The sequence below is a fragment of the Stegostoma tigrinum genome, chromosome 4 (assembly GCF_030684315.1).
Source record: "Stegostoma tigrinum isolate sSteTig4 chromosome 4, sSteTig4.hap1, whole genome shotgun sequence".
Classification (NCBI taxonomy): domain Eukaryota; kingdom Metazoa; phylum Chordata; class Chondrichthyes; order Orectolobiformes; family Stegostomatidae; genus Stegostoma; species Stegostoma tigrinum.
The window spans coordinates 57,133,395-58,286,827 of record NC_081357.1 but is presented as its reverse complement, the minus strand read 5'-3'; the positions used below and the strand labels follow the sequence as shown (position 1 = coordinate 58,286,827).

The 1,153,433-nt window shown below is 41.0% G+C and overlaps 9 protein-coding genes, 1 long non-coding RNA gene and 1 pseudogene across 22 annotated transcripts; 3 read left to right on the top strand and 8 right to left on the bottom strand.

Moving 5' to 3' along the window:
- Positions 1-268,988: 268,988 nt before the first annotated feature.
- Positions 268,989-370,723, bottom strand: frk (fyn-related Src family tyrosine kinase). The gene is made up of 8 exons (XM_048531475.2): positions 369,991-370,723; positions 315,708-315,829; positions 296,024-296,187; positions 292,163-292,331; positions 286,113-286,271; positions 278,465-278,646; positions 275,019-275,184; positions 268,989-274,620 (listed from the first exon to the last, which is right to left on the bottom strand). Exons 1-8 carry the CDS (start codon positions 370,317-370,319, stop codon positions 274,406-274,408), a joined length of 1,506 nt encoding a protein of 501 aa, XP_048387432.1. The 5' UTR covers positions 370,320-370,723; the 3' UTR covers positions 268,989-274,405.
- A 26,207-nt stretch (positions 370,724-396,930) lies between these two features.
- LOC125452469 (collagen alpha-1(X) chain-like) lies at positions 396,931-453,137 on the bottom strand. Of its 3 annotated transcripts, none has more exons than XM_048530926.1 (3): positions 453,001-453,137; positions 414,214-414,303; positions 396,931-398,923 (listed from the first exon to the last, which is right to left on the bottom strand). In XM_048530926.1, the coding sequence occupies exons 2-3, from the start codon at positions 414,284-414,286 to the stop codon at positions 397,113-397,115; spliced, it is 1,884 nt and encodes a 627-aa protein (XP_048386883.1). In that variant the 5' UTR covers positions 414,287-414,303; positions 453,001-453,137; the 3' UTR covers positions 396,931-397,112. The 3 variants fall into 3 exon arrangements, with proteins under 3 accessions (XP_048386883.1, XP_048386884.1, XP_048386886.1); XM_048530927.1 differs by lacking the exon at positions 453,001-453,137 and adding an exon at positions 420,863-421,586; XM_048530929.1 differs by lacking the exons at positions 414,214-414,303; positions 453,001-453,137 and adding an exon at positions 442,823-442,882.
- Positions 429,001-943,716, top strand: nt5dc1 (5'-nucleotidase domain containing 1). The gene is made up of 12 exons (XM_048530930.2): positions 429,001-429,169; positions 435,249-435,340; positions 467,106-467,177; positions 471,306-471,415; positions 471,759-471,838; positions 480,667-480,748; positions 796,493-796,667; positions 835,657-835,754; positions 884,625-884,743; positions 898,053-898,217; positions 911,220-911,388; positions 942,336-943,716. Exons 1-12 carry the CDS (start codon positions 429,053-429,055, stop codon positions 942,455-942,457), a joined length of 1,401 nt encoding a protein of 466 aa, XP_048386887.1. The 5' UTR covers positions 429,001-429,052; the 3' UTR covers positions 942,458-943,716.
- Positions 462,438-462,556, bottom strand: LOC125452980 (5S ribosomal RNA; annotated as a pseudogene).
- Positions 486,273-550,064, bottom strand: LOC125452311 (uncharacterized). Its single transcript, XM_059645059.1, has 10 exons — positions 549,953-550,064; positions 543,674-543,745; positions 537,003-537,065; positions 521,729-521,806; positions 521,250-521,327; positions 520,729-520,821; positions 517,434-519,257; positions 512,134-512,328; positions 491,128-491,166; positions 486,273-488,089 (listed from the first exon to the last, which is right to left on the bottom strand). The coding sequence occupies exons 1-10, from the start codon at positions 550,062-550,064 to the stop codon at positions 486,324-486,326; spliced, it is 4,320 nt and encodes a 1,439-aa protein (XP_059501042.1). The 3' UTR covers positions 486,273-486,323.
- On the bottom strand, positions 565,402-575,192 carry LOC132209544 (collagen alpha-1(X) chain-like). The gene is made up of 4 exons (XM_059645368.1): positions 575,130-575,192; positions 574,627-574,753; positions 567,530-567,601; positions 565,402-567,242 (listed from the first exon to the last, which is right to left on the bottom strand). Exons 2-4 carry the CDS (start codon positions 574,736-574,738, stop codon positions 565,402-565,404), a joined length of 2,025 nt encoding a protein of 674 aa, XP_059501351.1. The 5' UTR covers positions 574,739-574,753; positions 575,130-575,192.
- On the bottom strand, positions 595,406-793,268 carry LOC125452309 (uncharacterized). Its single transcript, XM_059645058.1, has 13 exons — positions 793,210-793,268; positions 791,339-791,430; positions 783,930-784,023; positions 776,392-776,500; positions 736,132-736,235; positions 648,986-649,169; positions 647,512-647,626; positions 640,920-640,991; positions 634,609-636,439; positions 608,741-608,861; positions 607,747-607,870; positions 605,629-605,688; positions 595,406-597,307 (listed from the first exon to the last, which is right to left on the bottom strand). The coding sequence occupies exons 7-13, from the start codon at positions 647,609-647,611 to the stop codon at positions 595,476-595,478; spliced, it is 4,140 nt and encodes a 1,379-aa protein (XP_059501041.1). The 5' UTR covers positions 647,612-647,626; positions 648,986-649,169; positions 736,132-736,235; positions 776,392-776,500; positions 783,930-784,023; positions 791,339-791,430; positions 793,210-793,268; the 3' UTR covers positions 595,406-595,475.
- On the bottom strand, positions 837,063-874,084 carry LOC125452472 (uncharacterized). Of its 3 annotated transcripts, none has more exons than XR_009445684.1 (8): positions 873,986-874,084; positions 870,398-870,506; positions 869,884-870,047; positions 868,852-868,992; positions 864,185-864,370; positions 854,390-854,450; positions 846,881-847,000; positions 837,063-840,383 (listed from the first exon to the last, which is right to left on the bottom strand). It is a non-coding gene; the product is annotated as an uncharacterized LOC125452472 (long non-coding RNA). The 3 variants fall into 3 exon arrangements; XR_009445685.1 differs by lacking the exon at positions 837,063-840,383 and adding an exon at positions 843,068-844,516; XR_007247554.2 differs by lacking the exon at positions 854,390-854,450.
- Positions 943,717-982,707: 38,991 nt separating the features above from the next.
- Positions 982,708-1,071,122, top strand: dse (dermatan sulfate epimerase). Of its 4 annotated transcripts, XM_048531890.2 has the most exons (7): positions 982,708-982,934; positions 985,356-985,428; positions 1,018,637-1,019,104; positions 1,042,548-1,042,801; positions 1,054,727-1,054,966; positions 1,057,582-1,057,789; positions 1,064,120-1,071,122. In XM_048531890.2, exons 3-7 carry the CDS (start codon positions 1,018,689-1,018,691, stop codon positions 1,065,873-1,065,875), a joined length of 2,874 nt encoding a protein of 957 aa, XP_048387847.1. In that variant the 5' UTR covers positions 982,708-982,934; positions 985,356-985,428; positions 1,018,637-1,018,688; the 3' UTR covers positions 1,065,876-1,071,122. The 4 variants fall into 4 exon arrangements, with proteins under 4 accessions (XP_048387847.1, XP_048387846.1, XP_048387848.1 ...); XM_048531889.2 differs by lacking the exon at positions 985,356-985,428; XM_048531891.2 differs by lacking the exons at positions 982,708-982,934; positions 985,356-985,428 and having other exon boundaries at positions 1,018,986-1,019,100.
- A 110-nt stretch (positions 1,071,123-1,071,232) lies between these two features.
- LOC125452920 (calcium homeostasis modulator protein 6-like) lies at positions 1,071,233-1,079,195 on the top strand. Its single transcript, XM_048531899.2, has 2 exons — positions 1,071,233-1,074,350; positions 1,076,208-1,079,195. Exons 1-2 carry the CDS (start codon positions 1,073,811-1,073,813, stop codon positions 1,076,631-1,076,633), a joined length of 966 nt encoding a protein of 321 aa, XP_048387856.2. The 5' UTR covers positions 1,071,233-1,073,810; the 3' UTR covers positions 1,076,634-1,079,195.
- On the bottom strand, positions 1,072,755-1,145,423 carry LOC125452918 (trafficking protein particle complex subunit 3-like). 6 transcript variants are annotated; one of them, XM_048531893.2, is made up of 6 exons: positions 1,144,797-1,145,423; positions 1,108,496-1,108,593; positions 1,099,210-1,099,309; positions 1,093,275-1,093,457; positions 1,086,124-1,086,177; positions 1,072,755-1,074,696 (listed from the first exon to the last, which is right to left on the bottom strand). In XM_048531893.2, exons 1-6 carry the CDS (start codon positions 1,145,343-1,145,345, stop codon positions 1,074,646-1,074,648), a joined length of 1,035 nt encoding a protein of 344 aa, XP_048387850.2. In that variant the 5' UTR covers positions 1,145,346-1,145,423; the 3' UTR covers positions 1,072,755-1,074,645. The 6 variants fall into 6 exon arrangements, with proteins under 6 accessions (XP_048387850.2, XP_048387853.2, XP_048387849.2 ...); XM_048531896.2 differs by lacking the exons at positions 1,072,755-1,074,696; positions 1,144,797-1,145,423 and adding exons at positions 1,110,327-1,110,374; positions 1,125,378-1,125,526 and having other exon boundaries at positions 1,085,508-1,086,177; XM_048531892.2 differs by lacking the exon at positions 1,072,755-1,074,696 and having other exon boundaries at positions 1,085,508-1,086,177.
- Between the last annotated feature and the right edge of the window lie 8,010 nt (positions 1,145,424-1,153,433).

Here is a 1,153,433-nt window from a genome sequence, read left to right as displayed (position 1 = left end):
GTTTTCTCAGCAATAGTGAAATTTTAAGAATTCCGGAGTTATCAGTTATTGGTTATTGTCCCCAGTCGTCTATTTTTACCGGGCTTTGTTATCAGAAGTTCAGAAAAATAGAGAGTGTATGAGAGAGAGAGAGACAGAGAGAGAGAGAGAGACAGAGAGGGAGGGAGAAAAAGACATAGACAGACAGACAGACAGAGAGAGGCAGAGAGAGAGACAGAGACACAGACAGGCAGAGAGAGAGAGAGAGAGAGAGAAAGAGAGAGAGAGAGAAAATGGTTCTTTCTGGTTCTGTTGTTATGAATCTACATTCTTCTCTTTCTACTCAACCAAGCTAGCTGAACAAGCTAAGACATAGTTTGCTTGTATATGTCCAAGTCTAGCTCCATTGTCTTTGCAAGTTGAATCATCTGTAAGTATCCATTCATTTCCCAAAATGTGAATTTATCATGCTAGTGTTAATTAGCCAGGAGATGGAAGTTTCTTGACACCAATTTAATTGTTCGTTTGCACAGTCTTTGGAATGAGATGTTAATTTCTGTGCAGCTGATTTTGTGTTTTACATCTGGATCCCCTGGATTTAGTAATTGTATTCTGTAGAACCAATTTAGTCCTTGAAGCCTCGGGTATTAATTTCAGATTACGCAAGTGGAATATCAATTGTCCACATTTAGCATTATCGTAATGCTATTTTTGACAACAAGGCAGAATTTACTTGAGTATTGTCAATGAGAATCAAGAATAAACTGTCCACTAGTCAGAGTCATACCTAACACAGTGAAAGATTACTGTAGATGTTGGAACTCCAATACATCGCAACCAGGTTTCTTCAGGGTGATGTTTTATATCCTAGCATCTTCAGCTGCTTCATCAATTATAGTCTTTACATTATAAGGTCAGAAGGGAGAATGTTTGTTGATGTTTGCTCAATTTTTAGCACTAATCATGACTCTTCAAATTCTGAAGAAGCCATATGCACATATAACTTCCAAGTTTGGACTCTTTTTGCCAGGTAAAATTCATAGCACACTAGTGCCAGGCAATGACTGTTCCCAACAAGACAAAGTGTAACCAACTTCTCTTGATATTCAATGGCATTAGCATCATTGGTTCTCTCTTGCACCCCATCAACATCCTGCAGGTCATGAAACTGAATTACAACAACCAGATAAATACTGTGACCTTAAGGGCAGGTCAGAGGCTGGGAATTCTGTGACAAGTAACTCACCTCTTCTCTCCCCAATGTCTTTACACCAGCTACAAGGCATATTTCAGGAGCATGATAAAATACCCCGCACTTGTCTGGATGAATACAGCACTAAGAACATTCATGATGTTTGACACCATCCACAAGAAAGCAACCTATTTTATCAACACCCCATCTACCATCTTCAATATTTATTCCCTCCACCACTAATGTACCGTAGCAGCACTATGTTCCATCTATAAGACACCAGCAGAAATTCACCAAGATTCTGTTACCATCACTTGCCAAACCCATGACCTCTGTCATGTCGAAGAACAAGGGCAACAAATCCAAAGAAGCACCACCATCCACAAGTTACATTGCAAGCTACACGCTGTCATAACTTGAAACTACATTTCCATTCCTTCACTGTCGCTCAATAAAAATGCTGGAGTGGATGTATCAACCTCCACCAGGATATGCAGGAGTTCACAAAGGCAAATCATCACCATCTTCTCAAGGCCAGTTAGGGATGGGCAATAAATGCAGACCTAACCAACAATGCTCATATCCCATGAAAAAAAACAGCAACTCTGTCATGGAATTAACGTTCATTTGTGTTATGAAATTTGCTTCATATTCAAGCACAGAAATCAATTTAATACCATTTCTAGGTATTCATCTATTTTAATTTACAAGAACTGTCAATCTGAACAAAATGTTTGTCCTTTTTATATTTTTATTTTAAACATTCTGAATAAATTACACTTCCTAATTCAATCACATCTGTCTCTTTACTCCAGTCACTGGTTCAGGGTGGATTGAAAGGCATGATGATGAATTTGTCACTTAGACAATAAAATCAAGCCTTAATGGACAGAAGGGTCAATGCTACAGAGGTAACAAGAGTGATCTACTTGTATTCTTGAATGTTTAGATTTCAATAACACTGTCGCTGGAAGAATCACAACAGTTTGAAGGTGGAATCAGATGATGTCTTTCACTGATGTCGCAATTTGTTCATCATTTTAGTGTGAAATCACATTCAAAGAACGAGACGACAAGGATCAGTGAGTGGCAAAAATAGCCTCTTTATTGTACATTTACATTAGCACGATGCAAGGAGAAATAGAATCCCAAAATCAAAAGCAGCTGTTTTTATACAGAATTCAAGCATACATTAACATTCGAACTCTTCAGTGCTAAGCAGTAGGTATTGTTAAAAAAAAACTGTTTTGCAGGAAATTGGAGATGGTTTAAACATGTACTAAATGCTAGCGGTCATTGTTGGGTGTTAATGGTTATTTTAATGAGATTAGACTGTCTGTCTGGTCTGTTCTTGCATAATTCAAAATGCGTTAGTCTTGTCATTTTCAAGGTTAGACTTTTAAAGTTAGGAAAAGGAATCTTGTTTTCTTTAAATAAAAGTCTGAGTTCCCATCAGTTTTGATTGTTTGTGGTTTTTATTTACTATCGCTTGTTTAGTTAGTTTCATGATTGCATCCATCTATGGGTTCTATTTACTATCATTCATTCATTCATTCAGTTTCGTGGTCACACCTGTTGTAGTAGTGCTATCAGTTTCATTTATTCATTCATTCATGCATTTCAAGGTCACCTGGGTCTGGACATAACACTGTTAGTTTTGTTAGTAGGTTAAAGGTTGCTTACATACACTGCATAGCTTTTGTTAGTTTTATTCATGGGGTAAAGTTTTATACACATGTTGAATAAAAACTTGGGACAAGTACCTGGTTATACAATATACGGGGAAAGTCTGCAGGGAAGTCACATTTTACCATAAAGGAAGATGGTTAATCCAATTATCACCTTTGATTGATACTAAGAGCTATTCTACTTGGAGGGATATAGATGAAAAAGCTTGGTAATAGCATCATTTTCTGGAGACGGATTCAGACCCTCTGATGAAGGGTTTTGACCCGAAACGTCAGCTTTTGTGCTCCTGAGATGTTGCTTGGCCTGCTGTGTTCATCCAGCTCCACACTTTGTTATCTTGGATTCTCCAGCATCTGCAGTTCCCATTATCACTTCAGACCTGAAACGTCAGCTTTCCTGCTCCTCTGATGCTGCCTGGCCTGCTGTGTTCATCCAACTCTACACCTTGTTATATCAGCATTTATTCACAGTTGGATTTAACATCAAACACTGCTTTTGGTGTGGGTGTGCAAAAAGATTTCATCCTGTAGTGTCTGTGCAGTTGTGTTAGCCATCACACTTGACTGCACCTTTGAATGGATTGTCGGTCTGGTTAAATGGGGTTGTTTACATAGCGCGTTATGGATGGCTGCACTTTCAAGTGGAGTGTAACCATGAATTGAAGTGGTTGAAGAGGTAGCAAGCCCCTGAATTAGTTTGAAATAGGCTGGCTAGTACACGGAAACCTGCAGCTCGTATTATAACCACAAATTAATGGGTTAATGGATTAATAGACATGATTTATAGAGTTATATTAAAAGTTGTTAATAGACATGAATTCTGATATACCATTAGCATGCAGCTTCAGTAAATATGCCTTAGAGCATTTGGCATCAACATTTCTTGATCTTAATTGTATTTTTTTTTATATTACAGGCTATAATTTGCAATGAAAAGTAACCTGTTGGTATCTTTATTACATTTATCTGATATGATGGAGTTTTAATCCAGTAATTATTCTGTTCTCCAATTTTATTGTTGGAGATATTCACTATGTTCCGTCAGACAGTCAACTTGCAGAGTTCTAGCTATACTATTTAAAAGTATTGAAAAGCACCTAAGTTGCCTTACACTGTCCCTTTACATTCGATCTGTGGGTAAAATAATCTCAGGCAGAGGTTGACCTATGCCTAATTTTGAGACCAGAATTGTTACCGTGCAAGACAGTGTGAGCCCTGAAGAGAAGGTGCAGTCAAGCCACCTATGCCATGCTCCTATTCTGTAGTGCAACCATGAGTGCTATTTTCCAAGAATCAGATGCAGCCAACAGTCAAAACGATTTTCTATCCACCACACAATGCAGAAACACCAAGGGCAGAATCTTCCTTACTCCTCAATGATATGGCTTTGGCCAGAAATTTGTGAAAATTGGGGTTAGTTTGACAGCAAAAAGACACTTGATATTGAGAGCAAGAAGTCTGTTTTCAAACAACTGTTGAACAACAGCAAGACAGCATTCTCGCTAATGAGTGGAAAAAGTCCTATTTTTATACTTTTCTATTCACTTGGGACATGGGGTGGTTAGAATTTATTGCCCAATCCCAGATGCCCTTGAGAAGGCGGTTGTCATTTTCTTTCTTGAACCATTGAAGTCCATGTGCTGTAGGTAGGCCCACACACCTTTTGGGAGGGAATACCAAGATTTTTACTGAGCAAAAGTGAAGGAACGGTGATATATTTCCAAGTGTGTTTAGTGAGTGGCTTGCAGAAGGAGTTGTAGGTGGAAGTGGTTCCCATGTTTCTTCCATTCCTTGTCCTTTTAGGTAGAAGTCGTTGTGGGTTTGGAAGGGGCTGTCTATTGATCTTTGGTAAATTTCTGTAGTGCCGCTATTGAGTCTCAATGGTGAAGGGAGTCAATGTTTATGGATATGATGTCAATCAATGGGCTGCTTTGCTCTGGATGGTATCAAACTTCTTGAGCGTTTGTTGAATTGCACCCATCCAGGCAAGCAGGGAATATTCCATTACACTCCTGACTTGTGGTTTGTAGATGGTCAATAGGGAGTCAGAAGGTGAGTTAATCGCTGCAGAATCCCTAGCCTCTAACCTGTTCTTGTAGCTACTGTGTTTATTTGGCAAATCCAGTTGACATTCTGGTCAATGGTAACCCAAAGGATGTTGATAGTAGTGGATTCAGTGACCACTGAATGAGAATGGATCTTGAAGATTGGCATTGCCTGGCACTTATGTGAATATTATTTGTCAGCCCAAGCCTAGATGTTGCCCAGATCTAAATCTATTTGTTTGAGTTAACATCTCGTTATCAGCTTATCCTGCATCATTAATATGCAGTTTCCCATTATTCCACTGCTGAAAAAAACAACTAGAAAGCCATTGTAGCTATCTGGTGACTGTATATTAATGCTTGCTTCTGTAGCCGTCCATTTTGGACAGTATTTGCCAACATTTCAGGGTACACTTCATTGGCAGTGATTGTAGGCACACACCCCATTCATAGGCTTCACATTGGAAACATAACCTCAACACCAACATTATTCCTGTGAGTCATTTTAGCTTCCTTTCCAAAAACTTTGCATTTCTTTCTCAAGAATGGTGCCCAGAATTTGACATGATGCTGTCATTCAGACCAATCCTCTGTTTATTCACAAGGGTTCATCATAATTTGCTTGCTCTTATAGTCGATGCCTCTGTTTATGCCTCTGTCTATGCCTCAAAGCCGTTGCCTTTCTAGCTATTCCATCAACTTGCCGTCAACTTGCCGTTAGACTGTCAGAAGTTTGGAAATATTCACCTGCTGGGTTTCTCTATTCCTGTACTCCTATTAAAATTGTACCACTGAGTGTATATTGCCTGTCCTCACTCAACCTATCAGAATTTATCCCTTCACACTTCTCAGCATCAAATGTTATCTGCTACATGTTTGTTCATTTCTAACTATGCCCTCCTGAGGTCTGTGACTGTACTCCTGTTGACAGTAAATTTCCAAGTTCACGTCATCTACGAACTTTGGAATTATTTCCTTCATTTCCAAGTCCGGGTCATTAACTTACAACAAAAAGACTGGGGTCTTGAAAAATATTACAATATACTTACCTCAGATTCAAAACATAACCCTTCATCTCTCATGTCTTCATTCTGTTCCTTGGGACCATCCTGACCCCACCAGAAGCAACATAACTGCATAAATAATAACCATTTCAGGATTTCTAACCCACAACCATTTCAATGTTGAGGCTACAGTTGTATGTGCTGCAATATCAACCCAGCTTGTGGCTGGGGTCATTTGCTGCCACCATTCTCTTTGCTTGACTGGATATGAGGTTTGCCTAGGTTTATAGTGGTACAGATAAACTGCTGGTGAGTCATATGATATGCTCTTCTTCTGAACAAGTTGTAGTTTAGTGCATGACAGCAATGAACTATAAGTTATATTTGGAAGATTGACAAAGAGTTTGAGGAGGCCCAGTATAACAGAGATTCTAAAATGTTTTGCCATTCCTCACCAAAGTCCATATATCATTATGAGATCCACGATTAATTCAGTCTTCAACAACATTAATCCTTTCAAAACCATGAACTTAAACAACAGCTGGCATGGTTTCAAGTGAAGGGGAAGTTAAGCAATTCAACTTACTCAGATCTTGGAAAGAATGCAGAGTCACTTCCATCAATGGTCTCCTTTCAAGGCTAAGCCCCCCTCCCCTCCAACGAGCTTTACACCTATAGCTACTCCCTCCCCAGTGGCTTCCCCTTGACCAAGCCACCAACTTGTGCTCCCCCACTTCTGTCCAGACATTCAGATCTCAGCATGCACGTAATCCCCCAATTTTGCTAAGGCCCCAACATTTACTTGGTGTTGATCTATGAGACTTAGAATCTGGGGACTGTTTGTACATCCTGAACTGTGTACTGTTGCAGCTCTCTGAGATGGAATGTCCTCCCAAATGAGTCAATGAGCAGTAGTTATGTAGGCAGGCTTGCATTCACCACTGATTCTTTGGGTGATGAGTTGTTACATTCCACCAAAGAGAACATCCTGGACTTGAACAATTTTGCACGCACACTGCCCCTATTGCCCCGTTAGTTCAATGGACATTAATTTTAGAAATAAGTCTATCAAGTAACACTTTGTCAAACACTGTATGAAAGTTCATGCTCACAACAGCCAGCACCATCACTCCTCCAATACTTCAATCAAGGTGAAAGAACAAAAGTTATCTTCAACAAATCTCTGCTGACTTTCACTTATTTATATACTAGCTTATTGGTTTCCCATCACCAACACAAAGCGTTTTGGTCTTTAATTAATGGGCGGCATAGTGGCTCAGTGGTTAGCACTGCAGCCTCACAGCACCAGGGACCTGGGTTCGATTCCCACCTCAGGCGACTGTGTGTGTGGAGTTTGCACATTCTCCCCGTGTCTGTGTGGGTTTCCTCCAGGTGCTCCAGTTTCCTCCCACAGTCCAAAGATGTGCAGGTTAGGTGGATTGACCACGCTAAATTGCCCGTAGTGTTCAGGGGTGTGTGTGGAACATAGGGGGATGGGTCTGGGTGGGATGATTCAAGGGGTGGTGCGGACTTGTTGGGCCAAAGGGCCTGTATCCACACTGTAGCAAATCTAATCTCATTGTTGGGTTTATCATTATCACTTTTTAATGAACTAATTTTCCTGCAGATTTTGGGATATTTAGACTGAGAATTATCAAAAACTGTGGGCATCCTTGATGAACCAAATAGTGTTTTCCTGCTTGACAATTTTAAATGTTCCAATGCCATCCAGAGTACTTGCAAATGTTACAGCCAAAATCAAAATCAGCACCAAGGCGACAAAGGGAACTACTCAGTCATCAGAATTGGTCTTTACAAAATAAGTAAAGACAATTTAATTGGCGGAGTGGTGCATGATTATTGCAAACGCTAAGGAAATACAAATGCATTATTTTTAGGAATCATGTTATGTAAGAACTAGGAGCAGGAATAGGGAATACAGCCCCTCAAATCTGCTACACTATTTTGTCTCATCATGGCTGATCTCACCTGTGCCCCTACTCCACTTTCCTGCCCACTGTCCATTACCTTTCAAACCATTTCCCATTAAAAATCTCCTCCTTAAATTTATTCAATATCCTGACACCCAATATGTTCTGGAGTAGTGAATTCCACAAATTCATGACTCGTTGAGACAAGTAACCAACTCTTCACCACCCCCAACATCCGTGCTTTAAATCTATCATCCCTCAGCCTAAAACTATGATGTCTCATTCTAGAATTCCTCGCAAAATGAAACATCCACTCTACATGCATTTTACCAATCTCCTTTGGCACCTTGTATGCCTCAATGAGATCTCTTCTCATTCTTCAGAGATCTACCAAGTGCAGGTCTAAACTGCTCAAATTATCTTCATAAATCAAACCTTTCATCGCCAGAATTAATCATGTCTGAACTGCAGCCATTGCAATTATGTCCTTCCTCAAGTGTGGGAACTAAAACTGTATGCAATACATTAGATGCATAGTTGCAATTTTGTCCAATTGCGACAACATTTCCCTACTTTTACACTTGGTTCCTTTAGCAACAAATGCCAATCTTTCATTTTCCTTCCTTATAGCCTGTTGTACCTGCATACTCACATTTAATATTCACAAATATTAGGCATCATCAATGCCTAAAGAATGGGTCACTTTTAAAAATCCTTTGCCTGATTTTACTTTTGCAACTTATAGTTACAAGGCTGAAATCTAACCCTGTTGTCTTTCCTCTAGCAAACAGTCGATGGGAAACCTTGAAAATAAAGCCAATAACTCTATGATCAAACTTAGCAGCTTTGCTTGTTATTTCAAATGCATCTATATTTTCAGGCACAAATATTTTATCACTTTTTTTATTTTCATGACAAGCTCCATATACACATACAAAAACCTTTACCAATTAACCAACCCCTTTTATGAACAGCACAGGGACATTATTGTTCCATAATCAGAGAAATGTCCTCACATATACAAATACTTTCCACAGAATTTTCATTTGGAATAATATTCGTCAAAATTGAAAAGATTTATTGGAATCTGATCTAATAATTGAAGAATTACAATGTTTCAAGGAAATCTATTCTAGACCGTGTTTGAAATGAATCTACAAACTAAGCTCCACTACAATTAAGAATATTATGCCCTTTGCAGTGCCTAAAACGTAATTAGTAATATTTAATAATTGATGCTCTGATGAAAGAGTATCGCAAACTGAAATGTTAATTCAATTTCTTGCCAGGTACGTTGGCTGACCTGTTGAGTTTGAGGTTTTTTTGTGTTTTTTTTCAGATTTCGAACATCTACCATGTTTTGTTTCAATAATTCATTTTCTTTTGTTGACTGCCCTTGGCTCATAATTTTTCAATCAGTCATTCTTAATGCTTTTCTCGTAAAATTGTATTTGTTGTGGATAGTTATAAAGATTTTCATTATTTATTATTTTTCCTTTTTCTTTCCTTGGTTTAACTGAAATTGAGGAAGTTTTATTTCACATACTAATTAACTTCACATTGAATTGTGCACAGTCAACATCAGAAGAACATATGCTTCACATTGTGCTCCATATTAGCCCTTTATTGAGAAAATTACAGTGCACATTTTATCTTATTTAGGAAATAACAGCAAACTACTAAAAGTTTTTGGCAGGCTTGATGAACCAGCTGGACTCTCCTGCTCATCAATTTTGTATGTAATCAAAGAATATGTACAGTTATGCTGTTTTTGTTCTGTGGCTTCAAATTTGTAATATATCATCCAATCATTGGGGAAAATTATAAAAATGTGTTTCTATTAAGCAGCTGTGATTTCCAACTGGGAGGCATCAAGTACCTAAAATTGCACCAGGGAAGCAATAGAAGATTGTAATTTAAGTGATCCTGGACATTAAGCAAATCGTGTTCAGCTGATTGAGTGTTGTCTGGTCCAATGCAAAGCCCCAGGAAGAGGAGATACACATCGAGAAAGCTGATGACTTGTCCCCTTTGTAGAAGCACATGCTGCATCAGAGAATGAAATGGGAGAAAGCAGTTTGATTTTATTCATTCCTCGGATGTGTGTATCACTTGCTAAACCAACAATTAGCCTTGATTGCCCTTGAGCTGCCTTTTTGAAATTCCACAGTCTATTAAGTGCAGGTATTCCCAGAATTCTGTTTGGGAGGGAATTCAAGGATTTAACCCAGTGATAGTGAAGGAACAGCAATATATTTCCAAGTCAGGATGGTGAGTAGCTTAGAGAGAACGTGCGGGCGGTAGTATTCCCATATTCTTGTCTTTCTGGATGGTAGTCTTTATGAGTTCAGAAGATGCTAAGGAGTATTGGTGAATTTCTGCGTGCATTTTCTAAATGGGACACAATGTAGTTACGGTTTTAGTGGGACTGAGTGTTTTAAGTGTGGGATGCCATTCAAGTTGGTTGCTTTGTCCTGGATAGTGGCAAGAATCTTGAGTGTTTTTGGAGCTGCACTTATTCAGGCAAGTGGGAACTGTACCATCACAATTGAGACGTATAGCTTGTGACAAGCTTTAGAGAGTCAGGTAATGAGATATGTCCTGCAAGGTTCCAAGCCTCTGAAAAAATCTTGTAGCCATTGCATAACTATGGCTAGTCATGTAGCAATTAGTGACAGCGAGCCAACATGGGACCAGATAACATTATTTTACAGGATATAGTCCAAGTAGATCTAGGGCCATCAGGATTCTAACACAATTAAATATTGCAGATGACAGAACTGAAAAGAATTCATGGGTATGATAAACTAGCTGTCACACATCAAACAAAGGAATACTGAGCACTGAACAACTGAGGAAACAACGGGTAGAAACTTGATCTGAGTATTTATTTATGATCAATCCAGCATAAAATGCCAACAGACAACAGTTGAGAATGTTCTACACATTCAATATGGCTATTAGTTGATTCCTGTGACATTCTGTGCTCTGAGCACAAGTTCAAAAACTTTACCTTTGTATGTCAAGAAAATGATGCACAACTAACAGAAGAATGAGGATGTGGAGTTGGCAGTTGTGTCATTAGAAATAGCTGGCTGCAAGGCTAGTGCTGGAGTTCTAGTTTTAGAACAAGCAAGTGCAACCTCCGAGGGCCTCCTGTCAATATGTGTTCTTTGATCAGTAGAACCACCTATCCACCTTTTACATAATATGCACAATACATTCTTCGGAGTATCAAGAGATGTTTAGAAGTGCAGTACACTAATGCCAAAGGAATATAAGTTTATAAGAAGTGCACAATGCTGTGGCATGCCTGACAAATAATAAGGTATTGGAAATGGATTTCTTACTGGTAGAAGGCCATCACCATCATAATCACCATCATTTACCTCCATAATAATGGTGTACTTGCCTGACGCTGTAGAGAGCTGTTATACTAATTTCAAGAGGAAATTCTGTACTCATTCAACAAACTAAGGAGATTTTATTTAGAGAATCTTAACAACTGTCCAGTGATCTGAAAGCATCTGTTCCCATACAGTTGTCTGGGCAGGCATTGTAGCTGGTGTGGCTTCCTCTACATTGGGGAAACCAAGCGGAGGCTCGGGGACCGCTTTGCAGAACACCTCCGCTCGGTTCGCAATAAACAGCTGCACCTCCCAGTCGCGAATCATTTCAACTCCCCCTCCCATTCGTCAGATGACATATCCATCATGGGCTTCCTGCAGTGCCACAATGATGCCACCCAAAGGTTGCAGGAACAGCAACTCATATTCTGCTTGGGAACCCTGTACCCCAATGGTATCAATGTGGACTTCACAAGCTTCAAAATCTCCCCTTCCCCCACTGCATCCCAAAACCCAGCCCAGCCTGTCTCTGCTTCCCCAACCTGTTCTTCCTCTCACCCATCCCTTCCTCCCACCTCAAGCCGCACCTCTATTTCCTACCTACCACCTCATCCCGCCTCCTTGACCTGTCCATCTTCCCTGGACTGACCTATCCCCTCCCTACCTCCTCTCCTATACTCTCCTCTCTACCTATCTTGTTTTCTCTCCATCTTCGGTCCACCTCCCCCTCTCTCCCTATTTATTCCAGTTCCTTCTACCCATCCCCCTCTCTGATGAAGGGCCTAGGCCCGAAACGTCAGCTTTTGTGCTCCTGAGATGCTGCTTGGCCTGCTGTGTTCATCCAGCTCCACACTTTGTTATCTTGGATTCTCCAGCATCTGCAGTTCCCATTATCACTTATGGCTGAAGGAGAGGTCAGGCCAATAGGGCAATGAGAGAGAATTCATGGGCCATATTCCACTATTACATATTTTGTCTACTGAGATAGCACTTATAAAAAGTGCAGAATTAGAATTCTAAGGTTTCCCCAGATGCCAATCATTAAGGGGATCACTAGAGCACTAACTTTAGATGCCCATATACAAGTTATTATCAGGGACACCAAGAGGCAACACATGACCTGTATGTAACTATGAACTTCTGTTTAACCAGAACCAGATTAGATTTACAGCAGATGGAAGGATGGAAATTCCCATGTTGAATTACTTGGCTGCTGCAAGTTACATAGCAGCTGACTGTATGACTGCTATGTGAAAATCAATTGCAAGTAATTATCCCTAATCAGCACAGTAACTGATGTTAAAAAAAAGACATTCATTTATCCAGCCTCTTCCAATGCCCTCAGGATAGCACTTTACACCCATTATTTTAATGTAAGGAACACAACATAAAGGTTCAATATGTACATACTACAGTCCAAAAACAAGAGTATGATAGTAACAGACAGGTAAATATTTACCAAACCACTAAGGTAACTTCCAGTGCTTTTCATCAAATAATGTCAAGGGTTCACTTACGTCCACAGAAGAGGGAAATAATTCCTCTGTGTAGCTCTTTATTCATAGGGAGCTAAATATAACAACATTATAATGAGAGAAAAATGTACAATAAACTAAAAGATCAATAAAATAGCACCAGAATAGTACAATCCCATTTTAAGACATATTCTTAAATATCAAAGAGATGACTTTACAGCATATCCATTTAATATTGTTGAGCAGCTCCGGCTGGGAAAGGCACGTTTCTCGTTCCATAAATTTGTGAGTAATAATAAACCTTACATTATCTCTTTGCAGGACACAAACACACTGCCTTCTCTTTAAATCAAAGAAAGATAGGTCATGGCCTGATTCAGGAATGCTATCTTGGTTGAGCAATCCCATTTACAATGAGGAGAGTTTTATGCTCTCACAGGAGAAAATATCTCTTGAATGTGAAAAGACTGCATCATAATAATATGTAAAAACAAGTGACAGTATTCCACAGGTTTGGATGATGAAAATATGCTTCTCAAAGTTTGTACTGTTTCCTTTTATGTTACGTTCTTCCATCGTTGGCCTGAAGTGGAATTTTATGTTGCAGATTCCAGTCATTATTTGTACAGTGTTGTAAAGCAGAGGTCAACCCCCGCCAAAAACCAAAACTCCCAGAGAGGTTTGACTCGCTCTATAACCTATTAAAAGAAGTGTGAAAAGTGGTATAGCCTGCCTCTCACACCCAATCTGTTATATTAGAGAAGAATATTTTCATCATCCACACCTATGTAACACTGTTACTTATTGTTACATGTTATTATGATGCAGCCTTTTCACATTCAGTCTAAGCAGGGATTAGAAATCATGCTTGGCAAATCTGTTGGAATTCTATGAAGTTGTAACTAGTAGAGTGGACAAGGGAGACCCAGTTGATATAGTATATTTGGACTTTTAGAAAGTATTTGACAAAGTCCCACATAAGCACTTAACGTGCAAAATTAAAGCACGTGGGATTGGGGAAGTGTATTGAGATGGATTGGAAACAAGTTGGCAGAGAGGGAACAAAGAGGAGGAATTATTGTGTCCTTTTCAAATTGGCAGACATTAACTAGTCGGGTGCCACAGGGATCAAAGTTGGGACCCCAGCTACTCACAATATATGTTAATGAGTTGGGTGAGGGAACAAAATGTTTCCAAGTTTGCAGATGAGACCAAGTTGGACGGGATGGTGAACTGTGATGAGGATGCAGAGATTCTTCAGCATGATCACGACAGGTTGGGCGAGTAGGCAAATCAATGGCGGATGCAGTATAATTTAGATAAATGTGAGGTTATTCACTTTGGAAGTAAAAACAAGAAGGCAGATTACTAACTGAATGGCTGTACATTGGGAGAGGGGAGTGTACGGCAGGAAATGGGTATTCTTGTGTACAAGTTGCTTAAGGTAAGTGTGCAAGTGCAGCAGGTGGGAAAGAAGGCCAATGATAAGTTGGCTTTCATTGTCAGAGGTTTTGAGTATAGGAACAGGGATGTATTATGACAGTTGTACGGGGCCTTGGTGAGATCACACTTGGAATATTTTGTATAATTTTGCTATCCTTTTCTAAGGAATGATGCTCTTGCTCTTGAGGGAGTGCAGCAAAGGTTTACCAGGCTGATTCCATGGATGATGGGTCTGACGTTTGAGGAGAGATTGACGAGGTTGGGATTGTTTTCACTGGAGTTCAGACAAATAAGGGGACATCTCATAGAGATATATAAAATTCTAACAGGATTGGACAGGGTAGATGCAGAGAGGATGTTCCCAATGGTGGATGTGTCCAGAACCAGGGGTTACAGTCTGAGGATACGGGGTAGGCCATTTAGTACGGAGATGAGGACACATTTCTTCACCCAACGAGTGGTGAGCTTGTGCAATTCAATACCACGGGAAGTAGTTGATGCCAAAACATTGAATGTATTCAAGAGGGAGCTAGGTATAGCATCTCGGGTAAATGGTGTCAAAGGTTATTGGGAGAAAGAAGGATTAGTCTATTGAGTTGGATGATCATCCATGATCATGAAGAATGGCAGAACAGATTAGAAGGTCTGAATGGGCTCCTCTTGCTCCTCTCTTCTATGGTTCTATGAAGAATTGGACAAATGAAATAGACTATTGATATTCACTCTATAATCAACAAGTAACAATTTATTTATCTTATGCTAACAGCGAAGAAATTAACTGAACTATTAACAAACTGAACAATTCACATCTAGCTACTAACTATTCCAAAATAAAACAAAAATTCTAATGGTATGCTGCTCCAATAAATACAATTCCCACGTATATAAACCAAAATTTTAACAAAAGTTTTTAGTCCTTAGAAATTACAGCCAGGCTATAACTTTCAGAATGTTCTGCGTCTTCTCCATCAATTTTCTGCCAGGAATATTAACTGAGCACCACGGTACTTTTCTTTTGATGATACTTTCTCTCACAGCTGAGAGAGCCGATCTCTTAGCAGACGGCAATTTGCTCCCTGCCAATTTTGCAAATGTCTGTGTCATTTATACCCTTGATGGCATAACAATTTCTTACAACTGGATTGGTCCTATGTTGTCCAAATCATCAGATTTAAATTGCATTGTTTTTTAGTATGTAAGTGCCTGGTTTAAATTTATTGGCTAATTTCAGACTTATTATCTTGATAACAAAACAAAGCTGCAGCTTGCACTGCTAATGATATAGTTACAAATGTTACAATTTAGATGCTCTGTACACCTGCAAACCTATGCGCTACCCACAGATTTATTTTCTCCAAGCCAAGAAAAAAACACTTCATCTTTTACAGGGACCACACACTGCTCCCCCCTTATCATATTACAAACATCAATGTTTTAAAAACATTTTATTTTGATGTCCTGCCTTCCAATTTGCAAGTACTCTACCCCACTTCACAATAACTCCCCCTTAAGAGAAAAAGAACCGTTATTATGAAAAAAAGGCTTTCTTTTTCTTAAACCTTAATGCCATTATTACTAGATCCATACTCATTAATCTAAAGTTACGCATTTCATACTAATTCTATATACGTATAACATTGAACACTACCGTTTCTATCTTATATACGCATTTTTCTTTTAACACTGCGATAAAACATTTGCAGTATTATTTTCACAACCCGCAACATGTACAATCTGTAAATTAAATGCTGGAACATAAGATTCCAATGAAATAATCTGGTGTTCTGGTCCTTAAATCTTTCCACAAATGTCAAAGGACTGTGATACACAACCATATCTGATGCATTGTTTGCAATGTGAATATTGAGATGTTGTAGGATCATTACCAAACTCAATAACTCTTTTTCAATGGTTGAATTTTTTTTTCTGGTGTATACTGAATTCCTTTGAAAAATGATCAATTGGCCTTTCGGTTCCACATTCATCCTCCTGTAACAACAAACCTCCGACCCTTACATTGCTTATGTCAATGGCAATGTTAAAAGGGTTTCAGAAATTTGGTGTGGCTAAAACTGGTATGGTGGTTAATACTGTTTTAAAATTTTGAAATGCCTCCTGATATTCATCTGTCCACTGACATTTCATTTTCTTTTTTTAACAAATCCATCAGCGATGCCATCATGCTACTAAAGTTTAGTACAAATTTCATGTAGAATCCACTCAGTCTGAAAAGTTATAGCACTTCCTCCTTTGAGAATGGTCTTGGAAATTCCTTAATGGCCTTTATCTTCATATTCCTCAGTGTTACCTGATGTTGTCTGATGTTGTGCCCTCAGCATGTCACTTCCGCCTTTGCAAATTCTGTCTTTGCCAAGTTTATGACAACTTTGCCTCCTGTAAACTCTCAAAGAGCCCTGCCAAATGCTTCATGTGATCTTTCCATGAATGGTTAAAGATCACTAAGCCACCTATATAGATGGCACAATTAGTCAATTCTGCTACAAGTCTGTTCATAAGTCTTTAAAAAGTGTCTGGTGCATTTTTCATTCCAAAGGGCATTACTTTAAATTGATAGGCCCATTTGGGGTTCCAAAAAAGACAAAGGTACTTGCCAGTAACAATGAACTGAGTCTAATTTTGTGATGTAAGTGGCTTGTCCAACTTTTTCCACACAGTTCTCCAGCCTCGGAATTGGGTATGTTTCTGATTCAGTCACAGCATTAACCTTCGGATAATTTACGGAGAATCGATGAGTACCATCAGGTTTGGGAACCAACACAGTTGGTGAACTCTACTCACTTTGCATCGGATCTGTGATGTCTTCTTGGAGCATTTCCAAGATTCATTCATTCTGAATATGTGTTGTTTTAAAACAATTAAGCCTGTAGGGATGTTGTTTTATAAGAACAGCATTCCTTACGTCAACCTCATGTATGATGGTATTAGTCCTCCCGATTCTATTTCTATATATGTCCTCATAGCACTATAATAAGTTTTTCAATTCACTTCTTTGTTCCTGGGACAGGTAACTCACTACTCTAACCCATTCTGTAATGACTTACTCATTATTCAATATATTCTGAGGCAAACCATCTGGATTTGATTTCTCACTCTGGGCAGTAGTAACTAATACCTGTTACCCCTGTTCCCTTTCCCTGTCAAAATAAGGTTTCAGCTTGTTCTCAAGACATAACCAATAATTTTTTTCCTATCTGGCATCTTAATCAGATAATTCACCTGATGTAACTTCTTCTCAATTTGATTGGGCCAACTAAGCCGTTCTTTGAAGGTATCCCCACAGGCAAACATACCAATTTTAAATTTCTCATCTACTTCTTGGTTCATTAGCTGTTGTGACACCTTCAAATATTGTTTAGCTAATTTACCTCCTCTGTTTAATCTCTCTCTCACCTCAGATGCATAAATCCAACTGTAAGATCATTGATTTCGGGTCAATCAACTTTTCCTTAGTTAATTTTAAGGCCCCTCTTACTTTGTGTCCAAATATCAATTCAAATGGAGTAAACTGAATCGATTCATTAGGACCATCGCTAATAGCAAATAAATAGCATTTGGGTAATCCTGGCAATAAGCCCTCAGAATTGTCTTTAGGATCTGATGCCACTTTTACAATGCTCCCTCATATCCCGGATGGAAAGCACTGGATTTAGAGTGTTTGATGCCTATATTATCCTTGACCTCCTAAATTAATTTGGCAGTAAAACTAAACACTTCTTGGTCTGACTGAATCTCTGTGGGTATTTCATAATGGGTAAAGAAAGCAAGCAACCCCTTCACAACCTTTTGTGCTTGACATCCCATAATGGAATTGTCTCTGGAATTCTGATAAACACATCCATTATGGTTAGCAAACATTAGTTCCTACTTTTTGGTTTCAGTGAGAGAACCTACACAATCAATTATAACCTGAATGACATATTCTTCAAATTCAGGAAGTAGCATCAAAGGTGTTGGTTTTATTACTGCCTATGGCATTCATACCACCTGACACGTATGACAGGTACAGAAAACTTCAACCACATCTGTATGTAATCCAGGCCAATTGAAATGCTTCTATATCTTAGCCTGCGTCTTCCTCACTCTTAGATGACCTCCTCCAGACAATTAGTGTGCTAACCACAATATATCCTGAGTTACTGTCAACACAATCTGTTGAAGTTCTGCCCATTTCTCATCTGCACTAACCTGCCAAGGTCTACATTTCCACCTCAGGATTCCATCTTTAAGGTAATACCATTCTGGAAAATATTCTGACTCCTTTTCTGATTTGGTTTTATGATATAAATCTTTTATTGTCTCATCTTTTGGTTGTAACTTTTAGAACTAATACTGGTCCTCGACCTGCTTACGTTTTACCTTTGCCATTTCATCAAACAGTGTGCCAGCTAAATGGACCTCAACTCCTTCATTTTTCTCTTCTGTTTTCCCTTCTTATTTTAACTAATGACTGTGGGATCTTGTTGCCACACAGTCTGAAAAAAATCAAGGGTATTTTCTTTTTAACTCCTCAGTTCCCTAGTTTTCTTTTGCCCTCTCTACTACAATGGGCTTCACTCCCACTTTTATTCGGCTGTATCGTTTCCAGGAATAAACTATATTCCTGGAATAGCCACTCTTTCAATCACTCCCACTCTCACTTCACCAGTCTTGATTGGATTTTCTAGCCTTATGTTAAACAGGGGAACACTAATTCTGTCTCCATATATTCCACAGACTATCACTCTCTCAGACAACTTTTCAGAAGGAGTGCAAATATTTTCATCTCTTACTATTAGACACTGACCAGGAAACCCTACCTCTAAATTAGTTAACTTATTTATCTACCCCCCCCCCCCACCCCCGTTCAACCTGAGTACACATTACCCACACAGGTGAAATCTTTGAAAAGATCAGGCACGATATGATGTTCCAGTAATTTCTCTTGGGATTTCCTTCACAACCTCAAATTAATTCCACAGGTTTAACATCCTTACCACATCCTTTTTCCCAGCATGCCCCTTAAACCAGTGTGACTTTGCGTGTCCCACCTTATTGTAGTGAAAACACTTGAAGTCTTTCACCTGTTTTCCATCCTCTTGGGTTTCTTTTTCACATGGTAAACTGCTCCCAGTGTGACCTATTTTTTTTTCTTCCTTTGAACAATCCCCCTCTTTCCCAAATTCTGTCTCTCACAGAATGAAATTGCTGTCGGAAGCTAGATTTTGATTTATGCGCTAATACATATTCATACTCCATCTCTGCAGTTCTTCTTGCTGTTTTAACTTTCTGTTCCTCAACATGAGTTCTTATCACTTCTGAAAGTGAATTTTTATACACCTCCAGCAGAATAGTATCTCTAAGATTCTCATGTATCTTTTCTATCTTTAATGCTCTCATTCATCTGTCGAAGTAGCTCTGTTTAATTCTTTTAAACTTGATAGAAGCTTGACCTGGTCCCTTTCTTATATTGATGAACCGTTGTCTATAGGTACCAATTCGTAGGCACTGTTTTACTCCTTCATATTCTCTTAACATCTCCTCTAACAGCGCTGCAAACACCTCACAAGCCAACTTGGTCAGAATTAACATTACCCACATACTCTCTGGCTAATACATATTCATACTCCATCTCTGCAGTTCTTCTTGCTGTTTTAACTTTCTGTTCCTCAACATGAGTTCTTATCACTTCTGAAAGTGAAGTTTTATACACCTCCAGCAGAATAGCATCTCTAAGATTCTCATGTATCTTTTCTATCTTTAATGCTCTCATTCATCTGTCGAAGTAGCTCTGTTTAATTCTTTTAAACTTGATAGAAGCTTGACCTGGTCCCTTTCTTATATTGATGAACCGTTGTCTATAGGTACCAATTTGTAGGCACTGTTTTACTCCTTCATATTCTCTTAACATCTCCTCTAACAGCGCTGCAAACACCTCACAAGCCAACTTGGTCAGAATTAACATTACCCACATACTCTCTGGCTAATACATATTCATACTCCATCTCTGCAGTTCTTCTTGCTGTTTTAACTTTCTGTTCCTCAACATGAGTTCTTATCACTTCTGAAAGTGAATTTTTATACACCTCCAGCAGAATAGCATCTCTAAGATTCTCATGTATCTTTTCTATCTTTAATGCTCTCATTCATCTGTCGAAGTAGCTCTGTTTAATTCTTTTAAACTTGATAGAAGCTTGACCTGGTCCCTTTCTTATATTGATGAACCGTTGTCTATAGGTACCAATTCGTAGGCACTGTTTTACTCCTTCATATTCTCTTAAAATCTCCTCTAACAGTGCTGCAAACACCTCACAAGCCAACTTGGTCAGAATTAACATTACCCACATACTCTCTGGCCAGTTCATCTGTTTAGCCAATTTCTCAAAGAAATGAAAAAAAAAAGCCTCATACATCCTTTTCATCAAACTTTAGTAATGTTTTGAACTATTCGTATATATTCCTACCAGGTCTTTGGCTACGATGGGTCTGCTCATCATAATTCTCCTCCTCACTAAGTTTACCTTCTACCTTCATCTCCATACTTTTAAATTGACTGTCCTGTCTAATTGTCAACTTCCAATGTTCAATCTCTCTCTCTTCTTCTTTTTCGTGTTTAAGCTGATTCATTTTCTTTTCCAACTCAAACGTTCTTTCCCTTTCTTTATATTCCAATTCCAATTGTCTCATTTGTAATTTTATTTTTTCTAACTCCATTGTATTTACCTGTTTCTAGTATGCCTAAATGCTTGACTAACCCATTTACAATTTCAGGTTTCCTCTTCTTCCTAGTTAAACGCAATTCTAGTCTGTCTGCTATTTCTAAAAGTTTCACTGTTTTCTGTCTTCTGGGCAATGTTAACAGCCATTCCCCACTTTATGATTTAACCAACAACAAGCAACCAAAATTAAACAGATTTTCCAATTCTCACCTAATATTTATTTAAAGATCTAGGACACTAATCCTCAAGTCTATTTAAATCTGCTGGGACCTTTTGTACTGTAATCCCATCCAGATCCATCCAAATTTGTTCAATTCCCAGACCAACCTGTCCCAACCTGTCCAAATCCTGGGCCCGAGCAGCCAGATGCTGGACAAGAGTTCACAATCTATTATAAAGGGGAGATCAACACCCCTCTGATAACAAACTGAAAATGACCAGAGAGGCTTGCCTCACTCTATAACCTGTCAAAAGAAGTGTGAAAAGTGATATACACTGCCTCTCACTCTTATTAGGGAATGGTTAAATTGAATAAACTCCTGACGCTCACTCTATAATCAACAAGTAACAATGTACTTATCTGACTCTAACAGTGAGCAAATTAACTGAACTGCTAACAAACTGAACAATTCCCCTCAAACTACTAACTATTCCAAATAAAACAAAATTCTGACAGTCTGCTGTTTGAATAAATACAAGTCTCACTTATATAAACCAAAACAAAAAAAACTTAATCCCTCAAATTTACAACCAGGCTACGTCTTCTGGAATGTTCTGAGTCTTCTCCATTGATCTTCTATCAGGAACATAAAGTAAGAGTACCACAGAACCTTTATTTACAGGATACTTTCTCTAAGAGCCAAGAGAGCTGGTCTCTGAGCAGATGGCAGTTCATTCTCCATCAATTTTGCAACTGTTCTAGTCTTTTATCACCTTAATGGCCTATCAACTTCTTACAACAGGGTTGGTCCTATGCTGTCAAAACCATCAGACATAAATTTAATTGTTTTTTGGCTAATTGGCTAAACTCAAACTTGTCTCAATAACAAAACAAAACTGCAGCTTGGACCATTAACTACACAGCCTTTGATACAAATGTTACAATTCAGATGCTCTGTGAACCTGCAAACCCATACGCTGCCCATAGGTGTTTTGTATCTCTCACCAAGTCTAGAAAAAGCACATCATATTTTAAAGGGACCACACACTGCTTTTCCCTCTATCATTGTACAAATATCAATAATTTAAAAACACCAAATTTTAACATCCTGCTACAAGTACTATATCTAACTTCACAACAATTGGTTAAGATAACCAAGTTGCAAATAAATCGTGTTTCTTAAATACTGTCACAAATAACTGACATGGACTGGGGTTTATATTTCAAATTTCCATGTGTTCCAATCCCTACATCCTTCTATCTCAGTGCTACTGAAAAATTTGAAGAGATGATGTTGTGCCAACAATATATCATAATACCTGCCTTGCAAATTACAGAAGGCCAGCACACACCAATATTGGCAGTCTGCCTGCCATTTTGAAATCATTAATGAACAACCTATTACGCTTGTTAACAACTCAATCATCTGCAAATTTCCATTGCCTGCTGCATTTGTCAGGTGCCACAACAAAAAGTAAGTTTGGAATTCTTTCAGGGAATTTATAACAAGGCATCTCAAGGGCATTGGAAAAGGTCTGCAGCAGCATTATGTCTGGTCCAGCAGATTCTGCTGGTGAAGGTAGCCAGGACTGCCTATCTTTTAATAACCTTTTCTGAGCCTTCATTGCAAAATAAAGACTGATTCTTGAGAGTAGGATCTCTTTTTAATTCTAGCTGTGACTAACATCATTTTTGGAAACTTCCCTTTCTTCTTCAAATAAAGTCTGGTCATGCTGAATGGACACTGACTGGCCATCTGAAGCTTAATTGAAAAGCAGTGATGACAGATATGGGAGTGAGGTGAAAATTCAATTTCCTCCAATTCATTTACCCTGGCAACATGCATTCAATCTGCCTTCATGGAACCCATCATATTATCTTGGATCTTGATCTGGTTCTGGATCTACCAGTGTCAAAGTCACACACCAACTATTCCCTGGCACCGATGAATTAAATCTATGTGTATTTTCCCAGTTGTGACAATTCTTTATTGAGAGTTTTCCATCTGATACATCAAGAAAGCACTGTTTAAATACAATCTCCCTTCATAGCTACCTGGGCCTAGTACGTAGGGGTTGATCAGCTCACCTGTTCTGTCTCAGTTCTGGTTATAGTGGTCTTCTAGGTCTGGATTTAAGCCCTAACTGCAAACATCAATGGCTGTTTTGTCATAACATATAGAAACTCACTTAGCGTGCCACTTAAATCCAACCCAGTATGCCACTATAAAAACAATTCCTGTTTAATTTCAGTATTGACTATGTTTGTATAAACTGTCTGTTTTATAATATCAATTTCTAATGACGACCAGTGTTCTTTTCTCATCTCTTTAATAGATATATTAAACTAAATGTAAACAAAATATTTTGTTTTAAAGTCTGATGCTTGCGAAACAAAAATAAACATATATGAAAATGAATTACATCCTTGCAATTTCCCTACTTGAAATAACTCGAGTGTGATCTTGTTTCTCGGCCTCTCCTTCCCCTTCCCAATTATTTTGTCCATGTATCATTATGGTTGTTTGTCTTCTTGCCAGTCCAATTCAGCTCAATTGTTTCAGGTCCTACCAATGACTGAATCTCAGTGACAACTCTTTCACCTCACCACATTAGGTTAGCAGTCAGTAGTGTCTTCAAAGATTGTATCCTTTTTGACAGTTTTCGGCTTGCAAGACCTAGATTTGCTCACTACAGATGTGCCAAAGCGCACAGGCCAAATAACACTGCAAATCATACCACACCCTATGAATACTAATTTATTGAGCGCTTGGTAGAAAACAAATGCATTTCACCATTCAATATCTGCAATAAAAATAACACATTCAAAGAGTAACACATCATGAGAATCATTGATTGTTGTAACACATTTTGCTACTTAACAAAATATAATGAACAGTTTTAAAAGCAGCAAAAATGTTCTAAAACAAGTTTCAACACCATGAATCACTGGATATTTTATTCCCACATGTTTCGTTTGATATCGATTCACCCATGCCCTTGGATAGGAGAAAGATAAGAACAAAATATTGTGGATACTAGAAATCTGAAATAAAACAGAATGTGATAAAGAGATTCAGCAGGTCTGGAGCACCAGTGGAGAAAGAAAAACAGAGTTAATGTTTCAAGTCCAGTATGACTCTTCAGATATACGATGAAAATGGCTTGGAAAGTTGTAAAGAAAACCTCTTAGGACTTATAAAATAAATCAGTACACTTAAAAACATGTAAACTAACATGTATTTCAACATATAAACTAATTCCTTCAGAGAAAGTTTGGTGTAAAGATGAAAACAGGTGCCAAATGCATGCTGTTATAATAATACATGTCTGCTGGAAATCTAGATTTAGCACAAAATTTTGGTCATAATTGTTGTTTACTATAATTTGAACTTTCCTGCAGATGCTAAACCAGACACCTGCTGATTCAATACAGAAGTGCTGATTTAATGCAATTTTCATAGACCAGTATTTATGAGCTTCACTTGTTCGCTTTGACGGACTGGCACACAGTATCAAATTGTAGCATGGCTCTGGGATTGAGAGAAAGGCTGCACAGCTGGGGATGGCACTGGAAGGTCTGGTGGCCAAGGTCCAGATGAAAAGGATTTTTTTTAATCTTAGGAGGGGGAACTAGCTGGCGTACCTCAAAACAAAATAGTGCAGAACCAAAACCCTAAAATAGAACCAGTTAATGTTGGAGGAGCTGCTGGACTTCTTAAAATGCATAATTTGGACAAATCCCCAGGACCTGAGTTGTACCCTAGAACTCTGTGTGAAGTTAGAGAAGTGATTACTGGGCCCCTTGTTGAGATATTTGTATCATTGATAGCCACAGGTGAGGTGCTGGAAGATTGGAGGTTGGTTTAGGTGATGTCACTTTTTACGAAAGATGGTAAGGAAAATCAGGGAACTATGCACTGGTGAGCCTGATATCAGTGGTGGGCAAGTTCTTGGAGGGGGTCCTGAGGGGCAGAACTTGCATGTATTTGGAAAGGCAAGGGCTGGTTAGGGAGAGTCAACATGGCTATGTGCATGGGAAATCATATCTCAATAACTTGGCTGAGGTTTTGAAGAAGCAATGAAGAGAATTGATGAGAGCAGGGCAGTGAACATGTTCTATATGGAAATTAATAAGGTGTTTGACAAGGTTCCTCATGGTTGACTGGTGAGCAAGGTTAGTTCTCAATGAATACAGGGAGAACTAGCCATTTGGATACAGAACTGGCTTGAAGGTAGAAGATGGAGGGTATGGTAGAGGCCTACTTTCAGGCTGGAGGCCTGTGACTAGTAGTGTGCCACAATAATCAGTGCTGGGTCCCACTGCTTTTTGTCATTTATAAAAATGATTTGGATGTGAAAGTAGGAGGTATGGTTAGTAGGTTTGCAGATCGCACCAAGTTTGCAGGTGTAGTGGACAGCCAAGAAGATTATCTTGGAGTACAACAGGATCTTAATCAGGTGGGCCAATGAGCCGAGGAGTGGTAGATGGAGTTTAATTTAGATAAATGTGAAATGCTGCATTTAGGAAAGGTAGGTCAGGGCAGGACTTATACACTTAATGGTAAGGCCCTGGGCAGTGTTGCTGAACAACGAGACTTTGCAGAGCAGGGTCATAGTTCCTTGAAAGTGGAGTCACAGACAGACAGGATAGTGAAGAAGGCATCTGGTATGCTTGCCTTTATTGATTAGTACGTTGAGTATAAGAGTTGGGAGGACATGTTATAGCTGTACAGGACATTGGTTAGGCCACTTTTGGAATTCTGTGTGCAATTCTAGTCTCCCTGCTTTAGGATGGATGTTGTGAAACTTGAAAGGGTCAGAAAAAATTTACAAGGTTGTTGCCAGGGTTGGAGAGTTTGAACTATAGAGAAAGGCAGAATAGATTGGGGCTGTTTTTCCTGAAATGTCAGAGGCTGAGGGGTGAACTTACAAAGGTTTTTAAAATCATGCGGGACATGGATAGGGTGAACAGACAAGATCTTCTTCTCAAGATGGAGAATCCAAAACTAGAGTGCACAGGTTTAAGCTGAGAGGGGAAAGATTTAAAAGGGGCTGAAGGGTTGATTTTTTCACAGCGATGATTGGTGTGTGTATGGACTGAGCTTCCAGAAGAAGTGGTGGAGGCTGGTTCAATTAAAATTTAAAGGCATCTGGATGGGTACATGAATAGGAGGGGTTTAGAGGGATATGGGCCAAATGCTGGAAAATGGGATTAGATTTATTTGGGATATCTGGTCACATGGATGAGTTGGATTAAAATGTCTGTTTCCATGCGATACATTTCTACGTACCTTACAATTCTATGTAAGGAAGCATCAATGAAGCTAGATATAGAGGTAATTTTTTTTGACTTTTTGTTTGAATGTCATCTGAAGCATATCAGCATAAAATGGGCTTATGGGAAGTTATCCCATTATGTTTTAAGTCTAATATTTGTCTCTGAGGCTAACCACAAAATATTGGTTATATTGCTAACTTCCAAACAATTATCAAAGGTTCTGGCAAGGGTACGGAGATTTCATTTGAGATTGATGAGATCTGATGCTACAACCAAGTATGTCCAAGAAAAACATCAAACTACAGCAAACATATTGTCTTACAGTCCAGTTTGGAAACATTTTCTCATAGAATCATATGTTTTATTGATCACAAAATATCTACCAGCGACACAAATGAGGTGAAATGACATCCAAGAAATTCAAAAAGCAGATGAAGAAAGTGCTGAAATTGATGGGTAATGCACAACCAGATGGTCAAATAACTCCCAAATTATCCCATCTTGAGACAATTTTTTTAAGCATTGAAGACATTTCTGCATCATGCAGGGTCTGCAGCTTCATGATCATACCTAGAAACCCAGATGCAAAGTATTTCAAAGGTTTGCACTAGGTTCCCTTGAGTTTACAGTACATTGATGCCAGGTAGGAAAAGTATGTTTGAGAGCCAGGAAACACAAAACCACTGCAAAAAATGCTTACACACTGCATCACTTGTATGATCAACCACCAAGAAAAATGAAAACTGTAGGTGAGATCTTTGTTTCTATCCAAACATGGAAAAGTACAAAAGAAAGATTTTTGCAGTAGTAGCTGTCATGAGTAAGGTAGTGGCAGGTTGATAATTTAAATAGACACCCAGATGAATTTCCTGGAGATAGAGTTTCAATGTGTTCCGCTGGTGGGTTTTAATTAGTATAGACAAGAATGTAAATCTAGTTTCAATAACGGTGACCGTGAACCTCTCATGTACTCCGCAAAGCCTAATAAGCCATTCAAATCAAGAGTACATAAGGACGCCTGGGATGCCCACGTTCCAATAAAAGTATAAAAGAAAGACTATCACTGCAGACATATTGAGGGTAAATATTGTTGCAATTCTACTTTACACGCTATCATTGTATATCAGACCTATCTCAAGCTGATGAGTTAGACAACAAAAGACATTTAGAGATCTACAAGTGTTTTATTGTAAATCAGTAGTTCAGCATAAATACCAGTTCCCATCTCTCCCTTCTGGACCTTTCCCCTGCCGAGAAACATATCCTCACTGGGGAAGAAACTAGTGTTTTTCTCTTTCCTTTTCCGTGCAATGGAAGTGCACGGAAATGGGGGAGGGTGGGTACTAAATTAAGATACTTTCCAATCAACCTGCTCAGAGCCATTATTGTAAATAGCTGACGTAAGTGGAGCTTGAACCTGGTCCCCCTAGCTCAGAGATAGAAACATTACTACTGCAGCACAAGACTCCAAGGGAGCTAAATTAAGTTTACAAAGTCAAATAGGTATTGCTTCATCTCAATTAACTCCAGAGCTGTTCTGGGAGCTTAAGGAGGGGTTCTTGTGGTGCAGTGTTAATGTTCCTATCTCTGAGTCAGGAGGCCCAGTTCAAGTCTAATCTACTTCATAAGTGTGTAACAACATCACTGAACTGGTTGATTCAAAAATACCTTCTGGGAGCTTAAACGGCTCTGCATTTGTTACATTGATAGTCATTATGTTGCTTAAAGGCACGGTTGCAACATCTGGCATTCTAAACCTATTCCTTTCAGACATGATTCCACACTTTGCCAATGCAGTTTTCAGAATCCTATGGATTTTTGTACAGCACTAGCTCACCCAGGGACCTAACAATTTAATGCTGTGGGTGGAATGATAATATAGGATTCATTTAAGAATATATGACACAGGATCAAGAGTGGACCATTACATTTCCTGGGCTATAAAAGGAGGAGTCAGTATGGCTCAGATCATGAAAGCCAAGTTATTGATACAGTATTCCATGTATGTTCAATTCTCAAGGAAAGAGAAGATGCAATCATCAGGAGAAGTGGTAACTTATGAATTTCCACCAGAAGCAGACCTTTTCCGGAATCGTCCAGTTATCCAGGGAGAGTGCCTGAGTGGTGAGCTGCTGTTGTCTGATTATTTGTATACTACTCTGCCAAGCTCAAGAGAAAACAGGGAGAACCGAAATCCCCAGCTTCTGTAAGAGAGAGCTGAGAACAATATCTGGTAGATTCTGCAGAGGCAGGAAGATGTTGGATATGCAAGTAATGGTGTAAATAGTGGCAGAGACTAGTTTGAAGGTATAGTGTAAAAAGTCAATGCTAAGACTGTAAATACACATTCTCCATCGCCAGTTACAAATGGCATGTGGCCTGTGCCAAACCTTGCCCTGAAAAGGGCTCACAGGCAGTGTTTAATAAAAGGTAAAATATACCAACAGCCCAATCTCCATCATCTCGATCAATCCCATTCAACCCCTGCTTGATATCTATGCCCTCAATCAAGCACTGATTGTCTTTTATCGAAGACTCTCTCAATCGCCTGCAGCCAATAAATGGCCCCAATCTTTTTGCTCCTGCGGAGGTGACATGCCCACTTGCTGCTAACCTTATCCCAGTAGTGGTCGGGTTAAGGGTCTTTAGGTAGTGCTTAAGTAGCCATGTGAGAACTGTGAGACTGGCCAAGTATATATTTCAGCAGGATTGCCAATACTACGGAAAAGCAGCTATCAAAGTAAAAGGCAACGAGAAATTACTTTTCTAGCATCATAATTAAGTATTCCTAAGTAAGCATTCATATTTCGGTGACTGTACAGATGATGTTAGATTGCAGCCTCAATTGAAGATCTGTGACAGTGACATAATGAATATAAGATTAAACAATGATTCATCTGCACATGTTTGATCATAGATTGTGTAAATTTGAGGGCATATTTGGAACTTAAGTGTAGAGTCAACTGTCTGCAGCTCTAGCAACCCCAATATCAAGGGACTGGCCATGAAGCAACAGAAGTATCTTGCAGGAGGTGATCAGCATGTGGGGAGATCTGGTTTTAATGGGGAAGGGTGGGTTGGTTTTGTGGAGTTCAGAGAATCACTGGTGCTCCTTCCACAGTCACAAGTAATATGGTATAACACAGGTTAGGACTTCACTTCAGTTGGACTACCAGCTCATATAGGACGACGAGTGTGACTCAAACTCCACAAACATGCTGATGTTAGGCGTGTCATGAGAGCCCATTTTCATTATGAAACTGTTCACTGCCTGATTCACATGAGCTAATTTTTTTAAACCTGTGATCAGCCTGGAAAATAATTGTGGAAACCGCCACGAAAGTAGGATGAGATGGTCAGGCATTTTCCATTATTTTTGTGACTCATTTTCCATGATGTCACTGGACAAGGGTCTTAAAACTTCTTTTGAAGAGTTTGTGGTTCAGCCCTATAACCAGTGAAGCAAAAAAAAGAGTATTCAAAAACATCAACTTAACTTAAATACATTCAAGAGCTTTTATTTTAGGAGCAGATGAAATGAAGCATTAACACTTGAATTTTAGACAAGGATGCTTTTAATAATGTAGCAGTTCATAAAAATTCATAGAATAGGGAGTGCAACAAGTCTTGGAATAATAGGACATTTTGAACCCAGTTGGAAATATAAAGTAACTCACATGGAAAATATGCAAACATCTAACACATTCCCAAAGCTATCCACTTTTAAATGGTATATCCAACTTTTCCTCAACATAAGACATTATAGACCTTCTTATGTCTGTTGAATAGATATGCTGCTATCCCACCACTGGCAATAAATCTCACTAACTGGCTAAACTATAACCATTTTAAATTGTGGAAGGATTTCTCTTGATTGTTTTCTATGACACCACATATTAGTTCCTGGGGTTTCCCTGACATTTTGCTAAAATTACACTTTTGAACATTAGAACTCCTGTGAACCTTGCAAATGGGTAACTTTTACATTGTAATCAGAAGCTGTAGACATGTGAAGATTTATCCTTCTTAAATTTGCTGTAAATAAGGATTTGACAGAATGCACCAAGGATAATTGAGCTAGAGAATTATACACATGCACAATGATTATTCCATATGTCATCCACTTCGGGTGTCTTCCATTGTCTAGGGCACAGACCAAGAACCACAGAAAAATCAACTCTAAAGTCTCCTATGTGTATCTAGATGTTTGTCTGGATTGTTTGAAGATTAAACAAAACTGACAGCTTCCAGAGAACCTCAGTATCTGCCTGAAAATAAGTTGACACGATGCTCCATTAACAGCAAAACTGCCCCTAATCGTTAGGGTAAGCCCATGACCAAGAAATTGGTGTACCCATTTTCTGCAACCACAGCACAAAACTCAGATTTCCTGAAGATTCCTTCACATCAGAAGTAAGCAATAATGTCTACTTACCTAACATGTTTTTAATTGAAGCAAGACTAATGAATCCTTTGACAAGAGATAAATGCCGGTCCTGTGATTCTCAGCAAATATTGTATTACTGTCTTGCTCTGCTCCATACTCTGCCAAGAATTATCACATCTGGGTCAGTTATGACTAATAAGAGTTAGCTAAGAGAAAGGCCAAGTAATGCCAGGACATAATTCTTTGCTTAAATGGATATATCCACTTATAATTGGTTTTCTTGGCATTTTCAGGGGATCAATAGTGCAAGAACTTGCACATGTGCCATTTCTAAGTTGGACAGCCCAGTGTGAAGGAGCTAGAAAAATGAAGGCTTTGGTATTAAAATTAATCTGAGCAAAGGATGGATGGGAAGCAAAGGAAGTCAGTGTTAAGCAAGGATAAGCATTTTCATATTGGGCTTTTGAGATTTCAGAAGATCAGAAGACATTTAAAACATGATTTTTAAAATTTACTCATGGGATGTGGGTGTCGCTTGTTGGCCAGCATTTGTTGCCCATCCCTAGTAGTCCTTGAGAAGGCAGAGGTGAGCTGCCTTCTTCAACTGTTGCAGACCACATGCTGTGGGTTGATCCACAATGACATGAGAGAGATAATGCCCAGATTTTGATCCAGAAACTGCGATATACTTCCAAGTCAGAATGATAAGTGACTTGAAGGGAAGCCCGTGGGTTGTGGTGTGCCGATATATCTGCTGCCCTTATCCTTCTAAATGGAAGTGCTCATCGGTTTGGAAGGTGCTGTCTAAGGACCTTTGGTGAATTTCTGCAATGCACCTTTCAGACAGTACAAACTGCTGCTACTGCCCCTCAGTGGTGGATGATATGGCTGCTTGTGGGTGTAGTGCCAATTAAGTGAGTTGCTTCTTCCTGGATGATGTCAAGAGAGCCGTTGCAGCTGCATCCATCCAAGCAAATGGAGAGTATTCCACAATGCACGTGACTCGTGTCTTGTAGGTGATGGACAGGCTTTGGGGAGTCAGGAGGTAAATAACTTGCTGCACTATTCCTAGCCTGTATTTATAAGGCATGTCCAAGTGAGCTTCTGGTCAATGGTAGCCCCAAGAATGTTAATAATAGGGGATTCAGTGATAGTAACACCATCGAATATCAAAGGCTGCTGGTTAGAGAGTTTCTTTCTGAAGATGGACATTGCCTGGCAATTGTGTGGTGCAAATGTTACTTGCCAGGTCAGTCCAAGCCTGGATGTTGCCCAGGTCTTGTTGCATTTGAATATGAACTGCTTCAGTATCTGAGGAGCCACGAATGGTGCCGAACATTATGCAATCATCAGCGAACTTCCCCACTTCTGACCTTATGATGGGGGGAAAGTCATTAATGAAGTAGCCAAAAATGGTTGGGCTGAGTACACCATCCCAAGGACCTCCTGCAGAGATGTCCTTTAGCTGAGATGACTGACCCTAACAACAACAATCATCAGCCTATATGTCAGGTATGACTCCGACTAGCAGAGAATTTGCCCTAATACCGATTGATTCCAGTTTTCCTGGAGCTCCTTGATGCCACATACAGTTGAATGAGGCCTTAATGTCAGTGGCTGTTACTCTCTCCTCACCTCTGGAATCAGCTCTCTTGTCTACGTTTGAACAAAGACAGTAATGAGATCAGGAGCTTAGTGGCCCTGGCGGAACCCAGGGACATCACTGAACAGTTTATTGCTGATTCTCTGAGGACATGTGTTTACTTCTACATGAAAAGCTCCCTTTCTACACTGAAATGTCTTGATTTTGTGGAAAGGAGCACATATACTTTCAAAGCACTAGAATGGCTCTCCTTGTTTATTAACTGCTTAGGTATCTTAATGGATCTGAGAAAACTCTTTAAACCTACTTTGATACTAGTTTGGTGTCATTTCACACCTGGTGTCTAGCCCAAGTGCTGCAGGATGAGTCCTTTGAACCACACAAATCATTCAGATCAGTTTATATGTTGGAATTCTGTTAGCAGCTGATTAGTGACCAAGAAAAACTTGACTCTGGAGTGATCCCAAACCATTCTTTAGTTCATGGCAAGTTACTATATATTTCCATGGCCAAGGTGTCCTAACTTTCCTGTACATGACATAGAAGACCCTGTAATAATAGTAAGTTCAAGGCCTCCGAAGATATCTTGAGTATTTGAACTATATAGAAAGGGATTTTTTCCCAGGCCATCGCTCTCTATTGAAAGTGCACAGGATCTTCTTGCCACTTCTATCAGCCTACTGTCAGTTTTTCCCTGGTGCTCTTGAGTGGAACTAAGAAGGATAGCTGGCTATATAATCTGACAGGAAACGATGTCCTGCCTCCCATTGGAATTTACATGTGCTAGAGAAGAACATTGGCTGACAGCAACCCCAGTAAAACTCAGAGAAGGGAAATCCAGGTTAGAACAGATGGAATAGGCTTATACACCCACCTTATATCTCCCATATTTTGCTATTATTTTCAGACAAGACGAGAAAGGAAACTGCAGGCAAAAACACAACTTCAGAGTGAATTGGAAATTGTTTACCAGTTCCACATATCTGCATCCATATACTCCTAAACTGATTCATTTGCATATGATCCTAATTCACTCAAACATTATGCAATTGCAAATGCTTCTAAGCAAGTTCAATAAGTGACACTGCAGGGGGTTTCAATAAAGTTGCTGTAGTAGAAATTTTGCTGAAAGGTTTTAATGACTGGGCATTTGTTCTTGAATGTTAATTGCAGTCCCAAATGCTAAATTGTAATTTAATCATGAAATGCTATTTAACCTGAAAAAATTGCAAAGAAGCAAGTGTAACATAAGACAGCTTCATTAAAAATTATGGATCAATCTAATCTGAATCTAATGAGCCTGAGAAGGTACAGTACACTATCCTTTTGACATATGATGCCATTGAAAATTCTCTATATACTGCACCCTGGGGTTTAACTACTGTAGCATTGTTCTTGGAGTTTGTAATATTAGGAAGGTTTTGCCAACAGCTCATGAGCTTATGAAATGCTGGGTGGAATCTTGCAAGAGTCTGAGCGACATGGTGAGAAATATCGCAGAACTACATGAGTAGCCTGAGATATATCTTGATGTCTGGAACATGGGATTAATTTAGGATATCTGATCAGCATGGACGAGTTGGATGGAAGGGTCTGCTTCTGTACTGTACAGCTTTATTACTCAATGACTCTATAACTCGTTGCATTTTCCATCTAAGTCCTGGCCACTAAGTCGAGATTCTCATGAGGAAGTGGTAAGATGTCTATTAACAGAATTATTATTTGTTATTGGCCTCATTTACAATGAATCTTGCCTCATTAATATGCAGCTTGGAGCCATTGTAACGATGCAGCATAGAAAGGGGCCATTTGGCTCATCTTATCCATGCCGACCTAAAGACACCCAGCTGCCCTGTCTAATGGTGGCATGGTGGCTCAGTGGTTAGCACTACAGCCTCACAACACCAGGGACCCAGATTCGATTCCAGCCTTGGGTGACTATTTGTGCGGAGTTTGCACATTCTCCCCATGTCTGTGTGGGTTTCCTTCGGGTGCTCCGTTTTCCTCCCACAGTCCAAAGATGTGCAGGCTAGGTGGAATGGCCATGCTAAATTGCTAGGAGCGTTCAGGGGTGTGTGGACTATAGGGGGATGGGTCTGGGTGGGATGCTGCAGGGAGTGGTGTGGACTTGTTAGGCCGAAGGGTCTGTTTCCACACTGTAGGGAATCTAATCTAATCTATCTTAGCTTCCTATTCTAAAACAAGGAAACGAGACACCAACAGTTTCCAAATGAAAGTCAGAGTAGATACCTCGTTGCTTACTCCTCAGTATACCCAGTAACAACATCTCAGCAGGCTCTAGGGCACCAACTGCTTACTCAACCAACATCTATGGGTGCTGACATACCACACCTGCCAGCCTCTCAAAATGCTTATGACACTAATTGGTTCAACTTACAACATGTTTCCCCACTTTAAAACTGTAAGTCAGCCCACAGCAGCAATCAGCTTTGAATTGCACTTTACGGGGATAGTCACCCAAATCCCTTTGCTTTCACGCACTTAGCACTGACCTGGTTGCTCACAGCATCCCTGCCTTGCGTTATCTTGCTAGCCTTTCATGTCATGCCTTGCCATGCCTTATGTTTCAGCATATTGGCACTTCAGACAGAGCCAAAAGGTTCACAGTGCTGTCATTTTGACTTGCTGTTTATTGCAGATACAGAATACTCGTCATGTTTGTCAGCAGTGATCAGTGCAGGGCATGGATATCTTACTGTATGACGAACTGAGACATCAATCTCGCACCTACTGCACAAACGAGCTGCCTGTGTGCCAAACGCACTATATGATTTTTTTAACCAAATGTCCATGCCTGAAAGCATGGCAGGCAGCAGTCCTTTGTCAACTCAAGGAGGGCTGCTGTCAATCATGCTGCCTCGGTACCATCAGCGCAGGGCAGAGCCCACACACAGTCCAGAGGCTTGGCTATGGTCAGCCTTCCACTTGGGCTGGTCACAGTCAGGGTTATGTCCCGTTACTGTCCAGTGTGTGGCCTATGATCAGCAGTCAAGGGAAGTTGCAATCTGTCACATGGGAATCTGCAAGGTCAGCGGACAGGAGACCAACCAGTCCTTTAATTGGGCTGTCCCTCAAAGTCAGTCAGGAGACTGGAGAGCAGTCACTCCGAGGTGCCTGTACATCAACCAGTGCAAGGGGAGAAAAGAGGGCTGGGGACGAGGTGGTTGGGAAGGGAGATCTGTGGTGCAAGAGGGTGGGGCATTCAAAGTGGGTCGAGAGAATGGCAGAAGCAAGTGTTGAGACAGGGACAAGGATAGTGATGGGATAAATTTGAGCTATAACAAACATGTAAACAATACAGATGAGAGGAAACAGATGATTAATGGAGGCAGTGGCCAACACTAGGCCTTTCACAGGGGAAGCATTTTGGCCGACAGTGGGCATCTTTAAACTGTCATGATAGATGCAAGGAGGAAATTTGGAAGTGGTGATCGAAGTGGTGGGTCTGCAAATGGTGGCGATCAGTGGAAATGGGCTGCCTAGGTAAAACAAGGTAAAAGGATGCTTTGAAACATTGGGGGCTACCTAGCAGCCAAGTGGAGCCTGGTGCTAAGGATGCCCACTATGAGCTGAATTCCCTGGCATCACTCATCAAGTGCTACAAGTGACAATGTGCTGGCAGGGCAGAGTCAACATCCTTTTTGATAGGCAAAAGCATGAGGTCCACAGTTGCTGGATGGGCGACAGCAAGAAGCATCTAGCTCAGGAAGACATCACAACAGCAGGATCCCTCAGGGTGCATCAGGAGCCACAGGAAGGCCAGAGTCTTGTACCCATAAATTCAGAGAGTGATGAGTACCCTGGGTGGGCTCTCTCAGTCAATGGCATTGGGATAGTAACTGATGCCATCTGGGCAAGGCCACATCAATCAGTTCAAACGCTCACTAAAAGGTCAATGTTACAGCCTGAGCAGTAGGATTCAGAAATACAGCTGGCTTCCCACAGGTATAGGGAGCCATTGACTGCGTATATAATACACTGAAAGGGTCATATCACAACAACACTGCAGATTTCATCTATACGAACAATTCCATTTTATTAATGTTCCAATCTGTGATAACTGGTTCCACTTCTTGATGGTGTACCATGACGTCCTGGAGTATTCTCATGCATCCCCTGCATTTTGTGGTCCAGGCACCTTACAAAGCTGGTCACTGGGTGACAAGAGCTAGCTCACTGCAACCTTTGCTTATGACATGATTGCATAATCCCCTGACTGATGTGCAGCAGAGGTTTAACGATGCCTGTACTGCAGCCAGGGCCATGAAGGAATAGGCTCTAGGGCTAGGGATGATACGGGTCTGCTACTTAGTGTGATCTTGGAGGGGCATCCTTCAGTATAGTCCAGGCAGAGAACATGCATCATCCTGGTATCCTTTGTTCTGGACAATTGGAGCAGGCAGCGAGACAATGTGATCAATGCCAAGGAGCTGAGGTAGCAGGAACAGTCTTCTGAGGAGGAGGATGAGAATATTGAGGAGAAATTTCTCCTTGTGCATGACAGAGTTGAGGCATTGCAGCCCAGATAGGAATTAACTTCCTGCTAATTCCAATGGAGGAGACCAAGGAGCGGCAGACAATTGTAAACTGTAAAATAATTATCGGACATCATGCTAGCATTTTGTTTGTGTTGTGGGGTCAGTGTGAAACCACTATTCATTCATTCTTCATTTTCCAAACTCATCTTTGGAAATTTATGAATGCCTGCCTGTGTGTGATTATTCCCTACAGGGCAATGGTAAGCTGCAGGTTTGCAGTGAGCACAGGGGACAGAATAACAGTGACTTGGAGGGGGTGGTCGCATGGGATGTGGTTAAAGACAGGTAAGCTGTGTGGCCTGGTGATTACACAGCCACTGGGGCCGAAGAAACTTAATGGTCTATGTGAGGAAGTGTCAATCATCAGGCTATGTACTGTAAGCAGTATCTGAGACTAAAAGCAAAATACGACAGTTTCTGGATGCCTGACACAAACACAGAGAATGCTGGAGAGACTCAGCAGGTCTGGCAGCATTTGTGGGCAGAGAAACATAATGTCTCAAGTCTGGTATAATTCTTCTTCAGGACACATCTTGTTTGGGACTGCCCATGTTACTATGTTGCTGGTGAAGGACAGCTCCAAGGTCCCAACACTTTGCTTGGCTTGGGTTTATAGATGCCATGGCCTCCAGGGAAGGCAATCCATTCCAGGATATCCAGCAATCTGCTTACAGCAAAACGGAAGGTTGGGCTGGCCCTTGACAAGAGGGACACCACTGGGGCACAGTAGGTTGTTCACGAGGTGTGTGCTAGGTCTCACGGCAATAAAAAATCCGTGAAACGCTATGAAATTAGCACAGCCAAATCAGCGTTTAAGATTCAGGCCACTGAGTGAGACAAGACAAGACATTTACAGATGTTTCCTTCTTCCCATATTGAATTGCAGTTAAAACAGCACTGTGAGCAATTGTAGATCTAATCATCGTGACAGTTCACGATGTAAAAGGAATGGTATGACTCAGATGCTTTCTGGGATTATATAGCAATTTGATTTAAGTTAAGTACTGCCATTGCTACACATGGAACTGCTCCATGGTTTATACATTTGGCACCCACCTGACCTACACCAATAAAATTCTACTTGGTTCTGATCTAGGATTTTAAATTAAAAGAGAATTAAATGTCTTTTCTTGAGCTTTGGGCAACTTGCCATTCATATGCCAGTCCACAATGAATCTCGAGACTGGAAGGGAAGAGAATGGATGACGGAACACTTGTAAACTAGAAACTCTGCAAAATATCAGAAACCTCCATCCACCTCTTCCTCATTTCCTTTCACTGATCTTCCTTGAAGCTGGAACAGGAGACCAGCAGAATCGTAGGATCTATGTACAGACATTCACAAGAGCAGTGACTATAAACCCTTGGACTAAAATACAACTCACAGCAACACAGCTACACACCAAACCCTTATATAAGCATAGTATTATTTATACCATGTTGTGACAATTTTGCCAAATATTATTGGGTGTTCAAAAGCTGATCATATTCCTATTCTTATTAAAGTTAGTGGAATTATTTTGTGTGACAATATAATTGCAGTCATTTGTAAGCATCAGAAATAATGTAATTATGCTGTCAAATGCAGAATAATAATTAAGTTTATTGTGTTAAAATGGGAAGAAAGAGTAACTGACATATTAATTTTAGCTTTATGAGTCACTTCTGTATTGCGCCAAAGAACCTTGTTAAAAATGAATCAAGGGGCTGACATTTTTTGTGGCTTATTTCCAAACAAGGACAACAAGATCAATGCTTGCCTGACAGAAATGGATGTTACAAACATGTCAAAAACAATCTAAACTTAATGCCAAATTCGACAAAGACTGTTCATGCTCTGAGCTTGTAATGAAAGAAATTTTGTTGTTTAGAATGTATTTTTCTAAAAATCAAAAACAAAAACCTTTTAATTGTACATGAATGTTGGCGACTGTAATTGCACAAAACAACAGCTGCAGTGAAGTTTCCTGCCAAAGTAACAATTCACATTCATTGATAGATGATTATAGCCCAGATGGAGTCTATTTGGCCCATCAGGTCTGTGCTGGCTGTTGGGGCAATTCAGCCAGTAAAAAAACCCAACATTGCCTCATGGCACTGTACATGTTTCCTCTTCAGATTATGACGCAATTTCCTGTTAAATACTTCAATTAAATCGGCTTCCACCACACTCCCAAGCAACATCACTGGGAATTAAACACTTGCAGCCTGAACCTGTTATTCCTCACCTTGCCATTCCTTCTTTTTCCTGTTACCTCAAGTCTGTGCCCTTAGTTTCTCAATCCTTCCACTAGTAGGTACATTATTTCCTTACTTCATGGATACGACGCAGGTATTAAAACAAATCTCTCTCTCTCGCTATTCTCACAAGCTGTCCATAAGCAGATTGTTAGTTTGTAGTTCTTTTTTTCCTTCTGTGGGGGTGCCACTCACTCAGTTGTGAGCTGCAAGGTCATAGGGGTATATAGGGATATACAACATATCGGGAACACTGATGATGACAGCATCGTTTCCACAAATGGGCATTGCATCATCAGCCAGCTCACCTCATTTATATGCCACTGCCAATTCTACTTTCCTTCCCTGAGAATCTACATCATTGCCAATTCCCAATTTTAAAGTTAGAGCAGTTAGCTGGCATCCACAGTTTGTCCAGGGCTTCGTTAGGCTCTGCCTTCACCACTGCCTCTCTATGGTCTCTCACACAAGGCAACATTGGCAAAACTTCAGCCTCACCACATTATCTTGCCAGCCTTCTGAGAAACTCTCACGCCATTTCAGTCCTTCAGGATCTGACTTTGGAGTTGAAGGATGTATGAATTATCTGCTTCTGCCAAGTTGCTTTACACACAGGGATACCCATACATTTCATGTATCTACACAGGAAGCTTCTCATGGCTTCATTTCATAGCATTCACTCACTTTGTGCTTACTTGGAGAATGCTAGCCTCTAGGATTTGTATTGTTGTTGAGTTCACAGGTGCTTCAGTGCTAGGTTATAGATGTCAGCCTCTGTAGCTTACATTACAAGGCAGCCTCTCCTCATTAAGAGCACTGAACATTCAATGGGAGTGGAAATGTTGCTGTATGATGCAGTTCTTCATCAATGAGACATCTACTGCATGAACCAACATGTTCCTTTGGCAATATATGTGCTTCAATGAAATGTCATGTGTGAAAGTCAAAGGGGTACAGTCCCTAGTGAGGTCAGGGACTACAGCAATTCAAGGTGTTCCACACATTCCTTCAAGAGGCTTGTCTACTTCAATTCTGGGGTGAGGGTTGGTTGACCATGATCAGCCACATATACTGGGTATCCATGTCTTTGCATTCCTGCAAGTCATGAGAAGGCTGTTTGGGGATTATTGGTACATTAGTTGGGCTGTTGTGGAGATATCAATCTGTGGGCTGAACCATACACAGTCAGGGCTGTCCTCACAAGTCAGTCTGTGGAGGGAGTAACAGTGCAGTGGGACATAGCCAGTTCTCACAGTTTGGGCGTTAATGTTGAGAAGGTTTAGTAGGGGCATTCCCGATTCAAGAAAATCAAAATGTTGCTGTTGTGTGCAAAATCAGTGGATTAAGGAATTTTTTTTCTCTTCATGGCAGAGTAAAATTGCTTGAATTTGAGATCCTGTTGCGCAAAATTGCATTACAACTCATCTTCACCTATCTGCCTATCATAGGTGTATTTGTCAATTAAAATTCACAACACATTTCTTACAGAGACAAAGTCTCATCTTCACACTGAGAGTACCCTACATCATATCATATGACACTGTCTCTACCCTAATGGCTTAAACTTGAAACAGATTTAGCAATTAGAGACTGGCCATCTATGAGTAGCTGTGGGACATCAGCAACAACTGAATTGTACTCCAACACAATCTGCAACCTCATGATTTGTCACATATATCTTTCTCTAATAGCTATGAAATTGTGGTTCAGAAAGGCAAAGCCCAGGTGACAATTTTAAGTTAGCTGTTGATTATATATGCTTCACGGTTGTGACAGGAAAGCAGATAGTGTGAAAAATGTAATGGTTGTGATTGCTTGAGGCCAGAATTTGTAATGTCCACTCTTGCATAATAAATGACTTGCTCATGAAGAGATTTGATATCAGATAGTTAGTAGAACTGAATGTTTATTTTATTCATTAATGGGAAGTAGGAATTGTGACTGTGCCAGCATATATTGTCCATCTTTAATTGCCCTGAGAAAGGCAGTGGACTACTTTCTTGAATCATTGCATTCCATTTACTGTAGACAGACCCACAATGCCATTAGAATGAGTTCCAGGGTTTTGACCCAGCGAAGCTGAAGGAGCAACGATATATTTCTAAGTCAGAATGGTCTTGGCATTAAGGGAAGCTTGTAGGTGAATGACATTTCTATGTAGCTGCTGTATGTGTGCTTCTAGATGCCACATATTGTGGGTTTGGAAGGTGTTATCCAGGGAGCATTGGAGAATTTCTGCAATGTATCTATCTGATGTTACACTAGATGATGTTACATTAGATTACAAGGTGTAGAGCTGGATGAACACAGCAGGCCAAACAGCATCAGAGGAGCAGGAAAGCCAACGTTTCTCCATTAGACTTTTAATTCTACAAATGTTTTTCTTGAATCAAATGCCATCATCTGCCATAATATGAACCAGGACCCTAGAACATTACCCGGGTCTCTGGTTTAATAGCCTAGCAGTAATACTATTTGGCCACTATATTCCCCAAGCTATGTAGCTACAGATTGAGTGGAAGTACCATTGTGCTGCCCACGGCACTTCACAGATGCTTAGTCTTGAGGTGCTAGATCTGTTCAAAATTTTATTTCATTTAGCACAGTGGCACGCAACACGTTATAAGGTACCCTCAATGTGAATACAGGATTATGAGGTGATCACTCTTAAAGATACTGACGTGGGGAGCTACATCTACTTCAGGCAGATTGGTAGTCTTGGAAGCATATTTTTCCCTCTTTCGCTGTCAAAGATTCTAACCAGCAATTATATCCTTTAGACTCAATTAGTTTGGTCAGTAATAATGATGCCATAATACAATTGAAATGTCCCATTTAAGTATATAGTGGTTTCTTGCCACCGTCAGTGCCTCCTCCAAGTAGCATTCAAAATGGAGGACTACTGATTTATCTGCTGAGGGAGGACAGTACATGGTAATCAGCCAAAGGTTCCTTGCATGTGTTTGACCATTGTCATGAGACAGTATGTGGTCCAGAGTCGAGTTGAGGTCTCCCAATCAGTTCCTTCCTCAAGGCATACCACTGTGCCTTTGGGACAGGAAATACACAGGAATGGTGATGACAGTGTCTGGGACACTCTCTGCAACATACAATTCTACAAGTATGACTATGTCAGGCTGTTGCTTGAATAGTCTGTGAGACAGCTCCCATGAACTCACCTAATCACTATTTCCAATTCTAGTGCTCTTTGTTACTCTATGCATTCAGTAACCTTTGTATTTCTCTCAAGTATTACTTCCTGACTGAACAACTTTGCTTGGGTTCTTTATTGCTGAACACCCAGAGGGGAAAACAAAATGTTTTAACCTGCCCAGTTTAAACTTTTGGCAAATCCCCCGCAAAAGGCATTGTGGATCTATCTACACCAACAGGACTGCAGTGGTTCAAGAAGGCTACCTTCTCAAGCAAATAGGGATCTGCATTAAATGCTGGTCCAGTCAGAAACACCAACATCTCATGAGCAAATCAAGATAATTCTATGTTTTGGCACCAGTTAAATCAGTTGATCCTTGTTGTTGGGCAGTTTGTTGTTCTCAAGTGAAACCAGTTGGGATTGGTTGTTGAGAGATAATGGGAACTGCAGATGCTGGAGATTTCCAAGATAATAAAATGTGAGGCTGGATGAACACAGCAGGCCAAGCAGCATCTCAGGAGCACAAAAGCTGACGTTTCAGGCCTAAACCCTTCATCAGAGAGGGGGATGGGGAGAGGGAACTGGAATAAATAGGGAGAGAGGGGGAGGCGGACCGAAGATGGAGAGTAAAGAAGATAGGTGGAGAGAGTATAGGTGGGGAGGTAGGGAGGGGATAGGTCAGTCCAGGGAAGATGGACAGGTCAAGGAGGTGGGATGAAGTTAGTAGGTAGATGGGGGTGCGGCTTGGGGTGGGGCCAGACGCCAACTCTCCGACACCACCTCCTACCGCCCCCTCGATCATGAAACCCCACACCCGAGCACCAAACCATCATCTCCAACACCATTCACGACCTCATCGCCTCAGGGGACCTCCCACCCACAGCCTCCAACCTCATTGTTCCCCAACGCCGCACGGCCCGTTTCTATCTCCTTCCCAAAATCCACAAACCTGCCTGCCCTGGTCGACCCATCGTCTCAGCCTGCTCCTGCCCCACCGAACTCATCTCCACCTATCTGGACTCCATTTTCTCCACTTTGGTCCAGGAACTCCCCACCTACGTCCGTGACACCACCCACGGCCTCCACCTCCTCCAGGACTTCCAATTCCCTGGCCGCCAACACCTCATATTCACCATGGACGTCCAGTCCCTATACACCTGCATTCCGCATGCAGATGGCCTCAAGGCCCTCCGCTTCTTCCTGTCCCGCAGGCCCGACCAGTCCCCCTCCACCGACACTCTCATCCGCCTAGCTGAACTCGTCCTCACCCTCAACAACTTCTCTTTTGACTCCTCCCACTTCCTACAGACTAAGGGGGTGGCCATGGGCACCCGCATGGGCCCCAGCTATGCCTGCCTCTTTGTAGGTTACGTGGAACAGTCCCTCTTCCGCACCTACACAGGCCCCAAACCCCACCTCTTCCTCCGGTACATTGATGACTGTATCGGCGCCGTCTCTTGCTCCCCAGAGGAGCTCGAACAGTTCATCCACTTCACCAACACCTTCCACTCCAACCTTCAGTTCACCTGGGCCATCTCCAGCACATCCCTCACCTTCCTGGACCTCTCAGTCTCCATCTCAGGCAACCAGCTTGTAACTGATGTCCATTTCACGCCCACCGACTCCCACAGCTACCTAGAATACACCTCCTCCCACCCACCCTCCTGCAAAAATTCCATCCCCTATTCCCAATTCCGCCGCCTCCGCCGCATCTGCTCCCACGATAAGACATTCCACTCCCGCACATCCCAGATGTCCAAGTTCTTTAAGGACCGCAACTTTCCCCCCAGAGTCATCGAGAACGCCCTTGACCGCGTCTCCCGTATTTCCCGCAACACATCCCTCACACCCCGCCCCCGCCACAACCGCCCTAAGAGGATCCCCCTCGTTCTCACACACCACCCTACCAACCTCCGGATACAACGCATCATCCTCCGACACTTTCGCCATTTACAATCCGACACCACCACTCAAGACATTTTTTCATCCCCACCCCTGTCTGCTTTCCGGAGAGACCACTCTCTCCGTGACTCCCTTGTTCGCTCCACACTGCCCTCCAACCCCACCACACCCGGCACCTTCCCCTGCAACCGCAGGAAATGCTACACTTGCCCCCACACCTCCTCCCTCACCCCTATCCCAGGCCCCAAGATGACATTCCACATTAAGCAGAGGTTCACCTGCACATCTGCCAATGTGGTATACTGCATCCACTGTACCCGGTGCGGCTTCCTCTACATTGGGGAAAAACAAGCGGAGGCTTGGAGACCGCTTTGCAGAACACCTCCGCTCAGTTCGCAACAAACAACTGCATCTCCCAGTCGCAAACCATTTCCACTCCCCCTCCCATTCTTTAGATGACATGTCCGTCATGGGCCTCCTGCACTGCCACTATGATGCCACCCGAAGGTTGCAGGAACAGCAACTCATATTCCGCCTGGGAACCCTGCAGCCTAATGGTATCAATGTGGACTTCACCAGTTTCAAAATCTCCCCTTCCCCCACCGCATCCCAAAACCAGCCCAGTTTGTCCCCTCCCCCCACTGCACCACACAACCAGCCCAGCTCTTCCCCCACACCCACTGCATCCCAAAACCAGTCCAACCTGTCTCTGCCTCCCTAACCGGTTCTTCCTCTCACCCATCCCTTCCTCCCACCCCAAGCCGCACCCCCATCTACCTACTAACCTCATCCCACCTCCTTGACCTGTCCGTCTTCCCTGGACTGACCTATCCCCTCCCTACCTCCCCACCTACACTCTCTCCACCTATCTTCTTTTCTCTCCATCTTCGGTCCGCCTCTCCCTCTCTCCCTATTTATTCCAGAACCCTCACCCCATCCCCCTCTCTGATGAAGGGTCTAGGCCCGAAACGTCAGCTTTTGTGCTCCTGAGATGCTGCTGGGCCTGCTGTGTTCATCCAGCCTCACATTTTATTATCTTGGGATTGGTTGTTGGTCAGTTGGCAGGCATCAGTTGGAAATGGCTGTTCCTGGTTACTGGACAGTTTTTTTTTCCCAGATGAAAACAGCTGACACTGGTTATTGGGCCCTCGGCTGTTAAAATTTAAAACAGTCATCATTGGTCAGCTTTCTCATCCGGAAAAATCAATGTCAAGAATCATTCTTGCTTCTCCAAGTTGAACCCAATGATATAAAAATAAATTAGCGAACCCACCTTTAACAAATTAAGGCTTTATGAATCAACAGGATGGCTGTCTAACCGTGGAAACTAATAAAGAAACTTAAAGAGTCAGTGGCCATAACTAGATTTAAAACCTATATTTTGAAAGCACAATTAATTTAGATGTTCAGTGCATCTCATTAATAAACATTTCCTTTCCAAAATATATATAAAACTTAATTCATCTCCAGGAAGCATTATTTCTTGTAAAATTTTCTGGTTAATTAGACTTTCATTATCATTATTCTCTGCTACATCTTCCAGGCTGAAACTTTGGATGCGAGATTGACAGTTAAAACACGTGTATAAAGAGAAGAGGATTTAAGTGTGTATTTTCACTAAATTTGTCTATCAAAGCAAAACTATCCAAATAAAATTGCAGTATAACTTCACAGCAAAACCAAACTTCTCTCCTAGATTAGCCAATTTTTGTAGTTCCTCTCTATTTCTCCAAAAAATCCACAAAATATTAGACAATTGAAAAAATCCATAACTGCAACAGTATGTCTACATAATTGAATGGATTGTTGATTGCAGGCAGAAATCTCTTGCTCTCCCTTCCACAGACCAGGCCACACTACATACAAGATAACGGGACAGCTCTAGACACACACATTCTGTTAGGAAATGAACACTGGTCCAATATTGTGTCACATATTACCTTGTATCACTTCCTGGATGTTGATGTATTTTAACTCTATGCATAGTGAACAGTATGCTAATCAGAACACTGCATTACATTCATTAAAATAATATTAAAACAATGATCGTAGTAGTTAATGATTTTTAAAAAAATAAATGAAATAAAACCAAAAGACCACTGATGTTGGATACCTGCAATAAAATCTATTTCTTTTAAAAAAGTAAATTTTGTTGTGCACTTTTGTTAGATATTAACAAGAGATATGAATAATGTGTCAACATAAATTCAAAGGCAAATGGTGTGCCATAAATTTTTGAGTGTAGGTTTAAAGAGAAATTAAATATTTAAGTACTTTGGCACACAGCTTTAAGCGACTCCTTTCAGCTGCTTTTCTATTGTTTAAGGAATTTCATAAATATGATTCTGAGATTTATTTCAAGAAATGATTATGATAGTTTAAGTTGATGGAAAGTGGTCCATTTCGCTAACTAATGATTTCTTTTTCTGTTTCATTATTTCCGGCTCAGTTGCCTTCCCCTATCCATTTTGAAAACATATTTAAATATATTGCAAAGAAAAAGATGAGAAAAAGCAATTTTGACTTTAGGTCATATCAAGAATATCTAACAGAATGTCCAATGAAATGTTCAATCTCCCTACTAGTTTCCAATATATCACCTGACAGGAAGAACATGCAAAAAAGAAAGGGTACACACTGAATAAAAAAACCTTTACATTTACATCTTAAGATAGGGTAGAGTTTTAGCTTATTCAATCTTTTTCTCACTTTCATGCATGGAATGATTTTTGTGGATCTTTAAACAGACTCTCCAGTAAATGCAGAATCACTTTTGATCCACCCAGTACATTTTAAGGAATTAGCAAATTGACTTTAGACTTATATGTGAAATTCATCCACCCAAATATATGCTTGGCTAATTGTAGAAAGGGAAAAAAAATGAATTGTCAGTTATTTAGGTCTACAATCCTTTCTCTACTGCTTGCTTCTTCTTCCATGATCTTATAATGAAATGACAATGGAAGGTGAGGCTCAGGCTTTTGACCACCAAAGATTCCCCAGTGGCATTGCTGGATTGGAGAAGCTAAGCTGGAAGGTTCTCCACGCTATCCTGTAGTCAGGAACAAAAGCAACAGGTGAGGTATCCATGGTGTTATTGAAAACAGGCTGACATGAGGCTCACTGATGGGGCCAATCTAAGGTTTTCTTCTGGCCAGGTGTAGGTCAGGACCACTGAGGATCAGGGCATCATTTATTTTTTTTAATTGGGACATCTGAAAGGGCAGCATTTTTACTGTGAACAGCATTCAGCCCTTTTCCATGAGGAGCTCTTTAATCAGTATTCTCACTCTTAGCGAAGGTGTTAGAGAGGTGGGACTTGTAGGGAGTTGCTGCAGAAGTATCCACTGAACATCCATTCCCCTGGCCCTTTGACTGACCTCATATACACTGGCAGAGTCAACAACAAGATGTCAGCATCAAGATCCTAATAAATGCACACACTCAACTTCTCTTGGCTAATGGTAGCTCTAGGAAGTAACTTCAAGAGTCAGCAAAAATAATGAAGCCAACGCCCTCCGTAAATTGTCAGTTCAGAAAAAAACATGTGCGGAATTCTAAGTACTCATCTGTTAAACCTTGTCTGAAGTGCTTCTAACGTAATTAAATTCTGTTTTTAGATAAGTTGTCCAGTTCTATACACAGTACACCAGATATGTACAAGGACTTCAATCTAAATATTAAGTGCCAGAGACAGATCAATTTTAAGTACCAAATGATTTTTGGAGGACTTATTCATATCATAGAGAGTGGCAGCTTCAGAAGTGCTCAGAATTGTAATCCCTCTTCAAAAAAAAGCCTTAATCCCTCTTTTATAAATGTGCCCAAAAACCATAATCCATCTTTATCAGTTATATAATTTCAGGGTTGAAAAGTTTTATATTTCCAAAACCAAATGACTGACCCAAGACTGTGTTCATTGAAGCAGGAAGACAATATTTGTCACTTTCTGGCATTCAAGATCATCTAGGTGTCTTTCTTACAACTGATTTACCCACAGCCCAATTTCTTTAAATGATAAAAATTTTGTTTTCTTTATTGAGTTACAGAAATTGTTTAAACCTCCATAGGATACCTTTACTAGATTTCTACTGATTCTGAAATTTATGGATTTTTTGGAACTTAATAACCTTATATCAAGTGGGACTTTTTAATACGCTTTCATTGTTCCTAATCACCACTGGCAACCACACAATGATATCAGATTGAATGCAAATATTTCCAGGGAGGCCTAGGATAAGATCGTTACCCATTAACCATGGGCTGTCAAGTATCAATTTTTCTAAGTAGCCCAAATTTTATTCTATTTGTTTTTAAATTTATATTTTATTTATATTTTGAAATTAAAATTTTGTTGGCATTAAAATGAATATTAGTAAGACCACATTTGATCTTTTACAGAGCTGTTATATTTTTCCCTCCTAAGTGAATTATTGGGAACTTCTCTCTGTCTACATGGTAATTTCTGTTCTAGATTAAAGCAAACTGTTCTATCTGATTCTTCCCCGAATGCCGTCATTTTCTTCCTACTTTCTTCCAGATCAGTCCCAACCAAAAGTGGTGAAATGTAAACGTTTCGCTGTACTCATGTGAGCACGTGACAACAAAGCGAATTCTAATTCTAATTGTTATTGTATAAAGCTTCTTTCATCTGTTCCTACCCCTTTCTCAACTACTCTTGTCCTTGAAACTGAACTGTGTTCCCTCCACCCACAATCTACGGCGAAGAAGATTATCTATGATTACAAAGGGATCTTGATCAATTGGATCAATCATCTGAGGAATGGCAGATTCAGTTTAATTTGGATAAATGTGAAGTATTGCATTTTGGTAAAGCAAACAAGGGCAGGATTTATACAGCTAATGGTGGGCCCTGGATGGTGTTGTCAAACTGAGACACCTGAGGATTCACATAAATAGTTGTTTCAAAGTTGTGTCACAGGTAGACAGAGTGGTTAAGACGGTGTTTATCATGCTTGCCTTCATTGCTGAGACCATTGAGTAAAGGAGTTGAGACGCCGTGTTGAGGTTATACAGGATATTGAGGAGTCTACTTTTGGAGTAATGTGTACAGTTACAGTTGCCATGCTATAAGAAGGATATTATTAAATTGGAGAGGGTTCAGAAAAGATTTACCAGAATGTTGTTGGAACTGGAGAGATGAATTAAAAGGAAAAGCTGGATAGGCTGGTACTTTTTGTACTGGAGCGTAGGAGGTTGAGGAGTGATCTTATGAAGGCCTATAAAATCATGGGGGGGGGCGCATGGATAAGTTAAAAACAAAGGTCTTTCCCCTAGGTTGGGGGAGTTCAAAACTTTGGGTGATAATATTAATCTTGGTGAAACTGAACGTTAATGCCAGCACATGTGATAAAGCACATACTGGGAAAGATGGGAATGGATAAATAGCAGTTTAGATATTGGCTCAGAATTATGACAACATTCACAGAAGATCGTTGGAATGCTAAGATAAACAATAGAAATAGCCATTTGTTTTTCTTTCTTCTTTACTTTTCTTCTTACATCTGGGTTTGTCATATGCCTCTTTTCAAGTCTAATACTAATGTCTCTATGCCTTCAAATGAGTCTAGCTTTTTTTGCACTATCATTCTTATTTTGTGGGAATATTTCTAATTTTCTACTTTGATCATTGTCCACTGAATGATTTGTCAAAATTTAGTTGAACTTGCTCTCCAGTATCTTAAGAAATCGATTTTTGTTCAAAATGCTCATGAGCTCCAACATTTTTGGAAATATGAATGACAAATCACAAGTGAAACAATTGCATGTAATATTATCTTTTCTCATTATTTTTGGCAACTCTGCTGTACTAAGGCTATTGTGTCATTACTGCTTCATTTAGATATACCCATCTGTCCTGTGGCAGGAGCTTCTGGCAATGGCCAGACATGACAATAGGTTAGCCAGATGAAGAAATGAGTGGTGATTGGGCATTACAGATTCTCACCCAAATTTTCATCCCTCTGAACATAAGAAAATCCTGCCAGCTGTCACCAAAGGCATACCTTGTAAAATCAACTATCCACCACTCATATACTGGATTGCACGAGATCAGGAGTGTGGTTGCATTGAAGCGCTGCACAAAAGGTTTGCAAGTATTTTTTATTAAACTGACAGTGAGGTGTTATGTGTCAATTGACTGGAAGATTAAAGATGTTGAGGTACAGGGATATTGGCATAGTTCGATAGGCATGTGTAAGCAGGATTATTAAACACAGGGCCAAATTTGTGAGATAACTTTTAAATGGTCTTTAAGCTGTCAGGAGTTTCTGTACTGTTTTCTCTTTCTGGAAAGCTCCTTTGATATATCTGGAGACGTTCCTACTTCAGGCCCTCCACAACAATCTACTGAAGTCAATGATGGAAAACTCAGACAGGGTATAGAACAGTCAACCAATCTACAACTATCCATTTCTTGCTGCTGCCAAAGATGAAAGTTTAACTGGCTATTTCAAATGTTTTGTTTAAATGGTATAATTAACAGATGAGTTCTATACATTCAACTCCACAGCTGGATTCTTCTTCAAGTTGCTAACACAACTGTCCAAATGATGATATCGCCAGATGTGAAAGTACTTATCCATTTGACAAGTTCTCTCATTAAATATTCTTACAAAATTTATCAAGTCTATCATTCACCATTTTGTCATCTGTATTTAACAATACTGTTAATTATTCCACTTAATTCTTACACTGAATGCAGCATGACATAGCAGGCAAAACAAAAGAATTGGGAATTTATGGAGGGTTGTAAAGTAGTTATTTTGTTGTCAGCACTTTCTTTGTTTTAAATTGATTTTTCAGCTTCTAATAAGATCCCCTGGCACTTCTAACGTACTTGATACATTGTCTTTACAGAGGATAGTACTGCCCAAATGAATGATATTTTACCTGACTTTGTAATATTTCATTTATCTAAAAGTGTTCAACCCTGTGCTTATTTATTTATTACTGGACTTGATGGAGTACCCTATTGGTGCATATACTTCAGTACAAGCTGAAATGAATGATCTTGAAGCATAGAGAAATTAATCAAATTAAAAATATAGCCAGCTACTCAATATTTTACAGTGATGTGGTTTGAACTAGCCCAGAGCATAGACTGGTTCTGTGAACAATTAGAGGGTCTGGGCAAGCTTTCAGATGAAAATGTCACTCTTTTCTTTGAATTGTATGCAAAACTAGTAGGGTAGTATGCCTCATATTTCCAGAGAAGCTGAAAGGTCTGATATTAATGTTTTTCTATCCATTGCAGCCAAATAAATGCATTAATACTGCTGTATAAGGTGCAAGGGTCTGAAAGGGTCAATTCCGAAGAGTACCGAGCACCACCCACTTTGATGATGACGTAGAGCCTTATTGGGAGAATTGCTAAAGATCATGAAGATGTAAAACTTTGCATCAGAATCTTCCCCATAGTCTCTGTGACAATGACTGTCACATCACTATAACTTGGTTACTTACTATATAAGAAACCATTATTAGCTATACTATAGCAAGCAGGCCCTGAGGATACTTGAAAGATGAGGATGGCAGAAAATGTTCCAAATGGAGCTCGCATCACGATGGGCAGCATTGAGCATTCATCATACAACATGTTGGTAAGTGATAAAGACACCATTTACCTGTCTCCTAGATGCTGGCAACATCGTGGAAGTTTGAAAATTCTCCAGACGCAGCTTTAATATGGCTGCTAAAGCAAAAAACAAACTGGACGAGTTGAATTCCCTTCCCCGACAAGAGAATCCTGTGACATGATTCAACAAGGCAAGATTGACAGTCAATGGTAAAATACATCCAATCTGAAGAAGAGCTCGAACAATTCCTCCACTTCACCGACACCTTCCACCCCAACCTTAAGTTCACCTGGACCATCTCTAACACCTCCCTCAACTTCCTGGACCTCTCTGTCTCCATCTCAGGCAACCACCTAGAAACCGATATCCATTTCAAGCCCACCGACTCCCACAGCTACCTAAAATACACCTCCTCCCACCCACCTTCCTGCAAAAATTCCATCTTCTATTCCCAAATCCTTCGCCTCCGCCGCATCTGCTCCCAGGATGAGGCATTCCACTTCTGTACATCTCAGATGCCCTCGTTTTTCAAGGACATCAACATTCCCCCCACAGTGGTCTAGAATGCCCTCGACCATGTCTCTCACATTTCCCTCAGCTAATCCCTCACACCCCTTCACTGCAATAACCACCAAAAGAGAATTGCCCTCATCCTCACACACCACCCCACCAACATCCGGATCCAATGCATCATCCTCCGACACTTCCGCCATCTGCAATCCAACCCCACCACCAAAGACATTTTCCATCCCCACCCTTGTCTGCCTTCCGGAGCGACCACTCTCTTCGTGACTCCCTTGTTCACTCCACACTGCCCTCCAACCCCACCACACCCGGCATTTTCCCCTGCAAACGCAGGAAGTGTTACACCTACCCCCACACCTCCTCCCTCACCCCCATCCCAGGCCCCAAGAAGACTTTCCACATCAAGCAGATGTTCACCTGCACATCTGCCAATGTAGTAAACAGCATCCGCTGCACCCATTGTGTCCTCCTCTACATCGGGGAAACCAAGTGGAGGTTTGGGAACACCTCCACTCGGTTCACAGTAAACAACTGCACCTCCCAGTTGTGAACTATTTCAACTCCCCCTCCCATTCCTTAGATGACATGTCCATCCTGGGCTTCCTGCAGCGCCACAACGATGCCACCCGAAGGTTGCAGGAACAGCGTCTCATATTCCGCTTGGGAACCCTGCAGCCCAATGGTATCAAAGTGTATTTCACAAGCTTCAAAATCTCCCCTCCCCCCACGGCATCCCAAAACCAGCCCAGCTTGTCCCTGCCTCCCTAACCTGTTCTACCTCTCACCTTTCCCCTCCTCCCACCTCAAGCCTCATCCCCATTTCCTACCTACTAACTTCATCCTGCCCCCTTGATCTGTATGTCCTCCCCAGTCTAACCTATCCCCTCCCTTCCTCCCCACCTACTCTCGCCTCTACTGGCTCCATCCCCGCCTCTTTAACTTGTCTGTCTCCTCTCCACCTATCTTCTCCTCTGTCCATCTTTGAATCACCTCCCTCTCTCTCCCTATTTATTTCAGAACCCTCTCCCCCTCCCCATTTTCTGATGAAGGGTCCAGGCCCAAAACGTCAGCTTTTGTGCTCCTAAGAAGCTGCTTGGCCTGCAGTGTTCATCCAGCTCCACACTTTGTTATCCTAGAAAGAAGTGTCCATCAGCAAAAGCAAGCCAGGAAATCCATGGAGCTGGAATACAAACCACTAGCTGGTCAGAGTTTGTACTGGGTACAGATAATTGAGAAGAATGATCCTGAGACATGGTTCAGCCAGTGGACAAACATGTATTGGAGACACTCTGAGTAAATTTGCCATGTCAGGTGGATAATGGGAAAACTTAACGGCAGTGCAGTTTACAGGCTAGGATAGTGAGAAGCCAGCAAAGTACTTACAGATCAGATCAGTGTCTCCACTAGACAGTTCCAGTACAGTTACAGTAGGAGTAGTCAAGAGCCACAGGAACAATTTAAAATGAGACCCAGGAAAATTACAAGCCCAAGGTGACATGACAAAGGGCAATTTTAAAAACCCGTAAACAGGCAAGTTCTAACAGAAGATGGAATTTGCTATCCTGTAATTAACTACATATTGTTTAAGACAAGAGCATTTTCTTAGTTGACTATGAAATTTTCTTACCTCTACCACTCTCGACCAAGCAGGCCTTGAAGATCCAAACCAGAAGAGAGGGTGATGGCAGCAAATCTAACAGCACGCGGAATGTGGGGCTGGATGAACACAGCAGGCCAAGCAGCATCTCAGGAGCACAAAAGCTGACGTTTCGGGCCTAGAACCTTTATCAGAGCTCTTGGCCTGCTGTGTTCATCCAGCTCCACACTTTATTATCTTGGATTCTCCAGCATCTGCAGTTCCCATTATCTCTCTCAGCATGCAGAATGTGATGAGCAGTGGGGCTGATTCACCTAAGAACAAATAACACTCACATAAGTGAGCCTTTATGAAGACAAGCATTTCTTTTCAAAGCCTTGAAATAAAATGAGCCAGCATCTTTAGAAACCATCTGAAAACAACAACTGGGAAAGCAACAAAAACAACAGGCTTTACGCATTGTTCCGGATGTGCCCAGATAGTGGCATCCTCGGAATTGCAGACACATCGCTCATATCTTTGGCAGAGCTGGCAAGCTTATCTGAGGCTGTACAGCTTCATCTTCTTTTCTGTCAATGACAGGATATTCATTTTCAGAGGCACCAGATGAAGTGAGCTTTCAGCACTGACCCAGTCACTCCCTGATTGGGAGAAAATTCAGAAATATTCAAAAAGGATTTTTGGGTCTGCAAATCAAGTTTTGGATGTGTTGAGCAAGCATTCCTTTCTGTTGCTGCTGATCTCCGGGATGTTATATCTGAATTTGTTTGCAAGCGGTTTTATGACTGAACTACAAGGGACTAAATAGATGTCAAAGTTGGGGGGCCAAAAATGTCCAGAGAGAGGTTTGAACTGGAGAAATACATTGCAAATTAAATGCGTGTGTGGCAAGCAGGCAGCTATGTATCCAATTCTCATTGAGGAGAGGAGCTTAATGAGGTCCCTGGGTGGGGCATACCTGCCAGTCAGGGGTCGCTGGCAGAGTAAGTCAAGAGCAACCTCCCATACCAGCTCAGGGAATGGGCCACAGTCAGGAATACGGTCAGGGTGGTCAAGGGCAGCGGGCCTGTACCTTGACAATCAAAGTTCATGGTCAGTACATTGGTCTGTAGCAGCAAATCAGGAGTTAGGGCTAACACAGTCGGGCAATGTATAGATGCAAGCATGTGATGTAGCATGTCTTACCTGGGTTTATATGGTCGTGTTGGTTGAGAGGGGGGACAAGGGTCAGCCTGTCAGATCCATCAGCAGAAACTAAGTAGTGATGTTGATGGGGAGATGTGCGGCAGTTACTGGAAGATTAAACCTTGACAGCTGGCTATACAGGACTAGGGGATGCAGGCTCTAGGTGGGAGCACTGTATAGTTGTGAAGGGGTGCAGCAGAATTTGCAAATGGGGAATATGGTAAAGCACGGCTCGGAAGAATATAAAACAGGGCAAGTGATCGGTCTTTCATTGTCACAAGCACGATGGCTTCAAGCGAGGCAGCAAATGACCGCAGATGTGTAGGTTCAAGTAAAAATCCCCATCACCTGAAATACTGAATCAAAACCCTGGATTTTTCAAAACTTTTAAGACTAATAAAAAAAGGCAGCTGGGTTGAGCCCTGGGAGAAATACACAGTCACAGAGGTGGCTGCGAAAACTCTTCAACTCGAGGAGATCAATCAAACAAACCTGACACTCTAGAATGAAATCAGAGATAATAGGAACTGCAAATGCTGGAGTCAGAGATAACACAGTGTAGAGCTGGATGAACACAGCAGGCCAGGCAGCATCAGAGGAGCAGGAAAGTTGACGCTTCAGGTTGGGGCCCTTCTTCTGTTGTGCTCCTCCAGCTCCACACTGCGTTAACTCTAGAATGAAGCGAACTTTTTCCACCCAGGGCTACACATCCCAAACATCTTGGAACCTCTACAGATATTGGACATTTAACTTCAATCAATATTCATTCATGGAGATATCGGGCGTTCGACTTCAATCAAAATACCTTCACACATACTCTTAACTGTCAGGAAGCTCTTGGACCTCAGAGGAAACACCAGTAACACAATGGCAAGTGCAGATTTGGCTTGTAGGTAACAGGTCCACAATTAGTATAATTGCAGACCCCCATCTCATCTGAAGGAGCTACCACCTCGAAAACTATCCCCACAAGCATCTCCGGAAGAGGGATCCCACAAGTAGCTATCTTCCTGAGGGCTATCTGCACAGCTATGTCCAGAAGAGGGATCCTGACAGCAATTCCAAGACCTACAGAAACAGGCCTTTTCTGTACCAGGAGAACCAACAGCAACCAACCACGACCAGCTGACCTGAGAACTGACAACCTTCTATGAATCACCGGCCTAACTGACACTGCAAGGCCCTGAGCTGAAAACTGGCCCACAAAAACCACCTGAAAGTAAGGAAAACCAACTATTCACTTGATAAATCCAATGTGTGTCCTACTGCATCAGCGGACTCGACCCGCACTAAAGGCATACGCCATTTGAAGTCTTCGTTGAGGCCCCAGGTACAGCAAGCAGGAACCGCCAATTGTACTTCAAAATCGCTTTTATCTCCACTGGTGAGCTTAAACCGCTGAGACTCCAAAGTATCCAACCAACTAGCAAGGAGGGAAAGGCGGTTGATGTCAGTGTGGGGAACACCAAGGGTAGGAAGCCTGATTAAACTGTCTGTGATTAAAATTGCATTTCTGAAGAGGGGCCTAGTCCCGAAATGTCGGCTTTTCTGCTCCTCTGATGCTGCTTGATCTGCTGTGTTCATCCAGCTTTACACCTTGTTATCTCAGATTCTCCAGCATCTGCAGTTCCTACTATCTCTGAAGCATTAAAATTAGTGTTTAGTTTCTAATAGCGTTTAACCTGTTTTCAATTTGATTGTGTAATTTGAAAGTAATTACTGTCTTCTGTACAATTGTATTAGTTTCACAGTTCTATTATACTTAGATTCTTTGGCCTATAACACCTGTCAACTGCCTTCTCCATTTCACATTCCTAAATAAGTCCAGTGTCAGAACCAAGGATCGGGGGGTGATTTGTACCTCCTAAAAATCAACAAATTACTGATCCCAAACCGGAACGCTACAGATGGCATGGGAAAGATTGGCTGATGCAGGCACATGGACACAGGCCTGGTAAGAATTAGGGAAGCATAATGCATTACTAGGTTGGGCTCCTAGGAAGGGGATTCCGGATATTCAGGAGCTCGGCAATGCTTCTGTGGGGAGCTGGAAATTTCTCCACAGAGACTGAGGGCAGGCTAGCAGAACCTGTAAGACAAAAGAGAGAAGGCTTTGTGGCCACTGGGTAAAAGTGGTGCACAGTGAATGACACTGGCAATAGGTACGGTGAGATGTGCAGTGGAATGAAGACTGGTTCTTACTCTATTGACAGGTCACAGATGTTTCTGCAATCCTACAGGAGCAGTCCTGCTCTTCTTTTGTGAGGATCAGAATTCTCTTCCCCTGAGGTGAGTATACAAATGTCAGGCACCCCCCCACCTGTTCACATCTGTCTCCCCTGTTATGGATTCTCTAAGCCTGTAATGAGAAAATGAAGAAGTAATGAGTGAGATGCCAGTGAGTGAAATGGCTTTTCCTGTTTGATGCATGTTGGGAAAAGGTCGAGCAGTGTGTTGGAGGGCTAAAGAAGCAGTACTGAAAGGGTATGCCGGGTTTTTATTTTAGCTGATTGCAAGAGATGAGGAAAGATGTTGCATGCAATTGTGAGAGTGGCAGAGAATAAGCGGTACTGACAGGCAGGTGCAGTAGTAGAATTGGAGTGAGCATGATGTAGGAGGGAGAATGGTGTGGCACTTCTCCTGGTGGAGCATGGGCAGCGATTGACCTCCTTCCTGTATTCCTGGCCACTCCTCTGCATCCCAGAGATGGCACTGACCTGGAAGTGACATCATACCAGTTAGGCAGATTCTGGTGGCACAGCCTACTCTGCCAGCCTTCTGGAAAGAGGATGGCCCTTCCCCAGACCACCATGCCCACCAGGACCTCCAGGTCGCTGGCAGACAAACAGAGTGCCATGATCCCCTTCTCTGTCTTGTTTCAACTCTGTAAATGAGCAGGAGCCTCTTCAGAATGCCAATGCTCCTCCGGGTGCAAAATGGACTCTTAAAGATGGTATGTTGCAATGGATGCTGATATTTCAGCTGCCTGTTGAGTTGTTGGAATAGCATGTGGTAGAAATCAGACTTGAGAAGCATCATATGGGGGTGATAGCAAGTTTGGTAAGATAAGGCTACGCCTCACGAGAAAATCCTCCAAAAAACTCAGAGTGACTTTCATTCAGCCAATAAAAGTAAGATTCAGCTAAATGTTGAATTTATTAATTTATTTTGCACGTGAATGCTCTTTAGCAATAAACTTTATCTTGTTGAAATCAGAGATTGTTGGAACTGCAGATGCTGGAGAATCTGAGATAACAAGGTGTAGAATTGGATGAACACAGCAGGCCAAGCAGCATCAGAGGAGCAGGAAGGCTGACATTTCAGGCCTAGGCCCTTAAGAAGGGTCTAGCAGCAAAACGTCAGTCTTCCTGCTCCTCTGATGCTGCTTGGTGTTCATCCATCTCTACACTTGTTATCTTGTTGAAATCAAACGTGTCTTCACATGAAGACCCATTAATATTTTTCTCCTGCCCCATAAACCAAGCAGACCCCTTGAACAAATAAAAAAGAAAGGACGTTGGCAGCAATCTACTCAAACAAAAGTTGGCAGTGATTAACATCACATCAGAGTAAACTGGATAGGATCTGATTCCCCCTCAGTGGACCTAAATGCCCCACCCACTGTCCCTGTCATAACACTAAGAAACCAATGCCAAATCTGATGACATTACCAAATCTGACTGGACTTGCCCCTCCCACCTGCTCCTGCTGCCCAATTTGAACTCCCACCAGATTTGACACCCACCCTCCCACTGCCCACATTCGCCAATTCCTCCCATCCAGCTTAACCTACTTTAAATACTGCATCACTTAGCTGGCCCCTTGCCCCCACCTTGCAGCCTGAACTCTACCCACTTGGCCAACTACCACTTTCCGACTTGGAATCCTCTTCACCTGGCACGCTTTCCCCTACCCAAAGGGTACTCTATCCCCCAGCAATCAACTTACTTGACATCCTACTCTGTACTCACCTGACATCCTACTCCTTGCATTCTTAACCTCTCCCAGCTGACACCCTACAAACCAGGCACCCTAAATTCTTACCAAGTTGGCATCTTACTTACCTGGCACTTTATTTGTCTCTTAGCCTACTCATCTGACATCATAGGCATTCACACCCCATGTCTATCCACCAGGCACCCTACCCAACTAGCACATTACTGAACCTGATACAATGGAGCCCTATTCAACTGGCACAATGTTGGCCTGGCACCCTAAACCTACCCATCTGGTATCCTATTCTCTAGGCCCAAACATCATAAGTACCTTACAAATTGACAGTTTGACAACTACACCAGGAAATAACTGTCAGAATAGAATCAAATCTCTGAATTTTGAGAGTTGTCTGAGCAGAATCGCATCTCAGACATGTGGAATGTCCTGTGTTTCATAAAAAGAAGGACCAAAGTATCAATCTGCATGAGATTTCCAGTCCTTGGAAAATCTGGCCCATTGCCTTTGAGGTATGATTCCACGAGTAAGACCATGTCAGGCCATTCCTTCCCTAGTCTATGGGACACGTCTCCCAATTTTCACTCAAGTCCCCATATGTTAGTAAGGACTTTGCAGAGTCAACAGGGTTGTGTGTATCCTTGTTGTTTCTGGCGCCTAGGCCTGTTGGTTCTTCCATTTTCAGTTAGAATCTTGGAGACCTACGGCACAGTAAAAGGCCCTTCTATGTCCATGCAGATCAAAAACGACCACCTAGTCATTCTAATACCAATTTCCAGCAGTTGGGTCATAGCCTTGTATGTCTTGGCATCTCAAGTGCACATCTAAATACTTGTTGAATGTTATGTGCGTTTCTCCATCTATTGCTATTAAGGGCAGTTAGTTCCAGATTCCCACTACCTTCTGTGTGAAATTTTCTCCCCTACATCTCCTCTAAACATTCTGCTCGTTACCTTGAATTGACACTCCTTTGTCATTGATCCCTCCATTAAAGGGAAAAGTTTCTTCCTGTCTACCCTATTTGTACTCCTCATAATTTTATGCATTTCTATCACGGCTCTTCTCAATCTCCTCTGCTCCAAGGAAAACAACCCCAGTCTGTCTAATTTCTCGTCATCACGGAAGTTCCCCTGCCCAGCTTGGTAAATCTCCTCTGTACCTTCTCCAATACTATAACATCCCTCCTACAACGTGGGTTCCAGAAGTTCACACAATACTCTAGTTATGGCCTAACCAACGTTTTATATATTTCCAGCATAACGTCTCTGCTCTTAAATGCTCTGTCTCAGCTAACAAAGGCATAAATTCATTCTTTAAATGTCACTATGGTTTGATTTGACTGAATACCAGGACATTACTGTAGGAATTCCTCAGGGTAGTGTCCTAATCTCACAATCTTCATCTTTTTTTTCCTTCTGTTCATTCTTTCATGAAGTAGTCACCATAGGCAATATAAACACTTATTACCTATCCCTAGTTGCTCTTAAACTGAGTCGCATGCTAGAGTTGCATTTCAGAGAACTGTTAGGAGTCAACCACATTGCTGTTGGACTGGAATCACTTTTGGTCAGACCAGAAATTGCTGGAGAAAGCTGAACCGATCTGGCAGCAAATGTGTAGAGAAAGCAGAGTTAATGTTTTGGGTCCATAACCCTTCTTCAGAACTAATTTCAGTTAGGAAAAAGTATACGTACACAATCATTTTTTTATGATAATGTTTTCATGATTGCCATTAGGTTAGCTTCATTATTCCACATTTTACAGAATTCAAATGTACCATTTAGTGTGACAAGCACTCATATCCCAAGAGCATTAATTTGGCCTCTGGAACATCAGTGCAATGACATTACCGCCATGCCACTACCTCCCCCTGTTACAGCACGGAAGAACGCCTTTCAGTCCATCATGTCTGTGTTGGATCTCTTTACTCGCAATTTACCTAGCGCCACTCCTTCACTTCCTCCTTGCAAACACTGCAAATTCTTCCTTTACAGATTCCCTTAAACACTTGGTGATACTGTCTCTACCACATTCTCAGGCAGTGCACTTCAGATCCTATTCACTCACTACATCTCCAATTTGCATTATTGAAATTCCTTATGCTTGGACTCACTCCTGTAAATCTTGCCTGCACTCTTTCCAATGTCTTCACTTCTTTGCTAAAATGTGACAGCCAGAACTTGACTTCAACACCCCCGTTGAGGCTGGACTAATGATTAATTAGAGATTAATATCATGCTTTGTGCTGTCTGCCCTTAGTAATAAAGCCTAAGGTGCATTTGCTTTGTTATCATCATTCTCAAGCTGTCCTGCCACCTTCGACTATTTATGCATATGTCCACATAAGTCCCTTTGCTTTTACATCTGCTTTAGAATTATAACTTTTGTTTTAAACTGTGTCTCTGCTGTCTTCCTAACAAAATGAAAATCTTCACACTTCGATGTATTATATTCCATCTGTCATTTGTACACTCAATACTTTCCTATGTCCTTTTAAAGTTTCACATTAACCTCCTCGAAATTCACAATGTTTCAAGTCTTGAAGCATCCTCAGACTTTGAAAACTGTGCCCTATACAACAAGGCCTAGATCACTGATAGATTTTAGGAAGAGCAAGAAATCCAAATGCCCCCTGAGGAATTCCATGTCATAGCTTCCTTCAGACCAAACAATATCCATTAACTAATCACCTTGTTTCCTGCCACTCAGTCAATTTTGTACCTATATTGCTGCTGCCCCTTTCAATCCAAGGACTAACACATGTGTGCAAGGTGGCTATGTGGCACTTTCTGAAATGCCTCTTGATATCAGAATGTTCCTGTATATCACAACAACAACATTACCTTCACTGATTATGTCTGTGACCATATTAAAAATTATGAGAAAGTTAAAACACAATTAATCCATAACGCAGATAACAAAAATGTGGAGCTGGATGAACACAGCAGACCAAGCAGCACCTCAGGAGCACAAAAGCTGACGTTTCGGGCCTAGACCCTTCATCAGAGAGGAGGATGGGGTGAAGGTTCTAGAATAAATAGGTAGAGAGGAGAGTATAGGTGAGGAGAGGTAGGGAGGGGATAGGTCAGTCCAGGGAAGATGGACAAGTCAAGGAGGTGGGATGAGGTGGTAGGTAGGAAATGGAGGTGCGGCTGAGGGGGGAGGAAGGGATGGGTGAGAGGGAGAACAGGTTAGGGAAGCAGAGACAGGCTGGGCTGGTCGTGTGATGCAGTGTGGGGAGTGGACGAACTGGGCTGGTTTTGGGATGCGGTGGGGGAAGGGGAGATTTTGAAGCTTGCGAAGTCCACATTGATAGCATTGGGCTACAGGGTTCCCAAGCGGAATATGAGTTGTTGTTCCTGCAACCTTCGGGTGGCATCGTTGTGGCACTGCAGGAGGCCCATGATGGGCATGTCGTCTGAGGAATTGGGGAGGGAGTTGAAACGGATCGCGATTGGGAGGTGCAGTTGTTTGTTGCAAACCGAGCGGAGGTGTTCTGCAATCTGAGGAATGGGAGGGGGAGTTGAAATGGTTCGTGACTGTCTGAGGCATGAGAGGGGGAGTGCACCCGAAGGTTGCAGGAACAGCAACTCATATTCCGCTTGGGAACCCTGCAGCCCAATGGTATCAATGTGGACTTCACAAGCTTCAAAATCCCCCCTTCCCCCACTGCATCACAAAATCAGCCCAGCTCATCCCCTCCCCCCACTGCATCCCAAAACCAGCCCAGCCTGTCTCTGCTTCCCTAATCTGTTCTTCCTCTCACCCATCCCTTCCTCCCATCTCAAGCCACACCTCCATTTCCTACCTACCACCTCATCCCACCTCCTTGACCTGTCCATCTTCCCTGGACTGGCCTATCCCCTCCCTACCTCCTCACCTATACTCTCCTCTCTACCTATCTTGTTTTCTCTCCATCTTCGGTCCGCCTCCCCCTCTCTCCCTATTTATTCCAGTTCCCTCTCCCCATCCCCCTCTCTGATGAAGGGTCTAGGCCCGAAACATCAGCTTTTGTGCTCCTAAGATGCTGCTTGGCCTGCTGTGTTCATCCAGCTCCACACTTTGGTTATCTTGGCTTCTCCAGCTTCTGTAGTTCCCATTATCACTACTCCATAACACATCCATGTTGCCTTCCTTTAACTGACCAATTACTTTAGTCACAAGTTATAATTTCTAAATGTTTCCTCACTATTGAGGTTAAATGACTTGTCTACAGTTGTTAGGCTTATCTGTAACATTTTCAAGAAAGAGATAGATAGACCTCCAAAAGATTATGGAATCAAGGGTTATGGGGATAAGGCAGGAACAGAATACTGATTGTGGATGATCAGCCACGATCATAATGAATAGTGGTGCCGGCTCAAAGGGCCGTATGGCCTACTCCTGCACCTATTGTCTATTGTCTATGAATAATTCTTCAAAACTCTGGAAATCTGGCATTATCCCTGAGTTTGAAGAAGACTGGAAAATGATGGTGAATGCCTCTAAAATTTCCAATCTTACAACTCTCCGCATCTCTGGATGGGTCCATCAGTTCTAGACCTTTATCATCCTCCAGTACAGACAGTCTATGCAATACCTCTTCCTTGTCCTTTCCTGAACATAATGATATATAGAGAGGCCATTTGTTTGGAGCCTCCAGTCACATTTGAAACGACAACACTATGACCTAAGTGGTTTTGCACGTGCTTAGTAATATTTGGAGTAAAAATACAAGTGCCTTCACTTATCAGTGTGCATTTTTTATTTGCTCCAACTTGTCAAATTCAGTGAAAGATTTTCCATCTTTGGCAAAAGCAATGGAAGCGATGGTGACAGTGGTATTAAATTATCAGGGAAACATGCATTCTCCTGTGCTTTTTGTAAGAGAAAGTCAACAGAATCTGCTGTGCCTGTGACACATCCTAATGTTACACACGTCCAAACTGCTCAGATTGAAAGAAAACAGAAACTTGTGCTGCAAGTACACTGGGGTTTTTAACAACAGTAATGCAAAAATGCTCTTTTCTTCACAAAGCTTGAAACTCTATAAAGAAGAATTCACATTTATGTACAAACTAAGTTTGAAAACTTGTTTATTCTTTCATCATTCAGTTTCAGAACTGTCTTCCATCACCACAGTCAAGGCAATCTGGGCAGCTTGAGGTTTGACTAAATTCGATGTTCAATATTTCAGTTTGGAAAGGTATCCATGTAACTGATACCTAACTGATGATACCTACACGTAATCCAATGACAGTAATGTGAGAATGGTGACATGGCTGTGTTTTGATTTTGATTTTAATTCAGTTCCTCGTTTAATGTCTTTTCCACCAGATCCCTGGTGCCTTGTGAATTCATTTGTCTGTTTTGGTTATGACATAAATGCTATACTTTTCCAAGCTTTTAAATTTTACATAGGTTAATAATGAATACGATGGATTTTGTTAATGAAAGTTATGCTACAATTTAACCTTTGGATTACAAATGTGTTCCTGGAATAAGACTCTGTTATTAAACACCTGTGGATGATGTTGAGAGAATCAATTGCCTAGGAAAAGTATATATGCCCCATAAACAGCTTAACTGTACTATTTTATTGCTAACTAAAATCCTAAGTGAGCTGTGATTGTGGCCCAAGGCAAAGATCTGGCATCAGCTCAGCACTTATTTTGGCAATGTCTTTGCAATCAAGAAAAACACAAAATATATGTATCAGTATTTTCATTTGCAATGTTTATGTTGGCACAAATACTTCAATCGCAATATTAACATGCATGTTATGATTCTGTTGCTTCGCACCATAATTCTCCCACTTGCTGATGTTCCAGTTGAAGGTTAAAGGCAAAGCAGACATAAGCCTTTATTTATTTGCCCTTCTGTGAGCCATGCAGGTGAGCAAATGACAGAAGAGTAAAAGAATGAGCAAAAGGCAGCTCGTAACTAGCATAGGCCCAGACTCTCCCAATCACGAACAGAAGTTTTATGTTCTTTAAGGTAGAGCAGCTGAACTATAATATCTTCACTTATTTCAAGTTTGGCACTTCAGAAATGTAAGACTCTAAAAGAGTTACTCAGCATCATCCAGGTTACCTGGCCTGAAAAGAAAACATCATGTCGTGTTCATCTGAAAAGAGGTGAGTGTGGTTCTGAAGTCAAATAATTCAGTTTGACCCAAGAGTAATTAATCTATGTCAGTGTTTATGTGAGGGACCCAAACACTTTGCCTGGCCCTCAAACTTACTTGTCTCTCTGCTTTTAAAATCAAATCAATCAAGATTCCCCATGCAGGACAATTGTGGAATGAAGAGACAATGGAGTGGAATGGAGAGAAGCAGGATTGATAGTTTCAGTGTATTTTTTGACAGGTTTCTGCAGTATTCTGTGTGTGACTCATAAAATCTCTAAGCTTCATTAAAAAAAAGGATCGTTGCTGAAGTCAGACCTCTCTTCAAGCTGCATGTCCTGCACCCCAGCCCCAAATGGTTTGCTATGTACAACAGAATGAATATTAATGAGAAAGAAACCATCACAGACAAGGGCAAGAAATACACCAGTAAAATCATCCATAGATCAACTTCAGGTGAATATTATTGTTTTGTAATGCAAATGTGCAGTGACAAATTAAGTCTTGTGGCTGGGAAAGCTGACTAGTGAACATGTGAAATAGTGCTGAACAAAATATCAGCTCATGGCAGAAGAATTTTCTCCCCCGCAAATTGTCTAATTTATGCAGAAAACTTCGGTAAGCTTATGACTAAGGGATGCATGCATGAACATGTGGAGAGTTAGACATAGAAACCACCTGTAGGTAATATTTGAATCCACAGTAGAACAATAAACCACTAAACACTGAGCAAAAGAGATAAGAGGCCTGCAGTGAAGCCTGAAGCTGAGAAACAATGTAGTAACAAATAACCATGGGTAAAACTGGAGAGAGGATTAAAAGGAAACTGGATGCTGTTGATGCACATAAGAGAGCATGCAAGTAAACAGGCCAATAAAATAGCCTGGTGATAATAGATAATTCAGCAGTAGCAACTCTAGCTTTTGTGTCCTAAGAGAGTTCCTCATTGAAAAGCATTACTTGAACTGCAAAACATCAATTAAATTTGATTGGGAGAACAGCAGTAAAGCTGGTAGAAGTATATGTGACATTGATGTCAGCTTGTTGACTAACCTCAGGCACTAAATAAAGAATGCTATAATTACTATTCAAAAATTGTTACTGGTAGCCTGAAGTTTTGTATTACAGCATGGATTAACAGTGTGGCATTTGCTGGTAATCCTACATTAGTAGAAGTCATCATTAGAAATGATGCAGCCAGAATCCGGTGCCAGAACCTTCAGTGTGTTTCGCGTCATATGTGTCACAGTCATTACCGATTTCAGATCAGAGTAACAATAAAGATCTGGGCTTGAATTGTGACAGATTTTCCCCAAGGTTTTCGGGGGAGATTATAAAAACGGAAACCAACAGCATTACTAAACCAGCCCAGCTTGCAGCTAATCTAGATGTTTGTTCAATTTCAATATTAATTGGTGCCCCCTTATTATCTGGCCAAGGCATGCTGTTTCCGCTAGCTGATAGAAGTGAGCCACGCTCATTTTTGGGCCCCTCTTGTGGTGTAGTGGTAGTGTCCACACCCCTGAACAAGGAGGCCTAGGTTCAAGTTCTGCCTGCTCCAGAGGTGTTTATCTGAACATCTCTGAACAGTTTGATTAGGAAAGATAAGCTAAATATATGTGTTCATCAATCAGCATAATGATTCTAATGGCCCTTAATTTTCCATGGCCAAATAGTTGTGTCTGAAATGAACAAAGAACTGCAGATGCTGGAGATCTGAAAGATAAACAGTAATTGCTGCATAAACTCAGCCAGACAGGCACCATTTTTGGACAGAAACTGCACTTAATGTGCCGAATTAACAATTGGGAAAAAGAACTTGGAAGTGTTAACTCTATTGTCTCTCTTCAGATGCAGCCAAACCTGTTGAGTTTCTCTCGCAATTTCCATTTTTGTTAGAAATTTTTAAGCTAATATGAGAGTTGTGGTTGGGGACTCCCAATTATAGCAGACTCTGAAAAGAATTGTCTGGGGAATTGAAAATTCTGCTGGACAATTCCCCTGTACCTGGAGCACCCCAAAAGTATCCATTTAAATCAAAGGATTTGGAGGGTTGCACTGAAGTTAAGTATTTAATTACTCTGGAAAAAGTCTAAGCAGAAAGCCTAACTCTGACTATAAAACAGAAACCCCCCAACTTCTCCTGCACATCACCCGCATAAGCACCTTCCCCAGAGACTGAGCTGACAGCACTTTCCACCAGGGACCCGACAGCATTGTCACCGGAGCCACAGTCTCTTCTGCCCAGGACCCAACAACCCCTCAGGAAACTGATTCCCCCCATTCCACCCAATTTTCCAAGCCCAGCACAACTTCCACCAGCTCCAGACCAACCCCACGCCCCCACCGCCCCAGCCCATTCCCACAATCAGACCCATTTCCACCTCCTCAATTCCAGACTCAACTCCGCTCCTACCCTTCTGCTGGACCCAACTACCCTCCTTCCCCCGCTCCAGACCAGACTCATGCTGCCTGATACCACTGCCCCTCCAGGACCCTAGATCCACTCCTATTTGCATAGCGACTGAACATGCCCACTTGCCCCCACGCTGACAGACCCAATATCTCCCACCCATCTGGGCACTCCATCAATTACCAATTCACCTTCCACTTTTGGCATCCTACCATCTGGAAAAGTACCTACATGGCATCCTACCATCTGGAAAAGTACCTACATGGTATCCTACACCCCTGACATCCTGGCCATTATCTACTTGACATTCTACCTAATTGCCATCCTAGCTCCCTGCTCTCCGGGCACCTTACCCGTCCTTCAGCTGTCAAAGTGGCTTTCTGTGATTTTTGACCGTTGGCTTTAAGAATATAGCCACCGATTGCTGTGAAAACAGGTCATGGTTCATCTTTCTCCGATGCGCTACCAAACTGCTGGCAGAATGGATTCATGTCTCTACATTTCCGAAGGAGTCCTGATCAGAATCTCCTGTCAGAAATGTGGACCTCTTTAGTGTTGTTCATAAAAAGAGTAGAATAGCAATCTTCAGGAGATTTCTCCTTCTTTAAAATATGTTGTGTAATCACAAATGAATATCCTGGTATTTAATGCCAAACCAAACAAAGAATTTGAGTTGGGAAATTTCAGTTGGAGGCAGCCATGAAAACTGATTAAAAGGCCCACCTCACCCTTCTGGTACTCAGTACATGATTGAAAGGTTCAACTTCTGGAATGGGGACTGTCTAGCAGCCCTGCCCTTACTGTTGTCACAATGAGATGCTTCCAATGATCCATTGGCCTCCTCCTGTGCTGTAAAATTCTATTTTGCGATGATACATTATCTAAATTTATCAGAGTGCTGATTGAACACATTCATATTGCCTGCAAGAAGCATGAACAATTATAAATGCAATTTTATCTCTATCTAATGACACATTTCTATATTTTTTCTGACATACACCATCATAGCGCCAATTTATGTTACAATAAACTTCATACGAGCTGTTAAGACAGTCTGGTATCATTTTAGTATTCTAATCTGTCATATCATGAGCACTGGTATGAATTGGGCTGCTGGTGAGGGGATGAATAAATAGAAATTAAGACTTCTTTTGCAACAGGAATAAAATCAACACCAGTGAGGGTAGTGAAATCTCACATGGCTCAGTATCATTTGAATAATTTGGACATAGTTACTGAAATTCTCATCTGTTATACTGTATTTTTAGCTGAACTTATCATTCTTTTGATTAGAATCAGAGAAGTCTAATTATTGTCTGTCTTGCTTTGGCCCATGATTGTTTGATTAATTGCTTACGTAAATGGCATGATTGGCTGTTCGATGTTTGACAGAGCAGCTAGTATGGCATGTCAGACTAGTTAGAGCATTGACAGTATTTGGGTTTTGCTTTAGGGATTAATCTTTCACCAAATGATCAAATGGAGTGCAAAAGTCCAGCAGGAATTCTGCCTTAGAACCCAAGATCGTTTTTAGTTCTATCTTCAAATATGGAATGAGTTGCCAGAGGAGGTGGCGGAGTCTGGTACAATTATAGATAAAATAAAAGGCATCTGATTAGTTACATGAATAGGGAAGGTTTAGATGTGTATAGTCCAAATGCTGGCAAATAGGACTAGATTAATTTAGGATATCTGGTCAGCATGGATAAATTGGACCAAAGGTCTATTTCCAAGCTATACATCTCTCTGACTCTATGATAAACCAAGTCCAAACAATCCATACTGGATTTTATTAAACATTTTTTTAAAGAGTTAAGTTGTTTCAGAGAGATGGCTGAAGACTATAGTATTGTAATGCATATATAATATAGGAGATCTTGGGAGCTTTCTGTTTCTGTAATGGCAGCAAGTGTCTGTTTTCTTGCAGATGTGCTCAAAGTTTATGAACTTGAGGAAATTTGACACAATTATGTCAAATTCTAGTAGCTAAAGGATTGTTAGAATACACAATCAGGAAATAGTCAATGAACCAGAATGGAAAAGCAATATTGGTAACTATCTACTGGGATATGACAAGTAGACAGGAAGCAGTGTAGAAGTCCTGAGACTGTTGAAGAAACAAAATACACTGAAAATAGAAGGGAATAAGAACAGAATAAGATAGGAAAAAGCCTGGAAAATGGACTTGTGGTAGATAATGAGGACAGAGGAAGAGGGTCATTAATGGCTACACCATATGTTGAATAAAATAAATGCTCACTCAGAAGAGCATAAGCTAATTCAGGATAGTCAGCATGGTTTTATAAAAGGCAAACTATTTATGAAAATTTTGATTGTGATTTTTAAAGTGAGAGTAAAGTGCATTAAGAAAGGAAATGCAGAAATTATCCAGAGATGGCAGGAACTGCAGATGCTGGAGAATCTGAGCTAACAAGTTGTAGAGCTGACGGACACAGCAGGCCAAGCAGCATCAGAGGAGCAGGAAGGCTGACGTGTGGCCTGCTGTGTTCATCCAGCTCTAAACTTTGTTATCACAGAAATTATCCAAGTTGATTTGCAAAAGATGTTCTGTAAGGACTGCATCGGAAGCTTATTAATAAAATTTAGGAATTTGACACTATGAAAAGGTGGCAGCATAGACAGGAAGATGTTTAAAGGACTTTAAATGAAGATTAATGGCCAATGAAGTTTGTGGCTGGAAGAATGTAAATTGCATTTGGCAGGTATCAGCATGTGACTATTTATTCTACTTGATATTTATCGACTTGAATTTTTGATTAGTGGGAACATAGTATGGGAATTTTTAAAAAGTGGACTAATATAAAAGACATGGTTTGTTATGAAAATAATTTCCTGCAATGAAATCAATGTGAACTATGTCAGAATAAATTTAATTTCCAGGTATGGTAGTGCATTTACTTGTCGGAAAAGTTGATTACAGATCTAAAAGCTATCTGTTGATGTATTTTTTTTATTGGTGAGTTATATGCATAGCATTTTTGGCACTAAATACCATCTTCCAACAGTTCTGCTATTTTCGCAATTCCAGAAGATCTTCATGAAGTGAATTGATTTGATCTTGATTTCTCCCTAAGAATAAACAATACAATCATCTGCAGTAATTTCGCTCTGTTTCTTAATTTATAGGGAATGTTGTTTATGTATGTCAAGCAGATCAAAGCTCCCAACGCAGGTAGCTCAATGGTTAGCACTGCTGCCTCACAGCTTAGGGGACCTGGGTTCAATTCCAGGCCTCAGGCTGTATCTGTGTGGAGTTTGCACATTTTCCCTGTGTCTATGTGGGTTTTCTCCACGTGCTCCAGTTTCCTCTCACAGTCCAAAGATGTGCATGCTCAGTTGATTGGCCATGCTAAATTGCCCATAGTGTTCAGGGATGTGTAGATTAGGTGGATTATAGGGGTGTAAGTCTGGGTGGGATGCTCTGACTGTCAGTGTGGACTTGTTGGGCCAAAGGGCCTGTTTCCAAGATTCAATGAGCTATGATGAATGGTTCCCCGGTGCATTGTGGAGAGGACAGTTTGAGAAGAACATGATTCCCTATCACACACAACTCTTTACCTTCTGTTGGTATTGAAATGATGAATCTATTTTAAAAATGCACACTTCGTGCACCCCCACCCTGGATTCCATAGCCATGGACTCTTGGAAAAGAACTTTCCATAAGGAAATTTGTCAACGGCATTTTAGAAATCCAGTATTGACATGTGAGCAGTTTTCTCTTTTAAAACTTGAAGATAGGTTAACAAGCCTGTAAAAGTTGTATTTCAGTTGATCTTTCTTGCACAGAAACTTTGCCTCCTACCAGATATCATGAGCTTAAAAGTGTTTCATAATATGACAATGAATGATATGTCCAAACAATTCACAAATGTTGTCAATAAGTCTATAAAACCTAAGCTCCAATGTTCTATCATTCACCACATGACTATTTGAATTCTGATAATGTCTGCCATCACTCTGAATATGTGATGCTGTCCTCTAAGATAGTAAGATATAGCTTTATGCAGAAAATTAGCAGAATTGAAATTATGTTCAGATATTTTTAGCCCAGATGTGAATTTATTATCCTGAATTTTCCCATTTACAGGCAAAGTGTATTGTGAGTGAGATTCAAGGTGCTTGATCCACAATGCCTTGTGGAGACTTTTCTCTCACAATCTTCCATTCATCTTCCCATTCATTATATGTCTGACTCCAGAGCACTCATCTTGTGGAATCACATTACAGGAGAAGTAGAATTGTGTATTTGCACTAGACCCATTCAATGTTTACACCACTGACACTCTATTAAAAGCTCAGCTATGCACTATTTCAAATTGTACCAAATTCTAAGGAAATGGCCAAGGGGGCTATGAAGCTGGATTAAAGTTTAAAGAAGTTCACCATTGATATCAGCACTCTGCTATTTCTGGCCAGTGTGCTTCTAACTGTTTTCCTAGTAAGATTGGTGAGCAGTGAGGAAAGCCAGCTCCAGCACAGTACATGTCTGCTGGATGTATGCATAGACCTGTATGCCATCACTGTAAATATAGGTGTTCAGCATTGATAGCTAGGTGGGATGGGATGAGCGAGCTCAACCTCACTCTATATGCCCGTTCTCCTTAGGGAGACAGTTTGGTGTTAACAGGCACCCGCAGGCAGCAGTCCCTGCACACAGGATGCTGAGAAGCTTCTTCTGCTCAGGCACTGTAAATGTGCTTAGCCCCTTCACCAGTCCAATCTAAAAAGTTATGGACTGAAAACATAACCAGGTTCATGTGACATTTTCACTAAGCCTTGGCTACTTGTAATATAACCAACAGAAAGTTACACACTTAAACAAAGTCAAAGTCTAGTTGATTCATCTTGGGAGCAGGTTTCAATTTCTTTCTTTTTGGGTCCTTGGATTGGGACGCATTGATCCATCTGGCATGGCCCAGCCAGACAATGTCCTGATCTTCACCTTCACCTTCAGCTTCAGATGTTTTCTGGCCATCCCCCATATCCTGAACATCTAAAACAGCTCCTGTTGACATTTCTTATTGTGAAGGGCACAGCATGTTACAATGTTGAGCACCCTTTCTCAATTACACTGCAAGGCTCTTCTAGAGGGGTCCCGGCATCAAAACCCATCTTAAAGTGGTTGACGGTCTGCTCTACTATGATCCAGAACAAAAACAAAGTTGCTGGAAAAGCTCAGCAGGTCTGGCAGTATATGTGAAGGAGAAAACAAAGTTAACGTTTTGCGTCCAGTGACCCTTCCTCAGAACTGATGGTGGCTGGGAAAACATCAGTTTATATGCAGAAAATAGGGAGGTGAGTGGGGTGGGGAGTAAAGGATAGGATAGAGCCCAAAGAGAGAGAAAGACAGTTGGACAGACAAAGGAGTTGCTCACGATCAGGCCAGGAGGGTGATTAGTTGTTAGTGGGGACTGTTAGTGAATAACAACAGGGAGTGCGTAATGGCAGGCTGTGTGGTAACAAGGCCTGGTGTGTGGGGTGGGGCTGATACATGGGAACGTTTAAGCCCTAAAATTATTGAACTCGATATTGAGTCCGGAGGGCTGTAGGGTCCCCAAGCAGAAAACGAGGTGTTGTTTCTCCAGCTTGTGTTGAGCTTCGCTGGAACACTATAGCAAGCCTGAGACAGAGATGTTGGCCAGAGAGCAAGGTGGTGCATTGAAGTGGCAGGCAACAGGTAGTTCAGGGTCTTTTTTGCAAGCAGAACAAGACGGTCTGCAAAGTGGACACACAGTCTATGCTTCATTTCCCCAATGTAGAGAAGACCACATTGTGAGCAGCGAATGCAGTAGACTAGATTCTGGGAAGTGCAGGTGAAGTGTTGCTTCACCTGGAGGGTATGTTTGGGCCCTTGATACTGGGGAGGGAGGAGGTAAATGGGCAGGTGTTGCTCCTTCACCAGTTACAGGGGAAGGTGCTATAGGGCTGTGGGGTGGTGTTGGGGGGAAGGAAGTATGGACCAGGGTGTCCAGAAGGTAACAGTCCCTGTGGAAGGCAGACAAGGGTGGGAAGGGGAATATGTGTCTGGCGATGGCATCTTGTTGGAGGTGGTGGAAATAGCATCTAATGATCTTCTAGATGTGGATGCTGGTGGGATGGTAGGTGAGGGTAAGGGGAACCCTATCGCTGTTGCAGGAGGGAAGAGAAGGGGTGAAGACAGAAGCGTGGGAGATGGGTCGGACGTGGTTGAGAGCCCTGTCGAAAATGGAGCTGCGGAATCCTCGGTTGAGGAAGAAAGTGGACATTTCGGAGGCTCCCTTGTCAAAGTTGGCCTCATCTGAACATATGTGATGGAGATGGAGGGACTGAGAGAATGGGATGGAGTCTTCACAGGAAGTAGGGTGTGAAGATGTTTAGTCTAGATAGCTGTGAGAGTCAGTGGGTTTGTAATGGATATTAGTGGCCAGTCTATCCCCAGAAATGGAAATAGAAATGTTGAGGAAGGGAAGGGAGGAGTCAGAGATAGACCAGGTGAAAGTGAGGGCAGGGTGGAAATTGGAGGCGAAATTGATGAAGTTTTCCAATTCCAGATGAGAGAGGGAAGCAGCACCAGTGGTATCATCGATATGTCAGAAGAAGAGTTGTGAATGGGGGTTGGATTAGGACTAGTACAATGAGTGTTCCATATACCCCACGAAGAGACAGGCATAACAAGGGCCCATGCAGGTACCCATGGCAACCCCTCTTACCTGAAGAAAATGAGAGGAGTTGAAAGAGATTTTGTTGAGGGTGTGAACAACCTCGACCAAGTGGACGAGTGTGTGGTGGGTGGGGATGGTTCAGGTCTTTGCTCCAGGAAGAAGCAGAGACCTCGAAGACCCTCCTTTTGGGGCATGGACATGTAAATGGATTGCACATCCCCAGTAAAGAAAAGGTAGCTGAAACTGGTAAACTGGAAGTTTTGAAACCAGCATAAGGTGCCAGATGAAGCATGGGTGTATGTGGGTAGGGATTGGACGGGGGGGGGGGGGGGTGGGGTGGTGTAGAAGAATGAGTCAAGGTAGGAGGAGATAAGTTCTGTGGGGTAGGAGCAGGCTGAAACAATGGTTCTACCTGGACAGTCCTATTTGTGGATTTTTGGCAGGAGATAGAAACGAGTTGTGCGGGGTTGGGGGTCTATTGGCTTGAAGGCGGAATGGGGGAGATCACTGGATGAAATGAGATCCATAACTATAGTGAATAGAATGGCCTGAAGTGTCATGGTGGGGTCATGGCCCGGGGAAGGTAGGAGGAGGTATCTGAGAGTTGGCGCTCAACCTATGCAAGGTAGAGGTCAGTACGCCAGACTACAACAGCACCACCCTTATCGGCAGGCTTTTCACTTGGATCAAGCTGTGATGCTGGGGAATCCCACTGCCCAAGCTGCTTGACAATTCTCACCAGAGGGAAGGTAAAGACAATGTATCAGTGGGGATGCATTTATTGATCAAGAATTGTGAGATATCACACAGATGTCTATATGCTCCTTGACACACCAGAATAAGCACAGGTCCAGCTCCACCAGGCGATGCTAGACCTAGAGATCTTTACTGTGAGCTAGCACTGGGCTTCTGAGCTCTGTAGATAATGCGGTAAGGCCCGTAGATACAGGATCATGTCATCTATCTTCAGCAGTTGCTTCACCTTCTGGAGACTTTGCATTAGCTGCTGTGGGCTCCTTTTCATGCTGGGCTTGCTGATGATATTGAAAGTGATCTCTCCCTTGATCAGGAAAAGACACCTGTGCCCATAAGAGACCATTTCCTTTCATACTTACAGGTCAGTGTGTGAATATGGTAGCTCCACAGCGTTGTCTTCAAGTGATGGCTATGGAATGTCTTTGAAAAATACCAAGCTCAGGTGACACTTTCAGTTAATGTCTGGGCACATTTGCTTATCAGACATGACAAGGAGGAAATTAGGATAAACAATGTAATGATCACAATTGCTTGAAACCATAATTTGTAATGTGTATTCTTGTACAATCATTAAGCTGCTAAATAAGTGCAATTTGATGTCAGATGGACAGCAGCATTGAGTCAGTGGAAGCATTGTTAATTTGCCCCTAGAATTGCCTCAAAATCAAAACAATTGATTGTCCACCCTCAAAGAGAAAGCAGTAACTTACTCAACCCAATCTGTATGGGATAGCAACTATTTTGTATTGTTAATGCGCACTTTCCCCTGGACACCATGGACTGCCCTGATAAACTCACTAACCATTAATACCTAGACCCTCAGGACTGACTGTGGACCAGCTCTGGGCTGACTTTTCAGAACTGCGCAATGTTTGACCATATTGATTGTTGGCAAAAAAAAATCTGGTTCACTAATGTCCTTCAGAGAAGAAAACTGCCATCCTTACCTGGTCTGGCCTAAATGTGACTCCAGGGCCATAGCAATATGGGTGACTCAAGTGCTCTCTGGGCAGTTGGGAATGGATAATGAATGCTGGCCTAGCCAGTGATGCTGTCTTCCCATGAATGAATTTTAAAAAAGCTGTTTGCCTCTCTGAAATAAGTGGAGCCAGCTTGACTTCATTGACTATGAGGTTCTTTATTAGAGTTGGTAGACTGGGCCAATCAGGAAAGCACTGGCTGACCAATATGACCAGGGGAGTAGAATTCTCTCAGTGTACTGGGCCCAAGTAAATATAGGATGACTAGGTGGCACAGAAGCTTGTAAGTAATAGGTGTCCCTGAGCTGCAAAGTGATGTGTAGCAGTGTTGAAGTTGTGATTCTAATGGTAGGTATGGTGATGCAAAGGGTCTGGTACTTTAGTCAATGCTAACATGCACCATTGAAGAGTGGAGAGGAGATTGGTATCCATGGAGCATGCAGGGACAGTGTGGTGAAGACAGAGTTGGGGGAAGGGCTGGAGAAGCAAGCACTGCCACTAATAGGGTACTGCTCTGACGTTCATGTTGGGAATAGAAGCTGTCTAGGAGAATTCAAAGTGGTGGCACTTGGGCGAATGATGAGATGCAAATAAAGGAAATCAGATACTTACCACTTAATATTAAGATTCTGAACTTGTCACATATTTTTATGGGAATATCAGGAAATCTTTTCTCCATGACACAATTGTAATTTATTTTTGCTGTACTTTCTCCAACTTCCCCTGCTTGCCCATGCTGCCGGAGAACTGAAAATTTAGTCCATTATTAAAATCAGGCTTTTTTTCCCTATTCCATGTAATGTTAGTCACAATATAAAAGCAGTCATTTCTGACTGAGGCTTGGAGCAGTGAGACATGAGCAGCATTCCGTACAGCTAACTGAAACATGTTGCCATTTTCTCTTTCTTCAGGCACATTTTCTGGGAGATAATGTCTGCTCTAGCGTTGATGTATTTCCCATTAGTAACAAAGTGTTTTATTTGTTTTAAATGACTAGCTTTATTTACTTTTAATAGAGTTTTTTTTTCCATGTGAAGTAAGCTTTGGTCCAGAACTGCCATGCAGTATATCTGTCTGTGTTTTGTTCAGGTTTATATATGACCTTTTAGGAGTTATTGTAAATGTCTGAAAAGAACATGAATTCTATTGCCAGAAACTGTGGCTGTGCAAATCAAAAATCCATCAAGGCTGTTAGGAAACAAGTGAAAGAACAAAGTTTTATCCTTTGTTTAAAGTTCATTTTCAGGATAAAAACTAAGGAAGGACAGGGCCTTCCGGAGAGACCACTCTCTCCGTGACTCCCTTGTTCGCTCCACACTGCCCTCCAACCCCACCACACCCGGCACCTTCCCCTGCAACCGCAGGAAATGCTACACTTGCCCCCACACGTCCTCCCTCACCCCCATCCCAGGCCCCAAGATGACTTTCCATATTAAGCAGAGGTTCACCTGCACATCTGCCAATGTGGTATACTGTATGCATTGTGCCCGGTGTGGCTTCCTCTACATTGGGGAAACCAAGCGGAGGCTTGGGGACCGCTTTGCAGAACACCTCCGCTCGGTTCGCAATAAACAACTGCACCTCCCAGTCGCAAACCATTTCCACTCCCCCTCCCATTCTTCAGACGACATGTCCATCATGGGCCTCCTGCAGTGTCACAAGGATGCCACCCGAAGGTTGCAGGAACAGCAACTCATATTCCGCTTGGGAACCCTGCAGCCCAATGGTATCAATGTGGACTTCACAAGCTTCAAAATCTCCCCATCCCCCACCGCATCCCAAAACCAGCCCAGTTTGTCTCCTCCCCCCACTGCATCACACAACCAGCCCAGCTCATCTCCTCCCCCCACTGCATCCCAGAACCAGTCCAACCTGTCTCTGCCTCCATAACCTGTTCTTCCTCTCACCCATCCCTTCCTCCCACCTCAAGCCGCACCTCCATTTCCTACCTACTAACCTCATCCCACCTCCTTGACCTGTCCATCTTCCCTGGACTGACCTATCCCCTCCCTACCTCCCCACCTATACTCTCCTCTCCACCTATCTTCTTTTCTCTCCATCTTCGGTCCGCCTCCCCCTCTCTCCCTATTTATTCCAGAACCCTCACCCCATCCCCCTCTCTGATGAAGGGTCTAGGCCCGAAACGTCAGCTTTTGTGCTCCTGAGATGTTGCTTGGCCTGCTGCGTTCATCCAGCTCCACACTTTCTTATCTAAGGAAGGAAAGGCCTTTGTTTTATCATTATCTGCCTAAATTTGTTATACCCTTCTTGGAAAATGATCAATCTATTTTAAAATAAACATATACTATGCCTTTATATTTTACCAGCATGGGATCCACTGTCAAATTTGATTTTCTGTTTCCTCATTGACAAATGCAGAGCTTAGTTTAGGATACTCAAGCACAGAATGAGAAATAAATAGCAGGCAGGCAATGCAGAAAATTTCCAGTAGTTTGTTGCTTATTTATACCTTAAAACTAGGTATGTCGCAACGTTCCCAATAATTAACTATGTGTTTACTTTTTGGTTGCACAAAGATTTGTATATTTTTGAAGAAGCTGCATTTTGATCCATTTACAGGACATCTGGCAATAGGTGTCAATGAAAACAAAATACTTCCTGTAATGGGATTTGAACTGGTTCATTGTAGTGCTTTGACATTGAACTAAGAGTGGAGAAAGCAACTGACACATAGACCACCAGAAAATTTGCAGGCAGTGAAATCATGCTCACACAGTTTTTGATTTTATATTTGATGGACACAGCGTGAAACCAAAATAGAAAGCCAGCTCTTATTTTCTCTGAAGCTTCCACTAACATTGACAGTTTCTCTTCACTGGCTGCAAAATCTTGCATCCTGACCTCAGTGTATGTATAACATTGGGTTTGAACATGTGAATGGCCCAAAGATCATAAAACAAAGATTCTTCATTTCTGTAGCATCAGCTCATTACAAACGGGAAGGGAAGTAAATGATAAACAAGAGACTATTTATACTGTGTATATAACATGACCTTGTGGGTTACATTGTCTATATGGTTCCTTTGCATGACTCCTCTCCCTTTCCGTCAGTCCTCTCCAATACTATCACCATTAGGTAGCAGTAATAAAGTGGGGCAGATATAGCAGTTGAATGGACTCTTGCTGGAAGGTTCCAAACAGGCATATAGTGTACCTTCAGAATAGTTATCTCAGTAGGTCTTCATTAGTGACCCATTTATTTGTGGTGTTTGGGATATTGAGAATTATGCCTCATTGGCTGACAAGATATTTAGTTTGTATAGATCTCAGACTCCTTTGGAAGAGAGAAATCCATTCAACTTATTAAATTAGGACAGTTATTTCCATTTCCTCAAACTTATATCCTGACCTACTATGCTGTTGGCATCTTTCCACTGAACAATGGAAAATTGTGTTGAAGGCAAGCACATGGCAGAAACCCAAATTCCATTTAATGGTTCAAAATGTTCTTCTCAATCAATTGAAATTACATTTATTTCCTTGCATCAAGAATTTCTGTCAGAAAGAGGCATCAATATTGTTGGTGAATAGAAATAAAAAAAACTGAGAAAGATTTCAAAATGCATCTTAAGAACATTAAAAACATATAAATGCTTTTACAGTACCTTTTGAAGTGTCTTTAGCAGCAGAGAATAGTTTACAGTAGAAACAAAACAAGGGGACTAGGTAGGACTAAACTGTAGCTGCATGCCATAGAAGTGCCCGGCAATGACCATCACCAACATGAGATGATCTCAGGCAGTTCACCAACACCTTCCCAAGGGCAAATAGGAAGGAGAAACAAATTAGCCAGCGACACCTAAATCCATTGAAAGAAAGGCAAAAAAGACAATATTTTCAGTACGAGGGCCAGGACGTAAACTTGATGTTTTCTGGTTGTAAGAATCTTTGATTATATTTATTTGTTTAAAATCATTTTATGTTCTGATGGACATGGATGACAGTATTAATCAGCCATTAATCTCCCTATTGCATCAGAATATCTCTGTTGTTTGTGAAAATGGTCTATAATATAAAAATTAAGCCATTATGTTACCCTTGTAATTGAGTTCCTGTATATCTCATTTATCTCCGAGTAACGTGGAGATAGTTCAAATTTTGAACTGTTTATTTACCTGATTTAAAACATCATAGAACTTTACACAACTTCTAATATATACACAGTCATTGCTAAAAGCAGCATGTTTAAGCACCTTGGTTCCAAGTCTGATGTTAGCAACAAACTGAAATCCTCCAAAGCCACATGGCTAAATTGCAGACTAAATATACACACCCTGCCGGAATGCTGATGCCAAAACAATCTGACTCCCCTTTGGTGTTTTCCAACTGATCTGACTGCTTTTGCAACCTGTAATGCTCATCTTTCTGTAGCATACAGATCATGTTCAGAGGGATTCCCATTGGGAACCCCATTGTGTAAACTTCAGCTCATAGCTCAGTATCTCTTTTGAAATGAGAGATTTGCCAAGAGCAGTGCAAAATCTAGGTGAAGATTTCCTGAATCTAAGAGTGAAAACATTTTGTAATACCTGCATTCAGTTCCCTGCAGCCCAAAAGCACTCTTAAATTCAGCTCTATCACTCAAGCAATACTATCATAGTGAACAGGCCCTGATACATTTTAAACAATATTTGGTATTCTCAAGCGCAAATAGGAAGGCAGTAGTTGTAATATTTTGGGCAGTCAACATCATTTACCATTTTCAGCCTGCCAGTGTGCAGGTCATGCTTTTTGTGAAATAGAACAGAATTTGTCCAAAGGTATAACTCTAGATGAAACATTGGCAAAAATTGTTCAGTCAAAAACTGCTGGGTCCACAAAGGTTAAGTTGGCAATTTAATAATATTAGTGTCTCTTCAAACCCAGAGGTTTTATGCTGTAATTTTTACCATGGCTTTTGTTATTGATCATGAAATTCATTGTGTGGAACCTATGGTAAATGTAGATATTTCACGGTGTCTATATTGAAACATTTCACTGCACAGTCCATAACCACATAATTGAATGGAACAATATTACCACCAGTTTATAATAAAATTCTCAGCAATAATCTGTAATTATAATGTGAAAGCATACATTGATGTTCCTTTTTGGTATGTAACAGAGTAATTGCTTGAACAATCAGTATCTGAAAATATGGTAATTAAACAATTGAGTAGATCCCAGATTTGCTGGATAGGATTACAGAAAAAGCAAGAAATAAAACCATAGATACAGGCAGTATTATGACCAACTAGAATAGTGTGCTGTAAATCAAGCCCTACAATTCCGGGAGCCATAACAAATACTAAAGTTTTATTTTTAAGTTACTCACTATACCCTCATTTTACCGGGCTTTCAGAAAAAGGCTGATAGAAAGCACAAGATAATAAAATGTGAGGCTGGATGAACACAGCAGGCCAAGCAGCATCTCAGGAGCACCTGTGCTCCTGAGATGCTGCTTGGCCTGCTGTGTTCATCCAGCCTCACATTTTATTATCTTGGAATCTCCAGCATCTGCAGTTCCCATTATCTCTGATAGAAAGCACAAACCATGTTTCTATACTCAACAATAATTATTATTTACTACGGGTAATTAGTATATAGCTATAAGTAAACAGATATAAACCACTGGTGTACAGAACTACAACTACAACGAAAACTCTAGTCCCCTTATAAGCTTCCCATTTTCCACACATACAGGGAAAATAGATTCTTGGTAGAGATCGACAAAAACTGCAAAGTCAGTTCAGCTGCCTTTGCTTCCCATTTCCAACATTGAGATTATTCTATTTGGCTACTCAGGCTTTGTATTCAACTGTCTTTTTTTCTGAATATTTCCATTGGCTTGTAAAAAGTACAGTGGACTGATTCACTTGGAAAATGTTGCTAATTTATCAATTCAAAAGACACAGCTCACAGTAGCTGCACAAGGAAAGGCAACTAGTTTTCTTCGAGTTTTAAGTGAGGTTTAGTTTACTGCAGAGAACAGGCTATCTATCAGTTTCTTACCTTCTCGTCATGTGTTTGGAAGCCCTCTATTCCCTAAAAATAGACTTCCATCCTCCTTTTCGCTTCATCCATGAAAATTTCAGTGACAGCATCTGAAAGCTTGGGGACACATGGCTTCCCATCGTGAACTATTATTCTCCACTTCCTAGGTCAAATTCCATTGCAAAGCAATTTTCAATACCAGCTGCAGCCACAATGCACCCCCTTTTATAAAAGAAGCAGCCTAGTTTTTAGCATAGCATGCCTCTGAAAAGTGCAAATTGGTACCAACACCCACGCTGTTGGTGTTTACTTGAAGCAATTTGGGAAATCCAGATTACATTCAGAAATTATAGTAATTAAGCAGTAGCATGGAGTTGATGCACTGCCTGCATTCCACTCAATGGGCACATATCAGTCATGCATCATGATCACTGTTTCAGAGATAGTAGGAACTGCAGATGCTGGAGAATCTGAGATAACAAGGTGTCGAGCTGGATGAACATAGCAAGCCAAGCAGCATCAGAAGAGCAAGAAAAGCTGCTTCTTCTTTCTGAAGAAGGGTCTGGGCCCGAAACATCAGCCTTCCTGCTCCTCTGCTGCTTAGCCTGCTGTGTTCATCCAGCTCTACACCTTGTTATCATGATCACTGTACTTGTTTTGGGGAACTATTGATCTGACTACTACAAACAGTTGATAAATAGCAATAGCTCATGAATGTGAAATGTTTAGAGTGATTGGATGTTGAATGTAAAGGCAAGGTATTTGCTTTTTCAATAATTTGAATTATGAACAATTACATGACTTCAAATCAAGGCTGCCATCCTGATTTCACATTGGATCACTTGAAACTGTGACCAGTATTGACATTGGCAGATTGACTTTTTGAGTTGGCTTCATTTGGTTTGTTATTGTCACATGTACCTAGGTACAGTGAAAAGTTTTGTTTTGCGTTCAGTACAGACAAATCATTCCATACAAAGTGCGTTAGGGTAATCAAAGAGAGCAAACAATACAATGTTATAGCTGCAGAGAAAGTACACAAAGAGCGAGACCAACATCAAGTTTAAAATTTGTGAGGTCCCTCATGTTGCAACATATTTTATTAATAAACAATACTCTAATGGTTTTGCATCTAAAAGCGCATTTCTGGATGTACTAACATCAAAGGCGAATTATCCATATTTGATCTCTGCTTCATGAAAAATTTATCTTCTTTGAGTGCAAAGCCATTGCGTGCCTTGAGAGAGGCAGAGGAATATTCAGCAAATTCCTATTCCGAAATGATTTATGTGAATTGCTGCTACAGCCCACTTCATATCAAGCCCTGATTATCAATCAACAATCCATTTCTCAACTTGAGAACTCTTTGGAATCCCTTTCCCTTCACCCCAACATGAGTGATAGAATTTTCAACTGCCTTACCCAGACTTCCTGGAATTATTTCCTTGAACTTCTCTAAGTCTCTACATGGTGGGTGTCACTAGCCAGGCCAGTGTTTGTTGTCCAAAGGGCAGGAAGAAGTCAACCATATTTCTGTGGGCCTGGAGTCACATGTAGGCTGGACCTGGTAAGGACAGCAGTTTCCCTCCCTAAAATGCAATAGCGAGCCGTATGGGTTTTTCTGATTATCAGCAACAATTCTTCATCATCATTAGCCTCCTAATTCCAGATTTTAAAAATTAAATTCTAATTCCACCATTTGGATCCCCGCAACATTACCTGAGTCTCTGTAAAAATAGTCCACAGTAACACCGCTGGCCTATCATTATTTGGACAAATTTCAATCATGTTCACAAATGTAGCCTTCTTGGTTTGGTATCTATTTTTATGCCAATTTGTAAAATGCCTTGGAACATCTCTTTAGTTTAACAGTATTATTTAAATATAAACCATTATTCATGTTGCTGCCATAGGTGTGTTCACAGCTGTTGGTTCATTTGACTGTGTTAAATATCCTGGGATTATTGAAGGACATTAGAAAAACGTGGAAGAACCCCAGGCAAATTGTAGAATTGGTTCAGTAAAACCCCAGGCATATTTTGAAGATATGGGTATCACAACCTTAAACAAAAACCTGTAATCTTCCTTGGTTGAATAAATTGTATGTCGTCAAAATTATACTGCGTACAAATTGTTCTAGAATATTTGAATGACAGCAATGATTTGGCCCAATACTTTTAATCTAATGCTTTTTCATATTTTAGGGTTTTCTTTAGCATTTCAAGAGGCAGTTTCCTTGAGAAGCAAAAACTATGTGGCATTTTGTAGGTAAAATGCTACTGAGCCACTGACAGATTTGTTGCAGTAATGAATGAAATGTGCTCTGAAATTCTAAGTATCTGACAAGATGTCAGTGGCATTGCTGCAAGCCATTGAATTAGAAAATAAAAGATTGATTGTTGTAACGGATAATTCTTTCAGCACCAATAATTCTGTGTCAGCTGAACAATGGAACTAAATATGTTAAATAATATTTGTCTAATGGTATTGCAGAAAGCAACAAATATTAGGCGATTGGTTAAGCGGGGCTAACCTTTGCCCTTTGTCTTTCTCATTTTATTAACTGTTAGGCAGGTTTTCAAGGCTGATTATCTTAGGAGGTCAGGGTAATGATCCCCAACAGCCTTGATAAGCTTTCTCACTGAGTGGATCCCTTCTAAACTTAACATGCTAAAGTGTCATGTCCTGCACAGTTAGATGCTTCTACAATTAATGGTGTCCCTCCATTGAATAGGACAAGGCCTCAAGTTATTTGCAACTAGCTTTTGTTATTCAAAAATTAATTTAGAAGACCAGTATGATGTTCGAAAGGACCCCAGCTTTCTTTCAGTCAGTATCCAAGTGAGAGTCTTTCTTTAGTGGCCTAACATAATGAATATCAGACAAAACTTCATTTTCTAAACATACACAAAAATAATTGCAGATAACTTAGATCACCTTTATTAGATAGCAGAAAATTGTTTTTTTTGATTGGTACAATGTAATGATATCCATTTTTAACTAGTCCCTCAACCAAAAAGCCACACTCCATATTAATGTCAGATGCAGTGCTTCAAATGAAGCTGTTTCAGAATAGGCTGGTCAAATTGGTCAAAATCCTTGAGGTTACTACATAGTATCAAAATAAGCTAAACAGGAACCTTTGAAGATATGTCAGATGGTATTATTTTTCATTGCTAGTTGAATGATTCACAAATTATAAATTACTTGTATTTCTAAATACACTGTGTGATGTACCATAAATGCCAACTGATTAGGAGTGATGTTCTATTTTGGCTAATTTCTGCTTCTGATAAATTGCTGTCATTTTTGAGGCCACATCACAAGTGAGGAAAGTGTGCGATTTGCAAATGCAGATCTCACGTAGATTGCAACTCTCACCTTCTTTTTCACCAAAGGCGGGAGTCGTGCATTTCTGAGAGGGGATTCCAATTCAGGTTCCTTCATAAATGTGGAGCATTATCTCCATTCTGACAGTTCTCTTGTAGCACTGAGCTGTTGCAGTACGGGAAATTACATCCCCTTATTACAGCCATCAAGTACCATATTCCAAAATGTAAAGATTCTGAAAATCACTTCAGCAGCTGCTGTCAAACAGTAAATACATAAAGGTAAGTGTAATGTTAGGGGGCTTGCAGGGTAGGATGATAGTTGAATGGTGGTGTTCGGTATTAGGTAGGTCAAGTGTCAGGTAGATAGAGTAACTGGTGCCAGGTAAGTTTGGTACCAATTGGTTACAGGTAGGAAGCCTGGTAAGTAGCATTTCAGATGGATAGGGTGCCAGTGTTCCAGTTTGCCAGGTAAGCAGGGTGCCAGCAAGGTAGAATGGAAGAAATGGTGCCAAATGGGTGGGCTGCCAGGATGCAATGTGTCAAGGGGGCAAGGTAGGTCATTGCATTCTACCAAGTGAAAATGGTTAGATATAGTTATTTTAGACTGGATTGAGTTAAGTGGGAAATATTGGGTCTGGTGGAGTAATCGCTGGAGTAATTTAGTACAAAGCTAAGGATCCACGCTGTTCCCATTGTCAGAATCTATATTACAAAGATTTATCCAATTTTCTATTAAAAATTTATATTTTTGTACTTTACCCAGTTCACTTAGTAAAAGATCCTTGATTTAACAAAGCTTTGAGTCACCTAACCCCTTTCCCTCTTCTATTGACAAATTTTAAATCGATGACCTAATTTGTCAGCAGGCAATATAGTTCTATGTTCATTTGATTAAATTTGGCAATTGCAAAAAGATATTAAATCTGCTTTTAGCTTGCTATTTTTGTCACGTGTTCCTTAACACATTCTATAGACAACTGGAACCACATTGGCATAGCAGCAAAGCCATTGACACTGCATTAAAAATGTAAAGTAGTGAAGCACATGCTTCAATTGACCTGCGCTTGAGTACTCACAAGGATACAAGGAAAACATGTCATAATGCATTGTGAAAAGTAATTGTAAAATTAAACAAATGATCAAGCTAAAGTTTTGTGATTTTATTCTATAAGTGTTCTATTTACAAAAAAAAGTTCTTCTTACATCTAATGTATATGTGAAGTAGAGGGCTTAAGGTGTTATGATCATAATGAAAATGGACTATCGATAGTCAACTTTTGTCATTTGACTTTAACACCTGAAACAGTTATAAACTAAAAAATGCAGATAACACAGGAACATAGCAGGCCGGGCAGCATCAGAGCAGCAGGAAATTTGATTTTCAGGTTGGGACCCTTCTTCAGAAATGGGCATGAAATGGCTGCCATGATCACCTGAGAAGCCCAGGAGTCCACTTGGAATATACCAAACCAGCTGCAATGCAAGTATGAGTCTAATCAAGAAGCTCAAAAACTCAATGAGGTGTCAAGAAATTAGCATCTCCTGCGTAACTTGCACCTGCATGTCAAATTCACAGATTGAGAGGTGAAATGATTCCTCATTTGAAAAAGACCAATCAAACTAGGCTTGGAATAAATAAACAATGCAGCAGGGTTTGAGTGAAGATTTGTAGCTTGGGTGCTGGTTGTAGATATTAGTACGATTGCCAAGCTGAGAGGTTTGATAGCAGATGTTTTGTCCCCTGACTAGGTGACATCCTCAGTGCTGTAGATCCTCCTTGAACACAAGACAACAGCGCTTCATAGGAGGTTCCACACCAAACAATTTGCACTGAGCATCAAAAATGAGAAACCAACATATATTGATAATGTATTTACTGAGGGCTCCTCTCACCCTCATTTTTTAATCTCAGAAACCAATGTCAGTGAAAAGCAACTTGGAACAACTATACCATTAATTGAGAACTCCAAGTTATCTACAAATATTGTCCTGTTTCCTCTGAAATGGCAACAGCTAAACCACTGGGACTCAGTTTTCAGTCTCACAGCTCAAGGCCTCGAAAGGCTTCCAATTACAATCAGGTATACCTATCAGTCTGTGTAGACATCTTCACCTCCAATTATTTTAAACCTTTATTATCATGCTTGTGAGTATGTTGATGTCATGCTTTCTTATTTTCTGTTCAAGAAAGCTTTGCAATTAGACTCTGATATTTTAATCTAGTTAATTATGTTTTTAATTCAAGCGTGATAGCTACATTCTAAAGGTTGTGACTGCCTGAAGGCATTAAAAGGAGAGAAGCTGATCACCATTCCTCATGATCATAACAGAGCTACAGAAATATTAACAGTCTCCGATTATTTCAAAATAGGAAGGGGAGCTTAATATTTCTTAAAGTACGTGATCAATAGTTGCTGGTTGTAATTGCACAAGGACTGCTGAAGTAACCATTGTGAAGTATATTAATCAAAGGTCACCAGACAAAGGCTTATCCCAAACACTTCCATCAAGGATTTTGAACAATTTATCCATAGGAAGGACAATACTCTTCTGGCCTATCTTTCTACACTATCTCCCACAAACTTAAGGCCATCCAAAATTTTGTTGCCTGCACCTGATATCTGCAAGGTCTTATGCATCCGCTAAGAGTGTGCTCACTGATCTATATTGATCCCCAGTTCAGCATCACTTTGAAGATTTTCATCCTTATTTTCAAAACCCTCACCAGACTTACTCCTCCCTCCCTCTGCCAACTCCTCGAGCCTTACATCTCTCTGAGGTGTCTGTGGTCCTTTAGTTTTGGCCCTTCATGTGTCCTTGATTTTAATCAGTTCAAACTGAATCAGCAGTTCAAGTATATCACACTATTTAAGTAACTTGAATTCTACTAACAATAAGATGGCACTGTATTCAAATCTCTATCTTTCTTTGTTATCTCACTCAAATTCAGGTGATACAGGAGAGGTCTGGCACTCCCTTCAGCCTAGGTTGTTTTTGGCACTGACACCATTAACGCAACTCACTGCATGAGAATAGACTAATTGTCCCAATTACATTGTTAAAAAAATCTGTGTTTAGGCTACTTCTGAGATGGTAAGATTCTTAGCAGTGTAGATGAACAGAGAGATCTCAGTGTCCATGTACACAGATCCTTGAAAGTTGCCACCCAAGTTGACAGGGCTGTTAAGAAGACATACAGTGTTTTAGCTTTTATTAATAGAGGGATCGAATTCCGGAACGAAGAGGTTGTGCTGCAGCTGTACAAAACTCTGGTGTGGCCGCACTTGGAGTATTGTGTACAGTTCTGGTCACTTCATTATAAGAAGGATGTGGAAGCTTTGGAAAGGGTGCAGAGGAGATTTACTAGGATATTGCCTGGTATGGAGGGAAGGTCTTACGAGGGAAGGCTGAGGGACTTGAAGCTGTTTTCATTAGAGAGAAGAAGGTTGACAGGTGACTTAATTGAAACATATAAAATAATCAGAAGGTTAGATAGGGTGGATAGTGAGAGCCTTTTTGTTAGGATGGTGACGGCGAGCACGAGGGGGCATAGCTTTAAATTGAGGGGTGAAAGATATAGGACAGATGTCAGAGGTAGTTTCTTTACTCAGAGAGTAGTAAGGGAATGGAACGCTTTGCCTGCAATGGTAGTAGACTCGCCAACTTTAGGTACATTTAAGTTGTAATTGGATAAGCATATGGACATACATGGAATATTGTAGGTTAGATGGGCTTTAGATCGGTCCGACAGGTCGGCACAACATCGAGGGCCGAAGGGCCTGTACTGTGCAGTAATGTTCTATGTTCTATGTTCTATGTTTAACAGTTGTAATTGTCAATCTGGGGAAAAAAACGTTGAATAATTCTTAGAACCATAAGCCTTTAAAATAATTAATAGGTGGAGGGTAAATTGAGGGGAAGGTTAAAAATTGAAAAGAAAGGAGAGAGCAGAGGTGCATGGTGTAAAAGAATAATAACAATAAACCAAAGAGTGAAGGATTTTTCAAGTGTAAAGAACATTGATGCCAGAGTAATTATTACATTAAATAAAATATGATAGTCATGGTAGAATGGATGCATGTAGCAGCTGTTGAGCATGAAGATGATCCAGAGCAAACACATAAGTAGTAAGTGTTTACAGCTTAAGGAAATTCAGAACCGAGTTGAGGAACTGAGTTGAATTAGCTGGAATGGACTGGAAAGGTGTTCAGCAAAATAGTTGATGAACTATGGCTACTAATTAAGAATATAGTTCCTGGTTTACAACAAAGATAGATCCCAATGAGAAAAATAAACCAACCGTGCAAATTAAGAATAGTAACAGATTGGAACAAAAAAATAATGTGGCAAAGATGAGAAGTAAGTTAAAGGATTAGGAAAGCTTCAAAAACCAAAAAAAAGATGGAGAGCGAAATAAACTTTGGGGGTAAACTAATCAGCAATACAAAACAGATGGTAAGTGCTTTTGTAAATTGATAGAAAAGAAAAGAGATATCAAAGTGAACATTTATCACTAAGACTGATAAGTTTCTTGCACCTGATGGGCTGCAGCTGAGCTTAATAAAGAAGGTAGCTCCCGAAACAGAGATGCACCAGTAGTAATCTTCCAAGAATTTGGGATGGTGGAAAAGTACCAGAAGATTGGAAAAGTGCTAATGTTATACTCTTGTTCAAATAGTGAGGGAGAAAAAATATAGGGAACTATAGGCCAGTTAGCTTAATATGTCATTGGAAATGTGTTAGTGTCAATTATAAACAATGTAATAGAGAGCATTTAGAAATACATAATATAATCAAACAGCCAGCATGGCTTCATAAGGTGGAAATCATGCCTGACAAACTTATTAAAACTCTTTGAGGAAGTAAAAAGCAAAATTGATAAAGGGAAACAGTAGATGTAATGTTGCTGGATTTCCAAAAGGCATTTGCTAAAGGTACCAGACACAAGTCTATTTAATGAGACAAGAACCATGATGCTAGTGGTAGCATATTAGCATGGGTAGAGGATTGGGTAACAAACAGAAGGCAGAAATTTTAGCCAATGAAGGCATTTTCAGCTTGGCAAGCTGAAACTAATGAATTGCCATGGGTATCATGTGGTTCAAGTGTATCACACTATTTAGATAACTTGAATTCTACTATCCATAAGATGGCACTATATTGAAATCTCTATCTTTCTTTGTTATCTCACTCAAATTCAGATGATACAGGAGAGGTCTGGCACTCTAGTCAGCCTGCTGGAACCACAATGTACTGTATATGTTTGCAATATAAATTAAAGATTTTGATGAATTAAGTGAATGTACTATCACTAAGTTCATGGATAACACAAAAATGTGGGAGAGAAGGTCAAGCGGATGGAGCAAGAGTCTATAGAAGGATATAGGCAGATTAAGCAAGTGGGTAAAAATCTTGGCAGTTGAAACATAAAAGGTAAGAAATTGTGAATCTTCACACTTTGCCAGGAAGAATAAAGGAGCTGAATATTATTTAAAATGAAGAAAGACTGCAGAAATCTGTAGCATAGAGTGATTCGTCAATGCTTGTACAAGAATCACAAAATCACATTTAAGTTCAGCTGGTAGTGGGGAAATATTGGTCGCTACTTCAAAGGAAGTGGAGTATAAGAGTAGAAAAATCTTGCTAAAACAATACAAGGCACCAGTTAAACCACACTTAGAATACTGTTGAACAGTTTTGGGCCGTTCATATGAGAAAATATATATTGGCATTGGAAGCAACCCAGAGAAAGTTCAATAGGTTTTATCCAGGATATGGAGTGTTTTGCTTATGAGGAGAAGTTGAATAGTTTAGTTGTGCATTTGTTGCAGTTTAAAAGAGGAAGAAAGTGAGACAACCTTATTAAAACATACAAGATTCTTGAGGGATTGACAAGCTACATGCTGAGAGGTTGTTTCCCTTTGTTGGAGAGTCTAGGACAACAGAGCATAGCCTCAGTATAAAGGCTCACTGTTTAAGACAGAGATGAAGAATTACATCTCACAGATGATAGTAAATGTGTGGATTTTTTTTACCGCAAAGGGCTGTCAAAGCTACGTTGTTAAGTATATTTGAGGCTAAGATAGAAGGGATTTGGATCTCAAAGGTGATAGACCTATCATCTGGGTCACCTCATAGCCCTTGTAACATTGCTTATCATATCACTGTATCTTTTACCTGATTGTTACCATACAATATTGCTACATCTTGTTCAGGGAATTTAAGCCTAAATGATTAATCTCAAAACTATTCGAGTGTGAAATTGGTCTCGCTTGCAACACATGTTTTAACATTAGAGAAGCTGGACACCCTGCCAATGCAGTGTACAAAGCGTGTCATTGCTTCTTGCTCAGTCATGGGGTTCCCATATTGGGAAGAGTACATACATAGGCATCCTATACTTGTACATAAATAACCCAGTTAGCCAGAGGGTGTTGCCAGATCTCTTCATTACCAAATTGGTGCAAAATTAGACATTGCTTTTGTTTATCAATCCTGATATAACATTCATGCAACTGAAGAACAGCCCAACACTAGCATCATTCAAAAGTCCAGCCACTCAACCTGTGAGCCATCTGTTAGAGATAGGATAACAAAGTGTGGAGCTGGATGAACACAGCAGGCCAAGCAGCATCTCAGGAGCACAAAAGCTGACGTTTCGGGCCTAGACCCTTCATCATACCCTCTCTGATGAAGGGTCTAGGCCCGAAACATCAGCTTTTGTGCTCCTGAGACACTGCTTGGCCTGCTGTGTTCATCCAGCTCCACACTTTGTTATCTTGGATTCTCCAGCATCTGCAGTTCCCATTATCTCTGTTAGAGATAGGATATGTTTGAGGACGGAATTTACAGTAGCCAAGTTGTAGGGTAAGGATAGCTCATGTAGCAGTTTCATGAAGTGAAAGCCCACAGTCATGTTCTGCTTCAGAGGGCTCTGGTGAAGACTTAATTGGAGCTCTATGGAAGAAAATTAAAATGCAAATGCTAATTGAGATACTAATGGCATTGGCAGTCTGCCTATCGATGTTCACTGTAAGGGAACAGAGAGTCATTGGATGCAAGCTAGCAGAAGGCATCATAGATTATCCCACCTCTCAGCCCCGTTCCAATTTCCCGTCACTGTAAATCCAAAAGTACTGTCACTGCTCTCCAAACCTGCAGCAGTCTTTGTGTGGATAGGTCAGCTAGTCCCCTAGTCTACCTGCCACAACACTCCATGGCAAATATAACAGTGCATCACTGCTACCGAATCTCTCCAAAGAATTTCCACAAACTTTTGAATGGCAGACATTTGGCCTAAATCTCCTTACTTTGAGATAAAGTGAAGAGTGAGCAATAAGCATTGCAACATGATTGGCTTAATGCTGCCTAATGCCTGGGGCCATGATGGGAGCCAGAGAGTTGTACCATGCCACTGGGGGAATGAGAGTCAGGCCACCTGGAGAACAAGAATTAGGTAGCTGTAAGTGGACTGGGTCGCCATGGAGGTTAGGGGAATGGTGTCTGTATGAAAAGAGTCACTCAAGACAGCTGGAGTGTCAGAGTGATGTGTGTTCATAGCTTCATAGCCAATTCTTTCTCAGCAGAGTTATTCAGTAATTCCCAGGCCTGGGTGAATGAGTGGGTGTGGATGGTCGATGATGAAATAAGTAGGGGTAGGTTGTGTGTGAGCAAGTGAGATGTCAATGGGTTTGGTTGGATTGGTAAAGGTGTAAGAGGATGTGTGGAGGAAGTTGCGGCTTGTGTGTGAGAATGCTTGGCTGCATGTGAAGAGATGGATGTTTGAGATATTCACACACCCAGCCCTACTCTCTTCCTCCTCTACCACCAAAGGCCTACTTAAATGCCTAACGGGAGATGAGGAAAATCCAGACTGAAAGGCGAGCTATTTCTGGTTCCCAAGTTCATAAGAACCTCAACTGTGGCTAGTTTAGAATGCACCCCAGAAGCAAACCAAGAATTAAACCTGCAGTGATTAGAACCAGGTAGATCTTGATGACTATGAAGTACTTGACTGGGAATATTAACCTGGACCAATCAGGAAGCACTGGCTGACCAATATAAACAGGGAGTCCTGGCCAATCTGGCCATTAATAGGCCCAGGCAGCAGGCCATGGAGGGGCATCTTATTGTCAACAGCCTGCCCCTCTTTAGTGGCTACATGCGAGCCTGTGTGTCCCTGGAAAACGTTATGCACTGTTGCTCTGATGCCTTTAGGGAGAGGTGGACATCGTGAGGCATGGAATGCTTTATTTCCTGCTCAAATTCCATTTTAACTTTGCTCCCTACCCTCCCCTTCACCTTTTCATTCACATAAGCATTGCCCTCAGAGGGGTCTGCTTGCTTTTGGTTCTTTGTTCACATGGGTGTTTTTCCTGGTGGTGGGCTATCAATAAAGTTATTTACACATCTGGTGGTTTTACTGTGTCTTGCACTTCTACAAAAAAAACCCCAAAAACTATATAAACAGGGGATTCAGAATGTCTCCTTAGTTCAGGCAATTGACTCGAGCTGGCTGGTCACAGCCGGTGTATTGCGTACAAGTAAATAATGGGTGACTTGGTGACAGAATGTCAGTCTCTGTTCAGTTATTTCAGTGGTAACGGGGAAAACGGGATGTGCCTGAAGAACGTTCATCACAACAGTCACCTTGGAGTTGGGGTAAGCATTTATGGCATAATGCCTTTGTTTGGGAAGCTTGACTCATTTGATCCTGCCATTGAAGACTGGGCCCAGTATGTGGAAAGAACATGATTTTTTTTCCAGGCAAGTGACACTGGGACTGATGCAAAACAACAACTAATCTGTCTGGCTGTATGTGGACCCACAGCCTTTTCAGTTATAAGGGGCTTAACTTTCTCAGAGGCACCAGACACTAAAACCTCCCAAGAGTTGTCAGGCTTGGTACAGGAATATAATGAACCCAAATTTCCTCTAATTCTGAGACACTATTGGACATATTCGGCTGTTAGGCAATGGAAGGATTCCATATTGGGATTTTTGGTGAGTTTGAGATGACTGGCAGAGGCATGTGATTTTGGGGTAACCCTGAATGAGATGCTGAGAGACAGTTTGGTACGTGGGATTAATGATACAACCATGCAAAAGCATCTCCGAGCTGAAACCCAACTGGACTTCAAACAGGCACTACAACTGTCTTTGTAATTAGGTCTCTGATGAAGGGTCTAGGCCCGAAACGTCAGCTTTTGTGCTCCTGAGATGCTGCTTGGCCTGCTGTGTTCATCCAGCCTCACATTTTATTATCTTGGAATCTCCAGCATCTGCAGTTCCCATTATCTCTTGTAATTAGGTCTGTTGGGGGAGAATTGGATTGAGAAAGATTTACCTGGATTGGCTCAACATTTTTCAATTTGAAAATGGCTACCTCCATGTAGTCCTAATGAAATACCCAAGAGATTTTCATGACGGGCTTGGGGCTATCAAAGTGGCAACAGCCACTTTACATGTTGGCCAGGAAGCAATTCAATGATTTTGCAAGGCCCACCCAGCAACATTTGCCCTGAGTGCAAAAGTAGAGGCAGAAATCAGAGGGTTGGAGAGCGAAGGATCCATCAAACTAATGCAGTTTGCGGAATGGGCAGCACCGGCCTTACCTGTTGTGGAGCCTGACAGCTTAGATCACTTTTGTGGGGATTTAAGCAAATGGTAAATCGCTTCTCACAGCTGGGTAAATGCCCAATCCCTCATATAGAGGATTTGTACACAGAGTAGGCAGGGAGGCTGTCCTTTATGAAGCTGGTCATGTGCCACGCCTACCTGCAATTGTGATGGAACGAGGAGTCCCAGAAATATGCCACAAGAAACATCCATTAAGGTTTATATCAATATACAAGACTTCCATTTGAGGTATTATTAGACTGTGCCTTTTTCTAGGGGACCATGGAGAACATTTTACAAGGTCTCCCCCAGGTTGGCATTTATCTGGATGACATGATAATAACTGGGAATACTGATAAAGAGCACTTGGAGAACTTGGACATAGCGCTTAAATGTTTCTCCCAGGCAGGCATATACCTTAGAAGGGAAAGATGTGTGTTACAGGTAATGTCAGTGATCTACTTGGGTTAGAGCTGACAAAACTGGTTCACAACTGAAAGTGAGGGTAATCAAAGGACTCCTGGCTCCCATGTCTGTCCCAGAGCTTACATCTTTTCTTGGGTTAGTGAATTATGACAGAAAATTCATATGTAACTGGCCTCCATCTTGGCACCTTTACACTTCCTATTGAAAAAGTGTCAGCCTTGGAAATGGTTGCAAAGCCAAGAGGTATCCTTTAGGGAAGTGAGAAAGCAGTGATTGTCATCTAATTTGTTGGCCCACTACGATCCAAAACGAGACGTAGTGCTGACATGCGATGCCTCTCTGTACGGTATTGGGGTAGTATTGGCTCATTGGTGGTCCAATGAAGAGGAATGCTCGAAGGCTAGATAGCAAAGTGTGGGGCTGGATGAACACAGCAGGCCAAGCAGCATCTCAGGAGCACAAAAGCTGACGTTTCGGGCCTAGACCCTTCATCAGAGAGGGGGTTGGGCAGAGGGTTCTGGAATAAATAGGGAGAGGGGGAGGTGGACTGAAGATGGAGAGAAAAGAAGATAGGTGGAGAGGAGAGTATAGGTGGGGAGGTAGGGAGGGTGTAGATCAGTCCAGGGAGGACGGACAGGTCAAGGAGGTGGGATCAGGTTAGTAGGTAGGAAATGGAGGTGAGGCTTGGGGTGGGAGGAAGGGATGGGTGAAAGGAAGAACAGGGTAGGGAGGCGGGGACAAGCTGGGCTGGTTTTGGGTTGCAGTGGGGGGAGGGGATGAGCTGGGCTGGTTTTGGGATGCAGTGGGGGAAGGGGAGATTTTGAAGCTGGTGAAGTCCACATTGATACCATTGGGCTGCAGGGTTCCCAAGTGGAATATGAGTTACTGTTCCTGCAACCTTCAGGTGGCATCATTGTGGAACTTCAGGAGGCCCATGATGGACATGTCGTCTAAGGAATGGGAGGGGGAGTTAAAATGGTTCGCGACTGGGAGGTGCAGTTGTTTATTGCGAACCGAGCGGAGGTGTTCTGCAAAGCGGTCCCCAAGCCTCCGCTTGGTTTCCCCAATGTAGAGGAAGCCACACCAGGTACAGTGGATACAGTATACCACATTGGCAGATGTGCAGGTGAACCTCTGCTTAATACGGAAAGTCATCCTGGGGCCTAGGATGGGGGTGAGGGAGGAGGTGTGTGGGCAAGTGTAACACTTCCTGCGGTTGCAGGGGAAGGTGCCAGGTGTGGTGGGGTTGGAGGGCTGTGTGGAGCGGACAAGGGAGTCACGGAGAGAGTGTTCTCTCCGGAAGGCAGACAAGGGTGGGGATGGAAAAATGTCTTGGGTGGTGGGGTCAGATTGTAGACGGTAGAAGCTTTGGAGGATGATGCATTGTATCCTGAAGTTGGTGGGGTGGTATGTGAGGACGAGAAGGATCCTCTTAGGGTGGTTGTTGCGGGGGCGGGATGTGAGGGATGTGTTGCAAGAAATGCGGGAGACGCAGCCAAGGGCGTTCTCAACCACTGCGGGGGGAATGTTGTGGTCCTTGAAGAACGTGGACATCTGGGATGTGCAGGAGTGGAATGCCTCATCCTGGGAGCAGATGCGGCGGAGGCAAAGGAATTGGGAATAGGGGATGGAATTTTTGCAGGATGGTGGATGGGACGAGGTGTATTCTAGGTAGCTGTGGGAGTCGGTGGGCTTGAAATGGACATCAGTTTTGAGCAGGTTACCTGAGGTGGAGACTGAGGGGTCCAGGAAGTTGAGGGATGTGTTGGAGATGGCCCAGGTGAACTTGAGGTCTGGGTGGAAGGTGTTGGTGAAGTGGATGAACCGTTCGAGCTCCTCTTGGGAGCAAGAGGCGGTGCTGATACAGCCATCAATGTAACGGAGGAAGAGGTGGGGTTTGGAGACTGTGTAGGTGCGGAAGAGGGACTGTTCCACGTGACCTACAAAGAGGCAGGTATAGCTTGGACCCATGTGGGTACCCATGGCCACCCCCTTTGTCTGTAGGAAGTGGGTGGAAGCGAAAGAGAAGTTGTTGAGGGTGAGGACGAGTTCGGCCAGGTGGATGAGAGGGGTCAGTGGAGGGGCGGCTGGTCAGGCCTGTGGGACAGGAAGAAGCAGAGGGCCTTGAGGCCATCTGCATGAGGAATACAGGTGTACAGAGACTGGACGTCCATGGTGAAAATGAGGTGTTTGGGGCCAGGGAATTGGAAGTTCTGGAGGAGGTGGAGGGCGTGGGAGTCACGAACGTAGGTGGGGAGTATATCCTTTCCAGACTTCGGCTGATGCTAGACACAAATATGCCCAGATAGAGAAAGAAGATTTGACTGTCACTTTTGGTGTGAGGAAATTCCACCAGTACCTTTATGGATGGGAATTTGTCATAGTAACAGATTACACATCCCTGCTGAGGCTACTGAAGGAAAACAAGGCAGTCCTGCACATAGCTTCTGATAGAATTGTGTTCGCCCCTTATTCTCAGCGCATACAACTTCGAACACCGCCCAGGAAGCCAAGTGGCTAATGTCGCTGCATTGAGTCACTTCCCACTAGCAAATACTCCACCAACAGTGCCACCCTGGAAGGGACTGTTCTGGTTTTAAACCTCCTGGACACCATTCCAGTCACCGCTGATAACATGTGACTGTGGACATACAAAGATCCTGTCCTAGTAAAACAAAAACAGCTGGAGATAATGGGGGAGACGGAAGGGCCATCGCAGCCACGACTCAAACCTCTCTGCACCAAATGAAACCAGATCACCGTAGAGGATGGCACATTACTGTGGTGAGTAGTAGTGATTGTCCTTGAGTAAAGGTCACTGCCAGATAGTGGCCGAACTCCACCAGGGTCATCCAGGGGCTTCCACGATGAAGATGCTAGCAAGGGCTGGGTGCCAAAATAGCTGCATTGGTGGGGCAGTGCCCAGAGTATTAACAAGGACAAAAGTTGCCACCAACGGTGGCACATTTGTGGGAATGTCCAGGAAAACCCTGGATTCAGTTACATTTCAACTGTGCTGGTCTTTTCATGGGCTCAATGATCTTGGTCATTGTGGATGCCTATTCCAAGTGGTTTGACATGCATAAAGTTAATTCAGCAAACTCAGGGATGACCATTGAGAAGCTGCAAGCATCGTTCACAATACACAGGCTCCTGAAAGTATTGGTCACAGACACTGGGACATGATTTGCCTACAGGGGATTTGAGTATTTCATGAAGTTAAATAGCATTTGGCACATGTGGATGACTCCATCCCATCCATCATGCAATGGTCTGGCAGAAAGCGTGGTCCAAACATTCAAGGCAGGTTTAAAGAAGCAGCTTCCAGTGTCAATCGATACTAACAATCCCTATTCCTGTTGGATTATAGGACCACTACTCACGCAACAACAGGAATAGCTCCAGCAGATTTGCTGATGGGGAGAAGACTTCACACCAGGTTAAACCTGATATTCTCGGACCCTGGGGTGGGGAACGAGAGAGAAATAACCACAGGAACATGAATGCCGGTCACATGCCTCCTCTAAGTGAGAGAGAGTTTAATTCAGGGGATGAAGTTTGGTGCTGAAACCATGGAAATGGACCCATTTGAGTATGAGGTGAGGTTGATACGAGGTCAGATCCTGTGAATGACAAAGTTTGGGTAGGTGAGGCGGTCCTGAACAAACACATGGACCACCTGAAAGCTGTTACCTCGCAAATGGGGCAGGAGCAAAACATACCTGGCCCCTAAGAGCAGCCAGAAAGCCTGTCAGAAATGGTAGGTTCTCCCCCTCCATCTAGTGTCAAGGGAACTTCAGAGTCCGAGATGGATGCAGCCTTGATGCCGTTACCGCCAGAAGAAGGGGAGGAAATAGTCCTGAGATGCTCTGGGTGCAAGAGACAGGCCTTGGACCCATACACACCTCCCATGTCATAGTCCGAATCTGAGGGTGAGGACTTGGGGCAAAATCGTCACAGGAACTGCTACAAGAGAAAGACCAGGCTTACAACCCTGCTCTTACCGGGGGCAAGATGCAATGCTTGGAATCAGGTTGATCTTGTTGACTATGAGATCCTTAGCAGCCAACCACTGCTGCTGACCTCCATCGAGCACACTTGGCTTCTCCTCCGCTCCCAAGGCTTCGGCCCCAACCACTGCTGCCACCATCTTTCACCGTTGCCGCCTCATCACTGACTGCCTTGCCACCGCCATCCGGGCTTGCACTGAGCCCCAGATGTTGCCAAGCTCTGTTGCCACATTAGCCACCTCACTGCAGTGTCCTGCTCTAGTACGGCTCCGGACATTGATGAAGCCATGATGTTGCATCTGTGACCAACTCCATGGCCATACCTCAAAGATCCCCAGCTGCTGCCATCACCGTTACTGCATCCATGATCGAGCTCCCTCCAGAAGGTAAGTAGAGATAGAAAAAGAAACTAAAGGACTTAAATGAAGAAAAAAGAGCAAGAAAGAGAAAACAAGAAAGAAGAAAGTAAAATTGTTGGAGCGGACAAGCTTCGGTGAAGAAATCTACTCTGGCACCAGCTTTCCCATTCCAACAAATCATGCCAAGCCATGGTAGGTGTGATTACTCTCAAGTCTGTGAAGAAGGGAGGGTGAATTGGGAGACTTTATAAACGCGTTAAGTAGAATTTAAAGACCAAATGGGAAGTTACTGTTGTGACGTTTAAACTAGCGACAGCTGCCAGGCCTTTCTTGGTAGTCGGGCCCCGATCAGCAGCTGACATCTTTACGTTCGGTCAAATGCTGGCTTGAAGTCAAGTGCCATCACTTTCACCTCACTTCTGGAATTCAGATCCTTTGCTTGTGTCTGGACCAAGGCTGTAATCAAGCCAAGAGCTGAGCAGACCTAGTGAAAAAAAGCTCAAGCTAAATCTCATTGAGCAGCTTATTGGTGAGCAGATGTTTGATCACACTGAGAAGAATCTCTTTCATCAATTCACTGTTATTTGAAAGTAGACTGATTTGACAGTCAATAGCTGGTTGGATTCTTCTTATCTTTTGTGGATGGAGCTTGTTAAAACAAGTTTCAACATTGCTGGGAGGATATCATTAAGTTCATAGACAACTCAGGATCGGCAAGAGATGCCAGATTCCCAAAAGGTGATAATTGAATTAATTTTATTTAACTTAGTTCTGTAAACTTTCTGTCAACTGTTTCATTTTTTTTTACAATGCCCAACTAGCAGCTGTATGACTTGTGTATGGTTTAATTAAAAGAGTAGAAAGAAGATTGGTGCAGTAAACTATCCAAAACAGAATAGCAAATACTAGTGGCATGCTTTCTGAAATTACAAACATCTCCAGTGTTTTAGCTCTTTTGGCTATTTCTGAAATTGTCCATCTTATCAATAAGGCCATGTTGAAAAAGGCAGTCAGCAGTGGTTCCCTTCCACTGAGCGTAGTTTCCCTTTTAGAAGGACAGACTACCTTTAAAAGCAGGAGCTGCTTAACTCCCCACTGAGTATTCAGACAGGCAGCAGCAAAGGTCCCATCTGATCCAATAGTTCAATCAGGTACATGGGAACACTGCAACAAATTTAAATTCTGCCTAGCTCAAAATCGTTCAGAAAGAATGATTCCCTAGAAATTGAAGGAAATGTTATCTGAAAGATACATAATTATTGCACTTTCCTGAGGATATTCCAAAGAGCTATGGAGAAAGAACAGGAGAGTGAGACTAATTCAAAGTCACTTTTAAAGAATAGCACAAGGGTGATGATCCAAAAGGCCTCCTTCTGTTTTGTAACATTCTACAATTTTATGTGAAAGTCGTTTGAACTAAACTACTGATCTACTTGTAGCTTGTGCTTGTAATGTCATTAAATTAAAAAATTGCTCTCTGGATTTGTGCCTGTAATTATCTCATTGACTGGGCATTGAAAAGTTAATTAGCTACCTGATTGAAAAGAATCCCATCTGATGTGTAGGTATATGACACAACTATAGACCTTGATGTAATGTTGGACTGACTAATAAAAGATGAAACTCAGTTTTCATTGACACTTTTCCCCTGGTACATGAGTGCATGGGTGATTGAACTTTTTGATATCAACATGTAAGATCCCATTAAACTTGTCATTTCTGACCACTCAGTACTCAGTTGATTGTTTATTGTAATGGAAATGACATTTGATATAGATATATGAAAATATGAGTTTTAACGTACACAAGACCATTTTCCAAATCCTGTTTACTTTCACTAACTTGACATGTATGGCTTAGAATGGTAAACACTTCAACAGTTGATGTGTTCTGTACAAAGATTTTAACGATGTGGCTCTAAATTTCAGTTGCTTCCCTTTTTGTTATGCAATGTGCTTTAATAATTTGGTTATTCATAACTCTGAATTAGAATAAAAGCCACTGTATAATATTGGAAACCTAGAATCTCCTCGAACTTTGGCAATAGACTGGAAGTGAGGCAGTGTGGGACATCATACCTTCCATTGCCTTGATTGAGTTACAATGATCATCTTAAATTTTAGGGATACGGACACGGAATAGGAATGGATGAACTGCACCTGTGGAAGTGCAACAGAAATATATGACCTACTCTGGCAATCTGAACTCAGAACAGCACTGAGAAACAGGCTGCCAGTAGCTGAGAATTGCCCCCAAGCTATCTTATAATTAAAACTTGAAATGATGCTGTGGGATGTCAGTCTGTGAAACCTTATTAACTAATTCTTCACTCCACTACTTTAACAAAAGCATTAAACAGCAACCCTGCCCCCACCCATTTTCCCAGTTTAAAATAAATGGATTGACTTTTAAGCTCAAGTAGTGGCGAGAGGTATTTCTGTGTTAAGTGTTTTTATCCAAGTATCCCAAAGTGCAATGTCAGGGCTGTGGAATGTGATTGATATTGTAATCACAAGCCTATCATAATTTTTCTGTCCATTCATTGTGCTGCAGACCCTCTACTGGTGGTGAAGAAGCAATCTCCCTCTTCATCAATGAAACAAACAAATGGATTCCATTTCTGAAAGCCATTTTTACTGCTAGAATTTTTGAAGCCCTATTCCATTTTAGGGTTTTGCAGGTCTCTGAATAGATTTGACAACTGGTAACATAACATTTAAAGTAGCTGATTAAAAGTGCTTGCAGTTTCACTGCTGCAATAAAATAATGAGCAGTTCATTACGGGCAGATTCTGTGCTTGTTATACATTCCGTGTTGATATTACACAATGTATGTATGTTCCCCTACATTATACTGGATAATAATGTAAAATCTAAATCATTAGTGGATGTAGAGACTCTGCGCAGGTCAAGGGTTGCAAAATGAAATTACTTGACACTTACTGCTGTTCTGCATTGATGAGGGACAAGGAAAAGAGTTGAATTCATATTAGCTTCAGAATATTTCTGATATTTCTCTAATGACATTTTGATCTAATGTACCACAAGCTTGTTTGATATAATCTTGCTTCTAACTTTCATTAAGCTATTTATAGAGCATAGAAGTAATTGACAGAATAACTTGAATATTTATAAAACCAGTAATCAAGTTTCCAGTATATTAAAAAAAGTAGTGATGGCCATCTTAGAAATGGAGGATTTCACTTCATGTGTCAGCAAACATTCTTTCTATTTTTCCATACTGTAGTAGAGGTACCAATGAAGCGTTGAGGTTGGTTGGCTCGCCGAGCTGGTTTCTTGTTTTGCAGACGTTTCGTTACCATGCTGGGTAATATCCACAGTGCAGCCTCCGATGAAGCATCAGTGTGTTTTCCAACCTGGTTTTTAAACTCTGGAGTCCATTGAGTTGGATTGCCTCACTTCTGGTTTTCCTCCGTAGTGGAATGTATATGGCGTCGAGTTCAATGTGTTTATTAATAGCATGCTTTGTGGAGTGCCAGGCTTCCAGGAATTCTCATGCTTGTCTCTGCCTAGCCTGTCCCAGAATTTTGGTGTTGTCCCAGTTGTACTGGTGGTTCTGCTTGTCCATGTGGATTGAGATGAGTGAGTATTGGTCATGTCTTTTTGTAGCCAGTTGGTGCTCATGTACCCTTATTGTTAGTTTCTTTCTTGTTTGCCCAATGTAGTGTTTCTCACAGTCTCTGCAGGGGATCTTGTAGATGACATTCGCCCTGTTCATGGTGGGGAATGGGTCTTTAGTTCAGGTGAGCAGTTGTCACAGGGTTGACTTGAGCTTGTGTGCCAATCTGATGTCCAGCGGCCTTAGGAGTCTTGTGGTTAGTTCCAATGTGTTCCTGATGTAGGGTAGTGTGATGAGTGTGTCGGGGTGTGTGGTTTCTTCCTGATGTTGTTCGTGTAGGCATTTTCTGACCCAGTTTTTTGGATATCCATTATCCCTGAAAACCTGGAAGAGGTATTCTTCCTCTCGGCGTAGTTCCGTGTTGCTGCAGTGTGTTGTTGCCCGTTTAAACAGTGTTCGCACACAGCTTCGTTTGTGTATGCTGGAGTGGTTACTGTCGAAGTTCAGTACATGGTCTGTATGCGTGTGGCTTTTCTGTGTACTTTCGTTTGGAGTTCCCCATTTGTCTTGTGCTTTACCATGACATCCAGGAATGGGAGCTGCTTGTTCTTCTCCTCCTCTCTGGTGAATTTTATTCCAGTGAGGGTGTTGTTTATAATTTTGTGTGTTTCCTGTGCACACAACAGGCTCCACAAATATAACAGAGAAATTACGCGCCAAAAAACGTTATTCCTGGAAGCTACTAATCTAGACTGGACAGCGGACATGGAACGAGCCATTAACCTCAGCCGACAGACCACAAGAGCCAAGAAAAGACAGACCCTTCAAGACAAGCTAGCCACACTTACCCACAAAAACAACAACAGCAGAACAGACACATGGATAAGAAACCTCTCTGACAGGAAACTGACAGACATGGAAAAAGCCATTCTCTCCCGAGGACTGAACTACAATTAGAGGGATGCCAACAAAACAGAATTCCTAGCCACACTGGAAGCCACACTAAAGACCAGCAATATCAATGGAGAAACACAACAAACGGTAAGACAGACAGCAATCCCAACACTAACTGGAAGGAGCGAAATCAACACCCTCAACACACGGGAAAGACAGGCCCTGGACAAATTAAGGGACAAGAACATCCCTACGCCACCCACAGACAAAGGGCGCATAACAGTGAAACTGAATAAAAGGGACTATATCTCCATGCCATAAGCACTGCTCGCCGACAAGAACACATACTGGCCAGTACAAACTAAAGACCTGCCATGGACATGGCCAATGCCATCTACAAGATCCCCTGCAGAGATTGTGAGAAACACTACATTGGGCAAACAGGAAGGAAACTAACAATAAGGGTACATGACACCAACTGGCTACAAAAAGAAGCGACCAATACTCACTCATCTCAATCCACATGGACAAGGAGAACCATTTTGAAATGGACAACATCAAAATCCTGGGACAAGCTAGGCAGACACATGCACAAGAATTCCTAGAAGCCTGGCATTCCACGAAGCATGCTATTAATAAACTCAGCCCCATATACATTCCATTATGAAGGAAAACCAAAAGTGAGGCAATCCAGCTCAATGGACTCCAGAGTTTAAAAGCCAGGCAGGAAAACACACCAACGCTTCATCGAGGCTGCACTGAGGATATTAACCAGCATGGTAACAAAACGTCTGCGATACAGGAAGCCAGCTCGATGAGACGACCGACCTCAACACCCACAATCCGAGCTACAAACCTACTACAAAACCTTAGTACCAATGAAGTCTTCACATCAGTAATGCTACCATTGCATGAATCACAGTTTCAATTCCATACAGCTAGGGAACTGTTAAACTTGGAATACACATTGATATAATGTTGTAAGAAATATTATTTAATCATCATATTCCAGTTCCCTATATAATTTGATAATTGATGGATATAAATTGTAACTGCATCAAATACAGGCAAGAAGTTAATCAAAATAGCTCCTCAAATTACCAAAACATATAAATAACATCCTAGACTTTCCAGTTAGGATCAGAAACCCTATTGCCAATTCTAATCAAACAAGAAGAGACAAACTTACATTTAAATCAGTTTAGCCCTCAAATGTCCTGTTCAAGAGAGAGACCAATCCAGGAATTCTCACTGCTAGAAATGAAGTCTGTCAGCATGGAAACGCGTTTGCAGCAATTTGTTTTTTTTTATATTTGTTCATGTGATGTGGGCCAGCAATTGCTGCCCTTCCGTAAGTTGTTTTCTTGAACTGTGGCAGACAGTTTGGTTTAAATACACCCACATGCCATTAGGGAATGAGTTCCAGGATTTTGATCCAACAACACTAGGCGAATAGCAGCAACGCGTTTCCAAGTCAGAATGGTGAGTAGCTTGGATAGAAACTTACAGCCGGTGATGTTCCCACGTATCTGCTGCTTTTGTCCTTCTACAGTAGTCATGGATTACAAAAGTGCTGTTGAAGGAACATTAGTGAATTTCTGTGCTACATCATGTAGATTGTACACATAGATGTTACTAAGTGTCAGAGAGGAAGGGAGTGGATGTTTGTGGATATGGTGTGAATCAAGTGGGACAGCTTTGCCCTGGATTGGGACAAGCTTCTTGATTGTTTTTGGGCTACACTCATCCAGGCAAATGAAGATTATTTTATCACACTCCTGATTTGTCGATGAGGGGTCAAGAGGTGCATTACTCACTGCAGGATTTCTAGCCTCTGCCCTACTCTTGTATCTATAGTAATCATATGGTGAGTCCAGTTCAGCTTCTGATCTATGATAACCTCTGGGGAGTTGATAATGCAAATTCAGTGCAGATAATATCATTGTATGTCAAATAAATATTATTCTCTTATTGGCAATGTTAGAGTACCATCGCATGGCACTTGTGTGACATAAGTGTTAGTTGCCATTTGTGAGCTCAAACCTGGATATTGATCAGGCATTTAGGCATGGACTGCTTCTGAAGGTGCCATAAATGGTGCTGAACTTTGTGCAGTTAGTGAATTGCCTCAGTTCTGACGTTATGATGGAGAGAAAGTCATTTGTCAGGCAGCCGAACATGGTTGAGCCTAGGATACAACCCTGATGAGATCCTGCAGAGATACCTTGAGGCTGAGATGACTGACCTTAGAGTGATAGAATCATACAGCACAGAAGATACCCTTTGGCTCATCAAGTCTGCACTGGCCGATCTACACTATTTCCAATTTCCAGCACTTGGCCCATAGCCTTGCATATTATGACATTTCAAGTGCTCATGTACATACATTTTCAGGGTTGTACAGTTCTCCCCTCTACTACCCTCCCAGGCAGTGTCTTACAGATTCCCACCACCTCCAGATGAAAAATAATCACCTCAAATCCGTTCTAAACATCTCTCCCTTCACCTTAAAACTATGCTCCTTGTTATTGACCCTACAACTAAGGGGAACAGATGGTTCTTATCCATGCTGTCCATTCCCCTCATGATCTTATATACCTCAATCAGGACCACTCTTAAATTCCCCTGCTCTAAAGAAAACAACCTGAGCTCATCCAGCCTCTTGTCATTAACTAAAATGCTCCATTCCCAGTCGACATTCCGATGAATCTCCTCTGCACCCCCTACAGTACAATCACGTCTTCCTTCTAGTCAGGTCGTGGGAACTGCACACAATACTCCAGCTGTGGCCCAACCAAAGTTTTGCACCACTCCAACATAATCTCCCTGCTCTTACAAAATATACCACAACAGATAAAGGTGAATGTCCCTTATGCCTTCTTAACCACCCCATTAACCTGTCTTGCCACCTTCATAGATTTGTGAACAAGCACCCCAAGATCCCTCAGTTCTTCTGAGTTTCCTTGTCTCCTTCTATCCATTCAGTAATCCCTTGTCTTGCATTGTTAATTCTTGCAAAGTACACTTTTCTAGACTACATTCTGTCTGCCACTGATCTGCCCATCAATGCCTTCATGACTCCATAACCATCGACGTTCCCAACCATCTGCCTGTGTGCCAGGTATTATCCCAATCAGCAAAGAGTTTTCTCCCGATTCCCATTGGCTGCTTAATATTTAACTTGGTCACATGCAGTCTTAATGTCAAGAGCGCGCAGTAGTCCCTCAGCTCCAGAATTCAACTTGTTTGCCCATGTTTAACCCTGAGACTGAAATGAGATTAGGAGCTGAGTGACCATGACAGAACCCAAACTGAGCATCAGTGAGCAGGCTATTACTGAGAAAGTACTGCTTAATGACCACCCTTCACTTTACAGATGAGTGTAAAGTAATGGGGTGGTAATTGGTTTGGAACTGTCCTGCTTTTTAGGTACAGGACATACTTGGACAAATTTTCGCAATATCAGGTAAATTCTGTACTGGAACTGCTTGGCTAGGGGAGCAGTAAGTTCAGGTGCAAGAGTCCTTCAGTATTATTGCAGAGTGTTGTCAGGGTCTACAGCCTTTGTAATGCCTCCAACTGTTTCTTGATATCACGTGGAGTGAATCAAATTGTCTGAAGACTGGCATCAGTGATGCTGGGGACCTCTAGAGGAGGCTACGTTGAATTATTCACTCAGTATTTCTAGCTAAAAATATTTGCAAATGCTTCAGCCTTATCTGTTGCCCTCTATTGTTAAGCTTGTTTATGGACCCTCCTCCTTCAGTGAGTTGTTTAATAGCGCTCTACCATTCACGACTCTACTGTACTCTAGAGTCAAAAATCACATGACACCAGGTGGTTTAAATGCCCTGCAGCTACTTTGGAAGCTACTGAGAAAAAAAATGGGGGTGGGATGTTGGCAGTGTTGGGTGAAAAAGTAGGTGGAGTTGGTACAGGGTAGAAGACAATTGGGTGAGGTGATAGGGTGACAGGTGGGTGAGACCGTACAAGGTACAAGCTAAAGGGATGAGTGCTTAGGGTTGAACGAGGGATCAAGCCAGTGTGCTTTGTTGCAAGAGGACTATTGTTTCCTGGTCTGATTAAGCACATTAATCACTCATAACTTAATAACAACACAATTTTATCGAAGCCCACAAATATGTATATAAATGCATGCACTTCATTGACTGGGCTAGCATGAAGCCATTTATTGCAAGCTGTTTATTTCCATCTTTGACCTAAAATATGGTTGCAAGCCAACTGTAATGGTTGGCAGTTCAGTGACAGCACCATATTGTAGTCATGTGATCACTCTTGTACATTTCTTAGTACCTGTTTTCCACAGGCCTCTGTCTGTACTAATGCTCGCCTAGTGCCTGCAGCATGATTAGAAGATTGTTTCCGCATTTCTGGACGAGGTATTGGGTTGATTTGCGGAACTTCCTCTTTAAAGGCTTTCTGCCCTAGAAAACTATTGATTGTACTGCTGTAAGGAGGAACAGCTGTGCAGAATGTTTCTTAAACAGTAGGAAGTTGAAGTGTAGATGTGCAAAAGGACCTAAGTGTCCTTGTTGATAAGTCACTGAAAGCTACCGTGCAGATGCAGCAAACTATTAGGAAGGCTAATGGAGTGTTAGCCTTTATTGCAGAGACTTGAGTACAGAAGTAGCAAAGTCTTGCTTCTGTTGAATGAATAATAAATAAAAATATATTGAAGTTTGATTAGACTGTGCCTGGAATAATGTGTGCAATTTTGGTCGCCTTATTGCAGGAAAGATATTGTTGCCAAAGAGCGGGTGGAATAAAGGTTCACCAGACTTGTTCCCAAGTTGGTGGGACTATCCAATGAAAAGAGATTGTACAAACTAAGTCTGTATTCTCCCACATTTAAAGAATGAGAGGAGATCTCATTAAAACCTGCAAAATACCCAAAGGGATATACAAATAAGATGTTTCCCCCGGGTTGGGGAAAGCCTGCAATAGAAACAGAGGACACAATTTAAAAATAAAGGGGATGCCATTTAGGATTGGATTAAGGGATTTTATTTTCCCCCAAAAGGTTGTGAATCCTTGGAATTCAGATCATTGAATAGCAGAACAGGCTCAAGGGGCTGAATAGTCTACACCTAATCCGATGTCCCTATGAATTCTCAACCCCTGATGGTTGTGGAGGCTCAGACTTTCTGTATTTAAAGATAATGATTGTTCAATTTCTGATTACCCACATCATACAGGGTAATGCAGAGGGCGTGGTTGAAAGGCATTGAGGTGTTTAGTCAATGACGATTGCATTAAATGGCAGAACAGACTCAATGGGTTGAATGGCCCACTCCTATCCCTGTGTTTCTAACACAGCTTGAGCAGCTGCAGGCTGATGGACAAGTAGCAACAAGGGCTCTGGCGGAGTTACAATGTGAGAGGATGAATGTTTGATTTTGAGAGAGGAAAGCAGGACCTTGTCACAAAACTACTTCTCTGAAATTACAAAGCCTGAGCAATATCACTGATCTGTTTGAGGACAGGCTACTAGGCTGCTGAGATACTCTTACAAACTCTTTTGGGTATTGTAAGGTACAGTCACGAAGGGAGTATGATCCCACTGCAGCATTTGGACTTCTGGTGGACGCTGTTTCAGTGCCAAGGGAAACTGAGACAAAGGCCATCAGTGATAGTAACATATTTGATCAATATAATAAAATGTGAGGCTGGATGAACACAGCAGGCCAAGCAGCATCTCAGGAGCACAAAAGCTGACATTTCGGGCCTTGACCCTTCATCAGAGAGGGGGATGGGGAGAGGGAACTGGAATAAATAGGGAGAGAGGGGGAGGCGGACCGAAGATGGAGAGAAAAGAAGATAGGTGGAGAGAGTTTAGGTGGGGAGGTAGGGAGGGAATAGGTCAGTCCAGGGAAGATGGACAGGTCAAGGAGGTGGGATGAGGTTAGTAGGTAGATGGGGGTGAGGCTTGGGGTGGGAGGAAGGGATGGGTGAGAGGAAGAACCGGTTAGGGAGGCAGAGACAGGTTGGACTGGTTTTGGGATGCAGTGGGTGGGGGGGAAGAGCTGGGCTGGTTGTGTGGTGCAGTGGGAGGAGGGGACGAACTGGGCTGGTTTAGGGATGCAGTAGGGGAAGGGGAGATTTTGAAACTGGTGAAGTCCACATTGATACCATTAGGCTGCAGGGTTCCCAGGCGGAATATGAGTTGCTGTTCCTGCAACCTTCAGGTGGCATCATTGTGGCACTGCAGGAGGCCCATGATGGACATGTCATCTAGAGAATGGGCGGGGTAGTGGAAATGGTTTGCGACTGGGAGGTGCAGTTGTTTGTTGCGAACTGAGCAGAGGTGTTATGCAAAGCGGTCTCCAAGCCTCCGCTTGGTTTCCCCAATGTAGAGGAAGCCGCACCGGGTACAGTGGATGCAGTATACCACATTGGCAGATGTGCAGGTGAACCTCTGCTTAATGTGGAATGTCATCTTGGGGCCTGGGATAGGGGTGAGGGAGGAGGTGTGGGGGCAAGTGTAGCATTTCCTGCGGTTGCAGTGGAAGGTGCCTGGTGTGGTGGGGTTGGAGGGCAGTGTGGAGCGAACAAGGGAGTCACGGAGAGAGTGGTCTCTCCGGAAAGCAGACAGGGGTGGGGATGGAAAAATGTCTTCGGTGGTGGGGTCGGATTGTAAATGGCGAAAGTGTCGGAGGATGATGCGTTGTATCCGGAGGTTGGTGGGGTGGTGTGTGAGAACGAGGGGGATCCTCTGTGGGAGGTTGTGGCGGGGGCGGGGTGTGAGGGATGTGTTGCAGGAAATACGGGAGACGCGGTCAAGGGCGTTCTCGATCACTGTGGGGGGAAAGTTGCGGTCCTTGAAGAACTAGGACATCTGGGATGTGCGGGAGTGGAATGTCTTATCGTGGGAGCAGATGCGGTGGAGGCGGAGGAATTGGGAATGGGGGATAGAATTTTTGCAGGAGGGTGGGTGGGAGGAGGTGTATTCTAGGTAGCTGTGGGAGTCGGTGGGCATGAAATGGACATCAGTTACAAGCTGGTTGCCTGAGATGGAGACTGAGAGGTCCAGGAAGGTGAGGGATGTGCTGGAGATGGCCCAGGCGAACTGAAGGTTGGGGTGGAAGGTGTTGGTGAAGTGGATGAACTGTTCAAGCTCCTCTGGGGAGCAAGAGGCGGCGCTGATACAGTCATCAATATTTGATCAATACTTGCTTTTAGGGAGTCCACTCCCACAGCCAAACTAGAAATAAAAATTGGTTCCAAGATCTGCACAAAACCCTTCAATATTGACTGCAGGCTTTCTGACCAACATTCCAACATAGCAAGGATTTAGTCGGACATATGCATCACCCTTCTAAAATAGGCAGTCCAATCAAAGTGCTGACTTTAATTGTCTACAGGAGAACCTGTGTGAAACTTAGCCAACCACCGAGATGCAATCTCTCCAATCTTGATTCTTACCCTTGGTCCAGGCCACTCATATTCAGTGACTCAGCACATGTAGGTCCAATCTCATGCTATCATAGAGTCATACAGCTCAGAAACAGACCATTCAGTCCAACTAGTCTGCACCAGCCAGATATGCCAGTTAGACCTACAAGCAATTTCAGTATCTCAGCTGCAGGTACCAGTATGAAATTAAGTGAAGGCACTTTGTCATGATCAATGAGTCCTTTGTTGTATTTCCACTATTACTTAACCATATAGTACTTCCTGCATCCAGAAAGGAGATAAGTAAAAGTATTGTGGTGAGGGAGGGACAGTGCACTGCAGTGGAGTTCCACGGGGGGTGGGGGGGGGTGGTGGTCGTCATGCAAGGGATAATTTTGAAGTTTGCAGATGACATTAAGCTTGGAAGAGTTTTAAACTGTGAAGAGGACATTTGGACCTCCAAAAGGACATTGATAAGTTAGTGGTGTGCGCAGACAGGTGGCAGGTATGTTTCAATACAGAGATGTATGAGGTGATGCATTTTGGTCAGAAGAACTTTGAAAGAGGATGTAAAATAGGGATCCAATTCTAAAGGGGTGCAGGAGCAGAGGGACCTGAGCATATATATGCAGATCATTGAAGGTGACAGGACAGGTGGATTGACAAGTTAAAAAAAACAATGTTTTCAGCTTTATTCATAGGGGCATAGAGTACAAGAGCAAGGTGGTGATATTGAATTTATACAAGACAGTTTTTAGATCTCCGTTGAAGTATTGTGTACACCTGCAGGTGCCACAGTATAGGAAATGTGCAAATGCATTACAGATTGTGCAGAAATAATTTGTAAGACAGGTTTCTGGAATGAGAAACTTCAGCTTTGAGGATAAATTGAAGAAGTTGGGGCTGTTATTCTTGGAGAGAAGAAAGCTGAGAAGAGATTTCGTAGAGGTTTTAAAATCATGAACAGGCTGGGTACAATAGTTAGGGAAAAGGTATTCCCACTTGTCAGATTAAAACAAAGTGAGATTTAGAGTGATGTCAAAGGAAACAAGGTTAATGTTGGAAAAAAATGTTCACACAGAGAGTAGGTAAGAATGGGATGCAATGCTTGGAAATATGGTGGAGACTATCAGTTGAGGCATTCTTGAAGGCATTGGATGTTTTTTTTGGGATAGAAATTGTGTGCAAGGTTATGAGGGACAGCGTGAGATGGATAATAGAACCAGTGCAGGCATGAAGGTCAAATGGTCTCCTTCTGCATGAGAACAATTCTGCGATTCTGGGTGAGGAGAAAGTAATGAAGAAGTGCTTATACCACCTGAACCTTATAAATCAGAGAAGAATGTACAATGGGCAAAATGAGTTGAGAGAAGGATGATTAGCTATGAGAATGCTGTCATCCTCAATGGTTTCAGTCTCACCTCCAACAACAGCCTCAGCAACAGTTACGCTGATAATGTGCAGCACCGAGTCCATGCAGTAATGCACCTGACACCCTCTTCTTGTGTGTCACATTTGCCTGCAAGGGAGAAAGAAGATTCTCAGAGAGTGTCAAACAATCTAGTTAGTAAATATATCTGTCATCACTGAACAGCTGGCATTGCATATGATCTGTGATGTGTAGGTTTGACATTTGCTTTGGCCCAAATTGCATGTACATGGAGCGGAGCGTATATTTGTCAGTTGTAACGCTGATTGATGGTGATTGTTGCTTGCTGTCTGATGGAAATGTGATGAATTGAGAAGTGTCCGATGCTATTGGTGTGACTTGAATATGAAAGTTAAAAAGATTTCCATTTGTTGCAGCACCTTCTGTCTACACAGAAGGTCGACCACATTTCAAAAAGGTGGCTCACGTTCTGAGGACTGATTAGTCATGAGCAACAACATCTGGAATTGCCAATGATACCTAAATCAGATTAAGGCATTTAAAAAAGAAACAAGGCTTTCACCTCTCATGAGGTCTTGTGACATTTAAGAGCATTGACCTCCATTGCTATGTGCTACCACTATTCTCAGAGCATATTTCCGGAATGCCTCCATAACCGCACAGGTACAGGTTATCTTGTTGACTTTTATCTTTTTCACTAAAACTTCCAATGCTGCCAAACATTTTGAAGCTCACTCTCTCCCATATTTTTCCTATAATATTTCCCAGGTCAGCTACAGATGATAAGAGTCACTTCTTCCAGCCATGTTATACCTCCCTTTAAGAGATGCAGGGTGCCTTTAAAGCAGTGCAGGCAAGCTTTAAATGCTGTTCATCACTCGTGCTACTTGTGCATTGCTCAGGTGCCCAACCAATCAATAGAGTAGTTAGTGGATGCTGCATTGATGTTAAACATTAGACAGTATGAAGTTGATCAGCTAGCTCCATTACAGTCAATAGCCATAGGTTAATTATGCATCACAGTTGTTAAGCCTGACTTCAAAGGCTGTTGAGTAGAAATCTAATGTCTCTTCTAGACAAATCCAATGATAGCTACAGTCAAATCCAAATGTTTAACAATTCTTCTTCAGACTTTTAAATTCATCATTACCTGAATCTGTCCGCCCCCTCTTATTAGTTTAATGCCTTGTCTAGCATACTAATTATTCAACTGCCAAGACACTGGCACTAGTTTAATGTAAGTGGAGTCTGCTCCAGCTGATCAGCACCCTCTTTCGTAGAATCCCTACAGTGTGGAAACAGGCCCTTTGGCCCAAAAAGTCCACACTGACCCTCAGAGTATCCCAGCCAGACCGTCCCCCTATAATCGACCTAATTGACACATCCCTGGATGCTGTGGGCAATTTAGCTTGGCCAATCCACCTAACCTGCACATCTTTGGGCTGTGGGAAGAAACCAAAGCACCCAATGCAGGCATGGGCCACCCCCCCCCCCGCCCCCCGCCCCCCGCCCCCCGCCCCCAGTACTTGTATCAGTGACCCCATGAATTGAAATACTTGACTCAAACTGCCTTGCTTTAGTGATGTATTGAAACCTTCAATATGTATGTCTTTATGCCAATTTACACTTAGCTCAGTTACAAACTCTGTAACCTAATCTGAGGTCCTACTTCTTACTTTGTATTCTGGCCCCAAACTTGAGTTGTACCTCAAGTTCCATCCATATCATCAGCTCCAAAGTAGATGATTGGATCCTCTCCTTGCTGCTCCAAGTCCCTCTCTGGCCATGAGGAGATGTCCTTAACTTCAGAACCATGTAGGTACTACTGCTTTTGGGCCTCTGATTCATGGCTATACTTGTTGCATTACAATATAGCAAGATTTTATTAATCTAAACAAAACCAAACCAAATTTTTGACATCCTTATCTTGATTATCAAAAGTTATTACTTACTCATAGAATCCCTACAGTGTGGAAACAGGCCTTTCGGCCCAACAAGTCCACACTGACCCTCCAAAGAGTATTCACTCCTAGACCTGTCCCTAACCGTTTCCCTTAATGACTGCTCATCACTCATGCTACTTGTGTATTGCTCAGGTCTCCAGACAATTAATAGAGCTGTTAATGGATGCTGCACTGATGTTAAACAGTAGACAGCATGAAGTCGACCAGCCAGCTCCATTGCACCTAATCTACACATCCCTGAACACTAACGGCAATTTACCATGGCCAATCAACCTAAACTGCACATCTTTGGAGTGTGGAGTCCACAGCCCCCAGCAGAAATGGGGAAAACGTGCAAACTACAGGCAGACAGTCACCAAAGGTGGGAATCAAACCTGGGTCCCTGGCGCTGTGAGGTGGCAGCACTAAACGCTGAGCCACCGTACCACACTGTTATTCTTTTATTGTTATGTTAAATGAAGAAAATGAAACCAACTTATCATATTTACCAATTTTACCATATTTTCCAATGGTATAAACTTATAAAATGAAATAATCACAACAAGATCTGCAACAAATGTGTCTAATCAGTTATATCGGTCCAACAAAAAGGAGATTAGTTCAACTAATGTGCATTTCTTTTAATGCCATGTCTTCATTTGTATGAGAAAATGTTTTTGAGAAGCATCCTTATTTAAATACATTTTGTGCTTTAAATGTAATGATGCCATTTGCAAGCAAAGCTTTGGAACGATTTAGTCATGGTACTCAATGCACTATTAGATGTACAGGCAGAAATGTGATTCATGACTGGATGGGCCAGTGAGATATCATGTCAGGAGGGTAAAGAATGAAACCACATTTGACAGTCTGGAGAAAATTTCACTCTTAGAATAGTTGGTCTATTGCTCGTAAGATGAGTGTTTTGAATATGAAAGTTGCATTATGGTGTTAAAAAGATAGTTACTCCCAAAAATATGCTGGTCAATTTCAGAACAAACTGACACAGTTAACAGTCTAACTAACAATTATCTGTTTAACTGATAAAATCTTCATGGACTACATCCAAATTAATGATATTAGTTTTTTATTATTTTTCTCTTTCTGCTCTGAAATAATAGTCATCTGGTATTTTGTCAAGGCAACTCTTACTCAGTTTTGAGACCAGACAATATCAAAGGATACCTATAATATGACTTTCACATTATTGCTCTTACCTGATTTTCAGACAAAAATGCACTGTCCAACTGGAAAATCTAGATAGCAGAAATCAGAAAACTCAATTGTTTCCTCTATCTCCTAATCAGTCTAACCATAGTGACTCTACCTCGTGCAAAGTCAGAGATCTGCTAACTCAGATTCAGGGAGGAATTTTGTTTTTGTTCATTCATGTGATGCAGGTGACTCTGACTGGGCCAACATTTATTGCCCATACCTAGTTGCATTTGAGAAGGTGGTGGTGAGCTCCTTCATGAAGAATTGCACCATGTTTGATGTAGATACATCCAAACTGCTATTAGGAAGGGAATTCCAGAATGTTAACCCAGCAACACTGAAGAAACTGAGATAAACTTTGAAATCAGGATGGTAATGGGTTGGAGAGTAACTTGTAGCTGGTGGTGTTCCCCTGTATCTGCTGCCTGTGTTCTTCTAGATGGTAATGGTGATGATTTGCAATGTAGTATGTAAAGGCAAGTTTCTGAAGTGCAACTTGTAGATGGTACACATTGCTGCTATGATGCAGCAGTGTCCTTGGGGTGACACTTGATAGAGTAGTTGGGGAGGGTTTCTACAAGTATGGCGGGGGATGGGAATCAGAGGATTAGGGTGGTAGTTGTAGAAATTTAGGGAGAAGTAGAAACCAATGCAAACATTACTGAGAACAAGATCAGGCAGGAGAATGTTGCTGAAAAGAGCAGAGGAGATGGTCTGCAATGCATGTGTTTCAATGCAAGAAGTATAATAGGCAAGGTAGCTGAAATTAGAGCTTTGGTTAGTACTTGGAACCATGGCATTATTGCAATTACACAGACTTGGCAGAAAGAGGTACAGGACTGGCAGCTGAATGTCCCAGGATTTAGATTTTACTGGTATAATAGAAAGGGAGGTAAAAGGGATGAGGAAGTTGCATTAGTATCTCACAGCTGTACTGAGGAAGGATATATCTGAGGATGCATGCAGTGAGGCAATATGGGTGGAACTCGGAATAGGAAATGTAAAATCACAATGCTGGAGGCATTCTACAGGCCTCCCAAAAACCAGCAGCTGGGTGATTTTAATTTCCCCTATATTGACTAGAACTCACTGCTGGGGGCTTGGATGGGGCCGAATTTGTAAGTTCCATTCAGGGGGGATTCTTGACACAATATGCAAGCAGTCCAACTTGGAAAGGGACTATACTGGGCCTGGTTTTGGCAAATGAGTTCGGCCAGGGGAGTGAAGTTTCAGCGGGGGAGCATGTCAGGAGTAGTGACCATAATACCGTGAGTTTTAAGATACTCATGGATAGGGATAACAGCAGTCTTTGGGTGAAAGTGTTAAACTGGGGGAAGACAAACTTCACTACAACAATATTAGGCAGGAACTGGAGAACTTTGATTGGAGCTAGCTGTTTCAGGGTAAATCTACATCAACATACAGGAGCATTTCAAACAGCAGTTGATAAGAGCTCAGGAGCAGCATGTTCCTACAAGAATGAAAGATAGGTATGGCACGCTACATGAGCCGTGGATGAACAGGGATGTTATGACCTTGGTCAGAAAGAAAAAGGAAGCATATATAAGATATATCTTGAAGTATGTAAGGAAAGTAGGAAAGAACTTAAACAAAGAATTAGAAAGGCTAAAAGGGGTCATGAAAATTCATTGGCAAACAAGATTAAGGAGAATTCCAAGGCTTTTTACGCATATATAAGAAGCAGGAGAGTAGCCAGGGAAAGGGTTGGCCCACTCAAGGACAAAGGAGGAAAACTATGTGTGCAGGCAAAAGAGGTAGGTGAGGACCTAAGTGAATACATGGTGTTGGTATTCATCAGAGAGAAGGAATTGGTGCAGAATAATCGCAGGGAAGGCAATGTCGAGTTTCTAAGACAAGTTGCTATTAAAAAGGAAGAGGTGTTGTGTGTCTTAAAAAGTATTGAGATAGATAAGTCCATGGATCCTGATGGGTTCTATCCCAGGACTTTGAGAACAAATTGCTGGAGCATTGCCAGGCATCTTTGTCTCCTTTTCTTGCCACAGGTAAGGTTCCCAGAGAATTGGAGAATAGCCAATGTTGTCCCATTCTTTAAGAAGGGTAGTAGGGATAATTCTGGAAATTATAAGGCAGTGAGTCTTACTTTAATTGTAGCAAAATTATTGGAAAAGATTCTCAGGGACTTTGTGCTCAGAAGCAAATGGGCTTATTAGCAATAGACAGCATGGTTTTGTGTGGGGAAATTGTGTCTCTCTGACTTGATCAAGCTTTCTGAGGAGGTAACAAAGATGATTGATGAGGGAATAGCGGTTGTCTAGATGGACTTCAGTAAAGCCTTTGACAAGGTCCCTTATAGCAGACTGGTACAAAAGCTAAAGTATGACATGGTATCACGGTGAGCTGGCAAAATGGATACAGAACGGGTCTAGTCATAGGAAACAAAAAGGTAGTGGTGGAAGGGTACTTTTTGGAATTGAGGCCCGTGACTAGTGGTGTTCTACAGAGATCAGTGCTGAGATCTCTGCTTTTCATGATCGACCTAAATAGTTTGGTGGAAAATGTAGCTGGTCTAATTAATAAGTTTTTGGACAACACAAAGTTTGGTGGAGTTGCAGATAGTGAGGAGAATTGTCAGAGGATACCGTGGGATATAGACCAGTTCAAGACCTTTCAGAAGGTCAAGTACAGGTGGAAATTATACAGTGAATGGCAAAATCTTTAGGAGCATTGCTATGCAGAGGGATCTGGGTGTACAGGTCCACACATCACTGAAGATGGCAGTGCAGATCAAAAGGGTATTAAAAAAGGCTTATGGCATGCTTGCCTTCATTAGGACGGGCATTGAGTATAAATGTAGACACATCATGCTGCAACTTTATAGAACTTTAATTTGGCCACGTTTGGAATATTGCATACTATCCTGGTCATCACACTACCAGAAAAATGTGGATGCTTTGGAGTGGGTAGAGAAAAGATTTACCAGGATGTTGCCTTGTATGTGAGGTTTTAGCTAAGAAGATAGGTTCTCTAGACTGTGTTTGTTTTCACTGGAATGCAGGATGTTGAGGGATGACCTAATAGAAGTTTACAAGATTGTGAATGGCTTGGATAGAGTGGAAACTTTGAGCCTTTTTCCCAGGGTGGAGGCATTAATTACTAGGGGTCACTGGTTCAAGGTGTGAGGAGGTAAATTTAAAACTTGCAAGGCAAGTTTTTCACACAAAGGGTGGTGCGTGCCTGGAATATGTTGCCAGAGGAGGTGGTGGAAGCAGACAAAATCGCTGCATTCAAGAAGCACCCGGACAAATAGAAAAGTAATAGAGTGATGCGGATCCTGTAAGTGAAGACAGCTTTAGTACAGAAGGGAAAAATGTAGTGGTGCAGGCATGGACGGCTGAAGGGCCTGTTTCTGGTCTGCACTGCTCTTTGTTCTTTGTTCTGCAGTAGCGGAGTTGGATGTTTGTGGATGTGATGCCAATCAAACAAATTGCTTTGCTATGGGTGGATACAAGCTTTTTTGAATGTTGATGGAGCTACATATATTCTGCCAAATGGGATGTATTCCATCACATTCCTGACTTGTGCCTTGGAGATGAGGATAGGTTGTGGAGAGTCAGGTGGTGAGTTATTCAGTGTAGGATTCAAAGCTTCCAACCTACTAAGTTGGTTAGTATTTACATGGTCAATTCAGTCGCTGGTTAACAGTAACTCACAAGATGTTGACAGTGGGGATTCAGTGATGGTAATGCCATTGATTGTCAAGATGTGATGGTTTGATTCTCTCTTGTTGGAGATGGTCATTGTCTGGCGCTTTTGTGGTATAAATGTTACTTGCCACTTGGCTGCCCAAACTTAGCTATTGTCAAGGTCAAGCTTTCATAGAATTCCTAAAGTGTGGGAGCAGGCCCTTTGGCCCAACAAGCCCACACCGACCCTCAAGGCATTGCACCCAGACCAATCCCCCTAATCCATGCATCCCTGAACACTACAGGCAATTTAGCATGGCCAATCCACATTACCTGCACATCTTTGGACTGTGGGAGGAAACTGGAGCACCCGGAGGAATCTCACACAGGCTCTGGGAGAATATGCAAACTCCACACAGACAGTCACCCGAGGATGGAATCAAACCCCGATTCCTGGCACTGCGAGGCAGCAGTGCTCACCACTGGGCTACCATGCCGCCCAAAATAATTTTTTGGACATGGACTGCTTCAGTGTCTGAGGACTAACCAGTGCTGAACATTGTTCAATCAGTGAACATCACCACTTCTGAGCTGGCAATGGAAGGAACTGCTTCAACTGAAGCAGTTGAAGATGGTTCCAAGGATGTCATCCAGATAAACCCCTCTAGAAACATCTTGGGGCTGGTATGACCGACCACCAGTAACCATAACCATTTTCCTTTGTGCCAGGTATGACTCCAACCTTTGGAGAGATTGCCCTCAATACACATTGACTTTAACTTTGCTCAGGTTCCTTAATGCTCCATTCAATCAAATGTATACTTGAAGTCAAGGCAGTGTCATTCTAAGTTCACCACTAGAATACAGCTTTTTTGCTGTATTGAACAACTGATTGAATTAGAGCTGTAATGAACTTAGGAGCTGAGTGGCTGTGGCAGAGAAGAAACTGAGTGTCAGTGAGCTGGTTATTGCTGAGCAAGTGCTGCTTGATAGCACTGTTAATGATGCCATTCATCAATTTATTGATGATTAAGACTTGACTAAAGGGGCAATAATTGGACAGATTGAATTTGTTCTGCATTCTATGTATAGGGTACACCTGAAAAATAAATTGGTGTAGTGATAATATCCCTACTCTCTGAACTACAAAGGGCATCAAGTCCCACCTGCTCAAAAGTTGTGTAATAATATCTCTGAACAAGTTGATCAGGAAAAATATCAAGAATACTTTACAAATCCTGGATATTGCTACCTTAATTATTTGATAAAATACAACAACTAGGAATTTTGTGGCACAGTGTAGTGTCCCTACCTCTAACATCAAAAAATAAGGGTTCAAATCCCACCTGCTTCTGAGGTGTGCCATTACACATCTGAACAGTTGATAAAAAATATTTTTACCTGTACAATTTTCTACATTGTCAGGTAAATGCCAGTGCTGTAGCTGAAATGGAACAGCTTGGCGAAGGGCACAGCAAGCTCTGGAGTACATATTTCCAGTACTATTGCCGTAATGTTGTCATAGTGCATTGCCTTTGCAATATCTAGTGCTTTCAGCCATTTCTTGATATCACTTGGAGTGAACTGTAGTGGCTAAGAACTGCCACCTGTGAGTATTTCTATGATAACGGGGTATTTCATGATGAAGACAAGCTGAATCATTCACTTGGTATTTCTGCCTAAAGATTGCTGCAAATGTTTCAACCTTATGGTTTGCAATGATGTGCTGGGCTCTCCCCATTATTTAGAACAGGAATATTTGGAGAGCCTGTTCTTCCAACAAGTTGCTTAATTGTCTATCAGCATTCACAACTGGATGTGGCAGGACTACCGAGATCTAATATGTTCATTCTGGAATCACTTAGCCTTGTTTATCACTTGTTGCTTATCATTAACAGAACACAAATAGTGCTGTGTCATAGCTTCACAGGGTTGACATTTCATTCTTTCAGGTAGGCCTGGTGCTGCTCCTGGTATTTCCTCCTGCACACTTGAATGAACTATGATTGATCCCTTGATGTGGTAGACCAGTAGAGCAGGAGTGTGAGGGATATGCTGTATCATGAGTTGGCAGATTGTGTTGAAGTATGATTCTGTTGCCGCTGATGGATTCCCACACTTGAGATGTTCTGTGTGATCAAAGTCTATCCCATTTAGCACTGTGATAGAGCCACTCAACATGGCATTGGGTATTCTCAACCTAACATGCCCTTCCACCAATTTTTGTATCATCATTTAATTTGGATACATTACACTTTACCCCCTTTTCGAAGTCATGAATATAGATAGCAAAGAACTAAGGTCCTAGGTCCGATCCTTGTGGCACTCTACTAGTTATGCATTTGCAACCCAAAGAAGGCTACCACTCCCAACTCCTGTTTTCTTTGTGTTAACCAATCCTCAAACTAAGCGGATACATTGTCCCCAATACTGCAAGCTCCTATTTTGAGCAAGAACTTTTCATGTGGTATCTTATTGAACTGTTAGTAGAAATTCAAAAACACTATATCCATCTTTGTTAAATCTGCTTTTTATGTAATCAAACCACTGTAACAAACATTACATCCCTTCCTCCAAACCATGCTGTCTCTGACCATGTTAGGCTTTTCTAAATGTCCTTCTCTGTGTTGCTTTCTATGTCTTACACCCTCCCTTCTTGAACAAGGGTATCATGTTAGCTACCTGGAAGCCAATCACATAGTTGTGGGCAGACAGAAGGTGTTTACAATAGACAACTGGTTACCATTCCGTAGACCAATTAACAACTTGTTACTGGTCAAATCTCCCTTTATACACGCCCTCTGACTCCAGCACATCTATTGTAACCTCCCCCTTGTTTTAAAAAAAAGTCATCAATGTTAGCAGCACTAATAATGACTGATAGGTAGCTTGTTTTTAAAATGTGCAGCAATCTTTTCCACAACTTTGACCTATAAACCAGTCTTTCTTCACATTTCTCTCCACAATCAACATACCTACATATTAGAAGATGCATGTTTACAATATAATGCACAATATTGGTTTACGTAATCTACAATTTCCCTGTTATCCATGATTAATTACCAAGTTGTATCCTCCAGAGACTGACTCTTACTTTAACTATTCAGTTTCTTTTTATATACCAGTAGGAGCTCTCGCTGTTTGATTTTATATTTCTAACCAATTTGCTCCTTAATCAAGAGGGAAAAAAATTGATAAGTTTTTATTGCTTTTGCCATTAGTATTTTTTCCACTTTGTATGCCTTTGTTTTGATTGGATAGTCTATTTGATTGCCCTCATTAACCACGGTTGCTTCATACCTCCCACTGAGTCCTTCATTTTGACCAGAAAAAATCATTGCTGAATACTTTGAAAGATCTGCATAAAACCCTGCAATTATTCATTACCAGACCTTTCTTTTAGTCTATTTTCCCCAGTGTAACTTAGACAGCTTTTTTAATAATATCTTTGTAAATGCCACAATATAAATTAAGGACATTGTTTTGAGACCTGAGTTGTTCTTCTGCAAACTAATTTTGAAATCCTACAATGTTGTGCTAGCTAACCCCTTGAAAATCTCTTATTAGTTCTGCCTTGTGACATACTAGATGTAAAATAGCCTGTTCCCAGGTATGTTATTCAAATTATTGCTCTAAGAAACAATCCCTGCAACTTTAGTTTTGACTTTTTATTAATATTACACACTCTATTTATAATTACATCTGAACTCTCCTGTGTATGTTTGCTACCCCTTCCTCTCACACTTGGATTATCATTCACTGCTTCACCACATTGCACATCTGCTCTCTTGTTTCTTTTTACATTTAAAAATTTCTGTTCAAATGCACCTTCCACTTCACCATCACACGCATACAAGTACAGGCTAATTAGGTTAAAACCCTAACTACAACTCTAGTAATATGATTTGCCAGGACACTGGTCCCAGCATGGTTCAAATGAAGCTATCCACCATAACATCTTTCTCTTTCCCCAGTATTGATACCAATACCCCATGAATTGGAACCTACTTCCCTAACCCTTGAATCATATACTTATCCCTGCAAATTTATGCCAATTAATGTGGCTCAGGTAATAATCCAGAGATTATTACCTTTGTTATTCTACATTTCAACTTAGCTGCAAGTTACCCGTAACGATTCAGCAGAATCTCATTCCTAGTCCTACTGATATCATTCGTACTTTTGAGGACCATGAAAAACTCTATTCCAGCCGAAATGAGAGGTCCTTAACATTGGTGCCAGAAAGGCAATGCACACTTTGGGATTCTCTGTCTTTGCTGCAAAGACCAGTATCTATTCTCCTAATTCTAACCGCCCCTATTACTACCACATTTCTCATTTCTCCCTCCACTATAATGGTGTTCTGGACCATGTTTCTGTGGTCAGTTTGCTCATCCTCCCTGTATTCTATGCCATCATCCACATTGGGAGTAACAACCACACGCTTGTTGGACAAGGGCACTGGCTGAAGCTCCTCTAAAACCAAATTCTGGACACTTACACCTACCTCACTCATAGCCACTCACTCCTATCCCTGACCACAGACCAAATGTGGTATAATTAATCTAAGGGGTGTGTTTTTTTATTAAGAACAGTGCGTAAGTATCTCTGCCCGTCTCTGATGCGTCACTGCATTGTAAATCAGACTCCAGTTCATTAACCCTGAGCCAGAATTGCTTGAGCAGCTAACATTTGCTTTAGATGTGGTCACTGTGGATCATGACCGTGTTCACCACTCCTACATACTACAGATACAATACATCGCCTGCCCAGCCAGCTCCATTCTACTTAATTAATTAATTTGGATTGTAAGTATCTTAAGAGTGATTTTGTTTTTAACTGAGCTCTTCAGTTGTAAAGATGTCTCCTGATTTAAACCAGTATTAAAAAGCGAAATATTCCACCAGACACCTACATATTTTCCTGTGATGTCGTATTTCACCTCTGACAGGCAGAAACAGATTGAAGTGATTTTCTTGTGGCCAGTTTTTCCATTTGTATTGCTGTTCCCATTCTCTGCTGTTCTTTATTAAACTGTTGTGCATTTGTGCACTGTTCTAGAAGCTGCTGCACCTACTCTCTCCCTTTCCTTATGATGCTACTGTCTCCATGTTCTCTGCTCTTTACGAGACTGCTGCCCCCACACTCTCTAGTGCTGAATCAGAAGTTCCTGTTCCTAGTTTCAACTGTTCTTTATGAAGCTGCCGTCCCTTCACTCTCACAGACTCTTTCAGAAGCTCCTGTGCACAACTTTATATCATAAAACTATACCAGTGGTCTATATTCTGAGGAAATCTCCTATTATCTGAGTATTGCTGAGGTTCAAAATGATAATCAATTCCCCAGGAAGGAGATAGGACCGCTCGTCCTTATCAGGCAAACCTAGAGATGGAGACGATATTAATGGAGATTTTGACAAGGTGCAGTCAGGGTGCGATGGAAAGAAAAGGCTGAATTTGTCAGTGCAATGTCTGTTGTATCCTTCAGGTGCTTTTCATGGTGTCAAGACATGCCACAGCATTTCACTGGCAATGAGATGTTTGCACTGTTATCGCAGGCTGTTAAACAACAACAAAAGAAGTTACCAAATAATTGACGTTTTTATAATGTTGGTTGAGGAATAAATGTTTGACAATATTACTTAAAAAAATCTCCTGATCTTCTTCAAATCGTGGCTTGGATTTTTTTGTATCCAGTTGAGATGGAAGGTAATCGTGTGTGTAAGTTAACTTTAGCAAGGCTTATTCTGTATTGCGCTTAGGTGATAGCCTGCATTTTTTGATTGAATCTCTGGAAGGGGACCTGAACTCAAAGCCTTCCAACTGAAAGGCAAGCAGGGATACCACTGATCTACAATTAATACTTGAAATTGTAACAAAGAACAAGACTGTACAGGAACAGGCCCTTCAGCCCAACAAACCTGCACGAATTCCTAGTCCTTATTTTGAACCGCTTCTTATTGTTTATATGCAGTTTTTATCCCTCTGTTCATCTTCCATTCACGTGTCCATCAATATACACCTTAAACGTTGCTAACATACGTGCTTCCACCACCTACAGTGGCAGAACGTTCCAGGCACCCACCACTCTCTAGATGGAAAACTTTCGCCACACTTCTCCCCTACTCACCTTGAACCTGTGCCATCCTGCGGTTGAACTTTTCACCCTGAGAAAATACTTATGACTCTCCACCCTATCCAAGCCTCTTGTAATTTTGTAGGCCTCTATCAGGCCGCCCTTCAGCCTTCGTCTTTCCAGTGAAAACAATCCGAGTTTATTCACTCTCAAAGTTTTATTGCCGTCTGAACAACACTTCAAATTACTTAAATCAGAGATTTGAAGGACAGGTCAATATTGCAATGAAATATTTTCCCTTATACAGAGAAGAATTACCAATGGATGAATAGCATCAGTCTGTTCTTAACTAAGTAACATCATCTCCCAGTTGAGGTGCTATTGGCAGACAATAACAAACAAACTAGCATCCATGCATTCTTGCAGTTACATCAGTGCAAGAAACTTCAGCAAGTGTTACCTGTTCAGGATGTGCAACCAGATTAATTAAATCCCTGATCTATGTGAAGCTAATAGGGATAAAGAAAGTCCAAAAATTTTACCTAAAGTTTTCTAAATGTTTTCAGCAGCTTTCCTCCCACACCTATTATTAAAGAAGAAGCAAGCCAGACTTGGGAGTGGAATGGGAGAGAAAGAACGAAGTGTCCAGTAAATGTTACAAAAAAAAAATCTAAGTAATTTATTTTAGAATGTATAAAATGTTAATCAATGTTTATGATGGGGGAGGTGGTGGACAAACTTGGGGAGGGACCCTGTGTAAGTGGTTTAAGATGGTACAGGAATCTTACAATGATGTTACAGAGCTGGCTTTCCACAGGGTATAGATAGTGCAGGATTGCTGCAGATAGACAAATAACAGAGAGTCTGTCATTGAGTATGAAGCAAAAAGGCGAGAAATCACTAAGATTTGCTGACTATGTCTGCCTAATTTACATTAAAATCTTCGACCTTTTCAGATTATTTGTGGAAACTGACTTCCTCTTATTTGCCCAGAAAAATATTCTGTTCAATATTTTCCTGCAAAGAGACAAAGAAAAATAAATTAAAGGAATTTTCCCAGCAAATCAACTGCTCAATGTTAGTAGAATCATTTCAAGTCAATAACCAACAATGTTTTCCATCAGTGAGAATGACAGTCATTTTATATTAGCTTCTGTAGCCCACATATTCAAATAACCAGTTATCAGAGCGCCATAGACTGGAGCGATATTTGAAGATCACATGGAATTCCTGGCACAGCTGACTGAGGCAATTGCTGGAGATATTAAAAATTTTGAAGGGCAATGATCTGAGAAAGTTCTGTAAAGTCAGAGATTTCGATGGTTCTGACTTATTGAGTTAGTCAGGAAAAGCTAGAGAACTATAAAGTGTCTCTAATGCCTGTGTAGCTATTCAGCAGACACCCCAACTCAACAGTGAATCACTGACTACACGCCCCTGATCCCTGACACTCCTACACTCTGATCTGACGCCTTCCCTAATCCAGCTGCCCTGACTGGACCATCACCAGAACCAACTTCAACAAACTCCCAGTGATGTAACCCTACTCAGCCCATCCCGGCAGACTTGACTCCCATCCCAAGCCAAAATTTCCCAACCCAAAACCTCCCCCACCCAATACGACAGCCCAACGGATGAATCTTACTCCCTCTGCTGGACCCAAGACACTCTCCACACCCAAAAGCCTGTGCCCACGGTTCTTCCCTAAGCACTCACCCACTTACCTAGAACTCCCCCACTTCTCCCATTGGCTTTTCAACATTCTATCCACTCACCCAGCTGACACAGCTCACTGATCTGTCAGTGTGGTACCCTCAGTACCTGGCAACGCTACCCATTTCACTCTGATACCACTATTCCCTTTCCTTCCAGCTCCATCCTATCCCCTCATTGGCCTTATAGCTACTTCTTCACTGGACCCAACCACTGTCAGCTGCTCCATCAATGACCTTCCCTCCATAATAGGTCAAAAGCAGGGAAGTTTGCTGATGCCTGCACAATATGCAGCACCACTCACAATTTCTCAGATAGTGAGGCAATCCACATCGAGGTGAGTAAGACCTTAACAATATCAGTACTGCACAACTGCTGGGCCAGCTCCAACAAGAGAAACTAACCAACACTCTTTGAAAATTCAGTCATATTATCATGGCAGAATTCCTCACTATCAACATCCTGAGGGTTGTCATTGACCAGGAACAGAACTAAATTAATCACCTGTATACTGTGCCTTAGAAAGCAGCTCAGAGGCCAGAAATCCTGCAACAAGCAACTCACCTCCTGAGCCTTTAAAGCCTGTCCAATATATGCAAGGCACAATTCAGGGGTGTGATGGAATATTCCCTTTGACCACGGGTAAGTTAGAATAACACTCAACCAATTTCACACCATGCAGGACAAATTGTTGGGTTGGTTGCCACCCCATCCACAAACATTCAGTCTCTCCATCATTGGTGCTCAGTAGCAGCAGTGCATACAATCTACGAGATGCACTGTAGATATTCACCAAGGCTCCTCATTAGCACCTTCCAAACCCGTGACCACTAGCGTCCAGAAGGACAAAGATAGCACGTATGTGGAAATACGACTACCTGCATGTTTCTTTCCAAGCTATCACCATCCTTTCTTGGAAATTATCACCAATCCTTCAGTGTCACTAGATCAAAATCCTGGAATTCCCTCCCAAACAGCATGTGGAATAAACTACACCAAATGGACTACAGTAATTCAAGGAAGCAGCTAACCACCATCTTCTTAAGAGTAACTAGGAATGAGCAATAATTGTTGTCAAAGGTTCTCCATTCCACGTTAAATTGAATTGGGGTCTATTCTGTTATCAGACCCTTCTAGTGCCTCAAATGCATGTAAATATAGTCTTGTATATGTAAGACATGCCATAGATTTGTTTGTTGGGTACAATCTCCAATCTTTGTTTGTTTTCTTCATATGCTATTGTGTAGAATCAAATGGTATTTGTGACTATACATGTATATGTTATAGTATACACAAATGCAAATGGCAGATGCAACCGAGGTTTGAAGTCACGTTCAGACTTGCTCAGAAAACCTGGCAAACATTTGCCGTATATTTTTCAAATATTTGCATTCAACCTGGTTAGAAATTAACATAGGAATGGGAGATGGAATTAAAGTGACAAGCCACAGAAAAGTCAGTGTTGCAGAAAGAATGAAGGTGCTCAACACAATGATCATATCATCATAATGCGGTCCTTAGATCATAGAGGAGGCTACTAATTCAGTATACCAAATAAGGCAAATGCATGTAATTTGTAGCCTCAAATTGAATGAATATACATGGCCATGGAATTCTTCCTTAGATGCTTAAGCCTTTGAGTACAATTTCACTGTCTTAATTAACATCCTTGCTTTATCTCATGCAAGGATAGTTCAAGCATTTCACACCAACAGGAATTAAAACATGTCAGATTACCATGGACTACGTGCACTCACACTCCATGGGTCATTTGGCCTGTACAACTATACTTCCAGTGATACCCTTTCCTGGTAGTAATTTTCAATCAGGTGATAAACACAAAATCCTAACTGCAGGTGAGAGAAACTGTGCACTTTTCCTAGGATCCTAGGCCCAACCACCTTCAGCTGCCTCAACAATAATCTTCCTTACCTCATGAAGTCAGAAACAGAATGTTTGATAATGATTGTACAATGACCAGTGCCATTTTCAACTTCTCAGATACTGAAGACTATTTATCGTCACAAATGCAGTTTGATCTAAATACTCCTAGATATGGATCATGAAAAGTCACAAGTAAATTTTCAGTTCAGAGACAATTCACAAGGATAACCATACTATGGAGGGATTGTCTTATTAGCAAAGGTAGAACAATTTGGAACTCTACTCTCAGGAGTTTAGAAAAATGAGAGGTGATCTCATTGAAACATGCAGGATTATTTAGGGGCTTCACAGAGTAAATGCTGAGAAGACGTTTCCCCTCACGGGAGAGCCTAGGACCAGAGGACGTTGTCTCAAATTGAAAGGGTGACATTTAAGACCAAGAGGAGGAGGAGTTTCTTCTCTCAGATGGTTGCAAGTCCTTGAAACTCCTTGCTGCAGACAGCTATCCAAGCAGAGTCCTTGTGTACATTTAAGGCTGAAATAGATCCTTCTGAGGAAGGATCACCAGACCAGAAACATTAATTCTGATTTTTTTCTTCACAGATGCTGCCAAACCTGCCGAGCTTTACCAGCAATTTCTGTTTTTGTTCCTGATTTACAGCATCGGCAGTTCGTTTGGCGTTTATAGATGTATTCTTGATCAGTACAGGGATCAATGGTTACAGGGAAATGGCAGGAAAGTGGACGTGAGGAATATCAGGTCAGCCATGATCCTATTGAATAGTGGAGCAGGCTCACACTGATTTGCCTACTCCTGTTCCTATTTCTGACTTCTGCCATCACAATTGTGAGGCAATGAGTATTTTTTGATAAGAAAATCTAAACATTTCCTGTTAACATTCAATAACATTACAACCACTGAATTCCCAACTATCAACACCATGGGAGATTCAATTGACCAGAAACTGAACTGGACAGCCATCTAAATGCTGAAGCTACACAGGGAGGTCAGGGACAAGAAATCCTGTGGCAAATTACTCACCTCCTGGCTCCCAGAATCTGTCCATCGTCTACAAAGCACAAGTCAGAAGTATGATGGACTACTTCCCACTTGCCTGGATAAGTGCATCTCCAACAATACTCAAGATGTTAATTGCCATCCAGGAGAAAGCACTCCCTTGATTGGCACCACATTCTCAAACTCTACACCACCTACAAGATGAACTGTAGAAATCCACAAGCTTCCTTAGACAGCGCCTTTCAAAGCCATGACCATTACCTTCTAGAATAACAGAAGATACACGGGAACACCACCACCTATGAATTCCATTCCAAAACACTCACTTCCTTAGTTGAAAATATATTGCCATCCCTTCACTATTGCTGGGTCAAATTCCTGGAACTCTCCCTGCAATGGCATTATAAGTGTATCTAAACCAAATGGACAGCAGTGGTTCAAGAGGCCAGCTCACAACACCTTCTCAGGAGCAGCTGGAGATGGATAATAAATTCTGGCCCAGCTGGCAACACCCACATGTCATGCATGAATTAATAAAAAGATGCTCAATCCTAATAATGGCAATATTCAGTTGCTACACAAATATATATTAAAAAAATCAAGAAATGGAGAAATCAAGAAAACAAAACAATAAAGAAAGACAATGAAAAATAAACAAGAAATGCTAAACAGACGAAGGAAAACATTCTTCCTTTCCTTACACTGGCAATGTCATCTTTCTTGTCTAATCTGCAGGAGTGAACTAAGGGGAGCAAGGGTTTACCTAGGGCCACAGGTGAATTGGAGACAGAATGGCAAGTTGCCTGGAGCCACATTATAATTACAACGGATAAGACAGTTAAACATATTTCATGTTTGATAGAAAATAAATATTCATTTTAGAAACAAGGGAGGTAAAAAATGATGAAAAGCCCATTGTTTGATCGCAAAATCTTGCAGTCATTAGTTGAGGTTTGTAATGCAATGATTTTGTCAAGTTTTTAAATAGGACGTGTAACAGATTACCAGCATTGTTTGACTGAGTAATTATTACACATTTACATTATCATTGTTAGAAATAATAAAAATCTCAAAATGATATATTGAGGACAGAAATATTAAATGAAGGGAGCATAAATTGTTTCAGTATCAGTTAATTGCAACAACAGAATTACCTGACAAAAAATTTTGCACAAAGCTAGTAGTATAGCCAATTACTTCTGAATAAATTAGCAAATACTACTGCCAGATCTATGCAAATGATTTGTCAGCATTCAGCTTTTTAACACTGAATTTGTTAGCAGGTTGCAGTATAAGCTATTTCCAACACATGGTGAATCTTATCGAATAGTAGCCACTTACTTTTGAACTGACATTTGTTTACAATATTCTTGCTATCTGAAGCATTAAATGACCTATGATTTACAGATATGCAAACAAAAACATGGAAACTGAACATTTTTTAATTCAGGTTAAGAGCCATGCTGCCATGGCTCCTCCTTGAACTAAAGACCAGAGCTTTCCATGAATACAATAAGTGCGGCTACTTTGTGATCTTCCAGCAGTGGAAGGCATTATTTTGTTGAGCAGAACTGGTTCTGCCAGGATAAAAAGAACAAAGTTTCCTTTCAGTGCACAGTTATGCTGTGAACACCCTGGCTGACACACTATAGCAATCAGCTCTAATCTCAGTTTACTTTTCCTGGATAATAAAATGTGAGGCTGGATGAACACAGCAGGCCAAGCAGCATCTCAGGAGCACAAAAGCTGACGTTTCGGGCCTAGACCCTTCATCAGAGAGTTGAAGAGAGAGTTCAAGAGGGCGTGAAACCGTTAAGAGGTAAACGGGTGGGGTCCGCGCAGTCCGCCCGGAGGATTCAACTCGGCGGCTCCGGTCGGTCGCGTCGGGGTCCGGCGGATCTCCTCTTCTGGGACCGCCCCCCGCGCGGGCACGGCTGTCGCCGGGCGCATTTCCTCCGCCGGCGGTGCGCCGCGACCGGCTTCGGGTCGGCTGGGAAGGCCGGTGGCTTCGGAAGGTGGCTCGCCGCCCCCGCGCGGCGAGTGTTATAGCCCCCCGGCAGGAGCCTTCGCCGTACCCCCGGAGTCGAGGGAAGTGACCGCTGCCGCGCCCTCCCGCCGCGCCACGCGCGCGGCGGCGAGCGGGCTCGCCGCGCTCCCGGTGGGACTGCCGACCGGGGCGGACTGTCCTCAGTGCGCCCCAACCGCGTTCCGCCGCCGCTTTACTTTTCCTGTTTATGGTTGACTTAGATAAAGAAAGTGCCTGAAGTCTTTAAGCACATGGGGCCCAGCATTGTTGCAAAGACCAGACTCTATTATTTTTCTTTACTTCTCCAAGCACTATCACCTTAAATTATTGCTGCAAAACATCAAATAAAAAATACATTAATTCTTAAAAAATAGGTTTCGCCTATTATTTTAAAAATATTGCCTAATGATTAATCTGAACCGAAATTGCATAATCAGAAGCTGTTTTATGAGGATCAAAAATTTTCAAAGCCCCTTTGGTTGAGATTATTCACTTATTTTTAAGCAGGTCCGATCTATTTAACAACTTAGTACAAGATACAGATTGTTAACACAGGTGCTTAGCATGAAGTTTTTTAAAAGCACAACTGCTGCAATATGTGACATATTAATACTGAAATACAATTACTGCCCTTGATAGCTATATTGCAGTACTTTTGCATGAGGAAGCAGAGACTGTACGTTAATGTATTACTTGCCAGTTGAATCCAAATAACAGGAATTAGAGATTACTAAAGATAAATAGCTAGTATCGTGTTAATCTTAAAACACAGGTTGTACTATGTGTCATTGAAAATTCCTTGCACAATGATGGAGTTTACAAATTAGATATCTGCTCAGATGGAAGAAATAACCCATGACACTGGCGAGAAAAATTAAATTACAGTCACTAATAGCGGGTCAGGAGAACCTGAGCAGAGCTAATGAAAGTGACCACAAGATAAGCAGACCAAGCTTCACTGCAATAACTGCCTTCAAGTAACTGTGGCAGACATTCATCTATTCGACAATCAATTCAGAAGCGAGACACAAACATGTTTACGGCGCAATATAATGAGCAAAGCAGGACTGAATCTATCAGTTCTGGCAGGAAGCTACCCTGATTCTCTGGTGAAAGCCATTAGAAAGATCCAAGACTGTATTGCTGTGCTTCAACAGAATCATTCCATCATTCAGCGTCCATACTTCTCTATTGCACTTTGAATGCCTTTTTGAACCCTTTAGTGACCTTTGCCTTCAGAATGTTTGCATTTTGCGGGTTAGAAGAATAATCTATATCTTGGGAAACTGAAGCAAGTGACAGCATCTGAAGGGTAAAGCCATCTTCTATGCATTTTTATAAAATATTTCTGTTTGTAGCTGATGCTGATAACTGTAAAAACTGTCACTTGTCCAGTGATTTGATGCTGACATTCTTGTCAAAGTTGCCAATTACTTCAATACTTTGAAGTTCTGCACTCACCCACTATTTTGATCTATTACAACATGTGAAGCACAAATATTCAAGCAGCAATGAGATGTTTTAAGCCAAAGTATTTTTTATATGGAACTATTTTGAAATAATAGAAACAAATCAATGAAATTACCTATTTAATATACTTTTAGTTCTGTTATCAATAGCATGTGAGTTGCACATATTTTATACACAGCAGCTGCTGTTAATATTTGTACAATTGTTTTTTGCTGTTTGCAAGTCATGTGGACGGACTGGCATAAAATCAATTGATTCATACTCTGCAGTAGATTAACCAGGCCATAGATTTGGCAGTGTGACAGTTTGATTTGATATGTTAACTTTCTATTAAATCACTAACATTACCAGTGCTATATCCGTTAATGATGCTAGCTTAGACTATTGACAGCTTAAAGAAAACTCTAAATCTAAAGAGGGCTTCTTGTCACAAAAGTACCCCAAGGATAGTCCTTATAAGATATAGATACTTAAGCACCTTCAACACATTTTCTTCTCATAATTTGCAAATTACAGTGGACAAGAATTTACTGAAAGTTACCCCCTGGAGGCATCACAGGATCTGTCCTTAGTTGCCTGCTCATCTTCACTTGCATACCACCTTTTTGCAGACATGGGGTTAATTTCCACATACACAATGATGACATACATGATCCCTGTGTTAACTCTCTCAGCACATCAGTTAGCTATGCATTGTCAAACTGTTATCTGATATTCATGGATCAGCCATGATTTATTTTAGTTACGCATATGGCTCCTCCCAGAACCTCAAATTTAAAATTCTCATGCTCAAGTTTATGTCACTCAATGTGTATACCCCCCCTATCTCTATGCCTACTTCCAGTCCTGTAATATCCCTTACCTAACTACATTTCCTTTGACTCTGGTTCTCTGTGTTATTGTCACACCTCACAAATAGACCACAAACTGTTCTAGCTCCCACAAAAGCCTTTAAGACCCTACTTAGAATCCAAGGGGTGGATTTTAAGTGGAGAAAAAAGTGGATTTTGTTCAGGTGGGTGATTAACGTATCAAAAATCAGTTTCCCAACCTAAACTAGTCTCGAACCTATCCAATCCTATCTTTAAATGAATGTTAAATTTGACAAGCAGCCAACCAGAATCCAGGGAGGTAGTTAAACTTTACATATCGTTATGATCGTCCTGGAGCAAAATAAGCAAACTTACTGAATGGCTACACTCCCCAATTCCCTAACCCACTCCATTCCCCTCCACACACGCAAATTAAAATCATATACAAGCTTTCCTTTTACTCTAACATGAGTTGGAGCATACATAAATTAATAGGCGCATAGAGTACGTTGATGTTGATCCTGTACAGGACACTTGTCAGCTGGAGTATGGTATACAGTTCCAGATGCCACATTATAGGGAGGCTGTGAAATTAAGAGAGTGTAGAATTTGTTTACAAAAATGGCTCAAGTGAGAATTGTCAGATATGAGGATAAACTGAAGAAGGTGGTAAGAAAAAGCGAAGTAGAAATCTGGTAGAGGTTTTCGAAATCATGAGTGGACTTGGTAGCATTGATAGGGAGAAACTATTTCTGCTCATAAGTGGATCAAGGTTCTAAGCAAGATCTGAAAGGCTTTCAAGGGAGCCGAAATAGTTTGTGGTATATTTGTGAGGAGTGACTATGACACAAAATGCCAAAGGCCCTATTAATAAAGCTGAGGATACTGTATACTTTATTTATTGCTCTCTCAATCTGACTTACAATCAATGATATATGCACATATATATCCAGGTCCATCTCTTTCTGCATCCCCTTTTGAATTGTAAGCCCCCATTTTATATTATCTTTCAGTGTTCATCCTACCAAAGTGCAATGAACCCTATCTGTTACCCATCCGCCCAGCTTTCTGAGTCCTTTTGGGATTCTATACTCTCGGTCTCTAAGTTTGCAATGTTTCCATATTTCGTGTCATTAGCAAACTCTGAAATTGTCATTTGCACATCAACATTGATATCATTAATATATATCAGGAAAGTAATGGGTCTCAAAATCAAACCCTGGGGAACCCAATCACAAACCTTTCTCCAGCCTGAAAACCAAACAACCACAAAAAATCGCATCATGCCCTAAAGACATTTGGCTCTGAAGTTCTCCAATTTATCTTCTAGCACATGAGCTCTCTTGCAGAGAGAAATACAGCATGGAAACAAACCCTTCTGTCAAACTCGTTCATGCTGACCAGATATCCCAAGTAAATCTAGTCCCATTTGCCAACATTTGGCCCATATCCTCTAAACTCTTCCTATTCATACACCCATCCTGCTGCTCTTTAAATGTTGTAATTGTACCAGCCTCAACCACTTACTCTGGCACGTCATTCCATTCATGCACCACACTCAGGTCCCTTTTTGAATCTTTTTCCTCTCACCTTAAATCTGTGCCCTCTAGTTTTGGACACTTTGATCCCAGGGAAAAGACCTAGCCTATTTACCTTATCCATGCTCTTTACGATTTCATGAACATCTCTCAATTGAGCCCTCAGTTTCTGATGCTTGTAAAATTGAGCAAAATCTTCCATATTCTGAAATACCAGACCAAAATACTGGACTTTTGAAATAAGTTAAAACAAAAGACAACTGGGCCATGCTCTGGGAAAGTTACACAGACACAGGGATAGCTGCTTGGAACCATTATTCAGCCCAAAAATCCAATTCACACATCCACTCTAAAACAAACAATCAACCAGCCTAGACTCCTCCTAACTCAGACTGAATGGAGCCTTCGCAGACACCAGACATTCAACTTCGACAATTTCCATGCACAGAGATACCCAGAATTCCATTTAATCAAAATATATTCATACCTGCTCTTAACTGTAAGGAAGCCAATTGCCTCAAGGGATCCCGATTCACATTGCCCTCCAACCCCACCACACCCGGCACCTTCCCCTGCAACCGCAGGAAATGCTACACTTGCCCCTACACCTCCTCCCTCACTCCTATCCCAGTCCCCGAGATGACTTTCCATATTAAGCAGAGGTTCACCTGCACATCTGCCAATGTGGCATACTGCATCCATTGTACATGGTGTGGCTTCCTCTACATTGGGGAAACCAAGCGGAGGCTTGGGGACCGCTTTGCAGAACGCCTCCGCTCGGTTCGCAATAAACAACTGCACCTCCCAGTCGCAAACCATTTCCACTCCCCCTCCCATTCTTTAGATGACATGTCCATCATGGGCCTCCTGCAGTGCCACAATGATGCCACCCGAAGGTTGCAAGAACAGCAACTCATATTCCGCCTGGGAACCCTGCAGCCTAATGGTATCAATGTGGACTTCACCAGTTTCAAAATCTCCCCTTCCCCCACCGCATCCCAAAACCAGCACAGTTCGTCCCCTCCCCCCACTGCACCACACAACCAGCCCAGCTCTTCCCCTCCACCCACTGCATCCCAAAACCAGTCCAGCCTGTCTCTGCCTCCCTAACCTGTTCCTCCTCTCACCCATCCCTTCCTCCCACCCCAAGCCACACCTCCATCTCCTACCTACTAACCTCATCCCACCTCCTTGACCTGTCCGTCTTCCCTGGACTGACCTATCCCCTCCCTACCTCCCCACCTATACTCTCCTCTCCACCTATCTTCTTTTCTCTCCATCTTTGGTCCGTGTCCCCCTCTCTCCCTATTTATTCCAGAACTCTCACCCCATCCCCCTCTCTGATGAAGGGTCTAGGCCCGAAACGTCAGCTTTTGTGCTCCTGAGATGCTGCTTGGCCTGCTGTGTTCATCCAGCTTCACACTCTATTATCATGTCAACTTTCCTGCTCCTCAGAAGCTGCTGGCCTGCTGTGTTTCTCCAGCTCCACACTGTGTTGAGTCCACCAGTAACACACTGGCAAGCACAGATTTGGCATGAAGATAAGAGATCTGCAATTGGTATAATTGCAGGCCCCGAACTCACCTGAGAGAGCTATCCCTGCAGCCACCCCATGGAGAGGGAACTGACAGAGCTATTCTCCTCTAGAATGATCTGCACAACTATCTCCAGAAGAGGGATCCTGATAGCAATCCTGAAACCTACCAACACAGGCCTGATCCATACCAGGATAACTAATGATGACCGACCACGAATAGCAGATCTGACAACAACCTCCGAAATTCCCTGACCCAATCGACACCACAAGGTCTCAGACACATCCTGAGGTGAAAACCAGCTCACAAAAACCACCATAAAATCAAAAAAACCAAGTCCTCACCTGATAAATTCAGTATGCGCCCTACCACATCAGCAGATTCAGCCCAGACTGAAGGTCCACTCCGTTCAAAGTTTTTATGCAGGCCCCAGGTACTACAAGCAGGAATGGTCAGTCGTACTTGAAAATCGTGTTTATCACCAGCAGTGAGCTTAAACTCCCAAGACCTCAAAGTATCCAACCAACTAGCAGGGAGGGGAAGATGGTTGGTGACATTGGAGACATCCCAATGATAGGAGGCTTGACTAAAAGTTTCTATGATCAAAACCCTGTTGTTCAGTTCCAGTGGAGTTTAAACTGTATTTGATTTTACAGTGTATTTATTCTTCAGTACTGTCAATTTCACTCTGTTGTATTTGCCTTCATTACTTGTAAATATATTTACCCTTTTGTATTTAATAAATGCTGAGACTTTTTTGCCCCTGAAACACCTGTGTCCTGCCTTCTTCATTTCACATTCCTAAACAACTTTAGTTTCAGGACCGGAGATCTGGCACGGATTCAAGCCAAATACAGTTCAGCTGAGATAACAAAGTGTGGAGCTGGATGAACACAGCAGGCCAAGCAGCATCTCAGGAGCACAAAAGCTGACAATTCGGGCCGAGACCCTTCATCAGAGAGGGGGATGGGGTGAGGGTTCTGAAATAAATAGGGAGAGGGGGGACGTGGACTGAAGATGGATAGAGGCGAAGATAAGTGGAGAGGAGAGTATAGGTGGGGAGGTAGGGAGGGGATAGGTCAGTCTGGGAAGGACGGACAGGTCAAGGAGGTGGGATGAGGTTAGTAGGTAGGAAATGGAGGCGTGGCTTGAGGTGGGAGGAGGGGATAGGTGAGAGGAAGAACAGGTTAGGGAGGCGGGGACGAGCTGGGCTGGTTTTGGGATGCAGTGGGGGAAGGGGAGATTTTGAAGCTGGTGAAGTCCACATTGATACCATTGGGCTGCAGGGTTCCCAAGCGGCATATGAGTTGCTGTTCCTGCAACATTCGGGTGACGTCATTATGGCACTGCAGGAGGCCCAGAATGGACATGTCGTCTAAGGAATGGGAGGGGGAGTTAAAATGGTTTGCGACTGGGAGGTGCAGCTGATTATTGCGAACCAAGCAGAGGTGTTCTGCAAAGCGGTCCCCAAGCTTCCACTTGGTTCCCCCAGTGTAGAGGAAGCCACAACGGGTACAGTGGATGCAGTATACCACATTGGCAGATGTGCAGGTGAACATCTGCTGGTTATGGAAAGTCATCTTGGGGCCTGGAATGGGGGTGAGGCAGGAGGTGTGGGGGCAAGCGTAGCACTTCCTGCGGTTGTAGGGGGAGGTGCCAGGTGTGATGGAGTTGGACGCGAGTGTGGAGTGGACAAGGGAATCCCGGAGAGAGTAATCTGTCCAGAAGGCAGACAAGGGTGCGATCTGCAACCGCAGGAAGTGCTACGCTTGCCCCCACACCTCCTCCCTCAACCCCATCCCAGGCCCCAAGATGACTTTCCACATCAAGCAGATGTTCACCTGCACATCCGCCAATGTGGTATACTGCATCCGCTGTACCCATTGTGGCTTCCTCTACATTGGGGGAACCAAGTGGAGGCTTGGGGACCGCTTTGCAGAACACCTCCACTCAGTTCGCAATAAAAAACTGCACCTCCCAGTCGCGAACCATTTTAACTCCCCCTCCCATTCCTTAGACGACATGTGCATCATGGGCCTCCTGCAGTGCCATTATGACTCCACCCGAAGGTTGCAGGAACAGCAACTCATATTCCGCTTGGGAACCATGCAGCCCAATGGTATCAATGTGGACTTCACAAGTTTCAAAATCTCCCCTTCTCCCACTGCATCCCAAAACCAGCCCAGCTCGTCCCCGCCTCCCTAACCTGTTGTTCCTCTCATTATACCCTCCTCCCACCTCAAGCCACGCCTCCATTTCCTACCTACTAACCTCATCGTGCCTCCTTGACCTGTCCATCCTCCCCGACTGACCTATCCCCTCCCTACCTCCCCACCTATACTCTCTTCTCCACCTATCTTCTCCTCTATCTATCTTACCATTAAGTGTATAAGCCCTGCCCTCCTCTGCCTCCCCAAAATGCAGCTCCTCACATTTATTTTCAGCCTTGAATTGTGTTCATTGACAGCTGTAATATATTTGAGGTCATCGGACTCACTTGCCACCCAAACACTCCTGCAGAGCCTCCTTGTCTAGCTTCATTTCAGACTTGATGGCACAAGTTTTCCAAAGACTCCTTTATCATTCCCTTGAATCAACTCTGTTAATGGTTTGTCCAGCTCCAGCAAAACTCAGCAGCAACAATAAAAGGTCCAGTTCACAAACACATCTCTCACCTTGTCTTTGGATTTCTATCCTGTTTAACTGTATCACATATACACACATCCTCATAAATGTGAAAAACAAAGAAAGAACTCAGGAACGTGGAAATCTGAAACAAAAACAGAAATTGCTGGAAAATCTCAGCAGGTCTGACAGCATCCACAGAAAGAAATTTGGGATATCATTTCAGGTTGAGTAATCCTTCTTCAGTTCTGAAGTTTTGATTCAATTCTAAAGAATTGCTGAGACTTTCCAGCAATTTCTGTTTTTATTCCTTATAATGTGCCTTTTTTTGTTCCCTCTCCGAAATTCTCCTTTGTCTATAGCTCTCTTTTGCATCTATATCCGTGCATTGATCAATTTCACACTTGCAGCTCACTGCTTATGGCTTTGCTTTGTCTACCAGCCACAGTTCTTTTTTAACTTCTCTCCTGTTGGTGCTGAATCCAGGTCAAGGGCCATCAAGTCACATGAAGAAGTTTTTTTTCACTGTACAAGGAGACTACAATGACCTTTCTATGATATCACATTCTGAAAATGCCTTTTAACAGATGTTTTTAAATTGTTACAGGTTCCACAAAGCTTTCCATAGAAGTAACTTCTTTTAACCGTCCTGTTTCTGAGTTCAAAGATTGTGACAATATGATAATTAATTGGCAAGATTTGCAGTTATTCCACTTTTAACAATTTAAAAGGCACTGGCTTTACTTTCTAAAAACCTGACAACTTCTTTGAGACAAATAACATCACATCTATTGTGGATGTAGTTTCCTGCTTGAAGAGCCTCCATGATCTGAACTGTCTTTATTGACTTTCCACATGAAGCGTATAATCTCCACAACTGAAAACCCTACAACCAGGCTCCAATTCATTGCACATCTCCAACAAGGTGTCTTTGATTATCTCACTGTTCAGATGCCAACCATCCACTTGGAATCAGCAGACCCTTACCATACTCCTTCCCTAACTTGGTTGAAACCTATTACCCTTACACAAACTCAGTTAGTTCCTACTTCTGTTTGAAAATCTCCTCTAACTGCTACAACATCCAGCTGCAACCCTTCACTGCCCTCAAACATAGAAATAGAAGCAAGAACAGGTCATTCCCTCTTTTAAGCCTGCTTCATTATTCAATATGATCATGGCTGATCATCCAACTCTGTGCCCTTCCCCACTTTCTCCTCATACCTTTTGATCCATTTAACCCCAAGAACTATATCTAAATTCTTCTTGACTCATTGGACAATTGGCCTCAATCACTTTCTGTGACTGAGAATTCTACAGGCTCCCCCTTCTCTAGCTGAAGAAATTTCTCCTTATCTCAGTCCTAAATGGCCTATCCTGAATCCTTAGTCTGTGACCCCTGATCCTAGACTTTCTGATAATTGAAATATCCTTTCTGTTAGAATTTCATAGGTTGCTATGAAATTGTCCCTCTCATTCTTCTAAATTCCATTGAAGACTCCTAACCAATCTAATCTCTCTCACATGTCAGTCCTGCCATCCCCACCAAATTCCTGCCAATTTTCCGATGTTTCCAATTACCCTTTCCTCTTACGCTATGTCCACTTTGAAGCAGGCCCTCCTCAGTGTGAACTGACCACTGATGTGAGTCGTTTGTCCCAACCTGCCTTTTCAGCTAACAGATTTCCTGCAAGACAGGTAAGTAAAAAAAAATCTGAGATAACAAGGTGTAGGGCTGGATGAACTCAACGGGCCAAGCAGCATCATAGGAGCAGGAAAGCTGACATTTTGGGCCGAAGGGTCTAGGCCCGAAACATCAGCTTTCCTGGCCCTATGATGCTGCTTGGCCTGCTGTGTTCATCCAGTTCTACACCTTGTTATCTCAGATTCTCCAGCATCTTCAGTTCCTACTATCTTTGAATTGTTTCGGTCTTATTTATATCTCTCACCTTATAGGAATCCAACAAACAATTTATGTATCCCAAAATGGGATGAACAGATATTTGGTAAACTATAGAAAGATTTATCTTCAGAAATACAAGAACACTGTTTGCTTTTGAAGTTATCTGATGATTGGGAAATCCCCTTGAAGATTGTTTCTAGGTTACACAACCATGCTGAGAGGTTCATCTCTCTGTTGAAGAATTTGATTAGAGAACCAAAGCTAACTGTTCGTGTATCTTTATTGTTGGTGATAAGCAAGACAAGGCATTTTCTGGCATTTGATTGTCATCTCCTCTTGGTCTTGCCATGTTTTCAAATCCAGAGGCTCACTTTCATATGACCTTGTGTTTCTTCTTGCCCGGTGAGTAAACCACATGTCATCTGCAAATAGTCACACCCCTGTGTCTTTTTTAACATCTTGGGGAGTTAGTTTGAGTCTGGGAGTAAAGGTCCAGCATGATTCTTGGGACACTCCAGAGAAGACTTATGTGGCGCTGGGGTGTGTGGTATATGGTGGTGGGATGGAGTTGACTCCCAATCACACACCTGTCTGCCTTCTGTTGATAAATAGGTGCCTAATCCATTTTAATAATATCCCCCGATTCCATTGTAATGGAGATCGGGCAAGAGATTTTCATAAATAATATTGTCAAAGGTTTCTGAGATCGTGATGTAACTAGTTTACTCTCTTTCAAGATTTGAAACCAATCTGCTAAAATTGTGTTTTGGTAGTTTTTTCTTCCCTAAAACCATGCTATCTCTAAGTAAAAGTTCTGTCTGAGTATTTAAGCTTCTTACTTTCATTCTGCTGTATCTTTTTTCTTTGTTCTGTGAAGTGCCTTGTGATTGCTTCTAACATTAAAGGTGTTACAAAACAGCAGGTTGGTGTTGAAGTTAAATGGCCGTTCACTGGCATGATGTGGTGAGCCAGATGGATGTAGTAAAAGAGCTGTCAAGAACTTCAAACAGTTTATTTAGCAGCCCTATTTTATGGCTGATTGTTGTCCAATTACTTCTTACAACAAATATGTAAGCTGCTATGTTACATTGGCTCACTATTATCTCTGTGGGACAAAAAAAAATGAGAGTCAACTACAACATGCATTATTGCGATTGACGTTAACCTGAAGGGGTTTTTAAGTACAAAGAGAAACAGAAATTGCTGGTCTGGCAGCATCTGTGAAGAGAATTCAGAGTTAACATTTTGGGCCCAGTGACCCTTCCTGAGAACAGGGTTTTTAGGCGGGTGACTGCAAAGTATGTTTTTTGATCAGATTTCAGACTAGAGCGGTTTAGCAACTTGGCTTCCTCAACTTTTGGTTAGTAGGTTTCCCACCCAACTTACTTGGCATCAGGATGCAGCCCGTTTTCTGGAGAAATATGAAATAGGAAGTTATAGTTAATACTCAAAGACTGCCACACAGTGATTAAGTTAAACCCAAATGAATCTGAAGAAATAAAAACAGAAGCAGTTGGAGAAACTCAGCAGATCGGACAACATCTGTGGAGAGAAACAGAGTTAAAGTTTTAAGATCGATATGGCTCTTCTTCAGAACAGTTTCTCATCTTCGCAGATGCAGACAGACTTGCTGTATTTCTCCAGCACTTTCTGTTTTTATTTCAGATCTCTGGCATCTGCAGTACTTCGATTTTAGTCAAATCTGGAGCAATTTGTCAAGTTCTCTGAGGCCTCTCTGAAGGCATTGGTTGCAGGGGTGAGCAGAAGGATGATGTTCTCTTTGGTACAAATGGGAGAAAATTTCACAACAATGTTATCCATCAAGGATGAAGCCAGTCTGCTGAGACTGTCAGTTCTATAAGTAACAGACAATGCAGGAAACACTTCAAAAACCAAACAAGAGCAACAATTTAAGTATTGGTATTCATTTTGCCATGTCTCTCAATGATATTGAACACTTCCTTTCCAAACTGTCCGCCAGCACCCGAAACAACTCCCTCTCCCGTACTACATCCTTCACCACCCACAGCAATTGAGCATAGTACCACCTTTCTTTCCTATTCCAAAAGCATCTTCATCTCTTCCTTGTTCCTTTTATATAATTCGCTCAGAGTGGATTTAGTCTACCCAAATAGCCTCCTTTCCACAGTTACTAACTTTTCTTTTGACTGTTTTCTCACTTCACACACTCTAGTCTCTGTTTTCCAATGAACGCATCTCTATTTTGTTTGCATTTAGCTTCTTACTTTGAACATGATCTCTGACTTCCACTTGTATCATGTTATCTACATCTGAAAAAGTCACTGTCAGTGGACTTTATTATCTCTCTGTTCGGATAAGCCACGAGTAATTCACTAAATTCGTATTTCTCTGGAGAAACATGTCATCCTGTGTAGGAGATGATTACCTGTGAATAGAAGTTCCTAAACTCACAGCGATGTTTCCTTGATCAAGAAATACTCTCTGCAATAGATGGGTGTTTGACAGGTGAACATAAGAATATAAATTAGTTAGTTCAGATAATTTAGGCTCTTGAGCCTATTGAGTACAATGATGGCTTATCTGCAGCCTCAACTTCACTTTTTTGCTTGTTCTTTACATTTCTTGACTCCGAGAGAAATTGGAAGTCTATCTATCTCAGCCTTTTCAAAACTGTAAAATCCACGACTTTCTTGGGTGGAGAATTCCAAAGATTCACAATCCTTTGAGTGAAGGAATTTCTCATTTCTGATTGAATGCCTCTTTATCCCCACACTGTGCCCTTATGGTCTAGATTGCCTAGTCAGGGGAAGTAACTTTTTAGTGTTCACAATATCATACCCTTTTGAATCTTCAAATGTCAATTAGATCACCAGTACCTCACCATTCTTCTAAGGAGGGTTAAACCAAATATTATTATAACACTTCATTATAACACAATATTCTCATGCCAGAAGCCAATCTAGGGGACATTTGCCAGACCACTTTCAAAGCAGATGAATCTTTCTGTCAATACGGAGACTGAAACTGCATACTGCAGACGTAGTCTCACTAGACTGTACCTCTATACAACTGTAACTTGACTTCCTTATTTCTGTGCTGGAATCCCCAGAGAATAAAGGCCAAAAAGGTGACCAAATAGGTAGATGAGAGTAAACCGGTTGATGTGGTGTACATGGATTTCAGCAAGGCGTTCGATAAGGTTCCCCACAATAGCCTATTGTACAAAATGCGGAGGAATGAAATTGTGGGAGATATAGCAGTTTGGATCGGAAATTGGCTTGCTGAAAGAAGACAGAGGGTGGTAGTTGATGGGAAATGTTCATCCTGGAGACCAGTTACTAGTGGTGTACCGCAAGGGTCGGTGTTGGGTCCACTGCTGTTTGTCATTTTTATAAATGACCTGGATGAGGGCGTAGAAGGATGGATTAGTAAATTTGCAGATGACACTAAGGTCGGTGGAGTTGTGGATAGTGACGAAGGATGCTGTAGGTTGCAGAGAGACATAGATAAGCTGCAGAGCTGGGCTGAGAGGTGGCAAATGGAGTTTAATGCAGACAAGTGTGAGGTGATGCACTTTGGGAGGAGTAACCGGAAGGCAAAGCACAGGGCTAATGGTAAGATTCTTAGCAGTGTAGATGAGCAGAGAGATCTCGGTGTCCATATACACAGATCCTTGAAAGTTGCCACCCAGGTTGACAGGGCTGTTAAGAAGGCATACAGTGTTTTAGATTTTATTAATAGAGGGATCGAGTTCCATGCCAAGAGGTTATGGTGAAGCTGTACAAAACTCTGGTGCAGCCGCACTTGGAGTATTACGTACAGTTCTGGTCACCGCATTATAAGAAGGATGTGGAAGCTTTGGAAAGGGTGCAGAGGAGATTTTCTAGGATGTTGCCTGGCATGGAGGGAAGGTCTTATGAGGAAAGGCTGAGGGACTAGAAGCTGTTTTCATTAGAGAGAAGAAGGTTGAGAGGTGATTTAATTGAAACATATAAAATAATCAGAGGGTTAGATAGGGTGGATAGGAAGAGCCTTTTTCCTAGGATGGTGACAGCAAGCACAAGGGGGCATAGCTTTAAATTGAGGGGTGAAAGATATAGGACAGATGTCAGAGGTAGTTTTTTTACTCAGAGAGTAGTAAGGGAATGGAACGCTTTGCCTGCAACGGTAGTAGATTCGCCAACTTTAGGTACATTTAAGTCATCATTGGACAAGCACATGGACATACATGGAATAGTGTAGGTTAGATGGGCTTGAGATCGGTATGACAGGTCGGCACAACATTGAGGGCCGAAGGGCCTGTACTGTGCTGTAATGTTCTATGTTCTATGTTCTAATTAAAGTTAATGAAAGCATCCTCTGCAGCTAAGAACAAAACTCCAGAAGGGCACTTTTCCAGGAAGGGCTACTGCAGAGTAGCTGGGGAGGAATCTGGAATGGGATGGCACAAATACAGTTGGCATGGTCCATGTGGGAAAAGAAACAGATTAAGGAACAGGGAGGATATCCTGATGAAGTGTATTAGGAATTCAGCTTGAGCTCAAGGAAAATAATCTCCAGATTATTGTCCAAGCTATGTGCAAATTGTTGTAGGAGCATTGACACATGCCTAAAAAGCTGGTATGAAACAGAAGGTTCCATTTTATAAGAGATTAACACGAGTTCTGGAACAAGATGCTGTACAATGGGATGGGCACTCCTGAAATGGGAATGAGACCTGTATCATAGCTGCAAGGGTACGTTGGTATGTGAAAAAAAACCATTAACCAAGTAAGAAGCAGGGAGAGATCGACAAGATAAACAGCCTAAATGTAAATAAAATAGGGCAGGAAAGTGTAGGAAAGAATCAAGTAAGGAAGGCAATTGATAGCAAAAGAATAAAGGAAGTTGCAGGACAGGAATCAAAAGAAAATTGTTAAATTTACAATGTGAGGAAATCTTGTTAACATGCATAAAAATGTCTGCAGTAATGCACAATAAAACAGGAGAGTTTAATACAATTCATGCATTGAGAGCAATCAGGCATGTTAGTGGTTGCTGGGACATGGCGACAGGAAAAAAATAAGACTGGAAGTGAAACATTGCAAGATATAATATATTTAGAAAAGATAGAAAGTGAAAAAGAAGAGACAGACTTACCGTACTTGTGAAGAGAGAAGCAGACATTGACAAGATGATGGATGTAGTTTAGCTAAAGTTTCAAAAGACTTTTGATAACATGCCTCACCATAATCTAATGAATATGATCACAGAATAACAGAGACCTGGCTGCAAGGGGATCAGGATTGGGAACTGAATATCCAAGGATGTACATCAGATCAAAAAGGCAGCTGGACCAAAAGGGTGGGGTTGCATTCTTAGTGAGAAATGAAATTAAATCAGTAGGAAGAAACAAAGTAGGGTCAGATGGAATCGACAAACTGCAATGTTGAAAAAACATAGTTGGAGTTGTGTACAAGCCTCCAAACAGTAGTCAGGAGTTGGTGTGCAAGGAAGACCAGGAGATAGGAAAGGTCACAGCGATCGTGGGGGATTTCAATAATCAGGTGAACTGGGAAAATCATGTTGGTAGTGAATTGCAAGAAAAGGAGTTTGTGGAATGTCTAAGAGATGGCTTTTTGGAGCAGATTGTGGTGGAGCCCACAAGGGAACAGACAATACTGGATTTAGTGTTGAGGAATGAGGCAGAGTTGATAAGGGAGCGAAAGGTAAAGGAACCCTTAGGAGGCAGTGATCTAAGATGATAGAATTTACTCTGCAATTTGAGAGGGAAAAGATAGAATCACTGGAAGAGGAGCCTTGCAGGAAAAACAGTGGAACAGCAATTGCAGGAGTTTCTGGGAGTAATTTAGGAGACGCAACAAAAATTCATCCCTAGGAAAAAGAAGCATGGTACAGGGAGGATGAGGCAACCATGGCTGACTAAGGAAGTCAGGAATAGCATCAAAGCAAAAGAGAAAGCATATAATGTGGCGAGGGGCAGTGGGAAACCAGAGGAGTGGAAAGTTTACAAAGACCAACAGAGGGCAACAAAAAAAGAAATAAGGAAGGAGAAGATTAAATATGAGGATAAGCTAGCCAGTAATGTAAATGAAGACTGTAAGAGTTTCTTTAGATATATAAAGGGCAAAAGAGAGACAAAAGTGGACATTGCACTGCTGGAAAATGATGGTGGAGAGATAGTAGTGGGGAACAGGGAAATGGCTATGGAATTGAATAATTAGTTCGCATCAGTCTTCATGGTGGAAAACATGAGTAATATCCCAAAGCATCAGGGAGCAGAGCTGAGTATGGAGGCCATCACCAAGGAAAATGTGCTAGTAAGACTGATTGTCCTGATAGTGAACAAATAAGCCTGGATCAGATGGACGACACCCCAGAGTTCTAAATGAGATAGCTGAAGAGATAGTGGAAGCATTAGTGGTGATCTTTCAGGAATCACTGGAGTCAGGCAGAATCCCAAAGGACTGGAAAATGGCTAACATGACACCCCTGTTTAAAAAGGAAGTAAGGCAAAAGACAGAAAATTACAGGCCAATTAGCCTGCACAAATCTCAGTCATGGGTAAGATTTTGGAGACCATTGTAAAGGATGAAATTGCTGAATATTTGGAAGTGTACAGTAAAATAGGGCAAAGTCAGCATGGTTTTATCAAGGGGAGGTCGTGCCTGACAAATCTGCTAGAATTCTTTGAGGAAATAATGAGCAGGGTAGACCAAGGAAAGCCAATAAATGCTACTTACCTGGACTTCAAGAAGGCCTTTGATAAGGTGCTACACAGCAGGCTGTTGAGTGAGATAAGGGCCTATGGTGTTAGAGGCAAGGCTCTAGCATGGATAGAAGACTGGCTGTTTGGCAGAAAGCAGAGAGTAGGAATAAAGGGGTCTTTCTCAGGATGGCAGCTGGTGACAAGTGGAGTTCTGCAGGGGTCAGTGTTGGAACCACAACTTTTCACTTTGTATATTAATGATCTAGATGAAGGAACAGAGGGCATTCTGGCTAAGTTTGCAGATGATGCAAAGATAGGTGGAGGGACAGGTAGTATTGAGAAGGTGGGAAGGCTGCAGAAGGACGTGGACAGGTTAGCAGAGTGGGCAAAGAAGTGTCAGATGAAGTATTATGTGGGAAAGTGTGAGGATATTGCACTTTGGTAAGAAGAATAAAAGTATGGAATATTTTCTAAATGGGGTAAAAATTCAGAAGTCTGAAGTGCAAAGAGACTTGGGAGTTCTAGTCCAGGATTCTCTCAAGGTAAATTTGCAGGTTAAGTCAATAGTTAGGAAGGCAAATGCAATGTTGCATTTATTTTGAGAGGACTTGAATATTAAAGCAGGGATGTACTACTGAGGCTTTATAAGGCTCTTGTCAGGCCACATTTGGCGTTTTGTGTGCCATTTTGGGCCCCATAACTCAGGAAGGATGTCCTGGCCCTGGATTGGGTTCAGAGGAGGTTCACAAGAATGGTCGCAGGAATGGAAAGCTTAACATATGATGAATGTTTGAGGACTCTGGGACTATACTTGTCGGAGTTTAGGAGGAAGAGGGGGGATCTAATTGAAACTTACAGAATACTGAATGACCTGGACGGGGTGGAAGTTTGGAAGATCCTTCCATTGGTAGGACAGTCTAGGACCCGAGGTCACAGCCTTAGAGTAAAGGGAAGGCCTTTTAGAACAGGGATAAGGAGAAACTTCTTCAGCCATAGAGTGTTGAATCAATGGATTCACTGTCACAGAAGGCTGTGGAGCCCAGGTCATTGAGTACATTTAAGACTGAGGTATATGGGTTCTTGATCATCAACGGGATCAAGGGTTACGGGGAGAAAACAGGAGAATGGGGTTGAGGAACTTATCAGCCATAATTGAATGGCAGAGCAGACTTGATGGGCCGCGTGGCCTAATTCCTGCTGCTACATCTCCTGGTCTTATGATATAATATGTGGTGAAGGGTGAAGTGGGAGCATGGATTGCTGGCTGACCTCAAAATAGAAAGCAGAGAGTGAGAAGCTGGTGATTCACAGTGGCAGAAGCTAGGGAGTTGTCATTTGACAAGGATCAGTGTTAAGACCAGAACTATTCAAAATTTTAATAACGAAAAAATCGGCATCAAAGACACAATTATTAAATTTGTGATTTGAGGGTACAGTCAATGCTGAGGATTACAGCAAATTACCGGAGGACTATAATTAACCGCAGAATATGCAAATAATTGGTAAGTGATGTTTGACATAGATATATGCAGGAATGCATTTTTCTAGAATGAATGGAGATGTCAGTTGTTACTTGGAATGTGCAAGTACCTATGGAGAAGAGGAGCAAAGGGATCTCAGAATATAAATATGCTAATGACGAAACGTTGTGCCATTTGTTTGCTAGGCCCTGAAAAAGCATACAAACATTCGCCTTTACTTCAACAGCAATAGAATTAAAAAGTAGAGAAGTTATGCTCACTCTACATTGAACCTTCGTTACGCTACACTGAGAACATTTGGTGAAGTTCTGATTAACATATTACTAAAAGGATATAAAGGCATTGGAGAAAGTACAGAAAGGTTTACAAGGATCATCCCAGAAATGAATGGGTATAATTATGATGAAAGGATTGAAAAGCTGACTCTCTTTCTGGCTTAAGTAGGAAGAACAGCAAGTGCCCTCATGAAAGCGTTTAAAATTGTGAAATATTTCAATGGAGTGGATATAGACCAAATGTTGTCTCATGTGAAAAAGAACATAACTACAGGCCAAGAGTATAATATAGTCACCAGGTATTCCAATTGATAGTTCAGAAGATAACAAGAACTGCAGATGCAGAGATAACACAGTGTGGAGCTGGAGGAACACAGTAGACCAGGCAATATCAGCGGAGCAGGAAAGTTGATGTTTCGGATTGGGACCCTTCTTCATTCTGCTTTCCTCCAGCTCCACACTGCATTGTCAATAATTCAGAACAAATTTCTTTACCTAAAGAATGATGAATGTGTAAGTCAGTGCCACATATTGTAATTGAAATAGCTAGTATGGGTGTATGTAAGGGAATGCTGAACAAGCATTTGATGGAGAAATGAATAGAGGATTATGATGATAGATTGAGAAAAGAAACAATGGGAAGAAGCTTATGTGGAGCATAAGCATTGACATGGATAACGAAGTGTGGAGCTGGATGAACTCAGCAGGCCAAGCAGCATCTTAGGAGCACAAAAGCTGACATTGCGTGCCTAGACCCTTCATTCTGATGTCAGCTTTTGTGCTCCTAAGATGCTGCTTGGCCTACTGTGTGCATCCAGCTCCACACTCTGTTATCTCGGATTATCCAGCATCTGCAGTTCCCATCATCTCTGATCACCATTGATATGAAAAGCTGTGTTGAATGACCTTAGGATTTCTGGGTGCTATATCTCATACAATCCTACAGAATTCAACTGCACTACAAACATATGAGTAAATGCCTTTCTCTTTACATGGCCACAGCCCTCCTGCTGTGGAGAAATTGCTGTTCTACTCCTTTGTTTTGGACATGCAGCTTTAACAATTTATAGATGAAATATTTCATTTTTTAATATAATTTTTTGTCAATTATCAAGTCTTTCTCCTCTCCTCTTGAAACTGAGGACTTTCATGAGGTAGGTTTCCAAAGATCCCATAACTACTTGAGTATCACAGGTTTCCATCACCGCTGACCTGTACTGTCACTGTAACTTGGGCTAAGTAACTGTTCAAATATTAGCGCCGAAAGATTAAAGCTTATGTTAATTTCTGTGCATTTGCATTTTTTTTCATACATCTAGCTGCTCGAATTTGCTAATTAAGGACTTGACATCTGTTTTAGAACCATTCTGGAGATTCCTTTACCCAGAATAGTGTAGCTCCTTTCAAGACTATTTGATTTACATGATGTGGAGATGCTGGTGTTGCCACTGAGGTGGACAAAGTCAAAAATCACACAATGCCAGGTTATACTCCAACAGGGTTATTTGAAAACACAAGCTTTTGGAGCCTCAGTCCTTTTTCAGGTATTGGTTTACAGATAACCTAACCAATGGTCTTTAAAGGAGCTTTAAGCTACGCATCAAAAGTTTACAGTTAGTTTACAAACACATCATTTTAAAGTGGAGCCTGGAGATGCAAGAATGCTTCTTCCTACTCAAGCATGATTGTACACTGCTGTCAGACTCTTCCTGGCCTTCTCAAATCCTCCCAGGATCTGAGTTGCATAGCTGGCTTGCTGCCTTAATTGGGGCACAAGGTAAACAGTTCACCACGTCTTGTTGAAATAAGAGCTGTGAGCTGAGATCCAATAACAAGGCTTACCTGTTCCTGTGGAAAGATCGTTCGCTTGAAAGATATCGCAGTGGTGGCCTGACACAAATTTATTTTGACTCTAAAGAATCTAATTTTGAGATCTTTGACTTTACATGACAGTATGCTGTAGTTACCTGCTGTACCAGTAGGGGAGATTGTTGGTACTTTCTAATGATTAAGTACTGGGGAATAAAAGTGTGTTTTACATGCCCATAATGTTCATAATAAGCCATGAAAACTACTTTACATGTTTTTTGCTTCCACTTGTCATTTTACTATTTCATTACACTGTTAGTTTTGAGATTTATAACTGTGCAACTGGCTTTTGATATAATTGTTTTTTTTGGAAATATTCCCGAGGATAAATACTTCCAGACTCTGCAGCTAATTGGGTGATTGTGCATGAGCAAATGCCATTAAAGTGAGCTATGTGTGAGCAATTGTCATTAAGCCGAGTGATTGCCCATGCTTCAGCCAGAAGCAGTAGTGTGATTTTATCCCCGCATCTTTAATTGTTTTTGCCACTCAATGTCATTTTGTCCTCCTTCTAACAGGCCTATTGTGTCACCATGCTTTGGAAGAAATAACAGATGTCAAATCATTCACAAATTTTCTTGTCTTATATCGTGCTCCTGTTTAATCTAGGAATATAATAACATATAGGAACCTGTGCCATGTCAAATTGTTCATCAAGCTGGATTCCGTGTCCCCAAAAATCCTTAGTAACTAGCATAATATTCTGTTCTCCTGTATTTTTAAAACTGCCTTACTACTTGTTGCAAAAAACACTCAGAATTTTTGACAGGTTTTGTTTATCAGATGCAAATAGTAACAGGTAAAGGCACTGAAATACTTGGTAGATTTTAAAACATCCGTGATCAGCAACTGGTAAGTCTTTTGCTCTACTTGACTCCACTTCTTTCCATACTTTTGATTGTACTGCTCTTGCAAACAGCAGGGTTACAGCTCTGAAATAGATTTGAATAAAGAAGGCAGCAGCATGGGAGCCACTCCTGAGAGCAGAGACAATATTACCATCAAATGACAATAAAGCAAGGCATGGAGTAGTCAAAGAGAAATAGACTTTTTAGAGAGTCAGCTGTCATCACCGGAGTCTCCATTGTCAAGCACACTAATGTAATACTGTGCAGAGTTTCATCTTTGTCCCATATGGTTGATTCTAGAAACCAAAGTTAATTATCTTAATAACAGAATGTATGGGCTCATGAACAATGTAAAATATTGAACTAATATGTTGTACATCCCATTTTAAAGATAGCTTGCTATTGTTGTTGCACTAAGAAAGGCAGGGAGGGCTTCTAGATATATGCAATCAATCTGTTCCAGGATGTTATGCGACACCTCAGGTGAAAGTGGGACTTGGAACCGCGGTCTCCTGGCTCAGAGGTAGGGACACTACCATTGCACCACAAGAGTTGAGGGAGGGCTTCTATGCATTGTTGGCAACGCTCACTGGCATTTTACTGGAGCTAGGATCTCTCCAGACATCTAAAAAAAACCCTATTGCCTGACTGAGCCTGGAGGCCAACAGAAAAATCCCAATTAGTTTCAATACATCTTAACGCAGCAGATTATGCGTATCTGCCAAATGCAGGATCATCACTTTTAAATCCATCCTGTCTCTGAGAAAGTGACCCTGGTGGCGGATTTTGAAATGGGGAACTGGCGTGCAACAATATTTGTTTGTAACCTTGGTGGAAAAACAAGCCCTGTGACAGATCCGAACCTACTCCTAACCTGATATTCACTGTCTCACATCTGTTGCCATTTGTGATTTTGCCTGACAATTGTGTGGAGATTTCTGAAAAATCTGAGGCCCTCATCTTTACATGATACCCTCTGGTGCTAGATTCTGCCAAGTAGCAGAAATAGAGCCATTCTACCTACCTTCCCTGTCCCCTTTTATATCTTGAAAACATTGTCAAAAATCACAAATTTCTACATTTCATAGAATACGAAACTAGTTGGTTTCACTCCCTCCTCTTGGCTTAGTACTCGTTCTCTTGATATCATTCCAGTAAATCTATGCTGTAATTCCTCCAATGGTAATGTGAGGTTGCAAGTTGCCTCAGAATGGAGAGGGTTAAGAAGTGATTTGTTGGAAGTAATAATTCTCTAAATTAATTCCTGGAATTAAATTTTTCCCTGGAAGGATAGATTGAGTCAATTTCGAGGCCAGATTTTTATCCTTGTGGTAGGCTGCAGAAGCTGGGAAGTTTTCCAGTTTTGCATAGCATCCTCTGGAAACGCTAACTCCTGAGAAACAACTCAATTTTCGAGGGGTGAGTGGCAGCTGAGACCAGACCAGCTGACTCTAGAAAATAATAAAATGTGAGGCTGGATGAACACAGCAGGCCAAACAGCATCTCAGGAGCACAAAAGCTGACGTTTCGGGCCTAGACCCTTCATCAGAGAGGGGGATGGGGGGAGGGAACTGGAATAAATAGGGAGAGAGGGGGAGGCGGACCGAAGATGGAGAGTAAAGAAGATAGGTGGAGAGGGTGTAGGTGGGGAGGTAGGGAGGGGATAGGTCAGTCCAGGGAAGACGGACAGGTCAAGGAGGTGGGATGAGGTTAGTAGGTAGCTGGGGGTGCGGCTTGGGGTGGGAGGAAGGGATGGGTGAGAGGAAGAACCGGTTAGGGAGGCAGAGACAGGTTGGACTGGTTTTGGGATGCAGTGGGTGGGGGGGAAGAGCTGGGCTGGTTGTGTGGTGCAGTGGGGGGAGGGGATGAACTGGGCTGGTTTAGGGATGGCATCATTGTGGCAGTGCAGGAGGCCCATGATGGACATGTCATCAAGAGAATGGGAGGGGGAGTGGAAATGGTTTGCGACTGGGAGGTGCAGTTGTTTGTTGCGAACTGAGCGGAGGTGTTCTGCAAAGCGGTCCCCAAGCCTCCGCTTGGTTTCCCCAATGTAGAGAAAGCCGCACCGGGTACAGTGGATGCAGTATACCACAATGATGCCACCCGAAGGTTGCAGGAACAGCAACTCATATTCCGCCTGGGAACCCTGCAGCCATATGGTATCAATGTGGACTTCACCAGTTTCAAAATCTCCCCTTCCCCCACTGCATCCCTAAACCAGCCCAGTTCATCCCCTCCCCCCACTGCACCACACAACCAGCCCAGCTCTTCCCCCCCACCCACTGCATCCCAAAACCAGTCCAACCTGTCTCTGCCTCCCTAACCGGTTCTTCCTCTCACCCATCCCTTCCTCCCACCCCAAGCCGCACCCCCAGCTACCTACTAACCTCATCCCACCTCCTTGACCTGTCCGTCTTCCCTGGACTGACCTATCCCCTCCCTACCTCCCCACCTACACCCTCTCCACCTATCTTCTTTACTCTCCATCTTCGGTCCGCCTCCCCCTCTCTCCCTATTTATTCCAGTTCCCTCCCCCCATCCCCCTCTCTGATGAAGGGTCTAGGCCCGAAACGTCAGCTTTTGTGCTCCTGAGATGCTGTTTGGCCTGCTGTGTTCATCCAGCCTCACATTTTATTATCTTGGAATCTCCAGCATCTGCAGTTCCCATTATCTCTGACTCTAGAAAATGTCTGGTTGTGACCAAGCAGTTATAGACAGACAGGGGTCATCTGATTTAAAAGCCCTAGCTCAGTGAGACTTCATCACCACTGAAATAATAAACAGACAAGCCTTATAGCACCCCTCCAAGAACCTTTTCACACCTCAGACATGTTCCAAACCCGATTGATGCCTCTTCTACATCTCTCATGCCCTTATGCCCCTTCTCTGACTACCCCCAGCTTCCCGTGACACCAAGACACAATATACACTTCTTTCCAAAGCCCATGATACATCATGCTGTCCATGCCAAGGTATGCCCAAAATGCCCCTGAACCTTTATTGATAGCTGGCAACCATTAGATTGTTGAAACAGCTGAGCCCCTGATTTATTGACAGCACTGGCTGCCTGATCTCTATACAACTTTTTTGACAGAAGGTGGTTTCATATGTTTTCTGGTTTCGGTTCCTGAATTGTTAAACATTTGGATCATTGACACTTCCCATGTCATTTAGGTGAAAGGATTCTTTTAAGAAATTGGAATGGTATGAGTAAATCATTTTCTAACACTTGTTCATACAAATCTATCAGGCTCTATGGTTTATTTCTTCTATACAGTGCATAGTGGGTGAATGGCATGAAAGCATTATACCTTGCCAATGGTAGAATGAGGGATCACAGGAATGGGAGGGCTTAAGACCTTGGCACATAAAGTATCAGGAGGACCTTAAATGCTTCCCTTTAAAAAGGTTCCTCATTCAAATCATGGTTCATGACATCTCTGAGGTTAAGTAAGAGCAGGGAGGTTATGCTGGAATTAAACAGGACATTGGGAAAACAGCATCTGGAGAATTGTGTACCAATTGTCATTTTATTTACAGATGGATGTTAATTAATTGTAAGCAGTTCAGAGAAGGTTTAACTGTACTAATATCTGTGTTGAGGAGATTGCTTTTTGAAAAGGTCTTGAGGGGATTTTATTGGTTGGACGTTGAAAGGGTATTTCTTCTTGAGGGCAAGTCTAAAGCCAGAAGTCCTAGTTTTAAAAACAATGGGTGCACATATAAAATAGAGATGAGGAAACATTTTATCTCTCAGATAGTTGTGAACCTTTGGAATTCCCTTCCTCCAATGGCAGTGGGTGCAGGACTTTAAATATTTTTAGACTAGAGATAGATACGTCGGTAATGGAAGATTGTTGGGGATACACTGAAATGTAGAGTTGAAGTTAAAATCAGATGAGTCATGACCTTATTGAATGGTGGAGCAAGTTTGAAATGCCAAGTGCCCAAATTTTGTTCCTTGTTGAGATGTTTGTACGCTGAGGAGTTTTTTCCTCTAGCTGAAGAGACCAGAACTTGGGGGTGAGGACCTAGCTTCAGGTTAAGGTGAGAGCTATTTTGGACTCAAATAAGGAGATTATTTTTTCACTCAGAAGGTTGTAAATCTTTGACACTCACTATCCCAAAGATGGATGATCAGTCATTGAATATTATCAAAGCCACGGTCAATAGATTTTTAAACTTTCTAGGAAAGCAGTGGAGTAGTAGTAATGTCACTACAATGGCAATTCAGAATCAAAGATTAATATTCAACGGCTTCATGGTAGCTCAGTGATTAGCGCTGCTGCCTCACAACGCCAGGGTCTTGGGTTCAATTCAAGCCTTGGGCAACTGTCTGTGTGGAGTTTGCACATAAGAACATAAGAACTAGGAGCAGGAGTAGGCCATCTGGTGCCTTGAACCTGCCTCCATTTGATATGCTCATGGCTGATCTTTGAGACTCAGGTCCACTTACCCGCCCATTCACCATAACCCTTAATTCCTTTTCTGTTTAAAAATTTATCTAGCCTTGCCTTAAAAACATTCAGTGAGGTAGCTTCAACCATTTCACTGGGCAGGGAATTCCACAGATTCACAACCCTTCAGGTGAAGAAGTTCCTCTTGACCTCAGTCCTACATCTGCTTCCCTTTATTTTGAGGCAATGCCCTCTAGTCCTAGTATCACCTGCTAGCAAAAATAACCTCACTGCCTCCACCTTATCTATTCCCTTCATAATCTTATATGTTTCTAGAAGATCTCCCCTCATTCTTCTGAATTCCAATGAGTATAATCCCAGCCTACTTAGTCGCTCCTCATAATCCAACCCTCTCAACTCTGGAATCAACTGAGTGAATCTCCTCTGCACTCCCTCCAGTGCTAGTATATCTCTTCTCAAGTAAGGAGGCCAAAACGTCTCATAGTACTCCACGTGTGGTCTCACCAGGACCCTATACAGCTGCAGTACAGCCTCCCTGTTTTTAAATTCCATCCCTCGAGCAATGGCAGACAAAATTTCATTTGCCTTTCTAATCACCTGCTGCGCCTGCAATCCCACCTTCAGTGATTCATGCACAAGGACACCCAAGTCCCTTTGCACAGCAACATGCTGCAATTTTCTACCATTTAAAACATAGTCCATTTTGCTGTTATTCTTACCAAAGTGGACGGCCTCACTCTTATCAACATTGTACTCCATCTGCCAGACCTTTGCTCACTCACTCAGACTATCTATGTTCCTCTGCAGATTTTCAGTGTCTTCTGCACACTTTGCTCTACCACTCACCTTAGTGTCATCTGCAAATTTTGATACACCACACTTACTCCCCAACTCCACATCATCTATGTAAATTGTAAACAATTGAGGTCCCAACACTGATCCCTGAGGCACACCACTAGCCACTGACCACCAACCAGAAAAACAGCCATTTACCCCTACTCTATGCTTTCTACTGGTCAAGCAATCCTCTATCTATGCCAATACATTACCTGTAATACCATGCAACTTTATCTTATGTAGCATTCTCCCCATGTCTGTGTGGGTTTCCTCTGGGTGCTCCAGTTACCTCCCACAGTTCAAAGATTTGCAGGTTAGGTGGACTGGCCATGATAAATCGTCCATTGTGTCCAGCGATTTGCAGGCTAGGTGGATGCAGAGTTACAAGGATAGGATAGGTAGTGGGCCTGGGTGTGATGCTCTTCAGAGGGTCAGTGTAGACTCAATTGGCTGAATGGCCTGCTTCCACACTAGGAATTCTATGATTCTGTGTACATCAATTCCAATTCTACCACAGCAGATAATGAATATAAAATTCAATAAAAACCTGGATTGAACAGAAACTATTCTTATGGTAACTGTTGTCGATTGCCATAAAACTTACCTGGGGAAGAAAATTAGTAACTTTTAGGAAATGAGCAAGGGAGTGGACAGCTCTGTCTAAAAGCCAGCAAACACAATAAGCTAAGTGGCCTCCTTGTGTATTATTATTAATTTACACTTCTAATATTAGTCCTTATGATTAGATTAACATCATAGGAGTTTTTAGAGAAAATTGAATGAGTACCATATCAAAAAAAGTTTGGGATTTGGAGTGCACCCCTTTTAAAGAATTTAGTCTCCTTTGTAGCTAATACAAAGAGAGTTAGATTATTTCTTTTACAGGGTAAGCCTGATAGTATTTGCTGTGCTTGGGCATTTCAGTTTGCCTGGGCACATGCCTAGGGAAATCTTCACTCTCCCGCTTGAAATAAATGTTTACTATTTGCATCAGAATGACAAGGATTGCACTGCAACAGTTTGAATGAATTAAAACAATCCATGAAGAATGGCAGTGGCAAAAATCCACTTGTTACTGTTCCACCAGAGAGATTCTTCCAGACAATGTCTGAACTCTATCCATCTATACTATGATTTAGTGCAGATTTGCTACATTTACTGACATAGAATTATGGAAACCTATCAAACTGAAAAAGATATGACATGTTCATTTGTATTAAAAGAATGTTTTTAAATAACAATGCTCCCAGTTTATGGACAATCTATCCTTTATGTATTTGTCTTTAATTTCATGTTGTTAAAAATAAATTTATAAAAATGCAGCTTTAATGACAAATATATAAATCATATGTAACTCATACCTGTTGTTTAATGTTTGTAAAACAGAGTGGAAAGGAATTGTACACAATCAACACAAATGGTAATATTTAAGCCATTGACAAAATATTGGTTGAACAATAACTAGATATATTAATTATTGGCATCTTAACGGATGATAGTTTTCTCTTTTGAATAATTGGAGGTGGTGTAATTCTGCAGCAGAATGAGTGACCTTCTTATAATAGTCGAAGAACAATCTTTACGAGCAATATTTTAAAGTTATTGGATGTACTCATTGTACTGGGGAAAGCCACAATGATTTATAATCCTCAGTATGTTGGCTAGCGTGTCAATTTGAGAATGCAACACACTTTTTGGTGTCTGACTGAGATAAAACATTGACTGCAAATAGAGTAAAACATTTTTTTCACCAGCTAAAGAAACTCGTGTTTGCTAATCCATGCACTAAGATATTTAGCACATTGTTTCCAAGCATGCATTCTTTCAATTTTTCAGCAGAAAATCGGTAAGCATCCGCTTGACTAATTAACATAAGTAATCCTTAATTATTTGGTTGTTATTCATAACTAAACACATATTTCAATGTACCTAATGTAATATTACCTAGATCTACTTAATATTAATAGCACTATTACAATGAATAATCTATTAATTGTTAAGGTTATAAACCTTATAACTGTGAAGAACTGAAAATTAAAGTAAGAGAAATTTCCTTCCATTTTTTGGTCATTTACTTTATTTGTCATTCACAGGATCATTAAAGCTTCATGTTCCTCTTATTGAGTCCTGGACAGAATATACACCCCAAAAATCAAATTAATGTTGTATGTGAGTCTTTATAACCAAAATTAGCCTGCCTAAATTATCAATGGCTTTGCTTCTTTTCTTCCCAATCGGTTTATGTAATTATAAATACTGCACAATTTTTAAATACTCTTCATAAGTTTTGTTTCATTCCCAGCATCTACTACAATGTTATTTTGTAGCTAAGCCATTAAGAGGTACAAGTCTAGCAAATATGTATTCATATAAATGAGTTCCTATCAAAGGGGACACCATACATGACAAGCTACTTGAAACCTACCAAACCACATCAGTAATAAAGTGTGTAGCTGGATGAACACAGCAGGCCAAGCAGCATCTCAGGAGCACAAAAGCTGACATTTCAGGCCTAGACCCTTCATCAGAGAGGCCCAAAACATCAGCTTTTGTGCTCCTGAGATGCTGCTTGGCCTGCTGTGTTCATCCAGCTACATACTTTGTTATCTTGGATTCTCCAGCATCTGCAGCTCCCATTATCTCAAACCGCATCAGTAAACCGGCCCTCAAAATTAATAGGATAACAGCTACTGTACATAACCCCACATTCATGAAGTTTAGATCCATTGATTCATACAGCGCAGAAAAGGCCCTTTGGTTTATAGAGACTGCACTGACATAACTCCCAGTAAAACTGCACTAATCCCAATCCCATATCCTCGAAAATTATGATATTTGAAGTACTCGTCCAAATAATTTTTAAACATCGTAAGGTTTCCAACCTCCTCTACTTTCCCAGGCAGGGCATTCCAGATTCCCACCACCCTCAAAGTATAAATCTCTACCGTCCCAGGCAGTGCATTCCAGATTCCCATCTCCGCAGAGTGAAAAAGTTCTTTTTCCCAAATCCCTTCTGAATCTCTTGCCCCTTATTAAAACTATGCCCTCTCATGATTGACCTCTCAGCCAAGGGAACAGCTGCTCTCTATTCATCCTGTCCATACCCTTAATTATATTATACATCTCAGTCTTGCCATCGCTTAGCCTGTTCTAGTGAAAACAATCGAAGCCTATCTGGTCTCTCCTTAAAGCTCAATTGTTCCATTCCAGTCAAAATCTGGTGAGCCTCCTTTATCCGCCCTCTAGTGCCATCACATCTTTGCCATAGTAAGTTGAGTAGAACTACACACAGTACTCCAGTTGTGGCCTGATCAGTGCTCTGTACAACTCCAACACGACATCCTTGCTCTTATACTCTTATGCCACAAGTACCCCATGTGCCTTCTTAACTATCCTGTTCATGTGCTCTGCTGACTTCAGCGATCTTTGATGATTACCCCAAGATCCCTCTGTTCTTTTAAGCTACCAGTGTCCTGTTATTCATTAAATACTCGCTCATCTTTTTCCTTCTTCCAAAGCATATCACCTTGCACTTATCAGGCTTAAATACCAAATGCCACGAGTGTGCCCATCTGACCTACCTGTAATCCCTCTGTAATTTTTAATACCCTTCCTCACTATCAATTATACCACATAATTTTGAATCATCTGCAAACTCACTGATCATGGCTTGTGCATTAACATCCAGATCATTTAAGTAAATAACAAATAATAAAAGTCCCAGCACCAAACCCAGTGGCACACCATTAATCATAGGCTTCCAATCTGAGAAACAACCTTCAACAATCAGCCTCTGCTTTCCACCGTCAAACCAATGAGCTCGGTCTCCCTGGATCCCATGTAACCCAACCTTTATGAGTAGCCTGCTGTGTGCACCTCGTCAAAGTGTCAAAGATCTTATTACAGTCCATACAGACAACATCCACTGCCCTAGCCTCATCTATTCCCTTGAGTGCCTGTTCGGAAAACTGAAAATGATTTGTCAGACATGAATTTCCGTGCACAAGTCCATGCTGACTATCCCTAATCAGACCTTGACTATCCAAATGTTGATTGAGTCAATAGCATGTGGAGCTTGAGGAGTACAGCAGATCAAGCAGCATCAGAGCAGCAAGAAAGTCAATGTTTCATCAGGCCTGATCGTCTCCCTCAGTATCCTCTCTGATAACTTGGCTTGCCTACCACTGATGTCAGGCCCACTGGCCTGTAGTTCCCTGGCCTGTCCATTTACAACTAGCCTGAGGGTTGTACATTGCAGAACTGTTGATTAGACATTCTGGCATCTTGACTGCCTGAGCATGTGCATTTTGCGCCATCCAGCATGGTAACAGTGAAGGGTTTTGGTGTGACTTCATTGAAATGAAGACAGCTCACGACCTCCTTGCCAAACACTACAGCATATTCCGGAAGATCAGGGCCAAGGGAGGATAAGAGTACACACTTGGATGCCTCTGCCTCAGTACAGACTCAGCAAAGCCTTGATGAAGACTCCACCTGATCCAGCAATGGATCTCCAACCATCTGGACCGAGAGAGAGAAGATCCTCTCTGACCTTCAAGAACCGTCTTCATGGAAGAGAGCCAGGCCAATGCCAGAGATGGTGAGCATTGTGGGTTATGTTCTTTTTCAGACGCATAGATCCAGTATAGAATGAATATTATGAGAATTTGAGAAATGTTCACATGGTGCTTTTAATAAGAACTATTTTGTTAATAAGATTAACTTGAACTGGACATCAAATTCTGTGTCCTATTGTCTACTTCATAGAAAAGTGCGCTTGAGTTAAGTGTCTTTAATGCACAAACTGGTCAAAGTGTCCAAAGCACGGACAATAATATGAAATAAATATGGATAGATATGGAGTGATTACTGAAATAATTACATATAGTTTGGCATGATTTCACTCTTGTGTAACACATGAAATTGAGGGAAACTTGATGAGATGAATCAAGTTGCTTAGAAATAAGACACAAAGGGTAGTGGTAAAAGGCTGTATGAGTGACTGGAAGCCAGTGTTTAGTCGTGTACTAGAAGGATCAGTACTGGGATCCTCATTGTTATACGTATGGGTGAAAATGTGGGGGGATATTAAGCAAATTTGTGGATGACACCAAAATTGGCAGAGTGGTTAATAGTGAAGAAGATAGTTGTAGGTGACAGGAGGATATAGATGGATCTTCATTAGATGGGGAAGTGGGCTGAGGATTGGCAAATGCAATGCAACACAGACAAGTGTGAGGTGTTACACATTAGAAAGGCAAACCAAGATTGGGCTTATACAGTAAATAGTAAGGTGCTGGAGGAGTGTTGTGGAACAGAGGGATTTCATAGTACAAATACATAGTTTGTTGAAAGCGGCCTCACAGGTGGACAGGGTGGAAAAGAAGGTGTTTAGCATGCTGGCTTTCTTCGGTCAAGGCACTGAGTATAGGAGTTGGGACATTATGTTATAGTTGTATAAGTCATTGATGAGGCTGCATTTGGAGTATTATGTACAGTTTTGGTCACCCTTTAACAGGAAAGACATAGTTAAACTAGAAAGTGTACTGTATTACTCTATGACTCTATAAATGAAGGGAGGAATGAGATCAGATGAGAGACCAAAAAGACATATGTGACAGGTATTGGGGATCAAAAATGGAGATGAGAGAGAGAACTTGAGGCAGAAAAAGAGCCATTAGAAGAAATAGAAGATAATAAAATGTGAGGCTGGATGAACACAGCAGGCCAAGCAGCATCTCAGGAGCACAAAAGCTGACGTTTCGGGCCTAGACCCTTCATCAGACCCTCTCTGATGAAGGGTCTAGGCCCGAAACGTCAGCTTTTGTGCTCCTGAGATGCTGCTTGGCCTGCTGTGTTCATCCAGCCTCACATTTTATTATCTTGGAATTCTCCAGCATCTGCAGTTCTCATTATCTCTCATTAGAGGAATTAGTTTGTTTTGAATTAGTATCACATCAACTTTCAGAATACATCAGTTGTGTTTTGAACCATGTAATTATCTCTGGTTTGAACTATCTGTACTGGTATAAACCTTATATGATTTTTCTTTTACTCACTTATGGGATGTGGGCATCACACACTGGGCCAGCAAACGTTGCCCATCCCTGATTGCCCTTGAGAAGGTGGTGGCGAGCTGCCTTCTTAACCAGCTGCAGTCCATGTGTTGGGAGGAATTTCAGGATTTTGATACAGCAACACTAAAGGATCAGAGATATACTTCCAAGTCAAAACAATGAGTAACTTGGTGGGATCACCACCACCATCTGCAAGTTCCCCATGTATCTGCTGTCCTGGTCCTTCCAGATGGAAGTGGCCATCTGTTTGGAAGGTATCATTTAAGCATCTTTGGTGAGTTTCTGCAGCAGCTTATAGATTGTACGCATTGATTTCCCTGAGTGTTGATGGCGAAGGGAGTGGATGTAGTGCCAATCAAATGGGCTGCTTTGTCCCAGAAAGTGTTGAGTTTTTTTTAGTGTTGTGGGAGCTGCATGCATCCAGGCAAGTTGGGAATATTCCATGACTCTCCTGACTTGTGCCTAGAAGATGGTGGATAAGTGTTGCGGAGACTCACTGCAGGATTCCTAGCCTTTGACCCGCTCTTGTAACCACCATGAAGAGTCCAGTGCACTTTCTGGTCAATAGTTACCCTAGGCACGTTGATAGTGGGGAATTCGGTGATGATAATCAAGTCATCAAGGTGAGGTGGTTGAATTGTCTCTGATTGGAGATGGTCAGTGCCTGGCACTCATGTGACATAAATGTTACTTGTCTTCAACATTATTCATCCTCATAGGTTGTTTTGCCATGAGGTCTGGGACTCAGGGGTTATGCACTGCACCACTGAAAGATTGATCCCCGAGTTAATACTGTCTCAACTCTTAGTGTGCTAAATTATATCTTTGCCTTACCTATGAGTGACTGGTATATATCTGTCTGGAGTTCCAACAACACTCGTATATAGAATATTGACCTGTGTAACACACCTCTTGAGTACAGCTTATTTCATCTTGTCATCCCAAAATCTTGATGTCATGTGGCTACTAATGTAGGTGTTGCATCATCTTGTACATCATTCTGTCATGAACGAATGTTCTCCCATTGTATTATGATCTGTACTTCCAATTTGTTGATAGTGCCACGGACAGAATTTATGTGCCTGTTTTAGAATCAATAATCAATACTTTGTAAGAGGCATTTGGAATACTTACTCTGCGAGTCAGAAAACAATCAAAAAATCCTTTTACGGAGTTTTAAAACGGTTTTGTTATTATTACAAACCTGCCCAGATTTTAAAACACGATATGTCATTCATTGTCTCCCAGAATTTTTCTGCCACAAACAAACAATAAAAATAGCTGAAGGCAGACAAAAATATTATAGCTTATATCAATTCAGTCTCTTTTGTGACAGACCTTTACTTTCTCAGGATGCTTGTAGTCAATTTTCCAGGAGGTTGATTTTCAGGTGAATTAGAAGTCTTGTCCAGGTTAGTGGAAATGCTTCTTCCCCTAGGGTCTCCACTTTTTAGAAATCACTGTTCATTATCTTGGCTGCTCGGATGACTTGCAGCTATTTCAATGCCTTTCATGATTTTAAAAGCAGTCAACAAAGATCATATCATGTGAATTCAACAAGATCAAAGCATTTTTACCCAAAAGCAACGATGCATCTATTGACTCCATTTATGCTGTGTTGACACCTTAAGTGTTTAAAACAGCCAATGTGTTTGGGTTTAAATGACTCATTCAAATTGAAATTCACCATTTGAATTAAGTGCAGGAAAAGAATCAGCAGTCTAAAATGTAATTTTAATTTCCCGCTTGAGGCAGGGGAATGGTTTCAATCAATAAAAGAAGCCAGGTGAGTCTCTTTTGCAGCTTATGCTCAATTTTTTAAAAAGTTATAATGTAGAATCATAGAATCATACGGAACAAAAGAGGCCCGATAGCCTATCAAGTCTACACACTGGAAAAAGCATACTACTACCGACACTGGTCCCACTTTACTGCACTAGGTACATATCCTTGAATGTTATGACACTTCAAGGGCTCATTCAGTTACTTATAGAGTCATGGAGTCACACAGCACAGGAACAGTGCGACTTCTCCATACCAACCAAGTTTCCCAAAATAAATTAATCCTATTTCCCTGCATTTGGCCCTCTAAATCTTTCCTATCCATGCATGTACCAAATGATTTTTAAATGCTGTAACTGTATCGGCATCTACCGCTTCCTTTGCCAGTTCATTCCACATATAAACGATCCTTTGTGTGAAAAGTTTGCCCCTCAGGTCCCTTTCAAATCTTTTTCCTCTCACCTTAAAAAGATGTCGTCTAGTTTTGAAATTTTTAAAGCTTGTGAATTTTCTATCTTCAACTACCCTCCCAGGCAGTGTATTCAAGAACTCCACTGTTCTCTGGCTGAATTTATTTCCCTCAAATCCTCTCTAAATCTGCTGCCTTTCACTTTAAAATTATGCTCCACTGTTACTGACCCTTCCAGCTCAATAAGGGAAACAGCTAATTTCTATTCATCCTGTCTATGTCCCTCATAATCTTATGACCCTGTATCAGATCCCCACTCACTATTCTCTGCTCTGAAGAAAATAAATTGAGCCTATCCAGCCTCTCTTCTCAGTTGAAATGTTCCAGCCCAGGCAACATTCTGGTGAATCTCCTTTGCACATCCTTCAGTGCAATCATGTCCTTCTTATAACATAACCAGAACTGCACCAAATATTCCAACTATGGCCTAACCAAAGTTCTCCAACATGATTTCCCTGCTCTTATAAATCTATGCCAAAACTGATAAAGGTGAGTGTTTCATACGCCTCCTTATCTATCCAATGAACCTGCTCTGCCACCTTCAACTATTGTGGATAAGTACCCTGAGATCCCTCTGTTCCTCTGTGCTTCCAATGTCTTGCTATTCATTGAATACTCCCTTGTCTCGTTCCCTCTTCCAAAGTGCATCACATCCATTTACCATTGATCTGCCCATCTCACCAATCCGTTTATATCTTCCTGCAACCTAACAACTTCCACCTCACTTTCAAGCATCTTCCTCCTCATTGTCACTGTCACCGTCATCTTCCTCATCACCTGTTGACTGAAAGTCCAGAATACACTGGAACATGACAAGTTTTCCAAAAATTAGTCTCAGCCAAATGTTGTCTACTTCTGACTCAAAGAAGAAGCCTGAGGCCAGAGACACATCTGGAATTGGGCATTCTACCTTGACTACATAATCCTCGTCAGTTGTCAATAGTTGTCATATCTCTGGCAAAGGAACAATACACCAAACTACAAAGCTAACCTCGGGCAGGCTTTGCTGCTGTCAGCACTGTTAAGGAAAGTCTGGTGATGGGGAGTGGAGAATAGTCCAAGGCGTGGCATTTCTGTTTCCTCTGGCTCCACAGAAGATAAGCTAAAAGTGATTTATTCATCTTTTGGTGGTAGTCTCTCTCATCTTCTTCTTTGTAGGCAACCCCTTGAGTCAGTAAATGTCATTCTTCCACTCTAGAGTTGTGTGTCTTGAGGTATTTAAGCCACCCAATGCTTGATCCACACAATATGCCACGTGTGGATAGGTGGGTGGAGGTACTAGGAATTGCAGATGCTGGAAAATCTGAGATAACAAGATGTAGAGCTGGATGAACACAGCAGGCAAAGTTGCATCAGAGGAACAGGAAGTCTGATGTTTCAGACCTAGGCCCTTCCTGCTCCTCTGATGCTGCTTGGCCTGCTGTGTTCATCCAGCTCTACAACTTGTTATCTCAAGTGGGTGGAGGTGATGCTCAGATTTCCAGATACTTCTTCAAACATTTGTGTTTAGCCTACACTTGGGCCTGTTTATTGAGATGATTAACATGGATAGTACCTTCACAGATGCTCCTTCTCCAGATTAGCTAGTCTTAGGCATAGATTCATTTGAGACCAAACAAAGTTGTCAGCAGCTTTCAGGAATTCACTCTGATTTTCTTCAGTATTCCTGGTGCTCACCTACATCTTAGATTTCTTGCAAATTTTATACTAGCATCCAGCCAAGCAAAACCTCCAACTCGCCTCATAATTATAGACTCATCAGCTTCACATGGGTGGCACTGTATTTTTAACCCCAAATTAGAAATAACTAGGGTCTGAATCTCAGATAATAATATCAGAGATAATGGGAACTATAGATGCTGGAGATTCCAAGATAATAAAATGTGAGGCTGGATGAACACAGCAGGCCAAGCAGCATCTCAGGAGCACAAAAGCTGACGTTTCGGGCCTAGACCCTTCATCAGAGAGCATCAGAGAGCTCTCTGATGAAGGGTCTAGGCCCGAAACGTCAGCTTTTGTGCTCCTGAGATGCTGCTTGGCCTGCTGTGTTCATCTAGCCTCACATTTTATTATCAGGGTCTGAATCTCACCCAGTTTTTGGCTAAATGATAGTTTCATCAAGTTTCATGGAGGATTCTCTCCAGCAAGATCTCTAACTATAAGTTACCAAACTGTTTACCCTACCCCATGCTACCCCCTTGCCCAATTCTGGCCCAGTCCTACCAGCTGCAGTTCCCTGAAGAACTTGCCAGTCACTGAATGTCTCCCAATTGATGTGTATCATCTGCACTCAAGCTATCTCAAAAAGGCTGCTTTGCACCTTAACAAGTCTTGGGAATCCATCGTTGCCTTTCTCTATCAATGTCATGGCACAGCAACCACAAAGCCATGCTGTTCACAGCACATAACCATGGCTGACTCTCCCTCACACATTCTCTCACCTTAGTCACTGTTTAACATTCAGGTCACACAGATACCTATCCTCAGCCAGGTCCTGTCCAATCACAAGGGAGAACAAAAATCTACGAGAAAACATAACAGGTCAGGCAGCATCCAGGGAGAGACAGCAAATTAACATTTCAAGTCTAGATGACTCTTCATCAGACCTGAAATGAAATGTGGAGGAGGTAGCATTTGTGCAATATTGGGGGCTGGAGTGCTGGAGGAGAAAAGGTGCTAATAGTTCAGATTAATTGATCAGAATGTGAGAATGGCAAAACAAGGGTGCGTCTAATGGCCAAACTGGAAAGAACAGACAGAACCATTGGAGTGGGAAGATGGGGGAGGACATGGTGAGCAGAGAATGCAAAAAGTAAAGCTAAAAGAAGGGAAAGAAATGGGGGTGGATTCACAGTCTGAAGGTGTTGGAACTCAATATTGAACGCAGAAGGTTGTAAATTGCCTAGACTGAAGATGAGATGTTGTTCAAAATAAAAACTAAAAGAATTGCAGATGCTGTAAATCAGAAACAAAAACAAAGTTGTTGAGAAAGCTCAGCAGGTCTGGCAACATCTGTGAAGGAGAAAACAGAGTTAACATTTCGGGTCCGGTGACTCTTCCTCAGAAGGAAGGGTCACCAGACCCGAAACATTAACTCCGTTTTCTCCATCATGTGATGTTGTTCCTCCAGTTTTTGCTCTGATTCACCACAGCACTGTAGCCTGCCGAGGACAGACAACCGCGCATTTGAGCAAGACACTGTGTTAAAGGGACCAGCTACAGGGAGGAGAGGGCTATGTTTGTGCACAGACAGGAGGTGTTCTGCAAAGCAGTCACCTAGATTTCTGAGAAAGGGTCTAGGCCCGAAACGTCAGCCTTCCTACTCCTCTGTTGCTCCTTGGCCTGCTCTGTTCATCCAGCTCTACACCTTGTTACCTTGTCTGTGTTTGATTTCTCCAATGTAGAGTAGGCCACGTTGGATGCAGCGAATACAATACACAAGATTGGAGAAAGTACAGATGAAATGCTGCTTCACCTGGAAAAATTGTTTCCACCCTTGGATGGTAAGCAGAGAAGAAGTGAAGGGGCAGGTATTGCACCTTTTGCAGTTACATGGGAAGGTGCCATGCAAAGAGGGGGGTGGTGTTGTTAGTCAAGGAATGGACAGGAGTGTCCCAGAGGGAATGATCCCTGCGAAATGCAGACTGGGGAAGATGTGTTTAGTGGTGGTGTTCTGCTGGAGTTATCAAGTCATAGAGTAATGCAGTAAGGAAGCAGGCCCTTTGGCCCAAACTGGTCCAGACTGACCCTGGTGCCCACTCAGCAAGTTCCAATTGCCCACATTTGGCCCAGATTTGTCTAACCCACCCCATCCACGTACCTATCCAAATGTTTTTAAAATGTTGCTATTATACCTGCCTCAACCTCTTTTTCTGGCAGCCCATTCTGTATATGCACCACTCTCTGAATGAAGAAGTTGCTCCTCAAGTCCTTCTTAAATCTTTCCCCTCTCACCTTAAACCTATGCCCTCTATTTTCAATTCCCCGTCCCTGGGAAAACGACTATATGCATTCACCCTATCTATGCCCCTCATGGTTTTATCTACCTCAATAAAGTCATGGCTCATTCTCCTTTATTCTAAAGAATAAAATTTTATCCTGGCCAACCTCTCCCTATAACTCAGGCTTACTAGTCCTGGCAACATGCTCGTAAACCTTCTTTGCACATCTTCCAGTTTAATTATGTCTTTCCTATAACAAGGTGACCAAAACTGTACACAATATTCCAAGTGCAGACTCACCAACAACTTATACAACTGTAGCATGACACCCAAACTCCTATCCTCAATGCCTTAACTGATGAAGGCCAGCATGCTAAATGCCTTCTTCACTGCCCAGACTGCATGTGATGCCACTTTCAAAAAACTATGTACTTGTATTCCTAGGTCACTCTGTTCCACAACACTCCCCAAGACCTTACCACTTACTGTATAAGCTCTCTCCTTGGTTTGACTTTCCAAGTGCAACACCTCACACTTATCTGTATTGAATTGCATTTGCCAATCCTCAGCCAACTTCCCCAGAAAGGTAGCAAAGATAAGCCAGGGAACTGCACACCAGTGAACCTGACACCAGCGGTAGGCAAGTTATTGGAGGAGATACTGAGGGACAGGATCAACCAACATTTAGATAGTCAAGGTTAGATTAGAGATAGTCAACATGGCTTTGTGTGAGGGAAGTCATGTCTGACAAATCGTTTAGAGTTTTTCAAAGAGGTAACTAAGAGGATAGATGAGGGTAGGGCAGTGGATATTGTCTATATGGACTTTATTAAGGCATTTGACATGGCATGGTAGTCATGAAACTTAGATCGCATGGAACCCAGGCAAAGAAGCTAATTGGATTCAAATTTGGCTCGATGGCAGAAAGCAGAGGGTGATGGTTAAAGATAATAAATGATGAGGCTGGATGAACACAGCAGGCCCAGCAGCATCTCCTGAGATGCTGCTTGGCCTGATGTGTTCATCCAGCCTCACATTTTATTATCTTGGATTCTCCAGCATCTGCAGTTCCCATTATCACGGGTGATGGTTAAAGGTTGTTTCTCGGGCTGCAAGCCTGTGACTAGTGGTGTGTCACAGGGGGTGTTGCTGGGATCTTTATTTGTTATTTACATAAATTATCTGGATGTGAATGTCCAGGGCATGATTAGAAAGTTTACAGATGATACAAAATTACAAAGTTTTGTTGACAGTGAGGAACGTTATCAAAAATTGATCTTAACCACAGAATGCGGGGGTGGGGGGGGGGGGGTGGTGGTGGGTAGGGGTCGAATGTTTAGGACAATGAAGAAAATGAATTTCTTCCCACAGAGGGTCATGGCTCTGTGGAAATCTGTACCTCAAAGAGCTGTAGGTGATAGGCTATTAAATATATGCAAGGCTGAGCTAGACAGGTAAGGGAATCAAGGTCTATAGAGAAAAGGCAGGAAAGTGGAATTGAGGATTCACAGAACACGTGTGAATTCATTGAATGGCCGAGCAGACCTGCTGGGCTGTACGGCCTAATTCTACTGCTCTGTGTTATGGAATGTATGTATATTGACATGAGCAGCGCAGAACTGTGTGAGGAAAGTCGTCAGGGCTGGCAGAAGGAAGGCCTCCATGAAATTCTCCAAAGTTATCACGAAACAGAAACACAGGAAATTTCGGGCCTACGATTCTGTGTGCATTTCAAAAGGAGATCAAGAAATCTTTCTATGAAGGATATACTGGATGAGCAATAGCTCAACCAAATGCTCAAACCGTTCTCCTTATGTAAATATTAACTGGAGCTTTGCAATAAATAAAGAAAATTAAATTAGCGCTTTTACAGTAGATATTAATATGAAATGTAACTACGTTATGTCTGCAGATTAGAACATAGAACATAGAACAATACAGATGGATGTAAACAGCGATGATTGGAATTCTTAGCGTAATGCCAAAGCCTGCATTCTTTAGGCACTAAACAATTATAGGTTAAATAAGGCACCCACAGCTTGAATATCAGAAGGCTCCTGACGCATAAGTTAAAATCTGTTTCAATGAACAGGTTGTAGTTTACCTCTGGAAAACAAATTAATCCAAGCATAATGTACTATAATGTGTCTTTTCTTAACCAATAAGTCACATCTGTCAGATTGAGTCAATAAAGTTAACTAATTATTTAATGAACCAATTGGAAAGTATTAGAAGTATCTTGTATCATATAACACAAGCTTTTGATTTCATAAAAACCGTTCTACTTATGAGAAGAAATAATAATCATGAGGCTCAAATGTTTAGCTACATTGAAGGATTTTAAGGAACATTTTAAAGCACAAAGTCATTACCATACTTCCAAATGAAATCACAGTGTAAGTGGCACAAGATGGAACCTTAGTCAGATCTTCAAATGATGGAATGGCAACGGGAAAATAAGTCATTGATGGAGATCCTTTGGCTACAACTAAATAGTTAAGAGTGAACTCATGCCAATCATGCCAGGAATATAGGAAGGAAGTTGTGGCTGTTGGAGGTCAGCGTCACAGCTCCAGGACATTGCTGCAGGAGTTCTTCAGGCCCAACCATCTTCAGCTGCTTCATCAATGATCTTCCCTCCATTGTAAGGTCAGAAGTGAGAACGTTTGCCAATGATTGCACATTGGCCAGAACCATTCGTAAATCCTCAGATACTGAAGCAATCCATGCCTAAATGCAGCAAAACCCAGGCAGCATCCAAAAACAAAAAACAGAGCGTGCTAGATAAACTCAGCAGGTCAGGCAGCATCTGCGGAGAGAAAAATAAAGTTAACATTTAAGTTCAATGACCCTTCATCAGAACTGAAAATAGCTGGAAAAGGCTGGTATTTATGCTGATGACAGGTTGCAGGGAGGCGAATCAAGGACATGGAGATAGAGCCTAGAGACTGAGAGAGGGAAGAAAGAAAATTAATAAGCAACAAAGAGATAGCTAATGATAGATGAGAGATAAGTGCCAGGCAGGGTGCTATTGAGAAGTATAAATGGTTGAAAATATATTGACTGCGCTGAGTGCAACTTATGCAAAACAGGACCTAGAGTTGGAGGGGTAAGTGACTGACATGGAGGAAGTGTTCATGTTCTGAAATTGTCAAGTTCAATGTTGAGTCCTGAAGACTGTAAGGTGCTTCGATGGAAAAAGAGAGGTTGTTCCTCCCAGACAATACCATTTTTTTGAGCTGACAAATGGCAAGAAACAGCTGACAACTGCTGCCATTTTAAACCACCAGCTATGAGTGATTCAAAAGTATATAGCCTATACAAAGAGATATTCAATCTTGAATCACCTGGAGGAAAGTACTTCTCCATGTGGAGAGAGAGTGAAGAAGGGAGAGAGAGTGACATGCTGAAACAGCCATTCATCTGCCCTAAGGTAACCAAGCAGCTAAATGTGTCATGGCTGCACCAGAAGTTAGGAATCTCTCTTTCTTTCTCAAGATCTCCTGGAGTGTAGATCTATCTGTATCAGGAAACATCAACAATTGAATTTCAGAAGCCGTTACGTCTGCTGGATCTGACTTCAAATGTTAACCAATTCACTTCAATAATAATATTAATTACAGGGTCTAATAGTATATCGTTGAAACTTACTGTAATTTTCTCCTTAAAGGTTTTTTTTGTCTTATTGGAATTATTTTAAACTTGATAACTGTAATGTCTTGTGAATGAATTTATCTCTATTCCAAAGGAGCCTTACAAGTAATAAGCTAACCTTTAACCTGGTTTAAACCAAGTACTTGAACAGTTGTCAACTTGAACTTGAATTATTACAAATGAAAAACAAGCACTATTAATTCAGAGATAGTAGGAACTGCAGATGCTTGAGAATCTGAGAAAACAAGGTGTAGAGCTGGGTGAACACAGCAGGCCAAGCAGCATCTTAGGAGCAGGAAAGCTGACATTTCAGGCCTGGACCCTTCATTTCTGATGAAGGGTCTAGGCCCGAAATGTCAGCTTTCCTGCTCCTAAGATGCCGTTAGGCCTGCTGTGTTCATCCAGCTCTACACTATGAATTCAGTTCATTGACCAAGCTGGAAAGGTCCCTCACTAACCCAGCATTCTGTGCCCATGGGACGATGTGGCAATGGTTCAGGGATGACCACTGAAAGCCGACCACTGTGTTCGCTTCCTTTGATGAAGCAGTAACTCTTGGCAAGTGGAATCTGCTTTCCTAGGGACCTCACTCACAGGCAAGGCCCAACAGTGCCCACTTAAATGCCTGAAAGGCATTTGATTCTGATGGGCCTCCCTCCGGGAAATGATGGTTCCTTGCTGGTTTTCTGACTGATGGGAAACCAAGAAATGGAGGTGCTGATACATCACTGGGTGGATAAGGTCAGAAATCACACACAATAGGTTATAGTCCAACAGGTTTATTTGCAAACACAAGCTTTTGGAGTGTAGTCCCTTTGTCAGGTAAAGTGAGAAAGAAGCACATAGAACACAGAATTTATAAACATACACACTCTCACACAGTCCTCTCTCATACACACACTGTCTCTCAAGTACACGCACATGCACACAGATCTCTCTCTCTCCCTGTCTCACACACACACACTCTTTCTATCTCTCCTCCACCCCACACACACACATATATAAATCTATGTGGTGAATTTGTATTTGCAGATACATTCAATTTTGTTCAAAAAGCTCGAATTTATAGACAGTTAGTCAATGTGGTATTTTATAAATTCCTACTTTAGAGATAAAACCAGTCAGACTCCAAACCAAAACACAGATTCTTACACTGATAAAACCTATAGTTCTCCCACGGCAGTGACTTGAAAGGAATTTGGAGATTTACATATACATATTAATCAATTAAACTTTCTAACTGATTAAAGATTTAACAGTATCTTAGATTTGTTTAGTATATCCTCATCAGTGGTGTGACCCTTTGATATTTTACTTACAAACTCTGAGTTCTGTGTGCTTCTTTCTCGCATCACCTGACAAAGAGGCTACTCTCCAAAAACTTGTGTTTTCAAAAAAACCTGTTGGACTATAACCTGGTATCATGTGATTTCTGATCTTGATGGGAAAGACATTCATTGGCCTGTCAACTGGTAATCCCGACTATTAATGCTGTTGATAACGAAATGTGAGGCTGGATGAACACAGCAGGCCAAGCAGCATCTCAGGAGCACAAAAGCTGACGTTTCCGGCCTAGACTCTTCATCAGAGAGGGGGATGGGGAGAGGGTTCTGGAATAAATAGGGAGAGAGGGGGAGGCGGACCAAAGATGGAGAGAAAAGAAGATAGGTGGAAAGGAGAGTATAGGTGGGGAGGTAGGGAGGGGATAGGTCAGTCCAGGGAAGACGGACAGGTCAAGGAGGTGGGATGAGGTTAGTAGGTAGGAGATGGAGGTGCGGCTTGGGGTGGGAGGAAGGGATGGGTGAGAGGAAGAACAGGTTAGGGAGGCAGAGACAGGTTGGACTGGTTTTGGGATGCAGTGGGTGGAGGGGAAGAGCTGGGCTGGTTGTGTGGTGCAGTGGGGGGAGGGGACGAACTGGGCTGGTTTTGGGATGCGGTGGGGGAAGGGGAGATTTTGAAGCTGGTGAAGTCCACATTGATACCATTGGGCTGCAGGGTTCCCAAGCGGAATATGAGTTGCTGTTCCTGCAGCCTTCGGGTGGCATCATTGTGGCACTGCAGGAGGCCCATGATGGACATGTCATCTAAAGAATGGGAGGGGGAGTGGAAATGGTTTACGACTGGGAGGTGCAGTTCTTTATTGCGAACCGAGCGGAGGTGTTCTGCAAAGCGGTCTCCAAGCCTCCGCTTGGTTTCCCCAATGTAGAGGAAGCCACACCGGGTACAGTGGATGCAGTATCCCACATTGGCAGATGTGCAGGTGAACCTCTGCATAATGTGGAAAGTCATCTTGGGGCCTGGGATAGGGGTGAGGGAGGAGGTGTGGGGGCAAGTGTAGCATTTCCTGCGGTTGCAGGGGAAGGTGCCAGGTGTGGTGGGGTTGGAGGGCAGTGTGGAGCAAACAAGGGAGTCATGGAGAGAGTGGTCTCTCCGGAAAGCAGACAGGGGTGGGGATGGAAAAATGTCTTGGGTGGTGGGGTCGGATTGTAGATGGCGGAAGTGTCGGAGGATGATGCGTTGTATCCGAAGGTTGGTGGGGTGGTGTGTGAGAACGAGGGGGATCCTCTTTGGGAGGTTGTGGCGGGGGCGGGGTGTGAGGGATGTGTTGCGGGAAATGCGGGAGACGCGGTCAAGGGCGTTCTCGACCACTGTGGGGGGAAAGTTGCGGTCCTTAAAGAACAGTTTTTCTCTTCATAGAAGCTGCCAGGTCTGCTGGCCGTTTGTAGCATTTTCATGCTTTTATTTTAGTTTTTGGACAAAGCAGTTTTATTCAGTTTTCTATGGGTTAAATTGTTTCAAAACTCTCCAAATGAAAAATGACTTCTGTCCAAAGCATTTGATGAGGCATAGCCATTAAACAGTGGAATGTGCTTGTACTCTCAGCAGTTTAACTAAAGGGGAATGAAGCATTTTTGCTTTTGAGCAAATTCTTCTTTGTATTGCGCCGCTTCTTCATAAATTATTTGTGCAAATTAATTTCAAGGTTTCTGTATTATCATATAATGATTGCTGAGTAACTTAAACATCCACGAGATTTATGGATATCCAGGAACTAATTAGATGATGGTAACCTAATCACAAATTAAAGATAGAATAATTAACAATAGAATTAAAGCTTAGGGCAGAATATTACCGGGGTCTGAGCCATATAGCAAAATGTGTTGCAGAATTGGGCTATGAGTGCAGCGGGGCCCATCTTGTCGTCAGGAGCAACTCATTCCATCTTTTGTGCTTTTGAGAAGTGAATTGACAAGCATCTCAAAAGACAGCACAAGTCGCCAGTTGACAGGGATTAATACTTGTTAACTACCTGACTCGGCTCATTAATATTCAGTGTCCCCATCCTCCCAAATCTCAACACTGAAACCAAACCATGCACCCAGCAGATTCAGCTTATCTTTTCCTTGAACAACATCCATTTGGGAAACCAGGCAGCATCAGCTCAAGGCACTCTCCACGGGCACCAGCCACATACACCCCACATCATGATAGGCATTGACGTTCAGTATGTTCCAGCCTTTAAAATTCCTTACGGCATATCTCTGATTCATTTATATCTCCACTTCCATGCTGCATTTCAGGGTGTGCCAAAAGCAATCGTTGCAATGCTCTTCCACTGAGGGACACAGATGCAGCTCATGGACTGGGTCAGGTTCCATCTCCAGGCTCTTTGCTAGCTCTCAAAGCACTCGCTTACTTTGAGCCTACCCAGCTGCTCACTATATTCCTGTCTTGCCTTTTTATGCATTATTTTCCTCTCAGCCAGAGGTACCAGGTTCATATTACTGTTGTTTTGCTGAGCTCTTGTATCCCAACTGAAAGGCAGGAAGTTTTTTTCATAGTTTACCACAGGCCTCAGTCATGTCAAGGGCATAGCTTTCATTCAGGGGGTCACAGCACAGTCATCAAGGGTAGTCTCTGAAACCTGTCAAAGCCCAGGTTGGGTGGTCAGAATCAAGATCTTCTCTTCATAAGGGACAAGGAACAAACTGACTTGCAGCCCACAACCAGTCTTGATTCCTTTCACCCTGTTGTAGACTGTTTTCCTCATGGAACGAGGAAATTACATGCAAGGATAGTGGGTGTCGCAGCTATTACTGTTGGCGCAGGTGCGGAGGACTTACACGGATAGCGGTGGTGGTGTTTAGAGTGGGTGAAAACAAGTGGCTGAGATGAAGTAGGAAATAGAGTAGCAAAAAAAGAGGTAGGTACAGTATTAGAAACAGAGTGACTGTGAGGTATTAGAGCGAAGGTGATGCCCCTTATCTTCATTGGGTAAGGAAGGTCATTGAGCTTCTTCCTACCGTGCTGGCCGTTCCTCCTGGGATTGCTTTAACCTGGACCAGGACCAGGCTGTGATGTCTGCTGTGATCATTGGAGAGGAGGAAGTCCCACTTCTGCCCCACTTCTTCCAGCAGGACCTCCGAGACCCTGCCTGCAAAGCAGGCTGCCAAATTCCCCTCAGGCTGTCATGTTCAAGGTGAATGTCAGTAATCAAGCAGGGCCGCGCCAAATAGAGAGATTTGTCTGGGGTCACAACGGACTTAGAGTCACAGAACCATAGAGATATACAGCACAGAAACAGGCCCTTTGGCCTAACCCGACAATGCCAACCAAATATCATATAAATCTAGTTCCACTTGCCATCATTTGGTCCATTTCTCTCTAAACCCTTCCTATTCATATGCCCATTCAAGTACCTTTTAAATGTTGCAATCATATCAACCTCCACCACTTTCTCTGGCAGCTCATTCCATACACACACCACCCTCTGCATGAATATATTGCCCCTTTTATACCTTTGCCCTCTCACCTTAAACCTATACCTTGTAGTTTTGGACTCCCCCACAACCAGGGAAAATACCATTCATATTACCCTATCCATGACCTTCATGATTTTATAAACCTCTCTAAGGTCACCCCTCAGCCTCCATGCTCCTGGGAAACTAGACCCAGCCTACTCAGCTTCTCCCTACGGCTCAAATCATCCAACCCTGGCAACACCATTGATAATCTTTTCTGAACCCTTTCTAGTTTCACAACATCCTTCCTATAGGAGGGAGACCAGAATTGCTCGCAATACTCCAATGACCTGTACAGCTGCAACTTGACCTCCCAACTCTGACCAATAAAGGCAAACCTACCAAACGCCTTCTTCACTATTCTATCTACTTGCGACTTCACTATCAAGGGACTGTGAATCTGCACTCCAAGGTCTTTTTGTTCAGCAACACTCTGCAGGACCTTACCATTAAGTGTTTAAGTGTGGCCCTAATTTGCCTTTTCAAAATGTAGTACCTTTTTACACAGTGAAAATAGAAGGAACACTGGTCTTTCGGAAGTAATGCAGTGACAGGCTATTTGTTCTTGGGATAGCATGTAATAAGATGGGGCGGAAATCAAATGTGAAGTGCGCCATTGAGGCATGGGAAGTAATTACTAGGTTGAGTTCAGCAAAATATAGTGAGAGAACTAGTTAGCCCTTTCAGTGACAAACCTTCCAGAAAGTCAGCATTATACGAATCCAGCCAAAATAATGAGATTCAGCCCTTAGACATTTTATGAATAGTATTTTTGTATTAAAATTGGATGTGTGTCTCCATCTCAAATAACAACTTAATATTGTTTATAGTAGGTGCTTCTGCTGTTTTTAGGTGTACAAACCTAAACCTGAAGATGTTCATAATATCATTGGAAGAGAAGAGAATAGTGGCCATTTCTTTGATATCAGAGTGGCAGACCTGATAGCAAAGATTCAAGTAAACTGCTTGTAATAGAGCATGAGATATTTTAGAAGATAGTGACACGGAACATAGGGTACTGCTGCCAGCAGTGATGTAGAGCCTGTCAATTTGCAAGGTTATTTCTGCAGTAGATTACAGGCCAATGCACTTGTTGATATATAAGCTGTAGGATGGAGTTGGGAGGTGTTGGGGGGTGGGGGGTGGGGAGAATGTGGTGGGGGTGGAGAGAGAGATAGATAGATAGATAGATAGATAGAGAGAGAGAGAGAGAGAGAGAGAGACAGGGTGAGAGGGAGAGAGAGAGAGAGAGTGAGAGAAAGAAGAAGGATAGTTAAGACTAACTTGACATTAAAATAAAAGATACCATGAAGTAGTGTGCTCCGAGCTAAAATAAATGACTCTGATTTTTGCAAAATTCTGCAGATGTAAGAAATCTGGAGCAAAAAAAGCAAGTGCTGGAGAAAGTGAGCAGGTCTGGTAGCACCTGTAGAGAGAGAAACAAAGTTAACGCTCCTAAACCAAAGATTCCAAAGACTAGGATTTTATGCTCAGCCAGAAAGCAGACCCCTGGCATAAATGGTGAGTTCACCTCCATTTGGTTGCCCTGTGCCATAGTCACTAACTAGCCAGTAAGCTATTAATTAACTCATGGTGAGACACCTTCTGACATCTTGGGGCAGAGGGTCTGAAAGACTTGCCTTTCCAAGAAGACAGCTAATGAAATGCCTGGCAGCTCTTCAGTCCCAGCAGCAGCACCAGAAGCATAGGAGGGAGCTCCGGCCTCTCTAATGGCTCGTATCAGAGGCCATAATGAAGCGAGGGCAGCTTTACTCCCAGCCTCTAGCTGCTGAGGTGTGAAGAGGCCCTTAAACTCCTAGTAATGCGCCACTTGGGAGCCTCAAGTCATTTGTGGGGGAGATGGCTGTCAAAACCACCCTCATTGTGTGTAAAATAGTAGTGAGATAAGTGAGCTTAGGAATGGTGGCCTGAGAATTGTGTTCAAAATTACATATCTGCCCTCCACCAGAAAATGTAGTTATTCAGCATAAAACACAGCTGCATATATTGACATAGCTTTACGACTGGATCTTGAAATTCTACCAATGGAAAGATCCAGAGATGAAGAATGAGATCAATTGGTATTTGATGTTTCAATCAGCATAACATAGAAATGCTGATTCCTCACGGACCAGACCATGCACAGTTTGTAGCTATGCCCTTTATTGGTATCATTGAAGGAGCCCATGTGGACTGTGTGCTTCACAAAGGTATCAGCCTGCACTTGAAGTACTATTTTGTGATTGAACATTTCATTCAGTTTGGTTAAAAACCAGGAAGACTACAATGGCAGCTGTAATTATATCATGAGTAACACCTTTAAAACACAGCACACAGATGGTGGTATTCATGATCAAATGCAGCACAGACACTGGGGACTTAGACAGGCAAATTTAGTCAAATTACTTCACAAGAAATGCCATTTAAGGGAATGTGCAGGAAAGAGACTGTTAGAGGAGGGATGGTAAAATCCCAACTTGCAATGTAAGAAGCAGGGATACAAGCAGTATTTTCTTTCTTTTGGTACGTACAGTGGGACATTGTGTACTGATATTTCATTCTGTCTGTGTACACAATGGCTGGTACTTCCCTTGCCCCTGTCTGACACAATCCTAACTCCAGGACAGTTTCCCAGGACAAGTTGCACATTAATTGACAAATCAGTTCAAGGATGCAGGCAGACAGGCAACTTATGGGCCATTTTCCAAAGATAATGATATTTTCTCAGCCCCAATGCTGGGAGAAACTGTGAGACAACATGCTAGCGAGTGATTGATGCTTCCTCTCACTGAGCCAGTGAATGAGCCATAAATAATGAAAAGCCTCAGCCAAAAAAACATACCCAACAGGTACTACATTTTAAATTTTTCAGCAGGCTTTTGAGAGTGGCCCTGAGTTGGGTTAGTCTTGAGCTTTACTGCCTGCCTCAGCAATGTCCAGCCTCTCTGTGGCCTGTGCTGTAGGCCATTTCACTGGTTCTCCCACATCAGGAATCTTCCCAAATGCAGTGTTTGCTGAGTCAGCCAGTTAGGAGGCTATCTTATGCATAGTTTCATTCATGAGTGCCTTGACAATAAATGCAGGCTTGGGACCTACATATTGTGCCTACATTATTTTCTGGACATCCAAAAGAAAAGTCAACACGATGTCTCCCAAGAGCCTAAGCACCATCTACAAGGCACAGTAATTACATTCATGTAATTAGGATTTATTCACTAATGGAGTATAAATTTGCACTGGCTGCTTTGCTTTAAGGCAAAAATGGAGTTGAGAGGTCAAGTGGTATTTTCTTTCTGTCAATGTACCGGGAACTAAATAATGCCCAAACTAACCAGCACGCCTGGACAAGTCATTAAAATACACATGAGCTTTCAAGACATATCATTGAGAAGTAATTAAAATGCAACAGATCCTTCCTGTAGTTAATAGCCGTCCATCTCCAAAAAGCTAGATTAGCTGTATTTCACAATACTGCTTGCTTACCTTTCAAATAGATGGTTGAAATTTGGAGAATGAGTGTGAAAAATCTATCACAAGGATATGTGAATGAATGACATTCAGATCCCATTGTTTTACACAGATTTAGTTGTCAGAGGTTATTTGTGAAGGCAATGGGCAAAATCACTGAGGTCACATGACAGGATCTAGGTTTAGGACATTTAATAAGACACATTTTCAGAGCAACAAAAAAGCAAGGTCCAGACCAGCAAAGGGTCAAAATTCGACCTGGGCAGGCAGGAGATCCCCGCTGGCCCTCACCTCTGTCTGAGGAACTTAGCAAAAGTTTCACCACAGGGATTCCACTGCATCTCAACAGGAATGGAAGAAGAGAAAACTGCTCCTGCAAGCAATAAATCACAGTGTATTCATCTTCCTAAAGCACTAGGCTCTATTCTTCAATATACCTAAAAGGAATTATAGGCCTTCAACATTTCAAGTCTTCATCTCAGGGAAAGAAACAGACAACTTTCATATCTTTAAGATCTAAGTGCATGCTACCCTGTAATATCACACTCTTTCCTCAAATGTGCACATATGCTTGTATGAGTATGTAATGGGTAAGTTATGTATGCATTTGGGTGTTAAATAATCAAAATTTGACTCCTAATTTTGTCATGAATGCTTCATGTTTACCAGGCATTTTTAGGTTTGATTTTGAAGGATTGTGCATAATTAGATTTCTTCTTTTTCAGAGGCCAATGAGAGGACTGTGAAACATTTCTTCTAATGAGGCATTTCTAGGTAGTTGGTCACATGTCTTCCGATAGCTGCTTGTTCACTGGAGTCAGGCCTCAGCTCCTGTTTTTTTCCTGCTTCTATTGTTTGATACAGCTGGAGAGATGCCTACGAAAGAATGAAGCTTTCAAGCTGAGCTCTCCTCCTTCAGTAAAAAGATTGTTCTCGTGTGTCCAGTTGCTATCTGGAGCTGAGGTCCACGTTCTGTTGTATGAGACGATTGATGTTTCCTGAATGACTGCATCTGCAGATAGCCCCAGAGCCAACTATTACAGACAGTGGACATCCTTCTTTATTTGCTGGAGCATCAAACTGGCAGCCATCTAAGCATCTCAAAAGTCATCCTGTCTGTATTCAAGAAGGAAGATTTATCAGTACAATATTTGTTCCCTATTGTGAATCTCTACAAAGAAATCCTTTCTTTTTCTCCCATTACTTCTTAGACAGTGTGTGTACATGTGGAGCTGGAGGAACACAGCAGGTCAGGCAGCATCAGAGGAGCAGTTTCGGTTTACACCCTTCATCAGTCCTGTGTAAACTGGAAACATTGACTTTCCTACTCCTCTGATGCTGCCTGACCAGCTGTGTTCCTGCAGCTCCACACTGCATTGACTCTGACTTCAGCATCTACAGTTCTTGCTATCTCTGTGTGTATGTGTGTGTTTGAGATGTATTTTGGGTTACTTAAAGGAGTAAATGTTTCTTTTTCACATGACATACCGAGAATGTTAGCTCGTTTCACATCTTCATTGAATGAGTTATTTTATAATACATCAATAATTTTGATTATTCAAGAAAATAGGTTGATGGACAATTTTATTCTAAGGCTAATATAGAAAAGCATACGATTGGCCTTATCAGGAACCAGTGAAAAGAATGCATTTATGTTGTAACACATAGAGTAGTGGGACAAGGACTCCTCTTTTTTTGGTCGTAATGTATTTTAAACTTCTGAGAAAACTTGTCACCCATCTGTTCTTGAATGCTTCAAAGGTTAAAACATTTTTTTTCAAAATTTTTATATCTGTCTTGCCATCAGTCAAGAGGTGGATATACAGGGAGCCGAATTTATCATTTCTCCCCTGTCCTTACACAAGTTCTGAGTATAATTGAATACTCTTCACTTGGCTGGATGGGTGCAACTCCAGCAAGATTCAAGAAGCTTAACACCATCAGGACAAAGCAGCCCACTTGAACATGAGCCCAGCCACCACCTTTAACATTTACTCTCACCACCACTGGCACACAGTGGTATCTATGCGTACTGCCTTTAAGACGCACTGCAGCAATTCACTAAGACTCCTCCACCTGCAGCATTCATCCACAAATTCCACCATTGAAAACAAGGGCAGCAGGCACATGGACTCACCATCAGGCTCTCCAAATCACTCTGATCTCAAAGTTTGTGACCATTCTTTCAGTGCTTTTAGGCTAACTCTCAATAAACCCCTCTCCGATTGCAATGTGAAGGTACCTTCACTGTATATTACAACTGTTCAAGGAAACTGTTCAGCTGTCATGTTGGTAAGAGCAGTTAGGTGATGGTGATAAACATTCCCCTTACCAGCAATGTTCATTTCCTATAAATGAATAGAAGAAAGAAAATGTCAAGCATCATGTTTTATAATATCAGGCTTAAAAGTGGCGATATACAAAAATAGAGTGAGCTCTTCTTACACTTTCATCTACTGGAAATTGTCCACTATACTAGACTATTATCCACAATAACCAACTTCTTGTTTATATTTGCTTTTCTGTGAAACCTTCTTCTGAGCATCAATACATTCTCACTGTTTTCCTCAATAGATTGTGCTTTAAAATTAAGAAATAAATCATTCCTATTGACATCCGAAAGTACTGTTAATGTCAGCTGTTCAGAATTATATCGCTATGACTGTAAGGTTTTTTTAAAATAATGAAGCAGTATTTACTTTGCATGGTATGACTGATATTATTTCTATGCAACCGAGACAACTCAGCAGGCACATTTGAGCACACAACTCAAGAAGTTGATATTAAAAGTGCACAGTTTCTCTAGAAAATTCATGAGAACAGAATTTCATCATAGTTTCAACAATCGTATACAAAGTGAAGCATTTGTGATTATGTGGTAGATATGGGCTAAATCCACCTAAATAATTCTGATATAAGGAATCGGATTTCAAACATTAGCTGTACTTATCGCTCCACAAACGTTACCTGATTTACTGGGTTTTCCCAGCATTATCTGTCAGACAAAGTGTTTGGGCTTGTCCTGTCCAGTCCTGCTATCTATTTAACAGAATTTTTTTGTTGATAATAATTTTCTATTTTCTAATTTCAAACATACGATGCACTGCAAGTTAATTTTTCCAAATGCAGAATTTCATGCCTACAGCTTTTAATTGGCATTTGAGATTTGGTAAAAATAAACTTTCTTTTTGTCTTAGTCCAACTTTCCTGTTCCTCTTTTTATATTGCCTACTGCGTCTGACTTTTTTTTGTTAATTGAGTATTTTAGCTTACACTTCCTGGCACAGACTCTGTGCTGTCCATGAAACACTGGGAGATGTACAATCACTTAACCTTTTTACATGGTCTAGACTAATGCGAGTGTAGGCATGTCCGGGATTTATGGGGGCAGCTCGAATCTCAGGTGCCAGCCACAGAGCAAACAAAATGCCTGCATTTCATTCTTAGGGAAAGCGGGCTAAAATGTGATCCAAGCAATCAATTGACAGGTTATTAACAGGCCTTCCATGTGATCAAGGACCTGGGAGCAAGAAGTCTCAGCTGGTAAAGAGTTGCGGCCAATCCAAGGCTTCAAGTCATTTCTGACTTCCCCAGTTACAATGTGTCAACCATTGCACCCGTGCAGCCATCAAGTTTCACAGAAACCAGCCAATGATCTTCTCCAGCAGGAAAGGCTTCCATCCAATCAATGTATGATTAGCGTGTGACCATTGAAGGAACATCCATCAGGTGTGAGCATGTGACCAACAAAACAGCCATGGCACATGCGTAACTCAACAGTCTGAGATGCTAGACCTGTTTAGGTCCTTTGTGCACCCTCACATTCAGTGTCCCAGGACAAGGACTGTTATTTGAAGAGAGGACCATTCTAGGATTGTACAGAACCTTTGCACTGCAATGTAGGAGAAGAGCAGTCCCTATCGTAGCCCCGTCTAAGTGACTACTGCGCAGGCCATTTGCTCCTGGAAATGATAGATCATGCCTTTCATATCATACACACACATGCACACACAAACATACACACACACACACACACACACACACACACACACACACACACACACACACACACATACACACACACACACACACACACACACACAATCTGCAGTTTGAATTAGCACATGTGTGAAGCAGTACATGCCCAGTTTGGCTCCAAACTTGGTGCAGCTGTGAAGACTGAGGAGGGAAGAAGAGAAAATGAAGAGGTAAGGGGGAAGACGGAAGAGAGGGGGAGGACGGGAGAGGTAAGAGGAGAAAGGGAAAGGGGGATATGAAAGGAGGGGTAGTTGTGAAGAGGGGGAGGAGGCTGTGAAAAGCAGACAGGTCTATAAGGAGGGGAGGGGAAATGTGAAGAGGATAGTGGAGAAAAGGGAGGGAGTAGCTGTGAAGAGGGCAGAGCGTGACTGTAAAAAGAGGACAATAGCTGTGAGGGGGAGTGAGGGGGACGGATGTCACCTCTGCCCCATCTGCCCTTCTCCGTCAATGCCTAGATGGCTAAATGGTGGACAATGTTTCATCTTTTGGTGAGAATCTAGAACCAGGGATCATTGTTTAAAATATTAGGATCCATTGTTTAAAGCAGAGGTGGGCAAAAACCTTTTCTCTCAGAGGGTTGTGAGTCTTTGGAATTCTCTCTCCTTAAAAACTGAGTGCTTGTTGTTAAGGAGGAGGCAGCTGGATTCTCGTTAAGCAAGAGATTGAACGAGTTATCAAGAGAGCTAGGACTCAAGTTGATAAAGTCATAGAATTCTTTAGGACTTGACCAGCTCAGTCTGTAGTAGTGCTGCCGAGCCACTTTCTGTGGTGAACATTGAAGCATCGCCACCCAGTGCACATTCTCCAACCTTGCCACCTTCAGCACTTCTTCCAAGTGATGTTTGACATGGAGGAGCACTGATTCATCAGCTAAAGAGTGAGCAGGACATGGTAATCAACAGGATGTTTCCTTTTCTATGTCTGATCTGATTCTTTGAGACTTCATGGTATCTGGAGCCAATGTTGAGCACTTCCAGGGCAACTCTGTCCTGGCTGTATACCACTGTGCCACCACCTCTTCTGGATCTACATGCCTGTATGACAGGACAAGATGGTATTGCACAGGTCTTACAATTTTTATAATAAAACTGAACGTCTTCCTCAAAGTAGATTTTAAGCTTACTGGCCTGTGAGCTAAGTCTAATCTAATAGTGTGTAAATAAGAGTTTGCTGCATGTCATGAAAGCCAGACAACATTCATTCTTAGATAGTCAGAAATCAAGATGCAGTGCAGAGCGGAGAGAGTGCAGTCCAAGGGAGTCTCTCTCAGAGCTACAGGATAGAATCTTGAGCCCTATCAAGGTAACTGCAAGGACTGATCAACCAAAAGTTGTATTAGTGAAGACGGATCAAATCAATGCCACTGCCTGTCCTGACCCACTCAACATTGTCTGAGCAGTCAATCTCTTGTCACCAGGCATTCTGTGTCGCATTTCTACTTGCAAGCCCCAAAGAAGTTAAAAATGGAGGACAGACACTGGCAAAGAATTTTGGTCTGTTTTCAGCACTGCAGCCATGTTTACCACAAATGATGACCTCCTCTACAAACTCCAGCCAGGCTGGTGTCTTCATCTGTAGCTAAGGTAGAATGCTTCCCACTCCCTTGCAGTCTGGAGTAGAATTTCTAGGAAGGCATGGTTAGACTGTGGAATCATCCCTAGTCTACATTTCTGAGGTGGTGTCAACAGGCTTCCTGTCAGCACCTTGGGTATTGAGTATTGGTGGTCAGGTTGTGAGACCATCTATGAGATGACAATGTTACTTCGACAATGGATTCAAATATAGGCAGAACCTCACGCAAAATCGGGAACATTGTAAACAGGATTCTGGTACCTGGTTTTACATCAGTCAGCACCAACATTGGAAGGAACTGCGGATGCTGTAAATCAAGAACAAAAACAGAAATTGCTGGAAAAGTTCAGCAGGCCTGGATGCATTGTGAAAAAAAAAAATCAGAGTTAACATTTTAGGCCTGATGACCCTTCCTCAGTTCTGAGCTGAAACATTAACTCTGATCTTTTTCTTCACAGTTGCTGCCAGACCTGCTGAGCTTTTCCAGCAACTTCTGTTTCCGCACCATTATTAGTATTTCTTTGCTCATGTTTACTTTAGCCAGAGGTATGTTCTTCAGCTTATTACTGGCTTCACTGTGATCATGTTTGGCTAGCCTCACAATTATCAAACAGAAGCAGTAGCAGTACCAGCACCAGGACCCACAGTCTCTCAATCTTAGCCCACTAAGATCTAGAATTTCTACATTTGAAACTCTGAAGCACCGATTAGAATGCCCATGCCTGATGGGGATGAATTGGAGATGATTAAAAGCCCTGCAGCCACATATATACTCAACTTCGCACAATTAAATAAGCATGTTCACACCAACCATCAATGGTGTCACACCAAGGAGGCAAGGATCTCATTGAAATTCAAAAGGTGCCTTAACTAAAAGGCAGAAGAATAATGTGTTAGAACATAGAACATAGAACATAGAACAGTACAGCACAGAACAGGCCCTTCAGCCCACAATGTTGTGCCGACCATTGATCCTCATGTATGCACCCTCAAATTTCTGTGACCATATGCATGTCCAGCAGTCTCTTAAATGACCCCAATGACCTTGCTTCCACAACTGCTGCTGGCAACGCATTCCATGCTCTCACAACTCTCTGCGTAAAGAACCTGCCTCTGACATCGTGTTGAAGATCATTCTTTTAAATAGGCATTTGGTTTCCTTGCATAAAGGATTTAAGGGACATTTTATTGAAATGGCAAATCCCGTAGAATTACTCTAAAAGCAGACTGCAGGAACATAGCAGGAAGCAACAATTAACTCGCATGGGACTTCAAATTGCTCCAGCCTGCTCAAAAATGATTTTAATGCTATAAGTTTGAATTGACTGCATTCTCCATGACAGGTAATCACTCTGTATTAGATTGCATTAGTCTGGCAAGATTAAACCTGTTCCACACATGCATACTTTGCAGTAGAGAAGGATGAAGCTTAAACTTGTAGGAATTCTGGCTGTTGAATTCATTCCATCAGTTCTGTTTTATGAATAGATGGTCACCCTAAATTCTGGCAAAATTTGAAAGCATTGTAGAAGTGGAGTTTTATACAAGGTGCTAGGCCGTGGAAGTGTTAATAGTGGGGAGTGCATTCAACCCCATCCAACATGATGATGTCATACTGACTTGGATGGGAATACAACTATGCATCTCAAAGGAGATGGCCTTCTTCCCATTCAGTTGCCATCCAATTTCCTTTCAAAATCATTAATTGTTTCTGTTTCCACCTTTCTTGTCACCAGCGAGTTCCAGGTCTTCACCATTTGCTATGCAAAAAAGCTTCTTCCTTGCAATCCATCTCATGCCCAAAATCACAAATCCATGTCCTTCAATCCTTAACAATCAGAACAGATTTTTCTTTGCCCACCCAATCTAAATCTATCAGATTCTTGTATCTATTGTCCCTTCCAGTTTCTCCAACTTAAACTTCATCGCTAAGATACCCCATCATTAGAATCTTTCCTAATCCTCAAAGTATTTGAATATTTGTGTTGGAAACATTGATTGAAATTGAAATCAAGGTGTGTAGGAATGTAAGAATTCCCACCGGCTGGGTTTGCAGAAGTAGCAGGACCACTTTTGTATTTTTTTTGTGATCAAAGTGGAGTTTCAGACCAATATTAATGATCAGTCAACACTAATCCCATGTATCCACTGAGGCACTTGACCTGCTCCTCTAGATAGTAGTGGCATTATCAATTGTTATAACATGAATGCACCATGGCTGTTAATGGGGCATCTAGCTATCAACTGCATTATTAGCTATGGTAACCTGAACACCTGCTCACAACTGGATAAAATCATTTTTGAGTCATACAGGCTAAGGAGATTTTGTTTGATCTCCTGATGATAATATGGTGGCACTTCTTGGAACCCAGATGATTGTATGTGAGTCTTAGCAAATACCACATTGATTGCAGCAGTTCTCAAAGGCAGTTCAATACCACCTCCTCAAGGGCAATTAAAAAGTGGCAATAGAATGTGAGAAAGCCAGCGATAGCCACATCCAATAAACTTAGAGAAACTACAGCAAAGAAAAAAGCTATTCAGCCCATTGCATCTGCAGCCACTAAATAAACTTGTCACCAATTTCAATTTTCCTAGCCCATAAGCTTACAGGCTATAGGCCCATATTCATATGAAATGAATTGAAGATTTATGCCTCGTCCAACAAAGTAGGCCAGTTGACCTCTCCACTAGGGGAAACTTATCTTTCCTTTCTGCTCTATCCCAGCTACTCATTATTTTATACATCTCAATTAAGTTACCTTCAGTCTCTTCTGCCCTAGGGCACATAACTCTAGTCTATCTAGTCCTTCACCATAGCTACAACGTTAAGCCCTAGAAACATTCTTGTAAATTTTCTCTGTACTTTCCCTCAAGCAATTATGTTCTTCATGTGATGACTCCAGCTCCAGATGTGGCTGATCTAATATCTTATAGAGCTCCAGCATTATAGCTGCTTTTGTTCTTAATATCTCATTCAGTAAGGTTAGCTTCCAATATGCCTTCTTTATCTGCAACCATGGTCAATCTGACTTATGTACAATTATTTGCCAAGCCCTTGCACCTTCTTTGAAGGATGATACAATATCACCCCACTCCAATTCTCCAGTATCTGGTGGGAATTGGAAAATGATTCTACAGTATTTCTTCCTTGGCTTCCCATGACACCATCAGATACAGTTAAACTAGACTCAGTGATTTATCCACTTTCAAGAAGGTCAATCCTGCCAGCACTTCTCTTCTTATTATAATGATTTTATCTTATATTTCACACTCCTCCTCTTTAACTAGAATGTCTGCATCATTGCTCTCCTTTTTGAAGACAGAGACAAAATACTAACTAAGAACTCTGCCCACATCTCCTGCACTCATGTGCAACTTACCATGTACATCTCTGAAAAGCCCATTCCCTTGTTTAGTCCTCTCTTTCCTAATAAGATATTGATAAAAAAAACTTTAGATTACCCTTAATTTTAGCACCCAAAATCTTTTTCTCTTCTATCTTTGCTTTCCTAATTTCCTTTTTAACTTCCCACCACTACACTTTCTATACTCCTTCAAAATTCCTGAAGTTATCCTTTTTGAGATTGACAGAAGGTTTATTGTCTACTTTCTCTTACCCTGTAGCCTTCTGGAAAACTAGGCACTTTTGATTTGGCATTGCCAGTCTTTTTCATTGTGGAGATATTTGTGTTTTTCATTGTGGAGCAATGTACTTTGAGTTCCTCCCATTGATTTGCCACTGACTATCCTTCAAGTAGTTATCCGCTTCTCCCCAGATCATTTCTAAGCATTTTTCTAAGGCTACAATGTCTTATTTAATGCATTGACACACAGGTGACACTCTAATCTCTCAAATATCATGGTTACTGGCCTGAAAAAAGCCTAAGGCTTATTATATGTAAGTGCTATTAATGACAACAGGGAGGATAAATATGGAATATCACCTGAAAGTCAGGCACCATCCTATTGCATTTCACTGCCTGCCTTCCAGTTAAATTATACATGGTTCCATGCTATTGTAGTTATGCCTGGCTTTTATGGCATGACCAGGCCACCAATGTATGGGTGCCGGGCAAATGTAGCACCAGTGCATCTGCTTCTCTTTTCTCTGTGGGAATGCCTCCTCTAAATTCAGTATAGCCCAATGGAACGTCCATGGTCAGCAGTGCAAAGGTGAACTGGTAACAGCAGGAGTGCTGCTGCAGGAAGTCTGGAACAAACTGATTGCTGAATTGAAGTTAAACAGACACAAGCAGCAAAGTGATGGAGCAAAAGGAACAAAATCCAATCCACTAATACACAGCAGTACAACAAGGCAATAGGATTTCAGGCATACCAGTTTTACGCATTGGATCCCTTCAATAAAGAACTGATAGACCTCTGATGTCAGTATAGGGACTCAGAGCTTCAACGTGCATCAAATTGGGAATTCAACAGTGACCGTGACATTTAAGAGGCTGATGTACAAGAACACGTGCACAGAACAGATTCAGAATTTTTTAAAAATGTTCTAATAGATTCAGAGGCACGGACTGAGGAATGGCACCAAACCCAGAATGGCTGTATCTATTTTATTTTGTTCTGGAGTCACTGCCCGAGTGCATCATTGTGAAATCAATCCTGGAGTCTTTGAAATTCACTGGAAGAACATGATACATTGATCCATGCCAAACACTGTAAGTACTTGCAATAGAGAGCAATTAATAGATTGCCTCGTCAGCTACTGGAGCCTATAATCCACAGAATAACATCAATGAGTCTACATTCTGCTGTCATTACCATATTAAACACCACTTTGTTTGACAGATACCAAAACATAAATGCATATTAATTGACTTGATCTGCCTGCCTGAAGTGTGCATTGCTGGACTGGACAGAAATAGCTAATAGAAATGAGTGCTAACATTGGCTCTGAAATTCTGAAGGGCCAGGGCACAGAGGATGCTAGTTGTTTATCTGCAACTGAACACTTTCTCCAACTAGGTATTTACCAATGGAAGGGGAAATAGATGCTTCTTCCATCTATGGCCCAATGTCAAAAGAGCAAATTTGTACAAATTCCTCTTCCCACTTCAGCTTGATAAATATTCAGGAGACTCTTATCATTTCATGCCCAGATATGATCTACTGAAGTCCTGACTAAGTTCAAAGATGTCTGAAATACAACTAATCACAGAATGAATCATCCAGCTTCGTACAAGAGGTCCATCGGTTCGGGTAAGGTCAGAACATTTTTACTGGGCTATTCCAAGGCCTCTTCTATATTTGGAAAACAAGACTCAATACTTTTTTTTAAATTATTCATTCAGGGGATGTGAGCTTCAATGGCTGAGACAGTGTTTCAATGGCTGAGACATTCCTGGCCGCTATGGAGAAGGTGAGCTGTTTCCTTGAACTGCTATAGTGCATTTGTTGTAGGTAAGCCTACAATGCCGTTTGGGAAGAAGCTCCAGGATTTTGACAAAGTCAACACTGAAGGAACAGTAATATATTCCCATGTCTTTGAATTCTGTACCTTAAACGTGTAGATGTAGATAGTATACTCTTCTACTAATGAGTACCAATGGTAAAACAAGTAAATATTTGTGGATGTACTGCCAATAAAGCAGATTGCTTTACTCTCAATGATATTTGAAAAAGCCTTTGAACCACCATTTGTTTAGGAGCGCTTTCCTTCTCTGTTCTCTGCAGCAAGCCACTTTAAATCTGAAGAAAACCAGTTTAACTTTCTCTCAGCAGTCACTGTATTCTGTGATTTTGAACTGATAAGTCTGAGATCTTTTATAAGTGAACCAGTTACTCCTGGTCTCTTGAGACCCAGTAGAAACATCTGGAGAAGGATGACTGAGAAGCAATGTTCTGACCATCAGAAGAATCAAGAAACACTGAATTGGTGTCCCAGATTTTTCTTTCAGTCATAACAAATTATAAAAGAACAGTCATATTTAACTCAGAACATTAATTCTGTTTTCCTCTCCATAGATGCCGCCACATGTGCTGAGTTTCTCCAGCACTTGCTCTTTTTATTTTAATCCATTTATGTTGGCTGCATTCTGTATCATCACATTTTCTGATTAAAATGTCACTGAATCGTATTTTGATTTCTTCTGTGTTTGTCTTGGCTCCTGGTACCTTATTGAATATTTCGTGAAGAATGCTAGTATTCTCGATCAGAGATTGGGCATCACACTGGGACCTCTTGATTTCAGCTTGAGCTTCCGCAGTGATGCCCAAACTTCTGGTTGTGTGGCAAATTGAAATTCAGATGCTGAACCAACTCACAGTTGGGTTTGTGCAAGTGCTGGCATGACGTTGGGCCCTATTTTCATGGTGGAATGAATGGTCTCCATCCTTACACAGAGCTCTACGCCAAATTGGAACTGGGCTCCTTCATGCTCTTGAAAGTAACATTTGTGACAGGTCTACCAATGCATCGATCATCTCTTTGTGCATGCCTGTTACCCTTTCACTATATGCCTCTGAATGAAATCCTGATCAAAACTTGCTGCAAAACGTGCCTATGAGCATGTCCTTGGGGATGTGGTGCATATGTAATTCCTCCCCCTGGCCTTGAATTTACTTAATTTTACCTCCTTTATCCTGTTCTAATCTGAAGTTTATATTACTCTCTGAAGCACAAATAGTGTCAATATCTGTGTTGGTGGCAGCAACAGTCAAATCAAAAGGATCTGCCCTTGTCCTTGATTTTCATATGAGACTTCACTGGCCAGACAGCCAATTTTTGGATATCTGAAAGTGGAAAAGCAAAGGTAAAGGTTAGGGTCCAGGATGGTGGGAAATTGTGGTGGGAGTAGGGGGCGGAGGTGTGAATATGAGGTGCTTGATCGTACAATTTGAAACAAGGACTTTGTATCAGGTTGCAGGACAAAGGTGATGTGGTTCTGTGAAGTTGTATACTGTGAAGATGGACCATCATCCTGAATGGCTTAGATGACACTGGCCGCAGCAAGCTCCTTCATTGCCATAATAATTATTCTGTGCACCATTTTCAACTGCTTCAGAAGAGATAGGACCTTAGCTAGTTCTTTGCTGCTCCTTCCCATTATGTGTGATCCTGTCATGCAAGAGTTAGGGAAGACACGTAGTGGATGCAATTCAATGTGTTTGGTGGATTCATAGCAGAATTTATGAAGGCAAGTGGAAGCTGCAAAATGTGATGTTACGGCAGGCTACATTCATTAGTGTATGAGGTTGAGTTAGAGCAAATGAGTGTTAGATATAAGTCCTGAAGTTGCTGATGGATGAATAATGAGGCAGTGGTACATTGAGATATGTATGATGCTTCTTGTAGTGGGCCAAAGATGGTACTTTAAATGCATTCACTGATCTTAACCATTCATGCAGGATCGTTGAACTTCTTATGGTACTGAACATTGTCTTCAGGACCAGATTCTTTGCATTGTTCTGTATAGTTGCAAATTCCCATTCCCTTTGCAGTGTATCCACTGCAGAAACCTGATATTTTTCTCCTTCTAGATCCTGGACTAATATCTCCAGCATGGCATCAGAAGACGTAGAAAGTCTCTCTCTGCCCTGCTACTCCATTAGTCCTCCCCATTCCCTGTGAGTAATCATTCTTTTTTTTTTGTTTTTTTATTCATTCATGTGTTGTGGAGGATCACTGGTCAAACCAACATTTATTGCCCATCCCTAATTGCCCATAGGGCAGTTAAGGGTCAACCACAGTGTATGGGTCTGCTGCCACATGTAGGCCAGACCAGGTAAGGGTCGCAGCTTCCTTTCCTGAAGGAAATGGTGAATCAGATGGGTTTTTCCAACAGTCAACTTAATCGAGTTGATACAGTGTGGAGCTGGAGGAACACAGCAGGTCAGGCAGCATCAGATGAGTAGGAAAGTTGGCATTTTGGGCCTAGACCCTTCATAATAACTATCAGACTCTTAATTCCAGATTTTATTGATTATCTATTTATTTATTAAATTCAAATTCCACCATCTGCCACAATGGGATTCAAATCCAGGTCCCCAGAACATTACCTAGATCTCTGGATTAATAGTCCAATGGGAATACCACTAGCCATTGCCTCCCTCAAAATAGTTCCCAACACTTGCTGCTGCCAGAATATATACTTCATTTAAACAACCTGTTTGTGAATTGATGATATCAAACTTATAATCCATTTTTCCTTCAAATTAACCAAAATATTAACAAGACTTCTAATCAATGCACATTACTAAATGAACTCTTGAAAGAGTAAAGTGCTAACAAGCCATGAACCTGAAAATTCCATGCATTCCATTGGATCAGTGTAGGTCAGATAAGGTATTCATCTGCTCTAGCTACAAGCTGGAGACTCTATGGTAAACCCTAGGGAATAAGATTGGTTGCACAACAATAGTGATCCATCTATATCTGCAAAACACACCAGTGGAAGATTCATCAATCCAACCAGTTCCACCCTTGTAGAGCACATGGCCTTTGGCAATACTCCTGAAATTTCTGCAAGGTTCACTGAACTACTTGGAATATTGTGTCCAGTTCTGGTCGCCCTATTATAGGAAAGATGTGGAGGCTTTGGAGAGGGTGCAAAGGAGGTTTACCAGGATGCTGCCTGGACTGGAGGGCTTGTCTTATGAGGAGAGGTTGACTGAGCTCAGACTTTTCTCTCTGGAGAGAAGGAGGAAGAGAGGTGACCTGATCGAGGTGTACAAGGTAATGAGAAACATGAATAGAGTCGATAGCCAGAGACTTTTCCCCAGGGCAGGATTGACTGCCATGAGGGGTCATAGTTTTAAGGTGTTAGGAGGAAGATATAAAGGAGACGTCAGAGGGAGGTTCTTCACCCAGAGAGTTGTGAGCACATGGAATAGTTTGCCAGTGGTAGTCGTGGAAGCAGAGTCATTAGTGAAATTTAAGCGACTGCTGGACATGCACATGGACAGCAGTGAATTGAGGGGAATGTAGGTTAGGTTATTTTATTTTTGGATTAGGATTATTCCACGGCACAACATCGTGGGCCGAAGGGCCTGTACTGTGCTGTGCTTTTCTACGTTTTCTATGTTTTCTAAAGAAAAATGTATTTTTTTTATTGAACCTTTGGCTTCCACTGGCACTATTTTGACAAGAGAAGTTAATCAATCAACTCCTGGATGAATTATCTTATTCTAAGGTACCAGGGGACTATAGAAAGTTCAAAAGGAGACTGTGGCATGAATTCCACTGAAACCTTACAGGAATACAAAGCAAGGAAGTTCTCTACAAATCCCAGGAACTTGTTCTAAAATATCCCCAATTTATGAGCTGAAAATCTTTGCCAATCTCCCAAATGAAATTGAAGCCTCTTGTCTATATCAATGCAATTCCAGGTGACCTAAGTTTGCTGTCATAATCCTTGTTCCCCCTGAACAGAAGACAAAGTTACTGTGTCTCCCAGTAAAATAATTTTGAATGAACTTCTTTTCTGCAAAGAGAATTAAGTACAACCCTGTCATATTGTAGAATTGCATTTTAATTATGAGTTGCTGATCTATTTTAAAGTGTACATTTTCTAGATTAAGATAATGCTAGTTTGAACTTTGCCATTAATACATTTTAGGATATTAATTTTAGGATTCTTAAAGATAGCCTCAGGTTGGTAATTATATACCAAATTAATTTGGTTCAGTAAGTATACTTTATTGAAAACTAATACATTTTAAATAGACTTTAAAAATCAGTAAATCATTTTCGCTCTTTTGTAAGTGACCTTTACCAGCACAAGGATGTATGATGTAGGCATTTAAAAATGTTGGAAGCTTACAGTCTCAAATCATTGTGCACCATTCATTCCAAAAGTTAGCAACAGTCCACAATGAGCTCTGGGAAACCACAGAAAAGACCCTAGTTACAGTCAAAATCGGGATGATATAAAAATTGCAAATAATTCTGCTCAACAAAATTTAAGAAGTGAGAATATACTTATGCAGTGGGTTGAATTGCAGATCTCTTCCATCTAATAAGGGAATACTCAAATATCGTACACTCAGTAGACAGAAAGAGATTGATTATCGAAGAAGGCATTCAATCAGAATGCATAATTGTATATTTCAGAATAGAAGAACATGGAAAAAATAGGAGCAGAATAAACCCTTCAAACCTATCCATTGGTTCAATACAATCACGGCTGAATTTTTGGATGAACATTGCTGATCTCTATATCCTTTGGCTCTTTTAATACCCAAAAGTTTACTGAGCTCAGGCATGAATATACTCATTAATAAATATCCACAGCCTTTTAGGATAGGACATTTCAAAAACTTGAAAGCTTGAAACTACAGTTTTTTTTTAACCTCAGTCCTAAATATTTGAAAGTTATTCTGAGATATTGCTTTGAGTTCTAGACTTCAGAACCAGAATAAACAATGTCTAACAATTATCCTGTCAAAACTTTCAGGAATTTTGTACATTTCAATGAGATCACTTCTAAACTTCAGAGGATATAGGCCCATCCTGCTATATCTTTCCTCATAGGGTCAAGCTCTCATCCATGGAATCAATCAACTGAACTATTGTTGCACCTTATCTAAAGCAAGGACACTTCCCTCTCCAACTAGCACTACATCCCATTTGTGGTCTCATCACAGTCCTGTGCAATACAATTGCAGCAAGATTTTCTTAATATCATACCTCAATCTCATGCAATAATATTAATGCACAATTCACCTTACAAATTGCTGTCCTTGCAAGATAAATATCAGTGACCATGATGACCATTCAAGTGGAGTTATTTATTATAATAATGTTATGATCCCAGTCAATTGTCATGCTGGAGAAGTCCGATACCAGAGGAAACCTGGCTCAATAGATCATAATTTTATATTTTGAAATTGGTCACCACGGAGGTTAGTCAACATGAGGTTGCTGATATTTTTAACAACAGAACATTTGTTATTAGACAAAAGAAAAACTAAGTAACAAACAGTTAGAAGAATTTTAACGGAGACACCAAACAAGATTTCATCCTGTTTCCAGACACTATCCTTTCTACAGGGAAATTTCATTCTAATCTTAACTCATTGAGTTTTTACTTTACTTATTTCTCCAGTTTCATTTCCTTGAACTGCAAAGTCAAATCTGTGATTTCTTTCCATCTCCTCTGGAATAAATCTTCCATTAATAATTCTGAGGCCTAAATTTTCCCTGTACTAGTAACTTGAAGAGTTGTATTTAATCTCTCCCAGCTTGGAAACTTCATGAACTGATAACATTTCTGCTCGGGTGACTGGTTCCCCTGAAATAAAACTTGATTGTCTTGATTTCTCCCTTCTGAATTGAACTTCTGATTCTTCTGAACTGAGATCTTGAGCCTTCTATTCTGAAGTCAAAACTAGTAGCTTTCTGGTTTGCTGTAAACTCAGTGGTACAAATACATTTCATGGTGAACATGACCCATGCACTTGATTGCAGTCACATGCATTTTGGTTTTGAAGCACTTTACGACATTTCTGAAAATCATTTTCTGCCTTATTTTACAGAAAACACTTTGAAGAACTGTCTCACATCCTTCTGTCTCTAATTTGAAGCTAAATCCCATCTATCCTAACAGATGTAATCAGCCAAACACAAAGGACGATAACTCAACAAATGCAACCAACATTTTCAAGACATTCTAGAACAAAGAACAAAGAATAAAGAACAATACAGCATAGAAACAGGCCCTTCAGCCCTCCAAGCCTGCACCACCATATTTTGCCCTTTCATACTAAAACTGTCTTCACCTACAGGGTCCGTATCCCTCAATTCACTTCCTATTCACGTATTCGTCCAAGTGCTTCTTGAATATTGCTATTGCATCTGCTTCCACCACCTCCTCTGGCAATGCGTTCCAGACACTCACCACACTTTGTGTGAAAAACTTGCCTCGCACATCTCTTTTAAACTTCCCCCTTCACACCTTGAACCTGTGTCACCGAGTAATTGACCCCTACACCCTTGGAAAAAAAGCCTCATAATTTCCACTCTATCCATGCTATTTACAATCTTGTGAATTTGTACCAGGTTTTCCCTCAACCTCCTGTGTTCCAGTGAAAACAAACCCTGTCTATTCAACTTTTCTTCATAGCTAAAATCTCCCATACCAAGCAACAGCCTGGTAAACCTTCTATGTGCCCTGTCCAAAGCATCCACATCCTTCTGGTAGTGTGGTGACCAGAATTGTACACAATATTCCAAAAGCAGCCTAACCTAAAGTTTCAGAGATAACAAAGTGTAGAGCTGGATGAACACAGCAGGCCAAGCAGTGTCTTAGGAACACAAAAGCTGACGTTTCAGGCTTCGACCCTTAATTAGAAATGGGGAAGGGGGAGAGGGTTCTGAAATAAATAGGGAGAGAGGGGGAGACGGACCAAGGATGGATAGAGGACAAGATAGGTGGAGAGAAGACAGACAAGGTAAAGAGGCGGGGATGGAGCCAGTAGAGGTGAGTGTAGGTGAGGAGGTAGGGAGGGGATAGGTCAGTCCAGGAAGGAGAGACAGGTCAAGGGATGAGGTTAGTAGGTAGGAAATGGGGCCACAGCTTGAGGTGGGAGGAGGGGATAGGTGAGAGGAAGAACAGGTTAGGGAGGCAGGGACAAGCTGGGCTGGTTTTGGGATGCAGTGGGGGAGGGGAATTTTGAAGTCTGCGAAATCCACATTGATACCATTGGACTGCAGGGTTCCCAAGCGGAATACGAGTTGCTGTTCCTGCAACCTTTAGGTGGCATCGTTGTGGCACTGCAGGAGGCCCATGATGGACATGTCATCTAAGGAATGGGAGGGGGTATTGAAATGGTTCGCGACTGGGAGGTGCAGTTGTTTATTGCGAACCGAGCATAGGTGTTCTGCAAAGCGACCCTCAAGCCTCCGCTTGGTTTCCCCGATGTAGAGGAAGCCACACTGGGTACAATGGATACAGCACACCACATTGGCAAATGTGCAGATGAACATATGCTTGATGTGGAAAGTCTTCTTGGGGCCTAGGATGGGAGTAGGGGAGGAGGTGTGGGGGAAAATGTAACACTTCCTGCGGTTGCAGGGGAAAGTGCTGGGTGTGGTGGGGTTGATGGGAAGTGTGGAGCGGACAAGGGAGCCACGGAGAGAGTGGTCCCCCCGGAAAGTAGACAAGGGTGGGGATGGAAAAATGTCTTTTGTGGTGGGGTCGGATTTCAGATGGCGTAAGTGTCGGAGGATGATGCGTTGGATCAGGAGGTTGGTGGGGTGGTACGTGAGGACGAGGGGGATTCTCTTTTGGTGGTTATTGCGGGGACGGGGTGTGAGGGATGAGTTGCAGGAAATGCAGGAGACACAGTAGTGGGCACTCTCGACCACTGCAGGGGGGATGTTGCAGTCCTTGAAAAACGAAAACATCTGAGACGTACGGGAGCGGAATGCCTCATCCTGGGAGCAGATACGGCAGAGGCAAAGGAATTGGGAATAGGGTACAGCATTTTTGCAGGAAAGTAGGTGGGACGAGGTGTATTCTAGGTATCTGTGGGAGTCGGTGGGCTTGAAATGGATATCGATTTCTAGGTGGTTGCCTGCGATGGAGACAGAGAGGTCCAGGAAGGTGAGGGAAGTGTTAGAGATCTATAAAGCTGCAGCATAACTTTTCTATCCTTAAACTCAATGCCCCTTCCATAGACCTTTTTAACTAGCTTATCTAACTACACTGCCACCTTCAGTGATCTGTGGATCTGCACACCCAGATTCCTCAGCATACCAATGTTCCCAAGGCTTCTGCCATTCACTGTATAATTTCTACCTGTACTTGATCTTTCAAAATGCATCATCTCACATTTGTCCAGGTTAAACTCCATCTACCATTTTCTTCCTATGCCTCCAACTGATCTATATTCTGCTGTATCAGCTGATATTACTCCTCAATATCCACAACTCCACCTATCTTTGTATCATCCTCAAATTTACTAAATAGACCTTTTCCCTTGAATCACTTATTTCGATCTTGAGCAGCAGAAGTCCCAGCACTGATCTGTGTGGAATACCACTAGTAACAACCCTCCATTCCAAAAAAAAGTCCTTCAATCACAACCCTCTGTCTCCTACAACTAAGCCAGTTCAGTATCTATCATGCCAATCCACCCGTCACACCATATGACTTCACCTTTTCCACCAGACTGCCTGAGGGACCTTGTCAAAGGCCTTACTGAAGCCCATATAGACATGAACTGTTTTTTGCTCATCAATCATCTTCATCAACTCCTCAAAAAACTGAATCAAGTTAGTGAGGCTCAACCTCCCCCATACAAAACCATGCTGTCTATCACTAATAAGCCCATTTGGTTCAAAAAGCCTAACAATCTTGTCCCAGAGAATCTTTTCCAATAACTTTCCTAACATTTGTTTCATTTATTACAGTTACTTTTGGACCTGCTGATTATCTCTGGAACTTTCTCTTTTCCACTTAAGATTTTCTGTATCCTTCAAAGAAACAACAATTATTTGCAGATGTTGAAAATCTGAAAATCTGAATTAAAAACAGAAAGTACTGGCAACCCAGCAAGTATGGTAGCATGTGTGGGGAGAAACAAAGTTAACATGATGCGTCTGATCTGATTCTTCTTCATTCTGAATGAATCCTTCAGCATGAGGACAGCATCATCAACTTTAAGACATTGTCTAACTAGTACATGCTGCCTTGGCTTTCAGGCTTCATGGTTGAGAAGTTTTGTTTTGACTTTCTATATGCTGCAGACAGAGATTTTAAAAAGAATTTTAACTCTGCAGCTGTTACCTTCAAAATAGCAGATAAATTATCTACCACATCTTTAACCTGACTGCTCACCAAATTCAGCACGATTGCTGAGTTCAGCCAATTTGCCACATTTGGGAACTATAAACACTTTTACTTTATTGAATTTTGAATAGCTTAATTTATTCTCATACTTTGCAATCTATTAGCATATGTGAACTTTGAATGCGTGTGTGTATAAGTTTGAATATATTTTATTATTTTGCTTATTCTGTGTTAATTACAAGAAATATTTTACTTTGTTTTATTCATTCATGGGGTGTGGGCATCGCTAGCTAGGTTTCCATTTATTGCCCATCGCAGATTGTTCTTGAGAAGGTGGTAGTAGGCTGTCTTCTTGAACCACTGCTGTCCTTGGGGTGTAGGAGCATCAGCAGTGCTAAATGGAAGGGAAATCCAGGATTTTGACTGAGAGGCAGTGAAGAAAAGTACCAAGTCACAATGGTGTATGGTTTGGAGGGGAACTAGCAGGTGGCGGTGTTCTACATATCTGATGCCCTTGCCCTTCTAAGTGGTAGAGGTCATGGTTTGAATGGTTCTATCAGAGGACCGGTGATGAGTTTCTGCAATACACCTTGTAGATGGTACACAATGCTCCCACTGCTCATTGGTGATGAAAGGAGTGAATGCTGAGGGTGGTGGACGCAAAGCCAATCATTTGCATTGCTCTGACTTCACCTATGGTAAATTTTTGAGTGTTGGTGAGATTGCATTCTCCCAGACAAGTGGAGAATATTCCATGGCACACGTGACATATGTCTTTTAGATGTTGGTAGTGAAGGCAAGGGCCTAGTGGTCTTTTCGCTGGACTGTTAATCCAGAGACCCAGGTAATGTTTGGGGGACCCGGGTTTCAATCCCACAACAAGTGGTAGAATTTGACTTCAATAAATATCTGGAATTAAGAATCTAATGATGACTGTGAATCCATTGTCGATTGTCATAAAAACGCACCTGGTTCACTAATGTTCTTTAGGGAAGGAAACTGCCATCCTTACCTGCATCCTGCCCACATGCGACTCCAGACCCACAGCAATGTGGCTGACTCTTAACTCCCCTCTGGGAAATTAAGGCTGGGCAGCAAATGCTGCTGAGCCAGTCAGACCATGAATGAATAAAAATAAATTAGGGATTCAGGAGGTAAGTTACTTGCTGCAGATTTCTGAGCGTCTGACCTGCTCTTATAGCTATAGTATTAACATGGTTGATCCAGTTCAGTTTCAGGTCAATGCAACTCCCAGGATGTTAATACTAAAGGAATCAGGAATGGTCGTGCCTTTGGATGTCAAGAAATGAAGGCTATATTGTCTCCATTACCCAGCATTACTGAGAAGTGAATGTTACCTGCCCAAACATAGTTATTTTCCATGTTATGCAGCAAATGGACAAGGACTGTTTCATCATCTCAGGAGTCACAGATGGTGCTGAACATCATGCAATCATTGGTGAATATCTCTACTTCTGACCTTATGATCGAGCGAAGGTCATCAGTAATGCACCTGAAAATGGTTGGGTTTTGGACACTACTCTGAAGAGCTCTGGCAGAAATGGTTCTGAACTGAAATGATTCACCTTCAATAACCACAACCATCTTCCATTGTTGGGTATGACTCCAATCAGCAGAGAGTTTTCTGCCTAATTCTATTGACTTAAGTTTTTCTATGGCTCTTCGATACCACACTTGGTTGCCTTGACATCACTGTTACTTTGCCTCAGGAAATCTGTTCTTTTCAACTTGTTTGGAACAACACTGTAATAAGATTAGCAGCTGAGTGGCCGTAGCAGAACCCAAAGAGACTGTCAGTGAGTACACTATTCCTGAGCAAGACCTGTTTAATCACACTGTCAATGGCCTGTTCCAACACATTACTCATTATCCAGAGGAGGCTGATGGTATGATACTTGGTTCCGTCCTGCTTTTTGTGGACCGAACATGCCTGAGCAGTTTTCCATATTGAAGGTATACACAAAAATGTGCTGCTGGAAAAGCTTAGCTTGGTGCATGGCTAGTTCTGGAACCTAAGTTTTCAGCACTATTGCTGGAATGTTGTTAGGGCCAATAGAGTCCCCAGCGTCTAGTCTCTTCAGCTATTTCTTGGGATCACATGAAATGCTCCCAATTGGATGAAGACAGGCATCCGTGATGCTGGAGACCTCAGGAAGAGATAAGGACAGATCATACATTCAGAATTTCTAACTGCAGATGGATGTGAATGCTTCCTATGTGGATTTTGCACAAATGACATTCACATCATTTTGAGAACAGATATTTGTGAAGCCTTCTCTTTGCGATTTATTGTTTAATTTACCACCAACATACATGGCTGAATATTGCTCAAGGAAACCTGTTCCAAAACTCATGAAAACCTATTTCTGTGTGTCTTTTGCTCTCACAGCATTTAAGCAGTCAAAACAATTATCGAATTTGCAGGTATATCTTTTAAAATAAAGCTTCTTGTAGGCAAACAAGGAATGGATAAGGAGCGAAGCAAGCCAACTCTCGACAACAAGGTGTGGAGCTGGATGAACACAGCAGGCCAAGCAGCATCTTAGGATCACAAAAGCTGACGTTTTGGGCCTAGACCCTTCATCAGAAAAGGGGGATGGGGAGAGGGTTCTGAAATAAATAGGGAGAGAGGGCGAGGCGGACTGAAGATGGATAGAGGAGAAGATAGGTGGAGAGGAGAGTATGGATGGGGAGCTAGGGAGGGGATAGGTCAGTCGGGGAGGATGGGCAGGTCAAGGGGGAAGGATGAGGTTAGTAGGTAGGAAATGGAGATGTGGCTTGAAGTGGGAGGAGGGATTAGGTGAGAGGAAGAACACGTTAGGCAGGCTGCGACGAGCTGGGCTGGTTCAAAATCACCACTCCCCCCACTGCATCCCAAAACCAGCCCAGCTCGTCCCAGCCTGCCTAACCTGTTCTTCCTCTCTCCTCTGCCACCTCAAGCTGCACCTCCATTTCCTACCTACTAACCTCATCCCACCCCCTTGACCTGTCCGTCCTCCCCGGGCTGACCTACCCCTCCCTACCTCCCCACCCATACTCTCCTCTCCACCTATCTTCTCCTCTGTCCACCTTCGGTCCGCCTCCCCCTCTCTCCCTATTTATTTCACAATCCTCTCCCCATCCCCCTTTTCTGATGAAGGGCCTAGGCCAGAAATGTCAGCTTTTGTGCTTCTCAGATGCTGCTTGGCCTGCTGTGTTCATCCAGACCCACACTTTGTTATCTTGGATTCTCCAGCATCTGCATCTCCCATTATCTCTCTCATGGCAACTCTTCCTTCAGGTTAAATGAATACAAACATAATTTATATTTATTAACCCATTCTGGGGATAATTTGCTCTTATACTTAAAGTACTAGCTATTTTGATGTGAATTGCCTTCAAAAGGACGGGATTAAAATATTTCACCTGCCACTTGCATATTTTTATAAAATAAGCTTCCATTTGCCATAAACTTGAATGTATTTCCAGTCAGTGCTACTGTAGTTACAGGGTGCAGAAATAAATTAAATGTAGAATTTTGCTGCAATTTCTGAAAAGGGATGAAAATGTCTTTTGGGGGACAATCTGCTGAGTGGAGAACTGGTCTGGTTGCAAAAGGTGGTTGGAACATACTGTTCCAGAAATTGAATAAAGATTTGTCTGGTTAAATGGAAGAATGGACATGGTGTCAATGCTTCTATCTCATGTGCAATAACGCTGAGATATTAGGAATAATTAACAGGCAGGAGTGTTTAAAATAAATTGCATTTAATTCAAAACAATGATGGAGAGACATCCTTGTTTCCTTTCTACACACAGATCTCCTTTTGAAAACATGCCTATCCCTTGATAGTGTTTCACGTGCTATGAAAAAGGGCCGTGATATAATTGTAGAAGCTAAACAGCAACAAAGCTGCACTGTTGAGATATGTGTGATCCTAGTAGAAATAGTGTTAATTTACTATATGAGTAAAATCTATGTTATAAATGGCATGACTAGCCTGTGGTTATGCTGTCCTCCTGCATGTTACAATGTTCTATATAATATTTCAAGTCTCAGCCTATCATTCCAAAGAAACTGAAGGAAAGTAGTGTACAAAGTTTGCAGAAACTGTGTTAGGACACTTGTTTTTGGGTTCAGCAATCCCCATCTGGAGTTTCTGTTGAGTATGTGGAAGGTAAGAAGAGATTATTATAGCCCACAAGTACAGGAGAGTTCCAGATTTTAACCAACATTCTGTGAAAAATGTTCCTGATTTAAATAATGTACATCTACTTTTTAAGATTATTACTTTTATACTGAATTCTAAACACTGAAGTATGTACTCTATCAAAAACTATAATCATTGAACACTTGAGTTAAATAATTTATGAACCTTGTAAATTCAAGAACACAAAGGCCAAGTTTATGCAGCCTATTTTCATAAATGAATCCTTTCAATCCAACTATAACTAAATATATGTACTTCGAGACCAGAATACCTTTCCTAAGATGCATTACCCCTATCCAAAGATATTACTCCACACAGGGACTGAGCAATGCTTTGTACTATTTTTCACTTTTATATTCCAATTCCCTTGAGTCAAAAGCCAACACTTCAATAGCCTATACATTGTCTCAGCTTTTAACGGGTTGTATGCATAAATCTCCTTGCTCTTCCAGATCTTGTGTTTTCTCACTCTTAAGAAATGTTTCAAACCATTCCTGTTTGGCCTTGTCTTTTCCAACAAGATTCCGTATGTCATTTACTCTTTTTATGTAACTAACTTATTGTTCCTATCATTACAATTTACCAAACCTTTTAAGTTAATTTCCTCTTCTATTGCTTGCTTTTTCTTTTTCCATATCATTAATACACATGATGGAAAGCCGCCACCCAAGTAGTGAATTCTGGGGAAACCAATTTTCACATAGTGTGAAATAAAAATGTTCCGTGATGCTTATTTTCTGTCTCCTAACAATTACCAATCTGTGTCATCAATTTTTCCAAATCACCTGAATTAATATCTCTGAGTGCCAGGGAAAATACTGGTCAAGAAATTGTCACCATTGGTAAAATGATGCACACCAGCCCATCTTAGTGGGCCCAAATTGCAACACAACTGAAAATCAAATTTACTCATTGTGAATGATGTTTTATCAGTTGAATTAGAGGAGCAGTGGGGATGATAAAGCCAGCACAGGATTAGGTTAAGTGATGAGCCATAGGAATATCAAGGTCATTCTTGGAAATGATATTGATCGAAGCAACTTCCTAACTTGCAATTAATCTTCTTGTGAAGAAACTATTTCATGAACAATTAAAACGGGAGATTAAAATGTAGGAAGACATGCATGCTGCTTAACAGCAACATTTGACACAAAATGGCTGGAGCTGTTCTCCTTTCACCCCTATAATTTCATAACTCTGCTTCCACACATACCTGGATTTCTGCTGCATATCTGCCAAATTATAGGAGAAAAGGAGCAGCTCCCAAGGAATTTCCTAGTCATTGTGTTGATACACTCCATATACAATAACTGGTGTAGTTGATTATCTGTTATTCATAAACGCTTAAACATGCCACAAACCAGAAAATGTAATATGATGTGAAATATTCTGTTCAATATGACATGATTCAATTTAGTCCATGAACTTGTTCAAAAGCATATCGAATTGCTGGTGGCATACTGGTAATTTTAACAGGGTGCAAAATATTCTCTTTAGCCCAATAGAGCTCAATCACCAAGGTCACTTGTGGAGAAGTGGTAGTGTCACTACCTTTGAGCTAGGAAGCCTGGGCTCAAGTCACACCTGCTCCAGAGGTATGTAATAACTTTGCTAAACAGATTGATTTTCAAATTTCTACAGCTAAGTCATTGTTAATTGTAACACTAAACTATTTGCTGAATGGATTAATTAAAATTAGTTGGGCTAGATCCTGCGCTGAGTTAGGAGAATTAAATGAGACATGAAATAATGGGCCAGTCTTGATCACATTCAAAACCCCATCCACTTAAGTTAAAATAAGCCCCATCATTCTGTGCCTTAGTTAGTCCTCTTAAGAAAAAAAAATAATCTTGAATGAAGTTTGAAGCAGGTATTGAAATTCTTAAGTAGTTGCCGGATGATCATTGTCAAAAATTTTAACTCTTTTAAAATACGAGATTGTTGCTATGGTGCTGCAAAGATCAGATCGTCGTAATCTTCTAACTGTACCCACCATGTGTTGCTACTCTACACATCAAGTGCATTAGGCACAATGGAACTTCTTTTCAGAGTGGGGTCAGTGAGATAAGAATTTCTTTCACAGGAGAGGAACTGTTAACAGATAGCATACTACAACTCACCTAACTCATATTACGACCTGCCACCCAACTCCAAGCCATCATTACTAAGATTGTTGCTCATGTAGAGACTTTCTCCCCATACCCTCAAACCTCAATATACCCTAACCCTACACAGCCCATTTCTATCCATTTTCATGATGAACAATCTTAAAGATCCAGTCCACGTTGCTGCCCATTTAAACTGATTTTTTCCTATTTCTAATCAATTTATCCTCTTTTAGTCCAATCTATTCCGGTGTGCAACCATGATTTCTTCCAACCCTCTGTCAATACTGCAATGTCCATTTCTTGATCCTAAACATCTCCTTATCTGCAGAGATAGAAGGAACTGCAAATGCTGGACAATCTGAGATAACAAGGTGTAGAGCTGGATGAACACAACAAGCCAAGCAGCATCAGAGGAGCAGGAAAACTGACATTTCGGGTCTGGACCCTTCTTCATTTCTGAGTCCAGACCCGAAATGTCAGATTTCCTGCTCCTCTGATGCTGCTTGGCCTGCTGTGTTCATCAAATTCTACACCTTGTTATCTCCTTATCAGCAGAGGTGTTTAATTTATCCAAGCCTTCATCCCTCAGCAGGATGGCCAGCTTGCTCTCATACTAAGTAATTAAGTAGCCCCTGTTGATCCTGCAAAGTCCACCTTACAAAAATCTGGGGCCTCGTGCCAAAATCTGGAGAGATTTCCGACAGACTATTGAAGAAAAAATCCCGACATAGACCAACTCATGGAATCAAATCTTACAAACTCCCACACACCACCATCACCATCTTTGGATATGTCCTGTTCCACCAACAGGGCATATTCAGCAGAGGTGGCAGCACAGTGATATATAGTCAGGAGGATCTTGCCCTGGGAGTCCTCAACTTTGATTCCAGATTCCATGAAGTTTCATGGCTTCAAATTAGACATGGGCAAGGAAACCTCCTGCTGATTACCATGTACTGCCCTCCCTCTGCTGATGAAACTCCTTCATGTTGAACAACACTTGGAGGAAGCACTGACGGTGGCAAAGGCACAAAATGTACTCTGGATGGGGGCTTCCATTGCCCACGACCAAACGTTGCTCAGCAGCAGTCCTACTGATCAAGCTGGTTGGGTCCTAAAGGTCACAGCTGTTAGATTGGGGTTGTGGCAGGTGGTGAGGGAGCCAACAAGAGGTGTTAAATGGGTCGAACATTGAATAGATCAAGCAACTCAAGACTGGGTAACCATGAGATACTGTGGGCCACCAACAGCAGTAGAATGGTATTCCAGCACAATCTGCAACCTCATGGCCCGGCATATCCCTCACTCAACCATTACTATCAAACCAGTGGATCAACTGGCTCGATGAAAAGCTCAGGGGGGGCATGCCAGGAACAGCACCAGGCATACCTGAAAATTGAGGCATCAATCTGGTGAAGTTAACATGCGTGCCAAACAGCATAAGCAGCAAATGATAGACTGAGCTTACTGATCCTACGATCTTAAGTCCTGCAGTCCTGCCACATCCAGTTGTGAGTGTGTTGTGGTGAACAATGTAAAAACTAACTGGAGGAAGAAGCTCCACAAATATGCCTATCCTCAATAAGAGCCCAACACACCAGTGTAAAAGATAAGGAAGTGAAGTACTGAGAGGAGGAAGCTAGTGGGAGCCCCATGGGGGTGGGCAACCCTGTTTTCAGCGTATATACTTCCTTTTCCTAGCTGCGGTCAGTTCTGAAGAATGATCACCGGACTTGAAAAATGGACGCTGCTTTCTGTCCACAGATGCTGCCAGAGCTGCTGAGTTTCTTTAGCAATTTCTACTTTTGTTTTGACTAATCCATCTTTTGGCGGTCCTTCTGATTATACGATTTGGCATCTGCATTTTGATTACTCTTCTGTGGAACACATTGAGACAATTTCCTCTGTCAAGTACATTATGTAAATATAATAGAAAGCTCCTAATTTGAAGTATTCTTTTCAGCAGCAGCAAAACTAAATTGTTTATAACTTGACATAAGGTTGACTGCATCTGGCCTCTGGCTAATGAATCCTTCTGACTTCCCGACAAACAAACTCATTGTAAATCTGGCACTGTTCTTATTCATTCTCAGGCTGTGAGTGATACTGGCAAGGTCAAATTTATTGCTCATCCCTGGTTATCTTGAGACGGTGTTTGATTAGCAATTTTACTTGTACTTCTTCTAATGTGGAAAAATTCCCCAGGAAGACATTCATAAAAACAGAGGCAAGCCGGTCCTTAAGCTGACGTTAAACAACAAATGAGTGATGAAAATTCCATTACATGCTGAGTAAAAATATGGATGTGTACTTGATCTATTTCGTCTCAAGACTCGGATGGCATTGAAATGTGAGTCATATATTCCACAAGCAACAAGCTGAACCAAAGCAGTCACAGGAGACTGAATTTCACTGAAAAAAAAACACAACAATAGAGAGTCAATTTTGCTCTTTCAAATATGTCAAAGTTAAGTATCAGTTACTGCCGAGGATTTGTATAAATACTAGTTAGGTGCACACTGGAATGTTAACTCATCCCTCCCCTGTTGAGTTGACCTTGAGTATTTTACTGTAGATGTGATGGATACTGTGCCCCTCTTCGTTTTACATTAAACTGTTTTAAGGCTCAGTTGTCTTTCTTTGACATTTATTGTTCACTTCCCAAGGAAAAAATCGTGAGACAAGTTTGCTTCTTTGTATCCAGATGTCTGCATCCACTTTGTGGTAATCGTGTTTTCAAGAGCTGGCTGTCTTTCAACATTTCTTCTTCATATTAACTCTTTACAGCAGACAATCATTGTGAATTTGAGCAAATATAAGGTTATAAAGGCAGTACTACTGTTAGCGTCCTCTTCAACTAGTATAAGTTTCCTTTCATTTAGTTAATGGTGCTGAGAGGAAGTTGAGAGGTCATGGCAAAGTTACTGATAGTGCCTGGGGAGTACTGCCTAACCTTGGCGAACCTTGTGGGGTTCTCTTTCTGTACTCTGCAGCAGATCCTGAGGTGGCTGCTATTACACTGCCTGTGTCAACAATTCCGCTTCACAGATGTGATGTTCAAAAAAGCACAGCATAACCTTTACTTTCTCAGGAGGCTGAGAAAATGCCACATGTCTGCAAAGACTGATGTTGCCAGGTATTGAAGGCTTGAGATCTATAAAACAGCTGGAAAGACTGGGACTTTATTCACTGGATCATAAGACGTTGAGAGGTGGCCTTACAGGAGCTTATAAAATCATGAGGGGTGTAAATAGGGTTAATGGTCATTGTCTTTTCCCTCGGATAGGACATTTTAAGACTATGTGCCACATTTTTAAGGTAAAAGGAGAGAGATTTAAAAAAGACATGAGGGGCAAGTTTTTTACACGGAGGATGGTTCACACTTGGAATGAACTTTCTGAGGAAGTGGCGGATGTGGGCACAATTACAATGTTTAAAAGCCATCTAGATAAGTACATGAGTAGGAAAGGCTTGGAGGGATGTGGGCCAGGAGCTTGAAGGTAGGACTAGTTTAGTCTAGGATTATGTTCAGCATGGACTGGTTGGACCAAAGGGTCTATTTCCATGGTGTATGACAGTAATACTCTATGACGCTTAACAATTTTTATAGATGCGCGATAGAAAGCATCCTATCTGGATGCATCACAGCATGGTATGATAGTCATGGACACAAATCAGCCAATCACACAAACCATCCAATGACTCCAACTGCATTCCTGCTGCATCAAGGAAGCAACCAACATATTCAAAGACCCCTCCCAAACCAGTTATACTCTCTTTTACCTTTTTCCATAAGATAGAAAATGTAAAGTATTGAATACATGTACAAACAGATTCAAGAACAGCTTCTTCCCTGCTGTAATCAGGCTTTTGAATGGACTCTCAAATGTTAATGTTGATCTCTCCCTCTCTGCTCCTTCTCTGGCTGTAACACTGTATTCTGTGCTCTGTTCTGCTTCCCTGATGCACTTTGTATGGCACAAACTGCCTGTATAGCAACACTTTTCACTGTATCTCAGTACACATGACAACAATGAATCAAACTTCAAGTCCGGTCTTCACAATAAGGTTACTCTCCTGCATTTCATGTCGAATTCCCCATGCTAAAGAAGATTGACTTCAAAGATGTCTCAAGTTCAAAACTGGGCACTGCAGGCCATCAGCAGAATCAGGAATGTATTCAACCTCTATCAGCAATCACAAGGCCCAGCATAGCCTCACTCCTCCATTTCTAACAAACTAGGGGATAAGCCCCTGTTTAATGAAAAATGCAGGAGAACATTTCTGGAGCAGCACCAGGCAGTAAGTGCCACCCTGGTAAAGCTACCACAGAAGACTGGTTATGCCAAACAGCAAAAGCAGCAAGTGATGGACAGGGCTATGTGATTCCACAACCAATGGATCAAACATAAGCTCTGCAGTCCTGCTGGATCCAATTGTGAATGATGGTGGACAGTTAAACAACTCACTAGAGGAGGAGGCTCCACAAATATGCCCATCCTCAATGATAGGGCCAACAAGCACAATAGTGCAAAAGATAAAGCTGAAGCAATCTTCAGCCAAAAGTGCCAAGTGAAAGATCCATCTAGGCCTCCTCCCAAATTCCCTAGTGTTACAAATCCCTGCCTTCAGCCAATTTGATTCACTTCACATGATATCAAAACTGGATGACATCATGGATGGAGGCTTGGGTACTGCAAAAGCACCAACAATTTTTCAGTAATAGCATAGAAGACTGCTCTTCTGGACCTTGCCACATTCCCGTTGACAAGCTCTTCCAGAGCAACTTAAACATTAGTAACTACATGTAGAAAATTGTCTTGGTATATCTATGCACAAACTCAGGTGAAATCCAACCAGATCAATTATTGCCTCATCAGTCTACATTCAATCGTCAGTAAAGTGAGAGAATGTTATTGAACCAATCTTGCTCAGCAATAACCTGCTCATTGACACCCAGTTTGGGTTCCACCAGGACAGTTCTAATCCTGAGCTCATCACAGCCTTGGTTCAAACATGGAAAAAAGAGCTGAATTCCAGAGGTGAGGTGACATTGACTGATCTTGACTCTGGATTCTTCAGAACCCATTGCGAGATGCCTTTTCCAAAATTGAATTGTGCTGCTGTCACATTTTCTTTCTTGCTGTCAGAGAAGCTTTGAAAGGGAGTTTCACTGAGACTGACTGCCATTTGAAAATGATGCCAGTGACTGCACATTCCACCAGCAATTCCAACCTGGCTCCAAGATATGGTTGCATAGGATTGATTCTGTCCATTAATTGGCCTACAGTCACATTATTGTGATTGACCAGCCATTACCACCCCACATGACGATGCCAAGCTTTTGTGGATCGACCTATAGGATCTGCATTGTAATGATTAATTCCAGCTTTTTAACTTATCATATTATTATATTTAAAAGGTATCTGGATGGGTGTTTGAATAGGGAGGGTTTAGAGAGAATGGGCTAAATGCTGACAAATGAGACTGAGTTAATTTAGAAAATCTGATTAGCATGGACAGTTTAGATCAAAGACTCTGTTTCTATGCTGTTCATCTCCATGCCTCTATGACATTATCTGTCATTCACCCTTTCTCTCCCATCAGTGTGAATTTGATAAATAATTCTGGCTGGTTTCAGAGAAAATCATATTGAGCTGCCTACTGTAATAGACATTTCAGATTTGAAAAATTGATTATTATAATTCAGAAAAATGTAGTTTATCAAATTTGAGATTTCGCCTTGATTTTAATTTACTTGACCTTACTAGATTCAGGTAGACCCCTTGCTCAGTGGGAGTTCCTGTAATTGAATGTTGCATTTTTTAAAACATTATTGTAACTTTGCTTCTGATACTAAGCTAAAGATACATTTTAATCAAAAATGTTTACCATGGAAACTGGAAATTATGATCTATGCATATTATCAGAGTTGGAGTAACATAGATGGCCAAGTTAGAGAAGTATTTATTAGGTTTTATAATCAATGAAACCTTTCGAGTGTTTTAAATATGTGTTTCTCCAGTGAAGACTACACTGTTGGATACTGTATAAGCATACATGTCCAAATTGAAACTAAGAGACATGATCCCTTGTTTTGGACTTCCCCCAAACCAAGGGCAGCATCATCTTTGCTTCTAGCTTGTCTTAGCCTGCCAGAATTTTATTTGTTTTTGTAATATCCACTCTCCTTCTAAACACCATTGAGTGCAGGACCAATCAATACAATCTCTACTATATGACAAACTTGCCAGAATTGCACGCAGGTACGGTAAGACTTCCTCAGTCCTTCAGGTGAATCCTCTTCTCGTGAAAGCCAATGTACCATTTGCCTTCCCAACTGCTTCATCTACCTGCCTGCTTGCTTCCATCATCATTTACTGATCTATCACAACATAAATAATATCCTGTCATTCTTCTTTTCTTACCAAAGTGAACAATTTCGCACCTGCCATCCTGCATCTGCATTCACTCACTCAAATTATCTAACTTGCCCTGAAGTCTTTTTACACTCTCCCCTCACCACTCACACTCACACTCACACCTTGTTTTGCATCAATGGCAAACTTGACCATATTACATTTGATTGCTTCAACTAAATCATAGCTATATATTGCAAATAATTGGGCCCAAGCATTGATCCTGCAGTACCCAATTTGTCACAATCTTCTATTTTGAAAACCAACCAACTTATTTCTACTCTGTTTCCTGTCTGCTAACTAATGCACAATCCATGCCAGTTGCCACCACCAAACCCATATTCTTTGATTTTGCATGTTAAACTCTTATCAAAAACTTTCTGAAAATCCAAATCCAAATATCCGTAGGCAAGGCTTTCCCCTCATCGACACTGCTAGCGATGCCCTGAAAAATCTCTAGTAGATGTGACAAACACGATTTCCCCTCTATAAATCCATGTGGGTTTTGTATAATCCTGTTGGTATTTTCTGGGTATCCTGACATCATGTCCTTTATATTAGACCCAACATTTTCTACTACTGATATTGTAGTTCCTGGTTTTCTCACTCACTCCTTTTTTAAACTGTGGGGCTACATTTGTCACCCTCCAATACAATATGGTAAATACAACACAGGAACAGACCCTTTGGTCCACCAAGCCTGTGCCGATTCCTAATCCTCATTTAGCCCCATATTGCCCATATGCAATTTCTGTCCCTCTGTTTGCATCCCATTCATGTGTCTATCAAGATGCACCTTAAATGTTGCTAATATGACTGCTTCCACTACCTCCATTGGCAGTGCATTCCAGGCACCCACCAGCTTTGGTGTGAAAACTTTCCCGCACACTTCTCTCCTAAACTTTCCCCCTCTCACCTTGAGCCTGCGCCTTCTTGTGGTTGACCTTTTCACCCTGGAAAAAAAAACTTCTTGACCCTCCACCCTATCTATGCTTTCATAATTTTATAGAACTCTATCAGGTCACCCCTCAGCCTCTCTCTTTCCAAATGAAAACAATCCAAGTTTGTCCAACCTCTGCTTATAACTAAAATCCTTCAGGCCAGGTAACATTCTGGTAAACTTTCTCGGCACTCTGTCCAAACCATCTAATGTGCTGGAACTATCCCAGAATCTCTATAATTTTGGAAGATAACAACCAATGCATTCAATATTTCCACAACCACCTCTTGTAGTATCTTGGGATGTAGATAATCAGGAACTAGGGATTTATCAGCTTTCAGTCACATTAAATCCTCCAGCACTTTGTTTTAATAATATTAATCCTTCAATTCCTCTTTTCCAATACACCATTGTGTCCCTCACATTTATGGGAATTAATTTATGTCTTCTTCTGTAAAGACATAAACCAAAGAAATTGTTTAATTTCTGTTCCAGTCCCTTGTTCTCCATTATTATTTTTCCCATTTCAGATTGAAATAGCCTTAATTTGTCTTCACTAATGTTATTCTTTTTAGATACTCACACTTCATTTTTATGTCTCTATGAGTATGAGTTTATTCTCTATTTTTCTTCTTCAATCTTTTGGTCCCCCTTTGTTGAATTCAAAACTGGTCCCCATTATCAGGTCAATTACATTTTCTACCAAATTTTATACACCTCTTCGGATCTAATACAAAATTAGTTTTCATTGTTAATGGTGTTAGCGCCGCTTTTCACCTGAAAGGATCATATAAACATTGCAAAGCAATCATTTCTTAAATTTTAATTATTGCCTATCTACTGTAATAACCTTTAATGATCTGTCAGTCTAAGAATAAATCTTAGCCAAGTCACACCTCATGCCTTCATAGTTTCCTCATAGTACATTTAGTTTCCCTTATTTGGAGTTACTTGTGTCATTTACAGTGCAAATTAATGTGCAGCTTAAGAGGGCAGAACGTACCACCCCCTGCCTTTCACTTCTGGAATTAAGTTCTGGACATAAGTACCGAAGGTCAAACTTCTTGCCCATTGCTAATTTTAATGAGTAATAAACGGTCTCCTCTTGCTTCGTAATTCTCGCAGAAAGCCTGCCTGATGTGCTCCGGACCAAGGTAGCCAGTGGATTTCTCTCACTTAGTCTGAAAATACCAACCTGCACCTTTTTCAATAATTTCATGGATTTAGCATCCTTATCATCATTGGCAGACCCTTGTAGATGAGAATAGCTCTCTTTCACTCTCAGGATTAGTCCGTAGGTGGTCATAGAGTCCAATACGCTGCCACAGGCTCTGTTATACTTGGTGCAAAAGGTGGTCATGGGAAGAGGTGTTGGTGTGGCAGCACATTCCTTATGCTGTTTTCATCTGGCTTCCACTTTTTCCCCGATAGCAAGTCTCGAGACGCTCAACACCTTCCCAGATGGTCCTCCTCCGCTTTGGATAGTGTTGGAACAGTGATTTCCAGGTGTCTGTGGGAATGCCACACTTCACCAGTGTGGCTTTGAGGTATCACCAAAACACTTCCTCTGTAAGTTTACAGTTCCACAAACCATGATCTTGGTGTCACGTCTGATGGTGTTGTTCTCAAGCACCCTTTTCCTCAGGTGGCTGAAGGCTACACTAGCACACCGGAGGCAATATCAGATATCTTCATCAATAGCTGCTCTGGCCGACAGGACACTTTGAGGTACTAAATGCTGTCAACATTCTCTAATGACTACCCACGGGTTTGCTCCACTGCAACAGGTCAGCAATCACTGAAAGATTAACTGATGAGATATAGTTTGATATGGAACTACAGTAGCAACATTTTCTTAGATCTGTGTAACTTCACCCTATATAAACCAAGATACAAAGTGTAGAGCTGGGTGAACACAGCAGGCCAAGCAGCATCTCAGGAGCAGAAAAGCTAACGTTTCGGGACTGATGAAGGTTCTAGGCCCGAAACATTGGCTTTTCTGCTCCTAAGATGCTGCTTGGCCTGCTGTGTTCATCCAGCTCTACGCTTTGTATCTCGGATTCTCCAGCATCTGCTGTTCCTATTATCGCTGATTCAATTTTAACCCCTATATAAACCATATGGGTCTTCATTAGATGGCAGGTACTTGGTTGGCAACGCACTCAGCCAACGCACTACTTTTCCGTAGGCTATAATCTTCTGGCAGAAAATCAACATTAAAATCACCTTATTTCAAAATCTTCTTCATTTATCTCTTAAACAGTGCAGGTGCTTTGTCAATTACAGAGACAGCAATGTTTGTTGACCTGTAAGGATTACCATCTTCGTGTTTCTACAAAAAAAGTAAAAAGTGATGTACCTAAATCACAAAAGGTTATGAAGTGAGCCACACTGGGAGTCCAGTAAGTGAATTAAAAAGCATTGGACAATCAAATAAGAAAATAGCTAGTTGTCAATTTAAAAGCAAGAGCTAAAATGTTTAAGACGTGCTTTATTTATTCATTTCTCTACTTGGAAGAACTGGATTGTAACATGAAATCAATGATTTGATTCTAAATATTACGTAAATGGTCAATGATGCAAGATTGCAATTAAAAATTAAATGTTTTTCTTTTAATTGAAAATCAAATTTTATATGCTTTTCTGTCTTTCTAAGGTCACTCAGTAATTAAACCATTGCTGCTATCACATGGTCAACAATGTTTTGTCTAAATGATCTGTTTAAGATGATTTTCCAGTAACTATTCATGATGCAGGTCATTTTATTCAATACATGGTAAACTTAAAGCAAGTAGGCAAGCCACCAGGCCATTCCAAATTTATTGCCTATGGGGATGATGTTAGCCTAAAGGACATTCATGACAAAGTGACCTTGAAGGAATTCTTTGAAGTACATTATTTTTAAAGTTTGATATTTATCTTTATTGGATTTGATTCCTGAGGTCACAACGATGCAAGTTGTATTAAAAATGAGTGAATGGCATTATACCTGTCCAATCAGCAGACTGTGAATGTTCCCATTTCAATTGATTTGGAGTCAGAATCGTAAACGTGTCTGGTCACAAAAGGACTGCCTGATGCAGGCTTGCCATCTGTCTGCTCCCATGGCAAATGGCATGCTCAGAACAGCTGCACAAACAGCCCTAAGTGCTTGGAATGTGTGATGCAGATGTAAAACATTTCAATGATGGACTTACCCCAGGCAGGGCAGATGTTCCTCATCACAATATCTGTTACCTTTTTATTAATGGATGTGGATTAATTGCTCTTACATCATCAAGTAGGTGAGAAATGGAATATAAAGCAGCTAAAATCGCAGTCTGTAAATTGCTACTGGAATCATAGCATGTGCTTGGAGCAATAATTAATTTCCAAGTGAACTTAGATGTTGAAGACTTAACCATAAGGGCAATTGAATAATTTTAGTCACATTTTTTAAAAAAGAAAGTTGAAGAAAATAATATGCCTGCAAGGATGAAACATACTAAATGGACTAGCAGAAGCATAGTTTAGGAAATTCTGATTTTTCAGGAATAATTGCTGAACACTTTGGTTCCAGAAGATATCAAGTGGTAGATTTTCCAATTTAACAGTAGGTTTGTAAGTAACAAAGGCAGGCATTAGAATTTTGGGTGTGGGGTAGGGCGTCACTGAGTGCAATTCACTGCTCACTTAATTTCCCATCCATTACGACGAATAGAAAATTATGAGCAACAGAAACAATATATTGACCTCTGGCCCAAAATTGGTAATAGTAGGTGCTATTATTACGGAAACAATGTGCCAAGCATACTAAATGGTCAAATTTAGCCAGGAAACTTCCAAATAATTGAACACATTTAATGACTTTCTGACCACAGCATTGCCATCATAGGAAAATAATTATACAGACCCAGGCACCACCAAAATCACTGGTGACATGTGTAAGCAGTTATCAAGTTACAACTCTACACATTTAAAAGAGTTAAACTAATTCAAAGTGTTTATAACTTTTATAGCGGACAATGGAAGAATTTTGCCATTGGTTCGTTGAAGGCTGGGGTGCTTGTAAGATTCACAACGTGGCCATACAGCCACTTACTGGCTTAACTGCCCAATCTCTGCACAAATTTACGGTGGGGAGAGACAGGGTAGTACGTGCAGACTGTGTGCCTTTGGGTCTTTTCAGACCTTTCAGTGGCCAGTTAATAGCCATTTAGTTGCCCCATTCTACCTCATCGCATAGGGAGGCCCATGCCTGGTGGAACCTTTCGCTGTGAGGGCTGGTGTCAGCATATGGTGTAAGAAGAATTTTCTCTGCAGGGCCCAGACCTCATTTAAGTAGCCACACCACCCTCCCCACAACAAAGATTGCACTCACCCTTGCACCCCACCCCCACCTTTATCCTCCCACTCCTGGCTTCTCAAGCCAATCGCTCCATTGCCCTCACCAGTGGCTGGTAGTTTGATCCAAAATGGCAAAGTTTACCTCCCTCCACCATCCAGGGACAATCTCCACTCATCAGGGCCTGTAGTGCCAGCAGTGCCCATCACTGTCAACTGGCACTGTTGGCACCAAGAGGCTTCCAGGCTTTTGATTGGTCAACAGCTCGCTGAGGTGGGACTTCCTGTCCCTGAGGGACAGAGTTCCTGTTGTCAGCCCAGTAATGGTCAATTGGCTGTTCAGCGACAGTGAGGCAGCCATTTCCATGGGCACACTCTAGGCCTCCTTGTTAGCTGAGGGGAAATCAGGGTATCCTGCTAAATCCAGTCCAATATACTTTCTCCTTTGGCTGTGTACAAACTACTATCAGTAGCACAGGCTGTTATATTCACGTTACAAGCGATAAGATGGATATAAAAGGTCAAAGAATAACCTTTTATCTCTAATGACCTGTAAAAGCAATGTAGTCAGCTGCAGAATCTCATAGGACGCTCCCCCCCCCCCCCACCCACCATCTACAGATACATGAGCAGAGGGACCATAAGACCTCATCGCTTCAGTTTGTTTTAATCAATAGTAGTGTTTGCAGCATGTCTCTGCAGGACAGTTATTTTATCAGCTATCCGAGTTGACTCAATGCCGGAAGTAGATGCAATAATACAATGTATTCTAAAATTCCACAAGATTGATATAATTTGTCAGTTATTAAGAGCAAGGTTATTCAATGCAGTGACAAGGAGAGAGAAAATTCAAAAGTTTTGATGTATATTCTTCCATGAAACCAGAAAAAAAACAGCAATGTAGAAATACGTTTGATTTTAAGGGCATATATTTCCACAACTTGTTTTTCCCAAAGGTCTACTGTAATTGGTAGAAAAGCTACAGAATCGGCAGGAAAAAATGCTCAAATCCAGGGCCTCTGCAACACTTTGACTGGGTTTATGGCAGTCTGGACACACCTCCAAAACCTAAGATCCTTTCATTACTCGAAATCAGTCTTTCAACTGTCTTTGTGTGCATGAAGATTTCTCTTTGTCTTCAACGCATTTAATTTAGAGGAGCATGCATGATACATGGTGAGGAAATTCTCCACAGGAAACTAATCTTACAAACTGTCAATTTGAAGAAAGAGAAAGAATATTACCAAAATCACACAGGGCCAGAGTGAAACCCTGCCTTTACAGTTCTACTTGATTCTGCAACAATTGAGAGTTTCACTGAGTATGTAGGACTGATCTTGATGTCTTCAGACATCAGCTAAATAGAAAAGGATGTCTCTCAATGAATATCAGCTAATCTTTTACCACGGAAATAATGTCATACAGGTCAGACCAGATAACTTCTGCATTGCTTTTACATTCAGACTCTCTACCATGCAGTGGTAGATCAAGTGAGAAACATAACAACACAGGTATTGCAGAGCCAGGGGGAGCATCTGCATGACCAAGTCAATAAAATCTCTTCACAACCCTATTAACTCCAAGCAGCAGAGATAGATAAAGTCAGGAACCATTCAGATTTATGTAGAACACATTTTGGGAATGCTCCAGCAGACTTTGAGGATTTAGGTGTCAAGAAACACATCCAAAATAGACTGCCATACACCACTGTGACATCCTACATCAATACTTAGTCCATTCCAATATTTTATTAGAGTATTTCATTCCTCTTATAATTTCAGAAAAGCTTTTAAAGTTCAGCTTGGCGCTTAGCGATAAACCTTTGTTTTTCTTTATCAATTTTACAGTTGACAGCATTCTCCCACAGGTCAGATAAACATGGGATTGAATTTCATACTGGTACTTCAGAATCTTGTATGAACGTCAATTCAATATAATGCTGGCTGAGTGCTTTATTATTGGAAATTCTGGATGGGGTTGATTAATTACTTTTTAGAATCACTGGAATTGTGTAAGCAATTGGGCTAAACAAAATATGAGATAGCATATTACACTCAATTAAAAAGAAAGGATTAAAGTATGGAATGAAAAGTACAGAATGATCCAGCAGTAACCTAACCAGGGGACTGCATCCTGATCGAATATGAGCTAATGTCTGCCCTAGAATCTACAGTAATTCTAATCTTAGAGAGAGAACAAAAAACTGGATTAAATCATAGAATCCCTACAGTGTGGAAACAGTCCCTTTAGCCCAACAAGTCCACACTCCCACTCAGAGCATCCCACCCAGGCCCACACCCCAAATCAACACATGCCTGGACACTGTGGGCAATTTAGCATGGTCAATCCACCTAGCCTGCAAATTTTTGGATTGTGGGAGGAAACCAGAGCACCTGGAGGAAACACATGCAGACACGGGGAGAATGTGTAAACTCCACACAGACTGTTGCCCGAGGCTGGAATCAAACCCGGGTCCCTGGCACTTGAAGCAGCAATGCTAACCACTGAGCCACAGTGCTGCCCTGGATTGGCAAATATGACTCAGATCTCAAAGGCAGTCCTCAATCAAACCAAAATAAGGAAAGTGATTGGAGAAAGAGCCACTAAGATGAAGAATCTTTAAGGTTTGCAGAAGACACTGCATGTAGACAGTCATTTCCCAAGCACAGTCAGCATTCAGAGTAGCTGAAGTTTGCATAGGAGACTATGCTTATACACCATGGCCTCTATTTGCATGGACAAAAATAGTCCAGATTGTGTGGTGAATGATGACATAAAGGTGCTCATTTCTGATTGTGGAATAAGTCTCACAGATGAAACAAGCGATCTCTCTGTGCAGTGGTAATACAACTGGTAGTCCAGTGGTTAGGATTCAGTGCTTTCACCACTTCAGCCTGGGTTTGATTCCCACCCAAGGAATCAGGATGTAAAAAATGGGGTGGCATGCTCAGTGGTTACGCCGCTGCCCACAGAGCCAGGGACCCAGGTTCAATTCCACTCTTGAGCAACTGTCTGTGTGGGCTTTGCACATTCTTCCTGTGTCTGCATTGGTTTGCTCCAGGTGCTCCAGCTTCCTCCCCCATTCCAAAGATGTGCAAGTTAGGTGGATTGGCTATGCTCAATTGCCCATCGTGGCCAGGGATATGTAGTTTAGATGTATTAGCCATGGAAAATATTAAGTGGGAGAATGGGTCTGTGTCTGATGCTTCAGAGGGCTGGTGTGGATTGTTGGGCTGCATAGTCTGTTTCCACACTGCAGGGATTCTATGATGATTCTATCAGTGATAATGGGAACTGCAGATGCTGGAGAATCCCAGATAATAAAATGTGAGGCTGATGAACACAGCAGGCCCAGCGGCATCTCAGGAGCACAAAAGCTGACGTTTCGGGCCTAGACCCTTCATCAGAGAGGGGGATGGGGTGAGGGTTCTGGAATAAATAGGGAGAGAGGGGGAGGCGGACCCCTCTCTCCCCATTTATTACAGAACCCTCACACCATCCCCCTCTCTGATGAAGGGTCTAGGCCCGAAACGTCAGCTTTTGTGCTCCTGAGATGCTGCTGGGCCTGCTGTGTTCATCCAGCCTCACATTTTATTATCTATGATGATTCTATAGCTGGTTTCAGTGTTCTTTACTGAACATGCCCAGTCTGAAGCAGCCAATCACATTAAAGGGATTTTGAAAACAGGAAACCAAAATGCCAAAGCAAAATCACTTCTTTTTTTAATCTGCTAATTTATTATTTAACAGCATTATACAATCATAAAATTTTCAATGTCATTCATTTCATTTTTCATCAAATTTTATGAATTACCATCATCATTAATACCCAAGTTATACCTTACTGCTAACAGTATAACACTTAAAGAAATTTCAAACAGTAATATAGGGACAGTACAGTTGAGATTCTCAAGTATTTTAGTGATTGCTGATTATGTGATGGGAGGGCTACTCTCGATCACTAGCAAAGCATTGCAAGGGGTCATCGACAGTGTTATCAAGTGACACTTGCAAAGGACTAACCTGCTCACTGACATTCAGTCTGAATTCCACAAGCCTATTCCTTCCTGACCTCATTACAACCTTTCTTCAAACATGGAGAGAAGACCTGAACTCCAGATGTGAGGTGAAAATGGCTGCATCAGGTGGCAGTCAACTGTCTGGCATCAAGGATCCCTAAAATCAATGAGAAATGGGGGGGGAAACTCTCCACTGGTTGGAGTCATACTTAGCATAATGGAAAATAGCTGTGATATTTGACAATCAATTATCTTAGCACCAAGCCATCAATCCAGGATTTCTTCATATGTTCAGCTGCTTCATCAGTGGCCTTTTCCTGATTGTAAGGTTAGATATGTGGATGATCGCTGGTGATTGTACAATTTTCAGCATGATTCATGACTTCTTAAAGGGCAATAAAATCTGTGTGCAAATGCAACATCGAAATTGGACTGACAAGTGTCCAACACATACTAGATTAAGACCAACTCTGATAAGAGATAATCTAACCATTCACCTTTGACTGTCACTGGCACTATCATTACTGAATCCCCCACTATCGGCATGCTGCTGTTTACCATTGACCGGAAACTAAACTTGAACAGGCAGGTAAATACTATGGCTGCAACAGCATGTCAAAGGCTTGAAATTCTGCAGCAAGTACCTTACCTCCTGACTCCCAAAAGTCTGTCCACCACTTACAAGGCTGCAGTCAGGTATATTATAGAACATTGTCTAATTATCTGGTTGTATGTGGCTCCAACAACATTAAATTTGCTTAACGTCATCCAAGACAAAGCAACCCAGTTCACTGACTCTCTATCTAACACTATCAATATTCACTCCCTTTCCCACTAATGCACCGTGATAGAAGTGTGTAATAGTGCACAAAATATTCCTTCAAAGCACATTCGAAGCCCACGACTTCTAACGACTAGAAAGATAAGGGCAGCAGATGCATGGGAATAACAAGTTCACTCCCAAGTCACATACCACCCTGACTGAGAAATATATCAACAGTCCTTCACTGGGAAATATATATTGGTTTAACCATTGGCACCCACATCACATGAATGATTTCGAAGAGTACCATTGAATTTCTAGGGCTGTATTTTCTGAGGTACAATCAATTAGTGTTTGGGTGGAGGGTGAAGAAACAAAGGAAATACCCATCAAGAAGAGAAAAAAAACATGAACTAATTAGCCCCAAGAAAGGACAAAAGTGATGACTGAATTTTCAAGGACCTGGGTTTCTCATAGGAAAGCAAGCCAAAGTTCATTGGTAACATTGCAAGCTTTCAAAATGAATAAGTGTGTTTTATAATATTGTTGTATAGTGATTAATAAACTCCTTCAACAATACTTTCTAAACTTGCAAATTCTCCCACTTTGTACAATACCAGCAAGTATACAGGAACGCCACCAGCTTCAAGTTCCCCTCCAAGTCACACAGAATCCTGACTTAGAAATATGTTATTTTTCCTTCACCATCGCTAGGTCAATGTCACAGAGCTCTTTCTGAATAGTACTGTCAGTGTACGTATCCAGACAAACTGCAATGGTTCAAGGATGTCGCTCACTCCATCTCCTCAAGGAAATTTGGGGCATGACAATAAATGCTGACCTTAGGATGGCTCCAATCAGCAATGGTAGCATTGTTAAGCAAAGTCATACATGACTGCTCAAAAATACAGGTTACCATCAGGGCATGGCAGCAGCAACATCATGTAGGAGGTACAGCTATCTCGCATTTAAACCTTCCCCACCCACCAGAAGAGTGGAAATCGGGGGTATATTCTCTATCCCCTTCTGTTTTTGCATACTAAATTGAGACAGGCCAACTAAATTGGCTGTGCAAATAGGAAACCAACATAATTTTTGTCATACAGGAAGAGATGAAAATTTCATTGCTGTTCCTAACACAGCGATGCTGGCATTTGAACATGTCTCTATCTGTCAGGAGCACCATCAGGTGTTAAGAATTCTACAGTAGATTTTAGTCAACAGTTAATTCTCGCAAAATCTTCCTCCTTTAACTAAAGTCATGTAATTCATGGCATTACCATTTGTAGAATCATACAACATTGAAAATAGCTACTGCATTCGTATCTTCCTCAGACTATAGATAATGCCAGCAAGGCTGAATTTATTGGCCATCCCTGACTGATTGAACTGATGGCCAGAGAAAGAGTTTCTTCCAACCTCTGCAGCTTTTGTTTCTTTGATGCTCTGACAACTGCATTTATACTGGACCTCCATGTCTCTTGCCTGTGAGGTAACCGGAATTATTTCTATGAAATACAGCATGTGACCTTTGTCAATCTTCTTTTTTTTCCCAACTTGGTCATTTTATGAATGATAAGTCTCAACATGAAGGCATGAAAAGTGCAATCACGCTCACTTTGTCCTACTTTCCTAATGATGAAATGACGATGGAAATGTTTTTACCATTATGCTAAAGTCTTCTCAAAACTGGTTTAATATATGCTTATTAGTATCTTTCAAATCACAAATTTAAAATAGTATCCTCACCATCCCCTCAATATAAAATGTGAAAAGCAGGTATTTATTATTTCAGAAGTTGAGACAAAAGGAACAAAAGAAAATAAGTGGAAAATTTGAAAGCAGAATACAGTTTGATAAATGACATTGGCGGCAGAAGGTCATTACGATTTGTAAGTCCATTGATATTTCTGATAATTAACTTTTAGTAACTGGGTAACAAAAAGTAATTGTCAGTGTCAGAAAACATACAATAAGCTTCATCTAGGAAGAATAGAAATTTAGAAAGAATTTCAACATTTCAGGGTAAGGCAATTGGATGCCTTTGAGACCCTGCATTTTCTAGTTGGAAAAGGTTAAAAGGGGTCTCAGAATACGATAATAACTTGAAGAAGATATTATTAGGTTCAGCATTTCAGGAATTGAAAGCTGTAATAAATGTTGTCCTTGAATGCAAGAGGTCATAATGTTGTAAATGTGCTGATATTGACGACAGCCAGCTCTAAGCTTTTGCTAACGGTATTAACACAAGTTAATTGCCTTAATTAGAAAACCAAACTGTTACAAGTGTACAATGACAGCTGAAGTCACAGGCAAAGACATAATAAGTTAAGTCTTCAGTTTATCTGGAGGTAGAACCACATTCATTACAACAAACAGGCAGCTGCCAACTTATTTTATCCTGTTTACAACCTTCAAACTGGTTGCGATTTTGAGGTAATTCAGATAGAATCTATCCAGTGCTGCCATCTTTCTTTAAATATGCAGTTCAACCTCCAATGGCATCTTTGTGGACTGACAGCAATTCTAATCTGTCATGGCTCTCTTGCCATTAATCCAGGTGGCAAATCATAGAAGAGGCCCAAAAAAACTAATTTTGAATTTAAGATAAAACGGTGTGAAGCTGGATGAACACAGTGGGCCAAGCCGCATCAGAGGAGCAGGAAAGCTTGACGTTTCGGGTTGGGACCTTCTTCAGAAATGGAATTTTGAATTCATTGTTGTTTCTCTGTGAGCTAAGAAGAACAGAAGTACTCCTACACTTCTAATAAGAAATCTTGGGCAACTCTTCTTCACCTGTCCCCTCCTCTTATTAACCTCCAACTAGTCCAAAATCACTCTCCCATATACGTGATTGTTGATGATAATTCCTTTGTGTGTCCTTCTGCTGACTCACCCTTCACGTCTACACTTCGCCCAGCTGGGGTTTCCCTATTGCAGGATGGATGGTTGCAAGGAACAGAACGGACAGTGAGCTTGCCATATATATCCTACTGATTTGTAGGATATCAAAATTATGTAAATTCACCTGTGATTACAAGTGTTATAATTCCAGGTATTGCTGTCAGCATGCATGTTTCACTCACAGTGCTACATTCACCTACCTAAGCTGTCTTACTTTCTCCCCATCTGTCCTTGGCTATTGGGAAAATTCACTGAAGCTCTAATGAGAGCCTTTCCATGCACTCACCTACCCTTTGTTTCTCATTCAACTCAATGCCTAGCACAAGAGCTAGCTTTTAAACGCATTCATAAATTTTTTTAAAAATGCCAAATTTCATTTGGGACAGAACTTCATGTCACTCACATGACTTCTCTTAAATTGTTTATTCCCCATTCACTGAGTAGTGTACAAAACCAACACCACATAAAATAAACCAGAATATGAACACCAGAACACAAAGCCCAGAGTATCCTGGAAAAGGAGATATTAGATTCAGTAGATAATTGGATATCAAAGTTTGTAGGACAGGGGGGTTTTAGAGGTTAACTAACAGGCGAAAGTTGCTACAGGCTAGGCAAGTCTCATTATATGCTATTTCATTTCATTACGCTTTCTGAAATCATTGCAATGCTCTTATGCTTGACTGCCATTTCTTAAAAATCAAATATCAGTGTGAACTGAAAACCAAGTTTTCCTATCCTGTATAACACAACTGATTATTGTCCAGACCTATTTACAGCTGCAGCCACAATCTACTCAGCTCCATTTCATCATTTGACATGGATAAGCATAAGCAGATGTTACATTTGCAAAGAAGTAATTTAGCAAAAAGAAATATTGAGCCGAATTTGACTTTTATAACAAGGTGAATCATTAAGCACTATTGAGAAGGAGGAACTGAGTGGGTGGTGATGAGTTAGACAGTGCCAATTCCCCACAAAATGGTGAGAAATTATGGTGCTAACTAAAGATTTGAGAAACCCAGGTCTCAGTGACCCAGTCTTCAGAAAAACAACAGATGATTCAGGGGCACCAATCCAACATGTTTATCCAGTTAATGTTGAGACGTTGGATAAGTGAAAGGAGTCAAATGCCCACTTCTGTAACACATTTCAGCAGGTTTTTGATATCCTACAGAATGCATTAATGGCTGTGACAGCTGAGGACACTGCAGTAATATCAGAATGTCAAGAAAGACTCCAAATGGCATTGATGGCTCCCAGAATGACAGTTACCAATGCTTCAATGGAAGTAATGAATGTAGATGTCACTGTCTTTCTGGGATCACCTGTTTCTTTAAGAATCCTGCAATGTTTTCACATGAGAAAGCCATCAGTTGTGCTTTCTCTGCTCTGACACTTGACTCCTAGCTTTCTCTATTTTTTTAACCCTCTTCATATGTCAAGGATAAGTGGATAGAACTATTTTTGGTTAATAGGCTGAGCACGTAAACTAGCTTTTTAAACAGTCGCCCCAAGAGCCTCCAACTTAAACTTTTCAACATGTTCATGCTCCTCCTCATCTTCAAAGAATCCAGAAAGGGATTGAAATTGTGAAATCCAGATTTACAGAGCAAAGCAGCAGATAGTATGGTAGCTTTGAAGCAGTGATCTTTAAGATTGAATTTTTTGTCTGTTCTTTCCTCAAAATGGAGAAGAAATAACAGCAAAATGCGAAAAGGAATCAAGATCATGTGTTATAGTCCAGCTTACAAAAGATTAGAGGGCAGAGCACAAATAACGGAAAAATGGAACGATGCCAAATGGAGCGAAGAAGATAGGAGCAGGAGAAGATTTGGACAAATAGAAGAGACAAAGGAGTAGAGAGGAAGGGAGAGAGGTGAGAGTGCAAACTTTGAGGATGTCAGAAGAGGACTGGTAAATTCACAGGATGATACAGTGGCAATTAAAGGTAGAGACAAAGAAGATCAGGAGGACAAATCATGAGCAATGGAAATGAGTAAAAGGGAAGAGACAGGAGAGTAAGGAGAAGCTAGGGAGAAAAGGGATGCTAAATGAGAGTTAACCATATATTCTCTCTGATCCCCACAGCTAGCCAGTTAACCAAACTGTAAATATAGTGTAGAAAGGAAAATCAGAGGGTGAACTGATTACGAATACTTTCCGTTTATCTGTCCTTTTGGGTGGAGGCAGGGGATGCAAAGTAATAGGAATGTTCAGTCCAAAATCACTGCTCAGTTTGGGTAATGCATTGGGTCTTGAGACTTAAAGCCATATAGGGCAGATTTGGGTGGTATATGCCCTGTAAGCGCAACAGATGTGGGGCGGAGGGTGTGAAGGGGATCCAGCGAGGGCGGTGCTCCATTTGCACTATTTGTGGCCAATATGCGATTAGCTGTTCTATCCTAGAGTTTCTTCACAAGGCTGGGCTGAAGTGGGTGATGGTGGTTGCTTCAATTTGAAGTCTGATTTCAGAATTTCTGATCATTGAGAGTGAAAAGTATAAGCAATTGAGGTTTGGGTGGGCAGAGGTGATAGCAGGAGATGTGACTAGGGCGAGGAACAGGGTCTTTCCTTAATATTTTTGTTCAGTTAACAGATAGAAAGTTAAAAGTTCATTCAAAATCTGACCTTAGAATTTTATTCATCTCTGGGATGGACCATGATATCCGCATACCATGAACAAGTTACCGAAAAAAAGGAGCCAACGTTACAAAGAGTTGTTGGAGCACCACCTAGTGATAAAAAATGGGAAACATCCAGAAGTATCACAAACAACAAGAAGTTACATTTATACAGCACCTTAACAGAATTAAATATTTCAAGGCACCTCAAAAGAGCATTATAATAGAAACTGTGCCACTGAATCACATCAGAGACGTTAGATCACACTGCCAAAAACACAGTCAAAAAAGTAGGTATGAAGGAGCATCTTTAAAAAAAATGTAATGAGCTTAGGGCCAAAGTAATTGAAGACACAGACAACAATAGTGGATCAATTAAAATTAGAAATGCACAGGAGACAAGGCTTGGAGAAGAATAGATGTCCCAGTGTATGATAGATTTAGAGGAGATTACACAGATAGGGAGGAAAAAGGCCATGGAGGAGATTTGAAAGCATAAAGTCAAGGCATTGTTTTATATGAAGTCAATTTCGGTGAGCAAGCACATGGATGATAGGGGAAAAGAGTTACAGTCAGTTAGAACAGAAGAGCTTTATATAACATTGAAGGGTAAAATGGAGGAGACCAGGCAGATGTAAATGGGATGAGTCAAGTCAAGGGGACTAAGACATGAATGAGGATTTCACCAGCATATCAGCAGATCAAGAAGCAAAGTCAGGTAGTACTAAGTAGATGGAAATCAGCAGTCTGGAAGATGGCACAAATATCAGCTTGGAAATAGGTCTTGAGGGGTGAGGAATTCATGTTAGACTATGCTTGGCCGAGGCAAGGTTTGCGTGAAGGTTGTAGGCACCTGAGGTAGGCACTTAAACTGACTGCCTGCCCACTTCCGTGGCTACTTTTCTGACAAGGTTCCCCTGGAGAAGGGGCATGCTGCGTTCAGCAGGAGGGTTGGGGCCTTCAGTGGCTGATTGGGCACTGCCGGAGCTGGATTACATTATTAACCCTAGTAATATTATTTTAATTTGATGTTTTCCTTTAGAGCTTGTTTTTGTCACAATTCCTCTGTAAGGAGTTGCTAGTTCATTTGCTTGATTACACAAAATATTGCAAGTTTAGAAACTCACCATGGGATTAAATGCTACACAAAGGCTATGATCAGACTTAGTTACAGGCTGTCACAGGGAATGGGATAGAGTCAGAAGTTAAGGGATAGAGTTTGAGTGGGGTTTGAAAACAATAGAGATAATGGGAGCTGCAGATGCTGGAGAACCCGAGATAACAGAGTGTGGGGCTGGATGAACACAGCAGGCCAAGCAGCACCTTCGGAGCACCAAAGCTGATGTTTCAGGCCTAGACCCTTCATTAGAAAAAGGGTCTAGGCCCGAAACGTCAGCTTTTGTGCTCCTGAGATGCTGCTTGGCCTGCTGTGTTCATCCAGCTTCACACTTTGTTATCTTGAAAACAACACATTTGGTTTTCTGAATATTTAATTAAGCAAATTTCTGTTTGTCCCATATTGAACATTGTATTAGCAGTCTCTTAATTTAGCAAAAGTGAAACATTTGAGAGGCATGGTCATGAGGGAAACCAAGACATCATTATCATCCATATTTTTGGGTGATTTTGTTGATCGACTGAATGTAGGTGAGAAATAGAGAGAAGCCAAGGGTAGATCTGTGGAGGACATGAGAAATAACAGTGTCAGAGCAGGAAGAATAGTCATTAAAATTGTTCGCTGACTAGTATTGAGAGTGAAATTAGATTGAAAGATGGTCTGGTTAACTGTGTCAAAGGCTGCAGATAGCTCAAGAGGGACTAGGAAGGAAGGTTTTCATGTGTCAAATTCACACATGATAGATTTGTGACTTTAATAACAGCTACTGTACCAAGGCAGCAATCTGATTGAAGGGATTCAAAACAGAGTTCTGAGAAAGATCGGAACAAATTTGAAAGTAGCAAAGTACAATCATGTTTCATTCATCATAAGGCAGTTTTCCCTGAAGTCCTTATTCCAGCAAAGCTGTCAGGACTCATGTGGATTACTTGGTGGTAGGAAAGTGGATGAGAAGTGTAATGGAAGTAGAAACATTGGTACTAGTTCGAAATTAGAGTAGCTGAAGTTAAGAATCATGGCTCTTACTTTTACATTTCTGGTGAGATCATTAAACCTTTGAGGTCATTACAGTCAGATATTCGGGGCTAACCTCCTCAAACTGGTCTTCTCAGCCATCAATTCGTGTGGCACTTTTCCCAATTTGAGGACAGGATCCTTCCTCCAATCTACTATCTTGGCAATGCCTATAAAGTAGTACCTGAGAACCTAAGGGAAAAATCTACAGTTAGGTCAACCATATCCAGCTTCATAAGAACATTCACCTGTTAACAATCACAATGCAGTTAAAGAGACTTTGGCTGCATTTAACAGACATCAGAGATGTCCAATTTCCCATCATCCCAAAAAGCTAGTACCAGGTGCACATTCCAGAAATCCATTGAATTCTTCCAGGACTTGTCAGAGTAAACACAGGAAACACAGGTTATGTTCCCCATAACTAGGGAGACCTGAACCGGAGTTTGCCATTTAAGGATGCAGGATAGGCAATTAGGACTGAGGTGAAGAGAAATTTCTCCACCCAGAGAGTGGTGAGCCTTTTCAGTTCTCTGCAACAGAGAGCAGTGAAGGCCAAAAGTTCAAGAAAGCATTAGATATGGTTTTTAAAACTGGTGAGATTCAAGGACATGGAGAGAAAGCCTCGAACAGGATATTGAGTTGAATGATAAGCCATGATCATATTGAATAGTAGAGCAGCATCGAAGGCTCCTATTTTCTATGTTTCTATATAAATAGCTATGAACATGCAATAAGCCCATAGACAGAAACTTCACAGCCCTGAATGACATGAGCATTAATGAGTCAGTTGTGAAAATCTGGTGAAATCAGTAGAAACTAGATCCTCGATGTTGAGCAAAAATGTCTGACACTGCAACAAAACTGTGAAAGGCAAGATGAGAACGTCACTAGTGGGCAGCAAGGACTATTTGCATCCATCGACCTGAATGAGCATGACAGTAGTAAGTAACCATGCCTCATTGATATTCATTTTTCAATTGCCCCACACTTATGTGCAACTCGTAACAATGCCTAACATGAATGCCGTTGCAGAGACCTGAAGACTCCAGCTTGCCGCGTGCACCTCCGGCCTCCATCATATCTCTGGGTACACAAAGCAGAACTCAACACTCCAGCTGCCACTCCCTTCCCCAGGTGCAGACATGCCCCAGCAGCAACACACCCTCATGGCATATCTCCAACCCACTAACAGTTCCATAGTTCAATGCTGCAGTTTGGAGTGCATTGGCACCTTTCCCAACAAAGCTGCTGCCAGCACTGCTTGCAGGAACAGGCAATCTCACATAATCTCACATCTCTAACCATTGTCAATTGACATTCAACAGCATTACCATCACAGATTCCCTCTGGCGATTCCATTGACCAAGAACTGATCTGAGCTAGCCATATAAATACAGTGACTACAAGAGCAGGTCAGAGGTTAAGAATACTGTAGTGAATAACTCAGCTCATGATTCCCCAAGTTGTATCCACCTCTACAAGACACAAGTCAGGAGTGCGATGAATTATTTTCCACTCAGATGGATGAGTGCCGATCCAACAACACTCAACAACACAAGAGGTTTGACATCATCCAGGACAAAGCAGCCCCTTGAATGGTACTGCATCTACAAGCATCTACTCCCTCCACCAACAATCCTCAGTTGTAATAGTTTAGACCATCTGCAAATTCCACTACAGAAATTCATAAAGGTTCCTGAAACAGCACCTTCCATTTCCTTAACCAGGTCATCAGGAAGGAAAAAGGCAGCAGATACATTTGAGCATCACCACCTGCGAGTTCATCTTCAAGCTATCCACCATCCTGTTTTGGAAATATATCACCCTTTCCTTCAATATTGATGGTATGGGCTATAAACGCTGATCCAGCCAGTGGAACCCACACCTCTGAATGAGTAATAAAAATCAGGCATCTATCACAAGGATTGGAGCAGAGTCCATTACAGGGCTCCTCTATTAGGGCTCACTCACTTCGCAGCTACTCAGATGTTCACGGCATCTCTGCATTGTCTTTTCATTTTGTATTTTGCTGCCTGACTCAGAGTTGAATGCCTCATGGTACTTCTAACTTGCCTTGTCTTGTTGCACAGCTACAAAGCCAACAGCATGGCATGGTTGAGATGCTGGCTGCATCTGAGTGATATCAGGGAAGTCCAATTTCCTGTCTTCCCAAAAAGGTAGCACCAGGAGCACTTACCCAGTTACAATAAAACCAGGAACTAGTAGTCAAATGTTGCTGTGGCACGGTGTTCTATCAATGTTACCCTTACATCATGTGCCAGCAGTTTACTTGGCAAACACACTAGATGTGCTTCAAAGAAATAACCATCTTTCAAAATCTAAGGGGAGCAATCTACTGAAGGGAGAGAGTTGTCACTTAGGGGATCCATGCTCAGTAAGCCAAGGGCATTGACCACTATTGGGTGAGGGTTTGAACACAGTGAATTGGCCACTTGGAGCAATCCAATGAGCCATATTGTTACAGTTTGGGAGGTGGGCCATGTACGTCTTACAGGTCTAGATCACTCATTCTGGGGAGTGATGTTAATCTACTTGGGGAGCTGTACAGAGATCAGTAAGAGATCATGTCAGTCATTATTTAGGAATATCTACTCAAGTTGGTCAAGGTTGGACTACTGTAGTCATAGAGTCAGCTGCATGAAATTCAAGGGGGCTATCAGGAACCATTGCTTTGGTATGAAAGTTGGGAAAATCAATTCTAAAAACTGGAGGCAACATACTGGGATGTAAAGGGGACAGCACTTGTGATGGGGGGAAAGCTCGTCGTATAAGGAGTGGGAGATGATAGTAGATGGGAGGGCATGGGCTATTGTGGAACAGTCACCGACCGTCTCTGTGGCCTTATGAAGGGGTGTGCTGAATTGTCATTTGTGATATATTTGAAATACTTAAGAACAATATATGCTAGTTTTAATACATGCTATTTACATAAATATGACATTTTTCAACCTTGAAACACAACAATCCAAATATAAAATTCACAGCCATTATTCAAGAGTAATAAACATGACACTGAACTAATCATGTTTTCTTGTTCACAGAAATGATTATATTTTGACTTGTGATGCAATTTTATAGTAATGAGAAAGAGAAGGTAGGCAAATGAGGAGTTCAAGATCTTTAAACTGTGGAACAAAAAATTACTGTTCAAAAATGTACAATTAAAATTACTTGACTGAGCACAGTTCAGAGAGGGAGTGCAACTACGTATAAATCCACCAGAAAGGGCAGCGTAATTAAGTCTGTCAGCTTTCAGGAAGTCCTTGGCTCAGGTGGCTTAATAAAAAAACTCTGTCCTATTTTGAACCTTTGCTCTAACCACTTATAATGAGCTATTAGATAAAGGATACTTTTCCGAATCAGTGTCTTGTTATTATTTTAGCATAAGTTGCCAATATACTCTGTCCATACAGAAAGCAATGATTAATTGTGCTTATTGTTATATATTACGGTGAAGTATTGATAAACTATTTTGCCTCTGGGCTCAAAAATAGTAAATGCATATTTTGATAGAAAAGCTTAAACAGCTTATACTAAAAATTGTGAGGCACATAACAAGCAGCAAATTATTAAAATGGCAACAGAATGCAATGAATTCATCAACTTTGCAGATGTTTTCTTTGAGTTTGAAAAAATATTCAACAGGGTTGAATGAATATGTTTGCTCTTTATTTTCATGGAGAATGTATTTCACCCTTTGTACAACTCAGTAACTCTTACAGTCCATTTGATGAGCATAATCTTCCCAAGCCCTGAATGATACATGTGTATGTTGTTCAATGAGACTTCAAGTCACATTTTGCAACAGAGTGCTAGACACCGAAATGAGACTCTCACAAGTGGACAGTGAGAATTAACAGAAATTATCTCTCATTATTCCCCTTATTACCACCAATTTTTGCCTCATTAATGTATGGGTTTCTATCCTGTGCCAGAAAGAAACTAGGTACCAAGGATTTTTGACATGCAAGCCAGAGTCCGTACCTGGAGACACCAGCTCTCTTGCAATCTCAAATTGACATCTTGGAGATCAAGGTTTGCAGGGGATGCTCCATGGGCAGAAATCACATGCCAGCATCTTTGCAGCATCATGACATATTGCTGATCTACCTATTGTGCACTTCTGCATTGTTAAGCTTCACTTTACAGCACACTGGCAACTATGGTTGAAAAACAGGCACACTGTGCATGCAGAACCAGGCTCCCAGCTCATGGAATGGACTAGTTCAGGTTTCAGGACTGTTTGCTTGCTCTCTCTCGTGCTCACTCACTTGGCCCCTACCTGGGATGTTGTTAGCAGTCCTGATTTGGCTTGCCTTGCCTTTGTTTTTTGTATTTTTCCTGCTCAGCCAGAGCTTAAAACTCACAGGATTGATACATTGTCTTGCCTCTTAGCTAAGGCACAACAGAAGGTAGTTCACAATTCTTGCCAGCAGTCATCAGTCAAGACAATGCTGTGTGGCTCATTTTTGCATCAATCTCACACTTGATCTATATGCCAGCAGCTTACATGGCAAACACATTGCACAAGCTACAAAAGACACACGCCCTTCAGAATTTAAGGGGATTAGTCCTCACTGAAAGTTCAGAAGGCACACATCTGTTCAGGTGTTTGGGCATGGTCAGGTGTTCAAATGGGGCAGTTGTACCAAAGAGCCCATACCTCCATATTCTGGACAGTGGGCTATGCTCAGCCCTGTAGATCCATTGTAGGAGCATAGTCAGGGAGCTGTACAGGTATGTCAGGGATCAGGTCACCCATCACTCAGAACAGTTCAGCTCCATCAGTGGACTACAGACATTCCCAGAAGTCCATCCACTAAAGTCAAATAGAGTCTTCCAGAAATCAGTGCTGTCAGACAGAGGCTGGGTCACATAATCATAGGGATTAGAGTTCAGAATATTGGGATGCATGTGGACTGACAATCCTGAAACGGGAAACCCACTATGTGAGAGGGTGGCTGTGGTAGAGCATGATGAAGACACAGGTCGCGTGGGAGAGGAGGGACATCAACAGTAAGTAATGGGGCTTTCAGTGGGGATAGTGTATTACCACTTGTGTGATGGAATACTCGCCTCTTCCAGGAAAACTTCACATCTTCCAGGACATGGCGGCCCACTTGATCGGTAAATCCACAATCATCCATTCTCTCCACCACTGGCACTCGGCAGCAGCAGTGTGTACTATCTATAAGATACAGCAGAAAACCACCAAGGACCCTTAGATAGCACTTAAAAACCCTTGAACACTTCATCTAGATGGACAAGGGCTGCAGATACATGGGAACACCACTTCCTGCAAGCTCCTCTCCAAGCTACTTAATATCCTGACTTGAAAACATATTACCATTCCTTCACTGTCACTGAGACAAAATCCTGGAATTCCCTCCCTGAAGACATTGTGTGTCAAACTACTGCACTTGGATTGCTGAGGTTCAAGAAGACAGTGCATTACTGTCTTCTCAAGGATAACTAGGGATAGGCAATAAATGCTGGCCAATCAATGACACCCAGTCACACAACAGAACAAAGAACAACAATTGCAAATTAAATATGACATCAATGTCAGTGATACTGGTAGGTGCCAGAATATCCACACAGAGGAAAATACTTCCAGCTACAATAAATGGGAGAACTGGGCTGCCGTTAGATGTGTGGGGCACAACAGGGACCGAGTAGATTGTGAGTAGCACGAGTTTGGGATGATCACATGAAAAAACTTCTTAATCCTTGTGAAGAGAAACCCTCCATGAAACTCGACGATAATGACACTGAGACAAAAATCATTAAGATTAAGCCCATTAATGTTTTTGTCTAGACAGCTGCTCAATATATCTTGTACAATCACGTACTGTCACCTGTATCCTTTAGTGATTGTCCTAACACTATGAAAATCTGTGGAAGGCGATCAAATTGCCTTGCACATTCCCATATATTTACTACGTTGTCAATACCACATTTAAAATTAATTGCAGCCAATCATCATGCTCTGAATTCAATTACAGTCGTAGCTTCTTGAATAATTTGGAGCTGAGTTCTACACTTTAGAACCAGTTGGATTCCCCCTACTCTCCCACATAAAGTCACTTTTCCCCTTTACCCTCAGACTGAAGAATGGTATCTGCCATAATCATTTATTGCATTACATTTTTCTAGCCGGACTTTTAATATTAAAATCAATTGAGCTTGATAGAGAGCAATTAACTGAAACATTAAACCCATTTCATTGAGCAAAACTTATTCAAATGATAGTTTCTTTTTCAGAGAACGTCTGAGCTACAGTAAATGGCCAGATGAAATTTAGGTCATGTAATATGTAACATTAATATGAACAGGAGAGGGGTTTACTGTTCCAGCTCCAGGAATCATTGCACCAAATTGTCGATTTCTATTTATAAAAAATTGAATAAAAAGTATATTTATCAACTTATAATTTTAAAATTTATTGTAAAATACATATTCACATCTGAATAAAATCTCTGTTAATCATAACCAATAAAAATAGTATCCAAATTTTACTAAATTCTTGATTTAGTGAATTGTTCTTGCCAAGCTAAAACCCATTAGCTGAGGATGTACTAAACACAGTCTTAATCAATTAATGTATTGTTAGAGCTGATCATTTATTATGTAGGTCCCCATTTGTAAGATGTACAGGAAGGCTGGCTTTCAATTGTTCATAACAACTATTCACAACATATTCAAAAAACAAACCTTTTGTTGTGGGCTTTTCATTTTAACTCTCTCATAGGATAGGACAGTGGCTGATAAAGCCAACATTTGTTGCCCATCCTTAAGGCGATTGTGGTGAGCTGCTTTCTTGAATCAACACAGTCTGTCGGTTGTAGGTGTGCACGTCATCTCATGCAAATTATGCTCGGGGGCCTTCTTTTTAATTAAAGGAGGGATCTCCACAGTTCCGAGAGGCAATTCCTATTAGAATTTCTTCAGAAGTGCAAAGCCAGACTTCCCAACTGAGGAAGGCAAACCAAGCCCATTTTTCGCAACCATCAGCTGCCCTATTCTGGAATTTAAATCATATCTCAGACTGCTGTCAACTAGCAAGTACATATGGTAAGGGTGAAGTTACAGTCCGGGAGAGTAGGGAGCCTGATGGGGAGAGGAAATGGTGCCCGGTAAGTAGAATGCCAAGTTGATAGGATGCCAGGGTATCAGTTAAGTGTGTTTCCAGTTCATGAGGGAGCCAGATGGTTCGGGGATTGCTGCTATCAGTATGGGGTCAGGTGCTAGGTAAGAAGGGAGCCAGTTAGGTATGGGCCAGGTATGTAGAGTGCCAACTGTGATGTAATGTGCTGGGGTTGGATGCCAGGTCAGTAGAGGTGTAAGGTGCCGCATAGAAGCTCGGGTGCCAGGAAGGAAGGGAATTGTGTATGATGTAGGCAGGGTGGTGACGTACAAGGTGACAAGGGACCATGTATGTGGTAGATCAGGAAACATGGAAGAAGTTGAATCCAATGGGGACTTGTTCCGGTCTGATAGCAGGTAGTCAGTTTGGGTGAGGTCAGGAGGAAGAGATGAAGGGCCAATGTTCTGTCCAGTGGGAGGGATGTTGGTTGAGTCTAAAGTGGGGATGGGGTTCTGGCAGAGTACAGGGTATCAGGTCAGGGACTGGGGGATGTCAGGAGTCTGTAGTTGAGATTGTGTGAGGCATGAATGGCATCCACTGAATCATTACTCAGGTGAAAGACGATGCAATTGATCCTGAGGGCTCCAGATATTAGGCAAACACTGAGCACAATCTTCAATTTCTGAGGCAAGTCCTTCGGATTCGGCCGTAATGGGGATGCTATCGTGTTCCATGATAACTCCCATGTATGCTGGAATTATGATTGAATGTTGCCATTGAAAAATCCAAGCCATAATTCCAAGACAGGATGGCTTGTAACATGCAAAAGAGCTTTGATGGGGTAGTGTTTCAGTGCATCAACAGCCCTTGTCCATCAAGGTGGTGATTCTCTCAGCTCTAATTTTGACATCACATTGACTTCCAAACATAATTGCCTCAGTTGTACATTCAGTTAATTTAACCCCAAGATCTCAAATTTCTTCCCTACATCTCTCTGCCTTGTTTCCCTTAACAGAGAATAAAGTTAGTCATTCTTGTACTCAAAAAAGTTTATAATTTTGCTCCTTTATTTTAATCTAGTGAATTATATGTTAATTGAAATGTGATCATGTTTAAGTTGAGGTGCCAATCAAGTGGACAGCTCTGTCCTGAAATGTGTTCAACCTTTGGGGCCACGCTTATCCATTCCTGCCTTGTTCCTCGTAGACAGGCTTTGGCGAGTCAGGAAGTGAGTTATGTAAAAGTGAATTGCCAACCTCTGATCTGCTTTTGTAGCCATTGTATTTATCTGGCTGGTCCAGTTCAATTTCTGGTCAACAGAGACTTCCCAAGGATGTTGGTAGGGGACTATTTACAGATAGTAATGTGATTGGACATCATGAGACAAGGGTTCGATTCTCTCTTTTTGGAGATGCTAATTACCTGGCAATTGTATGGCATGAATGTTATTTGCCATTCGCCAGTCCAAGCCTACCTATTGTCTAGGTCTTGCCTCATTTGGACAGGTACTGTTTCAGTATCAGAGGAGTAACAATAGTACTGAAACCTGTGCAATCATCAGCAAATGTTTCTACTTCTAACTTTTTGATTAGAGAGGAATTAATTACAAAGTAGTGAAGGGTTTTTTTTGTCCTAGAACACTACGCTGAGAAACTCTTGCTGAATGGCCCATTACTATCCCATATGTTATTTTTAAATGACCTGACTAAGACATACAGGGTATAATTTCAAAGTTTGCCGATGATTCCAATTGTGAAAATGTGATAAACAATTCAGAGAATAGCAATTAGCTTTCGAAAGATATGGATGTGGTAGACACAATTCAATGAAATGTAAAGCGCTGTATCGTAGAATCCCTACAGTGTGGAAACAGGCCCTTCAGCCTAACATGTCCACACTGACACTCAGAACATCCCACCCAGGCCCATTCCCCCTAATCCACACTTCTCTGAACACTACAGCAATTTAGCATGGCCAATCCACCTAGCCTGCACATCTTTGGACTGTGGGAGGAAACCAAAGCACCCGGAGGAAACGCACACAGACATGGGGAGAATGTACAAACTCCACACAGACAGTCACCCAAGGGTGGAATTGAACCCAGGTCTCTGACATTGCGAGGCAGCATTGCTAACCACTGAGCCACCATGCTGCCCCTAATCATTGGCTTGAAAGTCCAGGAGAAGAATATAAATTAAATGGTCTGATTTCAGAGGTGTGCAGGTGCTACAAAGCCTAGGAGTGTGCACATACTAAACTTTAATGTTAGGACAAACTAAAAAGACAGTTCAATAAAATCACCATTTTTGGCTTTTTAAACAATGATGTAAGACTGGGTTTTATGTTGGTATTGTGGACCTCAATGTCTGGCTAGAAAACCAGTGAAAGATATGTGCAGCCTCCTCCAGGATGGCCCATCAATACTAATGTCATGGACACTCCTTTCCTGAAATCAAGGCTCCCTCATCCCCGGAAGCAGGATGAATGCCCTGCCTTCTGAGAGCAGCAGTGTTTACCACCTACAGAAATTCAATGCAGAAATTCACCAAGGCTTCTTAGGCAGTACCTTCTAAATACAGGACCGCCACCATCCAGAAAGAAAAGGTCAGCACATACAAGGAAATACCATCACCTGCAAGTTCCCCTCCAAGACATTCATCATCTTGACTTGGAAATATATCACCATTCCCTTGCTGACGCTGGTTCAAAATCCTCGATCTCCCTCCCTAAGGGCATTGTGGACATAAACTGCAATGGTTCAATAAGGCAGCTCACCACTACCTTCTCAAGGGCAATTTAGGATGGGTAATAAATGCTGGCCCAGCCAGTAATGCCCTCTTCAATGAGTAGGTTAATACAAGGAGAGATATAGCTTCCAGTGGTTATAGATCCAGTAACTAGACAGACTTTGATAAAAGAAGGAAAGAAAAAAAAAGAACTTGCTGTACACAAAGGGTTGTTGTGTGCATGCCTGAAGCAGATTCAATCATAACATTGAGAAAAGCATGAGATATAAAGGGGAGAAGCCTGCAGGGGATTGGGTTAAGGGTGAGAGGTTGGGCTAATGCAGAACAGTGCTCAATGGAGTTAATTGGAAATGTCTATTAATGAACCAGTAATAACAAACAGGCTAAAATTGCTTTTTTCTGTCATGTATTCTAAGATTGTACGTACTTTTTTACACATCTCCAAGTCAAAATCCTTTCTAGATGGTGCAATCCATTTTCTAAACTTAGTTACCTCTATTTACAAAAGCTTCTGTTGAATTGGAAGCAGTGAAAATAAGCATGGCTGGAGAAAACAATTTTGCCCCAGGAATTAAGGTGGTTGTACTAACGTGCTCTGCTGTTGTTAAGTCCAAGCCCAGTTGGAGTGAACACAAATACCTAAATGATATAGTTACTCTAACAGCAGCTACTGACATAATTTGAAAAGACTTAAATGGAAGTGTACAGTTCATACACACATTTCCTGGTCAGCCTCTTGAGCAACATTTTAGATGTAAGTTTTGAAACAATTAAAGAACAGATCATCAGTGAAACCAAAATCCTGTGCACGTACGTAGAGCTTAAAGAGTGAGGAATGATTTGTTGCAATTGTGAAACAAAAGCCTGAAGGCATCGAAAGATATCTCAACTCATTAAAGACATTTCCAAAGCTGAAGTCACAGGATCTAAAATAAGGCAAACGAAAATGTCAGGAAACAACTCTCAAGGTGCAGACGTGTGTCAACAACCTTAAACTGCTTGACAGCAACTGAAATAAAGATGATATTGTGTGAACCGGACGCTCCTTCTGCTCTATTGGCTCCACCAATCACATTTTCATGCAGGTTGAACCAGAGGCCGGATTTTCTAAATGAGCCATATTCCCCTTTTCTATACTCCTGCCCAACTAAAGGTGTTGGTTAGATACACCAGCTAAGAGGCCGGATATCCCCTAGCCATTTTACTCTGAAAACTGCATTCATTATTTAAGATCAAAGCTTCCTGTATGGGAGGAAGTCCTTCACCTTCAAAAGCTGCCTTCCAATTAGATTCTAGTATGTAGTCCCAGTAGAGCCAGATTTGAGTGATGACCACTGCTGGGAGTACAGATACCTCCTGTAGGGGTTATTGAGCCACACTCAAGGCAATCAGCAAGTCTTATTAAGTTGGTTTGGGGTGTTGTAAAAGCTAGCCATTATCTGAAATGGTAAGTTATATTACATGGTAAGTTTCACACATCAGGATATAAAGGGCTGTTCCTTAAAAGAATTAAATACTTGTTACCTTGTGTTAAGTTCCATGTAGCAGCTTAGTCTCACCTGTAACCTGGGGTTTCACAAGACAGTGTCATGTAATGTAATGTCAGATGTAATGCAATAAGCTATTATGTAGGATGTAATAAACCTACTGTTTATTAAGGCTGAGCCTACCTTCGCTAACGCCATCATATGGACATCCTTCCCAACTTGGTATCAGTAACTATTACCAAATGTACCAAAGGCATTTCAGACAGTTCCAGCAGATATATTCACAGAAATACCATTGTGGGTAAATGCTGTTGGGTTACCCACTTAACACTGGCCTCCTCTGTCATGTATAAGAAAGCAGTGGAGGCAGTATCAGGTATTAAAGGGGTTTAAGGCTTTCAATAGTGAAGGCAAGCCATCTCCCTATTCATTGTAAAATGGGAGACAGATTGAAGATGGATAGGAAGGCCATGTATTTTAGTGCCCACTTTGTTGTGTGATTGCTTTAAGAGCTGCATATGCTAATGGCCCAAGTGCGAGGACGACACCACGTGAACAGTGCCATGATAACTCCAGGGAACAGCAAGCTGGAGGAAAAGTATATAAACAGATTGCTTTGAAATTGTAAGCTACTAGTTGACTACTTTCCTGTTCAACAAATCTGACTGAGATTTTTCAGTAAATAGAGCAACTGTCACTTACCAATCACATATGAGATTTTAGGGAAACAGCACAAGAAAATTCTGCCTCAATGAGAGTGCTATAAAACCCAGTCCCAAGTTTCGGGACGCGGCTGTTCTTTTTAGTCACTGGATGAAAACTACCAATTTCCTGACAGTAAATAACTCTGTCAGCTAACCCATGAGAAAGCAGTTTCCTCGCACACGTTACCAGGTAAAGGTGGCAGGGCCTCAAAATATGAATGCAGCCATATTGGAGGGTGTGGCTAATTAGACTAATTATCAGAGGTATGTATTTATATCAGACGTGACTCATACTGTGATTGGGGAAGTTAGGAGTGAACATCATTGTTATTCACACATTCACTATTCTAATGACGTAATGACATTTACTGTCCAATCTTCTGTTTCCAGCAGCACTATTTATCTTCTAAGATGAGGTTTTCCTGGGTAACTGGCAACCAGGCTGCATTCATCTCTCATGAAGTCTGAGTTGATGGTCATTTTCTGTAGGCTCTTTTCTACTTCCAAACTGGTTGGCATGCAACAGGTCTTTCAGGGAAAACCATTGGCCTCTAGGAGGAAAGCAAATCAAAATAAAAAAAATTTGTATCACAATGGACACAATCTCGTGAACAAAACGCAAATGTAAATATTAAGTAACTTGCAGTTTGCTTCTGATTTATTCACTCATGGAATGTGGGATTTGCTGGGTGCACCAGCGTTTTATGCCCATCCCTTGTTGCCCTTGAATAGGTGGTAAAGGTAAGCTGCCATCTTGAACCACTGCAGTCTATTTTTTGATGGAGGTTAACAGCAATGCAGTTAGTGTGGTAGGTCCAGAATATTCACAAAGTAATACTGAAGGAATGAAAATATATTTCCAAGTCAGGATGGTGAGTGGCTTGGAGGTACACTTCCAAATGGTGATATTTCCCTGTATTAGCTGCCCTTGTCCTTCCAGATGGTTTAGAAGGTTCTTCAGCAAATACCTGCAGTGTGTGCATTGTAGATAGTCTGTACTGCTGCTTTGCTTTGATTTTGGCGGTTTTGGTGGATGTGGTGTCAATCAAGCAAGCTGCTTTGTCCTAGATGGTTTCAAGCTTCTTAACTGTTATTGGAGCTGCACCCATCTAAGGAAATGGGGAATATTTCATCATGCTCCCGAGTTGTGCCTTGTAGATGGCAGGTAGACTTTGGTGAGTCAAGAAGTAAATTATTTACTGTAGGATTCCTAACCACTGAACTGCTTTGTCGTCACAGATACAGTTCAATTCCTGGCCAATGGTAACCATCAGGATGTTGATTGTGGGAGTTCAGTGACTGTAACACCGTTTAATGTTGTTTGACATTAGGAACAAAGATTGTTTCTTATTGGAGGTGGTCATTGCCAAGCACTTGCGTGGTGTGAATGTTATATACCACTTGCCAGCTCAAGCCTAGATGTTGTCTAGGTCTTGCTGCATTTGGACCTGGATGGCTTCAATATCTGAGAAATTGCGAATGGTGCTGAACATTGTGCAGACATCAGCAAACATTCCCACTTCTGACCTTATGTCGGAGGTAAAGTCATTGATGAAGCAGCTAAAGATAGTTGGGCAGAGGACACAGCTGTAAGGATCTCCTGCAGGAATGTCCCAGAACTGACTGACTTCAATAAACACAACCACCCTCCTGTGTGCTAGGTGTGACTCCAATCAACAGAAAGTAATTTTCCCTCAGTTACTACTGAAGCTAGTATTACAGAAGTTCCTTGATGCCACACTCGATCAAATGCAGGTGTTCTGATTACCCATCTGGATTTCAGCTATCTTGTCCATGTTTGAACTAAGGTTGTGTTGAAATATGGAGCCGAATGGCCTTTATGGACCCTAAGTTGAGTGCCAGTGAACGGGTTATAGCTAAGCAAGTACTGCTTGATAGCATTGTGAATCAAGGGTAGTCTGTTGGGATAATAATTGACCAGGTTGTTGTCCTACTTTTTGTGTATAAGACACACCTACATAATTTTCCAAACTGTCAGATAAATGCTAGCATTGTAATTGTACTGAAACAGCTTGGCTAGGGGTGCAGAACATTGTTGGGTCAAAGGTTTTTGCAATATCCAATCTGTTCAGCCGTTTCTTGAAATCACATGGACTGAATCAAATTAGCTGAAGACTGACTTTGTGTGGCTAGTGACCTCTACAGGTGGCAAAGATTGATTATCCACTTGGCACTTCTGGTTGAAGATTGCCACTAATGCTTCAGCCTTATCTTTTGCACTGATGTGCTGGACACTCCCATCATTGAATATAGGGATATTTGAGAATTCTCCTCCTCCAGTATCCATCATCATCCACGAATGAGCTACCAGATGAAGTGGATGCTGGTAGAATTACGTGTGAAAGACATCTGGATGCGTATATGAATAGGAAAGGTTTAGAGAGATAAGGGCTGGCAAATGGGACTAGATTGATTTAGGATATCTGGCTGACATGGAAAAGTTGGACTGAAGGGTCTATTTCTGCGCTGTACTGTTCTATGACTCATTATGACTGGATATAGCAAGGCCGCAAATGTTGGCATCTATATTTGAGTATGCCTGGTGTTGGTCTTGGCATGTCCTCCTGCACTCTACGTTCACCCAGGATTGATTCCTTGGCTTCAACGTAATGTAAGAGTGGGCAATATGATAGGTCATTGGTTGCAGATCTTGTTTGATCCTTTTGCTGATGATCCACAGTATCTCATGGATGGCCACTCCTGGGTTATGAGATCTGTTTAAACTACATGCCATTCAGCACGGTGGATCTATTATGCAACATGGCAGAAGGCATTCTCAGTATGAAATTTATCTCCACAAAGACAGTATGATGGTCATGCTTACCAGTGCTGTCGTGACAGATGTATCTGTGGCAGGTGGATAAGGTCCAGTATGTTTTTCCCCTCTTGTTAGTTCCCTCACTATTTGCCTCAGACCCAGTCTAGCAGCTATGATCTTTAGAAATCAGCTAGTTTGGTCGGTATAGGTGCATCTAAGCCACTCTTGGTGACGGACATTAAAACCCATTCCCACCACCAAGTATATTCTACAGTGTCACATCTACTGTGTGAGATTTGTATCTCTATGTCCAGAGCATTCCCTGTTTCCCCAGATTGCTTGAACATTGAAAATACCATTACACCTCAGCCTCCCCAGTGTTGAATATTTCCTGATATCTGGTCCAGATTGAAATTGCAATGGTCTTCTATTCTAGTGGCACTGAATTTAAGGTTGACTAAAATTAATAAAATATTTCTGCAGTGGTTCACGATTGAATATAAAATTTAATATGACTCCATGTTTAGTTTAACAGTATAAAAACCAAAAGATCTGTGGATGCTGTAAATCAGGAACAATAACAAAGTTGCTGGAAAAGCTCAGCAGGTCTGGCAGCACCCGTGGAGGAGAAAACAGAGTTAATGTTTCGGGTCCAGTGACCCTTCCTCAGAACTGATGGTGGCTGGGAAAATGTCACTTTATATGCAGAAAATAGGGAGGTGAGTGGGGTAGGGAGTAAATGATAGGATAGAGCCCAAAGAGAGAGAAAGGCAGTTGGACAGACAAAGGAGTTGCTAATGATCAGGCTGGGAGGGCGAATAGTTGTTAATGGGGACTGTTAGTGACTAACAACAGCGGGTGTGTAATGGCAGGATATGTGGTAACAAGGCCTGGTGTGTGGGGTGGGGGCTGGGACAAGGGAGAGCTCAGGCCCTAAAAGTATTGAACTCAATATTGAGTCCGGAGGGCTGTCGGGTCCCCAAGCGGAAAATGAGGTGCTGTTACCACAGACCCTGCCGCTACACACTCCCCGTTGTTAGCCACTAACTGCCTCCATTAACGACTATTCACAATCTCAGTCTGATCACTAGCAACTTGTCTGTCTGTCCAACTGTCTTCCTCTCTCTTTGGGCTCTATCTTATCGTTTACTCCCTACCCCACCCCCACCACACCCCACTGCTATTTTCTGCACATAAACTGATGTTCTCCTAGCCACCATCAGTTCTGAGGAAGGGTCACCGGACCCAAAATGTTAACTCTGTTTTCTCCTCCACAGATGCTGCCAGACCTGCTGAGCTTTTCCAGCAACTTTGTTTTTGTTCCTGATATACAGCACCCGCAGTTCTTTTGGCCTTTATTTAGTGTTAACTCACTGCCACATCTCTTCTAGACATGTCCACCTTGAAGAAGTCCTGCTCCTCTCTCCGACGGGATTTCAGTTCCAATCTCTCTGCTTGTCCACCAACTTTAATTTTATGTCACTCCTGGTGTTTGACCAGGTATTTGCTAAAACTCATTTCCACAGCCATATCACATTCCTCAGTGACTGCCTCCAGCTCAGACTCACTCCACGTGGATTCCAACTGAAGTTTCACCCCTCATGTTTTGAATCCCCCAGGACCGTAAATACCTCCATGATGTTCAATGTTCCACAGAGAGCTGCTCTCGCCGCATCCTGAGATCCACACTCAGTGCCATGCAGCACCACATGCACACCCTCAACCGTTCTCTCCAACAGCGTTGCAATGTGCTGGCTCAGCACAGCACCACTCCGCAGCTCCACTCCATCCTCCGGCTCATTCGTCGTGCTAACAAGAAACTTTTTTCTTTTCCTTTCAGGTATCAAGGCCCACAAGATGAACCAACTCAAAAACACCCATGGCCCTCTGGAACTTACCTCTCCTCCCCTTCCCTCTGACTCTATCCCCTCCCTCAAACCCCCCGCCCCCGACCAACCTCCTGTCAGGTATTCACCATCCCTCCTAACCGTCCGCTCTCCGATGCTAAATGCTTTGTACTCAGCAAAGGCCTCAGCTTTATCCCTCTGCGTCCCCATCTTAATGAATTTTGGGCACGACATGGCGTCAAATTGTTCTTCCGCCGTCTTCGCCTCCATGCTCATTTCTTTGGACAAGAGTCCTCTCCCCGTCCCACAGACACCTTTTCCCAACTCCAACACTCTCCCTCCACCTGGACCCCTCCCTCCGGCCTTTTACCAGCACTCGATCTTTTCATTGAGAACTGTCGAAGTGGCATCAGTCGCCTTAATTTCACTGACCCTCTCAACAAATCCAACCTATCTCCCTCCGAATTGATTGCACTCCATGCACTCAGAGCTAACACTAACTTTGTCATCAAGCCTGCCAATAAGGCTGGTGCTGTTGTTGTCTGGTGCATTGACCTCTACCTTGCAGAGGCAGAGCGCCAGTTCTCAGATACCTCCTCCTAACTTCCCCAGACCATGATCCCACCATGGTACATCAGGCCATTGTATCAACCACCATTACAGATCTCGTTTCATTAGGTGATCTCCCCATCTCTGTTTCCATGCTAATAGTCCCCCAACCCCACACAGCTCGTTTCTACCTCCCACCAAAAATCCACAAACAGGGCTGTCCTGCTACACCCATGTTTCAGCCTGTTCATGCCCCGCAGAACTCATCTCTTCCTACCTTGACTCAATCTTCCACACCGCCCCCCCCCGCCCCCGGTCTAATCCCTACCCACATACATCTATAATTCATCTGACACCTTACACTGGTTTCAAAGCTTCCAGTTTACCAGCTCCAGCCACCTCCTCTTTACCATGGACGTGCAATCCCTTTCCACATCCACTCCCCACCAGGAGGGTCCTAGGGCTCTCCACTTCTTCCTGGAGCACAGACTTGAACCATCCCCACACACCACCACCCTCTTCCACTTGGCCGAGCTTGTCCTCACCCTCAACAACTTCTCTTTCAACTCCTCTCATTTTCTTCAGGTAAGAGGGGTTGCCATGGGTACCCGCATGGGCACTAGTTATGCCTGTCTCTTCGTGGGGTACGTGGAACATTCCTTGTTCCAGTCCTATTCTGGTTCCCACCCACAAATCTTTCTCTGATACATCGATGATATCATCGGTGCTACTTCCTACTCTGATCGAGAATTGAAAAACTTCATCAATTTCGCCTCCAATTTCCACCCTGCTCTCACTATCACCTGGTCTATCCCTGACTCCTCCCTTCCCTTCCTTGACATTTCGGTTTCCATTTCTGGGGATAGACTGGCCACGAATATCCATTACAAACCCACCGACTCCCACAGCTACCTGGATTATACATCCTCACACCCCATTTCCTATAAAAACTCCATCCCATCCTCTCAGTTCCTCAGTCTCCATCGCATATGTTCACTTGAGGCCAACTTCGACAAAGGAGCCTCTGAAATGTCCACATTCTTCCTCAATCAAGGATTTTCCAGCTCTGTTGTTGACAGGACCCCAATCGGGTTCAACCCATCTTCTGCACTTCTGTCCTTACCCCTTCTCTTCCCTCCCGCAACAGTGATAGGTTTCACCTTGTCCTCACCTACCATCCCACCAGCATCCACATCCAGAAGATCATCAGCCGCCATTTCCGCCACCTCCGGCAAGATGCCACCACCAGACACATATTCCCCTCCCCACCCTTGTCTGCTTTCCGCAGAGACTGTTTCCTCTGGGACACCCTGGTCCATACTTCCTTCATCACCAACACCTCGCCACAACCCTACAGCACCTTGCCCCGTAACCAGCGAAGGCCAACACCTGCCCAGTTACCTCCTCTCTCCCCAGTATCCAAGAGCCCAAACATACCTTCCGGGAGAAGCAACACTTCACCTGCACTTCCAAGCATCTAGTCTCCTGCATTTGCTGTTGACAGTGTGGTCTCCTCTACATTGGGGAAATGAACGGTAGACTTGGCGACCGCTTCACAGAGCATCTACCTTCTGCTTGCAAAATTGTCTCTGAACTACCTGTTGCCTGCCAATTCATTGCACCACCTTGCTCCCTGGCCAACATCTCTGTCTCTGGCTTGCTACAGTGTTCCAGTGAAGCCCAGCGCAAGCTGGAGGAACAACACCTCATTTTCCACTTGGTGACCCTACAGCCCTCCGAATTCATTATTGAGTTCACTAATTTTAGGGCCTAAACTCTCCCATGTCCCAGCCCCCCATCCCACACACCAGGCCTTGTTGCCACATAGCCTGCCACAACAAGCCCCCCTGTTGTTAGTCACTAACAGTCCCCATTAACAACTATTCACGCTCCCAGTCTGACCGTTAGCAACTCCTGTGTCTGTCCAACAATGGAAGCTGTATATGTGGAAACTGCAGCCTTTGCAAGAAAGAACAAGAAAAATTAGCCGAATAAAAGTGAACATATTAAAGGCAAGCAAAAAACCTGAAGGAGAAGCACTTAGTTTCCGTAGTAATCAATATCTCCCACTCTAACAGAGTCTTTATAAATAAATGAGCATTTTGTTCGATCTAACATTCAATAAATCTGATGTTGAGGTATTGAAATATAACTTAATAATGTATATTTATGCTATGTGTTATCTGTACATTTTGTCAAAATTCAACTATTCTGACAGTGCAGCAAGTGAAAAGAGTAAGCTATTGGCTGACACATTCTGGGACAGTTAGGGGTCAAATTGTGATTGGTTCTTGTTGGTGAAAATCAATGACAATAACAAGGTTGACAAACAATACTGGAGAAGATTTAATCTTACGTTGTTTTGCATGTTATAACGCAACTGTGGGAATACTCCTTGGAGCTATGACATGACAACTGCAGAGCCAGTCCCAGCAGAACCAGAATTGCAGGTAATTTTATTTATATACTAATCTTGAGATGTGTTAGTTTTATGTTCACCCTTATTTAGTTTTCTTTTTAATGTGTAAAGTACAACATAGTCTCATCATTTTCTAAACACCAGAGATTCCTGGTTATTGTGATCTGTAGCACCATCCAATGGTACAGTCTGAAACAGCAGTATTGCCCATCACCAGTGAAGAGCACACCTAATGACTGCATGTAAAATTAGAACTCTCCTTCACTTCCCAGCATGGAGACCCAAATTGGAAAATGAGTATCCAAAATTAAGCTGATCATACCGTCATTTTTACACCTGTTCTCTGGGTTTGAAACCAATTAAGGTTAAGAGTGAAAATCTTCCCACATGAATGGTAGCAAAAGTAAAATTAATTTGATCTGATCTCAAATCAGATTTTAGTATATTCGATTTTGCAATGCAAATCTGCCTTATCTGACACTAAATTAACAGCCTCATTTAGAAGTGGTACTACAGTGTTGGTAATTTATATACCAACTTACCACATCCAAGTCACTCAACAAGGAGGGCTTCATTGCTTTGAACAGTTGTGGCAAGATTTTGGAGCATAAAAGCGTTAAACTTATTTTGCATTCAAATTATGTTATGCTGCCTGGATGACTGGATTTGTTAGGGTCGACTTTTCATATTTGTGAACAATGTTCGATGCTTCAGAGTTCAGGAGTGCATATTGAGAAAATCCACACAACTACTGCTCCCCTATAACCATCATTATCCTCTCCTCATGCATCTATTCACTGCAATTCACCTAGCACCTCAATCCAAATGTCAGCAACTGTATTCTCTGAAATGTGTAGCTGTGGTGGAGTTTGCAAATGTTGGTGAGCTGGGCTTAGCAAGATGTGAGTCCCTGTCTTTCCCTGATGTCAGCAGTCCTAGATTGTTCTTCCAGGCCTGCAGTCTCCGAGAACGAACAAATTTTAGAATGCCAGCTGTAAGAGATACCTTCAAATAGAGTTTTCCTTCCAATATACAATACACAAAATGATTGTGTCAGGGCTTGGCACGGAATTGATGCAAGTTAGCAGACAATGTTGTATAGTTTATATTGCTGATTTGTAGTGCTGCTAGTTTTACTAAAGTGTGTATATCCCCAGGTCCAATCAGGAAACATTGAACCCAGCCATCACATTTTACGGACTAGAATTTACTGCCAACTTTTTGAAGAGAATGCCCTGGAATGCCAAACTTGAAGCTATTGATATGCGCTTTGATTCTACCATCATAAAACAGAGGAGCCAATACTGTGGGACAATGATCAACTTCTACAATAAAGATAAAATATTGTGGATGCCGGAAATCTGAAACAAACACAGAGCATCCTAGAGAAGCTCAGCAGGTTTGGGAGTAACAGTGGAGAGAGAAACAAAGTTAACTACAATGTCCAATATGATTCTTTATCAATTCTGAAGAATTGCCATATCAGACTCGAAATGTTCACTCTGTTTCTGTCTCCATTGATGCTGCCAGACTAAGATTCTCCTTCATTTTCCATATATCTATCAACTCTCAGGAGCCCAGTTCTTTATTGAAAAATGGGCAAATGCTCTCAAACATTAAAGGAACAAGTGTCACTTTTGTCATATGGAGCATCGCACAATTTGCTTGTTCCACTTATTGAAGAGGTCTCTAAGTGGGCAGACTGTATTCCTGCCTGCTCCAATCAGGAAGCTGTTTGCAGATGCCAACAACTGTTCTTTGTAATTTACACTAAATTATATCTATGCCCTTTAGGAGTCTAATCAAAGAGCACTTTTTTCACACAAAAGGTTGGAGAAATCTTGGACCAGGAATCCAAATTGAACTTTTCAGGACTAAATTTGGTATAACTTTGTTTGGTACAATCTAAAAAGGGATGTGGAGTTAAGGTACTTAGAGGTGAGGTATGGATTTGCCAACTGAATGACAACTCAGGATCAAACGTTGAATGATTTAACTCTGTGACCATTTTGTCCAAGAGACCTATAAGAAATAAAAATAGGAGTAGTTCATTTGGTCCCCTTGAGGCCTGTTTCGACATTCAATGGGATCATGGCTGATCTAGTATTCCACATGTCCACCTTTCTGTCTTTTCCCCATAATCCTTGTTTCTCCTATTGATCAAGAAACTATCAATCTCAGCCTTACATATACACAAGGGCTCTGCCCCTACAGCTGTCTGTGGAAGGAAGTTCCAAAGGCTCATAACTCTCTGAGAGAAGAAATTCTTCTTTTCTGATTCTTATATAGGTGCCCCCATATTCTGAGACTGTGCCCTCTGGTCCTAGACTCTCCCATGAGGGGAAACATCATCTCAGCAAATACACTGTCAAGCCCCTTAAGAATCCTAGATAACAAAGTGTGACTCTGAATGAACACAGCAGGCCAAACAGCATCGAAGGAGCACAAAAGCTGACGTTTCATGCCTAGGCCCTTTATCAGAGAGGAAGAATCCTACATGTTTCTATGAGATCACTTCTCATTCTTCCAAACCCTGGTGAGAAGAGTGCCAACCTATTTAGCCTTTGCTCATAAGACAATCCCTCCATATCGAGGATCATCCTTGTGAGCATTCTCTGAACTATACCAATGAAATGACATCTTTCCTTAAAGCTAAATAAGGGGAACAAAACTGCACACAGTACTCCAGCTGTCATCTCTTCAGCAACTTGCAAAGTTGCTATAAGATTTCTCTGCTCTTACACTCCAACACGCTTGAAATGAGGGCCAACGATCCATGAGCCTTCCTGATTACTAGCTGCACCTGTGTGCTCGGCCTCATCTGTTTGAAATTTCTCAACAATTCTAATAGCTTCAATTTCACATGATTTTCTGTACCCTGCCCACTTTAGCAAACTTCAATTTAAGGGCATAAATTAGGATAACATTTACAACAGACAGAATATCCTGAAAGCACCACTCACAACAGTTCCCTACTGTGCACTCCCAGTTTACAGCAGAGCATGGCCTTCTAAGCTGCCTTTCCTGACTTCAACGCATCTCAAGTATTTTGTAATCAATTAAGTCCTGCTGAAGTGTTGTCTCATCTGTAATACTCCAATAACAACTTGTCTAAAGCATAGCACGTTATCATCTAATTGGCATAGATTGAGTCATGTCTCCAAGCTTCTGACTCATTGGCAAGGAACAAACTAATCCGAACAAACCCTATTGTTTTAATGATTTACTGATATAGAAAAAAAAAGGCGAGGTTAGAAAGTTGCAGCAGGGTCAAACTCTTTTATAATCTGACAGGGAGGAGGAATCATTACATGTACTGTGGCATTTACAGATTTCAGCCGATTAGTAAACTCCTGCTAACGGTAGGATAAAGATTGCATTAAAGCAGACAGTCAGTTACAAGCTTTGGTTAAATACTTTGTGATGAACAGTGAGAAGTGAATGTAAGGCAGCAGTCTACTAATAGAGTTTAGATGATGTCACAAGCACGACAGCCAAGCTTCAGTGGTTCATGCCCATTATCAAAAGCCACAGATGAGATTATAGTCTTGAAGTTCTTCAAGCGTATCTATTTTTTTTAAATTACATACTATGGGGCCCACAGCTTCATTTCTATACTCAGTGCTTCACAGCAGAGGCTGGCACAAGCATCTAAGTTCCATGTAACAAAAAAAATGATTGTGATTGTAATGATTGTCAGGATTTCAAGCGATGATTCTTAGTTGATGACTGTAAAAAATGCACTCTGTGAGTATTCTACAGTAACTTAATAAAGCTAATATTTATGCAATTGAAATTATTAAATGTTTGATTTCTGCTGCACATGCCAGATCCCAGGAAGTGCATTTTCAGAAAGAAAACTGTCAGGTAAAAGCGATTTAAGTGATTTCATGCAGTTAGCATAAACTCTACTGAAACATTTTAACGTTGTTCATCCAACAAGTACTTGTGTTTGAAAGGCAGTCCAAGTTTGCTATAACTGATCTCCCGCATGACTGAAGTCACAATATTACCTTTGATTTATGAAATAGTACATTCATATGTGATATCTTTCAGGTAATCTGAAAAATGAACCCGAGGCAATTAAAAATAATGCAGATGTTGTGTTCAAATTTAATTTCAATGACATTTGATTCGGCAGGATCTGGGGAATGTAGATTGGGAGAAACTGTTTGAAGGTAAATCCACATTTGATATGTGGGAGGCTTTTAAAGAGAGGCTGATTAGTGTGCAGGAGAGACATGTTCCTGTGAAAATGAGGAGTAGAAAAGGCAAGTTTAGGGAGCCATGGATGACAGGTGAAATTGTGAGATGAGCCAAGAGGAAAAAGGAAGCATACATGAGGTCTCGGCAACTGAAGACAGGTGAAGCTTTGGAAGAATATGGGGAATGTAGAGCGAATCTGAAATGAAGGATTTAGGGGGCTAAGAGAGGACATGAGATATTGCTGGCAAACATGGTTAAGGAAAATCCCAAAGCCTTTTATTCATATATAAAGAGCAAGAGGGTAACTAGAGAAAGGATTGACCCACTTAAGGACAAAGAAGGAAAGTTATGAACTGAGTCAGAGAAAATGGGCGACATTCTTAACGAGTACTTTACATCGGTATTCACCAAGGAGTGAGACATGACGGATGTTGAGGTTGGGGATAGATGTTTGTTTACTCTAGGTCAAGTTGACATAAGGAAGGAGGAAGTGTTGGGTATCCTAAAAGACATTAAGGTGGACAAGTCCCCTGGTCCAGATGGGATCTATCCCAGGTTTGTGAGAGAAGTGAGAGAGGAAATAGCCGGGGCCTTAACAGATATCTTTGCAGTATCCTTAGACATGGGTAAGGTTCTGGAGGACTGGAGACTTGCTAATGTTGTCCCCTTGTTTAAGAAGGGCAGCAAGGATAATCCAGGTAATTATCGACCGGTGAGCCTGACATGAGTGGTTGGGAAGCTACTGGAAAAGATACTGAGGGATAGGATCTATTCACATTTGGAAGAAAATGGGCTTATCAGTGATAGGCAACATGGTTTTGTGCAGGGAAGGTCATGTCTTACCAACTTAATAGAATTCTTTGAGGACGTGACAAAGTTGATTGATGAGGGAAAGGCTGTAGCTGTCATATACATAGACTTCAGTAAGGTGTTTGATAAGGTTCCCCATGGCAGGCTGATGGAGAAAGTGAAGTCACTTGGGGTCCAGGGTGCACTAGCTAGATGGATAAAACACTGGCTAGGCAACAGGAGACAGAGAGTTGTAGTAGAAGGGGGTTTGTCAAATTGGAGACCTGTGACCAGTAGTGTTCCACAGGGATCTGTGCAGGGATCACTGTTGTTTGTGACATACATAAATGATTTGGAGGAAGGTGTAGGTGGTCTGATCAGCAAGTTTGCAGATGACACTAAGATTGGTGGAGTAGCAGATAGTGAAGGAGGCTGTCAGAAATTACAACAGAATACAGATAGACTGGAGAGTTGGGCAGATAAATGGCAGATGGATTTCAATCCGGGCAAATGCGCGGTGATGCATTTTGGAAGATCTAATTCAATGGCGAACTATATAGTAAATGGAAAAGTCCTAGGGAAAATTGATGAACAGAGAGATCTGGGTGTTGAGGTCCATTGTTCCCTGAAGGTGGCAACACTGGTCAATAGGGTGGGCAAGAAAGCATACAGCATGCTTTCCTTCATCAGACAGGGTGTTGAGTACAAGAGTTGGCAGGTCATGTTACAGTTATATAGGACTTTGGATCAGCCACATTTGGAGTACTGTGTACAGTTCTGGTTGCCACATTACCAAAAGGGTATGGACGCTTTGGAGAGGGTGCAAAGGAGGTTCACAGGATGTTGGCTGGTATGGGGGTGCTAGCTATGAAGAGAGGTTGAGTAGATTAGGATTATTTTCATTAGAAAGACAGAGATTGAGGGGGGACCTGATTGAGGTCTACAAAATCATGATGGGTATAGACAGGGTGGATAGCAAGAAGGTTTTTCCCAGAGTGGGGGACTCAATTACTAGGGGTCATGAGTTGAAAGTGAGGGGAGGAAAGTTTAAGGGAGATATGCGTGGAAAGTTCTTTACGCAGAGGATAGTAGGTGCCTGGAACGCGCTACCAGCGGAAGTGGCAGGGGCAGACACATTAGCGTCTTTTCAGATATAGCTGGACAGATACTTGGATGGGCAGGGAACAAATGGACACAGACCCTTAGAAAATAGACAACAGGTTTGAAAGAAGATCTCGATCAGCGCAGGCTTGGAGGGCTGAAGGGCCTGTTTCTGTGCTGTAATTTTCTTTGTTCTTCGTTCTTTGACATTCACTAACAAAAATGTTTACAGAAGGCATCAGCATATTTCAACAGTATGGAGCGAGGCAGTAGCCTATCTGTTTTATCATTAGGCTATTAACCCAGAGACCCAGGTAATCTTCCGGGGACCTGGGTTTGAATTCCACCATTACACACCACTGAATTTCAATTCAATACAAACTGCTTTTAAGAGTCTCATGATAACCATGAGACAACTGTCATAAAGCCCATCAGGTCCTCTAATTTTCTTTAGGGAAGGAAAATGTCTTTGTTATCTGGTATGTTTCTGCATGAGACTCCAGACCCACAACAATGTGTCTGAAGAAAGGTCTAGGCCCGAAACGTTAGCCTTCCTGCTCCTCTGATGCTGCTTGGCCTGCTGTGTTCATCCAGCTCTATACCTTGTATATCCCACAACAGTATGGTTGGCTTGTAATTGCAGTCTGGGTAACTAGGGATGGGCAATAAAAACTAAAATAGCAGTGATGCCAACATCCTGTGAATGAATTTTTAAAAATTAACAGTTAAATATTTTACACCATCTCTAAGAGATTTTGGATTCATCAAACGGGCAATGTCAACCAGACATTAAAATTAATTTGTCACCACATGAAGGTAGATTCAGTTCCTAATTTAATAAACATCTTGCACTGCCTGCCATGTATCTTGTTTTTTTTCAACCAGCAGCAATTGAAAATATTTCTGGTATTGACATGGTTGAGAGAGGATGGCATATTGAACTATTTCCCGTAAATGTTTTAGTTGTCTTGAATATGTCTATTGATTTGCCATCATGCTACATAAAGACATATTGAAGTGAATCATTCACTCATGTGTTTCACAATAGAGGGGCTGCTCTTCACATCAGTCTGTCAGATAGTTCCATTAGGGACATAGTTAAATTTTCATCTAACTTGATAAAACAGCATTTTCTTAAATGGGGAGGAGAAACAGGCCCTACATTGTTTGAGAATAACTTTACAGCTTAGAGAGTTGTAATATCAAGACTGGAGGAGGGCAAAGAAGAAATGAATAAAATAATTCTAAAATCTGGAAATAGGTGTGTATATGAAGGTGTAAATTGGATAAACTTTGCACTAGTTATTAAAAATAGTTGCTAATAATAAATCATTGTTGGCAATCTAAGTGGAGTTTGTAGTCCCACCCCTCCTGTATCTGAAACATCAGGGATGAGTCATCCCAGCTTGGATAGGTGACACAAGGCAATTTCTTTGTCATCATCTAGCTTAGGAAATGATTTCCATTCTGATCTAGGAGTAAGTCCTTCCTCTGAAAGGTTACAGCCAATGCCATGGTACCTGGGGAGTGAATGTTTTCAAGGAGTTCAAAAGTTCTTAGATTTAAAGGGATGAAAGGATATGGGGACAAAACAGGAAAAGTTTTGTGCTGGACGATCAGCCCTGGTCATATTGAATAGGGAGCAGGCTCAAAGGGTCAAACGGCCTTTTTGTGCCTCTGTATTCTGTGTTTCTATGTTAGTCAAGACATTGAATATAAGAGGAAGGAGGTTTTGATGGGGCTGGATATCATTTTATTGAGGCCAAGCTGGAGGATTCTGTGCAGTTCTGGTCACTGCACTATAGAAAGGATATGATTGCATGAGAAAGGGTGCAGAAGAGATTCACCAGGATATTGCTTGGGTTGGAGTGATTCAGCTTTGAAGAAAGCCTACATAGACTGGGATAGTAGGAACTGCTGATGCTGGAGAATCTGAGATAACAAGGTGTCAATTAACACAGCAGACCAAGCAGCATCAGAGGAGCAGGAAAGCTGATGTTTCAGGTCGAGACCTAAAGCAGTGTCTCAGCCTGAAACGTCAGCTTTCCTGCTCCTCTGATGCTGCTTGGCCTTGATAGACTGGGGTTGTTTTCATAAGAACATGAAGAATATCCCAGGAAAAGACTGAGGGAAAAATTTGATTGAGGGGTGCTAAGTTCTGACGGCAAAGACAGGTTAGAAAAGGGAACTTTTCACTAACTAGAGGCATCAAAAGCCAGGGCTAGAGCTTTGAGGTAAGGAGCAAATGGTTTAGAGGGGATTTAAGGGAGTTCTTTCTAAATTTCCCTCAGAGGGTCGTGGATATCTGGAACTTACTGCCCAAAAGGGTAGTAGAGGTAGGAACCCCGAAAATATTTAAGATCTATTTAGATGAAAATTTGAAGCACCAGAAAATATAGGTTATAGGCCAAGTGCTGGAATAGAATAGACTGACATTTGATGACTTGCATGGAGATAATGGGCCAAAGGATAGCCATTCATGTTGTAATAGCTCTATGGCTCTGATTTCATAGAATCCCTACAGTTTCGAAACAAGCCCACACCAATTGTCAGAACATGCAACTGAGACCTATCCCCCTATAACCCACCTAATCTACACATCCCTGAACACTATGGGCAATTTAGTATGGCCAATCCACCTAGTCTGCACATCTTTGCACTGTGGTTGGAAACTGGAGCACCCAGAGGAAACCCTTGCAGATACAGAGAGAGTGTGCAAACTCCACACAGACAGTAACCTGAGGGTGGGATCAACCCTGGTCCCTCATGCTGTGAGGCAACAGTGCTAACCACTGTACCACCGTGCTGCCCTATTGTTGCCATTTTTGTAGCTTTCAGAACAAATGGGCTTTTGTTTTTATTACATAAGCTTACCACCCAGTAAGGGAAACAATTGTGCTTCAAGTTTCTGTTAGAAAGTCCTGGAAATTTTTTAAGCTTATGGGGAATACCCATAGCTTGGGGATTTTGTTTTCAATATTTGGGGCAATGCTGGAGAAGTCCTTGGAAGAAGATCGATCTATAAAGCAATGCTCCTAGAAAGGGAGATGATAATTAAAAATATATTACCTTAGAGTAAGGAGTTTAGTAATTGTTCCAGATCAGAAATGTTTTAATAAAACCAGAAGAGCTGATTTGAAGCTGAGAACATTTAGACTCAGGTGTACGGAAGCTTTAGAAAAAGGCCATCAGATTTTTTAGACTAGGAGTTAGCCCTAATGAAATGTTGGAGTTAGAGATTCTTGTTTGGTGTAAGTACTGTATATGGATGGTTTTTAATGTTTTGAGGATTTGTAAAGAAATGTTGCGGATCAATGAGATTAGTTTTAGTTTTAAAATCACTGAACTTGTGTTCTGAGTAAGTAGTCTATTTTATGTTCATTTCTTTCATGAAGTAACTTGTTTTTATTTTGTTGAAAGCAAGCCTACAACATTCTGTGCTTATGTTTCAGTGAGCAACCATCTCATTCAAGACAAAACACACAAGCTGTGATCTACCAAGCCAGATTTCAGCCTGGAAATGAATTGACCAGTAAAAACATCAGCTGAGATCATGGCCAAAACAATTTGCGCCCATTTTAGCACCATAGGCCTTCATATATTTTTATTTTGTCCAGAGCAGACTGCAAGCAGAATACTCCTCTCTCTGTCAGTCTTTGCTGGAATGTGGACACAATGCATGGGATTTAGAAGCTTTTTAAAATACAATCATCTGGTCCATCTCAGATATTTTATGTACATTTTTAAAGAAACTAAATATAAATACAAAAGTACAGACATGGATACAGTTTCCTTGGAAGTCTCAACCTAGATGTGGCCTGGAGGCAAAGGGAGGATTTGGAATGGAGGGAACAGCAGTTAGTGGTGATGTGTGAGCAGGAGATGTGGTGCAATTTCCCAGTGAGGGGTAGGGAGTGGAGAGGGTTGGAAGGATGAGTAATTTTTTGAGGATGAGGTAGGTGAGAGCTATTGAATACACATGTTGCATGTTATGGTGACAGTTGTAGTCCAGGCCTTGATGAGATCTGAAATGAGAAGCGACGCTTCCTTTCCATTGGGGCATGTCTTCATTGTTAAGGCACACTCTCTATTGGGGATGGGGGTGCGTGGTGCAACTGTCATTCCTGGCTTGAATTGTGTGCATTTGGGCTTTAGGTATGATGCTACAAGTGTGAAAGTTAGAAGATTCCACTCATGGTGAACACTTGTGCCTCTCCTGCTTTGTGATTCAGCTTAGAGCCCAATGCATAACTAATAAGGCAAAGAGCTGACCATTACACGAGCAAAGTCGCATGTGCCACAGCAAATCAGGGCCCACAAATCCTACCTAACAGAGAAAATAGGAAAGCTCCACCTACAGTATGATAATTCCTTTAAAAATAGGGCTAACAACATCAGAACACTCATAATATTAACAATGAAATTCTACAACTCAGCAGCTCTTTGAAAGTTACTATTCTTAATAAGAAGGTTGATGCATTCAGAAAGCTTTACTGAAAAGAACTGAACTAAAGCAGCAATATTACAAGAACTGATTTCTTCAATTCTTTCACCTTAGATTTGTCTTCAACATATTTCACATGTTGCTAATAATGAATGTTTCTCGTCAGTACAAACTTCCTTGTTTTATTTTTCCCATCAGACTCTGTTTGTAAAATTTCTGAGAAAGGGTCCAGACCCGAAACATCAGCTTTCCTACTCCTCTGATGTTGCCTGGCCTGCTGTGTTCATCCAGCTCTACACCTTGTTGTCTGTTCCTAATATTGTAGTAAACACTATATCCTCTTGTTCAGCATGAGAAATGCTACCGTCATGCTGGCTTCTTTACTTACCTCAAAATTCTGCTTGTGGCATGACTTCTCACAGGTTACTCATTCAATAGGCAATAGCTCAAAACGTGGAATGAAAACTTGGAATTACCTTGAATGAACAGGACATTTTTTAGCATATTCTGGATAGCCTACCATACACAGGTCCTTGAGGGGGCTGCAGTCAGACTGGTCATGTTTCTGTTCCTTTAATCATGGGAATGGCCGTTGATTCAGTGACTAGATGTGGCAAATCCTATTTTTTTTTAAAAATAGGATTCATTGGTGTATTAAGCATTGAATTCCATGATCATAACAAGATAATGTATTTGCTCTGCAAATTTGAATCACCAAAATTAAATGTCGTCCAATGGAGTTTTTAACCCGTAGAGTTGCATATCACTATTGAGTATGTCTTAATTTTTGAAGTACAAATATTTGAAACCAACAGAGAATCCAATTAATTCTCACTTTTGTCAGTCCCAAGGCTCAATGGTGTACTTCTGCTTCCCTCCCTTGTCATAGAGATATCAACAAGAAAAACTACTACCTCATATGCCACTGCACAAAATCAGTTGTAATGTGCCATCTTTAAACAAACTATGCAGTGTTCTTGATTCAAGATTCTTGTGCTGTACTGACTTCATCTTGAAGGCAATGTAGGACTTAAGATCTAATAAATTCTTATTTTTTAAATGTAAAAACCCTTTCTTGAGTTTAGATTTAGTCCTAATCATTACCAATCTTCATAATTTGTGTGTATTGACACTCTATTAGGATCTTTAGTAATATTTACTCGATTGCAGGTGTCACTGGACATGCTGCAAAGACGGACAAAACAAGTGGCTTAAGAAAGGAAGGTAACAAGACCAAAGACCTAAATAAAAGCAAAATACCATGAATGCTGGGGATTTCAAATATAAACAGAATGTTTTGGAGGGATTCAGCTTGTCTTGAGATGATTGATGGAGTTGATTGACGACTTCACCACACAATGCCATGATTAAGACTGAGTGCAGATACAATGCTCCTCATTCTTCTACCTGGACTACATGGAGCAGATGATAACCCTCCTCAAGATGAAGTTACAACCATTAGATTGATCTGGAGGTGCTGTGCAGTGCACTCAAGAGTGTGTCATTCGCCACTGCATGTTGTGTGTTACGTACAACTGGAGTAGACAGACACTGAACAGATGAGAGAGCAGCAGTCCTCTCAGGTCATTGAGCAGAATGAACATCACCTTCACCACAATAGATCAGTGAGTATTGAATGCAACAACCAGGTAGGACTTAACTGACACCATAAGAGTTGAATGAAGCCATCATTCATTGACTGTGGAGATATCAGAACTGCCGATGCTGGAGTCAAAGATAACACAGTGTGGAGCTGGAGAAACACAACAGGCCAGACAGCATCAGAGGAGGAGGAAAGCTGACATTTCGGGTCAGGGCCTTTCTTCAGAAATAGGGAAGGGGGAAGGGACCTGGGAAATAAATAGAGAGAGGAGGGGTAAGGCTGGGGAAGGTAGGTGGGATGGTGATAGGTGAGTGCAGGTATGGATTGGTGGGGATTGGTCAGTGAGGTGGGGGGATGCGGATAGGTGGGAGAGAAGATGGACAGGTTGTGTCAGGTCAAGGAGCAGGGATGAGAGGGAGGTTGGACATGGGATGAGGCCGGGGAAAAGAGTTTGAAACTGGTGAAGTGTACATTTAGGCCATTGGGCTGTAGGTTCCCAAGGTGGAATATGAGGTGCTGCTCCTCCAGTTTCTGGGTGGCATCATTGTGACACTGGAGGAGGTCCAGGATGGACATGTCACTCAGGAAGTGGGAGGTGGAGTTGAAATGGCTCACGATCGGAAGGTGTTGTCATTTGCCATGAACAGAGTGCAAGTGTTCTACAAAGACGTTTCTGAGCTTCTGTAGAGGAGGCCACAGTGGGAGCAGCGAATACAATAGACCACATTGGCAAATGTGCAGTTGAACATCTGTTTTATGTGAAAGGTTTGTTTGATGCCTGGTTTGGAGGTGAGGGGGCAGGTGTAGCACTTCCTGCAGTTGCAAGAAAAAGTGCCAGGGGGTGGTGGGGCTATTGGGGAGTGTGGAGCAGATGAGAGACTCATGAACTGAGCGGTCCCTATGAAAGACAGACAGGGTAGGGAGGGAAATATATCCTTAGAAGTGGGGTCAGATTGCAGGGGGCGGAAATGGCAGAGAATGATGCGTTGAATCTGAAAGTTAGTGGGGTGATGCGTGAGGACAAGGGCGCATCCGTCTCTGTTTTTGTTTGGGGGAGGGATTGTGAGGGCAGAGGTGTGGGAAACACAAAAGATGCAGTCAAGAGAATTGTCAGCCACAAATGGGGGATGATGCAGTCCTTGATGTACGAGGATATCTGGGATGTCCGGGAGTGGAATGCCCCTATCTTGGGTGCAGATGTGGCAGAGGTAGAGGAATTGGGAGTAGGGGATTGCATTCTTGCAGGAAGGTGGGTGAGAGGAGGTGTAGTCTAGATAGCTGTGGGAGTCGGTGGGCTTGATGTTTCAGTTTTGAGGCGGTCATCAGAGATGGAGGCAGACAGGTCCAGGAAGGAGAGAGAGGTATCAGAGAAAGTCCAGGTGAACTTGAAGTTGGGGTGAAAGGTATTAGTAAAGTTGGTGAACTGTTCAAGCTCCTCGTGGGAGCACAAGGCAGCACCGATATTCACTGACGTAAATCTATTGTTACTCAAAAGGAAATCAGGCCCTTTTTAGCCACCCTGGTGGTGGGTGCCTGGAACGCATTGCCAGCAGAGGTGGTAGAGGTGGGCATGATTGCATCATTTAAGATGTATCTAGGCAGATACAAGAATGGGTAGGGAGCAGGGTACAAATCCTTGGAAAATAGGCAACAGGTTTAAATAGAGGACCTGGATTGGCGCAGGCTTGGAGGGCCGAAGAGCCTATTCCTGTGCTGTAATTTTATTTGTTCTTCTTTGCTCTTTGTTTACTCACTGCAATAAATGCAACTTTTTTTTGGCTTTGTAATTTTGTCCCATTCCTTTCCACGGATTGTCACCTTACTGCAGTGAAGAGGCTTGTGTGTTCAGTTGATCCCTAGAGCAATGTCATCAGGAGTTCTCAACTCCCAACAAGGCCACACATGACAGTAAAGTCAAAGGGGAGAAACCAGACAGCGCACAATCCAAAACAAGTCCTCAACAGTGATCCAAGCAGAAGATATTCCTGCAATATCGATGGCTGCCATAGTGGATGAAGACTGCAGCAGTACGGAGATTTGAGGTTTCTTGCCACTGGAAGTAGATCTACCTTCCATTGAGAACTGAGCACCTGCTGATGTGCAGCAGTATTTCCATGTCATAAGATGCCCCGCACAAGCTGTCTACCGAGCGTTATTCAAAAAATCTTTCACTTTACCTGTTCTTAGAAAAAATGCATTTTGCAATTTTTTGAAGGCTTTGCAATATGTGATGGTTCTACATTAACCGATGACAAAATGTTACGCTGTACTGTTAGGAAGAGTATCACTCCTTCAGACAGTTGCAACAAGAGACAGTACTCAGGGTCGGTGGGTTTGTGTCTTCATTTTCATAGGGTCAGTTACCATGATAGTCAATCAACCTGTAATGATGGAAGGTGGTACTACTATTATAAATATGAGATTCTATTTCCAATGAAGTGTCTCACAGCTAATCTTTGGTTAAAAAAATACCATGAGACCATAAGGTATAGGAGTAGATTAGGCTATTCAGCCCAATGAATCTGCTCCACCATTCGATCATGGCTGATGTGTCTCTCAATCCTCATTCTCTTGCCTACTTCCCATAATCCTTGAGCCCCTTAGAAATAAAGACCAATCTATCTCTGTCTTAAATACACTTAATGACTCGGCCTCCACTGCCTTCCGCAGCAATGAGCTTCACATTTTAACCATCTTCTGGCTTAAGAAATTCCTCATCTTATTTCTAAAGGGTTGTTCCTTCACTCTGAGGCTGTGATCTCGGGTCCTGGTCTCTACTACTTGTGGAAACATATTCTCCACATCCACTCCATCCAGGCTTGTCAGTATTCTGTAAGTTTCAATGAGAACCCCCTCCTTGCACCCTCCCCCCGCACACCCACCCTCCTCATCCTTCTAAATTCGTTCAAATCCAGATCTCTCCTCGTACATCAAGCCCGATATCCCCAGGAGTATTCTTGGAAACCTCCTCTGGACCACCTCCAAGGCCAGCACATCCTTCCTTAAATACAGGACCAAAACTGCTGTCAATATTCCAGACGGACATGGCCTTGTCTCGCCTCAGTATATTTCTATTCTTGTAATCTAGCCTGTTGAAATGAAATGAAAATTGAGCCATGCTGCGGAAAGAAAGAAATAAATATATGAATCACTGAATGAAATGTGCATGGAGTGTGCTGACACACAAGTTAAAACCTGTTGAAATTTTTGCATTAAAATGAGATGCGTAGTTAAGATTTTCCATCTTGCATTCATCAGCACAAATACAAGAATGCTAAATTTCAAGGGAACACAACAATTTATACCATAGGAGAAAAAGATGCTGATTTGCCAGTTTGCACAATACACAGTAAGCAATGACCCTTAAAAATAATTTTTAAAACAACCTCTTTCTTAAAAAAGCCCTTTTTATTAATATCAACAAGAAAAAAAATCTACATTGTTTTCCAATTAAAGATATTCAGTTCCAGCATGTAATAATCTACTCCAGACGTTTTAAAAAAATGTAATTTTGAGCAGCCATTATTCAAGTACAAAGTTTGTTGGCAAACTGTCTGCAGAAATATAAACCAAAAAAATGTAAAATCATAGACTTAAATGTAACACCTACACGAGAAAACAAATATTATTACATCTTTCTTTAACACAGTGGTCTGGATTTTAACATGGAGGTCCGTCAGGTCACTTCTGTGCAGTTGTACAATTGGGAGGCTCTCAAAGACTAGCTTCCCTGAATATCCTGCAGAATTTAACTGTAGCATTGCTTTAGCTTTTTTTTCTGAGTTTGCCATCCACAGGCCATTTGATCCAACAGGTTGGAGACTGCCTACGGATAGAGAACCTACAAAAGCATGTAAAGGTATTGGAAAAACGTGAATGATTTGGGAAAGCCATTGGGTTGCTGGAGAGTCAGTGTTTCTCAGTTACAGGGGTAGAGGATTTCAACAATCATGAACGTTGATGATCAACTGGTGGATGGTTCTCACTGTTAGGAGCAAACGGAAAACTGGTATATCAGAAGGGCATTTGCTGGGTAACCGAATAGGCCAGGACAGGCAGTCTAACTGCTTTCAGGTCACAGCCAGTGGTTCGACAGGATTATTGAAAAGATTCAGCCTTTCTTGCAAAATCCAAACAGCTGTAGTTAAAAATGCTTGTTAAAATGCAGATGTTAGCTCATTATAATATTTAAGTATCAAACATGTTTCCCATGAGGACCTTGATCATTAAAACCAGACGTGTGTGTGTTTGGATCCTGTTCCAGATTTTTAACGTTTTGACTTCCAATCCAATCTCAATATAGCCATTTTTGGAAATCAAAATTCTGACCAGATGATCCACAGAGCAAGTAAAGAAAAAAAATAATTTGTTATATAGTTGGGCAATGTAAATAAATCATTAAACTTCTAAATAATACAACTATGATGTCAATGTTTACCAAAACAGTCTACATTTATTGAGGAATTTTTTTAAAATGTAGAAACGCAGCCTTTATAAGTACAATATCCATATGTTTGTTCGTTTTCTTATTTAAGTGTATAACATTAACACATTTAAATTGTACAGCTCTGAGAAAGAGAATTTCAGTTAAAGATATTAAGCTTTCATACACAACAAACATACAGGATAATCATGGAGCTCTAATTAATTTCAGAACAGATCCTTATGGTAAAATTTAATCATGTAATATTATAACTACCATGTGGTACAAATCATGTACACAATTACTGTTTAAATATAAAATCCTACCAGCAATAAAATAATTTTGTATTCATAGCACAAATAGCCAATTTAACAATTTTCTTGCTTCACACCAACCCCCCCGATGAAAGTATTACTGGTAATTTTCATGCAAAATTCCTGATATTATATCATGAGAAAATAGACTAATGCATTATTCAAGGAACTTTGGCACATGAGAGTACAGTCTTGCTCAACTAATTAGAGGCAGGATAAGTGAAGAATAAGACTGAAGGTCAAGGCCATCAATCATGAAGCGGATCCTCAGATGGCAAAACAGAATATGTAGAGTCCATTACCTCTGTTATCATGCAAGGAGGAGACTTATTTTTCAGTTAATATTGCAACAACTAAAAATAAACTAAGAACTCTTTACACAGTTCTGTCACAACAACAAATCAATATAAAATTATACCACTTAACAACATTAATTTCACATCACTTGTTTGGCGTAACAATTTAACATTATTTTAAATTAGACTGAAGCCTTCAAATTCCATCAGTATTTTGCTCCAGTGGATGATTTCACTTTATTATTAAGAGTTACATAAACATTGAAAGATGAAGCTGCCATCAGCCAGAAAATATTTTAAGATATGAATTAAACACAGGATGAAATTGATGATGTGGTAAATTTAACTTCTTTTAGTTACAAAACTTGTACTTTTAAAATCTTTTTTTTTTGACATCAGATAACCAAGCAATTTATATTCAGCAAAGGCACTTGAGCAAACATTAGTCCAAATTTTGCTGGAATGGGCATCTGAAGGTTTAACCCAGTGGTGAACTTACAAATGGTAAACAATTGTTTAACCCAATTGGTGAACCCAATGATGAAGCATATATGGATTTCACACATATTTTCTCAAAATTTTGTTGAGACAGCTGATAACACGTTAAATGAGGTAGATAAAGAAGAACTAGTGAATAAAATGTATTTGGGTTTCCAAGTGACATTTAATTACATGCTACATGAAACGTTACTTTACAAGATAAGAGCTCATGGTTTTGGCACAATGTATTAGTTCAGAGAGACTAATGGCAGGCTAACAGAAAATGAGAAGATAAATAGATCACTTTCAGGTTGACAAACAGTAATTAAAGTACAGTAAGGTGATAGGGACTCAACCATATATAGTTTATGTTGATGACTTGGATGAAAAAATCTTTGTACTGTAGCTAAATTCACTGACAATAACACAGACAGATAGGGAAGTCAACTGTAAGGATGACACTGGAAGCCTGCAGACAGATGTACTTAGGTTGAGACATTATTGGCAGATTTGGCATCATTTGGAAAAAATGTGAAGTTATCCACCATTACAGGAAGAAAATGAAAACAAAATATTTTTTAAAGGAGATAACGTACAGAAAGCTGTGATAGAGTTTTGAGTGCCCTCCTATAAGAAATGAAGGCACAGAAAAAATTTAGGAAGGCATTGGGAAAGTTGACTTTCATTAAAAGAAGAGTGGAGCATGACGGGTAGGAGAGTTTTGTTTCGATTTTACAAGGCACTTGTGAGACCACAGCTAGTTTACAGCATACTATTTTGGTCTCATGACTTAAGGCTAAATATCAGTATCGGAGATTATTCAGAACATTTTTCAAGGTTGATTCCAGGGGTAAACAGATTGTCTCATGAAGAAAGTTGCACAAGTCGTGTCTATACCAATTGGATTTTGGAGGAAAGAGAATCTTATTGAATAGTTAAGTTTTGAGCGGGCTTAAAAAGATGTTAATTGAATGTTTCTCTTGAAGGAGAATCTGGACACGGGGGGCACAGTTTCAGAATTACCCATTTAAGATTGAGATGAGGAAGTATTAATTATCATGCTAATAACTGAAATTCTCTACTGCAGAGAGGTGTATAGGCTGAGGTATTGACAATATTCAAGAATGAGATTAATAGATTCTTGAACCACAGGGAAGTAAAGGACTATGGCACTGGCGGAAAGTGGAGTTCAGGTCACGATCAAATCAGCTGAATGGTGGAGACATCTGAAGAAGCTCTGTGGCCTACTCCTGTACCAATTTTTTAATGTCATAATAAATAAAGTGAAGATGGGATAGAGAGTAAATTAGAGTGTGTGAAGTCAATGTCAAATCAGACTCATGAAGATCAGAGAAAAGAGGGAAAGTGAATGTTTTTCTTCAAAACACAGACAAAAGTAAGAAAACATGCACACAGTTAAATTGGACTTTTCTTAAATCTCCAGCAACAATTTGCAATTTAATGATGTGAAACTCCATGCTTGTACAATCATTTTCTTCCTGGAAACAGAATTGTTGGCAATCAGTACCCAATAAATATCATAATTAACTTTTATCCTGTTAGTTACTGGAGTTAACCTTGCATTAAAAATGTGAATTGGTAAAGAATACACAATTCCATGCATTTCATGCAGGGGTTAAAGGTGAATGAACTTTCACAAAACCAATGGTACAGTGCAGATAAAATGTCCAGTAACCTATGGTGAGTCCTAATTCACGTGGTCTCTCTTTCTCTCTGCACCTTTTGTGCATTAATTACATTGAACATTTTTCATACTTTTTTCTGCAATAGTTTCTTCTAAAATTCAGTAAAAATTTCTACTGTACATTTGTTGGAAGATTGACAATACTGCTATTTGGTTTTAAATACTTAAATCAGTCTCCAAACATCAAGTCTTATGGAAGTAATATCCTCAGTAAGTCACTTTGAAAAAGGTAGACAATTAAAAATGAAACAACTGAATATTCCCTTTCACCTGTTATATGTCAGATAAAGATTTACGAAACATTTCCTAGATCAGTCAATCTTGTACCTACATGAATCTAAGCCAAACTTTATAAATTGGAATCAGTGTGGATTAGAATATCTCTACAATTTAATGCCCCAAATTCAGTACAAAAGCATAAAACTGGAATAGTTCAGGATTCAAGTAATTTTCTTTGTCACAATTTACAAAACATATGATTAGTTGCAGTTTAATTTTTAAATGTAATTAGCTTATATACATTGCGATTTCTTGCAGCTCTACAAAATAAATTTAAATCTGTATGTGGACATAAAATTATATACAAATTGTGAAAGTACCATTAAGACTGTGTGTCATGTAGTATCGTGTGATTGAATTTTCCGAAACAATGTAGGTTGCTGAGAATGTTCACCAATGCTTTGTCCTGAAGGCATACTATAGTCATTTAGTTGTAGATTCCATTGTTCATTGAAAGAGACACATTCTTTTACCAAATTTAAAAAAATATATTGAATCAGTGAGAAATCTTTGCAAAAAGGATGATGTTATGTTTTATGGCAACCATTCATCTAGTCAGAAATAATGTGTGCATTTCTATGATTACTCAGGGGGACAGGAAAATCAAAAAATTCAACTGCTGTTTGAATACAGTTTGGCATAAACAGTGAAATATATTATACATAATCCGTATAATGAAATATCACACAAGCAAGCACTATACTGTACCTTTCTGTATAAACTGAAGTTAATGGAAATAAAGGTAAACTTCCTCAGGGGTACAAAATGGGCAATAGTGGATTGAACTCCTACTATGTATCACACTCAACTTTGTTCTATATTCTTCTCATTTAGACACAGAAGACAGAACAGAATTCTGCAGGCATATTTCATCCCCAGCAATAACACAACGGACAACTAATGTATTTATCTATCCTGTGCCCCTCTTCAAAAGGTACTGCCTCACATAAAAATACAGCAGCTTCCTGGCCAAGTGTCACTTTCTGGTTGCTTTTCCACTTGGTTATTGTCTATTATTGCTCTCATACAAAACCTGCTGTTTTGAGGGATGCTAAATGTTTCTGAATAGCAATGATCCCTTCATTTACATAATCTAACGGCAAGAATGCCACATCAGCCATTTCTGATCCGTATAGTTCATATAAAATAATATATAGATCAATTGCATGGAATTTGATTCGACCTTTACACTTGTGTGTGAACTTCTGACTGCACAGCCAGGGTAAATTATATTCATAGATGTCTAGTATGTGTATGCAATAGCCCCAAATTGATTTATGACTGAATGGGTATGCATATGATTGAACTGCTTTCACAAATTATAAGTATCAAGTTGTGAGTATTGAATCAGATTTGATCACAGCAGATAAATGTTAACATTTGTTATGTGCATTAGCTAATAAAAACACTAGCATCTGTATAGGCTGAAAGATCAGTCTCAAAGAAGTCCTCAAGCTTCCACTGTAATGTTTCAAATGTTGGTCTTTCAAAATCTTTATCTTTCCAGCAATCTATCATGATTTCATACAATGCTGGGGGACATTCTGAAGGGCATGGCATTCTGTATCCTCTTCCCAATTCCTGGATAACTTGGTAATTTGACATTCCTAAAGGAAAGAATATAAACATTTACCAATTTTTACATAAATAAAGTTTAAAATATAAAATGTTATTGTTCTTAAAATTTCAAAGGTTACACTTTAGTCCTTTCACAACCAAGATGTGAAAGAAATCACTCTGAAAATAACTCCTTAATAACTAAAATTGGTTGATCACTAAATTCCTAATTGAACCAGTTCCCAAATATTTCTGCTTTTTATATTCAGTCTGTTCTCAACAATGTTTTATAATTTTCATGAAACTCATCATTTGTTTGAACTACAAAGATGTACTTGTAGATGAACTGTACCTTTGAGTTTTATTGACCATCTTTTCCACACAGCTTAAATAAAAATGAAATATCACTATCAGAAATCACAAATATGTCTAAATGTGTTAAACTAACCTGGATAAGGCATCTTTCCAAAAGTGATTATTTCATACAATAGTATTCCAAAGGACCAAACATCAGATTTGATGCTGAACTTATTGGAATGGATAGCTTCCGGTGCAGTCCATTTTACGGGAAACCTTGTTCCTTCTCTAGCTTCGTAAACATTTTCATCTCCTGTCTAATGGAGTTAAAACAGCTTTAATTAAAGATGATTTAAGTGATGTAGTTAAAATTACTCCAGTAAAATTGTATTCACTTAAATGGAAACTGCTTATAAAACAAACAGAGCCTTAAATATGAATAAAACCAGAACAGTGCATAAGCACTGAGCAAGTGGTAACTTTCCAAGTTTTACTTTTATATGGATCTCCTTAATTTCCACATATTGCACTAGGTAGCCTAACAATTTCTTTTCAATTTTGTGAAGGGCTTTTTGATAAGATTCAGGTTCCTTGAACTATAGGTCTCTGTTCAATACTTCATTTACATCAATTACCTCAGTCTGGGTACACAGAGAAGCAACTCAATCATGAAATATTTTAAAACAACTTCTGAAAATCATTGCTGTCACAGGTTAAAGCCCAACAGACACCTCTCATCGATATTAGCTCTTAAAGAAAGATCATTCATTTTATTTGCTTTAACTTCATTGTTACTACAGGGAAATGTTTGAGGTGGGTCATCTTGTTTAAGTGGGAAATAAGGATTTTTTTAAAATCTGAACTACTAATTATCTTTGTTAGATTTGTGTTGAAAACTGACTATTAATATCCAACTTCCATCATTTGATTTGAATTGACTAAAAGTGGTTTAAAAAGGACACCGCTGACTTTAAATGACAACTGTGGTTAGCAGAAAAATCCAGGGAACTCATGCAGAACATACATGACCAACTGCATCAGAATTGTTTTTTTAAATAACGAGGCACAAACTCAGTGAGGTGTCAAGAAATTTATATATCTTGTTGTACTCTCACATGGTAACTGCATATATTGGGAAATAAAAGGTTACCTTCAGAGTATTAAGTCTGAAAAAGACAATAAAGCTATACTTCAAATATACAAATGAACCATATTTCAGTAGGCTGCCCTTGAGCAACAACAGAGAGAGAAGGCAGTATGGGTTGATAACAACAAGGATAGTGAAAGTGCTTCTCTTCCTCACTACCTCACTCTATCAATCTCCATCTCAGTCTCAGGCGTCAACACCAGTATAAAGCAAATTGGAAAATCCATTATTTATTAAGAAGTCAAGGTTATCTGCAAGCTTTGTCACTTTGAAGGAAATAGGACAACAGCTAAACATTTGTGACTCAGGCTTCATTCTTGTAACTCAAGGACTCAAAAACACTTTAAATTACAACTCTCTGTACCTTTCTATCTGTTTCGACAGTCTCCTTTCCCCATCCTTTGACATTTTTAGACTTATTACCTGTTTTGCGTGTATGTGTTAGATGTCTCGTCTTAATATATTTTCTCAGGTCTAATAGATAATAAAAATTCTCTTTCATTCACTCAAGAAAAGCTCAGAAACTGGGTCTCTTTCATTTTTGATCTATTTAACTTTGGTTTTATTTTGCTTCAATTGAACTAAGTCCTGCGGAATCTCAGCATATCCAGCAGCATATGTGGAGGGAGAAACAGTTAACGTTTCAAGCTATTAAGGCTCTTCTTTAGAACTGAAAGTGGTGGAAACACTATCAGGCTCATGGCATTGTAAAGGGGAAGGGACGAGTGTCGTGTTGCAGGTCAGGGAAAAGTTAAGGAAGATTCAGGCTGTCTCAAAACAAAAGACAAAGTGAAGGGTAGCAGTTGTAGTGATCACTGGGAATAGATTCACAATAAGTGCTAATAACAGAACAAAATGAACTCTTCCTGAAAGCAAAACCATAAAAAGTAACAGAAAGACACAGGGGAGGAGGGGAAGAAGAGGGAGGAAAGTTTTAAAATGGCAGACAGAGCTTATGCTCTGATATTGCTGAACTAATATTGAGTTCTGAAGGCTATAAAGTACCTAAGTGGAAAATGAGGTGCTGTTCCTCCAGCATACATTGGGTTTTTCTGGAGCACACCAGCAGGCACAGGTCAGAAATATAAGCATGAAAGTAGCATGTTGTTTCAATATACCAAGTTACCAAAGGTCTTGACAGCCATTAGCACAGTCTTTGCTCTATGACATCTTGGATCTCCAATCTCCCACAACCTTCCCTGGACCAGCCCATCTGTTCCACTTGCCCCTCCTTTCTTTTCCATAGCACAAAACCCATGACGTTTACAGCGTTCTTCAGTTCTGAAGACTAGACTTGGAAGGCTAACTCTGTTTCTCTCTTCACAGATGGTGCTAGCCCTGTTGGGCTTTTCAGCACTTTATAAACAAGAACTGTAGATGCTGGTGATCTGAAACACATTAAAACAGAAACTGTTGGAGAAACTCAGCAGGTCTGGTTACATCTGAGTTATTCTTTCAAATCGTGTTTCTTCAGCACTTTGTTTTGGTTTCAGATCTCCAACATGTGCAGTATTTTGATTATATTTAATTAAATATGGTAGCTATGTGCTTAAAAAAGAAATTAATGTGTCCTGTTGGACTCATGGACAGGAGATTTTAAAAAGTGGAAAGCCTTCACTTCTTAGAATTGATCAGGAAGTGGATCTTTCCACCCCCACCAACCACAAGGCACGTCCCAACCCAGCATCCCCTCACCTTATTGTAACAACTTAAAAAATTGCTTTTACGCCAGAGAAACATTACAAAATCGACACTGGACAATGTCTGCTTCAAGCCATCATTAAATTGTATCACAGCTATTGTGGGAAAGGAATAAGTAATTAGTCACAACCTTCAAAGGATCACATGCACATCTCTCACAGAGGAGAGAGAGAGACAATTGTTTCTCTGTAGTGTGAGTGGTAGCATTCCACATTCCTGGGCAAGGTGAGGAGACTGGCTTCCATGAATTATCACAGCCCTGTACGGGAATTGAACATGCTCCTTTGCCATAACATAACATTCTAGGCATTCAGCCAATGCAGCTAACCAACCCCATTTGGTCAAGTGAACATGCCAAAACAAAGTTTGGGAACCCAGAAATTGCCAGGAAATAAAGATAACAAAACAATAAAGTTGTATTTAATACTTCAGAAACAAAAGCAGATAACTTAATTTGTTGTCAAAAACAAAACCAAAACAAAGTACAGTAATGATTTTGACTTTAACACAATTTGTCACATTTTATCACTTTCATGTTTTGCCAAAATGTGTATACAGGTCATGGATATTTTGCTATCTCATACTAATCTAACTAAATTGATTTTTAATGTTGGTCACAGCTTTCCTGGTGATAAACAACACAATATTATTATTCAAGAAGTACTTAGGTGACTAAATTCACAACAGGCTATGTCTCTTCAATTCTTTAAGATAAACATTATACAAATGGAAAACAATCATCAGTATACCATAAAGACTCGAGCAAGTCCAAAATCAGCAACTTTACAGATGTTGTTTTCTCCAACCAGCACATTCCGTGCAGCTAAATCCCGATGGATGTAATTCTGAGCTTCCAGGTACGCCATTCCCGAAGCCACCTGCGCAGACATTTCTAGCAGATCATTTATGGTCAAAGTCATCCCCTGGTTTTCTGTTGAAATCAATACATATTGCAAACATTAAATTTCAGAAGCTACTTCCATTACTCTAAAGCTTGTAAGCTCTCAAAATAGAAAGAAAGGAAATAAAACTGAAGTCTAACTGAAGCAGAAATGGTCACAGTAAGCTTCAATGCAAGAGTTACTTAAAATGAAAAGCAACACACAGTCTTTGCTAGAATTCAGAATATTTATTTTGCTAAACTAAAAATGAAAGAAGAGAATTGCATTTGTTATCCAGACTTTTTTACATGTGATAACACATCTAAGTTGTGAAATCTATTATGGCACGCACATCTCAGTCAATTTAGCTTATAGCTTCCAGAGACTTTCGCATTGTTTTGTTGAACAGCTGGTCAAGGCAGTTGAAGGTTAATTTAGTATAAATCATAACTGATGAAAAAAATACATTTCTATCATCAATGTCGCTTAAATTATCAAAAAAAGTACAGATGAGCTCCGGGCATTTAGCATAACCACATTCTCAATATGTCAGTGTCAGACTGATCACCACCTATCTAAGTTGCTTAGAGACACTGTGCCATCAGCCTACTTAAAACAAACTCTCCAACTGAGATGGCATTCCAATTGCACCTTCTACCAGCATTACCTACAGCATAGCAGTTAAACTCTCAGTTCTCTCACACAGGAATAAGGAAGATCTTGGGCAGTTTGCACTTGAAATGCCCATCCAGTCACTTAAATTAACCAACTCAGATGCCACGTCCATTTTACAGTTTCGGCCCAAATTGAGGATTTACTATATTGATAAAAAAGTACTGCTCAATTACTGAATTAAGTTTACAAATGTACAACAAGGTGTCAATAAACGTTTAAGAAATTCATCTTGAATACTACACAATGTATGATTACAACATAGATGAAATGGAATGTGCAATATCACAATCCTAACGTATACAGAATCAATGAGAATAATTGATATCAGTTTGTCATTATCCCACATAAGCAAGATCAAGGTGCATCATGTAAATACTTCAAGGATCAGCTGAAAAGATAGCTCTCAGAGTGACATTGCCCAATGTACGCGGGAACAGCAATCTGCTGCACAATCAGTCTGCCCAACACAACCAGGAAATCAGTGTGAAAATTTGAAACAGACATGACGCTGCTGAAAGAAAGCACAGATCATGGAAGTCGTCTACTTATACAAGGGCCTTTCTAAGTCAGAAGTATATGCGCACCATCTGTTCAAGAGCCTGTAGGCTATGTATCTGCCTCTTTAGTCAGAAGTGATGGAAACGGCTGCCAAAGAGATCTACTGATTTTTGTTTGGGAAAAAAACTGCCTCATCATCATCTCAGCTTTTCAACAAACAAAAAAAGTGTTTTTTTTTCAATCATTCCAAAGTTACCAGCATTAAATATCATTGATTGACCTAAACATGGCACTTTGGGACAGGCTTTCTATTTTGGGTTTCATGGCAACCTAAACATGTTGTCATGATTACATTTAATATGCTATGTAATGATGAAATTTAAGCACAAGACTGTTTTAAAATGAAGTAAAAATATGAAACTTTTTATGGAGCCCAGGCCTCAGAGTAAGCCCTTTCATGTTGACAAATCAACAGCTGTTTGAGTTATCTTGCGCTTTAATCAATACTGTGACCAGTAAATTGAGATATTGGCATTGAGTATCTTGGGTCATAGCTGTCTGCATATATACGGTCCCTGATGTTACTTGCTCCTTATCATTGAGGAAGGGACTTCAAACCTTTATGTAAAGTAGCACACCTTTATTTATATCTGTGTCTCGTAGCTGGTCAAATATAGCTTTCAAGTGTAATGTTCTTCAGTCATTCACGGTACATGGGTATAGCTGCTTGACTAGCATTTATTGACCACCTTTAATTTAACTGGTGAAGGTGATGGTGAATTGTCTTCTTGAACTTGCCAGTCATCAGAATATAGCGATACCTACAATTTAGTTAGCAAGGGAATTCCATGACTTTGACCTAGCAACAATGAAGGAATAGTGATTCACTTTGAAATCAAGATGTTATGTGGCTAGGAGGAGTACTTGCAGATGACAGTATTCCCATGCATCTTCTACATTTGTCCTTTTGGGAAATCAAGGCCATTGGTTTGTAAGGAGCTTTTGAGGGAGCCGGTGCGAATTTTTGCAGTGATCTTGGGACAATATGCACTGCTCTCACTGTGTGTTGGTGGCAAAGGGAGAGAATGTTGATCGATGTGGATGGGGTTGCTTAGTGCAGCATAGTGACAACCTTCTTCAGTGTTATTGGAGCTGCACTCATCCAGGCAAGTGGACATAATTCCAATACATTCCAGGCTTGTGCCTTGCAAATGATGAACAGGCTTTTAGGATACAGAATATCAGATATTAGTCTCTGAATTCCCAAGATGAACGTGCTCCTGTTGCCACAGTATTTATATGACTGGTCTAGTTAAGGTTCTGGCAATGATAACCTGATGATATTCTGATTCCTCAGTACATATAAGGTTTCAATAACAGCTTATCTGCTGTGAGTAAGCTTTGAGATGATTTGCCTGAGCATCAGAAAATTTATGCCTCCTGGAACTGTGTTTTCCGGTCTGACTCTGACAAACCTCATCCATGACAAACTGCTAGTATTGAAACAGCTGCTCCTGTGTCCAGTTTAGATATTGTTTCAAATTTCAAAAACATGTTCCTTTTTCAGGACATTTTCTTTGCTTTTAAGGTGATGAGCACGTTGTTAGCTTACAATATTTTATAAAGTGTTTAAACCGGCTAAGTTGATAGTGCTTAACTCTGCTAGCTAGACATTCATTGCACTAATGCATCCACTTGGAACCACATCTTGTACAACCTAATACAATCAATCATGTTCATTTCTGCACTTTGAAGTTTGTCGGGCTTCCGTGTGTATGACAATGTGATTTTGGGGCCTATCCATTCAAATGTGTCAGAAGAATCCCTGATGTTTCCTCACAATGCTGTCAAATCTTCAGGCCTGATTTCTGCATGAGAAGTGAACTGAATTCCATTATGCAATCCTCCCTGGATTGAAGAAGTTCTGGAACTTCTCATCCCTACCAGCAACTGCAAAATGATTTCTAATTATTAATTCCTTCACAGCCCTGCACCCAAAATATCCCACTGACTGATGTAAATCCATTAAAAAGGTGTCTTATTATTCTGTGAAATGCTGATATTGTTGATTCAATCTTTTCAGAGTTAGTTGGAACTGCCAATGCTGGAGAATCTGCGATAACAAGGTGTAGAGCTGGATGAACACAGCAGGCCAAATAGCATCAGAGGAGCAGGAAGGCTGACGTTTTGGGCCTAGACCCTTCTTCAGAATATGTCAGCCTTCCTGCTCCTCTGATGCTGCTTGACTTGCTGTTTTCATCCAGCTCTACACATTGATTAAATCTTGCCTGCTTTATCTTCTTCTTAGGATCAAAGCATAGCTGAAATGCTTAAATAAATGTAGCATACTCCATTGTAACTTCTTAAACATATTGGTTTACCAGATCATTATTGGTCCCTCAAGGATTCAATAGGACCATGGCTGATCTTAAATAAGGGACCAAGGCTGCTCACAGTACTCCAGATATGGTCTTACCAGCACCCAGTACAGTTGCAGTAAAATTTCCCTACTCTTATACTCAAATCCCTTAAAAATGAGGGCCAACATAAGCTCCTGCCACTCCTCATGCTTACTTTCATGGCCTTTCCTCAAAACCTTGATTCTCCAATGTATTATCTCAGCCAGCTTTTAATGTACGTAAGGATTCCCACAGCTCTTTGCGGCAAGGAGTTCCAAAGAATCTTAACCCACTGAGAGAAGAAATTTCTCCCCATATCAGTCTTAAGCTGGCACCCCTTTAATCTAAGATTATGATGAGATCTCACCAGCACCCTGTACAATTGCAGTAAGGCTTCCCTACTCTTATACTCCAATCCCTTGAAATAAGAGCCAACATAAGCTCTGTAGTTCTGCCACATCTTTGTTGTGAATGGTGGTGGACAATTAACAACTCACTGGAAGAAGTGTCTCCACAAATATCCCCATCCTCGATGATAAGGGAGCTCAGCACATAATGTAAAGAATAAGGATGAAGCATTTACAGCAATCTTCAGTAGGAAGTGCTGAGTGGGTGATACATCGTGGCCTCCTCCAGCTGCTTCCAGATTCACAGTGACCAGAATTCAGCCAATTCAATTCAGTCCTCGCGATATAAATAAAGGCTGAAGATACTAAATGCTGTAAAATGTTACTGGGCCTGATAATATTCTTGCAATAGTACTGAAGGCACGTCCTCCAAAAGGAACTGCATACCTAGCTAATCTGTTCGAGTAGAGTTTGAACACTGGCATCTGCTCGATGATACAGAAATGTGCTCAGGTATGTGATGTATACAAAAGCTAGGGCAAAACCAACAAAAATTGCCCCATCAGTTTATTCTTTATATCAGTAAAGTGATGGAAGAGGTTGTCAACAGTACCATCAAGTGGCATTTCCTTAGCAATAACTTGCTTACAGTCAGTTTGGGATCCACCAGGGCTGCTCAGCTCCTGACAGTGTAACAACCATGGTTCAAAGGTAGACAAAAGAACTGAATTCCAGAAGTGAGGTGAGAGTGACTGCCCTTGACATCAAGGTTACATTTGTCTGTGTGTGGCATCGAGAAGGCCTAGCAAAACTGCAATCAACAGGAATAGAAGGAATCATCTCTACTGGTTGGAGTCATATCTGGCACAAAGAAGATGGTGCTGGTGGTTGGAGGAGGTCAATCATGTCAGCTCCAAGAAATCTCTGCAGGAGTTCCACAGGACCAGCAATCCTCAGCTGCTTCATCAAAGAACTTTCCTCCACAGTAAGGTCAGAATGTGGATGTTTGCCTACATTTGCACAAACTTCAACACCATTTAAAACTGCGCAGAAAATGAAACAGTCTATGTTCGAACACAGTATCTGTACTTGGGATGACAAGTGTCAAGTAACATTTGCACTACACAAATGCCAGACAATAAACATCTCCAGCAAGATAAACTAACCATCACAACTTAATGTTCAATGACATTACCATCACCGAATCCCCTACTATCGACACCCTGGGGTTACCGGAAACTGAACTGAATAATCCAAATATATACTATAACTAAAGATCAGGTTAGAAGCTAGAAATCCATCACCTAATTCTCTAAAGCTTGTCCACCATCAAAAAAGAACAAATCAAGAGTTGATGGATTATGATCCATTTGTCTGAATGAGTGCAGGTTCAGTAACCATGAAGACGCTTACTCCTATTAGACAAAGTAGCTTACTTGACTGGTACTCATTTATAAACATTCACTCTCTCCACCCCTAATGCACAGTAGCAGCAGGGTGTACCATCTGTAAAATGCACAGCAGAAATTCACCACGGCTGCTTAGATAGTACATTCCAAACCCATGACCACTAGAAGGATATGGGCAGCAGATATATCGGAATGCCATTACATGCAAGTTCACCTCCAAGCTACTCACCATCCTGTCTTGGAAATATATCACTGTTTCTTCACTGTCACTGAATCAAAATCCTGGACCTAACAACATTGTGGGTACACCTACACCAAATGGTCTGCAGCAGTTCAAAAAGAGAACTTGCCATGACCTTTTCAAGGGAAAAGGCAATGAATACTTGCTCAACAGCAAACCCCACATCACCTGAGTGAATAAAAAAAAGTCCAACATACTTTCATTCGGCCTCTCGTATTCAGTAACCTAGAGACAATCCAAGCCACTGATACATGTATACTTTTATGCAACATGCCCTGTTCATTTGTCACATTTGTGATTCCCTGACCTACACTAGCTCCAGCTTGAGCAATGCTGGATTGCAAATGTCTTTTCCCCGTTTTGACTTCTCTCTATTACTCTTCCCTACTTTTGTAATTGCCTTCAGTCCAACAATCCTCGAAGTTGTCTGAATTCATTTAACTCATTTTGGCCTCGAGGATCCCTGATTTTAATTCCCCTATTAATAGCGATCGTGGTTTAAATTGCCCAGATTGTAAGTCCTTGAATTCCCTCCCTCAACCTGATTTCTTTTCTTAATGCATTAAGATATCTATCTTTTCTTAGGATTTTGGGTATCCCCCTAATACTTTATGGGACTTAGGATCTAATTTGCTTTATTTTGTACCTATAAAGAATTTGGGAATATTTTATTATGTTAAAAGTACTCTTTAGTGATAGTTTTGTGGTTTTTTTTGTAAGTCTGTAGTAGTTACAGAGATAGATTTAAGGCACTAAATGTGATAAACCTGGAATCTTCTACATTGGCAATGCTAATCACATATTCATTGCATATAGATGTCAGGCATTAACTGCAATAGTTAGGTTAGGAGGTGAATTTTTGTTATATATATATCTCTGCATACTTTTATCAGCATTTATTTGTAAATAAAAAATAATGGTCCAGTCTAGTCTTTAGTTACTTGGCTTTCTGGAATGTAACAGCTACACAATGCAGTTATCTACCAAGTCATCTGTGGACAGCAGCTATTATACTTTTGAAATCACTCAACAGTCATCAAGCAATTTGTACTGTGATTTACAGGGACAAATGTTGCTCTAAAATGAAATCGTAGTGTGACAGGTCCAGACATCAGTGCTTCCTGAATTGAGCACTAAGTCATAGTAAAATTTCACTCAGCAAACAGTAACTTCAAGCACTTTGTGTCATTAAAAGTAATTGAGGGGAAAAAAAAATCTGCGATGGTTCAAACATAAATGTGGAAGTCAGATAATTTGTGCATTATGAGTATTCAACATCTTGGCCAATTCTGGAAAATACAGTATACTCGATAGGGCGTCAAAATAAAATACAAATTCTCATAATTTGCTATACTATCAGGTAACTCTCAGTGTCATACACATGTTTTTTGAGAGACGTTCCTAGAATCTGCCCTCACCTGATGAGTAGGTACTGTATACAAAACATATAGGCTACTTTCATTACAATTATCTTATATCATCACCTACAGATGTTGTCTCAACAATTTAGAAACGTCTCAAAAGTGAAGTAAATTGTAGCTTCCCTGATTGTAGGTTTGGGGGCTTTAGTGAAAGTATTTTTCTTATATTCATTTTAAAAACATCAGGAAAAGCGATTTCCAACATCATATCAACCGAATGCAAAAAAGCTTCAAGTTATTCTTGTAATGAAAGAAAGTGGCAACATCCAGGGACATATTTGTGACAGTGGAACCAAATTGTACAACCCCACTTCTCGTTCAGAACTGCCAGCTGGATAGGCCATCTCTCAGATAAATATCAAGGGAATAGGAAAAAGTGCTCATTTCCTACAGTTTAGTTCCTTTTGGAATTAATTGACTATTCCTTACCTTCTTGATAAATTATTGTTGTATAATGTTGCATTTTACTTTAAATCTCTTGGTATGAGCTGAAGGCAAATTGATTGTGGAAAGTCATTATACTTACTGTGTAGGTAGTCAAGCAAGCTCCCATTTTTCATTAATTCAGTAATAATGTAAATTGGTTCTTCTACAGTGCAGACAGCATACAGCTGGATAAGCTTGGGATGTCGCAGTTTCTTCATTATTTGCGCCTCTCTCAGAAAGTCTTCTTTAGCCATCGTACCTCAAGATAGACACAGAAAAGAAATTTAAGCATGCATCCTTATCCAATTACATTACGATAAAAGCCAATGGAGTGATTATAATTCATCTATTTAATGGACTTTTAGCATTAATTTTATGCAGCCCATAGGCATCAGCTTGGTCTGGTGTTCACACCCTCAATATTGAGTCAAAATGCTATGGGTTCAAGTCCCGTTCAAGAACTTGACCCCAGAATCTAGGCTAACACAATGTTCAGTACTGAGGTATTGCTCATGCTGTCTGAATGTATACGGCACAAGCAAGCTCACTCACAACACTGCTAGGTCTCACATGGTAGAGAAAAACCACTTCCTGGTCTAACTAGAGGAGTCTCTTGCAGTTAACAAGATACTGTTTATTGAATATTAGCAACTAGCCACAGATTACTTCAATAAAACAAACACTGTTACAGAAACCTGTTACAGAGTAGGTCTAGACGTTAGGTCTCTCTTTTGAAAAGTAATTTGTGCTACCCACAAGATTACATGACATCAGCATGGTGGGTAGTGCTTCAGGCATTCCCCCTCAGTTATTAACCCTTTCAGACCAATATTCAACAGTATACAGAGAATAACAGGAACTGCAGATGCTGGAGAATTCGAGATAGCAAGGTGTGGACTGGATGAACACAGCAGGCCAAGCCGCATCTTAAGAGCAGGAAAGCTGACGTTTCAGGCCTAGATTCTTTTTTCAGCTTTCCTGCTTTGTAGATTCAACAGTATACAATCAGTTAACTCTAGAGGGTAACCTCTGGATCAGAACAATACATGCATTCTGCGCTTTCTTTCATTTGCCCTTCTCCAAAATATTGAAGGCAAACCCAGAAATATAATTATGGGCTGACACAGTCTATGTTGGCTCTCTGAAATAATATTTTACAGAGGTTTACTCCCAGACCCATTTCACACAGCCATGCCAATATTTTTCACTTGACATGTTTATCCAATTCATTCTTGAAAGCTATGATTGCTCCTGACATACTCTCAGGAAGCCCACTTGCATCCTAAAAAATTATTTCCTTATAGCGTCCTTAGCTCTTTTGTCAATCACTTTAAAGCTGGTCATCTTGTTCTCAATTCAGTTACCAATTGGAATGGTTTGTGTCTGTCTTTCTTCTCCATCTCATTGTTGAAGACTCATACAGCACAGAAACACATCCTTCAGTCCAACCAGTCTGTGTTGACCATAATTCCAAACAAAACTAGACTCACCTGCCTGCACTTGGCCCATATCTGTCCAAACATTTCTTATTCATGCACTTATCCAAATGCCTTTTAAATGTTATACTATACCCACATCCTTCTCTTCCTCTGGAAGTTCATTCCACACACAAAACAATCTCTAAGTGAAAAAATTGCCTCTCATGTCTTTTTAAAATCTTTCTCCTCTCACCTTAAAAAATATGCCCCCTTGTTTTGAAATCCTTACCTCAGGGAAAAGACACCTGTCATTCACCTTATCTATACCCCTCATGATTTTATAAATAACTACAAGGTCACCTCTCAACCGCCTATGCTCAATCCCAGCCTATCCAGCCTTCATTTATATCTCAAACCCTCCATTCCCAGCAATGTTCTGGTAAATATTTTCTGAATCCTCTCCAGCTTAATAATATCCTTCCTGTAATAGGGGAAACAGAAATGAACACAGTACTGAACACTTTTAGCAAATAGTCTTCCAAACTTTTCACAAAGGGGAACAATTTCAACTTTTCCAATCGATCCACATAACCAAATTCTCTCAACCCTGGAACATTCTCACGCATCTTTCCTACACCTTTTCATGATAAAATATGGCCAGGTGTAAATTGGTAAGGTGCCTGTTTCCCAAACAGCGCATGTACAAAGATGCAGTCAAAAAGAAATTCACTTACTTAACGCCGTCACTTTTCTTTCCTCATGAACAGGGGAACAAACAACTTATCTGTCTTGTACCTGTCACTTTTGACAGCTGGTTTTCTTGTTTTTTCATTCCCTTTCTTCCTGAAAACTAATGCTTGTGCCTGGAATAAACTGATTTGTCCCAAGGACATGAAATCTGAATATCTATTGGTCATCTAGGATAATGTGATCCATGGTCTTGCTGGTCACTGTAGCTTGGGATTAATTAAGAGGATATAGATATGTCACCTTCCTATACCGGGATGATCAAAATGTATATGCAATGCATCAACTACAGCCTAACAAAATCAAAGATGACTTACTATTCATTTTGTTATGATCTCAGCTGACGTTAGTCAGACCCCAGATTGAAATCTGGCTTGATAGATCATATTTAGTTTTGTCTTGGTTTTATAAAGTGGTCTCTCGCTGAAACATATGCAATATTGCAAATTTTGCTTTAATTATAAAATAGAAACTTATCCACAAAAGAAATTATGATAAAACAGATTAAACTAAACTACATAAAACACAAATTCAAAGATTTCTGAACACAGTAAATGTATAATCTCATAATCTCAATGTACATATTTATGAATTGAACAGAAAAAACAGCTTTCATATAATACCCAAAACAAATTCAAATGTACCTAAAAGCACATCTTGTATTGCACATCACACAGTACAGCATGTTATAACTGACAGAATCCATGTATCTAACATCTTGATATGTTTAACTGTGACTTTAACTTCTAGATTGGAAATGCTGTTAGGTGCTTCCTGAAGCTGTTATATACCTGAGCTTAAACAGAAACTCAGGTTTAAGTAACCTCTTCAGGGTTTTAAATCAATGCTTTTGGTTTGGGACTACCATGAACTTTTTCTGGAAAGTAATCTCATTTCACTACATCCCTTCTCAAGAGCTGGTCTACACAGTTAACTTCAACTACGTTGTAGGAGAGATATGATAGCACTGGACAGGGTACAGAAGAGATTTATCAGGATATTGCCTGGACTGGAGGGCTTCAGATATGGAGACAGATTGGACAGACTGGTGTTGTTTTCCTTAGAGCAGAGGAGATTGAGAGGAGACATGACTGAGATGTATAAAATTATGAGATACATACATATAGGACAAACAGGAAGAAATATTTCCCCTTGATGGTGGGATCACTTATGAGGGGGCATAGATTTAAGATAAGAAGCTGAACATTTAAAGGAGATGTGAGGAAAAATGGTTTCAGCCAGAGGTTGGAGGGAATCACCAACTCACTGCTTATTAAAGATGGTCGAGGCTGAAACTATCATCATGTTTAAGAAATATTTAGATGTGTACTTACGATGCCAAAGTGTACAAGGCTATGAGTCAAGTGCTGAAAAATGGGATTTGAATAGTTAGATAACAAAGTGTGAAGCTGGATGAACACAGCAGGCCAAGCAGCATCTCAGGAGCACAAAAGCTGACGTTTCGAGCCTAGACCCTTCATCAGAGATCAGGGTCCAGGACCGAAACGTCAGCTTTTGTGCTCCTGAGATGCTGCTTGGCCTGCTGTGTTCATCCAGCTTCACACTTTGTTATCTTGGATTCTCCAGCATCTGCAGTTCCCATTATCACTGGTACAATTTGAATAGTTAGATGTTTGTTTTTGACTGGCATTGATGCAACAGAACCTTCATGCTGTAGATCCATATGACTCGTAGGACTTCACAGTACTGCTCACAACTCAAACTAAAACGAATTCTCTCTCTCTGAGCTATAGATGATTAGTGTAAGTTTAAAAGAAACTCTCTTGACCTTCCAAACTGGAGCTTAATAGTCTTCTTTGGTTTTAAAATCTGACCACAAAAAGCCATTGATTCTAAAACTAGGCCTCAAAAGCAGTTTCAAAAGAAATGATCATGCTACATAAATACTTGTGAGTTAATTATTAACTAGAGACACATTGAAGGCCCACTAACACAGAATCCAAAAGCCTAACTTGTAATAAATGATATAAAAATGTATATAAATCATACAGCTTACATCACAATTTGCATATAAGCACTGAGATAACAGCAAGAAAAGGTCACCCATTAAGAATTTATTGTTGAGTTGAGTGGAATCCAATAGCTTGTCCTCACAAATAAGTTCACTGAACTTAAATGAAGTCAGGCCTAAGTATAACAGGTTAAGGAGAAGAAGGTAGCAGTGGGGAAAACAGTTAGGAAATGATAAGAATCCTTAGGAAATCACCGGTGAGGCACAAAAAGAACACTGATGCCCAACTTGCTGTCAAAAAATCCTCACTTAAATAAATACATTTTTTTCAGGAGTCCAAGCACAATCTACTGCATATGCCTTTTTAAAGGTTTCTGTTAATGGTTGCTTTTGGATAATTGGGAACAAACATGCCTTTCACAGCCAGGGAGCCATTCATTCCCAAACAAAATGGCTTTGGGTGTTACCTACGTCAAAATAATCAGACTTGGATTGTGATAATCAAACTGGCATGCCCATATTGAACTTGGCTGGAAGTTGACAATGGACAAGCTTCAGGTAGACACATTGCAAATAAAGCATTACTTTGCAATTTTGATCTCTCTATTGCTCTATTCCTGGTAGAAAGTAGGGGTATAGATCAAAATTGGGATCCTCTAGTCAAAATGAAGAAATGGGTTTGCTTTCTAAATTAAATTGTGTCATCGATTTTTAAAGAGCGAATTTCCTCACCTGTGCATCAAGAACATTCTACTTCTTTATTTAGTTTAAAATCTGACCATTTAAGATGTATTTCCTTTTCTGCTCCTGTTTGTAGATGTATTCATTTTCACAGTTCGGAACTAAACAACGTAAGTCACCCATCTGCCCATATTGCTCACCTACTTTTTGAAATTTTAGAATCTACAGAACTTTTCATACCCTCCCAATTTATTACCTCACATTATATAAAGGTGTGAAGTGATTCATTTTGGACAGTCAAATCTGAATGCAGAATACAGGGCTAATGGCAAGATTCTCGGCAGTGTGGAGGAACAGAGGGATCTTGGGGTCCATATCCATAGATCCCTTAAAGTTGGTACCCAAGTTGATAGGGTTGTTCAGAAGGCATATGTTGTGTCAGCTTTCAATGGCAGGGGAATTGAGTTTAAGAACAGTGAGGTTATTCTGCGGCTCCATAAAACTCTGGTTTGACCACACTTAGAATACTGTGTTCAGTTCTGGTCACCTCACTATAGGAAAGATGTGGACGTTTTAGAGAGGGTACAGAGGAGACTTACCAGGATGCTGCCTGGACTGGAGGGCAGATCTTATGAGGAAAGGTTGAGGGAGCTAGGGCTTTTTTCATTGGAGTGAAGAAGGATGAGAGGTGACTTGATAGAGGTGTACAAGAAGATGAGAGGCATAGATAGAGTGAATAGTCAGAGACTTTTTGCCAGGGTGGAAATTAATATTATGAGGGGGCATAATTTTAAGGTGATTGGAGGAAGGTATAGGAGAGATGTCAGAGGTAGGTTCTTCACATGGAGAGTGGTGGGTGTGTGGAATGCACTGCCAGCAGTGGTAGTGGAGTCAGATATTTTAGAGACTTTTAAGTGACTCTTGGATAGGCACATGGAGGATAGTAAAATGTAGGGTATGCAGGGTAGATTGATCTTAGTAGGATAATAGGTCGGCACAACATCGTGGGCCAAAGGGCCTGAACTGTGCTGTACTGTTCTATGTTCTATATATTTCCAAGATCTCAATTTTTTTAAACTTTTGATGTCTAACCTTCAAACATTTTAACAGCTGTATTCCAAGTGCCATCTAAAATCCCAATAAATCCCAATCTTCACGAAGTATTTTCTCGGTCTTTTCACATCTGTACGCATCTATTACATGTTTTTATCTTTTCCTTACTATTTTCTCACTTAACTAGCCCTCCACTTAATTTCAACTCATGAGTAACAGTTTTTTATTTTTATTAATCTTAGGCACTGCATTGTCCAAAGGCCAGATAAACGATCTTACCAGTTTTCAGGGTTTTTATTGCAACTTGAGTTCTGTCATTCCAAACTCCTTGCCATACTTCTCCAAATGTTCCAGCACCCAATTTCTTTATCAGTTTCAGAGAGTCACGTGCAATTTCCCAATGATCCACAGTGTTGTAGGATAACCCAACAGTAACTGGAGTTTCCAGCTAATGATTTAAAACAAAGAGTTAAACATCTTGCATGTTTCAATATTGCATACAGAGTCAACAAATAGAATCTACAAGACTATGCATAAATTTAATTGAAGATTAATATCAAATCTACAAGAAACAAATGTTTCAACTGCATCATGAAGAATGTAAAAATATCCAATTTCAAAAACAACAATTTACAGTACAGGATGAAAGAAGAATTGATTGGTTAGCAGGTTGACTCTGATAGCCTGAGATATTGTTTGGTAGAAACCAAGATGGAAATACGTGCTTTCTGTGCGTAGGTGCAATTCAAACTAAGTGGGTTACTTGAGCATATTTCTTTTGTCTGCAAAGCAATAATCCTTACAAATGTTTCCAGATCTCTTCTAGCATGATTAAAAGAGCCACGTTATGAGGTTGAGTAATTATCTCAAATTGATTGCTTGCATAGCAATTAGCACACTCAAAATTATAGGTCATGTTCTGTCCAATCACAGATATTAGCTTTGGAGTTTTGCAAATACAGACAGATTTACCATGGTCACAAGGTCACGGAATTATACAACACAGAAACAGACCGTTTGGTCCAACTCATCCATGCTGACCAGATACCCTAAATTAATCTAGTCCCATTTACCAGCATTTGGCCCATATCCCTCGCAACCCTTCCTATTCATTTAATTATCCAGATGCTTTTAAATGTTGCTATTGTAAAAGCCTCCTCCACTTCCTCTGGCAGCTCATTCCATACATGCACCACCCTCTGCATGAAAAAAAGTTGCCCCTTAGGTCCCTTTTAAATCTTTCTCCTTTCATTTTAAAACTATGCTTTCCAGTTTTGGACTCATCTACCCTGGGAAAAATATCTGGGCTATTCATCCTATCCATGCCCCTCAAAATGTTGTAAATCCCTTAGCCTCCAAGCTCCAGGGAAAATGGCCCCAGCCTATTCAGCCTCTCCCAAAAGCTCAAAGCCTCCAACTCTGGCAACATTCTTGTAAATTTCTGAACCCTTTCAGGTTTCACAACATCCTTCTTATAGCAGAGAGACCAGAATTGAATGCAGTATTCTAAAAACGGTCTAACCAGTGTCCTATACAGCCAGAGCATGACATCTCACCTCCTATATTCAATGCACTGACCAATAAAGGCAAGCGTACCAAATGCCTTCTTCAGTACCCTGTCTACCTGGGACTCTACATTCAAGGAACTATGAATGTGGATCCCAAGGTGTCTGAATTCAGTAACACTCCCAGGACTCTACCATTAAGTGTATAAGTCCTGCCCTGATTTGCCTTTCCAAAATGCATCACCTCACATTTATCTAAGTTGAACTCCATCTGCCGCTCATCGGTTCATCTGGTCAAGGTCCTATTGAACTCTGAGATAATCCTCTTTGCTGTCCAATACACCACCAATTTTGGTGTCATCTTCAAACTTACTAACCATTCATCCAATGCCGAAAAGAAGTGGATCCAGCACCAATCCTTGTGGCACACCACTGGTCACATGCCTCCAGTCCAAAAAACAATCCTCCACCACCACCCTCTGTCTCCTACCTTAAGCCTACCTTCATGTGATCTAACCTTGTTAACCAGTCTGCCATGTGGAACCTTGTTGAACACCTTGCTGAAGTCCATATAGACACATCCACTACACTGCCATCAGCAACCTTCTTTGTTACTTCTTCAAAAAAAAATTCAATCAAGTCTGTGAGACAAGATTGCCCACGCACAAAGCCATGTTGAATATTCCTAATCAGTCTTTGCCTTTCCAAATATATGTAAACCCTATCCCTCAGAATCCCACCGCATCCCTCCCCAACACCCCCAAAACATACTATCACTGATGTCAGGCTCAGTCTATACTTCCCTGGCTTTTCCTTACCACCTTTCTTAAATAATGGCACCAGATTAACCAACGTCCAGTCTTCCAGCACTTCACCTGTGGATATTGATGATACAAGTATCTCAGCACGGGGCCTAGCGTTCTCTTCCTTAGCTTCCCACTGGGTTCTAGGGCACACCTGATCAAGTCCCAAGGATTTATCCACCTTAATGCTTTTTACAATGTTCAGCACCTCCTCTTCTGTAATATGGACACTTTTTAAGTTATTTTCCCAAGTTCTCCAGCTTCCATATCCTTCTGCAGTAAAAATACTGACATGAAATATCCATTTAGTGTCTGAGCCATTCCCTCTGGCTCTACACATAGCCAGCCTTGTTGTGCTTTAAGGGGTCCTATTCTCTCCCTAATTAGACTTTTATCCTTAACATATTTGTAGAATCTCTTTGGATTCTTCTTAATCATACATGCCAAAGGTATCTCATGTGCCCTTTTTGCCCTCCTAAGTGTACTCCTATTGCCGTGATACTCCTTTAGGGACTCACTTGATCCTAGCCATCTGTACCTGACATTGGCCTCTTTCTTTTTCTCGACCAGAGCATTAATTTGTCTAGTCATCCAGCATTCTCTACATCTACCATTTATTCATTCATGGGATGAGGGTGTCGTTGGCTGGGCAGCGTTTATTGCCCATCCCTAATTTCCCAGAGGGCAGTTAAGAGTCAACCACACTGCTATGGGCCTAGAGTCACATGTTGGCCAGACCAGGTGACAATGGCAGTTTCCTTCCCTAAAGGATATTAGTGAACCAGATGGTTTTTTCTGACAATCGACAATGGATTCACAGTCAACATTAGATTGTGAATTCCAGGCAGTTATTGAATTCAAATTCCACCATCTGCCATGAATGGATTTGAACCCAGGTGCCCACATTATCTGGGTTTCTGGATTAACAGTACAGCGATAATACCACTAGGCCATCCGCACCCCTGCCCCTGATAGCCTAGCCTTTTGCACTAACAGGAACATACTGTCTCTGAACATTTGTTATCTCATTTTTAAAGACCTCCCAATCTTCAACCTTCCAAATAGCCACTCCCAATCAACTTTTGTAAGTCCTTGCCGATTACCATCGAAATTGGCCTTTCTCCAATTTAGAACTTTAACTTTTAGGTCAGGTCTATTTTTTTCCGTAACTATTTGAAAACTAATAGAATTATGATCACTGGCCTCAAAGTACTCCCTTACTGATGCCTGAGTCAGGTGCTCTGCCTTATTTTCCGAGAGAAGGTCCAGTTTTGTTCTCGCTCCAGTAGGTACATCCACATATTGAATAAGAAAATGTTCGTATATACACTTTACAAATTCCTTTCCATTTAAGCCCTTAACACTGGATGTTCCATTCTATTTTTGGAAATTTAAAATCCTGCTACCATTACAACCCTATTACTCTTACAGATATCTGAGATCTCCTTACTCATTTGCTTCTCAATTTCCCAATGACTAGTGGCGGGGGGGGGGGGGGGGGGTGCTGTAGAACAATCCCAGTGAAGTGATCATCCCTTTCCTATTTCTCAGTTCCATCCACATAATTTCACTGGATATCATTTCAAACTTTTCATTATTGTGTTTGTTCTGCAAACCAACAAACAGAATAAGCTCTTTGGGAGAATACTTTGTTTATTCGAATGGCTTTAAGTAGTCTTTACAATTCAGTAACTATTCTACTAATCACTGTTTCCAGAAAACAATCTCTTAGTCCTGTTTTCTGTGGGCAAACATTTTATTGAAAAATCAATGAGTAAAGGACTTGATAAAGTAAAATAAAGTCTTTTGATCAAAGTAAACATTTGCTTCACCTTCCGGCATGGAGCTCTAAGTTGCGTGCACAAGCCATCTTGATTTTGCAAATAGTGGTTGACAAGCTCTGTCAATGTTAGAAAGGTTGCTCTTTTTGTGATAAAAAATCCGCCTTCATCCAACCGCCTGATTTTATAATGTTTCACAATGTCTTCATCACGAACTGTAACATATGAAATAAATACAGCGCTCAAAACACAATTCGGTCAAAGCAGTAACAATATTAATAGTTAGTGATTGCTTGGGGAACAGCAAAGTGAAAGGCCTAGCATGGAACCTAAGCCAGAGTTCAATTGTCTTGGTCAGCTTGATTGAACAAAGCCATTATGAATCGCATGCATCAGTTAACAACGAACCAACCAACACAGAAGTTAACAAAAAAAAATTGCAAGAGAGATGATGGATGTGCTTGTGAGATAAATATATGCTTTTAGTAAGACTCCGCACTACCCTCATCAAACTAATCCACTTTGGACTTTGTGCTTGACTTTAAATTGGGTAGATTAAAACTGGTTCTACAGCATTCTTAAACCTTACAAAATAAGGACAGCTAATTTAAGGTGAATTTTTACTTGGATTCTTGGACACTGAATGAGTGTTTGATGTTATTTTTCACCTAATAAATGATTTGTCCCTCATTCCAATGTAATAGCTGAAGTATAACCACAGCAACATTAATTCTTAGCATATTCTCTGTATTGGTGGTGTGAATTCACCAACATACCGTTTAAAGGAACATGCACTTCCTTTTGGAGGTGATGCACTTGCTTCTGTGCTGTAAATGAGGCACAATGCAAAGATCCAAAGGTTTTTGTACAGTCCTTATGGAGAAGAAGGACCTCCTACCACCCTAATTTCCCAACACCTGGTGCTTCTTTCTTTCCCTATCTGATGATATTTTCCCCATATGCACATTTTCAAAATATTACACATCAGCAGGCGAAGTACAACTGTGAACCATTTCCTCTCTTGCAAACACCAGTTCAAAAATCAACACAACATTTTACAATAGAGTGACAATGGGAACTGCAGATGCTGGAGAATCCAAGATAATAAAATGTGAGGCTGGATGAACACAGCAGGCCCAGCAGCATCTCAGGAGCACAAAAGCTGACGTGGATGAAGGGTCTAGGCCCGAAACGTCAGCTTTTGTGCTCCTGAGATGCTGCTGGGCCTGCTGTGTTCATCCAGCCTCACATTTTATTATTTTACAATAGAGAGTTAGTTAAAGGAAGCTATGCTGGATGAATTACAGATCACAAGTTAGCTGCAGCAAGGACAGCAGGGAAAGATGGCCCATGAACTAGCACTCTTGCAGATCAATTCTCCAACAGATGTCACAAATGAACAATTCATGTTCATCTGCCATGCACCAGCAATTGCTTGCTGCATTGATCAGTCGGAGAGTTTCAGATGAAGGGGTTTGCCTTCAATTGGTATCAGGTCTTCACATGATACAGTCAGCAAGGAAGCACATTCTCATTTCTATGCATAGGACACTGCAATATAGACATTATGATGAAAATTCTGTAATCTTCAGTGGAAAGTGACACTGATGCTATTCAGGTTGTGGATTCTAGCACCTCATACAACACAATATGCTTGAGGGAACTCATGGAAAAAGACTTGAACATCATCAAGTCATTCTTATGTATGATTCTTACAAAGGAAAGTGAGAACGTCGAGGTGCAGCCCTCTGTTAGTGCAGTGACATCACTGGTTAGTAACACTCTGTCCATTCATTTGGCTTATTTCACCCAGCAGCCTTCAACCAGAAATCTGTCCCAGTACAGAAATCAATTACCCTAACAAAAACCAAGACGCTAATGTCTGCAGCCGGACCCTCTCATAAGAAATTTTTTAGAAGCCATGTAACAATGGCTATCTCAATTCTCCTCACTGGCTTCCATTTCACACACAATGGATAGCACCATACTGGAAAATAGGATAGGTCAAAGTGGACTTAAGACAGCCGTTAAAGAATTGTAGTGTGGTGGTGCCATCTGGTATTTGTGCAACTTCACTACAATTAGAAAGACAACTGTTTGGGAGAACTCTTTTTGGATAAACGGTGTTGGCATAGCTTAAAAGGATACGGTATAACTCCAATCAGTAGAGAGTTTGTCCCAATATCAGTTTTTTTCTCGGGCTCCTTGGCACCAAACTCAATCCAATGTGGCCTTGAAGTTAAAAGCTGTCTTTCTCACCTCACCTTTGGAGTTCAACTTTTTTGAACCCAGGATGTGATGAATAGTCCTGGCAAAACCCAAACTGAGCAATACTGATCAGGTTACTGCGAAGCAAGAACTGTTGGTGGCACTGCTGTTGATCGAGTATAGATGAATGGGACTGGGTTGGCTGGGTTGGATTTTACACTTTTTGTGTACAGGACACACCTGAGCAATTTTTCACCATGTCAGGTAGATGCCGAAAATGTGGCTACACTAGAACAGCTTGGTTATGTATGTGGCAAGTTCTGAAACACACGCCTTCAATATTACCGTCTCTCAATTCACATTACTAAGGCAGGCTCTTATATTTATTTTATACTATTGTTATTTGTGGCCTCTTGCTGTCTTCAAGTTCACTGCAACACGCACCAATGCTACCCCAGTGACTAGATTTCAAAGGTCTTCCATCGGCCCAACTATATAAAACATATTTTGAGACCTTGAAAGGCACTAAATTAATGCAAATTATTTAGTTATATTGTAACTATAACATTTGTGATTTCTTTCTGTTTTGTCTTGCGTCGAGAATGCCCACAAAAGATAAAGGTTCTGTGCAATGTTCACCCGATGTCAATCCTGAAATTATGATCCTTTGATAAAACCATCTGCTTTGTTTTATTGGATACATTAGGCAATACTTCTGAAGGACATAAAGGAGGTGAGACTTTAAGGTTAGCACTGTCTATGTTTATAGATGAGTTGTTGCAAATAAAACCATGGCCTATCAACAGTTGTTCTTATAGTGTCAGATGTTGAAAAGAAACATATAATACAGACATAAGAAAAGTAAGAATCGTTTCATAAGTGTGATTAGTGTTCAAGTGAACAAAACCACTGTGTCTTACGCAAAGGAAATGTATTTCCCCATCATTTATTTTTGTTCTCCAAGCTATCACTGTGAATATTGTTACTTCGTCATTTCATTGCTATCCATTTTCTGGCTTACTTTCTCCACATAGCAAAAACATTATATATTACCACATTACTTGTATATTTGAAAAGAATCACAATATCATCAACAATGCATTTATATGTATGGATAATTCATGTCTAATGCATTTGGGAACTGTGTACAAGGCAGACAAATGTGCACATAGAAGGACATATTTATGATGTTGCCTTTCATGCTACACATAAATGATCTAAGCTTGATTTAATAGGAATGCAATATTGAAGTTTGTGGATGATATCAAACTCAGCAGCATTGTAAATAGTGAGTTCAATAGCTGCAGACTTCAGGGGGACATAAACAGAATAAACATGTGAAATGGGCAGATGCAAAATAAATACAACTTAATGTAAATAAGTGTGGTGATGTATTTTTGAAGAAACAATCTTGAGAAACAGCTTCATAGAGCTAGTACATTTTCTTGGAATGGAAGGCAATAAATGAATGCGAATTATTTATCAAGATGTCAAACAGATTGTGGTTGCTTTCTACTGTGATGTGTGTCAAGCATCCATAGGGATAGAGGAATAGAGTTACAAGTTCACCATAAAGCTATAATCCTCGTATGAAGTTTCTGCTCTGTCTCATTGGAATCAGTAGGGAAATATCCCAGTGACAGGGATGCATGTTCACAAATTCTTCGAAGTGACAGGAATTCTCTGTATAATTCTACTCACTAGGTTAGGAGAAAGTTAAGCTCTTGGTGAGGCCTTTGGAGCAAAATTACTAAAATAACAGCAGGGATGAGGAAGTTCATCTCTCTAGAGAGACTGAAAACACTGTGTTTGTTTCCTGAGTCCAGATAAAGTTAAGAGAACATCAAATAGATGTAGAGGTATTCAAAAGAATCAAGGCTTTTCATAAAGCAGGCAAAGGGATTTTGTTTCTTCTGGCGAATGAGAGCGTAATAATAGATCATAACTGTAAATTTAAAGGCGTCAGCACTAGAAGATACATGAAGAGGAATTTCTACACTCAGATATTTGTAATACTCTGAAACACGTTACCTGAAAGTGAGGTGGAATCAGACCCCATAGGAAATTTGAAAAAGCCAGCAGATATTTATTTAAGAAGGACTATTTTACAGGGTTAGGACTGACACCTATGTGTGTGTGTGGCAAAATTGGAGAGCACTTTCAAAAAGCTGGTGTAGGAAGGTTAGGTTGCATGTTCCCTTCTGGCTGGGAGATTCTATGAAATTTTCCCTTTGCCAATATTAATGACTCTCCATATAAAATAAATCTCTCAAAAATATCCAAATAAATAAAATGCTGAAATTTTGAAGTATGCCAGAAACTAGTTTTGAAAGAGAGGGTTAAGCATTTTTAGCAGGCACATCTTTGCTCGAACAGTAAAATAATGCAGAGCTTTGATATTATACACAAATACAACATTCCATACTACGTTGTGAGACCTTACTAAATATAAGCAATGCAGTGGAATTTCAGATTCATGTGACGAACATAATGAATTTCAAACATTCACTTCCCACATGACCCATGAGGAAAACATTTGTGGGCCAAGTGGGTAGTAGAAAGGAGACCTTGTGGCACAGTGGGTAGGATTTTTACCTCTGAGCCAAAGGCTTTGAGTTTGAGCCCCAATCCAGGAATAGATGGCCAAGTGATATATTTTCATAATGCAGGCAAACAGATTGAATATCAATCTGGAATTCCTTCCAACAAATGCCACATGGTAAGAGAAGGAGAGATTCCTGGTCAGCCATGTAATGGAAAGAAAATTGGAGTCTCTTCCATCACTGTTCATAGCTCCAGATTACAACAGGCATTTACAACTCAGCCTGACTTACGACTCCGACTGACTTGGGGGGTTGGTTCATTTGGCTGGACAGCTACCATAGATCAGATTAGTGCTAAAGACACAGGGTTTCAGGGATCCCTGCTCCAGATGGGTGAGATTTCAGATCTTGCTTGCTTATTCTATCCATGGAAGAGCTATAGGTTGGATCTGCCTTTGGACAGTGAACTGAACTTAAAAATAAGACAATAAAACAAGAGCAGAATAAAAATATCACGGAGTATTTATGAGAAAGGACCAACTAATCATTGTATCTTCTTAAAATCTGTGCCTAATATCATCTAGCAACCAAACTCAGTCAGCGAACTACTAAATACAAAAAAAAGTCGAATCCTCTTCGTCATTCATTTGGACAAATAGCATAGCACTAAAATCTCAATAGAAATGATAATTCCAGGAAAACAGGCACACAGCGACTACTGAAGTGTCACTGAACCTAAATCTTGCTTCAGTAACCAGTATGAGCCAGTTGAAAAACACAGGTATCTACCTAACTAACTGCAACAGAAACCCATCTGGTTGTGGGTCTTCTGATTGGATATCTTGAACATGAAATCCTGCTTTGGCCTTCCAAGTATGTTGAATCATTTCAGCGTATCAATCAGCGTGTGTGAAAAAGCTAAAGAGCAGAAACAGCAGGCAACAGACAGTGTTAAGCAAATCCTCCCAGTCGCGAACCATTTCAACTCCCCCTCCCATTTCTTAGATGACATGTCCATCCTGGGCCTCCTGCAGTACCACAACGAAGCCAACCGAAGGTTGTAGGAACAGCAACTCATATTCCGCTTGGGAACCTTGCAGCCCAAAGGTATCAATGTGGATTTCACAAGCTTCAAAATCTGTCCTGCCCCCACTGCATCCCAAAACCAGCTCAGTTCATCCCCGCCTCCCTGACCTGTTCTTCCTCTCACCTATCCTCTCCTCCCACCTCAAGCCGCACCTCCATTTCCTATCCCACCCCCTTAACCTGTCTGTCTTCCCCAGACTGACCTAGCCCCTCCCTTCCTCCCCACCTATACTCACCTCTACTGGGTCCATCTCTGCCCCTTTAACTTGCCTGTCTCCCCCCATCTATCTTCTCCTCTATCCATCTTTGATCCACCTCCCCCTCTCTCCCTATTTATTTCAGAACCCTCTCCCCATCCCCCTTTTCTGATGAAGGGTCTAGGCCCGAAACGTCAGCTTTTGTGCTCCTAAGATGCTGCTTGGCCTGTGTGTTCATCCAGCTCTACACATTGTTATCCCACAAACAACAGTACTGCACTCCCATCAAATCCAGTCATGAATGATGGTGGGCAGGAGGACAAGGAGATGTCGCAACACTGGTGGATGAACTGTACTATTAATCAAGCCGTACAGGCTTTCCAAAGTATAAACATTTTACTTAATCATCAAAATGGTCAGCATATTTCCCTTTATTTCTTATCTAGATCAAAAGAGGTTTTTTTTCAGTAAACTCAAAAATAACTTGTTTATTGTAAGCAATCTTATTTCTGCAAGAAGTGGCTAAACTGGTCATCACCAGTTGCTGCTGCTTGGCCTGCTGTGTTCATCCAGCCTCACATTTTATTATCCTGGAATTCTCCAGCATCTGCAGTTCCCATTATCTCTGGTCATCACCTAAACTACCACAAGGAATTAAACTACATTTCCTTAATCTCAAATAGGTACATAATGACACAATAGATAAGATAATACAATTGTATGGGTGGAAAACACCGTGGAGGCGCCAAGAGTCCAAACTCAAAGAATAAAGGAAAGACTGTTCATGGTCCAATTGAGTTTTTCTCATCAAGACTGCAATACTACGTAAATCAATGACATCTGCAAATAAGACTTTAGTTTAGATGATGTCAGTTAGAAATCCTGATATTTGACTTGAGCAGGTTTTTTACAATATACATACGAACAAGCAAAGCAAGTAGGCCATTTGGTCCTTCAAATCTGCTTCACCATTCAATAAGGTCATGGCTGACCTGATTTTACCCTCAACCTTACATTCCTGCAACACAGAATAATCTTGCATCCCCTTCATATTCCCCTATCTACTTCTGCCATAAAAAATATTTTAAGGTTCTGCACTCACTGCCATTTCAGACAGGGAATTCCAAAAACTCTTAACACTTGAAGAAAAAAAGTTCTCACCTGTTTTATATGGGCAACCACTTATTTTTAAACTATGACCTGTAATTGTTGATTCTCCGACAGGACGAAACTTCCCTGCCACATCCACCCAGTCAAGTTGCATCAGGATTTATAAGTTTTATTTAAGTCACTTCCGACGCTTCTAAACTCCAGAGGATATCGGCCCATTTCGACTAGCCTTTCATCACAATGCAATCCATTCATTCCAAGTTTTACTCTAGGAAACATTCTCTGAATTGCTTCTAACATCTTATCATCCTCATCAAGTAAGTGACCAGTACCGAACAGTATTGTGGTCTCACCAATGCCCTGTATAACGGAAACATTGCATTCAATTCCTCTCAAAATAAAACATAACATTCTATTAACTTTCCAGATTACTTGTTGTACCTACATACTAACTTACTATGACTCACGCACTAGGACACCTAGATCTCTCTCTGCATCTCATGGCACTCCACTTCTCACCATTTAGATAATACACTTCTCTTTCATTCTTTCAACAAAATGGTCAGTGTCACAATTTCCCACATTATATTGTATTTGCCAGATATTTGCACGCTCAACCAGCTATATTTGTAGCTCCTTTTGTGCTCGTCACAATTCACTTTTCTTCCTATCCTTGTGTCATCAATATTTAAGCCAAGAGAGCTCCTTGCTTAGTGGAAAGTGACAGTGGAAAGCCAGTATACCTATACACAAGACTGGCATGAAATATTCAGAACCATTGTCACCCAAAAGTGCAAAGTGGTTGGTCAGTCTCAGCTTCCTCCGGAGGTCATAGCTGCCAGCCAATTCTATTCAGGCCACCAGACAGTCCAGAAGGAACAGGCAAATCATGCAGGAGTCTCCTGAGGTCCTGCTCACTATCGGTATTAATTTTAAAAGCTGATGATTGTGCTGAAACCATGGAGAGGTGCAGTTAGAGTCAAGTTTCTGGCACCACAAGTGCCTGATTGTGTGAGGGTGAGACGAAAGAAGTAAGAACAATAGTGACAGGGGGGTCTCATGTCAGTGGAAGGGAAACTGTTGGAGAATATTCTGAAGGAGATAATGAATATCTGTTTGGAATAGCATGGGTTAATTAGGGAGAGTCAGCATGGCTTTGTCAAAGGGAGGTCATGCCTAACAAATTTGTTAGAATTTTTCAAAAATGTGATCAAGTATGTGGATGAAGGAAGTTTGCTTGATGTGGTTTAAATGGATTTTAGTAAAGTTGTTGACAAGTTGCCATGTGGGAGACTGATTAAGAAGATTAAAACACATGGAATTCAGGGAAACTTGGCAAGATGGATCAAAAACGAGCTTAGCAAAAGGACATGAAGGGTAGTGGTAGAAGGCTGTTCAGGTGACAGGAGGCTGGTGTTCAGTACTTGGCCTGTTATTGTGTCTCATATACATGAATGATATAAATGGAAATGTAGGGGCAATGTTAAGCAACTTTGCCGATAAACACTAAGATTGGTAGGATGGTTAATAGTGAAGAAGATGGTTGTGTATCATAGGATAACAATGGTTGAGTTGGTTAGATGGACAGAGCAGTGGTGAATAGTATTTACCCATGATAAGTGCAACGTGACGCATTTTGAAAGATGAAGCAAGGTGAAGGAGTATTTAATGAACACCAGGACGCTAGGTAGCTCAGTACAACAGAGGAGTCTTTGGCTAATTATCCCTGAAGTCAGTAGAGAATGTGAATAGAATAGTTAAGGGAGCATATGGACACTTGAGGTACAGAGTAAAAGAGCAAGAGGCAACACTGGAGTTCTACAGACCATTGGTCAGGCCTCAGCTAGAGTACTGTATACAGTTCTGGTAATCCTACTAGACGAAGGATGTGATACCATTAGAAGGAGTACAGAGGAGGTTCACCAGGATGTTGCCTGGGAAAGAGTAATTGAGCTATAAGGAGAGATCAGACCGACTTGGAGATAATCAGGTGTAGAACTGCATGAACACAGCAGGCCAAGCAGAATCTTAGAAGCAGGGAAGCTGACATTTCAGGCCTAGACCCTCCATCAGAAAATTTCTGATGGAGGGTCTAGGCCCGAAACATCAGCTTTCCTGCTCCTAAGATGCTGCTTGCCCTGCTGTGTTCATCCAGCTCTACAACTTGTTATCTCGGATTCTCCAGCATCTGCAGTTCCTAGTATCTCTGATCAAATAAGACTCGAATTGTTTTCTCTAGAACTAAGAAGGTTGAGGGGGGACATGATTGAAGTGTATAAGATTATGAGGGGTATGAACAGGGTGAATATGAACAGCTGTTCCCCTTGGTTGAGGGGGTCAATCACTAGGGGGTATAGTTTTAGGGTAAGGGGCAGAAAATTCAGAGGGTTTTTGAGAAAAAAAAATATTTTTTTCACTCTGAAGGTGGTAGAAATCTGGAATGCACTGCCTGGGAAGGGAGTGGAGGCTGGAAACCTTACAACCTTTAAAACATACTTGGATAACACTTGAAATATCATAGCATTCTTGGATACAGGACAAGTGCAGGAAACTGGGATTAGCGCACCATTAGAAGTAGTTATTGTTGATGCAGGTTTGAAGGGGAGACTCAGGGCAGGTGATGTGCTGCAGCTGCAGTATGTGGGAGCTGGTGGACATTAGTGTGAATAAGCACAACTGAATCAAGACTTGGCCGCTCGAAGAATGACTGATAAGCTGAAGTACAAGCTGCAGAAATGGTGAAACATCAGAATGGGTGAGAGGTATCTGGGCACTGACAGTACCCAAGGTTACCCTCATCCTGATGGCCACCTTTGTGTGTATGGCTGTATCAAGCTGTGCATAGGCCCTCAGTATCCAAACACCAATTGTCACAACACACTGAGATTCTACCCTTCCCAGTGTTGCAAAGGACTGGCCTTGTTGCTGCAGAATGGTCCAAGCAATTGGAGATTCCATATCATGTGTCCTTCATGGAGAAATGTGTAAAGAAAAACACCTTTGACCACTAGTCCCTCAGGAAGTGGTCAGCATGTAGCATCCTCGAGATCCCACAAGAAAAGCAGAGGGTGAATCCTGTCATACTGTCACGGAGTCATTGGGACATACAGTACAGTCCAACTTATCCACGCTAACCAGATATCCCATATAAATCTTGTCCCATTTGCCCGCATGTGGCCAACATCCCTCTAAACCCTTTCTATATATATACCTATCCAGATACCTTTTAAATGTTATAAACGTTCCAACCTCCACCACTTCCTCTGGCAGCTCATTCTATATACGCACCGCCCTCTGCATGAAAGGCTACCCTTTATGTCTCTTTTATATCTTGCCCCTCTCACCCTAAACCTACTAGAGAGCTTTGGAGTTCCCCACCCCGGGGAAAAAACCTTGATTATATATTCTATCCATGCCCCTCATGATTTCATAAACCTCTATAAGGTCATCCCTCGGCCTCCGACGTTCCAGGAAAACAGCCCCAGCCTATTCAGCCTCTCCATATAGCCGTCCTGAAGCATCCAGTTTATGCTTTCTTTCCCCAATGTAGAGGAGACACATTGTGAGCGGTGAGTGCAGTAGACTAGATTGTGGGAAGTGCACATAAAATGCTGCTTCACCTGGAAGGTATGTTTGGACTGTTGAATACCGAGATGGGAGGAAGTAAATGGGCAGGCGTTACACCTTCACTGGTTGCAGAGGAAGATGCCGTGAGGCTGTGGCGGGTGAAGGAAATGTTGACCAGGGTGTCCCTGAGGGAGCGGTCCCTGTGGAAGGCGGGCAAGGGAGGAGAATATGTGTCTGGTGGTGACATCTCGCTGGATGTGGTGGAAATAGCACCTTTGATCTTCTAGATGTGGATGCTGGTGGGATGGTAGGTAAGGACAAGGGGACCCTATTGCTCTTTTGGGAGGGAAGAGAGGCGGTGAGGGGGAAGTGAGGAAGATAGATCAGACCCAGTTGAGGGCCCTGTCAACAACGTGCTGAGGAATCCTCATTTGAGGGAGAAGGTGGACATTTTACATGCTCCCTTGTCGAAGTTGGCCTCATTGGAACATATGCAACGGAGGCAGAGGAACTGAGAGAATGGAATGGGGTCTTTACAGGAAGGTGGGTGCAAGAATCTATAATGCAGGTAGCTTTTCCAGTAACTTCTGTTTATGTTTCTGATAAGGAGGATAGTATCAATCTTTAAAAGAATGTGAGTTAGTGGCATGGACTAATAAGGTGCAGATTAAATTTAATGCTGAGTTCTGTAAATGAAAATACAGAGTGCTGGAGAAACTCAACATGACTGTCAGCACCTGTGCAGAAAGAAACATGAATGTTTCTCATTCAAAAATGACTTCACTTCATCATGAGTCATAAGTTGATTTATCTTTACAAAAGCTCCATGACATGAATATGCATGGAATGAGCCCTCCCTCAATTTTAGGGTGACTAAATACATTCTTGTTACCTCATGCTCACTCAAATGCACACGAATTATAAATTTCAATGAAGATCCTGATCTGTTTTTTTTTTGCCAGCCTCTTGCAACACTATTGTGACAGTCCAGGAAGGAAAGTGGGCAGGTGCTCTGTGTACAAAAGGCTGAGTTTTCATTTCTGATTTGGCTCCAAAATGCCTTACAGCAAGTAGAATACTTATAATATGTTGGTATCGTTATCCCCAAACCTGGGGTTTCCTGTAAAACTAACTGCAGTATAACCCAACAATCTCATCTCAACTTTCACTCCCTGAAAGTCAGAGTCCTGCATCATTGAAATAGGATCTTCAATCTACCTTATTTATGCTGATAAACAGACACTAAACTAGACTAAATAAAAACCGAAAGAACGACAGATGCTGTAAATCAGGAACAAAAATAAAGTTGCTGGAAAAGCTCAGCAGGTCTGGCAGCTTCTGCGAAGGAGAAACCAGAGTTAATGTTTCAAGTCCAGTGACTGAAATATTAATTCTAACTTTTCCCTTACAGATGCTGTCAGACTTGCTGAGCTTTTCCAGCAACTTTGTTTTTGATGCTAAACTAAACTAAACTAATCCTGTTTAGCTGCATTTGGTCCATAGCTCACTACGGCCTGGTATTTTAAGTGCTTATCCAGTTGTTTCTTAAATATGGTGGGAGTACCTGGCTCTACCACATTCTCAGGTACCATGTTTCACGCTACTATCAGCCTCTGGGTGATTAAAGTTTTTTCTCACATGCCCTCCAAACCACTTACTTCTCACCTTAAACTTATGACACATCCACCATCGGGCAAAGATTCTCATGATCTATCCTATCTATGCCTCTTATAATCTTGTACATCTAACTTAGCCTACTCTGCTCCAGGGAAAACAAACCCAGCCTACCCAGTCTCTCCATACAATTGAGACTTTCCATCCAAGGTAACATCTTGGTGAATCTCTTCTCCCCTCAAGCCTGTAAGGAAAATATAAATTCCCAAAAGCTGAATATTTGAATAAACCATCCCATTTTGTAGAATTGCAACTGAAAAAACAGAACGCAGAATATCAAACTAATTTAGCATCACAAAAGAACTATGGATGTGCGAAATCAGGGACAAAAAGTCAAGTTGCTGGAAATGCTCGGTAGGTCTGGCAGCATCTGCTAAGGAAAACCAGAGTTAACATTTAGGGTCTGACGACCCTTCCTCAGGACCCTAAACATTAACCTTGATTTTTTTTCACAGATGTTGCCAGACTTGTGGAGCTTTTCTAGCAACTTCTGTTTTTGTTCCTAATTTAGCATCCCAGTTTGGTCGCAGTGTGCAGTAACTAGAAGTGAAAATAAGATGATTTTAGTATTTGGAGGCAAGGAAGGACTTGCGTTTGGGTGGGTAGGATGGAGTGTTTTCCCCAGATCCTTTTGATTTAAGCCAGGATTGAAAGGTTTGAGATCAGTCTTTCCAACAAAAGACTATGTGGGGCCTTCGTAGGACCAGTTGAGACCCCATCTTGCCAACACATTCTTGTGAACCAGAAGTAGGTAGAGGCCATGTCACATAGGCCAATCTCCAGAAATACCATTGATATCCTAGAGTGTAGGATTAGGACCTGGGTGGAAAGGTGCCATGCCTCGTCCAATGGAGGTAATCACTACTCTTCAGAGGCTACACACCTCATTCAGCATTTTCCTCAGGTGGCAAAGTCGTATCCTGATGTAGGCCACAATGTAGTACTGATGGTATTATGGCAATAGAAACATTTGCCCTGCACTAGGACATCCTAGAGGAAGGTGATGTCAGTTGAGTTGGGAAATCGAACAGTGGGCAGACCCGTACCTGAATATGGATTGAGTCCCAGCAGACCTCCTGAAGCTGGCAGCACTGGGTTTGCCACCAGTTTCCAGCCAGTAGACAGAATACTCCTGCATACACAAACCACCCACAAGTATAGTCCATTATTAAATTCTACACAAGGCCTCCACTAAGAAACAAACGTGTCATAATTTGACCATTTTTAAAAGGGCTTGTCAGAGCATATTAAAGGACACACATAATGAACAACTGTCAAGCAAAACAAGAGAGATCCTCATCTCCAAGATGAAGAAACAGACAGGAAAGCAAAATCAAGGAGTAATGAGAGATAATGGGAACTACAGATGCTGGAGAATCCGAGATAATAAAGTGTGGAGCTGGATGAACACAGCAGGCCAAGCAGCACCTTAGGAACACAAAAGCTGACGTTTCGGGCCTACACCCTTCATCAGAAAAGGGGGAGGGGGAGAGGGTTCTGAAAGAAATAGGGAGAGAGGGGGAGGTGGATCGAAGATGGATAGAGGAGACGATAGGTGGAGAGGAGACAGACAAGTTAAAGAGGCGGGATGGAGCCAGTAGTGGTGAGTGTAGCTTTCTGAAGGGAGCACTCTCTCCGTGACTCCCTTGTCCGATCCACACTCCCCTCCAACCCCACCACACACGGCATTTTCCCCTGCAACTGCAGGAAGTGTTACACTTGCCCCCACACCTCCCCCCTCACCCCCATCCCAGGCCCCAAGAAGACTTTCCACATCAAGCAGATGTTCACCTGCACATCTGCCAATGTGGTATACCCATTGTGTCCTCCTCTACATCGGGGAAACCAAGCGGAGGTTTGGGGACTGCTTTGCAGAACACCTCCACTTGGTTCGTAATAAACAACTGCACCTCCCAGTTGTGAACCATTTCAACTCCCCCTCCCATTCCTCAGACGACATGTCCATCCTGGGCCTCCTGCAGTGCCACAACGATGCCACCCGAAGGTTGCAGGAACAGCAACTTATATTCCGCTTGGGAACCCTGCAGCCCAATGGTTTCAATGTGGATTTCACAAGCTTCAAAATCTCCCCTCCCCCTACTGCATCCCAAAACCAGCCCAGCTTGTCCCGGCCTCCCTAACCTGTTCTTCCTCTCACCTATCCTCTCCTCCCACCTCAAACCGCACCTCCATTTCCTATCTACTAACGTCATCCCACCCCCTTGACCTGTCCGATCTCCCTGGACTGACCTATCCCTCCCTACCTCCCCACCTACACTCACCTCTACAGGCTCCATCCTCGCCCCTTTAACTTGTCTGTCTCCTCTCCACCTAACTTCTCCTCTATCCATCTTCGAGCCGCCTCCCCCACTCCCTATTTATTTCAGAACCCTCTCCCCTTCCCCCTTTTCTGATGAAGGGTCTAGGCCCAAAATGTCAGCTTTTGTGCTCCTAAGATGCTGCTTGGCCTGCTGTGTTCATCCAGCTCCACACTTCGTTATCAAGGAGTAATGAACTGTGCAAGTCTAGAGTTAGGATAAAGTTTAATCCTTGGAGATAAACATAAATGTGGATAATTATGCATTCCAAAGGGCATCTGTTCCAGTGATCACAAAAGAACAGGGATCAGCAACTATGCAACAGTGGCCAGCAAAACGAGAATCGTGAGGATGTGGACCCGGTTATTTTCAGGAGATGTTATCAGTTCCTTTGGCGTCACAACTTTGTTTTAGGAGATTAAATAGATGCAAGTAAATATTTTGCGTGACCTGTGCAAAATGCTGGTTGAATATTATTTCCTCATTCTGAGCCAATTGATTATGCATTGTCACATCAAACGGTTATGCAGGAACCTATTTATTTCCTTGTTCTTTACTCCATTGTAATACCAACCTTTGATCTTAATCAGGCAAATTAATTGAAGAGCAGCATCAACAACAAATAAAATCAGGGTAAACTTAAAGCACATCAAGTTGTGGTGTTGTGATTATGGAGTTAAATATCTTGCTATCGTAGGCCTGTCTAAATTATTCAACATGCTTTCTATAAAAAAGTCAAAATTCAGCAGACTTGCTATTGGTGGCTCAACAAGGGATCAAATACAGACACACTTACCAATACAAATTTAAAAGTAAAATGTCGGAAAGATTGAATGACTTGAAATTATGGACCTGATTTTCATTTCCAAGTCCAGAAACTGTGATGAAATAGTAGTACTTTCACTGGACTCATAAGCCAAAAACACAGGTAATTCTCTGGGGATCCAGGTTTAACTTGTCAAATGGTAGATTGTGAATTCAAAAAATATATGGAATTATAAGTCTAATGATGGTCAAGTAACCATTATCAATTGTCCTCAAAATCCATCTGGTTCACTAATGCCCTTCAGGAAAGGAAATCTATTGACCTTACCAGATGTGGCCTACACATAACTCCATACCTACCGCTAAGTTATTGAATCTCAATTGCCTTCAGAATTGGCCAAACAATCCATTCACTTGTATTAAATGAAATCTGATGGTCAAGCTAGCACTAACCGAGACACAACAAACTTCAATGATGAACGCAATGCTGTCAAACTTGCAATGTCCTCATTACTAAGACCTGGAGGTCTAATGTCAAAATAGGTAGAATTCTCTCCCAGACTGGTCAAGAAATGGCTTGACTTTTCTATTCATACAATTATACCTCACAGACCATGTACTAGATAATGCCAATATCATACCTAAGTATGTTCTGTCCCTTCTGCATGGCACCCAGCTAATGTGCTGGCCCTGTGATATACAGATCAGATAGAGTTGTCCTGCAAGTACTCAACATAAACCTCAGATCCCAAGAAGCCCACTGCATCAGGTTAAACATGGGCATGGAAACCTCCTGCCGGTAACCAAGTACCCAACAAACTTCGAAAAAATCTAAAGCACTGCTGTAAATCAGGGCAAAAAGCAGAAGTTGCTGGAAAAGCTCAGACCTGAGGGAGGGTCACCGGACCCAAAACATTAACTCTGATTCTTTTCTTCACAGATGCTGCCAGACCTGCTGGGCTTTACCAGCTACTGCTGTTTTTGTACCCCATAAAACTCAGCTGATGTATCAGTACAGCTCCATATTGAACACCACTTGGGGGATGCATTGAGACGTAAAAGCATAATACTCAATCCTGGTGGGGGACTTCACCAGCAGCACTGAGTTGGTCAAATCTTAAAAGACTTTGCTGCTCAACTAGGTCTGCAGCAGGTAGTGATGGGGAATCAACACGATTAAAAAAGTACACAAACTCGTACTCGCCTGCCACAGATGTATCTGTCCATGACACTATCAACTTGAGTAACCACCATATAGTCCGTGTGCAGAAGAATCTTTCACATTGAGGTTACTTTCCATTGTGTTGTGTGACCCCCAGTGTTGTGCTAAATAGGATGGATTTCATAACATCTAGAAACGCAAGACTGGGCATCTATGAGGGGCTGTGGACCATCAGAGCAGCTGATTGTATTCCAAACAAGTATGCAATCTCATGGTTTGGCAAATTCCCCAATGGAATATTATCATTAGGTCACGGAAATCAACCCTAGTTCAATGGAGAGTACAGTTTGGCATGCCAGGAGGTGCACCATGTATACCTAAAAAGGACGGGTCAACCTGACGAAGCAATCAAACAGGACTTCTTGTGCACCAAACAACGTAAGCAGCAAGAGATAAATATAACAAAATTATTTCACAACCAACGATCAGATATAAGCCCTACAGTCCTGTCACATCCAGTCATCAATGATGGGAGACAATTCCACAATTCACTGGAAGCTGCGGTTCCACAATCATCTCCATTCTCAGTGGTGGGATAGCCCAGCATATCAGTGCAAAGAGAACACTGAAGCATTTGATACAACCTTCAATCAGAACTGCTGAATGGATGACAGCAAGAACTGCAGATGCTGAAGTCAGAGTGTGGAGTTGGAGGAACACAGCAGGCCAGGCAGCATTGGAGAAGCAGGAAAGTCAATGTTTTGGGTTGAGAGCCTTCTTCAGCACTGGGGAGGGCAATGAGAGCTGGGAAATAAATACAGGGAGGAGCAGTGAGGCTGGAGGTAGGTAGGTGGGATGATGATAGGTGGATGCAGGTAGAGGGTGGTAGGGATTGGTCAGTGGGAAGATGAGGCGGATAAGTGGGAGAGAAGATGAACAAGCAATGTCAGGTCAAGGAGGTGGGGACAAGAAGGAGGTTTGGGCATGGGATGAGGCTGGGGGTGGGAAGATTTTAAAGCTGGTGAATTCCATGTTCAGGCCATCGGGCTGTAGGCTCCTGAGGTGGAATATGAGGTGCTGCTCCTCCAGTTTCCAGGTGGTGCCATTGTGACACTAGAAAGGCCGAGGGTGGACATGTCACCTAAGAAATGGGAGGGGGAAGTTAAAGTTGTTGGCGACCAGAAGGTGTTGCCAATTATCATGGACAGAGGCAGATGTTCCACGAAATGGACCCTGAGTCTGCGCTTGGTCTCACCGATGTAGAGGGACCCACCCCTCCTCCCTCTATGTATTTCCCAGCTCCCTTTCCCCTCCCCACTTCTGAAGAAGAGTCCCAACCCAAAATATCAACTTCTCTGCTCCTCTGATGCTGCCTGACCTTCTGTGTTCCTCCAGCTCCACACTGTGCTGAATGGTTGATCCATCTTGGCCTCCTCCCGCAGCCCCTAGCATTACAGACGCCAGTCTTTAGTTAATTTGATTCACTATCTGTAATATCATGAAACAACTGAAGTCACTGGACACTACAAACACTATGGGAATTGACAATATTCCAGCAATTGGACTGAAAACGTATGCTCCAGACTTGTCGTGCCCTTAGCCAATTTGTTCCAAGATAGTTACAACACTGGCCAGTCCCCGAACATGTGGAAAATTTCCCAGGTATGTTCTGTGTATCAAAAAAAAGGACAAATTCAAACAGCTAACTACCATCCATCATACTACATTCAATCATTACTAAAGTGATGAAAGAAATTGAAAATAACAACTCTTGACATCAATGCTGCATTTAACCAAATGTGATATCAAGGAGCACAAGCAAAACTAAGCAGTGAGAAAGCGCTCAGCAGGCAATCCTCAGGGTAGTGCTCTAGGCCCAATATCATTCAGCTGCTTGAATCAGAAGTGAAGATGTTGGCCAATGATTGATCAGTGTTCAGTACCATTCGTATCTCCTCAGATACTGATGGAGTCCACATCAAAATGGAGCAAGGCCTGCAGGATATCAAGGCCTGTGCTGGCAAATGGCAAGTCACGTTCATACTGCTCAATGTCCAGGCAATAACCATCTCTCACAGGACAGACAATATCTAACTATCTTGCTCTGACATTTGATTGTACTATCATCACTGAATTCCCCACTATCAACATCCTTCGGGTTACTGTTGACCAGAAACAGAACTGGACTAGCCACATAAATACTGTTGCTTCAAGTACAGGCCAGAAGCTAGGAGTCCTACAGTGAGTAACACACTTCCTGATTCCCCAAACCCTGCCTAGCAACCACAAGCCACAAGCTAGGAAGATGATAGAATATTCCCCACTTGTCTGGATGAGTTCAGCTCCAACAACACTCAAGAAACTTGGCACCATCCAGGAGAAAGCAGCCTGCTTGATTGGCACCACATCCACAAGCATCCGTTCCCTCTTCCACCACTGCACAAGAATGGTATTGGCACCCAATTAATGTTTCCAGAGGATAAGATGCACCTGCAGAGCACAAGCAGCAAAAGTGACCGGCAGCCATAATGACATACACCACTGGATTGTGTAACAGCACCATGGTCTGCCAGCAGCTTAACTAAATACAAAAGTGCCGAATGAAACATAAAGTGCCTGATCCAGTGCAAGACTATCATCACCTCTGCCTGTACTAAGCCCATTAGCTGCACAGACAATTGAGGCTCAGCAAATTATAAATTGAGAATCCCATTCCTGTCCTATGCAATCCATTAGTAAGCTCCTCTAAGAGATCACCACATCATTAACTGGAGTGAACTGACTACTGGCTTAGCCCATTCACCTCCCCCTTTCCACACCTTCCATATACCAGCCTCTATTTGAAAACTCCAGCATATTCAAGAGGCATCAGGACACTGGTGCTATGTTCAAAGCATCGCCAGTCCTAGTCTCACCATCTTTGGTGTTAGAATGTCCTGACTTACTTGTAAACAAAGGACCACTTCCCGTATGATTCAAACGACAAGGCAGAAAATTCATGAAGACTCTGTTCAGGCTACAGATACAGACTAGAACGGAATTTTTTAGCATCACGGATTAATAGCAAAAGATTTTATTAAGTCACCAAATAACACAGGAGTATACCTGAGAGTGAATAGTCACCCAACTTGCTTTCACTTTCTCGGACTATAAAGGAGCCGTTACCATTTCCAGTCATTAACAATTGTTTCTCTGCATCTATGCGTTTGATCCCACCAAAGAAATATCTGCAATAAAGGAGAGAAACATTTTTAATGTGAGCTGTAGTTTGAAAAAGATTTGGAGAAAGGTTAAGTAAGATTGAAACACCATAAAGAGAAATTGAAGCATTTCGATATTTTAAACTTTCATTGGACCAAAGTTCTGCTGGCTGGGTCAGCAATTATTTCCCATTTCTAGCTGCCCTCGAGAAGGTGGTGGTGAGCCACTCTCTTGAACACTGCAGTCCATTTAGTCTGGCTACCTCCATGATGCTGTTTGGTGGGCAATTTCATAAGTTTGACCCCCATGACAGTGATGGAGCATTCATGTATTTCCAAGTCAAGATGGTGACAGGTTTGAAATGGAGCTTGCAGATGATGGTGTTCCAATCTATCTGCTGCTCTTGTACTACTGGACGGAAGTGGTCATAGTTTTAGAAGGTGCTGTCTTTAAGAGGTTTGGTGAATTTCTGAAGTACATATTGTAGATGGCACACACTGCTGCTCCTGAGTATGGGTGATGGAGAGAATGCATGTTTGTTGATGTAGTGCATAATAGTAGTTCCCATGATGTTGATAATGAGGGAATTCAGCAATTGTCATGCCATTGAATGTCAAGGAGAAATAGTCGTGTTGGAAACAGTCCTTGCTTAACACTGACATTGCAGGAATGTTACTTGCCTCATCAGCCTAAACATGCATACTGTACAGGTCTTGCTGTATTTGGACTGAACTGCTTCATTTTGAGAAGTCCTGCATGATGCTGATCATTGGTGATTGCACTACAAACATTCCCACTTCTTATTTTTATGATGGAGGGATAAACATTGATGAAGCAGCTAAATATTCTTACGCCTAAGACACTACCCTAATGAATTTCTCCAGAGATATCCTGAATCTGAGGTGCTGGCTTCAATAACCACCATGATTTTTCTTTGTGCTAGGTATGGCTCCAACCAGTGGAGAGATTTTCCCTGACTCCCACCAAATTCAATTTTGCTCGAGCTCCTTGATACACCTCACGTCATCAACTCAGTTTTTTTGTCCACTGTTGAAACAGGGCTATAATGAGGTCAGTAGCTGAGTGGACTTTGTGGAACCCAAAGTGAGCATCAATAAGCAGATTATTGCTAACCACATGTTTTTGATGGTAACCACAAGCCAGTTAGTTTAACATGTCATTGGGAAAGTGTTAGAATTTATCACAAAGAATGTAATATTGGAGCATTTAGAAAAACATAATTAATCAAGCAGAGTCAACATAACTTCATGAAGGGGATATTATGCCTGAAAAATGTACTTACTAGACTTCTTTAAGGGATTAACAAACAGAATAGTTACAGAGGAACCACTAGATGCAATATATTTGGATTTCTATTTTTCCATAAAACCCCATCTGGTTCACTCACATAGTCTAGGGAAAGAAACCTACCTTGCTTGCCCATTCTGGCCCACATGTTACACCAGACCCACAGTAATGTAGTTGACTGTTAACTATCATCTGAAAACGGACTAGCAAGCCACTCAAGTCAAGGGTAAGTAGGAATTGACAACAAATGCGAGCCTTACCAGCGATAACCACACCACATTAAAGAAAATGTTTGACTTACGCTCCAAACTGACAAGAAATTAAGATACTGGAGAAATAAGCAATTATCAAGTGTACAGGATCGTGCAGCTTCTCTCATCAGAAGAAGTTTTGAAGCAGATTATTGTATTTTTCTGATACTACAAAAATGGGTTACTCTTGCACAGACTCAACAGAATTAAAGGAACTGTAATTGCAATTTTTCACCAGTGCTAGCAAGTTACAGCAGAAAGGATCAATATTCATTATTGCATTTTACAGGTCCCTTGCAAAATTGAAAGGGTTTTCAAACCATCTTGTAAAAGTCACTGCTCAATTGATCATATGGACATGACAGCAACAATATTTCCCGTCTGTGAAAAGTCAATTAAGGCTACATATTTTTGAACTGATGTATTCATCAGTATAAAACTAATGCACTAAGTAACATGGATCGCAATGAAAGCGCTGATGCTTTTCATTGCTTTCTCAGTTACAACATTGATAGTTTATATGACAGTTAAACAGCAGCCCTGAAGATTCTCATACAGCACACAGAATATGGAATTCCATGGCCACCAACCACTACATTTGCATAATGATTTTTCTACACAAAGTTAACCACCTGTATTGAAATGTTATCTAAAAAACTTAAATTCAAATTTATTGAGAATAATTGCTTTCAACGCTGCTTAGTCGCTAGTTTTCTATTCCAGCTACTTTACTCAGTTATAGGGACTATTGGAGAACTGTGTAAAATAAACGGCACAAATGGATACCACCAGATAACAGAAGGGGCTTTGTTTTTTATTGTCAAGAACAAATTAGACACAGGTCTGTGAGGTAACTGTAGTGGTGCAGCTTAGCCTTTGGTGAATTATAACATAATGCATAAATACTAAATTAAAATATCAAATTAATATAACATTGCATGAACAACGTTCCAAGACTATAGAAGCGTTATAAAATTAGACTATATTACCTTCTTTAAAGTACTCATTAAAACCTCTGTGTCTGACAATGTTTCTCATCACCTAATATTTCTAAGTAGCTGGTGTCAAATTTTGTTTGGTAACTTCCCTAATTTAGGTTAAGTATGTCAAAAATGCCATAGTGATACTAGTTTTATTACTTTATTCTTCATGAGTCTATTTTTCTCTTAGAAACATCTATGCTCTTCCCTCCATTGCTTTTTGTGGTAGTGGGTTCCACATTCTAATTATTCTCTAGCTATCTTTCTTTCCTGAATTTCTATTGTATTCTTTAGTGACTCATGTATATAAATGGTTACTAATTCTTCTCCCCTGCATGTGGAAGCAACTCTACATCGACATTATTAAAACTTTATATTTGTGTTAAAGAACTGCCAGATCACTTACAGAAGTTCTACTGTAGAGTCAGCAGGCTCAAAACATTAATTCTGCTTTCTGCCTATGGATACTCCCAGACCTACTGAGTTGCACCAGCAATTTCTCCTTTTGTTTTAGATTTTCAGCATCCACAGTTCTTTGTTTTATTTTACTTTGCTAGATTGCCCAACAGCCTTGTGTTTTCTTGAAAAAAAAGTCTGAACCTATCAGTCTCTCTTGATAGCTAAGCCCACACCCCCAATCACACTTTCAGAATCATTTTAACTAAATAATTTTGACACTTTCTCTAGTGCCTCTCTCCTTTTTATAAAGTGGAAACTAAACTGTGTAAAATGATCAAAGTTATCTATCCAAGGTTCAAGGAAAGTTTAAAATGAATTCTTTGCTTATTCTACTCCACTGGAAATGAAATTCTTGGGCAATGTTTGCTTTCTTAACATCTTAATAGGCTGAGTCACTTATGGCGATTTTGTGTATTTTGCTGTGATCCCAGCTGATGGTAATACTGGATTAGTCAGATATTAGAGTGAGCAGAGTTTGACAGACCAAATATTTATACTTCCCTGTTCAGTTGGCACAGTTTCTTTCCAGAAAATTTCTGCATTCATTTGATGCTACTTCTTAAATTCACGCATCCACCCGAGGCCATTAACAAAGCTCACTTTCTTATCCATGGGTTCCTTCAGCTTCACTTCCATAGCCTTCTGTTTCCTGAACTAATCTCTTCCTAATATTTAAACAATTCTGGACTTGTTTTCTTCTGTCCTGATTGCTCAGGCGTCTGCAAAATAGCACAAGTTATTCCCTCATGGATAGTTGCAACTGCCGAAGCTGGAGTCTAAGTGTGGAGCTGGATGAACACAGGAGGCCAGCCAGCATCAGAGGAGCAGGAAAGCTGACGTTTCAGGTCTCATATCTCATAACAGCATCTCATGTTTCGCTTGGGAACTCTGCAGCCCAAGGGTATCAATGTGGGCTTCACAAGCTTCAAAATCTCCCCTCCCCCGACCACATGCCAAAACCAGCCCAGCTCGTCCCCGCCTCCCTAACCATTCCTCCCACCTCAAACCCCACCCCCATCCGCTACCCACTAACCACATCCCACACCCCTGACCTGTCCGTCCTCCCTGGACTGGCCTATCCCCTCCCTAAATCCCCACCTACACTCATCTTTACTGGCTCTAACCCCTCCTCTTTGGCCTGTCTGTCTCCTCTCACTCCATCTTCTCTTGTATCCATCTTCTATCCGCCTCCCACGTCTCCCGATTTATTTCAGAATCCCCTTCCCCTCCCCCATTTCTGAAGAAGGGTTCCGACCCGAAACGTCAAACTATCCTGCTCCTCTGATGCTGCTTGGCCCACTGTGTTCATCCAGCTCCACATCATGTTATCTCAGATTCTCCAGCATCGGCAGTTCCTCCTATCTCCATTAATAGAGTTTTCTTATTGTGGTGGAAAATAACTAACGATTGTTGAGCAACAAGAAGAGAATGTCAGAGAAATGAGCAATTATGTTTTCACTGTTGTCAGCTTGAGTATTATTTGCTGTGCAGTACTTACAGGAGAAACTTAAAGGTGTGCTCTAAGTGTAATAAGGAATCACCTATTCAGCGGCTGCAAGGTATTGCATGTAGCAGCAGTAAGAAGCCTTCATTAAAGCTTTGTTAAATCTTAATTAAAGACTAATCAATGGCAATGAATATTGTCCTTTGGAACTGGAGATGTGATGTTGGCAATGAGGGCAAATATAAAGAAATTAAGTCATTTACTGGCGATGATACATCAGCACTCTGGGAAATTGAAACATTTGTTTCAACAGGTGAAGCCAGCATGAAATAGGAAGCATGGCCCTGAGAAATTTGAAATGTATGTCAATAGTTCCAGTTTATTTTTAGACGGGACCAACAGTAGTACAGAAAGCATAGTGACAGTCTTTCACGTTATTCAATGTGGGTGCTTTGTTAAGGGAAACTTTCATGACATCGCCTGACAAGGAACAAAAGGTGGATTAAAAATATGCAACAAAAGCTCTTAAAGGCCTTTACACGGTGACACCAAATGAAATCGGAAAGGTGGGAAACAGTAGCTCAAACTGAGAGTCATTTGACGCAGGCATTGATTAAGTTGCTAAGAATCTGAACTACTAGACAATCGATCGATTGGCCCAACATTACAAGGTGAAAGCTGTTGGAACGGGGTGACTTAACTGATACTCTGAAAATATCAGCTACATGGGAAGTAGAAGGGCAAGGGCATGAAACTTTGTTGTATCTCTACCATCAAGATCATGTAACCAGTCAAAGGGTAAAATCTGTGGGGGAGCTCTATTGTAGCCACGCCAAAACTAAAAGCTGACAATAGACTCTCTGTTGAGATGAAGAATGAAGCAGAAGTGAGAGAATGTCAACCAATTCCCACCATATCAACAAGTGTTGTCAATAAGCAAGGTATTTGCCAAATTAGACTGAAAATGGGAATACCACAAGCTGGAGGTTCACCCTGATTCAAGTACAGGTCCAACTTCTGTCACTCATTGTGTCATCCACTGATACTGGACACTGTATTTGGCATCAGTGCAGCGCAAGCAATTTACTAATACAAAATCCATAAGGTGATAAAAGGGATCCCAGCAACAGAGAATATCTCAGATGAAATGATTTATTATGGAACTAAAGGAGACAAGCATAGATATATTTAAATCTACCTGTTCACACATATAATGACACACACCTGGAGAAAGTGAGACCTGAACGTGGCCCATTGGTAGGGTCACTCCCACTACACCACAAGAGATCCAAAGAGAAGAGCACAACAAAAGGCTAACATTTGTATTGGCTAGACTGCAATCAACAGGACTTGTGGTGAATGTAGACAAGGGCTTGCTGGGCATGATGGAACTCACATTCATGGGGCGTAAACTCATGGGTGGCAGAATCAATCTAGCTAGGGAATGTGGGAGCAATAACAGAGGTTCATGAAACGAATTGGGAAGTTTTTTGTGACATTTTGTACAAGGTGTAACCCAAAGGTCCAGGCTGACCCATTGAGGAAGTTGATCAGAAAAAAAAAATGGTTTGGATGTGATGAAGAGCAGAGATGTGCATTTAAAGAAAGTTTGACATCTGCTTAAACGCTGGGATACTATGATCTGATCCAATACGCCAACAGACATCATAGCAGATGCCAGTCCAGTAGAATTAGGAGCACTGTGACTGCACATTCAGTGCCCAAGAAATAATGCTGATGTTTTGTGACAGGATTCAAATATGTATGTCTGCCAGCACTTGTGAAGAGAGAAACAGCTCTGAAGGGAGACACATCAGAACTTGAAACATTCATTCTGTTTGTTTCTCCACATGCGATGAGCTTTCCCAATGCATTCTGTTTTTCTATCAGAGGTGGAGAGGAGACATTCTCAGACATAATGACATGCCCAAGGATTGGCCTGGGCATGCAAAATACACCAGGCATACTAATTCAGCATCAAGTTATCACAGGTCACTGGCCATTAGAGATGATTTACGCTCCCAGATCCAAAGAAGTGCCAGAGTTGAAAGATGGATTTTAAGCCTGCACAATTACAAGCATAAGGTTGCTCATATCACTGGCAGCGTGCACATCATTGACCTGGTGTCACAATTACTGAGGGAGGCTCAAAGTTAGAGATCTTCACTTGAGAAGGAAGATGAATTGCTTGCACTGTCTGTAGCAGCTCATGCTGTATCCAGAGCAATGACAGACAGAGGGACTGGAACAAAAATCTAAACAGACAGGTGTGATGTCAGGCAAAGTACTACTATTCATTTCAGAGAGTCCAAATAAGATAGACATAACCTATTACCCCAAGCCATACACACTTGTCATCTCCAAGAGGAGAAACAGTGAGATTAAGCAGTCACCAGAGGAGTATTATATAACATAAATCCTTCATGTGTCAAGTAGCATCACAGTAATAAAGATACTGCCACAAATATACAAGATGTAAAAGCTGAGGCAAAACTAATATCAAGTAATCTGGAAATCGAAGCCAAAGATGTGATGGCAGACAAAGGGGAAGCGATTGATTCCAGAAGGGATAATACCAGTTCCTTATTCTGCTGCAGTAACTCGAGGTCTTGAGGCAAAAAGCAGACCACATCATGAAAAGAGACCAGCAAATCAATATAAACATTGAGAGACCCACTAACAAAACATGAAACTGGAAGTCAGGTTGGAACAACAATTAATATTGTGTAATGTCAAGTTGAGATACAGTATATCTTGACATAAAGCATGTGCCTAGATGTGAGGTTTGAAGTATTGTCAATAAGTTCAGAACAAAATGGTGCACAATCTATGCTGCTCTCGAGAGCAACAAAGAAAGGAAGCAAAAGACTGAAGAGAAGACTGAAACTATAATTGAATTGGATGCACTAACTTACCCCACCTTGGAAACTGAATGCTTGAGTAATTACAAATTCCAAAGCATTGCTGCATTGTTCATTAAGTACAGATAAATATTTATTTAAAGATGATTTCCTCTCCTGTAACAAAGCCATGTCTTTTTATTTTTCTTTGTTTTGGACTGTAGACCAAAATTGGAAAAGGGCTGCTGTAAACCAAGGACTACGGGAAGAGTTACGCAACTTTTAAAAACAAATTACTAGAACTCATTATAGGTCGCATTTAAACTGTTGCTTTGTTTAAACAGTGGGGGAAGATGTCTAAACTGCCACAGCATCTTGGTCTTAGTTTTAGCTTTCCTGTTCTTCTGATGCTGTTTGGCCTGCTGTGTTCATCCAGCTCCACACCATGTTATCACAGCATCTTGGTGTGTGGTTTTTACAATCAGGACCAGTTCTGGAAGCTAAATGTCATGCAAGGCAATTACTTTCTGACTGGGACTTTGGCAGCAATCAGGGTGTGATCATTCTCTCCCAGCATTTACGATAAGCTAATACTTCGAACCAATACCTGAAAGGCTGAACAATTAACAAGTTAGCCACTCTGTGTTAGTTTCAGCAAACAACTGCAATAATTTGGAATTAACGAATCGCTAAACAAAAATACTTTGGCAGAAGCAAAAAGAGACATGTCATCAAATCCTGTGGACTGGTAGATAAATGATTATATGTGGATTAATTCATTTTTTTCTGCCTGTGGAAACCTGATCAGTGTTTCCATTAACCTGAGTTCATCAGACAGTAAAATTAGGGACTTTGAGTAATTTGATAACATTTTTAACTTTGTTACAACCATGGCAGTTGTTGGGCTTGAGTATCAGTATTCTTTACCAAATGAATTACGACACCTGTAAAACCTCTCTTTGCAGGAAGTGTACCAAAACACTTGCTGCAAAAATATCAGGGACTAGAAAGCTTATAAATTCTCAGGTTAGGCTCCACCAAATAAATTGCAAATGGTGGTTAACAAAGAAACATTACAAGATAGCAAACGAGAGGATTTTTCACACTTTATGTTTTCTACCCTGTATTTACACCAGTATTATACAAATGCAAGTTAATTTGATTTTCACCAATAGCCAATCATTTCAAGCAAGGATAACAGGGATTTCAGAAAAGGATGTTGCTGTTTTTATACTGGGTCATATTATGTCTCAACATGCAGTGCTTATAAAACTGGGAATGATTTGAATGAAGGATGCTGCCCTCAGAGAAGGCAACGATTGTGCAAGGGACACAAAACAGCAGTTAATGACACTGGTATACTTTCTCACACAATATCCAACTAGCTACCGCATTCCAGGTTGTAAAATATCCACGCTGTCTCAATCTGAATAAAAATGAAATATCTGGCAATATCATGAATGCTGCAAAACTCTAAATAAGGAAAGAAAGGAAAATGCTGAGAAAACACTCATTAGGATCACCATTACACAAAACAGAACAGGTGATCGGATACTTTGCCCTTTGGATGAAGAACCAGAATTCAATTGACCCTTCAATTAGCAACGAAAAGTGGAAGACAAGATCCAGTGTTATTTCCCTCTTCAAACTGGATGTTCCTCCCACTGTCTGGACTGCTGCTGCTGCTGATTGGTACTTTCTCTATCCACTCCCCACATGTAAATACAGGTCAGACAAAGTTTCAACAGGAAGGAAAATGAGATATTGTGTACAATGTTCAGCTAATGACCATAAATGTATGAGCCTCTGCTATGCTTGTTTAAAGAAGCATCACACAAGCTTCAAGAGGGTACATTTGGCCCCGCTCCAAAAAACAAAATATAATAAAATGGAATGCAGAGGTGGCATTGACTACCAGCTTCCTGGTTGGTTTACTTTCTCATAAGCCATTCTTCTACCTCCCTTGTTTGTCAAAGCTCGACAAGCAAGCATGTCCTTCTTGGCACATGCTGTAGTCACATGATCATAAAATAATACAGACTCTATTCTGGGAGTACAAGTAGATCATATCTCATCCAAAATGATTCATCATGAATTGAAAACATGCTTTAGCTACATAATGGCACCTTCAACATGCTATTACAATGTGACACACACTCGACAGAGAACCGAGCGTATATGGAGACACAACAGGAATAAGGTAAGGCAGAAAGGAACATGGAAATTTGGAGCAGATGTAGGCCATGTGGTCCTTCAAGTCTACTCCACCATTCCAGAACATCATGACTGATTTTGTTGGCCAATAAGTTTCAATTCACCTGTCCGAACCACATAACTTTCAACTCCCTTGTCTATCAATATTTTGTCCAAGTCAGTCTTGAATAAATTTAAAGACTGAGCCTTCACTATTTTCTAGACAATAACAACATAACAACCAGAAGGGAATGCAGGAGTTGTGGCTACATTGTAGAATTCTACTAAAGAATAATGTGATTCATTTGGCAAACCAATGGTTGCTTAAGCACCTGTATCCAAATTATCAGTTAAGTAAATGGTGGTACTACTCAAAATTGATAAATTTCACGATAAGGTTTCAAGTGCAAGAGTAAACAACTTTAATACATTAAAGATTAAGAGCAAGTAGTAGCTGAAAAATTTTCACCAGTGACATTATAACAAAGTAAAATAGCAGTTACATTCAAATCATTCCTTCCAGTCTAACACAAATTGCAAGCTTGTTTCAGGAATAAACAAGGAAATAAAAAGAAAATGCCTAAACTATGCCTATGTTCAGCATTGCAAATTTTAGTCATCATTTACCATTTGTGACTAAATTGCAAAATATTTTATCCAGGTTGAGAGACACAAAGATAATGGTAAATTTGAGATTGTGTGTTTGTGTGCATGTGCGAGAGAGAAAAATATCAACTGCTCACTATAGACCCCACTTAAAATAAAATTCCCTTCTGTATGACTTCCAAAAATAGACAATAGTTGGTCTCACTGATTAATTTTAACAAGCTCATTGCTGTCTCTAATATGACCAGAGCCATGGAAATCAAGTTGACAACTGGCTTTAGAAACAAATGGGAATTGTGCTTCCCATCCACCACTAAACAAAGTGGAATTACAAACAGTTTACAGAAGTTGGTATCTGAATCAGGCACGCAGCATCAAAAATTTTTGGGAGTCTGTAATTCCAAATTGAGAGAAATTAGCTGAAACAGCAGGATGTATTCGATACTCTATTCAGAGTGCTGCAGTTAGCTGTATTACGAAGGTCCTGCAAAGAAAACTCAGTGAGGATGTAGGGCAGGTGGATCTGTCAGTGCTGTCAGAACTCTGACAGATGTTTTAGATATTAGTAGACAGCTAAGCATTGGAGTTAACACTCAGAAGAAGTACTGGGGAGCTGAGAAATTGGGAAAGTCACTGACTGTGTTGGGGAGATCAGTGAAGGACTTAGAAGAAGCCTGCAAGCATTAATAATATCTCAGTGCAGCTGGGAGTATGGGGGAAAAAATATAACAGGAGTAAGAGTGGATCTATAAAGCTGTTAGTAAAAAGACAGTGTTATGTTCGTGAATGAGTATTGAAGTTAAAGTTTTACAGCCTAAAGCTAAAGTTTAGAGAGTGTGAGCCTGGGAAATGAAAGTGAGGAGAACAGCTGCAGTTGTTGAAGAAATCCATGATGGAATAGGTGTGGCAGAAGTGAAACATTGTCATCCCTAAGAAAATTTGATGAGATTTGATTAACCACTGTGTCAGTAATGCCTGTGGGGAATTGCTGAGGAATCCGTGAGTCCTGACTAGATTACCTTTGCTCTTTGAAGTGCATTGTGTGTAATTTGATCATAGTCCATTACCCAAAATTACCACATAGTTATTCCAGGCGTTAGAGATGATTTGTTCATGTACTGTATTTTGTATTACTGTTTAAATCCTGGAAAGTTTGTTGTTGTTTGTGAAAACTGTGAAAATCTAGTGGCTTTGTTCCCTTAATAGATCCTTTGGATCTTTCACTTCACCAACATTAAAAATAAAGATTACTGGTCCTTTGCCAACTTCCAATATAAATTTGCGTGGCCTGGTCCAGAATCATAACAGATTAAGGTTGAGGTTAATTTAAGATCTCAAAATAACCAAACCACAAGGCAAGAGTGATCATAACATGATAAAAATTCATATTCAGTGTGACAACGAGAAATGTGGATCTAAAAGCACTGTCTTTACCCTGGGCAAATGAAATTACAAGGAGGAAAGCCTTGAATGTCAGATTAATATAGAAGGGCTAGTCAGATGGACTGAACAATACCAAATAGAATTTTGTCCAAAAACTATGAGGTGATGTGTTTTAGGTGGACTAACAAGGTGTAAACAATAAATGGTAAGACCGTCAGGAGCATTTTGGTAGCCATAACAACAGATCCTGAGGACAATAGGACGACAGGTGGATAAGGTGGTTAAAGGCATATGGGATACTCATCTATTAATTGAGGCACTGAATACAGGGTCCTAGGAGCTATGATAGAGCTGAATGAAATACTAGCCAGGCCACTCAACAGGACATCCCCCGGCAGGAGTGATTCAGCTCTGAAGAGAGACCCAATAGGCTGGGACTGTTCTCCGTACAACAGAGAAGGCTGAGGGGGTGCCTGACTGAAGTATATACAATTATGAGAGGGTATTGTCTGGGTAGATACGGAGAAAGCTCTCCCATAGTAGAAGGATTGATTGAAAAAAAGGAGCCAAGTATTTAAGGGTAGGAAGTTCACAGGAATTTCAGGTAGAATTTTTTCATTCAGAATGTGATGGGTATCGAGAACATACTGCCTGAAAACAAGGTAGAGGCTGGAGCTATCATAGCATTTAAGATGATCACTTGAAGCACCATAACATACAAGGCTATAGGCCAAGTGCCGGAACATGGAACTAGAGTAGATGGGTATTTGATATCTGGCACATACAAAATGAGCTGAAGGAGTTCCTTCTGTGCTGAAAAACTCCACGATTCCATTCTTGTTTAGGGGGTGAAGGTTGGCGGATGAGTACTGGACTCAGGCCATCTGACTCACAAACAGTGCAGATATGGCACAAGCACTGAAAAGTTCCAAGGCAAGCTATTAAAAAGATCCACACCTGTGCTCTGGGATTTTCTCCCAGTTATAGTGAAATCCTTAAAGCTGCTAGCTTTCACCATAACTCACCACCACCTCCGTGATGAATCTGGGCCTTTGTCTCTCTAATTATAATATCACACATTTCCCAACAGACAGATACACAGGTTAAGGCTGCAACTCCACACAGAACCAAAATGATTTACATTTCAGATATGCTCATATTACCCAATGCCTATCCCTAAGTACTATAAAGTAGCAATGTAACATTCAGAGCCCTTTTTTTGACAAGTAACAATTAAGTTGCTTGCAAGTGCCCTCTCCAAACTTTCCAAAGAAAAGTTTTTGTGGTGTAAAGCCAGAAAGAGAAAAATTAAATATAAATTTATTTAGGACAAAGTTAAAGAAATGCATGCAGGAGAAAATAATTTAAAGTGGTAGGATCAAATGTACTCTGAGGTATGATGAGGCTTATTCAGAACAATAATGTAGGCGTGAACAGTTGGTGTAAACCCATATGCAGTTTTTTTAAATTCATTAACAGGATGTGGGCTTTGCTGGCTGGACCAGCATTTATTTCCTTCCTAACTGGCTAGAGAATATTAAGATTCAACCGTACTGATATAGGTCTGGAGTTACATGCAGGCCAGACCAGGTAAGGATGGCAGTTTTCTTCCCTGAAGGACATGAGTGAACAACAGCATTCCTTATTTAAAAGACATTAAGTGAATGGCCACATTTGTCGTAAATAAATCTACCTTGAAACAACTACCAAGATATTTTTTTTCTGGAGAAGAGGAAAATGTATAAAATGAAGCACATAATCTGTTCTAATTTGCCTGCTTAACATCTTTGTGTCAACATTCTTCTTGTAACCAGCTTGGGGTCTGGCCAAGTGAATGAATTTCCAGTCAAGGGGGCCGACTTGGCTGGTTGACTACAGCTCTCCTCTTTGATCATCACCTTCCAAAGCCAATATCGACCTCAGCGTGGCACAGAGTCATGGAAAATATTACTTCTCTTAATCAAAGTGAATCGCTGTCATCCCAATTCAATGGGTCCAGCACTGACAGCGGTACATCTAGATTTTTCTAGTTTTAACACACAACTCTCCTGTAAGCAGCTTTATAAACAGCCTTGTTGATATTACATGATTTGAAACAGAATGCTTAGGCTTTCCGCGGTTTCAAACCCATGAAGGAATCAAATAACAAGAGTCCCAAAAGGTTGGAGAGAAAGAATGAAAATATTTACCTTGCAAAGCCTGTTGGTTTCCCTGCACAAATACATCATTTGAACCATGTATGTGCATTCAATAGGCAATGTCTTGACATGCATCCAGCACCCAGAGTGATAACTTGAAAGAAAACCAGCAAGGGTCTTGGCCACTGAAGCATTCAATCCTTAAGCCTAGTGTCTGAAGTAAATCTATATTTCTTAGAAACTAAACACAAGTGGTTGAATCAGCAAAAGCTGCCTGTCTCCAAGCTTGACACTATAGACATGGGAATTGAACAGCGACAGGTACCAGGCAAGGGAGGGCAAGGTCACTTCAGGCTCCAGAACCATGTTGCATGTTGCCATGAACGATGACCTTGGCCTGAAACTGCTTTGCATTTTCTGAAGCTGGAATCAGAGCCTGCCCAAGCTCAGCGTCTCCAAACCTTTTACATTACTCGTGTAGCCTGGAGGGACGCAGCTGCGAGACCTGCACAATTTCCAACTGGTACATTCATGCCACACAGAGTAGCTGCAACATGCTCATAAATTTAAACGGTGTGTTGAACTATTTGTTAGGCCACTTCTAAACAGCTCTAACAGTTCTGTTACCTAATAAGTATAAAAAGGCCTCAAATCCCAAGTTTTCCATTCTCAAACAAGTGGGTTCTCTCTTTTAGAAGAAGGGATGGGGGAAGAAAATGACCTAAGTGTTTAAGCAATGTCTTTTCAAGCTTAACGTAACTCCAGTATAACACATCTTGTGTTAGAAATTCAGGGCCAACCAATCACTGAGAGGTGGATACAGTTAGGCTGGGCCATGGGGAATGTGGGCTTCCCTCATTTAAAGACCGTCAGTGCTTGATCAAAGTGCAGAAGAAATACTGACTCTCTTGTGGAACCTCCTGCCCCTGGATGCTGATCCCATAAAGAGCTCCCTGTTAACTGTTAATTATCTGATTTGTAACGGCCAGCCTTGCACAGAGGGGGCAGCACAGGTCTCTAACCAGCTCGTCAGCCAACAAAACCTTCATTGTTTCCATCAACTTCCCACTCCCCCCAAACTCATAGTTGCTCAAATTACAGGTTAACAAAGTGTGGGGTTACAGGAACACAGCAGGTCAGGCAGCATCAGAGGAACAGGAAAGGTAATGTTTCAGGTATGGCCTGTTGTGTTCCTCTAGCTCCACACTTTGATATCTCTGATTCTAGAGTCTGCATTTCTTGCTGTCTCAAATTACAGGTTTACATCTCTACTCCATGTTGGAGAGCTACTACAGATCCTTACATTCAGTGATGAATGGACTTTTAAAAATGTTTAGCTATATCTTAATGAGCAAAAAACACATGATTCATCTTAGTCAATGTGCACTGCACTAATCTAGGTCACATTAAGAGCAGAAATGAGGAACTTCAATGGTAATCTGTTCAAATCTATCAATTACATTCAGGGCCATCTAATTACACTAATGGTAGTTCAAATCAGATTTAGATATTAAAACTGAATCTTACGTTTGAGTGATTGATCCACAGTGATAACAATGACTTCCTTATTCTATCCTTCAAATTAATTGAGATTTTTTAATTCATTCTTTGGATGCCAGCTTCACTGGCAGGACATCGTTTCCTGACCATCTCAATAGCTCTTGCGATGGTGGTGATTAATTGCCTCCTTGTATCACTGCAGTTCATTTGGTGTAGGTACAAGCACAATGCCATTCAAGGCATGTTTTAGGAAACTGAGCTGGTGACACTAAAGGAATGGTATATGTTTCCAAGACAGGATGATGAGCACATTCAAGGGCTACTTGTGGGTGATGGTGTTCCTAAGTATCTGCTTCCACAGTCCTCCTAGATGGTAGTAATTGTGGTTGGAAGATACTGCCTTAGAAGCTTTGGTGTATTTCTGCAGTTCATCTTGCAGATGATACACGCTGCTGCTACTACTCATTAGTAGTGGAGGGAGTGAATATTTGTGGATGTGGTGCCAGTCAAGCAGACTGTTTTGTATGGATGGTGACAAGATTATTGATTGTCACTTGTGGTGCACTCATCCAGACAAGCGGAGTGCATATCATCAGACCATCAGACACCTGAGTGCCAACTTCAAAAACGTGTGTGTGTGTGTGTGTGTGTGTGTGTGTGTGTGTGTGTGTGTGTGTGTGTGTGTGTGTGTGTTTCTGTTTGCTAAAATGACCATTCCAACCGTGAAAGTCACAATGTCTTAACGACTAAATGCCCTTCAAACTTACTGGCAATGGAATTACCAAATTACCCAACCACCGAATTTAAAACCCTCTCAACACAGGAATACTATGTTAATAGTGAAACAACCAGGCCAATATTACAAAACCTTTAGCGAACATTAAATGTCAGTGGTCTGGCAAGTATTTCTCTGAATACTTCTTCTTGCAGTAAACAGAAAATGAAGGAAAGACTCAGTAAATGTAGATGGAACAGTCTAAGTCTGAGATACAAAAAGATGCCTAAACTACTACATGACTACATTTAGATTCCTTCACATTTTGTTGTTTACTGTATTTTAATATGCCCATTAGATTTTGAAGAACTGTAGATGCACTAAAACATTAATTTTGTTCAAAAATCGCAAATGGCTACACTATACGATGGTAAAGGAGAATCAACCTCATACAAATTCACAGTTAATACTGAAAATTAAACTTTATTTATTGAGTAGGCTGAAAACATTAGTTGGGTTTTTTTGAAAAAAACTGAACACCAGTGACTTTACCCACCATTTCCCAGAATTATAGGCCTAGCATTTGTACAGTTCTATCTCCACAGATTTCAAAGCCATGAAAATGGATTGAAAATATATAGAAGTAGCAAACTGTACCTACTCACCCCAAAGCTGAGTATGAATGACCTTATCACCTGAACCATTCACAAAACATTCAGACAACCTGCGTATTCAACTGGGCATGGACCAAGCCATTAGGTAAAATGACATTGGACAATGGATACTGATCGAGAAAGGGAATTCCTTCAGCCATAGAGCAAACACGTTCAAACCCTGAGGTGGTGGTGCTGGCATTGGACTTGGGTGGACAAGGTCAGAAATCACACCACACCAGGTTATAGTCTCATAGGTTTATTTGAAAACACAAACTTTCTAAACACTGCTCCTGCTTCAGGTGATGTGACTTCACCTGACGAGGGGGCAGTCGTCCAAAAGCTTGTGATTTCAAATAAACCTGTTGGACTATAACTTGGTGTCATGTGGCTGCTGATCATGTCCGAACAATGGAAGTGAAATCAACTCATGACCTTGCCTGGGTCATGGCTCAGTTGATGAGAAGACCACATGATGAGTCAATTAAGCCTCTTTGTGTTTTAAGAAACTCTTTTTCTCCAAGACAGAAAATGAAAGAAGAGACACAAAATGGGAAGGACCCAGAGTGCGCAATCTTTCTCTCTTTCTCTCTCCACCTCCGTATCCATTCATCCTGCAAGTGTGAGCACTGCCTGTTGTTCAACCAGCTACATGTCGACAACACATCTATAGGTCAACCTAACAGCTGCTGACTCCAGAAAATCAAATAATCATCATGTGCAACATATTTAAATCATGCTGAAACAGAAATCTGAAACCATTCAAGGCACCAAACTACTCAATATGTACACAACTGACTTTGTTTTAGACTCCATTTTTAACCTATCATCCCCCTGTGCAATTTACTAACACAGGCATATGTGTGTATGAAATTCAGAGTATTTTTATTACTATCTTTAGATTGCACGTTAAGTACAACAATTCCCATCGTTCATTTCGGTTTCTTTCATATTTTAACAATTGAACACACACTATTTCACAAGTGAAACTTTTCTAAACAAAATTGGTGCAGCTCAACAAAGGATATGTCAAGAGGAAAGCCATTCAACCACTTCTCAATAGTTCAAAACATGACAGAGAAATTCAACTCAAATACAACAAAACCACGTGCTATGAAGTAGCAAAAGGAACTGCACTTGATTTTGACAAAATACAAAATTGAGTTAAGTATTAAGAATTAATTTGTTCCAAGAATATAATCCTAACATTACTCAATTTTGTCCCTACATCAGCTTTATCTGTACGCCTAACAATGTCATTCACAAAACTGGCTGTATATTAGCTACAAAATGTGAAATAGAATGTGCCAAGTACAATAGGTCGTTTGACAACACTGCAGTCACCATTGTATACACCACCACCAGTGCACAACTGAGAACAATAAATCAATCATAACTATGGATTCTAAGTGTAAAGTAGAAATTATTACATACAACCCTGTTTGTTCAGATTTAGCTATGTGGAATAGTGAGTTTTCTTTCCATTATAAAATACGTATCAATTATATATGAAATTACTGAAATGACTTCCACTTTAGTGTCATTTTCAATTGACGAGCTGAAATTTCAAGATAGTTTATGAAACTGAATTTGTATTAAATATTTTCTCATTTTGTACAAGGTAATCAATAACAAAGTGCAGTTACTAAGTTTTAACAAAAAGCGAAATTAAGTTTTGGGATAAGAGTAGAAGACCAGGGAGTACATTAAACTTCACTTCCTGAAAGATCTGAACTCCACAAGTTCTCCATCAATCCAATGACACATTTGTTATGCCTTGGAGAAAAGGCTTTTGAAGTAAGTTCCCTACCCGGTCCAAACTTGCTACTTTTACCTTGTGTTTTTCAATCCAACAACAGCATCATAAGTTGTTTCAACAGTGGCAGAAAGGAAGTACACTCCAAAACAGAAAGAGAGATGGACGATTTAACCGAAAATTTTCTGAAAAGATGGAATTTCCAAAATAATAAAATGTGAGGCTGGATGAACACAGCAGGCCAAGCAGCATCTCAGGAGCACAAAAGCTGACGTTTCGGGCCTAGACCCTTCATCAGAGAGGGGGATGGGGTGAGGGTTCTGGAATAAATAGGGAGAGAGGGGGAGGCGGACCGAAGATGGAGAGAAAAGAAGATAGGTGGAGAGAGTATAGGTGGGGAGGCAGGGAGGGGATAGGTCAGTCCAGGGAAGACGGACAGGTCAAGGAGGTGGGATGAGGTTAGTAGGTAGGAGATGGAGGTGCAGCTTGGGGTGGGAGGAAGGGATGGGTGAGAGGAAGAACCGGTTAGGGAGGCAGAGACAGGTTGGACTGGTTTTGGGATGCAGTGGGTGGAGGGGAAGAGCTGGGCTGGTTGTGTGGTGCAGTGGGGGGAGGGGGCGAACTGGGCAGGTTTAGGGATGCGGTGGGGGAAGGGGAGATTTTGAAGCTGGTGAAGTCCACATTGATACCATTAGGCTGCAGGGTTCCCAAGCGGAATATGAGTTGCTGTTCCTGCAACCTTCGGGTGGCATCATTGTGGCACTGCAGGAGGCCCATGATGGACATGTCATCTAAAGAATGGGAGGGGGAGTGGAAATGGTTTGCGACTGGAAGGTGCAGTTGTTTGTTGCGACCCGAGCGGAGGTGTTCTGCAAAGCGGTCCCCAAGCCTCCGCTTGGTTTCCCCAATGTAGAGGGAGCCACATCGGGTACAGTGGATGCAGTATACCACATTGGCGGATGTGCAGGTGAACCTCTGCTTAATGTGGAATGTCATCTTGGGGCCTGGGATAGGGGTGAGGGAGGAGGTGTGGGGGCAAGTGTAGCATTTCCTGCGGTTGCAGGGGAAGGTGCCGGGTGTGGTGGGGTTGGAGGGCAGTGTGGAGCGAACAAGGGAATCACAGAGAGAGTGGTCTCTCTGGAAAGCAGACAGGGGTGGGGATGGAAAAATGTCTTGGGTGGTGGGGTCGGATTGTAGATGGCGGAAGTGTCGGAGGATGATGCGTTGTATCCGGAGGTTGGTGGGGTGGTGTGTGAGAACGAGGGGGATCCTCTTTGGGCGGTTGTGGCGGGGGCGGGGTGTGAGGGATGTGTTGCGGGAAATGCGGGAGACGCGGTCAAGGGCGTTCTCGATCACTGTGGGGGGAAAGTTGCGGTCCTTAAAGAACTAGGACATCTGGGATGTGCGGGAGTGGAATGCCTCATCGTGGGAGCAGATGTGGCGGAGGCGGAGGAATTTGGAATAGGGGATGGAATTTTTGCAGGAGGGTGGGTGGGAGGAGGTGTATTCTAGGTAGCTGTGGGAGTCGGTGGGCTTGAAATGGACATCAGTTACAAGCTGGTTGCCTGAGATGGAGACTGAGAGATCCAGGAAGGTGAGGGATGTGCTGGAGATGGCCCAGGTGAACTGAAGGTTGGGGTGGAAGGTGTTGGTGAAGTGGATGAACTGTTCGAGCTTGACTGCACTTTCTTGTCTACCCGGTCTCCATTTATCCTTTGAGTGGTGCAAGAGGCCTGAGCTACTATTTCCCACTGTTTCTCTCTGAATAATTCTTTCCTTTTATCTTTCTCTCACTTGTTCTTTATTTAAAAAAAACTTCGGAAATTCCAAAGGTTTTTTTTAAATAAAGAACAAGTGAGAAAAAGATAAAAGGAAAGAATTATTCAGAGAGAAACAGTGGGAAATAGTAGCTCAGGCCTCTTGCACCACTCAAAGGATAAATGGAGAACGGGTAGACAAGAAAGTGCAGTCAAAACCCAGTGTTTGGGTGAGGATACAAGGTGAAAGAGATCTCAAAGATAAATGGGACACGGTTAGGAAAGGAGAGATACACAGAATGAGTTTTGAATGCAGAAAATTAATATTACACATGTTTTGTGACACTATCATTTCTCCCTTGGACTTCTTATGTAGTGCGTTTCAGAAGACTGGCAGCTGTGAAACATCTTAGGTGAATACACTACGACCTAACATTATCTGGAGTTGAACCTTAAGCTGCAGACAAATAACAGCAGGAATTTGAATTCTTTGATATATTCACCACATTCACTGGAGTCCAAAATTACTTTTCTTTAAAAAAAAGATGAATTTAATCATCTATGATGATTATCAAAATTAAAACTGAATAAGGCCTTTTGAAAGCTTCAACTCTCAGTTAATTAACTGCTTCAAATCCTTTCTAAAAAGTTCAGGCGAACAAAGGGATAATGCTCCTACAGGATTGCTGCATCAGCACTGTGCATGCTAATCTCAGTGCAAACTGAACAATGAGATAAGTGCTGAAATGTTATAATTGGTTGTGAAAAGCTTATTACAATGTAAATGTTTAATGGCACACAGATAAAAATGGCTGTTCCCATTTAAAGTATGCTAATAGAACTTCCACTACTGCATATAACATTGGACCATTGATTTATTTTCTGCGAAAATAGTCATTTGCACAAATGGTTGACAAAAAAGATGAATTGTTAGCATGCTTAGTTCTTGTATGTCATTTAAAATATTTTAATTCTAATCGCTCTTCAAACTATTAACCAAAAAGTTCTCAGAACGTTTGGTGGGGCTCGTGCTCCACCAGCTGGATAGCAACATGTGATGTTGCGGAATGGAATCATTACAAAGTTCTGTCATGTGACTGGAAAAAAACATGAGGGACTGGATTATAAAAGGCGTCCGACAGAATACACAGTTAGGGGTATTGGCATGTAAGATATGACAGGCAGCTAGACCACCATGTTTCTGCCACGCACTCCACCATAGTCCCAATAATATGGTAAACAGGGTAGCACTGCCATTGGCAGCCTGTGTGCCATCTCTAGAAAATCATTTAACAGTTAATTGATTATTTTAACAAGCTAACCAACCAAATAATACACTTCCCATGCCATAGTACATTTGGCATAGCTGGAAGTGGGATGAGTGTTTTTAAATTAACTGTGGAAAAAAGTTGGATAAATAAAGCAGGTGCATCTGTTAGGGCTGCCCTGAATCAGGAACACAGAAACCCATACCCCAACCAAATTATTACCCGAACCCCAAACTTGTTCCTCCCCAGCTCGTCTTCAAAACCTGCCCTTTTGCCTCCATCCTGGCCTCCACAATCCCTCACCACCAAAACCTCAGGACTTATCTGGATCTGGAAGCCATTCCAGGGCCTGCTTACAATCCCGGCAGGGCCCATTACAGCAGTCAAGCACTTGTAGGATTACTACAGCTTTGGGTCAATCAGACTGGCAGCAGCTTTTGACAGCAGGATTTCTACCAACTGAGGAGAGGAGATCCAACCTTCAACCCTCTCAAGGTCATCCACAGCCTGTTATTTCTATCAAGGGCCTTATTCACTGTTATCATGTACCCTGCACCTCACATCCCCAATGCTATAAAATTCAGTCCGTGAAGATGGTAGATGGAAGAGGTGATTTGCTGATGAACATTTATGAAAATGCTGAACTCCTTTTGAAACCACACCAATACTCAGCAATTTCAGACCATAGATCAGTCAGCAAACATGAAGAGGAGAGCCTGAAATCTCTAAGAGAAAGGTCTAAACATTATTAAAATTGACTTTTGGGACAGGTGTTTCAAATATTGGAAGCAAGTGGCTAGAGATGTCTCGATACATGAGCCAGGAGCATGTACAAGAAAGTGACATAGATAATGAGTAACAACACCATAGCCTTTTTCTCATGCAGGGCAAAATTTAAAAACATCAAGGTTGGAAAAGTGAAATGCGATAGTTGAACTTGCTGCGGTAGGAGGTTTTGTGCATTTCAGATAGCAGATTTATATCTGCCCTAAAATGTTTTCACCAATTTAACAATGCTACCTGTGCAGCAAATAATTGGTCATACCACTGTACAGGGAATGTTTCAATTCAGTAGATACAGCAGTCTACAACACACAGATGCCCACTGAAGTCTCACCATTTTGCTTAGAATCGCGTGAGAAGGGGTGATGAGATTTCTCAACTTATTGTGAAATTCACCAGTCTTTAATTGACAAGATAAAGAATTCTTTCAACTTAGGGGGAAAGAGTGCACCTCACCTCTGAGACAGTCTGCAGAAATAGAAAACAAAAAAAAGTCCTGGTGTAGGGAACAGAAAGACAGAATAAACCATTTGAGTACATATGACAATTAAGCTAACTCAATTCAATTCAGTTACTATTCACTCTTTCCCATTACTTATGCATCCTTGTCTTTGCTGTGATCCTCCTCATTTAACTTTCCGTTCACTTTTTCTCCTTTCTCCCCCTTATGTTAGAATCCCCACAGAAACAATTAGCCTACCGAGCAGAGTAACCCTTGAGTAAATTAACTGGAGTGTCAAAGCACCATGGAATCACAGCACACCCCAATATACCTGACTTGGTCCCCGTCCCTAGCAATGTTCACCACCTCCCCTTGGCACACCCCATGACAATAATCACCAACCCATATCCTGTCTATGCCACCCTACTTTGCTGCACCCACCCCTCCCAGCCCCCCATTGAGGCTTAAAGCAGAACATAAAATAAAAGTTTGATTTGAATCATACAACCTCGAAGCCATTTCTTCTATCCACCTTATAATTCTTGAAAACTTGTGAAACTACCATGCCTTCTTATCTTCAGTCATTTCTAAAAGACAGATGAGGCAAGAAGTACAGGTAAATGCTGCACATGGTTCTGAAAGAGTTAGTACTGAGGAGTGCCATTAACATTATCCAATATTATAATGAAATATGATTTTTTTGGGCACTACAGCTTATTAAGACCTAACATCCAAGTTCTCCTCATGGAGATATATCAATGTAACCTGTACCTAGTGCTAGAACCCTTGCTGACTTTTTCATTATTTTTATTTTTAATCAATTTCAGTTCAGACCTGTGAACTGCGAACTCTGAGCTGAAAATGACCTTTGGACTGTGGGCAGCAGCTTGTGCTAAAATGAAACCAAGTTGTTCTTTATTTGTGAGGTCAAGCTGAAAGTTAATTGCAGGTTGGCTCTTGACCAAGAGGTTCTACAGATGCTTCAATACTTGGACACTAACATTAGCTGGGAGATAGTAACAGCTACCGATGCTGGAGTCAGAGATAACACAGTGTGGGGCTGGATGAACACAGCAGGCCAGGTAGCATCAGAGGAGCAGGAAAGCTGACATTTCAGGTCAGGACCCTTCCTCAGAAATGGGGGAGGGGAAAGGGAGATCTGAAGTAAATAGAGAAGAGAGATTGGGCTGGGGAAGGTAGGTGGGATGGTGATAGGTAAGCACAGATAGGCAGTCAGATTGGTCAGTGTGGTGGTGGGAGTGGATAAGTGGAAGAGAAGATGGACAGATCAAGGAGGCAGGGATGACAGGGAGGGTTGGTCATGAGATGAGGCGGAGGGGGGAGGAGGCGAGAGTTTGAAATTAGTAAAGTCCACATTGAGACCATTGGACTGTAGGTTCCCAAGGCGCTATCTGCCTTCTGTAGGGGCCGCTATCTCCACAACTCCCTTGCCCGGTCCACATTCCCCACTAGCCCAACCCCTGGCACCTTTCTCTGCAACTGCAGGAAGTGCAACACCTGCCCCTCCAACTCCTCCCTCACCTCCAAAAAAATCTTTGGGTCCCGACCTGAAATGTTAACTTTCCCTCTTCTCTGATGCTGCCTGGCTTACTGTGTTCCTGCAGCTTCACACAACATTAGCTGGGGGCTGTTTCCAACTAAACTAGAACAGCCCTTAAGCTCAAGCAGATGACAGGCATTGAATGGTAATTATGAACTTGTGGGAAGATAGTCAGTCTGACAGGCAGAGGCCAGAATTTTAAACTGGATTTTGGACAGTGTTTCTTGGACTGTGTTTTCTGGGGGAATGGGTTTGGCTATTGGTGCTACAGCATGAATATTTGAAAGCTCCCTTCACCTCACATTGTCAGCTACTGGAAATTCAGAGAACAGAAACTAAATTATAACTATTTTCTGAATCTTCTGAAAAAGTGTCTGGGCCCAAAACGTCAGCCTTCCTGCTCCTCTGATGCTGCTTGGCCTGCTGCGTTCATCCAGCTCTACACCTTGGTATCTCAGATTCTCCAGCATCTACAGTTCCTACTATCTCTATAACTACTACTGACTTGCTCTGAGTCAGCTCAAAAGGTGCTCCCAATCAACATCTTCAGAAAAGCAAACAAAAAACAATCATCTTTGCCAATGGAACAATACATCATCAAAATCACTGAAGTAGTCTGACCAGTTCCAATAGTATTTTTTATTTATTCTTCAACCATATCTATTGTCTGCCTGTCTTTTGTGTAAACGGAGCCAAAAGCAAAAGGTCGTTGAATTAAAATCACAGACATCAATTACATAACTTTGTGGTTTAAGTTTGGTCTACTAAAGTTACTGTATTGTTAATAAATTGTGAAGTCATTTGCTTAAGCTACAACACCAGTAATGAGAAGTGGTCATTCTCAGGATATGGGATTAGTCATGCAAAAAAGTCTGGTAAGGAACGATGGGGGTCAACTTGTAGGGTCTTGGAAAGTTTTAATTTTACTGTGTTATGAACACAGAGGTAGGGAAGGCTGTTTTGGTTTGGCTGCCTACCCTAGTGTAGTAACACTGCTTACGAGCATGGCGTAAACTATTTCTTGCTCAGTAAAAAAGAGTTTCTTCTAGCTAGACCATTAAATGGATTCCTCAACCACACTAGACAAAGCAGGCCCTCTAGAATCCCTAGAGAGGAAGATGACAGCAAGCCTAACACATAGTGAGATGCAGCTTTAGTTTAACTGTACACAGAACTCCATGTTCATGTTCTTTTGACTTAAATTGAAACTTCCAGGTTGACAAAATGGGATATTTTGTCTGCAAAGCAAAACTGATGAGATGAGATTCCCAAAAACCTGAAGAATTTATGTAGTTATTTCATATTGTTGCAGCTGGTCTTAGGGCTTTAGGTTTCTTGAGCAAAAAGTAACCAAAATAAAACATTGAGAATGTTGATAAAAGCAATGGGTTATGATGCAAACACTACAGATGTGGAAGCAAAAGGATTGTTCAGCAATCTAACTACAGAAAACATTACACATTGTAGTGTTATTGATACAATGAACTATAAGCATGGCTCTCAATATTTCTTAAAAGTTAGTTTTTTTGTGTCATTTATTCCATATTTAGAGTCATAGAGCAGTACAATATGGATACAGACCCTTCAGTCCATTTCGTCCATGCTAACTGGATAACAAATTAATCTAATGTCATTTGCCAGCATTTGGCCCATATCTCTCTGAACGTTTCCTATTCATATACCCACCCAGCTGTCTTTTAAATGTTGTGATTGTACCAGCCTCCACCACTTCATTCCACACACACACCAACCTTTGCATGAAAAAGTTGCCTCTTAGGTACCTTTAATATCTTTCTCTTCTCACCTTAAAACCAGGGGAAAAGACTTTGGCTGTTAACCCTATTTAGGCACCTAATGATTTTATAAACTTCTATAAGGTCACCCTCCGCCTCCGATGCTCTAGGGAAAACAACCCCAGCCTATTCAGCCTCTCCCTACAGCTCAAACTCTCCAACCCCAGCAACACCATTTTAAATCTTTTCTGAACCTATTCAAGTTTCATGACATCCTTCCAAGGCAGAGGCACTGGAATTGTTCACAGTATTCCAGAAGTGGCCTATCCAATGTCCTGTACAACTGCAACATGACCTCCCAACTCCTACACCGAAATCACTGACCAATAAAGGCAAGCATTATAAATGCCTTCTTCACAGCCCTATCTATCTGCAACTCCACTTTCAAGAAACTATGAACCTGCACTCCAAGGTCTACTTGTTCAGCAGCACCCCCCAGGACCTTACCATTAAGTGTATAAGTCCTCTCCTGATTTGCCTTTCCAAAATGCAACACCTCACATTTATCTAAATTAAACTCCACCTGCCACTTCTTGGCCCACCTGCCCATCTGTCCAAGGTCCCCTTGTACTAGGAGGTAACCTTCTTCACACTACACCACCAATTTTGGTATCACCTACAAACTTACTAACCGTACCTCCTATTTTCACATCCAAATTGTTTATATAGATGACAAAAAGCAGTGGACCCAGCACAGATTCTTGCAGTACACTGCTACAGGCCTTTAGCCTGAAAAGCAACCCTGTACCACCCTCTGTCTCCTACCTTCAGGCCAGTTCTGTATCCAAATGGCTATTTCATCTTGTAATCCATGTGATTTAACCTTACGAACCAGTCTACTATGTCTTATCAAATGATTCACTGAAGTCCATATAGATCATATCCATTGCTCTGCCTTCATCAGTCTTCTTCATTACTTCTTCAGAAAACACAATTAAGTTAGTGAGATACAATTTTCCACACACAAAGCCATGTTGACTATCCCTAATTAGTCCTTGCCTTTCCAAATACATGTAAACCCTGTTCTTCAGGATTCCTTCCAACAACTTGCCTACCACTGAAGTCGGGCTGACCTCAGGTCTTTAACTCCCTGGCTTTTCCCTACCGCCTTTCCTAAATAGTGGCACCATATTAGATACCTTCAGTCTTCCAGCACCTTACTTGTGGCTATTGATGATAGCAAATATCTCAGCAAGAGGCCCAGCAATCACTTCCCTAGCTTCCCACAAAGTTCTAGGGTACACTTGATCAGATCCTGTGGCACTACCAGTTATCAGCAGATTGCAAATGCATACTGCAACAATGAATGGGTTTGGTTTATAACAGGCCAGTGTTTCGATAAACATTAGTATGTCTAATTGTTTTGTAGGTCTGTTGTCAGTACATGACCCAGTGCCAAGCTTGGTCCTATTCAGCATTTGCCATAATGATGTATGCCATGGATATAAAAACTTGCACAACTGGTTAACATGCCCACATAGCATTGAATTTTGTTGGCAATGAGCGGCAATGAAATATTCTTCATGGCCTCAATTCTTTGGGAATCCATCTTAACTCCAGATACAATGGCAATATGGCCAAATTTTTTGATGGCAGGCTTTGAGAATTCATACTTGTGTTTGAGTGCGAGACCTGTAGCCTATTAACATTGGGGAACTGACCGCACGCTTGTAACATGTTTCCCATGTGGTGAACAGCACACAGCATCCTGCGGCATATGAATCTGTTAAGGCACTCTATGATGCCAGCCATGATGCATTGCAAGATTTCAAAACTAATTCTAAACTGCAGATAATTAAAGCATTATCTTCTAAAAACCACTGTTTCTATCTAATTTCATAGACACCAGGTTTCCCACAGCACTCATGAATTTATGATACAAATAATTGATGCAAATAGTTATTGAATGAGCTTTTCCAGAAACTGAAATATTAAATGTTCATCAGTTTGCACTTTATGGTCTCCAGTCCTCATCTGTCAAAAACATCCGGAACCCAGTCATGGTGCAGATCCACACAGTCACAGTAACTGAATCTTCCTGAGTTATGTACCTGTGCAGCTGAATCAAATTTTCATACAATTTGGAATACAACCTGTTTCTGCTGCACAGATCAGGCTTTTTACCTAGTGCTGTGTGTTTAAGTCTACATGCGTATCCACAATCTGAAACGAGACTTCTAGCATAATACTTCAAATATTCTCATTATCAACTTGAAACTATCTTCAAAGCTAATAAAATTGACTTTTTAAATAAGCTGCAACCAAGCAGAACGCCAGCTTTCATTAATGAAAATTACACATCAGGGGAATGAAAGAACAACTAAGCATGGTCCTAGCAAAGTGGAAGATGAAGAAAACTGCTAATCACTTCAAATGTTGTCATGGTGTTGTAGCCTACAGAATTTGAAAAAAAATACATTGACTAGTGCACTTTTGGGAACTCTGCATCATTGTGACTAAAGCATAGCATTACAAGGCATCCTGATTAAGCTCAAATCCAATCCATAGACACTGCTGCAATTTACAATATGACATTGATGTAAAAGAAATTACTGGAGATAATGACATTCATGCAGGAATTTCGTTGATATTTTTGAGGCTGTTCCCATGATCCATTTATCATGAGAACAGCCAAAGGTAGGAAACATTATTAAGCACTTTTAGAATGGTAACTATTGTACATTAGCAGAGAAAGTAATTACAACAGATGCAGTTTTGGATCCCATTTGGAACACACCAGCTAACTGAAGAAACCTCTGAGAGCATGAATTCTGCTTTGTAATGATCATAAATATGTGTCTACTGTTGGTAATTTCCAGATTATTAGAATCATACAATGGCTACATTAGAAGACCATTCAGCCCGACATGTTTGCAATGGTTCTCTCTAAGACCTGTGCAGCCAACTCTTTGTCCTTTAATTGCCAATCACTTTGGGTTTTTTTTAATACTTCTTCCAACAGGAACTATGTCTGTCATTATACTCTGTCAAAACCCTTCGGATGTTTAAGCACTTGATTCAGCACAGTGACAGGAACCTGGGTTCGATACCAGCCATGGGCGACTGTGTGGACTTTGCATGTTCTCCCTGTGTCTGCATGGGTTTCCTCTGGGTGCTCTGATTTCCTCCCACAACCCAAGCCATGGGAAATTCAGGGTTACAGGGATAGGGTGGGAGGGTGAATCTGGGTGTGATGCTCTTCACAGAGTCAATGTGGACTTGTTGGGCTGAATGGCCTAGTTCCACACTGTGGGGAATCTATTCTGTTCTGTCTCCTCACAGCTATCTCCTCTGATTGACATGGATATTGCTGATGAAGTTAAGTGGGGGATATCACAGTTAACAATGGTGGGATAAGAGGATTAAACGAAAAGAGCTGCTATAGGTAGAAAACATTCCACAACATAACCAGCACATCCAATTGCTGAAAAAAATGATTGGTAAATATTCCAATTAAACTTTTCTCTGAACTGTACAGTCATGTAGTGTCATGTAGATACACTATATGGATTTGTAATCTTTAATTCAATTCATCTGTTTAGAAATTGACACATTTGTTAATTCAGCCAGGACACTGTTTAAAATAGCTACAGAAGATCAGCAAGCTTTCCAAATTCCACTAAGATCAAGGTTTCACTAAGATTTATAAAATGGATATCAAAATAACGTTGCTAAGAAACTGACAGATATCAAGAACTGCAGATGCTGGAGTCAGAGATAACAAAGTAAGGAGCTGGAAGAACACAGCAAGCCAGGCAACGTCAGAGGAGCAGGAAAGTTGACATTTCAGTCAGGACCCTTATTCAGAAATGGGAAAGAGAGAAGGGAACTCAGAAATAAATGGGGCGGGGGGTGGGACTGGGGAAGGTAGGGGGGATGGTGATAGATGAGTGTAGGTAGGGAGTGATGAGGATGGGTCAGTGAAGAAGCCAAGTATAGACATGTCACCCAGGACTTGGGAGTGGGAGGTAAAAAGACCAAGTTGATGGATGTGCAGGTGCACCCCTGTCTAATGTGGAAGGTTTGTTTTGTGCCTTGAATGGAGGTGAGGGGTGAGGTGTAGGGGCAGGTGTAGCACTTTCTGTAGTTGCAGGGAAAGGTACCAGGGTGGTGGGTTAGTGGGGAGTGTGGAGTTGGTGAGGGAGTCACAGAGAGAGCGGCCCCTATGAAAGGCAGATCGGGGTGGAAAGGGAAATATATCTTTGGTTGTAGGGTCGGATTGTGGGTGGCTGAAGTGACGGCGAATGATATGTTGAATCTGGAGGTTGGTGGGGTGATATTGAAGACAAGGGAGATTCTGTCTTTATTTTTATTAGGAGGAGGCGATGTGAAGGCAGGGGTGCGGGAAATGCAAGACTTGCATTTGCGGGCATTTTTGATCAGCACAGGGGGCAAATTATGGTCCTTGAAATAGGAGGACATCTGGGGCATGCGGGAGTGGAACACCCCATCTTGGGAGCAGGCGCGGCGGAGGTGGAGGAATTGGGAATAGGGGATCACATTCTTGCAGTACTATGGTGAGAGGAGGTGTAGTCTAGGTAGCTGTGGGAGTCAGCGTGCTTGAAATAGATATCAGTTGGGCCCATGCGGATTGCCATGGCCACCCCTTAGCCTGTAGGAGGTGGGAGGAATTGAAGGAGAAGTTGTAAAGCATAAGGACCAGTTGGGTTAAGTGAATGAAGGTGTTGGTGGAGGGGGACTGGTTGGGCCTGCACGAGAGGAAGAAACGGAGAGCTTTTAGGCCATCCATGTGGGGGATGCTAGTGTAGATAGTAGATATTAGATGTCCATAGTGAAGATGAGGTGTTGGGTGCCAGGTAATTGAAAATCTTGGAGGAGCTGGAGGGCGTAGGTGGTATCCCGAACATAGGCAGGGAGTTCCCAGGGCAGGGGGGAGAAAAAAAAGAGTCAAGGTAAGCAGAGATAAGTTCCGTGGGGCATAGGCAGGCAGAGACAATGGGTCAGCAGGGGCAGTCAGGTTGGTCCACTGCATCTGCTGCTCCTGATGTGGCCTCCTCTACATTGGTGAGACCAAGCAGAGACTCAGAGACAATTCTGTAGAGCATCTACGCTCTGTACGTGACGAACGACAAAACCTTCCAGCCATGAACCATTTTAAACACCCCCTCTCACTCCCTGGGTGACATGTCCATCCTGGGCCTCCTCCAGTGTCACATGATGCCACCCAGAAACTGGAGGAGCAGCACTTCATATTCTGCCTCAAGGGTGTATAGCCCGATGGCCTGAATGTGGAATTCATCGGCTTGAATATCTCCACACCCTGGGCCTCATCCCATGTCTAACTCTCCCTCTCATCCCCGCCTCCTCAGCCTGACACATCCTGTCCATTTTTTTCCTACCTATCCACTCTTCCCACCTCACTGATCAATCCCCACCACTCCCTACCTGCACTCACCTATCACCATCCCACCTTTCCCAGCCCCACCTCCCCTCTCTATTTATTTCCCAGCTCCCTTACCCCTGCTCCTCCGATGCTGCCTGGCCTGCTGTGTTCCTCCAGTTCCACACTTTGTTACTGCTAAGGAATTGATTTGCATTAAGAACATTGAAAAAAAATCAAAATAGTGTGTAAATGCACAGAACCTGTGTACAGAAAAGCATTTTCGGAATTGTGCAGAAGGTGTTGCAAAAATTTACACAAATGATTCCAAGGATAAGAATAACTTACAAAAATTGGGAGTGTTTTCCTAAAAAGAAAAATAGGAAGGAGATTAAATAGAAGTATTCAAAATCATGGACAATCTGGATAGAGCAGAGAGGAAGAAACTTTTCCCATTGATAGGACAATTGAGAACCAGATGGCGCAGATTAAGAATTTTAGAATACAGGCATTGTTGAAACGAAGGAAAGCATTCACATAATCAGCAGTCAGGATTCGGAATGCATTGCTGAGGAGGCAGGTTCAATTAAGACAATCAAGGAATTGGATTATTGTCTGAAAACAAAAAAATTCACAGAGCTACGAGGAAATCACTGAGTTCCTCCTTCAGGGGGTCAACATAAACACAAATAGTGTCCTCTATGTCATTAATATTTGAAGACTCTGGCTACATGTAGCAGTTATTTGGTTTGGCAGTGAAGTGTATAAGTTAATTTTCAAAAATGTTACAGTTAATATGACCAAGAAGGTGACCCCTACACTGTCACAGATAGGCAAACGTCCGATCAGCACATTGTTTTGAAGGTATACATTCTCATTTTTACTATGATTCAAAATTAACTGCAATTCTGGTTTTTGAGAAATGATGATACAATTTGCAATGAAATCTTATATGCTACAATTCAAAATGCTAAAATCTGTGGTTCCATTTTTTCATTTTTATTTGGAGTGAAATATAGATTGGCAGATGCAACATCATGAACACATAGGATAATTCAAAATTCTGCAACATCTCTCATTATCCTGACAGCACAAACACAATGAATAAAATCTTCACATCATTCTTAATGAAACTTTTCTGACCAAATGGCAGAATGAGAAAATAAGACTTGGGGTAATTTAAGGTTGATTCAACCTTGCAATTAACAGAAATGTCAAGTCATTGAGCATGCAAAAAAATCAATCCAAGCTAGGTGCTGAAATGCACTTTGTTAAAACAAACACAGAAGATATGTTTCTGCTTTTCACTTCATCATCTCCACAGCTGATGTAATAACATTCACCAAAATGCACAATTCACACAAATTAGAGTTTCATTAAGTAAACTGCCAAGCAACTAAAGTGAATGATGTCACCAAGATAGGTTTAAGCAAGGAGACAATTTCCTTGATAGGTTAGCTATAAAGTATTTGAAGGTTCAACTACTTTTTTTTAAATTTAACAGTGTTGAATTAGCAAAATTTAGCTTGCAATAATAGAACAAAAATAACAGAAGATAGTTTATAGATTGTAATATGATTTGCCATTTGAAAATTTAGTGTGAACTGAACTGCAGCATTAAAATTGAAGAGCATTTTACTCATTTCCACTGGGATGTGAATGAACTGATCTGAAGATGTTGCTGTGGTGTGTGAACATATTACAAACTACTTTGAAATCTAAATCACATTGCTACTCTGCTGGTTTTCTGGCGTAGCTTAGATGGGAGATAGCTGGTGAGACAATGTAATCACTCCCAACGTCATGCTTCCATCTCATAAAGAGGCAGACAGTTGTGAAATGTTTCCATCGCTTTGGACACACAGTCACCAGTACGGACCCAAGATGGCACTAATAGAATCATAGGCCCATTGAGTTAGTACTGCTAAAAGTACACTACCTCCTACACTAGTTCCACTTTCCTATACCAGGCCCATGGCCTTGAATGTTATCATTCTTCAAGTGCTCATCCAAGTACTTTTTGAATATTGTGGTGGTTACCAGCCTTAACTACACTCCCAAGCAATGTATTCCAAACTCCCATCACCCACTGGGTTAAACGTTTGCCCCCTTGTTCTTGACTCTTTGACTAAAGCTGCCTTGTCCCAGGCCCTCATAATCTCATACACCTCAATCAGGTCCACTTGTGCCCTGCAGTTCCATTCAATTGAACTGCCCTCCCATTAAAATCACAAACTGCAGCTGATTGGCGTTGGTTTACATCGATAAAAATCACATCCTGAAGAATTTCAGAACCTATATTTCAGGTTCCAAGTGGATCAGCTTTAGCACAATTTATTTATATTTTCCAAATCAGCACCTCCCAGGACAATTACTAGTAGTCATCCATGTTATATTCTTTGTCAAACACATCAGTGAGTACCAATCTTAAAGATCATGTAAGAACTGTGATCTGTTTTTAATTCAAAAATTATAAGTCTGAATTCCTACATGATACATCTTTATCAAACACTCAACCTTGTGCACAAAAAAATGGCTTTTTAAACATTTGTTTATGGGATGTGGTGTTGCTGGCCAAGATTTAATGCCCAATCATATTTGCCTTTGAGAAGGTTGCAGTGAGCTGCCTTCTTGAACAGCTGCAGTCCTTGGGGTTAGGGCTACTCACAGGCTATTAGGAAGGGAGTGTGTGGATTTTGATCCAGGTGACAGTGAAGGAACAGCGAAATATTTCCAAGTCAAGATGTTGAGTGGCTTGGAAGGGAACTTGCAGCTGGTGGTGTTCCCATGCACCTGCTACGGTTGTCCTTCTAGGTGTAGGGTTAGTAAGTTTAAAAGGTGCTGTGGGAGGAACCATGGTGAGTTACTGCAGTACATCTCATATAGATGGTACATATTGCTATCACTGTGCCTCTGGGTGAATGCTGAAGCTGCTGGATGAGATGCAAATCAAGTAGGCTGTTTTGGCTAACACCATTGGTCTTTGGCAAGCTATTTCAAGACTAAACTCTGACAAAGTCTGCAACTCACTATAAATAGACTGATTCAATACATCCCACAACATGTTCGCTTGAAATTTTTCCAAACTGGCAGGGAATAACAACTTTTTTCAAAAACTGCCATTTCCTCTCATGTTCTGAAATGATAGCTTACTGCAATCCAAAAAGTGTTTTGATTATAGTGCTGCTCAAATTGAATTGAAGTGTCCAAAAGGATTATGTCTTTTGATTTTGCTATCCTGAGCAAATATCTGGGTGCCTCGTACACTTCTGAGCCCTCTTGCATAAAAATGATTATCTTTCCCTATCTCTCATTGGCTCAGCTGCACCAGATTAGCAGTCATCTAAGACTTCAGCCACAGGAAACATCTCTACACACTTCACACATGCATCAAGAGACTCATGATCAATATTTTCTTGGTTGCCCAACAGATTCACGGCCATCTTTAAATGTCAGTTTACCTCCATGCACAAACATACTACTTTGTAGAACACATTTTTAAGCCTATTTCTATCAGTCTTGAGGCTATTTTCTACTTTTTTGTCATCATTTTTGGTTCAGAACTGTCAGCGCATTTGAGAGCTGAAGTTAAGAAGTTCCACCATTGATTACAGGAAAGTCAAAATCGCTCATATGAACACTGTTATGTGCTCGAAAGGCAACAGTTTATCTCTCTCGTGACTTAATTGAAACTGGTAGCAAATGGCATCCGTGAACCTGTGCTCAGTGGCAGTGGTCACATAACTGCAGCAAGCTCGTAGGTACATTAGTAGGTTGCATTTCCAATCCCTTTCATACAAAATCTCCAAAGTTTACATGCATTTTGTATATTTTTAGTTACCCAACTAACCCCTGTACAGAAAAATGCTCATGTTAGCAGTTTATTATTCTAATGAGACTCCAAATACACGCAGTTTTGAAGTCAAGCCCTTCTTTTAATGGTATGTATGCCCATTGTCACTCGTTGATGTTCCCGCCCCAGGGAGCATCATTTCCATTTCTGTTTCATTTGTTGTTGCTTTTGTGTCTGTTGATATGCCATTTGTGTTGATGAGGTGTTGTGGATCTGTGTGTCTAACTACTGATCTGTGCACTGTGCAGGTGGTGAGTTAATATCCTGTTCAGCTTTACTCAGGTCCCCAAGTTTGCATTGGATCTTGTTCAGAGCACTAAATGATTGTACCAGCTCCCCAGTGCTCAACTCTGCCAATAATTTGGCAATCTTTAAAATCACATTTGACAATTTGCGATTTTAACTTGATTTTGTCACTCATACCTATTACAACTTTGGCTGCAATAGATTTTTTTGCTATGGGAAGAGGGGTTATGGTGAAACATCACATTGCTCTTTGTACTGGACTGATTTATCCATGTCTGTTTCTCCACTTGCGGATTGTCTTGTTCCTATATCTGTGCTGGGATTGCTAGATTTCTTTTTGGTTCCTGTGGTGATTTCACTGCCATCATTGCCTTTCCATTTGGCTGGGGATAATGTGAAGATGATTACAGTGTTGAATTTCACAATCCTTTATGAAGTGGTTGAATTCTTCATTCAAGGATTGACGGCCATTGTCATTCATCACAATGTTGGGATTGCTGTACCAGTGAACTTTCAGGCATTCAACAATCACAACAGTAGACATTGCAGTCAGCTGGCCTATCTCCCATTAATTACAATTGGTAACAAGATCATCAGTTTTTGCTAATGTGAAGGATTTTATTCCCAGCTTCATTCATGGGCTGTCTGGGATGTTCAGCAGCTCTCTAGTGGGTTGGGTTTGAGGCTCATTATAAACACTGCATTAACCGATACAACAAGGTGTAGAGCTGGACGAACACAGCAAGCCAAGCAGCATTATAGGAGCAGGAAAGCAGGTGTTTTGGGCCTAGACCTTTCTTCAAAAAATGATGTTGCCCTTGACTTTGTTGGTCAGGTTTGGCAAACAGGGCGCATCTTTTGCTTTCTTCAAATGTAACTCAGTTCCTTGTTGTCTTGCACAGATGTGTTTAAGTGCCTCACCACTTAACTCTTTTAAGATAACTAATCTGTTTCCTTTGAACAATATGTCATCTTGGACTGTCAATTCATTTCTGTATGTCCAATACAACCTTACAACAACAAGCACGTCCTTAGTGTTTTCTGCCCATTATTTAGTCATTATTTATTGTCACCCTTGGAGAGTTTCACCTCGTTGGGTCATTTGTGTGGTCAGACTGAAGGTTCTGTTGCCACGTTCCAAACTAAACTAGCTCCATCTGCCTGCTCTTGGCCCATATCCCTCCAAACCTTTCCTTTTCATTAACATATCCAAATGTCTTTTAAACATTGTAACTGTACCTGCATCCACCACTTCCTCTAGCAGTTCATTCCACATACAAATCACTCTCTGTGTAAAAACGTTACCCCTCATGTCCCTTTTAAAACTTTCTCCTCTTACCTTAAAAGTATGCCCCACCCCCATCCCCAGTTATGAACTCCACCCTAGGGAAGAGACCCTTGCTATTCACCTTATCTATGCACCTCATGATTTTATAAACCTCCTGCCTTAAGCTAGATCATCTTTTATTTTAACAGTATTTACAGTATATACAGCAAATTTACAGTATTCTGCAGGTTGAGTTAATTAATCAATAAATTGATCAATGCACTCTCTTTGCACCACAATATTGAATACATATTATCCACAAAGTACATTTACTGAGAAATTCCAGCATGCCTTCAAGGTTTTCACTATCTATGAAGTTTGTTTCTCTTTGTTTTGTTTGTTAGAAAGCACGTTTTGAAATAGTCTCTTGCCAATAGTGAAAGAAATCTAGATACAAGTCACTGTTCAGATTTGACAAAGCAGATCTGTCACAATTTCATCAATTTCCAATTACACATGGAAAAAGCCCAGTTCTGCTTTATATCACCTTTCATTTCGACTTTTCATTAATGAGTCTAACTTAGTGTGTCAGCTGCGTCGTGTTTCTTGGCTCTTTTTCCGTTTCTTCCAATTGCTTGTGGAACCTTCCACAGCTCAAGTAGGCCACCGTCAGCTATTTTTCAATTCATTCAGGTGTATGGGCTTTGATGACCGGACTAGTATTTATTGCCCACCTTAATTGCCCTTGACAAGGAGGTTGTGGCCTTGAAGTGCTGAAGTCACTTGGCCTGGTTATGCCCTAATGACAATGAAGGAATGGTAACATATGTCCAAGTCACAACGGTTCCCTTGTGTCAGCTGCTTTTACCATTGAGATGATAATTGTCATGGGTGTGGAAGGTCCTGTCTCAGGATCCTCGGTGAATTTTTACAGTGTAGCTTGTATACTCTGCTGCTCTGAGCATCAGCATGGAGGGAATGAAGAGCATTGCATCCAGAAACAATCAAATCTGCTGTTTTTTTTTCATTTTTTTTGAGTATTCTTGAAAAAGCCCTCATCCAGGCAAATGGGGAGTATTCTATCACATTCCTGACTTGTGCCTTGTAGCTGGTGGACAGGCTTTGGGAATTCAGGAGGTTTGTTTACTTGTTGCAGGATTCCTAGTTTCTGACCTGACCTTGCAGCCATTGTATTTATACAGCTCATCCAGTTCTGTTTCTGGCTAGTTTTAAACCCCGGCATGATGATAACAGGGAACCAGCAATGATAATGCCAGGAGACAATTGTTTGGCTCTCTTTGAGTGAAGGTGATCAAAATCTGGCTTGACCACAATCAAACTTATATGGCACAAATGTCACTTGTCACATGTTGCGATATTACCCAGGTCTTGCTCCATTGCACAATGACTATTTCACTAGCTGAAGAGTCAAGAATGGTACTAAACACTGTGCTATCATCAGCAAACATCCCCCATTTTGACCTTATGTTAGAGGGAAGGTCATTGATGAAGCAGCTGAAGATGATTGGGCCTAGGACACTACCCTAAGGAGTTCCTGCAGAGATGTCCTGGAGCTGAGCTGACTGACATCCCACAACCACAACCATCTTCCTATGAGCAGGTATGACTCAACTATTTAACACTCCTCCCCATCCCCAATTACAAATTGTTTTTCAATTCATTTATGGGATGTGGGTGTCACTGGCTGGTCAGCATTTCTTGCCATCCCTAGTTGCCCTTGAGAAGGTGGTGGTGAGCTGCCTTCTTGAACTGCAGCAGTCCACCTGCTGTGGGTTGACCCACAATGCCATAAGGAAGGAATTTGCAGGATTTTGACCCAGCGACAGAAAAGTAATGGAGATATATTTACAAGTCAGGATGGCAAGTGGCTTGGAGGGGAACTTGAAGGTGGTGGTGTTCCCATATATCTGCTGCCCTTCTCCTTCTAGATGGAAGTGGTTGTGGGCTTGGAAGGTGCTGTCTGAGGATGTTTGGTGAATTTGTGCAGTGCTACTGAAAATCAGAGGTGGAGGGAATGGATGCTTGTGGATTTAGTGCCAATTAAGTAGTCTACTTTGTCCTGAATTGTGTCAAGCTTCTTGAGTGATTTTGGGACCGCATTCATCCAGGCAAGTGGGGAGTATTCCATCACACTCCTGACTTGCGCCTTGTAGATGGTGGACAGGCTTTGAGGAGTCAGGAGGTGAGTTACTCACTGTAGTATTCCTAGCTTCTGACCAGATCTTGTAGCCACTGTGTTAGTGTGGTGTGTCCATTTGAGATTCTGGTCAATAATAACATCCCAGGATGTTGAAACTGGGGCATTCAGTAATGGTAACATCATTGAATGTCAAAGGATGATGGTTTGATTGTTTCTGATTGGTGATAGCCATTGCCTAGCATTTGTGTGGCACAAATGTCACTTGCCACTTGTCAGCCCAAATTGCATTTGAACATGGACTGCTTCCGTATCTGAGGAATCATGAATGGTGCTGAACATTGTACAATTATTGGCGAACGTTCCCACTTCTGACCTTATGATAGAGGGAAGGTCACTGGTTAAGCAACTAAGGTGGTTGGGCCTAGGACACTACCCTGAGGAACTCCTGCAGAGATGTCCTGGAGCCGAGATGATTGACCATCTTCCTATGTCAGGTATGACTCCAACCATCGGAGCGTTTGCCCCCTGATATCCACTTATTCTGGTTTTGCTAGGGCTCCTTGATGCCACACTCAGTCAAATGCAGTCTTGATATCAAGGGCTGTCACTTTCATCTCACCTCTGGAATTCAGCTCTTTTGTCCGTGTTTGAACGAAGGCTGTAATAAGGTCAAGAGCTGAGTGGCCCTGGTGGAACCCAAACAGGGCGTCACTGAGCAGGTTATTGCTGATAACACTGTTGATGACACCTTCCATCACTTTACTGATGATCGCGAGCAGACTGATACAATGGGAATTGGCCGGGTTGGATTTGTCCTGCTTTTTAAGTACAGGGCATAACTGGGTAATTTTCCACATTGTCGGATAGATACCAGTGTTGTAACTGTACTGAGACAGCTTGGCTAGGGGAGCAGCAAATTCAGGAGCATAAGTCTTCAGTACTATTGCCAGAATATTGTCAGGGCCAAAGCCTTTGCAGTATCCAGTGTCTTCAACCATTTATTGATATCACGAGGAGTGAATCGAATTGGCTGAAGACTGGTATGTGTAATGCTGAGGACCAAAGGAGGAGGCCGAGATGTATCATCCACCCAGCACTTCTGGCTGAAGATTGCTGCGAATGCTTCAGCCTTGTCTTTTGCACTGATGTGCTGGGCTATTCCTTCATTGAGGATGGGGATATTTGTGGAGCCTCCTACTGCGGTGTGTTGTTTAATTGTCCACCACCATTCACACCTGGATGTAGCAGGTCTGCAGAACGTAGATCTGATCTGTTGGTTTTGGGATCACTTAGCTCCGTCTGTCAGTTGCTGCTTTCATAGTTTGGAGTGCAAGTGTTTGGTGGCTTCATTAGGATAACGCCTCATCTTCAGGTTTGCCTGGTGCTGCTCCTGGCATGCCCTCCTGCACTCTCCGTTGAACAATGGTTGATCCCCTGGCTTGATGGTAATGGATGCATGGGGGATATTCTGGGTCATGAGGTTACAGATTGTGCTGGAGTACAATTCTGCTGCTGTTAACGATCGACAGCGCCTCATGGATACCCAGTCTTGAATTGCTAGATCTGTGTAAAGTCTGTCCCATTTAGCACAGTGATAGTGCCACACAACACGATGGAAGTCATTCTCAATGTGAACGCAGGACTTCATCTCCACAAGGACTGTGTGATGGCCACTTTTACCAATACTGTCATGGATAGGTGCAACTGCAGCTGGCAACTTAGTGAGGATGAGGTCAAGTATGTTTTTCCCTCTTGTTGGTTTCCTCACCAACTGCCACAGACCCAGTCTAGCAGCTACGTCATTTAGGACCTGACCAGCTCGATCAGTAGTACTGCTGGGACTGTAGGACTTTGAAATCCCCCACCCAGAGTACTGTTTGTGCCCTTGCCATCCTCAGTGCTTCCTCTAAGTGTTGTTCAACATGGAAGAGTACTGATTCATCAGCTGAGGGAGGACGGTATGTGGTAATCAGTAGGAGATTTCTTTGCCCATGTTTAACCTGAAATCATGAGACTTCATGGGGTCCGGAGTCAATGTTGAGGCCTCCCAGAGCAACACTCTCACAATTGATTACCACCACTGCCTCTGCTGGTTCTGTCCTGCCGGTGGGACAGGACATATCCAGGGATGGTGATCATGTTGTCAGGGACATTGTCTGTTAGGTGTGATTCTTTGAGTATGACTATGTCAGGCTGTTGCTTAACCAGACTGTGAGATCTCTCTCCCAGTTTTGGCACTAACCCTCAAATGTTAGTGAGGAGGACTTTGCAGGGTAGACAGGGCTGTTTCTGCCATTGTCTTTTCCAGTGCCTAGGTCAATATCGGATGATCTGTCTGGTTTCATTTCTTTGAGACTTTGTAGCGATTGGTACAACTGTGTGGCTTGCTAGGGCATTTCAGAGGGCAATTGAGAGGCATCCACAGTACCACACTGCTGTGGGCCTAGTGTCACATGTAGGCCTGACCAGGTGAGGGTGTCAGATTTTCTTGAGTTCCTTCATGCCACACTTACTTCAAATGCAAATTTAATGTCAAGGGATGTCAAATTCACCTCATCTGGAGTTCAGCTCTTTTGTCCATGTTTATAGCAAGGCGATAATGTTTTCGGGAGCTAAGTGGTCCTAGCAGAATCTAAGCAGTGCATCTGCGAGCGGCCTTTTGCTAAGTAAGCCTAGTTATAAGACACTTGTTGACACCTTTCATCATTTACTGATGATCAAAAGTGGGCTGATGGGGCAGGACCTGGCAGAGTTCCAATGGTCCTGCCTTTCACGGGCAGGTCAAACCTGGGCAATTTTCTACAATGTTATACATTTACCAATATTGTAGTTATACCAGAACGGCCTCATTTATTTCTTGATATCACATGTATTGAATTAAATGGCTGAAGATTGGCATTTTTGAAGAAAGCGGCCTCTGTAGCTCTTTTAATCCTCATCAGCACTCAATCTCAGTTCTGCTTCTGTCAGCACGTTACATGCTGTTCAGACAATCTTGTCAATATTGAAACTTTATTGAAACTGGCTGCAAAATGGTAACCAACAGTTACTGCCTCACAGTAACAATCACATGATTATGTAAACCAAGGTTACATTGGTGCAGTTGTATCCCTCTCCCAAACATGGCCATAAGTAATAAAGGACTAGATTAGTCCAGTTTTGTCGAGATACACAGAAATGGCCACAAAGGAGTGCTATTAAAATCATGACTCTGCTTGTTACATTAGTTAAGGGATAAATGTTTGACTGGACTCCTCTACAGTTCTGCAAAATACTGAAATGGTCTTATGTATCACTAGAGTGAGCAGATGGAGCTTTTGTTTCATGTGTCATTTGAAAGGCACCACCCCTGTCATTAAATATAGCAACTGGCATTGTGTGAGAAACTGTCTGGAATTGGACTTGCACCTAAAAGCTTCTAACTTGGTAACGAGAGTGATACAAACTGAGCCATGACTGACACTTATACCACTTTAAATGTCTCTACTAGTTTACAGTTTAACAATTGAGAAACAGAGCAAGCTTATATTTTCAGGTAAAATCATAGCTCATAGTAAGATGAATTCCATGCACTTTAGTCAGGGTTAGTTTCACCACGTCATATACATTTAACCTCCTCAAAACTAATTATATTTTGGTCACTGCCATTGATATAATGTCAGCAACAGTACTGAAGACATGTGCTCAAGAACTTGGCACACCCGTAGGCAAGCTGCTCCAGTGCAGCAACAAGGCTGGCACGTACCCACCAATGTGTAAAATTACCCAGATGTGGCCTATGGCAAGTAACATTCATGCTACACAAGTGCTAGGCAATGACAATCCCCACAACACAGAATCTAATCATCACCCCTTGATATTTAATTGCATCATCATCGCTGAATTCACCACCCCCACCCCGGCTATCAGTTTACTATAGTTTACCATTAGCCAGAATTAACTAAAGGAGCCATATAAATATTATGGCTATAAGCACAATTTAGAAACTAGAATCCTGCAATGTGTAACTCACCTCTTGACTCACAAGGTCTGCCCACCATCTACAAGACACAAGTCAGGACTGTGATGGAATGCCCTTCAGTTGTCTTGAAGAGTACAGCTGCAACAACATTTCAAGAAGATTGACACCACCAGCAAAAGAAAACACTAAATAGGCACCACATCCACAAATACTTACTCGCTCCACCATCAACATTCAGTAGCAGCAGGGTGCAACATATACAGAATCCATTGCCAAAATTCACCAAGGCTCCTGAGTCAGTGCTTTCCAAATGTGAGAGCACTACCATTTGGAAAGACAGGGGGAGTAGTTCCCTTCCAAGCCACTCATCATCCTGACTTGGAAACATATTGTCGTTCCTTCAGTATCACAGGGTCAAAATCATGGAACTGTCTCCCGAACAGCAAGGTGAGTTTACCTACTTCAAAATGACTTCAGCAGACCATGAACGCAGTTCACCACCACCTTCTCAAGGGCACGTAGGGATAGGCAATAAGTGTTGGCCCAGCCAATAATGCCACATCCCACAAATAATAAAAATAAAAGCTGTGGTCATCAGTGCCAGTGACACTGATATTCGTTGAGTTTCAACTTGTAGCTGCCAAGGGGAGATCCACTCCACACATGCTCATTCTTTTGTCAGTGTTCCTGATTATTTTTCAGTAATCCTGGGCATGTTTCCTTTCTGTTCACTGTTTTAATCCCCTGCTGAGATCAACTAAGAGATTGATTATCCTTCCCACATTCAATATGCTGACTTGTAACAACAGCCCCATCTGTAGGTATGTCAGGAACAAAAGAATGACGAGAGTGAGATTAGGGCCAATCAAGGACAGTAGTGGGAAGTTGTGCGTGGAGTCCGAAGAGATAGAAGAGGCACTAAATAAATATTTTTTGTCAGTATTCACACAGGAAAAAGACAATGTTATCAAGGAGAATACTGAGATACAGGCTATTAGCCTAGACGGGAATGTGGTTCACAAGGAGGAGGTGTTAGCGATTCTGGAAGGTGTGAAAATAGATAAGTCACCTGGGCTGGATGGGGTGTATCCTAGGATTCTCTGGGAAGCTAGGGAGGAGATTGCAGAGCCTTTGGCTTTGATCTTTATGTCGTCATTATCTTCAGGAATGGTGGCAGAAGACTGGAGGGTAGCGAATGTTGTCCCCTTGTTCAAGAAGGGGAGGAGGGACAATCCTGGTAATTACAAACCAGTGAGACTTACTTCCGTTGTGGGTAAATTGTTTGAAAGGATTATAAGAGATGGGATTTATAATCATCTGGAAAGGAATAATTTGATTAGGGATAGTGAACACGGTTTTGTGAAGGGTAGGTCGTACCTCACAAAAATTATTGAGTTCTTTGAGAAGATGACCAAACAGGTGGATGAGGGTAAAGCAGCTGATGCAGTGTATATGGATTGCAGTAAAGTGTTTGAGAAGGTTCCCCACGGTACACTATTGCGTAAAGTACAGAGTCACGGAATTGAGGGTGATTTAGCAGTTTGTATCAAAAATTGGCTAGTTGTAAGAAGACAGAGGGTGGTGGTTGATGGGAAATGTTCATCCTGGAGTTCAGTTACTAATGGTGTACCGCAAGGATCTGTTTTGGGGTCACTGCTGTTTGTCATTTTTATAAATGACCTGGATGAGGGCATAGAAGGATGGGTTAGTAAATTTGCAGATGACACTAAAGTCAGTGGAGTTATGGATAGTGCGGAAGGATATTGCAAGTTACAGAGGGACGTAGGTAAGCTGCAGAGCTAGACTGTGGGGTAGCAAATGGAGTTTAATGCGGAAAAGTGTGAGGTGATTCACTTTGGAAGGAGTAACCGGAATACAGAGTACTGGGCTAATGGTAAAATTCTTGGTAGTGCGGATGAGCAGAGAGACCTTGGTGTCCATGTAAATAGATCCCTGAAAGTTGCCACCCAGGTTGACAGGGTTGTTAAGAAGGCATACGGTGTGTTAGGTTTTATTGGTAGAGGGATTGAGTTTCGGAGCCATTAGGTCATGTTGCAGCTGTACAAAACTCTGGTGCGGCCACACTTGGAGTATTGCGTACAGTTCTGGTCACCGCATTATAGGAAGGAAGTGGAAGCATTGGAAAGGGTGCAGAGGAGATTTACCAGGATGTTGCCTGGTATGGAGGGAAGATCTTATGAGGAAAGGCTGAGGGATTTGAGGCTGTTCTTGTTAGAGAGAAAGTTAAGAGGTGACCTAATAGACACATACAAGGTGATTAGAGGATTAGATAGGGTGGACAGTGACAGCTTTTTTCCTCAGATGGAGATGGCTAGCATGAGGGGACATAGTTTTAAATTGAGGGGTGATAGATATAGGATAGATGTCAGAGATAGGTTCTTTACTCAGACAGTAGTAAGGGCTTGGAATGCCCTGCGTGCAACAGTAGTAGATTCGCCAAGTTTAAGGGCATTTAAATGGTCATTGGATAAACATATGGATAATAATGGAATAGAGGAATAGTGTAGGAAAGATGGGCTTCAGTTTGGTTTCACAAGTCGGCGCAACATTGAGGGCCGAAGGGCCTGTACTGCGCTGTTGTGTTCTATGTTCTATGTTCCATGAATTGATAAATGCATTCAGTGGGCGATATAATTACATTTTAGTAATTTCTGCTACAAGTCTTAGAGTTTAAGATCAAACACTCGTGCCAGTTACTAGCCTAATGGGCTGTGGAAACTCTTATATTTACGCACATATGCTCTTTACAGGCTCAAGAGGGAGAATTTTGCACATTGCTTTTCACATTTACAACTGCAGTGGAAAATTGATTTGGATAACTAGCTTTGACTTTTTCGACAAAACTTCACCAAGTAGGATGTGATAGGCTGGATCTTTTATTTTCCATCTTTAAAATACATTTTCTTATTCCAATGGCAGCATTATAGTTTCATATTTTGCTTCTTTAAATATCTTCAAGCTCCTCTGTAGGAAGTAATCCTTTAGAACATGGTACAGAAGGAGCCAGTGTTCTACATTAGCAGAGTAACAGAAAATTGGAAAACAAAAGAAACTACTAACTACAATTTAAATAAAAGTGTTGTCATAATAGTTCTAAATAAAGTTCTGGATTTTACTATATAGAATAAAATGGTCATTGGCTTAAAAGCAACAATTGTCAATAGAACTATCCCGCACATAAAATTGGTTCTTTGCTGTTTTAACTTAAGTTGAATAAAATTTTCCCTGCAGTTTTTTGCAGATTGCCTTACAAGAATGCTCTAAGCTATTGCCAATTGTACAGAAGAAGCTTCTTAATGGGAACACCCAGTGTTAAGCAACATGTTCTCTTTACTTAAACATTGCTTTCAGCAAACACTGGCTGAATGATTGTTTGCTTTTACAGCCTGCTAATCAAACAGCCTGCGCTGTGTTCTCCATAACATACAAGTTGTAGTCGTCTATTAATTTAACATTACAATACATGAATTGGTAATTCAGAATGAGAAACTTGAGGAAAGAGAAGTTACATATTTTAATAAAAGTTTTGCTGAACACAGATGAAACTTTTAACTGTGGAAACATATGTATTACACAGCACATAGTAAATGTACAGGAATATGCCAACACAAAGGATGCAGCTGGCATAAGTAAATTTAAGATTGAAGTGACGTCACTTAATATTCTAGCATTATTAAACATATTGAGAATCATAGCTGATACACATACACATTCTTGTACTTAAAATTCTGGACAAAGAATATTTGGGCTTTGAAGAGCTTTCTTCTTACCATGTCGAAAACATGCCTCCCCTTTTTCAGAATTACAAATCAATTACAATAAGCGAAGTAACAATGTTTCAAACATGGATTAGACATGACATTTGAAAAGCATGGTAGATAACTCTACATGCGTTGACATTTTGGGCAAGTTTATAAAATTGTTTTGCTGAAATATTGCTGAATCCTGGGTTGAAACTAATGCCAAATACATGCAAGTGAAGAGATGATTAAAATGTCAAAATTGTGGCAAGATGTGTAGTACTTATCATATATTTTACAATACATGACCAAGGTTTGCTAAAACTTGCAACTAGAATAACATGGTTAGAATCTGAGGGTGGTTGCTTATGTTTTCAGTGTTCCAAACCATTTAAAACTCCTCCAAAACTGAAAACGTTTGGGTTTGCATGCAATAATCATCTGAACAACATTTAGTTTTGGATTGAAAAATATCAAGTAATATTTATACCACAGATGTGCCAGGGAAATCCCCACTATCAGCATCAAGTAATAATTATACCACAGACATGCCAGGCAAATCCCCACTATCAGCATTCCAGAGCTCAACTTTGACCAGCAGTTTAACTGGACCATACTATGCATGCAGAAAGAAGAGTCCAAAATGGTTGGGAATTCCGTGGTGAGCAGTGTATCTTCCAATTCTCAAAAGACTGTCCACAAGGCACAAGTCAGGGTGTAATGGAATAGTCATCACTTGCCGAGATGAATGCAGCTCCAATATCATTTGACTATCTCAACAATATCGAGAACAAAGACTTATCAATGCCTATTCACCACCTTCACCATTCAGTTCCTTCATTGTTGTTGCAGAGTGATAGTAGAATGCACCACTGCGAGACGCACTGCAACAATTTGCCAAGGCGCTACCACTTAAAAGATCAAGGGCAAGAGATACATACAAACGCAAACAATTGCAAGTTCCTGATCGATCTATACACTATCCTTACTTAGAATTACGCCACCATTTCTTGACAGTTGCCAAGTCAGCATCCTGAAGGTCCCTCGTAAGTATGTAGTCCTCATGGAACACTGGTTTAAATACTGCTCACCACTCACATTCTCAAAGTCAGTTAGCGACTGACAATAAATTCTGGCCTCGCTAATAAAAACTATAAATGAATCAGAAAAAGCTTTTCACACAATGCATCCATCTCACAATCATTATTTATATTAGCTTTTCTACCTGAGCTACCTTTCACAATTTATTAAAGTCGTTATGCCTGACTATCCTTTTTGATAGAATAAACCCAATGATACAATTTATTACTTTCCCAGTGCCAGTGCCTTATGGAATAGAATTATTATTCTCATCCCACACTTTTAACCACATGTTTATCTCTATAACCTACTTATCATACCACCAATTCACTTAAATAATTATCTTTAGATTACAACTCTTGTGGTTCCGTACTTTAGTTGAGCTTCTCGTTCTCTCCAAACAGGGCCAAGTCTACCTCAGGTTGTGAACTCCAATATGGGTGACAACAACTGGATATCCCCCACTCCAACAGCCTTTGAATCAATTTCAGATGTCCCATATTCTGTCTCCTGATAGACAACATATCAAATTCCTGACAAATAACTCATTTCATTTCCCCTCTCTACACTCTTCCTTTCAAAACCTTTCTGCTTCAATGTGTGAAGGTCAATAGCCCGGTTGTCATTCCAACAGTCTTTATCCCCATTCTTATATGTGGCAAGTAACTTGTAGTTGTCAGATAGCATCAGTTTCTATTGGGCTAAAACTTACTCTCTATGCTATTGGTCAAACCAAGCACATTCTGACTGTACAGCTCTCCAAAATGTAACTGCGTTCGAAAATAAACTCTACAAATACTCCTTTATGTATTGAGGAATCTCGAACTCACATGCCAATTTAATAATTCTAAACTATATGTATCTACTGCAAATGTGCTTGATTTGGACAGACTTTTGACCAAAATCTTCTACATACTATAGTCTAGGCACAGTGTCTGTTCTGACATAACTTAAACTGGATACTTTATAACTACATTTTAAGCTTTTCCATGAAACATGAATTCATAATTTTACCGGCTACTTGTATAGATGTTGAACTATTTTCAATAAATAATTTTTTTTAAGGACCATTGACCTAAAAGTGGTTGGTAATGAGCAAATGAGAGCATATTCCATTCTATGGAGTGCAATTAAGCCCATGAAGACCCCAGCAATGGCAATGTGGCGACAATGCACCCTGAAGATTTGAACACCATGTTCCTATCTCATTAAGACAAACAATAACAGCATGTAGGCATGTAGGATTGGGATATTAAAGTAAATTACTTTAATAATGTACATTGGCAAAGAAAAGCTGTACCAATTCATAAGCTAATCAAAGGTACCCTTTTGCAATATACTTTTTGAACTAGAGAGGAATCACATGACCCAGATCTTTGGGTGCAAATTGGAATCCAGCAGAGATTGATGACTGGACAGCAGAATTAACAGCTTTACCCTCTCTCCTTCTCACTCCAGAATGTCTTGCAAAGCTTGGAGCCCTGTTTGTGGGTTGAGTACCTGACAGAAAGCCTCTTGCTGCAAACAGAGGATTTTGAAGGAAGCTTTCAACCCAGCAAAGTGATTCCAGGAGAAGGCTACCCACCAGCCATTACTTTACTATTAAATCAATGCTTTGATAATGAAGTAAAATGCAGTCAAACAGAAAATTGTTATTGACTTTACTTCTTCATCTTTACATAGCCATGTTTAAACACCTGATAATCTGCAAAGTTTTGTTTCTTTTTTGCATGCCCTGGGGTGTATCTGTTTGTGCATTAGTAGGGAGATAGGACATGTGTTTCATTTTTTGTTTAAATCCAAATGGGCTTTAGCAATAAAATTGACTTTTTGCTTGTTTAACTCAACTAACCTGCATGGCTTATTTCTTCATACAGACGTGCAAACAGGCAAATAGGCATTGAATGTGTAACACAATATCCTTTTAAAAGAACCTAAACCATGGTTACACTTAAGGGAGGAATGGAAAAAGAAAAACAGTTGAACCCTCACCAGGTCATAACAAGCAAAAACATTCCCTATGCACCATGTTAGGCATCTTCTCAAAAATTAGTCACACATGATATATTCTTCATAAATTCTGGAGCTGTATCCATTCTGAATTGATCAGTCTCAAATCTCCTTCCAAATTATTTCAAGGAAATTATGCTCAATTATTGGATATCTTTATGATTATTGCTTTTCTCATGGTACCTGATCTTTTTTATTTACTGCTTCACAGGATGTGAGCACTGCCTGTGTGTGTGTGTGTGTGTGTGTGTGTGTGTGTGTGTGTGTGTGTATTTCTGTAGGTGGTACACAATGGCCACTACACATTGGTGACAGATGGAGTGAATGTTGAAAATGGATGGGGTTCTAATCAAGGGGGCTGCTTCGTGTTAAGCTTCTTGAGTGATGTTGGAGCTGTATTCATCTATCCAAGGGAGAGATATTCCATCACATTCCTGACTTGTGCATTGTAGATGGTGGACAGGCTTTAGAGATATAGAAAGTGAGTTACTTCCCACAATATTTCTAGCCTCTGACCCGCTCTTGTAGTCACAGTATTTACATGGCTAGTCCAGTTCATTTTTAGTCAATGGTAACACCCAAGATGGGGGAATTATTCAATGGTGGTGCCACTGAATGTGAGCAACCAGGAAAATGGGACAGTTGGATTGTCTAAAGTTGGAAACGACATCATGTTTGTTCCACTGTTTGGTGAGATCATGGCTAGTCTGAACATCTGCAACTCCACTCTCCTGTCTTTTCCCCAATACCCTTGATTTTCTTATTGATTAAAAATCTGTGACTCACAGCCTTGAATATATTTAATGACCTAGTCTTTGCAGCCTTGTGCAGTAAAGAATTCCACAGATTCACTACTGTCCAAGGGAAGAAATTCTTCTTTATTTCTCTATTAAACAGGTTAACCCTTATTCTGGGATTATGCCTGAGTTTCTAGACTCTCCCACAAGGGGTAACAATCTCTCCACAACCACCCCAATAAATCCCCAAAGAATTTTGGAATCTTGTCTGTTTCAATAACTTTCTCGCTTTTCTGAGCTCCAATGTGTATAGGCCTAACCTGTTAACCTCTCCTCATAAAAAAAACCCCTCCAAACCCAGGATCAACCTAGTGAATATTCTCAGGGCTCCCTCCAAAGCCAGTGTAATTTTCCTTAAATAAGGAGTTCAAAACAGTTCACAGTGTTCCAAGTGTCATCTAACCCGTGCCTTATGAAGTTTCAGCAAGACCTCCCTACTTTTATACTCCATTCCCATTAAAACAAAAGCCAACAATTCATTTACCACGTTATTGCTAGTTTTTTTGACCCCCAAATCCCTCTGTGCTGCACCTTTTTCCTGTCTTTCCCAATTCAAATAATATTCAGCTCTTCTATTCTTCCTGAAACGTGTATAACCACACATTTCCCCATTTTATATTCCACTGTCAAGTTTTTTACCAGCTCATTTGACCTATCTACACTGTTGCAGTTTTTTGCTGTGGCATGTCGGAACTGGCGATCAATGCATTAAGCATTGTATCCCATTCGTAAGAGGGAGTCTTTCAAACTTTTCAGATATCTGTCGCATTCCTCTTCATTTGAGCAGATCCTGTGTATACACATGTACACACTCACTCTCTCTCATACACACACATCCATGCAGATTCTCTCTCACACACAAACACGCACACACACACACACACACACACACACACACACACACACACACACACACACACACACACACACACACACACACACTCCCCCCCCCCCACCTCTCTCTGTCTCACATAAACACACATATACATATAAATCTATGGGGTGAATCGTTCCATCCAAGATGTTTGTTTAGCAGATATTTTCTAATTTGTTCAAAAAACACACAATTTGTAGACACACACAAGTGTGGCATCTTATAAATTCCAGCTTTCAGAATAAAACCAGCCTGATTCCAGGTTAAGTCCTGAGACAGATTCTGAATACAGCCTCTCAGCTACAATTCAGTGTCTGGCCTGAGATGTTACCTTTTGCATATTCCTGTGGCTCTGTCTAATTGTTGTGATGGCACAGCACTAACGTTGATTTTATACTTTGCACACTGTCTAACACACTTAGTCAGCTGCAGATACTTATCATCTGACACTCCACTCACACAAGTTGTACGATCTTTTGAAATGTCTGCCCTCAATCTCTCTGTGTATAAACTCTGTGTCTGTGTGCCTTGCTCCCCCACTGCACCTGACAATTGGGCTGTGCTATGAAAGCTTGTGTGATTCCAAATAAACATGTTGGACTGTAACCTGGTGTTGTGTGACTTCTGGCTCTGTACATGCTGCTAGTACTAATTTTACTGGTCATGTGGGAACTAGCAAAAAGCAAAAGAGCAGAAGTGCTGTCAACTTGATGTTCCACCACCTAGAATGGAATACCACTGTGAAAATTGCACACACCAAGCATTAATAATGGTTACTTATTGTAACTTGGAATTTTTATTTGTCTCTATTTCACCTTTTTACGTTAAGTGGCCCCAAGTATCCAAAGTAGCATATCACAAAGACACACAAACTTCTTTCTGAGTTCAACCATTGCTATAATTTACATTGGGATATGAAACCACCAAAGATAGGAGAAAAAATTAGTGTCTGGACATTGTGATTCCAAAAAAACAGTTCAAAACTATACTTTAAAAGGTGCACATATCATTTGCAGCCTAACACAACTGAGGGCCTTGATGGAGAAATTTCTAAAAGAGATAGTGGGGTTCTATTTCTATCAGGATTTATAGAAGTTCATGCACTGGGGTGTGAAAAAGATTTTAAAACTTCCGAAGACAAAACACCCTATGATCTGTATGTCGTTGTTTGCTATGATCTGCCTACACTCCTTACAGACAAAGCTTTTCACTGTACTTAGGTACATGTGACTACTATAGATCAAATTAAATCAAATCAATATCAGAACAGCTACCCTGGGAAAGAAAATTGTAATTTCCACTATCACTATCTTTAGCTCCAGACTGAAACATGCACATTATAACAGCAGCATGGATCCTCCCAGTGAACTGTAACAAACTACCTACACAGAAGGTCACACCAGGTACCTTATAGGGTGAAAAGTAATGAACCTAAATGTACTATTACCTTTATTATAGTATGATCAGCCTTATTAAAATAGTTGAAAGCATGATACTATTCCTATCAGCAGTGATCGAATGTTGGCAATGCATTTCAAATTGCTACACACTGTCGCGGAAATATTTATCAATTGCTTATGAGTCATCAGTGCAAGTTGTGCTTAAAACGGCTGAACCCCTGTAAACTTAAGACTTTACTCTCATATACAATCATATACAAAGAGCAATTAGGAATGACAAAATGGGACATTGAAACAACCTCATAATAACCAAATCTCTGTTAAGTAGACAGACATCTTTACAATTAGAAGTGGAGGACAGAATAGGAAAAGGCTTAGAATTTCTTTTCAATGTATGTAAATCATTTCAGATCATTAAGAAATCCATAATTATCCTTTTACAACTTCTTTTACATAATGCAACAAATAAAAACAGGTAAATCTCAGTCTGTAATTGACTCAAGGACTTTGTGTGGTATATATAACAACTTAAAAGACTTAACCAAATACAAGACAGCTATCAGCTTTATGATTTTACAATATTTATACCATGCAAATTACCTCTCAAGTGACAGCTAGATATGTTTTCCAACACAGTTGGAACATTTAGCCACTTGGAGGTTAATAGTTTAAAATGTATCCTCCCACTTGTTTTTGATCATTGCTTAAGCCTTGTTGTTTTCTTTTGCGCACCTTCATAATTATTTTTCCAGTTTCACAACCATTCTCCAGAGCCTTTCACAACCTCCTTTTCACTTTGTGGAGCATTGGAAATTGAAGACAGAGCCTTAACAACAAATCCCAAGGTACATTTTCTCCTAATCAGGCAGACCTGTTAACCTACAGGACTATGTAATATTTGCAGTAAAACACCACAGAAATTCTTATAAATATTCATGAAATTGTGTATTGTTTGATAAGCCTAAGTGCCAGTCACTATTTATTGAACTCCAATAGACTGTAACAGGTTTCTCAATCCACCAATTAGTTTGTTTATATGAAGCGCAATGCAATTCAGCACGAAACCATGCAAGTACATTTCTTCTGAAGTTCAAATATATCTTAGAAAACGTACCCTGTAACAGTTGTTAAATAGATAATATCCCCGTTGCATGGAAGTGACCAAACGGATTCATGACTAGGTCAACCAACAAGTTTATTTTTTTTTCAAAACCACAATTTCTTCAAATGTAAGTCCGAAAGCAATGACAAAAATTAAATTCGATCAGATCAAGTTTTGCGTAAATACTCCCGCACCAATTTCATGGTGGATTTCACAGATATGAAGATGAAAGGAGAGAATTCGGACAGGGTTATTTATTCCACCGCGGGAGCTCAGAACAACCTAAGTCAAGCATAAATAGTTACTAGGGGGCTTGATAAGATCCTGCTCACTCTCCAACCATTGCCCAAGTCAGCTTGAATATTCCTAACTACCCACTTGGCAGAGATCCACTGATTCGTAACAGCTGTAGAGATCAATCGATGGGATCCCACGGTGGGTGAAACTCAGTGCCCTACGCTGACGTATTTTTGCCTTAACTGAATGTAAATATTGTCTACTTACGGCTGTGCTTCTATACTGCAGTCAGGAGCAACGTAATTGCTGGGAATGTAGCCTTGTCTGCTGTCCTCTCGCCACAGTGACCGAGCCAGCCACCAATTGTCCAGGGACTGGTCGGTAACTTCCAGCCTTTCCCCGGCTTCGAAGCTCAGGTCCTCGGGAGTGCGAGCCGAGTAGTCGTACAAAGCTACATAGATCTTGAGCTGCAAGGGGGGAACGGCCGGGGGGTGCGGCTGGGGCTGGATGTTCTCTTCTTTGGGCTTATCAGTGTTGAAGACACAGGGGCAGACACACCTGAGACATGTACAGTGAGTCCGTATGAAATTCCCCATGTTGCTACTTCTGCTATGGATCCGCTCTATTCCGTCTCCGAAAGGGAAGACATTCGTAGAAGGAATCAATGAACAAACTCCCTTAACGACTTCAGACAAAACAGGAATCGAATCTAGACCCACTTCTATATATTGCCTTCGTTGCTTCACGGCGCAATCCTTTCTCGACTTGGAGCTTGAACCAGGAAGTGTTTGTCTCGGTAACAAGTGCCAATGATCTGCTCTGAAACTTTGCTACAATATCGACATACCGAACACGTATCGGGCAGCTACGGCCCCGGATAAACATGAACTTTGTTTATTTCCTGGTCGGGTATTTCCCCCGAAAGCGCAAATCAGCGAGGGAAAGATCATTTAAAGCAGTGATCTGATTCAAACCATTCCTATTCCATTTTGGGTGTTTCTTTGTTATATGCTTACGCCTTCTGAGTTGGGATTGGAGCTGATTGTGGAAAATTCGGGGAGCAGATTATTAAAGAACATAACTTATGTTTCTGTATGGGATATGATCAGCAACCCAATGGCAGCGCACTCCTGAGGTAGTCTCACAATAAGACACAATGAGAAGAATAATTCAATGCTAATAGAGTTTAGATAAAATATTGGCATACTGACAATTAATGTTTAAAACACCGACGAACGCCTCAGTTCTAAGGAATGGTCACCGGATCCGAAACGTTAACTCTGATTTCCCTGCCCAGATGCTGCCAGACCTACTGAGCTTTTCCAGCAACGTCTGTTTTTTCGTTGTTGTGAATGCTATAGTTTCGCCTTTGAGGATTGCTCCACGCCAGGCTGAGGCATTCCACTCCCGTACATCCCAGATATCCTCGTTCTTCAAGGACTGCAACTCCCCTCCGCTCCCCCCCCCCCACCCCCGTAGGGGTCGAGAACGCCCTCGATTCTGTCTCCCGCATTTCCCGCACCTCATCCCTCACACCCTGTCCCCGTAATAACCAGCAAAAGAGAATCCCCCTCATCCTCACATACCACCCACCAAGCTCTGGTTCCAATGCATCATCCTCCGACACTTCCGCCATCTGCAATCCGACCCTCCCCACCAAAGACATTTTTCCATCCCCACCCTTGTCTACCTTCCAGAGGGGCCACTCTCTCCATGACTCCCTTGTCCACTCCACACTCCCTTCCAACCCCACCACACTTGGCACTTTCCCCTGCAACCGCAGGAAGTGCTACACTTGCCCCCACACCTCCTCCCTCAACCCCCTCCCAGGCCCCAAGAAGACTTTCCACATCATGCAGAGGTTCACCTGCACATCTGCCAATGTGGTATATTGCAACCGCTGTACCCGGTGTGGCTTCCTCTACATTGGGGAAACCAAGCGGAGGCTTTGGGACCGATTTGCAGAACACCTACGCTCGGTTCGCAACAAACAACTGCACCTCCCGATTGCGAACATTTCAACTCCCCCTCCTATTCCTCAGACATGTCCATCCTGGGCCTCCTGCAGTGGCACAATGATGCCACCCAAAGGTTGCAGGAACAGCAACTCATATTCTGCCTGGGAACCCTGCAGTCCAATGGTATCAATGTGGATTTCACAAGCTTCAAAATCTCCCCTCCTCCTACTGGATCCCAAAACCAGCCCAGCTTGTCCCCGCCTCCCTAACCTGTTCTTGCTCCCACCTATCCCCTCCTCCCACCTCAAGCCGCACCTCCATTTCCTACCTACTAACCTCATCCCACACCCTTAACTTGTCTGTCCTCCCCGGACTGACTGATCCTCTCCCTACCTCCCCACCTACACTCACCTCTACAGACTCCATCCCCGCCTCTTTAACTTGTCTGTTTCCTTTCCACCTGACTTCTCCTCTATCCACCTTCAATCCGCCTCCCCCCTCTCTCCCTATTTATTTCAGAACCCTCTCCCCCTCCATCTTTTCTCATGAAGGTTCTAGGCCCGAAATGTTAGCTTTTGTGCTCCTGAGATGCTGCTTGGCCTGCTGTGTTCATCCAGCTCTACACTTTGTTATCTTGAAACTTTGTAAGGATTGTGGGAGTTTGGTAAATCTAAACAGATTTTTATGGAAATTCGTAACCTTCATTCCTGAGTAGGAAAGCTGATTGGCCTAAATTGCTGCAGAACATATTGCCAGTCAAATACTGAATTCTGACAGTGACTAGAAATTTGGCCCTCCGCTCCCCCATCACACTCTTGCAAAAGGTATCCTTTTAAGATCAGCCATAGAATCCCAACCGTGTGGGAGCAACATTCAGCCCTTCGAGTAGCATTGATGCTCTGAAGTGCATCCCACCCAGTTCCACACCCTATCCCTGTAGTTTTGTATTTCCCACACCTAACCCACCCATCCTGCATATCCCCCGGTGCTCTAGGAAATTTTAGCATGACCAATTCACCCAACCTGCACATCTTTGGACTGTGAGAGTCGCCCAGAGGAAACCAGGCTGACACGGGGAGGCTAGAATCAAACCCAGGTCCTTGGTGGTGTGAGGCAATGTCACTAACCATTGGAGTCATCAAAACATGTTACTTAATACTGAAGTCTTTGGCTTAGCTCTTGATCACCTAACCAACATCTCTTTTCGTGGCTCCCTGTCAAGTTTTGCCCCTGTGAAGAATCCCTTAATTTTTCCATGTTACAGGCTATGTCTAAAAAATCAAACCATCGTTTTTGTGAATGTTATTGCAAAGGCAGTTCCTGTCTGGACAATCTAACTAGCATGTGTAAGGGTGAGAATGTATCCAGAAACATAAGATACTGTGCAGTAAAAGACCATTTGGCCCATCAGGTCTGCATCACTGACAGAAAAGCATTCCTCCCTAGCCCCAGATTTGCCATGGTTAGGTTACCTAGCCTACAAATTCATTGACTCTACAAGACAATTTGCCACGGTCAATCCATCTAACCTGCATTTCTTTGGCCTCTGAGATGAAACTAGAGCACCTGGCAGAAATGCACATAGATATGGGGAGAATGTGCAAACTCCACGCAGTTATCCGAGGGTGGAATTGAGCCAAGGTCCCTAGCAGAATGAGGCGTCAGCGCTGGCCACTGTGCCACCCATCACCTTAATGCCTTTTTTCTAACAAGGTTTAATTTCAGCAAGTGTCCATATAGCAAGCCCATAATTTATTACTAACCGTTATTGTTCATGAGAAGTTGGTGAGAAGCCAGCAATCTGAAGCTTTTTGTAACAAATTGGGATTTTCTGGATTTTTTTTAAGCTGGGGGAGAAATCTGGGACAGTTTTAAAGTCTTAAAACCAATTTGTTTATCTTGATGATAGTTACAGCTGATCACCTGGACTAACTTTTAGGTGATTTTTACTCTGAAATGATGAATCGTCCAAGTATTGTGGGCAAACAAGGGCATCTGTTAAACTTTGAATTAAAAAAAGTTTAGAAAATCCTTTTTAATAATGGAAGAATTGGAAGCAATCTCATTGGTGTGCATTAAAATTATCCTGAATGAAGAATAGACAATTGTGCAAGCTGTGTAATGTTGCCTCTACACGTGGAAAAATAATGCAACCAGAGCTTCAGCCCTGTCAAAAAAGGTGAAGTATAAGACGAAAGTAATGTTCGAACTGTGCAATCAAGTGCATTATCATAAATAAGTAGAATAAATTGTTTTGTAGTGCATATTCTCCATTTTCATTCAGGCGATACATAATATGCTTCTTGGTGAATGACAATTTGGAAACTAGAATATGTGAACTTTTTTAAATCATTGCATTTATTTTGCTTTTATGCTCACTGCTGAAATAATATATAAAACCAATGAAAATGTTAAAAATGTTGAAATTGAGTATCATAGTCACACCGACAACACTGCAGTCAACTTCATCAAACAGGGACAAACACTCCAGATATCAGACGCAAGGGAACCCACCCAATAGTATGCAGTTCCAACAGATTCAATCATTACAAAGAAGAAGAAGCATCCAACTGTACATTAAATAGAGTAGAGACAAGTCTAGGAGATCTCATTCTGCAAGTTAGCAATCTCAACCATTATTTTCGAAGTCAAAGAACCTCTTGCAGCTGTTGGGTAAAGACATGGAAAGTTACATGATGATTTGGTAAAGCTAACTGGTTCATGCCAAAATTCAAAACTTTGACAGGATGTTCTGCTGAGTTCCAGATTGAATGGTAGTAGCTTTGTGTACTGCAGTGTAATGTTATGGACTAGTAATCTAGAGAACTGGGCTAATAATCCAGAGGATATGGGCAAACCTTCTCCAGGCTGTCAGGGATGGATTGGAAGGTGAGCAGGGCAGGAAAGTCAGAATGCCAATGTGATCTCACTGTCGACTTTTAGCGTGGCAGAATTGAATGCAAGTGGAGATGGTCCTTGGAAATGTAGGGGAAGTAATGACAATTTTTGAGATTTGTTGGTGTAATTTGGTTTCTTTTGGCCTTAAATCCTAGAATTCCCAGCCGTGGGATTTGTCACTTGACCTTTCAATACCTACCAAAGTCTCAGAGATATGTGTGCCATAGAAAGAGCTCCTTCAGTGAACATGAAAGACTGCAATCTTTTCCATTTAAGACTTCCAGCCATGGCTAATGCAAGACTGATGTTCAAAGCATCTGCTCTCCCAGAGACTGCTTTCACTATTTGACAGGCACTTGGGATGGACATTGGGATCCAGTTGGAAGAAGGCAAAACTCCTAACACAGGGCCTACAAGCAGAGGATTAGCTCTCTCGACATCTTTTGCATATGCGCTCAGCTTCATACTAGAATAGTGCTGATGCCTGCAGTAGCAAGAACAAGACCTGCTTTCCACTGAAGCAGGCGAGCACATTTTGCAAATGGCAGACACAATGCCTGTCATTGGAGTATCACTGTGAACATTCCCTATGTCTCTGCTTCTCACTAACTGATGTTTATATTTATTTATTTATTTAAACAGTATGGGCATCATTAGCTCACCCAGTGTGTATTGTCCATTCCCAATTAGCCTTGACAAGCTACCAGATAGCTGCATTCTTTAATTGTTGCAGCTGTAGGGGCACCCACTGTGCTAATAGAAAAGATGTTCCAGGATTTTATCCCCACAATGCTGAAGGAACAACAAGTAAGGATGGTGCATGGCACAGAGGTGAAGTTGCAGGTGGTTCTTCCAAGTATCTGTTGACCTTGTCCTTCTACGTTGTGAAGTTCACACTCCCTCATCCTGTGAATTAATAAAAAGGGAAAAAAACATTTTCTTGCCCGATCCCTATATCTCTTGATGATTTTACTTTGTAGAAATCTATCAGTCTTGAAAGTACGCAATGACTAAGTCTCCACTGCCCCCTGAGCTGGAGATCTTCAAAGATGTAAAGGTCACAGTTTGAAATGGGATATCTAAAGAGCCTTTGTGAGTTTTTGTAATGCATGTAGATAGTATACACTGCTACCAATGTGTATCAGGTATATTTTTTTCTGCAAGAAGAGAAAACCGAAAGATCTGAAAGTCGATAATGACTTTGGTGGAGTGGAGCTGCAGGCACCATTTGTGAAGGGTGACTATAAGGCATGGGTGCAAAAGGGTAATAGGGTAAGACGGAGTGGTGTTTATTCAGTCAGGATGTGGTAATAGGTTAAACAGGAGTGTTGTTTTGTCAATTGGGATGTGATGTGCCCAAGAAAAAAAGAGGAATGAGTAAAGGTGCAAGGTGCGTTACCTTTGAGTGTGCTGTGTAGCAGGATGCTGGGAAAATCAGGAAAATTGGAGCATGAACTTGGCTCACCAGTCCCCTTGAGTTCCTATGTTCTCTCCAAGTTGAGGGAATCAAATGTTTGCTGTAAACTTAACCACATGCTTATCTGCAATCCTGTTTGGTTAAAGAGATGAAATAACACGGTGTGAAGCTGGATGAGCTCAGCAGGCCAAGCAGCATCAGAGGAGCAGGAAAGCTTGACGTTTCAGGTCGAGACCCTTCTTCAGAAAATGAAGAAGGGTCTCAACCCGAAACTTCAAACTCCCCTGCTCCTCTGATGCTGCTTGGCCTGCTGTATTCTTCCAGCTTCGCGCCGTGTTTTCTCAGATTCTCCAACATCAGCAGTTCCTACCATCTCTGGTTAAAGAAATGATTCTTTATTCCATCGTTTGGAGAGCTCCCCTCACTACAGCTTCTCAGAATCCCTAACAGGATTTCTAGAGTAAAATTCAGAGTTGTGACCTAGAAGGGGGTGGTGCGATGCGGATGTAAAATTCAAATATTGGTGAACATCCCTTATGCATGCATGATTTCTTCAATAGAAATCCTTCTTTCAACAGAATAGATTGCTATGATTGAATTGGGAAACATGCACTGATCATTGTGCCCCACTGTTCCATGGACTGCTGAGCAGCACCAAAGGACTTCATGCGAGGTTTTGTCAGTAGCAGAAAAAATACTCTTGTAACACACATAGCTTCAACCAAAAGGAGATTACAAATTTAGTATGATATAACTTAAACTATACTCCTCCAAAAATGCCAAATACACTACACATTTATGATTAAGACAGAAAAGTTATAAATGCTAGTCATTATACAATGAATAAAATAAGGATATAGATAGGATTAGCAAAATTATGAAAATCAAAATCTGAATTTCAAAATTATGCTAACTTGCCTCACACAATCTTTTACTTTTACAACTGTTGATATGCTGCTTTCTGTAAGGAGATGGCATTCTTTCAATCAGTCATTTATTGGTTGGACCTAGATCTTGTTAGAATTCTTTCTTGGATTTTCTGTGCTTTTTCCCACTTGGGGATAGAGAGAGAGGTGGTGGGGAGAGAGAGTGAAAAATGTATGCTTTCAGTTTGCAGAATTTCGATATCTTCTCATTACTGACTTGGCATTCACAGCTTTTAACACTCAGCTGCTCAACCAATCAGAGGGCTGTCATCAGGAAGAATTTCCTTAACTCAGAAGGACCTTGGTGCCACTCCATTTCAAATTCTCTGCCTCACTGCTTCAAAAAGCATCATTGTACTGCACAGTTTAAAACTGCTCTCTCACAGGATGCATCATCCTGCTTGCTCAGAGGTCAGTAAACAATTCATTTGCTTTGCAAATAACAGTTGCCAAGTATGATAGTCACAGAGGAGGGTATCTTCTCGAATGTAGGTAGGTGGATTACATGAGTTCAAATCCCACCATGACAATTTAAAAATTGGAAATCAATTTTTTGCAAATCTGGGAATCAAAAGCTGCTCTCAGTGGAAGTAATTATAAAGCTTTCATACTGCCAGAAATCCCATTGATGCATTACTGTCCTTTAGGAAATAAAATCTATTCTTCCTCAGTCTGGCCTATGTGTGACTCCCTTACAGACCAACATGCATGCCTTTTAATTGTCTTTGAAAGTAGCTGAGCAAAACCTCCCAGTAGTATCAAACTGCTCCAGCGAAGATTCAAGAAGAAGGATCACCAACCCTTCAAAGCAATAAATATGAACCTTGTCAGTGAGGCCCACAGCACCAAATTAATATACAAACTGTTGGCTATAAATGCATCATTTCACCATCTTTCCTCCTGTTTTCTGTGCAAGATGATGGATACACTCTAACTAATCAGTTCCTGATTGTTGTCTTCAAATGACACACTTTCCCTAATGGCTAAACTGGCCAAATCTTGAGAGGTGTGTCCAGTCACAAGTTCTAGTCTTGTTATTTGTTGCCAAGACGCTGCAATCAGCAGTTGTCATAATGATGCATACCAGTCCATAGGCATTGTCACCACGTTTCTCTATCATCAAATAATACCTCCCAGGTGTAGTAACCCATGTCTAGAAAGCTCATGGCACACTTGCAAATATCCCAAAATCAGAGCTCCAGGCTTCCTATGGGTGATCTGACTCATGCTACCGCACTATACAGCAAGCTTTTTGATATGCAGCCATCTTTCACCCTGAAAATGTGCCTAAGCCAATGAGCTGCCTCTGTTTGATGAATACTATAAAATTGGGAGCTCTGACTTTGAAAGGACTGCTGCGTTCATGATTTTGCCCAGCCAAGTAGAACAGCCTGCTACTCATCACCGTCCCTTGCACAAGTAATTGTGACCTTATACTGCACTTTATACTGTCACTGTGATGATTTATACCCTCTATATGTTTACCCAGAAAATACCAATGCTGGTTCAGATGAAGCTTGATAGTTGCTGTCTGAATCATGAATCTGCAACAAGAATTGGTTTGAGGTGAATTTACGCATGGAAAGCATTTACATTATTGGTTTCAACACAACCGCACTTTTTAGATTGATCACTTTTAACTATTGAGTATTATGTTAGAATTTGACGATTGTCACACAACTACAGAATGATAGGAGCATACAATCAGTAGCATTATGCTATTCTAAAATAAATGGCACAAACTGTCTATTGAATTAGTTCAGAAAGTAATTACAAAAGGGAATTTTACACAGTTGTACAGGATGTTGTTGAGATCACATCTAAAGTATTGTCTACGGTTTTGATCTCCTTATTTTAGAAGGAGTATAAATGCAATAGAAACAGTTTTAAAATGTTCCTTCTTCTTACCTTATGAAGAAAATTTGAACAGACTGGACCTGTATCCTTTGAAGTTTAGAGATGAAGAGGTGATCTTATTGAGGCATGTGCGATCCTGAAAGGCTCGATGAAAAGCTGTTTCCCCCATGGGAAAGACTAGATCCAGGGGACACATACAACAATCGGGCGCTTCAGTTGAAACTGGAGCTGAGGAGGACTTTGTTTTTCTAAGGCTTGTGAACCTGTGAAACTCCCCTCCCCAGAGAGCAGTGAAGTTACACAAACTAATCCTTGTTTGTCAACAATCTGTAAGGAGTAGGCAGGAATGTGGATTTGAAACAGATCAGCTATGGTCTTATTGAATGGCATTGTAGCTTCAAGAATTGCCCCTTCTGCTCAATTCTGTAAGTTAATAAATACATACATACACATACACACACACATGCGCACATACACATACACCTCTATAAGTCCATGCATTAATTCCTCTTTTGTTAATCACCTTGAGCCATGTAACCACACTGTTATTTTTTAATCTTTAATGAATGTAAACCGGTTGTGGTGATGTTCTGTGTGTGTGGTTTATTTCATGGTTGCCATTGACCATGCCTGTCTTAGTTAAATATTATGGAAAGTTAAGTTGTAGATCTATTATACTTTATGTGGAAGCTTACATGCTTCCTTTTTTTGGGATAAATGAGGTAACATGATTCTTGGGCATTAATCTTGTTGCATTTCAGAAGTTTGAAGAAAAGACAATAATCTTGTAACAAGAATAATAAAGTAAACGTTTCAAGGAATGAGCCCTGGAATCATAGTTACTATCCAGAATGACCATTTCAGGATATTCTGATAAAGCTGTGGGGTATTTTAATCTAGTTAACATATGCATAAAATTTTAGAACATTTGAAAATATAATTTGGATGTTTGAAGTGATTATGATTAATCCTGAGTTATAGAGTCATTGATATATGCAGCATATAAACTGACCCTTCAGTCTAAGTCATCCATGCCCACCAGATATCCCAAATTAATATAGCCCCGTAAGCCAGCATTTGGTCCATATCCCTCTAAACCCTTCCTATTTATGTACCCATCCAGATGCCTTTTAAATTGTACCAATCTCCACCAATTGCTCTGGCAGCTCATTCTGGACACACACCACCCTCTGTGGGAAAACGTTGCTCCTCAGGTCCCTTTTAAATCCTCCCCCTCTCACCTTAAACCTATGCCCCCGAGTTTTGGATCGCTAAACCCTAGAAAAAAGACCTTGACTATTTACCCTATCCATGTCCGTCGTGATTTTATAAGCCTCTATAAGGTCACCCCTCAGCCTCCAATGCTCCATGGAAAATGGCTGGATTAATCCTATGTTAGAAATCTTGTCAAGACTAAAGATTTGAGGATTTTGATCCTGATACTGTTCTATGAAAGGAAAGTGAATTTTAAACCTGGGCTTTGACAATTGGAAGTGCAAACAAATGATCTGAGTTTGATACAATGATTTAAATTGTGAATATTAACAACGTTTAATAAAGATTGGTTTAAGAAAGAAGCTAAGACAGAATTTTGGAAGTATTTGAGTCAATCTAAAAGTCTGTGGACTTTTTAACAAAACAAAATAAAGCTGTGAAACCTATAGTTTATTTCATGAAATGTTCAACAGAAGAATTTTTCTAAAAACGACTGAGATAGAGTCTTGCTCACCATGGTTAAGGACTTGTTTAAATGACGCAAGTTTGTCAACTCCAGAGAAAAAAATAACGAACAACTCCAGATGCTGGAAATCAGAAGCAAAAACAGGAAGTGCTGGGAAAAATCCACAGATCTGGCAGAATCCGTAGAGAGAAAGCAGAGTTAATGTTTCAGGTTCCGCGACTCTACAGAAAGCTGAAGAAGTTCTAAAGAAGAGTCACTGGATCCAAAACATTAATTTTTATCAACTATAGAATATGTTGTTCCGCCCCTTGGGGAAACAAACAAAGAGCAATGCACTCTTCCAGCTAGCAGGTTATGATTTCTCGTCAATGAATTAATTCATTCTTGCCTCAAGCAAAATAGGCCTTTTATTCTTTTTGTTTACAGGTGTAACAAGATTCCTGGCAACTCCAAGAATTTGTAAGGAATCAGAATTAATTAACTAAATTAAGCAACTAAATTGAGATTTTATGAACACAATAAAAGGCATAGATACACAGTTTTGATGGTTTCAGTGGAAATGACAATTTTGAAGGTGAAGTACATATGAAGTAGAATCTATTAGACACTAACCAAATCTGCTGTGCAACAATTATAAACTGAATTACTGAAAAAGTTGTTTTTGAGAAAATGAAAAATTAAAACAGAGGTGCAGTTGTGCAGATGCCTAGAGCCAGTTGAAATGTTTGATTTCTGTTTTAGCGTGAGAATATTCTATTGGACTTGAAAATTTCTCTAGAGTTTGTGAAAGAGATATGCCAGTGTCTATTGGGATTTGTATAAAATGGTACAAGGAAGAGACTGAGGGCAGGAGACTGTTTTAGGGGGGAAATGGGTTACACCAAGAGTGAATGAAAATAAGGCACCTTAAGTGAAATTCAGTTGAGTGCATCATTTGGTACGAGCTTTTGTGCTCCTAAGATGCTGCTTGGCCTGCTGTGTTCATCCAGCTCCACACTTTATTATTTTGGTATTCATGTGCCTTCTGATGAAAGAGTGGAAAATTTGAAATTGAACAACTAAGGGCTTGGGAATAAGAACCAGAATATTTGGTAAGAATGATCTACCAGATAATGATAGGTGACAGAAGGACTAGATAATGACTAGACGGATAAGTGTTTACAGCACAGAAGGAGGCCATTCTACCACTGTTCCACTGTCAATGAAGCTCTGATTACACTAACAACAAAGAAATGCTGGAAATCACAGCGGGTCAGGCAGCATCCATACAGAGAGAGAGCAAGCTAACATTTTGAGTCTAGGTGACTCTTGATCAGAGCTGACAAAGCCATCTAGATTGGAAATGTTAGCTTGCTCTGTCTGTACGAATTGTGCTTGACCCACTGTGATCACCAGTACTTTTTATTTTCAGTATAGATTCCAGGGTCCACAGTAACATGCTCCTACATTGTGTCTAATTACACTAATCCCATTTTCCAGCTTTCAGCATGTAAAATCTAATGTTATGAATGTTTCTGACTCAACCACACTGTCAGACAGTGGGCTGAAGATTCACATAACTTTCTGGGTGGAAAAAATTCTGAACTCTTCTCTTGCACTTCTATCTGTATTAATAAAAAGAAGTGCCTTTTCGTATCTGCCCTATCAATGCCCCTCATACTCTTTTATAATTCTATCAGGTCCTTTCTCAACCTTCTCTGTTCCAGGAACATAAACTCCAGCCTAATCTATCTTTCTTCATTGCTCAGCCCCCTCCAGCCAAGGCAGCAAAGTGCTAAAAATCCTACACACCCTCTCTAGTGCATTCTTCTGATAGTGTAATGACTAAGATTGCATGCAGTTCTCCAGTTGTAAGCGATCTGTCATTTTATACAGTTCCAGAACAACCTTCTTACTCTTGTATTCTATGCTTTGGCTACAAAGATAGGTATGCCTGCTTAACCACCTTAACTTGCCCTGCGACCTTCAGGGATCTGTGGATATTCACACCTAGGTCCCTTTGATCTTCAGTACTTTCCAAGATCCTATCATTAAAACCTTGCCTTGTTAATTCACCCCAAGAGCATCACCTCACACTTTTCCAAACTGAATTCGATTTATCACTGCTCTACCCACCTGACCAGTGTGTTAATAGTCTACTGCAGTTTATGGCCATCGTCCTATCTATTTACTATCTACCAGCTTTCGTGTCATTTGCAAAATTCTTCACCATAGCCCTTACATTTAATTCCAGATTATTGACATACACCACAAACAGCAAGGATCCTAGCACTGAGCCCTATCGAACCCATTGGAAATATGCTTCCAGTCACAGAAATCTCCCTCTAGTATCCTCCTCTGTTTCCTGCCTATCAGCCTGCTTAGATCTAGTATGCCACCATGCCTTGGGTGCCATTGCTATTATGTTGTTACCCAGTCTTCTGAAAGACTCCTTACCAAAAGCCTTGTTAAAATCCATGCAAATCGCATAAAATGCATTATGCTCATCAACATTCCTGGTTACCTCCTCATCAAGCATAATCAAATTTGTCAAACACACCTTCTTTAACAAATCAATGCTGACTATATGCTTGTTTCTCCAAGTACAAATATAGCCCTCAGAATTATTGTCAGTAACTTCCACAGCACTAAAGTGAGACTGATGGGCATGTAATTTCCTGGAATACTCATTCTTCTTTTTTTAAATAACGACATCAGCATTAGAGGCCCTGTAGTCCAGAAAGTAGTAGCCAGAAAGGATAGAAAATTACTGCCAGCTTATTATAAAATTACACTCTTGGAAGCTCCACACTTGCCTCCCTTAAAAACCACCTCACGTGTCTCATCTACATCTGCAGTTTTATATACTTTTATAGCCGCTAATCCCGCTCACATCTCCCCTTTCTTTCTATGTTAATTTCTTCTATATTTCACAGTGATCCACCCTGATGTCTATACCTAACCATCCTTTTACATTTTGAAGACCAATGCAAAGTATTCATCGAGGGCTCTATCCTTGTCTTCTGGGTCCACACACAGATTAGCTCTATGATCTCAAATAGGCCCTATTCTTTCCTAAATTATTCCATTGCTCGTTATACATTTTTTAAAAAAACTTTTGGGTTTTTCCTCATTTTACTCTGCTAATACTTTCTCATGTTCTCCTGTAGCTTTCTTAATTTCATTGTTAAGAACTTGCCTCATGCACTTTTCATACTCCTAGGCACTCTGCCATACTTACCCCTGACTATCTGCCATAAAGTTATTTTCTATTATCTTAATCTTAGCCTTTTGGTCCCTTGATATCCATACTTCTGGGGCCTTAGTCCTACCCTTTATCTTCATGGGAACATCTGTGCCCTGTACTCTTGCTATTTCTTACTTGAAAACCTTCCACTTCTCTGGACTTACTTTCAGACTTATCGAAAAATAGTTGGTCCCAATCTACTTGGACCAAATTGTATCACTCCCCAGTAAAATTATTCCTTCCTTAGTTGAGGAATGCTCTTTTTTTCCCTGCCCATCCTTTCTATTTTCCATAACTATCTCAAAATTAATCAATTGTTCAGTACATTCCACATGGAATGGAACTGTCTCAAAATTGTTGTGTGCCATTGATAGAGCCAGACCTTTGGATATCAAAGTTTTTTTTTGTGATTCATATGTTTGTACTGAGTATCAGATGAAGATGATTAGATTCTCTCCTGTTAAAGAAGATCATGGCCTGGAACTTATGTGACAAAATGTTCCTTGCCACTAATTACTTCAAAGCTGTCCAGCTCTTGCTCAATATAGATTTAGATTGCTTTTGTACTGGTAGAATTGTGAATGGTTCTGAACATGATTTAGTCATCGTTGAATATTCCCACTGCTGCCATTATGATGGAGGAAAGGTCATTGATGAAACAACTAAAGATCGTTGTGCCTAGGATTAACATCCCCTCCAAGATATATGGCTGTGCAGTCACTCAAAGATTCTGTGCAAGCCAATTGGTGTGTCAGCACCATTCCCAGTATTGCCTTGCCCAAGTCTGTGCACTAGAAAAAATAATTCGAGGAAATATTGGATGCTACTCTGAGAATAGACTGAACTGAAGGCACAAATTTTAATACCTGTAACTGACAATCATACATTATTCTTCCCATTTATCTGGACATACTTACTGCCTTCAGCACAATTTCCTCTTTTGGCCAATCTCCACTGTTCTGCACTCTGAACCTGGAACTACAATTTACATTTGAGTCCCTCATCTAAGTTGTAGTAATATATTGTGAGTAGCTAGGGAATAAATATAGATCCCTGTGGTACCTACATGGTACCGCTATTCACTTTGAAAATGACCTATTTATTTCTCCACACTGTGACCTGCCTGATAAGCCATTTTCTATCTATGTCAGTACATTACCAGTGTCTATAATACTCAGCTCTCATGGGGAACTTCAACAAAAGTTTTCTGAAAACCCAAAAACGCCACAGCTACTTGTTCTCACTCATTGATTTTTCTTGGCATATTCTCAAAAGTCTCCAATAGGTTTATCAAACACAATTTCTCGTTGATAAATCTATGTTGATTTTGTGTAATCCAACTATCATTTTCTAAGTGATAGCAAGAACTACAAATGCTGGGTCAGGGGCAACACAGAGGAGCCCCTCCTGATGCTGCCTGACCTGCTGTGTTCCTCAGCTTCATGCTGTGTTATCATTTTCTAAGTGTGCTTTTACCATATCCTTTATTATAGACTTCAGCATTTTCCCAGCTTCTGACCTTGGGCTAACAGCTCTGATATTTCTGGTTTTCTCCCTCCCTCTGTTTTCAAATAGTGTGGTTAAATTTTTCATTCCCCCAGTCTGCCAGGACTGTTCCAGAAGCTACTGGGTATTGGAAGATAACAACCAACACATCCCTAATGCCACAATGATATCTTTTAATACTCCGAGATATATAGATTTTCAGGCCCCGGACATTTATCAGCTTTCTGCCTCAATTTCTCTAGCACTTTTAATTTTAATTAATACTAATTTTCTTCAAATCTTCTTTCCCAAGTGAGCCTTGCTTCCCTAGCAGTTCCGGAAAATAGTTGTGTCTTCTTCTGTGAAGACAGAATTAAAGTAATTGCTCTGCCATGAACTTGTTCTCCATTTCAGTGCTCCTGTTTCATACTGTAAGGGACTTACATTTGGCTGCACTAATCCTTTTCTTCCGATGTAAATATAAATGCTCTTACCTGTTTTCATTGCAAGTTTACTTCTGTAATATTTTTGCTCTCCTAATCAACCTCTTCCTCTTCCTTTCCTGAATTCTAAACCACTTCCAGTCATCAAACTTGCAACTTTTCTAGCAACTTCAAACTACTCCTTCTTGGATTTAGTGATATCCTTAGTTTTGCTAGCCGTGTTTCAGCCAGTTTTTTTTGTTATTATCTTTTTCCAAAAAGAAACTATAACCATTTCAATGTGTATATTTTGCTCTTTAAATGTTAACAATTGCTTATCTAGTATCATGCCTTTTAATTGTTACCTGGTTTATGATAGCTAACTCACCAATCGTACATTTGTATGTTTCTTTGGGACCCTAGTTTTGCTCTAATTCACTTTCTATCCCAATGAAGAATTCTATCATATTATTGGCACTTTTCCCTAAAGGACCCCCCACAACAGATTTTTAATTAACCCCCTTCCATTGCACAAAACCACACCTAGGATAGCCTGTTCCCTAGTTGGTTCTTCAATGCATTAGGCTAATAAAATGTTGAACATATCTCCAGAATTAATCTGCCACTATTATCGTTCATGTTGTTTGCCTAGTCTCCTCGTAGATTAAAGTTACCTATAATGGTTATCCCTGTTTCCTCTGACTTCCACTTTTGCATTCTATTTGCCTATTTGTCATTACCATCTTTCTTCCCCCTCAGTCTTGTCTCCTCACTCAGGTTCCTATTCTCCTGGATCTCCTGATGCCATGGAGTAGGCTGTAAAATATTCCCCAGAGAAACTATCTCCACCAGAAGCACTCAGAAAGAAAATCTGTTCAAGACGAAGATGTCCCCAGGAGCCTCCTGCACCAACTTAAAAGTGCAGCAGTGGATACATGTATGGATCCCAGTAATGCCAGTATTTTTTGCTAGGTACTAGAACATTTCTTCTCTTTGTCCTTCTCAGGACCTACCTACGAGACTTTTCCCATCAATGCTGCTTCCTACTCTGATCCAGAAATGGAAAACTGTAGCAATATTGTTTCCAATTTCCATCCTTCTCTCACCTTCACCTGCTCCATCTCTGACTCTTCCCCTCCCTTCCTTGACCAGTCCTGAGGATAGACTGCCCATTAATATCCATTACAAACATGCCAACTCCCACATTTACATTGACTGAATCTCCTCAAACCCTCTTTCCTATACCGAATCTATTCCATTTTCCCAGTTTCTATGGGCCCATTGCATCTATGCCAAAAGTGAGTCTATGATTTGTCCTCCTTTTCTGTCAACCAAGGATTTTGTCACTGTAGCATAGTGTTCTGGGGTGGCAATGGTCTAGTGATATTATCGCTAGACTGTTAATCCAGAGACCCAGATAACTTTCTCGGGATCCAGGTTTGATCCTGCCATGGGAGATGATATAATTTGAATTCAATAAAATTATCTGGAATTAAGAATCTAAAGTTGACCACAAATTCATCGTTGATTATCGGAAAAACCCATCTGGCTCACTCATGTCTTTTCGGGAAGCAAACTGTCATTCTTACCTGGTCTGGCCTACATGTGACTCCAGACCCGCAGCAATGTGGCTGGCTCTAAGCTGCCCTCTGGGCAGTCAGGGATGTGCAATAAATGCTGTTTAGCCAGTGATGCCCTCATCCTGTTAACGAATAAAGGAAAGATAACCTTCAGCCATGTCTGACTTATTACCAGCACATTTGCTTAAAAGCCAAAATTTCCAGCCCTTTTCCATTCTGAAGAAGTGTCATTGGAATCAATACATTAAATCTGTTTTTCTCTCCACACATACTGAGTTTCTCCAGCATTTTATTTGCAAGTTTGACATCCCAGTGGCTTCCTTCTATTTGATTGTTTAAGTCACTGTCACTTCTCTTCCAGACATTTCCACCATGAAAACATTTTGCCCTACTCCCTGACAGGATTTAAATTTGAATGTTTCAGAAGAAGTCATGCCTGACAAATTTATTAGGATTCTTTGAGGGGGTGACAAGTAGGATCGATAACGGAGGAGTGGATTCAATAAATTTGGATTTGTAGAGGGCATTGATTAGATACCGCATATTAGGCTACTTTGTGAAATAATATTGAACTAAATTAGCTTTATTGTCATATGTACTCAAATGAGTACTGTAAAATGTTTAGAAGTCACCATTGAGATGTCTAGGTATGGATTCAAGAGGCTGTGGTGTTGGAGGCAGTATATTAATATGGGTAGAATTTGGCTAACAAATGGAGGACAGAGAATTAGGATCAGCAAGGCATTTTCAAAATGATAATTTTAATCAGGAATATTAATTGTCCAATGCTATTCAAACATAAGTCATGTTTCTACTTTAGCTAAATGATGATATCTCTCAATTATTATTTATACTACTCACTCTTCAATTTTGTTTTGATGCTTTGTGTATTCACATAAGCATCAATCAATCTTGACTCCAATATTTGGAATATTTCCAACGCATAAGACATATTATAGATTAGGAAATACAGAGCAGGAGGAAACTTCAGGTGCACAGAACATCATAGTGCAAATTGGAGCAAATTGAGCAGAATACCATGTATTTTTACATCTTTTCAATAGGATTAGAAAAAAAGTTTGAAAGAATAGTACTCTAACTGAAAATGCAATAAACCTGTACAATAGAAAAGTAATATTTAAGCGTTTTGAACAGATGAAGCTGTGTTTTATATTTTCCAGTTCTGGTTCAAATTTGCTGAAATGTAAACACGATGTGAGTGGGATTTTAGAAATGAAGCTCTTCTTGATGGAGCAGTGAGTCTATCCCTCAATCGTGATTAGAACAATCCAAAGTATCATATGAAATACCATGCAATGAAAGTGATTGATAAACAATACAAGTGAAAAGTGCATTGTTTTAGAAATATGTAGAAGTTAGATTTTTTTTATGTAGCATGAAAGTCAGCACTGGATAGTGTGTTCTAAGTAGTGAATGATCTTATGAGTGAGGAGACATTGATAAATGACACAAATTAGCCTTTTGTGGTGCATGGTCCTACTTCAACCATTTGCTCTCTCACAACATTAGAATATTTAAGATTTTATGATTTTAAAGTATGTATACTTGATTGATAATAGGAGGAAAGGATGAAGGTTGGTAGATGGAAAATTGAACCAAAGACGGAAAAAATCTTAACAGGAAAATTTTCATATGAACAAAAATGAGCAATGCAATAGTGTGTTGGGGAATAGAAGATGGAAGAGGATTTAGTTAAACCTTTCCAAACACTATAATGCGTATGATACCAGAAGTCATATCTGGTCAAATAATGGAACAGCCTCCAGTAGTTGAGCAGCCAACTTATAGAAGGGTGTTTGAACTTCAATACCTTTCACCAACAGTCTAGAAAAATGTTTTGATGGAAAGTTTATTCACATTGGTGAGTGGGTGTGGGTGGTTTGTGTCCAGGAAATACAACCATTCTCTCAATCACCCTTCCCATCATCGCATCATCAGCAACTGAGTATTTTGCTTTGTAGAAATAGGATGTTGCACATTGTCAACACCATCAAAAGCCAACATTTTGTCCAACTAAAGATGCTGTTGAAGGTGTCAGCTTCACTCTATGCTATCATAAGGAGTCTATTTCACCAGATGGCTGAGATGCGTTGACAAGATGGAAGAGAGATTGACTTGTCTAAAAAGCATTTTGCCAAGATAAAGGACCAAATTCAGCTCATTTGCACCCAGAGCAGCAAGCCTTTAGCATTTGAGATGTGAAATTATTTCTATGACAGAAAATCTCCCATTTTCTGTGAAGCAGCCACATTCACGTCAGACATTTGCAGTCGACAGAGCACGAGGAAGTCAATAGCAACAACTTGCATTTATCCCTTTGTTTTAAATCAGAGAGAAAAAACTTTCCAGGGTCCTAACATACAAAAAAAAATGACTAAAATGTTATGACGTGCCAGAGAGGGAATTCGAGAGATTGAAGCCTAAGTGGCTGTAGGTACAGTTACCATTGTTGAGGCCAAGGGAATAGGGTTTAAAAGTATTTATCTTCCCTATTCTAGATGGAATGTTGTAATGCAAAGGGCAGAGTGAGAATATTACGTTCTTGGAGATAGGTTGGCAAAAGTCACAGAGATAGTGAACAGCAAGGCTATGAATGAATTTGAACATGAGGATAAAAAAAATTAAGCTTAAAGCATGTGGGTCTTCTAGGTCAGTGATTACAGGGATGATTGATAAGTGGGGCTGGATGCAGGACCTAGATACAGGTAGCAGAACTTTTGATGAGCTAAAGTTAATAGAAGAACTTTTAAGAGAATATTGGAACCACAAAGGGAGCAATGAGGGATTCTTCAGCAAATGAGCCAAATGGCAGAGGCAACACATGTCGTGAGATGGAATCATGATGGCAAATACATGGAGTTGGAAGCTCAGAGTAAGAACATATTGAATGCCTATTCTGCAAGCAGCGGCCTTGGGGATTGAATGGGGACCAAAGGTACAGATGGTTTGGCAGGAAATAAGTACATTGATTTCCCACGGGGGATCTCATGGCTCAACCAGAACTAAATATTGCACAAAACGGAGACAGTGGCTGGGCAGAGACAGGCAAAGCTGAATATCATTGACAAAACATGTGGAATCTGATCCTGTGTAAATAATGAACAATTAACTTACACTAATTGGAATGATTTTACTGTAGCCAATGATTGTTAAGTGGGGATTCTAGTTTGTAAGCTAATTGGAGATTGTTTTTAGAGACTCGTGTTTGCAATCACAGAAACAACTAACTGAAATGTTTCTCCCTTTTGATCCGTCTTTCACTCTAGAGAAACAAACTCTGTTTAAATGCCTATCACTTCGATTCCACATGTTGTGTAGGGAAGAAGAGATGGAAAAAAAAATTCACATCTTTTGGCTTTCCAAACACCAACAGTAAAGAAATATTTGGCTTTGAAATGGGAAAACTAGAAAATTTTAGCAGAATATGGTCCAGATGCAGTTATCATGTACTTCGCAAACAGTTGAGGAATGATTAAACTAAATGAAGTAAATAGTTACTCGGCAGAGGTCAGGATACTAAAAACATTGTCTAAATCCTAAAAAATTATCCAAGGAATTCCATCCCTACCTTAAGAATTCCCAACACCAACCACACACATACACAGAAAAAGCTCCACCCCCATATCTGCACATCCCATGGGGTCCCACCATTTCACTTTCACCAGATCTGACATGCCTGAAACCCAACTGACCCTACTTCCCCTCTACACCCACCACTCCACCCTATCCCAGGTCCCAATACCAATCCTACTCCAATCCTATCAGACCCATTGTTCCCACCCACCCAAGACACTGATTCATTTACCTGCCCACCCCAACCCCACCACCACTTTGTTCTTGGCATCCTATCCACCTGATTCACTGTGTCTACCCACTTGGCATCTACCCATTTGCTACCCATCCCTAGCAACCCATCCTCTTACCTATTTCAATTCTATGCGTTTGGCATCCAACACACTTTTTCACTTGGTACTCTGCCGACTCCCATTTTCCATCCTACCCACCTTGCAATTTAACTGTTATCACCCTACCCAGCAAACCCCCAGTCCCTGACCCTCACAACTCCCTCACCCTCCGCTTACCTTGTGTACTTACCGTGTACCAACTGCTGACAGAGTGGCTGCCTGTGGTTCTGGACATTTCAATTTTGGAATCTGGCAGCTGACTAACTCCTGTGGAAACAGGGATGATTTGGCATCTCCCAACAGCTCTGCATGGCAGAAAATAAAACTGTCAGAATGAAAGTACAGCTCCGCATTTCTGAAACAGACCTGATCAGAATCTCTTCTCAGAATCTTGGAGCTCCCTACGTTGTAAATAAAGAAGGGGCAAGATAGCAATCTGCTTGAGATTGCCCCCCGCCCCCGGGAAAAATCCTACCCTCCATTTCTGACAATGAGAAATCAACTAATATTCATTGTAAATGCTCTGACTCCCAGAACTATTACAACTAAACGTCCTCCTAACCTTTCCATCTTTCAAGTCCGGGGCGGCACGGTGGCTCAGTGGTTAGTACTGCAGCCTCACAGTGCCAGGGACCTGCGTTCAATTCCAGCCTCAGGTAGCTGCCTGTGTGGAGTTTGCACGTTCTCCCTGTGTCTGCGTGAGTTTCCTCCGGGTGCTCCAGTTTCCTCCCGCAGTCCAAAGATGTGCAGGCTAAGTGGATTGGCCATGCTAAATTGCCCATAGTGTTCAGGGGTGTGTCGGTTATATGGGAGATGGGTCTGGGTGGGATGCTTCAAGGGGCATTGTGGACTTGTTGGGCCGAAGGGCCTGTTTCCACACTGTGGATAATCTAATCTGATCTCCTTCATATAATTCTGCCAATATTAACTTTCACTGCACTGCTTCAGAGGTATATATTTTTTATCGTTAACCAAGGATTTTACTGCTCACTTGGTTGACAGGGATCTTGACAATGTCTGCCATATTTCTGTTCTTACACTGTCTCCTCCCTCCAGGAACCATGATAGGGTTCCCTTTGTCATCATATTCTACCCCACCATCTCTGTATTCAACAAATCATTTTCTGCACACTCCGTATGATCCCACACCAAACACATTTTCTCCCCCCGCTTCAGAATTCCTTTCAGTCCACTCATTAAAACCCTTGTCCATTTCTGATTCAGCTAACACCCCATTCCTTTCCCACACCTATTTTCTGAGCAAATGCAGGACACCTGCCCCTTAACTCTTCTCTCCTCACCATCCAAGGCCTGAAACACTTTTTCAGAACAATGCCAATTTACATGCACTTCTTACAAACTAGTTTATTGTATTTGTTATTCAAAATATGATTTCCTCTACATTGGGAGAACAAACACTGATCAATCACCCACTTTGCAGAATACCAGTGGCTTGTATTTTAACTCTGCATCTTGCTTTCACACTGACATCTCTTCTTTAGCCCTATTCCAGTGAGCTTCAGCAATTTCAAGAATTCTGTGACATATTTTGTTTCCTTTTCCTCACTTGTTTCAGTTTTGTTTCATTTTCAGCCAACATCACAGCTGCTGTTGTTTTGTTTCCTTGTTTATTCTTGTTCCTTCTCCATTTCCTTTATTCCTGAAAGACTAACCATTCAATCTCTCCTGTCTTCCACCCTATCATGGCCCCTCCTTTTGAGGTCACCTCACTCCTGACCCAACCCCTATTACATCTTGAACATTTCCAGTTTTGTCAAAAGATCACATCTGAAATTTTAACTTTGTTTTTCTCTCTCTGTACAGATGCTGCCAAAACCTGCTGAGTTTTTCCAACATTTTCTGTTTTTATTTCAGCATATCTTTATTAGCTTGAGATCGACGAGGATTGACTGTAATTCTTAATGATTTCTACAAAGCGAGACAAAAACTGTAACGAGGTTCCAATGTCGGGACTGAATACTAATGTTTGGATAAAAGGAAAACTGTGGCTGTTGGAGATCAGGGTTATGCGACTCGAAACATTAACTTTTGTTTTCTCTGAACAGATGCTGACTTTCTCAGGCAATTTCTCTTTTTGTTTGACTCAATAGCATTTGTATATAGAAATACTAATTTGGAGACAGTGCTCAGAATTTATCTGTACAATTAATACTGTTGGCATTGTAGTCTCCATTTTCTTTTTCTCAACAATTCAACACAAATGCAGGATTGGATTACAGCCCCATCTGGTGGTATGCACAATGTCACTCCTTGGCTTCAAATTTGCTTGCTAAAATATAAAAAGCTTAAGTGACTATATTCTGCTGTTAGCAGTTACTCTTAACACATACTCTGGATCTAGCTCCCATCTCTACAGCCATCACTACTCCCTTTGCCTTTTATTCTGTGACACTTGCAATCTCTAATCTCACTCACCCTCTAACCTTCCACTGATGTTCTCTTCAGTTTGACTTGTTATCCCCACTGTTTTGAACAGTATAAAAACAATGACATCTCTGCCTTTCTTCAGTTCCAAAGAAGACTTGTATTGAACTCGAAACATTAACTTCATTTCTCTCTCCACATCCAGACCTGCTGAGTCTTTATGCACTTTGTTAACATTAGACTTTTCCAGCATCTGTGGTATTCTGTTTTTTTTTGAGGTAGACTTGGGCTGAGATAAAATAGAATGAACCAAGCTATTTACATGTGACAAAATGTGAAAAAGCGCAACACATAATAAAACCTACAGTATCCCATCTGTCCCAAAACACCCTTTTACAGTACTCACATATCAGCGACAATTCCTTCCCATGTCACATCCATGGATTTGACTTAACTATTTCTTTTTATGTCTGGTTTTGAGAGTTTGACTATTTCAAGCTATTTCGTAGAGTATTCACACAACCAAATTTACATTTTCTCAACTTTGAAAAATTCCTACACACATCTACCCAAATAAATATGATCTGAAGTTTTCAACTAAAACCTTTACATTGAGGTAATCTATTTCCTAACTATTTCTGAACTAGCTCCTTTCCCCAGGTGAATTTTTTTCATACATTTAATTTAAAAAAACTTCCTTGAAATGAGAAAAATAAACATTTTCCAAGCTGTGTGGTTTTCCCCAGGCCAAAAAATAAGATTAATTTGTCTCGTTCTTACTCAGTTGTGTTTGGATTGAAGATGGTAAGACATCATCTTTGTGTTCTTGTAAATAACTTGCAAGCTGTGACCGAGATGTAGAATGGACACCTCACCACCACCGCATCCTTCATGTTTATCTGCTGTCCCTGTGTCCTCAGCTGTCTTTCAGCCTCCGCCCCTGCCCCCACCATTACTATTCATTCCCTTTACATAGCTGATAATGTTCTCTGTTTACCTCCTCAGCCCATGGCTTTGTGAATTGCCAGGCCCTTGTTGGTCAAACTGCCTCCCTGTGTTGAGACCAGAGTAATTGTCACTTGCCAACCACCACACGGGCCCACAGCTCCTCATCCCTCCTTGAGGATATGAGATCTCACCCTTCTACCTTCAATTGAGTCATAGGCACACAACCTCTGACAGCACCAAAGGGGGCCATTCGGTCCCTTGTATTTACACCCATCAATGATGATCTGACAACACGAGTCGCATTTTCTAGCTTTTGGCATGTAACCCTGGAGACTATAGCAAGACAAGTTAATATCAAAATGCTATCTTAACTGTGAATATCCTTAATTTATCTCCTCAGCCAGGGATTGCTGAGTTAGTAACATTTGTGCTGCACAAATGCCAGTCAATGGCCACTTCCAATAAAGGACAATCTAACCACTGCACCTTTACATTCAATGGCATTCAAATGAATCCCACACTATCAACACCTTGGAGATAGTTTGGTGAGTCATGGGGATTCACCATTTAAATATTTTAGCTAAAATAATAGGTCAGAAGCTGAGGATCCTGCAGTTAGTAACCTACCTCCTGACTCCTAAAGCCTGTCTACCATCTGCAAGGGACAAGTTAAGTCCCCACTTAGCTGATGAGTGCAGGTCCAGCAACAGTCAAGAGGCTTGACCCAATTCAGGAAAAAGCAGCCCACTTGATTGGCACCACATTCACAAGAATCCATTCCCTCCACAACCAATGTCCAGTAGCAGCAGTGTGTACAATCTACAAGATGCATTGCAGAAATTCATAGATCTTCGGACAGCACCTTCCAAACTTACAACTATTTCATAGAATCATAGAATAGAATCTCTAGAGCGCAGAAAGAGGCCATGAGGCCCACTGAGTACACACTACCCGTCCAAAGAGCATCACACCCAGGCCCAGCCTCCTACCATATCCCTGTAACCCCACATTTTACCATGGTTAATCCTAGCCTGCACATCCTTGAACACAATGGGGAAGTTTAGCGTGGCCAATCCACCTAAACAGCACATCTTTGGACTGTAGGAGGAAACCTTTGCAGACCCGGGAGAATGTGCAAACTCCACACAGTTGCCCATGGCTGGAATCGAGCCTGAGTCCCTGGCACAATGAGGCAGCAGGGCTAGCCACTGAGCCACCGTTCACTCCAATATAGTAGGACTAAGGCAGCAGATACATAGGGACACCATCGTGTGTAAGTTTCCATCCAACCCGCTCACTATCCTGACTTGGAAATATGCTGCCATTTCTCCAGTATCTCTGGATCAAATTTTTGGAATTCTCTTCCAAATAGCATTATGGGTGTACCACATGGATTGTAGTGGTTCAAGAAGGCAGTTCATAACCACCTTTTCAAGGACAATTGATCAAGGGCAATAAATACTTCCCAACCAGCAATATCCATTTCCCCTGAGTGAATTTAAAAAAAACCTTTCAAGTTGTGAGTTCTAGCCTTCCTCTGCCCTCTGGTGAAAAGCAGTTCTCCTCAGCTCTCCTCTTAGCCTTCTATTTCTTACGTTAAATCTATTACCCTTGGTTATTGACCATTCTATTAATAGACAAAGTGCCATTCTATCTAACTATTTATGCCCCTGACAATCTTGTACACATATTTCAGGTCTCATTCTCAATTTCATTTCTCTAAAGAAAGCAACTCTGGCCTCTTCAGGTATTCTTCATAGCTCAGAGAGATTTTTTGGTGTTCCTTCTCCCTCATACCTCTGCCATGGCACTTTGCTGCTATTTTCAAATCAAAGGGCTTTCTTTGTGAACCCAGTTGCCATCTTGTTTTTGTCCTCTAATTGGCCACTATTTGGCTAATTCTAGGAAATTCAAGATGATTGATTGTTTCCCACTTTGTATATGTTTCAGATCCCCATTTCAGCCTGGCAGTGATCCCCCAAAAGTTGCAGAAAATTGCTGTTTTTGGTGTAAAAAATGACTGGATAGATTTGAATTGATATAACCACATGCTATCAGTGAACCTGACTTTAGGAACCATGAAATTTTATTTGTGTTGTAATATTAATTTTCAAAAGGGAAGTAGAAACCCATTTTGTTCTGAATATAGTATTATTGAGACACTCAATGAAATTTTTGGATAAAAATAGAAACCTCTCATAACGAAGCTGTAGACATTAAAAGCATATTCAATATTTGTAATAACAGAGAATAATATTCACATGTTAAGAATGCAATAAAATGCAAATATATTTTCTTGCATTGGTATGAGTTCTAGTATGGAATTTAGCTTTCACAGGAACCCCATGACACCCTCTCAGAAGTGACTGAAGTTTTGCTTTTGACAGCTTTCTGATGAATATCTTTAATGCATGAAATAGCGTGCAAATGAGCATAAATACAGACTGCAGACAGACATTTATTCAAAATCAATGCATTTACTAGTAGCTCCAGTGAAAAGGCATAAGGTGATTAGATACACAAGCTGCTTGTTAAATGGCATTTTGATGATTTATTGATATGTCCATTCTTGCATTCCTGCATACTTTTAAAGTATATTTTATTCCAAGATCAAAAATCTGTTGTTATTTTTCAAAATGATTTACAATGAAATATCTTTTATCATTAGCTGATAGTCTCCCTACTTCGATAAATTTGTTTGGTGAACCAGGAATCCTGAGAAGGATGATTGCATTTTATCAGAGGAGTATAATCCATTAAACTGCTGGAAGGGCAACTGTAAGTATATTTTATCTATTTCCTGTAACTGTAACACAACACTGCCTGAGGCTTGATCAATCTTCTTTTCATTGTAGTCATCATACGTGTATAGAATTGGTTCACCATTTTTATACAGTGCAACCTGAACACTTTTGCCTTTGACATGGATGTGATAGGAGAAATAGTAGATGCCTGGTACTTGGCATGTAAAAACTCCTGTTGCTGGATCATAGACATGGGCTTGATTGTATAGTAGTCGGTCAAAAACTATTGGCATTCCTGTTGTAGAATATGGTGTAGTGAGAATGGCTTTAAAACCTTGATCAGGATTTGGCATTGATTGGATTACAGTTTCTCCTGGTGGGCCCGGGGGACCCAGTAAACCTGGTGGGCCTGATGGGCCAGGGATGCCTGGTGGTCCTTGCAGTTTTGCATCACTGGATGTTTCCATACCTTCTCCCAAAAGGGTTCCTGATATGAAAGGGCTGGAAAGGCCTGGTGGACCTCGCTTTCCTGGATCTCCTCTCATACCTTTCTGACCTGGAGGACCTCGAGACCCATTTAGACCTTGTTCCCCTATTTTGCCAGCAGGTCCCATTTCTCCATAATTACCTTGAATCCCCACTGGTCCATGGAAACCAGGAATGCCTTGTATACCAACTTCACCAGGTCCACCTATGGGTCCTTTATCACCTTGTGGGCCAGGTGGCCCTTCTTTTCCTTGTAATCCTGGGATACCTTCTTCTCCTGGAATTCCTGATTTTCCTGGAGCACCTGTTAGTCCTTCATCACCTCGTAAGCCAGGAATTCCTGGCAGGCCTATATTGCCAGGTTCTCCTGGTGGTCCTGGATTACCGTCTTCACCTGGAGTACCTGGCATACCTGCTGGTCCTGTTGGCCCTGATACCCCTGTGGATCCTGCAATACCAGATTCTCCATCTATTCCTTGAACACCCTTCTCACCAGCAAAGCCATCCATACCTCTGGGACCAGGTTCACCTTTAAGGCCTGGCAAACCTGCTTTTCCAATAGCTGGTGGTCCAGGAATACCTGGTATACCTTGTGGACCTGGAGAACCCTTGCTTCCAGGAAGCCCTGGAAGTCCTGGTTTCCCATCTGCTCCTGGTATTGAAATTGATATACCAGGTGGCCCCTCTGAGCCTCTTTCACCAGGTAAACCAGCAGCTCCGGGTCTACCAGGTTCTCCACTTTCACCTTTTTCTCCTGAAATACCATGAATACCAGGAACGCCCGGTAGACCTGCAAATATTTTGCCAGGAGTTCCTGGCTCACCTTGAGGCCCTGGATATCCCTTTGGTCCTGTAAGGCCAGGAGGGCCAAATCCAACATCACCCTTTTCTCCGCACAGACCTGGATATCCTGGTTCCCCAAAAATTCCATGTTCACCTCTTGATCCTGCAGATCCTGGAGGTCCTTGTGGACCTGCCTCACCATCCACAGCTTTTATTGTACCTCCAGGAGAACCTACAGGTCCAGGAGACCCTTGATGTCCTGGTTGTCCTTGAGGTCCTATGTCACCAGTTGGCCCACAGATTCCTGTTTCGCCCTTTCTTCCTGGTGTTCCAGATATGCCTGGATGTCCTGCACAGGATGGTCCTGGCATTCCTGTCTGACCAGGTGGTCCACATATGCCCGGAGGTCCTATAGTTGCAGCACCTTTTGCACCAGGTGGACCTCTTGGTCCAGGTAAACCTGGTGGACCTCTGATGCCTGTAAAAAGGAAAAATAGGCATAATTTAAAATCCATATTTTGTCACTTTATTTTCTTTAAATTGCCTAATTAATCTCCCACAGTGTTAAATCTAAAAGTAATTTGAGAGGACTGGTTTGAATGTAGAACTTGCTCCTTTGTGGAGATTTTGAGGATATTTAAATTCATTCATAAAATATGAGCATCACAAGCAAGAATACATTTTCTGGTTTATGGAAACACAGTAGTTAGCCAATATAATTTGGAGGCCCTGATTAATCTTCCAATTTCCACAATCCATCATGACAGCTGCAGAATTTATGTTAATTATATAAATCCAATATAAAGGTCTAGTTTGATAATGATAACTAAAAAGATGACTACATTTCTACCTGGAAGGAAATCTGTTGTCCTTACCTGATCTAATCAAACTGTGAATCTCAAGTATTTCACTGCATCCTTTATAAAGGCTATTTGAGGGTTATTTGTATGCTCACAACTCATGAATGAATAACTTGAAAAACAGATGGGTACACATCTCATAAGTAGAAGACAAGAGGTTGGTGGTAGAGAGTTGCTTTTCAAACTGGAGGCCTGTGACCAGTGGCATACCACAAGGATCGTTGCTGGGTCCACTGCTTTTTGACATTTATACAAGTGATTTGGATGTGAATCTAGAAAGTATGGCTAGTAAGTTTGCAGATGGCACCAAAATTGGTGGGGTAGTGGATAGTGAAGAAGGTTGTTTTCAGAGTACAATGGGATCTTAATCTATATAAATATGAGGTGCTATATTTTGGAAAGGCAAATCAGGGCGATCCTTATACACATTATGTTAGGGTCCTGGGGAGTGCTGCCGAAAAAGAGACTTTGGAGTGCAGGTGCATAGTTCCATGAAAGTAGAGTTGCAGGTGGACAGAATAGTGAAGAAGGTGTTTGAAATGCTTGCCTTTATTAAGTCAGTCCGTTGAGTTTTGGAGTTGGGAGGTCATTTGCAGCTGTGCAAGACATTGGTTAGGCCACATTTGGACTATGGTGTTCAAATCTGGTCTCCCTGCTATAGGAGAGATGTTGTTAAATTTGAAAAGGTTCAGGGAGATTTACAAGGATATTGCCAGGGTTGGAGGGTTTGAGCTATAGGGAAAGGCTGAACAGGCTGGGGCTATTTTCCCTGGAGCATTTGAGGCTGAGGGGCGACACTATACAGATTTATAAAATCATGATGTACACCTGTAGGGTGAATAATCAAGGTGTTTTCCCCAAGTTGTGGGGTCGAAAACTAGAGGGTATAGGTTTAAGTCAAGGGGGGTAAGATTTAAAAGGGACCTAAGGAGCAAATTTTTCACATAGTGGGTGGTGTGTGTATGGAATAAGCTGCCAGAGGAACTGATGGAGGCTGGTACAATTACAACACTTAAAAGGCATCCAGATACGTGTATGAATAGGAAGGGTTTAGAAGAATATAGATGAAATGCTGGCAAATGAGTTTAGATTAATTTAGGTTAGCTGGTCAGTATGGACAAGTGGGACCAAAGTAATAAAATGTGAGGCTGGATGAACACAGCAGGCCAAGCAGCATCTCAGGAGCACAAAAGCTGACGTTTCGGGCCTAGACCCTTCATCAGAGAGGGGGATGGGGGGAGGGAACTGGAATAAATAGGGAGAGAGGGGGAGGCGGACCGAAGATGGAGAGTAAAGAAGATAGGTGGAGAGAGTGTAGGTGGGGAGGTAGGGAGGGGATAGGTCAGTCCAGGGAAGACGGACAGGTCAAGGAGGTGGGATGAGGTTAGTAGGTAGCTGGGGGTGCGGCTTGGGGTGGGAGGAAGGGATGGGTGAGAGGAAGAACCGGTTAGGGAGGCAGAGACAGGTTGGACTGGTTTTGGGATGCAGTGGGTGGGGGGGAAGAGCTGGGCTGGTTGTGTGGTGCAGTGGGGGGAGGGGATGAACTGGGCTGGTTTAGGGATGCAGTGGGGGAAGGGGAGATTTTGAAACTGGTGAAGTCCACATTGATACCATATGGCTGCAGGGTTCCCAGGCGGAATATGAGTTGCTGTTCCTGCAACCTTCGGGTGGCATCATTGTGGCAGTGCAGGAGGCCCATGATGGACATGTCATCAAGAGAATGGGAGGGGGAGTGGAAATGGTTTGCGACTGGGAGGTGCAGTTGTTTGTTGCGAACTGAGCGGAGGTGTTCTGCAAAGCGGTCCCCAAGCTGATAAATAAGGTTGATAAATAAGGTGAGAATCCACAGTCTCCAGGGCATTTTGGCAAATTAGATCCAATTGCTGGGTGGCAGGAAGCAGAGGGTGATTTTCCAAGGTTGTTTTTGCAGTTGGAAGCCTTTGTCCAATGACCTATCACAGGGTTCAGTGTTCAGTCCCTTGCTATTTGTAGCGAACATTAACAATTTAGACGTGAATGTAGGAAGTTTGATCAGTAAATTCATAGATGATGCAAAAATTGGCAATGTGTTAAATAGTGGCAAAATAAGCCATAGACTTCAGAATGACATAGACAGGCTGAACATTGGTAAATGGCATTTAATCCTGAAAAGTGTGAGGAGATGCATTTTGTGAGGACTAACAAAGATCCTTAAAGGCAACAGGACAGATAGATTGGATGGTTAAGAAGGCATAAGGGACACTTGCCTTTATTAGTCCAGGTGTTGAATACAAGATCAAAGAGGTTATAATAGAAATGTACCAGAAATCAATGTGGACACAACTGTAGTACTACGTGCAGTTCTGGTCACTGTATTAAGAGAGACATAACTGCACTGGAGAGTGTCTAGAAGAGATTCGCCAGAATGTTGCCTGGGCTGGCAAATTTCAGCTATGAGAGAGACCAGATAGATCGGGGTTATTTTCCTTTGCGCAGAGAAGCTGATGGGGACATAACTAAAATATAAAGGGCAAAGAGACAGGGTATATTGTAAAACCTCTCCTTTTGAAGCAGATAGGAATGAATGTTACAAATGTTCACCTAAGTAACAGTTGAAGCATTAATTGAAATTATGGAAGAAACAATTGGACTTGATGGTTGATCAAAGAAATAGCCCACTTTTCAATTTGCCTTGTGAATTTAGAAGACAATTCTCCTGTATAGTGAAAACTCTGTCCTCCACAACACAGCAAGTAGAAACCAAACTACTAACAGCACTACTAATGACACAAACCTGGGGTATTTTGTTTTACTTCCATACATGTAAATGCAATTCAAAATATCCCACTGGATTAGAAAGGAGTTATTAGAGTTTGGAAGAATAGGACATATGGGACACTGGAGACCATGATTGTTTTGTACAAGGGTCCTTAATCTATGTTATTTGTTCTTTCTGGGCTTTTGAATGACTTCGGACTAAATTATCAAGTGAGACATTTTAAAATCAAACACCCAGTAAATCATTAGTCATTCATCACAAAGAACATAGAACATTGAACATAGAAAAGTACAGCACAGTACAGGCCCTTCGGCCCATGATGTTGTGCCGTGGAATATCCCTAATCCAAAAATAAAATACCCTAACCTGCATTCCCCTCAATTCACTGCTGTCCATGTGCATGTCCAGCAGTCGCTTAAATGTCACTAATGACTCCGCCTCCACGACTACCACTGGCAAACTATTCCATGCGCTCACAACTCTCTGGGTGAACAACCTCCCTCTGACGTCTCCTCTATACCTTCCTCCTAACACCTTAAAACTATGACCCCTCGTGGCACTCAATCCTGCCCTGGGGAAAAGAAAAAATAAGAACATAAAAATATAACTAGACATAAAAAAGAATGAAAGGTCTAAAACTAGAAAAAAAGGCAGAAAGATGTTCAAGTAAACAAGAACATTGGAACAATAAGTAAAACCAGCTTTGTACCAGTAGATGATGCTATTGTTATTTTATGACGCATAAGCATACAAGTTCGAACAGGAGTAGGCCATTTGGCTCCTTGAGCCTGCTCTGATTGTAACCTCAGCTTCATTTCAAACTCTTCCCAAGAATCTAGCTAACTCTCCATTAAAAATCTTTAAATATTCTGTTTCCACTGTCTTTTGAGGTAGGGTGTTTCAAAAACGAATGTCTATCTTAAAGAGAAAATATCAACTTGCGTCACTCTTAAATGGGTAACCCATGATTTTTAAACAGTAGTCCCTCGTTCTCCCATAAATGGAAACATCCTCAAACTGCATTCATCATGTCAAGACCTCTCAGGATCTTTATACCACTTACTGACAATTTCTTGCATGTGAGGTTAAAATAGCAGTAAATCTCCACTGACATAATAACAGCCTGATCAACTACCTTTAAGAAAGAGGTTAATAAAACAATAAAATAAAATTTATAAGTAAAGGAAGATATATTCTTCATTACTTTGATGCACAAAGAGCAATGTAAGTTTCAGTATTGAATACAAAATATTTTCCATATTTAAATTGTAAACAATGATTTACACAATTGATGGTTGTACACAAGAGCCATAGAGTCACTGAGTTATACAGCATGGAAACAGACCCTTGTTCCAACTCGTCCATGTGGACCAAGTTTTCCAAATGAAACTTCCCACTCACATCCATTTGGCCTATATCCCTCTAAACCTCTCCTATTCATGTATCTATCCAAGTGTCTTTTAAATGTTGTAACTGTACCTACATCTACAACTTCCTCTGGCAATTCATTCCACATATGAACCATCTTCTGTGTGAAAAAAATGCTTCTAAGGTCCCTTTTAAATCTTGGCCAAACATAATATTTTGTTCCATGTTTTCAGGACTTGTTACAAGATATAATTCCCACATATTAACCAATCAAACTTGAGTCTGTTGAATCAGGATGAATTAAGACCATTTCCGAGCTGGCTCTATCAATCTCATTTTGGCAGCAATAGAACAACATTGACAGAAATCTCCTAATGAAGAGAGAAATATTTACGAAAATGCTGAATATTATTTAGAAGAAAGGGATTCATAAAGTGAAATATTGTATTTTTTTATTTTCTCAGCTTTTTCTGATCAATTTTGCCAAGCAATTATCTTCTTTTTCTGAAGACATTGAGTCATTTGTATGATTTTACAACTGCTTCTTTTACCTCAACAAACTGAACAGTTAGCAGTTTGAAACAAAAACAGAAATTGCTGGAAAAGCTCTGCAGGTCTGGCAGCATCTGTGGAGAGAAATCAGAGTTAGCATTTTAGCTCAAGTGACCCTTCTTCATTCTGAAGGGTCCATTCTGAGGAATGGTCACTCAACCTGAAACATGAATTCTGATTTCCGTCCTTGGATGCTGCCAGACCTGCTGAGCTTTTCTAGCAATTTCTGTTTTTGTTTCTGATTTACAGCAGCTGCAGTTCTTTTGGTTTTCATTCAGCAGCTTTGATCATTCTTAAAGTTCTAGCTGGTTATTTGGAACATTATAGCTGCTCCTGATACTATTCTGCCTTACATTCTTATACTTTAGAATTAAAAGGTGTAAATGCAATACACTGGGACCATCCTAATTGTTCTCGAGGGGATGAGGTCATTTTGAAGCAAAGACAATGATAATGCAGGGAAAGACCCCAGTTGTGTACGATTAACTTGAACCCAACACCTTTTTTGGAAGAGAGATGTGGTGAGCCACATGTTACTTTTCAATTTTAAAAATATTAAATTATACAGAATGCCACAAGCAGCAGAAAGACAGTTAAGTTAAAGCTGTAGTCTCCCACCTGTCCCTTTCATATTCATCAGTACGGAAATTTGATGTCCTGGTAAGAAAACCACTCTTGACATGCTATACATCCATTTCATTGAAAGAATCCTGCAATAATTTTAATATACAACTACTGAATCAGTTTTGACCAGCATTTCAAAAGTGAAAATGCCTCCTTTAATTGGCCCATAACACATGCTCCTTTTCTTAAGATGAGCTAAACACATGAACTACAAACTTTTCCTTTCATCTTTATTAGTAAACGTGCTATCGTGTGTAACTACTTTTTTGTCTTGAGTAAATGATATATCAAGAAACTTCTGGGTGAATGCATGACTAAACAATCTTTATTTGAAGCGAAGAAACGTTTGCGGGTGATTAATCCACTTGTTCCTCCCTGACAAAAGCATACACTGATCACAGGCGGTAAGGAAAGAGAATTTGAATTTCTGTCCTCTCTGATCCTTTTCCATAACATTATGATTCTATAAGATTTTTGTTTAGGTAAGAGCACTGGAATAGGAATAAGCCATTTCATCTTTCTTGTGCCATTCTTATCTTGGCTGAATGATTTTGAGCCTATTTACCCATCTCTGCTTCAAATTTCTCAACACCTGTATGTAAAAAAAAACAAACCCAATCTTAAACAACTTAATTGCTGCAATATCTTTTTGGGAAGCAATGTCAAAGTTAGAGAAAACTATACTTGGATAGTACCAGAATTGAGAGATTTTACTTATCAGGATAAATTTTGTTCTCTAAAACAGAGAATACTGAAACCAATAAAGGGCCTCAAAATTATGAAGGAGCTTGGTAAGGTTGAATTTAGAGAAGATAGTCACACTTGTAGGTAAGATCAAAACCAGAAGGTATGTTTATCATCGCTAAGAAAGCAAAGAATAAATTATGGAGAAATATTTTCCTCGCGCAAGTAGCGCAAAAGTGAACGTTGCTGCCACCAGTAATTAATCGAGACAAATAGCATTGACTATTCAAGGGGAAAAGCAGATGAATACATGAAAACTAGATAAAGGCCACACAGAGTTTTGCCTTACATTTAGCATGTCAGTATATCTTCAGGTGATGTGCTCCCGTTATAGTAAGTCTATCACAGCACCTGACCTGAGGGCATAAAAGTTGCAAACTCCATCTAAACTTGGGCCACTGTTGCTGGAAGTATGCTACTGCTTGTAACCAAATAGCCTAATGTCTGCACAAACATAGGAATGCCTATGAATGTAATATTTGTATATATTAGTGAGCTGTAATAAGAATTTGTTGGATCTTTCAATACCATGTTACCTGCACAGACTGTAACTACTTTGAAATGAGATGTAAGTAGTTGTATCTTCATGCAAGCAGATTACCCAAAACACACAAATATCTTTTCTGATGAAGGGTCTAGGCCCGAAACGTCAGCTTTTGTGCTCCTAAGATGCTTCTTGGCCTGCTGTGTTCATCCAGCTCCACACTTTGTTATCTCAAATATCAAGAGGTACTTTTGAATCTACACATTGCTGCTCTAAGCTGCAAAGTTGAAGGCATTGTAAAGTTTGATCTGTTGCACTTTGACCAGAGCCATCGTGAATTTACACTCAACAACTGCTGAAAATAAGTAACTACAGGTTTTGCAAAACATCATTATCTAGGGATAATTTGACACTCGCTGTTAAAGAAGTACTGAGAAAATGTATTCATTTTAGCCATATAGAGAATAACTTGATGTATTACAACAAGTCATTTTCAAAGCTACATAAGTTCGAATGTCAAAAGCATTACACTATGATATAATGTTCATGTTACATCAGGGACCATGGATATTGAATTCACAAGTAGGACAGCACATGAATCACTTTATTAGCCGGGGATGAATTAGGATATTCAGTGACTCATGAATGTATATGGGGCAAGCCAAACATACCAATCCCAGCATCTTTACTTCCACACGATGTTCCATTCGTTCATGTGCTAGAAGGTAGCAACAGATGTATTCACAGTACATGGGGAAGATTGCATCCTTGTGATGGACTACTTCTTCAAATTGCCAACTGTTCAACATCTTAAAAACACAATACATGTGGCTGTTGCTGACATGATGACCAGAATTTTCAGTATATTTGGCATATCAGAATAGGCATTAGCTGATAGTAAACCACAATTTACTGGCAAACCATTTTAAGCTTTGCACTTAATAGAGAATGACCCATATATCATTTCCCACTAACCGCACTGAAAAAGTCCAGCAGAACAAATGATACGTGATATCAAATCAATGACCATCAAGTGTTGAGCGACAATCTTTTTGCATTTTGTTGTTACAAAAGCAGAGGAAAATTAAAGTAATATATGACAAGTGACCAGGTAGAGAACTACAAAATCTGCAAACTGGGCAGAGAAATACAAATACCAGCAATGGTTTCTAAAATATGCAACTAAACTAAATCCTACAAAGTCATCATCAATCATGGTGCTTCATTGCAAAGGATGAGAAGCCAACTCGGATTGACATACCAATCATGTACAAACAGAAATGAGAAAGAAAATATTGACAATAATAGTACAATAGTGTTGAATGACAGCAATCAGCTGCAAGATAATCAACTTGTTAAACAAGTACAACAAAGAATAATACCAGATTGGTAAATGATCACCAGACTAGGATGAGTTGTCAAACCTCCAAAGTATTATATTAAAGTTTGAGCTGTAATTCTGTTTTTACATTTATCAAGTTAATATATGCTAATGTACAATCTTATACTGTATATCTGTTTGAATTTTTAAATTTTTTTTGGTAAAGTGGAAGCAGTAGTATAGTGGTAATATCACTAGACTTACTAATTGCCCAACTTTGGAACTATTTTGATTTGAGCACACATGAAGCTAAGGTGCCAGAAAGTAAAAGCATTTTTAATAAAGGGATCGATGTCAATGGAGATCAACAATGCTTCATGGACTGGAAATCTGAAATGGATGAGCGATCTGAGAACAAACATCCATTTGTTTGCATTGCCTAGCACATCGGCTTAACCTAGCATCTTGAATGTCCATAACCAAGATTTTCAGGTTTTTATTTCTGCCAGGATATAATTTCCTAATTTTATGTCAAGGTCTATTTTATGCTGTTGTCTGCTGAAGTGCACTTGCAAAGTATTACAAATATAGTGGCATACAGTATTCCCTGCACTGTTTGCTAAGAACATTGAAAGATTCCTGAACTTTATTGACTGCGCCCAAACTCCCCCTCCCATTCTTTAGATGACGTGTCCATCATGGGCCTCCTGCAGTGCCACAATGACGCCACACGAAGGTTGCAGGAACAGCAACTCATATTCCGCTTGAGAACCCTGCAGCCCAAAGGAATCAATGTGGACTTCACCAGCTTCAAAATCTCCCCTTCCCCACCGCATCCCAAAACCAGCCCAGTTCGTCCCCTCCCCCCACTGCACCACACAACCAGCCCAGCTCTTTCCCTCCACCCACTGCATCCCAAAACCAGCCCAGCCTGTCTCTGCCTCCCTAACCTGTTCCTCCTCTCACCCATCCCTTCCTCCCACCCCAAGCCGCACCTCCATTTCCTACCTACTAACCTCATCCCACCTCCTTGACCTGTCCGTCTTCCCTGGACTGACCTATCCCCTCCCTACCTTCCCACCTATCCTCTCCTCTCCACCTATCTTCTTTTCTCTCCATCTTTGGTCCACCTCCCCCTCTCTCCCTATTTATTCCAGAACCCTCACCCGATCCCCCTCTCTGATGAAGGGTCTAGGCCCGAAATGTCAGCTTTTGTGCTCCTGAGATGCTGCTTGGCCTGCTGTGTTCATCCAGCTTCACACTTTATTACCCTAGATTCCATGCCTGTCATACTATCCACCTATTTCCATTACTTCGAGGCAAAAAGAGATTGGCCCTAACCATATGATCTGAAACGATATGCAAGGTAAAAAGTCATTGGGGAACACATTGTCACATTCCATCAATCAGAAAATATTAGCATTACTCTTATTCACTGTCTCCCTACATCTAATCACTTACCAACCCATGTCACAAGGTTACCAAAAATATGGTGCACTTTTATTTTCACAATGATTATGCAAAAATACACACGAGATTCATAACATTTCCCTTGATATTTATGTACACTGATGATCATTAGTAACATGCAATTTCCCATCACTTACTTAGTTTGGAATACTAGAACACAGAACTTAGAGCTGTACAGCACAGGAATGGACCCACGATGTTGTACCAAACATAATGCCAAATTAAACTAATTTATTCTGCCTGTCCTTGGTCCATATCCGCCTCTTCCTTGTATATCCATGTGCTTATCTAAAAGTCTCTTAAACAGCCCTATAGTATCTTCCTCCACTACTACCTCAGCAGCGCATTCCAGACTCCTACCACTTTCTGTGTAAAAAAAAACTTGCCACTCATATGATAATAAAATGTGAGGCTGGATGAACACAGCAGGCCAAGCAGCATCTCAGGAGCACAAAAGCTGACGTTTCGGGCCTAGACCCTTCATCAGACGGGTCTAGGCCCGAAACGTCAGCTTTTGTGCTCCTGAGATGCTGCTTGGCCTGCTGTGTTCATCCAGCCTCACATTTTATTATCTTGGAATTCTCCAGCATCTGCAGTTCCCATTATCTCTTGCCACTCATATCTCCTTTTTAACTTTTTACCCTGGCCATAAATGCATACCACATAGTATTTGACATTTCAACACTGGGACAAAGATTCTGACCATCAACATTATCTACGCATCTCTTAATTTTACAACTTATTCAGAATTAGTAAGAACTGCCAATGCTGGAGCCAGAGATAACACAGTGTGGAGCTGGAGGAGCACAGCAGGTCGGGTAGCAATAGAGGAGCAGGAAAGTTGACATTTTGGGTCGGGACCCTTCTTCAGAAATGGGGATCTTTGGGGGATTCCCACTTTGAGGAAGTCATCCTCCTCCCTCCAGAAAGACCTCACCTGTTTCTAAAGAAGGGTCCCGACCTGAAATGTCAAATTTCCTGCTCCTCTGATGCTGCCTGACTTGTTGTGTTCCTTCAGCTCCACACTGTGTTATCTCAATAATTTTATAGACTTCTTTCAAGTCTCCTCTCAGCCTCTGCTGCTCCAGAGAAAAGAACCCGAGTTTTTCTAGCCTCTCCTTGTGGTTCATAACATCTAATCCAGGCAGCATTCTGATAAACCTTGTCTGCACCCTTCCCAAAGCCTTCACATCCTTGTTGAAATGTGGCGACCAGAATTGAATGCAATACTCTAAATGTGACTCAACCAAAGTTTTAAAAAGCTGCAACATTACATCCTGACTCTTGTACTCAGTTCCCTGAACAATAAAGGCAAGCATGCCGTATGCCTTCTTTACCATCCTATTTAATTATGTGGCCACTTTCAGGGAGCTATGGACATGAACTCAAGATCTGTCTGTACATCAATGCTGTTCAGGGTCCTACCATTAACTGTATACTTTTCTTTAACATTTAATCTCCCAAAGTGCAGCATCTTACACTTATCTGAATTAAACTTCATCTGCCATTTCTCCGCCAATATCTGCAACTGAGCTAAAACCCACTGTATCCCCTGACAACCTTCTACACTATCCACAGCTCCACTGATCTTAATACCATCTGCAAACTTACTAACCCACACATCTATATTTTAATCCTAGTCATTTAAATGGATCACAAACAGCAGAGGTCCCAGTATGGATCCACGCAGAACACCACTAGTCACGGACCTCCAGCCTGAAGACCACCCTTCCACCCTATCCTCTGCCTTCGATGGGCAAGCTAATTCTGAATCCATGTGGCCAAGCCACCGTGGATCCCATGCATCCCAATCTTCTGGATGAGACTACCATGAGTCTCTTTGCCAAAAGCCTGACTAAAATCTATTTAGATAACATCCATTGCTTCACCCTTATCGATCACCTTTATCACCTCCTCGAAAAATTCAATTATATTAGTAAGACATCACTTGCCCTGCACAAAGCCATGCCAACTGTCCCTAATTAGGTCATGCTTTTCCAAATGTGTGTAAATCTATTCCTAAGAATTCTCTCCAATAGCTTCCCAATCACCAATGAGAGACTCACTGGTGTATGGTTTCCTGGATTATCCCTATTTCCCTTCTTGAACAGAGGGAAACATTAGCACTCAACAGTCCTCTGGGACCTCTCCAGTGGCTAATCAGGATATAAAGATCTTGGTCAAGGCCTCAGCAATCTCCTCCCTTACCTCTCTCAAAATCCTGGTTTAGACACTATCAGGCCATGGGGACTTATCCACCTTAATGCTCTGCAAGAGACCCAATTTCGTTCTTGACATCAAAATGCCATAGCATTTTAGCAAGCTCCATAAAAATCTCACTATCCTCCATGTCCTTCTCCTGGATGAATACTAACGTAAAGTATTCATTAAGGATCTTACCCACATTCTCTGCCTCCAAGCACAAGTTCCCTCCTTTATCTTTGAGTGGTCTTACCTTCTCCCTAGTTAACCTCCTGTCTTTACTATATGCCTTGGGATTCTCTTTAAACCTACTTGCCAAGGCCAATTCATGGCCCCTTCTTGTTCTCCTAATTCCCTGCTTGAGTTCTTTCATTCTTTCTTCATATTTCTCGTGGGCCCTGTCCGATTTTAGCTTCCTGAACATTTTATAAGCTTCTTTTCTTCTTGTGACCAAATTTACAACCTCTCTCGTTATTCAAGGGTCCTTTACCTGGCCATCCTTGTACTTTGTCTGTACCAGAACATTTTGGTCCTGAACTCTCACCAGTAGATCTTTAAACAATTTCCACATGTCAAATGTGGCCTTGCCTGATAACCGGTCCTCCCAATTAACACTCAATAGTTCTTATTAGTACCAACCTAATTTGCTTTCCCCCAATTTAGTACCTTCCCAAAAGGTCCTGATCTATCCTTATTCATAACTATCTTAAAACAGAAGGAGTTATGATGACTGTTGCCAAAATGCTCTCCCACTGAAAGGTCAGTCACCTGGCCAGGTTCATTAGCCAGTACAAGGTCCAGTATGGCCCCTCTTCTAGTTGGACTATCCACATAATCTTTCAAGAAACCCTCTTGGATGCACTCAACAAATTCTGTCACATCTGAGCCTCTTGCTCTAAAGGAGTCCCGGTCAATACTGGGGAAGTTAAAGTCACCCACTACGACAACTCTGTTTTTATTGCATCTTTCCATAATCTGCCTTCATACTTGTTCCTCAATGTCTCGGTGGCTGTTGGTGGTCAACAGTATAATCCTATGAGAGTGATTGCACCCATCTTATTTTTGAGTTCTACCCACATTGCCTCCCTGGATGAAACCTCCAGCATGTCCTCTTTGAGTGCACATATAAGATTCTCCCTGATTAGAAATGTAACTCTTGCACCTCTTTTACCTTCCTCTCTATCTCATAAAAAAACAATGAAATTGTGGAACGTTGAGCAGCCAGTCCTGTCCATCTCTCAACCAAGTCTCTGCAGTGGCCATAACATTGTAGTCCTATGTACTGATCCAGACTCTACGCTCACCTGCCTTTCTGATTACACTTCTTGCATTGAAATAAACACAGTTCAGCCCATTAGTACCATCATGTTCATCTACCTGTCTCTGCCTGTCCTTTCTTTCTGATTTACTGGTCCAAATGTGTACATTTCCTCAATTCCTCCACTCGCTGACCAGCTGCTCTGGTTCCCAGCCCCCTGCCATTCTAGTTTTGCCACTCTATTAAAAAAACTTGAACAGAATTGTAATATATTTATAGGCTGCATTCACATTGTAACTGTCTTTACAACACCAGTCAATTATAGAATCAATTGTATCCTGGCTAAATCTGTTTATCACTATTAGCTGTATGCCAATTTGTGTATTGAGACTGGAAAGGGAGTAGCCATCTTTCAGAAATTTTTCATAGGTTGAAAACAACAACAAAGTTATGGAGTGTTCAAGGGATCTCCTAAGTAGCTTCAAAACAAAAGTTAACACCCATTGAAGAGCCCTATTCCATGTGATGTCACAGCCAAGCGATAGAAGACACCTCCCACAAATCATCCACTCTACCCACTCTCTTTCTCTCACACACACACACACACACACACACACACACACAAACACACAAAGAATAATTCCACACCTTTGCTCCAAGAAATGGATTAGTGCCAGGCTTGTGAATCTCATTAAAAGGTGTAGAGCTGGATGAACACAGCAGGCCTAGCAGTATCAGAGGAGGAGGAAAGCTGCTGTTGCGGGCCTAGATCTTTCTTCAGGAAAAAGAGGAAAAAAAAAAATTATCTTTTTTTCTGAAGAAGCGTTATAGCCCGGAACGTCAGCTTTCCTGCTCCTCTGATACTGCTTGGCCTGCTGTGTACATCCAGCTCTGCGCCTTGTTATCTCAGATTCTCCAGCATCAGCAGTTCCTACTATCTATGAATCTCATTGTTAGTTTTATTTTACTGCAAAGCAGAAATGTTCATTTCATGGGAAGAGTTGGCTGTCAGATGGAGTAGAATAGAATGAAATTAAGTAACTTTCTCATCTCCTATCCAGAGCAAGGGTTGGGATAGATGGAAAAGATGAGCATGAAACAAAATAAAAGCATAAGGAAGCAAAGTGCTGATAGACAACTTACAGTGATAGGGGCCATTTCACTATGTCCCTGCAGCATGAGGCAATTCTGAATCACCTAAGAGTGACAAATACATGAAAACTGCTAGGGGGTGCAGAGTGAGAGGGGGCAGTGATGGAGGTGGGGAGATTGGGTCAAGCACAAGTTTTAAAAGGAAGCTAGAGAACAGTTCTCCAGAGGTCTCCCTGGTGTCTGTGTACTCACCAAAGATAATTTCGATTATACTTAAAAGGCAATTGTTTAAACATCTCAGAGAGCAGAAAATTTTCCTTAAGATTTGTGAAGCATATTCTAGAGGGATATGATCATTTTCACTTCTGGTACAGTGTTCTTAAATACTTTAAGTTGCTTAATATCTTCCTCATTATACGTTCCCTTTCAGCACCATCAGAGTTTGTTATGATCTGTATCTTCAATTGTCTCATGTTCCCTCTAACCTCTAAATATTGCTCTTTCTTTGTCAGAATTTTGCAGTCTCAGTCTCTTCTGAAATTGTAACAGGCCCAGATTATAAAATTTAAAGTTGGCTTATAATTGCACAGCCAAGTGTTGTCTATTATTTGGGGAATCGCATCTTTTCAGAATAACTATACTCCTTTAGCTAAACAGGTAATTGAAATAGAGATTGACGTTGTGGAAGGATATTTTTTGATTATGAGTTTGTACTTAATTAAATAGTTACATTCATTCAATATTGTATTCTCATTACTGTTCAATCTACATTCGAAATTTCAGAGTTCAAATTCTGTATAAAAATGACTTGTTCCCAGAACGTATGTACCTCAAAAAAAAACTTTCTTTTGATTTTTTGAAAGTATTATTTATGTATAATTTTCAGTACTTTCAATGTATTAGAATCATTAGGAGCATACAGTTGTATGATATTAGGAATGGGTAACAAATGCTGCCCTTGCCAGTGACACCCACATACCATGAAAAAAAACTTCTTAAAAGAGAACAAAATATTAATTTGAAGCTATAACATACCACAATAATTTGTTCCAGAGATGATGTTCACAGAAAGCAGCAGTAAAAGGGGACTGAGTTCTCCTCGGGCCATGTTTACAAGATGACCTCCTTAAAGAATTAATGGAAATGGTCACAACGCACTTAAAAATACTTAAAAGTACAAATAAGAACTTGGCGATTACTCCAAATATTTCAGAAGGTTAATGTTGTATGAATATAAAAGAATTCCTGGTTCAGTAATACCTGTGTCAGAATGAAACAGACTACTTCGCACTTCAGGCAGAGAACCACACAGCTCATGCAGCAGAAATATTGTGGCTGACGGAATGGCAGTCTATTGCATTTATGTGTAGTGCATTCAGCAAGTAATTTTCAAAATAAATTACAAAGCATCTTCTTTACCATGTAATTATGAATGTGCTGAATGTGTTGCTTTTATGAACAAGTCAGGTCAAGTGAGTATACATTGTGCAAACTCCTGCCTGATGAATCTGTCTTCATTACAACTATGTCTGGCTGCACCCTGTTGCAAGCAATTTAGTGTATTGAGGCATTGCTCAAGAACACATGAACTACAAGCAGTTGTTGGCATTTCAGCCCCTCAGGTGTGCTCCAACATGTAATATGATCGTGTCTGATCTTACCTTGGTCTCAACTTCTCTTTGCTGCCTGTACTCCAAAGCCCTTAACCCAAGACGAATTAAAAATCTGTCTATCTCCTCTTTAAATTTATTCAGTGTCCTGGCATCCACTTTCTGTTTTAAACATGCTACCCCTTATCCTAAAACTAATGGACAACCAGGTTGAGTGCCCATTTCAGACGGGAGCCCACATTTTGAGGAGTTGAGGAACATATGATTTTGCGACAGGCTTTGCATGGTGAAATGGAAGGATTTGGCGTTAATATCATAAAATTGGAGCTAACAAAGCAATTTCAGCTAAGGAAGGACATGGAAAGCTTCCAGCCCAGATCATATTTGTGGAAGACTTCTTATTGAATGTATCCATTAGTTTGTAACTCCCTTGTCTCTGATCTTCCAGGAGTCGTTTGATATGCATACAGCTCCTTGCTGTTGGAGGTTGGTCACCTCATTCCAGTTGCTAAGAGATCCTGAATTAGAATCAGAATTAGCTTTATTGTTAAATGCACTCAAATGAGTACAGTGAAAAGTTTGCAATGTTGCCTCTCATGGAGTCTTCTTAGGTACAAGAGGCAAAGGTACTTAAAAGTATTTGGTACAAAATTTAAAGAATAATAAATAAAAGTTCAGCATAACAACAAAAAGAGAAAAAAAAGTCCTTGGATTATAGTCCTTTTCACTTAAGTCCATGTCAGAACCTAGCCTCCAGACTGCACCAAGCCAAGTCTTCAGAGCACACTGGGCTTCGAAATTCAAGGCTTCACCTCCAATCCACAAGGGCTTCACCTCTGTGTGCTGGCCTCCAGTCCTGGACTCACCTCTCTATGACAGCCTCCTGTCTCAGACCCATCTCCCTGTGATGGCCTCCTGTCCTGGACCCACCTCCTTGTGATGGCCTCTAGTCCCAGACCTACCTTCCTATGATGGCCTCTAGTCCCGCACCCACCTCCCTGTGATGGCATCTAGTACAGGACTCATGGCCCCCGTGTCGGCATCCAGTCGGGACTCATCTTCAGTTGGCCTCTGGTATGGGACTTGCCTCCCATGCCGCCAATTTGCCAATTGTTCTTCAACCAGAGACTTTCTGTAGGCATCCTTCCCTACATGCAATCAGTGGCATAAACTAAAATGAACAGAAAAGCTCAGCGAGTGGTGAATTTACCCAAAACACCCCATCTAATTGCAGTTGATAAGACCACAACATCAAATATAAAGAATATATTTTGTTTTATTATTCATTCAGGGGATGTGTATTCAATGGCGTAGCCAAGATGCTCATCGTAGATGTCCTGGAGAAGAAGATGATGAGTTGCCACCTTGAACTGTCACAGTCCATTTGGAGATGATACACAATGCCGTTAAGGAGGGAATTGCAGGATATTGACCCAATAGCACTGAAGAAAATGCAATTAATTCCAAATCAGATGGTGAGTGGTTTGGAAGGGAAATTGCAAATGGTGTTTTTTTTTCATGTAACTGCTCCTTTGTCCTTCTATAAGCTAATAGTTGGAAGGAGCTTTGGTAAACTTCTGCAGTGCACTTTGTAGATGGTACACTCTGCTGATTCTAAATGTTGATGCTGGACAGAGTGAATGTTTGAAGTTGTGGTGTCATGCAAGCAGGCTGCTTTGTGCTAGTGCCCTTGTTGCAAGAAGCAAAGAAATTCTTTTCTTTAAACCTTTGTCAATGGGAGGGTGATTCCTTCTAAAGAGATAATAAAAACTTCGTGGTTATTTCCAGTTGAATTAAGGACCTCTTGAAGATTCAAAACTTCTTCTTCTACCAAATCATTAACATCAGTTTTCTTCCACTCTTACCTGAAACATGTTTCTAATGTCTACAATGTCCTCTATGGGGCAATTCATGTTCATCCTCGGTACTTTTTCTACACACTTATTTCTGTTTTAAATAAGAGATTCCTTATTTTGAAACAGTGATCTTTATTTTTGGACTATTCCTTGGGAGGAAAAGTCTATGCTGATTGCACCCTGTCAAAACCCCTCAATAAATCTTCACTTGCAACATTTATAATTTTCTGAGCAACTTCGACTTTTTTTTGTTGCTCAACTAGTTCCTAATAGTTCCTAATTTTCTGATGAAGGGTCTAGGCCCGAAACGTCAGCTTTTCTGCTCCTAAGATGCTACTTGGCCTTCTGTGTTCATCCAGCTCTATACTTTGTTATCGCGGATTCTCCAAGGTCTGCAGTTCCTATTATCTCTAGTTCCTAATTGGTCTGCCTCCTGTCATTGTATGATGTTCCGTTGTACTGATTGGTAAGATCTGGGACAGAAGAGTTCATCAGGCCCCATTAACTGAGCGCTGGGCTTCTAGGAGTCCCATTGTTCTCTGATCAGAAGTCAAGGTCGGGTCCAACACCTTGGCCTGCAATTTCTGTCCCTGTTGGCCAGACCAAGCTTCTGCCATTGGAGTCCTTTAATGACATTGATCATATCCTGTTTCTTCCCATATTTTCAGCTGGTGAACTGTGAGGGCCTTTTCAAATTCTGGCCCTTTAATTGCCTCCAATCTGCATTCACAAAACACTTATTGTACAGCTGACTGTTTCTGTAGCTTGCCACGTTACATGCTGTCAGCTTTTTATCTAGCTTTCACACCCGGAGCGCTCTGTCAACCTTGCTGAATGCCTTTTCCAGGCTTCCTTTATGTGGCCAATTGATCCCGGTGTTGTGGCCTATGCACCCCTCATCTGGGTGACTGATTTTGGAGCTTTTCTCTCCAAGCCGACTGTGAGGTCTTCCTGTCTATTGGTTGTGAGTTCTTCCATGGTGTTGCTATTTTTGTTTCTTATTGTATCTCTAACTCTCAATTAGTAATCTTGAGTCTGACTGCTGTCAGCCTGTACTCTGTCAGGTAAGTGAACATTAGCGAGCTTTATTAAATATAACAACAGATGAGAGAGAGCTTTTCTGAGACCCTACACACTTCAGACCGAGTTTCATCTTGTTCTGACATCATTATCATATTTCTTATGCAAATAAGGATTAGTTATGCTTAGAATAACACATCATAGGACACATCATTGATTAAAAAATACAATAAAGATACGGTTAACACTTTACTCCACAAACACAAGCACATATTGTGATTGAGACTGGGAAGAACTTGGAATGGAATGAAACCACACTGCATTCAACATGGAGTGTGTTGCTGGAGTTTTGGAGTGGGCAGGTTGCATCAAAATGCTGAGTTTGATAGCCAAACTAATATTTGTCAAGGAACAAGGCAAATCCTCAAAACCTTTGCCTTAACTCTACAATGAGGATCTGTCTGAGGATTACTTCCAAGTCTGTATTTAGAAATGAATAATGCCTATATTTGGTTATGAAACTCTCTTCCATTCGACAGTTTGGATTGTATTCACTTTTACCTGACGATCAACCAATTAAGAGACTCACATATGGCTGAGTAAATGAATTAACATTTTCTTGTGAAATCATCAAGAAAGTCAGACAGTCTTAAGTTGACAATTGTTGATTAATATTAAAATTGTGATTAATAAAAATTAAACGTTGAGTGCACAACTAGTCATTAGACAGTATGAAGTAACAAAATGAATTTCTGGTTTTACTAAATTAGTGGTTTCACTGTCTGTACCATAATGATTTGGAAATTTTGTGAATGAACAGTTCACTTCTCTTCACATCAGTCATCTCAAATAGCCTTGTTAGTCATCCTATTAATCCTCAGGATACTGCTGATCACAGAACCTGGCATTGTAAGGTGATATATCACTCCATAACATCTTAGTCCTTCAGTACACCCTCAGATGAGGGTATTATTTAGAAACAAGTTGCCAAGAGTAGGAGGCTATGAAAGCCTTAAGTTTGTTCTGTCATTCAGTTAGACCATTGTTGTACTGCACTTCAAGCCTAATTATCTGCCTTGATTTTCTTTTCATGAATCTAATTTTCCTAATCAATCTGTTCAAAGATATTATTGTACATCTCTAGAGCAGGTAGGATGTGAACCTAGGCCTCCCTAGTCCAGAGAAGGGAACACTAGCGCTGCACCACAAGAGGGCCATGCACTTTTTTTGATACTCATTAATAACTGATTTCACTATTGAACTGTTCAGTTAAATCAGTTTCTATTTAATTTAGGAAATAGAGTTTCAGATTTCTACTGATAGTTGTGTAAAGTAAAATCCTAATTACTCTCCTGAAAAACTGATTGCTAATTGTATGATTGTATCCCAAATTGCTGAACCCCCTCATCAGAAGTAATTGCTTCTATGCATCTACTTTATTAGAGTCAAACCTGCATTTGTTTTAAATATGGCAATTAGATCACTCTTCAACCAGCTAAACTCACGCTAAGTTTACACAACCTCTACCACATTGACACTTAAGGCTTCAGCATCATTCTGGTTAATCTGTACTGTGACCTTCTTGAGTTCAATGCCTCTCTCCTGAGATTTAGAGCCCAAAGCTAACTACAATACTTCACACAAGCTCTGCACAGAAGAAGCTTAATTCCTCCCCTTTTGTACTCCTGCAGTTTGATAAGAAAGCCAAATGTTCTATAAGTTTTCAGCTTTGCACTAGCTTTGATGATTTGGATAGGTGGGATACACTAATCCTTTTGATCCTACATAGTTCCCAGTTTCAAAAACAAAGTTGCTGGAAAAGCTGAGCAGGTCTGGCAGCATCTGTGAAGGAAAAAACAGAGTTACTGTTTTGGTTTGGAGACCCCTCCTCAGAACTGCAGAAGTCCTGAGGAAGGGTCACCAGACCCGAAACGTTCGGAGTAATTTGGTTTTTACAGCATCCACAGTTCTTTTGGTTTTTATATAGTTCCCAGTATGACAGTTACATGCCTAGTAAACTAGCTCTGGGCTCTCTAGACATACTTTACCGTTCTATTTAGTTACTGATTCCAATTTGAGGAGAGGCTTAAGCTTAAATTTCAGACAAATGTGCTTTCAATGTGCAGCCTGAAAACACCATTTATTTTCTTTGGAATATTTCATCAGAACACTGTGTTCAGTTTTGCTGTCCTTATTTGAGAAAGGAGGGTGTTCATGAGTTTGACACCTGGAATGAGCAGGTTGTTTAATGAGGACAGGTTGGACAGACAGGACTTGTTTCCACTGAGTATATATAGATTAGATTAGATTCCCTATAGTGTGGAAACAGGCCCTTTGGCCCAACAATTCCATACCGCCCCTTGAAGTGTCCCACCCAGAGCTATCCCCCAATAACCCACACACCCCTGAACACTATGAGCAATTTTGCATGGCTGATCTACCTAGCCTGCACATCTTTGGACTGTGGGAGGAAACCGGAGCACCCGGAGGAAACCCACGCAGATAGGGGCAGAATGTGCAAACTCCACACAGACAGTTGCCTGAGGTTGGAATTGAACCCGGGTTCCTGGTGCTGTGAGGCTGCAGTGCTAACCACTGAGCCACCGTGCCCCCTTATAATTCTGAATGGTCTTGCCAAGGTGGATATGGAAATGATTCTTCCTCTTCTGGATGAATTTGAACTCGGCTCCACACTTTTAAAATTAGGGGTCACCCTTTTAGGATTGAGACAAAGAGCTTTGTTTCCCTCAGAGAGAGTTGTCTACCCTTGAAATTCTCTGCCTATGGAGACGGTGGAAATCAGGTTATTGAGTATTTTTTAGGCAGAGCTAGATAGATTCTTGTAAGGCAAAGAAATCAAAGTTTAGACACCAATGTGGAAGACAAACAGATCATCTTTGATCTTACTGAATGGCACAGCAGGCTTCAGGGTCAAAGAGTTTACTATAATAGAAGAGAGGGTAACAGCTCTTAAAAGCTCAGTGGATTGTGAGAATGAAAAGACTGGAGTCCAAATGTTTAAATGTTGTCCTGTTTCTTTAACAGAAGTGAAGCTTACAGGTTTTGAGTGCTCAGGAAGCTGTGATTTTTTTTTCCAGTCTCCAGCTTCCAGTGTGCTCGCTATCATCAGTCTACATTCTCGCTCTCTTTTTCTCAAAATATTGTTATAGATTCACAATTTTGTAAAATTTTGTTTACCTTTGTTGACTTGGTGTCTGTGTCTTCATTTCCAGTTGCCAAATTGTAGGCAACCTTTCCGTCAATCGTGTGAATGCGATTAAAACAAGAAATGTAAATTTCTTAATGCCTCACTGATTTTCGGTCCCACTTAATTAAAATGATAATTGCAATGCAGCCAATTTTGTATGTTACATGTTTTTGCCTGGGATGATAGGTGATGACAGCAGCCACTCTAGGTCAGTAGTGACCTTTTTAAAATTGTTTTTACCCCATGAAAATCTCAAGTATGCAAGCCAGGTGATGAAAACTGAAAATTGATATCTGTAGTCCATTTCACTGACTGGTTCCTGGGCAAGGGTTCACCAATCATTTCATTCTGATCGGGACATCCCTAAATGGTTACATTCCCATGTGAGGAGAGGGGAAATAGTTCCACTTCTTTATTCAACCCACTCCTCGTATCTGTTGGGAATTGATCAGTTCAGTTGGCTGAACAGCTGGTTTGCAATGTAAAGTGGTAACAGTATTGGTTTAATTTCCACATCAGTTGAAGTTACCAAGAAGGACTCTCTTTCTCAACTTCTGTCCTCGCCTGAGATGTGGTGATCCTCAGCTTAAACCATTACCAGCCGTCATTCTTTCTAATGAGAGAGCAGTGTTAAGATCTGCTAGGACTACAATGCCTTTATCTTTTACCATTGGATGATTGAACATAACATAAAAACACGGATTAGAAATGAGCAGTGAGGACTCACAAAATAGTTAGAAGAAAAGATATACAAATCAATTATAGGCTTATTAAACAGCAGTAGATGCCAAAACGTTACAGCAATTAAGTTACATGGTTTGGCAGCGCTGACCCCAGCAGCCGAGCTGTAGATCTGGAGATTCTTGCTTCTGCAAGCTCGCCAAAGAGTAATGTTGTGTTTCCTTGCTGATGGTGATTTTGTTGACTTGTGACCAACTTCCAATAATCAATGAAAGACAGAGATTACTTATTTTATCATTCAGCACGGCGATTTCAAGTGGATGTTCCTTACCCATGACCTTTGGAGCAGTCACGGGTCCCTTAAGTCCAGATGAAGTGGAAGATGGCTCAAGGAACTGCAGCAGTGCAGGTCGAGGGAATGGGCCAGGCCTGCGCCATGTGCAGCAACAAGAGTTCCTCACACCCGATGACCAGATTTTTACCTGCAATGGAGAGGGTGCTGTGTCTGTAAAGGCCCAGTTTCTACCTCACCAGGATGACACGCTCCATCAAATTTTGGCACATGCCTCGGTGCCTCTGAACCATATTCTCAGCATTGTCAGGCAATCTGCCCTGACGGTGAAGAGGATAAAGGATCGGTCAGGCCAGCTCCCAAAGAACATGGTGTCACTGATGCCTCAATTTACCTGAGCTCCCAAAGCCAGTTCGAACTTGTTGCAGATGCTCAGATCCAAGCAGAAAACTGTAACATCATTCATGTACAGAAGGGATTTGATCTGCAGGCCTCCATTGCAATGAGTTAATCACCCCTCTCAGGTTTTCATCCTTTCCGATGGACTCAGCAAAAGGATCGATTCAACATAAACAAGGCAGCAGAGACTGTGGGCAGCCCCACCTGACTCTAGATCTAATCGAGAAGCTTTGACTCCTCCCCGTTGATTCAGACTACACTACTGATGTTGGTGTAGAGCAGTCAGATCCAATGTCAGATTTCCTTCCCAGAACTCATTTTGGACACCACATTCCACGTGTAGTTGTGTGATATCCTGTCAAAGGCCTTCTCATGGTCCAGTTTAATGTGGCAGGCATTCACATCCCTGTCTTGCATATCAGTGATAGTCACCCTGAGGAGTGCGAGGCTCTCAGAGATCGTCCTGTCTGGTACAGCACAGGTTTGGTTGGGGTGAATCACTGATTCTACAGTAAACCTGACCCGGTTGGAGATCACCTTAGACAGAATTTTGTGATCTACTTTCAGCATTGAAATTAGTCGCCAATTTCAAATTTCCTCCCTCTCCCCCTTCCACTTGTAGGTGAGGGTGATGACACCTTTCCTCATGGATTTGTACGTGTTATCTACTGGAGCATACACCTCCTTTTTGCTGGCCTTTCACCTCCTGGAGATCCTCCGTTACATCAATCCCCAGCGTCTGCAGCAGGAATAGATACTGCACACTTTTAAGGAGTTTTGACAATTTTACGTTTGAGGTTTTTCCTCACTATCCCCCGCACTTGTTCACTGTCTCCTCCTCCATTGACTCTGGATTCTCAAGTTGAGGTTCAATTTATCACACTCTGGAGTCTTTCCCTTTCTTTTTCTGCAAGTCTTAACTTTCTTCTGACTGTCCCTTTTCTCAGTTGTCTTATTGGAGGGTGGAACCTTACTGTCCTTTTGGGGTTCTCTGCTTGTGTTGCCCACCTCTGGCCATTTTTGCCTATTTGACCCCTCTCGTCTTGGGCAGGCCTTGTACAGGTGGCCTGCTTCCCCACACAGGTTACAGTTTTTGTCCTCATTACAGTCCTTAGTTAGGTGCCCTTTCTGTTTGCAGTTTCTACAGAGGATCACTTTGCAGTCCGTTGCTATGTGCCCCGACCGCCCTCAGGTTTGGCACACTCTAGGTTGCTCCATTTATGTCAGGTATGCATAAGGGGAAGCAATGGACTAGTGGTATTATCGCTGGAGATAGTAGGAACTGCCGATGCTGGAGTCTGAGAAGAACAAGGTGTGGAGCTGGAGGAACACAGCAGGCCAGGCAGCATCAGAGGAACAGGATAGCTGACATTTCGGGTCTAGACCCTTCTACAAAAACAGGGAAGGGGAAGGGGGGGTCTGAAATAAATAGAGGGGTGGGGTGGTGAGAGAGGTGAGTAGTTGAGTGATAGGTAGGAGAAAAGATGGACAGGACAAGGAGGCAGGGATGGGAAGGGGTACTGGTCTTGGGATGAGGTCAAGAGTGGGGAGATTTTGAAGCTAGTAAAGTCCATATTAAGACCATTAGATTGTAGGCTTCCAAGGTGGAATATGATGAGCTGTTCCTCCAGCCTTTGGGCGACACCGTTATGGCACTGGAGGAGGCCCAGGATGGACAAGTCATCCAGGAAGTGGGACGGGGTGTTGAAGCGGTTTGTAACTGGGAGGTGTTGTTGCGAATGAGCTCCACAAAGCGGTCTCCGAGCCTCCACTTGGTCTCCCTGATGTACAGGAGGCCACATCAGGAACAGCAAATATAGTCCACATTAGCGGATGTGCAGGTGAACATCTGTTTAAGGGAAGGTTTTCTTGGGGCCTGGGATGGAGGTGAGGGGAGAGGTGTAGTGGCATGTGTAGCACCTCCTGAGGTTACAGAGAAATGTGCTAGGGCTGGTGGGGCATTTGGGGCAGACAAGGGAGTCGTAGAGAGAGCGGTCCCTCCAGAAGGCAGATAAGGATGGGAAGGGAAATATATCCTTCATAGTGGGTTCAGAGGGACTGTTAATCCAGAGATGCAGATAATGTTATAGGGACCCAGGTTCAAATCCCATCATGGTAGAAGGTGGAATTTGAATTCAATATCTGGAATTAAGAATCTAATGAAATTGTGAATCCATTGACAATTGTCAGAAAAACCCATCTTGTTCACTAGTGTCCTTTAGGGAAGGAAACTGCCATCCTCACCTGGTCTGGCCTACGTGCGACTCCAGACCCACAGCAATGTGGTTGACTCATTACTCTCTGGGTAATTAGGGCTAAGCAATAAATGCTGCCTGGCCAGCAACACCCTCATCCCCTGAATGAATAAAGGAAAAACGGTAGCCTTAGCTCCTTGTAATCACGAAGCTGGACGGTGGATGGAAGATGCTCCCACTGCCTTCAGAATCGTCTTGATCCAGCACCTGCTGGTCCAGATTCCAAAGGGATCCACGACATCTGCAGTTCCTACCATCTCTGAAACAATTTTAACCCCACCACGAAGCCTCTTCTAAGGATGCCTACCTTGAAGAAGTTACCCTCCTCCCTCTGGAAAGACCTCAGTGGATCTCTCTCCCACTGCAACTCTCTCATAATCTCTTCGGCTCTGAAACTGCTCGACCACATCCTAAAGCAAACCAGGTACTATAGCCACATTACCTTTCTTAGTACCTGCCTATGGAACCGGACCATCCCCAATGGACTACAATCCACATTTAGGCCTTCCTAATTAGGTCCCAACCGTGATAACTGCTACATTCAGAACATTAAGACCCTACAAAAACGTTTCTCCCTGTGCCTCCTGAAACACACACTAGCAGCAATGCGCCAGCATCTCCTGGTGCGACAATCAAATCTACCTCAGCTCACGGCCTCCCTTTCCCAGACCAGCAAAGGACCTCTCCTGTTTTTTATTCTTCATAGGATCCATAACCTGAGCTCACAATTCTACTCGGCTTTATTGGACACTAAAAATTGTAAGTATTGTAAACTTACTGGTGCTTGCCACCCAAGACAGGCATCCTCCACACCCCCAAATCCCCAACCAGGCCCTTCCCCACAATGTGCCCGCCGCCATTGGCCATGTGGCCACTATCGGAGCACCCACAGATGACGTCACATCTGCTGCTGCATACGCTACTTCCGGTGCAGCAAATGGCATCAACGCCGCCGCCTCCGTTTACGAGGCCAACCCCAAAGACATCAAAGACACACCTGCTGCCGCCGCAGCCAACATCCAGCTGCCCACTGCCGACGCTGCACGGCCCACCGCCAACGCCGCACAACCATAAAACCCGCGGACAAGGGAGGCACAGTTGTAGTATGGCGCACTGACCTCTACGTTGCCAAGATAAGACGCCAGCTCTCTGAAACCTCCTCCTATCACTCACTCAATCATGACCTTACCCCCGACCACCAAAACATCATCTCCCAAACCATCCATAACCTCATCACTTCAGGTGACCTCCCACCCACAGCCTCCAACCTCGTCATTCCCCAAACCTGCACCACCCGTTTCTATCTCCTTCACAAAATCCACAAACCTGACTGCCCTGGTTGACCCATTGTCTCCGCCTGCTCCTGCCCCACTGAACTTATCTCTACCTATCTCGACCCCATTTTCTCCCCTTTGGCCCAGCCCCACCTACGTCCGTGAACCACCCATGCCCACCACCTCCACCAAATCTTCTGACTCCCTGGCCCCCAACACCTCATCTTTACCATGGACATTCAGTCCCTACACACCTGCGTACCCCATGCAGATGGCCTAAAGGCCCTCCGCGTCTTCCTGTCCTGCAGGCCCAACCAGTCCCCCTGTACTGACATCCTTATCTGTTTAGCTGAACTTGTCCTCACCCTTAACAACTTCTCTTTCAATTCCTCCTAGTTCCTACAGGCAAGTGGGTGGCCATGGATACCTGCATGGTCCCAAGCTATGCCTGCCTCTTTGTAGGTTATGTGGAACAATCCCTCTTCTGAAGCTACACTGGCTCTGAACCCCACCTCTTCATCCGTTACTTTGATGACTGTATTGGCGCTGCCTCTTGCTCCCACGAAGAGCTCGAACAGTTCATCCACTTTACTAACACCTTCCACCCCAACCTGAAGTTCACCTGGACAATCTCTGACACCTCTCTCCCCTTCCTGGACCTCTCTGTCTCCATCTCTGGCAACCAGCTGGAAACTGAGATCAATTTCAAGCCTACTGACTCCCACAGCTACCTTGAATACAGCTCCTCCCACCCACCTTCCTGCAAAAATGCCATCCCCTATTCCCAATTCCTTCACATATGCCGCATCTACTCCCAGGTTGAGGCATTCCATTCCCATACATCTCAGATGTCCTCGTTTTTCAAGGACCGCATCTTCCCCCACTCAGTGGTCAAGAGCGCCCTCGACCGTGTCTCCCGCATTTCCTGCAACTCATCCCCTACTCGCAATAACAACCGAAACAGAATCCCCCTCGTCCTCATATACAAACCCACCAACTTCCGGATCCAGCGCATCATCCTCCGACACTTCCTCCATCTGCAATCCGACCCCAGCACCAAAGACATTTTTCCTTCCCCACCCTTGTCTGCCTTCGCTCTTCGGAATTCCCTTGTCTGCTCCAAACTCCCCTCCAGCCCATAGCACCTGGCACTTTTCCCTGCAAATGAATTCGAGGGCCTGTTCTGCACTGTATTGTTCAATTGCAGGTAGTGCTATACCTGCCCCTACACCTTCCCCCTCAGCCCCATCCCAGACCCCAAGATAATCTTCTACATCAAGCAGATGTTCACCGGCACATCTGCCTATGTTGTATACTGTATCCGCTGTTCCTGATATGGCCTCCTCTACACTGGGAAAACCAAGTAGCAGATTGGGGACTGCTTTGCGGAACACCTATGCTTGGTTCGCAACAAACAAATGCACCTCCCAGTCGCGATTTCAACTCCCTCTCCCATTCCTCAGACGACATGTCCATCCTGGGCCTCCTGCAGTGCCACAACAATGCCACCCGAAGGTTGCAGGAACAGCACCTCACATTTCTCTTGGGAACCCTGCAGCCCAATGGTATCAATGTGGACTTCACAAGGTTCAAAATCTCCCCTCCCCCAACTGCATCCCAAAACCAGCCCAGCTTGTCCCTGCCTCCCTAACCTGTCCTTCCTCCCACCTATCCCCTCCTCCCACCTCAAGCCCCACACCCATCTCCTACCTACTCTTCTTATCCCGCCTCTTTGACGTGTCTGTCATGCCTGGACTGACCTATCCCCTCCCTAACTCCCCACCTATACTCACCTCTACTGGCTCCACCTCCGCCTCTTTGACCTGTCTGTCTCCTCTCCATCTATCTTCTCCTTTCACCATCTTCTGTCCGCCTCCCCTCTCTCTCTATTTATTTCTGAACCCCCTTCCCCTCCCCCATTTCTGAAGAAGGGTCTAGGCCCGGAACGTCATCTTTCCTGCTCCTCTGATGCTGCTTGGCCTGCTGTGTTCATCCAGCTCTACACTTTGTTAACACACTGCATCTGTGTTGCCTCTTTCTAGGAAGTTGCTGCTGGCATGTGTAGGTTGTCCTTATGGATTGTAGCAAACTAGCTTCTGTGCATTAGGAAGACAAAAAATAGTGCTGCAGGCAGGACAGAGAGGACTCCTTTGTTTCTTTTCTTTACAAATACTTTCAGGAAATATTCACATTGTTTCACCATAAGGAAGGTCACGTTGATATAGAGATAATGGGAACTGCAGATGCTGGAGAATCCGAGATAACAAAGTGTGAAGCTGGATGAACACAGCAGGCCACGCAGCATCTTCGGAGCACAAAAGCTGACGTTTCGGGCCTAGACCCTTCATCTGATTTCCCATTTCCCCATCTTCACAGTCCCACCCCAACTTCATCTGATGATGGGTCTAGGCCCAAAATGTCAGCTTTTGTGCTCCTAAGATGCATCTTGGGCTGCTGTGTTCATCCAGCTTCACACTTTGTTATCACCTTGATATACTGCCTGTTTGGCTAATCCTGCATACATGAGGTATCTTCAACTTGAAGGCTGCAGCAATCCAGCAGGATCCACTTCAGAAAAAGTGAACCAGCATTCTTTCCTTCATCTTCTTCACAGTCACCCTGACTGGGTTTCAGACACCTTTACCTGGGACTCCTGTAATTGCAGGGGCTAGAGTTCTGGTTGGCTGGACACTGAATTGACGTTAGGCCAAAGCCAGCAAGCATCCACTCATAGCAGCTCAGCTCAACTGACAACCTGCCGATGACAATTCGATCCAGTGATGATCTCAAATTCTTCTGATGACTCGCGATTTACACTTGATTTCAGCCAAAAGGCCGAGGAATCAGGTGTCTAGTCCCCTAACCTGAGGCCCTGACCGAGGTGTTCAGGTTCAGTTTTAACACTCTACCCCAAGGTATCCGAAACCTTGGATTCCAGATGTATTCTGGACCTGGCTATTCCCCCAGAGCTCAGGCCTTCACTCGGGTGTCCACATCCTTACCCAATTTTCCAGACCCCTTCCCTGCTCCCTAACTCCGCCTCCAAACTTCGAGCACCAGCCCGTTGTCCCGCCCGCGGGCCATAGGTTCCGCCCTGCCAACGCCCCCTTGGACCAACGCTCCACCCCTTCATCGCAGGTTCCACCCCTACCAACATCAGGTCCCGCCCCGGCGTCCCTTGACCACACCCAGGTGTCCCCAGGCTCCTCCCCCTTGTCCCCAAGCTCCTCCCCATGTTGACGCTATTCTGCGGCAGAGGCGGACGGCAGCAGTTGGCTGATGTCTTGTCCTTGTCCGGGCGCCATGGCTGAACACTTCTCGCTGTCAGATTGTGATGTTATCGGTTTCGATTTGGATCATACCCTGTGCCGGTACAACGTGAGCGACACCTTCGCGGTAAGTGTGGTGCGGGACGAGGGCCGTCGCTGTTTTTTCTTCCTGACTCCATCGCCCCCAGCCTGCAGGGAGCGACAGGTTGATGCCCCGGGTCGCCCTGAGCATGGAAGCATCAGGATCAGCAGTAGCAGCATCAGGGGAGTGGGCCCGAAGCCCGGCTCATCATCGAGCTGTGCCGCCAACGAAACACTGGAGACAAACCTGTGGCTTGGCTTCCCCATTCACCTGCTGTTCGCTCCACATTCTCCCCTCCACGTCCCCTGCATCTCCCCTACACCATTTTCGCACCCCACACCATCATTCTTCACCCCCCCAACTCCACCATTCTTCCCCCCCCACAATTCCACCATTCTCCCCCGCCAACGCCACCATTCTTCCCTCCATTCCACTATTCCCCCCCCGCACTGCCATTCTTCTCCCCCCCACACTGCCATTCTTCTCCCCCCCACTCTGCCGTTCTCCCCCTCCCCACTCTGCCGTTCTCCCCCCCCCCACTCCGCCGTTCTTCCCCCCCCACTCCGCCGTTCTTCCCCCCCCCCACTCCGCCGTTCTTCCCCCCCCCCACTCCGCCGTTCTTCCCCCCCCCCACTCCGCCGTTCTTCCCCCCCCCCACTCCGCCGTTCTTCCCCCCCCCACTCCGCCGTTCTTCCCCCCCCCACTCCGCCGTTCTTCCCCCCCCCACTCCGCCGTTCTTCCCCCCCCCACTCCGCCGTTCTTCCCCCCGCCACTCCGCCGTTCTTCCCCCCCCACTCCGCCGTTCTTCCCCCCCCCACTCCGCCGTTCTTCCCCCCCACTCCGCCGTTCTTCCCCCCCACTCCGCCGTTCTTCCCCCCCCCACTCCGCCGTTCTTCCCCCCCCCACTCCGCCGTTCTTCCCCCCCCCACTCCGCCGTTCTTCCCCCCCCCACTCCGCCGTTCTTCCCCCCCCCACTCCGCCGTTCTTCCCCCCCCACTCCGCCGTTCTTCCCCCCCCACTCCGCCGTTCTTCCCCCCCCACTCCGCCGTTCTTCCCCCCCCCCACTCCGCCGTTCTTCCCCCCCCCCACTCCGCCGTTCTTCCCCCCCCCCACTCCGCCGTTCTTCCCCCCCCCCACTCCGCCGTTCTTCCCCCCCCCCCACTCCGCCGTTCTTCCCCCCCTCCACTCCGCCGTTCTTCTCCCCCCCCCACTCCGCCGTTCTTCCCCCCCCCCACTCCGCCGTTCTTCCCCCCCCACTCCGCCGTTCTTCCCCCCCCCCACTCCGCCGTTCTTCCCCCCCCCCACTCCGCCGTTCTTCCCCCCCCCCACTCCGCCGTTCTTCCACCCCCCCACTCCGCCGTTCTTCCACCCCCCCACTCCGCCGTTCTTCCCCCCCCCCACTCCGCCGTTCTTCCCCCCCCCACTCCGCCGTTCTTCCCCCCCCCACTCCGCCGTTCTTCCCCCCCCCCACTCCGCCGTTCTTCCCCCCCCCCACTCCGCCGTTCTTCCCCCCCCCACTCCGCCGTTCTTCTCCCCCCCCCCCCCCCCCACCGTTCTCCCCCGGCCCACCCTGTTGGCCCCCCCCACTATTTTCTCTGCTTCCCCCCACCCATCCCATTTCCCCCATTTCCCCATCTTCATATTCCCCAACCCCCCCCCTTGCAACCCCAGTGCCTGTTCGCGGCCCACTCTTTCCCCTGTTCGCGGCCCACTCTTTCCCCTGTTCGCGGCCCACTCTTTCCCCTGTTCGCGGCCCACTCTTTCCCCTGTTCGCGGCCCACTCTTTCCCCTGTTCGCGCCACTGGCTCCCCAGCCTTTGGTAGCATCTTTGTCTTCCCTGTTCATTTTGAACAATCTTTTGAGCGATTGTGGATGTCAACATGGACTGGGTGTTAGGCATTTTAAAATTCCATCCCCTATTCCCAATTCCTCCGCCTCCGCCGCATCTGCTCCCACGATGAGGCATTCCACTCCCGCACATCCCAGATGTCCAGTTCTTCAAGGACCGCAACTTTCCCCCCACAATGGTCGAGAACGCCCTTGACCGCGTCTCCCGCATTTCCCGCAACACATCCCTAACACCCCGCCCTCGCCACAACCACCCAAAGAGGATCCCCCTCGTTCTCACACACCACCCCACCAACCTCCAGATACAACGCATCATCCTCCGACACTTCTGCCATCTACAATCCGACCCCACCACCTATGACATTTTCCATCCCCACCCCTGTCTGCTTTCCAGGGAGACCACTCTCTCCGTGACTCCCTTGTTCGCTCCACACTCCCCTCCAACCCCACCACACCCGGCACCTTCCCCTGCAACTGCAGGAAATGCTACACTTGCCCCCACACCTCCTCCCTCACCCCTATCCCAGGCCCCAAGATGACTTTCCACATTTTGCAGAGGTTGACCTGCACATCTGCCAATGTGGTACACTGCATCCACTGTACCCGGTGTGGCTTCCTCTACATTGGGGAAACCAAGCGGAGGCTTGGGGACCGCTTTGCAGAACACCTCCGCTCGGTTCGCAATAAACAACTGCACCTCCCAGTCGCAAACCATTTCCACTCCCCCTCCCATTCTTTAGATGACAGGTCCATCATGGGCCTCCTGCAGTGCCACAATGATGCCACCCGAAGGTTGCAGGAACAGCAACTCATATTCCGCTTGGGAACCCTGCAGCCCAATGGTATCAATGTGGACTTCACCAGCTTCAAAATCTCCCCTTCCCCCACCGCATCCCAAAACCAGCCCAGTTCATCCCCTCCCCCCACTGCACCACACAACCAGCCCAGCTCTTCCCCTCCACCCACTGCATCCCAAAACCAGTCCGACCTGTCTCTGCCCCCCTAACCTGTTCTTCCTCTCACCCACCCCTTCCTCCCACTCCAAGCCGCACCTCCATTTCCTACCTACTAACCTCATCCCACCTCCTTGACCTGTCCGTCTTCCCTGGACTGACCTATCCCCACCCCACCTATACTCTCTCCATCTATCTTCTTTTCTCTCCATCTTCGGTCTGCCTCCCCCTCTCTCCCTATTTATTCCAGAACCCTCACCCCATCCCCCTCTCTGATGAAGGGTCTAGGCCCGAAACGTCAGCTTTTGTGCTCCTGAGATGCTGCTTGGCCTGCTGTGTTCATCCAGCCTCACATTTCATTATCTTGGATTTTCCAGCATCTGCAGTTCCCATTATCACTTGTTCTAATTACAGGCTGGTGCAAATGAATGTTTAGCATAAAGAACCGTATGGCATAGGAGTGGGTCCTTTGGCCCGCGATGTTGTTCCGAACGTGACTCTATAATTAAACTAATCCCTTCTCCCTACCTAGGGTTCATATCCCTCCATTCTTTGCATTTCATGTGCTTATCTAAAAGCCTCTTAAATGCCTCTCATATATCTGCCTCCTCCACTACCAACCCAAGCAATGCATTCCTTTTATTTAGAACTATGTCTCACAAGCTATGTGAAAGCATGGATACATATCTTCACGATAATAATTATGATACTTTATATTCCTGCATATCAGAGGTTTCCTTGCATGAAATGTACAATGTATCATTAAGAGTTACAAATTTTTACACCCCTGTGATGTTACTGAGGAATAACCTTGAATAGGATTTTGTGGTAGGAATGCAAGCAGCACTCATTGCAATCGACCTGACAATAGCAGCATCTGGTATTGTAAAGCGGACCTAATGTAATCACATATCAGACAAAGTTTCACAGGACCATAATGGAACAAAACGTGACATTGAACCACATCAGGTGATATGTGGCCAGATGGCTGGAACCTTATTCAAAGGGGCAGGAATTAGTGCCGTAAATGAAGGAGGTGAGTTATAAAGTACAGAGGCAATGGAAGGAAATCTACGACTTAGGGCCTAGGCAAGTGAAAGTACAGCTACCATACTCTTGTCGTTAAAATCAGGTATCTTAGAGATTCTAGAATTAGAGAAGTCTGGGAACTGGATATAATTCTGAGGTCTAAAGGGATCAAAGGATATGGGGAGAAAGTAGAAGGATGCTACTGAGTTAGACGATCAGCTATGGAGTCTCAAAAGTCAAATGGCCTACTCCCGTTTTGTATGTTTCTATGTTGCAAATGTCACTGGTAAGTTTTCATTCTATGGTACTGTAATAAAGTTGTTTGCTGTCCTGACTTTGAGTGAAATATACCTTCAATTAGATGTAAAAGATGTTTAGGATTGTAGTAATATCAATTTAAAACATATGTGCAGTGAAAATGTACACCATTGATGCATTGGGTACACTTTGTTTAAATTAGTATTTTTTATAACTTTTGCTTGCATTTATCAGGATGTCAGTGCCTGATCTTTGTTGGCCTGAGTGTATGAATTGAGTGCCCCCTTGTTTAATCTGATATCCCTATATTCTACTGTAGCAATATCGTAATATTTATCTTAGTAGATTATTTATTCACTGAGAAGTTTGAACATTGTTATCCAATGCATCACTCCGATAAAGTTTTATAGCGAGATTGCCGTTCATTCAGTTGAATATATTGGAATGGAAGTACGCCATCCAGCCTTTTGAGGCTGTTCCATTATTCAGCGAGATCATAGCTGATGTGTGGCCTACCTCCAGACATCTGCCTAAGGCCCGATGCACTGCTTAAAAATTAATTCATTCTCTTGGCAATAGACAGGCTACTTTCATTCAAGCTCCTGATCATTAAATATTACAGTGAAAGTGTGAATCACAAAATCCCACCAGTCTTGAAAGCAGGACAGTTGGCCCATTGAGTCCACACCACATTAAACTTCCAAAGAGCATCCCATCCACTCATCCAGACCTACCCCCTATTCTGTTGCTGTAGCCCTACATTTCCCATGGCCTGCACATCCCTGGACACTGGGAAAATTTAGCATGGCCAATCCACCTAACTTGCACGTTTTTTGGAAACTGCTGGGAGGAAGCTGGAGAAAACCCACGTAAATATGGGGAAAACATTTCAAACTACATACAGTCACTCAAGATTGGAATCGAACCCGCGTCCCTGGTGCAGTGAGGCAGCAGGGTTAACCAGTGAGCCACGTACTGTCCCACAGTTGTGGAAGGGAATTGTAAAAAAACCTTTTAAAATGTAAGGATACCCAGGTTTGATGCTTCTAATAGGTTTGCAGGTTAGTGTTAGTAAAGAACAATTAATGCTTGACTGAAGAATTTTGAAATAATAGTCAGTTGTGTCCAACTTTGGGAATATGTGAAGCACTGAATGTGATATTTTATTAGCATTGTGTGCGGAGTCATAGAGATGTACACTGTGGAGACAGACCCTTTGGTCCAACCCTTCCATGCTGACCAGATCTCCTAAATTAATCTAGTTCCATTTGGCCCATATTCCTGTAATAACTTCCTATTCATATACCCATCCAAATGCCTTTTAATGTCGTAATTCCTCCACTGCCTCTGGCAGCTCATTCTAAACACACACACACCACCCTCTGTCTGAAGAAGTTGCCCTTAGATCACTTTTAAATCTCTCACGTTAAACCTATGCCCTATAGCTTTGGACTCCCCCACCCTGGGGAAAAGATCTTGGATGTTCATCCTACCCATGCCCCAAATGATTTTATAAACCTGGATAGTCACCCCTTAGCCTCCGATTTTCCAGGGAATATCGCCCCAGTCTATTAAACCTCTTCCAGTAACATCTTGTAAATCTGTTCTGAATCCTTTCAAGTTTTACAATATCTTTCCGATAACAAGGAGACCAGAATTGAACACAGTATTCTAAAAGTGACGTAGCAAATGTTCTGTACAGCAGCAGCATGACATTTGTGCACAGATCAACAAATGTCACTCAAAATTCTGTATGGGTAAATGAGAACTGCAAACTAATTCACAAACATATTAACAAAAGTTGTTCACATCTTGCTGAGCTTTACATATTAATTGCCACAATCTGAGATACTGTAGCTACATAAAGCTCATCAGTAGAGTTGCTGCAAATAGAAAATAAAGTATTCTCATTGTAATTCAAATTAATACTTCCTCCGAAGAACCTCTGCACTCTGCTCTTCGCTTTGTAGTAGAGGAAACATACTATTTCTGATATTTATTGTAAACCGATGTTGTGTTTTTTTTTAATTTTTCAGCTGATATATGACAGCTTTGCTCAGTTCTTAGTTGAACAGAGAGGCTATGATCGGGAACTTATGACTTTGACTCCTGACTGTTGGGACTTCTGGTAAGTTCTTTATTTTTCATTATTTCTTGTTGCAAAAAATGGATGTTTTTGTTCCATGTCATTAACATTGAATTCTAAAAATAATCAGGGCCCAATTCAACTGTTCACCCTCGCCCTTCAGCTTGACAATCTTTTGGGCCTTAAACTTCCAGAAGTGTGAGCTGATAACAGTGAGGATCTGAAAGGCATCGGGAACTTTGACCAAGAGTCTGAGTGTTTAACCAATGCAGCAGCAGAAATTGGAGAGTGAAATGAGTGTGAGATTTGAAGGAACAGAACAGAAAAAAAAATGGGAGAAGGAAAGATTGAGAGATAAAATAGCAAAATGAAAAGTAAGATAAAATATTAAAACTTTTTTAAGTCCTCTCAACCATTATCTGAAGTGGATTGGTACAACTGAGTGACCATTTCAGAAAATTGGCCACACATTGTGTGGGAGTCTGAAGTCATACGTAGGCCAGAGCAGGTATGGATGGCATATTTCCTTCCCAGATGAGCAGTGTTGAATGAAGCTGGGAACTCCTGAACTTTGGCCTGAGCACTTAGGTGCATTGCTACCAGATGTAAAGTAGTAGAAAGCAAAGAATCCTCAAGATAGAAGGATGGAAAAGCATTGATAATTGTTTAGGTAGAGAAGATAGTGGAAATTACAGGAATAGAAAGGAGTAGTCCATGTAGAAGTTTGTAAACAAGCATGAGAATTTTAAAGTTGAAGCATTTCCGTGCCGGAAACTTAATATAGGTCAGCAAACAGAGGATGGTTGGGGTAATACATCTCGTTGTGACTTGGGAATGGGAGCCAGAATTGCTGAATGCAAATTTACAGGAGCTGGAATATAAGAAGCCAAGTAGAATATTACGAAGGCATGAATGAGGCGTTCCACAGATAGCTGAGATGGCACTGGAGTTGGAGAAAGCAGTGGAGCAAATATTATTTGTGAACTCATTTGGGGTCCAGAATGGCACTCTGTTTCAGAATGAAACATAGAAACATAGGAAAGAAGTGCAACAGTAGGCCGTTGGACCCTTTAAGCCTGACCTGCCATTCAGTATAAACTTGGCTGCCCAATTCAGTATCTTGTTTCTGCTGTGTCCCTTCGATCCGTTTCGCACTAAGAACCATATCTAACTCCTTTGTGAAACCATTCAGTGTTTTGGCTTATTGAGGTTTTTTGTGGTAGAGAATTCTACAGGCTCAATTTTGTGGTTGAATAAATTTCCCCTCATCTCAATTCTATATCCTTAGACTGTGACCCCTGGTTCTGCATTCCTCAGTCATCAGGAACATACTTACTGCATTTACCCTTTCTAGTTTTTTATAAAAGTGTCTGTAAAATATATCCTCATTTTCCTGCAGTGAGTATAGGCCTAACTGATCTAGTTTCTCATTCATACATTCGTTTTGCCATACCAGGAATCAATCTGGTGAGCCTTGTTTGTATTCCTTCCATAATCAAAACATCCATCCTTGGATTAGGAGACCAAAACTGCCCACGACATTCCAAGTTTGGTCTCGTGAAGTACCTCTGTAATTACAGCAAGACATCCCTGCTTCTGTAGTCGAATCCTCTCACTGTGAAAGTCTACATACTGTTTGCCTTCTCCACTGCTTGCACCCTTACTTTCAGTGACTGGTATTCAAGAACATCAGTGTCTTGTAGTGCATCTCCCTTTCCCAACCTATTGCCTTTCTATTTTGACTTCCAAAATGGATAACCTCCTATTTATCCACATTATATTTCATCTTCTGTGCATTTGTTCACTCACTTAACTTATCCAAATAACAAAAATGAAACAAAGATCTGCAGATGCTAGAAATCTGAAACAAAATTGGAAGTCGTTGGAGAAACTCAGCAGGTCAGGCAGCATCTGTGGAGAAAAAGGAGAGTTAATGTTTCCACTTTGATGAAGGGTCACTTGATACTTTCTGTTTCTGCTGTCCAAATCACACTTATGCATCTCTGCTTCCTCCTCACTGCTCACCTTCTCCCCCTGCCAGATGTGTGTTGGCTGCAAATTTCGAGATATTGTGTTTAGTTCTGTCACCTAAGTTATTAATATATGTTATCAATAGCTAAGATCAAAGGATAGATCCCTGCGGTATCCAACTAGTCACTGGCTGCCACTTGTAAAGAGACCTATTTAGTCCTATTCTTTGTTTCCTCTCTGCCAACCAGTCAGTACACTACTCCTTATTGTGTGCACTTTAATTTTACACACTAATCGCATTGATAGGACCTTATTTAACATCTCCTGAAAGTCGAAGTTAAACCAAATTCACTGGCTCTGCCTTATCAACTGTACTAATTCCATCCTTGAATGATTCCAGTAGATATGTCAAGCATAATTTCCCTTTTAAATCCATCCTGACTCCACATGATGTTGTCAACAATTTCAAAGTTCTTCGCTATTATGTTTTTATAACAAACGCTATCATTTTCCCTATTACTGATGTCAGGCCAACTGATCTGTAATTTTCTGTTTGCTGTCTGCTTCCTTTTCTTTCAATAGTGCAGTTGTGTTACAACTTTGTAATCCTGAGGAACTGTTCCAGAGTGTGCAGAATCTTGAAAGTTGACTAATGCAGCCACTACCTCTAGGACAAGTATTCTGCAAATTATTGGGCCCTGGGGATTTATCATCCTTTAATCCCATCAAGATTATTCTGCTGTGATAATGGGAACTGCAAATGCTGGAGAATCCAAGATAAAAAAATGTGAGGCTGGATGAACACAGCAGGCCCAGCAGCATCTCAGGAGCACAAAAGTGCTACTAGCTACTAGCACTGCTTTCCTTAAGTCCCTCCCTGTTCCCCAACACTTTTGGGACATGATTTTGTCCTCCTTTGTAAAGCCAGAACAGAACAGAAGCTCTCCTCCTCCTCCGGAACTTCCAATTCCCCGGTCCCCAGCCCCTCATTTTTACTAGTCCCTATACACCTGCACTCCCCATGCAGATGGCCTAAAAGCCCTCCGCTGCTTCCTGTCCCGCAGGCCCAACTAGTCCTCCTCCATTGACACCCTCATCCACTTATCCGAACTCGTCTTCACCCTCAACAACTTCTCTTTTGATTCCTCCCTCTTCCTACAGACAAAGGGGGTGGCTATGGGTACCCTCATGGGCCCAAGCTATGCCTGCCTCTTTTTAGTGTATGTGGGACAATCCCTCTTCCAAAGCTACTCTGGCCCTATCCCTCATCTCTTCCTCCATTACATTGATGACTGTTTTGGTGCCGCTCGTGTTCCCACAAAGAGCTCGAACAGTTCGTCCACTTCACAAACACCTTCCACCCCAACCTTAAGTTTGCCTGGACCATCTATGACACCTCTCTCTCCTTCCAGGACCTCTCTGTCTCCATCTCTGGCATCCACCTGGAAACCGATATCCATTTTAAGTCTACTGACTCCCTCAACTACTTAGAATATTCCTCCTGTCACCCACCTTCCTATAAAAAAGCCATCCCCTGTTCCCAATTCTTACGCCTCCACCGCATCTGCTCTCAAGATGAGGCATTCCACTCCCGAACATCCCAGATATCCTCTTTTTTTTCAAGAACCGCTACTTACCCTCCACAGTGACCAAAAATGCCTTCAACTGTGTCTCCCGCATTTCCCGCAACTCATCCCTCACGCCCCTATCTGCAATAATAACCAAAACAGAATCCCCCTCGTCCTCAAGTACCACCCCACCAACCTCCAAATCCAACGCATCATCGTCTAACATTTCCGCCATCTGCAATCTGACCCCACTACCAAAGGCATTTTACCCTCGCCACCCTTATGTGCTTTCCAGAGGGACCACTCTCTCTGTGACTCCCTTGTCCGCTCCACATTCCCTTCCAGCCCCGCTACCCCTGGCACCTTTCCCTGCAATCGAAGCCGTTGCTCCATCTACCCCTATACCTCCCCCATCACCTCCATCCGAGGCCCTAAGAAGACTTTTCACATCAAACAGATGTTCACTTGCACATCTGTTTGATGTGATATACTGTATCCGCTGCTCCCATTGTGGCCTCCTCTACATCAGGAAAACCAAGCGGAAGCTTGGGAACCACTTTGCGGAACACCTACACTCAGTTCGCAACAAACCTCCCAGTTGCGAACTATTTCAACTCCCCCCACCACCAATCCCACTCTCTCCCCACCACCAATCCCACTCTCTCCTCCTCCCCCCCCCCCCCCCCCCCCCACCTCAGACGACATGTCCATCCTGGGACCCCTGCATCGCCACAATGAGGCCACCTGAAGAATGAAGGAACAGCGTCTCATATTTTGCTTGGGACCCCTGCAGCCCAAGGGTATCAATGTGGACTTCACAAGCTTCAAAATCTCCCCTTCCCCGACCATATCCCAAAACTAGCCCAGCTAGTCCCCACCTCCCTAACCATTCCTCCACCTCAAGTCCCATCCCCATCTCCTACCCATTAACCTCATCCCACTTCCTTGACCTGCCAGTCCTCCCTGGACTGACCTACCCCTCCCTCCATTCACCTTCACTTGCTCTTTGACCTGTCTGTCTCCTCTCACCCTACCTTCTCCTTTATCCATCTTCTATCTGCCTCCCACATCTCCTGCTTTATTTCAGAATCCCCTTCCCCTCCCCATTTCTGAAGAAGGGTCTCGACCCGAAATGTCAAACTTTCCTGCTGCTCTGATGCTGCTTGGCCTGCTTTGTTCATCCAGCTTCAGATCGTGTTATCGCAGAAGTATATATTTAATCAGTTTAGCATCCCTTAGCTCCCCATAGTAACCTCCTCTGGTTCTGATTGTTAGGGACTCGTAGTTGTCTTCACAAATCTATTTCTCTTTGTATACCTAAATCTTTTGCATTCAATTTGTATGCTCCCTGCAAGCTAACTCTATGATCCTGCAATACTCAATAACCTTTCATGAAGTTGTAGAGGAATGGAAAACTGCCGAATGATACCCTCTTAATTAAAAGAGAGGGAGACAATAAACAGGTAATTAAAGGGCTGTCATTTTGAAACTGTTAAAGCCTATTATGAAGGACGTAATAGTGCATTTATTAATGTATAACATGATCAAACGGAGTCTGCTTCATGAAGGGGAGGGCATGCGTGGCAAATTTATTAGATTCCTTTGAAAAGGTAACAAGCAGAATAGGTAAAGAGAAGCAGTGGATCAATTTTGGATTGGCTAAGCATTATATGCACATTTTTTGATTAGTTTCTTCAGAATTGGACATCTTACTGTTATATCTTCCTTTTATCTTCTGGCTTATTCCTTAAAATAGCAATCACTTGTAGGATCATTCTTTTTATGACAGTGAGGTGAGAAAGAAAACTAACTTTACAAGTCTCTATCAAGGTAATGTGGCACCAGCAAATTGTCTGATTTGAGAATATCTCACATCACATCTTGTGTTTCATGATAAGCTAAATATCCCAACTGATGTGACTAAGTGTCTTAGAAAATTTCAAACCCTATTAGTTATTTTTATTGAAAAGTTCTATGTGACTCCATTATAACTGCATGTTTCAGAAACAAGTTAACTCATGGCATTTTCAAAAAGCGAAACTGGCTTATGTTCTCCAGATGAAATGAAAGTCACACTAGCAAGAATCACACCATCTCACCAATGCACCGAGTAAGGTTTTTGCAGCTGCACAGATATTGGAGGTCAGTGCACAGCAGCAGCTTCCAGAAGCAAAAGCCGTTCATTAACATGTCAGTCAATATGTGCAAAACTTCCCAGTGGCTGTGTGTCTGTGCTAGATAACAAAGTGTGGAGCTGGATGAACACAGCAGGCCAAGCAGCATCTTAGGAGCACAAAAGCTGATGTTTCGGGCCTAGACCCTTCATCAGAAAAGGGGGAGGGGGAGAGGGTTCTGAAATAAATAGGGAGAGAGGGGGAGGCAGATCGAAGATGGATAGAGGAGAAGATAGATGGAGAGGAGACAGACAAGTTTAAGGGGCGGGGGCTGGAGCCTGCAGAGGTGAGTGTAGATGGGGAGGTAGGGAGGGGACAGGTCAGTCCGGGGAGGATGGACAGGTCAAGGGGGCGGAATGAGGTTAGTAGGTAGGAAGTGGATGTGCAGCTTGAGTGGGAGGCGGGGATAGGTGAAAGGAAGAACAGGTTAGGGAGGCAGGAATGAGCTGGGCTGGCTTTGGGATCCAGTAGGGGGAGGGGAGATTTTGAAGCTTGAGAAATCCACATTGATACCAATGGGCTGCAGGGTTCCCAAGCGGAATATGAGTTGCTGTTGCTGCAACCTTCGTTTGGCATCATTGTGGCACTGCAGGAGGCCCAGGACGGACATGTCGTCTAAGGAATGGGAGGGGTTCTCGAAATGGGTCGTGGCTGGGAGGTGCAGTTGTTTATTGTGAACCGAGCGTGGATGTTCTGCAACATGGTCCCCAAGCCTCCGCTTGGTTTCCCCGATGTAGAGGAGGCCACGATGGATGCAGATCATGCGGTATACCACAATGGCAGATGTGCAGGTGTTGCTTAGAATGAATGTTGCATGTCATCATCTTGAAGTATGTTAAAACCAAGGTTCAAACTACTATTGCAATATACGGTAAAATGCACAAAGCTCAAAATAAGCTTACAAACCTAATATCAATTGGCCTGTTACATTCTTGAAGTTATAACAAGCATATCATTTTAAAAAATACACCTGTCTCTTTTGAGGAAATTGTTTTGCTTTAGAGGACTTGGCATTTGTTAGGTTTGAATTAGCTTGTGTTAAAGCTGAGGATGAAAATATTCCCTTCTTTTACTTCATGGGGCACGTCATAAAAGTAGATTTCTGAGTTACCGAGATGGCCAACTAAATACCCTTAACTATATCAGCTTCTAAGCAACAAGATCAATCAACCAGGCTTCTTGATGGACATTCAAACAGAGCAAAGTTCTGCATATGCTGGAAAACTGGGATAGAAACAAACTGTTTGAAAAAGGTGTGTGGAGAGAGAAATAGTTAACATTTTGAATCCGATATGTTGCTTTCTTGGAAGAAGAGACTTATTGTACTGTAAACGCTCTTTCTCCAGCGATGCTGCCAGAACGGCTGAGGACAGTTTTTATCCTCAAATATAATTATTATTTTACTATTAAAACACTTGTTCAATAAAAATGCAATACTTGATTAGCAGTTGGTAAGCAATGCTTATTCCTCTGTGTTATAACGTGAAGACAGGCAGCTGAACCAAATCAGCATTTCTACCTCTGTTTCTGCAACAGTGAAATTAAACTGTCGAAGACCCCAAATAATCACTCCAATGGTTCCTGACCAGACTTTTGAATGACTAATTTCCAGATACTGGCTTGCATCTCAAGCAAAAGACTGAACTGTTTTTTAATACACAATAACTTTAGCAGAGGAATAATTAAGCAACAATCTAAGCTGAGGTTTATGCTTTGAGCCTGAAACATTTGTTTTCTGTCCCCATTCACACAAAGATAGACAAATAAACGTAGCTAAGGAGCAAATAAAATGGTAAAATTGGCAAAATTACCTAATGGCTTTTACATTGCGTAGTTTCACAGGAATAAAGTGGACTTCTTACTTGCTTTCCTGAAACATTGATCAGGGTCACCTTCACAGTTCACCCAGACAAGGATTGCAACACTTCTAACTCAGGTTTTAACTCTTTGGGCTTCCGGAAGCTGATGTAGCAGATTAAACAGGGAGTTTTCAAATCTTCATCCTGTTCTCAGCAGCAGCCAAGACCTATCTCCTCAGAAAACATAGTTCAAATAAGCAACTTTACTTCCTGCTCTGCCCTGATAGACTGATCGACTCTTTCCAAGGTCTCACTTACCATTCTGTGACTGCCATCAGCATGAACATAGGGTTTCTTCTGGACTTGCTAGAATCAATTTCCAGGTTCTGTCCTTATTAACAGCAAAGTTCTGCTATCTGTCTAAACACAGTACTGTTCTGTGGGTTGCTGTGTTTGTTGGAACCTCTTTAATCAAAAATCAGCCAACAATTTCACTCCAGTCCAGCCAACAATTTCACTCCAGTCCTGGCCTCACAAATAAACAAAAGCTTGTTTAGTTTGTTTTTTCCTTTTACCATCAACTCTGTCAAAGTCCACAAGTCATTTGCAGCTCAAAATTAATAGTTGATTGCAGAATAATAATAATAATGAAAAATTATTGCGGGCTCTAATAAATACCTGCAAACACAGAAGCTATAACAAAAGAGAAAAGGTAAGTTATTTTTCAGGGAGTGTCTTTTTGAGAAAACTCTCTTCTGCCGATGGATAATTCTTGAAGGCAATACGATGTTCCCGCACTGGTGGTCAAGTCACTAATTATACATAGTTGATTCAAAAGTCTTGTGGATATAGATTGCTTAAAAAATACAGTTTTGTAATTCAACAACAGTGTTTTCAGAAATTGGAAAGATTTGCTTTGCAGCCACTATTACAGAATGTAAAAGATATCTGGATGGGAAGAGTTTAGAGAGGTATGGGCCGAATGCTGGCAAATAGGGCTATATTTATCTGGAATATCTGGTCAGCATGGACGAGTTGGACCAAAAGGCTTGTTTCAGTGCTGTACATCTCTATGATCTTATTCTTCTCAGGCTTTCCACCGACTGTAGCAGATTAACACGGATCTCTGTAAGCCAGTTGGTGTTTAGAAATAGCCCCTACAGCCACCTAGAGTAAAGCAATCTGTTATCAACAGTCACTTGTTTTACAGGAAAGCTTGTTTTTAAAACAAAAGGCATCAAAGCCATGGTGGATTTTCCCAGTGTCTTCTAAAGAAACCACTTCAGACATTTCCAGAAGATTTGAAACGAGCCCATTTTCCGCAATCCTTCAAAAGTTAACTCCTAAAAGCAATATTAAATATCAAGTGTATTTGTAATGCCTTTACCTTGCACAAATGAAAGCTATTTTTAAATGTCTTTTATTGTCAAGTACAAACTGAGTAAACATGAAAAAGACATGCTTTCACACACACTTTCATTCACTTTTTACATGTAAGCTATACAGCTACACCTGGAACCTTATTACTTAGACAAATCAAACACCCTCATAATCTGAATATTTTTTTACCAGGTAAGGCTACAATAGAAAGCACTATCAAAATCTACATTTCAATTTTGTCCTTCTTTTCCACAAGAGTTCACGAGGTTATTAGCTGCATATAACACTATTTCTCTGTAGCCATGATGTATATATGCTGCAAAATGTTTAAGAACCAGTGATTCCTGACTTGTTTCTTCCAGCGTTGGGCATTCCCTTTGATTTCGTGTTCTGGAGAGTATTGCATTGGCTTCTCAATGCCCCATCCAAACTTTTTTGAACAGATCTGCACTTTTCCTAAACCGCTAGCATTCGTATTTCCCTTGAAAGGCTAAATGAGACTGATTCATTGATCAAAACATGTTGAGCACACTCCTGATCTCACAACCTTGTTTTTTTTTGGAGCAAATGTCAATGAAGCGGCTGTTGAAATTCAGTACAGACTTACAATCAATATAACAGATGCTCAAAAGTCTCATAATTTAATTTTAGGAGTGGGGAAACTCCTTTAATGCTCGTATGTCTGTTCGTGACAACACTTGTCTTTGCCCTGCTAAATGACTACAAGAGATTAATCGGGCTATTTAAAATCCACTTTAGCAAGGTTTATTACCAAATCAGAAGAGTATAATTTTTCAAATGAACCTTTCACTTGTTCCAAGTGGTCCTCCCAAGTGTCACTCTCTACACTTGTACGTTATCAAGTTGATGGTAGGAGGCTGAGTGTGGTGGTAGAGAGCTGTTGTTCAGTCTGGAGGCCTGTGATCAACAGTGTGCTGCAAGGATCAGAGTTGAATGGACCACTGCTTGGCACTTATAGAAACAATTTGGATGAAAATATAAGAGGCAAGTTTAGTAAGCTTGCAGATGACACTGAAATTGGTAGCATAGTGGACAGTGAAAAAGGTTATCTAAGTGTGCAATGGGATTTTGATGAATTATGTCAGTGGGACGAGAAATGGCAGATGAAGTTTAATTCAGATAAATGTGAGGTGTTGCATTTTGGTAAGACAAACCAGGGCAGAACTTAGACGGTTCATGATAGGGCCTCAGGAAGTGTTGTTGAACAGTGAGGCCCTGGGTGTGCAGCCACATAGTTCCTTGAAAGTAATACCACAGGTAGACAGAGGTGGTGAAGAAGGCATTTGATACGCTTGTCTTCATTGGCCAGGGCATTAAGTACAGAAGTTGAACACGCCATGTTATAGCTGTGCCTGCTGTTGGTGACGCTACATTTAGAGTATTGTGAACAATTCTGGCAGCTCTGCTGTAGGAAAGATGTTATTAAACTGGAAAAGGTGCAAAAACAATTTCCAAAGATGTTACCAACACTGGAAGATTTGAGTTCTGAGGAAGGGTCACCGGACCTGAAACGTTAACTCTGTTTTCTCCTGCACGGATGCAGCCAGACCTGCTGAGCTTTTCCATCCGCCTTGGTATGGTTCTTGATTGACAGCATCTGCAGTTCTTACTGGAAGATTTGAGTTAAAACAAAAGGTAGACAGGCTGGGACTTTTTCCCCTGGAGCGTAGGAGGTTGAGGGGTTACCTTTCTAAAGGTTTATAAAGTCATGAGGGGCAGAGTTATGGTTAATTGTCAAAGTCTTTTGCCAAGGGTAGGGGAGCCGTAAACAAGAGGGCATCAGTTAAAGGTGAGAGGAGAAATATTTAAAAGGGAGACGGGCATCTTTTTCCCACATGGGATGTTGCGTATAAGAAATGAGCTGCCAGAGAAAGTGGTAGAAGTGGGTACAGTTACAACATTTAAAAGACATTTTCATTGGTACATAGATAGGAAACGTTTAGAGACATGTTGGCCAAATGTATGCAAACGGGACTAGTTAAATTTAGGACCTGGTTGGCATGGATAGGTTGGGTCATGATTCTGACTCCACAACGTAAGGAACACTGGCTAACATGTAGTTCATTGACCTCTGGAAGGTTGCCAGAATTTTTCAGCTTCATGGCAAGACTCATCACTGCAAAAAACAGTCTAGTGTGATGAAAGCTGATACCTCCTTAGCTATAGGTGTCAAAGGAATTTGTCAGCATAGCCTTAACAAATCTATTTCGATTATGTACTAATGCACTACCAATCCTATCTATAGAGTCTTCTAAGCAAAGTAATTAGGTTAGAATTTCCCTTTGTTACTTCATTAACCTTTTGGTCATTAATGGAGATTCTGGTTGAACTCTCAGGCTCTGGTACTAACATGACTGGGGAACTTAAGCTGCTTTGAATGGGTTGAATTAGGTGGTTTTCTAGCATGAGATTTCATGTGGGCCTGTGCATTAAAGGATGCTGTTTGTTCCAAGAAGATTCTCTCTCATTCATTGCTTGGAAGGAGGTTCATTGGCCTATCATGCCTGCTCTGGTTACCAGGACCTACCTACTGTAGGCCCATTTTCCAGCTCTTGGCCCATAGCCCTTTATGCTTTGGTGCTTTGAGTGATCATCTAAATACTTCTGAAATGTTGTAGTGGTTTCACCTCTACCACCTTTTTAGGCAGTGAGTTCCAAGTTGCCAGCATGCACTAGATGAAATTTCTTTTCCTTTTAAATCCTGTGTAAATGTCCTGCCCTTTACATTGAATCAGTATCCCCTAGTTATTGATCACTCTACTAAGCGGGAAAACTTCTTCCAATCTGCCCTATCTATGCCCTTATAATTTTCTATATTTCATTCAGATCCCTCCTCTGCCTTTCTTGCTTAAAGGCAAATAACCCGACCTAACTACTCTCTCACTATAGCTTATAGGTTATAGTCTAACAGGTTTATTTGAAATTACAAGCATTCAGAATGGTGCTGCTTCATCAGGTAAAGTCTGTACTGGTGCTTTCAAATAAGCCTGTTAGACAATAAGCTGGCATTGTGTGACTTCTGACTTTGTTCAGCCTAGCCAAAGACACTTGCACATTATCTCTTTTGCAGCTGAATTGCTCCAGCCCTGACAACATCCTGGTGAATATCTTGTGTACCCTGTCATACAATCACATAGCGTGACAAGCAAAACAGCACACAGTACTCTAGCTAACATCATCTATACTTCCATCATAGTCTTTCTGCACTTGTCGTTATTAAAGGCGAATTTTCATTGATTAATGAAGGCGTGTCCTTTTTAAAATTTATTTGTGGGACATGGGCATTGCTGGCTGACCAACATTTATTGCCTGACCCTAGTTGAGGAGGTGGTGGTGAGTTGCCCTCCTAAATGTTGCAGTCCATGTGCTGTAGGTTGACCCACAATACCCTTCTGGAAGTAATTCCTGGATTTTTACCCAGCAGCAATGAAGGAACAGAAATATATTTCCAAGTCAAGACAGTGAGTGGCTTGGAGGAGAACGTGCGTTTCATGTGGTATTCCTGTGTAGCTGCTGCTCTTGGACTTCTAGATGAAAGTGGATGTAGGTTTAGAAGGTGCTGTCTAAAGATCTTTGAATTTCTGCAGTTGACTTGTAAATAGTACATGTTGCTGCTACTGAGTGTCAGTGGTGGAGGGAGTGTATGTTTATGGATGTGGTGCTAGTCACATGGGCTGCTTTATGTTGGGTGGTGTCAAGTGTCTTGAGTGTTGCGGCTGCACCTATCCAAGCAAGTGGGGAGCATTCTTGACACTGAACTTGTGCCTTGTAGATGGTGAACAGGCTCTGGGGAGTCAGGAAATGAGTTGCTTACCACAGTATTTCTAGCCTCTGACCTAGTTTAGTAGCCGTTGTGTTTGTGATAAATCCAGTTGATTATCTGGTCAATAGTAATACCCAGGATGTTGATAGTGCGGGATTCAGTGATGGTAACATGATTGAATGCCAAGGGGTGGTGATTAAATTATCTGATATTGGAGATTATTGTTGCCGAGTATTTGAGTGGCGTGAATGTTACTCGCCACTTGTTAGCCGAAGACTGGATATTGTCCAGATCTTTTTTTGCGTTTGAACATGGACTGCTTCCGTACATGAGGAGTCACAAATGGATGCTGATGATTGTGAATTATCGACGACCATCCCCACTTCTAACCTTATAATGGAGGGAAGGTCATTGTTGAACTAGCTGAAGATGGTTGGGTCTAGGATATCCTGCAGAGAAGTCCAGGAGCTGAGGTGACTCACTTCCAACAACTACAACTACCTTCTGAGGAAGGGTCGTCAGACCTGAAAGGTTAACTCTTGCTTTCTCCCTCACAGATGCTGCCAGACCTGCTGAGCTTTTCCAGCAATTTTGTTTTTGATTTACAGCATCTGCAGTTCCTTTTGGTTTTTATTCAGTCACAACTACCTTCTTACGTGACAAGTGTGACACCAGCCAGTGGAGAGCTTGCTCCGATTCCTGCTGATTATAAGTTTTGCAATGGCTCCTTGATGCCACAGTCAGTTAAATTCTGCCTTGATATCCAGGGCTCTCACCGTCACCTCAACTGACCAGGTGCTTCTCTAACATTTTTGATAACTGTAATGATGATCAGGAGTAGACTGAGGGGTTAGTAATTGGCCGGGTTGCATTTGTCTTGCTTTTTATGTACGTGACATATCTGGATAATTTTCTGCATGGTTTGATAGATGCCAGTGTTGTAACTATACTGGAACAGCTTGGCTAGGGAGTCGCAAGTTCTGGAGCACAAGTCGTCAGTACTATTGTTAGAATGTTGTCACGTCCCATAGCCTTTGCAGTATCTAGTGCCTCCAAGTGGTCCTTGATATCACATGGAGTGAATCAAATTGCCTGAAAATCCCATGTGTTGTTCATTGTCCACCACCATTCGTGACTGGATGTGGCAGGATTGCTGAGGTAGGATCTTGTCCATTGGTTATGGGATTGCATAGCTCAGGCTATCACTTGCTGCAAATGCTGTTTGGCATTCAAGTAGTCCTGTTAGCTTCACCAGGTTGACACATCATTTTCAGGTATGCCTGATGCAGATCTTGGCATGGCCTCTTGACTATTTCATCGAACGCTTGGTTAGTGGTAATGGTTGAGTTGGAGGTATGTTGGGGCATAAAGTCACGGATTGTGCTGGGGTGTAGTTCTGCTGGTGCTGATGAACTGTACTGCCTCATGGATGCCCAGTCTTGACTTTTGAGATCTGTTTGAAGTATGTCCTATTTAGCCCAGTGACAGTGCCACCCAACACGATGAAGGGTATTCTCAATGTGAAGGTGGCCTTTGTCTCCACAAGGACTGTGGGGTAGTCACTCTTCCTGATGGTGTCGTAGGTACATATATCTGCAGCTGGCAGATTGGTAAGGATGAGGTCAAGTGTTTTTTTCCCTCGTGTTGGTTCCCTCAACACTTAACGCAGACCCAGTCCTAAACAACCCAACCAGCTTGATCAGTAATGTTGCTGCCGAGTCACTTTTGATAGATGTAGGGATGACCTGTACCCGGCTATGTCAGGTGGTTTGTACCTGATCATACTAAGCAGCCCATGCCTGCTTACAAGATGGCAGACGAAAGCTAGGGAAAACTAAGCAGCAGTAAAAGAATGCTGTCTGTTCCCATCTGAGACAGTTCTGATAAAAGGATGCCTTAAGGCAGATAAATAACCAATTCCACCCTTATTAATGAAAGGATGATTGTCCCAGTAAATGAATAACATCAGATGCTAGATTAAATCCTTAAGCAGCTACAAAGATGACAATTAAGTTATTTTGTAGTAAATAGTTGCCTCTTTGAAACTACCAGCACTATTAAATAGTTTCTACCTAAAAATACTCTAAACATAAAGTTTGGTTTCCATATATAACCAAGATATTGAACAAGCCTTAAAAACAATTAATCTTAGATTTGAAGGTTAACCAGCCTTAGGAGACACCTTCTCTAATGCCCTGAACAAGATAGATTGTCCACAACCCATAAATTACAAAATGTTAACCATAGACGTAGTTGTAAAACATTGCACTTTATAAGTTAATCAGATAGCAATTAGTTAAAATGAACTGACTTTTTATTTTAACTTTATGTAATTGGGACAATGGGGAAATGAAAGGAGTAACTGAATTTGATAAAAGACAATACCAAAATACAGTGGGTAATAGAATTCGAGCTGTCCTTACAGATAAACAAGCCTGAGAAAGACCCAAAGAAGTATAGCCATTAAACTTTTGAAATGTGAATGAATAGGATGTATAGAAAGATCCCAAGGCCTGGAGGTTACGATGTCCAGCTAATACAATAAGATCATGGGACCCTGGGCCTGTTTGTAGAAGTGCTCATCACTGATTAGGTGTCCCATGGGATTAGGTGTTTGGATTAAGGGGAAGGACTGTGAATATGTTGCATTTGCATATTGTAATACATATTGTATAAAAGTGCTGTATTCCTTTGTAAAAGCAGAGAGTGTGTCATTGATCTATCTTCCGAAGTCAGATTTGAGGAAGATCCTTTGGCCCTATCCCTGCATAAATTGGTTCCCGCTTGAAAAAACATCTTCCACTTGGCTGAATCCTGCCTGCCTCCTGAGTCTTTGTCCTGGGTCAGGAAAATGCTCCTACAAATTGGCATTGCAACCAGGTTGCCCTGCCTGAAGCTGGCACACCTTGAGCCACAATCTGGGTGACAGTTTATTTACCACTCTCTCTAGCTAGAGTTGCACTTGGTGAGGGGGGCTTCTGTAAGGACACAAAATGAACTTTAGGGAATAAACCAGAAATCTCTAGCACAGGAGAGGTACGAGGTAGGAAAAGAACAAGGGTCCAAGAAATAATAAAAAAGTAAAATACAAGCAGACGCAGTTGGGAGAGAGTGTGGGGAAATGGCAGGGAAGGACTGTGGAAAAACTGACTGGGTCCAGACTGGCCCATTCTACACAGTGTATATAAAAACTAGGTGCAGAAACATAACTACAGTGTTCGTATGTAAGAAAGAGAGAGCGTGAGTCAGCTCTCTGTGCTAGTTCACTGAATCATAGAGGTGTTAACTCTTTGTGGTCTGGATTGAATGTACCTTTGTTGAGTGCTAAATGTTGTCTTGTGCAATTTGTGTGTTTTTGTTCCTTAGAGCTCAAGATCTGGGGATGCTTTGAAGTTCATGCTGGCTCTCAATATAGTTTACTAATCACACCTTCTTTAAGCCTTTGATACTTTGGGTTTGAGTTAATATTGGGTAACTTCAAATCCCGTACTGTATTCTACTATGTACTGTATCATTTTCATACTTCTCTGAAACTTGTCTCCATGTTTGCCCTTCTGTCTCTCCTGTGGATCAATAGTTCATTCTAAGCCCCATTTTTGTTTTTAAGTTCCAACCATATGGCCAAAATAAGGCCACCTGTTTTTTTTTAAGTATCAACCCTCCTTACTGTAGGAGTTAATTCCTAGACCAATATTGTGACATCTCTTTTACACCCGCCCCTGTCTCGTCTGAAGTTTCTATACACAAAATATAGAGCTGTTAGCCCAATGGCTCTTGCAATCATCTCTTTATGTTAAGAATGATATCATATCCCCTAACGCTAATCAGCACCCTCAATTTCTCTGCTTTACTCACGAGACTCTTTGAATTATAGTATCATCCAATCATCCTCAGCTCCCTTTCGTCTTCACTATATATGCTCTGTGTGCAAGTGCGTCTAGGCTTCTCCTCTACATTTGTTTGTGCATCACCCACCACTGCGCCTGCAGACCATTTTGCATTCCACTGTCAAATTAGTTTAGCTCCTTCACCAAGAGCATCAGCACCACCTCACCCCTCCTTGGAAAGAATGTTGTTTCTAGTGTGGTTAAGGTGCAACTAGAAATGGATCCTGTATTTCAGGATTTGAAAGCCCATCCTCCTGCTCCAACTGTTTAGCCAAATTTTCATCTGCTCTATCTCCCCACTCTTCTACTCAATTGCAAGTGACATTGAGAATAATCCAGAGATGACATCGTCCGAGGTCATGCCTTTCAACCTGCTCTCTAGCTTCCTAAATTCTCGTTTCAAGACCATGTCCTCCTTTTAACTCTGTTGGAACCATGACCCTTAGTTGTTTGCCCGCCTCCTTCAGAATTACCTGCAGCAATTCAATGACCTTCTTAATCCTGGCCTCCTTGGCCCCAGTGAATTAACTCACCATCCTGGCTTCGTATATTCAGCCACAAAACACAATTGTTGATGTTTTTAACATACCCCCACAAACGAAGTATTCCCTGGAGGAACTGTCACTCTCTCCACTTATCAGCAAAGAAAGTCTGTCCTGAAATGAGATGTGCTCTGGAGATTTCGTGACTGCTTCCCTTCCAATTGATAGTCACCCATTCTTTCTCTGATTGTGTTTCTTTAACCTGCAAGGTGATTGTCTAAAAACAAGTTTATATACTTGACGCTGTCTCGCAAGTGCAGTCAAGTGCCTTCAGCCAACTTTCGAGCTCCCAAAACCTGGTACTCGAGCCAATAAACTGATGGTGCTTCCTGCAGATGTTGTGATTAAAACTGCCAGGTGCATCCAAGGTTTCCCATATTCTGCATGCCATGCAACACATAGGACTAAGCTCCTCTCCCATTCCTTAATTTAAAAAAAACTAAATTTAAGCCAAGTAGAAAATTAATTACATTTCCTATTAAAATAAAGAAGCTTGAACTTTGCATTTTCATTAATGCAGATTTAAATTGGACAAAACAGCACGTCCACGGCCTACTGATCAGTTCACTGCTTTGCACTGCTGTGACTTTTGCCTACCTGTTTGAATTGTGGCAAGGTCCCTGTTAGGGTTTAGCTGCTGCTCCAACTGAGCTTGATCTAGGCCTGGTCTGTTCTGGTCTCGCCCCTCAGGTTTTCGTGAGCAAGTTCCACTGCTTCAATTCACCACAGGTTTGTTTTGTTGCGACGTCAACTAGCTCCCCTTTGAGTCAGAGTGGACTATGGACTGAAAAATGTTATCATTTGTGTCTGCTTCACGACAATGGTGACCTGCTGCACACTCACTCTCTGCTTCACATTAATGCTGAATGCTGCACTTCAATTCATCGCTCAGTTGTACATTCTGGTGGGCTCCAACAGTGTCCTTTAAACCCTGTGAATAATCTTGTTAACTCTTTTCATTCTCTCCTCTAAACACAAAAAGTATGATGCCCAAGCTCTGAATCCTTTCAGTATTAGCTAACTAGATAATAGGTGATTCAATTTAGGACTTGTCTCGTAATCCTCCTGCCTCATCCACATTATCCCTTCCACTAACCATGCTACTGACACATTTGTAATTGACCTCCTCCCAACAGTGATAATGCTTCAACACAGCAATGAGAGAGCTAATTCTTTTCCTGGCAACTTGGGGCTCCATTAGACAACACTCTTTACCAACTCTTTTTGACTACTCTATATGGATCACTGAATCATGCTTTTAGTGGTCCATTCCCAGTAAAGGTGGTGATTATGAATATCTTATTCCCAGGTTGAAATGTTGAGGATTGCGCATGCTTGATGGTTCGTTGTTCCATTATTATTTGTAATGCATTATCTTTGAGCTACTTTGGCTCCTGCTGACTGTTCTGGAGTGCGGTAACTTAGTCTGACCTGGAAGGTTTATCTTTCAGTCCTAAAAACATTCCTTTGATTAGTTTCACAGATTCTCATAACCCATTATCACAAACTAATTCAAAAGGACCTAAACAAGTAGACTGATTTGGTGACTATGTGTGCAAACGAAACAAACGTATCGTTAGTTTGAAGTACTGATACCTATCTCAAACTTGGTGGTTCTGTGGATAGTGAGCAGAAAACTTGAGCTTTGAGATATCCAGACGACTGATAAGTTCCTGAAAAGTTTGCGGCATGAAAATAGAAACTTGATCCGTATGGTCCTTTATGAGCAATTCATATCGTGAGAAGAACTGGATTCACTTTTCCATCACTGGTGCTGATTGTCATTAAGAGTAAATGCATGTAGTATTCAGAAAAGGAAATAATTAATGTAAGTTAGTGAATATGATCTTATAGCCATTTAGGAGACTTGGTTATAAGGTGGTCAATATTAATTAGCTAAATATTCAGGTTGTTTTTATTTTGACACAACAGGCAGGAAAGAAAAGATGGCGACGTGGCTTTATTGGTATAAGTATGACAGCACCAAGATGATCTTGGATAGGAAAGTATAGGATCCATGTGGATTGAGACGAACAAATATAAAGGGTTGCGGAGACGCTGGCGGGTTTGAATCATTTATTGGACCCCCAACAGTGGCTATACCATAGGACAGAGAATAAATTAGGAAATATTGGAAGACATTAAAAAAAAAATGGTCTGCGCTTTAATCATGGATGTCTTCAATGTTCGTGTAGATTGGGAAAATCAAGTTGGCAGAGATAGCCATAACAAAGAATTTAGAAATCATATTTGGAATAGTTTCATGAAAAAAAATGTGGATCCGATCAGGAATTAGATTCATTCAGATGTGATAATGTGTAATGAGGGGGCTAATAAATGAAAGCATGGTAATGTTTAGTGTTCAGTCTAGGTGTGAGCAAATTGTCTTGTACATAACTGTGCTGAACTTAAATAAGAATTATTACAAAGGAATGAGAGCAGAGTTAGCTAAAGTAGATGGAGGAAGGAATAATGGAAGACATTTATGAAAATAGTTCATGATAGACATAGCCCAGTGAGGTGGAAGGATTCCAGGATGGGGATAAACCGACCACGGTTAACAAAGAATAGAAATGACGATATTACCAAATTGTGGGAAAATTAAACTTTTAAGGGTAAATTAGCAAGTAATATAAAATAAGGACAGCAAATGTTTCTTTAAATATTGGTATAAGAATAGCGAGACCAAAGTGAATGTAAGTCTCTGGGAAATGATAATAAGAATATCAGGAAACGGCAGAAGAATTGAAAAAATAATTTGCATCAGTCGGTTCTGTCATAATATGTGTTTCTTCAGCACAAATTGGCTTTAACACAATTGAAGAATTTAGATTGCCATTTGTAGAGCGTGAACTTTCCTTACCTTTATTGGCTATAAGGTGATTCTTGCCACATGAGTTTAAATGGCACAGCTATTGCACAATCTTCTTATGTGAGATCGCACAAGAATGGAACTACGCATTATGTTAGAGCTGACTGTCGAAGACTGTCAAAGCATCCCAAAAATGTAAAACAATCAAGGTGCTAAAGGGTGAGGAGATAAATACAATAATACAGTACCTCTAAAGGCAAAGTACCAGGGAACAATTGAGGCTGAAGTCCGATAGGTCCCCTGAGGTTAAAGCATTGCACCTTAGGAAATGACTTTGTAAAGGATATGAAGTCGCTGCAGAGAAGGTTCACAGGGTTGATTCTGGGTTTGGAGAGATTTTCTTATCTGGTGGGCTTGAATAGTTTGGGCCTGTACTCATTGAAATTTAGAAGAAGGAGCAGAGACCTTGTTTTAACGTATTAGATTCTTAAGGGGATATGACAAGCTGGATCCCGGGAGTTGTTTCCCCTTATGGGATTGTCTAGGACCAGAGAGTATAATGAGTATAATCATGATCTCATTGAATGGTGGAACCATCTCAAAATGACTGTTTGGCTTACTTCTCCTTATGTTTCTTATGCTCTTACAGTATGGCCTCTGGGAATTGAGTAATCTCATTGCAAGGATGCACTGGTTTCATGCTTTTGTTTTAGGGAAAGGTCTTACAAAGTAATATGTTACAAAAAATGCTGGCATGGGAATTCAGGTTGCTAGTTTGATTGTATGTTTTAATTTTCCCACAATGTGGCACTATGGCATATTTTAAAAATCTGAATCGGATCTTTGTTTGAAGACCTAGTTAGTAAAAATGCCACCTTATTTGTTCTAGGTCTTCCAGATACTGGTAAGTCCTGCCCCAGGAATTGCTTCAGCTATCCTTTGTTTCTTGTCGATATTTTGAGTTTGGGTTTGACTATGTAAGGAGGCACTTTTCCTTTGGATAAGAACTTCTAGTAACTGAAACAAAGTTGTTGGAAAAGCTCAGCAGGTCTGGCAGCATCTTTTGGCTCCGGTGACCCTTCATCCGTTAACTGTTTTTTTCCTTCACAGATGCTGCCAGACCTGCTGAGCTTTTCTAGCAACTTTGACTTTGTTCCTGCTTTATAGCACCTGCGGTTCTTTTGGTTTTAATTTGCAGTAACTCCTGTTTCCTTCCCTGCACTCATGGTAGTGTTTATACTTGATATCACGGCTGCAGTCAGAGCCGGAACGTGTTTTGTTGCATTCTTGGTCCTTTTCTCACTGATCTTTTGTATTATGAATAAGTTTGAAATGAACAATAGGGAAGTCTTACTGCAATTGTCCAAAGTGCTGTTGAGATCACATCTGGAGTATCGTGAGCAGTTTTGGACCCCTTGTTTAAGGAAAGATATCATTTTATTGGAAGCAGTTCAGGCCAGGATAATAGGATGATCTCTGGTATAGAGGAGTGTCTTATGAGCAAAGATTAAACAGGTTGGGACTGTACTCACCGGAGTTTAGAAAAATGTGAGGATATTTCATTGAAACATAGAGGATTCTCCAGAGGCTTAACAGGGTCTCAGAATAGAGAAACATCATTTTAAGACTGAGATAAGAAATTTCTTCTGAGGTTTGGGTCTTTGGAACTCTCTACCTCAGGGGGCACTGTGTTTGTGAATAATTAAGTCTGAGAGAGATCCTTGCTCAGTAAGGGATTTGAAAGATACAGGGAAAAGACAGGAAAATGGATGTGGATGGAGGTTGGATCAGCTGTGATCCTATTGAATGGTGAAACAGGCTAACGGGCTTAACAACCTACTGATGTTGCTATTTCTTATGGTTTAAGTCCCATGGATTTACCTTGCAACTTCTAGTAATCCACGCTCAGGAGTCTTGCCTTGTGTCATGAGAACATTTGTACCTCTGAACATTATTTCCACTCATGGGCTTCCTTTTTGGCCTGAGGAGATTCTGGCATCTTCACTTCTTATCACTGGATACTTAACCTTCCTTGCACCTTCCCATTTCATACCCTTCTCAGATTTGTGGGGTCATGGAAAAAAAAAATTTGAGATTTGTAGGTCAGCTTGTCATTTTCTTGGGTTTATGTTTAGATTTGGGTTTAGACTTTATTGTCACATACTCAAGTACAAAAGTGGGAGTACAGTGAAAAGTTTTCCATGTTGCCACACTTGGTGTTATCTTAAGTTTTTGTACCTAGATACTTGTACCTAAGAACAAGTTAAAAAGAAATAAGGAACAAAGTTAAAAGTTAAACATTAAAGTTACTCCCAGTCCAACACACAAACAAAGTTTAAAAATTATGATTAAAAATTATTGCCCTTCTTGGTATTAAGCCAGAAAATAAAGAAATAAAGCTAAAAGTTCAACCATTATAGTCTATCTTACGTGCATAGCCGTGTTGGGGCCGCACATCCTATGAAGGCTCAATTTCCTCAATTTGGCGCACTTTTCATGAACTAGCTTGACCTGTCCTGCTCTCGTGATTGCTGCAGATGTTGGGGGAAACCTCCATCGCTGTGTTGACAGTCTGTGATTCCAGGAGTGAGCCCAAAGTCCTGATCTGGGCCTTTAGCTGCTGTCACACACCGGACAAGCAAAGCCCTGATCCAGGCACTGGGTCATGGCCTCTCCTTTGGCCCAGGCACTGGGCATTGTGAACTCACCAACAGTCCCAGGTCTGCTCGCCCACTGCCATGTCCCCGCAATGGGCCTTTTTGCTGTGATTGAGCTCTTCAACAAGAGGTAAGTAAAATGAGACAAAAAAACGAGCCAAAAAAGATGAAAAGAAACGCAAAGAAAAGCAGATGGAGCGGATGATTCTCGTGCTCAGAAGTTTGACTCTACCACTATCTTACCGGAAATATTCTACTGCTTGTTTTGCTGTTGCAAACATTGGATTTCTTTCTAAGTTTGTATGAATTCATAAAATCAGTTTTTTACAGTTTTATTTTTAATGTCTCCATCTAACAAAGTTGTTTGCATTTACCCCCTCAAATTCTATTTGTCGTCTCAGGTTGCTTCCCGATATCTTGAATTATCTGCCTTAAAAACTTTAGCGCTCACCTTGTATGATGATAACCTTTATTGCTACCTCATAATCTTGAGAAGCTTCCTCAGAAACCAAGGCACAAAGCTCATGAATTCTTCTCATCAGTCTGCTTCACATGAAGCAATGTCCAATTTTCTTTGGACTATCTCATCTGCTTAGCTATCTCTCAATAGAAGTGAAAAAATGTCTAGATATACTTTCACCAAATTATGGGAGAGCTTGCATACATTTAACCAGCTCCCTAATGGGTCTTTGCTTAGAGCTCAATTTTTTTCTTGATCAAACTGTTTAGCTCCCAGAGTTGGAAGTATTCTGTTTTTAATTCCAGCCTTCTAAACTGGTCTTCCCTTTCCCTCTGCTTTTCTCTTGGCAAAAATAATCTTTGCTCTCATGTTTTAGGATGCTTTTCTTTCATGTTCTGGTTTCTTAATTTCTCTTTGCTGTTCTGTGTCTTATTGCAGTTTGTCGTATCTGTGCTTAATCTCTCTTCTCCTTTAACTGGCCAATCTTGATACCAGTATGTTACTACACAACAAACTTTTATTTTCTGTAATAATCTTTGTGGCACCTTATCAAATGCCTTCTTGAAATGTAAATATAGTAAATTCACTGGCTCCCCTTTACAACAGTGTGTGTTAGTCCCCAAAGAATTCCAAAAAAATTAGTTAAAACATGTTTCTTTCACCAAATCATGTTGAGTCTGATAGATCACCTTCAATTTTTCTTCATTCCCTGCTGTAACCTCTTTCATGACAGGTGTTAAGCTAATTGACCAGTAGTTTCCTGATTTCTGTCTCCTCTTTTTGAATAAAGAAATTATATTTGCTCTTTTCAAATGCAATGAATCCTTCCCCAAAGCTAGGATAGTCTGTAGAATTAAAACCAATGCATCAACAGTATGAGGAGGCTATAAAATGTGAGGCTGGATGAACACAGCAGGCCAAGCAGCATCTCAGGAGCACAAAAGCTGACGTTTCGGGCCTAGACCCCTCTGATGAAGGGTCTAGGCCCGAAACGTCAGCTTTTGTGCTCCTGAGATGCTGCTTGGCCTGCTGTGTTCGTCCAGCCTCACATTTTATTGTCTTGGATTCTCCAGCATCGGCAGTTCCCTTTATCTCTGATACAAGTATGACGAGGCTGTTCATTTATCCATCTAGGATAAGGAAACTGGGGACTTGTCAGCTTGCAGCTCCAACAATTTGCTCAAAGCCTCCTCCCTGGTGATTTTAAATGTCTTGAGTTCTACCCCTTCAAGATTTGTGCTACTTCTGGAATGTTACATGCATTTTCTATAGTGAAGAGCGATGAAATGTACCTTTTCAATTTACCTGCCATTTCCTGCATATCCCATAATCAGTTTCTTCTGGGTGGCACGGTAGTTCAGTAGTTAGCACTCCTGCTTCACAGCACCAGGGACCTGGGTTTAACTCCACCGTTAGATGATTTTCAGTGTGGAGTTTGTGTATTCTCTCTCTGTCTGCGTGGTTTTCTTCTGGGTGCTCCAGCTTCTTCCCAGAATCCAAAGATGAGCACGTTAGATGGGTTGGCTGTGCTAAATTGCCTTGTAGTGTTCAGGGATGTTCAGGCTAAGTGGGTTAACCATGGGAAATGTGGGCTTACAGGGATGGGGCGGGTCTGGGTTGGATGCTGTTTGGAGGATCAGCATTGATGGGCTGAATGGCCTGCTTCCATGCTGTGGGGAATCTGATTATATGATCAAATTCAATTTTCAATATACACTGTAACTTATGCAAGCTTTTCACTATTTAAAGCTTGGATATTTGAATTAAGAATTAATTTTGAATAGGTTTTGTGTTTCTAAAGAGTTAGTTAACAAGGTAACCAGTGAAGTTGTCGATGGACAGTGTAATTATATTGTTTACATTGTTTTGGCTGTTTTCGTCCAAACCTGCAAATGAACATTCATGTCATTTGACTGAACAGTTTGATCAGTCACAAAAAGCCTATTTGGTTATAAAATTGACTAAGTGTGAAAGTTCCACAGCAAAGGTGACTTATTTAGGGCATGTTATGGGACAAAGTCAAGTTACACCTTGAGAAGTAAGAGCATGGGCAAATTGGATTCCCCTCTGTCAAGGATAAAACAAGAAATGTTAGTCTACATTGACAAGTGTGGTGTGAACTTTAGCACTTGGTGCATCGTTAACACGTTGTAAAAAGTCAGACAATTTGAACAGTCAGCAGTGCTAAAGCACCTTGAAAATGTAGAAGCTCTGCTGACAACTGCAGTGGTTTCAACCACGCTGAATTGAGCAAAACCATTAAAGCTGCCTGGTGTGGTTGCTGTTTTATTGTGAAATGACAAAGAGCATGTCAGCAAAAATATTCATCTGTTGAACAAGAGATGTTGAGTCTTGTGCGTCATTACATCATTTAAAAATATACATCTGAAATAACCTGGAAGAAAACTGTTGCTTATACAGACCACAATTCTCTGATATTAGAATTGATTTCAGGACAAGAGCTTACAATTGTTTCGATAGAGCTTATTTCTCCAATCATGTAATTTGAAAATCATTTGCGTGCTTGGAAGGTAAAACTATTAGAACCGTTTGTTAAGAGCACGTGTGCAGGTCTTTGGATGATGTCGTGCTGATGGACTTGTGTAAAATTACACTATGTAAATTATTATACATTAATGCAAAAAACGTTGTTACTGTTGCTATGACGTAGTAATGGAGTTAAGAAGTGGATAATTAAAACACATCTTAAAGATGCATTTCATTCTCCTTTGAAGGGTGGTATGATATAAGCTGTAATTTATTTTTTAAATGTAAAATTAAGCTAAAAGATGATTTTCAAGTTTCGAATTTGAGACCTGTGGGTGTTTCTGCAAGTTTGACGAGTTAATTATGAACTTATCAATATTCCTGTAGCTGTCATTGTTTGTTTTACATTAGCTTGAAGAAGCTCTTTTTGAAACCAATGGGTTTTTATTACAAGGAGGGTTTGTGCCTGAACAAGATTTGCACTGTTAGAAAATAGTGGATTTTATTTTATTTTAAGGGATGCATCGATGACTTGGTGGAGTGTGGACAGAAATGTCCTGTTTTTTTTTCAGTTTTTGGGCAGTTTTGAAGAAATCCTTAAATGAAGAGAGATGTGATGTGTGTGTGTATATATGTATCTGCCAATGGAACCTCTGTTTCGCTAGTTCATGTTGCTTTCATGCCTTCGTAATTGCCTTTTATAAGTTTAAAATACCAGTCATCAACCCACACCTCTCTTCCTCAAACTCGTTGTGAAATTCAATAAACTCAAAAAGTTCAAATGCAAACTCAAACTCAAAACTCAATGAGGAAAGGAATGAAGGAAATTAATGAACACTTTGCCAGAGAGGGACAAAGCTAGAATTTTCTGGATTTTAACAATATTACAGTGGTATCTTGAATACATAGGTCAGCTAATTTTGTTGTATTAGATAGGCAGAATGCAATCAATTGATTTACTGCGTTTATATTTATTTAGATTTTTTGTGTGGTGTGTGCAACATTAATCATTACCCTGGGAGGGCTGGGAAGAAGTAATGCATTGCTATCAATTAAAAATCCATAAGACTTGGGAAATGCAATCAGGCAACAATCTGTGATAGAATTTAAAGGTGAAATAATAATGAAAATGTAGGGAAGGGTCATCAAATGTTTCCAAAGTAGAAGATGTGCAGTTCCCCTAGAAATTTAAACAAAAAGTATCTGCAATCATCCATGTAAGAGGCAATAAAGGTAAATTAATAGAACCAAGTGGAAAATTAAAGTACTCTTCAATTTTTGCATTTTACCATTCTGAATACCTTTCCTGCTACGTAGTTGTTCTTCATAGAATCCCAACAGTGTGGAAACAGGCCCTTCGGCCCAATAAGTCCACCCCGACCCTCAGAGCATCCCACCCAGATCCATCCCCCACGACCCACCTAATCTACAATAGGGACAATTTACCTAACCTGCACATCATCAGACTGTGAGTGGAAACTGGAGCACCCGGAGAAATCCGCGCAGACACGGGGAGAATGTGCAAACTCCTCACAGTCACCCAAGGGTGGAATTGAATCTGGGTCCCTGGTGCTGTGGGGCAACAGTGCTAACCACTATGGCGCTGTGCCTTCCATAAAGCCTACTGCACCTGGTATTCCCAGGCAGTCTCCCATCCAAGTACTAACCAGGCCTGAGTCTGCTTAGCTTCTGAGACGAGACAAGATCAGGCGTTTTTAGACTAGTATAGCCGTAGGCAAACAGTGAGAAGTACTGTCACCACTGTAAACCAGTAGAAGCCAACTTTTAAAACGTTTCGACACTCACCTGTGGGAACTTGAACCCCGGTCTCCTGCATGACAGGCGAGAATGCGAACCACTATACAGCAGAGAATGACAAGTAGTAAACAGTGCTGTGTGAGGCATGGATGGGAATCGAACACACATTTTCTGGTTTGAGACCAAAGCTCACCCACTTGGCCATCATGGCCTTTTGAAGGCTGAATTTTAGCTAATATATGCAGGGATGCGATTGTAGTTCTTGGGGCTAAAGGGATCAAAGGCTATGGAGAGAAAGTGTAGTACTGACTTGGATGATTAGCCATGTTCATATTGACAGAGCAGACTTGAAGGGATGAATGGCCCATTCCTGCTGTTATTTTCAATGCTACGAAGTTGCTCCAGTTTGCACAGAGATCTCACGTGTTCTTAACAATGCAGTTTTTTCCCCTCCCCGATGCATGGGATTCTGTGTGCTCAGTGAAAAGGATGTGAGGATATTAGCCTGGCCATTACAAATGTGGCTAAAAGATTGCAATGCTTTATACAAGTGCTGCATCTTTATAGCCTCTTTGTTAATATCTTTAGAATTTAACTTATTTAGTCATAATAAATTAATGCTCCAGTTAACCCAGTTAACACTGTATGATGGGATATTCTTGCATTTCGTAAGCAGAGCATTCTCTGATTCACTGAGCAATATTTAAGGACATGTGAACTTAGAATGGTCATTCCAATGTATGAAGCACTTTAGTTTAAAATGTTTGCCAAAAGCAAGTAATTTCTTGATTGTTAGGAGCCGGAATACGCGATTTGGCCTAATAGCTGCCTGTAACCCGAATGACTTTATTAATCATTCATCTTTTAAGGTGAAAGAAAGGCACTGTTTTGTGATTTGCAAATTGGCTGTCAATGAACTAAATTTCTGAGAGACTTATGGCCTTAAAGGGGCCAAACCACAGCTGGTGAAATAACAGGGAGTCCTTCTGAAGCAAATATTAATTGAACTTACTTTGTGCAATGATGTAGGGGTTCCTGTAATTATTTAGTAAAATTGATACTGTTGGTGTAACAAATGTTATTTTTTACTACAGAGGAAATATCTTAAAATTCTCTGTGCTTCTCAACTCCAGCCTGAAATTGAAATTCAGTATTCAGTTTGAATATTCAAATCTGCATCATTCCCTATAAAAAGAAGTTGGGGAAGTTGAGCTGAGTTCATAGTTTTACAGCCATTGAGAAGATTTGAACTGGCTTCCAGGTTTACAACTGTCTTGGTTTTTCAGCCAAAGGTTAAGTGTGATATGAGACTATACCTAACTCTGATTAAAATGTAGTTGATATCTTTACAGCATGCAATAAGGAACCAACCTTACGGTTTTCTAGAGGAGCAGTTATATTGCTCTTGTTATATACCGCTAATCCTGAGGAAAATGTTAAAGACACAGTACAAGGTGCAGTCATTTCTGCTTTCACAATGGACAGTGATACAAAGTAAAAAGGGGTTAGTGCCCAATAAAAGCAATATGACAATGTTATATACAGATATAAACAGTTGTAAACAATTCAGAGATCTTGATAATTTTTTAGCCTGAGGCCACTGTTGGTTGATTTCTAGGAGATTGTTGTTAGTAGCTGTATTACAGTTATCATTTAAGTTCTTGGTATTCTGATGCTTGTAAGAGAGATCAAGAATACTGTGAGTCAACTAGCAGACAAGGAACTTCTGATGCTTCCCATTGGGCTTAAATGACATTTAAATGTTCTTAAGGAAAATTTTAATTTCCCTTGAGACTGTCTTTAGTCTAATTTAATTTGTATGTTGTGGTCCAGTTTAAAAATCACCAGTTTGTGGTATTGTACTAAATTAAATTAATAGCCTGTATTTTACACTATCATTATGATAGGCAATTGATCATTGTAGTCATGGACTAAAACCTTAAATGCAGCTTCTTATCAGTCATGTATTAGTTGTAATAATGCAATGTGCCTAATTGAATGTGCAGAATAGTACAAGGAATCTGTGTTTTGATATTTAGCAGCTTGTAAGTCAAAGTGTTGATCTTTTTTACTTGTGGTTTCAGAAGGATGATTATAAGCAAGAATGATGTGGAGGTGCCAGTGTTGGACTGGGGTGGGCGAGGTCAGAAATCACATGGCATCCAGGTTATAGTCCAGTTTTTTTTTGGTAGGCACAAGCTTATAGAACTTGTTAGACCGTCTGACAACTTTAGGTCACCTGCAGAGATATTATTCAGCCAATCGATACTCCACTCACACCATTTGTATAACCTTTTGATCTCACTGTCTCTGAATTCTGTGTCTGTGTGTGATCCTTCACCTCACCTGACAAAGGTGCAGTGTTTTGAAAGCTTGTGCTCCCAAATAAACCTGGTGGACAATAACCTGGTGTTGTGTGACTTCTGACTTATAAGGAAGAATGAAAAGTAAATTACATCATTTTGCTACTAAATATAAAGCAGCAAAGAAGAAACAGAGATAACAAGGTGTAGAGCTGGCTGAAAACAGCAGGCCAAGCAGCATCAGAGGAGCAAGAAGGCTGACGTTTTGGGCCTAGACCCTTCTTTGGAAAATGAAGAAGGGTCTAGACCTGAAACGTCAGCTTTCCTGCTCTTCTGATGCTGCTTGGCCTGCTGTGTTCATTCAGCTCTGCACATTGTTATCTCAGATTCTCCAGCATCTGCAGTTCTTACTATCTCAAGAAGCAACAGGTGAAGCATTTAGATACCTTCGAAGTTAAAATTGATGAAAAATTATGAAAAAAAGATATTTTACAACCAACAACTTGTAACAGTTAAATTACAGCAAAATTCTGCTGAAAATCTGAAACATGAACAGAAACTGTTGGGGAAACTCAGTAAGAATGGCAGCCTGTGTGGAAATTGAAAGTGTTAACTGTTTGAGTCCAAAGATTTGTCTTCAAGCGGGTTCGTTTTGGACTCAGTGTCAGTTGTGTACCAGTTTACATTTCATTGATTTGTAAAACAAGTAGAAAACATGTTTTTCAAAATTAAAAAAAAGTTTCACCTGATTAAATTGGGCAAAAAGCACAAATTTTGTGCATACTGTTGTTTTGCAACAGCTATAGTGGAAAAGTCATTACTTCATAAACTAAGAAAATTATAGGGCAAAACTTTAGTCCCCCTGTCAGCGTGTTTGAGACTGTCGCCCATAGAATGCAGCTTGTGGATTACCTTCTGCCTCCTCGGCCTGACTTGTCTCCTATTTTGCGGATGGGGTGGTGAAGGTATAAATGGCCAGTCAACCCTTGGGCCCCTTGAGGCCCTGACGTAGCCATTTAGTTGCCACCTAAGTTCCAAATCTAACCCCAGCTGCAGTTTTATCTGTGGCTTGGTGATGCTCATGCCAGGTAGGTAGCCACCAATTTTTATTTGGTGAGCCAGGCTATGACTGCGGCAAGAACATAACCGCTATCCACCTGGCCTCTGAAATCCAAATGGCCACCTGTCCCTGCTGGGGCCCAACAGCTAGTTCCAGTTAGAGACCCTGAACTTGTCTTCTGACTAGCCTTTATGACCTCTTGTTCAGTTTATTGCTGTGGTCACACTAGTGACCACTGTTTGAACCTGCAGTAGTGGGGATATACAGTTAGTAGCCAATCAATGTGACTGGCAGCTCTTTAAGTTGAAACCTTGTCCCCAGACAGGATGAAAATCTCATCCATAGCCAGTTGACTCTCCATCAAATGTTAAATAGCTGCAAAGTTTTTGTGGGGATACATTCCCTACTGACTCATCCTGTCTCCAGGTTTCTAGCCCTGAAAGGTCCTGCCCATGAGTTCTGATCTGTGCCTGAAATGAAGGAAAATGAGATTTGCATTGCCAGGGAAATCTCTTATTCTGGTCTGTTCTGACTTAAACAACTTTCCAATAACTTTGTTTTTGTACAAAGGTGAATTCATTGGGCTCAACAGTTTTGGTGACATTTGAAGCCCTACCAGTACTTTGCCAGGTGGTGGGACACTGGGATGACACTTTACCATCCCTACAGAGGTTGCTGTTCAATTGAATATGGCAACCCGCACCTATAGCTGCTGAACCTCAGTGCAAGGCACTCTCGAAGACTAGTTTTGTCATAATGGGGGCAGGTGGCTGGAGTGGGGCGAGGATTTTCAGTTTTCAGCATGACCATTCTCAGCTTGGGGGTTGATGGACCCTACATGGACACACAGACCTTAACTGAACCTTTTAGCCACTCAATTGCTGATCCTGCTACCAATGTGCTAGAGCAATGGGAAGAAATTTGTCTTCTGTCATTGTGTCAGCCTTTCTGCCTCCCAATCCATCCTCAATGGGCCAAGGAGCTCAGCTGAATGTCTAAATACTTCAAATGAGTGCAATTCATACCATGATTACTGGCCCAAAAAAGGGGCAAAAGTGCACAGTGCATGGCTGAATAGTAAGCAGACTTAAATCAACAGATCTTTGCAGTGAACTTCTGAATTTCAATATTAATTGTTAATCCACCTATCTTTTGGTTTTGGCAGTTTCAAAGGCTTGCTTTTGGACTTGGAAGATGGAAACTTACTGAAGCTGGGTGAAGATGGGACAGTTCTGAGGTGAGCATTTAAGATTTTAGATTTGTAGTACTGTGTAGGCCTCTAAATAGTGAGAGAGATCAAGGAACACATCACTATAGAAATCACAGATACGCAAAGCTATCGAGTAGTTATTGTAGCAACATAAGTGAAAGGAGGGAGAGGAATTTCTGACATCTGTTTAGCAGAATGCCTTGTATAGCATGTTACTGTATCATATGTTAGTGGCTTGAGTTGTTTGAGCACTTGGTGGGGAGCATTTGGCAAACAGTGATTATCATTTCATAAAGCTGAGATGAGTAATGCAGAAGGTCAAGTAATAGTTTGATATAGAACTTTGAAATTGGGAAAGGGATAACTTCATTGAGCTATAGAGGTAAGAATCTGTCTGAATTTTCCTTTTTTGCCAAGAGGTGTGTGTGTGGGATGTTGCTGTTTTGGAACAGTAGTGATAAGATGGTAATTACTGTAAGTATTATTCTGTTAAGTTTCCAATAGAATTAAGTTATTCTAAATTCCTCTTTCTTTGGTTATATTTTAACTACAGTATTTAAATATATTAAGCAAAACACAATGGCGAGTAGTTTGACCAATCACATTGCATCTGGAACAGTGACTTCACGTTTACCATTTAAAAAATAAGAAAATGTTATGGTCTCGGACCCCTCTTAAAATACTTTGAGGGGGTCTGGTCTGGTCCACAACAAGATATTCCTACAGCACATGGACTGAAGCTGTTCGAGAAGGCAGCTCACCTCCGTCCTCTCAAAGACAACTAGGAACAGGCAATAAATGCAGGTCTAGCCAACATTGCCTACAATTCCATTAATGAATCAAAAATTAAAAGATACCATCATGGTCACCATTACTGAGACCATCACTGATTGCTTTAAAACTCTATCTGATTGGGCAGGGAATCTGTTGGTGTTACCTGATTGGATTATACGTAAACTCAGAGTCACAGCAATGTGATGGATTCTGAAATGACTTCTTAAAAATGACCGAGTAAGCCACTCATTGAGGGGAGATTTGATTGATGTATGCCAAATTATAATAGGTTTAGATAAGTTCGATGAAGAAAAGTTATTCCCAATAGCTGATGGTACAAGACCTAGGGGAACACAGATTTGATGTTTTGGGCAAGGGAATCCAGGAGATGCAAAAGAAGAAATTTGCTGCGCATTGAGTGGTAATCATCTGGAATGTGTGGCCCATGAGGGCATTGGAAGGAGACCTAAACACATGAACTTCTGAAATCTGAGTGGGGGCATGTAGTTTGGAGGTGTAAGACACAGCTACCTCAGAAGTGGTTTAAGTGGTGACTTCTGAAGTGGCAGCTATGGTTTCGGCTCCACCTCCATGCCTCCTGGCACCGACCTGCCTCCTTGAAAAAAGAGCAATCAGAATGTGAGCCACGTTGCCTGTCAACACCCTCCCTCAACCCCAAACTCCTATCCCATTGCCATGACTTTGGCCCTGAGGACCAACGGTTGAGGTATGGAGTACAGGTGTGTACATCACTCCAGAAAATGCTGAGGATACTGGATCTTGCTCCCCATGGCAGCCACCAGCCTGTCTGAGACAGCTAGATGATTGCATCAGTAACCACCTCCCACCAGCTTCTTGGCAATGAGGGCCAATCATCCCATGCACTTGTCTGCTGGTCTTGTTCCTTCCTGTGAGTATGGACAAAGTAGCTGGTTGCCAACACCACATAGTTTTCTCCTACTTCGTGCTGAGCAGGTTCTTGCCCTCTGGCAGTCCTCCTTGGCCAGTCTCTGGTCCCACACTTTCTAAGTCTAAAGTACCCACTGAGGAGTCAGTATCTCAGCCAGTTGGGGGATACAGGAGGCTTCCTTGTTGATGCTTCCTCTGAGGCCTCAGTATTTTCATCCTCTGTGCTCAAGGGAGTTGTTTCTGGGAGAGCTGGCCATGGGCTAATGGGCTGAAGACTGGCAGATGGAAGTTAGTTTAGATAAATGTGAGGTGTTGCATTTTGGCTAGGCAAATTGGGGTAGGACTTATACACTTGATAGGGCCCTGAGCACAGAAAATTTGGGGGCATGTTTATAGAGTCATAAATGTGGATCACAGTCGACAGGGTAGTGAAGAATGCTTTGGTACGTTTGCCTTTATTGGTCATTGCATTGAATATAGGAGTTGGGATGTCATATTCTGGCTGTACTATACAGTGGTTAGGCTGCTTTTGGGATACTGCATTTAATTCTAGTCTCCCTGCTATAGGAAATCTGTTAAACTTGAAAGGGTTTAGAAAAAATTTACAAGAATGTTTCTAGGGGCGAAGGGTTTGAGCTGTAGGGAGAGACTGTTTTTTCCTGGAGTACCAGAGGCTAAGGAGTGAATTTATAGAAGTTTATAAACTCATGAAGGGAATGGATAGTGTGAATAGCCAAGGTCTTTTTCCCCATGGTGGGTAAGTCCAAATACTAGAGAGCATTGGTTTAAGGTGAGAGGGGAAAGATTTAAAAGGGACCTAAGAGGTAGCTTTTTCATGCAGAGGGTGGTGCTTGTCTGGAATGAGTTGCCAGGTGAAATAACAGTATTTAAAAGATATCTGGATGGGGTATATGAATAGGCAGGGTTTAGGGGGATATGGGCCAAATGTTGGTAAATGGGACTAGCTTTATTTGGGAGATCCAGTCGGCATGAATGAGTTGGACCCAAGGGTCTGTTTTCATGCTGTATGACTCTGTGACTAAGTGGAGATGTTTGCTAATGATTGCAGAATGCTCAGCACCATTTGCAACTCCTCCGATCTGAAGCAGCCCATGTATAAGTACAGCAAGACCTAGACAAGTGATACTCCTGTTACACAAATGCCAGGCAATGACTATTTCCAACAAGAGACAAACTAACCATGCCCCTTGATGTAATCAGTAGCATCGTCACTGAATTCCCCACTATCAACATTTTGGCAGTTACCACTGGCCAGAAACTGAACTGGACTAGCTGTGTAAGTTTGGTGGCTACAAAACCAGGTCAGAGGCTGGAAAACGTGCAGCAAGTAACTTTCCTTTTGACACCTCAAAGCTTGTACTGCAAGGTACAAGTCAGGATTGTGATGGAATACTGCCCACTTGCCTAGATGAGAGTAGCTCCAACAGCACTAAAGAAGCTTGATACCAGTCAGGATAGAACAGCCCATTTGATTGGCATCACATCCACAATCATTGACTCCCTTCACGTGATGCTCAGTAGCAGCTGTATGTACCATCTACAGATGCACTGAAGAAATTCACTGAGGCTTTTAAGACAGCAAGTACCAAACACACAACAGCTACCATCTAGAAGTACAAGGGTAGTAGATACATGATGGGATCACCACCACTGCAAGATTCTCCAAATCACTCACTAACCAGATGGGGAAATATACCACTGTTCCTTCAGTGTCGTTGGGTCACAATCATGGAACTTCTATCTAACAATGTTGTGGGTCTACATACAGCAAATAGACAGCAGCTGCTCCCGAAGGTAACTTTTCATCACCACCTTAAGGGCAACTAGAGAAGCGCAACACGTGTTGGCCCAGCCAGCAACACCATTATCCTACAAATGAAGAATAAAGGAAAGTGATAGACTGAGCATGCATCCTATTTTACGTGTCTCCATGCTGGAAGCCTGTCAACTACGTGTAATAGAAAGTTCATTATTTCCGTTTGACTTGCAAATCATAATGTGAATGCCGGCAAATTGTATTTGTTTAATTAAGAGTTCCTTTGGTCCTAATTTGAAAAGTACATTGGTGGTTTTTGGAGTTAATAATTTATTCTAGTGATGAAATGTCAAGTTAGAGCTGAATTACGTTCATGACTTGAATAGGTACATTTTTTAGGTGGTGCTAAGTTGAAACAAGGCTTACCATGGAATGTTTGTTTAATAAATTGAATACAAATAGATAATTTCTTCTGGCCATTTCTTCCACAATTGCATTTTTGTAAAGTAGGAAACTTTGAAATGTTTGCATCATTAATGTATTGAATTTGATAAATATCTGATATACAATCAGTTTTGTTTTGCTGTGTGGATTATAGTATTAAAAATGCTATGAACAGTCAATCATAATTTATAGCAAACGGTTTTTAGCTAAGTATAATTCAATGAATCACCAATATTTGATATTTCAATTAGGGCTAGTCATGGCACTAGACTTTTGACAGGAGAAGAAATATTGGAAACCTATGGAAAGAAGAGAAAGTGGAAACACTTCAAAACTATCAATGGAACATTTGCACGTTCAGGTATGGAGGGAAAAATGGATAAAAACATCAATGTGTATGACTAAATTGCATTGTTGGGATATTAATATGTGTAAGTCCTTTTGATGCTGAAATGCTGTCTTTATGTTTCGTTATTATTTGGAGGAAAATGCATTTGCTTCAAGAGCATGCAATTCTGAAATAGTGTTCAAAATGTTGAATTTACCCATTGAATTGTAAAATTTAATTAGCAGTTGCGCTGTACCATTGTTGTTGAAGTTATGATTCTAATTAAGAAAATTCTAATGCTAGTAATTGCCTTTTGTTGTATCAATATAATGCATAGTCTTTGAAATTTTAACTGACCTTTTTCTCCTTTTGTCAGGCAAATATCATTTCTATGATAATTATTTTGACCTGCCAGGAGCTTTGCTGTGTGCTCGTGTAGTGGATATTTTAGATCAGGTGAGTCAAAAATGCTTTTTCACATAGAAAAATCCCTAGGATAGTGGGGTTTCTTGAGAGAAGAGATTGGGAAAAATGGATCTGTATTCTCTAGAGTTTCAAAGAATGACAGGTGATCTCAGTAGATTTATAAGATTCTTACAGTACATGACACGATGGACAGAGGTGTTTTCTGGGAATTCTAGAACCAGGATACATAATCTTCAGCATAAGTATCAGGCTATTGAAGAATGAGATTAGGAAGAAATTCTATATTCAGCGTCATCAATTGTTGGAATTCTCAGTCATTGACAACATTCGAGTTGTGAACACACAGAGCAACAAGTTTTTATAGATTAGTTCTCTTATACCTTAATGTCCTTAATGTGGAAAAATGGAATTGAGATAATCAGTCATGATTTGGATTGGCAGGACAGACTTAACGAGCTGAGTGTCTTACTATTTCTGTGTTCTTAATTAGTGGAATTGCAACCCAGAAAAGGTTATTTATCAGATTTGTTTTTATTTTAGTTGCTAAGTCTAAGTGGAATTGCTTATTTCAACTTGAGTCTCCATTATCCCTGCATGCAATTTTCTTTCAGAAAGAACAGCAAGTTTTATTTTGAATAGAAAGGGCTTTATTTGTTCTGTTTTGTTGCAGCAATATTTGTTAGCCATGAAAGCAATCCTGAGAGCGAAATGATTGGAATTTTTTTTTCCCCCCCTTGTTATCGGGAATTACTCACTAACCAGTATAATTGTCCATCCAGGCAGGCCACACTCTGTCATGTTGGTCTTTGGCTGGTGAGTTCGAACCTGGATGCACATCTCTGCCCCACATTCGACAGGTGTTACTGGGGTGTTGTGAAATTGATCCTTGGCCTTGCAATTGCTGACATTCTGTTCTCCAGTTCCTTTTCTGTACTTCATCTTGCTGACCAATGTTCTCAAAGCCTCATGTTACTCCACCCAGTAGCTTCCTCCAAATTGGTTTCCTATCACAAAGGCCTCCCACACATTAACATCTGTGTTGCCTTTCTTGATGGAAGCCTTCAGGGAGTCCTTTAAACACTTAATTTGTTCTCCTCTCATTTAAGTGCCTTCCTTGAGCTGGCTGAAGATGGTTTGCTTTGGCACTTAGAACTCCATCATGCTAAGCGCATGGCTGGCCCGATGGATGATTGTAGCCTTGAAGCAGGTGCTATTAGCTGCTTCAGGGTTGCTGATGCTAGAGCAGTTGTCCTCTCAACTGATGCAGGAAATCCATCTCTATTGATGGTACTTGTGAAAGGCCTTAAGGTAGCATATATATGCAGTCCATATTTCAGAGTAGTATGGTAAAATTGGAAGGATAACTGCCCTTACACAAGGATCTTGGTATCAGCATGATGTCACCATTGTTGAAGACTGTCATCTTTGGTGTTCGAAAGTGATTTTCGCATATTAGATTCAATGTTGAACCTCTACATTATGCAGTCATAAGTGAGAGGTAGCTTCCCAGGTAGAAAAGTTCCACATTCGGGAGGATTTCTCCATTGATGTTAATGGACAGATGAATTGGAATTTGATTGAGTCGGGGAGATTAGGGTTTTAAGTCTTTTTAAAATTGAGGTCTAGACCAATTTTTAGCATGCTTCCGTGAAGGCATTAGGCAAGGCTTGAAAATCATCTTCCGAGAGCGTGGCAATGACGTTGTTATCCACAAACAAGGTCGGTGTTAGTTTCTTCTTGGACTTCAACTGTTTGTGGTTGAAACTTTTTTCGTCCATCCTGTACACTTTGTCTACACTACGAGGTAGCTGGTTCTTTGCTGAGAGGAAGAACGGTGGTAATGAAGATGGAGAAAAGATGGGGGATGATGACCAGTCCCTATCTGACCCTGTGTTGACCTCAAAGATTTCTGTCATATTCCCATCAGAGAGGACCATTGCTGCCATCTTGTCAAAGAGGAGACAGAGGATGTTGTTGAATTTCTGTGATGGCTGGCCTTTGACAGAGTATTCCACAGCACTTCCCAGTTGCCTTGAGTCAAAATCCTTGATCAGGTCAAGGAAGGCCACGTTGAGTAATTGGTGTCATTCCTAGTATTTTTGTTGTGATCTTGAGCAGTGAAAATTATGCCCATAGTTATGTACAAAAACAAAGTTCCTGGAAAGTCTCAATGGGTCTGGCAGCATCTGTGAAGGAAAAAGAGTTAAGGCTTCGGGTCCAGTGACTGTTCCTCAGAACTCTATAGTAATGTAGTTTGGTCAGAAGCCATTCTGGCTTTCAGGGAGGATTTCCTCATGGATTGGGTGAATGTGCTGAGCGAGGATTTAGTGGGGATGATCTTTCCAGTAATGGAAAGTAGGGAGATTCCTCTAATTTCCACACTCCTTGCTGTCTTTTTTTCTAGAAAACAGTGACAATGATCACATCTTTGAGATCGACAGAGATTTCTTCTTTGTCCCATATTTTCAGGAACAGTTGATGGAGATGGAAAGTGAAATCTCTAAAACAATTCCTGTCTGTCCTTGCAACTTTTCCATTCTTTGTGTGTTTGGTGGCACCTTCAACTTCGCCCATACTAGGTCAGATTCCAAGATCGTCTTGGGGGGATTCGGGGAATTTCCTCAAATATAACATCAATTGCATTACTGTTGAGCAGTTCTTTGAAGAGGTTGATATTTTCTCCTTCTCAGCAAGGGTTTGATCCTTTCTCTGAACCAGCTTGAGGCCAAGTCTGTTGGTCTCGTTTCTTGCCTTGGTGGCACTGAAAACCCTGGGTATTGTGCTTGTCAGCAAGTAGTTACAGCTTCTTAGCTTTGTCAGCCCACAATTGGTCAGCTCCAAAAGTAACACTGAGTAATATGTTTGCAGTTTTTCTTAAATAAACATTGGAGCAAATTTAAAATTTGGAACATAAGCAGAAATAGAAAACAGCAAGACAGAAATCATAAACCAACACTAATTGCTGGAAGCATTGAATAGGCCATGCCTGAAATATTCTGTAAGTGCTGGCTGACTGAATAGTTCCAGCATTTTCTATTTACCTCAGAGTCTGAAGTCAGGGCAGTCAGTGTTGTATGCCACTGATTATTGTGATCAAAAAGCTAATGCTCAGCAAGTAGTTTTTAATAACAGTGTAAAAAATGTTGATGTAAATGAATTGTGCATAGGTCCAAAATCTGTACAGATATTCTGACTAGAAGAACAGGTCAGAGGCTTGGAATTCTGCAAAAAATAACTCATCTCCTCAAAGCCCATTTACCATCTATTGGGCACATGTCAGGAGTGTGATGAAATACTGCTCACTTTCTCAGAGTTCAACTCTGATATCAAGCTTGTCACTATCCAGGATGAACCTGCTTATTTGGAACCCATTGACGATTTTCAACATTTACTTCCTCTGTTGCAAAATAGCAGTGGTGTGTACCATTGGCAGGTTTTGCTGCAACAGTGCATGAGAGCTCCTTACGCAGCACTAAACCTGCAGAATCTGCCACTTAGAAGGTTAAGGGCAGCAGACACATGTGAATGGTACCACCTACAAGTTCACCCTCAAGTTCCCCTCCAAATGACACACCACTTTGATTTGGAAATATTGCCTTAGCTTCACTGTTGCTGGGTCAAAATCCAGGAGTTCCATACCGGCTGCACCCACACTGTATGAAACACAGTGGTTCGAGAAGACAGCTCAAGACCACATTCTCAAAGCAATCTAGGATGAGCATTAAATGCTAGTCTAACCATCAACAGCCACATCTGATGAATACTTAAAACAAAGGAGTTTTCTAAGCTTTCATAGCTTAATTTTTCTAAGCCCTTGAATTCACTCGTCAATTGTAGGAAGTTGATTTAGTTGAGTTGCAATCTAGAATGCTACAATGTTTTAAACCAAGTTTAAGTTTGCAAATTAGGATATTCTTTTATAAAGAAATTTATAGTAGTGTAAGCCCAAATTTACAGTTGCTATAATTAGGTTTCTGGGAATTGTTTAGTTCAAGAGGAGACACTTTTCTTGCAAATGAATACTGACGAAAATAAAAATGAAGTGGTTGGATACATTTTAAACACATTGCGGTGATGAGAATTCCTGTGTCTTTGTTTAGTTTTATTAAAATAAATCTCACTGGACTTGTTGATTCTGTTAAGTTGAATCAACCCATGTGACAAATTGAGACTTTTCCCCCAAAAATCTAATCCATTTTCCATTCAGCCCCTTTATCTCTTGATTCTCTTTGAGTTGAAAGATCTTGTCAAACTCAGCCTTAAATATATTGAAAAGCATCCCCAACCTTCCCATGTACAAAATTCCAATTGTTCACCTGCTGTTGAGCCAGACATTTCTTCACTTATTCAAATGTTGCTATCCCTTATCTTGTACCTGCTACTTCAAGACTCTTCAGGAGCAAGCATCCGCTCATCAGCTACTCTGCCCTCCTGAAAATGGTAATGTTCCACTGAGATTGTTCCTCATTCGTCTAAACTGTAGTGTATAGGTTCATTCTACTCGGCCTTTTCTAATAAATAATCCTGTCATTTCCGGAATCAATCCAGTGATCCTTTGTAGCCTTCTTTGAAGGAAGGCTATCCTTTCTTAGGTTCAGTGACAAAAACTGTACAACTCCTCAAGGAATGTACTCACCAGTGCCCTGCACAGTTGCAACGCAGCTTCCCTACTCTTCCACTCCATTTCCTTTGCATTAAATTGCAATATACTGTTGTGTTCCTACATGCTAACTATACTTACATGAGAATTTTTTTCTTGCACAAGAACAACTACATTTCTCTTAATACCAATATTTAACAGTTCTCCAATCTTCTTTTTAAAAACAGTATATTCTTCCTAATGGACTGAATCAACAGTCAGTTTCCCATATTATACTCCCATCTGCCTCCATCTTCCTCATTTTGTTAACTTGTCCAAGTTACAAACTCTGTGTCCTCCTTGTAAGTTTTTTTTAAAATCCATTTATTTTTGTTATTGGAAGACTTGGATATCATAGACTCTGTTTCTTCGTCTAGGCAATTAATGTAGATTATCAATCACTATGGCCTACACATTGGTCCTTGCAGTACAACTACTACAAAATACTCCTCTATGTTTGTCATACAGTATTTGTCTCTTGTAAAGCCATGTTAACGGCCATATCAAATAATGATTACCTAAGTGATCAGCTACCATATCTTTAAGAATGGATTCCAACATTTTCCTGATTAATGTCAAAGTGATTGGCCTGTATTCCTGTTTTGCCTTTGCCTCCTTTCTTGAAACTTTGTTTGCATTTTCCACCTACATATCCACTGGGATCCTCCAAAATGTCAGAATATTGGAAGAATGTACCAGTGTTTCTCAGTATCTCAGCTACCTGTTCAGAACCTTATGATGCAGGCTGTCAGGTTCAGGAAAATGTTAGGTTTCCAGTCCTTTTAATTTCTCAGTTACTGTTTCTTTAGTAATATTAATAACTTCAAATGCCTTACCCTGAGCTTGCTTGTATTTTCACTTGCTTTACTGTACCTTGAACTAGGAAGACAGACTCAGTTTTTTTTCCTAAATTGTTGGTCATTTCTTTATTTCTCATTATCATTAGTCTTACCTCTGTCTCTAAGAAACCCATGTTTATGTTTTCTGATCTTTTTTGTGTACGTTAAGTTTTTGGATCTTTGAGGTTTGAAGGATTATTTGGAACAATTGAATAACTAGGATTTCATGTTAATTCGGCCCAGTAGCGTATTTGGGACTTAAAGAAAGAGAACGAAATTTATACATTATTTTCTGTCTTCCCCCAGATATTGCCTCCCACAGCACTAAACTGTGTAACGCTGATGCAGTGGTTAGTTATTTAAAACCAGTATTCTTTATACTATTGATGTTGCCTGTTTGTGATTACCATTATCAATTCAAGTAGCTAGAATTGACATCTAATTGTGAAGACTTTTGTGAGTTACTGTCCGAGTAACATTGGTATATTTTGAAACGTTTGCCAACATGATTTGTCAACATTTGTTTTAATTTGTTACACTGTCACTGCAAAGAATAAATTGATTTCTCTTTTTATTTTTTAATTTATTTAGTGTGTAGGGCGGTGTGATGCTACAATAGAAATAGAACAGCTCTAAAACATTTTTTTGCATGTTATTCTAGTTTGAGGCAATGACATAAATAAAATACAAATAAATACAAATAGATTTTGGCATGGTTAAATATGAGGTAGTACGTTTTGATAAGAGAATTTGAGAAGCTGCATATTACTCGAAAAATAGTATTCTAGACATGGTAAATTTGCCAACATGCAAAAAACCCTGAAGGTGTAATAGCATAAATCACTCTAAGTAACCACACAGATTAAAAACTCTGCTTAAAAAATAAGCCAAGCAGGAATTAGAATTTGTTTTAGAGAGGTGGAATCTAAAAACGTTGTTCTTGAATCTAATCTTGGTTAATTCAAACCTGTTTACAGTTCTGGTTCATAAAGTGAGAAAAAGAAGTGGGGGAAGTGGAGGGTGTATAGAAATGTGAGGATATGATGAAAACCTTTCTCTTTTCAAAGAGAACACTTGAGTCATTTATTTGTGGTCTTTAAAGTTCTGAAGAGAGAACGTTTTCACTTGTGGGGATAAGCAAGATGAGACAGCGTTAATTGTCATCAAGAAATCAACTCGCAAATTTCAAAGAAACTTCTTGACCCGGATATTGGAGGAAATATTAATTGATCACCAAAGAAAGTGGTGAAATCGAATACTAAGGTGTATTTGAGTGATGGCTTTGTAATTATTTGAGGAAGAAATGGCAGAGTTCTATGAATAATGACAGGAGGAAACTTAAATGAAGCCTAATTGCTGGCGTGAACTAGTTGGCTTGAGTGACCAGTTCCTACACTGTGTATCCTTTATAAATATTTCACACCATTACGATCAGATGATTTTAATTCTTTGCATCTCTTTTGGAGGTTTGCTGAACAAACATTCAGATGCAGAAAGAAACTTTTTTTTATTGCACACAATCCTTAACCTCTTTTTATAGTTCTGTATAACATAAGATAATTTAAAGGAATGACTTGTTTGCTACTTGCAAGGGAATTTTGAGTACAAGTGGGCTGCTAAGAGTGATCCTCTACTTACAGGACGCTGTTTTAATTTTTTTTCTCTTACTCTGACAGTTCAGCAAGTGTGTCTCACCCTCACACACAGATGCTCCAGGCTAATGTATAAACGTATACAGCTTAAAACAGCCATGAGCATTTAGTTTGAAAGTAATGCTGGACCAGGGATTGGCTTGTTCCATATTTATTGTATTTTATGACTCAACTCTCAAAGTACCCAAATCTTGCTGTGAAAGCTGTATTCTGTTTATTTGTATACCTCAGAAAAATTTGTTGGTTTTCTTCCAAGCTTTATCTGATTGGTCTTTGGAGGCTAGCTAGTTAAGTTGACTGGATGGCTGGTTTGCGATACAGAGTGATGCCAACAATATGAATTCAATTCTCGCACTGACTGAGGTTACCATGAGGGAATCTCCTCCTCAGCCTCTTCCCTTGCATGATGCGTGGTGACCCTTGGGTTAAACCGCGACCAGTTGTTTCTCTCTAATGAGAGAACAATGCTATGGCCTGATAAGACACTGACGGTTTTTCATCTGATTAAAGTGCATTCTGTTTTCCCCATCCCATATAGATCACAGTATTTAGTGTGGGCAGAACTGTGCCTGTGCCCTGCTGGTAGTTAAGTAGATATTGCGCAGTGAAAGTACATCCACATTGTAGACCACAGAAGGTTTGTGGAAACAACTAATCATGTTTCTTAAATTAAATAGCAAATGTCACCCTGTGAAATTTAGAACTGCATGTTCTCATCTGTGATCATGGAACCAGTTGCAATTTCATGAAGTGCTTTCTAGGTTTCTATGTCAACAGTAGTGTGTCGAACACTTTATGTAACTTAAACTTATCGTTCAGGTTATGAATTGACAGTGCAGATGTTGAATTTTTCTCAAGAGGAGTAGGGGAGGGCAATGCAGGTAAGAGGACTTTCAGAGAAAACTACCTTTTGGCTAGAAACTGAAAAACAGAGGCAGACACAAGAGGAAGCAATGCTCAGCACTTTTTTTTTTGCTTTCTTCAAGCTAGAATACCAATTTTGCACTGCCTTGAAGCTATATATTCTGTATATCCAGGAGTAAAATTTGATCTGGCAAAAATCCTTCGATTTCCTTGTATTGCATGCATAATATTAATACCAGCAAATCTTAACATTTCATATACCTTGTGCTGAATTTGGGAATAGGATTGGTGGGAACAATCTGGTGAGTCTTTCTCATGTTGCTCTCTTCTCATTTAAACTATCAGAAATAGACTGGCACAGCAGTTCGCTGCACAATTCAGAAACATGGCCAACAATCGCTGAGACAGTGTCACTATCAGCAGTTTCCCCAAACTGGATTTCATCCCCTTGAAAATATTACTCGAGCTTAAGTTAAGCCACTACTTTGTGCCCAAAAATGTGGTCCCAAAAACTCGAATTTTGCACGTTTATACAGCCTATTGAATAGGTGAGTCTTAAGTATTGGAGATGTAACGTAATAGGAAGTGTGCATGATACAGAAGATTTATTATTATTTATTAGACGCATAAAGTCAAGTACATTGATTGCCGAGTGTTACAATTTTTAACTTCTGGAACAATTAAAACATGATAATTGTGTTTTCAGTATAGTAATTTCCTTTCTGTCCTCCAGTTAATTTTTCCATATACAAGTATAACCTACAGAATTACATTGATTCTAGCTGCGCACACCTTTTTTAAAAAAAAGCTTAAAGCATTTGAACTGATCAGACTTGGGGTGTTTAAACCATTGCTTTCTCACAGAATAGAACTGTGAAGAAATATGAATTCTGGAAGGATGTGATTGCTTCCATAGAATACAATTACAAAGCAACTGCCTTCAAAGGTAAGTCATTATTTTGTGATTCTTAATGCAAAGTTTTATAGAAATTTGTAGGACTCATCATTTTAGATTGCCAACCCTTGTAAAGGCTTCTGGAACTTCATGATGATCCCCTGAAAAACTGTCATTCAGTAATTGTAGGCAACTTGAAGTTCATTGTTATGTCTGCTATAGATTTTCTTCTTTCTAATCTCCATTTTGGAATGTTCTTACATTTGTGTTAACGAACATGCTGTTACGATATGGACATACATTTTTTAGTGACTGTTAAAAAGTTACTTCAAAGTTTCTTCCTTCCAGATGGCATTTAAGCATGTGACTATGGTTGTTAGAAGGAATGTGGATAAAGTTTTCCTTTACAGTCTATTAACAGTATGAAGCTGCAACATTCAAGTAGAATGTCCTACCTGTTTCTGCCAGAGAATAATTTAGTAGTAGTAGTAAAATGTCCACTTCCAATGTGAAGGTTTGAGGATCTTCAGCTTGTCTTGCATTACATCTGAATTTTTATCCATTTTTGTTTTACATCTGTCTATCGCCTCCTGTATGTGAAAGCATCTTGGCTCATAGAATTACTCTTGAGTTAAATCACTGGGCACATGCTTCAAAGTAAGTGTAAAAAGAAGCCTGAATCAGTTGTCAAATGGTAAACTGTCAATTTTTGGTGCTAGATTGAACATTTTAAGACCGTTTTTACTGGATATTGTCTCTGCAAACAGCATGATACTTTGTTTCGTTGAACATATTTTTGTGGCATTAAAATAACTGTAAATTATATACAGTTGGTTTATTAAATGTGATATTTATACAAGTGTTTAAATACTTAAGAGGTCAATGTCGCACTCGTTACTGGACTGCAGATTGTTTGTGTTTCTCTGAAAATACAAATGTTTAAATGCCTCAGCACTTTGTTTGTTTGAATATTAGTGTAACACTAAGTCAGCATTTGTGATGCAAGTGTTAAGTCACAGTCATACTTGATAATATCTTCACTGTTACGAATAGTGCTAAAAATTAAATTATTGGTCAATGAAGATGATGAACACCTTCTTTCATCCCTTTAAGATTATTTGATCATTGCATGAACCTATTAGTGCCAAATATTTGCTTAATGTTTGTGGACTTACTACAGGATTGGATTTTATTAAACACACATCACATTATTGAATGCATTTCACTGGGTCATGGCAGGGAGTCCTTGCAAATTTTAAAGACGACTTGAAATAGTGTTCAAATGGACAAAATGAATGCAATACTGAATAAGTTGGTTTCTTTAGTGGAGATTGAAGTCACCTTTTGAGTGTGTAATTTGACTAAGAGGACAAGAGAAAAGTTGAACCGAATGTAATATAGTCATGAAAAGCTGAAGGAAACGTGGGTAATAATTTCAAGTAAAATTTTCCCATTCATAGCGATGGTAGGCAGATTGATGAACACTTGCCTTGGGCCGAACAGGACATTGAAATTGTCCACAATCTAATTTGCAACAAGAGGAGGTTTTGGCAGAAGTGAAAAGCAATGATTTTAACTTTCCTTGTATTCAACTGGATGAAATTTTGATTCATTTCTTAAAATTTGAGGGCACACATGTGGCCACATCAATTAGGAAAATGGTGGATAGTTTGATCTGTGCCTTGTATGCATATTGAAAATGTCTATGGGTGGTGGCTCTGAACAGCAACCCGCACATGATTGACGAAGAATTTTTGGGGCAGTCTAGAAATGTCAGTATTTAGCAAGAGTGGAATCATTCCTAGATGTGAGCATGTAATATGAAACTGGATAAGAGAGAAGTTTGCCTAACTCTATGGCTATGCTTTGGAGCTAGAGGGCCGAATATTTGGTGCATGTGATGATTGTCATCAATATGACATGCTGTGGAAATATCTAGAAGGAAGACATAGCACCAATATTATTTAAATAAAGAGTAGACTACACTTGTGTAGAAGAATGAAGCCCGAGTAAGTTGTGTAGCTGGATGACTGGCTGATCAGTCAGAGTCAAGTTTTAGACCTGACACTCTAACTTTAAGTTGATCTTACTTAGTTCAATAACTTCACTTTGAGCCTACCGTTGCCCATCAGACTTGACTCTCACATAGTCACAGCTCTCAATAGCTGTGTGTTGATTTTGTTTATGTTTAAGTGTAAACTTGGTTATGACACTTTTAATGGAAAATAGTGTTTAATCATATGAAAGAAACTGGTGGTAATTGAAATCTAAATAAAATTCATGTGATGAACCTGACATGTTCTGACATTTTAACTGCGCCATTAAAAAATATGAGAATTACCAGGTTTGTTTTGGCTAGATCACAGTAGGGAAGATCAAAGACTTTTGACTTTTTCTACAACATGGATCCTAGTAAATTGGACTGAATCATATCATTACAGAAGATTTGTATGACTCAAAGAAAATTCCCATGGTACCATCCAGGAACCTTTTATATAGAATTAATAGCTTAATAATGGTTTAATCCTTTTAAGGTGACTGGTATTTCTGTAATATATTTTAAATGGTTGTCTGGTGGAACTGGTCTTCCAAGTATGTGCTTTCAACAGGTGACCTGCTGGATGCAGGCATTAAGCAATTTAAAGCGGCTGTCCATATTTTTAAATTTACAATAAAATACAAAACCTGTAGCACATTGAAAAATATAACTTGAGTTGATGAAGATTCTTTGTGAATGCTTCCTTAATTCTTGGAAGTCATTTGAGAGATTTGCGCATTCTTCCTCTCCTTTCATCACCTCCCTCCTTCTTCCGTAAAGGTTTTGAAAAAAATAATCATAAGGGCCACAATGTAATAATTCAGAGATTTAAACCGAGGATATGTATGTCTGCAGTACTGGCATCAAGATTAGAATTATCATGTGTAGTAATTGGTCATTGCAGCCTGGAGATGCATTCTGATATAATTAGTGTCCATTGGAGTTGGACTTTTCTTACTAGCACCTTTTGCCCTCCAGCTGTATCATAGAATCCTTACAGTGTGGAAACAGGTCATTCATCCCAACAAATTGTTGTTGCCCATCCGAGGAGCATTCCAACCAGACCACTCTCCCCACCCCTTCCTGTAATGCTGCATTTTCCATGGCTAATCCACCTGACGAACAAATCCCTGGACACTATGAGCAATTTAACGTAGCCAGTCAGCCTAACTTGCTGCCCACTGAGCCATTGTGCATTATAATGATACAATATATAATGCAAGTGACATGCGATGTAATATAAGTATTAACTATAACTTGCAAATGCGCTATTTTGCCTATTCGTTTGAAACTGCATACTTTGTTCATTTGATTAACAAGAAATTGGAGATCTTTTGTATAAAAAAAAGCCTTGATGAAATTTGAAGAATGAAAGTTTTTCTTTTGCTGTGACTCATGAAGATGATAACCTTTGCAACATATTTTTTCCTGTTGCAATTCCCAGTTTGGTAAATGAGAAATGACTAAAATTTATCTGCACAGTTTTACTTGAAAAATACCTTGAAACCATTGACAGCAGTATGCCTGACTTGACTTGTTTCATCTCAGCTGCTGAAACCCTCACTGATGCCTTTATAAACATTAGAATTGATATTTCCAAAGCACATCTAGCTCATGTCCAGCCTTCTGCTCTAAATTAATTTCAGGTCATCCAAACCTCTGCTGTCTTTATTGTAACTTGCAACTAGATCTGTTCCGTTGTACCGCCCTGGCTGCAAGTCTGCAATGACTTCCTGCAAAGCAATGTCTTATTTTTAAAATTTTAAGCCATTTTCAAATCCTGACATGGATTTGTACCTCCCTTTAAATTCATCCATTCCCAAAACCCTCTGAAAATCTGTAGTTCGTATAATAAAACTCTTATTTGTTTCTCATAAAGTCCTCTAATTTCATTCACTTCTCCCATTGGTGGCCGTACCTCCTTTGATCTGTATGTTGAGATACGGAATGTTCTAACTACACCTCTCTGCTTGTCAACCTCCTTCTTTAAGATACTTTGTTAAAACTTACCTCTTTGACCAATTGTTTGGTATCTTCTCATCTAATGTTATCTTGGCTTGGTACAAAATTTTTTATAATGCTCCTGTAAATCAGTTTGGGAAAGATGTTATATAAATTTAAGCTGTTGATTTGAGAAAGAGCATTGGCAACACTGTTAAGTGCCAAAAAGTGAAATTTGGTGAGGGCATGTTGTGATTATGTAATGATCGGACAAAAGAATATCTTCTAGCTATGGTTTTCTGACAGTGATTTATCCTAAAGTAAGATATACTGTCAAAGAAATGCATTCCGATGGCCTGGTAGGTCTGTGACACATTTTTTTTATCTTGTGTCGTATTAAAATTATTTTTCAATATTTAACTTGTGTAATGATCATGCAAGTGAGATGTTAAGGACTTTTGGTTAGAAGAATGGCTCTATTGTTCAACTCAAAATTCTGTCATGCGTTTATGGTTTCAGTGCTGCGTTTATGCAACCAGGCGAACATTGGCTTTGTGTGAGAAGAGACATACTTTGATGGCTAAACTAAACCGGAAGACCATTTTGAAGTGAAGTAGCTTTCATTTCTTTCATAGCCAGATTGTTCTGTGCCCTATTCACTTTGTAGCTTAGTGTGTTGAGGAGAAATAGTCTCATTCACAAAATTTGACAAGCCTAAATACATAATATTAATTTGGAATTAAGTTCTGCAGTTTGTTTTGTGTAATTTTAGAAGGCAAACCTAGGCTTTACAGATTTAGTACAGTGATATGGTTTGATTGCTGGAAATTTTGACCCTTTTCTCTTCGGAGAGTAAAATAGGGCAGTACTAAATTTTCTGACTGATTCCTTTTAGTTCAGTGACAAGTGGTTCCTTAAATAACATGTGAGAGGTTTTTGGAATCCTCCAGAACATTTCAGTGTATCAAATAGACATAAGATGATATTAATCATCAGAATGTAATACTATAAATTATATTAACAGAAATCATTCTTGTGGAGCCTCGTAATTTTCATTGAAGCTGTTTGGAATTCAGAGATACCACAGAACACATAGAGAAGAAGTAACTAGTAAGGATTAATAAGCTGGTAAAAGCAATGACAGTTTTGTAATGCCCAAGGAATATATTTCTGTTTTTATTTTAGTTTTTGAGCTGGTATTGCTGAGTGAACTGATTGATCCACTGCCTATTGTACATATCATTCTTGTGTACTAAGTGTGATAAATTTAATAAATTCTGTGATACTTGCACCTGGAATTGTTTCATAACTAGTAAGGGATCACAGACCTTTAGATTGGCTTTCTCAACTCACTTTGTAATTATAATTGATTTAAGTCATAGATTAAAATTAAATTGAATAAACTTTGCTATGATAGCCAGAGAATTCTGTTTCTAGTAACTTTATTGACGTGGATAATGGTAGCAGAACAAACATTGTTCTTAAACTCAATTATCTGTGAAAGCTCACATTAATTTGACTGCTTTTCGGTTTGTTGTTTTATTTTTAAATATCTCTAATCAAGTTCTTTTGTCTTTCAATCACATCAAAGCCACAATATATTTGGTTCCATCATCCATTTCGACTTGCACTTGCTTCAGTTGATAATCAAGATGGAACAATTAGGTACCCTGAGAAGGAAGAACTTTTCTTTTCAGATGAATACAAACCATTAAATTCTTCTGACGGTAACTTAATGTAAACTTTGTCTTTCTTACGTAAGCTTATTATAGCACTTCCTGAGGCCTGATCGATATAATCTTTTTTATAGTCATCGAACGTATACATTATGGCTTCTTCATTTTTATATAATCCAACCCAAACACTCGCTCCCTTGACATGTATGTGATAAAAAAATTGATAGATGCCAGGTATTTTGCATGTAAAAATCCCAGTTGATGGATCATAATTATCATTTGAATTGATTAATATTTTGTCAAACACCACTGGTTGCTCTGTTGATGAAAATGAATGAGAGAGAATGGCTGTAAATGCTGGTATTTTATGCTTCTCTGATTGCACAACCACTTTTCCAGGTGGTCCTGGTGGGCCAGGACGTCCTGGGGGACCTGGAGGTCCTTCCCGTCCAGGTGAATCAGGCACATCGCCTGATATTTTTCCATAATAATTACCTGGCATACCTGGAGGACCAGGAGGACCAGGTTCCCCTCTTTCGCCTGGATTTCCAGGAGATCCTTGATATCCAGGTAGACCTCTTGGACCTTGTGGTCCAGCAGGCCCTCTCATTCCGTCTTTTCCAGGGTACCCAGGTGACCCAGGAGAACCTGGGCTACCTGATTTACCAGGTGATCCTGATAGCCCTGGGTCACCCTTTTGACCAGGAATTCCTTGTTGACCCTCTGGGCCTGGTCTACCTGGAAGTCCTGGAGATCCTGACTTTCCTGGTGCACCATTTGGCCCTGGCTGTCCCTTTGGTCCTTGAAGCCCTTGTGGACCTGGTGGCCCTGGATTACCTTTTGGTCCTGGTGCACCATTTTGCCCTGGATTCCCTTTTGGACCTTCCTGGCCTGGTGAGCCTTGTGGTCCTCGTGGCCCTTGTGGTCCAGGTTGACCTGGCTCTCCCTTTTTCCCAGTTTCTCCAGGATAACCATTTGACCCTGCAGGGCCACGCTCTCCTCTGGGTCCTGGATTTCCAGGTTTACCAGTTCCTGGCATTCCTGGTGCTCCTGGCGAACCTTTTTGACCCTGTGAGCCCTTTGGTCCAGGAGATCCCGGCTCTCCTTTAGGTCCAGGGGATCCATTTCTTGATTGTCCAGGTGGACCTGGTGGCCCTTTCTGGCCTTGTGCTCCTGGCTTTCCTTGTGAACCAGGTGCTCCTCTCTCCCCATTGGAACCTGGTTTGCCAGGAGGACCAGGAGGCCCGGTTTTTCCGATTCCTTTTGATCCAGATGGACCTGGTGGCCCTCTTGGTCCTGGAGCCCCTGTTTCGCCTGGTTCCCCTGGAGCCCCAGATCCCTTTTCTCCCTTTGGGCCTGGTTGACCTGGACTTCCTGACTTGCCTTTCAGTCCAGGTGCTCCTGGTGATCCTGGATGACCTGGTGCCCCTTGCGAGCCTGGTTTACCAGGAATTGATAAACCAGATGGGCCAGGAGGTCCTCTTGGTCCTGTACTGCCTTTTTCTCCTGGTTTCCCAGGAGCTCCTGTGTCACCTTTCTCTCCAGGAGATCCTTTTGCACCTGGCTTTCCTGATGCTCCTGGAGCACCTGGTTTCCCAGCAGATGACTGTCCTGGTGGTCCTTGTGGCCCGGGGCTGCCAGGAGCTCCTCTCAGTCCGATTCCTGGATTCCCTGGTGGACCTTGTGGCCCTGGTGGACCTGGGTAACCTCGTGGCCCACGTGGCCCTCTTGATATTCCTTTAAGTAAAAATAAAAAGAAAAATGTGATTTAGAATTTGCTATCTTCATGTTAATTCATTTCATTTGGCTCCTTTAACTGACCAACATGGGTGTCATGGTCTGTGAAATGTCTTTCATCAAATGCCGAGCACTCTCTTCATGCATAAACTCAGATTTTTAACGAAATAAAGACAGCTATTCTGCTTTAAAGTTGTACCTTAATCACAAATCCCTTGCAGCTCTGGCATGATACTTATTCTTGTTTTCAGAGTGATCTAAGCATTCATTGCGTTTATTTTGCATGCAGTCACCTTGTGAGGAGCAAGCAGAAGTTTATATATTTCTACTTAACATAAAGGAATTGTTCAGCACAATCTCTTTGCTGTTTAATATATGTCTCCATTAATAAACATCAGGATACGCTTGTGTTTCCTTGACTGCTTACTATTCTAATTTATTCCTAATTCCTAATATTTCTTGGGATCTCACATCGTACTATTTCAAACAGTGAATTAGATCCACCAAACTCTCTTCAAATATTAGTGTTATGTTAACATTTTCGATAAATGTGTTCAAGCTATGTATTTGATATCATAACCAGCCTAACTACATTTGGATCACTAATGTTAGATCACTCAAGTTTGGAAAGAGATGTAAAATATTAGTCTTCAAATTTAGTGAGTTTTTTTCCAGAATATTGGCACTGATACTATAAGTACAAACTGTTGATGTGTGAGCACTGCAAATTCAAACCATCATGAGTAGTAGTCAGGGTTCTGTGGGTTGACCACTTATCTGCCTGTCCAAGTCTCCATGGCAGCTGACATTGCATGTGTTACCTGCCAGATCTATCCTCATGTCGACATCAAAATGAGTACCACTCCCTGCTTTCTTTTAAAAAGATGGTTGACAGCTTTAGCCTTGAGAATAGCTGCTCCATCTCTAACCTGCTTGTCCTCTTCAGATATTCATGTTCATCTTGCCCTTAGCTCAATGTCTGAATCTTTCAAATGAATATTTATCCCTATTTACAGCACTGACATGGTTGCAACAAAAATCATATATTCTTGTGGAAGTGTTTTCAAGGAGTTATAAACCTTGAGAGAAAATGGATCATGGGGTATGAGGAGAAAATGGTAACAGGGTAGAATTGGATGGCCAACCACGATCATATTGAATGGTGGACTAAGATTGAAGGGCTGAGCAGTTTCTTCTCCTATTTTCTACGTTTCTGTAGTCAATTGTCCCTCCTTTCACACTTGTGCAATCTTTGACACTGCTGCATCCTCCTCCAAAGTCTATCTTTTGATATTGAAAAATCGCAAATATCATGACATAGGATGAAGCCATTAAGCCCAATTGAGCATTGTGGCTTAGTGTTACTCTCTGCATATTCCCCATACAGGTAGTCCTTCTATAATGTGACGGTTGCATTCTTGTGTGACCTTGTGCTGTAGAATAGCACGCTATAAGGAACTTGCTATAACTGTCCAGCAGAAAGTTTGCGTTATGCAAACAGTGTCCACCACTTATCAATTGCATTACAGCCAATCCACGTTAAGGAAACATGCATTATAGTAGAATTATCTGTACCCTTTGCACATTGTTTACATTAAGAGAACAATAGATGATTAAATAAATGTGTAGACACACGTGCACAGAGACATAATATTTATTGTGATAAAATAGCTTGACACTGAGAGACTTCATAATGTACTGCTTTATATCAGAAAGCTCTCGATTCTGTATGGATAATAGATGGATTGCAGCAATTTAACTAAAATTGAATATGTTAGTTTTGTGAATAGTTGAATGTCAGAACTTACCTACTACGTTTATCAGTAATACTCGTTTAGTTTTAGTACTAAATGTCTCAGTCTTATCTGATAAAATGATAACTGCTTCAGTATATTAACAGGTTGTGGCTTGCACTTATGAATGTATATCTGCATGCAATTGTGCCATCTGTCCCATGTTGGAGTGAGCCTCATTTCTGTACAGCTGTCCTACAGTCATTAATCATGGTGCAGAAATTAAAGCTTAGCAAAGACTTGCTTTTATTTTTCCAGTGGGACTGTATATTTTTAGTTCCCTTTCTGCTGGAAACTAATATACTGATTAATGTTCCTCATTGAGACTCATTCTTTAATTTTGCTACTCTGCAAGACATTTTGGATAATTTATCTAATGTCCTTTGTTCAATTTATTTTTTGCAGATTTTCTAAATTTTTAATTTTGTCTAAGATTCTCAAGTTTGTCTTATTTAATTCAGTTCACGTTCTTCCCACACTTCATGCAGTTTCTTAGAAATAAAGATGTAAAAGGTATTATTTTTATGTTTTATCTGGTTTAATTTTTTTATTCATGTTCAAATATTTCTAATTACCGATTACAGGATAAACAAATTCTCCCAAATCTGGACAAAATTGACGACAACCATTTTATTCTGGTAAAGAAAAAAATTTACTGGAATTAAGGTGAAGGATTGTGATTTTTAATGTTACTTGTGAAGAGGTTAATTTTTATTTAATTTCATCAAAATGGATTTACTTGGATAAATTTGGTGTAATTGCACCAATTGCACGAATGATTCCTGACAATTCATGTAATGCGAAATCCTAAATTACTTGAGTTACAGGGTGTGTGGAAGTATTATAACTAATTTCAGAAAGGTGTCACATTCAACAAATATTGTAATTCCAGCAGAATTCAGTGGTCACTGATTACATCTGATATGTATTCAAATCCATCCTTGGATGTTTGGCAATAATTATCCAGCTTGCTTTATCAGGAAGATTTAAAGCACCATGTCAGAGGATCAAATGTAATTTTTCTTTGGGTCTTCAAATATTTTTAGTTAAATTGGTTAAGTACACTGCAGTATTCTGGACTATTCTATCATGAATTAATTGAATTTTTAAAATTATTTAGTTAAATCTTTTATGATGTGTTTTTCCACCTATTCAGTATTCAAAGCAAAGTAATATGAAATTCGATTTATCTGCAGCATCATCCTTGTTATTTGCCTCAGGGTCCAATAGTACCTTTTTACTTACCTTCAGAACTGTCGGAATCATCTCCGTCTGAATTACTCCCTGTTTTAAAAAATCAATGACAATAGTCAATGAATCTTAAAAGTTTAATGATTTTAATCTTACATTTAAAAAGATGAAGAAATTTTTGCAGCAAGATTCATCATCTGCATTGAATATTTCTTTAAAGAGTACAATTATAACAGAAAACCAAAGTCACCTACTCTATTTAATTACAATACTAAGATAATAAAATGTGAGGCTGGATGAACACAGCAGGCCAAGCAGCATCTCAGGAGCACAAAAGCTGACGTTTCGGGCCTAGACCCTTCATCAGAGAGGGGGATGGGGGGAGGGAACTGGAATAAATAGGGAGAGAGGGGGAGGCGGACCGAAGATGGAGAGTAAAGAAGATAGGTGGAGAGAGTGTAGGTGGGGAGGTAGGGAGGGGATAGGTCAGTCCAGGGAAGACGGACAGGTCAAGGAGGTGGGATGAGGTTAGTAGGTAGCTGGGGGTGCGGCTTGGGGTGGGAGGAAGGGATGGGTGAGAGGAAGAACCGGTTAGGGAGGCAGAGACAGGTTGGACTGGTTTTGGGATGCAGTGGGTGGGGGGGAAGAGCTGGGCTGGTTGTGTGGTGCAGTGAGGGGAGGGGACGAACTGGGCTGGTTTAGGGATGCAGTAGGAGAAGGGGAGATTTTGAAACTGGTGAAGTCCACATTGATACCATTAGGCTGCAGGGTTCCCAGGCGGAATATGAGTTGCTGTTCCTGCAACCTTCGGGTGGCATCATTGTGGCAGTGCAGGAGGCCCATGATGGACATGTCATCTAGAGAATGGGAGGGGGAGTGGAAATGGTTTGCGACTGGGAGGTGCAGTTGTTTGTTGCGGACTGAGCGGAGGTGTTCTGCAAAGCGGTCCCCAAGCCTCCGCTTGGTTTCCCCAATGTAGAGGAAGCCGCACCGGGTACAGTGGATGCAGTATACCACATTGGCAGATGTGCAGGTGAACCTCTGCTTAATGTGGAATGTCATCTTGGGGCCTGGGATGGGGGTGAGGGAGGAGGTGTGGGGACAAGTGTAGCATTTCCTGCGGTTGCAGGGGAAGGTGCCGGGTGTGGTGGGGTTGGAGGGCAGTGTGGAGCGAACAAGGGAGTCACGGAGAGAGTGGTCTCTCCGGAAAGCTGACAGGGGAGGGGATGGAAAAATGTCTTGGGTGGTGGGGTCGGATTGTAAATGGCGGACACTTCCGACACTTCCGCCATTTACAATCCGACCCCACCACCCAAGACATTTTTCCATCCCCTCCCCTGTCAGCTTTCCGGAGAGACCACTCTCTTTTTGTTAATTCTGAAGAACAGTCATATTTGGTTCAAAACATTATCTTGCTTTCTCTTTCCTACCCCTAACCCAATATTATGTCTGATCTCTAGTTATTTTATAGAGTAGCCATGCAAATAATTTTAATATTTCAAATAATTTTACTTTTTCACACTTATTAACATGTGAGTGAATGCGTCATTTTGATCCAAGATTTTTTTTGACTTGGTTGAAAATTTAGATTTTCATTTTTATTCTCTCTGACCTAGCTTTGATTCACTCATGACCTTGCCTCCTTTTGCCAATTGTGGCCCACCCTTCTATACCATTTTATTACAGCTATTTTAAATTGTTTTGATTGAAGACCGAAAAACTGAACTTACTAAGAAGCGTGAGTTTGTGTTCCTGACTGCATTGTTTAATTGTACTGTTTAAATCACTTTTATAGATTACATTGTTACCACAAAATTTGAAACTTTACATTTTGTACACTGCTTAACGTTATAGAAACAAATCCTTCTTCAAATAATTGCTTTTTGGATCTCAATATTCACATTTTTCGCCCTTGAGGTTGGTAATCAAATATTTTTCAAGATGAATCCTATTTTATGTTAAATACTATTCCACATTGGTGATAAATTGCTCCATCTTTATATTTACAATAAATACAGCTGTCATGCATTAGATTTGAGTAGTAACCATAAGCAGTCATTTTTTAAGTATTCACCATTCCCTTGCATACAAAGCAAGGGATATTTTCTTAATGTGCAACTGAGCAAATCGGCGTACTTGGATTTAAATGTTTGTTCTACCTAAATATTAAGGACTGCTTGCATTCACTGTGCTTTTCTTTGCTTTGATCTGTACCTATATGTTAGTAGATTGCTTGTGGCATTGCTGTCAGAATTAGACTGATTAGGATTGCGTAACATCAAGCCTAATAGAAAATATGTGTGACACCAGCAGTGTGCACTATCTGGATAACTTTAACAACGTTATTATTCACCTAGTTTCATAAGTTAGGTAGTTTGTCAAATAGATGGTATAAAAAAACCTGAGCATATTCAAACAGAAAAAGCTTGCACATGTTATAGTATCTCGTATCTTGCTACTTATTCAAGGTATTAAAATACCTGAAGTGGGAAAACATTTTAATGGATGCTTCCACTGTATTCTTAGAAACAAATACATTTTAATATTAGAGGTGTAAGATGTGAATTTTTGAATTATTTATGAAATCTCAAACTTCCATTCCAGAAAAAATATTGCAATCAAAATACATTGTGTCCAGGATTGTGCTCAGTAAACGATTCTCATGAGTCTTCATTAATTTAAGGATGGTCCCAGCAGTATAAATGAACTAATCCTGGACTTTCTGAGGAAGGGTCACCGGACCCGAAACATTAACTGTTTTCTCTTCCACAGATGCTGCCAGATCTGCTGAGCTTTTCCAGCAACTTTGTTTTTAATCCTGGACTTTAATAGAGGGATATTTGGAAATTAAAATAATGGTGGTCTGTCTTGAGCAGCACAAAAGAAACGTAAAAAGAGGTCTAAGCCACACCTGTTAATGCACCATGCGTTGAGAGTATTGCCCAGAAAGCTTGAAAAGTGGATGGTGACAAGAAATGCCAGCAGAATTAAATGATGCAACCACAATGTTAGCACCCTCAATCTCACGGCGCCAAGCCTAAACCTCTCGCCCTGAGATTGTGCTCCGTCTAATTCGCCCAATTGCCTGCTCCAAGTGCTTACAGCTTCCCCACTTATAAGACTTTATTCTCCCTTTCTTGATGCGCACATTTGCTTTATGAAAATGACCATATATTGTTAAAGTTCATTGAACATAGGCTTCCTCTGTCCATAATTTTTCCCACTTAAGAATAACTGGGAATTAAAACTGATCTCTACTCTCCATTTAAAATGAGTAAAGTGAAAACGGTTTCCATTATCCACTGATGTTTTTATGTGTGTGTGTTTGTGTGTTTGTGTACGTACGTTGCATGTCTGGAAACTGAACCGTTTCTGGAATGTTAGTGTGTATGCATGTATACTATAATGTAGATATAAATACTATATTTCAATATTTTGTGGACAAATATGCATATTTTATATTGCACAGCTATATTTTCGAGTATGTAATTGATGCATGTACAATATGTTGTGTATGGTAAAAGCTGAAGACAAAATAAGGTGAGAAAATGTATGATAAAATGGCCGACATAGCAGAAAAGAAACATGAGAAGTTTGCACAGAAGAATGAATGAATTGAAGAGATCAAAGAAACTTGTATAGAAACTTGTTTGCACATTTCACCTGAACTTTTTAAAGAAATCTACAGTATGTAATAAATGTACACAAATTCTTTAAACATAAATAAATCATGAATGAAGTTGGCAACCCCTTATATAATGAAGGCATTCCTCATTTTGCTGCTTTGTCTTAAACAAACCAGTAAAGGCAGTGACCCTAAATTAAGTTTGAACTTACCACCATGACCCTTCCAACGTTGATGTGCGGCATTGTATCCCATTCCATGGATCATGTTCAGCGTAAGCAGTAACAGAAACACAGTGATTTGTTTTGAAACCATGGTTGTTGATCAGATCTGTAAAGAGTGAATAAAATCATGGTGGTCATAAATGGAAGAAGTAATTTAGCTTAACTGTATTTTGTAGAATTTCAAGAACTGAACACTTGAGTGGAATGATTGAAGTTACTTAGAGATTCAAACATGTGTATACAAATTAAGAAAGTATTTTTGTTCTTTATGTATGACTTTACAGATAGCTATAACATTTTGGATAAGGAATTTAATGCTATTCAGATCGTATTTTGCTTAATACCTTTAACACTGCATGTGTGCTGTTTTGTCACTCTTACCTGGTCACATCCCAAGACAGGAATGTGAAGTATACAGGACTCACTGATTTATTTGTTGTTGTGCTCTGTAAAAGTAAACTGTTGTGGTAGTTTACTGCAAACGTACACAAGAGTTAACCCCTGCCTTCCTTGATCTTTTCCCAAGTCAGCATTATTGTAAAGTTTGAAGCTAAAACATACCAGCATATTCTGATTTCAGAGCCTTGCTTCAGTTCAGTATCCCTCACAGGTTAGTTGCTGAAATAGTGCAGAGATTGATGAAGGACTGTCTTTTAAACAGATTGAGCATCATATTTATATCTGTAAACTTGTAGCTCTGCGCAACTAAAATTTGTAACTCCTCCCTTTCAAAACAAAAGTACTAATTACACATTTTTTATATATAAAAGTTCCTTGCGTCAAAATGTTATGTCAAGCTAGTGGGTTGTTTGTGGTGAAAGCTTCCTTGCCATCTTCGAGATTGGTAGCTATCTCATGTAGAGGTCTTCAAATCCAAATGTGAAACAGGTAATTAAAAAAAGAAATTGGAAAGCTTTTTTTAAAATTAATTAAGTCATTCGTGTTGACCAACTTGGAGTACGTATTTTTCATGACCATGTATAAAGTAACAGTTCAGTTTTTTTTAAAAAAACTGAATAACTGTGGATGCTGTAAATCAGAAGTTGCTGGAAAAGCTCAGCAAGTTTGGCAGCATCTGTGACAAGAAATCAGTTAACGTTTCGGGTCCAGTAATCCTTTCTCAGAAGGGCCTGAAGGATGGTCAGTGGACCCAAAAAGTTAACTCTGATTTTTCAGTTCCGTGTTGTTGATTGTTTTACCTACACATCATATTACTGTTTATCAACTTAGTATAGTAGCTGCAGTTCAGCTGGTTGAGTAAGATATTGCTAAAGTAGAGAATAAACAACCAAGTTCGCAGACTGTAGTTAACATCAGTTATTGTACATTTTATTTATGAGCAAAGTACATTTACTGAAAGCCTATTTTATATTGATACGAAACCGAAGGTTTTCCCTTCCTGAAAGATAGGTTTGAAAATTCAATACAGCATAGTAACAAAACAGTGCATTGCAGAGGGAAAAAGTTCTGAATTTGGGTTAGTAGGAACTAGGGTGCAGTTGGAAGAAGGAATTACTGTTTGCCTTCTGTACCTCCAGTAGTTTGTGTTACAGATAAATACTTGATTTAACACACAGGCATCTTTAAATTAGTTCAGATATCTATTTTGAAATTTTTAAGCTGAGTTGATTAAATACATAGCCGTTGTTTCATTTATTTATTTAGGCTATTTTGGAATCGCAGTGCTGTTGGCCTCCTGCAACAGCTTTTCTTTTGGGAAGTTTTTGGAGATCTTTGTGATCCCAGACAAACACATCCATCTACACATCTGGTGTCTGCTGTCTTCAGGAACTTTAGATATGTTTAGATTTGAAAGTGCACATATTACAAGGTGCCAAGGAGGTTGATCGTTACCTGGGCATTTAAATCCAGGAGGCTGTCATACCCTTTTAATTTTGGGAGGTGGTAAATATCTGACCAGTGATTAGCAGCAGCAGGCTGTGACAGGGAGCAAGGCAGTTAAAAGGGTACCATATATCATGGCCGTGATTAGGAAAATTCTGCTTCCAAGGTGTTTGATTCTGATGAAACACAGATATTGGAAAGCAAAGGGTAGCCTTGATAATAATTGAAGGAAATAGGAAGTAGATTCACTGTGTAGACAAATATTGAGTTGGAAGATGTCTATGTGAGTAGTTTGTAGTACACTAACAATAGTTTTGCTGTTAAGCAACTTATTAATTGAAGGAGCTTACAGTAAAACCAGCCCACCAGTCTGCTTTAATTTTCATACTTGTAATTTTTACTTGTTACAAATATGCTTATACATGTGGATATTTGCACTCAAAGTTTACTAAAACCAAGACAGAACCAGTCAGACAGAACTTAAACCCCGACTGTTTATTTGTGCACACTTCAATTTCATGATGCACTCAAGTGTTAATGTACTTTGACTCAAGTTACGCTATCCTTCTGAATCTATTGCGTCTGTAAGTTACATGATAAAAATTTAACAATTCATAACAATGAAATGAAATTCATCATTCAACCGCTCGAAGGTGTTTAATTTAGTGACTGACCAGGTCACACTTTCCTTGCTGCAACACAAAATTCTTCAGATCTATTCACAGCTGATGGCTGGGATGAGGGCATGGCTTCTGCTGGTGATTGTTTGACATACCACAGTTGCACAGGAGCTCTCAAAATCTGGCGCCAAACCCCTAACTATATTCCAGATGGCCAAATCCATCATATAAAATTTTGTTTTAAACTCTTGGCTATTGGTTTGACCATGTTGGATCTAGTAAACGTCTTTATGTAAAAACAAAATAGATTGGAAATTCTTAGGTGTGTTCGCATCTGTGGGCCGAAAGCTCAAGTTGCCGTTTGGATCTGTGACCTTCAGTCAGATCATAGCCAGGCTGCAAAGCTGTGTGCTTTTCATTTAATCTTGCTTATTTCAGTTGTAAAAGTAGCATGGAAGTTAATTCACCAGCTTGAAAAGAAGCAAGGATTTTGGATTAAGTGATCATAATTTGTTAACAGGTCTTGTGAACAATTTTAAACTTAGTAATTGACAGTGGACAAGCTGCATAAACTAAAACATCTGCAAGTTCATTTCAAATATTAGAGGTAGAATGTTCTAATACAACTAGCCATTGAGAACAGTTTGAGATACTATGGGGAAGGAAGGGCCGGATTTGATCAACAGCAGAAGGTATGTGTGAAGGTCTCAAGAAGTGAATGGTGGGTGAATGACATCAAAGGTAGAATTTCGAAGTGAACCGTTACAAGGCAAAAGAGCTCGTCAATAATCAATCCAGATTACCTTGAGAAAGTAAAAGACTTTCGGAGACATCAGTGCAGTAATTGATGGAGAAAAATTCTAAAGGCTGGATCCATGCTGACATTTTTGGATAGTTTGAGAGGCCATGAAGATGTATAGAACATAAAACATGAGGGAATAAGAAAACAAAAGGGCTGTGAGTGCATGTTCTGCCTAATCTAGATCAGTACCTGTCGCTTATTGCAGTTGTATGGATTTGCTTATAACTAAAGTGTAATGTTCCATTTTAATTTATGATCACACTCTATGTGCCGATTTTGTTATTTTCAGTTGATCCTGATCTAAAGACTATGACATTTCCACAACCATTCTTGGTAAGCCAACTATTGAGCATTTTTCTGCTTTGTAGCCTGGTCACTTTTAGACCTGCTCCTTGTCTGGGAGTGACCATTGACTGCTGCATGGCCTAAATGTCCACTTTACATGGCTGCTTATTTCTATGCTTTTAAATTTTCGGTTTCTACATGTACCATATTTTTAGCTGATTGCTGTTAGCTGTCATTCTTCCAACTGTCTTTTTCCCTGTCCTCAACTTGTTATACTGTCAAGTGTTCTTTTTGTGTACACCATATTGCTCTCTTCCTCATATTTTCATGCTCCTCTTCATTTTTCAGTAATCAGTCCGCTAATCTATCACTAATTTTAGCTTTCAACTCCATCTCTTAAGCAAATCTTTAGGTTACCTGGAGGTTACTAACTCTGCTGTTGACAAATAGGCTTCTGCATTCATTCCTGGACCCTGTGCACTGAATGCTTGGGACTGTTGAAAATATGCTCTCTCTCAGCAGAGTAGTTTGTCTGCATGGCATGTCACAATAATTTCATCCATTTTTTTTTTTCTCCGAGGTTTGGCTTTTCATTAGGCTGAGTTGTACCATGTGTTTTTGTGTCTTCTGGACCTTCAACCTGTAGCTGATATTTATTACTCTAGGCAGTACTGGGTTGTGGTAATGTTGCTGGAGTGTTAATCCAAAGACCTGGACAGTTGCTCTGGGGGCATGGGTTTAGTTCCCGCCATGGTTTAAATTCAACAAATCTGGAATTAAAAATTAATCAGTTAACGGTAACTCTGAAACCATCAACAATTGTTAAAATCCATCAAGTCAACTAATGTCCTTTAGGGAAGGGAATATGCCATCTATACCTGGTATGGCCTACATGTGATTCCAGACCCGCAGCATGTCGCTTGTCATTTAAGCACTCTGTTTGTTGATAATTGCTTTACTAACCCGTTGACAGTTAGGTAAAGGCAAGAAAAGCTGCCTCTTTCGTTGTCTGTTTTCCTTGTGATCTATATGCCATGCATTTTTGTGACTTTTCGATCTGATGTGTAAATCGCGTGAAAGAATAAGAGGGGAAAAAACAGTTCCAGAAGTTAACTTGGCAACAACAGAAATAAACCATGAGACAGAAGTCAAACTTTGTTTACTTTGATAGTTTGACTTGCAGTTGAAATATATCAATAGCTAATGCACTTTACCTATACATTACTCTGTCAAAATATAAAATCTTTTCCATAAAATAGACACGCACTGTATGGTCAAAATCACCTCGACTTCAGCCGCTTTATTGATCAACTGAGTCACTCTTCCTTCTAATTGCACCATTGTCACTCAAACAATTCAGGCTTAAAAATAGTTCATAAGTGAGGTGAAGGAGAGGCTTGGCAAATTATCGCTTGATCACCTTTCGTATATGGTAGTTCTGCGATTTTACTCAAAGGCCTTGCAACACCCCTATTCTGCCAGATGTAGACTTTTGTTTGCAGCTCTTCACCATCGGTTTAGAATCTTGGTGGATGTATCCAGTTTGTTCATGCACACCTTGTTGGTTTGTAAATGAGCACATACGTTGATCATTTGTTCTGCCAACAATCCACTTTTTAAACAGTATTGTAGAGCATGGTGGATAAATTGGTCAATTCTTTTTAAGCAGCAGATTGTATTTCAGCCTTATTAATCAAAAGGGTTAAAGTAGTTTGCACTTGACGTGGATTTTTAGAACAATAAGTTATGATAGCAAACAGAAGAGGATATTTTGACAATGTTCTGTGCAATGGCATAGGCTTAACTTGTAATTTTACAGCAAAATATCTTTTGGGGAATGTGATTATAGTGTGACTGAGGTATTGGACGTAAATGAAACTAAATACATAGATATGAGAGTAGATTGGCTGAGATGGAATGGAAAATTAAACTGAAAACTCATGTGAGTAATAGTGACTGTTTAAAGAATTAGTTCATAGTTCTCAATGAATTTGCATCACACAAGGAAAGCGAATCATCTGTGGCTAATTATAGAGGTTAAAGATAGTATTCCAATGAAATAAGAAGCTTAAAATATTGCCGGGAGGATTAGTAAGTCTGAGGACTGGGACGTTTTGGGCAGGACCAAAAAGCTGAGAAGGCCATTAAACAGAACATGAGCGTAAACTGACCAAAGATGGAGTGTCAGAATTTCAGATTTCAAATATGTAGGAAGTGTGAAAGTAGCAAAGTTAATCTATAGTCCCTTATTCAAAGACGGGTGAAAGTTAAATGAGAAGTAAGTAAAAAGATGGAGATGTTAAATAAACATTTGTGTTTGTTTTCATGGTTGAAGACATAAAAATATCTCATAGTGGTGAACCAATTGTCTAATGAGAGTGACCAACTCAAAGTACTCAATATTGATAAAGTAGTACTGGAGAAATTATTGGGAATGAAAGCTGACAAGTCTGTTGGACTTGTTTGCCCACAGTTGTAGGATTCTAAAAGAGGTGGTTGTAAAAGAACTTGATGTACTGGTCTTCATCTTCCAAAGCTTTCTTGGTTCTGAAAAGCATTAGTGAATTGGAATGTGGTGTTATAATTGAAGAAAAAAATGGGCGAAAGAAAATGAGGAACTGCAGACCCATTTGCCCTTTATTGTTATTAGAAACATGCTGAATTCTGTTATTAAGGAAGTGGCAGTAATGTGTTATTCTTCTTTTGTTCATCCACAAGATATAACATCAGTGACCGGGCCATTGTTTATTGTCCATCCTAAACAGCCCTCGAGGTGGTGGTGAGCTGCCTCTTGAATTGTTGCAGTTAATATGTTGTAAGGAAGTGAGTTTCAGGATTCAGACCAGTAACCGTGAAAGATTGGTGATGTAGTTCCAAGTCAGGGTGGTACCTAGCTTGAACGAACTGTGCAGGTCATAGTGGTCCCATGGATATGCTGCCATTTCCTTTCAAGATGTAGAATTGGCAGGTTTGGAAACTGCTGTCAGAAGAGCATGTTGAGTTGTTTCAGTGTCCTCAAGACAGCATGTATTACCACAACTATGTGTTGTGGCTGGATGGAGCTCCAATCACATGAGCTGTTTGATCAGGGTGGTTTCAAGCTTCTTTATTGTTGTAGGAGCTGAACTAGTCCAGGCAAAACAGGGAGTATTCTGGTGCACCCCAGCATATTGCATTGCAGTTGCACAAATTCTGGGGAGCCTGGAGGTGATTTACTTGCTGCTGAATTATTAGACTCTGACATGCTGTACTTAGTAGACTTAATATTTATTTGTTTGTCAATGGTGATGTTCAGGATGTTAATCTCGAGGATTTCAAAATGATAATGTCGTTGAACAGTGAGTGTGAGTAGTTAGAATCTCTCTTGTGGCTGTGGTCACTGCATGGCATGAATACCACTCACCACTTATCAGCCAAACCTATGTGTTGTCCAGATTTTGCTGCAAATTGACACAGCCTACTTCAGTATTGCAGGAGTTACAAATAGAACATTCTGCAATCATCACTGGATTTCCCCACTTTTGACCTTGTGTTGATGAGAAGCTGAAGATGGTTGGACCTGGACTACTATTCTGAGAAACAGCTGCAGAGATGTCCTGGGACTGAGCTAATCGACAACTGCAGTCATCTTACTTTGTACCATGTGTGACCCTAACTGGGAGAACTTTGCCATGATTTCTGTTGACCTCAGTTTTGCTCGGGTTCCTTGATGTTGAGGGAAGTCACTGTTACTGTAGCTGGTTGACTCTGCTCAGTGTGGATTTATGAAAGGAAAATTATGTTTATCAAATTGTTTAAGATATTTTGGAGGTGTGACTGCCAGAATGGATAATGAGGTACCATTGAATGTTGTAAGTTTAGATTTTCAAAAATTATAAGATGCCACATTAAAGATTATTGCACAAGTTATGACATTGTGGTGATAGTGATAATTTATTAGCATGGATAGAGGACTGTTTAAAGCCCAGAAAAGAGGGTTGGAATAAGTGTTTTTTTTAATGGTGGCAAGTTGTTAGAACTGGAATGCCCTAAAGAGTAATAAAACAACAATCAATATTAAAATATTAAATAATAAAAATTCAAGTGTAAAGGTGATACAAAACTAAGTGGGAGAGTAAACTGTGAGGAGAAGAGAAAGGCTCTCTGTAGACTGTGATTGAGTCAAGGTAAGTCAGTGTATTCTATCTGCCACTTTTTTGCCCAGTGTAGAGAATTGAAAGACATATCTGGTCAGAAGAATAGAAATTCATATGATGAACAACTATTAAATCTTGAAATTCTCACAGATTATGGGTGCTTGTACTCAGAAAAAAACATCAGTATTTTCTTTATTCTTGTATGGGCTATGGACATTGCTGAGAAGGCTGGTATTTGTTGCCCATCATTAGTTGTACTTGAACTGAATGGTTTGGCGTTTCAAAAGGCAGTTAAGAGTCAGTCACATTGATGTAGCTTGTCAGTTACATGTCGGCTGACCAAGTAAGGATGACAGATTTCTGATTCTAAGGAACATTAGTGAATCAGATTCTTTTTACAAAAGGTAGCTGTGGTACATGGACAACATTAGATGAACATTTTATTTTTATTCTAGGTTTTATTAAACTCAGCTTTCAAAGTAAGTATGTCTTGTTTCATTAGTAGAAGAATTCTGTAAGACTATAGTACTGCACAGATTTGGTATCAGAACCTCTGGAAGGATATACATGTTTTGGAGAGTTTGCAGTTAAGGTATATTTAGATTGGTTACTAAGATTGAGAAGGCTATTCTGTCAGAAGAGGTTGAGTGAAATGGCCCTACAGTCTCTAAGTTAGAAAAACTGTGAAGTAATTAATTGAAACATTTTAAGATTCGGCAGGAGCTGGATAGGGCAGGAGTGTACTTAGTCTAGAACAAGGGTGCATAGTTTCAGGATAGGGGAATTAAAATGAGTAATTTTCTCACTCAAAAGCTAGAAATTTTTGGAGTTTCCTAGCCTAGAGTGTTTTGAATGTATAGATAATAAGCACGTTTCAGACTGAAATTGATAGCTTCAACTTTACTTTCCATTCTTTAAATCACCTAATTCTTTTAGGCTTAAAAAAAACTATCAATCAACCATGAACTTGTTAAATGACTGAATTATCTTTTTAGGGCCCCTATGACCCACATTGACTTCTAGTTCTTATTTTCTTTTAACTATAAGACACCCTACCATGTAATGCATTTTATTTATTTATTACCTGCTGTTTTGATTATTGTTGTAGAGCTCGAAGTTTACAGCATGGAAAAAGGTTCTTTGGCTGGTTGGATCAGCGGTGGCTGGAAACAGCCACCTAACTATTCTAATGCCATTCTCCTTTATGCAGATTCTTGTTTTTTTTTCAGACATAACTGGCTGTTTCTAAGATATCATGTGCCAAAGCATCAAAGCTGAGATGTCCTTTTCAGGAACGTTTTTTCAAAAAAATGCCTATGTACATATGCTAACAAATCTCTTGCAACATGCTTGTAGTGAGTTGGAAGATATACTAACTTGGAACATTTGAAATATGACCAGGAAGTGTGTTCTGTATGCAAGATTTTTAACATGACAGGATGTGTAATGAGATTATATATAATCTTCTTAATTCAAAATGACTATAGTTGGATTATATTCATGTACCAAAGTAATGAGATGTTATGAGTGTGTTGTGCCAGCTTCCGTTTCCTTTGTTTTTCAATTCTAGGCTTTTGTTTCTTGTAATGCTGCTATTTGTGTTGTATAATGAGCCTTTACAATGCAGAAAGACATTTCTGTTTTATAAATCGTAAGTTTTTAAATTGCTTAATTGCACTGGAAGTTTTTTTCCTTTTTACACCAAGGAGAGGGTTGATTGTTATGTTTTGAAAGTACTCAGCGTAAGGTACAAAGGAAGAGTTGTCGTATATACACAACTATTATATGCCAATTCTGATATAGGTATGCTGGTAAATTGTGCTGTTACTAAAGTTCAGGCATGATCTGCTTGAGATATTATCATTTCTGAACTGTTTCCAAATTGGGGAGAATTGAACACCATTGTGTGTGTTTTAAAACCAATTGTCGTAGATCATGAATTATGATCTATAATAGTGCAGAGTGCATAAGTTTTTGAGCACCAAAATTCATGTTTAAGCTTGTGCTGTGCAGACAAGTCTGAGACCCCCTTTATGCCAAGTAATCCTATACTTTCAGTAGGAGTTGATCTTATTTTTCACTTCAGAATGCATGTTTAGCTCACATGTATAAGGTAATGTGTGATCTATCGGGCAACGTGCTGTATTGTTGAAAAGATGCATGAATTTTCAAGAGAGGCCCACACGGAGCAGACCATTTTTGTAAGTGACAAACAGCAATCATCTCTAGCAAAAAAAAAATCCCCGTAAAGGCAGTTGCGAGCCAGAAGTCATAAGATTTGTTAACTTGTCAGGTAACTGTTGCAGTGAGGGAATTCAGTATTGGTAAAATGTGGGAGACAATCTGTCTTGAAGAGGATGTCCAAGCCAAATGCACCATGATACTAGTAACCTGCCACCGGTCAGATCTAAAGAAATATTTATTAGAATGTCTACTTGAAAATTGTCGGAATGGTGATGACATCTCCTGAAATTTACTCTGTAGAAATGTGCTTAAATAAACCAAATCAAACCTGGAGCCCAATGAAGGTTTCAGAGCAACTTGCAGCTTGGATAACCATGTTATGGAGCAAAAATAGTTTGACTGAAGTCTCATCACTCAAAAGCTAGCAAAAGATCTTTGCCAATTTTGCTAGTTCTAGCTATTCGTTATCAGACAGCACAAAGACACAAATCTCTGTTATGTCACATTGATGACATTGATAAAATGCTGATGAATTTCATTACATCCAACAACTGAATGGTGTAGTGGAGACATTTGATGGCAATTTATTTGAAAAGCACGGGACATGAGAGAGAGAGATTCACAGTGGTACTACCCTGCATGGTTAAAAGAACAAAATAAATGCCTATTATAATTTTTAAACATAAGGCAATATCAGAAATCAGATTTCCTGAGAATTTTATACTTGTCCATGACAGTGGTTTGATGAGAATGGACTGAAGTCGTGGGTTAATAATTTGTGGAATAGGCATTCCTCTGGCCCACATTTAAAAAAAACAGTTTCTTATCAATGTGGGATATGTACGTATGCAGTTTGACAAACGCAATCAAGAGCCGCTTGTGAAGAAACAACACCTACATCGCAGCTATGCCAGACAGTTTACTTTTGAACGTGTGCTGCTGTAAGCCATTCAAGGATCATGTTCATGCTAAAGGAGATAGATAGATATGGACAAATGTTCAAAAATAACTTTTACAGAGTGAAAATATGCATATTGGCTCCTTGATGTTTTGTTTAGTTATCAAATTATTGCATGTTCTTAATGCGCAACTGTTATCAGATGCTTCAGAAAATTTAAAATCTGTAAGTTAATGGATGAGAGTGAGATGCTTTGTTGTGGATGATGTGTTCTAGTCTAGTAAGATCCTAATGATATCATAACCAAAATGACTCAAAATGAATTTGATGAACCCTTTATTTTGGATGTCAAAGATACTAAATTTAAAGTTGTTTAAATATTTTGTTTATGAGTAAAGATATCCTCGTAGAATTAATTCATGCCCTCAAATGTGTCACATTGATTTGATTTGAATTACTGGTTTTATTTTTATTAGCCTAATTTAAAATGTTGACTACCCACATCAAGACCATCAGCCGGGCAATCCGATTTCCATTTTTGGAAGAATCTTGCAAGGTTTCACAAAGTTGTCTCATATCCCATGGCTTATATTTTAATGTTAACAAAAACATACCTAACATCTTGTCTCTTAGCTAACTAACATTAAACGCAAGATGAAGTCAGCAAGCTACACAATTACATTAAGTATTAAGATAATAAAGTGTGAAGCTGGGTGAACACAGCAGGCCATGGGCTGCTGTGTTCATCCAGCTTCACACTTTATTATCTTGGATTCTCCAGCATCTGCAGTTCCCATTATCTCTGATACATTAAGTATTAACATGTGAAAGTATCTTAGATTAACTGATCACTTAGCCTTCTTGGGTGTCAGATTTTGCTCAGTGGTAGCACTCGTGTATTTAAGTCAGATGACTTGAGATTCAAACCATAAGAACGGCAGATCTGTAAATCAGGAACAAAAACAGAAGTTGCTGGAAAAGCTCAACAGGTCTGGCAGTATCTTTGAAGTAAAGTATCAGTTAATGTTTCAGAACTATTCTGAGGAAAGGTCACTCGACCTGAAATGTTAATTCTGATTTTTTTTTTTCTTCACAGATGCTGCCAGACCTGCTGAGCATTTCCAGCAACTTCTGATTTTGTTCTTGACTTGAGATTCAAGACCAACTCTGTAGAGTTGATCCTCCATTGCAGTATTGAGGGTGTGCTGTAAGGCTGGATTAATCATATTTTTCAAGATCCGTTTTAATCACGTAGATTTTCAGTAATTGCTTATTTATACATGCCTAGCCATATTATTCAATTTTACTTGCATGTTCCCATCTCCCAAGTTGTTTTACATTGTTGTACTTTGAGTTCGTCAACAGTATGACATTATAAAGAGCAGACAAAAAAACAATTAAAAGTGCACATGGCAGCATATTCAATTGACAAGATATTTGGCACAATTTATACCTATGAGTCAGCATAACTAGTTTGTTATTTTGGGACTGAAGTGGTCAGTCTTGTAGTCAGATTTAAGCAACATAATGTGCGTAGGGAAAGAGAAACAAATAGATTTCTCATATTCAGTTTTGTTCTCTGTGCCTAAGGAAGGGATGTACTTGCCTTAGCGAGTGCAATGAAAGCTCACTAAATTGATTCCTGGGATGAGAGAATTGCTGTGAAAGAAGATTGACTGGAACACTATCAAGTTTAGAAGAATGAGAGATGATCTGTTTGGTTGTTATGCAATTCTGCAAGTGCTTCCCAGGTAAATATTGTGAGATTGTTTCCCCTGTTTGATTCAACCCTTGCGATTCAATTTTCCTTATTGGCTCTTGTACAGTATAATCCAATAGTGAATAAGATTTGTACATGTTGGAAAATTCAACACAAAAAGAGTTGTTATCCCAAAGTAATGTTTACTGTTGTTTAGTCTCTCTAAAATGTTACATTTGCAAAAAATTGAAGGGCAGTGGGAGATGTCAAGTAATGTGAGATATTAAAGAAGGTAACAGTGCGTACTCTTGAAGTAAATATTGACAAAACCTTTGAAAGTGAGAAAAGCAGCTGTAAGGGAAGTGTGGTTAGGGCAGTGAATTTCAGAGCATTGCTTTTGCTGAAAGCTGAACCATGGTACAAGAGAGACATTAAGTAGAATACAAAGCATGTAGGATGCTTTCTAGCACGTAGACAGTGGAAGATTGAAAACTGAGTGGGCAGTGTTTTGTTATATAAAGAACCTGCAGGTGGGTTATTGGAGACCTATGTGAAGATCATAGGAGAAAATAATTCCTGAGGTAACCAAACAGTTGTGGTTTCATAGTCTCCCTGCCTCTGAGCCAGCCAACCCAAGTTCAAGACTCACCAATTTCAGAGGTGTGTTATAACATCTCTGAACAGGTTGATTAGAAAATATGAGAAAAACAGAACCTCTGCTTCACTAGGGCTATAGTAATACCAGAAATTGGCAATATTTCAGTTGTGTAAGGAATGATTTTAGCGGTGCAGTCAATGAGAATTAGATATCACAAGCGAGGATACTAATTTCTAAGATTATCTTTACCATCCAGCAAATGCTGGATAATTTAGCCAAGGAGAGAGTTATGTTTTTTTTGTGGGTGGTTGACCAGAGCTTGTAAGTTGAAATCTTTTGAGCGACGATTAAGCTTTTCTGCTATTGTGTTCTGAAAATGTATTTCCATCTTATTTATCTTTATATTATAACAGTTAATGCTTTCTGATTCAATCATTTCATAATGTTATCTCATATGATACAAATTCCCATCCTTTCTCCCCTTAAATTCTAAATCTTGACATGGCTTCAAAATAAAGAAGAATGAATTGAATAAGTGCTCATTTTATTGTGTGCCTGGGAGAGGAAGAGTAGACGGAATTGTTTCAGTGCATTGCATCATGTTATTTCAGTGCTTATTAATTGACCAGTTTCAGTTTAATGGAAGTCAGATCCAAAGTTATGTGATTTGAACTTTTAGTTTTTAAGCATAAAATAAACAACAAGTAGTATGCAATTATATTGTGTACTCCTTTCATGCCAAAATTGTCTGTGAAGACGTCATGTGAAGGTCAATCCAAAAGCAAAAACCAAGTTCACAGCCACGAGGACAGCAGCCAAACCACCGTCATGAGCCTACAATATCAAACAGAGCTGGATCAGTCAAAGCAATTCAGGGAAATTCAAAATAAACACACCAGGCAGATATAGCTAACTGCTATTAATCGAAGAAGTCAGTCCAGCAATCTGTCCTACGTAGTACTGGGAATTCTGTAAAATGTGTTTGACACTCATGACCTTTGAAAGAGCAACTCAGTAATTGTGACACACAAGAGTGTCAAAGTTTCTATCATCATTGCGGACATTTCCATCATTAATTCATATGATAACTTTGGTAAAATGTGATAAGCAAAACTGATAAAAGGGAGAAATGTAAAGCAGCCCAGCCTGAAAATATCACACAACATAGTGCAAGAAACTATGTAGGCGTGTATGTGGGGGAGTGGCATTTTACTTTCAATCTTGAGTGTATTGCTAGATCTGAATGAATGCTGAAGCCAGGGCACAGCATGTCCCTATGAACTTAGAACATAGAACGTAGAACAGTACAGCACAGTACAGGCCCTTCGGCCACTATCTAACCTACATCGCTACCTTATACTATCATCCATATGCCTATCTAATAGCTGCTTAAATGTCCCTAATGAGGCCAACTCCTCTACCCTCTCCGGCAATGCATTCCATGCCCCTACCACACTCTGAGTAAATAACCTACCTCTGACATCTCCCCGATATCTGCCTCCTTTCACTTTAAAACTATATCCCCTCAAAAGCTACCTCCACTGTAGGAAAAAGTCTGGCTGTCCACTCTATTTATACCTCTGATCACCTTTGTACACCTGTATCAAATCACCTCTCATCCTTCGTCATTCTAAAGAGAAAAGCCCTAGCGCTCTCAACCTTTCCTCGTAAGACCTTCCCCCAGTCCAGGTAACATCCTGTTAAATCTCCTCTGTACCTTTTTCTAATGCTTCCACATCTTTACTGTAATAGAGGTGACCAGAACTGGACACAATACTCCAGATGTGGCCAAACCAAGCTTTTGTATAGTTGGAGCATAATTTCACGGCTCTTGAACTCAATCCCTCTATTAATGAAAGCTAACACACCATACGCCTTCTTAACTCTATCCACCTGGGTAGCAGCTCTCAGGGAACAGTGGACATGAACCCCAAGATCCCTCTGCTCCTCCACACTGCCAAGAATCTTTCCATTAACTCTGTATTCTGCTTTCAAGTTTGTCTTTCCAAAATGAATCACCTCACACTTTTCCAGATTAAACTCCGTCTGTCATTTCTCAGCCTAGCTCTGCACTCTATCAATGTCCCTTTGTAATCTAGAACAGCCCTCCGCACTGTCCACAGCATGACCCACCTTTGTAGCATCTGTGAACTTGCTAACCCACCCTTCCACTCCTTCATCCAAATCATTTACAAAAATCACAAATAGAAGAGGACCCAGAACAGATCCTTGTGGTACACCACTCATAACTGAGCACCATATTGAATATTTTCCGCCCACTACCACCATTTGTCTTCTCAGGGTCAGCTAATTCTGAACCCAATCTGCCGCATTTCTCCCCATCCCTTGGGCTGGTAAAACTTTCTGAAACAGGGCTGCTGCACTACTGTTGCTAGTTCCAGCTGTGATTTTTGACTCTGTTTATGTTGTTGAGATTGAGAACAGCATCTTGCAGTTATATAGCATATGTAAGATAGCAAAATATCAGAAGATACTTTACAATGAGCACTATCAAACAAATGTTTTGAACAAGCCACATAAAGACGAAAGTTAATGAATACTTGTTAACAAAGGTAACCAAAAGTTTGGTTCTTAAAAGTTGAGGGTGGGAATTTTGAAGCTTAAGGCTTAACTAATTGGAGTGGTGAAAAGTGTTTTGAGTTAGTTTGAAAGAATGGATGATCTTTTGGGCCAGTTGCTGAAGATCTGTGGCGTCCTGTCCTGGCAAGGATTCAGGACCTTAAGAGCAGACAAAAAAATTTAATCCAATCATGATCACCAACAAGGGCATAAATAAGAAAGAAAGATACTGGCTTTTATTCTTCAGTAGTGACTGAGGAAGAGTCCTGGAGAAATTTAATGAAATTCTTGTGAAATAATTAGTTCCAACATTTAGGGGGTATTTTTGCATATTATGTTGACTTATTAGGAAGTTTCTAACAAGGGAAATGCCATTGGAGTACTTGAAAATGTTGTAATGTCAGAAATGCAAGAAGTTTGACTTCTGACTCCTGATTAGATCTAGGATGAGAGTTCTCACAGACAGTGAGGTATACTGCTTAAAATTTTTGCTTCAGATTCAGGATCCCTGCATGATTGTTGGTCAGTAGGTGTTTGAGGTGACCACGTCATGTTTTCTCCAGCATCTAGCAAGCATTTGTTAAGGAAAAAAGTGATCAGAGGAAGGAATTCCCTGCTGCTGCCTAATTCGCGGGACTGTAAAGATAGATCTTGCCTTGTGCAGGGTGACCTTTGCTTTTTGTACATCTTAAAGTTGTGCCCCAGAAATTCCAGCGTTCTTCTAAAAGTGGAAACTCATCAAACTTCACAAAATGTTTATCCTTGACAAATGTCAGAAAAATCTGTACTTGGTTAGAATGGATGGAGAAAAGAGTGACAAAACTGATAAGATTTGTCTTATCAGTGTGATGATTTCTTCCAAAGCAAAAAGAAAAGCTATGAGAAGCCTATACAGCCTTTAAAAAGTATCTAAAATCTTAAGTTATATTGATCAGGTGAAGCTGTCTTATTGCTTTAAAGAATATTCAATTAATGCAAAAAGACAAAGAAAGAAATGGCTGAATTGCAAATATACAATAAATATCAGGAAACAACAATCTATCAAAGTCAAAATGAGTATTCCTAAGTATAGCACAGTATAAGAGGAATTAGCTAAGTGGCTTCTTTGTCAAAACTCTGCTTTTCCCTCATATTCCATTCTTATCAAACTCAGCTCACATTCTTTGCACATTGCCTGTACTACAAAGAAACAATAATTAATCCATAGTTAGCTTATCAACCTGATAAATTAGAATTGTAGTGAAACACTTAAGGGTGAAGACTGATATGACCCACAAGCTGGCACTTTTAATATTAGACACAGACAAAATCTTCAGTTTTTAGGCATGTATAGAATTGTGGGGGAACGAGGAATAAGTGATGCACGATAGTAGGTTTAGTGTCAGAAAATGAATCCTTATTTTGTTGCTGTGCATGCCTACTCAATCTTCTCCCTTGGAGAGTGTGTGCAGTTTTGGATGGATTTGTAGGCAGACCTGCATTAAACTGTATAAACTCTACATAGCCAACAGGTATTGGAGTGAAAATTGAACCAGAGGTTTGCTTGTAGAGGCAGGAGCACTACCATTGAAGCGACTCAAGTCAAGTCTAGAAAGCATTTCTTTTAAGAAAGAAAAGAGCCACAGAGCAATCCCTGCAACAGGAATGGAGTAAATCTTGATCTTTCTCATATGCAAGTTATAGTTGTACCTGTCAAGACTACAGATCAGTGCCATGTACGCTTGTACAAAGCCAGTAAAGCCGACAATAACAATAAACACTGGAAAAAGAAGTAAAAAAATTATATAACTGCACAAGAACTCAGTCAGCATTTGTGAAGAGAAAAGTTAAGGCACTCCCAAAATGTTCAAACTTCTCTTTTCTGTTTGTGAATGCAGACTGAGAATCTATGAACTTACAGTACCTTCTGTTTTTATACTATACTCGGAATATTCACAAACATATTATCAAAGGAGAGATTGATTAGAATAGGATGATAATACAACCTAAGGAGAGGGTAGGGACGTATATGAAAGAACAAAGAACAACCTGATTTCTCCAGAACGAAGATGTGGAGGCAACCAATAGACCTGATAGCATAATCCATTTTTCAGCAAAAAAACAACCTAAAAGATGAGAAGGTAAGCGTTAACCATGGAAAACTGAGTCAAAACTCTAAATATAAAAAAGTCAGTAAGAAAAGCAATTATGTTCAAAATTAGTGATATGTATACATACTTAAACTTCATGTCAAAACTATTCTTGTACGGCACAGAAAATAGAATCCCTTTCTTCACAGGGGCCTCAACCAAACCTTGCAGAATCTTTCTTTGCCTGCGTGCCTGACTCCATTCTCAGCCATGCAGTCGACTCTTGGTGTAAATGGACTTTCAGGAATTAGCCACGCATGCTAATTAGCTAGTGCCGCTTCTACCCATGGAGCAAATAAAAATTATTTTCAAACTAGGTGGCTGTTGTCGGAGAGGGCGAGGCTTTGCGTTTGTGGAAGGGTCTTCAGTTTTAATACTCAAGTCACTAATACCAGGTAACGGAATGCTCTCTTGACCAGTATTTTGTGATTATTGATCAATTAAGTTTAAAGGACTGCTTCAAACGTGTTGGCAATTCATGCATTGAGAAAAACAAGGTGTTGGTTGTGACTGATATTGTAGTAAGAAAAGTACATCAGATACTCATGTAAATTTTTATTTAATTGCCATGTATTTTACTGTTAAATATCTGAAACCTCTGGGTCAGACAACTATATATGGAGATCTTATGCACAGTATGTAGGATTCCTCAAATCTTACACTTGACCCAAATTTTTCTGTTCTGCTTTGAAAAGGTGCATTTAGTGTCAAGCTCACTGTTTATTAGCAGCACTGTATGCCAGATGTCATTATATTTTGATGGGCCATGTGCACACAAATATTCAGAATTATTTTGGAAATATGGGATAGAATAATTATATCTGCAGGAATTTAGAAATTCAAGTCTACCTATTTGGTGGAGGAGCAAATTATTGCAGATGCTAGAATCTATACTGAAAACAAAAAATGCTGGAGATCTCAGCCAGTCAGGGGGCATCCATGGAGAGAAATCAAGTTAACATTTTGAGTATAAATAACTCTTCATCAGAGCTGAAGTGGAGTATGGTGGGGACAGAATTTATGCAATAGTGAGCAGAGTGGGTGGGCTGGAGTGGTAAGGGAGAAAGGATGTTGATTGTTTAGATTAAGTGATTGGAATGTGAGAATGTAACCAATTTGTACACATTTAATCTTTCTTTTTGTACATTGTTTTAAAAAGAAACTGGGTATTGGAATTCTTCCAGTTGTACATCTGAATAATGCATGTCATGCATATGTAGTATGGAAGGCAGATGTAGTTTGTTGCAATGAATTTTTCATTTTTTTCCACTTTTGGTGTGTATTTTTCTAAATAAATTCCTCCTGATTTGTATAAGGTTTGCATAGAAATTTCAAGGTGGAAACAGGCTGTTTAGCCCATTCCATTTGTTTTTGTGTTTATTGTCCACATGAGAAGTAAACTAATCCTGTTTAAAATGTGGAAATTGCAGATAGACAGAAGGGGATTTCATGTGACTGTAGAAGTACAGATTCTTTTGCTTCCAAACCAAGATGATTTTTTTCAAATACTGATCTGATGTAACGTTAACTGTTTCCATTGTCACAACATTAGTTATGCAGAAATGACTGGAATTTCAATGGTGGAGATTGGCATCTTGAAACATTATGCAGACAAGACGATCTCTGATTTGTACTGAAATTGCAGTAATGTGTTCGTTGGCTTGGGTGACAAGATACTCTGAGTTGATGGGAAAAAAAATGTTTCTGAAGGAAAATATGAGCTGAGGTGTTTGATAGCTGTGAGATGCCCTCTCCTCCTAGTTGCCCAGTTTGAAAATAATTTTTATTTGTTCCTTTGTTACAAGTTGTACTTGCTAATCAGCATGCATGGCCAATTCCTGAAAATCCAAATGCACTAAGAGTCATCCACGTGGTTGGAAATGGAGTCAGGCCTAGTCCAGGCAAAGAAAGATTCTGTAAGGTTGAGGTGAGGTCTCCGTGAGGAAAAGGATTCTGTTTTCTGTGCCATACAAGAATAGTTTCGACATGAAGTTTAAGTATGTATGCATATCCCAAAACTTCTGACGCCTGGACCAAACCTAAAGGAAAGTGGTTACTGCAGTCATTATTGTTAGTTTGTCAGATGGTAATCTGTTCATTTTGATTGTGGTTTTAAATTGTCCCAATGAACATTTTTCTTCTCAGATTATGCAAATATAGATTGAATTTGCTTGTGGACTTTTGAAATCAGTGAATTCCCGTGAGCTTAATTGTCTTAACTTCTAATTCTTCACATTAGACAGAATTTCACAGATTGGTTGTGGATTCCCATATTGTGGGTGGAAATTAACCTCTTCACCTACATCACTTTTGCCAAAATTTGTATTTCACTTGTTTCAAACTGTCACTGGGAAAGTTTTTGCTATTAGCTTGTTTTTTCATTGGGGCATTGTTTTGTTTCGAGTTCACGCAAAGCCCTAATAGTTTCCACAGGGGCAAAAGATTTACTAGAAGTCAATCATTTAACAATATCTGACAAAATACTTTATTTGACTCAAAAGAAGACATTTGACTCCCTCAGTAATCATACATTTGCAGAAGGAACTCTGAGTAACATTTATCAATCATATTACAAGATAATATGTTCTGTTATTTCTTCTAAAACCATCAGCTTGACTTCACAACTTAGATTTGTTCTAAATAATATTATGTGAAAGTTGAACAACAGATGGGAAATATGATGTACGGTGCATCGTAGCTTTTTTTTACACTATTCCCTCCTGGCCTACCCTCTATACTCTTTGCAATAGCAACTTAGAATCAGTCACAAGCATTTTACATTTTGTGGCTTTTAGTCTCGCTATTTTACTGCACAGTTTTGAATACTTCTTTAAATTCCATTAATTGTTCTGGGCAAAGATGGTTTAAAATGTGTGTATTGCAGATAGACAGAAGGGGATTTCATGTGACTGCAGAAGTACAGATTCTTTTAGACACAGAGGTGATTCTGCCCCAAACTGGGACACTGAATAATTAAATGCTTATATATGATAAATGTGATAATTAGGTTGCAAGTGTTGCAAGTTTTCTACATTAAAGATAAAAAAGGACTCCACTTAGAAATCATGAAAATATTTCAGTGATAATGGGAACTGCAGATGCTGGAGAATCCAAGGTAATAAAATGTGAGGCTGGATGAACTCAGCAGGCCCAGCAGCATCTCAGGAGCACAAAAACTGACGTTTTGGGCTTCACCTGTGTGTACTGTATGTAGGTGGTGCAAATTTAAATGACAACATCTTTGAGCTTTAAGAAGATCAATTGTTTGGCAAATTAGTATGATGAGCAGATTCATGGGTGGTATTGTGTTCTGCTTGATCAGCATCTCGCTGAAGATTTAGTAGACTTTCAGTTTGCAACATATTCCAGCACTTGAAATGCAGAAGTATTTGGAGAAACTCGGCAGGGTTTGACAGCATCTCTGGAGGAAATGTAGCATTAACAGTTCAAGTCCAGTGAGCCATCATCAGAACAGCTCTGATGAAAGGCCATGGGATTTGAAACATTAAATCTGTTTTCTGTCCCCAGATGCTGCTAGACATGCTGAGTGTCTCATCAATTTCTGCTCTTTTTTTCAGATTTCCAGCATCTGCAGTTCTTAATATATTGCTGTTGTTATATTTCAGCAGTTCAATATTGTGTAGTTGGTATAACATCTAACATGTTCATTCTTTTCTAAAACCAAGCACAAACATGCTCAGTATTATAAAATTAATGCGTAACATAGATGCTTGCACGAACAGGAGTAAAATTATATATAAACAAAGTTATATATGATATCATTTACTTATACACAAAATCTCCTATTGGTAATATGACTTGAAATTTTAAAAAACTCTCATTTCCAATATAGTCATTAAGAAAAATCACTGTTTACATTTGATGTTTATTTTGGTTTTGAAGAACAGGCATGTCATAAACAGAACAATGGAAACATCAATAATTATTGCTGTTGAAAAACTAATAGTGTTAACTAAAATATGGAAACTATACAACATATTCTGAGCCTTTACATCCTAAAACCTCAAGTAGTAAATTAAAATAGATATTGTAGACTGATTTTAGTTGGAAGACAATGAGTACAGTTTAAGATTACACTTGAGGCTGTAGTTACATTGTAACTAGCATTTGTGCAAAACAGTTTTGCATCATGCCAACTCTAAAGTTGCAAAAGGAATCTTAGGTTTGTCCTAATTTTGGAGTGAAGTTAATGTGAGACTTCCAGATGTCCACTATGACTTCAAAACTGCTTTTCACCGATGCTGCAATTGTAATGTAAATGCAGCCCAAAACTGCCATTTCCTGTGGCGAGTAGCATACTTTTAACATTAACATATATTGTTTGCAGGAATGCTAACAAAGTGAGTACCCTGAGGCAGAAACATTGTGTGGGAGGACATTATAAAATGATCTGTGATATTGTTAGTTACTCTTTAAAAACAAAAATTTGCAGTGACCAATTGGCAAGAATACATATAAAAACTGACATTGTTAGAAGTATATCAGAAACAATCTGTTTGATCTGCACAAACACTGAGATTACATAATCTTGCCTTTAGCAATTATGATTTTTTGATCAATATAGTAATGTTAAATTTCTGTGATTTTTTGTTTTGCACCGACATTTGTTGGATATATATGCCATTTTTCATAAATTTCCTTATAATCTCAACTGACTTGGTCAGATTTAAACCCTCAACTCTGCCTTTTTAAATTGACATACATCATGATGGTGTTATCAACAACCCAGAAAATGATGAATACATATATTCAGAAGAATACACACCATTAGACTTTTCTGCAGGTAATTGCACATATACTTTGTCATTTTCATCCAAATGTAAGATAGCTGTTCCTGATGCGTGGTCAACGTATTGTGGTGTATATTCATCATACGTGTACATTACAGGTTCATCATTTTTATATAATGCCACCCAAACATTTGCTTCCTTAACATGTACATGATAAAAAAATTGGTAGATACCAGATATTTCACATGTGAAAATTCCCTTTGATGAATCATAGTTGTTATTTGAATTGGTCAGTATCTTGTCAAACACTATTGGTTGCCCTTTGTGAGGATATGGCTGGGAAAGAATGGCTGTAAATGCTGGAACAGGACTCACCATGCCACCCGAATCAATGTAACCACTATAACCTGCATATTTTCCTTTTGGTACAATAATTTCACCTGGTGGACCTGCTGGACCAGGGGCTCCTGGAATGCCTGGTGGACCAATTGCTCCTTTTGGTCCAGGTGGACCAATTGGCCCCTTTATGATTTTTGCATTAAATTTACTTGGAGGACCCGGTGGTCCTGGCACCCCAGGATCTCCTTTCACTCCTGGATGTCCTGGAGAACCTGGACTCCCGGTAAGACCTACTGAACCAGGTAATCCAGGATGCCCTTTCTCTCCAGGTTTACCTGGAGGCCCTTGTGGCCCTTGAGGACCTTGAGGACCTGGACTCCCTGCTTTGCCACGTGGCCCAACAGGCCCTTTATCACCTTTTTCACCAGACGGACCTGGTGCTCCTTTTTTACCCTCCGCTCCTGACTTTCCTGGCGGCCCGGGTTTTCCTTGCTCACCTTTTGGTCCTGGCTCACCTTTTGAGCCAGAAGGCCCTTCTGGACCCCTTAGTCCTGGATGACCTTTCTCTCCTGGTGCACCATCATTACCTGGTGGACCTTTTGGGCCTTTTGGTCCTGGTGACCCAGGTGGTCCTGCAGGGCCGCGTGGTCCAGGTTCTCCAGACGATCCTTTCTCTCCTTTATCTCCAGGCTTTCCCATCAATCCAGGAGAACCTGGGTGTCCTTTGAGTCCTGGAAGGCCTGGCTTTCCGACACCTGGCAACCCAGGTGAACCTGGCAAACCTTGCAGACCAGGATGACCCTTCATCCCAGGAACTCCTCGTGGTCCCTGTATTCCAGGCCTCCCAATTCCATCTTTACCAGGTGGTCCTGATGGACCATCTTGGCCTGGTTTACCTGGATGTCCAAGGGACCCTGGTGATCCTTTTTCACCTTTGTGTCCTGGTTCACCATTGTGACCTGGGGGTCCTTTGAGTCCTTTACCTTCTGGACCAGGTGGTCCTTGTGGACCACGGGGCCCTGGAGCACCTTTATCACCAGGACGTCCTGGACTTCCAAGCCCTTTATCTCCTTTTGGCCCTGGTAAACCAGGGTATCCTGGATCCCCTTTTCTTCCAGGAAATCCAAGTGTTCCTGGAGGACCTGGTGATCCTTTCGGTCCTGGTTTCCCAATAACAGATAACCCAGCTGGTCCGGGTGGTCCACTAGGTCCTGGAGGTCCCCTTGGCCCCTGCATCCCCTGAGATCCCTTATCCCCTTTTCGGCCAGGAGATCCTGGCACCCCTGGCTTTCCTGGTTCTCCTGGGCCACCTGGTTTTCCAATAGCTGATAGTCCTTGTGGTCCGGGTGGTCCAGGCTTACCAGGATGACCTGGCAGCCCAAACCCTGGCTTTCCTGGGTATCCTGGTGGACCAATTGGTCCTGGTAATCCAGGTGGACCTGGTGGACCTGGCTCTCCATACTGTTCTTCTGTTAAAAATAAATAAATGCCATTCAGGTTGTTGTGTTAGAATGCAATTAGTGTGCAGTATATGTTGTATTCCAAAAAGAATTGAATTCTGTTTGTTTTTTGTTTGCACTTGTCTATCTATGCTTTACAAAATACCTCAGGAGACCAAAGCCATTGTCACGAGGGAAAAAGTGCTCTTCTGTTCCCTTTCTGTTAAGAAAGGCTGGTGAAATATTATTTCATGTATCATTTTAAAGCTCAGGAGTATCTGATGTAGTATCATTAGAATACAAGCAATAGGATCTGATTATATTAAAACAAATCTAATTTTAGGAGGGAAAGAATTGAATTCCTCTGCCAGTAACCCTGGTGGACGTTAATGGCTTGGGTAGGATTTGTTTCCCTGTCTTCACTGAATTGGGGTACACCTGAGGCATTTAAATTTAGTCTGAGTCAGGAAATTTGGTAGTCACTGCTAGTAAATTGTGGGGGGTGCAGGAATTACGGATGAGCGGGAAAGAGGTGAGGTGCTTGCATCCCTGAAAAGGAGAATTAAATGTCCTTATAGCTTGTTTTGTAAGGAAACAAGTATATATGTTTTTATATACGTGTGTATTTTCCAAGGACAGTCCAAGTCTCGATGTAGGCATGGAACCCAAGGAGGAAAGATATATGCCATTGAGCATACTTGGGCAATTGAATTAAACTATGCCAGAAGCCAGATGGGTCTTTTAGCCTCATCATGATTATTTTGTGTTAGAATTTTATGGGGAGAGTATAGTGGTAAAATCTCCGTGGTTAGCTCAATATTTTAAAATCGGTAAAAATTTTCACTGAGTACAGAGGGATCTGTGTGAAGTGAAACTTATTGTTCTCAATCAGGAGACCTCTAAGGCAGATCTCAATCACAAATAACGCCACTCTGACCACTTTGTTGTGACTTACTTGTCTACTCAATTATAGGTCTGATTCCTTCTGTGTTTGCCCTTGAAAAAACTTTTCTTCGCAGCCCGCTACACCTGCCTGTTTACAGTAAATTGTTTTAAACATTTAAACCTATGTTATGCAAATAAAATGTTTGGCAAGAAAAATTTGTCTTTTTGCTTAATTTCTTCTAATTTTTTAATGCAGCTTTATAAACTTCTATTAGACTGTTAATTTTAACTGTTTGCATTTATTTTACTTTGAAGTATTAATTGTCTTACTTCCAGATCTCTGATCTTTTCCAATGTTTGCAAGAAAATGTGGTTCCTGAATGGTTGAACACCATGCTCAAAATACAACTGAAATACAAAATGTTTGAATATTGACTCTTTTGCCAAAGTGACCAGCTGAATCTCGACAAGTTTCGAAAAATGAAATAGCTGATCAGACCTGTACTTCAAGTTATATGTAGAGAAAGGGCATTAAAAATAGATTTTCATGTTCACATAGTCTTGATAATATTTTCAAATTCTGCTAATCTGCATATGATAATTACATACAGCTCACCTGAAGAAGAGGAGGAGGAGGAAGAAGAGGAAGAAAAATCTGAGTTATTGTTCTCCACAATGTCTTCTAAATTGTGGCCATTACTTTCATCGCCTGTTTTAGTAAAAATAAAACACAGCTGTTGTTTTTCCCTTGACATTTTATCATTCACATTCTAAGTATTACTTTTCAATACCTTTTTCTGTCTGCATCGCAATTTTTATAGGAGTAAGTTATGAGTGCAGTTTAAAATCCCCAGCTTTGAATTTTTCAAGAAGTAATTAGACATAGTTCTCAGGGCTAAAGGGATCAAAAGATGTGGAGATAAAGCAAGACCAGCGTACTGAGTTGGAAAAACTCTGATCATAACGAATTGCAGTGCAACCTCGAAAGGTCATAGGCCCTACGCCTGCCCCGTTTTCTATGTTATCACCTGAGGTTAGTCAATAACAGAAATGGCATGTCAATTAGTTTTGATCGACATGTTTGTTTCATGCAACGTAAGGATAAATTTGCCTCATGCATAGAAGTACACAGCTTACTGGTAGAATTAGCATCGCTATTCTGTTGATTTTCTTCAGAAGATGATCTCCTTGAATACTGTCCCTTGATCTGTTGGCCTATTTTGAATATACAATAAAATCAAACATGATGAATCCTCTTTTTGGTTTGATCATTTATTAATATTGCATAATAAAAGCATTAATTCTAATTGAAAATAAAACTTTCACCAGGAACTAATTGTCTCTATTGTGGAGTTTACAGAAGGGAATTTTAAATATACGTTGTAACTGTTGTCTTTATATTCTAATTAATAGATTTTAAGATAAATATTAAATTATTTTCAATATGCATTCCTGAAGGGCAACTCTTCCAAAAAAGATTTGAAGTTAACACTTTGGTGAGCACAACTCCATGTTCATTCCATGCAGTTAAGTGAAAACTTCTTCACACCATTGATAAACTTGTATTTGCATAAGCCAGTTAAGAACAGCTTTATTCTACAGAATTTTTTGCTCACTGCCTGAATTAGAGTGACCATTCTGTTGATTTTCTTCAGAAGATGATCTTCTTGGGTATTGTCCCTTTTCCTGTTGACCTGTTTGGAAAGTACACAAAATAAATGATGTATTTGCTTGTCAGTTTTAGGATTTATTAATGTGCACTATTTAAAGTAAGATTCTTAAATTAAAACATAAAATTGCTGATGAAGCATAATTTATCATGAGTTTTACACTTGGAAATTTTAAATATACTTGTAACTGTTGCCTATCTACTCCAATTTATAGATTTAGATCAGGCATTGAATTAGTTTTTGTAACCCTGGTGTGCCAGTCTCCCAACCGGGTTACCAGCTCTCAGACTCTCAGGCAGCACATTCTATTGTGATGGCAGGGTAGACATTGCTGGAGCAACGCAGCAGAACTGGCAGCATCTGTGCAGAGAAAACTGAGTTAACATTAAGTCTGCGTTCTCTTCACAGATGCTGCCAGACCTGAGTTTGTTTTTGTTTCAGATTTCTAACACCTGCAGTTCTTTATTATGGTGACAAGGCTAGTGTTCATCTGTCCATCCAGTATAACTGCTAATTTCTGTAATAAATACTCATTTATAACTGAGTGGTTGACGTGCTTGACCACTTGACTGAAAATTAAAAGTCAGTCATGTAGTATAACAAGTGGATACACCTGTACCCCAGACTGATAAAGGATGGTAGTCTCCTGTTTCCAACTCAATATAATGACCCATTTTGTTTTTCACAATCTGGGTTAACTCAGCCCAGTTTGCCTTGAGTTTTGAATGCTCAGCATTTAGGCTAACAACGCATAGCCCTTAATTCTGCATTTATTATGCACAAATTCACTACTATTACAAAGGAAATGTCTTTGTCCCATTGCTAAATTTGAAGTGTGCCTGTATTACAAAAAAACAAATAAAATGACTTGTTATTTAGTACCAGAATTGGAATGACCATTCTGTTCGTTTTCTTCAGAAGACCTTTGTGAATATTGTCCTTTTGTTTCCTGACCTGTTCATAGAAAGACAAAATTAGCCTCATTGAATTTTTTCAAGCACTTTTGCTTAAAGTACATTGCAATCAACAGATAAAACCTGAAGTAAATACTTTTATAAGTTTTAAAAATGGTTATAAATTATAAACCCCAACAGCACTTTTAATTGTCAGGTCTATTATATATAGATGGCAAAAGCTTGTTTCTTTGTAAATGATAGCTTTAAATTATTAAAATTGAATAGCTTTTTGCTTGTGTGTGGTTGGAAATGCATTGGTGTTTCCTGTTAATCAAAATGATTTACCGATGAGGAAAACAAGTATAATTTCTGTTTTGATTATTTTAGCGCATCATAAGCTGTATTGGTCTCTTCTGAGATCACGTCCAGCCATGCCATTTCCTCTTGGCGACATTGAGTAAATGAAATCCTTCAGGGATTCTTGTTTTCCTCCTTTGTGATTATGACCAAACACAAGATGTGTACCAGAGATTTTTGATGAGTCACTTTGCAATTTTCCCTTTATTCAGAGGCTATATGGCCGTTTGAGCCGCCTTCACCATTTTACAAAATCGTGGCTGGTTTTCATGTGGTTACAGTTCCAGTTTCCTGTCTGTTCCCAAAACCCTTGACTTCCTTGCCTATCATAAATCCATCTAACTCAGCTTTGAATAAATTCCATGACCAAGCTACTGCTACTTTTAGGGAGGAGCCTTACGTAGACTAACAAACTTCTTAGAGAAAATGTTCCTTACTCATCACTGTCTTAAAGTCTTCCAGTCTCCCCCTGGAAGAGGGAATATCATCTGTATCTTCCCAATAGACTCCCCTCAGTATTGTAAGTGATTCAATAAGTTCACATCTCATTCCTTTCATCTAGAAGTGAGTTTAACCCCAGTCTGTTCAAGTTTTCTTCCTAGGAAAAGTCCTTCATCTCAAATATGTTGAATGAACCTTTTCAGAACCACTATGAAAGTGATTATAACCCTTTTCAAAGAAGAAAACCAGAAACGTATGCAGTACTGCAGATGTGGTCTGAAGGTCCTGTACAACTGCAAAAACTTTCCCTATATCTATATTCAGTTCTTCTTCCAGTTGGCACTAGCATTCTCATTGCCTTTGAACAGTTGCTGTATATCTGTACACTAATTTTTATCATGTTGGGTTTTCTGGAAATCCCTGTGTACCGCCAAGTTGTGCACTCTGTCCATGTGAATAGTATTAAGCTTTTCTGTTTTTCCTGCCAAAGTAAACAAGTGTGTATTTTCACACATCATGACTTTACTGAGATGGGTTTATTGCACAGAAAATTATGTTATTCAAGTACAATCTTTCATATCACTCAGTAGGCTGAACTCAAAACTCAGAAGTTATCAACTTGTATGTGGACTGTGTGCAACTGACTGTTCATAAACAGCCATTTATTTAATTTGGGTAATAAAGTACCTTTTGTAAACATGTGCTGATTCTATTTTATGCTTGTATTATTATTGACAATTCAGGTGTGTAGATGTTGCAATAAACAATACCTTTCCCTTGGGAGAGTAGAGCATTTCATTTTTTTTTGCTTCTGTTTGTTTAGATATGTCTATTTTTCTGATCTTTTAAAAATAACAGGAAGTGTATCTCTGAATGTTTGTGTATTATTGATATGTAAGATTCCATAACTGGAGTTGAAACAAAATGGAAAAAAAATTCCCCGTGTGCCAACATTATCTCAAGTGAACTTGTATTCAAAGTTTTTGACACCTGTATTGAAGCTCTTTGCTGCTCAGGACTACTGGAAAGAAGCTCAAGGGCAGCAACTGTATGCATAGAAACGCTAATGCAACATGGATTTTGAAATGGCTTATTTTGAAACTTGAACTGGTATAAAAAGCATTTCTGAGCAGATATTGGAATGAATTGAGAAGTTGCTATGGATACCAAGCTTTATTTAGTGTTGTAGAAAAAAAACTAAAAAATGAAATTAGATTTATAGCATATGAATCTTCAAACTAACTTTTAAGAACAAAATTATAAGCTATTAAATTATCAGTAAGTATATCTCAGTGATAGGGGTCAGCAACTAATTCTGCTAAATTAGTAACTTCCCCATTCTAAATAGAAAAATACTTGTTAGAGTTTGTCCTGCAGGCAAAGCGAGAACATAGTGCAGTGTTCCTATTGCTAGACACTGACATCTACTGGAAATTGTTGTGCCATACAAGCTTAATGATGAGGTTGGAGATGATGCCTTTTAGATGAACATTATACTTAGAGCTTTCTGAGAAACAAGAATTCGAATTTTGCCAATTTCATGAACATTTTTGTATCAATTTGACAAATACGAGTAGAACAGATTGTGTTTTTTTTTCTTGCTGGATGGGACTTTGCTGAAATCAACTTGGATATAGTTTTCCTCTTATCTAAGTGATAACACATCAAGTATTCTTTAGTGGGTGTGAAGCACATTCGGATGTCCCAAGGCTCTGACAAAATGTCAGATCAATGCACGTTATTTCTTAGATGCCACAGTTTATTGAAGGAGGATGTCACAAAAATGGACAAGGAAAGAAAGTATTACTGGTTATCATTATAGATGACACCAGAGAGGATTTTGAAAAAAGGCTGTTTTCTGATTGTGAAAGTGAAGAAGGAAGACTGGAAGTGTTCAAGCATGAAATGTATGGATATAATAGCAGGAAGATGGGAAGCACTAAAGGACATTAGAAAGGAACGTGTAGTTGATCATGAGACATTCCTCTGAGTGATTTGACAAAGATAACAATTTATAGCAGATTCACGTTGACAATTTGTATGAAGTAAACTATTTGAGTAGAGAAGACTTCACTCCTGAGAACATGTTTGAGTCATGCCAGATGTACCAAAACAAGTTATTCCCTATTAACCATTCCTTTTCTTGACAGATGTTCTGTTTACAAAGTGGGTTAAATTTTAAATAACTTATTTAATTGCTAGGATTAGCTTTCTGTTTAGTTTCTCCATACATACAAAATAGATTTAAAGAGTTTTAACTAAAGTTGGTAATGTATAAAAAATTTAAGCCAGATAGAACATACGTCAAGAACCAGCAATTGATATGAAGTTGAAAAATACTTTCAGAAAACTGCAGGGAATTACAAGTCATGAAAATAAGGATGTTGCAAGCTATTAGCCTATGCACAATTTCTTGTATTAATCAGGGTCTTAGAAGTAAGTAACATTTTGTTTCATTACGTTGTAATGAATACGACATATATATATGATTGAGGTTGGTTGGCTTGCCGGGCTGGTTTGTTGATGTTCCGCTGATGTTCCGCAACGAACCAGCTCGGTGAGCCAACCAACCTCAACATCCACAACCCAAGCTACAAATCTACTCCAAAACCTTAGAAAATATGATTTAAAGTATTTGGAATGATCTTTTGCCATACTTTGTTTAGAACATAGAACATAGAACAATACAGCGCAGAACAGGCCCTTTGGCCCTCGATGTTGCGCCGACCTGAGCGCTAATCTAAGCCCACCCCCCTACATTATCCCATCATCATCCATATGCTTATCCAAGGACCATTGAAATGCCCCTAATGTGGCTGAGTTAACTACATTGGCAGCAGGGCATTCCATGCCCTTACCACTCTCTGAGTAAAGAACCTGCCTCTGACATCTGCCTTATAACTGTCACCCCTCAATTTGTAGCTGTGCCCCCTTGTACAAGCTGAAGTCATCATCCTCAGAAAAAGACTCTCACTGTCCACCCTATCTAATCCTCTGATCATCTTGTATGTCTCTATTAAATCCCCTCTTAGCCTTCTTCTCTGTAATAAGAACAGACCCAGGTCCCTCGGCCTTTCTTCATAAGGCCTTCGCTCCAGACCAGGCAACATCCTGGTAAATCTCCTCTGCACCTTTCCCAATGCTTCCACATCCTTCCTGTAATGGGGCGACCAGAACAGTGCACAATATTCCAGGTGAGGCTACACTAGCATTTTGCACAGTTGCAGCCTGACATCTCTGCTCTGGAACTCCATCCCTCTGCCAATAAAACCTAACACACCGTAAGCCTTCTTAACAGCACTATCAACCTGGGTGGCAACTTTCAGAGATCTATGTACATGGACAGCAAGATCCCTCTGCACATCCACACTATCAAGAATCTTCCCATTGACCCAGTATTCTGCCTTTGTTATTCTTCTCAAAGTGAATCACCTCACATTTATCTGCATTGAACTCCATTTGGCACCTTTCAGCCCAATTCTGCTGTTTATTCAAGTCTCCCTGCAACCTGCAACATTTTTCCACACTGTCTACCACTCCACCGACTTTAGTGTCATCTGCAAACTTACTAACCCATCCACCTATGCCTGCGCCCAAGTCATTTATAAAAGTGACAAACTGCAGTGGTCCCAAAACAGATCCTTGAGGCACACCACTAGTAACTGGACTCCAGGCTGAATATTTTCCGTCAACCACCACTCATGGCTTTCTGTAAGAAGGCAAGCTTCTAATCGAAACTGCTAAATCTTCCTCAATCCCATGCCTCTATTTTCTCCAATAGCCTACCATGTGGAACCTTATCAAAGGCTTTACTGAAGTCCTAGTACACCATGTCAACTGCCCTACCTTCACCCACATGCTTGGTCAGCTTCTCAAAAAACTCAGTGAGGTTTGTGAGACATGACCTGCCCTTGACGAATCCATGTTGACTATCTAGAATCAAATTGTTGGTTGCTAGATGATTATAAATCCTATCTCTTATAGTCCTTTGCAAAACCTTTCCTACAACAGACATAAGGCTCACAGGTCTGTAATTATGTGGGTCATCTCTACTGCCCTTCTTGAACAAGGGCACAACACTTGCAATCCTCTGGTACTAAACCTGTAGACAATGAGGACTCAAAGATCAAGGCCAAGGGCTTCACCACCTCCTCCCTAGCTTCCCAGAGAATCCTCGGAAAAATCCCATTGGGCCCAGGGGATTTATCTACCTTCACACCTTCTAGAATGGATAACACCTCCTTACTAACTCCAATCCTTTCAATTCTAGTAGCCCGTAACTTAGTCTTCTCTACAATATTCTCCTTTTCCTGAGTGAAAACAGATGAGAAATATTTGTTTAGCACTTCTCCGATCTCCACAGGGTCCACACACAACTTCCCACTTCTGTCTTTGACTGGCCCTATTCCTGCCCTAGTCATCCTCTTATTCCTCACATACCTATAGAAAGCTTTAGGGTTCTCATTTATTCTACCTGCTAATGTCTGCTCATGTCCCCTCCTTGCTCCTCTTAAGTCTCTCTTTAAATCCTTCCTAGCTAACCTGTAACTCTCCATTGGCTCATCTGAACCATCCTGTCTCATCGTCACATAAGCCTCCCTCTTCCGCTTAACAAGAGATACAATTTCTTTATCACTTCCTCCCTGCCTGGCAGGGACATAGCTGCCAAGGACATGCAATATCTGTTCCTTAAACCAGCTCCACATTTCGATTGTCCCCATCCCCTGCATTTTGCTACCCCATTCTATACTTCCTCAGTCTTGCCTAATGGTATTATAATTGCCCTTCCCCCATCTATCACTCTTGCCCTGTGGCATGTCCCTATCCCTTTCCATCGCTAAACTAAACGTAACCGAATTATGGTCACTCTCTCCAAAGTGCTCACCTACCACTAAATCAAACACCTGGCCTGGTTCATTACCAAGTACCAGATCCAGTGTGGCCTCCCCTCTTGTCGGCCCTTCGACATACTGCACACATGGACAAAAACTGATCCATCTGACTTACTAGAATTATAGCAATTCCAGTCAATTTCAGGGAAATTAGTGTCCCATAATGACCACCCTGTTCCTTTTACTCCTGCCCAGAAGCGTTTTGCCAATCCTCTCCCCCACATCCCTGGAACTTTGCGGAGGCCTATAAAAAAAACTCGCAGCAGTGCGACCTCTCCTCTCCCGTTTCTGACCTCAGCCCACACCACCTCAGTAGACGAGCCCTCATCAAAAGTTCTTTCAGCCACTGTTATATTGCTCTTGACTAACAAAGCCACACCTCCCCCTCTTTTACCACCTTCCCTGATCTTAATGAAAGATCTAAACCCTGGAGCCTGCAACATCCATTCCTGACCCTGCTGTATCCATGTCTCCGAAATGGGCACAACATCGAAGTCCCAGGTACCTATCCATGCTGCAAGCTCACCTACCTTATTCCGGATAGTCCTGACGTTGAAGTAGACACACTTCAGACCAGCTTGCTGTCTGCCAGCACGCTGCTGTGACAGTGAGATCCTGCCCATGTCCCCCCCTACTCTCTTCCTCCTGCATACTGGAACTATGCCTCAGTTTCCGATCCCCCTGCTGAGCTAGTTTAAATCCACCCGAATAGCACTAGCAAATTTCCCACCCAGGATATTAGTGCCCCTCTGGTTCAAGTGAAGACCGTCCTGTTTGTAGAGGTCCCACCGTCCCCAGAATGAGCCCCAATTGTCCATGTACCTGAAGCTCTCCCTCCTGCACCATCCCTGCAGCCACGTGTTCAGCTGAAATCTCTCCCTGTTCTTTGCCTCGCTATCACGTGGAACGGGTAACAAACCAGAGATAACCATTCCATTTGTTCTAGCTCTCAGCTTCCACCCTGAAATCCTGCCAGACATCCTTATCTCTCTTTCTACCTACGTTGTTGTTGCCAATGTGGATCACAACTTTGGGCTGATCACCCTCTCCCTTCAGGACCCCAAAGACATGATCCAAGACATCACGGACCCTGGCACCTGGGAGGCAAAACACCAACCGTGAGTGTCTTTCGTTCCTGACAAACCTTCTATCTGTCCCTCTAACTATTGAGACCCCAATGATGAACACTCTTTCCCTATCCCCCTTCCCTTCTGTGCAAGAGGGACAGACTCTGTGTCAGAGACCTGTACCCCAGTGCATGTCCCTGGTAAGTTCTCCCGAACTCTCCCCGTGCGTGACCCCCCCACCGCCGCCAAACAGAATCCAAAACGGTATAAGATAACAAAGTGTGGAGCTGGATGAACGCAGCAGGCCAAGCAGCATCTCAGGACCACAAAAGCTGACGTTTCGGGCCTAGACCCTTCATCAGAGAGGGGGATGGGGAGAGGGAGCTGGAATAAATAGGGAGAGAGGGGGAGGCGGTCCAAAGATGGAGAGAAAACAAGATAGGTAGAGAGGAGAGTATACGTGAGGAGGTAGGGAGGGGATAGGTCAGTCCAGGGAAGATGGACAGGTCAAGGAGGAGGGATGAGGTGGTAGGTAGGAAAGGGAGGTGCGGCTTGAGGTGGGAGGAAGGGATGGGTGAGAGGAAGAACAGATTAGGGAAGCAGAACTGCTGGTTTTGGGATGCAGTGGGGGGAGGGGATGAGCTGGGCTGGTTTTGTGATGCACTGGGGGAAGGGGAGATTTTGAAGCTTGTGAAGTCCACATTGATACCATTGGGCTGCAGGGTTTCCAAGCGGAATATGAGTTGCTGTTCCTGCAACCTTCGGGTGGCATCATTGTGGCACTGCAGGAGGCCCATGAGAGACATGTCGTCTGAGGAATGGGAGGGGAGTTGAAATGGTTCGCGACTGGGAGGTGCAGTTGTTTGTTGCGAGCCGAGCGGAGGTGTTCCGCAAAGCGGTCCCCAAGCTTCCGCTTGGTTTTCCCGTTGTAGAGGAAACCACACCGGGTGCAATGGATACAATATCCCACATTGGCAGATGTGCAGGTGAACATCTGCTTGATATGGAAGGTCATCTTGGGGCCTGGGATGGGGGTGAGGGAGGAGGTGTGGGGGCAAGTGTAGCACTTCCTGCTGTTGCAGGGGAAGGTGCTGGGTGTGGTGGGGTTGGAGGGGAGTGTGGAGCGGACAAGGGAGTCGTGGAGAGAGTGATCTCTCCAGAAGGCAGACAGGGGTGGGGATGGAAAAATGTCTTGGATGGTGGGGTCGGATTGTAAATGGCGGAAGTGTCGGAGGATGATGCGTTGTATCCGGAGGTTGGTGGGGTGGTGTGTGAGAATGAGGGGGATCCTCTTAGGGCGGTTGTGGCGGGGGCGGGGTGTGAGGGATGTGTTGTGGGAAATGCGGGAGACGCGGTCAAGGGCGTTCTCGACCACTGTGGGGAGAAAGTTGCAGTCCTTGAAGAACGTGGACATCTGGGATGTGCGGGAGTGGAATGCCTCATCCTGGGAGCAGATGCGGCGGAGGCGGAGGAATTGGGAATAAGGGATGGAATTTTTGCAGGAGGGTGGGTGGGAGGAGGTGTATTCTAGGTAACTGTGGGAGTCGGTGGGCTTGAAATGGACATCAGTTACAAGCTGGTTGCCTGAGATGGAGACTGAGAGGTCCAGGAAGGTGAGGGATGTGCTGGAGATGGTATAAATGGTATACCAAAACCGTATACTTGTTTTTCAGCAGAACGACCACAGAGTCTGCACTGACTGCTTTTACACCCGTCTAATAGTTACCCAGCTTTCTTCATGCTTAGGAGTAACTACTTCCCTGTAACTCTTGTCTATCACGGACTCTGTCTTCCGAAGTTCATCCAGCTCCCGCTCCAGTTCCCTAACGCGGTCTTGGAGGAGCAAGAGTTGGGTGCACTTCCCGCAGATGCACTTCGATGGGACAGTAATGGCCTCCCTCACCTCAAACATCATGCAGGAGGAACATTCCTCGACCTGCACTGCCACCCCTGCTAATCACCTAAACAGAAAGTTTAAAAAAAAGAAAAAAAATGAAGCTTACCTGATTTGTTCCTGGTGTATAAGTTTAGAGGAGGTGGATGGGCAAGAGGCCCTACAAGGGTAGCGTCTTGGGTTTAGAAAACGATCACTTGTATAGCTGAGGGGATAAATAAATAAAGTCCCTCCTTTCCCAGAAGACTCTGCTCTCTGAGGTGCTGCTGCTGAAAACAGAAATGGAGGGCTCCGGCGCTCGGGGTAAGCTTTTTGAATATATTATCAATTTTCTCTTGCTAACCACCTCATTGAGATCCTCTGTGACTGTGCACTGGCTCTACCTATTCTTTTCTCAGACCTGGCAGCAGCTCACACAGGCTTTACTGTTCATAGAATCCCTATAATGTGGAAGCAGGCCATTTGGCCTACACTGATCTTCCCAAGAGCATCCCACCTAGACCCAGCCCCGACCCTATCCCTGTATTTCCCATCCTAGACGCTGTGGGCAATTTGGCATAGCCAGTCCACCTAAGCTGCATCTCTTTGGACTGTGGGAGGACACCCATACAGACAGGGGGAGAATGTGTAAACTCTGCATAGTCGCCCGAGTCTGGAATCAAACCCAGGTCCCTGGCGCTGTGAGGCAGCATTGCTAACCACCATCCCACTTTTCTAGCCTTTGCTCTCCATGTTTATTAGTTTTTATATATTGGTCCAAGGCGTAGTTAACTGCTTATTAAATGGTTAAAGGGAGTAGTAAAATTATGGTGGAAAGTTATATTGTACTGTGGCTTGAATTTTGCTAACCAGAGGGAGCATGTGGATAGTATGGCTATTCTACCCTGTTTTCTTCGCAAGTTATTCAGTGAAACCTTTTATTAAGTTTTCTTATAGAATTACAGAATAAAAGAGTCCTAGCTAGTTCTCTGGAATAAAAATGTACTTAGCCTTACTTAACTAGTACCGTGTTCTACATCCCTGCAACTTCTTTGCCTTCAGGTGCTAAACAACATTCTTTTGAACAACACAGTTGAATCTAGCTCACCTCCCTTTTTCAGGTAATGCATTCCAATTTTAATCACGAATTCAGTTTTCAAACAATGATTTCCTCATGCCACTTCAGTTTCTCTTGCATATTACCTTAAATCTGTGGATGAATCGAGCTCCAGTTTGGTTGTAGGCATTGTACAGAGCTTTCATACTTGCAGCATGGATGTTAAGCACGTACAAAACATTGACTTGGCTGTTACTGGCGTATTGGCAGATAGATTAATGAAGCTGAGGTTTCTGGACAAAAACACTTCTCATTGGTGACAGATCGATAACCAGAGGACACTGACTTAAGGGGAGTGATAACAGCAAAAGAAACAATTTGTGAGCAATTAATTGGGATCTGAAATTATTATATAGGCAGATTCAAATATGACTTTAAAAAGAATTGGCTCATTACCTGAAGGGGAAATATTTGGAGATAAAGGCAGGAAAGTGGGTCTTGGTTGTTGCTGCAAAGATGATGGTCTGAATGGTCACTTGTGCTATAACCAATCTATGATTATCTCCATGTTCTCTTCACATCCAAAGGTACTGCACTGTAGATTCCTCTCTCCCTCTCTCTTCACACCCTCAAAAAAACCTACCTGATACACCCTTGTGGAAACAGATCATAAAATTATCCACCTTCCCTGTGGAGATACAGCAACATTTGCTCAGCACCCACATCTCCAAAACTACTGGACTGTACTTCCCAATCTGTACGGAAATTGTCATCTAGATTACTTTTATGTTAGGTCTCTGGACTTTTAAATGATACTTGTGTTGTACTTTTTTTCAGTAGAATTCATTTTTTGATGAGCCACAGGCAAGGTTGTTGAGCATGCATGCATGTCCTTTGTTTCTCATAGGTGAATTGATGGCCTCCAGGTTCCAACATCAGTGATGCTACAGAACTGATTTCCATGATCTCTGTCTTCTATCTCTCAGTTGCTGACACTGAACATGTAGCTATTTTTGATTCTGTTCTCTCACATTATTATTCTGTTTGCATCATCTTATCTCCTAATCCACCATGCTCTTATCATCATTAAAAACAGTCAGTCAGACATTGATCTATCATTTACTGATATTTGTCCAAGTATTTAATTGCTGTGTCACTGATTAGTTTCCAGCAACTTGTTTACATTGTATGTTAAATTGGTAATGTGTAAGTACCTGAATTGTTTCTTCATCTCTATTGTAATGTTTCAATTCTATTATTTTCATCACCAGAAGATATAATTCCTGTGTAGTGAATGTTTTGGTGAGTTGAGTAGTGCATCTAACATCCACCATGACTTATCTAGGGGTTCTTCAAGCTCATCTACTCTAAATAATCCAATCAGCTGCAAACCTTTTCACTGACTCATTGATGGAATGTGAGCGTTGCTGGCTAGGCAATTGTTTATTGCCCAGAGGGCAGTTAAGAGTCAATGCTGCAGGTCTGTAGTCATGTTTAGGCCAGAACAGAAAAAGATAGCATTTTCCTTCCTGAAAGGATGCTGGTGAACCCAATGGGTTCCTTCTGACAGTTGTCAATGGTTTCATGCTCATCAATAGAGTCTTAATTCCAGATTGCCTTTGTTGAATTCAAATTCCACCATCTGCTCTTAGGGCTTTGAACACTGGTCCCCAGAACTTTACCTGAGTCTCTAGATTAAAAGTTCAGCTATAATAGGCTACTGCCTCCCTGGTAAATAAAATCTGAATGAATCAGGAAAAACAGTGCTAGCCAGTTTTATCTGAACAACTGTTGCCTCTAGCAGCCTCACTCAAAATGTCTGCATAGACTCCATTGGATCATGTTATTTAGAGAGTAAATGCAAGGACCCAGGTTTGGACCTGAATGTTGGCACTGCAAATCAAGCATCAACGTACTTGGCAACATTCCACTGCAAAGAAATCCACCCAGAGACCAGAAGAAATAGGAGCTACAGTAAGCCATTTGGCCTGTCAATTCTGCTTCACTATTCATTAAGATCATGGCTAATCCAACGATCTTCATGCCCACTTTACTGCTCTTGTGTGTAGCCCTTGATTCTCCTCCTGATCAAGAATCTATCGATCTTAGCCTTATATATGAACTCTTCCCCCACAGCTCCCTGTGGCTAGAAATGCTGGGATGATAGAAGGTCGATTTTTTTTTTCAGCCAGAAACTGGTAAATTTGTGGAACTCATTGCCACAAAAAGCTGTGGAGGCAAATAACTGAATATTTTTAAGACAGAGAAACAGAAGTTCTTGATCAGTAAGGGGATTAAAGGTTACAGGGAGAAGGCAGGAGAATGGGGTTAAGAAACATATTAACTTTGATCAAATGGCACAGCAGACTTGATGAGTCGAATGGCCTCATTTTGCTTCTATATGTTGTGGTTTTACGGACCTGTAACAAGAAAGATCTGACTTATTTTTCGTTACTTCTACTATGCTCCTGTCATATTTTTGGCAAGAGATTGACAATATGTTGTGGGTTTCTCGAGTTAGCTTTTCTAATTTCGTATCAAACTTTGATGATTGGAGCTTTTATCAGTGAGTGTAACGGTGCTTATTTCTTGGATAAATAAACATCTCATGTGTAGTAAGCTTAAATCTTGCATACTTGCGGAATTTGAATTGCCATTTTGCCCATTGTCATCAATCCTCCACGAGTATTTCCCTTTTATTTGATAACCTATTTTGGAAAATAATAATAAACATTATTGTCACTGACGGTTTTGTGCTTAATGCAAGATTTTCATGTAAAGATTTTAAGCCATCTTCAATGACTATAGCTTGAATTTTTGAACTTAAGGAACAGCTATAAACTATTTGTATAGCTCACTTAACCGTAATTAGCAGTGACACAATGAAAGAGGAAGTGTTGGGTCTCCTAAAAGACGTTAAGGTGGACAAGTCCCCTGGTCCGGATGGGATCTATCCCAGGTTATTGAGACGAAATTGCTGGGGCCTTAACAGATATCTTTGCAGCATCCTAAGACACGGGTGAGGTCCCGGAGGATTGGAGACTTGCTAATGTTATCCCCTTGTTTAAGAAGGGCAGTAAGGATAATCCAGGTAATTATCGACCGGTGAGCCTGACGTCAGCGGTTGGGAAGCCACTGGAGAAGATACTGAGGGATAGGACCTATTCACATTTGGAAGAAAATGGGTTTATCAGTGATAGGCAACACGGTTTTGTGCAGGAAAGGTCATGTCTTACCAACTTAATAGAATTTTTTGAGGATGTGACAAAGTTGATCGATGAGGGAAAGGCTGTAGCTGTCATATACATAGACTTCAGTAAGTCGTTTGATAAGGTTCCCCATGGCAGGCTGATGGAGAAAGTGAAGTCACATGGGGTCCAGGGTGCGCTAGCTAGATGGATAAAAAACTGGCTAAGCAACAGGAGACAGAGAGTAATAGTAGAAGGGAGTTTCTCAAATTGGAGACCTGTGACTAGTGGTGTTCCACAGGGACCTGTGCTGGGACTACTGTTGTTTGTGATATAGGTAAATGATTTGGAGGAAGGTGTAGGTGGTCTGATCAGCAAGTTTGCAGATGACACTAAGATTGGTGGAGTAGCAGATAGTGAAGGAAACTGTCAGAGATTACAGTAGAATATAGGTAGACTGGAAAGTTGGGCAGATAAATGGCAGGTGGATTTCAATCCGGGCAAACGCGAGGTGATGCATTTTGGAAGATCTAATTTAAGGGCGAACTATCTAGTAAATGGAAAAGTCCTCGGGAAAATTGCTGAACAGAGAGATCTGGGTGTTCAGGTTCATTGTTCTTTGAAGGTAGCAACGCAGGTCAGTGGAGTGGTCAAGAAGGCATACAGCATGCTTTCCTTCATCAAACAGGGTATTGAGTACAAGAGTTAGCAGGTCATGTTACAGTTGTATAAGACTTTGGTTTGGCCACATTTAGAGCACTGCGTACAGTTCTGGTTGCCACATTAGCAGAAGGATGTGGATGCTTTGGAGAGGGTGCAGAGGACGTTCACAGGATGTTGGCTGGTATGGAGGGTGCTAGCTATGAAGAGAGGTTGAGTAGATTAGGATTATTTTCATTAGAAAGACAGAGATTGAGGGGGGACCTGATTGAGGTCTACAAAATCATGATGAGTATAGACAGGGTGGATAGCAAGAAGGGTTTTTCCCAGAGTGGGGGACTCAATTACTAGGGGCCATGAGTTCAAACTGAGAGGAGGAAAGTTTAAGGGAGATATGCGTGGAAAGTTCATTACACAGAGGGTGATGGGTGCCTGGAACGCGTTGCCAGCAGAGGTGGTAGACGCAGACACGTTAGTGTCTTTTAAGATATATCTGGATGGGCGGGGAGCAAATGGATGCAGACCCTTAGAAAATAGATAACCAAGTGTGAAGCTGGATGAACACAGCAGGCCAAGCAGCATCTCAGGAGCACAAAAGCTGACGTTTTGGGCCTAGACCCTTCAGTTCCCATTATCTTAGAAAATAGATGACAGGTTAGACAGAGGATCTCAATCAGCACAGGCTTGGAGGCCCGAAGGGCCTGTTCCTGTGCTGTAATTTTCTTTTGTTCTTTGTTCTTTGTAATTAATGTGAATATTGAATGAAACTTCTTATTAAAAAGAACATACTTGCTGAATTAGAGTCATCATTGTTTTCATCGCTTGGTCCACTGTTCCCTTTGAATTCATTGCCTATTTCAGGGAAATAAAAAGATTGCGTAAATGTGAATATCTATACTTTTTCACAATATTATTAAAAGAAGCGCTTTAGAGGGAGCGTTTTTGTCCAATGTAATCTTCATCAGGTCATTTTTTTTTTAGAAAAGAAGTTTTATGCACAATTATAAAATAGTAATACAAGTCCACCCGATTTGCAGTACTGCTTCAGACATCAGACTCAGTAGGACAAGAAGTTATGATCTCAATTCGCATAATGCCTTGATTTGTGCACAGTTTGAATTAAGCTAAGAGTATTGCAGAAATTGAAGTAATTGTGGAAATTTTATCGGGGTAAAGAATTAGGTTGAAAAAAATTCTGGCTTCGGCTTCTTCTTTGAGTATAACACAGATATTGGATCAAAGTATCCTCCTAATCTTGCTAGAATGTGCTGGCAAAATGATCATAGTGCAGCCTAAATAATCAGGTCCAAAAGAAACTCAGAACCCACACTAATACATAGCCAGGAGGAAAACCTTAGACAACAAAGTGGGTTTGGTCAGATGGGCAAAATAGTGGCAGATGAAGTTTAATCCTGAAAAGTGAGAGGTAATACATTTCAGGAGGTCTTACAGGCAAGGGAGTATGTGATGAACCATAAGATGCTAGAATGTACAGAGGATCAGAGAGACCTTGGTGAATATATTTGTAGATCCTTGAAAGCATGGGACAGATACAGTATGGTTAAGAAAGCATATGAGATACTTGCTCTTAATAGGTAAGGCATTGAATACAAGAGCTGAGAGGTTATGATGGAATTGTTCAAGACATTAGCTGGGTCACAACCGGAGTACTGTGTGCAGATCTGGTTGTCACATTATGAGAAGGAATTTATTGCGCTAGAAAGACCGCAGAAGAGACTATTCACCAGGATGTTGCCTGGGTTGGAGCATTTTAACTATGCAGAGGGACTAGGTAGGCTGAGAGTATCTTCCTCAGAGTAGAAAATCCTGAGTGAGGACCTGTTTGCATTGTACAAAACTATGCTGGGTCTAGACAGGATGAATCTTTTCTCTTTGGTGGAAGTGGTAGGTAACAAGGGGCCATAGATTTCAAGTAAGAGGTTGGAGGTTTAGGTGGGATTGAAGGAAAAATATCATCCGAAATGTAGAGAGAATGGATGAATTTGTTATGGGAAGGAAATTAATTGCATAGCCAAAGAATTGGTTTGTTTGAAGGGATGGATATAATGAAATAACACTTGTTCCAAAGACCTTTTATAATGGGCTGAGAATAAGAACTGGAGCTAGACCTCCTATGGTGGAAAAATTTCTAAGGAAGCTGGATTGGTAAATCTGAGAAAAACAATTCTGCTAAACTTCTCAAATCAAGCCGAGCATGTGTCAGAACTTCTGTTTGTTTAAAATCAATTGAACCTATCCCAAATACTTAGGGAAAGGAGAATAATCTTCCATTCTGGCCCTATTGGCTGCAACCACAAGTTATAGGAGGCGTTTTCAGTTTTGTTAACTTTGGGCTGTAAGAGACATTGGCTCATTAGAACAGAACACATTGGGCTGAAGACGCTTGGGTGAGTTTATTGAGTAGTTAAGCTTAGACGAGGATCCAAGAAACAATTTTCTGTGGCACGGAAGTAAGTGAAGTTGATGGGGGATTTCTGCTAGTACTTTGTGTCCAAAGTGTCGCAGTCTCCAGAGTTCTTGATAAGTTGAACTTTTGGAAAAAGTGAAGCTGGCAAAGGGAAATGAGTCAGAATTTAAGGGTTACAGGGAAAAGGCAGTAAAGTGGAATTGAGGATTATCAGATCAGCCTTGATCTCATTGAATGGTGGAGCAGAATTGATGAACTGAATGGCCTAATGCTCCTATTTCTCATGGTAAATCGATCCTGGAGTTGATAAAAACTTGTATGATTTTCCATTTTGCAGTCAGCACTATTTTATATTTGGAAGAAGGTGACTTTTTGCATTGAACCTCAAATAAGGCTTAAGACTCAGTGAGGTTTGGACAGGAACTGAGGTTGCAACAAAGTTCAATCAAATCAAAGTAAGGAGCAAATTATATAGTAGGGATCTGAGTCAGGGGTATACAGGTGTGACTATGGACAGCCAAATTAAATGGTTTCAGTCTCAAAAAATTCTTGTCTGATCAGAATATTTTACTATACCGGCAGCCAGCAACAACTCAACCCAATCATGGTGCTGCAGGGTAGAGTTAGGTCTTACCAAGGCAGCTGGCATGCTATTACAATACGGTTGTATTGCTCCTTAACAATAGGGTGCACAACAGTGGTGATTGATTTATTCGGTTGAGTTTTGTTATAGCATCTGTTGGGAAACCCAATGTAACAAGCTCAGATTCTGCTGCAGTAGCGTGTCATGTTAAACTCCTCAATGGTTTCCAAAAAAGAGTGAAAGACAGTGGTTGGATGTAAAGCACCACAGGTATTATTTATGTTGGCTTTGAGATAGGGAACAACTATCACCTCCCAACTTGTGTTCTGTTTGCACAGTAACTATGAGTATGAAAAGCATTCCATTTTTAGAAAGCCTAAATACATACATAGTTTCTTCTCTCAATGTACCTTAAAACCAACATTAAAAAACACAAACAATTCAATTATACTCTAAATTGCATATTTTTTAAATTAAATATTTCAAGATGTACAAAAAACATAAGGAACTGAAAATTTCTGAAGAAAGCACATCTTTTCTGACAGTTTAAGTAGGGGAAAGTGTGTTCTTGTGGTGGCCAACGGAGACTTACTCTATCAAACATTAACCACCAGTGTGTATAACATAAATGTTGTATAAATCAAGATCTTGTTGACTACTGTTTATAAAATTAAACCTGTTGACCTGAGTTGTTACAAAAATAAAAATTATTTTACTACTTAATATTTCCCCATAATGCAGGCGTTTACAGCAGCTCAGTTATTTAAGAAGAAACCTGCATGGTTAATTTAGTTTGTTGAAACTGGATCCAGTTGTTGTTCTGAAATGATGTTTTCATCTTATTTTGACAAATCAATCCATTCATCATTTCTAAAGGTACGTGACACTGTTTTAATGATTTATCTTTTCTTTGTCAATTTTCTTCCACCTGCAAAGCATTTTTTGACATTAGTTACTGGATCTCTGCCACCCATCAATTTCTTGCTGAAATCATTTTACTCCATCTATGACTCTTACCAGCAAATGGCAACAACAGCAACAGCTAATACCGATGACAAATCTTTAACATAACAAGTATACCAAGGTGCTTTACGGTATGCATCACCCAAGTTAACAAAATATGAGGATCCCTGTCTCAACCTCTCCCCTTGGCTGATTTGTGGTGACCCTCAAGTTAAACCACCACCAGTCATCTCTAATGAGAGAGAGAGAGAGCAGTCTGATGGTCTGGTAGGACTGTAGCCAATGTGAGGAACAGTTGGAGAGTTGACACTTGAAATATAAGGTTTTTAGGGAGGTGATAGATGTAACATGAGAGAAGGCTCCAAAGATATATTTTCAGAATATGTGGTAAAGTTGACCGGAGGCTGCATTAACTATAGTAGATTGGGCAAAGGGCAAACATGCAGGACCATGAAGTTTAACAGTGTGGAGGATATGTTTGGAAACTTGGTGAAGAGAGGCTGCAAAAAGTTGAATAGGTGAAAATCAAGTGAGCAGGAATTGAGGCAACATGGATGTAGGTGGTTGAGTATTTTCACTCGACCCCTAAGATGTAGGAGCAGGAATAGGCCTTCCATTCTATTGACCCTACTTCATTAGTCAGTGAGACCATGGCTGATCTGAATGCTCAACCTCACTCTTTGGCATTTTCCCTTTAACCCTCAATTCCCACATTGAGTAGAATTCTGTCCATCCCAGCTTTGAACATCCTTAATGACCCAGTCTCCACAGCACTCTGCAGTAAAGAATTACACAAATTTGCAGCCATATGAGAGAAAAAAATGCCTCCCCCCCCCCCCCCCCCCTCTAAATTAAATGGGTGACTTTTAACTCTGAGTAGTGCACTCTGGCCCTACACTCTTCCACAGAGGAAACAACATTTCTGTATCGACCCAGTCAAGCCCCATAAGAATCTTGAAGGTAGTAAGAACTGCTGATGCTGGAGTAAGAGATAACACAGTGTGGAGCTGGAGGAGCACAACAGGCCAGGCAGCATCAGAGGAGCAGGATAATTGACGTTTGGGTCCTGACCTGAAACTTCAACTTTCCAGATCCTCTGATGCTGCCTGCCCTACTGTGATCCGTAAGAATCTTGTTGCCTCTCGTTCATCTAAAGTACAATAAGTGCACGCCCTTCATAAGACAATCCCTGCATACCCATGGTTAACCTAATGAACCTTGTCTGGACTGCCTCTAATGCTATTGTATCTTTCCTTGGATAAGGAGAGCTGAACTGTTGATTGTATTCTAGGTGTGATCCAGCCTGTTACTTGTTTTAGCATGACCTGTCTATTGGTGTTATTCATTCCCTTTGAAAAAAAGGCCAAGATTTAATTTGCATTCCATATTAGCTGCTCAACTTGTATGTTAGCATTTCGTGAATTACGTACAAGGACTCCCAAATTTCCCTTTGCTGTATTTTTCTGCAGTCTTTATCCATTTAAATAATATTCAGCTCCTCTGTTCTTTCTCTCCATAATGTTATTCAGCACTTATCCTTGTGGCGTTCTTCTGGTTACAGATTGCCATCCTGTAAATGTCCCCTCATCCAAACTCTGTCTACTATTAGTTTGCTAATCCTCTAATATCCTTGAAAAGTTGGGTCTAAGAGTGTCAAAGGCATAAATGTGTTTTTCAGTCATGGTAGTGATAAGGTCACAGATTATTTTAATGAATTTTTAATTACCCCCGGAATGTGGTTGCCTTTGACTAAGCTAGTATTTGTTGCCCATCCCGAATTGCCCAGGGAGCAATTAAGAATCAACCACATTGCTGAAGTCTGGACTTAGACCTTGGCCAGACTAGGTAAGGATTGGAGTTTCTTTCCCTAAAGGACAGTAGTGAGCCAGCTGGGTTTTGTCCAACAATTGACAGTGGTTTAATCATCATTAGACACTTTATTGAATTCAAATGTCAACATCTGCTGTGGCAGGTTTTGACCTCGTTTCCCCAAAATATCAAGTGAGTTTCTGGATTAGTAGTCTAGCAATAAAGTTACTCGGACATTGCCTCCCCATTATATGGAGAATGTCTGAGTGCACTATGCATTGTCAGTGTCAGTTAGGAGCAGTAAAGGCAAAGGTCAAAGCACTAAGTTTTGAGGAAGCATCAAACTGGATGGATTCAGTCTTTCAGATATAAATCTTCAAATTCTGTCTTGTCCATGGCTTTAATGAGCAATAAATCGTTTACAGTACATAAAAGCCCTGACAATATAGGTCAGAGCATAATTTTCAACATAAGGTCATTTTACTTCATTTTTTTCCGGAGCCCTGACAATGGATTCGTAAAACGATAAAATTTTGAATCCGTTGACTGATGTCTGCAATGCTCTATGCTGCAGTAATCCAAAACTAACCCCACTGCCCCAAGTCTTCGGCTGCTTGAAATGTTTCTTTAATTTTCCCTTAACTGAAGCAGCGTCTCTACCTCTACATTTTTAGAAGAAAACAAAGATTAAACAAAGCTGTCCTTCTCAGTATCTACTAATTTACATTGAATTATAGATTCTGGGAGTTTTCCCTCAATTAGGCTAGACTAACTAGTGTAGCAGACATAAAATAGTTTCAGTGGCCAGACTGGGGAAATTAAAAGGTGAACACAAATTAAACTGTAAAAGTATATGCACTCAACAAAGAGTTATGATTACTGGAACATAATTGATTATGACCTGGGTGGGCGCGGGGTGTGCACAAGCCCATTCCATCATGTCCATACTTGTGCAAGACTCCTATTTTGCAAAGGTCTGAAAATCTTGACTTAACATGACTGAAATGGATATTCATATGCCGATACATTATGGATTTTGAGATCATCAAGTGTACCAATAGAACTATTATTGACCCCTCCAAGGATTGAACTCTTCCAAAAGAGCAAAAGTAATATGGTAACTACTTGTGTCTCATAGTATAATTTGTATAATTAAGGAGGATTGCAAAAAAAAACTAGAAATCTGCTGCTCTATTCTACAAAAGGTCATGGGCATGCAACTTTATTTTGAGACCATTAATGTTGGCAATGATGGCATGAAGAGCATTTTTATTAAAGGCATATGTTGACAAATAGACAAATCTAAGAACAGAGCTAGATATTGGGACCTTCATTGGCTCCTAATTGGTCTCTATTTTCTTTTAAGATCAATCAAACATGAAAATGATTTTGTGCTTCGTGTGAACAACAGGCATTTGCTTCGTTCATGATGGCCTTGATATTTGAATTTTCATTTCAGATATGAAAATATTAATTAGGAATGGAAGTAGATCTTACAGATGTGATGAAATATTAGAATCAAGTACATAGTTCTTCATAAATTCTTCACTGTCTAAAACACGATCAGTCAATAACAACAAGATGCCGGTGACGTTTAGCATAAATTTGCATTGTTCACTTCAGCTTCTGATTTAAAAAGCAATACTGCCGTCTGTCAAAATACTGAGTATAGCTTACTTGCAGATTTTGAATTGCTGTTGTGTTCACTGTCTTCATTGCTCAATGAATGAGGGAAGTTTACTTCATTACCTAGTTTAGGAAAAACAAAATGAGTTGATGTCTAAATCTGTATTTTTTTCTTTGTAGAAGTACAGTAGTGACCATCAAAAGCATTGGGAGGAATGTCATTGTTCTTTAAGTTTCTCAGTTTAACATTGACATTGTGGTAAACAGGTTATGCTCGTAGAATTATTTGATTCAGTTAAAGTGTGGCAAAAACTGAGTTAGAGCGTAATACAGCAAGGAAATAGTTCTTAAGTGATTCTGTGGAAACTTAACTTCAAAATCCAGGAACAAGCATTGAGCAATATGAATGTGGCTTGTAGATTGTCCAACAAACTGTAGAAACTTCAGAGCATTTCAGTTGCTGTAAATTTAAACTGTAATTTGCATCTCCTGTTCCAAATAACGCACTGAACAAACAGGTAACAGTTCTATTCCTCCATGATAAACACCACTGGAAGGAATACGAAGGGCAACAGGGGATACGTTGGGTGGGATACTTCAATGTTTATCACCGAGATTGACTGAGAGGTACCACTCTTGATAGAGCAGGCTGAACTGTGAGGAATGTCAGGTGGACCTTGAGGTGCAACTTGAGATTAAAGCTGGTGACATCCAGATAGGAAATGCTTCCTTTACCAGTTTTCTAACATTTCCTCTCTTTGGTTGATCGTCGACATGTGAAGGGTTAGCTTGTCACAGTTGTCAGATTATTTCAGCATAAGTTGCATTTGTTATGTTGTGTTATGATTCTGAGGGGACAATTTTGAAGAGATGACATCACTATTTTAGCATGTGATCTGAGACTTTGACTATCTCATAGTCCATCTTATCTTGGATCACTTGATGCATAGTGCCATTGAAACCATGCTGCTATATTATAACTATTAGTTTAATTGTAGCTCAGACGTTCTTCCTGTAAATATGATGTTTGTACGCAATTATCTGAAGTAAATGTCTGTTGGATACTTCAGTATCACAATACCAACACTGGCTCCTATATTTCATTAGATAATATAAGCATCACTACATCAGGTAAAAATAACCTGTTGAAGGTCAACTCATACCAGGTTCAACTGAAAGTGTCACCTTTCATTAGCCCTTTCTCCCACGTGTTTTGCTCACAAGAAGTCAGGATGAAAATAAGTGATTCAATTTGTCCGATGTGCAGGATTACTGAAATGAATCATGTAAGTGAAAACTGCGCTTTCAATCCCTTGAACAACTTAACTTGCAAAAGTAAGAAAAGACACTTGGGTATCATAAGACTGAAGTAAACCTCAAAGATCCTTCTAGTTCATCTGATGTTTTTTATGCAATTGTGTTGTTTTGATTGGTGCATTTGGGGGAAAAAATTGTGATTCCATTGCGCCCTTCACCGTTCCTCAGATTACTTTTATGTTTTAAACATTGCACCATAAAATGTTGAAGATGTGAGCTGGTGACAATAGTCTGAGGTCAGTCGTGCATTTGGAAGCTCAAACATCACGACAAACATGCTATCCCCTTGCCAATTAAATTGTAAGAAAGGAAAAAAATGGACTGAATGACAGAGGAAGAGGATGTGAACTTGAATTAAATGAGATATAGAAAAATCATTTTACAAAAAGGAATGAAAATTTAATGGATTAGCATAAATAGACAGTAGGGAAGGTGAGCAGAGATAATGGGAACTGCAGATGCTGGAGAATCCAAGATAACAAAGTGTGAAGCTGGATGAACACAACAGGCCAAGCAGCATCTCAGCAGCACAAAAGCTGACATTTCGGGCCTAGACCCTTCATCAGAGATCATCTCTAATGAAGGGTCTAGGCCCGAAAGGTCTGCTTTTGTGCTCCTGAGATGCTGTTTGGCCTGCTGTGTTCACCCAGCTTTACACGTTGTTATCTTAGTAGGGAATGTGAGGTTTTGTTCTTGAGTTTGCATGAACCATTTGTGATCTGATGAGCATAGTGAGCCTCCATGGTTTCATCTCCAAGTTCAAAATCATGTCAGGGACTTGTGCTGTGTAAAAGCAACCTGAAATAACTGTGTCCCTGCTTTGTATTCAAGGCACAAAACCATCAGTTTCTTGACATTCATAGGAAGGTTCACAGTGAAGCCACTGGAATCTTGGGCATATCCTAGTCTTTTGAAAAATTGCTGACAACACCTGAACAGGGCTAATTTATTCAACATAAGTGTCCCACATTGCTTCACATGGGTATTTAGGGCCCAAGCCTCATAAATAGGTATTGCGTCAGATTAGAGCTAATGGGAACTGCAGATGCTGGAGAATCCGAGATAACAAAGTGTGGAGCTGGATGAACACAGCAGGCCAAGCAGCTTGGCCTGCTGTGTTCATCCAGCTCCACACTTTGTTATTACGTCAGATTACCAAGCTTAATCAGAAGCTTGGTTAAAGAAATGTGTTTAAATGAGCATTTTAAAGGAGAAAGGTGAGTTAGGAAATAAAGCATTAGGGAGCACTTTCCTAAGTTTAGTGGCCAGGAAGTTGAGGGCACACCTCAAGTGATTGAATGATTAAAGTTTAGGATGAACAATATGCAAGGATTAGATGAATAGAAGAAAAGTGAAGAGATGTGTAGCTGGAGATGTTTACAAAGATCTATAAAACTGAAACAATGGCAAGATTTCAAAGCGAGGATAAGAATTTTAAAATCCAGACTGTTGGGAAAGTGCAGTTGCACATTTGGGTGATCATGGGTGATCATGGTGAATGATATGAAATCTGACTTATTTTTCCCTGCAAAGACTGGACTAATCTAACAAACAAAATATTTTAATTGATTTATTCTGTCTGTCTTCACACTGATGTTGAGATAAAGAAAAATCTACATCCAGTATTCTGTGTCACAGAAGTGAGGTGCAATCTTTACTTGTCAAGATTATTTTAGTTTGGATTTGAATTTGACTGAAAATGGCTAGTGGTTATGGTAAATCTTAAAATCTTCATCATTAGAGATCGCAGTGAATCTCTAGATCACCAGTGAAGGCACATGCACTCGTAAAACTCAAATCAACCAATACCGTAGAAGTGAGTATATATCATTTGTTTGCCTCAGAAATGCAATTTTGCTGTTTATAGAACTGGCTGATTTGACATCATTACATTTGGCGTAACGGCTGGATAATAAATTTTGCTTCCGGCGATTAATTATCCAAACCTGCTTTCACACTGCAAGGGTAATACATTAATATTGCACCAACAAAATTGTGGTTGGAAAATTCAGAAATTCCCAGAAATCAAATGCTTTGCACTTGGTTTCAAATGAAATGGCATCAAACTGTGGTATCTTTGAGTTGATGAGTGCTACATTTTTATTCCTCTCATTTAAACAAAAAAATTGGAAAGGTCTTACTTTTAAAACAAAATGTTCTACTGGTCAAATTAAGGTCCATAAGGCTGAATCTAAATTGTTGAAAATTTGTACTTTGACAAATTTAATTAAATTGAACTGATTTTAAATTGAGTTTGAATTTTCACCTTTCATGTAAGTTAGAAGTTGCATCTTATCTTTAAATATGGGAAATATCAGACTGAAGCTTGAATTTACAGATGAACGTAATGCCATTTTACTTGGCTGGAAGTTGTTGATTATAATCTTTCAACTTGTAACATTTGCACCAGTGAACTATTTGTAAGTTGAATAATGAATTGATTGGGAAATAGAAAAACTATGTATTAATCAGTAACAGACACAAACATTACTGTAGATTTTGTAGGCTCCTGTTCTTTTTTCCTGACTCGTATGATTTATTCTTTGCTGCAGCTTAACTGTTCTCTTCTTAAGTAGAGAGTGAATCTCAGTGAAATTACTTTTGCTGCAATTACCTTGAGAATTGTTTTCTTAAAGAAACAGTTTTTCTTTTTAGAAAAGATCTCCTGCCAGAATATTTTCAAATTTCTGTAGCAGTTTATCCAATTGTGGCAAGCTGTGTATTCCAACCACAGCTCAATTGGACATAAGTGAAAGTTACCACACAGCCACAGTAAGACAAGATTACAACATAATTTTGTTGCATTGTTCGTAAAAAATACTTTTTATAAGGAAATATTGATAATTAGATTCACTACAACATACCTCATTTTAAGTGTTGAACGTCAGATTTTAACTTGTATTTCTGGTTCAGAACACTATTTTGCAATCATGCAATGCTTTCTTTATATAGCACGCTAGTCCTTCACCTGTTGGACCTGGATTCAGATCCAGCCTATTCTAAAATATTTGTTTGGCTTTTGGAGGCCAATGTGAAATGATTCCAGGCAATTTTGAGGCATTAAGTTGTCAATCTTGTTCCAGTGATTTGTGTGATCGGTGCAAAATAGATTTAGTGAGCAGTGTTGTTCTGAGTTGAATTGTTGGGGGATGTAGAAGGAACCTTGCTCCACATCTCAATGTATTGTTCCTATTTGTCTGTTGGCACTGAAGGATGCCTGAAACGGAAAAGTTCCATTTCAAGCATTAATATTTTTCATTCTGAAGATCATAGAATTATATGGAAGTGATAGATTTGTAACGCATATTGTATTCCATTTTGCAATTACTGAGTTGTTACCTGCCTGAAACATACAGAATTATTCAGCAACACCTTGTAAACAAAATGGACATTGTTTGCAACTCAGACATAGGAATGCCAAATTTCAAAGGGGACAACAATTTATGTTGCATGAAAAGAGTGTTCTGATTTCTTTGCAAATGACAGTTTGGTCATGATTTTCCAAAGACAATCTGCCAGGAAACTAATGTTACTTACTTATGCCTGCTGGAAGCTATACATATTCACAGGCAGGAATCTGCTGTCTGCAAGGAAATCAGTTTTGTCCAGGTATTATGCCTTTTATTGAATTTTAAAAAAAGTTAAGCTAGTTGTTAGTTATAATGGAGATATGTAACATCATTCAACATGTAACATGATATGTGATTTTGATTTGTAATTTTCAGGGCCACATCAGCTCATTAGGAGTAGCTATTACTCGTGATCTTTTTAAAAACTCAGTTACATCTCTTCTAAGAAGATTTTACTTTGTATAGAACTAACAGTTTTGAGGGTGGGTAAGGGGAATTTTTGCCTGATAAAGTGATTTTGCTGATTGCTTGAACTGGGGTGGATGGAAGTTAATGGCACAGCATATGGTACCGCATTATTGTTAATCTGAATTTCACTCAATGTTGAAAATGCTGTCAGATTCACTGGGCGTAATAATGAAAAATTCTCACAGTAAATAGCTCCCAAATTCTAGATTAAGAATTCTTGGATATTTTTGTATTTAGCCCATTTTATGTGCATAACAGCTAAGCAAACCAGAAATTCTACTGCATTTTAGAGTCTACATGCTAACATACAACATTTGAACAAAGTAATCTGATGGCAGTTTTTTTTTGTTGGGAATTATGCAAACCCAGCTGATTAAAGTTAAAATAACATTTTTCATATCTTCAAGATGTTCTAAAGTACATCTCATAGATTTTGCTTCTTAAATGTTGTTTTATAGGTAACTGTAGGAACCAATTTGCCAAGTGGGGATGACCAATTTATCTGTTTTGCTGGTATCGACCAGGATATCGGAACGCCACCCCGATTCTTATTTCATATCCATCTCCATTGACAGCTGGAACCTAGTTTTGACAGGTTATCCAAAAAAGCAAAACTGTTGGCAGTGTAGCATTTACTCAGTGCTACACTGTTTACTCAAATATGCAATTGCTGAGGTGACATTTGAACTGATACCCCGTTGACTTTGAGGTGAATGATACCCTTCAGCAAGATTGACAGTATTGTTGGACTGACTTTGATCATTTAGAAGCATTGTGCATGTCATAAATAAATGTCTGGTGTAGAATGATCATTTTAGTGCAGATGCTCATACAATGAGACAATGTGCTTTGAGGTGTTTAGGCTTAGATGGTGATTGATGATTTCCCACACAAGGAGCCTGTCCAGAGATATCTCAAAATATGAATGTTGGAGACCTCGATAACCGATGGTGCATATGCTTTCATATGGATTAGTTCAGAATGAAGTTTTAGCTCTGTTTTCCACTTTCAAGCTGGACGAATGTTGTCATCTCTGAAAAATTTTCAACAGTTTTCAAAGCTTTTGCACAAAGTTTAATCACGTTTCATTTTGGCACATGGTCACGTTCGACTGAAGTGAATCATCACCATTATCTCATGTTGAATAAGCTGCAGCCATCTTGTTTAAATATTTCAGAACAAAATATGAACTTACCTCCGTAACTTTTTATATTATAGGCTGGATAGACATATCTGATAAAGTCTGTCCCGTAAACCAGGTTCAAAGACAGCGATAGTATAAGTGCACCAATTCCCTTAGAAATCATGTTGCAACTAAAATGTTTTAAAAAAAAAAGCAATTGTATAAGTACTAATGTAAAACAGGATTCAAAGCCTTTGATTTTGACACAAATTACATAAAAAAAATGTTAAAATATGCAGCAATGGAGACTGTTTTTGTCCACCTTTCCATTCGCAAAAATTGTTATGATAATAAGTTTTCTGTATCAAGGTTACAGTGATATTTTCACTTAACATCTTTGACAAGATAAGAACATGCAAGATGATCCCCTTCAAATTTTTTGAATGTAAAACTTGCATAAATGTTTTCTGTCAATGTGTGGTGTTCTTAAATTTAAAACATTATTTATGATTGTAGCTGAAAAGTGTTAAGTGAGATTAGTTTTAAAACTTGTTCATGAGTTTTTCAAATTACGTCTTGCTAAATAACACGATTCCATGCTTGCAAAGGAAGTTTGCAATTCCTGGTTATGACAAATGTGATCACTCCTAACAAAATTACAAAACAATGTTATTGCTAGCAGAATCAGTGAATGCCTTTCATATCTCCTTGTTCTTTCATATGCTAACACAATTTTAAATGGAACATACCAGTATATGTTGGTTTCAGGACCTTCCTTCCGTAAAGCTTCCTCAACAGATTATCCTCTGAATTGGTGTAGAGTGTGGCAGTGGGCTATAGTTCTTGCTTTCCAGTGATGAGTACAGCTGTATTTATATAGAGGAGATTCTATAGATATCTGCAAGTTCTATGGCTCCTCCTCTTAAAATGAAAGCATTAATTATGTAGTCTGAACTTTTTAAAACATCAAAATGTTATATCAGGTTAGGGAGTTTCTTGTGGTCAAATTTGCCTTGCCTTCTTTGGGAGTGGCCTTTTGGCTATTATAAAATGTTTCCAGTTCTAGCGTAGAAAATTCTGATAAGATTTTTCAAAAACTAAATATAATATTTATGAAGCCTCAAATCCAAAAGCTGTATTAGCTTAAGAAAATGGATTTTTGATAACTGAATTGATTAGTTTTGAATAATAACGCTGAAACTCCTCTCAATTGTGCAACTAAACAGATTAAACAAATACATGCATGTCTTTTTTTTCTTTTTTGAACAAAATGATGTTCCAAGCAGTGTCAGTTATGCACCACCTTGATAATTAATTTATTAGTTGAAATCAAAAGGGGTACTAAAATGGTAGCTCCTTTAGCTGGTTGAATGTACCTCTCAATATCGAGTGGCGACAGTTAATCTGCCTTGCAGGAAGGGCAGTTGGATGTGAAAGGACTGAAGTTAGAGATGGTGCCATGATATTCTGGATGCATTTCTGAGATTTCAGGACTCTGGCATCCTCAAATTAAAGCTTTCAGAGAATGCTTTTGCCCCTGAGAAAATGTTTCATTCAATACTCTGCCTAAATTAGTTAGCATAGATAATTCGATTTGTAGTCCAAATTGAAAAATGTTTCCAAATTCTAAATGATTCCCAAAGAATCATTTAAATACAGAAGTGGAATTATGTTTTTCTAAACTGGTCATTTTTTAAAATTGTTTGACAGTCTCTATTCGCATGCATTCTGAAATTTATGATAGAACATACACTGTTGAAGGATTTTTTTTCTTCTTCTATAAGAGCGAATCTTATGAATTCAGACTAATCAGTTAGAACTTCATGTGCTACAAAATGGATTTTGGGAATTGGGGTCTGAAGCCGATAAAGCAAATGTTGTGATAGTCCCAGCAGATCATAGGGCTGCTGTCCCATTTGAGAAGTGGGGGGAGAGAGAGAGAGAGAGAGAGAGAGATGCGGTAAAGGCCACCATGCCTCTATCCAAAAGCCAGGTTAAGAGGGCAGGAACTTCACAGTAGCCTCAGCTGGTGCAGAAATTAAACCCATGCTGCCGACATCATTGTGTCAGAAACCAAACATTCAGCATCTGATTCCTACCGCCCTCCACTCCATCGTTGTTTTTACTGAAGGCCAGTTTACTTTGCAGAATTTGGTAAAGCTTTACAACCTGTATGTTCAAGTATTGATATGCCAGCTTGGCACATGTAGCCCAAAATCAAAAAAGTGTGAAATAGCTCCATGGCAAACAATCTTATAAATGTACTTTTTTTTTCCATTTGCCCTAAAAGTTGGATTATAAAATGAATTCCATATAGAGATTATCTAGTTAAAATGTTCTATGTATTGAGTTACTATATACGACCTGTTACAGTGTGTTTTTTCCCTCCCTAACAAATTAAAGGCAAGTATATTAAAGCGTATAAAACCAAATGACAGATGAACTGCTTCCATTGCAGATAAAATATAGTCTTTATAAAGATTACACAGGGAATCTTATTTGGAGCTTAATTTCTGAATTCTGTTCTAGCTTGTGATCCAAACTTGTAAATTATTGCAAGAATAAAGGCAGTTTAATGTGCTCTTAAAAATGTTCACCTGAATTATCATTTGAATCACTTTCTCATGAGCATTTGTCTATACTATGTGACTACGTAAAGGACAGAAATTAGCATTTGTTTCTATTAATACTGTTTAGTTATTTTTATGGTCAGTTTAATGATATCAGAAATCTATAATCCTATATTTTTCCAACTCCCTGCAATTATAACAATACCGACTCATGATTGCAGTGCTCAGAAATTAAATGATTTTTATTTGAACTGTTGGAATACTAGATGGACGATACTCAGTGGTACAATAATTTTAAAATAAAGCCTGAATTTAAGCATGGTAATTGTTTTTGACTGGCTTTACGCCATTAACTGATCTAACAAAACGAAGTTTCGATGATTGCTGCAAGTCTTGAAGAATTTATCATTTTAAAGTTGTGCCGTCAGTATGTAATACCTAACTGAAAATTTCAATCAATGATAATTCTCCTCAGATTTATTGACTGTAGTTGAACACGCCATAGAGTCTCACCCATACATATCTTTGCCAGGTCGGTTACAAATTTTGTTTCCATTATTTGCTGTGGTATTTGCATCAAAGTAAGCTGTATAAAGTGGGTTACTGAACCTGAATTTGAACATGTAATATGATCAGGTTGATAAACCGGTATGAATAACTCCATCACCAAGGCCTGCACTGCAATGTACTGGGTGGACGCTGGGAAGTTGTTTCCGTTAGGCGGGAAGACTAGGACCCATGGACACAGCCTTAGAATTAGAGGGGGTAAATTTAAAACGGAAATGAGGAGACATTTCTTCAGCCAGAGAGTGGTGGGCTTGTGGAATTCATTGCCACGGAGTGCATTGGAGGCCGGGATGTTAGAGGCCTTCAAGACAGAGATTGATAAATTCTTGATCTCACAAGGAATCAAGGGCTACGGGGAGAGTGTAGGGAAGTGGAGTTGAAATGCCCATGATTTAAATGGTGGAGTGGTCTTGATGGGCTGAATGGCCTTACTTCTACTCCTATGTCTTATGGTCTAACTTTGATTTCAATCCTACTGATGTTAGTCGAGAATCAACTTTCTGGACACTGTACACAGCTTTTATTGTTCCATGCCTTTCGATTTATAGAATATTTGAAGATTGTACAGAAGAGAATGCAAGTAATTTTGAGATGTTTACATCTACCACTTACTAGAATACACAACTTGCAGCAAGGAATTCATTCCCAGATAACTTCAATCACTTGCGTTGCTGGAAAATCAGCATGGTTTGAGTACATACACCTGTGCAATGAGTCATAAAATCTGAAAAGTCTGGATTAATTTATTACATTTTCCTTCCGTCCCCATGCACACAGGAAGAAATTTAAAAATGCTTGTAAATGTTGCATTTTTATAGATCAATGTCTTGCAACAAATTAAAAAAAAACCTGGTGACAGGTGGTTGAATACTGAAGAGATAAATTTGATATCTTGCTGAACATCATAAATAATAAGCAATTTTGTTCACTTATATGGAGAGGCATTAAGATTAGCATATAGTGTTTGGAGTGCCCTATACCCTTTGGGCTGTGTACACTGTATAAAAACAAAGAAAGCAACTTGGGCAGACAGGACAAACACAAATTGCATGGTTAATCAGGTGTTGAAGAAGAATATTATGCAGGCAGACTTTGGTAAAGTCATGAGTTTACAAAAAATGGTAAAGTATTCTTTTTTTAAGCCCAATAAAATTAACCAATGTGGTGAAGCAGAACTATTGCTCAAAGCTAAGCTGTGCTAGTTCAGATAAATTAATTTGCTCACAACTGCTTCTCTGTCTGCTCATACGAAAGAACTTGAGGGTACTTGAACGTGAAGCAGCGGTACAGCAGGTAATCAGGAAGACAAATAGAATGTTAATCTTATTTCAAGTGGGTTGCAGTATAAGAGTTGACGTCTGACTGCAACTATACAATGTGCTGGTGAGAATACATCTGGAGAACTGTGAGCAGTTTTAGTCCCCTTATTTGAGGAAAGATATCTTTTCATTGGAGGCAGTTTAACCAGGATGATCCCTGGTATGAGGGAATTGTCTTATTAGCAAAAGCTAGACAGGTTGGGACTCTACTCATTGGAGTTTAGAAGAATGAGAGGTGATCTCATTGAAGCCTAGAGGATTCTTAAGGGGCTTGGCAGGGTAAATGCTGATGGATGGATGTTTCCCGTCATGTGAGAGTGGAGGACCAGAGAGCATAGTCTCAGAGAAAAGGGGCACCAATTTCTTCTGAGGGTTGAGAGTCTTTTGAGCTACTTGCCGCAAGGGGTAAGGTTCAGAGTGTTTGCCTATATTTAAGGGTGAGACAGACTTTTGATCAGTAGGGGAATCCAGGGTTACTGGAGAGGGGTGTGGTGCAGAGTCCTTGTGAACACTTAAGGCTGAGATAGATTCTTGATCAGTAAGGGAATAAGGGTTCCAGAGAAAAGGCTGGAAAGTGGATGTGAAGAGGGTTCAATCAGCCATGATTCTGTTAAATGGCAGAGCAGGCTCGAGGGGCTGAACAGCATATTCCTGTACCCTTTCTTATGGTCTTACGTTGTAAAATGAAGCAGCTTAACAAATTGTGTCTGATTTTTGTCATATTTTTGTTTCAGTCTGCCTTCCAAGAGGTTAAAGCACACAAGTGAAAGGCATGCATGACTGGATCAGATCGTAAAGGGATGGAACAGTGTTGTTCCTTCCCTAGTCAACACTATCGTATTGTTAAATATTGGGCAGCCTAGAAACGGTTCTAAATGTAAGACACCTAGATGAGTGCAAATACCAATCATCGTTCACCTAGAAGCATAGCAAAGGTATTACACAAAGTCAGATTTCTATTATTGATGTACTTCACTATCTCAAGATTTCTGGTGATTAGTAAGCTGTAAGGGAACTGTAAAGTTTTCCTCCATGTAGGTGACCATCTTTTTCACAGTGTTTGTGCAGAATGCTAAATGTATTCTAATTTTGCAATGAATATCAACTCTTCCATTCTTTCTGAATGCTGTAAAAATGTGTCCACTTTAGGTTTTTTTTCCAGAATGAGTTCTGCTCAGAAAGCATTTAAATCTTACATTTCTTTCTGGCCAGTGTTGTTCGGAAAACAGGTGATCCCAAGTGAAGGCCAGGAGTTCAGATTTTTTCCAGACCGGTTAATTAATTGAAATTACACTCTAATCTCTTCTTAATCCCATGTTTGATATTCTCAGTAAAGTGCATGGTAGATGGATTTTTGTTAGCAAATTAAAATGGAGAAAAAGTATATTAGAGGGTGGAGGACAAATTACAGATGAACTGGTTCTTTTTGATACAAAATATAGTATTTACAAAGATTATATGTTGTGCTTCATCTGGAATTTCATTCTGAATACTCATGATCCACTATTGTGAATGTTAATACAAAAAAGAAGTTCACTTTTTCCCTAATTCACAAATATATGTTTTACAGTTGAAATAATTATAGCACTGTTACGGATAACAGTGAAACTTTCATCAGCTGTACTGAAATTAACTGCAGTCTCAATTATCAGCAGTGATTGAATAGAATACAGCTTTAGTTCTGTTGCACAATCAAATTGCGTAGTTTCCGTTTCAATTCCCTCTATGTCTATTGTGTTTGTATAGATGTCTCATGCTTTGTAATGAATAATGCCTGTATAATTCTGATATTTAGTTCTGGGTCAGGAAGCAGTGCAATTTGTGAACTTGGATACCATGTGTAATTTTTGGGCAGTAAGTTTGGGCCTTTTTAAAATAAGCAAAAATGTTTTCTTACCTGTGCTGTTAATGCATATTTTCTGCTCACTTACAGGAGCAGAGATTTGAGTTAAAAGGTAATACTTTCGAATTCTACACTGTAGTGTAAATATTTGCCCACCTGCAGTGCGTATCAAATTCTCTTTCCTTGAAATTTCTAATATACATTGTCGCTTGTTAAACTAAAGCACAGAGTCGGAAAGTTCATGGCACAAAGCTTCCATGGATCAGAAGTGTAGATGTGAATTTGACATGATAATTTGCATGCTCAAATTACTCTTTTAGATGTCAATGAATCTATACCCAAATGGGCATAAAATTGTTAATTGTGACTAAACAGTGGCACACAATCCTGGTTCAAAATGGTGTGATTTCAAGCTTTATTATCAAAGAAATTAAGTGTCAAAAGTTATGGTTGAAGAGGTTCCTCAAAAAAGCTCTGTTTAAGCAACTCAGTGCCATACATTGCAAATGGTAGGCGAAACTAGTGTAGTAAGCCCTGTAGCTGTAGAAACATGGTATTCGAGAAATATGTCAAAACAGTGCTTCCCAAAATTCAAGAGATAGTAAGGAACTACAGATGTTGGAGAATCTGAGATAACAAGGTGTAGAGCTGGATGAACACATTTCAGAAAATGTGAATGAAAATCTGAAGAAGGGCCTAGGCCTGAAACGTCAGCTGTCCTGCTCCTCTGATGCTGCTTGGCCTCTTTATTTTCCCAAAATTCAACCTGTTTTTGGAACTTCAAAATTGTATGGACTTCTTGGTGAACAGCTCGAGTAATGTGTTACAGCTTTCAATCTCTGTTATTATCTTCCTTTATTATATATATATTATTTATATTAATATTGTATTCATAAAATTTATAAATGTACGTAACTGTTCAAATGTGACAGTATGTAAAGTGAGAAATACAGGCTATTTTAAGACACAACATGAGATAACTAACCACATTTTGGCATTGGAGGTATTGTTGTTTGCATTTCATGTTAAATATTCTTCAGTGCCGTTAGCCTGAGGAGTTGAGTTACTTGAGTTTTAGTGCATTGGTATACTACTGTAGGTGGGCTTGCAATATCACAAACTATGAGAATTCTTGAACGTAATTTTTGCTTTCGATGCTCTTAAAAGTTGCACAGCTCTCATTTAGCATTAAATGTTTTCAGTTGGAACAAGTGAAGTGCTGAAAGATATCAAAGTGAAACTCTCAAAGATGTTAAATTGAAGTGCTCAAAGGCATCATTGACATCAGCAATACATATATTGAAAAAAAATTTCAAAAGCTAAGCAACAAGTTCAATCGTAAGATCTGAACTTGTTTGTTTTTAATTTGGTACAAATAGCCAAATAATCACTGTGGCTACCAAAATGCTCAAATTTAGTTGTTAAACCCCTTTAAACACACAGCCCAAACCCACATGCCAGTAGTTTAAAACAAATGCTAAAATAATTATAATATTGAAACATAGATCAATTACACATCTTGCATTACACATGCATTATGAAAGTAATGAGAACTGCGAAAAGATGGTAACCATTAAACCAATGAGAATCATAAAAGGAATGAAAACCATGAAAATGACAATAACTATCAGAATCATCAGAAGCTAGATACCCAAAAGTTCTTAATTAGCAGCTTGCTTCCCATTGCTTGACCGTATTCTTGCCACATCCTGTGCAACAGTTTATGTAGTAGGTGTTGCAAGTGTGGTTTATATTAAATGACCAGCTGCCTCCATAGAGAAACTGATTTTGGAATTCTTGTTGTCTGGAACCATAGATGTGGACATTAGACCTGGTAAGAGCAAGTCTGTTCTCATTGTAGAATTTAGATATCCAGAATATCATTCTAGAGAGTTATGATATCCCAGTGGAAGTGCGCCAGGACACTTTTCAGGTAGGGATCAGGAATGATTTATGGAGGAGACGTCAGATACACTTTCCAGGATTAACTGGGGAGCAGATTGTGTGAAAATGGTCCATAACCCTCTTGGAACTGCGATGCCCACATCCTATCAATGATTTAAAAAACAAGATTTTGAATGTCAGTGATGCTGAGGGAACAACAATATATTTCCAAGTATCAGGGTTGTGAGTGACGAAGGAAGCATGCATATTGTTGTACTGCTGTGTGTGTCTTGTTCTGGATAGTTGTCGGATTGTAAGGTACTGTGTAAGGACCTTGGTAAATTAGTGCATTGCGTCTTGTAGTTGATTTACACTCTGCTGCTTCTGAACAATGGTAGTGGAGTGGATTCTTATAAATATGGTCCCCATTAAGCAGTCTTTTTTTTTCCTGGCTGCTTTTTGAGATTTGTTGGAGCTGTATTCACTCGGGCAAGTGGGGAGAATTCCATCACACTCTTGATTTCTGCTTTGGAGATGGTGGATATACTTTGGGATATCAGGAACTCAATTGCTCACTATAAGATTCCCAGCCTGTGACCTGCTCTTGTAGCCACTATATTTATACGGGGTGTCCAGCTCAGTTTGTGATCAATTGTAACCTCCAGGATATTGACAGTGGAGGATTCAGCGACAATAATTCTATTTAATGCTAAGCAATAATGCATCGATTCTCTCTTGTTGGAGGTGGTCACTGTGTGGTGCAAAAGACACTTGTCACTTGTCAGTTCAAACCTGCGGGCTATTCATGTCTTGCTGCATTTGGACATGGATTGCTTCAGTATCTGATGACCTGCAAATGGTGCTGAATATTCTCCATTTGCCTGTCCTTATGATGGAGGGAAGATCATTGACAAAGCACTTGAAGATAGTTATGCCTTGGAAGCTATCTTGAGGAACTTGTTTTGTTTACAAGTTATGTCAGTTACATTGTACATAATTGTGGTACATTGACATATCAAACAGATAAACAGCTATAAATGTAATACCTCACTTGTTTAACAACTTCAGAATGATCGATCTGAGGCCTAATGAAACTCATACTTTGTTAAGCATTGACTTCCCTAAAGAGGAGTTGTCTAATTGTTCTCCCCTTTTGGAGACTCCTTTTGGATTTGGTCCCAGGACAGTTTGGGTGACAAAGTACCCTTTGGTAAATGCCTGTTGGTCTTTGGGATTGTGAAAGGGTGTGGTTGTGTGCAAAATGTATTTAAACACATTGGAACTTATAAAGTTGCCAACAAACAAGTGCAAAAGAAGTGCTAGGTATTTGAGAGCGTCTGTTCATAAAATTTTTCTAGGATTTAGGTTGCATACCTGATTTTCTAAATTATAATTTTTGCAATGGGGCACCTATTAATGATCAGCTGTAACAAGGTAATTAGCAATTAGGTGAAATGATTGTTTTCACAACAGAGATGGTGAAGCACTTTAATTGTATTGAATGTTTATTTTGTATTGAGTTTTTTTTAATATAGTGACATAACCAATAGATGGTTTTTTTTGACATGATGCCTCCTGATCAGTGCTCATGTTGGATAATCAATGAGCTGACATGGTGAAAGAGGTGCATAAGATTGTGATGGGAGTTATGAGTTGACACTGAGATAGCTTGGGAACTTTAAAGGTCTTGGGGTGATGGGGGGTGGGGTCATGTATGAGAGTTCATTGGTTGGCATGGGGATATGAATGATCATTCAGGTTTGATAGATTGGCATAGGTGGCAATGTGATTGTGAGTGTGTGCATGCACCTTTGCATGTCTGTATGGAGGGGACGGGTGTTGTCATGGGTTATGGTGCTGGGTGGCTGGGTCTGGGTTGCATATAGTATGAAAATCCATGAACGGTGGGTGCACGTGGTTAAATGACATTGTGTACGGGAACCTATAAGGAGACAGTACAAATTTGCAGACTCAGATTTCTGGTTTGGCCATTAGGGTTCTTGTAGCATCAAATCACTTTGATAAAGAGGAATGAAATCCCCAGCAACTAGAGCAAAGTGTTACCTGAAAAGAGTTTACATTTTAAGAATTCTTTTGTAAGGAACAGGTTAAATGTCAAAAAAAAAGAAGACAATGCAGGTCAAGCTTAGCAGGTCTGGCAGCGTCTGTGTTTCTCTCTCCAGAAGTCTATTCCTGAGATGGCAGGACTGATGTATGAGGAGAGATTGAATTAATTATGACTATATTTGCCTGAGTTCAAAAGAATGGGGGAGGAATCTCATAGAAGCCTGTAAAGTTTTAACAGGATTAGACAGGATATATGCTGAAAGGATGTTCTTGATAGAGAAGGGAGTCCAGAACTGGGATCTCAGTTTACAATGCGGGGTAAGCAATGAGATGTAGAGAAATTTCTTCTCCTAGAGACTGGTGAGCTTGTGGAATTATCCACCTCAGAAGGCAGCTGGGGCCAAAATTGTCTAATTCAAGAAGAGGTTGGACATAATGTTTGGGACTAAAAGAATCAAAGAAAATGGGAGAAAAGTGGGAACACACTGTTGAGTTGAATAATCAGCCATGATCATAATGAATGGCAGAGCAGGCTTGAAGGGTACCATGGCCTACTCCTGATCAGATTTTATATTTTCAAAGAGGTGTCTTCAGAACTTTGGATTCTTCTTCATACAGTAAGGGCATCATTGACTAAACGTTACTTGGCAGGCTATAATACATAAAACTAGAGTAAAAGTGTTTTCCCCAATGCTATAACTACTTACCATAATCAAAAATCCCATGTCACTTCTATACTTCATAGCACAGACTCAGCATATGTCGAATGAATTCACTTCAGGTTTTCAACAGCAACTAAGAAGTGTCTTCCATTCTCCTTTTAAATTCTCTTCACTCAACCCTCCTGAGTATTTGAGTAACTTAGAACAGAAAGACATCCTCTTTAGGGAGTTAGGAGGTGAGTTACTTGCTGCAGGATTCCTAACCTTTGACTTGCTCTTGTAGTCACTGTATTTATATAGTTCATCCAATTCAGTGGTAGCCCAACGATGTTGCAAGTGGATGCCACTGAATCTCTAGGGATAATAATTAGATTCTTTCTTATCAGAGATGGTCATTGCCAGGCATTTGTGTGACACAAATGATACTTCTCAATTGCCAGCCTAAACCTGGATGCTTTCCAGATGTCTCTGTATTTGGACATGGGCTATTTTTGTATCAAGAACCATGAGTGATGCTGAATGTTGTGCAATCATCAGCAAACGTCCCATTTCTGACCTTATGATGGAAAGAAGGTCATAATCATAGATTCATAGTTGTACAGCTCAGAAACAGACCCTTTGGTCCAACCAGTCCATGCTGACCCTAATCCCAAACTAAACTCACCCAACCTGTCTGCTGTTGGCCCGTATCCCTGTAAACCTCTCCTATTCATGTACTTATCCAAATGTCTTTAAAACGGTGTAATTGTACCTGCTTCCACCATTTCCTCTGCAAGTTCATTCCACGCACAAGCCATCGTCTGTAGGGGTGGGGGGGGTGGAATTGCCCCTCGTGTCTTTTTTTTTTGAATTTCTCTCCTCTCACCTTAAAAATGTGATCCCTGGTCTTGAAATCCCTTCTCCCAGAGAAAAGGCAACTATCATTGATGTACAACTGCAAAGGTCATCTGGAGCTGAGATGACTTAGCTCCAACAACCTATGTGCTGAGCGTGACCCGATTCTCATTGCCTTCAGTTTTGCTAAATCTCCTTGATGCCACACTCAGTCAAATGAGAATTTGATATAAAGTCCATACACCATGCAGTCCTCATGGCCAGAAACCCAAAATACATCCCTGATGTTTGAACATTTATAACAAGTTTCACAACATCCAAAATGCGTTTTTTTCAAGAGAGCTGATGCAGCCATAAATGCCCATGGATTAACTAACTGTTTTGAGAGAAACCCAAAGGTTTTCACATCTATCAATGTGATGGAAAAATCAAATGAGAGCCTTTAAAAGGGTGTGAGAAGCAAGTCAAAACAAACTAGATTGTAATTTCTTGTGACTACAAAAATAACAATGCCCTCTTCTGGATTGCAAGTCACTTCCTTCGGATGACATCTCAGGATTTCCCTTTGAAAATTGCCCAAGGATAGGAAACCTGATTAAATTGACTCAATTAAATCATAAGTTCAAATGGATCCTTGAGAAAGGCATCCATAACTGAAGTGATTCTTTTATTGAATATAGGAGTTTGGAGGTCATGCTACGGCTGTACAGGTCATTGTTTATGCCACTTTTGGAATACGACATGCAATTCTGGTCTCCCTGCTATAGGAAGGATGTTGTGAAACTTGAAAGGGCTCAGGAAAGATTTGCAAGGATGTTGCCAGGGTTGGAGGGTTTAAGCTATAGGGAGAAGCTGAATAGGCTGGGGGGGGTGGGGGGGGTGTGACCTTATTAAAATTTATAAAATCATGAGGGGCATGGATAGGGTGAAAAGATAGGTCTTTTCCCTGGGGTGGGGAAATCCAAAACTAGAGGGCATAGGTTTAAAGTAAGAGGGGAATGATTTAAAAGGGGCAATTTTTTTTCACATGGAGAGTGATGCGTGTGTGGAATATGCTGCTGGAGGAAGTGGTGGAGGCTGGTGCAATAATAAGATTTAAAAGGCATCTGGATGGGTATGTGAATAAGAAAGGATTAGAGGGATATGGGCCAAATGCCAGCAAATGGAGCTAGATTTATTAGGATATCTGGTTGGCATGGATGAGTTGGATTAAAGAGTTTGTTTCCATGTGCACAACTCTATGACTCTAAATTGGCCTTGTTGAAACCTACTGAAAGAAGAGCAGTGTCAGTTCATCCATCCTCCCCCAGGAACTTAACAGTGTAGTGTACCCCATCTGGAACACTATCTGGTGAACCTTGCTTGGGCTCTGTTCATGATAAGTTCATTTGCTTTACCCAGCTATTCAGCTAAATCCTTCTTCAGAAGCTTGAGACAAAAGTCTAGGTTAAAACTCCAGTTCTGTGTTGAGTGATGGATGCGCTTGCAGATGTATATCTATCTTTTGAATCAGATGTAAAATTGAGGCCATGTCTGCTGCGATGGTTTCTGAAGTGTAGTGTAAATGCATGTCTTCTGATTTAGAATAGCACATGTCAGAAAGATTCACGGTTACCTTTTGTTCCTGCCACAAATCCTGTCCACAGCTATTGACTCAATCTGGCTCTGTCTTCTGACAGTCTGTTTTGAAACTGGACTTTGATCTTCTGATCATACATCTTCTCTAACACCATTATTACTTAATTTAACTTATTTAATATCTATCTGAGCTCCAATTCAGAAACCCTGATCTATGAGTTGATCTTTACAGTGTTAACAGTGTTTACATGAGTTAAGTGTTCTGCCGTGCACCTTTCATGTGCCAGCAACTTGAACTCATCCAAAACTCTGCTGCTCCTATTCTGTTTTCGTGAATTCTGTTTCTTGTGGTTCATGATCTATATTGGCTTCCAAACATAAATTTTAAAATTTTCATTCTATTTTCAAATTTCCAGTTGTTGCCTCACCCTATCTTTGTAGCTTCAAGCCCTACAACCCCTCTGTGAGATCTTTACTCCTTCAATTTCTGCTGCCTCTGGATCACTGCATTCTTGTGTCATTGCAGCTAAATCTTCATTGGTCCAGGCTTTAAATGCTGGAGTTCCCTTCCATATCTCTCCACCTCATTGCTTCAAAGTCCTCTGTTAAGTTTCTCCTAGGATCTACTTTTTTCGTCAGCATTTGTACACACATAGTAATACCCAATTTTTACAAGCTGGTGTCAACTGTGCCTGATATTTTTTTCTGTGAAGCATCATGAAAAATTTATTTTTTGTTTTAAGAATGCTATCTAAATGTAAGCTGTTGCTACTATGAGGACATGAAGAGCTCCAGCTAAATTCACAATGCCAGTTTCATTAGTTCTTGCAACAAAGATGGAAGCAGAGAGTATTTGTTAGTTATGATGTTATAGTTTTGACTGAAATCTCATTTTATCAATACATAAAGCTGTAGCTGGGTCACGGATTTACCTTTTTGATTTTTACTTTGGATCAAAGTATTAGTGGGGCTGGAGCAGTGACAGAGGAATCACTCTTATTAAATTATAGGCAGTCATTTCTGGAATAAAGAAATATGAATTGATGTGGGTCTGTTTGAAGAACAAAAGCCTTGTAATTTTGATGTTATAAATTAAATAGTAAATAATATTTGATGTTAAGCAGTATTCTTTTCATTCATGTATTTCACGTTCAATCAATCAGAATTAGCATTACAAGGTCTCAGGAGCCACTGCAGATAATAAGTAGTGTTACTGATCACTCCCCTTACCACCATCCCCAACTAGGTCGTGTCAGCTCTGAAGAACATATTTGGCAATAGAGCTATCTTCCTTATCAAAGTGGATGTAAGGTCACCTTATGAATTTAACCACGGATGCTCGATTTGTAAGAATATTCAGTGTAGACTTGAAATTTGTAACAATCACCGTTTATTTAACTGCACAGTAACAAAAATGCACTTGTGATACTGCATTACTTGAAAAACCCACTATGTCAGAGATCAATTTCGTATAGAAGTATTTTGTGATTTGTAATAGTATAATTTATGTGGCTGTACTTTAGACACATTTTTTGGAGAATACATACATGATCAATGTCACTTAGGTTGATTTAGCATTAATAAGGTGCTTTTTACAAATGGAAAAGCAAAGTAAGTAATGTAATTTACTATTGAAACACAAAGAACAATGGGATTAAACTGATCTTGACACAAAGATGTTATTAAACATTGTAGTTGAATTTAAAGAAACTTGTAATTGGACATGATTGGAATTCCAGACTGACTTTAATTAAATCAGAATAAGATGATTAGCTGCTAATGCTGAGCACCAGTGAAACTGTAAATGTCAAGTACAAATATATTTTTGCACCAATATTTTCTGCACATAGAAGGACAGCGAAATATTGAGTTGATATTATGACAAAGAGTTTCTTTTAAAAATAGAATAATAAAGTAACTTTGTGAAATATTTCATGAGAAGACTAATTTCATCTCTGTTGCCTGGGTACATGCCATAAACCTAAAGCACCTTGTTTCAAGTAAATGACATTTTGCGGATGATGACAATACAGCAGTTGACTGGGCAGAACTGTATGTTTCTTAATGTAACAATAGCTACCCTTCTATTCACCTGTTGTCCTTTCTTTTGTTTTGCGCCATTAACTGAATTTTGTTAACGTCACGTGGAATAGAACATGGATCATCTAGTCAAGTCCATGTTTCAAGCTGGTGCATATCATGAATGGACAATTAGAAACCCTGAGAATGATGAATACATGAGGTCAGAAGAATACAAGCCATTAGACTCTTCCGTGGGTAACTGTACATAGATCTGGTCATTCTCATGTAGGTATAATGTGACACTACCTGAGATCTGATCAACATAACCTTCCGTGTAATCATCGTAAGAGTACATCACTGCCTCGTCATTTTTGTATAATCCAACCCAAACGTTTGCTCCCTTAACTTGTATTTGATAATTAAATTGATAGATTCCAGATATTTCGCATGTGAAAATACCAGTTGATGGATCGTAGTTATTATTTGAATTGGTCAGTATTTTATCAAATGCTATAGATTGTCCAGCTGGATAATACGAATGGGAAAGAATGGCTGTAAAAGCTGGATATGGACTGAGTAACCCAGCTGAAGGTTCTCCTGACTTGATGTAGCCACTATAATCGTATTTGCCTGGGGACATGATCACTTCTGCTGGTGGGCCTGGTGGTCCAGGGAGGCCTGGTTGGCCTGGAGGTCCAGGTGGCCCTTTCAGCCCTGGTGCACCTGGTGAGCCACTTGCCATTTTCCCATAATAATTTCCAGGAGGACCTGGTGGACCAGGAGGGCCTGGATCTCCCTTTTCCCCTGAAAACCCTTGAGAACCTTGAGGGCCAGGTGGACCTCTTGGACCAGGTGGTCCTGCACTTCCTCTTGATCCGGCTTCACCAGGATAGCCTGGTGGTCCTTGACGGCCTGGGGGACCAGGACTTCCTCCTTTACCTGGTGAGCCAGGAGCTCCCATACTACCTTTTGCACCAGTTGGTCCTTGTGGTCCTGCTTGACCTGGTCTACCTGGTATTCCTGGAGCTCCTGATTTACCTGGGGCACCGCCAGGGCCTGCTTCACCCTTTAGCCCTGGGTATCCACGAGTGCCAGCTGGACCTGGTTGCCCTTTCTCTCCTGGTGCACCATTAGCACCTGGTGAGCCCCTGGCACCCTGTGGTCCAGGAGAACCTATTGGCCCAACAGGTCCACGTTCTCCAGGTGCCCCAGTTGCTCCTGCCTCTCCTTTCTCTCCTGGGTAACCAACAGGGCCCATGGGACCAGGTTCTCCTTTGAGTCCGGGTACACCTGGTTTTCCGAAACCTGGCAATCCAGGTGCACCAGGTAAACCCTGTGGACCAGGATTACCCTTGCTTCCGGGAGCCCCAGGTGCCCCTGGTTCACCTGGTGCTCCTGGTTTTCCACGTCCTGGAAGACCGGGATTTCCTGGCGGTCCTTTTTGGCCTGGTGCACCTGGATATCCTGGTTCACCTGGAGCGCCCGTTGCACCTTTCTCACCAGGTGGACCCGGACGGCCAGGGGCTCCAGCACTTCCTAATCCTGCTGGTCCAGGCGGTCCTGCAGGCCCCTGTGGTCCTGTTGCCCCTCTGCCACCAGGGTGCCCTGGAAGTCCTATTCCCTTTTCCCCTTTTGGTCCAGGAAGACCCATATGCCCTGGCATTCCTTTTTCTCCGGGTTGACCTGGTGCCCCTGTGGCACCTGGTGCCCCCTGTGGACCTGGTTTGCCAACAGTAGCCAGTCCTGCTGGCCCGGGATATCCTGGTGCTCCTGGATTGCCTTTAGGTCCTGGCATCCCTTGTGATCCTCTATCGCCTTTTGATCCTGGAGCTCCTCTTTCACCTGACTTTCCCGGAGCTCCTGGCATTCCTGGTTTTCCCATTCCTGGCATTCCTGGTGCTCCTGGCATTCCAGGCTTTCCAGGGGCGCCTGCCATTCCAATGCCTGTTTTCCCAGGTGGTCCTGGTGGGCCCCGTGGCCCAGGAGGACCTGGTGGGCCACGTTCTCCTCCTACATCTACAGTTCAAAAATGAAGCATAGTTTAGATTCTGCCGTTTTGAATTGAATTTCTTTTTTAAAAATCTCGTAGAATTCACTGATCATTTTTAAGTAATGTTTCTTTAGAAATCGCAGTGAAAATTAGGCAAGTGCAATTTTATGAATGTGGTCGCTTGAAAATCAACCTCAGTTCAATGATACCATCTCATTGACAATTTTGAATTTAGCTTCCACATTTGCCTTGTTGCTGAAGAGGTTTCAGATGCCCAACCTGTTAATATGTGCAGAGTCTGCATGTTGCTTACCTCTGCTTTCATCATTGTCTTCATATCCCTCATCTTCAGAGTTCTGAGATTCATATGCTTTTACATTGTAATCTGTGGTTTAAGAAAGAGAAATACAATAAAAGTAGGTGATGAATAAATGCAGCATTTTGAAAAGCTTGACTTGTTTTTAAAGAAGGACCCTGCACATGTATGGTATCGTAGGGTATCACAAAGTGTTTCACAGTGAAGTGGATTACCTTTAAAGGAGAAAAAGCTTTCATTTTTGTTGTATTGTCGGGAAATGTAGCAGCTAATTAGTGCAGTGCTGAGCAGTGAATCTGTTCTTGTTTGATTATTAATGTTAGGCTTGACTTTAGAAAAACTCCTTGCTTAACTTTGCAAAGTGCTATGTGATCGGTCGTACCAGCCTGACAGGTATACAGGAGATCAGTTTGATGTCTTATGAAAGCTGGTGTGGCAGTCCCTCAGTATGATGGCAAAGTGACCACTTAGGTGTGCACCCAAGTTCTGTACAAAATTGCAATCCAGTTGCCCAGCCAAAATATATCTAGCAAAATAATAAGAGCAAGCTCAACTGATTTAGTTTGTGAAATAAGTGTTGCATCAACTATGTTCAGGTAAGAAAGTAAAACCTGAAAAAAAGCTAACAAGATTTTGGATAACTCAATAATTGTGTACTGTGAATTAGATTGTATGATGTATGATTAGGAACAGGTACAGGTCACCAGATTCATTGAGCCTACTCTGCAATTTGTGAAGATTATGGCTGATCTGACTGTGGCCTGAACTGCATTAGTCTTCTAGCCTCGCAAAGCACTTAACATTCACTGTTGACAAAAACAGACTGTCTAATTCAGCAGTGAATCTGGTCATACACATAACCAAGAACTCTTGCTTGATTTACTATTTGTGCTGAATTAGCTAACAATAGGCTGTGTAACGTAGAATGCGCTGCAAGATAACTGTTCCTAAGTTATATAAAAGTGGCGCAGGTTTCCAATTTCCGATTGCTCAGCCCTGGAAAAACTGAAAAAAAACTGCTATTAGGGATAGCATAGTCTGAGGGCATAAGATTAGAATGTAACATGAATATTGTAATTCTTCACATTGTGCACAGAGCTTTATGCAGAAGTGATTATTAGAAACCCATGTTGATCTGTACTTCTATTCTGGAAGCATAGACATCAACTGTCACTTTGGCATTCTTCCCAGATGGTAATTTTGAATAACCTTCTAACTTGTGTTCGCCTCCCCAAGTCAATCACATAATAGCAAATGCTACATATTATTAGCCATAAATGCATGATAGAAAGAACTTGGAACTTTCTAGCTCTCTTAATGTCTGAAAACGCTTCAAAACCATTGGTTAGTTTTGAAGTGCAATTGCTGGCATTATGTTAGGAAATATGGGGATCACTTTGCACAAGAATAAATGACCAATTAAACTGTTTTTGATGAACCTACGTAGGCTGAGGAATAAATATTGACCAGGGCAGCAAAAAGAATTCAATGCTATCATTCAAATAGTGCCCACTAAATATTATTAACATACACCTGAGAGCAGACCTGGTCTGACACCCAGTAACTCTGACAATTAGAGTACTCTCAGTGCTTAATTGTAAACCAAGTTAATGACCCAGATTTTGTGATGTGCGGTGAAGTAGACATCTCCTGTGTGTTATCCTTGATAGAAACACAGAGGAAAAATAAATCTGAGAGTTCTGCTTTGTTGGATAGCTTAAAAGTGGATAGAACATTTACAGTCCCTTTAGGGTTTTCAGACATGTTGGCTTATGTTCAATGAAAACTTCCCATTTAAGTTTAAAAGGGATTAATCCAAAATATATTACAAATGGAAGAACTTGGCAGGCTGCAAGTGCAGTAACTGGTTATCAAGTTCTGCAACTATGTTTTCAACACAGTTGTGTGAAAGTCATTTCAAAGTTTTGACTGTCACTTAGCTGTTAGCATTGTCAAAGTTTAAATTGAGTCATATGGCATAGAAACAGTCCCTTGAGTCCAATTTGTCCATGCTGAACAAGAAAATTGATTCTCCATCTGATATTTTAGTCACGCCCTATTTTCAGCTAAATTGCCCTGCACTTTCTCTGTAGCTCTAAAGCTAATTTCTGCATTCTGTTCTGTTGCTCTGATGTACTAATGAAAGGTATGATTTCTCTGGTTAGCACTCAATACATTACCTTTCACTGAATCTTAAAAGCAAATCAAATCAAATCAAATTATCCTGGGAAATGAAAGACGTGTTTACATTTTTAATTTGAATAACCATTAGCTGCTAAAAAATACAGGTAGCTGTTATGCTTTTTTTAAAACCCTATTTGATAATCTTCATGCGTTTTAATATTAACTTATTTATTATGCAATATTTACTGCAACTTCAGTAAAGTTCATCTTTGCACTTAAAGCATCTTAGAAGATTTTTGATACTTTTTAGAAGATATTTGATAAAGTATCACAAAGTTAACTGCAGAAAGTGACAGCTTATTTATATATGGAAAGATATTGTCATGAATAGATGATTGGTTTGCTAGCAGGAAAAAGAGTGAACATGAATGGATCATTTTGAGTTTAATAAGATATAATGAATTGTGTGCCATAAAGGTCAATGCCTGGTACCTCAGCTTTTCCAATTTATATAAATGACTTGGATTCAATACAGGAACTGAAGGCATTGATAGCAAAAGAGACAGGACAGTAAGTTTTGAAAAGGATTAAGATACATTAAGTGAGTGGCCAAAGATCCTACAAATGTGCATGACATTGGAAATATGCAAATACCTGTTTTGGCAAGAAGAACTTAAAAAGAAAAGAAACATTAACTAAATGATAGCTTGCATCACAGACCTTCACAGTGACTTGGGAGTCATCATTTATGAATTACAAATGTTTAGCATGCAGGTACAGCAACTAATTTTACTGCAAGGGGAATTGACAGCAAAAGTAAGGTGGTTGTGCGTGTTTTACAGGGCATTGTTGTGACTATGTCTGGACTACTATTGATTTTCTTAGCTCAGGAAATGTATAAATGCATTGGAAGCAGTTCAGGGAAGGTTCCTGAGACATAACGTCTTGGATGGATATGTTGTCTTATGATAAAAGGTTGAATAGGCTAAGTTTGCATTTGCTGGAGTTTAGACGATTAAGAAGCAACTCAGTTGAAATGATTTCTGAGGGGTCCTGACAGGATGGATGTGGAGAGGATGTTTCTTGTAGTTCATTTAAGACAGAATGTGGAGAAAGTTTTTCACTCAGAGGGCTGTAAATCTTTGGAACACTTCCCAAAAAGGATGTAGAAGCAAAATCTTGGAATATTTTTAAGGTAGAGTCTTGAGAAAAAGGGGGTGCCAAAGATCATTGGGGGTGGATGGGAATACGGAATAATCAGGTCAGCCATTATGGAGCAGGCTTGAGGTTCTAAGTGACCACCACCTGCTTCTAATTTACATATTTCTGTTCAAAGGATAAGTGTAAATTTTTGGTAAGGTGACTGGTAGATCCCTGGCTCTTAACTCAGCTCAAGTCCTCAACCATTTTCAATTTTGATGTTTATCAGAATACAGTTGGCAAGTTGCTTGTCAATGTGAGCTGAAGGCTCACTGAACTAGGGCATAGGATCAGTATCAGTGAAATCCATGTAATCGTGAACCAATGTTGCAGTAAACGGTGATGCTTTACAAGCTATAAAACATATAGCTTGTTATTTCAAGATCTGGATTTGCCTACATTGATTACAGCAATTTGGATGTTCAATGTGGAAATAATGGGCAGAATTTCATGCCTTTTCTGGTGGAAGGTTTGAAGGGGGAGGGGTCATAATTCAGGTGTGAGGGTGTGGCTAGACAACTCTGTTCAATTAAATTAGAATGGGAAAGCTTATAGATGATGTAATTGAGTAATTACTACCCACTTAATGGCTTTAACCCACTACCACTGGTATCGTATCTGTGATGTGCTTCTGGTTGGGAGCATTACTGGCAGCAGTTGTCACTTTCACTGGTACTCACATACAATGGAGCACCCTTAGTCACTGATTAGTCTAATTCCTGGCAAGGCACTGATGTCGAGTCAAGTAACTGATGGGCACTTAATTCTGGTGGGGATTCCCCAGTCCAGGAAATGTAGGGATTCTGCAAATTCTTCAGCTGGCAGGCAGGACTCCTGTCACTGGTATTAAATTCTACCTACTGTCTGTAATCAACCGTGCAGACTTAACTTGAGGAAGACGTAGGTTAGTAAATTGGATAGATAACTGTTGAGGAAGTATAGAGTAATATATTTTGAGAATAGGTACATACCAAAGGTAGTGAAATTTGAAATATAAGATATCCCTAGGGCATTTGCTAGTGTGGGTGACAACTGGGGATACAACTTAAAAATAAGGAGGCTTCCATTTAAGTTTTTTTGAGTTTTATTCTCAGAGCACACTTCAGCAGTTCATTTTTATGATAATACTTAGCAGGGATTGTAGAAGAAGCAGGAGGCTACTTGACTCATAACAATTGTGTTATGCCTTTGCCTGCAGAATAGTGCATTTAGCAGAGCCACTTAAATATCTATAGGCAACGTCTGACTGCAATTGTTTGTATTAAAATATTTTAATCTCGACTAACTAGGGTCAACAATCTATTTATTTGCGCATGGGTTAATTTCATTTAGGTCTCAACATTTAGCTTTAAATTCTAGAAATTCAATTTTATTATAGTTGCACTCTGACATTATTAACATTAAAATCAATTCCTTGAATATCAGAATATCAACTACGGTTAAAAAGAGCACAAGAACTGCAGATGGTGTATAAATGAAAAACAAAATCATAAATTGCTGGAAAAGCTCAAAAGAGCTGGTAGCATCTGTGGCGAGAAATCATAGTTAACGTTTTGGGCTAAGTGACCCTTCCTCAAAACTATGGTACATTGATTCAAACATTCTTTAAAATAGAATAAATAGGCAGGTCATTGGCATGCAAACCCATTAGAAAGAGAAAATAAAAACTTGTATTCGCAAAATGCCTTTAATGATGCCAGAGTAGCTGAAAATGGTTCACTTACATACTCACTTGTAAGAATATACTGCAACCAGTTTTCGCACAGCAAGCTACCTTAAGTAGCAGTGAGAAAAATGATCAGATAACTTGTTTTAGCGATGCCGGTTGAGTGATAAATATTGATTGAAGTACAAGAGATCTTACTGCTCTTCAAGTACAGCAAACAAATTTTCTACTAATTTTAGAGGGTAGACAGGCAAATTCCTTATCTAAAAGTAAGAACTCTTAATCATTCACTAGTTGTTCAGCACTGCAATAAAGCGCATGTCGAAATAATGCACTCAAATTCTAGATTGAGGCTTTTGACTTAGAAGCTAGATTGTTATCACTGAATCATGGTTGTTTGGTGATATATGACAGTACCAATTTGTAGTCATATGACTTGTATTGATGTGGCTTATTAAATCTGGTTCAACTTATTTCACATATAATATAGCTGCATTTGAAGTTATTTAGATTTGTTTAGTGGCCATTGAGGATAAATGCATTGGAATCTAAGCACATTGCGCTTACTCCACCAAGATAAACTTGATTAAATGTCCATAATTCTTTGCCCTCATTTTGATACTTCACAACTTTTTCAGAGCGTAAGTGAAAGCAGGCAACTTCCTTTAAAGGACGGAGATTTCTCAAAAGGTTAAAAGTGATCATCACCGAAAAGTTACTTTCCTTGAAAGTTTTGTAAAGATGTCCTTTAAGTGAATATCTTTATTAGCACTTCCTATGAGATAGTTCTGCCCTCTACATGTTGCCAAGTAAACAACAGCTGCAGGATTATGCTGACTACTTTTGCAGAAGAAATCTGCCTTGTTTCAGGCACTAGATTATTGTTTGCACTAAAAGTAATAACCATTGTTGCAGTATTGATAAACATGACAATTGCAAACTAAGCTCTTAATTAACCTGTACTAGTGGTATAGCTATTTTGATGGTAAATGTACGTAATTAGTGCTCTTGGAATGTCTACCAGATGTAAAGGATTAAGTTTTGCACATTTTGTAGAAGATTTCCAACTCTTCTATTAACATTTTGTGTGCTACAAAAGCTGAGCCTTTAGTTTTTCTCCATCATCTTTTTCGTACAATGTTTGATATTTTCTTCAAAAGTTTTACAGAGGAAAGCTTTAGATACTTTAAGGGCTTGGTTAGTTCAGGTGCCTCGTTTATGATGAGGTTCAATTCCCACACCAGCTGAGGTTTCTCAACCTTTTCCCTTGCCTGAGGTGTGGTAACCCTCAGGTTAAAACCACTGCCAGTCTTGTGCCTCTATTGAAAGATTAATCTGTGGTCTAGTATGGCATCTTGACTGTTTTTTAAATTTTCTTTAACCACCTTGCAGGAATTGATCAGGTTTTTTGTATATTTTTAAGTGGATAGAAATGTAATCTGAAAATTTGCCAAATTAATTAAATGCTTAATTTTTTAAGATGTAAGCAATCCTTTTAAATAACATACCTAAGCACCTCATAATGACTTCTCATGCACCTGTTTATATTGCAATACATCTGCTTCATAATATGGCAGAAATGTTTTTTAAGAAGACAAGGTACTTACAGACATTAAGTCCATGCCACATTGAATTTAAAGTATGTTATGATCAAGACTTAGGCATTTTGTGGGACTGCTTTCATGTGCTATCAGTCAGCGTGGCAAAGCTGGCAGCGTGGGCTCCAACTGCTACACTGCATTGTTTCAGTTCTTGATGTCACTATCTGTCATAGGATGTGCCTGAGAAAACCTGCAGGAAAAATAAACGATCCCCATCTCTCCCCATCTCTAAAACATTAATACACAGATACACTAGTGTAATAAAATGTGAGGCTGGATGAACACAGCAGGCCAAGCAGCATCTCAGGACACAGACTAGTTTCTTTCTTTCCACATTTGGCAGAGGAACAACATTGTAATTTCAAGGACATAAAGTAAATCTCATTGTGGGTTGTGGGAGATAACCATTTTCAAAGAGAACCATTTAAGTTTTCTGTTAAGCTTTCTAGAATTTTATATATTTTAATATTAAGTGCTGAAAAAAGTGAAATTTTTAATTTTACCTCCGTGACTTTTTACATTTTTCCTTACAAAGGCATATCTATTGTATCCTGTTCCATGGACCAGAGTTACAGATAGTAACAGCAGAACAGCACAGACTTGTTTGGAATCCATGTTTGATGTTCAAATCTATAAAAGGATCAATAGGAATTAATAGAAACATTGGTATGAAGGTGTTCTTTTGAAGTCAATAGAATTATTCATAAATATTATCAAATTAAGATTGTAAATTTTAAATTGTTTCTGCACTTTCTGGTAACAGATGTTACCAGAGAAGCTGTTATAATTAATGCAAATTAAATTTAGATACCAAATCTTTCCTCAATATTGTAACAAGCCACTTTATAGAGTTTGCAGATTATGAAGCTAAAACAGATGACAAAATTTGCTAGAAAATAGTTAAAATAGAGTGGACAGCATACAGTATAAACAGAATGAATCCTCACTGCTTGTGAATCTTGAAAGTACGTTAAAAAATTGATCATAAATGGAAGCTCAAACCTACCAGCATAATTTGCCTCCACAGTCAATGTAGTACCCAAATGGATTATCCTCTGAATTTGTGGAGTGTCAACTGGAGCAATGATTCCAAAATGATGCATGTTGCTCTATTTATATAGTAGACAGTTCTTGACATATCGCTAAACTTGACAACTCCTCCCTTTAAAAGTGAAAGTGCTAATTATGGAATATATTTTTTTAACATGGAAAAGTTAAATCAGGTTAGTGGATTTCTTGTGGTTTGAGCTGTTTTGCCTTCTTTGGCATTGGTCTCCACCTCATGCAGACAGTTGCAAAACCAAATGTAGAACGGAGCTTCCAAAGCAAATTCTGATTGTTTTTTAATAAAAAAAATCAGTGTTTTTCTTCAATGCTACCATAAACTAAAGTTGCAAAAATATATTTAACTCAAATCACAGATGATGTGATAAAGCTATTAAGATTTTCAAACAGCACTTTACTCCTTCAGTTTTATATATGTAGGAAGTTAAGATTGTTTATTTTCTACCAGCTTAAACATTTATAATGATTTTCAGATAAATTGCTTCATGTTGATGAAAATAATTTCAATATAAATAACTGTGTGTGTGTGTGTGTGTGTGTGTGTGTGTGTGTGTGTGTGTGTCTTGGAAATTGCATAGTGATTTGGAAATGAAGTCAAAATGAGGTCGAGGAGCTGCAGGATCAAGGGACGCAGTTTCTACAGAAGGTACTTAAAGAAGTTGAATAATTTAGTAAGACTATAAATAATGCAAATAAATATCTCGGCTTCATTTCTGGAGGGATAGAATTGAAAAGTAACAAAATTAATTTATTTTCTAAAACAGATAGAATTATCATCTCATACAATTATTTGATAGATCTGCCACATTTATTAAAGAAATACGGAGGCACTGGAGAAGGTAGTAAAAAGATTTACAAGGATGGTATCAGAACTGAGAGATTTTTAAGATTATTCAGTTAGGTAATAGGTCAATGTAAAATGTTTCAACTTAAAGGAGAGACAAGGAGGAAGAGCCAAAAATATAAGACAGCCACCAAGAAATAGAACAGGAAATTGGGGGAAACTTCTTTACATAGAGTGGTTAGAATGTGGGACTCGCTACCACAGTGTACACTTGAGGCAAATGAGATAGATCCATTTAAGCTGAAGCTGGATAAAGCAGATGAAGGAGAAAGGAAAATAAAGATATTTGGGAGGGGCTGCGTGAAGCTGTTTAATGGGAATTTGATGAGAAAGATTGATTGAAGCATAATCACTGAGTTTTCTGGTGTAATTCTGTGTAATTCATGTGACATGCAGAAAGTATGTTTGGTATTCCTCATGCTCTGTTCTTGGAGGAACACATTAATGTATTATCCAGCAACCACTTATGCTTTCTTGAACACTTTTGACCAATTATAAACAATGAAAAGCTTCCCTTTCCCCAATTAGTTCTTCCCACCCTACAATCCACACGCATCTATTTTGCTTAAGTGGGCACTTGCATCATCACTGTTGAATGCCTCTAATACCTGCCTAATTGCCCTTGAAAATGAAAGGCCCACCTTCTTGAGTGTGCATTGTTCAACAACATATCACAATGCAAATGACACCTGAAAAGTTTGGCCTCTGACTTTAAGTAAAGCTGTGGACAATATGATGCATTTATAACACTTGATCTCCACACCTTGACTTGTGCACTCCAACAAGCGCATGCTTTTCTAGATGCAAACCAGAGGGCTAACTCGAATGCATTTTCCCTTTGTCTCAAGTAAGCAGCCACCAATTGCATCACTGTGATACACCAGTACACATTTAACTTGAGTTTTGCTAACAAAGTCTAATAAGGACCTTTATAGTTCCTTTTTCTCTTTTCATATCTATACTGAATAATCGTGCTGAGTAGTTGATTTCTACTATATCTTTAAAGGTACAAGAAGTGTTGTGAAAACAGAACTAATAATCTTAAAAATCTGAAAAGTTATTCACGCAGCAGGGGCTGTGTGTATGGAATGACCTGCCAGAGGAATTAGTGAAGACTGGTACAAATGCAACATTTAAAAGGCATCTGGATGGGTGCATGAATAGGAAAGCTTTAAAGGGGTATGGACCAAATGCTTGCAGATGGTACGAGGTCAGATTAGGATGTTTGGTAGGTGTGGATGAGTTGGACCAAAAGGTCTATTTGCATGCTATATGATTCTATGCAAGAACAAAGGAAGCAAAAGTTGAAATCTTCTTTTCTGATTAGGAATACAAAACATTATATTTGAACTTTTGTTTTGCTTTTTCAGGATAAATATGAAGTAACTGCAGTTAGTAAACAGATGAAAAATAACTCTGAAGGTTCTTTAAACCTTAAACGTACGGATGTTTTTCACATTTGATGTTTCTTTAGGTTAGATTTACAAGGAAGTTACCCACTGCAATAGTGCTGCAGTTATTTGGATTTTCATATTTATATTCCTTGTATTTAGCCAATATGGAAACAGACTTGAATTGTAAGCACAATATAATGGACTGTGCAATTCTAGATTGGCTGAATGAGTATGACATAATTGAAACATGAAATTTGGAGTAAGTAATGTTTATTTCAATACAGTTGACAGAATTCACAAATATGCTAATCATAAAATTAATTCCTGGATATCTCTCTCTTTCGTCATTTGTGGTATATTTTTATATTGAAATTGTATTTTTCTTTTTTTTCTCATGGGATGTGAGCATCACGACAAGGCCAGCATTTGTTGACCATCCCTAACTGCACTTGAACTGACTGGCTTGCTAGAATCAGTTCAGAAGGCAGTTAAGAGTTTAAAAATGTTGCTGCAGATTTGGAGTCTCATGAAGGCTAGACTAGGTAAGGATAGCAGATTTCCTTCCCTAGGGAACATTGTGGCTATTATGGTATGTGGCTGTTATGGTATATGGCTGTAGTATAATTATTTATGAGTGGATAATATTGCTACACTTTATTGTACTATTGTGTTGCATCATCCTTTATTCACCTATTTCAATTCCTACACAAATGTAGCTACAGTTGAACGTACTTCCTTGGATGTAAAGCACTTTGAGATCTGATTGTCAAGAAAATCACTACATTAAATGCAAGTTATTCCTCCTCTTGCTTTTTATAGATTGACTAACATTATACCTTTTGAATACACCATGTTTCTATTTCAGTACAGGAAGATGGGTGAAATTGTTTTTGTTGGAAGTACTTCAAGTAATAACACCAAATCTTAAGAGGAAGGAGTAAGAGAATAACAAGACAAATTGATTGGATTTTCAGTGTATGAGCAGCATTTTAGGAAATTAGTGAAGTTTTTATGTAATATAATTTAACTTGATGCTAAAATGGTGCCTAAGGCTAATTTTGAGTCAGTAAATATATAAAAGGATAAAAACAAATAACTGATGTACTTGTTCATCAAACAAACACAATGTAGTGTTTGCAAAAATTATACTGTGCATCTCGTTCAGAATGTAGTTTTTTTTCACTCAGTCACATTTTGCAGATATAACTTAGTTCAGAACCTCTCAGGTTCATGCATATATGTATATTATTTAATTAAATGTGTAATTGTTGGTATTCTTATTCATTCTTCAAATAAAGAAATGTTTGTTTTTTTCTATTAATATTTTGTGGCTGTTTTTATGGTCATTTGATTTCATGACATCTTATGTTCAGAATATTTCACTACCCTACAATTATTATGTTCCAGACTTTGTGACTGAATATTCCAAAAATGAAAGTTGCTGAATTTAACTCCTGTAATATAAGAATAACAACACTTGGTGGTGCCCTTGTTTAAAATAAGTGAAACTGATAAAACTGAGCATTTTACACCTAAAACTTAAAGGATGTTTCTATGTTTCTAGGGGTGTTGTTCCTCATTGAACAATCCTAATTAGTTCAGCTTTTTAAACTAAAATTGAAGCAGTATTTATTCTGATGCTGACTATTGCAATGTATTTCCCCTCTGATCTAATTCTGTCACATAATTGTTTGTCTCTAAACTGGATTCACCATGTTATTCAAGAACTTGACCCTAAAGAAAGAAAACTGGATTGATTCATAGGAACAGAATAACCAGCTCTATGAGCCTCTTTTATCACAGTCTATTTTGTACTTTAGTTCCTTTTATTTGCCTCTGATCCATTTACTTCATAAACTGGCCTAGAGGAAAAAACACATTGAATTCAGTCTTCACAATTTCAGTTAATGTAGCATTGTTTTGGGGAGAGAATTACATAACCACAAAATTAAGACACACAAGGCCATTCAACCAGCATGTGTGTGCCAGTTCTCTCAGCATTTTAACAGTGCCAATTCCCTACCCTTTTCTTGTAACCCTGTAAAATCATCTGCCCCTTTTCAAATGCCTCAGTTGAACCTGCCTGTCCCACAATTCCAGAATGTGCATTCAGTACCCAAATATCTACTGCGCAACAAAACTTTTCTTACTAACATTCTGCTGCTTTTGCTAAATGGTGCTCACTGGTTCTCGATCTTTTCATAAGTGGGATCCGTTTCTCCCAATCCATGCTTTCTAAACTCCTCATAATTTTTAAAACTTGCGTCACATCTCCTTTTAACCTTCCCAATTTCATGGAAAATATTCCTAACTTCTCCAACATTTCCTCCTAGCTGAAAGGTGACATTATTGGACCCGTCCTTGTAAGCAGATCTCCACAATCCTCTTTAGAATCTGTATTGTCTTTGTCATGGAGGAAAGAGAATCTTAGATAACTTACTGACTTTAGTCAGTAATTACCTCAATTCATGATGAGTAAACCTTTGGTTAGAAAGTTCAGCTTCTTATAACACACTCATCTGATGCTGTTGGCAGCTGTACAGGTCCAAAATGGCATCCCTGTCAAACATCACATTTCTGATGGTGACCATGCTGGATGCAGTTTTTGTAGGAGTGTTCACCTGGTCACGGCTAACATGCACCAGAGGTGTGTAGAGTATAAAATTGTGACATCAGTCAGCTCGTAATACTGTTTTGACATCAGCGCTGCTGGCCTCAACCTGAATGCTCAAATCTAAGTGCTCTCTTTAACCAAGCATAGCTGAGCACGCATTCGACAGCAGGCAAGATCCCCTCATCATCACGATTTAGACTCATCATCAAATACTTTTTAGGTTAGTTGCAAATTGATGCCTACTAAAGAGGTTGTAGAAGCATTTTAGTAGCTTGCACTGCTGACTGGATATCTCTGGATGATTTGTGTAGTATTCACCAGAGAATGTTTTAAAATTCACCGTGGTTTCATCCTGCAGAACCTCACCATTTTGAAGATTCAGCCCTTGTAACCATGTATGCACTGATCAGCTTAGGAAGAGGAAGTAGGGGAGAAGGTATCAAATATATCCGGTATCTCTGGCTAACTGGCACATCTGACTGTAGTGCCTATGATTATGCAACTTTATTTCTCCATTTCCTGACAGCTGGACACCTAACCACTTTCTATTGTTGCTTATCATGATGTAATCTTCACAATAGTGCTGAAGTCCACACAGGAAACATTAGAAATGAAATTTTATTACACAATTCAAACATTATTCTGCTTTAAACTACCGATAGCCATTTAAAAAATTCCCTGAGTGACTGTCTTCTAAGTGTCTTTAATTATCCAAGTGTTCCTACCACATGGCTAGTCAAACGGCTGCAATATTTCAGTCGAGGAAACTGAAGATAGTCTTGGTTGACCTTGAGATCCTTTTGCTTCAGACTTTGCCACCTTAACTTGGTTGACAGCAGTCTTGGTTAGCTGACTAATGGACAACACTGTAACCAACAACTGATTTAGACAAACAGCCAAAATCAGGCAGCTACTTTCGTTTAATTAAGCATATTACTTGCCTAATCTGATCTTGCCTCCAAAACTGACCTTAGAAGGGATGTACCAGTTGAGTCCAAGACAACAAAGTGTGAAGCTGGATGAACACAGCAGGCCAAGCAGCATCTCAGGAGCACAAAAGCTGACGTTTCGGGCCTAGACCCTTCATCAGAGAGGGGGATGGGGAGAGGGAACTGGAATAAATATGGAGAGAGGGGGAGGCGGACCGAAGATGGAGAGAAAAGAGGATAGGTGGAGTGATGTGGCTGTGGTGCTTGGTTTGCTTCAGGACATGGTCGAGCAGTTTCAAGGCTGAAGAGATTACAAGAGAGTTGCAGTGGGAGAGAGATTCCCTGAGGTTGGTCCGGAGGGAGGAGGGTAACTTCTTCAGGTTAGACATCCCTGGAAGAGGCTTCGCAGTGAGGTTAAAATTGTATCAGTGATAATGGGAACTGCAGATGCTGGAGAATCCAAGACAACAAAGTGTGAAGCTGGATGAACATAGCAGGCCAAGCAGCATTTCAGGAGCACAAAAGCTGACGTTTCGAGCCGAGACCCTTCATCAGAGATGGGGATCGGGTGAGCCGCCTCCCCCTCTCTCCCTATTTATTCCAGAACCCTCACCCCGTCCCCCTCTCTGATGAAGGGTCTAGGTCCGAAACGTCAGCTTTTGTGCTCCTGAGATGCTGCTTGGCCTGCTGTGTTCATCCAGCTTCACACTTTGTTGTCTTGGATTCTCCAGCATCTGCAGTTCCCATTATCACATGTACCAGCTGAGTTTCCACTTTGAACTAACTTACAGCAACAGTCAGTCAGAACTCACTAGGCCTTTATCTGTCTGCTGAGATCCCACACTGCTGCAGTCCACAGACTAACCGTGCTTCTTAGTAATTAAGTGATAGAGATATGATACATCAGGCAGGGTATGAAGTTTGGTTGGATATAGCACTTAATGATCCATTTACTGACCATGATTGCGCCTGCAAATTTGAATTTCTGAAGCATTGCATCAAAGTCCTTGGACTACACTCCTGGCATCAACTGGCATAGTCACCTAGTCCTACTGCGTTTGCAAAGTTTGCAATAGATGACAACTCTCCTCTTCTTAGATCTGCACTGTTGTCTTCAACATGGTGTTGTAAATTCTTGGATTAACGTTTCTGTCATCTTTAGCGTTCCATGTTTTCCTAGCTTCCTCCTTTATTGTGACCAGTTTCAGCACCTGCTCCAGCCAAAATTGATTTCTTTTCTAAATACTACAGGTTAATTTAAAAAAAACTTCAATTGATGCTATCCATCCAGAATCTACCTGCAGCAAGTATCGGAAGCAACAGTGCTGGTTTAATTGTGCACCGTGATTCCTGTCCTGTCTGTGTTTTCAGATCTTAGCAAATTTTTCAACGTTTTGGCTGCATTAGATTTGGGAAGAGATTGTTGAATAGTTCTGTAGTAACTTTTAATGACATTTTCTAGTTTGTATGTTTTAGGAAGTTTATCACCCTATATGTTTGCTCAATGAGTGATGATACTAACAACTGAAGAGGAAGAATCAGCAATAATTTATGATCTTTTTGGACTAAAACACATAAATTTTACTGGTGTGTATATTTAATTTTTTTTGGCTGAAGGTAACTGTTAGTTGCAATGAATCTACCTGTGTTTGCTTGTAGGTGCATAAGCCTTTACAAAAATGTAAGGAAAATCACTAAGGGAGAAAAACTAAAATAAAAAACAGCTTACATTTTCTCGAGTATGGTGGACGTGATTTTGTAACTATTTTCTGCAGAATTGTTAGCTGGAAGATGGAATTTGCTTTTACCATGCCTGGTATTTCTGTTGGGAGATGTTCCTCCAGTGGGAGTTGAACAGAAACTCTGGAAAAACAGAATATGCAGCTTGATGCTGTTTTTGTGTGGGTTTTGGGAGCAGTGGTGATGATGATCTCCATCATCATTGTGGTGGGAGATTAACAGAGCCCTGTGTAAATTCATGGTAGTTAGTCCCACATCCTATCCTAAAGTACTTAACAGCCAGTTTAATCATTGTGGATAGTCATGGTTGTTAACTTGCTTAGGTCAAGCTCCCACAGATTCATCTATTTTTGCTGATGTTTATTAAAAGATAGATGGCAGCCAGAAAACAGGGCGAGCTTCCTATTTTTTTCATGTCGTTACATGGTGAGGGCATCATTGTGTAACACCCCACCAAAAGCCAGCAGATCTTCAGTACAGAGATAATAGGAACTGCAAATGCTGGAGAATCCGAGATAACAAAGTGTAGAGCTGGATGAACACAGCAGGCCAAGCAGCATCTTAGGAGCTGACGTTTTGGACCTAGACCCTTCTTCAGAAAAGGGGGAGGGGGAGGGGGAGAGGGCTGTGAAATAAATAGAGAGAGGGGGGAGCGGATCGAAGATGGATGGAGGAGAAGATAGGTGGAGAGGAGAGAGACAAGTTAAAGAGGCGGGGATGGAGCCAGTAGAGAGGTGGGGAGGTAGGGAGGAGATAGGTTAATCCAGCGAGGATGGACAGGTCAAGGGAGCGGGATGAGGTTAGTAGGTAAGAGATGGGGTTGGGGCTTGAGGTGGGAGGAGGGGATAGGTGAGAGGAAGAACACGTTATGGAGGCAGGGAAGACTTCAGCTGGTTTTGGGATGCAGTAGGGGAAGGGGAGATCTTGAAGCTTGAGAAATCCACATTGATACCATTGGGCTGCAGGTTTCCCAAGCAAAATATGAGTTGCTGTTCCTGCAACCTTTGGGTGGCATCATTGTGGCACTGCAGGAGGCCTGTGATGGACATGTTGTTTGAGGAATGGGACGTGGAGTTGAAATGGTTCGTGACTGGGAGGTGCAGTTGTTTATTGCAAACCAAGCGTAGGTATTCTGCAAAGCGGTCCCAAAGCCTCCGCTTTGTTTCCCCGATGTAGAGGAGGCGACAACGGGTACAGTGGATGCAGTATACCACATTGACAGATGTGCAGATGAACATCTGCTTAATGTGGAACGTCTTCTTGGGGCCTGGGATGGGGGTGGAGGAGGAGGTATGGGGGTATTGTCCTGCAGTGCCGCTTAACCCAACAACCTATTGACTCAAAGGAGATAATGTGATCCACTGATTCTGTTGTTTTCTCATGCAAATAACTGCCTTTTGAGATGAGTGGAAAGAAATTTGACATTCTACTTATTTAGAATGTTAGCTATTTGGCATGAAAACTATTATAGCTCAAGTGCCCTAGCAACCTGAACATAAAAATGTTTTCCTTAAGTGTGCTCACTATATTTTTAACTTTTTACAGCCGTCACATATTTTTAAACCAAGTTGTTTGAATTGGTGGTTAGAACATAGGAAAGTTAGGGACACGAACAGCACATTTGGCCTAAAATGTACTCCCCTCTAGTTAATCTTGGCCCCATCACTGTATGCTCCATCCTTTCTTTTATCCTGTCTGCAGAATCTATTCAGCTACCTATTTAACTCAGTTTGCTTCATGTCAAGTAGCATTCTGCAAAAATGCCTGTAATCTTTCTTTGCAATACTTGTACCTGAATTTGCTAATTTGTCCACTTTGGTGACACGGAGTGGAATCTTAGCCTCTAATCAAGGTGCACAATGACATGTCAGTTGATGAAGAATAGCGAAATTGGAAAAATTGAGATTCTTAATGGCAAGGAATGAAGTCCAAATTTTCCATCCAAGGTTTCAACAGTGACATGTAAATCTTTCCAGTAAGTGGCAGTAGGCCCGTTTTTGTTACTGAATCACGTCTCATTTCTAAGCAGTTTGCTATTTTATCAGGTACTGGAAAGAGATGAGATGCTGCCAGTTCGCATTTTGGAGGTCTGAGCAGTTATCTGTCAACTCTAGCTTTCTAATTCGTCAGGACTTCCATCTTGCCCTGCGTTCCCCACCATCTCGGGACAGACGTCATGGCCAGTGACTATCTACATCCTCCTCTAAGGGTAGCATCAGACATGCAGCAGCCTCACTACGTCATCACGCCATATCTCCACCTCTTATTTATTACAATTCATCGCTACAAAACTGCACATTAAAGCATACCAACATCCTCCATTGTAATGACGCTGCCAGACCACTTCTGTGCAGAACAGGCACACATTAAATGCAATGGAGCAGGGTGCATGTCAGGGCTTTTAGCTTGGCCTTATAGCACTTTCTCACTTTGCATGCACTTGGATGCTCTTAGCATCTCTGCCTTGCCTTGTCTTGTCTTGTTATATCTTTCAGATCTTAGCCCCTAGTACCTCTGACTTGCCTTGCCTTTTAGCAGACGTAACGCCAGAAAATGTACCATGTTTGCCAGCATTTACCAGACTAGGGGCTGGATATGTTGCTACATGGCACCATGATGTGTCAATATTACATCTACAGTATGTGTCAGCAGCTTATTCCGCAAATGCACTGTGCATCTATCAAATGTCTCAAAGTCTAAGGAGGGTCATCCTCAATCAGGTCAAGGGTGACTGACATTGAGTCAGGAGCATTGTCTGAATTAAGTCCAATGGCTTGGAGGCAATCAGGGTCAGGAGTTCTGTATCACTACAGTCTTGAGGTGTGGCCACGGTCAGTCCAGAGATTAGCAGTAATTCAATCTGGGAACCAGACAAAGATCAGTCAGAGTTTGATCATTTGGGGCTGTTGCAAGTTAGTCAGTGGGATTGGCCATGACCAATCCAGGGGATCTGTTCACTGAAAGCGACACAGATATTGCGGCCAAGTTGGGGAACTCAGTTGTAGAACTTGGGGACAGCATGGTAGAAAGCAAAATGGAACAATAATTCTGAAGGGGACAACTCCTTTCTGCATTAGAGTACATAGGTTACTGCAGAGAGGAAGTCATAAATAGGCACCACCATGCTGGCTTAAGCAGGGAGACAGGGTGTAATCAGATAGTTGACATGGCTACATTGCAGGCCAAGAGCTCGGACTAACATGGAGAGATAAAGACTTAAGTGAAAGAATTGTGTGGGAGTATGAGGAAGCACAGAACTGAAGGGGTCAAGAGGGATTGCAAGGAAGCAGTATACATGTTGCATTCTATCCCTATCCAAATTACAAATACATTGTGGAAACAAAGAAAAATGTCTGCCACAGTCCAGACTGGTGGAATACTTTTTTGTCAACCTCATCAAGTGAGCTACGGTTGTGGGCTATGTGAGGCCCTTCAAAGGGCTATTTCATTTGTCAGTCACAGCAGAAGGCCCCTTCGTGACTTAGACTGTATGCCTCATGTACCTCTCTATCATCCTTGCTGCCATGACTTCCAGATGTGCGAAGCATATTCCCCTGCAACTTAAGGAAGCTAGCTATGTTGGCAAAGCCTACTGCCAGGGCTGTAGCACTGACTGTGTCATAGGAAAATAAGATGAAGCAGTCTGATTTGGCGCAAGTTATATTAGTGACAACCTTGATATGTCTATGGCATAAGGATCTTAGAAAGCAGCCTTGCATGAAATTTCAGAGCAACTGCTCCCCTGACTGCCATCGGGATAGGATGGTTACCCACCCCTTTGGTTTGCAAGCCCTGCTCCAACAGTTGGCTTAGTTCTGTGCTGATAGACTTGGACATCCTCAATCTGTAGCAGCAATGAGCCTTTCACAGGTGGAGGAAATAATATCAAGGATGAGAGACTCTGGAATCTTGTACCTCCCACACATCTTGAGGAGACTTAGTGCTGTGACTTAAGTGTAGCCTGCGCAGCAGCTGCTGGGCATTGCTGGTAGCCTTGGGCATATTTGTTCTGCCTCAGTTCATCTGTGCATTTGCTGTACCACAGTGACACTAACCCACTGGTCATGGTTCCATTGAGCCTGTGTGGACACTGCCAGAAACAGAACAGATCCTTCATGAAGTGCATAGTCAGTATTCATAACATTTGCAAATGATGGAGAACTACAAAAAAGTGGGACCATGGAATATTCTGATGTATGCGTCACAAACTAGGTCATTCAGATCTGCTTAGGAGAATGTCAGTGCCATGTGATTATTGAAACCTTGTGTGCATGCATACACATGCCCACTGCCAACACCACATACACATGCACCCTTGCCAGCCAGTATAACCCAAAAAAGCCAGCATTGTGTACGAGAACATGTTGTCAAATCCTTCTAGTTCGCAGTAAAATCAGCTCCGTGTCCTCGTGCAGCTTGTAAGATTTTTTGATTTTTTTTGTGAATTGTGTCTTATGTATAATACTTTTAAGTCACTTGTGTTGACTTCTCCTTCACAGAGCTGACTGGTGAGGTAGTGACGTAATAGTGTTTTTGCTCGTCTATTAATCCAAAACCTTAATTAATGCTCTGCAGACACGGTTTTGAATCCCCCCTGGCAGATGGTGGAATTTGAATTTGATAAATGTCAAGAATTAAGACTCTAATGATGATCATGAAACCACTGTCAATTTTTGGAAAAGCCCATCTGGTTCACTTTAGGGGAAGAACCCTGCCATCTGACCTGGTCTGGCTGCCTGTGACTCCAGAGCCACAGCAATGTGGTTGAGTCTGAAACAAAAACAGGAATTGCTGGGAAAGTTCAGCAGGTCTGGCAACATCTGTGAAGATAAAAATCAGAGTTAATGTTTTGGGACTGGTGACCCTTCCTCAGAAATTGAGTCTGAACTGCCTTCTGAAGTGGCCTAGCAAGCTGGTGAGTTCTGTTAGCTCAACAGCATGGACTGCACAAGTACTGCAGCAGTTTAAGAAAACAGCTCACTACCACATTTTCAAGTGCAGCTAGGGATGGACAGTATACGCTGGCCAAGTCAGCAGCACACACCCCTCACGAGTCAAAAGAAAAACCTGCAATGGCGAGTGATGTGGTCAGTATTACTTGTGACCACAGTTGAGTACTGCATCCGTTTCACATGCTGGTACTATATTTAATCTGTCTTCAATGTGCACTGTGTGTGAGCGAATGCCCTTTAAAGGTCCTGCTTTCATTCCCACATGCAGCCCGCATGCTCCAACAGAAATAAATCAATTAACACCACTCACTACATATGTAGAGTCAGCCATTTTCCATTTCCATTGCACATTCGAGATTCAGATGAGGAAGGAAGGCAGTAAAAGTTGCATTTGGCAGGGTGCAATGCAGGATGAGCTTGGGTAATCTAGCCTGCCCTCCACTGATCCTCCGTGTTAGTCTGTTCCTTGGCTGTCCCTTTTGACCCATTTGGTCTGTGGGTGTGATGTTCACGTGGCATGGTCCAGTATAGCATTGTGTCTGCCTTTTTAATTGATCATTGCTGACAATTGTCATAAGATGCATAGTTTTGCGTTTCCACTAAAAATGGCAAGTCAGCAATTAGACTGTGAGCTTTTAGTCTTTGGCTGAGGGCATCAAATGCAAGAGGCAGTGTAAAGCCAAGGTGCTGTGAGCACTGAGAGAGCAAGCAAAAATCATTAAGGTGCAACCAGCAGCAATGCTTGAGATGGTTGCCTGTCCCTGTGCGCAAAATTTCCTGGCAGCCTCATGGCAGTGAAAACAGTTGGTGCACTCCAAAGTACAGCACTTAGAAGTCACTTTGCCATTTAAGTGGTTTGGAGGTGTACCACAAGGATGTGGTGAGGTTGGTGCGTGTCTGACACCAACCTCTGTGGGTGGAGGGTGCAGGCGGATGCTGCACGTGGACCATTCCCAGAAGTGTTGGGAACTGTGTCCAAGGTGGAGACATAGAGGAGGAAGTGGCTGGAGCCACTAGTTATCAGCTCTGACATCCATATTGGGAATTGTTGCCATCCTGTTTCTCTCTACCACATGAGAGGATTGGAAAATGTGTATAAATGAAACAAGTTTAGCTAATACTTGGATATGAATGCATGCAAACAGGGCTGTTGATGTTTGAATGAAATTCATATCAGAATGTTCAAACCCTCGGTTGCAAAAAAGCAATTTTTCCCCCCTCGTGACGCCAAGAATCTCCTCAACGCTCCAGGCAGTCTGGATGACCATATGTGAGGAGGTGCCTCCTGTTGGAGTAATGCAGTCTCTGGATTTTGGAGCTTGAGCAATAGCTGGGAGCATTACAGTGCATTCATAAGCTGAGAGGTTCATGAACAGCATGGTTCAGCACGTGGTCACCCTGTGGTTTCAGGAAGTGCAGACAGGGCGGGGATGGGAGGCTGTTGCATCCCCCATTTGCATTATTTTTCAGTGTTGTAGAACAGTGAGAATGATGGCTCCTCTGTGGAGAACAGACGCAGGTAAGGCAATAAGCACCAGCTGCTGGAGGAAGAAATGTGGAGGGTCAGTAGTGATATTGGATTCGTAAATGAGGGGAGTAGACAGGGGCTTTTGTGGCCATTGGCATGACTCCAAGATGCTATGTTGTCTCCCAGGGCCAGGGTCAAGGATGTCACAGAATTCAGGGAATTTTTAAGGGTGAGGATGATCAGTCAGAGGTCCTGCTCCATGTCAGGAGCAATGATACAGGAAGGAAGAGAAATGTGGTCCTGCAGCAGACTTTAGGTGGGCAGGTTAGAAATTGAGAAGCAGGCCTTCAAAATTATGGAATACTGTAGTATGGTTGGAAGTCAAAAGAAAACACAAAACACAACAAAATGCTGTTCAATGTGTAGTATAGAGCTTCAAACAGTCAGGGAACAACAGAGGATTAAATATGTTATCAAATTTCAGAAGAATGAAAGAACTATAAGGTACTAATAGGGATTTTACTCAACCAAATGTTATCCGGGGTAGTTGTACTGAGCGAGATAGGAAGAGAGCAAAATTTTTAAAATTACATCCAGGATAATTTTTCTTAGAACATTGTACCTACACCTGCACAGCACGGGAATGGGTCCTTCGGCCCATGGTGTGCTGAACATGACACTAAATGAAACTAATGCCTTCTGCCTGCCATGGTCCATATCCCTCCATTCCTTGCATATTCTTGTGTTTATCTAACAGCCCCTTAAATGCCCTTATGTTATCTACAGCACCCCCTAGCAGAGTGTTTCAAATTCCTACCACTGTGTTTAAAAAAAACTTGCCCCTCCCTTCTCCTCTGAACTTTCCCTCCTAACCTTACTAAATGCATGTCCCCTCGTATTAGACTTTTCAGCTCTGGAGAAAAGATTCTGACCAGCCCTATCTATGCACCTCATAATTTTATAAACTTCTATCAAGTTTCCCTGCAACCTGTGCCAGTCCAAAGAAAACAACCGGAGTTTTTCTCGCCTGTCCTTGTAACTCATACCCTCTCATGCAGGGAGCGTCCTGGTAAACCTCTTCTGCACCCTCTCCAAAGCCTCTGTAATGTGGCGGCCAGAATTGAAAGCAATGCTCTAAATGTGACTTAACCAAAGCCTTATAAAGCTACAACATGACATCCTGACCCTTGTACTCAGTTCCCTGACCAATAAAGGCAAACATGCCATTCACTGCCTTAATCACGCTATCTAATTGTGTGGCTACTTTTGGGGAGCTATGGACTTGAACCCCCAGATCCTTATGTACATCAGTGCTGTTCAGAGTAGTACCATTAACAGTGTACTTTTCCTTAATATTTTATATTTCAAAGCGCCGCACCTCACAATTAGCTGGATTAAACACCATCTGCCATTTCTCCGCCCATTTCTGCAACTGACTTGTATCCCGTTATATCCTTTGACAACATTCTAAACTACCCACAATGCTACCAATCTTTGTATCGTCTGCAAACTTACTAACCCACCCATCTATATTTCTTCTAAGTCATTTATGTATCATAAACAGCAGAGGTACCAGTATGGAACTCTGCAGAACACCACTAGTCATGGACCCCCTGCCTGAAAAATACCCTTCCACCACTACCCTCAGTCTTCTATGAGCAAGCCAGTTCAGAATCCACGGGTCTTAATCTTCTCGAGGAGCCTACCATGAGGGACCTTGTCGAAAGCCTTTTGCTAGTACATAGCCAACAAGGCACGGACTGTACCGGACCTAATATTTGGAACTTAAATTTCTCTGAACATAGGCTTGAATTCCACGATAGCAGATGTAAAGTTTGAATTCAGTACATATCGGGGAGAAAAATCCAATGGTGACTGCTGCTAACTGTCGTAAAAACCCATCTAGTTGACTAATGTCCTTTAGGAAGAAAACCTACCATCCTTACCTTGGTCTGGCCTGTGGTTGCCTCTTAAAATCAATCTGGTCATATAAGGATGGGCAATAAATACTAGCCTGGTCATTGACAGCCAAGTCCCATGAACAAATAAAAAATGTACTCTAATATTTTCTTTGACAGGTATCTCTGTGTGAACAACTGTTTGCATTGGCTGAGAGAAATATGTTAAGAGACTGAGTTCAATCAGTTTCATCCGGAATATAACATACCTGTTACAGAAAAAACAAAACATGTGATTGACAAATAGTAAGTTACAGTCGAGATGGGATAAATTGTCTGCCTGTATGAACAACCTTTTTCTCTTTTACCACTTCTCCTCTTGATATCCCATGTCTTCTTGATTTCTGTCAACATTTGAGAGTGTTGGACCAGAGATTTCCTGTAGAAATTTTTTCCACTGTCTGCTGCATTCTTTATCTAAACCTTATCTTCAATAGCTGGACTTGAATGACATTTATTCGCCATTAGCTTCGTCTGCCTTTACACGTGCCTTTTGGCTCTGATCAGTCAGCTGTACGTCATCTTTTCTTTATCCCATCTCAAACTGCCTCCCGATCTGTGTTAACCTCAGCAACATTCAGACTAGTCGTCAAGCACAGCATATTTATACAGCATGTACAGGGTACGTAACATTCTAAAGAGCATTGCAAAACCATACAAAGAAATGCAGATACTAACCAAAGAGCATGTGAGGATAGATAGGACAAAAACATTATTCAAAATGAGGCTTTTATTCAAGCATTTAAAAGAGGAGAGCAGTAGAGAGGCACAGCGGTTTAGAGAGGGAATCCCACAGCTTAGAAACCAAGCTGCAACCAGCAATGCTATAATACACATCTTCTGTTTCTCGCTTCAACAAAATGTTCAAATTAAAATGTCTTGTCCTGAAACAAACAGAGCACCACTGAGATGATATGCGGTGAAAGATATCATCTCAGAATGAAAGAATGAACAGACTGGACATGATATTAATTGACATAAAATTTAAAATTTTCAATATCATGAACACACGATGCAGTAGATAGGGAGAAACAGTTTCTGCTTCTAAAAGGAAGCACAAGCGAGCTTAGGTTTAAAGTGATCTACAAAAGAAGCAAGGGTGAAGGGGGGAAAAGCCTTTTCACACAGTGAGCAGTGGAATGCAAAGCCTTGAAGCGTGGAAGACACAGGTTCATTTGAAGCATTCAAGAAGTCATTGAATACTTAGAGTGTAGTCAAAGAGCAGGAGATTGGCACTGGGTAGTGATGCTTATTTAACTAGCTGGTGCAGGCAAAATGGGTCGAATGGCCTCCTGCGCAGTAACCGTTCTGTGATTTTCTGGAGGATGCAACAAAAACTGCAAAGATCATGGAATCAGAAGGAGGAGAACTTAGCTTTGTGGGCAAGAAAGGGGCTTCCAAAAGATTGATTATTGTGCTTATTCCACTGTCATATATTACTTATGTTGAGGGTGGTTCTTATGGCCTGTTAACTATTCATTGTGTCATTTAATTTAGCTGCCCTTACTTATTATCAAATGATTGAACTTTGGTGTTTTTTCACTAAAATAACTTCCACTTGCATGAATTAATGAACTCATGAACTTCAATGAGCATCTTAATTAAAGTTAAGTAAAAATCCCAGTATAGCTTGGCTATGCTAAGGTCAGTTCATTTAACCACCTGCCCAGTTGCTTTCCCACGAGCTTCAACTGTCCATAGGCTCCTTTTTCAGGCTTGGACTGTTGTCACCATCTAGGAATAATGACCCCATGATCCTTATTTCTTAAGAAGTGAAATAAGTATTACTTTGCATGATATATATGTTCCCCCAAAGTGCTCAGATCAATTTAATTCAGACCGGATAGATATTATATGTATTATTAGAGAATCACAGAAGAGTTACTGCACAGGAAGCCGTTCGACCCATTTTGCCTACACCATCTGGTTAAATAAGCATCAGTACCCAGTGCCAGTCCCCTACTTTTCCTCTACACTTTTATCCATTATTTTTGTCCAAATAATTATTCAATGCCTTCTTGAATGTCTCAATTGAATGTGCCTCCTCCAAACTTCAGGCAGTGCATTCCAGGCCCTAACTGCTTACTGTTTGAAAAGGTTTTTCCTCCCTTTGCCCTTGCTTCTTTTGTCGATCGCTTTAAACCTAAGCTCATTTATGCTTCCTTTTATAAGCGGAAATGGTTTCTCCCTATCTACTTCACCCAGCATGCTCATGATATTGAAAATTTTGAAATTTATATTAATGGTGTATCATTCCAGTTCATATAGGTAATGATAGCGAGAACTGCAGATGCTGGAGTCAGAGGTAACAGTGTGGACCTGGAGGGACGCAGCAGGCCAGTTAGCATCAGAGGAATTCCTCTGCTGCTGGCCTGCTGTGCTTCTCTAACTCTATACTGTGTTATCATATAGGTAGTTCTGTTTGTTTCAGAACAGGACATTTTAATTTGAATAGTTTGTTTGAAGAGAGAAACATAAGATATGCATTATAGCATGTACTTAATCATTGCAGAGATGTGTGTCACACAGTTTTAGTTGGATTGAGTATGATCCTGATTCTGTATGGTACAGTTGTCCCAGATATGACTTGTAGGTCAAATGTTTTCAGCTGATTTGAAAACCTGGGGATCTGCATTGAGGAATTTTGTGGATAATAATGCTCAAATCCACAGTTGGACTCGAACTGTTCTCCTCAATTGAAGGCAATTACTTCTAAAATTGGTAAGGTCAAAGATTTTGGTTTCTATACATTGGAAAACAGAAGCAGGTGTTAATGTTGTGACATAGAATATAGCACTGACTTTCTTAAATAAGAGCATGTATTTTTTCCTCCTTTATTTCTCTTGGAGGGGGTAAAATTCTGCTGGTGTCAAAAATAAATGTCAGCCAATTGGCCATTCTCCATGAGCCTAAAAGCTGAATGTTGGCAGTCTGTTTGTCCCAGAAGCGTTATTGCTGAACACAGTTCAGTTCACATTTGATATTTGTTATCCAAATCTAATGTAATTTCACTTTGTTAACCTCCTTGTATCAAACATGACACTGAAATTCTACTGTGGTGGCATTGCACTTGTGTGGAGTAACAATGGGAAACATGTAGGACCTCTGTAGATTTTCAGGCCCATCAGCTTAATTATAACTAAAATGTATTGAGTTGAACACAGAACAGTTTTGTTAACAATGTTACAATTTGCCAGTTTTATTGCAAAAAAAATGGAAGTTTGTGTCAGATAAATAAATCTGTTTAATTCTAGTTCCACAAAATTATCTGACAGCTCATATTAATAGCTTATACAGTAGGAGTATAGTAAGATCTGATATTTAGCGGGTTATATTTCACTATGTAAAAGTTGCTCTTTTTCAAAATATTCATATAATATTTCTATTCCCAATTTTCCTTCCCCTTCTGAAGATGATGATTCATCCAAAATTTACTCCCATGGATGCCAGGAGTCCTCTGATACATAAATCAGTTGATCATTCTTCATCTCTGTGCTTCTTGAGTGTATAATTTGGCTGTTTTACTGTGTTGGCACTGTTAACTCAGCACATGATCCCGTTCACTAAACTGCTTTACACTAGGAAACCTGCTACATTAAACTCCACCAAACGCCAACACTACCACCCACGCTCATCACAATGCTCCCCAACCCCCCTCAATTCTATCCCTGAGGTAAGTAATGGTGTTTTCACTGCAAACTGGTGAATGATGAGGATCATGGATCAAACCTTGGACATTCCAGGTCTGTGTGATCCATCAACATACAACAGAAAAAGCATTGAAAAAATGTTAATCATTAGAAAAAATATTTACATTTATTTTTGAATAAATACATTAAAATACTTCCACTTTGAACAAGCAGCTATATATTATACACTAAATTAGCAAAATCTGTGGATAATAAAGCAGCATATGCCGGTGACGAAATGGAAGTAAAAGTGGAAAATAGTGAGCATGGTTAAAGAATGATCCCATGTTATCAAAATATACTTCTTGCTTTGCCATATTTTCTACAAAGATGTTTGTAGAGAAAAGAGCATAACTGTGTCACATGGATTGAATACCTTTTTTGCTGATGAAAAACAGATAACAGTTTTGTTTTCATGATTTCACCAGGTTACAGAAATGTTGCATTTATTCCAGGTACAGTATGTGTCATCGCACCTGTGCACTGCTGTATAAGCCATATTTATATGGTAATAATGGTGACTCAAGGACACATGTTAACTGTAGTATGATAAACATCGATGGCACTACTGTACTTGTGTGAATTTTAGTACCAAATCATTTCTTAATGAAGGTGCATTGTTTGCCAGTTAAGAACATTTTAAAAATACTTGGTTTGATTCATTACTCTGAGTTGATTTTTTTTCGCAATTAGCGTAAATCATGAAGGGCTAATTAAAAACCCTGAGAAGGATGACTGTTTCTCATCAGATGAATATAAACCATTAGCTTCCTCTGAAGGTAATAGTAAGTAGACTTGGTCATTTTCATGTAGGTGTACTATAGCACTTCCTGAGGCCTGATCTACATATCCTTTCGTATAATCGTCATATGTTTGCAGTATGGATTTTCCGTTTTTATATAATGAAACCCAAACATTCCCCCCCTTGATTTGTACATGATAACTAAAGTGATAAAGCCCTGGTACTTCACATGTAAAAACACCAGATGATGGATCATAATTATTATTTGAATTGGTCACTAGAATGTCAAATATTATTGGTTGCCCTACTGGTGGATATGGCCTAGAAAGAATGGCTGTAAAAGCTGGAATAGGGCTCAGCAATCCAGGTGGTGGCTGTACTGATTTCTCTGGTTGTACAAAGATTTCACCAGGTAAACCTGGTGGACCAGGAAGGCCTGGTGGACCTGGAGCACCTTCTGCACCTGTTTGTCCTGGTGCACCTGGTGGCCCCTTTGTTATTTCTCTGCTAATGAGACCTGGAGGACCTGGTAATCCTGGTTTTCCTGGAGTACCATTTAGTCCAGGAGGCCCTTGTGGGCCTGGCAACCCAGGCAAGCCTTTATGACCAGGTACTCCAGGTGGTCCTCGCAATCCAACTGCGCCTGGAAAACCTAATGGACCTTGAGGACCCGGAGGACCAGGATTTCCAGGTTTCCCAGCTGGGCCAGTGAGACCAATATCCCCTTTTTGACCAGCTGGTCCAACTGTTCCTGGTAGTCCTGGTGAGCCTGATTTCCCAGGAGACCCTGATATTCCTGGAACACCAGTTGCCCCTCTCTCACCCTTTGATCCAGGATATCCTTGTGCACCCATGTGTCCTGGTGCACCTTTTTCTCCTGGTGTGCCAGGAATTCCTTGTAAACCTCTAGGGCCTTGTGCTCCTGGAAGACCAGCTGGTCCCATCAAACCAGGGTCTCCTGACTTTCCGATGGGTCCCATCTCTCCTTTCTTTCCAGGATACCCAGGATAACCTACCGGGCCAGGTTCTCCTTTCAGCCCTGGCATGCCTGGTTTTCCCATACCCGGCAGCCCTGGTGCCCCCGGCAAACCTTGTATGCCAGGATGACCTTTCAAACCAGGGGGCCCTTGCAATCCTGGTACACCTGCAGCTCCAGGCTTTCCTATTCCTGTTGGCCCAGGTGGTCCTGGTGGCCCTTTATGACCTGGTGCTCCCGTAAAACCCGATGGGCCTGGTGGTCCCATTTCACCTTTTTTGCCTGGTTCACCAGCAAGTCCAGGTGCACCTGATGTAGTTAATCCTGCTGGTCCTGGAGTTCCTGGTGCCCCTGGTGGCCCAGGCAGCCCTCTTTCACCTGAAATCCCTGGAATTCCAATTCCTTTATCCCCCTTTTGACCAGGGAGGCCTGGATAACCTGGGTGTCCCTTTGCTCCAGGTAATCCTGGTACTCCTGGCTGTCCTACTGCCCCTTGTGGGCCTGGTTTACCAACAACAGACAATCCAGCTGGCCCGGGATTTCCTGGAGGGCCTGGACTACCCCTTTGCCCCTGTATCCCTTGAATTCCTTTATCGCCTTTTTGTCCAGGATACCCTATTCTCCCTGCAGGCCCCGGTGCTCCTGGAATGCCTGGAATTCCCTTTGCAGTTAGTCCTTGTGGCCCTGGTTGTCCCGGACTGCCAGGGGGTCCCATCAACCCAATACCTGGCTTTCCTGGATACCCAGCTTGCCCTGGGGGTCCGGGGGGTCCTGGAGGTCCTGGTGGTCCTGGCATTCCTGGATCTCCTCTCACTGTGAAAGTAGAAATATATACCTTAGATTCCAGAGGTACTGATACGTTAAATACAGGGTCATTTTGATGGACATATTGTATTGAAGTGAGAATAATAATCAATGAACAATAATAATTAAAAGAAGTTTTGACTTAAATGGGTAAGATGGCTTTGGCCATTGTTGTAAATTAAAAATACTTTCATTCTGCTAGCTTGATGAGAGAAAATTGATGTGCAGGTATTAGAATCATCATTTTTAAGAGTACAGATATGTTACAGTGGGTTTTTCAATACCTTTTGCTGAAAAGTGACTCAGCATAGTAATTATGTAGTGATGATATTGTGCCCATAACACTAAGATATTAAAAAGTACTTCAGGTAGGTACTCTAAAGCAAAATACAACCTGAGCCACATATGAAGGTATTGCGCAGAGGAGCAAAAACTTAAAGTTGTTGGTTTTAAGGAGTTCTTAAAGAAGGAAAGTGTGATGGAGGGAATTCCACACCTTGGATCAACACAGATGAAAGGACATGTACCAGACCTGGACTGAAATAAAGTTAAAAGTGTGGGCATCTTCAAATATAGGGCTGAGAGATATTAAGAATGTAGGAAGGCCAGTGAATTATTTGAAAACAAAGATGAGAATATTAAAGTTGAGTTGACACTTACCCACTGGCACGAGGGTGGGTGAGTAGGAGTGAGTGTAGTGGTGGGCACCGGTTTGTGGGGCGTGCGATTTTGCAGTAGAGGATGGAAGTACAGATAATGTAGGTCTGTGTGCAAAGGTGTGATGTTAGTGGCCGTAATGAACAGCATTTGGTGATTTTTAGGATATTGAAGGGCTTCAGTGTTACTTTTTTCTCCCCAGCATTACATTAGTGTGGTGATGCGAGAAGTAAGGCACCAGATAAGAATGCAACAAGGCAAAACCAGCCCGAAAGGTTGAGGAAATTCAATTGCAACTACATTTGGCAGAAATGGATTTTCCACAACCATTTGGGATTGTTGAAAAAAACATCACTCCAGAAACTGATTCTGAAACCAGGTCAGATCGTTAAGAGTTTCTGGTAGTTGTGATTGTATGTGGACATTCAAAGAAGCTGTCAAATTAAACATTATTTTATCAGTTAAACCCAATTGGCACGTTTTGAATGCTTTTACATTTTTTTAAAACTAAGAGATTCACTACTACCATTGTATCCAGTGAATTGTTAATTTGTATATTTATTTAAAATCATTTTTCAAATTGTAAACTTCAGATTAATGACAGGTGGTGAGGCATTTTGATTTCAATGCTTTTTTGTAACAAAGCTGTTTTCAGTTGTCTGAAAATTTGTATCACATTGCACACTTACTTCTGTCAAGGCATTTTTTATACAAACGTTTCAAACAGAAGCCCATTCTGAAACGTTTAGCTGGTTATTGCAAGATTAAAAAAAAATTGTATGCAAATTAGTTTAACAGGAAACTTAAACAAACTGCATATCTCAAAACTAATTAAAGTTAGTTTGCAAGTGAGTTTGACCCTGTGTTACATTTATACCCAAGTTGGAAAGCCTTGGCTGAGCACATTTCGTGTGCTTAACCAATTTAGGCCCTGGTTGAAGATTATCATGAAAAATGTTCATTTTAAAAAAACGTACTTATTAATATTTATACCATGAAATGACTAAATAATCTATAATACTCTTCAGTTGACAAATCTGCATTTGAATCCAAAAAAAACTATTTGTTAAAGAGCAACTTTTAGCAATTATGCTTCTATGGATTGGTAGCTGCAGAATGATTTGGCCATGTAAAATTGTGAAAGTTCTTGCATTTATCACACAGTTATATAATGCATGCTGTTATTTCAAAATAACAACATTTCTGATGTTAATGGTTTCAATTGTATATTCATGGTTTGATGAATCTTAACATTCTTCGTTAAACTGAAAATCAAATATATTGGCCTTAAATTCTGGTGAAAACAATTTCAGTGTTAAGAGTATTGAATCATTGATAATGTCCAATTTAATTCAAAATTCAGGTAATATTAAATTGATTCTACCATTGGGAAAGCATGGAATTGCAGCTGTAATAACTTTCTGTTCAAAATTAACATGGCTTTTTTTATGTATTCAAGAATTATTTCAATAAATCCATTTTTGCTCATTTTCATTTTGTATTAAATATATTCTCTATTAAAACTCAAGTTTGATGAAATGTTAAACATTGTGGGAAGAATAGCCTTCTGATCCGTTCTTTACATATTCACATGGTTTTTCTAAGATCAGCATGATTTTATGATGGAAGTGAGCATCCAATGTGAAAAATGCCGACAGTTTAGCATTTGCAGCCTGCAGCTTTGTGGTTTGGAAGGCAGCACTATTGTTTAGAAACATGTCTACTGCTACTTCAAAAGTACATAGAACACCCTATTTCTTCGGTAAGGAAATTTGGTGGGTGAAGTGAGGCACTGGAGGACTCTATTTACGATTGTTTGTTGTAAGTCCCAGAGGCAAGCTGCCCATCAAGAGTAATAGGAGCTGCCAACCAATGTGAATGTCATAACTACATACCACATACCTGGAGGCAATGTGGCAACAACAATGGTGACTTTTTACAAGGTCAGCCAAAGGAAAGAAACATGCTTCCATTTGTTAATTTCATGTACACAAAGCATCTATACCAATTGAAATTTGTATCCTTTTAACACTGTTTTTAACTGTCCTGTGGATGTCCATTATATATAAGCCCAACTTAACACCAGCAACTTCAGTTTGTAAGTTTTCCTTAGCATGCACCTTGGAGTGCATTCCAGCCAAAGCAGTCCTCCAATCAAAGGTATTGGTATGACTTGGCTCGTTCTGGAATTAATGGACAAAATCAGTGAGACTATGTTACAGATCATATCTACTGTGGCCATTGTTCACCTGCAGTGATGAGGTTCCAGTCAAGTGAGTGATATTCAGTGTTTTTGTTTCATAGTTTCATCATATGCTTGGCTTGTGTCACATAGCTGCTGGAGAGACTTTGAGGGAGCAGAAAGTGAACCATTCTTATCATTACTTTGTTGGTACACCTGGTTCAGTTATGCGTCTGGTTACTGGTAACTCTAGAGCTTTAATTATGTCTTGATATCCTTCCATCTATGAAAAATGATGGGCATCTGGCAAACTCCCCACCACACCCGGCACCTTCCCCTGCAACCGCAGGAAATGCTACACTTGCCCCCACACCTCCTCCCTCACCCCATCCCAGGCCCCAAGATGACTTTCCACATTAAGCAGAGGTTCACCTGCACATCTGCCAATGTGGTATACTGCATCCACTGTACCCGGTGTGGCTTCCTCTACATTGGGGAAACCAGGCGGAGGCTTGGGGACCGCTTTGCAGAACACCTCCGCTCGGTTCGCAACAAACAACTGCACATCCCAGTCGCAAACCATTTCCACTCCCCCTCCCATTCTTTAGATGACATGTCCATCATGGGCCTCCTGCAGTGCCACAATGATGCCACCCGAAGGTTACAGGAACAGCAACTCATATTCCGCTTGGGAACCCTGCAGCCCAATGGTATCAATGTGGACTTCACCAGCTTCAAAATCTCCCCTTGCCCCACTGCATCCCAAAACCAGCCCAGTTCGTCCCCTCCCCCCACTGCACCACACAACCAGTCCAGCTCTTCCCCTCCACCCACTGCATCCCAAAACCAGTCCAACCTGCCTCTGCCTCCCTACCCTGTTCTTCCTCTCACCCATCCCTTCCTCCCACCTCAAGCCGCACCTCCATTTCCTACCTACTAACCTCATCCCACCTCCTTGACCTGTCCGTCTTCCCTGGACTGACCTATCCCTTCCCTATCTCCCCACCTATACTCTCCTCTTACCTATCTTCTTTTCTCTCCATCTTCGGGCCGCCTCCCCGTCTCTCCCTATTTATTCCAGAACCCTCACCCCATCCCCCTCTCTGATGAAGGGTCTAGGCCCGAAACGTCAGCTTTTGTGCTCCTGAGATGCTGCTGGGCCTGCTGTGTTCATCCAGCCTCACATTTTATTAACTCGGTTTAGGTGGTGTGTTTTCATTTGGTGTGTTTTGTCTGATGGCTGAAGAAACTCATCTTTGAGAGGCAGACTAGATTAAAAAAAAAATGGCAAGGCATGTTTTGTGTTCTTGTTTTCGGCATGGCAACTGCAATCATTGTTGGTTGTGGTGGTTGACTTGAATCTGCAAGAGGTTGACATGATTTTTTTGCCCGCTACTGACGTCTGGGTGCAAAGCTCAATATTTAGAGCCTTCATGTCACACTTGCAAATATCCTTGAAGCAGAGCCTTGGTTGTCTTGCTGGTCATCTGGTCCCAGTCATATCAACACACGCAAAGTCTTTGGGTTTGTGATTGTCTTCGATCCTTGTGCAGTGTCCAATACCGCGTCTCCCCCCCTGCCAAATAAATGCTGCCTCTGTTTAATTACTCCCAACCCATTAAGGACTCGTACCTTTAAGAAATCCAATTCATTCATGATTTTGTTCTGCCAGATATTAACCATGATACACTGCAGACAGAAGGTGGAAATGATTGGGCTTCTTGTCCTGGTAACTGTAAGTTACTCATGCCATACAGTTAGCTGCTGAGAGCAAAAAGACCTTATAAATGACTTGGTCCTCAAGTTCAAGTTGAATTTACCCAATTTGCATCTTGCGAGTTGGCCAAAGCTATTCACTGTTCTCATTATGCATATTTTGAGGCCCGCATCAAGAAGCAGATTGTATGTCACCGTAACCCCAAGGTCCCAGAATTTCATAACTGCTTACAATGGGGTGTTATTACTGCGAACAGGGGTGGAGATTCAGTATCTTGTTCTTGGCCACAGATTCTCAAGCACTTATGAGAGAGCACAAGTTCTAGGCTTGGGTAAGACAATTCATAATTTCTTGCAGATTTTGAGAAGTTGTACTGATGGTGCCATACAAAGTCAGTGAGATTAGTGTTCAGTTTGTTTTTAATCACGGGAGACAGTCAATGCCAAGCACTTAAGTGACATGAAAGCAATAAATGCTGGATAAATTCAGCAGCTCATGAAAGATCACAGATGTGAAGCATTAAACTGTTTCTCTCACCGTATCTACCAGTTATTTCCAGCATTTTCTACTTCAGATTTCCGACAGTTATAGCATTTTGCTTTTGACATGAGTGTTACCTGCAGTAATCTGTCCTGCGGTTGGATGGTGTCCATTTGCTGCTTTTCACTGCTTAAGTTGCTTCCATGTTGAAGGACATGTGACGGAACTGATTTCTGCAGAAATGTCAGCAAACAACTGAACATCTTGACTGTGGCAGGCATAGGATCATTTTAAGTAGTTGTAGTTGGTTGAATTAAGGACGTTACCTCGACAGATTCCTGCAGTGAGTTCCCAAAACTGTGACGGTTAGTTGCTGACAACACAAGCATATTTCTTTCAGTTGTATGAGATTCCAGTCTCTGGTGATTTTCTTTTCATTAACCTCAATTTGCATCAATGTTTCTTTTGGGAATTCACTGTCTTACGTTGCCAGCTGCTTTCTTAATTTGGGGGACAGCTATTCTTATGTCTCCTCTGATGTTGCTTTTGTTTCCATATTTGGCTCAAGGCTGTGATGATACCTGGTGCCAAACAGTTCTGGCAGAACCTGAACAGATGTGTCAGCAAGCAAATTACTGGTGAGTCAGCTAGCCATAAGTACACAGCTCGGCAGGATGTTTATTCAGTGCTGCAGCACACCACGGAGTGTATGGATTCACCAATGCCAGAGGATTGAAAGATAGTCTGAGATTCTCTCACAAATGTTTAGACATTCCTCACCCCTTACTTTGAATTCAGAGGTGACAAAAACAATGATGAACATTTCAGTAACCACAGAGCTGAGGTAAGGTGCAAGAGAAGGTGATGTTATAGAGGTGGGAGTGAGTGGTCAGGCTGATGGATTATGGTGTGGAGTTTGAAACTCTGCTCTGGGTCAAACAGGATGCCAAGGTTATTAAACTGTCTGGTTCCGCCTCAGAGTCTGGCCAGTGGGTTATGGAATTTGTAGTAACAGAGACTAGTTTTATAGCAGTGGCTGAACATTCGATGTCCTCAGTAGTCTCAGTGTTCAATTAATAGATATTTTGACCTTTCCACAATTTGATGTCAAACAAGTGGTCTTAACAGCATAAACGTAATGATGTGGTTCAGACAAGTGGTGGGCAGATTATTAAATATGTTTTCGCATTCACATAGAAGCTGATGACATCCATCCCTGTGAATAATGCCCTGGAGTTGCAAATACATTGATGTAAGTGGATGGGAAAGGAGCCAGTGTGTGACATTCTTGGGGAATCCTAGGTCAGGTATGATAGCGAGAGAGATGCTCCTGAAAATGAGATAGTTGCGTCTGAAACAGATGGAAATGAAATAGCACAGGTGCAGTCACATAGCATTGGAAACAGATGAGAGGCAATGGACGACGATAGCACATTCGACTATGTCAACGATCACGTTTTCCTTGAAGAAAAGAAGGCTGAGAAGAAATCAGATTGAAGTATTCAAAGTCATGAGAGGCCTATACAGAGTAAAAGGAAGAAAATGTTCCTAATCAGGCAATGATCAAAATCAAGAGGGAACAGAAAAAAAAAGAAGTAAAATGAGGAAAATAAACTTTGTGCAAAGTGTGATTAGAGCCTGGCAACCACTGCCAAATAGTGGAGTGGAGGCAGTTAAATTGGATGGTTACTTGTTGAAGGAACAATGTGCAGTATACAGGGAGAAGGCAGGAGAACGGCTCGAAGTGAACTGTTCATTTGGAGCGCCAGCATGCAAATCAAGAACTAAGTGGCCTGTTTTGGTGCTGTTAAATTTTTGCAATTCAGTAAAGAGCTAGGGAGGACAACACAAAATAACAAACCACAGTTATGAAGAATGTCACTTATGATTTTAGCTAGGGCAGATTTCATTTTCAGCTGGTACCCTGGGAAACTCTGAAGGAGTCATGAATTGCAGTCCCAGAGGATTTTTTTTTAACCTAAGAGCCATGTTGGAATTTGTCTTTGTCGTGGTACCTTAGAATGCCTTAAAGTAAGAAGAATTTGGCAGCTGTCTGCAGCATGAAAACTGCCTTTCTTCAGACTCCATTAAACAAGCTGAACATTAAGGGTGACAATACTTTCTAATCCACGTAGCTGATGGAGCAAATAACATCTTGAGTTTAATCCATAGCCATTATCCATGGGCCTTTGGATATCCAGTGGGTCTTTGTCAAAACTGCAAAGCTCTCTGATGGTTGCATACACGTCAGGTGAAATTGCCCCTTGAATAAACAGGGTACTGGCCCCACACTTTACTTATGTGTACTATGGATTGCCAGTTACAATTGATGTTGCTGGTCCTTTGAAAGATTTAGAGATATGTCTGTGGACAAGGTGCGGCTCAGATGCATGTTACAACATTTGACATAAAACAGTCTCCGCTTTCTTTAGGATTGGTAGCTTGTGGCAGTTTTAGTTAGATCCACCTCAGGTTGTAAAGATGCACATGAGGATGAGTGCAGACCATGTTTGGTCCACTTCAACCTTCCTTGGTCTCTTTGCTGATCATTCTTCTTTTCCTTTCAAAAAAAATACAGATATCGCAAGTTTCCCGAACACCTTGGTATGGTTGCATTTGTTCAGAAAACGTTGTTTCACGTAACTGCCACAAATATAAATGATCGGCGCAAAACTGTTTAAATAAGTAATAAATTTATTTAAGTTGTTGGTAAAATTTCTTGCATCATTCTTTGCATTGTTTTTTTATGTATGTATCTAGTCCTCAGCAATCCAGGATGCTACTTTAATGTGGGTGGATAGACAAATTGGAGCAAGATGAGAAGTGTGCATTGGCCCAAACATCAATGAGAATGGTAACTAAAAATTTCTACCCACCCCGTTTGCAAATTAAAAAGTGCAGTAACATTTTAAAACCATGCACAACATCTTAAACACTGTTATTTTAGTGAAGTTTTCACTGCATAAATCCTTATGAAATTTTGAGCATGTGTAAATGATGTAAGGTACATCATTGATATTGAAATACAGCAAGCACCCCATCAACTTGCTTCTGGAATTGCATGTGATAAGACTATCAGGGTAGAAATCTGCTGTTACGGAGATCCATTTCTTTTTCTTACCAATTAGATATGAATTATGCTATGAAGTTGGTGATAGAAAAAAAACTTGGAATGAGCATTTATTTCTCACAGTTTTCTTATCAAATAGGACAAACATTTATTCAACTTACGTTATAACCTATCTGATAGCAAAAAAGGCTTATGTTAAACATTAAATACTAGTTATTTCTTACCTGTGATGCCCTTTGGATTTTCCTCTAGATTCTGATAAGGAACACCTTTCAATTCATAACCTGTTTTAATAAAACAGGTTAGGAGTTACAAGAAAAATGACATAACCAAACTAAATTAAATTTGTCTTGAACATACAGCTAAGTTGTAATTTCTCCTCCCACTTTGGAAATTTTTCCATTGATCAGTGCATTTGTGCATATTACGCACAGATTAGTTAATATTAACAATTGTTAAAATCTATCTCAGACCAACAGTGCTGAGTTGAATGATGACTTTTATGTGTTTTGCACTCAAACTGTGACATTATTTTGGAAACATGATACTTTTTCCTTTTAGTGTCTTCCATCTATAGTACTTAACATTTTCTAGTTAACATACGGCATAGTTTAGAATGTCTCAAAAAATTTCTTGTGCCATTCTTGAGCTGTTTTCCTGGAAGTGTGCAAGGTAGCTGTGTGAAATTAAATACAGGGTAAACATCTGAAAAGATTGGGTAGGGAAGGGGGCTCATCCCAGGCTGTGACATGCAGGCAATATTTTGTTGTTGGGTCGTCTTTCTCCCTTTAGTTAAGGTAAAAATCATGACTGTAGGATCGGCACTGAATAGACTGGACATTTTTTCCTGTTGTTCTTTCATGGGATGTTGCCGAAATTGGCAGGGCCAAATTTTGCTGTCCATCTGTATTTGTCTTTTGAGCTATTTGGTTTTCTAGGCCATTACTGTGGCCACAATGCTGTAGTTCTGGAATCACATGCAGGTCAGACAAGGTAAGGACTGCAGAGTACCCTCCCTAACAGATACAAGTGAACCAGATGAGTTTTTGATGACAACGCATGAAAGTTTCACAATCATTCCCATTGAGATTCACGTTATGTTTCAAATTTTATTCATCATACTCAGCTTCCACCAACTGCTGTGGCGAGATTTTACCTCATGTCCCAAGAGCACTATCCTGTGTTTCTGAACTATTAGCCCAGTGACATTCATGTTATGCCACCATCTCCCCATTTCATTGTCCACAATGTAGAAGTAATAAGCGAATTCTCATTGCATTTTTCTATGCATCTTAAGTGTATGAAGTGTGTCATTAATTTTCTTTTCCTCGCTGGCAAATTTATCTATCAGATTGCTGATCAAGTTTGTCAAAGACCTTCTCTCTGCCTGGTTCATCTACTCCATTGGGAAACCTACTGAACCATTGAGAAATCATTTTGTAGGATTTGGTCTGCAGGAAATGCAATTTAAAAAAATACAATTTCATAAACTCCTGAAGATTACTTTTTGTGCAATCATGTTTGGTCATTTTCCTTGTTTCAAAGAAATATGACCAGTCTTTTGTTCAGGGAAAGTTATGGGGAAGATCAGTATCTAAGGATGAAGTGTCAAGTTTCACGCTCTTCCAGGCACCGCTGGCTCTGCAGGGGAGAGTAATGCCAGAAAGCTCTGAATGTAATGGAATACCTGCCACCCTAGAACATCCAGAGACTGCCCAAGATAGACCTCCTCAGAGGATGAGGCCTCTCCCAGTGCTGCTGTAGGGGACAGAGACGAGGACTTTGTATGAAATGGAATCATCAAACAAATAGTTGTGCAAGATATTAGAGTACAATAGAATTGTACACCACAGCTAGGTGTGAGATCTAGCCTCTGCAGCATTGTGTCCGTGTGATTTGTACTTGTTTGAAATTGTCTGAAGAAATGTGAATGAGAACATTAGATTTTCAAATTCGCTGCTCAAATTCATCGATAAGAGAAGACATTCTAGGCCACGTTGGCAAGGATAGGTTGGTGTAATAAGACAGGTTAATCTGCAGTTCTTTCGGTTTTTATTATGTTTCTTGTGACAATTGGAAATTTAGAAGTTGACTGAATGAACATAGTGCTTGTACACACCCTGACGGTTGGTTTATTTGAGCACGGACAGAACTAATGGTTCCTAATTTGGGATATCTATAAGATAAAAGATATAAGATAAATATTACTCAGACTAAAAGTATACCAGCAACTTCAGTCTTCACTTTATTACAGAGCATAATTGCATAACTTTGTTCATCATGTAATTAGTGCAAAGCACAGCAATCTCAAATAATTGTTTCCAAATGAGATGAAAACTTACCCTGACTTCTTGTATTATATGGTGATTGGTTGTATCCCATGTATGCTATTCCATTCACCAGAGAAACAGATACGAACACCAGAAATGCACCAATTTCCACTGAAATCATGCTTGTGGGTAGAATCTATAAGAATTTTAACAGATATTTGTTTATATTCTTTAACAAGAAGAATGATGCAGACCATCTTGACAGAATTGTGCATGAGTCATTGAAAATGGCTCCTTCTGTCAAACAACCTGTCTGGCAGTGAATATGGGGGGTAAAAAACAAACAAATCTTGAGTTGGTCCCATTCTCAATGCCCTTGTTTCATCATAAACAAACCAAGGCAGAAGAGAATAATACAAACTTAATTAGCCAATGCAGCCAAAACTAGTTCTAATCTAGCATCGTGCCTCCTTATCCTTTTGCATGTTAACATGATTAAGAATTGAAGTACAACATACCTGCATATCTTGTCTCCTGGACTGTATTTCAGTTTAACATCCCCAATAGATTATCCCCTTGAAATCATGGAAGTTCTGATGTAGTAGTGCTTTCAAAAAGATAGATGCTGGTATTTATATATGAGAGACTCCTACTAGACAGCTGTACATTTTAAAACTCCTCCCTTTAAATGGAAGTAATAGCTATGCTGATTTCTTTTAACTTCTCAAAATGTAGTAGATTGTGGTTTTGTTGTGGTTAGTTGTCTCCTTGCAGATTGGTGTTCAACATGACCATGCAGACAGTTTTCAAACCCAAATGTGCGATAATACTTATAAAACAAATTCCCAGCATATTTAGAAGAATTCTTAAGAACATTTCCATTTCAGTCAAGTTTAAAATTCTGAAGGACTATAAAGGAACACTTCAATATTTTGATTTAATACCAATGCCATCACATTTTAAAGTTTTTTTTTATTAGTCATTTTCTTCGCCACATAAGTGTTTTATAAAAGCTTAACAACTTCAGTATATTCACATTCTGGCCGAAAACGTCAAACTCAATTACCTTCATTTGGATTTGCAGTGGCATTTCTTTTTGCTTGAGAGCAGCTAAACTTACATAAATGAGCAGTTGAAGCAAATCATAATAATAATGGCAGGATGTATGGAAAGGTTGGACTGTGTACCTTAAAGGAAAATAACAAAATTAATTAATCAAAAATGTCCATATTAGAACCTTTCATGTATGATCAAGCATTTGCAGATGGACAGAATTAATTGAGTACAACTTAAATGCTATATCCAATTTAATCTCTTTTGGGTTGGCAAAGTTATATTATTTTGAATAGAATGTGATCCGTGTTTGTCAGCCGCATAGTGAGTTGATGCATTATGCTAGGCTTTATCTCACAAGAGATTTGGCTGACAAACAGATAACTGATTGTCTAGACCCTGCAACGTGTCATTCAAATTCTATTAAGGTAATTCAGATAGTAGTTGTGGATGCAGCACTGTGAATTGACCTCATGTAGTTTCTAGAGTTGTCACTTATATTATTGTGTTCAGCTTTAAACACTCCCACATTATCTGTCAAGTTATTATGACAAATATGACTAACGGAGACTAATGCTTAGTAGCAGTTTGTTCCAGCAACTATATTTTAATAATTTTGTTTTGTCCCCAATTATTTATGATCTATAATTGCAAAACCCTGATAACTGCAATGGATTGCAGTTGATGTTAGAATTGAAATATATATGGTGTCCCACTTACAGTTTCTCAGCTTTCATGAACTCCAACTTTGCATACTTTGTCTTCCTCTATGGCAGACTGTTGCAGTTACACCAGGAAGAATATCTTGTACGATTAAATTCTAGAGGAAGATCTCATGCACCAACATTACTATATTGCATTTTTACTTGGTTTATTAAGAGGCTTAGGACATCACTAAAGTTGCAAAAGGTAGAGCTACATCTGATGAAGGGTCTAGGCCCGAAACGTCAGCTTTTGTGCTCCTGAGATGCTGCTTGGCCTGCTGTGTTCATCCAGCCGCACATTTTATTATCTTGGAATCTCCAGCATCTGCAGTTCCCATTATCTCTAATAGTTGCAATACTAATTTTGGGCCATTACCATATAAAGATTGTCCTCGGTAGGAAAATTAAGGAAGAATTGTTAAGCCCTGAGGAAAACCGAGACAGGCCAACAATTGTTATGAAAGGCCTTGATTTCAATCCAGTGATGATATAAAATGAAGATGTAGGGAGGAAGAAGAGCCGTAAGAATAATGTTTTGACGTTTGAGGAAGTGACGAGTTGACCATATTGATTTCATGACCTTTTACTGGAGTAAATTTGAGCTCCATTGCAACAGTGAGGCTTGCATGTTTTCAAATACTCTCAACTGAAATGCTCTGTCAATATTAAAAATAATGCTGTAAAGGCTTCCTCAATTTCTAACATACAGAATTAAGTTTATTCCAAAAGTAGAACCTGATAGTTATGTGTGTTCCCCAGTTACGTACAGTTGTGATTAGAACATAGAGCTTCATGTGATTTAAAAATATTAATAGAAAAATTTCAGGGAATTGTTCTGTTTATTCAAAAACTAGTCTGGTTCAGGGATATCAAATAATAAACCTTGCCCATCTGGGATTTCGATTCTTAAGACTTGGAGTCATATGTTGGCTGTATCTTGTTTGGTGGCAGAATGTGTTAATTTCCTACTCCAGAGTTTTAAGCACATGAACTGAAGCTGACACAATACTACAGTGTTGGCTATGTAGTCCTTTAGCTGTGTCACTAAATCAAGGCCTGGACTGTTCTATCAGGTAGACATGAAATATCACTTGGAACTACTTTGAAAAAAATCATAGGGGAGATATCCTCAGTAAATTGGTCAATGTTGAGACCTCAATCAACATGACCAACATAGTTTATCTCATCATTGTCACATTGCGGTTTGTGGGAGCATGCTATGTAAAATTGACTCCCAATATACCTAGATTATAACAGCGACAGCATTTTCAAAAGTGTTTCATTGGTTGTAAAATACTTTGGAACGTTCTGTGGTCTTGCCATAGCGCTATAGAAATGCAAGTCTTTACATTTTGCCAGTGTGATGAAAATATCTTCTCTCTAATAATGCAGAAGTTCAAAGTAAATGGGTTTTAGTTGCCTTCAGTTAGACTTATGTGCATGAGTAGATTCCAAATTACTGATAATTTGGCCCTGAATTAGCAGTATCGCTCAGAGACACCACAAATATGTCTAGTGTGGCAAATGAAATTGCCACATAGATGCAGTGGGTGGTGCAGTTTTGAAGTTGGGGTAATGGAAGTTGTTTCACTGTGGAGCAAAGTTTCCTTTACATGAACCTTTATCCACTTGCATTGAATCATGTGGGCAAAGTGCCTTTTACTCTCAGTTTCAAACTTCAATTCTGTTAAACCAGTCTATCCCTTGCATAGAACGTGTCATATCAATCACCACATAGTCCCATAACTAGGGAAATTCTAATGCTCATTGTTTTGCTATCTCCCATCACTGCTCACAGACATGAGTGGAACAAAATCGAGTGTGACCAAGAGCTTGAAGTAGAGGATTGCTTGGCCAAGAACTAAAGACGTATATGAGGAAAGTGAGGTGTTCAAGGAGTGTTTGAGGTTGGACTAGCAGCAAATCCAGTCACCAAGGTTAGCTGCCATGGTCACGTAGACAATACCTTACATAACTTGTGAATCTATAACACCATTAACATTATACATTGTATTCTACCTGTTTTACTGTTTGGGTCTAGTTACTTGAGGAACAGAGAAAATAGCAGGAATAGGCCATTCTGCCCTTCGAGAGTGCTCTGAGTTTCATTATAATCATGGTTGCACGTTTCCTTCTTGAAAATATTCAATGTTATGGTCTCAGCTGCTTTCAGTGTAGATAATTCTACAGGCTGACCATTCCATGGCTGAAGAAATTTCTCCTCCTCTCAGTCCTAAATGACCTACCCCACACCCATAATCTGTGACCCTTTGCTGCGGACACCCCTCTTTCTCCCCCCCCACTCCTCCCCCCAGATCATTGGGTTCTTCCTTCCTGCATTTACCCTGTCTTGTCATGTTAGAGTTTTACAGGCATCTATATTGATTCTTCCTTATTCTTTTAAAACTCCAGTGAATGTGGTCCTAGCCAATTTAGTTTCTCTCACACATCAGTCCTGCTATCCTAGGGATCAGTCTGGTAAACCTTTGTTCTATTCCTTTCATAGCTGGAACAGCTATCCTTAGATAAGGGAACCCAAATTGTGCACGGTTCTCCAGATGTGGACCCTCACCAAGGCTGTGCACAATTGCAATGAGACATCCCTGTTCCTATGCTTAACAGAAAAGCCAAAAATCCCATGTGCCTTCTTCACTGCCTGTTGCACTTGCATCACTTCCTTTCCACCACTGGTGCACAAGGACACCACGCTGTTGTTGTACCACCCACTTTCCTCATCTATCACCATTCATGTAATAATCTGCCTTCTCATTCTTGCTACCAAAGTGAATACCTACAATTTAACCACATATGCTATGTCTACCACCCATTTTCCCATTCTTTTAACTTGTGGACATTATATCTGAAGCATCTCTACATGCCCCTGTCAGTTCACCCTCCAACCTGGCTTTGTGTCTTCTAAAACTCGGAGATATAACATTTAGTTCCCTCAAATTAATCAGTAATATACATTGTGTAAAACGAGTCCGTGCACGGTTTCCTGTAGTCCTCACGAGTCACGGCCTGCTGATCCAAAGGAAAAAACCACCTTATTCCAGCTCATTGTTTTCTGTTTACCTACCAGTTCTGTTTCCATGTCATTAAAGCACGTCGGAATAAGGGGATTGTAATTTTACATGCTACTGTCTTATGTGAGATCCTGTTGAAAGCCTTCCGAAAGTCCAAGTAAACTCCATCCATTGACTCCACTTGTCAATTGTACCACTTAGATCTCAAAAGTTCCAGTCGATTTTGAAACGTGATTTTCTTTTTGTAAGTTCATGATGACTGTCTGATTCTGCCACTGCTTTGTAAGTGCTCTGCTATGAAATCTTGTGTAATGGACTCTAGCTTTCTCCCTATTTTTGATGTCAGGTAAACCTGTCCATAAATCCCTGTTTCTGTTGCCTCCTTTTCTAAATAGTAGGGTCTGACGCAAAGGTCTTCTCTCATTCCTTTAAATACCAATTAGTACTGGCCCAACCTGGTAATTTAAATAGTGCAGCTACATTAGCTACCCTAACATGCACAGAAACTGTTCTAGAGTCTGTACAACCTTAAAAGATTATCACTATTACATCCACTATTTCTAGCGCCACTTCCTGAAGTACTCTGAGATGTAAATTATCTGTTCCTGTGGATTGATCAATTTTAATCCCATCAGTTTCCCCAGTGCTATTTCCCTACGAATACTGATTCCCTTCAGTATGTTTGTCTCACCAGTCTCTGTATTGCCAGGGATTTTTATTGCTTTGGAGGCAGTTTCAATTAACATGTTGGGCCAGTACTAATTGGTGTTCAGAGGAATGAGAAAAGACCTTTGCGTCAGACCCTTCTGAAACAAATGATACCCTCAATGACTTGACCAAATTGAATGACTTTATTGTCACATGTACTCATGAGTACAATGAAAAGTTTACAAGTTGTGACTTATGGTACCTTAGGTACATAGGTTCCTAGGTACAGATTCTTGAGTATGAATTCTTAGGAAAAAGGATTAGAAAAATAAAATAAGTCCAGCTTCACAGAAATAGATGCTGAGGTGATGTATTGCCTTGTTGGGGAATCTAGAAATGGGGCGCATTTCAAAAATTCAGAAGCTCCCCTCTCAGGTGGTGAAGAGAAGCAATTCTTCTCTAAGGGAGAAATTACTTAATCAGAGAGTAAAGGATGCTGGGTAATCAAATATCTTCGAAACTAAGTTAGGCTTTTGATCTAGAAGGGAGTTTTGGCATCAGCCAGAATTATGGGACTCTGGTCACAATCAATCCACCGTGATCTTATTGAATGCCAGGGTCAGAAATCACATGATACCAGGTTATAGTCCCACAGATTTATTTGAAAGCACAAGCTTTCGGAGTGTAGTCCCTTTATCAGTGTGAAGTGAGGAAAAAAAATCACACAGAACACTGCATTTATAAGTCGTGGATCAAATGGCCAAGTAACTGATGAGGATGTATTAAACAAACATAAGATGCTATTAAATCTTTAATCAGTTAGAAGACTTTAATTGATTGATATGTATATGTAAATCCCTGAATTTTTTTCAAGTCACTGCCTTGAGAGAACTAAAAGTTTTATCAGTGTAAAGAAGCGGTGACTTTTTTGGTCAGAGTGCATTAAGTGCCAGATTTGGGTGAAGGGGCTGAATGGCCAACTGCTCCTCCTCTTGCTTGAGATATTCTAAGGTCCCCAAAGCATTTTACTAAAGATATAATCTGACAGAGTATGATATTGAGCAAAGTACACAAAATGATGAGAGCCATAGATAGGGTGGATTGTCAAAAGCTTTTTCCCCAGGATGGAAAGATCAACTGCACGAGGGCACAGGTTCAGAGTGAGAGGGATGAAGTTTTTCACACACATGGTGGTGGATGCCTGGAATTCATTGCCAGTGAAGATCATGGAAGCAGGCATGAAAGCTACATTTAAGGCGCATCTTGATAGACACATGAACGGGAAGTGAACAGAAGGATGGAAACCATGCATAGGCAATAATTAGCTTGCTTAAATAAAGATTAGGAATTGGCACGGGCTTATTGGGCCGAAGGACCTGTACCTGTGCTGTATTGTATTGTATTTCCTTGAATTTTAAGGATTGTAGGATGTTCTAATGTTGTGCATATTGCACTGATTAAGACAAAACACATGTCAATTGTGGGCAGCTATTATTTTACATTTACACCTGTGCAACAAAGAGGGCAGTAGAACAAAATGATCAGGTCTTGCAATACGCAAGACTCCCTTCTCTACTTAACGAAAAAATCTTATTCATTAAATATAAGATGGCACATGTTGACCCAGTATACTTGGCCCTGATGTGCAAGGAAGCAAACATGATTTGGGCTGCTTTGCGAAGATGCACAGATGTTTAAGGCATACCTACACAAAGTCCACATGGCAAGCAACAAAGAGGACAACCACCTGTGTGAGTGGTTCACTTTGTGCTCTGCAAAAATGTTAGCGTCTGTTTTTGGAGGGATTTTTTGGAGCTTCAAAAGTTGCCTTGCATGTCAATATCTGCAGTCGACAACTTCTCAGAATTACAATATATTTAATTCAACATCAATGATTCTTGAAAGTTTAACAGATTGGGTTCCTTACCTCTTTTGAATGTAATCACAATCAAAGCAAAAGTGATTGATACTGCCAAAACAAGTTGAATGTACCAATAAATTATAAAATCCCTGCAGTTTGGAAGCAAGCTATTCAGCCCATTGAGCCCACACTGACTCTCGAAAGGGGATACCACCCAGACCCACATTCTTGTCCTTTTCCTGTAACCCTGCATTTCCCATGGCTAATTTAGGAAATCAAAAGTGTGTCAACATGTTTTTTACTTTTCATGTGAGAAATGAAGAATAAAAGAAAGTTGATCCCTGCCTTATCTTTCTGTTGTAGTGAATTGCAGTAGGTAAGACTAATCATTGTCTGCAGTTTTTAATGTATTATTGAACTAACCTCATTTATACCTCCCCAGCAAAGAGGTTAGTACAAGAATATGGTCAGATCTTAGAGTGTACTAGAGCTGCTTAATTTTCTAGCGAAGGGATTAAGCTCATTCATTCTTTATGAATGTGCATATCCTCCTAAGTGTGATTTTTAAAAAAATAATATTGCACTATTCCTTTCTTTCATTTTTCTTGTCAAGTGATCAGATCAGCATATCTCCAGTTGCGGTCTAACCAAAGTTCGATGCGGGTTGAATGTAAATGATTGATTTTTCAATTCAGTCTGTCTAGAAACAAATGATTTTTTAATGACCTTATTTATTTGTGTCACAACTTATGTTGCTTATGCTATTAATTCTGAAGTCTGAATTGTCAATGGAAATTATGAGCAGCAGTAGAGTCCTTGTGCATATTCAAGACTGAGACAGAATTTTGCTCGGTTGGGGAATGAAGGGTTACATGTAAAACACAGGAAAGTGGACTAGAGGAATGTAGGATCAGCCATGATCATATTGAAAGGTGGAGCATGCTGAAAGATCCAAATGGCCTACTCCTGTTTCTGTTTCTGATGGTCTTATACTTGTGCCAGCATGGCTAGCTGTTCTTTGTCCTGGACAAAGATGTCCCTTAACACCTTCAGCATCTGCAAATATGTATCCATTTCTTAAATATTTTCAATGACTGGCCTCCACAGCCTTTTGTGACAGGGGTTCACCACACACATAATAAAGACATTTTTATGTATTCTCATTCCAAAATGTCCTGAGACAGTGACTCCTTGTTCTGCACCTCACCAGGGAAAACATCATCCATGAAACCAGCCTCTACATGCCTGTCAGATGTTTACATGTTTAAATGAAATCCCAAGTAAATACAAGCCCAGACTCTCTGTGTATAACATGACCACCATCTGGTGAACCTTTAATGTATTCCCTCTGTAGAGACTACATTTTTTTCTTAGTTGAGACATTAATATGTGGTGTTGAGGTAGAGGATCAGTCATGATAATGACAAACGGTGGAATGGGCTTGATGGGCTACATGGCCTAGTCCAACTGCTATGCTTCTGTTGTCTTGAATTGCACACACACTCCAGGTGTGGTCTCACCCAGACCCTGTACAGCTGTAGTGAAACATCCCTGCTCCTTAACTCAAACTCCTTGGCAATTAAGGCCATTATACCATTTGCTTGTTTTTATTGACAGGTCTATAAGGCAAGTAAAATCCATTCATACATCATTCTTTGAAATGTGAATATTTTATCAGGGAAGAAAGTATCAGTTGGCAACTTTTAGTGGGATGCCAACAATTTGGTTAAGTTGTTTATCACAGTAATAAGCGGTACTTATATAGTGCCTATGAATATCAAGTACAGTTCCAAACCAAGAATATTGACTGAAAGTTCACTAAAGAAAATGGTTTGAGATTAAAAAAAAAGTGTAGTGAAGATTTAAGGATGTGCTGAGATTCTGCCGGAGACTTCCATTAATAAGAGATGACTGGAAGAGGGTTACAGTGTACAGAAGTGGGCTCTGGAATGGAAGAGATTTAAGTGATATGTTGAAGTGGGTTCAAGAATTCACTGTGGGTCAGTGAAGTCAGATAATCTGAATGAACAGGACTTAATCTGTGTTAGATTTTAAAATGATGCTCATGAATTCAACTCTAGAAACACATTCATGTTAAAAAATCTCTTGTGAATCATTCAGGAATTCAGTTTTCAAATTACTTGTTGTATTTATTGTATTTTTCCCTATGGGCATAGTATGAATTGGTCTGATTAAGATGTTTGGGTAGATTTCATTTGAATGTTCTGAATAATTTTTTTTTATTAAGGGAGTTTACTTTCCATTATTAGAAATGTATGGATATGCTTTTTTGGAGGAGGCAGGATGAAAGATGAGTGTTTATTAGCGAAAATAGGCAAAAAAAAACTTTGGGTGTGATTATCAAATGCCCACTGAAAACATTCAAGCAATAGCATCTGGTTTTACATGCATCAAACTAGCGAGTTTTGAGAAGATTTGTAGCTCAGGTTGAGGTTCTGGATGTGAGTTTGCTCGCTGAGCTGGAAGGTTCATTTTCAGACGTTTCGTCACCATACTAGGTAACATCATCAGTGAACCTCCGACGAAGCGCTGGTGTTATGTCCCGCTTTCTATTTATCTGGTTAGGTTTCCTTGAGTTGGGACATAACACCAGCGCTTCGTCGGAGGCTCACTGATGATGTTACCTGGTATGGTGACGAAACGTCTGAAAACAAACCTTCCAGCTCAGCGAGCAAACTCACATCCATGCATCAAACTGTATTCTGGAACAATTCAAAGCCATATATTTAAAAGACGTAAACAGGTTAAATGTTTGTATGGAATTAATTAAAATAAACAGAAATAATTTGTACAATTATATCTACTTTACTGTAGAAACAAAAACTTAATGCATTGAGAAAAGCTTTGCGAACAGTGACAAGACAGTTCTGATATTCAAAATTGTTAACTGTATGACTAGAATAAACATGCTGAACTTGAAATAGTTGAAGAAAATTTGGAAGGACCAGTCTAGGCCACTACAGAAACACACCAATCGGAAGCATACAAATGCTTTTTAACTTATTCTGAATAGAGTATACAAGCATGTACATATAAACTTGGTCACTTAAAACCAAGAGCACACCTTACAAGGAATCTTTCCCAGAAATCAATGTCATAAAAACAAGCAATAAATAAGGCTGTTCAGCCAATCAAATAAATTCATTTAATTATCAGTGCATTATCTCCTGAATTGCAGGCTTCATTTGAAGTTCACAGCAAAGGGTTTGTAAAGCTTATGTCAGCTTTATTAAAAAAAATTGTGCAAATAACCTTCAGTATGTTCCCATTGGCAATCTGTGACCTCAACATTGAAAACCATCTGAAAGCAATAATTTTCTCTGTGTGCAGAAATGTTAGGGCTAGGAAGAAGGCCATTTGACCCAAGTGACCATTCCTTCTAATTGATTCATAAATGATTTAGCTCCTTTTAATTTTTTCTTCTGGTGCTTGTCCACATTAAAGTAGGGGATATTAGTGCTTTCAGGTGGATCACTTTCCTTTCGTAACTAGTCAAACACCGTATTATCCAATGTAGTATAAGGCTATTTCTCAGTTCTGTCTTTTTCTCAGCAAAGCATCTCGTACTTCATCAGTATGAATTATTTCCATTTCCCAAACCAGGCAAGCTGTGGCTTTTCTGGGTGATATTACCAAATATTTTGGAATGATAGACAGTTTAGTGTTGGAGCTGGATTAAAGTGGCTTAACGGAATTTCACAAAAAGCTGTAAGAGTGAGCAAAGTAAAACCGTACATGCCATCAGTCCGGCCAGTGTTTAGCCAACACCTCAAAAAATGCTTCAATGTAAAGCAAGCTGACAGAGGCAAAACATAAAGAAAATATGCTGCTAACTACAATTAGGATGTAAGAGAAAATTTGAGATGGGTAGAAGTAGTAACTGCTTATAATTTCTTCAACTCATAATGGGCTGTTTTTTACAATTATAGCAGTCTTAGAAGCTTCCCATTTTAAATCGGCAGTCTTTCAACAAGAATGTCTTCTAGTCTCTCAATATGCAACTTGTTTGTGACCACAAGCAAAGAGAGTCATGCTGGTCTGTGTATGGTTTCCTGGCATGTAGTCATGATGCTTTCATAGTGCATCAGTCCTCAATACACTCTCTATTCCACCAGACCATTGGGTGACAAACTGGCTGTTAGGGTTTATCCAACATAATTTTAATAGATGCGATGATCTCTTCCTCAGTAGCTCTGAATGGTTTATACGCTCCATGAGCTGAATACTCTTTGTATCTTGATATTTCCTATCTTACGCTTGGTTCTTTCTTAAAAATGTCTACATTGTTGGTCCTTTGTCGCAAATTCTCCAGCCAGAGGAAATTGAGTTTCCCTAATGCTGAACTGAGGACCACTGAGAGGGAGAGGCATCACGTCGACGCATACATTAGTCCCTGGAAGCAGTCACCCGCACTGAGGAGCAGATCATCTGGCAACAGCCCCCATGATCAGCAGGAGGAAGTGTATCCAGCAGAGGGCAACTGAGAGGGGGAGGCATCACTGCTGCACACATTAAAGCCTGGAAGCAATCATCTGCACTGAGGAGGGGATTGTCGTGGGCTTGGTATCAAGGAGTGCAAGGTCCGGGATGTCTTGGGAGTGACTGCAGAATGCTGTCAAGGGGAAGGGTGAGCAGCTAGAAATCATTGTGCACATTTGCACAAATGATATAGGCGGAGATAGAGATGAGGTCCTGTGGAGTGATTGTAGAGAGCTAGGAAAAAGGTTTAAAACTAGGACCTCAATGGTACTAATCTCCGGATTACTTCCAGTGCCATGGGCTAGTGAGGATAAGAACAGGAGGATGCAGCAGATGAATGCATAGCTAAAGAATTGGTGCAGGGCGCAGGATTCAGATTTCTGGATCATTGAGATCTTTTCTGGGGGCAGAGGTGACCTGTTCAAGAAGGTTGGGTTGCACTTGAACTGGAGGGGGACAGATAGCCTGGCGGGCAGATTTGCTAGTACTGCAAGGGAAAGTTGATTGGGATGGGATCCTCAACAATTGTGAGGGAGGCAATTGTGAGTCTGAAGGAGATACTTAATCAGAAATTGTAAGTTTAAGAGACATGTCAGGCTGGAACAGGACAGGGAGTGAAGAATACCTTTTGGATTAAATTGCATCTACTTCAATGCCACAGGGCTGAGAGGTAAGGCCAATGAACTCAGGACATAGAAAGCTACATGGGGTTGGGATATTAAAGCTATTACAGAAACATGGCTAAGGGAGAAACAGGACTAGCAGGGTACAGGTGCTTTGGGCAGGACGATGTGGAGGAAAGAGGGGAGGGGGAGATGTGTTTTTGATTAAGGGAGTGTCACAGCAGTAATCAGAGATGAAATAACTGAAGGATCATCCAGTGAGGGTTTGTGGTTGGAGCTAAGGAATAAGGGGGCGGTGACGTTCTTGGGGTTGTGCTGTTGGCCTGGACCCTTTGCTGTTTGTTATCTATTTCAGTGATTTGGATGAGAATGTATATGGCATGATTAGTAAGTTTGCGGATGACACTAAAATAAGTGATATCCTGGACAGTGAGGAGGGTTATCAGAAATTGCAGCAAGATCTTGATCAGCTGGGGAAGTGGGCTGAGAAATGGCAAATGGAGTTTAATATAGATAAGTGTGAAGTGTTGCATTTTGGAAAGTCAAATCAAGGTAGGAGTTTCATGTGAATGGTAGGGCCTTAAAGAATGTAGTAGAACAGAGGGACCTTGGAATTCAGGTGCATGGTTCTCTGAAAGTGGAGTCACAGGTAGATAGGGCAGTGAAGACAGCTTTTGGGTCACTGGCCTTCATCGGTCAGGGCATTGAGTGCTGAAGTTGGGAAGTTATGTTGCAGTTGTACAGGATGTTGGTGAGGTCTCACTTGGAGTATTGTGTTCAGTTTTGGTCACCTTGCTACAGGAAGGATGATTTTAAACTGGAAAGAGTGCAGAAGAAATTTGGAAGCATGTTGCCAAGACTCAAGAGACTGAGTTATAGGGAGACGGTGGGCAAGCTAGGACTGTTTTCTTTAGAGCATAGGACACTGAGGGGGAAATCTTACAAAAGTGTATAAGATCACGAGGGGCATGAATAGGGTGAATACATTCAGTCTTTTACCCAGGGTTGGGGGATCGAGGATGAGCGGGCATCAGTTTAAGGTAAGTGGGGAAAGAATACATGGGAAACTGAGGGGCAGCTTTTTTATACAGAGAGTGATGCACATATGGAATGAGCTGCCAGCAGCAATTGGTAAGGTGGGGACATTAACAACTTTTAAAAGGCATTTAGACAAATACAACGATAGGAAAGGTTTAGAGGGATATAGGCCAAGTGCAGAGAAATGGGGTTAGCTTGGGTGGACATTTTGGTTGCCATTGACCAGTTTGGGCCAAAGCCTGTCTCCATGCTGTAGGACTCAATGACTCTCTAATCACAGTGGGCCTTTTCATGTTTGTGAAATCTTCTGTTTGTATCTTTTGTGCATTCTTTGCTTCATTAAAAATACTATTGGGTCTGGATTTTATAGACTCCGCTGACATGTTTGATTGGCTTGTAAAATGCACTCTGAGGTGTGTATGTTGCCTTTGCATCCAATGCACATCTGTCTCCCATTTCACATCAGGCAGGTCTCTACCTGCACTGGGGCCTTTTTACGACTTTAAGCGGCCAATTAACTGCAACTTTAAATGCCACATTCCACCTAGCCACTATTTCCCTTCTGACAGGTGGAGGTCTAGGTCAAGGCAGGTAGCGTGGTAGGCATTACTTGGTGAGCTGATGTCTGGCAGTAGTGGGGATGGGAGTGGGTGTTTTCTTTGAGGAGACCCCTTGTGCCTATTGGTTGCATCCTTTAACCCCTCTCAGTCACACTTGCTGCTGCCTTCTAATTTTACCTCCCTGACTTCCTCCTGGAACCTTGCTTCTACCTATCCTCATCTCCTCCCTGGAACCTGCCCAGCTGGACCCAGCGATACCTATGGCTTAGTCTGCCTTGCATAACCAGCTCTTGTTCGGGTTTTGGCTGGAACTTTAGCAATATCTACAGCTTGAACCTGTCACTGCTGGAAGTATAGATTTGCTAACTGTCCAAGATAGGGCTTGCCCCTTTCTACACTTGGTTGAACTTAAATATTTGAGAGTGGGATCGTGAGTATCATTTTAGTTGGAGAGAGTGGTGATTGGGGGACCGGTAAGCAGGAACAGATGCCATGCAGATCTAACCCATGGTGTTAGAAGTCTCTCATCAGATCCCTGGTCTTCGTTTCATTCCTGGCAATTTCCTAATGATTTTACACTTAGATAATGTCACATTAATGTTTTGTATTTTCTGGGGAATGTGAAGTTGCACTATTATGCCAAATGTAGTGTAATCACAGTTTTGTACCAGCTTATTTTTCTTGCCCCTTTTATGAAATCCAAATTAGTAACATTATCATGCATTTACATACTTGTTCATACTTTCTGAAATGATATATTTGAATCAATATATCTCAGTGTTAATCTGCATATATTACGATCATTTCGTGGAATGTATGCTCTCCTTTGTGATCTATCCATAAAATTTATCATCTCCCACCCCTCTCCATTAAAATGCTCTTTCATTTGTCACTTTATTTTGATATCCTGACTGCTTTTATTAAAACATGTTCTAAACATCTGCACTGTGTATAAAACTGACATCAGGTTTCAGTACTGTATTGTTGTATACTTGCTCAAATCTAAGTCATCCATATGTAATGAACAAAAGCTTTGGCTTTTGACACAGCACTTCTAAGTCTTTTCTAGTTCAACAAACTTTTCATACAGGCTGGTAGATTGAATCTGATAAACACATTTTTAAGCCTCCATCTGATGGATACTTCTGTTTTATTTCCTTTTCCTCATGTTATCATATCCATTACTGCTTGTCTACCATGCCAAGCCCCTCCTAGGTACCTGCCCAGCTATCTAAAGATATAAAAATTTGAGGAAAGCAGTAAGAGGTAGGTAGAAAGTAGAAAAATAAAAATCACTGGTAGCAAACTTAACATTCTGAGTTTTATATGTTTTAAATATGCTTAGTAAGGGCACTTGCAAATTACACTGTATTTGACAATAGGGATATAACAGGCTTATTAAACAACTACTTTCACTGTGAAGAAAAAGAAAAATGATTGCCAGCAGTTCAACGGAACCTAAAAGTAAGTTGACTTGAGTAGCTTTTTTGGATTCAGTTTAAGGAAAAAAAGTCAAGGTATATTAGAGAAACTAATGGAGCTTCAGATGGTCACGCTTCCAGAATATGATGATTTCTACTTTAGGGTATTGAGAAAATAACTGCGGAAATTTATGTTAGCTGTGTTGCGTATAATTTTCTAACCTTCAAAATCTGGAAACTGTGCCTTCAAATTGAACAGTTGCCATTATTTCAGTTCTTTAAAATGCTATTTAACCCCATTTGTTGAAACAGATTCTATCCCTGCTCCCATTGTTTTGAGCTGAAGGAGACTTCACAACTCTAGTGTTCCATGCAGTTTTGAGTTGAGTTTCTAAACTCATCCTGTAAATGGTAAAGCTTGTTTACTTCCACCTGGAATAGTTCTCAAAGCAATTTGTCTGCTTCTGGAAGCTCTTATCTATGCCTTTATCACTCTCTGACTTGACCACTTCAATGGTGTTCTGTATGTTTCACCTTATCTACAATTCTGTCAACTGCATTCTTCCCTAAGCTTCTTCCTGCTCATTCATTTGTAGCCCCTGTAGCTCCTCCAGCCCCTCCACCTACGGCATATTGATTGCTGCACAACTCCCTAGTCCATACACCCCACCGTTGAAGATCAGAAATTCAGTTGCCTTTGTCCACACACCTGTATTATCTCACCAAATCACTTTCCTTTCACCTGCTTCCCTACTTAAAACTCAGATCTTTCACCAATCCAACAGCATTGTCTTTATCGAGTTATCTCTCATAGGTCCTGATTACTTCGAATTTTTCCGAGTGTAGAGCAAATATAGTTCATCTTGTTAACTCTTAAGGCCTTTATATTCAAGTGTGTTTATTTGTATTGCTCGAATCATGGGATTGGCATTTAGTTAACAGTTGAATTAGTTAGCTTGCAGTTATAGAGATAGCAAGGTGCGGAGCTGGATGAACACAGCAGGCCAAGAATAAGGAGCAGAAAAGCTGACGTTTCAGGCCTAGACCCTTCAGGCCCGCTCCTAAGATGCTGCTTGGCCTGCTGTGTTCGTCCAGCTCCACACCTTGTTATCTTGGATTCTCCAGCATCTGCAGTTCCTGTTATTTCTGTTGCAGCTATAAAACCTGTATTATGCCCACCCCAAATATAGCAGAGTGATTAAAAAAAGGCCCTTAGCAGGTGGACAGGAATAAATCTCTAAAACAGGTTGATTAAGACAATCAGAGATAATGGGAACTGATGAAGGGTCTAGGCCCGAAACGTCAGCTTTTCTGCTCCTGAGATGCTGCTTGGCCTGCTGTGTTCATCCAGCCTCACATTTTATTATCTTGGTTAAGACAATCGTTTAAGCCTTTAATTAAGTTATTGATCTCCCTAATTTTGCCCCCTTAACACCACATCATGTTTAGTGCACATAGTTGAGTTCCCAAGGCATCTTAGATGTTCATTGTAGTTCAGATGTTGCACTTTGCCCTCTGAGTCAGAAGGGCGAGTTCAAGCCTCTGTCTTTGTTTCTTGTATTTATTATATGCTGTTTTTAACTCCTGGAGAAAGTGAACACCTGAGGCTGTGCTGTTTTACCTGTAATAGTTCTGGCATGGTATTAATGATGTCAGATGAAGAGACAGGAGTTAGGCGAGAATGGAGTGAAGCCGTGACTCCAGGCAAAATAAGGGAAACGGGAGGCTCAAGATGGAGAGACTTAAAGATACACTTTGTGGGATTCACTGGAGCATCCTAACTTTACCTGGCACCCCAAAAAGCTTAAGTAAATTTAAATAATTAACCATTCTCATCATAAAAACCGAAAGAACTGTGGATGTTATAAATTAGAAACAAAAACATAAGTTGCTGGAAAAGCTGAGCAGGCCTGGCAGCATCTGTGAAGAAAAAAATCAGACTTAATGTTTCTGGACTGGTGATCCTTCCTTGGAACAGTTCCTCATTTCTCAGAAAGGGCCACTGGATCCGAAATGTTAACTCTGATTTTTTTTTTCTCCACAGATGCTGAGCTTTTCCAGCAACTTCTGCTTTTTGCAACCATGTTCATCCTTTTGTATTGGTGATTTTTGGCACTAGGTTTCCGTGGGGACATCTGCACTTGTCATTGACCGTGCTACTGATCTCTAAATGTGGTGGGGTTTGAGAGGCCAAAGCAGCTTTCAAATCTCATTAAGATCTATGTCTACCTCTGTTCAGGGTTTATTCCTTATCTGAAGCATTGTTAAAAATAGTGCAGGCATATGTGCTATGTGGCTCAGGAGAGCAACATGCTGCAGATATTTTGAACGTATCACATTTCATCATCTGTTTCAACACAGGCTGAAGCTATCATGATAATCTATGCACTAACATGCTCCCATCTAATTGGAATTCTTATTTCATTTAGTAGTTTTAGTATTTTATTTGCAATTCACATAAGGTAATCTAATGTTAATGATCTATAATATGTTCTTCTGTATTTGATTCAAGTATTTTCAAAGTGCTGTTTCTTTTGAATCTGATGTAGCTTGCCTCCCTATTACCTCTGTTGCTAATTGTAAAAGGAATATACAGGTCTTTTATGTGCTTAAGTACAAGCCAGGTAGCATCAGTAGAGTAGGAAAGCTGACGTTTTGGGCCTGGATTCTTCTTCAGAAATGGGGGAGGGGAAGGGGTTCTGAAATAAATAGGAGGGAGGCGATGACAGAAGGTGGATAGACGAGCAGATAGGTGGAGAGAGGACAGACAGGTCAAGGAGGCAGAGATGAAGCCAGATTGAGTGTAGCTAGGGAGTTGGGATGGGGGTTGATCAGTGAGGAGGGAAGGTGGGTAGGTAGGTGGGAGGGAAGACAGATAGGTTAGGAAGGCGGAGGACGAGGTTAGTAGGTTGGAAGTGGGGGTGGGATTGGTCAGTGAGGTGAGAGGAGTGGATAGGTGGGAGAAAAGACGGGCAGGTCAAGGAGGCAGAGGTGAGCTGGGCTTGTCTTGGGATGAGGTTGGGAATGAGCAGATTTTGAAGCTTGTAAAGTCCACATTGAGACCATTGGGCTGCAAGGTTCCCAGGTGGAATGAGGTGCTGTTCCACTAGTCTTCAGGTGGCATTGTTGTGACACTGGAGCAGGCCCAGGATGGACATGTCGTCCAAGGAGTGGGAGAGGGAGTTGAAGTGATTTGAAACTGGGAGCTCTATTCGTTTGTCATAGACCGAGTGTAGGTGTTCCACACAGTGGTCTCCAGGCCTCCGCTTGGTTTCCTCAATGTAGAGGAGGCCACATCGGGAACAGCAGATGTAGTATACCACATTAGCAGATGTGCAGGTGAACATCTGTTTAATGTGGAACGTTTTATTGGGGCCTGGGATGGAGGTGACGGGGGAAGTGTAGGGGCAAATGTGGCAAAAAGGGGCAAACCACTTCCTGTGGTTGCAGGGAAAAGCGCCCGGCGTGGTTGAGCTAGTGGGAAGTGTGGAGTGGATTAAGGAGTCACGGAGAGAGCGGTCCCTCTGGAACGCAGATAAGGGTGGGGAGGGACATATATCTTTGGTAGTGGGGTCAGATTGCAGGTGGTGGAAGTGATGGAGAATGATGCGTTGGATCCGGAGGTTGATGGGGTGATATGTGAGAAGGGGAATTCTGTCTCTGTTGTTATTGCTGTGAATGGTGTGAGAACTGAGGTGTGGAAAATGCAAGAGATGCGGTTGAGGGTGTTTTTGACCACTCTGGAGGGGAAATTGCAGTCTTTGAAACAAAAGGACATCTGATTTTGGGTCCAGGTCCGAAACACCAGCTTTCCTGTTCCTCTGATGCTGCCTGGCCTGCTGTGGGCTCATCCAGGTCCACGCCTTGTTATCTCAGGAACTGCCAATACTGGAGTCTGCTATGCCATCATGAAACCCAAAATGCATGCAGAATTTTGCAGTTTCTGAAGTGTTTTACGTACAGGAATGTCTCTTAAGAGAGTCACTACAAGGATGACCTCTTCTGTCTTTCAGGGGCCCTATTCTCTTTTTAATTGCTCTCTTGCTGTTAATGTACTTTTAGAATCTCTGGATTACCCTTAACATTACTTGCCAGGGCTGTTTCCCATCCTGTCTTTGCCTTCCTGATCCCCCGCTTAAGAATTTCTCTCCAGTCTTGATAATTGTTCAAGAGATGCATTTGAACACAGTCGTTTGCTTTCTTAGAAAATATAAGCGTGGATAAATCTCTGGGGCCTGATCTAGTGTGACCATTGACATGATGGGAAGCTAGGGAGGAAATTGTGGGGACGCTTGCAGAAATATTTTTATCATCTTCAAATATGGATCAGGTGCCTAGGAATTATAAACCTGTGAGCCTGGCTTTAGTGGTGGGTAGATTATTGGAAGTGATTCTGAAATATAGGATTTATATGCATTTGGAGAAGCAAACAATGATTAGGGATAGTCGGCATGTTTTTGTGGGAGGGAAATCTTGTCTCGCAATCTTGATTGTGTTCTTTGAGGGAGTAACCAACAAGATTGATGAAAGCAGAGCGGTCGACATTGTTTACTTGGACATTAGGAAAGCCTTCTGTGTGGTAGGGTAATTAGTAAAGTTATATCACATGGGATTCAGGGTGAGTTTGCCAATTGTATACAAAATTGGCTTAATGGCAGGAGACAGAGGATGATGGTGGAGATAACAAAGTGTGTAGCTGGATGAACACAGCAGGCCAAGCAGCATCTCAGGAGCACAAAAGCTGTCGTTTCGGGCCTAGACCCTTCATCAGAGATGGTGGAGAGTTGTTTGGACTGGAGGCCTGTGACCAGCAGTGTTCCATAGGGATTGGTGCTGGGCCCATTTTGTTTGTCATTTCTGTAAATGATTTAGATGATAATTTAGAAAATGTGGTTAGTAATTTTGCGAGCGACATCAAGATTGATGCTACGGTGGATAGTGAAGGACGTTATCTGAGATTACAAAGAGACCTTGAGTCAATGGCTGAACAATGGCAGATGGAATTTAATTTTGACAAATGCGAATAATTGTATTTTGGTAAAACAAACAAAACAAGACTTTGTGGACATCATTCGGCCCTTGGGTAGTGTTTTAGAACAGGGACACCTAGGAGTTCGGGTACATAACTCCCGAAGTTTGCATCACACATAGATAGGGGAGTTGAGAAGGCGTGGAGCACACTTTCCGTCATTGTTCTGACTTTCAGAGTTTAAGAGTTGGGATGTTATGCTAAATTTGTACGGTATGTTGGTGAGGCCTCTTCAGGGGTACTGTGCCCAGCTCTGGTCTCCCTGTTATGGGAAAGATATTATTAGGTTGGAGAGGGTTCAGAAGAGATTTACAAGGAATTTGCCAGGAGAGGAGGGTTTGAGTTAAATATAAAGAGAGGCTGTTTAGGCTGGGCTATTTTTCACTGGAGCGTAGGAGGTAGAGAGGTGACCTAATGAAGACTTTTAAAATTATGAGGGGTATAGATAAGATGAATAGGGTTTCTTTTCCCTAGGTTGGGAAACTCAAGATGAGGAGGCATATTTTCATAAGGTGAGAGGAGAAAGATTGAAAAAAGACATGAGGGACGTTTTTTTACACAGTGGTTCATGTGTGAAATGAACTTCCAGCGGAAGTGGTGGATGTGGGTGCAGTTACAATATTTAAAAGCCATTTAGGTAAATACATGAATAAGAAATATTTGAAGGGACATGAGCCAAGCATAGTCAGGTAGCACTAGTTTAATTTGAGATTTTGGTCGGCATGGACTGGTTGGACCGAAAGGTCAGTTTTCATGCTTTATGACTAAATACCTCTACCAGCAGGAGGGAAACGTCTCAGTAGGCCATAGTTTTGCAGCCTTTTAAAATGATCGGGATAGAAGTACGCTGTAATGGGAAAGAAGACTGTCATTTCTTGTACCATCTGGAACTAGGTGGACAATTACAGTTCCCACATGGTCTCCTAAGAAAATAAAAGAATTTCTAGAGATGAGCTTAAAAGACTCACATAAGGATTTCATTTTTTAAACTTTTATGGTGACAAGCTAATATCAACAACAGCTAAATATTACTGAGTAGGAAAATAATACATTAAACTGCAGAAATTGCATCTATATTCATGTTTTAGCAAACTTGGTAACCACATACCAGACTTATATTTGGTAAAATTTCCTCCTTAAGATTGCAGTATTTTCATGAAACAGTTGAAAATGACTCCAGTTTGTAACTAGCTTGTCCCCCGTTTTGTTATATTGTAATATTCAATGACTGCCGACAGCCCATTCTCTCGATCGTCTGAGAAACCCTGACAAACCTCCCAGCAGCAAGGCTCACTCCAGCGATTCCTCCCCTCTGATCATGACAGGAGAAATCTCCCAGCGTTGTTAAATTTCTGTGGGTCCTGTCTTTTCAATCAAAGAATGTTTTCCCACTGTAGTTTGTCTGGCAGTTGACAGAGAAAAACGGATCTTTTCCCACTGCAGTCTGTGGCAGCTTCCTTCCTGTCCCTCTGCCTAGCACTCTTTCCCTCCTTCCCTGTATCCAGATTTTTTTTGAAACAGACTTACTGACATCTGTCAGTCTACATGGAGGAAGAACATGTGCCTCTCCCTTTATGTTCAGGTATTAAATATGAAGTTTGGGTCTCACTAATTCTGGGTCTGGGACTCCTTTTTTCATGTTAACCAAGGCATGCCCTATTTCTGGCAGAATCCAATACAATGTCACACCACCCCGTTTTCCAGGATATCTTATTTTACCTTTAAATAGACAGTTTAAAACCTAAATGTCTCATAACACGACTAATTTATAGTAAGTTGTCAAGACGTCCTGCATTTCCATATGAAATGCTTTTCCAGGCAGAGATAAAGGAAAGATCAGCATCCACAGTTCTTTTGGTTTTTATAAAAGAAAGATCAATCACTTGTCTTTTGCAAAAATTAAAGGACATCTCCTATGAAAACCTGAAAGAGGCAGGGAAGTGCTTTTAAATCGGCAGAGGTCCTTGTTATGAATCTGATCCAATTGTTACTATCACCCCATAAAACGAAGTATGGAAGACAACATTGACTGCAAAATGCTGATAAGTATCCTTGCCATTATTTATCAGCGAACTGAGAACATTGTGCAAATGTTGCAGAATGAATTAAACTAACCAAACTAGCCTTTAGAAGTTTTTAAAAGAGGGTGACAGTGTTATTATTTGAAATAATGATTTATTTCTTGCTTCATTATAGTAATTGTGTTCCTCTTGTAATGCAAGAAGGGCAGCAGTTGGTGGTGCCCTAGAGTATTTTAACAAAACATACGACTAAAAAGTTTACATTTCTAATGCATGTATGCAGTAAACTGACTTCACTGCTCCAGTTAATTTAATTTTATTGTTTATCTTTGATCATCATTAGATTTAGAATTTGCATTTATTCAACCATTCATTTCCATGGATGAGAAGCCTTGACAGCAACTAAAAATTTAGTCGCATAATCAACTGAATATAATTGAATTCATAGCAATTCCATGTTGCTAAATAAACTTTATATGGGAATTTGCTGTTTAAATATTAATGTTATAAATTTTCTTGCTGTATTTATTTTGGGGTATAGCAATGTTATAGCATCTTGCTTCTGTAAAACATTATAAATTTATGTAACAGTAAAATTCTTTTGAAAACTTTTAAATAGTTTTAAATATTTTCGCTCATTTTACATGATTAGTTAATCAGTGTGAGGTAAACCTGCAGAGTCAGATAACTTTATGTATGGGTGATTTATTAAAAGCGTCTCCTTATCCCACCTAGTTCATTTTCCCATAGGTAGTCCTCAGCATTTCAAGTGGACAGTTTGATATTAATGTGATCAGCCGGTTATGACTGGTTGATGTTAAAAAGAAACAACAGAAGTATGTATTTTTTCTAAAATAAGAGGCAACTGCATGTTTTACTTGGTAAAAATTACATCCTGAAACTTATAAAATGTGAAGCTGGATGAACACAGCAGGCCAAGCAACATCTCAGGAGCACAAAACCTGATGTTTTGGGCCTAGGCCCTTCATCCCATTATCCTGAAACTTCTTATTAAAGAGGTGTGACTCGCCAGTTGAACCTGTTTGAAACCTCACTTTGACTGTCATCAGCAAAGCCTTATCAAGTGTTTGGGAATAAATTGCACGCATGTTGCAAGTAGCTCCTTTGTCATTGATCCCTAAGAAATTAAGGCAGCCACCAGTTTCTAAGTGCAGTGATTTAACTTTCCAACGAAGTAGTACTCTCCTACTCCCACCAGATAAACGTCAGGGGATCTCTCTCCCACTGCAACTCTCTTGAACTTGTCTGTCTCCTTTACACCTACCTTGTCCTCTATCCATCTTCGGTCTGCCTCCTCCTCGCGCCCTGTTTATTTCAGAACCCTCTCCCCATCCCCCTTTTCTGATGAAGGGCCTAGGCCCGAAACGTCAGCTTTTGTGCTCCTGAGATGCTGCTCGGCCTGCTGTGTTCATCCAGCTCCACACTTTGTTATCTCAGCCTATTCAGCCTCTCCCACAGTTCAAGCCCTCCAACCCTGGCTGTTCGTTCATTTGTTCCTTCCCATTGTCAGAGATGACATTGGACAATGGGAGATTTACATACAAGACTGATTTAAAGAAGTGTTCAAGGGTAAAAAACCACATTTAACAATCTGAAAGGAACTTTCCACAACATGGAATGTTAGCAATTAAAGATATACCTGTTGGTTTCTCCTCTGGTAAAATGTCTGAACATCTCGCATTTGGTGAAAAATGAAGAGTGCCGCATGCAAAAAAATGTAGGTACCAAGTAATACCCCATCATTTTGTGTGTATGCAGTATTCCTAGTTGAACCTCTTGGGAAGGAACTATTTGAGATTGTTTCCATTGTAAGTGTCAATTCTGAGGCCACTATCCCCCTAATGAAACACTGTTTCCTTTAGTTAAAGACTGAGAAAGATTTAAACTATTGTCTGAACTACCATGGATGCTATCCCCTTGTCATCTCCATGGCTAACATGTTGCATTGAAATATGGTGAGAACAACATGGCTATTAAACTTGACTCCAAATTGAGCTTCCAGCCAAAATCATATCCTCTTGGATGTAAAAGATGCCTTTTCTCAGTAACTTGTCTTCCCAGTGAATTTGATGGACACCCTGCTCACCCAGAGCCAAAGTACCACTGAAGTGACCACTTGAAGGTCTCTTGCTGTCCTCTGACATTTAGTTAATGATGGGGATGTGGAGGGCCAGCTGTTTAAGTTATGAGTGTTGCTTGGCAGATTCTGGGAGTGAGGGCAGGGAAGAGTGCACCTTCCTCTTTGGACATGTTTTGTTTCACAAAGTGACTTCTTGATGTCAAAGTCTATCCCAATGGCAAATGTATTGTTGGCCTCATCGAATGCTGTGGGACAGAATTCCTGTCTCTTACAACTGGAGATCCTGTTAAAATTACAAGTTCATAAAATCACTTTTGCACCGGGGGTGATAATATTTGATTTCTTTTTTCTATATTTTGGACCTGCTTTTATTTATTCCCTTCTGATTTCATGGCTTTTGTGTGCATCTCTTCATTGTCAGCTGACCAGATAGACTCTTAGGACCCTTTATACTGTACTCATTACCCTGCTGTATGTGCGAAATATTTGTCCTTTATTAGGCTCTTGACTTGTATTTAAGGGGTGGAACGTAATATTACCGTAATAATATTGTAATAAGAAAGTAATAGTAGCCACTTTAATATTTGAGTCAGTTCATTCTCATTTGCAGAAATGCACAACAGCTACCTGTCCTAGATTTCTTTCTTCTTTTGTGGGCTGTGGATGTTACTTGCGAAGCCAGCATTTATTGCCCATCTCTAATTGCCCAGAGGGAAGAGTCAACTACATTGCTGACGGACTAGTGTAAAATGTAGACCAGACCAGATAATGATGGCAGCTTTCCTTCCCTAAAAGACATTGATCAAATGGTAACCATTTGAATAGCTTTTCAAACCAAATTTCTAAGGTGTAAGCAGAAACTTTGGCAGGTTACCAGGCAACATAACAATTCCTATGATTGATTGTCTTCGTTCTTCACCTTTTCTGGGGTCTTTGGAAAGCCAAACAAATTCCAGGAGGCATGAGCCCCACTGGCTCCAGAAGGGTGAACTGGGTACTGCACTTGCTTGGCTGCAACGTGCTTTCAAATGTTCTAAGATTGCAAAATGTAAGCTGTATCTCAAGGATGACTCAGAACTCCATAATGTGCTGCTCAAATGGGCAGATACCTCTTCTAGGTCAAAAGTTGACATGCAGAGAAAATGGGATGAAAAGTCAGCTTCACCCCTGCCTCTTGCAGCCAATTCAGTATCAGTATACATCATCTAATAAATCTTATTAATTTGTGGCTCAGCATTATTAACAATTTTCCATAATTCACATTGAATAGAAGTAAGTCACACATAGAGTAGCATCATAAACAATTTAATAGTGTTTTTATATATAAAATACAAAATTTGAAATAATGAACAGTTTTGTGGCTACAAGTGCATTTCATTACAATTTCTGTTCTCATGAGGTGTTCTGACAGAAGAACGTTGGGTTTATACATTGCCTTTATAGTTTGCTATTCAAATGTGCAACATTGATTTCTATTGCTCCAGTCAATGCAGTAGCATCAGTATTAACAAAAGCACTTTCCTATGATTTAACTGTGACATAATTAAATGATTAGTTTAGAATTTATCACTTTTGTAACATAATTATGAAATAGATTCATTTTGGATAGATCCACGTAACAAATAGGAATCATTGTTTTTTGTGATTTTGAATTATTTTGTGCCATTTCAATGTACAACACAATGCGAGAAAATAAAGTTGTGGTACTATGGTCAGGAAAATTGCCACTTGTTGGAATAATCTCATTTTGTGTGAGACTTTGTACTTTCTGCCTGCCACTAACAGTGTCTGTATATGCTATTTCTTTGCAAACAATTTTAGGTTTAATTTGAAGGGACTTGGATGTTTTGAATTGAAATGGATTAAAATTACTCTATTAGTGAAGGAGTAGTAGCAAGTTAATATTTGATATTGAATTTTAAAATCTTGAAGCAATAAATTTTAACTATATCATTCAAAACAATAAGAACTCTCCGTTCCTTTTTTTCTGGGTTATGGTGGGGATTACTGGCATTGAATCCACTTTAAAACTGTAGTACCTAAGTGACAATTAAAATGTACTTCTTATGAACTACTGTTTCACCCAAAACCTATGCCATAAAAGCCAGAGAGAGTAATGGGATAGTTTGATAACCTTTAATCTGGAGCAAACAGTGAGCAGGACCTGCACCATGTCTGACTGATGGCTTCAGTGAGAAGGCTGCACTTCCTTCATCGTCAGGCCTTGCTGAAATACCTGGTATGAGCTGCCAGCACTCAGCAGGAAAGTTGTCAGCTCATCACTTTGGTGGGATCAGAGAGGATGCATTGGGGGTTGATTGTAGATGGAATGTAATTGATGTACATCAAAATGTCTGACTAATTAAAAACCCAGAGAATGAAGAATGCATATAATCAGAGGAATATAAGCCATTGGACTCTTCTGAAGGTAATTGAATAAAGACCTGATCATTTTCATATAATTGTATTATCGCACTTCCTGAGGCTTGATCAACATAACCTTCTGTATAGTCATCGTACGTGTACATCACAGGTTCATTATTTTTGAACAGTCCAACCCAAACATTTCCTCCTTTGACTTGTATATAGTAAGAAAATTGATAGATGCCTGGTATTTGACATGTAAATATCCCAGTAGTGGGATCATAATTGTTGTTTTGATTAGTCAGTATTTTGTTAAAAGCTATTGGCTGTCTTGCTGGTGGAAATGATTCCAAAAGAATGGCTGTGAAAGCTGGATATGATCTCATGACATCTGGTGTTGCATAACCATTATAGCCTCCATATTTCCCAGGATTCACAACTTCTCCTGGGCGTCCTGGTGGACCAGGGAGTCCCGGTGGTCCTGGAGGGCCGGGTGCCCCTGGTGGGCCTGGTGGCCCAGACGGAGTTTTTTCATTAAGACTAGAAGAAAGACCTGGTGGTCCAGGTGGACCTGGAGGTCCTGGGTCTCCTTTCTCTCCAGGGAATCCAGGAGGACCTTGAAATCCGGGTAGACCTCTTGGACCTGGTGGTCCGGCAGGTCCAGTTAATCCAACTTCACCTCTGAATCCTGGTGGCCCAGGACGACCTGGAAGACCACTGTCACCTGGCTTACCAGGTGGCCCGATGGGTCCAATAGCGCCTTTTGGACCAGGTGGTCCCATTGGTCCGTCTGCGCCTGGTAAACCAGGCTCTCCCGGAATTCCAGATTTTCCTGGGGCTCCCCCAGGGCCTATCGCGCCCTTTGGACCTGGGTACCCTTGCACTCCAGTTGGACCAGTCATCCCCTTTGGTCCTGGTGCACCTGGTACCCCTGGTGTACCTCTCAAACCTTGTGGCCCAGGTGGACCAGTTGATCCAGACATTCCTGAGCTCCCTGGGCTGCCAGGCTCACCTTTCTCCCCTTTCTCGCCACGATATCCAGCTGGGCCTGGGCTGCCAGGGTCCCCTTTAAGTCCCGGTGGGCCTGGTCTTCCAAAACCAGGAAGGCCAGAAGCACCTGGTGAACCTTGAGCACCTGGAGGCCCCTTGGGCCCAGGAGGTCCTGGCAACCCTGGTGTGCCATCTGCTCCAGGTTTTCCAATTCCTGATGGCCCAGGTAATCCTGGGGAACCTCTCTGACCTGGGACACCAGAAACTCCAGGTGGACCTGGTGTGCCTTTTTCGCCCTTTGTTCCAGGTAAACCGGCAGGACCAGGGGTGCCTGGTTTTCCATATCCTGGATCACCACGGATTCCTTGTAGTCCTTGTTGCCCTGGTGGACCTCTTTCCCCTGGTTGTCCTGGAATTCCAACTCCTTTTTCTCCTTTTCCACCAATAGGGCCAGGATACCCTCGTTCTCCTTTCTCCCCACGTGGTCCCATCGGTCCTATAGACCCGACAGGCCCTGGTGGGCCTGGTTTACCAGGATATGAAATTCCTGCTGACCCAGGATACCCTCGAGGACCTGGCTGGCCTTTCGGTCCTTGCATTCCATGAGGCCCCATGATACCTTTGGGTCCGGGAGGTCCTCTTTCTCCTGACTTTCCTGGTGCTCCTGGAATGCCCGGTTTTCCAATTCCTGGCATCCCTTGTGGTCCTGGTCGTCCTGGAGATCCAGGTTGTCCTGGCAGTCCAATCCCTGATTTTCCTGGGTATCCTGGTTGGCCTGGTGGGCCACGTACCCCAGGTGGACCCGGTGGTCCACGGTGCCATCTAACTGTTGATGTCAATAAAGAAAGAAGAGATCTCATTTAGATTATAATGTGAAGACATTGTGTACGTGCTTAAGGGTTTTCAAGTTCCTGAATTCACAGATATCCTCCTGTAACGTACGTACTTTGAAGATTAAAGAAGTTTTGAACTTTTTTTTGTTTGCAGCAATTAAAAACAAATTGAAAAATTGAGCTGTATCAGTCAGTGAGCAATCAGCTGTTCGAAATACTTGTGTCATTGAATAATGGGGAAGGTGTGGGGCTGAATTTGAAAAACACAGTTGCAGTTGCTGGCAAAACAGTATTCCTTAGGAATAGACTTAAGTTCAAGATTTAAAAATCACTGGGGTGCCTTTTGCAGATATGCAATTAAGCAATATTAATTATGCATTGGTGCATTTGTACTGAAGTAAACCAAATTTGTGTATTTGTTTTATTTTGCTAATAATGAGAGCATCTGTGCTTTTCTTTTGTGGTTACCAAGCTTGCATCAGCCCACAAATTAAATAATTTTACATACCAAGAGAAAAGACAATGTTTTCATTCTCTTTTATGTTCTAGAAGACCATGTTTCCTGACCCTATATATTGTTTGTAGTTTCATATTGCAAATATTTTGCTTCATGTGATTTGGTAAATTGTTCTGTCAAGTTACATTGAGTGTACAGCCCAGTTGGTTTAACCTGGTCTTTATGCTCATTGCCAGCTTCCTCCCAATTCTCTCTATCTACCACCTCAATATTATACACCTATTTCTTTCTTTCTCATGTCTATTTCTAGCTTTTCCTTGAATATGGCCTGCTATCAGCCTCAAAACGTTGGAGGATTTGAACTATGGTGGGAGGTCGAATAAGGTTGGGCTATTTTCTCGGAGGCTGATTTGGCTTACAGGCCAAATGCTGGCAAATGGGACTAGAATGTGGAATATCTGGTCACTATGGACGAGTTGGACCATAAGGTCTGTTTCCATGCTATACAACTCTATGATTCTATAACCACTCCTTGTGATCTCATATTTCACTTTTTTACCTCTTATTGTAAAGGAAACTTTTCTAGAATTCTTCATTTCATCTTGTATATACGAGCTCCAACTTTGGACTGTGCCCTCAAATGAAAGATTATGTTTTTAGTCTACCTTTCCAAAATATTTCATTGTTTCAGAGCTCATACCCCAACTCCAAGCTCCATATTCAAATGTAACTGTAGGGCTAGTTTGCCATGGAAGGTGCATTTATGAGAAGGGCCAGTAGTTTGATAATCAGTCTTCTAATTATTCTAACACATTCCCAGTATTTCCCAAAGGGGAGAAAATAAATGTGCGAACATACAAGAAAAACAAAGAACTCTAAGAGAATTTATCTGATCACCAGTCAATCTTCTATTTTGTAGAGGCAAGAACCTGTTTAGCCTTTCTTAATAAATAAATTTCCTTTGCTTTGCTATCAATGTCACAAATATTTTTACCTCTTCCTCCTGTATCTCAATATCTACTTTGTAATAAGGAATACAACCTGTACCATATTTAAATATGATCCAACTAAGGTATGAATGTAAGTTTAACACAACTAGTTTGTTTTTCAGTTCTGTTCTTGTGGAAATTAAGCAAAATAATTATCTTTCTCACCTTTTTAAACCCCATCATGACTTGTAGTGATCTGTCTATCTGTAACCCTTGTCTTTGTACCCAGTTTAGGCTTTATCCCAGCAAGCTATGATCTCCTTATACTTCTGACAAAATGCAATCGGTTGGTGGAACAGGCTTAACTTCAATGTTGTGACGTGGAATATTTTGAAAATGGTAACATTGAATAGTGTAGCGAAGTGTGAAGCACTAACAGGATAATCTAGGGTGTGTAAAGACTAGGATGGAGGAATATGAGAGTCTTGTAGCAGTAGAAGGAGAGGCAGCTAGATCAAAATGATTACTGTTCAGGCAGCATCCATAGAGAGAATGTAAGCTAACGTTTTGAGTCTAGATGACTCTTCATCATCCAGACTTGAAACATTAGCTTGCTTTTTCTCCATGGATGCCCCCTTATCTGTTTGCTTTTGATTTGCTGCTTTGAGCCTGTCAATAAGAGTTTTCTAAAGTGATGTGATATGCAAAATAATATTATGGTATGCAAAATATTATTAGGGGTACATACCCAAGGCAATTGGATGAGTCAAATCGTATTTTTATTATCAAGTGCTGGCATTTTTGGTGATACCTTTAAGTTTGTACCTGCAGATGCACAGGTTGGTATCGGAAACGGAATTTTTTTGACATAGTCAATGCAGAGAACAATGGTTGTAAAAGATTGCAGGTTGTAGCAAGTGTGTAGCAGTGACAGATTATAGCATCACTTGGGTTGACAATATTGAGAGGGTGCTAGTGGACATTGGCAGCAGGAGCCAGAGCGTTTAAGAATATTGTAGTCCAAAGTGGTTGATATGAGACTGTTGTTTTGAGGTATCAAAATCTGATAGCTTCATGAGATAACTTTCAAAGTATGGTTGCACTAAAGGAGTTCAGGGAGTTCTAGAATCAAGAAGAGGCCTAGGTTTAGACATTGGTGGTGATGGATCAGGTTGACAGTTGTCTCAGAATGGGTCAGGTTGTGGTGGGAAGGGATTTCTTAAAAAGAGTTGTGGAACAGCTGTGAATCTAATGCTATTTGAGTTGTGATGGATATCCTCCTGTGCATGCCATATTCTCAACTATTTTTGGGATTATGTCGCAAATCAGATCAGCACTGGCTGGGCACCTGTTGGAGTTGGGACACATTATGTGTCATGGATGTGATGTTAGAATAATTGAAGTATGCTTAGTTTAAAAAAAAGAGATAGAAGTGGCAATAGTAGGGCTTTGGACTTAAGGGTACATTTCCAGCAGGAAAAGGATAATGGTCAAAAATTGGCAATGGCTCAGGAAGAAGAGGTGGCACTTTAGCACTCTAAAGTGGTTTATGATACCATAAGCATAACCAAGCTACACACAGTCTGAAAAACAGGTATGGAGGACTCATTGAGAGTTAAGTAGTTCTTCCATTTAAATATGACATACATAATAGGTCAGAAATCACATGACACTGGGTTGTGGTCCAACGGGTTTATTTGAAAACAGAAGCTTTCAGAATATCACTCCTTTAGGTGTCGGTGAAAGAGATGGTATCAGTTCATAAGTAAATTTATAAGGAAAAAGTCAAAGGATCACACTACTGAGGAGGCTGTATTAAACAAACCCAAGATCCTGTTAAACGTTTAATCCTTTGGAAGGCAAAACTGTGCAGACAATATGACAACAAATGAATGGACATTGTGCAGCAATAGACAAACACTGATGTTCCCTCATTGGGAGATCACTTCAGTGGCATTCAGCCTCAGATCTTTGGGTAAACATCCTCCAAGGTGGACTGAGGATACACAACAACTCAGAGTGGCCGAGCAGAGTACACATGAGGGACAACCTCAACCAGGATCTAGGGTTCATGTTGCACTGCAGGTGACCCCAGCACACTATACAGTCAGACACTCACACTCACACTCGCACTCACTTACACACATTCACACTCAGTCACACGCACGCGCTCACACACTCACTCTCACAGTCACTCACTCTCACAGTCACTCTCTCTCTCACACACACAGACACACACTCACAGACACACACACACTCACAGACACACACACACTCACAGAGACACACGCACACACACACACACACACACACACACACAGTCTCTCCCCACGCACTCCCTCCCACGCACTCCATCCCTTTCCCCCTCTCGCCACACAGTCTCCCCCTTTCGCGCACGCATGCACTCTCTCAGGTGCTCCCTAGTGCGTGCACACTTGCTTGCACACACATGTAAATCTGTGGGGTGGATTTGTATTTGTCTTTTATAATGTCCTACTTTGGAAATGAAACCAGTCTAACTCCAAACCTAAACAGAAATAGATTCAAAACAAGGCCTCGCACCTAACATGCATTGTCTGACCTCAGCTGTCGCCTCTTCTTTACACTGATAAAACATTTAGTTCTCATGGAAATTACTTGAATGGAATTCAAGGATTTACATATACATATTAATCAATTAAAACCATCTAACTGATTAACCATTTAACAGCATCTTAGGCTTGTGTAATGTATCGTTATCAGTGGTGTGACCCCTTGATCTTTTACTTCCAAATTCTGAGTTCTGTGTGCTTCTTTCTCACTTCACCTGACAAAGGGGCTACGCTCCAAAAACTTGTGTTTTCAAATAAACCTGTTGGATTATAAACTGAAGTCATGTTATTTCTGACCTTGTCCAACCCAGTCCAACACCGACACCTCCACATCAAGGCATAATAGAAGTAGTTATTTCTGAAAATCATGATGGAAGGTTCATATGTAAAAGACATGTGTTACATGTACCAGATTCGTTGGCCCCAAACAGTTATATCTCTTATAGTGTAAGTTGTGATTTCTAAAATTCTGTTCGTAAAACGATTTATTTCTCACCTGTTGGGGAAGAGCTACCAGATACTCGATTTTCTTCTGAACTGTCTGAATCTCCATTGCTGTATCGATAACCTGTTTTGCAAAAGTCAAGAAATATTGTGGACATTTTTGTGTCTTTCATTTGTTACTTTGGGCTCATGTACAAGCAGAAAAAGAAAATTTGGGACTGGTGGTTGCTACAATTTTTTTTGGAGGAGTCTTCCTCGAATAACTGTAGGATACTGTTGTTTTCAATCATGTTATTAAGAAGTAGTACACTCGGGTATGAAAATAATCGCTAAGTTACCTTGGTTTTATGGAGATAATAAATGTAACTTTAAAAGTTCATAATTTGTACATACTTAAAAGTTAAGTAGGTACTTGTTCATGGCAAATTTTAAATTTTGATAAAGGATAAAAAGGGAAACAGATGAAACACTGAATTTCGGGGGGGAAACAGACAGCTGGCATGCTTCTATACAATGTTCATATTTGTCGTCCGAAATTCTCAATGCTAACTGTGGTATTTACTTTCTTCCTCAAGGTTCTTCCTAAGAAGTTTCTTTGAATAACTTTTCTGACACAAAATGTTGTTATAAACATATTTTAAAGATAGGTAATGCATTGAAGGTTTCATTATAGTCATTCTTTTGTTATTAAAAACATTGTGATCAAGTTGGACATGAATAAAAAGTAAACAGAAAATTCCAAAAACCACCCACATTTTTTGATGGTTATTCTCAAAACAGGAAACTTGAATCTTTGGGCATGATTATTAAGAAAAAGCCAAAATGGGCTGCAGCATAGCAACTGGTTTTTAGTATACATGTAATCAAAAAAACAATTTTATTTCATGAAGCAAGGCCATGGTTGAAAGTTCTCTGGTATCAAATATTTCTGGCACTTGCCGTGTAGAAATATTTGTCAGTTGTCTGAAATCCTTTGATGATAATGATGTTGTAGTCTAAACATATTAGGAGGCTTTTAAATTTTTTCACTTAGTAAAATTCATGATTTATGTTGAACTTCATGTCGAAAGACAAATATCTCAATCACTGGCATTGCAACCTTAATTTATTACTGCACTCGGCTGTCTGCTGAGACTGAGTGTTCTAACCCACACCCTTCTGACTCAGGCAAGATTACTGTCTTCTAAACCTTACCAGCACGGTATTGCAATGCTTTAAATAATAATGATGATGAGCAGAATGATTTCCTATTTCTGTTTGTACTTTATTTGCACCATTATCTTTGTCAGCAGAAATAGTGAAATTAAAGGAATATTTCGAGCGATGCTAAAGTAGCTCTCTCTATCAGGCAGAACACCTGAATTATTTGGGGGTGTTTCTGCTGGAATGTAAACCAATAGAATATTCTTCACTATAGCTTTGCAGCCACACACAGGTTACATTTGAAAGGAAAATAAGGTGCAGTGTCAAATATTCACTGTACATCAAAAATTGCTTTGAAGTAGATTTGAAATATTTTGCATTATGTTTGAATACGTTTGTTTTTCTTTATCAGTGCACACTAATTTGCAGAGACATTTGAATATAAAAGCAGCTGGGGACCTGGGTGAAAGAACACATTTTATTATCCAGGCAGGAGCTAAGAGTGAGGAAGCTTAGCAGGTAGTGATTAGTGATGTCTATCAGTTAGAATATGAACAAATTTAAATTAGGAAGGTCCTTAAATATGAATTGTTTAAGGTGCAGCATCATAGTTTTGTTTCTTTATTTCAAATACACTGTACCAGTTTATTTTGTATAAAATTACAGTCAACAGAATTTTCCATTTTCCTCCTAGTCCTTCAGTGGAGGTTTCCATACCTGCTTAATACTTATTGGTTTGTAAATTCCCTATTTTTTGAGCTCTAATTTATTGCTGGTTATGAATATTAAAGCTTTTGAGTTCATGAGGTATAAAATGACATTAACTTTTGCATTGTTAACAATTTTGCAGTAAGATTGACATGTGTTGGATTCAACACTCCTATTTATCATTGAAAGCGACATAAATTATAGTTAAAACATTCAGTTCTGTAATGTATGAAATTTATCTTCTCCTTTACAAATAATGGTGGTTTGTGAAATATTGCCATTTAAACCTTTACAATAACCATATCTACACTATTTAGGGTTGACACATTAATGTAAAATATTGTACTTCTCTTGATTTTTTTTTCTTACATTGTTTTCTGTTTTTCTTCCGTGTTCTTACATTGCACACATTATTGTTTTAAGTGAAAAACTAGATCCGGATTTTTTTTTTCGCTACCTTCTAGGAAGTGCACAAATGTCTCAGACAATCTTTTGCCCTTTTAGGCATCCTACTACTTTTCTGTACCTTCCCTTTAATACCAAGAGAGGCATTGCAGACTCACTGTGGAAGGATGCATGTGAAATAGTTTACTTCTGTAGGTTACTGCTGTACTGAACTGGATGTTGCTTGTTACAGTAAATGTGACATTAGCACAATCAATTGAATAAAAAGAGGATACATGATGAATGATAATTATTTCAAGTAGTTTGCCCTGCCAGCTCAAATATATTCTATTATTAAGGATGTTACAGTGGGGCACTTGGTAAAATCTCACTACAATAAATCAGAGTCAACAAGTTTTTTTTTAATGAAGGGAGATGGTATTTGGCTAATTTGTTGGCATTCTTTAAGGAATTAACAAACAGCATGGAGAAAGTAGAACCTGTGGGTAGTTCTGTACTTACATTCCTGCGAGGCATTTGACAAGGTGCCCAATCAAATGTTGCCATGCAAAATGAGAGCTTACAGCATTAAAGGCAACATTTTAGCATGGATAGAGGCATGGCTAGCTGACAGAAAACAGAGAATTGACATAAAGGTGTCATTTTTGGGTTGGCCAGATATGACAAGCAGAGTACCATTTGGCTCAATTTATATGAATGACTTTGATTAAGGGACTGAGTTGTTCAATTTGATGACATGAAGATAGGTAGGAAGATAAGTTCTGAAGCGGACATGAGGATGCAGTAAAAGAATATAGACAGTATAAGTGAGCAGGGGAAAAAAATTGGTAAATAAAGTTTGTGTTAAGATGTTAACTTATCCACTTTGACAGCGAGAAAAGTAGAAACATTATTTAAATGGAGAAAACTTACAGAATTCAGAAATACAGATGGATCTGATGACCTGGTATCTGAATTACTTAATGGATGGTATAACGGTTCAACAAGTGATTAGCAAGGCAAATTGAATGTGTAATTTTATTGCAATGAGAAGGGAACATCAAGATAGTCATGCTTTTTTTCCTGCTGTACAAAGTTTTGGAATGGTCACATCTGAAGTACTGTAGACTTACTTTAAATAAAAGGCTGTCAATGCATTAGAAGCAGTTCAGAGAAAGTTCACTCATCTGGTGCATGGGTCAAGGGAGTTATCTTTAAAGGTCCGACATACTGAGGCTATATTCGTTGGAGTTTAGAAAAACAAAAAATGATCTTATTGAGTCACACAAAGACCCTAGGGGGCTTGACAGGGTGGATGCTGAAGGGATGTTTCCCTTATGGGAGAGTCTAGACCTAGAGGGCACAATTTAAAAATGAGAGGTCACTCATTTAGGACAGAAGATTAGGAGGTTTGTTTCTTTGAGGGTTTAAAGTCTTTGGAATTCTCTTCCACAGACAATGCTGGAGGCAGGGTCATTGAATATTTTTAAGTAGGAGTGAGATTGATTCTTGACTAACAAGGAAGTGAACAGGTATTGGAGATAGGAAAAAGAGTGGATGTGAGGTCACAATCAGATGAGCCATGATTTTGTTGAATGGTGGAGCAAGTTTGATGGAGCTAAATGACCTCTTACTGCCTCTAATTAATATTCTTGTCTTCGTAAAAGTAGCAACATGTTCTTGGCAACAACACGGCTCACAACCTCTCACTGTGTATTTTGCTTATATTGGCTGTGCAAGAATTAATTTTGAAACAATTTTAGGTGTAGAAATTTAATTGTAGGTAGAAATTAACTGCCTTATAGGTTTCGGTTTTAATGTCAGGGAAATATCCTCATTCTTTTGCATCCAATTCCTGGAATCAGCTGCTGCTCATTGGTATAACTTTGCTCCCAATAGGGCTAATCTGAAATGATTCTTTTCTGTTCCTTCAGTTAAATCTTTATGGCACTAAAATAATTTATTATTTGACATTGAACAATGTGTCTGATCATATTTTCTTAAAGTATTGCGCTTAATTTGTGTGAAAGTTGGTTTGAGTCTTCAATATTTAACTATTGTATATAAAGGTAGATATGAATGTCACCCTGTCTCCTCCTATTTTAATTCTTTGCTATTTTGATAATTCTTCATAAACTTTAGTGTAACTCACTGGCAGGAAAAGCAGAAAACTCCATGCAGGGGATAACCTCATTAGAGAATTTAAATGATCTAGTGGCAATAAAAACGACTGTTTGATCATCAGACATTTTATACATTTTGCTATAGTTTCGGATGCCTTTCTTCTAAATGGATAAATAATTGTCTTCTAAATATCGCAATATAATAGGAATTCTGTGCTGGAGTCGTGAAGAGAACTATTTAAGGATTAAAAAAAACTTAGGTTTTGCATTGTGAAGGATGTGCAGCTTAGACTGGAACATAATATTTGTTCATCTCATTTTCAATTTTTCAAATTATTTACATTCACAGCAAGTCACATAAGATGACAATTTTGCTCCAATGGACAGTTGCTCAGAAGCTTTTTTTTAAATTGTTTAGAGTTATGAAGCTCCTGTCATATTTATTTATATCCCTTGAGCAAATGTAGCTATAAATTAATGTGTTACAAATATGTTTAGAAAAATTTTCACAATCTATTCTGATTAAAACTCAATTTTAAAACTGCCTCCTTTACCATGCATTTTATATTAAAACTTGGTCGCTTAGACAATAGAACCAATTTTCCATGGACATGTATAACAGCAGCATCTTGTATTTCTACCATTTGTTTAACATAGTCAAAACAAAGCACTTCACAGAACAGTAGCAAATACAGTTTGACACCCAGCGTCATCAGGAAATATCAGGAAAAAAGGTCGAAAGCGTGAATCAAAAAAGTTGATTTTAAAGGCCGTCTTAAAAGAGGTAGAGTAGAAGAAAGTCATGAAATTAAGACAAATCCCAAACAATAAAACCAAGACAACGGAAGGTGAGCACTGATGAAATGGTGAAAACTGGTAATGCACGAGAGCTAAGCTTGAATGAGTAGAAATCTATTCGAGGTTTATAGGATTGGTTACAGAAAGGATGGAGTGAAGCCATGGAGTCAGTTGTGAATAAAGATGAAGATTTTAAAACTGAGGTATTGTGCACTGGGGGAAGGCCAGTTAGCTCAGTTGGCGTATGGCTCGGATGATAGGGTTATTGTCCCCATTCTGCTTGAAGTAACTTTGGGCCTGCATCCTTGCATCTCCACAAAGTTAAATCACAGCATAAACCACAATTTGGAGACCCTTGAATATTGAGGACATTACAAAACTTAACCTTCTCAAATGTAAGTTCTTTTCATAAATACTTTGAATTCAGAAAATATCCAAAAACTTTGCAATAGTTATTTCACCTCCCGTTTCTATTATTATCCAGTTAGTTAGCTGATCCCAGCTCATAACCACATACCCATTTCCCTCCTTTCCATTTCTGGCACTAGATATATGGAAGCCACTGTTGTAGGCTTTTAAAAATGATTTTCACTGGACTTTACGTTGACAGTACTGTTAAAATAATGCTCATGATTCTAATTTATTTTGAATCTTATTGTCTTTTCCAGCTTGTGGTCCAGCAGACATATCGTAAGCAAGAATGAACAGTGTTAGGCATTTGCTTTTCTCATCATCACCCACAAATAACATGACATTTACTGATGGTGACTATTTTGGTAGAAACTGGAGATAATATATGGTTTCTAACGTTTAAGTAAGCCATGATGGTGACAATGCATGTGGAATAACTAATATTCTGTGACTTGCATGGGGAGTGCACATTGTTTATAATGCTCAAGTTGTAAGTCCTTTAAATTGTTTCTCTTATTGGAATCCTGATTTCTCACCGTAATATCACATGGCTTTCAGTATGAAGTTGTGATAGCCAAATATTTAATTTTGTTGACACTCAGCAATGATTTCAGTTAGCTAACACTAATTATGGATTTGATGGAGCCAATGTACCAACATGTTGTGCCAGCAAATGGTTGGCTACAAGTTCATACAGGAGTATCTTAACCTCACCGTGGTTGTCTGAGGAGTTTGTGTAGGATTCCCCTTTGGGAGGGACAGAAAATTGATGAGTACATCAACCTGTACACACTTTAGCATTCCAAAGTGTCTGGAAAAATTAAATGATAGCAGCATGGATTGCTTACTTTAAGGCAGTGTTGTATCATGTGTGTACCTCACATGGAGAATACTGAAAAAAAACAAGGTTGTGTGGGAGGAACACAAATATTAAAATTGGTTGCCTGAGATTTAGATCAGCCTAAAACGAAACCAGCAACAAATGTATGAAGTTCATAGTGAGCTGCCCCATCTTTTCTGTCAACTTGGATCACCACATTTGTTGAAACTCTCAGGAATCTCCTCGTGAACACTTACCAGCTAGGTGACGTGCATTATTATATCTATAATATCCATGTCCATGGGCCAAGGTAACAGACAATAACAACAGAAGTGCCGCACATTCTCTCTCAGCCATGTTTGAAGCTCAGCTCTGTAAAGTATTGACAGAATTTGCTCTGAATAGTGATAGACATATGATCTAACATGATTACATAATGTCTGCTGTCCCACAGAGATTTAAAGGTTAAAAGTAAAGGCAAAAAGTTCACTATCAGCAATAAAAATTAAGAAATTTAATATTAATATTAAAATCTGGAAGAATAAGAACATTTAGTTTTTAAATCTCATTTAATTCTTCACACTGTGATAGTAATAAAAGCAGAAAATCTATAATGCAACAGTAGTCAGGATGCTATGATGCTTAGTTTTTAAAGTACTTTGCAGGCAAAATGACAATTACTGTTTCCTTCCTTGTTAATCTTGATTCAAATTGAAATTCAAACATACCAACATATTTTATGTCCAAGATCTTGGTTCACTGCAGTCTCCCAATAATTTATCCTCTGAAATAGTGGGGTGACTGATGAAGAAGTGTTTTCAAAAACAATACATGTTCCTATTTATATATGAGAAAGCTTACTCATACTACAGTGAATTTGATAGCTCCTCCTTTCAAATGAAACAGCATAATTGGTACTTGCATTTGTCACATTGACAAGTTGTATCAGGTTAGTGGTTTCTTCTGGTTTGAGTTGCCTTTCCTTCTTTGGCATTGCTCTCCAGTTGCAGATGTTTTGAAATGCAAATGTTGAACAGATTTCTGAATTGGATTTCAAAGGGCTGGCATGATTTGTTTGTGGAATTAGAAATCTGTCATAAGCAACAGTGAGCGGTATTCCATATCCACATTACTTGTCTTCTAATTCTGGTTCCAAAATCTCTCAGCAACAAGTACTTGTGCATCAGATAATCATTTAGGTGTCAGTTTTCTCAGACACCTATTTCTAAAATTTGCAGCAGTGACCATCATTTACAAAATGGTCTAAAAGAACAAGGCTAAGAAACTTTAATGAAATGCTGTGTTTGTGTTCTGTTTTTCTTATTGTTGAAGAGTGTTACAAAGTGTAAAACAATGTTGGATGATTTGTGTAAAACATAACAGCTATATGACATACAAATTTTGTATAGATTCACAAATATATTCCTTCAGTAACATTTAAAATAATGAATGACTGATGTCAGTAAATCTTATATAATTAATGAAATAAAACCATTTGGTTACAGTTAGAATAACTTAGATTTGTTCAGATCATAAGAAAAAATGAGTTTTTCTCTAGATTTTAACATTGTTATCATCATTATCTCTTCTGTGATGTGATTATCTTCTGACTATTTTGACTTTTTAAATAACCTATATTGTGCTGATGTTACTGAATTAATCAAGTATTGCAATTAGAAGATTAATACAGTTTAATCTGCTGTGCATTATTGATTTAAATTGATACAGTACCTCAGATCCAGCAACCTCAGGACCTTGTCATGCTTGATTGCTCTTTTTCCCGAATTTTGGATATCTTGAAACTACAAACGTCTAATGTAGTAAAGACCCTCAAACAAATAGTAAATGATTCAGGATCCAGGTTAACCTGAAAGCGGATGCTTCTGTCCAATTTTTCCTTTAATCCAGGACCCTACTGTGTCAGAAACATCAAAGAATCGATGAAGGAACAAGTGTCCGATTGCTCACCCGAGGCACTTCTGCAGATGCCAGTAGGGACTGAGAGGTTGTTCCCTTTGCCCCAGCAGAAACTACTCACCCAAAAATGCTTGGTAAGAACACCCAAGGGGAAAGCCTGAGGAGCAATTCTCTTGAAAGTCAGGAAAAGTGATTCTGCTCCACAGTAGGAATGAAAAATGAAAGCTTTTTTTTGAGTGACCTCATCTGAACACAGTAGGAAGAAGTCTGAAAATAAACCGAGCAGAAGGACAATCAATAATGCAGATATTGATCCTAAAACTGGACAAGCGCTCCATTCAAAAGTGTCCAATTAATGGAAAGTTTCATTTTTAGATGGCTAGTTTGAGGAACTGTACTTTTGCATCAGGTTTTGCAATTTAATCATTTTGAGGTAAAACAAAGAAAATTGAATGATGTGTCATTTAAAATTTAAGGTAAACAATGACATTACAAGTAACTGCTGACAGAAATAGCTTTTATGACAGTGTCAAAGCTCTGGTTCAATCTGAGACAGTGACCAGAGGATAAGGGAATGAAACAAAGGAACAGGACCAAACTGTGCTGTATGTTCAGTTACTTAATGAGATTGTGACGTGTAGCTGAAGTTACTACTTTATTTAATCTTAAATATCTTCATGTTAATTTTAAGATTGTACATCCTTATTCTAGGTGAACACACCAGAAGAAGTACTTGTTCTATTTTGTTTAATCCTTCTATCATTTTAATCATCACCACCAGCACTCCCCTAACCATGGGAGTAATCGAGCCAAATTTGTAAAATCTGTACTGATATAACCCTTTAAGTCATTTCTGATCCTGATGAAATTTTCCCATTCTCGTTCCAAGACCAGTATATTTGTTCTGAGGTGAAGCAATAAAACCTGATTACAGCTTTCTTAATGCAATGACATTTGCCTAATGCTCTGTATAATTGAAGCTTACATTCTAGACCACTTGAAATGAAGATCAGCATTCCATCAACTTTTTTATACTCATGCACTTGATTTCAGTCTTCCCACAATCCCAAAATCCTTCTGATCCTCCCCAGCCCTCAATGTTTCAACTTGAGATGAAAAATATTTGGTTTTGTTTTTCATGGATGGTAAACAGATGACTGTGCTCTTCCTCACATTGAACTCCATCTGCCACTATTTCCTGGACCTCACTGGCAATGGATCCATGCTGAACCAAACTCATTATTACATCTGACCCTGAGATGAGCTTCTGCCCACATGCTTGCATCATCACTAAAATTGCCTATTTCCCCCTGAGTAATATCATCAGACACTGCCTCATCTCAACTAACCTCTTGCTGAAACTTTCATTCAAGCCTTTGCTACCTCCAGACTTGATTATTCCAAGGCACTCGTGGCTGGACTCCCACATTCTGGCCTCTGTAAACTTAAAGTTCAGCCAAGAATGTTGCTAACTGTATCCTGTTATTGCTATCCTTCCATTTCCAAGGGATGATGGACACTCAGTGAACAGTCTATTAGGCTTTTCCATATGGTGACATAGCTCAAGTGAGATGAGTAGTGGAAGTCCAAAGCTTTATCTTAAGGATGCTTACAAATGTGATGTGAAGGCTCTAGACATTGACTGCCACACATGAATCACTAGCTGGTGTAAAGGAAATGGCAGCACCTCCTATTGACTAGCATGCAACAATGCAATGAACAGTGGCTGCTTCAGTTTGGCAACAGACACCATCATCAATAACAGCAACCTGCCATGACACACAACAGCTTCATGTATCGTGTTTGTCATAGAACCAACTTATTAAGATCCCATGGCCTTTTTTTATCTGCGTTTGGTCTCTCCATAGACCCCTGTCAACGTGACATTGACTGCTTTATTTTGTTTACTCCCTTCACTCACTCTAGTCTGTCTTCCTCTGAACTTCCATTCTCTTGGGTCTAGCCCTGATTTTGTTGTCAGCCAGGGTGGAGTGGCGGTCATCTGATGCTTCAACCTGGAAAAGACTGAGTGTCAACTCTCAGACGCTTCCACCTGTTTTCCCCTTGGCCATGACACTATCAATGAGTATCAAGCTGTGATTTCTCAGACAGTCATTGAACTCCTTTCCACTGGAGATCTCCCCTCCACACCTCATTGTCGTCATACACCTTCAGCTTCTACCTCCTTACTAAAATCCAAATACGAAACTGTACTGGTAGACCCATCATGTCAGCCTATTCCTGTCAGACTGAACTTATTTATTCTAATTCCCGATTCTGTATGTTTCTCCTTTGCTCAGTCTTTTCCCACTTTCTTTAGTAAATATTCTGAAACTTATGGCAGTTTCTCAATTTCCAGCTTTCTGACTGTGGCCGCCACCTCCTACATGGATGATGCTAGCTTTTCCACAGGGCTGCTTCTGGCACGACTGCCCTTTCCCTCAACTGAAAATTACCCCACCATAATTGGCGAGGCTCCTAACTATGTACGACCCATCTCTCTCACTTCTGCCCTCACTCAGTCAAATCTTTTCCAGAGTACGATAGGGCTTCTCTTGCCCTCCCATTCTATCCCACCAGTTTCTGCACCCGAAGTATCATCATCTGCCATTTTCGCCTTCTCCAGCACTGGGCTACTACTAAGATATCTTCCTCTCTCCATCATCGCGTTCCAAAGGAATTGTTCATTCCTCGGAATTCTAGTACATTCTTTCCTCGCTCATAACTCTTCCACATTCTCCCATGGCAGCTTCCCATGCAATTACAGAAGGCGTAACATTCACCACCTCCCTCCTCATCACCGAAACCCCAAAATACAAACTTCCAAGTGAGGCAGTGTTTCACTTGTACGTTTTTCAATGTCGTTTTATCCGCTGCTCCTTTACATTGGCAAGACCAAATCCAGATGGGGTGACAACTTTATGGCATTCTTCTGCTCTGTCTGTAGTAATATTCCTTGCCTTCCAGTAACTTGCCATCAAAATAAACTACTTTGCGCTAGCGCTAACACTAACATTTCCATCCTTTTCCTGCTTTACTGTTCCAACAAAGTATTGCAGTCCATCTTCTAGATGGTACACTTTCCACCACTGTTTGTCAGTGGTGTTGAAGTTGGTAGGTGAGCTGCCAGTCAAGCAGAATGTGTGATGCATGATGGTAATGAGCTTCACGAGTGTTATTGGAGCTGCACTCACTCAAGCAAGTGGAGAGTATTCAGTCACATTCCTGATCTGTGCCATGTGTATTGTAGGCAGGCTTTGGAGAGTCAAGAGGTGAGGAACTTACCCCAGAAATTCCTAGCCTCTGATCTTTCGTTGTAACCACAGTACTGATATTGCTTAATTAGTTCAGCTTCTGATCAGTAACCCTGGTATGTCAATAGTAAGAGATTCGGTGATGCTAATGCCATTGAACATCAAGGGTGATGGTAAAGTTCTCCTTTGTAGGACATGTCCATTAGCTGGCAGCTATGCATTTGGGTTATCACTTGGTACTTTTCAGTCTGAGCCTGGATATTGTCCAGGTCTTGTTGCATATGGACACAGACTGTTTCAATATCTAAGCAGCTGCAAATGATGTTGAACATTGAGCAAACATCAGCAAACATCTCCACTTTTGATCTTAGATGAGATGGAAGGAATGATTTTAATGAAATAGCTGAGGTTGTTTGTATGTAGGACACTGTCCTGATAAACTCCTGCATTGATGTCTGGGGACTGAGGTGATTTACCTCTAGTAACCCCAACTATTTTCCTTTGTGCTAGGTATGATTCCCCAACCAATGGAGAGCTTTCCCCTGGTTCCCTTTGACGTTTGTTTTCTTTTCTTAGTCCTGCACTTTGTCAAAGGCAGTCTTAATGTCATGGGCAGTTACTTTAACCTTGCTCCTAAAATTTAGTTCTTTTGCCCATGTTTGGACTAGGCTGTATTGAAATCAGGAGCTAAGTGGCTGTTTTGAAACCCAAACTGAGCTTCAGCAAGAAACTATTCCCAATTCCTCCGCCTCCGCCTCCGCCGCATTTGCTCCCAGGATGAGGCATTCCACTCCCGCATATCCCAGATGTCCACGTTCTTCCAGGACCGCAACTTTCCCCCCCGCAGTGGTCGAGAACACCCTTGACCATGCCTCCCTCATTTCCCGCAACACGTCCCTCACACCAAGCCCCCGCCACAAACGCCCCCAGAGGATCCCCTCATTCTCACATACCATCCCACCAACCTCTGGATACAATGCATCATCCTCTGACACTTCCGCCATCTACAATCCGACCCCACCACCCAAGCCATTTTTCCATCCCCACCCTTGTCTGCCTTCCGGAGAGACACTCTCTCCGCCACTCCCTTGTCCGCTCCACACTCCCCTCCAACCCCACCACACCCAACACCTTCCCCTGCAACCGCAGGAAGTGCTACACTTGCCCCCACACCTCCTCCCTCACCCCCATCCCAGGCCCCAAGATGATTTTCCATATCAAGCAGTGTTCACCTGCACATCTGCCAATGTGGTATATTGTATGCATTGTAACCGGTGTGGCTTCCTCTACATTGGGGAAACCAAGCAGAGGCTTGGGGACCGCTTTGCAGAACACCGCCGCTCGGTTCACAACAAACAACTGCACCTCCCAGTCACAAACCATTTTAACTCCCCCTCCCATTCCTCAGACGACATGTCCATCATGGGCCTCCTGCAGTGCCGCAATGATGCCACCCGAAGGTTGCAGGAACAGCAACTCATATTCCGCTTGGGACCCCTGCAGCCCAATGGTATCAATGTGGACTTCACAAGCTTCAAAATCTCCCCTTCCGCCACCGCATCCCAAAACCAGCCCAGTTCGTCTCCTCCCCCCACTGCACCACACAACCAGCCCAGCTCTTCCCCCCCCCCCACCCACTGCACCACACAACCAGCCCAGTCTGTCTCCGCTTCCCTAACCTTTTCTTCCTCTCACCCATCCCTTCCTCCCAGCTCAAGCCACACCTCCATTTCCTACCGACCACCTCATCCCACCTCCTTGACCTGTCCGTCTTCCCTGGACTGACCTATCCCCTCCCTACCTCCTCACCTATACTCTCCTCTCCACCTATCTTCTCTTCTCTCCATCTATCTTCTCTTCTCTCCATCGTCGGTCCGCCTCCCCCTCTCTCCCTATTTATTCCAGTTCCCTCTCCCCATCCCCCTCTCTGATGAAGGGTCTAGGCCCGAAACGTCAGCTTTTGTGCTCCTGAGATGCTGCTTGGCCTGCTGTGTTCATCCAGCTCCACACTTTGTTATTCAGCAAGAAACTTATTCTTTTACAAGTGAGAACAGGCCCCAGGAGGTTTGAAGAGGTGTTTATGGGCAGTCTGCCACTGGTGTGGGGAGGAGAAAAGGGCTGCAAGAATGGTGACAGGAGAAATACACTTCAAGCGATATGGGAGTATCGGTTGAGAACGAGGTTACATGGATGTGGGCGAGTGAAGGTGTAAATGAGGCATTACAGTATTAGAACTGTGAATAAATAAATATCTAACTAACTGGGAACCTGAAAAACTTGAAATCTCATGGTCATGAATTCCTTGCAAATGAATGTGTAACCTCTAGCTTAAGGTTGCATAAATTCTGAAGTATATGGACAACAGATGTATTAGTGCAATTGTAATGAACTCTTTAAAATTAAATATATCTGAGGTTGGGACTTGAGATGGAGTAATTATTACAGTTACTGCTTGGTTGAAATTTTCAATCTTTGATCCTGTGCAGGAGAAGCAAATTCACTGCGGCCTCACCAATTTGGAGATGATGTGTTTAGGGCTATGGTTTTCATGTGTGGAGAAGCATATAATAGTTCCTTCGAACATAACTCGTTAGCTATATCATGTACAAGTATTTGTGGTTTCTAGGAAATTAAATGCTTTCCTTGTGTGTTGTGGCTTTATAAGTTTTTTGAAGGTTTGATCATTATTGAGGGTATTAATGATTTTTCTCATCCTTTTTATATATTAGTCCAAATGCTACTCCTGTCAGTACAAATATGGAAGGTACTGTTACTTTATTGCTTTACCTAATAAATCAATGAGTGAGAATGAAAAATAAGACCCTGAAAATCAAAAAGGAGTCCTTGAGAAAATCTCAAATTGAGTCCTTGAAAAAAAATTCTGGGCCAATTCTTGACCATCTTCAGTTGTAATTATTCAGTCATCAGTGACCATACCTTCATCTATAAGATCTTACGATCTAGAATTCCCTATTGAAACTCCCCCACCTTTGATTTCCTCATTTAAGTTGCTTCTTAAGACCTCTGACCAAACATTTGGTCATCTACCCTATTATGAGATCATAAGATGTTTAGAAAAGAAGCAGGCCATTCAGTCCAAAGAGTCTGCTCTGCCATTCAGTGAGATCACAACTAATTTGATTATCCTCAACTCCACTTTCCTGTTTATTCCTCATAACCCTTAATTCACTTACTAATTAAAAACCTATCTCACACTTGAATATAGTTAATGTCACAGCCCTCAGCAGTAAAAGGTTCCCCCCTCCGAGAAAATAAATAACTCCGCATCTATGTCAAAACTGTTTGGCCACTTACTCCGAGATCGTGTCCTCTGGTCCTAGACTCTAAAACAAGAGAAGACTACATTTCCACATCTACTCCACAATGCATATTATATGTTTCAATCGGATTGTCTGTCATTTTTCTATGTAGGCCCAATCTACTCAACCTCTCCTCATAAGACAGTCCCTTCATACCTAGGATTAACCTTCAGTGAACCTTCGCTGGACTGCCTCTAATGCCAGTACATTTTTCCTTAGATAAGGAGAGAAAACCAAATCATTGTATTCTAGCTATGGTCTTGAACAGTGCCTTGCATATCTCTTGACGTGACACATTGTTAAATGCTGCTTTAACGTAAAGGATGACTTGTAAGTGTGGGGCTCTGCCTGTGCATAAAATCCAGCCTAAACCATGGAAAAGCCCAAGTGTACAGATAACAAGGGCACAGTTCAGGATTACTGCAGCAGAGTAAAAGGTTTACTAACGATAATGCTAAGCACATTGTAGGTGGACAGTGGTTGTGCAGATCGACAGCTGCAGAAGATTGGTGACTAATGATCGGTCAAAGACAGAAGTTTGCACATTTGAAAGTACAATTATAAATGACTTTGCAAAAGACACACGTGGGAATGGATGTTGGAATGGAATAAGGATTTGTGGGTGTTGAGGGATGATCATGGAATAATTAAATGGTTCATCTCACAGCATGAAAGTTATACATGTTCAGTTCTTGTTCTTTGGGAATCGGTGGATATGCTGTCAAGGAGCCTAAGTTCGAATGTCCCGACAGTGCAGGGTGAAGGGCAGATGTCTCGGTAAAAACCAGGGAATAAATTTTTAGGTTTGGTGCGGGAGTGACAGTGAGAGGAACTATTAGAGAATAAGTATTCTAGAAGATAGTCTTGTGCCTTGTAACCAGTGGGATTAAAGATGTATGCGAGAGTTGAAGGTACCATAGGAATACAGGGAGAGACGAGGTATATTTGACGATATGGAACTGGTTGTCATCATGTTGTCTCAAATGGGACCAGTGTTGGGAAGGATAGTCAGGTATGAATAAGTTTCCGATAGGAGAATGTTAGACACCTGGAAACTGGGTGGGAACAGATATTGGTCTAGACTCAAAGGTAGACTCAGCCACGTGTAATGGTATTCTGATAGTTTTTAAAAATATTTGTCGTGTTAATCAGAGTAATTTATAGTTGAAACAGCTTTAATAATTTTTAGAAAATTCTTGGAACATCTTCAGGGCTGTGAAGGCGATACTTTTTATTAAGTCACTGAGACTGTATGGCGCAATGTTTTTGAACATCTGCTATTCTTCACATGGTATTCCCACACTGCTGTTAAGGAGAGAATTCTACGGGTTTGACACTCTGAAAATAATCTTGAATAATGGTAGAAATATTTATCTGTGACACACAGGATAAGTAATTAACTTATTCAAAAACAGAGCCAAAAAGACAGTGATCAAGCTTTTTCAAAAATAGATTAGAAGAAACATAATGTAACTGGAGGGGGCTGGTACCTGGAAATAAAATTTAGTGCTTTTCTTATAAAAGAAAAAAATAAAGTAGATTTTGGGGTAGTCTCAGTGGTACCTTGTAACCAATCAGATTTTCTTGGGGATCTTGTGGGTTTGGCTTGCAGTGGTGGACTGGAAGGCTTGGCAACTGCTGTGTTGGAACAGGGTAGATGCCAGTGTGGAACAGACGCCAAGCCTTGCCCGCTGGAAAACCCTAGGGACCATATATCTGAGTACATTTAGCCCAGGATCTACTCGCTGTTAAAATTAATGGTCAGAAAATCATGAACCGTGCACATCTCATGTTCCAACATGCACTGCCAGCATACAGGTTACTTCATTGAAAGACAACTGTGAAATTCTAGGGCTGGAAACCTTGTTCTTTCATGGATGGGGCCAAAGTTTTAATCATTGACCAGAAGATTGATAATTTCAATCGGATTTTCTTAGTTTTTGTCTCAAAAAACTGATGAATGCAGTCTGTGCAGCCTGCCTCAGAGCAACGTTCATTACTGAATAGGTTGCCATTCAATAAACAAAGTATGCTGGCAATGCATGTTGACAGAATGCATTCAAATTTAAGATCTGCGTTCTCTTTGAGTCTTCCACAGCAATGTGAGTTCATTGTATTATGCCATTTATCCCGTACACTGCCATGCCTGCAGTTAATTCCCACTTCCAGCAGAATGTGATGCTGAATTACATGTAGACACCTTGACCCATGTTCTTGAATCTGGACTAGTGGCTGTTGTTGAAATTTTCTTTCCTAATAGAGCATGTAAGGTACATTCTCTTTGTTCTGTGAACCTCCTCACTATATTATCCCCATGTGCCATCTTCATTAATGAGTCAATCAAAATGATTTGTCAAGTAAAGTTGGACTCTTGGCTGCGTAAAGCTAAAAATAATAGTGAAAATGTTATGTTTTAAATATGATCTTCCCATTGTTGAGAGTCTAAAATAAGTGAACTGCCAAAATGTAAACTGAATATAGAATAAGCTAATATAGCACAGTGAGCTGTCTTTTGAACATTGCTGCAGATTTGAAAAGAGAGTTACAAACATCCGCTTGTTGTTCAGCTTGTTAGTGGTTTCTGAAACTGCTGGTTCATGGCATACGGTATTTTGTTTTCCGAGTGTGAACATAAATGATCACTATGCAGTGGGGAGTAATTCTAAGGCACATTTGCATGTAATTGTACTTAGATTAATGTTTTATTTGTTGTGCTTTACCAGTTAGCTAGAGTTAAAGCCATAATATTTCTGGAACAAAAACAAAGTTGCTGGAAAAGCTCAGCAGGTTTGAGTTGCTTTTCCAGCAACTTTGTTTTTGTTCTTGACTTAAAGCACCCACAGTTCTTTCAGTTTTTAATAGTGTTTCCAGAGTTGTCGCAAAAGTGAAAGATTTTAACAAGTACACAGAATTTCCGAATTTACCTGTCCTTTTGGACCCAGGTTGACTGAAAGCACTGCTCCAGTTTCTGTACTTAACAAGAATCATGATTTATTACAGAACCACAATTGTTGATAGTGCAGAAGGAAGTTATTTGGCCTATTGTGCAAGCAGTGGTCCAGTGTTAATCTCCTACCTTTACTCCATATCCTTGCACACCATTTCTATCCAAATAACCATTCAAATGCCCTCTTAAATGCCTCAATTGAACTCCCACCACATTTTTTGGATACTGAATTCTGTACCTTACTGTGTGAAAGCCTTTTCTCACAACACCCTTGTTTCATTTGCACATCACTTTCATTTTATTCCCCCTTGTTCTTGTTTCTTTTACAAACGGGACCAGCTTCTCTCTATGTACCTTGTCTAGCTGCTCATGATTTGAAAACCTTGATCAAATCTCCTATCATCATTCTTCTCTCCAAGGAGAACAGTCTCAACTACTTCAATTTATTTTTCTAACTGAAGTTTCTCATTTGTAGAAACATTTATGTAAATTGCTTCTGCATTCTTTCCAACATATTCAGAACTTAACAATAATTTTGTACCAACAACTGCATACTGTACTCGAGCTGTGGTCGAACAAGTGTCTTATACAATTTCGATGTCACCTTCCTGCACTTGGACTCTATAAATAAATAGATCTAACTACAAGTACACAGCTGTTAACTGGTGAAATAAAATTGATGGTTAAAACTCTAATCACCTTAGAAATTTTCCTTTATGTATGTACACACATACAACTTCTCTTCCAGATACTTGCACTTGCACACAGAAGGAAGAGATTGGCTGTTTCAAACTTATGAAGTCTCTGGCTTACTGGTTTAGAGCCTCAACTTGAAGCAACTGCTGACAGAAAAATAAACTGGCTTTTTTAAGCCTCAAGATCTTTTTTGTTGGGAAAAGACACAGCTTCTAACCCTGTGGAAATCGGATTGTTTTTAACTGTCGTGTTCACGGTGCCAAGATGTTCATCTACCTAGGAGCCAATCACATAGTTGTTGGTTGTCATCAATAGCTGGTCACTAGTCCATAGATCAATCAGCAATTTGTTGCTGGCTGAAACTCTATTTGAGCACATACCCATCTCTAGCTCATCTGTAACCAGACCTCCACTACTGCTTAAACTTGCAGCTGTGTAAATAGCACTTACAATGAGTATCAGGTAACTTTTTAAAAAGTCCAGTAATCCTTCAACATTCCTCAGTTTTTCAAACAGCCTTTTCCCATTCCTGTCCATATTCAAAAGTATAGAAAAATAAGAAAAACACAGCCTTTACATATTTGTATTTCTATATTTCCATAAAGATCACTTTGAAAATGAATACTACATTTTCACTTGACATTTTGTCACATTAGTTGTCAGTCATTTTGTCAGCTGTGACAAATTAGTTATTTTTAGTTACTTGGACTAGTACAGCACCGGAGCAGGCTGTTCAACCCACAGTGTTATATTGGAAATGATGCCAACTGAAACTAATCCCTTCTGCCTGCTGTTGGTCAGTTTCCTTCCATTGCATACATATGTGCTTATCTAAAAGTCTGTTAAATGCCCTTATTGTCTCTACATCAACCACTACCCCTGGCAGTGCATTCCAGACTCCTACCACGCTGTGTAAAAAAAAACTTGCCCCTCACATCTCCTTTGAACTTTGCCCTCTCACCTTAAACTCATGCTCCCTCGTATTAGACATTTCGACTGGGAAAGAGATTCTGACCATCAACCACACTCCATGGAAAACAACCTGAATTTTTCTAGCCTCTCCTCAACTCATACCCCCGAATCCAGGCAGCATCCTGATAAACCTCTTTTGCCCCCGTTTCAAAGCCACCTCATCCTTCTGTAATGTGGCGACCAGAATTGAAAGCAACACTCTAAGTGTGACCCAGCCAAAGTCTTATAAAACTACAACATAATATCCTGACTGTTGTACTCAGTTCCCTGACCAATAAAAGCAAGTATGCCATACGCCTTCTCTACCACCCTATCTACTTGCGTGGCTACATTCATGGGTGTTATGGACTTGAGACCCAAGATCCTTCTGTACATCAGTGCTGTTCAGTGTCCTGCCATTAACTGTATACTTTTCCTTAACTTTTGATCTCCAAAAGAGCAGCACCTCACACTTAGCTGGATTAAACTCTATCTGCCATTTCTCTGCCCATACCTGCAACTGATCTGTATCCTGCTGGTTCCTTTGACAACTTTTTATACTATCCACAGCTCCACCAATCTTTGTAGTGCCTGTAAACTTACTAACCCACCCATGTACATTTTCATCTAAGCCATTCATATATTTCACGAACGGCAGTGGTCCCAGTATGGAATTCTATGGAACCCCACTCGTCATGGACCTTCAGCCCGAAAAAAACCATTCCACCACTACCCTCTGCCTTCAATCAAGTTAGTGACATGTGACCTGCCTGCACAAAGTCTTGCTGACTGTTCCTAATTAGGTCATGCTTTTCCAAATAGCATAAATCCTATCTCTGAGAATTCGCTTCAGTAATTTCCCAACACCCACGTGAAACTGACCAGTCTGTAGTTTCCTGGATTATCCCGACTTCCCTTCTTGAACAAAGGAACAGCATTAGCTGCTCGCCAGTCCTCTGGGACCTCTCCAGTGGCTGGTGAGGATGCAGAGATCTTGGTCAAGCCACCAACAATCTCTTCTTTTGCCTCTCAATTAACCTGGGGTAGGTAGCATCGTGGCCTGGAGACTTATCCATCTTAATGCTCTTCAAGAGATCCAACACCACTTTTTTCTTGATCTCTGTAATGCTCTAGCATATTAGCACACACCACACAAATCTCATTATCCTTCAGATCTTCCTCCTGTTTGATAACCGGTGCGAAATACTGTTTGGGATCTGTTGAACTTCCAACAATACATCGTACAATATTTGCTGAGTGAAGGAAGGAGTTAGTTAACCAGCCCTGCCATGATTTATGTAAGTGGTGTGTGTTCTGACTCAACTTCCTTGTAGAATTTTACAAAATTGGCACTTGGAGCCAAGATCTGAAATTTGCCAAATTACCATGCTGTCATTTAGCATTGTCTGTTATTCCATACTGTGTATAACCTTGCAAACCCAATATATTAGGATAAGGTATTACATTTATGAGGTTACTTTTGGTCTCCGTGTAAGTGCCATAGAGATTGAATCAGTGTCATGCTTCATGCAGTGAATTCTGCAGATATTCTGACCAACATTGTTCTCTCAACCAGCGTCAACAGAAAAAAGGTTCGTTGGTCGGTAAACTTAGTACCATTTGTTGTATATTCCTGCAAGCAAAATAAACAAATGGAAGTCATAGAATTTAGATTACTTGTGAAGCATTTAAAGACTGCTATGAGATACAAAATAAGTAAATACAGCACAAGTACAAACCTTTCTTTGCCTATGCAATCACACACAAGATTTCCAGAATGCTGCTGATTTGTTGATATTCAACGAAGAGTTACAAATAAAATATTTGTACACAGATTTATAACAATATTTGGAAAAGAAGAGATCCTTTTCATTGATTATGCTTCACATAAACTCCGATACAGCTGGTTCTGGATCTGCAAAGTTATGATCTCCCAACTGTTCTGTTGTATTGACTGAGGTAGTTACTACGTTACCTTTTTATACCTCTGCTGAACTTTGCAAGTAGTTATGCCCCCTCCCACATAAATGCAATCATTACCAAAGGTCATCCAGACTACTAGAGCTTCTGCTAATCTTACAGCAATGTATGCATATACCAGTAATGTATAATTTTGGATGCCTCTGCTCCTTTTTAAATATTTGAATACACTATAGAAATAATGAATATTCCAAATTTAATCTTTGTAAATCCTTGATACATTAAAATATTAGAAATCTCATATTTAATTTCTTAATATATGCTTCAGAAGGGCTGAAGTTCCAATTATCAAGTTAAATGGCATTTACTTTTCATCATTTTATTCACTCAGCCATTCACGGATTTAGACTGAAATCAAAATTCAGTTTGAATTCTGTTTGGTCAGAATTTACTACTACTTGTATGTAGGGCCAGAAAAATATGCCTGAGTAAGATATAATCTGAGTGTAAGTAGTGAATAAGATTTACATGGCAATTCTGTGCACAGGGCCAAGAGGTACTTTAGTAAGGTTTATTGCCACAAGTAAATTGTGAAAAGTAAGTTTGATTTATCAATACTACTAAACTTTATCATTAGTTGCAAGATTTGTTAAGTTGATACCAAGAAAGCAAGTTTAAAATAAGTGAACCGAGGTTAAATAAAACTGACATGTGAATTGAAGTTACAGTTTGACAGGGCAGTTTGACCACGTAGAATGCCAGCCCAAGAGGATGTGGGAAGTGTCAGACACTCCCAGTGACCGAGATGACCATCAAGCAAGATCAGATTAGCGAATAATGTTTAAAAGCAGAATTAAAAGCACTCTGTCTGAATACATGTGACATTTCAAAAATGTCCCAAGATTTATGTGCATAAGTTGAGACATTCCATTCCAGGATGTAGCCTCAGGTTGACCAAGATTGGGAACTGAATACTCAAAGAAATTTGGCATTTTTGAGGGATGGGGAGAAAGGAGAATGTTGTTAGCTAACACTCTTACACCACCATCAAGTTAGTAAGAGTGAATTTGTGATCTAAGTGTCAAGATGAAGAACCAGTTGTGTGAGGGTATGAAACAGCAAGGGGCAGAAAACACCTTTGACAATTGTTTATAGGTGGCCAAACTGCTAGTACCAATGTTCAACATGCTATAAATCTGAAAATTAGAGATGCATGTACTGTAGGCAACACACTTCAATGGATGAATTCAATTTCCATATAGTCCTGGTCAACCAAATCAGCCCTATTACTGTGGAGAATGAATTTTTGGTGTTTACAACATGGATTTCAGAATATAGTATGTTGAGGTAACTAAAGATTGGACAATTATGAATTTAATGTTGTGTCATAAGAAAGGATTCATGAATAATCTTACTGTAAAGGAACATTTGGGAAGTAGTGTGTAAGAAATTATTGAATTTCACTTCAGGTTTCAAAGCAACACAGTTCATTCTGAAACAAAGGTCTTAAGTCTGAAGAAAAAGTATCAAGATATGGGTAGTGGATTGTGGGAATGTGTTAAAACATTTGATGGTAGACATGCAATAGCTAGTACTTAGAAATACTTAGATGGCTTAAAATGGGTATGCATTCTTCCAAGGCGCATACACCCAAAGGGAAAGGTGAATCAACTGTGGTTAACAAGATAAGTTAAAGATTACATTAGATCAAATATAGAAATTGGAATAATAGTCAGCCATTCACCCATTAAACGCTGAATCCTCTATCTCAACAGCATACTCCTGCTCCCTTCCAATATGCTTTACACCCTGACCTTCCAGCAATCTGCCCTCTTCTTTGTCAAATATATTCAGTGACTTCGCCTACGTTACTTTCTGTAATGGAGAATTCCACAGGTTCACCACCCTCTGAGTAAATTTCTCCTCGTTTTAGGCCAAGGTGGCCTGCCATGGATCCTCAAATTGTGATCCTCGTTCTGGGTGCTGCTTCCCCTCCGCGGCCAGATGAAATGTCGTCCCTGTATCCAGTCTGTTTTTTTAAATTAGATTCCTTCTCATTCATCTAAACTATTGTAAATACAGGCCCAGGCAACCCAGCCTTTCCTCCTATGACAAATCTGCTGATATCAGTCTGATGAATCTTTACTGCATTTACTTCCTTAGCAAATGTAGTTTTTTCTTAGGTATTGGGATCAAAACTGCTCTTAATATGCCAGGTGTATTTCCAAGTGGGTTAATAAGGATGGCAGAGAAAATGACGTGCCTAGAGATTGCACACGATGTTGTGCACTAAAATCAATTTAGAAAGATAAAAGAGATTACAAATGCAAACTGCTGAAGAATTTAAGGGCAGAATGTAAAAGCTGCTTTAGTATGAAGAAAGAAAAGGATTAGCTATGACGAATCTGGGCCAATTTTTGGTGCAGAGCTGGGAAATGGGAAATGTAAGGGAAACCAGCGAAATAATGAGGAAACTACCTTTAAATGCCCCAAAACACTCAAGAATTTAGACCCCAAGAACTACGCTCACTACCATCTTCTCCAGGGCAGTAAGGGTTAGGCAATAAATATTGAGCTAGCCAATGATGATCCATCTATATTAAAAAAAACATATTGGTGGAAGATATGGAAACCATCCCAGAAATCCTAGGTAATCATAGACCTTGTGAAACTGAGCAGCTAAAAGAAACTAGCATTAATAAAGAAGTAATACTTCAAAAATTAACTAGTTTGAAATTTGATAAATCCTCTGGATCAGATGAGCATGATCCCAAAATGTTGAATGGAGTGGCTACTGGATGCACTGGTGGTTATCTTTCAGAATCCGTAGGATTCCAAAGCAGTTCCTGTGGATTGGTAGACAGCGAACATAACTGTACTTCTTCGAAATGAAGAAAGAATGGAGAACTACAGACCTGTTAGTTTGATGCCGATAGTCAAGAAATACTAGAAATGATTGTGAATAATAAGATATTTGGCCTTTGAGAAAAAGAGTGGTAATAATCAGCAGAATCAACATGGATTAATGAAAAGGAAATTGTGTTGTACAAATTTGACTTTTCTGAAGATATTTCTTGTAGCATTGATAAAGGGAATCAGTGAATGTGTTGTTTTTAGATATTCTGAAATCGTTTGTTAAGATTCCACACAGGAGATTGGTAAATAAAATTAGAACACATGTTGTGGAAACTGTACCAGTATAGATTGAGGATTGGTTAACAGACAGAAAGTTGAGAGTAGGAATAAATGGGTCATTCTCAGAATGGCAAGCTATTACTAGTGGGGTGCCACAAGGACCAGCACCAGGTCCATTGTTGTTCAAATTCTATAGGAATAATTTTGTTGTGGGGACCAATTGTATTATTTCCAAATTGGAAGCCCTTGCAGCACAACAGTTGTGTCCCTTCCTTTGAGCCAGGAGATTTGGCTTCAAGTGCCTCCTGATTCAGCGGTATGTCATGGCGGAACAGAATAGTTTGATTAACAACATTTATTACTTCTAAATTTGCTGACGGCACTGAACCAGGAATGCAAGTGGTGAGAAGATTGCGAAGAAGGCTGGGCTGGAAAATGAAAAGTAATGTGAATAAGAATGAAGTTATTCATTTAGGTAGAAAAAAAATTCTTAACTGATGACAGATTCCCGCAACACATCCCTCACACCCCGCTCCCACCACAACCGCCCTAAGAGGATCCCCCTCGTTCTCACACACCACCCTACCAACCTCCGGATACAACGCATCATCCTCCGACACTTTCGCCATTTACAATCCGACCCCACCACCCAAGACATTTTTCCATCCCCACCCCTGTCTGCTTTCCGGAGAGACCACTCTCTCCGTGACTCCCTTGTTCGCTCCACACTGCCCTCCAACCCCACCACACCCGGCACCTTCCCCTGCAACCGCAGGAAATGCTACACTTGCCCCCACACCACCTCCCTCACCCCTATCCCAGGCCCCAAGATGACATTCCACATTAAGCAGAGGTTCACCTGCACATCTGCCAATGTGGTATACTGCATCCACTGTACCCGGTGCGGCTTCCTCTACATTGGGGAAACCAAGCGGAGGCTTGGAGACCGCTTTGCAGAACACCTCCGCTCAGTTTACAACAAACAACTGCACCTCCCAGTCGCAAACCATTTCCACTCCCCCTCCCATTCTCTAGATGACATGTCCATCATGGGCCTCCTGCACTGCCACAATGATGCCACCCGAAGGTTGCAGGAACAGCAATTCATATTCCGCCTGGGAACCCTGCAGCCTAATGGTATCAATGTGGGCTTCACCAGTTTCAAAATCTCCCCTTCCCCTACTGCATCCCTAAACCAGCCCAGTTCGTCCCCTCCCCCCACTGCACCACACAACCAGCCCAGCTCTTCCCCCCACCCACTGCATCCCAAAACCAGTCCAACCTGTCTCTGCCTCCCTAACCGGTTCTTCCTCTCACCCATCCCTTCCTCCCACCCCAAGCCGCACCCCCATCTACCTACTAACCTCATCCCACCTCCTTGACCTGTCCGTCTTCCCTGGACTGACCTATCCCCTCCCTACCTCCCCACCTATACTCTCTCCACCTATCTTCTTTACTCTCCATCTTCGGTCCGCCTCCCCCTCTCTCCCTATTTATTCCAGTTCCCTCTCCCCATCCCCCTCTCTGATGAAGGGTCCAGGCCCGAAACGTCAGCTTTTGTGCTCCTGAGATGCTGCTTGGCCTGCTGTGTTCATCCAGCCTCACATTTTATTATCTTGGAATTCTCCAGCATCTGCAGTTCCCATTATCACAGATTGCGCAGTGTTGGTTTACAGAAGCACGTCGGTGTTCTTGTTCATGAGCCTCTAGGAGTTAGCTTGTAGGCTCAGCAGGTGGTTAGAAAGGCAAATGATATGTTGGTCTTCATTACAAAATGAAGAGAATGTAGAGGTTATGATGTTGCTGTTGTACAAAATGTTGGTGACACCTTACTTGAAGTATTATGTGTAGTTTTGGTCAGTTTATCTATAAGAGAGATCTATTTGCCATAGCAAGAGTGCAATGGAGGTTCTCCAGATTAATCCCTGGATTGATAGGATTGTTTTACGAAGAGTAATAGAGGTCACTGGATTTATGTTGCCTAGAGTTTTGAAGGAGGGCTGACATACTGGAAACTTACAAAATTTACGACTAACGCACCTGTTTTTCTGTCATAGCTTTTTGACATTTTGTGATTAAATCTATGCATTTCCCTGATGAACTACTAGAAAACTGCAGAAAAACAAAGTTGAGTTTGCAAAATTTGTAGTTATCACAATCACATTTTCCGCCAGCAAGATGGATTTAACTTTTGTTAAGTATTCTCTTCCTAGATATTAACCACAATATGTTAAGAATGCAGATTTATTATACTCTTGTCTATTGAATAATGTTGCTGTAAATATTTCCTTCCATTGAACTGTCGGTATTTCCCTCCATGCAAGAAGTACATTAAAAAAAACTAATTGGCGGATGAAGTCCTCACAGATATAATAGTAATTGGAAAAGAAAATACACAAATGTTTCCAAACTATGAATGTAATAACAAAAATCTGTTAATCTATAGAATGTATTGGTATTTTGGCCATTTCCTCGACCTGCCTGCATGGTTCGTGTTCCAAAGACAATTTTCAAAACAATGTTAAGACCTAAAGACATGGCCTTGTGGAATATTAGTCACCAGTGCCAGACGTGCTGTAAAATCTATTGGTATGTAAGCAATCATCTTGTTCACAAATGTTAAAGGTGACTGACCAATTAATTTAGTAATTGCAGCAAATTGCAGTTTCAGAGCACTTTTAACATAGTAACAGCATTTCAGAAAAAAGGGTCTGGACTCGACACGTCAGCTTTCCTGCTCCTCTGATGCTGCTTGGCCTGCTGTGTTCATCCAGCTCAACACCTTGTTATCTCAGATTCTCCAGCATCTGCAGTTCCTACTATCTCTGAAACAATTTTATCATCCTTATTGATATTGTTTCACAAACTATTAATAGGGTATAAAATACAAATGCAGAATTGGAATAATCATTTGGAAGAATAGAGGAACAGTGTTTCAAATTGATATACAGTGCTTGCTATCATTTAGTAGATAGCACTCTCATCTCTAAATCAATTATTGTAGATTCAACTTAAAATTTACCACGAAAATTTAGACTGGCATTAAGAGTGGTGTTGTACTGTTGGAGTAGCTTTCTTTCAGAAAAGACAGTTGGTGGACTTAAAAGATCTCATGCATTATTTTGGAAAAGAGCAATGCAGTTATCCCTACTTTCTCAATCAGTAGCATCCATCTGAATCTTGTTTTTGAAAAATCAGTGCAGGGGAGTAGTTGTTGAAAAGGTCTGATATGCAATTTTACCATGAATACACAACAGCCTAAATGTGTAAGGGATATTTTTTAGTTCCATTCACTCTTACAAATGGTATACTGGATTATCAAAATCAACATTGTATGTAACAATATAGAAAAAATAGGATAACTAAATTTTAATGGTCTGACTTTTTTTTCTCCCCCCACTGGCTGGTTAGTGTCTCTTCTGACATAACCTCAAGAAGGCAAGTTATGCTAAAGTGCTATATGGGTAACATTTATGATAATTTTCAAAAAACATGTATTGTCATTGATATGAAATAATTAACTGTAATAGAGTTTACATTTTAGACTGGAAATGAAGATTTTATGGTGGGACAGTTGACAAGCAGTGGAGGACTTTCAAAGCAATTTTTCAAAGTGCTCAGCAAAGTATATTCCAATGAAAAGGAAGGTCTGTAAGAAAAGGGGTAATCTGCCATGGGTGTCTAAGGAAATAAGGGAGTCTATCAAATTAAAAGTGAAGGCATACAAGTGGCCAAAAACAGCATGAAACTAGAAAATTGGGAAAACTTTAAAGGCCAACAGAAAGCCCCAAAAAGAGCTATAAAGAAAAGCAAGATAGAACGTGAGAAAAAAAACTAGCACAGAATATAAAGACAGATAGCAAAAGCTTCTATAAATATATAGAATGAAAATGAGTGGCTAAAGCAAATGTTGGTCCTTTAGAGGATGAGAAGGAGAATTTAGTTATGGGATATGATGAAATGGCCGAGGCATTGAACAGGTATCTTGTATCGGCCTTTACAGTGGAGGACACTGATAACATGTCAGTAATTGACAAAGAGACGAAGGTAGGTGAGGACCTGGAAACAATCATTATTACGGAAGAGGTAGTCTTGGGCAAGCTAATGGAGTTAATGATTGATACGTTTCCTGGCCCTGATGAAATGCATCCCAGAGTACTAAAAGAGATGGCGGAAGAAGTAGCAGATGCACTGGGGGTAATTTTCCAAAATTTGCTAAACTCTGCAGCAGTCCCAGCAGATTGGGAAACAGCAAATGTGATGCCACTGTTTAAAAAGGGAGGTAGACAAAAGATGGGGAATGAAAGACCAGTTAGCTTAACCTCTGTAGTGGGGAAGATGCTCGAGTCTATTACCAAGGAAGAAATAGCAAGGCATCTTGATAGAAATTGTTCCGTTGGGCAGACACAGCGTGGGTTCATGAAGGGCAGGTCTTGCTTGACAAATCTTTTGGAATTCTATGAAGACCTAGTGGATGTGGTGTACCTAGATTTCCAAAAGGTCTTCGACAAGATGCCACACAAGAGGCTGCTGCGTAAGATAAGGATGCATGGCATTAGGGTTAAAGTATTAGCATGGATAGAGGATTGGTTGACCAACAGGAAGCAAAGAGTGGGGACAAATGAGTGCTATTCTGGGTGGCAATCAGTGACTAGTGGTGTGCCTCAGGGATCGGTGTTGGGACCGCAATTATTTACAATTTATATAGATGATTTGGAGTTGGGGGACCATGTGTAGGGTATCAAAGTTTGCAGATGACACTAAGATGAGTGGCAGAGCAAAATGTGCAGAGGATTGTGAAACTTTGCAGAAGAACATAGATATATTGAGTGAGTGGGCAAAGGTCTGGCAGATGGAATACAATATAAATAAATGTGAAGTCATACATTTTGGTAGGAGTAATAGTAAAAGGGATTGTTACTTGAATGGTAAAAAGTTGCAGCATGCTACCATGCCGAGGAACCTGGGTGTCCTTGTGCATGAATCACAGAAGGTTGGTCTGCAGGTACAACAAGTAATTAGGAAGGCAAATGGAATTTTGTCCACCATTGCTAAAGTGATTGAGTTTAAAAGCAGAGAGGTTATGTTGCAGCTGTACAAGGTGTTGGTGAGGCCACACCTGGAGTGCCGTGTGCAGTTTTGGTCTCCTTACTTGATGAAGGATGTACTGGCACTGGAGGGGGTGCAGCGGAGGTTCACTACGTTGATTCTGGAGTTGAGGGTGCTGTCTTATGAGTAGATTGGGATTATATCTATTGGAATTCAGAAGGTTGAGGAGGCATCTTATGGAAACATGTAAAATTATGAAGGAAATAGATAACATAGAAGTAGAGAGGATGTTCCCACTGGCAGGTAAAGCTAGGACAAGAGGGCATAGCCTCGAGATTAGTGGGAGCAGATTTAAGACTGAATTGAGAAGGAACTTCATGACTCACAGGGTTGTTAGTCTATGGAATTCCTTGCCCAGTGAAGTAGTTGATGCTACTTCAATAAACGGTTTTAAAGCTAAGGTTGATTTTATTTGAACAATAAATGAATTGAGGGATATGGTGAGAAAGCGGGTAAGTGGATCCGAGTCCATGATAAGATCAGCCATGATCTTATTGAATGGCGGAGTGGGCTCAAAGGGCCGAATGGCCTACTCCTGCCCCTAGTTCTTATGTTCTTATTTTGTATTTTTTCAATTGATAATCTGAAGAGAACAAATGAAATAGAAGCAGCAGTAAACTTCCCAGCCCTTCAAGCCTGCTCCATCATTTAATAAAATCATGAGTGAATTGTTTGTGTTTTGAATTCCATAATGCTTTTTTAATGCTGATAACTCTTGATTTCCCCGCAAAACAAAAATCTATGCACCTCAATTTTAAAAATACTTAATAATCCTCACCCCACCACTACCCCAGGCCGAGAGTTTCAAAGTAACACAACCCCCTTTCATCTCTGTCCTGAAAATGTGACCCCTAATTTTAAAAGAGCACTCTCTAATTCTACACTGACAAACAAAGCATCCTTTCCATGTCCACCTTGTCAAGACCATTCAGGGTCTTACATATTCCAATCTAGTTACCTGAACTAAACTCCAGTCGAAACAAACCCAGCCTTTCCAATCTATCCTGTTAGGGCAACTCACTTAGTCCGGGTGTCATTCCAGTAAACTACCTGTGAATCGCCTCGAATCTATTTTCATAGGGGCACCAAAACTACAGTAGGATGAAGGAAGAACACTTGTCTGCTTCATTGTGCAAGTTTCTCAAAAGCCCAATATCTACAACTAAGTTGCCCCATATGATCATACTTTTTTCCTTTGTGAAGTCTTATGCTACTGCTTATAAAGACAGAAAGAAAATAAACTGTTGTTCCGTTACTTTGTTGTTGAGTAACGGTCTGCTGCATGTTGCATGGTTGGTTGCCAGATCTACATTAAGTCATTTAAATGGTGGGATGCTATAGTTTAACATTATACATTTTCCTCTTCATGAGAGTCTTAGTCCTGTAGACCGGAACAATCTTTCCAAAGGCTGAGTCATTGTTGTCATAACTATGATGCTTCATAAAAGCATTTGTTACGTGATTAAAACAGGAGTACAATTGTGACAGTTATACAGTGCCAAGAATTTTAAGGATTCCTGCGTATTTAATATCAGTAGGGTTGTGGAAAGTCTATTGAGACCCTATTATGTCAAGTTTTGATTGGGAAGCATTCAGATTTCCAACAGTAGGCGTTTAATACTGTGAAATATTATGAGATTGCTGGATTATATTTTCAACACTGATTCTTTGCCCACAGAATGACCTAAACTTCCATTTTTTTTAAATAAGTCCACACAATTGTTATGTTACAGAAGGAGGCCACTCAGCCAATTGTGTTTCTTCAAACAAGCATCGTTGTGGAATGTCAATCTTCTTGGTTCCCCCATGCCCTTGTACACTACTTATATCTAAATAATCATCCAGTGCTCCATGAATACCTCAATTGAAGTTGTTGGTTGGTTTGTCGAGCTGAGTGGTTTTGATGCAAAAGGTTCGTCTCCCGTCTAAGTGACGTCATCAGTGCTGTGTAGCCTCCGTTGAAATGTTATTGTTCTGTCTCGCTCTGAATTTATATGGCTTGGTTTGTAACAGTGAGCAGTCTTGTCGCTGATTTTGTACCGTAGTCGTATCTAGATGGGGTGTATTTCACCATGTTTGTTAATTGCATCGATATTGAAAACCAGGCCTCCAGGAATTCTCGTGCTTGTCTTTATATTGCTTGTTCTCTTACTGTAACTTTGTCCCAGTTAAATTGATGCCCTTCTGTGTCAGAGTGCATTGAAATGAGGGAGAGGTGGTCATGCCATTTTGCTGCGAGTTGGTTTTCATGAATCCTGGTGGTGAGTTTTCTATCTGTCTGTCCATGTAGTGTTACTCATAGTTGCTGCATGGTATTTCATATTTCACATTTGTCCTGCTCATGTGGGTATGGGGTCTTTCGTTTTTGAGAGTAGCTGGTGAAGTGCGGCTGTCGATTTATGTGCTATCCGTATTTCAAGAGGTATTAGGAATCTTGTAGTCAGTTCTGATGCGTTTGTAACGTAGGGTAGAGTGGCCATGTGTTGGGGCATACAGTGTCGTCTTGGTGTTGTTTGTTTGCTAGGCATCGTCAGATGAAGCTGATAGGATAACCATTATTTGCAATGACTCTGTATAGGTGTTCGTCTTCATTTTTGCTCCTACGCCCACTTGGAATAAGGATAGCACACAAACCAACAGCCACACTTTGCCAGTTACTCTCAAAGACTAAAGACCTCATACCCGTAATGAGCAGGACAAATGTAATCTATAAAATACCATGCAGCAACTGTGAGAAACACTATAAAGGACAGATGGCAGGACACTCGCCATCAGGATACATGAACACCAACTCGCAGCAAAATGGTACAACCAACTCTCCCTCGTTTCAGTGCACTCCGACATAGAAGGACATCAATTTAACTGGGACCAAGCTATAGTACTAGGACAAGCAAGACAAAGACAAGCATGAGAATTCCTGGAGGCCTGGTTTTCAACCACTGACGAAATTAACAAACATGTTGAAATATACTCCATCTACATACTACTAGGGTACAAATCCAGAAACAAGATTGCTCACCATGACAGACCTGACCATATAAATTCAGAGTGGGACAGAATAACAGCACTTCAACGGAGGCTACACTGCACTGATGATATCGCCTAGAAGGGAGACGAAACATTCGCATCAAAACCATTCAGCTCAGCAAACCATCCAACAAATCCAACTGCAACCCGAGTTAGAGATCTTTGATAAAGCAGTAAAAACCTCAGTTGCGCCTGCTTCCACACTTTGAGGCAATGCATTCCATGTCATAACTACTTGCTGAGTGAAAGTTTTTTCTCACATCATGCTTCTTTTCCACATGAGTTTAAATCTATGCCCTCTTGTTTCTTCTGAGAGTAGGAACAGCTTCTCACTATCTACTCTTTCTACCCTGCTCATGAGTTTGAAAACCTCTTTCAAATATCTTCTCAGCCGCCTTCTCTCTAAGGAGAGCAGTCTTGACTTCTTCAGTCTGTTCTCATAACTGAAGTTTGACATTGCTGGAAATATTCTTTTAAATCGCTTCTGCAATTTCTCCAATGCAGTCACTTCTTTGTAGAGCTACTGCTCTATAAAACCCTGATTAGACCACACTTGGAATATTGGGTTCAATTCTGGCCGCCACATCATATAAAGAATGTGGAAACTTTAGAGAGGGTGCAGAGGAAATTTACCAGGATGCTGCCTGGTCTGGAGGGCAGGTCTTCTGAGAAAAGGTTGAGGGAGCAAGGGCTTTTCTCACTGGAGCGAAGAAGGATGAGAGGTGACTTGATAAAGTTGTACAAGATGATGAGAGGCATAGATAGAGTGGATAGCCTATTCCTCCCTGGGAAAACAGGGAGGAAATAGCTATCACGAGGGGACATAATTTTAATGTGATTGGAGGAAGGTATGGGGGAGATGTCTTCACACAGAGTGGTGAGTGCGCTGAATGTGTTGCCAGCAATGATATTAGAGTCAGATACATTAGGTACATTTAAATGACTCTTAGGCACATGGATGATAGTAAAATGAAGGATACGCAGGTTAGCTTAATCTTAGAGTAGGATAATAGGTCAGCCCAAATCTGTGGGCCAAAGGGCCTGTGCTGTGCTCTACTATGTTCTGTCTTTCCTATAGCATGGCATCAAAAACTTATATGCAGTACTCCAACTGAGATCTAAGAAGTGATTTATACAAGTTCAACATCATCTCACTGTTCTTGCACCCTGTGCCCCTATTAATAAAGCCAAATATACTTTATGCTTTATTAATTGATCTCTCCATTTGTCTTGCCACTATCAATGATCTGTGACATTAGTGTGCTACATTTACATAGTTTATTTGAATGCTTCTGTATTTATTCGAATCCTGGAGCTGAAATTTTAAATTTAAATTTTGAACATCCATGTCTTTTTAAACAAAATGTCATGAATAATTGCAGTTGAAATATGAGATTTCTTCTTGATTTATCCTGTCATTAAAATGACTAAGTAAAATAAATGTACTCAGCTTTTTATATAGAACTAAGTAAAGGCACTAATTTCTGTTTGAATAAATAAGGCTCGTGACGATTGTCAGAAGATGCTAATTCTGTTTTCATAAATTGAATGATTATAGCTGACTAAAGACTATTTTTTTCGACTGCACGGCAGTCTTTAACATTGTTCAAAGCAGTTACTCTAACAGCACTACCTTCAATGAACTGATCATTGATTTTAAAACTTTTATTTAAAACAAAACATAAAGAATATTGTTGAAAAGAACGGACCAAGACTGTTTATAATGCTATGAATAGCCAGTAGATTTTGACCTTGATGTCATGGTTTTGCTTCAAAATGCACTTCTCAGACAGTATTTTTGCATTGAACACTCTGATGTATCATCTATTAACAAACTGCAATTGCACTTGTCAATTATTTGCTGAGGAAAAGAACTTTCTTCTTGGTTATCTATAGTACAATACTAAATCCTTGATGTCTTAGGGCCCAGTATAAATGGACTGAATCAATGCTGTGTTGGTATGTAACTGTTTTGTTTTTCATGCTTTCCATTCCAATTTTAGCTTTCTTTTTGTTTTGAATGCTGAACATATGTTCAATATGTATGAGTGGTCAGAAGAGAAAAGTAAGCATTCATAAGCCACGCAAGGTCTTTGGCGCTAAGTGCTTTCCTGTGGTTTAACTCAAAGGCCTTTTGTTGTTCTGAAGTGTTGACCCAAGCAGTGAATAAATTTAACTTATTGTTAAGAATCTCTAGAATAAATTTGTGCCATACTCCAAGAGCACAGATTTTTGTATATAGTGCTACATTGTTTTTATTAGTCCAGATTTTGTTGAAGCCTTTTATGAAACATTGTGACCGAAACAATATAACTTTTTTTTAACAAAAACAGAAATTGCTGCAAAAACTCAACAGGTCTGGCAGCATCTGTGGAGAGAAGTCAGAGTTAACATTTTGAGTTGAGTGACCCTTCCTCAGAGAACCTTCTGTCCACAGATGTTGCCAGACTTGCTGAACTTTTCCAGCAATTTCTATTTTTGTTTCTGATTTACAACACCTACAGTTCTTTCGGCTGATACATAATAAGATTTTTGTTTGGTTCATGGGATGTGGGTGTTGCTGGCTAGATCAGCATGTATTGCTATGTGCAGTCACTCATTTAAATGTGCATCAAATTTTAAAGTGGCCACGTAACTTAGAAGAACATTGTTCCTAAGCAGATTAAAAATTGAGGAATGCAATCCAAACGTTCATCTTAAAATTACTTGACTTTGCATTGTTTGCAGTGTGGCTACAATGTGGTGTGAAATTGTTTGTCCCAGAGCCAATTAGACCCCGGTTCTGCCTTTTATGATGCTCTGACAACACAAGATGCCATTATGTGATGATAGTAAGAACTGCCGATGCTGGAGTCAGAGATAACATTGTGGAGCTGAAAATTTTCTGAAAATGGATCCCGACCTGAAACGTCAGTTTTCCTGTTCCTCTGATGCTGCCTGGTCTGCTGTATTCCTCCAGCTCCACACTCTGTTATAGATGCCACTACTTTCTTTTTTGTTACATTGAAAAATAACAGCCATTGTGCCATTCATCGGTAGAGCTCACTTTTCTGGCAGAGTGTAGGGTGCACCTAGGTGCAGTTTGCATTATGCGTGCTTTCTTGCAATTGAATGAGGTTAAAAATGTTTTTCAAGTATTACCAGGCACAGGTTGAAAGCAAGCAAAGATGCTTGTTACCCAGCTATGAATTTATAGAACCGTGCCGGACTCCCTCTCTTTCAGTCATGTCTAATAGTTTTGTGACAATGCACGGAATTTGTTATTCTGGAGTAAGCGTTTGAAGTAGACGTCACCTTTGCTTGGGGGTAGGATGGATTTTCCTGCGTGATTATGCGGTGGCCTGCTAATTACTTGTGAATGCTGCAGAATGTGGAGATTTTTGAGGTGGGAACCAACAGGAAGCTGATGCAGCCACAATTATCTCTCAGGGTCAAAAGTCTGGGCCCTATATTTGATGGGCACTCAGCAAGCATTTCTCCCTCAACCAAGGGCATCTTGTATTGCAGCCAAATCTTCTCGTCCTTGCAGCCCTGTTGTCTTGCTATTCAGGATACCTCAGAGAAGACAAGAGGCCTTGTATTTCAATGATAGCTCACTGCTGTTTCCCCTGTAGCTCGTCTGGGAAAGACTGGAGATTTGGTCTCCCGGGGACAGCCACAGGAGGTCCCTCTGACCAAAGTGACCTGGATGAAGGGTTAGTGCCAGTGTCACCTAGAGAAACATGTTGTTGCAGTGCAGAAAGAGAATGAATGATTTGCTGTATGTCACAAGCGTAGCGGGCACTCAATTTCACTCCACAGTCGTGTTCGTACTTCTCGCTCTGCAACTGGTATGTGGAACACTGCCTAGTTTGGGCATGAAAGGATATGTGTCATAGGCAAGCACACTTCGTTACTCATTATGGTCCCATTGGGATAACATCCGGTTCTTCCATTTGTCTGCAGGAGAAATGAACTCAATTGATTCAAGCGATAGAAGACTGGGTAAATACAAATTGCTGGAGAAACTCAGCACGTCTGGCAGCATCTGTGGAGAGGGAAACATGGTTGATGCTGCAAGTCCAGTATAACACTTCAGAATTGTTCAGTTTTCTGTGTTTGTTTCTGAATTCTAGCATCTGCGGTATTTTGCTTTTGTTAGGGATGATTGAAGGCGAAGTTCCTGATCTCAGACTCCTCACCCTAGCTGAGGAAGACACTGCAGAACTGGTAGAAGAAGTGTAGGACCAAAAATGTTTGTCGATGTGGAAGCTGGCATCTTGACAAATGCCAGTGAGGATCCCTCCAGTCTTGCACTGATTAATGTATAGAGAGGATGAATGCATTAAACACATGTGGCCACAGAGATTGTGATGACCCAAGAGCAAACAAAGGTGCTACAGAGCACGTATCTCCAGCTCTGTTTCCACAACCATCTCCAAAGATGATGCTGAATCTTCAGAGGATGCAACATTGCTCCATTCTCTAGCAATCCCCATTGACACCAAGACATTCACCTCAGTAGCTTCAGGTTCTAGATCAGGCTCTGAGTCTCAAATCTGGCATCAAAGACATATCCCTGAGAGTTCACAGGGAATGAGAACTGAAGTACCTCGCACTCGGAGAACTGCGGGAGATCAGGCCCCTGCTGAGCCCCACACAGCTGACATAACTCTGCATTCACCTGTGGATAAATGATAGACATGCAGAGATAAATGAAGAAATAGCTTTAGGAAAGGCCAGAGGCTATCTACAAACTTGTGTGAAGGTAGGTGTGAGTACTGTCCTTCACTCTGGCACACAAGTGCACGGTTTCCTCCATGAGGGCCTAGTCCAGAAAAGCACTCGGTGGTTGCTTGCACTCAAACCTGCATTCCATCAAGCTGGGCATGGGTGCAGTACTCCAATGGCTGGGTGACAGGGGAAGAAAGCATCTTGTTTTTTCTCTAAATATCCTTCTCAGCGAATCAGACTGATACTGTGGAGCACCGCAGAGAAGAGGAGCATCAGCCAAGTGGCCCAGGGGATTCATCCCATGAAACTCAATGTGCCTTGCCTCTCCTGCACCTCAATCCCAGTGACCTCAGGTGGTAGCTGCACCAGTGTAGGAGACTGATTCCAGGCCAGAGAGCCCAGACGTCAGAGAATAGCCAGCAAGGTTATCTCCCGCAATGGGCCATTCCAGTCAGCAGGCTGCCTTCACCTCAGCTGTGGTTGCACCCAGGCAAGCTCATAGAAAAGCAACATTAGAAAACAGAAAGGGACAAGTTGGCACACATGTCTAATAACTGTGTGTATTCAATACACTGTAAGGATATATTTGATTCATTTCAATTATGTGTATTGTATTTTCAATAGATTGTAGTTGCTGCAGTCATCGCTTGCATTTAAGAATGAAACATTTTGTTCCTGATCAGCCCCGGATTATGTGGTCCTAAGGATACACTGCTTTTTGTGTCATACCATCAGTGGCATTTGTGAGCATACTGGCATTAAAGGTTCAACAGTGCACATCATCGTAAAGGTGCAGCCTTGGAATGCATCAGCTGCTGTTCGCCCATTTTCTCTTTGCCTGCTGTCTGAACAGTGTCTGCAGTCAAGTCAGTGCTTGTTTTGACATAATTTTTTTTGCAATGCTTACTTTTATTTGAAGTGTATGTTAGGGAGCTATGATTGTACCCTGCCACTTTGAGATTGACACTAGTGGCATGTGCACAATGGGTTTGCTAGTACTAGGATACAGCGTTGTTCCTTCTAGGTGTCAGAGGACAAGGGAAAATGCATTGCTTTGCAAGTCATGATGTGCTCCTGCTGGCACTGAAACAACAGTGTTGTCTATATAGCACACTTTGTCCAAGTGAGATCTTTTTAAGTTCAAATTGGTCCATACAAAGATCTGTAAAACTAGCAATATTAACATGAAAGCATAAAATTGTATGCTGCTATCTGAGCACACGAGCAATGAAATAGATCAAAAGTGCCCTTGCACATTGCTTTTCCTACAGTTATTCTGAACCTCCAGACCTTTGACATCGTGCTGCCCTGTCTGGTTCAGCATCCTTTCTTTGTCCTCCCATCCAAGCACTCACCATGTTGCCAACTCTGTCCTTCCCTCAGTCAGCAGAAGAGATCCTTTTGTGTATACTCTCCTCCTCTTCATCCTCCTCCTCCTCCTCCTCTCATCCATGTTGGGATCATGGAAAGGGATTCCTGAGTCATTCATCAATGCTTTTACATTTAGAGTGTAACCATGGAGAGAGGAACACACCTGAGCATGGCTTTCATCCATTTCCCTCATGGTTAATACAGCGTTAGAGCCAACATCTCACCTCTCACTGCTCTTCCTCCCACTTTCACAGATTGCACTTACGCAGTGATTTTATTGAAGCTAACTAAATGGAGTATGTCACTTTTCATGTGTTTTGCACCTCTTTCTACCCTTCCCCGTCACCCACCAATATCTCTCACCTTTGACTCACTTCTTTACTCTGACCTTGAAGTCCTCCAATTACCATTGATTTTATCATGCTCTCTCTATATGCCTTCTCTCCCATGAGCCTACACTCCTTGTTGTGCCCATTTTTCCTTCCATTGCAATGCCTGTTCTCTGGCATCTCACCCCATGAAACCATTTGAATATTAGCCTCAATCTGATACTCGACTGTTTCCCACTCCCTGTTCTCACTGTCACTACATCTCTTCCCTCTGGTACCTACTGCCCTTTCCTCAATTCCCAGGACTCTGTAGTAAATGGTAAAGTCACCATAGACCTACCAGGCCATAAGTCTGCTCTCTCAGAGAGTGAGAAGTGACTGGTGGTGATTAAACCTGAGGGTTACCAAGCCTCGGATGAGGGGAGAGGTTGATAATGATTATCCTTATGGTAACCTCAGCTGGTAGGCAACACTGACCCCGTCCCCTCCAACCATCACTCCCTCAAAACCAACCATTTACAAGACATCAACAGCCAAGATGCAAGTCCCTTTCCTTCTTCCCACATTCGTGTAACCTTGCCTTCCCTCCAGACCTGCTCCCTCCCATGGCCAGCCTCCCTGCCCCATGCAATTTGGACTGCCTCTACCTGAGCTCAAGCAGTCCTCCCCAGGAGGAGGTAAAACAGTGGCTGCTTGTTTTGCCTCCAGCTGGTTGACCAGTGAGAATTGCACGCCACAGATAAGCAGCCATAAATCAGAAGGTACATATTGCTCACTCATGCACAACATATGAAGGACAGAAAATTTAATCCTGGCAAGATTGCCTTTCAACATGCTTGACTGGCGTGCAAATGCATGCAAAACATCTTTCCAATACTTGTCATCAAGAAGCTCAACCCACCTTCAAACTTCCCTGAATTTAATTACCGAGTTTCATCCTTTCATTGGGAAGTTGATGTAAGGCTTCCTGCTCAATTAAACTGGCTTTCCTGCCTTACTACCCCTTCTGGAGAATAGCAGGGGACTCCATAGCATGTCAGTGAAGCAAAAAATTAATACTGATTCCTTTTGGACGTTGACAGCATGATAATAATATTAATTTAACAGTGTTCTCCCGTTAAAATCAAGAACTGAATTAATTTCTTTAAAACATTATGTCCTCTAGTTACTGTCAAAAAAAAATGGTGGGGGCACATGAATTACATAGACATGTCTTGGTTAAGAGTCTAGATCAGGCAGATCTAGACATCATTGTTTGTTCATTTGTAAATTATGAAAACCACACCCTCAAGGAGACCAAACTATGCAGGCCCAGAAAAGTCTGTCTGCAAACCTCAATCTGCTTTGGGTTTTGAAATGTTTCAGAATGCAACAAAACAGCAATGACCTATAATCCATAAATTGCAGAATGCCTTCTTTTCAACCAGAAAATTATATAGAACCCAATTTTTCAATCTTGAGAACAAAGTATAACATTGGGTTTACAGCCACATTGCATATATCATAATAAGAATATAATGGGCGAGCACAACAGAGGAAATGGAAGCATTTTGAATAAAGTCAAAGACTCGTAGACTTGCTCACTGAGCTGGTGGGTTTGGTTGCAGACGTTTCATCACTCTGCTAGGTAACATCATCAGTGTGCCTCCGGTGAAGCGTTGGCGTTCTGTCCCGCTTGTTATTTATATGCTTCTGTTTGCTGGGGTGGTCAATATTACTTGTAGTTCTGTTTTTCAGTGGTTTGTATATCGGGTCCAGATCAAGGTGTTTGTTGATGAAATTTCAGTTGGAATGCCAGGCCGTTAGGAATTCCCTGGCATGTCTCTGTTTAACTTGTGCTTCTCTTGATGACATGTCCATCATGGGCCTCCTGCACTGCCACAATGATGCCACCCGAAGGTTGCAGGAACAGCAACTCATATTCCGCCTGGGAACCCTGCAGCCATATGGTATCAATGTGGACTTCACCAGTTTCAAAATCTCCCCTTCCCCTACTGCATCCCTTAACCAGCCCAGTTCATCCCCTCCCCCCACTGCACCACACAACCAGCCCAGCTCTTCCCCCCCCACCCACTGCATCCCAAAACCAGTCCAACCTGTCTCTGCCTCCCTAACCGGTTCTTCCTCTCACCCATCCCTTCCTCCCACCCCAAGCCGCACCCCCAGCTACCTACGAACCTCATCCCACCTCCTTGACCTGTCCGTCTTCCCTGGACTGACCTATCCCCTCCCTACCTCCCCACCTACACTCTCTCCACCTATCTTCTTTACTCTCCATCTTCGGTCTGCCTCCCCCTCTCTCCCTATTTATTCCAGTTCCCTCTCCCCATCACCCTCTCTGATGAAGGGTCTAGGCCCGAAACGTCAGCTTTTGTGCTCCTGAGATGCTGCTTGGCCTGCTGTGTTCATCCAGCCTCACATTTTATTATCTACTATGGATGTGTTGTCCCAGTCAAATTCATGTCCGACTTTATCTGTGTGTGTTAAGCCCAGTGAAAATCGGCCGTGTCTCTTGCTGGCTAGTTGGTGTTCATGTATCTTTACCGTCAGTTTTCTTCCAGTTTGGCCTATGTGATGTTTTTCACAGTCCTTATATTTTGTTTGTTATGTTAGGTTTATTGGTTGTGCGTATAGGGTCCTTTACGTTTGTCTGTAGCTGTTGCAGGGTGGTTGTTGGTTTGTGGGCTACCTTGATACCTAGGAGTCAGAGATGTTCAGGGTAGCCCACAAAACAACAACCACCCTGCGACAGCTACGGATAAATGTAAAGGACTCCATACCCTCAACCAATACAACTAACGTAATATACAAAATACCGTGCAAAAATTGTGAAAAACGTTACATAGGCCAAGCTGGAAGAAAATTGACAATAAGGATACATGAGCACCAACTAGCCACCAAGAGACACGAGCAGTTCTCACTGGTCTTAGTACGCATGGAAGAAGAAGGACACGAATTTGACTGGGACAACACATCCATAATAGTAGACACATGCCAGGGAATTCCTAAAGGCCTGATATTCCAACCGGAACTCCATCAACAAACAAATTGAATTAGACCCTGTGTACAAACCACTGAAAAACAGAGCCGGAAGTGGTACCAAACACTCCAAAAATCTATAGCACATAAATAACAAGTGGGACAGAACACCATCACTTCACCGTAGGTGCGCTGACGATGTTACCTAGCAGAGTGACAAAATGTCTGCAACCAAATACATCAGCGAGCAAGTCTACAACGTCATCAACAACCTGAGCTACAAAGCTCAGAAACTCGGAGACTTGTAATTAGCAAATTTTTAGATAACTGCTGCAGCTATTCTTTTCTGTCACAAAAATTCCCAAATCTTTTAAAACTATGGAAATACCTATATTATTTATCATTAATGCCCTAATGATAAAATGGGTGTTGATCTTATAGAGTCACAGAGTTATTATGGCATGGAAGGAGATTATTCTGTTCAATTGTGTTGGCTGTCTGTAGAGCAGCCCAGTCAGTATCATTCCCCTACTCCATCTTTGTAGGCCTGGAAGTTTCCTCTGGTTTCCTTTGACAGTCCATTCAGTTTCTCTTTAAAAGTCATTGATGGTTTCTCTTTCCACTATATACTCATAGACAGTAAGTTTCAGGCAATTACCTCGCCCTGCAGAAAAAAAACTCCCCCCTTACATCATTGCTTGCGCCAATCCCCATCCCAGACCCCCGCCCCCCCATCCCAAATAACTCCTGTTGCCACTCTTGCCTCAAATCTTAAATGTGTCTCGTCTGTTCGTTGCACCACTAATAGTTGGCAACAGCTTTTCTTTGTTTGCTAAGCCAGGTCTTAATCTTTTACATTTACTACATTTCTCCTCAATCTCCTTCTTCATCTAAAAGAGATCAAGTGCGGCTTCTCCAGCCTGACCTTTTAAATAAATTTTCTCATCCCTGGAGTCAGTCTGATAAATTATCTTTTGGGAGCTTTATATCCTTCTTAAAGTGTGGTGACCAAAACCAGTCATTATGCTTCAGTTGTAGTAGGAGCTGCTGATGCTGGAGAATCTGAGATAACAAGGTGTAAAGCTGGATGAAAATGTTTTTCTAAAGAAGGGTCCAGACCCAAAATGTCAGCCTTTCTGCTCCTCCGATGCGGCTTGGGCTGCTGTGTTCATCCAGCTCTACACCTTGTTATCTCATTATGCTTCAGTTGTTTTTCTGTAACTTGTTCATGGGATGTGAGCATCATTGGCTTTGACAGACTTTGTTTCCTGTTCCTATCTCTAATTGCCCTCGAAGTGGTGCTGGTGAACTGCCTTCATGAACTGCTGTCTTAGGATGGAGGGTCTGTCATTGATGAAGCAATTGAATATGGTTGGGCCTAGGACATAACCGTGGCCAATTCATGTAAAGATATCCTGTAATTGCGTTTCCCCTCCATTGTGCAAGATGTGTCTCCAACCACTGAAGAGTTTTCCTCCTGATTCACATTGACTTCAGTTTTGCCAGCTAGATAACACTGTTGAATAGTCCTATCAGTTTGCTGATGAGCAAGAATAGATTGATTGAACAGTAGTTGGTCAGTTGGAAATGGACTTGCTTTTTACGTACTGACATTCCCGGGCTATTTTATATATTGACAGATATTTGCTAGTGTTATGGCTGAAATGGAACAGCGCTTCATGGGGCTAGCTCTTGCGGACGAGATTTCCCTACAGTTGCTAAAATACTGTGGGGCTGAAAGCTTCTGCGTTATACGGTGCCTTCAGTTGTTTCTTGAGATTCCAAGTTTCAGTATAACCTCCCTGCCTTTGCATTCAGTGTCTCTGACCCTGAAGTCCTCAGGGTGTTTTGTTAACTGCTTTCACAATATCTTCTGCCACTTTCAGCAACCTTCAGGTCCCTGTTTAGGTCAGTGCTTTAAAATCTATATTGCCTTTTGCTAAAATACATCAATTCATAATATGCCCTGTTGCAGGTAGTTAATCTTTTCAGTTGGTCCCCCTTTTTAATTGCAATATCACCAATAAACGTTAACATTTCATTCTGCACTTAAGTAGCAAAGTCATTTTTATATTCCTCCCTAATAAATACATTTTATCATGACTAAAGTCACTGACAACATTAAAATAGATGTTTTCTAAAGAAATTTTTGTTAAAAGATTGGACTCTAGATTTATTAGTGCAGCACTACTTCAAAGCAGGTGACATACAACCCCAGTGAAAGCTGTTGAATTTATAATGTATTAATCTCATAAATTATAAAGTAATGGTAAATAGGGTTGATTACGTTTCTGAAGTGTTAAAACAAAAGCAGTTACTTTGATATAAAACATTAGTTTGTGCACCTTCCAGACCAGGAGTGTTTGATTAGAAATCTGCAGGTTATTAAAAGCTGAGAAAATCTAAGCTTTTGGAGTATTCCTGAAAGAAGACTTAGTTGTTCATAAGAAAGAACCAAACTCAGCTTTAAACATGAGAGGATACAGTTCCACCTGAACTGAATTAGTGCCAGTATCTGAAAGTGTGAATTGACATGTTTGAATTGAGTTAGCTTTATTGTCATCTGTACTCAAATTAGTACAGTGAAAAGTTTACAGTTACCTCATTACAGCATCATCTTAGGTACAAGGGTGCCTAGGTACAGATGCTGAAGATCAAATTTTTATGAAGCAAAAAATTTCAGACAAGTAAAAAAATAAACAGTCCTGCATTATGGGTCATATGAATAAATTAGAAAAATAAAGAAGTGAAAAGTTCAGAACATTACTCTTTTGGACACCCCTCTCCATGCCAGTACCCAGTCTCAAGGGTAACCTCCACTACCTGTGCCGGATCCACCAACCTAGGAGCTGCCCCACATTAGGTATCATCTATTTGCCTCTGAGCCCACTTCGCTGAACCCACACTTGCCCCAAAACAGAGACACACTGCCAGGTCACAAGTCCCACTTTGGCTGCAGATGTCACCTTGCTAGCCCTGCCATCTTGAAGAGTCCTCTGTAGCTGCTGACCTCCTATTGCCAGGAGTGCATCCTTGCTGCCGCTGCCTCCTAGCCAAGTCTGCCACTCCGCACGTGGCCCAATATCGCTGTGACGCCAGCGCTGCTGACCAACCCACAACAGAAAGGAAGGGGTAAAAAGAAGAGCAAAAAGAAAAGGAAAATGAAGCAAAAGAAAAGAGCAGAAACCAAAGTAAAACAAAGAAGGAAAGCAGATGAGTGGGGATCAGCCCTGGCCAGAAGCCTGCACGCAGCCCTGTTACTCTGCCACCATCTTGCACCAAATCTGTGGATGTGCATTTAAACTGGGAATCTGAGAGGAATTGGATGAAGTGAGTTGCCCAAGAACATATGGTAGAAATAATTCCAATAACTATAACAAAGAAGCAAAGGAGCCTCAAATTTAAATTTTATCTGGAAGTGCAGCAATGTACATAGCATTTTTAGTAGATAGCTTAGGAAGTAGGTTGTTGAAGAGAGGTATAAGAAAAATAAGGGCAACAAGAACTAAGAAGTCCATTCCAGCATTGCAGTTTGGCGGGAATGCTGGAAATTTGAAATGAAAGCAGGAAATACTGGAAATGCTCAGCAGATCAAACAGCATCTATAGAGAGAGTAAGAGAAAACCAGTTAACCTGTAAGGTCGATAATGCTCATCAACAGTAAAGCCAGACATGTGATGTAACCTTGGGAGAAATACGGCTTTGGCCGGATAGATTGGAAAAACAAGTAGGTTTTCTTATGTTGTTGGGAGAAACTAAGAAGAAAGACTGGAGAACAATTGATCTTGTTATTTGAGTGTAGTATTTACACAGTCTGGCTGGGTTGAAATCATAAATAACAACAAATACAGTACCTTGAGTAGGGTAAATTATGATCCACTAAATAATAGGTAAGAAATTGAGTTTAAACACATTTGTAACAAACTTTGTATAGCATTAGATTTCTACTAAGGTGGGCAATAAATTCTACATAACAGAATTGTCCATATTCCAAGAAGTAATCAAACAGAAAAGTTGTTTCAAAAATAACAGACCATAGAGTTGGTGACATGTAGGTGCAGCTTGGTTAATGTACAAGCTAAGTAGACTTTGACAAGCACTGAAGCGGTTACACGAAAGGTTGGGGGATTCTTGAATAAATGGATGAATTAGATCAAAGTTGCTGAACAAAACGAAGAGACATAAAATAGTAGTGGTGGGACGGGGAACGAATTGGTCAATCAAGATGAAAACTGGAAAATAAGGATAAATAGCAAGCAAAAGCGAAGCATGGAAAATTGAAAAGGAGTAAGAAGAAAGATCAATGTAAAGGAAAATGGCGGGTGTTTGAAGCAGATAAAGTATAGAAAGAAATTCAGCAAAGCAATTGGTTACTTAGAGACAAAGAATTTCCTCTTTTCCTTGGGAATAATGTGGTTGTCTCATATGCTTTCCGCATTCATATTAAGCATAAGGGGTAAAATAAAGCTGTCGTAGAGCTAGAATAGTTTGGAGAAGGATCCACTACTGGAAGTTAATTCCTTAGCATATCAGCTGGCTCAGCAGATTGTGTTTTTCTTTGTGTGTGGGGGCAGGGTGGGGGGAGTGAAATCATTAACTCAATTTGTACAGGCATCTTGAAATGGGATTTCTGCCACACAACATGACACATGCAGTCCAAAAAAGGAAATAATCATTGTCCAGGAAGTTACAGACAATTTGCTTTATTATTTTTTTACTTAGTGAGCTTTGAACATGATTAACGTGCAACCAAATTTGACTATTTAGAAAGGCATATGTTAATCAAGAACAGTTAGCAATGATCTGTGAAGGGCAGGGCAAACTTAATTGGAATTTCTAAGGCAATTATTATGTAGGCTAATGCAATAAATTTTGAGTGCATAGGTTTTGAGAAGATATTTGACTTTTTAATATGATATGCTTGATTTATTTTTAATGAGAGCACAGAGTGAGAATCCAAAAGTAGTACCAGGAATTTTTTATTTGGTGAAATGTGGGTGGGAGGGTGACCAATGACTCATCTGCTGGGGCTCTTTGTTTTGCTTTAATATGAAGTGAATTAGGCATTGGCACAAAATAATTACATGCAAGTTTTCAGGCATACCAGTTCTGAAACCTCAACAATTTACAATTTACACACAACTTAGAGGAAGGGCCAGAAGGTACGATCGCCAAAGTTGCGGATGGCTCAAAAATATTCTGAAAACTAAGTTGAAAAGAAGGTGCATTTAGACTACAAAGGGATAGAGGTAGGTTAAGTGAGTGAGCAAACATCTGGACAGTGGAGTATACTTTGGAAAAATAAAGAAATATGGCCATCTTAGCAAAAAGAGTGGGAAAAAACGCATGTTATCTATGATGAGAAACTACAGCGATCTGAGATACGGAACCATCTGGGTGGCCTCGTATATGGCTCACAGGTTTATGATGCAGGTACAGCTATTAACTAGGAGAAATAAGAAAATGTTGTTTATTGCTAGGGAAGGGCAATACAAAAGTAGGCATTGTTATGCTTCAGTTGTATAGGGAACTGGTGAGACCATATCTAGAGTAGTGTGTACAATATTGGCCTTCTTTTAATAAAGGATGTATTCTGTTGGAAGCAGCTCAGAAGTTTTTATTAAACTAATACATGGAATGAGCGTGTTCTCTTATGAGGAAAGTTTAGTTGCTCTGGGCTTGTACATGCTAGATTTTACAAGATTAAGAGATGACTGGTTTAAAACATATAAGTTTCTGAGGGGATAGGAAAAGTTTCCATTCATGAGGGAATCGAGATCTGGTGATCACTGGTTACTTTAAAAAAAACACTTTCTATATCAGGTAAAGTCTTGTCTTTTGTCGGAGGGATGTTAGTCTTTGAAAATTCCTCCTTTAAAAAAGGTGTTGAAATCTGAGTCTTTAAATATTTAAGGCAGAGGTTGCTTGGTTGGGTCGCAAAATGTGGTTAGGGGTAGGGAGGAACATGGATTTGTTGCTGCAATCTGATCAGCCTTGATTTTATTTAATGGTGTAGCAGGTTTGTGGGGCCATGTGGCCTATTCCTCCTTGTTCAGAGGTTCCTACATATGTTTACATTAAAGATCATTGAAGAACTCAAACAGCAAATCAAGTACATACTTGTCCTTTGTTACAATCTCCCTAGAGACCATTAACATAAAAAACATTCAAATTTGTCAGCAATCACTAAAAGGTGGATGAGTAGAATTCAAGTTATGTTTTTACAGACTGAAAAATACTTTTGACTAAACAAAGCTTCTCTCAGTAAATTTAAACAGAAAATTTCAATACAAACATACAAAGAAGAAGACTCAGCCACTCAACACTTTGAGCCTGCTGCTGCATGATTCAATAAAATCATGGCTGGGTTGATTTTAATCTGAACTCCACATTCCTGCATATCCCCTTAGTAATCAAGAATTTATTTACTTTTGCCTTAAATTAAAATTCTGCATCTATTGCTTTTTGAGGAAATAAATTACAAACACTGTCAATCCTATGAGAGAAAAAATGTTCCCTCATTTCTGACTTAAATGGGCAACTCCTCATTCGCAAACTCTGGCTCCCTAGTTCTAAATTCTCTTATGACAGAAAGTATCCTTTCAATATCCACCCAGTCAATTCCCCTCAGGATGTTATATGTTTCCATTAAGTCAGCTCTGACTCTTTTAAATTCCGGTCATACAGGCCATTCTTTTCAGCCTTTTCTCATAAGGCAATCCACTCATTCCAGGTATTAGTTTAGTAAACCTTCTCTGAACTGCTTCTGGTGCATTAGCATCCTTCCATAAGTATGGTGACTAGAACTGTCTACAGTATTTCATGTAGTCTCACCAATGCTCTGTATAACTGAAATGTAACCTTCCTACTCTTCCATTCCATTCCCCTTGCAATAAAACATAATATTCCATTAGATTTCCTGATTACTTGGTGTACCCGTATGCTAACATTCTTCAAATCATGCACCAGGATACCCAAATCTCTGCATCTCAGAGCTCTGCAATCTCTCAGCATTTTGATAATTTGCGTGTTTTTTATTTTTTCTCCCAAAATGGACAATTTCACTTTTTCCCACATTGTCCTCCAATTGTCAGATTTTGTCAGTTCCTTTAACCTACCTAGTTCTCGTTGTAGGTTCCTTATGTCCTTTTCACTTTCTGACTGATCTATGTATCATCAGAGAATTCAGCTAACACCTTCAGCCTCTTTATCTAAATAATTTACAGAAATATGCAATGAGTTGAGAGCCCAGCACCAACCCCTGATGCACACCACTCCTTGTGTCCTACTGCCTCTCAGTCTGTAAGCTTGCCAATTTTCTATCCATGCTGCTGTGTTGCCCCTATATCATGAACTTTTCTATTCACACCCCTCTCACACACACTTACTTTTGGTGCATTTGAAAAGCATGCTTCATAACAATATGTTGTACTGTCTTTCAAGTCGATACTCAGTTCTCCCAGAAACAATGCAGCTGCTTATTTCTGCCTTTTTGCTTTTTGAGCCCAATACCCTCTAATCTTGGAATTGTTCTTCATGGTAAGAAAGCACTGGAGATTCTCACTCTAGCACAAGCTTTGTGAATCATAATTTTTTTTTCACTCAGTGACCAAGCTTCCAAGCACATTCAGGCACAGTGAACCACAGAGATCACCAGGCTCTAGCTGCTGGCCTCACTAGTTCCTGGCAGACTAACCTGCAACAGTGATATTTCAAGGTTGTCAGGAAACTGATAGCGAAATAGCTTCCTCTGTATTCTTCCACACAAAACCTATTGTGACAACATGAAATACGTAGACTTGAGATCCAGGATAGCAGTTGTGGAGACCCCAATTCTTTAATATCTCTGATGTAATGGACAGTTTAAAGTACAATTATTTATAACGAGGCATTCTGAAAATGTTTCTATAAGGTCTATCCACCCACTGTTACCCAGGTTGCTCCATTGTCTCCAAGTGCAAACACTTTGGACCTCCTTCCTCTAATAATCAAAATATCCAACCAAACGTTAGAACTCAGTTGGTGCTGTTATAGTGCCGCAGTTGTGACCTTACCTCTTGGTCAAGAGGCCTGGGTTCAATTCCTACTTACTCTCTAGGTTCGTCATAATTTATTTGAGCAGGTTAATCATAGAAAGTAACTATAACTCTGATAGGAGCAATATGCAGAAAATCAGGCCCTGTTATTCCTTGAGCTGTGCCAAAATGTGTAAATACCTTTATTCAAATCACATATGGCCAATTTATCTCTCCTTATTGCTAATTTCAGGATGAGTTGAATTTCACAAGGTTTCTTCAATAAACTCAAAAATGGCTTGTTTAGTCAAAACAATCCATTATCATTTCCACAGTTGGCAAATCTGATTATGACCTAAGCTACTATGTAGAATTGAACTATGTCCCCTTAATCCCAAACATAAATTAATCAAATAGACAGCACAGCTTCACTGAGATACCATGGATTTGAAAAACAATTGTCAAGAAAGGCACAACATCAGTGTAGGACAGTTCCTTTCATTCGCAGTCAACAATAAGGAATTGCAGGCCAGCTCAGAATGACAGAAGGTTTTCAGGTCAAAAAGAGATTGAGACTGACTGTTTGACTCAGGTTTTAACTCTGTTTGAAACCTTAATTCGAAGTTTTCTCTCCAAATTACCAGCTTTTTCCAGTAAACAGCAGGTAATCCATAGTTTTCTTTGTCCTTACGTATTTTTATTTATAAAGAATCTTTGGACAAAGCCTCTTTAACCCAGAAATGTCAAAATTGTTCCACAGACCAGTTTCTCAGGAAGTTAACTAGCCTATGAAACTGACCAAGTTTCCCAATTAAACTAGTCCGGTTTCCCTGTATTTGACCCATATCCCTCGAAACCTTGCCTATTCATGTGTCTGTACGAATATCTTTCAAATGAGGTAACTGTGCCTGCATATATCACTTGCTCAGGCAGTTTATTTCACAGGCGAACCATCCTTTGTGTGAAAAAGTTGCCCGTCAGGTTCCTTTTAACTCTTTCTCCTCTCACCTTAAAATTATGCTGTCTAGTTCTGAACTTACCGACCAAGGGAAAAGTCCTTTGCTATTCGCCTTATCTATGGTGGTCATGATCTCAGTAAGGTCACCCCTCAATCTCCTGCGATTCAGTGGAAAAATGTCCCAATCGTTCTCATCTATTTTTCCATCTGAAACCTTCCATTCCTAGTAATATCCTGGTAAATATTTTCTGAACCCTCTCCCATTTAATAATATCCATCCTATAGCAGGTCAACCAGCAGTGTACATAGTACTCCAAAAATGGCCTCACCCCAACATCCTGTATGACCACAATGTGACATCCCAACTCCTGCCCTCAGTGGTCTGAGCAGTGACAGCAAGCATGCTAAACATCTTCTTAACCATTCTATCTACCTATTATGCAACTTCCAAAGAACTATATACCTGAACCCCTACATCCCTCTGTTCGACAACACTCCCCAGGACCCTACTGTTAACTGTATAAGTCCTGCCCTTGTTTGTCTTTCCAAAAGACCTCGTATTTATCCAAATTGAACTCCAGCTGCAATCAAGCTGCTATAAAGTCAATATGAAACTGAACGTATCACCTTACATTGGCCTTACCAAAAACAACAGCAGCAAGCTCAGCCCTTTTGACCCTGCAAAGTCCTCCTTAGTGGGGACAAGTGCCAAAGCCAGGAGACATGTCTGATGGAATCAAACTTTACAATGTCCCAGATACCATCACCACCATCCTTGAACGTATCCATCCCATGGGAAGGAGAGATCCAGCAGCAGCGTTCCCTCTGCCACTCCAAGGTTCACTGTGCAGCCATTGGCATTGTCATGATGATGACAGCAGTAACTTGTCGTTGGGAAGTTGCTGCCACACACACAGGCCAGTGCCACTGGGAAGAAAATCAGAGGGAATGTAGCCCCGCAGAGGTTCTGGCACAGTGGTATACAGTCGGGAAGGAGTTGCCCTGAGAGCCCAGATCCCAACAGACCTTGTTGGCATCAGATGAAACATGGGCAAGGAAAGCTCCTGCTGATTTGTTTGTAATCCCCCCACTGCCCTTCCCCATTCCAGATGAATCAGAACTCCTCTACATTGAGCACACATGAAGGAAGTACACAAAGGTGGCAAGAGCACAGAGTGTACGCTGGATGGGGAACCTCAATGTCCATTGCCAGGAGTGTCTCAGCAGCTACTGATGATGGCACTGCCTAACCTGGTTGAATCCTAAAGGACATAGCTAATGTCTGGGTCTGCTTCAGATGGTTTGAGAACCAATACAAGGAGCAAACAGTCTAGAGCTCATCTTCACCTAACTGCTTGCCAGAGCTATATCTATCCATGACAGTGTTGGTAGGCGTGACCACTGCACACTGTAGAGTTGATGTCTTCGTACATCCTCTATCGTGCTGTGTAGCTGCACCAACGTGCTAACTGGGATAGATTTAGAACGGATCTAGCAACTCAAAAGCACTGTGGGCCATCAGAAGCAGATTTGTATTCTGAAAATAATCTTCGGTCATTGAATATGTTACTGTCAGTATTCTGGGTGTTATGGTGACCAGGAATTGGACTCTCCTTAGAAATATCGTGGCTCTAAGAGCAGGATAGGAATCCTGCAGCGAGTAACTCATATTCTGCCTCCCACAGACTGTCCACCACCTACTAGACCCAAGCCAGGAGTGTGATAAAATACTTTCCACTTGCCTGAATGAGTGCAGCTCATTCAAAATGTTTGACACCACCCAGAACAAGTAGCCAGATTGATTGCCACCACATCCACTTCCTCCGCCACTGATGTTCAATAGAGGCTTGTGTACGATCTACAAAATTCACTATGCAATTCAGCAAGGCTCCTTAGACAGCACTTTCCAAACCCATAACCACTACCACCTAGAAAGATCAGGGTGGCAGATACACGAGAACACCAGCAACTGCAAGTTCCCTTCAAGCCAACTATTATGACTTGGAACAATATTGTTGTTCCTTCAGTGTCACTGAATTTGAGTCAAAGTCTTGGACGCCGCTTGTGAACAATATAGGAGTGTACCTGCGCCAAGTGGACTGCAGTGGTTCAAGCAACTCACAACCACCTTCTCAAGGGCGACCAAAGATGGGCGTTAAATGCTGGTTCAGCAAGTGACAGCCACATCCCCTAAATGAATAAAAATAGTTTATCCTGGCCAATACCTACTAACATCACAAAAAAATTTATAATGACAAGTTTATCTAGTAGTGAACGTTTCTAGTGCAAATTGTTGCCTACATTTTAGAAGTGAATATGTTTTAAAGCAAGTCATTGGCTGGAAAGCATTTCAGGCTGCCAGGTCGTTGTGAAACACCCGATGTAAATGCAACTATTTTTCTTAACATTTCCAAAATGCAGGCCTATTTCTTTTTTTTAGATGGGATGGGGACATTACCAGCAAGCCCAGCATTTATTGCCCACCCCAAATTTCCCAGAGGGTAGTTCAGAGTGATAAACATTGCTAAGCACCTGAAAATTTGAGACCAGGTCACAAATGGCAGATTTTCTTGCATTGGTGAAGCAAATGGATTTTTACAAAAATCCAATGACCACCATTTACGTGACCACCATTAAAATAGTTTTATTTTTAAATTCCACGTTAACATTGAATTCAAAATTTTCACCGTCTACCATGGTAGGATTTGAATCCATGTCCCCAGGACTTTAAACTGGACCTATGGATTAACAACATGATGCCACAACCCTGGCATTATCATAAAAAACACTCTGTCACCCTACTGATGAAAGCCACTGTGACATTTTTGAAAATTTTGATGCATTTCCTTGTACACAATTCACAACAGTCTCACCCCAGTTGCATCCTTTGCCTTTCAATTGATCAACTTCAGAATTTTTGTCTAAAATATTTTCCAACACATCAGACTGTCATATTCTTGTAGCCCCCCCACCCCAGTTACTAGCTTGCTTTGCCCTGCACCCTGCATCTTCCCTTTCAAAAGGGCCGTAATGTGATGGTGACTTCCAAACGTTTACATTATGTAAATCAAGATAACCACTATCTATTGCATTGAAAATGAATCTGTTACGGTTGTTCTGATAAGTTTTTTTTGTGGTCAGAGTATTGGCAGTATATGAATAAGTTGGATTTGTGCCAAACTTCTGCTGAAGCCAGTGGTTGTACAGGATTAGGAAACTGAGCCTGCTGAATTTTCTGGTCATGATTGACAGCTGTGGAACTCACAGGGATCAGTGTTGGGACTATAACTGTTCATATTATACATGAACAATCTGGGTGAAGGAACTGAGGACATCACTACTAAGTTTGCAGATGACGCAAAAGTATGTGGAGGGCAGGTACTGTTGAGGAAGCGAGGACGCTGTAGAAGGATTTGGACAGGCTCAGAGAGTGAGCAAAGAAGTGGCAGATGGAGTACAGCATGGCAAAGTGTGAGGTTATACATTTTGCTAGAAAGAATAGAGGTATGCAGTAAAGGCTTCAGAAATCTGAAGCGCAAAGGGACTTGTGAGTCCTAGGTTAAAGTGCAGATTCAGTTGGCCATTGGGAAGGCAAATGCAATGCTGACTATCATTTCAAAAGAGCTGGAAAACGAGATCAAAGATGCACCTCTGAGGCTGTGTAAGGCTCTGGTCGGACCACACTTGGAATATTATGAACTATTTTGGCCCCCATTTCTGAGGAAAGATGTACTAGCTTTGGTGTGGATTCAAAGCAGGTTTACACGAAAGATCCCCAGGAAGAAGGTCTCGTCATAGGAGGAGCAGTTGAGGACCCTGGGTCTGTACTTGATAAGAGTTGAGGGTATCTGATTTAAACTTACAGAATACTAAGAGGCCTGGATGAGTAGATAGTGGAGAAGATATTTCCACTAGTAGGAGAGACTAGTACGTGGAGGGCACAGCCTCAGGGTGAAGGGACGATCCTTTAGAACCGAGATGAGGAAGAATTTCTTCAGCCAGAGGGTGGTGACTCTGTGGAACTCATTGCCGCATAGGGCTGTGGAGACGAATTCATAGATTCTATTTAACACAGAGACAGACAGCTTCTTGATTGGAAAGGGGATCAAGGGTTATGGGGAGAAGGCAGGAAAATAGGGTTGAGAAACATAATCAGCCATGATTCACTACCCTAATTCTGCACCTATATCTTATGATTCCTATCCAACTGTTCTTATTGAATAATACTGAATAAAAATTTTGAGAAAGACTTTATGATTCCTGGTGTGAATTTCCTCAATTCTTGCCACTTAGTGTATCACTAGCATATTCTCAGGATCTGAAGACCAGTTTATCCTCCGCTGTCTCAACTAATAATATTTCCTATCTTGAATTGGTCGGTAAACAAAGACCCGATTTGAAGATTGGAGACTTGGGCAAGGAATTAGAAAGCAGCCAAGGAAGGTTTGAGAGAAACATCTGTTTTTTTTTCCTTTACCATGTGTTAAATGACTGAAGAAATGCACATGTGGTAAAATTCTCCAGTGCCTTCTTGAGTATAATTAAAAACTTAAATAATCTGTTTCCTTTGGTTACCATTGACCATTAAACCATCTGGAGTTTTAATTTCTAGGCTAAACTGGGAAAAAAAACCAAAATTTTGCCTAAATAATTCCCAAAAAAAAGAAAACCATCAGCACAGCTGTCTAATTATACTTACGCCCATTTCCCATTTACTTGCAAACATCCCTAGGGGAATGTTTTCCAGACATGCTGGGTTATTCTGTGGGATTATCTCTATTTAACACAATACAATGCAAAAAAAAACAACCACTTAAAGTTAGTTTTGGCATAATGTGAGTGCTCCTCTCTTTTAGGGGTAGTTAGGTTTGCAAGCACTTAGCCATGGAGCTATATCGTGATACTTGAACCATCTCACTCCAAAAGTTTGACTGACTGTTTTAAAATAAATAAAATAATTTTTCACCCAATGCCAACATGTTCCAAACACTTGGAACTTCTACTTCCCTCACCAAACTACTGGTTTTAACCTTCAAAAAAAATGTGAAGGACAATGTGGTTTCCACTTGTCATTTAATTGCAGAAGCTTCATATAATTATTCAGTGACAGTAGTGTCAATTTGTTACAGGGCAATAGAATATCCATCACACTAGAAATTTGGCAAAAGTATAGCAGACAAAAAAAAAGTTACTATCTTTCTTGATTGTGTTTGCTGAAACACAGTGGTAAAACTAGCTATTCAATAAGTAGCAAATGGAAAATGTGCCAGTAAATAAGCATTAAGGACACCTGCTACAATGACACAAAGTATTATGATCTTGTTTCTGTAAGATTTTGAGGTTTACCTTTTGTTTTAATGCTAAGACTTAACTGACTTACAATTATAGACAGTGAATTTTGGAGGAGAACAATTTTAAACCATTTGCCAGTCCTGATAGAATGACTTTGTAATTATGTACAAGTTATTTTTCTTCAAAAGTTTCACAAAACTGAATATAGTTTATCACATTAAGTACAAAAGAAATTATACTCAAGGTAAAAGCAGTAGATTCAGTCATTTACAATGGAATACCAGCTTTTGGTTTCTGGCTGACTAGGCACATGCCTCTTGTTCATTTCCCTTGACTGATGTTTTCCTTCTGTCTTCGGTTGTCAGTTATGAGAGTAGGATTTGTACCTTAGCAACATATTTAAGTGCATGAACACTGAGTGAGAAAGTATCCATGAAGTTCCCTGCTGGAATGGAGCTAATCTACAGGATGATCAGGAAGCTGTTCAACCTTTGCCTCCCAGGCCATAATCAAGCCCAGCCTGACTACTGTCATCAAGCTGCAGTACGTAGACGATGCCTGCATGTCCGCAGTCAGAAGTCTAGATACAAGCCATGGTCAACATGTTCCCTGGAGCCTGTGACAGAATAGGCCTCAGACTAAATATCCAGAAATCAAAGGATCTCTCGCAGCTTGCTCTTGCTACACAAGATGGCTCCCTGACCATCAAATTCCACAACAAAATTCCTGGACAATGTGAATTATTTCCCATTCCGAGGGAGCCTCCTCTCAGACCAAGCAGACATAGCCAATGAAATCCAGACTCCAATACTCCAGTGCAGCTTTTGGTTACCTGAGAAACAGTATGTATAATATTCTCAAACCCAGAACCAAACTCACGATCTACAGAACATCTGTGATCTCCTCTCTGCCGTATGCATCAGAAACATGGACCATGTACAGCAGACATCTCAACTCTCTGGAGAGTTCTCGCCAGTGCAAAATTCTGAAAATCCACTGGCAGGATAGGCATACCAACGTGAGTGCCCTCTCCCAGTCTGATCTCCCCAGTAATGAGAAACTGATCACACACAACCAGCTGTGATGGTGGTCTGCATTGACCACATGCCTGACACAAGACTCCCTAAATGAGTGCTCTTCTCTGATCTCTGCTATGGTTAGTGATCTCTAGGGGGATGAGGAAATGCAACAAAGATACCTTTGTCAGCCTCCCTAAACAAATGTGACATTTACACCGGCCTGTAGGAATCACTTGCTTTAGAGTGCACAAACTGAAGAAGAAGCATCTGCCAAGCCATGATCCACTTAGAGCGTCCCTTGAGTGCAGCACGTCGATGCCAAGTGTAAGCTGCAGAAAGACCATGCAGAATCTAGTGTGTCCCACACCTCCCACCTCCATCAAACACCACCATTTCTATTGATGGTGGAATCTGAGGCTCCACTGTTATAGCCACCACGATTTTCTCAAGAGCAGTTAGGGAAGGAAAGTAAATGCTGGTACAGCCAGTGATGCCCACATCCCATAAATAATCATGTAGATTTCTGTAGCAAGTATACCTTCTCTTAGGCAGGAAGTCCTCCCTACCTGTGAGCATAAATTGTCTCACAGTGAAGGTAAATATACCACTTGCCTTCCTAATTCTGTGTTGAAACTGCCTGATTCATTGACTGGTGTAAAAGGGTGCTAAGATGCCTTTGTGCATTCACACTTCCCAATGTACCCCCATTTAGCTAAGACTGTACTTTTCTGTTTCTTTTTTTCCCCCACATTGAAGAATGTATCAAGGTGCACTGCATCTGTCTTGTATTTGCCCACTCATTAGGCTTGTCTAAGTCAACTTGGGGCCTCCTTCCATCAACTTCATAACTCACGATCCTGCCCAGTTTTAGTTGCCCACAAACTTTGAAATGTTGCATTTGATTCCCTTATCCAAGTCATTTATGTAAATTGTGAATAGCTGAAGCCGAGGCACTAATCCTTATGATAACCCCCCCCCCCCCCCCCCCCACCCCACTTGGAAAAAGACTCATTTTTCTCCACTCTGTTTCCTGACTGTCAACCAATTCTCAATCCATGTCAGAATATTACAGCATATTCTACGTGCTTTAACTTTGCCCGCTAACTCTCTTGATAGACCTTATTAAAAGCCTTCCGAAAATCCAAATTGCACCACACCTACTGGTTCTCCCTTCTCTATTCCGCTAGTTACATCCTCAAAAAAACTCCAGTAGATTTGTTAAGCATAATTTGCCTTTTATAATCCCTTGCTATCTTTATCCAATCCTGTTGATGTTTGATGTATTTCTGTTATCATGTCTTTTATGATAAATTCTAAAATTTTCCCACTACTGATATGACATTAACTGGTCTACAGTTCTCTCTGTTTGCCCCCTTCTTGCTCTGTCACTCTCTGGCTCTCTCTTTTTCTCCCCCTACCTTTGGCATAACATTTGGCATTCAATCTGTAGGAACTGCTCCAGTGTCTGTAGAATTTAGGAAGATGTCGGGAATGATCGTAAAGCTGCATGATTCCAGTAAATTTATCTTTGACCTTAAATAAAACCATGGCCTCTTTAAATTGGAATTTCAATTTTTCTTTATAAATGTTGCTTGAACCAGAACCTTTGACCGCGTGAAAATTTAAGTGCTTTCAGCTTCCAAACATAGACCACAGCTTAGTATACTGTTGGCTGAATCTAAATAGAATTTAAATGATTAATAATTACACATTTGGTATTGAGCATGGTATTTGACTGTGGGGCAGTATCCAACTGCTTGTGATGCAGCAATGTAGGAAAAACAAATCTAAAAATATCTACTGTTCCTACTAAATATTTGTGCACAAATGAAAGAAATCCAATGTTGTTGAGATGAAAGACAGTTTGCTGTTGAAACAAGCAGTCATATATGTAGCATAAAATTTTAAGAAAAGGAAGGAAAACAGCATTTCTTTTCTGTTGTTTCAGTGTGGCTTTTTTAAAAAATTAATCCTTTCACATTTCTTTTTATCTTCAACTTTTATGAATTGTATAAAGGGAAATAGATTAACTCTCAGGAATGATAGACCAGTCAGTTTAAATATCCTTGATGGGGAGGATTATGTATTTCTTGCACAAAAGATATGATAAAAAGTAACTAAAGCTCAAAACTGTAATGAATCACCATGGATTCCAAGGGTGGGGTGGGTTTGGGGGCAGGGGAAATGGTGATCATGCTTTACCAGCCTTAACAAAATGTTTGTACTGGTTACAGAGGCGGTATATCAGAATAATGTATTGACGTAGATTTCTTAAAGGCCTTTGATAAGCAACTACCTAAGTGGCTCTCAGCTGAGCAGATGGAATTGTAGGATAGAAAGCAGTCTGGTTCTGAAACCAAGAACAGAGGTTGAGGTTAAAAGTAGCTGCTGCAGTTGGCAAAATAAATAGGAAGAGGTGTTCCACAGGAATTGGTGCTGACACCAATGTAGTTCAAAGTTTGCAATGTGACTAGCTTCAAGAATGGAGGTTCAATCATAAAATTTGTTAATGAATTTGGGAGCTGTTGGTAAGACAGGGCTGCAACCAAATACATGAAGGAATGAATAAAATTCAGTATGATCGGGCATGTAATCTGCAAACAAATTTCATTATAGAGATTAGTTGATGTATTTGGTAAGAAAAATAAAGCAGCCAAGCACTCCTTGTAAAATTATTATACAAATAAATTAGGAGCTGGAGTAAGCCACTCAATCCCTCGAGCCTGCTCCAACAGTCAATAAGATTATGGCCAAACTGATTGTAACTGCAAAGCCAGATTCCTATCTATCCTGAAAATGTTTTGCACCTGGCTGAATAACACGCTCAATAATTTTACTTGTGAAATATTCAAAGACTCTGTGCTCTTCAAAGAACAAGAGAAATCTGAACAAACAGATATACACATTAATTCAAACAGCAATGCAGTTTTTTTTAAAACCAACAAATGCAAGACAGTGGTTTAATTTTTTGAGGGATAGAATTCAAAAAGTAGAGGCAGAAGCTAGATAAATTTGAAAGGAAGACCAGAAAGCTTATTAAATGAAGTTAGTGTGGAAAACCAGTCCTATAGAGCAAAAGCAGAGGCATTGACCTGTTGAGGTGAATGGCCTGTTTCCGTGCTATATACCATTTACTGTTGGCCAAATTACTGAAGAATGCCTGACTGTCACTTACAGTGAATGGAAAGAATAGCAAGTGCTCTCTACTTGCAAAAAAAAAGTTAATATATTTAAAAAGTTGGAAATGAGAAAACAATACTTTTAAGTGCCAGTGTTGGGCAACCAGTGAACCTCATCATGATTTGAACCTCATTCTTTGTAATAGTACTGTTCTTTCTATTATTATAATCCCATTGTTAATCGTAGTTCATTTCACCAAGAAATCTGTGACTAGTTTGCAATTCAAATATCTTTCAAAAACTCGAGCTTACGATCTGCAAATCCAGTGCATGCTTTTTGTGGGGCTTAGGGAGGTTAAATTGAGCCTCCCATCTGCTCCCTCAGGTGGTGATAGAAGTTCCTTTGGCAATATTTTGAAGAAAAGCAGGGGGTGCCTCCCCACTATTTCTCAGTCAACATCTCAATAGCCCCTGCCCACAGAAAAAATAAGCATCCTTATTGTTTGTGGGATCAATCTTATCATTTTTGACGGTAAGAAATAAGCAGGACGATACCATTCAGACCCTTTGAGCTTGCTGCACCATTGAATAAGACCATTGCTGATCTGATCTTTCCTCCTATCCCCTTTTCTCATTGATGTAACATATTTGTTTCAATAAGGCATGTCTCATTCTTACAGACTGCTTGGACTAGGACCTAACTGGGCAGGGTTTGGCTGCCTCCTTAAAATTTTAAGTTTGCAGATTTAGGTTGGAAAGCATACCTTAGTGTGAGGTCCAAGTCAAGACTTTTGCTCCCCTCCCCTGGCACCAGCACCCAATTTCACGGCCATTGACACAGAACATCCCTTTGTCCATACTGAAACATTCCCCATATCTACCTAGTAATGACAGCATCATCCCTTCAATGGCACATCTTTGGTTTATTGTAAACATCGCTATCCAGAACTTAGTTACTAACAGAAGCAATGAATTGCTGGGTTTCAGTCTTCCCTGGAAAATCTGGGCAACCCCAAGAGTAGTGATGAGTCACAGAAGGCATGTCCACTTTCTCTGCTGGTGGATCGTGAGGGATGGCTCAAATTGTGATTGTGCCATGTCAAAGCAACCATAACTGACATTGAACTGTGCTGTGAGGTAACCAGTCCTGATGGCATCACAACCATTTACATAGAATGACCTGGAGCAATTCAATAGATTGTTAATCTCAACTTTAAAAGACCATGCTATATGAGAGCAGAACTTGTCCATTCAGCCTACAAATCTGCTTTACCATTCAGTGAGCTCACGGCTGATTTGATAATTCTCAACTACACATTCCTTTTCCCCCATTACTCTTGATTCCCTTAGTAATTAAAAAGCTGTAATTCGGCCTTGAACATACTTAATGACTCCGCCCCGACAGCTCTTTGTGGCAAAGAATTCCATGGATTCACTACCTCAGAGGGAAAAATAAACCTCATCTCTTGAAAAATGGGTGATCCCTTACCCTAAGATTATGCCGTCTCGACCCAGTCTCTCCCATAAATAGAAATAAACTTTCTGCATCTACTCTGTCAAGTGCCAAAGAACCTTGCTTGTTTCAGTAAGGGCTTTTTTTTCATTCTTATGAACTCCAAAGAACATAGGCTGAACCTACTCAATCTGCCCTCAAACACAGGATAAACCTAGCATACACTTTCTGGACTATCTCCAATGCCAGTGAATCTTTCCTCAGATAAAAGCACCAAAACAGTTCTATGTAGCTTGATTATTACCTTGTATAGTTTAGCAACTCTTATGCGGTTCTGAAGAAAGGCCACTGGACTTGAAACAGTAGCTCTGTTTCTCTTTACGCAGCTACCACCAGACCCGCTGAGTTTGTCCAGTAATTTTAGTTTTAGTCAGCCCTTCATTTTGAGCCATCCATTTATTCAAAAGAAAACAAATAACTGAAGAGCATGAATTTATACAATTACAGAAGAGTATCTCATAGAATCATACAGCGTGGAAACAGACCCTTCAGTCCAACCAGTCCAGGGTGACCATAATGCCAAGCTAGGAGATAGTAAGAACTGCCGATGCTGGAATCAGAGATAACACGGTGTGGAGCTGCAGGAACACAGCAGGCCAGGCAGCATCAGAGGAGCAGGAAAGCTGACATTTCTGTCCCTTCTGAAGAAGGATCCCAACCCAAAACGACAACTTTCCTGCTTCTCTGATGCTGCCTGGCCTTCTGTGTTCCTCCAACTCCACATTGTGTTATAACCCCAAACTAAACTAGTCCAACCTGCCTGCTCCTGGCCCATATCCCACCAAACATTTCCTATTCATGTACTTACATAAATGTCTTTTAAACATTGTAATTGTATTCACATTGTCCACTTTCTCAAGAGGTTCGTTCCATCCGCAAACCACCCCCTGTGTTTAAAAACAATAAAAATTGTCCCTCAAATCTTTTTTTAAATCTCTCCCCTCTCATCTTAAAAATGTGCCCTGTTGACTTGAAATCTCCTATCTGAATTACCATTAACTCTCTACACCCTTTATTATTTTATGCATTTGTATAAGGTTACTTCTCAACCTCCTATGCTCCAGTGAAAGTAGCCTCACCGTATCCGGGCCTTTCTTTATAACTCAAACCTTCCATATCTGGCAGCATCCTTGTAAACCTCTTCTGAACCAACTCCTGCTTAATAATATCCTTCCTATAACTGGGCAACCAGAACTGAATGCAATGTCTTTTACAACCTCAACATGACTTGCCAACTCCTATACTGTGGATCACTCTAAAATTGAATTGCTGCTGTGATGTAGAAAAACATAATAACCTGTAAGCACACAATTGTATGACAAAGAGGATCAAGGGAAAGAACTAGTTAATCTGTTCTTGTGGCATCAGTTGACAGTGGAATGTTGAGCGGCAAAGCTGGAGAATTTGATTTGGTTTTTTTATAAATAAAATTTTCGGATTCTTAAATGTCAGCTTGAACCTCTGAGATGAGTAAATCAGGAAAGTCAGCCAACAATTTTATTTAAAGGACAACACCACCATCACTTCAACAGTACCTCAGTTGAAGCATAACTTGTCACTGGAGATTTTATGATGAACTTGTATTTAATTGTAGTAGTGATGAAAGTTTTATAAGCTATGATAATATTGGAGTTAGAGTTTTTAAAGTGTGCCACAGCTCAAAAGTGTTAATTGCCATAGTTGAAAACAAACTCAGATTTTGTATTTGTGTAAAATTTAGTGAGGTACAGCCACTTTGAAAGATGTAATTTTAGTGACAGCCCTTGCACTCATGAATGTAGATCATAATTTAACATTGCAGTATTAACTGTCAAATTATATTCCGGTTGTAAAGCTTCAAATGTAAAATAGTGCAGCAATGTATTCATGTTTATTTTAAAACATAATGTACAGAAAGTCATACATTTTCTAACTTGAGAAAAAGGTTGTAAAAGTTTAACAACTAGTTCAGAAAGCTTTTTGGAGTTATTGTGTGATTGTTTGCTGCTGCTCCTAACATGATTCAGTCTTCAATTGAGAATGTATTCATAATTTAGATCAATAGAAGTCAATAGAATTTCTAAAATATACTTGTCGGAATTCCTTTGCAGTGACTGTTAATAATTCCTCAATATTATTTGAATTGTAACACTGAAACTAAACAGAGAAAATTTATTTTTGTGTAAAGCATCTTTCAAACCCCTCAGACATCGTGGAGAGCATAGAATAGATGATAAGAAATTAGTTCAGTATTTCCTTTAAAAAGTGGTACCTCTTATGGTGCAGCTCAGCCCCACCCTGAAATGCCAGTTGAGATTATGCCCTCAACCAAGATGTTAGAATCTAAAACCTCCTGACTCAGGTGGGAGTATTAGCAATTGTCCAAGTTGCCAGCTAAATGGTTCTTCTCTTCAGGGAAAAATTCCAGCAACTTTTCAAATCATATTCTCTCAACTTTGCCGCTATGATGATTACAGCTAAAACTTTAAGAAGTTGTGTTTTGATTTTGTTTTTGTATGTTCACATGCTTTCCCTTGGATAATAGTTTGGAATGTTGGAAGAACTTGCAAGCCAGTTCACAATCTTCCTGGACCATCTCGTCCTCAAGTCTTCTGGCTCAGGGGCAAGAGTGGTCTCAGCTGAGTCACAGGTCTTCTAGCAAAGAGGTTACTTTATATTAACTATGTCACCTTCATAACGTGTATCGTTTGCAGCAGACATGTATGAACATAATGTTGAGCATAGTATAATCACAGTATAAAGCAGAATTTACATTTCTCGTGCCATATTAGCAATGTTTTAAAACATCACATCATTCAGCATTCAGAGGTTTGAGATGTCATAACGTAAATGACTTGCATCAAGATGTTTAAGGAAGACAGTTGTTGCATCTTCAACTAGTTTTGTAAAGTGGTTAGAAAATTATCTACACCTATTTCATCAGTGACCTGCAAATCTTGTGATAGAATCATACAGCATGAAAACAGACCCTTCGGTCCAATTTGTCCATGCTGAACAAGTTTCGCAAACTAAACTAGTCCCATTTGCCTGTCATTAAGGTAGGTAATGTTTTTTCCCCATCTGTTATGTTGTTTCAATAAATTTATTGAACGGGATTGCAGCAATGGGGTACTGCTGTCTTACTTAGACCACAACAGCTCAGAGGCAAGAAATAAGAGCTGTTCATACCCTCCAGACTGCCTGTGTTCATGACCACAGAAGATCTGTTAGTTTATATGAATTTAACTTCAACCAAAGAGTTTAATACTATATTTAACTTGCCCTCAGGCAGCTTTCTGGCAAGTGACAAATCTATCATATAATGTTCCATTCTGTGTTAGATTTGTGGGCTAACCTGAAATTTGTTTTTCTCTTCCGTTTTTTGTCTGTCAACAGATGTCAGACTCAAAATGTTTAAATTAGTTGTACAATACATGTAATTTGATGCTATTGTGAGCAGGCTGAAATGTAATTGTCATCATCAAGTTGTATTGTCATGTTTGTTTTCTATATCTAAGTAAAATCCAAGCTCATTAACTGATGCCTAGCTTCTGAGAAATTGTACATAAAAAATCATTCTTGTTATTTTATACAAGGCAATAGTTCAGAAATGTGAAACAAAAAAACAATGTTTTCAAAGGACCTAGAAATGCCAGTTACAGAGTACGAATGTCAGCAAACCTGCTGCTTAACTTAGGTGGTTACAATATATAACGGTAATTTATGAAAGACGTTTGCTATCATTGTCACAATTTGGATGATAGAAAAATCTAGTGTTAATTGTAAATAAGCATCAAAATATGCATTTGTAAGTTTTTTTGCATCACAAAATAAAGCAACTTACTTTTATTCAGAGACTATATGTATACTGTATGACAATGAATAAACTTTCTGCAGACATCTTATTGTATTGGAAAAATCTCAAACATTTTAAAATTAAAATGCATAAAATTGTAAACATGTTACTGAATCTACAGTTCAAAGCAAACTTAATTCCACAGGAAAATGAGGATACTGTACATGTGAGAGATATGTTTAGTTTTAATTAGGACATGCCGAAACCTACTAAATTATAGTCTGGTTAAAATTGCATGCTTTACAGTCTGTGTCTGAGAAGGAGTTTTGCAACTAATATGAAATCAAGGAGCAGAAAATAAGTTCTGCTAACAACACTCCCTATGAATGTCTAGACGGTTTCATCCTTCTTTACAAATTTTATTTTCCCTTGTTGGCACCATCTAATGGCCAGTGTAAATAGAATATCATAAATATATTCTTTAATGTGGTATAATTTTTATTACAGCTAATCTTCCATAAAAAGATTGTTTAGATGAGCCAGTTTACATCTGCTGACAGAGCTCCTACAGTCTCATTAGTTGTATTTAATATTTGAATAATATTTTATAAGATGGCTGTGCTCAACTTGAACGTATCAAAGTCAATATTATTTTATGTAATTTTGTCTTGTCTGTTATTGGTTAGGTGTCTACAAAATTACTAGAGTAAAGAGCTAAAACCTTTTTTCTTGACGCATCCTAAGATATGCTTTATTAAATTCAACCTGCGATCTGTTTGAAGAGCAGTTAGCTTTTATCTTAGGAGCTTTGCATCTATGTAGAGTACGCATATTAGCCATTGCAAGAAACATTTATTTCTTGTGTACAAAAGGAAATGTTATCTTGATATTTGCAATTCGTGATTTGTTAAAATGGATCTGTTAGACCAGATCTTGAAGATAACCTAATTTATGATCTTTAGTGCTACTTTTCGGCTAACCTGCATTCAGTTCTTGGTAAAACTGTTTTTGTATCTGTAACAGTCTAAGAATGTCATGTCTTGCCAATTAGGAGGGTGTGGTTGGACAATAGTGAGCAAGGGGCTTCAATTCTCAGCTCTAGGAGAATAAGAGATGGGCAGCCAATACTGACCTTGTGAGCTTACGTGTTTTTTGTTAAATGACAGGGGGAGGAGGCAGTGCCATAATGATGATAACTGGTAACCCAGAGTCCCAGGCCAACAATGTGGGGACCTGAGTTCAAATCCCACCCCGGCAGATGGTGAAGTTTGAGTTCAATAAAATTAAAACAGCTAGTTCAATGATTACACAACCTCTGTCAATTGTTGGGAAAATACTGTCTGGTTCACTAATGCCCCTTAGGGAAAGAAATCTACTGTCCTTGCCTAGTTTGGCCTACATGTGACTACAAATCCAGAGCAATATGGTTGACTCTTAACTGCCAAAGTTCAGGGATATATACATTCTATTTCAGTTGTCAATTGAAGGTATCAGCATAGATTTGAAGTGCTCTTAAATGGGAGTTTGAAGATGTGAGGACAATACTTCATGACATCTGTATTGCTGTATTTCATTTAGACTTAATTAACATTATGGCCAATCACTTAGTGGCTGCAGATGTGACAACCAAAATAAGGTCCCTGTACTTTTCAAATTGGATCAACTTCTACTATAGTCGAAATGAGACTAGTGCACATGGAGGGGGTGTTTAATCACAGTCACAGAGGAGTAACATAAATGTCCCAATGTGTGCGAATGTAGACAAGCCAAAAAGAGGAAGATTTTAGAGGCGTGAAGAAACTTAAAAGTGAAAGTTGCAAAGTTCTGGGCATAGAGTTTCAAATAATGGGAATTAAATGGTTGACTGCCATTTGGTAGGTAGAGAAAACAGTGAGCCAACATCGGAGGAACAGAGAACTCTGGAGGTTGTAGGTGGTTGCAGAGATGTGAAGAATGATGCTCCAAAGTCATGGAAATGAGGTGAGAATTTAAAATCTAAGCTGTTCAGGAGCCTACTGTCTTTCTATGTTCATGAGCACAACAATGATGGATGAACAGGTGCGAGACAAATACAGGCAGCAGTGTTTCAAGTGAGTATATAGAGCATGATCAGCCATCCAGAAGAACATTGGATTAATTAAGTTGGTCAGCTGGTGATAGTGTTTGAGGGGGGAAGTCAGCAGAGACCAGAGGCAGCAAATATTAAGGAGACGGGATTTGGCTGCACTTATGGAGTAGAAATGGATTCACATTTATGGAGTACCACAATCCAACTCTATCAGCTAAAAGATCGGTGGACAGTCTGCCCAATAGCAATTTAAGACTGGGAGCAGCATTATATGCTGCGAGGTGAGACTTCTGCCACCTTCCTTTTATATCCCTTCTAGAGAGCTACAAGGACCTGAATAGGCCATAGGCAGTCAGCTGCTACCATTGCTCTCTCTTTCCCTTTCAGATAAAATTTCAGACAATTGGAGGTGGGTAAGGAATGAGAAGGCTTGCTACTAGAGTTTATATGCCCTCCCTCCATTCAAACCTCTAGTAGGGGAGCATAGAATCCAATGGATCTGGAAGGTCAGTTCAGTGTCAAGTTCAGTAACTAGATTGGTTTTGAGATATCCTGAGACAGTGGTTGCGAGAGCAATGAAATTAATGACAGAGTTTGACAGGTGGTTTCAATCCTTCAGATGTTTAAAGGAGAATGTGCCTTGTCCAATGCTAAGTTTTAGATAAGTAGCCTGCTGCCATATAGGAGAGAAAATTGAATCATTGCAAATAAGAAGCAGAAGGAGACAAGGATCAATTCCAGAGCCTAGTAGTTCCAGGACACAATCCAGACACTGGTCAAAACATCCCGCTTTTGCGGGGTGAGGGACAAGAGATGGTACAGTAAACTGTGACAATAGCTCTGTCAAGGAAGAGGAAGAAAGAAAATAAAACACTTCAAGAATGACATGGTCTTTTACTGACTGTGATCAAGGCTTAATCACCTGGCTTGATTTTGATGTTGTCCAGAATTGGATCGTTTGCCTTTGTGCTCAGAGGCTGCAGGTGGAAAGATTGACTTTTTGGGAGATTGCAATGAGTTGTTTGCAACCATTGAACCTCCACTTAGGAGGACCTGGTGACATAGGACCAATATAGACAAGAAATATTTCAGCAATCGATATTTAGCAGAGATTAAAACTGGCTTATCAACATTCTGGAGACACCTTTGACCAGAAATTGAACTGTATTAGCTATGTAAACCCAGTGGCAAGAAGAGCAGATCAGAGGCTCAGGATTGTGCAGCAAATAATTCGGCACATAACTCCCCAAAGCCCATCTACAAGGCACAAATCAGGAGTATGATATAATACTTTCCACTTGTTTGGATGAATGCAGCTCCTGCAGTACTGAAGAAGCTTGACACCATCTAAGGTAAGTAGTCTGGCATGACATCCATAAACATCCACTCCATCTACCGCTGATACTCAGCAGCAATGTGGATCTTGACAAAATGCATTATAGGAATTCACAAATGTTCTTTGGACAGCACCTTCCAAATCATTTCAAGAAGGCAGCTCACCATCGTCTCAATAGAAACTAGGCTTGGGCAATAAATGTTGGCCTGACCAATGACACCCATATCTCAGAAGCAAATTATTTTGTAAAATTCTGCAAGTCAGCAAGCACAATCAAATTGTGCACTGTCTCCAACATAAAATCATGCACTGGTTTTACTTGATCCCGTAGTTAAGGGGATAAAATAATATTAAAATTGGATTCAATGCTTAATACCTAAAACAGTCAACATCAAACTTCATACATTTATTGGGTTTTTTTTAGGGCTGACAAATTGCTACTTCTTTTACTAACGCAAGTCTTCAACAGTATAATTGTGTAAATATTGCGTATTAATAGAGATAAAGTACTGTTCCTAATTATATTCTTATTTCCCAGGTATTATAGTTTCTGTCAAAAATGTCCCCATGGTTTTACCTTTCATGTGGCTATTTATATTGCATAACATTGCAAATGTACTGATCTGCAGTTTGCAGCTTTAATTAAAAGTCTGATTGATGAGCTGCTCCGTAATCTAAGCAAACTGTATTCTGTGAACTTCCTTTTAATTTCCATTCTCCTGAAAATCATTGCAGACAAAGATTAGTTCTCTTCCATTTATTCTGTCAGGCAAAACCATAACCTAACTGAAGATCTTGTTTTTAAATTTGGCTCACATTGCACACTTGTGCAGAAGTTCAACCATGTAGAATATTGAGGTTAAGTAAATCATGCTCCAACGAACTTGAGTCTTCAGCTTTAACCAGTGAACCAGGAGAAGTTTATTCTAGGGCTACGTACTCATTGTTGGCAATGATACTGAATACCAATCGTATTTGGGAAGCTCACATCATTATTTCTTAGCTACCATAGAAAGAAAGACTGTTCAAGGCATTATGTAAGGAAGAATTGCATTTCCAATGAAGACATACAGTGTACAGCACCTCCATTAGTTTGAGAAGTTCTATCCCAAATCTTATTTACAGTTTGTCAGATTGGTACTTGTTTTCTTGTATCAGCTTTTATCTAGTATAGGGTTTTGTGGTGCTGTTGGTTTGGAAATATTCCAGAGTAGCAGCCAAGCCAACTGCTGTGGAGTATGGGTACAGCCCAATCATCTTATCCTTTTCACTTTTAATTAGCTGTATTCAGTCCTTAGGGTGAACAAAAGTATACACTTGTGTAAAAATTAGAGGTATGGTAATGAGTGCCTCAAATATATCATTTCCATGGATATCTGTATTCATCTGTATTAATTGAACTGTACAGAGAAAAGCAGAGCACAATACCAAGAATGGCATTGTATAAAGTGGCAAATGGAACTTCCACAAGAAAAATACCTCACAATTCAAAGTCATTTACTTTAGTTTATTGCCAATAATTTTCCAATTTACTTTACTACTTATGTTTCTTAATTGAAACTTGATTTACACAAAACAGTGTCAATTGTTTTTCAGGAATTGATTGTAGCAGCAGTTTAATCAATTCAGATTCTCTTTGTTAATAAAGTGTGAGGCTGGATGAACACAGCAGGCCCAGCAGCATCTCAGGAGCACAAAAGCTGACGTTTCGGGCCTAGACCCTCCATCAGAGAATGGGTCTAGGCCTGAAACGTCAGCTTTTGTGCTCCTGAGATGCTGCTGGGCCTGCTGTGTTCGTCCAGCCTCACATTTTATTATCTTGGATTCTCCAGCATCTGCAGTTCCCATTATCTCAGATTCTCTTTGTGGCCTTTTTCACTTTTGCTGTGCATCTCAATAGCCAAAAATGTAATTTTGCTGCAAGATTTTGAAGATATGAGGTTGTCCAGAGATTTGGAATCTAGAGCCAGATTGAAAATGCAAATGCAAATAACTGTTAAAGCAACAATCACATCAGTTCTGTTTGGTAAGGGCAAGGATATATGTTGAACTGCGTCATCAATGTTGCGGTAGGTGGTAGTAAAAACAGAAAATATAGTTGATATTGTTGCTTTTAACAATTGGCACAGGAAGAAAAGTAATTGGAGTCAGGAAGCCTTTATTATTTTCACTGTGTATTTTTAAAATAGCCAATTGCAGTTCTTTGTGGCAACCTTACATCTTAATCCTAGATAACTGCAATTTCAGGAAGAAGGTAGAAATTTGGGAAATGGCCACATTATCGCAAGTGCAACGATGGACACGCACCCAGTATAGGAATCATCCCAGCTTTGTCTCACCACTTCAACAACATGGGAAACGCTATAATTCCTGGTTCATTGTAAATTGGGTGGAAAATCCAGTGCAGCTCTAACCCCTTTCGTTTCTCCTTTCTTTATGGGGAAAGAACATTTCATATGAACAAAATATAATTTTGCAAAGAGGATGAATATTCTTTAACATGCTCTCTAACCAAATCACAACGTAATAATATTGCTCAATTTTTAACAAAAACAGATGTCTTCAAGGAAGACTTTCTCTTTCCAGGCATGTTGGTTGTGTGAGTCCTATGAATTTAGGAATTCTGGAAGATTTAAACATGGCAATGAATGAACTTTCCCAATTTCCAATCAATTAACATTTACTGCATTCAAATAATCCATGAGTCTCAACATAGACTGAGAAAAATCTCACTAAGTATCTTCTCTTTTACTTTTCCCATAAGTATGAGATGGATTTCAATATGATAGCTTGTTGACAGCCTTGACCCCAGATTATCATATCCCTCTGCCTGCTAACATTTTTAGACCCTGTTCAATTTCGATACAAATGGCCCCCTCCTGAGGTGTTTTTATTAATGCTTATTGTTCAAGACCATATAAAGAATAAGTAGTATGAATATTTTACGGTTTTACAGTCTGTAACACTTAGTTTAAAAACAATTGTCATACTTGCCATAAATACCCTTTTCACCATATTTTACAGTATTTGCATGCCAAGAAATGGTAATTGGATCTTGCAACAGATCTCTCAGCTTCTGCTAATCTATTCCCAGTTACCAGAGAAGTATGTATAAGCAAGATGAGTTGGTCTAACCTCAGTTTTGCTCTCTGTTCATTGGGAAATGCTTGGTCTCATTTCTAACTTTCCAATTATCCAGTTGAAATACTGTGTGCTGTTGGAAGGACCATGCGTTAACAAATGAGATACTGTGAAATGAATTTGGAAATATCCTTTGTTCATTTTATTCTGTATTTTTACTGAAAGAAATTGGACACATTTCAAGCAGACAGGAGCGTACGAACTGGGCATTCATATTATTTTTATCATTATAGAGTTAGAATGAATTGATTCTAATAGTTGTGAAGACAAGATTAAAAGGTTCACAGTTTGTAGGTAAGATACATTGTGCTAAACTGGAGGAATTTGAAGGGCTATTCATTAGTACTATCCAAATATCAATGCAAAGATAACAAAAATTATAAGGCATTGGCTTTTCTGTACAACTATTGGTTTATTGACAGCATGAAACACTGGATATACTTACCATCTTTATTGTGAAGATACTCATCTTCTGAAACCGCTACTGTAATTGAATGTCCATCAGCAGTGTTCTTTCTTCGTTGTCTTTGACCTTCTAATTTTGCCAGTGTAAATATTTATTTTCATCGTTAGACAACTGAATGTTTAGCTTTTTATATTTCTTGGTTACAGAAACCACTCAAAATTAAGTGGTTAGAATTGTGGGGGTGGTTGAAAATTATGGACTATTTTAGGTGCAAAAATTAAAGAGGACTACAATAATCATGGAAAGTTCAAAAAACCAAAACCATATTGTCTCCACCTGTTTATTTATAACTGGCAATTAAGTACTTTTCGCAGCAAATTTTAATTTACTGTTCTACACTCAGAAACCTTTTCCTTTTAAGAAAAAAGGCTTCTGTAGAACAGATTTATATATTTTTGCATGTCTTCAGGAAGAATTGCAATGAAGAGCAGGGTGAATCACTACTGCTTGTTATCACTATTTTCTTTTACACAAATAAGTTGTAGTGTTTCTTGCTTCACATCTCAAGCGTACTTGATTGGCTACAAAGCACTGGGATACTTGAGTTTGTGAAAGGCAATACAGAAATTGAAATTGGCCCTTTTAAAATGATATATTTCCGAACTCCACAATGTATTGTAATACTTTGCTCATGGCTTTAAGGCTACTTGTTCAGGCTGAATTGGACTCTACAATCCTTTGATAAGTGACAATTATCTTTACCAGCTCTGAAGAATGCACAAAACGACAGTGGAAGACAAAAAATAAAAATGTTGAAATAAAATAAGTTATGCTTTTCACTGTTGCAAGCTGACACTTTCTAATAATTGTGTTTAAAGAGAATGTCATGGGCATATTGGCATGGGGTAAAGTAAATAAGTTAAATACATGTCTGACAGATTGGTGTGTGAGGAATGGGCTTCAGTTCATGGAGCACTGACACTAGTACTGGGGTAGAAGGGAGCTGTTCCAGTTGAATGGGGTTTAATTGACCGGCATTGGGACCAGTGTCCTGGTGAACCTAATAACTAGGCCTATCGAAAGGCCTTTAAACTAATTAATGGGAGGAAGGCTTGTTCTAAGGAAAAGGTATGCTTGAAAATCAAAAGGCAGCATTGCAGGGCAATTATTTTGACAATCATACCTAGAAGGGCATGTGAAGGAATGGAGTACATGATCACAAAAGTATGGTAACAAATAAAGACAAATGGGGAATCAAACAATGATAAGGCAGGACTAATGGCTCTTTATTTGAATATGTACAATATTTGGAGTACAATAAACAAATTAGTGGTGCAAATGGAGGTTAATGCATATGATCTTATAAACATTATGGAATCATGACAACAAGATCAAAGTTGGGAACTGAACATTCACGGATATGTGAGCTTTCAAAAGGACAAACAAGGAGGGAAGAGTAGATTTTGTTAGTATGCAGTGCAATTAGAATATTAGCAAGAAATGATCTTTCATCAGATGATATAGAAAGCATGAGTGAAAGTAATAAATAACAAGATGGAAAAGATAGTGCATTAATCATGGGTGACTTTAATCTTCAGTCAGGAAATTCAAATTGGCAGAGATAACTGCAAGGAAGAATTCATAGTGTGGTTGGGATAGTTTCTGAGAACAATACATTATGGATCCAATCAAGGATTAGGCTGTTTGAATATGTGGGTAATGTGTTATGAGGCAGGATCAATAGATTATCTCAGAGCAACTTACCTCCTCAGGGATAGTACCCATAATATGGTAGAATTTAACTTTCAGTTTGAGATTGAGAAATGTAAGGTAGAAGCAATTGTACGGAACATATGAGGGTATAGTTGGCAGACTCCAAGAAGTTTAGCAAAAAAGATGGTTGATGAACAATGACGGACATTTAAAAAATCGTTGATGACTCACAGAATATATATATCCCAGTGAGGGATAAGAATTCAAGGAAGCAAATAAATGGAGATAGTTGACCAGGGAAGTTAAGAACAGTAGCAACTTCAAAGAAAAACAGACACTGTTGCAAAGATTAATGGTAAATCAAAGGATTGGATAGGTTCTTAAAAACAAAACTAACAAAAGATGTCCAAAAAAGAACAAAGGGGGGAAAAGTAAGGTATGGCAGCAATCTAGCAAATAACATAAAAACAGACAGTCAGAGCTTCTTCAAATATAGAACTATGAAGAGACAGACAACCATGGGCATTGGGCCTTTAGAGTGTGATGCTGGTAAAATAATAATGGGAAGACAGGAAATGGCAGACCATTTGAACAAATAACTTGCATAAATCTTCATGCTAGAGGATACTAATAGTATTCCACACATACTAAATAATGAAGAGGCTAAAGGAGGGAGGAGGGATGAAGGAAATAAACACGTTAATTATCACTAGAGAAAGAAGTACTATGGAAACAACTAGGGCTAAAAGCCATTATGTTCCCTGATGGGTTGTATATTGGGATTTTAGAGGAAGTAGCTACAGAATTAATTGGTGCACTTGTAATCTTGCAAGAATCCTTAGATTCTGGAAAAGTTCCAGAGAATTGGAAAACTGCCAATGTGACACAAAAAAGGGAGAGAAACAATAAAGCTAACTGCCTATAGTTACCTGCTTAACATCTGGTGTAGGGCAAAAGTTATTCTACTACAGCAGGATATAACAGCAGAGCAGCTAGAAACCTGGAGTAAAATCAAGTAGAGTCAGCAGGGCTTCATGAAAGGGAAATCATGCCTGACAATTTGTTACAGTTCTTTTGAAGAAGTAACAAGCCAGATAAATAATAGAGGATGAGTCAATGATACGTTTGGATTTTCATAAGGCGTTCCAGAACGTGCCATACATAGGCTTTTTAGAAAGATGAAGGCACATGGTGTTGGGGCTACCCTATTAGCATTGATAGAGGATTAGCTAGTTAATAGAAGACAGAGTCAAGATAACAGGGCATTTTCAGGGTGGCGATCTGTAACTAGGGAGAGCCAAAGCACTTAATGCAAGGGGCCTAATTAAAGCCATAGAATCTTACAACATGGAAACAGACTCTTAGTTCAATCAGTCCATGTCGAATATAATTCCAAACTAAACTAGTCTCACCTGCATGCTCCTGGCCCAAGTCCCTCCAAACTATTTCTATTTGCGTACCCTTCTTCAAACTTTGTAATTGTACCCCGTCCGCTACTTCCTTGGGATGTTCCGCCCATGAACCAACCTCTGTAAAAAAAATTTGCCCATCATGAAATAAAAATCTTATTAGTGAAATATAATAACTGTTTTTAAAAAAACTCTCATAAATCTTTAAGCCTGCATTCCCAGTAGTAGCTTCAAGATCCATGCTGCCTCTTATTTACAATGTGCATCAATGATTTGAATGACCAAAGTGAATATACTAAAATGACAGAAAAATGTGTGGAAAGGCAAATATTGAGGATGACACAATGAGCCTACAAAGGGTCATAGACAGGCTAGGTGAGTGACCAGAGACTTTACAAATGGAATATAATGTGGGAAAATGTGGCGTTGTACACTTTGGCAGAAGGAATGGATGAGATGAAATTTATTTAAATGGAAAAGACTGCACAAAGCTGCAGTACACAGGAATTTGGTTGTCCTAGTCATGAAACACAAAATGCTAGTATCCAAGTTCAGTAGGTGGCAGGGAAGGGAAATGGAATGTTGGCTTATCAGTGATGTTAGACTCCATGGTCTCTAATTATGTGGTTTATCTCTACTGCTCTTCTTGAAAAAGTTGAACCATATTAGCTTCCCTCCAATCCTCTGGAACCTCCCCTGTGACCAGGGAAGAATTAAAAATTTGGTCAAAGTCCTTGAAATTTCTGCCTTCATCTCCCACAGAGCCTGGGTTACAACACATCTGCACCTGAGGATTTGTCCACTTTTAAGTCCACCAGATCCTCAGCTACCTGCTTACTCCCTATGTCAGTTTACTCAAGAATCTCAAGTCCCGCTCGCCAAATTCTGTACCTGCATCCTCCTCCTCTTCCTCTTGTGTGATGACTGATGCAAAGTACTTGTTTAACACTCTACCAATGCCTTCTGGCTCTATTTGCAGATTTTCCCCTTAATCCCGAATGAGCTATATTCTTTCTCTGGTTATCTCTTCCCCTTCATATACTCATAAAATATCTTGAGATTCTCCTTATTTTTAGTTGACTAAGATGAATCCTCAAAACCAATGAATTTGGAAGCTGTGTTCGAGGTATCAGGTGATGCTGCTTGAAAGACGGTCTATGTGCTTCTATTGGCATCATATGCCCTGCAAAGAGATGTAACTAAAGATAGTTTTGATAGCTATGAGCCTGCCATGCACAGAGATGTGCTAATTTTTGATGAGGAACTTGCTTGGTCTGAGCTAACTGTTCACAGTATGGCATACCTGACTTAATACTACATTAAAAGTTGGCATTCCATGAAGCAGCGTGAATCATTATTGCTTATTTCCTATGTGCAGTGTCAGGGGAATGACTAATAATGAAGCAATTCAGTGTCTATGGCAGAACTCTTTTGCTAATTAACAATAACTAATTTGGTTCGAATGTCACCAGGGAGTGGTCGAGCTGACTATTTATCACATGGCAATAAAAGATAATTCTCAGTAGAATCCCTCAGTAGACATGTACTACACCCACATACAACCACCTTTTATTCTGCAATAGCATATTCTACCACAGAGTGTTGCAACAAAAAAAAATCAAGTCCATAACCAAATCACTGTCATCTTTAACTTCTCTCTGCCAGCAGCGGGTTATTTTGAAAGCAAGAAATTACCGGTATTTTTCAACACTGCGTAGGTTTGATCATTAACAATCAATAAACACCAAATAAGATTTATTGCTGTGTGTCGGATAGTGGCATTCATTCAGCAAATTCACATTTTATGAGCAGAACCCATGAGGCTGACCAAACATTCAGATAAATTTAGTTTGTCAAGGCCAAATTGAGGACTTGTGGAGCTTAAAATTGTGAAAAACATTGGTTTTGCAAAATTTTTCAAGACCATCAGAAATTGTTCCAACCCCACCCATTCCCTAGGTCATCACTAACCAAGTGGGCAACCACAATACCATAAGAGGGACAGAAATCCTACAACTGGGTTTGTATCTCACCCTGCTGTTACTGCACTGAAGCAGATTGATAGTGGTGGGGCGAGGTACAATTCTGACTTGCTTTTCCTCCTTTAGTCTCTTAGACTGGACTACTAACATAATCAAGTTGTAGATTTCATGGGAAAATCACAGCCGTAAATCCATCGCTCACCTCTCTGTGAATATTGTTTAGAACCTATCTTTATTAATGTCCTCCACCCAACATGTTCTAAGTAATGCAAAACAACAGGATAATATTTGATGTGAAACAATTTTCAAGGCTACATGGAGAAAGAGCAGCAAAAGGAATAAGCTTTTTTTAAAAGCATATCTAGAGACATGATAGATCAAATGGCTCCCTTTGTGCTCAATCATTCAATGATTCTGTAATTCATTTAGATTCATCCTTTGGGGCATTGTTCCCCTGTGTGCTATGTCTGTCAATCAGTCTTTGATAATTTGAATAATTTGGGCCAGTCATTCCATTGTTTCTTTCTTTCACATAATCATTGCAGAAATAATAACCATTTCAAAGCTTTGAAGCAAGGTCACTGACCAGCAATGTTGAATCTGATTTCTGTCCACAGATGCTGCTAGACCTGCTAAGATTTTCCAGCAATTTTGTCGATTCAAAGCCTATGGGCAGAATAATTTAGGGTTCAGACCAACATGGGCTACTGAGAGATTTGTGGCGGAATCAGACCAAGAAGTTCAGATTCCAAACCAATGTCAGGAGCAACTCGTTGCACCTTTATGCTTTTGCTGAGCAAAGAGAGAAGTTTCTCACTGGTCAGCAGCAAGGTGCCAGTTAGGACCATTATAACTTGTTAAATGCCTTGTTAATGGCCCAACTCTCCAATTGAATATTCAGTTTACTATCTTACCAAACGCACCGATCAGACTAGACATTGAGAAACCTTGACATAGAAGTTAGGGTAGGTACCTGGTGACTTCACCTCGCCACTGGCTGTGAAGACCCTGCATGTTGGTCAGCAGCAGACTGCATTTCAAGGCACAATGCTTGGTCATTGGTCATGTGCACCCTTTCTCCATGGACGTTTGCTAAATCTTCATGACCAACATGGCACCTCTCTGATCGACTTGGAACTTGCTCACACATGCATTGCAGGGCACACTGATGATGTCGAGGCTGCAGCAAAAACTCTTCGCAGGAACAGGCACCCAGCTCATGGCTTAGACTAGCATTTCAAGGCTGCTTGCTTACTCCCTTGCTTGCTTGCTTAGTGCAAATCTGCATATTTGCAGCATCCCTGCCTCTCCTGCAATGCCATGCCATGCCAACAAAGGATGCATATGCGGGTTGGGGTGGAACATCGAGCCTCAGTTTAACACCTACAGCATGTGCCAACAAACTCTGAAGCATTCGCCCTGTACATCGATTTAACCAAGTGGGATGTTCGAAACTGGATGGGATCCAGTCTTCAGCCCTGTCAAGCAGAGTGATGTCATTAAAGAGGTGCTGTTATCATGAGTGAGGAGCACAGTCTGCACACAGTCCAGGGTTTAGGCGTGGTCATTCGTCCCCTTGGGACACTCGCTGCCAAGGGATCTGTCCAGCAACTGTCTAGAAAGTGAGCAACGGAACAGCACAAGTCAGAGAAAACCCATGTTGTCAGTCAAGGAGCTGCAAAGACAACAGTCACAGGTCTGGTCAGCCGTATCATGCGTCTACCCATTGTAGCCAGGCAAAGGTCTGGAACAAATGCAGCCCTGGATGTGCGTCCAGCGGTGGTTAGGAAAGGTGAAAGGGGACCTGTAGGGGCAGTGGAGAAATTACTGCCAAAACAAATAGGGGAGTCCAGGCTGGCAGGAAGTAGGCATTTGTGGGGTTAGGAACAAGAATGGGAATGGGGAAACTCAAGGTGTACAAGAAAGTTAATGGAGCAAAGTTGAAGGGCATGGTAGGCTAGAGGATCGGGTACTATTGGTAGTGCACATCACCAGTGAAGCATAAAGGAGCAAGGTGAACGTCATTAGGGGGTAGTAGTAGGGTGCGGGGGCAGAGAGGACATTTGGTGGTGAAGTTCAAGGTACTGGATCTTGATATGGGGGCTGTTGCTGGTGGTGGCAGCAATAGGTGTAAATGTGTAGTATGAAGAACGAGCGACATGGAGACTCTAAGGGCAGGGGTTAGATGCTTGTCAACCCAGACCTGATACTCTCAGTGTCCATTGCGAGCTACTCTCCCTGCTGTCACTTACCATTCTCTAGGTGGGAAATGCAAGTGGAAAATCCTTTGAATCATGCCAAGAATGGGCTGGACCGATGTCACTTTGACGGGCAACAGCATGAGTTCGGTGAGATAGCAAGAATTGCTGATGTTGAAATCAGAGATAACAGTGTGGAGCTGGAGGAACACAGGCAAAGTAGAATCAGAGGAACAGGAAAACTGATGTTTCAAGTTGGGATCCTTCTCCAGTTCCAAACTTTGTTATCTTTAGCGTGAGTTCTGTGTTGGCTGAACTGCCAAGCTGTCTACCAAGGTCAAGATGCCAATAGTTTGCATTTTCAGTGTGAACTAGAGCCTGAACTAGAGCCTTTGCTTCAGAGATAGTAGGAACTGCAGATGTTGGAGAATCTGAGATAACAAGGTGCAGAGCTGGATGAACACAGCAGGCCAAGTAGCATCAGAGGAACAGGAATGCTGACATTTCGGGCCTAGACCCTCTGAAAAAGGGTCCAGGCCCGAAACGTCAACCTTCCTGTTCCTCTAATGTCACTTGTCCTGCTGTGTTCATCCAGCTCTACACCTTGTCATCCCTCTTCATTTCCTTTGTGATCTTTTTTTGTTGGCTGTCAACGAAAGCTTGTGTTTGGATTTATCTGAATACTTGCTTGTATGTGATAATGACAATATTAACGTGACCACTAGCCAGTATGGGACAATGCTCAGTTGCCAAAGTTTATTAGGGTGTTTTGCAGCCTCTCAAAAATGGCAAAGCTGCAAGGCCCGCTGGTCCTTTGGCAGATATGCGCTGAGTAACTTGTTACTCTGGGAATGGCGCATGATAAGACGTTCATACCACCAGATGGGACAGAGGCTATAGGGGCAGGGATGGAGGTTAACAAGACTCATTTGGTGAGATGGCAAGGAATTTTCCTGGTCCTCATCACTGTAATCCCTCCAGAAATTTCACACTTTGCCAAAAAGACATTGTTACACTGTCTTTAATGCAACAGAACATTTCAAATTTCTTCACATTTGGGGTCAGACCTAAAGAAGACTGGGTGATGGGTTAAGGAGGTGGAGGAAGCTGTTGGAAAGAGAGTATAGAATTTAATGCTGCCACAAATTTGGGCTGTAGCCATCCAATTGTGTGGGAAGGTGCGGCCGCTACCCCTCATTTTTACCAGCTGTGGGTGAGGGCCTCTCACCATATGGTACACCCAATAAGTGGAGCCTTCTGGCAATGCATATGACATACAGTTGAGAGTAGGAGTTTCTTTCGACATGGAAATCTTATACTCAACCAAGAGATCCAAACAAGGTGAATACCCAGGTATGAAGACTCTAACCTGCCCTTTAAATTAACCTTCATTTGCCAACCGCTGACCTTCCAATCCAAGCTCATTGACACTCCCTTGACTAGCCCCAGCCATTATCTGTCATCGCCTACTCCGGTGTGACCTGCAGCCTGGACTTCCTGCAGTGCCTGCTGGTAAGCAGCCAACTCTGAGGCAGGAGCTCCCTTTAAAGATACTAAAAACCCAAATGCCAACCAGGTGGGTGTCTGATTGGATTTACTGTAGGTAAGGAAGGCCTCAGGAATGGTTGCAGTGATGTTACCGCATACCTTTGGGTAGGCCTGTGGTCTTTAAATTCCTCCCAGAATTTTAAGGAGACATTGTGAATCATATCTGAATCTTGGAGTTGGGGAAGTTTCTAAGTTACTGAGGACTGTGAGATTGGTTGTAGAATGGAAAGATCCTAAGTGCAGTAGAGGTAAAAAGTCAGACAGCATCAATAAAAACATTGTGCTACCTAAGCTGACGAAGAAAGGGTTGAGAGGGAGGGAAATTTTGAAACCAATATACTAATTTTGCAGCAAATGTCAGGAGGACATGTGCGTAGAATGTGGATGGCAGCATTCTAGATAAATAAAAGGTTAAATGGAGAGGAGCTCAGAAACTTACTTAGTTGGGCAATAGAAAATTTGAGGCTGGTTGTAACAAAAAGTGCAGATGTTTGTTTTGGGGACGACAAATGTAAAGTAAGATCTTCGAGGCAATGTGTTTTTGCTGAAAGTAGCAGACTGCAAACTTTGAAACTCAGCATGGTATGGAGCAAGAGCTCAGGTTCTCACCATCGTTTCAAACTTGTACAAAATCTAAAGGGCAGTTCGGTTTTGGGCCTGTGGTGCAGAATTTCTAGCAACAAAAGCCATAACCTAAATAACACAAAAGTTCCGTTCACAAAGTAATGTTACACAATTGAATATCAAACTCGTCTCAAGAGTGTGAAACAAGGTTTGTGATTTTTTTTGTTGTGACACCTCATTCACTTCTGTTTGTATTTTTGTCAATAAATTTATTACCTACTTCTGGACTGTAAGTTTTTAAGAGAAGATATTGTTCCGCAGTTATGCTGTAGATAAATATGAATATACATACAAGAAAATATTCTAGTTCATGCAACATTGAGGGTTAGGAGATAGGTGGAATCATTGCCACATTTTTGGGTCTTTTAACTTATATTTTACCCAGGAAAAGGATTTGAGACTCCACTAAGGATTATATATTTTACAACACAGGAATTTGCAGAGTTTAAAACAAAATTGGCGGGCATTAAGAATCTGTATTGGGACGTTGTAGATCACACCAAGAGTTAATTACCTCGTTTTGTATTTTGTTTAAAACCACAACAAAAGGGGGTGGAGGGCAGGGAAGCAGTCAGTTTTCTTAAAGTGAATCAGTGACTGACAGAGGAGTAAGTGGTGCTTATGTCGCATTGTCTGGGCAACAGAGAGAAACAGAGGAAGTTAATCAGTCATCCAGCTAGGTCATGGGTAGGTGCTTGGCGTTGTGAGGGGAAACATAGTCATATTAACCTCTAAGTTTTAGTCAGCACAGGGAGGCTGATTTATGAGTTGAACAATGGGAATCATTTGGCTGGTTTCACTGTTCTTGAAGGTTTAACTGTGTCTTGAATGGAAGTGGTATTTTATTCCATATTACTTTGTACATTTACTTGCTGTCTCTAAATTAAGAATTTAGTATTCATTTTTAGTCATATCTCATTTGGTGTTCCAATTTTCCTTCAAAAGGTTGGAAAATTCACAGAAAATGTTACACAAAACACAGACCATTAAATTAGATAAGGCCCAAAAACATGTGCAGGCACGATAATGCAAACCCAACCAGTTGGTTTCCAATGTGGAAAATGGAAAGCTTAGACAAAGAAGTAGGCTATTTCGACTCTTAAGCTTTCTGTACCATGCTAGATTTTTTAAAATCTTGTTCAATATTCCTATGTTATCCCCATATCCCTTGACGTCATTAGCAAATAGATACGTGGCAATCTCTTACTTAAAGACTGAGCTTCCACAGCTCTTGGTTAGAGAATTCCAAAGATTCACCATCCTCAGAGGGAAGAGATTACTTCTTATCTCAGTCCTAAGTCACCTCTCATTCTTCTCAATTCCAGAGAATACAGGCCTGGTCTCCTTAATTTTTCCTTGTAGAACAGTCACGTTATACCAGGAGCTAGTTTGGTGAACCTCTGCTACACTCCAATTCTACTTAGTTTATTAATGATAGTATCTTCGAGTTCCACACACTAACTAGGTCTTTGGACCTTATTTCTGGGCAGTTTCTTCAGTCTCCTTCTATGAAGACGGTCACAAAGTACTTATTTCGCTTCTCTGTTCCCAATTTCAACCTCACCCAGCTCCACCTGACATGAAATCATATTTTCTTTAACAATATTTTTCTTTCTTACACATAGATCTTCTTAAAATCCATCTTAATAGTTCTTATTATTTTACATTCATATTTTACTCGGTCTTCCTTCATTAGTCATTTGTCCTCCTTTACTGAATTCTAAATTATCCAAAACCTCAGGCTTATAACTTTTTTCTGATAATTTTATGTCAACTCCTTTGACTTAATATATCTAAAACATCTGTTATTACCCATGGTGTTCTCACTTTTCCTGTTGGATCTTTTGCCTTATTAGAATGTACAAGTCTCAAAAACAAAGCATTACTTTTTTAAAATACTAGATATTGCCTATCTGTCAATAATCCTTTTAACGTATTTTTATGATATGACACCATCATCTCCATCTTCATGCCTTCATAATTATCTTATTTAGATGTAAGGGTATAGTTTCAGATTGGTCAGTACCTTTTTCCAAATTAATGAAAACTTCAACCATACTATGGTGACTACTCCTTCAGTTTCTTTTGCAACAAGATTATTAATTAGCCTTTTCTGCAAAATCTAAAACAACCTGGGCATAGTTGGTTTCTTAGTGACTTTTTTTTATTGTTACTTTGTCTTCTGGAATTAAGTAATCCTGAACCAATGCAGATACATAACTTTTATCCCACATGCCTAAGCTTTGCTAGCAACTTTTTGTGCGCGTTTCATATGACTTTTGAAAAATCCAAATGTGCCATATATGGGAATAGACAGGGTAGTTGGAGGTAAGATGTTGTCCCTGGCTAAGAAGTCTAAAACTGGGAAGCACAATTTATAAAATAAGGGAGATGCCATTTAGGTCTGAGATGAGGAGAAATTATTTTACTTGGGAGGGTTGTGAACCATGAGGATTTTCTGCAGCAAAGGGCTGTGGAGGCACAGCCTTAGAATATGTTTAAGATAGACTTTGATAGACTTCTGGCCACCAGTGGCATACAGGACTATTGGGATGGAATGATTTAAAGGTAATGAAGTGTTTGATTGGCCATGAGCATGTTGAATGGCAGGGCGGGCTTGGCAGAAGGAATGGCTTGCTCCTTTTCCTATGTTCCTTTGATTGTTCCCTCTGTCCAACCTGTTTGTAACAACCTCCTAAGCTGTAATAGACTTGTCAGGGTATTGCCTTCCATAAACCTGTATTGACTTGAATTTTCCAAGAGTCCTGTTATCATCAACTTAGTAACATCATGTATCATTTTCCCTACTACTTTGAATAAAACAGGATTTTTTTAAAGATTTCAATATGAGGGAGATTGTAAATTCTCTGGCAATGTTTGCTTTAAGAACTATAAAGGATTTTGTCACTTTTGTACTGAAATTGGATAAAACAGATTTTATTTTTACATATTTCTGGAGGTGAGGCAGCAGTTTCTTTTTCCCCATCTTAAAAGTAATGGGTTATATTTTCCTTTGTATTTCTGGCTTTATTTGGAACATTGAGTACAAAAATGTTTGAAATGCAACCACAAATTATAGTTTCTATTTGTTTATAGTGAAATTCTATTAACCTTCTTCCCATCAAATGATTTTCCAATATGTTCTTCCGAGTTCCCAGAATATTTGGTGAGCTCAGTCACAGCGCCCATAACTGCCAAGAAAACTTACGATGAAGAAAAAACATGCAGCAAACGATCACTTGCACATGTGTTATGTCAGCTAAGAACAGTATAGTGTATTGGTGTGATCTACCAATGTTTTAATAAAGAAATAATAGGAGTTTGATCAGAAGTATCCAGAGTTGAATATCTAGCTAAGATACCTTGCTTAGACTCAGGTATAATTAATAGTAGATTTGGCCAATGTCTGAAGCATTTTTCAAGCAAATAAGACTGTCGCTCTGTATAATACCGGCACTTCCATGAGAGGAGGCAAGAAACATGAGGTAATCTTTGATTAAAACAATTAAAAACATGATTACTTTCCTGGTTAACTACACATTACTCCTGTATTCACTTTCTTGCATTTCATGCTGGTTAAGCCTCAATTTTAAAATTCCCATCTTTATTTTATACCCAACTAGTGCCTCACAACTTCCTATCTCTGAAATCTCCTTCAGCTTTAGAATTATGGGAGCTCCTTTAATTCTGGCCTTTACCTTTTCACGCTATTCCTTCAGGTGCTTGCACCTTAATCTCTGGAATACCCTCTGACCTCCTTTTCTCCCTGTCTCACATAAGATACTGTCCCAAATTTTTGTCATCAGCCCTGTTAACTTCACATACAGCTTGGTGATGAATTTTCATTTCTACTGTTCCTGTCTTGAGATATTACATATGTTGCATAAACACAGATTACGTATACTACTGGAGCTGATGACGGTACTTAAGTTAGTATTTGCATTAAGACATGGTAAACAGATTCCATCTTCAAACATGTTTCTGAATTGTGTCAATGTGATGAGATGTTTGGCGTGTGAAAAGAACTTGGTAAATCCTGGAGAAAACAAGCATACTGAAAATGCTGAATGGATCAGGCAGCATCAACAGATACAGAACCAAAGTCTGCATTTCAGATTGATGACCTTTCCTCAGAATTCAGTGTTTCTGAGTGCCTTTGAGCGGCTTCTAATTAAATGTGGTGTATTCAACAGGGGATCTGAGACATTTGTGACCAGAGCAAATAGGAACGTGATTCTACATCCTTTCTGATTGTTTGAATCCTCAAAAGATAAGTAGATTCTAAAATAATAAGCATGATTTAGATTTAAATCATGAAAGGAGAGCAAGATAAAAGTAGATATGGTATAGGAGACAATATAAGATAAATGTGTGTTAAATCTTCAAAATTAATTCAAATGAATGAAACATCACCCTTGATAACTTAAATTTACCAGGGCCAGAGAGGGTTTTACTTGTACTTAAGGCATATCACACATTCATTATTAATTGCATCCAAATGCACCAGCCTTGAGGGGCTTAGATAGGATGAATGCACGTAATCTTTTTCCCAGGGATGGGGAATGGAAAACTGGAGTGTACAGATTTAAGGTGAGAGGGGGCAGATTTAAGGAGGATGTGAGGAGCAACTTCTTCACATAGAGAGTGGTGCATATTTGGAATGGGCTGCCAGAGAAAGTGGTTGAGACAGGCACAAAAACAACGTTGAAAAACCATTTGGGTAGGTACATGGATGGAAAGTGTTTGGAGGGGGACATGGACCAAATGCAGGCAGTTAGAAATTACTGAGTAGGCACCAGAGTCAGCATGGACCAGTTTGGGCCGAAGGGCCTGTTTCCATGCGGTATTACACTCTGACTTTAACTTTTTCTGTTGTGTTATAGGGTAATTTATATAACTAAACTAAAGATGAAAAGGCTATAAGCTGAAGAGTGGAATTCAAATTTGAGTCTTTTGGTAAGGTGCAGTTACAGTGCAAACTGTGGAACAGCAAGATAACTTGAACTTGTACTTCCCATTTAATGTTTGTCAGCCAATAATCTCCCTATTATTTCTCTGCACAAAATCTGGACCTTTCCGAATGAAAGTTATAACATTTTGCAGGGGTTGGTCAGCTCATTTGGCTGGACGGTTGGTTTGTGATGCAGAGCGATGCCAACAGTACTGGTTCAATTCTTGTACTGGCTGAAGTCACCATGCAGGTCATCCCATCTCAACCTCACCCCTAGTCTGTGGCATGGTGACCCTCAGGTTAAACTCACCAGTTATCCCTCTTTGTAAAGAAAGCAGCCCTGTGGTCTTCTGGGACTGTGGCAACTTAATCGTAGAACATCTTGTGCATGACACTTTTCCCAAATTAGGCCATTGCCTCATTCTTAATCCATCCACAATACTGAATTGGAAAAACATTCTTTTCGCTTGTCATTGGAGCTGCATTGCTAGATAAGGCATTTAACTAAAGTCACAGATTTTACAAAAATGTGTTAAAGTTTTCTTCTTTATCCAAATTGTTTCCTTAAAGCAGTTGCAGATAGTAGCTAATTCAATCTGTAACTACATTGAAATGTATTGAGGAAAGAGCTGAAACATACAATGTTATCATTTAGTTCCATTGTAATTAATATAATTGCAGTTCTTTACTTTCGGCTTCAGGATTGGACTTTAGTTGCAGAAAAATGAACATTTTGGACATATTTTCATTTGTAATTTAAGATATTTGAAACGTGCGTAGTTGTTTCTTTTTCTGTGTGATTGGTTGTACAAAAGGAGTGGCTTTGATGGACTAAATGATGTATTATATTGTTCACCCACTGGAAAACAGTTCTTTTTATTCCTGTAAAATCTAGAGGGTTCTCTAGTGGGCAGAGGTATCCACTCAAAATGACCATATGGTTAAGATAAAAACATACCTACTTCCGCTATTTTTTTCTAAGTTTTGATGATAAAATTGCAACAAAAACATTGATTTCAAGACCTCCCCATTATTTTAACAGAATAATTACTTTTTAAAATCAGAAGTTCTATATATCACTGCCCTAGCCTAAAATGTGTATTCATCATAGTTGGACATCTACAATCTGATATAATGGGAACTGCAGATGCTGGAGAATCCAAGATAATAAAGTGTGAAGCTGGGTGAACACAGCAGGCCAAGCAGCATCTCAGGAGCACAAAAGCTGACGTTTCGGGCCTAGACCCTTCATCAGAGAGGGGGATGGGGTGAGGGTTCTGGAATAAATAGGGAGAGAGGGGGAGGCGGACCAAAGATGGAGAGAAAAGAAGATAGGTGGAGAGGAGCGTATAGGTGGGGAGGTAGGGAGGGGATAGGTCAGTCCAGGGAAGAGGGACAGGTCAAGGAGGTGGGATGAGGTTAATAGGTAGGAAATGGAGGTGCGGCTTGAAGTGGGAGGAAGGGTTGGGTGAGAAGAAGAACGGATTAGGGAGGCAGAGACAGACTGGGCTGGTTTTGGGATGCAGTGGGGGAAGGGGAGATTTTGAAGCCGGTGAAGTCCACATTGATACCATTGGGCTGCAGGGTTCCCAAGCGGAATATGAGTTGCTGTTCCTGCAATCTTCGGGTGGCATCATTGTGGCACTGCAGGGGGCTCATGATGGACATGTCATCTAAAGAATGGGAGGGGGAGTTGAAATGGTTCGCGACTGGGAGGTGCAGTTGTTTATTGCGAACCGAACGGAGGTGTTCTGCAAAGCGGTCCCCAGGCCTCCGCTTGGTTTCCCCAATGTAGAGGAAGCCACACCGGGTACAATGGATACAGTATGCCACATTGGCAGATGTGCAAGTGAACCTCTGCTTAATATGGAAAGTCATCTTGGGGCCTGGGATGGGGGTGAGGGAGGAGGTGTGGGGGCAAGTGTAGCACTTCCTGCGGTTGCAGGGGAAGGTGCCGAGTGTGGTGGGGTTGGAGGGCAGTGTGGAGCGAACAAGGGAGTCACGGAGAGAGTGGTTTCTCTTGGTAGATGTGCAGGTGAACCTCTGCTTAATATGGAAATCCTTCCAGAGAAACCACTCTCTCCATGACTCCCTAGTTCGCTCCACACTGCCCTCCAACCCCACCACATTCGGCACCTTCCCCTGCAACCGCAGGAAGTGCTACACTTGCCCCCACACCACCTCCCGCACCCCCATCCCAGGCCCCAAGATGACTTTCCATATTAAGCAGAGGTCAACCTGCACATCTGCCAATGTGGTATACTGTATCCATTGTACCCGGTGTGGCTACCTCTACATTGGGGAAACCAAGCGGAGGCCTGGGGACCGCTTTGCAGAACACCTCCGCTCGGTTCGCAATAAACAACTGCACCTCCCAGTTGCGAACCATTTCAACTCCCCCTCCCATTCTTTAGATGACATGTCCATCATGGGCCTCCTGCAGTGCCACAATGATGCCACCCGAAGATTGCAGGAACAGCAACTCATATTCCACTTGGGAACCCTGCAGCCCAATGGTATCAATGTGGACTTCACCGGCTTCAAAATCTCCTCTTCCCCCACCGCATCCCAAAACTAGCCCAGTTCGTCCCCTCCCCCCACTGCATCCCAAAACCAGCCCAGTCTGTCTCTGCCTTCCTAACCTGTTCTTCCTCTCACCCATTCCCTCCTCCCACCTCAAGCCGCACCTCCATTTCCTACCTACTAACCTCATCCCACCTCCTTGACCTGTCAGTCTTCCCTGGACTGACCTATCCCCTCCCTACCTCCCCTCCTATACTCTCCTCTCCACCTATCTTCTTTTCTCTCCATCTTAGGTCCGCCTCCCCCTCTCTCCCTATTTCTTCCAGAACTGTCACCCCATCCCCCTCTCTGATGAAGGGTCTAGGCCCAAAACGTCAGCTTTCGTGCTCCTGAGATGCTGCTTGGCCTGCTGTGTTCACCCAGCTTCACACTTTATTATCCACAATCTGATGTTTGTTTTATTTAAAACCCAAGTTTCAACCATGAAAGTTCAAGGGAGGAGGAGATTTTTTTTTCTGAAGGGAGGCCACTTTTTGGTTTTGGCCAGCTGACATTACTCAGAAATAAATATCAGATGTTGATGCTGTTGCTTCTGTTGCACTGAAACAATCCCAATCTATAAATAATTGGAGCAAACACTTCATTCAGAATTGCTGCTGTCCAATACCTAGGTTTGTCCTGTTTTGTTTTTAGGTAGTGAATTTTGTTAAATCAGAAAGTAACAGGATTCAGTTACAGTTTTGTTGCCTGTCTGTCCCCAGAACAAACTCCTGCTGCGTACGTGATTATTGGCACACAGATAAGCCTAACTGTAAGAAATTTACCAGTAAAATGAATGTTTCATTGCAGAAATTACCAGAACAGAACAAAGTTCATGATGTAACAAAATGGAAGTCCTGTTATAAGAAATAGACTTTGAATCATCCTAAGTTCAGTTCCATTTGAGTGTTGTGGCAGTACGGTTTCAAAGCATGAAAAGCTAATTTATTTCCCTATTACTCTTATGCCTTCACATTAAGTACTGTTTATGATTAGTCCTCATACCGGTCTAGCACTGACTTCTGTAAGGTCATTTGTAGCATTTTAAATGGAATATTCTCAATGGGAAAAGGTTGTGGTTGGCAACATTCTCCCAATGGCACAAGGTGTAAAGTTTGATGAACACAGCAGGCCAAGCAGCATGAGAGGAGCAGGAAAGCTGACACTTCGGGTCTGGACCCTTCTTCAGCGGCTGAAGAAGGGTCCAGACCCGTAGCATCAGCTTTCCTGCACGTCTGATGCTGCTTGGCCTGCTATGTTACTCCAGCTCTGCACCTTGTTGTTTCAGAATTTCCAGCCTCATCAGTTCCTACTATCCCTGACATTTTATCTGCCATTTGGAATTAAAATGGAGATAGTGGAAACTAGTTATGTAGTTAGAGTCACTTTGAGATCATCCGCATTAAGAAAAAGCTTGCTGATCAGGCATAATTTGATATGGTGCCACAGATCAGACTTGTCAGTCAAGGTAAAGCTCATGGAATAAAAGGAGTGGTAGTAAAATGGATCCAATATTAATTGAGGAGTAAGGAATAAAGAGTAATGATGAATGGATTCTTTTCAGGCTGGAAGATCATTTCTAGTAGTATACCCCAGGGGTTCAGTTTTGGGACCACTGACGCTTGGGAGATGAATATAATATCTCTGAACTGGGTCCACAGGAGGTTGATATACTGGGAGGATTCAGTGCAAGATATGACTGTTGAGGTAACTTTGCAAACTGGTGCAATGGTTGCTTTATTGAACTGCTTTTTTGATTTTTTAATTTCTGGATTTGAAATCCATTAAAGATGAAGTAACGATGTTGTACTTTACAAATATAGCATTCACTTACTCTGGCTTTTGCTTTTTTTTTAAACTTGTGTTACTAGCAAAGGAATATTCTGCATATTTACAGATTCAGTTACAAATTTTCTGTAAAACAGAAAGCTTGTGTTGACCGCTTTTCCGGCTATGTAGCAATTTGATTGTTTTTGAACAGCATATATTAGTTTTCTTAATTAACACATGTTTCTGACCCTCATCAGAGCGACTTAAATCATTCAGCTTAATATTTTGCTGACCTTGGATTTTAATAACCTAGCAGTAAACTCTCATTTTGTCAATCACATACTTATTTAAACATTTCCAACTGGGATGTGGATTCCATTGCACCATGTAGATCATAAGTAATAGAGTGGAGGTGGGTGGTTTTTCTGGTGGTCTGAGAGCAATCAGAGTTTCATCTGTGTCAGAATAAGGGTATACTTAGAGGAGATAGTTGTCAGGAGAAGAATTGTAGAAAACCTGATAAAACAATATTGTAGCAGACCTTATAAAACAATATGGTAAAATGTGTGACCCTGTGTAACTGGTAGCAAAGGTGGCCATGGAGTCTTTCAATTTTGTTTGAAGTGAGCATAATAAGTAACAACAGTTATAATATTACTCACTAGAGGACTGTTAATTGTCGAAGTCAATCTTTTTTGTTTAAACAAGATCTGAATTAATAAGGAATAACAGCCCCAGATTTTACAGTCAGCAGTGAGTGAAAGATACTCAGTGGTTGCTCTGATGACAGAGACCCTCAAAGCCTTCCTGGGGCTTAAACTAAGACTTCCTTAAATCCAACATCTCATCCAGTGTGGTGCTGTCTGAAGGGGAGTACGACGTGTGAGCAGAAGAAGAAACAACAGGGCTGTTCAACAATCAGATTGAAGGATTTCTTACTGGGGGTCTAAACAAACAAGCATAAAACAGGAAAGATAAAATGCTTTGAAATAGTGTTTGGCAATAAAAGTAATATTTGGAGAAAGAGAAATGACTGTGAGAGAGACAGAAAACAAATTCATTTTTGTTTAAAATATCCACACAATTTCACTTCTGTAGGATTGACATCTTGCGCTTCTAAAATTGCAGAACTTGGGAAATTGTTCAATTTGTAGATTATGATATCTAAATTTGCTAATGTTGATGCCAAAAATTATCAGCTTTCCTTTGTGGTGATGGTGAATAGACTCATCATTGTTCCATAAACAATATTAGGGCTGATATCCAGCAATGGGTGCAAAGAATTTCATTTACTTCGCTTGGAATGTGGGCAACATTGAATGCTGGGATTGCAGATTTTTGGATAATTCTGCCATGTGAGAAGTTTGATGAGGGCAAAGTTTTTGGTGTAGAGTACATTGGCCAGCCGACAAGCAGTCATTACGGTGCCATACTTGTGAAAATTAATAAGTCATGGAATAAACAGGTTAGTAATATTGTGGATACAAAATTCACTAAGTGTTCGAAAACAGAATGTAGTGGTTTATGGGAGAAGGAGGGTCTGTATGGTTTCCCTTGTATTGGTATTGGGACCCTTGTTATGCCTGAAATGTATAAATTATCTAGATTTGCTGTGCAAGGACCAATTTCAAAATTTGAGGATGATACAAAACATGAAAGAATTGTGAACAGTGAGAAGGACAGTATAAAACTTAAACAAAAATCGACAAGTTGAGTGAGAAAGTAGGTAGCAGATGAAGTTCAGTGCAGAGGAGTGCAAGCTGAAATTCTTTGGTACAGTATGTGGAAGGTTTGTATAAAATAAAGCGCATTTATTCTATAGGACTATAGGAGAGACCTGGATATATTTGTTAAAAGGTCATTAAAAGTGGCAGGACAAGTGGAGGGACGTTCATGAATAGTTCATACACTATTCTGGACTTCATTAATAGAGGCATAGAGTATGAGCAGTAAGGGTATGATGAACTGAAATGTCCAAAGATGTGCAGGTTAGGTGGATTGGCCATATTTAATTGCCCGAGTATGTTGATTCCAGAATTGAAATGTTTGGCTTATGATGAGAGATTGAGTAGGCTGGGACAAAACTCATTAGAATTTAGAAGAATGAGGAGGGAGCTTATAGAAACACATAAAACTCTGAAGGGAATACATAAGGGAAAGGCACAGAGATTATTTCCACTTTGAAACTAGAACTGGGGGCACAGCCTCAAAATGAGGGGGTAGTAGATTTAGGACTGAGTTGAGGAGGAGCGTCTTCATTCAAATCTGTGGATTTTCCTGCCCAGTGAAGCATTTGAGGCTGTCTTGTTGAATGTTTTTAAGGCAAAAATAAATATTTGAACAGTAAAGGAATTGAGGGTTATGGTGAGCAGGCAGGTAAGTGGAGCTGAGTATACAAAAAGATCAGCCATTATCTTATTGAAGGTGGAGAAGGCTCAATGGGTTCCTATTTCTTATTTTCATATAGTGTCCAGGGAATGTGCAGACAAGGGAAATGCAGGGTTACAGAGATAGGGTAGAGGGTTGGGTCTGATTGGGATGCTCTTCAGAGGGTTAGTGTGGACCTGACAGGCTTGCTTCCATCCTGTAGGAATTCTATGATTCTATGTAGAATATTGTTTAGATCTCAGTTGGAGTATTATGCTAGACTTCAGGAAGGATGGGGATGCATTAGAGAATGCAGAAGAGATCTGCAAGAATGATTCCAGAGTTGGGACATTTAAGTCCCAACTTCTCCAATCTTTCTCATAACTGTTCTCCTTCGAGAAGAGACAGTTGAAGGGTGATTTAGTAGAATTTTTCATGTTTGTTGGGATTCTGGATAGAGTAGATAAAGAGAAATTGTTGTTCTCATAAAAAGAGCAAGAGGGCAGCTGAAGAATATTTTGCAAAGTAGCAAATACGACATTTGAGAAAACTTTATTGCACAGTGAGCGATCTACATTTAGAATGCACTATCTGGAAATGTGGTGGTTTCAGGTTCATTTGAGGCTTTCAAGAATCATTCGATGATAATTTAAATAGAAACAATGTTCATAGATTCACTTGGGGGGGGGGAAGGCAGGAGTTTGGCACCAACTCTAAATTCTCAAGAACTGGTGCAGACATGATGGACTGAATGGCCTACTGCACCATAATGATTCAGTGATGTGCAGTGTCATATTACAGGATCTGTTTGGGCCCTGGCTGGTAGCTACGTTGACTTAGGCCCACCCATACATCTCCACCCACCTCAAAAACCAGCAGTTAGCCAGCTGACTTTCGCTGTCCGGACTGACACTGGAAATCGGGGCGTTGGTTGGGGTATCATTATGAAAAATCTAAATAATATCCACTGGGGCTTTGTTGTCAGTGGGGAAAGATAAATACTATACACAGATGTAGTTTGGTCCTGAATGTTCCTGTTTTCACTTTAATGTTCTGATTATCTCATTTTTTTTTTCCCATGCAGCTTTGGCAAAAGCTATCCCAGGGCAGTGTTACTTGCACAGGATTGTGGGTTTGAGAATTAGCATGGCCAAATCTTCTGTTACATATGCATGTTGTGTAAACCTTCAGCTATACACACACCAATACGATGCTCATGAATCAATTTCTTCCCCAGAACCCAAACGCTGGATTTTGGTTGTTTCATTATGTATAAGTAATGTATGTTCAAAGCTATAACTGGGCCCTTGACATCAACTTTGGGCTTCTTAATATTACCTCCTGCTTCTCCTCCGTTTGTGCCCAGGACTTGTCTCATTAATCTCTGCCAGGCCTAAGTAAATTATGTGCATCCATCTGCTACTCTAGATTCAAATGCCTTACCTTTGTTTTTTTTTCCATAACACCGTCTGTCTTCCTTCTTGCCATTCTATCCAACATCTATTCGACCTGTCTGCATACCAAGTCTTCGGCTATTTCGGGTATGTCTATGCTTAAAAAGATTGAAGCAAATTTTAGTACACCTCAAATGTACAGTTCTGCTCTCTCACTGATCTTCATACCCAGTAAGCACTGTCTTGGGTTTTGCCAGTCAATCAGTTATCAACTCAGCTTTCAACCAGATTGTCCTTATATTTGCAAACAATGTCATTCCTGTCTGTGACTTTACAGTGCATGAATTGAATTGAATTAGCTATATTGTCACGTACTAAAATGAGTACAGTGAAAAGTTTATTAGTTGCCACTTAGGGTGCCATCTTAGAAACAAAGGTACAGAATAGAAAAATGAATGAAAGAAGTGTTAGATTACAGCGCCACCCTTGCCTTGACTGAGATTTAATCTGTGCCTCTTTCACTATCTATCTCTATTGCCATTTTCAGGCGTCTCTCTTATTCTGTATCATTCACCCTGGTGCTCTCTGAGTTACTTCAAGCTTTTCTCGCTGCTTCAGTGCATCCATGGGCTTAAAAGCTTACTGATTGTCTGATCTGATCCCTAATGTGGAAAGAAAACTGGAATTATAACAGTGCCTCTCCAATAAGGCTCCTGGATTTAGACATGCAATAGTTTAATGTTGAATTTTTATGGAAGACATTCACTTTCACAAGTGTTATAACCTCTTGGAGATAGCAGGAACTGCAGATGCTGGAGAATCTGAGATAACAAGATGTAGAGCTCGATGAACAGAGCAGGCCAAGCAGCATCAGAGGAACAGGAAGGCTGACGTTTCGGGCCTAGACCCTTCTAGGCCCGAAATGTCAGCCTTCCTGCTCCTCTGATGTTATATCCTCTCGTCAGTTTCAAGAAGACTGCTTTGAGGAGATTTTGTTATGAAAATGGTTGAGTAAGTTTGGAGAAACTAAACATATGACTTGCCTACGACTAGCAAAAAAGATCACCTTGGCCACTAGCACAGGACATGTTTGTACTTCACTACCATTGTAAAGCTGTTGGTAATTGTGATATTTTGCTGAATCATTTAAGACATAGAATTCTTTGTGGATGTCTTTTATTTTCTATAGTCCAGACAAGACATAACTTCAGTGAAAATGTTTCTCATCCTTGGCGGTAGTTAAGATGTTGATCTGAACAGTGCAATCTCCAACCAGAGTCTGGTAGTGAGGACTCTACAGATATACTTGGGTATTATATGATATCAATCACAGTGTTGTACTGGAAAGAATTATCAGGTGTTCTAGTTTCTTATAAAGTGATTTATTCTCTTGCATTCTTCTCCCAGGTATGTTGCTTGTTTATATATTTAATGTATTGTTCCATTTTGGTTCTGTACATGACTAACACATCCTTCATATGGAAGTAGAAACGTTGTTGAAATCTTTGAAACACTAATGTTGATCATTGATTTGAAGAGAAAATATCCATTTCTGGTAGCATCCTCTGTCAAAAGGACAAATCCAACCCAGCCAATTACCACTGCACCATTCTACTTTCAATCATCAGTAAAGTGATAGGAAGTGTCATTAAGCAGAGCTGGTTTAATGTTAATGTCACTGATATTTACCTTGCATTCTGCCAGGCCCACTTGGTTCCTGACCTCATTACAGCCTTGGTTGAAATGTGGATAAAGGAGCTCAATTCCAGAAATGAGGTAAGAGTGATTGCCCATGACATCAAGGCTAAAATTGACCAACTGTGGCATCAAGGAGGCCTAACAAAACTGGACCCGATAAGAATCGGGAGAAAAGTCTCTGCTGGTTGAAGTCATACCTGGCGCATTGAATGATGGGGGTCAGTTATCTCAGTCCCAGGATATCTCTGCAGGAGTTCTTCAGGGTTGTATCCTTGGACCAACCGTCTTTGGCTCCTTTATCAATGACCTTCCTTCCTTAATAAGATTGGAGATGTGTAATCATCAGTGAACAGTGGTCAACAGTATTCACTACTGTCCAGATACTGTAGGAGCCTCTGCCCAAATAGAACAAGATCTGGACAATATTCGGGCTTGAGCTGTAGCCAGGAAGTGACTATCTCAAGCAAGAGAGAATTTAACCGTCACCCCTTTTTCTTTCAATAGCATTACCATAACTGAATACCCCATTATCAGCATCCTAAGTTTACCTTTACCAGGAATTGAAATAGATTGGGTATATAAATAATGTGGCTCCAAGAGCTTTTCAGGAGCTAGGAATCTTGCTGCAAGTAACTCACCTCCTGACTCCCTAAAGCATGTCCACTATCTACAAGGGACAAATTGGGGTGTGGTGGAATACTCCTCATTTGCCTGAACGAATACTGCTCCAGTAACATTAAAACAAATCAACCTGCTTAATTCACACCATATCCACATTATTTTATCCATCCATTACCGGCAAAAAAGATTGCAGATATGTACCAAGGCTTCTTCAACAGCATCTTCCAAGACCATGATCACCTAGAAGGAGAAGGTCAGCGGATACATGGGAACACCACCACATGCAAGATCGTCTCCAAGATAAACGTCATCCAGACTTGGAAATATTATCACCATTCATTCAGTATCACTGGCTTAAAATCCTTGAACTCCCTTCCACACAGCATTGTGAGTCTACCTACACCAGTAGGGTTTGGGACTGCAGTGATTCAAGAAAGCGGCTCACAACCACCTTCTCAAGTGTACAAGATAACAAATTGTGAAGCTGGATGAACACAGCAGGCCAAGCAGCATCTCAGGAGCACAAAAGCTGACGTTTCGGGCCTGGACCCTTCATCAGAGCGTGATATGTGCTTAGACAGAAGTGACTATTTCAAAGGCAAATTGTCTGAGATAGTTCACAGAATTGATGAGTTGTTTTATAGATGCAAGTATGTCTGTTAACATTTGCTATTTACTGATTCAGCAAAGGAACTCCTCAGGTGCATTCATCAATGCCCTGAAGATATGGGAGTTACAAGTTGCTTTTCACACCCTGTGTTATTACCTTCATTTTCATTTGCACCACAAATTACTTTAAAAATGCTACACTTAATACACTGTGCATGTCCTGAAGTGTTTTAGGCTGCACCTTGCTTTGTTATTCTTCATCAATAGTATTAAGAGATACTAACTTCCAATTTGGCTGTTGTGACAGTTATAAGAAAATACAAAGCAACAAAGTGATGATAGGATAAAATTTGCAAGAAATTTGCATGTATGGTTTAACTGCTTATAGCAAGTTAGTTGCTAAAGATTAAATAGCACACAATGAGCTATGATAGTCATGATGGTGGGCCTATACAGCAGTGTCAACCTGCTTTGGTTGTTCCAAAATTCTACTTTGGATTGAAAGCCTATCAACTCGTCAATGGTAGTCTTTCTAGGCACTGCAGAACAAGGTTCTGCTATTCATTACTGGCTGATCCATTAGGAATGGTTGCCATTGCCCATGTTGTAAAGAAATATCATGTCTTTCTAATGAAGTCTTTCTGCATTACGTGGTACAAAATTATTTTTAGTGGTCTTGGACCAGTCAGTTGTAACACTGATATTGTCCTCACTGTATTGTGTTATAATTTCCTTAATTGTAATTTGAATTCAATTGTCCAATTTGATAAATGAGTGCCACAGGACAGATCTTTACCCATTGGTCACACACAGTAGAAATTCCTGTGAATTTTCTATTGATTTACCATCCACAAAGAACACTATGGGAATTATATACCTGATTTCCCTTTATGTACCCTTGATGGTAAGATTTTGTACCAGGAGCACATTTGAGTAAAATTTCCCCAAGCAAGTTGTGCGCAAGCAAGTTATTTAAGAGAAACATCTTCTCCATGTCCACTCTATCCAGACCCCTCTGATCCTTGAGTTTCAATGAAATCCCTCTCACCTTTCAAGACTCCATCGAGCATAGACCCAGAGTTCTCAACCACTTTTCATTAGATATGCCCTTCATCCCCATGACCATTCTTGTTAACCACCTTTGCACAGCTCCAATGCCAGCACATCCTTATTTACACAGAGCCCAAAATTGCTCTCAATATTCCAAATCCAGTCTGACCAGAGCTTTTACAGCCTCAATGTATATCTCTGCTCTTGTATTTCAGCCCTCTTGAAATGAATGCTAACATTGCATTTGCCTTTCTAACAACCAATTGAACCTGCATGTTAACCTTCAGAGAATCCTAAACTATGATAGACAAAAGGTCATTGATGAATTAGTTAATGATGCTTAGACCAAGGATATCACCTTGAAGAACTCTGTAGTGACGCCTTGTAACTGAGATGATATTCATAATTTATTTTAATTAGGTATTCAGCCTGCATTAGCAAGTACAGTAGGAATTTACTGTGGGTCTGTTCCGAAAATATCTCATAAGAAAATTGATTCCATTTCTGTAACATAAATAAGGTCTGTAGTGATCCATTCTTTTATCACTTCTGGCCTTTGACAGATGTATCTCTTAATTTGTCAGTTTTGGCTAGCTTTGTTCTGCAATTTAAAGTCTATTTCAATTGTCTTTGTATAGGCAAGTCTTCATTGAGTTTACTGTCTTATTAATTGCATTATATTTATCATGGGATACTATGTTTCAGATTTAAATAAGTGATTGTATTTATCCCACATTCACACCATTTTAACTTCTGAAAGAAAATCCACTTTCAGTGAATTAGTATGTTTTAAATGATTAATTATTAGACATGCACACGCTTGTTCTACACTGGTGTCTGATACAGTAAGTTATTTTGAGTGTATTCATTACCTGCGCTGACGAATTATTTACTGGTTTTGCTGAATCAGTTCCCAATTGTACTCAGAAACTAAAGGAAAACATAGTTATTCATGAAAATAACCATCACAGACCTCAGAAGTATGTGACTCAGTCAGCAATTAGCTAACGATTGAAACAAGGAAATTCTTGGGAATTTCAATGACAGAGAGAGCTCAACTACCCCACCGTATTTGGAATGATAAGATTTGCACTTCATATTCATAATCTGTTATTGCCATTTGGAGAAACACTGAATAGTAGTCATGTATCTCGTAACAAATGGAGCACTCCCTCGTATTGCTCAAGTTATTTGGGTTTAGGAGTGAGTCACAAAAACATCATGTGGATATAGAAATTTGGGATGTGGAAATGAGCAAAATATTTCTATTTTTCTTTCTCTTTTTAAACACATTGTATCCTTAGAGCAATGACAGTTTGATATTTTTTCAAGCATCTTCTCTTCTTTATCTTGTGTCCTCACTGTACATGCAGTAACAGATAAATCAGCAACAACTGAATAGCACATTACATCAGTCTAATAAGTATAGCTCCTGAAAGGTCTGTGGCTCTGAAACCAGCAGAAATACATCTAAAAAGCTCAGAAACAAATGTTGGTAACAAGGTGGATTTAATTAAGAGGGAATGTAACAAGGGATACTTTATGGAAAGAGCAAAAGGCAAGAAAAGATGAATTGTTCCCTAACGTGAATTGGCAAGAGTCAATGGCTGGCAAAATAATACTTCATCTTTAAAAGTAATTTTACAAGTTTGACCTTTGTCGGGGATTGCTTCTTTTGCCAGCTTAGGCATGCAGCTCTAAGGTTAGCTGAGGTGCCTTCCGTGAACTCACAATAAAACATTGAAAATCTACATTATATGATCTTGGGAGTTACCACTGACCAGAAACTGAACTGGGCCAGTTATATAAATACAGTGGCCACAAAACCAGGCCAAAGGCTAGGAATCCTGCAATGTGTAACTTGCCTCCAGCTTCTCCAATGCTTGCCCATCTGAAAGTCGGAAGTGAGATGCTTTACTTTCTGTTTGCTGGGATGAATGTAGCTCTATCTGTGCTCAAGAAGCTTCATACCATTCCAAAACAAAGCAGCATGCATTTTCGCACCATTTTCATTCATCCAGTGCTAGTTGTGTGTACCATCATAAGGTATGCTGCAGTAACACAAAGTTCCTTTGATAGCACCTTTCAAACATGTGACCTGCATCATTTAAAAAGGCAGCAGATAAATGGGAACACCACCTGCAAGTTCCCCTCCTGGCCATGCACCCTCGTGACTTGAAAATATATCACCATTTCTTCACTGTCACTGGGTCACAATCTGGGAACTCCTTCCCTAATGACTTTGAGAGTGCCCCAGTATCACAAGGATAGCAATAGGTCAAAAAGGCAGCTTACCACCACTTCCTTTGGGCCACTTAGGGCAGGCAGTAAATGTTGGCATAACAACTGATGCTGCTACCCAATGAATGAATGAATTCAACCATAAATGTGATCTATTAATTATTATTCATTCTATAACATCTGGTGGAGTTCACAATTGCCTGTGGATATTTGACACTACAGTGACACTTCTGGCTAGTCAAAAAACTGCGGCAGAATACTTATACCTTTTGTTTACCAGTTATGAAGTTTGGACTGTAGCAAACTACATGCCATTGGTTTCAGTAATATGGTGGCATAAAAACTCACCTTTTCAGATGTGGGTTTTTATTTGTTATGATATCATTGACCATAACATCTCACAGTGGTGTCATACCAAAGTAATCCTTTGATCTAAATTTGTATTTTAAACAACAAAGGATACCTTGTTATGACTAATAGACTCTCAATGTTCCACAGGACTTTCCAAAAGTCAACTAATAGCCACTTTAAATGCAGTGGAGTCTCCTTGCCGGCCAACAAAGATTCAGTTTGGTTCTAATGAAATTAAGCTGGTACACAGATAATGGAGCATTGTTTTGCTAAGAGAGTATGATAAATACAATTAATTATAGTCATTCAAGACATAAGTGGCAATTCTGGCAACAAACTCTTCCAGATTTTTGACATTTGGGGTGGGGTGTATTGTTTTAGTAAATTCCTTCAGTGATTTACTCTATGGGTCTTTTTTTATTCTATCTAAAGAAGTGTGTTTTAAGTGGATTGTTATGTCATCTTTTACCTTGTGGATTGGCTCTGCTTGTATTCACTGCATTCTTCATTTTTTTTAACAAATGCGTTCGTCAATTTTTTGAACTCTTTATCAGAGTAAGTATTTGTGCAGATTGGCTACCATCAGTTCACCTTCTTTACTTTGGGAATTGCTTCAGGCAATCTTATTTTCATAAAGAACAAGCTCTTAACCATTGTGCATAATTGAAGAAAAATTATTAGGTTGGACTTTGGAGGATAAACAACATTTAGGCTTAACCTATTTTTCTAATCAACCTGTTCAGAAATATTATTACCAGCCACTGGAGCATGTGGGATTTGAACCCAGGCCTCATGGTCCAGGGTAGGGACTGTATGTCTGCGCCACAAGAGGTCTGAGACCATTTAGGCTGAATACAAACATAATAGATAAGGAGCAGGCATAAGCCATTCGGCCCCTTGCGACTGTTCCCCCATTCAGTAAGGTCATGCTTGATCTGACTGTGGCCCCAAATCTGCATTTTGTTATACCCCAATAACCTTTCGATCACTTGCTTAACTTGAATCTAATTACCTTTGCCTTAAAGTGTCCAGGCAGTCTGCTTCCAACACTTCGCAGGAAGAAAGTTCCAAAGATTCATGATCGTCTGATTTCTAAACTGAGACCCTTAGTTCTAGATTCTCCAACCAGAAAAAATGGTAAGAACTGCCGATGCTGGAGTCAGAGATAACACCATGTGAAGCTGAAGGAACACAGCAGGGTTCCCGACCCGAAACGTCAGCTTTCCTGCTCTGCTGATGCTGCCTGGCCAGCTGTGTTCCTCCACTGTGTTATCCCTCAGGATCTTTTATGTTTCAGTTAAGTTGTTTCTTACTTTTCTAAACTCTGCCTAATACAGACCTTGTCTGTCCAACCTCATAAGACAAGACACTCATTTCAGCTATTAATCTGGTAAACCTTCTCCAGGGTGCCTACTGTTAATTATGTGGAAACTGGACATCAATTTCCAATGTTTTTATATGCGCTGTTAAATATATAAATTTGGAAGCTGCTTCCCAAGACCCCCAGCACCTCCAAAAGCTGTGTGTTAAAGGTATCTCATTGTTGACTCCCCATTCAAATACATTAAATGGGGTTACTTCACTTAACTCAGAAATGCAGACTAAACTTGCCAGAAAACTTTTAGTTGACTGTTACAGTATAAATATCCTTTTAAGGATATGATGATACTCAAGTATTCTCAAACAGCTTCAGTGGCACAGAAAATTACGCATTACACTTGTGGAGTCTCATTCCTTCAGCTTTAAATGCTTTTGAAATTTTTAAACTTTTCTGTTTCCTAATCATTCTTTTAATTCCATCTTTGTTACCCTCTTTCAATTTTGTTTCGTCTACCTGATTTGGAATCATGGAATGCTTACAAATTTGAAGAAGGCCGTTTAATTCATTAGATCTGTCTTGGATCTGTGCAAGAGGCAGCTCATCTTGTCTCATTGCCCATCCTCTCCTCATAGTTTTACACATTATTTTGCTTTTCAGAAAATTATCCAAATGTGTTTGAAGTCACAAAGCACCTCATTGTCAGGAAAATTTGACTTTGAATATTCTAACTGGCACTTCTTGGTTCTGACTGTGATGTTCACAAACAATTCTTCAGTGTAGTTGGTTAAGGAGCTTCTGATACTCATGCTGTTCCACTCGTCTGACATGCTGTTTAGAGGCTGCTGTGTGATTTGACTTTTCTAATTCAAGTACATTCCACTGCACCTATGAACAAAATTAGCAGATGAACCTGTCTGATTTTGTTTTGGATCTTATACAAAAGAAACATTTTAAGAGCAATAAAGCCATTGCATTATGGGCAGTATTTCACAACATAGCCAGTAGGAGTGCAACAGCACCATTATTTAGTAAGGTCACTTTGTTTAGTCACAATAAATCCTAACATCTCTTTAACTCATTTATACTATGTGCTGGGCCAGACAACTCTTCCATATGTGGAAGACCTGTCAATAATTTCAATATTGTCCTATTTATTCAATGTTTTTAATTTAGTTTCTTCATTTTTGAAACAGTTGTTCAAAGTAACTATTAGTTTAAGTGTCTTTACCAATGCTTACCTTTAACTTGTGAAACTTCTTGACCAGTTTGAATCTGACATAATTTTGTTAATTTTGGTTCATTAGTTGTTCTAAAACTTGAAGATATGATACAAATGTTCTCATTGTAGCAAATCTGAAATGGCAAAATATTAAATTCAGTCAATGTGAAGGAAAATAAAACTAAAGGGGTAAATTTCCAAAGCACCTCCAGGGAGACACACCACAGCTTCTGAAATATCTGAAGATGAAGCCCTGGCATGGTTATGCTAGAACAAGACCTAGAAACAAAATTTGGATGAATACATTGTGGAAAAATTCTAGGTGCCATCCCACCAATGCTCCGTGGTGGATTCAACCTCAGAATTTAGAGTTGAGCAGTTTTCAGGCCTCAGCGAATTCAGGACAAAGCAATGTTTAATGGAAGTGTTGAAATGCTTTCCTCCAGCAGTGAGTCTGCTGAGTTCCAAATCCAATCACCAACAGATTCGTTATTTTTAGAATACTGCATACAATTCTGTTTGCCCTTCTATAGGAAAATTGTTAAATAAATGTCTGTTCAGCGTGGGCGAGTTGGACCAAAGGGTCCGTTTCAGTGTGTAATGACTCTATAACTCTTACTCACTATGAATACCGAGGATCAGCTTTGAATAACTGGGTTCCAACACATTTTTACTGAAAGAATACTTAGCCTTTCACCCTTGATGAGCATCCTAATCGTTTTTTAAACATACTCAATATGTGTAATTTTGGCGCTGTCATAAATCAATTGGAAAGCTTACAGTGTGTTTAATGGCATATTAGTTACAGGAAAGGTGGTATGGCATTTATGTTGAAATCATCAGTACTCGTTGGATTTTCAGCTTTCAACATTGGTTTAATATTGTGATTTGTAGTTTAGTTTTGGGTATGATGCAGACTTTGCATTTATTAATTAAATGATCAAATGTCTTCACTTTTAGGTGGAGTGTTGAGCATGATTAGACTGGGCATGTTCACATTCAAAATTTTCTATCTGCAATCGGAATTGTATTAGTAAGTTGTTTGAAATTATTGCAATTACCTTTCTTTCATTTTATTATTTACAAATTGCAGGTGACTATCCAGTTAGTTCATATTTAAGAAAGTTTGTACAAATATTTAACTCCTCATTAATAAGAATATATTCTGAAGCTATCTTACGCTATGGGTCAAGGTAAAAGGACACTGCATTAAACGTACTTAATGTTTCAATCTGGATTGTTGCTCTAACCACATCTTATAGTCATCCTTTTATAATACCATGCAGACACTGAGGCATATGCCTTAAGTATTCATTATTGAGTCTAGTTTGCAGGGTTTTTTGCAATCTAGTTAATTAACGTGTCTGATTTTTTTTTTGTCATGCTTACTGTCAACCATACTGTAATCCATTATTTTACTCCACCCTTTTATAAAAATGGATACAGACTCTTGTTTTTTTTGGGGGTTGGGTGGTGACAGATGCTTCTTCATTATGTGTTTCTCTTTCGATGGAGTATCTAAGACAACAGATTGTGTATTTTTGTTTTCATTTTAAAACATGTAATTCTCCTTCTCATGTGCTGCTTTTCTCAAGTTTGTGCCCTAAGATCGTGTAATACTTTTTATATATTTTATTAATTCTCAGTGTAGGCCAGCATCAATCTCCACCTGCCTTTCAGAAGATTTTGAGCAGTATTCTTGAATCATTGAAGTCCATATGACCGTACAAATTACACGCATAAGTAGGCCACTTGATCCCTCGAGTCTGCTCCACCATGTCAGTAATATCGTGGCTGATCTGTTTGTGTTTTGAATTGCACATTCTTATCCTGTTAACTTTCAATTGTTGTTAGATGATCCACCTCTGTATTTAAAATGTTCATTGACCCTGTCTCCACTGCCTTCTATAGTACAAGTTCCAAAATCTCTCAACCTTCTGAGGGACGGGGGAAAAAAAAATCCTCATCTATGCCCTAAAAGGGCAACACCTAATTTTTTAAAGAGTGGCCTCTAGTTCTGGAGTCATCCATAAGAGGAATAATTCTTTTCATATCCATCTTGTGGAGACTCTTCTGGATCTTATGTAGTAAACCAAATCACCCCTCATAGCTTCAAACTCCAGTGGAAACAAGCCAAGCCTGTCCACTTTTTCTTCCTAAGACAGGCCACTCATTCCAGGCATCAATCTAGTAAACCTCGAAATTGCCTCCAATGTATTAACATCTTCCTTAAAAAAGGAAACTAAACCTCCACACACAATCCGAGATGTGTGCATAATTGAAGCATAATAAACTTCTGTGACTCAAGCTCTATTGAGCTACATTGATCTGCATCTCAGACTTTTGCAGGCATACTTTGTTTAACGACTGGTCTTTTTCTAATTCTTGATTCTGTTAATGTGGACATCTTCACATTTCCTAGATGTTTGTCCGCCCACTCAGTCTCTGGCTATCCATCTGCAACATTGTTATGCCTTCTACACGACATGTCTTTGTGTCATTGCATGTTTCACTATCATATCTTCACTCCCTCATCATTCCCTTTGTTCCCTTCATCTAACTCATTGATGAAGTTGTAAAAAGCTCATAGCCCTGCATTCCACTCAGCATATTCTACCAATGAGAAAAAAAATTAATGCACAGTCTGTTTCTTGCCAGCCAATTGTTTTCCTTTGTTCTATTTGTCCCTTTATACTATGTGTTCCTACATGTTTTTTTTAATTCATTCATGGAATGAGGGCACCTCTGGCAAGGTAGCATTTATTGCCCATCCCTAATTGCCCAGACAGTAGTTATGAGTCAGCCACATTGCTGTGGGTCTGGAGTCACATGTCAGCCAGGCCAGGTAAGGATGGCAGTTTCCTTCCCTAAAGGGCATGAGTGAACCAAATGGGTTTTTCCAACAATCGTCAATGGATTCATTACACTCTTAATACTAGATATTTATTGAATTCAAATTCCACCATCTGCCATGGCGGGATTCTAACCCGGGTTCCCAGAATATTACCTGGGGATCTGGATTAACAGTCCAGCAATAACGCCGCTGGGCCATTCCCTTTGACACAACTATGTTGACTCTTCCAAATCACCATAAGCTATTCTAAGTATCCACCATAATCTTAATGATTTAATATCTTCTGCATGACCAAAGTCAAGCTAACTAGCCTATATTTTCTGGTTTTGCAACTCCCTCCCTTCTCAAATAGTTAGATTTGCTACCTTCTAATCTGATGGAACATTTCCTGAACTTAACGGATTTTTCAAAATTAACACTAGTGCATCTACTTCCTCTATCTATTTCTTTCACACTATTTTAAATACTTATTGAAACTCTTGTTGTTACTTCTACATTTCTTGCTGTCTTCCTTTGATAATTTCTTACTGCTAATTCATACATTTTCCAATCAGAATATAAAGAAAGACCATCATTTATTTTTCCTTAAGTTTAATGCTTTCCTTAATTGCAGTCAACCATGGATGGTGTGTCCTCCCTTGAGAATTATTGTTTTGAGTAGGAATGGTCAAAATTCTGAATATCCTGAAATATCGCTTTTTAAATATCTGCAACTGCTTCTCTATTGATTTATCACCTCGTGTCTCAGCTCATTTCAGCTAGTTCAGTTTTCATGCTCAAATCATTGACCTTTGTATGAAGTACTAGTGCTGAACCCAGTCTTCTCCATTTAAATCAATATAAAACTCAACTATATTATGGTCAGTGCTGCCTTATTCTGAGGTCATCAACTAAATTTGTCACATTATACAATATCATGCCTAGTATGCTTTCTGGTTTCGAGAACATGCTGCTCTAAGAAACTAAATCTCAAGCATTTGTGAACTCCTCAGCAAGGCTACTGTTGCCAATGTGATTGTTTTTCTTCAATTTAAAATCCAGATTAAGATTATTCGTCATTGTTGTTGCTTCTTTGTCAAAAAAGCCAGTATTTCTTTGTGTATACATCATGTTGTTGTCCATGTCATTTTTCCATCTGTAATTTTTCAATCTCACCATTTTATTAATTTCTTTTGATCCCTTCCCTCCAGTTTCTCACATTCCAATCTTCTCTTGATTCATAGCACAGGAATGGCATAAACCTGATCTACCCCGTCAGGAGAAAGGAAGTTGTCATCACGCTTTTTGAAAGAAGAGCTGAGCAATTAGCCCTAGTGTCCTGCCCAATATTTCTCCTTCAATTTACATCACAACAATAATATCTGGTTGTTATCACATTGGCATTTATGAGGTATTGTTGCGCACATCATGTTATGGAATGCCAATTAGTCAGGAAAGGTGTATTTTGTATTTTATGGTCAGAGAATGTTAATAGACAGAAGTTTATAGCAGAATCTCTGGAAGGTGATCAGGAGTTCATTGATTTTTCTCTTCACCCTGTGTTAATGTGACACACATAATATCACTCCAGAAGAGATTAACACAGACTGGGCAATTAAGCCTAAAACCATTCTGTCCAATTAGCAACACTTCAAACTGGGCAGCAGACCATGCCATTCTCATGGCTTTATCTTGTATTATTTGATTGCACTTGCTGTGTTTTCTGGCCTAATGGCCACATTTTCAGTATTTGAACATAGAGCTTTGTAAGTTGAGAGCCACAAGCAGTAAAAGTTTAGTATATTATGTGTTTGAAAGGGCTGATGGAAAGAGTATGAGATTTCTTTTCAGGAAAAGGTCACTGAAACCAATATTTCTGAACATTTAATGTATCCTCAACTTTCTACCCAGAATGTATCAATTGACGTGAACCCACTTATCCTGTGTACTATGGTAATCATCTATGATATTATTTACTTAATAATCTGTTCTGTTTACGATGGACGTATTGCTAATTTCCCAAATGTTCTTGCAATCCTAATCATTTAATAATTTGAAGTGTTTAGAGTCATAAAGTCATAATGCACAGGAACAGACTCTTCAGCCCGACTCGTCCATGCCGACCACCTTTCCCAAACTGTGCTAGTCTCATTTGGCCCATATCCCTATAAACATTTCCTATCCATGTACCTGCCCAAATGATTTTTAAATGTTGTAATTGCACTCACCTCTTCCACTTCTTCTGGCAGCTCATTCTTTACACACATCATACTCTTTGTGAAAAAGTTGCCCTCAGGTCCCTTTTTAAATCTTTCCCCTGTCACCTTAACTCTATGCCCTCTAGTTTTGGACTTCCCTGCTCTGGGAAAAAGACCTCGATATTTACGCTACCCATGGTACTCATGGTTTTATCATCCTCTATAAGGTGACCCTCAGGCTCTGACACTCCAGGGGATAAAGAAAGTGTCGCAGCCTCTAGAACTTGACTGTTACCAAAAAGAGAGACATGTTGCCAAAGCTTTTTATCTTGCACTCATCAACGTTCTAACCACTTTGGACCAATACTGACTGCAGCACAACTCCTCTAGTTACTGGCTGCCATCCTGAAAAAAACCCTTTTATCCATACTCTCTGCTTTCTGCCAGTCAGCCAATCCTCAGGCTGTGCCAGGACTTTACCTCTAATACTATTGGCTTATCTTCTTAAGCAGCCTCCCATGCAGCATCTTGTCAAAGGCCTTTTGGATATCCAAATAGATCACATTCACTGGTTGTCCTTTGTCTAACTTCGTTGTTAATTCCTCAATGAATTCAAACAGACTTAACAGATACGACCTCCCCATGTTGAAGCTGTGCTGACCCCACCCTATTTCACCATACATTTTCCAAGTAGTCCAAAATCTCAACCTTCATAATCGATTCTAAAATATTCCCAAAGACTGAGGTCAGGCAAACGTACCTATAATATGCGCCTTCCTTCCTGAAAGGAGGATGTTATGTTCTCCATTTTCAAGTCCTCTGGAACCCTCCCTAAGTCCTGTCATTCCTGGAAAATCATCGCTAATACTTATGCAATCTCCTCAGCCATCTCCTTTCGAACAAGGGTGTAGTCAGTCTGGTCTGAGTGATTTATCCACTTTCAGACCTTTCAGCTTCTCCAGCATCTTCTCCTTAGTGATAGTTGCTACACTCACTTCTGGCTCCTGAAATGCTTATAGTTCCTGTTTGCTACAGGTGTCTTCCCACTTTGAAAACTGATGCAAAGCACTTATTCATCTCGTCTGCCATTTCTTCGTTCCCCATTATTACTTCTCCAGCCTCATTTTCCAGCGGTCCAGTGACCACTCCTAGCTCTCTCTTACCTTTTATATATCTAATCTTGCAATCTTATTTTATATTATTGACGATTTTACTGTCCTGTTTCATCTTCTCCTCCTCCCCCTCATTGTGTTTGTGGTTATCCTCTGCTGGCTTTTAAATGCTTCCCAATCCTCTGGCTTTTCACTAATCTTCACTGCATTGTATGTTTTTTCCTTTTACCTTAATATTGGCTCTGACCTCTATCGTTAGCCATGTTTGCCTTGTTCTCCCCTTAGTATGTTTCTTCTTCCTTGAGATGAATTTCTGCTGTGCCTCTCAAAATACCCACAGACATTCCTTCCATTGCTGCTGCACAATCTTCCTTGCTAGGTTCCCTTTCTAATCAACTCTGGCCAGCTCCTCCTCCATGTCTGTGTAATTACCTTTACTCAGTTGTAATACCAGTACATCTTACTCTAGCTTCACTGCTCAAACTGCAAGGTGAATTCTATCATATTACGATCACTGCCCCCCTAGGGATTCTTTCACCTTCATTTCCTCAATCAAGTTTGCCTCATTACACTGTTCCCAGTGGGCTATGCCACATGCTGCTCTAATAAAAAAAACCACTCAGACATTGATTCTGCTGCTAACCTGATTTTCCCAGTCCACCAGCAAATTGAAATCCCTCATGTTCATTGTAATAGTACCTTTCTTGCGTGCCTTTTCTATCTCCTGATGTATCTTCTCCATGTCCTAAAAAATGAAAAACCTGTACACAACTCTCATCAAGGACTTTTCTCCTTCGTGGTTTCTCATCTCTACCCACGATGATTCTGTGCCTTTGAGTCAACATCCCTTCTTGCTATCAGTTTAGTTTCATTTCTCACTAGCAAAGCAACTGTGCCACCCCCCTGCCCATCTGTCTGTCCTTTCAATAGGACATGTAGCCTTGGATATTTGATTCACAGCCATGATACCCTTGTAGCCATGTCTCTGTAATACACACATTGTACTTGCCAATTTCAGTCTGTGCTAAGAGCGCATTTACCTTGTTCCATAAACTGTGTGAATTTAAGTAAAACACCCTCAGTCCTCAACTTTATTGACCAATTTTAAATGGAATTGATAAGTGTTAATGATGTTAAGTGTAACCTACCTAGTTTCATCATTTTGAAGCATTGCAATGAGCAAGCACCTTTTTCATGATTTATTTTCACAGTAAGCGCAGTAAGGTCCTCGAGTTCTCTGTCTGAAGGCAGGTCCCTGGTGATTATTCACCAATAAACAGCCACGTGCTGTGAATTTCAATACGGCAAAGATGCAAGCCACAAATCTAACTCAGCCAGAATGGACAGCACATCCCACATTGACAAGCTCTCACCATCTTGCCAACTTGGTTAGCTGGCCTCTAGAGGTACAGTAAGACAAGACACTTAAAAAAAGGCTTTTGTGGAATTTTCAATTTTTGATTGATTGTGTTCTTGTAAATATTGCTTCATTTTCTCATGTAACTTACAATGCCAAAGTAAATTTGCTGAATTCAGTGTGTGAGATTTGCCATGGATAGAGGAGGTTTACCCTTTTCTAAATTGTGTTTGCTATTAATTCAATGTGTTCTTTATGTCATGATGATAAAGTACAATATTATCAATATATTTTTAGTACTACATGCAATCAACGCCCGTAAGTTGTCAAGCGAAATGCACTGTTTGTCCTGATTGTTAGTGGTTGCAATAGCACAGAGACCAAGAGGATGTAGGATGTAGAATGTAGATGAGGATGATGGTTTCCAGAGCAACCAGAGTGCAAAAAAATAAGCTTTTTGGTATGGATGGGACAGCTTCATCTTTTTCTTTCATCTTGGTTTTGTTTACTGATGTAAACCATCTGTTCAGGGTCAACTTGCAGTTCTGCTGTTCAATAATCACCTTTACATGTAGCTGTAGAGATAAAAGTAGCCTTTAATTCTACCTGAAAAACACTTTTCAGGCAAAATTTTTGATGAAAGAAATAAGATTTTATGCTTGGACAGATTGGAAGTGGCCTAAACAGACAAAACCATTGTGTTGATGTTTCCATTGTGCATGGGGATATTAATGCATTATTGTGTTCAACAATCAATTCACGTTCTCATATTATAAAACTTGTTTAGTAGCACCATTCTGTTCGTGAAATAAGGTATCTCTATGGTAAGATATAAAATCATAAAAGTTGACCAAACACATTTCTAATGTTTTGGGGACTATAAAAGGCTGGATGATGTCAATTGATTCAATGAATGTACCTTCACTAAAGTATTTTTAATAATGATGCCTATTAATTCAGTGATTTCAAAGCTAATATTTGCACAGGGAAGTATAGTTTAACCTTTTTATTATGGACATAAGAAGTAGGACCATTTGGCTCTTTGACCGTTCTGTGACATTCAGTAAGACTTGATCTGTTTTGTGTTTTGAATTCCACATTCCCAACTATCTCCAATAACTCTTCAACCCTTTGTCTGACATGAATTTTTCAACCTTGGTTTTAAAAATATCCAATCACCCCACTTCGACCATCTTCTGAAGCAAAGTGTTGCAAACTTGGCCAACTTTTGAGTGAATAAACTCTCGGTCTGAAAGGGTAACCCCTAATTTGAAGACAGTGTCCCGTACAGTTTTCTGGACTCACCCACAAGAGGAAACATCGTTTCCACATCAACCTTGTCAAGGCTATTCAAGAATTTCCACATTTCAACCTAGTCACTTCCTCACTGTTCTGAACTACGAAAGGGAAAAAGTCCAATCAGTCCAACCTGTCCTCATCCAAAAACCTATTTATTCCAGTTATCAATCAAGCACACCTCCTCTGGACTACCACCACTACATTTATACCCATACTTGAATAAAGACATCAAATTTGCATGCAGTATTCAAGATGGATCTCACTCTAACGCTCAGTACAACTGAAGTATAATATCTTTGTCAGCTCAATTCCGTTCATTGTAAAGGATAGCATCCCATCAACATTCTTGATAATGTATTGTACCTGCCTATTATGTGACTGTGCACCTCAATTACTCTCCATTCAAGTAAAACCTTTTTTTTATTTCATGTTTTCTCATGTTAAACCCCAGTTATCAGATTGTTTCCTACTCCCTCAATCTGTGCCCATGTTTCAACTTCCTTATGTCTTCTTCATAGCATAATTTCCTCCATATCTTCATGTCATGTGAAATTTAGCTACCATGCCTTTCCTTTCCTTATCTAAGTCACTGATAATAAATTGTAAAAATGTGCTGTCCTAGCACAGACCCCTGTAAGATTATACTAGTTAGATCTTTTGATATAAACTCTTGTTTTGTTTTTGCCAGCCAGCTAAAATCTGCTATCCATGCATTATGTCATTCCTCCCAGCTATGAGCTGTTATTTTCCAGGATAACTTTTGATATGGCACCTTATCAAATGACTCTGGAAATCCAAGTGTAATGCGTCTGTAGGACATGTTACTCCTTGAAATACCTCCCAAGATTGATTTGGATCTGTACATGTGAAATAATTTACTTAAATCATGTGAATGTATATAACGTGCTTTCTACTAACCTAATAGCATGTGGCTAAATCAGTGCTGTTATAGCCAGACCTGTGGATCATCAGGAATTTCTGTTGGACAACTTTGTCCCAGATGAAGAAAGGGAGAAATGGTCTGTTTATTACACTAAATTGTTATCCAGCATCTGGTGCTGGTAGTATAATATGTATGGGAAAGGCAGGATTGCGCTCAGCATTACAACTTAGGCGGAATGTTAGATCTTTTAAGAGAGATAAGCGTCACTGGAATGGGTATCATGTTTGCCCATTCCAAATTGCCCTTCAACAGCTGGTGACGAACCTTTTTGAATAGTCACTTTTCCAAAGTACTGGAAGGCAATAACTGTTTTAATCAATTCTAGCAATGAAGCTTTTGCTTTCAATAGTAAATTGGGGAGAGAATCTTGAAACAGAAAGAAACATAAAAAGTGGTTTGTAACTTAGAGTCACTGTGTTGTAAAAGAATGCCAAAAACCTCTCACTAAATTGTAAACAAAGAACTGCAGATGCTGAAAATCAGAAATTACTAAAAAAAAACTCAGGTCTGGCAGCATCTGTGGAGAGAGAAAACAGAGTTAATGTTTCGGGTCCAGGGACCCTTCTTCAGAACTGAGTGTTGTTGGGAATCTATATACCTACCTTTCACCAGCTACAATCAGTTCTGAAGATGAGCTAATGGATCTGAAATGTTAATTTTGCTTTCTCTTCACCAATACTGCCAGACCTACTGAGTTTTTCCAACAATTTCTGACTTTGTTAACTCTCATTAAATCATGGGCATCTGCTGTGAAACAACCAGAAAATTATGTTGGAATGGCTGACCAAAAACTTCGAAACAAAAGTGACCTGTAAAAGCTGCTGGGTTTATAATCAGAGCTGTTACAGTACATGAACAGCAGTCAGAAACAAATTACATTAGTGTACCATCTTTCAAGACCTCAGGCTGTCCCAGAGGACACTACAGCCAATGAAATATCATCGTAGAATCCCTACAGTATGGAAGCGGGCCCTTCGGCCCAAGAAGTCCACACCGACCCATCCCCCTATCACCCACCTAGTCTACATGTCCCTGAACTTTCCCCATTCAGAAAACAATTAGTTTGTTCCTTATGTTTTCATTTTTTTTTACAAAAAAATTGCAGAGAGGGCAGAGGGATACTTTTTGCACTTGAAGCAATGAACCCGAGACAGCAGAACTCCGTGGTTTTGTTTGGGTGTGCACCGGACCATTTTAGTCCAATTGCTGTGCCCACCAATATTATCATCATTTTGGTCACCATGTGTAGAAGACTTCTGGCTCAGATTTAATTACACTGCTCGGACTACAATTATTGAGACCCTTGCATAGATACCCGCAATGCTGAGTAAATATAGTTCATGTTTAACATAACTTTGGTTGTCTCATGTCATGATGAACATTTGTGCAGAGCACACAAGGTTAAACAAAGTCTAAAGTGAACACTATGGCAAAATAAATTGTTGTGTTATTTCCCTTCAATTTTCTTATTCCAGTTTGCCATTTATGAGAAAGATGAAGATTAAATTCATGAAGATCCACAGCACAGGAAAAGGCTTTTTGGGCCAATGTGTCTGTACCGGTCAAAAGCAGACATCCTAACTATTCAAATGGCATTTTCTAGCACTTGGCCAATGGTCCATGTATGCCTGAGCATTGCAAGTACACATCTAAATGCTTTTTAAAATGTTTTAAGGATTTCTGCTTCTACCACCCTCACAAACAACAAGTTCCAGATTCCCAACAGCCTCTAGATGTAAAGGATTTTCATCACACTCCTGATTTATGCCTGTTAGAGACTTTGCAGAGTCAGAAAGTTAGTTCAACTCCACAGAATTGCTAGTTGTTCACCTGTTCTTTTTGCCACATAATTCATCAGCTAGTCCAGTTCAGTTTCTGGTCCATGATAGCCTTTAAGATATGGATAGTGTGGGTGTCAGTGATGGTTTTGCCTTTGAAATTCAAGGGGTGATTAGATTCTCTTTTGTTGAAGATAGTCATTATCAGGCAGTTATGTGGCATGGATATTAAATTGCCACTTAGCATCCCAAGCCTGGATGTTGTTCAGGTCTTGTTGCATATAGACACAGGCTGCTTCAGTATCAGCTGGAAATGGGACTAAATACTGTGCAATCATCAACAAACATCCCCAGTTCTGACTTCCTGATCGAGGAAAGATCATTGATTAAGGAAGTAAAGATGGTTTCGCCTGCAACACAACATTAAGGAAATGCTACAGAGTTGGCTTGGAGCTGAGTTGATTAACTGCCAACAACCATAAGCATCTTCCTTCGTATCAGGTTTAACTCCAGCCAATATAGCGTTTTCTCCTTGATTCCATTTGACTTCCATTTTATAAGGGCTCTTTGATACTACTCACGATCAGATGCTGGAGTAAATTGGAGTAAATCGCATTTTGCATCTCACGTTTTAATCAAGGCTCTAACAAAGTCAGGACTAAGTGGCATTGGCAGAGCCCAACTGAGTGTCAGTGAGCAGATATTAATATTGTTGCAAGTGCAGTTTGATAGTATTGTCAGCCTGCCTTTCCATCACTTTGATGATGAAAATAAACCAACAGGCTAGTAATTGGTCAGGTTGGTTTTGTCCTGCTCAGACAAATTGTGCAAAGGACAAATTTGGGCAAATTTCCATGTTGCCAGGTAGTTGCTAGCATGTGGCTGAACTGGATAAGCTTGGCCATTTGTTTGGCTGCTTCTAGAGCACAACTTTTTGACACTATTGTTGGAATGTTGTCAGAGGCAATAACCTTTGCAGTGAAGACCAGTGTCTTCAGCTATTTCTTGATATTGCATGGAGTGAATCAATTCAGACTCAGTTAACTGATTAAGATTATTACATATAGATCAACAGATTATGTGTTAATTTATACTTTTATTATTCATGAAATCTTACTGTAGACTGTTGCGCTACACTATGTTGCAACATTGACTGCACTTCCAACATCCCCCATTGACTGATAGCAGATTGCATCACATTTTTTGTCTGTCATCTATCTTACGACTATTTATTGTTAGTCAAAGCAGTGCTCTTGTTAGCCATGTTCCATATTTCTGATTCCCTGTGCAGATATTACATTTTAGAAACTCCTGTTTGCAACCACGTTTTTATTTATGGCTTAAGGAAATTTGTTTGCAAGGTACTTTTTCTTTGTAACAGTGACTGAAGGTGGAGATGATCAATAGATCATTATCCATGCAACAGAACCTGACAAATCTACTTGCCACTGAGGATAGTAGGCTCAACCTCCTGCAATACAATATTTCAACGTCAAATCAAAACCTTGCAGTTACTGAAAATCTGAAAACAAAACAGTGAATGATAAAATCATTTAGCAGATTTGGCTACATCTGTTGGGAAACAAACAGCAAGGATTTCAAATCAGTGACCTCTGTCTCATTTTAATCTGTAATGTCAAGTCATGCAGAATAAATTGTATACAGTATACAAGTGTATGCATACACTTAACATTAACTCAGTCAACGTAGTCATTTTAATGTAATTAATAAATTAGTATCAATGTTTAGCATTGCAAACTCCAATTTAATATTGTTTGCCGCAAATGGTTTGCTTTGTGGCCTACAGAGCACATGCCTTTTTTCCTTCTGTCCTCAAGTCCACCTTTCCCATTCACTCATCCCAGGTTTTTCTTCCCCACATTCCATTCCTAATCTTGCTGGATTTTTTTAGCTGCTCCTGTTGTTCTGTCCTGGCTCATAGAACACAGAAAAGTACAGCACAGTACAGGCCCTTCGGCCCACGATGTTGTGCCGTGAAATAATCCTAATCCAAAAATAAAATAACCTAACCTACATTCCCCTCAATTCACTGCTGTCCATGTGCATGCCTGGCAGTCACTTTAATGTCACTAATGACTCCACTCCCACGACTACCATTGGTAAACTATTCCATGCGCTCACAACTCTCTGGGTGAAGAACCTCCCTCTGACGTCTTCTCTATACCTTCCTCCTAATACCTTGGCATGGTTCCCGGTTTTGTTCCCACTGTGGCATCTGGCCTTGTGATGCATCTGCTCTCACCTTCGGTCGTTCATCTCCCTGGCTGTCATTCCCACCCTCTGTTCCTTACATTAAGGTCCTTAGGCCATGGCCTTGTCTGGGAATGAAAAACCGACAGACCAGTTTGTTCTTAATAGTGACTAAAGACATATCACTGTCCATTACCTTCACAGGGTATTTGCTTCTCCTGTTCAGACTTGGGCTATTGGCTGTCATTCTGAAGTCGGACTGAAGTTCCAGGTTTCACCTAGCAGCAGAAGTTGGTTGCTGCAGGTAGTCATGGGACTTCAGCTGCTGCTTGCAACAACCAACACTGGCATTAGATAGAACCTGGTCAATCAGGTAGAGTGTAAATTTTACATTTACTTATAGTTTTTACATTAGGCTTCCTTCTTTGAATTTTAATTTATTTTATTTATGAATGTAGGCATTTAAGAACATACAGCATTTCAGCTTTGTTTTTAGAACATAGAACATAGAACAGTACAGCACAGAACAGGCCCTTCAGCCCACAATGTTGTGCCGACCATTGATCCTCATGTATGCACCCTCAAATTTCTGTGACCATATGCATGTCCAGCAGTCTCTTAAATGACCCCAATGACCTTGCTTCCACAACTGCTGCTGGCAACGCATTCCATGCTCTCACAACTCTCTGCGTAAGGAACCTGCCTCTGACATCCCCTCTATACTTTCCACCAACCAGCTTAAAACTATGACCCCTCGTGCTAGCCATTTCTGCCCTGGGAAATAGTCTCTGGCTATCAACTCTATCTATGCCTCTCATTATCTTGTATACCTCAATTAGGTCCCCTCTCCTCCTCCTTTTCTCCAATGAAAAGAGACCGAGCTCAGTCAACCTCTCTTCATAAGATAAGCCCTCCAGTCCAGGCAGCATCGTGGTAAACCTCCTCTGAACCCTCTCCAAAGCATCCACATCTTTCCTATAATAGGGCGCCCAGAACTGGACGCGGTATTCCAAGTGCGGTCTAACCAAAGTTTTATAGAGCTGCAACAAGATCTCACGACTCTTAAACTCAATCCCCCTGTTAATGAAAGCCAAAACACCATATGCTTTCTTAACAACCCTGTCCACTTGGGTGGCCATTTTAAGGGATCTATGTATCTGCACACCAAGATCCCTCTGTTCCTCCACGCTGCCAAGAATCCTATCCTTAATCCTGTACTCAGCTTTCAAATTCGACCTTCCAAAATGCATCACCTCGCATTTATCCAGGTTGAACTCCATCTGCCACCGCTCAGCCCATCTCTGCATCCTGTCAATGTCCCGCTGCAGCCTACAACAGCCCTCTACACTGTCAACGACACCTCCGACCTTTGTGTCGTCTGCAAACTTGCTGACCCATCCTTCAATTCCCTCGTCCAAGTCATTAATAAAAATTACAAACAGTAGAGGCCCAAGGACAGAGCCCTGTGGAACTCCACTCACCACTGACTTCCAGGCAGAATATTTTCCTTCTACTACCACTCGCTGTCTTCTGTTGGCCAGCCAATTCTGTATCCAAGCAGCTAAGTTCCCCTGTATCCCATTCCTCCTGACCTTCTGAATGAGCCTACCATGGGGAACCTTATCAAATGCCTTACTGAAGTCCATATACACCACATCCACAGCTCGACCCTCATCAACCTTTCTAGTCACATCCTCAAAAAACTCGATAAGGTTTGTAAGGCATGACCTACCCCTCACAAAGCCGTGTTGACTGTATTTGATCAAGCCATGCTCTTCCAGATGGTCATAAATCTTATCCCTCAGAATCCTTTCTAACACCTTGCAGACGACAGACGTGAGACTTACCGGTCTATAATTGCCGGGGATTTCCCTATTTCCTTTCTTGAAGAGAGGAATTACATTTGCCTCTCTCCAGTCCTCAGGTACGACTCCAGTGGAGAGCGAGGATGCAAAGATCTTCGCAAGTGGCGAAGCAATTGCATTTCTCGCTTCCCAAAGCAGCCGAGGACAAATCTGATCCGGGCCTGGCGACTTGTCAATCTTAATGTTTGACAAAATTTTCAGCACATCAGCTTCGTCTATCTCTATCCATTCCAGCATGCACACCTGCTCTTCAAAGGTTTCATTCACTACAAAGTTGGTTTCTTTCGTAAAGACAGAAGCAAAAAACTCATTTAGGGCTTCCCCTACCTCCTCAGGCTCCACACACAAGTTCCCTATGCTATCCCTGATCGGCCCTACTCTTTCTTTGACCATTCTCTTATTCCTCACGTAAGTGTAAAATGCCTTTGTGTTTTCCCGGATTCCTTCTGCCAAGCCTTTCTCGTGCCCCCTCCTGGCTCTCCTCAGACCATTTTTGAGCTCCTTCCTTGCCTGCATGTAATCCTCTCTAGCTGAACTTGACCCTAGCTTCCTCCACCTTATGTAAGCTACAAAGAGAGATTCAGGAGCATCTAACTGTACGACATCTCTTCCTATTCAGTGATTTAGTTTGCATGTTATTTCAGTTCAGAATGTAATGCATTGCATCTATATGGTCCTGTATTTCAAAATGTACTTTGTTTCTGGGTAAGAAACAATTGAATATATGAACCTGTGATTTATGCAAAGTTGTGACTGTTAGAAGTGCATCCACAAATTTGCCAACTCCCTCGAGACAGGTAATACATGCAGCAGTGTTGAATGAAGCAAAGTTCCCTCCTGAAGACCATGATACTCATGCATCATCACTACATTCATATATTTTCAAAAGTCCTAGAGACTACTGACAGCTCCTTTTATCCAACCTGAAATCTCCAATGAAAGATTGAGTAGAGTGAGCCTGTATTTTCTGGATTTCTGAAAAATGAGAAATTATCTGATTGAAACTTTCAGAATTCTTAGCATCTACCTTGTCAAACCCCTGAGATGACGTTTACCTTGTTTGGAAAGTTTTAAAACTATCTATGCTCAGGTTTAGCGACTAGTCAGTTTATACTGAAGTGAGAAGATATTTATTCAATTAAAACGCTGCTTTCACATAATTCATACAGTTTTTGGCACTAACGGAATCAAAGCATATGGGGATTAGACAAGAAAATAAAGTTGATATAAAAGCTCAGCCATGATTGACAGACTGAGTAGGCCGAATGGAAAGGTACTTATGTTTCCTTAAGATGCAAAGGAAAAACATGAGAAACATGGGAAGACTTTTAATTGTGCATTGCATCTCGTTTATATGACTGGGTGTAATTTAGACAGGATGTAATGAGAGCCATCCCATCTATGAGGGATAAACATGGGCAATCATTTAATGGAAGAAGTTAATATGCTATATTTTGTGGCTTGTGTATTTATCTGGTACGTGACACTATTGCTTGGATTCTTAAAGTGTGTAATTTAAATACCATCAGTCTGACTGTTTTGTCTCTCACTAGGCATCATGGCAGACTACGGTCCTATTGGGTGGGTGGCTTCTTACTCCTATGTCAAGAAGCAGCGTTTGGGTGGAGATCAGCTTGTCAGGCTAGGGGAAACACTCCACCTAACTAACAACTGGTACCATAAAGGCTGTTCTCACCTGCTTTTACCACATGGGTTTTCTGAGAACATGCTTTTTCTTTGTGTTTTAGAAAATATTGAGTTAAATGGAGAGTGGATTAAGGCTTCCTTAAAAGATTTCACTAAACAGCCGTTTCAAAAGATGGTCATTTGGCTCATCTGTACTAACGGTACTCTTTGAAAATGATGTATTCTCCTGCCTTTTCTGCATAACCCTGCACATTGTTTCTATTCAAATAATCCTTTAATGCCCTCTTAAATGCCTCAATTGAATCTGCCTCCATCAAACATCCAGTCAATACAATCCAACTCAAAACACTTGCTGTGCAAAGATTTTTTTTCTCCCATCTTATTTGCTTTTTGTGCAGATCACTTTAATCTGTGTCCTCTCATTTATCCTTTCACAAATGGATAGTTTATCCCTATCCAGATTCCGCACAATTTTGCAAATATCTGCCAGATCGTCACCAGGCTGCCTCCTCTCCAAGGAGAACAGACCTAACTTTGGAGATCTGTCCTCACAACTGAAGAAATGGTCCTAAAACCATTCTTGTAATTGTCTTTTGCTTTCCGTACAATGAGTTTGTACCATTTCTTTTATGTGTCACTGAGAACTGTATGCAATGTTCCAGCTGTGCTCTAACAAGTGTTTGATACCAGATACAAATAACCTCCCTGCTTTTGCATGCTTTGCCCCTGCTAATGAAGCCTAGAATGTTATATGTTCCACCTGCCTGCCAATGAATCTATGCACATATATACCCAAGTCCCTTTTCTCTTGCAGCCCTTTATGAATTGTTGAAATGTCTGCCCATTTTTCACCAAAATGAATCATCTCACACTTCTCAGCATTAAACTTTGTCTACCATTTATCTATCAACTCCATTAAATTGTCTATGTCCTTTTCGATTCCTACACTGAGCACCTCACTTTTTTTCACTGCATGTTATGATTTAGATCATTAATGTATTAATATTTACCAGGAACAGCAAATGTCCCAGTACTGACCCCTGGGCAACTCTTCTACAAACCTTACCCTGCCCCAGATAACATCCAACAGCCATAAATATGTTTCCTGTCAGTCAGCCAATCTTATATCCACATTGGTACTGTCTCTTTTATTCCAAGAATTCTAACTTTGTTAACAAATCTCTTAAATTTGATTTATTTTTATATATTTCTCTTCCGCCCCGACTCAAATTACAACCACTCCCATCTCCATCCCAGCATTTATTTGGCATCAAAACTCTCCCCTAGTCCTTCAGAAAGGCTGACAAATATTTCAATACTTATTTCAGCCTTTCTAAATCAGGCAGACCCAAATTTCAGATCTACAGTCTGAATTCTAATTTAGCTGCACATTCATTTCAAGAATACACTGCAATTACATCTTGTATCATGTTGGGTCTCTAATCTATTTTGCATGGTTTAATGTTTGTGACATTATCAACTAGAGCATCCCTGACTTGACATGCATGGTGGCTCAGGATCCTAGAACAGTGCTGTCCTTCCTACTTTTGCAAGTGCATAACCATTAAATGTCGTGGCTGAGTTAGTTTCAAGGAGATGTTAGCCTTTCATAATTGTATGCCTGATTCATACTAAGATGATAGTAGTACCTGATTCATACTGGATTGCTGTTTTACCACATGAGCAGCATTGACTGGTATTTTCAGGAGAAGACTAAACTTCAGCATTTTAGTACTCAACAGGAATCAAAATATTTTAACTATTTCTTAAAGTATTTTATTTTTAATTATTGTAGTGATCTAAGAAGTGTATCCATAGTGCAAAGTATACTTCTATGTGTTTATAAGCACATTTTTTATCACTTAATTGCATAATATTGCTAGCATTCATCTCTTTACATAAATATGTATTCTGTCTTCCATTCTTGTCAATAATGACTGTTGGCCAGTTGTTTTTCTTTCACTTGTTTGTACTACTGTTTGCTTCATATCTCGTGTCTATGTTGTTGTTGAGAGCCCAGACAACAACAGCTGTAGTTCTCGGCTTGCACAGGGAGGAGAAGAGTCAATTCTCATGAACTCACGCAATACTTTAGCAGTGTTTTAAACAATACACATGGTGCTTAAATGTTTTTAATCACAAACTAGAACTTACATATTTTCCCACAAACGGAACTAGAAGCTGCTTATACGCCCACTGACAATCCCTAAGTAGTCACAGAATATAAAAGCTAATACCCAATCAGGATAACTACTGCTGCAGTTAATGAGGGCTGATACTGGCCAAGCGCTACACTTGGTGTCATCACCACATCCTTGAGTTAGGGTCTGCTTCTGAAATGGTTGGTCGCTGGAGTGGTCATTGCCTGCATGCCCCCAATGGCCTTCTTTTTATTCTTTCTCTTATCTTTCCCAAGTCATGCTGACTTCTTCCTGTTGGCTCAGGCTAATTCACTTATTGCTTGCCTTTACCTTACTGGCCTTCGCCCAAAAGCTTAGGTAGCATTACCTCATTATTTCCCTTCCAAATAAAGTTTTTACATTACCTCATCTTTTTCTTTTTTTGCAGAACGTAGTAAATTCAAACCAATTTAAATTGGCTCGAACTAGCACCTGGGCACAGGTCATTTTTAGTTCACAAGCTGCTTCTTTCTTCTTATCAGCACCTGTCCGTTTGGTATCTCCTGTTAGCATTTTCTGCAGCTGGTGCCCCTTCCACTCTCTATCAATCTGCAGCCTCTGGCTAATGTCTTCCCAAGCAGCGATGTCAGCAGCTTGTACTTTTCTCTCTCTCTCTCTCTCTCTCTCTCTATCTCTGTGCAACCTCTGGCTAACAATGCATTGCCATGTTAGAGCTTAGTTTGCAGCTTCTCCAAGTGATACGTTTGTCTTCAATTTGTGGTTTCTGCTTAACAGTTTTGTTGCTTGGCTTGTGATAAAAGTCCATCTTGATGTTGAGCATTACCAGTGAACTCAGCTGGATGCAGCTTGTGCCTTCATTCAGGCATTTTTAAAAGCTATTAGGAAAGCAGTCCACATCTTGTTCACATTAGATTATATTTATAACTTCGTTGTGTGGAGTGCTGAGTAATGAATTCCACACTTCACTTACTGCTTACACTTGTCATTGCTGTAAAACATATATGGACAGCGGCAAAATAATGACTGAAAAGCACCTCTTGCATTCTTGGGATATTCCAAAGCGTTTTTCAGCCAATTAAACACAGTTGTCAAATGGACAAATGAAACACCCAATTCATACACGGTTAGAAGACAATATTGCTGGACTGTCCTGGCACCTCTTTAAATCATGCAGCAGTTCAATTGTTCATCAAATACATCGTACGTTTTGTTAACACAGTTTGACATGGCCTTTAGTTTTGTGTAAAATATAACATGCAAACTTCTTTCAGATGTCACAAACACATTTAAAACAAAATATTTAGCCCTGGATTTTTGCTAAGTTTAAAGATTTCAAAAACCCTTTAAAAATGGCGAACAGTTCTCAATTCTAGTTCCCAAACCCATTCATGAGCTGTCTGATATTTCATACTGTTAAATTTTAGGAGTGCAAGCTGGCTTATATTTGCAAACCCACATCTACCATTCCTGACCCCCCACTGTGGAGGTTAGCATGCCCTCTGAAGATTTCATGGAGTGGAGCCAGCTTTTCAAAGAGTTGTGATGAATACCTAAAGGAGATGAGACTGAGAGGTCTGGCATATGTTACTGTTTGCGTTACTACGAAAAACTGGAGCCCCTGCATAGTTGACAGCTCTGGTTCTGATCTCAACTGACAATTTCACAGTGTCTGTTTAGAAAATGTTGAGTTCAAGTGCTTGCAGTTTATGCTATTGATATTTTAAAGAGTCTTAATGATTGACATTTTCATTGTCTGGTTGTGAGAGAGCATTGTTAAAAACTTATTGTAAAATAATGAATGGATACCATTTTTAAAAAACATATTCTATTGTCAAAGTGGAGTTCATTGTTTCTACAATAGGTAAATGAGCATATATGTGCCGTGGCATAACATGAAAGGTTATGGGAGGCTGTGTTGCTCACATGACAATGCATGAATAGGACACAGGGAGTGTGAGTGTTTGAGGATGAAATAACTTTTTTTATTTGTTTAGTATTCTACAACACCAAGATTGGCCTTACAAACAGCCTACCTAAGCATAAGGCAGCTCCTGTGGCTATTTCTGAGCCCTTTTCCAGATCAGCCAGCCCACTTGCTCCAAATTTTAAAAATTGTGTCTTTGCTGTCGCCTTCTCCTGAGGCGAGGCTGAAACATGAATACATCAAGAATGAAAATCCAGGTTGTCAAGTGAAACTTTTTTACATTTGATCCAAGCTCATGAATTACAACTAAGTTAATCATTTCCTTCAGGTGGCCTGGATTGTTGCAATTAATGTTGACATCTGGGCTATATTCCACATTATGTTCTCTGAGAAAGTAAGAACCCAACTACAGAAATATAGGCTAAGCAGAACACTGTTCACGTGTGTGCAACATTTGAAAATGCAGTGATAATACGAAATGTCTCTGTGTTTTCCATGAATATGATATATTTTCCAAGTGTTTATTCTAGGAACTAATAATAAATTATTTTGGAAAGTCAAAGGTAAGTTACACATTGGAAAATCACAGGTGATTTTTTTTAATGTGGTGACAATCGTATGCAGTTTTAATCCAGGTCCCAGTTGACTGTCAGTTTAAATATGGCTTTGTTTGAGCCACATCTTTTGTTCAATCGAAGCAATGTGAGAGCGAAGATTTCTGGAAGAAGCTCCTCATTCCCCAGTCTGGCTCCTGATTAGCATCTTTTAGGGCCTAACTTCTGTAACACTAATGTTTTATGATCCACTTCTCATGGCATGGGTGTCTATTGTGACTATTATGTCAAAAGAGGATGTTCCACATAGCATTTAGTTTAGCAGACCCAGTGAGATATCACTCAAATAAACAAAAAAACAACTTTTATGAAACTGCCTACCTAGTATTCTATTAATGGAATTAATCACTAAGTTGTGAAATGAATGCAGTTTTCAAAAGACAGTACATTTGTTGTGGATAACATTGACAGGTTGGTGAAACATGGTTGTCCTGTAAGCTCCCTCCCTGTAAAACTTGGCCCATTCCCCTGTATGCTGGAGACACCCCTACTTCCATTGACTCACATTGACTCATGAAAGAGCCAGTCAATTCAAGATACCTTTGAAGAGATAGGCTAGACAACAAAGGCAGGCAAAGTAATAAAGTGACCTGACAGTAAGTTCTGTAGGCAAGTCCTGGGAGCATTACACATCAAAAACTAGAGGCTGTGGAAGTTACAAGAGAGACATACATTTCCAGCATTTTCCAATACACTTTCACAGCTTTCCTGGTAACAGTTACCCTATAAATGCTGCAGACAACTTGAAAACATGAACCTTCTGAAAAAAGCAATAACTTCGTACCACCACAAGAATAATGGAAAATTACTACAATCATGGACAGTGAGCTCATTCCAGTAAAGCATTCCTTTTTTTTTGTAATTTCAGGTTTTTACACAGTTCTCACATGGGTAATGCATGTCTGGCGACCTGACTGCATAATCCTGGGTTTTTCCCGCTGCGTTTTTCCCATTCTTTTGTATTGTAACTCATTGTAAAATACACATCATTATTACTTAACTGGCCCGAGAAGTGTTTTGACGGATGAAAGTCACAACGTAAATTAACAACTGACTTTCTTGAAAGTGAATGCCTCATGGAATGGGAACATATTGAAAAAATTAAATAATCAAGACGTATCTTGAAAATGGAACAGAATGCACACTGCAACCATACAACAAATCATAATTTGGTTGATTACAGTTACTTTACATGGAAACAAATTCATCAGTTCAGCTAAAGTAGTCATTACAGTCCCAAAGTGTGTCTTCAACAGGATACTTCCAGGAACCGTGCAACTTCAGGGAATCAGAAGGGAAAAAAATACATAATTCATTCCAATTCTTCAAAGTAATTTTAGGAATGGAATAAAAGAAGTGTGGGTTATACCAAATACTCCAAGAATGAAGCATTTTCATGAATGTTGCCTGACAATGTGGTTGTTCAAGCCATAAACACACGTACACTTTGGAGCAATACGGTCATGGCCATATTTCCTCAAAGTGAATTCCTGACGGCTGGTGTGATTTTTAGGAAGAGTTGCCCAAAGCAACCAGGACATTTTCTCATGGAAGCACAATATTCAAAGGAACCAAAACTGGACAAAGTACTCCAGGGACAGTCTTACAAGGATCCACACAATTTCAACAAGACGTCTTTACTCCAACACTCAAATTCCTCACAGTGAAGGCCAGTATACCATTTACTTTCGCAACAGTTTGCTGCATCTACTGGTAGCTTTTAGCGACTCACGAATAAGGTCAAATTCCTGCCATTCATCTAAATACATCCAGATTTGTGAACAAAAATGAGATTCTTTCATATACATAAAATTATTATTTATTTTAGCCACCTGAGTCTAAACTTCAGGCAGCGGAGGATTAACTTCACTTAGTCGACAGCACTATCATTTCTGCTCGAAGGTTCTGTGTTCAAGTTCTGTGATGGCCCTCAGCACATCATCAAAAGATTTCTGATTGTTCGTTCATTAGTTTGAGCATCCTTATTTTGTCTCAATTGACTGTATTGTTTGCCTCTGTGTGAGTGTTGATGGTGCCCCAAACTACCAATGAAATGGATTTGGACATTCTGAGCTTGTAAGGTGCTAAATAAATGCATTTTTTCTTTCATCTGGTTGGTATGCTGTTTGTTTTTTAAAAAAACTCTGAAAGCAGCATTTTGTAAACCGTTGTGGCACCACCTTTCACAGCAGTAAAGTATATGCATTTCTTTTGCAGATTATAATGTCAATGATGCTAAAAGCCAGTGAGGGACTTTCCAAAATAGCAGGAAACCACAGAATTTAGAGGACATACAGCATCATACTCAATAATTCATTCCTTCCTTAATGATAAACATTAAAATAAATCAAATGTTTATACGGTTGCCAGGGACAAGTGATGCCTCAGGCTGGGGACTTGTCACTTGAACATACTGTTTAGTGTGGTCACAGGTTTACAAATAAAAGGCTGTATCCACTGAATCTTACAGAATAATCCTCTGCATCTATTGTTCTGGTTAAAATCCAAGAAAATGTTATTCACATTGTCTTTCCTCATTAGGTCAACAAGTCCTTGCAGATAACATTGTTTCATTTTAAAATCATTAATAAATTCATGTCAAAATATTCAGTTAAGGTTGTAAGTTTCATTTGAAAGTCAGTGACCATAGATGTTGTGTTCTGAGGCCTGCTTACATATCTGATCTTTTCCTCAGTGCTCCCGCTCCCGCTCCCTGTGTCAGAGCTGAACCTGTCCCCACAACCCTCCAGTCCCCATTCCCAACATTTATTTTTAACTTTTAAAATCGGCAGCATCATATTGTCACCATCAGGGACCGTAGTCAACGCTCCTAGTCTGGCTCCTGGCCTTGTGTGTGCTCTCATTTCAAGATAATTCTTTCTGCTCCTTTTCTCTCCTTCTGTCCTTCATCTCCTAGCCCCCATTTTCACCTCTGCTGTTAATTTTACAATTTCTAGTGCGCTGCTTTTCGATGATGCTGTTCTCCTGGTTGCTGTTTCCTGTTTGAACTTAGACTGAAGCCCTGGACCCCCTCATGCACTGTCCATGTTCTGCCACTAGATGGAGGCTGATCAACATAAAACGATGCAGATGATTTTTTAAATATCATAGAACATAGAACATTACAGCACAGTACAGGCCCTTCGGCCCTCGATGTTGTGTTGACCTGCCATACCAATCTGAAGCCCATCTAACCTACACTATTCCATGTACGTCCATATGCTTATCCAATGATGACTTAAATGTACTTAAAGTTGGCGAATCTACTACTGTTGCAGGCAAAGCGTTCCATTCCCTTACTACTCTCTGAGTAAAGAAACTACCTCTGACATCTGTCCTATATCTTTCACCCCTCAATTTAAAGCTATGCCCCCTTGTGCTCACCGTCACCATCCTAGGAAAAAGGCTCTCCCTATCCACCCTATCTAACCCTCTGATTATTTTATATGTCTCAATTAAGTCACCTCTCAACCTTCTTCTCTCTAATGAAAACAGCCTCAAGTCCCTCAGCCTTTCCTCATAAGACCTTGCCTCCATACCAGGCAACATCCTCGTAAATCTCCTCTGCACCCTTTCCAAAGCTTCCACATCCTCCTTATAATGCGGTGACCAGAACTGTACGCAATATTCCAAGTGCGGCCGCACCAGAGTTTTGTACAGCTGCAGCATAACCTCTTGGTTCCGGAACTCGATCCCTCTATTAATAAAAGCTAAAACACTGCATGCCTTCTTAACAGCCCTGTCAACCTGGGTGGCAACTTTCAAGGATCTGTGTACATGGACACCAAGATCTCTCTGCTCATCTACACTACCAAGAATCTTACCATTAGCCCAGTACTTTGCATCCTAGTTACTCCTACCAAAGTGTATCGCCTCACACTTGTCTGCATTAAACTCCATTGGCCATGTCTCAGCCCAGCCCTGCAGCTTATCTATGTCTCTCTGTAACCTACAACATCGTTCGTCACTTTCCACAACTCCACCGACCTTAGTGTCGTCTGAAAATTTACTAACCCATCCTTCTATGCCGTCATCCAGCAGTGGACCCAACACCGACCCTTGCGGTACACCACTAGTAACTGGACTCCAGGATGAACATTTCCCATCAACCACCACCCTCTGCCTTCTTTCAGCAAGACTATTTCTGATCCAAACTGCTATATCTCCCACAATCCCATTCCTCTGCATTTTGTACAATAGCCTACTGTGGGGAACCTGTTCAAACGCCTTGCTGAAATCCATATGCACCTCATCAACCGGTTTACTCTCATCTACCTGTTTGGTCACCTTCTCAAAAAACTCAATAAGGTTTGTAAGGCACGACCTACCCTTCACAAAACCGTGCTGACTATCCCTAATCAAATTATTCTTTTCTAGATGAATATAAATCCTATCTCTTATAACCTTTACCAACACTTTACCAACAACTGAGGTAAGGCTCACTGGTCTATAATTACCAGGGTTGTCTCTACTCCCCTTCTTGAACAGGGGAACCACATTTGCTATCCTCCAGTCTTTGGCACTATTCCTGTAGACAATGACGAGTTAAAGATCAATGCCAAAGGCTCGGCAATCTCCTCCCTGGCTTCCCAGAGGATCCTAGGATAAATCCCATCCGGCCCAGGGGACTTATCTATCTTCACACTCTGTCGGATTTCTAACACCTCTTCCTTGTGAACCTCAATCCACTTAGTCTAGTAGCCTGTATCTCAGTATTCTTCTCGACAACATTGTCGTTTTCTTGAGTGAATACTGTAAAAAAAATTCATTTAGTGCTTCCCCATCTCCTCCGACTCCACACATAACTTCCCAATACTATCCTTGATTGGCCCTAATCTTACTCTCGTCATTCTTTTATTCCGTATATACCTATAGAAAGCCTTAGGGTTTACCCTGATCCTATCCGCCAGCAACTTCTCATGTCTCCTCCAGGCTCTTCTGAGCTCTCTCTTTCGGTCTTTCCTGGCTCCCTTGTAACCCTCAAGCGCCCTAACTGAGCCTTCACATCTCATCCTAACATAAACCGCCTTCTTCCTCTTGACCAGAGATTCCACCTCCTTCGTAAATCACGGCTCCTGCACTCTACAGCTTCCTCCCTACCAGAAAGGTACATACTTATCTAGGACACACTGGAGCTTTTCCTGGAATAAGCTCCACATTTCTAATGTGCCCATCCCCTGCAGTTTCCTTCCCCATCCTGTGCTCCCTAAATCTTGTCTAATCTCATCGTAATTGCCTTTCCCCCAGCTATAACTCTTGCCCAGTGGTATACACCTATCCCTTTCCATCACTAAAGTAAAGATAACAGAATTGTGATCGCTATCACCAAAGTGCTCACCTACTTCCAAATCTAACACTTGGCCAGGCTGATTACCCAGTACCAAATCTAATGTGGCTTCGCCCCTTGTTGGCCTGTCTACATACTGTGTCAGGAAGCCCTCCTGCACACACTGGACAAAAACTGACCCATCTATGGTACTTGAACTATAGTGTTCCCAGTCAATATTTGGAAAGTCGAAGTCCCCCATGACAACTACCCTGTCTCTCTCACTCCTTTCGAGAATCATCTTTGCTACCCCTTCCTGTATATCTCTGGGACTATTCGGAGGCCTATAGAAAACTCTCAACAGGGTGACCTCTCCTTTCCTGTTTCTAACATCAGCCCATACTACCTCAGTTGACGAGTCCCCAAACATCCTTTCTGCAACTGTAATACTGTCCTTGACCAACAATACCACACCTCCCCCTCTTTTACCGTCTTCTCTGTCCTTACTGAAACATCTAAATCCCGGAACCTGCAATAACCATTCCTGTCCCTGCTGTACCCATGTCTCCGAAATAGCCACAACATCGAAGTCCCATGTGACTTATTTAATTTAAAAGATTGTTTTATAGCTGTAGGTATCTAGGAGTGTGCCACATTTCAATTTATATGTTTGACAATATTTCTTCTGCTGTGACAGGTCCTAAAGTACCCAAGTGTACAGTACTTACGTGCAAAGCAATTTATTTTGTTTCGCTCACTATTTCAGCCAGGAATGCACCACACTGCTCATGTACTGTATAGTATTTCAATTTGTACATTGATCTATGGTTAAAAAAGGATCAAAGGAACCTAAATCCAGTTTTAACTTTAATGTCTATGGGAATCTATATTTCACTTAAGATTGTTTCACACTCAGTTGTGATGTTTAGGAACACAGCCACATCTATAAGTAAGGACTCCCTGCATTGTAAAATAATTTCGAAGTGTCATAATACAGGTTATTTGAATGAATACAGTTTTAAATATTTGAATACTGGAGCATTCCTTCTGGAATGTTTATTCTTCATGATTACCTGGATTAGGCAACAGTGATCTTCCAGATGTTCTGATCACCAGTAGCAGTGAATAACTTCTTTATTGCAGTTCTAGTGCAGCCAGACTTGAAGGTTATCAGCACGGTGGCTCAGTGGCTAGCACTGCTGCCCCCACAGCACCAGGGAATCGGGTTCATTTCCAGCCTTGGGTGACTATCTCTGTGGAGTTTGGACTTTCTCCTCGTGTCTGCGTGGGTTTATCCAAGTGCTAAATTTCTCTCCACTGTCCGAAGATGTGCAGATTAGGTGGATTGGCCATGGCGTAAAGCAGGGTTACAAGGATAGACTTGGGGGATGGGTCTGGGTGGTATGGTCTTCGGAGGGTCTATGTGGACATGAACAATCTACTAACCTCACTTCAACCTGTGATAAGTTACTGCATGTTCCTCCATGTGCTGGTGCTAGTCTGCATTTAGAATTGCAGGACTATTTTGATGCTTTGTGTTTTTTTTAAGATGGTGCAGATGTCGTTGGTGGGCAAAAGTGTATAGGCTCCTACACTGAATGTCCGATTTGTCAAACAAACCTGTTGGGGATTGAAGTTTGCAACAAATGTAGAGCAGAGCAATTGCTTCCCTGTATTATAAAACTGTATTCAATGATAAGTATAGGTGATTCTTGATAATATCATTTGAATACCTATTAATCCAGAAAATAAATTCAAATATGCAGATCAAAGACAAATAATGCATTGCTTTAAGAGCTGAATGTCAAGTATATCATTGACAGTGAAGCACGTAGTTTAGTTTCATTTTAACCTTTCCTGTCCCATTCCATCCTTTCTGCACAAAACCCGATGGAAGTTATTAATTAGTGCAGGCATTTTACTTCAAAGCAAATTAAACCACAATTTTAAACACCAAAGTTAATAATTATCGGAAATTTGTCTATCAAAATCAAAAATAGCAATCTCAATTTATGATGCGTAAAGGTCAGCATGAGTGCTTTTGGAGACTACTTCTAATCCGTACACATGCCCTGCATGGCTCTGTCATTTATTTATCTGCTTACAGCATTCCTCCATCGGGAGACAAACGTGATCAAAATGCTGACCAAGAGCCAGTCACTACCATTGTGGGCTCAACAAAGGAATTTCCTGGGGGATGTTGAGTAGATGCTGCTTGAGCATTCTGATTTCTGTTGAGCAGGGGCCTGCAGTTATGAAAATTGTGACATTAGCCTAGGTGTGAGGATGCGAGTTTCACTCTTTTGTACAGAGAAATTCTCACTTTATCTATAAAAGCAAATGTAGATAAAAGACTATATAAACATAATAGTGATAGGAACATGTGTATTGCCCAGATTTTTACACTTGTATTCAAAATCTACCTATGTGTAAAGCATTAAATTAAAGCCTTAAATTACGCCATTTCCATTCAAAACTACCTATCTCTGTTGTGCTACAGTTCAGTTTGCAGAGAGGTAGAGGTGGTCCAACTGCTCTTTTAGCTTCATAATACAAAAGACAAGAGTTGTCATCAGACAGAAGGTTTAACTATGCCCATTGTTTTACACAGCACAAGAGCACCATCTGCTGTGCTGCTACTCACACTATCTGAAAAGCGAGAGGGACTTATTCCTTACGAAGAGTGGGAATTGCAACTGGCCATTCTCACTTTCTCAATCATGACAATGCTGCCATCCTGTGGTAACTGCTGAACTGCCAGTACAGGTACTTCCATGAAAGCCAGATGACCACTGCTGTATGTGTGTGTTGTGGTTCCCTCTACAGTGATGTTTCTGCAGCTGTAGCTATTATTTAATTTTCACAAATTTAAAATTACTGAGAGGGAGTATTCTCACCTTTTGCTTGCGTCGGCAAGGTGCAGCTGTTTAGGTGATGCTGGGTTTCTGATTGGCCTTTCAGTGTTAGGGGCACATGTACGATTCTCAACTGTGCAGTGATCCCACCTTCCTTCATCAATTAACCATTCCTACAAAAATTATGTGAAGTGTCGATTCCCAACATGGTGGAAGTTCCAATGTCACTGTCTGTACCCTAGCACCATGTGTTTGTCCTGCAGTCACCATAGAGACATGAGACATATTCCATGAAGGGTTCTCGGAACAATGTCTCATCTCTATATTCACCATAAGATTGATTTCTTTGCAAATTTTCAAGTATTTTGCTCTGCCCTGAATTATAGACTCATAGAATCATACAACACGGAAGCAGACCCTTCTGTCCAACCAGTCCAGGCTGCTAAATTAGTCCCACCTGCCTGTATTTGGACCATATCCCTCCAAACTTTTGTTTATCTACTCATCTGAATGTCTTTTAAATGTTGTAACTGTACCCACGTCTACAGCTTCCTGAGGGAGTTCATTCCACACAGGAGCCACTCTGTGAAAAATGATGCCCCTCATGTTTTTTTTTAATCTTTCTCCTCTCACCTTAAAAATATGCCTCCCAGTCTTGAAATCCCCAATCCTACAGATTAGATTCCTGCCATTCACCTTATCTATATCCCTCATGATCTTATAAACCTTTATGAGATTTATAAAATCATGAGGGGGAGAGATAAGGTGAATGGTAGTTGTTTAAGTTATGTCTGAGTTATTCTTGTAATTTATAATTTTATAATTCACCACCACCAATTCACAGTCTGATGACTGTTCCCTTCACATTGTAAACACAGTCGATCACATCATGAGCCAATCACATTCCAGCTTTGGGCTTTGCTCCCAGAGCACTGTGTAACTTGTAAATGTTCAGAACTGTTCAGCTTGTTCCTCAAACTGTTTTCTGCCTTGTTAAAATTGTTCAATGTTTGAAGCTTGCCTTCATTCATTTCAAAAACCTTACTACTATGCCAAGGCAGTATGAGAATCAACTACAGTACAAAAGTTTGAAATACCTTTGCATCGCCGTAGCTATTAACACTCATTGAATACGTAAAGAAGTATTGTATTGTACCTCATTAAAACAGCATGTACCGTAAACGCACAGTGGGGTTCTGCTTCCGTAAAACAGCTCTTCTCTGTGCACAGGAGTGTTCTTTGAGTAGTTTGGTATAACAGAATGGCTGTTAATAAAGAAGCAATATACTTCAGTAAAACATAACTGTTATACATAGTCTTGTACTTCTGTAAGCAGGACATTATAAATGCAGCAACAAAATAGGATGTTATGAATGCAGTCGTAAACCAATGCATTATATAAACAAGAATATTGTACTGTAGCTCAAGTGTGCTGTAGGACTTGAGAACAATATGCCAATTATGAGAGAAAATAGGCAGCTAAATATCCAATCTGGTGCGTGTGACTTGTTGCCAAGTAGGCAATGTAAATGGCCTTCCAATCACATGAATCAAGCAGGAAAGGATGCCGATACCTTGTGTTTAAGACAAGCAGAAGGTTCTTTTTCACTTACCAAGAGGATGTATAACACCAAATTGGCCTACAATGAATGTGTAGTTAGTTCTGGGCCAGTTGTATTCAGGAAGTTGTGGTCTACCTGAAGACTAACAAGTGACCCCTAAAGTAACCACTGTTGCCACCACTGAAAGATACATTTTTTTTAAAAATTACCCAAATACAGAGATGCAATGTAGGGTGGACTTCACCCAGCTCCACTGAAGGATTGAAGAATGTTGTTAGCCTCCAATCAACGTCTTCTATTCCTCCTTTCCACCAACAACTTTCCTGTCCTGATACACCTGATACATTGGTGAATTACATACTTCAGGAAGGTTTCGAGTTCTAAATACACAGGACTGTCGTACCTCCATGTAAAATAAAGGGAGTTGCTGCTAAGTTGGTCTCCATAGTGCCAATAGTTTCAATGTTACTGGTGCCAACTGTTTAGTAGCAAATAGTATTTGTGCCATTCCCACTGAATTTCTGTGTGATCTGTGTTGAATGCCATCTTGGGAAGGCCACTAATGTAGAGTGTTACAGGCATGGTCAGGTTAGGCAGATTATGATATCCATCACAAATTGAATACTGCGCTGCTAATTTGGACTCTGTCACTTTGGTTAGAGATATTTTCTAACCAACCTGATCAGCAATGTTGTCACACACCTTTGAAGCAGGTCGGACTTAAACCCAGCTCCTACCTCAAAGGTAAGAACACGATCACTGCACTACAGCCAATCACGTTAACACACGTTCTGTAATGCACACAGCTGAACTTATGTTTGGCATTGTGTCATTTTAAGGGATCATCAACTAATCACTTTCAGCAGATTCCTTGCTTCTGGAATTTATAGCATTGCTGGGTTTTTAACCAGTTGTTTACAGTTAGTCTGGGAATAGAGGTGCATGGGAGGATAACATTGAGTAAGTAGCAGAATTATTTTGCAGCTTGTATCTCTCTGAAGGAGTCCTCCACAGCTCAGCAGAATGGATGCTCCCTGAATCATGGTAATCTGCTATATCCTCTCCAACCAGCCTTCACCAGGAATACAACCAAGGATATGGTGAAAACTCCAAAACAAAACAGCTGGGTCATCCTCCTTCCAGATGACCTATCTGTAATCCCACTATCAACTTTGGCTCCTGTAAATACACCATTGATCCACATTGTGCATCTATGTCAAAACCAACCATCCCACAGTTACAGACCATCACAGCATCCATTCCATATCAACTTTATCTGACAAAACATTCAATATTCCATGTAGTACTGAGCCAATCAGCCGTTCCCTTTGCTCCCTAGGGGCTGCAATATGACTGTGGCTTGCACAGAAGATTGCAGGTGGCTTTGGAAGATGCCATCAAGTAAGCCTGACTTCAGGTTACACCATTTAAACATGAGGGTGTAGCAATCTAGACTTTCTGCTAACTTCCTTTATGCGGTGTGGGCATCACTGGCTTCCGCAGTGTTTATTGCCCTTTCATGACCTATTAACTTGTCAGATTATTTCACCACATTGGCTAACATGTGACTCTCAGCAGGTAAGGAAGTAGATTTCCTAATCTGAAGAGGACATTACTGAACCAGATGGATTTTCATGATAATTGATGATACTTTCAAGGTCACCATTACTGAGGCAAGCCCTTAATTTTAGATATTATTAATTGAATTGGAATTCCATCAGCCATGGTGGGATTTGAACCCATTTTTCCTGATCATTAACCTGGGCCTCTGATCGCTAGCCAGAGACACAACCACTCCACCATCATCATCCCCCATGAGTGACTGTAGGCAAAATGTTGTCATCCTGCGAGAGGACAACAGATTTCTACTTCACAGAACCACTGTCACTCCCTTGAAGCCGCACTTTAGTAGTCCTACTAATCACTGAGTGAACTTTGCTAGACTCTGCTGTGAGACTCTGCATCTGAATGGTAACCACAGTCCGAGTTGACATGGCAGTAGGTTGGGATTTCCTTCCCTTGTTCTGAGCTTCCATTGCAGCATTAAAACATCGGGTGCTGTAATGCACCCTGAGACATCAGCCATCTGAAGTCAGCCCACCATCAACTTCTCAAGGGCAGCAAGATAAATGCTGGCCCAGCCAGTACCATGGATGAATAAAGAAGAACATTGCATCTTGGCTGAGTCCTCGAACATTTTTGTGAATGTTACTTTGTTACATGTTACATTGGAAATGGTGGGTATGAAGTTGTGGCGAGACTCTTCACCAAATACAGCAGGCTTCAGACAGACCTACCAATGCACCAAGTGTTTCCAAACACATGCTCATCAGGTTTCACACCTCTGTACCAAGATCCTCATTAAAGTCCCCTGCAACAGAAACTTTGGACATACTTCCCCTGCGTGAGCTATCACCCCTACTGTATTCTCCTATACTGTGGCCGCAGGCCACTCTTGCCTGGTAGCTCATCATGTGAAAATTCCACATTAAATTAGCCTTTGAAGTTTACATTGTGCTAGTGGTTCAAACTGGAATTGAGCGACAGAGTTTCTTCTCCATCATTGTCTTGCTCTTTGACTTAATTCCTGCTGCACCAATTCCTTACCAACTGGCAGCTCTTTGGCATCTGAATACACTAAACCAAAAGGTCAGAACTGGGATGAAGGCTGACAGGGAACACAAGAGGCAGATGGTTGCAGTATCTGCAGTTTGTAAATCAGAAGTGATTGTGGGGTGAAGGGGCACATAGAATGGGAGAAGATGGATAGATGGAGAAGGTAAAAACAGACTGTCACCTTCAAACCTTTCAACTCTGCCACTGGTCATGTGCTCAATTGTGGATGCACCATTAGCAAATCTCGTAGGCTTTCAAAACTGGATGATGGATTGTCCCAACTATTTGCAGTAATACAATGTTAATCAATTTTGGAGAATGAAATATGAGCAGAAACGCATAAAATTAAAATAGTGAAGGTCATTAGAATTTATGGCGATACATTCATGCTTTAAAACTATTAACTGGGACAGTTTTGGTTTGTAGTTTACATCACTGCTCTTGCAGAGAGTATATCATTTTAATTACGTGTTATTGAATTTTATCCATTATATTCTCAATAGGCCATTCCAAGCATAAATGAGCAGAAATCTTTTATTAATTTAATAAACCCATGCAGTTGCACAATTCAGCTACACATAACAAAAGAAAGGTCTATGTTGGAATGTGACAGAATTGCTATATCATACCCTTCAATGTAAGATATCCTTGAGGTGCTAAGACTGTGGGTGCAGCCAAACGTTTTTATTCAGTGTTTCCTGAGGATCCTGTGGTAGAAATGTATCTGTTTTAAAACTTGTAGCTTGTAAATATCTCAAAGGCATTTTTTGTAGTTGTCTGGATTTTTGCAGCAGTCTGTTATGATGGCCTTTCATCTGATATAATGTTGAGCAACTGAAGGGACACAGTTCATGGAAGTGCCAGAACAAATAAGAAGAAGCCAAAATTAGTTCAATTGTCCTAATCCATTGGGAATCAGGAATCCTCACAGAATAGTGGCAGTAATGACGAGTTAAATTCTGACACTATACTTTTAGTTCATCTGACAAAAACTGGAGATTACTTCTAAGAAAAACAAGTTTGACATTTCCAGTTAAATTATTACTGATGCAAGTGAGTAACCTTACAGGTTGGTAATTAATATTCTGGACCAAAGTGCAGGATGCAAGTTTGAGCTTGCAGTTCCTCCCTAGATGAATTCCTCCTGTACGTACGCAGTGTGAGGAAGTTATGTCCTAAAGAATTGTATCATTTCTACATTGAGTTGCAGCCAAAACAAAGGCCATTCATTCCAAAAAGCCTGTGCCAGTGTTTATGTTTATAATGGTCTCCTATCAACCAGCCTTCTCATGTTATTGGCAATCCTTTGATTCTTTTCTCCCTCATAGGCTTATCTATCTTCTTCTTAAATGAACTGGCGCCATTTGTCTCAACTTCTGTACATGGTAGCGAGTTCCACAGTCTAACCACACACGGGGTAAAGGAAATTCTTCTGAAATATCATTCTTTACTGCTGACCATTTACTATGAATGGCCATTTGATTTAGTACCTCTGCACAAGAGGGAATATTTTCCCCAAGTCAACTATACCAATCTTCTTCGTAACTTTAACTCCTGCATTAGGCCTCAACCTTCACTTTTCTGAAGATTGGCTGCAAGTCCTGAAACATTTTCCTTTTTTCAATATAGTTATCGTCTGCTTATGTTGTTCTAGGTGAATGACATGGGGTTTTTATGAGAGCTGGAAAAGTCTGAGAAGTTGGGGCAAGCAAAGCAATATTCTTCTTCATGGCCAATTTATGAAAAGAAATATTTTATGAGCCTGTCTGTTCTCCAAATGCCAGACGTTTTGACCAAATAAAAGACAATATTTATTTGTATGGTTTTGACTTTTTGAATGCAATCATTAGCTGCACACCAGTGAAAATTAATGTATTTTAAACTTTTGGCATTAATTCTTTGAGGGCTGCAGTAATGTATACGAGTTTGTATTTTTTATACAGAAGGGGATCAACAGTTGGACTGAGTTGTCAGGAAGTGCGGCTGAGGCTAAGACACTGAACTCACATAAACAACTAAATATTGGAACTGGAAAAGATATTTTGAGTGGATGGAGGTTCCGTCCCCAACACGCCCCCCCGGAAATGAAGTTTGGGCCAGGACCTAGCATATCCTGACCTTGGCCTGATTTCTGGCTCTTCTGTCACATTCCTGGTGGAGTGGAAAGACTTGCAGGAATTGGGGGATGCTTTTTCTTATAAACTGTGCTCTGTTTATCCGGACTTTGGCGGTTTCTCGGCAAATGTATATCTGGCATCGAGATATGTTCACAGTTTAGTCATCTATGTATTTGTCACTGCATTCTGATGATGTAGGCAGCAGCAAAATGCACACAAATTATTTAGTAAGAAAAGTCTGATCAAGGAAATGCTTCAGTCCTTCTGCCCTTGGAGTTGTTCTTTGTTGGTTCTGTTTGTTTGTGTTTAATTGATTCAAATGAGCCCACGTTTGAAGATATGAGCAATGCTGACACTGCAATACAGTACCCTGCCAATCAAATTTGCATTGCCAGTAGTGTCATGCAGATAAGACTTGAACAGTCGTTCTGTGTGAGCGTTCAGATCAATGCAAGGGATCCTGTGATATGATTTGAATATCAGCTGGAAACTCTCTTAATGTCCATGTCAATATTCTTCCTTTGACTGAAACCAAATTAATTTGCTTTACTTTGTGAATCCTAGAGCTGTTCTACACTTACTTCCAAAACAAGAATGTCTTCGCTTCAAATGCAAATGTATCTACTAAGGCTGACTTTGTACAGAGGGCTTGAAAATCGCTATACTGACCCTAGATCCCAGGATGTGATTCCGTGTTTGAACCTCTGTGCTCAGATTTCTCCCAGCATTAAATTCTTTAACTGAACACATGCGAAAAATTCTGGGTGACTGTAATAATGGTATAGTTACATTCCTTATTTTTTTAACTGGACCATCTTCCTCCATCATTTCTCTTCTGTTGTTCAGTTTGATAGGTCTGTCATTGCTGGATTCCAACATTACCTGATCAGAGGATATAGCCAGATCAGATTTTACCAAAGCCTTCTCATTCAGCCCAGAAATGTCAAAGATCCATTCCAGGTTCTTTTGATTTTGTCAGCATTATCAACAAAATTAGGATCATCTTCCACCTGCAAACTGCTAATATGCAATGTTCTACCGTAGCAGCAGATTTCACTGCTACCTGTGTGCTCTCAGAACACTTGCCCAGCAAACAGTTTCAGATGAGTCACAGTTTCTTCCAGTTAAAAGTGTGGAGACCCTTGCCTTTGACCTCTCTTTAAAACCATCACATCCAAGGATTTCATTACCACTTCTGCTCAAAATCCGAACTTGAACTAAACTGTTTACAACAGCAAAGCTTCTGACCCACGTCAGAGATCTCCAGCTTCTTTCATGAGAATGTTGTGCCCTGTCTCTACTGCAATCCATTTTCTCCTCCCATCCTGCACCCTCTGTAAGCTTCAATTTTCCAAAAGTTCCACTGCATTCCAAACTGCATCATTCCCTTCACTGTTCAGATTTGGAACATTGTGGCGTGAATGTCACAACTTATCATTTTAATCCTTGTATTTAAGTGCTGGCATTCCCAGGCCATTGCATATGAGTCTGAAAGGATTGATACTTGATTGAGTACGGGATCTACTGCCCACGGCAATGAAGCCTGAGGCTTTGGGGAGAAGGATGTAGGAGCTGGTAAGGAACAGACCTGAGGCTAGTGTGTTCGTAACATTCTCTATAGTAAGCTGTAACAAGTTATAGTAATATATGTATAATATATCATAACACATTGTATAATACATAGATATATTTAATAAATAAATTAATACATTCCTAATATGTTAATAATATGTCAAGAGCAACTAGGGACAAACAATAAATTTTGGCCAGCCAGCGATGCCCACATCCCACAACTGAAAAGTTTTTAAAAGTCAATATACCAATATAGTAGTATACTTAATGTATTTGTGTGTGTGTGTGTGTGTGTGTGTGTGTGTGTGTGTGTATTTGCAGTAATCAGCTTGATTCTTTTGGTTATACCAGGAAAAGTGGTTATTCCCATTCACACTATGCCAGTTCAGGCTCCATTGAACCTCCCCACACAGAACACTGACCTTCCCACATCTGTTGAAACTTCTCCAATAATAAAACCTCTCAGCTGGAGTCTCTGTTTCTCTGGTTCCTTTGATATTCGTCTTCCTTTACGTTATTGGTAGGCATGCCTTCTGCAGCTAAGGCTCTGTGCTTTGGAATTCCCTCCCTTAACCCTTTTTTCCTCTCCATCCCCTTTCTTTTTTCAAGACCAGATCCACAATTCAACTCTTTCACTAAACTTTTCACCGTAAAATCTCTTTTATTTAATGTCTTTTCTTTTTGACAATACCTTGGTGACTCAACATGGGATATTTTCTCAGTAATGATACTATGTATATGCAAGTAGTCATTTTTATCTCGTGTGTTTTGTAACTTTTTTCCATTATTGTCCTGCCAACAGTCTGAAAGATTCATATCTCACTTACCAACAACATATTTCCAACATTTTGTACCATTTCCTCAGTGCTGCCTTGAAAGTTCAACTTCCAGAGTTAGGGTTAGGATACCAATGGAGGCAAGCTGACAATTGAAGACAGAAGACAAATGCATCTTAAAGCGACAGAAGTGTTAAAGAGATTAAACACATGCTGATTAACCAGATGAGGGTTTTAAATCAGAGTTAGTCTAGCAAAGCTGGAATGCCAGCACAAACACCATAACCAGGAAAATGTCGCCTGTCAAGTTTTTTTTCCTGTCTCTGTTGTTTTCTTAGGCTTTAATTTCCTTTATACTCCAAACACTCATCAAACATATGGCAAGCATTTGGCGTTGAGAGCAAGAAAAGAAGTCTCTTGTCCCTTTGTTTATATGACTGCACTTTAAGATTTGATTGAACTTTAACAGCGTTTTAGCAAGCTATTTGTACACTAGATGTCAGCTGATATCTGTTAGTCCACTGTGGGAAAGACAAAAATCTAAAATTTTATGCAGTGTTGTTTCTGATTTTGGCATACAGTGAGGGACTTTGCTGTCCACTGTCTAACTATGCTTTTAACTTTTTAACATATGTTTTTTTAAAATTTTGTTGGACTCAGTAGAACAGTTTTGATCTTGTGTTTGGAGCTCCTTCTGCAATAAGCTGCCTGGTCTGTATGTGACCTAACAGGTGCTATTTAAAGGGGCCAGTATAGGGTATAATCACAAGGTACATGTTTGATATAAATTTCCCTAAATTGGTTATCATCGGAGCTGGAGTACTTCACCTGAACCATGTCTACATCAAATGAGCCACAACGGCACAGTATACCCTCCACCCCAGCTGCAATGGCACCATCACTGCTGCCACCCGCTCTCAGTTTGACATTAGTGGGTTCTGAGACTAGCTGCTGAACTCCTCTAGCTCCTTCCCTTCTCTGCATGCTGCCTGAAGACTCCTGCTGGCATTGCCTAAAACTACTGTTTGAATGCTCTTTGCTGGTAGCTGTATGCCTGTATTTGTTAGGCGCATGCAGTTCATTGGCTTCATGTTGATGAGGACAAGTATCCCCTGTGCCCTGGGCCTGTCCTTTCAGGCATGTGGATTGTTTATCAGCAACATTGTATAGTCACATATGAGAGCCCTCGAATTTCTATCTCCTGAAACTCCCAATTCATGCAAGTTCCACACCGCACACGTGTGAATTGAGGTCTTGAAACAATTGGACTAGAAGAATTCAGGAACTGTAAGAAGCCAAAATTGGTATAAAGCCAATATCCATCTACACCAGAGCAGTCCCTTTCTGACCAACCTCACTTCTTCCTGCACTGTCTTGCAACTCAATAGTTGCTTGCTGGGGCAAAATGTTAACATATTCATAGAAAAGCACAATAAGCATGCTAACATCTTACTTGGTATTGCAACTACAGATGCGGCCTGTCAAAATACCATCTCTTGGGACAGAGCATCATGGGCTGAAAGGCCCATTCCCGTGCTGTACCGTTCTAACAAACCCATTTCCTTACCTCTCTAAACATAAAGTAATTGTCAGAATTTCATTTATCTGATTGCTAAATCTCTAAATCACAGGACAGTAAAAGTACAGCAAACCTTTTTATGAACACCTTGGGGAGTAGGAGTGTGCCTGTTGGTCAGATATTCCAGATAACCAAGATATATACATAACAGCAGTAAACCCTGATGAAGCAAAGCTTCAAGACATCAAATTCCTCAAAAGATCTATGTAAGAACATCAAACACCTCTAAAAATCAATGTAAAAACACACAGTAAGTAATAGAAACATAATGCAGAGGTGTACATATTAATGTTATACTTTATTCACAGCTTAAGTGCACTGCCCTCACAGTTGATTGTGGCATTTGAGCAATATAATTTTTGCCGGTTTACTAAGAGTGCTGGTTGAAAGGTGCCAGTTAAAGTTTGCTGTACATGCTGTCCCACAGAATGACATAAGAGGCCATGGCAACCTTTTGGATGATGAGTTGCATTATTTCCTAACACTTGTCATTCAACGTTCAAACTGGTTTTACTCTTCTGAACGCAGCTGTAACCTTCATCGTGCAGTGGGGATACTTTTAATCAGACTGTCAACTGTCAGGAATCTGAGTCTTCACAATCGCATGGCAAAGCAGCCCAGCAAATGAGATTCTCACCTGTTAGAAATACTGGAATTTTCAGCTCCATTCCAGTGCTGAATCTCCCAGTCTTTCAGCATGCTGGAAAGAACCACTGACTTGGATGCTAATACTGCGTAAAATTGTATACCATAAATCATAGCTTGTATGAAACTAGCTCTGCTGTACCTGTTAGAAAAAGCATTTTGTGGGTTAATGGTATTGGCACCAGTTAAAGTGTGGCCAACTTAAAGAAAAATATTCAATACAGGACCACCATTGAGGCTGTCTCATTTGGGATGCCACAGCTCGGCTTAGGCTGGCAACTGCAAATGCTTTTATGCTTTTGGAATGATCCAAGCAAATTGTCTCAAATTAACAGCATTGCAGAGTGTAATAAGTGAGAAGTACAAATGTTATCACTAAGTTTTGTAATGTGGAGAAAACAGAAAGTTTTCAGTGAAGCTGACTGAAATTTCAGTGTTATTGAGGGTAATTGAATAAAAGTCAGAAGTAAAATCAGTGATAACAAAGTGTGGAGCTGGATGAACACAGCAGGCCTAGCAGCATCTTAGGAGCACAAAAGCTGACGTTTTGGGCCTAGACCCTTCATCAGAAAAAAGTAAAATCAGTGTTTTGTTATTTCAGACTATGAGTCTGATCAAGAGTTACACTGTGCTTTTCATTTAAAAAAATTGCATTTTGGGAGAGTTTCCTTTAATTGAAGTGAAATTATTTTAATTATGTGTTTCCCAGGTGCCTCAGTGGGATGAATTCATCTGCAGCCCTGTATTAAGATAACATGGTATAGAGCTGGATGAACACAGCAGGCCAGGTAGCATCAGAGGAGCAGGAAAACTGACACTTCAGGTCTGGGCTCATCTTCAGAAGGTTTGTGAAGACGGCTCCAGACCCAAAACGTCAGCTTTCCTGCTCCTCTGATACTGCTTGGCCTGCTGTGTTCATCCAGCTCTAGACCTTGTTATCTCAGATTCTCCAGCATCAGCAGTTCGTACTATCTCTGCAGATCTGTATTGACTCGTTTACAGCTCAGTTGATGCAGGAGACGGCTACAACTGGCCTCCCAGTGCACAACAATTGATAGGAATAAAATTAGTCAAAGGGCAATATGTTGTGGGAAATAGTCCTATTCTGCGCATGACTGTATTTTCTTCAGAATGTTCCCCCCATGCTACCTCAGTGCAGGGCTACACTGCAAACCAGAACATACTGGGCAGTGCAGCGCTCAGCCGATGCACAACCAAGGTTCCCTTTAAGATGGGTACATATGCAACTATGCAAGAATCTGGAACATACCATACAGGTCAAATGAAAGAAGAAACACAGTGGGAACATTGTACCTGAGCGGTTGATTTTTTTTATCTTGGTCTAGTTTCAGAAATTCCCTTATTCTCTAAGAAGCTGCAGTTTTGGCAAGTTGTACATCAAGGTGGATGCATTGATTTATTTATAACACAAAGATGCAGCACGGACTATAATGCTGGGGAGGCCATCACAAAATGTACCCAGCTATACTTCTTAGAAACTTCAATTAAAGATGGAAAGAGGGCAACTATAATGAATAAAAATGTATTTTCCAATATACATGGAAGATCTGAGGTTGTGGGGAGTGGTGGTGATTGGAAGGAGGACACGTTTTCAAGTGGACAGCAATTAGACTTGACAACATGAGGACAGCACTCAAGAGGTCATTATCATTTTTAAAGTCAGGCCTCACTAACGTATTTTGAGTAGACTGTCAGACCAGGACCGGGAACCTCAGGCAGCTCAGCATTCATGATGAGGGTGAAGGGTAAAAAGTAATCATTAGCTGCTGCTTAGAGCAGAGTCAGAAAGCAGGGAATTAACATATCAAATGTTGTTTTGATAAGTCCGAATTCAGTGTTGACTCTTTTGTTCGTTGATGCTAATGGAGTCATAGATCACAGAAACAGATCTTTCAGTCCAACCAGTCCATGCTGACCATAATCCCAAACTGACGAATATTTCCAGAATTTTCTATTATTGTATCAGATTTCCAGCATCTGCAATGCGATACTCTGTTTTCAATTGTTTGGACATTTGAAAGACCCTCTCACCCTTGTATTCAAAGACCACCAGATTCTGTTCAATCTGTGATTGCTATTGTCTACTATTGACTTTTTTTTCCTGGGGATTTTTTTTAAACTGTACATTTGGCTCCCTACTGAGTAGTGACAGTGGAGAAATTTTTTTTGGCATCATTATGTTAATTTTATGCAAATAGGTGCTTGTACTTGAGGCGAAACTTTACCAGAAAATGGCTGTGTTATTTATGGCACACATTGTGGAGGGTTTCTTAATCACACCTCGTTATCTATGCACCACATCCCTTTACCACCATCCTCATCATATTCTCCCTTTCACTGCAAGCTGGGATGACTGGCCATGGTCAGGACCTCCCAGGATTCCTGGCATCGATGCCACCTTTAACACTCAGCTGTGTATCTAGTAAAGCCTGAGGCTGGGCTATATGGTTTGTTTTATTTGGCCCAGACATGTCAGACAGTGGGGAATTGGCATCTCAATTTGTCAATGCAGACCTGGAGGGAACTTCTGCAAGGGAGGTAGATGCTGCTCGTGGAGCATGCCCTGAGGTGTTGGTGACTGAGGGAGGGCCAGAGGAGCCAGTGGCAAGCTAGAGTCTTTAGATAATTGCTGTGACCTTCATTTCAATTGCCACCATCCAGTTTCTCTTCAGATGGGAAAAGGGAAAACTGTATATCGATGAGGTGAGGTAATCAAACAGTGAGGGTGTTAATGTATATTAATGTTCATAAACAGGCCTCTTCACTGCTCACTAGCAAGAATCTCATGTGGGCATTCACTATTTGTTTGGAAAAATAATTTTGTTCTCAACAGTGGGAAGCTTCTCACAACTGATCTTCTGTGAGTTTGTCAGCTTTCTCGCTGACGCTCATGTCGCTCAGGCGCTGGGAAGATTTTGCCTTTGGTCACTGATTGCAGGAGACAATAGAGAGAAAAAAAACATAAAGCTTTCTCATGATTTCTGGGCTACACTGGGTATTGCCCAGAATCACTTTATTGAGGACAGAAGATGTGGCAATATCATTTACACATGGACCTGCAACACTGCAAGGACATTTTTAAAATTATTTTTGCTCCACATCATTGAACAGCAATAAAAAAATTACAGTTGTATTAAAGTCTGTGTGTGGGCCTGACAGAATTGAACATTTAATTATTGATAGAGGTTTTCTTCTCACTTTGTTTGCCTACATATACAGTTGCATATTTTCCTGGATACATACACAGTCGTACAATAGTGTTCAATTACTTGCTTCATTCTATGGCAGTTTTGTAGTTTAGATTCATACCACTGTGGGGAGCTGTAATGGCATGCAGTTGAACCTTGATTCTATAAAATTGTAATGGCAGGGTCCAGTTGTTCGGTTTAATACAGTGTCTGTCACACATACGCCACACAACTGGTGTTAGTGGGATCCTCCTGGTACTAATTTCCGCAGATTAGATATTGAAGATATGTTTCTATTGTTCTTCTAAAAGCGTCTGTGGTATAATATAGTTGTTACACTGTAGTTGAGGTTTCTGAAATTATTGTTTAACTTTTGAACTGACAAGTTACAACGGCAAATTCCAAGACCTCTAATATATTAAAAGGCTTAGGTGAATGTAACTTATTCCCATTAAAAGTTGGAACTGTTGCATCCTTGTGACTTGTTTATTTAGCTGTGCTTTCTGTATGTGTCTCACAAAGCATTCTTCAAATTGAAGGGTGCCAGGTCCACATAGAGAAAGTATATTGAAGATAAGACAATAACAGACATGATAGGCATAAATTGGGAGAAGACGCAAGAGAAACTGGAGCTGATTTCATTTGTGCAAATAACTTTGAGTGAAGATCTAATCTAAGAGTTCAAAACTGAGAGGGGTGGGATTTTATAAACTGAATTTTTTAAAAAAACTACTTCCACTGGCCTGTGTTCGTAACTTTTTTTAAAGGCATATGTTAAAAATGATCACCAAAAGAATGCCAAGAAGTTAAAATAATTTTTTTCGTACCAAGAGTTGGCAAGGCATTCGTTTGTTGTGCTCTCAGACACAGAATCCATAATAGCTTTTAAGTGGAAAATGGACAAATAATTGAGAATACATATTTAAACGGATATGAGAAAGAACAGTTGAGTGAGACCAAGTAAATGAAATACACAGCTCTTCCAGTCTAACACAGCCAGTAAGGACCAAGTGGCCTCCATCAATCATCCAGACTTCTGTGATTCTAAGAATTACAAAACATAGGCTTGGCCCGTGTTTTATCTCCATTTCAGCACTAAGCTTCCAGATTTAAAAAACACAATTCAAAAAGTACAATACTGCATCTGTCTTTTATGATGAGCAATGTATCTTCAAACAAAACTGAAGTAAACTTCCATTATCAGAATATATTGAACATTTCTGCTTCACGCCAACCACCGTTCGGGGTTTTGAGTGATGATGCCAATTTAATGTTAATCTAAAACAAATTATCGGCAGCTTTATGATCGCAAAGCATTAGGAAAAGACTGCCCAGATTTGATTCACTTCTGACCATGTTGATAGCAAAGTGCTCATACTTTCATCCAATCAGATGAGATTCAAACACCATTCAATAGATAATTTAGTGTCATAAGCCCTAAGAGTCAGGTAGAATTGCTTTGCCTACATGATGACGTTAACTCCGACTCAAGGTTTCTCATGGGGGAGTAACATAAGAGTGTATCACTGCGGACTTCAATTGAAATTGCTGGCTTTGTTTAGATTCATGTCTGCTAGCAACAAAATGAGGTCATGCCAATTTTAACCACCAGGCCTTATTCTAAAATTCTGCTCGTTGAGCCTGGAGCAGTGGGCAATAGCTTTTTGTGGTTGCCAGTCTCTTCTAACCAGGCATTTCCTGGTCCTCCTGCAAAACTCAGTCGAAGTGGGAGGGTGCCCTGATTTCAGAGGTCTTAAAGTTCTAAAAGGGAGGAGAGACTACTGAAAGTGAGCCATAAGGTTTCTTCATGAGGTCAAAGAAGGGTATGGACGAGTCAGCCTCTCATGTCTGTTCGTAAGGTCATCACCAATATGTACCTCCACTTCAATATCCAGTTTTTGTCCATATCAGTGAATACAGTGAGAAAAACATAACAATCACAGTCTGTTGAACTCTTGCCCCGGATTTCTGCAGCAGTTGAAATAGTTTCTCTGAAACTAACCTTACAAGTTAAGCACCTCAGTTACCTGGTGGATCCTGTGCCTATTGATGACACACAGGAAGGATGGATAGACAACAGTTGCCAGCCTTACCAGTCACGCCTGTATCCCAAGGATGACTGGAAAAAAAATTATACTTTTAGTCAATGCAAGTAATGCCCTTATAAAATACCAGACTTTTTCTGCTAGTGATTGCTAATGTTTTATCAGATACAGTTTACCTTTAGCCCAATATATTCACGATGTTAACATTTTAGCCGTTTTCGCATTCTCTTTGCCATTTGGTACGTGTTTCATGCATTAAAAGCACATAGAGTGTGGAAATAATGCTGGCAGAATATATACGATGGTACATTATAGATATTTTGATTTCAATACCATTTTACAGACATTTTGCTTCAAGTTAACTTTTAGTTGCTTTTTACGTGAATTGTGATTTTAATGAAGAAGCTTCACTGACTTACTGTGTTTCACCACCTAAATAAAATAAGCAAGAATGATACGAACTTGTCTTACCTCTCCTAATAGGAACTCCCCACCATTCCAGCTACTAACCTAGCAACTCTTTAATGAATTGCTTCCAACAAATTTACACCCTTCCTTAAATAAGGAGACTAATAGACCCATGAAGATGTACTGCACGGAGACACCCTTTGGTCTCACTTGCCCAAGCCAACCAGATATCCTAAATTAATCATTTGGCCCATAGCTCTCTAGACCCTTCCTATACATGTACCCATCCTGATGTCTTTTAAATGTAATTGTACCAGCCTCCACCACTTCATCTGGCAGCACTTCTCCAGATTTATTCTCATTAATGCCCTGTATGCCTGAAGCATAATTCTACTACTTTGGTATTCAGTTCTCCTTACAGAATGAATCCTACAAAGTTTGCAGAGCTTTTCTGGACGAGATAAAAATAAACTTGAAACATTTTCTTCAATTATTAAACAATGATTTAACTATTTTCTTCATCATCTGTCAGACCTGTATTTTGCTCCCTGTAGGTTGAAGCAGAAGGATCTAATATAGCCACATGTACTACAAGTGAATTGATTTTATATAGCTGCAGATGTGCATTTTGTGTTAATCCAAGTTTAAGATTGTTACTGTAGCCACCTGGGATGCTCTCAACATTTTGTGATCATGAGCTGGAAGAAAAATGTTGCCAATAAAAAGAAGTCTGAGATCATCCAAGTGACATGTCTACATAGAGGACACAAATCTTGCCAAGCTGCACAGTTCAGAGTTTCAGTGTTAGGTTAAAATACATTATAGTGACCTGTGGTAACTTTGCAATGATTGGATTCAACATTAATGGACTCGGAAACTGAAGTTGGCAAGGTTTCAGATTTAGACTCCTTACTGCAATCTTTCTTATCTTGCTGTAAAATGCTTGTGGGCTTCAGTGTATACAAATAGCTGTTTGGATGGCACATGTCACCCTTCCAGTGGTGACACAACACCTTCAGAAATTTTTTAAATAGCTTGCTGTGGTCTTGCTACTTTCCTTTACATCTCAGAGCATTATGGACTCAGACCCAAAAAGACAGATAACCTATCCACCTCATAACCCCATTTGATTAAAGTGTTTGGACTGAGAAGATTAGTGAGCAGGTATCAGAAGAAATCACCTTTGAGTGAACAGTGTGTTTTGTTCTTTCAGGGGTAATGTAAATGGGAAAGGAAAAAATATAGATCTTTACACTTCAATTTTACCCTGACTGTTTAAACATTTTCATGAACCTCATTATCAGAACCATATTAAGTAATTGGAGCATGCTTGGTTTGAACACTGCCCAACTGAGCTCACTTCTGCAGACATTCCAGAAGAAATGAAGAAACCACTGACTGTGACACACAGGAGTCTTAAATTATAACCAAGTGTCACCAATTACCTCCAGAATTCCAAACAGCATTCCCAGCCAAAGGATAGAACACCCTTCTTCAGTTTTCATCTTTATCCTAGAGAGATGGACGTCTACAGCACAAAGTCTCTTCAGCCCGTCAAGTCTGCACCAGACAAAAACAGTCACCAAACTATTCTAATCCCATTTTCCAGCACCTGGTCCATAGCCTTATATACTTTGGCATCACGAGCATACATCCACGTTGTTTTTAAATAGAGTCAAATAGCACAGAAACAGACCTTTTAACAATGCTGACCCAAATTCCAAACTAACTAGTCCCACCTGCCTGCACTTTTCCCATATCCCTTCAAACATTTCTTATTCATGTATTTATCTAAATGTCTTTTAAATGTTGTAACTGTGCCTGCATCTGCCACTTCCTCTGGAAATTCATTCAACATGCAAACCACTTTGCATAAAAGAATTGCCCCTCATGTCCCTCTAATCTCACCTTAAAAATGTTCCTCCTAGTCTTGAAATCCCCCACCCCAGGAATAAGACACTTAACCTTCACCTTGTCTATATCCCTCATCATTTTATAAACCTCTGTAAGGTCACCTCTTAACCTCCTATGTTCCACTGGAAAATAGTCCCAACCTAACCAGCCTCTCCTTACATCTCAAACCCTCCATTACCAGCAACATTCTGGTAAATCTCTTCTGACTTCTCTCCAGCCTAATAATATCCTTCCTCTCACGGACACCAGAATTGGACATGGTACTCCAGAAGAGATCTCACCAATGTCCTATACAACCATGATATAAGAACCCCGTACCTATCCTGAAAGTTCTGAGCAATAAAGGCAAACATGCTAGATAGCTTCTTAAAACACCCTATCTATATGTGATGCAAACTTCAAAGAATTATGTATCTGAACCCCCAGGTCTTTGTTCTACAACAGTGTTCAAGGCTAACTTTTGATTGTGTAAATTTTGCCTTTGTTTGTTTTACCAAAATTCAATACCTTACATTTATCCAAATTAGACTCTATCTGCTACCACTCACCCATTTACCCAATTCATGAGTCATAGAGTTGGACAGCAGGGGAATTCACCCTTCGGTCCAACATGTCCACACCAACCAGATATCCTAGTTCTATTTGCCAGCGTTTGGCCCATTATCCCTCTAAATCCTTCCTGTTCATGTACCCATCCAGATACATTTTAAATGTTGTAATTGTACCAGCCTCCACCATCGCCTCCTGCAGCCCATTCCATACATGCACCACCCTCTGCAAGAAAAGGTTGCCCCTTAGATCCCTTTTAAATCTTTCCCCTCTCACCCTAAACTGATGCCCTCTAGCTTTGGACTCCCCCGCCCTGAGAACAAGACTTTGGCTGTTCATCCTGTTCTTGTCGCTCGTGATTTTATAAACCTCTATAAGGTCACCCCTCAGCCCTCTGTCTCTACCAAGCTTACAGGCAATGACTTTCAGATTCCCACATCCTTTGGGTGAAAAGCTATTTCGTCACAACCCCTCTAAGTGACCTGCTCCTTAACTTAAATCTTTGCCCATTAGTCTATCCATCAAGGTGAAACATTTCTTCATGTCTGTGCCCCGCATGATTTTATACATGTCAGTCATGTCCCGTCTCAATCTCTCTTGCTCCAAGGAAAACAAGTTCAGTCAGTCTAATCTGTCTTCATACACAGCCCAGCAATCCTTACAATACTACATTTAGACGTAATAAGCACCAATGCGAACTAGTTGAGCCATATAACCTGTTTCAGCTTTTCTATTTCTGCATACTTTGAATAACAAGTTATTCATTATTTTTCCGTATACTAAATGTTTCAAGGTTAAAGTTTAAAAGACCTTAGTTTTAAGATTACCTTGAACACACTATTGAAAATTTGCGAAAGGATTAGACTTTGCATTTTGCATTCATGCAGTAAATTGTTATTGGTATACTGGAGCTAATAGAGGAGCTTGTATAACATGGTCTTGAATTTACAGCACACAAACAGCTCATTTGGTCCAGTTGGTTCATGCTAGTGTCTGAGATCCACACAATCCTTATCTGAAGCAGGGACGCCCGCAGGTGGAGTGGGGACGCCACCAACAAGTGGCCAGAGCAGGTTCACTAGAGACTAGAGCCAGTACAGTGGTGGCCAGAGCCAGGATGCCATTCATCAGCGGTCCAGTGTCGAGCGGGGGTGGTGGCCTGATGTTGGAGCATGGCAATAGCAGCCCATTGCGGAGCATGGCAGCGGCCAGCAGTCAGACCACGTCGAAGGCCCCCTGCATTGGTTTGCTGCACAGAGCCTTTGGAAAGAGACTATGACATTTATCTTTTTAACTTTGCTTTTTTTTTCCAACCTACTTTCTATAGCTGTAATGTAGCTTATTTTTTTTCTTTATTTCTCTATTCTATGACTAAGGTTTGTACCCAGGCATATTTGCACCTAAAGTGGCACTGTAAGTGGCAACTTATAAACTTTTCACTGTACTGATTTGAATACATGTGACAATAAGCTAATTCATTCGTTCATTCCTCTTCATGAAAGTCTAACACTTTGGTCTCCGGTGTAGAAGTGAAATAACTTGAGAAAACTCTGCAGGAGGAAATAGATGGATAAATAGTCCCTTCAAGCGCTGCACAAAATGGGGAAAGTAAGCATGAAAGACACCTGAGGTACTTTGATTTTACTTAGTAGGTTTAGAGAACTGGAAATCCAGCCAAGATAGTATACACAATATACTGCCTCAGAGGAACTGGAGTGTAAATGAACAGTTATCTGAGGAACAGAGTAAACAAATTACAGAGTAAACAAACAAGTTGCAGATGTCAATGCCATAACCCCTGTCATCACTGTCGATTATTTTCCATTTAGTTGTTGCTAGGTTTACAAAACATAAACAGCCTCGGAACTTTTTTTTCCACTTAGCAACCTTTTTTCTCAAATTCACTTCTTGTGGAAGATTGTCTTTATTCTGAAGATGTGTTAACCAAATGAACACTTCTGCACGTACTTAGCTGCACATGTTGGTAGATAATGAATGAATAATGCCAATCTTAATTTTACAAAGAGACTTCACAACAGCCTACGAAACAAGTCATTATCCAATATTAAACATATGGGCTTAGGCAGAATGTCCGCCATTATCATATTACAAAGTTAAATAGTGTATCAAAGACAAATTAACATAAAAATGGGCTGTTAAATGTAGCAATTAGGTTAATTGCTGATTCACATGCCTTGAAATTAATTGCAAAACGTAGTATAAAACATTATCAGACATTTGTCTGTTTCCTTTTTCTCAATACAGAAGACTCTGGAATATATTTTCCATCAGTGAAAAAAGATCCAGGAAAATACTTACTGCGTTGCTCTGAGTCAGTGAAAGATTGGCTGAGGAAACTGAAGAATGCTGGGAAAGTGCTGCTGTTAATTACCAGCTCCCACAGTGACTACTGCCGACTGCTCTGTGAACACATTCTTGGGTGAGTGCAACAGCACAACATGAAAAATGAATTGTATTTAAATCGGAATTGCTTGTTGTATCAACAACATGAAATAAAGGTTAGAGGGAAACAGACAATGGCTGTTAATTATTAAATTGACCTCCAGATATGTGAACAGGGAAAGCTGGAACTGGAAAAACCAAAGAAATGTAGATATTGGAAATCAGAAACAAAACTAAAAATTGCTGGTTAAACTCAGCATGTCTGGAAGCATGCGTGAAGAGAAAGCAGAGTCAAAGTTTCAGGTCCAGTGACACTTCAGAACTGATTGTAGCTAGATACAAATGCTGAAAACAGGGGTTTGAGGTAGGGGCAGGAGTAAACCAAAGGTGGAGATGGAGCCCGGAGTTAGAAAAGAAGAGTTGGGCAGACAAAGGATTGGGTAAAGGTCAGTCTGGGAGAATGGATAGTTACTAATGGGGGTCTTTACCAGCTAACAATCGGGTGTTTGTGGTGGCAACTCGTGATTACAGGGTCTTGGTGTGTGAGGTTCAGGGTAAGGAAGTGGGGAAATGTGCTCAGGCCCCAAAATTATTGAATTTAATATTGAGTCTTGAAGTCTGCAGGATCCCCAAGAGGAAAATGACATGTTCTTTCAGCTTGTGCTGACCTTCACTGGAACACTGCAGCAAACAGAGATATGTGCCAGGAAACACGGTAGGGTATTGAATTGGCAGGTAACCGGAAGCTCAGGGTCATCTTTGCAGACAGAATACAGCTATTCTACAATGCATTCACTCAGTTTACATTTCATCTTGTCAATGTAGAGGAGACTAAAGTGTAAGAAGCAAATACAGTAACCTAAATTGAGTGAGATGCAGGTAAATCAGTGCTTCACCTGGAAGGTGTTCCTGGGGCCTTGGATAGTGATGAGGGAGGGGGAAAACAGGCAGGTATTGCACCTTCTGGCATGGCATAGGGAGATGTTGGAAGTGGGGAAGTGGACCAAGTGGAGGAACCAATCCTGGTGGAAGGCTGACAAGGGAAAAGAGGGGAACATATGTCTAGCGGTAGCATCTTGCTGAAGGTGGCAGAAGTGACAGCTAATGATTCTTTGGACACAGATGCCGGTGGGGTGATAAATGAGGACTGGAGATATCCTATAATTGTTGTGGGAGGGAAGAGAGGGTGTGAGGATTGAATTGCAGGAGATGTGTCAGTCATTATTGATGGCCATGTCAACCACAGTGATAGGGAATCCTCAGTTGAGAAAAACAGTGGACATTTTGGAGGCCCCAACGTAGAAGCTGACATCATTGGAACAAATGTGACAGAGACAGAGGAACTGGGAGAATGGAATATAGTCTTCACAGGAAGCAGGGTATGAGGATGTATAGTCAAAGTAACTGTGGGAGTCGGTGGATTTGTAGTGAATATTGGTGGAAGCCTGGACAGAGAACTGTTGGACTGTTTATAGTCAGTAACACACTGCCCACATAAGTCAAAGGTATAATCTTTTAGGTGTCTATGTAAAGTGGGACATGGTGAAATATAGGACCAAACAAGGTCAGCAAGAGATACCAAGCTCATATTACTGTTGCTGTGCCATTTTCTGCAGATATCATAGAAGGCAGCTTTTCATAGTTGTCAGCTGATCTCAGTGAAGTCAAATGTGATAGTTTTCCCAAAGACATCCCAGCACAACACATCATGGGTCACCCCGATACTAATCCAGGGGCTTGGAAGCAGTCAGTCAGTCAATTGGAGCAATGAGAGTCAGTCCAAAACTAGAAAGCATAGGTTTAAGATGAGAGGGGAAAGATTTAAAAGTGACCTAAGGGGCAACCTTTTCACACAAAGGGTGGTGCACATATGGAATGAAAAGTGGAAACTGGCATAATACCAACATTTATAAGACATCTGGGTGTATACATGAATAGGAAAGGTTTAGAGTGATATGGGCCAAAGGCTGGCAAATGGGACTGGATTAATTTAGGATATCTGGTTGGCATGGTCAAGTTGGACCAAAGGGTGTGTTTCCATGCTGTACATCTCTCTGACTCTTCTCATAAGAGATGAGGAGCGAAAGATGGACAGCAGACCCCTGTGTTTGGACTCTTTCTGCCCTCTTAACCAATAGAGCTGACTCTGTAAATGATCAGGCAGGGTTAGTAACATAAAATTCACTCGGCTTTGTGATGAGAAACTTCAAAAGGAAAAGTGAGATTCTGCTTTCTAGTCTTAGTTTTAATTTGATCAGATTATTTAGAACCTTTTTTATGTAATGTTGAAAGCACTCTCTAATATTCAAAAAGTATCCAATTTCTTTTTTTAAAACAAAAGGCATGTCTTTATTTCTGTGGAAACTTGCTAAATTGGTCCTCCTCCTCGGAGAGAATTTCAAATTGTACTTACAAGCTAATTTACCAACTTCAGCGAATATAAGAGATGTGTTCATTTGAAACTGACTCCTGCGTTATGGTCAGGAGCTCTAAAATGCTGGGAAACCGACCTCAGGTTTTTTATAAATAGCATTCAACTGACCTGAAACTTATCTATGTGTACTATGGGCCGGCACGGTAGCTCAGTGGCTAGCACTGCAGCCTCACAGCGCCAGGATCCGGGTTCGATTCCAGCCTCTGGCAACTGTGTGTGGAATTTGCACATTCTCCCTGTGTCTGTGTGGGTTTCCTCCGGGTGCTCCAGTTTCCTCCCATAGTCCAAAGAAGTGCAGTCTAGGTGCTAAATTGCCTGTAGCGTTCGGGGGTGTGTGGGTTATAGAGGGATGGGTCTGGGTGGGATGCTTCAGGGCATGGTGCGGACTTGTTCGGCCAAAGGGCCTGTTTCCATACTGTAGGGAATCTAATCTAATCTACTCAAATTATCCCTGCTCCTGATAATTTGCCAATATGTGCGTCAGGCAAATCACCTTGTTGTGCGACTTACTAACCTACGTGAAACTCTCAGTCCAGTTTATTATTTGCATTATTATTGATTTCTTCACACGTATGCAGAATTTCGACGCCATTAAAATGACCTATTTTAAATAGCCACTCAAGCTTCCTAATCCCTCATTATTGCAGTCAATGGAATTTTCACTGTGCGCATTTGACTTCTCAATCCTTTCAAATTTAATTTTTAAAAAATGATAAATAGCAGCGTGATCTCAGGAACCACAAATGCTGTGATGGATTGCCAGGAAAAACAACTCCAAACTTATGTAAACAAAGCTTTATCCTCGATGATGTCACTGACAGTATCCTTGTTTACAAAAATCTGCTGTAACCCTCATCCTTCTCACATGACATTCATTGATTAGTGATTAGTGATTAGTAAAAGTGAACCAACCCTATGGTCAAAAATATTTATACATCACTTGTGCTTTCTGTTTTTCTGTCACACTTTTTGACCTGATTCCAAATGTCACTTCAAGGAAACGCTTTTGATATGAATCTATAAAAACTGATGCTTTTGAACAGTGGCACAGCTTCCATCTGGATCCCATCTTTGAAACTGTCTCTCAAATGTTTGGAACTAGATGACACAACATGTTAAAATATAATCCGGCACATTAGGTTAAAAATTCTGAAGTCAAAATATTTTATGAAACATGTGATGCTTCAGCAAGTTTTTAGCACGTAGCAGTTTACAGCACATATTTGGGCATTAATTGCTCTTCAGAAAGCCTCAGCAATTGTTAGTGTTGGAAACATCAGTACCACTCATTGCCAAAGCAGCGCTGTGAGAGTACTGTTAAGATGAAACATCACAGAGAAAAGGTGCCTAACTTTCCATCTGACTGGAGTATCTGAGTGCAGCATCTGCTACTTAAACCTGTTCAATAATCCCATTTTTCACAATCACAGTCGCCTTTCTTAGATTTTTAGTTGTTGTGATTCTTGTCCACATCATGTTTGTATTGTATCATTCTTGCATTTTAGCTAATCCCATATTTGGATCCACTATTTAATCTCTGCTTTTAGTGTGTTTTGCTTATTGACATTTTACATGTTCCACCACTAAGAACCGTATAATAGCATAGGGATATCCATTGCTTCTTGAACTTTTTAATGTTTATTTTTTACCAAAATGCCCTTAATGTTGCATATTCTGTTTAGCCTTTGAAAAGAAGCTGAAGCAACTTTTAAGAGATAATGGGAACTGCAGATGCTGGAGAATTCCAAGATAATAAAATGTGAGGCTGGATGAACACAGCAGGCCAAGCAGCATCTCAGGAGCTTTTAATACTCCTTTCGACATCTTCTTCCCAACTTGAATTCTTTGGCACTAACCTAACGGGAATGCAAACATTTTCACCTGTTCAACTGCATAGAATCCAACTGTAATGTGTACATTTTCCAGATTCTTTCCAAATAATATAGGCCTTTTTTTACAGAATGCCAAGATCTTTTCTGTACTGCCATCTGTTTTCATGAATCATTCCTCCAGCCTCACGTTCTGTTGGCACAAGGAATTTATTTATCACTCAGATTGAGATAATCAGGTCAGCTGTGTGCCATGTCCCTCCTCTCCACTCGCCCACTTAGATAAACTCCCTCTCACAATCCCCATTGCCTAAGAAATAAGCTCATACGTTTGTCTAGTTTCTTCATTATCTCCTTTCAGGTCCATTCTGAGTTCATCTTTTCCATGAGAGTCACCTTCTCTCCCTCAACCCTAACTGCATGATACTGATGACCAACCTTCTAATCCCTATGTTAGACAATGTTTTTTGTAGCTCTCTCACTCCCCAGGTATTCCACCTCCACGTTCTTCTTTAAACATGCAGATATCAGCACTCTCCTCAAAATCAACCCTTAAACATGCCACTTTTGAATCCCATTTCCTTCTCCCTTTCTCTCCACAATCTTGGAATATGTTGCTGCATCCTAATAATATTTCTGTTTTTGCCAGAACTTTGCCAGAATGTTTGAATCCCTCCCATAAGGTTTCTGCCCTTTCCACAGCACAAACAGTGCTTTTACTGATGTGGCAAATGACAATTCATATGACTCTGATAAATGTAAGCTTTTCCATTTTGTACTCCTCAACTTGTCTACCCCCTTTTGAGATGCTTGACCACAACACCACCCTCCAGACTGTTTGCACTGTTGTCCAGTGGCTGACATTCGTATTGACTGCATTATAATCTGATTGGAGCTAGAGTATCACTCAGAATGATGTCTCTTCCTTTGCCAATACCTCTGCTGATACGGGTCGAGGAACTGGGATGAGCAAAAATTCTTCACTCAAAGGATAGCGAACCCATAAAATTCTCCACAATAGAAGGCTGCGGAGACCAAGTCACTGAATATATTTAAAAAAGACATAGATAATTTTTTAGATATTGTCAGTATCGAGGGGTGTTGAGAGAAAGTAGGAATGTGGCATTGAGATGGAGCTTGAGTTCAGGTTGGATTGAAAGGTGGAGCAGGCTTGAAGGGTTGAATGGCATATTCCTGCTCCTGGTTTCAAATATCTACCTTTGGCATTGCCTATTTTTCCTCTGCATTGTTCCCCTTGGCAACATCATCTAAAAGCATATATTTTCAATATGTGTACTGTTGACACCCCACTGTACTACACATTGACCTGACCAGTGACTCTACCGTTGCTGTATTATCAGATTGCTTATCTGATTTCCAGTACTGGATGAGCAAAAATTTCCTCCACTTAATCTGTGAAAACTAAACCATTATTTTTTGTTAGCTCTCCAAACTCATTCCTGAACTTGTATTTGAACCATCGCTAAAACTAGCTGCTTTCACCTCATCACCTAACTTCTCACCAATCTTACGCTGCTCAAACTTCTGTCCATGCCTTTCTTACTTCTAACCGTGACTATTCTAGTGCTCTCCTATCTGATTTCCCAATTTCTACCCTCAGTGATTTCTGCTGCCCATGTCATAGCTCAGAGCAAGTTCTATTCTATGATCATTGATGGCCTTGCTAACCTGTGTTGGCTTTCAGAAAAGAGCAGTGCACTGAGATCAAAATTTGCATCTTATTGGTCAAATCACTTTAAGTCCTGACCCCTTCCCATCTTCGTAATTTTTATCACCTCTCCAATCCTTTAATATACCTGCTTTTATCAAATTCTGGCCTCCTGAGTATTGTTAAATTTAATTGCTCAACAATTCATGGCTGTGTGTTCCGTTGCCAAGACCTTGAGCTCTGTAAAACCCTCCCACACCTCACAACTCTGGACCTCATTTTCCTCCTTTTAAGTCAACCATCAAAAGCTGCAAATGCCAATGTTAGCTTTAATTTTGAGAAGACTAGAATCCAAGAGCAAGGATTTCCTGTTGAGGTCATATAAAACTAGTCGGACCATATTAGGAATATTGTGAGCAGTTTTGGTCTTGGATGTAAGGAACGATGTACTGGCCTTGAAGGGGATCCGCAGGAGATTCACAAGAATGATCCTGGGAATGAAGGAATAATCATACATGGAAACATTTAGGACTCTGGGTCTGTACCTGGTGGAGTTTAGAAGGATGATGGGGACTTTTGTTGAAAATTACAGAATAATGAGAAGTCTGAATAGAGTAGACGAAGAGAAGATACTTGCAGTAATAGGTAAGTCTCAGCCCTGAGGGCACAGCCACAGAGTGAAGGAATAACCCTTCAGAACTGAGATGAGAAGGCGTCTCTTCAGTCAGAGGGTGAAACGGATTGCCACAGAATGTTGTGGAGGCCATGTCATTGAGTGTCTTTATGACAGAGATAGATAGGTTTTTGATCAGTAAGGAAATTGAGGGTTATCAGGAGAAGGCAGGAGACTGGGATTGAGACATGTATCCGCCATCACTGGATAATGGAGCAGATTTGATAGGTCCCATGGCCTAATTCTGCTCCTGTACCTTATGGCCTTACAGTCTCTTTGACCAAGATTTTTGTCATCTGACCTAATATCGTGTTATTTGACTCTTTCATATATTGTTTTGTAATTCCCCTTGAGAGGTGTTTTGGAATATTTTATTCTTTTAAAGGCGCTGTGTAAGTAAATCTTATCTATAATCCAATTTTTCTCTGCTGCACATACATACTTGGTCAGTTTGGATAAATCTGTTTTTGATGTTGATATAAATTCACATTCATCCACAAATCAGATATGTAAAAAATCTTGCCACATAGGGAGAGACACCAAATCTATTCCTTTCATGCAGCATTAATTGTGGCTTTGCTACTTGTTTGATTATTCCATCAGTGTCCTATGAACTCATCTTTTAAGAATTTGTTATAAATGTTTCCTAAAGCTTTCCAGGAATATGTTGTCAAACCTCAAGATTTACTGTATTCCTCCTCACCGTATGCTGCCAAACACTTGCTTAATGTCTATGTAGTAGTTCTAATGAGCATTCCACAAGTTTCTCTGAAATTGCTCTCGTCACAGTTTATCTGTTGTACTTCATCCTGATCTAATATCAGCTTGTTGTTCATGCTTGACCAGTCCTGAGTTTTTCACTCTGCCTTGCTGTATCATTGCGAATATTTTTTCTGAATATACTCAGTCTTCTAAACCCTGTGTAATCAATTCATTCACACGTGATCATTTAAACACAAAAGCTTGGAGTTTTATCACATTTACTTACCTTCTATGCTTCACAACTGTTGTGTAACAGCTTGGCATCATTTTTCCAAAATGTTCCTCTCCTGTTGTCTGTAACAACTCTATGGTTATGTTACAACCTTCTAATTGCAGTCAGAAGTACAGTAGAAGGTCATATAGGATTTCAGCATGCAGTCTATCATGCAGACTGGTTGATGTATTTGGTGATGCAATATAAAGGAAGCTCAATTAGTACATGGGGGAGAAAGGAATAGATGAATAGAATGGAAGAGACAACACAGTTCTGAGCTGGAGGAACACAGCGGGCCAGGCAACATCAAAGGAACAGGAAAGTTGACGTTTCAGGTCAGGATCTTTCTTCAGAAAAATGGAAGATGCTCGTTTGGAGTGTAGAAACTGGATGACCTGTTTCTGCCCTGTAACTTTAATGCAATTCTATGTGATTTTCCTGAAAGTCAGAATGTTCCACGTCGTCAGATCGATATGTGACTGTTAAAACCAACTCACAGTTTGTTTTACAGATTCGTTAATACCCATAAACGAAGCTATCAAATTAGTACATTGCTTACCAGATATTTGCATGAGAAGACTTGAGCTTGTTTTTCAGTAAACCTTTGATTCTTGATCTTATACATGGATGGTGAGAATCTGAACACCTCATTTTTTGCATTAACTAAATTCAACTAAACAAAGAGAGAATTTGCCAAGATTTTTCCAATCAAATGTTCTTGAATATCATAACTGGCAATTAGCCAATGTTAAAGACGCGAAGGTGAAAATGTATGCAAAGATCACTAATGAGCAGACCTCATACATGATCTGAAGTCCATCTACCATTAATATCCTATCATGTAAATTTTAGTTTCATATTTAAGAAGAGATTGGATGGGTAATTGAAAAAGACGTGTCTGAAGGCATATAGGGCAGCCACGTGGGATAACTGTCCATGAAAAACATAAACACCAACGAGGATGTTGCCAGGGTTGGGGGGTTTGAGCTATAGGGAGAGGCCGAGTAGTCTGGGGCCATTTTCCTTGGAGTATCAGTGGCTGAGGGGTGAAGTTGTAGAGATTTCTGAAATCATGAGGGGTACGAATAGGGTAAATAGCGAAGGTTTTTTTCCCAGGGTAAAGGAGCCCGAAACTAGAGAACATAGATTTAAGGTAAGAGGGGAAAGATTTAAAAGAGACCTAAGTGACGTCTTTTTCATGCAGAGGGTGGTGCATGTACGGAATGAGCTGCCAGATACAATTACAACATTTAAAGGGCATTTGGATGGGTATATTTAGACAGAGTTTAGAGGGATATGTGCCAAATGCTGGCAAATGGGACTACATAAATTTAGGATATCTGATCCACATGGATGATTTGGACTGAAAGGTCTGTTTTTGTGCTGTGCGTCTTAATGACTGTATAATATAGACTGATTCGGCCAATGGCAATTTCGATGATGCAGCTTTGGCTTCCAGCTGCTGGAGTATTTGGCTTTTGGGCTACTAAAGCTGTGAATGGAAGTATGTCACTTATCTGTGTTAGTCTGTCAGAGCGCATTGGGGAGAAAATCGAGTGGGATGAGTTTGTCACTCTGGAATATTGTGGAGTGCATGGGCAAACTGAGACCTTACTTTCTGCAGTTATTTGCACATAGATTGAACAAAGCTCTGTTCATAAATATTAATTAAAAGAAATAAAACAACTATCAAAGGACAAGAGAACTCATGGAGAATGAGACTAATAGTCTGTCTTTAATGAGGTAGAGACCTGCGACCTACACCAATGAAGTTGAAATGAATTTCAGAACAGCATAAATTTACCATTACAGAAAGTACTCGGCCAGTGCTCTGACTATGTAGTTCCCACAGGCTAAACCTTGCTTGTTGTGCATTGAAGTCTGATATTATGTGATCACTGCAGATTATTCAAACATGCAGGGCATGTTTCTTTCATTAGACTGGTTAGATTATTAGAAGACAATTCAAGATGAACAGGTCAATCAAATGACTAGAAAAATACAAAGCTCAGACACCAGTAATTTCCACTGGGCTGCCTTGAGTTCCCACCCTAACTTTGGTGGAAGATAACAGAAATAAAATAAGTGGCTGCCTTACCATCTCTCTTGAGTTTTCTCCATTTTGTCAGCAGTCGTAGATTGGCGAACTCCAGGAAATTTTCCTGGTTTTTCTACCTCAAGATTACACCAAGTCTGCAGGTTTTTTACCATTCTTCTATTAAAATTATACAGCGATTCTGACTGCCATGTGAAAAATTGTGTAGAAAACGCTCTGCTCCTTTAATGAGAGAAAGCAGTCAGTTTCTTAAGCTAAGATCATGCATTTCAGTGTAACTGAACTCATTGTGTTCTGTGTTTCTGAAAAAAAAATACATCTGTGAAACACTTCTTGCAGCAATGCAGCCTCTAAGTACACTAACATTGTTATGGTGTTTTCCACCCTTGAGCTACATGCCTCTTAAATCCATCAATCATAAATGTGATGATTTTTGTCAGTTTCTGGTTCTACAGTGAAGCAGGGCACCTCTCAAGGGGGAAGTCAGATTGTGTTATGATGAATAATGCACAGAACAGAAATGACTACAGAGTCATGTTAATTATGGAAAGACCAGATGTACCTGCAGGTCTGGTTAGCATGATCCAACAGTAAAATTGAATGTATGGAGCCCCTTGTCAAGAAGTTGTGATTTATCTTTTTTTTTCAGAAAAAAATTCAAAAGCATGGCAGGGTGCAAAACTAAATCCAATTTTTATAATTTGATTATTTTTGCAGAAAGAGGCTTGCTAATAAGCATTCGTAAATTATGTAGCCAGCGTGTTCCACACATTTATGATGCCTCCACTCATGATGGGAGTAGTGAGTAGTAAAATCTACTTCTGGGAGAAACAATGTGCATCCCAGTAGAAACAGGACCAGCACTCGCCAGTTTAAGACTAAGATGAAGAGGAATTTCTTCACCTAGAGGGTTGAGAGCCTTGGAAACTGTTTGCCATTGAGAGCTTTGAGGTAGAGTCCTTGGGTTTGTAGATTCTTGATCAGTCAGGGAATCGAGGGTTATGGGGAAAGGGCAGGAAAGTGGATGTGAGGAATGCCACATAAGACGTGGTCCTATTGAATGGTGGAACAGGCTCAAAGGACCAACCAGCCTACTCCTATTCCTATTTCTTACGGTCTTATCAAGATTCAAGGAAAGTAGCAACTCACTGTTCAGTGCACAAGCTAACAGCACATTCCACAAATCTGTTATTCACTACAGAAAAGATCACCCCTAAAATAATGGGTAATGCTGCCCTTAGATAACCCGGAAGTGTGACCACAATCGTTCCGACCTATTCTGTTGAAACAACTGATCTACATAATCCAGTATCTTCATTGTAATTACAAAACGTACCCCAAGTCTGCACTTCTGAGAGGTGTACAGAATTTAATCTTGGCATTTTCCCATTCATGGATGACAGCAGCTCACATAACATGGAGGAGAAGATTGGAAAGAAACTAAAATTCAAGCTCAAGTAAATAGAAAGGTTTGGAAAAGTCTGGCAAAGTGATAAACATGAAAGAAAATCATGGAATATAGGCACTGTTAGCAAAGTCAACATTTGATATCTATTCCATCTGCTTTAAGGAAAATGGTGATGACTCCTTGAACCCGTGCAGGCAATGTAATTTGGGTATCTGGATGTCCTTGTTTAATAAAGTTGTAGCTACGTTCAGTTTTAGTTTAATATTTTGACTTTATCAGAAAAGAAGGGAATTAATTTATACCAGAGATAATGGGAACTGCAGATGCTGGAGAATCCGAGATAACAAAGTGTGGAGCTGGATGAACACAGCAGGCCAAGCAGCATCTTAGGAGCACCAAAAGCTGATGTTTCGGGCCAAGACTCTTCATCAGAAAAAGGTTTGTCTGGAGGGAGGAGGGTAACTTCTTCAGGTTAGGCATCCCTGGAAGAGGCTTCGCACTGAGGTTAAAATTGTATCAGAGATAATAGGAACTGCAGATGCTGGAGAATCCGAGATGACAAAGCGTGGAGCTGGATGAACACAGCAGGCCAAGCAACATCTTAGGAGCACAAAAACTGACGTTTCGGGCCTAGACCCTTCACTCCACACTTTGTTATCTCGAAATTAATTTATATTTTGTTTAATTTTAGCCATTCGTGTATCATGTAACTGACTGTTTGTAACCCAACTTCACTTGAAGCATTTAGTTTCATATCAAACAATGATAAATTCCAGCCTCGCAAGGCTGAATGAGCAAGTGAGCTCACAGGATTAAAGCCTTATGAAGTAGCCAGCGTTGTCATTATCAAAGGAAGATGAGGCTTATTTTGTGAGGTGAGAAAAAGGTAAAACAACAGTCCATGTTAAGCAAGTTTTAATCCATAGTGGCTTAGCAAAAGAAAAATAATCATGTTTTGAAATAGTTAAGTTACAGTTGATTCGACTTGTGACCACTTAAGATTAGATTAGATACCCCACAGTGTGGAAACAGGGCCTTGGGCCCAACAAGTCCACACCGCCCCTTGAAGCATCCCACCCAGACCCATCCTCCTATAACCCACACACCCCTGAACACTATGGGCAATTTAGCATGGCCAATCCACCTAGTCTGCACATCTTCGGACTGTGGGAGGAAACCAGAGCACCCGGAGGAAACCCACGCAGACACGGGGAGAATGTGCAAACTCCACACAGACAGTTACCCGAGGCTGGAATCGAACCCGGGTCCCTGGTGCTGTGAGGCGGCAGTGCTAACCACTGAGCCGCCGTGCCGCCCTTTAATCCTTTTTGATTTTCATTATTCAACAGTATGTATTAAATGAATGTATGTCTACAGTTCACTACCTTGTCTTTTACACACAGTGTTTGCGCACTTATATTTTATACATGCTCTGTACAGTTTTATATTAGGTTATGTGCAAGTTTATTAAGTGTTTAAAAATTAAAAGGACTATTCTAAACACCAACACTCAGTCGTAAAAACACACTCCCAAGCAAATAGTCTCTATAAATTAATAGATACTGGTAAGATATTTGATTAAAGGAGGAACTCTCATCAACTAAGCAACTCTAAGATGTTGAGAACAAGTATGACAGCATTGATGCTCCTATCCTGAGCTCATGAGTAAAGATCATGTTGGAAAATGTCCTGTTATCTCCGCAAGAAATCATAAAATAACTTTGACACAGAGAATGGTCTCATAAATGATTGACATCTTAGGAAAGCGGTGGGAGACAGTAGGAAAGGTTATCACTGCTACTTTTGTAGAAACCAATCAGGAAGTAGGCAGGCACTCCTTAACCAATCCAAGATTGACCATGAACAATTCATGTACTAATAAGCCAATTAGCGTTCAGGATATCTTTAACCCTGACCAGAGAGTAGTGGCTAGTAAGGCTTGTTCTTAGTGGTCGAGTGTGAAGAAGACAGAAAGATAATGTTGTCAAAAAAAACAATATTAAACATTACAGTTAGTATTCCATTGTGAATCACAGAATCCATTACCTGATTACATATCAATTATTTAGTATTGTTTTTGGTGAACTTAATAAATTCTCTGAAATAATCTATAAATCATAAAGTAGGTCATGAATATTCAGGACTAATAAATCTTGCTGTTCCGATGAAGAGCCATTGAGATTTGAAACATTAGCTTGCCTTCTCTCCACTGATGCTGCCTGACCTGCTGTAATTTCTAACGACTTTTTTTGTTTTCAGTACAGATTCCAGCATCTGCAGTGATTTGCTCCTAAATCTTTATGTTGGCTTTCCCATCTTAATCTATAATAGTTATTGACTTGGCTCTTAACAATTAAAGTAAAAGTGAACCCAAGTCTGATATTGGTATATCCAAGTGCTGGTGAGAAAAGATTTCTCAGATTTTGACCCATTGACAGTGAAAGGCTGGTATTTTCTTTACAGCAGAGGATGGTGTATGGTTCGGAGGGGAACTGACACCGGATGGTGTTCTTGTTTATCTGCTGTACTTTTCCTTCTAGATTTTAGAGGTGACTGATTTAAGGTGATGATTTTGGAGAAGGCTTGGTGAGTAGCTTCAGGGTGTCTTGGAAATAGTACAGACTGCTTAGGCAGTGGATGTGGTACCAGTAAAGCTAACTGTTTTGACCTAAATGATTTTGAGCTTCTTGAGTGTTGTTGGACTTCACCCATCTGGGCAAGTGGGAGAGCATTACATCACACTCCTTAGTTGTGTCTTATAAATGGTGGGCAGGCTTTGGAGAGACAAAAAGAGGCATGTGAAAAGGTGATTTAGAATTGGTAACACAAATCCATGAACTACTTATGCTTCCCACTGAAAGTCATGAAGGATGTGAGGAAAGGTGCTTCAGGAGACTTTTATTAAATGAAGAAAATAAGCTCAGTGGGTTGATTCCAGGATACTCTGGTTTTAAAAAGTCAAAACAGCTAGCTGTATTTTTGCCAGATCTGTCAATGGATGGCCAAACCAGTTATGTGCTCGATAGGCCATATCTGTGCCACTTGAAATGGAGATAGCCAAGATATGCCATAAAAAGTGGACTGATTGGAATATGAATCAGTACGTATATTACTAGGAAAAAGGAAGAAAAAGTGAAACGGGAAGAACAACAGCGCAAATCAACTGCAGAAGATATGTGGAAAATTGGAGGCCAGAGGATTAACAGTTAGAAATTTGATGAGGTAATTGGAAGTGTTTGCAACTGTGTGATTTATATGTATACGTATATATTAATGCCATTTATTTTAGAGTTCAGATTTCGAGCTAGTAACATGTAGAAATTGCTGGAGAAACTCAGCAGGTTGGCAGCATCTGTGGAGAGAAAGCAGAGTCAATGTTTGGAGCCTAGTGACCCTTCTTCAGAATCATTCTAGATTCTGAACTAGACGCCAAACATTGACTCTGCTTTCTCTCCGCAGATGCTGCCCAACCTGCTGAGTTTCTCCAGCAATTTCTGCTTATGTTCCAGATCTCCAGCATCCCTATTTTGTTACAGATTTTGGTCTATCAATATGTGCGATTTTAATGACTATTACTGGAGCCATGACTTGGGTTTTTAACCAGTATGAGAGAACAAGCTCCTATGGTAATCACAGGGATTTGTTTGCATTGGGAGAGTCTAACAAATGGACAGTGTAAAAATTAGTTTGCTTTCTGTTCAGAAGGATCAGGATTTTTCAGTTTGCTTAAGGGAAACCCCCATAACTGGCAAAGCTTTTGTTTGTCAGTTGCAGAAGTCCTGGTTAAAGTTACATGTATGAAAGAGTTTCTCTTCAAAAAAGAAGTTAATTTAAAACTGTCAGGAAATAGGTTGTCTCAGTGTAAAGATTTTAGTTTGATTATTCCAGATCAGAAATGTTTGGTTGGAACTCTGAAGGGGATATTCGAAGTTGAGAAAATCTGAGCTTATTTGTCCAATTATTGTGGCAGATGATACTAAACTCTGAAGACTCAGAATTGAAAGAAACAGTTAAGTAATAGCGGAGCGCACACCGCCTGTTGTTTGATTATTGAAGTAAGATGCTGCTCAGATAGATGAGGTTGTATTTTCGTGGTATGCTTCAAAATCTTTCAAATTTGTATTTTATGAAAGCGGCTTGGTTTATTTATTTTATCTTTATCTTGTGTAATAAGCTTCTGTTTTATTGTCAAAACCAAATTCACAATATTGCATGCATGTGTTTCATTGAAAGACTACCTTTTTAAATCGAAATAAAATGACGTACAATCTATCAAGCCAGATCTCACTCTGGGATCTGACATCTCCAACAATAACATTAACTGGAATTAAAGCAAAGCCGCCAGACAGAAACACATATTGAATAGCTGATCTTGCAGTGTGTAGAATGGGCCTGAAATAATATGAGCCGTTGGCCCTGTATTTTAACATGTTTTTGCTTACATTTGACCATTTGTCCCACTTCCTTTGTCCATATTTCTCGGAAATGATTGAACAGATCAGGAAAGTAGTGAGTTGTTGTTGCCTTAAATTCCAGTATTCAGAAAGCTGTCTGTCCTCCAGCATGCTGAAATTGTCCATTAGTACAGTGTCTCCTCAACCTCCCAATAGACTCCCCCAACCTACGTGTGGACACACTCTCGCCCATGCAAGCTAGTCAATAGCACTCAATTCCCTTTGTTCAGTGGTCAAAATGAGTTGGTCCCTATGTCTCCACATATATTGGGAGCAGTAACTTATGAGCCTGCCATCAGTTCATTTCATCTCCATGACCTAAATGCTTAGGTTACTCACAGAAACACAGCCAAATGATGAAAAAAAAACTTTTCGAAAAGCATTTCAAATAGAGGAAATGCTATTACTTCGCACATTCCTTTGGCTGAACGACTGCTCAACAGTTATTTGGACAGCTGTGATCAGGTCATTTTGTAATGCAGGCTGTTGCTATATCCTATTTATGATGCATGTTCTTACGTGAATTTAACCTATTTTTGATTTTCATCCACATTTACTACTTGCTAATTGAGGTCTTTTCTGTCTATTTGTTCAGTTGTGGTTTCTTACCATCCTGTGTATCAAATGTTTGAGTCATTTAGTTGTGGATGTGACAAGAAATTGTACACTAGGAAAACCAAAAGCCTATGCTGTAATGGGCAAAATATAATGCGTAAATGCCACACGGACAGTCCAGCAGGGCACCTGCATGCTGGGGCCTTGCATGCTCTAGCAATGACTCCAGACTTGAATATCTGATGTTTGTTTTGATTCCCTAAAACCTGCTGGTGCCTCAAATAACATTCCTAACTGTTCCATTAAAAAATATCATCTTTAAGGATGGAAAGGACTTTTTTTTAAATTGAGACTGTGTAATAATATATGGAAACTAAATCTGCTGAAACTGATCCCTGGCTTTCAAATACTAAAAGAACTTTCTTCAAACAGAGCTGAATTTAGATGACTGAAAATGTTAAATAATATCTGTTTTGGTTCAGTAAGGCCTCTTGGTTCTATATACCATTTGTGGGGATATGCTGCATATTTTTCCCATCACAGATTATCAGCTTAGGTCTTTTCAAACTATTGACGGTCAGTAATTGAAGTAATTAGTCTGTTCTTAGCTAGGTTTTAAGTCACCTACTTTAAATACCTTAAAGGTCAAGTTGATTTCACATCTTATTGTAGATCATGTGCTTCTGTCAACACAGAATGCAAAAGTTTAGCAAGTGGAGGAAGTAGAAATGTCCTAGTGGAGTATTTAGACAGTGATTATGTATCTTGTGTTTAAAATTGGTGAACAGTTGTTGTCCATGTTCATGGCACTTTGGTCTGAGCTGTTTAAAATTTAAAGAATGTTGACAACTGTAACAAAGTCCAAATAAGATCCACAGTGAAACCATAAAACTTGTAACTACAGTTACAAAATAATTTGATTTACCAGACTTGCCCAAGACTTTCCCTGCTGGGCACCTTCAAAAGCCATGGCTCCCCCGTCCTAAGATACCATTAAGAAGTAGCCTCTTGGCAGTTGGCAGCCCTTTACCAATTGGCTGGTAAAACCCCAGCCCATATCTTTAAGATAATGCTGTCAAGGGGTAGCATGAGGCAAATAAATAGAGATGGAGATACAGTCTCCTGGCGTAAAAGGGTAGAGTCTGAAAGACTAGCCATTGTTGTAAATGTTGTTGTAGTTGAATAGGTACGAGTGAGATGATAAGAGGGAAGTGCCACTGAGCTAGATGACAAAGGAGAGGTGCCACAAAAGGAGGGGAATGTGATTTGATATTTTTCAAAGGTTGAAAGATATTTAGTTGATTGTGATTTACTGCTGAGTCTGATTCTGCCATTTATGGTACACCCAGCTGATGCCATTGAAAGACAATTTGAAAAAAAATTAGTAAATTATACTCTCCCTGCATGGGATCAATTGTTGCAACTGGTACTTTCCAGAGATCTTAGTCTGAGATTTGAGCACAACATCCAGGCTAACTAATATATTAGAGTGCATTACCGATGGAGCGCTGCAGAGTTGGTGCTGCTTTCTTCCAGATGAGATGTTTAAATAAAGCTTTCCATAGCCCTCTCAGGTGGACATAGAAGATCTTGATTTTATTTGAAAAAGTGCAAAAGAATTTTTTTCTTGGTGTCCTTTTCCCTTTATCCCTCTACCAAAATCATGAAGAGAGATTATCAGTCGTTATCACATTGTTGTCTGTGAGAATTTCTGTATGCCGTTGGCAGCTGCCTTTCTGCATTATAATTTTTGACTAAACTTCAGAAGTAATTCAGTGGCTGTTAATTTTTTTGCAAGTCGTGAGGTAGTGCAAGGACAACTTCATTATCATGTCTTTTTCAGTGTAATATATACATTCAAGAATATTAATAACAAGGTGAAACCCAATTCTATAAAGAAAAGTTTCATCAGTCATTGTGCATACAGCAGTTTATATGGGTAACAGACTTAAAGCTGCCTAAAAATTGTTTTCAAATGAAATTTGGTATCAAGATTTTTAATTAGCTTCTTCAATGACTTAGATGGGATTCAGGCTGCAAATAGCTAAGTCAGAGAGGCACAAACCCTATTCTAGAAAGACAGTTTATACCTTCTGTTCTCCATTACAAAGGAACAGGAGTAGGCTGTTCAGATTGTCAAGTCTATTCTGCTTAGTCAGTTCAATTAGGCCATGACTGATGTGAAGTTTAATTCCATTCTAAATTCCATTACAGATAAATCTTTCTTTTCCCACTGTCATGGAATGGACATCATGAGCTGGGCCAGCATTTCTTGCCCATACCCATCTGCCCTTGAAAAGATGTTGGGGAGTTGCCTTCTTGAACCACATGGTCCATGTGCTGTGGATAAATCATTAGGATGAGAATTCCAGGATTTTAACCTGGCATTCGTGAATGATTGCGATATATTTCCAAGTCAGGATGCGAAGTGCCTTCAAGGAGAATTTGCACGTCGTGGCAGTCCCATGTGTCTGCTGCCCTTGACCTTCTAGATAGAAGTAATCATGGATTTGGAAAGTGCTCCCTAAGGATCTTCGGTGAATTTCTGCAGTGCATCTTGTAGACAATACACATTGTTTCTACTGAGTATTAGTGGTGGAGGGAGTGGATATTTGTGGATGTGGTGCCAATCACATGTGTTGTACAGTGGTGTCAATGTTCTTGAGTGTTGCTGGAGCTGATCTCATCCAGACTAGTGGGGAGTATTCCATCGTACTCTGACTTGTTCCTTATAGATGGTGGAGAGGCTTTGGCAAGTCAGGCAGTGAGTTACTCGTTACAGTATTCCTAGCTTCTGACTTGCTCTTGTTGCTGAGTTGTTGGTCAAGGTTAATCCGTGGGGTTTAGTGGGAGGTATAGTGATGATAACGCCGTTGAATGTCAAGGAGCATGGATGAGGTTATCTGTTATTGGAGATGGTCATTGTCTGGTACTTTTGTGCTGTGAATGTTACTTGCTACTTGTCAGCCCAAGCCTGGACATTGTACAGATCTTGTTGCATTTGAACATGGACCGCCTTAAGTATCTGAGGAGTTGTAAATGGTGCAGGACATTGTGCAATCATCAGTGAACATGCTCACTTCTGACTTTATGATGAAGCAGCTGAAGATAGTTGGACCTAGGACAGTTCCCTAAGGAACTCCTGCAGAGATACCCTGGAGTTGGAGCAGCCTTCAACACAGTTGCCAAAAATGTTGTCACAGCCCATAGCCTTTACAATATCCAGTGCCTCCAACCATTTCTTGATATCACGTGAATTGAATTGTGTAAAGACTGGTACCTGTGATGTTGGGAACCTCCGGAGGAGACCAAGATAGAACTTCCACGCTGCACTTCTGGCTGAAGCTTGAAATGTTTCAGCCTTACTTTTTGCATTAATGTGTTGGGCACTTCCATCATTAGAAATGAGGATATTTGTGGAGCATCCTCCTCCAGTGAGTTGTTTAACTGCTCATCAACATTGACAACTAGATATGGCAGGACTACAGAACTCTGATCAGATCCATTATTTGTCGGATATATTATCCCTGTCTATCACTCGCTACTTATGCTGTTTGGCATTCAAGTAGTCCTGTTTGGTAGCTTCACCAGATTGACATCTGATTTTCAGGTATGCCTGATGCTGCTCCTGGAGTGCCCTCCTGCACTCTTTGATGAACCAGGATTGATCCCCTGACATGATGGAAATGTTAGAATGGGGCAATATGCCAACTGTGAGGTTGCATATTGTGTTGGAGTACAATCCTGCTACTGCTAATAGTCCACAGTGCCTCATGGATGTCTAGCCTTGAGTTGTCAGATCTGTTGAAGTCTGTCCCATTTAGCATGGTGATAGTTTCCACACTATAGGACGAAGGGTATTCATAATCTGAAGGTGGGATTTGGTCTCAACAAGGACAATGCAGTAGTCACTTTTACCAATTCTGTCATGGGTAAATACATCTGCACCTTCCAAATTGATTAGGATGAGATCAAGTATGTTTTTCCTCCTTATTGGTTCTTTCACCACCTGCTGTAGACCCAATCTAGCAGCTATGTCCTTCAGGACCTGACCAGTTCTGTTGCTGAGCCTCTCTTGGTGGTGGGCACTGAAATCCCCCACCCAGAGTACATTGTGTGCCCTTTCCACCCCTTGCTTCTTGAATGTGTTTTTCAACATTGAGGAGCCCTGATTCGTCAGACGAAGGAGGTCAGTATGTGGTGATCTGCAGGGGGTTTCCTTGCACATGTTTAATCTGAAACCGTGAGACTTCCTGGGGTCCAGAGCAAATGTGGAAGAAGCGTCGGCCACCTCCCTCTCAACTGTACACCGATATATCACTTCCTCTGCTCAGTCCATCCTGCCGGTGGAACAGGACCTATCCAGGAATGGTGATGTTAGTGCCTGGGACCTTGTAAGGCACAATTCCTTGAGTATCTCTGTTATGCTGTTGCTTGACTAGTCTATTAGACAGTTTTCCAATTTTGGCTCCAGTCCTTAAATTTTAGAAAAGCGAACCTTGCAATGCTGTCAATAGGGCTATTTTCCATTAATGCTTCTATTGCCTAGGGTGATACCCAGTGGTCTGTCTGCTTTTGTTTCTTTGTTGAGATTGCATAATATTTGATACAAATGAGTGTCTTGCTAGGTCAATTCAGAGGGCATTTGAGAGTCAACTATGGGTCTGTGTCTGGTGTTACACGTCGGATGGACCAGGTGAGGATGGCAGATTTCCTTTCCTGAAGACTGTTGTGAACCCAATAGATTTTTTTGACATTAGACTCATATTCTACATATTGATTGAATTAAAATTCCACGATCTACCATGGCAGGACTCGAACCCAGGTCCCAGAACATTACCTGAGTTTCTGGATTAATAGTCTAGCGATTATAAGGTTAGGAGACAGTGGCAGTTGGGGAGTTTAACTGCGGTGGTGCAACTGTCACAAGTAGCAGTGTCCTCAGGTATGCTCAGGGAGGACAGAAACATGCTGTGCAAAAAGAAGGGCAAAAGCTCACTTGATCTTGATTTTCAGCACAGGTATGGACTGTGAAAGCAAGGCCTCCCTATCCTTTTGGCTTTTTGGGTTTTAAGCAGGAGGTGTTGGAAAGGTTGCTACAGGGATAAATGGCTAGTGGTGACCAAGCATTCAGTGTAACATCGCCGTTTGATCCTTCAGCATCAGCTCTTGCTATCATTATGAGGCAGAGTTCACTGAGTATTGTATTGTTCACATTCTAATAGGGAATGTGAGTTGCATCTAGACCATCGTGAGACAGGTTAGTTTTACCCAATTGATGATGTATTGTTGCAGTAGTAATCCTGCTCAGTACGAAAGGAACTGTGGGTTCAGATAGTTAGTTTGTGTTTAGCTGAGGAGCCGATGGTGCAAAACTACCAGGACACCCTCGTCCATTTCCCAACCACCAACACACCCTGCCATCCCATGTAACCGCAGAAGGTGCAATACCTGCATCTTCACCTCCTTCCTGCTCACATCCAATGGCCTAAATAGTCTTTCTTTCACCTGTACCTCCTCCAATCTTATGCAGTGTATTCGCTGCACCCAATGTGTCCTGCCCTACATCAGAGAAACCAAGCACAGACAGGGTGACCATTTTGCAGAATACCCCCAGTCCATGCAGAAGTGATTTTAGACGAATATTTTAAAAAAACAATACTGTTGTTCACGTCCCTCTAACAAGCTTAATTTAAAACAATATTACAAATTTAATAAGTTAAGGCTGGAAGGGAAATCACTTAGACTTCACAAATGTTGTGTGCTTGCCTAAATTGAATTTGACTAATAATTTCCCTTTGAATTTGAAGGTGAGATATTCGAAATTCAGTGAATCCCAATCACTCTTAAGGATATTAAACACAAGTCTTCTGTTTGAAATGGATGCATTCTGAAAACCCAGTGAGACCAGGTAGTTTGAAGTCAAAGATAAATAGCCCGTCACTGTTGGTTAGCTTAGATCAGTTAATGGAATACCATGCATAATTATATGTGAAACCTAAGCTTTGTTCTTAGATTTGCAATACTTTTATCATTTTCTTTTCCCAGGATGTTTACTCAAAACAATATCTTGTATTTTATTTGTTGACATTTATAAATTAGGATTACAAAGTGATTAATAATAATATTTAGCCTCAATGCAGTTGTGAGTGACTTAGACTTAACAATAATTCTCACTTCCATTTGGAGAAAAATAGTGCAGATGTGGGTATGTGCTGTCATTCCCAGGTAGATGTTGTTGGTGAAGAAGGAATTAGGTCAGTACATCTGATGTGGACAGGCTGCTGGAACGCCATGATTATGGATCATCTCTTTCCTTTGTCAGTCTTGTAATCTTATGCTGATGCTGCCGCATCCCCCAACTGCTCAGTCTGGCAGAAACATTTTTTATGACATAAATATTAGCGACCTCAGATCAGCCCAAGCTTGGATGCTAGCCAGCTCGTTCTGTATGCTGACCTGGGCTGCCTTATGTTTGAAGAGGCAGTGAATGAATCTAAACAATAGAACTGGAAGTAAATAACTCAATTCCTGACATCATTACAAAGAGTAAGTTGTTATGGTTATGAGGGTTGTAAGGTTATTGACTCAAATCTTCCAGTTGGAAGATGGTCTTTGCTGAAGTGTAGTCTGAAGTTGCCTGTCAGGGTTATGAGGAAGTCCCAATGAAGTTAACTGTGTGAAAGTTGTGCAAAAAGTTGAAACCTCCGATGGACAATTATCCAGCATGTGAATTCCCCCTCCCCTCTCCTGAATAAAGGCCCCATCTCTGAGTCTGTGTCAGAGAACTTTAGAGCTCCCAACTTCTTTAACTTAAGCTAAGCAAAGTCAGAGGAATTAAAGCCTGTTCTAACTGTGGCTAACAATGGAACTGACACACTCAATTCTGATTACCACCCAGACACATCCCAGGCGTGATTCACCAACCACCAGACCTACCTGCTCTCTTCCCATCCACACAGCCAACCCAAATTAACTGTGCTTCCACACTTCCTCCTGACCTGACTGTTTGCCACACCCCTGCAATTCGCCTGAGCCTTTGTGGTACCCATCTGTCACCCTAACCCTTCAACAACCTGGCACAATTGCCCTCCATCTCCGTCAATCATTATTGCAAGCTCTGAGTGCATGAGATAACAAGGTGTAGAACTAGATGAACACAGCAGGCCAAGCAGCATCAGAGGAGCAGGAAGCCTGACGTTTCGGGCCGAGACCCTTCTTTTCTTTTCTGAAGAAGGATCTAGGCCCGAAACATCAGCTTTCCTGCTCCTCTGATGCTGCTTGGCCTGCTGTGTTCATCCAGCTCTACATCTTGTTATCTCAGATTCTCCAGCATCTGCAGTTCCTGCTAGCTCTGAGTGCATGCCAGGTTTGTATTCTCAACACCCTCCTGTACAGTAGCGAAGTGTGGCAAACTTAGTGAGTCAAGAAAAGATACTGAGCAGTATTTTCACCTCCAGTGCCTTCGACAAATATTGAAGATGTCCTGGCAAAACAGAGTGCTCAGGATCCTAGGGTGCAAGTATACTCCAGTGTGCAGTCTTCCTGAGTGTGCAGCAGCCCCATTGATGAGAAATCTTGTGAGTTGAATGGACGACAATCACATCCCAAAAACGTGTTTCTCAATGGTCTCACTATTGAACCACAGAATAGAATCCGTACAGTGCAGAATGAAGCTATTTGGCCTGTTGAGTCTGTACCAAACCTCCACATAGCATCCCACCCCACCCAACCCTCCACGGTATCCTGTAACCCCACATTTACCGTGGCTAATCCACCTAACCTATGCATCCCTGAACACGACGGACAATTTAACATGGCCAATCAACCTGAGCTGCACATCTTTGGACTGTGGATGAAACTGGAGCACACAGAGGAAACCCATGCAGAAACAGGGAGAATGTGCAAACTCCACAGAGACAGTTGCCCAAGTCTGGAATTGAACCTGAATCCCTGGCACCGAGATGCAGCAATGCTAACCCCTGAGGTACCGTACTGCCCATGAACTTGACATGAAATCAACTTGTCCACAATACAAGATACCACAGAGTCCTCAAGATAATCAGCCAATGCTGACTGAAGTGCCTGGAAAAGTCAGAAAAGACATGGAGAAAGTTGAGAACAGGAGAAACAACAGATGGTGGAAAAAAGAGCCCAACCGAAGGAAGAAACACCAGTTAAACCTGGACCAGTGCACTTCATCTGTGCCAATTGCAGAAGAAATTGCTATTCACATTTCGACCACACAGACAATTTTCTGTCTAGAAGTAGCAGATACCTCAAGCAGAGTCCATTATCATGTGATACGACCAGATGTTATCCAGATCCCCATACAGTGGGATCTAGATAACATCGACCTTAGACTGATTTGTCACAGGTAACATTGATGTCACCAAGTGCCAGATAGCGATTGTGTTTGACAATAAAAAAATTCAGGTATCTCGTCTTGACCTTCAATGGAACTATTGTTACCAAGTTTCCTGCCAGCAATATTATGCTAAGCCCTCAAAACTTCTCCACCCTCAAATGTTCAAATTAGGAATGACTTAGAATGCTCACTAGTCAGCAAGATAGATGAACTCTTAATCACTTAAGATGCTCAAAACTATCAAAATGGACTTTTGGGATGAAAATGTTGATGTGTTAGAAAATAAACCATTAATGACTGATCTTATTCCTTCACAAGCTACCTAGTGAAAGCTGTATCCAGCATTGTTTCATTTAGTGTGAAGTAATGTGCGAGCTTCATATATATTTTAGTATCCTTCATTTTAGAGTTTGGTTTTTAAACTCATGACTTTTAAGATTTGAGGTGTGTGTTTGAGATGGGTTTAATGATTAATTTGTAAGGTTTTCAGAAGGAGTGGTTTGTTCAAAAAATGGGATGTGTAATTCTGTGAATTTTGGAGGCTAATGGGAATTTGTTTTCATTAAGACAGCTTTGAACCTACAAACCAAGTAAACAATGAAGGCTTCATTTAGAAGGATATAGAACTGTGAAGTTTTTTTTAGGCTAATGGAAATATCAAAAGCCTTGGAAATATATTTAGGTTTAGAGGTTGCAGAAGTCATGGTCGAAGCCGAATGTGCAAAATGTTTTTTTTCCCTCTTAAAGGGAGTTAGTTTAAAACTGTTGTGTCTCTCTGATGTAGTGGTGTGCAGGAACTTGAAATCCCAGAATTCCCAGAATTGTCACAAAAATTAATGATTTCCTAAAAGTTCACAAAATTTCCCAAAGTGTACCTGTCTCTCAGACCCAGGTTGACAGAAAGCATGGGCACCATTTTAATACTTCACAAAAATGACTGTTCATTACCAATGAATAGATTCTAGCTACAGATAAACAATTATGAGCAGTCAACTTTTATCTCCATTACTGCCCTCTATACACACAAGCAGGCAGATACAAAAATGTTATGGGTGTCATGGGCGGAGGGAAACATGGAGAAGGCAGTTTATTGGCCCTTGTCCTTAGGGCTCACTCAGGTAACCCTTTTGACTTGTCAGGACCTCCTGTTCTTTGACTTCCTTCTCTGTGTACTTTCACTTACTTGCAGAAAGCATAGTGTATTGGTGAAGAGCCACAGCGAGTGGCAAATTGTTGAGAAAACAAACTGGCTTTCTTCAGGCTTGAAGCGCTTCTTACTGTGGAGAAAAGGAGAGCTCCTTCCATTTTGGAGAATTAATGGCCTCTGAACCAACATGCTTAGTCGCAAATTGCATATCTACCTGAGAGCTAATCTCACAGTTTTTGGCAGTTATAAGGACAATAATTGGTCATCATTCCATTGACCAAACAGTGCTTTATTGCCAGCCAAATTTCCCTTTGTACACATCCCCTGGTTCCAACTCCAGTAGTAACCTCCTTTAAAACTTGAATGAACAGTGATGTAAATAGGACTTCCAGTAAGTGTCAGGTACTCACTGTTAAAGTTCAGTAATCCTTTGCACAATCTCTTTTTATCATCAAAACAATCTATTTTAATCAAGCAAAAAAAAATAAAAACAATGCTGTCTTTCTAAAATTTTTGAAAAGCATTACCTCAGTGTTAGGAGTTTAGTTTGAAAGTTCCAGACCAGCAATATTTAGTTAAAATGCTGAAAGGGTTATTTGAAGCTGAGAAAATCTAAGCTTATTTTTATGAAAACTCATAGAGGCTATCAGTTTCTCAAAACTGGGAATTGAAGCGTTTGTTAAGTACTATCATTGTCAACAATCACTAACTGATGAATTTGATTGTCCATATCGATGTCACTAGTCCTTGGGTCCTTGCCAGCTCCTAGAGCCACATCTCTGGCCAGCCACTTGGCAGGTGCTTCCAGGAGGTAAAAGTTGTCGTTTACCTCAACATTACAGATATGCCCCTCTCTAGTTCCTTTTCCATATTTCGCCATGCTGACAGGTGTTCTCAAATAATTGTGTCCCTTTGTACAGGAGTTCCCTCCAAGTCTGTTTCTTTGGAATGAGAGTCTTCCATGTATTGACATCTATGTTGCATTTCTTGAGGGAAGCCTTCATGAAGTTTTTGAAACACTTGTTTTGTCTACTTTTCATTTGGTTGGCTTTCTTGAGCTGGGTGAAGAAAAATTGCTTTGGTTGTCAGAACTCAGGTGTCCTAAGCACATGGCAGGCCTAGCAAAGTTGACTTTGGATGGTTATGACCATGATCCTGGTGCTGTTGTCTGTTTCAAGAATGCTGACGTTCGTATGCCTGTCCTTGAGCTGATGATTCAAGTTGCATAGATGGTCCTTCTCCAGGGTTTTGTGGTGGTGTGGACACGTGATCCAAGTTTCAGAGCCATATAGAGAAATTGGAAGGATAACTACCATATACACAAGAATCTTGGCATCAGCCCAGAAGTCACTTCATCAAAGATTCTCACTGTTAGACATCCGAAGGCAGTGTTCACTTATCGGATAAGATGTTGACTCTCCACGTCGATGTCAACTTTAGTTGAGCGGTAGCTTTCCAGGCAGGCAAACTGTTCCATGTTTGGGAAGATTTCTCCAATGATTTCAATAGAAGGATACACCAGAACTTGACCTGGGACTGGTTGGTTCAAGGATTTGAGTCTTCTAGAAGTTAAGGCTGAGACCAATCTTCAGTATACTTCCACAAAGGCATTAAGCAAAGCTCGAAGATGGTCCTCTGAAGAGTTGACATTGTTATCCATGTACTGAAGTTCCACAAGCATTGTTGGTGTTTTGTCCCTGAATTTCAACCAGATGAGATTGAAACGTTTGTCTGTCTATTCGGTATTCAATGTCTATGCCACTAGGAAGCTTATTCTTAATAAGATGGAGAATGGTTATGATGAAGACGGAGAAAAGGGAGGGGTAGTGACACTACAGATACTAAATACTGTAGACTTTGTGGTATCTGGGAAAGGGAATTCTGTCTGGTGTTTAGCACTGTAAAGGATTCTTAGCGATAAATAGTTTGCTTTATTCATTTTTACCTTCATTTATTGTGCATAATAACCTCTGTTTTACAAAAATCAAATCTGAGGCATCGTGTGCTTGTGTTTCAGTAGAGGGCCACCTCATTAAAACCAAAGAGAAACACAATATGATCCATCAAGCTAGATTTCTGTCCAATATTAACATCAACTACAATCATAGCATGAAATAGATATTAAATAGTCACAAAATCCTTTCAGTAATACAACAATAATACCTAAAAATGTATTTTGGTAAACTTGTTTCTCCTGAAGCAAGTTTTACATTAAAACATTTTAATCCTTCCATGTGAGCTGTCTAAGTGTTGAATTTCTTTTTTTACAGCTGGTTCCTATCAAAAAACATTGATTTCAAAAAAAACCTAGTTATGCATTGCAGATTAGAAAAAGAGAAGTACAGTCAAATTGAGAACTGAGTCAGTGATTGTGCTTTGTTCAAGTAGTTTATTTTTTACAAAACAGTAGACTAGGAGTCTGACATGTAGAAGCCTGAAGAGTCAGGGAGGGAGTTTTTGGATTTACGACAACTAGCAAAGCTCTATAATTGAGCAGAATTGGGAAGGAGTGGGTATTTTGCAGAATTGTTGGAGTTGTCTTGAGATTTTATAACACTGGAAAAGTGTTCTTGGAACCACTCAACTTGAGTGGAGGCTCAATGTACCAAATATTCCAGTAGGGCCTTGAACCAATGAAGAAAAGTCAAACCTGGCTAGTCATTGGTAAAGTTGTAAAGGTAAACCTGCTATGGTCCTTCCGGCTATATGACTGCTTTCTCATTAGAGTGAGCTGACTGGTGGCGACTTAACCTGAGGAACACCACATCTCAAGCAAGGGGAGAGGTTGAGAAAAAGAGTCTTTCATGGTAACCTCAACCGGTGCAGGAAGTTGTGGTAAAGTTGTACCAAACATCTAGTAACGTAAATTAATACTTTCTGCACCACCAATATTAAACAGGACATTAAGATTTGGCTAAGTAATGATATTGGAACAATTACATTGGAGGTGCTGGTAGAGACTTGAGAGTTGTAGTTGGGTGTAAAACCGGCATACGTTTCACTCTCTCCTGTCCTCCTTGGATATGGAATTAGAATTAGCTTTATTGTACATGTATTCAAATGAGTACGGTGAAAATGGGGGTGGAGCCACTGTGTTAATAGGTGGAGGAGGATAAACCTGGTAGCTACACACTCGTCAACTTAACGAATAAATGCAAAATACTGTGAATGCTGGAAATCTGAACCAAACAGAAAATGTTGGAGAAACTCAGCAGCTCTGGCTGGAAACCAGATGCTGCCATGTCTGCTGAGTTTCTCCCACATTTTCTTCATTTGTTGCAAGCTAATGTTGGTCATGGAGAAATCGTTTAATAAAGTAATCCAGCGCAGAATTAGTTGTCATTTGGAAAGTACAGCACTTATAGATGAAAGTCAGCAAAGATATGTTAAAGACAAATTGTGTTTGACAAATTGGATTGGTCTCTGTTTGAGGTGATGGAGAGAGTTGAAGAAGTAGTGTAAATGAACATCCAAAAAGTAAGTACCTTAAAATATACTTTATAACAAAATTAAATCCCATGTGATTAAAGGGACAGTGGCATCACTAAAACAAAAATGGCTAAGGAACATTAAGCAGACAACGACTGTTTGTCAATTTAGAAGGATATAAAACTGGTGTTTCTCAATTCTCTTTTTGATATGTATTAATAACCTTGACTTGAGTTTACAGCTCACACCTTCAACATTCAATGATTTAAAACTAAAAATATGGTAACAATGTGAAAGATTATAACAGCCTTTGAAAGGATATGGACAGGTAAAATGGGCAGATGAACAGAAGATTAAATGTAACACAGGAATGTAAACTAATGTACATCTTGCTAGACAGAATGAGGAGAGTCAAAATAAATAGTCCTATGCTAGAAGGGTACGGGAATTGGGCACAAATCTTTAAAAGTAGCAGAACAGATTCTGCCTTAAAAAAAAAGGCTTGGGATAATTGACATTGAGTACAGGAATAGAGTACAAATGCTCATAAGTTATATTAAATGATTAGCTACACTGATTTGGCCTTAACTGGAGTGTTATGTTTAACATTGAGACCAAACTTTAAGAAAGATGCAGAGGAGAATTATGTTGCGAGGACCAGGGACAAACGATGTGTCAAAAACAGAAGTTGCTAGAAAAGTTCAGCCGGTCTGGCAGCATCTGTGGAGAGCAATCAGAGTTAACATTTCAGGTCCAATGACCCTTCATCAGAATGCTAAGGCCAAATCAGTGTTGCTAAAGAATTAAAATAACTTCTGAGCATCTGTACTCTATTCCTCCACTAATAGAGTGGAATTCACATGGGAGTTTTTTTTTCAAGAGAAGGTAATCAAGGTAGCAGAGGTAGTTGGTTATATAATCATTCTTTTTTAATCTATCATAACTGCCCACATACGTGCTATAACTTTATCCAAGTATATTTCAACATATCTGCTGTGGAACAATTTGTCTTCATCATGATTTCAGTACCTATTCTATGGCCTGAATTTCTTTATGGTTCAGCAGTTAGTCAAAGTATGAGGAAGCCGAGGCAAAAGTGATATCTACACCTTGTTATCTCAGATTCTCCAGCATCTCAGTTCCTACTATCTCCAAAAGTGATAGAAGGTTGTTGCCTTTGAAGGTGCATCGTGTATGTCGATCTTTGCCTCCCCCTCAATAAAGTGGTTATATCTAGATTATAGCTTCTGTGAGAGGGGGGGAGAAGCAGATTTTTTTTAAACGTTCTCCAGATTTAGGTCTTGTCTATACCATCTTTGTTGTCCATTCTTAATCTCTTTAATGAATTTTCATCTTGGAACCCTCAACTTCTTGTGCTGTAGGTGATGGCACAGTGTTGCAGTGGAAATTTTGTGATCTGTACCCTGCAGAGTGTTTATTGGAGAAAAGTAAAATAATCCTGTTTCCTCTTCATAATGAAAAATATTTCATGCTGTCTTAAATAGACTTCATGAAGAAAACCTGTATGTTTTCAAACATCATAACTGGACTTTTTTTTTCCTAAAATAACAATTGAACTTAAAATAGGGACATAGAACATAGAACAGTACAGCACAGAACAGGCCGTTCAGCCCACGATGTTGTGCCAACCATTGATCCTTATGCATGCACCCTCAAATTTCTGTGACCATATGCATGTCCAGCAGTCTCTTAAATGTCCCCAATGACCTTGCTTCCACAACTGCTGCTGGCAACGCATTCCATGCTCTCACAACTCTCTGTGAAAAGAACCCGCCTCTGACATCCCCTCTATACTTTCCTCCAACCAGCTTAAAACTATGACCCCTCGTGTTAGCCTTTTCTGCCCTGGGAAATAGTCTCTGGCTATCAACTCTATCTATGCCTCTCATTATCTTGTATACCTCAATTAGGTCCCCTCTCCTCCTCCCTTTCTCCAATGAAAAGAGTCCGCGCTCAGTCAACCTCTCTTCATAAGATAAGCCCTCCAGTCCAGGCAGCATCCTGGTAAACCTCCTCTGAACCCTCTCCAAAGCATCCACATCTTTCCTATAATAGGGCGACCAGAACTGGACGCGGTATTGCAAGTGTGGTCTAACCAAAGTTTTATAGAGCTGCAACAAGATCTCACGACTCTTAAACTCAATCCCCCTGTTAATGAAAGCCAAAACACCATATGCTTTCTTAACAACCCTGTCCACTTGGGTGGCCATTTTAAGGGATCTATGTATCTGCACACCAAGATCCCTCTGTTCCTCCACACTGCCAAGAATCCTATCCTTAATCCTGTACTCAGCTTTCAAATTCGACCTTCTAAAATGCATCACCTCGCATTTATCCAGGTTGAACTCCATCTGCCACCTCTCAGCCCATCCCTGCATCCTGTCAATGTCCTGCTGCAGCCTACAACAGCCCTCTATATTGTCAACGACACCTCCAACCTTCGTGTCGTCTCCAAACTTGCTGACCCATCCTTCAATCCCCTCATCCAAGTCATTAATAAAAATTACAAACAGTAGAGGCCCAAGGACAGAGCCCTGTGGAACACCACTCATCACTGACTTCCAGGCAGAATATTTTCCTTCTACTACCACTCGCTATCTTCTGTTGGCCAGCCAATTCTGTATCCAGACAGCTAAGTTCCCCTGTATCCCATTCCTCCTGACCTTCTGAATGAGCCTACCATGGGGAACCTTATCAAATGCCTTACTGAAGTCCATATACACCACATCCACAACTCGACCCTCATCAACCTTTCTAGTCACATCCTCAAAGAACTCGATAAGGTTTGTGAGGCATGACCTGCCCCTCACAAAGCCATGTTGACTGCATTTAATCAAGCCATGCTCTTCCAGATGGTCATAAATCCTATCCCTCAGAATCCTTTCTAACACCTTGCAGACGACAGACGTGAGACTTACTGGTCTGTAATTGCCGAGGATTTCCCTATTTCCTTTCTTGAAGAGAGGAATTACATTTGCCTCTCTCCAGTCCTCAGGTATGACTCCAGTGGAGAGGGAGGATGCAACGATCTTCGCAAGTGGCGAAGCAATTGCATTTCTCGCTTCCCAAAGCAGCCGAGGACAAATCTGGTCCGGGCCTGGCGACTTGTCAATCTTAATGTTTGACAAAATTTTCAGCACATCAGCTTCGTCTATCTCTATCCATTCCAGCATACACACCTGCTCTTCAAAGGTTTCATTCACTACAAAGTTTGTTTCTTTCGTAAAGACAGAAGCAAAAAACTCATTTAGGGCTTCCCCTACCTCCTCAGACTCCACACACAAGTTCCCTATGCTATCCCTGATCGGCCCTACTCTTTTTTTGACCATTCTCTTATTCCTCACATAAGTGTAAGATGCCTTTGTGTTCTCCCTAATCCGTTCTGCCAAGCCTTTCACGTGCCCCCTCCTGGCTCTCCTCAGACCATTTTTGAGCTCTTTCCTCGCCTGCCTGTAATCCTCTAGAGCTGAGCTTGACCCTAGCTTCCTCCACCTTATGTAAGCTACCCTCTTCCTTTTGACGAGAAGCTCCACCGCTCTCGTCATCCAAGGTTCCTTTATCTTACCCCTTACAATGAAACCTGTTAATTATTACATGCAGAGTAAAATTGGAAGTATTAGCTACTCTTGTGTTAACCAGTTCTTTATCCATGCATCACCTTCAGGCGCTCCATAATCCCTTCAAATATGTACAAATAAAGTTGGGTAATGATTCCAGATCAGTAGGGCAGTACTTATTCTCATGTTGTGAAAATATAGAAAATTGTCAAAAATAGTTAATGTAATAATTAGAGCTGACCCTTTCCAGCAATGGTCAACCTTTGTCCACATCAGTGAGATTTAAATTTCAGATATAAGTTAGAAAATTTCTAATTTCAGTTTATCCAGTATGAGCTGTCTCTCTTAATTTTTCCCAGGGACTACAGCTGTCCCTCACATATGAGTTTCATAGAATTATAGAATCCCTACAATGTGGAAGAAGGCCATTTGGCCCATCAAATCCAAACTGACTCTCCAAAGAGCAGTCCACCCAGACCCTGCCGTCTACCCTATCCCTGTATCCTTACAGTTCTTGTGGCTAATCCACCTAGCCTGCATATCCTTCGATGCTATGGGCAATTTAGTATGGCCAATCCACCTGCACGTCTTTGGACTGTGGGAGGAAACCAGAGCACCCAGAGGAAACGCACGCAGACACAGGGAGAATGTGCATAATTCACACAGACTGTCGCCCGAGGGTGGAATTGAACCCATGTCCCTGGTGCTGAGAGTCAGCACTGCTAACTGCTGAGTCACTTTTTAAGTGACTCCTTTGGGATTTTTTTCCAGACTTTCCCCATGATTTAAGTATCATAGGCTAATTTCTGTTCTGAAGCATTTATTTTCCACAAATCAGAGATTGATCTTCCTTGCACAATAGAACATCAGAAATAGGAGCAGAGATGTACCGTGCAGGGCCCCAAGCCGCTCCACTGTTCAGTATGATCAAGGCTGATCTTCATCCTTCTCTGCCTGGTCCCCACGTTCCTTGATTCCAGAGTAGGCAATGACTTAGTGTATTGTTGCTAGACTATTAATCCAGAAACATAGCTAATGTTCTGGGGATCTGGATTCAAATCCCACCATGGTAGATGGTGGAATTTGAATTCAATTTTTTTTTAAAGTCCGGAATTAAGAATCAATTGATCATCATGAAATCATTGCAGATAGTGAGAAAAACCCATCTTGTTCACCAATGTCCTTCAGGGGAGGTAATCTGCCACCCTCACCTGGTCTGGCCGACATGTGACTGCAGACTCACAGCTGGTTGACTCTCAGCTGCCCTCTGAAACAGCCTAGCAAGCCACTTAGTTGTGCCAGTAGCTGCAAAGACTCAAAGAAATGAAACTGGCGGATCACCTGGCATCGACCGAGGCACTGGAAAAGACAGCAGGGCCCTCCTCACTAACATCCAGGGGCTAGTGCCAAAACTGGGAGAGAGATCTCATAGACCAATTAAGCAACAGCCTGACATAGTCATACTCACAGAATCACACCGAGCAGATAATATCCAGACACTACCATCACCATCCCAGGATATGTCTGTCTCACCGGCAGGACAGACCCAGCAGAGGGTGCGGCACACTGGTGTATAATCGAGAGGAGGTGGTTCCAGGAGTCCTCAACATTGACTCCAGATTTCTTGAAGTCTCATGGCAGGTTAAACATGGGCAAGGAAATCTCCTGCTGATTATCACATAGTGCCCTCCCTCAGCTGATGAATCAGTACTCCTCAATGTTGAACAACACTTCGAGGGAACACTGAGGGTGGTAAGGGCACAGAATGTACTCTGGGTGGGGGATTTCAGTGTCTACCACCAAGAGTGGCTTGGCAACAGTATTATTGATCGAGCTAGCTGGGTCCTAAAGGACATAGCTGCTAGACTGGATCTGTGGCAGGTGGTGAGGGAACCAGCAAGATGGAAAAACACTTGACCTCATCCATACCAAGTTGCCAGATGCAGTTGCATCTGTCCATGATAGTATCAGTAAGACTGACCAATGCACAATCCTTGTGGAGATGAAGTAATGATTTCACATTGAGAACAACCTCCATTGTGTTGTGAGGTGCTGTGGGCCATCAGTAGCAGCAGAATTGTACTCCAGCACAATCTGTAACCTCATAGCTCAGCACATCCTCTGATCAACCATTACCATCAAGCCAGGAGATCAACCCTTGTTCAACAAAGAGTGCAGGAGGACGTGCCAGGAGCAGCACCAGGCATGCATGAGATGAAGTGTCAACCTGGTCAAGCTACCAAACAGGACTACTTGAATGCCAAACAGCGAAAGCAGCGAGTGAGCTAAGTGATCCCACAATCAATGGATCAGATCTAAGCTCTGCAGTCCTGCCACATCCAGTTACGAATGGTGGTGGGCAATTAAACAACTCACTGGAGGAGGAGGCTCCACAAATATCCCCATCCTCAATGAAGGAATAGCCCAGCACATCAGCGCAAAAGATGAGGCTGAAGTATTCGCAGCAATCTTCAGCCAGAAGTGCCGAGTGGATGATCCTTCTCAGCCTCCTCCTTTGGTCCCCAGCATTACACATACCAGTCTTCAGCCAATTCGATTCACTCCTCTTGATATTAAGAAACGGTTGGAGACACTGGACGCTGAGAAGGCTGCAGGCCCTGGCAACCTTACAGCAACGGTGCTGAAGACCTTTGTTCAAAACTTGCCACTCCCCTAGCCAAGCTAGGGTTACAACACTGGCATCTAACTGACAATTTGTAAAATTGCCCAAGCATGTCCTCTACACAAAATGCAGGACAAATCCAACCTGACCAATTCTTGCCCCATCGTTCTACTCTCGATCATCAGTAAAGTGATGGAAGATGTCATCAACAGCGCTATCAAGCAGCACCTGCTCAGCAATAACCTGCTCAGTGACGCCCAGTTTGGGTTCTGCCAGGGCCACTCAGCTCCTGACCTCATCACAGCCATGGACAAAAGAGCTGAATTCCAGAGGTGAGTTGAGACTGACAGTCCTTGATATCAAGGCTGCGTTTGACTGTGTGTGGCATCAAGGAGCCCAAGCAAAACCAGAATCATTGGGTATCAGGGGGCAAACTCTCTGGTTGGAATCATACCTGACGCGTAGGAAGATGGTCGTGGTTTTTGGAGGTCAATCATCGTGGCTCCAGGACATCTCTGCAGGAGTTCCTCAGGGTAGTGTCCTTGGCCCAACCATCTTCAGCTGCTTCATCAATGACCTTCCCTCCGTCATAAGGTCAGAAGTGGGGATGTTCACCAATGATTGCACAACGTTCAGCACCATTCGTGACTCTTCAGATACTGTTGCAACCCATGTTCAAATGCAATAAGATCTGGACAATATCCAGGCTTCAGCTGACAAGTGACATTCGTGCCACACAAATGCCAGGCTATGATCATGACATTCAATGATGTTACCATTACTAAATCCCCCACTGTCAACATCCTACATATTATCATTGACCAGAAACTTCACAGGACTCACCACATTAACACTGTGGCTGTAAGAGCTGGTCAGAAGCTAGGAATACTGCGGCAAGTAACTCACCTCCTGACTCCTCAAAGCCCGTCCACCATCTACAAGGCACAAGTCATGAGTGTGATGGAGTACTCCCCACTTGCCTGAATTATTGCAGCCCCAAAACCACTCAAGAAGCTTGACACCATCCAGGACAAAGCTGCCGGCTTGACTGGCACTACATCCACAAGCATTCACTCCCTCCACCACCGACACTCAGTAGCAGCAGTGTGTACTATTTATAAGATGCACTGCAGAAATTCACCAAACATCCTCAAACATCACCTTCCAATTCCATGACCACTTCCATCTAGAAGGACAAGGGCAGCAGGCATATGGAAACACCACCTCCTCCAAGTTCCCCTCCAAGCCACTCACCATCTTGACTTGGAAATAAATCACCGTTCCTTCACTGTTGCTGGGTCAAAATCCTGGAATTCCCTCCTTAATGGCATTGTGGATCAACCCACAGCAGGTGAACTGCAGCGGTTCAAGAAGGCAGCTCACCACCACCTTCTCAAGGTCAACTAAGAATTTCAAGAAATGCTGCCCAGTCAGCGATGCCCACATCCCACAGATGAATAAAACAAAAAGTGCTGACAAACTGGAGCTGAGGGGATATTTATAAGTGAAGTTGACTGGTTTGTGCACTTGGACCCGATTACCAATGGCAAATGAACTCTGCTTTCCAATAACAAGATTTAAGCAGCATGGTGGCTCATTGGCTAGCACTGCTGCCTCACAGCGCCAGAGACCTGGGGTCGATTCCACCCTCGGGCAACTGTCTGTGTGAAGTTTGCACATTCTCCCTTTGTCTGCATGGGTTTCCTGTGGGTGCTCCGGTTCCCTCTCAATCCAAAGATGTCCAAGATAAGTGGATTGGCCATACTAAATTGCCCATCATGTTCCAGAATGTTTCGATTAGGTGGGTTATAGGGGAATGGATTAGGGTGGGTGTCTGAGGGTCGATGTGCTCTTGTTGGACCAAAGGACCTGTTTCCACACCATAGGGATTCTACATTTGGTTGTCAGGTAGCTGAACAGCTTAGGCTATAAACAAGACAAAGCAAAATTAGTCAAACCAAAAAAGAAACCAACAATTCCTCTGGAGCTAAAATGTGCCCTGTCAGGTCTCTTCAGTAATGCACTTCAGATCAGAAGAGAAGCTAACTGGTGTACATCAACCAAGAAAACACGCTCACCTCTCTGCAGTAAGCCACTTAAAACCTGAAGAGAACCAGCGTATCTTTCATTTAAATGATTCTGCAAGTTATGGCTTTGAATTGGACAAGCCAGAGACCTTTTCATAAGTGAAACTGCTACCAATGGAAGCATTTGGATAAAAGGAAATTTGAATAGAAGCCTTAAGATCAGCAAGAACTAACCCAGTAGAGCCTGTGTACAAAGACTACAGGATTGTTTTCCCAGTTGTTCCTCTGCCTATGTGACTTATTCCTCTGTGTGTAAGGGTTATTAAGGATTTGGAGTTTTAATTTGTTGCATGCACATAATTTATTCTAACAGTTAACCTGTAGCCCGAATATAATGTCCAGTAATACATGGTGAATTCTGTTAGGTGTAGAAACCTGGTCTGTGCTCTCTATCGCTGAATCTGAAAACCAGAAACAGAAATTGCTGGAGAAACTCGAGTTTCTGGACCTGAACCATTAATTCCACTTTCTGCCCTTCGGTGCTGCTAGAACTGCTGAGTTCTCCAGTAATTTCTGTCTTTGTTTCGGATTTCCAGCAAATGCACTTCTTTGGTTTAGATCTGAAAATCAGGTAGTTTGGGAATTTTTTTGTGATAACGCAATCTAAATGAAGATTGAAGCCTGTAGAAATATTCCGGTGTCTTTTATTACAAGCTGCTGGTTATTTCTTGGTTGATTCTTTGCTCAGTGTCATAACTACTTTCAGGGTGGTTAGAAACTACTCCCAGCATTATTTGCTGATTCTTGTTATTTCTAATTTCTTCGCATATTGATTCTACTCCCCAATATCCTGAATTAATCCTGGCTTTGATTTACTGCTTATTTTCCATTGGATGTCTCCCATGGCCTTGAGGCAGACTCTTTAGTTCAAATGCGACATTCAGGTCTACACTTGCAAAATTTGCTGGAGTATACGATCTATAAATGATTCTCATCGCAAACTCAAACCTGCTAATTAAATGTGTATTCACTAAAATTGCACAGAATGTTTAAACTTTAACTAGGGGTATATTGCCAAAATGACTTTTACTCGAGCATCATTTCCATCAACCCTGTGTGCACAACATAAAAGGGAAAGAATCTAATGACGTGAAACGTTATCTTTGTACCATTGTTTCATTTTTCAATTGCAATAATATGCTTACATTTATTTTACTATCATGAAAAGTTAATTTGGGACTCCAAAACACACTTGCACATATATAGTCTAAATGCTGACTTGTTGACCCACACATATTCATGACAACCTTTCAAGAACATAGATTCGAAGTATAATTAAAATATTTTTCTCAACATGCAAGCGATGGATACAAAATTCCATTACTCACTCATCTGGGTTTACTGCAGTCCTCAAGATTAACATTTTGTAGCTAAAGAGAACACAAAGACACACATAACAACTACGGTGTCTGAAAATTGATAGGACCAATTTGTGGGAATATTATGAGTGAGCTTTTCTTTATCACTGAACAAGCTCGCTGCAGACACCTAATTGTTGTTACAAGCGGCTCGCTGGAGGGGTTTCTGATAAGAGATATCTGAACATTTCTAATGTGGCATCGTTGTATTTAACTCAAGAATTTTGAAAATTATAGGAACATTAATTTTCCAATATGTCCACCGCCTTGTTATCCTGAATTGCTATCAACACAAACCTGATTCCAATTAGGTAAAGAATTACAACTAACTAAATCTGCTGGAAATGTTTGATGATGATTAATTTTTTTGTTCCTTTTCCAGAGAAGACTTTGAGGAAATATTTGATATCATAATCACAAACGCTTTGAAGCCAGGTTTCTTTACTCAAATACCACAACAAAGACCCTTTCGAACACTTGGTAAGTTCTACAATCCTATGAAATGAATGAAATGTTTTTAAATAAACCCACGTCAAGGAAATGACTTCATTGAGTTGCTGCTAATTCAACCCTCGTGTGGAAGGCATGGGGATTGAGACTCCTGCTGATCATGTTAGTGAATCTTGTCAGTTTCCCCTGCCTCTTTTGATGCAATCCAGAAATTTTGATGCCAATAAGTCTACTTTGAGGCTTTATCAGAGGTTTGTTAGCAATATTAGTCAAGCTGCATATGTCAGCCACATATACGCTAAACCCTGTGACCAGTATAGCTGATGAATGTAACCTGCTTTCCACTGTGTCTGAAATAGAATGCCAGGAATGCCAGTAAAGCTGAACAACGTGCTCCTAAATCAACAGCTGCAGTCCAGCAGAGTTGGAGACTAACAATTCAACCACATTACAAAGCTGTTTTTTTAATTGTTTTTATTATGATATGCTAATGACTCTCCATTCACTTGCATAAAAGGTTACGTGGTCATTGTGTGTCTTAGGAAAAGGACATAATGTTACACGTGGAGAGTTGAATGTTAGACAATATTAGCCTATTGTGTTTTGTTTTGCAATTTGTTTTTACTGTTGAATTACTTTATTCCCATCAAGCCTTCATCCTAAAATCCTGCTACTTCCATGCAGAAGGAAGGAAAGTTATTTTTAGTCTGATTAGGAGATACTTTATGAAATGCGAAGAGCCCTTAACGTGCCTCTATTTTTGCTGCTGCCTTTGCCTCACTGCAACCCAAACCCTCTCTTACTGTGACTCCATTTCAAGGCAGTCTTTAGTGAGAAGTTGGAGAGTGAGGGCCTGTCAGAGCAGGAGCTTAGCTGTTGCAACTTTGTTCAAACCCCAAAATAGCTATTTCTGCTTTGAATCTTGTGACCCCAAAATTCTAGCTCTCAAAATCATTCGAGGCCCCTGCCCCATTTTTGGAAACTTCTGCTCTACTCATTACCGTAGGCTTTTTTTCTACAAAGCCATTGGCCCTTATTTGGTCATTTTGAGATTGTTCTTTTTATCAAGGCTGCACTCTGATTTTATAGAAAATGCTGGTTCATCTAGGTTTTAGTTAGGTCAGAGAGCAAGAATTTTACGTGCTCAATCTCAAAGGCACCCTCTAAACTGTGGAGTAATACGACCTTACTTTTCAGAATGTTTTTCAGAAGGACAGGATATCTGGTGATCATGCAGATTCTTTCCAACCCTCCTTTATTATAATTCATCTTTGAGACAGTTATTCATTAAAGTGTAAGATCTTCTGTCAATGCCCCTTCGGATATCTTTCTCCTGAACTTAGTGAAGCTCCTTTTTGTTTTGGCTTCCATTACATAGCAATACTACTCCCAGCTTGGATTTCTCCTTAAGTTTTGTCCTGTGTAGAGATAGATGTTACATGATTTCTCATGGACAGAATATTTGAGTCAGGGATAAGGTGCACAGAACACGCTGAAACCAACCAGTCCACAGGAGCTGGCATGGAAATCTGTTTGCTCTAAGGATCCTACCGTTTAGTGAACTGTTTTCAATTCAAATTATGAGGCAAAATATGACCTTTCTCTTCAATAATCTCAACATCCTTTTAATAACCAAACAATTTATTTGCCTTGTATCAATTTTTACATCAAATTTTCAACATGGTAAATAGCCTTCAATCCATAAATTATACTCAAAGATTCAATCACCTCTTGTTATTGGATAATTTTTGAGTTCTCGAATTTGATATTTGGTTACTTCAAATGCCAACTTTTCTGATGAGGAGACATCACAGTTCTTATAGCACATAAAATCAAAGGGCTGATTGCCCCACTGCTGCTCCTTTTTCTGACGAAATGAACTAAAAGTCCGACTAAAAGTACACCAAGAAACAGAGGATATAAATTCAAAACGCACAATTCAAATTAAATGAAATAAACGTTAATTGTTGTGTTAGATCATGGAGATATTGGCTTACTAACTCTTGAATCTGGCTATTATTCTGATCTTAATGAATGAATAGTTCAGCTGTGTTTTCTCCTACCTACTTAAATAGAATCATAGGGTCATACAGCACAGAAACAGCCGGGCATGCTGAACATAATCCCAAATTAAAGTAGTCCCACCTGCCTGCTCCTGGCCTACATCCCTCCAAACCTTGCCTATTCATGTAGTTTAATGTAACTTATTTTTTAAAGTTCCAACTTGTATAAGGATTATTTCTTGCAATATTTTTCTCAACAAAGGAACACTCAATGCTGTTTTTGAAAACAGTATTACTCAGTCGGTTTCTGTAAACAGCATGCAAAACTTACCAATGAAAAGCTAACTTTTATTCAAAATTACAAATCCATGAAAGGCTATCGAGGGACATTTTTAAAATGAAAATCATTTGAAGTTGATAACAGAATTTTTTTTAGAAGTTGAAGTACCTTTGCAATAATAACCTGTGAGACTTTTCAATGAAACAATCCTGAGATTGATGGGGCACCATTGGTGCTGTGGAGATATTTTCATTCTGCTGCTGTCAGAAAGATAAGGCTATTGATGCAAGCTAGTAATCGAATGAGCACACATAGCTTTTGTGTTCTTACTTTTAAAAATCTAGTTGTGCAGTGAGCTATTTATATCTCTTGAGCAAAGGAGATGATGGCCTCATGGTATTGTTGCAGGGCTAGTGATCCAGAGACCCAGGTTCAAATCCCACCGCAGCAAATAAAACTCTGGGATTAAAAATCCAATCTCTGCCAATTGTTGGAAATAGCTATCTGATTTGCTTTTCCTGTCCTTTTCCTGCTGTCCTTACCTGATCTGAAATATGTGTTTCCAGAGCCACTGCTAGTGAGCAATTCCGTTGTATCAACTTCTAGAAAGGGGATTAAAAAAAAGAGTGAGACCAGACAAACCACCTGGCGTCGACTAAGGCACCAGAAATGACAATGGCAAGCAAACCCCTATTGACCTTTCAAAGCCCCCTGACCACTGGCTACTTCCTAGAACCAAAATTGGGAGAGCAATCTCACAGACTAGTCGAGCAACTGCCTAATGTAGTCGTACTCACCGAACAAAACCTTATACACAACATCCTATGCATCACCATCACTATCCCTGAGTATACCCTGTTGCATCGGCAGAAAATTACCATTTCAAAATTATCATCCACCTGAAGACATCTACCTTTATCATTTTGTTCAAGATGAATCCTGGACAACATGGAAACATAGAGAAAATGCCAAAAACACTCAAAAGGACCGATAATTTCTGCAATGAGTGGGGAAAAAAACAATAGCTTTTTCGGTCAATGGCTTTCTGTCAGAATTGGAAAAAGTTAGAGAGGTAGGAGATTTTAAGTAAATAAGCAGAGAAAGGGGTAAGGAAGGAAAAGAAAAACAAGTGAAGGCCTATGATATAGCAGAATGTAGCACACTTAAATGATTAAATAGCAAAAGAATGGACAGTACAGGTCAGTACAAGTTGGCAATAGGAAAATAAAGAAACGTAAAGAAAAAGTTTAATTAGGAAACAGAATCATTAACACAAAAACCCTCCCCATTAGCATGGGCCTTGGTTATGATCTGAAAATGTTGAACTCATTTTCGTGTCCTGACACATTAATGTTATGTCGAATGCCTTGAGAACAATGTAGAAGACCAAGGATGGAAAGGTTAGAGTGGGTGATTTAATCCACTGCCTCGCAAAACCGGAGTCAGTGGGAATCAGGAGACATCACTTTGCTGATTGAGTCATATGTAACAAAAAGCAAGATTGTTTTGGTATTGGAGGTCAGTCACCTCAGCTCCAGGACATCTCTGCAGGAGTTCCTCAGGATCATAGGCCCAACCATCTTCAGCTGCTTCATCAATGACCTTCCCTCCATCATAAGGCCAGAAGTGGAGATGGTCAGTATCACTGTGCAATGTTAAGAAACAGTTGTGTCTCCTCAAATACTGAAGCACTCCGTGTCCAATTGCAACACGATCTGAACAATATCCAGGTTTGAGCTGACAACTGGTAACACTTGCACAACACAAATGCCAGGCAATGACCATCTTGAACTGGAGCAAATTTAGTCATCACACTTGATATTCAATAATATTACCATCATTGAATACACCCTACTATTAACATCTTGGAGGTTACCATTGATCAGAAATTCAACGGAACAAACCATTTAAGAAATGGCTACAGGAGGAGGCCAGAGGCTAAGATGACAATAACATTTGAGAAGCTGACACCATCTGGGGCAAAACAGCCTGTTTGATTGGCGCCACATCCGCTCACTTCACCACTGGCAGAGTAACAGCAGTGTATACTATCTACAAGATGCACTGCAGATATTCTTCAAAGCTCTTTTAAAAGCACCACCGTGACCACCACCATATGAAAGAACAAGGGCAGCAAATACGTGAGAATACCACCACCTACAAGTTCCCCTCTAAGTGGCACACCATCCTGACTTAGAACTATATCACCATTTCTTCAGTGTTGCTGGCTTAAAATCCTGGAGCACCCTCCTTCGTAATATTTTGGATGTTCTTGCAGTGTAAGAACTGCAGCAGTTCAAGGCAACAACTCACCATCACCTTCTCAAGACCAAATAGGAATGGATAATAAATGGCCCAGCCAGCGATGTCTATATCCTGTGAATGAACGCAAAAAGTTATTCAGTTGATCACATTTGAGCGCCAGCAGTCAAAACATAACAAGGGTAAAATAGGACTTGTATTTCTATGTCTGTTATTTTCCTTTAAAATAAATAAAATCTGAATGTGATGCCGACTTCCATATGAACAAAGTCGTTCCTGGCACAATTCTGTAAATTCATAATTCACTCACTATTGGTAAAGCACATAAAATCAATAGCATCAATGGCACTTCTCAATATAAATGGACCCTAATTTAAGATACGTATAAGATTATGAGGGGTTTAGACAGGCTGAATAGAAAGCAGTGATCCACTCAGTAACATGGGCATAATTTTCAAGTGAAAGGCAGGAGATTTAGAACGGTTTTGAGAAAAAAAACATTTCCACATACAAGATGATGTTGGTCTGGAAAGCACTGCCTGTGAGGGTAGTTGAGGCAGGAAGCCTCACAAGCTTTTAAAATTACTTGGATGAGTACTTTAAGTATCGTACCATGGGACAAGCATTTTGGCCATGCAGACTCCAAGGACAAAAAGGCCACTTCTGTACTGTGTGATTCCGCAAACTATTTGAAGTGCAATTCATTTTTTTAAATTTAATGATGAAAGCAATTTCAGTTTCAACCTTCAGATGGAAATATGCAGAATGAAACCAATGTTTTATGTATTTACTCCCAACTGTGTTCAACTAGCTACTGTAACAGGATTGGTTACTGTGAGGAACTCATTGACTTTGCTTACATCTGGTTTCTACTATTCAGTTTGGCTTAAAGGTTTATATTTTCAGAATTATCCAAGTACGGCAAACTATCAGTGGAAAGCTATTGCCTGTGTTCTAAGTTCAGGAAAATGGAAAGTCATAATCTTTTAGTAACTTAATATAAATATCATCTGTAGCAAATAACTCACCCGATGTCTTCCCAATGCCTAACTACTATCTGGAAGGCACAACTCTGGTGAGCAACATAAAAGTCTCGATTTGCCTGATGAGTACAGTTCCAACATCTTCGAGAAACTTGACACCATCCAGAACAAGGCAGTTTATTTAATTGTCATCTTGCTGATTGGTACATCAAGTAGAGTTGCTAGGTTTAAATGTAAGGGCCCTGATTAATCTCGTGTGGTACGGAAAACCACTTGGTAGCCTAATAAGAAGAGGGTCCTGCATCAAGCACCATGTAAGTGACAGCAATCTGGTACAGGTTCCATTAGTGCAGTTGACATTGCTGCTAAGTCAGCAAAGATGATGCAGGTGTGAGTTCAATCTTCTTTGAGATCGAGCTATGTTATCCCACAGTGGTTTGTAAGTCATCTTCATATTGTGTAGTGTTTAATGCTGTCCTCAATGTTGACCCTTTCAGAGCCCAACCTGAGAGATGCAGGTCTAGGGATATGGACCTTCCTTAATTGCTTTGCCTCTGAGCAAACTCCAATTCCTGTAAAGCCCAATGTCTTAAATTAGAAAATTTAAGAAATTGGAAACTCCTTGGAAATGTTTCATGAATTCTTTGTGGAAACAGAACTAAATTGCAGCATTTTTCTCACTTTGTGATTTCAGCATTTGACAAAGGACAGTTCGGTGTCTGAGATAACAAGGTGTAGAGCTAGATGAACATAGCAGGCCAAGCAGCATCAGAGGAGCAGGGAAGCTGACGTTTCGGGCCTAGACCATTCTTCAGAAATGGGGGAGGGGAACAGAGTCCTGAAATAAATAGGGAGAGAAGGGTAGGCGGATAGAAGATGGATAAAGAAGAAGATGGGTGGAGAGGAGACTGACAGGTCAAAGAAACGGGGGTGGAGCCATTAAAGATGAGTGTACCTGGGCAGCTAGGGAAGGGATAGGTCGGTCCACGGAAGACGGACAGGTCAAGAGGGTGGGATGAGGCTAGTAGGTAGAAAATGGGGGTGGGGCTTGAGGTGGAAGGAGTGAATAGGTGGGAGGAAGGTCAGGTCAGAGAGGCGGGGACAAGCTGGGCTGGTTTTGGGATGTGGTTAGGAGATGGGAGATTTTGAAGCTTGGGAAGTCCACGTTGATACCCTTGGGCTGCAGGTTTCCCGAGCAAAATATGAGATGTTGTTCCTACAACCTTCGGGTTGCATTGTTGTGGCACTGCAGGAGGCCCAGGATGGAAATATCGTCTAAGGAATGGGAGGGGGAGTTGAAATGATTTGCGACTGGGAGGTGCAGTTGTTTATTGCAAACCGAGTGTAGGTGTTCCGCAAAGTGGTCTCCAAGCCTCTGCTTAGTTTCCCCGATGTAGAGGATGCCACTTCTGGAACAGCAAATGCAGTCTCCCACATGAGCAGATGTGCAGGTGGAAGGTTTTTGTGGGGCCTGGGATGGTGGTTATGGGGAGGTGTAGCACTTCCTACGGTTGCAGACAAAGGTCCCGGATGTGGTAGGGCTGAAGGGGAGTGGTCCCTCCAGAAAGCAGATAAGGGTGGGGAGGGAAAAATGATTTCGATGGTAGAGTCAGATGGCAGAAGTGTTGGAGGATGATGCGTTGGATCCAGAGGTTGATGGGGTGGTACGTGAGGACAAAGGGGATTCTGTTTTGGTTATTATTGCGGGGACGGAGTGAGGGATGAGTTGCGTGAAATGCGGGAGACACGGTCGAGGGTTTTCTCGACCACTGAGGGGGAGAAACTGAGGTCCTTGAAAAATGAGGGCATTTGAGATGTACGGGAGTGGAATGCCTCATCCTGGGAACAGATGCAGTGGAGGCAAAGGAATTGGGAATAGGACATAGCATTTTTACAGGAAGTTGGATGGGAGTAGGTGAATTTTGAGTGGCCATGGGAGTCAGTGGGCTTGAAATGGATATCCGTTTCCAGGTGGTTGCCAGATATTGAAACAGACAGGCCCAGGGAGGTGAGGGGATGTGTTGGAGGTGGTCTAGGTGAACTTGAGGTTCGGGTGGAAGGTGTTGGTGAAGTAGATGAACTGTTCGAGCTCCTCATGGGAGCACGAGGCGGCGCCGATGCAGTCATCGATGTAACAGAGGAAGATGTGGGGTTTAGGTCCACTGTAGGTACGGAAGAGGGTTTGTTCCATATAACCTGCAAAGAGGCAGGCATAGCTTGGGTCCATGCGAGTACCCATGGCCACCCGCTTTGTAGGAAGTGGGAGGAATTGAAAGCGAAGTTGTTGAGGGTGAGGACGAGTTCAGCTGAGCGGGTGAGCATGTCACTTGAGGGGGACTGGTCGTCCGGCCATGCGGGACAGGAAGAAGCGGAAGGCCTTTAGGCCAACTGCATGGGGAATGCAAGTGTATAGGGACTGGACGTCCATGGTAAAGATGAGGTGTTGGGGATCAGAGAATTGGAAGTTTTGGAGGAGGTGGAGGGCATGAGTGCTGTCACGGATGTAGGTGTGGAGTTGCTGGACCAACAGGGAGAAAGTGGAGTTGAGATACGTAGAGATAGGTTTGGTTGGAAAAGAGCCCGCAGAGACAATGGGTCAATCAGGCCAGTCAGGTTTGTGGATTTTGGGAAGGAGATAGAAGCAGGTGGTGCAGGTTTGGGGCACGATAAGGTTGGAGACTGTGGGTGGGAGGTCACCAGAAGTGATGAGGTTGTGGATGGTTTGGGAGATGATGTTTTGGTGGTCGGGGGTGGAGTCATGATCAAGGAGGTAGTATGAGGAGGTATCAGAGAGCTGGCGTGTGGCCTCAGCGATGTAGAGGTCAGTGCGCCATACTACACCTGCGCCTCCCTTGTCCGTGGGTCCCGTGCTGTTGGGATTGGAGCGGAGGGTTGCACGTTCTCTGGGGGAGAGGTTGGAGTGTGTGAGAAGGGTGGAGAGGTTGAGGCTATTGATGTCTCGACGGCAGTTCTATTCGGTTATGATTGTTAGGAGCTACGTTTAGCTGTGACAGGATTCTCAGTGGAAAGAGAGAACAGCATGTATAGTACTCAGCATACTTATAAAAGGAGTTCCCAGCACTTTGCCCCTTTATTTCATGTAATTTTTATTCAAAGCCAAGCTCAGACTGAGGCTTCCTTTTGCATAAATATATTAACATTCTCCATAATATTTGAACTTGTGTCCTCTTGGAAAGAAAACAATCCAGTTATTTGTACTGTTTTAGCCATGTTTCTTCAATGGACCTATGTCCAGTAAAGACCCTGAAATACAATCATAGAGGGTTCCATGTTAAAGAACAGAAACATGACGGGAGTCTCTCTAAGTTAACACCAAAAACCTGTTGACACTTACAGGGCGTTTATGTGCTAATGAAATACAGCAGCTGTAGCCATATTGATTGCTCTAAAACTTTCAAAAGCTTTACTGTCATAGAACTTTGCTGACAATCACTTAAGCATTCAGGAAGCCCTTGAAGGAAGTACAGGAAAAATATGAAAATAAATGCCTAACATACAGGAGCAGGCTGATTGTGATTGAGGAACACTTTTACTTGGAGCTAAGCAAATTATTTTAAATACCATGGCAAGAGCACTTCCCCACAAGCTGTAGAATTTTAATGAAGGAAAGAACAGGAAGTATTAATGTAAACATAACTGCTAGAGCATTTTCTATCATTCCTTTTAATGGAATGTAATGAAGGAGCTCAGATGTTTGAAAAAAAGCCTTGAAATGCATTGTGTGAAATTCAGAATACAGACTAAATATTTAGCAAGCTTTGCTCTGTTGTTAATGCAATAATAATTTATCTTTCTGCATAGACAGGAAACACTTCTGTAATATTGTAAGAATGAGCTGACCTTTGGGTTAGTTTCATTAAAATATACTGACCACAGATAGAATTGGAATGCACCATCTGGTGACATTTCCTCAGAATAACAATGTCAAAGATTTTTGATGCCTTTGAATTCTTAAGAACATAATGAATAAAAATACTTGAAGTGTCTTGAAACTGCAACACTTCAGAAGCAGTGCTTTTCATCAGATCATATAACCAAGTGAAAATAATTTGATTTTTAACGAGCTGAACTGAGCCATTGTTCTTTCGAAACATCAGCTGCAACAGAGCCACACAAACCAGAAGTGACACATTGCAAAATCTTACATATTCTTTGTTTATGAGAGTTCAATTTACTCCATATTGCGACATATATAGCAAGGCTGGCTTTATTTCCAAGTATTAGTGGTTTTTGAATTTTGGAACTTGTGCTGTTGCTACAGTTGATTGGGTCTGGCTCCACATAATTGGCTAAATTGATTTTTTTTTAAGTTCACTTGGCAGTAATCACACTTTGTTAAATCAACCCAGGAATGTTTAGAGTAAGTTAACAGCATTTAAAGTACCTTTACACTTATGCTACATTCCTCTGTATGACAATAAAATCGCTGAAACATCTTAGGATCTCAATAAATGTGTGAACAGTTTTACTCATCTCTTCTAATACTCTTCCTCGACTGAAGATACAAGACTCGTGCACAGCTGGAATTGGCAGTATAATAGTTTTGAAAATTTATGAGCATCAGATGAAAAACTACACTTAGAACACTTAATCTCAAGAACTCCACAGCAGACTGATTGTCCACTGACTACCAGAAGCCATGGCTAAAAATGAGTAACACACACCATTAAAAAGAAAATCACCAACACATCTGCAAACAGAGCCGTTAATTGTACAAGCAGTCAGAGCACCAACATTCCATGCAGCATTGCTCCTTCTGGTCACGTAATTTCTCCTGCCATCCACCTTTTGAATTTTTACCATTCCAAGTCCACACATTCCCACCCTATCAAAACCTTCACTGCCTTTGAAGCAAGCAAATTCCTAGCATCTTGCAGCTGTTTTATGAGATCATTGACATGAAACAATCCTGTACTCTCTTCGGTTTTGCCTGATCATCTGAGTAATTCCAGTCTTTCCTCTTATTCCAGATTTATAATTTCCTACTTCTATTGGTTTTATTTTAATGTTGTGCAGTTTGTTAATCTGCTAAAATATTGATGTAAATCAATATTTACGTACCTTTTCGTTTGTTAGGTGGACCCATTTAAAATGATCTGTATGTATTGTGTTCATCCTGAAGCAGTGGCTAATTGTTTTTCTCAATTCACTCCATAAGCCCGCACACTCAGTGATATTTTATAATAAGTACAAATTTTAACCAATTCTTTTTATATCATCGCACAGTGTTTTCATGTATAATTTTGAAGACATTTTCTCCAACCCTGTCTGTCACAACAGAAGGCCTTCATTGTTTAATTAAGCAGATTGAGAATGTTAAAAAATGTTATTTAGTTCTGAAAGAAGTTTACGTCAACAAAAACAAAAAGTAGTGAAGGCGAAGGTCCCATTTTTCCCTAAATGTAGCTGTCTCTACACCGTATGAGTTCATCAACAAGTTGAATTGTTAAGTCATTGGACTCCAAACTTGGTTTTAATACATAAATTGAAGATGTAAACTGAAATTCAGTGTAAGCACAAAACCCCCATGGTCTGAGGCAGAAAGGAATATCAGAATCTCTTCTCTGTTAATCACTTCTCCTTTGAACATGTAGACCATTTACTTACATCTCCCAACCAGTGTTATCATCGATGATCATTCTCATCTTTGGGAGAAGAATATGCTCCCAAGTGTCATAAATATGTTTTGAACTCATGTAAGTGCAAAATACTGCAGAAACTGGAAATCTGAAATAAGAACAGAAAAAGCTAGAGTAACTAGCAGGTCTGGCAACATCTTTGAAGAAAAGATGTTTCAAGTCAGAGACTCTTCTCCACTTCATGTTTTTATTCTTGATACAAACATTAGGCCATGCTCAAAGTAATGATGTTCCTCCTGATTTTGCATCCTTTGCTACAGAATAGGCTTTAATCTTCCCTGAAATTCACAGCTTTAAGCAGAAACAGAAATGGGGTCATTTCACTTCTTGATTATTGCTCTGCTGCTCCATCACATTGCATGTCAGTAGCAGTGCTACTGTACTTCCAGGAGAATAATGAGAATTTTAACAGGTCACTACTTTGTCTAGTTGACCATAGGCAAATAATACATTGGTATGCTTCTTGGAATGTACGTTACTTCATCATCTGCTTGTAAACAAATGAAATATTTTAAGTAGCTGTTAAAGTTTTTCACGTCTAAATTGAAACTTGTCAAATTCCAATTGCACAGCAATGTATGAGATATTTCAAAAAGTTGAGAAGATGCTGTATAAGACACAGATCAACCATGAACCAATGGAAAGGTGGAGTAGATGCAATGGTCTGAACAATCTCATCAATAACAGAAATTAGCGACTGTTGTCTCCCTCCATCCTGTTGTCATTACCATTGTTGGTTTTCATGCTGTCTCTCCTGTTCTGCTTCTGCCTCATTCTTTCTTATCATAAATAAGTTTGCTCAACAGTGTGCTGGCACCAGAAAACTGATAGTTGTGCAAAGTTGCTTGACTTTTAGAAAAAGACAGTGGGCTGAAACATACAATTCTTTTATCTAAGTACAAGTTGCAGTGAGTCTTTTCAGAGGGTGTCCTGGTGAGATTTCTCATTGTATTTTACCAAACCTGCCTCGTGATATCTTCCCCAGGCCATGGTATCTATCGGGTCTGATTTCAGCCCCATCTCCCCATACATTGTTCATAGAACAATGTACCACTCAGCAAATATCAAGCTCTCTTTTTATCTGCGTAATGTTGCAAAGACTGCTTTGCATCTGGATGAGCACTGGCATTCTGAAGCTGCCCTGGTCAATCAAGGACATTTTATGATGATGTTTGTGAAGTGTAAGATGGAACCATGATTCTTTAACAGGGACCTGATGGTCCTGGCTTAGGGAATGATGTAAAGGGAAGGAGCTTTCACCCAGGAGGACCCTGAAAAGAGGCCACACTCCCAGAGCTTGGCAGCCTGCTCCAAAGTCAGTATAGTCTCCATGGTCCAGAGGAACAGCCAGCTGTGCTGTAAGGAGGTCAGTGCCATGCTCTCTCTGCTACCACACACTCACTATATCTCTGCTACTGCACCCATCTCCCATCAAGGCTCATGCTGTTACAGTCTGACCATTGCCTGAAACACAGAATGTGCCAAAGCACCTTACATCCAGTTAAGTGTAGATAGAATTGAACAGCCAATTCACACAAAGCAGGGTCCCACAGCAACAGTGTTGAAATGATCATGGTATCTACTTTGGGGATGTTGTTGAGGATAAATGTTGACAGGTCTGATCATCTTCAAAGTAGTGCCAGAGGATCTTTTACAACCACCTGAAAGAAATTTTGAGCCTCAGTTCTGCATTTTATTCAAAAATCACACTCTCTTGATTTGCATATTTCAGTAGTGTAATAATTTAAGAAATTGACAGTTTTTGCTACATGGATATTCCTACATGTGGTCAGAAGATAACAGAGAGTTTGCCTGAAAGCTAACACACAGTCACAACAGCTAACAGGAAGGCTAATGGGATCTTGGCCCTTATTCCAAGGAGGTTGAGGTATAAGAGTAGAGAAGTCTGACTGAAACTTTACAAGATGGCTCTGAGACCACATCTGGAGTACTGTGAGCAAATTTAATCTTCTTATCTAAAGAAAGGTGTCATTTCATTGGAAGCTGTTTCAATAGGATGATCCCCAGTATGGACGGATTGTCTTATAAGCCAAGGTTGAATAGTTTGGGCCTCAATGGAGTTTTAGAAAAATAAGAGCTGATGTCATTGTCTCTTGAGACATAGAGGATTCGGAAGGGACTTGAGAGGTTAAATGCTGCGAGGATGTTTCGCCTCATGGGAGAGTCTCAGAGGACATAGTTTCAGAATTAAGGGGCCTTAATTTAAGATGGAGATAAAGAATTTCATGGTTTCAGAGGATTGAGAGTCTTTGAAACTCCTTACCACAGAGCTGTGCGGGCAGAACCCTTGTGTATATTTAAGACTGAGAAAGATAGGTTCTTGGTCAGTAGTGGAATCAAGGGTGATAAGGAAAGGGCAGGAAAGTGAATGTGAGGAATGTCAGATCGCCCATGTTTCTATTGAATGGCAGAGCAGGCTTCAGGAGCTGAACAGCCTACTCCTGGTGTTATTTCTTACAGTCTTATAGGCATTGACTTATCAAAAACAGCTGTAATAAATGGGAGCTACTTAATTTTTGATATCTTTATTCAATATTACTGTAGTTATTGTTTGGTAGCATGATTTGATTTGGATGTGAGAATTTGCTTTTAATTATCTATGGAGCTCAGCGTTCTAATTATTTGAAATGTGCCACGTAATTAGTTAAAGGGCTGCCGCTGTTTTCTTAAACAAATTTCATACCAACAATGTCGCTTGTACCATAGTGTTCTGCACAAAAATCGTTCGTTTTCTTCAGTTACTTCAGTGTACTCCCAAGCATGTTATTGAAATCGTAAAAATACAAAATGTCTTTAAGTTATTTGCTCATCGCATCTATGAATGAATGTGAAATACATATTATGCAACTAACCTGCCTATATGTTTATAATACCACCAGATGGCCAGAATGTAAAAATATCTCCAATTCTGTTCTATACATGCCTGTTAAATTTACTATAATACCTTTGGGTATAAAGTTCCAAATTATTGTTGCCGTTTCAAGGAATATAATTGTTACGTCAATGGCCACATTCTAACTTGGAAGCATGACCATTTTAAATCTTGCACTTTATCAGTGAATCACAGTCCTGATATCCATTCTGCAGTAATTAGCAATTAGCGGAAATAATACTGCAGGCAAATGCCAGCATAATTTCTGAATTCTGTGTTGACATTATTCTTAAAATTTGGCACCTAGATTCCACCTAGTATTCCAACTGATTTCTAAGTAGTATCTTATAAGAGATTGTCATAACCTTGCTGCTCTTGTACTGTATGCTGCTAATAATGAAGCCTGAATGTATGCTTTATTAACTGCTCTATGTATCTGACTTGCCTTCTTTAGTGACTTATGCACATACACAGTCAGGTCTCTTGTGTTCTTGCATCAGCAGTCTGCCCCACTTTGACCATTTCTATTATTTTTGTTACTTCAAAACCTCCAGCAAATTTTACTAAGAATTTCTCTTCAAAATTCTATGATAACTCTTCTGAATCAATCTATAATTTTCCATGTCATTACCAATTCTATCCCTGCATAAATGTTTCTAGAAGTTTCTTCACCACTGAATTTACATTGATCTGTAATGGCTGGGCCAATGTTTACCTTTTTGAACTAAGTGAAATGTTTGCAATTCTCCAATCCACTGGCACCAGCTGCAAGTCCAGGGAAGATTGAAGGATGATTGACAGTGCCTTTACAATTCCCGCTCTCAATTCATTCAACATTCTTGGATACATCTTAACTGGTGTTGGTGTCTTATGAACTTTAAGTTCCAACGACTTATCCAATACCCCCTCATCAATATTAAACTCTTCTAGTGACTGAGTTTTCTCATCTGTCACCATGGGTTTTTCTAATGTTTCCTGTGCAGGGGGAGATCTCATGTAATGGCTGCTACTGCAGTAATTGGCCTAGCTCTAATTTCTAGTAAACAAACATAAAGGAAGGGTCACACGACTCATTGGCTAAAAAGATTGAGGTAATTGATTGACATAGTTTAAGTATCAGTCCCAAAAAGTAAGGTATAGTAATAGGGATCCATGGGAAGCAAGGTAGAGAGGGTCTAAGATACATGCCTCTGAGCTGAAGATAGGAGTTGCCCAACATTAGCCTAAGATAAGAACACGAACTGTTGCCGTCACAGACCGTGAACCATCGGCAACAAATACTCCACCACCTCAAACCGTAAGGGTCGCCTACTCCCTTCTAAGGAACGGTTTCATCTCAGGGAAGTGCTGTCAGCTGTCACAGATTGTGCATTTCTTTTCTTTGTCCTAATTAGACAATGCATCATATCTAAAACTGCTATTTCTTAACAAACTGAATAAATTATCTGTAAATTCCTTACATTCAACTGCTTCTATTCAGTAATTGTGGTCAGGTGCCTTTCAACATCCACATATTAATCCAAGTCATCCTGCAGCAATATCTTTGCAATACCCATCAGATTTTACTTATTTATTTCAACTGCATCTTCTTTCTCCATTCATCTGTTTTGTTCTGAAAGCTATGTGCATTTCAACGATAGTGCCTTTAGTTTTATCCTTTTATTCTTCATGTAACATCTCACCATATCTGTTGATTTATTAACTACTTAAGCTTTGTTATGTCTGTTTATCATTTTTATTCATTCAAGGGATGAGGGTATCGCTGGCTAGGCCGTTATTTATTGCCCACCCAAAGGACAGATAAGAACATAGAACACAGAAAAGTACAGCACAGTACAGGGCCTTCGGCCCACAATGTTGTGCCGTGGAATAATCCTAATCCAAAAATAAAATAATCTAACCTACATTCCCCTCAATTCACCGCTGTCTATGTGCGTGCCCGGCAGTTGCTTAAATGTCACTAATTACTCCGCTTCCACGACTACCACTGGTAATCTATTCCATGCGCTCACAACTCTCCGGGTGAAGAACCTCCCTCTGATGTCTCCTCTATACCTTCCTCCTAACACCTTAAAACTATGACCCCTCGTGGCAGAGTCAATCCTGCCCTGGGGAATAGTCTCTAGCTATCAACTCTATCCATGCCTCTCATTACCTTGTGCACCTCGATCAGGTCACCTCTCTTCCTCCTTCTCTCCAGCGAGAAAAGTCCGAGCTCAGTCAACCTCTCCTCGTAAGACAAGCCCTCCAGTCCAGGCAGCATCCTGGTAAACCTCCTTTGCACCCTCTCCAAAGCCTCCACACCTTTCCTATAATAGGGCGACCAGAACTGGACACAATATTCCAAGTGTGGTCCCACCAGGGTTTTGTAGAGCTGCAGCTTAAGCTCACAGCTCTTAAACTCGATCCCCCTGTTAATGAAAGACAAAACACCATATGCTTTCTTAACAACGTTATCCATTTGGGTGGCAACTTTGAGGGAGCTATGCACTTGAACACCAAGATCCCACTGTTCCTCCACACTGCCGAGAATCCTGCCTTTAATCCTATATTCAGCATTTAAGTTCGACCTTCCAAAATGCATCACTTCGCATTTATCCAGGTTGAACTCCATCTGCCATTTCTCAGCCCAGCTCTGCATACTGTCGATGTCTCGCTGAAGCCTGCGATAGCCCTCAATACTATCAATGGCACCTCCAACCTTTGTGTCATCAGCAAACATACTAACCCACCCCTCAACCTCCTCATCCAAGTCATTTATAAAAACTACAAAGAGCAGAGGCCCAAGAACAGAGCCCTGTGGGACACCACTCAGCACTGACCTCCAGGCAGAATACTTACCATCTACAACCACTCTCTGCCTCCTGTCAGTCAACCAATTCTGAATCCAGACAGCCAAATCACCCTGTATCCCACACCTCCTGACTTTAACTCTTCCACATGGCAGGCTCATTCATAATCAAATTGCTTTAGGTCTGGAGTCACACATAGGCCAGGCCAGGTAAGGATGGCAGTTTCTTTCATTAAGGACAATAATAAACTAGGTAACAAAGTGTAGAGTTGGATGAACACAGCAGGCGAGGCAGCATCACAAGAGCAGGAAAGCTGACGTTTCAGGTCTGGACCCCTCTTCAGAAAAATAATTTTTTTTTATTGACAATCAGCAATGGCTTCACAGTCATCATAAGGCTATGAATTTCAGATTTTGCTTTTAGTTTGAATTCAAATTCCACTAGTAGCCATGGCAAGATTCAAACCTGGGTCCTCAGAATGTCACTTGCATTGCTGGATTAGTAGTGTAGTGATAATACCACTAGGCCATTGCCTGCGCTGTAGGTAGGGCCTCACCTTGCAAATTATATCAATGATTTAGATGAGGGAAATGAAGGCATGGGCGGCTAAATTCATAGATGACATAAAACTATGTAGGAATGTATGTTGTAAAAAAGTTACAGATGGATAGAGATAGATTTCGTCCAATGCTCAAACTATCAGATCGAGTATCATGTGAGAAAATATGAAATTGTTCACTTTGGCAGAATGAAAGATAAATGTTACTTAAATGGGGAATGACTTTAGAATGCTGAGGTGTGGAGGGATGTTCTAGTGAGTTGCAAAGCGTTTTATTTGCAGATGAAGCAGATAATCAAGAAAGTGAACAGGGTGCTTTCCTTTGTGATAAGGTGAATTGAACATCAAAGTAAAGTTGTTGCGCTTCAGTTATCCAGTTTTGCAATTTTGGTCACCCTGGAGGCTGTTCAGAGGGAATTTACTGGAGTGTTACCTGGAACGAGTGCGTTGTCTCATGTGCACTTGAGTTTAGGAAAGTGAGAATTGACATGATTGAAAAGTCTTTACAAAGTGGAGGTGGAAAGGATGATTCTTCTTGAGGGTGAGCCTGGAATTTGGGACACTGCTTAAAAATTAAGGATCACTGCTACATGACAGGAATTAGGAGAGTTTTGATTCTCCAAAAGGGTGTGGGACTTTGGAACTCTCCACTTCAGAAGACATTGGAAATGGTGTAATTGATGATGGATAGATGCTTGTAAGATGAGGGAATTAGTGATTCTCGGGAGTTATGGATTGTGGAATTTGAAATACAAACACATTAGCCATGTCCTTAATAAATGGTGCAGCACAAGAGGGGCCAAATCGTCCATTTCCATTTTTACTTTTGTATGTTTCTGTATAAGCCTACCAAGTCTGTCATGCCCATTCTTCCTTACCTACTTGAACTCTAGGACTCTTTCTGTTCTATGTGGAATTTAACAACTTTACCAAAATAGCTAAGGTAACCCAAATAGTCCCCATTAACTATTCAAGTGTGATATTCCTTCATTCATTTCGATCATACGTAATGCTGGTATGTCTGACTCCATACCAAAAACAACTTTCAGAAAACAGTAGAGCTTTAGAATCATAAATCTCCCAGAAGAGTCTCTGGACTATCCTATAGGAGTGCTAATGTTTACTAACTGAACTACTTTTTTGGCAAAGTGAGGTCCTGGAGATTTTATTAGATTAAAGGCACTTCATTCGTGCAAACAGTTTCTGATCCTAAAAATATAACCATGATCTTACATTCGTATAATAGATTTGATGAATCCAAACAGTTTCAGACACTTAAGGCTTCCAATCTTGCCTGTCGAAAAAACAAAAAAGATGAAGGATAGACTTTTATTACAATTGTGAAGGAGAGGTTTTTTTTCAAATGAGTTTGTGTTTGTCAAGTTTCGCTGCGCAGAGTGATTTACATTAAAAAACTCAAAGGAGAGATTGTTCATATACAGAGCTTATGGAGAGGCCGACACATTGAAGGATCTGGAGAGAGTTTTATTTTTATCCAGAGACTGAAAGCTGAATGTTGGATTATTTGAAGATGAATAATTTTGTTGTTTGTTCAGCTAAGTGTCTGATTCCTTTTTAATATGTTTTTCTAGCTTTTGCATGCTTAATATTAATTCTGTTGTTCAGGTAAGGTAATTTATTTTTATACGTAAGGTTGCTATCAAGCGCTTTTTAGAATTAATGTTAATGAGGGCATGTAAGAGACACAGAGTGTGATGACGAGTAGATTTAGAGAAGTGATTACACAGCAGGGTCAATGAGATAGATGAGTGACTGTCAGGAAAAAGTCAGAAGATAGTTTAAAAGTGTTCTGTGGCTATTCCTTTCTTAAATAAATGTGCTGTTTTGGGTACTGTTGAAGGAATCAGTCTCTCAAAGGAAAATAGAAGAGGTAGACAGATCATGGTGGATTAAGAATGAATCTTACATTAAATACAGTTTGTCAATATTTAAAACAATAATTGTTTTGGGGAACTCTCCTGTCAGGGGAACAGTTGTGAGATTCTGTGGCAATAAGCATGAATCTAGGATAGGATATTGCTTTCTTGATGTAAGGGTTAAGGACTTCTTGGCATTTGAAGCGCATTGTCAAACATAAGAGTGAGAAGCCGGGAGTTGGTGTACACAATGGTAGGAATGATGTATTTAAGGAAATGGGAATTAAGGCTTTGCAGAGTGAACATAAGAGATTAGGTAGGAGGTTAAAAAACAGAACATCGAAAGTAGTTATCTCAGGTTTACTTCTGGTACCAAGTTTTAATGAGGGAAGGAATAAAAGGATAGATGAGAAAAATCAATGACTGAAGAAATAATGAAATACACAGGGATTCAGTATCTTGGATCGTTGGGATCTCTTCTGAGACACACAAGGTGCCTTTCACCTGAACTTGAAAGGTACCGATATCCTAGCAGGGAGATTTGCTAGTTCTGTTTCAGGATCCTGTAAACTTTCAGGCGTTGTGTGTGTGGTGTTTCCTGAGTGAAAATAGTAAAAAGATGAGAGATCAAGGTGTAGAGCTGGATGAACACAGCAGGCCAAGCAGCATCAAAGGAGCAGGAAAGCTGACGTTTCGGGCCTGGAACCTCCTTCAGAAATGGGGGAGGGGAAGGGGGTTCTGAAATAAATTGGGAGAGGGGGGGAGGCGGATACAAGATGGATTAAGGAGAAGGTAGGTGGAGAAGTGACAGACAGGTCAAAGAGGTGGGGATGGAGCCGTTAAAGGTGAGTGTAGATGGGAAGTTAGGTAGGGAGGAGATAGGTCAGTCCAGAGAGGACGGACAGGTCAAGGGGGCAGGAGGAGGCTAGTAGGTAGGAGATGGGGGTGGCGCTTGAGGTGGGAGGAGGGGATAGGTGAGAGGAAGAACAGATTAGAGAGACGGGGTCAAGCTGCGCTAGTTTTGGGATGCGGAAGGGGGCAGGGAGAATTTGAAGCTTGTGTGAAGCCCACATTGATACCATTGGGCTGCAGCGTTCCCAAGCGAAATATGAGGTGCTGTTCCTGCAACCTTCAGGTGCCATCATTTTGGCACTGCAGGAGGCCCATGATGGACATGTTGTCTGAGGAATGGGAGGAGGAGTTGAAATGGTTCACAACTGGGAGGTGCAGTTGTTTAGTGCGAACCAAGCATAGGTGTTCTGCAAAGCAGCCCCCAAGCCTCCAACTGGTTTCCCCGATGTAGAGGCAGCCACATCTGGAACAGCAGATACAGTATACCACATGAGCAGATGTGCAAGTGAACATCTGCTTGATGTGGAAAATCGTCTTGAGGCCTGGGATGAGGATGAGGGAGGTGTAGAGGCAGGTGTGGCACATTCTGCGGTTGCAGGGAAAAGTGCCGGGTGTGGTCGGCCTGGAGGAGAGTGTGGAGCAGACAAGGAAGTCCCAGAGAGAGTGGTCCCTGCAGAAAGCAGATAAGAGTGGGGGGTAAAAAATGTCTTTGGTGGGGTTGAATTGCAGATGGCGTAAGTGTCGGAGGATGATGCATTGGATCTGGAAGTTGGTGGGGTGGTACGTGAGGACGAGGGCGATTCTGTTTTGGTTGTTATTGCAGGGACGGAGTGTGAAGGATGAGTTGCAGGAAATGCAGGAGACATGGTCAAGGGCATTTTCAACCACTGAGGGGGAGAAATTGCTGTCCTTGGAAAACAACAACATCTGAGATGATAAAATGTGAGGCTGGATGAACACAGCAGGCCCAGCAGCATCTCAGGAGCACAAAAGCTGACGTTTCGGGCCTAGACCCTTCATCTCTGAGATGCCCTGGAGTGGAATGCCTTATCCTGGGAGCAGATGCGATGGAGCCGAAGGAATTGAGAATAGGGGATGGCATTTTTGCAGGAAGGTAGGTGGGAGGAGGTGTATTCTAGGTAGCTGTGGGAGTCGGTGGCCTTGAAATGGATATTGGTTTCCAGGTGGTTGCTAGAGATAGAGACAGAGAGGCCCAGGAAGGAGACAGAGGTATCAGGGATGGTTCAGGTGAACTTAAGGTTGGAGTAGAAGGTGTTGGTGAAGTGGATGAACTGTTCGAGCTCCTTGTTTATTTATTTCAGAACCCGCTTCCCCTCCCCCATTTCTGAAGAAGGGTCTAGGCCCAAAATGTCAGATTTCCTGCTCCTCTGATGCTGCTTGGCCTGCTGTGTTCATCCAGCTCTACACCTTGTTATCTCAGATTTTCCAGCATCTGCAGTTCCTACTATCCTTGTAAAAAGATGAGGAGGGTTCTGAATTAGAAAAGAGCAAATCAGAGAATGAAGCAACCCTGAAGAATTAAACTGCATTTATTTCAATGCAAGAGGTCTTAAAGTTAAAGCTGATGAACACAGGGCATGTATGGGGACGTGGGACAGGAATGTCAAGGCTATTACAGAAAAGTGGCTGAGAGAAGGATGCTGTCAGCTCAATGTTCTGAGTTTCAGATGTTATGGGAAGGATAAAAGATGCAAAAGTGGAGGGGGAGTGGCATTTTTGAAGCAGGAAAACCTTACAGAAGATATTTGATGGATTTTTTGGTTAAAATCTATGGGTTGAAATTAGAATTGAGAAAGGGATGATGACATTGATGGATTGTGCTATTCCCACCCCCTCCCCCCAACAGTCCGAGAGAAATTGAGAAGCACATACGTAGAGAGATCTCAAATATACCTAAAAATAATAATGTTGTGATAGTCGGCGATTTTAACTTTGCAAACATTGACTGGGATTGCTATAGTGTTGAAAGTTTGGGTGGAGAAGAATTTTTTAAATGTGTTCAAGAAAATTTTGTGATAGTTGGCGATTTTAACTTTGCAAACATTGACTGGGATTGCTATAGTGTTGAAAGTTTGGGTGGAGCAGAATTTTTTAAATGTGTTCAAGAAAATTTTCTATATCAATATGCAGACATTCCTACTAAAGAAGGAGCAAATTATGACTATCTCTTGGGAAATTAGGCAGGTTAAGTAACTGTGGTAAAAGTGGGGGGGACACTTCGGGTCTAGTGAGCATAATTCTATTAGTTTCAAAATGATTATGGAAAGGGTTAAGCCTTCCAATAAAGTTCAAACTTTTAATTGGAGGAAGGCAAAGTTTGATGGTATGAGGCAAGAACTTTCAAAAGTTGAATGGACTGGACGTTTGCAGGTAAAAAATGCACCTGACAAGTGGGAACCTTTCCAGAGTGTGATAACAAGAGTTCAGAGGCATTCTGCTCCTGCTGGAGTGAAGGGTAAGGCTGGTAAGACTAGAGAACAGTGGATGAACAAAGATATTAAGGTTCTAGTCAAGAATAAAGAAGAATCATTTATTAGGTATAGACAACTGGAATGAACTGAATCTCTTGAAGAGTGTAGAGGGATTCTTAAGAACGAAATCAGCAACGCAAAGAGGATATATGAGATAGACTTGGTAGATATGGTTAAAGACGATCCAAAAAGATTCTACAAATACAGTAAGATCAAGAGAGCAACTAGAGTGAGAGTGGGACCCCTTAAAGATTGTCAGGGTCACCTTAATGTTGAACCTCAGGAGATGGGAGAGATATTAAATGATATTTTTAGGTCAGTTTTTACTGTTGAAAAAGAAATGGAGGCTAAAGAACACAGCAGGCCAAGCAGCATCTCAGGAGCACAAAAGCTGTCGTTTCGGGCCTAGACCCTTCATCAGAGAGGGGGATGGGGTGAGGGTTCTGGAATAAATAGGGAGAGGGGGGAGGCAGACCAAAGATGGAGAGAAAAGAAGATAGGTGAAGAGGAGAGTATAGGTGGGGAGGTAGGGAGGGGATAGGTCAGTCCAGGGAAGATGGACAGGTCAAGGAGGTGGGATGAGGTTAGTAGGTAGGAAATGGAGGTGTGGCTTGAGGTGGGAGGAAGGAATGGGTGAGAGGAAGAACAGGTTAGGGAGGCAGAGACAGGCTGGGCTGGTTTTGGGATGCAGTGGGTGGAGGGGATGAGCTGGGCTGGTTGTGATATGCCGTGGGGGGAGGGGACGAACTGGGCTGGTTTTGAGATGCAGTGGGGGAAGGGGAGATTTTGAAGCTGGTGAAGTCCACATTGATACTAAAACAGTTTGCACCACAGAAAAGGAAGTGCTTAGAAAACGTAAAGGGAGATAAATCTCCAGGATCTGATCAAGTGTATGCTAGGATGTTGTGGGAAGTTAGGGAGGAAATTGCAGGGGCCCCCAGCAGAAATATTTGTATCATCTATAAGCACTGGTGACTGTAGGTCACCTAATGTGCCATTGTTTAAGATAGGCTGTAAGGAGAAGCCTAAAAACTATATACCTGAGAGTCTGACATTGGTGGTAGGGATGTTGTTGGATGTGAGTCTGGTAGATAGAATTTTAATGTACTTAGGCAAAGATTGATTAGGGATAGTCAGCGTGATTTTGTGCAAGGAAAGTCGTGTCTCGTAAACTTGATTGAGTTTTTTAATGAAGTAACCAGAATGATTAATGAGGGCAGAGTGATAGACGTTGTTAATTTGAATTGTATAAAACCTTTGTATCAGAGATAATGGGAATTGCAGATGCTGGAGAATCCGAGATAACAAAGTGTGGAGCTGGATGAGCGCAGTAGGCCAAGCAGTATCTTAGGAGCTCAAAAGCTGACGTTTCATCAGAAAAGGGGGGGGGGGGTGGGGAGAGGGGGGGAGGTAGATCGAAGATAGATAAAGGAGAAGGTAGGTGGAGAGGAGACAGGCAAATTAAAGGGGCAAGGATGGAGCCTGTAGAGGTGAATATAGGTGGGGAGGTAGGAAGGGGACAAGTCAGTCCGGGGAGGACAGACAAGTCAAGGGGGCGGGATGAGGTTAGTAGGTAGGAAATGGAGGTCCGACTTGAGGTGGAAGGAGGGGATAGGTGAGAGGAAGAACAGGTTAGGGAGGCGGGGATGAGCTGGGCTGGTTTTGGGATGCTGTTGCGGGGGGATGGTGCGAGGGGAGATTTTGAAGCTTGTGAAATCCACATTGATAACATTGGGCTGCAGGGTTCCCAAGTGGAATATGAGTTGCTGTTCCTGCAACCTTCGGGTCGCATCATTATGGCACTGTAGGAGGTCCAGGATGGACATGTCGTCTAAGGAATGTGAGGGGGAGTTGAAATGGGTCGTGACTGGGAGGTGCAGTTGTTTATTGCGAACCGAGCGTAGGTGTTCTGCAAAGCGGTCCCCAAGCCTCCACTTGGTTTCCCCGATGTCGAGGAGGCCACCACGGGTACAATGAATACAGTATACCACATTGGCAGATGTGCAGGTGAACATCTGCTCGATGTGAAAAGTCATCTTGGGGCCTGGGATAGGGGTGAGGGAGGAGGTATGGGGGCAGGTGTAGCACTCCCTGTGGTTGCAGGGGAAAGTGCTGGGTGTGGTGGGGTTGGAGGAGAGTGTGGAACGGACAAGGGAGTCCCGGAGAGAGTCTCTCCGGAAAGTAGACAAGGGTGGGGAGGGATAAATGTCTTTGATGATGGTGTCAGATTGTTGTTGGTGTAAGTGTCGGAGGATGATGCATTGGATCCGGAGGTTTGTGTGGTGGTATGAGAGGACGAGGGTTATTCTCTTTTGGTGTTATTGCGGGGACGGTGTGTGAGGGATGAGTTGCGGGAAATGCGGGAGACACAGTCGAGGGCATTCTCGACCACTGCGGGGGGAACGCTGCGGTCCTTGACGAACGAGGACAGCTGAGTTGTATGGGAGTGGTATGCCTCATCCTGGGAGCAGAGGTGAAAGATTTGGGAACAGGGGATGGAATTTTTGCAAGATGGTGGATGGGAGGAGGTGTATTCTAGGTAGCGGTGGGAGTCGGTGGACTTGAAATGGATGTTGCTTTCTAAGTGGTTGCCTGAGATGGAGACAGAAAGGTCCAGGAAGGTGAGGGATGTGTTGGAGATGGTCAAAATCTCCCCTCTCCCCACTGCATTCCAAAACCAGCCCAGCTCATCCCTGACTCCCTAACCTGTTCTTCCCCTCACCTATCCCCCCCTCCCACCTGAAGCCACACCTCCATTCCCTACCTACTAACCTCATCCCGCCCCCTTGACCTGTCCGTCCTCCCTGGACTGACCTATCCCCTCCCTACCTCCCCATCTACACTCACCTCGGCAGGCTCCATCCCCGCCCCTGTAACTCGTCTGTCTCCTCTCCACCTATCTTCTCTATCCATCTTCAATCCACCTCCCCCTCTCTCCCTATTTATTTCAGAATCGTCTCCCTATCCCCCTTTTCTGATGAAGGGTCTTGGGCCGCAACGACAGCTTTTGTGCTCCTGAGATACTTCTTGGCCTGCTGTGTTCACCCAGCTCCACACTTTGTTTTCTCTTTATAAAACCTTTGACAAGTTTTTGCATGGTAGACTAATAAATTAAGTTAGATCACTTTGGATTTGGGATGAGCTTGCCAATTAATTGAGAAATTGGCTGTATGGTAAGAGATGGAGGATGGTGGTAGAAGGCTGTTTTTCGGACTGGAAGCCTGTAGCCAGCAGTGTTCCACAGTGATCGGTACTGCATCCATTTTTGTTTGTCATTTATACAAATGATTTGAATGAGAATGTAAGAGGCATGGTTAGTGAGTTTGCAGATGACACCAAAATTGCTAGGATAGGGAATAGTGAAGAAGGTTACCTAAGATTATGAAGAGATTTTAATCAATTGGGTCTATGGGCTTAGGAATGGCAAATGGAGTTTAATTTGGATAAATGCGAGGTGTTGCATTTTGATAGTATAAATGAGTATAGGACATATACAATTATTGGTAGGGCCCTGGACAGTGTTGTAGAACAGAGAAGCCTAGGGGTTAGGGTATGCAATTCAGATAGACAGGGAGGGCTTAAAAAGCTATTTAGATGCTTGCCTGCATTGCTCACACCTTTGAGTATAGGAGTTGGGCCATCATGTTGAGGTTGTACAGGACATTGATGAGGCCTTTTCTGGAGTACTGTGTGCAGTTCTGGTCGCTGTGTTATAGGAAGAATGTTGTAAAACTGGAGACGGTTCAGACAAGATTTACCAGGAAGTTGTCAGGAATGGAGGGTTTGAGATATAAAAATAGACTGAAAGCGCTGCGACTTTTTTCACTTGAATGTAGGAGGGTGACGGATGACCTTATTGATGTTTATAAAATTATGAGAGGCACGGATAAGGTGAATGACAAGGCTTTTCCCAAGGGTGAGGAGTTCAAAACTAGGGAGCGTATTTTTAAAACGAGAGGAGAAGCATTTAAAAAGGATGTGGAGGGCAACTTTTTTGCACAGAGAATGGTTTGTGTGTGGAATGGACTCCCAGAGAAAGTGGTAGATGCAGGTACAGTTACAATGTTTAAAAGACATTTGGACAGGGTTATGAATAGGAAATGTTTGGAGGACTACAGACTGAGTGTAGGCAGTTGGGACTTGTTTAGCTTGGGAACATGGTGGGCAAGGACTGATTGGACCAAAGGGTCTGTTTCCATGAGTTTGAGTCGATAACATAACTAAACTCCGTTGAATTGAATCTGAAGCATTTCAAAAAATTCTGAAGATTTAATAATGCATTATATCTTTGGAAGCTTGTAGTTAGTTTCTAATCAATCAATTTTTAGTAGATTATCAAGACTTCAAAATGTCCTTTACGATATATGTATAGGTATGTAGGAGTTAAGTATGTAAATGTGTAAAGTAGTCCAAAATGTTTCTACCAAAGTATAGTTTGTAACCACAACTAATATATTTGCAGGAATGAATGAAGAAGATGTCATTATAAGATGGTCTATTATTTCTATGGGTCATTAAACATAAATGTTTACTAAGTATATATTCAGTTAAGTTGGCAATTGTATGAGGAAATAGTCTTTTAAAACAAAATTACAATAACTGTGGACTGTGATCAGTTAAGATGGAACACCTACAGAAATGCCTTCTATTATCATAAACAAAATGTTGGTTTAATTTGTGCCATCTGGCAGGCTTTATTATCAGGCTAGCTGGAAACAGCAAAGTAGAGAGGAATTTCAGGAATACTGGAATGGATTCAAATGAGGTGGGAGAAGTGAAATTTGAATAGCTTTTATTTATGTACAAGCCAGAGATTGGGTAAAATCATCAATTCACCTTAAAGATAGAATTCACGCCTAGCTTGACAAAGATATTTATCTTGTAAGAACAAGTTACATTTGTCTTGCAACGTAAACTCCACGTTGTAATTTTTATCATATTAAGTTGTTTGAAACACATGGTATACAGGTTTTACGGTAATGGTAATAATGAATTCCAGTCTGATGAAATTGAATGTGTTTTGTCAGGTATTGATGTGCACTATTTAGTATGGACCTTTTAAGTCTCTTTGTGGCTATAACTCAGTAATGATTTGAGTTAAGATATCAGATTTTTTTTTATGAAAAGATGTGACATCCTGCTGCAATTTCCCTTGAACTTTTTTTTGGTATGTGGTGTTTAAAATTAAATGCAATGACTTAGAATTTGTTAAAGAATTTTATGTCATAATATAGCTTATATTTCAGTCCAGATGTATATATGTTACAGACTTATGAAATATATTTCTAAAGGATTAGTGGTATGGAAGGACCAGAAGTGTGCCTCACTACTATCTTCACCACATGGTATAACTGAGGAGAATTTACCGGGTTTCTACCAGGCCTTATGAAAGATTGAGCAGAGAAACTATTTGTTCACCAATTTGGATTGTACTTTCTGCTTACCCTCATGCACTTCGGACATATTTTAAATTGTAAAAGGAATTTTGAAATAAGAGGTTTCCGTGCTAATTTGTGTTGCCTTTGCCTTGAGCTGTTTATGCCTCATCTTAATACTTAGATAAACCAATGAATAATTTTAATGCTATTTCAACTGATCTATGTTTCCATTCCCTGTTTTTAATTTCTTTTTGCTGTGTGTTTTATTTATGCCCGCCTAACCTGTCTTCCTATTATATAACAATAACACATTTTCAGATTGAATTTCCCTAAAGTAGCCTCACCTGTCAGAAGTGTTAGTTGGAAAATTGCTTTTGCATTATTTAAATTATTTAAATCGCACAGAAACAATATCACGTTTCTACCTACCTCCAGTTCCAAAGAAGAGTCATATTTGACTCAAAAAGTCAACTGTTTTTCTTTCCACTGATACTTCCAGAGCCAATCCAACATTTCTGTTTTATTTAAGAGAGAAAACTTTGGCTGACATTCTTGAATTCCTGATTGAGACTCTGCCATGAATGCACTGATAATTTGCCCAACATTATCAATGAGCTGCAATAAAATATAGAAAACCATTGCATGAAAACAAAGCAAAGCCCATTTAAACTGCTGGGAATATGAGTAAAAATGAATGGCTGCAGACAAAACATTAGATAAATTATACATTCATTCCAAGTAAAAAATTGTTTTCTTTCAGTAGTTCAATGAATTTCGTCTTTGCGCTTTTTTTTTACATTTCTATAAGCCTGTGGGAAATGTGCATGCCCTTTGGTAGTGCTTGCTAGAAGGTTTGTTATTGTAGTAAACACAATATTCCTTAGTCCTTGAGGAAATAGAAAATTGTAAACTGTTCCTGTAGCTTATCTGTAATTTTGTCTTCTGTCAGTTTGACTGCTTTATCGTAAATGTTGGAGTACAGTTATAGAAGAGAATTGGAGACTTTTTTTCCCATTGAGAAAGAAAAGGGAACAGGGATTTCTTTTGCTGTAAAAAAGATGCTTTGTAAGCTAAATATAAAGAAGAAAGAACTGTGAATGCTGTAATTTAGGAACAAAAACAAAGTTGCTGGAAAAGCCCAGCATCTGCGAAGGTAAAAACAGAGTTAACATTTCGGGTCCAGTGGCCCTTCCTCGGAACTTTGCCAAAGCTGTTTGTGTCGCAGTCACCAAGATGATTTTTATGAATCACCAATGGAGATGGAAAGCAACGTTTATGTTGCATGGCAGGAAAGTGCCATTTGATTGGCAAGTGGTCTCTAACTGGGAGATTGCTACTGTGGAGCATTCACCATTTGACTGATAGTTAACTGCTGAGCTTTGTTTAACGTTTAATTCGGGCAAGTTGACTGATTTGTCAAGAAATTACTAAAGAAATGAACCAGATAATGGCTTTCACCTACTGTGTTCAGTTGATACAGCTGCATCGTGTACACATGTTTTTTCTATGGTATCTGTGGCTTTGAGAATAATCAAGTACATCACATTGTCCCCTCACAAACCCTATAAATCTTTTCCTTTACATGGATAGTACTCAGGTTCTGTACTACCAAATGACTGTATCTGTTGTCATAATGGTTTTCTTCAGATGGTGCTTCTGTAATCTATCTTGTTCACTTAAATAGAAGATGGGATCTTGGCTCAACAACTTCTCCAAAAAACAGCAACTAAGTTAGTGCAGTACTCCTCGGAATTCAAGTAGAATATCAGTTTAGATTTTGTGCTCATGTTCCTAGACTAAGGTTTGAACCCGCAGTTTAATGACTCGGAGATAAGTGTATTATCTATTGATCCATGACTAATTCTGCATACTGAAATACCGAATTTGACATAATTAGTTAACTTGGAATACAGAACCTTTAGACTGAGGTTCAAAGTTACTGATGTGCAATCGAACAAGTTTTATTTTCTGACACTAGCAAAAATCTTTAATTTGTTCATAGATTATAATTACCTTAAGTAAAGTAACTACCATGATAATCAGCAATATGTCATTGACTAATACAGTGCCTCACACAGTCATGTGAATTTTCTTGGCATATTGCTCATCCACACTCCGCATGAAAAATCAATACCGCATGACATTTCACAGTCTCCCTGCCTAGCTTTGCCTTGCCCTTCTGTGCCTTACTCCTCAGCCAGAGATGCCAGACTCACAGCTGTGACACCATCCTGTTTAATACAGACATGAAGATAGGAAGTTTGTCAGGGTTGTCTGCAACCCTAAGCCAAGTTAAGAGGGCTAACCTATACTTGGGTATTGGCGCAGTAAATCGACGGCAATCTCCAGTAGCAGCCTAGGGCTTGGACATGGTCACTTAGCCATTCAGGGCAGTCAGTGTCATTATCATTATCATTATCCCCTTCATTTAAGGGCTAAGGAGCCAGTGTCAGTCTACTTGACTCTTTCTGCCCTATTGTGGGTTGTTTTCCTTCTGGAATGTGAGAGAGGGACAGATACTAAGGGAGAGGAAAGTGGATGGTGCAGCTGTTCCTTGTGGTGCTGGTCAGGAGGTGTCCTGAGTAAGTGAGCAGGCAGTGCAGGCAGCATGCAAGGTTAGTGGTATCGGGTAGTGGGATGGGTGGCAGCAAGTGAGGGTAAAGGTTGCAGGTATTAGTGAGAGTGATGGAGCATGAACCTTGGTGGGAGGTGGGTACATTGGCAGAGCAGAGAAAGTCATTGACTTCTTCTACATTGTTGTACATTCCTCCAGATGGCTGAGACTGCACTGACCCAATTTGTAACCTGGAATAGGGTGGTGTATTCTGGTGTGGTGGATTCATCTGCTGGCCCTAGGGATTGCAGATGTCCCACCTCTGCATCACCTTGTCCAGCAGGACCTCCAAGTCCCTGAAATCCCTGCCCACAAGAGAGACTAATTATGTCTCCAGCAAAAGGGCGGCGCGCTGGCTTAGTGTTTAGCACTGCAGCCTCACAGCGCCAGGGACCCGGGTTCGATTCCAGCCTCGGGCAACTGTCTGTGCGGAGTTTGCACATTCTCCCCGTATCTGCATGGGTTTCCTCCGGGTGCTCCGGTTTCCTCCCACAGCCCAAAAATGTGCAGGCTAGGTGGATTGGCCATGCTAAATTGCCTGTAGTGTTCAGGCGTGTGTGGATTATAGCAGGATGGGTCTGGGTGGGATGCTCCAAGGGGCAATGTGGACTTTTTGGGCCCAAGGGCCTGTTTCCACACTGTAGGGAATCTAATCTAATCTTAAAAAAAGCAGAAATTGCTGGAAAATCTCAGCAGTAAGGCAAGATGATAAAAATGCTGCTTTAAACTGAGGAAACTATGAAAGAAGATGTTTGCAGTTTGAAAGCAAGTCACCGGAGCGCATTAAGAGTAGGAAAAATGATGTTGTCCTTTGAAGCAGTGAGAGAGAACCTGGACAAATCAGTGTAACCTGTTCAGGGGAATTCTGACCAGAGATAGCCTTTGCATTTCTTTTTCAACTACCACCAATTGTTATGGGTTGAGGAGTGGCCCGAACTGGTACTATCAAATTGCATTTGCCTGACTTTTTCTTTGTTCTCCCATAATATTTATGTCATGTCTGTCTTTGAATGTTTGCCTATCTGTGTGAATGTGAAGTTTTAAAAAGCACTACACAATTCAGCTTGTCGTCTTTTTGCCACTGGTTAAAAACAGTTTGATAACAAACAGTTTTTTTTTCTTGTTAATGAAAAAACCTAGTGTGCATAATCTTTTAACCTGAAATCGACAGTATAGGAGAATCTGGAGATACAGGGATTTCTTCAAATATTCACATTTGTGATGTCTCGGGAAATGGCTAAGTTTGATAACACACTATCCCTAGTGAGTTATAACAGGTGTCAGTAGCTTACTAATTTGAGGTCATGTATAAATATGGTTTCTTTAGGTTACAGCTTCACCAAAGGCTCATAAATGCATGACACCCATAGTTTGCACCAAATCTTACTTATGGTCATGGATTGTCTAACTGTAAAAAGCTGCAATCAAATTTAATGTACAAGTTAAAGTTTGTGTGATGTCTTGAGGACCAACCAGTAACTCTGTTAGATTTAAACTAACTGTTACTGTATGGTATATAAACTGAAGTGGAAGTTATCTTTGTTTGCATATGAGAGGGTGAGGCATATGCACTTTGAGTATTCTTCAATAAGCAGGCATTTGTTAGGGGCAATCATCCAATTCTTGAATAAAGACTTCCTTGACAGGAACCTCTCAAAATTTGGACATATGCCAATTGAATTGGTGAACATTTGTTGACAGAATATTTCCAGTTAATCTAGGTTCTGCTCGAGTTGTGAAGTTTGTTGTTACTCATTTCAATGTGGATAACATAACAAGCCAGTATTTACTACCTACTACTAACTGCTATTGAGGAGGCTACCTCTCGAGTTGCTGCATTCAATGTGATGTCGGTAGACCCACAGAGCTGTTACGGAGGGAATGTGATGATTTCAACCCAGCAACTGTGAAAGAACAGTGCTACCGTTCCAAGTCAGGGCAGTGTGTGACTTGGAAAGAAATACAGAGCTAGTGATGTTCCTATTCACCTACTGACCTTTTCCTTCTGGGAGATAGATGTTGCGGGTTTGGAGGTTGCTCTCAAAGGAGCCCTGGCCAGTTGCAGACGGTGCACACTATTTCCAGTTAGCACCAGCGTTGGAAGGTGTGATTGTTTATGCTGGAAGATGGGTTGCTGAACAACCAGTTGCTTTGTCCAGGACAGTGTCAAGCTTCTTGCATGTTGTTGCAGCTGCACTCATCCAGACAAATGGAGAATGTTCCATCATGCTCCGAACTTCTGTCTCATAAATGGTAGATTAGTTGGGCATGTAGAATGTGAGTTAACCACTTCAAAATTTTCCAGCCTCTGATCTGCTGTTCTAACCGCAGTATTTATAAGTTTACATTCAGTTTCTGTCCTGTAGAAACTGCCCCCACAGGATATTGATGGCATAGATGTTGAATGCCGGGGAGATAGTCAGATTCTGTCTAGGAGATGGTCATTGCCTGACACATGACACCAGTGTAGCTTGCCACTTACCAGCCCAAGCCAAAATGTTGTCAGGTCTTTCTGGATGTACAGACTTCATCTTGACTTTTTGATTTGCACGAACTGAGCATTGCCATTAAGCGTATATCACAACTTCTAACATTGTGCTGGAGGAAGGTCTTGGACACCTTCCTGAGGAACAAAGGAAAAAGGAGCAAGTGTAAGTCAACCCCTTTGGTGTGCCATTCAATTTATCATACCTGATCTTCTACCTCAACATCATTTTCCTATGCTGTTCCCCTGTATCTTTTGTATCTCGATATCTATTGTTTATTCGGACTTACTGAACAACTGAGCCTCCACCACCCACTGGTGTAGAGAATTCCAAAGATTTTCTACCCTCTAACTAAAGAGATTCCTCTAAATGTCATTCCTAAATGACCTATATCTTTGAGACGGCGTCTTACGGTTCCATGTGTCTCACCCAGGGGGAATGAGAGAACATCTGCAGTGCAGCACTGATGTCCTGCTGCTGAGGAGATTTGCCTCCAACAACTACAGCCAACTTCCTTCATACTTAATATGAATTTAACCAATGGAGAGTTTTCTCCTGGATTTTCAATTACTTGAATATTTGCTCGTGTTCCTTGATGCCATTCTCATTTAAATGATGTCTTGATGGCAATGGCAGTAATAAGCCCAGGAGCTGATTGCCCTAAGCAAAACACAAATTGAGCGTCTCTGTTACTGGTCAGCGAGTGCCACTTGGTAGCACTGTCGACAAACAGTTCTTCGTCACTTTGCTGATGATTAAGAGGGGGCAAATTGGGCACTTTTTGGGCTTTTGATTTGTCCTGCTTTTGTTACCAGGACATAGTTGGGCGCCTTTCTGCATTGTCAGTTATTGTTAGCGTTGCAGCTGCACTGGAACAGCTTAACTAGCAGTGCATTTCATGCTTCAGGTGTTCCTGTGTCAATACGTTTTTACATTAGTTTCATTCGCTGTACTTCACATCACCATTGTACAAAAAAAATGTCATGTCACGTAATATAATGGCAGGATTGCGTAAACATCCAACCCACCTTTTACTGAAGAATGTAATGTTCTCTTCACACTTCGGTTAACAATCTCATCAATCTTTGCAAGCAGTTGCAGATTCTGAGGTATAATTTCTTTAATTTTACAAAGCAATAGTCAACTTGGTTCCTTTGCTTCTGCTGTGAAGTGATCTCAGATTGGTGAGAAGCTCAATGATGAAATAACCAGATTGGAAAATGTTATTGCCTTTCATTTTTACATTCATTGACCATTTTTTACATTCATTCAACACGTGTAAGCCCGAAACAATGAAGAGAACAAATGGGATTAACATATGTAATTGAAAATATTGGAGCACTGGTTTGGAATTCATACGAAAATGTAATCATCTAAATAACTCAAGTTTAAACCAACTCCAACCACTGTAGTAAACATAATAGTAAGTCATAACTTCATATGTTGATTCACAATAAGAAGGTTTATCATTATTATGGAAGCTTCCTTCTCATTCCAGAAGGAAAAGAGAACAGCATGAATCATTGCTTCATATAAACATACCTTCTGTCATTCATAGAATGCCACTGATGGCAGCCAGAAAAAATGTTTAATCTGCTGCCCTTCCCTCCTGCCTGAAGGAGAATCAATCCAATTTCACAAATGTAGGGCTCTGTTTGAAATGAAAGTAATGAATCTTAGTAAATGTTAAAAATCTTCAGTTAAAAATCCATTGGCAACATGTACTTTAAAAATCTAGAATTATAGTTTTTATTTTCTGTACAGTGTATGAAATAGAATGTGCTTTTAAGGATGATCCTTTAGAAGGAAGATAATTCTTTGCAGTGTCCTGTGTGACAATCTGGTTTTTTTTTTTGAAGAGAGGTTATAAGGGCAGAGGTGAAAAACTGGCAACTGAAGATGGCTTAAGTAAACAGCTTAGGAGGCCGTGGGTTTTTTTAAGAAAAAACAACCTGAATGGCATGGCCAGCTCTCTCAGACCAGCCTTTCTAGTTTTTGTTCTGGCTTCAGCAGCAGAAACTGTTTGGCATCTCAGAAAACTTGGAAGCTTGAATGATTCTGTCTCGAATCTCTCAATGTTTCTTTACTCCTGGATTGAAGAACTGCATGAAAGAATGTGTCTGAATTCCCCTTTTTGCCAAGGGGTGTGATAATGAGATGTTAGTATATTGTCACAGTTAATTAACAGTAGGCACATGATGGTACGTTGCCTCGTTAGCGCTAGAGACAAGGATGTCTCAGAGCGGCTACATAACATTCTGAAGGGGAGGGTGAACAGCCAGTGGTCGTGGTACACATCAGTGCAAACAACGTAGGTTTAAAAAAAGGATGAGGTCCTAAAGGCAGAATACAGGGAGCTAGAAAGAAAGTTGAGACATCAGACCTTAAAGGTAGTGATCTCAGGATTACTACCGGTGCCATGTGCCAGTCAGAGGAGAAATAACAGGATATATCAGAAGAACATGTGGCTGTAAAGGTGGTGTGGGGGGAGGGTTTCAGATTCTTGGGGTATTGGGGCCAGTTCTGGGAGAGGTGGGACCTGTAAAAATTGGATGGGTTACACCTGGGCAGGACTGGGGCTGATGTCCTAGTGGGGAATGTTTACTACAGTGGTTGGAGTTGGTTTAAACTAATATACGAAGGGATGGAACCTAAGGAAAGTATCAGAGAAGAAGGCAGCAAGGACAAAAACAGAAGCTAGAAAAGGGAGTAAGAAAATTGATAGACTGAGAAACCAAGGACAAAATTCAAACAGGACTATTGAGAAAATTGAGGAGCAGACAAACACTGTTAAAACGACAAGCTTTAAGGCTTTGTGCTTTCATGTGTGTAGCATCTGCAGTAAAGTGGATGAACTAATTACACAGATAGATGTAAATGGGTATGATATAATTGGGATATGGAGACATGCCTGCAGGGTGACAGGGATGGGAACTGAATGTCCCAGGGTATTCAGTATTTAGGAAGGACAGGCAAAAAGGAAAAGGTGGCGGAGTGGCATTGCTGGTTAAAGAGGAAATTATGACAATAGTGAGAAAGGATATTAGCTGTGACAATGTGGAGTCTGCATAGGTAGAGTTGAGAAATACCAAGGGGCAAAAAGCATTAGTGGGTGTCATATATAGACCTCAAACTGCAGTGGTGATGTCAAGAATGACATTAAACAGGAAATTAGAAATGCATGTGATAAGGAAATATCTGTGATCGTGGGTGATTTCAATATGCACATAGACTGGGCAAATCAAATTAACCACAAAGCTGTAGAGGAGGAATTCCCAGATTGTATACAGGGTGGTTTTCTTGACCAAACTGCATATTAAATGGATGTGTTCATGAATTTAGGATGTGGGAGGGGCGTGGTTTTGTTGTGATATTTATGATTTCAGGTGAATTAAAAATCTATGCAAATTTCTGGATTTTGTAAACTATTTTATATATTTGGTCAATAAATTTGACCGTGATTACAAATGACAGGATGTCAACAGAACATTTGGTCAGAAGAACAAAAGACAGTTTATTCTCTAAATGGAGAGACACTTAAGAGTGACCAGAAACACAAGTTACTGGAAAAAAACTCAGCAGATCTGGCAGCATCTCTGAAAAAAACATCAGAGTTAACATTTTGGGTCTGATGACTCTTCCTCAGAACTGTTCTTTCAGGTTTTAGACACTTAAGAGTGCCTCAGTTCAGAAGCATCTGGGTCTGTGCGAGAATTGCAGAAAACTAACACGCAGGTACAGCAGATAATAAGGAAGACAAATGGAATTTTGGCATTTATGCTGAAGGAATAGAGTATAAGAGTAGGGAAGTGTTGCTGCAACTGTACGAGGCATTAATGAGACTGCAATTCTGAGGAAGGGTCACCAGACACGAAACAGTAACTCTGATTTTTTTTCTTCACAGATGCTGCCAGACCTGCTGAGCTTTTCCAGCAACTTCTGTTTTTGTTATTAATGAGACTGCACCTGATGATCTCATCACTTGAAGAGCGTTGTAATTGAGACAGTTCAGAGGAAGTTAACTAGGTTGATTCCAGAGAGAAGGGGTTTGAGTTATGAAGAGATATTGAGCAGTTAAGACTGACATTCTCTGCATTTTAGAAGAGTGAAAAGAGATGTAATTGAGGTATATAAGATGCTAACGGGATTGACAAAGTGGATGTGGAAAGGATGTGTTCTCATGTGGGGAAATCTGGCATGAGAGATCATAGTTTTAGGACAAGGGATAACCAATTTAAAATAGAGATGAGAAGAAATTTCTTCTTGTGAGTCAGTGGCATTCACTATTCCAAAGTGTGATGGATGTTGGGGCATTGAGTAAATTTGACGAGGAGATGGACAGATTTTTAATTAGTAATGGGTTGAAGAGGAAAGGAAAGCAGGCAGAAAAGTGAAGTTGAGACCCAATTGCGATGAGCCATGACCGTATCAGTGGCAAAGCAGGGTCAAGGGGCTGAATTGCCTACTCCTGCCTCTAGTTCTTGCATTGTTATAACAAAATAAGAATGGGCTTCTTGATTTACCTCTCTTATTTCTTTGAAGAAGTGACAAAGCAGATTGGTTTTATTGAGATCACTGCTGCTTCTAATTTACATTGATGAGTTGCATTCAAAAACTTGATGCAATCTAGTTAAATTTCAGGAGACACTAAACTTCATAGAATTCCTACAGCATGAAAATAGGCCATTGGAACCATTGAGTCTATACTGACCCTTGGAAAGATTCCTCACCCAGAGCCCCCCCCCCCCCCCATCTACCCTGTCTCAATAACCCTGCATCTCCCATGACTAATTCACCTAACTGGCACATCTTTGGGCTGTGGGAAGAAACCAGAGTACCCAGAGGAAACCCACTCAGACATGGAGAGAACATGCAAACTCCACACAGACAGTCGCCCGAGTGTGGCATTGAGCCTGAGTCCCTGGCACTGTTAGGCAGCAATGCTTACCACTGAGCCACTGTGCTGCCCAACTTGAAGAAGCAATAAAATCGGATATTACAAGATGAGCTAAACCAGATATGTGAACATGCCAAATAATAAAAGATGAAATTTAATACACCAATGTACCGTGTTAAAACAGGAAGTTATAATAGTTTCTAATCACATTACCATTAATCTGCCATCCATACCTCTACACTTGCTCCCCAGGAAGGTTAGTGGGAGATTGGAGATTCCTTCACCAAGAAAATTTCTCTCCTTCGCTGCCTTTACATTTCACTTAGTCTTTTATGATGACGATAAACTCTTTGCTTCTATGTATTTATCTCTTTTGCTGTGCCTCCCCCTCATGACATCAAATGTCATGTGTTCAAGGTTAGAATCTGAGTCTCATGGGTGTAAATGATTAACATTATCCGTTTCAAAACTGCAGATGTACGTGGTTAATTGGCTTCCAAGTTGTTCATTGCACAATAATAGACTAGAATAGGGAAAAGAGGAAGACATTTCACAGTGTCTTGAGTACTATATTCTCAATCGATAACAAACTCAGAGACGGTGGACAAAAACAGAGGTTGCTGGAAGACTCAGCAAGTCTGGCAGCATCTGTGAAGAGAAAAATCAGAGTTAACATTTCAGGCCCAGTGACCCTCAGAAACGGTGGAGACATTGCGAAAATCCGATTATGGGCATTTCTAATTGGATGTTGGGCCTCATTTTAAGGAGATTGGCACATAAGAGTAGGGAAGTCTTACGGCATCTGTATAAGGTGCTGGTGACATCACATCTGTAGTGCTGTGAGCTGTTTTGGGAGAACCTAGGACCAGAGGACATAGTTTCAGAATAAAGAGGTACTACTTTAAGACTGAGATGAGAAGGAATTTCTTTTTTCAAAGGATTGTGAATATTTTGAACTCCATGCCTCAGAGAGTTGTGGGTGCAGAGTCCTTCTGTATATTTAAGGCTGAGATAGGTAGAATTTTGATCAATGGGGAAATCAAGGGTTTATCAGGAAAGGACAGGAAATTGGATATGCAGAGTGTTGCATTAGCCATGATCCTGTTGAATGCCAGAGAAAACTTCGAACGGCTGTTGCTTTTCCGTACAGTGTTATGATGCAATGTAAGTTTCAATCAGTAATGTAGAGGACTATCTCAAAGGAATGATCGTAGTGTAACTAAATCCAGCGTAATATAGAGAAGAAAAAGTTGATGGTAAGGATTTTAGAATTGCAGAATGTTTTTTCTCGTAGTGCTGAAACATTTTTGATTTTGAAGTTGGTTCATCACTACATATTGAGAAAAACTGAGTAGATTAAGCCCTCTCACTGGCCTCTAGCACTTGGCAGGAACACAGTCAAAGATAGGGCTGGAACAGTCTAGTCCTCAGTCAGCAATCCCCACTGTCTTTGAGTGTAGGCCTGAGCTAGAAATAGGGAAGCAAAGAATATCCCTTTAACAAATATAGTTTCTTTGCACAATATAATTTTATCTAACCGTCAATATGTGGCTTGGATTAATCTTCAGCATTCTTGAACTTTTCACAATTCTGATTACTTTGAACGACATCAGAAAGTTGTGATAATGTTCTGACAAATTGCATTGTCGATATTGTAGCACATGTATGCTGCATGTCAGGAACAGTGATGTTAAACAGCTGTTGTCATCTGCTTATTTTTAACCTCTTCCCCCTTTGCCAGTATTTATGATGTGTTTGACCTGCAGCTGAACCTTGGTGTCAGAATAAAGAATGTAGATATTCATTCACTAGTCAAAGTGCATGGAAAAAATGACAAACAGCCTTGCACAATTTAGTACATTTTGGCTTTTTTAAAATGTATTCCACAGGTTGATTAAGAAATTAAATTTTGAATTGATGTACTGTTGTCGCACCTTTTTTCAGTCCAATACACCGATCCAGTGCAAACCAAAGAACATCATCATGCTACTGTAAAAGACCCCAGTTAAGCCCCAAATAGAACACTGGCCCAGATATTCCAACGGTCAGACAGTCATGGAGCAGCACGGACTGACATTGCACATTGGGATCCTGGCAATTCAAGTTACAGCTAACTCCGTGGGAAATTACCTAGGAAATTGAAGATTCTGATGGACAGTTCCACTCTGTCCGGAACTCTCTGAAAAAGACCTTGACATCAGAGAATTCAGAGCATTCCACTACCATTAAGTTATAGTTGCCCAGGAAAAGTTTGACAAATAAAAGCATAGCTATGGCAGACAATTAAGCCAACCTACCTCTACCACTTCCCCCTACTCCACCATGCGAACTGTCCAACCAATTACACCTCCTCCAAACCCTTATGCTCTGATATTTCCCTGAAAGCCCCTCCCCTCTGCCAGCCACTCCTCTTGCCAGCTCACCTCAGCATACCCCAATCTCTGCCAATCCTGCCTTGTCAGAATCCAGCACAATGACAGCTGCAAAGGTTGGACCTTCTCCCAATTATCCTGCACTACAGGGAAACTGTGCTGATTTTAGGCAGGCTGTGTATTTCTGAACGTGCCGGGACTGGAAATCCCAGCTAGAAACACAGAACTCAGTGGTAACATTAAAAAAGAGCAGAGAAGGGTGGGTAAGATGTACTTGGTGGTGGTATCATGCTGGAGATGATGACTCTGGCACAGGATGATCTTTGGGCTATGAAGGCTGATGTAATGGAAACTAGAAACTAAGTAGTATTGTGAAGGGTGCATCATCAGATGTGATGTAACAGACAGACTGGGATAGTGGAATAGTCCTTAAAGGAAACAGTGTGGGTGGAAGCGTACTTAGATAGCTGTAGGAGTTAACTAACTTCAAATGAATGTTATTAGACTGCCTAGCCTAAAAACAGAGGCAGAAAATTTGAGGAAACAAAGTGTCAAAGATGAATCATGTGTGGTCAAAAAAAAAGAGTAGAACCTATCAGCAAAATTGTCCACATTCCTTAGAATGTGGAAAGCAGATCAGAAGGTAGAAAAGATTGTTGACAAAATTCATTTAGAAAATCATAAAATGATCGGACACATTCAGCATGAATTTATGAAAAGGAAATCACGTTTGGCAAATTTATTCAGTTTGTTTTAAGGATGGATAAAAGGGAACTAGTCACTGTAGCATACTTGGATTTCCAAAAGACATTCATTGAGCAAAAGTTTATTACTCAAGATATGGTCGTATGGGGTTGGTGGCAACATGTTAAAATTGATGGAGGATTAGTTAAAGATGGGAGTTGGATTGCAGAGAATAGTGGGTCATTTTCAAGTTGATAGGCTATGACAAGTGGATTGCCACAAGGTTCAGACTGGGACCTCAGCTTTTTACAACTTAATTTAACAACTTAAATGAACAGTCTGAGAGCAGAGGATCTATATTTGTGAATGCTACAAAGGTAAATAGGAATGGAAGTCGAGTGTAAGACGAAAAGAAACGCAGATAATTTAAGTGATAAGGTGCTGGATGGAGTATAATACGGGAAATGTTAAATTTACATTTTAAGAATGGAAAATCAGGCTTTTTTTGTTTATAAAGTGTGAAACGTGCCAATATTAACCTTCAGAGAGAGATATCTATTGCTAGAAGAAGCATAGAAGTGCAGAGCCACAAGCAACTAGAAAGACAAATACCATGTTGACCTTGATTACAAGATGAGTGAAGTACCAAGATAAGGAAGCCTCGCTTGATTGTACAGCGCTTTGGTGAGGCCATATTAAGAGTATATATGTACATTTTTGGTCTAATTTCAGGAACCATGAAGTTGCATTGGTGTTAACTAGATTGGCTCCTGGATAAGCGCGCTGTTGTATGATGAGAAGCTGAGAAAATGGACCATATGCTTTGTGAAGTTCATAAAAATGAGGGACGATCTTAATGAAATATATATGTTTCTGAAAGAAATATTGTGGTTGTCTAACAAACTGAGCTCTACCTTACAGACAGTAAATGCAAACAGTCTGATACTTCTCCGATCTTCCTCTGGACCAGGACCCAATTGCCGAACATCAGTCACTTAGGCAGAATGTTATTTTGGTATCAGGTGACCTGCCTACTGGCTAGAGAGCCTGTGAGAAATCTCTGCTGCCTGTTCATGGGCAGGCCTTCCAAACCACATACCAAGTAGGCAGCGGTGAAGCTTCCTGTGAGCCTTCTCCTGAAATTAAGACCCATAGGATTGGATGTCCCACCGAGAAAAAATTACTGGCTAATCAGGAGCTGGTAACTCTTATATTAAGCAGTGCGTCTGAACAAGTTGTTCTCACTGAGGAGGGAACAATGAGCCCATTCCTACCCAACAGAATGAAATTTGGGAGAATTGGGGTCGTAGTTATGGCAAATGAAGGCAGGTGAGTGGCTCGAATGCAATCCTTTCCTTCCCAATGACCAGATGCTTCAACCTGAAAGTAATTGCCATTGATTAAGGGGCCCTGCCCTCACCCTGCAGCCAGGTCAGGTTGACTTGTCATGTATGCCGCAATGCGACATCCTGTGTGCTGCTGAGTTAATCACAGTGGAGGTGGGATAAAGCCCTTTGAATGGTGATTAATTCACCATTGAAGAGCTTTAATTGATGTATAAGGAAGGCTGACCATGCATCTGTGTGCCAAGGAGGTAATTGTACCAGAGATAGAAGGGCAGTGGGGTATGATATCATCATTTCTAATTAAATGTCCTTCCCAACTTCAGGCTCAACAAGAACAGAATAAGACCATAAGACATAGGAGTGGAAGTAAGGCCATTCGGCCCATCAAGTCCACTCTGCCATTTAAATCATGGCTGATGGGCATTTCAACTCTACTTCCCTGCACTCTCCCCGTAGCCCTTGATTCCTTGTGAGATCAAAAATTAATCGATCTCTGCCTTGAAGGCATCCAATGTCCCGGCCTCCACTGTACTCCGTGGCAATGAATTCCACAAGCCCACCACTCTCTGGCTGAAGAAATGTCTCCTCATTTCCGTTTTAAATTTACCCCCTCTAATTCTAAGGCTGTGCCCACGGGTCCTAGTCTCCCCGCCTAACGGAAACAGCTTCCCAGCGTCCACCCTTTCTAAGTCATACATTATCTTGTAAGTTTCTATTAGATCTCCCCTCAACCTTCTAAACTCTAATGAGTACAATCCCAAGATCCTTAGCCGTTCATCATACATTAAACCTACCATTCCAGGGATTACCTGTGTGAATCTCTGCTGGACACACTCCAGGGCCAGTATTTCCTTCCTGAGGTGTGGGGCCCAAAATTGGACGCAGTATTCTAAATGGGGCCTAACTAGAGCTTTATAAAGTCTCAGAAGCACATCGCTGCTTCTATATTCCAACCCTCTTGAGATAAATGACATTACATTCGCTTTCTTAATCACAGACTTTACCTGCAAGTTAACTTTTAGAGAATCCTGGACCAATACTCCCAGATCCCTTTGTACTTCTGCTTTATGAATTTTCTCACCGTTTAGAAAATAGCCCATGCCTGTATTCTTTTTTCCAAAGTGCAAAACCTTGCATTTACTCACGTTGAATTTCATCAGCCATTTCCTGGACCACTCCTAAACTGCCTAAATCTTTCTGCAGCCTCCCCACCTCCTCAGTACTACCTGCCTGTACACCTATCTTCGTATCATCGGCAAACTTCGCCAGAATGCCCCCGGTCCCTTCATCTAGATCATTAATACATAAGGTGAACAGCTGCGGCCCCAACACTGAACCCTGCGGGACACCACTTGTCACCGGTTGCCATTCCAAAAAAGAGCCTCTTATCCCAACTTTCTGCCTTCTGTCAGACAGCCAGTCCTCAATCCAAGCCAGTAGCTCACCTCGAACACCATGGGCTTTCACCTTGCTCAGCAGCCTCCCGTGAGGCACCTTATTAAAGGCCTTTTGGAAGACTAGATAGATAACATCCACTGGGTTTCCCTGGTCTAACATACTTGTTACCTCTTCAAAGAATTCTAACAGGATTGTCAGGCACAACCTCCCCTTACTAAATCCATGCTGACTTGTCCTAATCTGACTCTGCACTTCCAGGAATTTAGAAATCTCATCCTTAACAATGGATTCTAGAATTTTACCAAGAACCGAGGTTAGGCTAATCGGCCTATAATTTTCCATCTTTTGCCTTGATCCTTTCTTAAATGAGGGGTTACAACAGCAATTTTCCAATCATCTGGGACTTTCCCTGACTCCAGTGACTTTTGAAAGATCACAACCAAAGCCTCTGCTATTTCCTCAGCCACCTCCCTCAGAACTCTAGAATATGCCACCCCTTTTTTGCAGAGCAGTAACTGACCTCACATCCTCCACTGTCTTCCCTCCACTGCATCCCATCTTATAGTTCCCCAACCCTGTGGAGCTCCCCTTTACCAAGATCCAATATCAAGACTGCCAGGTTTCACCCTGTTTCTGCCCAACAGAATGGATTTATTCCTACTTCATTTTTTGTTCCCTTTCTCACACCCATGACTCCTCTGATAGTAGCTTCCTCTGTAAAAAAAATACAGTACCTTTATTCTTACCCTCTCTACTTTGCCCTGGATGTCTGATCTCACTATATCACAGATGTCAGCATTCCTAATGTGAGTTTGCATCAAACAGAATGTTTTATCTAATGTGCTAATGCTTATGTCACCTTGCATAACATAAGGAACGAGATGTGGATGTTATTGTGTTGAAGAATCCAGCAGGCATTTGTTCTGAGGAAGGGTCACTGAATCTGAAACATTAACTCTGACTTCTTTTCCCACAGCTGCCGGACCTGTTGAGTTTTTCCAGCAACTTCTGTTTTTTGTTCCTGAAGCATTTGTTACAATTAACTATTATATTACATTCATTAGACGCATAAGTACTTGAGCTAAGTTGAAGCAGTTACCCACACAGGAGTATGCTCCCCATAGATTGTTACACATGAAGTGATGCTCAGTAAGATGAAGTGTGGGTTTTTTAAAACCACTGGTTACATGCTTTGAAGAGGTGATTATCTCATGAGCATGTCTCTTCACGATAAATTGCAAATTGACTGAAACTTAAGTCAACACTGCCAAAAGGACCACTCCATCTTCATACTCCACATCCCATCCCCTTTGTGCCAATGCTGTCACTTTAAAAAGGTTATTTTGTGCTTGAATTTTTTTTGAAGGGAATTGTAAAGGCAGAGGCACTGAAGAGTCTAGAGACGAAACGTTTAACTATGGAAGGTAGTGGCCAGGTCTCCCAGTTCAGGTTTATTTCCAGAGATAATGGGAACTGCAAAAGCTGGAGAATCAGAGATAACAAAGTGTGGAGCTGGATGAACACAGCAGGCCAAGCAGCATCTTGTGCTCCTATGATGCTGCTTGGCCTGCTGTGTTCATCCAGCTCCACACTTTGTTATCTCAGGTTTATTTCCAGCTTGGTTTTTTATTAACTGTAGCAGTCACAAGATATTTTGAGTACCAGAGGGTTGCAAACTTCAGAAAATGATTCCAAACTGACTTTCTCTGAAATCTCTTCGGTTGCTGTTCCCTTCTGCCTGTAAGAATCCACCTTTGAATTTAGAGATAACACAGTGTGGAACTGGAGGAACACAGCAGGTCAGGCAGCATCAGAGGATCAGGAAAGTTGATGTTTCGAGTGGGGACTCTTCTTCAGATGACCCGAAATGTCAACTTTCCTGCTCCTCTGATGCTGCCTGCCCTGCTGTGTTCCTCCAGCTCCACACTGTGTTGTCCCTAACTCCAGCATTGACAGTTCTTACTGCATTTGAATTTAACTTCTTGCTAAGGTGTGTGTTTATGGGATGTTACAATACTAGAACAGTTAATCGGTTAAGTTTTCCAATAGTGATTCTAAATTCTGCCACCTTTTGTTCGTATTTTATCTGTAGTGTTTAAATAAATTGTGTTTTGCTTGAAGCTTAGTGCCTTGACCAGTGGCATCACACCTGGAACACTGACTTCACATCTGCCTTTAAAATAATTAAAACTTAGGGTCTAGGTTACCTTCTTAAAAATATTTTGAGGGGGTCTGGCCTGGTCTATAACACCTTCAAACAACACTTTCCTATGCAAACAGGGGGTGTAACACCTGACCTTTTATCTTCTCTCTGCTCACCGTCCAAAGTTCCAAACAATCCTTCCAGATGAAGCAACGATTTACCTAGATGTGTTTCAATTTCATACACTGTATTCACTGTTCACAACGTAGTTTCTTGTACAATGAGGAGACAAAATACAGATAGAGCGACTGCTTTATGGGACAGTTCTGTTCTGTTCACAAGCATGGTCTCCACTTTCAGGTGGCCTGACTTTTCAATTCTCCATCATGCTTCAGGCTGCCCTCCGCTGCACTCTTTAGTTGAACCTCAATGTAAGCTTCGGGAACAGCACTGCATCTTTCATCTAAGCATCTTAAACTAACCTTCCACAATAACGTTGTGTTCATCATTTTGAGATTAATTTCTTGTGTGTCCCTTCTGTTTCCTTTTCTTTACTAGTTTCAGCTCTTTTTTTGCCTTCTAGTGGAAAAATGCGTCTCCTTTTTACAGTTCTTTATTTTCTTTCATTCTGTTCCTACTCCAACTCCATTCCTTTCAGTCCTACAGGAGTAATGTTTCTATTATAGTGCATTTTCTAGTTCTATGTTGATAAAATGGTGGCAAGATAGTACATTAAAGTTAAAAATCTTTAATCTTTTGCAGATAGAGCAATAAATTCAGAAAATTTTAGTGTAACCCCCAAGAAGTTTATTAACCGGATTAATTATCCAGTAAATGTTATGGTGCATTCACACACAGGTTAAAATGGCCCTTCATGCATACACAGACTGGGCCATAATGTTAATGCTCGCAACAGGTCACAGACGCATCTGTTCGTGTAACCTCTGATGTAGCCACAAGCAGAGGTCAGGCATGTTCAAAGGATAGTGCTCTCCCTCCCCTCCAGCATTTCTTCAGCTGCTCCTCCTTCTCCACATTCACTCTGTGTCCAGCCCTATCCATCTGCCGTGCAGCCCTCTCTGGAGACAGGAGACTGAGCTTACCTGATTCAGTGTCCCTGGAACTAGGCTTTAGGAAGCCTATGTAAAAGAGACCACAGTCACCAATCTATGTGCACCATTACCCAGATTTAGAAATGTCCCCCACCCCAGGCCAGGGATCGGACACCCTCCATTGCTCCTCGGAGCAGCTGTGGGCTCCTTACTGATAGAGGTGGCTTGCTTTGGAAAGCTCCCCTCCTGACGGAATGCCAGCAACGAAGGCATGCTGAGCTGTTTGGAATGAAGGTCACTGTGACACCTTCTGGTGTGTGCACTTGTTTTCAATGACTCCACTTTCCTGCTATTTACCATAATCCCTGATTCCCATACTAATCAAAAGTCTGCCTGTCTCAGCCTCGCATGAACTTAATGACCCAGCCTCAACAGCCCTCTGCAGTGAAGAATTTCATACGTTTACTCTCTTAAAGAAGAAATTCCTCCTCATCTAATTAGAAAACTCCTTTACCTTTGGATAAAAATTGAGATTTAGATACAGTAAAGGGAACCATAAGAACCCTGTATTGTAGGCTAATTCTTAATATAATGATCACATTCCATCAGACTTCCACTGTATAATATACTAAGAACAATTAAATCTCAGAGATAGTCAGAATTGCTGATGCTGGAGACTCTGAGATAACAAGGTGTGGAGCTGGATGAACTCAGCAGGCCAGGCAGCATCTGAGGAGCAGGAAAGCTGACGTTTCGGGTCTGGACCCTTCTTCAGAAATGGGGTAGGGGAAGGGGTTTCTGAAATAAATAGGGAGAGAGGGAAGCGATGATAGAAAGTGGATAGTGGAGCAGGTAGCTGAAGAGAAGATGGACAGGTCAAGGAGGCGGGGATGAAGCCAGTACAGGTGAGTGTAGGTAGGGAGTTGGGATCGGGGTTGATCAGTGAGGAGGGTGGAGGGGTGGGGGGGCGGTGGTGTAGGTGGGAGAAAAGATGGATAGGTCCAGGAGGCTGGGATGAGAAGCGGGGGGAACTGGTCGTGGGATGAGTTTGGGGGTGGGGAGATTTTGAAGCTTGTAAAGTTCCCATTGAGATCATTGGGTTGTCGGGTTCCCAGGCGGAATATGAGGTGCTGTTCCTCCAGTTTTCGGGTTGCATCATTGTAGCACTGGAGGAGACTCAGTTTGGACATGTCATCCAAGGAGTGGGTGGGGGAGTTGAAGTGGTTCGAGACTGGGAGTTGTCGTCATTTGTCACAAACTGCGCGTAAGTGCTCCACAAAGCGGTCTCCAAGCCTCCGCTTGGTTTCCCTGATGTAGAGGAGGCTACATTTACAATTAAACCTCTACTTCACCTGGAAGGAGTGGGATAGGAAGAATTTAAAGGGCACATGTAGTATTTCCAGCATCATCTTGAAAAGCTGCTAAATGAAAGTAAAACCGTGTTGGAGGTGACAGAAGAGAGAACCAGTGTGACTCAGAGGAAATGGCCCCTTCAGAATACTGAAAAGGGAGATAAAGTGAAAATGTGTTTGGTGCTCACCGCTGTCTGATCGTCAGTGGGTTGCAGGTTGCTAAGAGTTCCCCAGTCAAAACCTTCAAGAAAGGTTACTCGGTTTACCCATCCAACTATTTATGTCATTTACGAAAAAGGGCAGTATGCTGCACTTGCAGTGACACTGTTGCGAGGGGATCAACATCTGGTTGCAATGTTCAAAAAGCTATTGTTCGGAATTGCAAAATATGTATTCAGTAAAACAATAAATGGGATGGAATGTATAAACAAAAGATACTCTATTTCTGTAACACAGATGTTGATTATTTCAAATAAATCAGTAAAATGTTAATATTTTTGATAAAATCTTTTAATTTATTCACAGTTAATGATGAGGAAAGGGAGCCACTTCCCTCGTTAGAACAACCTGGCTGGTACTCACAAGGTAACTGGAGCCATCTTAATGAACTACTGAAAAAGATAACTGGAAAATCAGACCCAAAGGTACGCTGAGTGTATAACAACTCAATTAGACTAATAAGAGTAAAATATTCACTGCAGCCACTTTTACTCAGACATTTTTCTCTAACTGTTTCCAAGCTATTCCTCTCAGGAGATACAACTAAAAGGTATTTAGAAAGAATGCAAGTTGGCTCTTCACCATTACAGATTTGCTCTAAAAAGCAGTTAAGAATTGTGGAAAAACCTGGATATTGTTCTAATATGATTTACAGTTCTGCAAATTCTCAACATCTGTTATCAAATGCGTGAATTTATTTTAATTTTCGTTCTATCCTACTCATTCTGACGTTTGTAGTTTGTTATAAATAATTCGGTATTATGTCTTCAAGCAGTTTTAAAACGGATATGCAAGTCAACTTTAATTTTTATCGCTTGTTGATCTATTTAAAATGCCCAAACCTGCTAAATGCAGGCACATTTAATGACAGCAGAAACTAAAAAAACATCAATTGTTGTTAAATCATCTGAAGATTCCAAGACCGGTTGGAGCACCAGATCACATCTAAATCTAATCTGACACAGGTTACTTCTACAGGTTGTTGTGTTGCTCCAATATCAATAAAGTGATCATTTGTTACTTGGCTGGTGGTTAAGGTAATTAGAGAGGGAGAGGGCTGGTGGAGAAAAACTTGACTCATGATCATGATTTTTAATTAATTCTTAGCTGCGCTATGCCTGAAGGTACGAATATCAGTGCTGAATATTTGCCTTAGTTTTGTAATATGATCGTTATAGTCATGATCGATAAAGCAACATTTATTTATTTCAAATTTAAATTGACCACTTTGTTGGGTAATGTTTTTGATACAGTGCCTGGCTGGACTGAGTTTTGACATGTTTTAAATAAATGAGTATTATCAAAGGTTTTAATTGCTCCGTAAACTTCAATTTGTAGTCAACAAGATTTGCACTCCAGCTGGAAGCCCCTATTGCCACCATATGAATCAGTCTGCATGATATAATTAGTCAGTATACTGATATTGCAGCATCTCTCGCATCTATAGATAATATATTTGTTCTGCAGTTATAACTGCTCAATCATAGCTGTTCTAAACAAATTAGTCTTCTCCTTAAACCACAAACGTCCTTGTGGTGATTGTGTTCTTTCAGAGATATTAGGGGGGAATTTCGGGATTGGGTACAACTTGCCATTCCTGTGGTGTTGCTGCTTTGGGGAGAAGCCCTGGAGGAGAGGTGCTGTTGAAGTAATCTTGGTGAGTTGCTGTAGTGAATCCTGCAGTTCGTGAATCCTGCAGTTCGTGAATCCTGCAGTTAGTGAATCGCATTGTACCTGTGAAGGAGGGGTGGAAATTGATTCTAATGGCAGAAACAGTCATCAGTTGAAAGGTGTTCAGGTTTGTGGCCCTGTCCATCCATGTGGGTGTTGTTAATTCTATCACATTTTGATTTAAACATGTAAGTAGAGAGGAGGCCTTGAAGGATCAGATGATCTCAGAACACACATCTATATTTTCATAGCTATATGTAAACTGATCTGTTCACCCTCTAGTCAATAGCAATCCCTGTGTTATTGTTGGGAACCTGAACACGGGTGCTGCTACTCAGGGGAATTTGACCTTCCAAGTGGATGTAAATTCAATGTTGTCATTTCTGCTTGCTTTCTATTCATCAGCGTGATATTTCTAGAGATTTAATTAGTATCCCATCTCATTCAAACCGGGAGTCATCGAATCCTTGTATATCTATATTGGATAGGACCAATAATAGCATATGGGGAAAAAAGAAGAGGCCTCATAAAGTTGATGTTTGTTATACGTGTGGGGCCAGCAAAAGCAGAGTGCAGCTCTGGGTTCTGTGTGAATGATGTGAATCCCTGCCACCCAGAATCCTCTCCTTTAGCATCATAGCCCCATCTGCTCCCAAGATCTACCTTCTCCCCAGCCAACAAGCTGCAGTGGATGCCTGTTCCACACAAGCTGCTATCCCAAGACCTGTACATCCGAGTCTGTACGTAACGAGGGTTTCTGCTATAGGTTGGCATGAGCTGCTTCATTACTAGAGGAGCACTAGCATGAGCACTGGCTTGATTAGCATACAACCTTGTTTCTGACTTTATAATGTGGAAAAGCTCACTAATGAAGCAGTTAAAGAAGGCTAGGCAAAGGACATTCCCTGAGGAGCTAATGCATTAGTGACCTGAACTGTGTCGACTGGCCTCTGACAGCCATGAACATGATCATCTTCCTCTGCATAATATATGACTAGGCACGGAAAGGCTTTCCCAGTGATATGCGGAGCAGTTCAGTTTTCCTCAGGCTCTATTATTGCCATTCTCAGTTGAAGACTAGTTTGACAATTAGGGCAGCTAAGTTCATCTCTTCGCTGACTTACAACTTTTGTTTTACAAGCTGACAAGTCTAGAATAATGCGTGGAACCAGATGTTGGCTGAATCTAAACTGAGGGTAGAATGTTAAGAGTCATGCCGGGTGATAGAAGAGGAATTTACTTAAGCAGGATGACCCCAGATCAAACCCCACTACCTCCCCACCTTCTCGATTCATGAACGCTTATGCATTTCCATCTCTCTAGAGTTGCCATTATTTTAGCTCCAGGCAGGGCGACAAAGAGTCAGCTTACTCAACTGGTGAGCCAATGCAGATAAGACAAGACCTTGGCACTAAGGGGTGTGCACCTTAAGATCCAACACCCTACTTTCCCATCTGACACCCCCTCCCCATGACCTCCACTCAATGAGATCATAGCCCCAAAGGCCACTGACGTTTTCTGTGGGTGAGTCTCCTTCTGGGAGTCTGGGGTTGTTATACCACCAGCAGCAGTAGTAGGCATGTGCTGTGATACTCTCATGGTCTGGAGCTTCCTGTCTTTGATTGACTGGCAGCTCTTGGCTGCTGGTCCTTCCCCGTCCTGCATCCTAATTTTGGTATAAAGCCCACTGGCAAAATGGCTGATTTCCCGAAGATCTGGCCGGCTTTCCCACCATCATCAGTTACTGGTTTCCCTCCTCCAAGCTGTCCTACTTGCAGACCAAATCCAACAACAGGAATATCTGATCATTGGTTGAGGTTATTCATATGTGGTACCCCATGATTCTGTTTATTCTTATTTGACACTTTAGTGATGATTGCAATGATGTTGATTACAATTGACGGGAGAAACAGAAAATGCTGGAACTTAACCAAGAAAAAGATCTCAATTACAGCCAGGATGCTCAAGGCAGACTCTTTAAGTCCTTGTTCTAATTAATCTGGCTAGATGCTTTCCTATACCATTAACATCCACTGACTGAACCTCACTTACTCTGTCTTTAATGTGTAAAAGAGCCACTTTCCTATATATGCCTCTAACTCAGCTTCATTATCCAAGCCTACATAGAGTGCTGCATGCCTCCTTCACCATCCCACATAATTATAACTCAACATGCCAGACATCTCATCCTCGATTTTCGTCCAATTATATAAAGTAGTTCATAATGTACTTAGAAAACACTAACAGAGCTCATATTATTTTTAACTTAACTCATACATACTCTGTCTAAGCATGTATTATTTAATAACTTTCCTTTCTACAGCTGAAATTAGGATCAGCAATGCTCCTGGTAGCTTGACCAGAGAGCAAGTGAATAAGATCCATGTATACTGCGCATTAGCTCCTGCCTTGAGTTTGATTTTCAGTTCATTTAGAGCAGAACTTTTACTATATCCAAAGAATTTCAATAATGGTAGAAAGGATGAGACCAGGAGACAGAGTTGTTTTGGCTCTGATCTCTCTAATGCCCAGCAACTTGGATATTGGAATCAATATCGAACATCAGCTATGCCATTTGAGTAACCCGTAAGATGTTCCACATCTCGATCTTATCTTAGGTTTTTGTGAAATTGATTGCATCCTTTGTTTTTCAAATGGGGAGACAATGGTATATCTAACAACTCAAGACTGGCATCCATGTGGCATTGTGGGCCATCAGTAGCAGCAGAATTGTACTCTGGCACAATCTGTGACTTCATGATCTGGCATATCTCCCACTCAACTATTACCATCATGCTAGGGGATGAGCCCTGGTTCAATGGAGAGTGTAAGAGGGCATGGCAGGAGCAGCACCAGGCATACCGAAAAATGAGGTGTCAAAACGGTGAAGTTTCCAAACAGGACTACTTGTATACTAAACAGCAGAAACATCCAGTGATGGACGAAGCTAAGCAATCCTACAACCATGGATCAGATCTAAATTCTACGCACATAAACCAACAGGTTAAAATTCTAGCCTGCCATAATCCTCCCTGTACACACTCATGCAAATTGGCTCAAAAACGCTCGGGATAATGGGTGGAGAGAGAAATGGAAAGGCAGTTTAATGGTGCTTGACCACAAAGGTCACTGAGAGAAATCTTTCCGCTTGCTAGGACATGCCACTCCTTAATCTGTCTCGTCCAGGTGCTTTAACTTGGTGGTAGGAGGCACAGAGCAGCCACAGATGGTGGTTCTGGTTAATGTGAAGCAGGACTTTGTCTCCACAAAGGCTGGCATGAATACTGCCACTAATGCTATCATAGACAGACCCGTCTGCAGCAGTTAGTTGAGTGAGGATGAGGTCAAATATGTATTCCTCAGTCCTGTGTTCATGTTAACCGAAGCCTCCATCTGTGTCACTTTGAGCCTCCTGCAAGCAAGTTAAAGTAGTATCAGTGATAATGGGAACTGCAGATGCTGGAGAATCCGAGATAACAAAGTGTGGAGCTGGATGAACACAGCAGGCCAAGCAGCATCTCAGGAGCACAAAAGCTGATGTTTCAGGCCTAGACCCTTCTTCAGAGAGGGGGATGGGGAGAGGGAACTGGAATAAATAGGGAGAGAGGGGGAGGTGGACCGAAGATGGAGAGAAAAGATGATAGGTAAAGAGGAGAGTGTAGGTGCGGAGGTAGGGAGGGGATAGGTCTAGGCCCAAAAAGTCAGCTTTTGTGCTCCTGAGATGCTGCTTAGCCTGCTGTGTTCCTCCAGCTCCACACTTTGTTAGTAAGGTAAAGTAGTTGGACAGATTTCACTGTCATTAGTAAAACCATCTCAACCTATATGTAATAACTCGTTAATAAAAACACTCCACTGTCATGAATAAATCCCATTCATAATTGATGTTATTGGTTCCAAAAATAATTTTTCTGTATTTTTCCCCAGGCTTTACATAAGTTTGTCTTCTGTGAAGGCTTTATCTTTCATATCCTGGCCTACGTCGCTCAACCAACATCACTAAAACATTTATCTTGACAATTGTTACTTTTCTGTTAGTGAGTCTTGCTACACACAAATTGAATATTCTGTTAATTACATTAGAGTACTCACTGAATCTGTCTATGACTCTTTTCTCCCTCTTTGTATTTTCCTCATAATTTGCCGTCCCACTTAGTTTTGAATTGATAGAAAATTTGGATATATTGCTCTAAAGCTATTTGTCTTAAACATTAATATAGATTGCAAATAGCTGAGGCTCAAGCACGGATTCTTGCAATGCTGCACTAACCACAGTCTACCAGCTTGAAAATGTCTGACTTTCTTCGTTTGCCATCTATTAACCTACTTTCTATCCATGCTAATGTTCACCGTCTATTTCATGATGCCTTGATTATTACCCTTTTGACAACTTGACTTGTGTCTTTTGGAAATCCAAAGTGCCCTTCACCTACTTGTTCCCCTTTATCTACCTTTACCAGTTACACCCTAAAACACTTGAATCAATTTGCCAAAAGTATTTTTCTTCCTTGTAACTAATTTGATGTGTTCTCATCATGCCACTTTTTAAAGTTTGTTGTCAAGACTGTCTTTATAAATGATTCCAGTACTTTTCTGATGACGGCAGGGGCCACTAGCTAAGAAACCAAAATGGTAACACTTGGAAAATGTCCACTCCCTAAATTTTAAAGAACGTTTGCATTAAGTGTTTTGCACGCTATCCAGGGACATGAAGAATGTTTCCTGGTGCCAACCACGTATTTAAATGCAAAACAGATTCTATTCAGCAGCTTCCCTGATGATTTATCTAGTAAGCTATTTGAGCCATGTGGGCCAGAAGGTTCCAGGTGCAGCCTGTGCTGATGACCCCCAGTCATTCTGCTGTACGTAGAATTTGTGCCAGATTTTCTGAAGCACAACAGTCACATGCAGATTACCTCTCTGCTCTTCAAGTTTTATGTTAAGAAAGATCTCCGCATTTCCAACAGGTGAATCCAATCAGGGCTCCTTCAGAAATGTGGAACCATGCTCTAAATGTGACATGTCCTCCACAATGCAGGATAGCCAAGGGAAGACAAACTACCTGTACCCTTCAAGAACAAAGTTGCTGGAAAAGCTCAGCAAACCTGCCAGCAGCTGTGATGGAAAAAACAGAGTTAATGTTTCGGGTCCGATGACGCTTCTTCAGAACTCTTTTGGTTTTTACCTATACCCTTTCTGCCATATACGAGTATTCAGAGTTCCTGCACCACATGCATTCACCGTAACAATTCCTGAGAAAGGGTAAACTCCTAAGTTAAGCCAGTGGGGAGGATACTAGATGGGGAGGTGGTAGGGTGCTGATTTAAGTGGATACTTTCAGAGGGTTCCGGGGAAAGGGGATTTGCCCAGTGAAATCTTCAATTCCATGGGAACTTCCATCAAGTCTGCTATATTGGCGATTCCGCAGGGTCCCAAGCACAAATCCCATCCACGCCACACAAATGACTGTCTGACAATTAGAACATCTGTGTCAGTCAGATTCACTGGCAGTAGCCTTCTGGAGCATGTCCCAAAAATTGTCTTCAACATTTGTGGCTGATGTAAGCTGTTTTTGTTGCCAAATTGTGACCCTTTAAGGTAATAAAGCTTTAATAACTTTGTATTTATCCTGACTATACTTAGAAAAGTCTTGAGACTTTCAATATAAGCTTCAGTCCCTGATGCCAAATCTCGGGAAAGAACATTGAGAAGGAATGATGTAGCGGTCTTTTAGCTAATGGATGAAAGTAGCGCAATTGAAAGTTAGGAAGACATGACACTGATGAACTAGTGACTGAGCTCAGCAAATGTACCACATGTAGTGGTAGGGTTCAATGGATGAGTTTGGAGCTCTGGAGTAGACTGGGACTTCAGAGGTGATAGGTTAGACCTCTACGAGAAAGTTGGAGCCTGTGCAGCACAGAACTTGTGGCCTTTACAGTCTGTTAGTAGATGTTGTTTCAAAGTACTGAAACCTAGAAATTCAGCGGTTTACTTTAACCCGCCATAAAGGGCAAGGGATGTGCTGTAATGAGATTAAATTTCAAACATCTGCTTCAGTTTCCAGCTTTATTGGCACCGGGTAACGATAATGTAACTACATGAGATGGAGGTCTTTTGTTTAATATATTAATAGCAACATGTAGCTCACATTTTAACAGACTTTCAATTATCAGGACTTAGTGAAGTCCCGCAGCTGAAGAAGGCTGAGAAGCCCCAGTACATCAGTAAATTGCTTTTACAGCATTTCTTGTGGTTTAGGGAGAACAGGAACACTTCCACACACCACTCTCCATTCCTCCAAATCTCTCCCTAACCTCTCAACTCCTAAAGCTTCCTAACCTACAGGCCAATCTCACAAACGCTCATTCTGATTTATATTGCCTTAAAATATCTGCCCCCACAGTCACCCCCTTCTGATCAAGTGTCTCATCTCTGAGTGTCCAAACCACAGTTTTGGTAAGGATGCTGACTGTTTTGAAGGAATACAGATATGAAGAAAACCTGGAAGAAAATTGAGTTAATTTCATTGGAAAAGAGATCCTGCAATCCATACAAGATTTTTTGTTTGAAAGTTTGTGCATTTTGTCCTTGTGGTATTTATATTTGGCAATTTTCACAATCTCAGGTTATCTCAAACTGCTTTCCAGCATGTTTTACACTGTTGTAAACCTAGCAGTCAGTTTCCCCAAAAATAATAATGAGACATCTGTTTGTGTTGGCTGAGGGATAAATAGTATTGAAAGAGCTGTCCTGTGTTTTCTTGAATTGTACCATGACATTTTTCAGTCCATCTGAAAGGCTTGTAAGATTTTAGTTTTATGTGTCATCTGATCAAATCTCAGGTGTGTTGCCAGAACCCATAACCCACTGACTGTGAAGTGGGAGTGTTACCGCTGTGCCAATAAAAGCTATAAGTAACAAAACATGTTTCAATTGCTGGATACTTAATATAGTGCTTAGTTTCCTATCACTTTGAACCAAGAATATGAATTTCTGATGCAATTTATCAGGGTCAAGTGATTTTATGTACCTATAGATCATGGTAACACAGCTCTCGATGAGCATAGAACAATATAGCACAGGAACAGGCCCTTCATTGTTGCGCTGAACATGACAAAATCCATTCTGCCTGTCCTTGCCCATATTCACGTGCTTATCTAAAATTCTCTTAAACCCATAACATATCTACAAGAAGAATGCATGAAGAAAGTTTTATTTTCACGACTAGTTGTATTGAATTTAATTAAATTAACTTTATTGTCACATGTCCGCAAATGAGTACAGTGAAAAGTTTATACATTGCAACTTACAATGCCATCTTAGGTACAAAGGTACCAAAGTACAGCTTCTTCAGTTACAAGATCTTAGAAAATAGAGAAATAAAGTGTCCAGCGTTGCTGAAATAAAAGTTCAGAACAGTGGTCTTCTAACCCATACCATCGTGGGTTCCTAGACTCCAGCCCACACTGGGGTTTGGCTCCAGACTGTGTCAGTCTTCACCTGGTCAGCACAACATCGTGGGCTGAAGGGCCTGTACTGCACCATACTGTTGTATATTCTATGAAGGATCATGAGGCTGGGAGATCACGCTGAGGCCATATCAGGCTGAGAGGACACCACATTGGTGGGCCGCCATGTCGAGAAACCACCAGGCCAGGCTAGAGGCCGCTGCATCAATCTGGGGAGATGCTGTGCCAGGCTGGCATGACCCTGATCACATGTGCACTGAGACTGGGGGTCAGCGGGGACCAGGAAAGAAGAAGAGAACAACACAAACAGAGGAAAAGAAAAGGAAAAGAAGAACAGGCAGAGTGAACAAACTCCAGCTGAAGTGTCCTGTGCTGCCACCATCTTGGACCGCCATTACCTGTGACAAAAGTACTTTGGGAATATTTCTGAGAAAAGACAAACAAAGCTTTATCATCTGTGCTCATCCAGACAATATGCATGAATAAAACTTAACAGAAAATTCAACATCCAGCGCGAGAGAAAATGGGAACTGCAGATGCCGGAGAATCCGAGATAACAAAGTGTGGAGCTGGATGAACGCAGCAGGCCAAGTAGCATCTTAGGAGCACAAAAGCTGACGTTTCGGGCCTAGACCCTTCATCAGAAAAGGGGGATGGGGAGAGGGTTCTGAAGTAAATAGGGAGAGAGCGAGAGGCAGATCGAAGGTGGATAGAGGAGAAGATAGGTGGAGAGGAGACAGACAAGTTCAAGAGAGTTGCAGTGGGAGAGAGATCCCCTGAAGTTTATCCGGTGGGAGGAGGGTAACTTCAGAGGCGTGTGCTACTTCGTTGGAAAGCTTATTGAAGATATTGCTCTGGAGAATGTGCCAATTATTGATGATTGACAGTTAACAGCCAAGCTTTGTTTATATTTGAAACCTGGCATGTTGACTTGATGTTCAGGGCATTGCCCTGAGCAATGAACTAGCAAATGGCTGTAACTTATTTTGATGAGATGAAACAGGCACTGAATCACACTACAAGCATGACTGATGATCCGAAATATTGCTTTGCACACTCAAGATTATCAAAAGAACTGTCTAACCATATCCAACCAGCCTGTGCAAAACCTGAACACAGTGCCCAACATTAGACATGGTTCCACAATTGGATAAAATGTCCTGGATAATGTGTAGAATAATGCTGACAACCAATTTAGGATTGTTAGCTGTGCTTGCTGTGTGGCACACTTGCCTATGCTGGAAGCTACAAATATTATCATACACAGTCGTAGAAAGACAGAGGAAACAGAAAGAACATGTATATGCATTTGACAAAATATGTCTTCTCTTCAGCAATACTCAAGCTCTGTCCTGCCAAATGACAAAAAACACTTCCTGCATATGTTCCCCAGTATCTCCTACTTTGACTCGTTGTAAGTTTTGAACTGATTACATTCCTATGAGGCACCTTGGGACATGTTCTTAATTGAAAGGTGCTACCTAAATGCAAATTTTTGTTGGTATACAAGTAACACTGGTCAGGCCCGGATGAATACCAATATATCCATTGGAAGGTCAGCCCGCAGCTGTAGCGCACAATCGGTGGGCTAAATTTTCTAATTTCAGTACACTCCTCCCTGGGAAGTTCGTCCCATCCTTGGGAACAGCCAGCAGATCTGATGAGATGGCAGCTCCATTTCTCCCAGCTCTGCCGAGAACTCAGTGCTGTCCATTGCTGGAGATCTAGGAATAGGCCTGAAAGGGAAAGGTAAGTCTTTAGGTTTTATAGTGAGGGAGTATTCTACCAGCCCACAGAGGGTAGAGAGCAATCTGAGTGGGTGGGAGAGAGAAGGTTATGTCAGCCAGACAGTGTGGAAGGAAGAGTGGGAAGGAGGAAGTGAATGCTTCTGATGCTTGCCTCCATGAATGAGCTGCCCCTCTCTTCCCATCTTTCATGATGTAGGTGTTTAAAAAGCACACTGCCCATTCTTGCTTGTAAGAAACTCAACTGGCCAATTAATATTATTCATATTCAGGGGCTGGGATGCCAGTTTTAACAAGTGCAGACCTTAGGAGGTGGCAAGAAAGGTGGCAGGCTAGACAGTAATTTTACATTCACCCTGTACACGAAACACACACCCTGTGCAAATATGCAATATCCAGCCCATAGTCTTCAATAAGATGTGTTGTGTTGCTACTAACTATAGCAAGAAGGTCTTACTTAATGCTTATTTAATGTATAATGGTGTGTAAAACCTCCTGCCAATATATGCTGAAGGATTTCTCTGTTTTACTATGCATTCCAGGAATGGCTTTTTTGCAAAACAGGTCCCTGGATATTCTGTTAAATTTTGCATTCACTTCCACTCTGCCAGCAAGAACTGAAACCATTTTGAAGACAGCGTGTGAAATGCCGTGCTTCAAATTATAAAGTCCTTTTACTATATCAGAATCTAGGAAATTTTGAAAAATTGACACCAGTTACTACCTCATTAGTGACCTCTCTTAAAATTTTAGATGAAGTCTCATCAAGACCTGCAGAAAGCCCACATTTTTCCTGGTGCTTTTCTAGAGATTTTGCTTTCATCATGTACCTCTCCCCTTTCCACCTCCTGACTTGCTGCTTTTACTGGGATGGCCTTTATCTCCTCTATGATGAAGACAAAAGCAAATATTTATTTGTTCCATCTACGACTTCATTATTATTTGCTATTAACTCCCCATTCTCAATTACCAAGAGGAGACCAACTTTACTTGCTGTTTTCTTCTTTTAGATATCTGTACAAACTCCTGCTATCTGTTTATAAATTGCTAGCTTAGTTCCTCTCATACAGTAAGTTCTTCAACCTGGTTAACCTATTTTCATTCGATGCTGTTCTTTATGTTATGACCATCATCTTTTCATCGACTGCCATTATGGTATCCAGTGCATTCAGTCATTTCTTCATATCACATGAAGTGAATCCTATTGCTTGAAGACTAGTGTACAGAGGAGGCCAAGATGAATCATCCACTCGCCACTTCTGGCTGAAGATAGATGTGTCTTGGTTTCTTTTTTGCAATGATGTGCTGTGCTCCACCGTTGTTAAGGATGAGGATATTTAAGGGGCCATCTCCTTCTCCAATAAACTGTTTAATTATCCACGATCATTCATGACTGATTGTGGAAGAATTTCTGAGTTTAGATCTGGACCATTGGTTGTCACCAGAACATTAGCTTGAATCTTTGGGTTACTAGTCCAGCCATATTACCACTTTGTGTGGTGACCATAGCGCCAAAGCCCATGTGCTTAGAACATATTAAAAGAGTTTTATCACATGACTTCTGTCTAACCACAAACAGAGCTTCAAACATAACTTGTGTATTCCAGATGAGAGAATGATTAGCTCATTAGCAGTTTTTTTTTTCATGGCTTGAGTGATAGATTTTATGTCCTCTATCTAATTATGGAATCTTGGGCACTTGTTTTACTGTCTTGTTAATAGGCCAGATAATGAAAGCTAAGATTTAGCACTCTTTGCACAAAGTAGGAGGGCAAATGTTTTCTCATAGAACTGAGTTTCTGTCCATACTAATGAAAGCTTGACAGGTCAAGCACAAATCAACCAGTTAAGATTGTCTTGGCAAATCATGATTCCCAACAGTGAAGTTCCACCCTTCCAGAGGATGACAGCCAATCAGAGGCCAGCCATTTCTGGGTCCGAGAGATTATCTCTGGAGGCCCAGGCTTCAGGGATCTAATATTGTGGAGTCTCACCTTCAGGCCACATGGGATGGGAGCCTTGGGAAGAGAGGTCTCAAGGGGTGGGAGTGGGTGGCTGTCAAACTCATGGGCAGTTTCCGACTTTCAGAAGCCACTTTTTGCCCTCCATTCTGCCTCTGATTGATCCCAGATTTTGGCACTTGGGGCCTGTGAGTTCATTACTGAGAGTGAAAGGTTGTTGTATCTCTTTCAATAACTGATAATGGGTTTATTTCAAATAGTTCTCAGGTGACCTAACACTCTTTGTGTTTTTTTTAATTTTGTGTGTATAAACTTTGACTTATTTTGTTAAAAGCCCATTGACAGCCTCTTGTGAGTATGATCACCATGTAAAACAAGTGACAAAGATGGGTTAGTTGAGCAAGAGATAGAGGAGAATGTTTTTGGCATTTGATGATGACTGTCAGGGTGGGGTTGGTCAAGTGGGTGTTCACACTAAACAAAAACATGCCAGCCATGGTAGAATGAATAATTGGAAACATACTTTCTTGGAACATATAAACTTAACAGATGACAGCATCCAAAGCTCTGAAAAAAAGGGAAGGCTTAATTAAACTGGATTATCTTACTTTACAAGCGAATAGTTGGATTTCCAGGTCTGCACCACGTTTCTGAAGGTACAAGAGTTTGAAATGCCAGTGAGAAATATAGACCTCGATGTCTTGTGCAAAAAAGTTGGAGCAGAATGGCGATATGTGATTGTCAGGTTTTGGAAGATTTAGGGTCAAATGTGCTTCTGCTTTCTCTGCTGCTTTATATTGAGATTTTTTTTCAATGACATAACCTGTGCCTTTCGTCTGGACTTTAACTAACGAGATCTTAGGTTGACGCTTGCTATTTCACCCACAGGTTGTTTACTTTGGTGACAGTATGCGCTCGGATATATTTCCTGCTCACAGCTACAATAATTGTGAAACAGTCCTCGTGCTGGAAGAACTAGAAGTTGAAGCCAGCCAACAAGTTACAACAGACAGAAAGGACTCTGAGCCATTAGAGAAGAAAGGAAAATATGAAGTAAGTGTTCATAACAACTACTTATAATAATCAACTTGAACAGCTATACTAAAAGGAGTTGTACGTCAAACTTGAAAATAATGAAATGTACAGCAATTAATCTGTTGTCAGTTGCATCTGATGTGGATGATAACTATGCAGCAGCAAGCTCCCAAAACCAGGTTTCACATCAAAACTGTAAATTATTTGTATGTGATAATGCCATAATGTGATAATGACGAAGCAGAAGAGCTGCAAAAGCTTGTGATATCAAATAAACCTGCGGGGCTATGACCTGGTGTCATGTAACTTCTAACTTTGTCTACCCCAGACAAACATTGGCACCTCCGGAGGATGGTCTGTGGCTTGGAAGAAAACTTGCAGGTAGTAGTGTTCTTATGTATCTGCTGCCTTTTGGGTTATAGAAGGTGCTTCAAACGAGCCTTAGTGATTTGCTGTAGTGCATCTTGGACACTATTGACTGGCACCATTAAGCGTCGATAATGAAGGGAATGAATGTTTATGGTGGTGGATGGAGTTCCCATCAAGCAGACTGGTGTTCTGGAATGAAGCTGAGTCTCTTGAGTGCTGTTGGAGTTGCACCCATGGAGGCAAGTGCAGAGTATTTCATTACACTCCTAACTTGTGCCTTCTAGATAATGAACAGGTGTTGGAAAGTTAGGAGGTCAGTTACTCACCACAGAATGCCTCACCTCTAATCTGCTGGTCAAATACTGCCTTGAGATCCTGGACAACTACTTTCATCTAATTTTTGCAGTTGAACTCTTTTGCCCATGTTTCAAAGGTGGCTGTAATGAGGTCAGGAATGGAGTGACCCTGGTGGATCCCAGAGTGTACACCATGGGAAAGTTATAGCGGTCTAGGTGCTACCGGTTAGCTCTATTGATGTTCCCTTCCATCACTTAGCTAATTGGCCTGTTGGAATTGTCCTGCTATTTTTGGACAGGACATACCTGTCCAATTTTCCACATTGTCAGGTTGGTGCCAGCATTGTAGTTGTATTGAAATAAACTAGGCTAGAGGTATGGCTCATTCTCAATTATGTCTTCTGTATCATAGCCAGAAAGTTGTCAAAGCTCATAGTCTTTGTTGTAGGCAGAGTCTTAAATCATTTCTTGAGAGAAGCTGGAGAGAATTGAATTGGCTGAAGATTGGCATCTGTAATCCTGGGGACCTCTGGAGGAAGCTGTCATGAATCATCTTCTCAGCATTTTTGAATGAATATGGTTGCAGATGCTTTGTGTCTTGCCTTTTGCAATGATGTTCTGGGCTCTCCCCTCTTACTGAGGATGAGAATATTTGTAGAGCCTACTCCACCGGAGAATAGTTTAATTGACCACCAGCTGGATGTGAGAGGACTGCAGAGCCTAGATCTGATTTACTGAGTGGTTTAGCTCTGACTGTTTCATACTGTTTCCGTCACTTGGCTTGCATGCAATCCAATATTGTTGCTTCACCTCATTTTTAGGTATGCTCAGTGCCATTCCTGGCCTGCCTTCTTACACAGTTCATTGAGGCTTATTTGACTCCCAGGTTTGACTGTAATGGGCAGAGGGAGGGATGTGCTGAGCCATGAAGTTACAGAATGTGGTTGAGTGTAATTGCATTACTACTGCCGGCCCACAGCATTTCATGAATGCTGTTTGTTATCTCTGATCAAAATTTCCCCCACTTAGCATGATGTTAGGGGCACACAGCACAATGGAGGTTATCCTTAACGTAAAAATAGGATTCATCTTCCTAAAGATTTTGTAGTGGCTGCTTCTACCTCTATTGACATGGACAAATGCATCTGTGACAGGTAGATTGATGAGGATGAAATCATATAGATTTCTCCTCCTTGTTTCCCTCATCATCTGTCACAAAACTCATCTCTTAGCTATGCCCTTTAGGATTCTGCCAACTCAGTTAGTAATGAGTTACTCTTGGTGATGGACGTTCAGGTTGCCCACCCAACATACATTCTGCTCCATTGCCACCCTCAGTGCTTCTTCAGTTGGTCTTGATAACAGGGACATAGCAGTTGGAGAAAGGTTTTCTTGGCCTTGTATGTCCTGATGCTACGAGACCTTGTGGGCTCCAGAGTCAATGTTAAGGACCCCTGGGGAAATTTTCCCAACTGCTGCCAACTCTCATCAGCCTGACTGGCATGTGGGGTGTTTCATACCCATGGATGGAGATGATGGTGTTTGGTACATCGCCTATAAGCTACAACTCTGTAAGTATGACCAGGTGAAGTTGTTATTTGCTCAATTGGTTTGGCAGGATCACCCAAATTTGGCACCAGCACCGAGACAGAAGTGAAGAGAACTTTGCAGGATCAACAGGACTGGGTTTGCTGTTGTCACTTTCAGTGCCTAGGTCAATACTGGGCCATCTGTCCAGCTTCAATCGCTTGTTTTAGACTTCGTAACAGTTTGATACAACCAAATGGTTTGCCAGGCCAATACAGAGGACATTTAAGACTCAACATATTGACGTGGGTGTGGATTCACATTCAGGCCAGACAAATTAAAAACAACAGATTTCTTTCCTTCAAGGACATTAGCAAACTAAATGATTTTCTATGACAATTGACAATGTTTTCATCATTAGTAGTAAGCTGGTTTTAATCCTGCATTTCTTAATTAAGCAGTCATTGTATAATTTGAACTTGTGTACTCACAACATTGGTTTGAATTGTTTTATATATTTCATGTAGGAATTTTGTCCATCACTAAAATAAATTCTTCGTACACCACTGAAACTTTGTCTTTGAGAGTCTTCATCTCTCAAGTCTAAATTAAGGATGGTTGAGAGGATGAAACTTTCTCTGTGTCAGAGTCAAAAGTTTAAACTGCAGGACATTTGAGCACTAAATAATTCTTTCCACTGGACACCTCCATTCATAATGTAGTAATAGAAATGGTAATCAAAACCTCCATTTTGCTTAATCTAGATTTTAATGATATTTATTTATTTATTAACTGGTAGTTACAATCACTGAGGAAGTATTGCATTATTGCGGGTACTGTTCTTATTTGGATGTTTTCCTAATCATTATTGTTCATGTGTATGTTAGGGGTCACATGGTAAAAGGGAAATGGGTTCTGGCCAGCTCATGTAGGCTGGCCACCAATATCCAATACATGTTCACTGAATCCCACAGTTACCTGGACTATACATCGTAACACCCCACTCTGTGTAAAGACTCCACTCCATTCTTCCAGTTTCTCTGCCATATCTGTTCCAATGATGCCACTGTCTATGAGGGGGTATCCATAATGTCCAACTTCTACCTCAACCAAGAATTCGCCGCTACCATGGTTGCCAGGACCCTCAGTCGTATCCAACCTATCTCTCGTACTTTAGCCCTCACCCCTTTGTTTCCTTCCTACAACTGTGACAGGGTTTCTGTAGTCCTCACTTGCCACCCACCGGCATCCCTATCGAAAGGACCATTAGCTGCCATTTCTGCCACCTCCAGCAAAATGCCACCACCAGACACACATTCCCCTCTCTTCCCTTGTCAGCATTCCATAGGGACCATTCTCTCTGGCATACTCACCCACAGCCCAATGTCACCTTCCCTACAATCACAGACAGTGTAACACCTGCCCATTTACTTCCTCCCCCCTCATTGTCCAAGGACCCAGACATACATTCCAGGTGAAGCAGCATTTTACCTGTACTTTACTCAATCTAGTCTTCTTTATTTGCTGCACACACTATGGTGTCCTCTATGTTGGAGACACTAAACGCAGACTTGATGACCACTTTGCAGAACACCTACGTTCTGTCTGCAAAAATGATCCTGAGCTACCAATTGCCTACCATTTCAATACACCACCATGATCCCTGGCTAACATCTCTAACTCAGGTTTGCTGCGCTGAGCTTCGCTGGAGCACTGCAAGCTAGAAGAGCAACATCTCATTTCCTGTTTGGGAACTCTGTAGCCTTCAGGACTCGGTTTCGAGCTCAATCATGTTAGGGCTTGAGCATCTTCCCTATGCCCCACATACCGAGCCTTGTTATCACATGGGATGCTACCACAACCAACCCATTGTCAGCTACGCAGAGATATTAAGAACTGCCGTTGCTGGAGTCAAAGATAACACCTTTTAAAAGGCCATTTCTGAAGAAGGGTCCCGACCTGAAATATCAACGTTCTTGCTCCTCTGATGCTGCCTGGCCTCTTGCGTACCTCCAGTTCCACACTGTGATCATTGTAGGCTACTAACGTTTGCCATTAGTAGCAATTGTATCTCCCAAATTGACGTTTACCCTCTCCTTACGTGCATATAACTGTTCTCTCTTTCTGGTCTTCATCTCTACCTATTGTTTACTCCTCCAACACCTCTCCACCCCCCCCACAATCTTCGGTGTTTATATTAACCTTTTTCTAGGTACAATCAGCTCAGAAGAAGCATCACTGCACCTGAAATGTTAACTCCGATTTCTCTCCGCAGATGGTGCCAGACCTGCTGAGTTTTTCCAGCAATTTCTGTTTTTGTTTCTGATTTCCAACATCTGCAGTTCATTTTTATTATTTAGTGTCAACCCAGGTGGTGTAACAGACCAATCATTTCGTTGATGGATTTGCGGGCTTGTGTATTATTCCATTGTATAGCCTCCATTAAAAACAACAATTATGCTTCAGGAAGTAAATAATAATAAAAATAACTTTGAGAAGTTCCTAAGGTGTATAGAGCGATGGAATGTTAGTGGATTTTTTTTGTTCCATCTTAATTCTTATTTACATAACAGACAGCAAATGCAAAACCTTTAATCTGACAAAGGATTACAGTTTGTCCTGAATTTAATAATTCTTGATACACCAGCAGCTGGATAAGGTCGTAGTGATTGTGTTAGATTCTATGGAAGTTATTTGTAATTACACAAGTACTTTTATTGCCTGTGAAATTAGCTGTCTACTGAGTCATTGGGCTATTTCTTAAAGGCTATGTGCAAAATGCAAGCACGTGAGAAAGCATATTACAAAGAAAACGTGTTGTCCATCAGACAGAATTTGTAAAATTTGCTGTTTCATTAATTATATCCATATTAATATTAGAATGACATTCTCTGTCCTCCTTCCCTTTATAATGGATTTGTGGGACACAAAGAAATTTTAAGCAGTTGCTACATATCCTAAATTATTACAATTGTACAGCCTGTGCAGCTGCCTTGTCTAAATTTAATTCTTCAGTTCCTCCAAAGTGACACTTCAGCATTTTTCTAAGTTCCAGGGATTGAAAAAGGGAACTGAAGTTTTTGCAGCAGTTTTCATTTCTGTATAATGACTTAAGGAATTTTCTTCGTACGTTCAAGCATTTCCTGCTCCTCTATCCCTGCTTATACACACAAGAATGTGTACAATGTTAATGAGATAAGTTTCAGATAATTGTGCTGAGTTTTCCAAATCTGTTTATATCTTATATTCGTGTTCATCGAATTGGATTAGAGAGTGGTAGCTGCTTTGGCAGCTCTACGAGACCTAACTTGAAAATTAAAGCTTGCATAATAGAATTCATGACAGCATTGTGCTAGCAATAGGAGCTAAGTTTTTCAACAGAATTGAAAAAGCAATTATACATGCAGAAGCAATATCCACATCAATGCTATGACCTATAACACAGAATGTGGACAAAAAGAGCAAGCTGAACACTAGAAATATTAGCAGTGCTGTCAGAAGTTTGTGTTGTATTGACTACCGTACCCAATTCTCTAAGCTTCATGAAGTGAGTAAGGCTCCACATCAACAATAAAAACTGAAAGAACTGCAAATGCTGTAAATCAGAAACAAAAATGGAAATTGCTGGAAAAGCTCAGCAGACCTGGCAGCATCTGTGGAGAGAAATTGAAATTAACATTTTGGGTTGAGTGAGCCTTCCTCAGAACTGATGGTAGCTCGGAAAATGTCAGTTTATATTCAGAAGATAGGAAGGTGATTAGGAGTAAACGTAAGGTGGGGATAGAGACCAAAGAGAGAGAAGAACAGTTGAACATAAAAAGGAGTAGATAGTGATCCAAGCTAGGAGGATGAATAGCTCTTAATGGGGACTGTTAGTGTCTAACACTGGGTTGTATGTACTACCAGACTGTGATAACAAGGCCAGGTGTGTGAGGTTTGGATGTAAGAACATGGGAAAGCTTAAGCTTTAAAGCTGTTGAAATCAATGTTGAGTCGTGAAGGCTGCAAGAGTCCCCAAGCTGGAAATGTAGTGTTGCTCTTCCAGCTCACACTGAGCTTCGCTGGAGCAATGCAGCAAGCCTGAGACAGAGATGCTGGCCAGGGAACAGGGTGGTGTGTTGAAGTGGCAGGCACCTGGAAACTGTCTTTTATGTAAACAGAGTGTAGGTGTTCTGCAAGGCAGTCATCTAGGCTGCTCTTCTTTTCCCCAGTGTAGACCATATTGTGAGCAGCAAATGCAGTAGACTAGTTTGAGTGATGCGCACTGCTTCACTTTGGATACTGAGGAGGGAGGAAGTAAACGGACAGTTACACCTTCTACAGTTGCATGGAAAGCTGACACAGGGCAGTGGGGAGATGTTGGGAGTGAAGGAAGAGTGGACCAGGGTGTCCCAAAGGGAACGATCCCTACAGAAGGCTGATAAAAATGGGGAGGGGAGTATGTATCTGACGGTGGCAGCTCGCTGAATGTGGCAGAAATGGCGGATGATGACCCTCTGCACTTACCACAATCTAGTCTATTGCATTCACCTCTCACAGTGTGGCCTCATCTACACTGGGGAAACAAAGTATAGAGTGGGCGACTGCTTTGCAGAACATCTGCATTCTGTCGACAAAAAAGACGCTGAGCTTCCAATTGTCTGCCATTTCAATGCACCACTCTGTACCTTGGTCAGTATCTCTGTCTCAGGCTTGCTCAGGCAGTGCTCTCATGAAACTGGGGACCCTGCAGACTTCTGGACTCACTGTTGAGTTCAATAAGTTTAGGTCGGGAGCTCTCCCATGTCCTTACCCCAAACTGCACACATCAGGCCTTGTTATTGCAGTCTGCTATTACACGCAACCCATTGCTGGTCACTAACAGTCCCTTTTTACAGCTATTCACTCTCCTAGCCGAATCATTATCCACTCCTTTGTCTGTCACAACTGTCTTTCTCTCTCTTTGGGCTATATTGTTCATTCCTTATCCCCTCTCCAACCGCCCACCCCCACCCTACCTTCTGCATATAAACCAACATGTTCCTAGCTACCATCCGCTTTGAGGAAGGGTCACGCAACCAGAAATGTTAAATCTAATTGCTCTCCACAGATTCTGCCAGACCTGTTGAGCTTGTCTAGAAATTTCTGTTTTTTGTCGACATTAAGAATTACACCTTACAAAATTAATAGAAAACTAGTAGAAGTGCCCAGCGACTCATAAATGTGTGGTTTGCTTTCTCTTGAGGTATATTTACTCTAATCTTTGGTTACTTAACTCAAACTCACTGGAAGAATGATGCAAGAGCAGGAATGTTTGCCACCCAAATAGAAGCTGGGGAAGCATTCCCACCAGTTGCAGCAGCCTGGCAACCATTAACTTGCATGGAAGTGGGACTTCAGTGCAGCAAAACCTGGACAACAATTGGGCTGACAAGTGGCAAGTAATATTCATGTCACAAAAGTGTCAGACAGTAAGAATCTAAGCATCTCCGCTTGGGCATGATCATTTAAAATTATTACTGCTGAATCCCCATCATCAGTTTCCTGGGCACCACCATTAACTAGCAATTTAACTGGACCAGAGACATAAATAGTTTAGCTACAAGAGAGGTTGGAGGCTGTAAATTCTCCACCATGTAATGAAATTTCACACAGGCCGGTATCCCATCACCAACTTATCCTTTATTTACACAAACATAGCCCTCGACACTGGTCCAGCTGTCTCAGATATAGCTCTCAGTAAACAGAATGCCTGGCACCCCTGTTTATATCTGTCAGCCGGGGCTCCCTAATTGGACCAGGTTAACAGCCCCAACCTGGGACCTCATATTGTATCTCCTGATTCCCCAAAGCCTATAACTGCCTACAAAACACGCATTATAAGCATGATGGACTGTTCTCCATTTACCTGGCTGAGTACAAGAAACTTGGGACTGCTTGATAGGTACCATAACCTGCCACTTCAAGCATTTGCTTCCTCAACATTGTCAACAAGATCTTCTTGACAGGTCCTCTTAAATTTTTAACCTCTGCCACTTACTAGGAGAAGGTAGTCAATGCATTGGAAACGCTTCCATTTACAAGTCTCCCTCAAATAAACATTTTTTTTTCCTGACTTGGAACTTTACACGTTTCTTTCCTTCTCCATTGCTGGGTCAAAACTCTGGTGTAACAACACTGCGAATGTACCTACAATGCACAAATGCAGTAGATTCAAGGAAGTGGTTCATTTTTTCATGAACAATTGGGAATGGGCAATTAATGCCAACCTTTACTAGTCATATTCACAGTTCATAAACAAATAACAAAAATTTGTATTAACAGGTCAGCACCAGTGGTAAAATAATATCAGTTGGAAAAATAGATCAAGAAATTCTATTACTACTTTTGATGTTCTGTATACATCTAACAAATGGAGAAGTAATAGTAATAAAAATTGACAGGATGAGCAAATGTTTAATATTTCATGTTGCTGTTCAAGAAACATCCCAGTCGCATAGTTTTTGAGCTGAAAGCTTCATCCAAATCTGGTCCAGGGAAAAATGTCTTTTGTTATGGATCTGCTTGCAGATTCAGGGTTAAAATAAACATTTTGAGCTGTTTACGTGGTGCTGTAGTAATGTTAACCTTTCACCAATTGCTTTTATCCGTTTCTGTGTATGTATAGCATGAAATATTTTACAGAACATCATTGATGTTACCCATTAAATTCACAAAGAAAAATTATCAAGCATGCAAATAATGTCAACTGTTAAGAATTAAAAATATTTTGACTGATTATTTTCTTAAACTTTGCAGTGTTAAAAAGGTAATTTCTTTGTGAGGTGCCATTTATTTGTATTATTTATTTTATAGCCTTACTTTCATTTATCCCAACTTAAATGGAAACATTTCAACTATTCATTATTTTCAGTAGCATGTTTTAAAAACCTTGATATATCTCCCGCCAAGTAGTGCCACAAAGAAAAAGCCCTACATGCTGAGTTAACAATTTGGTACCTGTATGTTCAGTAAAATGTTACACTGAACTCCGATTCTTAATAAAACTTCAAAGTTAACTCACATCGCTTTTATATTTTCATATACTTCACAAAAGTGCCATATAAATTTTCTGATTTATAGATTTTTTTTTTAATCAGTAGTTATAAATAATTATAAGTAATAATTTTACTTGTCTAATACTCGGAAATGTTCAGAAACCAATGGGGATTTTGTCTCATTCAAGTATGGTATGGTATGAAATGGTATGTAGCCATAAGCCACAAATACGTTTGCTCTTTCTTCATTAAAGAGAGACAGTAGCTTATGTATAGTTTAAGGGTAAGCAATCCACAAGCCAGTGTGGAAGAGGCAGTTCTTCATGAACTGCCAGAACCTGCACAGGCATTCAACCCATGCTATTGGCTTTATTCTGCATCACAGTCATCTAGTCAAATGAGCTAGTGAGCAGAGATATTAGTGTACTGAATGCAACCAGAAATAGTCTAAGTCAAAGATTATCAATCATCTATCTATCATCAAGTGTTTTACATCTAGCACTTGCTTCCTATTTGCCACAGTTAAGTGTATCACAATTCCGTTGTCAATGGTAATCATGACTGGGTGTAACACCCACAATTTCTGTTAAGCTGTAAACACTATTTAATTTCCATATTTAGTATTAAAGAGCTTTCAAGGCTATCAACACTGGATGATGTTACGTTCTGTTTCTGTAGATGAATCTGAGGTAGCTTTCAGGTACTTTTTATCTTGCTCCTTTCAGGCATATTAAACTTCACTAAGCTTTATTATTTTTTTAAAATGTGATTTGCTTCAGCCACAGCCTCATAGTGCAACACAATATAAACTCTATAAAATCATACAACAGAGAAGGCCTTTGTTACAAATTCAGATCAGCCATGGATACCATTGAATCATACAGAAGAGGCTGTTTGACCCATTGAGTCTGTACCACCTGCGTGAGGGATGAAGTTTCCTGCCTTTCCTGCAGGACCTCCATCAGCTTGCCTACACAAGTCCCACTTTCTCCCACACATATGTTACGGCACTTCAAGTATTGATTCAAGTATTTATTTTAAGTTGGTGAGGTTACCCACCTCAACTGCTGTTCCGGGTGATGCATTCCAGATTTCCTCCACCCTCTGGATGAAAATAAAATCCTCACAATATACCAAGATAAAAAGGTGTAGAGCTGGATGAACACAGCAGGCCAAGCAGCATCAGAGGAACAGGAAAGCTGACGTTTCGGGCCGAGACCCTTCTTCAGAATTGGGAGAGGGGAAGGGGGTTCTGAAATAAATAGGGAGAGAAATGGAGGCAGAGGCGAAGGAATTGGGAATAAGGGATGGCAATTTTGCAGGAAGGCAGGTGGCGCAGTAGTAGTATGGCGCACTGACCTCTACATCGCCGAGGCCAGACACCAACTCTCCGACACCACCTCCTACTGCCCCCTTTTTAATAACCCACCTCCTCCCACCCACCTTCCTGCAAAAATGATATCCCCTATTCCCAATTTCTTTGCCTCTGCCACATCTGCTCCCAGGATGAGGCATTCCGCTCCCATACATCTCGGATGTCCTCGTTTTTCAGGACTGCAACTTCCCCTCCACAGTGGTCGAAAATGCCCTCGACTGTGTCTCCCACATTTCCTGCAACTCATCCCTCACACCCCCTCCCTGCAATAATAACCAAAACAGAATCTCTCTCATCCTCACGTACCACCCCACCAACCTCCAGATCCAATGCATCATCCTCCGACACTTCCGCCATCTGCAATCTGACCCCACCAGTGAAGAAATTTTTCCCTCCCCACCCTTGCCTGCCTTCCGAATGACTCCCGTGACTCCCTCGTCCGCTCCATACTCCCCTCCCACCCCACCACACCAGGCACTTTTCCCTGCAACCACAGGAAGTGCTACACCTGCCCCGACATCTCCCCCCTCTCCCGCACTCCAGGCTCCAAGAAGACTTTCCACATCAAGCACATGTTCACATGCACATCTGCTGATGTGGTGTACTGCATCCGCTGTTCCTGTCGTGGCCTCCTGTACATTGGGGAAACCAAGCGGAGGCTTGGCAACTGCTTTGCAGAACAACTGCACCTCCCAGTCGCAAACTATTTCAGTTCCCCCTCCCATTCCTCAAACGACATGTCCACCCTGGACCTCCTGCAGTGCCATAACGAAGCTACCCAAAGGTTGCAGGAACAGCAATACGTATTCCGCTTGGGAACCCTGCAGCCCAATGGTATCAATGTGGATTTCACAAGCTTCAAAATCTCCCCTCCCCCTACCGCATCCCAAAACCAGCCCAGCTCGTCCCTGCCTCCCTAACCTGTCCTTCCTCCCACCTATCCCCTTCTCCCACCTCAAGCCCCACCCCCATCTCCGACTTACTAACCTCATCCCACCCCCTTGACCGGTCCGTCCTCCCTGCACTGACCTATCTCCTCCCTACCTCCCCACCTACACTCACCTTTACTGCCTCCATCCCCACCTCTATGACTTGCCTGTCTCCTCTCCACCTATCTTCTCCTCTATCCATCTTCTATCCGCCTCCCCGTCTCTCCCTATTTATTTCAGAACCCCCTTCCCCTCCCCCATTTCTGATGAAGGGTCGAGGCCCGAAATGTCAGCCTTCCTGCTCCTCTGTTGCTGCTTGGCCTACTGTGTTCATCCAGCTCTACACCTTGTTATCTCAGATTCTCCAGCATCTGCAGTTCCTACTATCTCCTCAAAATATACCCCCTTGTTCGTGGCTCTTCAACAAGGGAGAGCAGCTGATTCTTATCCACCCTGTTCCTGCCCCTCAATCTGATACAGCTCAGTCAGGTCCCAAACTTCTCTGCTCCAGAGAAAACAACTTGCGCTTATTCAGCCTCCCTTCATAACTGAAATGCTCCATCCCAGGCAACATACTGGTGAATTAGCTCTGCACCCCCTCCAGTGCAACCACATCCTTCCTAAAATGAAGTGACTGGAATTGCATACAATACTCCAGCTGTACCCCAACCAAAGTTTTTGTATAACTCCAGCATAACCTGCTTGCTGTTATAATCTATGCCTCAACTGATAGTCCTCAGGATCAATTACACCTCAGTCCTGTCAAAAAATTTGAATCTACATTTTACAGCTGTTATCTTGCACTTCACTATGTCTAGTTGTATAAAAGCACCAAGGCTGTAACAATCAAAATGCTCTTGCCAAATTGTGCAGATACTCACATTGACACATCCACTTCTTCAGTCTCTATTTGATACCAGCCTGCTTCATTTTGCAACAAGTAAATGTAGTAAGCAACAGCGAGGATCTGATATACTCATTCAGTCAATACAGCTTATCTTCATTTGCTAATGGGAAAATAATGTGCGTTCTGTACCTCTCCGAATCAGTGAGTTTGTGTGTGTGACTTAAACAAAATAAGAAATAATTTTCTCATTGTTGTTTCTTTCTTTGAACCTTTATCTTACTGCTTCACTGTTTTCTAATACTTCTCTAGCCCTTTCAAATAGAAAATGGAGTCAGCAGTCCTGCCAAACTCCGAGGCCAATGGCTCCCCAACACAATGGTTGTATATTGTGTTACCAAGACACCCTAATGATTTGTTTATTATTTGTAGTATTTTTCGAAACAACTTCAAACTTAGTACAATTGCATATTAATTATGCTTGGCTTGGGCTGTACTTCATTTAACCTGGCTAAGATGCACGGTGCTTTAAACAGTGGCATTGAAAGTAATACTTTTTCAAAATGATATCTGGGAGAAAAATTACTATTCCAAGACATGACCATCATTCCTTACAATTTCTTGACCCTTTTGCCCTTTCATACATATGTCTTTTTGTTTCCAGAGCAAGAGGCAGAAGATGTGGCCAGTCGTGTCAGAACAGTGGGGCTCCTATTTTGTGGATGGTGTCACAGGACTGGAGGGTGAAGGTGAAACCCAGGTGCACACATGGTGCACCAGCAACATTAACACATACAGCACCATTGCCATTCCCAGCCTGCAGGCTATAGCAGGTAAGAAAAAGTTGCAACGGGTCATTGCAAGATCAGTATGAGTGGAACTGAGTAGAACAAAGGACAGAAAACATAGGCTGGGGGAAGAGTTTCTGCAGGTTTGTCAGATAGAAGAAATAGTCCAAAATTAATGGGTCCTTTAGGAATGAAAGGAAGAAGATTTATTTTCAAGCAAATAAAAAATAATGTAACAACATTAGGACAGAATTAATAAAAGGAAAGAAATTAATGGGTGAGAAGCTCTGGACCTGATGGTCTATATTTTTGAGTTTTAAAATGAGGGTCTTCAAAGATAATGAACGCATTGATTTTGATCTTCCAAAATTCCCTTGACTTCATTTGTGGATTTGGAAAATAGAAATTTAACCTTCCAATTCAAGAAAAGATGATGAGAGGAGACGAGCAACTGTCGCTCAATTTGCCTGACTTCAGCAGTAGAGAAATTATTGAATTTGGGATGAGGGATATATGCCTTGACCAATCAGAATTCACTTGCCAACCCAACAGCACCCTTTTCCTCATGTTGTACACATTGCTGTTCCCTTTGAAATTGCTTTTACAATTTCCCCTTTTGTGCCAATTGTGTGTACAGAATGTCGCATTTTTGTCAACAGGACCTAGTTTACTGTGGGTAAATTTACTTGGTGGAAGGGTTTCCCAGGTCGGCAGTTGGGAGGGCAGAGATGAGTGCAGAACTTGGAGGTGATTTCAAAGTGAAAAGGGAGCAGCTGGGGGAGTCGTATCATTTCTTCTTAGCTGACACATGAGTGAGCCCTGTAAGACTTACTCATTGCCTCCGACTTCTGCCAGCATCGAAATTGGGGCTGGACAAGAGGTAGCCTTCATGTGCAAATTAACTGGCCACTACGTTCCTCAATTGGGATGAGTGGACATGAGATGCCCTAGGCCTCTCTGTCTGCTACAATATTGATAAGAGGTCAGGAAAGAATGAGGCCGTAGGCCCTCAGGAACTTTTCAAGCCCCTCCTCCCACTTCCTGAAACTTAATAGCAGAAGGCCTGTAGCATCCTGCCTCATGTCTGTAGTCTCTTCTATGTAAGCCATACTGTAATTAAGATTAAAGAACTAACTCTGAGTTATAAGTTCCATAGTGGACAACATTTGTGATGATCACCAGAATCAGTGGGCACATATTTAAGGCATCTACATTATTTATATTACTGTAGAGAAACAGGATATTTCTTGATGTGGCCCCTACACCCCATTTAAAGCTACTATCCAAATCATTCTCAGAAAAAGTAATATTCATGAAGCAAGATATTGTAGAATTGTTACAACACAGGAAGAAGCCAATCAGCACAGTGATTCTCGGTGGACGCCATCAGAGAGTTGTTTAATAAGTTCCACTCCCTTTTCCCCATAACCCTCCTTTTTTGTTCTTCAGCTGCTTATCCAATTCCCTTTTCAAAATGAGATTGGGTTTCATCATGCCCATTTCACATTCAAAGCTGGTACAAGGCCCACTTTCAAGGATTTTCATCCTGCACTCCACTAAGCTTGATACATCCTGAAATTTGGGTCATGCCCATTTTTAGGCTAAGGGCCTGTGTCTTTACCTGTCTGTTTCAAGTGGGAGCCATCATGAACATCTAATTCGAACTTCTGTGTCATTTATAGGATATCAGGATAAATTTGTCCTCTGTGTGGTTCTTAGACAACGAACTAGCCAATATTCACTACGAGACCTGAACCATCAAAAGGTCAGAGTGTCATTAACCTAGGGCTTTGAGATAATAGGTAGCGAACGCAGCCCAGCGAGCTATGTGATCCACAAGAGGTTATCTCTGGGTTTCTATATTTGATTGACAGGCATACCAGTGTGGCAGTAGCCAAAGTTTCTTACGTGGAGTTCAAAGGAGCACTAGCCAGTCTCCTAACCCGATAACAATAATCTAAAATTTAGATACCAAAGTCTTTTTATGGCTAGATAGGTGTCTAAAGGATGTTCCACTATTGCTGAGTCTTAACAATGTGATCCTCTGTGTGTCATAAGATTCTAATGTATACAGTAAAAGAACCTAATGCTGTCCTTCACTCTTCGTCCAGACCTGACCTGAAGCCAATGGATATACCACTTCCCTACAATCTGAAAAGGATTGTGCCTTCCAATGCTAGTATGAAAAGTATTGAAAACAATACTTCAAACACCTTTTGCTTCAGCTAATCTGCTCATTACAGTGTATATGTTATAAATATATATTACTGCCACACACACCCCCACCTACTAACCTCATCCCATCCACTTGACCTGTCCATCCCCTCTGGACTGATCTATCTCCTCCCCACCTCCCCACCTACACTCACTTTTACGGGCTCCATCTCTGCATCTTTGACTTGTCTGTCTCCTCTCCATCTATCTTCTCCTCTATCCACCTTCAGTCTGCCTCCCCCTCTCACCCGATTTATTTCAGAAACCCCTTCCTCTCCCCCATTTCTGATGAAGGGTCTCGGCCCGAAGCGTCAGCCTTCCTGATCCTTTAATGCTGCTTGGCCTGCTGTGTTCATCCAGCTCTACACCTCGTTATCTCAGATTCTCCAGCATCTGCAGTTCCCATTATCAGAGAAACTCAGCAGATCTGGCAGGATCTATAGAGAAAAAGCAGAGTTATTGTTACTGGACCAGAGAGGCTGCTTCAGAAGCTATTTTTCTGCCAGACCTGCTGAGTTTCTCCTGCAATTTCTGATTTGCGTATAGGTGTATCTAACTCTGTAAACAAGAGGTTTAGTCATAAGTAGGGTAGATTTCTCCTCAACTGGTTGACTGTTTCCTTCTACTTCACATTCATTAGGCAGCACACACAGAGGCTGCACAGTGCACAGGGTGGGAATCAGCTGGACAAAATTGACCTCAAATGAGGCCTGAACCCGGAAAGGATTCCAGTATTCTTGTCCTGATGCAGACTCTGTTAAGACTATTAAGAAGAATCTCTATGTACTTGAAAAAATTTCCTGAAGCTAGTGGAAATGAAAAAGGAATGAAACTAAGTTGATAAATCTTTTTAAAGGGTGTTTAGGCCAAACAGTGTGATTATGTAATTATGTAATTTTCCCTGATTCTATGGTTTCCAAGCAACAATTAACATGACATCACAGATTTGTTACTAGTTTGCGTTAAATTAGTTGATCTTAGCCAGGGTAGCATTTCTGATGCTACTGTTCACTGCAGCACCTTCCTGTTAAGAAATAGGGAAAAATCAACAGTGCTAAAGTCCACTTATCTACTGAGTTTAAAATAATGGACACATTGCAGCCTTGCGCACTGTGCAGTCTCTACCTGAACTGTTCAATGAATGTCAAGTAGAGGAAAACTGTCAGTCAGTTGAGGAGAAATCTACTCTACTTTTGATTAAACCTCTTGTTTACAGAGTTAGACACAGCTAAATATATATCAGAAATTGCTGAAGAAATTCAACAAATCTGGCAGCAACAAAACATCTTAAGAAGGCTCACTCAACTCAAAACATTAACTGTGCTGAGCCAGATGTGCTGAGTTTCTCTAGCAGTTTCTATTCTTGTCTCAGTTCTTCAACTTCTGGGTTGTTTTATTTAAATATATATCAGCTTTCAGTGGAGACTCTCAATCAGTTGGTTTCTTATCCCTTTAATTCTTTTGAAGATATAACTATCGATCAGTTATGATAAAAGGAACGAGTGTACTAGTAACCACAATATTAAGGCTATTCCCTGGAATGCTGATATGACAGTAAACAGACAGGACCCACAGTAGGAATAGACTTTTGTTCAAAATTGTCTCGATTCCTCCCATTGTTGCAGATTGAGCAATATCTGACCAGCAAAGCGAAGATATATTTCTCCAATATGAGAGGTAACTAGGGTACATGATCACCATTAGTTACATATTTGAAAATTATCATTGTCATTTACAGTGATAGTTTTGAATAAAAGAATTTAGATCTTTCCAAGATCATAATTACTGTACATTGATGGGAGAGCCCCACCATTCGCTGATTAAGTTTTGTAAAATATTAGATTCTGTGCTACAGGCCAGAACCAGTTGTTTTACTGCAACTGTGGTCCAGCATTTTTCTGTGTGTTCTTTGCACCTTTAAGACTTGGGAAATGCTTCAACTAACTTAAAAGTTTGCATTATTTTCTTGTTCTGTCATGTCTGTTCAGATGATTTTACTGTACTTCTTAAGCATCTCCTGCATCTGCCAGGCCAAAAGGCATGTCATACTGATTTCGATCTTGCAAACTGTCAAGACTTCTAAAGATAACGTGCCACTTGTTCTAAGTAAGCAGCACAAGAATCTGGTGACTGATCTTTCGAATTGCGTAAAGAGACATTGACCTGAAAACTTGACAAGCCCAGTGTGGGTACTTAAAGGTATAGGTCATATTCCCTGCATCTGAGTAGTGAGACACATTTCTTGAATCTCTGATATAGAATCCCTACAGTGTTAAAATAGGTCCTTCGGCCCAACAAGTCCACACCAAACCTTGGAGCATCCCACCTGGACCCATCCCCCTATAACCCACCTAATCTACACCTCCCTGAATACAACAGGCAATTTAGCATGGCCAATCCACCCAGCCTACACATCTTTGGACTGTGGGAGGAAACCCACGCAGACATGGGGAGAATGTGCAAACTCCACACAAGACAGTTGCCCAAGGCTGGAATCAAACCCAGTGCTAACCACTGTGCCACCGTGCCCCCCTCCCCCCCACCAGCCTCATCTATGCAAATACACGAGGTTGCAGGAGAAACATAATAGAAAACCCTCTGGTATGTGTGGAATGAAGAGTGATAACATTGGACAATAGTAGGAGTCAGGAGTCAGGCTAGAAGCAACAATGGCAATGTTACATTCACTAAGGTTTTAGAGTAGATTTGTAGCTTGGGTTGTGGATGTTGTGGTTGGTTGGCTCGCCGAGCTGGTTTGTTGTTCCGCAGATGTTTCATTGCCCTGCTGGGTAACATCAACAGCTCAGCCTCCGATGAAGCGCCGTTGTGTTTTCCCGCCTGTTATTTGAATTCTCGTGTCTGCTGGGCTGGATTACCTCACTTCTGGTATTTTTTTCACGGTGGAGTGTATATGGGGTCGAGCTCTATGTGTTTATTGATGATTTTCTTAGTGGAGTACCAGGCTTCTGGGAATTCCCAATTGTCCCAGTTGTCTCTGCTTTGCCTGCCCCAGGACCTTGGTGTTGCCCCAATCAAATTGGTGGTTCTCCTTATCCAAGTGGATATAAAATGTTACATTCAGATAAGTGTTGCACATGTACTGTTAGATTCCCTGAGTAAAGCCAGCAGTGGAACCCAGTTATGCACTGGGGGCTCAAAGAGATATGAGGTGCGTTATAAAGGGCCTAATGTCTATTCCAGGCATAGACATTGTGTGTTAATAAAATGTGAGGCTGGATGAACACAGCAGGCCAAGCAGCATCTCAGGAGCACAAAAGCTGACGTTTCGGGCCTAGACCCTTCCTCTGAGGAAGGGTCTAGGCCCGAAACGTCAGCTTTTGTGCTCCTGAGATGCTGCTTGGCCTGCTGTGTTCATCCAGCCTCACATTTTATTATCTTGGAATCTCCAGCATCTGCAGTTCCCATTATCTCTGATAGACATTGTGTGTGTCGGTTTTGTTTTTTCAATAAAAACCAATATGGCAAGTTGTGCTCCTTTAACTCATAGTGAGGATGTTTCCTTCCCACTGTATTGGGGTTTCAAGAGACTTGTTATTGACCAAAAATCGTGGTCCAATGTCTAGGCCACCACTTGTATTCTAAAGGATTTGTTGATCTTTCTCTCAATGACAGTGCTAGTGGTAGGTTTCACTGCTTCTTTAATTGTAATTCAATTGCATACATTCAATCCATTTTAAATTAACATATAAATTAGTGAAGATGCTAACTGTTTCTTTTCTCATGGATCATGCAGCTTCCACCCCTCCCCCTCCCCATTCATTCATGCTGTTCTCCACATGCTTGCAAGTCTTTGACTTTAATAACTGCCCCCTAAACCCTCTTGTGTGTGTTTGTAATATTTCACTTATGTGGAAGGATAGATCGTGGTGTATCTGGACAAAATTCACTGTTGGCAAGAACAGTTGACTAAGGCAACAGTCGCATGAGGAGGCCAAAGCTGACTTGACTTTGCGTGGGAACAGCATCTCCCTATGAGCCCAGAAAGTGTTAAGGCTTCAATGATCTGTAGTAAAGCATGCATTTGCCACATTTCTTCATAAAATAACTGTCAGCAGTTAAAGTTTAATTATAGCCACTACTAAAGGTTACCATTAATATGAGGCATTTATAGTCAGAAACAATTTCTCACCCGGCCTCACTGTTATCTCTACCTCATTTTCCTCCTTTAAGATTCTCCATAAACCCTGCTCTGCCGAACCTTTGGCCATCTGGCTTCATATCCTCCTGGCCAATGTGGTTTGGTTTTATATTTTGCTTAAAATTCTCTGATGAAGTGCTTTGTAGGGTATTATTATACTAAAGGCAGTAGATGAATATCGGTTGTTTCTGTTGGATACTTGACAACTTGATAACCTAATGACTTGGTAAGAAATTTGAATATTGGATAATGTTCAACAAGAGAGTAGAAAGAGGAACTAAGAATAGTTGTCATGGATTGCAAAACAGTTTGTTATTCCCACCAGCACTATAATAGTTTTGTGATATAGTTGCCATTGAATTCTTTCCAATGTAAAGTAAATTACAATGCTTATTTTTATTCTGTATTTGATCTCTTCCATCAAGTATACTGATTGAAAGACTATCATTAATACAATCTGGCTTTCACTGTTGAATGAGTCCTGTAAGTCTCTGGGATACGGCCAGTGGTGATTTCCTGAAGTGATGCTTGTGTCTAACAAGTGCATAAACTGATTGAGACTGCCAAAGCTGTCAAGGAACCGCCAAAGGCAAATATGTGGAGTTTAAAAAAAACTTCAAAAAACAATTTTTCAATAAAAGCACTTGAGTGCCTGGGTTTACTTGCATCATTATAGGATTTCTGCTGCATGACTGATTTTCCAAAGTATTATTTCACAATGGGGTACCTATTGATAGGCACCTCCAACTGCTTATTGACTGGGAATGTTTGTTTCCATAATGGAATAATTGAAGGGATTTTGATAAATTGATTTTTTTTGTTATCAGTGAGAGTGTTTCTTTCCCAGTTGTGACAACATTGTCAGCACGCTGGCTGAGGTTGCCCCCGTGGATGTTGTGAGTTGGCTCTAAGAGAGAAGGGCAAAGACTGGAGTTTAGGGGTTTATGAGGTGGCATAACAGGGCTATAAAATGCCATGGGGCTGATTAGGGGCATAGGATAGTGTAGAGGATTTGAAAACCTACTTGGAACGGATTGGTAGGTATAAGGTGAAACAGGGGTCAGTGGAGAATGGGTACATTGGCAGAGTGTGGTTCTAAGGGTTTGAGAGGCTGTATTGGATACATAGATTAGTATAGGGTGACTTGAATGGGATAGGAATGTATATGAGGGAGGTGAGGATGAGTGAGCAGGAAGGATATTTTATACTCTCAACTTGATTTGGAAACTTTGATCACGGTGTCCCAGCCCCAGTTCCACTTTGGGATTACGTGGTTACGTGGAACAGTCCCTCTTCCGCACCTACACAGGCCCCAAACCCCACCTCTTCCTCCGGTACATTGATGACTGTATTGGCGCCGCCTCTTGCTCCCCAGAGGAGCTCGAACAGTTCATCCACTTCACCAACAGCTTCCACCCCAACCTTCAGTTCACCTGGGCCATCTCCAGCACATCCCTCACCTCCCTGGACCTCTCAGTCTCCATCTCAGGCAACCAGCTTGTAACTGATGTCCATTTCAAGCCCACCGACTCCCACAGCTACCTAGAATACACCTCCTCCCACCCACCCTCCTGCAAAAATTCCATCCCCTATTCCCAATTCCTCCGCCTCCGCCGCATCTGCTCCCACGATAAGTCATTCCACTCCCGCACATCCCAGATGTCCAAGTTCTTTAAGGACCGCAACTTTCCCCCCACAGCGATCGAGAACGCCCTTGACCGCGTCTCCAGTATTTCCCGCAACACATCCCTCACACCCCGCCCCCGCCACAACCGCCCTAAGAGGATCCCCCTCGTTCTCACACACCACCCTACCAACCTCCGGATACAACGCACCATCCTCCGACACTTCCGCCATTTACAATCCAACCCCACCACCCAAGACATTTTTCCATCCCCACCCCTGTCTGCTTTCCGGAGAGACCACTCTCTCGTGACTCCCTTGTTCGCTCCACACTGCCCTCCAACCCCAACACACCCGGCACCTTCCCCTGCAACCGCAGGAAATGCTACACTTGCCCCCACACCTCCTCCCTCACCCCTATCCCAGGCCCCAAGATGACATTCCACATTAAGCAGAGGTTCACCTGCACATCTGCCAATGTGGTATACTGTACCCGGTGTGGCTTCCTCTACATTGGGGAAACCAAGCGGAGGCTTGGGGACCACTTTGCAGAACACCTCCGCTCAGTTCGCAACAAACAACTGCACCTCCCATTCTCTAGATGACATGTCCATCATGGGCCTCCTGCACTGCCACAATGATGCCACCCGAAGGTTGCAGGAACAGCAACTCATATTCCGCCTGGGAACCCTGCAGCCATATGGCATCAATGTGGACTTCACCAGTTTCAAAATCTCCCCTTCCCCTACTGCATCCCTAAACCAGCCCAGTTCGTCCCCTCCCCCCACTGCACGACACAACCAGCCCAGCTCTTCCCCCCCACCCACTGCATCCCAAAACCAGTCCAACCTGTCTCTGCCTCCCTAACCGGTTCTTCCTCTCACCCATCCCTTCCTCCCACCCCAAGCCGCACCCCCATCTACCTACTAACCTCATCCCACCTCCTTGACCTGTCCGTCTTCCCTGGACTGACCTATCCCCTCCCTACCTCTCCACCTATCTTCTTTACTCTCCATCATCGGTCCGCCTCCCCCTCTCTCCCTATTTATTCCAGAACCCTCACCCCATCCCCCTCTCTGATGAAGGGTCTAGGCCCGAAATGTCAGCTTTTGTGCTCCTGAGATGCTGCTTGGCCTGCTGTGTTCATCCAGCCTCACATTTTATTATCCACTTTGGGAATATGCCTTCATCATGGCGTTACTGAAGGAGCTCCAAACGTTTCAGGTGCCTGCGTAATTTCTTACAAACTTCCTGTCCGTATGAGATGAGGCTTGCTTTGGTAGTTAATCAGCCCAATGTTAAACCTTCATTAGAGAGATAATAGGAACTGTCAATGCTGGAGAATCTGAGATAACAAGGTGGAGAGCTGGATGGACCCAGCAGGCCAAGCAACATTAGAGGAGCAGGAAAGCTGATGTTTTGGGTCTAGACCCTTGTTCAGAAATGGGGGAGGGGAAAGGGATTCTGAAATAAATTGGGAGGAGGGGGGGAAGATGAAGGAGAAGATAGGTGGAGAGGAGACAGACAGGCCAAAAAGGCAGGGTCGGAGGCAGTAAAGGTGAATGTAGGTGGGGATAGGTCAGCCCAGGGAGGACGGACAGGTCAAGGAGGCAGGATGAGGATAGTGGATAGGAGATAGGGGTGGGGCTTGAGGTGGGAAGAACCGGTTTGGGATGCGGTCGGGGAGGGGAGATTTTGAAGCTGGTAAAATCCACATTGATACCATTGGGCTCCAGGGTTCCCGAGCGAAATATGAGATACTGTTCCTGCAGCCTTCAGTTGGCATCATTGTGGCACTGCAGAAGACCCAGGATGGACATGTTGTCCAAGTGGGAGGGGAAGTTGAAATGGTTCATGACTGGGAGGTGTGGTTGTTTGTTGCGAACCGATCGTAGGTGTTCCACAAAGCAGTCCCCAAGCCTCCGCTTGGTTTCCCTGATGTAGAGGAGGCCACAACGGGAACAGTGGATACAATATACCACGTTAGCAGATGTGCAGGTGAACATCCGTTTGATGCGGAAAGTCTTCCTGGGGCCTGGGATGGGTGTGAGGGGGAAAGTGTAGGAGCAGGTGTAGCACTTCTTGCGGTTGCAGGGAAAAGTACTGAATGTGGTGGGGCTGGTGGGGAGTATGGAGCAGACAAGAGAGTCAGGGAGAGAGTGGTCCCTCCGGAAGGCATATAAGGGTGGGGAGGGGAAAATGTGTTTTGTAGTGGCATCAGATCGCAGATGGCGGAAGTGTCGGAGGTTGGTGGGGTGGTACGTGAGGATGAGGGAGATTCTGCTTTGGTTGTTATAATGGGGAACGGGTGTGTGGGATGATTTGCAGGAAATGCGAGAGACACGGTCGAGGGCATTTTCGAACACTCAAGAGGGGAAGTTGATGTCCTTGAAAAATGACAACATCTGAGATGTCTGGGAGTGGAATGCCTCATCTCGGGAGCAGATGCAGTGGAGGTGAAGGAATTGGGAATAGGGAATGGCATTTTTGCAGGAAGGTGGGTGAGAGGAGGTGTATTCTTGGCAGCTGTGGGAGTCGATAGGCTTGAAATGGATATCCATTTCCAGGTGGATGCCAGAGATGGAGACAGAGGGGCCCAGGAAGGAGAGAGAGGTATCAGAGATGGCCCAGATGAACTTAAGGTTGGGGTGGAGGTTGTTAATGAAGTAGATGAACTGTTCACGCTCCTCGTAGGAGGACGAGGCAGCACCAATACAGTCATCAATGTAATGGAGGAAGAGGTGGGGGATAGGGCCAGTGGAGCTTTGGAAGAGGGATTGTTCCACGTAAACTACAAAGAGGCAGGCATAGCTTGGGCCCATAGGGCTCCCATGACCACTCCCTTTGTAGGAAGTGGAAGGAATTGAAGGAGAAGTTGTTGAGGGTGAGGAAGAGTTCAGCCAAGCGGATGAGGGTGTCAGTGGAGGGGGACTGGTCGGGCCCATACTACAGGAAGAAGAGGAGGGCCTTGAGGCCATCTGCATGGGGAATGCAAGTGTTTAGGGACTGGAAATCCATGGTAAAGATGAGGTGTTGGGGACCAGGCTGTCGGAAGTTTTGGAGGAGGTGGAGGGCATGGCTGGTGTCATGGACATAGGTGGGGAGTTCCTGGACCAAGGGGGGAGAAAATGGGGTCACCTCAAGTGGAGATGAGTTCCGTGGGGCAGAAGCAAGCGGAGACAATGGGTCGACCAGGGCAGTCAGGTTTGTGGATTTTGAGAAGGAGATAGAAACGGGTGGTGCAGGATTGGGGAATGATGAGGTTGGAGGCTGTGGTTGGGAGGTCACCAGAAGTGATGAGTTGTGGATGGTCTGGGAGATGATATTTTGATGGTCAGGAGTGGGGTCATGATCAAGGGGGCAGTAGGAGGAGGTGTCAGAGAGCTGGCATCTGGCCTCGGCGATGTAAAGGTCAGTGCGCCATACTACAGCTGCGCCTCCCTTGTCTGTGGGTTTTATGGTGAGATTAGGGTTGGAGCAGAGGGCTGCACTTTCTGTGTGGGAGAGGTTGGAGTGGGTGAGAGGGGTGGAGACATTGAGGTGATCAATGTCGCGACAGTAGTTAGAGATTAAGAGGTTGAGGGAGGGTATGAGGCCTTGTTTTGGTGTCCAGGAGGAGGGGTGTGTTGGAGGCAGGAGAAGGGGTCAAACCTTCATCACTGGCTTTGCAATGACCCAGGTATGCAACCTTGGATTAATATCTTTTTAGGGGCACATTACTTCCATTTCTGTAGTTGGGCCTGTGCCCATTTCCTGTTGCAGTAATATTGAATTTGGGGCGGAAGTGAATTTTTAACTTCTGACTCTTCTGACTTGATTACTGTACCATTTTAATATTTCCCCAGGACCATTGCGACTTGTGTTCAGATACTTTGTGAAATAGAACTGTGGATCAGAAAGTTTGCCTCTTTTTGGTGTAATTAGTATTATACTGTCATTAATTTTCTGAACAGAATGTGTTTTAGTCTCATAATAATTACAGATTTAACACAGTCTATATTTCAGCATGAATGACCCTGCAGCATTTAAGTCAGCTGTGCTTTGCACAACTTAGTTTAAACAGTAAATTTAAACACAATAAACATAATTGTTCAACATCTTGTTTGAATGTTGGAGCATGCTTTGTGTTATTCATTTTAGCTATCCAGCCTTCCTTTTATATATTATAGTATACAAATGTCCGGTATTAAGTGATGCAGACTAGGAATGGTCTGAAAGTATGAGGTTTCCAAAATGAGCTCACAGTCCCTAGAGCACGAGTTGGATAGTGGGTAACTGAATCCAGACTTCAGTGGTATTTTAAGAATTCAGTACTGTCTATGATACTGTATGGCGTTTACAAGGTGAAATCAATTTGACAAATTATGAGATGAATGAAGGAGAGTTAGAGATGGAGGTCAGATAGACCTTAGGTTTAGGGTAAAAGTTTGGCACAACATTGTGGGCTGAAGGGCCTGTACTGTGCTGTACTGTTCTGTGTTATAAACCTAGTAATTTCTGCAATTTTTGATATTATAAATCCTTGACTGCCTTGCTGCATTTAGTGCCTGCAGCCATGATTAAACTAATACTCACATTAAACTGTGATAAAACAAATGTATGCAGTTATAGAAGATGTTCAGTGTGCGTACGGGAGTACAGTCAGTTCTGAGCAAATAATCAACCTGTTTCCCATCTGTTCGTCACTAATCAAAAACATACAATGTAACAGTCACAGTTTCTTGAATATTTAATGATAAGAAGATTGATTCATAATGTAAAACATATATTTCATCTTAATTTGGTGCTTTTTCAAAGATAAGTGTTGCGGTTGGTTATCATTTTTAGGTGCCCTGAGCCAAAAGATTTCCTTCTTGGTGTACATGTAATTTTTGAGTCTGGACAATAGATGAGATACGAGGATGCACAGCTTTCAGGAAATAGGGAGCAAGCGGAAGTTGGAGAATTACCTCAAAGCTTTAGGCTGAAATTTTTCAATTAGCCGTATGTGTACCAACTGAAAAGCTACTTCAAAACAATAATAACATGACTTCATATACAATTGTATTCCAAGACATTTCACAAATGTGCTACAAAGCAGAGTTTGGTACTGAAGCATGTCAACAAAAGCTTGGTCACGGCAGCAAGTTTTAAGATTGGTCTTAACGGACTTCAGGATGCATGGGTAGTAATCCTCTGAGAATCCTTAGATTCTGGAAAAGTTCTAGCAGTTTGGAAAATTGGCAATGTAACACCCTATTCAAAATGGAGAGGACACAAAATTCTGACTCTGACATATTTTGGTGATGTGCCAGTTGTGTCAAGTATTTCAGGGGTTTTATTTCACCAAGAGGCCTAGTACATTTTCATCATACCAAACTCACTTCAGTAACTACCTCTCCCACCCTTGTGGTGTCCCACTTGTCTCCTTGTAATCCCACCATTGCTGGGATTTCCCAAAATTGACCGGCATCCCTGGCTGTGCTGCCACTGTTTAAGAGGCTGTTGCACACCTACACAAGTACTGTCAGTCCAGAGCTGAGTTGCACAGTCCTCACATTTGCCCCACATGTGGCATACAAGGGAAATTTATCATCCTGCTTCCCAGGCAGGGACCTAGATACCGTGGCAGGGTGGTGCAGTGCTGGAATGTCCTCTGGTGCCTGTGGAGCACTAACCTCACACCCTGGGATGTTGCTGTCTCGTGTCCAACATGGATGCCCTTTGGAAAAAATGGCAAGCTGAAGTCTGTAGGTATCCACTCTGCCATATCAAGAAATCTTAACATCTGGCTTGTTTGGGCTGTTTGGTATCATAGGAAGCTGAATATTAATGATGAGACATGATGTTAATAAAGCATTTTATAAGGTATAATTTCCCTTTATTATAATCTCCCTTAACTTGCCGCTGTCTCATGAAAAACCTGCCATGTTGATTGACATTGAATAACAAGTTGTTCCTGATATCAAGATAGGCCTCACTGAACTTCTCGTCCAATTCTGCCACAAATCTCGCCATTCTCCATGTCACCCAGGCTCCTGTAAGATTACACCCCAGGTAACTATATGCCTGTTAGCTCAACATCTGTCATTGGGAAAATAATCAAGTCTATTACAAAAGAATACATACTGGCAGTGCATTTAAAAATACATAATACAATCAGAGTCAGCATGGCTTCAGGAAGGGAAAATCATGCCTGACAAATTTGTTTGAAGTCTTTGAAGAGATAATAAGCGGGATAAATAATCAAGAACAATAGATGCAATATATTTGAATTTTCTAAAGGCTTTTTATAACGCATTGCACATAAGGTTACATGATAAGAACCCATGATGGTGGAGGTAGTATTTTAGCTTGGATAGAGGTTTGGCTTGCTAAAACAAGACAGAGAGTCAGGATGAAGGGGGCATTTTCATGTTGGCGATCTATGGAGCACCATAAGGATCAGTATTGGTGCTATAATTATTTACAGTATATACTAATGACTTGGATGAGGGAAGTGAATATACTATAGCCAAGTTTATGGTACTTTTGACACAAAAATAGGTGAAATAACAAGTGGACAGGATGACAAAAGACGTCTGCAGAATAATCTAAATGTGAGGCTGGATGAACACAGCAGGCCAAGCAGCATCTCAGGAGCTTTTGTGCTCCTGAGATGCTGCTTGGCCTGCTGTGTTCATCCAGCCTCACATTTTATTATCTTGGAATCTCCAGCATCTGCAGTTCCCATTATCTCTGCAGAATAATCTAGGCAGATTTAAGTGAGTGGGCAAAAAACTCTACAATTGGAGTACGTGGAATATGTAATGGTAACTTGCACTAAGTCTGTTTTCTCCGGCACTGAACTATATTGACTCCCAGTTAAGCAATTCTTAGCTTTAAAATTCTCTGCCTGGATTTGGTCTTCTGTCTCCTACAGCGCCTCATCCATATGAATATCGATACTTCTCGATTTCTGGCCTCTTGTGCATTCCTAATTACAACATGGAGCTGTTGATGGCTTTGCCTTCTGCTCCCCAAGCCCCCGAAGCTCTGAAATATGTCTCCACCTTGCTTTCCTCCTTTAAGACCCTTCCTTTAATATTATCACTTTGACCAAGGTTTTGGCTGTTTGACATAACAGTTCCACATGTGGCTCAATGTTACAGTTTACTTTGTCATGTTCTTGACAAGTACCTTGACTTGTTTCATTTCATTCAAAGTGCTGTATAAACATAAATCATTGTTGTTTCAAGCCCACGGTTAGATATCAACAAATCTTACTTGATTTCTGCCTGGAGGTCCACATTTGGCCTTTAAAGGGTTCAAATTCCTAATTCCACCTCACCTCACTGAAATCTACGATATTTTGTAAAAGTCTTTCCAATATCAATAAGGAACCACAATACTAACAAGAACACAAACTGAATGCTTCTGTTTTAAACTCTTCTGTGCTTTTTGAATTTTTTTGCTTCACCTCAGGGAATGGATTTGCAGTCAACATAAGATTTCAACTTTCATGGCATCTATTCTAAAATAAGTCCTCATTCTAATGAAAACAGTCATTGTATGCTCAACTATCATGTACAGATATTCATCAATACAGTCATTCCAGACCATTTTTACAGAATTTATTTTTTCAGTGAGGTGTAATCCTTGCCTAGCATTATACAATAGCATTATACTTTGTTGAATTATAACTGGCTATATAGTGGAGACAATATTAACAAATTAACTCATAAGTGGTTGTTCTGTAATTAATCAAATGTTCTGAAGATTATTGGTTTGGGATAGGCTGAGGAATGATGTACATTTTCTATGCCCGTTTTTAAAAATATGCCAACCTGCATTAAAAAAACTCATTCTTGACTCTGCCTTCCTTGTTTCTCACAGATTGTAAAGTTTGTTTTGTACTGGCAACTTATAGCTTTAAATTGAGGGGTGAAAGATATAGGACAGATGTCAGAGGTAGTTTCTTTACTCAGAGAGTAGTAAGGGAAAGGAACGCTTTGCCTGCAACGGTAGTAGATTCGCCAACTTTAAGTCATCGTTGGATAAGCGTATGGACGTACATGGACTAGTGTAGGTTAGATGGCCTTCAGATTGGTATGACAGGTCGGCACAACATCGAGGGCCGAAGGGCCTGTACTGTGCTGTAATGTTCTATGTTCTATGTTCTATTCAGTGCCTCCTACCCTGCCAGTTCAATAATTACAACAGAATGACCCATTGATTGGTTCAAGCAATACTCCAGAAGCAATATTCTGCCTGACTCTCCTTAGGAACATTTGAGGATATTCCATGTGATACATTGTACTAAATTTTAAAAACTTCTGTAAGTATCCAAGGTCAAGCAAGAACATGGATTAAACATGGCTAAAGAGAAAGAAGCAGAGGGGAATCACCTCTGCAGAGGTTTTTAGAAGAAATTGAGTATGGCATGGAATCTTTAGACTTGCTGTTTCCAGAACGCACAATTAACCTTGATTTGCAGGGGACACTTTAACCTTAGGCTTAATAGTGACAAATGCAAGGAATTACAAATTTGGGGATTAAAATGGGGCGCATATGCATTTTATTAACATTATAGAAAGAAAGCAAACAATATGCTTGCTTTCCAAATAATGTATTTAAAGCCCCAGGAACTATTCTGTGGTCAGGACTCATCTTAGATCTGCATACAATTTGGTGCAAAAGCAAAATACTGCAGCAGCTGGCAATCTAAAATCAAAACAGGAAACGGCTGGAAATGCATCATTGGGGTTGTCAATGTCCATGGTGAATGCAAAGGGGTTAGCATTTCAGGTCACAGAACTATTCCCAGACTAGAAAATCTTGCACGTAAAAGTGTTTTTTTTTAGCAAGAGCTGTGCCGTGGAGGAGGAAAGTGGAAGGAAGAACAGAAAGTAAAGTCTCTCCTGAGGAATAAGTGACAGGGCAGGAATGTGGTGCTATTCTGACTTCCCCTACAGCCCAAAACAATTTTCCTGGAACCGTGGTAACATAGCCTGGTGAGATTCTTGCCGAAAGGCAGAGCCCACCACTATCATCGAACATAGAGCATTACAGCGCTATACAGGCCCTTCAGCCCTCCATGTTGTGCCGACCTGTGAAACCAATATGAAGCCCATCTAACCTACACTATTCCATTATCATCCATATGTTTATCCAATGACCATTTAAATGCCCTTAAAGTTGGCGTGTCTACTACTGTTGCAGGCACGGCATTCCACACCCTTACTACTGTCTGAGTAAAGAATCTACCTCTAACTTCTGTCCTATATCCATCACCCCTCAATTTAAAGCTATGTTCCCTTGTGCTAGCCGTCACCATCCAAGGAAAAAGGTTCTCAATATCCACCCCATCTAATCCTCTGATCATCTTGTATGTCTCTATTAAGTCGCCTCTTAACCTTCTTCTCTCTAACGGAATCAGCCTCAAGTCCCTCAGCCTTCCCTCGTAAGACCTTCTTTCCATACCAGGCAATATCCTGGTAAATCTCTGCACCTTTTCCAATGCTTCTACATCCTTCCTATATTGCGGCGACCAGAACTGTACGCAATACTCCAAGTGCGGCTGCACCACAGTTTTGTACAGCTGCAACACAGCCTCATGGCTCCGAAACTCAATCCCTCTACCAAAAAAAACTAACACACCGTACGCCTTCTTAACAACCCTATCAACCTGGGTGGCAACTTTCAGGGATCTACGTACATGAACACCGAGATCTATCTGCTCATCCACACTACCAAGAATCTTACCATTAGCCCAGTACTCTCTATTCCTGTTACTCCTTCCAAAGTGAATCCCCTCACACTTTTCTGCATTAAGGTCCATTTGCCACCTCTCAGTCTAGCTCTGCAGCTTATCTATGTCCCTCTGTAACCTGCAACATCCTTCCGCACTATCCACAACTCCACCGACTTTAGTGTCATCCGCAAATTTACAAACCCATCCTTCTACGCCCTCATCCAGGCCATTTATAAAAATGACAAACAGCAGTGGCCCCAAAACAGATCCTTGCGGTACACCACTAGTAATTGAACTTCAGAATGAACATCTCCCATCAACCACCGCCCTCTGTCTTCTTACAGCTAGCCAATTTCTGATCTAAACCACTAAATCATCCCCCAATCCCATGCCTCCATATTTTCTGCAATAGCCTACCATGAGAAACCTTATCAAACGCTTTACTGAAATCCGTCTTAAAGAACTCAGTAAGGTTTGTGAGGCATGACCTACCCTTCACCATATACACTACATCAACCGATTTAACCTTCATCTGCCTGTTTGGTCACCTTCTCAAAGAACTCAATAAGTTTGGTGAGGCACGACTTACCCTTCACAAAACTGTGTTGACTATCCCTAATTAGAACATAGAACATAGGACATAGAACAGTACAGCACAGAACAGGCCCTTCAGCCCACAATGTTGTGCCGACCATTGATCCTCATGTATGCACCCTCAAATTTCTGTGATCATATACATGTCCAGCAGTCTCTTAAATGACCCCAATGACCTTGCTTCCACAACTACTGCTGGCAACGCATTCCATGCTCTCACAACTCTCTGCGTAAAGAACCTGCCTCTGACATCCCCTCTATACTTTCCACCAACCAGCTTAAAACTATGACCCCTCGTGCTAGCCATTTCTGCCCTGGGAAATAGTCTCTGGCTATCAACTCTATCTATGCCTCTCATTATCTTGTATACCTCAATTAGGTCCCCTCTCCTCCTCCTTTTCTCCAATGAAAAGAGACCGAGCTCAGTCAACCTCTCTTCATAAGATAAGCCCTCCAGTCCAGGCAGCATCGTGGTAAACCTCCTCTGAACCCTCTCCAAAGCATCCACATCTTTCCTATAATAGGGCGCCCAGAACTGGACGCAGTATTCCAAGTGCGGTCTAACCAAAGTTTTATAGAGCTGCAACAAGATCTCACGACTCTTAAACTCAATCCCCCTGTTAATGAAAGCCAAAACACCATATGCTTTCTTAACAACCCTGTCCACTTGGGTGGCCATTTTATGGGATCTATGTATCTGCACACCAAGGTCCCTCTGTTCCTCCACGCTGCCAAGAATCCTATCCTTAATCCTGTACTCAGCTTTCAAATTCGACCTTCCAAAATGCATCACCTCGCATTTATCCAGGTTGAACTCCATCTGCCACCTCTCAGCCCATCTCTGCATCCTGTCAATGTCCCGCTGCAGCCTACAACAGCCCTCTACACTGTCAACGACACCTCCGACCTTTGTGTCGTCTGCAAACTTGCTGACCCATCCTTCAATCCCCTCATCCAAGTCATTAATAAAAATTACAAACAGTAGAGGCCCAAGGACAGAGCCCTGTGGAACCCCACTCACCACTGACTTCCAGGCAGAATATTTTCCTTCTACTACCACTCGCTGCCTTCTGTTGGCCAGCCAGTTCTGTATCCAAGCAGCTAAGTTCCCCTGTATCCCATTCCTCCTGACCTTCTGAATGAGCCTACCATGGGGAACCTTATCAAATGCCTTATTGATTTTACGAATTTGAAATGCCTTACCTAATTAAATTATTCCTTTCTAGATGGTTATAAATCCTGTTATAATCCTTTCTAACACTTTACACACAACCGAAGTAAGGCTCACTGGTCTATAATTATCAGGGTTGTCTCTACTTCCCTTCTTGAACAAGCGGACAACATTTGCTATCGTCCAGTCTTCTGGCACTCTTCCTGTAGACAATGACGACATAAAGATCAAAGTCAAAGGCTCTACAATTTCCTCCCTTGCTTCCAAGAGAATGCTAGGATAAATCCTATCCAGCACAGGGGACTTATCTTTTTTCACACTTTCCAGAATTGCTAATACCCCGTCCTTGTGAACGTCAATCCCGTCTAGTCTAATAGCCTGTATCTCAGTATTCTCCTCGACCGTATTGTCTTTTTCAAACGAGGAGACACTGCAGTATGTGGGGAATCCCCGAAAATGAAGGTCAGAGAAGTGAAACTTGAAGCAGGCAGACAGCTTTAAGGTTCACATTGCAATTTTTCCTAGTGTTTGCCATGAGCAGCTTATTTGAAGAAAGCTCAGTTTACAGATCATCAGCCAAACTGATATTGTAATCTGATGTTTTCATGCTTGTATCAACAATTTTAATTATTTTGACATGAAATGTGTTTAGAAGTACAAAATAGTTCAAATTTTAATTGTTTTCTGAATGCAATTTCCCATTTTTAGTTATGAAGCAGTCAATGTGTTGTTCACTTCCTGTCAAATTTAATTTTAGTACACCCAGTTAGAGCATCTGGCTTTGCTTGACATTTTAAATTAATCTGATTATCATTGTTATCAACCACTCTACACTGTACAGTTTGTTTTCACCTCTATGTGCAGGATGCAATTTACTGTCTCTCATTTGCAAATCTTGTACACGGAGGAAAACCTTTTATGAGTATTTAAAATGATATGGTGCAAAGTACATAAAACTCTTCAAGAAAGCTTAATTGGAAAGTGTGGTACATTTGGTATTTCATACTTTTACGTTCCTCGGTTAATTTCAAATCAAAATCCAGAGATATTTCTAGCTAATGGGTGGACTTCATGGCAGGCAGTTGCTAGGTACTACTTTTTTTGTCACCAAAGTCCAATTCCAGGCCTGGCAACAGGAAGTAGATTCAGATTGTTAATAGTAATGGAGGAAATCGAATATAATATTGGGTGACAACTGTGATCCTACCATCTGTTTATTTTTCATCGCTTTGGCACTTTTTAATTTGATTCGTGCTAGCTATGCTTCAGTTGGTCACATTCTAAATTCTAACACATAAGGCTTCAGGTTAAGCCCCACTCCACTGCTTGAATACAAAATTCAAGACCATCGTTCCAGTGCAGTATTAAGGAAGTGATGCTTTGTCAGTTAGGAATGACACTCAAAAGGTAGGACACATCATCTTTCAATCTAAATCAGGTTTTGGATTCAAAACTTATCATTTCTCACCATATACAAAACTTTTGAATTATTGATTTGTGGGAGTTTTTTTTCATTCATTTCTCTTACAGATGCTCATTTTGAGGGGAGGCCTAGTATACATTTTAAGTGAGAAATGTCACCAGAGGACAAACTGAGTTTTCAATCAGGAGTCAGCATTATATTGAACTCAAACTGCTTAATATAACCATCATGGGTTGTGGAGGATGGCCTTTCTGTGCCTTGAATTGCTGATGAGGTTGCAATAAGTAACTAATTTACTTCAATTATTGTTCTTTTTGATGTACATTAATGCCTTGGACTTGGACACACAGGGCAAAATTTCAAATTTCTGGATGACATCAACTGCAGAAATTTAATAAACAATGTGAAAAATAGTAATAGATCTCAGACTAACATCAATAAGCAATATAGACAGATAAAATTTAAAGCAGAGAAATGTGCACTGATACATTTGAAGGAAGAGCGACAAGAGGTAATATAAACTAAGTGATACCATTTAAGGTGATGAAGGAGTGGAGGGACCTGAAACCTTAATTGTAATAATCTTTGAAGGTCGCCAGACATTTTTGCAGGACTATTTACAAAGTCTGTGGGATCCTTGACTTTATAAATAAGAGTAAAAGTGTTACAAAGTTAAGTTGAACCATTAGAAATCACCAGTTAGATCAAGCAAGAGTATTCTGTCCAATTCAGGCACCAAGCTTCAGGAAGAGAACTGAGAACTTAGGAAGCATGCTGAAAGATCTATGAGAATGGTACCAGAGATGAGAAACTTCATTAGGAAACATTGTAAAATCTAGGATTATTGTTCTTGACTGAAGAATGAAGGAGACATTTGGAGTATCAGTAACTAGAGGGCATTGATTTGAAGTAAGGGGCAGAAGTTTTATAGGTAATGTGAGGAAAAATGTTTTTACACAGAGGAGTGTAAGAATCTGTAACTCACTGATTGTAAGGGTAGTAGAGACAGAAACCCTCATAACGTTTAAGTAGTATTTTTAAGATGTGAATTTGCGATGCCAAGGCATACAAGGCCAGGGGCCAAGTGCTGGAAAATGGGATTAAAATAATTAGGTGGCTGTTTTTGATGTGCACAAACACAATGGGCTAAAGGACCTTTTTCTATGCTGTAGATCTCTGACTGTGTGATTTGATAGACATGTTCGAATTTTTACACAGTAGATATGAAAATGATGCTTCCATTGGCAGAAGGGTTAGTGATCAGAACCATCTGATTTAAGATAATTGACAAAAAAGTGTGAGAAGGAGTTTTATTTTAAATAAAAGTAAAAAAAATTGTTTCTGGTAAATATTCCCTCTTTGTCACTCTCAACACAGTGCGAAGCATCATCCATTTTAAATGCCTTTCCAATTCCACTGATTTGGTTGAGATTATATCACCTAATTATATGTTTAATCATAGCCAGGATATCATTGCAGTGATTTACCTTCCCACCTCTGCACCATTACATCAGGTGTCTCCCAGTGTTCCATCCTTGCATCTCTCCTATTTTGCATCTACATGCTGCCTTTGGTGACATCACCCCAAAACACAGCATTAGTTTTCACACGTATGCTGATGAAATTTTCTGTGCTATATATTTTCAGTGTCTATGAGACCCACAACCTCTCTACTGTTGCTACATTGTCAGATGGCTTATCTTACATTGGTATTGAATGACTGGAAATTTTATCCAGTTAAATATTGGGAAGACCAAAGCCTCTATTATAGATAGCAGTCCTCAGCCATTGACTCAATCCTTGTCCATGGGAATGTGTGCCAGACTGCTCATAACATTACATTTAATCATGACTAGATAAACATACCATCACTTGTTTCTATTTTCTCCTCTGTAGTGAGACACGCCTCTTGAATCGCTGCATCCTCAAAATGTAGGTGTACTTACTGTGCTGTTAGGAAGGGAGTTGCAAGCTTTTGACCTAGTGACAATGAAGGAATGCCAATATGGTGCCAAGTCAGGATTGTTAATGACTTAGAGGGGAATTTGAGTGGGCTGTTCCCAAAATTGTGTTGCCCTTGTCCTTCTAGGGATCACAGGTTTGGAAGGTGTTGTTGAAAGAGCCAAGGTGAGCTATTGCATTACGTCATGTATATGGTATGCACTACCACCACTGTGCATCGGAAGTGAAAGGAGTAAATATTTAAATGTGGATGTGGGACCAATCAGATGGGCTACTTTGTCTTGGATGATGTTAAATTTCCTGTGTCATTGGAGCTGCATCTATCCAGACAAGTGGGGAGTATTACAATAAATGTCTGACTTTCCCTTGCAGATGGTGGGCAGGCTGTGGGAAAACAAGAGGTTGAGCTACGTACTACCAGATTCCTAGCCTCTGACCTGCTGTTTTAACCGCCATGTTTAGATGACCTATGCAGTTCATTTTCTGGCAAATGCAAACCCCAGGATGATATTAATGGAGGATTCAACAAGGGAGATACTCAGATTCTCTCTTGTTAGAGATGGCCATTGTGTGGCATTTGTGTGTTACATGCCACATCTACCCAAGCCTGGATGTTGTCTGTGTCTTGCTGAATATGGACACAGACACCTTTGGTATTTGAGAAGTTACAAGTTGTACTAAATGTTATACAATCAATCATGAACATGCCCCTTTCTGGCCTCAGTTGTTTAGCTCTTTAAAAGAATAGTCATAGGTATCTGAGTTGGACTGGCCTCCTTCTGCGATGTATGATTTTCTTCCTAGAATGATGTCCAACAGATTCAAGATGTATTTTTCTATGCTGGATATGTCGCAGCACTTTACATATGGTCTCAATCTAGTTCTCAGTTATGACAAGTTTTTGTTGCATCCTCACAGTTCTCAGATTTTAAGAAACCTTATTTTATTTCCTCTTTCGTTTCTTCTCTCTTCCTTCCACATTTCCTGTCACTGTATTACCATTTTATATATTTCTGAATTCACTAGCCACCCAGTTGCAGATGCACCACCATGAAGATTTTCAATCAATGTCCTTCATTAGTCTGTGAGGGGAGTAAAAGAACCAATAGAGTAGTGTACTGGAAACTGATGAACGTATAGACTACAAGCTGTTATGCTAACACAATGCTTTGGTTGTCATTTCCTGAAAAATCCTGCCTCACATTTATTTTTCATCTTCTTGTAATCCTGAAACAAAGCAGAAAGGAAAAAATCTAGGCTTTGACTTAATGGCCAAGTGGAGGCATAAAGTTAAAATCCTCAGCTTAACAGTTATCCATCACTTACTGCTCTGTCTAATCCTTTTTTTTATTTTTATATAGTGCACTTTGCCAAATCAGTCATGATGATTTCTGAATTGGTGTGGCTACAGAGTTACATTCTTCTTCAGATTATTTGCAAATTCACAAAAGGACATTACAAAATTCTTCATGAATGGAAATTCTACAATCGTCCATTGACGAGGACTAAGGATGTGAGAAGAGCCTTAAACAATGTGAAAGTTGAGAGGAAATGTCAGAAGATAACATAGCTGATTCTTACCAAAAATTGCATTCAAGTGTTTTCCCACATCTGTAGAAGTCATTCTGCTGAAATTGGATCTGCAATCTTATGTTTCATTTCCATTGAAAGCATGACTTTTTTGACTTGCTCAGATCTCTCTGTGGATACAATGATATGTATTCAGTAATGTAATTAATGACCTGTTTGAAACAAAGATGTCCAATGTTAAATGGCAGTTTAAAATTTATATTATGGAGTTACTTGTAACATTATTCCTTTACTGGTCATTAGGACAAAATAAGATGGGTGAGGCAGCAGGAGGATTTACAAATGACAGCATGTGTTTATTGCCTGAAAAACTAGTAAAGAGCAGAGTGTGTATCTGTCGGAAATGATAAACTGTCATTTGCCTGTTTGATCGAAATTTTAGCTGCACCTTTAAAATGGATTGACAGCGCTCCCATTCAATATAGATAAATTAGGATCTAACTTCAATTATTGGAGAAATGGGTGGTGGAGCACACAGGGCCAGACAGCAAAAATAAATATTTGCCTTCTTTAAAGATTTTTCTTATGGTACTACTTGGAGGCTTGATACTTCTGCTGGCCCTACATATATCACCTGGCCTACTGCCATCCCATTTTGTTTTTGCTTCGCCCTAGTTTATTCCCTCCAAAACCAAACCCAACTGCTAATCTTATCACAGTTTGCAGTTAATGTTTCAAATAGGGCTGCACATAATTTAGATGTGTAGCATGGGTGGATACTACAGGAGCGTCACCGGTATTGCTGTCATTTTCTCAACCAATATCTCTTAATTCATTTTAGTTTTGATTAAACTACAACAAAATTGTTATATTGCTGCAAAAAAGATAAAATAATTGGAGGTTCTTAGATACCTAACTTGCTTATTAGTGAATTTATGTATGAAACAATGATATATAATGATTTTCAGTTGCTCTCATCCAAGCATTATAAAACACTGGCAATTCTCCATGGATAGGAGGATGACTAATGAAGAATATAGTGGATATTGGTTACAAGTGATGCCTCTGCCAATTCGTTTTAGTGTGGCTAGAACATTTTAAGAACAGCTGCACTTAAGACTAAATTTATGCCATTTTCCCCTATTTGTTTTCAAGAGACAGATTAGATAACGTGACTATAACAGTTTATTAAAGTATTTAGTCCAGTAAGTTCTCATTCAAACTAAAAATTTATTGAAGTAATCAGTTTAGCTTTTACAGCTTTGCTTGACCTCTTACTATCACAACATTGAAAATAAAATCAGCTCTGGGGGCAGTTGGTAAGAGAATCTAAATCTTGCTGTACAAATCTAGATTTGTTTATTTGTAATTGGCAATTAACTTAAACCTCCAGTTTGAATTATAAAAACATCAGCCTTAAGCAGGGCTTTAACAAGGTCACTAGTGAAGGAGCAGCTGGGTTTAATTAATCAAAGATCCAACTAAAGCTAGCTTCTCTGTAACTGGGTTAGCTAGGCCTTTTGTGTTAGTAACATATGGCTAATATACTAGCCAACTTAGTATGATTTTGTATTTGAGTGCAGCTTGCAATGTAGTGCTTGGAATTGGGTGATTTAGCAAAAGGTGCTTCTTTGTTTTTGTTTTTATTTTCTCTTTTTCTAATACTTTCAGCCTCCAAGAACTGGCTCTTACTCTGTCACAAGAGAAATAGCTGGTTGTTTGGTGAGTATCAAGGAAGTGACTCAATCCAAAATAATTTAGCAGCTGGTGGTACAGTTAATGATACACAAAGAGAGCAGGAAATACAGAATAGAATAAATTAAGTAGCCTGTTAGAGCACGTCATGGATGGCAGTACAGGGAGTATGTCACAGCTGCAGTATGTGGGCGCTCCTGGATGCCAGTATGATCTAGGGCAAACGTATCTGCAATAGGTTCTTAAAGTTCCAGTGCCTTTAGCTCAAAGTAAGGTGGCTAAACTACAGACACTGCGACACATCAGGAAGGAAGCAAATTTCCTGGAGTGTTTGTACTTGGAAGCAATCATACCTCTGATGATACGGTGCCCTGAATTTGCCTGTGTTCTTGGACAGGAGAGTTTGACAGCTTGTGAGGCAAGTAAAGGAACCTAGAACCCAGAAGCCTCGGCCTTTGCAAATGCCTAATAGGTTTGACGACCTTTCAGCTTGTTTTGTTGAGACTAACGGCTGCAAGGTGGATGAGCTAAGTGACCATTGCACCATGGTACAAGAAGGAATTAATTGGGCGAAGCATAAGTGAATATAGTGCTAACGAGGAGCTAGGAGGATTGATACCATCAACTTCAGTAAAGGGTATGAGTTCAGATGGCTGTGCTACATGCTTGATGCCAGTTTCAGGACATTTGCTCAGAGCTAGAAAGGAGCTTACAGTGAAAGGTGGAGGATACATTTGTGGTCCATGCAGGTACCAATGATTATAGGCTGGACAAAACAACACCTGTTGTTTTGGCACTATGAAGACCCAGGTACTAAATTAATAAGTATAGTAATTGGAATTAGTGTGATTTGGTACTAATTTTGGGGACGTGGCTGCAGGGTGACCAGAATTGGTTCTTGAATATTGAAAGGTGCAGGACATTGAAGACAGACAGGAAGCTAAGAAAAGGTGGGAGGAATTGGTGCTGTTGCTTATTGATGGTATTCGCACAATATAGCGTTATGATGCAAGTTCAGGAAACCAGGATATGGAAGTAGTTTGGGTAGGGATGTAGAACAATAAAAAGCAAAAAGTGACTTGTGGAGTTTGTATACATACCCCTCGCATTGTTCTCCATCCTACCATGTAATTATTCGTAAGACAGGTCAATAATCCTCAGATATTGTAATTGATATGTAGGCTGGAAAATTCATTTGGTCAAAGGTAGCCTATATGAGGTGTTTATTGAATATTTTCAGGACAGTTTCTTAGAACATCATGTTCTGGAGGCGAACAGAGAGCAGGATATACTAAAACAAATGCAGACAATGCTGGAGAAATTTAGCAGATCTGTAACACTTGTGAACAGGAAAACAGTGTTAAAGTCTGTTTTGACTTTTCTGAAGAACTAAAAAAACTTAGTTTAATTCACTAAACTTGATATTATGCAACAAGATAGGATTAATTAATGTCTCTCGGCAGCTGCAACTGTAACATGATTGAATTTAACATTCAGAAAAAAGGGAGAGAGATGAGTCCCAGACTATTTTATTGACCTAAATAAGGGCAATTATGAGGGCATGAAAGCAAAATTGACTGAAGTGAATTGGCAAACCGGAAGAAAGGATTGGTTGATAGAGATGCAATTATAGACATTTGAGAGGACATTTCAGAGGACATTTCAGAACACGTAGAATAGATACATTCCAACAAGTCAGAAAAATTCCAAATTTATTTGGAACGATTAAAGATATTATCAGACTCATATAAGCAGCATAGAATTAAGCAAAGTGAGGTAGCAACTCAGATTGGGGCGAATTTTTCTGTTTTAAAAGAAAGGAAGCTTAGCTTTAAAAAAATGGAAAGAAGTGTTTGAGATAAAGCAACCAGAAATCTGTAAACAGATAGTAAAGTTGTGTAAATATGTTAAAAAAACATGCATGCATTAGTGATCTAGAAAGTGAGTCTCGAGAGTTTAAAGTAGTAAATAGAGGAAACAGATGAAATTAACAGGTATTTTTCATCACTCTTCCACATAGAGGATATAAGTTAGCTCCCAGAAGCAGTCATAAAACAGGAAGCAGGAGGGGGGAGAAAAGAATGAAAACCAGAGAATTTGTACTTTGTAGATTAATGGAGCTGCAGACAGACATGTGATGGTGTCCTGATGAACTATGGTCTTGAAAGAATTGACTAATGTGTTAGTTTTAATTTTCCAAAACTCCTTAGTCTGATTAGATTGGAAGATAACAGATATAACTCCCGTATTCAGAAAGAGAGAGATGGAAAGCAAGAAAGCCAGTTATAGCAAAGTAAAAACTATTATCAAGCAAGTTATAACAGGGCACTTACATAAAATTTGATCAGACAGAGTCAACATAAGACTATTGACCATAAAATATAAGAGCAGAATTAGGCCACTCGGCCCATCAAGTAATGGCTAATACATTCTCAAACTCATTCTCTTGCCTTTTCCCCCACCCCATGTGGTTTTGTAAAAGAGAAATCATTTCAACCAATTTATGGACTACTTTGAAGAAGGCACATGTGTTGTGGATAAAAGATGTGTTGTACTAAGATTTCCAAAAGATGTTTGATAAAATGCGACATTGAAGGCTATTGGAGAAAATAAAAACTCATCCCGTAGAGTGTAGTATATTGGGATGAATAGAAAATTGGCTGGCTAATAAGAAGCAGAAAATAGGCATAAATGAGTCTTTCTCAGGTTGGTATGGTATACAAGCAGTGTGCCACAGGTGCTGGGAGATTGACTGTTCACAATTTATATAAATGACTTGGATGAAGAGGCAAATGACCTGGTCGGCAAAATTGCTAGCTGCACAAAGATAAATAGGAAAATAAATTCTGAAGAGAACATAAGGCTGCAAGAGAATGTCAGCTCCATGAACAGGCAAAGATATAGCAAGTAAATTATGATATTGAAACATGTAAAAGTTTTCATTTTGTAGGAGGGAATATAGAAGAAACATTTAAATGATGGGAGACTGCAGAGCTCTGAGCTGTAGAGGAACTTTGGTGTCCTAATACATGAATCACAAAAGAGCAAGTACAGCAAGTAATTAGGAAAGCCAACAGAATAATATTATTGAGGGGGATTGAATACTAAAGTAGGGACATTATCGTTCAGATTGTCTGGTGTACTGTGTACAATATTGATCACTCAGAAGGGAAAAATTAGTAATACTTATAATACTAGTCGTACTGTAGGTCCTTTTTGAAGTATGCAAGACAAAGCTTTTGTACTCCTAAGATGCTGCTTGGCCTGCTGTGTTCATCCAGCTCCACACTTTGTTATCTATGACAAATTGGACCATTGTGTTTCATTTGCCAGGTTTACTAGTTTTTACTTCTTGGCACAGTATTTGAGGAGGAATAGAAATGTGTTGTAAGAAAATACTTACGAGACTTATCCTAGAAGCATGTAGATCATCTTATGAGAAAAATGATTGGACAGGCTATGATTGTATCTGATGGACTTTGAAGAGGAGGAGGTGACTTGATTAACCAGTAAGATGCCTGAAAGGCCATGAAAGCATGGATGTGGAGAGGATGTTTGCACTTCTGGAGAATCTAAAATTAGGTGCTACTGTTTTTAAAAAAAAAAATCAGAGGTTGCCCAATTCAAACAGAAATAAGATAAAATCTTTACTCAGAGGGCCACGATTCTTTGATTCTCTTCCTGAAAAAGCAATGGAAGCAGAGCCTTTTAATATTTTAAGGCAGCATTGGATAGATACTTTGTAATCAAAATAGATGAAAGTTATCGGTAGTAGGTGGGAATATGAAGTTATTATCAGATAATCTTGCTACTTGAACAGAATGGCCAGTTTGAATGACTAAAAAGCCGACTCTTTCTCCTCCTTCATATGTTTAGAATAGTATTATAACAAACCTTAGCACTCAGACCAGTAAACAAGTGCTTTGTTTGCTTTATCACCTGCCAGCTTTCGATAATTCGCCACAGTTGGATTTTGTAATGTTACCTAACAATTAAAAGTGAGTCAACAGATGTCAGTGATGTTGAGTCACATTTGGTTGGTGGTTACATAAACAAGGTGCCCACAGAAGATGAATTGATTTAATGATTAAAAGATATAGCTATTAGCAGTTTCTAATAAGACTAGAAAGATACCTTGGTCATTGTAATTTCTGCAGGTATTCTGTCTAATTCACTTGTAAGGAACGGGTTTTTTTTCTCTCATATGATGTGTGTGTCACTGGCAAGGTTGGCATTTGTTGTCCATTCCTTTTTGTCCTTGAACTAAATAGCTTACTCAGAGGCAGTTGAGGAGTCAAAGACATTGTTATATATAGTCTTTCTCTAAAGAACATGAGTGAACCAATTTTTTTTTAAACAGCAATCAACAATGGTCACTATTAAATTAGCCTTTTTTTTAAAAAAATAGTCCCAGATTTTACTGAGATTCAATCTCATATCCCAAGAAAACGAGCATGAGCTTCTGGATTATTAGTCCACATCACCACTGTGCCACTGCCTTGCTCTAGTTAAGTGGGTTCACTCCATGTGAGATAATGGGAACTGCAGATGCTGGAGAATTCCAAGATAACAAAATGTGAGGCTGGATGAACACAGCAGGCCAAGCAGCATCTCAGGAGCACAAAAGCCGACGCTTCGGGCCTAGACCCTTCATCACTCCATGTGATCTCTGCAAGTTCAGATGTATCATTGAATCCAATTTATGGAATTATGTCTTGGTAAAGTGACAGCAGCATCATGGTGTTGTAGCTACACTTGATTTAAGCAATACGGGTGCTTTTATTGGAACTTTGTTATTTTTCTGTAAAAATATGATGTACTATTCTTATCACAAGTATTTACAAAAACTGGCTTTATGAAAATAACTTAGTCCTAGGAACTACCTCATTTTGTTGTTTTTATTTTGCAGACTTGTCACTTGACCACAAGTTCCCCAGGTTTTGTCCAGATAAACCAAGTTTCATAGGTTATTATCCGAGGCCTCCTGCAGCCCTTGTTCCAAGACCTAGTGAGCCAATAACACAAGAATAAGCATGCAAAAGCTGTTAACTCAGCCTGTGAAGAAAAGCAAGATCCTCTGCGAAGCAACACATGTTTTGTCTCTAGTGTGGCTACTGTGCGTTACCTCCGTAAAAGAAGTTTCTGTACTGTTTAAGTGCATTTAGAATCAGCTATGCTGATTGTTTTATTTTTGAAAAAGCTGTTATATCTTCATTTTTTAAAAAGAAAAATTCCTCTTTCCGTGTTATTGGTTCTAAGGATAGCATTAATCGGTCTAAATATAGTCTAGGCCTGCTGATTGTAAAAATGGTGGAAGTCATTCCATTTAATACAGGGGCTACTGTGTTAATGAAGAATGTTTGATGATCCGCGTTTTTGTTTTAAAGGGGAAAAAACGTCAGAAGAACAGTGCATCATTTTGATCACAATAAAGTCACACCCAAGTAGTGTAATAACGTGTTTCAATGTGATTTATTTGATCATGTATGTTTAATAAGATTTTTAAAAATGTTTACCATATGCTTTTTCATGAAGTGAACAAGCAAAATTCTACAGACTACTTGTACTTATATACATTGCAACCAAACTGATGTCTTAGAAATTATGACCAATGGACCATAATCCAACTGAGCTGTGTCCACTGGATTATCTATTTAGAAACCTGCTACACTGTTGTAATGCCAGTACAAAATAAGCATCTCACTTTAAACACAGTTATGATGTTGAGGATGAGAAATTTATTTTGCCGATTCTATCCTATAGATGACAGAACTCTTAAATCAGCAAAAATCAATTGAGTGCTAATTATTGAATTTCCCAACATGATTGCTGAGGATGATCTGTAATCTGTTATGACATGGCATCTTCAACCTTACAGGCATGGGAAATAACAGTAGTGTTAAAAGGCAAAGTCAACACAAAAGAATTGTTTTGTGCAAAGTAAAAACAAGTTTGAGAATGTTGGTTTTCAACATTACTGAAAGTATTTTTCAATATTTAGTGAATAGATCTGCCAAACAGTTGATTAAATTGAAATTATAGTATTTGTAGCAACATTTTGCCTTCTACAGTTGTTGGATGCATATATTGTTTTCTGCTTCACTTTTGAGTAACTACATATGTCTGGACATGTTCAACAACAAATTGTAGATCCTATTCTAATCTCAATGTACTTTGTTAAAGTGATGTGGGCTGTTTATCAATCAATAATATGTAAACATCAGCTTCATCTTTGGTTTTGTACCTTAAAATAAAAAGCTACCAAAAAAAAGGTGTTCCATAACTCAATACCACAGAGGAAAATGTTTTTTCCTCGATGTACCGTTTTACAGTTTCAGTACAAATCTATATTGTTTCAATTCACACCTTCGGAAAGCTAGTACAGCCCATTCACAAAATCAAGCCAAAAGCAGGCGCTTCACTACAGGATAATAAAATGTGAGGCTGGATGAACACAGCAGGCCAAGCAGCATCTCAGGAGCACAAAAGCTGACATTTCGGGCCTAGACCCTTCATCAGCCTCTCTGATGAAGGGTCTAGGCCCGAAACGTCAGCTTTTGTGCTCCTGAGATGCTGCTTGGCCTGCTGTGTTCATCCAGCCTCACATTTTATTATCTTGGAATTCTCCAGCATCTGCAGTTCCCATTATCTCCGCTTCACTACAGGCTTTGGAGACCACTTTTGGCCATCTCCTATGGGGGGAGGGAGGGGTTCAGCAAACATGTTTGCTCTTGCTTCCTTTTCCTTCACTGTGCCCTGGAATACATGAAGTCCAAATAGAAGAACATTCTGCCACACCTCCAAGGTCCTTCCACTGCTGCATTAAATTTTTGTCACCAGATGACATTCTGGGATGCCATTAACACTGTATCTTATTTATAAAGAAGCACTAGGCTTCCAACTGCTATTATTGTTTTGGTTTGGTCATGGGGAAAGCCCCTGGAACCTCTGTGGCACCATAATATGGGCAGAGACCTACGGTCATTTCTCTGCACCCGCACTGGATAAGATGAAAGCCTCCTTTAAAGGGGAGCAAATTCAAAACAGACCCTTTTATTATATCAAGGTGTAGAGCCGAATGAACACAGGAGGCCAAGCAGCATCAGAGGAGCCGAAGGCTGACGTTGCGAGTCTGGACCCTTCTTCAGAAGTTAGCGTCTTTGTGAATTTATTCTTCAATCATAAACCTGTGTCTCTCAAATCTTTTGGAAGTTATTATCTAGGATTTCTCTTGAATTTACAGTAGAAGCAAGTGAATGTCAGATCGTTTGACAAAATTCAAACGTGATAAACAAAATTCAGTTGGATGTGGGAAAGCTTGGGTGTCGTTTTGAGCTGCATCGTTCTACACAGCATGCCCTGTATTATCCACGTACTCTCACCAGCAGCACAAATAAGGTCGCACACTTTAAACCTCGTATCAACCAACTGAGTTAGCTCAGGCTTTCAGTGTACAGAGGGTCTTAGAACCACCTTCAGCTCTCAATGCCCTGCCAAATCTTATCTCCAATGCCACACGATTGAAGCCCACATCTACAACTACAAAAAAGTTCAGGCTTGTTTCAAATCAGTGTGATCTGCTCTCTATACAAGCTATGTTTAAATTGCACATAGAATACATATGGTGTTGTAGATTGTGTCAGAAAGAGCCCACTTCGCTGAACGCTTAATAAAATATACATTTTTTAAAAATCTAACTGTTAATGTATCAGTGAAAATGCACTAGTTGTTGAGGAGGTAGCTGCGAGCTACCTTGAACAACTGCAGCTTTATGTTGAAAATACTCCTAACAGTGCTGTTCAGCAGTGTTCCTGGATCTTCCCAGTGTCAATTAAGGAGCTGCAATACCTGTGTATACTGCTATTGTCCTAGCTGGTGGCGATTGAGAGATTAGGAAGTATTGTCAAAGAGAACTTTCGAATCGCTGCAGTCTATAATTAGTACACTCTGCAGCGATGACATATGGAAGGTATGAGAAGCTTGCTTTAAAGACAAAGAGTGGATATTCAACAAAATAAACTGCTAAGCCCTGTATCGTGTGGAGATTCTTCAATGTGTTTGAAGCTTCACACACCTCAGCAACAACAGTCTACATCGTCAAACTTGTAATCTGTATCAAATCAGTGACAGTGGGTCATTGCCTACAGCTACCCAGCCCCTGACCTGCCCTGTTAGCCATGGCATTTTATTTTTAATTAATCCAGTTGAGTTTTTGAATAATGGTGGAACCTCCGTGATAGTGAAAACATTGAATGCACTTTCCTCTTTCTTCAAAAGACACTCTAGGCACTTGTGTAGCGCACGTCTTTCTGGTCTTCCATGAGCCCGAGCTTTGATGTTGTTCCCCACATGCAATATGGATTGCTTCCTAGTACGTACACAGTCATTCCTGCTCCTGACTTTATGATAGAAACTATCCGAAAATTGAGGGGCGTGGTATGTTGCCCTGAGGAAATAACCCATGTTAGATTGGATAAAAATTGAGAAAATTCAGTTCCCCAATGTATTGCTTTATTAAGTATCTAAAATGCAATGGCAAAGGCTTGTGGGCTATACGTATTGATCCATGTTTTCCCAGTTGGTGAGGGAGCAAAAAGCCAGTGCAAAGTGAATTCCTTAGAACATTAACCATATGAATCCAACTTTACTGTTATGCCTTTGCTGATTGATAACCAAGAAATGGTATTGAGAGTTGTCCATCAGTAGGTAATCTTACTGTCGTTTGAGGATTATAAAGAGGAGAAAATCAATTCAAGTAAACAGCAGGAATGTCGCTGAAATTAGTAGAAAGGTTAGTGCTTTTCAAATAAAAACTTGTATTTATATAGCACTTCAAAATTATGCTTGGCGTTCCAAGGCACTTAAAACGTTCATTCAAAGATACAATTTGACAACACCAGAACAGAGGGCCAAAAGCATGGTCAAAGTCTTATACAGCAGCACTTTACTGGAAGAAAGAAAGAAGGCTGTTTGAAGAATATATTTTCAAGTCTTCATAGTATCTCTGCTTTTAAGTGAGTACACAGATCTCAGGTGTGTGGGGCTGTCAGAAGTTATGGCATAATGAGACTGTTGTAAGTCACGATGATCTGATGACAACAGTAAGAAAGAAGACACCAGTCTAGAATGTGTGTGTGAAGAGAGAATTCTTAGATACTACACTAGAGAGCTGTGTTTGATAAACAATGTACAGATTAAATAAAAGGAGTGTTACAGTACGTAACAAGTTAAAGACCCTTATTTAGTGATAAAGAGCAAACAACCTTCAAAACATTGTTTGTGCGGACACCTACAGCTCAAGATAATCCAGACTAACATCTCAATATGTAGGCAGTAGTAAAGCATGATGGCAGCTAGGGAGCAAAAGCTCCAGAGCCAGGATCTGAAAATAGAATAGAGTCCAACGGATACAGCTGAAAGGGGCAGATACCAAAAGGTAGGAGAAGACCTTGAAAAATTTCAAAAGGTGTAGCTGTGAAAAAAGACTCTGAAGATCACTCAAGATCTTTGAGGAAAAGCAGAGAAAAGAAAAGACAGAGAAGGTAGTGTAAAGACCTTGAAAGACTTGGATTACACGGCCACAGCATAGGAAGAATACAACAGGTAGGCAAAGAAACATTAAAAGATGAGTTGCAAAGGGCAGGAGTCTGGAGAAGAAAAAGGCAAAACTGGACAATAGGTGCAGGAGTAGGCCATTTGGCCCTTTGAGCCAGCCCCACCATTAATTATGATCAGCCATGATCATCCACAATCAGTATCCAGTTCCTGCCTTATCTCTATAACCCTTGATTCCACTATCTTTAAGAGCTCTATCCATCTCTTTCTTGAAAGTATCCAGAGAATTGGCCTCCACTGCCTTCTGGCACCTTCAGCCTTTTGCACATTTTGCCAAAAGACTGAAGAATTGAAGTACTCATCCTGGTCAGTCAAGCATGATAATCCACTGAGATTACAGCTTTAGTAACAACTTTGCTATTACATCAATGGTTTGATGATGCAGAAAATCCACAATAAGTGCAATTGCAGGGGATCTGGAAGTGATTGTGTCAGCTCCATTTTGGCTTCAACAGCTTTACACTTACAAGTGAAGGAACAGCACCATTAAGTCAACATGTTAGCTGATATTACGATAAGACAAAGCATGATGCATTTATTAAAGTATTCAACATATACTTTCACTGCAAAAGAAATGTAGGGATAGAGAGAGGAGATGTTGGTATAATTGTTTCATTACTTTGCAAACCCAAAACACATGATCCAGGAGAGACAAGTTCAAATCCCATCATGGCAGACAATGAAATTTAAATTAAGTTAACACATCTTGAATTAAAAAACTAGTCCAATGGTGACTATTAAAATACTGCAATAAGTGTAACGTTCCATTTATTCACTAATATCGTTTAGAGCAGGAAAATCTGCCGTCCTCACCTAATCTGGCCTACATATGTTTCCCAATCCACAAAAACATCATTCATGCTGAAATGAGCTAGCAAGCCATTCAGTTGTACATAACTATCGTAAAGTCTGGTAAAAGTACTAAAACCAGATGGAGCGCACAGATGCTAACATGGTTCAGGAAATGGCAATGACACACATTGATTCTGCAAAGTCCTCCTTACTAACAGCTGGGAATTATGTCAACATTAGGAGAACTGTCCCACAGATTACTCAAGCAACCTCACAGAATCATACCTTATAATGTCGGAGACATCATCATTGCCATTTCTGGGAATGGCCTGTCCCACCAATGTGGCAGAATCAGTAAGGGTCACCACCCAGATGTTGTGGAGACCAGGTGCCACCCACGTATCGAGGGTACTTTCCATGTTGATGTGTGGCATAACCACTGTGCTGGATGGGACAGATTTCAAACTGCTCCAATAACTCAAGGCTGGGCATTCATCTTGCCGAGAAATAGAAATCGTACCATGAGGGAAAAATTTAAGAAGTTACAGAACTAAAATGTGAAGACAGTATTTCTAAATGAGGTTCAAACAGAGTCAAAATGAATTCTAGACCATTGACTTGAAAGTGCAAGGTTTGAAACAGAATTTAAACTCGACACAGGATCATCTGTTTTAATCTTGGCAAGACAGATTTTCTGAAGAGTCCTGACCCGAAACATCAACTTTCCTGCTCCTCTGATGTTGCCTGGCCTGTTGTTTTCATCCAGCTCCACACTGTCATCTCTCACTCCAGCATCTGCGGCTCTTGTTATCTCTTGCCGTAGCTGAAGTTTGTCACAGTCAGACCAACAAACAAACTGCAAGGTCCGGGAAGCTTGGATCTTCAGGTGCATGGGCAAATCACCACAAAAACTTAGTTACAAAGTATAAGTTATTGGTGAAATGTTATATAAACGGAGAATCAAAATATCTAATTGTTGAGCTGATAAGTACAAACTTGTCTAAGTTTCAGGGTAGATACAGTTTATCAGACTGAAAATGGCAGAGAATTTCAGAAAGAATTTCCAAAGCTATTCAAAGATTCAGGAAAATTTAAGCAGAGTACACATTACTATGCAAAAAGTTGCCAGCCTAGCTCTGTGTACGTTCATGAAATTTCTAGTCCTTTGTTAGGAAAAGTAAAATCTCAGTTAGATAGCATGATTGAAGCAGGGTCACATCGCCTGTGACAGAACTGATACAATGATGAGCAGGGCTAATAACTGCTACCAAGATGAAGAAGAGGAACTAAAATTCTGAGTAGATTTAATTCTCTTAAACAAAGGAGGGAAATCCATCCTGGCTTGTCTGTTGATGACAGTTTGGCAAAATTGGTAGTGAGCAGTGTTTTCACAAGACTGAATGAGCTCTGGTATATACTCTGAGACCAAGCGTTAAGATGCGACTATATTTATTACATGCTGTAGGTGGTATTGCTTCAACTGTCTACTATTTAGTAACACCTCTGTGCCAAAGATTTTCTAAAGGGCAACAGGGAACCCTTTGGATGATGTCCTAGTGCATGGCAAAATGTTGAAGGAACATGACCAGAGAATCATGGACATGTTACAGGCACTACAGGACACAGGTCTTACACTAAATGCAAACTGCCAGTTCTTTAGAATGTTTATCTTTATGGAACATATTGTCCAAGAACAAGGCACCATTATAGATCCAAGGGAGATAAAAAGTTCAGTGAACTTCCAGCACTAAAGTGCACAAATGATGCACAGCATAGTGGGAAAATTCATCCCCAACTTTGGCAGTCTTACTCAATCCATAAAGAAACTTGTATAAAAAGGCCAACAACTGTATTGGAGGCAAGGCCAGATTGCTGTTGAAAGGATTAAGTAGACATTGCTTCCTACCTAGGATGTTATAATCCACACTATTCACCATAGTATGCACAGATACATCATTCAGGATTACAACCAGTCCTTATTCATTTGTAAAACCAAATGATTTTAGATCAGAGACAGTGGGAACTGTAGATGCTGGAGAGTCTGAGATAAGAAGGTGTAGAGCTGGATGAACATAGCAGGCCAAGCAGCATCAGAGGAATGGGAAAGCTGACGTTTCAGGTCTAGACCCTTCTTCAGAAAATCAATTATTTTAGATCAAGAGCTTTAACAGGAGATTGAACGCAAGTGTGCAAACATACAGGAAATATTAGCACCCATTGTATATGGACATGTGAAAGGCTCATAGAATTTCACATAGGCCTGAAAGTTAGATTGAAACATACCACAAGCTTTTGGTACCATTACGGCAGACATGGAGATAATGTACAGCAGACACTTCAAACGTTTAAGAGCAAAGAAAATTACAGCACAGGAACAGGCCCTCAGCCCTCCAAGCCTGCACTGATCAAGATCCTCTGTCTAAACCTGTCATCTATTTTCTGAGGGTCTGTATCCCTTTGCTCCCTGCCCATCCATGTGCCTGTCCAGGTATATCTTAAAAGACACTATTGCGTCTGCGTCTACCACCTCCGCTAGCAACACGTTCCAGGCACCCATCATCCTCTGCGTAAAGAACTTTCCACATGTATCTCCCATAAACTTACGTCCTCTCACTTTGAACTCATGGCCCCTAGTAATTGAGTCCCCCACTCAGGGAAAAAGCTTCTTGCTATCCACCTTGTCTATACCCCTCATGATGTTTAGAGAAATATGACCAGCGATACCTCCACAAAATCCTATAGATCTATTGGCAAAATATGTCCTTAATAGCAGTGTCCCCTCTCAAGCCAACATCCCCAATGTCAGGTTGCTGGTTATGGTCAATCAGCTATGAGTGGACACATCTTCTGCATTTCTGATGTAGTGATTGTAATGAAGTCAGCCAGGTGACTGGGGCTGCCAATCTGGTCCAATCAGGGAGCCATGGCTGACAGGTGAGAAAAGGGATGTCTGATGTTCTGTTCATTCTGAGAGTTGGATCTGATCAAACTGAATCAGTATCATCAAGGACTCGCCATGTGCAAATAAAGGATGACTTGGTGACAGGTTTCCAGCCTTAATGCAGTTATTTCACCAGATACAAGATTTCCAAAACAAGCTCTCTGAACTTTAACATAGCAAATGGTGAGCAGCAGGGCAGAGGAAATGCAACAAGAACACAATCAAAGCCTCTGAGAAAATGCAATATCATAGAAATCTTGCACCTAAGGTCACTCAAACTGAAAAAAAGCACCTGCTAAGGTGCCATTCATCTCCAAAGTCCTTGACACGTCCAGGTGAGGACAAACAGAAATAGCAGAAGCATGTAAAAACCTGAGCATCTGATCCTCATGCACCTTCAAACGTCACCTTCCCTACATCATGGCAGTGTGAGAGGATCCAACTGTTTAGTCACCTCAGGACCACAACAGCTGAATAAAAGCAAATTATCTTTGGTGCCACCATTCTGCCTAGGAAGTGCTAACTTGTTCTGTTTCAGAGTGTGCTAAAGCCTAACATCTATGATTTTCTCAAAAACATTACTTTGAACTGCCAACATTAACAGATGCACTGCAAAGAAAATATGAATCTAAAATTGGAATAGATCTGTGGACAATTTTAGCAGGAATGCAAGATTTTCATTTACTGATCACCAATAGATATGACATACAAACTCACCAACATTTGTAAAAGCTTTTATTCTCTTCCTAGAATTTCTGTTCAGTATTTTGTTCCTCAGCAGTTCCAATCGGAAAGAGACTCCAGCTGGCAGCTCACTCCAAAAGGTGTAAAAGAGAAACAAGTCATTTTAAAACAAAAAAAAAGTCACAGAAAACCTCGCCCTCATTTAAGTCAATCACTAAATTATTTTACTGCCAACCAGCCATTCAAGAATGCCCTGCAGCCATAAGTTGAAAAGTGACCATAAATTAACGATGGGGTCGGTTTCTTTTACCTCAGAAGTTGAAAGTCTTTTAGATTTAGCCTGCGGCTGCATAAGCAGTCTTGTGCCAGATAACATGAGGGCCACTGTCTGGTTTTCATCAGAAATCTGTTATTGTTTAATAATGTTTGTTTTTGTATAAACAGTTAATTATCTGTCCAGATACTAATAAAGTACCTGGTGTTTGATGCTGCTTTTCTACATTAGTTTTAAGTTCTAAGCTTTCATGGAAAGCTATTTTACCAGCTTGGGAAGAGATGGGAAAAAAATCTATTTTCAAAAATTGCAAAACAAAGCAAAGCAATCTTAGTTAATTGGGTTTCACAGGATATTCACAAACCCTTTGAATAGTTAAAGGCCTTCAAATAAATTGTTGTAATCATAGAAAATTGCATATTATGCACCAATTCATAGGTGTAGTAAGATTGTGAAAGAAAAAATATGCTAGTAATCAAGACCCACTACACCACCAGCTGCACCATTATAACTGTCTTGATTACATAGAAACATAGAAGAAAGGAGCAGGAGTAGGCCATTCAGCTCCTTCACCTGCATGGCTGATCAAACTCAAATAGCTCATTGAACTTTGCTGGCACTGTGACTCAGTGGTTGGCGGGACTCGAATCCACTGTATGGGGGAGTTCTCCCCATGTCTATGTGGGTTTGGGGTGGCACAGCGGCTCAGTGTATACACTGTTGCCTCAAAGAGCCAGGGGCCTGGGTTAGATTCCATCCACCCCCAGGTAACTGTCTGTGTTGAATCTGTATGTTTTCCCTGTGTCTGCATGCGTTTCCTCCCACAGTCCAAAGATGTGCAGGCTAGGTGGGTTGGCCATGCTAAATTTCCCATAATGTCCAGGGGTGTTTAGATTAGATTAGATTCCCTAGTGTGGAAACAGGCCCTTTGTCCCTACAGGTCCACACCGCCTCTTGGAGTGTCCCACCCAGACCCATCCCCCTATAACCCATACACCCCGAACACTACGAGCAATTTAGCATGGCCAACCCACCTAGCCTGCACGTTTTTCTCCTTTTGGTAGGCTTACAGTGGAATGATTCTAAAACCTGCTAGTGTAAAACTGCCACTGACTGGGAAATTGGCAGGAAAGTGGAGTGGAGAATTATCAGACATGTCTTATGATCTCATGGATCTGTTGCAAGTTCCTCCTAGAATCTATATACACATGCTTTCTTGGAAATCAGTTGGCTTGCCACAGCTGGATATTGGTGAAAATACAGCTCAAATATAGATTGTCTAATTACAAATTGAGGGGGAGAGAAATTTGGGTTTTAAACTGTTATTTCATAATGCTGAGCCAAAAATTATGCTGACCTTAAACAGAGAGTTGACAAGAAGGGTGAGCCATTGGTCAACAAATGTAGGCAGGCAAGCGGTGGCGATGACAAATCCAATCGAAAATTAAGGTATACAACGTGGCAAGAGCGTTGGAGTTTTTGTTTTAGGAGCCCACACAAGAAAATTAAAGAGTTACTAAAAATTGCAAAACTTATGAGCAAAATGTATAATACTTTATATATAATGTTGTTACACAAGGCAGGTATAATAAAATGAGCTCCTGGCAGTCACTCTACAATCAACATGTAACAATTTATCTAACTTTAACAGTTGACAAATTAACAGAACTTCTAACAAATCAAGAAATTCCCCCTTAACTATTCCCGAATGAAACAACATTCTAATGGTATGCTGTTCCAATAGACATGACTCCCACTTAAATAAACCAAACTAATACAAAGATAAATTAAAACGTAATCTTCTCGAAATTATAGCCTGGATGATTCTTATGGATTGTTCTTTGCCTTCTCTGCTGTCCTCCTGACAGGAATACCTACCTCCTTGTCAGGAATATTAGCTAAGAGTGCCCAAGTACCTTTATTTAGATGGAGCTTACTCTGAAATCTTAGAAATTTCTGAGAGAGCCAGTGATTTGATTTTCTTTAGAGCTGATGGCTATTGAGAGCTGTTTTCTTAACAGATAGTATGTTGCTCTCACACCGATTTTCAAATATCCCCATCTTTTACACACTTGATGACCTATTAATATCTGAGAAGAGGATTGGTCCTAAGCTGTCAAAACCATAAGGTTCCAAATCCAGTTTGGTTTTTAGTATCAAATTGGCTGCATTCAAAACCATAATAATAAAATGTGAGGCTGGATGAACACAGCAGGCCAAGCAGCATCTCAGGAGCACAAAAGCTGACGTTTCGGGCCTAGACCCTTCATCAGCCTCTCTGATGAAGGGTCTAGGCCCGAAACGTCAGCTTTTGTGCTCCTGAGGGCCTAGACCCTTCATCAGCCTCTCTGATGAAGGGTCTAGGCCCGAAACGTCAGCTTTTGTGCTCCTGAGATGCTGCTTGGCCTGCTGTGTTCATCCAGCCTCACATTTTATTATCTTGGAATCTCCAGCATCTGCAGTTCCCATTATCTCTGCATTCAAAACCTGTTGTCTTGGTAAAAAGACTGTTTTGCCTGCTGCTCCTTTGATACAAATGTTTCAATTGATGAGGTATCTATGCAGTTACTGTTGTTTGCAGACTCTTTTATAGCTTCATGCCAAGAAAAACAGATCACATTTTTAAAGGGGCCACACACTCTTCCCCCTTATCATTTTACAGTGTAAACATCAAATATTCTCACATCTTGTCTTCCAATCCACAGATACTCTACCCAACTTTGCAACAATATTATTAATGAAATAAAACAAATAGTAAGAGCTTTAATAGATTTTATAAAGTAAAAAAGTAGCTAAAGTAAGTATGGAAGCCTTGGAGAATTCATTAAAGGAATATACAACAGCAAAGTGATGGATAATTTGACCTCGCATTTTGTATATAGTTTTATGGTGGAGGGCATTATTAGTATTCCAACGATGACAGACAGCAAAGTACTAATCTCAGGAAAGAACTTGCGCAGTTATATCTTAAGTGACAACATATTTGACAAAGTAATAGGACTAAAGCCAAACAAGTCATTGAGATTTGATGGCCTGCACCCAGGGCTTTTAAACAAAGTGGCTGCAAATATAACAGAGTCATTGGTTAAATATTTCAGAGCTCACTGGATTCCATAAGGGTTCCAGAGGATTAGAAAACCATCAATGCAATATTTGTGTTCAAGAAAAGAGGGAGTTAGAAAGAAGGAAGACCAATTAGCCATCTATTTTTTGGAAAGAGCGAGCACCCATTATTAAGAGAGAAATAGCAGGACATTTAGAAAATCTTAATACAATCAAAGAGAGAAACATGGATTTGTGAAAGGGCAGTCATGTCTCAATAATTTGGTAGAATTCTTTCAAGATGTGTCAAAGAGATGATAAAGGGAAACTGGTAGACGTAGCCTTTGGATTTCTGGAAGGCATTCAATATGATGCCACACAAAAAGGTTACATAGAATCACAGATTGCAGAATGGTTCATACTCAGAAGACAGAGTTAGGACTATTAGGTGTTTTTCAGGTTGCAATGATATAATTAGTGAAGTGCCATTGGATCAGTCAATTAAAGACCAATCATATATTGTCAATAATAATGATCTAGAAAATGGGTCAATGTGCGATGTATCCAAATTTGCTGATGATACAAATATAGATTGAGAGCACATTGTGATGAGGACATAAGGAATTTGCAATGGGATGTGAATGAGGAGTGAATAAGTAAAAGCTTGCAGATGGAGGTTAATGTTGAAAAGTGTGAGGTCATGTATTTTGGTATGAAGAATCAGAAGACAGACAATTACTTAGAAAAATGTTCAGCATAGAGGGGTCTGGGTGTACTTTTGTCCCCCACCAGCCTCCAGATATAACATACCATCCTCCGACACATTTGCCATCTACAATCCGACCCCACCACTAAAGACATTTTTCCATCCCCACCCTTGTCTGCCTTCCGGAGAGATCACTCTCTCCGTGACTCCCTTGTCCGCTCCACACTCCCCTCCAAACCCGGCACCTTCACCTGCAATCGCAGGAAGTGCTACACTTGCCCCCACACCTCCTCCCTCACTCCCATGCCAGGCCCCAAGGTGACTTTCCACATGAAGCAGATTTCACCTGCACATCTGCCAATGTGGTATACTGCATCCGCTGTACCCCTTGTGGCTTCCTCTACATCAGGGAAACAAAGCGGAGGCTTGGGGACCACTTTGCAGAACACCTATGCTCAGTTCACAATAAACAACTGTACCTCCCAGTCGCGAACCATTTTAACTCCCCCTCCCATTCCCTAGATGACATGTCCATCCTGGGCCTCCTGCAGTGCCATAATGATGCCATCTGAAGGTTGCAGGAGCAACAACTCATATTCTGCTTGGGAACCCTGCAGCCCGATGGTATCAATGTGGATTTCATAAGCTTCAAAATCTCCCCTCCCCCAACTGCATCCCAAAACCAGCCCAGCTCGTCCCCGCCTCCCTAACCTGTTCTTCCTCTCACCTATCTCCTCCTCCCACCTCAAGCCGCACCTCCATTTCCTACTTACTAACCTCATCCTGATCCCTTCACCTGCCTGTCTTCCCTGGACTGACCTATCCCCGCCCTACCTCCCCACCCATACTCTCCTCTCCACCTATCTTCTCATCTATCCATCTTCAGTCTGCTTCCCCCTCTCCCTAATTTCAGAATCCTCTCCCCATCCCCCTTTTTCTGATGAAGGGTCTAAGCCCGAAATGTCAGCTTTTGTGCTCCTAAGATGCTGCTTGGCCTGCTGTGTTCATCCAGCTCCATAATTTGTTATCTCGGATTCTCCAGCATCTGCAGTTCCCATTATCTCTGTTCACAACTATGAAAGCAAATGCAATTTTGGCGTTTGGAGTTTAAAAATAAGGATGTTTTGTAACAACTGTACAGAATTCTGATGAGGCCGTGCCTAGAATACTGAGTACAGTTTTGGTCTCTAAGTAAAAATTGATGAACTAACATTGGAGTCTATTCAAAAGTGATTTGATTAGATTATTTCTGAGGTGAAGGGATTGCAATAAAAAGAATATGTAAACAAGTTAAGCCTTCCTTCCAGGCTGAGAAGAATGAAGGGTAACATTATACGATGCTGAAGACGTTTCACAATGTTGATGCTGAGAAGATGTTGCCACCTGTAGAAAAATCTCAAACTAGGGGACATTCTTTCAAAACTATGTAGAAACATTCTCCAAGAGGGTTATGAATATCTGGAAACCTCTTACCCAAGAGAGTCGTGGAGGGTAAATTACTGAAAGGAATTAAAGAGAATCTTGACAGAGTTTAAAATATTGGGGATTTGAGGGCTAAGAGGAGCTGGCATGAAAGAAACATTGAGGCCAGGAAAGATCTGAGTGAATGTCAGGGTGGATTGAAAGACCACATGGCCAACCTGTGCTTCTCTTTATGTTCTTGTGATGTGGGAGATAAAAGGTACCTTTAAACTCTGCTGGAAGCAGGGATGCTTGTCTGGAAAACCTACTGGAGGCCTTCTCGCTGGTTTGCCTCTAACCACACACTCTCACTGCAGCGTGGCTCACAAGCAGCATTGTGAGCCCGAACCTTGTGTGAAAATACATAAATCATTTATGAAGTTACATATGTTCATACAGTTTGTGCACGCTCTGTCTAGATTGAAGTAAAGAAAGATACAGATAATTGAACAAACGTTTACACAACCTGGCCATTTAATATCATTAATTCATCAGCAGAGGGCTTCACAAGCCAGGCTAGCATATATTACCCATCCCTAATTGTCCCTGATAAGTTGCTGGTGAGCTCCCTTCTTAAACCACTGCAGTCAATTTGCTGTTGGTAGACCAACAGTGCTGTTAAGGAGGAACAGCCAGGGCTTTGACCCAACAACACTGAAGGAACAGTGTTACATTTCCAAGCATGGATGGTGAATGGCTTGGAGGAGAACCTGCAGTGTTTCCATGTATCTGCTGCCCTTGTCCTTCCAGGTGGTCGTGCTAAAAGAATATAGTGCATGCTTTTGACAGGATTAAACTTAGTTACTTTCTGCTTACCATTTCAATTGCAAAGGTCGTTAGTTGAATGACCACATTTCTTTTTGTTATGTTCATCTGTATTTAACAGCAATTAATTCCTATCAAAAAATTAATGTGAAATATAATTATTTTAAATGGATGTAACCATGGGTGATAAAGCCAACGTGACAGAAATTATCCTCTGTCTTTAAATAATGAGACCTGCAATTAGTTTAATCGGAATTCATCTGGAATAGGTAAGAATGCATTTGACAGGAAAACACTAACGTGATATTAAGAATGCCAAGAATTGTTTTGATATAAGAGGATTGAAGACATTTGTGATACAGCATTACTCCAGATTGGTTTTGTAGACGATGATTTGTCAAATCTGTATCTATTCAGAGTGATATGTGAATCTGATGTAATTTAATGGTAAGCAACCTAAACAAAAGACAATTAATTTTGTGGGTACTGTTATTTTAATTGTGCTGATATAATTCTCCAGGTCTGGAGCTTTTAAGATTATTTACTGCTACATGGATAGTCTTCTCTTAAGTAGTCCTCAAGATAGAGGATGATTTGCTTCTATTCTGGTTTGATAGGTTCTGAGATGGCTTATAAGTCTAATTTACAGTCTGCATAATATGTGCCATAAGAGGCAAATGGTGCTTGAATGCTTGTGTAGCTTGACTGTTCAAAGACTTTTGCATTCCAGGCACTATGCTATTTTTTGACGGATCTCTTGAGATTATCTCAAAGGCTCTGTTTTGATTGTCAGAGACTACCTATAGTATACAGAAACTCCCTTCATTCCCACTAATTTAGGAGAAGTGGTCACACGTTATGAATATAGAAAATATTGTTAATGGTTCATGTGATATTTGGATTCATGCAAAGCAGAATTTATCAATAGCCTCAGTAATAACTAGCTTTTCATTAAAGCATAACACGACAAAGAAATAAGCATTAACTCTCTAGCCACCACAGTATTTAAAATTGGCACAAGAGAAGAAGGCATAAAAGTTAATAATTTTTCCCCCCGCCCCAAAATAACTGACATAATTACGTAGCCTTATTGCAGAGATTCATTGCAGAGAGAACTCAAATTTGGAACTATGTCTGGGATGTTAAGGGTTTTTGAAAGTGCAGTACTCAGCCTGCCTCTTCATCCTCGTCTAACAATAGCATCCTACTATCCTTGCCTATAATTAGTGCAGTGGTGTTGCTTCTAATGCCAATCAATTCCCCAATGATACTGTACAGCTTCATCCAGTTGCTCTGGTTTCCTGCTTCTCGTAATTCCCTCACTTTTAACTCTATCCAGTCTCAATTATTTCTCCTGAAACTCTTATTCAGTTTTCTTCAGTCTTCTGCACATCTCTCCACTTCATACACAATAGATTCTCAGCTTAAGTGTTAGTTGAACAGAAGCCAGTGAACCACGCTACTAGACTCCACATCAGGCATGCAAAAGTCACTGTTGTATAAATATATGCACCGACAGAGGCATATGCAGAGGAGGAGAAAAATTAAAATTTGCCATCAATATAGGATTCACCAAGTGTGGCACCCAGCTATTGTATTGAGTTATTGATCTGTAACCCTGAAGGCAAGTGACAGGGATTGAACAATACACTTGATCCCATCGATCAATGAGCATGGGTAACAGCAATAACAAACCTCTGCTCATCTTGTGCAACATCAATGGGCTCAACATTGTGAATACTTTACTTCAAGGTCATCCACAAATGATGTGAAGATCTCAAGATAATAACGGTCTGAATAAGATTGGCTAGACATGCATCAGTGGTAGAAGAACAAGCCTACAAGATGTCCAGACTTATCCACATGCCAATATAGGATTGGATGATCATCTTAACTTCTCAGAATCACAGGCATGCTACAATGCAGAAGAACGCCATAAAGCCCAATATGTCTGAAATGGCTCTCCAAATGAGAATTGTGACCTACTGCCGTATTCTTGTGCCTTTTCCCCCACACAAATCGAACATTATTTCAATAGAAACAATCACCCAATGTCCTCTTGAATGCATCAATTGAACAATACCTGCAAAAGATCCACCTGAAGCTGAAAAAAGCAACCAAGTCACAATGGCCATTTGCTATGGAGATGCTGATGTACAAGAACAGACCAGGCGTTTCCCAGCTGGTGCTCTTCAACCAACGATTCAAAGTGGTAATGAAGTCAGGCACCAGTGAAGAACAGCCAGAAACCATTAAAAGAGGAATTAAAGAGAGTGCCAAGGGCGAACAGAAGCAGTGAATACATCAGAAATCGCTGACTCAATGTGAGAGTTAACTGTCGAAAGAAAGCTGACCAACAGCAAGAGGGACCAGCAAAACAAAACAGATCAAAGACCAGAAGATAATGATGCAGAACCCATTTTAAATTAAACTTTAAATAGATCTAATTGAACTTATGAGGAACAGTCATGTTTGAACACTGAGATCGGTATCTAATCACAAAGCCACCCTTTAATTGTGGGCAGTACACTGCCTGTGGCCAGCCAGCTCAGAGTCAGTCACCTGGTCTGAGGAGATTCTAATCTCCTGGTTATATTGGTCAACCAGTGCTTTCCTGATCAGCCCTGGCCGACAACCCCAATCAACAACCTTGAAGTCAATGAGGTCAACCTGGTTAATCACTACCTCCCTACCGCATCCGCGCCCCCCCGCCGACACCCCACACCCCTGCTCCCTCCACCCAAAAGCACAGGAATGTAGGCCTGGTCTTTGGCTTGAAGCTTTTCCTGCGATATTTTCATCCCAAGTCTTGTTCCTCCAATTCAGACTCTGATGCGGGCAGCCTGTACCGGACAGTAACCATGTCTGTTATCTGAACCATCACTGAACAGTTTCCCCTCCTCTTCCCCTGGTGGTAATGGTATTGAAGTTACATCCATCTTACACTGAGGTTTCCTCGACACTAGACCAAGGAGGAAGAACTTAGGTTTCTGCCAGGCCTTCTGAGGAACCAGGTATATTTTGCGCCTGCTCCATGTGCGAGGTAGCAGCTTTCAGGCAATCAGGACCACCTTACCTAGCCGAAAACAGGATCTGACCTTGCATCACCCTCACCCTCACCCTGTACCTGTAGAAGGCTATTTCCATGGTTCCAGCACCAAACGTCATCCCCTAAATTCAACTGTGTCTCTCACTCAGAGGAGGCATGTGGCCTGCATTCCTGTTCCTGCTGCTGTTTCTCCCTCCCCCTCCCAGATCTGGGAATATCAGGTTTAACCCAGTGCGGAGTCTTCTCCCAATCAGCAAATCTGCTGGAGCTACTCCTGTTGTTGCATGTGGGACAGTCCTGTAATCCAACAGGAATGGGGATTGTTAGTATCAATCGATACTATGAGCTGATTTTTGAAACCTGCCTTCGCCGCTTGGAGCGCTCTTTCTGCCAGACCATTGGATGTTAGATGGTATGGAGCTGACCTCATGTACCGAATGCCATTTGTCCTTAGGAGATATTCCAATTCCTTGCCGGTAAATGACATCCCATTGTCTCTGACCAATACTTCTGGGAGTCCAAATATCATGAACGATGCTCTCAGCTTCTTAATCATCATCCCTGAGTTTACTGAACAAACTTTATGCATGTCCAACCATTTTGAATGGGCATCCACAATAACCAGAAACATTGAGTCCATGATCCACGAAAGGACCAGTGTAGTGTAGTCGATATGCAATGGTGTCCAAGGTTTTCCTGATTATTCCCATGAATGTGGGAGTGCTGCTGGTGGCAATTTTTGTCCTTGTTGGCACTCTGGGCCCAGCCCCACCAATGCAGCCATGTAGGCACCCAACTCCAGCCACCCAACATAGCTTCTCAGTAGCACCATCATTTTGGAAACCCCTGGAGGAGTTCAGCCAGTGGGGAGTGATGTTTACTCAGCACAAATCAGCCTTGTTTCCTGTAATAATATGTCATCCTCTCCAGTGATCTGGTCTCACTGGGTCCAAAAGGGTTTCAGTCCCTATTGCGGTAGCACTTCTATTCCACTCACTACCTGCAGCAGTTTCAGTTATGTTAGGACAGGATTTTTTTTTGTGCCTGCAGTCAGATATTGCCAGCAGTGGCTAGAAGGCCCTCCAGGAGGGCACAATGGCCTAGTGGTATTATCAGTAAACTGTTAATTCAGAGACCCAGATAATGTTCTGGGGACCCAGGTTCAAATCCCACCATGACAGATGGTAATATTTGAATTTAATTTTATTAAAAGAATCTGGAATTAAGAGTCTAATGAATGACCATGAATCCAGTGTCACTTGTCACAAAAAACTCATTTGGTTCATCAAAGTCCTTTAGGGAAGGAAACTGCCATCTTTACCTAGTCTGGCCTACTCCTGACACCAGACCCACAGCAATGTGGCTGAGTCTTAACTGCCATCTGGGCAATTGGAGATTGGCAATAAATGCTGCTCAACCAGTGATGCCCTCATTCTGCTAATGAACAAAAAAGAAGGTTTAAACCAAAATGGACTATTCCAGGGGATGCACCACTGGTGGAGTATCTGCCACTGGGAGGCAGCTCAAGCCATCTGCATTAGCTACTTGACTTCCTGGAGAGAGTTCTAACTTGTACTTGTGCACACTTGTTATAAGGTACCAACACTGAATTCTGCCAGAAGCTATGGGTGGCACTATCTTGTCTTCCATCAGTAGCCATCACAGGCCTTTGTGATTTGTTACTATGACAAATTCCCATCTGTAAAAGGTACTGGTTGAAGTTCCTCTCACTGAAGAGGACAGCCAAACCTTCCTTCGTTAGTTGGCCATGTGTTCAGCATCAGCCAAAGTCTGGAAGCATATGCTATCAGGCAACCCTCTCTACTGGGCCAAAACTATCCCAATACCATGTGGGGAAACATTGCATGTCACCACTACACCTCACTTTGGATTGTAGTGGGCCAATACCATAGATGACCATAAGACATAGGAGTGGAAGTAAAGTCATTTTCAGCCCATCATCAAGTCCACTCCACCATTTAAGTCATGGCTGATGGGCATTTCAACTCCACTTCCCTGCACTGTCCCCATAGTCCTTAATTCCTTCTGAGAAGGAGAGTTTGTCAACCTCTGCCTTGAAGGCATCCAACATCCCAGCCTCCACTGCACTCCATGGCAACAAATTCCACAAGCCCACCACTCTCTGGCTGAAGAAATGTCATCTCATTTCAGTTTTTAAAAAAAATTTACCACCTCTAATTTTAAGGCTGTGCCCACAGGTTCTAGTCTCCCCACCTAACAGAAACAACTTCCTAGCATCCACCCTTTCTAAACCATACATTATCTTGCAAGTTTCTAATAGATCTCCCCTCAACCTTTTAAACTCTAATGAGTACAATCCCAGGATCCTGAGCCAGTCATCATACATTAAACCTACCATTCCAGGGGTCCATGTGAATCTCCACTGGACACACTCCAGGGCTAGTATGTCCCTCCTACAGTGTGGAGGCCCAAAATAGGACACAGTATTCCAAATGAGGCCTAACTAGAGCTTTATAAAGCCTCAGACGCACATTGCTGCTTTTATATTCCAACCCTGCTATATTGGTCAGATGTGATTTCCTGATTGGCCCATGCCAACAGCCCAGTCAATGAGGTGAACCTGATTCCAATCACTACACTTTCAGATACACCTTTTAGTGATCCCAATGCATCGCCTATTTCAGCTCTGAAATCGACAAAAATCAAATTTACATCTGAAAAAGTGCTTCCAGGATATTGTTGCAAAGTGCATCAGCAGCCTAGAATATACAAACAAAACTTAAACATTTTTCTTCTTCTTATTTAGATTATGGTACCTAAATATCTAACTCCATTTACAATGCAGACATGAAATAGAATTTTTCTCCCTCAAAGGACGATTGTCCACTTGAGAGAAAGTGTAAATTGTTGGGAATTTGTGGCTAAGGTAGTTCTGGTTAAAAAAAAACAGATAATGGAAAATTGAAATTGAGATAACCCTCTGTTATGGACTGATTAGATTAGATTAGATTAGATTCCCTACAGTGTGGAAACAGGCCCTTCGGCCCAACAAGTCCACAAGGCCCCTTGAAGCATCCCACCCAGACCCATCCCCCCATTCCCAAACACCCCTGAACACTACGGGCAATTTAGCATGGCCAATCCACCTAACCTGCACATCTTTGGACTGTGGGAGGAAACCGGAGCACCCGGAGGAAACCCACGCAGACACGGAGAGAATGTGCAAACTCCACACAGACAGTAGCCCGAGGCAGGAATCGAACCTGGGTCCCTGGTGCTGTGAGGCTGCAGTGCTAACCACTGAGTCACCGTGCTGCAAGTGCATCCATGTCCACCCAGGACAAGAAAAGCCAACCTGGCTGATTAAGGGAACATATAAACATTGTCATTTGCAGCACATATCCTCACATTCGAATGTAAAAAAAAAACTTAGAAGCTATTGATCTAGCACATAACACCTCCATTAAGATGGTAGAGAATTTCACATGACTACACTAAGCTTATATATATTAGTACTGTACTGCATGCTTTTACACTACATAAATCCTTGTTCTCAATTCCAAACTTTTTTTTTAATTCACTCACAGGATGTGGGCAGCACTGGTTAGACAAGCATTTATAACTGTCTTGCGAAGGTGATGGTGAACTGGGTTCTTGAATTGCTGCAGTCCATTTGGTGTATACATATTCACAATGCTGTTGGGGATGGAGTTCCAGGATTTTGACCCATACTGCCCTTCTCCTTCTAGATGGAAGTGATAGTGGGTTTGGAAAGTGCTGTCGAAGGGTCTTTGGTGAATTTCTGTAGGGCATCTTGCAGTTGGCATATGCTGCTGCTACTGAGCATTGGTGGTGGCGGGAGTGGATGTTGTGGACGTGGTGCCAATTAAGTGGGCTGCTTTATCCTGAATGCTGTAAGCTTCTTGAGAGTTGTTAGAGCTTCACTCATCCGGAAAATTGGGGAGTATTCCATCACTTTCCTGACTTCTGCATTGTAGATGCTGGTAGGATTTGGGCAGTCAGGAAGTGTGTTACTTGATGCAAGATTTCTCGCTTCTGACCTGCTCGGGTCGCCACAATATTTGTGTGACAAGTCCAGTTCAGTTGCTGGTCAATGGTAACCTGAAATCATGATGCTATGTCAGACTAATATTATAGGTTACATTATTCAATACTGACCAATTCTACATCACGAGTATGAGCATCACGTTCTAATTGGAATTAGTGTATGGCAGTATACTACCTATTGGAGCTTCAAATCAAACCTTGTTGACCTCAGCAGAATGAAAAAAAGGGAGGTTTGTGATGGAAGAAGCCGCAAAAGTCAACAACAGCGAAGACACACTGCTTTTCTTGTGCTGCTGACTTTTGACATTTTTTCCTTAACCCATTCCGGGACTGGAGAAGACAACAGTAACCAAAAATATATTTGCAAAGCACTTCTTTCCCCATTACAATTTTGCTCTTATTAATGTTGATATTTATTCATGATAATGAGTAAAAGGGCTCTTGGATAATTGGGCAGAAAAAGGTAATTCTTTTTCTTTGCAGTTGCTTTCTCCTGCAAGTTGGTGAAAGCACCACACTATAAATAGACCTACACCTTGTTATCCTTGCTCTACACCTTGTTATCTCAGATTCTCCAGCATCTCCAGTTCCTACTATCTCTAAAACAACTGTAAATAGAGCTGCTTAGTGTGCACGAACGTAATCAGTACACAACAGAGATCCTTTCAACAGTTCCATCAACATAGCAAACTTTTTTTTTCCCTTTCTTCTACATTTTTAGTAAGTTGAGGATGTCATTTTTTGAAATATTTACATAAGTAACATCCAGGATGTCAGAACTTAGTATATTCATGGCTTGGCAGCAGATTTATTGACCGAATCATCACCTAGTCACCTACCTTTTTTTTTTAAATGTATGGCCTCACTACCTAGTTAGTTAGCAGTATACATTAAAAACTGTAATTTACAACAAAAGTGCTGTTAAGGTTATAAATTGGTGACAAAATACAATGAAAGCACCTGCATGTATTATTTTTCCATTGCAAAATTAATGTAGGTTTAGGTTTCCCTGAAGCAATGATAAAAACAACTTATAACTATTGTAACAAGAAAATTAATGCCTTGTTGCAGTCAAGTTCACCTCTTGCTGAAAAATAAAAATCCTGGTTCTGTGGGAACTTGACCACACGCATTCAGGCTGCTTCTATTGTTCGAACTTTAAAAAAAAACACTCGCTTTGGCAGACTGCCCAGAACCTCTGCCTTAAGACCTTGCTTCCAAAACAAAAACACAAAATGCACTTCTTAAAGCCACAGTATCGTCAGATATTCAAATTAAAATTTTTGAAAACAAGGAACACTGGTCGTTTCATGTCTCACCATTAAACCCAAGGGTTATTATGAAAAGGAAGAATGGAATAAATGCCACAAACCTAACTGACGTCTTTATTTTGAAGGCTGCAAATGATTCCCTTAAAATTTTCCTTACCTGGTGAGACTGCCTCAGGTATGACATTAGAATCCAAAGGTGCAAGATTTTGAGATTTTTTTCTTGAATGCCATAGTGAACAAAGAAGCAGTCACTCAGTTTTGAGGAAATTAGAACATAGAACATAGAACAGTACAGCACAGAACAGGCCCTTCAGCCCACAATGTTGTGCCGACCATTGATCCTCATGTTTGCACCCTCAAATTTCTGTGACCATATGCATGTCCAGCAGTCTCTTAAATGTCCTCAATGACCTTGCTTCCACAACTGCTGCTGGCAACGCATTCCATGCTCTCACGACTCTCTGTGTAAAGAACCTGCCTCTGACATCCCCTCTATACTTTCCTCCAACCAGCTTAAAACTATGACCCCTCATGTTAGCCTTTTCTGCCCTGGGAAATAGTCTCTGGCTATCAACTCTATCTATGCCTCTCATTATCTTGTATACCTCAATTAGGTCCCCTCTCCTCTCTGTGATCTAAACCCAAAGCTGACGATAGAAAGAAATCACACCTGAATTGGAGACATTCTGTGTGTCTTTTATCTTTCCATTGATCAAATCAAGTGTTTTCAAATCTCTTCATAGCCTCAGTTTTGCCGTTCCTGTAATATCCTCTCCTACATAATGCTGAGTTGCCTGTGATGTTCCAATTTTGGCTTCTCGTACATCCACTATTTCAATAATTCCACCATTACAGCCATTGCAGCTTTCAATTGCCTAGAACATAGACCTGGAAATCCCTTCCTAAGTCTCTCTACTTTGCCACATGTCTCTGTCTCTCGTTAAGAAGTTTCTTAAAATATAGCTTTTTGACCTGGTTTTGATTATTTATCCTATTATAATCTTACGTATCTCAGAGCCAAATTTTCATGGCATTCTTGTAAGGCCCTTGAGGTGTGTTACTGCATTAAAGACATTTTATTGATTGTAAATTGTTATTGTAGCACCAAATCCTGTGTTTACCCTTGATATATATGGTTATATATGATTATACTACTGTCCCATACACAGGCAATTGAGGTGATAGCCTAACTCATTGATAGAATCTAAGATCGAGCAACTCTATGATTCAGTGTGCTATGAATTAGGTGGCAATGGCTAGTGTGGACAATTAGTTAGAAACTTACCAGTGATAACAAGGTGTAGAGATGGATGAACACAGCAGGCCAAGAAGCATCATAGGAGTAGGAATGCTGACGTTTCAGGTCTAGACCCTTCTTCAGAAATGGGGGAAGGGAAAGGGGATCTGAAATAAACCGGGAGACAGGGGGGAGGCGGATAGCAGATGGATAGAGGAGAAGATAGGTGGAGAGAAGATAGACCAGTCAAAAAGGCGGGATGGAGTCAGTAAAGGTGAGTATAGTTGGGAAGGTAGGGAGGAGATAGGTCAGCCCAGGGAGGACGGACAGGTCAAGGGGGCAGGATGAAGTTAGTAGGTAGGAGATAGGGGTGGGACTTGAGGTGGGAGGAGAGGATAGGTGGGACAAAGGACAGGTTAGGGAGGTGAGAATGAGCTGGGCTGGTTTTGCGATGGGGTAGAGGGAGGGATTTTGAAGCTTGTGAAGTCCACATTGATCCCATTGGGCTGCAGGGTTCCCAAGCAGAATATGAGTTGCTGTTCCTGCATCCTACCCTTCAGGTAGCATCACTGTGGCACTGCAAGAGGCACAGGATGGACATGTCATCTGCGGAATGGGAGTAGGAGTTAAAATGGTTTGCGACTGGGAGGTGCAGTTGTTTATTGCGAACTGAGCGTATGTGTTCTGCAAAGCCGTCCCCAAGCCTCCACTTTGTTTCCCCGATGTAGAGGAGGCCACAAAGGGAACAACGGATGCAGTATGCCGCATTGGCAGATGTGCAGGTGAACATTTGCTTGATGTGGAAAATCTTCTTGGGACCTGGGATGGGTCCTGTGGTTGCAGGGAAAAGTGCTGGGTGTAGTGGGGCTGGAGGGGAGTGTGGAGCGGACAAGGGAGTCATGGAGAGAGTGGTCCCTCAGGAAGGTAGATAAGGGTGGGGAGGGAAAAATGTCTTTGGTGGTGGGGTTGGATTGCAGATGGCGGAAGTGTCGAGGGATGATGCATTGGATCTGGAGGTTGGTGGGGTGGTATGTGAGGATGAGGGGGATTCTGGTTTGGTTTTTATTGTGGGGATGGGTATTAGAGATGGTCCAGGTGAACTTAAGTTTGGGATGGAAGGTGTTGGTACTTAAGGTTGGAGTGGAGGGTGTTGGTACTTAAGGCATCATCTTCTATATGCCTCCCCCTCTCTCCCTATTTATTTCAGAACCCTCTTCATCTCCCCTTTTTCTGATGAAGGGTCCAGGCCCGAAACGTCAGCTTTTCCACTCCTCTGATGCTGCTTGGCCTGTTGTGTTCATCCAGCTCGACACCTTGTTATCTCAGATTCTGCAGCATCTGCAGTTCCTACTATCTCAGAAACTTGCAAGTGATGTGTTTATAACAATGCAGTTTTACCTGCCCAAACTCCAGACTACTATAGGCAGAAGATTTTTTTTAATGATTCTTTCAAGGGATGTGGGCATTACTGGCTTGAAAACCAAAGGCTTAGCTTTTCCCAACTGTTCTAAACCCTCTGAATTTATTAAAGAAAAGTCCATTCACCAACAAAGTGTGTCACTAATCTATTTGAAACTTCCATGCATATCCTTATGGGAAAGCTGAAATCTTATTTGTGGTTATCTAGTCATTTATTTTGAGCGATCTTACTCATGATAATAAATTTCTTAGAATATCAGACACTTATCTGATGCAAAAACAAAGATGATTTTGGTGCCAATTTGGCACAAAAACATCATATACATTTCATCATGTACTTGATCCTGTGTTCTGCATCTTGTCTTTGAGGAGATGAAAAGCCTTGTAAAATGTCAGTGCACTGATGAGCTCCCACTTTCTATATTTTTAAAGTTTTCGTTTTGGGTTCAATGCCCAGCTCTTCTCTTTCTGTAGGCATTCACATACTTAGCAAAACAAGTCCAAGGAAAGTATATGAATTTCACTTTGTTGTTCATACAGGTGTGTCTGGTGTCTCATTTTCTGAATGACAAATATAATATGCCATAATATAGTAAATGTTTGGCTAGTTCAAAAGCACGTTCCTACTTGTTTACAAAACTGCCTGTGGGTAACGTGGAGGTGGGTTGGTATGTCTGCCATGAACGTAATTGCAAATTACAATGGCATTTAAATTCTATGGTCCACTTATGTCTGCCAGACCCTGGAGCACTGACACCGCTGAGGTATGTGAGTCAGGGGAAAGTACCTAATTAGCTTGAAGCTAATTTGACAGCACTGCGATCAAATTTTTGGTACTGACTCTCAGTCCTGCTGGGAAATTCAGCCAATGCTTTCAGTAGCTTTGAGGATATGTCCAGAATATCTTTAATGTCTTTAATATCTTTAATCTGCAATCTATAATAATTTATAAATTTTATAGTATCAGGAAGCATTTTTCTGATTTACTGGTAGTTAAGTTAGTGGCAGAATCTGGGCACGCATGAGAACTTCGTGCATATGAAAGACTGACATGTGATGCTTGTGTGGCTGCAAACAGTTGGTGGCGCTGCTATGAACAGTGGAGTAGTGGAGAAAGAAAATGTCAGAGGATGTTAAAGTTAAAAGGATAGAGATGGTGATAAGAAGACAAAGTGAATGCCATGGAAAAGGGTCATAGTATATAACAGCAATAACTGGGGAGGAATTGCATGGGAAGAGTGAAATATCATAGGATAGGCATGTCATGGAAGGGAGGTAAGTGGCATGGCAACATGGAATGGAAGAGATGGGGTGGCGTGGAAGGAGGGTATGGGAAGGATGGAATGGCATGATAGAGATGGAATGAATGCGGTGGCATGGGAGCAGAATAGGTTGAGTAGGAGAAGGGATCGTGGAAAGTTAGCATGGCATAATGACGGTAACAACAATCAGTGAAGGCATCGTAAGGCATGGAAGTGATACAGAAAAGATGGAATGGCTGAGATGAATTTCATGGATAAAGTGGACTGGCATAAGATGGAGATGGTTCTTTGGAAGGAATGGAATGTCTTGGGAGGTGTGGTTGCGATGATTCGATTGGTTGAGCATATCAAATTTACTGCAAGTATTATACAAATCTCTGCTGACTGACTTACCAAAGGTATTTGGAGATCTGAATTTTCAATGTGATTTTTGCCTGTGACCAGAATGCCTCTTGTTAGTCTTTGTCAGCCTTAAAGTTACCATGGCTTTTTGCGAGGGCAAGGGCAGAAGAATTCTCTACAAATGTGTCCACTCCTTTGTCGCAGTTACAGCCATGCAATAACTACAACTTGTTCCCTACAGTGCGCCTTTGACAAAATAAAACATCCATATGTACTTCACAGGAGTGTTTTAAACAAAATTTGACACCGAGCGACATCAGGTGATATTAGACCAAATGGTCAAATACCAGATTAAAGAGGCAGGTTTTAAGGAATGTTTTAAAGGAGGAAGTGAGGTAGAGAAGTGAAGAGGTTTAAGGAGGGAGGTCCAGGTTTAGGGTGGATTCAGGTGAAAGCACAGCCACCAATGGTGGACTAATTAAATTTGAATATGGTAAGAGGCCAGAGATTCTACAATTTTAAAAGTGCCTCTTAAAAGTCAGTCCAAATGGTCAATTTCTGTAATATTGGAATTATTACAGGAACAGTAGTATGCCATTAGCCCATCAAACATTCAATATATACATATCACATTTGTATTTTAATTCCATCCACCTACTTTAGCTCAAATTTCCTCTTATACAATCGGCTCGCAAATTTATTATATCTGATTTATCATTAGTAACAACATTAGCAAATTTATTTGAAAAATTCTACACTTCTACCATCCCATTCAGTAAGAATTGTTTTCTAAATTCTTTGCTGAATTACCAAACTCTGGTTCTAAAATTGCGTCAGCTATCCTCACTATCTAATCTCCGGAGCTGTGAAATCCTAGACTGATAAATCTTAAGGTGTGATGTGTAGTACTAAATGCAATATTCCAGACATGGTCCAACCAGGGTATTGCACAACTGGAGGAAAGCTTCCTTTCCTTTTATGTTTTACCCCTCCAGTTATAAAGGCTTGCATGAATTAACCTTTTGGGAAAAGAAATGAATTTATACATGACTATTCGATTCCAGTATTGTGTGTTCATGAAGTCCTAAGTCTTTATTTTTCTAAGTATGTCAAGATGTAAAAAAAACATAATCTGGTGGGACCTCACTCACTTCTGTGCAGTTTGAATAAATACTAATAATTGTTTCTCTTTGACTTCTGCCGCCTAACCAGGCCAGTAATTTGTCTTCAACTTCATGCATTTTAATTTTGGCTAAATGTTTGCTAAAAAGACCCTCATCAAAAATTTTCTGAAAATTCACATAGAATTCATGCGTAGGCACCCTTCTGTATACCACCTTGGTTACTGTCACAAAAAAAATCTATAATGTTGAGGAAATGTAATACATACTTTATAAATCCAATCCAATCCACTCAATTTTCGCTTAGGTGCTCCATCACTATGTTCTTCATTTTTCCTTGCTACAAAAGTGGCTAGACTAACAGATCTTAATATTTTTTTTCCCCTTTCTCACCTTACTTAAGTAATGGGTTTACACTTGTTCCTCAGAGGTAGTCCTGAACTTCTATTACACTCCTGCTGCAATTGCTACAGATGTGAACCAGATAAGACAAAGAATTTCAGCTCAACTTATCTGAATGCCTTTTACCCACAACAAACTGAAATGCAAGTTCCATTCCAATGTCAGCTGTCCATGCAAAAATTCTATGATTCCCTTTCCCCAACCATACAGATTTTGAAATCATTTCCTTTGTCTTCAAAGTTGTGAGTTATTTTCTATCTCTCTTTGCATGGATTTTAACCAGTTCTATCTTCCTATATGCACACTTTTCAAATTCTGACTTTATTTGCACATTCCCTTCTCTGTGGTCCAACTTTAAAGTTCAACGCCAATAGACTTAATCTTATGCAATTATTGTGTACCTCCCCTTTCCTTGTGGCTTTTTCCACGTTTCATTAGCAGGTTGTTTTACTGCTGAAAATCATCCCCATCTATCTGGGCTGGTGATTGGCTACCAATTCATTCTGGTTTGTCTGCTGGGTTCCAGACTACATCCATTATGACACATTAATACCCATCAAGCAGAGGTCAGCTACATCCTCAACCACCAGTACATAAATTTTAAAAATCACTATCCTTGTTTCCATTTCTCTCCATGACCACATATCCTCTTTCCTTGCAGTGATCATGAAACCCAGGCTTTTACACACAACTACCATTTTTTTAACCATACCTTGAACTTTGGAATTCTCAGGCAAAACCATTTAATCTTTTGCACTCTCCTTGCTTTTAAAAGCATTTTTGAATCGATTTTTTTTTCTTTCTGCTTAGTGCTAATTTATGTATCTTCAAAGCAACTTGGGACGTGTGAATTTGAAGTTTCTTTTTCAAACTAAAGGTGAACACACCTGACCTCGAAGTGATAATAAATACATTGGAGAAAAAAAGCTGCAAATGCTCTAAATTTCAAGCAATCTGAAATTTGTACAGTAAAAAAATGAAGTTAGTGTTTAGAATAAATTCCTTCTTCTGATCTAAAAGTAGAAGGTATGAGTAAACATTTTAGTATAATCGGGGAAGAGAAGAATCATGCAGTGTAATTACAAAGAAAATATTAGTGAGTCAGATGATCTCCATTCAACTTAAAATGTTGATTCCAGCCTCTCAATGCATAGCAGCATATGGCAAAATCACAGTACATCACTTTCTCCTCATTAAAATTAATAGTTCTTCCTTCTATACAATTGAACAATATCACATATGAATTTTAGTGCCACAACAATGCCAGCTATACAAGTCATTTGTCACAAAGTTTGATGGATTGAATCTGGGTTTCTTTAGTTTATTGTAATATGAAGTGCAGAGCTGGGCAAACATAGCCTGTACTTGCAAAGCTCAAAACAAAACAGTCAGTTACATGAGATTCTGCAATTATGTAGCATTTGCCAAACAATCCTGAATGTGTTAATAACTGCAGTAAGAATTAATTTAAAATAACCAATCAAGCTTGTTTATCCTTGCTAGAAGGTATTTACATTCATATGCAAGGCTTTGTACTTCGCAAACAAAAGAAATTTGTTCACGCCTTGCACCCTTTTTGAATTATTGGAGTGATGGGGGACCCAACAATTTGTCATTGCTTTCCTAATTGGTTGCACAATCAGAGTCAACTTGCCACCAATCGATATCCTTCTCTCCGGTGGTATAACTCTTGTGATCATTTGAAATTTGGCATTCTTACATTTCTCCCAATGAGGGCAAAAATTATATTTGTAATATGTCTTGCTCTATAGCAATATTAAAATCAATAAGTAGAATAATCCCAGGCTATGCTATAACTTCTCAAAATGCATTTCCTTGTGTGAAAGTATAGAAATAGTCCTTCAAACGAAAAGATGATAGAGTGGAAATTGTCAGAAAAACCAAAGCACCATCACTGTGAGACAATAGGAAGCTATCAAAAATATATCTTGATGACCAAGAATCCCACGACTACCAATGTGCTATGTGTCTTGTAAATTGGGCAAATAAAAGCACATACATGTCAAGAAACTTTCATAATATTTATCCTGGAAGCTCTCTTTACAGGTATGAACTCAGACCCAACTCATCTTAAGACCTCAAGAAAGAAAATATTCCCTAAAGAGAACAAGAAATTGCCAATGTAACATCCTTATTCGAAATTGGAGGGAGACAGAAAAATGGGCAATTATAGGCCAGTTAGCTTAAAGACTGTTAATAGAAAAATATTAGTCTATTATAAAGATCTAACAACAGGACATTTGGAAATATATGTTATAATCAAACAGAGTCAGCATGGCTTCATGTAGGTGAAATCAGACAAATGTATTAGAATTCTCTGGGTAAGTAACAAGCATGGTTGATAAACGGAGACCAATAAATGTATTATATTTGGCTTTCTGAAAGATATTCAATAAAAACACCACATGTAAGGCTACTTAGTAAGAGTCTATAAGCCCATGGTGTTGTGGGAGCATGGATGGAGGATTGACTAATTAAAAGAAGGCAAGAGTTGAGATAAGGGGCGCATTTTCAGGGTGGCAACCTGTAACTAGTGGAGTACTACAGGGGGCAGTGCTGGGGCCACAATTATTCACAATATATATTTAATGACTTGGTGAGGAATGTGAATATACAATTGCCAAGTTTGCAGAAGACACAAAAAAAAAAGATGGGAAGGCAAGTAGTGAGGATGACACAAAGTGTCTACAGATGGATGTAGACAGGTTATATTAGTGAATAAAACTTGGCAGATGGAACATAATGTGGGAAAATATGAGGAACGAAGAACTGAGGAGCTGTTATTTAAATAGAGAAAGACTGCAGAAAGATGCAGCAAAGAGAGATTGGGGGCCCTTGTGCATGATTCACAAAAAGATAGCATACAAGTTCAGCTGATGATGGGTAAGGCAAATGACAGACAGATAATTGCATTGGAAGCAGACTATAAAAGGTTCACTAGATTACTCCTGGGTTTGGAGAAATTTTCTTAGGGATCACCAATTTAAAGCAGAACTGAGGAGAAATTTATTCTCAGAGGATAGTGAATGTGTGGAATCCTTTACCATAGAGGTCTGTTGAGATTAGGACTTTACATATATGCAAGACTAAGATAGACAGAATTTTAAACAGTAAAGGATCAAGGTTTATGGGGGAAATGGGGTAAAAGCAGTGGAGTTAAAGATTATTAAATTGAATTATCTCATTGATTGGCAGAACGGACTTAATGGACCAAACAATCTTTCTTCTGCTTCTATGTCTTGTGGTCTACATACTTCATGTACTTTCCCAGCTGAAATAGTACTAGCAAATCCAGGAATCCACACAAGTAGCAGAGTGGATCAGCGCATAAACAACACTCCTCTTTTCCAGCAGTGAATCCACCTCTGGAGACCATAAATGGGTCGATAGGTGGCAAGTGGATGAAGGGGGCAGGTTAACAGTTTGATGAAAGATACAGGTGCCAGGTGAGTGATAGGTGCAGGTAGGAAGTGAGGGGTTACAATGTGAGGTAGCTGATGTCATAGGCTAGGAGTTGACTTGGAGGGCCAAGTGGCAGGTGATTGAAAGGGTAAGGTAACAGGAAAATGGGGGAATTGGGATGCCAAGTGGAGTACAGGAGGCAGATGGGTGGGAGGTAAAGGTGCTAAAAGTGCAATGGATACAATTAGGAGTTGGGCAGTGGGAGTTTGTGATAGGTCCATAGAGGGCTTTGTCCATGGAAGATCATTAATAAGTTGAGACGGGGGTCATTTTTACAGTTAGCCAAGTGTTAGATGTGATTTTAATTCCAATAGGCTTTCTTTGCTGACTATTCAAGTAAATGAGTCAGAACCATCTGGAGTTTCCCTCTAATTCAGGATTGGTGGCTTTTTCAGAGGGTTCCAGGTTCCTGTAATTGATCATCAGAAATTCCAGTGAGTTAGTTACATTGGGAATTCAGCATAGCCACAACATGCTGTTACAATGAATAGTTTCTTTTGGAAAGTCTGGGCCACATTGAACAAAACCTAACAGAAAAAAAGAAACTAATTTGACAATATATATAGCTCCTGCAGAAGGGTCTTTGACCTGGAAAGTAATTCCCCTTCCCCTTCCACAGGTGCTGCCTGACCTGCTTGAGGTTTCTACTTTGTAATTTCCACAGTATTTCATAAACAGAGTACACTCGCCTCTCACATTATTTCTGTGTCAGCACGAGAGTAACCTCACTGTTTCTTTGTGAGATTTTTGAAACCAAGTCCCCTCCTTTTGCATTTTTCTCTCCACATACTAAGGTCATGAGCTTGCAATTTTAAAGTTTAGTCATTTGATAAGATTTTTTGCATCAGGACGTGTTCACTTTAGCACACAGCCCCACAACCCTGCACTCCTGCCTCTCCCTCCTTGATTTTTTTTTAAAAAACTCCTGCCCCTTGCCCTTTATCAGCTCCCGGTTCTCAATTCTCTCCTCAAGATCTTTGCTGTCCCTCAAATCACACCCTGTTTGTTTGCATTTGCTCCTCCAAGCTTCTCCGATGTTTATTCTGATCTATTCCCGAACAAGGGAAATAAATGTGCAATTAAGCAGAAAGGCGCTTGAGTCAGTTTTTCACTCTGGGAAGCTATGAAATGCACACACATTGACTCGCTCATGTTCTGTGTAACTGGACAGTTGACCTCGTGTTTTTGACCATTTTCCCAGACTGGCTGTGACTCCAAGTTCACTGTCATTCATTGAGATCATTGCAACCTCTCAGGGGTTTGTGAGCAGCTGCTTGCTCTCCCTCTCTCTCTCTCTCTCACTCACACACACACACACACACACACACAAACTCCCTCCCTCATTCACATACAAACAGGGTCCAAACTCTAAACACACACACACACACACACACACACACACACACACACAAAATCACTCCCTCAGTCACACATTCCCTCCTTCAGTCTCACACCCACACAGACACTCCCGCTCTGCCTCACATACAGACTGACACACTCCCTCCCTCACACTCACACACATACTCTCTCCATCCCTCCCTCACACACTCCCTCAGTCCTCTTTGAAATGGTCTCCAGCCTCATGATTCGATTTTCTCACCTTCCCCTCTCCGAACCCTTCTCTACTCTCCCTACCCACTGCCTTTCCCCACCAACCCCTCACTTCCACCCACTCCCTCTTCTCCACATCTTCTCCTTCCTCCACACTCTCCCTCCCTCCTCCAACCCCCTCCCTCCCTCCTCTAACCCCCTTAGCAGCATCTTCTGCCTCGCTCTCCAACTTCACCTCGAACTATCTTATGACCACTCCCCTCCCTGTCCCCAACTCCACTCCCCTCCCTGTCCCCAACCCCACTCCCCTCCCTGTCCCCAACCCCACTTGCCTCTCTTGCCACCCTTCATATTTCCATCCCTTTCCCCTTCTCGCCCTCCCCTATCCTACTCTCCCAAACCTCACACCTCGTTCCCACTTCCTTCCCTTTCACAGCCCTCCCTTCTGCTACACCCACTTCAGTATTCCCAATCCCATCTCCCTATTCTCCCATCACCCTACCTCTTGTCAACTGTCCTATCTCATCTCTGTCCCAGCCCCATCCATTCCGCCCATGTCCCCATCCCATTTCCCCAACTCCTCTTCCTCATCCCCCTCTACATTCCCAGACCTTCCCCACTTCCCAACCCCATGCCCATCCCTTCGTCTTCCTCTGCCTAATCCGTCTGTTCCCCCCACCCTACTCCCTCCTCCTCACCCCTCACCACTCTCTCTTCCTCTCCTCCACTCCCACCCACCAGTACCCCTCCCCACTCTCCCTTCCCCAACTCCCTCCCCTTCCCCACCGGATTCCCTCGCTTCAGCACCCCCACTCCATCCCAACTCCCCCCTCCCCCCACCCCACTCCCTCCCCCTCTCTCCTCCCCACTCTCTCTCCCTCTCCCCGACCCCCTCCCCAACTCCCCTCCCCTGACCCCCCCTTCTTTCCCCTCTCCCCACCCTCCCCTCACACCCCCTCCCCATCCTGCGCCTTCCTCTCCATTCACCCGTCTCCCGTCTCCCACCTCTCCACTCTCTCACCACTCCCCTCCCCAAGCCTTCTCCTCCTCTCCTTTCCCCTCTGTCCTCCCCACCCTTCTCTTCTCCCCTCCCCACCCTTCTCCACTCCCTTCCCCACCCTTCTCCTCTCCCCTCGTCAACCTCCTCCTCTCCCCTCTGCCCTCTCCTCCCCCAACCCTTCTCCTCTCCCCTCTGCCCTCTCCTCCCCCCACCGCCCTCTCCTCCCCCCACCCTTCTCCTCTCCCCTCTTCTCTCTCTCCTCTCCTACCCGTCCCCTCCCCTCCCCCTTCCTCTCTCCCCTCCTCTCCCCACACCCTCCTCTTCCCCCTCCCCCTCCTCCCCTCCCCCTCTCCTCTCCTCCCTCCCCTCTCCCCCTCTACCCCATCCCCCCTCCCCCTTCTTTAACCCACCTCTCCTCACACCCCTCTTCCCCCACTCTGCACCTTCCTCTCCACTCCCCCGTCTCCCCCTCCCACCTCTCTACTCTCCCACCTCTCTACTCTCCCCCCCACACTCTCCCCCCCCCACACTCTCCCCCCCACACTCTTCCCCCCCCACTCTCCCCCACCACTCTTCCCCCCCCCACACTCTTCCGCCCCCATTCTTCCCCCCAACTCTTCCCCCCCACCCTCGCCCCCCCCTTCCCCCTCCCCCCGCTCTCTTCCCCTCTCTCCATCCTCTCCATCGCCCCCTCCTCTCCCCTCTCCCCATCCCCATCGCCCCCCATCTCCCCTCTCCCCACACCCCCACCCCATCCCCCCTCCTCTCCCCATCTCCCCCCCTCCTCTCACCATCTCCCCCCTCCTCTCCCCATCTCCCCCCACCCCTCCCCATCTCCCCCCCTCCCCATCTCCCCCCCTTCCTCTCCCCATCTCCCCCCTCCTCTCCCCATCTCCCCCCTCCTCATCTCCCCCTCCTCTCCCCATCTCCCCCCCTCTCTCCCCATCTCCCCCCCTGCTCTCACCATCTCCCCCCCTGCTCTCACCATCTCCCCCCCTCTCTCCCCATCTCCCCCCCTCCTCTCCCCATCTCCCCCCCTACTCTCCCCCATCTCCCCCCTCCTCTGCCCATCTCCCCACCTCATCTCCTCATCTCCCCCCATCTCCCCATCTCCCCATCTCTCCCCCTCCTCTCCCCATCTCCCCCCTCCTCTCCCCATCTCCCCCTCTCCCCATCTCCCCCCCTCCTCATTTCCCCCCCTCCTCATCTCCCCCTCCTTCCCTCCTCGTCTCCACCTCCTCTCCCCATCTCCCCCGCTCCTCTCCCCATCCCCCCCTCCTCTCCCCATCTCCCCACCTCCTCTCCTCATCTCCCCCCTCCTCTCCCCATCTCCCCCCTCCTCTCCCCATCTCCCCCCATCTTCCCCCCTCCTCTCCCCATCTCCACCCCCTCTCCCCATCTCCCCCTCCTCTTCCCATCTCCCCATCCTCTTCCCATCTCCCCCTCCTCTTCCCATCTCCCCCCTCCTCTCCCCATCTCCCCCCTCCTCTCCCCATCTCCCTCCCTCCCCATCTCCCCCCCTCCTCTCCCCATCCCCCCCTCCTCTCCCCATCCCCCCTCCTCTCCCCATCCCCCCCTCCTCTCCCCAACCCCCCTCCTCTCCCCATCTCCCCCCTCCTCTCCCCATCTCCCCCCTCCTCTCCCCATCTCCCTCCCTCCCCATCTCCCCCCTCCTCTCCCCAACCCCCCTCCTCTCCCCATCTCCCCCCTCCTCTCCCCATCTCCCCCCTCCTCTCCCCATCTCCACCCCCTCTCCCCATCTCCCCCTCCTCTTCCCATCTCCCCCTCCTCTCCCCATCTCCCTCCCTCCCCTACTCCCCCTCCTCTCCCCATCTCCCTCCCTCCCCTACTCCCCCTCCTCTCCCCATCTCCCTCCCTCCCCATCTCCCCCTCCTCTCCCCATCTCCCCACCTCCTCTCCTCATCTCCCCCCTCCTCTCCCCATCTCCCCCCTCCTCTCCCCATCTCCCCCCTCCTCTCCCCATCTCCCCCCCTCCTCTCCCCATCTCCACCCCCTCTCCGCATCTCCCCCTCCTCTCCCCATCTCCTCATCTCCCCCCGCTCCTCTCCCCATCCCCCCTCCTCATCTCCCCCTCCTTCCCTCATCTCCCCCTCCTCTCCCCATCTCCCCCCTCCTCTCCCCATCTCCCCCCTCCTCTCCCCATCTCCCCCGCTCCTCTCCCCATCTCCCCCTCCTCTCCCCATCCCCCCTCCTCTCCCCAACCCCCCTCCTCTCCCCATCTCCCCCCCTCTCCCCATCTCTCCCCCTCCCCCCACATTCCCCCTCCCCATCTCCCCCCCTCCTCTCCCCATCTCCTCATCTCCCCCCGCTCCTCTCCCCATCCCCCCTCCTCATCTCCCCCTCCTTCCCTCATCTCCCCATCTCCCCCCTCCTCTCCCCATCTCCCCTCTCCTCTTCCCATCTCCCCCCTCCTCTCGCCATCTCCCCCCTCCTCTCCCCATCTCCCCCCTCCTCTCCCCATCTCCCCCCTCCTCTCCCCATCTTCCCCTCCTCTTCTCCCCATCCCCCCTCCTCCTCTTCTCCCCATCCCCCTCCTCCTCCTCTCCCCATCCCCCCCTCCTCCTCCTCCTCCCATCCCCCTCCTCCTCCTCCTATCCCCCCTCCTCCTCCTCCCATCCCCCCCTCCTCCTCCTCCTCCCACCCCCCCCTCCTCCTCCTCCCGTCCGCCCTCCTCCTCCTCCTCCCCCTCCTCCTCCCATCTCCCCCTCCTCCTCTCCCCCCTCCTCCTCCCATCCCCCCTTCTCCTCCCATCCCCCCCTCCTCCTCCCATCCCCCCCTCCTCCTCCCCCTCCCCCTCCCATCTCCCCCTCCTCCTCCTCTCCCCCTCCTCCTCTCCCCCTCCTCCTCCTCCTCCTCTCCCCCTCCTCCTCCTCCTCCTCCTCTCCCCCTCCTCCTCCTCCTCTCCCCCATCCCCCGCCTCTCCCCCATCCCCCGCCTCTCCCCCATCCCCCTCCTCCTCTCCCCATCTCCCCCCTCCTCTCCCCATCTCCACCCCCTCTCCCCATCTCCCCCTCCTCTTCCCATCTCCCCCTCCTCTCCCCATCTCCCTCCCTCCCCTACTCCCCCTCCTCTCCCCATCTCCCTCCCTCCCCATCTCCCCCTCCTCTCCCCATCTCCCCACCTCCTCTCCTCATCTCCCCCCTCCTCTGCCCATCTCCCCCCTCCTCTCCCCATCTCCCCCCTCCTCTCCCCATCTCCCCCCATCTCCCCCCCTCCTCTCCCCATCTCCACCCCCTCTCCCCATCTCCCCCTCCTCTTCCCATCTCCCCCTCCTCTCCCCATCTCCCTCCCTCCCCTACTCCCCCTCCTCTCCCCATCTCCCTCCTTCCCTCATCTCCCCCTCCTTCCCTCATCTCCCCCTCCTCTCCCCATCTCCCCCCTCCTCTCCCCATCTGCCCCGCTCCTCTCCCCATCTGCCCCGCTCCTCTCCCCATCTCCCCCTCCTCTCCCCATCCCCCCCTCCTCTCCCCAACCCCCCTCCTCTCCCCATCTCCCCCCCTCTCCCCATCTCTCCCCCTCCCCCCACATTCCCCCACCCCATCTCCCCCCCTCCTCTCCCCATCTCCTCATCTCCCCTCGCTCCTCTCCCCCTCCCCCCTCCTCATCTCCCCCTCCTTCCCTCATCTCCCCATCTCCCCCCTCCTCTTCCCATCTCCCCCCTCCTCTCGCCATCTCCCCCCTCCTCTCCCCATCTCCCCCTCCTCTTCTCCCCATCCCCCCTCCTCCTCTTCTCCCCATCCCGCTCCTCCTCCTCTCCCCATCCCCCCCTCCTCCTCCTCTCCCCATCCCCCCCTCCTCCTCCTCCTCCCATCCCCCTCCTCCTCCTCCCATCCCCCCCTCCTCCTCCTCCTCCCATCCCCCCCCTCCTCCTCCTCCCATCCCCCCCCTCCTCCTCCTCCCATCCCCCCCTCCTCCTCCTCCCATCCCCCCCCTCCTCCTCCTCCCATCCCCCCTCCTCCTCCTCCTCCTCCTCCCCCTCCTCCCATCTCCCCCTCCTCCTCTCCCCCTCCTCCTCCCATCCCCCCTTCTCCTCCCATCACCCCCTCCTCCTCCCCCTCCCCCTCCCATCTCCCCCTCCTCCTCCTCTCCCCCTCCTCCTCCTCTCCCCCTCCTCCTCCTCCTCCTCTCCCCCTCCTCCTCCTCCTCTCCCCATCCCCCGCCTCTCCCCCATCCCCCTCCTCCTCTCCCCCATCCCCCTCCTCCTCTCCCCCATCCCCCCTCCCCATCCCCATCCCATCCTCCTCTCCCCATCCCCCCTCCTCTCCCCCATCCCCCCTCCTCTCCCCCATCTCCCCCCCTCCCCATCCCCCCATCCCCCCCTCCCCATCCCCCCCCCTCCCCATCCCCCCATCTCCCCCCCTCCCCATCCCCCCATCTCCCCCCCTCCCCATTCCCCCCTCCCCTCCCCCCTCCCCCTCCCCCTCCCCATTCCCCCCTCCCCCTCCCCCATTCCCCCCTCCCCCTCCCCCATTCCCCCCCTCTCCCTCCTCCTCTCCCCATCCCCCTCCTCCTCCTCTCCCCATCCCCTCCTCCTCCTCTCCCCATCCCCCTCCTCTCCCCATCCCCCTCCTCTCCCCATCCCCCTCCTCTCCCCATCCCCTCCTCCTCCTCTCCCCGTCCCCCCTCCTCCTCCTCTCCCCGTCCCCCCTCCTCCTCCTCTCCCCATCCCCCCCTCCCCCTCCTCTGCTCCTTCTCTCCCCCTGCTCATCCCCTCCCCTCCCCTGCTCATCCTCCCCACTCCTCCCTCCTCCCTCCTCTCTCCTCTGCCCCCTCCACACATCCCCCCCACACCCCCCGGCAGTAATGTGTCACTCGCTGACGTTGCTGATGTCCCTCCCTCTCCCAGTCTGGTTGAAGGCTCCGCCGAGCCCCTGCTTTCAGCAGCCGCTGGAAATGCACCGTCTACGGGGGCCAGTGGCGAGCAGTGCTTCTTCCCTCCGTCCCCGAGCTCTGAATGCTACCTCCTGGGAGACCTTCCAACAGCTCGTATCCATCGGGATTCAGGGCGGAAAATAGAAAGGTAACAGGGGTTTCTGTGTGTGTGTGAGTGAGAGAGGGAGAACAAGCAGTTGAGAATTTCTTGCATGTTCGTTGTTGTTTTATCCCCAATTCTCCTCATCAAGTTGCATTTCCAACCGGAGACTGAAGGAACTGAGCCCGAGGGGGAATATTTTGGGAATTTGTGAGAGAAGCCTCCCGCTGTCCTGGGTCACTGTGTATGTGTTCTTACGGGCTGAAGCTCCAGCACACAGAGGGTTATTTTTTTTGGGGGGGGGGGTGGATTTTAAAGGGGATCCGTTCAATGCAGCCAGGATTTGCTCTTTTTTGTTTCTAAGTTGAGTACTCGGAGGGGGTGGGGAAGACGACCTCTCTCTTCCCTCAAACTTTTTGTTTTGTTCCTCTCTCAGCCTGACCATTACTAACCACTTGGCTAGCTTGAAGGGGGAGTCTTTGCCCCGGCTGTAGGGTTTTTTTGTGTCCTTTTCTTTTAATCCAGAGGAGCTCAGGCGTCCCCCCCTCCCGGGGGGAGGGGAAATCGGTCCCCGGGCTCTGACTTTGCAAACCTGGCGCTGGTCCCTTACGGGGTGGATTTCTGTGCCCCATGCTTTTGCTGTGATGGGAGCCAAGCCGGAGCTGGATTGCTCATTGAGGAGGCAGCAGCAACAGACCGAGAGGGCAGAAGGGGCAAAGGTTTGTCACCCATGCTTTCTATAGAGTGCCAGGCAGGGATAGGGCGTAGGAGATGGGAATCTGCTGTCCTTTCGTGGAAACTTGAAACCTCGTTTGTTTCTCTTTTGGATGGAGTTACTATGAACTGCCAGACGTGCTGTGTTCGGCTTTGATGAAATATGTTCCTTAACTGTTTAACCACCCAATTTCTATTCGTTCCCGCCGAGACGTTTCACAGTTACTGTAACATAACGAAGTGAAATGTGTGGCTCTAATACCTTTTTGAAAAAAAAATTGCTTTATTTCTATTAAATAATAGACATTTACATGACTGAAGGTGGCCACTCGGCCCCGTTGGATTTCTGCTGCCACCCCACTAGCCTGTAAATCATTCGTAGTACAAAGAAAAGCGTGTCACAATAACATGGCAAGCAACAGTGAGACAGTACGTACTGCTGTCTACGAATATTCAAACCAGCGATCGTGACGTTATTCTGCATGGGAGTGATCCTTTACCATTGCTAAAGCACTTGCAGCTTCCAAGTTTTTCCCAAATCATGGAAAACGTTATCACCTCACAAATCTGGACTCAATCTGCAGAAGGAACTGCTTGATTCCCTCCAGTGAACAGTACATAAATGCTTCTTTTTTCATTTTGTTTGCCTCTTATAAAAATTGAATATCCTAGCACGTCTAGCATAATCAATCCACAGTATCACCTCCGTCTTCACCTTTAAATGAAACCCATTTATGTTCCCGGGTCCCGACCCGAAACGTCAGCTTTCCTGCTCCACTGATGCTGCTTGGCCTGCTGTGTTCATTCAGCTTCACACCGTGTTATCCCAGATTCTCCAGCATCGGCAGTTCCTACTATCTAGGTGACCGTTTGTGTCCAGTTCTGAAGAAACGTAATTTTCAACAAGAAACATTAACGCTGTTCCTCCCTCCACAGGTGTTATTAAAACTGCAGAGTTTTTCCCGCACATACTTTCTAAAGCCCATATATTTCTACCTGTGGTATTCATTTAAAAAAACGATTGCGGGATATGCATGTCTCTGGCAAAGCTCGCATTTGTTGCCAATCTATAATTGTCCTTAAGGGAATGGAGATCCACATTTTTAACTGCTGCTGTCAGTGTGGTGGAAGCCCATTCTCAGTTCGGTTACGAAGAGATATAGTGATTTAATTTCGTCAGGGTGGTGCATGGTTTGGAGAGGAACTGGCAGTTGGGTGGTGCTCCCATAGGTCTGCTGCTGTTGTCTTCCTAAGCGATAGCAGTCATGATTTCAGAATGAGCCTTGATGAGTTGCTGCAGTACATCTCATAGATGATACATACAGCAGCCGTTACGTGCTGGTGGTACAAGAGAAGTGAGGGCAAAAGTGATGATGGAGTGTTAATCTGGTGGGCTGCTTTTTGCTGGATGGCGATGAGTTTGAGTGTTGTTGGAACTTCACTTGCACAGACAAATATTCTGTCACAATCCTGCTTTATGCCGTCTAGATGGGTAGAGAGGTTTGGGAAGCCTGGTCGCCACAAAGTTGCGAGCGTCTGCCTTATTTTTCAGCCGCATGGCACTTCCCGTTAGTATGTATTTGGTGAACAGTAACTCCCTGCACCTTGTTGGTGAGGGTTCAGTGATGGCAGTGCCAAGATGGTCACAGGGAGATGATGAGATTCTCTCTTGTTGGGGATGTTTATTGTCTGTCACATGCATGGTATGAATGGCACTTGTCGTTTAGTGACCAAAGCCTATTTTCTTTTTATTAGCTCATGGGATGTGGGTGACTCTGGTTGGAGTAGCCTTTGTGCTACATCCCTGACTGTTCTGAAGAAGTTAGTGGTAAGCTGCTGCCTTAAACTGTTACAGTCCATGATTTTGTACTTCCTGATTCTCACTGGTTCCAGTTTGCTGGGGTTCAATGTGGCCTCCGTGTTAAGGGCTGTCACTCTCACCTCACCTGAGGAATTCAATTTTTTAGTCGATGTTTGAACCAAAGCTGTGATTTGAATCCAAACTGGGTGTCAGTCAGCAGGTCATTGCTGAGCAGATGCTAGATTGATAGCACTGTTGATGACAACTTCCATCACGTTGCCAACAATTGTGAGTAGACTGATGGGGCAGTAATCGTCTGGGTTGGATTTATCCTGCTTTTTTGTGTACAGGACATACCTGGGCAATTTTCTATATTGTCAGTCAGATGCCAATGCTGTAACTGTACTGGAATGACTTGGCGAGGGTTATGGCAAATTCTGGGGCACAAGTTGCTGGAATATTGGCAGGACCCATAGACTTTGCAGTTTCCAATTTCAGGATATCACATGGAATTGCTCAAAGTGGCTGAAGGATGGCAAATGGAAAATCATCTTCCTGCAAACAAGCATGTTTAGCTGCAGTATCTGCACAGGAGCAAATCCGCACTGCAATCGTCAGTGAACGCTCGCACTTCTGATCTTATTGATGGAGGGAAGATTTTTGGTGAAGCAGCTAAAGTTTGTTAGGTCAAGGACTCTACCTGGAAGAGCTTCTGCAGAGACATCCTGGGGCTAGTATGGTTGGTTTCCAAGAAATGCAGCCATCTTCCTTTGTGCGAGGCATGACTCCATCCAGTGGAGAGTATTCAGAAGCTCAAAGTTTGTTTGGGCTTCATGCAGTTAGCCAGTAGTCGCTGTCACCTCACCCAATCTATTCTGTTGTGAATGCTTTGCACATTTAATTTTTTTTTTCAGTTTTTTTTCTGATGTACCCTAAAGTCTCTCAAATTGTTAAACAGTGTTCCTTCCTGCCTTATTTGGCTTAGTTTATCCAGATTGTCACTCTGCTTCATAGTCTTGAAATCTTACTGCTTTTAATTAGACTTTTCCCCCTGCATTCCCTTACCATCCCGCATCATGCTGGACTGCATTATAGCCCAATCCACTTCTCCAGTTACTCCTTCGTCAATACTCAAGAACCAGTCTAGTTTAACTGGAATCTATCCCAAAAGAGCCTCTTCCCCTTTCTCCAGTAATAGTTACACTTAAATTGAAGTGTTTTTTTTATCTTTGTAGCATCACTGAGCTCATGTTAGGTCAGCAGTCTATCAGGTTAGAGGCAGTGAAGGAATTGATAGCATTGGCAGTGTGGTAAAGCAGAGAGTCATCAGTGTGCATTTAGTACCTGATAGTAGGAATTAGCTTGGTGGGAAGCATGGAGATGTGGAATGAGAGCAAGGTGGCCTAAAGAGTAGATCCTTGTGAGACACCAGAGGTAATGGTTCAGCAATGTGGAGATCAACCATAATTGTTGTTGTTCTCACCATCACTAGATTATTAGGAATGGGGGGGAAAAAAGCCATAGCAATCTTTTTAATTGAATGTTGGAAGAGAAACTTTTTGAAAGTCATAGGATGTCATTTGTGAGTTGGATAAATGTGCTCTCAGTATTACAACAAGGACAGAAACCTGACCGAAACTTGACACATTGAGTTGTGTGAAAGATGGACATGAATCTGTCAACAGTAAACAACATTTCCGAAATTATGATGAATGGGAATAGGGTGACGTCAGGAATGTACGCTTCCAATTGCCAATCGAACCAGTTTAAACCTGTCTGGTTTAAAGTAATGTGATGCTTCAGCTCAGTAGAGAATGAATGTTGTATTGTTAACAATATGTCAAACCTAAGAAAAGCATATAATGGCAAATTACTTTTTGAATCCTGTGAATTATCTTTTGGATGATGTCTTTACTTGAGGTTTGACGCCAGAAGCCTTTGAAAATATAAATTTAAAAATTGTGCATCACTTATTGCATTGGGGAATATGTCTATCAAAACTGATTTTTCTTTCTAATTTTTAGAAATTTTCTCACTTCCAACATATCACTGGAAACACTGTTTTAAGTTAAACAGAAAACATATAAAACAGAAATTTGGAGTCTAGTTTGTATTGGACAGAAAATGAACCAGATTTTTGAGATTTGATCTTTACCACCATAGCATCAGTTTTTGATTTAATGTTCCATATGTGAGCTAAAAATATTTTAATAAACAATGAATCCCTCAATATACTATCATTTCCAAAGATCTGCCGGAAAACTGAAAATTAATAGTTCATGCTCTTAATTTCAATTTCAGGCAAGCTTTTGTTCAATTTAACAGAAGAAAAATCAAACTTCCTGTAGAAATAAGTTAGAAGAAATCCAAAGATGGAATCACTGTGTGGTGTCATGATCAGCTGTTGCACCGATGTATGTACCCAACATGTTTGTATGCCAGAGATTACTGAAGCTTTCAGAATGTAATTTAGATGCTGCCGAAAGTAACATCTGAGAATAATAAATTCTTCCTTCAATTTAGTGGTTTCTGAAACAATTTATACTGGAGTTAACTTGAGTATGGTGATTAATATTAGTGAAACCATGCTTAATTTTCAGAAAACAAGACAATGTTGAACTTAAAAAGAAGTGCAAAAATATTTAATATTAGCCAATGAAATCTCTCAAGGATACTTAATTAAACTTAAGTAAGGTTCCTCTCCAGAGCATATCCCAAAAAATGGATATGAGATGGAGAGAAAAATCAAAGAAGGAGGAAAACAAAACTAAATTTTCATAGTTAATAAAATGTGAGGCTGGATGAACACAGCAGGCCAAGCAGCATCTCAGGAGCACAAAAGCTGACGTTTCGGCCCTAGACCCTTCATCAGAGAGGGGGATGGGGGGAGGGAACTGGAATAAATAGGGAGAGAGGGGGAGGCAGACCGAAGTTGGATAGTAAAGAAGATAGGTGGAGAGGGTGTAGGTGGGGAGGTAGGGAGGGGATAGGTCAGTCCAGGGAAGACGGACAGGTCAAGGAGGTGGGATGAGGTTAGTAGGTAGCGGGGGGTGCGGCTTGGGGTGGGAGGAAGGGATGGGTGAGAGGAAGAACCGGTTAGGGAGGCAGAGACAGGTTGGACTGGTTTTGGGATGCAGTGGGTGGGGGGGAAGAGCTGGGCTGGTTGTGTGGTGCAGTGGGGGGAGGGGAGGAACTGGGCTGGTTGAGGGATGCAGTAGGGGAAGGGGAGATTTTGAAACTGGTGAAGTCCACATTGATACCATATGGCTGCAGGGTTCCCAGGCGGAATATGAGTTGCTGTTCCTGCAACCTTCGGGTGGCATCATTGTGGCAGTGCAGGAGGCCCATGATGGACATGTCATCAAGAGAATGGGAGGGGGAGTGGAAATGGTTTGCGACTGGGAGGTGCAGTTGTTTTTTGCGAACTGAGCGGAGGTGTTCTGCAAAGCGGTCCCCAAGTCTCCGCTTGGTTTCCCCAATGTAGAGGAAGCCGCACCGGGTACAGTGGATGCAGTATACCACATTGGCAGATGTGCAGGTGAACCTCTGCTTGATGTGGAATGTCATCTTGGGGCCTGGGATGGGGGTGAGGGAGGAGGTGTGGGGACAAGTGTAGCATTTCCTGCGGTTGCAGGGGAAGGTGCCGGGTGTGGTGGGGTTGGAGGGCAGTGTGGAGCGAACAAGGGAGTCACGGAGAGAGTGGTCTCTCCGGAAAGCAGACAGGGGAGGGGATGGAAAAATGTCTTGGGTGGTGGGGTCAGATTGTAAATGGCGGAAGTGTCGGAGGATAATGCGTTGTATCCGGAGGTTGGTAGGGTGGTGTGTGAGAACGAGTGGGATCCTCTTGGGGCGGTTGTGGCGGGGGCGGGGTGTGAGGGATGTGTCGCGGGAAATGCGGGAGACGCGGTCAAGGGCGTTCTCGATCACCGTGGGGGGAAAGTTGCGGTCCTTAAAGAACTTGGACATCTGGGATGTGCGGGAGTGGAATGTCTTGTCGTGGGAGCAGATGCGGCGGAGGCGGAGGAATTGGGAATAGGGGATGGAATTTTTGCAGGAGGGTGGGTGGGAGGAGGTGTATTCTGGGTAGCTGTGGGAGTCGGTGGGCTTGAAATGGACATCAGTTACAAGCTGGTTGCCTGAGATGGAGACTGAGAGGTCCAGGAAGGTGAGGGATGTGCTGGAGATGGCCCAGGTGAACTGAAGGTTGGGGTGGAAGGTGTTGGTGAAGTGGATGAACTGTTCGAGCTCCTCTGGGGAGCAAGAGGCGGCGCCGATACAGTCATCAATGTACCGGAGGAAGAGGTGGGGTTTGGGGCCTGTGTAGGTGCGGAAGAGGGACTGTTCCACGTAACCTACAAAGAGGCAGGCATAGCTGGGGCCCTTGCGGGTGCCCATGGCCACCCCCTTAGTCTGTAGGAAGTGGGAGGAGTCAAAAGAGAAGTTGTTGAGGGTGAGGACGAGTTCAGCTAGGCGGATGAGAGTGTCGGTGGAGGGGGACTGGTCGGGCCTGCGGGACAGGAAGAAGCGGAGGGCCTTGAGGCCATCTCCATGCGGAATGCAGGTGTACAGGGACTGGACGTCCATGGTGAATATGAGGTGTTGGGGGCCAGGGAATTGGAAGTCCTGGAGGAGGTGGAGGGCGTGGGTGGTGTCACGGACGTAGGTGGGGAGTTCCTGGACCAAAGGGGAGAAAATGGAGTCCAGATAGGTGGAGATGAGTTCGGTGGGGCAGGAGCAGGCTGAGACGATGGGTCGACCAGGGCAGGCAGGTTTGTGGATTTTGGGAAGGAGATAGAAACGGGCCGTGCGGGGTTGGGGAACAACGAGGTTGGAGGCTGTGGGTGGGAGGTCCCCTGAGGTGATGAGGTCGTGAATGGTGTTGGAGATGATGGTTTGGTGCTCGGGTGTGGGGTCATGATCGAGGAGGCGGTAGGAGGTCAACCAGCCCAGTTCGTCCCCTCCCCCCACTGCACCACACAACCAGCCCAGCTCTTCCCCCCCACCCACTGCATCCCAAAACCAGTCCAACCTGTCTCTGCCTCCCTAACCGGTTCTTCCTCTCACCCATCCCTTCCTCCCACCCCAAGCCGCACCCCCATCTACCTACTAACCTCATCCCACCTCCTTGACCTGTCCGTCTTCCCTGGACTGACCTATCCCCTCCCTACCTCCCCACCTACACTCTCTCCACCTATCTTCTTTACTCTCCATCTTCGGTCCGCCTCCCCCTCTCTCCCTATTTATTGCAGAACCCTCTCCCCATCCCCCTCTCTGATGAAGGGTCTAGGCCTGAAACGTCAGCTTTTGTGCTCCTGAGATGCTGCTTGGCCTGCTGTGTTCATCCAGCCTCACATTTTATTATCTTGGAATTCTCCAGCATCTGCAGTTCCCATTATCTCTAAATTTTCATAGTGCAAGGTCATGCACAACTAACTGAGAGTAACAACCAGAGGTCTCCAGCATAGAAAAAAAGTGGTCTGCACTGGTCAGAAATAGCCACCTAACTATTCTAATCTCTTCTACACTTATAGAGGGATTAATTAAGTAACAATTACACTTTTGCTTTATCATCCATTTCTGGCATTGTCACCACCGAATCTTATTATCTATAGGCATACAATTTCCAGTTAACCTGTGAAAATTTTTAGTTGAAGTGATATATTTTGCATGCAGAGAATATGTTGACCCATTAAAGAAGCTCTTCAAGCCCTGGCAAAAAGTATATTTTCTGCTTTGAGCAGAGTCAGGGACTCGTGTTACAAAATCATTTGAGGAGCTCTCTCATCTTGCATCATGACGATTCCCCTCAAGAAATGCTTTCCCTTGAGCCTCGTTATGCTATCTATCAAGCTCATCCATAACTTACATTCATTCTTTAAGGTTCTTGAAAAGGCCGTTGCTTTGTAAATCTGTGTCTGTCTCTCCCAAAATTCCAACTTCAATCCCCTTAATCAAGTTTCCTTCCTTATCCAAAATTACAAATAGCACTTTTGGTGATTGAAAATGTGGTACATTATCAGTTATGATCCTCCATTACCCTTCTTCCTCAAGAGTCAACAACACACTATCCTTCAGGCTTGGGGACCGCTTTGCAGAACACCTGCGCTCGGTTCGCAATAAACAACTGCACCTCCCAGTCGCAAACCATTTCCACTCCCCCTCCCATCCTTTAGATGACATGTCCATCATGGGCCTCCTGCAGTGCCACAATGATGCCACCTGAAGGTTGCAGGAACAGCAACTCATATTCTGCTTGGGAACCCTGCAGCCCAATGGTATCAATGTGGACTTCACCAGCTTCAAAATCTCCCCTTACCCCACCGCATCCCTAAACCAGCCCAGTTCGTCCCCTCCCCCCACTGCACCACACAACCAGCCCAGCTCTTCCCCTCCACCCACTGCATCCCAAAACCAGTCCAACCTGTCTCTGCCTCCCTAACCTGTTCTTCCTCTCACCCATCCCTTCCTCCCACCCCAAGCCGCACCTCCATCTCCTACCTACTAACCTCATCCCACCTCCTTGACCTGTCCGTCTTCCCTGGACTGACCTATCCCCTCCCTACCTCCCCACCTATACTCTCCTCTCCACCTATCTTCTTTTCTCTCCATCTTCGGTCCGCTTCCCCCTCTCTCCCTATTTATTCCAGAACCCTCACCCCATCCCCCTCTCTGATGAAGGGTCTAGGCCCGAAACGTCAGCTTTTGTGCTCCTGAGATGCTGCTGGTCCTGCTGTGTTCATCCAGCCTCACATTTCATTATCCTTCAGCACCTGTTGTTTGTTGCTCAGTTCAGCAGAACTGTCTGCACTTGGTTCCATTCTTTGCTATGGCTGTGATTAAATAGCTTGCTCACATAATAGCATCCCCGCTTGATTCTGCACCATCAGATAAGGAATCCACCAAGGAGCCTACTTTGTTGCATTCCCTTCCTTGTCTACATGCAGCCAATTGACATAATCTCAAAACATGTTTCTAGTTTGAATGCCGCTGGTAGCATCTACCTCCTCACCATTTGCCTGCCTGTGTATTATTGGAGGACTTATCCAGCATTTCAACTGATTTCCTTCCCATTAAAAAGGTTGCTTATTGCTGAAGTAATGGGTCAAAACTTAGGCAGGATGAGGAAGTTCAAATGGCAACATGTCTTTAATTTGAACAGAATTTAACATGAGATAAGATACAATGCAAAGACATTGAGTTGTGTAATAACCTCATATGTGCTGGAAAAATGTTATTGTAGATTTTGAATCTTGATTTGGATTGTGCAGATTCTTGTGCTTAGAGACTTTCACTTCTGTGAACAAGGTGCTTTATTCATATCCTCAGCATTTGCTACAAATGACAATGATTACCTGTCTGCAATAATATGTAAGAATAAAACACACACTGTGTCTCTGTCATTACAGTAATTGTAGCTTTTAGGATATGTACCTAGAAAGTAAACTGAAGAGCTCCAATACCAAAGTCAGTGAGTGTTACATAATTGCAGTCTTTTTGTGGATTAAAGTTTTAAAGTCATTAAAAACTGAAATACTTTGTGACAATTTTCGTGTCTGAGTATATGAATATTTTTACTTTATTGTACTGTGGCACAAAGCATTCCTTGACTCCTATCCACCAGGAATATGATTGTTATTAATACTTGTACCGCAAGTTATTGTTCACTTTGCCTTACGCATTATTATATTCAACATGTAATGACATGAGTAGGAAGTATGGTTAAAGAGAAATGAACAAATGCCACCAACCTTTCCCACAGGAAAATAATGAATCATTTTGTGACGGAGAGAGAACATTTAAAATTGCTTCATGGCTCCTCACCCACAAGCTCCACAATATCTCTGCAAAATTACAAACTATTTTCAGTTCTGCAATAGAGATGGTGTGACCAGTTAGTTCACTTGGGCTGAATGGCTAGCATGTGGCTTAGAATAATACTAACAATGTGGCTGTGATTCCTGCTGTAGCTGAGGTAGACTCGGTACATGCGTTCCTGCCCCGGTCCTGTGAAAGTTAAGGGCAAACCACCACTGGTTTAAAAAACACTGCCAAGAAAGACAGGATGAATGAAGCAACAACAGATAATGAGCCATGGACCTGTCTTTGGGCAGAGCACATATGAATAAATGAATGAGAGAAGAGATAGCAGAAGCATTATTATGTGTATTTAATAATATTTATTCAGATTAATCTGTAGTGCCATAAGATTTGATGGTAACTAACATTTTCAGTATATTTATAAAGGAATATACTAGGCGTCTAGAAAACCATAACCAGTTTAACATTTCAGGAAAGTAATGCAATCTTTATTAAAGGGCTACAAAATGAAACAGTATCTAGAAATCAAACATATGATAACAGATGTCAAAAGCTAAAGAAAAGCTTGACCAATCTTTGTTGAATTCTTTGAAGACAGTATACAAATGCAGCGTAAAAGATTTAATATGTCTAGATTTCCAGAATGCCTTCAATAATGTACCAGTGAATAAGGTGAGACCTTTGTGATAAAGGTTTATAATATATAATCATTCGACATGAAACAGATTTTCGTTTCATATTGTCATGTGGTTTTACCTTCTTATAAAAAAGAGGTCAGACAGGCTTTTCTACAGTTGGAGTTCATGAAATAAAAGGGGAGGTGGTAGTATGGGGTTAAAGTTCATGAGTAATAGGAAACAGAAAAGTGGTGAATAGTTCCTTTATGGACTGGAGGATGACATATATAGTGAAGTTGCTCAGGTCAGTATTGTGATTTTTTAAAAAAAAACTGTATTAATGATCTAGACTCTGTGTGAGCAGGTACCATTTCATAATTTGTGGATGATACAAACCTGAAAGCACTATGAATTGTGAGGATAATAGTGATTGACTTCAAGAGAACTTCAATGGTTTCACTGAGCAGACATGAGACAGATGAAATTTACTGGAGATGAGTTTGAAGTGACACATTTGGTAGAAAGAGCAAGGAGTGACATTATAAATTAAAGGATATGATTCTACAGAAGGTGCAGAAGCAGAGGGGCCTGGGTGTATATGTACACAATTCTTTGAAGGTGGTCGGGGAGGTTGTATTTTACAGATAGTCAGAGAATTACAGGAAGAAGGCAGGAGAATGGGGTTCAGAAACATATCAGGCATGATTAAACAGCATGGAAGACTCAGTGTGTCAAATGGCCTTGTTCTGTTCCTATATCATGTAGTCTTTGGAGTCCCAAAGCAAAGAAGTTGTGGTTATCCATTATAAAACACTGGTTTGGCCACATCTGGACTATTGCACTGGATTCTGGGCACCACACTTCAGGAAGCATTGGAGAAGTTGCAGAAAAGTTTTTTGGTCATTAGTTTTCAGGATGAAGACTTTGATATAAAACAAATCCTCATCACAGCCCCTGATGGTATTGGGCAATCTGATCGATTTATTTCCATCATCCTCCATCCTGTTGGGGAGTTAACAGGACCTGCTTTGTCAGGTGTGATAAAGGAAAACCATTTGGTATTCTAACAAGAAAAGGCTCTTGATTGAAATAAGATTGTAGCTTATTCCAGGAAAGCAACAAGTTAAATTAGGAGCATAGAAACATAGAAGCAGGAGTAGACTGTTGAGCCTGCCTCACTATTAAAATCCTCTGAAAATAAAAGCTAACATTCCATTGGCTTTCCTAAAACCTGCTGCAACTGTATGTCAGCTTTCAGTGCCTTGTCGACCAGGAGGCCTGGGGCTCTTTGCACATCTACATTTTCAAGCTTCTTGTCATTTAAGAAATACTCTACACATCTTTCTCCTACCAAAGTCGATAAACTCACATTTTTCCACATCACAGTACATTACCTGCCTTGAACTGAATGTTAAATTCTATCATGTTATAATCACTACTTCCTTGGGGATCATTTAGTCTGAGGACATTTATGAAATCAGCCACATTACCCTTTACCAGATCCAAGATAACCTGCTCCCTGGTTGGCTCCATGACGCATTGCTGTAGGAAACAATCCATAATACACTCTATGAATTCATTGTCATAGCTTCCCTTTCCAATTTGATTTACCCAACCAAATTACACACATTTGGAGCAGGTGAGACCTGCACACTACAAGCTACCACCTACCACTGAACTATAAGAGTCCTTAGTTCCTCAGTGTAGTACTTTAAGCCCAACCATCTTCCACTGCTACTATCGATGATCACCCCTGTAACAAAGGGTCAGAAGTGTGAATATTCATTTGTAACAGTGGAGACACTGAAGCACCTTGTCTCTACATGAAGCAAGACCTGAACAATATCCAGGCTTGTGCTGCTAATTGGCAAGTACCATTCACCCCACACAAGTACCAGACAATGAACATCCTCAAAAGGAAGGTATCTAACCACTTTTCCTTGACATTCAATGTCTGTACTATCACCAAATTCCTCTAGTATTAACATTCTGGAGATTACCATTATATCACCAGAGCCTGAATTGGGCCAATCAAATAATTACAGTGGCTGCAACAGCAGGTCAGAGGCAAGGAATTCTGTGGCAAGTATCCTCTCTTTTGTCTTCCAAGTGCCTGTTTTCAAGACACAAGTCAGGGTGTAATAGAATACTCTTAACTTGCCTGTTTAACAATATAACTCCAACAATATTTATAAAACTTAACACCAAACAGCACCAATCAGCCTGTTTGGCATTCTGTGTATCACCTTCACTATTCAATGCACAGTGGAAGTGTGTACCATCTACAAAATGAATTGCAGTAACTGTCCAATGCTTCTCCATCAGTACCTTGCAACCTTTTAATTGAAACAATTCTGAAGAAGAATCACATTTAGATTCAAAATACTAAATCTATTTTTCTGTCCACAGATGCTGCGAGACCTGGTGAATTACAAAAGTGTATTTACTTGTTTGCCATCTGATTTAATGTCTGGTTTAGAAGTAACTCTATCTGGAGAATTGTTTTCTCCAAGGTGTACAATTCTGATTTCTGTGTGATCTACCTGGGAAGTTAAGGCTTCTTGACAATATTATTTTGACTGCCGTTCCTTCCTAATGTGATTATTTGTTTTCCTTTAAAGCCTTTTAGTTGAGTAACAAAGCAATGCTGCAACTTTATACAGTTGCACTGGAAGCTGTGCAATCAAACGAAAGACTCCAGCTTTTGTGACTAAACTTTTTCACAGTTTCTCCAGAGAAATCTCACTAATAACAGTCTTAATAAAAATGTTCATATTCCCTTAGTGGCTTTATTGAGTGAATCCCACTGTCTGTGGATTAATAAATATTTCCCATTTCCTTAATGGCTTTACAGAATGAATTCTGGTCTTCACAGCTATGGAATGCAAATCCTGTTTCTTCAACAGACTTCTCTGGATGCTGCATGTTTTCTATGACTGCTGGTAATCTTCATTGCCTCGCGTAATTTTTCCTGAATGACTTCTATCATCTGCAGTTTGAATAAATGTTCCCTGGATATACCACAGTTTAACTGAAAGATCTCCTGCCTTTTCTGCAACCTCAATAGTCTCCAAACTCTCTTTCACCATCAGACTTTGTCAGCTTAGACTTGTAATTTGCATCCTTATCACTTTTATTCTGGCTTTATGACCTGGAAATGTTAGAGTCATAGATTGTACAGCTCGGAAGTAGACACTTTGGCCCAACTTGTCCATGCTGACCAGATATGCTAAATTTATCTAGACCCATTTGCCAGCATTTGGCGCAAATTTCTCTTAAACCTTTCCTATTCATATAGCCATCTGGATTCTTGTAAATGTTGTTACTGTACCAGCCTCCCCCACTTAGTCTGGCAGCTCGTTCCATGTATGCACCATCCTCTGCATGAAAATGTTGCCCCTTAGGTCCCTTTTTAAAATCTTTCTTCCCTCACCTTAAACTAATGCCCTCCAGTTTTGAGACTCCGTTGCCTCAGAAAAAAGACATTGGGTGTTCACCTCGTCTATGCCCTTCATGATTTTAAAGACTTCTATAATATCACCCCTCAGCCTTTGATGCTGCAGGGAAAGTAGTTTTTCAGCCTCTTCCCAATAGGACAAACCCTCCAACCCTGGCAACAGCCTTGCAAATCTTTTGCAAACCCTTTCACGTTTCACAACATCCTTCCTATAGCAGGGAGGCCAGAATTGCATGCAGTATTCCAAAAGTAGCCTAAACAATGTCCTGTACGGCCACAACATGGCCTCCTGATTCCTACACTCAATGCACTGACCAAATAAAGGCAAGCATACCAAGAGCCGCCTTCACTATCCTGTCTACCTGTGACTCCATTTTCAAGGACGTATGAACCTCCACTCCAAGGTCTCTTTTTGTTCAGCAACACTCCCCAGGGCCTTACCATTAAGTCCTGTCCTGATTTGCCTTTCCAAAATGTAGCACCTCACATTTATCTGAATTAAACGCCATCTGCCTGTTGACCCATTTGATCAAGGTTCCATTGTACTCCGAGGTAAACTTCTTTGCTGCCATCTACAAACTTGCTAAGCATACTTTCTATGTTCACATCCAAATCATTTATATAAATGACAAAAAGCAGTGGACCCAGCACTGATCCTTGAGGCAGACCGCTGGTAACAACTCTCTACTCTGAAGAGCACCCCGCCTCCAGCTCCCTCTGTCTTCTGTCTTTAAGCCAGTACTGTAACCAAATAGCTAGTTTCTCTCATCTACCATCTCATTTTAAATTGCATCTGGCATCCTTAATTTCTTCTCCTTTAGCTGTGCCTCTTGATAGTGCTCACAATACCATGATGAGCTGTTAAGTACTTTGTTTATTTTTAGCTTTCTCAACCTGTAAACTATACCATTTATTTTTTTTAAAAAATCTCTTTTCAACTGTGGATTTCAACTTTGCTAATGGACATTCCAATGTCTGTTTGCTGCTTGGCTCAATCTGAGGATGGTTCCCACAGATTTTTTTTGTCACTTGATGCAATCTCTAACTGTTTAGGTGTAAGTAGCATTCCATTTCTATGGATTTTCTAGCTCCCCTCACCACTTATGTCTTATATCTAGTTTAAAGTACTTTTATGTTTTCTATAGCTGCCGCCCTATAGACTCTTGTCATGAGAATTTCTTCTGTGGGTGGCTCAAATGTTCAGTTTTTTTCAGTTCTGTTTGCTTGAGCAACGTCCCTTCAAGCTATCTGAAGAAACACTCTATCTCCAACTGATGCCAGTATTATGAATGCTGCAGCTAACTAGAGCTTGTACTATTTCCATTATGTTGAAAGATGACTCCTCACCAATGCTCATCATGGTACATTTTCTGCCACTATCCTCTTTGATGGAAAGGATCAGCAAAGTCTGTTTTGTCGAGTATGGTTTAGTGGGAAGAGTTTAATAACTACATCTTAAACAAGAATTAGTTTCCTGCGTGTGAGAAACTAGATATGTGTTACATTGGTAAAGAATAGAGAAATAACTATGTTTCACATCAATCTTCATCTGATTTGAGTTGAATAAGTTGGAGGGGGTATTAATGACAATGGATTTATGGAGTACATTAAGGATAGTTTCCTAAAGCAAAATGTCATGGATCCGGTGAGGGAGCAGGTTATCTTGGATCTGGTAATAGGAAACAAGGCAGGTTTAATAAATGACTACAGATGAAAAGATCCCTGAGGAAGTAGTGATTATAACATGATAGAATTTAATGTTCACTTTGACGGTGAGAAACTTGGGTTGAAAATAGCTGTGTTTAACTTAATAAAGAGAATCACAATGAAATGAGTATAGAGTTAGCTAACAAAAACAGAAGTTGCTGGAGAAGCTCAGCGGATCGGGCAGCATCTGTGAAGAAATGGCCAGAGTTAAACTTTCAGGTCTGGTGAATGGGAAAGAATTTACAGGTTTTTAACCCAAAGATAAATAGGATTTTTTAAAATATCAAATTGCAAACTAAGTAAACAAAAGAAAGATACAGGGCCAGGGGATATGTTCTACCTGCATGATGAGGGAGCTGATGGACCCCAATGTGGTTCGTAGTGACCACGTCTGTAGGAAGTGCAGGTTACTTGAGGAACTCCAGCTCAGCATTGATGAACTGGAGTCTGAGCTTCAACCACTGCCACACATCAGGGAGAGGGAGAGTGCTGTGTTTCAGGAGGCAGTCACACCCCTTAGATTAACTACCTTTAAATTCAACCAGTGGTCAGGGACAGGAGGATATGACTGCAACTGAGGCAGTTAGAGGGATGCAGGTGGTAATGCTGGAGTAACCTCAGCCCTTGAGCTTGTCTCACAGGTTTGAGATTCTTGCCTTCGGTGTGGATGAGTGTGGGAGCTGTAGGGAAGACGAGCAAACTGACCATAGCACCGTAGTACAATGAACCAACCAAGAGAAGAGAAATCTAGTTGCAATCAGGGATATATTGTCGGGGGAATCGACATGGGCTTTTTAGAAAAAATGTAAGAACTGCAAATGCTGTGAATCAGAAAGAAAAACAGAAATTGCAGAAAAACAGAAAGGTCAGCAAGTCTGACAGCATCTGTGGAGAGGAAGCAGAGTTAACATTTCAGGTCGAGGGACCCTTCCTCAAAACTACTCAGGCACCGTATTGAGGGTCAGGATCATGACTCCCAAAAGCTGAGTTGCCTGCCTGGTGCCCAGGCTCAGGAAGTCACATCTGGGAAAGATCCAGTTTTCATGATCCACGTAGGCGCTAACAATATAGGAAGAAAGAGGAAAGCAGCTCAGCTGAGGGAATATGAGTAGCCAGGGGCTAAATCAAAAAGCAGAAACAAAAAAGATGATAATCTCTGGATTGCTACCTGAGACACAAACTAACTGGCACAGGCTCAACAAGATTGAAAAGGTAAATGTGTGGTTCAAAGATTGTGGGAGAAATTGGCTTGATTTCAATGGACATTAGCACCAAAAGAGGTGGGTGGGGGGGGGAAGGGAGCAGCGGAAGGAAGGATGGGATGGGCTCCACCTGAATCATGCTGGTACCTGGCAAATTGCATAATAGGCCATGGGTTTGGACTTTAAACTAAATAGTGTGTGTTGGGAGCTGTTTAATTGCATGGAAAACAATGGAAAAGGGGAGGAGCAGTTATTAAAGTTTCTAAAACAAATAATACAACAGAACATGTGGAAAGGGTCAGGAATCTAGCTTCAGGCACAGCACTTAAGGGGACAGTTGAGAAAGGGGGCCATCAATGCAGGGCTGAGAGGGATGTACTTAAATGCATGCAGTATATGAAACAAGGTGAATTAGCTTGTAATGCAGATTGCAATTGGTAGATACAAAGAGGGTATCACAGAGTCATGGATACAAGGGAGCAAGGCTGGGAACAAAATATTCAACAATACACGCACTCTCAAAGTGACAGGCAGATGGGCAGAGGGGATGGGGTTACCTTTTTAGTAAGAAATGAAATTAAATTGATAGCAACAAGTGATGTAGAGGCAAAGACATAAAATCTGTGGGTAGAGTTGAGGAACTGGAATGGTTAAAAACCCTCTGATGGGACTTCTGCATAGACCTCCAGCAGTTATCAAGATGTGTTGAAGAAAATAAATCAGGAGTTAGAAATGGCATGTAAAAAAGAAGCATTATTACAATAATTATGGAGGATTTCAGTATGCAAATGGATGGGAAAATAAGGTTGGTAGTGGATCTCAAGAAAAGGCATTTGTCTGAGATGGTCATTTGGAACAGCTTCTGGTGAAGCTCACTAGGGAACAGGCATTTCTGGATTTAGTGTTGTGTAATGGAACAGACTTGATAAGGGAGCTGAAAGTGAAGTAACCATAATATGATAGAATTCACCCTGCAATTTGAGAGGCAGAAGCTGGAATCAAATATAACAGTATTACAATTGAGTAGAGGTGACTATAAAGATAGGAGGGAGTTGCTGGCCAGAGTAGATTGGAAGGGGAGCCTAGCAGGGAAGACAATGGAGTAGCAATGGCAGGAGTTTCTGGGGTAATTTGGAAGGCCTAGCAGAGATTCATCCTGTGGAATAAAAAAAAACATACTAATGGGAAGATGAGGTGACTGTGGATGACAAGGGAAGTTAGGGTTAATATAAAAACAAAAGAAAAGGCATACAATGTGGTGGAGATTAGTCGGAAGCCAGATAAATGGAAAGCCTTTAAAAACCAGAAAAGGACAACCAATCAAAGCAATATGAGGGAAGAAAATGAAAAATGAGTGTAAGCGAGTTAGTAATATAAAATAATATTGCAAGATATATAGATACCTTTTAGATATATAAAAGGTAAGAGAGAGGCAAGAGTAGTCATTGAACCACTGGAAATAAGCCTGGACAAGTATTAATGGGGAACAAAGAAAGGGCAGAAGAATTGAGTAGGTACTTTGCATCAGTTTTCCCAGTTGGAGACATCAATAGTATATCAGAATTTCAACAAATTCAGGGGTAGAGGTGAGTGTAGCGGCCATCACTCAAGAGAAGGTGCTGGGAAGCTAAAAGGTCTGAAGGTGGATAAATCACCTAGACTGGATAGACCACACCCCTGAGTTCTGAATGAGATAACTGAGGAGATTGTGGAGGCATTGATGGTGATCTTTCAGGAATCACTGGTGTCAGGGAGGCTGTAAAAGACAGGAAGACAGATAGGCCAGCTTGCCTGACCTCAGTCATTGGTAAGATTTTACAGCCTATTATTAAGGATGAGATTGTGAAGTACTTGTAAGTGCACAGTAAACTAGGGCTGTGTCAGCACAGCTTCGCCAAGGGGAGGCCATACCTGCTAAAGTTTTGTGAGAAGGTAATGAACAAGTTTAAACAAAGGAGAGCCAGTGAATGTGATCTGTTTGGATTTCCAGAAGGCCTTTGACAAGGTGATGTATGGAAAGCCATCAAATAAGATGAGTCCACGGTGTTAGAGGCAAGGCCCGGTCATGGATAGAGGATTGGCTGGACGGCAGGAGGCAGAGAGTAGGGTCGTTTTCAGGATGGCAGCCAGTGATCAGTAGAGTTCTGAAGAAATCTGTGTTGGGACCATAATACATTATACATTAACTATCTAGACAAAACATCTGAAGGCATTGTTGCTAAGTTTGCAGATAACTGAAAGATATGTGGAGGGACAGGCACTGTTGAGGAAGTGGGAGCTGCAAAAGGATTTGGACAGGCTAGGAAAGCGTGCAAAGAAGTGACAGAGGAAAACAATGTGGGAAAGTGTATGGTTGTGTACTTTTGATAGGAAGAATAGAGGCATAGAATTTTATAAACAGGAAAAGGCTTCAGAAATATGAAGCACAAAAAGACTTGAGAATTCTTATTCAGGATTCTCTTAAGTTAACCTGCAAGAAGTCAAATGTAATGCTAGAATTCATTTCAAGGGCACTGGAATACAAAAGCAGAGATGTACTGCTGAGGCTGTAAGAAGCTCTAGTCAGACCACTTTTGGAAATTGTGCGCAGTTTTAAGTAGATATCTAAAGAAGGTTGTCCTGACGTTGCAGGGGGCCATGAGGAGATTTACAACAGTGGATGTAGAGGAGATGTTTCCGCTAGTAGGAGAGACTAGGATCCAAGGGCACAGCCTCACAGAGTGAAGGGACGACCCTTTAGAGCTGAGATGAAGAGGAATTTCTTGAGCCAGAGAAATGGCTACTCTGTGGAACTTATTGCCGCAGAAGGCTGGGAAAGCCAAGGCATTGTCTGTCTTAAATACACTCATAGATGTGTTCTTGATTGGTAAGGGGATCAAGGGTTGCAGGGTGAAGGCAACAGAATGAGGTTGAGAAATATACCAGCCAGGATCAAATGGCAGAGCGATTGGCAGATGATGGGCTGAATGGCCTAATTTTTCTCTAGTATCTTATGGTCTGATGGTCTGACAGTCTTATGGTCTTAAGTTGAAAGAAAAAAAAACATACAAAGAGACCAAAGTCAGCGATTGCCTTAAAGAGTGGGATAAATTCAGAATCCAGCAAAGGGGGATGAAACCAATAAAAAGGACAGAGAAAATAAACTATAAAGGCAAACTAGTGAGGAATATAAAAACTGAAAAAGTGATTCTGCAAATATCTAAAAAAGGAAGAGAGAAAACAAAGCCGACCTAAGCCCCTTAGAAAATGAATCTGGGGAGACGGTTTTGGGGAACAAGGAAACGTCAGAGGAGTTAAACAGATATGTTGGATCAGGTTTTTTCAGTGGAGGATACTTCAAGCATTTTAGTAATGCTAAGGAATGTGGGAGAAGAATTAAATATTATCACCACCACTAAAGTAGTTGTATTAGATAAACTAATGGGGTTAAAGGCAGACAGGTCTCCTGGCCCTGATGGCTTGCCTTTTAGGACCCTAAGAGAAGTAGCTACAGAGATAGTGAATGCATAAGTTGTAATTTTCCAAAAGTCCACGGAATTTTGAGAACTACCAGATGGTTGGAAAACTGACAATGTGACACGCTATTCAGAAACCGAAGGAGGCAAGAAGCAGTAACTGTGTGATTCACTAACACTGATTGTTGGAAAAATATTGAAACCAATTCTGAAGGAAGGAATAAACATTTGGAAAACCTTAAACTTATCAAGTGGAGTCAGATTGGCCTCATGAAATGAAAATCATAACTGACTTATTCATCAGTGTTTTTTGAGGAAATCTCGAGCACAGAGGATTGAGGGGAAGCGGTCGATGTGTAAGTTTTGGATCTTCCAGAAGACATTCATTTAAAGGTTGAAGCTGGAAGCTAAGAACCCATGGTGTTGGAGGTTGTATATTCGTATGGATAGGGTAGGAAATAGCAAGTGTTGATGAGGGGTTCTTTTTAAAGTTGGTGACCTGTGACTTGTGTGGTTCCACAGGAATCCATGCTGGGACAACAACTGCTAACAATATATATTATTTACTTGAAGGATAGAAGTGAATGCACTGTAGCCAAATTTGCATACAGTGCAAAAATAGGTGTGAGTTTTGAAAGGAATGTAAACATTTATGGAGAGATAGTAATAGGTAAAGTTAGAGGAGACAAAATTGGTTAATGTAGTACAATGTGGGAAAATGTGAAATTGTTCATTTTGAAAGGGAGAACTCGAGCAGTGCACTATTTAATTGGAAAGAAATTGTAGAAAGCTGCAACACAAAGGGACTTGTGGGTACTCGAACATGAAACGCAGAAAGCTAACACACTGCTGCCAACAGATAATCCAGAAGGCTAATGGAATGTTGGCCCTTATTTCAAGGGGCTTGAAACACAAGATTGGGGAGGTCTTACTGCAAATATACAAGGTGCTGATGAGACCACATCTGGAGTACAATGAGCAGTTTTGGTCCTCTTATTGAAGGAAAGATGGTGTTTTGTTCGAGACAATTGAGAGAAGATTCACTAGGATAATCCCTGGTATGAAGGGATTGTTTTGCGAGCAAAAGCTAAACATGTCAGGACTGTAGTCTCTGGAGTTTAGGAAAATGAGAGTGATCTCATTGAAGTGTATAAGACTGGACACGTTAAGTGCTGAGAGGATGTTTCCCCTTATAGGGGAGAGTGGGACCAGAGAACATAGTCTCAGAATAAAGGGGCACTAATTTAAGACTGAGATGAGGAAGAATTTCTTTTCTCGGAGGATAGTGTGTTTTTGGAACTCCTTGTTATAGAAAACCATGAGGGCAGAGGCCTTGTGTAAGGACTTGCGAGACAGATATTCTTCTACTGATCAAGAAGCTCAAGGGCAGGAAAGTGAACAAAGTGCCACGATCCTGTTAAATGATGGGGAATGCCGGGGTGGGGTGGGGGGGTGGTTGGGGGCTGAACAACCTACTCCTGGTCCTATTTCTTGTGGTTTTGTGCTCTTATGATAGTCAGTGTTACAGAGACTATAAAGAACACTTTAATGTTAGGATTTACTCCTTCAAAATTCAAAGCTGTTTCCCCTGACCACATGCATAAAACCTTATTAGTGATTCATACACTTCTTAATATTAAACTTTTCAGACCCTTACAACATTGTACAATACTTTGATATGAAGGTAAGAGTGACAAAACTTTCGCTGTGTGTTCCTTGTCGGAATGAACAGTTGAGAGATTTAATAGTGCCTTCACTTTTGAGACGCAGTTGGATAATTATTTTAAAAAAAGATTTGTACGGCCTCATCAGGAAATGCGGGAAAGTAAAACAAGCCAAGTATATTGTGTGGAGAACAAGAAAAAATTTGTTGGAAAAGCTCAGCAGGTATGGCAGCATCTGTGAAGGAAAAAAACCAGTTAACATTACAGGTCCTGTGACCCTTCTTCAGAACTGATGGCAGCTGGGAAAATGTCAGTTTATGTGCAGAAAATAGTGAGGTGGGTGGGGTCAGGAGTAAACGATAGGATAGAGCCCAAAGAGAGAGAAAGACAGTTGGACAGACGAACGAGTTGCTAATGATCAGGCTGGGAGGGTGACTAGTTGTTAATGGGGACTGTTAGTGACTATCCGTAGTGGGTGTGTAGTGGCAGGCTATGTGGTAACAAGGCCTGGTGTGTGGGGTGTGGGGACTGGGACATGGGAAGGTTTAGGCCCTAAAATTATTGAACTCAATATTGAGTCCAGAGGGCTGTAGGAACCCCAAGGGGAAAATGAGGTGTTGTTTCTCCAGCTTGCGTTGGGCTCTACTGGAACACTGCAGCAAGCCAGAGACTGAGATGTTTGCCGGGGCGCAGAGTGGTGCGATGAACTGGCAGGCAATGGGTAGTTCAGGGTCTTTTTTGCAAGCAAAATGTAGATGTTCTGCGAAGCAGTTGCCAAGGTTATGTTTTGTTTCCCCAGTGGAGAGGAGACCACGTTGTGAGCAGCAAATGCTGTAGACCAGATTCTGGGAAGTGCAGGTGAAGTGTTGCTTCACCTGGAACGTATGTTTGGGCCCTTGGATACTGGGGAGAGAGGAGGTAAAGTATCGGGTAGAGAGCTGTTTTGGACATGTTAGGCTAATTGGCCAACTTCTGTACCGCAACCATTCAATGATTCTTGGTGAAATTTGCTGTATTCTTTATTGATCACATTTTTATATTTAGTTTTCATTTAATAATGTTTATTCTTCTATCCAGTGGCTATATGAAGACCAGGGAGGTGACACCGATCCAAATTAACTAATTATGGTCACAGGGCTTTTAGTTTTACCTTAACAGCTCTACATCATTATACCCAAAATATATGTGGACTTGAGTTATTAGGAAGTAACTGTTTGCTCCTGGCTATGCCATTCAATGTGGGATGTAAGAAATTTCAGAAAGAAAAAACACATATAATGCAGTGGAGGCAGTTATCCAAAAGACTGATATCGCTTTCACCAACTCACTTGTCCTGTGCAGTTTGGTAGCTCAGCATTGTTTTCTCTCTGTTGTCTTAACTTGAATGGAAAACCAACCATGTGTTTGCTATACTACTGCTAGACCATGTACAGCAGAGAGAATGTTGGATAAAATTGATAGTTTGAGTCATCTAAGAGCCCCACATGGCAGTTTTAAGGTTCCATGTCAGGAGTTGGTGGAATGCATGATTAAGGTTGTCCTCCAAAAGATTTTTCTTAGTCAGCCACAATGTGCTATTCATTCAAATCCTGTAGTTTACAGAGAATCACGCATGATTGATAACCATGCAGTTGCAGCAAATAATGATTAGGGTCATGAACAAAACTGACCAACTTTCTCCTGATCTAAGAGGTGCTTAGTGCAATTGTAAAAACCCTGTTGCGGCTTCAACTGAGATCAGATTACAACATAAACTAGATGTAAAACCTAGTCGTTGTGGGTCAGTTACATTTGGGATGAATTCTTGGAATCACTGGGGGAATGCTTGCTTTTTTTGGAAGAAATAGTTTGCCTGCCTGATTTCATTTTCCTGCCATTTGTGTGTTTATACGCATTGAATACATTCTGTTCTCATTCTCGTGTTTTTGAAATGAGAATTAAAAAACGGGGAAACATTTAATGTGCTTCTCTTGCGGAGCAGTTTTATTATGTCTGGTGAAGGGATAGTCACTCTTTCTCAATGATAGTCATGCTACAGATAAACACTTTAATAAGTAACAGATGCGGCCACATCATTATGGAAAAAGTGGCCCACATTGATATATGAACAAGAAAATAAGGAGAGAAAGAGGTATGACCATTAATTTCATTTCTTTTAGAAAACACCTTAGAAGTTTAATTGCTTCCATATTTTGCTGGGCACGATCTCTGGTATATATTGATAAGCACAGGGAAGGAATTCAACTATCCTAACTCTGTGAATAATAATTGTGATAAAGATACTATAGAGTTCCAGATGAAGAACCTATGTAAAGGCATAGAGTGACATTTCATGGACATGTTATTAAGGTAAAGAAAGTGTTGCCATGTTAGGCAAAGGGGCCTGAAATTGGTGTTAACATCCACAATTTGCAGTGGGCTTAGCACGTTTAGAAACCTTTCTGGGATAGCTACAAAGTAATCTAATCAAAATGGTGACTGTTTATATCTATGCAGAGTAAGCTTGCAAACTCCCATGTTGAACCTTTTAAATTCATATTTTACTTTCCGCAAATCAGCACAGTGCAATTTGATTTCTAGAACCGATGTATCAAAATAACCAATTATTTTAAAAGAAAATTACTATTAAAATAAGATAATGACCTAGTGATGATCATAGTAATTCCAGAGGTCCAGACTAATGCTCTGGGTACATGGGTCTCAGTGTAACCATCATTGATTGTTGTAAAACCTCCAAATTATTCACCTGCACCCTTTCGGGGATGAAATCTACTGTTCTTACCTAATCTGGCTGAAAAGTCGCTGGCTAATGTGGGTGATTCTTCTGTAAAAGGCCTAACAGGTCACTCAAATCAAAGCCAGTAGGGATTTGCAACAAATTCTGGTCTTGCCAGCAATGCCTCACATCTCGTGGAATAATAAATTAATTATATTTTATATGACTCGTCAACAAGTTTTTAATTTGGTCACACATTTAAAATGATAACTTCTGTGTTTGATCTGACCAGAGCCTTACAAGTTGATGGAACTCTCATTGATGTTCTCCAAAGATTTGTTATGCTAAATATCATAATCAGGTTGCTGTCGGATGCCAAAAAGTCTTCATATTCCCAATCTTTTAGCTCCTGTGTATGTCTGACAGTTCATTTAGGGCGCAATTGCTGAAAGTATCTTCCTAATTCAGTGATCTTTTCTGAAGTTGATATTATCATCATGCCATTTTCTTGTTTGGTTTATAATTTATGCAATTTTGACTGTCTCTGACTTCTGCAGTTTATTACAAAATAAACATTTGAATGTACTTCTAAGCCCAGGCTATTGTGTTCTCATGTTCCAGTGCTTTTAGGATGTTTCTTATTTCTTGGGTTTCTTACTGTTTTCCTATTGCTGTGCAATTCTGAGGTTAGCATCATTCATCATACATTTGAATTCTTATCAAGGGTTAAATATCCTCCTCAACAGACTGTTCAGTAATTCTTACTTTAAACTGTGGTGTATTATTTCTTCTGTCTTTTGGTTCGATAACAGATGATTGCCTAATCTGTCCTGTCTGTAATGACCCAAAACTTTAGCTTGGATCTTTGGAACTAATTAAACTGTTGCCACAGCCTTCACATGCCTGTGAGTTTTCAGGAATGTCTTGGAAATCTTACCCCTCAAGGTCTATTTCAATGATGATGTGAACCACATAGAAACATCGAAAATAGGAGCAAGTGTAGGCCGTTTGTCCCTTGGATCTTGCTCTGCCATTTGTGACTAAGCATCCACATAGGTCTTATATCCAGGAAAAGTTCTGATTGATTATCAGTTCTTGAGGTTTGGAAATAAATATGCAGTTTCAAGCATAACTGTTTACATTCTGACAATTTTTCAGCTGTCTACAGTTTTACTGTACAATCTTCTGCCACTGTCTACAAGTGTATACACTTTGCACCATCTTCACAGTTCAATAGTCTGGGTCTGCTGTAACCTTTAACAACTCCCTTCAGCCAGAATTGTTGTCAGGTGGTCTTCAAAACAGATCACATGACCCATTTAGTCTTAGCCTAATTTATACAGAGTCCCACATATACAGATATGAGGTTCGTAAGACTGTCAGTGGGCTAAATTGCATAGGTCATATAAACCAACACAGGGATCATGATGCAAAATTATCTCCTGCTTTTGAGTTTGCGTTGCGCGTGAGCCAGCTTTGTTCTGCGTACTGTTCATTGGCTGCGTGCATCCAGCATAGTACACAATACAACTCGCAGTTAGCTGCACTACTTAAAGCAAAGGTACACTGTAGCTTAAATATGACTTGAGAAACAGTGAAGAATGGCTCAGTATGGGGGAGAGGCAGCTCCAGGCCATGTTTCTTCAGTTACTCCTCATAACTGAACCTGTGGCATTATCTGTGTAACTCTCCCTTATCTCCAGCTTTTGGATTTTTTTCCTTGGTGACAAAAAGAAACATGCAGTAGCTAGTACTGGATTAATTGGACCTTCCCCATGACTTATATTCAGTTGTTTTGGGCTTTTCAATATTCTAGCAGCTTTGTTGATTGCAGCTGTGTGATTGTTAGTCATGTTGTGATTAATCCACAATAGCCCCTGCATCTTTTCGATCCTGTTCTTCTTCATCTGTCTATGATTTCACCACTTCCCTATTGCTGAAAGGTTCTTCTCTCTACAACTTACTAAGGATCTCTATTTTCTTTTTTCCCATCATTGCCTTGCATGTTTTTAGTTGCCGAAGCCTTCTGTTCTGGAATTCTGTCCAAAAGACTTGCACTTCTTTCTCCTCTAGGTCACTTCTTAAAACCCACTTCTTTAACTAAACCTTCAATCACCATTCCTAATATTACCTTCTTTAGCTTGGTACCCATATTTTATGAAGATCTTGGGAGGGTTTTCTATGGTGAAAGCACAATATAGTTATGAATTTGTATTATTCTTGCACACTTAAAAGTTCAATTTTCCTCATGTTTCCAAGCTCTGCACTGGGAGTGAAAATTTGTAAGGTTTGCATTTTGGTTTTTTTTGCCAAATGCATAAATTGCCACAGTATGACAATAAATGTGAAAACTTGTCATCAAATGATTCAATCCGTTCCATTTGTTGTAGACCTTTTTCCACGTGAGGGTATATTTTGATAAGTTGCGTGCCCAACCCAAATATTTGGTGCCAAGGCAGTGTGTTGGGAGTTTAAACTCAGAGGCTGGTGGACCCATGCAGGATTCTCCACTTTTTAAAATTATTGGATAGAAATTCTGCCGGTTTCACTATACTCCCCTACTGAATTCCTGACAAGCATTTCAAGCTGACATGAGGCCCTGTACTGAGAGTCCAGGTTCGTAAAATTACCACATAGTATACATTCAGAGAGAAAAGTATCAAGATACAAGAGAATTGAAAAAATGTCTGCTTACGTTCGACATAAACCACATACAAAAGATAGCACAGAGCAGCCCGAAAGGAGACAGATGGCAAATGTATTCCTTAGTTGTGACAGAAAACCACCGGAGGAGAGGTCATTGGAATGTTTCTAGTTCTATTGCAAAATGGCTGTCTATAATGACTGATATTTGGCAATGGAATAACGGAAATCTGGATTAAATATACAGTACCGGGTTCAAGCATCGATTGTGGTCAGCAATTGGATGTCATATTTAGTGGGCCATGAGATCGTAGTTCAGTAACCCAGGTTCACTATTTCAATCATGTCAGTAGAAATGATTGTAGCAGATTATTTAGCAGCGATGACCTTGGCATACTACTGAAATGGTTTGAAATGTTGCTGTATGATTTTAGTGAGGAGAACATCAATATTTGTGCGTGAAATATACCTTTGTATCCTGTTTGAACAAAGCCATTCATTCAGAGGACATCTCAGGCTGACATTCCAGTGTGGTACTGAGCAAATGATTCAGTTACTGCCCTTCAGATCGAATATAGGGCAAAAAATACCGTAGCAGGTGAGTGAATGCCACCCGTCATTCAATAGACTTTCCGTGCGCCTTTATGCTCTCAAGTTGTCCTAAATTAGAGATGGACATGACTCAGCAACCTCTGCTGGTTGCTGGCACCAGCCTGAAATAGACAAGAAACTGTGCTTCCCATAACCAATCAGATTGAGAAATTGCAATGAACAGCGCAGAGTCTGAACAGAGAGGTGTCACGGAGATCAATGAATTAATGTCAAACCGTGTGCAGAAAGTGAAATAAAGGAAAGGGAAAGATGGATTAGACTGAGAGGAAAAAAAAGTGGAAGAGTAATCTCTCAAAATTTTTAGAGACTTGTATAAATTAATTTTCATGCACAAATGGGCATTCTTTCAGTAATTAAAACTTGTATTACTGTTAACAGAAACTTGCACTGAAGTGGATAAACCTTAACTTTCTGTAGTGAGTCTAATTTGTGTCTACTGTACAGAAACCTGAACCTCGCACCACTTAATACACTTCAACAGTGACTTGGCCTGCAAGGTGCCTTTTTTAAGCTAATAGGTGGACAATGCATCTTGCACAGCAATTCCATAATTTCACATTCAACTACACATTTACTCTTATTTCTATGTCATTTACAGATAAATAAAGGTGATTGTTTGCTTCACGATATGTCTCGTAGGTAAAACCTGGGCCAGTGATTCAGATTACAGATCTCCGGTACTATTTGAAGAAGAGTGGGAAGCTATTTGAGTATTCTGCCCAATCTTCATCCATCAGTTCATTCGACCAAAAGAACAAATTAACTGGTTATTCATCTCTCTTCTGATTGTAAAATTGTATAAAGTACAAAATAATTGCTGCATTTTTTAAATACATTAGTCACCACAAGGCTTAGAAATAATATATTAACCAATAAGCAATTTTACAGCATAAAAATAGCTATTCAAACCAACAAATCAATGCTGGTACTTATTCTCCACATTGTGTATCAGAGCTTCTCAATTGTTATTTTATCATATCATCTGTCACAGTATAGAACTATGTTCCCAGATTCTGTTGAAACCAAGTGACAAATTCATTATTAGATTTATTTATTTCAGTTCAAAGCAGATATGTGCTTCAAATGGTTATTGTAAGCTGCAGAATGTACATCCCAGCAGACTGTAAGCATGAGTGTGAGAATATTGTTCAGGGCACAAAAGGCTGGTTTAGCATGTTATCGGCAATCAAGTGAAATACCCATGTTCTCCTGATAAATGGAATGAGACAAAAATAAGTGCCAAAAATCTGAAGTACAACCAGAAAATGGCAGCAATTGTACATTCAACAGGTCGTGCAGTATCTGTGGGCAGTGGAATGTATGGTTAACATTTTGGTTTGATGACCTTAAGTTGTTATTGTGCAGTGAAACATTACTGACCTAAAACATTAACTGTACCATTTTGACAGACGCTGCCTGTTTTATTGAGTGTAACCAGAATTTTTATCATAGACGACTGCAGAGTTGTTGCCTTCTGTAAATTATAGTTTAATCAAATGGTTTTGGGCAAATTGGTAGATTTTTTAATGGAAATAATTAAACTATTCTATTGAGTCCTCGTCATCATCCGGGTAATTCGCACTGCATTTTTTTGTCCCTGTATTTGTATGATGAAATGCAATTTTAAACAGTGTGAACATCTGACACGATGGAATTCTGAAAAATAACAGGAGACACACAGTCCTGACCAATGATTCCACACAACATTTCGATGCCCTGTTGCAAGTAACATTCACACATCACAAATGCCAGCAATAACCATCTCCAGTCAGAGACAATGTAATCATCTCTCCTTGCCTTTTAATGGCAGTCCCGTTACTGAATCCCTCACACCCAATATCCTGGTGGTTACTGTTAAACAGAAACAGTACTAGGTTTGACATATAAATATAGTGGCTACAAGAGCAAGTCAGAGGCTAGGAATACTGCAGAAAGTAACTCAACTCCTGACCCCCCAGAACCTGTCCACTATCCACGAAGCACAAGTCAAAACTTTGGCAGAATATACCCATTTACCCAGTTCCACTAATACTGAAGATTCTTGACACCATCAGGGCAAAGGAGCCCACTTGACTGGCATCACATCCTCAAACATTCAATCATCCCACCGGTGCTCAGTGACAGCAGCGTGTACTATCTGCAAGATGCACTGCAGGAGTTCACCAAGGATCCTTAGACCACATCTCCCAAACCCACACCTCCATTTAGAAGGTCAAAGGCAGCAGATACAAGGGAAGCACCTGTAAATTCTGCTCCGAATTACTCACTGTCCTGATTTGTAAATCTATTGTTGTTCCTTCATTGTCACTGGGTCAAAATCCTAGAATTCCTTCTCTAACAGCATTGTGGGTCTACCGACACCAAATGGAATGGAGTGGTTCCAAAAGGCAGCTCATCATTACCTTCTCAATGTCAACTAGCGGCAGGTAATAAATGCTGGCCCACTCAGTGACATTCATATCCCACAAATGAATCAAGACTTAGCATTCTGCAAGGCGCTCCTTCAGTTTACCCTAGAATCTCTGATATTTCCAGGGATGTGGCATGCTTTTTTTTTGAGCTGAATGAGCTCATACTGACTCTCCAGTTTGGATTATTAATGGTCATCAAAACTTAGCAATGTATCCGTGGGAAATAATGCACTTTTGTCATGGGTGGTTATTTGACAGTTTAATTTGATTCATGAACAATATGAGCTGCATTTTGCTCCGCTTTTCACAGGCATTGAGAAAGTCAATGCTCTGAAGCATCATATAGAAATGATATTGTGTTCAATTCTACTGCTTTATATAGATGTACTCTGACCAGATCCACTGGGGACATAAATGTTGATCTTCAATATAAAATTGCTCCATGCACCTGGGAATGTAAGTTCATGGCTGGACAGTAATAATTTATACAACTGGGTGTATTCCATGCTGACAGCATTCTTTAAATAAGGAATCAACTTATTCAATTTTTATATTTTGTAATTAAAAATGTGTATTTTTTAATGGCCATCTGTGTGAAAAACAGAAAAGCAGAATATTGTTTAACTGGTGATACATTGGGAAATATAGATATACAAAGGGAGCTGGGTGTTCTTATACTCGCTCAATGGAACAAAACAGGCTGGTACAACAAGGAATTAGGAAGGCAAATGTTAATGTTGGCCTTCATTGCAAGATGATTTGAGTTCAGAAACAGGGATGTCTTACTGCAGGGCCCTGGTGAGATCACACCTGGAGTACTGTGTGCAGGTTTGGTCTCCCAACCTAGCAGAGAATATGCATGCCACAGAGAATATGCAGAAGAAATTCACTGGGCTGATAGAACAAATGGCAGGTTTATTTTATAGAACATAGAACATAGAACATAGAACATTGCAGCACAGTACAGGCCCTTCGGCCCTCGATGTTGTGCTGACCTGTCATACCGATCTCAAGCCCATCTAACCTACACTATTCCATGTATGTCCATGTGCTTGTCCAACGACGACTTAAATGTACCTAAAGTTGGCGAATCTACTACCGTTGCAGGCAAAGTGTTCCATTCCCTTACTACTCTCTGAGTAAAGAAATTACCTCTGATATCTGTCCTATATCTTTCACCCCTCAATTTAAAGATATGCCCCCTCATGCTCGCCATCACCATCCTAGGAAAAAGGCTCTCCCTATCCACCCTATCTAACCCCCTGATTATTTTATATGTTTCAATTAAGTCACCTCTCAACCTTCTTCTCTCTAATGAAAACAGCCTCAAGTCCCTCAGCCTTTCCTCATAAGACCTTCCCTCCATACCAGGCAACATCCTAGTAAATCTCCTCTGCACCCTTTCCAAAGCTTCCACATCCTTCTTATACTGCGGCGACCAGAACTGGACACAATACTCCAAGTGCGGCCGCACCAGAGTTTTGTACAGCTGCAGCATAACCTCTTGGTTCCGGAACTCGATCCCTCTATTAATAAAAGCTAAAACACTGTATGCCTTCTTAACAGCCCTGTCAACCTGGGTGGCAACTTTCAAGGATCTGTGTACATGGACACCGAGATCTCTCTGCTCATCTACACTACTAAGAATCTTGCCATTAGCCCAGTACTTTGCATTCCGGTTACTCCTACCAAAGTGCATCACCTCACACTTGTCTGCATTAAACTCCATTTGCCACCCCTCAGCCCAGCTCTGCAGCTTATCTATGTCTCTCTGCAACCTACAGCATCCATGGCCACTATCCACTTATGGAATATAAGCATCACCGCATTTATTCGCCAACCCCAGTTGCCCTTGAAAAGGTGCAGTTGAGCTGCGTTCTTGAATACCGCTAATTCCCGGTATTAATCTAGTATGCATGCTCTAAACTGCCTCTAATGCATTTATGTAATTTGTTTCAAAAGGAACCCAAAACTGCACAAGGTATTTGAGACGTAGCCTCACCAATGCCTATTCTAACTGCCGTATGATAGCTTTACTTTATACTTTATGCTATCGATCCCTTTCATTAATGGATAACAAATATTAGTTGCCTTGATTATGTACTGTACCTGCATACCCTACTGCAAAAGAAACCAATTTCACGTTTTCCCACATTACGCTGAATCTGCCAGATTTTCGCCAAAACACTTAATCTATCTAAGAGATAATGGGAACTGCAGATGCTGGAGATTCCAAGATAATAAAATGTGAGGCTGGATGAACACAGCAGGCCAAGCAGCATCTCAGGAGCACAAAAGCTGACGTTTCGGGCCTAGACCCTTCATCAGAGAGGGGGATGGGGGGAGGGAACTGGAATAAATAGGGTGAGAGGGGGAGGCGGACCGAAGATGGAGAGTAAAGAAGATAGGTGGAGAGAGTGTAGGTGGGGAGGTAGGGAGGGGATAGGTCAGTCCAGGGAAGACGGACAGGTCAAGGAGGTGGGATGAGGTTAGTAGGTAGCTGGGGGTGCGGCTTGGGGTGGGAGGAAGGGATGGGTGAGAGGAAGAACCGGTTAGGGAGGCAGAGACAGGTTGGACTGGTTTTGGGATGCAGTGGGTGGGGGTGAAGAGCTGGGCTGGTTGTGTGGTGCAGTGGAGGGAGGGGATGAACTGGGCTGGTTTAGGGATGCAGTAGGGGAAGGGGAGATTTTGAAACTGGTGAAGTCCACATTGATACCATATGGCTGCAGGGTTCCCAGGCGGAATATGAGTTGCTGTTCCTGCAACCTTCGGGTGGCATCATTGTGGCAGTGCAGGAGGCCCATGATGGACATGTCATCAAGAGAATGGGAGGGGGAGTGGAAATGGTTTGCGACTGGGAGGTGCAGTTATTTGTTGCGAACTGAGCGGAGGTGTTCTGCAAAACGGTCCCCAAGCCTCCGCTTGGTTTCCCCAATGTAGAGGAAGCCGCACCGGGTACAGTGGATGCAGTATACCACATTGGCAGATGTGCAGGTGAACCTCTGCTTAATGTGGAATGTCATCTTGGGGCCTGGGATGGGGGTGAGGGAGGAGTTGTCCCCACACCTCCTCCCTCACCCCCATCCCAGGCCCCAAGATGACATTCCACATTAAGCAGAGGTTCACCTGCACATCTGCCAATGTGGTATACTGCATCCACTGTACCCGGTGCGGCTTCCTCTACATTGGGGAAACCAAGCGGAGGCTTGGGGACCGCTTTGCAGAACACCTCCGCTCAGTTCGCAACAAATAACTGCACCTCCCAGTCGCAAACCATTTCCACTCCCCCTCCCATTCTCTTGATGACATGTCCATCATGGGCCTCCTGCACTGCCACAATGATGCCACCCGAAGGTTGCAGGAACAGCAACCCATATTCCGCCTGGGAACCCTGCAGCCATATGGTATCAATGTGGACTTCACCAGTTTCAAAATCTCCCCTTCCCCTACTGCATCCCTAAACCAGCCCAGTTCATCCCCTCCCCCCACTGCACCACACAACCAGCCCAGCTCTTCCCCCCCCCACCCACTGCATCCCAAAACCAGTCCAACCTGTCTCTGCCTCCCTAACCGGTTCTTCCTCTCACCCATCCCTTCTTCCCACCCCAAGCCGCACCCCCAGCTACCTACTAACCTCATCCCACCTCCTTGACCTGTCCGTCTTCCCTGGACTGACCTATCCCCTCCCTACCTCCCCACCTACACTCTCTCCACCTATCTTCTTTACTCTCCATCTTCGGTCCGCCTCCCCCTCTCTCCCTATTTATTCCAGTTCCCTCCCCCCATCCCCCTCTCTGATGAAGGGTCTAGGCCCGAAACGTCAGCTTTTGTGCTCCTGAGATGCTGCTTGGCCTGCTGTGTTCATCCAGCCTCACATTCACTTAATCTATCTACATCTGCCTTTAATTTCCTTATGTCTTTGCCACAACATACTTTTCTACCTATCTATGTCAACTGTGAATGTAGCTACCACGCTCTTATTCACCTCATCTAATTGTAAAAGATTGAGGCATTTGCACAGACCCTGTGGGACTACACTAACACGTCCTGCCATTCAGACAAAGATCCAATAATGCATGTCTTGTGTTTACTGCCAGCCTGTTAATTTTCTATCTATGCTGCTAATACGTTATCTCCCACATCATGAGCATCTATTTTTTGTATTAACTTTTTGATGTAGCACCTTTTATCAAATTCCTTTTGGAAATCTAAGTAGACAGTGTCTACAGACTTCCCTTTATGCACAGCTCTTTCGTAGAACTCCAACTAATTGATTTCTCCTTGACAAAACCATGCAAGTTCTTTGCAATTACCTTTCTAAGTGCATAGCTATAATCTCCTTAATGTTTGATTCTAACACCTTCCCTGCTAAAGATATCAAACTAACTGGCTGATAGTTTCCTGTTAATTCCAAAGTATTTACTAATTCATGAGTAACATCTTTATAGGACTTTAGATTGTGCGAAGCAGGTTGGACCTCAGAATCAATGCACTGTGCTTAACTGAGAGTTTGGATGGCTTAACTTAAATGAGGCTGATTACAAATATGACTCGTATAACTGTAATAAACAGTAAATTTAACATAAATCCGTATAAATTTTCTTTTTTTGTATTTAGGTTAAATGACACTGCTCTTGATGATTTGATTAACTGTGTGGGATTTCTGTCCTGTGGCAAGTTACTAATTTATTTCTTTCCCAGTGCTCACAGCTTTCTCCCTTACTCTTTTGATGCCACCGAGATATGCTGGAAAGCCTGCCAAAAGTGCCTGCTGATCTCTGGCATTTTGCTAATAACTGAAATATGACAGTCAGTGTTGGCAAAGTATTTGGGTGACATTGGAAATGTGTCTCACCCTGCCCTTTGCTGATCCCCGTACACGGAGGCTTCTTGTGGCAATTACATTTTGTGACAAATACCTTTTCTTTTTCAGAATTATTGAAGATGATTTGGTCGGACGCCGGTTTTTGTGATCTGGTGCCACAATGAAGACATACACACATGGAGTACCAGTCGTGTTTTTCATACATCTGTTCTGCTCCCTACTAGCGTACGCTGTAAATGAAAAATCTGGTGGTAACATCCACTTTATGAATGGAAATTATGATGGTCATCCCATGCTGTACTTCAGTAAAAGTGATGTGGAGGATCTGCGACTCAAGGCGAGAAGTACCCACCGGAACATTGCGAACAGGATTTGGAATGCAGGGCAAATCATGCTAACAAGTCCAAGGGAGTACCTGCCTCCCTGGGATCCTAAACATTTTAGTGCCCGCTGGAATGAAATCTATGGCAACAATCTGGGAGTACTGGCTATGTTCTGTGTACTGTTTCCTGAAAGAACAGATGCTATGGAGTTTGCAATGGACTACATGGAGAGGATGGCATCTCAGCCTAGTTGGTAGATTTTTGTCTTGTTTTTCTAAAGCATGTGCTTCTGCCTTTGGGAGTTTCTTTATTCTTATGTTTTTGTTGGTGCATTTACACATAAAACACAGCTTTAGTAGCATTTAATTTGCTGGTGCAGTGCGCCCTTAGAACTCTCATTCCCTGCATTGCATATATGCAGGGACAAAAAAAGTCAGTATTGTCAAAATGGGGGGTAATTTTGAGTTGATGTCTACTTATTCTTTATTGACATATTTAAAATTTTCTTTAATTCTGAATTACTACAGCTTGTTCATTAACTGGGTAGAAAGGAAGGTGGAATAGATCACGTTATCATATCTGACTTCGTAGAATTATCACATCTCCGGATTGTTCTGAAACCACCAAGTATTAATTCTAGGGGCAATAGAAGATTTTTTAAAATTTGCATTTATCTCTTCTGTGAATTAGTTATGAAAATATTTGAGAAGAGAGAATTGGTTGACTATTGAGCAAAGCATTAACCAATTGGGTAATGAAATGGTGGCTTTTTCACCATTGATATGGGATGCTGGTGTTTCAAGTAATGTGTTTAATGTTGTCACAAACTAAAATGAACGCAGAGGAAGAAGTCCATGACTGAAGCATGCCAGCTTGTTTCCCAAATACAATTGCATTTTTCCAGAAATTCCTCTTTTCATAAAAATGTTGCACATAAAATCATTTTCATTTACAAGTTACCCAATATATGGTCAGCAAAGAAAATTATCATTCATTCGTAAGACTGCGTGTTAATTATAATATGTACCATTTTTATTTAGGACTTTTAACGACAGGCAGATGAATGTTATTATCAGTTTATCTAATATTTTGACATCTCTTTACGTGGTGGGTTCTTGATCAGAGCAAGGTCTTCATCTTCCAGGTTCATTGTCTCTGGGTAATTAACTTCCAGGCCTGGTTGAGTTGTTAGTGCAAGTTGTTTTTTGTTTCAGGTGAAAGGTGTTTCATGTTCTGCAGTACCAACACACTCTAACAAATGAGCTTGCATAGAAATGCACACGCCAACGACAAATCAAATGTGGTGTTGTCACTGAAGTAATAACCCAGAACCCCAAGCTAATTTTCTGAGGAAGTGGGTTTGAATCCCACCATGGCAGATGGTGAAATTTGAATTCAAGAAAAATATGGAATCTAAAATTAGTCTAATGTTGATCAAGTAGCTACAGGCAGTTGTTGTAAAAATGTACCTGGTTCACTAATGCCCTGTAGAGAAGGAAATTTTTCATCCTTAGCTGTTCCTGGGCTATAGGGTTGACTCTTAGCTGCTCTCTGGGCAATTACAAATGGGTAATAAAACATTCCATGAATGAATAAGAAAAGCAAGAACATTGTTCAATTAGTTTATAGTTAATAAGTTTGCAGCTGACACCAAAGTTGGAGGTGTAGTGGACAGCAAAGAAGGTTACCCCTGAGTACACTAGGATCTAGATCAGATGGGCAGAGGAGGGGCAAATGGAGTTTAAGTTAGATAAGTGCGAGGTGCTGCATTTTGGAAAGGCGAATCAGGGCAGGATTTAATGGTAAGGTCCTTTGGAGTGTTGCTGAAGAAAGAAACGTTGGAGTACAGGTTCATGGTTCCTCGAAAGTGGAGTTGCAGGTAAATAAGATAGTGAAGAAGACATTTGATACGCTTGCCTTTATTGGTCAGAGCATTGAGTATTGGAGTTGGGAGGTCATGTTGGGCTGCCCAGGACATTGGTTTGGCCACTTTTGGAATATTGCATGCATTACTGGTCTCCCTCCCGTAGGAAGGATGTTATGAAACTAGAAAGAGTTCAGAAAAGATTTACAGATGTTGCCAGGGTTGGAGGATTTGTGCTATAGGGAGAGGCTGAATAGGCTGGGGCTATTTTCCCTGAAGTGCTGTAAGCTGAGGGCTGACCTTATAGAGGTTTATAAAACCTTAAGGGGCATGGATAGGGTAAATAGGCAATGTCTTTTGCCCTTGGTGGGGGAATCCAAAACTAGAGGTTATAGGTTTATGCTGACAGGAGAAAGATCTAAAAAGGACCTAAGGGGCAACTGTTTCATGCAGAGGATGGTGCTTATATGAAATGAGCTTGTTGAGGATGTGGTGGAGGCTGGTACAATTACAACATTTACAAGGCATCTGGATTGGTATATGAATAGGAAGGGTTTAAGAGTGATATGGGCCAAATGCTGGCAAATGGGACTAGATTCGAATAGGATATCTGTTCAGCATGGACAAGTTGGACTGAAGGATCTGTCTCTGTGCTGTATGTCTCTATGACTCTTTGACTCTAATTTATGAGACCAATAGATCATTTCGTCCTTCATATCTGTTAGTTGCTACATCTCTGCTACATCTCCTGCTATGCAGGATCCATGCTAAATTCCTTTTGCTGTCAGAAGGTGGCTTAAGTATTTGATTTCAAGCATGCGGAGGCAATGGCCTAGTGGCCTCCTTGCTATACTGTTAATCCAGAGACCCAGAAAACATTCTGAGGACCTAGGTTCGAATCCGGCCAAGGCAGATGGTGGAATTTGAATTTAATTTTAAAAATCTGGAATTAAAAATTTAATGATGACCGATGAATCCAGTGTCAATTGTCAGAAAAACCCACCTGGTTCATTAACGCCCTTTAGGGAAGGAAACTACCATCCTTACCTCGTCTGGCCTACAAGTGACTCCAGACCCACAGCAATGTGGAAGTAACCGAACTGCCCTCTGGGCAATTAGGGATGGACAATGAATGCTGCCTGGCCAGTGATGCCCTCATCTTGTGAATGAATAAAGAAAAAAAAATTCCTGAATTGTATCTTTTTCTCATTCAGCTGGGGAACCCTGTCTAGCAGTTGCGATGGATTCTGATGGTAGTCTATGATGACTTCTTTCATTGTGTGTCCATATCTATATACCAGCATGGCACCCAGGATAGGTTCCATTCTGGGAAGATCACTGACTATTTCAGGCAGTCCATGTAGATGGAGCATCTATCTGTGCAACCATCTGTCTCCTGACTGACATCTGGAATATTGTAAGAAAAATGCAACTTTCATCCAGCTTCACTTGCCTGTAACCATCCTTCATGTTGATAATACCCAAGACCTCTACCTCGGCAGGTTTGTGGCAAAATCCAAAGACATGCAGGTTAGGTGGATTGGCCACACTAAATTGCCCGTAATATTCAGGATGTGTTGATTAGGTGGGCCAGTGTGGACATGTTGGGCCAAAGGGCCTGTTCCCACACTGCAGGGATTCTGTGATCTGTGAAACTTTACTACAATAGTTGTCATGAGGTAATAAGATCTCTTCAAAGCTTTATTGAGATCCTTTGAATCTATGCGTGCTCTCAGTTTTCCATGTTGCTTCACTGATACAGTTCTGCTAAGCCAGTCTGGAGGAGTTGTCACTATCTAGAGTAGGTGGAACAAAAGATACTAGTCAGTCTTGCTTAGGCTGAATTTGATGCTGGATGGAACTCTCCTCAGGATATACTGAGTTTCACAATCTCATCCATTGTGAAATTCACCAGGAAGGCATCCAAGAACAGTAAAAACGTCTTTGTATTCTTTTAAGATCTTTTCTGCAATCAAGTACTTAGTGAACTGCAAAATTATACATATCTGTTCTGCCATGTTTGGGGTTACTATTCCACGTTTAGACTTGCTTCAGTTGAGATTGGGTGGATTTTGCTTAACATTTATCACTTACAAGGCCAGATCTTGATTCTTCCCAATACTTTGGGTTCTCGGCTTGGTTTATCCTCTTGGGATGAGTATTAGTCCATTCAATAGCCTCAAAGCTTTGGTACTTGCTACTTTATATAGGTTTGTGAAAAGCTCAAGATCTTGCACAATGCATTAGAATAGATCGAGCATATCACATATTTTCCTTCTGCAGTGATCATTCTTAAAGTCACAAACTATTTATCATCTTTAACTCAGAGTGCCAATCTGTTGTATGGTATAAAGTGATTCATCAGAATGGTGCGGCCGCACTTGGAGTATTGCGTCCAGTTCTGGCCACCACATTATAAGAAAGATGTGGAAGCTTTGGAAAGGGTGCAGAGGAGATTTACTAGGATGTTGCCTGGTATGGAGGGAAGGTCTTACGAGGAAAGGCTGAGGGACTTGAGGCTGTTTTCATTAGAGAGAAGGTTGAGAAGTGACTTAATTGAAACATATAAAATAATCAGAGGGTTAGATAGGGTGGATAGGGAGAGCCTTTCTCCTAGGATGGTGACGGCGAGCACGAGGGGGCATAGCTTTAAATTAAGGGGTGAAAGATATAGGACAGATGTCAGAGGTAGTTTCTTTACTCAGAGAGTAGTAAGGGAATGGAACGCTTTGCTTGCAACGGTAGTAGATTCACCAACTTTAGGTACATTTAAGTCGTCATTGGATAAGCATATGGACGTACATGGAATAGTGTAGGTTAGATGGGTTTGAGATCGGTATGGCAGGTCGGCACAACATCGAGGGCCGAAGGGCCTGTACTGTGCTGTAATGTTCAGTGTTCTGTGTTCTATGTTCTATGTTCTATTAGCCCTCATCTCTCCTATCATCATCGTAGTCTTGCATTGCTTCCTTCCAGGTTAAACCCTTGATTGCAAAATGATTTGGTTTTTGCACTGGTCTTCCCAAGCTAGACATGCTTTATTTGTATTTTGTGTGATGTCCCTGCAATATTTTAACTTGCAACAAAAACAGCAGTTGCTGGAATAGTTCAGCAGATCTGTGAAGGAAAAAAAATCAGAGTTAACGTTTCGGGTCCAGTGACCCACTCCTGAGGAAGGGTCACTGGGCCCGAAATGTTAACTCTCTGATTTTTTTTCAGACCTGCTGAGGGTTTCCAGTAACTTCTGTTTTTGTTTCTGATTTACCACATCCGCAGTTCTTCTGCTTTTTATTTATATCTTGCACCCTGGCCTTGATATTTTCTGCTGGCTTCTCTGCAAGTATTTTGACGGTTTTCTTCCAATATGTTATTCTTATCCGATGTGGAATGTATACTACAAAGTCTTATCTGTCCCCCCTGTCAACACACTCTAATAACCTTTGAGCTTCTGCATATGAGTAGCTTTCTTGAGAATACCTCACACTCATCCACTTTAAACTTCATCTGCCAAATTTTAGCGTTAACCTAACCTATCCAAATTCATTTGTAAATTTCTTCATTGCAACTTACTTTCCCAACTGTGTTTGTGTCATCTGTAAACTTGGCTGAAATATTTTCTATCCCCACATCCAAGTCATTAATATTGCCTGTGACTATGCGCACTGACTAGCTACATTTTCCCAACTAGAAAAAAAATCATTTATCCTGACTCTGCTTTCTGTTGGTTAGCCAATCCTCTATCCAAGTTAATAAATTTCTCCTAACCTAATTTGATCTTACCTTGTGTAATGTTTATATGGAGTTCAAATTATGTCTTCAAGGCTTTCAGAATCTCTTCTGTCTGGGTCCTCCATTCATCACTGAGATCTAATGTTCAATACAGCCTACAGCAATCTTTCCCCAGCAAAGATAACTTTTATTTACTCAGTCTTTTTGTTTAATTTGGCAACTATTTAATTGCTTTTCAACTGAAAATGGGAGAAAAAGCCTAATGCTATCTGATATAATGAGAACTGCAGATGCTGGAGAATCCAAGATAACAAAGTGTGAAGCTGGATGAACACAGAAGGCCAAGCAGCATCTCAGGAGCACAAAAGCTGACGTTTCACGTTTAGACATTTCATCAGAGATATCTCCTTTTAGTTTTCATAGCAGATAATGGGGGAAAAATATACCCATTTCTGACTCTCTCGCCACTCCAAAGTTGTGGTCTGCCTTTTCAATCTTTTTGCTTTATTTTACAGCAGTTGGCTGTCTTATAGCTCGAGCATCTTACTCCAGCTCCCTTCCTGTTCTGACGCCATGTTTCAAGTATTTTGTTTAATGATTTGTCACAAATTTAGGTGAAAGGAATTACAGAAGAGGTCGATATTCTGTGATTACAGTAAGCCAGCTAGTATAAAATGTACATATTAATTTCTCTAAACAGTCAGTACTCTATGCAAAGAAACAATATTGAGTTATTAGCAACAAGATGTTTGAAAGTGAGAGATCTTACGATGACAATTCCGGGTGCTCAACCAGCATTGAGTCACCCACTGTTCAAAGGGTGCCAACTTTGTAATTCACCCGAGCGTGTAAGAAGGGCCATGTTCCCATCTCACATCTGATAAACAACATTTGTAACATTGTTTACTCCCTAGATATTGCACTGGTGAATTAAGATAGATCCTGAGATAATATACTTGAAGTGGGGCTTGAATACATGGTTTAGAAAGGCGTTATCTCTGACACAGGCTGCTAGCTTTATCATTGATGGTAGTCATGACTTCAGCATTAACACAGACAATAACTCAATTTTCTAGGTTTCCCAAGAGTCATTTGAAGAGACAAAGGAAAATTTTAAACAGTTCAGTCGTTGTTTTTCTTTTAACTGTTGTTGAGATTATTGATGTTTGCCTATTCTCCGAGTTACATTATGGATGAAGAACAAAGTCAATGGTATATTATACCTTTTAACATACAGAAGCATTGTGATCAGAAAGGATTTCTTCAAAATAAGTTTTAAATATTTGTGATGTTTATATGGGAGCAGAAGGGAGGGGATTCTAAATGTGTGATTAATGACTTGTAAGATACCAAAATTAAATCTGAACTACTACTTCAAGTTTAAATAATGGCAATAGCAAAAAAGGGGGATAGAGTTACCTTGTTGAATGGTAAATTTTAGGAAGTTCTGTTAGAATAGACTTCAGCTATGTGAAAAGAGACAAAATCATTATCATTGAAGAAGCAGTTAGATGCTATGATGGTGGAGTTTTCAACTTGTTTTAGAGTGAGATATGCAGAGCCATATAGTTCTCCCAAACTTTAATCTATTTTGAGTGTATCTACTATCTCAGCCTAATGGTGCCACTTTAAGAGTAGTAGGCCTACACCCCCTTACTTTTAATTAATAATCAGTGTTAAATTAATTGTATAATAGGAATTAAATGCCTCAATACATTTAATTCAGGATTTGTACAGTTGTTGCAATATCAACTTTGGTCGAATCAATTCTGAGATTAAGATGAAACCATTTTCTATATTTCAAGGAACACATTGAGTTTTTGCAATGGGCAGTTTTTGGTACTTGGCTAATTACTTGGATTCAGTGTATCTGAGTTATAAATGATGAATGTAGAAAATATGACAGGTAAAGTCTTATTCACTGTAGATGTAAGGGATGATAAGTGACAAAAAAAGTCATATTCTTCTTTACAGAAGCAAATATAACATGAGTGCTCATGGATTTTGTATTGGAACAACAGTATTCCCTGTGTAACCTGTACAGCCCATTCAGCATCATGGCTTTGCATTTAAGATCATATTTGCTGCTTGGAAATTGAATGACAGAATCAGAGGCATTGATGAACCTTGTGTGTCATTGCACTGTTTTCCCTTCTCAGTTATTTTGAAAAGCAGAAAGTAAAAGAGCCGACGTGATTAGAGTCTGTGAGTAAATTCCTCCTTTGTAGGAAGAGAGGGGTAATACACCTACAAGAGAAGTCCATAGATTCTGAGAGAGTTTTGCAAGTCCTTCCCTCCTTTTGAAAGACATTTTTCTTCCCATTGCAACAAGTGATAAGGAGTTTTTAGTCTACGTTATTTAATTTAGTTTAAGTCTTAGTCTAGACTAAGTTTAACCTTATGAGCAGAATGCAATTGTGACCTAAATGTTCTTACATTGGAGCTAAATGTAATAAGTATTTTGCTTCAATGAATTTATGAACCAAGCTTCCCACACAGGTGTATCTATGTGTTTATTTCTTGTTCTCCTTTCTCTTATCTGCTTCAAATGTAGCTTCAAATACAGTTAATAATTCAAACTAGTGAAGGTTGTTAGTGAGAGACTGAACCATGTAGATTAGAAAGCAGCCAGATTGGATCAGTACTGGAGAAACTCAACAAGTCTGGGAGAGAGGGAGAGAAACAGACAGAGGGATTTCTGATGATAAGTTGGAAAGCGAGAAATGCTGACTGGATGCTAATGGAAAGTGTGACTATTTGAAAATGGGTTGGCTGTGCTTGGAGAAACCTTACAGAACAGAATGGGTATGTCAGGATGGGTAACAAACTGAAGGAGGGTGTTCATGTTCTGAAATCGTTAAACTCAATGTTGAGCCTTGAAGGCTGTAAGGTACTTCAGCAGAAGATGTGGTGTTGCTCCTCTAGCTTGCACTGAGCTTTTCTGGAGTACTGTAGCAGGCCTGAGGTAGAGGTATGGGCGGGGGAACACAGTGCTGTGTTAAATGGAGGACAACTGGAAACTGGTAATCTGCAATTATCTCAGCCCCTACTCTGGATGGGTTGATTCCAGCACAGCCAACTCATTTTCAACTATTTACACTTCCCTTTAACACCAATGCAACATTTATCTCTTTCCACCTTAGCAGTAATTCGTTTGCCTGTTTCTCCTTTCTTTTCTCCTGGGAAAGATCTCCATCCAGTCAACTCACTACTTCTTTGCCTCGCTCCTCCCCAACTTATCAACATAAAAACACCATTTCCCAACAGCATTCAGTTCTGACAGAGGGTCACTGGACTCAATGTTAACTCTGTTTCTCTGTCCACAGGTGCTCCCGAAGTTTCTCCAGCACTTTCTGCTTTTCTTTCAGATCTCCAGCACGAGCACTTCTTTATTTTGTTTTGGATTTCACCATCGTTTGACAGGATGATGTTTATGGCTAGCCACGTAATCTTAGTTGGAGAGGGGAATAGCTGTGGAATAACAAGGTGCCGTGATCCTGATTAGTACCCAGAAAGCCTGTTGGAAATGTGCATGAGTGAAATTTCAGCGTAATTATAATGTTCATAACAACGATAACTTATATAATATCTTGTCAAAAAATGTGACGAGATGCATTGTGGGAGTGTTATAAGAGTATATTAAACACTGATCCACATAAGGCAATGCTAGAGAAAGTTGCTAAAAGTTTGTTCGATGATGTAAGTTCTAAGAGATGTTGTAAAGGGAAAAAGAGAGTTAGAGAGTCTCAGAATTTTACGGAGGGAATTTCAGTGTTTAGCACTGGCAGGCATAGCAATCACTAGTTGAGCAAATGCAGACAAACTTGTTCAAGTGGCCAGAATTATCTTAAGTGAAGCTACTTTAGTGTTGTTAAGGCTGAAGAACATTAGAAAGATGGGGGCGCTTTGAGGCCAAGGTTGGATTTGAAACAATACAATAAAATTTTAACATAAAGGCATTGTTTCACTAGGACTCAGTGTAGATCAGCAAGCACAACTCTGATTAGTGAATCTAACTTGTTGAGCATAAGCACAGGGGTTGTAGAGTTCTGGAATTCCTCAACGCTATGGAAGGATGTATGTGGGAATAGTGTACTCTAGCAATAATAAAAACAGGAGTGAGGATTTCAGCAACTGGAGTCAAAGTGTGGGGATGTTACATGAGTAGGAGGTGGTGGTCATAGTGATTGCAACCACATCTCTGGATCAGCTATAACACTGAGGTTGCATTCTAGTTTATTCTCAGACAGTTGCCAGGAAGGAGAATAGGTTCAGTGATTCAGAGTTTGGAGCTAGGATTGAAGTCAATCACTGTAGTCTTCCTGACATTCAGCTTGAGAAAATTTCTGCCCATCCAGGACTGGATATCAGATAAACTTTCTGATAATTTAGTGTTAATGAAGGAGTGAAAGCATTGGTAATGAGAAAGAGCTGGATGCCATTATTGTATTTGTATAAACTAGTTCTGTGCTTTCAATGATATTGCTGAGAGACAGCATGTATATAAGAAATAAGAAGGAGCTAAGGATAGATTCTTAAGGTGACACCAGAGGTTGATTGTGCATGGACAGTGACAAAGTCAATGTAAGTGATACTGAGGCTATGATTAGCTAGATAAAAGAACCAGGTAAGTACAGTCACATTCAACTGCAAAACACTAAAGAGGCATTTGGCCAAAGTATGATCACCATGTTAAAGACTGGTCAGACAAAGAAGGTCAAGTAACGATAATTTTCCCATATCACAGTCTCAAAGGATGTTACTTTTTCCCAGGGTGGAAATTAATATTACGAGGGGCATAATTTTAAGGTGATTGGAGGAAGGTATGGGGAGATGTCAGAGGTAGGTTCTTCACACAGAGTGGTGGGCGTGTGGAATGCGCTGCTAGCAGTGATAGTGGAGTCAAATACTTTAGGGACGTTTAGGTGACTCTGGATAGGCACATGGATGATAGTAGTTGACCTTAGAGTAGGATAATAGTTTGACAAAACATCGTGGGCCGAAGGGTCTATACTGTGCTGTACTGTTCTATGTAACTCACATTGCATTGCTAGACAGTTATTTACCTATAACGGGGATGGGCAAAACTGTGTAACAATGACCCAATGATGCGTTGAGGACAAGATTTTAATGAGCGTGTGGTAGAGGAGAGGACGAATTGGAAATAAAGGGATGTTTAGTAAATGATCTGTTTACATTTTTAGATTAATTCAGGGGATTGAGACTTCATTGGCAGGACCAGTGTTTATTGCCCATCCCTGGCTGCACTTGAGAAGATGGTGGTGATCTGTCTCCTTGGTCTGCTACAGTCCATTTGATATGGATATACTCCAGTGCTATTAAGGAGGGAATTCTTGGATTTTGACCCAGTACCAGTGCCTTGTAGATGGTGGGAAGAATTTGAGGAGTTAGGAAGTGAGTTAATCCCTGCCGAACTCCTAGTTTCTGAGCTGTTCTTTTAGCTGCAGTAATTGTAGGGTTAGTCAAGTTCAATTTCTCCTCCATAGATAATCCCAGGATGTTGACAATGAAATTTTAATAATAGTAGTGCAATGATTGTCAAATGTTGATGGTTAGATTCTCTTTTGTTGAATATGGTCATTACCTGACACACTTGTGTGATATGAATTTTACTTGGCATTTGGAAGCCCAAGCCGGGATATTGTCTAGGTATTTTTTACATTTGGACATGAACTACTTTATCTGGGGATCTGCAAAAGGTGCTGAACATCATGCAATCTTCCATGAATATCTGACTGCTCACCTTATAATTGAACAATGTCACTGAAGCAACTGAAAATGTTTGGACTTAGACTGAAGACGCTACCCCAAGGTACTCTCAGAGAGATGTTGAGAGCTGAGATTGCTGACTTCCAACAACCATAACTCTTTTTAAAATGTGTAGTGTTCCCACAAGGAAAACAAGATTTGCAGCACTCTTCATCATTTCCAACTTCACAGCACAACAATGATATCAATTACACTGAAGGGCACCTTTAGATAACATATTGTACTCCTGTCTTCTGATGTACATAATGCACAGCTCCTAAATGCATCTCTGGCCCTTCTCCAAAATACATACAACTCTTCTGGGAAACATTTTTTTAATATGGATTTGAACCTTTTTTTAATAATACTAGGAAAGAGCTAATTATGAGCATAAAATAATTGAATTGTGGCTTGCAACAAATTTTGTTTTCTTGATATTCTATGTAAGCTGTTACTCAATCATAAATTTGAATCTGCTGTAAGACAAAGCAGATATTAAAGCTTTCTTTGTGTGATTCGCAATCTGGTATATTGCACTGGAGAAGCAGATTAAATTTCTTTTAGATGGTCTGAAATATTTTTTGATGTTTATCTTTAGTAAAAATCAATGAATCATTCTGTGTCAAGGTCCATTCTGTAACATCACATCATGTACATCAGCCGACGTTGTTAAATATGAAGACAACAGCGCCTACAATTCCACAACCCCCATTCGAGGCCCATATAACATGTTGCCTTGTCAATGCCAAGATGAACGACAGCACTCGGTGGGTGCACATTTGGAGGCAAGAGAAGGGGTACAATCATAAATTGAGGTCCATGTGCCCATCAATGCCATTGAAAGCATTTGAAGTCTGCAGTCAGATTTGCAGGAATAAGTTAAAAGGCTAGGCTTGCTCCCAGTACCAAGCACAAGTACATTTATAAAAAAGTTGGATAGAATCAAACAGGATGGAGGGTTTCAGATCTCTGTGGCATTGGGACCAAATTTGGGCAGGAGAAAGCTGTTGAGAGTTCATAGGTTGCACCTCATCAATGCTGAGATCAGTGAGCATGCTAAAGCTTATAATGCAGAAGGTGAGAGTTAAAATTAATTTGAGAGGATGGGTCAGGGAGCTAGATGAAAAATTAGTGAGGAACCACAAAGGGCACTCTCAATCAAGAAAGGCAGTTTGAGAATCTGAGGAAACAGATAGGGAGGAAATGTAAAGCTGTGTTTACAGTAGATATATTTGGTAAGCTAAGTAGATATGAGTCCAAGTAAAAGTATGGGGAGGATTCGGAACTTAATATTGTGCCTATAACGTTCAGGAACGAGGAGGATGGTTTAAAAAAAAAAGAGTTGATAGCATTGGCCAAGAAAGCCATTACACCATTGGAGACAAAATATGTTGCTGAAGGGTTAGATATTAACTAAGAATGAGAACTCTTAGTGAGAATTAAGTAACAGTAGAGCTCCTAGGTGTATACTATTTGTACACCAATCATGAGGGAATAAAGAAGCGATTATAAGGCCTGTAATATGAAGATGTAAGAACTGGAATAATTGGGAATGTCAATTATCCTGATATAAACTAGGATAGTAACAGTAGCAATAGGTAGTTACAATTGCTAATCATTGTTCCTGGGCCAACTCACCAGCTGTTGGATAATCCATTCTTTAGCCCCTTTTGTAAATTAATACAACAAAAGATAGTAATATGTTTCACTTCATTTATTTCTGAAAAATTGGGCATCTGAAAGACCCGAATCAGCAAATACTGAATAGCGTGCATTTATCTACCACTTGGAATTGAACAATATGTGGATTTGAGGAGGAATTGTGATGATGGCTTTCTCCAAGCTCCCAAGGTTCCTTTCCTTCTACCTTTTGCTTCATTCTCACTTTAAGTAAAACAGTGCATTTTGGTTTATTGTTCTTTTCCAAATACATCCCTTGCCTGATGTTTTACAGCTGCCCACGTTTCAAATGGTTTGCCAAAAGGAGATGAGAACCCTCAGTCATTTACATTTAACAACATGATGTTTCACAATTATTGTCCCCCTCCACCTGAAACCATCCTCTGATATAGACTACTCCCTGACGTATACTCAATGACACCCCTATCTGTGTAAAAAGCCTGAGTTTCTCTGAAGAAGCTTCTGTTGTCTGCAATTTTTGACATGAACTTCTGCAATGCAGTTTTCAGAGCTATGTGCCATATTATAGTTCTTTCTCAATCAAAACAAGCCTAATGAAAAACATCAGAGATAATGGGAACTGCAGATGCTGGAGATTCCAAGATAATAAAATGTGAGGCTGGATGAACACAGCAGGCCAAGCAGCATCTCAGGAGCACAAAAGCTGACGTTTCGGGCCTAGACCCTTCATCAGAGAGGGGGATGGGGGGAGGGAACTGGAATAAATAGGGAGAGAGGGGGAGGCGGACCGAAGATGGAGAGTAAAGAAGATAGGTGGAGAGGGTGTAGGTGGGGAGGTAGGGAGGGGATAGGTCAGTCCAGGGAAGACGGACAGGTCAAGGAGGTGGGATGAGGTTAGTAGGTAGCTGGGGGTGCGGCTTGGGGTGGGAGGAAGGGATGGGTGAGAGGAAGAACCGGTTAGGGAGGCAGAGACAGGTTGGACTGGTTTTGGGATGCAGTGGGTAGAGGGGAAGAGCTGGGCTGGTTGTGTGGTGCAGTGGGGGGAGGGGATGAACTGGGCTGGTTGAGGGATGCAGTGGGGGAAGGGGAGATTTTGAAACTGGTGAAGTCCACATTGATACCATATGGCTGCAGGGTTCCCAGGCGGAATATGAGTTGCTGTTCCTGCAACCTTCGGGTGGCATCATTGTGGCAGTGCAGGAGGCCCATGATGGACATGTCATCAAGAGAATGGGAGGGGGAGTGGAAATGGTTTGCGACTGGGAGGTGCAGTTGTTTGTTGCGAACTGAGCGGAGGTGTTCTGCAAAGCGGTTTTCAAGCAGGAACAGCAACTCATATTCCGCCTGGGAACCCTGCAGCCATATGGTATCAATGTGGACTTCACCAGTTTCAAAATCTCCCCTTCCCCCACTGCATCCCTCAACCAGCCCAGTTCATCCCCTCCCCCCACTGCACCACACAACCAGCCCAGCTCTTCCCCTCTACCCACTGCATCCCAAAACCAGTCCAACCTGTCTCTGCCTCCCTAACCGGTTCTTCCTCTCACCCATCCCTTCCTCCCACCCCAAGCCGCACCCCCAGCTACCTACTAACCTCATCCCACCTCCTTGACCTGTCCGTCTTCCCTGGACTGACCTATCCCCTCCCTACCTCCCCACCTACACCCTCTCCACCTATCTTCTTTACTCTCCATCTTCGGTCCGCCTCCCCCTCTCTCCCTATTTATTCCAGTTCCCTCCCCCCATCCCCCTCTCTGATGAAGGGTCTAGGCCCGAAACGTCAGCTTTTGTGCTCCTGAGATGCTGCTTGGCCTGCTGTGTTCATCCAGCCTCACATTTTATTATAATGAAAAACATGTCAGTCTGCAACAAACAACTACACCTCCCAGTCACGAACCATTGCAACTCCCCTACCCCGTTCCTCGGATGACATGTCCATCCTGGGCCTCCTGCATTGCCACAATGACGTCACCTGAAAGATGCAGGAACAGAATCTCATTTCGCTTGGGAACCCTGCAGCCAAAGGGTATCATCAATATGGACTTAAGCTTCAAAATCTCCCCTCCCCTGGTTGCATCCCAAAACCAGCCCAGCTAGTCCCCACCTCCCTAACCATTCCTCCAACCTCAAGCCCCACCCCGATCTCCTAGCCACTAACCTCATCCCACCTCCTTCATCTGTCCGTCCTCCCTGGACTGACCTATCCCTTCCCTAATTCCCTACCTACATTCACCTTCACTGGCTCCAGTTCCGCCTCTTTGACCTGTCTGCCTCCTCTCACCTTATCTTCTCCTTTATCCAACTTCCATCTGCCTCCCCCTCTCTCCCAATTTATTTCAGAATCCCCTTCCCGTTCCCCATTTCTGAAGAACAGTCTCGACCCAAAACGTCAACTTTCTCGCTCCTTTGCTACTTGGCCTGCTGTGTTCGTCCAGCTTCACACCATGTTCTCTCGTAACGACAAAACATATTGACATTCTTATTATGGAGAAAATATAGGGAATTGGAAGTAATTATGTAGGTTTGACAGAAGGCTCGCACAGACATGATGCACCAAATGTCCATCACAAGCAGAAACATTTCATGTTACTTTATGGATTCTCACTGTTTATTTACATTCTTAAATAAATTCTCCTGAAATAGTCAGCTCAGCTATTTCTATAAATTTTGAATCTGTTTTCTTGGGTTAATTGGCATAAATGTGCTCCAATAAGTGTTCTTAACTTTACAGAGCTAGTATACGCTATTTATTGATATAAAAGCAAAACTCATCATATGGAACAATGCATATCTTTTGGCATATGAACTGAATATTGTCTTTCACTCATCCCCATATGTATGCTTACTAAATCTTTCAGTAAGTGGACTATTCAAAGGTCAATGAGATTATACAGGAAAGAGCCATTGACACATTTCATTTCTCTGTGACTGAACACAAAGAGCAGCAGTTATAATCAGGCACATTTAACTTAATCAGTATAAAACAGCAACATAAAACATTTATAGCACAGGTGACTGTTTAGCCCTTCAATTCTGTGCTGACTGAGAGTTAGTTATCCAAATTAATAACACCTTCCAGCAGTAGGTCTGTAGTCTTGTAGGTTACAGGATCTCGAGTGTACATTCAAGTTTTTTTTAAAAATGCTTTAAGGATATCCATCTCTGCCACCCTGTTCAGACAGAATTTCAGACCCATCACCCTCTGGGTGAAAAATGACAACCTGATTATGACTCGACTCCTAACTGAAATGGATGCTCCTATCCACTCCATCTATGCATGTCATAATTTTGTACATCTCAAATACGTTTCCACTTGGCCTTCTATACTCCAAAGCAATCAATGCAATCGATCTAGGTTTTTTACACAGGTACAATTCTCCATTTCTGGCAATATTATTGCAAATATCCTTTGCGTTCTCTTAGTTTAATCACACCAGGTTGATAATGCAATATCCAAAACTGAAGGCAAATTTCTACTTATGGCCTAATTAGTCCTCCCTACTCATATATTCTTTGCCCCAGCCAACCAAGGGATGCATCTGATTTGCTTTTCTGACCCTCTCCTCTACCTTTTCTGCTACCATCAAGGATCTGTGGACATGTACTTTTGTAACTTGTCATATAATAAAGTTCCTCTCGGAACGTGGTTTCCAATAGTATGACAAGATTGATCACAGTGTACAACCCTATATTAGCGAATTAACCAAAATAACTTTCAACTTCTGATTGTCACGCTTGGTTTCCATCCATGTTTGATTTACCACTGTTGTTAACAGTTGGAAGGGAGAGTCTGTACGAGAAAACCCCAGTCAAGCATCATGATCAGGCACTCCCCAGTATAAGATGTAGTGGTATTCTTGATCATAAAGACTAACTCAGAAATTGCCAAATAATTTCAGTCTTGAAATCTATACTGCCAATCATACTTACTCTAAAAAAATTTACTCCTTGTAAGGATTGCCAATACCAGTAAAATGTTTCTATACTACTGATAGTCCTTACTACTACCAGCAAAGGTTACAAATATTACAGACAGTCAATTGCATGATGACATATAATGGAACATGACTCTTGAGGGGCACGGAACATTTAGAAAGGCCAGGAAGTTAGGAAAAGTTGAAGGAGTAGCTTTGTTAGTTAATTGTGCTATTAACATTAAAGAGAAAGGTGATTTAAGTACAGGAAACAAGGATGTGGAGACAGTATGGATAGAGGTGGGAAATGGTGGAGACCTGAGTGGTGCACAGGACCCCTAACAATAACAAGAATGTAGGGTGAAACAGCTGGGCAGAAATAATAGAAGCTTATCAGAAAGGTACAGCAATAATTATGGGAGATTTATGGTAGGCATAGATAGCTTAGATGTGGAGTTCATACAATATTTTCAGGATTGTTTCTTAGAATAGCATGTTCCTTAGCCAGCTAGAGAGTAGGCTATACTAAACATGTTCTTATGCAATAAGGTGAAATTAGGCAACTTGAAAATCAAACTCCTTACACTGAAGTAACAGCTCTAAACTATTAGGTTTGATCAGAATCTACTGACTTACACACTCAGCTTCAGATAAGAGTAGTACGGGTCACAATTTAAACATAACGAGTCCTGCATTTAAAATGGGCAATTTTTTTTCTCTTAGAGAATCATGAATTTTAGAAACCCTTCCTGAAAAGATAATGGAAGCAGAATCTTTGAATGTTTTTCAGGCAGAGGTGGATAGATTCTTGTTAAGCAAGCTGCAGAAGTTTATCAGTGCTATGTTGAAATGCCGGTTTGCGGTTACAATCAGATCAGCCATGACCGTACTGTAGGGCGGAGCAGGTTCCTTGTTTATATGTTCTAAATATTACCTTATGCAAAAATAATAAGAAAAAATCTACTGACTTGTTATTTGTGATTTTTTTTCATATTCCCTATCCCTAAGCGGTAATACTCACCAACCAACCAGCTTAAAGTGTTAACTAACAATAGTAATCATCAATTAATAGTCAATTTTCTATGGTTTATGTTTCTTAATTTATATGTGAACAGTTCTACTTCTAAAAATTTTGATAACAGATATTTAGCCTTAATCAAACTTAAAATGTCACAAATACCAACAGATTTCAAGACTAACTAAAAGAGTTGCAGGTAATTTTCAACAGAAATCCCCTGTGCTTAAAAAAAAAATTCCCCTAATCATTCACCAAGTACACGTTTAAATTTGAGTGTCTGCACATCGTATAGTGGATTATGTAATTCTGCAGATATCAGGGATACCTGATCCTGTGCAGGTCTTCAGGCTGTGCTGTGTTGAAAAAATGACGAAGCTGAGTAAACAGAAAATAAACTCTGATTCTTGGAAGCCAATCTCACCTTCATCAGCCGTTAGTTGGAATAGTTCATAAACTGATTAAAGTTGTTCTAATCAGTGAGCAGTGAGAAACCCGAGCATTTGTTGGTTTGCATACACGTAGGAGAATGTACGCAATCATATGTGAAATGATAAGGAACTATTGGAAGGAAATGAAAAGGATGTATTGGCACTGGACAAGGTGCAGAGGAGGCTCACTAGTTGATTCTGGAATTTGTTAGCAATTGTAACATTTTGTAAGTTTTGTTAAGGCTCAATCTCTGTTGTCAAAGTTATTGGGAGTAGGACTGTTTACCAATAAATTGAGAAACAAAAATCACAGCAAACTGATTATTTTATTGGTGATTACTATTGTTATTTAACACATTACGTTGGTTTATGAGGAGAAATTGAGTAGACTGGGACTATATTTGTTGGAATTTAGAAGAATAGTTGGGGGGAGGTGTGTCTTATAGAAACATGTAAAATTATGAAGGAAATACATAAGATTGAAGCAGGGAGGTTGTTTCCACTGATAGATGAAACTAGAACCAGGGGCTTAGCCTCAAATAAGGGGGAAACAGATATAGGACTGAGTTGAGGAGTAACTTCTTCAATCAAAGGGTTGTGTGCCTGTGGAATTCTCTGCCCAGTGAAGCAGTTGAGGCTACCTTGTTGAATGTTTTTAAGGCAAAGATATATTTTTGAACTATAAAGGAATTAAGAGTTATGGTTAGCAGGCAGATAAGTGGAGCTGATCAGTCATGATCTTATTAAATGGTGGAGCAGGCTCGAAGGGCCAGATGACCACCAACTTCTCCCATTTCTTATGTTCTTAGGAACTGGTACCTGGGAGCCTGTGAATTGTGTTAGGGAATTTCTTAAAAATGTAACTGAAAGAACTGAAAAATATTTCTAAATTCCAGGCAAAGGACTTGACTGAGAATTTTTTTTGTCAGACTCTGTACCAGATGGAATTAAGTAAAATTAGTAATTCAGTGATAATAAAACAAACTTGTACTTATGTATAGACTTGATTCAAACTGCAAGAAAGACTAATATTGTCTCTGAATTCACAGATTGTAGCTTCATGCTTCGCTTCAGAGATTTGAGCACATAATCCATGTTGAAACTTGGATAGACTGCTGAGGGAAGCTAGACTTTTGAAAGTGTTTATTTTTGGGTGAGACATTAAACTAAAGTTCTGTCTACTGTCTCTCGTAGATGCAATAGATCTTGAAGTATCCCTGTGATCTGTTCATTATCTCATTGATGATTGTGAGACCTTGCTGCGTTTAGTTACTGTGTTTTATACATTACAACAAGGACAGGGTTTCAAAGTAATTCTTTGGAGTGTCTTGAGGTTTTGAAAGGTGTTTTTAAAAATGCACAAATCAGCTACACATTTACCATTAGTTTGGCCGCTGAACCCACTGACTTTCTTTGGCTAATATTTTCTGATCAGCTGTGGGGGAGAAAATGCACAGGCAGTGGGGAGCACTGTTCATTGTTTGCTGTATACGTTATTTGAGAAAGCATGCAGCTCTCCTTATGTGCCTTCATAAAGTTATAGGAGGCAAAGAGGAATGTTAAATACAAAGAAAGAAAAAAATACTGGAAATATTCAGCATTTCAGGCAACATTTTGTGGAGAGAATTGGTGCTATTATTTTAGGTCAATGATCATTCACAAAGAAATGTTCTGCTTACATTTTCTAATCCAGTGGGCCAGTGAAAACTGTAACGAGAACAATAGCTCCTGCATTATTAATATTGCTTTCACACACACCACGGATGGTGTGGCAGCTCCCTTTTCAAAGCAAGTACTTGCTGCAGAGAAAGAAAAATGTCTTCCACTTTTGATATTTAGGAAGGACTAAAACATGTAACATGGGTAAATGAGTAGAAGGGGAGGCAATGACGTAGTGATATTATCACTGGACTGTTATTCTAGGGACCCACTTAATGTTCTGGGGACCCGGGTTCAAATCCTGCCATGGCAGATGGTGGAATTTGAATTCAATAAATAGCTGGAATTAGCAATCTAATGATGACTGTGAATCCATTGTCGATTACCAGGAAAAACCCATCTGGTTCACTAATGTCCTTTAGTGAAGGAAACTGCCATCCTTACCTGGTCTGGCCTACATGTGACTCCAGACCCACAGCAATGTGGTTGACTCTTAATTGCCTTCTGGACAATTAGGGACAAGCAATAAATGCTGAGTAGCCAGCGACACCCTCATCCGGTGAATGAATAAAGAAAAAAAAAGTGTATGCATCGAATTTTTGCTTTGCTCAGGGAGACACGGAAATAGATACTCATACAGTGATGGAAAAACAGGAGATTATGACCATTTGCTCAGATTCTGCTAAATATTGGGGTGATGGGACAGAGTTAGGAGGAAGCTTTAGGATTTAACACTTGAAAAGACAGACCTGAATATTATGAGGTTGGAATAGTAGGAGCCAATTATTTTTTTAAAAAATGTTGCCGAATATAATGATGTGCTATGAGCAGCCTTAATGAGCAGAAAGAGTGAGACTTTCACCCCCTCCGAGTGAGAAAGACCTGCCTTCAATATCTACTGGCCAACCTGATTAGTCAGCAGTTGTCGGTGTCCCAGCTGCAGCAGAATTCAGTAATGGCCACTGCTGGAACTGTCGCCGGTCACACGTTAAAGAGATTCATAATTCCAGAGTTCGCTAAATCCTGGATTTTAGGGGAAGCGTGGAGCAAAAGGGGTGGGGTGGAGTAGGGACGGCAAATGTTGCAGGCCAGGTGGGGATGCACAAAGATGGTATTGTCTTGGGGAGTGCACTTCCTCCCCCTTCCCCCTTTCTCACTTCAAATAGTGAAGCTGACTTCACACATACAACTGCATTGTGGCATAAGCAGCTTAATATTCAGATCATAAAATGTGAGGCTGGACGAACACAGCAGGCCAAGCAGCATCTCAGGAGCACAAAAGCTTTTGTGCTCCTGAGATGCTGCTTGGCCTGCTGTGTTCGTCCAGCCTCACATTTTATTATCTTGGAATCTCCAGCATCTGCAGTTCCCATTATCTCTAATATTCAGATCAGTTTGTTTGTGTACAAGCTCAATTGACGATTAAAGATTATTTTAAAGGAGTAGATGGGATTCCAGTTTTGACACCAATCCAACTACTGTATTATCCCAGTTCACAAATACAAAAAAAATCCTGGCCTCAGTGTTTTTGGTAGATTGGTGAATTTTCCCTACTGTATTCTCTACGGTTTTGTTGCAGGCATACTTCAGAATATTGAACTGCAAAACTATCAATCCTTGTCATTTGGGATAAACAAAGAGGTTGACTTGAGCACTTTCCTTGTGTGACTTCTAAAATTCTAACAGGACTAGACAGGATAGATGGAGGGAGGATGTTCCTGATGGTGGGTGTGTCCAGAAACAGGGGGTCACAGTGTGAGGATTCAGGTTAGACCATTTCGGACAAAGATGAGGACACATTTCTTTACCCAAAGGGTGGTGAGTCTGTGGAATTCATTATCACAGGAAGTAGTTGATTGCAAAATATTGAATGTATTCAAGAGGTGGCTAGATATAACACTTGGGGTGAATGGGATTAAACATTATGGGGAGAAAGCAGGATGAGGCTATTGAGTTGGACGATCAGACGTGATTGTGATGAATGGCGGAGCAGACTTAAAGGGCCAAATGGCCTTCCCCATTCCTATCTTCTATGTTTTTATATTAATATATCAGTGAACTGGTAACTAGCTATATTTCTAATTGTTACAGCTTTCAGTATGCTAATCCTATTCACATCAATGACTTGTGAAATTTACTTGTGCTTTAAGCCAATAATGCCACGAGTACATTGAGATACCAGTCTGAGGGATCTCGGGTTGTGGGTGTCTGCACCTGCATCATTCCTGAGGATGCTTGCTGTTGTCACTTGATAGGTTTTTCAATTCCTTATGTATGGATCCCTTTATTTACATCTGGACCGACTGAATATATCACTGTCTAGTGTGGTATGTAACACTTCTCATTTCACATACTTATTCTACACGAGTATCTTCTTCCTTACTGATCTCAGAGTCATGTTTAAATGAATCTTATTATATCACAAAACTGATCTTCACCGCAAATGCAAAAACAGACACATTGCATTTACAGCTCATTTTGCATTACGGTCCTTGTGTAATCTGACACCTATGCTATTTCGTTTCAGGGTAAATTTACCGTGAAAGCTGATTTATGGCATGTCTGACAGCAACCCAGAGATAATAGCAAAATTTGTAGTAGCATGCACGGTATAATTCTTCACTATTCAAAAAACAAAAAAAAAATTGCCTCTTTTCAGCTTCTGGTATGTCAACTATGACATCTGTATGGAGATACTGGTCTGCTCATTTAAAGCTGATGTAATGATGGAAGCTTAGGTGCTGTCCTGTGGAGAATGTTTGCTTACCCAAACACACTATCAATCCATATATGTGTGCAATTATATATGCATATCCATCCCTGAATGATGGAAAGGGACGTGTTAGAAAAGTACCAGGATGTGCTGGAAAGGTAAAGTATTCTGGATATTGTAGAGTTTAAGTGAGAGAATATTCTTTGTTGAATTTCCAGGTGATATTGAAAACACAGTTAAAGCGACATCATTTTACATTATTTCATTTAGGTAGTTCTACCTAACATTACTTTAAACATCATTACAGCTCAGTGGTTAGCACTGCTGCCTCACAGCACCAGGGACCCAAGTTTAATTGCAGCCTTGGGTGACTGTTAGTGTTTAGTTTGCACATTCTCCCCGTGTCTGTGCGAGTTTCCTCAAGATGCTCTGCTTTCCTCCTGCAGTCCAAAGGTGTGCAGGTTAGGTGGTTTGGCCGTGCTAAATTTCCTGATCATGTGTAGGGATGTGTGGGTTAGGTGGATTAGCCACGGGAAATGCAGGGTTACAGGGATAGGGTAGTGGGGGTGTGTCCGGGTGATATGCTCTTCAGCGGATCAGTGTTGACTCGATGGGCTGAATAGCCTGCTTCTACTCTGTAGGAATTCTGTGATTACAGTTTTTAAATTTTTGCACTTCTGGTTCATCCCATGAAACAATGACACAGGTTATTTTTTAGGCAATGCCTGGAAATATTTGGAGCATCTGTAGTTGTGAATTATTTTTGTATTTGTCTTGGTTACTTGCAGTTACCCTGAATTGACATATTGCAGACAAAACATTCTAAAGCTTGCTTCTTACTGGGCTGCTAAGAAGACCAACAAACAAAGCCAATTGTATACATTGGAGTAGACAAGCACCTTTTAAAGTACTTGGCATTTGTATGCTTCAAACTATTAATAATGTCTTTTCCTCTCCAAAGGCTGGTGAAAGATGCACCATGGGATGAGGTTCCACTAGCTCACTCTCTGGTGGGTTTTGCCACTGCATATGACTTCTTGTATGACCACCTGAACAGAACGCAACAGGAAAGGTATCTGGAGGTCATCACTGATAGCTCTCGCTATATGTATGAAAAATCTTTCACTCGTGGATGGGGATTTCAATATCTGCACAATCATCAACCTACCAACTGTGTGGCTTTGTTGACTGGAAGTCTCATTCTCATGAACCAAGGTATGTGACACCAGTAAGTAGAAGTGTGGATCCAAATAAGTTATTCATGTTCTTAAGAAACAAGTGGAAACTAAAACCATGAATGATGTGACAAGAAACGAAAGAGCTACTAGGCATAATTCTACTTTTCAGCCCTTTGGTTCATAGCCCAATAGATTATGACATTTCAAGTGCATATCCACAAGAACACAAGAAATAGAAGAAGGAACAGACCATATAGCCCATTGAGCCTACTCCATCATTCAGTGTGACCGAGGCTCAGCTTGGGATTCAATCCACTTGTCTGCCCACTCCCTATAACCTTTGATTCCCTAAGAAACCAAAATCTGTCTGTGCATTCTGGAAAATTCTTGCCCATTCATGTAACCTATCTAACTGTCTGGCCATTTGCGGACTTCTAGGCCTGGATTTTCTGATGAGTAATAATCATTGTCAATTTCCATTCTCCTCCTACATTTTGGCTGTAGAAGGAGCTCCACATTTCTTGCTGGTGCTTCCAATCCTGGTTCCTTCAGAAATGCCCATGTAGAGCAGGATAGTCAGGGGAAGGTAAACAAACCCTCTTTATGGCAGTAAATGCCATTTTATGCCAAGCTTAAATGTTCCATGGTTGCTTCAAAATGTCCCCTCCCCCTACTGCATCCCAAAACCAGCCCAGCTCATCCCCACCTCCCTAACCTGTTCTTCCTCTCACCTATCCCTTCCTCCCACCTCAGGCCGTACCCCCATTTCCTACCTACTAACCTCATCCTGCCCAGTTGACCTGTCCATCCTCCCTGGACCGACGTATCTCCTCCCAACCTCCCCACCTACTTTCACCTTTACTGGCTCCACCCCCACCTCTTTGACCAGTCTGTCTCCTCCCCACCCATCTTTTCCTGTATCCATCTTTGATCCGCCTCCCTCTCTCTCCCTATTTATTTCAGAACACCCTTCCCCTCCCCCATTTCTGATGAAGGGTCGAAGTCCGAAACGACAGCCTTCCTGCTCCTCTGATGCTGCTTGGCCTGCTGTGTTCATCCAGCTCTAAACCTTGTTATCTCGGATTCTCCAGCATCTGCAGTTCCTATTATCTCTCATCAGGCTTTTGATCTGTTTTGAAAAGCTCTTGAGTAAATCAGCATAACAAGCAGGACGAGGATAGAACAAGCAGCCCACGTTTGTACGGCTCTGGCCAATTGTGGAGCAATCCAGGCAGGGCAGCCTTGGCAATTGGAAGGTTAAATACCCCCTCTGAATACCACAGATGTACTTATGTTGGAATTTAAACCATGAGGCCAAATCCTCATGACCTATTCACAATTTACTCTCCCACTTATCTTTCTGTCATCAACAAACTTACTAACCAAATATTTGGCCCTTTCATCCATTTCAACAGTATAGATCAGGGCTGCCCCCAAGTTCCTTGTGCAGGGGGGCCATGCATCAGCTATATTCCCCAAGATGGGGCTGATGACTGGGATGTGAGAGGTTGGGTGCTTATTTGTGACTGGATGAGGAATGTCAGGGTGCCAAGAGACCAGGGAGATGTTGGTGACCGGTTTGTAAAAGCAAGGGGTTGGGGATTGAAATGATTGTCTAGGTGAATGCTAATGCTGCCTCTCTGCCCTCTTTCTCATTCTCTCTTTGATCTCCTGTCTTTGTCTCAACTCCCCCTCTCTGCCCATCCTCCTTTCTCTCTTCATCTCCTTTGCAAAAATTATAACAAGTGCCCCGTTCAGGCCTATGGAGCACCAGATCAGCATCTCTGTCCCCTACAAGACCTCACTCACTGGACAGTCCCTTCTCTAATGTCCCCATTACGCTGACTTCCCCTCAAGCCTTTCCTGAGTGCTCCTGCCACTAGGATACCCTGCCCCACCCCCGGGCCCATGCTGGACCAGAGGCCCAGTCTGAGGATGCACTACAGCCCCTTCAGGGCAACCACCCACCAATCTGTCCATGCTTCCTTGGGCCTGAGTACTGCCACCAGCGGAGGTCAGACTCTATGATTCCCCCTGACACCATGGAACCCCTCCAGCCCCACCCACCAATCGAAACTGGGAGGAAAAAGCATGCTGCTACGAGGTGTGCCTGCACCTGGAAGCACACGGACTATCGTCACAATCGGTCTGTGGCACATGGAGACCCTGACCAATCCCCATGAGAAATCCGGGATAAATAACCCAACACACGGAACAAGGGTCATTCAGCCAAATTATGGGACAGTCTTTGTGAGGGTGCGGGTTTATGAGATTTGCCATCATATTGTGGCTTGAGAACATCCTCCTGAAAATCTTGTGTCAGCTACAGTCAGTTTGTTTACAGTTTGTTTAGGTTGTCTGTAACTTTGTCAAGTTATGGCATGGTGGCTCAGCAGCCTCACAGTGCCAGGGACCCGGGTTCAATTCCAGCCTCAGGCAACTGTCTGTGTGGAGTTTGCACATTCTCCCCGTGTCTGCATGGGTTTCCTCTGGGTGCTCCGGTTTCCTCCCACAGTCCAAAGATGTGCAGGCTAGGTGGATTGGCCATGCTAAATTGCCCGTAGTGTTCAGGGGTGTGTGGGTTATAGGGGGATGGGTCTGGGTGGGATGCTTCAAGGGGCATTGTGGACTTGTTGGGCTGAAGGGCCTGTTTCCACACTGTAGGGAATCTAATCTAAACTAATCACAGGATTTCTAGAGCTTTTACTTAAGTCGACAGCTGTCCCACTCAGAAATATTGTAATTTTTTAACCACAGCACTTCCTCATAACCACAATTGCTGTGAACACCCGATCGATGTTAACAGCTGCCGCTGGGGGTGATATTGGTGAGAGTTATAAAGTGAGACTTCCTTTAACTGCATGTTCTCAAGTGGCTGATCGGGGTGATTCGACAATGTAATGTACACTGACAGTGTCTCGAAGAAAACTGTGGCCGGGAAGGCTCTGATTTTTGTTTTCCATCCCTATGAATGTATTTCACATCCCTGAGTCTGCAAAATGTAAAGCTTTAATATCATCCAAAGGTCTCCGACAAGACTTCGTAATAGCAATAATCCTTCACACGTGTGTGTAAAATGAAAATGTTTCAAATACGTTTCCTGTAAGTTTTTCCAGCGCTAACTTATCACTTAAGAACTTAAAAGTTAAAGGAATAGAAGTGTGAGTGGACCATATCTTCCATGGTGCCTGCTCATCCATTCAATTAGATTAAGGCTCAACATTTACCTCGATTACACTTTTCCTCTTTTAAGTATTTCTTGAATCCTTTAGTTTCCAAAATATACCAATCTCAATCTTGAATATACTCATTGACTGAACACCCAGAGTTCTGTGGGATAGAGGATTCCAAAAATTATAATCCCCTAAATGAAAACATTTCTCCAACCCCAGTCCTAAATGGGCAGTTATTTATCCTGAGAGAGTGACCCCTTGCCCTCAGAACTTGAACCAATGATAAATCGATGTTTGTTGAAAACAGCAGAACCTTCCAGAAAACTGTTTTTACTGAGGTTAAAATAAATAAATTGAATAATATATACTCAGACTTGGTGCTAATTGCTCAGGATTTCTGATGGGTGATCACAAATATTCAAGTCATTTTAGCAAGATCGCTTCATTTAAATTCCGCTGACTAAAACACCCACTGCTCCAACCTAGAAATATCATAAATTCACACGTCACAGAGGTTGTTCATGAAGGCCATCTAAAAGGAGCTGGATGGCTCAAAAGCTCATACCAAAGAGGGTGTAGGCATTCACAGTAGGGCCATGATATCCCCCTCCTGATTCTGTCCATTACTGAAATCCTCATCCATTCCTTTATTCTGTTGATTATCTTGGTGCCTTCCTGACCAGCCTTCTCACTTTGCAATGTAGTAAACTCAAACTCATTCTTATTCTCTAGCCTGTACCCAAACTCATCAAGACCTGTTCACCTTTACGCTCATGATCTACACCGACTCACAAGTCTGCGAATCCCTCTGTGGCGTCACTGCTCTGTGAACCCAATTTTAACATTGTATAAGTGATTATGTTTAAAACCTATCCCCCTTATCTCTGTAACCCAATGAAGTTTGAATATTCTCTTTGTACTTCTGGTTTCTTGTGCCTGCTCGCTCAGCCTCCATCTTTAGTTGCTTATTCCCTAAACTTTGTAAATCTATTCCAAAACATGTATGCATTCCTACTTTATTTACTCCATTAAATCTTTTCTGGAAACTTATTTCTTGGACTAAGCCTTTAGTGACACGTTCACAATTTTCTTTAGGTGGATAGTTGCTATGATTTGTATAATAATCTCTCTGCAAAATTCTCTGAGATGTTTGTATTACCTTAACATGAGGTAGAGACAATACATGAATACAAGCTAAGATAACAAGGTGTAGAGCTGGATGAACACAGCAGGCCGAGCAGGAAAGCTGACATTTCAGGCCTAGACCCTTCTTCAGAAATTATCTCTCATAAATACAAGCTGTTGCTGAGACCCAAAGGACTAGAACCCATAAGGTTACAGCTCTTTGTTTTTCTTAAGATTTCACTTCTCGGGCTCTTTTCGATTCTGGTCCATATCCTTGTTAGGTTCACCTGCTTGGATACCGAGTGTGGATTCCAGATCAGGCCCAATTTAAAATTCCTTTCAGATTTGTACAGCATTCTCAAGATCCCATACACAGACGTTAGGGGAGACTTCTTGACTTTGTGTGGGTGTCCTTGCTGCACTCTCAATCGATATCCCAACTCATCAATTTCAGTCAGCTCCAGGGTAGGTGGGTAATGCGCCTCTGCACCTCCACTGGGGGAGTTCCCCACTGCACTTTCATATTTAAGAGAACTCCTGGAATCACTGGTATCATGCATCATAAAGCACCTTCATGTGACAGCTGATTCAAATTCTGATCTCTTTTCAGATCATAGCGTTGTGAAATTTCTTAATGCATTCAATATTCGTTGCTTGCTTTTTTTTTTACAGAAGAGCATTTTCAAGATTGCACATGATAGAAATGGAGAAAAGTAGGTATTGTTTCTCAGTTCTCACTTTCTAAAATGAATGGCTTTCCTCTATCTCGAACAAATGTCTCAATGGAGATTGACTTTTCCCCGACATGTCTCCCCCTCGCAATACCTCCCTCCTCAAGACTTATTGGCAGTCTTGCCTGGAAAAATGGAAAAGGAATTTGGAGTGGGATTCAGTTGAACTGAATTTCCACCCCACATTGCGTCCACAAAATCAACCTATTGCAAGCAGGAAATTGGTGCAAGAAGTGCTGGCTCCACCCTCTGGTGACTAGATGCAATGAAGATTTTGCAAATCCTGTCATTGCTTCCATGATCTGCCTTGTAAGACCTGGCTGAGAGGTAACACTGGAAGGTCGTTGCCTCCTACTGCAGCCAGACCTGGATTGCCTCCCCCAAAGCCAAGCCATCTCTGCTTATTGGATTCCACCTATAATCTTTGTGAATATAATCATGCATTCATTTCAGGAGATTGGGCTGACTTGAGGTGATTTCCTGTATATAGTCATTGGTGACATCCCTGTTGTCTATCAAGGCTGCCGTTGTTTAATTTAAGAGAACCCATTTTAGCAGTTGGATGAGCCTGAAGATTGGTCCTTGAATCCTTATTGCCATTGGCAATCATAAAAAAAGTTGCTACATTGAAGAAAGGCTATTTCCTCAACTTTTGCTCGTGACTGTATCCTCCTAGGCCATTCTCTGTGTTACAGTTTCACTCAGCCTCCATTGTACCTTCATTTGAACAGTTACACTGCAGGATATTTCTTGTATTCCAGCAGCTAAGCAGGTTGCTGGTGATCAATTCACCTTTACTTTCAGGAAGGATTGACATCACAGTGTTTCATCCTATGTAGTTTAAATATCCAGAAGACAGATGTCCTCTATGCTTCACAAACAGCGTCTACCAACTATCAAGATCCATGGCAATCTACTGAAGAAAGTTGTCAACCCCTTTACCTCACGAGCCTCATTTCAGTGAGAAGCACATTGACAACGCAAGACAAACTTACCTCCAGTGTGTCAGCATGCCCTCCTTTTTTGAGGATGGAAATGTTTGATGACAAAGATGTCAAACCCAGCACCAAACTCATGGTCTACAGAGCAATAAGTGTTATCTGTCCTCCCAAATGCTTTGGAGAAATGGATAATACAGTAGAGATGCCACAAATCTCAAGAAAAATCTCACCAAAGATATCTCCACACAATCCTACAAATCCAATGGCAGATAGTTCCAGTAGCAGTGTCCTCTCTGAGGCCAATATCCCCAACACCTGGCACTGGTTATGGTCAATCAGTTTTAGGCAGATCAGATCGTCCAAGTACAAAAACTCCAATAGAAGCTTTTTGCTGAGGCAAGTGGTTTCCATAAGGGCAGATAAAACGCTTTGAGGACTCCCTGAAAAAAAATAAACAGCCCCACCAATTCATGGGAATCTTGTGCCCAAGATTACCCAACGTATTGAAGAAACATTTGTGAAGTGCCCATCATCTGAACATCTCTGAAAGGTTTGGCTGGAAGCCAAATACACAGCAGAATGGGTGTGAATTTGGCATTGGACTGTTTAGTTCCAGGCCCCCAACTTGTGAGTGGAAATCGCTCTTGCCCCACTTCTGAGGGACTGGCTAAGTAGTAAGACAATTCCTGCATAATCTGACACTGCCCTCTGGGGTTATTTTATGGCAGGGGCATAAGTTATGACCAAAGATAAGCTGAGGCTGTGATCCTCATACAACAGGTATCACTACTTCTGGATTCCTGTCCTGGAATTCCATTCTCCTCAGAAGTTCAGCTTTCTGAATGAAATCAACACCAGGAACTATTTTACACCTTTTCACCTCTTGATTGGCAGGCTCCTTCAGCCTGGAAACAGAGAGGAAGGAAAGATTGTGGGAGACAAGCATGCAGGGGAATAAAGGCAAAAAGGAGATTATGATCAGGGGCGTACAAAGTGGGAGAGGGTGAGATTGAGAGTCAGAGAATGGTGTTTGGGGAATACTGGTTGAGCATGGAGAAGGAGACAGAGAATCTTACTGAGGCACAATGAGACATCCGTGCTCCTGGGTGTCCAAAGCAATGCTGATATTACACCTACTGTATAGATCCAGCCCCATCACACTACCTTGTGCTTGCTGGAGTTCAGGAACCCCGAGAAACACAGCTGAAATGAGTTGAAAAAACTTTAAAACCTGTTAAATTGGAGGCATATGGCCTCCTTAAATATATTTACTGGCCAATTAACCCACTTCCTGAGAGTTCACCAGTCTACATTCTTTAAATCTGTGATCTGATTTGAGATTTTAATTTTTTAAATCTTTTGTCTGCATTGCTCTATCTGATCTTGCAGTTAAAGCTAAACTTTAGATGTGCTGACTGTTTTGCAACTAACAGGGCAGCTTGTCTCTGTTGCCTTCCTGTGACAACTAAGCGCACTTCACATGTGCTGCTGTATCAATAGTATCATGTCTGCAAACCCTGTCCCATACCACTGACACTGACTGAGTCTTGGTTTGGGCCAGCCACTGAATAACAAAAGGACCATATTGTCTTTCACATACCTGGATGTCCTATAAATTCAGTGCAACCTATTACTATCCTTGGGTGGTAGTATTTTAGAGAAAGTAAAATCCTGTAAAAGTTCTTTAATGATTTGCTAAAGCCTGTCCAAAATCCATGAAAGATAGTGCCATCTAGTGTCAGTTTGCTGTCTTCTCAACCAAGGAGTTTAGCTTCCTCTGGATTGTTACTTTTAGTGGACTTGCATGCCTGCGTTATATTAATCTAAAAGAGGTGTTTGTTAATTTAAAATGGGAGCAGAATTTGTGTCCGGTTGTTGGTTGAGGAAGGCTTTAGCACTGTCTATGGTGAATTGTCGTCATTTAGTATGTTGTCAACACTTACTGTCTCAACCTAAAAATGAGGAAAACTAAAAGTGAGAGAACTGGACCACCACTTTGGGATTATGGCACAAGACAAAGGGAGAAGATATAACAGGAAGTCAAATGAAAAGAAAACGCGAGCAGATATACGATGTGCAATAATCATGAAACTGTTCTTATTCTGAATAGATTTGATTTTAACACTTCTGTGGGCATCACTGTGTTTTCCATTTGAATGCTCCTGAAATAAGTGGCTTTCTGGGTCATTCAGACAGCAATTAAAAGTTAACCACATTGCTCTGGGTCTGGAATCACCAAGGAAGGCATGGAAGCAGATTTATTTCCTTAAAGGACATTAGTGAACCAGATGTATTTTTTTGGGGGTGGGTGGTGGCATGTGAAGGGAGGAGGTGATGAGAATTCTTTCATGATGACCATTAGTTCAACTAGCTTTTATTTCCCTTTGTTCGGAATTTATTTTAACTTTCATTATCTGACAAAGTAGGATTTGAGCATATCCCCAGAGCATTAGCCTGGACTACTAGATTACTAGTTCAACAACATGATCTCCCCAGTTATTTTTCATATGCTGTTTTGGTTCTAGACTTTTTCACAGGGAATCGTGAAATCCCATTATATCCTCATGTTAATCGTTGTTTTGTACTGTCAAACATCTTTTGATTAAAAATATAAAGTTGCAATTATAGAAAATTGAATTCTTTGAATTGGTATGGAGCTTCGAGATAAAGTGTCAAGTTTTCCATAACTTTTCGTGTGGAAACGTATCTTCTGATTCAGGGATGCATTTATTCCTTTGATTCAGGAGGAACTGACTATAAGGCCTTTGGAGTTAAAAGTAGGAGTGCAGCATAGACAATCAGAGAGGTCCAGCAAGAAGCTGAGTTAAGGAAGTTGGTTAAGTCAATCAAAATGACGCGCAAATGATTATTGTCATCTGGATATTTTTCCTAATCTGCTTGCTCAGAGATGTCATAGCACATCTCTGGAGCAGATGGGAATTGAACCCAGTCTCCTAGATCAGAGGTAGGCACTGTACCACAAGAGCCCTTGGTACTGGCTTGTATACTAACAAAAAGATGAGTGGAACTAGTTAAATGAATCTACTCAAAATTGCAGCCTGATAATTCTTAATCTGGTCCCCAATTAGGCGTATGTATGTTCTAATTTGCAAAAGGTTGAAAACGGGGAAACCATAAAAATATATAAATATATGGTTTAGATCAGAAGTGGGTCTATTGTTAAACTTGGATTACACTCTGAAGAATTTTGAGACGTTTCACCATGGAGGGTGCTATTAAAAGGAAAAGAAATCTTTATAGAGCTTTGAGCATCACTTTGCCCTTTCCATTTCCACAATGTCACCCCACTATGCTACTGAAACCTTCTTACCCGTGTTACCTGTGGACTTGATGGTTCCAAGACATTTATAGTTCTCTTCCACAATTTATCCCACATTACTTGAGATCATCCAAAGCATTTTGTTCATATCCTGAGAGATAGTAACAATTGCAGATGCTGGAGTCAGAGATAACACAGTGTGGAGGTGGAGAAACACAGCAGGCCAGGCAGATGCCCTCTATCGCATCTCTTGTATTTCATCTGCCCTCACATCTCCACCCCCCCCAACAGAAATAAAGATTGAATCCCCCTTGTACTCACATACCACCCACCAACCTCCACATCCAGCATATCATTCTCTGTCGCTTCTGCCACCTTCAATCCGACCCCACAGCCAAAGAGATATTTCCCTCCCCACCCTTATCTGCCTTTCATAGGGACCACCCTCTCTGTGACTCCCTCATCTGCTTCACACTGCCCACTAGCCCCACCACGCCCGGGCACCATTCCCTGCAACCATAGGAAGTGCTACTCCTGCTCCTACATCTCCACCCTCACATCCATTCAAGACACAAAATAAATCTTTCACATTAGACAGAGGTTCACCAGCACATCCATCAACGTAGCCACCTCTACATCAGTGAGACCAAGCGGAGGCTCGGAGACCGATTTGTAGAGTATCTGCACTCTGTTCGCAACAAATGACAATACCTTCCAGTCATGAACCATTTTAACTCCCCCGCCTCCTCCCACTCCCCATGTGACATGTCCATCCTAGGCTTTCAGTGTCACAATGATGCCACCCACAAACTGGAGGAGCAGCGCCTCATATTCTACCTCAGGAGTCACCACAGCCCGATGACCTAAATGTGGATTTTACTAGTTTCAAAATCTCCCCGTCTCTGATCTCATCCCATGACCAACCCTCCCTCTCATCCCCCTCCTTGACCTCTCCATCTTCCCTCCCACCTATCTGTCCCTCCCCACCTCACTGACCAATCCCCACTCCTCCCAACCTACATTCACCTATCACCCTCCCACCTACCTTCCCCAGCCCCACCCCTCCATTCTCTATTTATTTCTGAGATCCCTTCCCCTTCCCCATTTCTGAAGAAGGGTCCTGACCTGAAACGTCAACTTTACTGCTCCTCTGCTGCCTCGCCCACTGTGTTCCTCCAGCCCCACACTGTGTTATCTCTGCTCATGTCGTAACTTGAACCACAACCTGTTCACCCAGCTTCAATTTGTTTGTTAAACAATGCTGAAAAATTGCCCAGAGCTTTGGGGCACAGGAGGCAGATTGAGATCCTTTTGGTTGTAAGTTACCCGTTCAGTTAAGGCTATTAATAGAATTGAGGGTCAGAAGCTGAGTAGGTGATTTCCCCATCTCCCTCATCAGGCTCCCTGTGGAATTATGGGAATAAATTGGGGTACTGTGGAAAGATGGTGGCTGGTCACCTGTTATATCTTGTGTGCCCTCCCACTGCAAAGACACTTGATGGTGTGCTGTAAAATACAGCCCATTGTTGAGTGTCCAGGACAAAAACAAGCCATTTAGACTGACCGGCAGATGCTCAGTGGTCCCAGTGTTGATCCTTGTGGAACACTTCTTTCCACAGATAGGTAGTTTGTGCATCTATTTTTAATCACTATTTTCTGCTTACTGTTTTGTAGCCAGCTTGCATAAAATTCTGCTGTCTGTTTCCTGGCTCCCAATTGTCTGCCTTTAGCCTACTCTGTGGTACCGTATCGAAGATTCTTTCAGTATATATAATTTATCTATATTACATCTACAATCAGATGATTCTTGTCTACTCCCTCTGTTTCTTCCTTAAATTATTCAATGGCGTTGATTAAGCGTGACCTTCCTGATGTGTGTGCTGCCACCTGTATCTTCTAAGTGCATCTTTCCTTTTAGGGGTTTGTCTATGGTCTTGTGTATGTCTGAGGGTAGCTGCCTTCTGGTCTAAGGAGAGACATCTTGTAAAGTAAATAAGATGTCATTTATTGCATCGCTGTTACTATTTACAGGCTATGGGGGTCCCTGATTTTCAAACGTCCAATTTAAGAACATTCATACTTATGAATGTGAACCTATACAGGAGTGTAGTTTTAAACATCTGACATACAAAGATTTCCACTGTTTACAGACAGCTTCTTTATATTGTCCTGCGTGTGTCCTGACTTGCGTACAACTCAACTTGTGAACAGGTTCAGAAATGGAACACAGGACTGCTTATATAAAAACAGGCTTTACATTATGTAAAGATTGTTGGCAGGAGCTAGCCTTACTTAGTCTTATCTCCCAAGAGGTCCTACTTTACTCTTCCACAAAACTGTTGTGGCATCATCCCATTGGCTAGTGCTTATTGTATTCAATCAAGAAGTAATACTTTCGGACTCCAGTAAAACACTTGCTCTTTGAAATACCTTATGACTGTATCCTATTCAGTTCCTGATGTTGTTTCATCCACCACTAAAGCTTCCTTTATTTTTCTCAACAGCGACATTACCCACTGTTTTAAAAGTAAAATCAAGCCTTGCCTGTCCGCAAATCCTCTGGTACAAATTTTAAAGTGAATTTTATTGAACAAGAATTTGACATTTGTTTAAAGGGTACCATTTTTGAAAGGTTGCTACTTTTGAATTTGTAATTTGAGTATGCTATTGATTTCCCTCAAATGCATTACTTCTTTCATTTTGTAACTCTAGGTTATCTCCAAGAAGCTTACCTATGGTCAAAACAAGCCCTTACTGTTCTTGAGAAGTCAATGGTTTTACTGAAGGATGTAAAAGATGGGTCCTTGTACGAAGGTGTGGCTTATGGCAGTTACACCACCAGATCCCTATTCCAGTACATGTTTCTGGTACAAAAGCATTTCAATATCAGCCACTTTGACCATCCCTGGATCAAGCAGCATTTTGCTTTCTACTATAGGACTGTGCTTCCAGGTAAATATTTTAAATTTATTAAATTATCTCGACTGTTATTTACACTCTAGTAGCTTTATCTCAGATACAAATGGCAAGACATAAAAAGGGAAGATTCAATCCAAATGCATTGTGCTGTGAGGTAGTTAGGTCTCTGTTTAGTACTCATAATGACAAACTCACAATCTCAGCTGTGCTACAGACAGGGTACTCCACAGACCTCGGAATGAAACAGATCCTAGAGGCTGGGCGTACACTTGCACTGGGAGAGGAACTGCTGCTGTCGGTATTGGAGACAGATGACTACCCAGGGTATTCAAATAGATTTCAATTCATTTGAATTAAATCATTGCTTCTTTCAGAAGAGTTTTCCGTCCAAAGAAATGAGTCAACCGATACTTACTGAAGGAAAATTATTGGTTTTAAGGAGAGGGGGAGTACTGCAGAAAATTGTTTATGTCTTTCTATACCATGTGTTGGGGTTTAAAAAAAGGCTAGAGTTATCACTAGTAGAGTTACATGTTGTGTGTGTGAACTGGTTAAAATTTACTTAGTTTTAATAATAATAGGTCTCATACAGAAACCTGCTCAGTGCTTTCTGTTAACCCAGAGTCCATTGGACCAGTAAATTGGGATAGTAAGTACGTTTTTCTTTTAAAAATAGTGTCGGAGTTCTACAGCACAGAAACAGACCCTTCAGTCCAACTCATCCATGCTGACCAGATATCCTAAATTAATCTAGTCCTATTTGTTCCGCATCTCTCTGAATCCTTCCCATTCATGTACCCATAGAGATGCCTTTTAAATGTTGTACCAGCCTCCACCACTTCCTCTGGCAGCTCATTCCATACACGCACCATCCTCTGCTTGAAAAATTTGCCCCTTAGGTCCCTTTTATAACCTTTCCCCTCTGTCCTTAAACCTATCCAATCTCGTTTGGACTCTCCCACATTGGGAAAAGACCCTGCATATTCACATATGGTGACATATATCAAAAAGTATGTTCTTAAACCTTTTGTGCTGACATCAAGAGAAATTGGACTTGAGTATCAATGGACTTTCCCAAGTGACTCCTGATGATTGAGGGACCATTATTGCCCAGCACATCCAGTAGAACTCCCTGCAATATGCAACCCTAAACCTATGGCAGTTCTTTGAATTGTGGTTGTCAGATCTTTTATAGCATACTTGAGAGGGAAGATGAGATTTTTATTTAACATGAGGTTGCTTTGTATGTGGAATGAGTTGCCAGAGGAAGTGGTAGACATGTTGGATCTGTACATTAAAAAAACAATTAAGAGGGATATGGGCCAAACACAGGCAAGTTGGACTAGTTTAGTTTGGGAAATTTAGTCTGCCTGGACTAGTTGAACTGAAGGGTCTGTTCCATGCTGTATGACTCTATAAAAATACAACTCATAGTTTTATCTAAATGATGTGCAAGATTCTGCAAAATCTTAATTACTCCAATTACTTAATTACTGTATTTTATAAGTTAATGTAACAGCCATTCACAAACAACAGTGTTCTTTAAGCTAGATTGAGGTAAGTGACCTACAAAGCTTTTATTTGGGGGTCTTTAGTTGACAAGAATTGTTAGCCAGGATATTGTGTGCTCTTTGTCATGTGGCCCAAAATCTTTAATATGCACCTGAAACATTGCTACAGGTTGCTGGGGCCTGATAAAGAGTCTGAAAATGCAATACTCCCTCAGGGTTTCAAATTTTAGTTTATATGCACAATGGATCACTGCCACAATGTGGCACTTTTGGAGGCAGATCCTTGGTTCATTGTCCATTGATGCCTCATACTGAGCCATTTGCTGAAAGTTGTTCACTGTAGATACCAGGGTTAAATACAAAATCACTCTCCCTGTAGGAATCACAACAACTGGCAGCACATATTAATAATTGAATAAAACATGAGTAACATGACATCTATAAAGGGTGTTACATTGTGGAGAGAATCTGATTTCATAATGTTGATTTGATCATATTACCTTTACCAATCGATGCTCATAAGATTGGTTTTATCTTTTACTTTCATATGAAGCATTCTCAACAGCAATTTGGTAAAAATTCTAAGCAACTTAGTTAGATGACATTCAGGACTTCAGGTAAGAAAGGATAAAGGCTTAAATATTAACACAGTAATATCATCCTGCTGTAAATAGCACAACTTGGGATATTTGCAAATCTAGTCAACTATCAATACATTTAGACAAGTATCTGCAAATCAGTCAACTGGAGAAAATGTTGAATAATCCTGAAATATCCAAATTGTCAACAAATGAATGAGGATTTCAGTTGAGGTACGAGTGTCATTGGTATGTCCACTCAGTTATAACTCTCATGTTGCTGCAGAGATAATGGGAACTGCAGATGCTGGAGAATCTGAGATAACAAAGTGTGGAGCTGGATGAACACAGCAGGCCAAGCAGCATCTCAGGAGCACAAAAGCTGATGAGATGCTGCTTGGCCTGCTGTGTTCATCCAGCTCCACACTTTGTTACCTCATTTTGCTGCTCCAGCTTTTTGTATGACTGTTGGGAGAGCAATGTTCAATTTACTTTTACTTCACTCTGTGACTTCTCTTTAGCACTGAATTTTGATTTTGATTTTGATTATATTTTCTAGGTTTTCAAAGGACTGTCGCCATTGCTGATTCAAACTACAACTGGTTCTATGGTCCTGAGAGTCAACTGGTGTTCCTGGATACCTATGTAATGCGCAATGGCAGTGGCAACTGGTTAGCAGAGCAGATCAGAAAATATCGAATACAGGAGGGACCAGGCACACCAGCCAAAGGACAGAGATGGTGCACACTCCATACTGAATTTCTGTGGTAAGATGGCAGTCAATTGGATGAAATTATCAAGTGTTTAAGGCAAAAGAAAGGCTAGTGAGGGATTAGTTAAATAGCACATGTAAATTTGAGCGCTCGCTGGCAAGTACCAGGACAGCCTCATGACAGCATGATAGGCAACACTCACTATAAAATGATAGTGCTGTCACCATACCCTTCACCACATCACAGGTACAAATTGTGATCAGAGATAATGGGAACTGCAGATGCTAAGTGATAGCAGACAGCAAAGTGTGGAGTTGGATGAACACAGCAGGCCAAGCAGCACAAAAGGAGCACAAAAGCTGACGTTTCGGGCCTAGACCCTTCATCAGAAAAGGGGGATGGGGACATGGTTCTGAAATAAATAGGGAGAGAGGGGGAGGTGGACCAAAGTTGGATAGAGGAGAAGATAGGTGGAGAAGAGAGTATAGGTGGGGAGGACGGACAGGCCAAGGGGGTGGGATGAGGTTAGCAGGTAGGAAATGGAGGTGCGGCTTGAGGTGGGAGGAGGGGATAGGTGAGAGGAAGAACGGGTTAGGGAGGTGGGGACGAGCTGGGCTGGTTTTGGGATGCAGTGCGGAGAGGGGATATTTTGAATCTGGTGAAATCCACAAGGATACCATTGGGCTGCAGGGTTCGGAGGCAGAATATGAGTTGCTGTTCCTGCAACCTATGGGTGGCATCGTTATGGCACTGCAGGAGGCCCAGGATGGACATGTCGTCCAAGGAATGGCAGGGGGAGTTAAAATGGTTCATGACTGGGAGGTGCAGTTGTTTATTGCAAACCAAGCGTAGGTGTTCTGCAAAGCGGTCCCCAAGTCTCTGCTTGGTTTCCCTAATGTAGAGGAAGCCACACCGGGTACAGCGGATGCAGTATACCACGTTGGCGGATGTGCAGGTGAACATCTGCTTGATGTGGAAAGTCATCTTGGGGCCTGGGATGGGGGTGAGGGAGGAGGTGTGGGGGCAAGTGTAGCACTTCCTGCAGTTGCAGGGGAAAGTGCCGGGTGTGGTGGGGTTGGAGGGGAGTGTGGAACAGACAAGGGAGTTGCGGAGAGAGTGGTCTCTCCAGAAGGCAGACAGGGGTGGGGATGGAAAAATGTCTTCAGTGTTGGAGTCGGATTGTAGATGGCGGAAGTGTCGGAGGACATCCACTGTACCCGTTGTGGCTTCCTCTACATTGGGGAAATCAAGCGGTGGCTTGGGGACCGCTTTGCAGAACACCTACGCTCGGTTCAACTGCACGTCCCAGTCGTGAACCATTTTAACTTCCCCTCCCATTCCTTCGACGACATGTCCATCCTGGGCCTCCTGCAGTGCCATAATGATGCCACCTGTAGATTACAGGAACAGTAACTCATATTCCGCTTGGGAACCCTGGAGCCCACTGGTATCAGTGTGGATTTCACCACCTTCAAAATCTCCCCTCCCCCCACCGCATCCCAAAACCAGCCCAGCTCATCCCCATCTGCCTAACCTGTTCTTCATCTCACCTATACCCTCCTCTCATCTCAAGCCACACCTCCATTTCCTACCTACTAACCTCATCCCTCCCCCTTGACCTGTCCATCTTCCCCGGACTGACCTATCCCCTCCCTACCTCCCCACCCATACTCTCCACCTAGCTTCTCCTCTATCCATCTTCGGTCCGTCTCCCCCTCTCTCCCTATTCATTTCAGAATCCTCTCCCCATCCCCTTTTTCTGATGAAGGGTCTAGGCCCGAAACGTCAGCTTTTGTGCTCCTTTCGTGCTGCTTGGCCTGCTGTGTTCATCCAGCTCCACACTTTGTTATCACTGGTACAAATTGTGCTGTGTGGAGTGGTTCCTGTAGCAGGTGAAGGTGCAGAGTTTCAGCAACAAAAAACTTCCTCCCTCTGCCTCCTGAACCCACTTACATGGGGAATCAAGCCCTGTATTTCTGAACGTATAGTGCCTGACCTCCAAATTTTGCATGTTTCTTCACCATAAGTGTAGTTTGCACCTGCCTTCAGCATATTGAAAGGCACAGCAAAAGCAACTTGTGGCATGGCAGCTAACCTGGTGTTTGACATACCAAGTCCAGTGTTGGACTTCCAAGTTTGCCAATCATTTTATCCACATTTTTGTAAGAGGGGCTTTGGTAACGAAGTCTGAAGGCCGCTCCCCGCTCCCTCTCTAAGACATTCTACAACTGGTTGGCAGAATCCTATTTTGGAATTGGAGGTTTTGGCTGCCAGCCAGAAAGCAGGGACAAGACACATTCTGCCTCTTTATACAAAGGCCCACAGAAACACAAATCAATCAGACAGGGCCAAGTCCACCAGTGGGGGAGGCAATGGCCTAGTGGTATTATCGCTGGGCTGTTAGTCCAGAGACCCAGGTGATGTACTGGGGACATGTGTTCAATCCCACCACAGCAGATGGTGGCATTTGAATTCAATAAAATATCTGGAATTAAGAGATTAACAATGACTGTCAATCGATTGCCAATTGTTGGGAAAAACCCATCTGCCTCACTAATGGCCTTTAGGGAAGGAATCTGCCATCGTTACCTGGAGTGGCCTACATGTGACTCCAGACCCAAAGCAATGAGGTTGACTCATAACTGCCGTCTGGGCAATTAGGGATGGGCAATAAATGCTGGCCTTGCCAGGACACCCTCATCCCGTGAATGAGTAATAAGTAAAGAGAATCAAAACCTCCTGGACAGAAGTCCCATGTCGTGAGTTTGGCCGGCCTCACCACTAGCAAACAGTGACCATAACATGGTAGAATTTAGCATTCAGTTTGAGAGGGAGGAACTATGGTTTGAAACAATTGTGCTAAGCTTAAATAAGGGTAATTACAAAGAAATGAAGGTGGAGATTGTTGGAGTGGATTGAAGAAGGAGTTTCATAGGAAAGATAGCTGGGCAACAATGGCAGGTATTTAAGGAAATAGTTCATGCCTCACAGAGAAGGCCTATTCCAATGAGAAAGAAACATTCTAGGAAGCAGCTAAGTTAACCAGAAAGTTAAGTATTACATTAACTTGAAAGAAGAAAAGCATAAAATGTTACAAAGATTAAGGGTAAACCAGAAGATTGGGAAAGTTTTTTCAACAAACAAAACAATCATTATGAAACAATAAAGAAGGAAAAGATAAACTTTGAAAGTAAACTTGCAAATAACGTCAAGAACGACAGCAAGAGCTTCTCCAATCAAATAAAAAGGAAGAGAGAGGCCAAAGTAAACATAGGCTCTGGAAATAATAATGGGGAACCAGAAATGGTAGAGGAGTTGAATAAATACTTTGCATTTGTTTTCACAGACACTAATAGAATTTCAAAAGCACTAAAATAAATCAAGGGACAAGAGGAGGAGATGAAATAAATCAAAGAACTATTAGTACAGAAAAAGTGGCAGGGAAATTGATGGAGCTAAAGACTAATAGGACCATTGGACCTGATTTGATGTATTTTAGGACACTTTCTGGAAGTAGTTATAGATGATGGAAGCACTGGTAGTAATCTTCCAGTAAAAGTTCCAGAGGCTTGGCAAGCTGCCAATGTAACACCTCTTCACAAGAAACGACAAAAAAAGGCCAGTTAGTTTAGTGTATGTTTATTTTATGTTATAAAGTATATTATAATACAGAACATTTGGAAATACATAACACGCATGCATAATCACATTGTATGATCAAGCAGAGTGAGCATGAATGTATGAAGGGGAAAACATGTCTGACAAACGTATTGGAATTCTTTTGAGGAGGTTAACAAACCAGGGGGATAAATGGGAAGCAGTGGGTGTAATATCATTGGATTTTCAGACGGCATTTGATGACGTACCACTAGTTAGGCAATTTAATAAGATAAGAGCTCATGGGTGTTCGATTAGTATATTAGTATGGATAGAGAATTGGCTAATAGAAGACAGAGTTGGGATAATGAGGGCATTTTCAGGATGACAACCTGTAACTAGTGGAGTGCCTCAGCCATCATAATTATTTACAATATATTTTAATGACTTGGATGAGGAAAGTGAACTTACTATAGCCATGTTTGAAGATGGCACTAAAATAAGCGGGGAGACAAGTGGGAAGGATGATGCAGAGTTTGCAGAGGGATTATAGACAGGTTAAGTGAGTGGGCAAAAAAAAACTTCGCAGATGGAATATAATGTGGGCAAATTTGAAAATATGCACTTTGACAGGAAGAATAGAAGAGCGGAGTATTAGAAAAATGGAAAAAGACTGGAGAAAACTACAACGTAGAGGGATTTGGGAGCTCTAGTGCATAAATCACAAAAGGTTAGTATTTGAGTTCCGCTCATAGGGAAACAAAGTACAATGTTATCCTTCATGTCAAAGGGAATGGAGTATAAAAGTAGGAACACCATGCTAAAACCATGCAAGTAATAGTCAGACCACAACCGGAATACTGTGAACAGTTTTGTGCCCCTTATGTAAGGAAAAATATAGCAGCATTGATGGCAGTCCCGAGAAGTTTCGTTTGGCTGCTACCAAATATTAAGGGACTGCCTTATAAGCAGAGGTTGAGCAGATTGAGCCTGTACTCATTGGAGGTCACAAGAATGAAAGCCTACACTATTGAAACATGTAAGTTTCTTTGGGACGCAACAGGATAGGTGCGGAAATGTTGTTTCCCCTTGTGGGAGGGAGTCTAGGACCAGAGGGGATGACCTTAGAAGAAGGGGTCACCCATTTAAGACAGAGATGAGGAGAAATCTCTTCTCAGTGGGTAAGTGGAATTCTTGATTGCAGAGGGCTATGCAGATTGGATAGTTAAGTGTATTCAAGGTTGAGATAGACAGATTTTTACCAGTGAGGAAATAAAGTGTACTAACAAAAGGCAGAACAGTGGAGTTGAGAATTATCATATCAGTCGTGATCCCAATCAATGATGGTGCAGACTTGATGGGTTGAATATCCTTCTTCTGCACTTACATCTTATGGTTTTAACCCCTCCCCATGCATCCCTTGCCTGCCAGACCCATGGATCCAGGGCATGGGTCAGCGGTGGGAATGGGAGTGGACTTTATGGGGTGAAGGATGCCGGGAGCAGCATGGTCATTCTCATTGTGGTTCTCCCTTCCCGTCCTGATACCCATTCCCTCGATCAGGCATTTGGTACTGAATTGGCCACTTAAGACTCAATTGGCAATGAGTCAGGAAGATCAACCATGGACTTATTTGCTCAGGACTTATTCTTTCTAGAGGCAGGAAGATGGGACGGTTCAGATACAGCGGCACCCTGCATAGTTAAATGGCCTTCTGGCCTCCAAGATTGTCATCAGCAACAGCAGAGATTTGTGTCTCTTATATTTTTATGCTGCATACATGGCACCTTTATTTTAGGAACATTTATACAATTTTGAAATATCTTTTGCATCATATCAACGATCATTGTTGTCATCATGTGTGCTCTGCCCGGAAGGCAGGTCCTTCGACCATAACAACCTGTCCAGATCTTTCTGTTCTGCTCCATTCTCTTCATTTGCCAATAACATCTTCAAGTCATCCAATATCAGTATTCTCTTCCTTCCTTTTTACTTTTCCTTTTTTCCCCTAAATGTTAATGTTAATTAAATGTTAATTCCCTCTTAACATTTCTTACAAGTACATTTTCTTAAAATGTGCCCAAGCCAGTTTCTCTGCCTGGGTTCTTGGTGTATTATGATCCCTCTCATGTCACTGATTGACAGCATCATGCCACATTCACAAGATGGCTGGTCTGCCTACACCCCATGGGCCGCAGCAGTTGAGAAGGTGGCTCGCTGCCACCAGTTTAAGGGCAGCTAGGGATGGGAATAAATGCCACCCCTGCCAGTAAATGTCACAACCCCTGAACAAATATCCAAAGTAAGAAGTCATATTGGTGCAATAAGTGTTGTTCTTCGGTATAAGTTGAGGCACATGTTTGGACACAGTAGGGAGAGTTTTACTCTGCATCTGGCTGGTGTTATACACCTTTTTTTATTCACTGGCGTTGCTGATTGGCTACCATTTATTGCCTGTCCCTAGCTGTTCTCAATGATTCTACTGACTTTTAGAACTGTAATCGAACATAAAATCAATGTAAAGGAAACTGAAGCATTCTAATGGAAAAATGTTAATATATATATTTAAAGAAGCAGGTATTAACCATTTCTAACCTGATATTTATTGACCTAGTCTAATTAAATTGCCAAAAATAAGCAACCGAAAGTCACATCTGTTGTACTCAACTGAGATTTAGGGGCATTTTTTTAAAAATTAAGTTAACTGTGGTCCCACATTATTGAACTATGTTTGCCCTTGCTGTGCTGTCAAAATAGTTTCAGCCTTTTCTTTCTATTTGTTATCAGGTATGATGGCTCTCTGACTCCAGTGCCACCTCTGGATTATGGGGTACCAAAATTACATTATTTTGAAGATTGGGGTGTTGTAACTTACGGAGGGGCTTTACCAGCAGAAGTTAACCGACCTTTCTTGTCCTTCAAATCGGGTAAACTGGGAGGACGTGCAATCTACGACATGGTTCATCAGAAGAAGTATTCACAGTGGATTAATGGATGGAAGAATTTTAATGCTGGCCATGAACATCCTGATCAGAACTCTTTCACGTTCGCACCTAATGGGGTACCTTTCATCACAGAGGCTTTGTACGGCCCAAAATACACCTTTCTCAACAATGCTTTAATGTTCTCTCCAGCCACAGCAGGTACTTGCTTCAACCCTTGGGAAGGGCAGGTGACAGAAGCATGCAATTCGAAGTGGCTGAAGTATAAACATGGGATCTCTGGGGATTGTCATGGCCAGGTGACAGCAGCTTTAGAGCAGAATGGTGTGGTCTTTATCAGAGGAGAGGCAGTGGGAGCGTATAGTCCTAGCCTGAAACTGAAAAGTTCCCAAAGGAACCTTCTCCTTCTGCAACCTCAGCTTTTACTCCTGGTAGATCAAATCCACTTGGCAGAAGACAGCCCGCTTGAAAAAATGAGTGCGTATTTCCATAATACAGATGTGGCTTTTGAGGAAATATCTGAAGATGGGGTAAATGGAGCATTTATTAGGCAAAAAGATGGCCAGTACACAATGTTCTGGATGGATGATAAAGGCAATAGTGAAAAGGCTGGACTAGCATTCAAGACTTATCCTCGCGGATACCCATACAATGGAACACACTATGTGAATGTTACAACTACGCTGAGGTACCCAGTCACGAGAACAGCCTATATTTTCTTTGGACCTTCTGTGGAGATTCAAAGCTTTAGCATTCGAGGAGATTCAGATCGGATAGATATATATCTAGCAACAAATGAGAAAACCTATACAGTTTATCTCTTAACTGGGGAAACAGCAGTGAAACCACTGTTTGCCATGGTACTAGCTGACCGTCAAAAGATTGTATTTGATAGAACTTCTGCAATCAGGGATGCTTCAGTGCAGGAGACAAAAGATTATGTGAATATTGTTGAAGAAAATATTCAGCACACAAAACCAGTGTTTCAGCAGCTCGAAAAGCAGATCTTGGCGCGAGTCCTGAACACTGATAACTTCCGGAAGACGGCCGAGCGTCTTCTAAAACTATCAGACAAAAAGAAGACAGAGGAAGCTGTTGAAAAGTTATTTTCTGTCTCGTTTGGACAAGCCAAGGCCAAAAAAATGAAAAAAGGAAAAGGTGATGGTGATAAATTTCCCAATAACTTTCCAGATATTTTTGCACAAATTGAAATGAATGAGAAAAGAGAGCGGAAGAAGTTGCTGCAGCGAATGCAAGAAGAAACTTCCGATGAAAGAAATGAGGACATGGGGGAGACTTTTGATTTTATGGACTTTTCCGATGTGAAAAAACCAGAACGAGGTACAAACAAAAATGTAAAAAGTGGTTCCGTGAAACCAGGAGCCACTGTTCGAAGCACTGCCCAATCCTTATCAGCTTCCTACACAAGAGTCTTCTTAATTTTAAATATTGCAACCTTCTTCTTCCTATTAGCATTACAGCTAATTCGATTTCAGAAAGCTCCAAGCTTGCACACCCAAAGATTTCTCTATGCTGTGCTTCTACTAGATAGCTTTGTTCTGCTTTGCTTGTACTCATCTTGTTCTCAAGCACAGTGCTAGACCAGGGAAGCCAACTCGTGAAAGACTGAATAAATATGCAGTAAGATTACTCAATTGAGTGCTTAATGCAAATACATTTTAACAGATTTTCATGAGAGATACTTAACAAGAAAGCCAAATAATTTGATGAATCATTAGCAAAGTTGCAGTTAAGTGGAATGACCACTAACACTTATTACCTGCCTCCCTGATCATCCACCAAGCCTTTCCCAGGAGAGTTGTGTGACAATGCCTCATTGCACAGCTTCTTTTGTTATTAGTATTTCATCCCCTTGTTGAAGAAAATAGCATTTTGTTTCTTTTGTTATTCATATTGCACTTGCCTTCATTCCCTTTCCAAGGGTATCACAATGAATATCCAGCATCTTTTGACGTATTGATATTCTTTAAAACTTCACTATCCATGAGGAGGCTTCCCTTTATTAAGTTGGACCAACTGAACAAAAATGTGCAATTATTTTAACAAGCCCATTGCTTTTAAATATTTCAGTTTGACACTCTTATCTGTAAATGGTGGACCTGTAGCTTCTCTTTCCTTTTGAATGTTCTATGTAGTAGTGTCTGGATTCCTGTGACTGCTGGTGATATCTCAGTGAACAGCAATGATTGTGCATACAATGTGTCTACTAACTGCAGCTGGGTTGTTCAGTTTGTTATTCTTTTCATGATCAGTCATTAAAGCACAAATGTTATTAAGCATTTCTTAAACACTTTTAAAGAATACCAGGAAATGTTTTTCTTTGAATAATTAGGACTACGATTCATTATTCTCAGTGGGTGGATATGGATCATTTTGCATGGTGTGTTTTGGAATTTGCTCAGTGGGATTGCAAAGTGAGAAAATTATCTTGTAGTTCCTGCCTACAATTAGGCTTCTCTACATTCCCCTACATTGTCAACTGTCCCTCATTCTGTGACTGTTTGCAAAATTTTACAATCTTCCTCACAGTTTGTGATGCCCCTTGAATTGCTTTTATCAGGAAACATCAAAACCCTTTCTTATTATCCACACAAAATCCATTTAAACAAACGAATGTCAAAGAGACGAACAACAAAAGATCCATGGTGTACACAAATACAAATGCTTCACTACCTCCACACTCCCAAACAAAAACTCCTCAACAGTTATCCACAAAATATCCATGGATTTATGATCATATCTGTGCTGACAGTTGCACCTGTGTTTCTTATCATGGGAAGTCACCAATGAAACCCAATTAAATACTTCAAAATTTCATACATTCCATATCTGCTTTGAGATGGTGTGAATCACTGAAGCAATTAACTTAAACTGGTTGCACTTAACCTGCCCTTTGCTTTCAGTTTTCCAAGCTGTTCATCATATCCTTCAGAAATTGGATAGTAACTTTGAGTCAGTCACATCAGTGAGTAAACTCACCTGTATGGAGCACCAATGAAAAGAGAAGCAAATGCTGTCATTTTTTCCAAAGCTTTGTGTCCACAGTTGGAAAAATGTAGCCAGTGTGTTTACATTTCTGATATGCACTTCCAAAACGGCAGAGTGCCCATCATCAACATTTAATTGTAAACAATCCTTAGAGCTTTACCTGCAATTAATTTGCAATTAGCAAGTAACTTTCTTATTGGACACATTTTTGAACTGTGTATTTGTGTACTCTGTGGATACCTACCCGGGGTCTGTGTACACGTGAGGTCAACCTCAGACTCTGTCTCTTTTTCTCATTGACTCTTCTAGTCTGATAGCATGGTCCTTTGTGGTACCTGGGAGAATTACTTAAGACCTGTATCTCCCTTGCATCTTGTCTGTGGAGACTCTATGCCACTATGCTCTGCAGATAAAAAGGTGTACTGGATGTATAGTTTCATTTCTCTGTCTTTTAGTCTCCTTCACAGTTTTTCTACTTGCTATTACTGCCTTAATTCTCGCGTACTGACTGTCTGTCTTGTAAACTCTTCTTTTGGCACCCCGCACAAGTGCTAAGGGAGCCCCTCCTGAAAACCTGGCAAATACCTCTGCCATTTTTTCTGGGCAGAATTGCGTGTACGTATTTTGGGACAGACAAATGCAATATCCTTGGAGCTGAGTGTGCCCTGGATGTTGTATTCTCAAAGAAGTTTTGTTTCTGCAGCACAATAAACCTGATGACACAAAGAAACATTCATCTCAAAGGTTATAAAATGTGTGTAGTTTTTAAGGTTTGACCTGGAGACGACAACTTGGCCTAGGACCAACAGGCTTGTGTATTAACCTGCTCCTTGACTCAATTTCCCATATTTTCTTTCTTTATCTAGAGCCAAAGAGAGTACAGAATTGTTTATTGTTGAACAAGTAGCCCTCCAATTTCGGAATTGACATTCTCAGAACTACTCCACATTTTGACCACAATTTCCTGTAATTTTCCTCTGGCAGACTGGGATGTTCAGTCCCTCATTACTGAAAACCCTGTTATTTTTCAAACTTCTCTATTGCTTACAAACCTCATCCTCTATTTCATTTGCACTATTCTGTAGCCTGTAATTTTCTCTTCCTTACAGTAACAAGATTTAAAAAAAAACTCAACTCAAAGCAGACAGATTGAGTGGAGAACTGAGCTAAGGAGTGCCTTCGAGCTGTGCTGTGGCAACCCACAGTGTGTGTGCCCTGTTGTGAAGTGAATTATACCAGACACCATACTGCTGAGAGAATTGAGTATGTATAATGAACGATTACAATGGAATACAGAACAGGCAGATCATGGGACCAATCAACATGCAATGCCGCTACAGTGCTAGTGACACCATTTTACAGTTTAAAGGTCCAACTGACATCATCTGTTAGCCTCGCATTTCTAAACCCATTACCAGCACTGTTTAAAGGGGCACCGACTATTCACAAGTCAGTTGCAGGTTGAATTTTTCAGTGTGTTAATATAATTCCACAAATGTTTGGGAACAGTTCTTGCCGTGAGTTGTCTGTCATGAGACTGAGGAGTGTGAGATGGGAAAGGATAACCAAAGGAAGAGGCAGCCGAAACACAGACACTTTCAAATTGAGCTGTCAGTGATGGAACTCAGTTGTAGAAGATAACCATTGATCAAACTCACTTCCCAATTCCTGTTACCAATCTCACACATTAGCCTCTCTGTCATGGACCATAAATAATTTTACTGTTTAATGCAAAAGAAGCATAGGTAAAGCCACCACAGTCCTACTCTGTCATCAGAGAGAAATGGCTGGTGGTGGTTTAACCTGAGTGTTACCAAGCCTGAGGCAAGGGGAGAGTTTAGGACGAGAGTCCTTCATGGTAACCTCAGCTTGTGTAGGAATTGAACTTGTGCTCTCCCCTTCACTCTGCATCACAAACAGCTGTCCAGCCAACTGAGCTAATTAACCCCACTCCACCGTAATTTGGGGCAGTAGACACTTGCTCAACATCCAAAAATAAAAGTCAACACAAAACAAACATTCTGAAATAAAAATATGAATAAAATCATTCCATACAAAATCAACAAAGCACTTTCTGCATTCCCTTATGTCTTCTATGACACTTTGTCCAATTATTCCTTAGTAATCCTACAAAGTGGCTGCAGTTTGGCTGATTTTTAATGAGGAAGGACTTGGTGGATGATTTTGTGTAGCTCTGGGTGTAGAAGGCCTGGTTACAGGCTGCTGCATTTTGTTATGGATGACAGCTGTAAAGACTGCTTAGCTGATAGGCAGCAACAAGGGCACTGATGCAATGGCTGGGGTTTGGAGAAGAAATGATGTTCCTTCCAAAAGAGGCTTGTACTCCATCAAGACACCCAGAAAGGTGATAGAGGACAAGTATGGAGGACAGGTGGCTAGATTGCTGAGACAACTGGGAAGCCCCTTAGTGGACTAGAATCCATAGCCACAATAAGAGTAATCCAAGCTTGCAAGGGGCAAGTTATTCTTGCATAACAACTGTTGCATCTTACACCACAGTTTCAGATATTGGATGATTGCTACTTGGGCTGACATTGGAAATGGAGATTTCAACCATCAGGTACATGTGTGGTCAGACTCTCAGGTGTGTGAATGGAGTTGGTCACACCTTTCAAAATAGAAAGGACAGACCCCGAATTCCTGTTCCAAACTGGTGTTGGGTTCCTCCACATTCCCTAATATTAACTGCACACTTTCTGGCAGGGTTCTTTTCATCAATCCTTTGAGCATGCATACCGACACGGTTTGTCTGGAACTTCCCCAATGAAGTACTCATCTGAGTTCATCTATATGCAGCCTTGTTTTCAGTGAGCTAACACTTGCACTATTCATACCCCCTGCTCTGGTTGCAGCCCACTCATGCCTAGTGTCTCTGTACAAGCAGATCTTACCTCTAGTCTATCTTCAACGGCATGTGCAGGATCTAAGCTGGTGAGTGAAATCGAGTATAGGTGCTGTATCTTCTGTATGACTACCTTCATGCTGTTCCTTCAATGGTAAAATAACAACTGTCCGGATATCTGAAAGGAAGAAAAGATAAAATTGGAAGGCTTTCTTCAAAGTGGTGAGAGTGTCTCAGAGCTCAATTGCCCACTGAGTGGGCCATCAACACTTGAAATAGCTGTCTTTCTCACATGATGGACATCTGAGCTTGTTGATTTGATTAAACATACAATTCTTGGATTTGAAGTCTGTTGCTGATTGACTTCCAGATGGGAAGCAGGATTCTAGGCTGAATTGACAGCCTGCTTCCAACTCTCTGCAAGGTGCTGGCTGGAAAGAAGCCTTCACTTTGCCTGTGGGAGGGATAAACTACTGGGTACAGCTCACTGAGGAAACTACTGTTGCATACTAACCTCTAGGAAGTTGTAACTCATCCTAACCAACTTTTAAAAATAACCCTGGATTAACCAAAGCTTGAAATTTATAACCTATACCCTCTCTAATCTTTTCTTCCTGAATGTTCGTGAGTGGAGTAGTGAAACAATTCCCCCACCTTTTGAATGTTTAGTAACAAAGCCCATCTTTGACTGTATCAGTGTGAAGGTTATTCTGTGTAAGTGCTGCTTATTAGCACTGTTGATGATCCATTCCATCACTTTGCTGTTGATGGAGAGGACCATCTTTGGCTGGGTTGGATTTATCCTGTTTTTTGGGCACATCACATTTCCGGTCAGTTTTCTACAGGTATATGCCAGTGTTGTAGCTGTACTGTAACAGCTTGACTAGGGGTGTGGCTCTTTGAGTACTATCGTTATATTTGGCTGAATAATAAGGTTATCAATAATGACACTAATAAAAATTGAAAATTTGCTTCACTAAGTCTCTTCTGGCTGTTAATCGTATCAAGGAGGTTTCGCCTGTCGAGGACTGAACCTCTTCTCAAGTTTCCAGTTAATGTAGCAGCTCAGAACCTAATGCTATCACGGGAATCTGATTTGATATTTAAATAAAACCTTCCAGTTTGGGACCTCTGTCTAAGAAACGCTACCTAACATTGTGTTAACATCAAAATTAGAAAGCATACCTTTGGTCCTATCGTCCAAGTCATTTCTCGGTCCTAGCATTGATCTTGTGGCATACCACTCATTACATCCCACCATTCAAAAAGTTTATGCCTACTTTGTTCCCTGTTAGCTGGCTGATGTAAAGACCATGTGTATTCTGTACTTTTAATGTGGACTGAAATGGAAAAATAACTGTTTTGAAACCAAAGATTACTGAAATATCACCACATTTTTTTTGTAAACACATTACCTGACACTCATTGAAAACACTGTTTTTATAGTTGATGATCGAAGCATAGCAGGACAAGATGCAGACAAGCTGGAGCTAAGGGATTTGTGCAAATGGAGATTCAGTGGGCAACAAGCAGTTGATTGGTCTATGGACTAGTGACCAGTTATTGATGATGAAGGCCTTCTATCTGCCAACAACTGCATGCTTAGTTTTCAGGTAGCTGAACAGCTTAGGGCAGCCAACAATCTACAGAGAAATTGACAGAGCAACCATATGCCTAAGAACTGTTCTCTGCAGTAAAAAAAGACCTAAAATTAAAATAAACAGTTTATTTTATCTTCAATAGTTGTTGTAAGCTATTACTTTTATCAAGTCAGGGACTTCTGTACATGTGAACCAGCTACCATCTGCAAACTAATGAAGGCATCAGCGAAAGAAGTCTGAGAATCAGCATTCAGAACAGCAAAAGAAATCATCTCAGCAGCCCTGTGAACATGAACAACTGAACTATCTTCATAGTCATTGCCCCTGTCCTTGAAACCCATAGTTTTCTTCCTGCTGTCTGTTTGAGTGCAAAGGAGAGTCTGTAAGGGAATTCACATTTTAACATTTCTGGTGCACTGCCGTAATGATGCATAACACTAACCTTCTATTTTTGCCAATATGCTACTATGTACACCATCATGCTTTTTTTACTGCAACAACATTTGATGCGACATCTCATCAAATGCCTTCTGGAAATCTAGGTATGGAATATCCACCAGTTTCCATTTATTAACAGCATATATTACCTCCTCAACGAACTTCAATGGATTCGTTAAACATGATTTTCCTTTCACAAAACCATGCTGACTGTGTATGATCTCCTGGAACTTTTCTAAGTGACCTGCCATGATATTTTTGAAAATAGCCTCTAATATCCTCCCTTACACAAATGTTAAGCTAACTAAATTGTAATTTTTGCTTTCTATTTCCCTTTTTGACTGAAGGTATTTCATTTTTCAGTAAACTGATTAAAAGATAATCTCATTTGCGTAAGGGATTCAATGAATAATCATTTGCAGATTTCCAACTTAGTGGAACTTCCACCTAATCTGGAGAATTTTGAAAAAAAATATCTACTTTCTCACTAGCCATTTCTCTTAAGACTCAAGGATAAAATCCATCAGGAACTGAGCACTTGTCACCTACAGTTCCTATAATTTGCACAGTAGACTTCTCAAGCATTAAAACATAGGAACTAGGAGCAGGAGTAGGCAATTCAGCTCCTCTATCATGCTCGATCAATTGCTCATCTAATTATTTAGTGTCCCAGTGTACATCACGCATTGGAGTGGTGAATTCTACAGAGTCGTGACTCTTTGAGAGAAGTAATTTCTCCTCAGCCCTGTCTTAAACCTGCTAGTCCTTATCCTAAAACTGTGACCTCTCACTCTAGACTGTCCCACAAGGGGAAACATCCTCTCTCTGTGTACTTTGTCAATCCCCTTATATACCTCAGAGCTCCTCACATTCTTCTAAACTCCAGAGAGTATAGACCTAAATTATTCAATATCTCTTCATAAGATGAACCTGTATTTCTGCAATCAATCTAGGGAATTTCTACTCTCAGCATTGTAATTTCCCTGAGTTCCTCCTTCCCCTCCAAAAGGAACTAATTTCTAGTTTACATTTAGTTATGGAATGTCTATTGTATCTTCTATAATGAATATTTTACCAGATTAAACTTGAAATCACTGTAAAAATGAAAACACACAGCCGTGTTAAAATAGTTAGTCAATTTTTGTCCTATAAATTGATTGGTCACCCATGCAGTGTGATAGCGAACTTCATTACAATGCTGAAGATGACAAATAGAAGGTGATTCATTTTTCAGTAAACTGATCTAAAAGATAATCTCATTTGCATAAGGGATTCAATGAATAATCTGATTAAACTGCAAACTGCTCAGGAATATGACTAGATGTTTTTGGAGATTCCCTGAATATGTCGGAAGCATGAACAGTTGCTGAGCCTGGACCCACAGTGTCTTCTGGCACTTGCGCAGAGTTAAGTCTGGAGCTAATTATTAAAGGGACGTTTGGCAGGCATATCATACAGTGCAGTACTTTCCTTTTTAATTAGATTTGGTTTCATTTCTCAGCCCCTTTCCCATAAATGGTCACCACCAGTGAACACTTGATATAAATTATTTATGAAGTGCTCTGAAAACGTCTGAGAGGAAATTACATCAACAGTCATTTGGTCCTAGTACACGTACTGTAAAGATGGAGAAATATAGGACAGTGCTGAATTTAGTTTTGAAGCAGCATGCTACCCTAGGCTACGGCTTTCTGGCCTTAGCAACAGCTGGGGGAGAACAAATATTCTCTGTCGTTGTGTTCAATTGTCCCTGTAATTCTTGGAACTTTGCCTACAGTATGGTTTTCCTTCTCGTCCCAGCCCTGGTATTATTTTTACTGGGATACTTCATAAGCAGCCGAACCTGGAAGCTATGTACTGGCTGTTGCATCAATCAAGTAAAGCATTGCTCTAAAATAATCATTTGCCGTGGCATAAAGATTTTTGTACAAATCACAGTGGGTGCTTTAGTAGCCCCCATAACTTGGATTTCTGTTGCGTTGCTGAATGGCACTTTCTATGAATGTGGTATGTGTGGCTATTACAATGAATACCTCTTACAAACACACTGCAAAAACAAATCCAGTGACTGTCAATCCAATTTTTTTAAACTGCCTTGTGGCCACTCAACGTTGCCTCTGCCAATCCAGGAGGATATTCTTCTCACCATACATGCACAGTCTCAGGTAAGAAATATTTGGATGTCATATGTTAACTATACTTTCACATTGTATACAAACTTTGCTTTTACATTTCACTAAAGAGAATAATTGTGCATTTATCATATTTACTGTTACTATCAATATGACAGCAAATTGAATGAGGATGTCAAGTGATTAGATTGTCAAGTATGAGATAGGGGTGTGAACGAGAAGACAACATGCCTCAACCTGCCCTAGACTGGGGGTGGGGAACAGAGATGTTAGATTGCATTAAGTTTTGGTTTGGCTAAAATCCCATTACAGCATAAGAAACAGTATATCATTTCTCCACTTTTGTCTGAGATGAATATTGATTGAAGGTTTGCAGCATCTGTGGAGAGAAAGGAGACATTAACATTTTGGGTCCAGTGACCTGTCTTCAATTTATTTTCATTCCTGATTTCTAGCATCTGTAGTTGTTTGGGGTTTTTTTCTTTAAACTGGATTAAAACATTCTCCCCACCTTCCAATGTAAATCAACATGCTAGCCAGAACTGTAGCTATAACTTTGGACTTCAGTATGCTTTTGTTTGACCTTTTTATACCTAAGAGATTATGCTATGGGAGAAAGCAAAAAATTAAAATGACCCTGACCCAGCGTACGCTTCATTTCAATACTTAATTACTTTTGCCCAGGCAAAGGCTTCAACACATTTCCAGGAATGCTTTCAGTAATGATTAAAAACCACATAGTAAATGAAGTACATTAGCCCTGTGAGCATTATGTCATCAAAGAAAAAGGGATATCAGTTTCCTATCTATTATCTAAATTATTCATGAAATCAGAATGGCTGGAAATCCTCAGCTGTTGAGACCTTTTATAATTTAAGCTTAAATTTTGTTAACAAAGTAGGAAATTGCTGGAAAACCTTAGCAGGTCTGGCAGCATCTGTGGAGAGAAAGCAGAGTTAACGTTTCAGGTCTAGTAACCCTTCTTCAGAGTTGAAGTTCTTCAAATTTTTCCAGCAATTCTTATTTTGCTTCTGATTTCCAGCATCTGCCGTGCCTTACTTTTTTTTGTTTAAATTTTATTAATATTGATAACTTTGCTAATTATATTTCACATTAACATGGTCAAAATTACATGTCTATTGTGGAGATAGACAAACAGAGCAAATTATGGTTTGCGACATCCGTTTGGAATTTGTATTTAGTGCCAGCAGCCTTGGAATGGAATGATGAAATTGTCAGGTCAGAATAAAAAGCCTTTTTGTTTGTTATGTTCAGAGGCCCTGTTACAAATGCACCTCGTCTACTGACACTAATTTTAAAAAGCCTGTAATTCTTTATTTCAATATGCTGTCACTTGCTCTCAATTTCTCGACTATGTTGTGTCATTGATTCTCCCAGACAAGAAAAAACGTTGTATTGCTGGCAGATCCAGATCTCCTGCCAGTCTCCTCCTCGCTGTTCTATCCCTCTTAACTTGCATTTGTAAGAACTGGCAGAACATTGTACTTCTGAAATATTGGAACATTTATATCAGGCAAAATTTGCAAGAACTACCAGATGTGAATACCTTTGATTAATCCCGTGTCAAATGAAATAGTTCGACAAGTATTAATTTCAGGTAAAAAAGGTTATTTAATAAGTGCTTTAGCATTTCAGTTTCCTCAAACATAGAATGGCACAATTAATGCAAATGTAGATATTAGACTGTCAAAACAAAACTGACATTATAATACTCTTTTTATTAAGAAACAACATAGAAATCAATTTTGAGTTGTCTGCAATCAGATTTCTTACTTTGGCTTCATAATATTTATCCATAGGAACTGTTGTTGATTTAATGCATTGGGTGCAATGACAATACAAAGCATCTTTTTACTTTCTTGCATGCAGGTCCTTGGATGGAGCCTGATAGCAGCCATTGTGGTTTTTGCCTTGGCTTTGACCTGCATTTTGCGCTGTTACTCTCCTGTCAGCTTCCTGCAATTGCAGTTTTGGAAAACATACAAGGCAAAGGAGAATGAGTTGTTTGAGCAAAAATCAGAGGAGCATGCTAAAGAATTGGCAGAAAGGAATCTGAAGAGTTTCTTCAAATCTGAAGAACCGCAAGAAATCAAAACCCCAAGCAGGGCAGCATGGGAGGAGATTTCCCTGCTTTACTCTTTCAGCAGAACGGAGGAGTACTATAGCACAATTCACAAATATGCAGACAGGAAGGCCGACAACACCCGCACGTCATCCTCCACCATTCACATGGATGTGCCTGCTGTACTGGACTTTGTTGATGGAAATAAAAATTCTGTTGATAGCCATGTTTGAAAATGCATTCAGGCACGGGTAACTGCAAAAATTCTAAGCCTTCCATATAGCCTGAAATAAGTAGTGTTTTTAAGCATGTGTATCAAAGTTATGTTAGAATATTTACATTTGAAATCTCTTTCTGGACATAGAACCTTATGTGAAGTGTTGTATATACAAATTTTGTTACTTTTTATATATTTTATATACTTGCATACAATTATTTTTTATTGAGAATGTAAGTAATGCATTGTGTTAAGGACCAGTTTTGTCATCTAGTATATACTGGGTCTAAGGCCTGCCAGAGAGGAGCAGGTCTTATGTGTCATCATGGTAATAGATTCAGGGAATCTTAGACCATTTATCTCTTCATGAAGAAAAACATACTGGAAGGATATTTTCATGTGGGTACATGCCTTATCACCATCTAATTGCTAGTTCTTTATAATCCAAGTTTAAATAACGTTAAATAACTTTATTAATGCTTGTAAAGCATTAGCTGGTACAGTTTACAGAAGCTCTGCTTTCACTGCCAGAACTCCATCCTGTGTGTTTTGGAAGGAATACTGTGGATAGATTTGCCATACTTCTAATAGAAAGCTGCGTTCACTAGAGTGAAAGTCAGTGCTAGGGCTGCTCAGAACCCTAACAATACAGTCCAATTTGCACTTATATTTCTTAAATTATTGTATTTTTCTATTTGAATTTTATTGCTCTGAAGAGTTGGAACAGAATAATATTACTACTTTTGCCCTACTGCTTTATATATCCTAAATTGGAGACTTTACCAGGGCTACAGATTTATTATATGTTTCTAGATCTCTGAAGTTTACTTTGTATGCAATATACAGACTAAAAAGTTGTAAGCCTCTAATCTAATTGGTGCATTGTCAAATAATGATTGTTAAGATCATATTCCTAACTTTCCACAATTACATAATTTGATGTAAAACATTGACATATTGGTGAGGAGCTGCAGTGAGTAACTCACCGCCTATCTCCTCAAAGCCTGTCCACTCTTTATAAGGCACATGTCAGGGGTTTGTTGGAATAGTCGTCACTTGGCTGGATGAGTGCAACTGCAAGAACAGTCAAGAGCTTTTCACCATCCAGGACAAAGTAGCCCGCTTAATCGGCACCCACATCCACAAGGATTCACTCCCTCGACCACCCAGTAGCAGCCATGTTCATTATCACCAAATTCGCCAAAGATCCCTAAGCAGCACTTAAAAACTCATGACCGATTCCATATGGAAAGACCCGTGGGAACACATTGAGCTTCAAGTATCCCTCCACTCCGCTCACCATCCTTACTAGGAAATATGCTGCCGTTCCTTCAGTGTTGTTAGGTCAAGATGCTGGAATTCATTTCTTAATGTCTTAATGACCTACCTACAGCACGTGTACTGCAAGGGTTCAAGAAGGCAACTCAAGAAGGCCTTCTGAAGGGCAGCCAGGGCTGACTAGACAGTGACGCCTCTCCCAAGTGAATTTTAAAAAAATTCTTTCGAGGCCATGAATTCACATTGGTTGGAGATAAAATTTCTCCTGGGCAAGAGCTGATTGATTTTCATATCCACTGACTTCAAAGAGAATATGAAATGGGAAGCTGATTCTCTATTGCCCGACACAAATTACTAATCAAGTGGATTCACTCTGAAACCACAGAAGCACCAAAATAATTTGACCTGAATACTCAAGAAGGATAGACCCGGAAGATAAATTTGGTTAGGACTTTTCGATGCACAAACATTTCTGGCACCTTTTGTCTCCTTTAACAAAATTTTATGTTGAAATAAAGCTTTATAATGGTACAATTTTAATAAGAGAAAATGTCATTGATATTTTTATTGATGTAAAGACATTATTGTATATTTTTAAGGATAAACAAACTCTTAAAAGTTCTACTATAGTTAGGAACATCAGTAACCAAAATTTTTTTAAAACTTATTTAAATAGATATATATATATGTGTGTGTGTGTATACACATATTTATAACACAGCATAGATTTAAATATAACAGATATACTGATAAGCTGAGGCCAGTGGCTGGGAATTTCCCCATATCTACTCCCAGTCTGCTGCTAAAATTTTTACAAGTGTATACCTGATTTATTTTCTATCCCTTTTTGTGAATTTGTGACAACAGAATGAGAGCAACCCTGAGGGGGTTCCCAAAAATTATGCAACTCAAACTTAAAGTTTCAACGTTATTATATATAATATATTCTTAATTTTCTTGACATATCATGAGCTCATATCATAATATTCTGTCAGATAACAAGTGAAAAGTGACGAAAGTGCACAAGCAAAGAATATCAAAGTTTGTCTAGGAGTATAACTATTTGATTTGTTAATGAGTGACATCTGTGAATGAAGAAGGTAAATCCAGCATATATTTAATGAAAGCAATTATATTCATTGTATGTATGTTATAGAATTTATGTTCCAATGTTTGTCTGCATTTAATTGACAGCCAGTTTAAATACTATATGTTCATTTATGAAATGACAAGCATTATGCTGAAAGACAGAGAAAACATATTTCAGTTAATTTGGAATAACTCATAAGCTTTTTTCAAATAAAATATTTACTGCAAATATGCACTCTGCCTAATATTTTAAGCTGAATAAAAATGATTAAAGAATTATTTGATAAATGATTGTTCATTTTCCAGTTCTGAGAAGTTATTTTTGATGGATAGACAATTTGTACTCCAGTACATGGCATTGTGAAACAGTCAGGCACAAACAGCTCCAAATGAAAGGTCACTTTTTTTTTGATCTGTATTTAGTGGAGATGGAGGTGTTGGGGTCTTGGTCATTGTTGGAGTTGAGCATTAGCCAGTCAGCTGTGAGTACATTAAATTGTTGGAAGTTGCTCCAGCTGAGTTTCTGACTAAGCAAAGACCAGCAGCTCTTTATTACTCAATTCTGCCACCAGGGAGATAATGGTTGCTGCCAGTATTACACCTGACTCAAATAAAAGGTGTAGAGCTGGATGAATACGGCAGGCCAAGCAGCATCAGAGGAGCAGGAAAGTTGACGTTTCAAGTCTGGAGCCTTCTTCAGAAATGGGGGAGGGGAAGGGGATTCTGAAATAAATGGAGAGAGGGAGAGGCGGACGGAAGGTGGTTAAAGGAGCAGATAGGTGGAGAGGAGATGGACAGGTCAAGAAGGTGGGGATGGAGCCAGTAAAGATGAGTGCAGGTGGAGAGTTAGGATGGGGGTTGGTCAGTCAAGGGAAGACGGACCCGTCAAGGAGGCGGCGATGAGGGCGGTAGGTTGGAGCTGGGGGTGGGAGTTGAGGTGGGAGGAGCAGATAGGTGGGAGAAAAAATAGACAGGCCAGGGTTTGCTGGAGAATCTGAGATAACAAGTTTTCTGAAGAATCTGTGGAAAGATTTAGCAGTTCCTACTATCTCTGAATCAATTTTTACACCTAATTCTGTTGGGCTTGCAGTAAATGCCACACAGGTACAAGTGATGATGGCAAAGGAATTATAGGGTGTGGGTCATGAGGAAGTGCGAATGTCAGCAGCAATGGTGGAGAGTGGTCCTTAATAAGACCCCCTGCATCAGTGATGCCAGGTCCCTTAATCAGGCACTGCTGCAATCCACATTCATCCAGGTCACAAACAACCCAACAGAGTTTTCTTTTCAGGCTTCCAGCAATGCAGGTCCTCATATTCAACACTGGTTATAAATGCAATGGTGGCATAATCAGGCCTTTAAATGGGCTTAATTAAGAGAGCCACTTTGCATCCAGGGTAGTGGCTAGTCATTCAAAACCCTTCCCATCATGAACGTAATTGGGATCGAGGTGGGAGGGGATGATCCTAACCAATTAAGCACCTACTATCAAATTCACCGGAGGGAAGGTGTTAAATTCCATGTTTAATTTCCGAAACCAAACTAATTACCTTAAGTTACTCCTGATACCAGGGAATATTAAAAAAATGGGAAATCTTCTTTGTTGGAAAATAGAAAAAACAGGAAACAATAAGCAATTTAGTCGACATCAAAAAAGTCACATTTTAGATCAGTTCAGTTCTGAAGAAGAATCCAATCTAGAATGCTACCCTATCTTCCTCTTTGCTAATGGTGCTTAGGAGTTTTACCTGCTTTTATTTCAGATTTTCATCATTTGTAGTGTATTTTCTTTCTAGAGGTTTCTTGGAAAAGTTGAGTAATCAGGCTAAGTATGTCAACAGACCTCAATCATCTGAAAACAACGAATGCTGGAGATTGCAGTGGGTCAGACAGCATCCATGGAGAGAAAAAAGATAACGTTTTAAGTTTAGACGGCTCTGAATCAGAGCTGAAGTTAAGGGGGCCAGCCCCTCCATATTTCAGTTCAGTCATCTAGACTCAAAACGTTAGTTTGGTCTCTCTCTCTCCATGGATGCTGTCTGACCCACTGTGATACTCAGAATTTGTTGTTTTCAGTACAGATTCCATCATCTGCAGTAATTTGCTCTGACCTCAATAAGGTCTTTGTTTAAAACATTATCCTCTTTGGAGCCTAAATGCATTTAAAAAATACTTAATTGGTCAGAATGGCCTAATGTAATGATAGAGTAACTACGCTGCCAGCATTCACTGAGACATCACGAGACAACATGCTATTTGTTTGTAATGGCTATGCTTTGCTGATTCTAAGACCATAAGCAGAAGTGTGCTCTAAGTAATTAAAACAAATACTGTTTAATAATTTAGCTACTGCTTTCTCTGCAGGCTGACACCACAGCCTGTATGTTAGTTAAAAAGTTGGCCCCAACAATGCAATGTGATAAAAAAGGTCACATAGGCTTGTCATTTACATGAAATGCACCAAGCTGAGAAAAGGCTGAAGAAGATACGCTCAGCACCAACACATGAAATAGCCCACGTGGTCTGCATTTGTAAGTAGTGGTGGTTCCTGACTTTGTAGGACCTCTTGTTCTACAGTGGTATTATCACTAAGTCTGAACAAGGAGACTTGAGATCAGTCCTATCTGCTCTGGAGGTGTGTAATAACATCACTGAGAAGGTTGATTAACAAATATCTTCAATGGATAGTTGCTAAACATAATTGATAATGGGTGGTTAGGTTCAGCTTAAAGATAGTGTGCACATGGCCTAAGCGGCAGTGCTTAGGAGATAAGTTTCCATGAGACAGTAAATTATTTGAATATGAAGTCAAAAGGTACAATATTGCTTTCCTTAAAACCACCACAAAGCTGCAAACTCCATGTGGGGGAAATCTTAAACCAAAATATAGTATAGGACCTCCCAAAGGAAGAAAGTACGGAGAAGATCTCATTTTTAGTGACTTTTTCTTTAGCACGAATCGGAAAAAGTGTAAATTAAATATGACGTACATTCAACTGATCTTCAGATAAAAAGATAACTTTCAGTTTACACAGTCAATACAGGAAAGACAAGTCATATAAAACTACTATTACCCACATTTCTCCTCTCACGAACATGACATCATGGGCAATCTCATGGTGTTTCCAATAAAATTATTTGGTCCTAAAGTTGCATTCACCAGTAAACGTATTCATTTGAAGCCCCTTGATACTGTTAACATCATCACGATACAAATCTACCAACACTCTCTCATGTGGGGGAAGAGAAACAAAGAGCCACAGAAGCTGGAATTCTGAAAAAGAAACAAAAATTGCTGGAGTAACTCAGCAAGTCTGGCAGCATGTGGGGAAAGAAAGCTGTGTTCTTGTTTCAGATTCAGTTACCCTTCTTCAGAACTAAACACAGTTGACCTCAGCAATTTCTGTTTTTGTCTCTCTCGCTTGGGTCTTTTCAGCCATGATACCATAGCTTTACAGAGTTTCTTTTCAACAAATCGACTACCAACATCCTGGTCACAATCATTACTTCTTAGACACTCGCTCAGCTCCTCTGCTTACCTGAACAATTTGCATCACTTTTTAAGGACTCAGTCTCTTTCAGCACACTTGTACATTGCTCCCTCAGTCGATTATATTTTCCTTTTTACTGTAAAACACAAAACTGACTTTCCATAGAACTTGGCCAGCTTCTCTTCACAAAAGATTGGAGTTCCTCTCCCAGACTTTGCCCACTTTCTCATTCCATCTAGACACTGAATGCCTTCACCCTTCACTTCCCTTGTTCATAGCTGTCCTTTGTGTGAACACCATGGTTTCTATCTTAATCGAACCGGTATTACTTATTATTAAAGAAAAACATAATTGATCCTTTTACAATTGATACAAATTTTTCAAAGCCCCTTCTAAGCATTTTTTTAAAAAAATTACAGATTACACAAATATTTTAAAGACATTATAAATTTTCCTCACACACTGTTTCAAGATAAGAGGTTTTCCACAGGGTTAAAAGTGTTGCATTGACTTTGGGACACCCTCAGTTACAAAAAATGCAATTATGCAAATTAATACATGTATCCTCACTATCTTTCAGTTTACCAACTTCCCACTTCTCTCTTTCCCTCTGTCTCTCTCTCCTCGAATCTCCCTCTCTTCCTCCCCTCTCTTTTTCTCCATCTCCTTTCTCCTCTCTTCCTTGCTTCTCAATCTCTTACTTCCAGAATTCTTTGAACCATTGACAATGACATCTCCTTTAATGCCTTCCAATCGTTGTCCAAACCAGTGCAACTGCCTCCACTTGTCTAGGTTATTAAAATTGGAGCAAGACAGTATCCCACAATATTTTCAGTGTTCTCGGACTCCATCTGCTGGTATGGAACATACACATGCATAGCTCTCAACTTTCAACTCTTCCACTTGACTTGCCCTCTTCTGTCTCTGGGTTTTAGGACATAACCTCGGAGGAGCCACAGTTTCCTCTGGCTGAGCCATGGATTGACAAATTCCTTTACCTTTTTCTCTTTCCCACAAAATTTATATCCTTGTCACTGACTCCATCACTCTGTCTAAGGAGCACTAATTAGCTGAGGGATGAGGCTTCTGTCCTTCACTGAGAAAGATGTCCTGCCTGTGAGGGCTGCCAGCTAATTTGATAGACAGCAACCTCAAACAGTCCTCTAAGTTAAAGCCCCAAAGTCCAAGATCAATGTAGCCACTTTAAGGCAAAACTGGGAGGGTTAGGTCCTGGAGAGACCAAGGATAGTAAGAAGCACATTCAAACAGTAAACCTTGTATTGGGTGAGGCAACCAATGATATGAGGAGACCATAGATGGGGGGAGTAACCCTTATTGTTTGAGGCTTCAGCAGTGTCACTTTCCAAGATTTCTGTCTGTGGCTGAACTTCTTTCATCAGCCTAACAATTAGCTTGAGTGGGAAATAGGTTAATTAATTAATGACCAGTAACTAATTAAGGCCTCACTTTGGATAGGGGCATGCTGGATGCCCTAAACCTCTTTCATCCCATCGTAAAATTATAGAGAACTGGGGGTACACAGGATAACAGTGGAAAGCCTAGTGAAAGAATGTTTCTGACATCCCCATCACCCCAAACCTGCAAATGTGCAAGTGGGAGAATGCTAAAATTCTGCCCATTGTCTCAGGCTGTGCCTCACCACTGTGCCATACTTAACCCCAACCTGAGACTCATCACTATATCCTCACCAGCTTAGAGCCATCTCCTATTCCATTGCTGTGTCAAACCATCTACTGCAGCAAGATTATATCACCTTCTAGTTTTGACTATTCAAATGTTTTCCTGAATTGGCGTCATCTTTTGGTCGAGAGGTTTTGCAGCTCAGTAAATAGCACTACTGCCTCTGAGTGGGTTTAAGTCTCATTACAGGAAGTGACGACCATGCAAAGAATATTCATGATGCCAGTTCATCCGGTTATTTTTCAGCCTGAAAATCCTTCCACGTTCTGCAGAATTCTTCCAACAGAAAAGAGTGCGAGGGAGTAAGTTTTGGCCAAACTAAAAGTCAAGTCTATTCTGGCTCGCAAGCTTGTGACCTCACTGAACTACATTGGCTCCAAAGTTCTCAAAAACTGAAGCTTAAAACTGTTTCCCTAGTTTTAACAATCCTTCATTTGTATGTGACACTCCTGCAGCCCACAACTCCATACCAAACTGTTTTGTTGTTGTAATTCCAATCTCAAAATGTCACAACTTTAGCAGTGTATTATACTTTGGAATTTTCTCCCTAAATCCATCATGATCTCCATTTTGCTCTCTTCTCTTAAGACCTATATTAAACTATCTTTATCCACACATTTGGAAACCTTTTCTAACATCCTTTAGCTTGGCACTGTTTAAAAAAAACTATTTATGTAAAGTGCGAGATAACAAGGTGTAGAGCTGGATGAACACAACGGGCCAAGCAGCATCAGAGGAGCAGGAAGGCTGACGTTTCTAGGGTATTATTGTGTACATTGGGGATACCAGTTGCTGCATGATATTAAAGTATAACCATGAAAGAAAGTTTTATAATACATCAGTACTTTTGTGGTTTCTTCTTTAACATAATTTAAAATCGCACTTTGAATTGGAATGTAGCTACTAGGTTCAAAAGAAAATTAATATTATACTTTTCTTCCACACCAGGAGTGAATGACTTCCTGACCAGAAGAGTTCAAATCCTAACTGCTGTTTATATTGAAATCAGTCCCTGCTGATTGAAGCATTTCTGGTAAACACTCTGTAGATGTGTGAGGAGGCAATGTTCTATCTCAGTGGGAAGAAAACTGGAAAGGGCCATTCCCGTCTCACAGAGGTCCACACCAAATCACACACCCTCTCTAGTGGAAATAAAATGGCCCACAATGAATTTAATCACATTTGCAAACCTTTTAGATTTAGAGTTAATTCCTCCATGAGTTATTAAGAGTTAATAGTGAAAGTAGATGTGTGGATATTTTTACAATAAAGGTGAGCACTTCATATTTCAAAAGGAACAAAGAGTTGTTTATTCTTCAATGACAGGCTGTTGTCTGTACATTATAAGATATACTTTATGTATATTAATGACATTTATTTTATCATTCAGTCAGTCACACATTTGTGGCAGCATTAACTCAAATAATATTAACTCTTATCACAGATTCCCTTCACAATCATATTAAAGATTTCTAAAGCCTAAACACAGTAAAGCTTTTTAAAAACAAACATGATCTTGAGTACCTTACACAATGCTGAGCTCTTAAGCACTGGTATGATTGAATGCATGCAGTATTTACAGTTCTGATTTTAAATTTTTGTGTATGCATTTACCCATGAGCTTCCTCATAATTACTTACATCACTAAACCATAAATAAAATAAAGACAAACCAGAACATAATAATCAGAGACTCCTTTCAATGATACTGTAATCTTAATGCTTTGTAATTGTTGCCCATTTGAAGTTGCTAAAGATGAAGGTCTGAGGAGTAAATGATAAAACATGCTCCTAAGTGTGTTATGGCATTTTCTAAACCAACCAAACCTTTTAACATAGCAGTGGATGCATAAGTTTGTTTTTAAGTGTCAACACAGTATTTTTGCTCTTTCTCAACTGTACGAACAACTCTGTGTCTTCTCATTAGCTTCATCCTTATTTCAGTTACCTTGCCATCTTTTGCTGAGTCCTGAAGTAGTTGAACATCCACCTGCAAACGAACCTGGGAAGACAGGTTGTACCTCTATCAGTTACATAGTATATAGTTCTGGTTTTGTTCTTCAACATGGGAGATAATCTCAGAATTTCTTCAGCTTTGCTACTGGACCATAGCAGATCAGTCCATCTTAATAAATGGAATTTCAGCGGAAATTATGGCAGTAAAGCAGGAGTAACTGTGAGGAAGTTCACCATGTTGCAAATGGCCTGAAAGCACCACATATAGTAGGAGAGTTATTAGCATGATACTAATGCTCTGAAGTTCACTGAAGTGGTGCAATATGTGGCCCCGCCGATTAAATAGATATTTTACAATGCACTTCACTGGGGAAACGAATTGTTTCCCTGTATATTGTGGGAAGTGTGAGCTGACAATATAAGATGTTCAATGGTGAATCTGGAACCTTGACGAATTATTAGCATTCTTACCAAATGTGTTTGGAGGATTAAAAATTAAACGAAAGAGAAATCGCACAGGAGTGGAAATTGAAGTGGCGAATTCAACGTCAAAGTCAGCTCACCACCACCTTCTCAAGGACAACTAGGGATGAGCAATAAATGCCGGCCCGGTCAGTGAAGCCCTTGTTCCTCGAGCAAAATAAACAAAATATCACGTACACCCAAAGCAATAAAGGGCGGAGTTTTCCAAGCTCACCTGGAGCTTTTAGAGGATGAGGAAATTTAATTGGATAACAGGCAATAGTTCAGTTTCCTGTTGTCCAGTTAAATTTGGAATTAATTTTTCAGAACTTTGGAAGCAGGATGGGCAGAAAATTTGTTTTATTAGCATTCCATGCATATTCTGGAACACTCAACCTGTTGGAATTATATTCATGGACACAGTCTTGTTGGGCAAAAATGGGAAACAACTTTATTTCCAGACTTGACTATTTTACAAGGCATGTGCCTGATGGGATAACTTCTTTCAAGCTCTGGTGAGTGAAAACTTCTTCAGTAACTTTGTCCCTTCATAATATGCTTTGTGCACATGCTTAACGAGTAATGCCTGGCCATGTTAACCAGCTCATGAGAAGTCGTAGCTACGTGTGGTCTTCTTTATAGTTCTTAAACACTATGATGCGAGTGGTGAAGTCTGAACAATAGGAAAGCCTGCCCCAAATGAGACAACCACTCTGACTGAAGCCAGCAAAACAGACTGATTGAAGCAAATGGGGCTTTACTCTAAATGGGGCTCACCTCTAGGAGTTTCAGAAGAAGTTGGGTTAGATAGGAAACAATGGTAAGGAATATAACTTAAAGGGTATTGTTGTTGTAGCACTTGTAGGATCCTAAGCATTGGTGGGAGGAAACAGGAATGCTGAACTGAGAGCCACAGTGATAGGGGAACAGTAAACAGGAAAGCTGTTAGCTGTATATTTAGATGGAAAAGCCAATGGAATGATTGGTTACGCTGGGCAGTTAAAAAGAGCTGGTGAATTAAATAAAGAGTGGTGTTAGGCTAAGACTGGGCATGGGAATCAAGGTAGAAGTGGGATGGGAGAGATTAAAAATATCGAGCAACGCAGAGGGGAGAAGGAGGCAATCTACTGTGATGAGGATAATTTTCTTCTGTCAGAGGGCTATGCACTTCTGAAACTCTCTGTCTCAGAGGTAGTGGAGGTAGGAGCATTAAAAGTTTTAAGACTGACATCAGGGTAAATGGGAATATTGAATTTGGAAGATAAGGACTAGGAACAGGAGTAGCCAATTCAGCTCCTTGAATCTATTCTGCCATTTAATACGATCATGGCTGATGTCATTTCACCCTCTACTCCATTTTCCTGCCCACTCACCATAACCCTCCAATCCATTACTGATTAAAAGTTTGTTTATCTTCTCCTTAAAGTTACTCAGACTATCCACCATACTCTGGGATAGTGAATTCCTTAAACACATATTTGAGAGATGTAATTTCTTCTCACCTGTTTTAAGTCAGCTGACCCATTATCCTGAAACTATTAACCTTATTATAGCTTGGCCCACAGCAGGAAACATCCCCTCAGTGTCTACTTTGTCAATCGACTTTAACATCTGACCTCAAGTAGTTTTCCTCTCATTCTTCTAAACTCTAGAGAGTACAGGCCTAAACTGCTTAACTTTTCCTCAGAAAACAAACCCTTTACCTCTGGAGTGAATCTAGAGAACCTCCTTTGAACTGCCTCAAATGCAATTACATCTCTCCTCGAATAAGAGGTCCAAAAGTGTACACAATTCTCCAGGTGTGGTTTCAATAATGCTTTACTTTAATACCTTATTCGTTTAGCAATAAATGCCAAAATTCCATTTACCCTTCTTATTACCTGCTGCACCTGCATATTAGTTATCTGTAATTCATGTACGAGGATTCTGAGATCCCTCTGCACTAAAACACCCTGATGTTTCTCTCCTTTTAGATAATAAGTCGCTTTTCTATTCCTCTGACCAAAATAGCTAAATTCACATGTCCAGATCATGAGTTCCTTGCCTAATGTTTGCCAACCTGTCCCAGCAGCTGTACTAGCAGTGCTGAGGTTAAGGGAAAGGAGGAGGCAACGAAGTAGGAATGCATGTAGCCAGCGGAACCAGAGACATGAGCTTCAGGGTACAGGAGAGCAGATGTGCAAGCAATTCCCAAAGAGGTGAACCAGAGTCTTCAGCACTGTCAATGTACCAAAAGAGAGTCTACCAAAAGATAAGTGAAAGGCTGTGCCGGAGATATCTTTACATGACTCGTGAGAACATCACCTGCATTTATGACTTATTGCAGGCAGATTGGGAGGGAATGTTACATCTGTGGCACTGAAGATCACAGTGGCACTGAACTTTCTTGACACTGGCTCCTTATATACCACGACTGGGCATATGTTTGGCATCCTCAAGTTGGCAGCCCACACTGGGTTTTTCAGTTCTCCGAGGTCCTTTCTAGAACCTCTGGATTGTTAAGTTGCAGAAAAGGTTATTTGCACCAGTTCTTTGATCACTTTGGCTTTGTACCAATCTTTTTATTTGGTCTGTAACCCTGCTGATTGTTCCAATTTAAATAATAAACTAATACTCTCCTGAATGCCTCAACTGTTGCTACCTCAATCGCATTTCCAGTGTATTACAGACCTTAATTTCTCACTGTGTGAAAAAGGTTTTTCCAACTGTGCATTTACTTCCTTTCCTTTAAATCATTAATGTTTTAAATCTGTGCCCTCAGGTTCTCGATCCTATTAAGAATTGGAACTGTTTCTCCCTATTTACTGTAACCAGTCCCCTCCAGGCTCTAGCTTCTATCAGATCTCCTCCTTGCCTTCTCCTTGCCAAGGAAAACAAGTCCACATTGTCAGATCTATTTTCATAATTGATGTTTCTCATCTTTGGAACTATTCTTGTAAACCACTTCCACATTCTCTCTCGTATACTCACATCCTTCCTAAAGCACAGTTCCCAGAACTGTACATCATAATCTAGCCAAGATCCAATTAGTGTTTGATATAAACTCAACATAATCTCCTTTCTTCTTCTTATATTTTATGCCTCTGTTGATGAAGTCCAGAAAGCAAACTTTCTTAGGCTGAGTGGCAATATCAGATCCTTCGAGGATATATCGGATGAACACATGGCTGGAGAGATATTGCACAGGCAGAGGCTTCTGATTCCAGGGACATTGTGACCAGTTCTGGAGGAGGTGGTACAAGTATGAAGAGATGACAGACTAATTAAATACCTTAGTTCGGTTTGCACAAATACACAAAGAACATTCCAAAAATATAAGGGGGCAGGGCCTAACAAGAGGAATTGAAACAAATTAATAATAGTAGGGAAGTTGTTTTGGGGAAAACGATGGGATTAAAAGCAGATACATCCCAGGATCCTGGCAACCTTCATCCTAGAGTACTTTGGTGGCCCTGCAAAAACTAGATTCTCTTGTGGTCAAACTTCCAAAATTCTGTGTCTTTGGAACAGTTCCTATGGATTGGAGGGTAAGCTAATGTAAACCCCATTATTTAAGAAGGGATACAGAGAGTAAACAATAAATTACAGATCGATTAGCTTGACATCAATGGTGTGGAAAATGCTAAAGTCCATGATAAAAGATGTAGTAACTGAGCACTTGGAAAATAGTGTCAAGACAGATTCAGCATGGATTTACAAAGAGGTAGTCATGCCTGATAAATCTGTTGGAATTTTTTTGTGACTATTACTAGCAGAGTGGATAGCGGGGAGACGCTGATACTGTTGTTTGGATTTTCATAAGGCTTTTGACTAAGTTGTACAAAAGAGATTAGCAAGCGAAAATAAAGTGCATGGGATTGGGGATAGTGCACTGAAATGGATCAAGAACTGGTTGGTAGACAGGAAACAATGAGCAGCAATAAACGGGTCTTTGACAGAGTGGCAGTCAGTAACTAGTGGGGAATCTGTTCTTGGACCCCAGCTATTTATAAGATATGTTAATGGTTTTCTGCATAAACCAAGTGCAATGTTTCCAGATGTGCAGACAACTCAAAGCTGGGTGGGAGGATATGTTGTAAGGAGGGTTCAAAGAAGCTTCAGTGCGATTTGATCAAATTGAGTAAGTGGGCAAATACAAGGCAGATGCCATGCAATGTAGACAAATGTGAGATTATCCACTTTTGTAACCAAAATAAACTGGCAGGTTATTATCTGAATGGCAATAGATTGAGAAAGGGGAAGGTGCAATGAGACCTTGGTTCCCTCATACACAGTCACCAAAAGTAAGCAGGCAGGTGCAGCAGATATGTAGATGATATCATCTTCATAGTGAGAGGATTTGAGTACAGAAGCAGGGATATCTTGCTGCAACTGTGCAGAATATTGGTAAAATGACACCTAGAATAATGTAGTCAGAGATAATGGGAACTGCAGATGCTGGAGAATCCAAGATAACAAAGTTTGAAGCTGGATGAACACAGCAGGCCAAGCAGTTCCTGAGATGCTGCTTGGCCTGCTGTGTTCATCCAGCTTCAAACTTTGTTACCTAGAATAATGTATGCAGTTTTGGTCTCCTCATCTGATGGAGGATGTTTTGGCTATGAAGTGAATGCAAACAAGGTTCACCAGCCTGATTCTTGGGATGTGAGGTCTGAATATGAGAAGAGACTGAATTGATTAAGATTATATTCACTAGAGTTTAGAAGAATTGGTGGTGGTTTGCGGTGGTGGGGTTGGGAGCTGATGTGGTAACGGAATCTCAGAATCCTATAAAATTCTAACAGGATTAGATAGGATAGATGCAGAAAGGGAGTTCTCAATGTCTGGGGAGCCCAGCGCCGGGGGCCACAGTCTAAGGTAAAGGATATGCCTTTTAGGATTGAGATGAGAAGAAATTTCTTCATCCAGAGAGAGTCAACCTGTGGAATTTTCTACCATGAAAGCAGGTGAGGTCAAAAAACTGAATGTTTTCAAGAAGTTAGGTATGGTTCTTAGAGCGAAAGGAATCAAAAGAAATGGGGAGAAAGTGGGAACATTTGGACGATCAGCCATGATCAGGCTGAATAGTGGAACTGCTCGAAGTCTTGAATAGCTGACTCCTGCTCCTTTATTCTATATTTCTATCCATAATTTCTATATGCAACAGAACTGGTATTTCATTTCTCCATGGTGAATTGCCAAACCTGAAGTTTATTTTTATTTAATTTAACATTATTTGCTGTAACTGACTTTACCGTTACTTTTACACTATCGACCACTTAAGAGAGATGAGTGGAAAATACAATTCCTCACCCTTACCACAGAGCAGCTTCCTCTCCTGTGCGCACAAAATCATACTTTGCCTGTTGTGGTTGAGAAATGTTCACTGCTCAAAATTTAATCAAGTTAAAACACAATCACTAACAGCAGCTGCATTTGCTCTTCCCCGCTGTACTTTTGCCCCCTGTACAAGGAAATTGGGCCCCACCATTTGTTTCTTTCATTTTACGCTGTTGGTTTTTATTGCACATCAGCAGAGTAGGCTGTAGCCTCTGTTAATATTGTTCCATTACCAGCTTCTCCAGTTAAGGAAACAATTCTCACTTAACCCATTAATGACAAGAATTGTTGTACTTTATTAAGCACTTTCAAACTGAGAGTCAATCTATTCCATTTTTGTAGCTTCTTCAGGTGAGAAATTCCTGAGTCTGCACCAAGCAGCATTAATCACCGGGGCACCTCCCACCCTTTTAACTACCGACCTAAGGAGTAATGAAGGAGTCGGGTCATGATCAGGAACCCTGTGATGGGAGCAGAATGAGCGGGGCTGGTGAGGAAGCGGCGATGAGAGCGGGGCTGGTGAGGGGGCGGTGGTGAGAGGGGACAGCAGTGAAAGTGGGGCCGATGAGGGGATCAGCGGTGAGAGCGGGGCCGGTGAGGGGGCGGTGGTGAGAGCGGAGTCGGTGAGGGGGACAGCGGTGAGAGTGGGCCCGGTGAACGGGCCTTTCACAGGCCTCCTGTGTGCCCTAGCAACTGGAGGGGTGCCTGCACCATTTGTGGGAATGGGACTTGGGGCTCGGAGATCTGAAAGTTTTGTTTCTTGTTTATTTTTTGGCTCTGTTAAATCTCTTCATTCTGGTTTTTACAACTAAATGGGTGCCAGTGAATGGCGACATTGTGCACATTTTGCTGTACTTACATATTCCTATACTTGGTACATGTGACAATAAATAAATCTAAATCTGAAGTATTGTTTGAGTCAGTGAATATTAGCAAACAATTTGATCACTGTTTTATAAATGTGCCAAATCACCTCTCACCCCATATTCATACACATGGACTTTCCAGCAGATTTTACTTCTAACACAAAGCATAAATGGGAATTTTTTGTTGGGTTTTCCCCTGTCTAATGCAGTGAAAAAAATGTCATCTGACTTAGTACAGAAGTATTTGAGCTTAGAATCTTACATGGAAGAACAATTCACCAATGGAACACTTCTATGCGAAAAAACTATTTAACCTGTTGTATCTGAGCTGATGCTTTGTTAAAGCAATCTTGAGTGACCACTTCTACTCTTAATCTCTTGTACCCTTTTCTCCCTCACATATTGATTCAACTTTCTCTTTGAATGCCTCAATCACTCTGAAAAAATACACATGCTGCAATAACATTTATTTTTGTGACAGGTTTGACATTTTTACCATTTTTAGTGCTCCTTTCAAGATGCCACAGATCATGTTGGAGTACAGCAAACAGGAATGTTTCTCAGGTATTTCCACACAGCTGATGAGCGGATTCTTCTCTAGAAACAGCGAGCAATCATCTCCAGTTTGGCCCCAGAAGGTCACCCGTGGGGTCACTCCAAGGTACATCTTGAAAGCAACCTGAGAACCACAAGACAAAGTAGCTGTCATTCTGCCTTGTACCACATTGACCTGGCATAATTAGAAATGTCCTTACAGTAAACACATTTTGCATTGGGCACGTTCTAATACAATTTAGGATTTTTTTTTACCTTTTACCTTCCTCTTCTGTATATTGTTTCCTCTAAGCCAAAAGAACTGCAGTCCCTTTAAGATTCATAGATGGCCTTGCACTAGACATTCTTAAAGGGAATCCACATTGCAAAGAGAAACAAGAGGGACAATTGTTTCTGTTATAGCTAAAATATTAAAACATACGTGGATGGTATATCTGATCAATTTAAATTTTTTTTACAGAAAGCACAAGAACAAAAAATAAGAACGACCTCTTTCAAAATTGTCATCATGTGTAAACTCTGGCAAGTGGAGATGAAATATCTCTGAGGTGCAGCCCCAGCAGATACACAGTGATGGACCCTGCTTATAAGTATTGACCGTAAGCCATCTGTGGTACGTTATACCTGACATGGACTCAATGGGTCTAATAGTCTATGTGACAACACCCTGGATGTGCCTAATTAAGTCGTCAAAGCCCTGATTTAGGGCATTCTTGAAAGAATTCATGGAAATAGTCCTGGCTGCTGGTCTAGAAGAAGTGGTCACTGTTAGAACCTTTTTTGATGTCTCATTGCTACAAAAGTCAGCATACAAGGACCTTGGAGCATAACACCTTTCTGAAATAATTTTCAATGTCGGTCTGGAAAAATACACTGAGAATGAAATGCAACACAGTTAATCTGGAAAGAAAGGTTAAATGCTATTGAAAACATCATTTTGTCCAAATTAACTGGGCAGAAAATTTACCAGACTTTAATGAAAGTGAGAAATCTTCAAATATAAGCTGCAATGGAATATAAAATAAATATGTTTCATGAGGCTAACAATGGGATAATTCAAGATATACAATTTCCTTCATGATTTGAAAGACTACAACTAGAACGACATTTAATAGGAATGCATGATCACAGCTGAGGCTGTTTCTGGACAAATGAGAACCTGACTGAAATTTGATTTGATAATTTTTTAACAATCAATATATAATCTAACTTGGTGATCCTTTCTGATCTAACATGCACTGGTGCAGATTTGGCTTTAACAGTAAAATAAAAGTTTATTACACATAAAAAATGAAGATAAAAGAGAACAAACAAAGTTATGTACAAATGACACAATTTATTAGGCTTTGAAATATACAGCAGAACAAAATCCATGATGACATCATTTTACTGTATTCAAAGTCTCCACAGAGAGAGGGTTCCTTTCCCTGTTTTATGTATAGAGAACTTGATACCATTTTCTTTCATTACTTGCACAACTTTGCTTAGTCTTTCTTATCTTTGAGAACTGATTTATGATTCTGTAATAGCCTTTGGTAAGTCATGTCAATAGTTTTCTGGAAAATAGCATAATATTCTATCTAACTTTGAGGACCTTTGTATTCTCCAATCTGATTACTTTTGAATTTTCCATCTCTGATTCATCCCCCAAGTGTTCTGAAGTTCTTATTCCACTTATTACTTAGAACCGTAGAATCCCTACAGTGTAGAAAGAGGCCATTCAACGCATCAAGTCTGAACTGACCCTCTGAAGAGCATCCCACACAGATCCAACACCCCTACCCTATATTTAACCTGGCTAATCTACTTAGCCTTCACATTCCTGCAGACTACAGGACAATCGACAATAGCCAATCCACCTAACCTGCATTTCAGGCCATCTCCAACACATCCCTCACTTTCCTGGACATCTCAGTCTCCATCTCAGGTAACCAGCTTGTAACTGATGTCCATTTCAAGCCCACTGGCTCCCACAGCTACCTAGAATACACCCCCTCCCACCCACCCTCCTGCAAAAATTCCATCCCCTATTCCCAATTCCTCCGCCTCCGCCGCATCTGCTCCCAGGATGAGGCATTCCACTCCCGCACATCCCAGATGTCCATGTTCTTCAAAGACCGCAACTTTCCCCCCGCAGTGGTCGAGAACGTCCTTGACAGCGTCTCCTGCATTTCCCGCAACACATCCCTCACACCCCACCCCCGCCACAACCGCCCCCAGAGGATCCCCCTCGTTCTCACATACCACCCCACCAACCTCCGGATACAACGTATCATCCTCCGACACTTCCGCCATCTACAATCCGACCCCACCACCCAAGCTACTTTTCCATCCCCACCTTTGTCTGCCTTCTGGAGAGACCACTCTCTCCGTGACTCCCTTATCCGCTCCACACTCCCCTCCACCCCCACCACACCCGGCATCTTCCCTGCAACCGCAGGAATTGCTACACTTGCCCCCACACCTCCTCCCTCACCCCTATCTCAGGCCCCAAGATGACCTACTATATTAAGCAGATGTTCACCTGCACATCTGCCAATGTGGTATATTGTATGCATTGTACCTGGTGTGGCTCCCTCTACATTGGGGAAACCAATTGGAGGCTTAGGACCGCTTTGCAGAACACCTCCGCTCGGTTCGCAACAATCAACTGCACCTCCCAGTCGCGAACCATTTCAACTCCCCCTCCCATTCCTCAGATGACATGTCTATCATGGGCCTCCTGCAGTGCCACAATGATGCCACCCGAAGGTTGCAAGAACAGCAACTCATATTCCGCTTGGGAACCCTGCAGCCCAATGGTATCAATGTGGACTTCGCAAGCTTCAAAATCTCCCCTTCCCCCACTGCATCCCAAAACCAGCCCAGCCTGTCTCTGCTTCCCTAACCTGTTCTTCCTCTCATCCATCCCTTCCTCCCACCTCAAGCTGCACCATCATTTCCTATCTATCACCTCATCGCGCCTCCTTGACCTGTCCATCTTCCCTGGACTAACCTATCCCCTCCCTACCTCCTCACCTATACTCTCCTCTCTACCTATCTTGTTTTCTCTCCAACTTCGGTCCGCCTCCCCTCTCTCCCTATTTATTCCAGTTCCCTCTCCCCATCCCCCTCTCTGATGAAGGGTCTAGGCCCAAAACGTCAGCTTTTGTGCTCCTCAGATGCTGTTTGGCCTGCTGTGTTCATCCAGCTCCACAGTTTGTTATCTTGGATTCTCCAGCATCTGCAGTTCCTATTATCTCTCACCTAACCTGCATGTATTTGGTCTGTGGGAGGAAACCAGAGCACCTGGCAGAATATGCATACTTCAAGCAGACAGTGACCCAAAGCTGGAATTGAATCTAGGTGTCGCTGTAAGGCAACAGTGCTCGCCAGTGTGCCATCCTGCTTCTTTCACTACCATAAATATGCTTTCCTCTGGAATATCCTCTGTCAAAATGTCCCTTTAATATCTTAGTATGACACACACACTGATTCTGCAGTCTGGATTACTTACTTGATAATTTATAAATTGATTTTTTTTTGCTTTACATCTTACGTCACACATGGTAAATTTAAGGTTAACAATACCGAAGATAACTATCAGCATTGTATAAAATGTAATGGGGAGGTTAGAAGGAATGTTTTTTAGAAAAGGTACATGGAAAGCGTCCAACATAAAAGGAACGGGTGAGTGTTTGAGAGAATTATAAAATTGATGTAGCACAGATGAAGGCCATTCAACCCATTGTGCTATATCAGTTCTCTAAAGTGCTTTTCATCTGCCTTCTTCTATTGGCTTACATAGTGTTGCTTTTCAGATGATAATCCTGTTCTCTCCTGAATGGTTCAGTTGAACTTATCTCTAGCACCCTCTGATCAGCTTCCCAGACCTTAATCACTTGTGGTATGAAAAGGTTTCTCCTTAGGCCTCCAGTACTTCCTTTGCTAAAAAATCTGTGCCTTCTTGTTCCTCCAGTCCTTCCACCAGGGGGAACAATGTTTTAGTTAATATTTAGGAAGAAAGAAGTTGAAGACATAGTGGAATACAGAGGTAAACAAGATAACCTATTTGCAGAGGATATAACTATGTAATGATATATTTATCATTTCATTGCCAGTGGAACACCTTGAGATGTTCTGAAAGGACAAGGACACATGTGCGCACATGCAAGCACGCGCGCACGCACACACGCACACACAGGCGCACAGTTGTTCTTTATTTTCTTGCTGGGAGTTGTGTATTTGCAGTCCACAACTGGGCACAAGATTGGATTGGGTTATAATAGCCCCAGTTTGTTGGAAATGAACAAATAATGTTTGTGGTGGTGTTCCACCATTAATCAGTACCTTCAAAAGAAGAAATAAAATGCAACATCAGAAAATAATCAGAGAAACATCAGAGAAGAAAACACATAGTGCTGAAATTTTGTGTTTTACATTCCCAAGATTAAGTGTTTGTCACCTCTGTCTCAACCTTTCTTCATAAAAAAGGACAAAACTCTTAAAACCATAGTATCATCAAACTTCATTGGTCTCATGTGCCAGTAAGGAATAGAATGAATGATTTCTAGTCATAATTTTCCACATCACATATTGTACAATAGCCAATGTGCAGGAACTGCAGCTTGATTATGAATGCAAATGCACTTTATTGACAGAATTAATTCTTGACTGATTGCATGATGAAATTGAATGCTTTCAACAGCCATTAATATGTGAACTGATCGATGATCACTTCAGAAGTAACAACATCTGCAATATTTAGAAAAGCAGCTGCAAAGCTCACTCTCAATTTCATTCTAAATAGCAGACCCAATATTAATAAAGAAGTGGGAAGGGAGTGGTCAGGCTGTTTTGTGTTTAGGAAATCCAGGAGAATGGCTTCTCTCAGGTTCTGCTGAAAATAACTGTTGAATCTGATTACCCTTTCTTGTCTTTATTTCTATGTTGATGCCAGCCAGCATGAGAGGCTGTCTCACTATAATGCTAGTAGGCTATAGGGCAAGAGGACGGAAGGGAGAGGCAGGTTGGCAAAGCAGGAGAGATGAGGAATGGTGAGGGGAGATTGGATACTGAGGGGAGAAGATTGGAATAATGGCTGGCCAGCAAGGGGGTGAAATGTTCAATTGGACATAAGATCAGATGGAAGTCAGGATAGGGGTGAGGCGGAAGCAGTGGTTCAGGGTGGGCATTTAGAAATTGGGTGCTGATTATCTGAGCGGAGAGGCTGGAATGGGTATGGGTAAATTGGATGTGAGTGTCACAGGGAGAGATATGCAAACAGAGTTTGAGGAAAATGAGTTCAGATGGGTCAGGACAGTCAGTAGAGTATGGGAAAAGATCAGAAGGATAAGGGGAATATTGGAGGCTGTAGTCAAAGAATGCAGAGGAGGAAGGAATTGGAAAGATTAGGTGGGGAGGCGTTCGGGTGGGGAGAGATTGGAAAAGACAGAATGACTTCTATTGGCTGCAATAGAGATTGGATTGAAGGGGAATAGAGGGATGATGGAGGGGTAGGGTGGAAATGCAATTGTAGGGAGAAATGTTGATAGTGAGTCACAAGCACTTGTTCGTGCTACTCCAACTCCACAATATTGATGGTACAACATTTACCTCTTCCACATAGCAGTCTTTATCTCCCTTTAACTGCTGGGTTTCCCACAGCTCAGGAAACTTAGCTGAGCATTGTTAAACTTAAAATGGAGAGACAAATCTGAGGGATGTACCCTCAAGCTGTGATGAGTGTTATTAGCATTCCTTACATCCTACTTTGATTAACTCCAATGTGAGCCTACTTAAAAGCTGCTTGGTTTGAGATTTTTGAAACTTTAACATTACATTTGACCCATTTTTGAGGGTTAAATCTTGTCCCCAGTATGCTCAATATATCTTACCTTGGCAATTACTTCGGCTGTTTCATAAAAATTACGACATTGTGCAACATTTGATCGAGCCAGAAAATCTTCTACTAGTCTTGTGCCAATGTTGCGTCCCCTTTGCAGAAAACAAACAAAGTTAAACTAAAAAATTCAAAAGGTAAGAAGACATATTGCTTTATTAACAAATAACAGGACGAACTCATTGTCAGTTGAAGCAAATAACCTCTAAAGGAAGTCAGATAAATAATTAAGAAAAAAAGGGAATATAAAGATATGATGGGAGGAGACTAGTGTGAGGAATGTACATGTCCGAACAAGCTAGGCTAATAGTCTGTTTCATTGTGATACATTTCATATTATCTTTAGTAAATTAAGTAAATTTAAATATTAAGAAGCTACAATTTGTCATGGTTTTAATCAGCAATAAAATCAACTATAATGACTTCCCTGATGATTGACATCCCAAATTCCTTTCTAACCACACTTTCTACTGCATTGACCTCAGATAAAGGAATTCTGTTGGTTGCATTGCTGATTGGTTGCAGGAATCTCAGCAAAAGTACTTGTCTTAATTTGTTTAAGAGATGTTGTAATCACTAGATAGGCTAACATTTATTGTCTGTCCTTAATTGCCCTGGAGATTGTGGGCTATCTTCCAGAACTTCTGCATTCCATGGTGTATAGGTACGGTCCAAGGGTGCACAAAGGGTTTCCAGGGCCATGACCCAGCAACACTGAAGGAATGGTGATATACCTCCAAGTCACAATGGTGTGTAGCTTAGAGGGGATCTCATATGTGCTGATGTCCCCACGTATCTGCCTATCTTGTCCTTACAGATGCATTTATATACCTGAGGATTCAGTAAATGATCAGCAAAGATTATGAACCAAACAATCGAGTTGGGAGATTTTTAGAAGAAATTCTGGAAGGATTCTTTTTCAACCGCCTATGCTGCTTCAACCTTCCCCCCTTTGCTTACCAAGCCAATCCTCTTCCTTTTACCACTGACGCTAATGCAGAGGCTTTAAGCTCAAAACCAAAATATTTCAGCCTCTCCATCAGAATAAATGTCTAACTAAAGTCACAAAAGCCATTCTCTATGATTGTAGCTTTTTATCAGTCTTCCTCCAAAACACCCCTTTGACGTTTGACATGTTCAGGCTCCCTCCTCTCCTCTGTATAGTTTCATAGTTTCATAGGTTCCCTACAGTGTGGAAATGGGCCCTTCGGCCCAACATTGACCCTCAGAGCATCCCACCCAGACCCATCCCCCTCTAACCCACCTAGCCTACACATCTCTGAACACCAGGGGCAATTTATCATTGCCAATCCACCTAGCCCTGGAAGAACAGTCCACTCTTGTCTTGAAATCACATCAGCGTAAGACCAACAATAGCTTCTGTTCCCACTGTCAAACTATTTTGTCCACAGTACGAGATCAGCTTCCACATGCATTGCTGCCACCATCCCTCACTTATCCCAACTCACCCATTGTAAGAATTTGGAAGACCATTTACTGCCATCACCAGTGAATTTGATGGTGTAAATTGACTCTTAGCCCTTCAGTGCCGCTCTAAAATTCTTATTCATGTATTCCAAACAATCCATATTTTGACTGCTTCATACCTGTAAAACTCTCTTGTCCTACCACAGCACTCCCACCATGCTGACCACGCCTTAGGATGTGGTCTTTCTTCTACCTTCCCCCCACAATGGCTTCAAGCACCAAAGTTTCAATCTCTGAATGTCTTTCCTTAAATTTCTCTCCCTTCAAAATTAAATCTAGATGATTTCTAATCAACCTGTTTATGTTATGGCACACCACTGGAGCAGTTAGGACTTGAACCCAGGCCTCCTGACACAGAGTTGAAATGAAATTTTAACTGATACTCCTTTGTCTGTTACTTTTGTGAAGATAGAAGCTATTGCAGGTACTGGGTTAGTGCTGCTATTACAAGAGGGATATAAAAGCACTACGTTGGCACCAAAAGCAATTTTGAGTCTTACAATTACACAGTACTGTAGGACAGTGAGTTGCCAACAAATTTACTGCCTCATTTTTCAAATGTTAATGTCTACCAAGCGGCCTGAACTCCACACCCACAGAACTATCCTAAACGGTCTTTCTCGGGGAAATCTAAAATCCTGTATTCAGTATACAATATTTCAGCTGTGTTCAAATTTCACTCAGTGACTGCAGCAATAAAATCCCTTTAGTGTACCTCAGCTTTCCTCTTCTTGGGATCCCAGCCAACTTTCCACTTTTGTATGTCTACAAGTGACTTGTTTTTGGTTTTATCTTTTGCCAGTTGGTTTCTTACATGCTGTAATTTACTAGTTCCTGCCAGCTACAGAAAATAACTTTAATGGTAAGCAGGTGGGTTCAATGTTGTTTCAGTCAGGGCTGTTATCTCTCAGTGAGAGGAAAAATTCCGCTTCTAATATTTCCTGTAAATTGCATCACACAGATGTTATATGAATAGCATACAGGAAATTCCTTTTACTACCCAGAAAAATGATATAAACACAAGTTCACTTAGTGGTCTTACTTTCGCTGATTATTTATTGCAACAAAATAATAACAAGCGAAAGGTTAAAACCTCAAACTGAGCAATTACAGTTGGTGAAATATTTCACTGATGACTTAAAAGACGTGCTCCATTTTAATTAGATCACAGCTAAAATAAATGAACATAACATGAATGGAAGTTGCAAGTTCAGTTTTATCCTCCCACTTTGAGCATGATGTTTTTTATTTTTTACAACATGACATTAGCTCTGTACTTGCACACTCATAGCTAGCATTCTAAAAACTAATTCATGTGATGTGGGCATCACTGGTTTGGCCAGCATTTATTGCCCATCTCTAGTTGCCCTTAAGAAGGTGTTGGTGAGCAGCCATCTTGAATCACTACAGACCATGTGCTGTAGGTGGACATATAATGCCATTCTGGTGGAGTTTCTAGATTTTGACCCACGAAGACTGAAGGAATGGCGATATATTTCTGAGTCAGGATGGTGAGTGTCTTGGTGGGTAACTCGCAGTTGGTAGAGTTTCAAAGTACCAGCTGCGCTCATCCCTTTAGACAGAAGTGGTCATAAGTTTGGAAGATGCTACCTAAGGAGCCTTCATGAATTTCTGCGATGCATCTTGTAGATGGTACACAGTGTGAATATCTGTGACGCAAGAAGCAGAAGCTTGTAGAACTGATACTAGTCAGGCAGGTTGCTTTGAATTGGATGTTGTCAAGTGTTACTGAAGCTACACTAATCCAGGCAAGTGTGGTGTATTCCATCATACTCCTGGCTTGTATCTAGTAGATAGCGGAAAGATCTGAGGAGTCAGAAATTGAGTTGATCACTGCTATATTCCTGGCCTCTGACCTATCTTGTAGCCACTGTGTTTACGTGGTGAATCCAGTTGAGTTTCTGGTCAATGGTAATACCCAGAATGTTAATAGTGGGTGACTCAGTAATGGTAATGCCATTGACTGTCAAGGAACAAGAGTTAGATTCTCTCTTGCTGAAGATGGTCATTGCCTGACGTGTGTAGCAAAAGTGTTACTTGCCGTTTTTCAGCACAAGCCTGGATATTGTCTTGGTCTTGCTGCATTTGGACATAGAATGTTTCAGAATTTGAGTAGTCATGAATAGTGCTGAACATTGTGGAGCCATCAGTGAACATTCCCACTTCTGACCTTACAATAGAAACATAGACATAGAAACAAGGCGAACAGAAGCAGGAGTGGGTCATTTAGCCCTTCAAACCTTCTCTGCTGTTCAATATTATCCAAGCTCATTGTTCAACTCAGTACCCTGTTCTCACCTTTTGAACCCTTAGGCCTTAGGAACTACATATAATATGTTCATAAAAACAATTAATATTTCAGCCTTAACTGCTTTCTGTGGCAGAAAATTCCATAGGTTCATCACCCTTTGAATGAAGAAATTTCTCCCCTTCTCAGTCCTAAATGGCCTACCTTATATCCTTAATCTGTGCCCCTTGGTTCTTTACTCCCTGGTCCTTCCTGCTTTTGACCTGTCCAGCCCTGTTCAAATTTTATATGTTCTTATGAGATCACCACTCATTCTTCTAAAATTAGATGAAAATATTTCTAACTGATCCAGTCTTTGTCCATACATCAGTCCTGCCGCATAAGGGACCGACCTGGCAAACCTTTATTACACTTCTTCCATCGCTAGACACCCTTCCTCAGATAAGCAGATGAAAACACACAACACAGTCTAGGAGTAGTCTCACCAGGGCCCTGTACATTTTCAGCAAGACTTCCTTGCTCTTGTACTCAAATCTTCTTACTATGAAGGTCAACATTCTATTTACCCTCTTCACTTACTGCTGCACCTGCCTGCTTTCTTTCAGCAATTGTAAACAATGGCACCCAGGTCTTGTTGCATCTACCCTTTTCCTAATCTATTACTACTCAGATTATAATCTGCCTTCCTGTTTGTGCGACCAAAGTGGATAACCTCATATTTAGATATATTATACTTAATCTGCTATGGAATATACCATTTACTCAACTTGTCCAGATCGCACTAAATCATCTCTGCATCTTCCTTTCAGTTCACCCTCCCACCTAATTTTGTGTCATTTGCAAATTTAAAGATATTTAGTTCTCTCATCAGACTATTAGTATATATTATATAGATACATCATGAATAGCTGGGGTCCAAGCACTGTTTCCTCTAATACCCCATAGTCACTACCTGCCACTTGGTAAAGGACTTATTTATTCCATTCAGTTTCTTGTCTGAAAGCCGGTTCTGCATTTTGTCAGCACACTGCTCCTAATCCCAAGCGTTTAATTTTACATGCTAATCTCTTTTGTGGACTTTATCATAAGCTTTTTGAAAGCCCCACTGGTTTCCCCTTATCAGTTTTAATTGTTACATCCTCAAAATATTCCAGTCAATCTATTGAGCACAATTTCCCTTTCGTAAATCCATACTGACTCTATCTGGTCATGCCAATGTTTTCCGAGTGCCAACTATTAAATCTTTTATAATGGACCCTAATATTTTACCTGCTGCCGATGTCAGACTAACCAGTCTATAATTTCCCAATTTCTCTCTACCTCCTTTTTGAAATGTGGGGTTATAGTAACTACCCTCCAATCCATAGGAACTGTTCCAGAGTCTACATAATCTTGAAAGATGACCACTAATGTATCCATTATTTCGAGTACTGCTTAATTAGGTATTCTAGGATGTAGATTTTCAAATGGTGATTTATCAACTTTTATTGCCATCAAATTCCCCAATACACAGTGCTTATTAATATTGATTTTCTTCAGTTCCTCCCTTTCACAAGACCCTGCAATTTTTGGGATGTTATTTGTGTCCTCCTTTCTGAAAAAAGGGCCAAAATATGTAACTCAAACAAAAATAGAAATTGCTGGAGAAACTCAGGCGATCTGGCAGCCTCTGTGGGAACGGAGTTGACATTTCAAGTCTGGAGGTTCATCATCAGAACAAAATATGCAGTTGATAGGTCTACCATCTCATTGCCCTCCATTTTAACATTTCCAATTTCTGACTACATTTGAGACCTACATTTGCCTTCCCTAGAGCTTTTGCTGTTTATATACCTGTAGAATGTTTTATAATCAGTTTGTACAATCCCCACAAGCTTACTCTCCTACTCTATTTTCCCTTTCTTATTTAATCCCTTTGTCCTCCTTTGCTGACATTTAAATTGTTCCCAACGCTCAGCACTGCTGCTTTTTATTACACCAATGTATTTTTATGCCATTGAATATAATACTATACATATTTTCCTTGTTATCCATGATTGGACAAACTTTCACATTTTCTTTTGTGCCAGACAGGATGAACAATTTTGCAATCATCCATGTTCTTTCTCAATGTTTGTCATGCATATCCACTCTCATCTATTTAGACCATAAGACCATAAGATATAGGAGTGGAAGTACGGTCATTTGGCCCATCAAGTCCACTCCCCCATTTTATCACGGCTGATCGGCATTTCTACTCCACTTCCCCGCACTCTCCCCGTAGCCCTTAATTCCTTGTGAGATCAAGAATCTATCGATCTCTGCCTTGAAGACGTTTAACGTCCCGGCCTCCACTGCGCTCCATGGCAATGAATTCCACAGGCCCACCACTCTCTGGCTGAAGAAATGTATCCTCATTTCCATTTTAAATTTACCCCTCTAATTCTAAGGCTGTGCCCAAGGGTCCTAGTCTCCCCACCTAACAGAAACAACTTCCCAGCTTCCACCCTTTCTAAGCCATTTAAGTAACATTTAAAAAGTATATCATAGACAGCTTATGCCTCATACCATCATTGTTTCCTTTGTTTAGATTCAGGACCCTCCCCTCAGAAATAACTACATCATTCTCCATCTTTATAAAGAATTCTATCATATTATGGTCACTTTTCACCATGACGTCTTGTATAGCTAGATTGTCAATTATTCATTTCTGATTGCTCAATAACCAGTCCATGATGGCCTATTCTGTAGATGGTTCCTCAATATATTAATCCAGAAAATATAATTACTCCAATTTAAGGGTTTAAAAAAACCTTTAAATTGGCAAGTTTTAACAGAAGGATTCAGCTTCCAGGAGAATTTGTGAAAATTTCATTAATGCTTTTTTATATTAGTGGAAAACTGTGAAAATGAAATTTTGAAATTAGAATTCATAAGGGACAGAATTATTTCTGGAATTATTGATGAAACCTTGTCTGGTTTCCTACTGTTCAAGGAAGATTAAATTTTGGAGAAAACTATTGAAACCATACTGGAAGCAGAAACCAGAAAGTTACAAAGACTTGATTTCAAAACAATGGAAATATTAATGGCCAATCATAAAATAAAGTAGACTACTCACCCAATAGAAAGTACACCTGTATCTGATTAGTTAGCTCCATTGTGGTAGAAACTTGAGAAATTCCTGAGGGAACTAATTCTTTCAGACAAACAAAAGAGTAGGAAATTGACTACACCATTGAACATGCTGGAATTTGGTAACTGATACAGGAACAAATATTACTATGTTAATAGATGGTTACCATGGGCTGAATCCTAAGGGTTTTCTTTCGCTAATTTTGAGTTGCATTGAATTTTTTGGAAGAATTCACCCTGCAACATCCAATGAGATTTCTCACCATATCTTATCAAGTATGCCTCATTAATTACCCGCCGCATCCCTATGACAGCACTCACGTTCAGTTCAATCCCAATCTTACTGTGCCCTGTTCCCAGAACAACTTGCAATTCACTGAATATCTGCTGAAAGACTGGCATTCCTTGCGTCTGTGCCACTTTTGAAAGGCCGCTGTAAGCCCAGACAAGTGTGGGCAACGTGACATTATACCTCACTGGCAGCATAACAGCACAGCAGGAACAAAGCTGTGCTGACCGTGGCATATAGCTGGCATGGATGACACTCCTTTAAACATGCAACATCATTTTCTCACCCTAGTCAACTTTCAACCCCCAGGCAACACAGTATACCCATCCTTAGCTACATCGCATGTAGCTTCTCTGAGCCAATGGCCCTCTGTCCCCAGTGCCTACCGTAGACCTGCATTTTGTCATCGTCCAATAGAGGGACACAACTTACAGACAAGCAATCAAAAATTCCAAAGATGGAATTTTATTTACAGCCAACAAGATTGAGCACAATCAAAACAACAGACATTCCAAACAAAATCTCAATACAATTCGGACATTGCTGATAAAATGTAAGATTCAGCTCATAGCTCTACACCAGGGCAAGTGATTCTTATGAAATACATTCTGTGATGCTTAAAAATATCTCACCCTGGGTAAATCCTCCAATCTGCAGAAAAATAATGCCCTCTTAAAGACTAATTCTAAAAAAATTTGCAAATCCGCTGTCTCAACCAGTGTTTTACATGAAGCGCCTATAGATATGCGTACAATGCAATTCTAACTGGATTCTTTTCTCGTGTAAATGGGACATTTTTGCACAATTTTTTTTAACCTGGGCCTTCTACTGATCAAATATCAGTTGATTTCTCAGACAACACAATATGGAGCTGAAGGAACACAGCAGGCCAGGCAGCATCAGAGGAGCAGGAAAGTTGACATTTTGGGTCGGGACCCTTCTTCAGAAATGGGGAGGGGGAGGGGAGCTGGGAAATAAATAGAGAGAGGAGGGCTGGGCTGGGGAAAGTAGGTGGGATGGTGACAGATGAATGCAGGTAGGGAGTGGTGGGGACTGGTCAGTGGGACGTGTGGGGCGATAGGTGGGAGAGAAGATAGACAGGTTGTGTTGGGTCAAGGAGGCGGGAATGACAGGGAGGGTTTGTTGTGGGATGAGGCCAGAGATGGGGAGATTTTAAAACTGGTGAATGCTATGGTTAGGCCACCGGGCTGTAGGGTCCAAAGACGGAATATGAGGTGCTGCTCCTCCAGTTTGCGGGTGATGTCATCATGGCACTGGAGGAGGCCCAGGATAGGCACATCACCCAGGGAGTGAGAGGGGGAGTTAAAATTGTTAGCAACCAGAAGGCACTGCCGTTTGTCAAGTACAGTGCACAGCTGATCTATGAAATGGTTTCTGAGTCTACACTTGGTCTCATCGATGTAAAGGAGCCCGCATCAGGAGCAACAGGTGTAGTAGACCAGGTTAGCGAAGGTACAGGCGAACCTCTGCCAGATATGAAAGGTTTGGAGGTGAGGGGGGAGGTGTAGGGGCAGATGTAGCCCTTCCTGCTGTTGCAGGGATAGGTGCCGTGGGTGGTAGGTTAGCAGGACGTGTGGAGCAGACAAAGGAGTCATGGAGTGAGCGGTCCCTATGAAAGGCAGATAAGGGTGCGGAGGGAAATATTTCTTAGGTCATGGGGTCAGATTGTAGTTGGCAGAAGTGGTAGAGGATAATACTATGTATGCAGAGGTTGGTGCGATGGTATGTGAGGACAAGGGGCATTCTGTCTTTATTTTTGTTTAGGGGAGGGAGTTTGAGGGCAGAAGTGCAGGAAATGCAAGAGATGTGATTGAGGGTATTTTTGATCACTGGAGGGAGGAAGTGGTATTGAGGGAGGAAGACATCTGGGATTCCAGGAATGGAACACAAAATCTTGGAAGCAGATGTGATAGAGGCAGAGGAATTAGGAATAAGGGATCACATTCTTTCAGGAGGATGGGTAGCAGGAGTTGTAGTCCAGGTAGCTATGGGAGTTGGTGGGTCTGAAATAGATGTCGGTATTGAGGCGGTTAACAGAGGTGGAGATTTCTCATCCTTGTTTATTTGGTAACGGGTTACTCTGCTGTAATTTTTACTCACATTTTATCCAACTCCTTGTTGATATCCTCATCCTTTTCACAGTCTTCACACAACTGTGCTACCAGAGATCCATACGTGAGAATAAGGAGTTCTGTACTCTGCAGGATATTGACACACTTTAGGAAAGTAATTGGACAGATGGGAAAAGAGTTTTTACATCACAATTAGATCAAATTATATCATGCTACATATCAAATTATTCTATATATATATATAATAAAGAATGATTTTTTTTCTCATTGCTCAAGGTGTGGTGTGGAGAAGTTTTGCACTTTCAGCATTCAGTTTCAGAATCAGTTACTCAAAGGCTATGTACACCACAGTCAGATGCTGTTTTCTGCTTTGGAAGGTTCCTTCACGTATACATTTGTCTTTAGAACAAACCTAAATTTTTTACAAACTACTGCTTTTCTGACATGAATACCTCATTTTGTTCCATGACGACAATATAGCTACCTCTCATGCTCTCTATATAAGTAGACTATGGTGCTAAGTATCCAGTTTGATGCCTAGTTTCTATGCTATTCCAACTAACATTTGCCAAAAGATAGAGCAGGATAAACAAGAACTGCTGTGGATTTTGTGTCAACATGATTTATGAGAAAGGAAGAGAATTTTGAATAGTGACTCAGTAGCCTGCTCTGCCACATATCCAACTTTACCATTTAATTTTGCAAACTGGTCAGACTGATGCAAAGTAACACAGTACGAATTATAATGGGAGCAAAAGTTTTGGTCAGTTTATACTTTTTTTATTTTTGGCAATGTTTATAAATCATTATGGCCTTGTCGGTGCGAGACATAGAGGAATCGTCTGTATTTGGAAACAGTAACCATTGTTGAAATATATGATTCCATTTGAGGTGTGAGGACTCAATTACATGCTTTACTTTGCACATATGATAACAGGTACCTTATCTATAGAATAACGATGAATGAATTATTATTTGCATCAATTTATTAAGCTATTCATTTAACTTTACAGAGGGTTTTGCATGAAGTGCTGTGATCGACTTCATAGAACTTTACTTCGGGCAGGCAATAGAGAAAACATTCACACCACACCCTGAAGTCTATGCTGCAAAGTCCAACTTATTATGAGGATTGAGCCTCAGTTGTTTATTGATAGTGGGCCACAGAAACTATATAATTATACTGTATATCATTACACCAGTCAGTTCACTGGCTGGGAACAGAGCAGGATTCCTGGCAACTCCTCCACAGAGCTGAACTGGAAATTGTACCTTAGGGTGTAATGGTGATGCTGTTTGGCCTGCAGAGATTAGAAGATATTTGTAGGGGTAAAAAGTGCCTTAAGTAAACTAGACTAAAAAAAACACTTGGAATCAACTGTTTTCTGATTAGGATTTGAAGGAGTTTGGCTAGGCCACTCTATGGGCAGAAGATGCTCAATGCACAATGTGCATAATTGTATTTCCCTATGAAATCCTACATACAAATTGAAATGAGGCTTCACCCTGAAATAGACAGACACCTTGGTTTCTCATGTGAAGGCTCTAAGTAAAGTGGCAGCATCAACATATATACTGAAAGTGGGCTGTTAAGTGCTGGACTGCCATTGTGACTCATTACCACTATAATTTCACTATATCCAGGCCATGAAAAATCATCCTCAGAGCTATATATCAGATCCAGAAACTGGGGTAAAATACCGAGTGAGAGAAAAAATAAGATTGTGTTCCCTGGAAGAATTGTGTACAAGGGCACACCTGAATTTTGTGTTACAGATATAAGAACTCACAGCAAAATAAAAAAATGCTTGCTGTTAATTTATTGATCCGAGTGAACCTATTGCAGATTTCACACATACCATGTGATGTGCTGAACTTGTAGATGATGTAGATGGCAAATGCCAATCCTAAAGGATAGGGAACATAAGAGAACAGTTTCTTACTAAAGAACAGTTGCAGTTAGATTCATGTTAAACCATTTTTTTGTGACACCAACATGTATTAAATACTGAGCCTAAAGAACGTTGCTGCAAATTATGACAATGTATTTATTCAACAGCAAGGTTTGAGTAATACAAACTACTGCAGTTTGTTCTTTCGAAAATGCATCTGTAATAGAAATGGTTTAGATTTGTTATATATGGATAAGTGCACAAACCAATCATTGAAGGGTAGTCTGCACATTCATTTAGCTATATCACCAACTATATATATAACTTAGATTTTCTGACAGCCAGACAGTCATTATTTCAAAGTAGATGTGAGTTGCACATTGGGACCCTGCGGAATCCCGACTGTAGCAGACTCCGAGGGAATCGCTGGGGATTCTGCAGGGCAATTCTCCTCTGCCTGAAACCCTCCAAAAGTAGCCTTTTAAATCAAAGAATTCAAAAGATTCAGTTAAGTCATGTAAGTACTTACTCAGATGTTAGACAATTAAACATCTAATGTAACTTCTGAGTAATTATTAAACTGACTTCCTAACCTAATTCTTACAACCCACCCAACTACACGTTCCCCAGACTCCTTACAGCCACCAGACCCTGATCCAATACCCTATGTACTCCCAGGACTCAATAACAACACCCCCCCCGGACCCAAAACCTCTTTACCTGCTTCCATACATCACAGTCCCATTTCTCTACCACCCCTTCCTGCCCTGTGCCCTCCCACTCCTTCCTTTCCTTAGCACCAGACTCAACTCCTTTACCTGGTGCTAAATACAACAACCCTTTCCTGTGCCCCAGGATCTAGCAATCCCTATTCTTTGCCCACTGAGCTACAGACACACCCTTCCCCTCACTCACCCACCAGTATCTGCTGGTCCTGACAATGCTACCTAGGGAAGGGACAACTTCAACCCACAATGGACCTGATATTTCCCACCAATCCCACCTATGCTAAATACTCTTTCATACACCCGGCCTCCTTGCCACCTGGCTCCCTACCCCTTCCCCTACTACTTAACATTCTACCTATCTAGCATCCCGCTTGCCTGAAATCCTACTCACATGGCACTCTACCCCTTGTTACTTAGCACCCTACACAACTGGCAACCTACATACTGGCAATCTACCCCTACCCTCCTGGCACCTTACCTACCTGGCACTGTATCCCCCTGGCATTCTGGCATTCTAACCTCGCATTTATTTATGTACTTATTCGTTCAAATGAGCTGTAAAATGGTTGTGATGCTGGACTTCTAAATCATATAATTTGACAACAGACAGCTGTGAGAAAGGAGGCATGGTCAGCCTTCCCTAGAATGGTCTGCACTACAAGATGCCTTTCGAAATAAACGTTATAAAGAAGGAATGGGGTGACAGTCTGTGTGTGATTTGCATTCCTTGGAAAATCCAGCCAGTAGTTTTTGAACAGAAACTTGACAGGTTATTATGGAGAGATAACCAGGTTTACAATTTGTCTGAACACATCTGTCCCAAATCACAGTGCACTATTGCAGGAGCATCACATGTGAGAAAGCTTTCAAACAGTTGAATAACCAGGAGAGTGAAGAAAAAGCAAACAGAAAAGTTGCATTTATTTCTGGGAATAAACAGAAGCTTGCCTTTTGAACAAACAGAAATTTAAATCGCTGGATGGTAACATTACCCAGTTCACATCAGTTGGAACCAGGTTTCAATAAAAGCCGACCTGGCTTGTTGCATCCAATGCTGAACTTGTGAACAAGCCTCCTGCTCAATGTTTTCATATTCCTCCACAGAATGTCCATCCTATTCCCACTTTGCCCGGAGCACTTGAGCAGGGTCCAATATGCAGGGGCAATGGGGCACAGTCCGTCTGGATTATACTGTACATACCACCACCAGCCCCTCTAAAACACCTCCATCCCAGAACAATCCATAAATTGAACTCATCTTCAGAAGCCTTATTGTTTCTTTCATGATGGCCCTGTTGGAATAACATATAGGCACAGGCTTGGAGGGTTGAAGGGCCTGTTCCTGTGCTGTAATTTTCTTTGTTCTTTGTTAACAAGCTGTATTGTATTAATGCCCAACATCAGTCAGAGCATTGCACTTTCATCAACCATGGTTGTAGGTAATACTCCCCATCTCCCAGTAGCCATCCTTGTAATGAATCCAGCATTTGGAATAAAGCTAAGAGTTATCAAGGAGGTTATTATTAAACTGGGAGGGTTCAAAAATGATTTACGAGGATGTTGTCAGGAATGGAAGGTTTGAGTTATAAAAATAGGCAGGGAGCACTGGCACTTTTCTTTCACTGGAACATAAGGGGTTGAGACGTGACCTTATAGAGGTTTATAAAAGCAGAGGGGCTGGGAGAAGCAAAGGTCTCTTCCTTAATATTGGTAAGTTCAAAACTAGGAACCGTATTTTTAACCTGAGAGGAGAAATACTTACAAAGGACGAGGGGCAATTCTTTTACACAAAGAGTGGCTCGTGTGGATGAGGGTACAATTGCAACTTTAAAAGAAATTTAGACATGAATAGAAAAGATTTGGAGATATATGGGCTAAATGCAGGCAGGTGGGACTAGTTTATTTTGGGAACATGTTTTGCATGGACTAGTTGAACTAAAGGGTCTGTTTCCATACAGTATGACTCTATGATATAGGCAGCACAGAAGCTTCCCATATATTTAGTTCATACCTCTAAGATGTAGTACCAATTATCACAGATGACCTATGCATTACAAAATGGAACCATTTTCTATTGATGAAGCCAGCCACATTCTGCTATGGCTCTCTCTATGCAACACGTGTATAGTCTAATGGGCCCTGAACCTGGTGAAAACCAACTTTTTCAGCAAAGTCTACAACCCAGGCAGCTGCACTGACCTTCATCACAGAGAAATGAGACGCAGAGCTGTGATCTTGCACATATTGTATTAGCAACAGCCTTGACAGATTTGTGGGCAGGGGCTGTAAGATCCCCCACTGGGCCCCAGTGTCTCCTTGGATGCAGACAGTTGCAGAGGGTTTAGCACAGCTACCATCTTGGTAGCCACCAACAGAAGATGGCCACCTACACCTTCAGGCCACAGGTCTTGCTCCAGCAGTCGGTGTCGTTCTGTGATGGTATCATAGGTCATCCTCAGATTGTGGCAGCAATGTGCCTCAATAATCTGGAGAAAATGGCATTGAGGACAATATACTCTGGGCCTCTTGTACTCCCCTCTCCATCCTATGGGGATGTTCAGCTGTGGGTTCTTAATATGGAAGATGTTCAGCAGCTTCTGGCTTGAATGACCCTGTGTGGGGAATTTCAGAAACAGAACAGGTCCTTCGGAGTATGACCAATCTGCATCATACATAGATGGCAGTTTACTGCAATCGTCTATACAGTGGAGCACAGGGAACTCTCTCAAGGAGGGCCATAGAATACCTGTAACTAGATCTTTAATAGAGTGCACCTTATCTGATATCAACAATACACTCTGCAGCACCAGTAAAGGAGGAGATTGTAACCGTGGTAGGGTCACTTGTCTCCATCTTCTACTCCACTTGTTACTTTACCCAATAAAGGCAGCATTGCATATAAGAGCATGTTGTCAAATACCCACAATTCAGGCAGCAAGCAGCTCTGTGCCCTTATGCATCTGATGATATATTTCTCCTTGAAAAGCTGCTCATCACTCAAAAGCAGAGCCTGCCTCATCAGACAAAAAAGATACACCCCCCCCAACTTCATTGTGATTGCAGCCAGTCTTCATCTCTATTGCATACTTGTGATCTGCTTAAGGTTAGAAGGCAACACTGGTCACACTTCACAGACTCAGTTGCAGATTCAGCATGGTCATTCAGTTGAAAGCTAGAAATCCTCATCTCCCTTTCTTCATTGCATTCCCTGTTTAACCCATCAGTACTGAGCTTCCCCACATTCCCATTAAACCTTTCATTCAAGTTTTCCTGTCCCAGGCCTGCAGCTTAGTTAAAACCAGTATGCAGTTCATTTTCGACGACCTTCCGATGTTACATGTGTTGTCTAATGCACTACCTCCCACTTTTATACTTAGAGTCCCAGCCCAACACAATTATTGTCTTGTCTACACTACACAGGATGCTGTCTCCAGTCCCCAAAATTGACTTCCCCAACTTGTCTGCCACATCACTGGCATCTGACAACTCCTTCTAATTTTTGGTGAACAGACCCTTGGACTGAACATTACTGATTTGGAAAGACAATCCCAACTGATCATTGATCGGACCCCTGAACAAGGTCAACCTCTATGCATCTCCCTGACCGCTTTCCCACCAATTCTCTAACTTGTTGCCCTGGACTTGCCGGACTAATAATGGCCAACTTCCTGGAAAACTTGACTCTGAACAACTCAAGCAGCCAATTAACCATGTGCAGGCCCCCGGACTGAGATTGAACGATGGCCTAGGCTGTTTGCAGCAGGACCCCCTCATTTTTGTTTTATTCATTCACAGGATGAGGGTGTTGCTAGCTAAGCCAGCATTTATTGCCCATCCCTAACTGCTCAGAGTTAAGACCAACAATATGATTCCAGATTGCCTTGTAGACCAGACCGGATAAGGATGGCAGCTTCCAACCCTAAAGGATGTTGATGAACCAGATGACAATCAACAACAGATTCATGGTTATCCTTTGGTTCTTAATTCCAAATTTTTTTATTGAATTCAAATTCCACCATCTGCTGAGGTGGGATTCAAACCCAGGTCTCAGGATATTACTTGGGTCTCTGGATTAACAGTCCAATGATAATACCAGAAGACTGTCGGCTCCCCTCAAAACTGGTGACTGTCCTCCATGACTGGACTAAGGACTACTCCACTTAAATTTTGAGACATGGCCATCCAGTTGAAACATATACAGTACATCTGCTGCATAAGTTTTTGGCATATGCTGCAGATATGACACTGACATAGCACTGTGCCATACAGCATCATAACTGCCTTCTTGACTGATCATTGCTGGCAAATGCAACAAACTGTCTGGTTTTGTGTGTGTGCTAAAAGGCAATGCAAGTCAGAGGATCTCTGAGGGTGTATATTCTGAATGTGTCAGCAATGCACAAAAAGGTGAGGCAGAGATGCAGTGAGATTTCAATTAAGTGCACAGTGAGTGAATGCTCGGAGTGAGCAATATAAGAGCCCTCAGATGCACTCTGTTCCAATCCATGAGGTGAGTGCCTATTCTTTGTCACAAAGTGGTGGCAGTAGCATTGCAATGAAAACTGCCAGTATGCTCCAAAGTAGAACGTAGAAGCAGTGAATTGTAGTATAACTGAATTGGAGACGTGCCATAAGGATATAATGAGGCTGATACATGGCCAGTGTAAACGTCTGTGGATAGAGGTTGCAGCCCTGAGGAGCAAGTGGCAACCTGCTCAAACTTTCATTGCTGGAAATTGTCACCGTCAAGTTTCCCTCCAAGGCCTGGAAAAGTAACAAGCTACAAACAAAGGAAGCGATAATCAGACATTAATGCATGAAAATATATCTCTCACCACTCACTAGCAAGGTTATCATCTTGCTGTTTAATTTGTAAGTGAAAAATCAATTATTTTCTTGCAATGTCAAGAACCTCCTCTTTCTGAAGTAGTGATATTTTCCCAATTGACTTTCCATTGCTGACAATGGCCAGAGACTGAAAAGGTTCAACATTTTGTGCTGAAGACGCAATTGGATGACAGCTGGGGCAAGCAATTGGTGAGCTGAAGCTGCCAAATACCCGTTCTGACCAACAGATCAGAAATTACATTCTCTGGTTTCTCGGAGAAGAGAATTGGATGTGACATATAATTTCCTTTTATGTTCATTCATGGAATGTGGGCATTGCTGTTTAGGTCATTATCTATTTCCCATCTCTAACTGCCCAGAGTTTAAGAGCAAACCATATTTCAGTTGGTTTGGCGTCACACCTACGTCAGATTGGGTTAGGATGGCAGACTGCCTTCTCTAAATCAAAATCAGATGGGTTTTTACAACAATCAAAAGTAGTTATATGCTACTCATTAGGCCAGCTCTCTATTCCAGACATTTACCGAATTCAAATTTTGAGTTCATGTCTGGATTGCTGGTAGAGTGACATTAACACTACACACCATGCCCCTCATATATGACCAGGTATCAAGGAGCCACCTGAGACTTTTTACTGCATTTATAATTAGAAGAGAAAAAAATCAGGCAAATTGTGTTTATGAAAATGCAAGGAAATGAAAGTAGTTTTCACTCAATTGGGAAATTCTGAAGTCCACTTTTAAAAATTGAATGAATTTTTGTAAAACCTCTTGTTGAAATTGAATGTAAAAATTGAATGAAAATTCGTAAAAATTTCTTGACATTGAAATTCTAAATTTTTCATTCCCATTGTGTTTTCCCAACTATGTCACCCAATATTTTGCGATTACTTAGCACATATAATGTGTGTGTGTACTCCAATTTCTTGTTTTATAGTTTGATTGGAATTGGATGCATTGCATGATGCAGGACGTTAAAGTACTTGTGATATGTTAAGACAGATTTAAGTTATGGAACAGAAATCCATGGAAGAAAAAGGAAACTCATTTTCCATGATTAGCTCTCATCTATGCATTGTACATATTTCTCAGCACTGTACCCTACTTGGTCAGGAAAGGAGTACAAAGGACTTACAACTTTTCTTTTATCTTCGCTTATTTAGAGTCATGGAGTTGCAGAGATGTGCAGACCTTTTGATCCAACTCATCCATGCTGACCAGATATCCTAATTTAACCTAATCCCATTTGCCAGTATTTAGCCCATATCCCTCTAAGCCCTTCCTATTCATGTACACATCCTAATGCCTTTTAAATGTTGTAATTGTACTAGCCTCCACCATCTCCTCTGGCAGATCATTCCATATATACACCACCCTCTGCGTGAAAAAGTTTCTCCTTAGGTCCCTTTTAAATATCTCCCCTCTCACCTTAAACCTATGCCTTCTAGTTTTGGACTCACCTGCCCTGGAGAAAAGACATTGACTGTTGCCCCTTTCCATGCCCCTAATGATTTTATAAACATTTATAAGGTCAGCCCTCAGCCTCCGACACTCCATAGAAAATAGCCCCAGCCTATTCCGCCTCTGCCCAAAGCTCAAATACTCTAACACAGGCAACATCCTTGTAAATCTTTTCCGAACCCTTTCAAGTTTAACAAGGAGACCAGAATTAAATACAATATTCCAAAAGTGATCTAACCAATGTCCTGTACAGTCACAACATACTTTCACCTGAAAGGTGTTTCTAATGGAGCTGGCATTCGTCCCACCTATACCCACATTCTTGTGGCATGTGCGTAACATTCTTTTCCCCTAATCTACTCAGGTCTCCTCCCTCCCATGTGTTTCCGAATTTGGGACTGTTTCCTGCATGAAGCCCCTACTCTCCATATGCTGCCTCTTTTGCTCCCCACCCCAGAGGGAATGTTTCATCTGTGACCCTGACTCACTCCTCAAGCATACCAACATGCTCTTCCTCACTCACTGCCCCTTCCCATGCAAACGCAAGAGACACCTACCCTTTTACCTGCTCCCTTGTTTTTCATCCAAGACTTGAAACACTCCTCTGAAAAGAAACAATGATTTACTTGTACTTTTCTTCAATTTGCTATAATGATTCTCTTCTGTCAATGTTGTCTCCCCTGTGTTGAGGAACACTGATATTTAGATCACAAACGTGGCCATAAGCTTCTGGTCACTGGTCAGTTTATTCCTTGCCTGAGCCTATTCCAACTTTTTTGCCCTTGACTTCCTACATTGTCTGATAGTAATTTGATTAAATCTCTAGGACAGGCCAAATCTTTCAATTATCTCCTTGTAGACACAACATGGAGTTCAACAATTTCAGATAATAACTATCACCCCCATTTTCCAGACAGCACCTTAAGAAAATAATTCTAATTTTTTCAATTGCACTCTGCTGGAACAATTTTTTTTTTACTTGTCTTGTTACCTTTCTCCTTCTCTGTGCACTATCGTCCCTTTGTCGTTTGATTTCGGCTGTTTTCCAACATATACAAATCAGGAGCAGGTGTAGGTCACATACATCTTATATGTTTTCTTTCTCTGCCACTATACTTATTTAAAGCTGTTAGATCTCTAACTATGTGCATTTCCAAAGAAAGGCCATGAAGTGTAAATTCTGCTTATCCCTCCGCAGATGCTGCCAGTTTCTGTTTCATATTTCCAGCATTTTCTATTTATGATTCTGATTTCCAATATCCACAATGTTTTGTTTTTAACAATAGACAACTAAATTGAGAAATTGAAGTATGCGTATTATGCCAAATGAATACAAGAGCAATTATACAATCTATTGCCTCTTGGGAGTGCATTTCAGGAAATTGTATAAATATCATATGATTTACTAACGCTGTAGAAATGCCACTATGTGTACCATAGATATGTACATTGAAAGAAAATGTGAAATTGGGACTTTGCTAAACGTCTTTTTCATCCCTTTAGGAGTTATTATCTCTGACAACAGCAGCGGATGATGTTACTGTGAGCATTGGTTATCTCTTTGAAACTTTGTTTCATCGTTATTTTTTCCTGAAGTTTCCAACACGCAGCTTAAAGACACTATTGATAAGACCAATTGAATGGCAGCATATTCAGTAGTATGGTAGTAATGACACGATGAATATTTCAGAGAGCCATTGTCATGTTCTCATTTCACGGATACAAATCTCACCATGGCCAATGGGCAAATGTGAACCCAATAAAATCTAGAATTAAAAGTTCATCTGATCATGACTCTTAATCTACTGTTGATTATTACAAAAACCCAATCTGGACTACTTATGTTCATTAGGGTAGGAAATCTGACATTCTTACCTCGTCTGAATCACAATAAAATAGTTGGCTCTTAACTATCCTTCGAAATGGATGAGGAATCTGATCAGTTTGAGGGCTATTATTGATGGGCAAACAAATCCTGATCTTGCTAGTGACTCTATAGCCCCTGCCTGAATTTCACAAAGTGCCAAGACCTCTCAAGCACTTGTGCTTCAATCAAACCCACCTCCTACTGTTCTGAACTCCAGCAGAAAAAAAACATAGCACATTCAACCTTTCCTCATAAGACAACAGATCCATCTGAAGTAATAGTCTGTTAAACATGCGCTGAACTGCTCTCAGCAAGTTTGCATCCTTCCTTAAAGAGGGAGGCCAACATTGTACATAGTATACCAGATATAGCCTCATCAATGAGCTGTATGACAACGTCTTCCCTACTTTTGAATTCAATTCTCTACACAATGAAAAATAAATTCTATTCTTTATATCAATTACTCACTGTACCTACATGCTAACCTTTGTGATTCATGTATAATGATATGCAGATTTCTCTGCAGCTCAGAGTCCAGAAATTTCTCAACATTAAAGTAGGTTTCTTCATTTTTGTTCCTCCTGCCAAAATGGACAATCTCACATTTTCCGACTTAATGCTCCATTTGGCATATCTTTGCCTACTGACTTAACCTTTTGTAGCCTCCTTATGTACATTAGTTCTTCGGAACATGCTTTCCTTCTTAAGAATGAGTCATCAGAAAATTTGGCAAATCATCAAAGTCGTTTATATAATTCGTACACAGTTGAGGCCCCAGCACTGATCCTTTAAGCACCACTTATTACATCTTGCCAACCAGAAAAAGGCCCATTATACTTACTTCATGCATTTTGTTAGCTAGCCAATCTATTATCCATGTTAACCCCCTATACTATGTGATTTTTACATTCCATAATAACCTTTTATGCAACACTTTAAACCAAACCTGTTCTTCGTAAGTGAGTCAGTTAGGCCTTTTCTGATAAGAGAATATGAATAGAACCAGTATCACTGAAGACTGAATGCTATCAGTTAGTGAATGTGAAATTTTCTCTTTGTACAAACCTAATGTTGTTGGTTATTTTGAATTGCATTTCTCTAAAATCTTATAGTTTAAAATTTGAAGTTTGCAGCCTTAAGTAAGGTTTTAACTAGGCCTCCAGCGTAGGAGCTGTTGGGTTTAATTAATCAGCAAAGCTGCCCAAAACATCTCCTCTGCAAATTGGTAAGATAGGCCTTTTTTTAATTAGGTCAAGATAAAACTAGCCAAGCTAGTGTGATGTAGCACTTGAGTATGACTCATATTAGACTACAGAAGTTAGGTGATTCACAGAGTGAGGGGAAGAAGAGAAAGAAGTGCTTTAGTGCTTTTGTTTTGTCTTTGCAAACTTCCATGAGTTAGCTCTTATTTTGAAATGAGAGAAGCTGTTGGTTATTTGGTGAATATCTAGTAAATGACACATGTTTATTGCATTCCCAATGTTCCACATAGAATGGCAACTGGTGATAAAGTTAATAAAATTGATAAAGCCATAAACAAATGTAGAATTGAATAAAATAATTTAGTCAATTACAACACAATGTGGATGGCAGGATGAGTGATATATCATAGTTGCAGAATATGGAAGCTTCTGCATGATTGTTTGATCCAGAGCAATCATAGCTGTTTTAAGTGTTTGAGTTCAGGCATGTTCAGCTCAGCTTTATGAAGGATGTGCTGCAAATGGTGCAATTCATCTACATATACTTTGGTAAAATCAGATGAACAAAGGCAGCCTCGGTGACAAGTTCACATTACGTTTTCAAGATAATGCTTAGAACATGCCCTGGAGTCTAGCAGAGAACAGGCTATATTAGATCTTGTGTTGTGCAATGAGATAAGTTTAATTCATGTTCTCACAGTGAAGGCACCTCTAGCTAACACTGGCCATATTATGATTGAATTTTACACTCAAATTCGGAGAGAAAAAAGTGAGCCTGAGACTATTTTTTAAAACATAAACCAAGGCAATTATGATGGTGTGAAAATAGAGCCAGCTAAAGTGAATTGGCAAACTTGGTGGAAGGATAGGTCAATGGAGAAGCAATGGCAGACATTTAAGTGGATATTTCAGGTGCATTGCAATGAGTAAGAAAAGTTTCAAGGGATGGACCTACAGCGTTTGGTTAACTAGAAAGGTTAACAGTAGCATCAAACTTAAAGAAACAATTGTATAAAAGATGGGTGGCAAGTCAAGAGATTGGGCAGAACATAAAAATCTGTAAAGAATGACTCAAAAAATAATGAGGGGGCGAAATTAATGTACAAGAGAAAGCTAGCTCAAAGTATAAAATCAGTTTGTGAGCAATAATGTAAATATTCAAAAATAAAAGGTTTAACAAAATAAAAATAATATTCAAAGTGAATCTGGAGCATTGGTAATGGAAGATAGAAAGATGGCATTGATCTTCACTACAGAACATACAAGGAATATTCCAGATGTAGCCAAAAAGCACGAAATAGAATGATGGAGGAACTCAGAAAAACTGCAATCATACGAGATGTAGTACTAAATAAATTATTTGATCTTGGTTGATCTTTTCAGTCTATATATAAATTAAAACATCCTCATGATAGTATCCATACCTTTCATACAGTAACCTCCCATCACTTCGACCTTCATACTCCATACTTCTATGTGGCTATTATTAGGAGCTCTGTGCATCAATTCCACTAGTGACCACGTTATCATTTCATATTTCTCCCCAGACTGTTTTTACATCCACTTTTCCTGAACGAATGTCGATCCTCTCTATTATGCTAATACCATTGTTAAGTAAGAAATCTCTTTACTTTTTCCTCTCTTCTTCTCTTCCATTAATGTCCTGTGCCCTTCAACATTTTGGTCTCAGTCCATTCCATCCTGCAGCCATGTCTCCAAAATGGCTACCAGATTGTATTTATCTATTTCTACTTGTGCTCTCAATCCATCTGATTGCTATGTGCATTCAGATACCAAGTCTTTGGTTTTACCCTTTTATTCCTTTTGAAACCTCCAGCCCTATCTGTTCATTTAGTCTTAAATTTGTACTCTCTATCCCTTCCTGTCTTGTTCTGATTACCATTTCTTATATTGACAATTTCAGCTATGTCTCTACTCTTTGGTGTACCACATCTTCCCAAATTGATCCTTTGCTTCCACTATTTAGTTAAAATACTCCCTACTTTCCTTACTTAGGTTTGCAAGAACTCAAGTCCCAGCATGGTTCAGGCAGAGATAATTCCAATAGTACAGATCGCACTTTGCTCAGGACTGGTACTAATGACTTACAAACCAGAACCCAGTTTCCTCACACCAGTCTTTTGGCCAGGTATTTAGCAATCTAATCTGATTTTCCATGCGAAATTTTCATGTATCTCAGATAATAATCCACATTTGAGGTTCTACTCATCTTCATACCACTGTCTTCTTTGTCTTGTCAATGTCATTGGTGCCTGGATGGACCATGAAGGCTGGATTCTCTCCTACCATTCTAAACTTCTCTCCATCCCACAGCAGGTGTTCTGAAACTTGGCACTAAGCAGGGAGCACGCCCTCAGGACTTACACTCTTTTCTGCAGATGTGAATGCCAATCCCTCTGACAGCACTGTCCCCTAATATGACTATTTCCATCTTTGTCTTCCCAACTTGAATGATTTCCTCCATAGTCAGTTATCACACCTGTCCTGCAACTCTTATATAAACATGCTAAAAGAACAATTGTAAAGGCTGATAATCCTACACTCCTGACTTCCTAGCAGTCACAATCACCATCACCTTTGATCCAGAGGTGCCGGTGTTGGACTGGGGTGGACGAGGTCAAAAATCACACATCACCAGATAATAGACCAACAGGTTTATTTGAAAACACCAGCTTTCGGAGTCTCATTCCTTCTTCAGGTGTTAGTGACAGACGTGGCATCAGACACAGAATTTATAAGCAATATGTCAAAGGGTCATAGACATGATGCGGATATATTGAGCAAACCTAAGATTGTTGTTAAATCATTCATCAGTTACAAAGGAGATGCAGGTTTCCATTGATTCATATGCGAATCCCAGAATTTCTTCCAAGTCACTGCCCCGAGACAAGTAAAGGTTTGATCAGTAAACTAGAGGTGACATCTCAGGTCAGACAATGCATCTTAGATGTGAGGTGTTGTATATAATTTGTCAGTGTTTTAACATGGAATCAGACGAGCTTGATTTCCAAAGTAGGATTTTATAAATTGCCACATTGACTGCCTACAAATTTGGTGCTTTTTGGATAAAAGAGAATGTATCTGCAATTACAAATCTGCAAATGCCATTGTTAAGTAAGATATCTCTCTACCTTTTCCTCTCTTCATCTCTTCCATAAATGTCCTATACCCTTCCATATTTTGGCATATATCCTATATCCTTTTCCTAAGTGCCTTGCTTTCCTAATACAGATGAGAAAGTAACTGGTTGTACATTCCTGCTTTCTGCCTCTCACCCTTTTTTCGAATGAATGACATGTGTTCACTGTTTCCTAATTTAAAAGAATCTTCCCAAATATATGGATTTTTAGAACTGCATCACTCATCTCACTTGCAAATTCTTTTAAGACTGTAGGATGAAATCTGTCAAGATCCAAGGACTTGTCAGTCCATAGTGCCAACAATTTACTCAGTACTACTTCTCCAGTGTTTTTATGTTTTGAATGCTTCCTTTCTATCCTTTCCTGAATTATTGTTATTAATGCACTGTTAACTTGTATCCTCTAGAAAGAAGGCTGATGTAAAATACCTGTACAATTGATCTGCCATCACCCTACTTTCTGTTATTATTTCCCCAAAATCAGGCTCTATAGGGCCAACACTTGCTTTATCAACTTTTTAAAAAAAATTAGTTATGCCAATGTGTATGTAAACTGCAGCAAACATATTTTCTACACTAAATCACAATTCATTGCTAAATAAAATAAAACAATATTTTCACTCAGTTGGTTGTGTCATTGATTGCATCTAATATACAGCACAAGTATGCCTTCCAGGCTATAATAAAACACTTATTGAAATGGAACTTTTGCCATCTCTATTTATAATGTGACTACACAAAATGACATTCTTGTAGTGACTAATGTTTTTTAATCAACTTTCACTGTTAATCTGCATTTGCATAGCAAGTGAGAAACAATTTGCAAAGGAAGTTTTCACTTTTATTTCAAGTGAAGCAGCATGATAGTCCTTAAATCAATCACAAGCTAATTTCAAAAAATTTGGAGTTCCACAGAAACAAAACAGCCCGGTGACACAATAGTGAGCAGTGCTGCACCACAGCACCAGGGACCTGGGTTTGATTTCAGTCTTAGATGACTGTCCGTGTGGAGTTTGCACATTCTCCTTGTGTCTGCGTGGGTTTCCTCCGAGTGCTCTGGTTTCCTCCCACAGTCCAAAGATGTGTAAGTCAGGTGGATTGGCCATGCTAAATTGCCCTTCATGTCCAGGGACGTGCAGGTTAGGTGGGTTAGCCATGGGAAAGGGTTGAGTGGGATCGCCTTTGGAGGATCGGTATGGACGCAATGGGCTGAATGGCCTGCTTCCACACTATAGGGGTTCTATGATGAAGGGAACTAAAATCAAATTATTAATGTCAACAAATATATTGTTCTTTATTTGATTTTCAACTTAAATTAGTATCTCTGTGTCAGGCTCAATAGAGTCCCATTCAGTCACCAGTACTTACTGATCAGCAAATGGAATCTTAGCTCCAGAATAAATTAAATCTCCTTTCATCAGTCCTCTTGTTATTTACAGTTTTTTAATATCACAAACAGGTTGTAGAAAATTAAACGTTACACAAAGCATGCTCAATAAACCAAGCACTGCACTTCAATGATTGATTGATACTACTTCTTTCTCAGTATTTTCCATTTTACTCAAAATATCTCATTTATATTCAGTTTTATGGTGATGCAACCATTTTTTGTTTCAGGTGTGGATCTTTGCCTCAAACTTATTATAAATAAATATTCCCATTATGTGGCTGAAACTACATCGACCTAAACAGTCGGAACTAAACAGTTATAACAGTAGAAAACATTACATTCCATAATGCAGAAAAATCTTACTATTTTTTGCTTTTCTGATCTTCTACTTGCTTGTTGATACATAGTTTACCGAAATATTTCACATGGTATTGATTGCCCAGCTGTCTATTTAAAGCATCTTCTGTGGCTCACTCCTCCTGTGATCTGTTCAGAAAGGCTGCTCCTTCACATCTATTTTCTTATTTAAAAGCACCAGTGCATTGACGAAAACAATCCAGGCTAGTACCAGAAGCAATACCATTGGAAATCTTTGAAAACCAACTAAATATCTCCCCCTATTGGTTAAAGAAAGCCTGTTGTCTCTCCATTGTTATGAAAGGGATGGTATCAACAAAAGTGAAAGCATGTCAATGAAGAATTCATAAATGAAGAAACTTTCAAAATCAGATAGTCATTAAGGAAACATCTTGAATATCAATGCAAAAATACTTCCTACATGGAATCTGATAGATTTTATGATGGCCAAATTCATTATACTATCATGCTGCTTGGCCTGCTGTGTTCTTCCAGCTCTACACCTTGTTATCTCATTATACTATCAATAGTATATTAAATTTAATTTGTGTGAGAGCCTTTGCATCTCATGAGGCATTTTGGAAAAATGAAGAGTTGAACCAGTAATTATTAGCGCCTGCATAAAGAGACGACTTGTCTATAAACAATTTACAATTCTTGATGACACTTCTAACTTCATTCAGGGCAGAAGTATGATTATGTGGATAAATGTGAGGATATTCACTTTGGTAGTCAGAATAGGAATGCAGATTATTGTCTGAATAATGATAGATTGGAAAAGGGGAGGTGCAAGAGACTGGGTGTCCTTGCACACCAGATGCAGGAAGTAAGCAGGCAGGTGCAGCAGGCAGTGAAGAATGCAACAGGTATTAAAATGTGAGGCTGGATGAACACAGCAGGCCAAGCAGCATCTCAGGAGCACAAAAGCTGACGTTTCGGGCCTAGACCCTTCATCACAGAGGGGGATGGGGTGAGGGTTCTGGAATAAATAGGGAGAGAGGGGGAGGCGGGCCGAAGATGGAGAGAAAAGAAGATAGGTGGAGAGGAGAGTAAAGGGGAGGGATGGAGGGGATAGGTCAGTCCAGGGAAGACGGACAGGTCAAGGAGGTGGGATGAGGTTAGTAGGTAGGAGATGGGGGTGCGACTTGGGGTGGGAGGAAGGGATGGGTGAGAGGAAGAACAGGTTAGGGAGGCAGAGACAGGTTGGACTGGTTTTGGGATGCAGTGGGTGGAGGGGAAGAGCTGGGCTGGTTGTGTGGTGCAGTGGGGGGAGGGGACGAACTGGACTGGTTTAGGGGTGCGGTGGGGGAAGGGGAAATTTTGAAGCTGGTGAAGTCCACATTGATACCATTAAGCTGCAGGGTTCCCAAGCGGAATATGAGTTGCTGTTCCTGCAACCTTCGGGTGGCATCATTGTGGCACTGCAGGAGGCCCATGATGGACATGTCATCTAAAGAATGGGAGGGGAAGTGGAAATGGTTTGCGACTGGGAGGCGCAGTTGTTTGTTGCGAACTGAGTGGAGGTGTTCTGCAACGCAGTCCCCAAGCCGCCGCTTGGTTTCCCCAATCCTCTTGCTCCCCAGAGGAGCTCGAACAGTTCATCCACTTCACCAACACCTTCCACCCCAACCTTCAGTTCACCTGGGCCATCTCCAGCACATCCCTCACCTTCCTGGATCTCTCAGTCTCCATCTCAGGCAACCAGCTTGTAACTGATGTCCATTTCAAGCCCACCGACTCCCACAGCTACCTAGAATACACCTCCTCCCACCCACCCTCCTGCAAAAATTCCATCCCCTATTCCCAATTCCTCCGCCTCCGCCACATCTGCTCCCACGATAAGACATTCCACTCCCGCACATCCCAGATGTCCAAGTTCTTCAAGGACCGCAACTTTCCCCCCACAGTGATCGAGCACGCCCTTGACCGTGTCTCCCATATTTCCCGCAACACATCCCTCACACCCCGCCCCCGCCACAACCGCCCAAAGAGGATCCCCCTTGTTCTCACACACCACCCCACCAACCTCCGGATACAACGCATCATCCTCCGACACTTCCGCCATCTACAATCCGATACCACCACCCAAGACATTTTTCCATCCCCACCCCTGTCTGCTTCCGGAGAGACCACTCTCTCCGTGACTCCCTTGTTCGCTCCACACTGCCCTCCAACCCCACCACACCCGGCACCTTCCCCTGCAACCGCAGGAAATGCTACACTTGCCCCCACACCTCCTCCCTCACCCCTATCCCAGGCACCAAGATGACATTCCACATTAAGCAGAGGTTCACCTGCACATTGCCAATGTGGTATACTGCATCCACTGTACCCGGTGTGGCTTCCTCTACATTGGGGAAACCAAGCGGAGGCTTGGGGACCGCTTTGCAGAACACCTCCGCTCGGTTCGCAACAAACAACTGCACCTCCCAGTCGCAAACCATTTCCACTCCCCCTCCCATTCTTTAGATGACATGTCCATCCTGGGCCTCCTGCAGTGCCACAATGATGCCACCCGAAGGTTGCAGGAACAGCAACTCATATTCCGCTTGGGAACCCTGCAGCCTAATGGTATCAATGTGGACTTCACCAGCTTCAAAATCTCCCCTTCCCCCACTGCACCCCTAAACCAGCCCAGTTCGTCCCCTCCCCCCACTGCACCACACAACCAGCCCAGCTCTTCCCCTCCACCCACTGCATCCCAAAACCAGTCCAACCTGTCTCTGCCTCCCTAACCTGTTCTTCCTCTCACCCATCCCTTCCTCCCACCCCAAGCCGCACCCCCATCTCCTACCTACTAACCTCATCCCACCTCCTTGACCTGTCCGTCTTCCCTGGACTGACCTATCCCCTCCATACCTCCCCTATACTCTCCTCTCCACCTATCTTCTTTTCTCTCCATCTTCGGCCCGCCTCCCCCTCTCTCCCTATTTATTCCAGAACCCTCACCCCATCCCCCTCTCTGATGAAGGGTCTAGGCCCGAAACGTCAGCTTTTGTGCTCCTGAGATGCTGCTTGGCCTGCTGTGTTCATCCAGCCTCACATTTTTTTATCTTGGATTCTCCAGCATCTGCAGTTGCCATTATCTCTAATGCAAAAGGTATGTTTGCTTTCATAGCAACAGAATTTGAGCAGCGATATCTTGCTGCTATTATGAGGGGCCTTGGTGAGAGCGTACCCAGCGAATTGTGTGCAGTTCTGATCTCCTTATCTGTGGAATGATGTTCTGGTTATGGAAGGAGTACAGCATAAGTTTACATCCCATCCTGGGATGGCAGGACTGATGTACAAAGACAGACTGGATCGGTTAGGACTATATTGACTGGAGTTTAAAAGAATGCAGGGTTTCTCATAGAAACATATAGAATTCTAACAGGTGTAGACATGGTAAATATGGGATGGAAGTTCTCGATGACGGGGAGTCCAGAACGACCAGTCACAGTTTGAAGATGTGGGGTAGGCACTTAGGACTAAGATGAGGACAAATTGCCTCACCCAAAGAGTAGTGAGCATGAGGAATTTGCAGTCATAGTTGACGCCAAGACATTGAATATTTCTTAGGGCAAAGGGAATCAAAGAGTATGAGTGGCAACAGGATATTGAGTTGGATGATCACCCATGAATCGCATACTGAATAACAAAGCATGTTTGAAGGGCTGAATCACCCACTCCTACACCTATTTTCTCTGTTTCTATGTTTTCTACAAGCCTGCCTTTTGCAAGGATTCAACATCAGACATAAATACTGTAATCCATTTTGATTACCAGCTCCCCTGACCAGTGTTCCCTCTAATTTTCTCACCAACTTGCAGGTTTCCAAGACCAGTGCATGCCAGCACTTTCTGGAACCAGAAATCAATGCTAGACACAAATCGCCTCATGCAGAACATTGGAGCTGCTGCACGCATACACAGCCATGTAGCTTTGAGGGAATATTCCCCCACTTCCTCCCATCTTGTATGTGCGTTATTGGCTTTGCTCTCAGCAGAACTGACCTACTTCCTCCTATCAAACCAACCACTAAGATCTATTTTACATCTCCATCACCTTACCACCATTAGCTCTCCCTTTCTTTTTTGCACTGGGCACCCTCACCACCTGTTCCATTTCTTTTGCCTTCGTCAACACCATCAAAAACATAATTTTTGAGCCCCTTCAGTTTCACCGTGTCATTGAGCTCAAAATGTGAAAGTGGTTTCTCTCTCCACAGATGTAGAGTCATGGAGATGTACAGCATGGAAACGGACCCTTCAGACTAACTTGTCCATGCCAACCAGATATCCTAAATTAATCTAATTCTACTTGCCAGCATTTGGCCCCTATCCCTTTACATCCTTCCCAGCAATGTAACGATCCAGATGCCTTTTCAATTTGTATTTGTACCAACCTCCACTTCTTCTGGCAGTTCAGTCCATAAATGCACCACCCTCTGCATGAAAATGTTGCCCCTTAGGTCCCTTTTAAATCTTTCCCTTCTCACCTTAAACCTATGCTCCTCTAGTTTTAGACTCCTTTACACTGGGGAAAAGACCTTGGCTATTCACCCTACCCATGCCCTTCATGATTTTATAAAACATGCTGAATTTCTACAGCACTTTCTGTTATTATTTCAGATTTCCAGCGTCCTCAAGAATTTACTTTTATACAATTTGAAAGTGATAATTTACTGTATTAGGTTCCATTCCAATAGGCAACTGTCTGATTGAAAACTGACCACCTTAATTTCATGGTACATGAAGCTGTGCTTCAAAATCTACAAAGAACATTCACCTGTGAGTGCTTGAAATATTTGAGAACTTGTATTTTCATAACATGTTCTAAAATACTTTATAACTAGTGGGTTACTGTTTGAAGAGTGGCCGAAGGGAAGGGTTGGGGTAGCTAATTTTAAATCTCTTGGCTAGTGTAAATGAAATGGTAGCATCCTGAAACCTAAGGCCCTGCAGCCACTACACTTTACTTCCAGTTCTGTGGTGATGACATTTGCCTGTTTTAATTAGAATGTTAATTTCAACTTTATGCTTAAAATGGATGGCATCCAAGAAGAAAGTTCTTGCCATTTGCCCAACAATGTAGTTGAGCTTTTCACCTGAAAATATCTTTGGCTTCATGGCCGTAACGATGAACAGGTTTGGAAGTATTCTGCATGGAACTGCCCACTGTGTGCCTAGAATTAATTTCACTGCATTGAAGCACTAAGATGGATAGTTATGCTTTCAGAAAGCATTTCATGTTTAAAGAATGGGTGAACAGGTCTAAACCAAGGTTGTATTGCAAATATTTTGAATAGTTTTTTTCTAATGCCATTTTGTCCAGAAACTATGGAGAAATTAATTTGTATCATCCTCTTGTGAAATCCTTCCATTCAATGTTATTTTCAAGATCTTATGAGATATTCCACACAAAATCCATCCTATCTGTACACAACATGCCTCGCAGACAGCTTTAACTGATTGGCTATTTTTTTATCAAGATTGTAGAATTAGGGCTAGTGAATTATTGCAGCAAGCTCTGATTTCCTTATAAACTAGAAATTTTCACCTCCTTTGGGATTCCTATTGGAAAATTATACTCGGGCAACAAATTTTGCAATGAACATTAAATATAGGAATGTTAAAATTTGTCATAGGTTGCTCTGGTGTACCAAACGATTTTGTCTCATCTGATTACCCCAAAGTACTGTGCTTTTCATCTTGTATTAATAGGAATTTGCTACTAAAACAAGACAGATGATTTTAAGGTTTACCTATCTTCAAGCATTCATATGGTATTCAATAATATTTCTGCACTATAAATATTCACTTCTCTTTAATGATTATTAAATACAGAATATATACCGTAAGCATCTTTTCACGCAAGGATTTTTCTTTGAAATACAGCTAGGCTGCAAAAATATAAAGGGTAACCTTGAAAGCCCATTACTCAGTGCAATAATGTGTATTAAATATTAAGGCCAGTACAGGGAGTGCTTACAGAAAACAAAAGCTGTCCAGAGAGTCCATTTCTTTCTATGGTTAATGGGTAGATCGTGAGGAAATTGACTGCCTGAGGTACCTTTACTAAATGTATTTGTTCAATCTTCTTTTTGTCTTCATTCCAATAAAATACCGAAGGGCAAAAAAAAATGACATTCTAAATGCAAACATTCAGATGTTCTCTCCTCTGAAAGCTCCAGGAATGCTATTTGCTCTGGTTAGCTACAGCGATAGACAGGAGGGCAGGGGTTGGCGGGGTGTAGGATGCGGATAAACTGGAGATAATTTCTCATTTAATCTCTTTTTAGTTTCCAAAGGCTTGAAAAATATTACCAAGACTTTTAATTTCAAGCCACTGATATGCCAATTTCTGTCACATAGATTATAGATGGTGGCAGAGTTGGATCATCAACCCAGAACTTATCTGCTCTGCCCATTCTATTTCTTTATTTATGTTCCTCTTTTCCTCCCTGTTTGGTTTTTTCTCTCCTCCTCTGTTTCCTCGGAGATCCAACCCAAGCCTCTGAAGCGGGTCAGCGATTGGCGGCCAAAAGCTGGGGTGCCAGCGATCAACAGCCTGGTGTGAAGCGGGGTCAGTGGTCAAACCACTCAAAAGCCCCTATACTGGTCTGCTGTGGAGAGCTCTAGGAGGGAGTCGGTGATGTGTGTGTTTTAAAATTTATTTCTTGTTTTCTGACTTGTGGATACACTGTGTATAACTGTGATGTAATTTCTTTTTCCTCATTTCTCTATTCTGCAAATAAGGTTTGTACATAGGCACTCTGTACCCAAGATGCAGTCACATGTTGGTGACATTGTTACACTGTAACTAATCTTGTATCTGAAGAAGCTGTGCCTAGGTACCTTCGTACCTAAGAATGCACTGTAGCTGGCAATTTTACACTGTAATCATTTGAGTACATATTACGATAAAGCTAATTCATTCATTTACTAATTAATCCAGAAGTCCAAATAAAGTGGTAAATTAATATAAAACTTTAGTAAGACTGAGTGAACCATTGGCTCCACAACATGCTGTGAAGTATTAAAGGGTGCAAAGTATTTTCTCCAGAAAGCTGCTTTGAATGAGGAAACGGGAGTAGTGTGCGGGCCCTCTAGTCATTTCTCCATGTCCTATAGTTCTGCATTTTTCACTTCTGTTGTTCATGCAATGCTAACATGCTCAACTTCATTGAGCAGTGGGCTATGGAAAAAAATACATGAAATAAGGACAAAAACAATACTGTAAAGACTCAGCAGGTAAAGCAGCATCAGTGTTCAGGAGCAGAGGGCTGCATTTTCCAAGCTCCTGAATGACATGGACTACGGTGAATCAGTTGGGAAGGTTGTTGGCAACATATGCCTGGGCATGATACACTGCTTGAAAATTTGTCTATGCTTACTGGAATCAGCACCACTGCAGTTAAAGGGCTTTAATGCCAATATGAAAAATGACAGCAATCAAATAGGCACCACAATAACTAATATGAGAAAGTGGGGCCTGAGGCTTGGTGCGGTTGGGTGGAGACATGGATTGTTATGAGTGAGAACGAAACTTTGACAGGTGGAAGGGAGTTCTATGAAGGCCAGGCAATAAGATCTGTTCAGGGACGAGCTGTGGTCTTCTCTCCCACCGTCACTCCCTCTGCTGAACTTCATTTCAATATTGCACCTCTTTTCATATGTGCAGCTCCTTCACATATGATGTTATTGGAATTCTACATGAAAACATCACCAGTTTGGAACTGTATGCATGTATGTTTCTAGACTGGTGCATATGAGCATTTGCAAGTAATGCTGGGTGACAGCAGCGGCTGGCTTTGGGGAAATGTGGTGAGTTCGTAAAAAGAAATATTTTTGAGAAAAAAAATGCAACCAAAGCATGCAACTGTGTTTTGAATGGCTATAAAGAGACATGAAGGATGGTCACATGGGCATAGCAGCTATAAAAGATCAAATGGAATTGTTATATAGGAATAGGGTAGCAAAGGAGTCATAAAACTTCATGGTAGCCTGGGTGAATGGACATGAAGTGTCACAAATGGGATGTGTTACTATGCATATATGGGCATAGGGTGGCACAGGAGTATGAGGGGCTATCAGTGCAGTATGACAGTGCATGAAGAGTGTAATTGGGGAATGCAGGAAAGATGTTTTCTGGTTTTGCCTTTAATTTTACATTTTGCCCACAGTGCTGGATCTCTGAGGGATGCTTTGTGCCCATCCCACATCCAGAACTCCTTTTGACCGTCTTGAAAATATCCAACGTTTGGTTTTAACTGCTTCCTGTGGCAGAGAATTTCATGGGGCTAACATTCTCTGTGCAAAAAAAATCCCCTTATCTCAGTCCTAAAGGGTCTACCTCATATCCTTAGACTGAAACTCTTGGTTCAGGAGTCCCCAGTTATTGGGAAATTAACCTGTCTAGTCCTGCTAGAATTGTATAAGTGTCTATGAGGCTAACCCCTTGTTCTTCTAAACTGGGAGTTGCTTAGCTCAGCCAGCTGGACAGCTGGTTCGCCAACAGCACAGATTCAATTACGTTACTCCTGAGGTTAGCATGAAGATCTCCCTTTCGCAATCTGGAGAATGTAGACTGGGAGGTTTGAGAGTAATTCCACACATTTTAAAAGGAATCTTTTAAAGGTGAGTTCAGGACCAGCATGTTCCATTGAAAATGAAGGATAATGATGGCCAAATTCAGCAACCTTGGATGACAAAAGAAACTGAGGGCTTCAACAAAAAGGTAAAGGAAGCATACCTAAGGTTTAGGAAACTAAGATAGACAGAGCACTTGAAGAATGCAAAGAAAGCAGGAAAGAACTGAAACAAGGAATATAGGAGGGCTAAAATGGACAATGAAATGTCTTCGGCAAACAGGCTTAAAGAAAACCCCAAGGCATTTATACATGTATGAGGAGCAAAAGGGTAGCTAAGGGAAAGAGTAAATCCACTCAAGGACAAAGGAGGGAATATGGTTCAGAGGATGGACGTTCTGCAGTTTAAAGAAGCACATGTTGAAACAGAGCCGTGATGAGTTTTAAGTGAAATGACAGTTGGAAGATTTCTTACTCAAGATTTTGCAATCAACGTGATAATGCAGATCAAAATCTCAAAGAGGAATCTTAACAAAGAGATTTTAAAATTAAGTGAATGTAGCAATAAACATATAAAAGTTAGGAAGTAGACAGAATGTGTTCCTCAAAATCTATTTAACCAAAAATTCAAAATGATTTTATCGTGCATTCACAGTTAGTTTAGGGTGTTATATAGGTCGCCAAACGTTATAGATCTTTTACATATTCCTGGACTCATCTGTGATCTTCACCTTTGTTGTCTCTCATCACAATTATCTGTGTGAAATATTTTCAAGAAAAAGCTATAACTTAGTTGGGAGTATTTTCTCTACTCTACCTCTGAATGTGTTATGGTCACCGTAATGTTGGAAATACAGGAAGCAATTTACACACAACAACCTCCTAAAACAATTCAGAGAATTTCCTGAGAATCCAGCAAATGAGCATAAAAATCTGGCCTATAAGAATTAGTGCAATATTGAGAGGGAAGAATATACAATTAGAAGCACTGTTTACAATTGAAATGTCAAATCAAGGTACCTCTGTCCTCTCAGGTAGATGCAGAATGTTTCATGTCAAATTTTCAAAGAAGTGAAACAACACTGCAGCATATGGTGTAGGAACATAACCCCTGACCAGGGACAAAGACTCAGGAAGCAGGCAGGATTCAGACACATGGCAGACTTTTATTCAAGCAATAACCGATTAGTGCAGGGAAAGGTCCAAAGATCTTCCCCAGATCTGGCTCCAATGTGAGAAATCAATCATTTCCTTAATCTACAGCTCAGATCAGAAGAGAGATCAATGATACACTCTGACCTTTTACAATAAAAATCAGTATTTTTATACATTATATAACAATGATCACACACATCTACTGCGCCCTCCCCACTTCTCTATACAACCAATTTTGTGAAAAACCTGCTCAATGATGGACACTCTTATGGACAGCCCTAGGTTCCCTTGGTTTTCATGATGCCTATTAGTCATTGCAATCTATAGGCTTTGGGATCTTTCTGTGTTGCATTCCAAAGATACTGGCTATTCTTCATTGGTCATGTCCCTGACTTGCTTATCTCTAAGGGCTGCTGGAATTCAATTCCTTATTGCATTCCACTTGTTATCTTTATCAAATTCTATCATGCCTGTATAGAAAAGCTAGTCACAATATTAATTTCTATAACAAAGTTTTACGATTACTTTTGCTGTTGGCACTCTTTAGCTGATGAGACAAGATATGCCAGGAATCTCTTTAATATTTTCCCTTAGCGCTTAATTATAAAGTTTTGTAATTACATTGAAATCTATCCCTGTGATTATTTGATGAATCTTTAACTAGCTACTAATTTTTAAATTGGAAATAATTTCAAGGAAACAGCTAATTTCTGCAAAATAACTTTCACTGCTGTTTTTATGGCTGAACAACACCCTTTCCTTAATGAGACTGGAATTAATTACTTGTAGTTTGGTGATTCTTCCAAGTTTTTCTTAATGAGCCACAATTCCATCATTTCATCTGTGTTACGAATCTGCAAACTGTTCATCCTTGAATATTTCCTTAACAAGGCTGTCTCTGCATTCTTTGTAACTTGTTGTTTGGTTAATGCTCCATTTTGCCTTGGAATAACCTCTTCTCAAATGCTGTATTTTTCATTTAAATATTGAAACAGGCTTTTTAATTCTGGCCATTCTGTTGCTCTTAAAAATGTAGAGGCAGCTCCAACGTATGGCTACTTTTTAATCCTCAAACAAAAATAGGTTCTCTGGAAATTCTCAGAATTGTTTAAGGAGGTTGTTATGTGTAAAATGTCTCCTGCATTTCCAATGTTACAATGGTGACCATAGCTCAAAAGTAATTTGGTTTGTGTAAGGCACTTTGGGATAGCCGGTGGTTATGAATGGTGCTACATAAATCCAATGCTCTTCTTCTATTCCAAAGCCTTTGTGTATTCAAACCACATTCCAGAAATTTTGAGATAGTAAGAATTGCCGATGCTGGAGTCAGAGATAACACAGTGTGGAGCTGGAGGAACACAGCAGGCCAGGAAGCATCAGAAGAGCAGGAAAGCTGATGTTTCAAGTCAGGAACTTTCTTCAGAAAAGGATCTTTATTTCTGAAGAAGGGTCCCGACCCAAAACATCAACTTTCCTGCTCCTCTGATGCTGCCTGTCCTCATGTGTTCTTCAAGCTCCACACTGTGTTATATGTTGTTCCAGAAATTTTACATTTTCACCCAAGGCAACACTTTAATGCAGCACTGCCAGGGTTCTGCATGTGCAGCGATACTGTCTTTCACGTGAATGATTTAACTGTTATTGTCTGTACTTTCACACGGATTGAAATGATCCAATTACATTATTTAGAGGAAAAGCATGGAAGTTCTGCCTGTTGAACTGTGAGCCAATATTTATCCTTCAACCAACTTTATAAAAGGCTAATATAGTCAATGTCCCACCCATGGTCATAAACCGGATTTGCTACAGAGTCTGGCTAACTCCAATGCTGTTTTAAAAAGGCAGACAGCTCTCAAATATGAGATTCCTGAGCCCATTCCTGTGTTGGCATTTTTCACTACTATGGGATAGCAGTGCAGGTAGCAAGCCCATAACATGACTCCTGACCTGGCTCCAATGAGAGATTCGACACCTTTCTGTCCCATGCAACCACGCCCCCCACCCCGATGGACTTTTGTTGATTTAGATTTTCTCCATGACTCGTAATTCATGTCACCTCAGTGGAGTTTTAAAGATATCAATCAGTAGGCTTAATAACTTACTTCGCTTGTAAAAACAACATCCAACTGAGCAAAAACAAAATAAAAAGTAACACCATTGCTGGAATTCTGAAAGAAAAACATAAATTGCTGGAGCAACTGTGTCCAATTCTGAAGAAGGCTCACATTGGACTCGAAACGTTAGCTTTGTTTTCTGTCCACAGATGCTGCCAGACACACTGAGTTTTTTCCAGCAATGTCTGTTCCTATCCCTCTGAGCTCATGTTTTTATTCAACCAGCTTAACAAGAACACACTATAAAGTGATTAAAATGAAGTTGTTCTTTCTGCAATCTCCGTCATTGTAGTAATGTTTGTTTGGCCATGATTAAGAGATGTAAAGTGATTGAAGCTTCTGTTAAGATACCTTTTTTTGTGATTGACCCTTTTATGTGATTGTACAAACAGTATTTGCTTTCAAAGAATATCTCTGGATGGGAACCTAATTATCTTTGCTACAGCTAGAATGAAGTTCCAATAAAAACAGCGTTAGCCCTCTCACTAGCCTTGGTCAACATGGGTCCATCATGTGATTGCCCAGAATTTGTTTCCAGCATCAGGCATAACTTTCCATCCAATACCTACCTCCATGGAGTTAAAATCTCATGATTAGGATCCTTTAAACCGAAGCTGGTATTGACCTATCTGCCAAGTGGAACAATTTCTCCCTATCTGCTGTGTCTACTTTTCTCATGATTTTGAACTGCTCAGTCAAATCTTGTCTAATCTTCTGTAATGAGCAAAGCCTCAACTTCTCCAACCTAGCAACATAATTAAAGCTTCTTACCAGTGCAATGATAATTGTAGATCTTTCTTGCATTCTTTTAAATGCTTTCACATCCTTCTTAAAGGGTGCTTCCTACGACATGGTACTCCATTTGAAGCCAAATCACTGTTTTATAAAGTTTTAAGACAGCTTACTCTCTTTCGTACATTACACTACTATTTATAAACCTAGGATTGTATATGTCTCGACAATAGTGTTTTCAACTTCAGCCTCTACGTTCAGTGACTTAAACCCCCAGGCCCATTTGCTCTTACATGCCTTTTAGAAATGTGCATTTGTTTCATATTGTTACCTTACATCATTCTTCTCAGCAAAATTAATCACTTCATACTTCACTGCATTAAACCTCATCAACAAACCTGTCTGTCTCCACGTGAAATCTATCATTGCTCTCCTTTCAGTTCACAATATCTACAGTAGTGAGACTCAAACCCATGGCCCCAGAACTACCACTGCTTCCTCAAAAAATGATTATGTTGACATTGTTTATCTATTATTTGCAGGACTGAGACTGGATGGAAGAAACAGACCTAATTCTCTCAAAAGATTCAACAGAAAAGATTTGAGATGAGTTAGGAGATTGAGAGCTTTGATTTGCAACTGTAGAGTATTTGCAATAGATATGCATTTAATTTGTATCATCTAAATACTTCGAAATTGTGCTCTGCACAGTAAAGGCAAAGTTATTTAAATACATGGAGAAAAGCAATTGACCAAACACTAACCTGTGGCAAAGCATACTATATCACAGGAAGAGGACATTCAGCCGGTCAGCCTGTTAAATGAAAATTGTCACTTCGCTCAAATCTCCTGCTTTGTCCCCATATGTTTACACATTATTTTTATCCAAATAATCATCCATCTCTTGAAAGCCACAATCAAACATGCCTTCATCACATTTCCAGGCAGTGCATTCCATACCTGACAAGGCCAGCATTTGTGGCCCATCTCTAAATTGAGATACTTGATAGGCCATTTCAAGGGGCATTTAGGAGACAACCTATGGGGCTGGGGTCACATGTAGGCTAGACAGAATAAGGAAGACAGATTTCCTTCCCTAATGTGAGTTCATTAGCCAGATTTTTTTTACAAAAACCAACAAGAGCTCTTTGATCATCATTATTTGTTTTTAGAATTCCAGAATTATTGAACTCAAATTTCACCATCTGCTGTGGTGAGACTCAAACACATGGCCCCAGAACTACCACTGCTTCCTCAAAAAATGATTACGTTGACATTGTTTATCTATTATTTGCAGGACTGAGACTGGATGGAAGAAACAGACCTAATTCTCTCAAAAGATTCAACAGAAAAGATTTGAGATGAGTTAGGAGATTGAGAGCTTTGATTTGCAACTGTAGAGTATTTGCAATAGATATGCATTTAATTTTTAATATAAAATCACATTGATCCACCTATAAACTGATGAATGTGTTAAACTAGATAGGCCCAGAAATTAGTCAGCACTAAGTATATTTTGTAGCTGCCTGGACTATGTTATGATCCTAGTTGATGGTACAAGTTAGATTCCCAAATGAAGTCTGGTTTCAGTTTTTAAAAAGAAATAAGTTAATTTGGTGGTGAGTCATAGCACATGAAACTGCAGAATTTCTTTAACAAGACAAATAAGTTTATTGTACACGCAAGAGTTAAAAAACTAAATATAAAACATAATTAAAAAGATCTTAAAACTTATGGCAAAACAAAGTTTCACATGGTTTCCTGAGGCTATAACATAAATATTCAAGTCCATTAAAAATCTGACATAGAAAAGTAATTTAACATTCTATAAACAGATTCTCACTAGTTTTTTTTGCTGTGAACTGTGAAATCTGCTTACATGAATACTCACAAATCTGAAAGCTTAAACTTTCTCAGCTTTTAATTAACTGTGGATTTCTCACCAAACACGCCTGGTTTGAAAAGTGCTCAATTTAAACTTCAGCTGAGGTAGGTTTGCCCTTGAATGCTCTGAAAATCTCCCTCCCGAAAATAGAAATGACACTAACTTCTGATCCTAGTCTAGTTTCCTCTGAATTGCTCTAAAACGTTCAGCTTTTGGGTTTTCCAAACTCAAATCAATCCTTGATATTCCCAATTAAAAACAAAGTAATAATCTTCAATATTGACTCAACCTGTCATAAATACCCAGTACATATATTTTATTCCATTTACTGCCCAGGGATTTGGAGTCACATGCTCACTGAACATACTGGATTAGGGAACTGCTCTGGAAGGACAGCCCTACAAAGAAAAATCCCTTCACAAAAGTAATTAACACTTAAGCATCACTATTTTGAAATTCAATCTCTAAAACTACTACATACCCTATATGTGTATAAATCACGCACCGTTTGTAAAAACTACAAAGATGCCAAAAGGTTTGGCAAACATCACATACCTACTTCGAGCCAAATATGGGCTTAATTGCCTTATGGGTAAAGATAAAACTCCTAGTTAGAACACAGCACATAGGACATAGGACATTACAGCGCAGTACAGGCCCTTTGGGCCTCAATATTGTGCCGACCTGTGAAACCAATCTGAAACCCATCTAACCTACACTATTCCATTATCATCCATATGTTTATCCAATGACCATTAAATGCTCTTAAAGTTGTTGAGTCTACTACTGTTGGAGACAAAACATTCCATGCCCTTACTATTCTCTGAGTAAAGAAAACCTCTGACATCTGTCTTATATCTATCACCCCTCAATTTAAAGCTATGTCTCCTCATGCTCGCTGTCACCATCCAAGGAAAACGACTCTCACTGTCCACCCTATCTAATCCTCTGATCATCTTGTGAGTCTCTATTAAGTCACCTCTTAACCTTCTTCTAACTAACGAAAACAGCCTCAAGTCTCTCAGCCAAGCAACATCCTGGCAAATCTCCCCTGCAACTCACCGCTCCCCCCACCCCCGCCAATGCCTCCACACCCCTCCTATAATGCAGCGACCAGAACGGTATGCAATGCTCCAAGTGCGGCCGCATCAGAGCCCTGCACAGCTGCAACACGACCCCATGGCTCCAAAACCCAATCCCTCTATCAACAAAATCTAACACACCGCACACCAAGACCTCTCTCCTTATCCACACTACCAAGAATCCCACCATCTGCCCAGTACTCTGTATTCCTGTTACTCCTTCCAAAGTGAATCACCTCACACTTTTCCACATCAAACTCCATTTGTCACCCCTCAGCCCAGCTCTGCAGCTTATCTACGTCCCTCTGTAACTTGCAACACCCTTCCGCGCTATCCACAACTCTGACTCCAGTGTCATCTGCAAACCCACCAACCCAAGCCTCTACGCCCTCACCCATGTCATTCACAACAATGACAAACATCAGTGGCCCCAAAACAGACCCTTGCAGTACACCACAAGTAACTGAACTCCAGGATGAACTTTTCCCATCAACCACCACCCTCTGTCTTCTTACAGCTAGCCAATTTCTGATCCAAACCACTAAATCATCCTCAATCCCATGCCTCTGTATTTTCTGCAATAGCCTACCGTGGGGAAACTTATCAAACACTTTACTGAGATCTATATACACCACATCAACCGCTTTACCCTCATCCACCTGTTTGTTTGCATTTATGAAATCCACGTCAAGGCAGTTCCTGCTAGATGCAACCAAGAAGGAAAATAACTGAATTTGGATTAAGGAGTGCCCCTCCAAAGCCCACTTTGAAATAACTGGTCACCGTGTTCCCTTCATGCAAGTTGCATTCGTCTCGCAAGAATTACTGCCACTTGGGGCTCCAACTCTGTTTCTGCCCTAAATCCTCTCCACTGAATCAGTAGGGTCCAAGTCCTCACTCACAAACTGCCAAGGTCTATAATAACCTGTTTATGCTGCACCTGAAAATCTACATTTTTGACCAGTTTTGATCAACTCTCTGAATATCTTCTTCTGTGACCTAGTGTCACAGTAAGTGTAAAGCACTCCTGAGACTTTTTAGCCAATTAAAGATACCATTTAAAGGCAAGTTGTTGTTGGTATCATGTTCTCGCTTTTGTCACTTACATAAATGATTTGGATGTGAACATAAGAGGTCTGGCTAGTAAGCTTGCAGATGACACCAAAATTGAATGTGTGGTAGATGGCAAAGAAGACTGCCTCAGAGTACAATGAGACCTTGATCAGTTTTATCAATGGGCCAAGGGGTGGCAGATAAAATTTAATTTAGATAAATGTAAGGTGCTGCAATTTGGAAAGGTAAATCAGAGCAGGGCATATACACTTAATGGTGAGGTCCTGAGGAGTGTTGATGAACAAAGAGACCTTGGAGTGCAGGTTTATAGATCCTTGAAAGTGGAGTCGCAGGTAGACAGGATAGTGAAGAAGGTGTTTTGTATGTTTTCCTTTATTGGTCAATGCATTGAATACAGGAGTTGGGACATCATGTTGCAGCTGTACAGGACATTGGTGAGGCCACTTTTGTAATACTGCATACTGTTCTGGTCTCCCTGTTATAGGAAGTGTGTGGGGCTGAAGTTGAGATATTTAGATGAAGTGCACAAACATCTAAAAAAAAACTTAAACTCTGGGAGTTAAAGTGAAAACTGCTGAGCATGTGGCAGAATCTGCAAACTTTGGCAGGGTCATCATAAGATTAGAATGGTTGTATTTCTGGGGTGACTATTATGATTGTATTTACAAGGAAATTCAATCCAAAATGTATGCTTCAGACACTACATTATCTACTGGAATATAGTCACCACCTGCAGTTGTTTCATCAGCCCATGTGTGTAAGAGACTGTACTGACAGGGATCTTGCTCCAGTTTGGTGAATGCATTAATGCCTGAGATCATTCTCCAGTCCTTTCTGGTAGGCAAGCGGATTTTCTTCACTTCATTTTCCTGTGCTGTAAATCCAAAGAATTTCTTGATGTGCTTTGAAGCATAGAGTTGAGAATGTCTTTTAGCTGTCTCCCGAAACAGTGAACTTTCACTTTCTAGGTACTGTGCCCAGTAGTTTAGATGCACAAAACTGAGTGGAGAACAATATCTTGGAATGCAAATACTCAAAAAAGCAATGATAGTCACAGAAGCAATTAAAATCCATCCAGCCACCTAGGATTAAAAAAGAAAGTGAGAAATATGCAAATTATCTGAAAGCCTTTGCAGTCAACTCCATGGGCATGATTTTTATTTCCCTTAATCATTGCAAATGTAATCAGAGCCCATTGAATGTGAGATTATGTGGTGTATGAAAAGGTATTTATTTGATAATGTCCCTTGAACATGTTGGTTAATTTTCTAACTGCACTACTGTATGTGACAAGCCAAAGCAAGTTGGCAGCCAGTTTTAGAACTTCCTTGACTTTATTCCAGTTCAAATTAATGCTCTTAATCTTTTAATTACAAATAATCCGGTGGCATCAGTCATTTCATTTTATTTAATCCCCATTCTCACACTAACCTGTCTCTCTCTGTGGCCTGTGGCCTTTTCTCTTTGGTCTAGCCCTGAATATTTTGTTGACAAGGACGCTGCTGTTGGACTCTTAATTTCTCCTAGGTAGGTTTGGGTATGCTGAGTTTTAACTTTCAGGCACTTATTTCTATCTTTCCGGAGACCAAGGCCCTAACACTGAACATCAAGGCATTGTCAGTGACATAATCTCTACTGGAGGTCTACCTTCCACAACTTCCAATCTTGTAGACCCAAAATAATCTGTTTTATCTCTTCCAAAATTCCAGAAACAATTCTTTCCTGGTTGACCCATTGTTTCAGCTTGTTCCTGCTGCACTGTACTTATTTCTTCCTGTCTTTATTATTAATTTCTCCTCTTATCCACTCTCCCTCTGTGACTCTACCAACACACTTTCCAAAATGTCCAAATGTCCAGAAATTCCCATGCTGAGGAAGGGTCACTGGACCTGAAACGTTAACAGTTTTTTTTTCTTCACATATGCTGCGAGATCTGAACTTTTCCAGCATCTTCTGCTTTTGTTCCTGATTTACAGCATCCGCAGTTCTTTTGCTTTTTCTCCCCTAACTTGTCTCACTAATGGCAAATGAAACGTGTTGTTCCGTAAGGGTATTAGTTGGTGCCGTTATGTGGAGTAAATGAAATCCTTGTTCCTGTCTTAAACAGGCCTTAGTTCAGAGGGCCCACTGGTAGCACAGTCGTAACCTCCCAACACTCGGACTGGGAAGAACAGTTCAAGTCCCACCTGCTGCAGAAATGTGTAACAGCATCTCCCAAGAGCTGGAAAACTTCCAACATCCTCCTGTCTTCCACCTTTATATGGCTCATATCGGACACTGCCTAACTTCTCGATGTCCATGTCTGGGTATTTACTTTATACTAATATTCACCAACTTCCACAACGACCTGGGCTATATTTCCTAACACTGGGCTTCCTGTAACGATTTAATTCCATTCTCTGTCTCATGTTGCAACCCGTCCACTTAGCAACTACCTTCCTCATTCCTCAGCCCACAATTACCGCCTACAGCCTCCCAGGGCCCCACCGACCCATTTCTGCACGAAACCTTTTCTGCCGTCCCCAGCCCTGTACCCCTATCCTCACGTTGCACCGCTTCAGTCTCCTCGTCAAAGGATCATCTTTGAGTTCAGAAAAGTTGTTGGGAATTCATTACAGTATTTCTATTTTGTATGAATGACCAGTTATCATTTATGTGACAAATGTAACATTGATGCCAGGTAAACAAATATAATTAAATTTAAATTATTTCGGAGACACGAAAACACACAATTCCTTCCATTGCCAGAAATTCCCATTTCAATTGTCCATTCGTGTTAAAAAAACAAAATACTGGTACAGATGCGCATACCTGGGACTGATACAGAAGAATCCGGTTAGCTTCATTTCTTATTTCACTGATATTATGTATCTTCTTAATGCTCACTTTCGGACAGGGAAAGCGAGCGAGAATGTCCTTCCGCTCACGAAGGGTGAGATTCTGAAACACATTCCAGCTGCTCACTGACAAAAACTCACTCATGCCGCACTGATAATACAAACCATTCAACAGAGTGACTGCCACCCAAGTCACTGGAGCGATTACAGCTCTTCCCGTTACACTGAGCAGGACAAAGCAGATCAGTTTGCAACTATTAAGCTTCAATTGGGTTCCGTATCCAAAGCTCATGATTAATTTCCAGGTCATATTATTAATGGCATATCCAAGAATCAACAGGACCAATGCGGGCACCGCAATAAAAGACAGGGCGTAGTATAAATTCAATGTCGTCTTGCATGGACATTTGAAGGTGAAGAACGAAAATGCTTGTTGACTAAAAATTGTTGTCAGTGCGATTACTGTATTCAAAACCATTCTCTCTCTGCCTTTCCAAAATGTCAGGAGACCGCTGATCGGCATTTTTTAAACTTTGCCTTTTTTCTCTTGGTACCACGAGTAGGTGAGAGTTGCTTTGTTCTTCTCTTCGGGAATGACATGAGAAACCTATTGAGCTCAGCTTCTTTTGAAGGCGCTGCATCATTTCCTCTGTCGAAATATCTCTTTTGCTTCTCATGGTCATTACAAGTTGTTCTGTAATTAGTAGGGGACAGGGAAGAGGCTGGTTTGTCTTCATCCTTTTTGAGGGTCATTTGGATTTCTAACCACTGACAGCTTTATTGATGAATGGTCTTAGTGGACTTTTAATTCAAATTCAAGTGTGATCCTATACAACAAGGAGAATAAGTTGCAAGGACAGAGGGGTCAATGGTGATGGTCCACAGGAAAATACATTTCAGTTTAAAGTTATGAACTCATTTTGAAATGTCCTACTTGTCATTCAGAAATAAAGTCTACTTTGTAGACTGAATTCACATCTGGAGAAATTTCACTTCATTTATTTGGATTTGTGTTGAAGCTAACTGATTCAAAAACTTTTGGGATGGTTTTCCATTTTTTCTGCTGACCAAATGATTAGCACAGGGCATTTGGCTGGCATCCATATTTAATGATATTCTTGTCTTACAAAGCATGTTGAAAATCTCAAATTGATGCAGCATCAGCAGGCTTTTGAAAAATATCATGGTAGTCATTTCAATACATATTGCACTAAAAGAAGTTTCTGTTTCCTTTGTTTTTTGTTGTCCCAACTCTAATTTTCAGATTGCGCTATGCTGTTCTATATACCCAGCATGGAGTAATTATTCTTATTGTACACACCCTCATGAGCCCATTCTCATTTGAATGATCTCATTTCCACTCATCAAGCTGACACACTCCATTTCCAGCACTTCAAAACTGTGAGCATGCATAAATCAAATTCAGGAAATTCAATTAATTATTTCATACTTGTGTACATGAATCAAGGAATTGATTTGAAGTATGTGTCTTATTCAATGGAAGCAATCCCATTTATTTGACCATGTAAGCCTCAGTGAAGTCAGAGCAATAAATTATCTCTCTAATGCACTTGGTGAGCCACCAGAATCAGTTAACTGATTAATTTGTTGCTACGGAAATGAAAGCCAGCAAATTTGTCTGATAACTGCTGGTTCTGTCACAGAGTTTTGAGGTAGGGTGTCAAGACCAAGCTAAAGTTTTGAGAGACAAATGTTGTTCTGTTGTGGTTCCATAGTCTAACCAGACTAGGGCTGCTCTCTCATTAGAGAGAGATGATGGGTGGTTGTTTAGCCTAAGGGTCAGCATATATGAGGTGAAGGGAGAAGTTGAGAAGGAGAATCTTTCATGGCAACTCAATCAGTGATAAAGTGAGAAGCCACACAACACCAGGTTATCGTCCAACAGGTTTATAACGGAATTCTGGGATTTCCATTAAACATATTAATCAATTAAACCTTCTAAGTGATTTAACAGCATCTTAGGTTTGCTTAGTGCATCGTCATCCATGGTGTGAACCTTTGATCTTTTACCTGTAAATTTTGTGTCTGATACTATTTCTCTCACTCACACCTGAAGGAGGACTGAGGCTCTGAAAGCTTGTGTTTTCAAATAAATGTGTTGGCTTATAACCTGATGTTGTGTGTTTCTGATCTTGACCAGCCTGGTCTAACACCAGCACATCCACACCTAATGGTGGGAATTGAACACATACTGTTGGCATCATACTGCTTTGCAACCCAACCAACCAGCCACAATTAGTGGATAGGCAACACATTGCTCAAGGCATGGAGGTGTTATTCAGATCCTATTGAAAATTGTGTATTTAGTCTTGTTTTAACATGGGACTTTGCTATTATTTTGTTATTTATAGTTAACGAGTAAAACTGATAACTATTTCGGGTGCAGAGAAGTAGAACTGACTGAAGTATAGGTGCTTCTTTCATCATAAGTTGATCTAGCATACGCCGAGAACGGTTCTAGTGTTGTAGTGACAGTGTTCCTGAACCATAAAGGTTCAAATCTGATCAGCTCTGGAGGTGTGTAATAACATTACTGCGCAGGGTGACTTTGAAAAGGTTTGAGAAAGCTACAAGAGGAATCCATTGAATAAGGGTCTCGACCCGAAACATCAGCTTTCCTACTCCTCTGATGCTGCTTGCCCTGCTGTGTACATCCAGCTCTACACCTTGTTATCCAAGAAGAATACAGTGACGGTTTTTACATGCTGTACTGTCAATGGCTGATTCAAGAACTATAACCTGTTGAACTTTAATAACTTGTTAGGTCACATTTCTTGTGTATATATGAACATTTTCTTATTTAGTATGTGGATGTACATACTAGAGAAGGAGCAAAACTTGACCTTCTCTTGAGAAATAAAGCAGGACATGTGATTGGGGTGTCAGTGGGAGAGCATTTTGGGGCCAGTGATCATAATTCTGTTAGTTTTAAAATAGTTTGGAAAGGGATAGACCTGATTAAAAAAAGTTAAAATTCTAAGTTGGAGTCAGGTCAATTTTGAAAGTTACAGGCAAGAACTTTCAAAAGTTGATTGGGAAAGACTATTTGCAGATAAAAGAACAGCTGGAAAGTGGGAGGCCATCAAGAATGAGACAACAAGAGTCCAGAGGCAGTATGCTCCTGTTAGTGTGAAGGGAAAGGCCGGTAAGTGTAGGGAATGCTGGATGACTAGCAAAAATGAGGCTCCAGTCAAGAAAATAAGGAGGCACATGGCAGTAACAGACAGCTAAGAGTGAGTGAATCCCTCTAAGAGTATAAGGGCAGCAAGGGAGTATACTCAAGAGAATAATTAGGAGGGCCAAAGAGGGATATGAGATAACTGTGGCAAATAGGTTAACAAATTCTACACATACATGAAGGGCAAAAGAGTAACTAGGGACACAATGAGGCTTCTTATTGATCAACGAGGGCACCTATGTGTGGAACTGCAGTTGATGGGTGAGATATTATATGTGTATTTTGCATCAGTGTTTACTGTGGAGAAGATTATGGAAATGAGAGAACTTGGAGAAATAAATAGTGATTTCTTGAAAAGACTCTATTTAACAAATTGGGTGGTGCTGAATGTCTTAAAATGCATAAAGGTGAATAAACCCCTGGGACCTGATCAGGCGTATCCTGGTGATGCCACCATTTAAGAAAGGTATTAAGGAAAAGCCAGAGAACTATAGACCGATGAGCCTTACATCCATGGTGAGTAAGTTGACGGAGGCGATTCTGAGGGATAGGATTTACATGTATTTGGAAAGGTAAGAGCAGATTAGAGATAGTCAACATGGCTTTGTGCATGTGAAACCAAGTGTCACTAACTTGATTGAGTTTTTTGAAATGACAAAAGAAATTGATGAATGCAGAGCAATGGGTGTTGTCCATATGGACTTCAGCAAGGCATTCAAAAAGGATCCATATGGTAGATTGGTTATCAAGCTAAGATAACACGAAATCCAGGGAGAGCTAGCCATTCCAAAACAAAATTGGTTTGAAGGTAGGAGACACATGTGGTGGTGGAGGGTTGTTTTTCGGACTGGAGGCCTTTGACCATTGGTGTGCCACAAAAATCAGTGCTGGATCCATTGCTTTTTGTCACTTATGTAAATAATTGGAATGTCAACATAGGAGGTATAGTTACTAAGTTTACAAATGACACCAAAATTGGAAGTGTAGTGGACAGCAAAGAAGGTAGCCTGAGAGTATAACGAGACCTTGATCAGTTGAGCCAATGGGCTGAGCAGTGGCAGATGGAGTTTAATTTAGATAAATGTGAGGTGCTACATTTTGACCAGGCAAATCAGGGCAGGCCAAATCCACTTAATGGTAGGGTCCAGGGGAGTGTTGCTAAACAAGGAGAACTTGGGTTCTTTGGAGTTGGAGGTGCAGGTAGACAGGGTAGTGAAGAAGGGAATTGGTACACTTGCTTTTAATGGTCAGTGCACTGAGTGTAGGAGTTGGGATGTCATGTTGTGGCTGCATAGGATATTGGTTAGACCACTTCTGGAACACTGCATTCAATTCTAGTTTTCCCGGTATTGGAAACATGCTGTTAAATGTGAAAAGGTTCCGAAAAGATTTAAAAGATGTTGCTAGGATTGAGCTACAGGGAGAGGCTGAATAGGCTGGGGCTATTTTCCTAGGAATGTCGGAGACTGAGGGGTGGCCTTATCGAGGTTTACAAAATCATGAGGGGCATGGACACCCCAATCACATGCCCTGCTTTATTTCTCAAGAGAAGTTTTGCTCCTTCTCTAGTATGTACATCCACATACTAAATAAGAAAATAAAACAAGGTATTTTTCCTCGGATAGGGGAGTCCAAAACTAGAGGGCATAGTTTTAAAGTGAGAGGGAAAGATTTAAAAGGAACCTAAGGGGCAACCTTTTCACACAGATGATGGCACCGGTATGGAATGAGTTGCCAGAGGAAGTGGTGGAGGCTGGTACAATTACAACATATAAAAGGCATCTGGATGGATATATGAATAGCAAGATTTGGGCCAAATGAGACTAGATTAATTTTTGATTTCTGATTGTCATAGACGACTTGGACTGGTCAGTTTTCTTGCTGTATCATTCTATGACTCTATATTCCTTGCTTTATAAATCTTTCCACTTTGCTATGTTTTTACAATCTCGTTGTCAACTTATTTATCACTCCTGAATTTGTTACACAAAACCATGCAAGAGGATTTCAGTAGCAGAAGACTAAGGTGTTAGTTTAAACATTATTTTGAATTTCACACTGTCCTGTCCCTTAATCAATCGCCATGAAATTATCAAAGTTCAAAGTTCAAACACTAAGAATAGCTGAGAAATCTATACCCCAATACAAAATTCTATTCCTATGTCTAACAATTGGTTGTATACAATTATATAAAATAATATGTAGCAATTGCATTCAATGCTTCAAAAAATAGAAAAAAAATTCTACATCTTTTTACACATATATCCATATCCATACACTGCATTATAAACATAATTTAAGGTATTTTAATATTTTTATATCTATCTTTCCTAATCCTGCACAATTATATGAAAACAATATATACCTCTATTTATAGTTGCCTTAATTTTTAAAAAATAATGTTTGTAATGCTTGATAATGACACAATTTCTGTTGCACCACTTTAATCCTTCGGTCGTTATCTGGTTTGGTTTCCTGCATGCAAAGTCACAGGAAATTCTTTGGTACAACATATCTGAAAACATTAATGGTTGTAATTTGAACGAACAAAATTATTTTATTTAAAGCTATCCATTGTTGCTGCGAGTATAGGCATAATGATTGCAGAATCTTCGTCTATTATTTCTGCCTGGCCTGGCCAGCTCCTGAAATGGCGTTTTTGGTCAATATCTCATCCTGCGAACAGCCCTGCTCCACAGTTTATCTAGTTCTGGTTGTCAATAATTTTGTTTTGTTTTCAATAAGAATATAACATTGTTACAGCTTTAACTATAATGCTGGCTTATTATTTTTTATATTTTAAATAGCTAGTCCATATACCTGGAGGTTTTGAGACTTCTGGTGCATAACAAGAATTTTTTGAATGACTTCTGTAAGTACCTATAAGAGTGTTGAAAGCTTTTACTTTCAAGCAGTGTGTTCCAGATCCTTACCTACTGCTGATTGAAAGATGCTTTTTTAATTTTCCCTCCAGTCTGTACCAATCACTTTACACCAATGTCCCTTCATTACTGACCCTTCTGCTAAGAGAAATAGGTCCTTTCTGATAACATATTTAAAACAAAAGGCATACATTTCCATATTGGCCCAGTTACAAGCAACTTTTATTCCTTATTTTCTCAGAAGTAATGCATTCAATTGGAGGTGACATCATTATTTTACATTTCAAAATTATCCCAAATTCAATAGCAGAATGGTTTGGCTGACAGGGTTTACCAGTGTTCAATTTATTCATCGAAATAAACCTTAATTTTTGATGACTGGGAACCATCTGGACCATTTGAATGTTAGCTTTCCCTAAATAAAAAAATGACGAGTCCCTTAAATATCATCCAAATTTCTCTTTAGATAATAATTTATTTTGTCAATTCCAACTTCAGAAACAATTATACTCCAATTTGGTGGTTTTACTTGAAGCTTTAATGAAAGAGAGAGAAATGCTTGTAATCAGCTTAGTAGTAACTTTCACATCTCCTGCTCTCAAATGCTTTATCCTCGAAGACAACAAATGATCTGAATGGATAAGGCCAAGTCTGGAGGCTTATCAATGAAGCAAAATTCATTGTGGGTCTCCTCAAGCATTTACTAGGGTATTATGAACAGTCAAAAAGTTGTGAGATGAATTTAAAAAGAGCTGCAGTCAGCAGAAACAGTTAATTTTTCTGTTAGGTTTCAAGGCATGGAGCAAAACATTCTGAAGTGTACACAGTTGCACCACTTTAGATAGCATTTTAAAAATAAATTTTCCCATTCAGAAAGAAAAGAACTAAACTCCATTTTAAACAGCTTAAATTTAAAATTGTTTTTATGTTATTATTTCTTTAACTTTGCGGTGTCCTTAGATTGAAAATAATAACATTCCTTAGAATTATTATTATTTCAAAAGAAAAACATTCTGATCAGAGAGGGCAACATGTTAGATTAAGCTACACTTGTTTGCAAATCATTATCATTTTTTACGAAGGTTTTACCAAACAATATTAATATTTTTGCAGAGATAGTAGGAATTGCAGATACTGGAGAATCTGAGATAACAAGGTGTAGAGTTGGATGAACACAGCAGGCCAAGCAGCATCAGAGGAGCAGGAAGGCTGATGTTTCGGGCCTGGACACACAAGAATTATACAACCAGAATCAATTAAAATATCTCCAATTCCAATTCGTGCTATTGATCATTTAAAATTCTGAATTGCCTTTGGTTACAAGTATTTTAGAAGCAATAGATAACCAGGAACAGAATAAGTTCTATTAGTGACCAATGTGGAAAACTATGTCTGGAGCCAAAAGATCAAGTGAGTAATTAAATGAGTACTTTACACATCTGTATTCACCACAGAGAAGGACATTATAGGTATAAAAAATAGGGGGGAGGACTGTGACATATTTGAACAAGTTACAATTTACAGGGTGGTTGTATTAGCATTTCTTGGGACCTTAAAATTTGCTGACTGTATTAATAGGCAAAGGGGGAGATTGCAAGGGCCATAACATTAACCTTCAAACCCTCTCAGGAGACGAGAAGTGCCAAGTGATTGGGGGACAGTTAATTTAAAGGGTGGTGGGGTAAACCACAGAAGTATAGGCTAGTGAGTCTAACACACGTGGTACAGAAACTATTGGAAAATGAAATCTGAGGGACAGCATTAATCTTCAGTGGGACAGACAAGGATTTAACAAGGATAGTTATGCATTTGTCATGGGGGATATCATGTCTTTAGGTTTGATTGAGTTTTTTGAGGTGGTGGTTAGATGTGTAGAAAAGGTAGTTCATTTAATGTAGTCACATGAAAGTCTGGTGAAGACAGTAAAATCCTGTGGGGTGCAGGCCAAGTTGACAAGTTGGATACAAAACTGGCTTAGTGGCAAGAAGCAGAAGGTGATGGCTGAATGTGTTTTTTTGTGATTGGAAGCCTGTATTAAATAGTATAAGGCAGAGTTCGATGCTGGGTCCTTTGTTGTTTGTCTTGTACATTAATGATCTGGACACAAATATCAGAGATTTGAACTGTAACTTTGCAGATGATGGAAAATTGGTGGTTTGGGCAATAGCAAGGAGGAAAGCTTTGGACTACAGGATCATTTGGACAGGCTGGACTGATGGTCAGAACAGTGACAAATGTTTAATGCAAACAGGATGAGTTGATGAATTTGAGAGAACTAACAAGGCAAGGGAGTAAACATTGATCAGTAGGATACTAGGCTGTACAGAGGATCAGAGGCATGTCCATAGATCCTTGAAGGCAATGGGACAAGTGGATCAGATGGTTAAGAAGGCATAAGGAACTTTATTGAGCAAGGAGGTGAAGATGGGTGTAGAATACTAATATAAACCACAGTTTGAATATAATGTGCAGTTCAGATGGCTATGCAAAAGGATGTTACTGCTCTAGAGAAAGTGCAAAGGAGGTTCAC

Bases quoted from the DNA above. Each gene is read 5' to 3' on its own strand.
- frk (XM_048531475.2), bottom strand. From the start codon at position 370,319: ATGGGGAATTTCATACGGACTCACTGTACATGTCTCAGGTGTGTCTGC. The intron at 296,188-315,707 runs GTATACTCCTGT...CATATGTTACAG, and splicing joins GGGTGACTATTCACTCTCAG to TTCGTGATGAAGACATTGTG. The intron at 292,332-296,023 runs GTGAAGCAAATG...TTAAATCATTAG, and splicing joins TTAGAGCTCCATGCCGGAAG to CTGGAAACTCCAGTTACTGT.
- LOC125452469 (XM_048530926.1), bottom strand. From the start codon at position 414,286: ATGGCCCGAGGAGAACTCAGTCCCCTTTTACTGCTGCTTTCTGTGAAC. The intron at 398,924-414,213 runs GTATGTTATAGC...TCCTTTTTACAG, and splicing joins CTCTGGAACAAATTATTGTG to GCATCAGAGGTCCACCAGGT.
- nt5dc1 (XM_048530930.2), top strand. From the start codon at position 429,053: ATGTCTTGTCCTTGTCCGGGCGCCATGGCTGAACACTTCTCGCTGTCA. The intron at 467,178-471,305 runs GTGAGCATTTAA...TATTTCAATTAG, and splicing joins GAAGATGGGACAGTTCTGAG to GGCTAGTCATGGCACTAGAC. The intron at 480,749-796,492 runs GTAAGTCATTAT...TTCTCAATACAG, and splicing joins CAAAGCAACTGCCTTCAAAG to AAGACTCTGGAATATATTTT.
- LOC125452311 (XM_059645059.1), bottom strand. From the start codon at position 550,064: ATGATTTCTAAGGGAATTGGTGCACTTATACTATCGCTGTCTTTGAAC. The intron at 519,258-520,728 runs GTGAGCTGTATG...TATTTTTAACAG, and splicing joins CTCCTCCTCCTCTTCTTCAG to AAGAACAGTATGGAGAGCCA. The intron at 512,329-517,433 runs CACCATCATGAT...TTCTTTTTCCAG, and splicing joins ATTTTCTGGGTTGTTGATAA to TGTTTATTGTTATTGTCGGC.
- LOC132209544 (XM_059645368.1), bottom strand. From the start codon at position 574,738: ATGGATTCCAAACAAGTCTGTGCTGTTCTGCTGTTACTATCTGTAACT. The intron at 567,602-574,626 runs GTAAAATTAAAA...CTTAAACCACAG, and splicing joins AAATGTAAAAAGTCACGGAG to ATTACAATGTAAAAGCATAT. The intron at 567,243-567,529 runs GTAAGCAACATG...TTTGAACTGTAG, and splicing joins AGACAATGATGAAAGCAGAG to ATGTAGGAGGAGAACGTGGC.
- LOC125452309 (XM_059645058.1), bottom strand. From the start codon at position 647,611: ATGGCTGAGAGAGAATGTGCGGCACTTCTGTTGTTATTGTCTGTTACC. The intron at 608,862-634,608 runs TTGATGTACATC...TTTTCCTTTAAG, and splicing joins TTTTTAATTAGTCAGACATT to GTACACAGTCCAACCTTTCC. The intron at 607,871-608,740 runs GTAATTGAGTTT...AAATTCTTATAG, and splicing joins CACTGCAAATCCAAATGAAG to ATTCTACCCACAAGCATGAT.
- dse (XM_048531889.2), top strand. From the start codon at position 1,018,689: ATGAAGACATACACACATGGAGTACCAGTCGTGTTTTTCATACATCTG. The intron at 1,054,967-1,057,581 runs GTAAATATTTTA...TATATTTTCTAG, and splicing joins CTATAGGACTGTGCTTCCAG to GTTTTCAAAGGACTGTCGCC. The intron at 1,057,790-1,064,119 runs GTAAGATGGCAG...ATTTGTTATCAG, and splicing joins CTCCATACTGAATTTCTGTG to GTATGATGGCTCTCTGACTC.
- LOC125452920 (XM_048531899.2), top strand. From the start codon at position 1,073,811: ATGGAGAAATATAGGACAGTGCTGAATTTAGTTTTGAAGCAGCATGCT. The intron at 1,074,351-1,076,207 runs GTAAGAAATATT...TCTTGCATGCAG, and splicing joins CCATACATGCACAGTCTCAG to GTCCTTGGATGGAGCCTGAT.
- LOC125452918 (XM_048531892.2), bottom strand. From the start codon at position 1,145,345: ATGCCGATCAGCGGTCTCCTGACATTTTGGAAAGGCAGAGAGAGAATG. The intron at 1,108,594-1,144,796 runs GTATGCGCATCT...AATATCCTGCAG, and splicing joins TTCTTCTGTATCAGTCCCAG to AGTACAGAACTCCTTATTCT. The intron at 1,093,458-1,099,209 runs GTAAGATATATT...TGTGGTTCTCAG, and splicing joins CAGCCGAAGTAATTGCCAAG to GTTGCTTTCAAGATGTACCT.